We start from the raw sequence: 1,153,433 nt of genomic DNA on the forward strand, positions 1-1,153,433 counted from the left end.
TACAGCTTGAAGACTGGGATTGTGGTGACTCCAGCTTCGGTTTTCTTTTTCAAGATCACTTTGGCTGTTTGGGGTCTTTTCTGGTTCCATACAAATTTTAGGATTGTTTGTTCTAGCTCTGTGAAGAATGCTGGTGTTATTTTGATAGGTATTGCAGGAACCATGTCATTTTAGATCTGAAAGAAACCTTGAAGGTCATTCTGTCTCACTTCTCCTTTCTTCTGTAGCCTGAAGATTGAGGGGATTTGGGCAACGGGCAGAACAGTACTAGAATCCTTTTTGTTTTTGTTTTTTCCTGCCTCCCAGACCATTATTCATTTCTTCACCTGCACTGCTTCTCGGTAATTTGATATGACAGCATTAAAATTGCCAATGTATTGTACCAATGTACTGGTATACCAAATAAAAGTTTCTAACGTCTACTTTAAAAACACTACTCCATACAAAGTGACAGCAGCAGGTTTAAAACAATTTTTTTAGCCTTATGGAATTCAATCATTCTGAGGAGGAGCAAAAACTGTCTTCAATCACCACAGACAGTAAAGCTAAAATTTGAAGCAGTAAACTATTCTATTTTGGGAACAATAGATATGAAGTCAGGAAGAGTTAGGCATTCGAAGAAGGAAATTATATAGAAAAGCTAACTATTAAGTCAGCTCTCAGAAGTATTTGGATGCAAAGGAGATTAATACGGATAAAGGGAAGGTACGGGCACTTAGCCAGTAACAAATGACACGCTCATGCTGTGGAGAAAGCAAAACTTTTAGCTGAAATGGTACTTATGGGAAATAAATTCAAACCTCAGATGTTTTAGTCAGGAAGTCTCATTAGGATGCAACACAGCTTCTCATTATGGGTTATTACATAGTGTCACTAAAAAAGGAGAGACATCTGAGAAGGACAAGGCGTGATCAAATAGCCATATGAGAGATTTCAGTCGTGCTGGATCTTGTTCTATATTAATATCAGATCATTTGATGGTATTCTCTCACCAAAAATGACTTGACAGTGACAGAAACAGAGATTAAAAGTGATCTAGATTGAAATGACAGCTGTTAGGGTAAAGTTCCTTTGAGAATCTTATGTATGTTTTATTCATTGATTTATTTATTCATTCAACAAATATCTATAGAGTTCTAGGAAGACAAAAATAAATAAGGTAATTGTCTTTCTCAAGGAGGCTTCAAGAAGACGCACATGTGAATAAATCATTGTAATGTGGGGCGCTTGGTGTTTTATTTGAAGAATCGCCCAAGTGCAGCACAGGCACACAGGAGGTACTGGGAAGACCTCATAGAGAAGATACTTTTGACCCGGGTTTAAAGGAGGAAGAGTCTGTCTGGCAAGTTGCAGTAAAGGGAGGAAACAAACGGGAAACCAGGAAGCGTCCCAGAGTGAGCCAATAGCTTATGCAAAGCACTTAGCTGTGGGGGATTTAGAATCCCACGTGAGGCCCAGCACCGCTACTGTAGGGCTTCAGGTCTTAGGTGAATGACTGCACTTCCTAGGGCCTCAGTTTCCTTCTGTGAAAAAGGAGCATGGCAGCCCTCACTGCATACACTGTTTATAAGCGTGACTAAGTGCCGGCCAGCAGGGAGTGAGCACTGTTTTACCCCTAGTCACTCTCGGTTGTTCTTCTTCCGCTATGTTTGCAGAGGGAGAAACCTGGAACTGAGAGGGTGTGGAGCTTTCCCGTGCTTACACCGGTTAACAAGTGGCTGGGCTGGGATTTGAAGAGAGGCGGTTTGGCTTGAGATGGTATTGTTTAGCGCTATGCTTCACGTCTTTCCTTACATGAAATGTTGTGTGTAAAGCACTTAACACGGTGCCTGACACACCGTAGTAAGTTAATAAATTGTATCTATTTTTACTATTGTAAAATATGATGTGCCCTAGGAACAAGAGGTATTTGGTGTGAAGTATAGGGTGATGTCTAAATGGGGCTGTAACTGGAACAGGTCAGATTACTGAGGGCTGCATGCCATGCTAAGCAGTTAGGGGCTTGTCATAGGTCAAGAAGAAACAGTCGAGGTATCTTGAGCAGGAGAGGGACTTGTCTGATTCCTGGTTTAAAAAAGATCCCTGGCAGGGGGACCTGGGTGGCTCAGTCAGTTAATTGTCCAACTACGACTCAGGTCATGATCTCGCAGTTCTTAAATTCAAGCCCCATGAAGAGCCTGCTTGGGATTCTCTCTGTCTCCCTCTCTCTCTCTGTCCACTTGTGCTCATGCTCTCTCTCTCAAGAGCAATAAATAAACTTTTAAAAAAGGGATCCCTGGCAGCATGTGGAAGATGAATTGCAAATAGGCAAGATTAGAGGCATTTACTACAGCTTTGCCAAGAAATGGTGAGGCTCCAACTGAGTAAGGCACAGGGAGCGGGCAAGATGAAGAGGAGGAGACGTGTGGAAGGGATGCTATGGAGACAGAGTTGACTGGACTTAGCGACCAGCAGGGTATGAGGGCCATGAAGAGGGAAGAGTCTAGAATATCCCCTGGGTTTTGGTGTAAGTGCCACTGCCAGTTGAGGAATGGAAGCAATATAAAAGGGGTAATTTAGGGGAAAGGCGAGAGTTTGGTTTTGGCTCCTTTGAGACTGGGGCACCTGAGGAGGATTCAGGAGATGTTCCGTTGGCAGTTATGCCTCTGGGTTTGGAGCACAGAATAAGGTCTGGACTGAACCATTCATCGGACAGAATTGCTCAGTTAGAGAGAAGAGACAAAAGAGACCAAGAGGGACATGAGGAACCTTGGCATTTAAACAGCCAGCGGACAAGGAAAGCTGAGGGAGAAAAGCGATCAGAATGGGAACCAAGGCAGAACGGGGACCCAGGTGCCATGGGTGAAAAGTGTTTACACATTAGGTACATAAAGCTCCTGAAGAGGAAGATACTTCTGGCATGGGCAGCTAGGAAATAGAGAGGGACAGGACAAAATTCCATGGGCAAAATCTGTACTTGCTGGACAAGGGGGTTGAGTTTTTATTTTCCTTTCTTGACAAGTGCCCTCTTCAGTCTTTAATCTGCATTAGGGAGAGTAATTTGGTTATTAATCTTTATCTACAACACATCATTAAAAAAATTAAACTGTCTTTAGAGATAGATTTGCATGGAGTCGTTAAGAAATAATGTGGACAGGTACAACACTTAGGTTTTTAGAAGCTTACTTTATTTCCACCACGGCTTTAGAATTTTCCATTTTCTGTCCACTTCCCCTAATGATGCTTATCCTGAGGCAGAATTCGGTACACTGTCCCTAGAGTGGAGACAGATCGGGGAAGCAGACCCCAAGGAGTGAAGGGTAACTCAGCCCATGGATCTGGGTGACAGAGGGGCTGGAGCACTGAGAGAAAAGAGATCTTTGGGTGTAGGTAGCTAGGAGGCCTTTCCAAGAGGGAGCCTCTGAGGAGAGAGGTTTTGAATAGAAGCCTGGATTTGGAAGTAAAAGATATACAGGAGGCAGGTGATGGACTGCCTTTCTTCATTTAGGCCAGGTAGGCTGTAGTGCTATTTTTGTTTTTGTCTTTTTTTGTTTGTTTGTTTGTTTGTTTGTTTTTAGTTTTGAAAAAACTTTGAAGTGTATTTTGAGAAAGACAGAGAGAGTGAGCAGGGGAGGGGCAGAGAGAGAGGGGGACAGAGGATCTGAAGTGGGCTCCGTGCTGACAGCTGAGAGCCGTCGGGGCTCAAACTCACAAGCTGCGAGATCATGACCTGAGCTGAAGTCAGATGCTCAACCGACTGAGCCACTCCGCCATCCCCATTTTTAGTTTTAATTTGATGAAGGACACACTTAATTCACTTACATTTGTGCTCCATTCCATCACCAGATTGATCTATATACCAATCTGATGGTGCCCCTTCCCCACTCAAAACTACCTCTCATGCTTCAGCTCTCTGCCCCTTCCCTTCCCTCAAGGGGCTCCCTCTCATCTTTGGGTCTTTGTTCCTGTGGCCTCTCCCTAGAAAGCTCTCTCCACACTCCTCCCTGTCACCGGCCACCTCTTCGGCCTTTCCGGGTTTCTGTATAGAGGGCATCCTCTCCAGGAGGCCTTCTTCCCTTGCTCAGCCAATGCAGGTGCCCCGCTTGGCACCCTGGGATCACACTATTACTCTAAGAGCTGCACTGTATTAACAGCCCATTAGTGCATTCCTGAGGGCAGGGATAGTGCTTTATGCGAAGCTGTATCTCCAGGGTCTAACACGGGGTGGGGACCTAGTAGGTGCTAGGTAGATTCGTCAGCAGGGAAAAGAGTTCTTGGACAGAGGCATGTATTTGGGTGGGATGGACAGACAGGTGTAGGGCCAGAACCAGAGCAGTGGGTAAGATGGCCCAGGGAGTCGGAAGAGGGCTGAGTGCAGAGTCCTAGGCATCGCGGCATTTCAGGGCTTTGGGGTGTGAGGAGCCCTCAAAGGAGACCACGCAGGAGTAGTTAGTGAGCCTCGGGAAAGCTAAGGGACCCCAACGCTCGGGCGCTGAAGGAATTTAGAGGCAGAGAAGGAAGGCCGTAGTGCCAAAGTGGGTCCACTTCTTCCATCTCCCCGCAGCCCGGGAGCCTGTTGAGAGGAGGGCGAAGTTGGGGCCATCTTCATTCCCCAGAGTCCCACGTAGCTGGAGTTCTTCGAAAAGCCTTGGAGTGTGACAGTCAGGGGGAGGGTGGAGTGAGCAGGCGGTCGTTCCTTGGGACTCTTCTAGGTTCTAGTCTGGCCCCGCCGCCGGCGGACCGGGTGACCTTGGGGGAGCCCCTTTCCTCTCCCGGCCTCAGTCTCCCCGTGGGTACTCGGCGGACGTTGCGTGCCTCGGTGGGGAGCCGGGGAAGGCCGGCGGAGGCAGGCCCGGGTGGGAGCGGGACCGCCCACTGCGGCGGGCCGGGACCTCCCGGGCCCGCGGAGGCGGCGCGCGGGGCTCCTCCCCCGGGGCGGGGGTCGCGGCGCCGGCAGCTGGCGGCCCCGCAGCTGCAGCCTCAGCACCTGCCGCGGCCAGACGGCGCGGGCGCGGCCGGGCCCTGCGCCCCCCCTCCGGCTGCAGCCGCGGCGCGGGAGGCGGAGCCCGAGCCGAGCCCGAGCCGAGCCGCTGCCCGAGCCTTGCCCGCGTCCGTGCCCGCCGCCGGGCGGGGCCGCCCCTCGCCGAAAGCGTCAGCTCTTCGGGTCCGCGTCCGCGCGGGCGGCGCCTCCTCTGCAGGTAAGGGCGAGGTCCCGGCGCCGCAAAGTTTTGGGAGGGGGGGACTGACGGTCCCTACGCCCCGGGCCTGCGCCTCCGGTAGCTGCAGGCTGCCTGCCCCTCGGCTTCCTCCGCGCCGCCCTCCACCGTGCGCTCTGCTTGCACCATCGCCCCCGGCTGACCTGCGCCCGGCTCCAGTCCTCGTGTCCCATCCCGGTGGGGGGCGCGTCCGCGGGTTCGCTCAGGGCGTGCAACGGTTAAATCTGCCCCAGCATCAATGTGTTGCTTAAGTTTTTGAGACGTGCATGGGGTAGTGCAAAGAGCGGCAAACCTGGTGGCGGGAGACCTGGATTCAGGTGCGGCCACCGCTAGCGCCAACTTTCTGAGTGACCTCAGACCAGCCAGTCCTGCCCCGTTTCGACGGCCACACCTGGACCAGGAGGGGTTCGCCAGGATGATCATCTGAAGCACACTTCTGTCTTGCCGTTTTGTGAGTCAGGGGTACCCCTAAGTGTCTCAGCTCCAGGGCTCCTTGTGGGGTGGAATCCACAGAAGTCAGTCTGGGTGAGGGGGCGTCACATCGCTAGCCGGCAGAAGTTTGGGCTGAGCTTTGTGAGGGGTGTTAAGTCAGTGTCTGGGAAGAGGACGCTGCTGGAGCTTAGAGTCCGGGCCCTGGCTTTTGGTGGCCCCTCTGCCATCCACTGACTGTGTGACCTTGGGCAAGTCCCCCTAGTAGTTTTGCCACCTACAAGTGGGGAGGGAGGAATATGCACTAGATGATCCTTGCTGTCCTTCTGATGTAAACTTTGGAGAGGTGGAATCTTCCAGGTCTATTTAGGGTTAGTTTGGGTAGAGGAAATATTGGGTAGAGAGGAAACATACACCCAGCACTTGCAAATGGGAGTTTAGAAAATAAAGGGATTTGCACGGTGCTTTGGGAGTCCCGAAATAGACATGGCAAGGATTGGTGAATGCTGGCCTTCCCTCCGTCAGTGCTTTGGACCATCATAAAATATTCAACAGAATAATGATTTGTTTTCAGAGTGGCTTATAGATCAGGAAGCGTTTCTGTTTGTGAGTCGGTTATTTTTGTTAAAACCTCAAAATAGTTGTTCCAGGGGTAAAAATGCACTGTTCTAGGGGTCCTGACATAGAGGCCAGCATCTACTTGTTTCTAAAGTGATGGGTGAGATGTTTTCCAATCAAGATGATATAGAAAGTCACTCTAAATCAGGCATTCCTTGCTGGGTGTTCAACACAGGCATACTTGGAGAGGCCTACAGTTTGGCAAGTACATGTTTTCCAGGACAAGTGCATTCTGGTGCAGCCACAGCAGAACAACTGTGAGGTAGTTAACTGATGTCCTAGAGGTGAGCTTTGTTCTTTTGCCCCATCTTCTGTCCCCCTTGTGCTGCAGTTAGCATCTCCCCAGGGTGTGGGTGAAATCCATTACTACCAAAGGATTCTTGTGGAAGTGATTTTATTATTTTATTTCCTTCCTAGACTTCCCGGTTTTAAGTTTCAAGCTTTATGAAATCAGAGGACTGGTAAGAGTGTGCTTTGTGACTGGGGCAGGGAAACAGCAGAGTTGTGGTACATAGGTTTGCCTTTTCCCAGCCATGCTGTGTAGCTGAAGCTTATTTGTCCAGAGCCTTTGATCACTCAGATACATTAGAATCGCACCAGTCTTTTCCCTCTTCCTTCTTCAGTGGGTTGGCAAGCACTTTCTCACCACTCGTTCAGGAAGAAACAGGAAAATACCAGTAGGCCCTCCCCTCAAGGAGCTCAGGGTCTAGTGAGGAAGAAAGAGGAACATACCACAGGCCATTCTGGGAGTTCTTTCTTATTTTTGTTAAATGTTTACTTATTTTGAGAGAGAGAGAGCACATGCACACATAGGGGCAGAGAGGGAGAATCCCAAGCAGGATCCACACCATCAGGGTGGAGCTGGATGTGATCCCATGAACCATGAGACCAGGACCTGAGCCGGAATCAAGAGTCAGATGCTCAACCTGCTGAGCCACCCAGACGCTCCACATTTTGGGAGTTCTTACTGGGGACCTCACGAACACTGAGGAGGGGATTCTCACTGGAGACAATGAGGTAGACAGTACCACGGGAGGTGGGAGGGGGAAGAGGATTTCAACAGGTGGTGACAAGTGGAAAGGCCATTTTAGGTCAAGGAACTGGTATGAGTCAGGAGAGCCCGGGGCCCAGATGGAGGACAGCAGGTCTGGTGGAAGCAGGGAGAAGGCAGAAAACTTCAGAGGATAGTGGGAAGAGGTTCAGGAGAGTCGGAACCTGGGCTTGAATCCACACTTGTTGGGGGGATATTGGGCCTCTGAACCTCACTTTTCTCATCTGTAAAAGGGGAATAAGAGTAATTCCAATGCACAGGGTTAAATGAGATCATGTATAAAGTGCCTAACAGTGTTTGCATAAAAATAGGTATTTGATAATGGTTTCTTTTACTAAAGTGTTCACAGGCAAGCTCCATAAGTGTTGGTAGACACCACTGAAGTGTATAAATAGTGCCTTTTGTTTTAGCGTGTGTATTGACTTGGAACCTCACCATCAGACTGGAGTTCCTGTAACAATATGATTTGTATTCAGGGGACCTCCTGATTCAAGGCAGGGGCTTTTTGTTATTTGGGGGGGTGCTCAGATCAGACACCGACATCAACAGCAGACAATGCCCTATAAATACTGTTAGGTGGTGGGAGGCCACAGATAGGTTAATCAGAACATGCAATCCCTGCCTCCCACAAGCTTATCACTATGTGCTCAAGGACCTGGGGTGGGGGGGGAGGTTGACAGTCAGGCACGGTTATAAATACATCAGCATTGTCCATATATGCTGGGAACCAGGCACCGGCTCCCATCTGCCTTAGTGTGGGTTGCTAGGGGTCTGTAGGAGCCAAGGAAGGAGACTAGGACAGGCGGGTGAAGAACGACATTGCCATACTTTGTGAACCTATGTATACCACTTAGCAGCCATTATACTGCCCTTCATTTGTTCATGCAACAGTTATTTGTGGAATACCTTCTCTGTGCCAGAGAACTATTCTAGGTGCCCGAGGAATACACTGGAACAAAAGGGAAGACCCTTGTGTTCCTGGAGTTTATTTCCTAGTAGGAGACACATAATAATCAAGTAAATACATAAATAATTACAGGTTGGCTAAGGGCTGGGAAGGAAATGAACAGGGTAATGTGAGAGAAGGTGATGGGGGTGACGGAGGAAGGCCTGTCTGAGTCACTAGGAACTAAAGGAGAGAAGGAGTCAGTTGGGACTAGAGCTGAGGGGGGTGGGGGTGCCATCTGGCTCAGGACGAGGCAACCTGGCTTTGGTATGAGATTGTAGACGCCCGGCCACAACGCCTGGATTTGAATACTGGCCCCCCTGCCAACTAAATATATTCCATAGTCATGTTATTTAATCTTATGGACTTCAGTTTCTTCATCTGTAAACTGGGCATAATAATCCTACTTGAAAGAGTTGTTTGGGGATTCAATGAGTTGATATATGTAATGTACTTGAAATAGTGCCAGATATGTAGCAAACACTGGATGAAAGTTAAGAGGGTGGGGTGGCGGTGAGGGGAATGGGAAATGCAAAGCCCCAGAAGCCTGAAAAGCTTGGTGTGTTCTTGGACTAGATAGGCCATGTGCGTGGATATTACCCCCTCAGTTCTTGGGAGACTCCAGAGAGGTTGCCTTCAATACAAACTATGTATTAACAGTCCTTGGGGCACCTGGGTGGTTCGGTTGGTTGGGCACCTGACTCTTGATCTTGGCTGAGGTCATGATCTCACAGTTTGTGAGTTCGAGCCCTGCTATCAGGCTCTGTGTTGACAATGCAGAGCCTACTTGGGCTTCTCTCTCTCCCTCTCTCTAAAACTTTTAAAAAATTAAACAAAACAAAACTATGTTTTAGGAGTTCTGAAAAGAGGAATACCTAGCCACAGCACTTTCCTGCAAAACCAGGCCCAGAGTGGCAGCGTGGCCACTGCTTTGGGAACATCCTGCTGTAGAGCCACTTCTTCAGGATCTCTCTGCCTCCCTCTTTTCATCTCTCTTTCCTTTTCTTACCCTCCCTCTCCTGTCCCTTCCTCCTTTCCTCTGTGTCCCTCCTCCCTCACCTCTTCTCCCTTTCCCCCATCTCCTCTTACTGCGAGCCCTGAAGAGTAGTGCCCCTGGAGTGCTCACTGATGTGCTAAGGAGAAGCATGAGTGGTGTCGCCAAAGCCAGCCTTGCCCCCCACCGTCCCCGCTGTGAGATGCCCCCTGGCCAGTGTCCTCCCCCCCACTCCCATGCTGGAAATTGCGTAGCAGGGGCACGTAGTCACCTGTGACCTCACTCTCTCCCTTGATCCCTCTTGACTGAAATCCAGTCACTCACCAAGCCCTGTCGTTTTTACTTGCAAAATCTCTCTCAAACATGTCTCCACCTTTCTATTCTCTCTCTGAATGTTGGACTTCTGTTTTGTCTAAAGTATGGCCCAGGGACCTCCTGGGGGTCCCTCGTATACGGATAATGAAGTCCACAGTCCTCAGCCTGGCGGACACGATGGGTTGTCTCCATCCTTTTTTTTTTTTTTAAGTTTATTTATTATTTTGAGAGAAGAGAGAAATAGAGTACAAGTCGGGGAGGGTAGAGAAAGGAAGAGAGAGAGCGTCCCAAGCAGCCTCCACACTGTCAACACACAGCCCGATGAGGGGCTTGAGCTAACGAACCAGGAGATCATGTCCTGAGCCGAAGTTGGACGCTTAACTGCCTGAGCCACCCAGGCGTCCCGCCATCTTTTTTTTTTTTTTTTTTAATTCTCTAATTTCAGAGAGAGAAAGAGTGTGTGTGAATGGGGGAGAGGGACAGAGGGAGAGAGAGAAAGACAGAATCTCAAGCAGGCTCCATGGTCAGCACTGGGGGTGCCTCCCTCCTGCCCTGACATGGTGCTTGATCTCACCACCCCGGGATCGTGACCTGAGCCGAAAACAAGACTCAGCTGCTAAACCGCTAAACCATTCAACTAACCGAGCCACCCAGGTGCCCCAGGCTGTCTCCATCTATTCTCTTAGTGCCCCTCCTCCCTCACCAGGTCCTCCACACTTAATCTCACCCCCAGGTCTCCAGGCCCTTGCCTCTCCACCTGGCCCCTCCCTAGCAGGTACCTCAGCCCAGGTGGTCGTGCCCACGCCTGAGGGCCCAGCTCAGCTGTCTTCCGGATCCCCTCCTCCCAGAGCTCTTATCTGCCCCTGATCTCTCACTGCATTTAGTATCTCTCGTGGGGAAGCTGTTACCGTCAACCGTGGAGGATTTTATGTGCAGTCATTTGTGCAGGTGGCCATGGCCATGAGAAGTCCCTGAAAGGACAGGCACAATGTCCCTCTTACCTCCACTCCACAGCCCTTCTCACAGAGCTTAGCCCTTGTGCAAGCTTCATATGTGTTTGCTGTACTGGACTGACAAAAGCCTGTGATTTTCCTGAGATCTGAAATGGTTTGAGTCATGCCAGAAATGCGATGCTGATGCTCAGGGCTTGTGGTCCCCAGATGAACCCTCTTGAGGCATTCTGCTGCCTTAAAATGTGGATCCTTCATTTGATGAAGAGTTGATGTAACCTCAAACAGGAGTCTGAATTTTGAATGTAGCTTTCCAATATGGCCTATTTTTAATAAATATATGATGTAAAAAATGAACCTTCAAGCTAGATAAATTGAGCACTATTTATATTATGAAAGGATTCTCCACCATACCGAAAGATCTGGTACGGAAAGCTTTCAAATACCAAACATGCCTGTGTATTTAACACCATTCAGTATATAAAATTTTGATTTATGCATAGCTGTTGTAGCTATATTTCCACTGTAGTCTTAAGACATGCACCAAACTTAATATGCATTCACAGAAGCAGAATAATGCTGTCTTAAATTTGTTTTGGTAAGTACAGATTACATTATGCAGCTCTGCAAATATGAGGGTTTTAAAAGTAATGAACTATCTGCCTGAAGGACAATGGGAAGCCCTATTTGGTGCTTGGCCAGTCGACATGAGGGAGGTAGTCATTAATTTCACTGAAGTGACACAGTATTTTCAGGGACCCACCTGACGTTTGGAGACCCTTTTTTGCCAGTGGTTAGAAATGGTTTGGGCTTCCAGTCATTTCACAAGCTGGCTGATGAATGATGTGTGTGCTTAACACTGGTTCTTTTAGAAAAAGAGAAAAAAAAAAAACCCACTAATTACAGGCTAGAAAAGAGATGGTGGCAAATCTAAAAATATGAGTCTATTCTTTTGACCTCTCTTGAGGAATGATCTGAAAAGCTCAGCCATTTCAGTAGAAGGGTAACATGGCAAATTTTCAAAATGCTGAACGGAAAGAGCTTCAGAGGAATTCACCCGGATGCAACAGTGCTTAGTTCTCTGAGATTTTGACTTAAGAGAAGACAGATGTGCAGGCAGATGAGAAATGCCGTGCTTCCTGTTCTATGCGTATCCAGAATGTGGGGTGTAGGCTAGCACTTGTTACAACCAGTGATAACAATACCATCCCCCCCCCCATAAAAAACCTCTCCAAGGCTAAGTTTTGAACATCAACATAGGTATACTTCTGAGTTACTGCTTTGTTGTTTTCTTTGTTCCAAATGTAGAATTCGGAAGAATGCAAAAGGAAAAGCAATGATTAAAATAAACAGTCTCTGTTCTCTCTGGTTTTCCCTGGAGAAGGACATCAAGCCCAAAGTTCCCCTGGTACTGGAGCATATGCTGTTGGTTCCTGGTGAGGTTAAAGGGTGATGTCCGTATGGAGAAATATGCTCTCCCTCTTTCTTCCTTCCTGGGAGTTGGAGATATTAGCATAGAGGAGCAGGAGGAACAATTTTTTTTCTGAGCTCATTTCTGGTTAGTTGCAGTACTTAGTTTTTTGTTTGTTTGTTTGTTTGTTTGTTTGTTTTAAACAAAAGCTGTGTAAATAAGTTCCTCAGTGAGAGCACTCCCTGCCTGTATGCTGAAAATCCAGACTCATGCAAAATATTTTACAGGATACTTTAACTAATAGTCATAGACTTCAAACAGGGTTGCCAACTCCGGAGATGATCGAGTAGAGCTTTTTCTGGTGCAGGAATTCCCCTAGTGCACCCAGCCTCTCTCTGCTTGGACCTGCCAATCCTCGAGGCATTTCTATTCCATTGTCAGTTGGCTCTGATTATTAGAAAGTTCTTCATTATGCTGCACTAACTCTCCCTGCAGGCTGTGGCTGCCCCATTGGCCTTGATTCTGCCCTTTGAAGCCCCACGCAGAAATCTGTTTCTTCTTCCCCATGATGGCCATTTCTGCCATTTGGACAATCAGAGACAGGGATCAGGTCCGTGAATCTTCACTACTTCAGTTAGAATGTCCCAGTTTATCCAATCCCCTGAAAAAGACACAATTGAATTGGACACAATAGCCATGCAGGTGAGGTCTGACCAGCCCGGAGGGGAGCAAGAGCAGGGTAGCCTCACTCCAGAGTCTGTCTTTGCATTTAGCACAACCTGAGGCCCAGTTAGGTTCCTGTGGAACTGCACTCATGCTGGTGTCAGAGAGGCCTGGTGAGCTGTAGAGGAGAGTGTCTGGGACCAGTGGCTGATGCGGAGCGGCTCTGGTTGAGGCAGTGCCCTCTCTGGGACTCAGAGCCCTCGTCAGTCTGATAACGTCTACGGCACTGTATCAGTGTCCTGTGGCTGCTGTAACAAATCACTGCAACCTTGGCTTAAAACAGCAGAAATGTATTCTCTCACGGTCCTGGAACCCAGATGTCTGAAATCAAGGTGTCGACAGGGCTGTGCTCCCTTGGAAGGCTCTAAGGAAGAATTTTTTCTTTGCGTCTTCCAGCTTCTGGTGGCTGCTGGTGTTCCTTGACTTGTGGCTTCATCACTACTGGCTCTTCCTCCTGTCTGGGTTGAATCTCCCTCTGCCTCACTCTGATTAGGACACTTGTCATTGCATTTAGGGCCCACCTGGATAATCCAGGATCAGCTCCTTGCCTGAAGACCCTTCACTTAATTGCATCTGCAAAGATCCTTTTTCAAATTAAGGTAACATTTACAGATTCTTGGGATTGGGGTATGGACATATTTCTTAGGGGGGGGCACTATTCAGCCTTTGGCCTCTTACTTTCTCTCCTTATGTGACTGCTCTCGATTGTATTTGAGCCCAGCTCTCCAGGGTCCCCAGCCTCAGGTCTCCATTGGGCACATGTCATGTGACTTTCTTTCTTTAGCATCCAGGCTGCTGCTCTGAGGGGCCTGGTTCTGCAGATGTGGGTGGGTTTTTCTGGTCCTTCAGTCTTCACCAGCATGTCCTCGCTAGTCAGTGGAGTTTTTATCAATGGGAAGAAGTTGTGGCTATTAAAATATTCATTACTAGTTCTTAGGCATAGGGGAGATCCCGTAGTGAACGTGCTCTGGAGAGAGAAGGGACACAGAAAGGAAGACTTAATGTCCTTGCATTTCCCCTCTAATTCAGTCCGAGATTGGCTCATTGAACTTGAGGGAAATTATTTATATTCTCAGCGCCCAGGTACATATCTCTTTCTGAAAAGTAGGGAAGTGCTTCTTCGCAGCTTTCAGAGTGTATTGTAGTGTGATCTTTTTGCCTTTTGGGTAGCCTGTTTCAGAAGTTCCACGGCCCTTTAGGTGGAGTTTTTAGTTGCTACTCGCTGATGCGTTCTCCAAATGCAACACAAATAAAATATGCTTTTCTCCAAAGAGCGTATGCATCACTTTGTTTGCAGTTGACATGCCAGAGTGCCAAAAAGGCCTCGGGCAAGCAAGAGTGTTGGGTCTGGTGAAGCCCTGTGGTGGAGCTGAGGGGATGCAGCAGGAGGGCGGTGGCCGAGTGGGCCTAGCACTGAACCACTCCATACTCTACTCGTGACTGTCACTGCTGCTCTGGGATTACTGACTCACACCTACCCAGAGTGTCCTCTTTGCTGCTCCTCTGGGGTCAGTATGCTTTGCTAAGAAAGGTCTCTGCAGGGGGTGGGGAGGAGGGAGGAGACAGATGACTCAGACAGTCCTGCCCCACCTGCAGCTGACAGCAAGTCAGTATAGGGCGGGGTGCTGCATGTCACAGAGACCCATGGGAGCCCTGCAGAGGGCTGGCCATGCCTTGGGTGAGATCCAGGAAGGCTTCCAGGAGGGACTGGCCTAGAGCAGTAGACTGAAAGTATCCTTAGTTGTATCCCCACTGGGACCCCAGATTGCCCCCTTCCTGGTCACCTGACTAGATTTGACAGAGAAGAACCTCAGGTTTGAAAAGGATCAGAAGGATCAGCTAGTAAGATACTCCAACTGCACTGCTTGGAGCCCTAAGGGCAGGTGTAGGGGAACAGTTCAGAGAACTCTGCCTCTTATTTTGCTTGCTGGGTTTAAAGAACAGTGATTTCCCAACTTGACAAGGCTTGTTTGATGTAGCCACCTAGCAATAGCCCCATATCAGAATGCCCTGCCTTGTCTAGGAAGTCTTTTCCAGGCTGGAGGAGCACCTCCCCAGATGGTGTGACTATGGGGTATTTCCACATAACCTGCCCCACTTGACTGTGAGCTTCCCCCAGTCAGGGGCTGAGCCTGGTTCAGTCCAGAGCCCAGGAGAAGGCCTGGTCCTGGGAGGGCCAGGCTTGGCATATGGTGCTGACTGATGAAATGAAAGACGTGATTATGATGATTGCCTGCCTTGCATCTGGCTCCAGCTGCCCTCAATGCCCTTCACAGTCACCAGTGGTATCCTGGCTATGGCAAGGCCTGTGTGTTTCTGTCTTATACCTGCTTCTGCAGTGGGTCTGGCCTGTCAGCCAAGCACTAGCGATGGGTGGTGCCTGTCCTCTTCACTTTCAGGAGGCAACGAGGCTCTAGACCTAACATTCAGGCTCTGAAGGTGCTTGCTGTCTGTTATCCTGGAACATGGCCAAGGCCACCAGTAAACTTGCTCACTGGGTCTTCCTGGCTCTTCCTTGGTAACCCATAGCCTCAGGGCTAGGGTCAGAGAGGCAGTGGGGCGTGGGCAAAGTGCCTGGGCTTTTGACTCCGTCATACCTGGGTTTGCTAGCTACATGACCTGAGGCACATTATTTACTTGCTTCTTTAATGGACCATCTGCGAGTGTTAAACTTACAGAGGGCCCGAGGAAGACACAGCCCCTGTTTTCTACCTATACATGGTAAATAGTCAATAATTGTTAATTTCTTTTTTATATTATCTGAAGGGCTATCAAGGGGAATTGAGATAACTTCTAGGGTTAGAGGCTGTCTAAAACCAAACTTTGTTTCCCCCCATCCTTTCCAAATTCCATCAAGCCTTTCAGCCTCCTAATTCCTCCAGCATTGCTAACATATTTGATTTCTTCCTTTCTTTCACCTAATAATTATCATCAACTCTGTATATTTGAAGAGGTTGCTTCCCCAATCTGGGCCTCAGTTTTTTATCTGTGGACTGGGTTATTTCTAAGGTCCTTAATAGCCTTGGCACTACATTTAATTCCACAACACAGATTGAGCATCCACTCTGTGGAGGGTGAATGTTCTAGACCCCAGGGCACATAGGGATTGAGGCCACAGCCTAGTGTGGGGACAAACAAGCAGAGTGTGTGGGGAAAGCCCTGGTAGGGGATGAATCCAGAGCTAAGGTAATCAGAACCAGAACAGGGAGAGACCAGAGGAATGTATGGGCTCTGCACCCTCAGGGAAGAATTATCTAGAAATGTTTGCTGTGGGCATGAGAGCATTAATGATGGAGACAGGTTCCTCCCAAGTGGCATTAGGATTTTCGCTTTGAGTTGGAATTATCGATATGGAAAATCCCAGCAGAGATGGCATGTATTAGGGACCTTATTTCCTCTCTTCCTCCTGCTTTCCTGCTAAAAAAAAAAATCCAAATCTCCAGAATATATTGACCTTTATGTACAGAAGCTCTTGGGATACGCAGCATAGTTTAACAAGTATCAGTTGTGTGTCTAACTGAGAAATGTCTAGGAGGTAGATGCAGAATTACATGCCTAAAGAGAATTAATCTATTTTTTGTCATGATTGTGTTCAGAAACTAATTTTCAAAGACAGTTCCAATTTTCCCAGCTGTCTGGATGATAGTTAGAAGCATACAACCTGTGCACTCCCATCCCTTCTCTTGTATTTATTCTGCCCAATTTAATTTGGTTAGATTCTATAAGCGTTTATTGATTGCCTATTAAAAGTTAAGCCCAGTGTTGAGAGGCTATGGGTATGACAGACTATATCACTATCCAGAAGTTTCTTTCCTAGCTGGACAGATAAGACCCAGGAATCAGCAAACAGAGCCATCTATTCACTGGGGAATTGCTGAGTACATTGGTGTGAGTGCCAGGATTTCTGCTCCCAGCAGAGAGATCTGGAGAGAAGGATGGTGAGGTTGCTTCTCAAGGCTTTTGTAGGAGTCTGCATTGGAGATGGGCCAGAGACTGGAAGCGGAGGCAAGGTGCAAGGAAAAGAACAGGTTGGCAGGTGAATTTAGCAAGAGCCAACTTTTCATTCTCAACGCCAGCCCCTCATTCTCATGTCCTGAGAATGAAAATAACATCCAGGTGGCCAATAGACCTATGAAAAGATGCTCAATATCACTCATCATCAGGGAAACAAAAAGCAAAACTACAATGAGATGCCATCTCACACCCGTCATAATGGCTAGGATCAAAAATACGAGAAACAACAAGTGTTGGTTAGGATGTGGAGAAAAAGGAACCCTCTGGCACTGTTGGTGGGAATGCAAACTTGTGCAGCCACTGTGGGAAAACAATATGGAGGTTCCTCAAAAAATTGAAAATAGAACTATTCTATGATCCAGCAATTGCATTAGTATTTACCCCAAAAATACAAAAACACTAATTCAAAGGGATACATGCATCCCTATGTTTATAGCAGCATTATGTACAATAGGCAAATTATGAAAGCAGCCCAAATGTCCATCGATATATGAATGGATAAATATGAGGGTGTGTGTGTGTGTGTGTGTACACACACACACACACAAGGGAATATTATTTAGCCACGAAAAAAGAATGAAATCTTGCTATTTGCAACAACATGGAAAGAGCTAGAGAGTATAATGCTAAGCAAAATAAGTCAATCAGAGAAAGACAAATACAATGTAATTTCATTCACTTGTGGAATTCAAGAAACAAAACAAATGTGCAAAGGAAAAAGAAGAGAGGCAAAACAAGAAACAGACTCTTCTAGAGAGCAAACTGGTGGTTACCAGAGGAGAGTTGGATGGGGGGATGGGTTACATAGGTGACAGGGATTAAGGAGTGCACTTGTGATAGGCACTGGGTATGTATGGAAGTGTTGAACCATTATATTGTGCACCTGAAATTAATCTGTAATACTAGTATATTAACTATACTGGAGTTCAAAAAGAAAAGAATACAAATATTCCTTTCATATGTGAAGCTTCAAAATGCCTCAGGAACTTTGCTCATGCTGTTCCCTTTGCCTAGCCTGCTCTTTCCCTTCATCTACCAGGAAAACTCTGAGTTCTCTTAAGTGTACTTCTGTTCAGACCTCATTGACCCTCCCTCCCCTGGCTTCTTTTAGTATGGTTCCTGGAGCATTCCTGACCCACAATCTCTTGATGGTGATTATCAGGTGAATAAATTGATGACTGAATAACTGATTTTTGGGTTCTGTGTCTGACTTACTTGATGGAACTGTGAAATGTTTGCTGAGAAAGGAGTGGAGGGCACCAAGGTGAAGACGTGGGTGGTGGGTGCTAAGCAGGAAGACCACTGAGGTGGGGTGGGGGAAATACCCTTTGGAGAGGGAATAGAATGTTGGTTTTCTGATGAGTGGAAGCATACAGTTGAAAAAAAAAAGTCGGTGGGGGGGTGCACCTGGGTGGCTCAGTTAGTTAAGCATCTGATTTTGGCTCAGATCTCGCAGTTTGTGGGTTTGGGCCCCACATTGGGCTCTGTGCTGAGAGCTCAGAGCCTGGAGCCTCTTCAGATTCTGTGTCTCCCTCTCTTTCTGCCCCTCTCCTGCTTGTGCTCTCTCTCTCTCTCAAAAATAAACAAACATTAAAAAAAATACTCTGGGGAAAAAACACTGTAGGCATGAAGCATTTGGGGAAAAATCTGCCTCCAGAGTAATCAAAGGACTGCAAATAAGGCAACACCTCCTTTGTAAACTTACTAAGGTAGGTGTCAGTGAGCATTTAGGGGAGGTGGCTCTTCCACTGATGGAGGAGTAAGCCTGCAATAGCCCTTCTGGAGTGCAATTTGGCCAGATCTAAAGCTGTACAAACTTGTGCAGTTTTTCACACAGCAGCACCTCTCCCAGGAATTTATCCTAAGAGAATAACTAACGATGTATTATGCAAAGATGTTTATCTCAACATTGCTTGTAACACAGACATTGCTAAAATAGAGCAAATGTCCAGCAGTAGGGGGTTAGCTTTAAAAATGGCACTCCGATCAATAGGACATAGAAAATAATGCTGTACAATAATAAAGACATAGGTAAATGTTTAAGGGGTATTGTTCTAGGAAAAAAAATCAGGCTAAAACCCAGCATATACAGAACATTCACAGTTATGTTGAAAATGTGTATTTTCACACAAAGAGGCTAGAAGGGTAATTAGCAATTTGTAGACTGTAGCAGATAATTTTTGCTTTCTTCTTTCCAAGGAAGAATAATTTCAAAAACCAGGCACATGTATTACTTTTATAATGGGGGAAGGGGTGTGAGTGTTAAGAAGTCTTAAGTGTGAGTCTTAAGAAGAAGAGAGAAGTTACTGGAGAGCATTGTTTGAGCTTCAGTGCATTGAAAGCAAGATGGGCACATCGTTTATCTTGCAAATTCCAGACAGGTAGTGTTTTCATAAGGAAGAGTGGTCTTCGGTCTATTTGTATGAGTGTATTTATAGAAGTGAAAGCTTTGGGGGAAGGAAATAGATTGATTTTTTTCCCCTTGAACTTTTGAAATTATTCTTTCCACTCCATTTGTAATTGAGCCCAGGGAGCTATTCTTATATCTTCCTTTCTTGGGCACTGCATTAGACTTAAAAATGTTAACTGGCTTAGGATGTGGGTTTTTCAAAAATGATTCCCCTTGAAGTCTTCACTGGACTCTCTTGAGTGCCTAAAAATTGGGATCCCAAGGAATACCACCTTCTGAACTCTATCTTGCTCTTCTGTGTAGTCCATTTGGCCCCTGCATCCTCTGGCAACCCTCAGTAACAGGTCGGAGACCAGCCCCGCATTCTTGTGATGGGCCCCATCAGCCCCATGTAAGGGACTCGGGATAATACACCTGCATTGGGCACTGTCGGTTGGAAGGTTTATTTAGAGGCCAATCTGGCATCACCTTATCCTGTGGACGTAACATTAGTCTGCAGAAAAAGAGATCAGAGCTGGGTAGAATCTCTTTAAATATTAATAATAGTGATGTCTTTTGCCACACATCTCCAAAGAGCTCTGAGCACTTCAGACATTACCTCATCATTAATTTTCACAGTGTTCTTGGGTGAGAAGCTGATGGCAAGTCTTATGGTCTCCATTTGGGGCAGAATGTAGCAAATATTTTATAGTTAAACTAAATTGAGGAGTTGTTTTGACCAGATATTACCTGATCAAAAGAATCGAGGCAATTTTTGTGGCATATTCTTTTACAGTTGTCGTATATTTGTCATAAATGAAATTGCCTTCCTGCATTTGCTCCTTAACGGTAATGAGTGCCTACTGTGAGCAAGGCGCCGTGCTGAGCACTGTGGCCAGGAGGGAAGTTTAATCTCCTTAGTCCCACACTTAAGGCCTTTGGTGATAGGGTTTCCACCTGCCATTCCTACCCTGAGTCCTGAACCCTACTTGACATGCCCTTGGTCCCTCACACCCCTCAGCCAGGTCTTCAGGGCAGGCCAGAGTCATCTCCCTGCACTTTCTATACCCTTCTCCTCACCCCTGCAGGTGTCACTGTCCCACCCTACATAGCCTGGTCACCTGCTCCTGTATCCCCCAATGGTAGCCACAGCTGGAGCTCCCATCATCAACCACTACCAGCCCCCCTGCTGTGCCTGTACTAATCTCCACTTGTATTTATGTGATTTACGTACACTTGACGACATCTCTTGACTGGAGGATGGTCCAGTTCATCCTGTGTGTCTCTCAGTGACTTGCCCTCGTTAGATATGTAAGTACTCATCGAAGGAAGGAGTGAAACAGGCATGGTTTCAGGCCAGGGCCACCAGTTCGTGCAGAGCCCTGCGGGGTGCAGAGGGCACAGACAGAACCCGGCTCGGCCTGAGCCCTCCTGGGGCCAATCACCAAGGGCCCTTGCTGTCTACGAGCCCGTCCTCTGCACCCGCACTCACACTCCGGCCCCTCTCATGCTTGTGGTTGAAAAGCATCCTCTTACACGGTGTTCTGGGGACACACGGGAAAAGAGGGACACCTGGAGTGGCTTTCAGCAGGGGCGCTCTGCTTCTTTCTTTCTTGGCTCTGCGGTGCAAGTCCTCCCCGTCACCGGGAGGGCTTTATCTGGAGCATTCTGGACCGCTGAGCCGGCTCGAGGGCTGGGATCACCTCGTGCTCCACCTGCGGCAGGTTGTGTGAGGCCGGGTGGGTTATTTAATCTTCCTGTGGCATCATTTCCCCATCTGCTGAGGGGGGATAATGTGTTTGAGGGTGACCTACCTCCCCGGCAGGCTTAGCGACTTAATGCCGTGCAGTTCACTTTAACCCGGGTTAGCTGGGCACAAGGGGGCGGGCGAGCAGGCGCCCAGTCAGCCCCGCAGCCACAGAATGGGTGCCCCGTGAGACCTGGGGCCTCGTGTTCTCGGTCGCCCTGGGCCCAGTGGCAGGCGGGCTGCCATCGAGGGCCTGTGGGGTCTCCTCTCTCGGCTGGTTCAAGTGGCTGAGGTGGGGAGGATGAGATGGCATCTGGATGACTTCTGGGCCTGTGGTGCTGAAAGGGGAGAGGCCAGACTCCCGCGGAGGGCATGGTTGCAACTGCCCTGGAGCGGCAGGAGAGTGGGTGCCGGGCCCCGGGGGGACCCTGCGACTGGGCCCACATGGCCCGGCGATCAGCTTTCCTTGGGCTCATTGATGAGCTAGGGGAAGGTCATTTGATCCTCACATTCTTATGGCCATGATCTTGGGAAGGTGGCCTTTTCTCTTTAAAAAGAGCTGTGTGCTGGGCGGCCCAGGAGCAGTGTGCCCCTGGGATGGAGGGGAGGTGCCAACGTGGGGAAGAGGGGCTGATTTCTCTTCTTGGATGAATCCTGTCAGCTCTGCTCCACTGGTGAGTTATTCTCTCATTCTGTAACATGTCCTGCTTTCTCTAGAAGGTTTGCAGAAAGGGAGCTGTTGTTTTTTTTTAATTGTAGCATTTTTTTTAAGTTAAGTTTTTAATTCCGGTTAGTTTACAGCATTATATTAGTTTCAGGTGTCCAATATAGTGATTCAACACTTCCATACATCACCCGGTGCTCATCACCACAAGTGTACTCCTTAATCCCCATCACCTATTTAACCCATACCCCCCACCCTCTGGTAACTATCATTTTCTTCTCTATAATGTAAGAGTCTGTTTCTTGATTTCTTTTTTTCCTTTTGCTCATTTGTTTTGTTTCTGAAATTACACATACGAGTGAAATCATATGGCATGTGTCTTTCTCTGACTTATTTCACTACGTTATACTCTCTAGCTTCATCTGTATCATTGCAAATGGCAAGATTTCATTCTTTTTTATGGCTGAGTAATTTCCTAACTGTAGTATATTTGCTGTGTATTTTAAAATCTACTTCCGTGGTATATTCTTGAGCACTTATTATTTGTGAAATATAAGTGAAGTTTCTTTCAGTCTTCATAATTGCAGTTATTATGGGCTCTTCTCCAATTTAACTGTTAATTATTTCTTGTGTTTTCAGTTTTCAATTTGCAGTATCTTTAAGCATTTTATATAGAGATAGGATAATATTTAGTTTTGGAACTAAGTTGCCAACAGGTTTTTAAAATTGTGAGATCATGGGATGTAAGACCTGACCCTGGAAATTTTTCAGGTTGAGTATCTCTGTGGTTCTAATTGTACAGTGATGTCCAGAAAGAGTAGTGAGGAGTCTTTGGTTACCCAGCTAACTGGTGACACAATCAGGACTCGAACCTAGGTCTCTTAACTCCTTTCTCTGTAACTTTCTGGTCTACCCTGTAGAATTTATTTTAGGTTCTGAATTACAAGTGAGAAGGAAAAACCATGATATGATGTTGTTTCTCCGTGTGCCTTAATCTGATTAAAGATGAATTTTCTAGCCTTAAAAACACTTGTATCATATACAAGGGGCTTATCCTTGCACCTTGAACCCCTTGATTCATTTGTCCATCTACACGGAGAATCCTTAAAGCACGGTCCCTATCCGCGTATCCTGGAGCCTGTCAGAAATGCAAAATCTGAGCCCCACCCCAACCTACAGGCACAGAAACTCTGGGCGCGGGGCCCACCTGGGTTTTCACAAGCTCTGCGGTCCTCAGTAAAGTGGGAACCACTGCCCGGCAGGACTTCAATCTCCCCCTCCCTGTGTTTGACAGCCAGTAGAGGACACACTTGATGCTTCTGTGGATTTTGAGCTGTCTTCACTGAAGGAGCTTCTCTGTTGCTGCTGCCTGTTTTTGATGATAATACCCCTCCTCTACTCTGCTTCCTCCCCTCTGCACAACACACACACACACACACACATCCAGCAGAAGTGAAAGGTCAATGGATAAATAATGAGACTAAATAGGGGATTTTGATAGAAACAGGTTTGTAGACAAAATGTTCCAACCACTGGGATAGAGTTCTCACGTTTCCAGACTTGCTACCTCTCTAAGTGCAGTGATAAATTCAGTTGCTGCCAGCCATATTGTACTGTTTTCTGCCGCTTGTTACTTGATTCATTCAAAATTTTAGTATCTTCTATTTGCATGACATATGTTAAATGTGAGGGGAAAATGTATTGGGGTTTATAGTTTATCAGGAAGTAGAGAGTATGTGCAGAAATAACAATACAAGCCAGCCAGTGATAAATACATGAGAATCATCTCTAGTAAAAGGTTATGGAAGCCTGAAGATGGTGGGCAGCATGTATTAGGGAGGAGGACATCACAGAAGACTTCATGGAGGAGGTAGCATTTGAGTGAGTCTTACAAGGAGGCAGGGTTTTGACGTGGGGGGTAGAGGGGAGTAAAGAACATTCTAGGCAGAAGTGGGGAAAAGATAAAGGCATGGCAGGGACTCTCAGTGCATTTTGTTTGGGCCAGGGGTTATTTGAAGGTGATTAGAAGGAAATGAGGCTACACAAGTAGGTCAGGGCCAAAAGGAGAAAGATCTTCAAACACCCGCTAGGAGTTTGTTCTTTATCCTGAAGGCAATGGGGAGCCACTGAAGGGTTTTGAATGAGGGCAAGGCTTGAGCAGAGCCTGAAGGCAATGGGGAGCCACCGAAGGGTTTTGAATGAGGGCAAGGCTTGAGCAGAGCTGTGCTTTTAGTGAAATTAATCTGCCATCAGAGTAGGAAGCAGATTGAAGGGGAGGTGAGGAGGCTTTGTTTTTATTTTGTAACTATTTTGCAGTGGTATGTTGATACATTGACCAATCATCTTAATGTTTAATTAGGAAGGAATTGCTTTTCTTATGGTGGTCATTGGGTTTTGAAATAAGCTTCCAGGGCATAGATTATTGTCCAGGGGAACACAGTTCTAATTTTATAACGAGGAATCTGCAAGAAAATGGAAATTGCTTAACAGAAGGGCTTTATAGGAAACTTCCAGAACTCCTCCCTTCTTTGTTTTTCTTTTCTAACATTGTCTTTTAAACAAAATGGATCTGTATTCATTTTACTCAGGAATGACCTGGTAATGTCAGGTCACATAAAATCTGCATATCAAGTACCTGAAATGTGGATCTTCCATGCTGCTTTTTTCTCCTCCAAGCTGTTTTCCCTCTCAGTCACCGACTTACTTTGTAAGAACACCTGAATCTAAGTCAAGGATCTGCCTTCTTGCAGTGGTGGCTCTTGTGGGAATAGTTGTAGCAAATTGGAATGTCATGAACTTATAGATGTGCTGTGACGTCTAGTATTTGATGTATAGAGAAGACCCTGTTCCTTCTGATTCATTTCAGTAGGGCTGTCTTCCTAGGGCCTGGGCTTTGGCTAGCTAGCACCATTAGCTAGCACTATTTTAAACACTGAAGAATCATGGTGACTCAGACACCCATGGCCCTGCTCACATGGATCTTGTATTACAGCAGGAGATATCCATGAATAAATAATCAAATATAGTTTTGAGAGAGGGAAACTATGGACAGTTGGACAAGCCAGGAGAGGAATGACGTAACCCAGCAATGACAGTGGCATGTGCAAAGGCTCAGTGGCGAAAGCAAAAGGGAAGGGGGTCAGTGTCTTTGGAAGTCCCTGGGAGGCCGAGGGAGGGAGGTATAGCAGAGCAAAGAGGTTGCACAGCTGCATGGGGCCTGAACAGGGAGGGCCTCCAAGGTCTGTAAAAAGCACAAATCTGTGAAAATAGTAGCTACCATTTACAGGCACTGTTCTAAGCAGTTTACATGCATTAACTCAGTCCTAACAACAACCTTGTGAGGCAGGTACTATTACTGTCCACATTTTACCAGTGGGGAAACTGAGGCACCAAGTGATTAAGGAACCTGATAGCCACAGATCTAGTAAGTGACAGAGCAGTGATATGAGTCCAGGAGGACTGCTCCAGAGTTCACACTGCAGACCCTAACCAATTATCCTAGAAGTTGTGGGGTGACATCATAGGGTTTGATGCAGGGCAGTGACCAGGTCAGATCTGCATCTTAGAAAAATGGCCATGTGGTGTGGAAATGGATTGGCAGGAGAGAAGGCTGAATGAAGCAGGGAGAGCAGGTGCTGCGTGACCATGTAAGAGACCACATAAGAGCCTGAGCATGTGTGATGGCAGCGGAGATGGAAGAGGAAACACGGGAGATGTTTGGGGGTCACAGTAGCAGGGGCTGAGAGTGGTTGGGTTCGGAGGGAGGGTACAGAGACTCTCCAATGCCCGGGTTCCGGGCCTGGGAAGATGGGGGATGGGGGCAGTGGGGCGTTCATGGTGCTCCTGATGTCCATGCCACAGACGCCCCAAGGTGAGCTGCTTCGTGTCTGTCCCAGGAGAGCCGACAAGACCTCTGAGCCCTCTGCCAGCTGCAGACACGGAGTCCGAGGTCAGACCTTTGAGCCCTTCCAGGTGTGCAGGGGGGAGTGGGGGTGGTGGGGGGACAAGGGGCAGGGCTGCTGGTGGCCGGGGGCTCACCACCGTGCCATCCCCCTGGGAGCCCGTGCTCCATCCCTCAGAGCTTAGATTCTCTTCTCAGAGCCCGTCGCTCTGATCCTAACACAGGTGTCGTTGTGCACAGACAGAAATAATGGGGACTTGAAAAGAAATGAATTCAATTAACTCCCTAAACCCGGTATCCGGCGGATCAGACCTGTTGTTTTGAGTCTCCTGCCTGTCTGTGCCCAGCGGCCCTTTACACTTGTGCCCAGAGCGCAGAGATGGCTTTATCACCTATGGTTTACGCCTTACATTAAACCAACTGCTTTTCCTGGAATGTTCGATGGTTTCTTAGCATATTCCGAGGGTTCCAGAAAGAGGATGAGCTGTAACTTACCCATTCTCTGGGTCTGTTGTTTGTTCCCCGACCTCAGAGATGGTGCCCCACCGAGTGTCTGCGGCCTCTGCTTCTCCTCCTCTCCTCAGGCAAAGCTCCGGCCAGGGTGGTTTCTGTGTCCTTTCAGAGCGGGGTGACCCAGCCGGCCCTTCTCTGTGAGGTCAGGGACAGGAGGCAGAATGCTTCCTGAGGGCGGAATGTCTGGTTTCTGGGCCCTGCGGTTTTCAGTGACCTACGTCTGAGCCGAGGTGGCAGTCGTTGACCGTTGTCGACACCACTGCCCGCAGCTGCCATCCCCCAACAGCTGACCCGGTTCCCTGCATGTCGTGCTGTGAGCTGGGCTATTCTACAGGAGGGAGGAGAGGTTTCCGGGCACAATGCTTAACTGGGGCTTCATTAAGCCAGCCAGGAGGTCCGTCGGTTTGAACCCTCACACGGGGGCCCGACTGGCTGGCAGGAGCCGTTTCGTAGACTCTCTGGAGCATTTCAGATGTCCCTTTCCTGTGGGCCCCACACTGTGCCTTGGACTGGCCGGCAGTCATTTATCCACGCGCCTTGCCGTCTCTCTCACACTGTGTGAACTGTCCCAGGGCGGGGACCGTGTCTGATTAACCTCTGTCTCCTCTACCGCGGCCAGCACAAGGCCCAGCTGACAGAGGTGCTTGATTTGAATGAAGGGCACTGATTTGGGACCAAATCTCCTGACTTGAGACGGTTGCAGACCCTTGAAGATCCGGGGACAAGACTTGAAAAATGCAGAGACCGGGGCCAGCAGTCCATGGCCAGTGCCGAGTCTGTGGGAAGACGAGGACTTTCAGGGAAGACTCAAGACCTCTGTGGCCAGGAAAGAGCCTGACGTCCCAGGTCACTGAGGCCGGAGCCCTGTGAAGTGTGTTGTGCCCGGCTCTGGAAGCCGTTCTGTTTCTGTGCTGCAGTGGCGGTGGCCGCTGTTTTCCAGCGTGATGGATTGGGGGTCCCGCCTTCCTTCCCCAGCACAGACCATGGAGTCCAATCCAGCTGCTTCCTGTGAGCAGCTGCGGGAGTCCTTGGACTGAATTTCCCAAGCACTGCTCTTGCTGTGGGTTTTGTTGGTGGTGCCTGTGGTCTCAGACATGCCCAGAAGCTACTGAAAATTAGTTGGCGTGTTAACGACATTTGATGCATCAGTTGATAGTAAAGTAAAAACTAAGTCTCGGCTTTGAGTTTATGTTCTGCAGTTTTGTTGAATTATGTCCAGATGGTTGTCGAGATAATTTTTCTTAACAGATGAGGGCATTTGCAAAAACCAAAAGTCTATGGGGAAGAAAAGCACTTCACACTGAATGTCAGGGGGCTAAAGACCCTGGGAACTGATGGCATCTGAACTGAAAGGCCCTTAGTGGCTTCGAGGCCAGCCCTGGATCCTTCTGTAGCTGTGCAGGAGCAGGGGGTATGTATTATCATGAAAGTGCCAGTCGACAAATCTGTGGTCGCTTTCAGGGTGGATCTTTTGGCTGTTTTGTCATGGGTTGGTCACATATTGTTTTGGTAAAACATATACACATAAAATGTACCTTTTAAAAACCACTTAAAAATGCACAATTCAGTGGCATCAAGTACATTCACACTGTTGTGCAACCCTGACCACTATTTAGTTCTTGAACTTTTTCATCACCCCAAGAGGAAGCCCTATACCCATTAAGCTGAAACACTCTATTCCAATACCCTCCCTGAGTCCCTGGCAACCACTAATCTCTTTCTGTCTCCATGGACTTATCTAGATATTTCATGTAAATGGAATTGCACGTCATGTTGCCTGCTGTGTCTGGCTTCTTTCACTTAGCATAAATTTTTGAGGTTCATCGGTATTGTAATGTGTCAGTATTTCATTCTTTTTTATGACCGAATAATACTGTGTTGTATGGATATACCACAGTTTTTTTTACCCACTCATCCATTGATGAACCTTTGGGTTGTTCACATCTTTTGGTTGTTGTACATAGTGTGTCTGTGAACATCTCTGTAGAAGTTACTGTTTGAGCATCTGCTTTCAACTATTTTGTGTATATACCTAAGAGTGGAATTGCTTGTCAATGGCAACTCTATGTTTAACTTACTGAAGAGCTGCCAAACTATTCTCATTCCCCCTTTTGAACGTTTCTCCTCTCCAGGCTCCTCAGGCTGCTCTCAGGCCTCTTTGTTTCTTCTCAGTTTTCCCCATGATTCCTTTGTGTCTCCAGTCCCTGAAATGATAGTCCCATGCAGGGCTCATTCTTTCCTTCATTCTGCTCATTCTTTCCTTCCTTCTGCTCATTCTTTCCTAGTGGTGCTCAACTGTAGCTGCACATTACAATTCCAAGGGCTTTCTTAATAAACCCTGCCCAGGCCTCATCTTGGGGCAGTTAAATCGGCATCTTTGGGCAGGTGGAGCTTGGGCATTGGTGTTATTTAAAGGACCTCTGTGATTTTGATAGGCAGCTCCTTTCAGGATACTTATTTATTCTCATGGTCTCAACTTGAGGACTGTCCAATTTTTATTTTCAGCTGCAACCATCTACTAGACATATCTGTGAATGTTTCTCAATACCTCACATTCAGCATCTGCCAACCAAACCCATCTTTCCTCCCAAACCTGCCCTTTTCCCCGTGCTTCCCCCTTTGGTGAAGAGGACTACCATCTCCAAACCAGAAGCTGGAGAGTTATTTGTGCCTTTTCTCTCTCTGATATTCCAAGTTCCACTTGATTGATTCATTTATTTAATAATTCATTACCCAGTAGTTAGGAGTACGGGCAACTGGGGAGAAATGCAGTCTAGGATTTATGTTAGGAAGATATAAAAGACACAGATGAAACAGTTAAGTAACATTATAGACAAGAGAATAACTTGTGGGTCGTCCAGGTGGCTCAGTCGGTTATGCATCCAACTCTTGATTTTGGCTCAGGTCATGATCTCATGGTTTGTGAGTTCAAGCCCCACATCTGAGACTGCGGAGCCTGCTTGGGATTCTCTCTATGCCCTCTCCCCTCTCAAAATAAATAAACTTAAAAAAAAGAGAGAGGACAACCTGAAATTAACAACATCAGTGTAGCTGTTATTATTGAGGACTTTCTGTGTGCCGTGGGTTCTGGTAGTACTTCATGTATATTATCTAATATACTGGAAGGTAGGGGAAGTCAGCCCACTTCACAGATGACAGTACAGGCTCAGGGAGGCTATAGTACTTGTCCACAGATGTGTGGTTAGCACATGGTGGTAAGAGTTGCAATTGGATTCCAGGACACGTCAGGGCCTGTGCTCTTGACGTGAGAGGTCAGTGGGGAAGAGCTGTGAGCCTTGAGCCCAGCAGCATTGTCAAAGCATGCAAGAAGGAGGATCAAGATGTGACCACCAAATGAGATCACCCATGCCCATGAAGTACTTTGGAAACTGTAGACGATGGTGCAAAACCCTTGTCTCCAGCGGATGGCTTCTACCATTCTGCTCTGAATTACAAGTAGGGGTTCATATCGCTGATTCCCTTGGTGAATTGCAGACTCCATGCCAGTGAGCATCGTGCTTGCTGGTCTCCATGTCCCCCTCAGCCCTTGTACCTGGCATGATGTTGTTGATTAGTAAGCATTCCTTGAATGAATGTGTGAATGTGAGCGTGGTCTCAGAGGTAGAAAGGGAAGCAGGAGCCATGGTGATGTTTGTCCAGGTGTGTCATAGCAGGGTGCTTGACTAGAGGTTTGACTTAGAGAATTGGAGAGAAAGAGGTGAACTCTTTGGCCCTCTGGAAATAGGAGTGGGAGAGCCCATGATGGAATCTCCAAGTGAATGAACGTCAGCCTGACTCCAGACTTGCAACCCCATGCACTGGTCATCTGATTCTTTTTTTTCTCCCTGGCACTTACCCTTTATAACATTCTTTGTCAATTTCCTTTGTTATGTTTATATCATTTCTTGCCTGTGGAAAGCCTCACCTGGAGGTAAAAACTTCATGAGGGTAGTCAGTGTTGTCTATTTTGTTATTCAACTCTATCCTCCAATCCTCCCAGCCTAAGCAAACATTAATGACTGTCTCCCACTGTAGATTTGCCTATTCTTGACTTCCTGATGACCAGAATCATATAATGTGTAGTCTTTGGTGACTGGCCACTTTCACTTTAGCACAGTGTTTTCAAGATTCATCCATGCTTAACCCCATAACTTTACAGGTAGGAAATTGGGACTCAGAGAGGGAAGGGACATGACTTGGGTCATATGTCCTGCTGGTAGCAGAGCAGGAATCTGATCGCAGGGCTTCTGTGCCCCTATCCAGTGCTGTGTTCCTGTCCAAGGTGGAAACAAGGGGCTCAGAAGCCGCAACTGACTCAACAGTGACATTTGCCATCTGCCTCTGAGACTGCTTACAGGGCTCCTCTAAACATAGCTGTGATGGGGTGAGGCCTTGAAGATAGTGTTATTGTGAGTGTCTGACTTCCCACATCCTTTCCAGGGCTCACTGTCCATCTGATAAAGTAGATAACTTGTGTGACCAGTTTGCAGTCTTCTGCGTGGAGTGGCCTGGGTGTCCGTGCCCTCATATCACTAGCAAGAGGAAGGGACAGCCTGGTCCCTATTGGTGCAGGCTGTTCCTCTTGCCACTCTGCAAGCTCCCAGAGGGCCATGCAGAGGCCATCTGTATTGAGCCAGAGAAGAAGCTGTGTCCTCCCTAAGAGATGTCCAATCCTGTTCGGCACATGTGAAATCAGAGTAGCATGACAGTACCCTGACCCTGTGTTTCCCAAAGACTTGTCTTTGTGCCACATGGCACCCAGGATGGGTTTTGGTGACATGTGAGTGAACATTTTTGTTTAAGTAGTGGTGTATTTATATTAATGTATGCCATGAAAAAAGCCATATCTGGCACGATCAGACCTATGATTTAATGAATATTATCACTTAGGATGAAGCTACAGAGGGGGTACCATACCCCAGAATCCTTTTTACACAGATGGTGTATGTGGCAGGTGTGGTAATCTGGATATTTGCTGACATAGCAAGGGCCATGAGGGCAGTTTGAGGTCAACTGTCATTTGGGGACTGCTACTCTGGGGTGAGGATGACCTAGGGTACTTTCTCATGGGCCACTTCCTATGTCTCCTTTACACCTGGTGCAAGGTGAGATGGCAGAGGCCATTAGACCATTCCAAGGTCTAATTCTAGAACATTCTCATCATCCCCCAAAACACCCTTTACCCATTAGTAGTCCATTCTCCTTTTCCCTTCCCCACAGCCTCTGGCAATCACTAATAAGTTTTCTTCATGTATGGATTTACCTATTCTGGACATTTCATGTAAATGAAATCATACAATATGTGGCCTTTTGTGTCTGGCTTATTTCACTTTTCAGGGTTTTCAGGGTTCATCCATGTTGTAACATGTGTCAGTCCTTCACTCCTTCTTATGGCAGAGATAAACTTCTTATACTTCCAACTTTCGCCTCCGACAAATTTGGTGATAGAGCTGAGCTCACACTACCTCAGAAAAAGAGGTAACATTTGGTAACATTTGCATAGGACTTTATAGTTCTCAAAGAATTGTCATAAGTAATAGGATGTAAGCCTTAAACCAACCCTGGAACACAGCTGGGCAAGGATCGTTGTAACTGGTTTTACAGATGAGAAAACAAGCTGAGAGGGAAGCATTCTGTGCTAGTCCAGGGTACCACCACGGCCATTCATTGATGTGTGAGTAGGACTTTGGTGAGTGATGGGCAGGGGGTGTGGACAAAGCAGAAGAGACAGCATCTGCGGGCATCATGAGGGTGTGAGAAATTAGAGTCTGTCTGTAGCACAAGGGGTAATTCAGTTCTGCTGGAGGTTATGGTGTGAGGGAGATGAGACAGACAGGTGGGCAGGGGCCAGATCACAGAAGACTTGATGCATCCTGAGGCCAGGAGGGACGAAGGAGGCTGGAATCGTTGAGTCCAGTTCCAGAAACAAGCAAGATAATCTGATTTGGAATTCCAGTTATGTCACTTCCTTACCATGTGCCCGTGGCCAGATTAATTTCTTCATGCCTCAGTTTCCTTTCTGTAATGAAGACTGTAATAAGCATTAAATAAGATAATGCATACAAATTGCTTAGCCCAGTGCCTGGTTCAGAGCAGTTTGTATTGTTAATATAGTTAATATATTTGAAATATATTAATTATAGTTAATATATTAATTATAATTAATATATTAATATAGTTTGAAAATGAGTCATATGATTAGAATGACATGTTGTATCACTTTGGTAGCCATATAGAGGGCAGATTGATGGAGGGTAAAACTAGAAGTAGGGACTGGCCAGGAGGTTATTATAATAAGTCCCAATCCAAGAAAGGAGAGGAAGTGAGAGATTAAGACAACCAGAAGCAGGGGCACCTGGGTGGCGCAGTCAGTTAAGCATCTGTCTCTTGATTTCAGCCTAGGTTATGATCCCAGGGTCGTGGGATGGGGCCCCGCTTTGGGCTCCGCGCTGAGCATGGAGTCTGCTTAAGGTTCTCTCTTTATCCTTCTCCCTTGCTTGTGTGCTCAGTCTCAATATCTCTCTAAAAAAAAAAAAAGAAAGAAAGAAAGAAAGGAAGGAAGGAAGAAAGAAAGGAAAGATAACTGGAAGCAAAGTCAATAAAACTTGGGGACTGGATCAATGTGGGGCATGAAACAGGGTAAGTCAAGAATGATTCCCAAATTTCTGGTGTGGGCAATTAGAAAATTTTTTTTTTAATTTTTTTTCACGTTTTTTATTTATTTTTGAGACAGAGAGAGACAGAGCATGAACAGGGGAGGGGCAGAGAGAGAGGGAGACACAGAATCGGAAGCAGGCTCCAGGCTCTGAGCCATCAGCCCAGAGCCCGACGCGGGGCTCGAACTCACGGACCGCGAACTCACGGACCGCGAGATCGTGACCTGAGCTGAAGTCGGCCGCTTAACTGACTGAGCCACCCAGGCGCCCTGCAATTAGAAAATTTAATGGTAGTTTCCTCAACAAGATATTCCATTTGGAGGAGGGGATTTGAAGAGTGGAGCAAAGAAAGATGGTGAATTCTGTTTTAGGTATAACTGGCTCAACTGATTATGGGACATCTTGGTAGAGATCCTAGAGAGGCAGATGGCTCTCAGAGCAGCTCGAAACCATGGGAGTAAATGATATCGCTTATGGGGAGTGTTTAGAGCAATAAGTCTCAAACTTTACTGTATACTGGAATCACTGGGATAGGGGTTGTCTTTAAAAACTACCACTGTCTTGGGGCGCCTGGGTGGCTCAGTCACTTGAGCGTCCGACTTCAGCTCAGGTCATGATCTCACAGCTTGTGAGTTCAAGCCCCGCGTCGGGCTCTGTGCTGACAGCTCAGAGCCTGGAGCCTGTTTCAGATTCTGTGTCTTCCTCTCTCTCTGTCTGTCCCAACCCACTCGCATTCTGTCTCTCTCAAAAACAAATAAACATTAAAAAATAAAAATAAAAAAAAAACCTACCACTGTCTGGCTTGCACCCTCAAACATTTTGATTTAATTTTCTAGGGTGTGACCTGGGGTTGTTAAAAGCTCCCTGTGTGATTTTACTATGTGGTGAAGTTTGGGAACCAATGGCCAAGAAATAATAGGTATCAGTTATTTGGATGACAAGGGAGCTGAAAACACAAACCAAGGATTAGATGATGGACGGAAGAGGAGTTTGCTGAGAAGACTGAGTAGGTGTATGTATTCTGAGAGGCTGAAGGAAATGGAGCCCATGTCACAGGAGTCAAAGGAGGAAGATCGAGAAGTTTTAGCACTTTATGTAGGTTTAAGAGTAAATGCTAGTTTGGTCATTTATTTCTCTCATTATTCCAGTGGCTGGGTATTTGCCAGACATTTTGGTTTCTTATGCTTTTTAATTTTATTGCCTCAACAGTTGGCTTATATCCTTGGGCCTTTGGTATATTGGAGATTAGTTGTTGTAAGAAGGTTTATATTTTATTTATTTTTCTGTTTATTACTGTCGTGTGGAAGTGCCACCATCCCATTTTGTGTTCCATTCATCTGTCATTTATTTAACAAACATTTATTGAACTTATTAAATATTTATGTTGCGAGTTGGATGTATTAAGATGACTAAGAGAAAAAAAAACCCTGCTTTAGATTTTTTGAGAATATATCTTTTTTTTTATGTTTCAAGTTTATATTTAAATTCTAGTTAGTTAACATATAGTGTAATATTGGTTTCAGGGGTTAAATTGTTTATAACCTGGCCCAGACAAACTCACAACCTGGATTCATCTCACCTCCTAAATCATAGGCTCTTGGAAGGCACATGTGGAGTTCGTTCCTATCCAGTTTTGACTGTTCCCTGTAGGATCCCTGATCTGCTAATATCTTTTGTAGTTCTTGCACACCTTGGTGATGAAAAGCTTTTTCTCCTTTAAGGCAGCCCAGTACCATTTTGATAGCTCTGATTATGAAAAATTCTTTTCAAGATGGGCAAAATAGATAAAAGTTAAAGCTAATTCCATGGGTTCATGGAGATTCATGACACTGTTGTGTCTACTTTTGTGTATGTTTTTAAAATTTCCTTTAAAAAATAGACAAGTTCTTTACATTGAGCTGAAATCTGTCTTCTTGAACTTTGATGAATTGTTGGTTAGAGCCATTCAGAACAAGTCCAGCTTCCTTTTACACATACAGTCCATTCCAACATTTATGATTGTTCATAAATTCTCCTACATCTTCACAACTGAACAGTTTTGCTCAGGTTATTTATCTCCGGTATTTTCAAATTGAGTCCCATGTGCAATCATGCCAACTATAGGCACTGATGGTTTAAGTGCCTTTGCTGTATTTATCTGTCACTTCTCTTTCATGTTGCATTGCACTGACTAGCAACTCCAATGTTGTAATGGACGTCATAATTTTATTTTCTCTTTTAAGTGGAATGCTTCTATTTTTCTTTCTAAAATAATATTGAATTGCCTGGTTGTAAAAATCAAACAAGATTAGTTTCCAGCATCTTATGATCATTGACTTTATTATTTTTTTATGAGATAACATATATTAATAATTTTCCTTATACTGAGATGTTCTTTCTTAGGATAACCAGCTTGATTATGATATATTATCCTTATAATGTGGATTTTGCTGGAGGTAATTTTGTTTTAATTAAAAAAGCAAGCATGTTAAGAATTCTTTATCCCAAAGTAGAGAGAACAGTAAAATGAACTTTACATGCCCTTCTCCCAGCTTCAAGATTATCAACGTTTTCTGCCTATTATCGTATTTAGGAGTTTTTTGAGTATTTCATGAGTAAGATTGACCTACGTCCCTTTTTAGTGAAGCTTTGTCAGATTTTAAATTCAGGGCTATCTTTGCATTATTAGAAGAACTTGATAGACTGCTATCATTTCCTCTGTTGATGAATATTTTCTATTAATTTTGGGGAGAGTTTGAAATAATTCTTTATAAACATGAAAACACATCAAATTCTATGTAGGGTACTTTTTTCAGATTTTTTTTTTTAAATACCTTCTAAATTTCTTCTGCCGGTATAGATTTACTTGGAATTTTTATTTCATATTTTTAGTTCAGGTTCTTTGCTTTTAGGGGTGAAGATATTAAATTGTCTGTTTCCTGGAGTTGATCAGCCTTGTGGAAACCATAGAATAAATGAGCCAAATGCGCTGACCACTCTGCCAGGTACCTCCCACCACCCGTCAGAGAGAAGAAAGGGGCTGACCCTTCCCTAATGGAGGCTACGTTTCATTCATCTCTCATATACGGTCACCTGCACTGGGTGTTTTTTCAGTAAATGGGTGTTTCCTGAACTGGATTTTTAAAAAAGAATTTACTTATTTATTTTGAGAGAGACAGAGACAGCATAAGTTGGGGAGGGGCAGAGAGAGAGAGAGAGAGAGAGAGAGAGAGAGAGGATCCCAAGCAGGCTCTGTGTTACCAGTGCAGAGCCCAACGCGGGGCTCAAACTCACAAACCGTGAGATCATGACCTGAGCCGAAAACCAAGAGTTGGTTGCTTAACTGACTGAGACACCCAGGCGCCCCTGAATTGGATTTAAAAAAAAAACAGTATCTTCATCCATCCAGGAAAAACCAACATCAACCCCTTGGTCTCTTGAGTTCCCAGGGTGTTTCACTGCTGAACATCAGATTTTTATTTTCCCACGTGGGTCTTAGAGTCTTTTCCTGTTAAGACCCTATATGGAAAGCATGTCTTCCACTATGCCCAAGGAACTGGTTTAGGAAAATCCCTTGATAGATAAGAATGCACTTATATACTAAAGGTTTGATGTGGAAATCTTGGAAGGTATCATTCTGTGAGACTGACCTTGTTATCCAGGAATCTACCCCTCAGGAAAATTGAAGGACTTACCAGGAAGACTCTAGAAAGATACATTCCTAATATATCCTCCAAAGCCACCCATATTTACTTATCTAAATTCCTTGTGCATAACATGTATAGCACTGTCTAGTATTTTTTCTGTAATGTTTATCTGTCTTTGATCATTTCTCATTTTGTTATAATTTGTACCCTTGTTTTGCTGGTTTTGTCAGTCTTTGTCACTTTTTAACCCACATTAACGTTGTCTCTATTAAGTGAAATTTTATTCTAATTTTCCAGTTTATTTCTGCTTTTAGTTTAGTTTTGTTCATTCTCTCATTCAACAAACATTTGTTGAGCCTATGTGACAGATCCTGAGAGAAATAAATAGAGATAAGACATGGTCTCCATGCTCAAGTTGCTGACAGTGTAATAAGAGGAAAGAGGATATAGTGAAAGCAAAAACAAAACATGAAGCTGACAAAAGACCTTCACTAGCAGGTTAAAAAAAAAAAAATCACAGAAGGACTCCTCGGGATGTCTTTCAAGAACAGAGTTTCAAATATCACTTGTAAAGCTTCTGTATTCCTCACAGAGAAAAAGAACAAACTTGAGTCTATACCTAAATAATATGCTGCAAAACATATGAGCCTAATCCTTTCCTTTGCAAGTGATGATCTTCTTTTCCTCTTTTAAAACAGGTTTGAAAGATGCTTCTTTAATCTTTGAAGTTTAAGAACTTCATTTGCTGTGTAAGGAGCCTTCCTCAAGGCATGTTGTTTTTTGTGCTTTTGATATTTGAGACTTTTTTTCAGCTCAAGAAATTTACCTTTGACTCTTTGATTTCAATTTTGTGCATTCCTATTCTCTTTTCTCTGCCAGTCTCTATTGTGAGTTGAATATCCTCAATCTGATTCAGCGTCTGATAGCTTCACTTGAATTGCTATCCAGTTTTATTTTAAAATTTCAATTTAGTGTAAGTGATTTTGGGCTCTTCAGTTTCTCTTCTATCCTTTGCTGATTTTTGGTAATTTTCATTTCTCAATAGCTGGTACTAGTTGCTTGAAGGTCTTTACTATAACCTCTCCTATCCCTTTTGAAGGATTTATATCCTTAATTGTCCGGTGCTTTTAAGATAGCTTGTCTACCTGGTGTATTTAGTCTTCTTTTCCATTTGCAAAATATTTTGAGAGAGTTTACCTTTTCATATTACTTTGTTCCAGACAACCAGAAGTGTACTCAGTCTGGGGATTCATGCCCCTTTATAGGATTTTGTCAAATTGGTTGTGTGCCCAGAGGAGGGTGATCTAAAAGGATCCTGTCATATAAAGAACTGTGGAAGGAACTGGGGACGTTTATTCTGGGGCAGAGGAGACTTGAATATTGCAACAAAATTGCTATGTTCAAATCAGGAAAGGTTTATGTATAGAAAAAGGGGCTTATTTATGCTAGATGATGGGGAGGGTTGGGGGGGGGGTGGCCATACTGCTATTGAGGACTGAAGCTCTTGTGAAGTGGAATTCAGCTTTAAGTAAAGAAACTTTCTAGCAATAAGATGGGTCCAACAGTGAATGACAGAACAATTAGAGGCCGGATGACTTCTTGGCAGTGGGATTGCAGAAAAGATTCAAATGTTTGGAGATTATCTGGGCTCTTACTTTCTTCCATTAGCCCAGCAATCCAGAGGCTAATATTAAAACCATTAGTAGGTCATTTTCTTGACTTTAAACTCTCCTGCTTAGACCTTGCTGAATCAGGGAGCACTTTTAATGGCTTGGTTGACATTGCCATTTCTTTGGTCTTCAGAAATCCCTGGATGAAAGCATGTGCCTTATCCACAATCCAGATATATAATGCAAGTGAATTCTTATCATTATAGCCATATATGTTTATTTGAATCAATTAGCTAAATTCTATTTGGCAGCAGTTTCATAACAATTCTATAAGTAGCCATTGCAATTTGATGACCTTCAAAAGGAATAGAAAAGCTTTTGGATGTGTCCTTTTGGATATGTCTGAGATCCTGACATTTCTGCAGTCATTTGGAGACTGAAACAACAGAGAGATCAGAGATTTTTTTTTTATCTTCTAGTGCTGTGGTTTCTTTAGGATCTCCAGCTGCTCTAGGTGATTGGGTCTTTGAATTTCAAGACAGAGCATAACACATATCATCTTGCCTGGTTTCTGGATCGGTTCAGACCTCAAGGTGCATGAGTGGGAGGAGCCAGAGGTCATCTTGTCCCTGTATTCCACTGCAATGTCCCTCCTGCATCCATGCAGTTATTTCTATATGGTGGCCTTTTGGTGGTTTGTGAACTATGATCAGACAGGCCTCCTCCAAATCTTTGTCAAATAAATATTCTCTGTTTTTTTTTTTCAATGAGTCTTCACATGACTTGGTTTTAAGTCTTCTTACCATCCTAGACCTTTATAGGAAGACGCTGAAAGTGTGATGATCAGGAAAAAAGACAAATGGAGTTAATACCCATATCCTAAAGTTGTCAGCTGACTCACTCCTGTTAAGGGCCTGACTGAGGCAATTGATATTTGAAAACAATATCCTGTGGGCCTTGCTGGATGTTTATTCTTCTGTTCTTTCTGATTAGTCTCTCTGTGTGTCAGACATTGGAACCTGCATTCTTGACCCTCCATGGTAAGTCTCACAGAAATATGATGTGATTTTGTATTCTTGGGAAAGGGACATTCAACAATCCTTATTATAAAAGAGCTTTTACAACAGCAAGGAAGCAAGCATTCCAGTAGGGGAAAAAAAGGAAAAATAAGAAAGTAACAAAAAGGAAATATAAGTGGCCATAGTTATGAAAAATGTTCAGATATACTAGTAATCATATAACTTTAAATAAAAACTATTATGAGCTCTGATATGGAAAGATGTCCATGATATAGTCACTGGTTACAAAAATGCAGGCTGATTGTAGAGTGATTCTATTTTTGTGGACTATACATTTTAATATATGTAATAGAGATTGGTATAAATTTAGGGCAAAGTTGATGCAAATACCCACCAAATACTTCATATAATTTTTATATGTGATGGAATTATGTGTACATTTACTTTTTTTCTATATTTTCAAGAAATATATATTTCCACCAATTTTTAGATGCTACTTTCCATCCTATTAGGAAATATTAGAATATTCAGGGGTGCCTGGGTGGCTCTGTGGGTTAAGCGTCTGACTTTGGCTCAGGTCATAATCTCACAGTTCGTGGGTTCAAGCCCCACATCAGGCTCTGTGCTGACAGCTCAGAACCTGGAACCTGCTTTGGATTCTATATTTACCTCTCTCTCTGCCCCTCCTCCCCCCCACTCTCTCAAAAATAAATCAACATTAAAAAAACATTTTTTTTAATGGGAATATTCAGTATTCATGAAATCTATCAGGGAGTGAAAACTGGTACCTTCTTGGAAGCAATTTGACAATACACATCCAAATTCTTAAAAATGACATACGCTTAAATTCATTAATTTCACTTTGAGGAATTTATCCCAAGAAACTATCTGGGAAGTAGCCATTTACCATAAATAGGGATGTTCGTTGTAAAGCTTTTGTAATACTGAATAATTGGAAATAACACAAATGTCCAATGATAGATTTACTGAATAAATTGTGATATGGCCAGAGAAAATAACACTGTAAAGCAATTTAAAATGATGATGATCTAAATGCTTAAATATTAATATGGAATGATATTCATGAAATATTAAGTGGGAAAATTATAATATCTCATTTTAATAAAAACATAGCATGTATAAGCATAAAAAAAGAAAAATTAACAGTTGATAACTCTGGGATGTATGATTACAGGTGATTTTATTTTCATTATATTTTTCTGTGTATTTTACTATATGCATATATTCAGTTTTTAAAATTTAGCTAACATAATTAACAATAGCTAAATAGTTAAAAAAAAGAAAATAGTACTAAGGGTTTATAATAGAAAGCAACAGTCCCTGCCCCACTCTTCCTTAGCATCTAGTTACTTTTCTTAGAGGCAACCTCTTTCAACTCTTCTAGCTGTATCCTCTGCTTTTTTTTCCCTCCACGTTTCTGAGAAATATGCTTGCATTACTATTGCATAATTTATTAATTTTAGAGATTATTTAATTATTGTGGTTAATGAGGTTTTAGCTCTTATACCACTACATCAGCTCCCCTTCACCATAGCCTCCCCAAATCATATAAGCTGTTTTTGAGGAATCATTTTTCAGTGTTTACATTATTATGACAATGTAAATATTGTTCATTTCTGAGCAAAGTAATGAGCTAAAATTTGGTTACCTTAACCATACAACCTTTTGTTTTTCTTGTATTTCAGAATTTCCTGTTTTTTATTTGCTTAGTTTTCCATGTACCTATTGCTAATTTTTTTCATACTCTCCAACAGCTTCTCAGTGAATTTTTCTGAAGAAACACATAAGATAATCTATATTCATCTTTTTTCCTAAGACCTTGGTCTTCATGCACCAATCTGTAAGGTTGCTCTTTATAGGTCTCATGTATAGGCACTACCATAGTACATCCCTTCATAGTCATCCTGGATGTTCCCTTTGCCTCCTGTCTGTATTTCATCCCCAATTTCCTGGATCCCATTTCTTTATTTACTTCCTTCTTTTGCTGGAGCACATCCTCTATGCGCATCCTGAGAAAGGGTATAAGAGAGGTAAATTGTCTGAGATGTGAACGTATGAAAATGTGTCTACTATTTGATTGGTAGTTTGGCTGGGTATAGAATTCTAAATTGAAGCAATTTTTCTTCAGAAATTTGAAAACATGGCTTCAATGTCTTCAAGCTTCCATTGTTGTTAATGAGAAGTCTAATGCCATTTTTATTCTCAATTGTTTGTGTGCCATCTATCTTTTTCTCTGGAAGTTTTGAAGATATTCTCTTCTTTTCGTTTCTGAAATTTTACAGTGTTATTTCTTGATATGGGTCTCTTTTTTTCACTTATTATGCTGGGCACTTAGTAGATAATCTGGAAACTTAGGTTTTTCAGGGAAATTTTATTGAATTATTTTATAATTTTCTTATCTCCATTTCCTTTGTTCTCTCCTTCTGGATTTCCTCTTAGATAAATATAGGACTCCTGGATTGATACTATACATTTCTAAGTTTCTCTGTTTTCCCTGTCTTTGGCTTTTGGTTACTCTTTTCTATAATATTTCATTGACTTCACTGACATTCTCACCTTTTTAATTGAACTTTTAAATTCTGCCTATCTTATTTTTAATTTTCAAGTGTTCTCATTCTCTGCTCTCTTTTTCCAAGAAAATCCTCTTCGTGTTTCATGGATGTAATATTTTAAGGCTCTATGATTTTTTTCCTTCTGTTTCCTGCATTGTCTCTGTTTCTTCTGGGTTTTTCTGTTTGATATTTTTCATAATGTAGGCTTTTCTCAAATATCCATTCATGTGTAAGAAACTTTGTATGATTTGTGGGGCTCACTGAATTAACAGGTTTCAATGCATGATGATCAGGCATCAAGTTGCCAGAAGTATCATCATCTAAAGTTCTTTTCTATGGTTCTTTTCAATTCTCCAAAAAAAGGATTCTCTAGTCTCTTGCTTGGGATGTAGAGTCCTAGCTGCCAGTATTTGGGGAGCGGGGCAAAGGAAGAGGCAGAATGTCTTGTCATTCAGTAAGAAGAGTTTTAATCCTTCTATTTTTCAATCCTGCAGTCTCTATTGGGCCTGGTCTCCCTAAGTCTGGAGGCTCTCTGGCTTGATTTCTCCAGAGAATAAGCCTCTTGTCTCCAGTAAGGTGAAGAAGGAGTGCTTATCTTAGTGGGCAAAGGGAATGGGCTGGGACCTGTGAGTAAAATTGCTCCTTATAAAAATCCATTTCCATATTTCCAGCCCTATGCTTTATCCCTGCCTTCTCCCATGCCTGCTACCTCTAATTCTTGAGCCATCTTAGGAAAACTCAGCTCATTTTTCATCAGAATCCGTGAAAGCACATAGGTTTCTGTTTCCTTTTCTCTGCTCAATTACCTCTCCTCCAAACAGTTTCTATCTTCCCAACATTGTCTATATCTCTCATGTACCATCTTCTCTCTTATTCTATAGGTTTAATTGCCTTTATAGTCCTTTGCTGTAATTTATAAGAGAAGAGAAGAGATTAAAACATAGTTTCAATTCACCATATTTAACCAGAAATCTACCCTCTCTTTTATAATTTAAAAAAAGCAAGCTGCCTAGAACTAAAGACAGCATTCAGGTCTGATGTTCCTATTGTAGAATAAAACTAGACCAACATATCCCTTGATCTAAGTGGAATTTATTTTTGTTTGCAGCTGTTTGTTGTCCACTAATTTGTATTTGCCTGCCATTTAACTGAAAAGTACATATATTTCTCGCTTTCAAAGTGGTCAAGTTGGGTGTCCTGCTTACATTTTTGTGTGCCTTGCCAGTGCACTTCTGGGATAGATACTGCTGTTACTCTGTTGATTGCCGATAGATTCTTCTTGCTGACATTTTATTTATGAGATTCACTTTGGTATTCACAAGAGAGATTGTATTTTTACTTTATTTGTCCTGTTTTATCAGAATTGATGTCGATGTTATACTGACTGCTCAAAAAGATTTTTGGAGCTTTCCTTTTTTATAGTCTAGAATAGCTAAAACAGCATTTGGGGAAATTTGGGGGGAAATAAACTAAGAATGGTTAAAAGTAACATGGTATCCAGGATTGGATCCTGAAACAGAGAAGGAATATTTGTGGAAAAACTGGTGAAATCTGAATAAAGTCTAGAGTTTAGTTAATATTATTGGACCAGTGTTAATTTTGACAAAGATACAATGACTCTGTCCGATGTTAACATTAGAGGAAGCTGAGTGAAGGGTATATAGGAACTCCCTATATTACCTCTGCAACCTTTTTATATATCTAAAGATATTCCAAAATAAAAAGTTTATATTTAAAATAAAACAGTTTGTCAGGGTGAGGTACATCTTAAAGATTTGTAAGAACTCACCTTTGAATCTGTCTATGCCAGGGACTTTTTTGTAGGGGTATCTCTTTATCAACTTTATGTTCTATGGTAATTGTCTTTTTAGATTTTCTGTTTCTTACAGGGTCATATTATATCATTTATATTTTCCTTGAAAACCGTCTGTGTCATCAAGGTTTTAAAATGTATTTGTGTAGTGTTAACATAATCTCTTATAATTCATATTTATTTTCTCTCTATCCATACTTATTTCCCAATGTCATGTTTCCTTTTGTGTGGTTATTTATTGGGTTGTGAAATTAATTTGGTGAATTGAGGCCAATATTTTAAAAAGTGAAAATAACTAGGATAGAAAAATAGAAATATATATATACTGTTTCATGAAATTTTAATCTCCAGCATATGTGTGTTTTCTTGGTGACCTGACAATATCTATCAAAGAATACATATAACTCTTGACCTAGTAATTCAATATTTGGGAAATTATCCAGATACATAATTGCATACATGCAGAAATGATATATGTGCAACATAATTCATTGCAGTATCATTTATAAAATAGCAAAAGATTGGCAGTAATCCAAATGTCTGTCAAGAGAGGACTACTTTTTAAATTACGGCACATTCATACAGTATAATACTCAGGGGTTGTCAAAAAGAATGAAGAAGCATTCTATGTACTGATGTAGAAAGATACCAAGGATATATATTCTAAGGAGAAGAAAGCACAGTACAGAACAAGGTTTATGATGTACTATCCTTTGTGTTAAGAGGAGGACATATAAAATCTTTATTTGTATTTGCTCATATAGGCATAAAGAAACTCTGGAAAGAAAAAGGAGTAGAGCAGTGATTATGAATGAGTGTGGGAACTGGGTGGATGAGGGAAGGATAGAAGGGAGATTTTTCGGGGCACCTGGATGGCTCAGTTGGTTAGGCGTCCAGCTCTTGGTTTTGGCTCAGGTCATGATCTCACAGTTTGTGAGTTCAAGCCCTGCATCGGGCTCTGTGCTGATGGCACAGAGCCTGCTTGGGATTCTCTCTCTCCCTCTCTCTCTCTCTCTTTTCTCCTCCCCTATTCATGCTCACTCTCTATAATAAATCAGTAAACTTTAAAAAAAAAAAGAAAATACAAAATATTGAGCAAAAGAAGTAGCAATCAGAAGAATAGCCACAATGTGATTAGAATGCTCCCACATATGTGCAGCTCCCAGTGCAGGCAAAACTAAGCTGTGCTGTTCAGGGACGCATGCATACTTGGAGGCAGCAAGCAGTGTCATGTAGTAAGGTGTGTCTCTCACAATGGGTCACAGTCACAGTTTGAGAAACCTTATCTATTTTATTCCCTAATCCTTCTCTTTAGTTGGTTAAGATGTAAAAAGCTAATCTGTTTCCCACGACTGTGTACTCCTTAGGCAGAGGGCTGCTATAAAGTTGTCCACTCTACAGACACTGAGGACCTGTTTGTGTTAATTTCAAAGAAAAGAGAGCGCTAGTTATTTGATCAGCATGTCCTTAAATGGGCAAATACAGGAAATGTCATAGTGATTTGTCAGATGCTCTTCCAAATATTTTGGTTAGCTTCTTAAGAAAACTCTTCTTCCTTGTAGGTAAATGGAAGAGCTGGAGACCAGCTTATTGCAGACACGGAAAGCACACAGAATAGAACAAATGGTGGCAAGATGGCTACGGCGTTCCCGGGACAGCTCGGCCCGGTAAGGCTCCTGGGCCAGCAGAGATTTCTGTCTGTGAGGATCTGGCATCCCCGCGGGCGGAGCTTTCGCCAGTCTTGGCAGCACCCGGGGATCAGTCTCCAGTTTGCTTTGTTCTTACCCCATATGGTGGGGGGAAGCATAAACAGATCGCCAGTTTTGCCGGAGTGCCTTTCCGTCTGTCCCCTTCCACCTCTTCCCTTGGTGTCTCTCACCATGCGCCCACAATGTACACTCACACCAAACTCATACACACATTTACAAACACTCGCACACAAATGGACTTACACACACAAACACACTTCGTACATACTCACACTCATGTGCACATACTCTCTGGAATATACTCACCCACATACTCTTGAACAGACACTCACACATTTCTGTCTCTCTCTGTCTCACACACACCCCTTGTCTTAGTCCTCGATGCGAGGGTCAGGAGATCTGCTGTTTATACTCTTTCCCCGTCTTTGTTTCCAGCAGCTGTTCCTTCCTTGCAGTCCCTATTTCATTCTAAACAAAATAAAATGAAATCAAATACAGATCTGATTTGACTGCTACAAGAGAACTTAAAATATGTTCTGTTTCGAAGCGTTCATTTTCCATCTCAGATTTCCCATCTGGCCCTGCCACAGAGATGAAATATCATGTGTCAGGTGTTTCTGAGGCACACATTCTTCCAAAGGAACTGGAAACAGCTGTTGTGCTGCTGAGCAATAACCCTTGCTCAGAACCACACTGCCCTGTGGCCAAGGGCTCCGATCCTCACACACTGCGGTGAGATAAGGCTGGTAGAATTAGCCCCGTGTCACAGGTGAAACACCTGAGGCCCAGAGACAGACTTGTTTACGATCATCCCCACCCCGTGTTCAGAAATCTTTGATGGGTCCCTATTTCTTACAGGATATGTTTTAACATTTTTGGTTAGGCATTCAAGGCTCTCCGTGATTGACCCCTAGTACTTTACAGCTATTTGTCTTACTACTCCGTTTCATTCACATCATACTCCAGCTAAAATGAACTATTATTCATTGTTCCCCTACTATAAGCAACCCGTCTTCTCCTTTCACCCCTTAGTCCGGGGCTCCCGTGCCAGATCCCTTCCTCCCAACTTCATGCATACAGAACCCACCCACAGTTCAAGGTCTGGCTGAACCATTGGGTCTTCCATGAAATGTTCCTTAGATTTAACCACTCCCACGGGACCCCATAGTATTTGATTGGTAGCATCGGCAGGGTGCTCCTCCTGATATGTTCAACTTATTTGAGCACATCTCTTTTTTTCCTTCTGGACAGTAGGCCCTATGAGCGCAGGGAAAGTAGTGGCCTCGCCTGTTCAACCCAGCAGTGGTTGAGTTCCAAGAGAGTGATTGCAAGTGTTCAAGTAGTACTTGTGATGAATGGGGAAACTGCCAGGTACATCGCTTCCTAAAGTGAGTTCTGCAAACCCTAGTCCTATGTTATGCCGCTCCACTGAAGGTTTGGAAGTGACACAGCCCATACTCCACTCCCACCCACTTCTTGCATTTTGCACAGTGCATTTTTGCACATTAAAGGCTCTGAGATTCTTGCAGAGAAGAGACCTGTGTAACTTTAATTTGATGTTGCCTAAATATCTGACCTTTGGTACTCTCTAATATCCTGCTTTTCTCACAGAATGTAAATAAAAGGCGACACTGACCTGTGGGAAGTTTTTTTTATCCAATGTCTTTTCTGAGATACCTTTTACATATCACAAAACTTACCCACTAGAAGTATATAGCCCAGTGATTTTTAGTATACATTTAGTATATGTACAGAATTGTGCATTCTGTGGTGCAATCACCACAATCCAATTTTAGAACGTTTTTAATACCACAGGAAGAAACCTCATACCTGTGAGCAGTCACTCCCCATTTGCCCTTCCCCCAGACCCAGGCCACCACTCCTATACTTGCTGTCTCCATGGATCTGCTTATCCAGGATATGTCACATAAATGGAATTATATAATACGTGGTCTTTTGTGCCTGGCTTCTTTAACTTAGCATTATGTGGACAAGTTTCATCCATGTTATGGCATGTATCAGTATTTCATTTTTATTGCCAAGTAATATTCCAGTATGGAATATTTTCTTTGTCCATTCATCAGTTAATATACACTTGGACTGTTTCTACTTTGGGGCTAGTATGAATAATGCTGCTATGAACGTGTGTGTAAAAGTTTTAGTTTGAACATATGTTTTCATTTCTCTTGGGTATATACTTGGGAGTGGTATAGATGAGTCACGTGGTAACTTAGTATTTAACCTTTGGAGGAACTGGCAGACTGTTTCCAAAGTGGCTATACCATTTTACATTTCCACCAGCAGTGTATGAGAGTGCCAGTGTCTCCACGTCCTCGCCAACACTTGTTAATATCTTTTCCTTTTCTATTGTGGCCATCCTAGAATGGGTGAAGTGGTATCTCATTGTAGTTTAAAAACATTTTTTTTAATGTTTATTTATTTTTTATAGAGAGAGGGAGAATGTGAGCGGGGGAGGGGCAGAGAGGGAGAGGGAGACACAGAATCCGAAGCAGGCTCCAGGCTCTGAGCTGTCTACACAGAGCCTGAGATGGGGCTCGAACTCATGAACTGTGAGATCATGACCTGAGCCAAAGTCAGATGCTCAACCACCCAGGCGCCCCTGAGCAAGATTTGAAGAAACATGAAGAGCTTAATGCAACGTGGAGCCTTCTTGGTGCTGGGTTTTATCCTCAGGGCTTAAAAAGATTCCTTTCAACTTACCTTGAATCTTTTTTTTTTTTTTTTTAATGTTTATTTGTTTTTGAGGGCGAAAGAGAGCGGGAGAGGGGCAGAGACAGGGACAGAAGATCTAAAGCAGGCTCTGTGCTGACAGCGCTGACAGTGGAGAGGCGGACGCGGGGTTCAGACCCACAACCATGACATCATGACCTGAGAGGAAGTCAGACGCTTAACCAACTGAGCCACCCAGGTGCCCCTCAACTCAACTTGAATCTTAATGCTAATGAACACACACATACATCTTGTAGACACATGCACACATACACACATGCACACACAGGCACACATGTACTCACATACTTGTGTGCACGTATACACGTATCGTGACATCTTTGTGTCAGAAGCCCTTCCTGTTGGTTTTACATGTTTTCCAAATTTCCCTGTTCATTGCAACCATACAACTATTTCCTAATTATAGGGATGGCCTTACTTGGCCTTTCTCATATTCCTAGTGATGTAGAAAGACCATTCCAGACAACCAGTTTTTGGGTTTTTTTTTTTTGACAACCAGTTTTTTATAGCTTCTTGACCCTCAGCAAAAGTGGGGAGGTCTGAGAACAGGCTGGAAGGTTCCTGCACTGCATCTTCAGAGTTGTCATTATCTTCTGAATCTCCTTTTTAACGTAATAATGGAATAACTACTTCTCTCAACTGTAGGCCTTCACCCTATAGCACTATATTCCCAGTGTCTACATTGCATGGTCCCTAGAAACTGCTGTAAGTATAGTCCTATGATTACACTACACGCTACATTTCTCTCTGGTACAGACTGCTCCCTCTATTTCAGCTTTCTTTGAATACACTTTAGATTAAAAATCCACCTTATAACAGACTTTAGCTTTTAAAATCATTCAAGCTGAACACATAATGCAGTGTTTAAACATAGATTCAAAATAGTTTCTCCACATCCTGCTGGACTCAAAGGTGAATTCTTTGTTGTTACAGCATAGAAGTAAAATATATTTTCTGATGTAACAGAGAGCAGATAAAAAGCCAGAGAATATCAGAAGCATAATCTATTTCCATGTGGCATTTTTTCCTTTTCAGCATTGATCAATTCAGTATGAACTAATGACCCATAAAATGTAGAATTTGTCTACTCTAGACTACTTTCATGATAAATGTAACATGTTTTTTTTTTCCTAGTCCTACCGTAGGCCAAATCCAGCTATCTGGCAGGAATTCCATTGTGGAGCCACAGGTCTTATGCTGTTCCAGTGTAAAATCGTAGAAATGATCTCAGATTTATGGTTCGAAGCCATTACAGAGGAACCAGACATAAGTTTTTGAATTATCAGTGCTCAGTTTGATATTTATAAGATGCTTCAGAGGAGGAAATTTTGCTGCAGAGATCATTTCCTTCATCTCCCTGTCAAATATTAAACATTCTTTGTGAGATGAGGCCATGGTTTGGTCATGTTCTCAAGCAATCCCTTTCCAAACAAAAGCTGAAATGTGGCCTGTGGGGGAAAATGTCAAATCCAGACTTTGGGCCAAAGCCACTGACACTGTGCAGGGATAAGTCAACACAGTGGGGCCTTGTTTGTCTACCATTGTAGAAGAACGTACCCTTCCAAATGGAAAAATCAGATAACTGAAGACTACGTATTTGAAAAGCATAAGTTGGATTCTATTTTAACCATGTGGTAAGGTTTATTTTATCTTTTATTCTCCATATGTCAATTAGCCTTACTATATGCCTAGCATTGAGTTTCATACATGGGTCGAAAAAGACATGTTTTTTGCCACAAAAATCATAGTCTAGAGAGGACAAGAGCCTTCACGTCATTGCAAATATGTATATTTCAAAAAAAAAAAAAAGGAGTACATGTTCTGTGGGTGTGTTCAACAGAAGGAGATATTTATGCCAAAATCAGAAGATAGAGTAGGGGTTGAACTTCTTTGGTAAATTTCTGGACAGCGTATGCTCTCAGGGGTTATCGGGGGTGAGTGAGGGAGGATTCTAGGTAAAGGGAAGAACTTGTGTAAAAGCCAGTTAATTTGAAGAACTCCAAGGAGAGTAGTTTGGCTAGAACAAAAATATCAAGAGAATGAAAGTCTTGGTTGTAGACACTAGAGGGGTGGGCAGGAGCTGTATTAAACCACTTCAAGGATTTCGGATTGATCCATTCAGTCAGGGGAGACATCCGAGCAGGGTTGTATTTATAAAATCAGTCTGGGTACTGGATGGAGAGTCATTCAGGAGAGACAAAAGTGAAAAGTAGAGAGACCAGTTTGGAGACTCTTGGAGAAATCTGTCTGCAGGAGAGGTAATGGGGGCCTAAAATGGAATGCTGGTTGTGGAGTTAGAAATGGATGTCTTTTGAGATCTTTAGGTGTTGTGACCGATCAGATAATAGGAATGAGAGCAGGGTAAAGTTAAGGATGCTTCCCAGGAGTCCTCATGATACCATTTATTGAGCTCTGGGACATGGAGAAGATGAGTCCTAATTAATCATAGGGCAGAGCTGTATATCCAATTAAGCAAACAAAGGAAAATGACAAATATTGAACTCTGTTACTTACATTCAAGTGGTCTGCTGTTTATTAATGGTTATACGTACATTTTCACCTTTTGCCAGTCATTTGAGTTACTGTTTTGCATCTTGCTTTCTGTGTACAATATTTTGCTCATGTATTTACCCAATAAGTAAATTTTGCTGCAGAAAAATGATCTGCACTCAGCACTGTGAGAAATACAGAGGTGGGTAAAAAGTGGTTCCTACGTTCAATGAATTTACAGACTATTTGGGGTAATAATATAAGGAATCAGATAGCTATCAATGCAACTTGAGGTGCCATAAGAGAGGGCCAGAGTTTTGAGATGAGAGAATTTATGTCTAGAATAATCTGAGTTCTCCCTTAGGAAGGGGGTCTGAATTACAGTTTAGAGGATGCTCTGAAAGGGTATTTTCTAAGCTGTGTTTCCATGTATGTCTAAAGTTCTTAGGCTTGTGATACTTAGGCTTGTCTTGGAGTAATTCTTCACTGTGCTCAGTTTATCTATCTTCTGTTGATTTAGTTTGAGTTTTTCCACTCTTCTAAATGAAGCTGTGATAAATATTTTTGAATATTTAAGAGGCTGGGTGTTTTGAGCTCATACTCTATTCTGGGACTTTACCAGGCCTGGGGAACACAGAGATAAATACCCTTGTCTTTTAGGAACTCATAGTCTAGTACAAATAATATTTTATTTTTTGTTTGGGGTGATTACTTTGAGGAATGGCAGTCAGAATGGTAACAGAAGGTCAAAGAAAATGATCAGATTTTAAATTCATATTACAGTGTCCCTGATTACTTTCTAGAGAAATTGAATATCCAATTTATATGGTCAGCCTTAAATCCCGGGGGTTTATTATTTTTATTTACATTTGGTTCTTTCCTTGACATGTAATAGTACTCTGTAGCCCTTTTGACTGTACTTCTTTAATTAAAAATTACATTCTCTATGTTATTTACCAATTTTATTTCTTCATGTACAAGTTGTCGATGTACTTAGTTTTAGCATGTGAAGTCTGGGTATTTACTGCATGTGTTTATGCCCATTCTTCATATGTTTGTATTGCAGCCTTCCCCCACCCCCGCCCAGAATTTTATTTTTTTTTAAGCTGATTCGCCTTATTTTCAACAGCTTTATTGAGATATAATTTGTGTACTCTACAACCCACCCACTTAAAGCATACAACTCATTGGTTTTTAATACATCCACGGAAATGTACAACCGTCACCGCAATCCATTTGGGAAGATTTTTATCACCCGAAAAAGAAACTCCATACATATTAGTAGTTGCTTCCCATTTCCTTCCAGAATTCTCCTGCTTTCAGCCCTAGACAACTACTACTTTGTCTCTAAAGATTTGCCTATTCTGAATATATCATGTGAGTGGAGTCACGTGGTATGTGTTTGTTTTTGTGGCTGGCTCCTTTGACTTAGCATAATGTGTTCAAAGTACATCCATATTTCAGCATGTATTCATATTTTGTTGCTAAATAATATTGTGCTGTGGAATATTTTCTTTGTTATTTCATCAGGTGATGTACATTTGGACTGTTTCCACTTTGGGGCTATTAGGAATATTGTTGCTATGAGTATTTGTATGCGAGTTCGTACAGACATATGTTTTCATTTCTCTTGGGGCTATATGTAGGAGTGGCCTTGGTGGGTCTTATGATGTTCAATGTTTAGTCTTTTGAGGAACTTCCAGATGATATCAAGGCTCCATTTTCTCCACATCTTTGTCAACACTTGACCTGTCTTTTTGGTTATGGCCATCCTAGTGGGTATAAAAAGTGGTATCTCCTTGAGGTTTTGATTTGCATTTCCATAATGGCTAATGATGTTAAATATCTTTTCACATACTTACCCATTGTTGGTATATCTTTGGAGAATGTCCATGTAAATTGTTCATCCACTTTTCATTATTTTTCTTTTTTGTTTGCGTTTATAAGAATTCTTTATTCTAGCTGCAAGGTTCTTATCAAATATATGATTTGCAAATCTTTTCTCCCACAGTGTGGGTTTTTTCACTTTCTTAATTGGGCCCTTTGAAACACAAAAGTTTTTAATTTTGATGAAGTTCAGTTTATCTGCATATTCATTGTCCCTTATGCTTTTGGTATCCTATCCAGGTCACAAAGATTTACTCCTATATTTTCTCCTAAGAGTGACACAGTTTTAGCTCTTATATTTAGGTCTTATGATCCAGTGTGAGTCAATTTTTGTTTATATGAGGGAGAAATTACAAGCTTTTATGGCTTAAAGTTTTCCTTGTGTTTTCCTATTTTGTTATCCAATTTTTAAAATTTATTTGTGGGGCGCCTGGGTGGCTCAGTCGGTTAAGCGTCCGACTTCGGCTCAGGTCACAATCTCGCGGTCCGTGAGTTCAAGCCCCGCGTCAGGCTCTGGGCAGATGGCTCAGAGCCTGGAGCCTGTTTCCGATTCTGTGTCTCCCTCTCTCTCTGCCCCTCCCCCGTTCATGCTCTGTCTCTCTCTGTCTCAAAAATAAATAAACGTTAAAAAAATAAAATAAAAAAATAAAATTTATTTGTATTTATGTGTGACTGAGGGCCTGAATATTGCATTTGATTTAAATATAAAGACTGGCAATTCAGTTATTGGAAAATTTTAAGTATGTTTGGACTGATATGCTCTCTAAATATGAAATACACACTGGATTTCGAAGGCTTAATCTGAAAAAGAATGTAAAATATCTCATCGATTTTATTGTTGTTGGTTACATGTTGGAAGTGATAGTATTTCGGATATATTGGGTTAAACAAAAAATATGTCAAACTTCGTTTTACCTGTTTTTTTCCACCATTTCTCATGAGGCTGTTAGAAACCTTACGTTTTACATATGTGACTTGCATTATATCCCACTTGGCCAGCACTGTACTGGGAGCTATACTACAGAGCCTTTGAAGAAGGGGGCCCCGATTTGGAACCCCCTTCCCAGTTGTGTGATTTTAAGTAAAAGTCTCTCAAAGGAAGATTCAGTCTCCTTATCCATAAAATAGGGATGATAATTACACCCACCCCACAGGTTTGTTGGGAAGGTTAGGTGAGTGAGCTGTTAAAATGTTGGGTCACTCCCGGGTACTTGCTTAATAAATATTATTAATGATTATCACCATTGCTGTTACTGCTACTTGTACCATCACCAATTTATCAAGTTTTTTTTTAATTCTGGAAGAATTTTTGACTGATATATTAAATCTATATTTTTGTTTAGAACTTAATATTTTTATTTTTTGTTAAAATTTTTTTAATGTTTATTTTTGAGAGAGAGACAGAGCATGAGTGGGGGAGGGGCAGAGAGCGAGGGAGACACAGAACCCGAAGCAGGCTCCAGGCTCTGAGCTGTCAGCACAGAGCCTGCCCTACACGGAGCTCAAACCCACAAACTATGAGATCATGACCTGAGCTGAAGTCAGACACTTAACTGATAGAGCCTTACAGGAGCCCCAGTATTTTTATTTTTTAATATTTAGTCTTCCCAACCAGGAATCCAGCATAACTTTAACCCAATCCTTGTGTCTTCCTTCAATACGTCAGCTAATTAAGAATACCTAGCACCTAGGGGCACCTGGCTGGCTCAACTGGTGGAGCGTGCAACTCTTGATCTTGGGGTTGTGGGCTTGAGCCCCACGTTGGGTCATAGAAATTACTCAGAAATAAAATCTTTTTTAAAAAAAGAATACCTAACACCTAATATACATCCAGCTAATCTGTTTTAATGAGTTATTGAGTGCTTTTTGAGGCTGTGTTTTTTATCCTGCAACTCCACTCACCTTACTTTTTTAGCACCAGCAGCTCTCTTTGTTGATCATTTTGTAGGTATCATCATCTGTTTAAAAACAAGTGGTGCCTTCCATTTCCTGTGCTTATTATGCTTCTAACTGTTTTTCCTTCTCTGATAATGATCACATGCAATTTTCCCCCCGCAGCATTTAATGGGAGTAGTGTCTAGGGTATCCTTCCTGTTGCTTTTTTAAAAGCATGTAAATGTTGATTTTTGGCTCTCAGTATAGTATATTATTATTTGGAAAGGCCCTTTCATAGCTTTAAAGGTTTTTTTTTTTTTTTTTTAATCGGGAATAACTATGGGCTTTATTCACTATACATTTATTCACTATACATTTCCAGTTTTCTGTTTCTTCCCTGTCGTTAGGTCTGTCTGCTGGCACTTCTCAGTGTTACCCATGTGCTTGCCTAGAAGAAATCCCCTCTTTGCTTCTAAGCTGTGGGGGGTCAGGTCATCATCTGTTCAGACAGCCTGAATCAGCTCAAAGCTGGGGTCTGAGGAGCTCCTTGGTGAATAATGTGCATGAGGCTTTGTACTTGGGGTTGTCACATGCATTTTGGTACCCTGAAGCCATTTTGTTATATTTCCTGATCCTTGTTGAAGTTTGAGATCATTATAAATGACAGGTGATTTTCAGATAAGCGACGTCCTGTTGCATTAGACAGAGTTTCTGACAGTGTTTGGTAAATGGAGGAGAATAAATGATAGGGCTTAGCTGCAGAGCCCTGGGGGGACTGTTACTCCTCCACATTTCTGTTGTTTATTAATAATAATAAGCACCTCATCCCGTCACCATTTGACCTTCCTCAGAACGGACCACTGACTCTCAAAGGGGAAAAAATCATTTGCCTCAGACATAGGAGAAATAGCTTGTGACTTGGTTTGTGGTTTTGAGAGAGACAAAGCACAGCTTTCAACTCACCTGCTTTTAGACGTATAGAAAACATACATGTTTTTAAAGATTACTGTAGAGGGAGTCTGAAGACCAGCTGGCATTTCCTACTGGAATCCTCACAGTTTACAAATTTGAAAGGGAAGTGAAATTCATCTTAAAGCGACAAAGGAAACAAAATCACCAAAGAAACAATCCATCCATGCAGTTAGTCAGCATCAGACATCCAGACTGAACGGCTCCTCGATCTTGTTCACGGTCGCTGTTTTTCCTCTTCTGTACCTCTGCTGAAGCACTGCCTCCTTCCTGGAATGCCTGTCCATGCATCCAGGCATCCACCCACGCAGCAGCGGCCATTGAACATCTTCTGTGTGCTGGGATCTGGGTTGCGTACATAGACCCTCAGCATCTCTCAAGGTGCAGCTCCAATGCCCCCTCTTGTGGGTAGCGAATGCTTTCCTGATCCCCTCCTCCTCAAAGTTAAAACTGCTCTCCCCTTCTCTGAGTGCCCATAGCATGTCATGACTTCTCTTTTAGAGGCTGCTGCTGTTCCACTGGGTGTTTTTATCCCCTGGTGTTTGTGCCTGATCTCTGTCACGAGGAGAGTTGGGGTGTGCTCAGCTTTGCATCTTCCTCTTCCAGGATGCCTAGGGCTGTCCCAGTTTGTGACCACCACCTAGAATCCACCCCCTCTTTTTTTTTTTTTTTTTTTTTTTTAAATTGTAAAACTCTTTCTCTTCCAGGGCTAAAGTTGCTGTAGCCGATGGGCCTCCCGGGATCTCAATCCAGACCCTCACCCCTATGAAACACACAGTAAAAATAGACAAAGACGCCCTCCTCCAGGACTATGGATTCCACATTTCCGAGAGCCTACCCCTCACAGTCGTGGCTGTCACAGCAGGTAGGGGCTGACTGGGAAACAAGAAAGGAGTTTGACTTCTGGGGGTGGGGGTGGGGGTGGGGGGCGGAGAAGTAGTCCTGGATCTCGTCCCATCTCTCTGTCCTAGAATGTAATTTCGAAAATGCTACCCCAGGAAGTTAGAAAGGGCACATCTAATTCTGACCTAATTCTGTCTAGAGCCTTGTACCTTCCTTTGGTGTGGGGAGGGAGGAAGCCGCAAGTGCACTTGCTGATCTGAACCCCAGGCTCCTGCTGGCCTCAGCCAGGGTTTTGCCCACCCATGGCTCCCTGGCCAGTCTCAGGGCAGTGACAGTATTTGGATCCGCTGGCTCTTCTCTCTGAAACCCTGCATGCTCCAAGCTGGGGAGAGTTTCTGGCCAGAGAGTAATAGAAATTATTGATTTGTTTTCACCTGAGTCTTTGTAAAATATAGGCTGTATCAGGGTGAAGAAGAACAGGCTGAAAATGTCTAGTGTTTGTTTTCATACATCAGCTATGTATTGATGTGAGATCTGGGTCTAGTTAAAATCTAATTTTGGTTTACGTATACACGCACATGTGCGCGAATGCACACACACACACACACACACACACACATCACAGAGTTTTTTAGAGGTGAATGTAATAGATTCACTTGCCAGCCCTGTTGATTCAGGGGGTTTCTGCTAGTTTTTTTCCCAGGACAGTCTCCTAATATCCCTTGAAGGTGATGGGTGTTAGGTATATTATCTACATTTTGTAAATAGGGAAACAGACTCATGTGAGCCCAAAGCTGGCTGAGGGGTTTGGAGGCTCGGGGAATGAGCTGGTGCCCTGGGGACTGGATCAGCCTGCCATTCAGTTGTGCTGCTGTGACACCTGGGGTCTGGGCCCTCCTGGCATGAACACCAATTACTTCTTCTCTGTCCAACAGGAGGTTCTGCTCACGGCAAGCTTTTCCCTGGTGATCAGATCCTCCAAATGAACAACGAGCCTGCCGAAAGTCTTTCCTGTGAACGAGCAGCCGATATACTGAGGTACTAAATTGCCTCCATTATCCCCAGAGTTACACAGATGATCACAGAGCAAAGATGGGTGACAGGACAGGAATGACATAATTGATCTCCTCGTGGTTTTAATAGGGACCAGGCTCCTTTAAAGTGGCAGTAGCTGCCTCATTTTAGAATTCGGTTACACCGTGCTCCCCTTCATCTGCCTAGAGAAGTGACAGAGGGACACAGGGTGCTGTATTTATGACCCCCCTGCTATGCTAGACACTGTGCCAGCCACTGCGGGGAAGGTAGTTATGAATAACACGTGGACGCTACCCAGTAAGGATTTCTAGGGTTGCTGTGACATATGCCAAAAATCGAACCAAATTGACGCTAAACCTGTCAGTTCTTCTTTAATCCTTTTGATAAATATTCTTACATGCCCTTGGACACACAGCCTGGTTGGCATATATGTAGTCTCACTGACCTGGCAGCTGCCGCCTTCTCCCTGGTGGCGTTGTGACCTGCATCACTTCCTGCCTGGACCGTGATCTCTCTCAGAGCAGGTGCACGGTGACTGCTCAGTTGAACGAGCGAAGATAGTTAGCACCAATTGCTGACCCCGGTTTTAAGACAGAGGAACGTAAGTGACAGAAGAGGAGAGGGCTCACGGACATTTCATAGGCACCTACGGGCTTTGTCTTTCAAATTTTTCGACACTGTTTTGATGACTTTAATATAAATACTAGAAATGAGAAATAGAGTTCCATGAAAGCCAACTTGAAGATAGTTAGGTAATGCCTCTTTTGTGAGTGGGGTGGTTTTCATTTCCCAAGGAATATCATGTACAGCACACACTGAATAATAGGTAATAGTCAGAGTAAGAGTAAAAATCAGAGTAAGAGAAAATGAAAATACAGGAAGCACACAGTCTCACTGTGGAGAGACAGGCATACACAGCTTAAGATTTATAGAGAATCCATCAAAGTTGTAGAAAATAGAAGCCTTTCAACCAAGGCCAATATTGCTTCAGGATGACCAGAGAATAAATTGAGTGGGTGGGCAGCCTCAGGAAAGGATTTGATGATTTCATTCCAGAATATGACATATGGTTATGGAAATCATGAAGTGTGCTTTCCCAGTTATTGGGTGATTTTCTCAAAGATGATCAATGCCAGCAAATTAAGTTTAGATTTTCAGTGATACTAATATTTCTGCCAGGCTAGATCAGACTGTGACTAACAAGCCAAATTATTGTCAAACTAAAGTGGTAGACTGGCATTTGGGTGGTTAGGTAACATTGAACGCAGTCTGTTTACTGAGCACTTTCTCTGGGCAAAGAGCCTGGTGGGGCAAAGGGTTGCTCCCCAGACACCTGCAGGCTGGTAGTGCGGAAGTGCCTCACGCTCACCCCTGTGAGGTTGAGGGCAGACAGTGGGTCAAGAGGAGCACAGGAAAGGGGTTGTAAAAGCTACAGATTCCTCCAACTGGGGGGGAAGTGGCGGTCTGAGAAAACAGAGGAGTCCAGAAGTAATTCAGCTGTACCTTTAATGCTGGGTAGAATTTGGCCTCGAAAGGTGGATGGAGGTGGAGGTCAATCCAGGCAAAGGAGTGATAAGCAGAAACCGCTGGGTGAGGAGTGGGGGCGGGGATGCTGAACAGGTCAGTTTGCCTAAGACACCAGATGCCTAAAGGAAGCTTTTGGGAAGCAAGGCCCACATGGTGGAGGGTCTCCAACGCTGACACAGCAAGTTCAGGTGTTCCTCTTTTCCTGGAAGGGTGAGCCCTCGAAGACCTCTCAGCAGGAAGGTTACTTGAGCCATCTGTGCTCTCTGCCATACACTGCATGGGGGGATCCCAGGACTGCTTTTTTTTTTTATCTTAGTTCCCAGTGTCATTGCCACTTATAAAGGGAAAAATCCAAGCAAAACACTGGCACAACAAAACCTCTCTAATCCCTCCAAATATCTGTGAGGCCTGAATGTCCTTTTGAGAGCACTTGGACCTTGGTTCATTGTAGATTATCTCGGGAAAGGCCTGCTCTTATGGAAAATGGAAATGAGGCAATCCCCAGACACAGCTGCAGGTTGATTTTACCCATTTGAGGAAGGAACACACCAGCAGCAATTGGCCTAAATGCTCATATTGCAAGAAGTCAAATGAAATTATTTTGCAAATGGCTTCTCTATGTAGCAATGGCAAAGAAAAAGGAAAATATGGATTGATTTCCAGTTCTCTCCTCTAATACAAGATGGAAGTTAGGCCGTTGTCTGGTTGACTTTTATCATTTTTGGAATCTAAGACATAATAACAAGACAGAAATGTATAGTATCTTGATATGTGATTCGGCTCATTACACTGACCTTGTGTGCCCAAGCACCACAAACTGATTGGCTTTTATCTGATTTATGTGAAATACACATTCATTCATGCATTCAATCTTAGTGAAATGTTTAGCCTAAGTTGTTTGAAAAAACAACCTGAGTTATGTGTGTTATTGCTATGTTTTCTCTTAAAAGTTTTTTTTTTGACATAAACCTAGCTAATGGTCATACCAACTATACGAGTTCCCCATCATATAGACTAAATTAAACCTAAGTGACTTAATTAAGTGGCTGTAGATATAGACTAGATGGCAGAGGTGGAAATTTGAAGATTCCCTCAAGGTGGGAGGGGTATTCTGGGACAGCTTCAGTTCGTTTGCAGAACATTGCTTTTCTCAACGTCTTTCTCAGGGTTGCTGAGCCAAAGATGCTGAGGCAAAAGAGGCTGGTTTATAATTCTGCCAATCTTTTTGACCTTGGTGTGAGCGCGTGTACACACACACATGCACACACACATACACACACACACACACACAGCACCCAGAATGAGGAAATGTTTTATCTTTCTTTATTTTTTTTTTCAGGGAAGCTGAAGACTCTCTTTCAATCACAGTTGTTCGCTGCACATCGGTAAATCTCTTGCTACATCACGTTAGTTTTATTCTTTTCATCCCCAAGATCCCAACCCACAGTGGGATATCCTTCAGAGAATGAATAGGGAAGGCAATGGCAGAAGGGACAGTGGCCAGGCAGTGGGCAGGCAGGCACTCAACGTTGCCCGAAGACAGCCAATGCATCAGTGTTGTGGAGGAAACAGATATGGGTCCAGGTTTCCAGAACTTGTGGTCCAGCTAAGGAGACAGATCCATGATTACACAAAGTGGGATGATGATAAGTGTACCAAACGACAAGTTTCAAGATAAGTGTAGTGTGTTGCAACTTTGGGCAAGTCATTAAGTTTCAGTTGGCATTTTTGTAAAACAGTGGTGATGACAATAATTGTCTTCTTTCTCTAATGCATTGTTATGAGGACAAGTGAGGTGTTGGATATGAAAGTGTGTCATCAGCTCTGAAGCTCATCACAAGACAAGGGGTGGCATAGACAATGGACTGGGAGGAAGTGGCAATCCTAAACACCAGAGGCCAAGGAGCCCTTTATCTGTGACAGGAAAAAGTATATAATCAAGTCATAAGAGGAAGAACTACCAAGGAGGAAAAGTTGACAGAAAACTCTCATCCGGAGTGACTTCAATATATACCTCTTAGCCTTGGCCACATAAAGACAAAAAAATAAATAGGGGCATGGGGAATTTCAATAAGCATTTAATAATCTAACCTAATTGACCACATACTATGATATCAAAGAAATTCAATAAATTACCCAAATAACAAACTATATATCTCTTCCAAATATAAAAAAATAGGAATTAATAACTATCAACTTAATTAAAACTATCCAGCCATTCAGAAATATGAATGCAGTCTCCCAAGTCAAGCAGAAAAGCAAAACTATACCATTCTAGACTAGTTAGGAGAAAAAAAAATTTTTGTTTATTTATTTTTGAGAGAGAGAGAGAGAGAGAGCACGAACTGGGGGAGGGACGGAGAGAGAGAGGGAGACACAGAATCCAGTGCAGCCTCCAGGCTCCAAACTGTCAGCACAGAGCCCGACACGGGGCTCACACCCATGAACTGGGAGATCATGACCTGAGCTGAAGTTGGATGCTCAACCGTCTGAGCCACCCAGGCACCCCAGTTAGGAGAAAATTTAAAACTATAAGTCTGCTTTTAACAATTTATGTGCAGTTTAAACTATACTCGGGGTAAAATTTATGGCCTTAGGTGATTTTATGATTTAATAAGGAAATTGGTCAGTTGAAAATTCAGTGAAAGAAGTTGGAAGAAACAACTAATAAAACAAACATAAAGCAGAATAAAGAAAACAACAAAAATCTAAATGATGCTTTGGAAAACAAAAATTGTAAATTTGATAAGTAAATCCAAGAGCTAGTTTGTTAAGGAAAAAAAATAAGAAAATAGGAAAACTTTAAGGAAAAGAAATAGATGGGCCCAATGTGAAGAAAAGTAGAATATTTTGAAGAATGTAAAAAAAATTTTTTTAACATAAAAAGAGATACATACCATGTTCTTTGATGGGAAGACTATTATGAATACCTTGGTTATTCTCATATTAATGTATATTCTTTTTTATATAATAAATAGTATGTATGTATGTATTTATAAATTTCTTTCCAAGTTAGCATAGAGTGCAATAATGATTTCAGGAGTAGAATCCAGTGATTCATCCCCTATGTATAACACCTAGTGCTCATCCCAGCAAGTGTCCTCTTTTTTTTTTTAATTTTTTTTCTTTAATTTTAATTTTTTTTTTATAATTTACATCCAAATTAGCATATAGTGCAACAATGATTTCAGGAGTAGATTCCTTAATACCCCTTACCCATTTAGCTCATCCCCCCTCCCACAACTCTTCCAGTAACCCTCAGTTTGCTCTCTATATTTGTGAGTCTCTTCTGTTTTGTCCCCCTCCCTGTTTTTATATTATTTTTGTTTCCCTTCCCTTATGTTCCTCTGTTTTGTCTCTTAAAGTCCTCATATGAGTGAAGTCATATGATTTTTGTCTTTCTCTGACTAATTTCACTTAGCATAATACCCTCCAGTTCCATCCACGTAGTTGCAAATGGCAAGATTTCATTCTTTTTGGTTGCTGAGTAATACTCCATTGTATATATATACCACATCTTCTTTGCCCATTCATCCATCGATGGACATTTGGGCTCTTTCCATACTTTGGCTATTGTTGATAGTGCTGCTATAAACATGGGGGTGCATGTCCCTTCAAAACAGCACACCTGTATCCCGTGGATAAATGCCTAGTAGTGCAATTGCTGGGCCGTAGGGTAGTTCTATTTTTAGTTTTTTGAGGAAACTCCATACTGTTTTCCAGAGTGGCTGCACCAGCTTTCATTCCCATCTCATATTAATGTATATTCTTAATGTGAATTCAAACTCCCCGTGGGACTTGTACTTGGATTTTGACAGTTTATCAAAGTGAGACACATCAAGAAGATCTTTTTATAGATGCAAGAAAAGCATTTGACAAAATATAGCATCCTTTCTTGATAAAAACCCTCAAGAAAGTAGGTACAGAAGTAACATACCTGAACATTATAAAGTCATATATGAAAGGCCCACAGCTAATATTATCCTCAATGGGGAAAAACTGAGAACTTTTCCCCTAAGGCCAGGAACATGACAGGGAAGTCAACTCTCATCACTGTTCTTCAACATAGTACTGGAAGTCCTAACCTCAGCAATCAGACAACAAAAAGAAATAAAAGGCATCCATATTGGCAAAGAAGAAGTCAAACTTTCACTCTTCACAGATGACATGATACTCTACATGCAAAACCCAAAAGATTCTACCAGAAACCGCTAGAACCGATACATGAATTCAGCAAAGTTGCAGAATCGGTTGCATTTCCATACTGAAGTAGCAGAAAGAGAAATCAAGGAATCAATTCCATTTACAATTGCACTAAAAACTGTAAAATACCTAGGAATAAACCTATTCAAAGAGGTAAAATATCTATACACTGAAAACTATAGAAAGTTTATGAAATAAACTGAAGAAGACACAAAGAAAAACATTTCCATGCTCATGGATTGGAAGAACAAATATTGTTAAAATGTCGATACTACCCAAAGTAATTTACACATTCAATGCAATTCCTATCAAAATAACACCAGCATTCTTCACAGAGCTAGAACAAACAATCCCAAAATTTGTATGGAACCAGAAAAGACCCCAAATAGCCAATGCAATCTTGGAAAAGAAAACCAAAGCAGGAGGCATCACAATTCTGGACTTTAAGCTGTATTACAAAGCTGTAATCATCAAGACAGTATGGTACAGGGACAAAAACAAACACATAGATTAATGGAACAGAATAAAGAACCCAGAAATGGACTTATAAATGTATGGCACATTTTTGACAAAGCAGGAAAGAGTACCCAATGGAAAAAAAGACAATCTCTTTAACAAATGGTGCTGGGAAAACTGGACAGCAACATGCAAAAGAATGAAACTTGACCACTTTCTTACACCATACAGAAAAATAAATTCAAAATGAATGAAAGACCTAGATGTGAGATAGGAAACCATCAAAATCCTAGGGGAGAACACAGGCAGCAACCTCTTTGACCTCAGTAGTAACAATTTCTTACTAGACACGTCTCCAGAGGCAAGGGAAACAAAACCAAAAATGAACTGTTGGTATCTCATCAAGATAAAAACCTTCTGCACAACGAAGAAAACAATCAGTAAAACTAAAAGGCAACTGACAGAATGGGAAAATATATTTGCAAATGACATATCAGATAAAGAGTATCCAAAATCTATAAAGAACTTATTAAACTCAACATCCAGAAAACAATCCAGTGAAGAAATGGACAGAAGACATGAAAAGACACTTTTCCAAAGAAGACATCCAGATGGCTAACAGACACATGAAAAGATGCTCAACATCACCCATCGTCAGAGAAATACAGATCAAAACCACAACGAGATACTACCTCACACCTGTCAGAATGGTGAAAATTAACAACTCAGGAAACAATAGATGTTGGCGAGGATGCAGAGAAAGGGGAACCCTTTTGTACTGTTGGTGGGAATGTGAACTCGTGCAGCCACTCTGGAGACAGTGTGGAGGTTCCTCAAAAAGTTCAAAATAAAACTACCCTATGACCCAGCACTTGCACTACTAGCTATTTTTCCAAAGGATACAAAAATGCTGATTCGAAGGGACACATGCACCCCAGTGTTCATAGCAGCAGTATCAACAATAGCCAAATTATGGAAAGAACCCAAATATCCATTGACTAATGAATGGATAAAGAAGATGTGGTATAGGGGGCACCTGGATGACTCAGTTGGTTAAGCATCCGACTCTTGATTTCAGCTCAGGTCATGACCTCACAGTTCATGAGTTTGAGCCCTGTGTCTGGCTCCATGCTGTCAGCATGGACCCTGCTTTGGATCCTCCCTCTCCCTCTCCCTCTCTCTCTCACAAAATAAATAAATTAACTTAAGGGGCACCTGGGTGGCTCAGTTGGTTGAGCATCTGACTTTGGCTCAGGTCATGATCTTACTAGTTCATGAGTTTGAGCCTGCATCAGGCTCTGTGCTGACAGCTTGGAGCCTGTTTCAGATTCTGTGTTTCCCTCTCTCTCTGCCCCTCCCCTGCTCACACTCTGTCTGTCTCTCTCTCAAAAATGAATAAACATTAAATAAATAAATAAACTTAAAAAGATGTGTGTGTGACTGTGTGTGTGTATACACACACACACTCATACATACACACAATGGAATACCACTCAGCAATCAAAAAGAATGAAATATTTCCATTTGCAACAACATGGATAGAACTAGAGTGTATTTATGCTAAGCAAAATAAGTCCATCAGAGAAAGACAAGTATCATATGATTTCACTCATGTGGAATTTAAGATGAACATAGGGGAAGAGAAGGAAAAATAAGATAAAAACAGAGAGGGAGGCAAACCATAAAAGACTCTTAAATTACAGAGAACAAACTGAAGGCTGCTGGAGGGGAATGAGTGCGGGGGGGGGGGGGGTGAGCTAAATGAGTGATGGGTATTAAGGAGGGCACTTATTGGGATGAGCCCGGGGTGTTATATGTAAGTGATGAATCACTGGGTTCTACTCTTGAAACTAATACTACACTGTATGCTAACTAATCTGAATCTAAATAAATAAATATCTTTAAAAAAAAAGTAATGAGGATGGCCTTGATGTACCAGATTTTAAAACTAATAAAGCTAAAATAATTAAACAAGATATTGATAAAATGTTGAACATGTCAGTGTAATCCAATAGAAAGTCCTAGAATAGGTATTGATATAAGAATTTAGTATGTGGTAAATATGGCATCCCAAATCAGTGGGAGAAAAGATGATCATTCATGAAATCAAGCTAAGACGTTTCCTTAAGCATTTGAAAAAAAATAAAGTCTCATGTCACATCATTTGATGTAATAATAATTAAATATAAAAACACAGAAATGTAGACAATATGGTTGGGTGTCTATCTGGTCGTAGGTTGTGGAAAGAATTCCTAAGTATATGGGGAGTGGGAGGAAGCACAATGGAACAAGCAGCTATTTGATTATGTGAAAAAAATTAAATTTCTATGACCCCAAAACTTCACAACACAAACCAAAGAAATTGTGGTCTTTTCTCATTTTTGACAAGTATTGTCTTTTGTTTTTATTTCTTGGAAATAGAATAGGGAAAAAGCAACCTATATAGGATTAAGATGTTTGCCATAAATATGACAGACCAAGTGCTTTTGTGAACAAATAAATGGAGATTCTTCTAAGAATTTGTCTATGAAATAATGTGAAACCAATGTATTAAAAAAAGTACACTGAAAGCTAATCAGTATAAATGGTTGTACAGGTGTTAAGAGATTCTTTTTATTTAGCTGATTAGCATCTCAGTGGAGAACATCTTAAACTTAATTAGATGTTTTTTTTTTCCTGCTGTTTTCAAGAAATGAAAGCAAAAGATAACACTTGTTAAGTCAATAAGAAGGAAATAGAGGGGTGCCTGGGTGGCTCAGTCCCTTAAGCATCTGACTTTGGCTCAGGTCCTGATTTCACGTTTGTGAGTTCAAGCCCCACATTGGGCTCTATGCTGACAGCTCAGAGTGAGGAGCCTGCTTCAGATTGTGTCTCCCTCTTTCTCTGCCCCTCCTTGTCCCCCCCTTCTTGAAAATAAATAAAACGTTAAAAAATTAAAAAAGAAATAGAAGGAAATAGATTATAGTTGCATCCTCTTAAAAATTGAGTATAGGGAGAGGAAAATTAATGTGTTACAGTACCACTCCTGAGATTCCCACGAGGTTCCCAAGAAGAGGAGGATGTGAATGTTGTGCTTCACAGGTCCTGCAGGAAAAGCTGACATTGGCCCATACCCTGAGAAATGCCCTGAGTATTATCTACCCCATTCAGGCCTCTTGCCAGGAGTTATATGATCATAAGACAAATGATCATATGTGTCTTACTTCAGCAAGGATGCTCATCTTTGCCATAGCAGATTCTTAGAGTTCTCAAATGACTTGAAATTGATTAGGAATGATAAAATCCAAAGTTGGGGCATGCCTGGCTGGCTTAGTTGGTGGAACATGTGACCCTTGATCTTGGATTGTGAGTTTGAGCCCCACATTGTGTGTAGAGATTACTTAAAAAATCTTTAAAAGAATAAATAAAATTCAAAGTTGGAATATTAATTACTGCTTCTCTAAAACATAGAATTTTGGGGGAGGGGTGCCTGGGTGAGTTAGTCAGTCGACTGTCCGACTCTTGATTTTGGTTCTGGTCATGATCTTACAGTTTTTGAGTTTGAGCCCTGAGTCAGGCTCAGTCCTGATGGTATGGAGCCTGGTTGGAATTCTCTCTCTCCCTTTTTTGCGACAGAGTGTGTATCCTTTCTCAAGGCAGCTAGTTTCATGGTTGAGTGGTTCTGAATGTGAGAGAGTCCCTTCTTCCCTGTGACTGCCCCCAACTAGTGGTAGTCAGGGCACATCTACTTTGTAAGAAATAAATTGGTGAAGATTTGGAATTGTGGCCTTCTCTTATCCAGGCTAAACACTGTTCTGTCAACTCTTCATCGTAAGATGGTTCTCTGAATTCTCACTTTTCTGATAGCTTTCTGCACAGATTCCAATTTTTATGGTGGTCTTCCCAAACCATGGCACCCAGAAAGGAATACAGCTCCACCTACGGTCAACTGGTGAGAGTACCCAGAGAACAGAGAGTGTATTTCCAACATGCACCAAATACACTTGTGAAGCCCAAGATTGGGTTAAGATTTTAGTAGGCCCAGTCACACTCTTGACTTGGGTGAACCTTATGGTTGACCAAAAACTAAGGCTGGTTTTCAAATGAATAGCTTCCAAGCCCCCATCCCATGCCGTGCAATTGATTTTTTTGATCCTCAGTGCCACATTTCACATCAATTCCTGTCAAATCATGTTGTTTTGGCCCAGTGTTCTGGCACGCTGAGGTTGTACCATCCAGAAATTACAGAACTGGAATGCCGTCATCAGCTGTACTCATTCTCACTTCCTGCCAGGGATCCACCTCTTCCCATGCTTCTCTGACTTCCTCCATTACCCAGCCAGTTGATTTTCTTTTCTGATCCAGCTCTGGACTTTACTCTTGCAGGATTGCTGTCTCCAAGGTGGAACATGATAACAGTTGTCCGCCCCACCATGGATTCAAAAAGAATCTTCCCCTCCCCCCCCGACCCTCGTTTTGCCCCTGATTTCTCATTCCTTTGAATCTTAGGGTAGTGATGGTTTTACCTGTCACTTTAACCCATCACTTTACTCTGTTCCCTTCAGCTCTGGATATCAGGGCTGTCAAGCCCTTCTTGTACCCTCTTGTGTTTGTTCTTCGTGATTTTTTGGCCTCTGGCCCATAGTGGCACCTGCTCCTCAAGTTTCCCACACATCTCTTTTAGATTTCCTGTTTCTTCATCTTTCCTCCCAAATTTCTGCTGCCTGAGATCTGATGACACCTTGTAGCTCTGTTTCATTCACAGGTTTGGTAAGTACACTTTCTCTGATTTCATCCAAGGCATTGATAAACATCATTAATGGAGACTGAGCCAAAGGGAGCCTGAGTTGCTTAGTTAAAATATCAGGACAATTTTGAGAACACGTCAACTAGTTTTGAATCCTCCTAATGGCTCTGCATCTGGCCTTCTTTACAGGGGGATTATAGGAGACCTTATCAAACATTTTGCAAGAATGAAGGAATACTACTATATCCACAGGACCCTGCCTTATCAATCTGGAATCCCATCTTCAAAAGAAAAATGAACTTGGTTGGCTCTGACTTATTCTTGGTAACACCATATTGGTTACTAGTGATCAATGACTAAAAAGCTCTCTGACCACCTCTTATCTTGGATTTTGCCAAGAAATAATAACAAACTTTATCAATCTGTGTTTTCCTTAATCTTCCATGTTCATTTTCTGGGAAATTTGATAATTAACCAGCTTTAGTCTCCTAATATTTTTTCTGTTTTCTTTTTTGTGGATGTTACTAAGTCTCTCATCCCCTAGCTTCACTGGTACAGGTGTCTTGAACTCATTCAAAGAAGTCTGATAGTTTTATCACCAATTTTGGGTTGTAACTTTCTTTTTCCCCTTCTTCTGTCTCTTCTGATTGGAAAATCATTCTGCTTGAAGAAGAAAGCAAATCAAGGTTAAGTAATTTCTGGAGTTGAGGGATCACCACACAGGTTTACCTCTTCCCTGGGAACATTGCTATTTCCCCTTCTCCTTTTACTAAATTTTTTTAAAAACTATATATTTGAGATACTGAATCATAGTCATGAACCCTATTATTCCAAGGCTCTAGTTACCTATAATATCAAACTTCAGGGTCACTTCTTCACTTCATGTACTTAATGGCATTGGTCTGTTGATATCTGAGGCTATGAGCATTGTCTCCAGTAGTTTCTCTGGTTGCTGTTATCTCTCTTTTCCCTCAGCTACACAATATGTGGTCCAGAGCTCCATCTTGAAACTCGTAACACATGGAAACATTCTAGAGCCTGGCCTAAAGGACTATCCAGACCAAGGAAACACAGCATGCGAGGCTGGGAATAACACAGCAGGATTCCATCCAGGAACATCACATCCTGTTGGTCTAGGTCATACAAGTTGCTGTTCATTGTGTCACAGTTTAACCTGATACAATCTAGCCCGGGGCTTAATTACATACTCATACCAAACTGTGATGACTCTACTTCTGGGGAAAGAGGGCACCACCCAAAAGATGAGAAGAGCAAAGAGGGCCAAGGATAAATCACAAGGGTCAGAGCTTCAGGGAGCCCTGGAGGTTTTTGGACCCAACTCTAACATTGTACATAGGAAGACTAAAGACCAAAGAGGAGCGATAACTTGGCCAAAGTCACACAGAGTTATTTTGTCTTATTTTACACACAGAGAACTGGTTTTCTTCCATAATAATTTGTGTTTGAGTTAGGTCTTACAACTGTTGAGTAGCAGAACTTGAGTCTTCTTGTTCACAGGCCATTTCTTGTCTTTGTCATACACAACCATTTCACCACCATACTGAATCTTCAACTCTTCTCAGACACATACAAACATTGACTGGGTTGGGATCCATAGACTTTATGAAAAGAGTTCTTTGGTGAGATGCTGTCCTTCTCTGTGGGTTTTCATTGAGTCCTCACCAGCTGTCAGAGGTTTTGCTTTTGTTTTTAAGAAATGAGAAGACGTGTAATGACTTTTACAAAAGTCCTGTTCTAAAATGTGTCATGTTAATGTTTTGCAGGGAGTCCCCAAGTCATCCTTCCTGACTGAGGAGAAGAGAGCTCGGCTAAAGACCAACCCTGTGAAGGTGCACTTTGCTGAGGAAGTGCTTGTCAGTGGACACAGCCAGGTGCGTCACTAGTTAGGGGGTTGAAATTACTCTGCATGAAGCTGGTGAGCTACCTCCTGGCACCTACCTCCTTGAGACTCTGGAATCTTGCAGCCCAGAGAGGATACCAGGGGAGTGCAGTGGGTTTGCTAGAGGTTCTGAGCACCCTCAGTAAGATGCCTGCAGACCACGGACAGGGAGAGCCAGGGAGAGAAGCACTGGGTGTGGCTTTCTTTTGTTCTGTGACTCCATTCTCTTGCCCATGAAATGTCAACAGATTGCAAATACTAATTTCTTATTTTGAACCTTCAAACTTAGTGTTCCCTCTAAAGGTTGATATTGATAGTAGTGATGGTAGTGGTGGGGATTGATTGGCTTTCTTTTCCCCCAAGAGCCCATTATGTGTTTAACTTCTATTATGTGAATCTAAACTTTTTGGATACATAATCCTTGGTCATCACAATACCCTGCAAGGGAGGTATTTTAACACAAGAGGAAGCAGAAGCTGAGAGAGTTTAAGACAATTAACCTCTCAGATCACATAGCAAGAAGATATAAGAGCCCAGGTCTGTGTGACTTCAGTCCTTTTATTTTCCATTCTAACATACCATCTAGTCCTTTTTGATACGGAGAGATCCAGGATTAGGGGAGGACAAATTTGTAAAGGAAAAATATTGGTGGAGTTTATGTTTTTAATGTGGGCTGTTGGATAAAAGACTTATTCATAGTTTACACATTTTCTTCCCAATGGCCTGAAACTATTGCCATTCTGCATTCAGCAATCAATATTAGATTTTGAAACTTTCAAGTCAGAACTTGTCCTTTTCTGGTCTTCTCACCATAGAGATCTGCACATGGAGAGGGGTGGCCATTTTAACAAAGGGTTCCGGGTGAACTGGTTCACCTCTGCAGAACACTTATTTTCTACCTTGCCTGCTACTTAACAGACCACACCTTCATTAGACCTGAGAGTGGAAGGTGGATTTGTTCATGAAGGGGCCAGTGGGAGGCCTCATGCATTAGAAAAGGTCTGAGATCCTGTCACGCAGCCATTTTTTATCTCTGTGTGTGTGGTTTTTAAAAAAAAATTTTAATGTTTGTTTTTGAGAGAAAGAGAGACAGAGCATGAGTGGGGGAGGGGCAGAGAGAAGGAGACACAGAATCCGAAACAGGCTCCAGGCTCTGAGCTGTGGCCCCAGAGCCTGATGCGGGGCTCAAACTCATAAGCAGTGAGATCATGACCTGAACTGAAGTCAGGCACTTAACCGACTGAGCCATCCAGGCGCCCCTCTGTGTGTCCATGCTGGTAGAAATGGATTGAACCTCTCTAGCAAATTAAATTTAGATTCAGTGTGTATTTTTTAGGAGTAATACACAGTGATGAGAAGTAGAGGCTAGAACCAGTTCACAGGACAGGTAGAGAATAAAGGTTCTGTGGATGTGAACCCGATCACCTGGATCCTGTGTTAAAATGGCTCCCATTCCCTGCTTGCTGGTATTGTGAGAAGACCAGGTACAGACAGGTTTGACCCGAACTGGCTACAAAAACTGGTTCAGAATTTTGGTAAGGGTGGGAGTTTAGAGAAAGAGGGTTCTAAAAAGGTGTCTCCGGGGAGACTTGCGGGTCAGAGCACCAAGTTTCTGTATCAGCCACGTAAGGCAGAGATAGCAAAACCAGTGAGAGTTCATCACTGTGACCTACCTACTCATCCTTTCAAATGTTTAAAAGATGATAAAATTGGTTGTTAACCTTTCCTCCTGAAAGCAGGATAAGACACCAGAAAAATTTTAAATAGTCAGCTAACATTTGCAAAATGCTTAACTTTGCTAACGGTTAAGACCAGGTGTGGACAGGTTTGACAAATAAAGAAAAAAAAATGGAAGTCCTGATGCTGAGAAAGTAGCCACAGTCATGCACTAACTGGTAGCTTTGTACATTGGTTTCATCTTTTTTGTGTGGGGGAAAAAACAAAGCATAATGAATGCCATAAAAAGTGGCCAAAGATTCACATTGCTATTAATTTAGTCTATAAAATAATTCAAATTAAAATCCATGTGTTTAAAGATATCTATAGTACTGATATTTAAAATAGAAAAAAAAATTAGGGACGCCTCGGTGGCTCATTTGGTTATGTGTCTGACTTCAGCTCAGGTCATGATCTTGCAGTCCAGTCTGTGGGTTCAAGCCCCACGTCGGGCTCTGTGCTAACAGCTCAGAGCCTGGAGCCTGCTTCAGATTCTGTGTCTCCCTCTCTCTGTCTGCCCCTTCCCCTCTCATGCTCTCTCTCTCTCTCTCAAAAATGAATAAACATTAAAAAAAATTTTTTTAACAAATAAATACAATAGAAAATAGAAAAAAATTGAAAAGAATGTTAAATGTCTAGGGCCGAGGAATGGTTCAATCAATTCTGGTATTTCAAATCAATAGAAGATTTTAAGTCCATTAAAATGATAAACATTAAACCCACATTAAAAAGTGTATATGAGGGGCGCCTGGGTGGCTCAGTCGGTTGAGCGTCTGACTTCAGCTCAGGTCATGATCTCACAGTCTGTGAGTTCAAGCCCCGCATCAGGCTCTGTGCTGACAGCTCAGAGCCTGGAGCCTTGCTCAGATTCTGTATCTCCCTCTCTCTCTGCCCCTCCCTTGCTCAAAAATAAATAAAAATATTTTTTAAAAAAAAGTGTATATGAAATACGTGTTGAATAAAAAGTGAAAATAGAAACTGTGCATGTTCCGTTACTGCAGCTCTCTAAAACTGATTTACAGGTATAGATAAAAATGGAAAGAAACCTTAGAGAAAAGTAAATGGTGGTAGTTATGTGATGCTGTTATGGAGGTATTTTTTGTAAGTGCCAAATAATAAAATCTCAAGGAAGAAATTTTGCCCTTGGGAAATCCGAAGTGAAGGTCATCCTAAACACCCGAAAACAGAGAAGTGAGGTGATCACAGAGCAAGCAGTTTGAAATCCCTCCTCCCTGATTGTGACACAGCATGGGGATCTGAACTCATCTCTTTTTCCTCCATAAAAATACTGTGTCTTTTTTAAAGTTATAGAGACTGATGAGTGTGCGTCTTACCTAAAAGATACAAGTGCCCTTATATTCAGAAGATACATAATTCTCCTCTGAAGTAGACTGTCAGTTTTTTGGGATGTTTTGTTTTGTTTTGTTTTGTTTTGTTTTGTTTTGTTTTGCAAAAAGATGATAAGCTTCTCTACCCGGGTGGGCTTTATACCCAAACTCTTTGCAGAGATTATACCTGGGAGCAATTTTAGCTCAGATCTTAGGGACTCTAGAACTGCTTGCTCACTGATTCTGGAAGGACACCAACCCCAAGGGCCCTCTTTATTTACAGCTAAACACTCAGATGTCCCTTTTTTATGAGACTAGCTAGTCCTGGGGGGATTCTTGAGCCCAAAGGGATCATTCCCTTGCCTTGTCCCACTGCAGGGATTCTGGCTGGCTTGGGGTTACCAAACACAGATTATTCCTGTGCCTCCTTCCCAAAAACAACCCTCCAGGTGTGGCAGAATCCCTTGGGAGATTCTGCAAGTCCTGGGCGATGGTTGGGATGAGTGAAGGTGGGGAGCAGCCCTCTGCCCTTTGGGAATGCAGCAGGAAAATGGGGGGGGGGGCACTCTGAGGTAGTTTCCCACCCCATTCAGCCCCCCAGCTCCCCCAAGGGAAGGCTGTCTTGGAGAGTGTGCATGCTTGTCATCTGACTTATTAAGCTGTATCCCATAAGGCTAGCAACCAAAGATACTGAAGTGGCAGCTGATGGCGGTGGGGCCTTATTCAGGCTCATGCAGTGCCATCAGTGTGCTCACGGCAGGGCTCACTCCTCTCCACCCTCTCACGTCTGACACTTCTAGTGAACGAAGCGTGCCTGTCTCTGTGTGACATAGACCTGGTCCATTGGAGAAGTCTCCAAATGCCAAGAAGCAGCCCACATCCTGGTGAGGAGGCTAGGGAGGATCCTGCTCTCTGCACCAAGCAGGGCCAGGGGAGCTGAGGACTAGTCACACCCAGGGGAGAGGAAGGGCCAGTTTCAACACTACTTTTGTGTTTTCTAGGGTAATTCTCTGCTGTGTATGCCCAACGTGCTCAAGCTGTACTTGGAGAATGGACAGACCAAAGCTTTCAAGTTTGAGGCAAACACAACTGTGAAGGTATTTAGAGTAAATCTGAGTCTTTTTCCCAAGGAGAATTTGCTGGCTCCCAGGACCCCCGGGCATCTTGCCCTGAAGCTGTCTTGGTGCTCTTACAACCGTCACGGTCTGGGCACCTATAATAAGCCAAGCACCGTGTTATCTCATTAGTTGTACAACTACCCAGCAAGATGTATTTTTATCACTATCTTCCAGGGGAGGAAATCCGGGATCAGAGGGATGAACCCAAGGTCCTATTACAACTTGTAAACCTTCACCCTTAACCACTGGGCTCCCTGCCTCTTGAATGTGACCCCATTTGCTACCCAAAAGACTAGTGCAGCCAAAGACTCAAGCAGTATGTCAGAGTGGGCCCAAGAGTCTGCATATTCTGTTCTGGGGTGAAGTCAGTTCAACTTCTTTTTGACAGGCTCCTCCGTATGAGGATGGGTGGGAGGAGGTGCTCTGGCGGGGGGGGGCAGGGGAGGGGTGTACAGACTAGGTAAAGTGTGCTTTTGTCTTCCAGAAGCTTGTAGTCTAGTTGAGGGAGGTTGGACATTCAAGGAGCTCCCAGGTCCCGGGCAGGATGAAATAAGGTCTGCAAAGAGAGGGACAAGGAAGTACTCTGCTTGCAAGGGAAAGAGCACCATCTGCTCCTTCCTGTCAGAGAAGACTTTGCAAAAAAACAGCTGGACCTGAGCTAAGCTTTGAAGGGCAGTCAAGAATTCAGTAAGGGAAGGTGGGGACACGACTGTTGGCAGGGGTTGGGGGTACTAATGCACATGTACTAATGCAGAGAGCCAATAAGACAGGCATTGCCCAGGAAGTAGTAATCCATCCAACGACACTGGACCACAGGCCATTTTCTTTTAGGAGGAGTGAGAGAGGGCGCAGGCTGGCTGGGGACGGCGTTGAGTGACATTCATAGAGAGTAAGGGATGGCACAACAGTTTCTGAACAAGAGAGTAAATGGTGTTAGAGTGAGGCTCCAGTGAAGAAGCAAACAGAGGGGTTCAGGTGGGCAGCTATACATACAGTAGCCAAGACATACGCACATATACACACACTCACACACATGTACCCCCCCCCCCCACCATGCACACATATGTGCATACAGCCAGTGTTCCTCTCTGTCACCTTCCTTTGGCAATTCCTAGAGCTGCTCCAAACGCCCTATCCAATTCTTGCCTCAGCATGACTGAGGAGAAGCTGGAGAAAGCCTCTCTGCACTGGGGAAGACCAGACTCAGAGGAGGAAGAGGAGGGAGGAATGGATTTGTTAAGTGTTTACCACATGTCTGCTTTCCTGGGCACTTCCTTGTGTACTGTCTCCTTTAATGCCTCCAGTAACGTTGTAAAGTGATGAGTATTATCCCCATTTTGCACATGATAACATAGGCCCAAGAGATGCCCAAATTGTCAGGGTCAACTAGCTCATAACTGGCTTCAAACTTGGTCTATTTCTGAACCCTGCATCAGAGCTTGCCACACTACCATTCTGCACCAAAGTTTTGCAAACGAATTAGACAAGGTTTCTACTCCTGTCATCTTTGATCTAAAAGCATTGGAATGGCGGGGGGGTGGGGGTGCGCCTTGGTGGCTCAGTCGGTTTAGTGTCCGACTTTGGCTCAGGTCATGATCTCACAGTTCGTGAGTTCGAGCCCCGCATCGGGCTCTGTGCTGACAGCTTAGAGCCTGGAGCCTGCTTAGAATTCTGTGTCTCCCTCTCTCTCTGCTCCTCCCCACTCATGCTCTGTCTCTCTCTCCTTCAAAAATAAATAAAAACATTAAAAAAAAAAAAGCATTGGAATCGGGTGCCTGGGTGGCTCCCTTGGTTAAGCGTCCAACTCTTGATTTCAGCTCGGGTCATGATCTCATGGTTCATGGGATCGAACCTCGCATTGGGCTCCGTGCTGACAGCATGGAGCCTGCTCGGGATTCTCTCTCTCTTTCTTTCTCTCTCAAAATAAATAAATAAATAAACATTAGAAGAAGTGCACTGGAATGGAAGAGAATGATTTATTTAGAGTGAGCCCTGCTTTGGTGGCCAAAAAGACTTTGAGATGATTTATAATAAAAGCACACACCACAAAGGAATTAGATCCAAGATGATAGGTAGACAGAGTTGGGGAAATGAGCAAGGATTTAGCTGGTAGAATACTGGTTAATTTTACTTTCTCTGTAGTAACCAAAATTTTAAAAGCAAGTCTTTTAGTTCTTTATGACAGAGAGGCTTGAGGGAAGATACAAACAAATCCTGTGGGTCAAAAAAAAAAAAAATTTACTGTCAGTTCATGATTGACATGAACTTTTCTTCCTGGCTCCCTTACAAAGGGGAGCAAAGCTTTTACCTTAGAAAACCCACTTTCTCTAAGTCTAGAAAAATAATATATCATTCAACCCAGTGAACATTTGTGTGCCAGAAGAGCTGTCAGGGATAAAGAAACAAATTCCTCAGTGTCACACCCAAAAGGAGCCCAGAGATATGGCGTGGGGCCTGGGGGGGGGGGGCGGGGAGGAGAGGAGACCTGGGGCTAACTCAGTGTAAACCGAGGCAGGTGCAGTGTGCTCAGGGTCATGACAGTGGGACATAAAAATGGTGTGGTAGGGGCACCTGGGTGGTTCAGTCGGCTAAGCGTCTGACTTTGGCTTAGGTCATGATCTCACAGTTCGTGGGTTTGATCCCCACATCGGGCTCTGTGCTGACAGCCTAGAGCCTGGAGCTTTCTTTGAATTCTATGTCTTCCTCTCTCTCTGTTCCTCCCCCGTTCATGCTCTGTCTCTCTCTCTCTCCTTCAAAAATAAATAAAAACATTAAAAAAAAAATTTTTTTTTAAATGGTGTGGTAAGGCTGCAGGGCACAGAGACCTGCCAGCTGGAGGGCAAGGAAAAACCTCCAGGGAGGCTGACTTGGAAAGATAGACAGACTTTTGACAGGAATAGGCCATGAGCGGTGTGTGAAGACAGCATCCACGGGGAATGGGGAATGGCATCTACAAAGACCCAAAGTTGGGAGCTTTGGACAAGAGGACAGGGCTTATGAGCAGAGTGCATTGGAAGAGGCAGCAGAAGATCAAGTGGGAGACGTGGATTGGCACCCGATACTGGAGAGCTTTGAATATTAAGCTGAGGAGTTTGGATTTGGCCTAGTGGGCCATGGGGTGGGGGAGGGTATCCCTGAATATTCTTGAGCAAGAGAGCATAATCAGTACACAGCACAAGGTTTAGACAACTTCCTGTAGATCAGGGGTCAGCAAACTTTTTCTGTAAAAGGCCAAAATGTAAATATTTTAGGTTTTACAGGCTGTAGGGTCTCTGTCACAGTTCCTCAACTCTGCCATTGTAGCAAACAGACATGGCTGTGTTCCCATATAACTTTAATTACAAAACCAAGCAGGGGGCTGGATTTGACCTATGGGCTGTGATTTGCCGACCTCTGCTCTAGATGCAAAGTGGAGGTCAGATGGATAGTAAGGTGATCACTAGCATACCACTCTGCAAGGTGGAGAAATGTGTGAGCTCAAGGCACAGTAGACACTGGAGGATGGAGAGGGAGACAGAGTCAAGAGACGGCCTCTCCATCGAGGCCAGTGCAAAGCAGGCATTAGATTAATGTTGAGTTAGATGGATTATTCAGGACTTGTTCTCACTGGTGAGTTATGGAGGGTGATGGAGCAAGTAGAAAGAGGATTCAGACTAGCAGGTAGCACCTGAAGTTTTGGCACTTACTAAACCTGAGCTTTTGGCAGGACATCTCTAATGAGTCTGTGATGATTATTGATTCATTGAGTAAAGGTTTATTGAACGTTACTGAATCCCAGGCTTTGGAGATCTAGTGGAGCACAAGAGAGGCAGGGTTCATATTCTAAGGAGTTTACCATCTAGTGGGTGAAAGACAGTAAACAAGAAAGCACATATTAGCGGCTAGCAGGTACTGAACACTTGCCTTCTGCTAGGTACCATTCAGGCAAAATAAAGAATTTAACCAGGGACACACAACTGGTAGTGGTGGTATGGGTCTAGAACCCATTCACTTAACTTTATTATACTGTCTCTTACTAAAGAACATAGCTGTTATTGAAGCAAATATTAAATATTGATGAGGGAAATAAACAGGATCTTGGGACAGAGAAGGGAAGGGTCAATCATATTTAGATACAGTGACCAGAGAAGGCATCTCCAAAGAGAGGGAAACAGCTTTGTGAGGAGTGATGGGAAAAGTGTGCCAGGCAGAGGGAACAGCATGTGTGAATGCCTTGTGGTAGCAAAGACCTTGTGATAACATAGGGCCACTGTAGTGAATGAAGGAGAGGAATGTGGCATGGCAACTCTAATGGTTCAGCAGTAATTATCATTCCACCCTACCAGCCACTCTGAGACAGAGGCATCATTATCCATTTTTCAGGAAGAAACTGAGGTTCAGAAATGTTAGATTGATTTCCCAGTTGCAGAGCTGGGTAGGTGGTGGGATTCTGTCTGGTTAGCAGTTGAAAATGCAGACTCCAGCAAGAGTATGAATCCAGAGACCTTGAAGAGAGGCATGAGCCTCCAGCACATGGCTTCAGCCTTCCAAGAGACAAGAGAGGATGACTGTATGGATGTGCTGGAGCCCCGAAGAGAGGGGAGCAGTGGGTGTAGGGCCATGAGGGGTGATGAGAAGTCCCTTATGTAGCCTGGGAAGATTCAGCTGCCTGAGTTGGCAGTGGACCCAGCCAGCACAGGCTTTTTTCTCCCCAGCTGCACCGAGGGGCAGAGAAAAGGTCAAGGAGGTCCTCCCTGCTCTGTGCCTGAGCACGACGGCCAGCCTGCTCTTTGGGTGACTCTTATGTCTCTCTGTGCCTGGCAGGACATCATCCTCACTGTGAAGGAGAAGCTGTCCATCCGAAGCATGGAGTACTTTGCACTGGCCCTGGAAGAGCAGTACAACATCTCACGGCTGCACCTACTGCATGAGGAGGAACTTATCCAGCAGGTATACCTGCTCCTGGTGAGGAGAGCCGGGCTGGGCAAGCTACACAACTCAGCCAGAATCTTTGGGATAGGGCCCAGCACATCAGCACTTTCTCATGCCTTCACTCAGCCTGGGGATAACAGGGCAAAAATCAGGACTGATTTTCATATGAAGTATGTGGGGTCCCATTTTGCAGATGTGGAGATAGTGACTTAGAAAGATAAGATGACTGGGGTACCTGGGTGGCTCACTCAGTTCAGCATCTGACTCAGTTTCGGCTCCAGTCATGATCTCCTGGTTTGTGAGTTCGAGCACAGCACTGGGCTCTGCTCTGACAGTGTGGAGCCTGCTTGGGATTCTCTCTCTCTCCCTCTCTCTTGGCCCGTCCCCCATTTACTCTCTCTGTCTTTCTTGAAATGAATAAATAAACTTAAAAAAGAAGATAAGGTGACTTACTCAAGGTAATGAAACCAATAGAGCCCCATCTTTTGCTTCCAGCTCTGATGATCTTTGAAAAGTCAGAGAAGCATTTCTTACTGGGTCTAAGCCCTTTTTCTGAGACTTACCCCTAAGCTGGTCCCTGATGGATTGGCAGGGCATAGTCCGTCTGTAGCAATCAGTCTTTCAGCCTTTCAGTGATTTGTCATACCAACTTTTTAACATGTCTGTTCCATTAGCATTGAAAAAGAAAATCAAATGAAATCCCCAAGATAGTTGAAGTAGAAAAAAAAAAGTGAGGTGCATAATATAACAATGTATACTATACTATTATTTGTGGAAAATAAAATAATACACATATATAGAAACATACACATACACACACACACACACACAGTCTCTGAAGGGGCATATAGGAGACTGGAAGTAGATTTCTTTTGGAAAGGAGAACAATTTGATGGGGTCAGTGGGAAACTTTGTTCTTTTGAGCCTTTTACATTTTATACCCATGGGAAAGTCAAGAGCAAAGGTCTGCAGCTGTTTTGGGAAACACTAAAATTGAAATCTCTGAGGACTTTCATTATCTCCTTTTTTTTTTTTTAAGTTACTTTGTGGAATAGCTGTGAGAACAAAGGCAGTTAGAGGATTAACTATGTCCCTTACCCATTGCAGGTGGTAGAAAGGGAGGAGTCACATGACTACCGCTGCCTCTTCAGGGTGTGTTTTGTTCCCAAGGACCCCCTGGACCTCCTGAAAGAAGATCCTGTGGCCTTTGAATACCTCTACCTGCAGGTGACTAGATCTGCCCTTCCTAAAATAACAGTGGTTTTTCTCAAAGATGGCACATTGGGTGATTTTGAACATGAGCTTAAGGCGGTTAAGCAACTCCCTGGTAGGGATTATCTTTATCTAAAGAATAGGCTTGATTATCCTTCAGAATAGTTGCTGTTTTAGGATATTTGCTATGTATTAATGAAATTTAGGCTTAGCCCTCAATGTGGATGATACATTTTCTACTAACATTTAGAGCTACAGTTTTTTATTGCTTCGAGTGGCATTAGTGCTTCAAAGCCTTATTTAGTTTTTTAAAATGTTTATTTATTTTTGAGAGGGAAAGTGAGTGTGCATGGGGGAGAGGCAGAGAGATGGGGGAGAGAGAGCATCCTAAGCAGGCTCTGTGCTGTCAGTACAGAGCCTGACACAGGGCTTGATCCCATTAACCGTGAGATCATGACCTGAGCCGAAATCAAGAGTTGGATGCTCAACTGACTGAGCCACCCAGGCTCCCCTTCAAAGCCTTATTTTAGAAACGATGAAAAGGAGTCTTGGGAAGCTCCCATGATTTTCCCGGGCCATGCATTTGATGGCAGAGCCAAAAATTGGCTCCTTGACCCTTAGCCTGGTGTTCCCCCTACTTTGCCTGCTTGGGTGAGATGTATCATGTCATTTTTCTGCTGATGAAAAAAGAATCATTTCCAAGGTATTGCCATTGTACCAATGAGGTAACTCAAACTAGATGAGTTAACTTGCCCAAATCTTACAGAAATGATGGCAGCAAATAATACCAAAACTAGTTTATATTTGTGTAATGCTGTGTCCTTATGCCTCCTTTCATACGTTATCTAATTTAAACCTCACAGAAACAGCGTAAGGTAGACTTGACTGCATTTAGCAATGAGAAGACACCAATGTTCAGAGTCTTAGTAAGTCAACCAAGGTCACATAGCCAAGAATTGGCAGATCCGGGTCTCAGAGCCTTTCACCTGAAAGAACTAGGAACACAATCCATGTATTCTTGTTTCCCAATTCCTCTGATGTAATCTCTTCTAGAGCTGCAGTGATGTGCTCCAGGAGCGCTTTGCGGTAGAAATGAAATGTAGCTCCGCGCTCCGGCTCGCAGCCCTGCACATCCAGGAGCGGATCTACGCATGTGCCCAGCCGCAGAAGATCTCTTTGAAGTACATAGAGTGAGTGGCAGGCGACTTCTACGTGCCGTCAACAGCAGCTGGGCTGCATTTATAACTTGGCTGGCTCCTGGCCAGGATGGCCAGATTCCACAGAAAGATGATACTCACCAACCTGCCCATCTGTCTGTTGTCTTTCCATCCATTTCCCTCCCCACTGTCTCGGACCCAGCCCAGCTCCCCCAGATGTCAGAATCTGGCTGCGCACTTGGGGGCAGAAGCCAACTGCAGATAGAATGACACAGGATCCCTTTGTAGATTCCCAGTTCCTGAGAGAATGTCTTGGGATATCCGTTGACAACATCAGTGTAAAGCTCTTCTGAGGGCAGAAATGCCTTGGAAATTAATCTTGTGTGAACCAGTTGTGTGGTATTATATTCCTATTAGAGCAGTTTCAAGTCCTGGGATTCTAACACGTCCTGGTTCGTAGGCTAAGTTTTCATTTTTCTCTGGGAAGCATCACCCAGGTTTGCTAAGCCATTCACCAAATCTCAACTGTGTCCTGTCTGGGCATCAAAATCAAATGGGGAATCATAATTAAAACATAAAACAGATCCTTGACCCTATTCCTGAAATACTGGGTTAAATCTCTAGGGAATGAGACCTGAGGATCTGTATTCTTATCCAGTTTGTTGGAGAATTTTGAGGCTGTTAGGCTGGCACCATTCTGAAGCATAACCTCAAGGATTCACAGGTGCTGTGTGAGAATGTATTATACATATGTGATCAGTATTTCTGATATGTATTATAGTAAAAAAAAAAAAAAAAAAAAAGATGGAGATCTCTTCTTATTAACAGAGTATCATACCACACCAAAAGCAACAAGCTCCCAGAAAGATAAGTGGGGCTTAGTTCCTGAATGGCTGGGATTTTTGTGGAGAGAGTACATGCGTATTAAATATATATAAATATATGATATTTAATACATAAAGTTATAAATGCATTTTATGTATATTTACACACACTTATGTATACATGTAGATTCTTCTGTTGAGAAAGAGGCTCATAATTGCAGTGTTCTGGGAACACTAAGTTCCTGAATGAAGTGTAATTATGCTCTTCATTAGAGCCGGGTGCACTGTAAAAATGGTGTCTCCGATATCTCATGGCAGGAAGGACTGGGGAATAGAGAACTTTATATCTCCAACTTTACTCCGAAACATGAAAGGCAAAGACATCAAGAAAGCCATTAGCTTCCACATGAAGAGGAACCAGAATTTGCTGGAACCCCGACAGAAGGTAATGTTGTGGCCTCTGATGACACCAACCCTTCCCCTCCCCCAGCTGTCTGTTGTGAAACCTCAGGGAAAGCATTTTCAACATTGTGTGGATTTTAGGCAAGTGAATAACTCTAATTTAAGTCTTTGTTTCCTCCTATTTAAGCAACTTATTTCTGCTGCCCAGCTTCGTTTAAATTATCTACAGATCCTTGGGGAACTCAAGACGTATGGTGGAAAAATCTTTAATGCTACTCTAATGGTACGTATGACAGAAATGCAGATCTCTACTCTTAGAAGGGAATTTAGAGGTCCTCTGAAGATCAGTGTATCTTTTGGCCTAAAAGTCCTGAGGACCTGTCAGGTATTTGTTTGGGAAGTGAAATATGACACCATTGGGGAGTGTGTATCATGCTTGGTGCCAGCCCTCTGGCAGATGCTGGGGGAGGCAGAACTCAATAAACCTTGATTTCCACCCTCAAACGATGAAACAAAGTACCCAACAGACAAAAGAGGCCATGAGAAAGGCACAGGACTACTGCTGTGGAGTTTGAAGACAGAGGGTACTGCTGCTGGCTTCTGGTTGAGTATGGGAAGGAGGACGGATTAGGAAAAAGCGAGAAGGTTGGATTGACCAGATTTCAGTAAGGAGGAAAGGCATTCTGAGGGGAGGGAAATGGACGAGTTTACTCTGGCACTTTGGGTATATAAAGGCAAAGTGGAAGAATTGGAAATCATGAAAGAAATATGAAAATGTATGATTGACTGCTAGGCTATGGCCCTGATTGTTCATAAGGGAAGAACTACAGGTGGATCTGAGAAGGGAAAAGAGAAGCAAAAGAGCCCTCTCCTTTGTTACTCATTCCTCCCCCAGCTTTCTTTTTGGAGCCTGGGCCTGGTGCTCTGTGCTTTTCAGCAGTCTGTGACTGGTGGGCTGCCTCTCACAGGAACTCTCCCCCACTGCACTGTTTAGGCAGCCCCAGAACCCTCCAGCACAAAACCACACAATTTGCCAATTAGAGATTTATGTACATATATAAATGTATATGTACGTATATATACATATACATACATATACATATATATACACGTATACATACATATATACACAAATATATATATATATACATACATATATATACAAATATATATATATATATATATATGTATAAACAAAGCTCCTTTCAGTATATTTGGTGTGCTTCTCAGTCATTTACAATGATGGGTCAGATTAATCAGATTGCTGACCTAACAATGTAGGTAGAAAAAGGGAATCAATGTTTTGACAGAAAGGAAGAGTATCCGATAGGGGAGGGGAAAAATAGTTGAGTCTTTGTATGAGTAGGTGACAAAAGGTTGGAAAGGAGACTAGATCCACAGAAAGGAAGGCTTAAAGGGCCAATGGGCCCTGGGCCAATCCTATCCTCTCCCAGCTGTCAAGTTCCTGTCCCCAGTCTCCCTTTACTTGTCCTACCTAAGGTAAGAACTGGTAATGGGAGAAGCCAGCCACATTGAACTGGCTTAGGATGCTTGCTGGACACTAGGGACTCCCAGGGAACCTAACATGAGTACAACACTTGAATACAAATAATTATGGTAAGAAGTCACAGCTCAGTGCTATCAGAGCTGTGCAGAGGCTGTGGGGTGGGAACGACATGGAGGAAACGGACTACTCTGGCTTGAGGAGACAGATCAAGCAGATGTTTTCCATAGGCAGTAGGTTTTGATGGAGTCTTTTATTTATTTTTTATTTTATTTTATTTTATTTTTTGATGGATTCTTTTAAAGAGGGGTCAGGATTTCACTGGGACACAGCATGAATATTGGCACATGGGTGTGAAAGCACAGGTTGTGTTTGTGGAACAGGTAACAGCCCCATGGTCTGGCTCTCTATTGGGAAAGGTCTTGTGGGAGATATATTTATACTTAATATAGCCGTCAATGAGGCCCAGATTAGGCTATTGCCTAATTTAGTAGTCTAGGAAAGAGGTGGTGAGGGAGGACCTGAAATCAAAATCAAGGAGTTGGCCAAGAGGGATATCATGTCTTACATGTGCAATGTGTTTTCACTAGCTTGTGAATGAAAACTAATTCCTCTTCCACCCTAATGCAGTTACAGGATAGAGAATCCTACATTGCCCTGCTAGTTGGAGCCAAGTATGGGATTAGCCAAATTATCAGTAGCAAACTCAACATCATGTCCACACTGGCAGAGTTTGCAAACATCAGCCGTGTAGAGCTGACAGAAGAGTCTGAGAAAGTGAGCATGGTCAAAGTGTATCTTCAGGATGTCAAGGTAATGCATGGGGAAGAAATTTTGAATCCAACTTCTGTAATTTGGGGCTAAATCATTCTAGGGTAGTTTATGAGAGTATAGATATTAACAAAGTCTAATATCCAGCATTTGCTTAAGAGGATGAGTTGTCCATCCTGTACCATCAAAAGGAAAATAATGAACATGGTGTGTTTTCTTGGGAGGGTCCTAAGATAATTTTTGTGTGTAAACTGAGCTTGGACTATATACTTTCCTGACGGGTTCAGAAACTTAGATGGGAGCACCACACGATTTTATCTCATGTATGGGACCCAAATGGCTGCCCAAGAGTTTTGAGTGGCAGCAATTAAAATGGATAAATGATGCGGGGTACTTCCTGGGCCTCTCTGGAAGGTCCTACATTTACCCTGCCTTCCTTTGCTTTAATTCTGACGGGCTCAAGGGTGGTGCTTCATTTTTCTCATCACCCTCTTCTTCCTTCTCCATTTGCTCTCCTTTTCATTTTCCAGGTCAGGTCTTGAAGGGGCCTCACTGTATGAATGGTCAGGGTGGGGTGGGGTTGTTGGGATGGGGAGGCTGGACTAGGGGATGAAGAGGCAGGAGACCTCATAGAGATTCAATGGGAGGAACCCACTGTGTGTAAGTGAGTGTGTGTGTACATGTATGTGTGGTTGTGTGTATGTGTGCATGTATGCTTATTTCAAGTCTTGCAGGTGAGAATATGAGATACCAGGAGGCCTGCCTGTGGGCCATGGCTGGATTTACTTGGAATCTCTCACTGGCCCCACATGGCCTTGTTGTCAGTCTTCAAACTGAGGCCACTATCCCTTGGCCCTTTATCTAAGAACTCTCTTTGACTTCAAAGGTTCTGACATTGCTGCTGGAATCCAACAGTGCAAAAGACCTAGCCTGCCTGATTGCTGGGTACTACAGGCTGTTTGTTGACCCAGTTACCTCCATTTTCCTCTGGCCAGGAAAAAAACAACAGGTGCACCGGGTATCTGCTGAAGAAGGTGAGGCTTGCTCCAGTAAGGGCAGGCCCTTTTCATAGCCTTAAGGGAAGGGGATGAATTGAGTTGAACTGAGACTTCCACCCAAGTGGATGAGAGCTATTTTTCCATTTATTTAATGGTGAACAGTTGATTTTCCTAAAGTCCTAAATGGAGTTTTCTCTATGTATCTGAGAGTCCCTGAAAGCCAAGATAGGCTATTGAAGGTCTCCGATTCCCTGTAGTATTTCCTAAAATCGTCTCCAAAATCCACTGTATTTTGTCTTTATTTACTGGCAAAAAAGATGTCATTCATTTATTCAGAAAGTATAGATGACCGTTTTTTATTCCATGTGTATGTGCTCTTCTGCATTTTCTTGAATTATAATAGAAATTCTCAACCTTACATGTTTAGAAAAAGGGGATACCTGGATATAGAAGGGAGTCAAAATCATATATAAGAAATGAGGTAGTGGAGGCCAGATAAGATGATCAGTCTCCCAGGCCAGCTCCCAGTTTCTATCAGGCTTTTGCTTCAGCACTATTGATGCAGCATTTTCCCACTGGTTTGCTGATAAATGTTGAAACACTCCCACTACAGCTAATTCCAGGCTACCAATATGATGTCACTGAATGTGGAGATGGGAAGAGATACTCAGTAGCATAACATTATATAGCATTCCTCCATTTGGATCAAATAGACATAAATAATCTCAAGAGATCAGATGATAGTAAGATAAAGTAAAAAATAATTAGTGATGAGTTTTTGGTACTTGTTGTTTTGGTTTTAACACAGTTTATGAACATGGGATGATACCTTAGAGTCTAATCAGGTAGACAATGCAGAGTGGCAACAATTGTGAAGGTCTGCTGGCGGGAGGGAGTACTGCTGGGGCAGGTGCATGACACCAAGGGCAAGGTCATGATCTGTTGAAGCTCTCTATAGTGGCTGGAGCATGTGAAGCCTTCAGGGGATGACCAGGCTGTTGAGGAGGGGTTGGGGCCACACTGTGAGGGGTGACCAGGCTGAGGAGGAATTGGGGCCGCTCTGTGAGAGGCCTTAACCCGTGGGAGAGCTTAGACTCTTCCCTGTAGGCAGAGGATGCCATAGAGGGGGTTTAAGTAGAGTGTGATGTGAACAGAGAGAAGTTTTGAGAAAGATCATTCTGGAGGCTAATGGTAGAAGAGATATTGGAGGCCTGGCTCAATGCCCCCATCCTTCCAACCATGAATCCTTCCTGAGTACCAGCAGCTAGCTGGGTTTTCACCTCCCTAAAAGCTCCATAGCACCAGGGGGTCCCCAAGGCCGGGCTTCAAAATGGTGCCAGCCTACCCACCTCAGAATCCCACAAAAAGTTGCTAAGAATACAGATTCTCAGCCCCCACTCCCTAGATATTTGATTTATTATATCAGGGATAGGGCCAAGGATCTGTTTTATTTTTTAAATATGATTCCCCATCTGATTTTGATGCCCAGACAGGACAGAGCTGGGATTTGAGGAGGGGCTTAGCAAACCTAGGTGATGCTGCCTGTAGCAAAGTGAAATCCAGCCACATACCTCCGTGCTTCCATGAACACATAGCTCTCCTCAGAAGTAACAATGTCCCCATTAGGCAGTTCAGGTAGATGTGGGAAAGGAGCCCTGATGTGTGGGGAGAACATGGAATCTGGAGGCCCACAGGTCCTGTGTCAGCCAGCACAGCATGATCTGGGCAAGCCACCCTGGAGAATTGGAGGGCAGGCAGGGTAAGGGTGGGAGGACACAAGCCTCTGCTAGTCCCTGAATATAACCCCCGGTGTCCCTTGTGTTACAGGCTATGAATCCAGGGCGTGCAGCGACTCTGAGGAGTCCTCTGAAGTGGACTGCGTGCTGGAGCCTCTCTCCGACAGACACCTGCTGAAGCTGGGCCCCTGCAGACCACTCATAAAAGAGGAGCAGCCTCCTGGGGACAGCCCCACACCTGAGGTGGCCAGGAGGGGCCCGAGCACCTCCGGGGCCAGCAGCATGACAGATAGTGCTGAGTCCGAGGCATCCGACTCAGCCAACACTGAGAGCCGAGGCTGCAGGACCAGTGGCTCCAGTGAATCCATGGATGCCCTAGAAGAGGATGACTTGGACACTTGCTCCTCCAGCAGGTCTGGCTTCTTCCACTCTAGCTCGCCAGGCTTCCCAGAGAGTCTTGATTCCAACAGCCAAGAGGAGAGAAGCAGTATTGAAACCAGTGGCTTCCTCTGTCTCCTGGACTTGGCCCAGAGAGCCAACCCTCCATGCCAGAAGACTGAGTTTTCTGAGAGTCCCGCTCCTGAGACTTTCAGTTGGGGACCAGAACTGAGTGCGGTCCGGCTGGACCCCAGACTATATGAGGACAGTCGGACAGACTACTATAGCCTGTGCTCCAGTGTCTCCCTGGCCAGCCACCAGAGCGACAGCTCAGAGAGCACAGCTTCCCGGCAGGGTGGGGGCCTGGCAGCCTGGGGTCAGCAGGGCTGGATGGAGGCCCAGCCCAGCTCCACTCTGGAAGCCCTGGGCCCACACCTGCCTCTGGCCTTTGAGGATGGCAGCTCAGATGAGGAGTACTATGATGCAGCCGACAAGCTCACACCCCCAGACGCCCTCTCAGGTGAGCCCTCCCCAGCAGGTCTGCACAGACTCCAGGCGGCTTCTGAATACCCAGCAGGGGCAGGGACCAAACTTGAAGCACGCTCCTTGTCCTTGTTTGAGAAGGCCCACCCGGGCTCAGCGGACCAAATTATATGTGTCATAACTTCAAGTCAGGGGTACAGGGGAGGTTCGGGGAACTGTGGGCCAGCAGAGATGGGAGGCACCAATTCAACAATGGGAATCAGGAAAGGCTTCCCAGAAGAGGTGGCAGATGTGCTGGGCCTTGTGAGATGGACAGAATTTGTATTGAAAAGGGTTTGACAGGAGTCCTCAGCGGAGGCAAAGTGGCTGTGTCATTATTGACCCTGACTCTATATTAAATGGGGCTTTGAAGTAAGAAGAACCTGATAGGCTGCTGGTGGCCCCTTAAGGGACTCAGACGTAAGAAAAGGCCAGGGATCTGTTGGTCATGTTTCTTTCCAGTTCCACATAGAATGACTTCCTGAGTTGATGTGAGATCCTTACAGGACACACGCGTGCGCGCGCACACACACACACACACACACACACACAGTTGCACACACCATATACTGAAGGGAAAAAATTAAGAGAATAGCACGCAGACACTGATGGTGAGTCACTCACTAGGAGCTGGGGAAGCTGCAGCTCATTTATTTCTGGGTCAGCCCTTTCCTGTTGCTTCCTGCCCTCTAGTGCTTTCCCGTTGCTTGTGGGAGAAAGGCCAGCTCCTTAGCAGCCCCTGTGAGGCCCCTCCAGGTCCTCTGTGACATGGTCCCTTTCTGTCTCCTTCCTCCTGAGCCCTCTTTCTGCATACCTGCCACACAGACCTCCTTACCGTTCTTTAAAAGTGCCAAGTTCTTTCCTACCTCTGGCCTTTACACGTGCTGCTCCTTCCGCCTGAAACACTCCTCACCCTGATCTTTGGCTACAAGTGCCTACCCATCTATCAGGCCCCACGTAGAAATTCACTTCCTCTGGGAAACGTCAACCAGACTGCGCCAAGACTGGGGCAGGTCTCCCCATCCCTTTCACGTGTTTTCATAGCACCCTGGGTACTTCCTGCCTGCACTTAGCACTGCCTGTAATTGTATATTTATTCGTGTGACTTTTGTGTTGATATTTCTCTTCCTTACTAAACCAAGAACTCCTCAGAGTATAGGGACCGTGTGTTATACACTCACCCCTGGGTCCCCAGCACATAGTACCTGGCAGTTTTGCTAAATGAGTAAACAAATTCTCTACCATCTACCCTGAGTTTATTAATTGGCTGTGCCCATAAAGAAGGAGAAACTTATGAGCAGATTTGCACTGTTCTCCAAAGAACCCAGCCAACTGCCATCCATGCCCCCAGCTTTGCCCAGCTGGGCCAGCCATTGTGCAGGGTTCAAAATGGGGGCACAACAGAGACCATCAGTCAAGGCCTTCCCATATAGGAATCTAGCCAGGGAAATAAAGTCCATACTGGACATTCCCTTTTTTTCACAAGGAGCCAATAAGGGTTCTGGTCTGAGCCCTGATTCACTGTGGGAGTCTCTCCCTTTTTAGGCCTCAGAAATGCCCTTGGTGAATGGCTATAGGTGGCCTAGGGCAGCAGCTCTAAAACATGGGTGGGCATCATAATTACCCAAGGGACCTGGTTTAAATACCACAGCTTCTTAGGTTGTAGCCTCTGAGATTCTGATTAAAGAGGCCTGAAGAGCAGCCTAGAGTTGATAAGGTTTTTAATAAGATGCAGCCAGACTGGAAACTGCTGATCTGAAGATAAGAGCCCTCTGATTCTCAAGTGCTATGCTATGTACCTGATTCCTTCTGGCTTATTCCCTAGACTTCATCACAAAATGCTTCTCTGCTCAGAAGGGTCCATCCTGGGGGTGCCTGGGTGGCTCAATTGGTTGAGCGTCTGACTTTGGCTCAGGTCGATATCATGGTTCATGGGTTGAGCTCCACGTTGGGCTCGCTGCTGTCAGAGCCTGCTTCGGATCCTTGGTCCCTCTCTCTCTGCCCCTCCCCAGCTTGCACTCTCTCTCAAAAAATAAATTTTATAAACATTAAAAAATTAAAAAAAGAAAGGTCCATCCTGGTATGCACAAAACCCCCACACTTGAGACTGAGTCATGACACTTTTTGTCAAGAGAAAGCTCCCTCGGAATCCTCACACATGTAGTGACAATAACTACAGCAGTGGTAGCAGCTCCCGTCACTGAACCACTGTTAGCACAGGCCTTGTTCTGGGCGCTTGATAAGCACCGGTCCATTGAACCAGCACAGTAGGCCAGTGCTGACTGATACCACTGGTACTGACTGACTTGGGTTGACATAAGCACCAATCAAGAGTGTTAGAAGGATGTCAGATAGCTTATAGAATTTCCAGCAAAGGTGAAGAGCTGGTTTAGACACAGGTAGTAACCAGGCCTGGAGACTGGGTGACAGGATTTCTCATCATTTCTTCACTGTCAGGATACTGTAGCTGCAAAGGATGGGCTCTACTTTTATTATTATTATTTTTTAAATTAATACGCAAATTCTAGGAAATTTGTATCTGACTTTCTAGGTCATAAATCTGGCTACTTGGCTGACTGCGGGTAGGGCACCTTCATGAAGAGTTCTAGCAGACAGTAAGCATTGGGGAGATTTTGTTCCCTGAAAGGAAGTTGGGGTACTGTGACCCAAAGACAATGACATGCATCGTGGGCAATGAAGAACCAAAAAATGTCTCCCACAATTATTATCCCCATCTGTTAGATGAGCAAATTGAGGAGATCAAGCTTTAATCTGCCCAAGGTTGACCAATCCAGCCAGGATCTGAACCCAGGCAACCCTGAGTCCTGGGTCCAACCTCTATAAGTCTCTTTATTTTTCTGCTTTTCACATACTCTTCCCTTTCTTGATTCTTAGGGGCCAGAGCTGTGTCTGCTGCAGAACCCAGTGCCACAAGCTTACAGCATAAGGCTAGCACTTGCATCTGTGAGGACAGCCTGAATCCTGGGCCAGATGGAAGAGAACCAAGCAGAAGGGGAGGGGTGAAGAAGTATGCCAAGACTCTGAGAAAAAGAAGGTCTTTCCTACAGACTGACTACACTTGTCAGGTCTCCTTTCCCCTGGTGCCATCAGCCTCCCTGGAGAGTGTGGATGATGTGTGCTACTACGACAGGGAGCCCTATCTGGCCCTCGGAGCACCCTCCCCAACTGTGTCCTCTCTGCAGGACATGCAAGGTGAGCCTGGCCTCCTGGAGACCAAGGCCCTGGGGCTGCTGGGTCCCTTGAGGCAGACCAAGAGCAAAAACCCAGCCTCCCGAGTCATGGAGATGGAGCCCGAGACCATGGAAACCAAGTCAGTTATCGACTCTCGAGTGTCTTCTATTTCTGCCATTCGCCTCCGGATTGACCCCAACCATAAAGATAGCTCTGGGGTTGCCCCCCTGACTGCCACTGTTGCCAGTTCCCCAGCCAGCACCCCTCACTGTTCCAGCCCAGGCTCATCTGGCCTAGATACTGCTCAGGCAGAGACTTCCCATGCCTTGTCTCCACTTCAACACTCGGATGCCAGTGTCCCCAAAGAACTCACCCTAGAGCTTGGGGACAGCAACTCCTCCCTCTCTAGTGCTGACCCAGACCCAAATAGAGTCTGCCTGACCGTCAGCCCAGGGCCACATAAGGTCTCTCAAGCAGACACACTAGAGTTGGGAGGGGTCCAATTGGAAACAGGACTGGGATCTTTGTTTACAAATCCTATGCAAGAAACTGCCCCCAAATACACAGAGCCTTTGTTGTCTCCTCCTCTAGTCAGGCCTGGAAGTGGTGAACGTGGGATAAATTCAGGAGAGAAGATGGCTTCTTTCCCTACAGAAGAGGAACAACAAGGACAGCTATCTCTGGGACATGATGGAGAAGTTACAAACAAAAACGGCACCAATTTATTTCACGATGAATCTGGGAAAGATTCAAGTGACTCCAAGAGTGACCTGTCGAATGCTGTGCCACAGACTATTGGGGTCAATGCTCCAGCTGGTGGAATGAGAACCTCCCTCTCCTTGAAGACTCCTGTAACAGGAACTGAGCAGATCCTGCCACATTCCCCCACGGGTCCCCAAGGACAAAGCAGAGAAACCCCAGGCCAAGCCTGCCAGGCCCAAGAGCAAAAACTATTGGAAGAGCTGGATTTAGACCCCGATTTCTTGCTTGGGGACCAGACCATTCCATCAGCCTTCCCTCTGGAGGGGGTCAAGGCAGAGCCACTTAACCACATGATAGGGGAAGAGACAGCCTCTCGGGACACTCCTCAGCAGATCTGTTGTAATCCAGCTCCTTCTCTGCCAAAGCCACTACCGGGTCCCCCAAAGGAGCCCCACTTAGAAGGTTCAAACCATTGTTCACTGTCAGAAAACAAAGACAAAAGTCCTAGCGTCTGCCTTCCTGCTGAGAAGTCTTTCCTGTGCTTTGCCCCAGAAAGCCATCCTAAAGTTTCTGCCAGTCTCAGGATGGCCACATCTTTGGGGTTTGTGGGTGTGAATGAGACAATGGCCCCCAGGATTGGGATGGAGCAGTGCAGCTGCCAGTTCTCCTATGCCACGTGCTTCCGTGGCCTGCAGCCAGAAGCAGAGGAAGAAGACAGGGCCTTGGAAGCACACCCCACTGCCCCCCTCACATCGCCGCCCTCTGCAGGAAGCCGGCTGGCCCTCCCCTGGAGGCCTGCCCGGGCCCGCAGCTGCAGTGCGGAGCCCCTGTCGAGGAATAGCCACATCTGGCCAGAATACTGCTCCAGGGCCCTGAGACAGCTGAGAGCTGCCCCTGCCAGCACCCCGGAGGGCTTTAGCCAACTCACAGAGAGCTTAGTGGAATTACAAGATATTTTAGAAGCTTCCTGGGGGAATGGGAACAAACATCCCCCAGAGAAGTGCACCTGGCACTTTTCAGAAAGCCGGAGCCGCCTCTGCATGGGTTCCCAGAAGCTCCTGGCGAGCTGTCAACATGTGATCAGAATGGACCAGTCCCCCGAAGAGATGCAGGGTGCCGTGCGGGACACCTTCCAGCACCTGGTCCAGCTGGCCGGCCTGTGCTTCCAGTTCACAGACTGCAGCCGCTGTTCCACTCGGCACAGGGAAGCAGCAGGGAACCTGAGGGACGTGGTGTGTGCCTACCATCAGTTCGTAGAGGCTGCTAGGCTGACCTGTGAGAGAGGCTACCACGACCTGAGTGTGAAACTCTTGGCCCGTCAGTGCACAGCTCTCACAGCTGCTGTGTTTTGTTTGACCCAGAAGTTCCGAGCATCCACTGCCCTGTGAGCAGGCCGGTTGCCCAGGCCCCTGCCTTGCCCTGGGCACTTCCCTGAGAAGCTCCTCCATTCTTCCACCACCCCTCCAAAATGTTTACTAGAGTATTCAAATAAACTGCTGCTTAATCCTGACCTGAATCATACAGAGTGATAAGTTTGGTTCAAAAGCATTCACTCATGTTCATTCAACAAACATTTCACTGAATACCTCCTCTGGGTCAGGCCATGTGCTAGGTCCTTAGGATAGAAAGGTGAATTAGACAAATCCCTGCCCCTAGTCAGGATTCTCACAGACCCTCGGGGGGATACAGATAAGTAGCTTGCCATCAGTAAACTGTGCCCTAATAGTTTACCCTGGGGATGTTCACAGACTGTCCCAGGATGACAGGGATGAGGGAGGAAGGTGGGGATCATTGAAAAATGGTCTTGACTTCGCGTATCACACTGATTTGGCAATGTCCTTCACAAATAGGAGTGAGTACATATGATATTTGATAGATTTTACCTTCACAAGGTTTGGTTTGCGGCACCTGCACCTGCAGGCCTGGCATTGACAAGCATAGGTTGCCACTAGGTGGCAGTTAAATTCCTTAGTTGCATGGTGACCCACATCCAGGAGTGGGTGCTCTGTGCTTTATCTCAAATTGAATGCTGCACCCTTTTTCTCTGGCAAATACCTGTAAAGGCAAACATAAAGCCCTGAATTCAATTTGCCTTTTTAAGAATAATATTAGAGGGAAAGAAATATATTTAGTACCTTTCTCACTAATCCCGATTAAACCAGTTAATCCCAGTTAATCTTAGTGGGATGTTGGACAAGCTACTTCACCACTCAGTGCTTTGGTTTTCTCTTCTCTGAATGTTAATAGTTCCTGCTTTGTTGGGTAGAAATCTAATAAATAATCTAGTAAATACTCAGTAAAATTCAGTAGTAATCCCCAAACTTTATGGATGCCTCTCCTAGTGTGAAACCATTTCCTACATTTTGTTTTCAGACTCCAGGAAAACTGATCTCAAGATACCCCTGGGATGTCTTTTTCCCCCTGGCTTCTCTGTCCAGGCCAAAGCTGGCTTAAACAGTCACCTTGGGCTATTAGAGCTTGTTCAAGGGGTCCCTTTGTCCCTCTGGTACTCCTGATCAGTTGTGTGTCTGCACTGGCCTCCCAATTCCTCTCCTTCGCCCAGAACAAGGAGGGCAGAATGAGTGTGTTTATGTACCCAAACCGTTGGCAATCAGAGGAAAGCAATATTTTGGGAGACGAGAAGATATCTTTCTCACCCCTTGTTACCAATTATTTGTTAACTAACCAGTGAACCAGTACTTGTGCCAGGAAAAGATTTATTTTCTTAGAGGCCTGTTTTTTTTTCACATAATGTTTTGAATAAAATTTGAATAAGGCTCTCGAACATAGATTTGTAGTGATTTTGTGGCCATGAATAACAGGAACAATAGGACGCTGAAAAAATAAAAATTGTATAATGTTAAACAGGACTTGAACACTTTTACCAGCAGAAAGCTCTGAAGAGCTATGTAGCTTATTTACATGAACGTAATCTGTATGTTTGCAAGTTAAAGCAAGGAGCTCAGGACTTCAACTTAACCAGAGCTGGAATCCTGGCGATGTTGTTATAGGCACCACGCTGGGCCTCAGTTTCCCCAACTGACAAAAGGAAATAGTACTCGTCTCATTTAGTGAGGGCCTACAGTGTGCCAGATGCCTTACTTACATACCTCAAGTACATTTTCTTATTAATGGGGACAACACCCCAAACTAGAGATTGTTATGTAATACACATTTGGCATATTGTGAGAAATAATAGTGGAAGGCAGGAAGAAGACTGTGAAGCCTCTGGCACAGGCACTCAAATGTTTATGTCTGTCTGTCTTTGCTTCCTCTCCCCTCAACTCCATGAACTTTCTTGGCTTGCTACTGTATGGAGTTAGTATTTTGCTCTGCACTAAGTCCCAGAAGTTCCAGGAAATCCCTCACTGCTTGTTGAGAAGCTAAAATGAGGGGAGTGGGGGCTGGTCCTGTGTAGCACCTTTTTTGAGATACACCACCCCCAACATGAATAGGCAGAATGGGATGCAATGCAAGAGCCAATTGTTTAGTGACTAGGAAACTACCAGACATTTTCACTCCTTCCTTTTCCCACTCACCATAATATTGGCTGATTCGTTTCTTAGACAAACATTTGTTACAACCGTTGCAGGTGATGCCTGATGTGGGATTATGGATGTAAATAATTGGGTAAGGATCCTGTCTTCAAGAGCTCCTGGTCTAAGAGATAAGATGACATGTAGAGATAGAAACCTACAAATCTAAGGTATGGTCTGCTCAGGGTGACCAAAGAGGACAGATAAGGTGCTAGGAGAGCTCAAAAGACAGAAGTCATTTTGTGGTTGGGGACAGAATGGTGATCGTGGAAGGCTTCCTGTAGGAAGCAGCATTAATTAGAAGTAGCTACTGAGCATCAGGTCCTAGATTTAGTAGATAGGAAGGTAGGTTGGAATGTGTTAAGAAAGGAGAAAAATCACTCATTTGGTGATTCTGTCAACACATATTTAGTGTGCAGTGGCACTGGGAATTAAGTCTTCAAGATGATACATGTTCCCTCAGGAACTTATAACTAGTAGGAAAGACACAGAAGAAAATAAAAAGATTACTGACTGATAGGTCATGTAAAGAAACGAACAGTGCCAAGATAGGGATGGGATGAGCCAATCTTACCTGGGTGATCAGTAAAGGTCTCTCTAAAGAGGGAAGGTTTAAGTTGAAGCCTAAAGGATAGGAAGGAGCCAGCCATGGAAAAAGTGAGAGGAAAGGGAACAATCTGCAGAGGGCCTTGGTATATTTGAGGCATTTCAAGAAGACAGGTGTGACTGGAACACAGCAAGCCAGAGGAAGAATGACAGGATGAGTTTAGAGGGGCAGCCAGGAACCAGGCGGGGAAGGCCTTGGGAAGGTTAGACTTCACATCCAAGTACAATGGGAAGCCACTAGGGTTTGGAAAAGGGAGACACATAATCATCTGACAAACAGGTATCTGCTGTGTGGTGGGAGTAGGGGGTTGGGGGGGCGGTGGTCAGTGAGACCAGCTAAGAGGACTTTTCTGGGGGGTGGCCGTGGGCTCATTCAAAGGTGAAGAGACACAAGAGCAGTGGCAGGGAGAGAGGAAAAGTATCCAGTTGGGCTGAGGGCAAAGTGCAGGGACTGGTAGGTGTGGTGGGAGCCACTGAAGATCCTTTGAGCCTCTCTGCAAGCCCTACTGATTGGGAAGCCAGCACCAGCTTCTGAGCAGAAAAGAGATGTTAGAGCTGGGTTTTAGGGAAAAGCCCTCTGGGGGATAAAGAATGTTTACTTTTAACATTTAAATTGCTCCAGTAGCAGATAAAGGATGGACTGAAGGATTAGGGACGGGGTGGGGGTGCTGGAGGATCTATGAAAAGAAAAGGCCAGAGAGGGAAACAGTATGGGGCCAAGGAGGGATCCAACAGGGCTATGTGGTTTCTTGGGTGGGAGATAGTTCAGGCTCATACATGCTAAGGTCTCTTCCAAAGGGTGAGACCGCTGGGATAGCAGGAATAAAGGGAAGAGTAAAGAGTGACTGTTGGTTTTTATCAGGTCAAGGCTTGGGCCAGTCTCTTCAGGGTCTCTGAGCCTCGCTTTCTCCCTGTAAAGGTCTGTAAAGGGAGAAGGAGAAGGGAGAGTGGCCAGAGCCTAGACTCACTTGTTAAGGGCCCAAGCCCGAATATCTCTATTGTCTGCCTAAACAGCCAGGTGGTGGTGAGGGCAGCTGTGTGCTCAGGGAAGCCTGTGTCAGTTCGTGGGCTCTGCTGGTTGTAGGGGGTCCAAGGGAGGGCAAGACCCCCAGGTTGTGAGAAGAGGGGTGGTTCCAGCCCGGTTTCAGTCCAGTTTCCCAATGCCCAGCCCTTGAGAACCATCAACGCCTCGGGTTACCTGCCGCAGCCTGCGAAAGTGGCGAGCGGCGGGTATCGTAATCCCCGTCTCACAACCGAGGAAACAGGTTCAGGCAGGCGCAGCAGTACCTGGGCGGTACGCAGCTCCTTAGTGCCGGTGTAGGCGGAAGGCAAAGCTTCCCACAGGCTCCGGCACAACAAGCTACCAGGCTGAAAACCACAACTCCCAGAATGCCACTCGGAGGGGGGCAGGAACCGGAAGTTGGCCCGGAGGCGGGGCCTGACGTGCGCCGCCGAGACTGCGCGAGGTGAGGGATTCAGGTACGCCTGGGGCTCGTGGGGTGGACGGACGTGGGACTAAAGGGGTCTGACTTGGGGCTGCCGCCTGGTTCGTAGGTGGGACAGATGCCGGGAAGCGACCTTCGACAGTCGTGTGGCCTGGTGTCCTCCACCTTCTTGGTGCTTTTCCTTTCTGCCACCCCTCGCACTAGCAGGCTGTGGGCCAGACGGGGCCCACAGGCGGGGTACTCTCGGGCCTGGGGTCTTGGTGTTCTCGTGCTGAAGGTGCCAGAGGACTGGAGCCAGCTTCAGTGGACTAAAACTTAGAAAATGAGAGACGCAAACAGTTGTGCAGACAGAGGCTGGCCCGTCACTTAGGGCCCAGCGATATGCTTCTCAGGTGGGATTTGGGTTAGAAAAGATCTGAGGCTTCTGTCAACTCAGAGATGGGGATGGGTGGAGAATTTATTAAGTCAGTAAGCATTTATTGAGCGTCTGTTATGTCCCAAGCCCTTTTCTAGGCATATAGGATAGAGTAGTGGACGAAACAAACAGAACACCTGCTTACGTTATAGGAATGGGGAAGTTCAGACGATAAGTAAAACATGTGCCATGTTGAACAGTGATATCGGAATAAATTGAGGCAGGTAGCCATATAATTATCTAGGGGAAGAGCATTGGAGGTAGACACGACAGCAAGTGCAAAGGCTCTGAGGTGGGAATATCCTTAAGTATGTTAGCAGCAAGCAGATCAGAGAGTGCAGAGGACACTCGATGCGGGAGGTAGATCTTAATGAGCAGTATAGGCCATTGTAAGGATTTCAGTTATGTACTGTAAGTGAAATGGAGAATACTGCATAGTTCTGAGCAGAAGGGTAACATAATCATAAAGCATTTAGGCTGCTTGTGTTCTGCAAGGCTCAGTGCTGATGAGTACTGGGGGTGCACACCTGAATTCTTTATCCTCTCTTCCCTGGAAGAGCTTGTAACTTAGTGGAGAAACAGACCAACTGTCAGTCAAGGCTGAGGTAGATAATTGGAGCCCCATGGAGGCAGAATGGACATCATTCCCAAATCCTCAGCATGTAACTTTGTTAAATGATTGAGTAATTGAATAATTCCAGTACTTGGTCCTGGACCTGTAATGGAGGCTCAGAAAACATTTTGTAATGAAATGAAATGCTAAATCTGGGCATAGATAATGTCTCACACAGATTAAGAAGGTTTGTTTTTCTGTGATGCCCAATTTCATGTTTGCTTTCTGAGATTCACTAGATAGCAAGGCTCTATTCAGTATTTACTGAGCTTCCATTTTGTGCCAGGCCTTGTGCTGGCCACTGAAGATACAAAGATGAAAAAGATATGGTCCCTGCCCAATCTGCTATATTTCAGACTCTTTGGTAGTGGTTGGAATTGCCTTCATTTGATTTTCAATATTGCTGTATCCCAAGATCCTCAGGGACTATAGGAACTTGGGGAGGTCTGAGATACAAGGAGGGGACTAGGAAGAAGGGAATGGGGGTGGTAGTGGTAAAATTCAGTTCAGTTCAACAAACATTTATTCAAACACTGCTGTTTGCAAGGTTCTACATTGTGAGCTCTTACAGTATTTACGTAAATATAAGTACACAGTCCCTCCTGCAAAGGAATGCAGTTTGATGAGAGAGAAAACGTGAGCACAGACCTTCCAGTTTTCTAAACAGCAGCGGAAAGCTCAGCATCCCCTCCAGCTACTTCAACCCTAGCTCTCTTTTCTCCTTCTCAGCCAGACTTCTCCAATGAGACATCTACATTCATTGCCTCTCAGTCGTTCCCCAAAAGGGTCTGACAAAGAGGAGGAGCTCAATGGATATTTATTGACTGAACGAATGGACAAACAGATGAGAATACAAAATGCTTTGGAGTTCGGAAGAGGGAAAGCACATGGCTGTTAAACTGGCATTCATTTAACAAATTGGTGTTTTCTCACCCTAATAAAATGAGGTTGTTAGGTGTTGGACCAGTTTATCTTAAAGTTTTCATTTTTTTTTTTTTGAATGCCTAAATGCAGAAAAATGCAGATGACTCTGATGATGGGCACAACAAAACTTGCTCAGTCATCTAAAGGAACGGGTATAATGAGACTGGCTATCTTTTCTTAAAGATATTTCTAATCAACATTGCCATTCATATGTGAACAGTGCAGTGCTTCTGAAATGCTTAAGAATAACTTGGCCTTTTCCTCATTTTTCTAGAAATAATATGTACACTACTAAATTTTGTGTATGCCTTAAATTCATAGGGACACAGTCAATGGTATAAATAAATACATTAAAATTTGTACTGAGTATTAAAGAAAGGACTTCTGAGCATAAGTAAACTTTAGCCTGTGCAGGAAAATGAACACAAATTTCTAATCTGTAATTTTGAAAATCTAGAATGTAATTTACTTGGCCATATTCAGGAATATATCTGGTGGTTAAATGTTTACATGATGTGTGATGAATACCCCAAAACTGCTCAGAAGACTTGCCTTTTTAGAAAGCCTGAAAGAACAGCACTGGAAGAGATTGAATAGCCCATATTTCATGAGTAGTTGCTCCATGTCAGGCAAATGAAATAGGTCTAGTTCTTGCAACAGTCCTGGGATGTAGTATTATCCCATCTCAAAGAACCAGTGACAGAAAGTTAAGTGCTTTGGCTGTTATCCTACTACTCACAGGTAGCAAGCTGGGAAGCATGACTAAATCCTAGGACTGCTATGTTTCCAGTACAACAGCCTATTATGTCTAAATGAAACACAACTAGGGGCACCTGAGTGGCTCAGTCAGGTGTGTCCACCTTCAGCTTGGGTCATGATCTCACAGTTCGTGAGTTCGAGCCCCGCCATTGGGCTCTGCTGACAGCAGCCTGGAGCCTGCTAAGGATTCTGTGTCTCCCTCTCTCTCTGCCCCTCCCCTGCTCACATTCTGTCTGTCTCTCTCAAAAGTAAACATTTAAAAAAATTTTTCTTTAATGAAAAACAACTAAAATTTGGCCTCATTTTGAGCATTTGATGGAGTATAAGAAAACAGTATGAGCTTAACACTAGAAATGTTTGCTAGTAACAGGAGTCAGAACATTAGAGAACTAAATATAATCCTCGGACTCTACTTGTCTCTGTAGTGGGTAATATTTATATAGTTAATATAAATGCAGTTTATTGGTTTATGAATTTTAGAAACCACCAAGGGAATAGACAGAGCCCAAGAGGGTTAATTTTGATGACACATCACAATGTAGAGCCTGTCTTAAATATGTAAAATTAAAGCCTCAGCTTACCAAATTGGAACATTAAGGGTGGAAGAGAGAGAGAGGGAAAGATTAGGGTGTTTATTTTCAGAGCCTAACCTTAAGGAGTCAGAGGGTAATACATAAGATTGTTGAACAAGAAGTAGAAATTTAAAGGATATTCTTAAACATAGTAAAGATGTCTTCTGGTAATTGTCATGACAGAGGTATGGGTATTGGACTTACCTTCTGATAAAAAAGCTGTAAAACTGGACAGATTATATGAAGAAACTGTTTTCAGCATTGGACAATAAGCAGGACAAGACTGTTATCTTTGAGAGAAGTGGATTTGAGATGGACTATAGGCTTAAATGTAAAAACTAAAATTATAAAGATATTTCTAGAAAGCAACATAGAATATCTCTGTGCTTTTTGGGTAGGCAAAGATTTCTTAGAAGACACAGAAAGCATTAACTTTTATAGTTAATAAAAAAATAAAGTTAAACAGTTAAAGAAATAAAGTTAATTAAAAATTAGACTTGGTCAAAATTTAAAATTTCTGCTTAACAAAAGCCTTGTTAAGAAAATGCACGGGCAGGCCACACACTGGGAAAACCTCTTCTCAATACCCATGTCTGAAAAAAGACTTGTATCCAGAAATATGATAAACTTCAACAGTTCATTAATAAAAAGATAATTCAAAAATGAGCAGAAGACTTGATCAGAAATCTTACGAAGATATATTATGAATGGCCAATAGATTACATGAAAAAGTGCTTAATATCATTAACAATCAAAGAAATTCAAATTAAAACACAGCTAGGTTCCACTACACAAGAATGGCCAAGATTAAGAACTCTGGCAACAGCAAATGTTGGTGATGCTGCAGATCATCTGGAAATCTGATTTGTTGCTGACAGCACTGTAAAGTGGTGCGGTTGCTTTGAGAAACTGGTGGCAGTCTTTTGTGAGTTAAATAGGCAACTATCCTATGCCCCATCAACTCTACTGTTAGGTACTTAGCCAACAGATATGAAGACATATGTCCACAAAAACACTTGTGTGAGAATGTTCTTAGCAACTTTATTCATAGTAGTCCCAAATTGGAAAAATCTCAAATGTTCATCAATAGGGAAATAAATTATGGTATATTCATACAATGGAATTCTGCTCAGCAATTAAAAGGAATAAACTACTAATACATGAAGTAACATGTATGATTCTCAAACACATTGAGGGGGAAAATGTCAATGTCAGTGTTTGAATCCATTTATATGATGTTTTATAATAGGCACAGTTAATCTATGGTTATAGAAAAAAAACAATGGTTGCTTTTGTCGGGTTGTGGGAATGGGATGGAGATTGACTTGCAAAGTGCAGAAGGAAAGGAACATTCTGGAGTGATAGAAATGTTCCATATCTTGGGGCACCTGGGTGGCTCAGTCGGTTAAGCATCCAACTTTGGCTCAGGTCATGATCTTGTGACTCACAGGTTCAAGCCCCACATTGGTCTCTGTGCTGACAGCTCAGAGCCTGGAGCCTGCTTTGGATTCTCTGTCTCCCTCTCTCTCTGGCCCTTCCCCTCTCAAGCTCTGTCTCTCTCTCTCTCTCAAAAATAAATAAACATTAAAAAAAAAAGAAGAATGACTAAAAAGTTAAAAAAAAAAAAAAATGCTCCATATCTTGATGAGGGGGTAAGTAACACACCTATGCTTTTGTTAAAAACTCATTGAGCTGGTATGTTCTCTCCACACACACAATATTGAGCTGTACCCTAACCTTTGGGTTTTACTGTATGTAAAATATACCTCAAAAAAATTGAAAAGTCAGTGTAACAGAAAAATAAGAGGGGATATTATGAGTGATTTGAATTCTAGTGTTTCATAGGGAGTTGATAAAAGTTAAAGTTGATCCAAGAAGTAATGGAAAGCATATGATTTCAGGATAAGGAGTTAATTACCGGATGAATAATACCTGATTATTCTAAAAATACCTGATTAACAGGTTGGCACTAGAGGTGGAAGGGATTGGAATGAGGATCATTACTTTTCATTATAAATCTTTTTTTTTTTTTTTTACCATATGCATGGATCATATCACATACATTAGCTTTTGCAAAGATATACTTTTCCGAAGATGGTGGAAATGCACTGGACTCAGAGGTGCAGCCATAAACGATGGACATATGTGACACTTAACTGTAGACTAGAGTGGTTTTTTAATTTTTAGAGAGAGAGAGTGTGAGTGGGGGAGGGGGCACAGGGAGAAAGTGAGAATCTTAAGCAGGCTCCACACTCAGCCTGGAGCCAGACATAGGGCTCAGTCTCAACAACTGTGAGATCATGACTTGAACTGAAATCCAGGGTCAGACGCTTAACTGAGCCACCCAGGTGCGCCTAGAACATTTTTTACTTACAACCTTTGCAGGGATTTTGAACAGCAGTTTGAAATTATGGCACTTGTTTAGTGTGCCATAGCAATGGGTTCTCCATATTTTCCTACCTCAGCACTTCTGATGGATATTAAGTTTTCTCACTGGTGACTGTGGCTTTCAGCTGCAGTGATACTTAACTGAGTTGGGAGAAGGAATACATAGTTTGGAAAAACAAATTGTGATACATCACCAGCAACCTAGAATTCTTGGTTTCGGGTAACTCTTCACCATATGTTTTTTGGCTAGCTCTTACCTTCCTAGGATATTTCTAGTAGTGGACTTCACATAGAGTAGGTGTTCAATAAATGTTTGCTAAAGGAATAGTTCTAAATATAAACTGAAACATAAAGGAGGAGGTGGCTTTTGCCATTTCTGTCCCACCCTCAACTACTACATGCATTTTGAAGAACACAGTAAATGACTTGACCACCTGTGTCACTGCAGCAGTGAATCATTGGTGATTGCTAGGAGCTGTCAGGAGCTATGCTTGTCTTCTAAAAAGTGGATTTAGCCTCCTTGGTACTGAAACATTTCTGGGCTGACCCATTTCTCTGGAAGACACAGACACTTTTCTCCATTCAATAAGTCTGTGTTAATATTTCCCACATGTCTACTCCTTCAGGAACACAGTAATGCTATTTGACATTGGGATGCAGGGAAATACCTCTGTAGGTGAAATAAGGTGACGTCTCACGTAATTGTGCCTTTTTCTGACCTGGGTGAAGAGGACAGAAGACTAAGCACATGGACTGGAAATTGGAAGGGAGTGCTCGGAAAACAGACTCACGCGTGCTGCAGGAGCAAGAAGTCATCCTAGAGGACACAGGTGAAGACAGCATCTCTGAAAGCTTCCAGCTTCTACAGATTGATGTGGAATGTGAGCATCTGGAGGGAGAGACACTGCCCACAGGCAGTGCAATGTGGTGCTCAGTAAGTGCAGCGAGTTGCCTGGCCGTGGGCTTTGCGATGGTGCTATGTCCCAGAGACCCCTGTTCTGAGGGTAGGTACTAGTAACAGACTAGGAATGAGTTTGGTGTGCTCTAAAATTGGATGAGTTTCCTCCTACTGGTTTAAGGTTTCAGTTCCACTTGAGTCATAAGAAAAGTATATAAAGTGCAAGAGGAATTTGTTTTAAGTGTATTTGTTTATTTTGAGAGGGAGAGAGAGAGCACGAGACGGGGAGTGACAGAGAAGGAGAGAGAGAGAATCCCAAGCAGGCTCTGCGCTGTCAAAACAGAGCCCTATGCAGGGCTCGAACCCACAAACTGAGATCATGACCTGAGCTGAAATCAAGAGTCGGACACTTAACCGACTGAGCCAGCTGGGAAGAGGAGTTTTTGATACACCTCAGAAGGGTCAGGAAATCTAAGCTCTGCTTTAGGCCCTGTCCCTAATACGTTTACTTTGGGCATATCACTTCTCTTTTCTGGGGCTCTGCTTTCTCTTAACACAATCCAGTCTTTTTTTTTTTTTTTTTTAAGACTAATATCTTTGTTCTCTCCTAACTTTAAATCTAACTTAAAAAATAAGTAATTGTTTTGAATATTCATTTTCCTTTTTGTTGCTTACGAAATTCTCAAACAATTTTGTTTTCTTGATGACGTAAGAAAAATGTCCAAAGAAAACAGAGACACTGGGAAAAGATAGTTGCAGCAAAGAAGAGCAAAAGAAAGCAAGAAAAAGAAAGAAGAAAGGCCAATCGTGTAGAAAATTCAGGTAAAAATAAATCTGATTGCTGGTGTAGTCATTTATCTCTTTACGGACTAGTATCTGCATGTTCTTAGGAGAGTAGGAATATTGTTTTGAAGGAAAAACAAACCTCTTGGAGGTAGGACCTGTTGTTCTGTTTTTGGGGGAATCAAAGTTTCAAAGACAGCAAAGTTTAAGGCTGCCCTGAAGCACATAGTGAACATATGTGTTTATAAGCTCAGAAGTAGAAGGAATGATAACCACAGGAGCTAACATTTATTGAGTGCTATGTGCTAGGTTCATTGCTAAGAATTTTACATGGCTTACCCTGAGGGGTAGGTGCTTTTATTATCCCCATTTAGTAGGTGAAGAGACTGAGGCTCAGAAATTAAATAATGTGCCTAAGACTATCTAGTAATAAGTAAATGGACTGAACTCTGAGTTAGACTCAGCAATGTACTCCAGAGCCCACATCCCTCACCGTTCAGCTGCACCCAAATGAATAAATATCTTGTATGAGTTTCAAGTTTCTCTTTATGTACAAAAAAGATCACTTGGCTAGGGAGATTCTTTTCCAACTGAATGTATTCCTCTGTTTTCCCACTTTTACTCCTTTTTGATATTTCTACTTCAGGCACCTGCCCCCAGCACAGCAAACGTTTTCTGAGATCCTTAACCAAGGAGAGACTTTTGGAAGCCAAACACTCAGGACCAAGACTCTGTATTGATTTGAGTATGACCCACCACATGTCTAAGAAGGTAGGACATCCATTAAGCTCTGAATTCCTGCTCACATGAGGGACGTCCAGAAGGGAACAGCTTTGACAAAGAGCAGGACCACTTCCAGCCTCTGTAATTCCATAGTAAACCAGCAAAAGTGTTTAGTTTTCTACACATGGCTTCTCAGCTCAAATTGGCTGTTATAAAGAGTCAGGAAGAGAATAGATACCCTCTGGTTTAGTCTGCAAATTTTATCTGATCTTCTGTTTTGAGCCCCACCTTGTTGTCTCAGTGTTCATGGTGTCCCCGGTCTAGATGGAGCCTTTCATGTTCAGTCCTCCAGAAATGAAATCTGGCTTTCTACTGGGGAGAGGAATATTTGCCTAGTTGCATGTTGATGAGATGACCTTGTAGGAGGTCTTCCTATAACATATGTGTTTTAATCGTTTTCCATTCACCCCATTGGTAAAGGAGGGATTCCACGCTAGGGTTTTGGGGATGGCTGAAGAAAACACACTTGACATTGGACAGATAAAAATGATAGCAGATTATTAGTCACGTGTACTCAGCCCAGGGGGAGGAGGACACTGCATGCCATGCAGGACCACATGGGATTATACTTGGGGACAGAATGAACAACCAGGGGCTGTGGGAGGCAGGCTTTGTAGTGTCACGAGGGTGGGGTACTCCCTGGTTCCTGCAGGAAGATGTGATTAATTTTCTGGGAATAACTCTATGGGCTGGCAGGGAATTGAAACTCACTACTTGGGGATAAGCAGGAATTAGCCTGGTCCCTTTGACAGAAACGATTGTTTAGCTGGGGGGCCTTGTCTATGGGAGCAGAACTGGGGGAAGAGCTTGCATTTATTTGGACTTTCAGGGCCTACCTGGTTTCACCAGATGTCTAGGAAACACACAGTATTGGGCCTTAATTTTTGGCCTTACACCAAAAACCAGGTTTTTCTGTTTGCCAGCATCTCTGTCGTATATGCTGGTGTTTGCATGTTTTTCAGAGAAACTAGGAAGACTGAAGATTTGGGGTTCGTACATGGAACCTCTAAGTATAGCCCTCTGAAAAGGTCAACCAAGAATTTTCTACTGTTTATTTTAATTGAGATCAGATTAAATCAAATCCAGAGTGTTTTTTTCTCTCCTGACCCAGATCAGGCCAGATTGTGAAACTACTTTTCTTAAGGTGATGTCTCTGAATCAGGATGGAAAGTTAAAACCTCTGACCCTGTTACATCTCCTAGAGTTAGGGTAAGGTGCCAATTTTATTTGATGGAGTATAAAACATGTCTGTTTAGTAATCTAACCTTTTAAAAATAAACAGTAAATATCACATGGTAAAATTTTAGATATGAGCTAAAAGAACAATTCCATATATCATATTAGATATATAACAGCAGGTCCAGAAGGAGAGAGGGTTCAGAGTCTTTCCGTTAACTCACTATTTTTGGGCTAGTATCATTACCTTAACTTTGATCTATAAGGTGTGTGTGCCATGGAGTGTAACATGCATGCTCACATATACCCTCCGTACTCATTCTTGGAGTAAAAGGGGCCATTCTAGTTCATCAGATTTCTCAGAGTAGCATTCAGTGAACTTACTGAGTAACCATTTGTTTTGTTGTGTTTTTTTTTGTTTTGTTTTGTTTTGGTTTATGGTATGGTATGGTTTTTTTGTTTTTTTTTTGTTTGTTTATTTGTTTGTTTTTTTGAGAGGGAATGCGTGAGCCCGGGAGGGGTAGAGAGAGAGGGAGAGAGTGAGAGAGAGTGAGAGAGAGTGAGAGAGAATGAATCTGCAGGCTCCACACTGTCAGTGCAGAGCCCAGCACAGGGCTCAGACTCATGAACTGTGAGATCATGACCTGAGCCAAAATCAAGAGTTAGATGCTTAACCAACTGAGCCATCCAGGCATCCCTAACCATTTGTTGGTAGTGAATTTAGAAAGAGTGGACATGCTTCTAGTCTAAGTTGTCGTTATTTCTTTGAAGGAGTTAAGTAGACTGGCTGGACAGATCCGAAGGTTGTATGGTTCAAATAAAAAAGCTGACAGGCCATTTTGGATCTACCTCACTGGATTCACAACAGACAGTCACCTGTATGAAGAGTGTTTGAGGATGAATGATGGATTTTCTAGTTACCTGGTAAGCCTCATTTTGCATATTACTTGAAGTGTCATTTGAAAAGTAGATTGTATGATAATAGTAAATTTTTTTTAACTTTTTCGTATTTTTATATAAAAATATACTAATTGTATGTTTTCACTATTGCAATCTAAAAAACTTTAGAATCTCTCATCAGTTCTTCTATTTCTAAACTTTCATCCTTCCACTGCATTGGCAGACTAATATTACCAGGTATCTAGGACTGTATTTTGTATTCTGTGTGTTGTATGCTAGACTGTATACTCCACGAATGTTTTGGGGGAAATGCTGTGACTCCTTTCTTGTTTACAGTAGTGCGTAATTAGGGAGCATGAGTTATGGGGGAAGAGAAAATCCTTATGAGATTAATGTGGACTCAAGGTGAGTTTTAGGGAGCATTCAGTTACTTTTTATCTCTTTCCCTAGGGTCCCATGAATGCAGTGATCATAATACAGGCAACAATCCAGAACACTTCCTAAGAAGTGCCACTAAAAATGTCTTGTGTGTTTGTGTTATGTAGCTGGGACTGGGTGGTGTGGACTTTCCTAGGGAGGTTCACAGAGGAAGAGAGTATGAAACGTGCCCTGTGTGGTCCTGCAGTTAGTTGTGGTCGCTGTTACTGTCTGAGTGTCCCTCCTACAGTACAGCCAGATCCTGCTTCTCTTCTCTGTGCGGGTTTTATGATTCTTGTACGTGAGCCCCACAGACCCATTCTTAGGGTCACATGGTTCCCTTGCTTTCCCATCTTCATGCCTTTCTTAGGTGATTCTCCCCATTTTCTTTGCTACTTCCTTTTGTATGTGTCTATCTCATCTCTTTTCAGAAACCATGTTCCAGCATTCCCTTCATTAGAAGGTTGTCCCTGGTGTTGTCACTCCCTCATCTGTTGCCCTGGGGCATGCTTCCTGTACATCTGTTAGGGTGTTGTATTACTTTCTATCTTGTTTTGTAGAATGTCCTTTCTACTTCCTCTCCCCATTGAAGTACTTTGTGAGAACAGATTGTCAGACATGTGTGCCCTTGATGCACTTAGGGCCATGCCTAACAGAGAATTGATGCCTGGTAACTAGATGCTGCAGTGTGGGCTGTGTCTTAACCTAGTTCACACTACATTGGATTATTTACATTTTTCAGCTAGACATAACAGAGGAAGACTGCTTTAGTTTATTTCCTCTGGAAACCCTTGTGTACCTGACTCCTGACTCAGAACATGGTATGTACTTTCCTGCATGGATTCATGTAGCAGTTTGTTCTAAACCCTGTGTTTGATTATTCCCTGTGTCAGAATTTATTAAAGCCACCCAAGGTGTATCAAAAAAAAACAAAAGGAATGAACATTAATTGCACACCTCTTATGGGTGTATACCTCACTACACTTTGCACATGTCCTACTATGTGTGCACAGCTGCACAGATCTAGGGTCTCCAGCCTCATTGGTTGGACCTTGTGACCTACCTGGCAGTCTTTCCCAGTTTCCCTGGTCAGCTCCCCTCCTTGGCCCTTCTTGGATCAATGTTAGATATGTGTTTTTTCCAGAAAATCAACTATTTCACATACTTTTCAAATTTATTGGTATTAAGTTGATCTTAGTATTCTTTCCTAATTATTTCACATTCCTCTGTAATTTTTATTTTGTCTCCTTTATGAATTCTAATGTTGATTTGAGTCGACTGCCTTTTTTTTCTTGGTTAGATATGCCAAAGCTTTGTCTTTTGAGAAAATTAGCAAATCTATTACCTTTTTGTTTCCTACTTTATTAAATTTCTACTTTTATCATTAATAATTCTTTCCTTTTACTTTCTTTGGCTTTAGAAATTATAAAACAGATTTGATCTCAATGGCCTTCATTTTTTCATTAGCTCTTGAAGATGTTGATCTAAACAAAGTTTACATCCTTGGTGGACTTGTGGACGAAAGCATCCAGAAGGTAAACATGCATTTTAGACCTAACAGCTATATTTTGAAAAGTGGGGCTTCCTTTCAGAGGTAGCTGCCCTATCATAATCTTACCCAAAAGGCCTAAGAACTCAGAATAGGAAGAAGGAACCTCTCCTGCCTCGGTTGGCCCTCCTGCTTGTGAAATTCCCTTTCTCATCAATGTTAGTGATCCTGACCTGGCAGTCCAGTCAGGAACTGGCATGGGGAGTGTTTGGTAATTACATAAAGAGCCGTTGTTGAATTTCTTTTCTCCTCTCTTCAGTTCTGCAAGGATAACTCTGATCTTGACCAAGGAAGCATTGATTCAGCATTCTTACCACCTAATTGTTTTTTATGAGAGTGGAGTTTGTTCCTTCTTAGGCCGTCTTTTCTGCTGACATAAGTTTTATCCTATAATTTTGATGTCAGTAAGACTGCAGATTTCTTTTGTTGAGTTGGAATTTTATTGGAATAATTGGAGTTTTGAAATATGTTTCTATTATACACACATTTGTTGAGATAATTGTTATTAGTTTATATCACTAATTAACATATTGCATACGCAATAAATAATGATATAATAAGGTGTATAAAAAGAACTACAGTGAGAAATAAGTCTCCCTCCTATCCTTGTCCTACAGTGCCCCCCACCTGAGCCAACCACTATTTTCTTGTGTATACTTCTTGATATAATCTATGATCACACAAGTATTTGTGGGTATATTACATATATGTATTTTTTAATATATGTGAGTGTATTTTGGATATTTTTTCATATCTGTAGAGATATACACACATATTTAATACAGGTGATACTTTTTAAAAAATTTTCTTAATGTTTTATTTAGTTTTGACTGAGAGAGAGAGACACAGAGCATGAGCGGGGGAGGGGCAGAGAGAGAGGGAGACACAGAATCCAAAGCAGGCTCCAGGCTCTGAGCTGTCAGCACAGAGCCTGATGCGGGGCTCGAACTCACAGACCGCAACATCATGACCTGAGCCGAAGTTGGACACTCAACCGACTGAGCCACCCAGGCACCCCAATACAGGTAATACTTAACTGAATTGCATTTATTCTAAAAAAGTTAGTGTTCTGGGGTGCCTGTGTAGCTCAGCTGGTGGAATGTCTGACTCTTGGTTTTGGCTCAGGTCATAATCCCAGGGTCGTGGGATCGAGCTCCTCATTGGGCTCTGTGCTGAGTGTGGAGCCTGCTTAGGATTCTCTCTCCCTCCCTGTCTCTCCCTCTGCCACTCTCCCCCACTCTCTCTCTCAAATAAATAAAATGAAAAAAAAAAAAAGGTCAGCATTCCATGATTCATAGTGATAATCTAAAAAACAGGTGGGGGGTGGAGATAGAAGAATGCTAGAATGCTGGGTATTAGGAGCGCCTGGGTGGCTCAGTCAGTTAAACATCTGACTCTTGATCTCGGCTCAGGTCATGATCTCATGGTTTGTGAGACGCAGCCCCGCATCAGGCTCTGCACTGACAGCGCAGAGCTTGCTTGGAATGCTCTCTCCCTCTCTATGTCTGTCCCCTGCTCGCGCGTACCCTCTTTCTCTCTCAAAATAAATAAACATTAAAAAAAAAAAAAAAAAAAAGAATGCTAGCTGTTAAATGAGAAATACATAATAGAATTGAAAAATCATTATTTTGTTACTCCCAGTATAATCACTGATTGACGGAACTGATTGAACAAAAAGCGTGGGAGAACTGGCTATTCACACAGTCTCCCATGTGTTGCCCCACACATCACAAAGGCACAAATGTGCCATTACAATGAAGTGAATGAAGAGGTCACCATCTTACCAGATGTTCAAACTTAGAATCGCCAGTGTTGACACTATGTGCCTCCCAATGTGATGGAATCTCACTTGCAAAGTGTTCTTACTGAAAACTGTTTAAACTACATTTAATCATGAAGAAACAGGATGTGAGGCATTCTGCAAAACAGTTGGACCACATTTTAAAAAAAACCAGTGTAATGAAAACGGAAATAGTTAGGGGGCTGTTATAGATTAAAAGAGATTAAAGAGACATAACAGCCAAATGCAGTCTCCCACAGCAGAGTGACAGCTTTTTCTTTTGAGTCAGAAAAGTCTAGAAGGTCAGTGAGCAGGGTACGATCAGTGATGTGCAGTTTTAATACATTGTCTTCTCTTATCGCTCCAGTCGTGTTTAAACTGAAAAGTAATTGGCACAATGATTTGCCACACGTATAGAACTTTTTGGTTGTTACTGCAGAGTTTGGCTTTCACACAGAAAATATGCTGAGAACATTTCTTCAAGGGGAATTATTTTATCTTTAAGTGTTCAGAGGAGCAGAAGCTAGACTGTGAGCTCCTCCAGGGCAGCATCCAAGTGTCTTACTAACTTTGAATTCTTGTACTCCAGTTCAAAATGATTGTAAAAGAATAGACTTAAAAAAAAACCACCTAGACCATATATGCAAAGGGATCTTATTCTTCAAAGAAGTCTTTTGAGCAGCTGTACCTTTATGTTATCTGAATCGCACCACATAACACATTTTGGAAGTTCTCTCTTGGAATTGTTTTATGTGAGTCTGAGAAGCAGGTGGTCCAGTGTCAGGACAGAGGTGCTAGGTCTGCTTCATGCTGCTCCAGCTGGTCAGACCACACTGTTGGTGGCCAGTCGATCATGACACAGTGGTAAAGGACAGTGACAAGCTGCAACAAATTCAGACGAGTTTGGCCTGAATGATGAAGAGACTCAAGGGGGAGGCGACAGAACTGAGACTGCCAGAAGGATGCACAGGGCATGATCCCTGCTGTGGAGTACCTGAATGGCCATCTTGTGGAAGAGACATTTTACTTGCTTGGTATGGTCCTGGGGGGATGGGACTAGAAAAATTAGTGGAAGCCTCAGGGAAAACAGAAAATTTGGCTCCCTGTCAAGAATTTCCTATTAATCCATACTGTCAAAAGTAGAATAGGTTTCCCCAGGATGCCTGTCATAAGGATTGTCCCTTTCAGGACAGAGGCCACTTGGAAGAGAGGCCATACGGATAGACCAACATTGGATAGATGATCGGAATAGAATAATTAACTATTGAGGCCCCTTCCAATAGTTAACTATTGGAAGTAATCTATACCAGTAATCTAACCAGTAATCTAAACCTTTCTTTTTAGTCCTGAAATTGTAAGTAGGTAGATGATCTCTCCAGAGCTTCTTACGAAGTGGCAAATATAATTTAAATTTGAGTTCATGACTCAGGGACATCTTTAAAGGGATATTAGTTATTGTACTCTGACCCTAAATGGCCTCAGATTTTGGGTTTTTTTTAGTTTTTATGACTGCTTTCTGCAGTTTTCAGATCCCTTCCTTTTACTTGGGCTCAGTGCTCTCACACCTTACTGCTGTTTTGTATCTGACTTGAATCCTTTCTCCCTTTTCTCTAATTTGCTGCTGTCAAATGGCTATGGGCTGAAAACTCCAGATCCAGAATTACATCTTACCGACTGAGGGTCAGGAGTGTTCTCCTCTGGTTGATTAGATTGCTTGAACTTTTGGATGCAGATTGTGGCTGCAAATAAATATGCCTCTTTTTACTTATTTCCTTCTTGGTTGTAAATAGTAATAAATGGAAGCTAGTAGATAGATGACTCCCAAGTGAGTGAGATGTCTGCTGCACAAGCCATTTCTTACTTAGAACAGGTAAATACTCTTCATTGTCTGCAGTTCCTTCATTCTCCCTTAGGCTACTGATTTTTAATACTTACCATTTAATTATGATTACAGATGATCATAATTATACAGATGGAAATTGGAGTGGTGGTAAATGGGGTTTCTCATAATTTGCTATGCATATTACAATGAGAATATCTTTATCATTTTCACAAGAAAAAGATTTAACTGTGATTTACAGAAGGTGACATTTCAAAAAGCCCAAGAGCACTCTGTCAAGACAGCCCGCTTGCCAATCCAGGAATACATGGTCAGATGCCAGAATCGGAAAAACTATCATTCAGAGATCTTGGCCATCAATCAAGGTACTGCTTACATGGCCCACGCTTTTTTTTTTTTTTTTTTTTAAGTTTATTTATTTAATTTGAGAGAGACAGCGTGAGTAGGGGAAGGGCAGAGAGAGAGAGAGAGAGAGAGAGAGAGAGAGAATCCCAAGCAGGCTCCATGTGGTCAGCGCAGAGCCTGATGTGGGGCTCAAACCCATGAAACTGTGAGATCATGACCTGAGCCGAAACCAAGAGCTGGACGCTTAACCAACTGAGCCACCCAGGCGCCCCTCACTTGGCCCACATTTAACATGTGTTAATTCTGGTGCTGCTCCTTTGCATTATATTTACATATAAGCGGACCTCAAAGCAGTACCCCGTGACTAATGTGCTCAGATTTTATCGCATGCAGTTTGTGACAAGTATTCTAGCCTCTCAGATGCACTCGGCATTTTCTTCCTGGATCCCAACCATGTTAAAGATGGTTGAAATTGTCCACTTGGCCTAGAATGCAGTGTTCAACCCATCAGTGAACTGTGAAGTCCTATTTGTCCAGAATTCAGTCCAGGAGCATCTTGGCTGCTCCCTTCCCCCCTCAGCCATTCAGAGACCCTCCTTTGTGTTCCATTATACTGTTTTCCTCTCAGTGCTGTGGCACTGTCCATTCACAGGCTCGTATCTCTCCATGTAGGCTGAGGTCCTTGTGGCAAGAGGGTCCGTGTGTGGTGCAGAGGTTTGTTAAATGAAATATTCCAGAACACCCTTTTCCTCATCAGTCATTTACTCCTTTTTTCTCAGTGTGGTCACTATTTTCTTTTTACCTTCTAACAGTCTTTGATATCCTATCTGCATACTTTGAGACTCAAAACTGGCCTGAAGCATTGAAGAAAGGAGTTTCTTCCAGAAAAGGCTACGTTCTTCAGAACTCAGTGGAGTGATGGACAGACAGCCTAAGAAGTTGCAGGGGTGGGGAAGTTGCTGAAGGTGCCTTGACCGAAAAGCGGAGCAGAGGGTGGCGATGGCACACACTTGCCTTTACTTGACATCTTGGATCTTCACTAGAATATAAGTTACTAATAACAGGGACCACATTTTACACTCTTTTCTATCTCCGAGTGCCTGGCTCACAGGAAGAGCCCAGATATATGACTAAGTAAAAAGTTTACATAACCAGGAATTAGCCCAAAACTACATGGCTTTGGATGTATTGATTCATCTTTTAGGTACCTATTTGTGAAATACCTATTCTTTAGAGATAGCTTAAATAATTAAATAATTATTATTATATCGAGTTTAATTTTCACTCAACTGGTATCATCAAGTTGTAGCACTTTCTCCAGCCTCCTCTGTTCATGGTGATTTTCCCGAACTCAGTGATACACTCTATGTGTTTTGCAGGATCCTAACCTAGCCCTGCTTTAAGCCCCCATAGCACTTTGTTCCCACTTGTAGCTCCCACCCTGTCTGTCCTGCTCTGAGTATGGAGTGGAGGGTTTCTCTCTTCCTAAAGGTAGCCTCCTAACAGGACACTTTGTGGGAGTATCTTTGTATCTTTCTGAGCCTTGTGCAAACTAGTTTCTTCATGTATATTTATAATCAACAGGCAGAATTGAAGAGCAAAAACACAGTATTGGTAAGTCTAACTTAAAAATAACCAGAAAAGAAAAAAAGTAACCAGAAAATACATTGCCTCTGACGCAAGTATGTTGGATAACCTTTCATTACACAATCTCAGTGATCCCTTTTCTCAGGTCTTAGTTACATATAGTTGCTTCAGTTACTCTGGCCAGCTTGAGTTAGTAAACTTGAAAGCTAAGCAGTTGCAAATTCAGAGAATATATTCTGTAGCTCCAAAGAACCAAAATGTTATTTCTCTGCTCTCTCCCCTCCCTTTCATGATTTAATCCTAAAGGAGCTATCATCACTTGATAAATTCTATCAATATCTTTGTATTAAAAACAGCCCAGTCTTCAGGAAACATCTTTAGGAATATATAATGCTCCTTGGTCTTTATCACCGTATTAAATGAGTTCTATAATCTCTGTCATCCAAAAGGGACCTCCTATGGCTAGGCTTCAGGGGTGACTCTTACCATACTCTCAGGGAGGTCTCTGACCTCCGAACACTGACCTGGATCATCTGCCAGGCTTCATTTTTACCTCTAAAGGCTTTGCTTACAATAATCAAACGGCATGGAAGAATTTCCTCTCCAACGCTATCACTTCTACCATTCTTTTTTAAAGCCGAGGCAGGAAGTTTTGGACTTGGCTTCAGAGATCCTCATCTGTGTTATTTACAGAACCAACAAAAAGCTGGATATATGCAAAATATCTTAACATGAACATGAAATATTCTATAACTATCTCATTTTTAATAGCAATCATATAAGAAATACATCAAACATTGAAGTGGACAAAGTAGATTACAAAGTAGTATATAAAGTATAATCCTATAATTTCAATTTAAAGAATATTCACATACATTATGTCTATAGTGCATTTGCTTCTTTGTACTTTATTCTCATTTTCTCTGGTGAACATGTTTTACTTTTACCAGAAAATAATTGTTATTTTAATGCTTAATTCCAGTTTATTATAGAAGCTGCACTTCAGCCAAATTAAAGGAGTTAACACCAAATAAACCATAATACTTTTAGTAAACTTTATTGTAAAGAAAAAAGTACATCATTATTTTATAATGACTTTTCTCACCCACAAGAACATGGGTGGCAACTAGTAACATGTTTATAAAAATATTTTACTTAGAACTGTAATAAGACAATGTGTACATTCACATTATGTCTTCTGACGGTTTAATGGGGAGAGAGGTTCACCTGAAAAAAATTTTCCCTAGGAAACCCATAGTCTCTTGGGTCAACTGACCCATAAAAAATTACATCTAACTTTCTGCCAGTCTGGAGAAGATTTGTTTTCTTTGATCTGCTGTCATATGTTCACAAGCTTCCAAAATGTTTGCCAAAATTAAGGTCTGCTGAATGGTTTTTGCCTTAACCCATATTCTTCCATTCATTCCAAATACTATCTCCAGTGGGTAGAGTTTTCCCACTTCCTGAAGGATTTCACAGTCTGGAGCCAGCAGCCTGGTGAGGAAAAGGAAAGAAAATGAAATTTAACCAAGTGGTAGGGTGTGACCTGACTATCCTTTAGCAGAAGACTTAGTTTCTGGACAGTTCTCCGTAGTTATTCAAATCCCCACGAACATCATCCGAGAAAAAGGTACATGACATTTGCTGCCCCCTTTCATCCAAGCACACTTACCAGTACACTACAGGTCACAACAGTGGGTTATATCCTCTACAAAGAAATCAAAGTCCCTCTGTCACCAACTTTACAGAAAATACATATAAAGTTCTCCTGTATTGTCAGAGCACCTTAATTCTAGGCTTTAGAATTGTAATTTTTGTATTATCTATGGTGCTAAACGAACCAGCTTATTTTCCTGACCATGTGAACTATTTCCTGGTATTCAGTACTTGGAGAGAAATATTGACTTTCAAACCACAAGGGTGCTGCTTCTCTGTCTTGAACTTTGTCCAAATCTGCAGAATAAGTAGCAAAGAGAGGCATGTAACACTGAGCTCTGAGCTCAGTGGCTCTAAGAGTAAAGCTCTTAACAGGACATAACTTTGGGTAGGTAAAGGTCTAAAAACCTAACAGAATCTACCTCTGGGAACTATTAAATCTATCAGGACAGAATAGCAGGAATCTTATGGGAATATCTGCATAAGCTTCAAGAGTACATCAGCCTACCTGTATTTGGCCCCCATTACTAGAGAAATCTGGTGATTTTGTACAATTGTAAATTGCGTCTATATTCAAATGACAGAAGGAGGAAAGGCCAGTTTTCACATCTGATTTTCTGGGAAAGAAGCCCAAGACTTCATATCAACACGAAAACTACACCACCAGATACATCTGAATTTAGTGTATTTACATGAAGAGAGGATGGGACTAAATGCATGAGTTTACAACCGTGTTAAAATGGACACTGATTTTTAACTTTGAGGAGATTCAGACATTGTTACAAAGAATCCAATCCCCCAAATCAGTCAGCTTTCCAAGAAGGATAATTATAAAAGAAGACAGTCAAGCCAGAAGGCATTAGGACTTACTTTCTAATTAAGCCCAAAGTCACTTTAAAAAGCAGACCATCCTGTCCAATCACACCCATTCCATTGGCTCGTCCACAGCTGTCAATACAGACCATCTCTGGTTCCATATCTTTATTAGCAACCACAAATTGGCCATAGATGAGATCTCCAACCTAAAATGATAATTTAAAAAGTTCATTTCCACTCAACAAATCATTCTATAGGTGCTGCTATGGGTTCTTTCCCGTTGGCAGCAATGCCTGCCATGTATACTTCTGTGGCTAAGGGAACAACTATCTTCCAGAATACCCAGAGTCACTCGAGTTGACTCTTTAAAAAGGCAACATTACCCAAGTGTGTCCTCCCCAGAATGGGAGCTATCTCAAAGACGAGAACATTCTTTAGGGTTACGCCATCCAATATGGTAGCCATTACCCACATGTAGTTATTTAAACTTACATTTAATTAAAATTAGATCCTCAAAATTCAGTTCCTCAATTTCATTAGTCACATTTTTAAAAGTTATTTATTTTTTTGAGAGAGAATGCACGTACATGCGTGGACAAGGGGCAGAAAGAGAAAGAGAGAGAATCTTAAGCAGGCTCCATGCCCAGCATGGAGCCCATTGCAGGGCTCAATCTCGTGACCATGAGATTATGACCTGAGCCAAAATCAAGAGTCCGTACTTAACCCACCGAGCCCCTCAAGCGCCCAGCATTAGTCGCATTTCAATGCTCAACAGCCATGACATGGCCAGTGACTACCATACTAGTCACTGCAAATGTAAAACACTAGCATCATCACAGAAAGTTCTATTAGATAGCACTACTCTAGGGACTTACAGAAGATTGATGGAAGAAAACTCCAGGCATGTCAATTATTCAAAGCAACATGGAACAATGGTAATTCATTGGTATTTAAGGCAAGATTTACTTAATTTCATAGAACTGAACTTCAAAATGATGAAACTAAAGGAGTGGAGAAGAGTGAATTTGTTCTGTTACTACTATATCTACTATTTGTTGGTGACTAGCAACTAAAGAGGAACAAAACATTCTTTGCATTTCAGAAGCATTTGGTCTTGGAGGGCAGTGGGGATGTACATATAAATTACCAAGTTCATTTAAGACTGAATCCAGTAGGTGCTAGAGTAAAGTTATAAGAAAGATGATTGTAAATGAGGGATGGTTTTACAGAGATGGTGGTGTTTAGCCTGAGTCTCAAAAGATGAGCATGTGTTCCATAGGCTAAGGTAATAGAGCAATCAGAAAGAGCAATCCAGACAGAGGGAACAGCATAAGCAAAGGTACAAGGGCAGGGACTTATGAGTTCAGTAGTGCTATTTTTTTTTTATAAGGTAGATTTATTTTGAGAGCGGGAGAGAGAGCGCGAGCAGAGGAGGGGCAGAGAGAATCCCAAGCAGTCTCTGCACAGTGCGGAACCTGACATAGGGCTCAAACCCACGAACTGTAAAATCATGACCTGAGATGAAATCAACAGTAGGATGCTTGACCGACTGAGACACCCGGGCACCCCTCAGTAGTGTTATTAAATAGTTTGGAGTGGTTCAAGTATGGCTGCACAGAGGATATAATTATAGATAAGTGAAGACTTCTGGAGTATAATGCCAAGGAAATCTGTAGGCGTTAAAGAATTTATTTATTTATTTATTTATTTATTTATTTATTTATTTATTTATTTTTTTTTTTTGAGTAAGGGGAGTGTAGGAGGCTGTCAGCTCTCAAAAGCCTGGATAGAAGGGCAAAAGTGTACAGGCAGGGATGTTAATGAAAAGATCACTGAAGCACCTGGTTAGCTTGGCTGGTTAGGCACTGGGCTCTGTGCTGATGGTGCAAAGCCTGCTTGGGATTCTCTCTCCCTCTCTCTGTCTCTTCCCCACTCACACACGCACTCTCTCTCTCTCTCTCTCTCTCTCTCTCTCAATAAATATTTTTTTAAAAAAGGAGGTCACTAACCAATACTGGTCAAAAAGTAGCTAACGTCTGATCTTGCAAAATGGAAGGATACAGGAATTAATGTGCAGGAGATCAGAGATAGAATCAAACAGCATCAGTAAGATTAAGCAACTAAAGACACATGAGAGGTTAGTGAAAAGGGGCAAAGACATCACCAAATTTCTGGCTTGGGCAGACAGAGAGAGTGTGGCTATACTACCAGAAGAGCCCAAATTGAAAACCTGAGGTAACAGGATTGCTCCTCTGCCAGCTCCAAGCAGAGCTTGTGGGAAAACAGTGATGCGACTGAAGTTGTGAGATGGCAGTCCCAGGACTTAACAATCAGGGTGGATGGGTGGCTGATATGGCAATTTGCACTACTTAATCCTCCTTCCTCCTGAAGCCTATGGCCCACTTCCTTGTCCAGTGGATATAGACATAAGAAATAACAACAGAGAGGACATAGCCTTTTAACTCAGTACAAATGAAACAGCCCCCAATATAGCAAATGTAAATAAGCATGCAACTCTAGTCCCAGAGCTGGACACTGGAAAAAAACTCTTACAGCCTGAAGTGATTACACAGATGCTCAGAGATCAACCCAGAGAAGTGGGAAAGTAAGTCATGCTTAAGAGAGAATTCAGGTAGCATTCTGGATATTTGAGTGTTGATGGATATTTCGATGCTTTTTCTTATTTTTGAAAGCAAAGGTCCCCATCGTTACCTGCACATTTGGTCTGTTTCTTTTAGTTGCACCTTCAAATGCCAAGTAAGACAAAGAAGCTGGCTCACTCCCTCCAACATCAACTTTGAATATATCTCCAGATTTAGCTGTCACTATGCCAATCACATGGTCTCCTTTCACTGGGACATACTACAAAAAAACAAAAAACCAGAATGAAGTGACAGCCATAAATGGCAATCATTTCCACTTTATCTTCAGCAAGTCTTTAGTGATTACTTCACTGTTTGTCATTAGAGATATTTAGAAAATATTGTGAGATTCAAGTCTACAAATCAATACAAATCTACAACAAATTTGATCATATGTTACTTTCAGTAAAAGAAAATCAATCATAAACTCTTAGGTTTACAGTTTCAAATACTCTGTTCATTTCAGCCAGTATCCCATACATCTTGTATCCTTATCAGAAAGTCCCTAGCTTCTGCTTGCATATTAAGTCTAGTGCTACACGGGGTCCTCACAACCAAGTAAGGTTATTTCATTGGCAATTTTTCCCATATTAAAGTCCTTCCTTATTCTAAGAGAAATTTAACTCCCTGTGACATCCGCTCATTGAGCCTGGTTCCGTCCTTTGGGACGCCAAAAGATACGCCTGGTGCTCCTTTGGGATTTTGAAGGCGACGACCATGTCTTAACAGTTCTTATCCTCTTATACACCAAGATTTCCAGTCTCCCCTCTCTCCTGGCCGCCCTTCTCGAGTCACGTTCCATTTGTTCACAGTCCCTCTAAAGGAGATGTAGAGGTGGGCACAAGACTACGGTGGCTCTAGACTAGCATTAACAGAGGGATCCAGGGCCCCATCCCTGCCTCTTCCCAGAGCGGGGATATCACTTTCACGGCCGTACCACCTCTCCAGAGTCCCAACTCACCCGTTTCTGTTGCGAGTCCACCCAGTAAACGCCACCGCCGCCGCCGCCGGGCTCCTTGTAACGGAGGCGGCCGCACTTGGTGACCAGAAGGCGGTCACCACAGCGCCGCAAGCCCGGGCCGCACACTACACGCACCCGGGCGCGCACCCCCGCATTCAGGCGCAGCGGTCGCTCCCCGGTACCTCCTGGGCCTTCTGCGTCCTCCTGCTCTGGCAGCAGCAGTTCCTCACCCGGGAGCACCACCTGATCTAGCACAGTGCGAGCCGCCTGTGCCCTGCCTCCCGCAAGGGATTCGGCCGCGACAGCCACCACCCCTGCCATACCCGGAGCCACCCAAAGCAATTTCCCACTTCCGCTTCCGGCCCCGCGTCCAATCTCCAGCCGGCCCAAGGCTTTCCGTTTCCGGTAGTAGCGGTCTATTGGAGAACCTAAGTCCACGAAACCTGCGAGCTGTGGGCTGGAGGGTTCCGCCAAGGTGGCTGCGATAGTGTCTCTACCCCGCCACCTATCTTGCAGTCTTTCTATAAATCGGCACTCGAAACACGCAACTTGAGTCGATGGCACATCCTTCACTTCCGATGTTTCAGGTCGCACCGCAGGATTCAAGACGCTCCTACGTGTGGTGTGGTTTCGTAGCAACCTTGGGGACCGAGCAGAGGGGCTTGGGGAGTCAGTCCTTTCCTTCCGACTCCGCCCTCAGAAGGAAAAGTATTTTCCTTTTCCAAAAAAAACGAAAAAAACCAAAAAACCTTTTTTTAATGGTTGCTAGATATCTATTCACATCATGGAAAACAAAGAGAAGAATAAAGAGGAAATAAACAAAAGGTATTAATCTTGCTCTCATTTGTCTCCGGCTAGCTGTCAGCTAGTTCTCATTCTTTGTAGCCCAGGGTCTTAAACCTGATGGGTGAATGAATGCATGTTAACATTTTGGTGTGTATTTGTCCCCAGACTTTTTTCCCTGTAAATATACAGATGCCCATGCGCATTTCCACATAATTGAGCTACCCCTACATGGTCCGAGGAATTAGTAACTGCAATTAAATCCTTGAGGCTACATTCCATGGAGTACACTAGGTACCCAGGTGAGAAGCAGCTGAATTCCAAATCCATAGCATATCAGGACTGCTCTTACTTTTAGGCTCTTTCTTGAAATCACTGTTTCCTCTATAAACTAGCACCTCCAGTTAGCGCTTGGTCAGATTCCCCAATAAGGCTGAGAGCTCCTGGGGACTGGGAGGGATTGGCTTCCAACATGAGTTATTAGATTTGGGGGATGTTTAAGACGATCATCTCTAACATACCCTCCAAATTTGGCAAAGTGCTGACGAGCCAACTGAGTAAGAGTATTAAGAGGCCAACTGAAATGTAGCTTTTGTTTTACAGTCACATTGTTTAAAGTGTTCTTGTTCGGTTACACTGGCAGCAGGGATGGTGTAGATTGTTTTTTCTCTCCTCCCCAATCTAACCCATTTCTAGAGGCTCTGGAATCAGTGGGTATTCGATGACCAAGACCACCTGAATCGCGGCTGGCCCAAGCAAGGCCATGCCCGAAGTGGGGCCAAACCTGGCTAAGAAGGTCTTCCGAGTCCACCACCCTGTGAGGAGGCACGTGGGTACCCTCCTGGCTCATTCCTAGGTCCACAGAAGACGTAAGGCATTCTGCAGTGTGCCGTCGCCCGAAGACCGGAAGCTGGGCCGGGAGGGGCAGGCCGCAGCTCCTCCCGGGCGGGACCCTCCCGACACACCCCCAAGGGGCAGGCCCAGGGGGTGTGGCGCGCGGGAAGGACGCCGGGCTTTGAGCCGCGTGCTGCCAGGGGTGTGCTTCGCTACCTCGGCGCTCTGCCGCCTCTGGTGAGTGAGAGCGCCCGGCCGTGGCTGGCGTGGTGGGCGCGTGGTGGGCAGGGCCCCGGAGATGCTGAGGTCCTTCCGCGTGCGGGTGAGTGGGGAGTCCAGACCGCCAGCGAGTATGTGGAGCCTGGTTCCCCGCAGCGGCCAGGACTTCTGTGACGTGCAGGTCTGGCTTTGGGGTCCAGTTGGGTCGCGGGTACGAAGTTGGCGTTTCCAAATAGCGTGTGCGGTCGTTTCTGGATGTAAAAATGGCGGTGGGACTGGGGAATGCATAGGAGGCCGAGCCCATGCAGTTAACGCAGGCCTTGTCGGGTCGAGACAGGCTTAGCTCTCGGCCCCCAGGTGGGGGCTGCCTAGCAGATTGGCCCAGGCGGATTAGGCCCATTGCCTGTTGGGGGGCTGCCCACTGGGAGCCCGTGCTGTAAGGGCGGCGCCACCCTCAATTGGCTCTGGCTTCCACCACCCCACTTCTCAGGATTTTCTTCCGCAAAGTTATCAGATTGATTTTTGGAAAGGTTGGACCTGACCACATCCTTCCGGACGGTTTCCCCAAACTTCCTTTTTAAAAATCTTTGCGACTTGAGGGGCACCTGGGTGGCTCAGTCAGTTAAGCGGCCGACTTCGGTTCAGGTCATGATCTCTCGGTCTGCGAGTTCAAGCCCCGCGTCGGGCTCTGTGCTGACAACTCAGAGCCTGGAGCCTGTTTCAGATTCTGTGTCTCCCTCTCTCTGACCCTCCCCTGTTCATGCTCTGTCTCTCCCTGTCTCAAAAATAAATAAAACGTTAAAAAAAAAATTTTTTTTTTAAATCTTTGCGACTTGAGAAACTGGAAAAGTAACATGTCATGGTTGCCTTTCTTTGTTGACTGGTGAAATTGGGCGGATTTTTGTTTGTGTTTTTTCCTTTCAGTCAACAACACTAGTTGAGCATTTGCTCTGAGTCAGGAAGTGAGCCAGGGAATCAGCTGAATCATGACCCCTGCCCTGGAGGAGTTAGCTGTCTTCACATGAAAATACCAAGGGCTAAGGTGGCTGTAACAACTTGATGAGGGCGTCAGTCGCAAGGGTAGACAGGATGAAATGGTTACCTGAACGTGGGAGAAAGGTGGGAGTCAGGATAGGTGTCCCAAAGGAAGTGGTATTTGAATGAACCTTTAAGATTTTTTTAGTTTACTGGTTTCTAAAAATTACAAATGAACTACATGCTGATTTATGTACAGAAATTAAGAGCCCATGTAAGTATTGTTAGTGTCGTTATTCAAGTAAAGAATTTAGATGCTCACAATTATCACTTTAAATGAATCTCCTTGCTATGGATTTTTTTTTTTTGCTACAGATGTTTTTAATCACAAATAAGCAAATCATAAATAATCACAAATAAAAAACTAGAGAGAGTTTTGAAGAGTATACGAATAGCAGATGTAAGGAACAGCCATTATGCCTACAGTTGAGATAGCACATCTGAGGAAATCTCTCCCTGCTGTCCAGGACTGATTGAGTGAGTCCTTGCTGGAGAGAACATGGTCATGGCTCATTAAATGTAAGCAGTCACCGGGAACCTGTGGCAGTGGAACTTGCTTTGAAATCCACTCTCCAGAATTTGCTGGCACTTCTGTGGTTCCGGGGAAAGCTATTCCTGGGGAAGTGTCACCTGGAAGCCCCCGCTACAAGACTGCCTGGGAGGGCGCCAGGGAAAACTTGTGGGTGCTTCTGGCCACCAAGAGAAGAAGGAGCCGATACTAGAGAAGCTGCCCTGCTGCAGGAGTGTACCAGTAAGCAAAACCTATTCTTCCTGAAATGCTTCTGCAGGGCTTTCTGCCTACAAAGCCTGTCTTTGTGTTAGATAGGAAAGGAAAAGTGTTTTAAAGGTCCAGATCCATTTTCTCAGAGCAAGCAGTAACGGTGAGTTTAGACCATCGTGGCTGTACTTTGGTAACTGGCTCAAGGTCTCATCAAGTTGTGATATCAATAGACTTGTTGGTAACAGCAGTAGAGTCGGCCCAGGTCCACACTGATGAATTCTACCAAACATTTAAAGAATATCTATCCTTTGCCAACTCTTAAAAAAATAGAAGAGGGGGGAACATATACCAATGCATTCTATGAGGCCAGTATTACCCTGGTATCCGAACCAAAGATACTGCCGGAAAAGAAAACTACAAATGATTATTCCTTATTAAGATAGACACAAAATTCTCAACAAAATACTAGCAAACTGAATCCAGCATTCTACAAAAAGGGTTATAAACCATGACCAAATGGGATTTATCCTACAATTGTAGTCTTTTAACATCTGACATCAATTAATTTACCATACCAAAAGGCAAAAGCCACGTTATTACCTGAGTAGATTAAAAAAAAAAAAAAAGCGTTTTAAAAAGTCCAACACCCTGTCGTGATGAAGACACTCAATAAACTAGGATTGGAAAAGAACCTCCTCAACCTAATAAAGGGCATCTACGAAAACCTACAGCTAACATCGTACTTAACGGTGAAAGACTGAAAACTTTCTCCCGAAGATCAGGAATAAGACAAGGAAGTCTGCTCTCTCCACTTCTATTCAGTATTGTACTGGAGGTTCTATCCCACACAGTTCAGGAAGAAAAAGGAATAAAAGGTATCCAGACTGGAAAGGAAGAAGTAAAACTCTATTTGCCTGTGATATAATCAGGTACATAGAAAATGCTAAGGAATCCACTCAAGAAAAACTGTTAAACAAATGAGTTCAGCAGGGTTGCTAGATTCAAGAACAATATACAAAAATCAATTGCATTTCTATACATTTGGAAAACTGAAATTAAGACAATTCTATTTATAGTAGTATCAAGGAGAATAAAACATTTGGGAATAAATTTAACCCAAGAAATGCTAAGCTTAAACTCTGGAAATTATAGAACATTATTGAAAGAAATTAAATATCTTTTTTTAAAAAAGTTTATTTATTTATTTTGAGAGAGAGAGAGAGAGCATGCAATCAGGGGAGGGGCAGAGAGAGAGGGAGAGAGAGAATCCTAAGCAGGCTCCTCACTGTCAGTGCAGAGCCAGATGCGGGGCTTAGACTCATGAACTGTGATACCATGACCTGAGCCAAAAACCAAGAGTTGGTCACTTAACTGACTTAACCACCCAAGTGCCCCAAAATATCTTCTCAAAAAGTTTTTATTGGGGCGCCTGGGTGGTGCAGTTGGTTAAGCATCCAACTTTGGCTCAGATTATGATCTCACGGTTTGGGAGTTTGAGCCCTGCTTCGGGCTCCATACTCTCTCTTCCCTCTCTCTCTCTCCCTGTCTCGCTGCCCCTTGCTCCCACGTGCTCTCTATCAAAAATTATTTTTTTTTTAAAAAGTATTTATTTTGGTGGGGGGGGAGGAGGGGCAGAGAGGGAAGCCCAAGCAGGCTCCATGCAGACAGTGTGTGAAGGCTTGAACCCATGAACCATAAGATCATGACCTGAGCCAAACCAAAAGTCGGACATTTAACCAACTAAGCCATCCAGGCACCCCAGAAATTAAATATCTTAATACTTGGAGAAGTACCTCCTGTTCATTGATCAGAAGATTTAATATTGTTAAGATAATAGTACTCCCCAAATTAATACACAGATTCAAAGCAATCCTTATCAAAATCCCTACTGTCTTCATTGCAAAAATTGACAAATCAACCCTAAAATTAATATGGAAATTCAAGAGACCCTGAATAGCAAAAACAGACAAAAAACTTGAAAAAGAACAAAGTTGGGGAATTTACACTTCTGATTTTAAATCTTACTACAAGGCTTACAGTAATCAAGACAGTACTGGTATCATGACATAAATCAATGGGGAAAAAAATTCAGAACATAGAAAAACTCACATTTGTGAGCAACTGGTTTTGGATAGGGGTACGAAGACAAGCAAGGGAAAAAAATAGTTCAACAAATGGTGTTGGGACAACTGGATGTCCACATGCAAAACAATGAAGTCAACTCTTAAAAGAAAACATAGAGCTGAGTTTTTTGACCTTGGATTGCCAGTGGTTTCTTAGGACACCAACAAAAGCACAAACACCCAAAGAAAAAAAGTTGGACTTTATCAAAACTTTTGTGCTTCCAAGACAGCATTAAGAAAGTGAACAGACAACCCACTGAATGGGAGAAAATATTTGAAAATCATGTATTTGATAAGGGACATGTATCTAGAACATATAAACAACATCTACAACTCAGTAGTACACAAGTGACCCAATTTAAAAATGGACAAAGGATCCAAATTGACATTTTTTCTTTTCTTTTTTTTAATTTTTTTTTTTTTTACATTTATTCATTTTTGAGAGACAGAAACAGTGTGAGCAGGGGAGGAGCAGAGTGAGAGGGAGACACAGAATCTGAAGCAGGCTCCAGGCTCCGAGCTGTCAGCACAGAGCCCGATGCAGGGCTCAAACCCACGAACCGTGAGATCATGACCTGAGCCGAAGTCGGACGCTTTAACCGACTGAGCCACCCAGGCGCCCCCAAATTGACATTTTTTCAAAGAGAATATGCGAATGGCTAAGAAACACATGAAAAGATGCTTAAAGTAATTAGTCCAGGAAATGCAAAGTAAAACCTTAATGATATACCATTTTACCCCCCACTAGGATGGCTATAATTAAAAAGATAATAATTTAAGTGTTGGTGATGATGTGGAGAAATTGGAACCCCATGTTGCTGGTGGGAGTGTAAAATGTAAAACTTTGGAAAAGTTTGACAGTTCCTCAAAAAGTGTAACACACAGGTACCATATAACACAACAATTCCACTCCTAGGATATAACCCAAAGATTGAAAGCCTGTGTCTATACAAAAACTGCACGTAAATGTTCGTAGCAGAATTATTCAAACTAGCCAAAAAGCACAAACAATATAAATGAACATCAGCTGATAATGGGAAAACAAAATGTGGCATATAATGGGATATTATTTAATCCTGAAAGAGAACAAAAGGTATTGATAAATGCTACAATGTGGTTGAGTCTAGAGAACAGTATGCCAAGTGAAAGAAACCAGATACAAAAGGCTACAATTCTGTTTATACGAAATATCCAGAATAGATAAATCTGCAGAGACAAAAAGTTACAGGGGGCAGGGAGAAAAGAGAATGAAAGTTATTGTTTCATGAGTTCAGTGTCAGTTTGGGAAGATGAAAAACCTGGAGATGGCAGTGGCACAGCAATATCAATGTACTTAATGCCACTGAACTGTCCACCTAGAAATGGTTAAAATGGTAAAGTTTATGTTTACCACAGTAAAAGGAATATTTCCACAGAAAAAGGAGAGAGATATGTGACGCAAATGTAACAAAAAATCTAGTAATTGTTGAACCTGGATGATGGGCATATGGTTGTGATTTTTTTGTTATTTTTTTAAATGTTTATTTTTGGGGGAGAGAGAGAGAGGGAGAGAGAGGGAGGGAGGGAGGGAGGGAGAGAGAAAGAACAAGTGGGGGAGGGGCAGAGAGAAAGGGGGACAGAGGATCCAAAGTAGGCTCTGCACGGACAGCAGACCCGATGCGGGGCTTGAACTCACAAACCATGAGATCACGACCTGAGCCAGAGTTGGACACTTAACCGACTGAGCCACCTAGTGCCCCTGGTTTGTTTTATTTTTTAATTTTTTAATGTTTGTTTATTTTTGAGAGAAACAGCACGAGCAGGGAAGGGGCAGAGAGACAGACAGACAGACACAGAATCCGAAGCAGGCTCCAGGCTCCAGGCTCTAGGCTCTGAGCTGTCAGCACAGAGCCAGGCGCAGAACTTGAACCGTGAGATCATGACCTCAGCCAAAGTCGGACACTCAACCGACTAAGCCGCCCAGGCAACCCCCCCTGGTTTTTTAATTCAATTCTAGTTTGTTTGAAACTTTTCATAATTGAAAAAATAGTGTGGAGATAGGAAATCTAGATATCGTCTTGATGACTGTTCAGCATGATGGAGCAAATAATGGAAAAAGTTATTGCAAAACAAACAAAAAATAAACAGCTTTGACCATGCCTTTCACCTGCCTAAACTCCAGGGGGCATCCAAGACTGACAACTGGCCTCAGCTCACTCTGCCACCTTTATCCTGTTTCTCTCTGACTTTCATTCTTCTGAGTAATACCACATCACGTATTTATCACATACGTACCCTGATCTGTGCCATTCAAGCCATGTATGCCCTCTGCTTAAAATTCTTAATGTAGCAAACCAATCTCCCTCTCCCTTCTTAACCTTTCCTTCAAAATTGGGCTGGATTGCCCAGGGAATATTTTCTGATACTGGCTTGGAGCTGACTGCTCCTCATCTGTTTCCATAGCTCACTGTCCATAATTTATCATAGCAGGAAACATGAGACTGAAACTACCAAATTTATACACATGCACATGCCTGGAATGTAGAAACTGGTATGTCAAATGCATTGCATCAAAGTCTATGAAGGAGTTTCTCTACGAGGAAGATCTCTTAACATAAGCTTGCTAAATATTTCTCCAGCTTTATGAATATTTTATGTCACGGATCCCTGGAGGGATTACTTAACATACTTTTTCTCTAGGCTAAAAACAATATATTTGAGGAAAAACAGTAATATGAACCACCACCACCATCGCCACCACCCCCGCAAAAATTCACTTCTAACTTTCATCTAAATAATGTATAGAGAAGTGATTTATTTTGAAAGTCTACAAGACTTTAAAAAAAAAAATTATTTGACTGTAGTTGACATACAATGTTACATTAGTTTCAGGTACTGTAGCTGGTTTTCAAAAAATCTTGTAGAGATAAAAGTCTATAAGGCTTTTTGAAAAATAGCTGTGGTTGCCAGAGGCTGTGGGAGGGGGAAAGTAGGAATAACTCTTTAATGGGTACAGTTTCAGATGGAAAAGTGAAAAAAGTTCCTCTAGTTCCTATCTAGAGGCAGCCACCATCATCTGCAGTTCGTTTCTTTAGAAAAGAACTAGCCATTGTTTTGGGGGTGGAGGTGGGGAAAGCAGCCTGGCCACTGGGTTAGGGGACCAAGTGGTATACAGACTTTGAGCTGCTCCACCTCCTATCAGCCTGTTACCATACATAATGTCTGTACCTTCAAGGGCTGGGTCTCCCCAGGGTTCTGTGCAGCAAATAGACAGCAAATAGTCTCACCTGTGTTCAGAAGGCCACCTGCAGCTATTTCAGTTGGAAACTATCCTCTGCTAGTTACCACTTCTTCTGTTTTATCTTACATTTGTTGAAAACTTTTATCTGCTATTATCTATTCTTCTTGTTGTCCAGTGGGTTTATACCTTTTTAAAACCTCCTTTATGGTCTAAGTGTATGGCCAGTTCACCATTGTATGGGCCATTTGTCTCTGTATCAACAGAAGTCTGCTAGTACTGGATTTAGTGATGATTAAGCTGAGAAACTCAAAATCTGTACACCTGGGTGAGACTCTAGGGATTACTTAGTTGTCAGAGCCTTTAAACAGCTATGGAAAGGCACGGAGGTTAGCTCTTCTTCCATGCTTGTGAAACTTTCCCCAAATCTCACTCTAAAACAAAATATGGTATTTCTGCTCCCCGACCCTGCCAATTACATGCAGCATTTAAAAAACTGCTTTAATGAGGTGTAATTTACATACTGTAAATTTCACCCACTTTAAATATACAATTCAGTGATTTTTTTAGTAGGTTTATGAGTTGTGCAACCATCACGAACATCCTTTAGAACATTTTGGTCACCCTAAAAAGGTCCTTCGTGCCCACTTGCAATCAATTCACATTCTACCCCAGCCCCATGGAATCACTAATCTATATTCTGTCTCTCTAGTATGCCATTTCTGGACATTTCATATGGATGGAATCATACAATGTATAGATTTTCTGTGTCTGATTTCTTTCATTTAACATGTTTTGTGGTTCATCTGTGTTTGTAGCATATATTAGCAGTAAATCATTCCTTTTTATTTCTGAATAGTATTCTGTTGTATGGATACACCACATTTTGTTTATCCATTTACAAGTTGATGACCATTTGGGTTGTTTTCACTTTTTGGCTATTATGAATAATGCTTTTAACATTTGCATACAAGTCTTTCTGTGGATGTATGTTTTCATTTCTCTTGGATAGGGTACCTAGGAGTGGAATTGCTGGGTTGTATGATATATTTATTTATTTAAAATTTTTTAATGTTTGGGGTGCCTAGGTGGCTCAGTTAAGCGTCTGACTTCAGGTCAGGTCATGATCTCGCAGTCGGTGAGTTTGAGCCCCGCATTGGGCTCTGTGCTGACAGCTCAGAGCCTGGAGCCTGCTTCAAATTCTGTGTCTTCCTCTCTCTCTCTGCCCCTCCCCCACTCACTCTGTCTCTCAAAAATGAATGTTAAAATTTTTTTTTAAATTTTAATGTTTTATTTTCATTTTTGAGAAAGAGTGTGAGCAGGGGAGGGGCAGAGAAAGGAGACAGAGGATCCGAAGCGGCCTCTGTGTGCTGACAGCAGTAAACCCAATGCAGGGCTCGCATTAACGAACTGCTAGATCATGACCTGAGCAGAAGTCAGATGCTCAACCAACTAACTGAGCCACCCAGGTGCCTCTGATAAATTTATTTTTAACCTCTCAAGAAACTGCCAAATTTTTCTAAGTTGCCCCATTTTACATTTCCACCACTAATGTATAAAGGTTCTAGTTTCTCCACATCCTAACACTGATTATTGTCCTTTTGATTAAATTCATCTCGGTAGGTGTGAATATTATCTCACTGTGATTTTAATTTGCATTTTCCTAATGACTAATATGCTTAATAGACATTTGTAGATCTTACTTGATGAAATGTCTATTCAGATCTTTTGCCTGTATTTATTTATTTTTTGAAATGTTTATTTATTTTTGAGAGAGAGAGAGAGCATGAGCAGGGGAGAGGAGAGAGAGAGAGAGAGAGAGAGAGAGAGAGAGAGAGAGAGAAAATCTCCAGCTGTCAGCACAGAGCTGGATGCGGGGCTTGAACCCATGAACCATGAGATCATGTCCAAGAATCAGATGCTTAACCAACTGAGCCACCCAGGCACCTCTGCCCATTTTTAAATTGTGTAGCCTGTTTTATTGAGTTATAAGATACTCTTAAACATATTCTGGATATAAACCCTTTACCAGATATATGATTTACAATTTTTTTCTCACAGTCTGTGGCCTGTTTTTCATTTTTGTAACTATCTTTTGAAGCATATTTTGCATTTTGATGACATCCAGTTTACCAATTTTTTATTTTTAGATTGTGCTGTACTATGAAGACTGGTAGTGGAGCCCAGTCTCTGTATTTTAGAATAGTGAAGTGTCTGATTTTTTACGAAACAAATGTTTAAACTATAGCTCTCCAATAATAACTCATTTATCCACTCACCTAAGAATGTCAAGTACTGTGCCCATGTTCATAACTCAGATGCTTTCATAGCTGGCTTTTTAAGCTAACATTTGTAAGCTAACAGCTTGCAGACTTTTGTGTGTATTTGTTCCACAGATTAAAAAAAAATTTTAAGTGTGGCTTTTAATTTTGTTTTAAACATTTATTTATTTATTTTGAGAGAGAGAGCATGCAAGCAGGAGAGGGGCAGGTAGAGAGGAAGAGAGAATCCCAAGCAGGCTCTCTGCAGTCAGTGCAGAACCTGACATGGGGCTTGAACCCACGAACCATGAGATCCTGACCTGAGGTGAAATCAAGAGTTGGACGTTTAGTTGACAGAGCCACCCAGGCACCCCTTTTAATGTTTTATTATAGACGGCTCCAAACACATAAAAGTTGACAGACTAGTATAGTAAACTTCTATGTAGCCAAAAAACAGCCTCTGTGGCCACCAATGCTGCTACATGCACACCTGTGGGAAAAACAATTGAGTTAACATTTAATGATCAGATTTCACTTGAAATTTTCCGTTTTTAATGAGTTAATCCAGAACCCAGTATGGGTTCAAAGATTGGCAAGAATAGTATCACCTTTGGGTTCCTTTTACTTCAGTTTACTACCAAACCAGCAAATAAGCTGGCACAGTGCGCAGAGTCAGGGATACAGCTACTTTCCTACTGTCTCAGGGGTGTCTGAAGTTCAAGCGTGACTGCCAGGACTTAGTGCCCTCTATAACCGGAAGGTGGCAGAGTGGCTAAGTCTTTACTCAGCCGGCGCCCAGAGTCACACAAGCACCTCCTTGCTGTGCCAGGTACATAGTCTTATTTCTTGCTGCTTCAGTAGGCTAACAGCAGGCTTCATTTTGAACTTCCACCTTCATTTTCCTTTGATGAAGCAAATGGCATCACTAAGCCTTGTGGTAGCTGAATCTGGCTGCTTCAGTAGAGAGAGATACAGTGGTGATAACAACTTAAGGTTCAGAGATAATGTCTACAAAACTCGAATTGATAATCCTGGTGTAGTACTTTACTCAAATGGAAGTTGTTCTTTTTAATAGTATTCTGGTTATTCAGAGGTTCACAATGAAAATGTTAACAAGTGGTTAGGGGAAAAGAAGGACCAGACCTGAGATTTGTAGAGTGGCTCGGAGTTGAGGGGTTTTAAAAAAGTAATTGCCATCCTTGGCAGTGAGCTCTATACACAGAACAGCACAGCACATGGTTATGATTGTGGACTCTGGAGCTGGACTGCCTAGATTTGAATCCTGTCTCTACCACTTGCAGGCTCTGTGACTTATCTTTTCTGTGGCTGTTGTTTTCTCATCTCTAAAATGGGGATAATAACATACCAACACAACTTGAGTTTTGAGTTAATATAAAACAGCCAGCATAGTATTAGGCATGTATTATTATATAAGTGTTTGCTTTTTATATTTTATGTTTTTTTAAGCTTATATGGTAGGACCATTTCATTCCTGACTACATTGTTTCCTTTGAGTTACCGAAGGTTCCCAGATGGAAATGACACAATTGCTTTCTTGGTTGTTATTGATTCTTCTTGTCAATGCTCTGGAAAACCTATCACAAGTATGGCAACACCAAGCAGTCATGCCAGAAGGAAACAAACTGAGAGTTCATTCTGGTACTTTAAGGGAGCCCTGCAGCAAGATCCTAGGAACTTTGCCATGAACAAGTCTCAGCTGCTCTATCTGCACCTCCTCCTACCACCAACTTTCTTCCTTACCCTCTACCCTGAATTTTTTCTCTCCCTTGTAACTGCTGCTTACTCATGATTTCTCTCTCATTCCTTTGGTGTGCTCATGACCATCACGACTCCAGTGGCCTGTTTTACCTCATTACTTTTCGGCCCAAATTCTCATTGCCAACTAACTCACTTCTGATTTCCCAGTTCAGCTCCCATAGAGTATGAATCTGTGTGGACAGAGCTTTTTGGCTTGACAGCCTCATGGATCAGTGGCTAGTCTGTGGCCTGGTTGCTCAGTTACTTGCCCCATACTAGTTGGTAGGTAGGGGAAGCTGAAGTTAAAAAGCTACAAAGGTTCGACTTCGGCTCAGGTCATGATCTCGCGGTTGGTGGGTTCGAGCCCCGCGTCGGGCTCTGTGCTGACAGCTCAGAGCCTGGAGTCTGTTTCAGATTCTGTGTCTCCCTCTCTTTCTGCCCCTCCCCCGTTCATGCTCTGTCTCTCTCTGTCTCAAAAATAAATAAATGTTAAAAAAAAAATTAAAAAAAAAAAAAAAGCTACAAAGGTTGACAGCCTAGACCTTCCCCTTCAGTAGGAGGTACCGAGGTGAGGTGTCAGGTGTGAATGCCAGGTGTGTGGGCTGCCACAGTAGATAGGGCCCATCCACAGTTCCTAGAGGGTGTGAGGGGAGTTTCCAAATCTTTTCTGTGGGCCCAGCATTGAATATGTAAGCAAATGTCAATTGATAGATTCACGGTGTACCCCAATATACTTTTATAACACCCTTATTTTAAACCTGTAACATTTCACTTTTTTTAAATGTTTATTCATATTTGAGAGAGACAGTGCTTGAGTCGGGGAGGGACAGAAGGAGACAGAAGGAGAAATTGAAGCAGGCTCCAGGCTCCAAGCTGTCAGCACAGAGACCAATGTGGGGCTCGAAATCATGAGCCATGAGATCATGACCTGAGCTGAAGTTGGATGCTCAACTGACTGAGCCAACCAGATGCTCCTCATTTAATATGTAGTATATACAAAGAGCAAGGCTCTGTTTTAAGAGCTTTATATGTATTAACTCATTAAATCCTCATAACGGCTCTGTGAATTTGATATTATTATCCATTCTTTATAGATGAAGCTGAGGGTCCTGCCTCTGCTCACATATTTGCTAAGTCAGGGTTTGGATCCAGGCACTCCTGGCTTCAGACAGCCCTGCATTACACTATCTTTCATAGATAGCCTGACCACACTGAACTTTCCAGAAAAGCACCCCTCTTGGAACTTTGTGTGGTAAAAGGCACAAAGGGGTGGCCCATTCAAATTTATGTGTTTGTTTGTTTCCTACTCTTCATTTAGAATATTGTTAGTTTTTTACATTTTTTTATTTAGACTTTTTTTTTTTTTTTAACAGATAGGACTGAAAAGTGGGAAAAGCATAGACTTTGGAATCATACAATTCTGGATTTGAATGCAGGCTCAAACATCTGTCTAACCTATTGCAAATAATGTTACCTGGGCCACCATGCCCTCATATTGCCTGCCCATGTGAGACATTACTAACTGATTACAATATTGTTTCTTACTGAGCTGAGAATCCTTTTCATGATTGCTCAAGACAGGGGATTTATAGTCAGTGGGAGTTGTTCCAGGAGGTAGACCCTATTTGTAAATCTCTATTCTTTAGGCCCAGATATACAGACTAGCTATCCAAGCCATTTCTTCAGTAGTCCACCTAAACCTGTCTCTGTTTCCTTTGTGACAAATAGGTTTTGGGAAAAGTTGCCTGTGGTGATCCTGAACTTGCGCCTTTATGGGACTCAGAAGGAGGAGAAGTCCAAACCCATTAGCCGTTACCCTGTTCCTTACAAGAAGGACCTGCCTTTTGACATTATAGAGCTCATGTAGGAGGCAGAAAAGGAGGTAAGACCCTCCCTCATGCAGGGAGTCAGCCAGTACAGACTGTGTCAGCCAGAAAGGAAGCCCTGGAACAGGTTGCCCCAGTCTGCCCTAGTGTCCATTGTGGGCAAACCCTTCTTTTGGGGACCAGTTGTGTCCCAATCAGAAGGACATACTTTTTTCCTCTCAGGCTCTCATGTTCTGGGACTCTTCTTTGTCATTCAGTCCTCTGCCCAAACAAACTTCTGAGGTTTGTTTTATAATAGTTTACTTTAGCACTGTAATATGGTGTGGAGATAGAACCACTGACATCCAAGCTAGCTGCTTAAAGTGTGAGCGGTACCTTGCTTCTTCTATAATTACATGTTGAAAAATAAGAAAAATTAAGCAGAAAACTCAAAAATAATAAAAATTATCTGATTCCACCCAGGTAAGCCACTTTTAGCATTTTGATGTGTTGTTTCCCCTTATTTTCTTTGTATAAATATACATGTAACTTTTTAACATTTTAACATTCATGCATTTTTGAGAGAGACAGAGCGTGAGTGGGAAAGGGGCAGAGAGAGAGGGAGACACAGAATCCGAAGAAGGCTCCAGGCTCCAAGCCGTCAGCACAGAGCCCGACATGGGGCTCAAACTCACAAACCACGAGATCATAACCTGAGCTGAATCGGATGCTTAACTGCCTGAGCCACCCAGGTGCCCCACATGTAACTTTTTAAAATACTGAGCCACCAGACGTCCCACATGTAACTTTTAAAAATACTGAGCCACCTAGGTGCCCCGCATATAACTTTTGAAAATGAAATCGTGTTACCATGGACATTTTACAGGTCAAAACATCATTATAATTAGTGGCTGCATAATATAGCATTATATATTAGACATATTTTAATTTATTTCAGCAATCTCCCAATCTTGGACATTTAGAACTTGTAATTTATCTTTTTTTTAACATTCCCAAATTATTTTCTCAGGGTACTTTTGAAAGTTGGTACCTATGTTGCCAAATTATAAGACCCTTCTTTGAGCATAGACATTTGCTATAAGCTTTTGTTTTTCAAACTTGGTGGTAGAACTTAAAGGATTTTTTTCCAAACAAAATCTTGTATGGAAATCCATTATATAAGAAAGATAAAAACCCACCTGCTCTGCAGGGAAAGGTCTGGAGGCCTAGCTTCTCCCTTGGTACCACCTTCACCTGTCCATAACCTCTCCACTTCCCCACCTCTTCCTCAGCCCCTGCCCCTGGCTGATATATATGATTCTTTATATTATGTCTTCTAGCCCATTAATGAGTTGTTAGCATCTGTTATCAGGGTTCTTTGCCCTACAGGTAACAGAAAATCCAGTTCAGTTCATGTAACTATAAGGACAGTTCAGTGTCTCATATAACAGCAGATCCACAGACAGGGTGATTCCTGGGTTGTTTAATCCAGTGGCTAAGTGATACAGCATGATGAGGCTTTTAGCATTTTTTGGTTCTGTCTTCCTCAGTGTGATGACTCTGGGCTCACACTTGTCCCCTCCCAGTCAAAAGATACCTATAGCAGCAGCAAACATTACATCCTTGCACAACTTCTGGAAGGGGTTAGGAGGGTGCCCCCCCTTCCTCATACTCCTTTTGGAGGGAGAAGAAGGTTCCCAGCTAATTTCCCCTCATTTCTTACTGAGCAGGATGGTGTCACATGCCCATTCCTAGACCAGTCACTGAGAAGTAGAATAGAATAATCACAATTGGTTTAGACAAATCAGGATTTACCCACTAGAGTTGGGGAAGGGCTTAACCTTACCGGAAAACCATGGCAATCTGGTATCTGAACAATATGCAGGTTCCGTTGTCAAGGGAGGAGGGAAGAAATGGCTGCTGGGTAGCAGCCAATAGTTGTCTGCTGTAACATCCCATTAGGAAATATACTGAAAACCCAGTGTCAAAATTCCAAGGCTGCCTCTTTTGGTATGGCCTTGGCCAAGTCACTCAACCTCTCTGGGCCTTAGTTTCCTTATCTGTAAACTGGGAATAGTGATACCTGCCTTACCTACCTGACAGAGTTGTGGAGAAGGATGTGTGAAAGAACTTTGCAAAGTACTTTATTGATATTAAGGCTTGTTATTAATTTATTCTTATAAATGAATGAGCATCACCAGCCCCTTGTGAAAAGGTAGGAAATCAGTAAAATGTAAATTCTAAGAAGTGTCTTGGTTTAGTTATAACATTCACAGTCTAAATTTCATAAAATCACTTATCAAAAAAATCACGTATACCTTTAGAGGTAACACTGCAAGTTATAAATATCCTAAGAAGGTATGTGTGGGTTGTACTTTGACACCAAGGCTGTGGCCTTCCTGTGATTGCATCTGGCATTCAGCAGACCGTATGGTGACTACCAGTTACTGATTGCCTATTTTGCTCTTAGTTTTCACTTTATGTTTCCCTGTTTGGTTTTTTTCTTTCCTGCAGACGGGATTTTTATAGAATGTATTTAAAGTAATGTCTCACTGGCCATTGGAATTCAGAGCCTTCTTTGCTTATTACAATGCCATCTGCAACAAGGCAACAGGTAAATAGAAAAACAGTGCTAAATCATTCTTGGATGAGATCCAGATGCCTGCTTGCTAGAGTTCTTCCCATAGAGTTCCAGATCACTGTGGAGCTAGGAAGAGGTTCAGAAAGACTGTAGTTGGTTGAGATATCCTCTAGATTCTGAATCTGGGTTCTGAATGTAACTATATAATTATAGATACAGAATTGAAATAAGTTAGGTGATGACCACAGCTCATCTTTCTTACTTTGGGCTTAAATGTCCTCTGGCTCCATATAGCCCCCTGAATAAAGTTCGGGTACTTGAGCCTGGCAATCGTGGATTTCTTACTTAGGATTCAAGTTAGGTTGCTGTTATCTAGACCCAAAGATACGTTGGTTTAAACGAGGTATTTTCTCTTTCTCACCTAATAGTCCCCATGTGAGCTAAAGGCCAGTGTAGTGTTGTTTACTGTTTGGGATTGCCCCTGCCGACATGCTCATGCTGATTTACCACTGCTACCATCAGAAAGAGAAGGGGCATTTGTGGGTACACATTCCTTTCCTTTAGAGTCATGACATGAAAGTCACATCACTTCTCTTTACATCCCACTGGCTGGAACTTCATCACATCATCACACTCAGCTGCAAGGGAAGCTGTGTAGGCCATGTGCCTGTCTAAAATGAAGAGACTCTTATTGAAGAGGAGACAGTAGGTGCTGGGAGACAGTGTGTCACAATGACTCTCAGTAGCCTGACAGCAGCCTGCCTTCCCAGCCTCCTTTTCCTCAGCCCCTCTATGTTCTGTCGGAATCCAAGTGGGCTACATTTTACTCTGGAGCATTCAAATCTCATGATTTCTCCAGTCTTTACCTTTGTTCACCCTCTGCTATGCCTGTGAGATACCTTTTCTCCTGTCCATGCTTTGTGAAGCTGATCTTTCCTTCAAAGTCCATCTCATCTGCCTTTACTTACAAGAGACTCTTCCTCCTGTTCAACTCCCACAGTGTCCTTCATCTGTCCTTTTCCAATGGCATACAGAGAGCTATCTGCCTTATCTTTCCACAGCTTCTCTGTCCTAGTGGGAAGAGACAGACCCTGTGTTCACATCTGAGTTCTGCCATAGAGGTGCCATAGAGGTTGCACGTGAACTTCAACAAAGTACTTAAATGTCTCAAAGCTTTGGTTTCCTTACTAGTAAAATGGCATTAATACCTACTCTACAGTGCTGGTATGAGGGTGAAATAAGATTACATATGTACCAGAATGGTACCTGGTGCCAAAATGAATTCCCACTTTCTTTGCCTCTCCCTGTCCCCATGGAGTAGGTCCTCTGAGGTTAGGAAGTCTCTTCTTCTCCTTCTCCTTTTAAAGTGTTAGTCCAGTACCTGATGGGCCTCAGAAAATGTTTCTGGAATTTTAGTAATATATTCAACACATATTTTCTGAGTAACCTCTATATGACAGGCACTCCTCTGGGGATACGGTGGTGAGTAAGTCAGAAAAATTTCTAGACTTTCAGACATATTCTAGAGAGGAAAAAAGAATGAACAACTGCACAAAATAAAAGAACAGGTTAACTTCATAAGTGTTAAGTATTACGAAGAAAATAAAATAGGGTAGCTGGTAGCAAGAGACTGGGAATGGATGCACAAGTGAAGGGGTAGGGGAGAAGTCTGTTGCTAAAGTATGGCTGAACCTGTCTCGGTTATCCTAAGCTGCAATCCAGGGCTTCTGAACTGGTCTCTTCTCCTCTCCTCTCCCTCTGTAGGTCAGCTCAGCAGAGTTGACAAGGAATTTATCATTGTGGTGACCAGCCTGGCCAACAGGTGCCCATACATCGTGGTTGTCCACAGTGCCTGGTACAGGATCTCCTCAAAGAACCCAGTGCTCTCTGACCAGGTTGGTGCCCACCTCCCCTATGCCAGTTTCAGGGCTTCTTCATACCTAAGGAAAGGGAAAGATCCATGCCACTATATGGTGCAGGGAATGCCCCCCCGCCTCCCAGCTCTTCTCGTTGCTTGAGTTCCCTTCCAGTCCCATCACTGTGCCCATCTGCTCCTGTGTATGCATGACGTTTGGGACCAGGGGTTAGCTGTGCCCCAACTTTGTGCCAGACCTGGTCCTGGATACATGGCATACATTCTCTCAAATGCACACAGCTCCCCCTCAAAGTTGAGCCTTATTATAACCATTTTATCCTTGAGGTTCAGAGCTGTAACTTAGTATGGGGCATGCAACTAGAAGATGGCAGAGTCCATTTTCAAAGCTTGAGCTCTTTCTGCTACATGATACTGTTTGCATTTGCCAGTGTGAATTTAGTCTAGCCACTAATTATTCCTAATGGGTCCAAAACAGCTTCATACATTTTCATTTATTTCTTGCTTCTGGCCCAAGCCTACGCCTGTCTGCCTTTCATTTCTAGAACTGCCTCCATCTTCTCTTTCCCACCAAGACTGGTTGTGAAATTGGTCTCAATCCCCCAGCCAACAGCTTACTATCTCTTTCATCCAAACTCAGGACCTTTGGGTATCAGAGATCATGCTAATTCTTCCCAGAGAAATGGACCAAGGGTAAAGGCACAGCAAACATGGGTTTTTTGTAAACCAAGCTTACAAAGTCCTACTGATCCCTATAGTGAAACTCCTGATCCTCTGTGCCGGGAAACAGAAACATCTGTTCTCTGTATTTATTCTTCAGGTTGAAGGTCATCAGTCTTCCTACCCCCCAACATACCCTCCTGATCCCACCTTGCAAACTGTTCTTGAAGGGCCTTTGTTGCCATCCTCAAGATCACTTCAGGACAGGTACATCCTCTTCCCTTTGCCCTGCTGAGCGCCTCCTGCCTAGTTGCCAGACTCTTGTTCTTTCAAGATCATTCTCTAGGCATTGCTTCCCTAGTGTCCATAAAGTATGCTGTCACACCATGGTTTGCTGCATTATTCTTCTATTTTTAGGTGTTTAGTAGTTTTCAGTGTTATGCCTGAGAAAGGGCAATGATTATAAGTATAATTTTTGGAATCAAATACACTTGGAGTCAGATCCTAGTTCTGCCACTTTCCAACTGTGTGACCTTGGGGAAGTCAATTTACCTCTCTGAACTTTAGTTTCTTTGCCAATAAAATGGGACGATAATAAAAATACTACTTCCTAGGATTTTTATAAGAAGTAAGATAATATTGGGGGGCCTGGGTGAGTCAGTCAGTTAAGCATCCAACTTTGGCTCAGGTTATGATCTCACAGTTGGGCTCTGCTGACAGCTCAGAGCTTGGAGCCTGCTTTGGATTCTGTGTCTCCCTCTCTCTCTGCCCCTCCCCTGCTCACACTTTGTTTCTCTCTCAAAAATAAACATTAAAAAAGAAGAAGAAATAAGATAATATGAAGCACTGAGCACATTCTTAGCACATAGTAATTGCTAAGTGTCAGTTATTAATTTTGCAAATATTGCATCTTGTTTGGGATTAATTGGAGACAAAGGGATAATAATCTGAGCTTCACTTTACTCATATGAAAAAGTTGGGATTTGGGGTCCTTATGTACTCAGAGTCTCTGAGTCTTGGTTCTGAGATTTTTGATGCCATAGTGTTTAGAGGAGAAAGAGGAGGTGCTTGTAGTTGGAGTGAGCAAAGAAGACTTCTTGGCAGAGGTGGTGCTGAGCCAGAGTTTCAGGTCTGCATTCCACTGGACTTGATCAAGTTTAGCTGGAAAGTTTATTTTGGTCTGACTTTGTCCCTTTACTCTAACCTAGGATTTTTTTCATTTTGTTAGGCCCTTTGTTTTATTGGCTATACTGGGATGAACAGAGATTCTGCTTCTGTGTATTTTCTTGCACGTCTGTGTGAACTGGAGAAAGTCTGATCTCCCTGCTCGGGAAAAGGCAATGCTGGAGTTTGCACTTGCTATTTCCCGAGCTGATGATATAACAGATGACCATTTCAAAATGCTTGAGGTACGAGGCTTCAATTGAGAAGATGCCTGGGATATAGCTTCCATTTCAGCTTTTTTTTTGCCATGTCCAGTTGACTTGCTCATTTTGTCAGTCTTGCCCCCAACAAGTAATTCTATCTGATGGGCAGAACCAATGATGTCAAAGACATCAGGAGTGAACTTACTGCTCCAAAAGTATAACAGCCTAAACAGAAAGATCCATATTTCAGGCACATTGCATTATAACACATCCCTTAGGAAGTAATTTTTTAAAAACATCTAGTCAGTGGATAGGGAAGAAAGTAAATGAATTTGCTCCCGGCCTGCTTAATGAGATAGAGCCTAAGTGTTGGGGGTGTCCAGGGGTGTGTGATACCTGGGCGTAGAGGAAACATTTGTTAATTTCGGAAACCTTTGGAAACCTTTGCCAGTTGTTTCCTTGTGTTGTGATCTAAAAGGAACATCAGGGGAAAGAAGTTCATAGGATGCTTTAGGCATTTCTGATGAACTGGTATCTGTGATGTTGAGCAGTTGGAGTTGAAAATTTTTTAGCACTTGAAAATAGTGTCTAGACCAATAGAAATTGGTCTGTATAGACTAATTTGCAGCCATTTTCCTTGTTAACATGACATGGTTGTATTTAAAGGCTCTCAAAGGCAGTGGGTAAACAGGACAGGCACAGTTAATCTATCTTTAGTAGCTTCTCAGTTAACTTCTTTAGTACCTTCTCAGGTAACTTCCAGTAATTTTTTTTTCTACTTATGAGTTGTAAAATCATGGTCATCTCAACAGAATTGTAGTCCTTATGTAATTTATTCTTATTTTAGGTTTTAGTAAAAATTATTTGGGATAAGTGAGGACTCCCATTTTAAGAAGAAGCGTAAGAAAGAAAAGGAAAAAAGCAAACCCTGGCATTACTGAATGACTTGTTCTGTGTGTTATAGCCACCGTTGCCTTTTTTGGCTATCTTCTCAAGAATCATTCTCATTATCTAACAGAGATAACATACAAACCTACAAAATATTTTCTTCTCATTTGGCTTCTCTAGATTCTCTAAATTGTTAGTGAACATTTCTTAATCAGTTTTGGGACTATAGTGTGTTAATTCTGATTTGCCTGAACTGTGAAATCTGATTATCTTGAGGCAGCACAAAATTTCATTGCAGAACTTATATTTTTCTGTTGGAACTGTATCTTAAATACCTTGGAATATGTAACCTTTTAAAACTGTTCTATTTTACCTATTAAAAAAATTAATAATATTGGTAAATGGTCAGTGTTTTGTAGACCGTAAAATTTTAGCCATTGACCATAACTTAGGGGTCAAGCAGAGGGCCTCTGTTATTTGTTGCAGCCAAATGTTGGGGGTCATTAAGGGACATAATTTATTAATCACAAAATAGACCTTTACCTACCCCTTCTGCTCTGTGTGGGCAACATGGAGAGTATCTCCAGAGGAATGGCTGCTATGATCTCTGAACTCAAGACGCTTGCTTCTTGCCCTGTTTTCAATCACCTCATGGACAGGAGAGCCGAATAACTACTAACTTTCCTGGTTGGAGGACTTGCTGAATGTTCAGCTCTCCAAATCTCATTCCCTTATACTGGAGATCCTTCAGATCTGTCCTCACAGGATAGCTCTTCCTACAAAGATCCTCCAGGTTTATCCTCAGTCATCAAATGTGTGCTTTCTACAACACAGCTCTCAATCAAGAGTTGTCAGTACCTAGAAGAGTTGTCAGTTCTTTTATCTACCTTTCCTTGTACCTCAAGCTTTCTTTTATTGAACTCTCCTTCCCTCCTGAAGAAATACTGCAGTTCCTGTTAACTCTTTTTTACAAAGGAGTAGTATATATTGATCTTTAACAGCAATGGTGAAGGGTCTTGCATCTGTAATGCTGTCTGTGCCCTGGCACATGTAAGCAGGATTGACCACAGGTTCTGTTGCTTGTAAGGTTGATTTGATTCAGGTCTCCAGCTCCAATCAGTGACTCTTGCTGGATATACGCTCCTTCCTGAGGAGAGGAAGACATTGGTCTTGATAAACTCCTGACCTACTGGGCAGTAGCTGGGAGTTAGGCAGATATTCAGGGCACCAGTAGGCCCCCTTTTCCAGGCCCCCGTTTTCCAGGACCTGGGCTTTTAGCGCCAATAGTGAACCTGAGTACTTACTCTTGAGTCCGAGTAGGCAGTACGCCATGCAACTCAGTATGTGGGACCTGCACACAATATGGTAATTTCTTCCCCTTGTGACCTTATCATAAAGTGAGGATAACAGTACATCATCATAGTCCACCCCTTTGGCCATTTAGACCCAGTCATCCCTGGTCACGATGATTGACAACTACAGATTGACTCTGTCGCACGCGGTACCCTGATGCTAACACTGCCCCATATAGCTAGGATCCTGGGCATCCTCATTTGCGCTCAAACACAGCTAGTCGTTCCCAACCACCGTCCCTTCGGGGCTAAAACACCCGCCGTCGGCTGTGTCCCCACTTTCGCGGTCCCCAACGGATGATGGCCAGGAGCAGCACGTGTTTCCCAGCCGGCGGGGTTAGGCCGTCGCACGCCGGAAGTGGCGGTGGGATCGGTGAGGTGTCGGCCGGTGGGGCAGCGGCCCGGGAGTGGGGGGGGGTGGGCGCGTTGGTCATGTTTACCTTCGGGCCCGGTAGTCCGGGAGGGGATGGGACGGCCGGAACCGGGACTGAGGAGCCGGCATCCCATGCGGGGCAGGCAACGGCAGCGGGGCCGCTCCCTTCCCCGCCCGCGCCGCCGCAGCCCGGGGCTGACGCAGCCCCTCCCCCGTCGCCCTCCCGGAGCCCTCGCCGTCCCGGCGTCCCCTCGCTGCCCCCGGCCGCACACGCCGGGGAGCTCGAGCCTCACGCAGCTCTGGACTCCTCTGCAGCTTCCACCCAGGGAGAGCCGTCACCGCCCTCCCCGGCGCGCCGGCGACCCGGGCCCGGCTGCAGGGCGGGGGGCCGGGGCCGCCACGGCCTCGGTGCCCGGCTGTTCGGGTGGCTGAGAGAACGCAGTCTGGGCCGCGGGCTGTTCGTGGACCCGGCGCGGGACAATTTCCGCACCATGACTAATCTCTATGGTTCCATCCATCCCGCGGACTCGGTGTACCTCAGCACCCGTACCCACGGCGCGGTCTTCAACCTCGAGTACTCCCCCGACGGGTAAGCGAGGCCCCTCGGAGGGCGGGTGCCGGCCTCCGCCTGCTTCTGCCTCCCGTTTGCGGGCGCCGGGGGTTCGGGGTCACCGGCCCGCAGGCCCCTTCCCCCGGCACTTTGTGAAGTGCCCTGTGGCTGTTGGAGGTCTCCCCCCAGCCCTTGGAGGTGGGCAGGCCCAGGACTCCTGTGTGCTCCTCGGGACTCGGCGCGGTGGGGCTAGAGCCCGGCCAGAGCCCGGTTCTCTGGTACGCAGTACGTGCCTGGCAGATAACGTGTGCGGTAAAGGCTCCTTGTTTCCCTGTCATCCGGCCTTGCATTTTTCTCCTCGAAGCTTCTGACGAGGGTAGGGAGCCTGCAGGTTCCACGAACTCTGCGCCTGACTTGCCCTGAGGGGACAAGGGTACGTTCCTTGGCTCCGGGAGGATACTAAGACGACGAGGCGGCCGAGTGGTGTCTTATGATGTGGGGCATTTGTGAAGTTCCCAGGCTAGACTGGATGCTTCTGTTAAGGGTATCCAGCCTTTTTCCTGGCAGAGTAAATATTTCATGTTTGGCCTCAGTTTGCTTTGGGTTTTGGGGAATTTTCAAAATAACAGGTATTTTTAAAACTTTGGTGAGTACACAAACGAGTTCAACAAGCAACAAAGGAAAAACTTGACCCACAGTTCTACCCTGAGAGGACATAGTTAATTTAACTCTTACCCGATCAAGGCCTCTGGATTCCTAGTCATTTGCTTAGCTGCTTATTTATTCATTCTCTCATTCAGCAAATATTTGTTGAGCACTTGCTATGTTCCAGATGCAGAAGTTGCGGTGGTGAGCAAAAGCAGCTAATGGGACCACTTTTATTACGCTTGGGACATACTAGTTCAACCACATATTAATGACCATACTAAATAATTCATAATATATATTTATAAATTGGATAAAAGCCTGAGGGAACCTGTTGTATACTAGGGTGTTTGAGGTTTCTGGAAGAAATAACATTTGACCAAGAACAGAAAAATGAGTAGAAGATGAACTAGCCAAGGTAAGATGGGGGAGGGCAGAGACGCATTTCAGATAGAGGAAATGGTATGTTAAAGGACCTATGGTTGGAGGATCAGTTTGTCATGCTAGTGAAGCCGAAAGATGATAGTTTAACAAAGCAAAATCTTTTGCTAAAGAAAAACCTGAAATACGCTAACAAAGGAGAAAAGTAGCAGACTCTGAAATCTCATGGTGAGGAGGCACACCATATTCCATTTCACTGATGTGGGTGCTTCTTCCTAATTATGCTTGATGCTAGGATCTCTGGGGGTTTTTACTAACAGCAGTTGGGTGGAACCTATAGCAATGAATGTGCACCTGAATACAGGGAAGAGAGGGGAAACTATTGCTGAAGTTTATTCACGGAACTGCCTTTCCCCACTCCTCTTTCCATCCAAGCCCTATTCCTAAAGCTCCTCCTAAAATACCAAGAATCTGTTCCTCATAAACATTTGGTTCCTTTCTTCTCCATACCCCAACTTCTTTCTTCCCACCCCCCTACCTATTCTGTCAGGCTTTCAGAAATAGCTGTTTCTACTCTCTGGAAGTGGGATGTTAGGTTCAGGTGACGGGTAGAACCAATTATGAAGGAGTTCCCATTGCCAGTGCTATTAGAATGAGGAATATATTACTGATAGTTATGTTTGAATATGGACAATAGTGTCCCATACGGACATTTTTTTAAAAAGTAGTTAGGTATTCTGATACTTAAAATAATTCAGCACTGTTTAATTTGCAGTTGACATATACTCATTCTAGAAGACCTAGGCAATAAATGAGCAAAAAGAAGCTAAACAGCAGTTATAATTGCAGAGATTGAATGGCTAGCCAAGGAATTTTTTTCTTTGTATATGGTTATCTACCTATTTTAAAAGGTTTTATTTATTTGTTTAAGTAATCTCAACGTGGGGCTCAAACTCAGGACCTCGAGATCAAGAGTCACATGCTCTTCCAACTGAGCCATCCAGGTGCCCCTGTATATGTTTATTTTAATATAAACATGGAGTCATTTTGTTGCCTGCTTTTTTTCATAGTATATTGTGAATTACTTATGTCAATATATTTCTACAGCATTCTTTAAAATTTTTCATTTATTTAAATAAAACCTGTATAAATAAAATTTTTAGATTTATGTCCTCATGATAATTCCCTAGAATGAGCCAAAGGTTATGAAGATTTTGGATACCTATTATCAAATTGCCCTCTGTGAAGATTTTACTAATTCTCATTCCTGTTGCCTGAAATACTCCATTGAAAGTACCTGTCTCTGCATACTGTTGCCAACATTGCACATTGCTGTTCTTTTCTGTGTCAAGGTAATAGGTGAAAATAGTTAAGTGTTTTAATTTTTTAGTATTCTTACTATACTTACTAATATGCTCCAGATTTTCATAGGACTTAAAATAATTTTATAGAAAAATGACATCTGTGTTAAAGGAGATAATTTCTCATAACCCTCAGTTGGATGGGTTAAATCAGCTTACTAGGTACATTGCCACTGTCACTTATAAGGACTTCTTAGTACAGACAAGGAGAGGTGACACAGGAAATAAGAATTAAAATTATGAATTTAATAGAGACCAGACAAGAGAGAATTTGGCACTAAAAAAGAAATGTAAAGGATACATGGAGTAGAGGTAATTTCTAAAGAATTCCAAAAATGTTGTACAATAACACCTCCTAGGATGACATTTTGAAAAATGAAATTTGATGATGTTGATAGATAACAATATGTGTGACTGCTGTAGGGAGAATTAGTGTATTGGAAAACAGAAGTGAAGAAATTATCTAAAATGGAGACAGGAAAGATGCGGAGATTGAAAATATTAAGGAGGTTAGTGACATGTTGCATAGAGAGAAAAGGCATAGTATATATTTGGTAAGCTTCTGAAGAAAATGAGACAGATAATGGGGCAAAAAAACAACAACACCCATTTGAAGAGATAATAGCTGAGAACTTTCCGGAACTGAAGAAAGTCACCAGACCATGATTTAAGATGCCCTGCAGACCCCAAATAGGAATCCTTTCTAGACATACAGGGACTCCAGGACAACAAATGGAAAATCTTAAAAGCTAGAGAAAAAATACCTTCAAAGGATTAATTATGAGAGTGATAGTCAATTAGTCATCAATAATAGTGTAAATCAGGGGCACCTGGATAGCTCAGTCGGTTGAACATCCGACTTAGCTCAGGTCACGATCTCATGGTCCATGAGTTCGAGGCCCGCGTCGGGCTCTGCTGACAGCTGAGAGCCTGGAGCCTGTTTCAGATTCTGTGTCTCCCTCTCTCTCTGCCCCTCCCCTGTTCATGCTCTGTCTCTCTCTCTCTGTCAAAAATAAATAAACAAAAAAAAATATTTAAAATAATAGTGTAAATCAGAGGACAGTGGTGATTATTTTCAGTATGCTGGGGGAAAAAAAATTTCCAATCTAGATGTCTATACCCAATAAAGATGGGGATCTTCATTTTTGTCAAGGACAAAGATGAAGTAAATACATACACAAGCAAAGCTCAGTGAGTTTGCCACCAGACCTTCAATAATGAAGTTTGAAGTTCAAAGAGAAGAGTTTTCAACAGGAAGATCTGAGATGGTAGAAAGAATGAAGAATAAAAAAAGGAAATATGCATGTGAAACTAAATATACCTTCAATTTTGTCTTTTGGAATTAACAAAGATGGAACTAAAATTGAAAAAAAACCAGTAACAAATTAGGAAGGAATGTTCTAAATTTCTTGTTTCCTTGAGGGAGAATTTAACATCATAACTTTAGGTTTTAATGTTTGCATATTAAAATCTGCAAGTTAAACAGTAAAATACAAGAAAGAATATATTATTTCCAGACTAGTAGAGGAAAAAATATGGAATGAGAAAGAAATACTTCAAAAAAAAACAAGAAAGGGAAAAAAAAGTAGAAAAGGTATAATAAATAGAAAGCACAGGGATGCCTGTGTGGCATAGTCGGTTAAGCGTCCGACTTCGTCTCAGGTCATGATCTCACAGTCTGAGTTCGAACCCCACATTGGGCTGTGTGGGACAGCTCAGAGCCTGAAGCCTGCTTTGGATTCTGTGTCTCCTTCTCTTTCTTCTCTTCCCCCACTCATGCTCTGTCTCTCTCTCTCTCAAAAATAAATAAACGTTAAAATTTTTTTTAAAAAGAAGGGGTGCCTGGGTGGCTCAGTCGGTTAAGCATCCAACTTTGGCTCAGGTTATAATCTTGCGGTTCATGAGTTCGAGCACTGCATCGGGCTCTGTGCTGATAGCTCATAGCCTGGAGGCTGCTCTGGATTCTGTGTCTCCCTCGCTCTGCCCTTCTTCTGCTAGCACTCTCTGTCTTAAAAATAAACATTAAAAAAAGAAAGCACAAAGAATGGCTGAAAATAAATCCAAATATTACTAATTATAATAAGTATAATAGTACTTAATATGTTCAAAAGGATAGACAAAAATAAATCAAACACATTCTAAACAAAAGCTAGTGAGCTATATTAATATACAAACTATGCTTTAAGGCAAAATTACTAGAGATGGAGGTCATGCTGATAAAAGCTCAATTCACGTGGAAAATAAAACAGCTCTAAACTTGGATGAGTCTTTTAGGTTTAAAATATATGTATCAAGTTTATCATGAAGAAAGATTTTAATGTACATTATAGTATATACTTCAGCTATGCAGACACAAACATAAGATCAAAACACCACTTAAAATCTTGCTTTAAAGGGCAGTATGCCGTGTCCAGGCCTGATAATCAGTACACATTGGTTCAGCTGTACCAGTTGTAAAAATATTCATATATGTCCATAGTGGTTGAATAGTTACTGCCCCAAGCCCATTGAGTACCTTCCATGGGACCTCCTAGAATAACCCATTATATAACAACTACAGAGTTAAGAGCTGGCACAGCAAGCTACCAACAAGCATCTCACTGGAGAGCTGCAGCATCAGTTCAAAGTGCTCCTTATCCATGCCAGATACCCTTCCCCACACAAAAAAAATCCATAGGCAAATGCCCAGTGACCGTTTAGCTTCCCTTAGTGTGGGGCTGCCTGCCTTTCTCAGGCACTTTCCCAGCCATTCTCACATAGTCATTTGTGAGAACTGCAGCCTCCGGGGAGATCCAGAGATGAACAAGTCAGTCAGACAAGAGTACTAGCACTACTGCAGGCACCATCCAGACATATTAACTCTCTTGGCATAGTGTGCACTCCATGACAGAACAGAATCCACAGCAGATGAATGAGGCCTCTAGGGATGGTTTATGGATGTCATTACTCCAGGGATGCAGATCCCTAATTTTATTCCTACTGAATTTCACCATTATTTAGTGGGCTAAGTTTGCTAAAATCCACTGAATACCTGCCTACCATGGGCATCAGTAAACACTCATTTTATTAATGAAACTGACCACCAACATAAATCTCAGGAACATTTAACTGAGGAAACTGAGAAGCAGAAAGGTCATTAAACAAAGGATTTGTATCCTGGCTTATTATGCTTTTAACTGCTATATTATATTGTCATCTGGACTAAAGGATTATAATTAAACATGATATATCAACAGATTCTTTTTGTGGCTTAGTTATTAACATAATTGTATACATATTTAATACACAAAATTAACAACAAGCATAAGTGCTAAAAATTTTTAATATACTTCAGCAAAAGCTAAAAAGAGGATGTAGCCCGATAATTCTGTTGATGTTAAGTAATTTTTTTATTACTTATGAAGATTACAAGTTACTTAATGACTACCTATTTAATGTGGACATTTTTGGAGGGGCTTTATGTAATTCTTTATGCCAATTCATGGTGCAGACAACGGCATCTGGGTCAAAGAAAAGATTATGGCTAATATTTCCAAAAATTAACAAATAATGGAAATTACTAGAATAATATGACAAACAACTTAATTAGAACTATCACTTGGGAAGAGTTTTTATAATTTATAGGTTAGTTTATGTTTAAAATGTTGAAAAATTTTTATTCATGTTTATATTACTATTGAATGTTTAACATTTTTAAATATCACACTTGGCTATATGTAACAGCTGCCTCCTGCATTTTTTTTTCCCAAACACACAAGGAAAATTTATAAAATTTTCACTTACAAGGCCACATTTTAAAAGATTATCAAAGAAGTTACAGTATATCAGTACAGTGTGATCACTAGAAATCAATAACAAAAAGATAACTAGGAAAACCTCAAGTGTTTTCAAGTGAAGAAACATTTATAAGTAGCATATGGGCCAAAAAAGAAATGATAGTGGACGTTAGAAATATTTAGCACTGAATGATAAAGAAAGTACCACATCTCAAAACTTGTAAGATACAAGTAAAACAGTACTTACTAGGAAAATAATAGTCATTAATAAACTGGAAAGGAAGACAAGTAAAAATGAGCTAAGTATCTATCTCAAGAAAGAATAGTGAAATTATGTGCAAATAATAGCAAAGTAAGCAAAGAAAGGAGAAGGAAGGAAATAGAGTAACAGAGTGGAACTGGTGAACTTTTTAAAATTCAGTAGAAATACTCACCAGAGAAAATCTTATCTTTGAAAAGACAAATAAAAATGAAAAACACTCATATCGATTAAGAGAATGCCCAAGCAAACAATATTCAGAATGAAAAGGGGTGACATAACTTCAGATGCAAGAGGTAGAGATTATAGCTTTCCAGAAGAAGTAGAGTAGGTGGTTTGGCCCAACCCTTCAACAGAGAATAATTAGAAAAGCTAGAAAAAATATAAATATTTAATGTAAGATATAAAAATTTGTGTTTGAAGGAATTAGAGAAATAAGGTAATAAGTAAATTGCAGGGCCAAGATCTATGAAAGGAAGAGAAGCCAGAAATGTGAGCCCACAGCTTTAGCCAAATGAGTTAAATAAGCTCTATGGTAGAAATCAAAGGTTTAGAAAATAAAATAATGTAAATCACTACATTAACATATTGAAGGAAAAACCTAGGATAATTTCAGTAAGTGTTGGAAAACTTTTATGCAATTGAACATATATCAATGAAAAAAACAGCAAATTTGAAGTAGAAGAAAATTTCTTAATCCAATAACAAATCTATCCCCCACAAAAGAAAAACAAACAAAAAAACTCTACAGCAAACATTGTACTTAATGATGAAACAGTGAATGTATTCTTGAAGATCAGGAATGAGAGGCATGCCTGCTATAGTAACATTTCTATTTAACATTATACCGAAAGTTCTAGCCAGTGCAGCAAGGAAAAAAGTATTAAAAAAGAACAAAGCATTTGCTTGTAGATGATATGATTATTGACAAAGAAAACCTAAAGTAACCTACGGGTAAAGTATTAAAATAGCAAGATTAATGGATAAATTATTTTAAAATCAATTGCATTTCTGTACACCAACAACAAAGCAAAATTTAAAAAAGAATATTTACAAAAGTATGAAAAAAATGGTCAAGTACCCACGAATAAATCTAAGAAAAGATAGGTATGACCCATATGGAGAAAAATCTCCATGGTAAATGGAAATACACCATGTTCATGGATTGAAAGACTCCATATTATAAAGATTTCAATTCTACATAAACTTTTATATAGATTTATTATAATCTGAAAATCCATAGCTGGACTTGTGTGTGTGTGTACATAACTTGATAAGTTGATTTGAAATGTATAAGGATGTTTAAAGGCCCAAGAATTGCTAAGATACTCTTGCTAAGAAAATCTTGAATATGTGGGAAGGTGTATATGTTACTGATGGGTGATTCAATACTGAATGATACAAATTCCACTGAATTAATTTGGAAAGTCAGTGCATCCTAGTAAAAATACTAACAAGGTTTTTTAGTAGGACCTGACATGCTATATTTAAAATTCCTCAGTTGGTTAAGCGTCCTACTGTTGATTTCAGTTCAGGTCATGATCTCACATTTCATGAGCTGTCATCATGGAGCCTGCTTTTGATTCTCTCTCTGCCTCTCCTTCACTTGTGCACAGGCTGTCTTGCTCTCTCAAAATAAATAAATTTTAAAAAAAGCAATGAGGAGATCTTGCTTTACCACATAGAAAACCATTTAGAAATTGTAATAATGTGGTGGTATTGCATAGAATGGGGTGTAGAATCCAGAAACAAAACGTATATATGATAAAGATCACGTTTCAAACCAATGAGAAAAGTGTAGGCTTTGATATTGGGACAATTGATGTGCATTTTAAAAAGTTACAAATCATGCCATGTACAAAAATTATTTGTATTAAAACAAAACAATGAGTGTCAGTTTTATAGATATCTTACAGTGTTTAAGGTAAAGACTCTCCAAGAACCAGCGATTCGTTTACTTTTATGCACAAAAAGGAGTAAAGTTCATTCTGTGACTCTTCTGAATAACAACAAAAAATGGCTAGCTTTAAAATTATGGATATTAATTTGAATATTTTTACTCATGTTGATCAACCAGCACAAAAATCCTGAAGTCCAGATATTTCAAAAAAGGTTTTGCCAGGGAGCCTAGGTGGCTCAGTTGGTTAAGCATCCAACTTCCACTCAGGTCATGATCTCACGGCTTGTGGGTTCGAGCCCTGTGTCAGGCTCTGTGCTGACAGCTCAGAGCCTGGGGGCTGCTTTGGATTCTATGTCTCCCTCTCTCTCTGCCCCTCCCCTGCTTGTGCTCTGTCTGGCTCTCTCAAAATGAACAAACATTAAAATTTTTTTAAAAAGCGTTCCTACGGACACCCTTTAAAGGACAATTTCATGATTACTAAATATGGAAAAGATTCCAATGTAGATTTTTTCCCTCTCCTACTTTATCTAAAAAGTTTGTTCTAAATAGAAAGTTTTGGGGGCACCTTGGTGGCTCAGTCGGTTAAGCGTCCGACTTCGGCTCAGGTCATGATCTCGCGGTTCATGAGTTCAAGCCCCGCGTCGGGCTCTGTGCTGACAGCTCGGAGCCTGGAGCCTGTTTCGGATTCTGTCTCTCTCTCTCTGACCCTCCCCCGTTCATGCTCTGTCTCTCTGTCTCAAAAATAAATAAACGTTAAATAAATAAATAAATAAATAAATAAATAAATAAATAAATAAATTAAAAGAAAATTTTGGCTATTTAAAATTGTCTTGGGGGTACACCTGGGTGGCTCAGTCAGTTGAGTGTCTGACTCTTGATTTTGCCTCAGGTCATGATCCCAGGATTATGGGATCAGGCCCCACATCTGGCTCCATGCTGAGCATGGAGCCTGCTTGAGGTTCTGTCTCTCTTTTTGCCCCTCTCTCCTGCTCAAGCACGTGTGTTCTCTCTCTCTCAAATAAATTTTTTTTTTTTTAATTAAAATTCTGTCTTGGGGCATTCTGGTGGCTTAGTCGGTAGAACATGTGGCTCTTGATCTCAGGATTGTAAGTTCAAGCCCCATGTTGGGTGTAGAGATTACTTTAAAAAATTAAAAACATTTTTATTTTATGTATTTTCATGTTAAGTGTGTACAAATTCCATTTATTACTGGAACTATAAATTGAGACCAGGCCTGCGGTTTCAAAGACTTAAGATTTCATTTGCTAGATCTGAATCTGAAAGCAGTGCCCACAGAAAACTAAGACTTAAATAAAACACAGTTGCTTTTCAGAAATCAAAAGGCAACTTATGAAAGGTTTATAATTATATAACTTTCTAATAGGAAAGGGCTGAAACAAGAGATAATACTAAAAACTATAAAGGAAAAGATTAAGTTTGATTTTATCTAACTGGTTTGGTAGGATATATGCCAAACCTTTTTCAGTACATTTTAATAGATATTGATGAAGAAATACATAATTTTGTTATATATAATTTTTTTTCCTAAGTTGCCTCATCGATGCATGCTTTTCTGCAACCAGCTTTTCTCATTTAGAAATGTGTTTTCGAGTTCTTGCATATCCACATAAAACTTATCCCTTTCTTTTTAAATGTTGCACCATATTGCAAACTATTATGTACCGTGGCTTATAGAATCAGTCATTCCTCTTTCATGTACTTTTAGGTACTTTCAATTTCTCATTACAATGAAGCATATCTTTATGTTTCTTTGTATTTATAAATGATTATTTCTTTAGATTAAATTCCCAGAAAAAATTTCTGAGTCAAAAGTTATGCACATTTAAAAGTTTGATAGATACAAGGTTGGCCATTTAGCTCAGCTGGTTAGAGTGTGGTGCTAAAAGTTTGATAGACACAGGTACTCTCCGGACCTAAACTGTACCAGTTTATGCTTCACTATCATATTTGAGAGTACCATTTCCTACTATTGCCAACAGCAGATAATTTCAATCTTTTAAATACTTGCTACTGGGGTGTCTGGGTGGCTCAGTCAGCTAAGTGTCTGACTCTTGATTTCAGTTCAGGTCAAGACCTCACAATGATGAGATGGAGCCCCATGTCAGGTTCTGTGCTGAGCATGGAGCCTGCTTGGGATTCTCTTTCATACTCTCCCTCTCTGCCCCTCCCCCCCTCAAAAAAATTAATAAAACTTTAAAAATAAAAAATATTTGCTACTAACATGGGTAAAAAAAAGTTATTCATTATAGTTTGTATGATTATAAATAAATATCAATAATGAAAGAATGCTAGAAAACTAAAGAGAAATGTGTCATTTGCTTTCAGGTCAGTGCTGACGGTTGCTTGCGAACAGACTGAAGTTCTGCTTTTTGACCCTATATCTTCAAAGCACATAAAAACACTTTCTGAAGCTCATGAAGACTGTGTAAATAATATCAGGTCAGTATTTTAGTGAAATAGTGAAGTTTATTAATGTGACCCAAAATATTCTGTTTTGGAAGTTAATGAAAATTGGTAATGTCTTGCCCAGCAGTGCTAGATGACATGCATTTGTGAACTTTGAATTTTATCCCTTGTGAAACTTATCCCTTTAATTATAAAACTTACTATTAACCATTTTGGATAAGAATTTTTCTGAAATGCATTTTTCACTTCCATATGATTTTATCTTTTCTCTTCATATATTAGGGTCATCATTATGAACCTCAGCCATGCATTACAATAGTCCTCCAATGTCTTTGGGCTAATGATCTGTGTAGAATTATGGCAATCCCTTACTTAGCCTCTCTCACCTATCCCCTCCCCATTCCAAACTATTGAGGGGGAAAAACACATTTGCACAGAGAACTTCTTTATAAAAGCATGTTGGAAGCTCCTTAAATTCTTAATAATGTGGGAAGTAAATAACAGTTGAACAGCTTGGTGGATTAATATGCAGTCATTAAAATGATGGTCATAGGGACTACATATCAACATGGACAAATGCTTGGGACAATATAGGTAAAAATCATGATAAAAATTGTTAAAAATATGAAATGCAGAAGATAAGGAAATATTTTTCAATGCTAACATAGGATGGGTTAGAATGAATGGATAATGAGTAATTTTCTGTTTTCTAAACATTATGTAATAAGATTATATTCCCTTTATAACGATTACTGTTACTGTTCAAAAAAAAAAAACGTGGAAATTACTTCTAGTCACAGTGACTTACTGAGTTTTGATGTAACCTCTATGCTCTAAACACACTGAACAATAAATAGCACAAAAGATATAGTGAGGCTCTGAAACAACATAAACATTTTCGTGGGCCAGAAATGGAACACAGGGAAGCTGTTATAGGTCTGAAACTGCAAGCCCACTGAGTTTTCCATCTGGTATTGATGTGTGGTAGTTTTAGTTCCTGTCAAGAATCAGAAGTACCCAAGTACTTTATGTGAAGCAGGAACCAGAGCCAGAATTACTACACAAAGCCAGGCATTTGACTAGAGTGCCTGTCCCATTTGTGGAAGGCTGAATGCCTGCCCCATTTGTAAAAGGCTGAAAAAAGGAAAAAGCTATTCACTACCTGAGGCTGTGGGTTTTGGCTGATTAAGACACATCCTCCTGGCCTGACTCAGTAATGAAGTCATTACTGAGTCAGTGATTGAATGTATATGTGTGATAGCTCCAATATCATCAGGAAACTGAAGGACTTAATGTCATTATGTGGCCTAATTGTGGATTAGTGGTTCAAAAATCCAAATGGGGGCAACTACAAAAGCATTAAATAGGAGAAGAAAAAAAGTAATTAAAAACCTTTCTTAAAACCTTTCTTACTCAAAATGAGCCTATAACCAAAATGCCAAAACTCATGAAGACATACTAATATCATAAAATCAGCAACTAAAACAAGCATTTTTTTCTGGATGAAGTTAATTTTATGGAGTAGTCCAACAAAGACTTTATTTTTAAAAATAAATTATTTATTTTTTTTTGACTAGGTAATACATGCACGTGGTACAAAATTCAAAGGTACAAAAGGGTAAACAGTGAAAAGTAAGTCTATCTCCCACCTCTGTCCCCTAGCCACCCAGTTCCCCTCCCCAGAGGCAACCACTATTACCAATTTCTTGCTATCCTTTTTGAGATAGTCTATGCATGTACAAGCATACACACACACGTACATACATACACTTTTATATAAATGGTAGCGTACTACACACACTATTATATACCTTGGCTTTTCCCTTGAATAACATATTTAGAGATTATTCCATGTTAGTACCCATGGGATAATCTTATTCTTTTTAACGGCTGCATAGTATTCCATTGGTTGGGAGAAACTTTAAAGCATTTTTAGGATGCTCAAAGAAATAAGGAATACTTTCCATTTAAAGAGATGAAACGAGAATAGGTTAATCTGGAAAAAACCAACTACAACTCTTAGAAATTAAAAATGTAGTTAGTATATAAAAAACTCAAAAGAGGGGGTAAATATTATCCTTTACATCATTGATGAGAGAATTAATGGATTGGAAAATACTGAGTACTTAAAAGTCATAGAGGATTGAAAGACTCCAATGTATGTATGATAAGAATTATAGAAAAGGAACATGCAGAGATTGGTGGAGAACTAATTTTTGAAGGCACAAAGGGAGAGAATTTTTAGCATTAAAGAAGGTCCTGAATCCTTGAATCAAAAGTAAACTCTAAATGTCACATAGGTTAAATAAAGATAAATGTACATTGAAACAGGTTGTAGTAAAACCCTAGAGAGTATCAAAGATAAAGACAAAATCTTAAAAACCACCAATGTTAGAGGCCAGAATACCTACAGAGGTATATAATTCAAGGTTATAACAAAGTTTCTCAACAGCAACAGTTGATGTTAGGAGATTATGAAGTAGTATCTTAAATACTAAGGAAAAATAATGCTCCATGCCATATATCCAGGTAAACTGTCATTCCATAATGGAGAATTTAATTAGGTGAAATGATAAATGTTATTAATAGCAGGAAGATAATAATTTAGGGTTTTTTGGGGGGTGTATTTAAAACAAAGTTAAAACTAAAAGTCTAGATTTATTTTCTCCTAGTCATATTAAAAAGAAAAAAAGTGAAATTAATTTTTAATGTTTTATTTACCCCAGTAGGACTAAAACATTATCATTTCAACATGTAACTATTATAACATTTATTGAGATATTTTACTTTCATTTTTGAATGTTGAATTTTCAAAATCCGGTGTTTAACACTTAGAGCACATCCCAATTCAGACTGGCCACATATCAAGGACTCAAAAGCCACATGTGGCTAATGGCTACCAAACTGGACAGTGTAGCTTTGGATAGTAACAACAAATAGATTGTGTGTAATATGGTAAGGTTCATGTAAGGTTCAGAAAGAAGGCAGAAATATTAAGTAGCTTCAGACTCTTTCAGAACAATGTGTAATTAAATACATGCAATGAAAAAGAAACTTAAAGGTAACTAATATAGTAGACATACAGTGTATAGATTCCAAATCAGAAGTGGGGGGAAAGGGAATACTTTTCCCTTATAGGTTTTACAAACCTATACTTGATAGGTTTAGTAGAAAACAGGAAAGCTTTATAAAGTAAATAAACAAATAAAGCAAGCAAAGGGATGATAAGTAGAAAACAAGGAGTAGAAACAGTTCCAAATATATGAGTAGTTCTCAGTAAGTATAAATGGATTGATCTTCTTTATTAAAAGACACAGAGATAGCAATTTGAATAAAAACCGAAATCATCTGTATACTTTCTATAGAGATAAAAAGTTGCCCAGAAATGGGAAAACTAATATAGATTATCATTATTGGACAGATGGAAGATCAAAAGCCTAAATAAGGATAAAAATACAACAGTACATACTGATAAAAGGAAAAATCAACTCAGAGCATGTAATTAGGAACTTGTATACAATTTGAAATTTGTATATTTCAAAAAACAAAACAAAAAATCCCAAAACAAAACAGATAAGGAATTACAAGTCTATAATCATAGTGAGAGACTTTTAATACACTTCCATCCCAAACTAGTAAATCAAGTAGATAAAAATTAGGCTATAGAAGATTTTAAAATATCTTTTACAACCTTTCTACTAAAAATAGAAATGCAGAATAAGATGTATTTAAAATGTATTTTTTTAATGTATAATTGAGCTGGTAAGAAAGAAAGGAATCCTAGGGCCAAAAATGAAATAGAAGCAGGAATGCAAATAAGTAAATTGGTATTCAGCTGGCTTTTACCCTGGAGGCATTTGCCAAATGCTAGTGAGTGACCTTGATCTTCTGTTTTGATATGTATAAGGAGTTACAGTGAACAGGAGAGTTAGTTTTATGGCCAGTTCAAGATGAGGAATCTAGTGGAAAACTCTGCATAAAGCTGGGACTCCCCAGGGCTATACTTACAGCATTAAGGTGATCTAGAAATATACCACGCTGTTCATGTAGATTATGACCTTGGTAGAGGGATGTCAGAAAATCTCCTCAGTAAGTTTCTAACCACAAGTCCGCCTTCATGCATGTATGGGGCCCAAATTCACACTACTATATGGTCCAAAGCCATCTAGCCAGCAGTTTAAAATTGAATCCAAGTTGATAGTACTGCCAGGTACTTGCAAAAACAAACGCATATCTTCTCTCAGGGAGAAAACTCAGTATCATAAAGAAGTCAATTCTTTCCAAATTAGTCTATAAATTTAGTTCAGTTTTAATCAAAATACAAGCAGGGTTTTTTTTTTTTTTTTTTAAACTTAAAAATTCATATGGAACAGCAAAGTGCCAAGAATATCTGAGACAGTTTTGAAGGTTGCTAAGATGGTAGTCTTCCTGATATCAAACACAGTCTTAGGACAGGGATTAAGTGCCTAATGGAATGGAGTAGAACTTCCAGAAACAGACCCATGCATATATGGAAATTTGATATATGACAGCAGGGGCATTACAGATTAATGGCAGGGAAATGGAAAAGAGAGAACTGGTTATCTATATATATATATGTAGATTTTCATATATATATATATATATATATGAAAAAACAAAGTAAGATTAGATTTCTATCTCATACCATAGCTAAATATAACTGCCAGTTGAAGACCTAATTATGAAAGCAAACCTTTAAAGCTTTAGAAGAAATATAGAATATATTTATGTTCTAAGGATGAGAAAGGATTTTTTTTAAGATACAAAAAGCATAACTCATTAAAGGATTGCTAAGTTTGACTGCATTAAAATTTAAAACTTCATTCTAACCAAAGACAACAATGTGAGAAGATAACCTATAGGCCGGTGGGAGAACATATTTTCAATGCACATAGCCAAGAAAAGATTAGCATCCAGAATATATAAAACAATTACCCTGGAGCAAAATAGGCAGAAAATCATGTAAGAGAAGCTAAAATGAGCAGTAAATATGGAAAAAATTTTCAAGCTTCCTAGTTACAAGAATATAAATAAAAATAAGCAATGAAGAAATACTAAGTATTGGCAAAGATGTCGAGAAGTAGAAACTCTTAGGCATCATTGATGGAGTATAATTGATAAAATTATTTTGAAGAGCAATTTAGCAATATCTGGTAAAATTGAAGAGCAAAATTTTTTTTTAAGAAATTAAAGCATACGTAAACAAGGAAATGTGTAAAGAAGGTTCATTATAGCATCTTTAGTAATACGAGTTGGAAACAAATCTCCATTAAGAAGATAAGTTCTAGTATACTCATATAATGGAATACTATACATCAGTTAAAATAAATGAACTAGAAACATCAGCATCTGAGATACATCTCAGAAATTCAAGGTTGAGCCAGAAAAGCAAATTATAGAATGAGCTGTACAGTGTGATACCATTTATGTAAAGTTTGGAAATATACAAACATAAGCATATTTGTTGGTTCTCTGCTCTATCCCCAGCACCTAGAACTGTGCCTAGCACATGGTGCTAATTAAATATTTACAGAGTAAATTGAACGCAAAACAAAACTATACATTGTTTATGGATACATACTTAGGAACTCATGGTATTAAAAACTTGCATGGGGAGTGACAAATTTTGGATAGTGGTTCCCTCTGGAGAGGGAGGGAGGGGAATGGGATTGGGGAGGGATATTCAGGGTGCTTCAGTTGTGTTTGTAATGTTCAAGAAATCTGAAAGATAACAAGTTGTTAAAATTTGATAAGGCTGGGTGGTGTGTATCACAGTCTTTGTTATATTCTTCATAATTTTCTCTATGTTTTAAATATTTTACAATTTAAAATTTTCTTATCTCAAAAAGAGAAGATGTGTTGAATTGTTTGCCCCTATTCAAAATGATCTCTGGCTAATCTGCTGTTAGAATTTGTTCTTTATCAATGTCAACTCTCATTTGCTGCTATCAGTGTTTCTGCTTTAGTACTCCACACTTACAAATTTGAATTTGCTTATCTGTTGGTTAGAAAAACAGATTTTGAAGCTTTTTTAGAAGTACATATCACTTAAGAGTTTTGTGTGAGAATCTGAGGGGTCCTCTGGCATGAGCTTATGTGTATATTATTAATAATACTAACTTCCATTTTTACTGAGTGTCTACCATGTGCCAAACCTTTGTGAAGCACTTTCATACAATATTAATTCTTACATTATCCTGATGTGAAACAGATACTGTATCCATTTTAAGAGATGAAGAAATTGCAACTCAGTTAAAGAGATTTGTCCAATATCTTTAATATGTAGCAAGTGGTAGAGCTGGAATTCATGCTCAGTTCAGTTAGACCACCTCAGTACTGTTTAGAGATGTGGGCATGCATTTCCTGGTTTGGCTCTAGATAGTGATTTCGTATATACTTAGTAATGTCTTCTAGTTCATTCCTTAGTTTTTTAAGGTTTGCTTATCTTGTAAACTAAAAATATTGATAGTTGTAAAGAGTATTTTCTCTTTATTCATATTTAGGGACAGTAAGGGGGAAAGTATGTTATTTAAATTCTTAAGCCCATTATACAGATTTACTTATTCATGAGGACTCTGTGTGTCAATTTAAGAGTCCATTTAATAATTAAGGTCCCCCAGTTATGAGGTTACAAGGGCAGTTGAGGTTATCATAAGAATATTTACTTAGTGGTATGACAGTTAAAAAATTAATACCTATTTAATATTCCAGGATCTATTTTTTCCCTCCCACCGTCTTTGTTGGTCTTTTCCTGATTGGTATATTTCAAATACTATAATGTAAATGCAGTGTTCATCACTGGGAACATGAAATTTCTTATCTTGCCAAGGATGTGGAATTTCACAAAACCCTAAGACTGATATTAGAAAACTGATCAATTACATATAAAATCATTAGCAAATGAGGATCTGATAGAGGTAGACTAGTTATCAATTAAAGAAAAGGAAATCACAGAAATGATGACTTGGTAGATACTTCAGAGAATTATGTGAATATCTCATGGGACTAAGGAAAGGCCCTTGAGAAAATGGATAAAGCCATTGATTTTTATATAGAAATGATTCTCTTTTTATAGTATAAAACTCAAATATTAAGGAAGGGTATCATATTTTGCTGTCATAATTTCATTGGAAAGATTATGCAAGAAAAACCCCAAACATTTAACTTATTCTAAGAATTTACACGTAGTTAAATAAATGTAAAATAAATGTTAAACATTTTTGTGATTTTTGGTTTTTAGACAATACTTTCTTTCCTGTGTACAATGAAATGTTGGTACCTGTTTTAAGAAAATTCTATTTCAGTTGCTCTTATCCTTTACCAATTAACCTCTGATAATGAAAACCTCAGTTTATCCAAATGTCAGTTTATCCAGAACTGTTACAGTCATATGTTGGTGTCTGATGGGGACATATGGGGCAGTTTTATAATTCATAAGTTCATAGGTTTCAGTGTGTGGAGTGTGTCTCCTGCTTATTAGGGACTATGAAGTTAAAAAATATATTTATTAACTTATTAGGCTAGACAGTTTTAATTTGAGAAGTTTGAGCCAGATTTCCAAGGGTTTGTCTACTACTTTACATTCTCTGCATCTGCTTGCTTTAGGATAAGAATTATGGATACTTTAACTGGTCTCCTAATCTACATTCTTAATTTTCTGTAATTTATTCTCTTCACCAATGATTCTTCAATACCAAGATTTTTTAACAGGTAAAACTTTGAGGCAAAATGAGAAAACTAAATTCAAAGTGTTGAATTTTTCATCAAGGTAAATTTGTTCAATTCAAATTGTTAGCTTTTGTTCCAAGATAATATTCTTTTTACATCATTGGTATTAAAATATCTTTCATGCAACATTGGTAATTTTTCAATGGCCTAATTTTTCAGTGGCCTTATAAAAATTTTAAAGCTGATCCCCCACTTTATTTTTTATGAAAATACAAAAGTTTTGAAAACTTAGCCACCTCAGAGATCTTTCTGAAACTCTTCTCTAATCGTGTCATTCTCTTGCCAAAACCCTTCAGGGTGGACCACTGGGCAGTATAATCCCACTGGAGTTTTGAATCCATATGTACTTTAAGTATTTTCTGTAGACTAAATAAAATAAAATCTTTCCCCTAAATTTCTTATTTATTTTTTTAAGTTTTTATTTATTTATTTTGAGGGAGAAATAGAGTGCAAGTGGGGGAGAGGCACAGAGAGGAGGAGAGAGAGAATCTCAAAGCAGGCCCCTCACTGTTAGTGCAGAGATCGATGTGGGGCTCAAACCCATGAATTGTGAGATCATGACCCCAGCTGAAAGCAAGAGTCAGATGCTTCAACCAACTTAGCCAGCCAGGTGCCCCATTCTGTAAATTTTTTAAATGTATGAAGATGCTCTATGTTGATGATCAATTTATTTTAAAAGTTTGATTCTCCATTAGCCTTTTGTCATCGTGTATGTTTTTCAATCATATAATTCCTGTCAGGAAGTCATTAAAATATTTTTATCTTAAAAAGCCTAATCAGTGAAGATAAAACCATAGGAGAAAAATGAACTTGATTATATAATCACTAAAATTTTGATATAATAAGAAAATATATAAACCACATAGAAGGACAGATGCATATGTGGCGGGGCACCTGGCTGACTCAGTTGGTAGACTGTGCAACTCTTGATCTCAGGGTCATGTTGGGCATAGAGCCTACTTAAAAAAATAAAATAAAATGCTATAAAATTCAAAGAAGTATATGTGCAAAAAATATTCAACATACTATCTTTGAAAAACTGAGCTATATTATCGTTACTATAGAGAATTTATAACTTGGTAATAAAAATAATACAGCAATAGGAAAATCAGCAAGGAACATGAATAGCAATTCACAAGAGAAATATAATCTTCCAATTAGTATGAAAAATGTTCTACTTTACTAAAAATAAAAGTTTCAATTTAGATATTTTTTTTTCCTGGCATTTAAGAGAATTAAAATATTAGAGAAATGGATACCCCTGACTGCTGGTGGAACTACAGAGGACAGTTTGGCTGTGTGTATCAAAAAAGCCTTATATTTTTTAAAATCCTTTTTTATTTAACAATAAAACTTCTGGGAATGTACTTAGAAAAATAACTAAGGATGTGATTAATATTCAGCTGTTGGGATGTTCATCACTGAACAGATGGAAAAAACTGGAAACAATGTAAACATTCAACAGTTGCTTGTTTTAAAAAAAAATTTTTAAGGTTTATTTTTTTGAGAGAGGGAGAAAGAGCACAAGTCGGGGAGGGGCAGAGAGAGTAAGAATCAGAAGCAGGCTCCAGGCTCTGAGCTGTCAGCACAGAGCCTGATGTGGGGCTTGAACTACGAACTGCAAGATCATCACCTGAGCCAAAGTGGGACGCTTAACCGATGAGCCACCCAGATGCCCCTATTAGTTTTTAAGAAAGAAAACGGTGGGGGGAGGGGGGGCTGGTGGGTCCATCGGTTCAGCTTAGGTCATGATCTCACGGTTCATGAGATTGAGCCCCACAGTGGTCTCTGCAATAACAGTGCAGAGCCTGCTTTGGGATTCTCTCTCTCTCTGTCTCCCCCTCTGCTGCTCACCCTTTCACTCTCTCAAAATAAATAAATATTTAAAAATAAATAAAACCAAGGATGATGTATCATTTATAAAAAAATATTATGGCTCATTCATACAGTGAATCTATTCAGCCATTAAGAATGATTTTGTTGGGCTGCCTGGGTGGCTCAGTTGGTTGAGTGTCAGACTCTTGATTTCGGCTCAAGTCATGATTTCGTGGTTTGTGATTGGGCCCCATGTTGGGCTCTGTGCTGACAGCGTGGAGCCTGCTTAAAATTCTCTCTCTCCCTCTCTCTGCCCCTCCCTTGCTTGCGCTCTCTCTCTCTCTCTCTCTCTCTCAAAATACATAAACATTAAAAAAAAAAAGATTTTGTCAATCTTTAATAACATGGCAAAATAATTATGATATTAGGCTTGCAATATAAGAATTAGGCTACATATCAATAACTGTAGTTATTTTTATGGTGGATTTTTTCCATTTAAAAAGATTTCCAACAGGCATATATTTATAATATAAAAATATTGGGAATCGCTATAGAATAAATCCATGATATATTCTTTATTTATATCTACTTTGCCGCACACAACACTCTAACTGCCATTGCCTCTCAGAGTATACCATCCCTCCACATGCCTCTTTACTTTTGCTTACCCCTTTGGCCACTTAGGGAGTGTCTGCTCATGTTATTTATTTATTTATTTTATCTTTGAGAGAGAGAACATGAATGAGGGAGAGGCAGAAAGGGGGGGTGAGAATCCAGTGTGGGGCTTGATTGTAGGAACCATAAGATCTGATCTGAGCCAAAATCAAGAGTCAGCCACTTAACAGACTGAGCCACCCAGGTGCCCCTGCCTGCTCATCTTTTAGAGTTGGTTCAAATGACACTACCAGGAGGTCTTTCCTAACTACCCTTTTCTTTGCTTATTCCACACAATTATTTTGTATAATTATTTATAATTTCTTCTCCACTAGGCAGTGAACTCCTATCTCAATCACTAATAATAAATATTTGTAAGTGCTTGTTATGTACCTGGCACTTTGTGTGTTGGGTACTGCAGATCTAACAATGAACTGTGCAGACAGTTCCCCTGCCTTCAAGGAATTTATAGCCTTATGAAATTATTCCTTACACTGTAATATTAAATGTTATGATAGACTCATAGAGTACTTTGGGAGATTAGAAGATTGGTGAATCTACCCCAGGCTGGATAGTGAGATAAGTCTTCCTGGAGGAATTAGCCGAATAATAAAAAGAAAGCAAGCGTTAGCCAGGTCAAGGGGTAGGAGGAAGGTGGTTTCAAGTAGTAGACACAGTTTGTACAAAATTCTGGAATTTTAAAACCATGTTAAATTTTAGGAAGGTCATTATGATATTTGTGGTTACTGGGGTTGATTTCTGATAAAAAATAATTACGTATAATTTTATCTTGAAAGAAGCTCCAGAATTCATTTCATATTTCTGTAAGACATTAGGAAATTTTATGTAACAGCATAGCTAGAGCATCCTAATGTTGAATTAGGCAGAAATTCAAGGGTGATTGGTAGATTTGTTATTTTTTAAGTATTTGTATAAAATATATTCTAATGATTGAGAAATCAGTGTAAAATAATAAAAAGTTTGAATTATGAACTTGAAAGTGAACTCCTATCTCAATCACTAATAATAAATATTTGTAAGTGCTTGTTATGTACCTGGCACTTTGTATTTTAATTATCTACCCTGTAATCTTAACTGGTTCTAATGTTGCTAAGTATGATTATTTGGGGAATGCCTTTCTTTGAATTAATAGATTAAAAACATGGCATTTTAACAGAAATTTTTGTATGTAAATGTCTTCTAAACAGGAAGACATTACTTGTAGCAGAGTAAATATTTGTTACAATTACGAACCTTTACAGCTTAACATATCTCGCTCTGCAATCAAGTCTTTAAAATCTCTGTCTCCTGTTGTCTCTCACCATTTGTGTTTCCTTATACAGATTCTAAAGTTCTTGCTCTTTAGCACTGTTCTCCAAACACCCACCCCTATTTCCATTTCCAAATAAAAATCAATAATACAAAGCAAATGGATAAAGTTGCATTGTGGTCCTCATTAAGTCATAGTATCTTTCCTTGTGATTATATGAATTCTACTTACTGTTTATTGTATATCAGAATCACTGGGTTTATACAGTAAGTTTGTAGTCCTTTTTTGTTTGTTTTCTTGATTAGGTAATATAGAGACTGTTTCTCAAATTTTCTTTAACAAGAGATTAAATAAACCAGTTTTTCTTTTCTGCTTTGTAGATTTCTTGATAACCGGCTGTTTGCTACCTGCTCTGATGACACTACAATAGCACTGTGGGATCTGAGAAAATTGAACACCAAAGTATGCACTTTACATGGTCACACTAGCTGGGTGAAGAACATCGAATATGATACTAATACAAGACTCTTAGTAACATCAGGATTTGATGGAAATGTCATTATTTGGGACACCAACAGGTTTGTGAATGGGAGACCATGTTAGGATTGTGAACAAAAAATTTGTTTAAGATGGTAACTAAATTCAGAGATTTGTCTTAGCTTTTCTGTATCTTTAAGGAGGAAGAACCTGCCTTGGGGAAAAACAATCAAAAAATGATTCCATCTTTTGTTACTTGCACTTAGTCATATATTGCAAGTAAAAAATTTGGAGAAAATTATATGGAAAGGAGACCAAGTAGTATAGTTAATGATGAAAACTGGTTTACAAGTTGAGTTTCCTAAATTTAAGGACTTTAAGGAAAAATATTATTTTCTCTATGGAACAGAAATGTTTTTCATTCTTTGGTCCTTTGATTCTAAATCTATTTATTTTGTAACTTTTGTACTTGTTTTTCATGCATTAAAGAGTACTTTCTCATTTGGAGTGGTACCAATCCATAGGGGGATGTTTGGAAGTAAATGTATCATGTAGTTTTAGTTGTTAATATGGGAGAAGAGAGGATTTCTACTGGCGTTTAATCAGCAGGGATCTGAGTTTCTAAACATCCTGCATGGGACAGTTTACACAGTAAACTAATAATCTATAGTGTCAGTAATGCCTCTGTTGTGAAATACTTCAATGTCTCCTTATAGAGAAATTGACCATTTAAAGAGTTGAAATTTGAGAAATGATTAGAATATACCTATTGCTGGGGCATCTGGGTGGCTCATTTGGTTAAGCTCCTGACTTCGGCTTGAGTCATGATCTCACAGTTCATGAATTCAGGCCCCACATCCAGCTCTGTGCTGACAGCTCGGAGCCTGGAGCCTGCTTCTGATTCTGTGTCTCCCTCTCTTTCTGCTCCTCCCCTGCTCATGCTCTGTCTCTCTCTCTCAAAAAATAAATGTTAAAAAAATTTTTTTAAATATACCTGTTGCTAGCTGTGGTGAAATGACAATACAGTGATATACAGGACTATTTCTGAAATATTCTTTTCAGAGGTCATATGTAAAAAGACAGGGGATATATTTTTTTTAATGTTTATTTTTGAGAGAGAGCGAGCGAGAGTGCACAAGAAGGGGAGGGGCAGAGAGGGAGGGAGACACAGAATCTGAAACAGGCTCCCGGCTCTGAGCTGTCAACACAGAGCCCGACATGGGACTCCAACTCAGAAACAGCGAGGTCATGACCTAAGTTGAAGTCGGACGCATAACTGACTGAGCCACCCAGGGGCCCCAAGATGGGATATTTTTAAAGATTTGTAACTATGCATACTGTTTCAGCAAAGGATATATAGATTATCTTTGAGACACACATAACTGTTAAAATTTATTTTTTAAGTTTAGAAATAAAACTTGGATAGGAATATGAATGGTAACTTCTAAATTAGTGGACAAAAGCTATTAAAACATGATCAATCCAATAGAGGCAGAGAAGGGAGGGGAAATCATTAAAAAAATACAGGTAAATCAGGAAGCACAAAAATATGGTAGGCAGATAATCCAAATATCAGTAATCGCAATAAACATATATGGACTAAAGTAGCCATTTAAAAGACAGATGGGGTTAGATTGGATTAAAAAAGAAAACCAAACTATATGTTCTTTGTAAGGGACACACCTAAAACATACCAATGAAAAAAATCTGAAAGTAAAAGGATGGGGAAAAAATAACAGGCAAATTCAAATCAAAGAAAAAGTTACATCTCCATTGATAGCAGACAAAAGAGAGTTTAGGGCATAAAGCATAATTAGTGATAAAAAAGGTACTATATTAATTAAAAGGTTTATTTCACTGGAGTATAAAATTCTTACATGTATCTAATAAACATAGCTTCAAACCATAAAAAGCAAAAATGGACAGATTATAAAAAAAAATATTTTCCGTATCAGTGGAAAATATTAAGCCATTCTCTCATTTACTAACAGATAAAATAGGCCAAAAAGTTAAAAAGACCATAGGAGATTTTACTGTTAATAAACTTGATTTATTAGGCATATTTAGAATTCTCCCAACACATAGTGAATACATCCTCTGAAGCAAACTCAGAATATGTACAAAAGGAGAGCATGTACCGGACTACAAAGTAAGTTTCAACCAGTATCAGAGATTTGTTATCACACAAATGATTTTCCCTGACCTCAGTATAGTTTAATTAACAGAGGTAACTATAAATTCCCATATTTGGGCTTATAAACTCATTTCCTAAATAATTCATGGATTGAAGAAGAAATTATTAGTGAAATCAGTAAACTAAAAATTAGTGAACTAAGCATTTTATCAAAAAAAACTGAAGGGCACCTGGGTGGCTCAGTCGGTTGAGCCTCTGACTTCGGCTCAGGTCATGATCTCACGGTTTGTGAGTTCGAGACCCGCGTCGGGCTCTGTGCTGACAGCTCAGAGCCTGGAGCCTGCTTTGGATTCTGTGTCTCCCTCTGTCTCTGACCCTACGCCATTCATGCTCTGTCTCAAAAATAAATAAACATTAAAAAAACAACTGGGAAAAGATTAAAAAGAGTAAACCCAATTAAAGTAGATTATGGAAATGATAAAAGAAATTAAAGCCTGTGTTTTGAAAAAGCCAATTGAAATTGCAATTATCTGGTAAGATTCGTTAAGAGAAATCAGACAAAAGATAATCTTAACCATAAAAAAAGGAGACAATAAAAAGTATACAATAAGATAATAAGTTCACCTTTATGCCAGTATACTTGAAAACTTCAATGAAGTAGACAGTTTACTCAAAATCCTTAGCAAAACTGATCAAGAGAAATAGAAAACCTGAAATAGACCTATCACCTGGACTGATTATTTAACCAATATGTACTGATTTATCTGAAGTAGTTGTTAAAATATTAAACTTCTTCTGTATTAAATGATAAATAGCCACTATCCTGAATCATCCCCAGGTCAAATCCTGTCACCTTCTGGTTACCCAGGCCCTTTTGGGGACACTTCCCTCAAGATCTCTCTATGATCTAGTAGCTAAAGTCCCCCTTAAAACATCTCTCCCCCTTTGGGGTGGGGGTTGTTCAGCATCTCATTTAATTCTGAGAACAGCCTCATGAGTTAGATAACTATTACTATCCCATTTTAAAGCTAAGGAAACCACAAAGTCAGAGACGTTGGGTAACTTGCCCACATGACTGTCATTAAGACAGTAAAATATGAGCCAAGAGTCAAACCCTGGTTTACAGACTGCTGAGAGGTACCCTTTGCTGATGGGAGTTTTAGGATATTACAGTAAAGTAATTCCCAGACCCAGTTCCAACACTGCCAACCACATCAATTCTGACTGGCTAGTTTTTTGCATTGCTGGTTATTTAAATATTCTGAATATTGCCTCTGCTATAGCCATTAAAGAAATAGAAAGTATCAATTAAAATTTATCTAATAAAACAGCAGGCCTGTCAGTTTTACAGGTGACTTCTACCAGATTATATAGGAAACAGAACACTTCAATTTTATTAAGTTGTTCAAATTCCAGAAAAAGGGGGAATTCTCCTTCTTACCTCATGTATGAAGTTAGAGTGACCTTAATACCTAAACCCAACAAAGATAATATTAGAAGAAAAAAATTGAAAGGTCAGTCTGCAATGTGAATGTAGATGCAAATATTCTAAACAAAAGAAAACTGAATCCTGTAAGTTATTAATCAAAATATCATGGCCAAGTTTGGTTTATTCAAGGCATCAAAAGATATATCCAGGGCGCCTGGCTGACTTAATAGAGCATGTGACTCTTGATCTTGGGGTCATGAGTTCGAGCCCCACATTGGGTGTAGATTACTTACAATCTTAAATCTATCAATAGAAGTTATATTAAAATTCTATTAATTTATCACATTAACAGGTTAAACCAAAAGTCCATATGATTGTTTTCATCAAGGAATCAAATTCAACATTTGTTCATAATTAAAAACAAAGAGGGGACATTATTACCAGTCTTTAAAAAATAATTTTTTTTAACGTTTATTTTTGAGAGAGAGAGAATGAGAGCAAGAGTGAGCGAGCAGGGGAGGGGCAGAGAGAGAAGGAGACACAGAATCTGAAGCAGGCTCCAGGCTCTGAGCTGTCAGCACAGAGCCTAAAGTGGGGCTTGAACTCACAAGCCGTGAGACTGTGACCTAAGCCAAAGTCTGACGCTTAATCAACTGAGCCACCCAAGAGCCCCCATTATTACCAGTTTTACAGAGATTGAAAGGATTATAAAGTGATACAATGAACAACTTTATGGCAACAAATTAGACAACTTAAATACCTAGAGAGTCCCAAATTATTTAAATTCACTCAAGAACAAATAGAAAATCTATAGACCTGCAGACCTAAAGCAAGCTAAAAATTGAAGTGGTAATTTAAAAATCTTTCCACAATGGAAAGCCCAGTCCCAAAAGTCTCCACTGATGAATTTTACCAAACATTTATAGAATAAATAATACCAGTCTTTCACAAACTTGCAGAAAATAGAGGAGGAGAGAATACGTCCCAACTCATTTTATGAGGCTGGTATTATTACTCTGATACCAAACCACACAAACATCACGAGAATGATAAACTACAGACCAATATTCCTCAAAAACAAAAAGAAGAAAATAGAAAAATCCTCAACAAAATATTAGCAAATCAAACATAGTATCATGTATAAAGGATTATATGTCACAACTGAGTAGAATTTATCCCAGGAAAACAGGGTTGGTTTAATATCCAAAAATCAATTAATGTAATACATCATATTCAATGCAATCCCTATCAAGATTCCAGCTGCCTTTTTTGGACAGATTGTCAAACTGATTCTAAAATTTATATGGAAATACAAATGACCCAGAATAGCCAAAACAACCTTGAAAAGAACAAAATTGGAAGACTCTCACATTTCTCAATTTCAGAACTTACTACAAAGCCATAGTAATCAAGACAAGGTGTTTACTGGCATGGGACAGGCATATAAATGAGGAACAGAATTGAGAATCCAGAAATAAACCATTGCATTTATGATGAGCTGATTTTCAACAAAGGTATCAAGGTAATTCAGTGGTTCAGGAAAGGATAGACTTTTCAAAAAATGATGTCTGTGCAACTGGATATCCAGATGCAAAGAGATGAATTTAGACCCTTATCTTACATTAAAAAAAAGCAATTCAAAATGGATTTCAACCTGAATGTAAGAGCTACAATCATATATCTCAGAGGAGAAAACTTGGGAGCAAATCTTCTTGCAAACCAAAGTAAGAGTGATTTAACAAATTGATAAAATGGACTTCATTAAAATTAAAAACTTTTGTGTATCAAATGACACCATTAAGAAAGTGAAAAGAAAGACTATAGTATGGGAGAGAATATATATCTGATAAAGGATGTGTGCCCAGAATATATAAAAAACTCTTGTAACTTCTATGTACACAATAACCCAATTTAAAAATGGGCAAAATATCTACATAGACATTTCACCAAGGAAGATATACAGATGATTAATAAGTATGTGAAAAGATGTTCAGCATCATTAGTCGTAAGGAAAATGCAAGTCAACCAAAATGAGAAATCATTTCACGTCCTTACTAAGATGGCTTTAATTGAAGACAATAACAAGTATTGGTAAGAATGTGGAGAAACTGGATCCTCGTAGATTGCTGGTAGGGATGTAAAATGGTTCAACCACTTTATAAAGCAGTTTGGTAGTTTCTTAAAATGTTAAACATAGAGTTATCATCTGACCAGCCATTGCACTCCTAAGTATGTACCCAAGGGAAACGAACACATACCACCGCACAAAGATTTGTCCATGAATGCTTATAACAGTATTATTCATAATATCCCCCATATGGAACAAATACAAATATCTATCAACTGGTAAGTGAGTAAACAAAATGTAGTATATCTATATAGTAGAATACTATTTAGTAATGAAAAGGAACAGAGTACTGATGTGCTACATCATGCATGAACCTCAAAAAAATTATGCTAAGTAAAAAAAGCCAAACCAAAAGACAACTTATTATATCATTCTGTTACTATTAAATGTCCACAATTAGCAGATCTACAGAGACAGAAGTAGGCTAGTGGTTCCCTGCAACTTGGAGTAGGAATAGGAAGTGACTGCTAATGGCCAGGGTAGGGTTTTTAGAATGAAGAAAATGTTCTAAAATTGGATCGTTTTGATGATTGCACAACTCCACTAAAAAATCACTTAATTGTAAGCTTAAAATGAGTGAATTTTATGACATGTAAATTATATCTTAATAAAGCTGTTAACTAGAAATAGTAGGAAACTCTTCAAAAGTATACACTAAAACCTACCTGACATTTTTAAATGGTGAAACTTGTAGAGGTTTTCTCTGTAGGGGAACCTGGCTGGCTTAGTCGGTATAGCATGCAACTCTTGATCTTGGGGTCAAGAGTTCAAGCCTGACATTGAATGTAGAGCTTGCTTTAAAGAAGAACATGCCTGCTGTTAACTGCTATTGTTTACCATTGTTTTGGGGTGGTTGTAGGCAGAGTCCTACTTGGTGCAGTATAATAAATATATAAGGATTGGAAAGGAACAAATGAAAAAACAGCATTCACAGATGATATTTGTCTTATGAAGGGTTGGTAAGCTTTCTGTAAAGGATTGTGCAATAAATATTTTAGGCTTTGTGTGCTATGTGGTTTCTGAGCAGCCATAGACAATACATAAATGAATATTGCTGTGTTCCAACAAACTTTCTATACAAAAACAAGCAATAATCCAGACTTGGCCCATAGACCAGTTTTCTGACCCCTGGTCTATATAGAAAACCTTAGAAATTCTGACAAATTATCAGAATTAGTAAGAGTTAACCAACCAAGATTGCAAGACTTAAGATCAAAATGTAAAAATCAGTAGTGTTCCTAATCATTACAACAAACATTTAAAAAAAATTTTAAGCATATAGTTTTTAGTAATTAAGAAAAAAATTTTTAATGTTTGTTTATTTTTGAGAGAAAGAGTCAAGTGCTCAAGCAGGGGAGGGGCAGAGAGGGGGGGGGGAGACAGGATCCAAAGCGGGCCCTGTGCCGACAGCAGAGAGCCCAAGGGGGGCTTCAACTCAAGAACCGTGAGATCATGACCTGAGCTGAAGTCAGACACTTAACTGACTAACCCACCCAGGCGCCCTGGTAATTGAAAAACCTTTTAAAAACCAGGATGGGTCAGGTCACAGATTAGACACAACTTTAAAAAACAGATTGGAAGATAGATACTGAAAAATTATCCAGAATGCAACAGAAATGAGATAGAATACATGAAAGAGCAGTTATGAGACCAGGAGAGTCCAATGTGAATGTTTCAAACATCTATTTGGAGCCCCAAAAGAATAGAGAAAATAGGTAAGAGGCAATACTGGAATAATAACGGATAATTTCCCAGAATATATGGATATTAATCTTACAATTTAGAAGGTCAAATGAATCGCAATAAAGTAGAAATCCAAATTTAGACATATCAGAGTGAAGCTGCAGTACTCCAAAGACAAAGAGAAGGTTAGCCCAAAGGGGGAAAAATGATCCAAATAAACAATTGACTAATAGCACCTACAAATAACAACAGGGTTAGGGTTAGGAAGCTGGAATTCAGTGGAATATTATCCCCAGTAGTCAGAAAGAATTGAAGTACATGACTGAGTACATAACTGAAGTTGTGTACTCAGCTAAATCTTTAATCATAAAAGAAGAGTAGGGGTGCCTGGGTGGTTCAGTTCGGTTGAGTGTCCAGCTCTTGATTTTGGCTCAGGTCACAATCCCAGGGTTGTGGGATCAAGCCCTGTGTCAGACTCTGTACTGAGCATGGAACCTGCTTGAGATTCTCTCTCTCCCTCTGCCTGTCTCTTCCACTCCTTCCCACCCTCCAAAAAAGAGGGAAATACAGATTTTCAGAACAACATAAAGAGAGAGTTTACCTCAACAAAGTCTTACCTAAAAATATATACTTCAGGGGTTGCCTGGGTGGCTCAGTTAAGTGTCCAACTCTTGATTTCAGCTCAGGTCATGATCTCACAGTCGTGAGCTTGACTCCCACATCAGGCTCCATGCTAGGTGTGGAACCTGCTTAAGATTCTCTCTCTCCCCCTCCCCCTCCTCCTCTCCCCTTCTCTGCTCACTCACTCTCTCAGAAAAAATTAAAATTAAAAAAAATATATATATATATACACACACACACACACACACTTCAGAAAGAAAGAATAAAATGGAAAGTTGGAGATGAAAGAAGGAATGATGAGCAAAACAACCAAATTTGTTAATCGTTAATGTCTGTAAAGCTAAGTACAAATTGTAAATTCTAGTTTGACGTTCAGAATTATGACTATCAACCAAATCCTTATATTTATGATAATTCTAGGTTTTGTTGGTTTGATTTCTTCTGTAGGTGTACAGAAGATGGGTGTCCACATAAGAAATTCTTTCACACGCGTTTTCTCATGAGAATGAGATTAACACCAGATTGTTCGAAAATGTTGATCTCAACGTCCTCTGGATATCTCTTGATTTTGCATGATCTTGACTTGACCAAGTCTTTAGAAGTAGGCAGCTATCCTATTTTGAGAGCAAGAAGAACTACATCAAGTTCAGGTAAGCTTTTCTTTTTTGATCAAAGAAAGTTTTCCAAAGAATCTCACACAAAGGGATGGCATATGTTTCCATTCTGAGAATGATAGCAGGAGAAAGGGAAGAAAATTAGAAGATATTTTTTGGAAAGCCCAGTGAGAGCTTTTTTCCCAAGGAAGTATAACCTATATAAATCTCTGACATAGCATAAATTAGTGCTTCTGTATCACAAATGATCTAGGGCAAAGAACTGCTAACTCTAAAAATGCTTTCTTTTAGCTATGCTATCCAGAAATCTTTCATCAATTTCTAAATCATCACTACCTCAAAAATTAGTGGTAGCCCAAGGTAGTATCAATCTTTTTAAGTCCTTCTGGAACCCAGCAGAGCTTTTAAGATATATTCAATATATGGGGCACCTGGGTGGCTCAGTTGGGTAAGCATCTGACTTTGGCTCAGGTCATGGTTTTGTGGTTCATGGGTTCCAGCCCTGTATCAGGCTCTGTGCTGACAGCTTAGAGCCTGGAGCTTGCTTCGGATCCTGAGTCTCCTTCTCTACTTCTCCCATGCTTGCACTCTGTCTTTCTCAAAAATAAATAAACCTTAAGAAAAAGACATATTCAATATAGAACTTTAAGTCTCTATTATATCCTAGACTATAAGATGTCCATACCCAGGTAGCTGGTGCCATCCTATTTCACAGCCCCTAAATACCCTCTTGCTAAAGCCCTGTTTTTCCTGTTGCTGATTCCATTAGACTTCAGTGAAATTGGGGCTCAGAAAAACTTATGCACCATAATTCATCTACATTTTATATGATAGACATTATATTTCATCACCTTTGGGAAGAAGAGGGCTGTTCCAGGAACATAATTTTGTGTTTACCCAGACGTAAGCATTTGGAACACATAATGTTTATTTATAAATTGCTATTTAAAATTGGCTTCAGATGGTTGGACTCTTTCTCTTGTCTATATAGGGCCACTTTTGAAGACTCCTTTGGGATAATGCAGGCCTCATTATACTGCATTTGCCCAATTTACTGCTAAAAGTAGAAATTTAAGTTTTACCAACGTATTTGCAAAGCAAGGCATTTCCTAAATATGTGAGTCCTTTTACATTCAGAAATTTATTTTTAGGTTAAACATTAGTAATCAGCTTAGTGAGAAGTAGTGATTTTAGAAGGTCTAGTTGGTATTTTTTTTAATTCAAAAACCAAGAATGTTTTGTCTTCTAAGGTTAATTCTGATAATAACCTCAAAGGGAATTAGATTAAGAAGTCTTCATGAAAGTGTGGGGCCACTAGTAGAGTGTGATGAAATAGATTGCTATTTGGAGGAATACATCAAACCCAACCATCTGATGATTTTTCTACAGATTCCAGTATAGAGTTTGTATTGCATTTCAGAGATAGTATTCACATAATTTCCAGAATGATTTTCGAATTTTTTGGCATGCTTAAGAAGGATCATTTAATGTCCTCAGTAATGGACTTGGTGTTTGGATTCTATTCTAAGATTAAATAAACAGGTTGAACTCCTCCGTTCTCGTGTTTATTGAATTTTCTTGTTCTATTTTACTACAGAAATGATGGGCAACCCAAAGATGCTCCTATGTTTGTTTGGTGTGTCGTTTTTATTCCACTTAAGTCATTGGTAGAAGAGATTTTATTTTTTATTATTTTCTAATGTTTTTATTTTTGAGAGCGAGCGAGCAGGGTAGGGGCAGAGAGAGAGGGACAGAGGATCCGAAGCAGGCTCCAGGCTCCAAGCTGTCAGCACAGAACCTGATGCAGGGATCGAACTCAAGCCGTGAGATCATGACCTGAGCCAAAGTCGGACACTTAACCAACTGAGCCACCCAGGTGCCCCTGAGATTTTATTTTTTAATGTTTATTTATTTTGAGAGAGAAAGCGTGCATGAGCAGGGGAGGGTCAGAACAAGGGAGAGAATCCCAAGCAGGTTCCATGCTCGCAGTTCGTGAAATATGACCTGAGCTGAAATCAAGAGTTGGATGCTCGACTGACTTGAGCCCCCCAGCTGCCCCGGTAGAAGAGATTTTAGAAAGGGGCCAGGTCTTAGAACACTTCAAAGAGCTGCCCTTCCTACCTCAGTCTTATAGGCCAGCTGTAAGTGGGCATGTACTTGCCAGGTTTCAGATGGACTTTAACAGTATGCTTCAACTAAATGATTAAAAAGTTAAGAGACATTAAGTTTTGCTAAGTTTATTGTCAGCTTTTTGTATTTTCAAGATCTGACCACTTCAGGTTCATCTGGTCCTAGAGTTTCTGGTTCACCTTGTCATCATAGTGATTCTAATTCATCTTCTGAGAAACACATGTCACGAGCCTCACAAAGAGAAGGTAGGTTAACAGTTGGATTTTATAATCTTACAACAGATTCTACCAAGTAGCTTTCTTTAGTTTAGTTTTAATCCATACAAACAAAAGCCAATAAAGAAGAGGTTATTCTCTGTCCCTCAGTCGTTTTCAAAAGTCTAACCAGAGTCTCTAGGGTTGAGTATCTTGGGCTTAAATCTTTGTTGGAATTTGAGCTTTGGTTTTATTTACTGGACTTAGTTTGGTCTAAATTGGAGAAAAAGTAGGTAGGACATGTAGATTGCAATCAAAGTTTTTATGGTAATTAAATGAGATTATGCATGTTATGGTCCTGTATAAATATGAAGTAGTGACTTGTCAGGTGCTTGTGAAAATTGCTTGGTTCCAGCCCAGTAGGCTTTTTGCTCTGCCATTTCTTTATCTGAGCAGCACCTGATAGCCTTAGAGGGATTGTGGGATACAATCTGTCCCCACTCTGCTTTTGCCAGTTTTCTCCCACCGCTCTGGCAGAACTAGCTATATAGCCTATTCTTTCCACCCCCTATGGGAAGTGCTTTCTACTACCTATGCAGACTTCACCTGCCTCTCCATCCCAGTTCACATCTAAGCTGTTACAGCACATTTTGTTTGTCCTCCTCCTTGTGGACCGATGGCCAAATGTGAGGTGGGGGTTTTGTTTTTGTAATTTTGGGTCACCTTTTGGAGAAGAGCATGGCTTCTTTCTAGACCTTTAGGGGAGGGACTATCCATTAGACCTCTATTTTGTGTTTTCCCTGGGCAGCCTCCCCGGTAATGCTTGATAATTGCATACTTGATTATTTTGGATGACTACTTGTTTGTAGAATGGTTTGAGAGCCCTTCCTAAACCTAGAGCCTATCTACTTTTCTCCAGATATTCAAGACTGTGATGTTTAAGGTTAAAAATTCCTGTTAGAGATTTATGCCCAGATGTGAAATATTTTTCCTTTGATTTGAAACTTACTGTATCAGTTCTACCTGTTCTTCTACTGTGGCTATGGAAAACAAGCTAAGGCTCTTAATAATCATTGAGAAAAATCTTTATTGATTAAACCATCCATGAGAAAAAGAAACTTGAGAATAGTTAGCATGGTTGTTTGTTGAAGTGGTAACCCCAAAAACCAAACCACACAGCAGTTTCACGATATAAAGTTGGCAACTGGAGAAGAGACGGTGTACAGAGAGCCTAGACACAGTACAGAGAAGAAGGTGGGGCTCATACGTAAGGGTGCTCTGAATGTTGGCAATCCTGCGTCTTCGGGGCGTCAGGATATGTTAGCACCATACTTTGGCAAGACACAGTAGCTATATGGAACGGAGGCCCTCGAACTCATTTCAGGATTAGAACTTTTCTTTTTTTAAAGTGATCTCTGTACCCAGCGTGGGGCTTGAACTCAGGAGCCCGAGATCAAGAGTCAGATGGTAACCAACTGAGCCAGCCAGGCACCTCTAGAACTCTATTTTTGATGTGAAATCTGCTGTAGATTGTAGCACAAAGTGCAGACACTCTGGTGAAATTAAGGAGGTCCTTGACCAGTCTTCCCTACCCCTTCCCCACGTGGTTCCCTCCTTTGCCAGCTCTGGAGGAACCTCCAAAGAGCACAGCTCAAAAACCACTACTTACCTATTTAGATGGGTTTCTTTTCTGCATTTGTTAGATTTTCAAAATTGATTCTTGAATAGCTGTTTTTCTCTAGAATTGTTACTAAAGTTCAGTCACATGTGAAATCATTATTTGGGTATAGTTTGGTTGTAACAATGTAATTTAGAGCTTCACAGGTTTCCATCAATGCTGTAGTAATCTAAAGGGAATCTTTTAAAGAAGATTAACGCATTTGAAAAACAATTTACAAAGGGTCTGACAGAGGGAGCTCATAATCCTCGAAGCAACTCCTTCCACAGGTAGAGAAGTGTGGAAATATTTCTCTTGATATTAAATTTCTAAACTGCTTTCTTTATAATGTGTATGAAAGTGGTTCTCCACATACCTGAGGGAGAGGACAGAACTCCCTTTAGTAATGACTGACTGCACCAGTCACTTTTATTGGGCGCTGGGCAGAAGGACGTGAGGGGCCATAACAGAGTGCGGGGCATATGTATGACTACGAGGTCTCCCTGCCCCTTGTATGTGAAATATCCTTCCTCACTTCCAAAATTATAGGTCTGTCGTTTAGAGTATTGTCCTCGGGGACCGGAAGTCCTGCTCCTTGCACACATAATAGCCTTTTATTTATATTAAAGGCAGCCTTCATAGCTTCCAATTATTTCCTTCTCTGGACTAGAGAGCACTTCCTCTGAGGATGAGAATTACCTTTTACTTTTCCAGATTCCTTTCATATGACATTTCTTTTTTTTATCTCTTTTAACGTTTATTCACCTTTGAGAGAGACAGAGTGTGAGTGGGGGAAGGGCAGAGAGAGGGAGACAGAATCCGAAGCAGGCTCCAGGCTCTGAGCTGTCAGCACAGGCCCGACGCAGGGCTTGAACTCAGAAACCGTGAGATCATGGCCTGAGCCGAAGTCGGATGCTCAACCGACTGAGCCACCCAGGCGCCCCGACATAACTTTGATTCTTAAAGAGTTTTCTGAGATGTAGATTCTAATCAAAAGGACCTCTAGTCAGCTTTAAGGCCTTAGTCTTAGGTCACTGATTCCTGCTGCGGGAACTTGGATTCTTTAGTTCTACTCGTACCTTTTCCCCATACACTGAGGGGCACCATAGTTTTGTTTTGTTTTCTTTTACATGTGGTAGCACAAGGGACTGACAAAGGAATGAAGGCCGGGGCAGGGGTGGCAGCCAGAAATCAAAGCTTTGATGGGCTGCCTCAGTCCTTTGATAATACAGATCTCACATCCTAATTTTCTTATCAGGAGTTTCACCACGAAATAGTCTTGAAGTCTTAACCCCAGAAGTTCCTGGTGAGAGAGACCGTGGAAACTGCATCACATCCTTACAGCTGCACCCGAAAGGCTGGGCCACACTCCTTCGGTGCTCAAGCAACACTGATGACCAGGAGGTAGGAGCGGCAGCACGCCACCTTCCAGTGGGGCTGCCTGAGCGAACAGTCACGGCCGTGTGTGCTCATGGTGTCTTTGTACCTTGAACCCCTCACTCCTCCTCTCCAGTGTCTGTGGCAGACTGGGAAATACTTTAAAGCAGTATCAGCTCAGATTGTGCCCAGCTTCTGAATCCTTGCCCCCTTCATCTCGTCACAGATCCTCTTACATAGGAAACCTTAGGAGACTACTAAGGTAGCCAAGCTAGCTAAATATAAGGTTTTGCCAAGTCAATTGAGTATTATAATTTGCTTTTTAAAAACCAGGGGAAACTGGGAAAGGACTAAACCGATGACTAAGGGAAAAGACCTTCTAGGACCTCATGACTCTCTGGAAAGCAGGAGTCTTTTGAGGAAGTCACAACTGAATGAAAGGAGAAGAGCCTTTGAAGTGTGTAGGACGAGATGTATTTTATATTTTAGGGCTTAGGTGTCTAAACTGCGTAATTTTTTAAATATCAAGAGATTGTTGTTACTCTCACAAAAGGGAATTATTACCACAGAAGTCCCAGCAGCCTGAGGGAATAACAGGCTTTAACATGCCATATGACTTCGCTTATGACGATAAGAAGGAATGGGGCCTGCACATTTTTTAACTGGGAGAGCAGTACACTCATCTGAATGATTTCTTGCAAAGATTTTGTGAATTCGGCAGTCTTTTGAGCTTTTTACAAAAAGAAATATCTAGCATTATTTGGGGCTCTGTAACTTTGGTTTGTTTCTCTTCTCTCCCCCAGTGGACTTGTGTCTATGAATTCCAAGAAGGAGCTCCCGTGCGACCCGTCTCCCCTCGCTGTTCTCTACGACTAACTCATTACATTGAAGAAGCCAACGTAGGCAGGGGTTATATCAAAGAACTTTGCTTCAGCCCTGATGGGCGGATGATTTCTTCCCCACACGGCTACGGGATTCGCTTGTTGGGATTTGACAAACAGTGCAGTGAACTTATTGACTGTTTGCCCAAAGAAGCCAGTCCCCTGCGGGTGATCCGTTCTCTGTACTCTCATAATGATGTGGTACTGACAACAAAGTTCTCTCCAACACATTGTCAGATTGCCTCAGGGTGCCTTAGTGGACGGGTTTCTTTGTATCAGCCAAAGTTTTAGGCACAACTTACATCAAATAAGGAACTCTTCTGGTGTTTGACTTATGAATTACTTCGATTCAGGTGAAGTATTTTCTTTTTAGAAGATCTTGAAAGTTTGGGTCAAGATCCCAGTTCTTATGGGTCCATGAACACACCTGTGACCTGAGTACTTGGTCGTCCAGCATCGCAGGGTCCTCGCCAAGGTAGACTCCCTGCAGCAGCATCTTTTGCCGCATTCCTCTGCTCCTGCTCACCTGTGCCGCCTGAACTTCCGTTCTGCTTCTTTTGCATGGTAGCTCTTGTCAGGTTTCTCTTTCTTTCCTTGTTTTTTTTGGATTTTGGTGTGAGTTTCGTGGACGTCTGGCAGGAGTTTGGGCTGGGTTAGGAGAAACCCGTGGCACTAGTGTTGAATAAAACCCAGAAGTTTGATGTCAGCATACTGGTCATTGAAAAAGAAATTCCTCTTCACTGAGTATACTTTGGCCTTTTAAAGTTGCTGTTATGTTTCTCTATAATGAGCACAGATAATGGCATTATTCTCATAACTGTTAGTCTTACAACAAACTGTCTTTTAAGTTTCCTGTTAAAATTATACATATTTTTTCACCGTAGGGGAATTTTGGTGTGAAATTCTGGAAAAAATAGTTACCACCTCTCTTTGTAATTTACTTGTACGAATTTAAAAATCTCTAGCATGTGTCCTTACTTGGTACTTTGTTCCTGTCAAAAACATTTAGAAAGGAAAAGAGAAGGAATGGGCTTTGGTCATTTCTGTTACATAAAAGAGGATTCATTAGGTTAGTACACTACCTGGTCACAGAGCGATGAGAACAGTGTGGCTCAGAGTTTCTGTTTTCTCTGCCAGACAATTGGACTCACACAGGGTGACAAGTTATAGTATCGGGGTGGGGGGGATTGAGAGTAAAGAGGTTGTGTTTTACTCCTCTTTATTCCTTGAACCCGGTGGCACAAGCTCAGCCCCCTTAGCGTCGGGGAGCAGGGAGCTGCAGTCCTCTCAAGCCTTGTCCTAACTACAGTAGTCAGTAACTTGGATGTCAAAGCAAAGAGCCAACACGAAGACCTCCTGTATTTGGTTATGGAACACAGCAAGTAAAAAGCATCAAGCAGGGGACAGTCACAGGGCTGACTGCTCTGCTGAAGTAAGCAGCTTTCTTCTAGTCTCCACTTTGGGTGGTATTCTGTTTAGAAGGGATCTGCCAGAGGCCGGATCAATTGAAGCCACATGCTAGCTCTTTCCCTCTCAGATCACATTCTCTTAGGCCAGTGGTTCTCAAACATCAGGGTGCATTACAATCACTGAGGAGCTTGTGCAGAACATAGAAACCTGGCCCTTATCGTAGGAGGTTCTGATTCAGCCAGGGAGAGGACAGGAGTCTATATTTTTAACAGGCACCTCAAGTAATCTTTAGGTGGTCCCTGGGCCAGAGTTTGCAAAGCACTACCTTAAACATTAGTATTTCTGTACCTCTCAGGTGCTTGACTCCCAAAAGGTGTTTTGATTAAAATTGTAGGTAGATGAAACCAATTTTAGAGGTAGAAAATGCAGTCAGTCTCATTATTTGATCTCATTGGATGAATGAGAAAAGTTAAGTGACTTGCCTAAAGTCATCTGATAAAATCAGTGGCAGAGCCAGAACTTGAACTCAAGTCTCCTAACTCCTTGCTCAGGGCAATTTCTACTGTATTCTGCTGGCTGTTAAATCAATGATTTATGAACACTTTGTCTTTAAGTTGTATTTCTGTGACTACCCTTAAACTGGTCAATAGATTGAAAAAGGTGTGGAAGTAGATGCTGAGAATTCCAGCCGTAAGAAGGAAAGTATCTTAAATCTTATAGAAATGCCAAACCAACCCAAATACATGAATAAAACTGACATTTCTTTGTAGGACCCACCAGACAGCCATGTACACAAGTGGATGGAGCTTACATCTCACTTGGAACAATGTTGTCTCTCGGACAGATTGTAAAATTACATCATTTCACCATGGATGTTAAACTAATTGGAATTTTTTAGCCAGCAAGAAAAGTACTGCAAAGTACAATGAAAACATAGGTTTGCCATAAACTTTAAAAAAAAAAAACAAAACAAACAAAAAAAACCAAAAAAACCACACCTACATATTTAAAGGAAAATAAAGTTTTGGAGGCAAAAGCACCCAATGTTAACATTAAGAATCAGCTACTAAGTACAACTACATTAATTTTTTAAAAAGGTTCCATAAATTGCATCTCTTTTGGAGAGAGTTGCAGGTCATGGACTCACATATCACCCAGCTCTGAATTTCAGTCCAGGATTCTTCAACCATTATAGAGTTTCTGTTGTATCAAATAATGCCCACACTCTACTACCAACCCCCCCAAAATACCTTGCAAGGTAGGTGACATGATCACCAATTGACTTGGGAGGAAATGGAGGGTCAGAAAGGTTAAGTGATTTCCCTTAAGTCACAGAGCTGGCATCGGGTGGCAATGCTAGGATTCAAACCTGGGTCTGTTTTAATCCAAAGCCTGCTTACTATTCTGCCATTTTGCCCTTTTGTTTGTAAAGGATGGGCAACTAGCCTGAGCTGGCTGGTAAACTACAGAGCTGGCTTACCTTCTGCACCACGTAAGAGAACATTTGCAAGACTGGAAATTTCCATTAGAATTAATACCATAAAACGCAGCGCGTACATACATACAGTCCATTCCTAACTGGAAAACTGCAAGCACGATAAGTAGCTGTGAAGTAAAGGAAAATGTAAACAGCCAGGTATAAAAATAGAGCCACGGATGAGAACTAAAAATTAGCCAGCAAACTCAACAATCTTTGTCCTCTTTGAGGAACAGTCGTGATCAAAAAGTCATGAGGGGGATATTAATCCGGGAATTACAGGGCATCAGGAATGCTAGACTCTTGGAGGAAACTGCGGCTTACAATTTCAAGATCTCATTTCACTTCAGAGTATAAAATCCAATCTGGTGTTTTTCACTCTAAATTTAGTCATTTTTATTCATGATAATTGGTGAGTGTATTATAATTGGTAATGTGGTATAATTGTTGGTAAACATAGTATAAATTATACTTGTTTTAAAAAGCTTTCTACAGGGGCACCTGACTGGCTCAGTCGGTGGAGCATGCGACTTGTGATCTTAGGGTCATGAGTTTGAGCCCCACCTTGGTGGGGGTTGATTGCACTTAAAAAAAAAATCTTGAAAAAGTTTTCTACACAACAGTATGTTAATGGCAGTGTTGTTGAGTAAGTTTGGGAACATCAAATATTTAGTAGTTTCTTATCTTTAATTATGAAAATTAAGTGGCTAAAGCAGACGAGACCCCTATCTTTTGAAAACATGTGATCTTTTTTCACAGAAGCCCAAAGAACATGTGTATTTTCTTTTTCCTTGTTACATCCGAGATGAGGCTATACCAAAAATTTTAGGAAGACAAGCAAGGAAAAGGTTCCCCACTCCTGTGTCTAGAACCAAGATCACATTATATCATGGTTAAAGTTTTGTTTTCTAGAAAGTGCAATATAGGAAAAACACTCTGAGAACCTTTTAGAAGCCTGTTTCTGCCATTAGTCAGACTATATGGTATTGGCATCCGTAAGTATCTGTTAAAGCTTGTGTTTAGCAGGAGAAATAGTCTGATAACACTGATGACAATCATCCCCATTTAATGACCAGCAGCCATGGAGAGTTATGAAAATTCACTCAGTAATAGCCTGTGTTGGTCATAAAAGAAAGCATATACAGTATATGAATTTTTGGATAACTAATGCATATCTCTTAAGTGCCAAAATTTTAAACCTATAATTATTTTTGATGTAAGTCTTTCAAATAATGTTAGTATACCTTCCTGCCTTCTTAAACAGCATGCTCAGCATAATTCACTTTTTCATGATGAAAAGTAAAAGTTATATTCATGTGTTATTACAGACATCCAATTAGCTCTGATGTATATAAAATACTTCATAAAATGTAAAGGGCTATAAAATTATGAGTTAGTATCAATTATTATAAGGTGATTCCCTCAGCCCCGAGGTATATATAATCATTTGCCTCCGGTTGCTGGTGTTTTTTTCATTAAAAATTTTTTCTATCTGCTAAGTAGTTTGTTCTGTCTCCTACCACAGTATCCATATGCCCGCCTCTAACAGGCTCTATCTAATGTGCTGTGTTCATCTGTTATGAGCTGGGACACGAGATGACCAAGCTTGCTTGGTGTCTAAAGAGCTGCATAAGCCCTGGTTGTGCAGTCTTTGAGACAGCTCTTTTGGTTGCTTACCAGCTTTCTGACAGATTCACAATAACCTTCTGGATTACAGAAGTTCCCAGTTAAAGCCTAGCCTAGTTATTTTCTCAGTTGCCGCTAAGTAAAATACTATAAGGATGCTGCTAGATTAAGGAATAATAGATTAAGCAACGTACCAAAGTATAGCCGATTAACAACAAAGGCTCTGTATTTGCACAGGGATCCTTCGTGCTTTTAAGGAAAAAAAGAATCCGGGGTGGGGGAACAATGAAAATAAAATCCACATAGACTTGAGTATTTTTGATGCCATTAAACTTTGTCAATAACCATTAAAAATACATGTTTAGATTATCACACATTGTGATAGTTTTAGTCTCATTGCAGAGTAAGATCATACCGAAATTTGTACATCTTTAGGATGATTCCCAAGGATTTCTCCCATTCAAATAACAGAAATTATCAAAAGGAACGTTTCAAATTTACCTGTATGCTGCTTTAGTTGTAAATGAATTAATAATGGAAATATGGGATTTATCTAAGGCTCCAAGGAACACATCTCACATATGCACACCTCGTATATGTATGTGTATATGAATGTCACTATAAATGAAAATGTCACCCAGAGACAATAAAATAATTTTAAAATTTAAATCTTGTTCATAGTATTTAAAATAGAATTTTCACCTTTCCTAAGTTTCTTCCTCATTTTAATTTCATGGATTTTACATTAATGGTTGAATATTTGAATTTTCTTCCGAATTTCACTTCGTCTTTCATTTCCAAAATGTGCTGTTAACTTTAGATTCATATTTTTAGGAAAGTTGGAAATACTCCAGATAATAACCTAGACACCAGAAAGTTTCTCACTAGGCTCTGAGGTACTGTTAAGTTCTTACACTAGACTGTAAGCTCCTTGAGGGCAGGGACTGTCTTACTTTTCTTGTATCCCCAGTACCCAATACAGGATCTGACAGAGTAGTTGTTCAATAATTTAATTGTTGTATGAATCAAATGAACCTTAGCCATATGTGGCCTCAAATTCTCATGAAGCCAGAATGTGATGTGCAAATAGAGAAATCTATCGCTTATTATGATGATGAACAGACCTTATTCATCAGAGTAAAACTTTTCCTGACCCGGGGTCAGGAAAACTAAGCGTTTCTCACCGATTTGGAAAACCGTGAAACTCAAATTTTTCATTCAACAAACATTCAAATCCACACTACACGCCTTGTCCAGCACTAGGGTCTCAAGGGACAAAGATAACTAAGGTGGTGGTCTCCCACAGCTGCAGCGCTGGCTTCGTGCCATGGTGTGTAACCAGTGCAGTCCTACAGAGCCCTGCACTGAGAAAAGCCCCATGCCGGCGTCATCTTAAATGCTGCCGGAGGCATCTTAAAACTCTTTTTGAACAAGCAGCCCATTTTTGCACTGGGCTTCCAAATTCTATAGCTGGTCCAGTTTCAATACCATCATTGTGACACGGTGGGAACTATAAGATTTATAGTATCTTCTACATACTGTCTACTAAAGATACTCCCATCCACTGAAAGCTAGCCAGAAAGTGAATGATTGAGTTCAATGATTTCTAAAATCTAAAATTAAAACTACCTCCCTCCCACAAACATCTTAACAAATCTTCATTTCAGAATTAGGAAGGCTTTCTAAAAGCCTATTGGCTTTTTACCATTTCGGTTGAACTGTTTTGAGGTTTTCACTGATGACCGTAGAGTTGTGGGTGATTTTATCTACATACTTACTTACCTACATGCAATTTTAAGGTTTCAATAAACCGTTTATTAATATATGCACTGAGTGTTCTGGTGTGAGTCTACCTCATAATGTGCTTCTCCAAAATAAATGATGCTTTGAAACATGTGACACACTTTGTGTGTGGTTAACCTCAAAAAGTTGATGGCAAACTTGCATTCAGCCGTTTGAAAATTTTGTTTAAATTGCTTAGGTGTTTATTTTTAGACCAGAATCAAGCATAAGGCTGTGACGGGGCAGCGGCTTAATGATTCTTGTAGTGGGTATTCTACACTTTTTCAATCATATAACCCTTACCTGAAAAGTTAAACACACTCCAAATTTTGATTATAAGTTTATATATGTGTATACATTATACATGTGTATATTATATATAAAATATTGTACTGATCTATTATGTCCATTATAAAACATGCAAAGAGAAAAAGGGTATTTTAAAAGGATAGGACTTTTAAAAGTCAAAGTTCTACATTACCTCCTGCACTTCCTGGGATCCTCTTATGCTTCCACTGGCATATGCACTTTTCATTTTGTGCAGGCCACCATTCTAAAACACAGAATTCGCATTTTACACTGAAAACACATTTACTAGGAGCTGATTCACATTTGTTGACTAATGTGCTGGATGTTTACAAGTTTATTCAACATGAATCAAGTTTTATAGAGCCTTGTAAATTAATTCTTTATTCCATGAAAAGTGTTATCAATAAGAAGCATAGTTGATAGATTTTTTTGTTTTCATATAGATACACTTAGAACATGTTGTTTTTCCCTTGAATGACCTTTTGTTTTACCGTTTAATAGTGTGATGGGTCATTTTACCACACTATTTTAATTTACTAGAAAAATGAGTCATTTGGAACACTCATTTTAAAATAAGTCATTGAGGAGAAAAAGTGAATCCCTTTCAATTCAGATTATTTTGTGAAATTGTTTAGATAAACTGATTTGCAACTAAACACAGCATTAATTACCACTATTTCAGTGATTCCTATGACAGACATGGTTTGGGCTATTTTAAAAGTTTTTTTTTTTTTTTTTTAAGGAAACATTTGGCATGTTTTAATGTTAATGAATTAGTGATTCATATTAGTTTCCTATTACTGATGTAACAAATTACCACAAATTAACACAAATTTAAAACAACACAAATTTGGGGCACCTGAGTGGCTCATCGGTGGGTAGAGCATGGAACTCTTGATCTCCGGGTCATGAGTTAAAGCCCCACGTTGGGCATAGAGCTTACTTAAAAAATCAAATAAAACACAAATTGGCGTCCACTGATTTTTCCTCCAAAGCCCTCCCTTCTGGCAGAGGACATGAAAAGTGGTGCTATATCTCCAGCAAGCATGGAGTCACCTGCAGGGCTTGTGAAAACAGACTGCCGGGTCCACACTCAGAGTTTCTGATTTCATAGGTCTAGGGTTGGAGTCGCCATTTGCATTTCTAACCAATTCCCAGCTGATGCTGTATATCTGGACACCACAACTTGAGAACTACAAATATAGAAAATGTAGTTAGGGTTTAATTTTTCATGGATGCCAGATCTCGGGAAGCTCTATATAGATAAAGGAAGCCAATTTAAAAGAACTTTTTTAATAATATATATTTTTTAACATTTATTCATTTTTGAGAGACAGTGCGTGAGTGGGGGAGAGGCAGAGAGGGAGAGGCAGAGAGGGAGAGGCAGAATCCAAAGCAGCTACAGGCTCCCAGCTGTCAGCACAGAGCCTGACGCAGGGTTCGAACCCACAGACTGGCCAGATCATGACCGAAACTGAAGTCAGAAGCTTAACCGACTGAGCCCCCCAGCCCCCCGTGCCCACCCCCCCCTGCCTTTTTTAAAGAGAATATCGTAACTTTGGAGGCTGGTTATATATTATGAACGCCAGTTCGTCCCATCAGCTAGGCCATTCTCAGGACGCTGTCAGGTTGGCACTCCACCACCGAGAGCTTCCACTTCCCTAATTTAACACGATATTTGTTACTGGGCACTAAGTTCAATAATCGTCTTACCTTCTCAGGAACAGACTTGGTGCTGTGTGGCTTATCTTCTAACTCAAGAAGAGGAGCCCTGCCACAGGAATACGCTCTCTGGTGTGAGCTATAGATGGCTGCAACTGTTGCTAACAGTCAATCCAGAAAAGGAACAACTGAAACTCTAACCAGGGCACAGACCACTCAAAACATTTTTTTAAGCTTTTTTTTTTTGGAAATCACCTCTGTTGAAAGCCATTTTTAAAAATTTTACTTATCTTTTAATTTACACCCAAGTTAGCATATAGTGCAATAATGATTTCAGGAGATTCCAGTAATTCATCCTGTGTGTATAACACCCAGTGCTCATTCCAACAGGTGTGTAACCCTTAATGCCCCTTACCATTTAGCCCATCCCCCCACCCACAATCCTTGCAGCAATCGTTTGTTCTCTAAGAGTCTCTCATGTTTTGTCCCCCTCCTTGTTTTCATATTATTTTTGCTTCCCTTCCCTTATGTTCATCTGTTTCATATGTTAAATTCCACATATGAATGAAGTCATAGGATATTTGTCTTTCTCTAAGAAAGCCAATTACGGGTACACTAGACTGCCACACTGACATTAATTTGCAAAAAGCCCTTCACTATAATAAAGATTCATTTTGGGGTAAAATGAAGGATCCAAATTTCATTGTTAAAGGATTACTTCTTAAAAGTTAAACACATGAGGCGCCTGGGTGGCTCAGTCGGTTAAGTGTCCGACTTCGGCTCAGGCCATGATCTCTCGGTTCGTTGAGTTCGAGCCCCGTGTCGGGCTTTGTGCTGACAGCTCGGAGCCTGAAGCCTGCTTCAGATTCTGTGTCTCCCTCCCTCTCTCTCTCCCACCCTCCCTCTCACCCACGCTCTGTATCTAAGAAGAAACATTAAAAATTTTTTTAAAAAGTTAAATACAAAGTATCAGATCTGTTCTGAAAATGTTGTATTTATGTTTAAGCAGTTATTACCTCATCTTGTGTGTGTGCACACTTAATAAGTGTATGTATGGGGCGCCTGGATGGCTCAGTTGATTAGGCATCCAACTTTGGCTCAGATCATGATCTCACAGTTTGTGAGTTCAAGCCCTGCATCAGGCTCTCTGTCAGCACAGAGCCCGCTTGGATCCTCCGTCCCCTCCTCTCTCTGCCTCTCCCCTGCTTATGTGTGCGCTCTCTCTCTCTCTCTCTCTCTCTCAAAAATTAAGATTCTTAAAAAAATGAAAAAAAACATTTAAAAAAATGTGTGTAATTAAAAGGATTTCCTGGCATTTATGGAAAGTTACAGTGTATTGGCAGGTAAATCATGATCCCTCCGCTTGTCCCTTCAAGGGATGGGCAGACCGCTCACCTCTGGGGCAGTCTAAGAAAAAAGTAAGTTGATTAGCCCTGTCACAATCTGTGCACAGTGGACGAGGTGGCCACCATACTCTCTGATCAGTGGGAACTGCCACAGTTCCCCTCTAGCAAGGAGGGCTTTGCATCCTGCGGCTTTGTGCAAGTCTGAGAACACACACACTGAAACTACACAGTCCGTAAATGTGGATGGCACATTCTGTGATAAAGCCCCTAATGTGTCTCAGCATTTTGTTATGAAAATGTTCAACATACAGCAAAGCTGAATTTTACAGTGAACATGTTTACCACAATTCTATCCTTAATATTTTCCTAATTGTTCTATCGCTTGTCTAATACTCCCATCCATCAATCGATCTTAATTTTGGGGGTATTTTGAATAAATTGCAGATATCTGTACCCTAAAAATCCTCAGCAATACATGTCATTAACGTTTAGTATCTTTTTCTTTTGTTTTAAATTTTCCACATGATGAAGTGCCCAAGTATTAATGGTATATTTCTGAAGTTTAGGCAAATGTACACACCTGTGTAATCCAAACCCCTATCGAGATATAGATTACTACCGTCACCCCAGAAAGTTCCCTCATGCCCCTTCCAGTCTACTTCCCCTCCCTCCCTCCCAGATGCAACCACTGTTTTCTTTTTTCCGGCACAAATTTTTTTGCCTCTTCTAGAAATTCACATAAATGGAATCATACAATATGCATTCTTCCTTGATGATTTTAAAAGACATTCCTAAGGAATTCAAAGTGTCTCCGAAACAGGGAGAATAACAGTGATAAAGACAACATCTGGGATCAGAGGATTCATTCACTGAGTAGATGTTTATTATGAGAACCTCTAGTCCGTGGATAAAAAGATCAGAGTCCCTGCCCTCAGTGAGTTTTCACATGGTCTTGAAGGATGCATGAAGGATACAGCACAAACACCATGGAGAGAGAGCCAGGGGTGAAACAGTCATCATATGCCACAGAAGACCTAATCCAGCGTGGGAGTCAGTAAGGAATCAAGGGAGGTTTACATTTTTACTTCGGAATTGGTCTCGGGCAGCCAATGCTCTGTATTTCCCACAAGTCTAGAATCTTCTAACTCAAAATGATTGTCCTTCAAAGGGCAGCTCTCCAGTACTGAACAGATGGATGCATGGCAAATTTGCTAAACGAAATAAACAAGGGAAAAACTATAAAAGGCACAAACTGCCATTAATAAGGATTCTGTTTTTCTCTAGTTTGAGTTGACATGAACTCGAATATGTGTAGTATTGCCCTCAATCACAAAAACAACATGCTTTTCTGTTCCTGGACCACAAGTAGTAGAAGCTTTGAAGAGCTCCACACATCCAGCAAATCTCTGGTCTTGGACTTCACCCATGCTTTCTTAAGGCCTACGAAACCTAGGACACCTCCAAACTCAGGCCCTCGCCTCCTAACGTCTGTTTACCCTTTACCTCCATAGTTTATGCAGACGTTACAAATGAAAAGCACTTGGTTCCCATACATACGCACTACTCCCTACCATCTGTCCCCAAAACTCTATGGCTGTTTTTTAGTGGGGAGTGAGGAGCCCAAGAAAACCTGGAAATTTCTTGTTCAATTGTTGTAGAAGAGTAGGAAAAGTTCCAAAGCTGCTTTTAGTCCAAGGGAAAGAAGGAAGCTACACACCAGGAGCCACCTATCAACTGTAGTAGCTATGATGACCCTTGAAAGAGAAAGAAGTTCTCCCCTAGTGTCATATGAAACAAAAAGGTAGCATCTCCATGTAACTAAAGGTATTCCCCATTTTTTAGTGTGTGCTTCAGATCAGGAGCAAGTCCTCCGCCTTACATAACCACAAGGAACTGTTAATAATGACTGGTTTCCCAAAGAGTACCTGAACTGAAACTTTTTTTTTTTTAATGTTTATTTTTAAGAGACAGAGACAGATTGCGAGTGGGGGAGGGGCAGTGAGAGGGAGACACAGAATCAGAAGCAGGCTCCGGGCTCTGAGCTGTCAGCACAGACCCTGATGCGGGGCTCAAACCCAGGAACCACCAGATCATTACCTGAGCCAAAGTCGGACGCTTAACTGACTGAGCCACCTGGGTGCCCTGAAACTTTTATTTCTGTTGGCCATGAAACTATAGAAATGCTTTGTGATTTGCTCTCAATTAAAACAAGTCACTGCCTTCGTGGCACTTCAACAGCAACAAAGCAGCAAGCAGTCAACAACACTATTTTAAGGAAATAATCATTAGGCTCATCATTCAGGCTTACACGTTACAGACTGTTTGTGCCCCCCATCCTCCCAAAATTGTATGTTGAAGGCCTAACCCCCAATGTCACAGTACCTGGAGGTGGGGCTCTCAGGAGGTGACTAGGTTTAGATGAGCTCATTGAGGTTCCTTCTGCCACATGAGGACACAGTGAGAAGTCTGCACATCAAGAAGAGGCCTCTCACCGGGAACCATATCTGCCGGAACCTTGAGCTTGGACTTCCTAGTTTCGAGAACTGAAGAAAGATAAATGTTTGTTGTTTAAGCCACTTAGTCTGTGGTATTTCACTATGGCAGCCCAAGCAGTGTAAAAGTTTCGTCCTTACACAACCTCCATGACCCATCAAGGAAGGAAAGTCAGACAGGATATTCCACAATGCTAGGGCACCTGGGTAGCTCAGTCAGTTGAGCATCCGACTTCGGCTCAGGTCATGATCTCACGGTTTGTGAGTTCGAACCCCATGTTGGGCTCTGTGCTGACAGCTCAGAGCCTGGAGCCTGCTTCAGATTCTGTGTCTCCCTCTCTCTCTCTGCCCCTCTCCCACTTGGCTCTGTCTCTGTCTCAAAATTTAAAAAAAAAAAAAAAAGGCTATTCCAGAATGCCATGATCCTGAATATCCACATGTCCTTTTACTCTCTTGACTGATTCTTTACTGTTAATCAGAGCTCCACCAGGTGTCAGGCACTGGGCAGGACACTTGAAACAGGAAGCTATGGCAGAGCCCCCGCCTCATGTGGCTGCCATTCAAAAGGGGCAGGAAACATCAAATCATCACAGTCCAATTAAAACAATTAAGTGCTATGAAAAACAGGAACATGGTGGCACAAGAACAGAGAAGGGAAACCTGACTTAGTCCTGAAAGTGGGAGCCGGCTTCCCTGGGGAAGTGACGCTGGAGCAGAGATCTGAAGGCCTCAGCAGGAGTTACTGAGCCATCAGGGAAGGGTGCTGTGCTCAGGGCAGGGGAACGTGGCCTGGGCAGAGGCCGGGGAGGCTGCGAGAGCACCCAAGTTCCTGTGGAAGAAGGCGGGGACTGAGCAGGACCATGTTAGCCAGTGAAAGGGAGGTGGGGAGGGGAGGGGGCCTGGATCCGTTCATCTAAAGAATTAGTCTTAAAGCAATATGCAGAATGGATTGAAGGGACAGAATTTAGAAAAAATCTTATTTTATCTTCAGTTTCTACTTCAAAATCAGATATGCTCACTGGAAAAAATGTCCCCATTGGAAATTTCAGATGCTAAATGAAGTTGGGTGCCCACCTCTTAGAGATCCGAAGCACCCTGCCCACACCAGGTCACACAGAGAAATGCGCTCAGTAGTCTAGAATAGCACCCCAGCGGCTGGGCTGAAACGGCATCGCATCGCATGCCATGCACAACACCCCTTTTACCAGTTCGGAAGTTCAGAGTATATATAATGAATTCCAGCCCTAAACTGTAGTTTTAGAAACATTATGGCAATTGTTCCCCTTCCTAGTGGTCCTCACCAGGCAGCCGCGACTGTCCCTAGAGACGGGGAGCACCTGAAAATTTAATGTGTAAACAATGTAGCTAAAATAATTTCACAATCTCCTAACAGAATGGCGTAGCTGGGAAGTCAAACGTAGATATAAAAAACTCAAAACAGCACAAAGGTCCAGACTACTTAGTGTGGGGGTAGGTGTGACCTGAAGGCACATTATACCACAGAAATTACTGATAAGATGCATTTACTAAGCTTATACTTAGTAGGGAAAAGTGTATTTGAGAAAAACCATTTTAAAAAATATTTTGCAATTAAGCTATCTGGAAAATTAACTTATCTGGAACTCCTCTTGACCAAAGACGGATAAACGAAGGACTGTTCTACCTACAAAGTTAACAGGTGAAGGTGCTACAGTCAAAGCAGAGTGCTCAATGGTTAGCAACAGTGACAAGCCTGAACCACAGAAAAGCTGTGCCAATAACCCTAACCCAACCACAGTAGAAGACCAAATAGAATGGACTTAAAAAAAAAAAAAACAAACAACTTTATTCCAAACAGAATTACCAAAAGAAGAATGTTAACTCGAACACATTTAACAGATTTCATTTAAACTCAGTCACAAAACTCAAAATATCAAACAAAAACAGCTTTGTGTGCTTAACCACTTTTCATCATGAAACTTTAAAAAAAGGGACACGTGGAGAGTCCCCCACAATTTGGGAGTCACTTAGGCAAGCAAATATTTACTATTAAGCAAAAATGACAGTATTAAAAATGAAAAGTCCTCAAGTTTAAAGAGAATGCCTGTTCAAGTCTTTAATATGCATTTATATGCACAGGAGAAAACAGTATCTTAATTTAAAGGAAATCAAGTCTGAGGGCTCACCCTTTCTTTACATGTGATGGCCTGTCTCGCCTTCATTTTGACTGCATACCCCTCACTACACAATTTCATCTGCACTGACCTGCCATTTCCAGCAGTGTGATCGGCTGACCCGTTCCACACATCCTGTGTGCCACCCACGATTCCCTTACATGTTTGCACAGCACTAGAGCGGAGTATTACCCCTGTCATCGAGCTAGGAAAGTTCAGGTCTCCAAAGATGATTCTATATACACAATTCTGTTTTATTGCACAGTTTACAATATACAGCAGGTAATTACATAACCAACCATAAGGTAAGAAGAATATTGATTATTGAGACAAAAACATCAACTGTCTCCAACCACAAATGAAACAAAGACACACAAACCTGCCACCATATAAAGGTGGCGTTTACTCTGTGATGCAGTCCTAAGGGCTCATACCACTCCTAAGTGTGTTAAATACAGAATCCGTAACATATTCCTGGTGGCATCAGAGCTGAAGTATGGGAGGCACGACCAGAAGGGCCCTGTGCTCATAAGGCATCTGTGCCACCTATGTAACAAAAAGGCCACTTTTAAAGCTCTTCAGATAGTTATTCAATCATGTTTGCCTTTTCAAAATTATTACTAGTTCATACTGAAGATAAAAAAGCAATAGTTAGAATCTCTTATTAATAACACTTTGACTTCTTTGAAAGTTCAGACAAAGCTGTTGGCTACCACAAGCAAGTTCTGCTGAATTTTGTCAAATTTAAAAGGTCTATAGGACAACACGAAACCATCCCTGGTAATGTATTTGCAGTTTGGTCTTCAGAAGCTGTAAAAAGTGACAAAGAAATCCAAATATATTAGGAGTTAAAACCATTAAAAATATTTATTGTTTTTAAATGCCACAAGTTTGAGACTGCAGAAACCAAAGCATCCCCCTTTCAAATTCTCACTTGACTTCTATTTCACAAAAGTGCTTCAGAACTTGGTTATCCATCACCTTACTGGAGTGTATAGACAAAAGGAAGCCCATTCCCAGAGCATGGCCCCAGGCTGACTCACCTGCCACACGCTGAGCACCTACACACACTCGTCAGTGCTCCAGCACCAGTGCCTTTGTCATTCATGCCCCCAAATTCAACCCGCTTCAAAGCCAGACTCCATTCAATAAGCCAAAGATGCTACTCACGTTTATTCGGTGTCAAATCCTTGTTTTCTGAAATCCTCACATCTGCATCTTGGTTTTCAAAGTAAACTGCCATTTCCAACACAACATTTTCAAACAGGGCTGTTGTAAAGCTACTGGGCCTCATTACTGCCTGGCAAATGCTTGATAATGCTTCCCAATCCTTTAAGGTTGGAAGGATGCTTATGTGACCAGCCATATTGCATTTAGAGGTAAACATCTCTTTTGGACTATCTGCCCAGAAACTGAGTAAACTACCAGCTGAGACCCTGATTTTGTTTTGGTCAGTGTATGCACATATTCATATGCAGTTACCCAGAATGAGGAAAAACTGGTAATAAGAAACTTAACTACTCTGCCATGTCAGATGCCGGCAAGCAATCTTAACTACATATTTACAGATGGGGATTTTTAAAAGATTGATAAACCACTTTTCTAGGATGTTTCAGGTTTTATTAGTTATTCAATTGGTAAATAGGAGGCATTTTGCCTTACTGATCAGGGCAAAAGATTTTAAAATCTGATTCCTTCAACAAGCTTTTCTCTGTTATGTAGGGGATGAGTATGCTATCCAGCTATTACCAACTTCTAGCATTTAAAATTAACCTTCTAAATATCTTGATTTAATCACCTCAAATGGCTTTAATGATAAAATGGTAAAACTGGGTTCCCAAAATGTAAAAATCCTAATAGAAGTCTCCATTTCCAAGAGTAAAATAAAAAAGACAACTAACACTCTGGAGTGAAAGCTATCCTGAGGTTTTTTTTTTTTTTTTTCTCTTCTGTAACACTTAGAAACCAGGAGGGAAAAATCTAGAGTCCCATTAACAGACTTCCAAAATTCAATATTATGCAAGTATTTATCTTTTTTTTTTTTTTTTAAGGAGAGTTCAAGAGAACAGGATACTTGAATATGAGAAACTAGGACTCAAAGTGAAAATATTCCCCAAACTCCTAAAGCTCTTCACTAAGTTGGCAACAAAGAACTAAACTAACCAGAGTTTGATCCATACGCAATTCATGTGAAATTTCTTCACAGGATCAAACACCTGTGACGAAATGTAAGTCTCCCCATCTTTTGGCAATGAAATAAGTGAAATTAACATAAGGGCATTCGAAGGGTTTAAGGTCACATTCAGAACTAAACAACACTTTCCAACTCAGAAAGCAAAATGGGAGCTTTCACCTGCTGCTTGGGTCTGCCCTACTGTGCCTGAATAGTCTGGATGATGACCATCCCAACATGTACTTAGTTTCAAAACTAACACAAACGATTTATCATGAAAATCCTACACCTAATAAGCTGTTTTTCTCTTCTCTGTCCTACCACGTTATATGCTTATGTTTAACGAACACTACCCTTTGCAACTCCTAAAAGCAGAGAAGAAATGGAGTAAGAGAAGAAAGCCTGAGAATTCACAGGGCTCTAAGAGCCTTTTCTCTGGCTGGTCATGGCCACTGATGTTTCAATACAGAAGGTTTAAAGACTTTTGGAGAAAAGAACCATATCTTGGCTATTAGCTTTCCTTGTCAAAAGCCATCAGATAGATAGCTATTAACCAGGCAATTAGCCTAAAGTTCTTAGATAATGATTACAAAACAAAACCAAAAACCCCTTAAATTTTCCTATTAGAACCTTTTATTCTGAATTTGTTGGTGCTGAAGGAAAACAGCTCTGCCCCATAATTCATTGTGCCCTGAACTTACAACAACCTGTATTTGGTCAATTAGGAACAAAGCCAAACTACATTCTTCTTAGGTCTATGCAGTTAATAAATGGCACTTAACTGATGGTTTCTTTCAAATCATCTTTAACAAGAACTCGTAAGTCGCATTGATTATACCCCAAGAGATGAGGGACCGATGGTAATTCAGGTGAGCACCTCTGAAAAGATTTGTCAGCTTTCTGTCTCGTTCTAGCCAGATTTTTTGGAACACCTTGGGAGAAGACTGAAACTCTCCACCAATCTGAGACTGCATGCGAGTTTTTACAACATTAACTGGAAAAAACAAGATTCCCAACATGGCACCCAACAGACCTCCACAGATAAAATCATTGACCAAATGAGCGCTGTGGGTGGTTGCGGTAGGGAGATGCTCCTTAATGGGGCCACGAAGGCCAAAGAAAAGGACATTGCTGAATCCATTACGGAAAAGAACAGGTACCAAGCCTCGATAATATTCTCTTATTCCATGGCATCTGAGTGCCTTGAAAGCCTGGTAAGTGTTTGTAAATTTGTCATGATGCCTGTGGTCTTGAAGCAATGTCTGAACTCTTTCCAACGGAGTAAAAATTGCTTCTGTTGTCCCTGCAAGTACCGCTGCCACACTACGGGTTGCAAACTCAGGGGGACTGATGTGCTTCCGGAGAAGACAGGATAAGTCCTCATACAGACCGAACATAAGCGCCAGCGTGGTGGTCTTCTGCAACAGTGGGGGAAGGATTCCGCGGTATAAGTTTCGAAAGCCATCCCTCCTCAGCTGAAGCACTGCATCCCGGGTTTTGATTCCGTACAGCTGCTGCCGAAAGAGCACCTTCTGAATGGGAAATGTGATTGCTACATTGTTGAAAGCTGCACAGCAGCCGCACAGATAATGCTTCATTTCACCTACATTTGCAATGTGAGGTGACAGGTCTTGTTTGGAAGATGTCAGGATGGGCGGCCTCTTTTCATGAGCTTCTGAATCCACCATGTTGCTTAAGATCTTTCTTCTTCATGAAGGATATTTTTAACCTACAAATAAGAAAATGACAATAGGTAACCATTATATATAGGGCTAAACATGTGCAACTATTCCTTGACCCTTTAACTTCTGTAACACTATTACGTTTCCCTTTTAGACTGGATGAGTAGTTGGTACAGTACTTGCCGAGGGCCCCTGGAGGTCCCGGACACCCTTGCAGGGGTCCACAAGGTCTTTCCTTTTCCAGCCACTTATCTGTGGGAAGTGGGATTTTCTGCTTATACTTCAACTAGAACAACTTCTCACAAAAGACACAAAGTAGACGCAGAGATGAGACTCCACCCACCTTTTATGCCCTCTCTTTTACACAGACCTGCAATACTGTCAAACACTCTCTCCTCATTAAGTTTTTTTGGAAAACAGTTATTTTTCATGAAAACATGTTACCATATTAACGTGCAATGGGTTTACCATTGATATTTTAAAGTGAATATTTAAAAATTTTGTTTTTGTTTCTAAGACCATAAATAACTAACCCACATACATAAGCACTCACATAAATAATCCACATAAATAGGGCCCACAATAATTTTTAAGCATAAAGGGGTCCTGAGACACCAAAAAGTTTGAGAACTCCTGGACTAGTTCACATGTGCCGTAAACTACATAATGGTACATACCATTATCCTTCTGAAAAAAATTCAAAGTCCTCCATTGAGAAATAAAATATGAAATCACGCATTCATTCTGTTCACTAACACTTACTTATTGGTGTCTAATCTGAACTAAGCCCTCTACAAATTGCTAGTGATTCAAAAGCAAGGAACTCATGGGTTGCCTGGCTGGCTCAGTCAGTAGAGCATCTGACTCCTGATCTCAGGGTGGGAAGTTCAAGCCCCACAGTGGGCATGGAGCCTAACTTAAAAAAACAAACAAAACCATAACCAAACAAACAAAGCAAGGAGCTCACAATTTAACAGGAGACTGCCAAGGAAAACAAATACACCAGAGCATAAATACCTTGCTACAGATAAGGGACACTGAGCATGCACTTTGGGAGGTAGAGGCTGGAAGAACAGGGTCATGGAAGGCCTGCAGATATGTACTATACACTGCATTTTCACGTATTTAATTCTCAAAACAATTCCATCAAGTAAACATTATTTTCCAAGTTTTACCAATGAAATAACCAATATTCTTCTTTGTCCGAGGTACGGAAAGTAACTGGTGAAGCTGGCATCCTAAGTCTGATTCCAGAGTTCATGCTCCTGCTATCATACCACAGGATAGCAAGGACTTTGGGAGGCTGCCCTGGACAAAAAGTGGCTATATATGACTGCTGAAGAAGATGTGAAGCCTAAATATAAAGGCTTAGCCCACTGAGTAAAACTAAGGTAAGGCCCTCTCTCAAGAATGCAACTGCTTCCTTAAAGTGGCAAGACCACCCCAGTCATTTAAGTCTGATTTTCCCCAAAGGATCCAGATAGTTGGATCATCCAGAACAAACCCACAGCCCAGAAGTAATCTTCACTGGGGAACTAGATGGCAATTTTATGTTTTATATTAACAGGCTAAAAAAAATTTTTTTTAAATACTTTATTTTTTTAAGCGATCTCTGTACCTAACATGGGGCTGAAACTCATAACCCCAAGATCAAAAGTTGCATGTTCCACCGACTGAGTCAGCCAGGCCCCTCCACAGGCAAAATACTTTTCAATTGGTTTTAATTCCTCAACAGTATGAGACCACATTTATGAGGCTAGTCAACAAACCATTAAATAACCCAATTAAAAAATAAGCAAAGGACTTGAACCAGCGATTTCTCCAAAGGAGATATAAAAAAAGATAGAGGAGACTCCACCCATCTTTCAAGCCAGGTGTGAGAGATACCTACAAAACTGTGGAACATACTCAGATGCCAGCAGGCATATGAAAAGATGCTTGACATCTAAATCATCAGAGAAATGCAAATCAAAACCACAATGAGATCATCTCACCCATTAGGATGGCTACTCTTCAAAAAACCTCAGAAAGTAAGTGTGGGTAGAGCTGCGAACCCCTGTGCACTGCTGGTGGGAATGCAATATGCTGTAGCCACTAAACCAGTATGGCATTTCTCCAAAAAATTAAAAACAGAACATAGGAGTCAGCAGTCCCACTTCTAGGTATGTATCCCTAAGAACTGAAAGCCAGTTCCAAGAGGTATGCACATATCCACACCCACAGCAGGGCTATTCACAACAGACGAAGCAGCAGCACAATGTCCACTGATGAATGGTAAACAAGATGTGGTGCATACATACGATGGAATACTATGCGGCATTAAAAAGGAAGGAAATCTTGTCACATGCTACTACATATTAAAAAAAAAAAAAGTCAGAAAAAGACAAATATATATATTTATATAAGTGATTCCACTTATATAAAGTAGTCAAATTCAGAGAGACAAAGTAGAATGTTGGTCAGCAGGGGCTTGGGGAAGGGGGAACATGGAGTTACTACTTAATGGGTATAGATTCCGTTCTGTTAGACGATAAAGTTCTGGAGATTTGTTCTGTAACAGTATAAATATACTTAACATTATTGAACTGTACACTTAAAATTGCTTACAATAGTAAATTTCATAATGTGTTTTTTACCACACACATAAAAACACTACATGTAAGGATTTTAATGGTAAATAAATAAAAAAACAAACTGGCTAGATAAACCATCTAGGTCTTTTTTTTTTTTTTTTAAATGTTTATTCATTCTGGAGAGAAAAAGAGTGCGAGCAGGGGAGGGGCAGAGAGAGGGAGACACAGAATCCGAGGCAGGCTCCAGGCTCTGAGTTGTCAGCACAGAGCCCTGTGCGGGGCTTGAACCCATCAACTGTGAGATCATGACTTGAGCCGAAGTCAGACACCTAACCAACTGAGCCACCCAGGTGACCCTCTTTTCTATATTTTTTCAAGTTAAATTTGTGTCAATCTATTCAACTGTTTTCAAAAGATGAGATGACAATAATGAAGCTCTAATTAGAATAACAAAAAGCCAACAGTGACAGACCAATGAGACAAAGTTTCAAAGTAAGCAAATTACTATATCTCTCTGAGGATCAGTTTCCACACTTACAACTGAAGCCAATGTCATCTGCCATGCACAATCCAAGTGAAAGTCAACTAAAGAGTCTTAACCCCAATGCTGGGGACACAGTGAACAATGCACTGAGGGTCTAGTCAACAAATGTCAGCCTTCCCACTGGTTTCCTCCCTAAATTTTTAATAACAATGTTTTTTGTGTTTGTTTCATTCAGACTTCTAGGAGAACACTGTCAAGATGACTTTACTTTTGTTGGGAAGTTCTTCTTTACTGATTTTAGCATACTATGAAAATTAAATTCTTAGCATTTAAAATAAACTCTTAGCATACTATGAAAATTAAATTCAACCAACTTATGCAATTCCTTCCACGTTCAGGCACTGCCCTACGTGTCAGAGACTAGAAATAAGCAAGAACCCTGGCCTCAGGGCAGATAAGACATGCAGACAATTAGACTGCAGTGTGATGAATGCCAAGTGCAGAAATAGACACAAGGTACATAAAGGCCCCACAGAGGAAGGGGTCATCATCATTAACTAGCAGTCTGACAGGGCAGGACAGGACGTGTGGGCAAATAGGGTGAAGCACCTTCAGCCAAAGAAGGCAGCACAGGCTAAGGTGTAGGTCCTATGTCAAAGGAGCAGCAGTATCACATTCTGGAGGAATTATTCCAGTATGTTCTGCTAGAGCACCGTGTGGGTAGAAGATGGGTGGGTGGCAGTGGAAAGAGAAACAGGCTTGGACCGGTATTATCAGAGACCCTCAGGAAGATTCCAAGACCCTCTGACACTACGGAGTACGATTTTTCCCTTTCTCATGTGAAGCAAATGGAAAACAAGCTATTTTCCTTCACTAGCGTCTGTGTCCTCTTCCCACGAGATAGACTACACTAAAAAGAAAATGTAACACTGAACCTTTGGCCCAAAGTCTCTTTGTTTTGGAGTTCCAGTTGGCTTGCTCCATGCTTCTATTAGAAAAGATAAACTTGCCCTCAGCTGAGAAAAACCGTGACACCACTGCAGGCCCAAACTCTGCCATTAAGGAAGGTCCTAAAAGGGGTCAGGAAACTTTTCTTGCCACGAAATCCCCTGGTTACACTGACAGAAAATGACAGTGCCAGGGGCACAATCTTTCACTGTCCACCCACAGGGGAGCCACACCATCCCCCTCAGGCAGGGGCACTGGAAGGAGCGGAAATGCATCTGAATGCTGCTTAGCTACATGGTCTATCCGTTTCAAGGGGCAGTAAAATCTGTTCCACTGCAATGTAAATAGAGTAAGGCCTGGTTCAGAGAGAGGAATTATTTCTAATTTTGGCAAGTATGAAAACAGTTAAACTATGAAGTCACCTGTATGTTCGACAGAGAGAGGCCACATTCCTTGGAGTTGGGCTGCTTGTAGATCCAATAAAACAACAAATGAATCATTTAAATGGAAATTCACAAAAGAAACACGTATTAATTTTTAGGGAAAAAAGTACACATTAGAAATTCAACATTTAAAAAAAACTTTTTTTTTTTTTTTTTTTAAAGAGAAAATAAAGTTGTAAATAAACTAAACAGACAGACGTCTTTCTGCTCCAGGCTCGCTGCCCCGGCTCAGGGCTCTTCAGGCTTGCCTAACTCACACCAGAGCCTCTTTACTAGTCAGCCTGCCACTAGTGATACAATGCATTCTGGAATTTTCTAACAGCAGCAGAGATACCCCAGTATTTTGGATAATTGCATAGCATTCTAACAACTGGATGTATTACATATCATTTATTCTATCTCCTATTTTAGTCCCTGTTTTTTTGTTTAGGTTTGCTTTTTTTTTTTTTTTTTTAAGATTGATTCATTGGGCCGCCTTGTACACACACCTTGCTTGGGTGAACTCTCACAAGGTTGTCTGTAGGGTAAATGTTTAGAATGGGATTGCTGGCTCAAATACTACTTGATAGCTACTCCCAATTGCCCCAGAAAAATTATGATTTACACCTTAAATTACATGTATGCCAGTACCAGTTCTGATACCATTTCCAGCAGCAGGTATTAATTGTAATTTCTGCCTATCTGATGGGTAAAGAAAAACCCTTCATTTTGTCATTAAAATTTTTTTAACGTTTTATTTATTTTTGGGAGAGAGAGAGAAGAGAGCGTGTGAGGAGGGGAGGGGCAGAGAGGGAAACAGAGGATACAAAGCAGGCCCTGTGCTGACAGCCGGAAGCTTGATGCGAGGCTTGAACTCACAAACCACGAGATCGTGACCTGAGCCGAAGTGAGACGCTTAACCGACTGAGCCACCCAGGTGCCTGTCATTTAAAATTTCTGATTAAAATATAGCACTTTTTACTTTTGACCATTTGGATTTACTATAAATTTTCACGATACCCATTTTCCTGTACACAGAAAAAATTTTTCTGATTTGTAAAAATCCTTTTATATATAAAGAAGTCCATCCTAGTTAAATTTATCAAATTGCAGCAAATACTTTCTGTTTTATCTTTTTTGTGGTGCTGAAGTTCTCAATATGGATATTAAATCTATTCATCTTGGCTTCTAGGTTTTGTAATGTCCTCAGAAGGCCATCATTACTCTAAAATTATGAACAAGTAACCCACAGCTGCTCTCCTCTATAGCTTTATCATCCATCCATACTGTGATCTGTCAAACGACACAGTAAGGCCTGAGGCAGAGAAGAGATGCCTCTGGAAGTGACTGGTGAGCATAAACTAAATGCTCATAGGCATGTGCACGGTCCCTCCGCACTCGCTCTGCCCCGGGAGCGGCACAAGCACTTCTCTCGCGCCAACCTGCTCTGACCCACTATGGCGGCAGGACACGTGTCACCATCTGGTAGGGCTTCCCCATACGCTAAGAATTCTCGGCTTTCTGGCTCTCACGCTTTTCCTGGTAAACTTTTTTTTTCCATATAGATACTGAAATTTGTGTCTAGATAGTTTATCTTTTCGGTTGCTATTATGAATGTGCTGATTCCCTCCAATTAATTTTCAGACTGCTTTTTGTCTGCATACAAAAAAAGCTACCAATTTTTGTGTATTAAGGTCAGAACCGGCCAATTTACTGAATCCTCTCGCAACTTCTCAGTTTTCTGGACTGGATTTGATTCAGCTTCCACCATATAAAATACCACAAATTATTTTTATTTCTCCTCTATATGTCTTTTTTCTATCTTATTAGACTCACAAATACTTCCTGAACAAAATTATGGTAATAGTGAATGTCCTTATTATTTAATGTTTAGTTTTGAGAGACAGACTGACAGATAAAGCATGAGCAGGGGAGGGGCAGAGAGAGAGGGAGACACAGAATCTGAAGCAGGCTCCAGGCTCCAAGCTGTCAGCACAGAATCTGACATGGGGCTCACACTCGCGAACCGCAAGATCATGACCTGAGCCGAAGTTGGACACTTAACTTACTGAGCCACCCAGGCGCCCCATATATTTTTTTTAATGTTTATTTGAGGGGGAGGGAGGGAATCCCAAGCAGTTGTGCTGCCAGTGCAGAGCCCAACAAGGAGGTCTATCTCACGAACCGTGAGATCATGACCTGAACCGAAATCAAGAGTTGGATGCTAAACCAGCTGAGCTACCCAGGCACTCCTCTTTATATTTTTCTTGACATTTCTGGGAACTTTGCTAGGAATTAATGTTAAATATGACACTGGTCTTTTGGTGTGAGAGATAAGAAGTTGTCATCGGAGTATTCATAATCTAAGTCCTAGCAGTTTACAGGGAAACAGATCATCATGACACAAAAATGTTTGATTAACTGGCCCCTATAACATCTGTACCCACTCAAGTAAACTTCTCTGTCATCTCTCCCTACCCAGCTTTAGGATTGTGCTGCAAACATGGAGTGAAGCATGCCTTTCCAACACTACCACATTTCATCAAATTACATTAAAAACCCCAACATTTCATCCTGCATTCATCCTAAGAACTGTATCTTTAATTATAACTTAAGCCCCTTTACCTCACTATTTACTAGGAAATTATGTTTCCCATTAAAACTGGATTCCACTTTTCTAGTACTAATGATCAACTGGTAAGGGCTTAGAGGATTTTCAAACATGGGAAAGGAATATATTTATTCCTGTTTTACTGAAATTCAACCACCCTCAACCCTTCCCACCACCACTAAATCAGGAACTTTGGTCAAACGCTTTCAGGGAGCTACTGAGATGATCATATAAATACAAGAGACAGAGCCAGTATAACATTTAAGAGCTGCAGCTTACAGCCCGGGGTCAGATACTGCCTCTACCACATACCCACTGTGTGACCTTCAGCAAGTTCCTCAAGGTCTCTATGGCTTAATTTCCTCATTTATAAAATAGGGATGTTACCTACTTTACAGGTTGGCTCAATTAATTGTGTTACTGCATGTAAAGTATCCAGGAGAGTAGTCCAGAGCACCAGAGGTGCTCAACATGGATGAACTATTATTACTGTTCCTCTCTGATGGGTTAATGTTAGCATATTTCTTGTTAATTACTTGCCCTTGTAATATGGGAATGAATCCTCTTTGGAAATGATGAAATTTTTTTTTAATGTATCACTAGATACATTTGCTAACGTATCACTAAATGTATCACTAGATACCATTTGCTAATATTTTAAAATTTCACATCATGAGAACATACCAAGTTTTCAATTTTAGTACCTTCTTCAGGCCAAGTTCAGGCATCAATGTTCCACTGGCTTTGTAAAAAGAATCTGTCACTTTTCCTTCCTTATGCTGGTGAACAATTTAAATCTTATCAAAATTATCTGTTCCTTGAAAGTTAAAACAATTCACCTGTAACATCATCTGAGCCTGGTGTTTTGGGGGATGGTAGCTTTTTGGTAACTTTCCCAATTTCTTCCATTGTTACTGGTCTGTTAGGTTCTTTCTTCTGGAGTCATTTTGGTAACTGGATTCCCTTTAAAAAAAAAAAATCTGGTTTATTTATATAGTCTTATATAGTACTTGCTGTTTTTAAAAAACACTTCTAGTCTTGAGCAGGGCAGGCAGTTTATCAAATTTACATTCCCCCATCTCAGCAAAAAAAAAACAAGCTCTCAGATTTACCAGTTTTACTATTTTTCAGTTGTTAAATGTTTTTCCTCTTTATCTCTTTTCTCTTGTTTTATCTAGGCTTATTGTATTCTAATTTCTCAAGTTAGATGGGATTATTCACACCCAGCTACAGAATCCAAGCCTGTTTTAGCTCTGCCCGTCTCACATCCTCTATTTATGCATCCTTCTTGTGGCCTACAGTAAAGACAGGGACAGATCTCAGTATCTGGCAGTCGTCCTCCAGTCACAAAAGATTTGATGATAAATACACCCTGAAGCTGACCTTGATTAGTGGGAGAACAAAGCAGCAGCAGTTGCTGCTGCGGCAGCGGCAAAACAAGCTGAGTATATGAAGTCCATTACTAAGTTTTTTGACCATTACTAAGTTTTTTGACCACAGCAGGACAAAGGGAAGAGATGTATACAAACCTGAAATATCCAGGCTCCATGACAATCTTGCCACAGAAAGAAAAATAAAATAGCCATTGGCAGCCATCTTTCTGCTAGATCATGCTGAAATGCAGGGGGAAAGGGAAAGAAACAGAGAACTTAAAATGGGTAAAGAAATGTTTTTTAAAAGTCCCTGTTTTGTCCTGAAATTTTGGTCCGTCCTGGGGAAACAGGATCTTCCAGCACAGATATGAGAAGCCATAGCTCTGATATCTAGCTACAGCCTCCCTGCTTTGATGACTACATTGTTATGATTTGCTTTTCTGTTAAAGCATTTTTGCTAAAAGCCATACAGACTTCCTCCTTCCTCCGTAGCAGTACTTCAGTCTTTATATAGTATAGCATCATGCCATGCAGCATTTGAAGACTCAATTTTTTTTTAAGATTTTATTTTTTAAGTAATCTCTACATCCCATGTGGGGCTCGAACCCATAATTCTGAGATCAAGGGTCTCACGCTCCACTCACTGAGCCTGACTGGTGCCTCAAAGACTCAATTTTTAAAACCATTAACCTGTTGCTGACTTTATTATGCTAATTCCTGTTTCAATAGCTGTTTCCCTGAATTCAGGATACAAGTGCTTGTATAGGACAGCTTTCCATCATGCATTATTTTTGTGGGTATTTTATATGACTTGGGGAGAACTGAAAAAAGAAAACCCACAGCTTTTTAATTTGTTTAAAACACACCTTCTGCCTCATACATTTTGTGCTTTTAACCAGTTAAAGAAACCAATGGCATTTTAGTTAAAAAAGAAAAAGTCTAAAGATGGTTGAGAAGTTTGTCAGGGTACAGAGTTTGATAATTATTAATCACTTAGTCTTCTCCATCATTACTTCTTACTGTTTTAGCTGACAGATGTGAATTTAAAAATTTGTAAGTACTACACTCGCCAATCTAGGATCAACCAACATTTTAAAAACTTAGCATACAAATGCTTTGTATCTACGTAAAACTTTGCTCTTCTTCAGTCTCAGGACTAAGAATACTCAGATTAATGTATAGATTATATAATATACTGTGACAACTTATGAATGTAAAAAATTTCATTTAAATACATAACAGACTTGAAATTCTACAGTCACCACCTACAAGCTGTTTAACAATCTACTGTTCCTTGATAATACAAACCAAGTTATTTGTACACCTGACTAACCAAGTTTTGTCCATGTTCACTTTTAGTTTTGACTGGAATGATTTTTTTCTTTTTTTTAATATTTTGAGAGAGAGAGAGAGAGACAGAGAGCGCGCGCGTGTGAGTGTGCAACAGTTTGCACGGGGGAGGGGCAGAGAGAGGGAGGGAGACACAGAATCTGAAATAGGCTCTGAGCTGTCAGAACAGAGCCCACACGGGGCTCGAACCCTAAGCCCGTGAGATCATGACCTGAGCCGAAGTCAAATGCTTAACCTCCTAGGCCAGCCAGGGACCCCTGGAATGATTTACGTTCTAAATTTGCAAATTAAAGTTACTTCATCTAGTTTGTCACAGCTCTTTGTAATAACGGAGACTGTTATTAAACAAACAGTAAACTGTGGCTCACAGAAGTTAGTCGCTTACTGACCACTGTATTTAACTATTTTAAGATATTTTAAGAACATCACTCTACATTTAGAGTATCAAATTAACAGGGCTGGATATAGAAAAAGGAAGGTAATGAAACCCTCCTAGACGTCATAGATTTAAAACTTTCCCTCTAAATTTTAACTTCCTGAGACTGATGTCTTCAAAGAAACCAGACACATGGGAAAAGAAATAAAACTAAAGCTTTCCCTCTAGTTTCATCCTACACACCAGAATGGTATGAATAGGTTCCTAATTTAGCAACAGAAGGATGGGGTGCACAGTATTCTGTGAAAATGGAGTTTAGAATTTTACAATGTTTATCTATATTGCAAACATGGCTCAATTTCTTTACTAAACTAACCTCTATACTTCAATTCCTTAACATGGATAATTCTGTGCAATTTACTGCAAAACTTAACAAAATTTTATCCTATTTGCTACCTAAAACACTCAACCTATCTGATCAATAGGAAGCACAGTTAACAAGCTGACTTTCAAGCAACAAGTGTGAAACTTTTGCTGCACAACCCAACAGTGTAAAGTCTACTCACTGTAATTTACAGCCCACACGGATAAACAAGATCCAGATATGATCCCAGCACAAAGGTCTTTGTGCAAAAAGTGGGGGGAAGGCAAGTGTAATTCTCAAAGGATGTGAACTCCCACAAGTCAGCAGGTCTGAGTCAGCATTCAGAACCAGATCGGTCTGGGTGGGTTCCAGTCCTAGTTATGACAGTATCTTGCTAGAATACACATAGCAACGCCCTAATTTAAAAATCCAATTCTCTAAGCTTACTTTATCAAAGGAGAAACCAAATACCTCCGGTCAGCAGTAACAGCTTAGTGCATTTAAAGAAAAAATCATAAGCGTGACTCCAGATCCAAAGTGCCCAACCTGTGCTCTGGAACCACTAGGGGACCTGACCAGTTCTGGCACCTTTTGATTTTACTGAATCCCTTTCCAAGCAAAGGCGGAGGAGGCTCGAACCCGCAAGGTCACTACGCATATACCTTCAGGGCTTGTTTCACTGCTGACAAGAGAAACCAAGGGTGGGAATTAAGACCAGCTGTGTATAGCTGACGGGGCAAAATAAAGGTTAAGTGTAAAGGGTAAATACAGCTGAGGCACCGACATGTTCCCCCTACCTAAGCTCAGGGCTAAATAATCACTACAGAGATTCAGAATGAACATCGCCCGCCTGCCAGCTTCTCCCCACCCCCCCACCCCGAAAGCCTTGTACAATTGAGTTTCCCACAACGCAATGCAACATGGTGTCGCAGAATAAGCACTGCCTAACTGTGGCTGAATTTACCGCCCTCTGAGCGTCCATATCCCCAATCTGGCGTAAGGGGGAGGGGTGGAAATTGGGCAGGATTACCGAAGGTCCTTCCGTCTCTGACAGTCAACAGGCTCCGGAGACCCGGAATCCCAAACCCCGAGGGGCAGGGGCCCTTCCGACGTCCCAGCGCCGCCAGCGCTGCTCTCCCCGGGTGCAGCGGGCCCCTCCCCGCCCTACGGTTTGTGCGCGGCGTGAGGCACCTCCCCGGCAGGGGCGCGTCCGAAAGAACGCAGTCTCCCTCGCCGGAAAGGCTCGCTCCGGCAGCCAGATGGCACCCCCCCGCCCCGCGAAGCCCTGCGAAGTCGGAGGGCCAGCGGGAGAGCCGGGAGCCGCGTGGGCGCGGAACCGACCCTGCGCGCGCGCGGCGCCTCCTCCGGCTCCTGCGGCTTCGGGCCCCACCCGGGAGGGCGCGCGGGAGCGACTAGGCGCGCAGAGAGGGGTGGGCCCCAGGGGCTGCGCCAGAGAGCCCGCGTAGGGCGACCTCCTCAGACCGTCCTTCGTGCTTCCGCTGTTTCAACCCACAGGCCGGGGGAAGGCCCGTGCTGCCCACTCGCCGGCCTCCTGCACTCACCCATTGCAGCGGGCGTCCGGCTCCGCGCGCGGTAGCCGCCAGCCCGCAGGACGGCTAGCCGGCTAGCCACCGGCCGCGCAGGCGCAGGCCGTGACCGACCCGGCGCGCGGGGCGTGGCCTGACGCGCTCGACGCCGCCGGAGCCCGATCACGTGAGGCAGGCGCAGCCGCGCGGCCCCTCCCTAAAGCCGCGGAGAGTCAGGTGACACCGCACAAGTACTCTTGGCACCGGCAGGGCAGGTGTAGGGTCATCCACCACACCTGTCGTAAGGCACTGGGCCTCTACTAGCGAGAACACCGTTGACTTGGCGCCACTCGGTGGCCTTGCCGTGCCACGAGAAGCCAGCGCGTTCTCCCGCGTCCAGTCTGGGGGAGGGCCGGTGGGCATTGACAGTTGTGGGTGGCAAGCGCTGAAAGTGCCCCGCCTGGCTCCCCTCTGTAGCCTCGGTTAGATTTCATGACACCCTCCCAGGGGCCTTTTGTCAGCTACCGATGTCTCAGGCCACAGAGGAACACCTGTGTGTGCTTTAGGACATACAGATCACGCTTAAACTGTTCCCTCAGACAACTGCAGGTCTCGGATTCTACTGCACCTGGAGATAGGAGGCTTAAGTAGAGTAATAGCCTTGTCACTTTTGGGAGCGACCCTGGACAAGTCACTGGTTCCTAAGCGCCAAATCCCTGTCCGAAAAGTAATGCCTGCCTTGTGTGCATCTTTTGGCTCTTGTAAGAATCACTACGAATTATGACCTGACTCTGACTTGTAAACTGGAAGGCAACACAACAGGTGTGAGGGGTTGAAGGAAACGTGAAAAGTCAGCCAGGAGAGGAGAAGCACTTCTGGAGGCTGCTGAAATACGCGGGAAGGATGTGGGTTAGTCCAAGAGGCCACTTCCACTGGGTGGAAGCATCAGTCAGGGATTAGCTCTCGGTGGGTGGCTTTCCCTGCCCACTTGTCCAGAGTGCGCTTTGTAACTATCAACTCCAAAATTTTGTCTGGTCTGCTTGAGCTGGCTGTTTAACTGCTGCTTGGGATGTAGGAGACTGTGCCACCTAATTTCAGCAAACTCTTCTGAGATACCTGCTGTGTGCCATTGTTCATGCCCAAGCCCCCTGGGGGAACTTAGAATCTAATGAAGGGTGTAAAGACAAAGGACTCTGGAAATTCAGAAGCATGAGGGCCTTTTCCCCTTGAGAGAGAACGAGGGATGGCTTCAGACGGTAGGAGGTGTTTGAGCTGGGCCTGGGTTGAATGACTGGAATTTGGACTAGTGGAGAAAGTCACAGTAGCAGAAGACCGTAAAGGTCAGGTGGCAGGGTCTGATAGGCAAATCTTGACTGTCAGACACAGGCATTTGGCATCTAATTAGTGCGTGGGGTTAGATTTGGGGCTCCACGGGATGATGACAAGGCCACACACTGGTTTGAAATGATAAATCGGGCAACAGTTGGGGCAGGGCATTCAACTCAAAATTCTGTTTGCCCCGTCTTGTGTGAATTTCTGTTCAGATGTATTATTTGAAAAATAAATCAGGCAGGCATCTAGCGTTTTCAGAAGCATAAATAATTCATTTCAGGTTAGGATGGAGTTAGTCTCCTGTGGTAGAACCTAAAGAGGAGGAAAAGATTGAAATTAAATACTGTTGGGGCACACACACCAGACTCCAAAGAGAGGAAATCCCAGGCCAACAGGAACACCCATGTCTCGAACTGTGCCAGTGTGTTTCTGTCATGCTGCAGGTCACAGGGCAAGCCTCTACCCCTCCAGGTCTTAGTTCCTGGTCTGAAACCCCTAGGCCCTTGACTGGCTCTTTTGGGGCATATTAAGGTTGGAACTGAAAACCCTTTGTTTTCTCAGGAGTCATCACAAAGTTAATGTTTTGGGGGTGCCTGGGTGGCTCAGTTGATCAGGCATCCAACTTCAGCTCAGGTCATGATCTCACGGTCGGTGAGTTCGAGCCCCACGTACAGCTCTGTGCTGACAGCTCGGAGCCAGGAGCCTGCTCCAGATTCTGTGTCTCCCCCCACCCTGCCCCTCCCCGATTCATGCTCGCTTGCTCACTCTCAAAAATAAACATTAAAAAAGTAAATAAATAGAGTTAGCGTTTCATTTCTCGGTCCTCATCTACTCATTTTTTCATTCATTCTTTAGCCTCTTAAACTGTTATCCACACCTCCAGCCTCCATATCTGCTGCCAGATAATATCCTAGAAGGTATTAGAACCCACCTTCGATAATCAGGTTAAAAACCTCCAATGGTTCTCTCTTGCCTCCCCAATCCGTACAAACTTCTTAACTTGGTGTGAGGACTGTGTTCTGGCCGCTCTGCCTTACTGTCCACCTCACGCCCGATGACATTCTGTACTCCAGCCCTGTGCAGTCTCTCAGTGTCTTGCAAATCCTTGGTTCCTTAAGCTTCTTCCCCCCTTTCACCATTGATTCTTCTCCAATTAAACATGTTAACCCTTCAAGGCTCTTTGCCTCCTCAGAAGAGCCTTCTCTGACCAACCCAGGCAAAACTGATGGCTCTTGCCGTTGCTTTCCCATAGCACAAAGTTTGGGGAAGTTCCAAGCCCCTGCTGTATGTTATAATAATTCATGAGTGTGAATCACTTTCCCACTGCCAGCTCACCGGGGTAGGGCTGTCTGCCTTGTTTCTGGCCCTCCAATTCAGTGCTTGGCAAAAAGGGTGTTTGCCCAAGAGGGTCTGGGGTCTTGCGAAAAGGGACATGGGAATGTTGCTGATAGACGATTGCTTAAGCACCCTCTGACTCCCCCACCCCTGCCAAATGCTTTCTAGAAAGTTGTCTAGGGCCCTCAGTCTCCATGGGCCCTTATATCCACAAAAACAGCTTTACCCAATCTGCCAGTGGAGTCTTGGCTACTACGAGCCAAGAAAAGTCACCTGTGGTCATTCCCTAGCAAAGGGCCAGTGACCTTCCTTTCTCTTCAGCTCACATTCCCCAGGCCCCTGCAATCCTCTGCGCCTATCTCGGCCACTCCCCTTCACACCCCCCAGGCTCCAGACACATGGCCAGCCACTGCTAGTTCCCTTCCCTGAACCTGCTGTGTTCTTTTACATACCTCCAAACTGCGTACATTTTGTCCTCTGTGCTTTGAAGGCCCTGCCTGCTTCATGACAAAGCCCTGTTCACCCTGAACCACTTAGCTTACACAGAGGCTTCTTGAGGCTTTCTCTGACTATGACTTCACTGCCTGAGGCTGTGGAGTTCTCCATCTGTGCTGTTAGCCCCCGGGTGGTAGTGGTGGGAAGCCTGGGTGCCCTTGAGTTCATTCAGTCTGTCTGTCCCCACAGCTTGTCCGTGAACTCCTGGACATGCTCATTTCTCCTTCACTCATTTTCAAACCTACATCGATCTAGCAACTCACATGATCTGCATATACCATGCACATAATGGAGTCAAAGGCTTTATCCCACAAGTCTGTGAGATGGTCTATTCTATTCCATTTTTTCATTAATTTATTTTCATCCTGGTGGGGACCCACTAAGTCAGTGAGTCTCAACCTCTGATAATTCTTATGTAATTATATCAGAATTATCTCAGTAGCTTTAAAAACTAAACCAAAAAACCTGAGTGATTCTGCTTTAAAATGGCCCGTAGCGGGATCTGGACCTTAGTATGTTTGTTTGGCTTTTGGACCTTAGTATGTTTTAAAATCTCCCCAGGTGTGCTGATGTTGAGACCAGCACCAAATCCTGACTTCTCCAGTGGGGCCTAAAAGTAAGAATCACCTGAACTTGGGCCAAACAGCCTATGATCCTAGACCTGCAGCATTGGCATCATCTGGGGGTTGTTACAAATTATCCTTCCTTTTTTTTAAAAAAATTAATGTTTATTTTTTTGAGGGAGAGAGAGCATGAGCAGGGGAGGTGCAGAGAGAGAGAGACACAAAATCTGAAGCAGGCTCCAGCCTCTGAGCTGTCAGCACAGAGCTCAAAGCAGGGCTTGAACTCATGAACCATGAGATCATGACCTGAGCTGAAGTCAGATGCTTAACCCACTGAGACACCCAGGTGCCCCAGAAGTTATTCTGCCTGGCCTGCCCCAGACCTAGTAAACTAGGATCTGTATTATTGAGATCAAGTGTATGCACTTGTATGCACTTTACAGATCGAAAAGCTAGATTCTACATCCTGGAAGGTTGGTAAATAGATCCCCAGTCCCAAGTCAGACCTACTGCAAGATCAGAATCTCCAAGGGAGGGGCCAGTTGGCCTGTGTACATTTAACACAAGACCCAGGTGATTCTTCTCAGGCAATTTTGGGAAACAACAGCTCTAAATGGATATCCTGACCCATGATAGTGACCTAAAGTTTGAAACACCGGGGCTTGCAGGGCTCAAGAATGTACGAGTGAAAGAGTATGCAGCCCAGGGGGAAAACTAGGATCCAGCCCTAAGAAGAAACCATCAGTGCTTGAGACCGGCACATACCAAGTGCTAAGAGTGTCCGTAGGAGAGCAAAAATGCACTAGCTGCAATCAGGGAAAGCTACCTGGAAAAGGTGACCCACAAATCATGATTAGGATTTAAACAAGGTAGGCTCCAGAATAAGCACAGGATGGGAAGGAATGTGTAAGGAAGGAGACACTAGGTTTCTGACTCTCCCTGACCTTGCTCCTATCCCCCAACTTTGCCTTTGTCCTAAGCATACCTACAGGCAGAGCTTATGCCCCCTGGTAGCTCTCAGGGCTCAGAACGGTTGCTGACCTCTGCGTGGCATCATGGGACACCTTACTTGGTATTTAAGTGACACATACTTGTGCAATACAAACACATTTTTATCTAGCAAGGACTGAGTCAATAAAATAACATCAAACATTTGCACAATACTCTGTGGGTTTTCCAAGCAGTTACATGATAGTTATTTCTTCGGATTTTCACATAATTTTTGTGCTCAGAGAAGCCCCGTGACCTGGTTGAGTTTAGTACCTAGTGAAAGGTACGGCTGGGACCCTACCATCCACCATTTTTGAGAACAGAAGCACAGTTGAGTAGTTGGTGCTTAGCTTTTGGGAAAAAGATCTGTGGATGGTGAATGGCAGACTGGCCCTTTACCCAGGACTCTTTGATCATATGATTTCCCTGAGGAACTTGTTACAAATACAGGTTTCCAGCACCCACTCAAGACCTACTGAATCAAGATTTCCAAGAGGAAGGACTTAGGAATTGTACTTTACCAGAGACACAACTTGTTGCAAGGTCAGCATACTTGGGTTTCAATCCTAGACCCATCACTTCCTGGTTGTGTACCCAGGGCAAAGTTCTCCCCATTTCTGAACCTCACTATCCCTCTTCAAAAGGACAGTCCTGGCTGGTGCCCACCTTCTGAGTCCCTGAGAGAGGCTCCCCAGGATGGCTCATTCTCCTTCCTGGAGTGGGGTGGGGGGAAAGGAACAATGGAGTTTAGGGACTGGGTCACCCAAAGCTCGAAATGCCACCCTTTTTTCTTGCTCCTGAGAAGGGACTACATAGTTCCCTTTGTACCCTACTGACTGTGGGTCTTGACCCTCCTGTGGGGTGAGAGGTACAGAGCATGAGCTCTGGGCAGCCACCACTAAATCTAATTTCTGTGTTTCCTAATATTCCCTTCACCTTCTGATCCTGTTTCTCATCTGTACAGTGGGGATCTCATCAGGGGAAACCAGCGTGTGCACAACATGGGCACACAGAGTAAGCCCACCATCCATGGGGACTTTATAATTATTATATCATTTAACACTTATTGAGCACCTACTATGTGCCAGAGACTCTCCTAGATCCCTGCTTGTGTGGAGTCTACATTCTAGTTACAGTCTAGTGGGTGGAGACAGACAGATAATGAACATGATACACGTTTAATATTTAAACAGTAAAAACACTGCATAGATTTGATATTTGAATAACAAAGACAGGGGGTGCCTGACTGGCTCAGTTGGTAGAGAACTCTTGACCTCAGAGTCATGAGTTTGAGCCCCATGTTGGGCATGGAGCCTGCTTAATTAAAAACAAACAAATAAATAACAAAGACAATAAACAGATTTCAATATTGAAGTAAACAACAAATGTGGTAGTGGCTCAGTTGATTGAACATCCCACTCTTGATTTCCACTCAGGTCATGATCCCAGGGTCATGGAAATGAGCCCCTGCTTGGGATTCTCTCTCTCTCTCTCTCTCTCTCTCTCCCTCCCTCCCTTCCACCCCTCTCCCTCTCTCTCTCAAATTAAAAAAAAAAAAAAAAAAAAAAAAAGGTGCCTGGACAGGGGAATGGCAAGAACCACCCTGGACTTCAGTCTGAAGAGGAAAACGATCTTGAGTTCTGCCCCTTACTTCGCAGATGTGGAGCTAGGGCATTTTTACTTTGTAAAATGTACTCCGCTCTCACCTCGTAAAGGAGGCCTTCCCAGAACCCCAGACCCTCTTTCCTTTGAAATTCTGTGGCTGTAACAGCCCCTGCCTTTCCCCTGAAAACTCACCTGATCTGGCTGACATGATCTGAAGGTTGATGAAAGTAAGGCATGCTTAGGGTATTCATTTCACACTGTCATCTCTACAGTAACCCCGGGGAGGTCACTTCTCACACTATCTTCTTTTCCAAATGTTTGTTTATTTTGGACAGAAAGCGCAAGCGGGGGAGGAGCAGAGAGAGAGAGAGAGAGAGAGAGAGAATCTGAAATGGGCTCTGTGCTGACGGTGGCAGGCTCCAACTCACAAACCAAGAGCTCATGACCTGACCTGAAGTCAGACACTCGACCTACTGAGCCCCCCCAGGTGCCCCCTCATGCCATTTTACAGAAGAAGTGGAAGCTTTTTACCCATTGCCCAGGTCACACAGCCAGAGAGGATGGAATTAGGATGTGAGCCTGGGCCCCTCAATGCTTCTGTAGGGGTGACAGCTATTCTTCTTGTTGTCTGCCTCCCAAACTCCAGGAGGGCAGGACCCCTTCTCAGCCTCTCAGGGTCTCCCATCTCTGGCCCCCAGCCCAGTAAGTCACCTTCACAGGGGCAGAGGGTGAAGAGCTTGCTGGGAGTTATGTCAGGAGCCGGTAGTTAGCGTGACCAACAGTTTCAGTCTGGCTGGGATCACCCCAGTTTGGGCATCCTGGAGAGCTCCACAGTCCTGGGCAGATGGGGACCATTGGTCACCTATAAGCAGACCCCAGGCAGCCTCCTGTCCTGCCCCCCGGTGGCCCCATGCCAGAACTCAGGCTGTGTTTCATGAAAGGAAATGGCTTAGCTCATGCCTCACATTTTAGGCAAGTCTAAGTCGCTTAAAGTTCTGTAATATAACTGGAAGCGTTTAGGGACACTCCCAGACACAATAGTGGAAGATACACTTGTCTCTCTAGAAGACGAGAAGCCTTAAAGATGTACCTAGCCTCTGACCAGGAATGCCACTTCTACGAGTTTTTCCTAAGAAAAAGAAATATGGACAGTGATTTTTCTTTTGACAGTGATTTTGGAACAAAGATATTCCCAGCAGAGCTGGTTATACAAAAACATGAATGAGTTAAAATAGAATCTCATGCAGCCAAGGAAACAAAATCATATCACAGATTTAATAACATGAAGACACTATTCTTTTTTTATAAAAATTTATTAATGTTTATTTATTTTTGAGAGAGAGAGACAGAGTGCCAGTGGAGGAGGGGCAGAGAGAGAGGAAGACACAGAATCTGAAGCAGGCTCCAGGCTCCGAGCTGTCAGCACAGAGCTGGATGTGGGGCTCGAACCCACAGACCTCGCAAGATCATGACCTGAGCTGAAGTCAGATGCTTAACCGACTGAGCCACCCAGGCGCCCCATGAAGACATTATTTTAAATAGAAAATGAAGCATAAAACTATATAAACACAGCATGAACCCAATTTTATTTATGAGGCGCTTGGCTGGCTCAGTTGGAAAAGCAGGCAACTCTTGATCTCTAGGTCATGAGTTTGAGCCCTACGTTGGGTGTAGAGAATACTTAATGAATCAAAAAACCAAAAAGAAAAAAATAATACAATGTATGCAATCTAAGTTTAGATTTATACTTTGATGGATGATTAAAGAAAATGTGGTATATAAATGCAAAGGAACATTATTCAGCCATAAAAAGAAAATATATTCTGCCATTTTGACAACATGGATGAACCGTAAAGGCATTATGCTAAGTGAAATGTCAGGCAGAGAAAGACAAATACTGCATGACCTCACTTATATTTGGTAACTAAAATAAGCCAACTCCTAGAAACAGACAGGAGATGGTGGTTGCCAGGGGCTGAGGGATGAAGCCAAATGTGGAGGTGTTGGTCAAAGGGCACAAATTTCCAGCTGTAAAATGAGTAACTTCTGGGGATATAATAGTCAGCATTGTGACTATCGTTAATAATACTGTATAATATACTTGAAAATAGCTAAGAGAGTAGATCTTAAATGTTCTTATTATACACGTATGTGATATTTCTGATCACAAATGATAAAATTTGTCATTATATGAAGTGATGGGTGTGTTAACTAATCTAATTGTGGTAATCACTTCCCAATATATACATGTGTCAAATCATCACACTTTAAAATTACAGTGTTATATGTCAACTGTACATCAATAAAGCTGGAAAAGAATTATATGTATGCACAGAAAAAAACACTAAGATGACACTTCAGAATGTTCACAGTGCTTTTCTTTGCCTTTAGGGTGATTTTAATTTTCTTCTTTACATTTTCCTGACATACAAATCTAGTTCAGTGAGTAAATGTTATCGGAAAGTCAGTAATGTAAAAAAAAAAAAAAAAAAATACTGCATAAAATTGTTCTGTACTGAGCTGTTCTAACTCTGCCTGACCTTCTTTCTCAGTTGTCATGAATTAGTGGGGCTTTAGAGTGGGAGGTAGTTGAGAGAGCACTGCATTGGGAATCAGAGGAAGCCTCCTTCCCTGCTCTTGATTACTCCTGGTTCCTCTCCTTGGGATGCGCTTACTCCTTGCATATAATGCCCAGCTCAATTGTCACTTCCTCTGCTAGCCATACCTCTGCTACAACACCCATCACCCACCACTGTGCTGGTACGCTATTTATTTACATGCCTGCCTATTCCTTTTCTGGGCCTGTGTTCTCTTTCTATAACAAGCGCGGGACTTGGAGCGGTCTTACTCTCCCCCTGGTCCTGGCTGCAATGCTGAAGATAACCACATGAGGGCGCCAGAACCACACTGGTGACATCCTGCCGCCCAGTCAGACCAAGGCCCCTTCCAAAACTGTCTCCTAGTTAGAGAGGACACCAATCACTGCATGTCTGGGATGCTCCCACTCAGGAGGGAGCCAGCGATAAAGAGTTGGATTATAAACTCTGTCCAAGAAGAATCCCCTCCTCCACCCCAGTCTTCCCAGAGCTACACTGGCCAAGGTGACCCTCTGAACCGGTCCCCCTCAAGCACCTGAGGCATATTAAGATGGAATTGCTGTGTAACTTTGAGCAAGTCCCTGTCCCTCTCTGGGTCTCAGTTTCCACCCTGCACTGTTGGGTTTCTGTGCAGGGATGCCGTGGGGGCAGGCGTCTGGCCGCTCACTGCTTCCTGTCGACTATGGTTGAAGATGTTTCCTGTGCCCAGCTTCCTGCTTCAGGTCACCAGCTTGTCATGGACGCTTTTATACACTCAATGTTTGTTAAATTGAACTGAAACAGAAATGAAACCCTCCCTAGAACATAACATAGATTAGAGACGACCACCAGAGACATTTCCTCCTTGCCCTTCAGGAAATTCCTGGTTGCAGAGCACTGGCATTGCCCTTGTCCCGGTCCTGGGCGCCCGTGCACACGTGTGTGTGTGTGTGTGTGTGTGTGTGTGTGTGTGTGGTGTGGTCATGGAGTGTGCTCTGAGGGGCTTGGGATTGGGAGATGGAGGAGTGGATTTGGGGTCATTGCAGTATGGAAGGGGAGAGGAGAACCAAAGCTTGAATCCTTGGGGCTATGGGGGAGGAAGGAGCCTGCTGGGGGCAAAAGGCCAGGCTCTCGGGAGAGAGGAGGAGGAGACGCAGTGAGTTCCTCCATGGTGAGGTGGGGGTCAGGGGTCACTTCATAGCAGGCTTCCTGGAGCGCTGCAGGGGACTTAGTGCAAACTCAGGTGCTGATCTGTGTGTGAGGGTGGACTTGGGCTGCAGATCTTCCTGCACCCTTCCTACCTCAGGCCGTGCGATGACGTCATTCATGATGATAGCGTGAGGGCAAATGATAGAGACCCTGAGCCTATCCTTTAGTAATCACCCCTCCAGGAAACAGAGGGGCAGCACCTCCCCAAGTCTTCAGGGAATTGCTTTCTGGCTGGAGAAGGTGAACACCTCTCCTCTTGCCCTGCTCTGTTCTTTTGCCTCCACAGGATGAAACCCTTAGAGACCCAGCAGCCTTGCCATTTCCACCATACCACACCTGTTCCACACTCCCTGATGAACCCAGCACCTGTTACTCTGCCTGGAACACCCAGCCCTCATCCTTCAAGGCCATTTTCCTGAACACAGCAGGCAGATTCAATTCTCCCATCTGGGCCCCCTCAGCTGCTGGCCCCCTCCCCGCCCGGTCCCCCCCCACCCCCCATTACACCAAGTGTAGCTACCTGTTTGTTTCTTCCCACACTGGAAACTTCCTGAGGGCAGGGGCTGGATCTCATTCTCCTGTGTATCCAACAGGTCCGAGGACCAGGAGGCTCTCAACAAATGTCTGCTGAACAAATTAATTTGTTTTCATTTAACGAACTCATTAGGGGTCTATCTTCCTCTTAATTGGGAAGCAGGAGGTTCCTGTAACAATCCACCTTTGGGAGATGATGGCAGAACCTCAGCCTCTGTAAACAAAAGGCAATCAAACTAGATTTCACTGTTGCATTTTAAAGAAATAACACAGGTGTGCTCAATGAGGTACATTTCCACAAGACAACCGTATGTTAAAAGCTTCACATTAAATATACATTATCATACAGCTTATCACACAGAATTAGAGCTTTACAGGACACTTTGTTAGCAGTAGGCGGCTGGCATGGGCTCTTGGCGGTAACACACAGCTCTGAAGCGAGGGGAAGGATAGGCTGAGGGCTGCCGCCCGTGCCCAGGAGGCACCTGAGTGGGTCTCTGTGGGGTTCTGGAAGGTGCTCCTGCAGCTAAGGTTCTGGACTGTGCTGGCTCCCTCCGGACAACTTGGTCCATTTGGTCTTTGCTGGTAACTGATTCTGGAAGGGTGAAGAGACAGACGTGGCAGCTTGCTGGATGGCTGCCTGATCCATCCAGGATGCTTCATGGGCACCCACGGGCCAACTCCAAATGCCAGCCTGCCCCGTCTGCTGGCTTTCTGCACGCACCGTCCCTAGAGTCTGTGAGAGCGAATGGTTAAGCCTGACCGTTGTCCCTGTGAGGCCCTTGGTCAAGTGACATTAACCACCTTTGAGTGTCCTGGAGACTGGCCAGATCTTGGGGTTAAAATCTTAAAGGGCAGGGGACGACCTAGGAGGCTTAGTCGGTTAAGTGGCCAACTCTTGATTTCTGCTCAGGTCACGATCCTGCAGTTCTTGAGTTGGAGCCCCACGTTGGGCTCTGTGCTGACAGCATGGAGCCTGCTTGGTATTCTCTCTCTCCCTCTCTCTTTGCCCCTCCCCTGCTCTATCTCAAGAATAAACATTAAAAAAATTATTTTTAAAATCTTAAAAGGGGAATCTCCAGGTCCTGTGGCTGTAGTAGAAGCAGAATGCCTGCCAAGAGCTCTACTCATTGGCATGAGGTTCTTGCCAAAAGCTAGGTCAGGATCCCCTCTGCTCAATCACTAGCCACAGAGGGGCACCAGCCCTGAGCTGCTCTGCGAGGGGTTGCACAGCTCTGCTTGAATTGGCCCAGCCTTCCTGGAGACCCAGACTCTTTCAGCATTGTCCTTAGAAAGGCTGCTCCCTGAGCTTTTCTCCTGACAGGCAGGTGGGCTCTCTCTCCCCACAAAGCTTCTTTCTTTCTGTGGCCACCATCTTGTTGGGGAGGGGGGTTTGCCAAAAAGGTCCTTGACTCCTCAGTGCTCAAGGACAGAGCTGCTGAAGTGGTTGGGGCATTATGGTCAATAATGAGGCCAGCAAAGAAGGGAAAGAAAGGAAGAAAAAAAAAAAACACCACACAACAAAACAGTCCAGTGGCTCTGAGCAATGGGGCCTGTTAGTGGCTGGAGGTAGTGTTCTGAGACAAAATGCTGAGGGCAAGATATTGTGTAGCAGGGAGCTTTTTTTTTTTTCCCCCTCAAAGAAACCCAGCTCATTTTTTCCATTAATTGGCAGCAGATGAAAAAAAAAAAAAAAAGCCAAAACAAAAACCAAACCAATGCCAGTAACCTGAATGTGAGTGTTTCTGAAAGGGAAAAGCCATTTCAATTGTTAGATATCCAAGAAAACATGAATACACACCGACAGAGGAAATGGTCACAATTAGAGGAAGAAGAGGGAGAGGTTCGTAAAATTAAGGCAAAAATTCCTTTTAGCAGCTCCCATCCTGTAAGCTGGCTCCTCTGCCGGCCTCTGTCCCTAAGGGCAGCTGGGGGTTGGGCCTCCTGGGGAAACTTCAGGAAGAAGGAGGGAGGGCCCAGGAATCCCTTAAAAGAGCAAAGGCAACAGCAAAACAACCTAGTTCCTCCTCAGACAGGCACAGAGCCTTTCCTGAGGAGGAATTTGTTGTGGAAGATTGTCTACTGGGAAGGCTCACACAGCTGCTGGACGGTCCCAGCCAGCAGCCTCGGAAGTGGAAGTGCCCCGTGGGCATCTGGGCTTGCTCAGGGGGGAGAAAGCTAATGCAGTCTCACCCCACCCAGCTTGAGGGGCTGCTCCCACAGCCCCAACCTCTAAGTGGATCCTTGGGGTCCGGTCTCCTTTGGCACTTCTGTTTGGACAACTGCCAATTCCTCACTCATTTTCTCATTCACAAAAAAAAAAAAAAAAAAAAAAAAAAAAAAAGAGAGAGAGAGAAAGGGGGGTGGGGGGAATGTGAATCACTCCAGGTACTCTTTTGCCTCAAAGGACATTTGGGAAAATGCACAACAGGCAAAAGGTCAGGACAGAGTCAGGCCATGGCCTAAGTGGTAATCATGAGGCAGCTCAGGCTGTGGGATCTGCAGGTGGGAGAGGTTTTTTTTTGGGGGGGGGGGGGTTGTGGTGGCTGGGAGAATGACCCGAGGTGGACTGAGCAGAAAGACTGGTTGCTAAGGAAACAGCTTTGGCCACAAACCTGGGAAATCCACAGCAGCACCCTAAAGAGGCACAGCTTTTAGTCCTGCTCTGCCTGGTTTGACAGGCAGCAGCCGCAAGGCCTTTTTCTTTGCTGGGCCTCTGAGACCACATCTGAACAGTGAGCCTGAAGCATCTCTGAAGCCTGGGCAGTGCTGAATGTCTAGAACTGCTGGTGATGTTCGAACTCAGCCCCTTGTGCTGGGGATGACGGTCACCAAGCTTCCACTCCATTCAGACAATCTGGGCAGGCAGGAAGAAGTGTGTTTGGTGAAGGCACTGAAACTCAAACTTGGGCCGTATTTGGATCCTTGCATGTCCTTCAGCAGATGGAAGCCATTATCTGTCATGCTGCTGGGTGGGATTCTTCTATGTCTTCCACCAGCATTTAACCATAGCGTGGTGGTGGGTGAGTGGGAGGGAAAGGAGGAGGAACCAAGTAAAAGCAACCTCACAGTCTTAGGAGCCTGACCTGAAGGTGTGGTGAGCATCCCTGCTCCAGTCAAGGGCAGAGGCAAGATGGAGGTGAACCGGGGGAATGTGTGTGTTATCTGCGGGGAAGCAGTATGGATGGATGACCAAGAGAACTCCATGTCCCCCTGAGAGGTTAGGATTTGTTTTCCCTCAGGAGCAGGGTTAACAGTGAAGCCATGGATAGCCAAAGCACTGGCCATGGAGGCTGCCAGTCTGGACTCAAGAAGCCTCTTTCGCTTACAAGCTATGTGACATAGCGCAGATTACTTTCCCTCTCTGTGCCGCCCTTTCCCCACATTAAATGCCTCACAGGGTGGCGCTGACCAGATAATGGGAGAGCCCTTTGTAGACTGCTGGGTGCTCTGCACAGACTTGCCATCACTGGGCTGCTATAGGCGGAAGGGAGAGCTTGGGTGGTGGGTCAACACTTGAGGCTACCATTGCTGGAGCCTGAACGCAGGGCCTTGCTGCACGGTCCTGAGGTTGGCTCTCAGGCGGGGAAAGAAAACCCCTCTCTGCTTCCTTCCCTCCCAGGGGCCTGTCGTACCACACACGCCCAGAGACACACCTTGCTCTGGGAACGAAACCAGCAGGTAAACACTGCCCTCCTCAGAGACCCCCTGTGGTATATATACGTACATATAAAAAAAGGGATAAGAATATGTATTAAATGACTATTTTATTTACACACCCTATTCATAAATAATTGAATCCTCTTTGTGACTGCACAATGATTCCTTGAAGATCTCCTAGTGATTACACTGAGTGACTAACAGTGGATTTAGTGGGCTTACTCACATCTGTGTGTGACCATGCTCTCTCGTGTATGTGTTCACACTCACACATACACACACACCACAGGGGAAGCCAGACTCCTGGGGCTTTCTGGGCTCTCAGAGCACCCGCATTTGTCTCCCAGCACCAGCAGGGGCCCTGGTGGGAAAACCGTAGTGCCCCCCCCTCCACCCCCACAGGTGTGAATTCGTGACAGCTGGAGAACAAAGAGCTGCAACCCGGGGAGCTCCCGCCCCGCCCCTCGCCCCTCCGGAGCTGCTCTCCTTTGTTCATCTTGGAAGGCATCTCTTTGGATTTGCAAATATTTTAATTCACAGAAACTCAAGGAGGGGGCGGGGGTGGGGGCTGGGGTGGCGTGTTGGCTGTCCTTCTGTCTTTGTCCAGGCTTTCTCCAGCCCCCATAAGTGGCAACAGCATTCTAGAGACATGCAGTGGTGTGCTAGTACCATACACACGACACAAATTGGACCCCGCCTGCAACAGCGGCTGGGCTGGTGGGCGGGGGCCTCCAGCTCCTCCAAGTCTGGGCCCCGTCACAGAGCAGGGTGGGGCTTGTCCGCTCAGAGGGTCCGCACAGCCACAGGGTAGAGGAGGGACAAGTGCTCAGCCCCTTTGATGGGCAGCTTTCTGGTGGTATAGTAGTGGATGACTTCTGGGACACTGTCGAATGGGGGACTGTTCTGACCCAGAACGTACTTCTCTTTGGTTTTGGCCAGTTTCATGTGCATAAAGCCCTGGTTGCTCCTGTGAACAAAACACAGAGGTTATTATTAGGATCTGCAGTGACAAAGGCTGAAACAGCCATGCTGCTCAGGCCCAACTGAAATGCAGCTGCACCCCAGAGCTCCCCAAGCCCAGCATAGACCAGGAACCAGCAGCAAACACTGCTGGAGAGTCTTTAGGATCTTGAGAGCTTTTGAAAGGCTTCCTCAGGAAAACAAGCCCCCAGACTTGGCTCCTCTTATTGCTGACACAGACAAGTTTTTAGGCTGTGTGTGCCAGGCGAAAAGTATGATTAAGTCCCCAGTGCCCTGGCAAGTGTGCGGGGCAGGTCTCATCACCCCCAGTTTATAGGTGAGAAAACAGTATAGCAGGGATGACAGGTGAGCTGTTTTCCAAAAATTGATGCTCTCCCTTCCATACTACTTTATTGCCACTAGGAAGGGGCTGCCTGCCCTGCCAGGGACTACATTTCCCAGCCTCCCTTGCAGCCTCTGTAAACATGTTACTAATTTTAGCCAAGGGAATGTCGGGGGTATGTGTGTTCTTCCCCAGCTCTGCCCCCTTGCAGGCACTCCCTTTTCTGTGCATCTTCCCTCTGTTCAGTGAACTCTGCCTCCTCCTCCAAGGCCCAACCTGAGTGTTTCTTCTGCTGGGAAGTCTTCCAGGCTACCACAAGCAGAGCTCCTTCCTTCCTCTGACAGCACCGAGCAAACTCGTGCCTCCATCACTTGCTTCCTTGAATTGCAATTACTTCTCCATTTTCCCAACTCCCCTGAGAGCTCCACAGATCAGGGCCCGGTCCCTGGACACACCATGCATGGCATCTGCTGAAAAGGGCAGTGGGTGGGTCCCTTGGAGATCAGAGTAGAACCCTGGACCCCGTGCCCCTTGCAGCCCCGTGCCCCTACACCAGCATACACTGGCTGGGGCACAGATCTCAGATGGCAATGGCCATGCTGCTTCCACCTGGCCCTAGTACCTGGCCCTGGTCCTCCCACCTTCCACCCAGGTCTCTGGCCATATCAGATCACTCACTCCTCTGTCAATCTGCCTTTGCCCAAGCTGCCTTTTCCCTGCCCACTCAGCTCTAAGCCTGGCCTTTTATGATTTTGCTGCCAAACCTGTAGATGCTTGGTTTCCAAAGCACAGTCCAATTTATCTCACATTTGTCACTTAGTGAGAAAGCTGGCACTCTGACCTCTTGCTGCCTTCTCTAGAGTCTGTCCCTTGGCACTGATAACTTGTGACCAGCCCCAGGGGCCTTGCTTCTGGGAGACCAAGGCCCAGCCCCTGGCGAGGCTGAGCTCCAGTTCTTGTTGCTCCGACTGCTCCCACAGGGGCACTGGAGGGCTTACCACGTCTCTTCCAGTCAGGACTGGGCTCCCCGCGCTCACGGACGCCCGCTCTGTTAATGCATCAATTTGGACTCCAGCACCATTTTCAAATGGCAGAGCAAATGCTTAATGAAGTGCGGGCACTGAGCAATACATCTGCTCATAATAATGTATTTAGAGATGTCACCCTCAGCTTAAAGGAAATCGTTCGGAGAGCAATTATGTTTCTAGAGAGAATAATTCCTGTAAAGAACTAAAATTTAAATCAAGATTTTTTAAGGCTGACAATGTTCTAATTACAGAGCCTGTGGCAAGTTCTGCTCCTCAGTGAAGGGTCATTTCATTGGAGAATTGCCTCGACACATCTGAGAAGCAGGAGGCGCACTTGCTTAAGCTGTTAGAAAGGGAACGGCGTGTGCAGTAAGTGAGAAAACGTACAACCCCATTTAAGCGAAGACTAGCTACCCACCACACGGGAGAGATCACGAATCTGTGCCGGCCTGGATAGGGTGGTAACTGCTTGAATGAAGTGCTGAGATTGTGTGGCTAAGGAAACTAGGACTAGTTAAAAAGCTCTGTGCACTGAGGCCATGAGCTCAGCTCTGCCTGGACAAAGGGTTGGGGGGAGGGGCGGGGCGGAGCACCGGCTGGAGCTGCAGGTGATTGAGGGAGCAGAGGGCGTGTAGCCTCGGACAGTCATGCTCCTCTTTGTGAGTGGAGTGGGGTGATGTTTTGGGTGCCAGACCACAGATCTGCGGCTGGGGTGCAGAGCATACGATGTGGAAGACTGGATCACAGCAGCTATAGCTGTGAGCCAGGCCAGAATGCCAAAGCTGTGCTGGCAACACAGAAAGGAAATGGCAGGAGGAGATGATTTACTTTTTAAGGAGGTGAAGAGAAGTAACTCATATAGTTTAATGGGACGTTTTTATAGTGGTTGTTCTTAAAACACCCAGCAAGAGAAGTGGCAGGGATGGTGAAAACAGCTGATGGGACCAGAGGCAGAGAAGGCCCCTCTGTTCCCAGGCCACAGGTTCGGAATGGCCACCAGGTTATCAGAAACTCCACAATGATGCCTCCTCCTCAACAGACATAGGTGAGGCAGGGCAGCTGTTAGCACCTCCCTGAAGTGCCTCTGGCACATGTATTTCAGTAGACACAGGTTTGTAACTGAGCTAGGCTGTGCCGAGTGGGGCAGGCCAGTCATAAAACTCAGACCATAACAGAGGACTCAGGCCCTATGACCGCCCAGTCCAAGGCATGACCATCCCCTGGTAGAGGGATAAAGGCCCACGAGCTGGCTCCCACATCAGGAGCCCCCAGCAGGAGTGGCCCTTCCCCTTGGGCTCAAGCACTGCACCCCGTGGTTCTCTGGACCTGAGGCGGTCCTTTGGCGGTGGTGGGTTCTGTCCTTGGCACCACTGGATCTGTGGGGAGGCTAACCGGATGACCTTTGAGGGTGCTTCTGGGCCTAAGGTCCTGGATTCCATGTGTGTAAACATAAGCTCTTGCCCCCTTGTGAGGACTTCTCGCAGGAAGGGGCCTGGAGGCAGCCTCATGCCCCATTCCACTGCTGCTCACAGCCCCCAGTCTTTATTCTCACGGGGCACTGGTCATAATGGTCTTTACGGCCAATGTTTCCCAGGCACTTCCTGTGATTCAGGCTGTGTGCCAAGTCCTGAGGCTCAGTCAGGTGGCTGACCCAAGGTCACACAGCAATCAGCGGTGGTGCTGCTTCCCTCCCTGGTGTGCCTTTCCCAGGGTCCATGCTCCTGACTTAGTACCATTCAGCTCCAGGAGAGAATCCCTCAACACTCCGTATGAGGCCAGGTAAGGTGGCAGGGGAGAGACATTAGACCCTGTGCAAGGGACTCTTTGACTCTGGCCTCAGTCCCTAGGTACTTACCCTACAGGGCTGATGGTGGGCCAGAGACAGCACAGGGCTGGCATGGAAAGGTCATCTCAGGCACTGGGGATGGCTTGTCCTGACTGCTAAAGGCCCCAGCTATGGAGACCCGTCACATGAGGTTGGCAGGCCCTGAGAGGTGAGCTTGCTTTTTGAAACAATCTGTCAAACTCTGACTCACGAATAGGTCAGGTAAAACCTTGTCAACACACACCCAAGAGATGTGTAATATATCCTGATAATATATCCTGATGGGTCACAAGGTCCCCATGAATGAGATGATACTTTACAACAGCTGAAGATTTAAAAACAACTGTGAAGGGGCGCCTGGGTGGCTTGGTTGGTTAAGCATCTGACTTCGGCTCAGGTCATGATCTCACGGTTTGTGGGTTCAAGCCCCATGTCAGGCTCTGTGCTGACAGCTCAGGGCCTGGAGCCTGCTTCCGAGTCTGTGTCTCCCTCTCCCTCTGCCCCTCCCCTGCTCATGCTCTGGCTCTCCCTCTCTCTCAAAAATAAATAAACATTAAAAAAATTTTTTTAAATAAAAAATATAAAAAAAATAAAAACAACTGTGAAGGGATGGCTTTAATTACTCCCAACTCAATTCAGAAGACAACTAGCATAAGAATAGAAAAAAATTAGAATTTCTAGCAAGAAAAGAGGGTGCATCAGATAACCAGCATGCCCAGGGGTGCTGTGGATGCTCTGGACAGAGCTTCTCTTGGGGTGCCTTGGAGGACTGAGGTGGGAGAGAGCAACACCCTGGGCCAAGGCACACGGCAAGGCGGGCTTTGGCTGAAGCCAGAACGCAGAGCTCTTTGCCTCCAGGGCCAGGTGGGCCAGGTCCCCGGCCACGCCACCTCGCCATCATCACTTCTGGGAGGGCCTTGGTCCCCAGGGAGTTTGGACAGGCTGCGGCCGCCCGCGAGGCTCCTGTGTCAGGCCTGTCTCCTTTGATAGGACATCTTGCGAGAGCAAAGTCACAATTAAGGGTGTCTCCGGTGGGTGACCTGTCTAATGAGTCATGTAAGGCTGGCGGAGGCTGGGGGTGCTGGGGCTGTCACTGCGTTTAGATCCCTCATTATCATCACAAAAAGCACCTCCTCATCACCAGGATTATCAAACGTGCCTGGCGTGCCGGGCCTAATAACAGGCCCTACCTCGTCTCATAATCATGGGCTTTAATAAAACATCACTCAGCCCGCAGCTGCCGGCCCAAGCAGGGTACAAGGCCTCACCTCTCGCTTTTAGACCTAATTGCTTGATGCATATTTCATGAAGAATCCTGAGTAATAGTTATGTTAAATCGCTTCTTTTCATGATGAAATGACTTAAAAATACTTGCATATAATATTTATGCAGGAGAAGGCAAGGAAATTGCCTTTGGGGACTATTGCGTAGAACCTGGTTACAGGAATCCACACACAGCAAGGATCTCTGGTCCAGCTCTACTAAAAGGTGGTTGGGGAACTGCTCTCTCAACGGAGATGCCCCAGAACACTGTCTCTCGGCTCAAAACCATCCATGGCTCCCCATGGCCACTGCACAATGAATGCCACCTGCACTGTTCAAACCACACTGTGCACCAGGCAGGGAGCTGAGCTGTTGCTACATATTATCGCATGGAAGCCCACAGCAATGCTCCTAAGCTGGTAGATCTACCACTGTTTATGGATGGGAAACTGATGCTAGCGAGGTTGAGTGCCAAGTCCCATCGCACATGGCGGGGCTAGGATTTCACTATAGCTGTCTGATTCTGCAGCCTCATTTTCTCCTGCTCAGCCACCTAACCAGATGGATCCAGGTGTCTAGGTGGGCCTTTGAACTCTTTCTGTCCTGAGACATGGCTTCCTTGTAGCTCTGTGAGTTCCTGAGGTCAAGGATCCTGTCTGTTCAGGGGAGCCTGGGTGGCTCAGTCAGTTAAGCATCCGACTCTTGGTCTTAGCTCTGGTCATGATCTCATGGGTTCTTGAGTTCGAGCCCTGCATCAGGCTACACGATGTCAGTGTGGAGCCTGCTCAGGATTCTCTCTCTCTGTCCCTCCCCTGCTCATGCTGTCAGAATAAACTTAAAAAAAAAAAAAAAAAAAAAAGAATCCTGTCTGTTCACTGTGACGTTTCTCAGTAGGCCAAGCCTTACTTTCTCTGGGCTCTCAGCATAAGCCTGGCCCACAGCTGGGCACTTGGTCCATCTGTCCATCATCCATCCGTCCATCCAACTATCAGCTATCTGGTGAGGGTCTGCCCTGAGCCAGCAATGAGGCCCCACACAACCTCCTCTCTGGTCTATAAGCTCTCAAGGGCAGGTTGGTGGCTGTTGTACCGTCCCTTAGTGTGGCCCAGACAGGGTAGAAGCCACTTCCTCCAAGGTCAGATACAGTAGCTGCTCTGTCTGGATAGCCCTGGTCCTAGGACAGCCAGTGAGGACCAGCTGAGCAAGCTTAGTGAGGGGCAGAGTCATGAGGAGCACCCAGAGGGTCACCCCTTTAGGGGGTACAAAGTCTTGCACCTCTCAAGTCAAAAGACAAGTCTTGCCTGAGGGAGGTCACAAGGAAGAATGGGTCAAGCCCCTCTTTCCTCAGATTTCTAGAAGAAATCCTTGCTGGGGTGACTGAGGCAGCCAATGCCCCCTGCCCAGGCCTAGAGAAACGAAGCACAAATATGAGACAAGTTCCCTCTTAGAGCCATGGACTTCCTGGGCATTTGAAGTGCCCTCAGCAACTGGTTGCAGGATGATTCTCAGGGATGAAATGTCGCAGTTCCCACGTCCTCCATGAGCATGAGAATGCCAGCCAGTGCTCCCGCTCAAAGCCCAGCCCTCTGTGGCAGTAGAGATGGACACAGACGTTTGTGCTGCCCATGCGGGGGTAGGTGGGGTCCTAGGCCTGGCCCTTACCCTGATCTGTCATGACCCTGGGACCTGGCATCCCCAGGGAGCCAGCCTGGAGGGTGCCCATGGCAAGGCACCTCCTATATTCATGGCCACCTAGGTTCCCACAAAAAAGGTTGTTCCCGGCTAACTCCGCCCCGCAGTTGGCAACACTGCCCGTGCAAGCAGATGGCTCTGTGATTCAGAATGTCTGCTTTCCTCCTCCCTTCTCTTTGACCTCCAGTGAGATGGGATATTTGGCTGGGTGTGTGTGTCTACAGAGAAATTCTCCTCAACATACCTGTGAGCAATGCGTAGAAACCCCAGAAACATTCACAAGTGCCTGCAGAGAAGCATGATGTGAGAGCCCTGGGCCTGCATTGGGAAAGAAATATCCAGAACTCAAGTGCCGGGAGCCTTCAGGGACAGGTCCCTGTCAACCTGGTTGACAGCTCCCAAGGCCCTACTTGCATGCAGGCTAGCATCTGTACATGCTGTGAACTTCCCGAAAAGGGTCCAGGAGTCTGGGACACAAAGATGTACAGCAGTGATAGCTGCCACCCTTGGCCCATGACCAGACCAGCCTGTGGCTTCACAAAGATGCTGGGAGGGCTGGCATCATTATCTGCAAGATGCCCATGGCACAGGGGAGAGGACCAGGGACTGGAGGGAGCAGCAACTTGTTCTAGCTGTGTGCTGGGGTTCTCAACTGCAATGCAAGGAGCTGGAGGTACGGAGGCCCCTCTGGCTGAGATAGTCTAGGAGTCCAGGGAGCTGGGGGAAGGGGCTTAGAAGTCCACATGGCAAATACCTGCGTGCTGCCCAGGGCCTTCTGAAACAGCCTTCACAACGATAAACCAAAGACACATATGTCAAGTTATTGCGAACAAATGTCTACATGTAAATGCTGCTGAGCCAAATGACTTGATTTACAACCAAATAATTGGACTTTCAATAAACGCATCAGCAGCGATTAGCCTTCCTGAGACGCGCGGGCATTTCTCAAGCTCTAAGTTGGCGGCTCGGGGTGAGAGCCTTCAGTAAATCATGACAAAAAGCCATCTCCAGGCAGAAGGGGAGCTGGCAGAAGCCTCTCCCAGCAAACATGGAAAGGCATAGGTTTGTTTTGTGCCACACAGAGCAGCGGGTAGGTCAAAATGAATCCATTTTAGGCAATTTTCTCAGGAGAAGACTAACAAACTTTTAGACAGGAGGATTTTAATGATCAAGGCTGACAGCAGAGTAAGCCTCCCATTATTGGAGGCGTGAAAAGGGTAATGACGCTTCAGGGTAGGCTGGATAACTTTTGCAGTCCCCTTGTTTAGGATTCCCATCAGTCCTCAGGCTCTGCCAAGTGCACACGAAAACTGCAAGGGGAGGGGAGGAGGTGGGGTGGGGGTGACATGTGTAATGCTGTCAGAGCTTTGGGAAGAGGCAAGAGGGTCTAGCGTGTTTTGTTTTGTTTTCCCCTTTACTTCTAATCAGTACTCTTCTGGGAACGGGAATGAGTTTTTGTGTTTAGGACAGGTGGGGGCTGGTGGTGGTGGCCAGACTGAAGTCAGATGCCTGAGTTCAAACTCTGATCCCACCGATGATGTCATGCGCCAGGCAAGTACCTTCTCCCTGGGCCTCAGTTTCTCTCATTTGGAAAAGGTGGAGGGGGTCCCTCCAGCACTAAAGTTCTCAAGCCAATGAGGGACGTCCGAGGAGGGTAGAGGTCACCCCAGCACCAGCCAGGAGCACTAAGGCAGGGCAGGATGGCTGGCCTCAGTGCAGGAAGAAAGACAAGTAGAGCAGTGGGCACAGCAGACGCCCAGGCTTAGGGACAGCACGATGATAAGAGCAGTCCTAACACTTGTGCCAATAGATGGACAGAATGCATTCAGCTCAGAGTGGTCTCCATGTACTGGGACAAGCCTTTCCCAGCCCATACGCTCCTTGGAGCAGGGGTTCTCTGTGGGAGTGAGTTCATCCCTTCTGGGGGGTATTCAGCAGTGCCTGGGAACTCAGGTGCTGCTGGCATCTGGGTAGAAGCCAAGGGTGCTGACAAACCTACAATGCATAGGACAGCCTCCACAACAAAGAACAATCCAGTCTCAACTTCCGGTGGCACTGAGGTTAAAGCCACACACCCACATTCTCCAGTGCCCAAAAGTCTGCGTCTGTGAAATGGGAATAACAAGAGTCCACCCTCACAGTAGTTATCAGGGTAAGTGAGAACTTAGCTGTGAATGAATGCAGTGTGAACACTTGATAAAGGTCAGGTCATCCCGCTCCACATTTAAGGGCTTGACACACAAAGAGTATGCCAAACTGCTTGGCTGCAAAGGGCTCCAGGCTGTTTTCAAGGACCAACCTCCTACCCTCCTCACAAACAGCAGATGGGGGTGGGGGGCAGGCCAGACCTGAAGGAAGCTCCAGACCAGGGACCCAGCAGAGGGTGGGCAAAAGCAGCTGTGGCGGTAAGCACCAGTGGCTGAGAGGACTTGGAGGCGCACAATGGCTTTTAAAGGCACAGGGGAGCTGGAGACCTGGGATTGACCCAGGAAAGGCTGAGTCAAGGGGGGACGCGCCTGGCAAGGAAAGCAGAACCATTCTCAAAGGAACCACCACCTGTGGAACCGCCACCTGGGTCTGAGTCCTTGCCCTGCTACATTGAGCTGTGGCTTCCTCAGCCTCAGTTTCCTCATCTGTGGAATGGAGCTTTCACACACACCTCTCCCCCCCAACAGAGACTGTCTGAGGTCTGAGCTGGGCAGTGCGTGAGCAAGTCTGGCGGGTGCCGAGGTTTGGGGTTCTGACATGGCTTTGTTTCCATCTGCTCTGCAGGAGCCCACATACAAGTTGCTGCCCATCTGGTCTGTCTTGCTGGCTCCATGTGGTCTGGGCTGAGCAGTGAATGTGTCTTCCTGTCTTCCGGTCTGTCATTCATGGCCATGCTGGCAGCCTAGAAGCCATGGATGGCCAGGCAGACTCCTGGCTGTAGGACCATCTCCTCCAGCTGGGCAGCCCCCGTGGCTGGTGGTGAGGCCTAGGTTCTGGCCCTAGCTCTGCCACTGGGTGACAATGGGAAGCGTGTTTACTTCCCTGGCATCAATTTCCCCAAACATCAAGCGGTATTTCATGACCCTCTCAAAAGTACATTGTCACACACAGGGCTCCACTTGAAAACAGAATAGGAAAGATGAGGAAAGAAGTTTCTCTGCTTAAAAACTACTGGTCATACATGATTGCACTGTATTTATTAAGTAAGTACTACTGTGCATATTGCTCTGTATTCACCATTTCTTTTTTAAAAAATTAAAAAAAAATTTTTTAATGTTTATTTTTGAGAGAGAGAGACAGAGCATGAGGAGAGGAAGGGCAGATAGAGAGAGACAGAATCCGAAGCAGGCTCCAGGCTCTGAGCTGTCAGCACAGAGCCCAATGCGGGGCTTGAACTCACCAACTGTGAGATCATGACCTGAGCTGAAATTGGACGCCTGACCAACTGAGGTGCCCAGGTGTCTTAAAAAAAATTGTATTTTAATGTTTGTTTATTTTTGAGAGAGAGGCAGAGTATGAACAGGGGAGGGGCAGAGAGAGAAGGAGACACAGAATCTGAAGCAGGCTCCAGGCTCCCAGCTGTCAGCACAGAGCCCAATGCTAGGTTCGAACCCACAAACCACGAGATCATGACTTGAGCCGAAGTCAGATACTTAAACGACTGAGCCATCCAGGCGCCCCTCTTTATTATTATTTTTTTAAGTTTATTTATTTATTTTGAGAGAGACAGAAAGAGCACGAGTGGAGGAAGGGCAGAGAGAGAGGGAGAATCCCAAGCAGGCTCCAAGCAGTGTGCAGAGCCCGATGCAGGGTTCAGACCCACAAAACCGTGAGATCATGACCTGAGCCGAAACCAAGAGTCAGACACTTAACCGACTGAGCCACCCAGGCACCCATGTATTCTGAGGCAGGTAAAGTACCAAGCAGAGGCTTTTGAGACTATTTGGTTCCCTGCTTATTTTACAGATGACATTGAGACCCAGAGAGTGGTGGAGGTTTGCTCTAATTTCCCAGCGAATCAGGGGCCAGAATGCCACGCCCCCATGCTATCAGTTGTAGGGGAGTCTTGGCCACTACCAATAGTCTTTATAACGTCTTGTCAGCAGAGATGGGGTATGACAAAGTGGAGAGGGAGAGTGGGGTGGGGGTGCAGACAGGGGGGAAGCAGCAATCTCCCACACCCCGAATCTCATCCTTAAATCACAGGGCTTGCCCCCAGTATCCTCCCACCCAACTCCTGTCCTGGTGGGGGCTTCCTCTGCTAACTGAAAGAGGGAGTCCATTAGCATGGCAAGGAAGGGACTTGCTCACAAAGCACCTGATCCAGCTTACAGTTTTGCTTCAAAAAAGAAAAAAAAAAGTAAAGAGAGAAAAGAAAATGCACAGGGGTCTTTAAAGACTTCAAATTAAAACAGATCTGGGGCACCTGGGTGGCTCAGTCAGTTAAGTATCTGACTTCAACTCAGGTCACGATCTCAAGGTCCGTGAGTTCGAGCCCCACATCAGGCACTATGCCGACAGCTCAGAGGCTACAGCCTGCTTCAGATTGTGTCTCCCTCTCTCTCTGCCCCTCCCCCACTTGCACTCTCTATCAAAAATAAAATAAAAACCTAAAAAATTAAAAAAAAAAACAAAACAGATCTATCTGCTCAGTGACCTTGTATCTAACCCGAGGGTAGTTTTCTCCTCTCTGGAATTTCAAACACTGCTGACTGTAAGCCACCCAAACACCCTGGCTAAGGACCTTTGCAAATCATGTGAATGACAGTGGTTCTCAGTGGAAGAACTCCCAACAGTCCTTGGAATTTGGGCTTCAATTTCTTCATGTGTGAAATGGGAGTAGTTTTCAATGCTCCCGGAAGTCCACTGAAAGCAAGTGAAAAGATCTCTGAACTGGACATCAGGAACCTGATCCCAGCCCTGGCTCCTGCCCTCTCAGCCCTCAATTTCCCTATCAATACAACGAAGGGACAGGACTAGATGGCCCCTGAGGTCCTGCAAACCTGTAAACGTTTTTAAAAAAAAAAAATTTTTTTTTTAATGTTTATTTATTTTTGAGACAGAGACAGAGCATGAGAGAGGGAGGGGCAGAGAGAGAGGGAGACACAGAATCTGAAACAGGCTGCAGGCTCTGAGCTGTCAGCATAGAACCTGATGTGGGACTCAAACCCATGAACCACAAGATCATGACCTGAGCTGAAGTTGGATGCTCAACTGACTGAGCCACCCAGGCTCCCCAAACCTGTAAACCTTTGAAACTTGGCACACAGGAGATGCTCACATCACATGACAAGGAAGGAATGACAACTCGGCTATTAAACAAAAGGACTCAATCTGCATTACAGAAGTTCCAGCATCCCAGGGCTGGGAGAAGAGTGGATGTTTCTCAAAAATAGTTTCTTTCAATGTGCCTCAGAATGCCCACATCAGAGTCCCTCAAGACTTGTCAAACCTGGGGCTCCCTGGGCCTCTTTGGAACCAGATCTGCTTTTAAGATGCTCTCCAAGAGATTCTGATGCACATGCAGGTCTAAGCACCCCCATTCTAGTGCGGTCCCACGATGGAAATGCCTTTGCAATATTCATAATACTTGGTGTCCAGCTTTTGTTGCCTACCCCCAGCATTGGGGAGTTTACTCCCCAGCCAGGAAATCCCTTCCAAGCTCTGATGGCTCTGACCACAGGAAAGTCCATCTTGAATTTAGTGCATCTCACTGATAGTAGCCTCAGCTCAGAGCTCTGGTTCCTGCGGGTCACAGCCCATTCCTTCTGCCCTGGGAAGGCCTCTTAGATACCAGAAGACAGAAGCAGGAGCAGACCTTAGGCTGCTCTCTCTCCAGATGTCCTCACAGGGCAGAATTTCCTGTCCTTTCCCATTCTGGTCACACTTGCTGTTCACTATTCCCCTTGCATTTGGGGTCGTGCAACTGGGCATCGTCCCTAGTGGGTCTGTCCGGCTTTGCCCTCAGCCCTGCTGTCTGGAAATGACCCCACCATCAATGTGCACACCCCAAGTCCTTGCTAAACTCCTTTCTCATGTCTACTGACCTTCTGAGGCCACCTCATCCCGAGTTCCAAAGGACAGGATCTTCTTGACATGCCAGTGTCATTGGGTGCAGATAACATTCACCTCTTGACCCAAACCAAAAGGGGTACCAGGTCCAAGAACATTAAAGAGCAAAAGCCCACTGGCTTAGGCCACACTTGGAAGGTATGCAAATGCAATTTTGAAAGGTCAATCAGTCCTCAGTAATTTGGGCTCTGGAGGGTGAGTCCTCTTGTGTTGGGCATTCATTCTGGCAGCTTCTTGACAACCTCTGTCCACAGGGTGGAGAATTTCCTCAAAATTAAATCTCTGGCTCTTTGCTCCCTAATGAAATTGATTTCTGCCTTGATACACAACAAAGCTTTCATTTTATTATTTGGCTAGGATTTGACCACATTAATTATAGTTTTTTTCAGCATGGCTGCAAGTAATTGAGTTTCAAAAAGTTAACTTACTATCGGAACTGATTGCTTTTTAAAAGCACAACTCCTGCAAAAAAGTAAAACAGCCCTAGATTCTTCATAGAATACATTTTTGGTTAAGATGAGAATAACTCAAGACAGAAAAGGTATTTTTATGGCCTGAAAATATGAACTCCAAGTGGGATTATGCTAACGTTTGGAGATTGTGGATTTGAAACCTGGGCTTGCCCAGATCACTCGATCTTATACATTTGCCTCCCCAGTGGTTTTATCCTCACTTGTACAATGCCCCATATTTTTAATCATTGTTATTGGTATAATTCTACCCACCTCACAGGACACTCTGCAGAGGCCTGTTCCAATCGACGTCTCTCAGGTACCTGAGACCACAAAGAGCCCTGCTGGGCACTGTGTAAATGCATTTCTCCCTGGGAGGCTCTGTCCAGTCTGGGCGGGGTATACACTTTGAGTGTCAAGTAGAAATGATGGGCACGTGGTCTGCTCTTTGGCAAAGCAGGAGGTCAGAAGAATGAAGAGCTGGGAATGCGGAGAGCTGTCATGGCCACAGGTAAGGCCCAAGTCTTGCTGAACCCCTTTCCTTGCGGGAGAAATGGGGATGTTATGAAGAGCTGGAGAGGGCTGACTAGGACTTCAGAGTTTTTAAGGCATGTCTGTGTCCATAATATTATTGGTCACCTGGGCCAAGGGGGGAGGTTCTGTGGTAGGGACAACTGAAAAAACTAGTTGGGACTAGAGGAAGAATGGGTCCTGCAGAGACCTCTCCTCCAATCCCAAACCTAACTCTCCTTCTACCTTGCTATTCTCAATAAACTGTCATCTTCCTCAGCCCTGCTCAAATGCCAGCTCCTCCAGGAAGCCTTCACTTAACTTTCTCCCTCCCTCGCTTATTTTCTGCCATACCTCCCTATATCACAGCACTCACCTACCTGCTTGTCCCCTTGCCAGGACTACTAGCTTAGAGTCTGATATGTCTTTGTCTCCCTGCCCAGTTAGAGGCCTGGTGCACAGTAGGAACACAGCAGTGATAGCCACACTGTTGACTTGTTTGTCAGCCCTGCCTTGAAGGTCTGCTGAGAATGTGGCAGGCTGGTTCCCATGCTGGCTGGGACCATGAGCAGCATGTGGATGTTCAAAGTGAAAATAGCAAAAAAAAAAAAAAAAAAAAAAAAAAGTTCTAATTAAAGCATTTCTAATAAGCCAGCTTTGCCAAGGCAATTGTTTCTGATATTCCTCTCGGGTGAAGTAATCTTAAAAAAAAAAAAAAGGAAAAAAAAGGCATTAAAAATGGCAGAAATCACCCCTGGCTGGAAAGAAGACAGTGGTTGCTCACTAGGGGACCTGCCCAGGAAAAAGCAGGTGTGGGGTACCAAGAACCAGGAGCAGGGGCGCCTCACCCAGCAAAGTGGAAGGGTGTGCATGTGTGCGAGTGTGACACCACACATGCACACACACACTCATACGTGGCAAAACATTATTTTTATAGTTATAGCATTTGAACTGTGGGAGCAAAGATGAGAGCTATAAAATCTGACATCTGATTTTATAAATCTGCCTCAAATACCAAGAGGGTTTATGCGGAAAATGGGAGAAGAAAATATAGTGCTGTGGGGCTCAGAAGGGTAATAACATTGGGGCTCTGTCACCAACTTGCCCAGGACCTTGGGAAGGTCTTTTCCCCTTCCTGTGCCTGCTTCTCCCATCCCAAAGCCAGGGTCTTGACTGGGACGATTCAAGACCCTATTCCTGATTTTAAGGGCCTGAAGGTCTGGGGAACAGCAATCCTGCATCTTAGGGTTTTAGTGTATGAAGCTGTTTGCTTCAAGCCCTGCCAAATGCTTCTGGGGGGCTCAACATATTTCCTCTGGGGACCTTTGCGTTATTTGCCTAGCTAGAAGCAGAGGAAGACCATGATACTTTCCTGGGGCAAGCAAATAATGCCACCCGCACTAGCACAGCCTCTCAAAGTTTACAAAGGGCTTTCCTTCCTTTCACTGTGTTCCTGAGCCTCCGGGCTAAGAGGCTCAGAGACCTGACAAAGCTACCTGCTGGGTGATCCTCACACAGGTGGAAGCATTGGGAGTCAGGCCCTGGTCCTCTGCCCGAGGGCTGCATCCTTCTCCATGTTCCTGCCCCTTCCCTGATGGCAGATCCAAAGTCTGTATCTGTCACCATGACCGTCCCTGCAGCACCCATATGCCCTCCCCAAGTCCCCAACCAAGCCATTTCCAGATGGCTTTTGCAAAAATATTATTAAATAAGTCCTATTAACAAGATGTTAGAAATGTGATTGGAAATGTTTTTCTCATTTGGAGAGACCACCCAGGGCCTCCGAAGAGAAGCTGTCCCGGGGCATGAGAGGTTTCCTGGCGACGCATGGGCAGTTGGAACGCCTCCCCTGGCGGGCGTGCCACACAGGCAGATTTATGTAGGCAGATAGGAGATAATTAAAAACCAGCTGGAAATGTAATCGGGGTGGCTCAGATGCTGGAGGGGACTGGGGAGCTCTCAGGGGAGCAAAACCTAAATGCTTGGCTGGGAGGGGAGACGCAGCAGGTCGGAGAGGGAAACCCCAGCCTGTCAATGGGCACGGTTGGCCCTGCCAGGCCAGTGGGTGCTCTGGAGAATGGGTTGGCAGTGTGAGTGCAGGTGCCTGTCACCTCCGGGTTTGGGGCACCAGTGGAAAGAGGGCAGTTGAGTTAGGGAGAGTGTGTTTTCCTGAGTCTTTACAAAACTGACCATCCCAGGTCCATCTGACCATTCTAGGTCCATTCCAGCTGGTGATGCCATAGCTCACCAGTCATTCAGGAATCTGGATGAGGTCCTGGCTCCTCCACCCTTCTTGCCCTCATCAGTTCCATGTACTCCCTTTTACTCCTGCCTCCCCAGCAGCCAGCCTGCACTCCTGATCCGCCTTCCAGACACATCCACGGTTGGGCGGCTTCTGAAAACCTGTCTCACCAGCTATGGAGGCCACCACTGTCCCTTTTGAGCTGGCCTCAACCTCCCTCTCTGCCACCAGATCCCTGGATGCTCCCAGCTTCTGCTGCTTGAGAGCCGGACCCAGAGAAGAAAAGTGGACTCTATAGTTGGGTCTGTATCCTGACACTGTCACCTCAGAGCCAGAAAAATCCCAATGTTTTCAGGCTCCCACAAGCTGAGGGAAGGAGCTTTAGGGTCTCTGGCCTTCTACATGTCACCTCAGGGAAGATGCCAGGCAATGCCTGGCAAAGGGCTTGTGGCCCAGGTCCTGCTCAGAAAATCTGGCTACACTATCCAGTGGTCCTGGGGCTACGCTATCCAGACACCTGCCTGGGCCCTCCCTGGGCTTCTTGGGCCCGGCTGGAGGGGACGTGTTGGGGGTGTTTTTGCTCAGAGAGGCTCCAGAGGGAAGAAAGAGGGCACTGGGCTGCATTTAAGCCCAGCTCTTCACTCATTTGCAGGACAGAATGAGCCCCAGTTTCTGCATGTGTTAAGATAAAGGTAATCTTTCCTGCCCTTCTCCCCATACACTAACTACCAGGGCAGGAAAACCCAGTATTTGTAAGTATCAGCAACCACGCCAGGTGCCCTGTCACATACCACCTCACTATAGCCATTTCTGCAACCCAAACCAAGGCCCCACAGCTCTGAAAATGTCAACTGCAACAGGGAATCCCCCCAAATCATGGTGCCCCTCAAGAAAAGAACGGGCTTCTGACTGGTCTACAACCCCACTGCTAGACAGAGGTGGGGCCAGGATTTGAACCCGGGTCTCCTGGGTCCAAGCCAGAATCACCAAAGCACCATATATGGAATGTAGGAGAGGTGCCTGTTTTAGTGGTGAGGATAGCATCCATGGAAATGTTTTACCACTGGCAGGGCATATTTTCTCAGTAATTCTGAGTGCAGGGAAACATCTATCATTCCTCATGCTAGCTCTTGATGGCTTGTCCCTTCATCCTGTGAGGCATCTGCACATTCTAAAGTTCACTGCTATTTGGCCTCCTGTGAAGAGCGTTTGAGGAGCCTCTTTTGCCTACAGTAGCAGCTAATTGTGGCATTTCCTTTAAACCTTTTAGAAGGAGGAAGCACAGTGCACACTAATTGAGCTAAAAGTTCATTTTTCCTCCACCAGCCCTGAAAGGATGTGAAATCCTCCACATAGTGGGAACAAAGACACGGACCTGCCCCCACTCCAGCCCTGTCCCTCCTGCCCTCTGTCTCAGCCCGACTCAAATGCTGCCAGAAAACAGGGTCTGGCCGGGAAGCCAGGAGGTGGGCAAGCTTCTTGCTGTCTCTGGGCCCCAGTTTCTGCACCTGTACAGGGCATTGGGCCAGGTGATCTAAAAGATCTCCTTCTGTTCCCTAAATCCCAAGATTTCTGCTTAGCGTATTCTATGTCCCAGAGCAGCTGCTCTGGCTTGCCACAAAAATGCTTCACCATGAGAACATGAGGAAAAGCCTGTTGAGGTGCTCATCATCTTCAGCTGGGAGATCACAGAGGCTAAGTGACTTACCCAAGGTCACACAACCAGGAAGAGGGCAGCCTGGATTTGACTCCAGCTCTGTGCAATTCGAAGTCAATGCAGGGTTTTGAGTTGCATTTGAGTTGCATAAACTCTAAAATCCCACCCTAATAGAGGGGAGCAGCTGTGGGTATAGACAGAGACTTCTAAGCCAGACCCAGATAATCCACAAGGCTTTGGACCGCGCTGAGCTCTTTCCAACCACCTGCAGCTCTCCAAAGTCTATAACAAAGACTGTGAACTACCACTCATTTACTGAACGGGCACTTACTGTATGCTGGGCACATGCTAAAAACCTCACACAACGTCTCTTCATTAATAGAGCTGTAAAACCCATTTTATAGATGAGGAAACTGAGGCTCACAGATGTTAAGACCATCTTCTGCCCAAGACCACCCTGCTATTAAGAGGCAGAGCTGGGTTTAAAGGTCCATGGCTTAGCTGCACAGAGCTGCCTCCTTTGGGGGCGGAGAAGATGTTCACGATGCGATATATTGGTAACTGTGGGCTGGAAAGTAGGAAGCTTCTACTCCTGTGCTGCTCTTTCCCCAGCATGGGCAGCTCCTTACCCTGCCCACTCACAGCTGCCTCAGTCCTCCTCGGACCATATCAGAGCCCCTCCTCCTTCTAAGCCTCAAGGTCCCCAGTAGCCCCTGCTGTCACGGTCTGCCCCCCCCCCCCCTCAACTCCCTTCCGTGTGCCCTTCCTGCAGCCCTCACACCCACTTGGCAGCTCAGAGAGGCGTGGAGTCAGAGGGTCCCTCACATCAGAGACAGACAGTCCTCTGGGTGCACAATCCTGCCTTTCTTTAGGCCTTGCCCTCAGGAGCAGGGCTGGGAAAAGGGCCACTGATGAAGGAAGTCCAGGCATTCTGGGGCTGGAGGTGACACAGTGCGGAGAGCTTAACAGCAACTGGGGAGGCCCTGACCATCCTGGGGCTCACCCTCGGGAGCAGGCAGCCACCCTGAAGTATCTGGAGCCTCAAATGTTGACCAACAAGGGGTGCTTTGATGGTAGAGGGAAGTGAAGTCTGTGCTCCCTACCGAAGGCCAAAGAGTGAGCAGCCTTTCTGCACTCCCCACCCCTCCTCACCCTGCAAACCTTTATTATTTCTTGCTCCTAGCTGTCAGCAGCAACAAACGAAGATTAATCACTAGCCTGCCTGCCCAGACCCAGACATGCCTACTGTTTGAAAACTCTCTCCTTTACTATATAAATCAATGAAGGGAGAGAAGAAAGAAAAACAACTCTAACAGCAATGTGCCCCCAGCTCCCCTGGAATGCAACCCATCTGCTCCTCCTGGCCCTGCTACACCCACCACCCCACACTGGAGCCCCAGGAAGCATTTGTTGGTGAAGACTGGGCTGCCCAGCCATCAGCACAAACGTGGAGCTCCAAGCAGGAACCAGGCGGGTGTCCTTAAGCAATCAGAGCAAGAGGCATGTTCTTGATAAATTGTCCCACCTCCTCTTTGGAGAAGGAGATGGGGCTGAGTCTTCCCACCATCCTTGGAACCTAGGGGAAAGGTATTTCACCCTAACTGTGGAGCCCTTAACCTGGAAGCAAATGCATAGGGTGAACCTGCAGAGCCACGTTACTTCCTGCAACAGCTTTATAAGAGTGGCCCACGCGGTTTTCTGAGCAATGATCAGGCAAGTAAAAGTCACTTGCCTAGCATCACACAGCAAGTAAAAGATGGAGACAGGATTCAAACTCTTTGAATCTCCAAAGTCTTCAATATCTTTGACTGCAGAGCCCATGTTGTCCCTCTACATCTTGGAAAGGGCTGCCCTGGATCTCTCCTTGGGATGCCTGCCTCTTAGCCCCTTGGACTGTGCTAGCTCGAGTGGCATGTTTGTGGGTATGTGGGGGGAAAGGAGGGCTTGGGAGGACCGAGGGAGGCAGAAGCGGGGGTCCTTCCTGGACAATACTCATGGTGCATCCCGGTTCACTAATGGTTCTAGAATAAAGCTGAGGACATGACTGCACCTTGCTCAAAACCTTCAGGGATGCCCCCTACCTTAGAGAATAGAGCCCAAATTCCTCAGCTTGGCGACTAGGGCTGTACCTCTCCCCAGCTCCCACTGAAGTGTTATTTGTCATTCTGACACAAGTCTGCACTTACCTGCCTTTGCATGGGCTGCCCTCTCTGCCCTGTCTATAGGATGACCCGATCATCCTACAAATACCCTGTTCTTTGGGTGCCTTCCCTCTTTCACACTGCTGAGCACTTTCTGCCTTGAGTGGCCCTCAAGCAGTCCTGTGAGTGTATGAGTCAACAGGTGTAAATATCCTCTCTCCTCTGGCTACGAACTCCTGGAGGGCTGGAGTCCAGTACATAACTGATGCTCAGTGAGGCAGAGCTTATGGGGGCTGAGGAAGGCTCCTGAATGATCAAGACTGAGTTGCATCCTGATGCAAATAGGCCAGACCCCAGAAGTGTCTCCTGAGGTCAGAATCTGGGCCACTTTTACTAGGGTGCCGTGCAGTTTGCTTCTAGGGATTCGAAAGCTGATGATCTACTTATGTGGGTTCCTTGGGGCCATGTCCCTCACTGGGGTTGGGACTCTCACTGCCTAAAGAAAGCCAGGGCGGGGACCTTGTCAAAGGAGTAGCGATATCCTTGCGAGGCCTTGAAATGCCACTCTGCCTGCTCCCAGGGATGGGCCCAGTGCAGGCAGAGCCTGCCCAGCACATGCGGAGGGGAGCCCCGGTACTCACCCTGCCTCCCTGCCCCCACCAGCTGCAAGCCCTCCAGTCTTTGAAGTCCTATTTCCCTCATCTTGTCCAGATTCCTTTGCAAAAACTCATGAAACTGGAACTTGCAAAAAGTCATTCATAGTCCAAAGTGCCTGAAGAACCTTTTTAATGAGATTTTTCAACTTTTCATCCCTTTCCCCTACTGCTTGCCTTTCCAGACAGGAAGTTGTTAGAGTGTGGTGTTTTCTTGCCAATATCTAAAGGTTCAACCCCTTGCTTCCCTGAGGGTGGAGTGAGTGTTCTGAAAGGCCAATGTGTCTGCTAGTAGCTGAGAAGAAGCCTAAGGGCCCGCCGCCCCCAAGTCAGGTTGGAGACTGGGAAGAGGGAGAGTTCCACTGGGAGAAGGGGATAAGGGCAGTGTTCCAAAGCAGCTGGGCAAGGTCTCGGTAAAGCTGCTCCACAGGTGGGGGGTATCTGCCAGGGAGGGGATCTACCGGCAGTGAGGTGAGGAGCGCAGGCGTCATTTTGGATCACCATGAGTGCAGGGAGCATTTAGTGGGGCAGATGGGTGGCAGCTTGGGCCAGTCCCCACAGTGGAGAGCAGTCGCCGTCTCTATTGTCAGTGTGGTCAGCTGCCACCTAGGTAGCCTTGAGGTCAATCACGATTCCCCTCTGGGTCTGGGTCTCCCCACCCATGAAGGAAAGGCAGGACCAGATAGGCCTCTAAGGTCATTCCAGGTGATCTCTGACCTGGTATAAGAAGTGCTTGAGAGGGGTGGGAAGAGACTGGGCTGGGAGTCCGTGGCCTCCATTCCAGTTTTGGAAGTTCATTCAGCTGCCTTTACCCTAAAATGAAAAAGATGGTGCTCTCTGCCCTCACCACCTGGTGGGGCTGTCCTAGGGCAAAAGCTCAGGCCTTCTAAGATGTAAGGTCGTGCAGATACTCAGGGAGACAGGGTCAAGAAGTGGGGTTAAAGCATAAAGGCAGGTCCTTGAGAGTGGCCCTACACTTTAGTGGCTCCATCACTAAATATTAAGTCTCAACTCCTTTGTGAGGCAGGCACAAGGCCTGCCAACAGCTCTTCTGCATCTCTAGGGCTTTGCCTGGGCTGTCCCTGCCACCTGAGATCCTCCCAAGCTGTCCCTGCTTGGGGACCACTTACCCTCTCTTTAAGGCTCAAGTGCACCTGCAACTTCTAACCCTCCATGTCAGGGACTGCCCACTCCTGTGCCAACTCCAGGTCCCCAAGGACCTTCATGCAAACCTGGCTGTAGCAAGGCCCAGGATGGATGGGCCAGGCTGTGAGCTCCTGTGGCCTAAGCTGAGCTGTTCTCATTTCAGCTCTCTATGCTGCCCTGCCCAGTGCCTGGTACAGTGGGTTCTGGTAAATATCTGCTGAGAGAAGGATGGAAGAGGTGGAGGGCTGTCATCTGAGGCTGGATTCCCCCAAATCTTTCCTCCACCCTAGAACATCCTCACAAAGGATCCACACATAAAAACACAGCTGGAATCCCAATGTCAATTTACACCATGCTCCTGACAACACCATGCACGGGGAAGGCTGATCGTACCCTGCCCCTACCAGGCAGGCCTTGGAGATCTGAGAGACTTCACACGTCATGTGGTGGCTGGCAAAGCTGGCACTTGTCCCAAGCAGCCGTGACATTCAGTACCAGCGTCGTTCCATTTGTGGTTAAGGTGATTAATGCCAGGTATCACCCCCTGGCTGGCTCCCGAGCTGGTTATCGTGAACTAGGGCCATGCTGGAAAGCAAGCTCACCTCCCCTTAGCAGGCTGCCCTGCCCAGCCACAGGATGGCCCAGCTCGCCTCCTCAATTTTGGGCTTCTTCAAGGGAAATCTGGCCGTGTGAGACTGCTCATCTGGCCTTTGGGATCTTATGGCTCTAGACAAGCATGCAAAACTAAACTTCTAGCACCCGTGGGCAGAGACTAGTCACCCAAACTCAGGCCTGATGGCAGAGTGTTCTTATCAGGGGTTCTGCCACAGGCCGTTGGGCCCGGCTCTCAGTCTCTTCCACTTCCTCCCTGGCTTGAGAGGTGCAGGGGATCTGACCAGAGTGCTCCAAAGACAAAGGAAGGCTGAGCCCATGGACACGGGAAATCTAGGGAGTCAGAGACCCTTTGATGTCAGAGGTGTCCTTAGCAACCATCAAAGTCCCAATGTAAAGATGTGGATGCTGAGCCCCAGAAGGAAGGAATTTGCCCAAGGTCACACAGTGAGCAGTGAGTGGTAGGTCAGGACTCCTGTCCAGAACTCTGGACAATAGGTTCTCTCTGCTGCCCTTAAAAACAGCTTTCAATGAGGGGCGCCTGGGTGGCTCAGTCGGTTGAGCGTCCGACTTCGGCTCAGGTCATGATCTCACAGCTCGTGAGTTCGAGCCCCGCGTCGGGCTCTGTGCTGACAGCCCAGAGCCTGGAGCCTGCTTCTGCTTCTGTGTCTCCCTCTCTCTCTGCCCCTAACCCACTCACATTCTGTCTCTGTCTCTCTCAAAAATAAATAAAAACATTTAAAAAAAAAAAACAAAAAACAGCTTTCAATGAAACCATGAGGCCAACCTGGGAAAGCAGGGGCAGGGTGGGAATAATACAAGATAATGTTTACACTGTACTGGTTGGGTTAGAGATGTTTTCCCTCTGTACGAAGAGCATTGCCATCCCCTGTGCACAGAGAAAGCTCAAAAAAGTGACACGGCTGCCCAGGCCATAAGGCCGTGGAGTGGGGAAGCCTATCCCCTGCTTTCTCCACTGCATGCAGCCCTGCACACAGGACTATAAGCCTGTACTGTGAAAACAGAACCAACGTGCTGTCCATCCTTCTGGAGTGGTACTACTGTTTAGGGAACAGTGCACACCCAGGATGAAACGGAATTGCACACTTGGGGCTGTGATAGAAATATTCTTCTAGAGACCCATCCAGGAGGTGGATTTTAGGCCTGTTTGCATAACAGGGCACATTTCACAGGAGACTGAGAAATGGACCCTGAAGGTATTGTTGGTATGATTACTTCTGCAACTGGCTTGAGATTCCTTATATGGCTCCATGTTGGTGCCTCAACTGGACACTGCTGGGTACTGGGGAGGCTACTGTTCCCATGCAGGCAGAGCTGTGCCGGGGTGCCCATGGGGCCCGGTCCACCTAGTGCAGAGGCTCAGCCCTTGTCCAGCTCATGGAGGGTCATGGAAGGTCAGCCGGAACTGGTATGGGGTGCTCCACCCCCCCTTCCTTGCTGCACTCAATCAGTGGTTTTGGGAACAGTCTTCTAGCCAGGTCCTAGATTCCAGGAGAGAAGAGATTCACAGAGGAATGCAGATCGGCAGCGTACTGAGTGCTGCACTGAGGAAGCCCAGGGGGTGGGTGGGCTGCCTCAGTCATTGTGGAAGGACAGTGACGTGGGAATCCCATCTCTGCTGTCACCTGCCTCCTTCCCCTCTCGAAACCCAGAACAGCACAGTTCACCTTGAGGCAGGGGTGGGGGTGGGGTTGGAGACCTGGAAGAATCACTTCAGAGCACCTGGGTTGCTCAGTTACCTTGGACAGTGAGGGAGGGAGCGGGGCTGCACGCAGCAGTGGGCAGATGAGGACCCCCTGGTCCCTGTCAGCATGGCTGGTGATGTGCATCTGCTCCCCTGCCGCCCGCTCCTCAATCCATTGAGGGATCTCCGACTGTGCTCATTGCCAGTCCAGCCTCCCAGCCCTGCTGCAGTTTAGTACTGAGATCTTCTCGGTTGAGAAAACCAAACAGATCCTTTATGCCAACAGGTCTGATGGTGGACAGTGAAGTATGAAGGTGCTGTATGTCCTGAGTGCCTTCTTTGCTGTTAGAAATCCTCTCCATGTTCTCCCTGACAAGGGTCATCCAGCCCCACTTGCACACCCTCAGTGATGAGACACTCACTACCTATCGAGGCAGTTTTGGATGGATCTAATTCTTGATCAGTTCTGACTGTTAGAAAACTTTTCCTCTCACTGAGCTGGAATCTGCCTGCCCATAAGTCCCATCTGGGGACCCCTGACCACATCTGCTCCTTCTGTCCTGATAATCCTTGAGAGATTTGTGGTTCCCACCATGTGCCCACACGTCCTTTCTTCCCCAGGCAGATATCCAGTGCCTCTGCTTGCTGACCATGCTCTGCAACTTGTCATGGTCCCTCTCAGGGTAGAGCCCAGCAGACAGGGTGGGCTCAGTCCTGAGCACAGAGTGCAGGCCAATCTCTCATTCCTTGGCTGCACTGTTGCCAATGTCTACACAGCTGATAGTCACATCACAGCAGGCCCTCTCTCTGTCACAGGCTCTAAGAACGGAGAGCAGTGCAGAGAGGAAGCCAGGCAGAAGGCTTCAATGTTCCTGGGGGTCTGTGCTGGCTAAAGGGCCTGGGTTTCTTAAACCCCAATTCTGCCACTAGCTCTCTATATTTCCTTGGGAAATCCCTCCTCTCTCTAGGCCTCAGTTTTCCTATCTGTAAAATGGGGTTTAGATAATCTGTTGGGTCCCCTTTAGCAATAGCACTGAATGATGAAGCACTCAAGCAAAAAACCCTTTTCTCGTTTTGAGGCTGCCTATCTCAACAGTGATGCTTCATGGGTCAGAAAGGCCCAACATTTTACAAAGCAGCCACAGAGAACACCAGCAGGATTCTCCCTGGCTCTTCCCAGCACTCCTCACAACCTTTGTGACACACATAAAAATCAGACCCACCCAAACAGCAACCTGGAACATAGGGAAAGGGCTGTTCTCACAGCGGCAGTGCAGTGCTGTGGAGAGTCAAACAGCTGGTCTGGAGTCCTGGCTCTGCCCTTTGGGCCTTCCAAGTCCCTCTCTGAGCCTCAGTTTCCTCATCTGCAAGATGGGGACCATATGTTTCTCATCAAAGGACTCCTGTGAGGTTTGAGGGAGGGATGAGGTATACTCAGAGCTTCATTCAGTTCCTGGTTCACAGCAGATATGAAAGCTTTCCTTGGGTATTTAATATTGAATCCTAGGAAAATGCCCCTCCTCTTCTAGGGCAGAGGAAATTAAGAACTCCTCTGCCTTCCAGGAGAATAGGATCAAATTGAAAAACCAAGGCTTGAAATATCTCACACTGGCACATTTCCTGGGGAACACTGGCGGGTCTTCCTGCCACAGACACAAGGGCCAGGCAGCGCTTCACTTGAGGCTGCCGAGGAGGGCTGAGAGGGGTGAGCGAGGCTGTACTCACTTCAGGGAGAGGGAATAGTCGTGCTTGCTGGTCTGGCTGTTCCGGACAAGGTAGCTACACTCTTTGCAGAGCCGCAGAAGGTTCTCGGCATCTCCTCTGCTGATGGCTCCGTGATACCAGCTGGAGAGGAGAGAGAGGGTCAGAACCCGAAGAGGACAGGACCCTCAGAGCTGACACCCTTGCAAACTCCTCCTTGGGGAGGCTCAGCCCCGTCTGGGGGCAGCTGGCATGTCCCAGCCTCCTCGTTATAAGGCAGGTGTGTGTGTGTGTGTGTGTGTGTGTGTGTGTGTGTGTGTGCATTTAGTCATTCAGTATGGAACTGCCGAGCGTGTACCGCATGCCCGATCCTGGGGAGAGAGCAGTGAACAAGCCTGCAGCCTCCTCCCTCACAGGGCTTGCACTACAATTTGGTGCTATGCAGGAAATGAAGCAGGGTAGTGTGGTTTGGAGCGTGTGGTAGGGATTGCTATTTTAAGCAGGAGCCAGGGAAACCTTCCGGAAAGAGTGACATTTTCAATGTGGACCTGAAGGAGTTGAGGGAGGAAGCCACAAAAGAGGGTAACTGGCAAAGAGTGCTTCTGGCAGAGGGAGGGGTGGCAAAGGCCCGAGGCAGGAGTGCCCCATGTGCTTGGTAAACAGCAAGGAGGCCAGCATGGCTGCAGGGAGCCAAAGGGGAGGGGTGGGCAGTGCCACCCACGAGGCCACCAGGCAGGGCCATTCAGGGGCCGGTGTGCAATGAGAGGACCCTGGCTTTCTCCATCTGAGTGACACGGAGGCCATCAGAGGGTGCTAACAGGAGGGACGTGTGCTGACTCTCCGTGGCATCTGCGGGACAAGTGGGTGGTGCTTGTCACTCAGGACAGCAGACGGTTGGGTGGGAAAGCCACACCAGTGCTCCTGTCAAGCAAATCTGGCATCGGTCAGGCATGTGGGAAGCCCGGCATCACTGCTTCTGGACACTAGGTGGTGAGCAGCAGAATCAGAAGGTAGGGGTGTAATGGCAGACGACATGACTAAGGCCCCCCCGCTGTAGGACAAAAGACGAACAACTGATTTTCAAGATTGGGAGAGTTGAAGGTGAAATTTCAGAGGAAGAGTGAAGATCACAAGATGGGGGTAGTCAGTGGGTCTACCCAGAATGCATTTCTGCTTACATCACAGTCTCTAAGGGGCAGGGGTGGTGGGAGGGCGGCGAGTTGGGCCAGGAAGAGAACCACAGGTGCTGGATGGCCACAGAGGCACAGACCGCTCTGCCACTCGCCAGCTGGGCAGTCAGGGACAAGCGGCAGAACCTGGCTGCACTTCGGCTCTCAACTGGGTTAGGGTCACTCCATTCCCGCCTTGGGATGTGAGGATTAAATGAGATGATGCACAGAAGGGCATATGCAGAGCCTGGGGTGGGGTGAGTTTCAACAAATGGCAGCTCCCAGCATCCATAGAAAGAGACTGAACTTGCAGATGGCCATGGGTAACTCCCCCAACTATCATTATTCAGGCTGCTGCCCACCGTAGGCCACATTTCAAATTCCCAGGTGTAAGCAGGGATGCTGCTGCCTCCTGGTCCCGGCCCAGGGGTGCCCTGCAAACAGTGCCTCTGAGCATTCTGCTACAGGCATTCTGCTTAGGGAAAAGCACGGCACTGCCTTTCAGTGCACACTTTCTGCCATTTACAAAGCAGCGTTCTGAACAGTTAGCTGCAGTGGTGGTGATGACATAATTATAACCTCAAAACCCAACTGCTTCAGGAAAGCAAGGGCGGGAAGAGCAGATACAAGTGTCCCTGCCCAGTGGGCATGTGAGTCACTGACCGCCCAGGAGGTGACCACCCATAGCAGGTCAGCTCTGGGGCTGGATCTCTGCAGGGGAAGGGGCAGGGGAAGTGTAGACTGCCTTCTTTTCTAGATGTACAGAGAAATGAAGAGGAATATAGGCTCCTGTAATTAAAACACTTCCAGAGATATGAGGGCTGAAGCCACACTTTGGAAGGGATTCATGACTGTAGTTTGGGGAAACAGCCAGACAAGGATGGAATGGACTTTAGAACTAAGAGTTAACAGATTTGGCAAGGTCGTTTTCTGGGAAATTTCACCTGTGTAACATACCCCCAGTGAGCTGACAAACATGTTTTAGTAGGAAAACAAGTTCCAGCCATCTGAAGCAGAGCCATCCTCAGGGAAAGGCCTAGAAGAAGTCTCTAGGGAAGTGCCGCCCACCCTCTGCCCCTCCCTGAGCACAGGGGCTGAGCTGGTAGCAGATGGGCCTCCGGGGGCTCGGGATCTTGGTTAAAGGTAATCCCTGGTGGGTAAACAGGATGAGCTGCTGGCTCCTTCCCTGCTGCCCCAGCTACTGCACACTGAGAGAAAGGCAGGGACTCGGGTCGAGATTCAAAGGAGACCCAGGCAGTTTGGGAGAGATGGGCCAAAGGACACACTCAGGGGGCCAGGGCCAGCCACTGGCCAGCCTGTCAGCATGAGGTTGTCCACCAGGAAACAGGGTGGGCCTGGGTGGTCCCATGGGGGGCTGAGGGCCAACTGCTGGGCCCAAGCAGGCTCTGCTTGGACTGCAAACAGGATCTAGGCAGGAGGCTGTCTGGGGATGTGTTGGACTTTGTGGGGCTGGCCTGTCATGCCCGAATCCTGGGGATTAAGAAGACTCAACCACTGCCATTCAGCCTATGCATTACCCATTAGCTCATCCAATATTTACTCACCACTGACTACATCCTTGATCTCATGGGGCTGATGCAGGGAAGACAGAGAGTCAACAAATAGATTAAGGACATGATATCAGAAAGTGACAACTGCTATGTAGGAATCCTGAGTTTGTGATAGGCATTGACTGGGGCACGGGAAGGGCCTAAGTTAGAATGAACAGAATGGGGAGGCTCCCAAGGAGATGAAATCTGACCTGAGAATCTGTATCGTGAGAAGGAGCCAATCATGTAAGGAGCCAAAGAAAACATGTTCTCTGCAGAGGAACCAGCAAAGGTCCTAAAGTAGGAATGTGCTTGGGGTGTTCATAAAACAGAAAGACAGCAAGAATGGCCCTGCCCAGCACTGTGAGCATGGGGAGTGGTACAGGATGAGAGTGGAAATGGAGGCAGAGCCCAATTTCCCGAGGCCTTGTGAGCAATGGAAGAAGTCTGATTTCATCTAAGCACAGCAGAGGGCAATGAGTATTAAAAAGAGGATGATACTTGCTCTGGATGGTCTTACAAAAGACCAACCAGGTTACCCTGAAGAGGGGCCAGAGGGGCAGTAGAGTGGCAGATGAGGTAGGGGGCTTCTGCGGTGGTCCACACGGGAGGTGGCTCTGAGACAAAGAGGAACAGATGGATTCAGCCTGTTATTCTGCGTGGAGAACTAGCAGAACCTAGTAATGTATTAGATGCTAGTGTAAGGCAAAAAAAAAGGAATCCAAGAAGACTCCAGATTGGTGGCTTGAATAAGTAGGTAGATGTGATGCCATTTATGGAGGTGGGGAAGCTGGGGGAGGAGCAAGTGTCCGGAGAAGATCAGGAGCCCAGTTTTAAACATACTAAATTTGAGATAGCCCATTCATCAGCCAAGTAGAGATGCCAAGATGGCAGCTGGATGTAGGAGCTGGGAGTTCCAGGTGGTGTGTGGGATGCTGAGACTACCCAGGGAGAACACGTAGCTGGAAACCCAGCCCAAGACCATCCCGCCCTCAGGTCAAGCTGAGTGAGGTGAGGAGCCAGTTGGGGAGACAGAAGAGGTGGCCAGGGAGGCAGGAGAAAAACCAGGAGCAGAGTGTATCTTCAAAGGAGGGAGTCGTCTACTGTGCTGATTGAGAGAGAATGGGAGGTGATGGAAGGGAAAGAAACAGCACTGACAGCTCTTTGAGGACTTCATCCATTTCCTGGACAACTGTTTTTTGAGCACCTATTATGTGCCAGGCATCGTTCCAAGGCACTGAGGATGCAGTGGTGACCCAGATCAGTTCCTGCCCTCACAGAGCTTATGTTCCAACAGGGGCAGGAGCTAGAGAGGGATATTGGGTGGAAATGGTTAGGACGCAGGCTGAACAGCATCCAGCTATCTCTGGATCATGTTTTGTTTGTTAATTAAAAAGTACACAGTGATCAGAAATAAGCAAAACCTACTACCCAATCTGGGTGGCTGTGACAGACAGTTAGCAAAGACGCCCACTGGGAGTGCTCCCCCATGTGCTCGGTACAGCAGGCATGGGGGGGTCACAGAGGAGGCTGCGCACCCCCCCCCAGATGATAGCATATCTATCAGATGATAGCTGAAAAAGGGGCCCATTGCACATGATGTCATTTGGAAAACCCTGCATCTGTTCGCCAAGTGAGCATTTCCTGTGAGGGATGCACTGCCGGCTGTGCTGAGGCCAGAATCCCCCGCTGGAGATTAATATAGTACGTGACACACATGTGGGACAGTCTGATGAGGGATCGGCGAGCTGTCAGCACATCTCCTGTCCTTATGGTGCTTTCTCTGTGCCAGTCTTGTGTGAAGGGTGAGGGATAAGAGTGTGTACGAGGACAGGTGAGTGAGGGGAGAGTGAGGTCAAGGCACAGGGCTGGAGTTCCAATCCTGCCTCTGCACTGTGGGCTGTGACATCCCAAGGCTGTGCACCTCTTGGAGTCCTGATTTCCCAGCTACGTGACGGGGATGATAACCCCATTTATCGCACATTTGCTTGTTAAGAGGATGATACAGCTAAAGGTATTAGCACAAGATGCAGGACCCGATTTATCAAGTACCTGGAGAAGCTCACTTTAGTCCAGGTATATGGAATGGCGAGACACTGAAAAAGCAGTCTGGGGGCAATTCACAGACTGAGCGGCAGGCTAGGGAGATGAGACTATCCTGGAGGTGATGGGGAGCCACTGAAGGTTTCAGAGCAGAGCAGGGGCATGCACACAGTGAGAAGGGAGGTGACCACCATGGTCAAGGGGAGGGGTGACAGTGTTAGGGAAGAATAGGGAGGGAAGGCGGCAGCAGGGATGGGACTGGGTCACGAGGTGGGAAATCTCAGGGGAAAGGGGCTGAGAAAACCCAAATCTAGAGCCTTAAATCCTTGCCCAACAAATGCCAAGCAGATGTAAGGCAAAACTATCAATGTAGCTAGAAAATGAATCCAATTTATAATAATCCAAAGTAAAGGTGGTGATACAGTATGAAGAGAAAAGGTATGGGGCTAAGAATCAGGAGACATGTACCCTAATCTCATCAGCCACTGACTTGATGGTGGCTTTGATCTTCTCTCAGCCTTAGCAGTGACTGTATGAACTGCAGCTGAGGCTGTGCCTTGCTCCCTTAGAACTTACATTTGCTTTTCCAGGGGGACAGCAGGATCCACTCTTTCTCCTAAGATCCCACAAAACTCAGGGCTCCCATGCTTGATGGGCTTGAAGCCCCCTCCAGGAGCTCGAAGCTGGCGCCGCCGGTCCCGGGAAGGTGAGGGGGATGATTGCCGTTTCTCATTGCCGTTAAACTGAGCTGTGGGGGAGAAAGAAAGTGCGTGGTCACCAGAGTGTTACCCAAGAGGTTACTGGGTGGTGCACAGTGGGGTAATAGTCGACTGCTTTTACTGGGGCTTTACGATTCACAGGGGGAAGAACTCCAGGCAATGAACGAACATGGCTCAAGAGACTTAAGTTTCGGGGCGCCTGGGTGGCGCAGTCGGTTAAGCGTCCGACTTCAGCCAGGTCACGATCTCGCGGTCCGTGAGTTCGAGCCCCGCGTCAGGCTCTGGGCTGATGGCTTGGAGCCTGGAGCCTGGAGCCTGCTTCCAATTCTGTGTCTCCCTCTCTCTCTGCCCCTCCCCCGTTCATGCTCTGTCTCTCTCTGTCCCAAAAATAAATAAAAAACGTTGAAAAAAAAAAATTAAAAAAAAAAAAAAAAGAGACTTAAGTTTCCCACAACAGGTGCTGTCAGAACCAGATGGTGCATTCAAGGGGCTCCAGAGGCCACTGAGCTCAGCTTTATCCCCGAAGGACACCCCCTGCAATCTCCAGCAAGGGGGGCATGGCACTCCCATGAGGGCTCAGTTCCCTGGACAGTTCTGAGGGGGGCAGGTGTTTCCCATTTCTGCCTCCAAGTGGCTCCTCTCCTCCCATACTCCCATCCCCTGCAGGGCACACCAGCCACATCTGCTCCCTTTCTTCTGGGATAAGCCCACAGAGTTCCAATCAAGGGTCATGCTGCACCCCCCCATGTCTGCTCCTCTTCATTCAGTGCCCTCTGCATGGACGCCCCACACGCAGAGAGCCCTGTCCCACACCCTGCACCCAGGTGAGGCTGAAGCAGTTCACAGCACGGGGGCAGGCCCCGCCATATGTTTTTCCCGGCTCTGGGCCTGTGGGAGCATCGTTCACCCCCACAGACTTGGGGAGGATGTTTCTCAAGGGCAGGACCCTGGAGATATCCCACAAAGGGAAGAAAACACAGAGTTGAACCCAGAGTTGCCAGAAGCATTCCTGAAGACCAGTTAGTCCACCTTGCAAGTTATCTCTCTGGACTTTGGTTTCCTTCTCTGTAAGGGATGATAACTGTCGCTACCTCATGAGGTTGTTGCGAGGATTCAGGCAGGTGACATCACCAAGAGTTTAGCACAGTGCCTGGCATGTAGTTCTATTCAATTAACATTATAATAAATATTTACTTTTATTATTATCATGTCTGCTCAGTGTGGACACCATGCCAGGTACTTCACACAAGCTTCCAAATTGAACCGAGTTCCTCTCCCAAGACTGTCAGTGGCTAGCTGTGTGACTTGGCCAAGTTACTCAACTTCTCTGAGGCCCCATTTCCCATCACCACATTACTGTGAAGATCAGATGACAGAATAACCTCTTAAGGGCCTAGCACACAGAGTGAGACGGGCCAGGGCCTGCGGAACAAGCTCCCAAAGCCAGGTCCAGCTGCAGGCCCACGGACACACGATCTCCAAAGAGCAAGCACAGAAGTGGCGAGCCGTCAACCTCACATTCAGGAGAGGTGGTGGGAAAACCCAGCTCTGACTGTGGGGGGAGTGGAATGTGGGTGAACTTGTTCTAGGTCTCTGCCGCTGAGCAAGATCATCCATCAGGACTGCAAAGCATTTCCATCCCTCCAAAACACTCTCTGCATTAACCATGATGGGAAACAATGGGAAGGGAGATTCCTGCTAATGGAAGGCTCTAGACATGCCGGACCCACGTGTGCATGGTCACTCTCATGACTGCAGGGGGAGGCTGGCAGCCCGTCCATCAACCTGCTCCGCTCCTCAACCCTCACTCCCATGTGCCAGGCAAGGTCAGGGCTGGAGAAAGAGCAGTGAGCAAATCAGACAGAAATCCTGCCGGAGGAGTTCAGAGTCCGGGCAGGGATAGACACAGTAAGGGGGATACGTCTGAGCTACAGCATACTTACCAGCTGCTCTAACTGCCATGAAGAAAACCCAGAGGAAGGACATTCCAGGCAGAGGGAAGAGCAAGTTCAAGGGCCCAGAGGTGGGAACATGCCTCGGGCGACAGAAACAATACAGTCCAGCGGGAATGGAGGGTTGGTGGGAGGAAACCATGCTAGATCATCAGGCATTGTGTCTTGTGAAGGACTTTGGTTTTATTCTGAGAGAAAGGGAGAGTCATTCTGAGGGTCTCACCTGGCACTTTTGAACAGGACAGTTGTGCCAAAAAGGGTGGAGGACGGGGGTTTATCAGAACTCCCCGCACTTTCTGATCAATTCAGCTGTGAACCTAAAACTGCTCTTAAAATAGTTTATAATTGAAAGAGAGAGAGAGGTGCACAAGGAGAGCAGTGAGGATGCCACTGCTGGACCGGCCGACAGGGCTTGTCTGTGCATTCCCAGTGGAGTGTGCGGGAAAGAGGATCGATGGGCTACAGCCTTTTGGCCTGAGCACCGGAGGGACAGGGCTGGCATTCTCCAGGAGGTGAGGACTCAGAAAATCATAATTAAAATTCGTGAGGAAGGAGGACAGAGGCCAAACTCTAATCTAGAGACACTGACAAGCTGGGAGACCAGGACTGGAAGTGTGGGGAGGGGAGAGAGTGAGGGCTTGCTGGGGGCTCTGCCCTCCTCTCAGGCTACAGTTCTGTCCCAATCACAGGGACAGACAGCAATGACAAGGCCCTTCTAAGGTACACATCCTGGGGCTGGGTGTCTGAGAGAGCCCTCTTCCATCTGGCTGATAACCTGGGCTTTCACCATGGTAGTGAAGGGGTGAAGCCCAGAGCTGGGGCCCTGGCACATGTCACCATGGGCCCCTGCCTGGCTTCCCAGCAACCTGGCTCTCCCACCAGGGCTCCTGCTGAACACACCAGCCCTCATGGCAACTAGTCAAATGGTGTATGTTCTTGGGTGGGGGTGGGGGGGTCACCTCTTGGGAAGAGGTGAATCACCTGCCTTGCAGAGCTCTGGATGGGTGACCTTGGGCAGGGGTGAGCACCTGGTCACACAGCCCTTTTCTAAAGAGCTGGGTCTTGATCTTATGGACGGGTCAATCAGGGAATGCCATCCTCAGATTGACTCTGTTGATGGAGAGGGTATGTGGGGGGCAAACAGGGAGGCAGGGAGACCAGTTAGGGAAAGTAATGGAGGTGAATACCTCAGTGAGGGGAGGGATGTTAAGAGATGACTCCAACAGGACTTGACTACTCATGGGCTGAGCCAGCCAAGACTCTTTGTGATGCTCCACTGACAGGAGATCTGGGGCACAGAAGGAGAGGGGGGCCAGGGATCATGGACCAGTGTGCACTTTTCCACAGTCCCTCCCTCTGCTAACTTTGAGACTGTTAGGAATGGAGAGGGGGCTGCTCAGCAGACCTCTGGCCCGGGGGGCTAAGAGTGCTGAGGTGGGCAGGGAAGTGGCATGATGTGGGAAGAGGTTGGGGTGGGGGTGGGGGGGGAAGATGAGGCTCTAGGTATAGTTTTGCCACAGGCTAAAGAGGAGGAGAGACCAGAGGAACTTTAAGACATGTTCACCTCGGAACTAAAATTGGAATTTGGAGATTTCTGTCAATATAAAATCCTACCACATACCCCCTGGCACGGAAGGTGAGGACAGGCATGGAGCATGGAGCACTGATCGCAGAAGGAACCCCAGCTCTGCAGCACAGCCACTGACCTGGCTGTCTGTCTGTCCAGCCTAGTCTGCACCATGAGCACTTCAAGGCCATTCTTCTGCCTGAATGGCCACAACCCCACAACCTTCTACCAGCCTCTCCACCTAACTGACTCCACTTGCCCTTCAGGGGCCACCTCTTCCAGGAAGCCTTCCCTGACCTCACCCTCTCTCCAGACTCACCTTGCTCCTAATGGCATCCTAATGGCCAGTTTCGTGGTCTGGTGCCCCATGAGACCCTCAGGGGCAGGGGCTGTACCACATTTACCCTTGTGCCCTATGCCTCGCACATGCCTGCAACATAACCGGTGCCCAATGAATGAATGAAGAAGCTTAATGAGCTGTTGTTTCACTTTATTGGAAGAAAATATCGGTTTTCATACCAGATAAACTGGATAAAACCTAATAATATCCCAGTCAACACTGTAATTCCCCACTGAATTAATTTATACATTCGCCTGCAAGCTTAATAATATAGCTATATATTTAGAGGGAACAGGTGGTGATGAATGACAGGCTTAATTAGGCAAATCATTTCACCTAAAATAAAATACACCAACTGCAAGTACAGTGATTCAGCAGCAAAAGAAAAAAAAATGTTAAGAACAAAAGCTCCAAACACAACTGCTTTCATTCCTTCTAATTAAGTTTCTCTTTAATCTGCAATTTAAAATGGCAATTCTTTTAATTTAGTGATTTTCTGCAAAAGATAAAGACACAAACCCTCAAAAGAATATCTGCATTTAGAGAAAAAATATGCCACCCCTGTGAGTCATTAGAACGACAGAACCTAATTAATTGCACCTATAGGCAATTACAAATGGAAGTCAGAGTTGTGCAGGAGGGAGAGGAGGCTCAGGTGGGCAGGACCAGGCCCTGGGAGGCAGTGGGAGACGTGAGAGGCCTCAAATGTCCTTCCAAAAATTCCGGTCTAACAACAGGTTTCAGCCTTTAAAGACCCAGCTCAGGTGCCCCCCAGCACTGCCCTTCCAGGAGGCCTTTCCTCCATCTGCATTAGCCTCCAACTCTGGTGGTCCCCTCCTACTTGTATTACAGACTTTATACCAACTGGTCTTGTGTTTAGTCACTGCCAATAACGGAGACGGTGTCTCAGGCACCCCCATTGGCTCTGACTCTCACAATAGCCCCACCACCCTGTGTGTGATGGGTGAGGGATCGGGACTCAGAGGTGAGGAAGAACTCACCTCAAAGTGTCTCAAAGCTAAAGGGTGGGATGGGGGTAGGGAAGGCAAGGCTGGAGCCCAGGCCTCTGGGTCACCACTGCCAGCTCCCCCTCTGTCCCCTTAGGTTCTCCTTCCCTGTGGTCAGGCAGGGGCTGTGCCTCCCTCATTCAGTCTGTGGTGTGCTTCCCACCTCTAGGCCTGGGATGACCACCCTCCTACTCCATCTCTATGACATCTAGAAGCTTCCAAGACCTGGCAAAAGGCCACCCTCCACAATGCTTCCCCGGATACTGCCTGCTGGGAGCCCCTTCCTCCCCAGAAACACTTGGCACAGCTCCACGGACACCCCTCCCACTTTTCCCCAGTCAGCCTGGGTGTTCTGTGGGGACAGTGCCTGGGATTTATTTTCTTTCTCTTTTTCCTCTCCAATTTCGTTTGCTCCTAAACCTAAAGTAGTGCTTGTTATGGAGATGGTATTTAGTAAACGTTTGCTTAGATGAAATAAATGTGTTCCTTCAGGGTCTAGCTCCTTTCTTGTTTATCGTTCAGGGCTGGTCAGAGAAAACAAGTTCCAAAAAGCCAATAGGTTTCTAAAGCACAGCTCTGCTGGGCTCACGAACCCTTGCTGGTTCCCAGTACCCCTGGATGGAGGGCAAACTTTTCACTCTAGTGCTCAAGATCCTCAGTGACTTGGACTTTAGTCCAACCTTCTGGACCCACCTTTTCCTACAAAACCCCTCTGGGATCCACATCCAGCCCTTGGCTCCAGTCACAAAGAATGGCCAGTCCCCTAGGGGTGCCTGGGTGGCTCAGTCAGTTAAGTGACTGGCTCTTGGTTTTGGCTCAGGTCATGATCTCACAGTTTGTGAGATTGAGCCCCGTGTTGGGCTCTGTGCTGATAGTGCAGAGCCTGCTTGGAATTCTCTCTCTCTCTCTCTCTCTCTCTCTCTCTCTCTCTCTCTCTCTCTCTCCCTCCCTCCCTCCCTCCCTCCCTCCCTCAAAATAAATAAATAAACTTAAAAAACAAAACAAAACAAAACAAAACAAGAAAAAAACCCCAGCCATTTCCCAAATCCACCAACTACCTCTAGGCCTTTGCCTTGTCTTGCCTGCCCTCTGGAATCCTTTCTTCACTATCTCTTGGTGCACAATCCTAGCTATTCTTTAAAGTTCAGCTCCAGTGCTACCTCCTCCTAGGGGAGGTTTTGACCTAGACCCTCCAGGTAGTAATTACCTTCTCCTCTTCTGTGCCCTACATCCCCAGTCTATGCCATTGTCTAATCCCACCCCAGTCTCTAGTATAGGTAGGTGTCTTTTCAGAACCAAATGGAGATTGCGCCTCATTCATACCTCAGCCTCCTCTGAACTTCTGCACAGCCAGCATGCAGCCGACTTTAAAGAACTGCCTATGGGCTACACCAAGGCCAGGGAATGGAGGAACCATAGTGGCTCGGCATCATGGAAAGGGTGTGGACTATGGAGTTAGAAAGACCCATGTTTGATTCTTGCCTCTGCCATTACTGTGTGACTTTGGGCAAGTTTCTAGGCCTCTCTGAACATTAGCTATCGCTTCTGTAAAACAGGGTTGACAATACCTATACCATAAAGGTATATACCATATACCTATACCATATACCATATGGAGGTAGTTAGTAATAGACTCTGACCCTCCCAGTAACCTATGCAGGACAGAGTCTGTTAAGAAAAGGCAACAAGGATTAGACAACCGAAAACAAGGCCTTGCAAGGAGTTCTCAGCCCACTGAAGACGCTTTTTTAGGCCTTCTGTGGATGAAGCAGAAATGAAAACCTTGTAAATCACATGGGGCTCACAGGAGGGGCCTGCCCTATACTCTGAAAACACAAGGCCACAGGGACTAGAATGAAGGTGTCCAAAGCACCCCTTTCACACAGTCCTTGGCGCTGACGCTTCCATTCTGCCAACAGCTAGGCCTCAACTCTAGTCTAGTCTATCTGTGTGTGTGAGGGGGGAAGGGAGCGTGAGGGGAGAGGTGGAGAAGCATACAAGGGGCTGCTGCCCAGGCAGTAGTGAGCCCCCAAGATGGGGCAAGGAGGGAGACAGTGCAGTGGTCTGGGGGGCTGGGGTGGACCACATGACCCCTGGAGCCTCTGGAAACACCACAGACTTTCACGACAATGTGCAAACACTTGCAATTGACTGAAACTCTGTTCCCACGACAATGGTCTTTGCTGCTTCAACTTTCTAAACATATGTTCTAGGTTACCTCATGTGCTTCTCACGGCAAGATCAGTATTAGAATTCCCATTTTACTGATGGAGAAATCGAAGCCCAGAGAGGTGAGGCCCCCGCTTTCCTTCCAGTTCAAGAGCAGGCTTCACTCCCCGCCTCCCCCCACGCCACCTGCCCTGTGCGTGAGAGCAGCGCCTCCAGGTACTGGGAGACAACAGGCAGCTCAGCAAATGTTTGGTTTGTGTTCCAGGACTGCCGACAAGAGGCCTCTGTGTTCACCTCGGCAGACACATGCAAGCCCCAGGGCACCACGCTGCCACATCTCTTGGGCAGTGTCTGAGAACAGAGGTCTCCATTGTGAAGGGAGGCAGTGGTGACTCCCCGAGAAGCGGGGCATTGGACGGGTTTTGAAGCAGGCACCGGGATGCTGCTTGGGTTCCAGGAACGCTGTCCATGCATGTACACTCAAGTCTGGGCTGGGGAAGGAGGGCCTGGAACAAGGGGTGGGTGTGTCCTTGTCCTCTTACTCTGCACCCCCCATAGGAAACAGGCACCACTGTCTGATGCAAAGACCCCACCCCAAGGGCTGCTACTAGGCTATGGGAAATAAGACAAATCCTGATGAAAATGATGGGACGATCCAAATGCAGAGGCCTTGATGGCTGCCGAAGCAAGCCATCTTTTTTGTCATAACTCATGTTATACATGAGAATTGGAGGGCTGGAAATGAGACTGATTTGCCCCAAGTCAACAGCTAGATTTGAACTTGACTCCAACCCAAGTCTTCTCAATCCCAGAGGCCTCTAACAAGGTCAGCACAAATCCTGTCTACAGTGTAATACATTCTCAAAAACATAGTTAACAATGACAGTGATACCAAAGCCTGCATCCACCGAGCACTGACTGTGTCCTAACTCTCGGCACCAATTACCACCCATTTTAAGATGAGGAAACAGAGGCAATTTGCCCCAGGTCACTCTCTTAGCAAGTGGCAGCACGGGGCTTTAAATCCAGACCCCGTGGCTCTGGCACCTGAGTTCATATGTACTCCTAGTTCTGAGTCGGGCTCACCTGTTAGATGGAGAACACCTGCTTGTGTCTGATGCAGGTTTCCTGATGTTTATACCTACAGACACCCACAGACGCTCACTTAGAATCCTACGGCCAGGCAAAGAGACTCTCCCCCCATCCACAAGCCTCAGAGGACCTGCATGGTGGGCATCTATGGAAACAAGTCCCCCCATCCAGGAGCCCAAAAGCCCCCACCAAGCTGTTTATATGTCTCTGCTGCCATCGCTCTGGAGATGGCAGTGAGGAAAAGGAAGAGTGACAGGAGGGGACAAGCCAGGTGCATGGCTCTCAGGGGGCTGCATGCCACCCACTAGCACACCACTCTCTCCACCCTCAATGTGGTATCCGGACTCCTGGGTCAGTCCTCAGACAGCCAGGGACACACTCTTGGCTTCTTCCTAGGAATTCAGAACAGAGGTAGCAACTGCGGCAGTTAACAGCCAGGCAAAAATGCCTGTCCAGGTGCAGATCCCTCAGCCACATTTGGAGAGAAGACAGGCATATAGCATGAAAGAATGATATGAAAATAAACCATCTCTGTGTGAGCAGGCTGCACAATTACCTAGGTATTCCAGCGAGCTGAAGCAGTCATGGGGTTGGTTTTCCTGAGCCATGATTTATTCAGTAACTTAACAAATATCTGTATGTTCACTATGTGCCAGGCATGGATCTAGGTGGGGACTCTGGAGGGGTGAACAAGCCAGGCAGAGTCTCTGACCTCACAGAGCTTACAAAAATCTCTATTGACATGAAGATGTCTGCCCTGCCAAACAGAAGAGCAAAGATTCTATCAAATCTTTGTGCTTTTTGTTACACAGGAGACAAAGGCACTCGAAGGAACATTTCTATCTATCAATGTAATTAGTAGACAAACCAAAGCTATTAAACAATAGTGTTTTCCTTTTCCTTTTCTTTTCTTTCTTTCTTTCTTTCTTTCTTTCTTTCTTTCTTTCTTTCTTTCTTTCTTTTTTTTTTGGCGGGGGGGGGGGGGGGCTAGTGAATGAATTAATTCATTCATATGTCAAGTAGAAAAGCCAACTGGAAAAACCTGTCCCTCAATAAGATATTAGCCAAAGGAAGTGAGTGATCCCAGTTCTCTTCGTAGTCATTTAAACCCCCTTTTCTCTGCAGACCTGCTGTTCATACGTGTTAAACATTAATTACAACTGTTACTCATTACATTGCAAAAAGCTCCCCATACAAACAAAATTGTTAATTTCCTTGCAGGCCCAAGGTATTCTGGGAGCTGTGCAAGGGACAGGAAGCATCACAAAAGCCCCTCTGGGGCCCATGGTGAGCAGGAGGTGGCATGTGTCTCGGTGCGCCAGGTGACAGTGGCAGGTCTAAGACTCCCGGAGGAACCTTCTCCAGGGGCTGAGCCTGTTTATTCTGAGTGCATGACGATGAGTCACGGGGCTTGGTGGGAGCAGCAAGCCCAGAGGAAGTGTCTGATGCACATATTATCAGAGTTACCAGACTCAGAGCACTTGCACTTGACAGTGACAAGTCACGAGGTCAGCATGGAGTGGGTACAACTGCTCCACAGCAACCAAAGGCACATCGCACCAGCACAAGGTAAAGGGAATGTTCAGACCTGCCTTCTCCACACTTGAGATGTCAATGCAGCAGTAGAAAGAGCAAAGGTTTTGCAGTCAGACTGACCTGGGTTTATTTGCTGTTCGACTGTGGGCAAGCTGCTCATCCTCTCTGAGCTTGAGCCCTGTCACCTGTGTGAGGGAAATGAAACCACACCCACCTTGCAGGGCTTCATAAGTGGTGTTCTCTAAATGTGAATTTCCTGTCCTTCCCACATTTGTCCCTTTACCTTAATAGGTTTATTTTAAATTGGTCAATTGAGCTGGTTCAGAGATGACTCAGAATTGTGGAGGAAATAGACATATCCAGGACTTTACTTGCCCTCTCTCTGCCCTTTCAGCCTTATTTGATGAGGTTGGGCAGGTGTCAAAACTCAACAGGGTGTCTCTTGAGTGTTGGGGTGGGGTGACCAACACATCATTAGCACTTCCCCTGCAAGTGTGTATCTGGCTCTACCAGAATAAACCAATGCACCCCGTACAGGCTGTGGTAGGAGCACAGAGGTCCCAGCCCAACCTGGGATGAGGGTGGGCAAGGGACTGGAGATATCCAGGAAGGGCTTCCTGGAGGAGGTGGCATTGCTACCACTGAGCTGAGCTGTGATATCCCCTTTCTAACTCCCCCTGATCCCGGTACCTAACATGTAACATATACAGGGTACACTGTAGGTTCTCAAAGTGAAGCCCTCAGGTCAGCGGCATCAGTAATACTTGGGATGCTATTAAAAATGTAAATTCTCATGCCTCGTCCCTGAAACCTATTGCATCAGGAGCTCTGAGGAGTGTGACCCAGCAATCTATTTAATGCTTCCTCTGGGTGAGTCCCCTGCTTGCTCTGGGGCAAGCCAACCAATTCACAAGTGTGTCATGGCTAGAATGGGGAGGGGGACAGAAGGGAGAAAGGCAATGGGGACCCTCTCACACCCAGGGACCAGTGGTGCAATCTTGGGAAGGACTGAAGAATAGAAAAACCGGGTGGCTCACCATTGGAACTACTATAGGAATAGATTACGGTTTCCAATAGAAGTACTGCTTTCCACACCATCCATGTTTCTCATTGCCAGGCGTAACGAGGAATGGACTTTGTAAGTGGGGCCTCTGAGCCTTCGAAGTACCTCCCCATGGGGTACTAGTTTAACATTAAATTGAATTTTATTTAGTACAGTAGGCCTTCCTTGAACACTGACAACCATGTTCTCAAGTGAGACCCTTTAGGGCTAACAAAGTCTTTTCATCCAGATCTTTGCCCTTAATCATTACAGGGATCCAGTGTGAAAAGGGTTGTGAGCATCCCCGTTTTGTAGATGGGAAAGCTAAGACTTGGAGACTGAACAGCCTGAGGTCCCACAGCTGGTGAGTGGTGGAGCTGGCATATGAACTTGGGATTGTCTGACTCCTTCAACTGCCCCACTGACTCCATGCAAAACACTGTCCTGAGCTTTTTTTTTTTTTTTAAATTTTTTTTTAACGTTTATTTATTTTTGAGACAGAGAGAGACAGAGCATGAACAGGGGAGGGGCAGAGAGAGAGGGAGACACAGAATCTGAAACAGGCTGCAGGCTCTGAGCAGTCAGCACAGAGCCCGACGCGGGGCTCGAACTCACGGGCCGTGAGATCATGACCTGAGCCGAAGTCGGACGCTTAACCGACCAAGCCACCCAGGCACCCCTGTCCTGAGCTTTTGAGGGCAGAGAAACTCGCTGAGAAGCTAGTGGCGAAGACAGATAAATACCCAAATAACTATGTTCAGCACTGATTCATTTGTCTGTCTTCTATCTTTGCTAGGAAGCAGACCTGTTGCCAGCTGAACCCAGGGCATCGCCCAAAAAGTAGCTTCAACAGAAACGAATCTTCAGACAGTGAGTCGAAAATGAAAAAAAGAAATGACTTTGTTCCTTTAAAAGATCTCAAGGGCACCCTTCACACACTCCCTGCCACCTGGCTCTTTGACCAAGCACTCTGATCATTTGCTTCTCAGAAGCAATTACAAACCATTAAGGATATAGCTGTTAACCGTACTCATTGGATTAAAAGGAAAATATTGATCTATCTGCTGTGTATGGCCTGACTGGCTCTGCTATGAAGTCTCTGGGGGTTCTCTTCTCCTCTCCAGGCCTCAGTTTCTCCAGCTGGACAAGAAGGAGTGGGATGTCATGGTGTGGGAGCTGAGTGGTGGCAGAGCATGACTAGCCCATGGGATGGCTCTGCTTAGCCACCCCCCCCCCCCCGCCACAGGCATGAACTTCCAGAACTTGGGCTCCTGCAGAATCCTCAGCTGGAACCACTCCAGGTAGCATTGCACACCCCAGTAGAGTATCCTCCCAGATGTAGACATAGGGAGGAATCTGTACAAGGGCAACAAAAGGCAGGTGACATTTCCCATGGGCTCCAACCATATCTTATGCAGAATCTTTGACGGCAGCAGGGAGCCCAGACAGCCGCTGGGTTAGGGCTTGGGCTCTGGAATTGGACTTCACATCCCAGCTCTGTGGCTGACTAGCTATGGGCCCCTTCTCTTTGGGCCTCAGTCTTTTTTCTCAGTAAAATGAGGAAACTAATCCCCCAGAGCGTGGCTGAGAGGATTAGAGGAGATAATGCAGGCAGAAAGTGCTTCAGTAGATGCCAGCACTTTCCTGATGCCGTGTCCTTTAAGCCTCACCAGGACCCTTTGCAGCAGACACATTTCCTGGGTGAGAAAATGGGAGGCTCCTAAGACAGGTTCAATCCTCATTCTCCCAGTGGCCACTCAGAGATGTGAAGACACCTAATCCGTGCCACCCTGAGCCCATGTCTGCTTCTCTAGGTTATCCTCTCAGCTCTTCTGCCCTTCCCTGTGTGGATACTTCCGGTGCAGGCTCCATTTGTCCATGTCACAATCCCTGCCACAAGGCCCAGGGCTGGTTAGACCCTCTGTACCAATCCACGCTGCCCCAAGACAGTGTGGAATCACCCTAGGCTGCTTTTCCTGCCCCACACTGGGCAGGGAGTGCCACAGGCCATTTCTAGACCCACCTGCTACCTTGCAATTTGTTGCTGTAAAGACTCCCAAGGGGTGAGTCAAAGCAGGCTGGGAACCGAACATAGCCAGCTCTAAGGGTAGGTGTCTCTGCCATGGGGAAGGGGGCTGACAGCTTGATGGAAGCCACACCACCTCTCTGTGCACAGTGGAGCTGCAGCCTGTCTGTTTCCTGCAGTTGGCGGTGCAAGAAACCTGACCAGGCATCTGTTCTGCGGGCTGGGATCAACAAAGGCCACGCGTGTGGGAAGGAACTCCAGTGCAGGGCAGGTGGAGGTTCTGGCTGAGGCCACAGTCAGCTTCCTGGAGGAAAAGCAGGCAGTGAAGGCCCAAGGTTTTTTGGAGAGCTTGTGGTATTTCTCACTCACCTGGCCAGAGAATTCTAGGAGGGAAGACTTTCATACCCAAGAAGCTAAGACCACTTCATACCCTGCAACAGCTGTCTTCACCACAACCGGGGAGTGGTAATTGAGCCTTCCAGAGGCAGCGGCCCCCAGATTGCCAGAGTGTGGCTGAGCTGGGAAGGGCCTGACTTCCATAAAGGCTGGTCTGGAGCTGCTGGCTGGGAAGGGTTACTTCTACGGAGAATGCCAAAGAACTCTTTTGAGAGTGCCTCTTTCCATGAATGCAGTATAGGACAGCACTTTGAAAGGCAGGAAGCACTTTTGCTTCATAGATTGAATCATGGAGATAATTCGGAGCTCTTCCCTTCTCCCTGTCTCTGATCAGCATGGTGGGGTGCTGAAGGATGGACACAACCCTCAAAGTGACAGACCAACCCCCCACTGCTGGGCAAAGTCTCTATCATCATTCCTGCCTCAAATGAGCTGCTGGTTGCAAATTCCCAGTGAGGGGAAGCTCATTATACTTCCAGGTGTAAATGAGATTCTCACCACTCACTTGGACCCTAAATGCTGGTGACTCCTTCTTGGTGGGTCCAGCTCTGCCCTTTGGGGCTCCCTCACAATCCATACCCTTTGGAAATTTGAAAACACTGCCCAGATTCCCTCAGGCTAAACATGCAGAACCAGAGAACACAAACGGAGGAAAGAGATGGTAACGATTTTGCCCAGCCAACTTTATCCCATACACAGACACTTCCCAGCTCCTGTACTCCATTGTCTCAGTGAGCATCAGAGAGCTTCCTGAGAGTCTAGAGAAACCATTTCAAACGGGTGTTGTAAGGAGGACAGGGCCTGGCCAAGCACTGCCTTGCTCCCCAGTGACACCAATGACTTGCTAAAGTGTGTGCGTCCGGACATACCCATGTACGTGCGTTACTGACTCACACAGGACACTGTCCTTCAATCCTGGGCAGCCACACTTCTGGGTTTACAAATGGGACCATGGCAGCACTTGAGTTATCCACTCAAGCCACTTCAACTCATCCTCATTACCTGGAAAGTGGCCCATCCACCTCTCACTCCACCTTCACTCTGGGCTAGGATACCAGGTGCTTCTTACCTACGAACACTGCACCGACGGGCTATTCAGACATGGGGAGGCATCCGGTCACGACTAATGACGGGTGCTCACAGCATCCCTTCAGCCCGAGTGAAACGGCTTCCTTCTAGGCCCCAGAAATCAGAATGAAGCCAAAAGCTTCTTGGAAAGAGAACAGCTGGTTTATACTCTGGAGCAGGCCATGCACAGATAAGTGACTTGATGAGACACAGACAGGGACCTGATTCTGAGTCTGTCTTCTCTCAGCAGCCTAAGAAGTAGACCTATAATGACACTTGTGATAGCAACTCAGTGACATAAAGCCACGTCCAGAATGGACACCTGCGGCCCAGAAACTTAGAAGGAGACCGTTCTAGCTGAGACCTTGTGATCCTTTGTATAGAATGTACAGGAGTTCTAAAACCACCTTTGAGCAGAAGTGGGCAAGTTCTGATCTGAGAGCCTTTAGAACATTTGAGGTCCTATAGGTTAAGTGCTTTTATACTTTAATATGCATGCAAATCACCCGGGGGTCTTGTTAAAACAGATTCTGACTCCGTAGGTCTGGGGTAGGGCCCAAGACCCTGTATTTCTCACCAGCTCCTAGGGGATGCAATGCTGCTGGTCCAGGGACCATGCTGTGAGGAGCACGGTGCCAGACCAGACTAGAGCATCAAAGGTAACCCTACCCTTGAGGGACCCACAGGTGGTCAGTCTAGGAGAGTGTGAGACCCTCCACCTGTCTCAGTGCTATCTCATGCCACAGGACCTGGGTGTCTGGGAGAGCTGCCACACGAGCCCTTTGATCAAACCGGTGTTTGCAGAAAGTAAGCTCTTGGGTAGCAATGGCCCCATTCCAGCTCCCCTCACGGCCAGGAGAAGAGCACAGCCCCTTATTGGCGATGCCAGGGGACAGAGACAGTCCTTGGATTCCCTTGTGCCAAAGGAAGACAGGAGGCTGTGAAATGCATGGGAGCGACCTGACCTTCAACCTCACGACTACTCCTATGTCTGGCTCTCGGCCAGGTGCTCAAAGTCTGACAGGTGGAGACTGGTACTGACAGGGCTAACCGTACAATGAGAGAAACGTCATGCCAGGGTTGAGTGCAAGAAGCTCAACAGGCCCAGAGACACAGTAAGAAAGCCCTTGGGATGCACAGCTGTGTACCAGGAAGGGCTCACAGAGATGGCAACGTGTGAGCTGGGCCTGGAAGGAGGCACAGGATTTTTTCCATGGCAGTGAAGGGCACTTAGGCAGAAGGAATGGAATTTGCACGACGCACACTACGTCCAGGGAACTGTGAGTAGTATGTGCTTGAGCAGCTAGAACATCAATTGTTGTTCAGGGTGGGGGTAGGGCCGAGGCCTCGCTGCTGGGGACTAGAAAGGAAGTGTCCAGCTGGGTATGAAAAAGAGACATTTCAGGCAAAAATGAATCTTAAATTAAAAATTAAAACCACCCCCCCCCCTTTTGACCTTCAGTGTGGCAAGAATTAAATGAGTCATTCAATGTCCCTTTTTTCACATGCCTAAACTCTTAGATGCATAAGAAATTTTTTGCATCTGGCTTTCCACCTCTTAACATTAAACATAAGCATTTTTCCTGTGTTGTTATAAACTCTTTGTCAATATCACTTGTTAGTGGCTGTACAGTATTCCACTGAATCAATCCCTGTTTGCTAGACATTCAGGTTGTTTCCCACCTTTCATGATCATAAACAATGCCTTTTCTGAATTTTAGATCATAACCTTGGCATGGATCCAATAGGCTGGGATTAGAATCAGAGGGTGAGCACATAAACTTAAGACCTGTGACACATGTAGCAGGCAGCTTTCCAAAAGGCTGTGGGAGAGGAGTTTTAGTGCTGTGACAGATACCCAGATTCTAGAGAACCAGTCTCAGAGTGAGGCAGATGGGGGGCACCTGACATTCTCGGCCAGGGCGAGAGCCAGCTTGAGGTCAGGATGTGCCCATGCCTATGCTCTATGAATGGCTTCATGCCAAAGCTGGAACAGGAAACGTGGTGGCCCTAGGTATACCAGGCCTATCACATCCATACAAATAGACAGAAGCACTGGCTCCCTCAGGCTCAGTGGGAACCGCTTTGCAGTTGGTTTTTTTTTAGTTTATAAGAAAATTCCTTCTGAAATCTTGGCTTCAGTGAACTACCAACACAGTCAATGAAATCATCGGAGCCATCTGTGAAGACTAGGAAAGACCGGAACGGAGGGCCTGGAGGCCAGACTTAGGATTTCCCTTTGGCCTGACCTGGCCTCCCTTCTCTCTAGGACCCTCATCATCTTTGAGGGGCCCAGCCGGACCATCAAATGAAGCCCTGTGGGTTTACCTGAGCAAAAGGGACCAGTGCATGTACCCTCTTTACCAAAGGCGACTACTGAGCATGGGTCAGCAGCGCCCTCTGAGCGGGGCCACCGGCTCCTTACCTGCCAGAGCTGGGATGGTGACCCGGTTCCACTCCCATGGCTGGTCGTACTCGTCGGCGGGCCTGTCGTCGTCCTGGGGCAGCTTGCTCTCCCGTAGTCGGGGGCTGACCGTGCTCTCTGAGTCCGAGTCAACACTTTGGCCCTCAGGTTCATAAGGGGTGTCATATAACTGGATGCCTTTGTGCTGGGACCGGACACTTTCTTGCCTCTGAAATTCTGCAAGCAACAAGAAAGGAGGCAGGGATGTAATGGATGTGCGGAACTTACTTCCTCATCTGGGATCTGTCAGGTGACACCCACGGGAATTCAGTCCCAGCCAAGGAGGTGAGGACTGCACAGCAACAGGCCCGTTACTGCGCTTACCTGTTCCTCCCCACCCCTTGAACGCAGTGTCTCTGCTCTGACAGGGCAAAGTTTCCTTACAAAGATCTCAGGCTCTTGGACCTAATGACAGAACCAGAAAGCTCACTGCGGCCATCTGGTTGTGCACTGTAGTCTGTGAGGACAGGCCCAGATGTGCACATGATGTTCCAGGTGTGTTCTGATATCACAAAGAGCCCTCACCCCCTCACTTTACAGATGAGTAGAAGGCCTCCCCACTAGGACTAGTCTAACACACTAGCACATCCGAGGGACTTGAGAGCAGACATCTAGCTTCACTCCTTTATTTTTGAGAGAGAGAGAGAGAGAGAGAGAGAGAGCAGGCGAGTGTGTGCGAGTGGAGCAAAGGCAGAGAGAGAGGGAGAGGGAGAGAGAGAATCACAAGCTCTGACGTGGGGTTCGAACTCAGGGACCACAAGATCATGATCCGAGCTGAAATCAAGAGCTGGACGCTTAACTGACTGAGCCACCCAGGCGCCCCCAGCTTCACTTCTGAATAAGTGTGTGTGTGTGTGGGGGGGGGGGGGGGGGGGAGGGGCGGCTCCAAATCTTCTGGAAGGGAGGCCAAGGCCTGGCCCTCTGTGGGCTGAGGGGTGACTGCCTGTTTAGATCAGGCCCCAGACAGGGGCATCCATGTCAGCTGCTCATTTCTGAGAGGCCGGTGGTGGCTCGAAGATGGATGCTAGGATGTCAGAATCAGGTGCTTCTGAGCCAAACAGTGACACTTCACCTGCTTTGATCCTAGACCCCCCTGTGTGAAGGGCCTGCATGGGACACAGGGAAGGGAGGGTTTGCTCGAGAGGCTGTTCTCAGGAAGCCCATTGCTTCCAGAAGAGGTAGACATACGCATCTAAATCACCATAATTCTCTGTAGCAAAGGGCTCAGTGCAGGGCCTGTGAGGGGCAAGGCAGGGGGGGGAGAATGACAAGGGAAGTGAAAACAGGAGGGTCAGAGTTCCCTGCGGTCGGACCATGTTGAGGCAAGGCAGTGTGGCTGGAGAAGACCGTTCACTGCCTTTCTGTTTCATGTGGTAAAAGACACACATAACATAACTTTGCCATTTTAACCATTTTTATGGTACAGTTCAGTGGCATTAAGTACATCCACACCATTGTGCGACCATCACCGCCATCCATCTCCAGAACTTTTTCATCTTCCCAAACTGAAACTCTGTCCCAGTTAAACACGAACTCCCCACTTCCCCTTCCCTGTCCCCTGGGAGACACCACTCTCCTACCCTACATACTTCACTACAAGAGGAATCATATGGTACTTGTCCCCATCTGTGATGGGCTTATTTCAATTAGCATAATGTTTATAAGGTTCTTCCACATGGTAGTGTGTGTGTTAGAATTTCCTTTCCATTTAAGGCTGAATTGGTCTATTCACTGTCCACTTTTGCTGGAGCACTGGGTCCAAGGAGATGAGAGGGGAGAGGTAAGGCTTGATATAAAAGGGGTGAGGATCGTTGAGAGTGAGCTGTTGAAAAGGACTCTGGAGGCATTCTCCAAATTGGAGTTCCGATGGCATAAAGACACAGTAGAAACCCACGGGACTTATGTGCCTTGAAGAGCAGTGGACAAAACGCATGGTGATGTCAGCCTTTCTAAGCAAAAGCTTGTTTTTAGGCTGGGCTTCATGGTCCAGGGCCAGCTCGTGGGGATGGCAAAACTCCGTGTGCACATGCCCTGATACCACAGAAGCCAGCTGATGCCGCGCCAGTGCCGTTAGCGTTGATGTTAAATAACATTACGGTAGTATTTCCCAGACTTCATTAAGTCACACACACACCAACTGCTGTTGATTCTGTTGTTTGCGGGTACCGCCTGGGTTCTTACTTTCCGTTTTTATTTATGCTGCCTCACTTTTTAGAGTTAGTAAATTCATTACAAAAATTTTACATCACTATCCTTAAGTCATTATCCTTTACTAGAACAGTTGATACACATAAAAAGAATGAATGAGAACAAAACCAAGTAGGTAGGTACTGGCCCAAGGCTTGCTTTCTCTCTGCTGGAAAGGGACCTGAGCTGGAGAGCCGGTGGGGGTGTAGGCAGTGCGCAGAGATACTTTCTTTGGAAAACACTTTCTCTTTTTACAAGGAGAGAGGAAGAAAATGGAAAAACCTTCTTACCTTCTCAGGGCCCTGAAAATCCTGTCCTCTCTGAAAAGATGTCCTGTACTTTGGCAAAATATGGCTTTACTGGGTTCCATGAGTAAACTGGGATCGTTTATTAGTTTTAGGGATGATGTTTTTCTTTTTATGGGGGAGGAAGAGGAAAAGAGAAGAGCTATAAAAGGTAGGACTCAGGGGCACCTGGGCGGCTTAGCTGGTTAAGCATCCAACTCTTTATTTCAGCTCAGGTCATGATCTCACAGTTCATGAGCTTGAGCCCTGGGTTGGGCTCTGTGCTGACAGCATGGAGCCTGCTTGGGATTCTCTCTCTCCCATTCTCTCTGCCCCTCCCTTGCTCATGTTCTCTCTCAAAATAAATAAACTTTAAAAAAAAAAAAAAAAGAAAGAAAGGTAGGACTTGGTCACTTTAAAGTGAACATCAACTGTAAGGCACTATAGACAACTCTGAAACTCACTGAACCTACCAAACTATCTAATCTGTTCTGTGGGGTCATCATCATCACTCTCGCTGGTTCTGAGAAGTGCAGTCTAGCCTCCTGTCCTTGGAAATTTCCGAGGTCTGAGGACACTGGGGATACAGCTGATGGACACTGACCCAGGAAAACCACCTTCCTCTTCACCCTACTTTATCAGCAAGACCAGCAACCATTTAATGCACTGTACGGTTTACAAAGCACTTCGCATGAGAATCACCATTTACTCTTGGGCACCACAAAGCAATTCACAGAGGCACATTTGTGGGCTTCCAATAATCGGAAGTGCCTTTGCTCTCTCCCTGACAGAGCCTGGCTGCAAACAGATCTTCAAAGAGTGTGGGTGGGATAAATGAACGACAATCGACAGCCAGAAACCACTCCTTACCCCCAAATTCTTGTTAATTTATGGAAGTTCCTGACAGCAGTGATAAAGTATCGGGAGCAATATGCCAAATGCATGTAGTTTAGTATTACACAATATGCAGAAGAGGTAGATATTCTACATAAACACCAGCATAAAAGGAAAACATGTGCAGTGAACAGATTAGCTATTAAATCAGAGGGACTTGTGCATACACCTCTCCTACAGAATTTATTGTTCCAAAAGCATCTGCGCCTTCCTAAAGCTGGGTTACTAATGGCATGCAGTTAGGGCAGGGGATGTTATAATGGTAATCATTAAAACCAGCTTCCCCCTGTAGTACATGGTGAATTCAAATTTTCATTAAGGCTGCAACAATTGGGAACAGTTAAGTAAATTATGGCACGCTAACTGGATGGAATATTAAGCAGCCATTAAAATGATAAATCTGAAGATTATGTAGCTACATGGAAAAGCATGCATGAAATTATGCTAAGTTAAAAAGTAAAATACAAGATTGTTTATGTGTTGAGCAAACCGTATAATGTGGGCTTTCTAAACAAGTCCTGGCCACTGTGAACGATGCACCAAAGGGAATTCTAGCCCTTGCTTAGGAACTGCTGAATACTGTCATCACACACTTTGCCCACAATATCTAGACTCTGATGACAGCAATGTTGTCACTACAGATACAAATGAATAAAGGGCCGAAAACCTGATACAGGAAAGTAAAGAGCTATGGTGCATGGAGGAAGGAATTATTGCATAATTATTTTTGAAAGTTGTTTTAAATAATGAATAAGGATGCCAGTAAAGAAAAAAGGTAATTAAGACAGGAGGACATGAAAGTAAATACAGTTTTAAGCAAGATGGGCTTACAGGAGCTATGTGCATTTCGGAAGCAGCCGCCTTTTTCTGAGAAGATGCTCATTTAGAGAGCATCTTCTCTCCCAGGAAAGGCTTGCCAGGGGCTCCAGAAGTCAAGGGCCACTGCATCAGGTTAGCTCACCAGACGTCACTGTCTCCCGCCTAATGACCAGGCCCATCCTCCTTATTACCCAGACCGACCTCTGATGGTCCAGAGACTGATCTAATAGGGGACCATATGTTTTAAGTCACAAGTTATCTGGACCTCACCATCTATAGGTTCATGGAAAATGACCTTTAATATTGGTGGCAGGCTGTGATTTCATGCCTCTTAGGCAGGGAGCAGAAACATTAAATTGACAGGTGGGGATTTCTGTTAATCTCTGGAATAGAAAGGTTTTCAAGTGGAACTACATAAAGAGAAAGAGAACAAGAACAAACAAACAAATAAAACAGTACTTTCTCTGGAATTAAGAGACTTAAGACCTGGAAGGGACCCTGGGAACACTCACCAAAGGCACAGAGCCAGGAGAGGGAGGCGGGCGTGCTGCACAAGGATTGTGGCTATGGAGAAGCAAGGGTGAGGGGATTATCTTGAGTAAGGGGCCCAGGACAGAGCTTGGTGCAAACCAAGAATCTCCTGAGTGGGTCTGATGAGGGTTTAGAGTTCCCCAAGTCCATGAGCAACAAGCTACACTTTGCTCCAGGGTTCACCAGTTCTGTGCTGCTTCCCTCTCACCACCCACCCCCTCCCAGCCCCCCATCCCCACTTTTCTTTGTTTTGGCTGCCAGGAAGCTCAGGGTTAATTCTGATGCTTGACTTCAATAAGTACATTATCTTAGATATTGTATCCATTCATTTGCCCTTCCTTCAATGTGGATTTTGATTTCCATTATAATGGCCTCATTATATACATTTAAGAAAGTTATGGACAACTTCAAATATGTATTTTCAAGTTTATTTATTTATTTTGAGAGAGACTGAGGGAGCACAAACAGGGGAGCAGCAGAGAGAGAGGGAGAGACTCTCAAGCAGTCTCCATGCTGTCAGCACAGAGCCCAATGCAGGGCTCAAGCTCATGAAACTGTGAGATCATGACCTGAGCTGAAATCAAGAGTTGGACGCTCAACCAACTGAGCCACCTAGGCGTCCCCAAATCTATATTTTGAAAGCAGGTGGATACACATATAAATAAAAACACATATAAATACACATATAAATGAAAAACAAATGTGCAACATACTTTACGGTCAATATCTTTTACCAGCCAAAAGACTAGAAGAAAAGAAACCTATACTATACCTCTTTACCTTCCCTTTGGGAACAGGAAAAGGAGGTCTCTGGGAGATGGAAGGGGAGGAAATCCGTGTGCATCCCTGGAGCACCCAGCCTCCTCTGGCAGCACTGGCATCCACCACTCTGTGCACCCAGCCAGGCATCTACTGAATGCCTGGCACAAGAGCCAGATGGAGACATGATCCTGGTCTTCAAGACGCCCTGGGTGAGGGAGGGCCAGAGCCTCCAGCACAGAGATGGTTCAGGATCCTCACCAGGGAGCAGACATAATACTACAGTGCAGTTGGGGGAAACGTGGGAAAGCTTAAGGAATTTAGACATGAGGTCATTGCACAATGGTGTGGCGAGGAAAATGGACATTTGATGGAGGAAGGAGTGAAGCAAAGGCACAGGGGCTGGACGCACATAATACATGGGGAAGGTGGGCTGTCCAGAGGGCCTGGTGGGAGAGGAAGCTGGAGGCAGGCGAAAGTGGGCTCTGGATGATCTTGAATGCCACAGGATGGCACCCCCAAGAGTGTCTAAGGAGAGGTGTCTTAGAACCTCCGGGCAGGGTGGAGCTGGGCAGAGAAAGGCTGGCAAAGACGTGCAGAAGCCTAGCTGGAAATGATAGACGCTGGCCTGCAGGCCCCTCACCTCTAATTTTCCCAGCTGGGCTTGTCTGGGAATCCACACCAGATGCCAAATCACAGGGTGGCAGAGCTCAGTAGGGATGTGGCCCACAGAAGCCTCCATTCCCAGGCCAAGAAACCTCTACTCAGCCAGTGTGGACGTGCCTGGCTGTGCTGCCAGACCTCTCTCACATGGGTCAGAGGTCACCAGGACCGATGCCTGAGATGCCAGGGATGGGGGTAGACTAGACTTGGAAGCTTAGGGCTGCCTTACGAGATTGATGCACCTTCCACTGACTGGGGCTGCCCTGCACCATCCACCTGGAGGGAGGAAAAGCCGTGGGTCCAGGTGAGTGACAGGTTCAGCAGCACAGTGTGGTGGCTGCAAACACGGATTCCGCCAGACTGCTTGGGCCCAAGGCCTGGCTCCAGCGGAGGAAAAGGGCAAGTTGCCACTGTTTCTAAATCTCTGGATGGGGGATCAACAGTACATACCTTGGAAGGACGTTTAGGAGAGTTAAATGAATTCATATACCTTCCATGTTTAGAACAGTGCCAGATGCACAGAAAGTACTCTGTGGATGTTGTTGTTGTTTTGGTTGCCACTGCTGGGCTTCCTGGGAACCCCATCCTAAGACCCCCTCCTGCCCTGAGATGACCCTTCATCTCCCAGAGCCACAGAAGGTCTGCTCACGGAAATCTGACGGGCCAACTCTGCATTCGCGATGGAGGGTTTCAACACCAACCTCTAAACCTACTTTCATTTCTGGATCCCAAACTTCCAATTCTCGCTGCTGCTTTGGCAGTCTCATGCCTCCATGTGGGAGCCCTGCTCTGGATCAACTCCTGTGTGCAACGTGAAGGTCTCAGCGATCAGCAGGCTAGTCACTACATTTTACAGATCCGGGAAACTGAGAGCTGGGGATGGGGAGAAAGTAGCAGGGATGAGGCTGGAGGTCCTCTCACTCCTGGGCCGGGACTCCTCCTCCTGCCTTTCCCTGATGCTTCCTGACATCTCTTTTATCAGACTGTCTAGTTCTTAATCTTCTGGAGGCTGGGGCATCTATTTCAGTCAGGTCTGAGGTGTTAAAATCACACCCAGCACCACAGAGTGAGGAACTGCACAGGAGTGGCGGGTGGCTGTTCCTAATTAGGCATGCAGCTGAAAATCAGCCAACTTCCAGGGCACCACATCAAAGGAAAGACAGGGGACATTCATCCCCATCTGAACTGTTAAAACATTTGCTGGAAAAAGGCCCGACTCCTGACTGAGGTGCTTCAACGGACATCTGAATTCAGGTATCCCTTAGAGGTCGAGGCAGAGGCCAAGGCCGCAGGGGTCTTCTTGGGTGGACGGTGCAGGCCAGCAAGGGCGGGGCAGGGAGGTTCGGAGATAAAGCCTGGAGATAAACCCAATGCAACACAAGCATGAGGCCCCACCTCCTCCTCCTCTATCTAGTCTGGTTTCCGGAGCTGTCTAGAAGCCAGGAGACTGACTAATTGGAGTTCTCTTACCATCTTTTCCAGGCGTGCACAGAAACACCCAAGAAGCGGGTGGTGAGCTCTGCGGAAGCAGGGGGTGTGGAACAAGAACAATGGTCACGTTGGAGGGAGCAGAGAGGGCCTGTCACTGCCCGGCAGAACCTGTACCACTTGCTCTTTTGTGCTCAGCCCAAGGGCGAGGGAAAGGCCCACATCTGAGTCAGGGAGCCCAGTGTGCTCTCCCTTCCCTCCGTCATCTGCGGTGATGGGGTCTTCCCTTGAGCCCCCCTGTTCTGTGGCACCAGAGGGGAGACGAGAACGCACACCCGATGACACCAATTATGCTCTCCTCAGGATTTAAAAAGCCATGTGGGTCTCTTCACAGAGCTTTTAGGCCCTCTCTGCAATTACGGCCGAGTCCGTCAGCCCTGCCTGTCACTCTGCACTCTTCCAGGGACTGCTCTGGTGTGCTGAGGACTCTGAGAGGCTGCAGGCCAGAGTTCTGTCGCCATCCCCTGTGGAGACTCACTGAGGGGAACTTGCTGCTCCAGGATCTTGGCTGCCCTTGGACTCAGTGCAGTGCATAAACAAGTCTCCATTTAGAGCAGCAACTTTCTCAAGAGACAGCTTTCTGATTCCATGTCAACTGCAAGACCCCAATTCACAGGCAATCAAGGAGCCTGCCTGCTTTTCTTTCTCAAGCATCCACCGAGTCCTTACTGTGTGCTAAGGTGGGCCCCAGGCCAAACGCTGAGCACTCACATGGTGTTAGACAACGCTCCCACCCCCAAGAGACCTCATGGTTTAGCAGGAGAATCGGGATGCCAACATCCATAAGCACTGAGTTAATAACAGCTGCAAGTTAGTGGGCACCTGCCTATGCCAGGCACTGACCTGGGTATTGGCTGTATATCATTCCTCATCCCCATGGCACATACAGGCAAGTGCTACTGTATTTTATGGTGCAGCAACTGAGGCTCAGACAGATTCAGAGGCCTAACTGGGACTAACCCAGTTCTGACTGACCCCGAGTACCCTAAACTGGTACACACAGTGGCAGCTCAGTGGAGGCAGAAAGCAAATGCTGTCCCAGGGATTTCGAAAAACTTTGGGGAGGTGGCACTTCACAGAATCTCAAGTCTTAGTGCAAGGAGGCCCCTCCAGGGTGAGGGACCTGTCTTGTGTCACACACAGTGAATGGAGGGCCCTCGGTAGAATACGCTCAAGGAAAGGACAGACAGGTAAAGATGAGGGACACCAGGAGAAGGGCAACCCAGACAAGTCAAGCAGCAGCAAAGTCATGGACAGAGGAAAGCCTGAGGGGTTCTGAGGTAAAACCAAATACCGTGAGCCGCCTTGGGCTCGGTGCTCATGAAGAAGAGGGGACACGGAGTAGCTGGATAAGGAGACTGGAGCTGGCCCTGAAGGTTGGGAGGAGGGGTGCAGACTTGAAAGGGGAGGAAACTGGGAAAAGTGGATCAGGAGATCTGATCAGGTTTATGCTTTCACCCAAAATGCCTTTTTCAGAAGCTGACAGGAACCACCAGGGTGTGGCAATCAGCTGCTGATGATCTGAGGGTCTGACCCTCCAAACAATTAGGGCTTCACCCTTTCAAGAAGTGGACAGAAGGTGCCCAATGTTCCAGAAAGACAGACACACTCCAGCAAGCAACCCAAACGTGAGTGTTTCCATCAGGATAAGGGGCAGGGTAGCACCAGCATCCTCAAGTCAATCCTGAGAGGGGCAGGCATCCCCTGACCCCTGTGCTGCAGGGAACACCTGAAGCCTTAGCAAATAGAGGCAGATGCAAGTCCTATCTTGTGTCCTCCCTCCCAGCACTGATGGACTGTACAAAGGGCCAGTTGCCCCCCTGGTGCAATCTTCCGGTCTGCTGGGCACGGTGTGGTCCCGGCTTCCACAGAGGCCTCCGGCCACACACTAATGTGATAAAGCCACAGGGGACAGACTTTCATGACAGACCAGTCATGGTTATAGCCCTCACTGAGCAGCATCACCGGCCCATTCTCACGGAACCTCACAGAGCAAGCCTTGGAAGGGTCATGACCAAACCCAAGCCCCCTCCTCACCTGACTGATAAAAAAATCTGCAGGTCAGACAAACTGAATGGTTCAGCCATAGTCGCAAAGGCTCCACTCTTAATAATGCACTCTAAGAATGGTTGAGTGATGGGTGCACGCTGTGTGCGGGGGCTACGCTAAGTGCTCTGCATCTGGCTCCCCACTTAATTCCCACAACAGCTCTACTAGGGGTTGCTGATGGCATCACCACCTTAAATGCACTCACACAGCAAGCCAGTGATGGAGGCAGCCTGGCTCCAAAGCCCATGTTCTTAACCGTGCAGATGTCTACACTGCTTTTCCAACCCAGGTCAGTGCTCCCTGTACCACAATTGCATGAATGAGTTCAGGTCAGCAAAGGAAGCAAGGAGCAGAAGAGCAGAGTCCTGGCTCCACTGTGTCAAGTGATGCCAGTGGGTCACTGCCTCCTGGTTGCCGGTTTGCTCATTAGGAAGGGTGGCTCAGGTTATCTCAGGGTTTATCTGACTAGGACCACACATAGGTCCCCAAAGTAATCATTGTGGTCAGGCATTTTGGGAAGAAAGCATAGGGGGAGGTGTCATGAGGAAGAGAAATGCCCATTAAAGAGTTGTTCCAGTGCATTCTAATCTTTAGTGGGTTGATCAACACATGCTGCTGGTTCCGGTCTGGCTGGCCCCAAACAAGGGATTACAAACTGGCATCAGGTACAGGGTGCCAGCCTCCCAGGGCAGAGCCAGGGACTTCTTCCAGGCACCACTCTTCCCTCCAGCTCTACCTGATAGCACCCTTGCCCCATGCCAGGTTTGCAGCTAAATTGGGCAAATCTCACCCAGACCCATCTGGTGGTGATGGCAGCCCTGAAGCCAATTGTGGGGTCACTGCCTCATGCTGAGGGGTGTTGCTGGCATTGTGCCTTGTGCCTAGTGCAGCTGCTTGGCCGGAAGCAACTTGCTGAGATCTGGCAAGCTCTCTGCCCCGGCCCTCCTCAATCTGGAACTGCTTCAAAAGGGACTAATCCCCCTGGGGACTTGTACACAACCAAAGCCGCCTGGATGGTGATGATGAGGCGGCCGGCCTGGGACCAGCCTGGCCCTCCGCTCACCAGCTGTGTGACCCTGGCTGGCTGCCTGATCCATGGGAGCTAAGATTCCTCCAGGTAAGGCAGGAGGGGGTGAAGCAGAGGCTTTGGATGACTTTTTGGCTCCACAGTCTCTCAATCTGCTTCTATAAGAGTGGATGTTCACACATGCGTCCTGTTCCAGTGCTGTGGCTTCTGCATGTGAAGGAGAAGGGGACATATACAAGAGCACCCATCCTACCGGTGTGTGGGGTCCCTGACTTGGCATCCTAACTAACTTCCAACAAATTCCTCAACAATTCAACTACAATATACAATGAGAACCCTGGACCACAAGACTGGGAGTTTTGGCAGGTGTCCCTACCTGATTCAGGAGTGACCATCTGCCAAGGACCAACCCAAACTTAATACAAAGACCAACAACAGCAAGACTCCCTCCTTCCATACAGTACTTTCTGGTCATCAGAGCCCTCTGTGTTATCTGATTCTTATAATCATTGGACTGCAGACAGATCCTATAGGTGGAGCCAGCATGTAACAGGGCCCCCGTGTAACAGAGCAAATGGTAAACCCAGAATGGAAAGGTTTTTGCCAAAGTCAGAGTGAGAAATCGGCACAATTCCCACCTGACTGGTTTTTCCAACTTTACTGTCACATCTTGTATTTCTTGGCGTCACAGCACAAAAACCCAATGAAGTTGTTTTTGTTTAATTTGAAGGAAGAGTGGGGAAGGGGAAGATGTGTGGGTGGTGCTATGCACAAGAATTAGGAACCTGAAAACTGCCACTGTTCAGAATTACCTTCAAGCAGCAATTTCCCATCAGCAGCTATTACAGATAACGCCATCCGTACAACCATCTCAAGAAGTATTTGGAAAGAAACATCTGGACAATGGATGTTTTTGTGCTGGGAAACACAAGAACGGCCGCTCCTCAGGACCCTAAAAAGGTGTCCTAGAGAGACTCCATACCATGTGAAAGGTGTCATCAACGTCTAGAACACAAAAGCAAAGGCACCTCGAGATTCTCGGTGGAGACAGCCACCTCACCACTGCTGCCTCTTCCACCTGGCTCCCTCCAAGGTACGCAGGCCTGAACTGCTCCCCCAGAGCCCCAAGTCCCAGGTTTCTGTTCAGTTTGGGACACTGTGTACTGAACCCTGCCAGTGAGTGCCAGTGCATGCCAGTGGTGGTGCAACAGCTAAAGCATGAAGCCAACACCCTCACTAGAACTTCCCTTCAAGAAGCCGGGAAGGTGTCCTGACATCTCTTACCACCCCCTGCTGCCCGCCTCTTCAATGTTCGCTGTCAGCCCAGGGACCTGGGCCTCTCTACCATGCCTCTAGCCATTTGCATGCTCAGCTCCCAGGCTCGCTGCTGCTGCTGCTGCTGCTGCTGCTGCTGCTTCTTCTTCTTCTTCTTCTTCTTCTTCTTCTTCTTCTTCTTCTTCTTCTTCTTCTTTTTAATGTTTATTAATTTATTTTTGAGAGAGAGCACAAGTGGGGGGGTGGGGGGAGGAGGCAGAGAAAGGGGGAGACATAGAATCCGAAGCAGGCTCCAGGTTCTGAGCTGAGAGCAGCAAGACTCATGTGGGGCTTGAACTCACAAATTTTAAGATCATGACCTGAGCTGAAGTCGGATGCTCAACTGACTGAGCCACCCAGCTGCCCCATCACCACAGCTTCTGAGGGCCAAGTTCAACTCCAATCCATCCAGACATATCCCCTGCAATTCCTAGCACAGAACCTGGCTCTGCAGATGCTCTGTAAATACTGGTCGAAGGAACAGAAACAAAGAGCCTTTTGTGAATGCAGAAATTAGCACAGAAAAAAATATTTAAAAAAATATTTGTCTACCCGAGGAAGGGAACATTATTCACAGACTGGTGGAAGGAGCAGAACTGGAAATGGCCCTGGAATGGAGATACAATTGGTGGACCTAACAAATATTAAATATTACGGCTTCAAGTTCCACTTCTGGATATCGATCCTACAGAAATGCCCAGACCCTCGTGCAAAGAAGTATATGCACAAGGATGGTTGCTTCCGAATGTAAGAAAGAAAAACTGAAAACAAGTTACAAGTCTACAAATAGGGGAAATGATGAATACTGTGTGCCAGAGTCACAGTATAGAAGCATTCAAAAGAACGGACAACCTTGGACAAGGTCTGTGATGCAGGAGGATGTTTAGTAGGAGAGTGTTTATGTAGAAAACATGCTTGTAATATGTGGAGATGTGTAGTTCTGTAAAGCAAATGGGCAAAGGCCAAATGACTACACAACAAATTATTAACAATCCTTATCTCTGGAGAGAGATTTCACCTTTCACTTCCTCTAAGCTGCTGCATGTTGAATCTTCTTGCACAGAGCATGTATTTTTTTAATGTAATAAAACATTTTAAATTTAAAATTTTTTAAAGATTGGGGGTGCCAGGGTGGCTCAGTTGGTTGAGAGTCCAACTTTGGCTCAGGTCATGGTTTCATAGTGTGTGAGTTCAAGCCCCCCATTGGGCTTGCTGCTGTCTGCACAGAGCCCACTTAGGATCCTCTGTCCCCCTTTCTCTTTCTGCACCTCCCCTACCTGCATGTGTGCTCTCTCTCCCTCTCTTACAAAAATGAACATTAAAAAAAATAGAAAAAAACTTCAAAAAGAAGTTTCAGGGCGCCTGGGTGGCTTAGTCGATTAAGCGTCCGTCCAACTTCAGCTCAGGTCATGATCTTACAGTCCGTGAGTTCAAGCCCCACATCAGGCTCTGTGCTGACAGCTCAGAGCCTGAAGTCTGCTTAGGATTCTGTGTCTCCCTCTCTCTCTGCCCCTCCCCTGTTCGCACTCTGTGTCTCCCTCTTTCAAAAATGAGTAAATGTTTAAAAAAAAAATTTAAAAAGTTTCATGTGCAGATGTGGCACATGAAACCGTTCTCACTATTATTGTTGTCATTATTATTGGTGGTGGTGGTGATGGCACTTATTATTATTATTATTATTATTATTATTATCATCATTACTGGTGGTGGTGACTGCACTTGTTGAGGGTCTGCTTTGCACCAGGCACTGTGCCAGGAATTTTAGAACCCTGAACAGATGAGGAAACGGAGGCTGCGTCAGGATGGGGAGGGAACTAAGGCTGCTTGGGGAGCTGGGATTTGCCACACCTGCTTTCAACTGCTTTCATCAGAGCCAATGCGCTCTGTACTTATCATTCACTCACTCCCTGCTGCTTTCGGGAGGCACCAGCCGTGGAACTCCCTCATCCTTTACTTAACATTCCGGTGGAACAGGCTTTAGATCGACAGCTTCTGCTTTTGTGGCTGTTTCTAAACAATTTCCATTTCATGTCATGTTTACACACTTGAAGTTTAGGAAATAGAGTTCAGAAGAAATTCTGTCTTGATTTTTAGCTCTAAGATGTGCATGTTAATTATAATGTGACCCCCAAACACGGCCCTGGTCATCCAGGGAGTCACTCGAGTTTTAAAGACATGTGAAAGATCTGCAGTTACAGTCTGGGCACCACAAATGATGAAAGCTTTCCCAAGACACACAGCTGCGGGGGTGAGTCTGATCACTTTTGGGGGTCCATGATTTCACCACAAAGTGTCCCCACTCTCCCAGGAGCTTGAGATCTGTTCTTCTAAGTCACAAGTCAAGCTAATTCCCATCAACCAATGTTGATCAGCAAGCTGTGAACCAAAATCAACCTAAGATGGGCAATAAGCAAACAGGTGGCCCTTTGGAGAGGAGGTGTGCTCAGGGATGAGTGGGGTTTACACCTTGATGCCCAGTTATAGAAGTGGGTGCCTCCTGAAAGGTGTTTCCTTGCCGAGGGGGATCAGAGGGATTACAAGCAGTACAAAAGTTCTTATCCACAGGATTCTAGGTTCCAACATAAGAAATGTACTTTGGGAAATGGACTGAGAGCCCAGACTCTGGAAATCCCTGCGGCGAGAGGGAATGAGGAAGGAGGACCATATATGGCAACTAGTTTAACTAGTTTGTTCTTTTACTCAGTCACCCTAGTGAGCACTTGTGCCGCTGGTTGATGGGAACATGTTGATCAATCAAACCTGGTCCCTTCCCTAAAGGAGGAGCTCACAGCCTAAAACATAATCTTTTCTAGGGCTATTTACTTAAGTGTGTCATCTGCTCAAGTACTGCTAGCCTAAGAGGCTCACATTTTAGTGGTGAGGCAATAGGGAGCCATCAAAGGCTTCTGAGGACGCCAACTGGTGTTCAGGGGCCCCCCGGTCCTTAGCTTGTGCCTGAGGCTGGGCTGGTCTGGTCAGGTCCCCTGGGACCTGTTTCCTCAAGTTTTAAACTAGATTTTCACTGCTGCTTTGCCACTGCACATGGGGCAGTGTAAATGAAATAAACACAGGCAATGCGCTGTAACAACCATGAGTTGTTGCTCCATGTGGAGCACCAGAGTCCATGGGAGTATGTGCATTTATATACGTACACACATACACAGTTATATGCTCATGTGTTAGGCACTCTAGTAGCCCAATGCCTGAGCCCCTCAGACCCCTGGTCTGTCGGTTTTTCTGTGGAGGTGGGTTGGAGGTGGGTGGGGTGCATGGGTTGGAAGCATTTTTTCCTCAGGTGTGTACTTGTGCAGGGAGTCAGGAGCACCCAGGGTGAGTGACAGGTGAAGAAGCTTTCATAAAGTGACAAGCAGCAGCCCAGGTTACAAGCAGCTACTCAGGGCTTGCAGAAGACTCTCCCTCTTGCTTGTGCCTAGGACAAGATGAGGCTGAGCACCTGCCATTTGTATCCAGTTCTGTGACACAGTGAACAAGAACTGGGGGAAGGTGGGGTGGGAAAGGGAACATATTTGAGTGTGGATTAAACTGGAAGAGAAAGGAAATCACAGGAAGAAAAACGAAGCTAAAAATAAGGCAGTTCCAAATTATTGCTAGACAGAAAATATCACCCCAGCTAGGCGGGAAAACAAAGTGGGATGGAACAGAAAATATCAAGTTCCCATCTAAAAATAACCGTGAGTCCTAGTGTGGACTCACCATTGAGAAATACGGAATTTTTGATGGGAGGCTGAGATTACTGTCTCACTTATTAGGGGGAGTTGCTGCAGCGTGGAATGTAGGGTTCTCTTCCAGCTGTGGAGCTGGCGATACAGAACTGGATGAACCCCAGGAACATTCCTACCTGCCGGCTCAAAGACCTATGGGAAACTCAGCACCCAAGGGCTTGTCTGAAGCTGAGACCCAGGTTGCTGGGGGGGGTGGGTCAAAGGGCGGAACTCAGGTTGGGGGTCAGGAGCCCGGCTTGAGCTTGCTGCTAGCAGACCCCGAGCAGGCCTCTCCTTGCTGCTTCCTCATCTGCAAAGTGGCTCCAGGTTAGGTGGCCAACTGATCTTAGCTGTTCATTTATTTACTGAATCCCTTTTTTCATTTATTTCTTCATATAAAATGTATTTACATTCTATACTTCTATGTGGTTGTCATAACCCAGTAGCACCGGAGGGGAAAAAAGGTGTCTACAGGATCAGATGACTATTTTTTTTTTTTTTAAACAGGAAAGTTAGGAAAGAGAGCATTTATTATTATTATTTTATGTTTGTTTTTTATTTATTTTTGAGAGTGAGAGACAGACCACGAGCAGGCGAGGAGCAGAGAGAGAGGGAGACACAGAATCCAAAGCAGGCACTAGGTTCTGAGCTGTCAGCACAGAGCCCGACGCAGGGCTTGAATGCAAGGGTTCGACGCAGGGCTCGAACCCAAGAACTGCAAGATCATGACCTGAGCCGAAGTCGGACGCTCAACCAACTCAGCCACCCAGGCGCCCCAGATGGCTACTTCCCACCTGGGTGACCTCAGTGAGTCCTCCAACCTCTCTGGGCCTCCAGGTCCTCAACAGCCAAATGACGTCACTAGACCTCAATGAGTAACAATGAAAAGCACTGTGCACATGAATACTGTCCTCTGCCCCACCCCTTACTCCAGTAGTTTTCAGATCTTGACTACCTTGAAATAAATGCAAATGTAATGCATGTGATTAACTTCCTACCTTCCCGATAACACAGCACTTTGATCCCAAGCACCGAACACACTGGCAACTCTGTATACTGGTGTGCACATTTTGGAACTGGACTTGGGAGATTTCACTTCAAGCTCAGGCCCTGCCATTTACTGGCTCACACCCTGTGGGGAGTTACTTGCCCCAGCAGAGCCTCGGCAGCCTCTGCTGTGCGGTGGGGAGAATACTAATATCAACTCCATGGAGCTGTTATGAAATAAAACCAGACAAAGGATATAAAAAAGCCTTGTAAACCATAAAACCCTATGCAGATGTTACAGATTAGGGCGGCATACGCATACATGTGCACAGATAGATATACAACCTGATTTCGAGCTGACATCTGGTATAAATGACTCGCTGTTCAATTGGTTTATGTCCACAAGGAGATGTCTCATTTCATTTTCTTTTGTGGTATCAGTTGGGTACAGTGCCTTTCACTGATGCTGAACAAATAGAATCAACTTCTCCCTGTTCAATATTTTCGATGTTTGCCCCCAAAGCGAAGGACCCTGCAATGTGCGACAAGGTTCTGGGAAGCCACGGTCGGATTCCAGGGTTCAGAAACATCACAGTTTTTGTATGGCATCTAGCACGAACAATTCGGTAAGGCTCTGGGAAAAGGCCTGCCTTTATGTCATATGTGAACCCCCTAATAACTGGAACTGAAGCTTTCTTCCTGAGCGTTTCATTAAGTAGATCATCTGCTTGCGTTTGGCACTTTTCCACTAGCTGAGAACCTACAAAAACTGATGTGGTATGACAGCTGAGTCGGTGCTGCCAGACAGGCTTCCTCGCTCGGAAACGGGGCGGGGGCGGCAAGAGCTGGGAAGAAGGAGGAGTGGGGGGAGGGTGGCAGCTGTCACGTTACAGCCGCGCCACGCACACACACACTTCAGATTTCACTCACGTCCCCCTGACGAGGCACCAGGCACAGGCCACATGACTGGGGACTCCACACTCGTCCTCCTGGTGAGACAAAGAGGCTGTGCCTCCCCAGAGATATCCCACCCACCCATGGAATCTCTCAATTCCCCTTTAATGCAAGGTCTCCTCTGGTGTTTAAACCTGCTGGACTCTGGACCTGATGTGTCAGCCATCTGCCCCACTGCCGCCTGGGAGAAGGCTCTGCTGTGCTGAGCCTCACCACCAACTCAGCAGGGCTGGCCATTGGCTGCGGTCTGTAAAAATGCCCCCTCCAAAGGCAATGGTCACAGTGTGCTCCAAGCCTGAGGCAGGACAGGACCTCAGGGGTCCTGCTGAGGAGCCTCCTGTCACCGAAGTCCATTAAAATCTCATCCATCTCCACTTGAAAGAAGGCTCCCTCTGCCTCTCTTGCCTTCCTCAGGGACAACATCGAGTACAATTAATAGCAGGAGTAATCTTGTGGGGGACAGGGCAGGAGTAGTAGAGAGAAGAGGGGTGTTCAAAACTAGGAGGAGAACAAATGTACTAAGAAAACCCACCAGCACCTGCAGGGGCCCTAGTTATGCACCAAAAGGGAGTTGGCTAATTTCTGGTCATTCCTATCTACTCTGTGGAGAAGGTCGCTGTTGTTAGGACCCTCAATTGCACTCCCTTACATCTACCAGAAGGAAGGGCTTAAGACCAATTACTCCAAGAGCCAAATCATCATCTTAGGCAGATGTCTTTCAACATCTAATTGGCTCACATCCAACAGTTCTATATGATAGGTCAAATCATTCTGTTTCCTGGGGGTTTAATTTGCAACTAATTCTTCTTACAGGGTTCACCAGAAAGCTCCTGCTGTTTTAAATACATACCGGGGTGCTTTATGAAGATTTTTTTTTTTTTTTTTTTTTTTGTGGTGGATAACACAAAATGGCTGCTTTGAAAAGCATCCAAGCTACCATGGCTGTAGCCATTAGGTAAGTCCACAGCCAACCATGGTCTACAGATGCGCTGGAGCAGATGTTGGGTGGCCTCCCATCCATAGGCTTGGGTGAGCATCTCAATTTGCAGGAAGATCTGAAGCCCACCTCTGTCCCAGGCTCTCACCACAACCTTTGAGCCCAGCTGGGACGCCCAGGGGGAAGCCTGCTCAGGAAGCAGGAGCAGCATATTAGGACAATGGCCTTGAAGCATTGGATGCAGATCCTGGATGGAGGGTCCCTAAACCAGATCCCAAGGCCTGGGTTGTGTGCAGAATCTCTGTGCAGAATTAACGCACATGGTGTCCTGACTGCACAGACTTATTTTAAGTACTTAAATAGTTCTTAACTCCACTAACACTTAGGTGAGAGTCTAAAACCCTCATCTCTCTAACACTGGCTAACTCCCCAAACCTTGAACACTATATAGGTTCAGAATCACAAACATCAGCACGCCACTCTGTGCCGGGCCCTCGGCCAAGGTCAGAGCCTGTTCCCTACCCCCCTGACCAGCAATGACCTTTCTTTTCAGCTCCTCCTTTTGACACCAAAGGCCTTCAGGGCCAGGCTTAGATCTTACCTCCTTCAAGTAATGACCCCAGCCTCCCTGGGGAGGCGTTTTGCCCCCATTGCTGCACACTCTTGCACTGATTATTTGTCCAATTCACATGTCAATTAATCACGCAAAGCCTTAAGACATTTCTTTCAGTGCTGGCTTTAACTGCTATGTGACTCTGTTTCTTCAACTTCATATCCTGGACTAACTTTCCAACTTGACCTCGGGCCCAAACTCCTTCCAGGGACTCAGAAAGCCCTCCAGGAACTGGCCATCAAATAACCTGGCAGCTGCACATCTCCCCACATACCTTGATGCTGAAGCCACACTGGCTACTGGGTTGCTCTCTTCACTTCTGGGCATGGCACAGGCTGTCTCTCTCTCCCCTGCAAGGTCATCCCTTCCCTCCTCGCCACACAGCACCCACCTCTGAGCTTCCTCAGGACCCAGCTCATGGGGACCCATGAGACCTGCTGGTGGGTCCCCAGGACCATCATGCTGATACCCTCCTCCTGGACCGCTGGTCTTTTAAGACTTAGGTCAAGCTTCAACTCCTAGGAAGCCTTTCCTGCCTCTTCCCTTGGAATCTGTGTGATTGTGCCATCTCTGTGGAGACCTTCACCCCACGAAGCGAAGTCTAAGACACTTTAATGCCTGACCCAGTCCACGGCTACCTCCCGGGGTCTCATTTATCTTAGTGTCCTTGGTGCCTGGCACATGGGAGGCTGCAAAATGACCACCGAATGGACAAAGCTCTCCTGGAGTACCGCCATGATACCCCCAAATTGTCTATCTTTGTGGCTGCCCTGAGATGCCCAGAGGTGATGTCCAGCTCCATCCTCCTCTTGTCTAATACCTGGAGTCCTATGCCTTTCACTTCACACAGACAGATAGATGCATATCTGCTCCCTTACCCCAAGGCTGCTGGTCAATTTGTCCACAGTGGACAGAAGTTTCTCACTGGGACAAGGGCAAGAGGGAGATTGCACAACAGGGCCTTGGAGACCCTGCTGAGGAACAGAGGGCCCTGAAACAAGGGTGGAGACAAATATGAGCTATGTTTCTTCCTGGCTTATGGTACCCATTGAATACAACAAAGCAAAGGGAAACAGAAGGCAGGAAAGCTGTGTGACAGGCACTTTGCATTTTGCTGTGGTAGAGCTTCTCTCCCTTGTAAAGCAGTACCCTGCTCACCTGCATTCTTGTAAAGGGAAAGGTGATGGGGATTTACAGCATTTCTATCGCTCTAAGATCTCAGAATAATTCCAAGGCCAGTGACCAGCTTGGAGGGAGGAGGGAAGGAGGGAGGAGGGAAGGAGGGAGGAGGGAAAGAGGGAGGAGAAAAGAGGGAGGAGGGAAGAAGGGGAGGAGGGAGGAGGGAAAGAAGGAAGGAGGGCAGGAGGGAGGAGAAAAGGAGGGAGGGGGAAGGAGGGAAGGGAGGCACTAGGGACAGGGCCAGACCAGACCATTACCCTGCTGGCCTGAGCTTCCCCAACCACGAATAGCTCCATAAACTGTAAACTTCCCAGAACCACAGGCGCCCTAGAGACTCACAACATTTCCCCCCAGAACAAGACAAGCCAGCCACCTCTGCATTGCCTGTTTTTATTTTTGGGACAGAGAGAGACAGAGCATGAACGGGGGAGGGGCAGAGAGAGAGGGAGACACAGAATCGGAAACAGGCTCCAGGCTCCGAGCCATCAGCCCAGAGCCCGACGCGGGGCTCGAACTCACGGACCGCGAGATCGTGACCTGGCTGAAGTCGGACGCTTAACCGACTGCGCCACCCAGGCGCCCCAGCATTGCCTGTTTTTAAATTCAGGACACCACGTGCTCTGATAGCCACAAAATCATTCATTTTTGTGTGTGTTGGAAGTGGGGGGGTGGGGGGGGCTCATTTTTCAGGGACAAATAGGAGATCCAACAGTCCAAATGATTATTATGTTTGCAGCCATTAAATCAACTTCAAAGACAAGGCTAAGACGGATGCAGAGGAGAAGCTCATTTTCATCCCATTTCAACGAGCTCTGCCCAAGTGCCAAGCCTCGTGCTGGGCTCTGAGGAGCCGACTGAGTCACTCAGGCCTTGCCCATGCTGCTGGTGGAGACAAGAGGCTGGCCTGGGACTCAGAAGCAAGAGAAAGAATGAGAGAGAGGGAAGAGAAGTATTCAGCAAGCGGTGGGAGTGAGGAATCTGGGGAAGGCTCCTGGGAGGAGCTGACATTGAGAATTGACCCAGGGGAGCAGGAAGCCGTTGGGGGTGCTGCCTGGAACCCTGGATGCAGAGGAAGGTGAGGCTTGAGCAAGGCCTAGAAAGTCTGCACTTGGATCTGTGGGACCCACTGAAGGTCTCTGAGCAGGAAAATAATAAAGACCATGCCTGGGAAAATCATCTGGTGACAGTGAAGGGGGAGCCCCTTACTTGGTCCTTGAACCTTCCCTATCTGGCTTCCCTCTTTGAGAGCTGCCCTGTGAGGAAGAAAGACACTGCTGCACTTAATGGGGTTTCCAGAAGCTGAAGGGCTGCTCCTGTTTACTAGGATGATGCATGTACAAAATGACAGCTCTTTAAAATATATAAGAAAAAAAAATTTTTTTAAGTGGGCACAGTGAAATTATGCTCCATTTGGAAGCAGGCTTCTGTGAAAAGATCCCCTAGGGAGTCAAGCGTGACTTTAGCTCAGAAACAAGTTTCCAGGGTGCTGGGTGGAATCTGCCAATACTGTCACCTGATCAGAAAGATACCCATAGACTTAGCCAAATGCAACGGTCAGCACACGAAAGGCTTTTTGTTTGCGGGAGTTCCTGTCCCTGAGCTTAGTAGGAACTGAGGGCTCCAGATGTCTTACTGCTACTACTGACACCACTGGAATAGGTCAGCACTAAAGTCACCTCAGGATCAGGTTGGAACTCTGACTTTAAAGACGGGGATACTAAGGCCCAAGAGAGGCATAGGCAGCGCCTTACCCACACTCAAACCAGGAATCAGTGGATGAGTTGGGATGAGCTGCTGAGATGGTGAGATTCTTACCCCTAACCACACCCCACCCTGCACCCAGCCCTGCTCTATTTGGTCATTCAAAGATTTACACGGTTCTAGCTGTAAGATCGCAGTTCTGCGAAGCTAACAAGATGGTCTTGCAAAGCTGGGCCCTCACTCCCACACTCTCGGCCCATACTCACAGGGTGAGGATTTCTGCGCCTCTCTGCAGCCCCAGGTGCTCAGGATGTGTATGTGGAATGTCAAGGAGACAACAGAATGGATGTCCATGCCCTTGCAATGGAGGAAGAAAGAGAATGAGCCAAGAAGTCAGGGAGAATGATGCAGCCGGAAGAAGGGACCAGGGCTTCAAGAATTTGAGGAGACCCCAGGCTAAAGCAGGGCCTCTCAAACCATGGGACCGTCTGTTCCATAATCATGGAGCCCTGTATTAAAACGCAGGTCCCTAGACTCCACTGAGAGCCTGTAAGGGGCAGGGCCTAGGGACCTGCATTCTCAACACTGCCCACCCACTTCACCCTCACTTCCCATGTGACTATGGTACAAATGGATGTCAGGAGGCCCTGTACTCATGGGTGTTGAGGGCAGCTTGTCTTTCACCTTGGCCCAGGGTGGTGGGCAGGTGACACTCCTTAAGTCTTAAGAGAGTGGCTGTGGTGAGGAGCCTCTGGGAGAGCAGTTGGGGAGAGATGGCATAGCAGGTGTCCCACTGAGCCTCCTACACTGTGTCCCCTGCCCTGGTGGGCCTGCTTTGAAGCCCAGCAGACCAATTCTGCCCACAGCTCACAGCTAACCTGTACAGTCCACCTGGGGACTCAAGTGCCATTTGCCTTCCAAACTTTACTCACTAGACTTGGGCCCCAGAGTAAGTCGAGGGTAGGGGGAGCTTACAAAATGAACCACAAAAACTGCCCTGTGAGCATGGAAGCCTGGCTTGTGGGGGCTAAAGGGGTGTCCCTTACCCTCTCTGAGCCTTCCTATCCCCCCTACAGAACAGGGATGGCATCACAGGCCTGGTCTACCTCCCGGGGTGGGGGGGTGTGTGAAAATCAAAGGAGCACAGATTGACTCAGTGTGTCAACGTGAACACAGCATTACTATTACATAGATTTTTGTTCTCCTTGTTTTTTTTTTAAGTCTTCAGGAAAAGGCTTGTTATTTTCTTGAAGTTTTAGAGATCAAGTCAACTCAGAGGTAAACAGGCACTATTTTTTCAGCAGTAGGCAAGAAAGCATTTGCATGGCTTATTCCTGGCTCACCCAATTCTCCTGGAAAAGAAACCTGAGGTCCTCGGCAGGCAACTCTGAAATGGCCCTTTATAATTTTGAAATCTCAAGTGAGCGTGTATGTTTATGTCAGTACTTATAAAGGCAGACGGAACCACCCTTGTCAGGAGAGGAGATAATCGTCAAGCACGTTTCCCTGGCAGAGGCTCTGTCGTGTAATTAAAGATGATAATTATAGCTCTGTGTCTAGTGTCAAACCCGGGGCTCTTTCCAGACACGACTGCGGCTTTCTTGCCCTGTGTGCGAAAACACACAAGGCTCTTTGTGGATGGGAAGAGCCTGCGCAGCTCTATCCTGTTGCTGAGGGTGGCTTGTGTGGGCCTAGCTCTTTGGATGCTTTACCTGGAAGCTTGGTCCAGGAGAGTTGGGCTGGATACTCTCTGAGCTGGGTCCTCTGCAGTCCTCCCTTGCTGGGGACACAGAAGCAACAGGCAGTCCCTGACCTGAGAGCAGGACTGGCTGGCACACAGGGCTCTCTCTCCCAGTGTCCACCAAGGACTTAAGGACTTTGGCAGTTTCCCACATGTAGCCACCAAAACCTCTGTAGATAAGAGGTTCCCTTCCCTCCCATTCTGTGAGCTCTGGAGGGCAGGAGCTTCTGTGACTGTCTTTAATCTCTCGACCCCTCCCCGCAAGATCTGGCTCAGAGACTGAGGGGATACAGCAAAAGGAGCACTGGACTTGGGAGTCCTGAGACTGGAGCTCATACCTTGGGCCTGCTGCTGGGTGACCCTGTGTGGGCTGCCCTGATGTTCTGGTTTTAGTTTCTCAGCTGTCTTACAAACAAGGAGAACAGGGCTGCCTCCAGGGTTGTTCTGAGGATGAAATGAGATAATGTCTGAGAAAGCGCTCAGTAAAAGGAAAAGTAAACATTAACTGATATGACAATAACCCCACACATATAACTGATAGCCGAGGTCCTAGAAAAATTAAAGGAAAGCCAACTAATTTGACAATATTAATTAGAAATATTGAGCAGGGCACCTGTTGGGATGAGCACTGGGTGTTGTATGGAAACCAATTTGACGATAAATTTCATGTTAAAAAAAAAAAAAAAGAAATATATGCAGACCAACAGATTTCCCGAAACTAAAATGCCTCCCTTGGACTCTTAAGCCTCGGAAGGGAAAATACATCACTCCCCGCAGATGAGGCCCTGGCGGCAGAGAGATGGACCCACCAAGATGGGGCATCCACGGAGGGGAGGCGGGCGGAGGGTATGCTTCACACTTCCCCATGACTGGACAGGGGTGACAACTCCCAAGGGTGTGAGCCACTGCAAAGCCCCAGGAGTTCACAAAGGAGAGAAGACAGGTCGTTTCTAGGTAATGAACTCCCCAGAAGCAAGGGGACACTGGCTGCGGGAAGCTTTGAACAGTTACGGAACCACATGGTGGGGACCAAAGGCAGGCCTGGGCAAGGACTTGCCCTCTCCAGCCCTGCCCAGACAGCCCCCCCCCACGCCCCCATGCCTTCTGTTTCTTCAGCGATAAAACAAGGGGGCAGCCACATAGTCCTGGCTCCAAACTCCTCACTCTATGAAGGAAGATTTCCGGAGAGTGGAAAGGTTTTACCACCTGAGTGTAAGCTTTCCCAACAGCACCACACACAGCTCAGGCCAGAGTCAGCAGCACTAGCTCCGGGGACTCTAGAACATGGCATCAAGTCCTCGCGGAGGCTGTGAGGCCCGAAAGTTTGACGGAACCACAGGCAATCCCAGCTCAGCCTCAGCCCCAGAGACTCCCCACCTCTGCCAATGTTTGGGACTGAGCGTGGAGCATGGGGCTGGGGCCCAAAGGGCAGCCCAGAGCTTTTCATTAGCACCGGGAGCCTCGGGAATTTACAGCAAATCTTGGTCCACATAAAAAAATTGGTTTCAAGTCTAGGGGGTAACCAGGCTGAGTACATTAATAACAAACCTTTCCTCCTAATCTCTGGGTGTAAATTATGAAAATAATGGAAACATTGCCTAGTTTCCTTTGAGGCTCAATTCGACAAGGCTCCTTTCCATGGCAGCCTGGGTAGAGCTGGGGATGGGGCAGAGGTGGGCGAGCCAACAGCCTCATAAGCACCTGTCCCGGGTGGGAGATTTTCTCAATGATAAGGTCTCCTTGGTACAACACAGGGGCCCCCTGGGGTCCTGGTGAGGCCGGTCCAGCAGCTCTTCCTTCCAGGTCTACCTTTAGAACATGGGGCTGGGCCACACCCCTCGCTGCCTCTGTTCCTACCATCCTCGCCAGCCCAGTGTCCAGGTGAAGTTCTCTTCTGACCCACATCCCCGGACCCAAGCAGGGCAGACAATGCCCGCCCCCGCAGCTCCCAGGTACAGGCTCCTATGCCCACACCTGACTTACCTCAAAAACTGACTACCACTACACATCACATGGCCACCTTCTTCTATGAGAATGACCCTCCTAGGGGCAAGGCCCAGGTGGGATCTGCCTCCTGGCACAGCAGGGGCTCAACAGATGCTGGGCAAAGCTACCTTGACTATTTTTCAGTTCAGCTAGGTTGTAAAGTTATTGCCGCTATGGCCCCTGTCCCACTTTAGGCTTCTGCTCTTTGTTACTCAGGAGGGCAGGATCTGGCCCCCATGGAGCCAGCCCGTCTGACCCCACAGCTGCCTGTCCCTGTCTCTACCATGCTCAGACCCATGGAGTTCCCTCAGCCAAGGATCCTACCCCTACCCTACCTGACCTGGCTTTTGGAACACAGCTCCCAGGACACCAGAAATCCTCTCTTGTGACCGGAACAGTTGCTCAGGCCTCTAATCCTGCTTTCTCATCAGTGAAATGGAAACAATCCCAGCAACGGCCTTGCCTGGGCCTTGGGGAGGCTGAGGATGGGTGCTCTCGAGGCCAGGTTCATGACTGAATGCTAACCGGTCCAGTTCTGGTTGTATCTGTGGGGCCAAGAAGCAGGGCTGTGAGGGCAGAAGCATGCAGAAGGGCTTCAAGGGAAGGTTATCCAAAGCTGGCAGGCCGGGCAGGTTTTAGAAGGGAAGGGCAGAATGTGAACAAAGATACCAAGATGGAGCCAAGCAAGGAAGAAATCAACAGGAGAAACTCTCTCCCACTCCCACTATGTGCCAGGACTGTTGGCTGGAAAGGTCATGTGGGGTCAGGTCAGAGGTTGTCCCAGCTTTCGCAGGCAAGATGCTAGTCTGAAGAAAAGTGTGACAGCTGAAGACGAATAGGGATCAGACACTCGGCTGGGGTGGGGGGGGAACAAGGAGGGGAAGGTGGTGACACGGGGGCCACAGGAGGGCAACAAGGATCGCGCCGACTTGAAAGGACCCCCAATCTGGTAATGGGATGCTAGATAAGGTGGCTTCACGGAGGGCTCAGTGGTTGGGGCTCAGGGACATGTGTGTATGTGCCAGTCCCTTCATAGGGACTCAAGGCCTGGTGACAGGTGTGAGCCTACAGAGGCACAGGTGAGCCCAGGACCCAAGGGAGGAGCATGTGGACCTGCTGGCAAGGACTGAGAGGTAAGCTGGCTAGGGAGGCAATGACACCCAGTTCAAGTCCCAGATAGCCTTTAATCTTCAGGGAAGAGTTTACGATCATTTGCACAACACTCTACCAGAACCAGCAAGTTCTGACCTGGGGACATTCTTTGCTGGAAAGGTCTGGGCCAGTATCTCAAACACTGGGCGCCGACAGTCTGGGGGAAGAGTTCTAAGCCCTGTGGTCGTTACCCTCCAGGTAGCCCCCAGGCTGGCAGATGAATTACGATGTAGTGCACTGAGTGCTGTATCAGCGTGATTATGCAGAGAGTGATCGTGGTAGCTACAACAGGGAGGACCCACAATGAAGCTCAGGCCCTGGGAGATGACCTTCTCCCAGTGCATCATTTTTTAGGTTGCCAGGTATAATTACAAGCCTGTGCTCTGGAAGAGACAGAAGCGGCCTTCTCCTTATTTATGCTCATGCTGCCTGTTAGGGGAAAGGACCTGAGGCAGTGTACCACATTAAAACACCTGGACCAAGCCAGGTGAGAGAGAGCTGAAAGGCAGAAAGAGGAGGAGAGAGAGGAGGGAGAGGAGGGAGAGGAGGGGGAGGAGGGGGAGGAGGGGGAGGAGGGGGAGGAGGGGGAGGAGGGGGAGGAGGTGACGGTGGGAACTGAACCTCAGACACCTGCCAAGTTACCCCGGAGGTGGAAGGGCTGCATAAAAACCCCCCAGCAAACCTGTTGTTGCTCAGCACCCCTCCCTCATACATCCAGGCAGAGGCCCTGGAGGGAGAGGGGGGTCCAGAATGGGGCACGGTTCCAGTCAGCCTCCATGACTCAGCTTTCTGACCTGCAAAATGGAAATAATCATACTGCTCCCTCCTAGAGCCTTAGGGAGATTCCTGGCATAATCTACAAAAGGCACCCTTAAATACAGCCCTCTGTCATCCCTATAAGCTTCCAGAAAGCCAGCCTGAGCCCGAGTTAGAGGAGAGTACTAATTAATTAGTCAAATAATAGGGTGTGGGGCAAATCACTGAATCTCCTTCTTCAGACTTCTGGAGGGGCAGGAACTGTGGCCTGTGGTCTCCTTGGACAGCCCTTGCAAACCAGCTCCTCTCCCCAGGGCACTGGGAGCACTTTAGGGCCCCCCTCTGACCTGACTCCAGGACCCTCTTGAACATCTGAATGCAAAAGTGTCCACATCTGAACCCACTGACTTCTGCCCAAGAACTGTCCTTCCCCTTCTGGGGTAACTGACACTCTCATCACTCACCAGAATCCCAGCTCCTCCCTCTCTCTCATCCACTGCACCTCAATGGCTGACAGGCTCTTTCACCCCACCCCTTGGCCTAGATGACTGTTGTAGCCACACAGCCACAGAACCAGTCCCCCTGCCTCTGGCTTCTCTCGGCTCTAATCCATCCTACGCACCCAGGCAGGCATAACTTCCTGAACAACTTCCTAACACTTTCACACCTCTGCTCAGGAACAGGCAGTGCTTCCCCACAGCCTCCTAGGTCTGCCCCCTGCACAGGGTGCTGTAGGGTGGCTGAAGGATGCCAGGAGCTAGGCTGCTGATCCACACAAGTCTCCCTAGTCTATTTCTGGATGGGCATTATCAACAGTTTCTGTGCCTTCAGATCTTTTAACGTGTCTCTGGGATTCTGAAAGGCAAAGGGCAAAGGTGGGGAGGTGAGCTCCTCTATTTCCAGTTCCTGTTCCTTTATTTCTACCTTTAGGAGAATGCTGACTTCTTTCATAGCTGCCAGGAAAGAAAAGGCTTTAGGGGCTGATTTCCTGGGGGCCTGGGCCCTCACTGCCAAGTGTCCAGCAGGATACTGCAATTAGCACTGTGGGCCCTCACACCTATGAGGCTGGGTGCCACAGCACAGGATGATACTCACTGCTCTAGAAAATTCCATGGCGACCCCCAGAGTCTTGGCCTGCACCAATGTTAGGGAAAGAGAGGAATACCACTGCCAGCCACTGGGTCAAGGCTGTGCCCCTCATCCCCCAAAGACATCATGGAGACCATCCTGCCTCCTGAGGGTGGCCAGGGCCTTGGGGACAAGTCTCCACTCTGCTCTTGACTTTGAGCAAGATTCTAACTTCTAGGCCTCGATAACCTAGAGCTGCTGTGATCAGGGGAGGCGGCAGTGTCTTGGATACAGACCTTCCTGTCCCAGCACTCCCAGAAATGAGTTTATAGGAATCACAGTTCAATAACACTTTCCCCTTGATGCTGAAGTATATAAGCTTCATGAGAACAGGGACTTTGTTCTGTCCACTGCACAGCTCCCAGAACACAGTACGTGTACACAGCAGCACATAGCAGATACTCACAAACAGCCATGCAGTGACTGAATGCATCACACTTTGTTCCCTAAGGCCCCGTGACTTTAGGCAAGCAGTTCTTGGCAAAGTGGGAAAGGCTGTTTACAGCAGGTAACTGTTTACTGTTTGCTTCCTTTTCTTTCATTTATTCTCCATATAGACTTTTATTCTTACACTCAGTCATTGCATTGGTGAATATTTACTGGGCCCAGAAGAGAAATGAAGATGGGTGAGACCCAGTCCTTTCTTTCAAGGAGCTCTCAGCCCAGAGAGGGAGGCAGGGAAAAGAGGCATGACCAGACACCCCCATGCAGTCCTCCAGCATGGACACAGAACAGGTCTCTGAGACAGAGCAAGGCACAAGGGTCACCGGCCTGACTCCCACCCAAAGGCCAAACCAGCTTCTTCCCCAACTCCCCCACCCATTTAGCAGTCTGGTTACACTCAGACTTTCCAGATATGGCAATCTTCAGAGGAGGATGGGAGGTCTCTGGGATCCTGAGGGGGACCCAGCATGTCTGTGCATCAGCCCTGGGTCCCTAGAATTAATTAACATGCTCATCCATTCAACAACTATTTACTGAGCACCAGCGTTGTGCCAGGTACTGCTTTAGTCCTGAGGTTCCAGCAGGGAACAAAGTTCTCCCCTAGTTAAGCCACGTCTTAGTGGTAGACAGATTATAAACACAAGATGAAGGATAAGTGAAATATGTAGTATGCTAAATGGTAACCAGTATTAAGGAACACAATAAAACAGAGAAACAGGGTGGGAAGTGTTGAGAGTGGGTTGAAATTTAAGATAAGTGGCCAGGGAAGGCCTTACAGGAAAGGCCATTTTGAGTCAAGACCTTAAGTGTGGCCTTGCTCAATGCCACCCTTTCTATGCGGTCTATACTGGTCTTCAGGGGACAGTACTACCCCTTCCTCTGTCTCTTGCCAGTGACGTTCTTCTCTGCCTGTTTTATACAACAGATATCAATCCTTGTCAACCTCCCCCCTGTGATGGGGGGCACCAGGGACAAATGTCTGGCACACAGCAGGTGTGCTGCCAATAAATGTCAGCTTTCTGAGGCCTGTCCCGGTCCTGTTGCAACTTTCCTGAAAAGGTGGGCAAGCTTTGGGCAGGGGGGCAGGGGGGTGAGGGGATTAGGATGTCGGGGTTGGAGGGGGTGGGTAGTGCCAAAGGGATAGGTGCCAGGTGGAGTGAGAGAATAGGAAAGTGGCTGCTGGAGTGGGCCCAGTGGTCACCATGGAAACCCAGGCTACCCTGCTCTTTGCTCTCAGTCCTGCTCAGCATTCTACTCCCCCAGCTCACTGCTTCCCAGGCCTAGAGCTCCTCAGGTGAGCACCACTGGGCTGGGTGTGTGAGCCCGGCTGTTTCTCAACAACAGGAAAGCCACTGGGTGACTAATACAAAATCTATTTACACTTGATTATCTCCTTCCCATCCGGTAGGTAGGTCATTCTGGTAAATGACAGACCAGCCAGGGAACTCTGCACAGTCCATGACAAGCCAGGCAAGAGGGTGGAAGGGCAGGTTTCAAAACAAGGCCCAGGAGCCCTAGGTTAGAAGTCAGGAGACCCACTCTGCAGCCCGCTGCTGTGTGACATTGGCCAGCTCGTGCTCCTCTCTGCGCCTCAAGCAGAAAGAGGATGCTGGGTGAAAAGGACTGCTCTTCAAGGAAAGTTCTATCCTGACAGCTCCCAAGCTCAGGGAGGGCTGTGACCACCAGGGCAGGCTGAAGCCTGGAGCGGCATGGAGAGAGGGCAGCAGGGAGGGGGCGGGGTGTGAAGCACAGGGCCTGCAGGGGGCGAGGCAGGTGGGTGGGAGGGGAGTGAAAGTGAGGGGTCGTGGGGATGGTTTGGGGAGCAGAGCTGCGCAGAGCAGGTGAGGTGAGGAAGACACAATACGTGGACATTCTGGGAGCAGAGTCCACAGGAACTGCAGAGCTGGGAAGGGCCTAGACTCAGGGGCCCAGACAGAAAGGCCCTTTACTTTCTTAGCCACTGGAATAACAGGGAAGGAGAACAGCACTGCCTGGAATTAGGGGGCAGAGATGGTGTCAAACACACGAGGAAGGTGGAAATCTCAGGTGGGGTGGCCAGAAATGACCTCCTGGACACCTAGTCAAGACTCTGAGAAGCGTTTGCTGGTCTTTCAAGGTGCAGACCTGTAGCTCTCAGCTCTGTCTGTCCTGAGAGCAGAGAGTGCAGTATGCACGCTCCTGGGAGGGTGTCAGGCAAGATTTGGGCTGGTGCCACGTGGAAGTAATGGGGGTGGGGTGAAAGGACGTACAGTCCTGACCAGGATGGAGAAGCCCAGTGTGACCACAGGAGTAGGGAACCTAAGAATTTATAAAGGCCCTCATGGTGCCCAGGGAAGAAGGCAAAATCTGATTTCCCAGATGAAGGAATGAAGGCCCAGAGAGGAAAAGCAACCTGCCTCAGGTCACACAGTAGACCAGGGCAGAGCCAGACTCACATTGTCTGCCTCCTTCCTCCTGAAACATGCCACAGCCAGAACACAGACACTTGAACTTGGTACATACCATCATTCAGAAAGCGCACTGCCACTAGAAGACGCTGTACCAGAGGATGAGAAGATACAAAAGGATGTCCCTCCCCCCACCCCCTTGCCTTTAAAATTTGTGACTGGCTTGGGGTGCCTGGGTGGCTCAGTCGGTTAAGCGTCCAACTTCAGCTTGGGTCATGATCTCACAGTCCATAAGTTTGAGCCCTGTGTCGGGCTCTGTGCTGACGGCTCAGAGCCTACAGCCTGTTTCAGATTCTGTGTCTCCCTCTCTCTCTGTCCCTCCCCTGCTCATGCTCTGTCTCTCTCTGTCTCAAAAATAAATAAAAACATTTAAAAAAATTTAAAAAAAAATTGTGACTGGCTTTATCTGACGGTACCTACTAGCATATAGGAGAAAAATGGGCAGAAGGCAAGTTGTGAGCAAGGAAAACAGCCACATCTAGGCAGCGGGGTTCTGTGTGAAACGGTTTACTTTTAAATTCCTCTTATTATGCTATAAAGTTGATTTAACAATAAAAACATGCTAAAGACTTTTTAATGTGTAATTGCTTATAATAATAAAAATTATGGGAAAATGCTTTCAAGTAATGTTTATGTGATTCATCCTGCAAAATGATACTTTGAACAATTTTTTAAAGGATGTTAGGGTGGGGGGAATCAGACCTAAAAAAGGGGCCTAAGTAATGGTACAATTCCCAGTTATTTCTGTAGACCCTTTGGGAGTACAGGACAGATGTAAGTGCTTTAGCTGCAGCTAAGGGCACTACTTTTGCTGCTTATTTAACCTTTCTGAGACTCAGTAGATTTGTCTGTAAAATGGGGATGCTGGAAGTACCTCTACCTTACAGGCTCCTTGTGAGGATTAAATGAGCTAATCATGGTTATGGGGCACCTGGGTGGCTCCGTCAGTTAAGCATCCGACTTCAGCTCAGGTCATGATCTCACGGTTTGTGAGTTCGAGCCCCATATCGGGTCCTCTGCTGTCAGCACAGAGGCCACTTTGGATCCTCTGTATCCCCCTCTCTCTGCCCTCCCTGGTGCACTCCCCCCCTCTCTCTCTCAAAAATAAGTAAACATTAAAAAAATAAATAAATGAGCTAATCATGGTTAAGTCCTTGGGGAAGTGCCTGGCACACACAGAAGCCTTTCTGTAAAAGTGAATGGCCACCATCCATCCCAATCACCACCACTACCTTGGGTACCTCTGAGAACTTCTGGGCTGAAAGCCTGGGGAGAAAGGGTCCCAGTTGAGAAATATTCTGCACCTTTAGGTCAACTAGAGTTTCATGACCCAATCAGTCTTTATACTAAGCTCCTGCCCCACGTGCTTTTCCTATCATTATCCTATCAAAAGCCTCATTTCCTGCCACTCCTCCCCAGCAGAAAGATCCCACGCCTGCCTCCATGCCTTTGCTCAAGCCCTTCCCTCTGCCTGGGCTGCCAGACCCAGCTCTTATCACTACCTCCTACCACCTCTCCCCTCCCATCTCACTTGGATTGCCTAAACCGGAAGCCTTCACCCCTCCTCTGAGCTCCTGGAGATTGACCCACTCATCTCCACGCACCCACCACTGACCACCTGGGTCCATGCCTGTCTCCCTTCTTCATAGATATTCCTAAAGGCAGTGACAGTATGTGCCTAGTTTACATGGTCAAGTCTCCAACACAACAGGGCAGGGCAAGGGCTCCAGGTTCGGCTGACCAAATGCACTGCAGAGGGCCTGAGGACCACCTGCTCCACTATCCTGCTGATTTGGCCACCTACCTCCAGGTGGGCAGGGACCCCGACAGGGAATGGCCAGAGAACTCAATAGTACGTAATACCAAGTGAAGGCCCAAATAGGCCCTTTGCTCCCCAATAACAATACTCTCATACACATGTGAAGAGCATGTTCTTCCACCCGAGACTCACATCAGTGTTGTGTGCCCTATTTTACAATGAGGACACTGTGGCCATCAAGAGGCTAAGCATCTTGGCCCACCAGGCACCTGAGTCAGCCTGACTGGGAGCCCAGCGCCCTTCTCACCAAACCAGCAGGGCTCCATGTGACTGGGGCCCTCAAGCCTGGGGTTAAGACACAGGGAAGAGGGTAAGAATGGGCTATGAGGTAGGGCTTTGGACAGAGGGCTGGCCTGGGGACACCAAAGACATTGGTGCAGGAAGGAAACTGAGGCCCAGATGGCATGGAAAAGGCCAAGGCCAGAATCTGACCTTGAGAGAAGGGTCGTGTAAGATGAAAAGGGGAATTAGGGCTGTATAGTTAGCACAAGCCAGGCTGGCACTGACAAAGGAAGCTGCCAGATCCTTTCCTATTCAGAGCTGGTCTCCGGTACTCCCTTCACGGGCCTGGTCTTAGGTGTCTAATGATGATGCAATGCACAGTGAATCATGACATCTCGGAACTCACGGTTGACACAGACTTCAGGGGTGGCTTGAGCCAACCACCCATCTGTTACTTGACTATCTTTATGTCATCTCTCAATGTGGGCTGTTTTGCCTCTGCCTGGATACCTCTAGGGATGGGCAACACATTGCCTCACAGGACAGCTTCATATTTAATTGGTAAGTTCAAAAACATCTCAAAAGGATTATGACTTTTTTTGAGCCCGTTTCTCTACCTATAAAAAGGAAAGCTTGAACTGGGTCACGAGCTTCCCCACTGGGTTCCACAGAGCCCTCGGGTTTTCAGGAGCTACCTCTGAAGCTGCTTTTGGGATGAGAGAGGCAATGAGGGCAGAGAGCGAAGCCCAGGCAATTCATGGGCATTTGGGTTGTGAGGTTCTGTGGAGAGCTTCACCTCCATCTTGAACCAGAACCTAATTCCTGTGGGTGATACAAAGGGGAATCTATGGAGAGGGAAACTGAGGCAGACAGAGGGAAGAGGTGAGAGGAGCCCCTGAGGAAACAGGTGCACTTCTCCTCACCCTCTTTTGCAACCACAGCCTGTGGGGCTGGGGTGAGTTCTCTGTTCACAAAAGCACACCTCCCCAAAGCCTCCCCCATCCACCCGCTGCATGGAGTCAAGGAGGCAAGAACAAAACCCCATCAGCTAATCACAGGCTGTGTGAGTCATCCGGGGTAGGAGGGGCGTTCTGAAAATCAAGCTGCAGCACCCCAGGGCTGCACAGGCCCTGGACAAAACGTCCTACACAGTGGCTGAAATAGGGCCTCAACAGTCAGCCTCACAACTCACTATCTGGCTACTTACTTAACCTCTCTGTGCCTCAGTTTCTGCATCAGTAAAACGGGCAGCTACACTTTAAAGGGTGATGGTGAGGGGAGCCTGGATGGCTCAGTAGATTAAGCGTCCGACTTTGGCTCAGGTCATGATCTCACTGTTCGTGGGTTTAAGCCCCGTGTTGGGCTCTGAGCTGACAGCTTGGAGCCTGGAGCCTGCTTTAAATTCTGTCTTTCTGTCTGTCTCTCTCCCTCCCCAACTTGTGCATGCTTGCTCTCTCTCTCTCTCTCAAAAATAAGTAAACATTAAAGAAAGAAAGAAAGAAAGAAAGAAAGAAAGAAAGAAAGAAAGAAAGAAAGAAAAGAAAAGAAAGAAAGAAAGAAAGAAAGAAAGAAAGAAAGAAAGAAAGAAAGAAAGAGTGATGGTGAGTATCCAACAAGAATTCACATCAAATGCTGTAAACAAGTACAAGAGCCTAGCAGCTACCTCCACAAATAGGTAAAAACAGAGGCACAAAATGTGTTGCCAAAGCTCAAACAGCCAGTTTGCAAACCAAACAGCTAGAAGTATGACCAACTGCCTGCTCTAAGACTACTGCTTTGCACGGGGAAACTGAGGCCCAAGGTCATTCAGGTGGCAAGTGGCCATCTCAGATCTGCTTGATTCCACCTGGGTTCCTTCTGCAGTAGTACAGAGAGGTATGCCATCTCAGGCAGAGAGGGGATGCTCTTCCCAACAGGGTTATTCCTATCTACCAAAGACGCTTGCCCTGTTCCTAGAAGTTGCATGCACACGTAAATGTTATAGCATGCACCCCGTGATCCACTGCCCCCCTCTCCCCTGACGAGCTGCTTCCTAGAACATTTACACAGCACTGGCTCACCCCAGCCCCCTCTCCCTGCCATCAGTCAGAGCGATGACGTTACACACAAAGAATTCTGAGTCAAAGGGAGCTGCAGTAAGGTCGTTACAGCTAGAAAATGTCCTGTTTAATCACCTATTTCCTTAGAAACCGAAAATGTGGGTAAATTTGGGCATAGCCTGTAAGCTAGGAAGAGAGTGCAGAGCAGCAAACACAAGGATGACTCTTTGGAGACAGAATGCATAAGATCTTAACAGATCTCTAATTAAATCAAACCGCCCTGCCTTGGACCTAGCTGCCGTGGGTGTGTCTTATTAAAAAGCCAAAGTCCCACAGAACAGTTCTGTCCAGCTAAGCAGCTACTTGACACTGAGGTCCACGGATGCACCAAGGAGGAACCAGCTCCATTCCAAAGACAGCCGTGTCCACAATGTCTGGATTCCCAGATGTGCCCTTCTACCCCAGTCCCATGTTCTGCAGATGTAGGTCTGAGCCCCTCACTTGTACCTGTGTGACCCCAGGGAAGCGATTTGTCCTGTTTCCCTCATGTGTAAAGTGAGACACTACTTCCTTTTGCAGGGACATGGTGAGGCTTAAAAGTATATATGTCAAAGGGCCCAGTACAGAGCCTGGAGCCTGGCGGGGGTTCCAGCCTCAGATGGCTCCCACCATTTCCTTGTGTCCCGGATACCCCAGCATCAAGCACAAACATACACTTCCTCCAGGACTCCACCCCACAGACTGCCCTGCCAAGCACAGGCCACACTTGCCATTCTGCCACCAACTTACTATGTATCTTCAGGCAAGTATCTCTCCCTTTGTAGCCTCAGTTTTCCCATCTATAAAATGAGGCTGTTGGGTTCAAGTGGCCTTGAATATCCCTTGCTGCCTGACATCTGAATGTGGCAGAGGGTCCCAAAGTCATTCCTGTAACCACCACTCCTTTAACCCTGGGCTGACATGCCCCCGGTGCTCCCACAGAGCTGATAGTTCACCAAACCTGGTGGAGATGATGGCATGTAGCAGCGGGAGTGGGTATCACTACAGTCCTGAGGTGAACAAGATTCCACCAGCAGACCTGTTTCCCTAAGTCGCTGGAGGAGAGCAGGCTACCCCTCCACCAGGCGCCAGCCCCAGCTCTCTGCCTCTTGCTGCCCACAGAGGCCACTCTCCCAGGAGAGATCAGGAGAGAGCAGGAGGCCCTACAGAAGTCTGGCCTAATCACTCCCTGCCTCAGCCTTTTGCAAAGTGGCTAAGTGTTCTGGAGGCCACACTGGTGGCCAGAGAATCAGTACCCAGGAACGGGAGAGCATGAGGCAGAGTCTTAGAGGCAGGGTCTGGATTTGTACCCGTATTTTTCAGCAATTGTTGCATGCGGTCTCCTCAACCCTATGAGCTACACTCGGCATGGGCGCAGCATACACTAAGTGCTCAATGTTGCTTCCTTTCCCTTTCTTCTTCTAATTTGAGAGGAATCAAGAGAATGTACCCAAAGACATGAACACTGAGCAAACCATAAGAGGGTCACTTTAGAAAGTGGCATCTGTAACCCAAATCCCAAGACACACAGGGCACCAATTCACTAGGCCTCAAAAGTCAAAGCGGCTCCCAACCTGCTACTGGCCACCCTCCTGCACTCTAGTCTCATGTGGTACCCCTGTTCATGTTCCTGCCCGGTGTGGGGTCACAGGGGGCCAATCCATAGGACTATTCTTTTGTCTCTGGACCATCCTCCTGAGCCAGGAGGACCCACGTGTGTGGTTTCTCCCTACTGCCTGCTCATGCCAAGGGTCTGAGATGGCAGACACCTCATAACCATTCACTCCTTAAAGATGCCCTAAGCAGGGTACTGCACACACAGCCACTTTCTTCTGGGTCCCACATGACTATCTGGACAAGGTTTCGTCATCTGGGGCCAACAGGAAAACAGCCACAGTGGGGAAAGTCTCTGTATTTTCTATAAACCTGCCATGTAGACCAGAGGACTTAATGCTGCTTCCAGCTACATGCCAAAGATTTCCTGGTGTGGGGCCAGGGATAATTTTGTCCCCAACGATCGAACACCGTCCCCCCCCCCACCCCTTCTTCTACTAGGTACTGAAAGTAAGATGACCCAGCATGATTCTTTGATTGCCCTGGCTGCTAGGAAGCTCCAGGCTAAGTTTTCGATCTCAAAAGCTGTATTTTTCTTCAGCAGAAATTCCTTTTGTATTTTTTTAGTTCTTACCTTGGGTAACTGTTACTTGGTGCCCTGTACTTTTTCTGGACTTTCCGTGTGCCCTGCCAGGTTCTTCCTGATGTAGGTGAGACATGAACTGGTGAACTGTAGTGAAGATTCAACACAGCACTATCCTCCAACCCCCGTGGTGCAAGTGCAAACCTTCCCCTGCTGAGGCTGGCTGGGCACCTGCCAGGAGCGGCCCCTCTGCCTCCCTGCTGAGTCCCTGTGTCAGCAGCTCTGCTTACCTGTCATGATCCTCTGGGCCTCGTAGGGCTCCATGTAGCCAGCACTCTCTCCCTTTCCTGCTTTGTTCTTGAGATCATTCTTGGCATCGAAGGGATCAGAATAGTCATCAGCAATGGTCACCTGCAGGGAGCAAGATGGCAGGAGTGTGTGAATCCACCTCTGGCTTTCTGCTTCACTTCTGTTCACAACCAGGCTTTGCTCCAACAAACATAAATGGAGCCTGCCTCATACCAGCAAGGAGGGGGAGGTGGAGACAGGAAAGAGCTGGTGCCTGCCCTTAGGGAACTCCAATTCTCATACCCCTAACAAAGAGACCCACACTGGCAGTGCTCCTTACAAGGGAGGGGCCTCTGAGCAGGCAGCCTGGCTGTTCCGGGCACAGCCATGAGAACAGAAGGGCATCTGGGTAGGGAAGCACAAAGGCAAGGACCTGGAGGGCGTCTTTGGGGAATGCGAGTTGCTCAATTTAATGGAATGGAAATAGAGGAAAGTTGGAAATGAGATAGCAAAGCCTAGAGATGCTGACATGCTCCTGGTGCTGGCTGAGGCCTAGAAGAGCCTGCCTAGAGATAATTATGTTCAGCGTTCCATCTTCCCCCAATCTGGAACACAAGCATGCCTTGGGTAATCAGACAACAATTTGGTGAGATCAACACACTGCAAACATGACCGTGGCCCCAGGCAGACCCAAAGAAAATACAAAAGCAGCTCAGGGACCCATAGACTGCCATGGTCAGAAAGGGGCTCGGAAGCAATAAACTGGAAGACTCTTCGGTAACAGATGGGGAAACTGAGGTCCAGAGAGGGAAGGGGCTTGACTAAGACCCTCAGCCATATCCTCTGCCTCTAAGGGCTGTTCTCTCGGCCTCCTCACTTGTCAGCATTTCACAAAACAGCAAAGTTCCACCAAATACAGAGTCACCTCGGGGTAGGCAGCAGGGGCAGGGAGGGGAGTCCTAGGAGCACGTGAGAATCTGGGATGTGAACACTTTGGAGACAAAGTTCCACATTTTCCCTGGAGGAGAGTAAAAATTCTTGGGCTAAGAGTAAACATGGCAGTTTTTCCTCCCATTTCTGACTTTCTAAGCTTCATAAAGGGGCACACTTACTAGTGGGGAAACCCACTCCCTGTCACAGCACCCTAGCCCCACCGCAAAGTTGCTGTGACCTCCGTGGAGTTCTTTGCCCCTTTGGTCACATCTGGCAAAGGGCAAGTACTCAGCCTCCCAGCCAAGGCCACCCAGCTGCCTCTCTGGAGAGGGGATAGGTTAGCATTTCTCTCAACCCTTGGGGTTACATGAATTGTTATTTAAATTGTGGGTTTAATTAGAAACCACAGGAGCCTCTTCTCTCTCCCAGCTCCTGGAATGTAAAGCATTTGAGGGGCCTATAAACCCAGGGGAAGGGAAAATCCCCCTTTGTCTGCCTGGTAAATGGCAGCTTGTGGCAGCAGCCCTGGCAGAGGGAGCAAGTGACCTTCAGCTGCCAGGAATGTGATGCCCGCGGAGGGACAGCGTGCAGCAGCCCTGTCACTGGCATGCGGCCGGTGGGGGCAGGGGGGAGCTGATGGGAGGCATGGCACATAGCAGTCACTGCTCCCTGAACAAGAGCAAGCTTATCAGGGAATGACCCAGGGCGGGAGTGCCCGAAATCTGAGTATGTGTGACCCCACTGCCACTGCTCTGCCACTGCTTCATTGTGGCTGTGGGACAGGCTTAGAGTCCCAGCGGGGACACTTCCAGATGCTGACATTGTAATCGTGGCCTTTCTTGAGACTCACTGAGCTCAAATGACACCAGGCAGGGGGAAAATGGGGATGGGGGGAGCGCTGGGTCTGGCAATGTCTTTCACTTGATATTTCTACTCTACCATTTGCAGAATACATTAGGGAGAAAATTATACACGTGAACCACTGTCAAATAGAACAGCTCAGAGGCTGATCTGGTGTAGGGTTTTGTGTCTCAGAGTTCAAGCAACTAGAAGTCCAAATGGAGAAAACCATGAGCCTGATGTGGATGACATCTATTCCATACAGCCTTACCATCTCTTTTCAACATGAACATCCTCCATCTATTTCAGGAAGGGAGCAAATATTTCCCCAAGAAAACCAAATTATTTTGGGGGGATTAGCTGAGGAAGGGGAAGACAGGGGAGGGAGTGGGCTGCAGTCTCCGTAATCTGGAAATCAACATTCCAGCTCCTTTCGGAAGTGCTCTGTAATTTGCAAACAGGGAAGGCTTGCAGGATATAAACCAAATCTTTGTTCGCCCTGGGACAGGAGCTCTGGGAGGCCTTCAGTTCAGCAGACACTATCTGTATTTTCTAATTAAAACGAGATCTGAGCTCAGGTTGTCAAGGGGCCCCCAGCTGCCTGCCCTGCTTACTTCCGTTTCAATAAGAATTTACAAATCCTAAAACCAGGAAAAGCCCCTGGTCTCTGCTGACATATGGTTCCAGTTATACCTGCTGACAGTTGAAAATCCTTCCATTAGAAAAAAAAAAAGTTTAGAATTGTTAGTTTAAGAAGCAAATCGGAAGGTTCCTAAAATGTATATTTAATCAATTTGCTTTCCAACTTCAAAGTGAGGTTGGTGGAGGGGAGGGAATCTGAGGTTTGAGCAACCTGAAACTTGGCAAACACTTACTGAGCTGTCTGACCTTTTGCAAAATCATGTCCTGGTTTTTGGAGTAAAAGTTTAACCAGGTGCTGGGAGAGTTGAGCAGGCAGTTAACCAGAGTGCCCGAGCAACTTGCCACAGGCCCTGGGCCACAAGCACTGAGCAGTGTAACTGCTGTCCCAATTGCCCAGCTCGCACTGCAAGTCAGGAGGGCTGGCAGGGGGCTTGAGTGAAGGTTGCTGATTTTCTGAGTTAAAAAAAAGGGAAGCAGTTTCCCCAGATGTGGGTTTGGATTCCTACTGGGGCTGACACTGCTTTGCTTTAAAATGTCCTTGAATCTAATAGAACAATTCAACCCAAAGGGAGCCAGTCGGGACTTCTCTGCAGGTCAGGCTACCTGTGCTTGTGAGAAGTTTTCCTTGATTTCGATCTTGGATTGGTGAAGACCTGACTGGCATTGGGCATCGGACCTGGGCCTGCTCATGGTCCCACAGGCACAGAGCTTAGAGGGGGCCAGCCTACTGGTCTCACAACTCCACTATGCAGCTGAGCAGCAGCAGAAAGGTGGGCTGTTGGAGCCTGTCCAACCAGTGGGTCACAATCGCCTTCTTGGCCTCCTGGGATGGGTGCACTGGTCCATCTCCGAAAAAGGAAGAGGGTTATGGCTAAACCCTAGGCAAGGCTTTTCTTGCTTTCAAACAAAACTAGAGACCTCAGGTCAGCCCAGTGCTCCAGAGGACTTTCACAGGCTTATAAAGCAGTGGGTTCATGGGGGTCCTTGAGAGACCTGCTTTAAATTCTCATTTTGTAATAGCCCACTGCAACCCAGAGGGTTTCAGAATTCCACCATGCTTGCTGCCTTTATGAATAGGCTCTGTGAGCTCGCTGCAGACTGCAGTTGGCTCCACATCCCTCTTTTCTGGTTTGCACACACTGCTATGTGAAACTGGTCCCTCCCTTCCAGTAGTCTGAGGCCTGGGTGTTTTTATCTTGGGAATTTTGCTTTGTGATAGGAAGTAGTCTTCCTGTTCACGCCCAAAGGGAAGCACTAGAGGAAGATGGGTGTTGCCACTTGACCACACTTGGCCACATGCTTTTCTGAGACAGCCACACCTGTGGGGAGAGCCAGGTCCTCTTCCCATGCTCTCAATGGAAAGGTAAATTGGCAAAGCCTCTTTGAAGGGACAGCTATTGGCAAAGCCCATGAAAATCCAAAAATGCACATGGATTGACCCAGCAATTTCATTTCTTGATATTTATTCCCAAATGTGCACAAGAAGCCAGGTAAGGATGCTCATGGGAGCACATAATAATAAGAAACTGTAAGCGCCTGCTATACCCATCAATAGGGGAATTGCTAAATAAACCATGCTAGTTCCATGCTATGAAATATTATGCAGCAGGTTTAAAAAAAAAAAAAAGCAGTTGCTCTACATGCACTAACATAGTTCTCTACAGCATAGCTTTGAATGGAAAGAAAGCAGGTTGTAGAATGATAAAATACAACATGATACCTACTTATGAAAAATGAAACAGAAAGCTCTATTAATGTAAGGAAAAGATCTAGGGAGAAATAAACTTTTTTTAAAAAGAGATTTTATATATTTTTTAAGTAATCTCTACACCCAACATGGAGCGTGAACTCACAACCCTGAGATCAAGAGTCACATGCTCTATGGACTGAGCCAGTTGGGCATCTCTAGGGAGATATAAACTTTAAACAGATATCTCCTCTGGGGCAGCAAAGGCCTGAGATTGAGTGGTTAGAGGAAATCAAAGGAGATTTGCCTGTAATGTTAATGTATTTTTCAAATAAGGAAAACTTATTAATGTGTTACATGCAAAATTAAACTTCTTAAAAAAGCACTCTTTTCATAGGCTATTTTTGGTACAGTAGATAAACTGTTTCCCAAACTTGCCTGGAGATAGGAATGGCCTGGAATGCTTGTTAAAAAAACAGATCCCTAGCCCCAATAATCTGTATATTTAATAAGTAACCCAGGTGATTCTTACCAGGAAAGTTTGAGAAGCTTTAAGCTACAGCCAGCCCCCTTCCCCACCAATCTAAAGCTAAACCTCCAGATATTACTCTGGAATTTCACTTTCCCCAGGTATTTCTCAGCCCTGTTCATTAAACTGAAGTAAGAAGTCAATGTTAAACTCAGCTCTCTCTTGCTTTCTTCCCTGGGGATTAAGTAGAGTAAGAGATGACCCAACATGCCTTGGTCCATCTCCAGAATCTAAGACGTAGAGGTAATGGCATTCCCTGTGTAATTCTGAGGGCTGGCCCCAGATGAAGCAACACAGCCTGGGCAGGGGGGAGAGGGTTACCAGGCAAGACCTTGCCCTGCCCCGCCCCATGAGGGGAGACTGGGCCATGAGGATGTGCAAGGTTCTCTGTCCTGGAGCATAGACCCTTTTAGGCCATGTCAACATGGCTCTCAGCAAACTCTGCAGGGAGATCACACAGCCCCAGGAAAGCTGACAGGACTGTGGACAGTAGCCACTGCTGAAAAGCGTGAGGCATCCCTGCTTTAAAAAAAAAAAAAAAAAAAAAAAGGCGTGATAAGAGAGGCAGAAAAGCACCACCTTCTGGGAATGGGTGACCCACGCTGTCCCTTCTGCTCCACGGGCACCTCCTCTGAGCCATGTGGTCACTTCCACGAGCTCTGCTGCCTATGGGAACTGGTGGCATTGGGCTGCCCCAGCTCAACCACTTGTTGGACGAGGCAAGAGAATTCTCCCTCATTCTGTGCTGCTTTTCTTTCCCTGGGAAGTGAGGGGGCAGCACCCCATGAGGTCCTGGGTTCTTTCCAGGCCCATGACTTCTACCCCAGAGCAAACTGCATCTGAACACACCTGGGAATGTTCTACATGGTCCCAGTCGGACCGTTTCCTCACCAGTTTGCCATTAAAACTATACAAGTTTTCTTAACAGTTCGTGGGTCACAGACCCCTTTGGAAATGTGATAGCTGAAGATGTGGCTCCCTCCAGTTTATATATGACTGCAAAGCTGCAGGGCTCACGTCACAAAGGTCAAGAGTACTGTGTTAAGACCAAGTCCCTGTGCATTGAGCCACTTTAAAGAACAGCTAAGATGGGACATACTCTCTGTGCCTTATATAGGCAGTGGGTGCAGACTCTATCATAATTCAACACACATCATTCACCTGCTGAAAATACAGTGTGATGTGTGACTGGCCTCCCATTCATTTGGAGGTGGGGAGTGGGGGGCACAGGAAAGGACAGCATGAGTCCACTTATCTTGGCTTACAGCCACACAGCACCCAAGGCAACCTGGCTCCTTCTCTCACTGTGGAGGTCAGGAGGGATCCTTGAAGGTGACCGAACAGCATGCAGGGCATGAGGTGGCGGCAGCAGCAGCCAGAAGGCTCCCTGCCTCTGTCCCCCAGTAGGGGACTGGGCAGACTGGAGTCCTGGTCCTCCTTTGAGATCCACCATGACACAAACCCTGGCAGGCATGATGTCCCCATGATGGAGGCTCTGTTGCCATGCCAACTAAGAGATGACATTAAAGAAACTGAAATGTTGGGGTCTGGAGACAGCTTCAAATGACCAGCAGGCTGTCTAAGAAAAAGACAGTGGACAAATGTTCTGCACATACCCAGAAACTATATAGAAGCAAGCTCGGGGAGTCAGAAAGGACATCTAACGGCCATAAAGGGGCATGCTGCCTGGAAACCAGAGTTCCTACCATTTCAGTGTCCAAACAGAGGTGCCAAGGTGGGTTTCTGCTTTGGGTAGAGCTCAGCTCACCGGCTATCACCTGTCTGTGCTCTGTTTTCTTAGCACAGATTCAGCCACCCTGCAGCAGAAGTTCAGCTTCCAGAACCGCCTAGATGGGTGGCTGTTTGCAGAACCCCCACTGTGACCAAGGTAGGCGATATTTCCAAAGCTCAAAGCTGACCAGCAGCAGCTGCCTGGGGCCGTGAAAATACACAGAAAATGGCACCACAGAAAGGAAGGACATCACCAAGCAGGGACGGCCCTGCAGAGTAACTCTGGACAGCCTGCTTTATCTCTGAGTTTTATCAATTCACCTGTGGAACTGAACAAGAAGATGGCTTGGCTTCTCAGCTTCACATGAATGTTATGATGAGAAAACACAGATGATTTGGGGACGCGTCAGCAGTTTACAAAGAAAAGGCGATGGTGGCAACTTCTGGGGGCCCAGGATGGAGCTAAGTGCTGGGCAGAGTCTCTGCTCACAAGGGGTGGAGATTTAGTGAAGAAGACAAAACAGAGACCTAAGAAGAACCCATCAAGGCTCCAGTGGTGACAGAGAAAACTAGCTGCAATTAGGCATGACAATAGCTGTCAGAGTTCTCAACCACAAAAAGAAAAATGTTTGTGAACAATCCTTTTTTTCCTTTTATGCTTTGGGTAAGATGAACCTCCCACTCGGGGGCACTTGGCTAAGAAGAAGAGAACCTCGTGGGACCCCCGGGGCCACCCCACCTGTGTGCTGGGAGGCAGCAGCGTGCTCCTGGTCTCTAGACTGCGTCCAGGGCTCTGAGCGGTCCAGAGAACCAGGCTGGGACACACAGGGGGCTGCGGAGATGCCCCAAGTGGAGATGCAAGCAAGCACCCCCTTGCTCATTTCTCCCGGTCCCTGGCTTTAACCATCATAGACAACTCTCCTTACAGGTGAACCAATAAATCATTTCTGACATGGCAAGGAAATTAATCTGGGGAAGATTAATTAGCTACATTCTCGCATTCAGCGGCAACTCCTGGAAATCAGATGGAGGGGAGCACTTTTTCACACTGACCTAGGACTGGTTCCCTTTCTTTCCTCTGAGGTCTGATTCAGCCATGCAGAATTCAGAATTCTGCCCAAAGTTCTAAGCCCCTCTTTTCATGCTTGGAGGTCAAGTGCTTCCAGTGGCCGGGAGTTCATGACTTCATAATTCAGTCATGTGGGCAATCTTCCTCTGGCAGGCGCCACCCATTGCTTTGTGCAGACCTTGGGGGCTCTATTGCACATGCTTCTTTACAGACCAGCCAGTTACCTTGCCCCGCATGTCAGGAGGCCAGGGGTGTTTCAAGTGGTCTCCACTGGTCTTTCCAGTCCTGCCCCTCCCACGGCCACAGCTGCTTGCCTAGACACCTGCAGGCTCCAACTTGTTAGGAAAAACGCATTTCAAATTACAGCCTCTGTCAGCTCCTCTCAGGCCCTGCTTGCTCAGCCCCCCTCTCTCTCTCTCTCACACACAGTCACACACACACACTCCTCACCCTCCCTCAGTTTAACCCCGTAGAGAAGGCTCTGCGTCCTGGGTGGGAGGCTGCTGGAGTGGAGCCCAGCTCAGGCCTCTGTTTACTTCAGAAGCTTGCTGATAGGTCGTAGGGACTGGCTTCTCACCATCTCTCAGCAGTGGAAGGTTCTATTTTGAACTCAGAAATAGCTCAATCTTAGAATTTAATTGCCTTCAGCTAGGACCAGAGACAGAATTCACTGCATCCCTCCTGAGGACAGAAGCACACAGGGGTCTGCAGTGGCATTACATGTGAGGTCAGAGTAGAAGAGTCCTGGGAGATAATCTAAGTCCAATGGGTTTCAAATTTTTATGTGTGGAATTGTGTAAAGGAAACCTCACATGGAACCCCAATATGTACCAGTACCCAATCTGAAAACATTGAATTTACTGGGGAGCAGGAGGCCCCGAGGAGGAGGGGTGGTAAAGGTCAATACCCAAAACAGGTAACCCAACGTTTCCTAATACACAGGTCCATGTTGTTTCTGTAGTACCTATATGGCTATCTAATGTTTCTTCTAAAATCATTCCTAACATGGGGAAGCTGGCTGGCTCAGTCAGGAAGGCATACGAATCTTGATCTCAGGGTCCTGAGTTTGTGCCCCACGTTGGATGTAGAGACGACTGACTAAATAAATAAATAGATAGATAAATAAATAAATAAATAAATAAATAAAGTTTAAAGAAATCCTTCCTAACATTGTCAATTTGCACAAGAACTCTCCCCACCCCTAGGAAAAGCTTAGCGCCTCTTGCAAGGACCACCACTCTTAACATCCATCTATCATCTCCCCCTCTCCCCCCAAGACAGCTCCCTGTGGGAGGTGGGCCCCAGGCAGGAGCATCCACTGAGCCTCCCTTTGTCCTCCCCTAGGCTCTGGCTCAGCACTGCCCAGCCCTCCGACAAACCCCATCAACTTCCACCTAGCTTCCCAGACAGTCCTTTCTTGCAAGTTTCTTGCTCAAGTGGGACAAGTGCTCCTCCTGGGGTTTGGGCTCACTGCCTAGAAAATGCTCTCAGACCAGCCCTGGATCAAGAAGGGTAAGAGTGGGATTTTCTTCTTTCCTTTGCAGAACACTTAGGGTTGGAGAACATATCATCTGGAGCAGGGACGTGGGATGGCTCTCAAAGTCCTTTACTGCTCCATGCCTCAGCTGCCTTGTTTATAAGGTGACAAGAGGATACGGACTAAATGGACCAGGATTAAGTGATGGACTTAGAATGGGTCCAGCACACAGCAAGTGCTCAAGAAATGTCAGGTGTGATTATCATCATCTCAACCGTCATCTAGCCTGATGGATCCCCTCGTCTTATGGGGGAAGAAACTGAGGCCCGGAGAGGGAAAGGGGCTTATGGAGGTCACCTGGATATCCAGGAAGAGAATGCTCATTACTGGAGTGACAAAACCAAACTCCCACCAAATCATAACCACAGGAGAACCTGTTATTTGTATGTATGTATAGCCTGCCTGCTTCCAAAATGAGTTTTGGACAACTGAATTTAAGTGATCTTTCTGTGCCTGGTAGGCCCGGCCCTTCTGCTGCTTTCTTCCTGAGAAAGGATCAGGAATGCCCGTGAGGCTTTCTCACGGTAACAGAAGACTCTGTACAGTAAGAACAACTTCTCCAGTGTTCTCACAGGAAAAGTATGTAAAGCAAAACAGAGCCTAGAAGCCAAAGGCCTTCCTGAGAGCTACAGTACCTTTAAAAGCCAGGCCTCAGTGCAGGCTGTGGAGATGAGCTGCAGTGGCTGGGTGAGGCGGGGTCTCTCTAGCCCATGTGAGCTCCGTGCCCAGAACTGAGATTAAGGGGAGAAAGGGCTCAGGCCAGGTGCAGCCCAAGTGACTGGCAACCCCGGCCCTGGGATCCATACTAAATGAAGGGACACTTCTCTCTGAATGGATCCCATTAGGATGATGCATGCACATTTCTAACACAAGAGCCGCAAGGCAGGCCAGAGCATCTTAAAACACAAGCAGCACTAAACAGCTGCCCTCCCCCCAAAGTCACCACCTTTTTATTGAAGACATGCAGCATCGGCCATAATTACCACCACCAGATTTAAGGGTTCCCAATTATATTCCGCTTAATAGTGGGTGCTCAGTAATAAATGGTGATTCACTTTTTAAAATGATGCCATCAAGCCTCAATTAACTCTTTCTCACATGCAGACCTCTAGGCTAAGAAACTGCCCCTGAACCCCAAAGCACTTCTCATATGTACTCAGCACTTTCCAATGTAAATACAAGAAAGTTATTGCTGACAGAGCTTTGCGACAACAAACCTGTCTGTAACGGTGTCAAAGCCTCGTTCAATCACATTTACCCCATCCTCACAACCTGCCAGGCAATGAGCTCTGAGCTGGAATGCGGCAAGGAGCAGAGGCAGGCCTGTACCCCTGCCTCATGGAGCATCCAGTCTCCAGGGAGAGCAGCATTATTCAGTTTACCTCCCCGCGGAGGGCAGGAGATACTCAGCAGGCTTGTTTGAGGCAGACGAGTGTGGGCACGGGTGAGGCCCCTTCGTACCCTTTCCTGAATTGCAGCTATGTGGACACCTGTCTGCTTTGCCAAACCTGGGAAGCAGGTTCTGGAGCCGGTTCCCTCTTTACCACGGACAGCCCTGGCGTGCAGTAGGGCCCCTACAAGGTGTGCCAGGCGGGAGCCAGGGCAGGCAGGGATGCTGAGGGCGGTACTGGATTCAGAGGTTCGAGCTTCAGTGCTTCCTGGCTTCTCACCATCTGTAGGGCTCTGGGAGGGTGTCTACCTTTTCCGAGACTGAGTTCACCCACCTTCACTGGGAGAACATCTTCCTCCTGGAGCAGGAGGAGATTGAATCAATGGACCTACGGGTAACACAATGGCTGGCACATTGTGTCGGCAAGGTAGGAGGCACTGGAGAACATGGAAAGGATGCTGTTCTCACCTTTGAGATGCCACAGGCCACATATCTTAGTTTGGGTTCCCCCAGACACAGACCTTGAAGCCAGGACTCAGGTGAAAGCCCTTTATTTGTGACCTGAAAACTTACGAGGGATGTGGAAATGGGCCAGGGAAGGCAGCAGAAAAGCTGGCTAATCAAGCCAACTACCAAGGTGGGCAACTAGAACTTCATCCCACAGGAAAACTTGGGCGGTGGGGAGGGGGGGCAAACACCAACTAACTCCCGGAGTCACCACTGGAGGCTGCTCTTGGGTCCCTGCCCTTGGCCACTCTGGCTGGTGTTTGTGGGAAGGGTGGCTATCCGCATCCCAGCTTCTGCATGAAGCCCTGGGGCAGATATGGGTTCAAGCCCACTGAAGAAGGTCAGACCGCAGGGGTGGGAGGGACTTGGTGCGGCCTGACAGCATCAGATAGCTGCCTAGGACAGAGGAAGCCTCATGGAGAAGGAGTGAGGTGAGAGGAGAGATCCACTGGGTAAGTTCACCCAGTTGAAGCCATAGGAGGGCCAGTCAGATCGACCTGGGCTCCTATGCCACTTGACCCCTCACCTGCCTAGCTCACTGCTTTCCTCTGAGTTCCAGTTTCCTCATCTGTGAAATGGGAAGAAAGATCCCTGTCCCATCTCCCTCTGGGGATTTAGCGCAGATAATCATTTTGCAAATGCAATGGGGACTGTTACTGAATCTAGGAATCAGGCTATCCCCACAAGCCACCCTTCTCAGTACAGGTAAGCTTCCCTACATGAAGTCCCATGGGTCATTTTCTCCTGGGCCAAAGATCAAGTAGGCAGCTCCCCAAGGAAACACCTGGACAAAACCAATTTTGGGGGACCAAATGCCAGCATGGCAGCTGTTGCCCGTGAAGAGCTGTTGTCCAACGGGTGGGGCTGGTGTACCATGTGAGTACCTGGGAAGGCCACGCCAGGCAGATGGCACCACAGTGAGCCTGTGTGTGGACAGGCCACAGCTCTTTACAACTGGCTAGTGATACATCAAAGCACTACGGCGACCCCACATCTCTTACCCTGCAGCCAGGGGTGCTGGCTTCCCACCCCCTAGACAGAGAAGTAGTGGCCTCCAGTGAGATAATGGAAAAATGAATCTTCTCCTTTTCCACACATATATAGGTCAGGGCACAACCAGAAGTACAGAAGGGCAAAAACTCTGACCTGGTAATGCCCATCCTAGGATGGGGTGAGTTACCTGGGGACACCCACAATGCAGCAAGCAAAGAAGTTACGGAATCTTTATGGATTAAAAGAAAATGCTTTTTGGCATCTCAGCAAGTGACAAAAATCAGACTTCAAGAGTACTTTCAGGAGGATTCCATTTTTCTAAAGTACAACACACACACACACACACACACACACACACACACACACACACACACACAAAGATGGAGAAAGAGAAATGTGCTTATGTGCATAGAAAAAGGACTAGAAGGAAATACAGTAAAACACAGCACTTGTCACCTGCTGGTCCACAAGCCTTCTCTCTGATCAAGACCTCCAGCACCTGGGCGATGGACTAGAAGACATAGGACCACTGAGCTTTCCACGCTCAGGGAACACATTGTTCCACACCCACTCCATGGTCTCAGAGCCTCCCCTCATGGACCTGGACCCCTTGCTGTATCCTACCCAGAGATGTCTACTTTGTAAACATGTGATGATTTCAGACCACTCTGGCCTTTGCCCTGAAAATCCTCGAGTGCTGCCACCGTGCCAGAAGTTTTCAACACCAGGGCAGTCTGATTGGCTCTGTCCATCCCCACCCCACCCTTGTCTAGTCACAGCATAAAGGGGTACGAGCAAATGCTAGATGAGTCAGTGAGTTAATGAATCCAGGGAGGGTCTACTGGGCCATTTCTCTCTGCAGGGAAGCCCAATGTCCATGCCCATAAGGGCATAAGGGGCCTCTCACAGTAGGGCATTATAAACAAGCACACTTTTACTCAAGCATTTGTAAACTTCCTGGCTTGGCTGCTTACTAGCTTGCATGACGTTAGGCAAGCCATATGACTTACTTGAACTGTCTGTCCTTAGTTTCCCTCACTGATAAAGGATAAATAATACTAAGGTTTCCCTTACGAGTTCACTGTGAGAATTGTTTTCATATCTGTCAAATGCTAGCGCACCTGGGTGGCTCATTCGCTTAAGCGTCCAACTTTGGCTCATGATCTTGCGTTTCTTAAGTTTGAGCCCCATGTCGGGCTCTGTGCTGACAGCTTAGAACCTGGAGTCTGCTTCCAATTCTGTGTCTTCCTCTCTCTCTGCCCCTCCCCAGCTCTTGCTCTGTCTCTGTCTCTCAAAAATAAAAACATTAAAAAAATATTTGTCAAATGTTTAGAACCATGCACACAGCAAAGGTAAGCATCACTGAAGTATTTAGTAAATAAAATAAGTAAATATATACATACATGTCTAGCACATGCACCTGCACCTAGACATGCGTGCACATGAATGTCCACAGAAACACACATGCTCACATTTCCATGGGCTCCAGCAGAGCATGACCTTGATTTGCTTTTTCCAGACGGATTTTGAGGTCAAATATGTGTACTCTACCACAGCCAATGGGCAAAGAGAGAAGGGCTACAGTCTGCCCTAAACAATAATAACCCACTGAGTAAAGTCTAGCCAGTGTACTGACCAATAGCCATGACTGAGAACCCTGGTCATTTGTACCAATCCAGTTATCCATCAGGCTTTTCTACACCAGTATGCTGCTCCAGTCAGAGAGCACCCTGCCCCACCCAACCCTGTGACAGGTGACTCCAGACCCACTGGACCTCAGCGATGCACGACACCTCTGCCTGGAGATACGGAGCTACCAGAGCAAACAACGGTGGCCAAGAGCACACAGAGAGCCCAGATAAACTCTGCCTGTCTTGCCCCCTTCCTGTAGGTTTGTAAGAGGCCTCACCTCTATAATCCTCTTCACAGGCTTCTTTATCTGACCTCAAGCTTCTGTGCAGAGGGCTGGGGAGAGCAGAGGAGATGTCTAAGTGGGGATTTCAGGGAGTTTCAAAGGCCCAGTCCAAAGCATTCTATTTGTTGGGCTTAGTATGACAGGTTCTTATTTTTACATGGCAGTACTTCAGGAGTTTAACATACATGTGCCCAGGGCCAGCTACATAAGCCTGTGGCCTCTGCAGTCACATGGGGCTCTGTACGTGGTTTCACGCTCTGTTGCCATCTTGAAACCGTCAATAATTTTTGAGTGAGGGCCCACGTGGATTCTTATTTTTCAGTGGAATGAGCCCTACGAATTACGTTGCTCATCCTGATGGTCTTCCACATCCAGAAGTTCCCATGCGGAACTTGGGACCCAAACTCTAATCCCTTCCTCTCTCCAACTGGGTACCACTGGCTAAGTCACACTCCCTGTTGGGACCTTAGTTTCCCCATCTGTAAAATGGGAAGGAGAGAGCAAACTTCAGGGCCAGAATTCTGGATTTCACAGACCACTATAATTACCAAAAGAGGGAGGAGAAAAGACACAGGATCACAACACTAAAACCCAACTACCATATGTCCCTATTGACATTTTCTAAAGGAAAGAACAATAAACAGTAAAAAGGAAATTGACAATAAAGTACAATTCTTTAAAGAATGAATTTAACTTCATAAAAAGACTCCCTAACTTTTCACTTTTCTAATTACTTTCAGGGAAAGCACTGGACCACATGGGCATTTCAGTCCTTCCAACATTATTCTGAAAGTCAAGCCCTCCTTTAGGACACAAAGTTCTGGTGTATATCTATGGCCTAAGGGCACTGGCTTTTCCTGCTCAGTTCTCCTCCCCTCCCGCTCACTCCAACAGCATATTTGAGACCACCACTGAGGACTGGCCTCTATGAAACACCAACACGGTGCTTGACAGTAGCCTCATGTATCAGGCACAAACTGGCCCTAATTTATTGGTGCACATGGTAAAATTACCTTCCAAATGGAATGTCATAAATCACCCACTGCCGGAAACGTTCTATCCTTAAAGGGGGGCAAAGGTATCTTGAACTGAATCCCAGACTTATCAATTTCTAAAGAGCAAACTTTAATCCACTGCTGCTGTGCTAATCAAGTGATTGGGGAGGCCCGGCCCCTTGCTGATAACACACCTATCTCAAGACCTCCCCAACCCTCTACTTTCTCTCTTTACACATCTCTCTGTAGAGTCATGCTGAAGTCATGCATAACTCACAGGACTGACTCCTGGGAATGAGGGTCCTTTGGTGCCAGGACCTAAGAACCTCAGACTAGACCCTCCAAGAGCCAGAGCATTCTTAGAGCATTAGAACCAGCAAGAGGCTTACTGAGGTGATGCTGACGATGAAGTAAGTACCTCCTATGTGCCAGGCACTTGCCTATGTGCTTTTACACACAGGGTCTTATTTCTTCTTGCTAATTACACCATTTCCAAATGACAAAATCAAAGCTCAGAGAGGTTTAGTAGTTTCCCCAAGGCCATAGAGCACATAAGGTGGTGCAGGCTTCACTCCAAATCTTTGGCTCTCCTATGCCACCCACGGCCTGTTGCATGAGTTTCTAATACCCTGGATTCCTTCTCGACAGCAGGAGGAAATCTCTGAAGGGAGGTTTGAAAGGAAGAGGAGGAAGCTCTGCCAATTTGGCTCTGATGTGCCAACCTCGGGCAAGGGCCACCCCTGACACTCCCTCAGTCAGCTGGGTGCTGGGAGTCTCCCTTCCTCTTCCTCAGCCGCCCTATGACTGGAGCACACCTGCAACCTGCCTGGGCCACACCTGGGGAAGCAGCCACTTCCGCCTGCAGCCTGGAACTCTGCGTTCCGCTTCCAGCAATTTCCTCCCTCCATCCCCTACTGCCTCGTCCTTCCTGCCAGAAAGATCCCACCTCCTCCACCTCCCCACAACCACCACCAAAAATAGCACAGTATAGCACAGGAGGAATCCTTACATTAGAGGGAATGAGGCCCCGGGGCCTCCCTCCTCACGTCCCCAAACCCCAAACATGGAAGCCCCATGCAGCATAGGAGGGGAAGGAGAGCTAGAAGGTGAACGTGACCTCACCTCTTGTTTCATTAGTAAGAGTTACTACTTGGACAGTGCCCAGCATGCACTAAGTTATTGTTATTTTCAAAGAGGCCTGTAAAGTAAGCCTCATTGTTCTCCTGGTAAAGTGGGAGGGAATTTTATGGTAGAGTTGGTTCATTTTTCATCTTGTTAGGGTAAGCCCAGCTGGACTTGAAAAAAAAAAAAACAAGTGTCCACACATACTGTGAGGACCAGAGGAACTGGAGGTGTTCCATCTGTAGAAGAGGAGGCCTGGGGTCAAGGTGGCCGGCCTGAAATCCCTACGGGCCCTCGCGGCCCAGAGGTGGTGTTGGCTGTGATGGTTCCTGAGATGGGGTCTAGGAATAACTCAAAGTGGCAGTCTCCTGGGATAAAAGTGAGCACCCCATCATCTTTATGGGGGTTCCATCATGCCCATTTCTTGGGGATAACACAGGTGATGTGGGCAACCTGACTCGGAGGAGGTGTCCTTTCAACACCCTCCTCCCTCCCACAAGAAGAATGCACTTCCTGGAGACATTTAAACCAATGCCCCCGCTGACCAGCTGTTTTGAAAGGGCCAGGACTGGGCCCACCTAAGTGGTCTGGATACACTCCCTGTCTCCTCACATTAATGTCAGGCCCATCCTCTGATTTGTGGACAACAGGTCAAAACAGATGGTCCTGAGTTCCCCATCCATCCTGGACCCCATAACTGGAGTGTCATGGGCTTATGGACTGGCTTGGGCAGGCTGTACAGCTCCTACCACCTTCCCCACACCCTTGGCTGGGAGAGTTGGTGTGGTAAGTAAGGCAGGAAGGGTCCTCAAAGGCTGCCCCCAACCTTTTCCACCCAAGAAAAATTTGCTATAAAACGCCAACACCCTCCCCAGAACCGCCTCCCAGATTTAAGAAGGAGAGAGGTGGCTTGGGTTTAAAGAGAAATTGGATTCCCATTCATGAACTCCCCATACCAAAAGCACCTAACAGGTAAAACGGGTTCCGCCATTGATTAATGAGCTGGGGTAATAATGGGGCTCACGCTTCGTCATTAAAAATATTAACCTTGTTCCTGGCCCAGTGATAAACCCATAAACCCAGGGCCCACAAAGCTCTCTCATGACCACACTTACCATCTGCCAGGTGAGGGGGGTGGGTACACCCTGGGGGTAGGCCAGGAAAGGGACAGAGTCCTTTGGAAAGGCCACTGACACACCACAGAGCCAACCGCAGGTGGGCAGGAGGGAGAAATAAGGCCTTAACTTTCCACAGGTGTGCAAGAACCCAGGGGTCTTGGCTGCCTGGGACCTTTATTAAAGTGATGTTTTGCTCACATGGTCTAACGTAGCTTCCCAAAGGCAAACCTGCCCACAGGCTGTGTTGACAGTAGTGTGAGAGTATGACTTGTGCTACTGGGGAGGAAGATGGTCTTCCTCAATCTGAACAAACCGAGGGTCACCCATCACCACATGCAGCTCTGGGTCCTTCACTTCAGATCTAGAGCTGCCACTGGGAGGACAAAGAGCCTGGCTTCATGTGTCACGAGCATGGTGGACAAGACCAAGGAGCATGGGTGTTTTAGAGAATATTCAGGGATATGTGTGCACGGTGCAGGATGGGTGGTTAATCCCTAGAACAGGATGTAGGTGTGTTCTGTTGGGTTAAAGAGGACAGAATGAGGAGCAAACAGCAGAGGTTATGGAAAAGATTTCAACTCAGTTTTAGGAAGAATGTTTGATCAGACAGAGCTGATCAAAATGGAACAGGATATTTTGAGACATAGTGAGCTTCCAGCCACAGGAATCTCTAGGCAGAACCTGGGTGAGCCAGGAGAAGGACCTAGATTAAGATTCTTCGCCATTGGAAACTGTGTGTCACCTGGGATTTTCACAGTACCCCAAAGCATGAGACTGAGGGCATGCGAGACAGTGTTGAAGGCGTCGGCCCAACCTTATAAAAGTGCATCTCTCTCACTTCCACAAAAAGTCCCCAAGCATTCCAGCTCTGCAGTACCAGTTGTACTGGTTCATTTCCCCCAAAACATGTGAGGGTGGGAGGCTAGATAAGCCTGCCTTCGGAGAGGCACCGTCATTGTCTAGGTGAAGATGAGACACAGGAGGTGAGCATGAGCTCAGCATCTCTAGGTATCTCCAAGGTGGGGGGCCCTGGGCCACTCAGTGGAAGGAGGGTCTCAGCCTAAGCCAAGACAGGGCTTCTTACTCTAACCACATCACATAGGCTGGGTACTATGGGGGGGGAGGCACAGAATCATACTCACAACACTTCTGTACTGGAATTCAGCAATGCTCATGGTGGGTAAGGTACTGGGGACAGAAGAATAAATATAGCTCAGTGTCTGCCCTCAAGAAGGGGAGAGTCTAGTAAGAGAGGTCAGCAAATTTCTTCTATAAAGAGCCAAACAGTAAACAGTTTGGTTTGCAGTGTCTACGGCAACCACTCAAACTCAACTGCTACTGTAATGTAAATGCAGCCATACACACGAGGAAGAAAGAAATGGGTGTGGCTCTGTGGCAATAAAACTTTATTTACAAAAACAGGCAGCAGCTGGATTTGGCCCAAGGGCCACAGTTTGCCCACCTTTGGTCTAGTCTAATGGCTCTCAACAGGCTGGGGCTTTTCACAAACAGCAATGCCTGAACTCCACCCCAAGTTCCAATTTAAGTGGTCAGAGATAGGGGCCTGAGATTTGCATTTTCTAAAAGCTCCCCCAAGTGATTGTACCATGGAACCAAGACTGAGAATCACTGATCTCTAGCAGAAGACAGGCACTTGTAATCCAACTATTATCTCACAATAATCCACAGGATTTCACAAACCCAGCCCGGGGGAAGTGACTCGCTCAAGGTCATACAGTGAGTCAAGAGGCAAGGATTCCCAGCCCATGAGCATTCCCCTGCACCACAGCAGACACACAGATGGGCTCATACTCCCTCCCAGAGCTTGGGATGCAAGTGCCCCTTGTTCCAGGAGCATGAAGACCCGGGAAAAATACCAACCACATTCACCCAACCCACTCTAATGCATGGGACCTAACCTCTCCCTAGGCTGAACCTCAGTGACCTCATACTAACACAGGAACAGAATTCCCAAAACATCTCCCTTTCCTTTGAGAAACACCATTTTAACCAAAGTTTAAACAGTTTATCGGCATCTGGGAGGAACAAAAGAGTACTGTAAAAACTGTATTTCCTCAGTCCTAAGAAGTGCAGCCACAGGAAACTCTTTACCAATGACACCACTAAGGACCTGCCAAAACGTGCCGCCTGCCCAGAGCTCTGCCCACACAGGACTTGGGCACAAGGAACCCCCAGAACCCTGGGGAATGTTGCAAGAGCTTGGCTGAGGCTGGGCAGCCACTGGCAGTGATGATCTCAACGTCTACAGAGCAAACGCACTCAGGCAGACAGGGCAAACCCAGGCATCCCTGGCCTTGCAGGAGCTCTGCGGGTGGCCAGGGAGACTCTGAGCCCCAGACCCTCCCTCCTGTCCTTGGAGCCACGGGGACAGTCAGGGGCTCAAGACAGCAAGCATTTGGCCTAATTATTACTGTAATAATACAATAAGCAGCTACCAGGGGCTGTGTTCAGTTCTTTTAATACTCACAACAACCCTATGGAGTAGGTTCTCATATTGTCCCCGTTTTACAGATGAACAAACCGACGCACAGGTTGGCAGGGGAGTCAGTGAGTTATTCAGGATTCAAGCTCAGCTGCTCTGTCCCAGATTCAGGCTCAAAGGACTTCAAAGTGAATCTACCAATGCACAGCCTCCCTGCAGGGATGGTGAAACAGGCTCAGGGAAAGTAAGGGGCTGGGAAAAACCAGTTCTAGGTACCACCCCCTCAGAGAGCCCTCTCTCTTCACCGAGAAGGGGCCTGCCATCTCCAATGACACAGAGCAATGGGTTCACACAAGATGCTGAGGGCCTGCTCAACTGGACAGTGGGTTGGCTCTGTCCACCAGCCTGTCCAGGAGACCCCCTGTCATTCAGGAACTTCTCATCCCACCTCCAGGGTGGGGAGGGCTGTATGCTTGTTTCCAGAGTCATGCAGCTCACATACAGAGCTGCCTGCCCTCAGCTTTCCCACCATGGGTCTTTGCCCAGCCGCGCCCTCCTAGGGTACTCCCTTCTCTAATCACTGCACATTCAAGTTCCACCCAGTCTGCAAGGAACAGTGCTCGAGAACATGAGCTCTGGAGTTAGATCTGAGTTCAAATTCTGGCTGTGCCACCTTGGGAAGCTTGCTCAACCCCTCTGGGCTTCAGTGTCTTCATCTATAAAGTGAGGATAGTGACAGAGCCCGACTCAGTGCCTGGCAACGGTAGGGGCTCAGCTGTATTATCTTAGTTCTGTCTGCACCTCCACTCAGCCTCTCTGGGCCGCCCTTGGGGCAGACTCCATGCTGGGCTCCAGGACATGAAGCAGAACCAGATACTACTGGGGTCCTGCAGGAGTTCCAGGCTAGTCAGGGGGACAGACACAAGTTCACAAATAGCTGTGAGGGGCTAAGAAGTGACATTTCACATCCTGTCACACTCACAAGATTTTTTAAAAATCTGGCTCTTTTCCCACTGACTAAAGTCAGTTTCAGTAACTCCTGACAAGTTGTATAAGAGTTTTTAAAAATCAGGTCAAACCACATTTGGAAAGCTCCAAAAGGCTCCCAGAATTTTCTCCCTCCCTTACTTTGCAGTCTGGGTTTGGCTGTCCCGCTCCCACTCTCTCCCATCCTGTGCCCCCATAAGATGTGTGCCCCATTCCATGTATTCCAAGCACACCAGAGCTCAGCAGCCACAGAATAGGGTGGGTACACAGGCACCAGGCTGGAAGGGACCTCCAGACTTAAAAGCGCCACAAGGCAAGCCTTATTCTATCATAAAAGCAATGGACCCAGGAGCCCCAGTAACCAACACTCTTTCCAGGTCAGAGTGTCTCTTATTCTTCTCAACAACCCCTGAAGTCATCATGCCATGATTAGTGAGTCTTCCTAAACTGGGGCTCCAGGGCGGAGCCTACATCCATGCATATTTCTGGTACCTGTGTCTAATGCAGGGCCTGGCACACAATAAGGTGTTCAGTAAGTGAAAAAAATAAATTTTGCAGGTGAGAAAACTGGCTCAGAGAGATTAAGAAACTTGCCCAAGGTCACACAGTGAGGAGAAACAGCAGGTCAGCAGGAGAAGCTGGGTGTAGAGAGTGACAGTGGGCAGGGGCCATTGGCAGTGGTGACTGGAAGGTGAAAAGAAGAGGGGGGGGAAAGGCAGATCAAACCCCAGGGAGGTTTCATCTGACCAAGAGAGAACAAAGACAGGTGGGGAGGGGGGGAGGGGTTGGGGGTTCAGCTGGCTGGAGAAGGCCAGAGGGGGTGAGAAGATAGAAGGTTTTGAGACAGATTGGCAGCTGTGAAGAACAGGTTTCTAAACTCCTGAAGCTTATCAGGCAGGGCTGACAGGAGGGCGTGACAGCCCAGGACAATGGAACGCAGGAAAGGGTTTGCCAGTTTTCTTTCCCTGAAAAATGTAGATAATTTGTTGTTAGAATGATGAAAACCATCCTTAAGATAAAGTGTTCTGTCATATGCTGCTATTGGGCCTTTACTCCAATACTTAATCCCAAACCCAGGGACTGGCATCTTAAAAAACAAATTTCAAAACTCAATTCTGATTTGTCATTGCAACTAAATCAGGAGAAAAGTGACAAACAGACTCTTTTACCAAAAAGTGTACTTTGAATGATAATCCCAAGAGAAAGCTGAATGTAAGACTTTATTACCGTATGGGAATGACTGTCATTAGCCTGTTTGTGCTACAGCAGATTTCAAGGTTGCAAGATCCAAAGAAAGGGGGCCATGGCCTGGGGCCAAGGACTGCATCCTATTTTGTGGCAAAGGAGTGTGTGAATGAATGGATTCCATGCTTCTTGGCTCAGGCACTCTGATTTTACAACCCTCTGCCCTTCCCTACCTGCGCCCTCCCCCATCTACAGAGCAGAGGTCACAAAGCCACAAGGTCCCCTTGTAATCCTACTTCCTGTAGATGCCAGTCTGGCTTTCTGAACAACCTCTTTAATCTGACCACACAACCCGCAGTTGTCCGGAAACAACTCTGATGTAAGAAACAGTTCGGGGAAGTTCAACTACCTTGTAAGTCCAAAACACCCCTAGCCTGGGGCCTGCCATCGATTGATGGCCAGCCCTGGCAGGGGCCATGCACGGTGACATGATAGGCCGGGGAAGAGCAGGAGGAATTCTGCCAGGGGGCTCCTAACAGGAGTTTGGCAGCCTGTACCCTGCCCTCCACAAATCCCTGGGCCACAGTTTTAAGCCAGAATCGTTGGTCCGGGTTCCGGGGCCACGCTCTAGAGCTGCACCACAGAAAGCAGTGATGGTAGCAGCCTGGCTCTCGCAGCACAATTGTTCCCAGAGGGCAAGACTTGTTATTTGTCCTCAGAAATTCACAAACCTACAGTTCCTCCCCAGAGCCTCAGTTCCTTCAGAGAAATGCAAACAATGGGCAAACTCCCAGCTTCAGAGAGGCAGAGAGCCAGGAAAGGCTAGGTTGTGGTCCTGCCTAGGCCACTGGCTGGCAACCCGTCTGACCCTGGGCAAATCTCAGCAGCCTCATGGGGAAGACAGACAGTCACCTGAGGGCTGTCAGGAGGTAATGAGACCATGTGTGTGAAGCCATACGAAGGTCAAGGAGGCCATTATCACTGAAGCCGGCTGCAGAAGGGTGCCTCCTCGGACATGCATTAGCACCTATACCGTGTGAGACAGAGGAGGAGATGCAGAGAGGGGACAAGTCCACAGGTTCTGACCACTCTGCTGGAGGGGATGAGACACAATCTCCTGAAAAGCTGTCCTGGCCACTGTGCTCCACACCAGTGAGAGTGGGCAGGTGGGCAGCTCTCCCCTGGGCTCAGGTGGGAGCAACAGCGTAAGGCATCTGGAGGCAGGTGTGGAAGTGAGGGACAGAGCAGTAAAGAGACCAGGCAATAATGCTGGAGAGATTGGGTGGTGGATGCACAGCAAAGACACACAGAAACGGAGTTTGGGGTGGATTCTGAGGGCTCTGCTTTGGGGCTTTATTGGAAATGGAGAGCATGTCAATGTCTGGAAGTGGAGGGGAACCGTGTGCTCGGCAGGATGAGGGGGATGAAGTATGGGGGGTGGGGGGAGTGGAGGGGTGGGATGGAAAGTAGCCATACTGGAGAAAGGTGACCAGGTTGATCTAGAAGACACCTGTCCCATGCCTAGCTGACCTTGGGGCTGTGAGTTTGGGCCCCATGTTGGGGGTACAGATTACTTAAAAATAAAATCTTAAACAACAACAACAAAAAAGAAAGCAATCCAGTGAGTTTAGGGAAGGACGTTCTCTGGCATAGCAGAAAAAGGAGACAGGGACCACCTTGTGGGGGGCCTTGAATGCCAGGTTATAGCAACTCAACATTATTCCAGAAGGCAGTGGGAAGCCCTCAGAGATTCTGAGAAGCCAAGTAACGAGAGAAGAGTTGTGCTTTCGCTGGAGGCATGTAATGTCAGCTGTCCTCCAGGACAGGGTCGTAGGTGGGCCGGTACTGAACCCACAAAGCACAGCGGAGAAGGAGTCACGGCAGACGCCTGTGGATCACCAAAACGTAGCCAGCCGCAGTCAGCTTTCAAATACACTTTTTATGAATAGTGCTTTGGGCCTCGGTGGAAACAACCTCATTCTCTACCTATTTCCTTTCTCATTCTTCAATTTTCTCCCGAGTTTGTGAGTATGGATCCCCTGAGGAAGTCATTAACAGGAGCTGCAGTCTGTTCTAATTATAAAGCATGCTCGGAGTGCCAAGGCAGACGAGGGGACCGTGCCCATGTCTGGCCTCACAAACGCACTGGGGCATTGGGTTAAACAGGCCCATGGTGGGACCACATGGGATCAAATGCCATGTCTGTCTTGTGCTGGGGTGCTGCACGTGTTACTCAATAAACTCCTGTGCCTGGGTCTCCTCATTGGGGATAATAAAAATACCTATGACAAGGGTTGTTGCAAGAAGGAAGCAAAGAAGAGCTTAGCACAGCACCTGGCACAAAGTAGGAGCTTAGTATGTATTAGTGAAATCACCCATTATCTCCAGTTGTCATTTAACTGCAAACCTCAACTCCAAACTGTGCATATGCCCTTTAATTACTAAGGGACTGTGCTGTGTGATGACTAATGTACTGGGCTGGGAGTGGGGAGGCCCAGCCCTGCTCAAGGGGCTCCCTGATTTTGGGTGATTTCCAGCCATTCACTTCTCTACCCCAGGAGGCCCGCTCGCTCTGCCTCCTGGAGTGGCCGAGACAACACAAATGTGAGGGCCCAGGGCAAACTATCAAGTACCCATGTGAGGGGCCAGTGCTCCCCTGCCTCCGACTTCAGCTGGGAGCCTAAGAAAGGATCTGCCTCAGCGGGAGAGGCATTTCCAACTTGCCCATCTGTTGGCTTCCCTCAGAAATCACCATGACAGGCTCTTCGAAGGCCAGCCCAAGGAAACAGATGCCACAGCCAGAACAGCAGGGGCTCATGTCCAGCCTGGCCAAGCATGGGCTTTCCTAGGGTGACACACAGCCCAGTCTAGAAATCAAATTCCTCTTAATTCCCTTTATGAGCCGGGCCCTAGGTTTTCTCTGCATCCCTATGGTAATGGAGGTCCAAACAGGGGCCCCTCAGACCCATTACTAATGTCACAGAACCACATCACTCTTTGGCCAGGTCCTTGGAGCCACTCAAATGCCTCTCTCTGCGAAATCACCCAGAGTCCCACCTGTTTTCCTTATGAGTTCCAACCCCACACCTTTCCCACCAGACCCACCTGTACTTCCATGATTTGGGCCAAACTGTGCCCTCTGCCTGGAGTACTCATTCTATCTGCAGCCACTTTTCAGGGCCAGATTGAAACCTACTCCCACCTCTTCCAAGGACCCTGCCCCGATCCCCTTCCCAGAATCAATCAATCAGATTCCGTTGTAATGGTGACCATTTTGCCATGCAGTGGAAAGCCTGGTGTCTGCTGCCCTGCGCCCCAGCTTCCTTCTCCCTACCTACTCCATAATGCCCTGTTCTACATTCTCCACTGCCCAGGCCAGTGGGCTCCCCCAGTACCTGTGCAGGGAACTGAACTGCTAACTGCACCCACCCCCCCGACCCCCGTGAATGACTTAACAGTTCTACATACTTAGACTCCAGGGACTGACATCTTAACTGTGTATTTCCCAGTCTGAAAACAGTGAGCTGCATCCTCCCTGGAAAAGTGGTCTCTGAGGGCAGATGGGCAAAACCACTTAGCTGTGGGGCCAGCTGCCTTTAGGCAAGGGAAGCCCAAGGTGACCGAGCCTGGGAATGTGTAGTAAAAATGTGGTGGGGATAGAAACTGAAGGTCAATAGTACTCCCCCCTACCGTCCCCTGCCACAGGAACCATCAGCTGAGTCAGCAAGTCCTGGGGAGAGCTGGGCAGGCGCCTTTAATCCTCTCAGAACACGCTGGCAACAGGGAAGGCTCAGAGGGGCAGGCCTCGTGTCAGGGCCATGGCCCCTGTGCTGCAGCCAGCAAGCTGAGGCGGCGACCTGGAGAGGCAGGCAAGCCCTGGCTCTGCCAGGCAGCCCACTGCAACCTGCCACTGCACATAAATTATAGGGAGGAGGCCAGTGGCCAACTGGCTTCAAGGCCAGCCCTGCCTCTCTCCGGCACAAGGAAGCTTTGTGCAGCTCAACACCTCATTATCTGGCATCTCAGCCACACCGGAAAGGGCAAATAATGGGGTAAGCGTGACACATGTTATGCAGATGTCCCTCCCTACACAAACCTGTCCTTGGGTCCCCACTCCTTGTGGGCTGAAGTCTCAACTAACTCCTTAGTAGGGCATTTGTGGCCCTTCAATCTGGCCACAAATCTTTCCAGAAAAACCTCCTTCTGGTCTAATGCATGTATTCATGCAAAAAATCTTTGTTGTGGGGCGCCTGGGTGGCTCAGTTGGTTGAGTGTCTGACTTCAGCTTGGGTCATGCTCTCAAGGTTCGTGAGTTCAAGCCCCGGATCGGACTCTCTGCTATCAGCCCAGGGCCCGCTTCAGATCTTCTGTCTCCCTTACTCTCTGCCCCTCCCCTGCTTGTGTTCTCGCTCTCAAAAATAAAAAAAAATTTTTTTAAATAAATAAAATATAAAAACAAAAAAATCTTTGTTGAGCACCTACTATGTGCTGGGAATGATGCTAAAGGAGCTGAAGGATCCCTGGGTTCCATCATCCCAAAGCCTGTGCAGATCACACACAAACCCCTAGCTTAGAGCTCTGCATACAGGAGGTGTTCAATACTTGGTAGCTATTATTGCTCCCACCCACCCCTGCGGAAGGAGGAAGATGCTCTTCTCAAATGCCCACCTACCCACTCACCTATAAAGCACACTACCACACTAGAAAGGTGGGCACCAAAGCCATTCTGCCTTCTGGAGGCCTACCAGGTGCCTATCATTAGAGTGTGCTGGCTGCTCTGGAGGGCCCTGTGGTTTGGGGAGCTGCCCTATGCTGGAGTTACTGGAGATCTGGGGACCTGGGGTGTCACAGAACATTGGACCCTCAATCAACCTCTATGAGGCCGCTCATCTGATGAGCATTCCTGGGCCCACTCCAGGCTGCGTGGGGTGTTCTCACTGCTGCTGTCCTGGAGCCACAAGATGTGTGACAGCTCCTGCCAGTGGCATGGACGTGGGTACATAGAGAAAGGAAGGGTGGGAGACCGGGAAGCTTCCTGAATGCTTGACAGCTGAGCTGGACTGGGGAGGATGAAGAGGAAAAAGGTACAATACATGTAAAGATAGAGGGACATGTAGGTAAAATCCTGGCGGAAGGCAAGAGGTTTCCAGCTGGTGGGCCAGGAAACATGAAACAGTGGGAAGCCTTTCAGAGAGATAAGGGTCAGCTTGAACTTCATGCTACGAGTCTAGACATGATAGAAGCCAATGAAGAGTGTTTAAGAAATGACACATCCAGAGTCACTTTTGAAAGACAGAAGATGAAGGACCAACCACGAGAGTCAAGACTTAAGCACTACAGGACATCAGGTGTGATGTTTTTCTTCTGACAGCATTTGAAAAGGCTATAATAGTGAGCCATCTGATAATATATCGATTTCCTAAACATTTATAATGAACCAGACTATACAAAAAGAGATCCTACACAGGATCACACAGTTGTATGAAAATATGATGCATCTTTAAAGACAAACTTTTGGGGGGTGCCTGGGTGGCTCAGTCAGTTGAGCGTCTGACTTCGTCTCAGGTCATGATCTCACAGTTCGTGGATTCGAGCCCCACATCAGGTTCTGTGCTGACAGCTCAGAGCCTGCAGTCTGCTTTGGATTCTGTGTCTCCCCCACTCGACTCTGCCTATCTCTCTCTGAAAAATACCTAAACGTGAAAAAAAAATTAAAAAAAAAAAGGACAAACTTTTTGACATGAGAACATGGCCAACTTTTGTGCAACTAAGTAATGATCAAAGATCTCATGGCATGTCTAGGTCAGAGAAGGCTTGTAAGAGCAAGGCGGTGGGAGGGGACTTCCACACAATCAGGAGGTCAAAACAGGTTTGTATAAAACACAGAAGGAACAAGTGAACATAGGCTATGATTATGAAGATATGTGCCTAAGTTTTTTTTTTTAATTTTTAAAAGATTTTTTTAAAGTTTATTTATTTATTTTGAGAGAGAGAGAGAGAGAGAGAGCGCACGCACACATGAGTGGGAGAGGTGCAGAGAGAGGGGGAGAGAGAGAATCCCAAGTAGCCTCTGTGCTGTCAGCACAGAGCCCAACACGGGGCTCAATCTCACAAACTCGGGAGATCATGACCTGAGCCGAAATCAAGAGTTGGACACTTAACCAACTGAGCCACTCAGGTGCCCCTAAAGATTTTATTTTTAAGTAATCTCTATGCCCAACATGGAGCTTGAACTCACAACCCCAAGATCAAGAATCACATGCATGCTCTGCTGAAGAGCCAGCCAGGAGCCCCATGCCTAAGGTTTTGGACCAGAGGTCTGCAAAGTTTTATTTTTGTAGTCAAGTTTTATTGGAACTCAGTCCCACCTGATCATTTATCTATTGTCTCTGGCCACTTGTGCCCTGCAAGGCCAGGAATGAATAGCTGCAACAGAAACAGAAATGAGTAGTTGCCCCAAAGCCTAAAACACTTAATGGCTGGCCGTCTACAGAAAGTTCAGTGGCTCCTAAGTGACACACATGGGAACTTACCCAACCAGAACAAGTGACCACCCTGGGAGGCAACATACTTTTCCCAAAGCCCTTCTGGGCTCCCCTCTGAGTCGGGTCCCCCCAGGAAGCCACACATTTCTTTGAACATCTTGGGGTGGTAAACCTTCCATCCTCTAGATTTAATTTCTGGAAACTGCCCAAGGCTTTTCCAAACTAATTCAGGTGAAAAGGTGGGTGTTTGCGCCAAGGAATGAAACATGCGAGCTTGCCAGGGGCAGGACGCGTGCCTTAGACGCTGGATGAATTAAAACCGCAGTGAGAAATGAGGTTTCATTATAAAGTTACGCAACTTTATTCCTTGTGTCTTATTAATTGGGGACAACAGTCATCTGATGTTTGGGCCTGAGCCTGACAGTAAAAAAGCCTCAGTTGCTTGTGACTACTTCTTACAAGACCAACCACATTCCACAGGAACCTACAGGGGGGATGGCTGTCCCGGAAAGTTTTTTTTGAAAACGACAGGGCCTTGTGATAGAGAAGAACAGCTGGTTATTTTATACATGGAGACACTGTGGCCCAGAGAGGGGCTAGGACTTGTCAAAAGTCACCCAGCCATGGGCTCAGTCGGTTAAGCGTCCAACTTCAGCTCAGGTCGTGATCTCATGGTTTCTGAGTTTGAGTCTCTCATCAGGTTGTCTGCTGTCAGCACAGAGCCTGCTTTGGATCCTCGGTCCCTCACCTGCCCCTGCCTCTCCCCTGCTTGCATGCTGTCTCTCGAAAATAAATAAACATTAAAAAAAAAAAAAAAATGAGTACATGTTCTCCAGGAATGGAGTCCCTGGTATCCAATAAGATGGGAATGTCAACAAAAACAAGGAAGATAGGCCTTGGCCATGTCCCCCTGACCTAAATCTGTTTCTTTATGTGAAAAGTGGATAATATCCTCCTTATAGAGCTCCTGGGAGGATTAGTGATTTGATGTACCTAAAGCACCCAACAGAGTACAGCATACAATGGGTGTTCAATAAAAAGCAGCTTGGGACGACTGGCAGGCTCCAGTTTGTAGAACATGCGACTCTTGATCTCGGGGTTGTAAATTCGAGCCTCACGTAGGGTGTAGAGATTACTTAAAAAATAAAAAATAAAATCTTAAAAAAAAAAGCAGCTCATAATCTCAGGCATGAGAGCAAGATATTTTCTCGTTGCAATATTCTACGATTCTTACCCACAAGCACATACACACAGACACCCTTCCATACAGGAAACTCCTCAATACTGCAAGGCTTCACTGGGCACCTGTCATGTGCAAGGCCCGCTTCTGCCTGCCTCCTACAGGGAAGTTAACAGAGGGGAAAAACTGCAATCTGCCTTTGGAGCAGCAACATTCCCAGCCCAAGGGAACAGTCCCCTCTCCCAGCTAACTCCTTCAGCCGACCACAGCTGTAAACACAGCACACACAAATAGGAACAGAGAAACAGAAGCAGATGAAAAGCAGGTTGTTTGGGCTTTTAGAGGCAGCCAGGATATATTCCTTCCAAAGGGGTAAGGGAAAATCCCCATACCTTTCCAGGTCGGGAATAAAGCCAGTAAATCCCTCCACAATGGCCTTTCTCCTTTCGTGGAATAACAGCCCAATGCACCAGTGGCAGTTAAAGGAGAGAGGGTGTGCAGTTGTGGCTTCCTGTGCCTGGCAGCACAGTTCCGATAATATAGGTCCCTGCCCAGGCTCAGGCTGTGACCACGGACACAGACAGATGATGCCCCTGATGGAGCACCAAGGGCCAGAGCTGGCACCGAGCAAGCCTGGTGAGCTTATATAACAAAGGGCTTGTCACCACTTCCTGTGATCCTCATTGCCCACATTCCAACACAATGAGACACTCTCAGCCCTGGCTTTGAAGTTCAACAACTCATTCAGATGGCAGGGCTGAGAGGCAGAGAGCCTGCATTGGCTTACCTTCTCATTCTCCTCTGCACTTGAGATATCATTAGCTTGTAAAAAAAAAAAAAACAAAAAACAAACAAAAAAAAGTATCTCTGCCATTAAATAATGTTTGTTTTTAAAATCTGAAAAAATACCCAATCTTCCAGTGACAACCATTGTTCACATTTGGATCTATTTACTTACAGCTTTTTTCCTACATAGGTATGTAGGAATGGGGTAGGGGGGAGAATACAAATATTTAGCTTTTTATATCTAACCCCTTCCCCTCTTGACTATTCTGCAGTTGAGTCACTCAACTCCACTTTGGCTGGCTGTGGCCCTCTCCCCCAGCATGTGGCACATGCTAGACATTTCTCATGCTTGGGTATTTAGGGGATTTCCAGTTTTTCATTTTCCCAATTGCTGTCGGTTACTGGTAACTAAGTCACTGTGACTCTCTTCACTCTATCCTCAGGATAAATTCCTATCAGGGCACACACTAGGTCATGGAGCAGCAACTTTTCAGCTTCTCTGTCTTGTTCCCTCACTGTCTGCTGTTACTCTTTCTGACCTGGAACCAAGTGTACAACACTTCTAGGGTAACTTTAATTTATTAAGTCTTTTCACAGCAGCCTCAACGGCTGACCTCATGATAGGGATGAGCACTCTCATTTTAAAGTTGGGAAGACAGGCTCAGAGAGGTCAAGCAACTTGCCCAAAATCACAGACCCTCAATTCCGAATCCAGACTAAGCCTGAGCAGTGCTCCTTCACTGTCCTATACTGCTTCTCTCACAGGCCCCTAGGCCAGCGTTTGAACAGGTACTATGTGGCTATTCTAAAATCAATGCATGAATCTGCAACACACACGGCTTGGTACAAATCCCCAAGACATACCCTATGATTTTGGATCCACTTGTGAATGTTTGTCAATGTTTTGACCATCCAGTCATGGACCAATGCAGCAATGGGGACAATTCTCGTTTACCACTAAAGAACTAAAGAGTAGAACAGGTCATGCCCCTAATGACTATAGGAATAAACTTTATAATGATAATCTAACTCAGTAGTCTCTGATTTTTAGACTGTGAAGGCAAGATGTCCTTAGTTTTCACATTCAAACAAGCCTTTGAAATTCAAATACACAGATCTAAGTAAGCCTGGCTTCTTCCTTCAAGGGAAGCCCTGATTTCCCTTTTTGAATTTTTTAAACAAAAAGTTTGGGGGAAGATAAGAACATATAAACTTCTTGTTTTGTTTCAGTACCCTTTACAGATCTAAAGTCCCTTTCCCATCCATAACTATAAGGTGGCCATCAGAAATGTCCAAAATAAAATGACTCTGAATTGTAAGTGTAAAACTGAAATTTACTCTCAGAGTAAGGAATGTTTGAGTGCAAACAAAACCTTGAGCCATTGAACTTGACAGAATCCAATACTGTGAAGTGCTTATGAGGTTGTGGAGAAATAGGTAAAACCAGAAGAAACCATCAAGAGCAAAGGGTTACGAGATTTTCTGGGATTACCATTCCCCAAAGGATCAGACAGGTGTAAAAAGGGCATTTCTAATTTAAGAAGAGAGGAATTGAATCGTACCAAAAAAAAAAAAAAAAAAAAAAAAAAATCAAGAATGAGCCCTCACCCCTATCCATTGACTACAGCTTCTTACTTCCAAGCTGCTTAATCAGCATCCCTCTGCGAGCTGTCACATTCAGCAATTTCTGCTTCCTCTGGAGGCTTCATGTCTAATAATCTTTAAGGCCTTCTCAAAATAAAGGATAGAGATAAGTTCCTCAGCTTTTTCAAGATGAGGCCCACTTCTGTCCTAGTGTGTGGGTGATAAAGAATCAGAACAAGAGTGCAGACAAAAATCAGGATGGGGTGGGACAAGGGGAAGGAAGGCAAGACCCCAGTAGCAAGTTTGGGTTTGGTGTCTGCACTTTGACAACATTCAGGCCCAAGGCCTGTGTGTGTGTGTGTGTGTGTGTGTGTGTGTGTGTGTGTGATCTGAGCCTCAACAATGTTCTCAGCCATCCTGTGGGGGACTAGGAAGTGATGACACCAATTCCCACCATCTTGTCACTTGGCAGTCACACCACAGATGGCTTTCAGATGGATCCCGAGCCCCACAGAAGCTCAGCAAGCAGGAGTTGACTGACAGTTGAATTCCCCGAATGTGTGCCCCATGCATGCAGCAGGAGCCCCCTGAGCTGGACTGATGGCACATTATTCCTGGATATTTATTTACAAAGTATCTCTTCTGGGCTCAGAAAGAATGTTCTGCTGGCCAGAGGGGCCTCTCTGATCCAGTACTGAATGCGGAAGGAATTGGTTGGTGATCCTCAGGGGATCCTTGGATGGAGCCCAGCAAACATCTTCATCAAGGCTAATGTTTCTTCCCCTCTGGGGACCTGATGGCTCCTGAGCGCTCACTGCTTCTCAAAGAGCTTCTCCCTGCAGAGGACGTCCTCTAAAGGTCAGCATCCTGGCACTGGACAGAGCCCCAGCGTTCTCCTCTCCCTTGTGCATTCCCTTCTTCTGAAGGCTCCAGCTACACCACTCACAGCTTTACCATGACTTCCTTCTACCTTCTATGGATAGCCCCAACGTCCAACTCTGTGAGGTGCCGCCATCCGATGGCAGAGTGAGCCTCGGTCCAAGACCGGGGGACTAGCTCTGCGGCCCCCAAGAACAAACACTGCCCCCTCCCCCATCTCCACCACCTGCACAGCTTCCCTCAGGGATAGGCTGCCCGTGTGGTGGCTCTGCCCTTGCCTGCTCTGCGTTTCTGCAGCAACAACCAGCTGAGGTGCCGTTGGACTCACACAAGACCTCTGGTCCGACTCTCCCACCGGCAGGACCACACGTGGAGATGTACCTCCATTCCCAGCCCAGGCCCAGGAGGAATCCCTGGCACAAGATGTGTCTGACGGACAGAACGCGGACAAAGGCCCCGGTGGACCGGGTAACTCACAAACTCTCACACACAAGGCATCTCGGCTACTGATGAGGTGATCCAGGCAAACCTGTGCTTGACAAGTGCTCAATTTTCCTCCATTGACCGGTGTCATCACAAGCTGCCTGAGTAGTCAGTCACGGTATTTTGCAGCCTGAGGATCCAGACTGGGGTTAGGCCCTTCTCCCTCTGCCTGAGGCATCTGAGGTCTCCTAACTGGGGTCCCCACCTCTTAGCTCCGCTTAGGTCTCCCCCTTCCCACCCTCTCTAACCAGTCCTCTTAAGCGGCACACAGACTGGTTTTCCTAAAGCACAGATCTGACCTTGTTACCCCCTGGCTCTACCACTTCCCATTATAGAATAAAGAGCACACTCTGTGGTCTGGCCCTCAGGACTTCCGACACCTGGCCTCAGCTCCCATTCTGGCGTCTTTCCCCTTGCACCTTCTCACTGCCTCTCCCTCCATCACTTGAGACTGCTCACAGTGCCCCCCACCCCTGATGCCCTCCTCACACCCACCAGTGTCCAAATACCCAAATGTTCCCTTTCCAAGAAGGCCCAGTTCTGTGCCACCTCCTCCATGAAGCCTTCTGAATTCTCCTTCAGCAGCATTATCCTGAGAACACATAGAGAGTACCTGGTCCAAACCAGAAGCTTTATCAACTCTCTGGTTTGTAAATGACTTTGGCATCATGGTTTTGAGACCACCAGGTGATATAGAACTATGACCTCTGTCAATGTGCCCTATAGCTATTAGCACAGAGATTAAGGGTAGACAGAAGCTAGACTAACTGCGTGGGGCCCCCCATCTGCAGCTCTTAGTAGCTGCATCATCTATGACAAGGTACTAAAAACAAAACAAACAACAAAGCCCTGTTTGCCTCAGTTTCCCCATTTGTAAAATGGGACTTTTAATAGAATTTACCTCCTAGGGAGTGTTGTGGACTTCAGTGAATTAATCTATATAAAGAACTTGGAACAGGATGATGACCCAGGAATAGTTTTTACTTTTACTCTCCCACTGCAAGGTATCATGGATCAATACAAACTGACCATCAAAATAAGGACAGGCCTACTTTTTGAGGATGCCTTTACCAAGCTAGACAGGGCAGCTCCACTGGCTTGACTGTGACTATAGGAAGCCTAGAGTTCCAGGCTGAGGCCTAGGATAGACTGTGGCCAAAAGAATATGAAAACATTCATAAAGCTCTTCCTACATGCCAGACATTGTGCACAGCCATTTAAACAAATGATTTTATTAAAGCCTCACAATGACCTGTGTACTGCCCCTGGACCTCATCTCCAAAATGTTTCACATTAAAAAAGGGGATTCTAATAGGACCACATCAAAGACCTGCCATGAGGATCATACATGGAAAGTGTTACATAGCTGCAAGGCATGGAGTGAGCAGTCAGGAAACGCCATCTATTACTGTTAAACCCACATTAGGACAGATGCAGCATTCCAGGCCTGGAAGTTAATCACTTGTCCCAAGTTACTAAGCTTTCAAGCATCAGGGCCAGGACTTGAATCCAGACTTCTGACCCCAAAGCTGGTACTCATTTCACACCACCACGGTTGGACACCATTAGGGTTTCACAGTGTTTAAATCAATAGCTCTGGGCACCTGTGGTTCGTGGCCTTGCTGGCTACCCCCCACAAAGGACGAAGAACCAGGACAGAGAATGCCTAGCCTCCTACACAATGCCGCTCTCATCTGGGCAATTTCTGCTCTACTTCTACCTGTTTGGGACTGAGGTCCTGGGTGGCAAGATCCCACCTGCTCCCCTGGAAGCTACTCCTAACTGCTCCTCTACTCTTTGCTTTGGACCCCCCAAATCCACCTGATAATCCAACCTTGCTCCCCATTGGGTCATGCACTGGCACTGTTCACTCCTCAGCGCTAACCTCAGGCCACCCACTCAGAACCTGGTTTAGCCTGCCACTTCCTGTCCAGGAATGTCCTGGACTTGGGGTCCATCAGTGCCCTCCACACTTGTAATACTGGAAGGTACTTGCCCTTAGCAGTGCGTGTCCTGGCTGGGAACCTGGCTCTATGGGGAACTGTTACAACTTGCAGCTTCCCTCTGCCTTTGAAGATATGATCACACATCTGAGGGTCTCACACATCTGAGGGTCATCATGTAGAAGAAGTAAGGTTAGACTGGTTCTACTTGACCTCAAGGAGTCCAACTACAACAGTAGAGTCTACAGAGAGAAATAAGTCAGCCAGCAGAGCTCCTGTAACACCAAGTACTCAACAAATCTGTGCTAAGCTGGAGGGAACAGAAAAAAAAAAAAAAAAAAAAAAAAAAACAACCCAAAAAACGAAAACCTTTCAAGCCCAGCTGTGCAAAGGAGTGGGTAAGTTATGTGGCCTGGGAAGTGATGAATCCCTTCATCACTGGAGGTTTTTAGGCATGGATGCCGAAGGGTTAGACTGAGCGATCCCCAGGCTCCCCTGGAATTCTAAACTAAGGTCCAGGACTGCAGCTTTCAACCTTGGCCATGCATCAGAATATCTGGGGAGCTTCCCAAAATACTGATGCCCAGGGAGCCATGATGGTAGTTAGTGTGGGGAACTGAAAATTTTCAAAAATGCTCCCCAGGTGATTCTAATGTGTTATGAGGGCTGGTCTAGTGTTCAGTGATGCGATGTAACACACAATATAATGAACTAGGTAGATACCCTCAGCCTCTTAGGACCATAAAAATGTTCTTCAGTGTTCAAAAATCTGCATTTTTTTCTTGGTTTATTCCCGGTGAATACTCCCGGACTTAATTTGCGCCATCAACACCAATTCATTAATGTCACAAACCTCACAGCGGACACTACAAGATGGATTATCCTGACACAGCCTGAGCCAGAGAAAGAGGAACATGCAGCAGGGGTTCAGAAAGGGTCTCTTGCTGATTAAGACACAGGACACCTGGGCTAAGGAGGACAGGAAAGGTTGGGGATGAGGGGAGAACTCTGTGAAGTCGTATCACTTGAGCTGGACTTTGGTGGGTGTGAAAAACAGCCAAGTGACCAAAATACTGTAGTCTTCATATGCCACACCTTCAAGTCTTAGCCATGCCCCAAGTCTGAGCTCTTTTACCCACAGAGAGCTCCACTACTGCCTGTGCCCACCTTGGGCTCCAATGCTTCTCCTCCCCACTCAGTCATTACACCTGTCTCTCTATCCTGGCACTGAACTCTGTCTTGCATTGGAGAGAGCCCTGGGCCTTTCCAATACCCCTCCTGGGCTTTGAGGATGAGAACGGGGCTTACTCATCTCTGAATATCCACAGGGCTTAGCTTAGTGCTGGAACATGGTAGGTATCTAAAAAATGGTCGCTGCACTGATGACTGAATGTTGCATCCCTTTCTCCACAAGTCATCATATGAAAGCTGAAGCAGACACACCCAGATAAGGCCCCACAGGTAGGGCAGAACACAGAATGTGGTCACCCCAAATATATACAAACATCCAGTCCCCTGATCCTGGATGGGGATGCCGACTCCACCAGAGGTGGGTTGAGGCTTTCTTGGCTTCATCCCGCCCACAGTGTCACACCTGGCATCCAAAGACGAAGCGCTAATACCCAGTTACTTCCCTCAGGTGTCAGAAATTGAATGTGTAATAAGCACATGGGTACCTGCAGACACAAGGTGTCATTTTTATGAAGACAAGGCGAAATCATCATTATCATAATAGGCTGATAAGACCTAAACTCAGTCACGGCGAGACAGTCAAAATATTTAAGCCTAAAAAGGCACCTGAAGAAATACAGATCACAGAGCAAGAAACGAGAAGATGCCCCGACACAGACTGGTCATTCAGAAAAACAAAATTAAAACCCTACCTCATACCCTGAAATCAAACTCCAGATGGATTAAGATTTCAATGTTAAAAAAAAAATCAAACTATTAGAAGAAAATACAGATTAACATTGGAGTAAGGAAGACTTTTCTAAGCAGCATACTCCAGAAATCATGAAGACCACTGGGAGTTATTTAATAACAGAAAACGATTCGGTGTAAGCAACAGCAATCACCAAACAGAACTGAAACACAAATTATAAATCTGTAAATAAAAACTATTCCGCAACTCAAATGGCAGGTAAGGGGCTGCCATCCTTAATCCACAAAGAGCTCTTACAAATCAATAAAAAGATAAACCTAAACCCCACAGGGACATCTGGGTGGCTCAGTTGGTTAAGCGACTTACTCTTGATTTTGACTCAGGTCATGATCTCACAGTTTGTGGGTCCAAGCCCTGGGTTGGGCTCTATGCTGACACCACCAGAGCCTGCTTGGGATTCTATCTCCTTCTCTCTCTGCCCTCCCTCTCTCTCTCTCAAAAAAAAAACAAAAAACAAAACAAAACAAAACAAACCTATAAACCCTACCGTAGAAAGGACAGACAGAAGATATAAGTATACACTTTTAGAAAAGAAACATAAATGGTCAAAGCACATGGACACCAGTAACCCAAGAAATTACAAATGAAACTAAATTGGATTAGAGTAAAACAGGCGTAAATGTGTGAAATCTTTCTAGGATACAATTTGAAAGCACATATCAAAATTTTCCCCTTCTTACCCAACAATCCTCCTTCTGGGACTCAGTCCCAGGGAAACCTTCAGAGACTTAAGCTAAGAATTCTGTTACAAAGATGGTCGTTAGAGCACTGTTAAATTAGGGAAGACTATGGAAAGCCTAACTGAATATGATATAGATATTCAATTACTGTTGTTTAATGTTTAAGATAATGGAGACATCTTTCCATGTCTCTAAACAAAAAGAAAATAAATACGTACAATATTACTTAATTTTTGTGCTGGGAAAAATGTATAGATAGATGCGTTGAAAAAATGGCTAATTGAAAAATAGTGAAATGCTAATGATGATTTCTTTGAATTATAGAATTTGTTAGTTTTGCTAGTTTTGCTTATCTGCATTTTCTACACCAAACTTGTCTTAGTTTTGTTAAAAGGGGGAGAAAAAGTTCACAGATATAAACCTTGAAACATATTTAAAAATCCAAGCTTGTGGTTCTAAGGAACTGCCTCAGCACACTGCCAACTCACAACCGCCCCCACAGAGGAGCAGGTAGAGGCTGCACCATTCCACAAATGCCACGCAGGCTCCAAATCACATGCGTGGTTTTGGAATGCACCAGACGGATTATGGGGCTGTCTGGCTTTCTGGGAGTGCACATCCAAAAAAAAGTGAAGCTTCACTGTAAAGAACTTTCTAGTCACTTTCATTTTCAGAATTTAGTCATGGCCTGGAGAAAACCAGGAAAGCCCCATTCCTCCTACTTCTGTTTGCCTCCTCCCTGTGGCCCACGTACTGCTGGGCCCCATAGAAGGGGGAATTTTCCCAACAATCACAAATGCTCAGCAATGAAATGCTCTGCTCAGCAAAGCAGGCAGGCTCCAGCCCTGTCCCTGGAGACATAACCATGACACTCATCTTTGCCCTTCTGTAGTGTCCGGCTCAGGCATGCAACACAGCAAGTTGCTTCTTTTGAATTTGGAGAATTGGGGCCATTTCAGACCAGTGGCAGGTAAGGCCCTTTACACACAACTCCTGCCACCTTCCTCCATCACCGGCAGTCACACCAAGGCGAGTCCCAGGCTCTGGCCACACCTGTATGCACCCAGCAGCACTCCCCTTCTGATCTCAACCACTGTGGACAGGATGCCTTCTGTCTGAGATGTCCCATCTGCACCTTCCTCCAAACCCACCTCCCATATAGGGTGTTTTTCCCCAGCCGGGATGGACCGGAGGTCACCCGTGCCTCCTCCAGGTTCTCAGGAACCCTGGGAGGCAGAATGTGTCCTGCTTTAAGCCTCAGGACTGAGCCGCTGGGTCAAGCCCATCAAGGCTTAACTATGACTGTCCTCTGGTATCCTCCCTATTGCTCAGGCCAGAACTTCAGGGTCACCCTTGACTCTCCTGCCCCTCATACCTCACGTGGCATTCATCTGTCAGGAAATCCTGCAGCTCTACCTTATGGATGTGTCCTGAGCGCGGTGTCTTCTCCTCACCCACCACTAGCACCCCTGATCCAACATTCGCAGGTGCCCCAGCTGGCCTCCTGCTCACCCCGCTCCAGGCTGTTCCCCACTAGGCAGCCAGAGTGATCCTCTCAAAACCCAAGTCAGAGCCCATCATTCCTCTGCTCAGAACCCTCCACTCCCTGTCTCACGGTCTCATTCAGACTTAAACTGAGAGACCTTTCCAGTGCCCCCAAGGCACACCATACTCAGTCTCCCTGGCCCACTTTTCCCCACCTCCCCAGCCCACCTCTCCCACCCAGTCATGCTCATTTCCCTGAATGCCCCCCGGTCCTGCTCCTGACTTGGGCTCCTGCCCTGACTGCTCTTTCTGTGCGGAATGCCCTGCCCTTGAAACCATGGGAATCCTGCCTTCACATCCTCAGCACAGCTGAGAACTCATCTAAAACTGCACCATATCTCAAACTCTGGCCCACCCTAGCCTCTTTAACCTGCTTTACCTTTCACACTCTCCACCCAACACACTGTATTTGCTTGACTCCTCTCATGAGGGAGCAAACTCAGGGGAACACAAACTTTTTTTTTAGATTTTATTATTCATTCATTCATTCATTCATTCATTTTCCAGTAAACGCTTTGCACAATGTAGAGCTCAAACTTACAATCCTGGATCAAGAGACGTGCTCTACTGACTGAGCCAGACAGGTACCCCAGGGAGCACACATTTTTATCTGTATTGTTCACCGCTTTATCCCCAGTACCTCAATAGAACAATCCCCAGCACATAAGCAGTGGTCAACAATATCTGTTGAATGAATGAATGGGGAGAAAAGTCTTGATATAAGCTCTCATGGTCCAGCTGAGGACTGGAGGTCCAGCCTGTAAGTGAAGGCCCAGCAGTGGGCCAGTGATATCCACTTCCCCCCACCCACCTGTCAAGTTACTTCTCCCCTTGTGGACCTTGGGGAGCCCCTTTTTGACCATTACTCTTAAGTCCTGCTTGGAAAACACAGGGTGTGAGTCATTCCCCAAGGCCTTGACTAATTCTCTCTCCATCCCTTGGACCCACCTCCAAGATCCTTCCTCTACAGCATAATGGGAAATCCAGAGAGCGCTCCCCTTGGAGAAAATGGAAAGGAACTGAATGACTTAGAGGAAAATTCAATTCTTCCTGGCTCAGCAATTGAGAAAGCGAAAAACTCTCAGGAAGCTAGTGCCTCTGAAAGTGAAACATTAATAGAAATATTACTGGAAAATACCAAACAGGAAGAGAAGGAAAATTCCATTGTGGAAGCAAGGTCCTCTGTCGATGCTCCTTAATGGTCTCAGTAAAGTATTTCAGAATCAAAACATGGAAAGAACCGGAAATCAATCAGGCTGTCACCCTTCCTGTGGACTGGAGCTTTGGCCAAACCACTTCCACACCCACAGCACAAAGGGCACTGGGCTCAGAACAGAAGGTCCATAGCCTGGCCACTGACTCAAGCCAGTACCTGCTGTGAAGTACCTCCACACCTCCCCAGAGCCTCAGTTTCTCCATCTGTAAAATGGGGGTTATAGCATTTTCCTTACAGACTGACTCTACAAAGCAAATTAACTACAGGTATGCAAGTGCTCTTAAGTTATGGAATACTTACATAGATGTAGGAATCAATTGCTCCTACAAGGCTAACAGAGGGGCTTTTTATAAAGTCTAGCCACAAATAAGGCAGAGGAAATTCAGGCATGAGACTGCGCAGCCTGAGGGGGTATGGCACAGTGGCCAAAGACAAAGACTCTGGATCCAGTTTCAAATCTCATCTCTGCCACTTACTGGTGGTAGGACCTCAGACAAGTTATTTAACAGCTCTGTCCCTCAGTTTTCTCATATGTAAAATGGGAAGGACAGTAGCACCTACCTCAGAAGGTGCTTCTTCTTCTCAGAAGGTGCTACCTTCACCTCCAAGGAATCAAGGTTCTGCCCAGAATAGCCTCTGTGCCAGAATGGCTCTCAGCTCACCCATACCACTTTATTGATAAATTCCGCCACATAAATCTGTATTCTCACCTGGTTCCTGTGTCCTCACCAATAAACTCCTTATGGGTAGGCACCACATACCCCCTGGTTCATCCCTGTATCCACACAGCTCCTGACAGTGGCCTGCATATGGCAACACAGGCCAAATAGAAGTCATGAAGTCAGGATGGTAGAGACCACTGCATCCTGTCTCCATCCAGCAGGAAACCCACCACCACCGCTCAGAATGCCAACAGGTGCTGCCATCGGCCAGCCAGCATCCCAGCTCTCTGCTTCAAAGTTATACATCCCAATTTATTTTTTAGGGCCAAGCCTGACCTCCCCCTTCTCCCACAGGCCACTACCTCTTGGCTGTCTCAGCACAAGATCTAAAAGTCAGCCCAAGATAAACTGCCCAGGGGAGCGCTTGACACAGGCGAGTTGAGCTTTGCTAAATGACCAGAGGAAGCCACACCTGTTTCAAATTTGCCCTTTAACGTCTATTTTATGGGTCAGAATGTTTTGGGGGCGGGGAGAGGATGAGGTCAAGTCTTAGGGGGTTAAGTCGGGGGAAATCAATCCTGTTCCGAGATTGTCAGATTAGAGGATGGTCACCTGATCTCCTTTAAGGAAACTTAGGTTCCTTTTTGATAAGTTCAAGGTACCATTAGATTTTTGGTTATTTTTATGTATTTATTTATTCCCCCCACCCCCACCCCCAAGCAGCACATACAGCGTCACCAATCCTTGGAGGCAGGGAATGCTTGGTGTTTCTCATTTGAGAAGACATGACAGTTACAAGACACATGTTTTGTGCAGCTGTCCCTTGAGAAGCACCAACTCTGCGCACAGAATTTCTCTATAAAATAATTCAAGGGCTTCATTAACATCTCATTTATGGACCTCGGAGGCAGATGCGGGAGGGAGAGAGAAAAGCCAGCTCTGGGGTCTCTTCTGGGGACCCCCCAAAGCCCAGACTGAATGGGGTGGAAATTAGGGCAGAGGGGAGAAAGAGGAACATTAAGTGAAGGGAGGAGGAGACACACAACGCACATTTCAGTAAATATCAGAGCCCTACTATCTCCATTTAAATCACAGAAAATAGTACAACAAATTGATAAATAGCATATAAACTTGGAATTCAGATCGCACAGATGTGATCCTGATTCTGTCACTTGGTAGCTGTGTAACATTAAGCAAGTCATTAACCTTGAGGCGTCGGTTTCTTTATCTATAAAATAAGGGTAATACTACCTGTGGTAGATGGATAGTATTGAAGGCCTCGGTTAATGGACTGCCTGTATCCCTGCCCTTTGCCATGAGATTATGCAGATCCTCCTCTCTCCTCTGTTTAAAAAAAATTTTTTTTAACATTTATTTATTTTTGAGAGACAGAGAAAGACAGAGCATGAGCAGGAGAGGAGCACAGAAAGGAGACACAGAATCCAGAGCAACTACAAGCTCTGAGCTGTCAGCACAGAGCCTGACACAGGGCTCAAAACCAGGAACCATGAGATCACACCTTGAGCCCAAGTGGGACGTTTAACTGACTGAACCACCCAGGTGACCCTCCTCCTCTCTCCTTGAATCCTGGCTGGCATTGTAATTTGCTTTGGTCAACTGAATGTAGTAGAAGGAACAGTGTGCCAGTTTCCAACCTCAAGAAACCTCATGGGCTTCTGCTCTTTTAGAACCCTGCCACAATCATAGGAACAAGGCTGGCCTGCTGGAGGATGAGAGACCACATGGAACAGAGCCTGACTGTCTCAGTCAAGACCATCCTAAACCAGCTACCCCAAGCATGTAAGAAAGACCAGCAAGGATCAGTAGGGTTGCACATCCACCCCAAATGGACCACAGATGCCTACATGAGCCCAGCTGAGACCAGAAAAACTATTCAGTTGACATGTGGGCTTGTGGACAATAATAAAGGCTTATCATTTAAAGGAGGGGTTGGAAACTACAGACCATAGGTCAGCTGCCTGTTTTTGTAAACAAAATTTTATTGAAACACAGTTATGCCCTTTAATTTATATATCATCTATGGCTGCTTTCCAGCTCTAAGGGCAGAGTTGAACAGTTGTGATGGAGACACAACTGTTTTCAGGCCTAAAATTACCCACCCTCTGGCCTTTTAAGAAAAGTTTCTAACCCCTAGTTTTTAAAATCACAGAGTTTGGGGTTATATGTTATGCAGCAATAGCTAACTGATACAGTATCTAAACCTCTCCTAGTGTGATTGTGAGGATTAAATGACCAATTAAGTGGTCAGCACAAAGCCTAGAGAACAGATTTCTCTTCTGGGGACTCAATGCAGAAAAATGGGTTTGATATGCAACATCTCTCTCACACTACTTTCAAGGGACAGGACTTCAAAGAAAAGAGTATCTCAGGACACGTGGGTGGCTCAGTCGGTTAAGCGACCAACTTGGGCTCAGGTCATGATCTTGCAGGTTCTTGAGTTTGAGCCCCACGTCAGGCTCTGGGCTGACAATTCAAAGCCTGGAGCCTGCTTCAGATTCTGTGTCTCCCTCTCTCTGCACTCCCCTGCTCATGCTCAATCTCTCTCTCTCAAAAATAAAATAAAAAATAAACATTAAAAAAAATTAAAAAGAAAAGAATATCCCAAGCCAAACCACAGACACTAACTTTGGCTCTTACCTTTTGTTAACCAAAATGGAAACTGACAACTTATGTTTGACTCTGGCTTCAGTCAAGCCACACATCAATGATTTCGTGTGAAAAAGCCCCAAAAAACAAGTTGCAACTCCCCAGCAAGGCACATGAAAGACCCTCTTCCCTTTGTGGCTCTAACCCCCTCTGCAATCCCCCATAATACCTGCCCTGCTGAGCCTCTAAACCATTCTTTCCCAAGCCTTCAGACCCTGGCACAAGCTGTCCTGTCCCTTCTTCATGGACAGCCCTCCTCAGCAGTTCCTGGCCTAGGAAATTCCCACTCATTCTTCCAGAGTCAGCTCAAATATCACCTCCTCCTCCTCCTGAAAGCTCTCTTTGACTTCCCATAACTCGAGGCCCTACCAGTCCCTTGCACACACTTCTGTCTTGGCATTCCTCAGGTCTCTCTAGCTATATTTGTCTCCCAGACTAGACCTTTGCAAAGCTGGTATTCAACTGCAAACTGAGAAGCTTCCTTCTTGGAAAGCTGACCACCATTTATTCTCTGAATATCCCTTGTCTAGCAGGCCATTCAGAAACTGTTTGCTGAATCTTAAAAACAAAAAACAAACAAACAAACGGTTAGACATGATATTATTCTTTAGAAAACGTGTTATTTAACTCAACCCTGTGGATGCTGACAAAATATAAAGTGTTGGTACACATTAGCATGTATTTAAAACTTGGGAAACTGATGTCATCATGCATCTTGACTTTCTCAGTTGTGGTGGAAACATTTACTTAATTATGATAAAAGAAACAAGACTTCAGCAGAAAACATAACGGGATGAGACCTGTTTGGCTGCACAAAGGGAGATCTACCAAGTTACTGGCTTCTTTTGTCATTGTTAGTTTTTAATAAAGACAACCTGAAGGAATAATATTTCTATCTATTAAAGTTTCATTTTCTTTTCCGGGAAGCTCAGGTTCTCTCAGCCTCTTACCTGGACTATAACTGTCCCTTAACTCTGATCCCATTCTCTCCCACCCCACCCCCACCCCCCACTGTGACAGCTCAATCATAGCTCTGAGTCTGTCCCTTTCCTGGCTCACCAGTTTCAAGGACTCCCTGCGGGGGTCCAAACTCAGCTTCCCGCCTACTTGACATCATCTCCCATTCACTAAGGGAGGCCCGCTGCAAGAAAGCTTTGGTTTTCAGGAACATACTCCATGCTGAGATTCTGTATGAACAGGTACACACATATATACTCACACACATTTACATATGCAAACTTACACACACACGTATACACAGCACTGACACAGAAGTGATGCAGGATGCAGTCACCTCTTCCCCTGCACAGAAAATCCCAGTTCCATCTCTAGATCCAGCTCAAAGCTGCCTCCTAGGTAAAGACCTCAAGAAATTCCCCAAGACAAACCCAGGGGAAACAAATGATGAAGACAGTGTATGACAATCTCCTCCAGAGACTTATGCTAGAAATTACTGACAAGTCTTCTGTAGCTGTCACTCCTTCCCCTCTTCCACATGATTCTAAAAGGGAAAACACCCAAGACTGGATGCTTGGGGTGTGTGTGTGTGTGTGTGCGCGCACACACACTCTAGAACTCACTGGGAGAATAAAACGACGCCTAAGTGTGTGATACAGAAAGGCTCTGGTACAGAGGGAGGCAAGAGGTGGAACCCCTGTGGTGGGAGGTGGCACAGGAGGCACCGAAAAGGAGGATCTGTGGACCAACAGCTTCTACTTCACAACACAGTAACTCCCAACTGAAGCCTGATGTTAAAAACAAACATAGGGCCTGGCAGACAGGGTGGGGGGTGGGGAGGCATTCAACAGCCTTATGGGTTCTTGTCCTATCCCCAACAACTGATAGAAGGAAGCTGGGCCTGAGATTAAATGGAGTACCAGAAGTGGGTTTTCCTGGATCCATGTGTGAGAGGCAGAAGGAAGGCTCCGAGGTGTTCAGGGGTGATCTATAGTACGCCCGGGCTTCCAAAAGCTGTCTGGCTGAAAATAAGGCCAAAACCAGGCTGCGATCTGACTGCCTGACCAGGAATGGGTGGTGGCCCCAGATGAGGAGACAGCCCCACACAGAGGGCAGAGATGAGGGGATCTAGAGTCTCTGCATCCCAAAGCAGTTCCAATCAGAAGACCCAGGGGGAGCGTTAAGGAGAAGCCACTTTACATCAATGGTCCTCAAAAGTGTGATACCAGGATCAGCAGCAAAGATCACCTGGGAACCTGTTAGAAATGCACATTCTCAGGACCCACAGCAGGCTTGATGAATCAGTGTTTTAGAGAGCACTGCAAGTTCTGGTTTGAGAACCACTGTGTAGTGTGGCCCTCTGTGGTTGCCTCCCCTCTTCCTGGTTAAAAAGAACATCTGGTAGCTGTGATTCCTGTCTCTGGATCAGAACAATTTCTTAAAAGATCAAAGGTCTCAAAGTCACAACCTAGTAGGTGAAATGCAGCGAAGAGAGATAAAAAAAAATAATCTGCTAACCTCCCTTAGCAGCTAAATCCCTTCACTGGTCCTCACTGTGCTTAGCTTACAAGGTCCTTCCTAACCTGGGCCCTGATGCCCCTCTGGGGTCCTGCACAACTCTAACCTCTCGATACCAGCCACAAAGGCATCCCCTAAAGTGCCAAGCTCTCGGCAGCCAGCCATCGTCACCGCCCCTCCCCCACAATGGCCCTCCCTGACCACCTCCACTTCATCCCCTGCTGTAACAGCACTCCCATCACAGAACTCATCATTAGCACTGCAGCCTGGGCCATAAAATTCAAGGGGGGCTGCTCCAGCACCCAATAGAGGAGGGCACAGAAAAGACCCATAAAATAACATGATGGTGAACGAAGCCAACTCTTAAACACATTTGACATTCCAGCTATAAAACACATTATCCCTCCCTCAGTATTTGAAATAGTCTTAATTGTAATTAGGAAAAAAAATGCCTACTAAAGTTTTGAAAGCCATTAAAGAAAACTTTAGCAAGCAGCAGAACCACAAGCAGTGAGAGAGAAGGATTTGCCCGCCTGGGAGGTGGTCATGGAATAACACAGGGGACACAGAAGGTCAGCACCATTAACTGGGAATCTCTCTACCTTCACTGGTGGGGCCTTGCTCAAACCAACCATAATACCCGGGAACTTCAGAGTCTCCCAAGCCAGCACCTAGCCAAGCCTGAGCCATGCATGAGGCAGCAGAGAGCCTCTTTGGTGTTTCCCTCACAGATCAGCCGTAAGCCTTTGATCCTGGAGGCTCCCAGAGAAACCTCCCCCTCCTCCAAGGCAGCACCTGGGGGAACCACCTGGCTCCCAGCTTCTTGTAGGAAGCCCAGAGTTCATGCTTCAGAAGTGTGCCCCCTAACTGGTCCCAGAGGTAGGTGGGATCCTCCACTGACTGCCCACCCTTTAGCAGACCCAGATGAGAGGGGAGACTCTCAGGACCTGGGGCCTCATAGAGAAGCCAAGCAGAGAAATTAAAAGAGGGGGATCCCTTTAGTCCTCCTGCTTGAAAAACAAAAAGATCCCTTTCCTAGCACCAGCTGGCAGGTAGGAGCCTGTCTCCCTTCTGTCTGGACATCCAGTCCTAAAAGGAACTCAGACTCTCTATCAGTCTTCCCCAGCCCACGCCTGGGCAAAAGTTTACCTTTGGGAAAATGTGGGGGTGATGAGGAGAACAAGAGGGACGTCAGCCTGACAGACATCGCAGGGCACTGGGCCTCAGATATAATCAAAACACTGCCTTCCACCATAAGTAGGCAGAACAAGTATTATTTTATGGGGAAGGGAGGGTGTCACAGGAGTGTGAAGGAGGAGTGGGGGCCCAGTTTGGCTGTAACTGGTTTGCTTCAAAGAGAGGGATCAAAATGGCCTAATATGTGTGTGTGTGGGGGGGGTTGTCATAAACTCATCCCCTACATTCCCGGTACAGTAGGGGGTGGGGTGGGATAAGGAAGAGGTGAGGAGTGGAGGGGTGAGTCTCCTTCCAGCCGGATGGATTGACTGACCGGACCCCCTTCTGTGCACGGCGGGAGCAACTGACTGGTCGAAGTGGAGAGATCCTGCAGGCAGCACATTTCAACCGGAAAAGCACGCGTGGGGGTTCCCGGTGCAGCTCCAGTACAAAAGGCCGCTCAGATTTGGCAACCTGGCGCGAGGGGTGGGGCAGGGCAGGGCTTTTAGAGGAATTTACAGATGCACGTTTAAAGACAGCCGGTCCGGATCTGCCACCAAGAGTGCTGCGTAATATCGGGCGAGTCCCTTCCCAGCTCTGGACCTCAGTTTCCCATCCACAGAATGGGGGGACGGGGTAAAGAAGAATAAATGCTCTTCTAAATCCGTGCCAGCTCTGACTTTCAGACTTCAGTCCTCGGGAGACGGAAGGGCTGGCTGTCTTTCTCGGTCTAGGTTGGTAGGATGCTCCCGTCAGACTACTTCCGAAGGGGGCACCTGGCTGTGGGCCCAGAGAGGGGACGTTCTAGGAACAGCAGCTAAAGAGACTGTGTCAGGAGGCCGAGGATCCAGGATTAAGCGCGTGCGAGGGGGCAGAACTAGGAAGCAGCGTGGGATCCCTGACCTCAGGGTCCTAGCCCCAAGCTGATGTAGGAACCAGAGCGTTGCCTCAGTTTACCCACGCGCACCGTGTCTCAGGAACCAGGGGTGAGACCAAGGGACGCCTTACCTTGTCCTTTTTACCGGCCCCGCTCTCCTCCGCGGCCGAGGCGGCACACTTGTTGAGCAGTTTCTTGCCACCGCAGGCCGTCGGACTCCAGGTGCGGCCGCCAGAGCAGGCACCTCCCGGGAGGTCTCCGGCACCGCCCGCGGCGCTCTCCACCTTGATGAGGCGGTGCTTCGGGGAGATGTAGCGCACCTCGGCCGGGGTGGCGGGCCGCCGCTCGCTGCTGCTGCGGTAGAGGTGCGGGGAGCCGGAGGACGAAGACGAGGACGCGGCGGCGCCTGCGCCGGAGGAGGCACAGCAGCAGCCTGCGGCGCCCGACGCGGACGAGGCTGAGAAGGCGCGCTGGCCCCCGCCCGGCTCCCCGCCGCCGCCGCAGTAGTCCAGGCGGCACATGGCGCGCAGTTTGCGCAGCGAAGAGCCAGGCCCGTTGTACGGGTCCTCAAAGTCGCGCTCCTTCTGTGCGCGGTAGGCGCGGATGAGGTCGCTCGTGCTGCCGCTGTCGTCGGGCAGCGATCCCGACGAGGTCGAGAAGCAGGAGGCGGCGGCCGGACCGCAGGACGCCGAGGCGCCCGCGGGGGCTGGCGGCACGGCCTGGGGGGGCTGCGAGGGCCGCTCGCCCCGGCGCCGCTGCTCGCGGTAGTCCGGCCTCGGCGGCTGCGGGGGGCTCTTGGTCTTGCTGTTGCCCAAGCTGAAGTACTTGTTCAGCCACTTGGCCATGGCGAGAGGCCGCCTAGGGCCGCGGCGCGGGAGCCCGGTCCGCCGCCGCGGCCATTCGGAGAGCAGCGCTGCGGCCCAGGTCCCTCGGCGCCCCGGCCCCGGCGGGGGGCGTCCGGGGCGCCCGCTCCCGACGCCAAGTTCAAGTTCTCTCCGCCGCCTCCTGCCGGCGGATCCTGGCCTCCAGCAGCTGCAGCACCGCCCTCCGCCTCTGCCGCGCGCCTCCCCGGCTTCGGATCTGTCGCCCCTCACGGGCGCGTCTCATGGGATCCCGGCCCGCGGCCCCAAGGAGAGCGAAAGGCCCGGGCGCCCCCCGTCTGGTACACTCTGGCCGTGCGCTCCGCGGCGGAGCGCGCTCCTGCCCCGTCGGAACCGCAGCCTTCGCCTGGGCCGGAATCTGCGGCTGCTACGGGAACTTGTCGGCGTCCTCAGCCCCCCCCCTTCTTCCTTCCCAAGAGCGCTGGGGGCAGCCCGGCCCCCAGCCGGAGAGCAAGCAGGAGGGAGAGCGAACGAGCGACGGAGGAAGGCAGCCAGCGCCCGCCCGAGCCGTGCGCCCGTGCCCGTCCCGGCGGCGCCTGCCGCTGCTGCCGCCGCCGCCTCCCGAACCGCCGCGTGTGTGACACCCCGGCCGCCAGAGCCCGCCCCGCGCCGCGGCCCCGCCCTCCCCGGGCCTGCGCGCGCCCCGCCCCCCAGCCCGCCCCCGCAGGCTCCGCCCCGCCCACCCCCGCGAGCCTGGCCGCCAGACCGCGGGCCCAAGCCCCGCCCTCCTCGTGCCCTGGTCTTCAGCAGGCGCAACTCTCCACCTCAGCACGCGCCGCCACCCGCGGCCGCCTCGGCGCCAGCCCTGGGGTGGCGCCTGAGGGCACTGGGGTCCCGCGGCGCTGCCGGCTCCGCCTCGTTCGCGGCCCGCCGCCGCCTGCGGCGTGAGGTTGCCAGTAGGAGCCCACCGCGCTCAGAGGCCAGACTGGTGCGCATCTCCGGGTGCCCGCGCGCCGTGCACCTCAGGGACCCCCACTGTTGGAGGGGGGACACGGGGGGCTAATTATCCCCGGACATTTCTAGTGTACAGCATGATCCGCGCGAGGGAAGTGCGGCCTGGGACCCCTCGGGGACAGGGTGCCTAATCCCCTTCTTGAAGGGACAGAGACTCAGGTCAGCCTCCGCGTGCCAGATCTTCGGAGGAGTCTCTATGCTAACGAGCGTGTTAGCAGTCGGGATGACTGATGCAGCCGGGGCCCGGCACCCTTCGCGGCGCCAGGCCGAGGGGAGGCCGGACGTTGGCTTCCCTTTTCACCCCTGAGGAAGTCGGGGCTTTAACCCCGTGCACTGCCAACCCGAGGACCAAAGGAGGGCCACCCAGGTGGGCCTGGCTGCCACTTCCCGGTCTGGTGGCGCCGAAATGATGTCATCTCCACTAGTCTCTCCTTCGCAACTTAAGATCGTCCTTTGATTATTGACCAAAACTGAGGAAACTGAGGCCGAGGGAGGGGGCCCGCTTGCCCAGTGAAGTTTCTCCTGAGAGGCACCAGAGGAGCTGCCTGGAAACGAGGTAACTGCCACGAGAGCCGGTGCTCCTTTGAGTTTGACCGCCAAACCCCAGGGTATTATTAACCCTGAGGTGTGAGGACTGAGACCCCCAAGTCAGAGGAATTCCCTCAGAAGGCTGACTTATTAGGACAGTGGCCCTAATCATTAATCGTCTCCACTTGCTACCTATGTTCGAATAGATGGGCTTTGGGGGGAGTCTATTCTTTTTTCGTATCCTGTAGGAAAAGTGGGACCTGTTAGGGCAGGTGGAAGGCCAGAGGCTCTTTTGGTCAGGACACAGCCCTGGCTCCCTGGCCATGCTGGATGTGGAGGTCCCATTCACAGTCTGAGAGCTGTCGCCTCTTTGCTGCCTGAGGCCACAGTGGGGAAGTGGCAGAACCAGGACTCCAACTTGGATCTTACTCTGAAGGCTGTGCTCTGGCCACTCAGCCGCACACAGTGATGTAATGGAATTGACTGCAGATTGTCCCTTCAGGATGAAGCCATTTGCTCTTTCCCTCTTTGGTCAGACAGGACTGTCATCCTCTATGAGCCAGTTAATTTTTTTAAACCCACCATTATAACTCCCACAGCCACAAACCCCATCTACGCAGCCCCTTCTTTGCCTGAGATGTACCTACTTAACATTTCTCAGGAAATAATCTGTGTGTGCGTGTGTGTGTGTGTGTGTGTGTGTGTATGTGTGTGGGGGGGGGTGGGGAGAGAGGGAGAGAGGGAGAGAAATGTGTCTAGGGGATATTGGAAGACCCAGAAATTGACTTGGGCCAAAGTGTTTATTTCGGGTAACCCTAAACTGAAGTATCTCAAATTATCCTTTAAATCACTCCTCTGCTTTATCTGCTGTGTAAACACTTAATTATTCTGTAAGCAAGAGAGGCCCAAATAGAAAACCCAAAAGGCAAGGACATCTTCATTGTAAGCCCCTCCTTTCAACCAACCACAAATCCTCTCTGGCTCCCTCCCCTCTCATTTAAATGGTTTGTAGTCTCAGAAAAGAGGAGCGGCCAGGTCCTGGCAACAGGCCAGGCCACTCAGGACAAGAAAGTCTTCTTCAGGATCTGGAAACTTGTTGCCTGCATGTGGGTTGCACATGGAAAAATTATCTCTGCCTTTAGGTTTAGGTTTAGGAAGAAAAGTTATATTTCACAACTTATTTTTTCCATTTCACTTTCAGCGGACCATGGGGTTAGACCCACTTTTCCATGTGATGCCTCTGCTGGGGTATAATTTGCAAGCCAAAAATTATTGTAATGCTATAGTATTATGCCAAAAACTTCCAGAGCACTTGTGTATCTGCTCAACCCCAACACATTCTGTATATAATTAACCCTACTCATCAGCCCTGCGAGTTGGTGTTATTCCCAGTTTACAGATGGGGTAACTGGACGAAGGTAGTATTTACCTCAAGTAGTCAAAAACACATGGGTGTTTTCCTTTGGGAACTAGTGTAGACACAACTTAAAGGGCAGAGTCAGAAATAATCATTCTGAAAGGAAACAGAAAAGTTTCCTAAAGACTATGTTGGAGGAGTAGTATGTCAAATGGTTAAGGAGACAGGAACTCACAGGGAAAGGACTCAGGGCACTATAGGGGGTTAGAGCTAAACAGACTTTCCTTTCAGAGAAACAGCCACCCCATTTCACAGAGGGAAAACAAATGACTGAAGGGAAGAGATAGAATCCAGAGACACACCTGGGGTTTGTACCCAGTCTCCTGATATCACAAACCCAACACTATGCCCATTCTGGCATTTTTTACTCTTAGCTCTCCCCTCCCCACCACCACTCATCTCTGATTTTCTTAATGGAAGGGTTGAGTATGATCCTGTGTCTGTTTCTGCCCTGTCTCTATTTCTCACTTCAGACCAAGCTGGGGACATGGCAGCTCTTTTCATCCTTCTTTCAGTATTTGGAGGTAGCTATGTTATTGATAGAGGCCTGGAAAAAATGATGCCACCAACCCAACAGACTCATCTACTTCTTTCAGTTTGGGCCAACAAATGTTAATGTCAGTCTCCTGCTGTGAGCCAGGCCCCAGGGCAGGAGTCTGGCCTGGAAGCATAAATTTGGGAGCCAATAGTGCTCTGAGAAGACCTGAGGCAAAACCTTCAGTCCTCCTAGACACCTTCTTTCATTCCTGCTCCATCCAACCCTTCAGGAAGGAGTATTCAGAATCCTACCACTTCTCACCAACTCCACTGCTTCCACCCCAGTCCAACACTCCATCTCTTGCCTGGATCATCAGAGGCATCTGTTACCCATTTCCCTGCTTCTGTCTCAACACAGCAGCCAGTGATCCTATTAAAACTGAATCTGATTATGTCCCTCCTCTGCTCAAATCTCTCATTAAATCCCCATGTCCCTAAAAGTAAATGCCAAAATTCTTATAGTAGCCCATAAGGCCTTACATGACCTAGTCCCCTCAAATTCCTGACTTCTTTTTTGTACTGTCCTTTCTCCTGCTCCAATCAGGCTGCCTCTTCCTGGTGTTTGTTGAACATTCTCACCTTGGAACCTTCCTACTATATCTCCTCTGCCTAGAATGCTTTCTCCCAGCTGTCCCCATGGGTCATCCTTCCTTCCCTTCAGGTCTGTATTTAAACATCACACACTCAGTGAGGCCACCCCTGGGTACCATTTCTAGAATTGTTTCCCCACTCAACACTTCCTATCCTTCCCTGGTTTGTTTTTCTGAGTATCACTCAACTCTATCTCATGCACAGCATATTTTACTTATTTTTTGTTTGTCTGTTATTCCTTGTCTTGCCCCACAATGGGAAAGGGATCTTTGCTTTTGTTCACTGCATATCTCCAGTGTCTAGGACACTGCCTGACACCTAGTAGGCACATGATGAATATTTGTTCAGGTGAACAAGTAAATGTGAGTGGGCGATCACGAAGGGTAGAAAGGCAGAGAGCTAAAGCTTGACATCTCTGCCGTGGACCCGGTGCTAGTGGCTATTAACTTTGATCTGGAGGTGGGAGCATATCAGACTTTTTTTTGAAAGTTTTTGAAGCAAGTGTGTTCTGGTGTTCTGTTCCTATGCTATGTCTCTAAAGCAGAGGAAACAGAATGAGATTTATGCCTGACTTCCCAGCATCTGAAGGGGGTTCCAAGAAGGTTGTGGCATCCAGGTAGCCCCCTTCCACAAAAGTCCCAGTCATGCTGGAATGCAAGCCTGTCCTTGTGTCACTGAGCCAGCTCTATTCTCTCCACCTCGAGTACAACTAATCTTAGGAATCTCATTATGGGTCGAAAGATAATCCTCTATATCTAGATTAAAGGCTGTGTTTTGACCATTACCACACATTGAGCATTGAGCCGACAGTTTAATTGAACTGTTTATGCTGCTGCCTTGATCTCTTCCCAGAGAATTTACAACTAATTCTGAGTGTCTCTGCGAATTAAGTGGGCCTCTCCCAACATGCTTTGCCTGAAGTTTGCCTGTGCCAAATCCCACTTGTCCTTGTGTTACCCAATTATGCACTCTTGCTCACAACTGTCTCTGCTGGTACCACTTCCAGTCCACTTCCTCCCTGAGGTGGCCATTAAAGATATGGCTCTGGGAATGGCCACATCCTAGGACAGCCTCTGTGATACCTGCAGCAGCAGAAAGGGGGTGGAGGTGAGGATTGGCATGGGAGCAGAGAGAACATAAATCATACTGATTCCTTTGAAGTCACCTCCAGGCAACTGACAATGACCTCCTAACTAGAAAAGGTACAAGTGTCTTTAGCACAGTTAAGTGTGATGGAAGGAAAAGAGCTCTGGACTGAGGTCAAGACTCCTGAGTTCTTATCCTGGCTGTCTTCTGACTTCCTATGCGACCTGTGAGGCCTTGCTCTTACTATTTATAAAATAGGAGCTGGCAGATCATTGTTTCTCATTCTGTGTTATGGAAGTGTCTAAGAGTAGGGTTGCCAAATTTAGAAAAAACAAAACAATAATAGCAAAAAAAGACATCCATGCAATATTTGGGACATATTTACAGTGAAATACTATTCATTGTTTATCTGAAATTCAAATTTAACTGGGTGTCCTATATTTGTCTGTCCATGTGGGAGATAAAAAAGGCTCCCAACCCCTAGCCTAGCCTCTGCTAATGAAATGGACAAGAGCAGATGTTCTTAACCCTGGCTGAACATTATAATCACTTACACAGCTTATATAGTACCAGTGACCAGTCTGTATTCCAGACCAGTTAAGTCAGAATTTCTGGTGGTGGATTCAGGCATTGTATTTTTTTTTTTTTAATTAAAAAAACCCTTCAGTGAGTCCAATTTGCAGCCAAGTTTGAAAACCACTGGACTAGAGCAGGGGTTCTCAAAGTGAGGTCCCTGGGCCAGAGCATCAGCTTCATCTGAGAACTTGTTAGTAATACAAATATTGGCAGGGAAGGGGAGAAGAGAGAAAGAAGGAAAAAAAGAGAAGAAGGAAGAGGAAGGGAGGGAAGAAGAAAGGAAGGAAGGAAAAAATAAAAGGAAATATAAATTGTCATTCTGACTTCCAGACTTTCAGAATTAGAAGCTAGGGGTTATAGCCCAGCAAGCCTTCCAGGTAATTCTGCTGTAGCTAAAGTCTGAGAACCAGTTTTAAAGTTCCTTAGATAACAACAGTGACCTGTCTTTTGGGGCCTGATATATATGTAGGTGCTAGGAAAGCAAATTAGTTGAATTGCTTTTCAGTGATGCATCCTAATGGTCAAACATCTGGCAATTACAGCATAAATTATAGAGGTTGCAAACCCACTGGGTACAATAGCTTTTTCAGTCCCAACCATCAGTCTGATAGCAGTCTTGAAGGCTACCATTGGCACCCGAAGCTTATTGCCAATAGGACAAGGTAGTCTGGGAAGAACCAGAAATGGACTACAAGTGTCTGAGGGCATAAAGTTCTGGGTCAGGCAACCTGAAGGCCCAGCAGAAAGGGGCTGTGGAGCCCGTGGGCAAGGAAGAGTGGAAAGTGTGGCAGAAAGAAACCACAGGTGGAGGGTACATTAGGTCAGCCCAGGTCCCAAGGAGACTGGGGCAGTGAATATCAGGGGTGTCTCCAGGGCTGGTTAGGCCAAGTCACACTGCTTCTGTGAGGAACCAGCACCAGGGCAGGCCAAAGTTGATGCAGACTAGAGCAGGTGGGTAGCAGAGGTGGAGAAGGGAGGCTATCCTTGCTTTGTTTTGCTTTGTTCTGTGTTAAGAGGCAAGTGGTGTTCAAGAACAGAGCAGCATTTTTGCTGCAGTGGAGGAGGGCTTAAATGCCAGCCCACTAGCATACCAGGTTTTCTCTGGGGGTCTCACATTCAGGTTTCTTTGCTTCTGGGATGCCAGGTGCCCAGAATATGTGACTCTCTTGTCCTTGAGAGACATCTGGAGGGCAGGTAGCAGGGACTGTGCATTATTCATTTCTGTCCACCCCCAGGCTTTGCTCAGTGCCTGCCAAAAGCTAGGCCCTGAGTGACTGTGTGTGGAATCGAATCCAATAGAGATCCAACAAATCATCGTTCTTATGTATGAGTTATCACCTCAGGCCCTAATAAACCACACCACTGAGAGAGCCCAGACATTCCACATGCAAAAGGGCACTTGTCACCTTTGGAGAGTCATTGCAGACTTTCCTCCTTGCTGCCTTCCTTTCTCCCTTCCTTCCACTGAGCACCACTCCTGTGCAAAGCCAGATGTTACTGACCAGCTTTGCCATGAGGGCTTTTCGCTTTGTAGGGAACAACTGAAAAAAGAAGGCAAGAGGCAGCAAACATTGAAACCTCCATGATCACACTTACATGGGTTCTGATGTGAATTGCTTTGTGCTAGTGTGTACGACTGTAAATCTGAAGAGTTTAATCTGCTTCTCCTCATCTCCAAAGTAAACTTCGGAGTTCCTGAAAAGGTGAAATTTATTACTTCAAGCCCTACAGTTGGGAAAGTGATTTATATCCTGCACAAAAAATGTTCTTTTGATGCAGTTTCCATCCTCTCACTTTGGCTGTAACATTTAAAGACAAGTTTTTTAATGTTTTATTTATTTTTTGAGAGAAGGTGAGCGGAAAAGGGGCAGAGCGGGGGAGGAAAGAGGATCCCAAGTGGGCTGTACTCTGACAGGGTGACAGCGGCAAGCCCGCTGTGGGGCTTGAACTCAAGAACCACGAGATCATGACCTGAGCCAAAGTAGGATGCTCAACCAACTGAGCCACCCAGGTGCCCCTAAAGACAGTTTTTAAAAGTCACTTTCCATGCATAGTTTTCTCCCACTACAGTTTATGTTTTTCCTTGAATTAAAATGGTTACCATGCTGCCATCTGAGGCTTTCCTAAGTGGGATACATTGGTCTTAGCCAAAGCCAGGAAAGAGTTAAAGTTGCAAATGGCAGTCTGTCTTCTATCTCAGTTTGGGGGTGGGGTGGTGGAGACTGCCCAATTGTGTGTCCTTCTCTTTCCTTCCCTAGGGCTGAGTGCAGGATATTGAGTCTCCCAAAATAACTCAGACCCTAGGGGTAAATGCCTGCTGGGAATAGGGGATTCTCTAGATCAGAGGGAACTTTCAAGGCCAAAAGATCTGATCTGGGCTTAAAGAGAGAAGAGCTCAGCCACTTTACACCGAACAACCACTAACCAGTCCTTACCAAGTCACCGGGAAACCAGGTATCGGCTTCTTTCACCAAGCTGGCATCCAAGAGAACGATCATACTCAGATGGAGTCCCTTAAGGCCAATGGGTACGGCTTGGAGAGGCACTGACAGATGGGGGCAGAATCTCAGTGAGCCTCTAGGTCATTGGAATTTCTGGAGCTCTTGGAGTTTACAAGGTGCTGTAGAATCACTGCTTATTGCACATGTTCAGAGGAGGGAGCTGTTGGTTTTCAGCCTACCAGAGTCATGGTGAGTGAAAAGGATCCTTCTGCCCAGTCCTCAGTGCCCACTCTGATTCATTTGGTCCTAATGTTCAGAGAGTGATGAACTTGGGGGCTCTAGACTGTGGGCTCACTTCACCCCCAAGACTGGAGCAACATTTCATTCATATACTTTGGATCCGGAGCTAGCAGACCCAGAGAAAAGTATTGCTTTCTTCATGAATTTCCAGCTTTTATTTTTATAGTTCTATTCATATTTCCATTTGCTCCCATTTGTGGACATCTTTGTGGTGGATAACCTTTTTATGTTATTGTTAGGCTTTCACCATAGGAATTCACTTCTCCAATTACCACTTTTGCTATAAAGTGGCACATCCACCATGGCCATGGTGTGGGTCCAGGAGCTCAGGCTTGAGAATCACCTAGAAAACAGTCAGAATGTATACTCGCAAAACCACTGCAGAGAAGCTGACTCAGATCCTAGTGGGTGGGGCCCAGGAATTTGCATTTTTACATGAACCACAGCTGATTCTCCTCAGATGGGACAGGGACCCCACTTTGAGAAGCTCCAGCTCATCTCTGAGCTCCAATCCATGACATGAGCCAACAAGTTGTGTGTGAAGGCATTTTTGACTTTTTGTTCTTGTGGTCTGACCTTCAGAGGGTCAGCCTGCCTGCATCTCACTCAGGCAGGCAGGCAGGCTGCCTGTGGTAAGTGTCCCTGCAGGGCACCATGTAGCCTCCAGTTGTGCATTCCTATTTATCCTGAGCAAATCTCCCTCAGTGGCCAGTTAATTGGATTCTGAGAAGTGTAGATTAGGCTGAAGGAAGAGGAGAGAACAGATGTGAACACTGAGAATACAGAGAACAGTGTACTGGCCACTGTGCTCCGGGCTTCACACCAATGGTATCTGCCAACATCCTGTAGAAACACTCACGTTGGGCCTTAACACTGCCATTTTCCAGCTGAGGAGACGAGGGCTCTGAGGTCACACAGGTAGTTGTGGTAGACTCAGATATGTTCAACTTAAAGGACTTCCTCTTTTCTGGTCTTTTTCTTGGGGGTTGGAGAGGAATGGATGCATTTATAATTTTTCCCTTTTTACTTTGAAAAATTTCACACTACTGAAAAATTGCAAGAATAATACAATCAACCCCAGACTCTTTAATTGTTAGCATTTTGCCACATCTGCACTCTTATCTAATTGTGCTAATCCATTTGAGAATTTTGAAGCATTGTGTTGAATTACTCCTAAATAGTTCAGCCCATCTCCGAAGAAAAAGGGCATTCCTCCACAAAACCACAATGAAATGATCATACTTGGGAAGTTTAACATTAGTACATTGTAGAGGCTGCTTTTAGACAACAGGTTTGAGCAATGAAAACTTGATCAAGGCAAAAGGTCCCACAGCAACGCCCTGGCTGAATACAGACAGGTTCATCAGGCCACTCTCCTCAAAATATCCATAGAACCTAACTAACCAATGGGCTATTTACAACCAGGTACAGTTATCAAAAAAAGGAAAATTCTGTATGTCCCCATACTTCCTTCCTTCCCCATTTTTTTTAAAGTATGCTTTGCACCCAATGTGGGGCTTGAATTCTTGACCCTGAGTTTAAGAGTCTCATGCTCTACCAACTGAGCCAGCCAGCCACCTCTGCCCCTGCCCTGGCACTGACCCCAACCTTCCTCCAGCTTCTACCTGATTGTCACCCCACATTTTAGGGGTCTCCATCCCATTGAGAGAGACATAATATATATTACTATTTAATAACTGGTAATTACTTTACCAATTGTTTGTAAAATGTCCATTGTAGCTTTTTTTTTTTTTTTTTGATTCAGCATTCAATCTAGGATCACTCGCTGCATTTACTTGTCACATCTCCTTAGTGCCTTTTCATCTAGAATGGTATTCCAGTTTTTGTTTTTTATCTTTTGTAACCCTGACATTTTTTAAGAGACCAGGCCTGTTGTTTTACAGAATATCCCTCAATTTGGATTTGTTGGATGGTTTCCTCATGACGTATTCTTCTCAGGGCTTCATGTCAGAGGGACAAAAGATATGCCCTTTTGGTTTGTCCTCCACAGTCTCTTGCCAGGTGAGGATACAGTTAAAAAGACTAGTGGTAGGAAGAAAAGCAGCATAGGTTTGAGGAATCAAGGCAGGTTTTGAAGAGCAACAGAAGCAAGTTCAAGTCCTGGCTCTGATCTCTAGCTGATTGACCTTAGACACAACCTACCAAAATACCTTAAGTACAACTCAAAATATCCTGTTTCTTCTTCTAACACATCTCCCAGCTGCACCTTTTTCTGTGCTTCCACATTTTTTCCCATTCTAGGGCACTTCTGTCCTTATGGCCTCCTTTCTGTCACCCATGCCCCAATCTGTCCCACATGTACTACCATTAGTTGCCCTAAAATGTGTCCTTTGCTATCATATTCACCTGACTTCCTTCTTCCTCAGTACATCAAGTCTGAATGTCTGGTAGTCAACACCTTCCATTGTTGGACCTTATCCCACCCTACCTGACCTTACCTCCCCGTGTTTCCCATGGGGAAATGTGATTGCTCTTGATTTGGCTGCTAGCACATCTTTTCTCTTCCCTCATTAGAGTGATGACCCTTCCCTTCCACTGTTGGGTATATATACATGTATTGGTTAGAGTATGGTCACAAACAGGAGCTGCTGGAATTTAAAGTAGGACAGTATTGGGGCTCCTGGGTGGCTCAGTCAGTTGAGCACCTGACTTTGGCTCAGGTCATGATCTCACAGCTCATGAGTTCGAGTCCCACATCAGACTCTGTCTGTGCTGACGGCTCAGAGCCTGGAGCCTGCTTCAGATTCTGTGTCTCCCTCTCTCCCTCTCTGCCCTTCCATCTCTTACACTCTGTCTTTTGCTCTCTCTCAAAAATAAACATTAAAAAAATAAAGTAGGAAGATATTTAATAAAGGGAATTAAGTACTTACAAAATCATTGAAAAGTCTGCACAAAGGTCAAGGAAGGCCACCAGTTTTGTCACTAGCTCTCCTAGATAGGAATTGGAAGGAGCTTGGGAAACCAAGAGAGATGATCACAGCTGCCTTCAATCTTGAGGCCCAAGTTTTTCAGGAATATACTTAAAGGCCACTGCAAAATGTCATGTCTCCTTAAGCCTCAAGTTTGACGTTGCCAGAAGAACAAAAATCTGGCTTCTGCCTTATTCTGCCTTCCACATCTTGGCAAGTGTTTCTCACTCATATGTTCTACTCTAGGGTATGTAGATAGGGACTCTGGGACATGTCCTTCCCAAGCATCTAGACACCGTGGTATAGGGAAGAGCATAGAAGGAATGCTGGGTCAATAAATGTCTTTCCCTGAGACTCTGCTGATGGAGCTAGTGAGAAAAACTTTCTCTGTTTTCTGTGATTATAGCTGGAAGCATATGAAACTGCTTTCTGTGGAAGCCATCTTTCCTGTCTTTTGGAGGGAGCTCAGATGTGGCAGGAGAGAATGGGGCCCTCAAAAGATGACAGTGAAAAACAGAGCTGGAGATCAAGAAGGAGACAGAGACAGAGAGAGAGAGAGAGAGCAAGCTGATAAGATTGTGTCAGCCCTGGATTTGGTCATATGACCTTTGCCAGTACTATCCATGTCATTTTCAGTTATTGCAATCCATAAATTTCTTTTTTTGCCTAAGCTAATTTAAGTTGGATTTCTGTTATGACCAAAAGAGTCCTAATGAATAGTGGGAGGGATACATGTAAACATTACACAGAGTGTGGTATGTGCTATACAAAGAGGAGTAACAAAGTGGTATGAGCACCCAGAGACAATGTAAGAAGGGAGCTCATCTCCATTTTATCTGGGAAGTGTTATTTTAGCTGTAGCTTTTATATTAGTTGTTACTTCTCATGGCCTTTGCTTCCTTTCAGAATACTCCTCTTCCTTTTCTTCTTGTGGTATTGTGATTTATAATAAATATATATTTGGTCTGTATCCTGTTCCTAGCACAGAGTTCCCAAGACCCTTGGAATTTATTATGTGTTAACAGCATAAAAGTGAAGTGTTGTCTTTTGTTATTCATAGCAAGCCCTTTTCAACCACACCTGTTTATGTTAATGAAGTGACTTTTGGAAAGCCCCTAAAAATGGGGGCTGGTTGCCAGGGGAACCAACCTAGTGATTAGAGCCTTGAAACTGTCAGGATCCACCCTCCTTTCCAGGAAGGAGCTGAATTAATCACCAATAACCAATGATTTGATCAATCATGCCTAAGTAATGAAGCCTCGGTAAAAGCCCAAAAAGATGGAGTTCAGAGAGCTTCCAGGTTGGACAACACAGAGATGTGGGGAGAGAGGCATGAAAGCTTCTCACCCCTTCTCACATAACTTGCCCTAACCACCATCTTTTATTTAGCTGTTCCTGAGTTGTAGCCTTTTGTAATGAACCTGTGATCTAGTGAGTTAACTTTTCCTGAGTTCTGTGAGATGCTTTAGCAAATTAATCAAACCCTAGGAGGGGGTTGTGGGAACCTCCCAGTTACAACTGGCTGGTCGGAAACACAGGTAACTTGGACTTGTAATTGCAATTGGCATCCAAAGTGGGGCAGGGGTGGGCAGTCTTGTGAGATGGAACACTTAACCTATGAGATCTGACGCTATCTCCAGGTAGATAGTGTGAGAATTGAGTTAAATTGGGGGATACTCAGCTGATGTTGTACAATTGCTTGATATGTGAAAAACCCACACACCTGGTATCAGAAGTAGTGTGGTAGCATTGTGAGAGTAAAGGAAACATATAGAAATGTTTTTCTATACTCTTCTATTTTTAAGATACTTCCTGTCTTCCAAATACCAGTTCAAATCTGCTCTCTCAGGGGGCCTCCCTACCCAGTTCACCCCAATTCTAAATTCTTGAAGTTCTTGGCACAGAACAGTTGAACATAAAATTATTTTTAATTTTTGTGTGTTTTGACTTCTCTTATTAAATGTCAACTAACTCCTCAAGGCTATGGACTACATCTTACTTCCTCTCTGCATCACCCATCCCCAGGTTTATCACCATTGATGGTGCCTAGTTGATACTTGGGAGTTGGCGGATTGATAAGCTCAGTGGAGAGGCTGAAGTTGCCATGGGCAATTAACTGGAGGGGTAGGAGTGGAGGAGAGGAATGCTGTCCAGGTACTAGCCCTCCAGGAATAAGGAAGCCTTTCCAAATATGCTTGGCAAAAAGAGGTGGACATGGAGTCCCAAGCAATCCCTATCCTAGTGGCCACAGGGGGGCGGCAGAGGGTATGGCCCAGGTGTAAGGTAAGATATAGATGGCAGCTGGATGAGCCAACCAGTCAGCTAGCTGAGCCGCATTGGAAAGATCTTGGTCTAAGAAACTTCCACAGGATGAGGTGGGCCTCCTAGCAGAAAGCCTGGAAAGCAGGGTACCTGGACCAAGGTTAGGAAAGCCAAAGGATGAACAGATGGATGGTGGACATCAATAGGCATCTAAGGATGATCAGAACCCTCCAAAATCAAAGTGAGTGAACTTTAAGAGATCTAGATATTTTCTTAAGGACAAAGGGGTGCCTCAATGCCTTGGCAAAGGAAGCAGGAAGTCCAAACGTGGTATAGTGGTAAGGGCAAAGACTGGAAAGCAGGAGACTTAGAGTTTCATCTCTAAGCTTATAGGTCCTCAGCCCTCATGAATGCTTTTGCCGTATGACTTAAGCAATGACTTTCTCCTCCCTGAGCCTCAGGTGTCTGATCTTATACAAAGAGGATTGGTGTCTGCAGACTCAGAGACCAGTCCTATCTTTGCCCTGGGCCCCCATGGTGGCCAGGAATCCTTCTTGCTTGACTGGTCTCTGGGGTTATGTGAATAAAGCAGTTCAGTTGGACATAAAGACATATCTTCGTTACCCCTGTGTGTGTACACCTGCTCTCTTTAAAACTGTTGATGGGCCCTGACCCATGGAATCAGGGCTATTCAAAGACCTTTAGAGAAGTTAAGCAGTCTAACTTTTAGATGCACCACCCCATGTCACAGCACACATCAAAGTGTCCCCACATCCCATAGTAAATTCAGTTATTTGTGCTTTAAAATAATCTTGAAGGTGCTTTTATAATTTTGCTTTCAAGATTATTTTGCTAATTTAATTTCCAGTGGCTATGATTTCTTGAAATCATAGTGCATAGTTAGGAATTCCTTGAAGTGAAAGAACCCACTAATTGTTTTTAGATATAATAAGCTTTTTATGCCTACCAAATTGAGCAAGTTAGGGAGTTGACATGTATTTTGTGGACATTTAGGTTTTATTTTTTAAGTTTCTTTTGAGAGAGAGAGAGAGAGCGTGTGTGCACATGCGTGAGCATGATTGAGGGAGGGGCAGAGAGGGAGAGAGAGAGAAAATCCCAAGTAGGCTCTGTGTTGTCAGCACAGAGCCCTATGTGGGGCTCAACCTCACAAACCTGAGATCATGACCTGAGCCAAAATCAAGAGTTGACACTTAACCAACTGAGCCACCCAGGTGCCCAGACATTTAGTTAATTTTTGATTTTGGATTTTCATTTTGCATCTTGGAGTCAACAAGAATGTATGTGGTGTGCAAATATTTTTCTAGGCTCTTAAAAAGCTTGTATATCTTCAGTCCTGTGTATATGACACCTGATGAATAAAACCCCCCTACCTGAGGCAGCTGAGACAGAGTTGGGGGGGGGGGGGGATCATTTCTTTCAGTTGTTACATTTTATTTCATGTCCCCTGGTCTGGAAGCCTGAGTGAGCTGTGAGTGCATCAACAAGAAAAGGATGCCTCCTCCTACTTCCCTTTAATCTCTGAAACTTCATCGTAGCCATATCTTACAGCCAAGTCACACAGGCAGGCACGAAGGTGGCAGAATTTCCCTGCTCCAGAGGTTTTGTAAGGCTGGGTTCCTCCCAGCCCTCTCAGGCATACCACATTCAAGCTGGACACCATCCCCATTGTCAGTGTTTCCTCAGAAATCATTATCTCACAAAGGGCGATATCTCACCAGAGAATTTGTTTTCTCCTGCTGATAATTTCTCTCCATAAACATTTTTGAGACAGATGAATAGGTGTACCTTTCTGGAACAGCAGGCAGATGCTGGGGCGTGAAATGACTTTGTGAGGCATGTTTTATGGATGAGAGGAGGGGCCCGAGGGCCGCCTTTGATTTCCCCAGCCTCTGACCTGGCTGCTGATCAGGTTCCTGTTCTGCAAGTGACCATCCACTCCACTACTGCTCAACTGAAGCTTTTTTTTTTTTTTTTTTTTTTAATTTTTAACTATAGAGAGAAAGAGAGTGCAAACAGTGGGGAGGGGCAGAGGGAGAGAGAGAGAATCTCAAGCAAGGTCTGTGCTCAGCACAGAGCCCAATCATGGTCGTGATCCCACAACCATGAGATCATGACCTGAACTGAAATCAAGAGTTGGTCGCTTAATTGACTGAGCCACCCAGGTGCCCCTCACCTGAATCTTTAAAGCCCCACCTTGGGCAGAAGCTACAGAGACTATCAAAGAGTTGGCACAAAATACCACCAGTCTGTAGCACTCTGGGTCCGCTATGAAGACGTAGGCCCCCCAGGTGCATTTCACAGCCAGTACTACAGTCTTCAGATACTTTATTATGCTGGCATTTTTTTTTTTTTTAATTTCTCTCTCTCCTTCTCTCCCTTTATACAACTATGAAGGGAATGAATTCCTTTCCATCATGGTGTTAATGAATCTCAAAGGAAAAAAAAAAAAAAGAGATGGGATCTCAGAAAAATAAAGAAGATAACATAAAAACAGCAGACACAGTGACCTTCAACAAAATGAACAAATGTGGGATTTTTCCGTTCATCTCTGTCTGGGGAATGGGGAGGGTGATTGTTAATAACAAAGTGGCACCGAATGACTTGCTGACAGTTCATCAGGGTCCCTCTAAAGCCCGGAATCAACAATGCCAAATGAGTCATGAAGGTGGCAGACCGCACAGGAGTGACAGGGTGGGGGACAGGATGGTGACACAGAGCTCAGGCCCAGGGCATAGGCTCCAGAAAAGGTTTATTCCTACCTCAGGGTAGGGTTGCCAGGTTGAGCAAATAAAAACATAGGACCCCCAGTTATATTTGAATTTCAGGTAACAAATAAATTTTTAGTATATTTGGGACATGTACTAAAAATTCAGATATATTGTTTATTTGAAATTCAAATTTAACTAGGCTTCCTGTATTTTCTCTGACAGCCCTACCCCAGAGACACCAGTACTTCTCATCATTTTCTAAGTACTAAACACTTTTCTAGGTTCAAGCTCCACCAGAAAGAGATTCCCTCCAGTCCCAGCTTTTGAATCCTACACTGTCTTACAGGTCCAATTCAAATGCCACATTTTTGGAAGATTTTCCCCCTAAATCAGTTCCTCCTTCCTTTCTGTCCTCTGGCCCCATAGCATTTTATTTACGATTTTGGTTTATACTTAGTTGCTTATAAGCCTATTTCCCCCTCCAGACTGGGAGCAACTCAGAGGCATGGGCAATATATAGATTCTTTTTCCCATGGCCCACAATATAGCTTCATTTGCACCTCATGTGTAGTCCATACTCTGAATGCTGAATGAATGAGTGAATGAATGATCATGGCTAACATACATTGAGTGCTGACTGACTATATGCCAGGCATGGTTCTCAGCACTTGTCATGGATTTAATGTTTGAATAACCCTCTGAGGTAGGCACCATTTTTATGTCCATCTTAACAATGCAGAAATGGAGGCACAGAGAAGCTAAGTAAATACCCATAATCACACAGCAAATAAGGGGCAAAGCTGGGATTTGAACCCAGGCAGTATGGCTCTTCACCTCTGTAATACATTGAAACAATAGGTGAACAGAAGAATAAATGGAAGAACAAATGGAAGAATGTACAAGCAGAGACAGGAAGCAGGTATTATGATAGGAGGACACAAGAAGGGGAACCCAAGGTAGGTGTTAGAGCAGAAGCTGGAGGAGTCAGGGAGACTATTAAGAAGGCAAGCTGAGGGATGTACCTAGGCACGTCAGTGAGTTAAAAGGCAGCTCAGCAGTGGAAGAGGCTGATCTTTCCAGGTTTCTGCTTTGGAAACCAATCCTTGTAGAGGGTTTGCAAACCCTCTGCAACTCTGCAGGGGCCTCACTGTAACTCTCTTTCCAGCTTCCTGCCCCAACCTTCTTCCTCCAGGGGCAGAACCTACCTCTGCTCTCTTAAGAGACTCAGACCAGTGGGATTCTAAGGCCCATCCAGTCTTTCCCCAGAGCTCTCAGCTAAGAGTCAACGGGCTTGGTGCCAACACCCTCTTTGCTCCTGGGCTCCCGTCCCTCTGTGTCTGGTGCACTTCTGCCTGGCCCTTGCCATGGGTGTGACACGTGTGTTACACAAAGGAACCAATGTGATCCATGGGAGAGTGATTATGGACCCAAGTCGGAGCACTGCCAAGGTTATTATAGTAACATAATACTTCCTCTTCAAGTCTGTGGAAATAGCAGACAGTAGCCTACTCATACCATCAACCTAGTCTTTTCTTTTTTAATTGTGGTAGAAAACACAGAACATAAAATTTACCATCAAAATCACTTTTAAGTGTACAGTTCAATAGTGTTGAGTATATTCACATTGTTGCGAAACAGATCTCCAGAACTTTTTCATCTTGTAAAACTGGAACTCTGCGGGTACCTGGGTGGCTCAGTCGCTTAAGCCTTCAGCTTTGGCTCAGGTTATGATCTCACGATTCATGAGCTCGAGCTCCACGTTGGGCTCTGTGCTGACAGAGCCTGGAGTCAGCTTCAGATTCTGTGTCTCTCTCTCTCTCTCTGTCCCTCCCCTGCTTGCGAGCTCTCTCTCTCTCAAAACAAACAAACAAACAAACAAACAAACAAACAAACAAACAGTAAAATTGAAACTCTATGCATACTGAACAACTCCTCTTTCCTTCTGCCCTGATAGCCTAGAGACAGAGAGCTCTTCTAATTTTGTCAATGACTTTGTGACTGTGGCCAAGTTGTACAACCTCTGAATTTCCATCTGCTCACTAGGGACAAGGCCTTCTTCTCTTCTCTCCCTGCTCCACCCTGACGTTTCCTCAAGGAAAAGATAGCAAAGGAGAGCCAGGGAATGACTTGTTAGATATGCCTGCACCTCAGCAGCCCTCGCCCCGAGTGTGTTTTTTCTTCTTTTTGTTACTGAAATGAATCATGCTTAAAAAAAAATTAGAAAGCTCAGAAAAGCATTAGAAGCAAGGAAGTATGGGGGCACCTGGGTGGCTCAGTTGCTTAAGCGTTCAATTCTTGATTTCAGCTCAGGTCATGATCTCGTGAACCATGAGATCGAGCTCCACATTGGACTCTGCCCTGAAGGTGCAGCTCCACATTGGACTCTGCCCTGAAGGTGCAGCGTCTGCTTGGGATTCTTTCTCTCCCTGCCTCTCTACCCCTCCCCTGCTGTGTGTTGTTCTCTCTCTCTCTCTCTCTCTCTCTCTCTCTCTCAAATAAATATGTAAACATTTAAAAAAAAGAAAAAGAAAAAGAAGAAACAAGGATGTATTTATCCCTCATTCCATCACCCAGAGGCAACCACTGGTAACATTTTGTTCTGTTTCTTGTAGTTTTCCCCATAAGTGAGGTAGACTTTAATCTTTGAGAGTCCCTCTTTTTCTGAAGAAGAGCTATTCATTTCCACAGCAATCAGTAGCAAAGTTAACTGAGCTCTCAATTTCTTAAATATATCCTTCTTTGTGTTAGTTCACTTCTCAGATGTGTCACTTTGAGTGAAAAGCTGTTAATTACAATGGAAACGCTGCTTGGAGACGTCTTATGAAATTATGTTAATATGTATAGAGAGACAAAAAGGAAGGGGAAAGGGAGCTGATGGGCAAAACAACTGGTCTATTTAAATGGATAATTTCCTTTCCTTTCAAGTTTCCTAGTTGAGGGTCTCTTATTTATGAAAGGACTAGAAAGCTATTATTGTAGTTCCAATTTGTCAAAATCAGTAAAACTCAACTGCAAAGCAAAGTTGATAAACCAGCAAAAAGGCAAGAAAAGAATGACTTTGGTAAATGTCATGTAATTTAAAAAAAATCACTGTTATATCAGCTCAGGAAAAAAATCTAAATGATAATCTGAAGATTAAAGAAAGGTAGAGTGTGGGAGAGTCGTGAATGTAAAGGCATCCTCTCAGGAATTTCCAGCCTCAGGAAGAGAGGCCTGGGGATCTTTGGGGCTGGTTTTGTCTAAAGGAATTGGGTTTGGGGGTGGTGGAGACCCAGTTTGGTCTGCCTGACCTGGACCCCTGAGGATGGCGTGACCTGGCTTCTGTGCTGGTAGAACAATGCATGAAAGGTGTTTAGCACAGCACCTGGCACAGAGGAAGTGCTTAATAATTGTTTGGAGTAATTGCTATTATATGGGGTGGAGGAGGGAGCTGGCTCCTAGATTGTCTTGGTAGTGAGGTAGAGGTTGGGAGTCCCACTTGGAATGGAGGCAATGATGGGGAGCGGATTGGTCCCTGTATCTACTTCTAAATCCTCCCTAATCTAGGCTTCAGAACCTTGGTCGGGAAAGACACGAGCATGCATGCTTGCATGAGTACGTGCGTGTGTTTGTGTGTATGTGTGTGTGTGTGTGTGTGTTGGGCATATAGGGTGGGAAAAGCTCAGGAAGCAGGAAAAATCAACTAATATTTATTAAGCCCCTGCTATATACCAGATACCATGCTGAGCATTTAAAAAGCAAAACAAAATGAATCATGCAAGAGAGGTTAGATAACTTGACCATGTTTGTCTGACTGACCCAAAAGCCTGAGCAGGGACATCCCTTTCATTTTCTGTGGACCTGTAGAGAGATTTCCTTCATCAATTCAAGAGTTCAAGACTAACCTTGCTTCTGGTAAGGTTTCAAGAGGCAAAGTTTCCCCAATTTGAGAAAAATCAGAGACTCTCCCTTTTGGGGTGTTAAAGGGTTTTTTGCCAGTGATAGGAACCACACTATCACTGGCAGGGTGCTGTCATGGGCTTGCCAGAAACTTTCTCCAAGGCCACAATGGAAGCCGGGAGGCCTCTTGGTCCCTGCCTGGTCTGACACAAGCACTAGGTAGAAAGGAAGCAAGCTCCAACCTGCAAGCTAAGCCTGGCACACAGTGGGGCAGTGGGCAGGCTGCCATCCTTGGCACCACTGGGGCCAAATTTCTTGCAAAACGGGCTTGGGTTTCAACACGTTGAGAAAGCACAGGAGTCTGGGATCATAACTTTGCTATCAGCCCTGGGGCTGGGCCAAAGAAGACCCTAGAGAGTCTGGCAGCGCCACAACTAGAAGGGGACAGGCATGAGCACTGGGTTCCTGGGCATGTGGTCCTCCAGGGGGACTGCAGAGCACCATCTAATCTTAGGGGCCTGGGCTGGGACAGGGCATGTCACAAGTTATCCCAGGATGGAGGTGAGCTGTCTTCAGGTATCTTACATGGGAGATCTTCAAACTTAGACTGGAAAGGTTTCTAGAAGCGACCTAGTCCACAGATGATCTATTCTTGTTGAGCCTGAGTCAAGAGAAGAGATGAAACATAGCAGATACTGTTCAAGAAAGCAAGATATTTTATAGTGTATGTTAGAAAGATTTACATTCAAAATTATTGTAGTTCTTAATTTATATCCAAAATAATTATAGTTTTTAACATTTTGGCCCAGAGAAAGCTTCAGTTATCAGTACATCTTACTTAAATGGAATTACCAGGTTTTGCTGGCTAATGGTAAGAGTCACACTTAATGAATGTTTTCTGTGTTTTAGGCCCTAGTCTAAGTGCTTTACTTGTAGTAACTCCTTTGTTCCACATAACAACCTTATACAATGGTACAAATATTTTTGCTTTAAATATGGGAAAACTGAAACACAGAGGAGTATAGTAACTTATCCAAGGTCACACAGCTAATAAGGGGAAACTTAGGTTTGAACCCAGGGAGTCTGTCTGGCTTCTGAGCCTGTGCTCTTAAGCACTGTGTTCTAAGGTGTTCCAGATAATGAGAACTTACTTTCTGTGGGTGTTTTGCTAAGTGATCATTCATTCATGTAAGGTATTTGTGAGAACTGTCATGGTGAGAGTTTGGGGGACAGTCAGGACAAATTGGAAAGACTGGAAGCTCGACATCTTGACCATCCCCACTCCCCATGCAATATTACAAATGAGAAAAATTAAAGCCCAGAGAAGTCTAATGACTTCTCAAAGGTTACAGCATGAAAACCTAACTAGAGTCAGAACTTAATGTCCACACTGGGCTTTTCTCAATATATCATTCTTTGTTCTTAATGAACTCTGTCTGTATCAGGCTCTTAGAGTTCTGAATCCCCACCCCCACCCCCTTTCTCTCTGTTTCACAGCCCAAATTCTTCTCAACTACAAAGGGTTTGTGCTTTCCTCTCTGATATGCATAATCCTTGGTCCTGATTCCATAAAAAATACTCCCTGTGGGGCGCCTGGGTGGCTCAGTGGGTTAAGTATCCAACTCTTGATTTCAGCTCTGGTCACGATCTCATGGTTCCTGAGACCAAGCCCTGTGTTGTAGGGCTCTGCGCTGACCCCGCCAGAGACTGCTTGGGATGTTCTCTTTGCCCTTCCTGACTCGTGCACACACGTGCACTCTCTTTCTCCCCGCATCTCTCAAAAATAAATAAATAAACTTAAAAAAAAAAAAAACCTCCTTGAACTTTCCCATCCCTGTCTTTCCTTCTTTGCTGGGGCTGTTCATGGAGGCAGAATACAGGATTTGTTTTGCTCTTAATCAGAGCAGAGGGACTAGGAAAGGAATGTTGAGCCAGAGATCCAGACCACATGATTGGGGTGATGGCAACTGGGGTCTGGTAACAGCCAGTTGTGGGGGCCACACCCATCACCCCATCAGCTCCTTCCTCAGTCATTTAACAAATCCCCAACAATGCTGAAATGCCATTGATTTAAAAAGTGCTATATGAAGCAAACAAAGATTTAAGTGTCATGGTTGAATATTAGAAATGCTGAAAGAGCTCTGGACTAGGAATCTGGAGGCCTGGCTTCCAGGTTTGGCTCTTCCACTGACCAGCTGTGTGGCCTTAGGCAAACTGACACACCTCTCTGGGCCTCTTGTTTCTCATGTATTAAATGGATTGATCAGCTGCTTTCCTATCTTCACAGGATTTCTGTGAGGCTAAAAAAAGAGAACAAAAGTGAATGTGAATGTGCTTTGGAAATGATAATGTAGGGTAAAGACACAAGGGATTACTGTTGTTGCACTGAGCTAGATCCAAACAGACAGCAGCTCTGGTTTCCCTGCTTTGATGATACATGGTGGTGTGAATGACTTTATTCGCTTCCTTCTACCATATCAAGACACGTTCTTGGAAGGGATTTGGGTGATGGGAAAATAGATCCCAGCCTGGAGTTGCTTGCAACCCCATGTGTTAGCTCTTTGGAGCTCTGTGCCAGGAATCAGGAGCCTGGGCTCTGGAGCCCACCGTCCCACCAACAAACTGTGTGCCCTTTGTGCCTCTTGCCTCTCTGCACTGTTGCTGGCTCTGATGCTGATGCTACATCAGGAGCTTAAATGCACGGAACTGGATAAGTTCTGGAATCTGAAAAAGGAGGGAAATAGGAAATGCCTACTAAGTGCCAGGCCCATCCCATGTCATCTATTTCAGGCCATGATTGTGCCAAGCTCTGTGCCAGATACTGGAATCAGCCATAATCAAGACAGACCTGGCTTTCTGGGAATGCCAGGGTAGCAGGAAGATAAACATGAAGCAAATGCTCACACAAATAAGGAATGACAATTGTGGAAAAGGACAAGAAGGAAAAGAAGAAAGTGCTATTGGGAGGGGCCAAACCAGCCTATTATAGACTAGAAACTTGCCAGATAACAAGGAGGTGGCCAGCTAGAAGGGGACAAAACTTTCATGTAAAGGGAATAGGTCTGAAGGCCCTGAAGCTGGAAGGGGGAGGGCACAGCCCGGAGACTGAGGAAGACAGCAAGAGTGTGCAAGGAGTGGTGAGCAAGGGCTGGCTCGCTGCTGGTGCAGATGCCCAGAGGCTGACCGAGCTCTCTGTTGTAGGCCATGGTGAGAAGCAGAGGTCTTTATCCTAATCTTGGCATCTGTTTGTCTTAAATATGAACTTCATTGGCTTTGATCTTCTGAATTCAATTAGAATTTCTTACTTTATGGGTAATCTGATTGATCACATTCAGCAAATACAATAAACATTCGCTGTACCCAGCCCTAGAAAAACAGGACCGAAAAAGAGACTGTCCCTGTCCCTCTGTTCCCCATCTGGAAGACAACTGGGGAGAGGGCAGCAGGTGAGCACTTTATTAAGTAACTAAAGCAAGACAGACTGAGATGAGTCTGCAAAAGAAACTCAAGGGCCAAGGTTCAGTGACCATATCTGACAGTTACAGGAACTTGTCATGTTAATGGCCACATCTTTGAAACACTTGTCACATCCATTGGGAGTGTTTCCAGAAAAGAAGTATAATTTAAGCTGAGCCTTAGACCACGATACGACTTTTTATTTTTAATATTTTTTTCCAATTTAAAAATAATATATGCTCCTAAAAGAAAATTTCATAAATACATAAAAAGGTAAGGAAGATAATTACAGTCACACTTAATCCAGAGAAACCACTGTGGACATTTTAGTGAGTAACCTTCCCGGCTTCTTACCTAAGTTTAACAACATTGAAATCGTTGTGTAGATACAATTTGGCAGCACTCTCTTTTTTTCATTTCATATGTTAAGAGTTCTTTCCCATATCATTAAATATTCTTCAAAAGCATAATATTGAATGGCTGTTCAGTATTCTGTTCTTCAGATTTGTGTAACCACTTCACTATCATTGGTTGTCTTGGTAGTTTGCAAATTTCTTGCTACTATGAATCCTGCTAGGGTGAGCCTGTTTACCTAAAATGGCCTCTGCGTCTTCCCTGAGGGCAGATTCTGAGTATAATTTCTGGGGAAAGAGTGTGAACATTGCTGTGACTTTGGACACCTATTGACCCCTCACACTCCCGCCAGCACCAGAGCAGCTCTCCTATCTCACCATACTTTTGCCAACACGGTTTTCTTTTTTAAATCTTGGCCATTTTGATGGGGGAGAGCCATGCTCTCTTGTTGCTTGAGTCCACCTTTCTTTGATTAAGGAAGAGCCCAATTTTAACCAGCAGAGCTGGGGGCAGGGGGAGGTGGGGAAGGACACAGAGAGAACGGTTGGAGGAAAGACCTGGCATGATTCCTCCCCAGGCGGCTCTATGGAGATGTCTGGAATGTTTAAGGGGATCGCACAAAGGTTACCTCATGATATTGGTAACTCCTCCCAGCTCTCGTGGGCACTTAGAGTAGCAGTGACTCAGGATACTCCTACCCCTGGGGAGGACCTCTGAGATACAGTTCTGTATACCCCAGGATGTGCCTGGGAGGGAAGAACCCTTAGCCTCACCCACTGTGCTACTCTCCAGGACAGATCCTTCTCCATTAAATTTCCCTAATGAGAGAGGGAGTTTACTTTCAATCTCTGTGAAAAGTGAGATATGGGGAGGTAGGAATTGGAAATAATTCTTGAGAAATGCCTTCAAAAACAAGACTTTATATACTACTAGAAGGAGCATGAATTGGTTCAACCTTCTGGGAGGGCAACCGCATAATATTAAATTGTAAAGTATGAATACTCTCTCAGTATTTTAAAAACCGTATCTGAGTAAACAAACAAGAATGCAAAAATGTGTGCCTCAGGATGTATATAGAAAGAAGTATTTTTGGTATTAGTGGAAAAAATATGAAAACAATCTAAGTGGGTATCTTCTACCTGCTTGAGAAATAGAGACATTTGCGTGAGAAATTTCATGGCATTCTAGGTTGAGGAAGGGGCCGATACCAGCTAGAAAAAACTGGAGAATATCTGAGAGAATTCCCCTGACCAATACCCAGGAGGAGCTCTTCCTCCCAGTCCATGTTCGGCATCGACAGCTTGCAAGGCAAAGCACGGCTTGTGCCTAACTCGGGTGGTCCGACAATGTGGGAAGGGTACTAGGCCCACGTACTTCAATTTGTGCCACACTTATGAAAAATAAGTCATTCCTCCAGAAAGGTAAGGGCCCTGTCAGGCAGCAGTCCCTTCTGGTGGCTCTCAAGCTACTAATATTATGGCCAGTAGGACAGCAGTATTTCATCTGGGCCTGAGCCATTCCAATAGAGAATTGGAATATCCCATTATTAGATGGGTACCAAACCCCAAACCCCAACATCATCATATATCTTTCACGTGATTCAAAAAAATAGATAAAGGGGATCAAGGGTACACTTATCTTGATGAACACTGTGAGTAATGTACAGAATTGTTGAATCATTATATTGTATACCTGAAATTAACACTGTATGTTAATTATACTTCAAAGAAAAAAATCCTAATCAGGGGACCAGTCAGACTAAGTTTCTCTCTCATGAAGAAACCTATGGCAAAGAATAAAAGAAAATATTAGAAAATATTTATTTCCAAATGACAATGAGCTTTGAGAGGCTATGTCACTTATGTATTATAAAAAGCATGTAGTGAATGTCCACCCTGTGGTACAGTGAATGAGGCAGGCAAAGTTCCTGTCCTCATGGAGGAATTCTTCTAGGGTGGGTAGAAAGATCACAAACAAGGAAGCAAGGTATAAGCAGTGGGTATGGATTGAGCCGAGTGCTCTGGAGTAAGTAAACAGGCTGGGGAGACAGTGATGAGGGAGGGAAGGTCTCTAGGCCGAGGGGATTGTGAGCTGAGTCCTGATGACTGAGAAATGAGCATCCCTAGGGAAGGGTGCTCTGGGTAGAGGGCACAAGTACCAGAACAGAACAGAGGTGGCTTCAGAGCATAACAGGGAGACTGATGTAGGCTGAGGGTCATCAGGGTCTGGTTCAATGTAAGAGCAGCTGGGAATTATTGAAGTTTTGAGTCATCTGTAGGCCCAACTTGGGGCTCAAACTCATGATCTCAAGTTCAGGAGTTGCACACTCTACCAACTTAGCCAGCCAGGTGTCCCTATTGAAGAATTTTAAACAGGAGAGTAACGTATATAGTTTATGTTTTCTACTATTGTTGATTTTTTTTTCTTGTTTGTATTTCTAGTTTACAGGGTATTTTTAAAGATGGAGATATTATTGATATACCATAAAATTCACCCTTTATACAAGTCAGTGGTTTTTATTAAATTCAAAAGGTTATGAAACTATCACTGTGATCTATTTTTAGCACATCTTTATCACCCTGAAAAGAAACTCCATACCCATTTGTATCACCCCCCATTTCCCACACTCCTCAGCCCGTAGCAACCACAAATCCACTTTTTGTGCCCATGAACTTGCCTATTCTGGATATTTCATAGAAATGGAATCATATTCCATGTGGCCTTTGTGACTGGCTTCTTCCACTTAACATGTTTTCAACTTCATCCATTTGTGGCACGTATCATTTCTCTTTAAGGCCAAATAATATTCTGTTGTATGAATTTAGAACATTTTATTCATCCTTTCCTCAGCTGATAGACATTTGGTTTGTTTCCACATTTGTGGTATTATGAAGAATACTATGAGCACTCAGGTACAAGTCTTTGAATGGATATATGCTTTCGTGAATAAATGCTCCCTGAATTGCGGCAAGCCTTTGGCTAATTTTCAGAGTACAGAAAAAAATTGATTCTGACAACTTTTGCCAGTATTTTCATTGCTTGTATGGAGAGGGTTTTTGGAGATCCTTACTGTACCATTTTGCTGATGTCACTCTGGATCACTTTTGTTTTAATTAATTAACTAATTAGTTAAATGTTTATTTATTTTTGAGAGAGAGAGAACACACAAGTGGGTCAGGGGCAGAGAGAGAGGGAGACACAGAATCTAAAGCAGGCCCCAGGTTCTGAGCTGTCAGTGCAGAGCCTGATGTGGGGCTTGAACCCACAAACCATGAGATCATGAGATCATGACCTGAGCTGAAGTCTGACGGTTAACCAACTGAACCACCCAGCCACCCCGGAACACTTTATTTTAAACCCTGTATTAGTATTTGATGAACCAAAATGAATTGAATTTTACAAGTAACCCTGAGGTTTGTCTTCTAGATCACTGCTATGGTCAGCGACATCACCTGCCTTTGTTTTTTAAATTATTTGTTGAATAAAATAAAGGTCCAGCTTTGCAAGTTAGACCTTGAATCAGCCTCTGGATAGGGCTTCAGGGCTGAGAACAGCACAGTTGTATTTCTTGGAAAGATGGCAGGGTTCCCACAGAGCAAGCTGCTGAGATGAGGGATGACTTTGAGGTATTAAGAGCCCTTGGCTGGTGGGTGGTGGCCAGCTTGTGTCCCTGACTGGCTCTTCTTCCTGGTCTTGAATACCCAGGTTTATAATTTATCATGGCCAGGGTTCCCCAGCAGCCACCATGGTGCTCTGCCATGAGAAGGCCATGGAGCCGTTAGAAACACTTGCTTCCACATCATGGCTTCTGCAGAATTTTCTGTTCAGATAGATTGGAGACACTGTTGTCCAACAAGAGAGGGATGTATGAGTTGACCTCTGAGTCTGTTGCTCTTGGGAGATGAGGTATGATACCTTCTTCTGGGTTGATGAGCAGCAGGCATTACTCATGCCCGTATGGAAGGTTGAGGAGCTGAGGCCAGAGCAGGGCCAGAACCATCTCACCTCCCCTTTACCTGCCTCTGAGTTCTCAAAAGGATTTGACTGGAGCTGTTTGCATTCCAGTTTCCAACTGGTTTGTCCTATAGATGGCCCCACAGCAGTGTAGGGTTTATCCAGGTTCAATTTCAAGTCCTGTTCTTAGAGCTAAAAACCCAAGTACAGAACCCTGGCTCAACAGAGCTAAATGAGAGGAGGGCTCAGGGGATTGAATTGATGGTTATGGGTGAGAAGCATGAGGTGGCCACCTTCAGGGACTAAGAGGATCTCAGCCTGCACTAATGGTGGAGCAATGTCTAGATGGAGGGAGGTGAGTGTTCCATGCATCCTGGACCCCACTGGACACTCTTGGGGTTTTGTGTCCTGGAGTATGTCTGGGGTGGAAGGGCAGCCTGGAAACTTGGTTTGAACAAGTGAAAGATTTGGGGGCTGTTCAGCTGAAGAAGGCCAGATTCAAGGGACATGTGCCTTGTCTGAAGATCTGTACTGGGCTATCTGGAGGCAGAGAGATCAGGTCTGTGAGTCCTTCAAGGGCAGAGCTGGGCCCAGTGGGGGAAGCTATAGGGAGGTAGGCTTCAGCTCAGCATTGACAAGACCTTTATAATAGACTGAGTGTCCACATCAGCAAGCCTGAGCCCATGTCTGTAGGTAGTGATTCCCTGGTCAGTCGTAAGGGGTTAGGTAGGGAGAATTCCAAAGTGTTTTGCACAACATCCAAAATGATGTTCCTCAACAATATGTTGGCCAGGTCATCATATGTTCAAATGTACCCCTCCTTCATTCTAACTTCTGCAGGGAAAGCCCTGCCCCAATCTAGCATAAATCAGAACCCAGGCATTCTCCTAGTCTCCTCCTCTTCTCCTGTCAAGTCAATCAATCAATCAATCAATTAGTCCACCCACTGCTGCTGGCTTAATTCCAATCTTCATCATTTCTTGTCCTGGCCTTTGTTACAGCTTCATGTCTGTCCAGTGGCAATCTTAACTGACCATCCTTAAATGCAGACTGATCATGTTAGCACCTTGTTTGGAATAGTTGCCATCTCTCCATAGTCTCAGGATAAAGCATAGACACCTTAACATGATATTCAACCACCTCTTCTACCAGGTTCTCCATGTTCCAGCCACAAGTCACTGCCCCCTGGCCTTTGTTTATCTTGGTCCTTTGTTTAATGCTGTCTTTCCTGGCTTGTCTTTTTGTTTTTTGGGTTTTTTTTCTAAGTTTACAGGTTTTTAGGTTTACAGAAAAATGAATCAGAAAGTACAGAGTTCCTACATATATTCCCTCTCTCCCCTGTCTCCCCCAGTGCTTGTATCTTGTATTAGCGTGTTATGTTTGTTACAACCGATGAACCAGGGGTGCCTGGGTGGCTTAGTCGGTTAGGTGTTTGGCTCTTGATTTTGGCTCAGGTCATGATCCCTCGGTTGTGGGATTGAGTCTCACGTTGGGCTCTATGCTGAGCATGGAGCCTGCTTGAGATTCATTCTCTCTCTCTCCTTCTCTCTCCAAATAAATAAATAAAAATTAAAAAAAAAAAAACAGCAACAACTGATGGGGTGCCTGGGTGGCTCCTTTGGTTAAGCATCTGACTTTGGCTCAGGTCATGATCTCATGGTTCATGAGTTCGAGCCCTGCATCAGACTCTGTGCTGACAGCTCAGAGCCTGGAGCCTGCTTCAGATTCTGTGTCTCCCTCTCTCTCTGCCCCTCCCCCACTCACACTCTGTCTCTCTGTCTCTGTCTCTCTCTCAGAAATAACAAATGAATAAACTTTATCAAAAAACAAGTGATGAACCAATATTGATATATTATTATTAGGTGCATAGTTTACCTGAGGGTTTACTCTTTTGTGTTGTACATTCTGTGGATTTTGACAAATGCATAATGACATGTATCCACTATTAGTGTATCGTACAGAAGAATTTCAGTGCCCTAAAAAGCCTGCATTCCACCTGTTTATCCCTCCCTTTAACCCCTCACAACCACTTTTTCTGGCATTTTATGTCAAAATCTACCCATCCTTTAGGGCCTTATGTAGATGCTACCTCCTCCATGAAACTCTCACTGATTCCGGTAGTTGAAAATATTTGCTCTCTTCTCTAAATAATCAGTAGCATATATGGCACATCTATTCTGCCCTGGGTACTATGTCAATCTCCTCTTCCATACGCCAATTCGGCTGGATAGATTTTCTTTTAATTTTTTAAATGTTTATTTATTTTTGAGAGAGAGAGAGACAGAGAGCAAGTGGGGGAGGAACAGAGAGAGAGGGAGACACAGAATGTGAAAGCAGATTCTAGGCTCTGAGCTGTCAGCACAGAGCCTGATGTGGGGCTTGAACTCATGAACTGCAAGATCATGACCTGAGCCGAAGTTGGGTGGTTAGCTGACCGAGCCACCCAGGTTCCCCTCTGATAGATAGATTTTAACTCACAGATGAAAAAACAGAGGCTCATTTATCAAATGACTTGCCAAAGCCCACGCAACTGGCAAGCTTGAAGACTGAGATGTGAACCCAGCTCTGTCTGCCTCCAAACCTTCCCAGAGCCCTTTTGTTAAGTGCTTGACTTCTTTCAGTGTCTGCTTTCCCCTCTAGACTGAGAACCTGAGATAGGGACCATTTTCAATCCGTCTCTGGATCTTTAGAACCCAACACAGAACCTAAAACAGATCAGGAGTTCAAGATAAATGTGAATGGATTGAAAAATGTTTTGTTCTTTGGAATTCTAATAAGCTACTAGCTAGAACTGCTGAGGAAAAAAAGCAGGAGTTTTTGGGCTGTCTGCAGGAAAAGATATTTGCCCCATATGCTCCAGCAGACCCTCTGAGCCAGGCCTCTTGAGCAAACTTGTTAATTCCAGTGACAATGACCTGGAGTGTGTGTGCGTGTGCCTGCTAGTATGGGAAATCCTTCTCCCCCACACCTAGGACGCTCTAGAGGGAAATGGGCTCCTTTTTTATCTCAGCGTGGAGAGGGTTGGAGAGGCCCAGCCTTCCTGTTGGGCTCAGTTGGAGATGGGCCAGGCCCCAAGTGTGCTCACGTGTGCGCACTTGAACTCCAGAGCCTTCTCTTCGTTGGAGATCACACCACCAGACGCATAGTTCGCCTCTCCACTAATGCAATTTATATGTCTGAGCATGAACAGAGGATTTGTGAGGCTGGGGCTTTGGAAATTACCTTGGCAGGCTGGGGCCGATAGGTAGAGACTTGAGGTTTTAGGAGACTTTGGGGGAATTGTTTTCAAAGGCGCTGAGGCTCCTCCTGGCAGGAGGAAGAGCCATCCCTTCCCCACCATTTCCACCCCCAGCCCTTCCTAGGTTCCTATTTATTTATTTATAATAAAAAAATGTTTATTTATTTTTGAGAGAGAGAGAGTCAGAGAGAGAGCGGGGTAGGAGCAGTGAGAGAGGGAGACACAGAATCTGAAGCAGGCTCCAGGCTCTGAGCTGTCAGCACAGAGCCCAGTGTGGGGCTGGAACTCACAAATTACAAGATCATGACCTGAGCCAAAGTCAGAGGCTTAACTGATTGAGCCACCCAGGTACCCCATGGGATTCTTTTTAAAGCACAACAAATGGGATGCCTGGGTGACTCAGTTGGTTAAGCATTCGACTCTTGATTTCAGCTCAGGTCACGATCTCACAGTTTCATAAGTCTGAGCCTCACATCTGGTTCTGCGCACTGACTGCGGAGCATGCTTGGGATTCTCCTTCTCTTCCTCTCTCTCTGCCCCTCCCCCGCTTGAGCTTTCTTTGTCTCTCTCAGAATAAATAAATAAATAAAATTTTTAATTAAAAATAAAAATAAAACACAACCAATAAGACTTTGTGGTTTAACACTGAACAGGATAAGAGCTACACAAAGTGACAGAACAAAGACTCATTTAACAGATCAGCTGGGCAAGGAGGTGAGGGAGAATGGGAACAGGTCAGGCTTGGGTTCATTTCCAAAACAGGGCACTCACCAGCTGGGAGTGTTACTAGATTTTCAAATCTCAAAGTTGGCTCCTACCTGATGAGTTTGAAAGAAATAAATTCTGTCCACCAGGAGGTGGTATCTCCAGTTGAAAATAACACAGGCTTTTGTGTCGAAAAGACCTGTGTGGCCTCTCTGAGTCTCTTTCTGTCATTTGGAAATTTGGAAATAACAACAGCTACGCTGCAGGATTGTTTGAAGAACTAAATGAAAGAATGTGCAGAAAGTGCCCAGAGTATTACCTGGCACCCAGTAAGGACTCAGTGATCACGGGCTCCTTCCTAACTCCTTAGTACATGCCAGTCACTCTTTCCTGCCCCCTTGTAGGACCTCAGCCTCCACCTCTGTCTTGATGGATCCTCACTCACATCCCACTGCAACCCCCATCATCTCTCTTGACTGACTATCATGAGTTTGCAGACTTCTTCTGCTTGCGGGGACCTTACTGCCTTCCATGCCCACCTAGAAAAGGCTTTTTTGGAACCATATTGACCATGTCATTTTCCTGCTTCAAAAACCTTTTATGACTACTCTTTGCCTACAAGATCAGACCTAAACTCCTTATCACCTTCCGCCTTTCCCGTCTTACTTTCTCTCTCTCTTTTTTTAAGTTTTTATTTATTTATTTTGAGAGAGAGAGAGAGAGAAGAGCACATGCGTGGATACACGCACAAATGCGGGAGGGGCAGAGAGGGATAAAGAGAGAGAATCCCAAACAGGCTCCTCACTGTCAGTGCACAGAGCCAGAGGTGAGGCTCAAACTCACAGACCATGAGATCATGACCTGAGCTGAAGTCGGACGCTCAGCCGACCAAGCCACCCAGGCACCGCTCACTATCTTTAAGAAGGCTGGAGTATCAGATTTGATGACTACGGCTCCCAGTTTTAAGCATTTGTTGTCTATATTTCTTGTATATTATTATTGATCTTTCTCCCTCCCAAGATGAGGATGATTTTCCTAGTGAATCTTGAAAATGATGGTTTCTTGATCTAGTTTAAGAAATAATTCTCTGGAAAAACAAAATAGCAGTTTTTTTCTTTATGCCTTAAAACCACCTGAGTATTGCTACGGATTTATTCACTATTTTCCTAGGAGCCAGCTGTAGCCGTAGAATGATCAGAACATTCTATTTCTTTGTAATTTCTCTGTGCTGGGTTGCAGGCCTGGAAAATGATAGATGCCTAAAATTGATCAGGGTAATCGATGCTACGTGAAGTATTTACACATGATGGATGTATCATCTGCCAGATGTGAGTGTTGGCAATGGCTTACTTGTTTATAAAACCCCTGAGATCCCATTTGTATCAGTGACTAATGTTTGCACATGAGGCTATTTGCAGTGTTTTAGAAATGACTATTTATTCGACATGACCACCTTTCTCCTTTACTTCCCCATTTATCACAAGCCTTGCTGCTCTTCCCTACATAACAAAACCAGGGTTCTATTCAGTCTTCTCTCTCTTTGACCTCTGTGATATATGGGGGTGGTTTTGTTTTGCATTTCCAACTGGCTTCCTGTCTTGCCTCTCCCTCTAATTCAAAACTTACATGTTGCTGGTGTTTTCTCATGAGTCTTTTACTACCCATTACTGCACCTACAGTATAAACTCTAAACCCCCTCGTGTAATACTTGAATCTTCCTTAATCTGGCCTCAGCTGATCTTTCTAGCTGTACGTATTACTGAGGACCTCAGCACTGAACAGAGATACTCTTGTGACAGAAACCCAACCTAATTTTGCTTATACCCACAAAGGTATTTATTGAAAGGTCCCAGGATAGGACACATAATGAAGAAAGATCTGCCTGGACCAGCCCGGCTATGAGGATCTCAAGGACTGGAACCAGGGTCTCCAAAACCATCAGTAATTTTCATCACACCATTTCTGTTTTCCACCCATTCCTGCTTGTGTGGTGTGAGGCTTCATTCTCTCCTGCAGACAGGTTTTCCCTCCATGGCAAGGAATATGGGCACTGTTAGCTTAACTCCTTAATCGGGAAAGCATACCTCCTCCCAGCTGCACTGGGGGAGGGGCTCTGATTGACCTGGCTTGGGCCACCTGCATCCTTGGAATCTAGTGCCTGGTGAACGCTAAACGGCCCAGCTGGCATTGCTGCCCCAGCCAAGAGGGCAGGGTAGGCTCCTAGAAGAAGGGCGTAGGGGAGTACACAGAGCCATGGCTATCATCCCTGCTCCCCAGACTAGCCCCAGCGTGTGTTCCATTCAGTTAAGCGCTTACTGAGCACCAGTGCTGTGTGCCAGGCTCCTGGCCCCTCCTTCACCTGAACTGACAGTCTGGTGGAGGAAACAAATAACCAACAGATCATTACAATGCAGGGTACAGAGTGTGACAATAGAGACAGACTCAGAATGCTGTCCAAGCACAGGCAGGAGGCCTTGAACTCAACCTGCTCAGTCTAGGAGAATTCTTGGAAGAGTGACAGGACTGGGAGTCTCAGAATAGCAGGAGTGAGGGGGAGGGGGCATTGCAGGTGAACAACAGCATGAAGGTGTGAAACTGCAGGCCTGTGCCTAGAAGTAGCAGCCCAGGAAGGCTAGGGCATCGAATGTGAGGTGGAGAGGGGCAGAAAAGGCGGCCAGAGCTCAGAAGTGCCTCATTCTTTGCCTTCTCACTTGTCCCTCCCTCCTGTCTTCCACACAGTGAAATCCAACTCAGCTTCAAGACCAAACTCCAAAGCTGCCCTGTCTTTTTGAATCCCTCAGTGGCAAATCACAGCTTCCTCAGGGATTGTGCAGCGTCTTGCAGGCACTCTATGCTAGGCTTCTGTTCTACCTTGCTTTCAGTTATTTATTTACACATCTGAGGTCCCTTACTACATCAAAAGACCCTTGAATGCAGGAGCTGTGCCCTAAACGTCCTTCTCTCTCACACAGCATGGCTTAGCACAGGGCCATGTTCAGTGTTCAAAAAATAATTGTTGAATCGTGAACACTTGGGCTAATTGGACATTCTTCGCCTCTTGGGAGCAACTGGCAAAATGATATTGGTTTCATGTAAGCAGAAGGAATTTGAGAAATTATTTATCAACATTTTCTCAGCATGGCCAGTTTTTTTTTTGTTTTATTTTATTTTTTGGCAAAACAAAAAGAGCTTTGTGAATTTTACTGATTATAAAGTTGATAAATATGCATATAGAAAATGTAAATGATACATAAAAGCATAAGAATAAATTTAAAACAACACAAGACACCATCCCCAAGAGGCAACCGCTGTTACCATTTCAGGTAACAACCTTGGAGACATTTCACTATAAACCCAGCTATAATTAACATATAACTTTATCAGAAGGTAGTATTAAATGCAGCATAAGCTAGCCTTCAAAATAATAAGTCCAAAAGAATTAAACAGCTGAATAAAATCTGCTTTTTTTCTATATAATCTGAATGAATTCTGGATGTTCTCTTAAGGATTAAACAATCATTCAATATTTACTTTAGAAAGTTATATCTGCTCTCTCTTTCTCTTATTGAGATATAATTTACATACCATAAAATTTACCCTTCTAAAATACTTTTAAGGTGTACAGTTCTGTAGTTTTTAGTATATTCACAGATTGTGCAACTACCACCAATGTCTAATTCCAGGGCATTTTCATCACCTCCAAAGAAATTCCATAGCCATTAGGCAGATACTCTCCATTCTTCTTTCCCCTTCTTTTCCTCTCCTACTAATCCACTTTCTGTCTCTATGAAGTTGCCTGTTTTGGACATTTCACATACATGGAATCATATAACATGTGCCTTAAAAAAAAAAAGTTTATTCATTTTGAGATAGAGTGAGCAGGAGAAGGGCAGAGAGAGAAAGAGGGAGAGGAAGAGAATCCCAAGCAGACTCCACACTGTCAGCACAGAGCCCAACGTGGGGCTCAATCTCATGAACCATGAGATTATGACCTGAGTCGAAATCAAGAATTGGATGCTTAACCAACTGTGCCACCCAGGGACCCCTAACATGTGCCTTTTGTGTCTGTCGTCTTTTACTTATCACAATGTTTTCAAGGTTTGTCATGTTGTAGCGTATGTCAGTACTTCATTCCTTTTTATGGCTGAATAATATCACATTGTATGGATATACCACTCTATCCATTCATCAACTGATGAACATTTGGGTTGTTTTTACTTTTTAGCTATTATGAATAATGCTGCCATGAATATTCATGTAAAAGTTTTCATTTGAACATATGTCTTCCCTTCTCTTGGGTTATATACCCAGGAATAGAATATATGGGTCATATGGTAACTCTGTGCTTAACTTTTGAGGAACTGCCAAACTATTTTCCAAGGCAGCTGCACCATTTTACATTCCCACCAGCAGTTTATGAGGGTTCTACTTTCTCCACATCCTCAATAACACTTGTTACTGTCTTTTTTGTTATAGCTGTCCCAGTACATGCAAAGTAGCATTTCCCTAATGACTGAGGATCTTTTTGTTTCTCTTCATTCTTTTTCTCTCTCTCTGTTTTTTGTTTTTTGTTTTTTTGTTTTTTTTTGAGACAGAGAGAGAGCATGCATGTGTGTGCTAGCAGGGGAGGGGCAGAGAGAGAGAGAGAGAGAGAGAGAGAGAGAATCCCAAGCAGGCTCCACACTCAGCATGGAGCCCCATGTGGGTCTCAATATCACATCCATGAGATTGTGACCTGAGCTGAAATCAAGAGTTGGATGCTTAATTGACTGATCCACCTAGGCGCCCCTTTCTTCATTCTTTTAAAATTTCTGTTCCTCAGTTGGATAATCTCAGTTGACCTACCCACAAGTTTGCTGATTCTTTCTTCTGATTGCTCAGCTCTGATGTTGAACCTCTCTAGTGAATTTCCCATTTCAGTTATAGTAGTTTTCAAATCCATAATTTCTACTTGGTTCGTCTTTATAATTTCTATCTCTTTGTTGTTTTTCTCTATTTGCTGAGATATCATTCTCACACTTCGTTTTTAAAGATTTTATTTTTAAACAATCTCTACACCCACTGTGCTGCTCGAACTCACAACCCCAAGATCGAGAGTTGCATGTTGTACTGACTGAGCCAGCCAGGCACCCCTTTCATACTCCTTGTTAGTTTTTTCAACATAGTTTCCTTGAATTCTTTGAACATATTTAAGATAGCTTTTTATAGCTGATATTAAGTGCCTAGGTTTCCTTAGGTACTGTTTCTATTGATTGCTTTCTTTCCTGCGTATGATACATACTTTCTTTTTTCTTTGCATGTCTTCTATTTTGTTTCTGTTGTTTTTGAAAATTGGATATATTTAGTAATATAATATGCAGCTTGGAAATCAGAGTTTCTCCCCAACCCCAGAATTTGTTGTTGTTGTTCCATGTCAGCGCATGTTACCTGATATGCCCTCACAGGTTTGGCTGTTCTAGCCCTGCCCCACCTAAAGCTCTCATCTGCACTCTGATTCTCCCTTCTAAGTCCTCCAGGCAGCCCAGGCACTGCAAACACTGGGGTTACTGTTACCCAAGGCTTTTCCCATGTTTACTGAGATCAGCACATCTTCACCACACGAGACATTCTGGATTGACTTCAAGGCTCATCTTGACATTGGACTTGAAACTTTTTCCAACTTTGACTTCTGTGACAAAGACTCTATTCTCCGTTGGGCTCTGTCTTCTTCTCTCTGACTCCTTACTGGGCTCAGGGTTTGCCGTACTCCCTTCTCCCTCTCTCTCTTCTCTCTACTTTCAAGTGTTTATTTACTCTTACTTCTCCAACTGTAGAGAGGTCTCCTCTGTAGCTCCTTGGTGATGGAACTGGAGCACTGTAATAATCGGAGTGGGCTTCAGAGTTTGGTGGCCTGGGTTTGCCATCTGACTTATTCATTTACAAGCTGAGGAGCCTGGGGCAAATTGATTCACAACTCCATTCTTCAGTTTCTCATCTGTCCAAGAAGGATATTGATAGTGCCATTTCAAGGAGTTCTCATGAGGCTTAAATGAGATAGCACCAATGCTCTGTTCTCGTGGTAGAGTAAATGCCCAAAAATATTAGCTATTGGGGTTCCACCATCACTTTAAATCCAACCTATCCAAATCAAGCTCATAATTTCACTCCGAACAAGGCCTTTCTATATTCTGCCTTCTCCAGCCCTCCAGCCTCCTCACTTTGGGGGTCACCTCTGACCTGGTGGTGTTCACTAATGATGATAACATTCAACATGGATCCAACATCACCAGAGCTTTTTCATGCCCAGGTTCCTGTTTTCTTCCATTGTGGAGCATCCTTTGCTTGATCCTGCTAACTTTTCTTTCAAAATATCCTTTTCCCCACTTTTTCTTTTGACCCTCACTAACTCTATTCTAGCTCTGCCCTCAGTGAATTCTGAGTGCAGTAACAGCCTCTGATGTAAGAGCTGCCTGCCTACCTCACTGGAGCTAGGATTCCAGGCACCTTCCTGTGCCGTCTCTGTTCTCTTTGTTATTTTTTCTAGCAAGGTAGAGCCCCACACCAGTCAGGCAAATGTGGGAGAGGGGTAAACTGTGGGATTTGAAGGCAGAAGTTCTTGATTCTAGACTAGGCTCTGCCATGGCTTGCCAGAGAACCCAGGCAAGCCCTTTGTGTTTTTTGGACTTTGGTTTCCCCATCCATGCAGTGGGGATGAAGAATTTAATAATCTTGAAGGCCCCTGCCAGCTCTGACATATGATGATTTATCACTGTGGTTTTTTCAAATACAAGGCTCATTCATGGGGCTTCTGAAATGTTGTTGTTCTTCCTTCCCTCTCACCCTACCTTGACAGACTTGTCTTTTAAGGAAAGTTCTCCTTTTCCAGGTCCTCCGCAGACTTTATTTCGTGTCCCTGACTCACTCCACTTGGCTTTGTCCCCTGCTCTGCAACCTAGGATGTTTGTGCTGATGTACACATTTATTCTGATTATTGGCACAACTTCTACTTCTGTGTTCTTTTGATCTATTCAGAGAGACTCTGCCTTCTGTCTCTTCTGTTCCATTCCAGCCCCTACAGTGAAGACCAGTGGAATCTTTCTAAAGCACAAATCAGAGCTTGTCACTCCCCTGCTGAAAAACCTTCAGTGGCTCTCTAGATCCCCAGGTTAAAGGTTACTTCCTTAGCCTCCCATACCCTCAATCGTTGAATCTCAACTCATTTTCCCACTCAGCTGTTTCTGAAGGGATGGTGCCTCTATTCTCTTGCTTATTCTCTCTGTTTGGGATGCACTTTCCCCCCATACTTCTCTGTTCATTAAAATCCTACTCACCCACGAAGCCTCAGATCAACTGTCACCTTCTTGGGAAGCCTTTCTTGATCTCCTTATTCAAAGTAAAACCCTGTTGCTTCCAAATTCCCACAGAATGTTATTCATTCAACAGAGAAGAATCATTTTCTTTCTTCTTCATATTCTAATAAAAGCAAAGACAGTGTCTGATTTAGGTCAGATGCTTAGCACATAGGCAGCCCTCAGAAACATGTATTGAGGGGCTCAGTCAGTTAAGCATCCAACTTCAGCTGAGGTCATGATCTCATAGCTCATGGGTTTGAGCCCCACATGGGGCTCTGTGCTGACAGCTCAGAGTCTGGAGCCTGCTTCAGATTCTGTGTCTTCCTCTCTCTCTGCCCTTCCCCTGCTTGTGCGCGCGCTCTCTCTCTCTCTCTCTCTCTTAAAGATAAACATTAAAAAAACACATTTATTGAAATGGGGAATCATTTTTCTCTTGGTATCTGGCTTTAGACTCTCTCCTCTACCAGGCTACTTGAGAGATCCCTCCAATTCATATATCAGAGATCTTTCTGAAGCGTGGCTGGGTTCATCTGCTGCCAAACCCAACTACTGGCACAAGGAGCTCTGGTGGAATCCCCAGCCAATGTCCACAAAAGCAAGTGGTCAGTGATACCCACAGCTAGGATTCATACTGGTGGAACTAGGGAATCTGAGCTTCTGGATCCTTCCAAGTCTGGGTTGTCAGGGATGGAGCTGATGCTCAAGATCAATGTGTCCCAACCCCTTCATTCTACAGATACAGAAGCTGAAGCCCCAAGAGGGCCCTGAGCCCTTCCCTCTCTACCAGGCTGTGGAGTTTTATAAGAATTTTTGTAATTCTTGGATATCTTAGTTCATAAACAGGGATTTTCGTAGGGCTGGATTAATAAGACCTTGAAATTGGCATCTACCTTTTAAATCTAAGAGAAAATTCACTGATAGGATAGAGCAAAAGTGAGAAAGAGAGAGAGATGAGAAAAGATGGAGATGGAGAAAAAAAGAATTTGATAGGAACAGAGAAGGAGACAGAGGGACAGAAAAAGAGAAGCAAAATGACCAAAGTCCAATAGACAAAGCAAGAAAGAGTCAGAGAGAGATAAACAGTGTGAGAGAGACAGGAGGCAGAGGTAGAGAAAGACTACAATAACAGAGCCCTGTCTCTATACTGCCCATCTCCTTCGTCTACCCTACCCTGGGAAATACTTCAAAGGTAAGGATGGACAGCTGTTGCTCCCTTTGAGTTCGCTGGGGCTTTTAGGATGACGTGGCCCTAGAGGCCTTTGTCCCAAGACTTCTTTCTGGGAGCTGGGGCTTCAGCTTTTCAGGTGGTGCATGGGCTACAGCAGCTTTGTGTGTATGAGGAGGGATTTTGAGAAAGTGCTGAGGTTGATCTGGTAGCTTCTTCCAGGTTTTCTGTGGCTGCAGAAAAAGCTCAGGAGGGAAGGCTCATTGGGAACTCTGGCCCTGGTTTGGGGGTTTGGTCTGGCACTGCCTGGCTGGGGGGCTTGAGAAGGTTTTCACACTAGGGTTTGGATCAACTGATCCCTGAGGCCCTTCTAGCTTTGAACTTCATGACTGATGGAGCCATTGGACCTAAAGACAAAGGGTTTCATCGCTTCTTCTTGGATTCTCACCCCCAGTTGTTACTTTGGGATCATGTCTACTGTCAAGGATGTGAACTGAAAGGGATTATCCATTCAAGGAGACTAACTTCACCTATTGATTTGTCCAGCAAAGAAATCTTCTTGGAGGAAATGTTAAATCACAGACTATCAGAGCAGGAGGGACACCAGACACATTTTCTTAAGTTTCTCATTGCTCAGATGGGAAGACAGAGACCCAGAAAGTCATTATTAGAACAGGAGCTAGAGGCTAGAACTTGAATCTGCTGGCTCCTGGCAATGTCCCAGGGCATCAGACTACATGCCAAGTGGCATGAAGGGAAGTTGGGAAGACAGGACTAGGGCTTTCTGAGGTGCCTGGGTGGCTCAGTTGGTTAAGCATCCAACTTTGGCTCAGGTCATGATCTCATGGTTTGTGGGTTCGAGCCCTGTGTTGGGCTCTGTGCTGACAGCTCAGAGCCTGGAGCCTGCTTTGGATTCTGTGTCTCCCTCTCCCTCTGCCCCTTCCCCACTCACACTCTGTCTCTCAAAAATAACATTAAAAAATTATTTTAAAATGCAAAAAAAAAAAAAAAAAAAGACAGGGGTTTCTTAGCCAGTAAGAATAACTAATGCCCCAGAAACATCCCCCAAAATTGAGGTTGAGTGGTTGAGTGGTACTGCTTCTCTCTTCTTCTCCCCCACTTTGAATTAGGCTGTTATCCAGAGCTCTGTGGACAGCCCCACCTCATTGCACACTTCACCTTCATTCACCAGGAACTCAGACATTAAGCTCCTTTGTCTCAAAGCCTTGACAGACACCTGAGAATGATCTTAGAAGAGGTTGCTCCATGACTAGGCTTTAGAAGGTACAGGACAGTGGCTGAAGAAGGCAGCAGATAGGGGCAAATCAGGGAGATGAAAGGGCCGTTAACTAGATAAAGCTTAGACATATAGATCTACCTACATTACATACCACAAATCACCAGTGGTGGAGCTGATTTCCTTTCGTGAACATTCTGAGGTTGTCTTTTTCTTTATCCCTTTACTTAATCATTTATACACACACTTGTTGATTCACTCATGTAACCAACCAACCAATCATTCATGGTGCACGTGCTCAAGAGTGGTCATGTTAGTGGAGGTGGGTGGCATTGGTGGTGGTGGTGGTAGTGGTTGGGGATACTTTTGTTCATGGTGGGAGGTAATGATGAGTGCTGGTGATTATGGTAGTGTTGATGCTGTAATGGTGGTCATGGGTGGTGGTGGTGGTGATAGGTTGGAAATTTGGTGATGATGGGTGGTGGTGGTGGTAGATGGGGTTTTTGTTTTTGTTGGGTGGTATTGTTAGGCAGTGGTGATTGTGATGTTGATAGAGTAATGGTGGCGATGGTGATGGTGTAGTTGTGGTGGTGGTAGTATTGATGGTGGTGGTGATGGCAATGTTGATGGTTGTGGTGGTGATGATTGGTGGTGGTGGCTTTGTTAGTGATTGTGAGTGTAGTGATGGTGGTGGAGGTAGTGGTGATAATGTTGGTGGGTGGTGACAGTTGTATTGTTCAGAGGGGGAATGGTGTGGTGTTGATGGAGATGTTGGAGGTGGAGAGCTGGGCATTGGAGACAAGTCACCTAGTGATTGTCTGGTTGGGAAGGAGGTATGACCTGGAATCAACACTAAAACTACAGATGGGCATGCTCAGGGATGTGGAAGAAGGAAAGTAAAGAGATCTGAGGAAGAGATAGAACTTCTCCTTGGTTGGGGATTAGCAAGTCCTTTCTGGACCCTGAAGGGTAGATAGTGATAAGAAATGAAATCTACATAAAATTAATAGTTTTAGTGCTTTTATATTTGTAATAACTGCTAATTAAACAGAACCAAGAAGTATAGAAAAGTACAAAAAAGAAAAAAATTTAAAGTACACCAAATCTTACTTCCTAGACATAAACATTGGAGAGGAAGTTTATCTTTACATCAGAAATAGAGATTGGGTGGCTCAGTCGGTTAAGCATCCAACTTCGGTTCAGGTCATGCTCTCACGGTTCATGAGTTGGAGCCCCGTGATGGGCTCTGTGCTGACCCCTTGGAGCCTGGAGCCTGCTTCAAATTCTATGTCTCCTTCTCTGTTTGCCTCTCACCTGCTCACACCCTGTGTGTGTGTGTGTGTGTCTCTCTCTCAAAAAATAAACATTAAAAAAAAAAAAGAAAGAAAGAAATGGAAGTTGAGAGGATCCCAACTCAGGACATTCCCTTCCAGATGAAGGAAGCTGTGTGAGGATGGAGTGAAGGTGCCTTTAGGTTGGAGATGTTCCATCAGCAGAGATGAGGGCCCTGCCCTCCCTGGGAGGAAGGGAAGTGTCACCTGGGGCAGTGAAAACGGACACACTGCTTGCAGAGTGGGACAGGGGTGGGGTGGAGTGGGGTGGAGCAGAATGGGCTCTGCCTCTGCCTGCCCTTTGTCCTGTGACCCGCCTGGGTGAGCAGATAAGCTTTGCTGGATCTTTGTGTTCTGTGTGTCACTCCTGAGCACAGAGCGTATTGAAGCGTATCAGGCAGCCTGCTGTGGAATCTTAATGAGCAAGAGAGATCTGGAGAGGAAGATCAGGTTCCTTTTCTCTTCCCCCTCTGGTCTCACCCCTCCCCTTCTCCCAAAAACCCAACATTTCTGCCTATTTGTAGATTTATGTGAGGCAGAAGGAGCATAGTTAGCAGTGACATTGGGGGAAAAGACCTCTTTGGGTCCAACTGAAACTAAGGGTTACTTAGAATATTTCAGCAGAATTTAGGGGCCAACAATGTTTGAATGTTAAGAGTCCCTTTAAGATAATCAAGCCCAAGTGTTTTCAGTGCATCCTTCTTTGTTTACTTTTTAAGCTGGGCATCCTTTTGTCAAGCAGCATCTTCACTGAAAGCCCAATATGGACACCAACAAAAAAGAGGCTGCCCTAATTGAAGCAAAGAAAGAAGATTCTTCCAGTTGAGCCCTTGGTCAACTTACCCTTATGCCTGGGATTGAAGTTAAATGGGGATTATCATACTTGCCTTTCAGGACTGTTAGGACCAAATGTGGTGATGCATGTAAAGCTCTCAGGATTTCATAATGCTGGAGGCGCTGAGGACTTCCAACAGGCTTGGGGTTCGCTCTGGGCTCTGCTGGGGATGAGGAGAGCTGGAGATGGGGCTTGGAAGATGACCCTGGAGGGTATCCAGGCAGGCAGGTTGTCATTCTGACACTTTGTCCTGTAACCGAACTTGAGTTCACTCCTTGGTGAGTCACAGAGAGAAACTACACCACGTAGAGTTGTTGCACAAAGTAAACTTTATTTGCAGCAAATAAGGAGGTCATGGGGAATAACTTCCAAGCCTATGACCCCTGAGCAAGGGTGATTGGTTCCTTTTATTTAGGATTAGGATGAATATTTAGATATGGAAGCCTTGTCATTCTATGTAGAGGTGGGCATAAGGTCGCTCACTCACCTTAAGGAAGCATGGCTATATATACATTGTATGTTATGTAAATGAGGTTTGTGTTCCTTCTTGGGCAGAAATTTTAGTATTATAGTGAGATAAAGGTAATTGCTGGTCATTCCAGAGGTCACTCCATGGTCCATCTATGCAGGTATGAGTTGGGGGTTTAGCTCAAACTGGACTGGGTGGTCTGGGCCATCAGAGCTCTTCCTTCAGGCAGTTATTGCTTGAGGGATGGTTTCTGTTTTCATCACAGCATGTTATGCCCTTCTTTTAAGAGGAAAGAGCTTTAAGGAAAACTGTGGGACCAATGTCAATGGGTACAAGCAGGTGAGCAGCAAAGGTCAGGTCTTGGAGTTTGGCTGGTGACAATCCTAGCCAACTCCTGCCTCTGGCAGGCAGCACTCAATTCAACATACTCTTCCTCTCTACCCAAGTCCCACCACCATCCTAGGTGACCTCAGTGTCCCTGGATTTACACTCCTCCTCAGCCTGACAATCCCTTTTATTTCTTTAATTAATTTTATTTTCTTTATTTATTTTCTTTAATTAATTAATTAATTTAAGTAATCTCTATACCCATCATGGGGCTCTAACTCACAACCCTGAGATCAAGGGTCGCATGCTCTTCCGATTGAGCCAGCCAGACTCCCCTGGGATCATCTTTTATAACAGTAGGAGTGACTAGTGTTTATGGCACCTTGCTTCATGCCAGGCACTGTTCTAAGGTCTCCACACATGTTATCTCATTTTATGCTCCAACAGCCCTTCAGAGGGAACACTATTATTCTACCATTTACATTTGGGGAAACTAGCATAGAGAGGGTAGATTATTTGCCCAAGGTGAGGCAGGTCCTAATTGCAGAGCTAGGATTTGATGCAGGCACCTATGTGTCAGGACCTGCACTCACCAGTGCTTTCCTCACCCATGACATCTCAGCTGTGACATCTCACTCCCCAGCCACAGCTTCTCTCTACCCCTGCTCTTCCGTCTTACAGAGACTTCTAGGCCTTTTTTGTAACTTCCTATTTGCACTCAGTCCCTTAGACCCTCCTGTCTTTACTTCCTTATCATCCCAAATCCTTGAGCTAGTACTAACAAACTCACCAGCTCTCTGAAACCCTAGACCTGCAACCATGTCTGGTGAAAATCCAGCTTCACCTATCTGGAATGAAAAGAAAAATGGCTCTTTTGAAAGCTGGCTGCTTTGGAACCTTCTGGAAGTCTGTCAAAGTCTTCTAGAGAAAGTTGCTCCTTTGTTTAGAGAAGCTCCTTCTAGAGCCTTTAGGTGAGACACAGAGGTGGGCGGGGCTAAAGCAGAAGAGCAGGAGCGGTCAAGGGAGTTACTCCCCACATTGGTTCTAGTGAGCCTTCTGTGGTTTACTTACCATGTTGTGAAGGGTTTCCATTCCCTCCCACCCAGGAAGGGCCACAGTAGGGCGAATCATGAAGGACTTTGTTCAATATTCCCCATGGAGTATGAGAGGGAGTAGTTATACTCCTATCTTAAAATCCTCACCCACCTGTAAAATGCAATCCAGAGTCCTTAACTTGGACTTTCCTATAGCTCTTCACCCATGAGGATCACACTTCTACACACATACTAGCTTCCCAGTTCACCTCAAACACCAGGTACAGTCCGGCCTCAATACCTGCCTTTGCACCTATATTCTCCCTGCTGTAACACACACCTCTAGATCTCCAAGCAGTCTGCTCCTTCATTTCATTCAGTCTTTGGTCAAATGTCATCTCTCCAGAAGGCTTCCCCTGACCTGCCTGGCTAAAATTGCACCCTGTCACTCTCTATCTCCTCACTCTGCTTGAATTTTCTTCAAGCCCCGATCATTACCTGGTATCAAACAAAGCATAATTTACAAAGAGTCAAAAAAATCTGGCTCTCACACAAGCAAGCATCCAGTGGGACGTGTCAGTGATTTATTTAACTCATTAGTGAGGGCATCAGCAGGATGCCAAAGCTGGTTCAAAGGGGGTATGAGAACCTGATACATATAATCGATTGAAAAAGAGTGCTGGAATAAGATTGCAGAGTTAGATGCCAAATTGGTTAATGTCCCATAGCAAAATAAAACTACAGTCTTTGGGGTTATCTTTTCTTCCAGACAGAAATCATTTGCATCTCTGCTGGACAAAAATCATTTGCAGCTTATCCATCTTCTTTAAATCAACATTTCACTTCTTAGAGTCTGGACCCTAATAACAAATAGCCAAACAAAAGTTACTCTTCTAGAACAGCACTGTCCGAAAGAACTTTCTACAATGAAAGAAATGTTCTATAGCTGGGCTATCCAGGATGATACCCCTAGCCTCATGTGACTAGTCATCTCTTGTGATTGGTGTAACGGGGAAACAAAATGTTAATATTTATTTAAAGTTCAATAAATGTAATTGAAATATTACATACATATTATATTTATGTATATGTTAATATAATATGGAATGTAATATAGGCATAGAATATAAATTAAGTAATATAATATAAATATAAATTATTTGTAAACATAATTTCTTGTATTAAATATATTTTATTAATTCATATAAAGTTAATATGAATTTTAATATAAATTTTAGCAGCTACCCTTTTGGACAACAAAGCCCTAGGAAGTCAGATGATATTAGGTAGCTCATTAGAAAATGCTGTAGCTGGGGTACCTGAGTGGTTCATTTGGCTGAGCATCCACTCTTGATTTCAGCTCAGGTCATGATCTCACGGTTTGTGAGCTCGAGTCCCACATCAGGCTTTGTGCTGACAATGCAGAGCCTGCTTGGGATTCTGTCTCCCCCTCTTGCTGCCTCTTTCCTGCTTCCTCTCCAACTCTCTCTCTCTCTCTCTCAAAAAAAAAAAAAATACTGTAGTTCAGGACTTACTTTCATGTTTGGAATAATTTTCCTTAATTCTAAAGTCATATTATATGTTTACTTGTGTTGCTTGTTGTCTTTTGTCCCTACTAGAAAGGCAGCTTTGTAATGGCAGGGACTTAGTGTTGTTTTCTGCATCTCCCCAGCACTTAGAAGGGGTGCCTGGGGCATGGCAGGTGCACAATCAGTAACTGTTGAATGAATAAATAAACATAGGGAGGCTGGAGTCTTACCAAACACCAAAGCAATAAGGCTCTCCCCATGATTAATTTTGGCTGATGAACTTTAACTGGAGTGAAACCTGATATCTCATTTTAAATGGTTTTCTTAGGGCACCTGGATCACTCAGTCATTTGAGTATCCGACTCTTGATTTCGGCTCAGGTCATGATCCCAGTGTTGTGAGATCATCAGGATCTTCTGCATTGGGCATAGAGCCTGCTTAAGAGTCTCTCTCTCTTCCCCTTCACCCTTTTCTCTCTGTCCCTCCCCCGCTTGCACTTGCTGTCATAAATAAATAAATAAATAAATAAATAAATAAATAAATAAATAAATAAGTAGTTTTCTTATTCTGTAAGGTAATTCCTTGCTGTGACCCTCAGATTTTCAGTGAACATATGTGGCTCTGGTTAATGGTTCTGTGGTGGGGGCAAGGTGAAGAGTCAAGGGGGCAAGGTGGGGGCAAGGGAGAATGCTGGGCCTGGAGGATGGTGATGAAATGCTGGCAGTGAGGGAGGATTGTGCTGGGTGCAGACATGAATGGCCAGAGTAGACAGAGGACTCCCTAGAGGAATAGGACCTCAAAATACCAGGGAGGACCTCAGGCACCCCAAAGTTAAAGAAAGGTGGATCTACTTGTGCTAGTGTACTAGGGTAGACAACTTGTAGTGAAAATAGTCCTGTGATCTTGGTGGTTGAATATGGTAGGTTCCCAGGCAGGGCCCCAGCCTTAGAGGACAGGGCCTAGTGGAGGTAAAACCACTTCTTCATCTATTTATATAGAGTGAAGGTGCAATGGAGGCAACCCACAAACCATTTTCTTCTGTATTTGGTCTGCTTTGGGGCCTATGTTTCAATGTGGGGGGTGTTTACTCATAATTTACATGGGGTCTACCAGAAGCTCTGATGCGCTGGGTACAAAGAAACTATGAGACCACAAGGCCAGACTCCCCTTCCTACTGCCTCCCTGTTCCTGACCCCATGCATTCCTTTATCCTTGGGGGCCACCTGGCTGACTCTAGTTCCCAGCATCTTTCCACAGCACAGGTGCCTATTCTTTTGGCCCACAACTTCCCTGGGGCAGGGAGGTAGGTATTTCTGCCCAAAGGCCTCTGACCCCACTTTTCTAGGCCACATAAAAGATGTGGCCTGTCTCCTAAGGATGGAAATGGTGGCAGGGATGGCATTGGGAAGAGGCCAGGGTTTCATCTGTAAGGCTTCTTGGCTGCCCATGGATGGCTGAAGATTGTAAGTTGAGCAAAAAGGACTGTTTCTGTCTCTCCTCAGGCTGGTCATCGAATGCTCTCAGTAAATGAGATTATTAGGTTTTTGAGGCACACCATCCTTGGGAGGATGAGGACCCAGGGTCATTACTAGGGTAGTATCTCCCAGAAAGACAACATGTCAGTTACTAAGGATTTTCAGCAGTCACATGGTCTCACCACTCGTTGTGCAGAGGACAGACCTGGGCTTGGAGATGAAGGGACTGCCTGGGGCACAGAAAACAGTAGCAGAACTTGGCCTTGAACCCCCTTGAGCCCCTGGAACCCCCCATTCCCAAACCTCCCTTGAAAGTGCTGGTTCTTGGACTTGTTCCCGGTCCTCCTGCCCTTTTCTCTACCATCAAAAGTGCCAAGGTGAAGTGGAAGGAGGTCAGATGGTAGGATGTGAAGAGATGCCTTTTTAGGCTGCAGGGACCTGCATTTTGGGGCTGGAGCTAGACAACTTGTCCATGAGGTCCTCATCTCTGGTGTGATCTCATCCCATGTCACTCTGCGGTCTGAGCTAAGGGGCTTGGGCAGGGTGGCAGATGTTGGTCTCAGGCTGTGCCTAGGATGGGGGTCTCTGTGTGCCATTAGTCTACACACGCCTGATGTACGTACTGCACTCTTTTCTCCCATCCCTGGGGATTCTCTGTACACTCTCCCTTTCCATCTAACAGGGGGGTCCACCAACATCAGAGTTGGAAGTGTCCTTAGAAATTGCCCAACCCCCTCATTTTACAGCCTGGAGAGAGAGGCCCAGGGAAGGGAAGGAGCCTGGCAACACAGCCAGTCAGCCAGTCAGTGCAGAACTGGGACTAGAGGCTGAGGCTTCTGAAATAGCCAGGGGTTTTCCAGGGCTTCAGGTTATCTCCTGGCCATTATCTTATATTGTCTTATCTTGTCTCATCTCATTAAGAATAAGGGACTGAAGAGGCAGTCCTGAGATGGGATCTTCAAATCAACTTTAGAGAAGTTCTTGACTTGTACAGTATATCTTCTGAAATAGACCCTTCCCTATTTCCATGACCCTCTCCCAAGCCCAGGTGTGGAAACCACCCCAGGCCTGCCTCCCTCCCAGGTGCCCCTCTGCTGGTCAGGCTGCCTGTGTGGGGTCCTCAGACAAAGTCTGGGCAGGGAAGGAGTGAGTAATAGTGGGCACAGCTGAGCTGTACTCCTCTGAGCTTGTGTTCCTGGAACCAAAGAAGATGGACAGGATGGGTCCTTTGGGATTTCATGGAATTCTCTAGAAGGGAAGGTGGAGGGAGATTGGAACAAGGGCAATGGCTGAGGCCTCTTGTTGCCCCAGGTGGATGAGGGAGTATAATGGGGCCTCATCCTACAGGGAGTCTTCCAAGCTTGGATTCCTTACAGCAGAGGCAATTCTCAGATTGCATTTGGTTCATTCAATAAGAATGCTTTTGTTTGTCATAGAAACTGAACTCAAACAAGCTTAGGCAGTTAGTAATACGCCCATTGACCCCATCAAAGGAGGGACGCAGACACTAGGAGCACAGTGAGGCGAGGCTTTAATCAATGTTCTTGGAAGAGTGGATATCTGACGGACAAGCACACTTGAAGCAGTTACAGCAGACAATTTATCTCCTAGCGTGCAAGTCCCTCCCCCCTGGTTCCTCATTGGCTGAATCCAGAGGTTATAGCCTTACCTGGAAGTTGCTTATGCCCATGTAAGGCAAAAGTAGTCAGATTGGAACAAATATACATTCCCTGAGGTGATGCAGAGACTTTCAGTCCATCCTCAGTTTGTTCTTTGGCTCATGCTCATTGCAAAGCCCAAGAAAATAAGCCCTCGAAATGGAGAGGAGAAGAAGAACCAGGAAGTGAAGTGTCTAAGGGTTTGAGATGCCATTGTGTGTGTTTGTGTGTGTGTGTGGGGGGGGTGTTGTACATATTTCTAACAGGTTGTAAACCTAATGTTAGACAACACAGCTTTTATTTGGTATTTCTGAAAATGAATATCTCCCTTACTTCCCACAAGGCCAAGAGAGAAAGGAGGTTATTGGAAAGACACTGGGCCTTCCCTGTCACTGAATTGTGGAGAAGCTTTTCTCACGTTAACAAATCATGTACCTACTGACTTCAGGGACACGGGAATTTGCATGCAGCCAAGACCCTTCTCCCATCTTTCATTCTCTGCTCATCTGTGTGGCAGCCCTACTTTCTAACAGCTTCTTTCATCTTAGGGGACACATTGCTGACCACTGCCCAGTGTCCCACAGTTCAGAGCTTTGCCCCAAGAGATGGATGGTTCCCTTTTCTCCAGGTTCAGTTGGAGAAATCCCTAAAAGGATTCCACCCAACTTGAGTTGGGTCAGGTACCCACCCATAGCCCAGATTACAGGGTCAGGAACTATCTCCAGAAAACAGTGAGCCAGGGAATTTTTTAGAATGCTCATTGATGTCTCCTGCATGCCCTGTCCTGTCGGGGCTGAGCTGTGAGCAGCCTGGGACTTGGGGCAATCACGGTTGAACAGGAGAACAAAGCACAAGGCAGAAGAGTTCTAGGCCTAAAAGAGACAGATGGTGCTCTGGGATGTGACTTGTTTAATGATCAGCTAGAGAGAACAGAATGCACAAAAGCTTAGAGGGAACTGTGTGTGAACATCTAGTACATGAGGCAAGTAGCAGGTGGCAAGCCATAAGAACAAGGTTCTGGAGTCTCAGAGGGCACATTGTATCCTGGTTTTTTGTTTTGGTCACTTCATATTATATACATTTCTCATTTGCTATAATATTTATATTTGTCTTTTAAAAGTAGTTTTTAGGGGTACCTGGGTGGCTCAGTTGGTTAAGCATCAGACTTCGATTCATGTCATAATCTCGCGGTTCATGAGTTTGAGCCCCGTGTTGAGCTCTGTGCTGACAGCTCAGAGCCTGGAGCTTGCTTCAGATTCTGTGTCTCCTTCTTTCTCTGCTTCTCCCCCACTCACAATCCATCTTTCTCCGTCTCTCAAAAAATAAATTAAAAAAATTAGATTTTAAATTATAAAAGTGACACATATATATGTTAAAACAAAATGCAAACAATTCAAAAAGGAATAAAAGATGAAAAGTGAGTCTCCATTTTCCCCCAGGCTGCCTTCTTCAAGGTAACTGCTTTTTACAGTTTTCTTGGGAATTCTTCCAAAAACTTTTAATGCATATATAATTGTGTATATGCATATATTTTTAGATAGACAAGTGGGATGGTACAATGCATATTGTTCCATACCTTGCTTTTTTCACTTGATGCTGTATCGTGGAGATACTTTTTTATTAATATATAGAGATTGCTCATTCTGTTTCAAGAGTGGGATGGTGTTCTGTAGGGGAGCTGGAGTGGGGCTTGTTCAACCAGTTTCCTGTGGCATGGACTTACTACTTACTTCCAATTTATTGTCAATAGAAACAATACTTCATTGTGCCTTTTAGCACATTCATCTTTGTGCATAGGTGGAACTATTTTTGTACATTCAATTCCTAGCAGTGGAATTCTTGGAGTATATCATAGCATACACATTTAAAGAGGATACATAGTATTAAATCAAATTGTTGCAGAATATAAGAGTATATGCATTTTAAAATGTGATAAAGACAAGTTGCTCTTCAAAGAAGTCCCATAAATGTTAATATTTCAAAACTTGGATAGGACCATTTTTTGCCCATATTTTTCTGTATGCTTGGATATTTAACACACATGCACAAGAAGTGACAATGTTTATACTCCCATGAACAGTAAATAGCATGCCCCATGCCAACAGGACATTAACCCAATTTTAAATCTTTGTCAATCCGGATGGTAAAAACTGTGTATCTCTATTGCTTTAATTGCATTTATTTAATCATGAGGGTAGCTGATTTTTTTTTTTTTTTTTGGTAAATTGCTTTTTCATTTTGATTGAGTCACATTTTGTTTTAAATTTTTTTTAACGTTTATTTATTTTTGAGACAGAGAGAGACAGAGCATGAACAGGGGAGGGGCAGAGAGAGAGGGAGACACAGAATCTGAAGCAGGCTCCAGGCTCTGAGCGGTCAGCACAGAGCCCGACGCGGGGCTCGAACTCACGGACCGTGAGATCATGACCTGAGCCGAAGTCGGACGCTTAACCGACCAAGCCACCCAGGCGCCCCTGAGTCACATTTCTTTAAAGCCTACAGGATATTTCATTTTATGTATGTGCCTTAATTTACTTAACTTTATTCTTGTGGATTATTCATGCTGTTTCTAAATGACTGTGAACATCTTTGTACGTAAGGCTTTTTCTCTTCTTCTTTTAGACTTTTTTTTTTAATGTACCATTTCAGAAGATGAATTGCTAGGTCAATAGTGTGGACATTTTTATGACTCAATACATACTGTCAAATTGCTTTCTCAAATGACAGTACAATATATAGTATCCTCAATTTCATTATACTCTGATCTACACTGGGTATTGTTAATAAAAATTAATTTTTGCTAATTTTATAGGTTAAAAAAATAGGGCCTTAATTTATTTGTATTTGTTATTAGCAGTGAGGTTGAGTGTTTTAATATGTGTTTGTTAATTAACTGCATTTCTGCCTTTCTGAATTGCCTGTTCCTCTCCTCTGCTCATTTGACAGCACATTCTTATACAAAGAAAATAAGATGTGCTTTATCAGAAAAAACCCTATTTTCTAAGGCACTGGGAACATCAGGGAGGTTACTGACTGGTACCAGATTATCAAGTGAGTCTCTTACATGAGAACGTGGGGGTGGCAGTGAGAGAGTAGTGGAGATGGGAGAACTGAATGAATAGGACTCTGGGTAATGATGATTGGTGGCAGAGATGAGAGAGGTGAAAAGGAAATTGTGTCAGGATAAAAATTCATGGTAGCACAGAAGACATGCTGGGCTCAGAGTTCTCTGTCTCTGAGCTTCCAAAGGAACTCTGGGTGACCTGTGCAATCATGGCTGCATTTCAGAATTCCAACCCGGGTGTAGACACTGCTCCTTGCGGAGGCCCTCTTCCAAGGCCAGTGCTGCAGAGTAGAAAAAAGGTTGGGATGAGGGAGGATTATTTTCATTGTTATCAGTTATTGAGCACTCTCCCCCTTCTTTATCCAAATAGTCACTTAGTTTCAGCATTGTAATGAACAATTTTTATTAATCAAGTTGTTATCTAGAATTATTGTTTTAGTTAGTACTTCCTTTATTACTATTTTTCATATAGAGAGAGTTCTACTATTATATTTTATATATAGGGATGTATTTATATACATATGTATACGTGTATGGTATATACCTATACCATTTTATGACTACTTATCATATCTGTGTGTGTGTGTTTCCTCTTTTGGAAGGAATTGACTGTTGTGTTCACTTTTCTTCCTTTGGGATGTTAATTTTCATTTATTAACAAATAATCTTTATATGTTAAAGTTATAAGACTTTGTCATACATATTTTTCACAAGTATTATTTTTTTGCTTTTAAGATTTTATTTTTTAAGTAGTCTCTACAACCAATGTGGGGCTTAAGCTCACAACCCTGAGTTCAAGAGTTGCAAGATCAACTGATTGAGCCAGCCAGGTGCCCCCCCCCCCAAATATTATTTCTAATTTGTTGCTTATCTTTTCACTTTTTGTTACTGAGATGCACCAAGTGTGTTAAGTTTGATGAATTTTGACAAATGCATATTCCTGTGTGACCCACATTTCTATCAAAATATAGAATATTTCTATTACCTGATAAGGTTTTCTTGTGTCCTTAGTCAATCCTCAGCCCCCACCTGCTCTGCCACAGGCAACCACCGCTCTGATTTCTCTCATCACAGATCAGTCTTGCTTGTTCTAGCGTGTTATGCAAATGGAATTACGATCTACACACTTTTCTGTGTCTGGCTTCTTTCACTCAACCTATTGTGTTTGAGATTTAGCCATGTTGTTACTTTCGATACACTTTGTTCCTTTTTATTATCTAGTAGTATTCTTTTGTATGAATATAGCACAGTTTGTTGATTTATTCTCCTGTCCATTGAGATTGGGGTTGTATCTATCTAGTATTTAGCTATTGTGAATAATGCTCTGATGAATATTCTTGTATGAGTCTTTTTGTAGATATGTTTTTATTTTTCTTGGATAAATATCTAAGAATGGAATTGCCACATTATATAGTAAGTATATGTTTAATTATTTTAGAAACTGTCAAACAATTTTTGAAAGGGATTATATAATTTTACGTTCCCACCAGCAGTATATGAGGTTCCAGTTTCCCCATATCCTTGCCAACATGTGCTGTTGTAAATTTTACAAATGTTAGTCATTCTAGGGGCTTGCAGTGGTATATCATTATAATAATGATTTTCATTTCCTTGATGACTTAGGATATCCAACACTTTTTCATGTGTTTATTGGCTATTCATAGAATAGTATATTTGACTTAGAGACTTTAAATTTTATGTAGTCAGGGGTGCCTGGGTGGCTCAGTCGGTTAAGCATTTGACTTCAGCTCAGGTCGTGATCCCAAGGTTCATGGGTTCAAGCCCTGCATCAGGCTCTGCTCTGACAGTGTAGAGCCTGCTTGAGATTCTCTCTCTCCCGCACTCTCTCTCTCTGCCCCTTCCTCACTGATGCTTTCTCTATGTCTCAAAATAAATAAATAAAATAAATTTTATGTAGTCAAATTCATAAATTTTTTCTTTTAGGAATTTTATTGCTTTTTTATTTTTTATTTTTGAGAGAGAGAGAGAGAGCTCTTGCAGGGAAGGGCAAAGGGAGAGGGAGAGAGAAACTCTTAAGCAGACTCCACACACAGCACAAGGCTCAATCTTACAATGAGATCATGACCTGAGCCGAAATCAAGAGTCAGATGCTTAACCGACTGAGCCACCCAGGTGCCCCGAGAAATCCTTCTTAATACCAAAAGCTAGTAAATATCTTTTATTTATATTTCCTTCTACTACTTTATTGGTTGAACTCTTAAACATTATATCTTTAATCTACCCACAGTTTATTTTGTTTAAAGTTGTAAGGAAACCATTTGTCCTCATGAAATTAACCAGTTGAACTATATAGTTAATGATCACTTCTTTCTTTTTACATTTATTTGATTTACCACATTTATCTGAAACCAATCTTAAACATATTTGGATCTATTTCTATATGACTGTGTTACTATTGATTTTTCTACTGATAGTATATCATTTTGATTATTAGAGTTTTAGAGTTTATCAAGTAAGCAAGTAACCTTCATTACTTTTTATTTCTTCAAAAGTTTCTTAGCAATTCTGATTCATCTGTTTGTCTAATATAACAGTAGTAGGCTGAATAATGCCCCCCAGCCCCACCTCCCGCGAAGTCCATGTCGTAGTCCCTGGAATGTTACCTTGCCTGGCAAAACAATTTTGCAGATGTGATTAGGTGAAGGATTTTGAGATGGGCAGATTATCCTGGATTATCCAGATGGGCCCAATGTAATTACAAAGATCCCTATTAGAGGGATGCAGGAGTAACAGAGAAGATGGTGGGGGGCAGAGGTTGGTCTCATGGGGCCACAAGTCAAGGAATATAGGCAATGTCTAGAAGCTGGAAGAGGCAAAGAGCAAATTATCTCCTAGAGCTTTCAGAAGGGACAGGCCCTGTCAATACCTTGATTTTAGCTCCTTAAGACTCATCTACAGTTTCTGACCTTCTAGAACTGGAGGAGAATTCATTTGTGCTGTTTTAAGCCACTAAGTTTGTGGTAATTTGTTACAGCATCAATAGGAAACTGATATACTGACTTAAAAATTCCTTTTTAAAACTGAGTTCTAAATGTTGTCCCACTGTGTTTTTTATTGGATTGTATTAAGCAGAGCATTTAATTTGGGAAGAACTGGCATTTTTATACTATTCAGCCTTGCGATCTAGACTTTTCCAGAAAAATGCCCCCTTCACCTCTCCGACCATTTCTGCCCATTGCCTGCTTAGTTTGGGGTCTCCAGAGATAGACCTGAGGCAAGGGTTTGATTGCAAGTAGTTTATTTGGAAGGTGACCCCGGGAAACATACATAGCAGAGTGAGAAAGTGAGACAGGGAAGGGAAGGCATCAACAAGTATGCACTCCTGGGTTCCCCCAAATCTTGTTGAGGGAGCAAATGTATCACATCAGCATTGGGAATGAAGGGGCATCCGGGTGGAGAAAGGCCACCAGACCTGGTGTCATCAGCAGGCATGTCCTGTGTCTACAGCCTTCCCTCCCTGGGGCCCAATGTCCACATTCTCCCTGCCTCTTCACAGGAAGGCAATATTACAAAAGGGGACACAGCTGGCCTAACTCTGCATAGGATGTGGTGTTCAGAACAGCTTCCTAGAGGAGGTGAGCTGCCTGCCAAGTGTCTGACCATTGGGCAAGCCCCTTTGAGATCCTGAGAGGATCAAAAGTGCGGTTCTTCATGTGTCTGGAAAGTGGCTTGTTCAGTTTCATTGAGGCAACAGAATCCGCAAGCCACCTAGACTTCGTTTTGGCAGCAGAACTGACAACAAAGGCTTCTGGTAGAAAGAACTCTCCATTCAGGAGAATTTAATGTGTTCCTGGGAGGGAAGAAACATCAGTGGAGATTGAGCTAGTGCTCGAAGGAAGACGTTCCATTGGGCCCTCCCTCGTAACCATGGGGATGGAGAGCCCAAGCCTGGCAGGATCCATATCCCATAAAAACAGCGGCTAGATTGCAAGATGAAGGGCCTGCAGATACCCTCCAACACCATGTAATTTATGGGGTAATCAGAACTCCTCCTGAAGGGCTTTGAGGAAGGAGGAGCTGTGGTTCAGAGCCTCCAGGGCTTGGACGTTTAATGAGGCACTGGGAGCCCATAAAGATTTAGATCAGAATGATTTGCCCATTTAGGATGCCTAATCTATCTTAGCACCGCCCCTGAAGGATGCCGCTTCTCTGAAATGCTTGGAAGTCTGGATACAGAAATCAATGACTCTTCATTTGAGAGATACCATGTAAGGACCTGGCCAAGGAGTCCGTCTGGAGGCTGAAGAACTCTTTATCTTGAGACAGTCCCCTAACTACTGCCAAGGAACTGAAAGAAGCTAAGAATCTCAAGCTGGAAAAGCTCTCACAGAGGGAGAAGCTGAAGCCCAGAGAGGTCAAGTGACTTGTTCAAAGTCACACAGTGTACCAGGGACCACTAGCACCAATGATAAGGTCAGCTGGGAGAAAAAAAGAACCATTAAGTCTATGCAAGCATCAGAACTGGCATGATTTCTTCTTAGAAGGCAATGGGCAATTTACAGGGTGCAACAGACATGAATAGTATCTTTTGGGCTTTAAAAAAATGTTTTGTTTTGTTTTTATTCACTTTTGAGAGAGAAAGAGAGAGCAGGGGAGAAACAGAGAGAGGAGACAGAGCATCCCAAACAGGCCCCATGTTGTCAGCACAGAGCCCAACGTGGGGCTCAAACTCATGAACCATGAGATCATGACCTTCATCAAGATCAAGAGTCAGACGCTTAGTCGGCTAAGCTACCCAGGTGCCACAGTATCTTTTGGGGTTTTAAAGCTTGAATGTTAAATTGCTTTTCTAAATACATGATATGTATTACAACATTTTCAGAATCTCTAATGATTCGTTCATCAATTAAGAGGGATCCTATTAATACATGGTGACTGCCTCATGAAATGGATTAAAAATAGTATCTGTGTGCTTTTAAGCTGAGACATTTCCAGTGTCTGGAAACACAAGGGTCTGGAACAAAATGTTGAATGAATGTTTGCTGAACAAAGGATGAATGAGTCTGGCCCTATCAGAGGGACGTGTCCCTGGTCAGGGAATCTTAATTATTTTTTTTTCCTTTCAGATTTTAAGGGTAATATGTGTTTATTGTAGAAAATTTGGAAAGTACAGAAAATATGTAGAAGGAAAAAAAAAATCACCCTTTAAGTACCCCTTCAACCTCCCTAGAAATAACCATTCTTAATATCAGGATATATACTGACAAGCCCTTTTTTCCCCCCTAAATTTAAATATTTTTAAAAATTGGTGTCGGTTCTATTTAGAGGATTGTACTTGCCTGGATTCTAACTTGCCACTTAACAGACTTCAAGAGATGAATTTAGCTGCATTATATTTCATTAAAAGGCTGTGGCATAATTTATTAACCCGTTTCTAGGTCATTTCCAATTTTTCAATATTATAAATAACACAATGATAAACATCTTGGTGCATAAATCTTGGGCGACCCCTCTGACTGTGTCTGAGGTCTGTTCCCAGCAGTGGGAGCGATAGGAGAAGCCTCACCCTCCCTGCATTTCTGGCACCAGGCGCCTGGAAGCTGCAGCTCCAGCAGTGCCCAGCCCAGCCCCCCTCTTGGCTCTACGGTCTCGGCGTCCTGGAAGATGATCTAACAGGGTGGAGTAAAAAGCCCAAGTCTGTGGAAACTCACTGACTGTACTGCTGAGCTCTCTGCCTTTGGGCAAGGCCCTCTCCCTTTCTGTGCCTCAATTTCCCCTTCTGTAAAGGAAGGAGCATGAACTAGGTCACTGGATTTCAATTCTGTCTTTAAAAAAACTTTTGTTCAAAGGAAAAGTCAGTTATGTAGAACAGAAAAAGAGAGGAGTTCCCTTGGGGGTTTGAGCCCTGCCTGATTGAACTTTTTCCATCCAACAAAATTATTGATGGCCTATTATGTGTCTGGCTCTGTGCTAGGTACTGGGTATAGAGTATAAGCAGACATATTTGGCACTTCCCTACATGCAGACCCTTTGGGCCCCTTGCATGGGATACCATGGGGGACTGCTGACTGAATTGATATTGACACAATCAAGGGCCCACCTTTTTATGACACCTCTAAGTATACACTTGATAGGGTGGTCCCTGCATTAGTTGAATTGCTTTAGGCTTTGCTTCCTCCCTGCCTGATTTATCATGTTTAGTAGTTCCTGAGCCCTGAGGTAGCTCCTCAGAGCCCCAGGGCTTTCAGATTCAGTCTGAAACCTGAAGCCTCTGTCCAGTCCATTGTTTACATGCTCATGCTGCTATTACTACTACCAGTAGCTGTCATTTACTTGGTGAAGGAAGCCTGGCTGTGATTTATGGAACAAAGCTACAGGAAATGGTATTCACAAATGGACTGTGAGTCCTTCAGGCCCTACTGGTGACACCAAATGCCCTTCTGGCTTCCAGAGCTTGGTGATTGTCCAGCAGTGACTCTTGCAGCCCTTTTTGACCTAAATTTCCTTGTCAGAAAGATAAGTCATCCTACCCTCCCAGACAGGGGTTGTAAGGATGAATGGGAAGGTGTTAGTGCTACCTCTGGTACCCTGTAGGTACTCAGCAAGTAGGAGTCCCCTTCTCTTCTTCCTCTCCTCTCCTCCCCTCTCCATCCTCCTCCCCTCTCCCCTCCTGCTCTGGACAAAAGTGCCTCACAATTCCAGCCTCTCTGGGTCCACCTCAGAGATTTGAACTGCAGCTCAGAGGCTTGGGCGAGCAGTGCTTGTTGAGGCCAGCCAGCACCCAAGCAGATGGCAAGGCCTTGGGGCTTTGGAAGCAGGTGTGAAGATCAGGGATCTGATCTCTAGGCAGACCCTGGTCTAAGCTGGGTATGAGAGCAGCAATACACCAGAAGTGTGTCCACTGTCCCTGTAGGCCGAGGGGTTGGGCATGGGGAACGGGAGCATTGAATTCTTTTGTCTATTGTTCCCCAAATGTCAGCAACTGCTGGGGAAAGCTGGTATTAAGTCATGGAGAATTCTACCTTCCAAACTTGGGGAAAGGGTGGGGTGTGAAGAGAGAGAGAATGCATGGGCTCCTGTCTTGCTTCTGTTACTGACCACTGTGTGACTGTGGGCAAGCCCCTAGCCCAGTTTTGGCCTTCAGTTTCTATCTGTAAAATCAAAGTTTGGTTCAGTGCATGCTTAACAGTTGTGATCTGTGAATCCGTGCCCCCCCACCTGGCACCTGGAGATGCTTTGCTCATGTCTGAGTCCTGTGTGCTAGTGGGATGGTTTTGTGTCTGCAGCTCACCATGCCCACTGGCCCATGAAATCCTCAAGGTCAGGGACCGTGTCTGATCTATCTCATCTGCACCCTCCAGGGCCAGCCCTGGCACTGCTCAGCTGAATGAGGGAATGAAGGGCCTTCTGGGTGGGGGTTGGCTAGCCAGTGTCTCCATCTGCCTGCCTTCCTCCCCCACAACTAGCCAGGCTCCAAGTCTGGGGAGAAGGCTGGCTGTCAGGGGCACAGGCAGGTTTCCTGTGATCTCGTTATTATTTTCGCCAGTGTAATGCAGGGTTTGTCTGGATGATGTAGACAATAGTATACAGGGCTTCTGTTATCAGCTTCTGGATCTGTCTGCTTGGCCAGGCTAGGCTTCCGGAAGTCAGGGGCCTAGTTAGATTCCTCTCTGTGTTCACAGTGCCAGTGTAGGGTCTGGCACAGTGTCTGTGCCCAGTGAATGGAGAGAAGAGTCACCTCATTGCTGGGCTCCCTCCTCCCCCATTTAAACCTTCATTTGGACAGCCCCTCAGTAATGGTCACCTAGAGCCACATCTATGGGGCCAGGGTGTGCTATCCGGGGACAGAGATAAACCTGACTCAGTCCTCAACCTCAGCTTGCTCCCAGTGCAACCTGGAAGAGTCTGACAGGTCAGCCTAGAGCTAGAGTGGACAGTGTACTACAGAGGCGATGGAGGAGAAACTGGGGGGCTGTGGGAGCACAGAAGAGGGAGAGAACACCCAGGGACATGAAGCAAGCTTCTGAAACCACAGGCCCTGGAGCCACATTGTGTCATGTTCAAATCCCAGCTCTGTCCTCTATGAGCTCTGCAACCTCAAACAAGCCATTTTATCTCTTTGTGACTCAGTTCCCTGTAAAATAAGTAATGCAGGTAGGAACTTAGAACAGTGTCTGGCAGATAGTGAGGAGTCCGAAAATGTCAGCTGAAGGAAGAAAATGAACAATTTTCACGCTTTACCAGCCCCTCCAGGAGGCAGGAGAGGAACCCCCTACTCACTCTCAGGTCTTTGTGGCCCCTGGGCACCTCTTCAGAATTCCAGAGCTCTGCCACCCAGTTTGAACACTGCTGATCTAGGGGGAGACACACTCAGAGAGAGGGAGGGGCAAGAACTTATCTGAGGCCACACAGCAAGTGGAAAAGCCAGGACTGAACCCAAGAGCTCCTGCCTCCCAGCCTGAAGCATCTTTGTCCTTACCAGGCCACCTGCCTTGTAAAAGCCCCACTTCTGCATCCCTCTTGCATTGATCACTCAAAGGCCCCATGTGAAATGCTTTACAAAATTTGGCTCAAAGGGAGTGTGCAAGCCGGCTTTCACTGATCATGGCACCAATGAGAGTTGCACTGGTCTTTTTAGAATTTAAAAGGCTATTTCTTTTTAAATGAATAATTTGTTTGTTTTTTTCCCATTTAGAAATATATGCAGGGAGGTTTGAACAAATGCCTTCCTTTTCTTGTATATGTATCCAAACAAGACAGAACCTGGATTGTCCTTTTTGAAAATTACCTCATCTCCTCCACTTCCCTTCTTAAAAAGCCACTCTTCCCTTCTCTGCCAGGATCCAAGGCCTTCATGAGTGTCCCTTCACCTGACCTGTCCTCATCTCTTTCCTGCATGATAGAAACAACCTCTTCTCTGTGTCTCAGCTTATAATTTTGCTTCTTCCCATTTCTTTCTTTATAGAGCTAAGGTGTATTAAAAAAAAAAAAAATCTGCTCACTCCTTCTCCCTACTCCAGACCGTCTCTGACTTCCCAGAATTTAGGGGTAAGAGTCAAGGTCCTTAGCTTGTCATTTAAGATCTTTCAGGGGCACCTGGATGGCTCAGTCAGTAGAGCATGTGACTCTTGATCTCAGGGTTGTGAGTCTGAACCCTAAGTTGGGTATAGAGATTACTTAAAAATAAAAATCTTAAAAAAAAAAAAAAAGGTCTTTCATGATCTGACCTCAGTTTACCTATGCAGTTTCACTTCCTTCCTTCTTCCAAGGTGCAAATTATACCCTACAGAAAAATCAGGGGGAACCCAATTATTCAAGTCTCTTAGGAAAAGAAGGTCGGTGCCATTGAAGTCACAGGGTCCTGGTGGTCAGGGCTTGTATTAGTTTCCTATGGCTGCTCTAACAAATCGCCTCAAACTTAGCAGCTTAAGATAACAAATTTACTCTCTGACAGCTCTGGAGGTCAGAAATTCAAGCTGAGTCTTAGAGGGCTAAGTCACATTCTCCGGAATGGTCTGGGGGAGGCCCCAGCTCCCTGCCTCTTTTAACTTGTGGTGGCTGTGGGCATCTCTTGGCTTGCGGCTCCATCTCTGCAACCTCTTCCTCCCCAGTCACACTGCCTTCCCCTCTTCTGCATAATGTCTCCCTCTGCCTCCCTCTTATAAGGACACTTGTGATCACTTTGAGGGCCCATGCAGATAATCCAGGATAGCCTCCTCATCTCCATGCCCTTAACTTCATCATATCTGTAAAGCCCCTTTTGCCCTATCAGGTATGTCACAGGTATGTCCCAGGTATGTCACAGGTATCAGTTATGTCTCAGGTTCCAGGGCTTAGGACCTGGATATCATTGGGGCCATTCCTGAGCCAACCATAGGGCTCAAAACTAAACAAAACCCCACGATGCATTTCAACAGCTCTCCTCTTCCTGATGAGACAGACTTCTTCCTACCACCCTGAAGATCATTACTTACGCACTGCGTACAGATTTCTATCCTTTTAGTTTGCATTTAAGCAATGGGGAGATAAGACTTATTCTTTTAAAGCAGGCTAGATTGGATTTTGGCCAACACTGATTAGCTAACAGACTATATTATTGAAACATTAACTGGTATCTTGTTTTGTTGGCTCCTGTGGGCTTTCCAGAAGGAACAAAAATACTTTCTCCCCAGGCTTCACCATAGCTCCCTACCCAGGGAGGAACCTGCCTGTGTTTCTAAAGGTTTGGGTCTTTTGTTTTGTTTAATTTTTCATTAAGGAAAGTAAGCAGATTTTCCGGCATCCTCTGGCTGGTAAACTGAGGCCCACTTTAAGCGGAGATGGTTATCCTGGGTGGCCAGAGGGGAGGGCATGAGGCTTTGTGCTCTGGGGGTTGAAGAAGGGAGTGTTCAACCCCAGGTCACATTGTCTGTCCTGTTCCCCCTTCCCTGTCCTCTACTGTGGGAAGGACATTTTGCTATCATGAATAATGCTGCTAGCAACATTCTCAGGCATGTCTCCCAGTGCACAGGGTTTCTCAGACATACCTCGGAGTGGGAGTGGTGGATCACATGGTGTGTGAACAGTCAACCTTGTAAGTTAAAGCCAAATCAGTGACTGCTCCACCTGTGGTGCTTCCCTTACTCCTTGATCTTGTGGTCTCCCTCTAGCGCCCCCTATCGGCACAGGCTAAGAAGGCATCAAGTGGCCAAACAGAATTAGAGTCCCAGGTCCCGAATCACAAAGCAGAATTTAGAGGAGTAGGGTTAGAGATGAGAGGCCTATCAACTAATTTAGAAATATGTGATCACTGTGTTGACCAAATAAAAAGCAACTGGGCTAGTGTGGGCTGAAGGTCATCTGTTTATTTTTTATTTTTAAATGTTTATTCATTTTTGAGAGAGAGAGAGTGGGGGAGGGGCAGAAAGAGAGGGGGCAGAGGATCCGAAGTGGGCTCTGTGCTGACAACAGTGAGAACAATGGGGTCTTGAACTCGAGAACTGTTAGACCTTGACCTGAATCCAAGTTGGAGGCTCAACCGACTGAGCCACCCATCAACCGTTTAAAACGTCTACAGTGTAGCTTGATTTCCTACTGATCTTCCTTTGATTTGCTCTTACCATGGTGAATGGCCCAAACTAGATTATCTTCCACCTCCAAGTTTTCATTTCTCCTTTCTCTCCATCTCAATATCCCTCCTTATCTAAAAGCCCATTTCAGATTCTGCTTCCCTCGTGGTGTTTACTCTGATCTCTCAGTTGGAGGTAATAAAAATATCCTTCCCTTGGGTTCCATGGCCCCATATCTGCCCTCTGTTCGGGCAACAGTCACTGTTCACTCCACATCACAGTTGTGTTGGTCTATGATTCATCTCCTCACTCAGAATTTTTTTTAAGTTCAGGAAAAGCAACATAGCAGTACGAGAATAGAGAAAATAATTACTTCTATCCCACTGCTGGCAAACTTTTAACATGTTAATGTATTCTTTTCTACCTTTTCTGTCCACAAATTTTGAATTTGTAGTACATTTGTAATGTTGTAAATGGTTTATTTTTCAACCCTTATTGGGTCAAAAGGCCTTTTCCCCATGTTGCATCTACAGTCTTCATCGCAATTTTTAATAGTTACACACAGAAACTTAAATTAGCTGAAGCAGAAAAAGGATCTTTGTACAGAGGATATCAGGGCATCTCATAGTAGCCAAGTATAGGCATGTGGCAGGGCTTTGGGGACCCCTGGAACAGGGATGCAAATGCCATGAGATGTATCTTATGTCTGTGTAAACTTCATTCTTTCCTTCCTCCCTCAGGTGAGCAACTTCCTCTGCTTTTCCTGTCCATGTGGCAGAAAACACCCACTGACCATGCCCAAACTTGACATGTGACAATCCAGCCACCCAACAGAGACTCTTTCTCAGGAGGAAACTCCTCTTGTGTTTCTAGGGACAGGGTTCTATTCTACTAATGTGAGTCATCCTTAAATAGTCAGGTAGCTGGTGTAGAAAAGGGATCCAGAGAAGAAAATTCCACAGTGAGATTTTATATTGCTTCCAAATAACTGCTAAGGTAGTAGTCTTTATATTAGCATATAAACTTTTCCTTATTTTGAATTATTTTCTTTGGTCCAATTGTTAGAAGTGGGATGTCTGGATCATAAAGTTTATACATTTTTTTATTTGATATTATTACCAAATTGATTTCAAAGAGTTATTCAATTTTACCCTCTCACCTAATATCAGTGTATGAGAGTCATTTCATTGTACCATTGAGAGCACTGGGTATTATGACTTGAAATAGATATTTTACTATTTTAATAATCATAAAAAGATATCTCATTGTACTTTTTATTAGTATTTTTCTGGTTACTAGTAAAGCTAAGATTTTCCCATATATTTGTTTTATTAGAATTTATTCCCTTTTGTGAATTGTCTTTTCCTGGTTTTGCCAATTTATCTAGTGGAGTGCTAATTCCTGTTCAGCTATAATTGCCTTTCCCTTTTGTGTGTGCATTTCACTTTCTTTGAGTTTCTTTTGGGGCATGAATCATGGTCTAGCTTGTATTAAAGTTATTTGAGTCCACCTCTGATTTTTCTTATTATATTGTAAGCTCCAGGTGGAAGGAGCCAGGCCTGGCTACCAGCCTAGCATGGAACCTTGTCCTAATAAAGCCCTCAGTGATGGTTAATTGGATAAAATAAGCATATGGTTACAGTCTACATTATGCAGAAGTAATTGTGCAGCCCAAATAGTGCTGGGTACAGGCATCAGGGATGTGAGAAGCACAAACTTCATTCCGACTGAAGATCTGTTACATGCTAGGGTCTAGGAGCACCCCAGAACAAGCCTTCCTGAAGCAACAGGACAGTGGAGGAAAGAGAAACAAACAATGATTGCATAGCCAGTGAGAAATCCCGCTTATCCCAAAGAGTTCCAGACAGCTCTATGAACTCTAATGGGGCAGAAGCATAGATCCAAAATTATCTAGATCAGGAATTGGCATACTTTCTAGAATAGGCTAGATAATAAGTATTTTAGGCCTTGTGGGCCATATGCAGTTTGTCACAGAGCTTCCTTGCAATTTTCTATTCTTCCTGCAGCCTTTTAATAATGTAAAACCAATTCTCAGCTCACTGGCTATGCAGAAACAGCTGTGGGCCTGATTCGGTGTATAGACTGTAGTTTGTCAACCCTGGAGTCACAGAACATGTTAGCTGGAAGGACCAACTCCCTCATTATTATACAGATGGAGGAACTGAGTCCCAAAGGGCAGAGCTGTGTGTTGGATCCCCTTCCTGACACCTGTGCTGAGCTGGGCAGCTGAGGGCTTTGCCTGGACCTTGACACATGGTCCCTTCTGCCTGTGTTCTAGGATAATCTGCTGTCTTCCTCCTGCTTGTGCTACTGCTGGGTCTGAAACCAGATCACAAGGCTCCCTCTCTAAGGGGTATTTCCTGTTTCTCCTACCTTGGGAATTCTTTAAATCTATGTCCTGTTGAATAGGGATTAGTGGTGATAGAAAAGATGGAGCAGCGACATTATTAATTAATGCTTGTGCATCCCCAGGATTTTGTTGAGGGTAGAAGTGTTTTCCTTATTAGAATTGATTTTTACAGCAAAGGTGACATTCTTTATTCAACTGAGTCATGTATGGGGCAGAAAATACTAAATATAATTGCTTCTTCTCTCTCTCGAGATAACTCTCCTGACAAGTACACACTCAGCAGGACCTGAAGCTGCTTGTTCTGTCTCCAGAGGCTTCCTGTAGCTCACGGTTTCACCCAGCCTCAGAGCTGAAGGGGCTGTGGGGGTATCCCCTGTCCTCCTCTTACTGTGCAAAGGGAGGCAGGCCAGAGATTGTCCTACTGAAGCTGCCCCTGGTGACATGTTACCCCACGGCCACAGGGCTCCTTGTAGATGCCTGGGCATTCAAGGCATCCAGCCCCCACTTGATTACGCAACATCTGCTCAGCTGTGGGGACCTCTGGGTCCCCCATCTCTGCTTTTGTCAGGCTGTTTCCAGCAAGAAAAGCTCCCCCTCTAACCTTGTGTTTTTACTACTCTCTCCAGGAATGTTTTGATACTCAAGCTTGGCATGGGTAGGACTTGCAAGGAACAAGGAATGATTTGACTTGATAATCAGATAGTTATGGGGCTGAGTTTCTGGCGTTCATACTGCTTCTGCCTACGATGTGATCTTGGGTGTTCCACCTCTCTTTGGGCCTCAGTTTTCCCTTTGGTACTAAGAGAGGACTGGTCATACATGTTCCTTAGTGTGTTTTGTTTCTGGCAGCCTGAATACCTTCAGAGTGTTCCTGGGACCTGTGCTGCCCTCGTCCTGCCTGGAAGGTCCCTCTGGTCTTTTCTTCTGACTCCTCTCTGCATTTCTTCCCCATTTACGCTAAATGATCAATCAAAGCACTCTCCCCTCCAAGCCTTCATGCCTACTCTCCCTCTTTCTAAGATGCCCCTCCTCCCCACTTCATGCGGCTAAGTCTGCCACCCTTGCTTGAGTATCCACTACTCCAGAAAGTGCCCCTCCAATGAGTTCCCTCTGCTTTTCCCACGCTGGGTTGCAATGGTGGATTTGAAGAGGGACATGGTCGCCTTAGCTCTGATTCCTCTTGGTACCCCTGTACCTGTCATGGATCTGAACACCAGGCAAAGAAAATGAGCAGGACTGGCAGGAAGCAGAGCAGGCATGGGTAGAGAAGAAGACTTTTATGGAATGATGGAGCCATATTTTGTTTTCTGGAAAAAGGAGGTGCTGGGACTCTGACTGCCTCCCCTGCCTGCCCCTCTCCCTGTTCCCTTGCTTCTCTTGGTTCTGTTTCCCTGAGCTCCAGGAGGTCTACGAATGTTGAGTCATTCGAAGGGCCTTCATGAAGGAGTGGGGGCGGTGGGGTGGGGTCATATATCACAGGCTGGACAGCAGCACATCTTGCTCTGCTTAACTATGTGGCCAATGTGTCAGTGGGTACTCCTGGCCACTTGTTGCCACTATCTTGTGCCGTTCCCACCCTTGCGTTGCCAGGAAGGCCTAGCAGTAGGATCAGGGCTTGGGGAGAGGGAGGCTTCTTTTGGAGGGACATAGGGTAGAAGGGGCCCTGGCCCTAGATTCTGGTTCAAGTTCATCTCTGCCTCTGATTTGTTGGATGGTCTTGAGCAAATCCCTGTTCCTCTCTGGGCCTCAGTCTCCTGTACATTGAGGAAGTCAGAAGGGATGATCTTTAAAACACTTTTCAGCTGAAAAAGGAGGTCCTGTGACTCACATGTAGGGAGATGGGGTAGAGACAGAAACCATCCCATGGCAAAATTACAAACACTGTGGTGATTCACTCATTCTGCGGCTATTCTGGAAATGGGTTGTCACAGATAGGGGCAGAGTTCAGCATAATTCCAGCAATCTGGACAGAAGGATCTGGAGGTTGCCACATACTGGCCAGGATAGCAACACATGGCACATCACCACCCCAGGGAAATGGACCTTTGTGTGCTGCTAAGAGGGCACCGTCATTGTCACCCCAGGCCTGCATGTGTGCATGAATACATGTGAAGATGTACATGCAGGTGAGTGGGCAGGTGTGCCTGTGAATGTGTGCCTGCATGTGAATGCATGTTACTGCGTGCATGTGAGAGTGTATGGGATATGTGAATGGGTGGATGAATGAATGAGAAAGTATACACATGTGTATTGAAGACAAAGCATTTTGTTTAGCTTGACTATTTCAGGCAAACCAAGACCTTGTTTCTTTGTTTATATTCACATGCCTGTGTGCAGGCACACATAAGTGCACTAACACACACACACACACACACACACACACACACACACACACACAAGAGCTTCAAGGAGTCAGCTTTAAGAAACATTCCCTTTCTTAAACCCCTTTCCTTGGACGGTGCTTCTCAAATTTTAGTGTCCATAAGAACCATGTGGGAACCTTGCTAAAATGCAGATTCTGATTCAGCATGTCTGGGGTAGGAACCAAAGGCAACTCTGATATGAATTCAAGGGTCTGATTTGAGCCACAGATGACAGTGGGGTCATTTGATTTGGCCTTTCAGGTTTCACAGATTATCTTTGCCTTCTCCTGGAGCACTGGACTTTAGCTTCATTCAGGGATGGAGTGTCTGGACGTCATTGTACCTTTTGTAGTTCTCTGGGAAATCTCAATACATTCAAGTTCATCATGCAAATGAGAACCAGAAATAATTTACCTGAGGGAAACATGGCTCTTTTCTGTGTGCAAAATATAGTGAAAACCATATGCTTGTGGAAAAGTTGTTGAACTTGCAATTTTATTCTCTTTCTTATTAATATTCATTTCACCATTTGCCATTTATTCACTTATTTTGAAAAAGTAGAAAAGCAGTTGCAAGCACTAGGGTTGGAGAATTCTCCAACTGTCTCATTCTCTCTGATTCTAGAAACAAGTGTAACCCAAATTTCCTGGTTCTCACTCATTGCTGGTGCAAAGGAGGATATATTAACAATAATAACTTAAATTCTGCTAGGTCTTCAGCCCCCTTTCATATTCTCTCCAGGTTGTTCCTCGAGAGTGTCCCACATGTGTTCACACAATGGGATGTAAATAGAGATGGTGTATAAACCTTAAGGAAGTGACTTTGTAAGTAGGAAAAAATGCTCCTTTTCCTCACATCCTGCTTGCTGGAAAGCAGCTGTAATGGCTGGAGGCCTTGCAGCCATGTTGGGCCATAAGTTGACTGTGGGAATGGATGGTAGAGTAGTAAGATAGAGGGAACATGGGTCTGTGATTTTGTGGTATGCCATACCAGCCCAGTATTTCCTAGTGTTGGACTTCTCTAAAGTAAGAGAATAAATTTTTATCTTATTTAAATTCCTATTACTTAGGGTTTTCTTTTCCTCAAAGTGAACCCTACCTCAACCAATAGTGATGCCAGAATAGAATTGTGTCCTCCTCAGTTTTCCTGTCCAGAGCCTTGCTGTGTCTATTCTGAAGTGAGGACAATGTGCTCCTCTCTAATTCTGCTGCCACTATTTTGCTTGGGATCCACAGCAAAAGGTCTCCCGCTTTCTTTCTCCTTGTGTTTTTTTTTTTTCTCTTCTAACAATGAATTATTCCAGGGCTTCTCATACTTTAATTTATATACACATCACTGGGGAGCTTGTGAAAATGCAGAGTCTGATTCTGTAGGTCTGGCAATGGGGCTGGAGAGTCTGCATGTCTAACAGTTTTCAGTTGGTATTGTAGCGACTGGCCTAAACCGTGATTTGAGTACTAAGGTGTTGAAATGCTCAGCTGTGAGCTTCTTGTAGGCATGGACCATGTGGAAATCTCACCTGTTTCCAAAACACTTTGTACACAATAGATGCTCAGTGTATGCAGGCTGAGTGACTGAATAATAATCATTTAGTATGCAAGATGCCAAGAAGTCCTGCAGAAAGGAAACTGCTACTGTTTACTATTCATATCTCAAATTTATTTTCACTGGAACCTATTTTCAGAAATACCTATTAACATTCTGCAGAAATAGTGTTCTGAGAAACCCACTTTGGCAGCCCCTGATTTACGATGGGGTCTTCCTCAACCCTGTAACCAGAGTGAGCCAATCTCCATATGGGAGTCTCAAATCCAGGATTCTGTTTGGGTGTCTGCTTCAGCAATTAGGAGAAACTGTTTCAGCTCAGACTCCCTGTACCCCGCAGGGCCTGCAAACTCCTTGAGGGAACATATTTGAATACATTAAAATACAGGAGCGGGTGCTATTGCTAAGTTGTTCATTTCTCCTCTTCCCCTGGCAGTGCTCAACAAGCTTATGACCCCCTCAGGGCAACAGGATCCCGGCCTGTCTGTCAATTAGCATGTTCCTGTGGATTTGTTCAAATGTCTTTGTTCCTAGGCTGAGGCTTGGAGGACCTGCTAGGGAGGAAGAGGAAACGGGAGGAGTTTAAAGCTGGGGAACAGGCTGAGTTCTCCTCCAGGGACAATGTTGACTAGGTGAAGCCCTGGAGCTTTTTCCTGTAAAACGGACCCTTCTGGGCTCTGGAAGATCTGCCTTTGCCAGCTTCAAGGGAAGAGGGGGGAAGCTGGGAGTTGGGGCTTTGTCATTCCTCTGTGGAAGCATTCTCATGTCTGCTCAGGAATCCTAAGGGTGGCCTGCAGCCCCCAAATTGTTGAATTCACAGGATCAAGTCGTTGGGTCTATGTGGGCTGCATCCCTTGAGCTAGAAGGTGGACACCGAGCCCTTTGTCCTAATATGGGTCTTCACATGAACTCTGGATCAACAGGGGAAATCCTACTCAACATTGTGTTACATATGTCAGAATATACGGCCCCTATGAAATAAAGGCAGAAAGCCATAAGGAGTAGAGGGACAGACATTGTTTAAAAAGCCACAGAATGAGACTTAAAAAAAAAAAAGATTAAATGAAAAAAAGAATTAATGAGAACAGGAAACACGGTAAGAGAAACTAAAAATGTAATCACAGAATTAAAACTCACCATTAATCCCTTGGTGAGATTAAAGAATAGAATCAGTGCTGTAAAATATTAAATCAGTGCTGTAGAGGTCGAGGTCAAAACATCTCATCAAAAATTCAGGGAGAAGGGGAAATTAAAATGACAAGAGGAAAGTATGTAAGTACCAGAGAGTAAAGCAACGCTGTGCAGACACTCCTTGAGTCTGAGGGTGATACCAGATACAGCCATCGTCCAATAGATGAGAGAACACCACACAGTCTAGGGAGTGCCACTTGGAAGAGATCATTATGTGCCAGGCAAAAATCAGAACTATACCTGACACCTCACAAAAATGTTTGAAGAATTGGGAGTCTTAAAATTTTGCAAGTATGCATGCAGACTACACAGGAAATCTACAAAGGAAGAGAAATCAGACCGGCTTCAAACTCTTGTTGCCCTTGATTTCAACGGAGAATGTCTACAGAGTTTTCAGAAGAATAAAGAAAAAGATTGTGAGCCAATAACTCGATGCCCCACAAAGGTACATTTAATGTTTGAAGTCTCAAGAAAGATCCCTTCAAATATGCAAGAGTTTAAAAACATACCACCATGTACCTTTCTAAATAAGGAACTTGGAGAAGTATTCAAGATCGTCACAAGATGAAGCAAATTTAGGAACTGAGTGAGGAAGCCCTGGTACTAAAGGACAGGGGGCACGTGCCTGTTAAACGGAGAAGAATCTTAGAAGTTGTAGAACTGGTCCAAAACAATGAAAAGTTTAAAAATATTCTCAAAGAAGAGGCAAAGAGAACTCAGGAAGTACTGATCTACTCTTGACTAATAGGAAAAAATGTGAGTTAAAACATACTTTAAAAAAATGAAATATAGCTATTTGTTGAATTATAGGCAGAACACATATACTAATGTATGTAATACAAGTACATTATAATATATAATACATAGTTACATTGTATGTAACGTAATATGTATGTATATATACACAAACATATATTCTCTCTCTAGATAAGATAAAAAGCAAAGAAAACATGGTCAACACATCATACAGCAAACCCTAAAAAGAGCAAGAAAGAATTAAAATTATCTGTAGGTGATAGAATGCTAAATATATATTGTAACAATTATCGTAAATGGGTTACATTTCTTTTTTTTTTAAGTTTATTTATTTTAGAGAGAGAGTGCGAGTGTGAGCTAGGGAGGGTCAGAGAGAGAGGGAGACACAGAATCTAAAGTAGGCTCCAAGGTCTGAGCTGTCAGCACGGAGCCCAACGTGGGGCTCAGACTCACAAACTGTGAGATCATGACTGGGGCCAAAGTAGGATGCTTAACCGACTGAGCCACCCAGGTGCCCTGCAAATGGGTTACATTTCTTTAAGACAAAAATTCTTAGATTGTGTGCTGTCTACAAGAGAAACTTTCAAAACAAAGTAAAAAGGGAATGTAAAATAAGATCCAGCAATTCCATTTCTAGTTTTTACCTAAAGGAATTGAAGGCAGGGACTAACGCAGATATTTAAACACCAATGTTCATAGCTGCGTTATTCATAAGAGTCAGAAGGTGGAAAAAAATACCAGTGTCCATCAACACATGAATGAATAAACAAAATGTAGGATATACATATGATGGAATATTATTTAGTCATAAAAAGAAATGAAGTTCTAGCACATGCTACAACATGGATGAACCTTGAAGACCTTATGCTAAGTGAAAGAAGCCAGACACAAAAGAATAAATATTCTATGATTCCGCTTATATGAGGTACCTAGAATAAGCAAATTCATAGAAATACAAAGTCAATTAGAGGTTATTAGGGGCTGGAGGTAAACAGTTTCTGTTTGGGATAATTAAAACGCTTTGGAAACTGGGTGACTCAGTTGGTTAAGCGTTTGACTTCAGCTCAGGTCATCATCTCACAATTCATGGGTTCGAGCCTCACATCAGGCTCTGTGTTGACAGTTCAGAGCCTGGAGCCTGCTTCAGATTCTGTGTCTCCCTCCCTCTCTGCCCCTCTCCGACTTGTGCTCTGTCTCTCAAGAATGAATAAACGTTAAAAAAATTTTTTTTAAACATTTTGGAAATAATGGTTGCACAACCCTATGAATGTAATTAATGCCATTGAATTATATGCTTAAAAATGGTGAAAATTGGGGCACCTGGCTGGCTCAGTCGTTTAAGCACACGACTTCGGCTCAGGTCATGATCTCACAGTTCATGAGTTTGAGCCCCATGTTGGGCTCTGTGCTGACAGCTCAGACCTTGGAGCCTGCTTCAGATTCTATGTCTTCCTCTCTCTCTGCCTCTCCCCCACTCATGCTCTGTCTCTCTCTTTCTTTCAAAAATAAACATTAAAAGTTTTTTTAATGGTGAAAATGGCATATTTTACAATCAAAAAATACAAGAAAGCAAAATGGATGGGCAAGATCATATCAAGCACACACAAATATAAAGAAAGTAGGATCCCAAATACTAATTTCAGGCTAAACAGGATTCCAGGCCAAACAGGTTAAATGTGACAAAGAGGTTTAACTTTGATAAAGGGTACAGTTTCCTTGAATATATAGCTATCATAAATCTTTGTGTAATAAAAAACACAGCATCAAAATATATAAAGCAAATGTGCACACACACACACACACACACACACACACACACACACATTAGTTATTATTAACCAGGGAAAAGATAATAGGCTTTCCTAATTAAGAAACAGCTGCCTTTTCCCATCTCCCCTGTCTTTGCCCCAACCCAAGAGAGAAAACAGAATAGAAGAATGGGGTATGTGAGGAGCAAACCCTTACTACCATCCCTCCACATTTACCAAAATCAGGATATTAGCATCAGTACATTATTACCATCTAATCATCAGATCCTACTCACATTTCACAGAATGTCCCTTTTAGCAAAAAGAATCAGTTCAGCATCATGTGTTACTTTTAGTGATGAGTTTCTTGTCTTTTAGTCTCCTTCATTTTGGAACAGTTTCTTAGTCTTTCCTTGACTTTCATAACTGACATTTTTGATGATTATGGGTCAGTTATTTTGTAGAATATCTTGGGGGCCGTCTGATATTTCCTCATATTTAGATTCAGGTTATGCCTTTTAGGTAGCAATTCACAGGAACAATGCTGTGATGATCTTCTCATTGCTATCTTTCAGGTAGCTTGGTAGCTTGGGATTCTGATTTGACCCATTGTTCATGAGGTTCATGTTGATCACGTGATTAAGGTGGTGTTTGCCAAGGTTTTTCATTGTAATTTGTGATTAATAAGTATTTTGAGGGGAAATATTTTGAGAGTGTGTAAATATCTCATTCCTCATTAAACTTTCAATTTATTCATTTCTTAATTTATGTCAGACTCATGCTTTCCTGTTTTATTCAATAAGTTATAGTTTACTACTGTTTATTTTGGTGCCTAAATTGTCTCAGATTTGGTGTTCAGTAGCCCTTTTACGCTGGTTCCTGTGTCCTTTTTGACATGTCTCCATAATTCTTTGGATACTTCCTTGCTTTCTAGCATGACAACGTGTTCCAGGCTCATCTTGCACGTTCTCTTTTTAATTTTATTTTAGAGAGAGAGAGCATGAGCAGGGGAGAGGAGCAGAGAGAGAGAGAGAGAGAGAGAGAGAGAGAGAGAACCTTAAGCAGGCTCCATACTCAGCATAAAGCCCAATGCAGGGCTCAATCCTACAACCCTGGGATCAAGACCTGAGGCAAAATCAAGAGTTGGATGCTCAACCGACTGAGCCACCCAGGCGGTCCTGTGCTTTCCCTTTCTAAAACTGTAGTCAGCTATTTCTTTAAGGACTCTTATTTCTTTCAGTGGAGAATGGTATTTAGAAGCCAAGATCTGGGCATTAGGTGTCCTCATTGCTATTGGGGTATTGCTGTTCCCAGGCCCTTTCAGGAATTAGGGAATTAGCCTGGCCTCTCAACAGTAGGGTCTGCAATGGGGCTGAATGTGATAGAAATGGAAGAACATGCACTGAAGGAGCTTTTTTCTCAATCCCTTTTTACCCTATGAATGGAACAATTTAGGCAGAAACCTCCATTTGAGTCACCACTAAGGAGAAGACAAAAACCTCACCACTGGCTATTAAAAATGCCATTTGACTATTCTACTCACCTTATTTACTCATCCAGCAGTGGCTGAATATCTTGTGTTAGATAAACTCTTTTCTCTTGTAGTTGCCATTCATAGGACTAAAGGATGGCAGGCCTCCTCCCAGTGGGCATAGGGAAGTGGGGCAAAGGCAAGGGTGCTCCCATCAAGGAGCTCATGTTCCTCAGCAAGTCTCCATTCCAACCAGGAACAAAGAAAAGAAAGAAATTCCAGCTCTGAGGTTTCTGGTGCTCATTCCCATTTCAGGGAAGCTGTTGGGATCTGGGGGCCTACAGCACAACCAGGACCTGGAAGAAGCTCTGTATTGAAAATTCCAAAAGAAGCATAACTTTTCTAAGAAAGGGCCCTTTTGCTACCATAGGGATTTACCTGCAGACAATGTTATTGTTTTTTTAAAGAAACAGTCTGTCCTTTGTCTCCCTTCCTTGTCCCCAGACCAGAACAAAGTAAGTTCTTCCCAGAGAGAGGAGGACAGGAAGAGGAAGGCTGTGACCTGGGGGAGAGGTCTGTCTTCATGCCTGAGTACCCTGGTAGTTACCTCCTTCTCCCATACTTCTGAGGACCTGATACACCATTGATTCAAACTTTCCCATCTGTGCCTGCTGCATGGATCCGATGGCCGTTTTGAATTCAGACATCTCACCTAAGGAACTGCAAATAGGGACCTATTGCACCTTAATGCATTGCCTTTCTTGCATATTCTGTAGTTGGCAGTCTCTCTCTCTCTCTCTCTCTCTCTCTCTCTCTCTCTCTCCCTCCCTCCCTCCCTCCCTCCCTCCCTCCCTCTTTCTCTCAATAGGTTTATTGACATATAATCCACATATCATCCTAGTTATCCACTTAAAGTGTGTACAATCCAATGGTTTTATGTGTAACCATCACGATAGGCAATATTAGAATATTTTTATCACCTCAAAAGAAGAAACTCTGTATCCTTTAGCTATCATTCCTTTTTCCCCCATCGGTCTGTCCTCTAGCCCTAAGCTACCACTAACCTACAATTGGTGCTATAGATTTCCCTATTCTGGACTTTTATATGAATGGAATTATATAGTATGTGGTCTTTTGTGACTGGTTTCTTTCACTTAGTATAAATGTTTTCAGGGATTGTCCTTGTTGCAAGCATGTAGCAGTACTTCCTTTCTTTGTTACTTCTCTGGAGCTCGGAGAGCAGACCACATGTGGCTCCATGGAGTGGAGACCTCCAAGTTCAGGCTCGGTGAATGTTGTTGCTTTGTTTCCAGCTAGGGCATGGCTTATTCCAGAGCATTTCACTTGTTTCCTCTTTAAGTGGTGGGTGGACTAGAGACCTGTAACTTCCGGTAAATTCTTGCTGGCCTGTTGTGGATTGTCTTTGTATTATGTAGATAAGCACCTGCTCAAGGCCACAGTTACCACTTTGTTCTTGACATGGGACATCGGCTGTTTCCAGGCTTTCTGGATGCCCTTAGCCTGCTGTCATTCATGCTGCCTGTGGAGAGGATCTAAAGCCATTTGTAGTGTCTGCACATTTCTGAAGCTTTTCTGTGAGGTTCTATCTGAGTTCTACATTTTTCTTTAGCAATCTTAGGTAAGGAAATGTTCTAGACATGCTTAAACCTGCACATGTGTCCATGCTGCAACTGGAGTTTTAAACCAGTGATAGATTGGCCTGGACTCTTTAGTAACTGAAAGTGACCAGAAAGCTTTGTAGTGTGTTCCAATGTCATTATGGGGTGGGAAGGAAAAATTTAATAGAATTTATTTGAAGGTAAGCAACTGGACCAAAACATAAAACCATTTTATGTTTATACCCTGCTGACATTAGACTGTTCAGTAAACTGGTTACACACTTAAGAACGTAGAGGCAGGGCACCTGGGTGGCTCAGTTGGTTAAGCACTTGACTTTGGCTCAGGTCATGATCTCACAGGCTGTGAGTCTGAGTCCTGCATTGGGCTCTCTGCTGTCAGTGTGGAGCCTGCTTTGGATCCTTTGTCCCCCTCTCTCCCTGCCCCTCCCCCACTTGTGTTCATGTGTGTACACATTCTCTCTCTCTCTCAAAAATAAATAAACTTAAAAAAAAAAAGGGAAGAACATAGAGGCAAATTCCCACATAAAATAGTGTTCAATCCAGTAGTATATTAAAAGAGCAATACATTATGACCAAGTTGGTTTTATTTCAGGAATGTAAAAATGGCTCAGATTAGTAAATTCATTAATATAATATATCACAGCAACAGATCAAAATAAAGATTTTGGCAGGAGTTCAGGTACCCGTTCACACAAGGCATTTTTAATCCCCTAACCCAGGTGCCAAACAGAAGTCGATAGGACAAGGGCAATGTCTGTTTGGGATGGCTATTGATGCTACTTTGAGAGAATTATGCTCAAAGAAGACATTTGGTTTTGGGATGGTGACAAGTGTGCTTCACAGAACTAAGAAGCCACATTGCTTCATTCTGTAACAGCAGGGAAGTTCAGCCCTGAGGGAAAAATTTCTTGAGTGTGTCAGAGGGTACTGAAGTTCAAGGTGACAAGACTTCCGTTTAAGAAACTCTTCAGGCTCCATCTGTAATTCTCAATGGGGTCTATCAAGGTGCTGCTAACACCTGGAAAGGGAAATCGCTAAAAATTGGAGCAGCAAAAAAATGTAGTTCAATGAAAATAAGACCAGACATTCTCAGGGCATCAGGGCAAACATTGGGCTCGGCTTCTAAACATCTCAGGACCACAAGTGATTTTGCTGTTTGATTCTTCAAGATGGCTCTCAGTCATGTATTTTTTTTTTAACAGTCCTATTGAGATAGAATTTATATATAATATCACCAATTTGAAGCATACAATTTAATGGGTTTAGACAAATGTCTTCAGCTGTGCACCACCACCACCACAATCAAGATAATAGAACTTTTCCATTGCCTAGAAGTTTCCTTGTGTTTCTTTGCAGCCAGTTCCCTTTACACGCACTCTGTCATAGGCAGCTGCTGATTTGTCTTCTAGATGTGTTTACTGTGGGTCTCTGGAGCTCCCTCTGTGTGGCTCCCTCATCTTTGGCTTTCTGATACTACAGATTCTAGTTGGCTTTGCCTCCTTGAACTCTAATCTGTCCCTCAACTCAATAGGTCTGCTGCGCTCAGTGTGGGTCCTTCTCCCTGTGATGTGGCCTGACTCTAGGCAGTCAGGTAGGACAGCCATAGATCACCTCTGGTTTTTCCTGTAATCACAGTTCTGATTTTCCTGAGTTCAATATCTGTAAATGATGCTTTACTCATTTTGGTGGTTTTTAGTTGCTTAGGCTAGGAGGGCAGTTTCTGTAGCAGTTAATCCTTTTTTTGAGAGAGAAAGAAAGAGAGAGAGAGAGAGAGAGAGGTGGAGGGGCAGAGAGAGAGGGAGAGAGAGAATCGTAGGCAGGCTCCATGTTCAGCTTGGAGCCGAACTCAGGGCTTGCTCCCATGACCCTCAGATCATGACCTAAGCTGAAATCAAGAGTCAGATACTTAGCCAACTGAGCCACCCAGGAACCTCTATGGCAGTTAATCCTTATGAACAGAAATGGAAGTGTTCTCACTCATGTTTGCTATTTGCCTGATGATCTCATGTTACCTGGAGTCCCCAGAAGAAAACGCTTCAGGTACATGGAGGCTGGTGGCCACTCCCTTGAGGGAGATGTACAGTAACCCATTGCTTTCTCAAGGCATGAAGAAATATATGAACGCCTTTTAATGATAGTAATTCACTTTGAAATAATTTCAGATTCAGTGAAAAGTTACAAGACCAGTTGTACAAAGAGCTCCCATTATTGTCAACTGCCCCAGCAAAGTCTCTCTTCTGTCTCTGGTCCAGGACCAATCCAGGCCAACATGGTTCTTTAGTCTCCTTCAATCTAGAGCAGTTCCCACCCCCCCCCCAACGCCCCCCGTCTTTCCTATTCATGCAATTCTCTGACAGTTTTAGAGGGGACAGGCCTTTCATTCTGGGGTGGGTTCCTTAGTCTGGGATGGTCTGATTCTACTTGTGTCCAGATTCAGGCCCTTTGCCCTAAAGAATAACAACAATATAATAATAGCTAATGAGCATTTACATGCCAGGCACATGCTAAGCATTTTACATATTTTAACATAATTTTCAAATGCTATGCATTAGGTACCATTAATTATTCCCTTTTACAGACGAGGAAACAGTATTTGTGGTAATAGTTTTGGAGCAGGACACATTAGACCCACCCATTCAGATCCACCTTCTTGAATACTTAAAATCTTTTACAGTTACTGCAAAATATAAAAAATAAAAAATAAAAACCTGTAAAAGACATTAGCCAAAGAAGAGTTAAAGGCAGTCAACAAAAGTGGTTTGGATTTTTTTTTTTTAATTCTGTTTGTGGCAACTAATGACCCAGAGGTTCCATCTGATGCTTTAGTAGATAATGCACCTTAAAATCTGCAACCGTTTTAAATTGGGTCAAAGACACTTATTTAAAGCCACCAAAGTTGTCAAAAATACACTCCACTAAACCTCATTATTTCTACCCATCTTAGTTCAGGTCATGAAAGGAAAATGAAAAGTAATGACTAAAAATGTCAACCCAGTCAAAGCCATCTGAAAATTTGTCAGTGCAAGGCCCAACCCCAAAGAAACCTAGAATATGATCTCTGTGTATAAAGAAAAAACCTACCACAGACATTATTAAAATATGAGAACTAATGAAACAATTTTGATACTGGCCAAAAATTATGAGACTAAAATATTTTCAAATACTCCTGAGAAAGACCATAATTTTCTCATGTATTAATTATAAATTAAGCACTGTCTATCAGTCTGTTTCAATTCTTAATGAGTATTTTTATCTGAGTTCCTTTTTATTAAATCTCTCTTGGGAGAGGAATGGTGGATTTACAGATATTTTACTACGGCCCATTTATTACGGGCCATTTGCTATGGTCATAAATTTTGTGGTTGAATGATGAGTGAGGAAGGAGTGAAGCAAGAAGTGGCTGGAGCCTGAGAAACAGGGTGAGATTAAAGGTGGGCTTGCACAGAAAACAAATAGCTCTTATATTTTGATACAGCTCAGAATGAGCTCTGAAAATACCACAATAAAAGGTCCTTTGAGGGGCACCTGGGTGGCTCAGTCGGTTAAGCATCCGACCAGCTCAGGTCACGATCTCACGGTCCGTGAGTTCGAGCCCCGCGTCGGGCTCTGGGCTGATGGCTCAGAGCCTGGAGCTTGCTTCCAATTCTGTGTCTCCCTCTCTCTCTGCCCCTCCCCCGTTCATGCTCTGTCTCTCTCTGTCTCAAAAATAAAATAAAAAACGTTAAAAATTTTTTTTTTTAAAAAAAAGGTCCTTGGGGCGCCTGGGTGGCTCAGTCGGTTAAGCGTCCGACTTCAGCTCAGGTCACGATCTTGCGGTCCTTGAGTTCGAGCCCCGCGTCGGGCTCTGGGCTGATGGCTCAGAGCCTGGAGCCTGCTTCCGATTCTGTGTCTCCCTCTCTCTCTGCCCCTCCCCCGTTCATGCTCTGTCTCTGTCTCAAAAATAAATAAAAAACGTTAAAAAAAATTAAAATAAATAAAATAAAATAAAATAAAATAAAATAAAATAAAATAAAAGGTCCTTTGAATGAAAATAGCAGCACCAAAACGGACTGCTTCACCCATACACTTATCACAACATTCACTTCAGTTCACAGGATTTGTAGCACTCACAGGCATAATTCTTCCTGTGTTGGCTTCTTCTGAAGACCCTAAAAGCCATGGATTAGAATCCTGAGTTGTGAGGCCAACATGCTGAACCAAGATCCTGAGCTAGTGAGTGAACCTAGCAGTCTGCCTGGCATCCAGCTCTCACTGAGGTTGGGGGTTCTCAATTCATCACTTAGGGAATGACTCTGCCTAAGTGATTAAAACTGTTTTTATGTTTTGTTTGTTGTGGGTGTATGTGTGTGCACTCTTGGTGCAATAAATAGAGATTAACAAAACTTTAAGGAAATCTTCAAAAGACAGTTAAATAGTAGTGGTGGGAGTGAGCAGAGGAAATACTAGTGTCCTGTTGGGAATGTGATTCCAGAAGTCACAAGCCTACCTGTTTGAGTTCATTATTTTGGTGGTTCAGCAATGTTTGGGAAAGTATGGCAAAAATAGCTGATTTCCCTTTCTTCTTCCCTGAGTTTTTTCTGAGCACATGGCTGCCCAGAAGAAAGACTTTATTTCCCAGACTTCCTTGCAACTAGTTATGGCTGTGTAATAAAGTTCTTCCCAATGGGGTATAAGCAATGTGTGCAACTTGGAGGTTGTACCCTAAAAGGGAAGGGGCGTGTTCTCCCCTGCCCCTTCCACCTGGGCTAGGATATGGACATATGGTTAGGCATCTTGGGCCAGGCGTACAAGGGAGCCCCACGATGGCAGAGCAATAAGAAAGAAGACTGTGCCTCTGATAATGTGACAGCCAGAGCTGCCATACCAGCCCAGACTTTTTGTTTCTTAAGTTCATTTATTTTGAGAGAGAGAGAGAGAGAGAGAGAGAGAGAGAATGTGAGCCAGGGTGGGGGGATGGAGGTGCAGAGAGATGGAGAGACAGAATCCCAAGTAGGCGCCACACCATCAGCACAGTGCCTGATATGGGGCTTGAACTCACAAACTGTGAGATCACTACCTCATGAGATCGTGACCTGAACTGAGATCATGAGTCGGACACTTAACCAACTGAGCCACTCAGGCATCCCCAGCCTGGACTTTTATACACAAGAGAAATAAACTTTTCTTTTGTTTAAGCCATTGTTAGTCTGAACTTCTAACGCATGTATGTAGATCTATGTCTTAACTAATACTGTAGGTAAGTCAAGGATTCATTGTAACTCTTTCCATGCTCAGCTCCATCACCAGGCTGTGAGTTCCTTCTGATGATCTCTCCCTGTGTTTCCCTCCAGTTCCTCACGGTAACCCCAGCACTACCCTGGGCCCTGACACAGAATTGGTGCTTGTGAATATTTATTGTATGAGTGAATGAATGAATGAATGTGCTGTGATGTAAAGCAGCCTGTGGTGGGAGCTGTGATACATGGATCAGAAGAGCTATGGAGGGAGAGCTGCCTCCCAGTTCGGATTTATGTCTTAGGAATTTGTTGTGTTCACAGAAAACCTAAGTAACCACATAGTGATTGGTTTTCTTCATGTGGTGAAGGTCTGGGAGTAGGTGGTTTCTGAACTGGGTTTGGGGGTTCAGTGGTGTCAGACCTAAGTTTCTACCATTACTTAGCCTCTTTCTCTTGGTCACAAGATGGTAGCCAAACTCGAACTATCATATCCATGTTTCAGGGAAGCAGGAAGGTCAAAATGGTGAAAGGGAAAGCCAGCCAAGCTTGTGCCCTCCTAAAGGGCTCAGGCTGCTCCCAATAATTGCAGGGCCCCAGGACAAGCGTACAAAAGGAGACTCAGCTGCCATGTGTTTATCTATTTAAAAGCTGTAATTCAAGCCAACGTACTATTAAATAACATATATTCGTCTTCCTGCCTTGACAAATACACATTCAAAATGACAAAAATCAAGAATATATGTCAAGCTATAATTTTTATATGGCTGAAACTCAACAAATCACCAAAGACAATTGCATTTAATTATGACTGAACATATCTGGGTATAGTGCTGATGAGCTGAAAAAGTCTGAATGAATAATAAAATCAAGGTACACATAATTCATAAGTTATTATATATTTATTTCATAAAATTTATTTTTCTTTCATCTCAACAAAATTCAATAATTATATTATCAAGATTTTCACAAATTTGGATTCTATTGACAATAAAGGTCTGAAACAGAGTTTGGCAAACTGCAGACCCACTGCCTGTTCTTGTACATAAAGTTTTATTGGCACACAGCTATGCACATTCTTTTACATATTGTCCATGGCTGTTTTCATGTTAGAGCACCAGGGCTGAGTAGTTGTGACAGAAACTGAATGGCCCACAAGCCTAAAATATTTACTCTCTGTCTCTTTAAGTAAAAGTTTGCCAACACTGATCTAAGGGATTAAAACATGAAATGTAATTATAGTGAAAGTATACAGGATTTGAGCATATTTCCATCTATAAGTGTAAGTTAAAAATTAGCATAAGTTAAAGTGAACGTGAAAACCAAAGAATTAAAGCCATTTTTCATATACATTTTCTAGAAAAGTTATTTGTCTTCTAAAGAAGCCATAATTATCTAACAAATTGAAAGATAAAGTACAAATTATAACTCATGAAAAGTAACACCATTTAAATACATTTATTTTGGAAAATTTAATTAAATCTTATTAAATGTTTCTCTGAAAGTAAAACTTGGCATGCTATCATTCAACATCCACATGATTGCCAAGGCACATGCTTTATATCATGCTTTGTGCACATTCTGTCTAGACCTGCATATATGCAGATTTGAGAGTAATGTGAAGTGTTGAGGATGGCAACATGTTCTTCAGCTACCATGTACAACCGTTGTGAATGCCCTGCTAATAGTGAGTACTTCCAGGAAGGGGACTGGAGCTGGGAGAGAAGCAAGAAAATGGATGCTTGGCTCAACAGGGAAATGATATTTTGTTGTGTCAGAATCTAACATTCATTCTATGTGCTGGGAAGGAATTAACAAGGTAACTTGCTTTTTATATCACCTGAGCTCTTCTGCCATTCAGTCCTTCCTGATTCCTGATGCAAGGACTCACTCATGTTACCTCAGGCTTCCAGGCCTGTGCTCCCCTAGTCCTTACCATGACTCCGGAGGTAGGACATGCTCCTCTGCTCTAAGCAGTAAGGAAACCGGGATTCAGATGGATGAAATGGTTTGCTGGAACTCATTCAGATGTTAAGTGGGAGAGGCCCTTTATATGTTCAAGATGGGTGAGAGACGGATTTAGCAAAGAGCCAGTGTGGAGCAGGGGACAGAATTGCACTGGGTATGGGGAGACCTGTGTTTAGCCATGGCTCCATACAAACTTGTTGTAAGACTTCAGGCAAGTCACCACACCTCTCTGGGCCTCAGTTTCCACATAGTTACATGAAAGAATTGTAGGATAGTATTTTCAGTCCCCATGTTCCATAACTCCAGGCAAGTGTGTGTGTGTGTGTGTGTGTGTGTGTGTATACATATATATACATATATATATACATATATATATACATATATATATGTATATATATATGTATACATATATATGTACATATATATATACATATATATATGTACATATATATGTATACACACACACACACACACACAGTAAAACCCTGGACTGTGAGTAACTTGTTCTGTGAGTGTTCCGCAAGATGAGCAAACATTTCTAATAAATTTTAACTTGATAAACGAGCGATGTCTTGCAATACAAGTAATAGGTGACACTGAATGTCACATGATCACAACTGAGCCAATGGTTCTTGAAATTTGCTTTGATATACGAGTGCTTTGGATTACAAGCATGTTTCGGGAACAAATTATGCTGGCAAACCAGAGTTTAACCTCAGTGGTTTACTAAGACTTCAGGAACAACCAAGAAGGCAGGAGGCACCACTCTCCCCCCACCCCTTGCCCCTACTTCCTGCCTTTATGTCTACATTTTGCCTGGGGCCAAACAGGCTGGAGGGAGGCCCAACTTTGTCAGCAATGCTGAGGGGAGAAGAGAGTCAAGTAGTTAGCTAGGATGTGAAATTAGAGCATGAGAGAGTGCAGGGGAAGGGAAGACCCCTGGGGGGAAGTGTCTTCCCACTTCCAACATCCCTGAGATGCCACCTGGGATTGTTCTAGCTGTGAAATTTTGATGGCAAGGTTGGTTTTCACTGGCAGTCATATGTACCCAGGAAACAACCTGATTTCCTTCTAATACCTACTCCCAGTGGGCTGGTGGGTTCCTCACAGCAGTAGGCAGACAAAAGGCCTGAACTTAATGTCAGGAGTTCCAAATCTACCAACCTGCCTAGTCACTGCCTCTCTGGGCTGCTGGGAAAATTGAACGTCCATTGTATTTTACTCAAGTGGCAAAGAAGACTCCCAATGGCTAATGTAGCTTCCATGTACCCAGACCTGAGCCTTGTGCTTTAGTTCCTTGCTACCCCTACTGTGGTCTGTGGCCTGGTAGCCTCGGCATCCCCTGGGAGCTCATTATAAGTGTAGAGTCTGCTGATTCATGTGCACACTCAAGTGTGAGAAGTTCTACTGCAAAGCCCATAGTTCCTCCCCACAGGGCTGAAGACCCACCTAGAGTCTGACTACTTCTGGATTTCCCTCTGGCATTTGCCATTTGGAGATTTCCTGCCTAAATGGACCAAGCCTACTTCCAGAACCTGTATTGGCCTCTTCTGCAAGGCTGTTGCACCTCTGGCCAAAAGGGGTGCTCAAAGAGTGACTGTAAGAGTTGCCAAGGAGCTACTGGGGTGAAGTAGACCTTGGGCATGGGGGCTTGAAAGTCTATACTTGAGTGCACAAGACCCTCACGGTGCAGGATGGAGTCAGGGCAGGAGAGGTGGAAGGAAAGGGAGCAGGTGCTGTGGGCTACAAAACTCCCCTTTTACTTGTCCTGGGTCCTTCAGTTGTCAGAGATAGGCCTGTGTGATTTTTATGAAATAATGTTTCTAATTATAGGTTAGGTAGATATCTATGGCAGTCTATGATTCCATCCCCCCTCCTTTTTTTGTTGTTATTAAATGATCCTTTATTGAAATATTTTCCTTTGTAGATTTTTAAAAAACATCTATTTATTTATTTAGTTATTTATTATGAATGGGGGAAGGGCAGAGAGAGAGGGTGAGAGAGAATCCCAAGGAGGCTCCATGCCCAACACAGAGCCCAACACGGGGCTCGATCCCATCACCATGAGATCATGACCTGAGCCAAACCAAGAGTTTGGACACTCAACCAACTGAGCCATTCAGGCATCCTTTCTCTGTAATTTTTAACTAGTTGGGAATTCCATTGCACCACTGTTGATGTCATCATCTATGATGTCATAAGGGTGGTGGCCATCAACACTGTAGATTGGGCAGACCCAAGGATTTCCTTAATGGTTCCAGAGAGTTCTCTGGCTAAAGATAGGTGCTGCATCCGTCGGGCAATGTTGACAATCTCATCAAAAGTGATATTTCTGGAGCTCCTGGGTGGCTCAGTCAGTTAAGCATCTGACTTTTGATTTGGACTCAGGTCATGATCTCACAGTTTGGAATTAAGCCCTGTGTGGGGCTCTGTGCTGACAACGTGGTGCCTGCTTGGAGTTTTGTCTTCCTCTCTCTCTGCCCCTCCCCAACTCATGCATACACACACTCTCTCTCTCTTTCAAAATAAATAAATAAATAAATAAATAAATAAATAAATAAATAAATAAAACATTTTTTTAAAAAGTGATATTTCCACTGTTATTAATGTTTTTCTGCTTCTTTCTGTCTCCTGGCAGTTCCTTGAGGGCTTTGATAATCAGGGCAGATGCAGAAAATACCACTTCAATTGGGCCTGTCTGTTCTGAATTGTCAGTTTCACTGTACTCCTCAGACCCTTATAATCACTGGTTGCCTCGGCAGTGTCATCACCAACTGTTTTTGGAGACAGACCCAGGGGGCCAATCTTCAGGGGCAAGGCAGACATGGCACCGACTTCCCCACCAGTGCACCTTGGATACATGACTTTGATCTCCTTGGTGTTAAACTTAGGCAGAATGGTGGAGGCAACTGGTGTGAGATGAACCCAGATTTGGTATGACTGAAGACAGTTGCACCTTTGCCTCCTCCAAGCCAAAAGCCAAAAGTATGATTCCACTCTTAAGGTGGGCATAGGTAAAAGGTTTCTTAGAGGAAAGTAGAATTGGAGCTGGGCTTTGATGGATGAGTAGGAGTTCAGCAGGTAGAGACTGAGGGGGATAGGACATATGAGCAAAGATGTAGAGGAAGATAAGTATGAGGCATTTGTGGGGAAAGTTGTACTTTATGCTGGAGTATCTTCAGTGTAGTGCCAGATCATTCAGGTGAGACTTTGGTGACAGGAAGTCCTCGAAGGTAATGAGAAGGGAAGCTGCAAGTAAGAGCAGTATTTTAGGAGGAACTTCAGATGGAAGTATGGGGAGTAAGTTGGAGGAGGGGAGAATATCAGCGTGGAGACCTGTGTTTGACCTGATTTGAAGCAGAAACAGTGGAACTAGATGTAGAAGTGGATTCCAGGGATATCAGGCAGATGTCTGCCAGGACTTGGTGAGCAATTGGATGGAGGCACAGTGTGAGTGAGCAAGAGATGCCCTAAACCTTTAAGCCGCCGTGACCAAGGAAGGTGCCCTCACAAAGGTAGGAGATGTTGAGGCTGAGGTGCCCAGAATAGAGGTGGGAAGGCACCCAGGTGAGGAGCCCCAGAGTGGCCCAGTTGGGGGATAGATTTGGAAGCCATCAGCAGGTAGATGACCAAAGGAGGGATGATAACATGAAAGGAGAGAGGGTGAGGAAGACCCTGAGAGAGCAAGGGAGAAGACTGTCCTTTAGTCTGCACAGACAGGTACTCAGAAATGAGGGCCTGGGAGGTCACCAGCAAAACCTGACCTCTCTTGTATTAGGGCACTAAAGAGGCCTCTAGTGCCACAAAGACAACCCTCACCTCCCTGGGGAGGATACCAGACTGGTCACAGAGGGGCACTTATGATCTCTTGAGGGGGCTTGAGAGAGGGTGACTTGGAGGCACAGGTGCAGTTAATAGCCTCCCCCTGCCCCAGAAACCATCAGGGCTCTTTTGGCTACAAGCCACTGGAAACCCACCCAAAGTGAATGTATTGGCTCCTGTAGCTGGATATAGGGCTCAAATAATGTTATCAGGATGCGTATCTTCCCTCCTTCCCTCCTTTCTTTCTTTCTTTCTTTCTTTCTTTCCTCTCTCTCTCTCTCTCTCTCTCTCTCTCTCTCTCTCTCTCTCATTTCTTCCTCTTCAAGATTGACTCGTTTCTTTTTTTTTTTTAATTTTTTTAACGTTTATTTATTTTTGGGACAGAGAGAGACAGAACATGAATGGGGGAGGGGCAGAGAGAGAGGGAGACACAGAATCGGAAGCAGGCTCCAGGCTCTGAGCCATCAGCCCAGAGCCTGACGCGGGGCTCGAACTCACGGACTGCGAGATCGTGACCTGAGCTGAAGTCGGACGCTTAACCGACTGAGCCACCCAGGCGCCCCGAGATTGACTCGTTTTCAAACAGGCTTTGCCCTTTGGTTCTCAAGATGACTTTTTGCAATGCTTGGGCCTATAACCTCTCACAAGCAAAGCAGAAAGGGACAAGAATCTTTGCTCAGCATCCCTAGCAGAAGTTATGATGTTCATTCTAATTGGACCGCCTTAGGTTAACAGCACTCCAACCCAATCACTGTGGCCCAAGGAATGTGATGCCCATCACTGGCCAGAGGGTAGAGGTCTACCCAGACAACCTGGACTAAGAGTGGGGGCTCATGGGTTGTACCTTATGAAGAAAGAATATTGTGGAAGCAAAAATAAATGTCCACTCCATCTTCCTTTCCCAAGAGAGTTCTCCTATAAGAAAGAAAGAAGGAAAATTTCCAGCAGCATAAGCAAGTTTGCAGGGCAAAATGATAGTTTCATAGTTATTTTTTTAAATAAGGAACAGACGTGATATAATAGTTAAAATTATTTATATAAAAGGAGGCGAGAAACCACTCTGAGTGTGCAGGAAAACACCTGCATCTAGAACCACAGAACTGTATTTAGCTTTGAGCTTCCTGGTGGCAAAGCAAAAGAAACCCCAATAACTCACAGAGATCTTGTTGGCTGAGAGAAATAGATGCACTGAGCACTAATGCTGCACCCAAATAAGGGACGTTACATAACAAAATCACAGCATACCTTGTTAATTTATTTAATGTTTATTTATTTTTGAGAGAGAGCAAGCAGGGGAGGGGCAGAGAGAGAGAGGGAGACAGAGTATCCGAAGCAGGCTTTGTGCTGACAGCAGAGAGCCCAATGCAGGGCTCAAACTCACAAACCATGAGATCATGACCTGAGCTGAAGTCGGGTGTTTAAATGACTGAGCCACCCAGGCGCACCCATACCTTGTTGATTTTTATGTAAGATGCTGAATGTTCTTCTGTGGCTCCCCTTATACATTTCCTCTTGCTAAGTGGACAGCATAGCATAAGCCAAAGATCAGGGGGGTTTTACAGACCCTATACCTGCTTTCTGCTGATTTATTTAGATCCAGGAATTTAGGCTGAGAGAATCAGGTGAATGGCTGGGTCACCATCGGATTCTCCAAGCTGCTTGGACCATTGGGGGTTGCTCTCTCTCTATTGGAACATTAATGCAAAGGGAAAGGTCTCATTTGTAATTAATCAAGCAGTAGTGAGAGCAAGTACAGGGAGCTTGCATTGATTCCTAACACATCAAACAAAATGGCGCCCAGCGATCGCAGCCTTGGAGAGGATTGCCAAATTGGATTAGCAAACCAAATGTCGGTTTTAATGCCTGAGAGATGGACGAGGCACTTATTAAACAGTCCACAAGCAGGGATGTTTCGAGTACTTAATCAACCCTTCATTTCCCTCCTCCAGGGAACAGGGAAGCCTCAGTGCCACCCATGGTGAAAAATTACCAATCCCTGCAGGATCTCTCCCTGCCATTTTCACTGCAGAATGTGCATGCATTATAGCAAGAGTCCAAGGAAGACAATGTAAGGATACTCAGCCGGGGCAGTGGAAACTGCATAGGTCTGAGGGCAGGGGACCTGTCTACAATCCCTGCTTCTCCCACCTCTCACTGTGAGGCCTCAGGTCTGTCATTCCCCACTCTGGGTCTCAGTGCTCCCTTCAAGGCCTTTCCACCCTGACAAGCCTAAGTTAGCTTTTTGAGGATGCTTACAGGAGGCAGTGGGCAAAGAGGCTTGTGTAGCCAGTGCTTTCCCTGGAGGAAGGACTTGCTCTGTGGGGGAGAGAGGTGGGGTGCCATTCAATTTTCTCTTTGAGGTTTTAATGCAACCTCTGCCTTCGGGTTAGAAAGCCCCCTTCCATTCTCTCAACCTTTTTTCTCATTTTAGAGTCTTAAATTTAGAGTCAGAGAGCACCAAAGAGGCATTGGGGACCCCTCTGTTGGAGTCTTGGAGGCATCCCTCTGTATTCTCTGGTAAGATCTCTTACAGGGTGGCTTTTGAGGTGGGATTCCTCTCCCTTTCCCCTATTTCTACATCCTTGATGTATTCCACTTTTCCCCTTAAGGAGAAACAAGGGTTAAAGGGAAGGGTCCTGTGTTAGACTTTGCATCAAGTCCCGTTACTGCTAGTTACACGGTGACTTTGACCTTAGTTGGCCCAGGATCTTCCTTGTACAGTTTGTAAAACTGAGGTCCAGACATGGCAAGAGCTTTGCCAAAGATCCCAATATGAGTTTGCAGCAAAGCCAGGGCTGGTCTTCTTCAGTCACTCCTCCCCTTGGCTCACTTGCCTTAGCCCTGCCAGCCTAAGCCAGGGGTGGGGCCGCCACCAGGCCTGGTCAGCAGGGGACACATTCTGGTCTGAAGTGGTGCCCACATTCCCAGGCTGAGGCCTCAGATCCCTTTTTGGTCACGTGGATGTTCTTTTTGCGGGATTCTGTATGTACCAGGAAAGCATCCTCTGTTTCTTCCCTTCCAGGAAAGAAACTTTCCTCCCTTGTTTCCTATAATCAAAGCAAACACCCACTCCCACCCCCCAGCATCAGGAGGCATTGTGATGGGACCCACCAGTTTCCAGGTGGTTCTACTTTACTTCAAGGAGGCCTAGCAAGCCTTCCCATGCCACTCCTTATTAAATTAAAACCCAAATGCAAACATTAAACAAAGTATGATAAAATCTTTGGAAAAAACCGAACCAAACAAATCCTATAAACTTCTAGTTAAAATGTTGCTCCCGTCACTCTAATCCATCTAGTATCCATCTGTGCTGACTCTACTCCTGCTCTTATCACCACACTTCAGTAGAACGCTTCTTTCAAGCCAAAACACTGTTTTCAGGGTCCAGCATTTTACCCTTGATATTCCTGCTGACAGGGCCCTTCTCCTCACTCTCCATAGATGAGATGCCTGGCTTCTACTATCAAGCCTCTATGACTCTGCAAGAATGAGGGATAAAACAGCTGGAAACCGGAGTGAGTAGTGCCCCCCTCAGGCTACAACTGCCCCTCCTTCCCCATCAAAATATCAAAGGGAGGGATGAGTTATTGCCTCAGCAGGGTTGGGGTGGTCTTGCCCTTCCTGGTAGGAGCCGATTTCTTAACTGATTTATTTACTTCCCTGGCCCTTTCCTCATCTTTCTGATTAATAGTTTAGTTGGGGGTTCTGGGAAATTTATATCCAATTGTTACCATAGCAACCAGCTCTCTTGCACAGAATACCACAGAAAATGCATTTGGGGGTCTTCTGAAGGCGCTGGGTTTGTAAGGATCTCAGAGTATACCAGGGCACAATGGGCAAGATGATGTTCAACTAATAGGAGTAAGAATTATGAGCAAGGATATGTAATGGTCTCACCACACTGTAAATATGGAAGGACAGTTTTAGTGTCTTTCCTCTCCTTTTCTTGTCTCTCTTTCCCTGAACACATCTCCCCCTCAATGTTTTTTCCTAGGTTCCCCCAAATTAGTTCCCCACAGTACAAGGGCAAGGAGTTCTGGAGAATCTCATTTACTTTTGGCAAAAGGAAGAATTTGTAGCAGGCAGAACCATCTGAAGATGCAATTGTGGCCGCCTTGGGATGTAATGATCTCTCTATTGCTGGAGGTGTGTGAAGGGGGCCTGTCAGAGGGCCCTAGAGAGAACTGCACAAAAGATGGAGTGAGGGGTGATAGTGTGGAATCTCTGGGTCCCTCCTGGCCCTGGGATGGAGGAGTTGAACTGAACCTGCTTGTGAGCCCGTCTCACCATCCCCCAACTAAATGGAATGTCAGAGTTGGGCATTTTAGCTTCCTGGGCACCTGGGATGTCCATTGTGTCCCCATAAACTCAATACCTAGCATCTTGCCTGGCCCATGTATGAATGAATGAATTCCTTAGGGTTTTATTAAGTGCAGTGGGCACAATCTATTGTTTGTATTCTTTTATTATGATAAAAAACCTACTTTTAAAAGAAGTTTATTTATTTATTTTTGAGAAAGAGAGAGAGAGAGAAGCATGAGCAGGGGAGGGGCAGAGAGACAGGGTGAGAGAGAGAATCCCAAGCAGGCTCCATACTGTCAGTGCAGAACCTGATACAGGGCTGAATCCCACAAACTGTGAGATCATGACCTAAGCTGAAATCAAGAGTTGTATGCCTAACCAACTGAGCCACGCAGGCATCCCAAATCTACTTTTTAAAACATGGCCAAATAACAACTTGAGCTAGAAGCAGAAAAAAAAAAAAAAAAAAAAAAAGATGTTGCTTATAAAACCCGCTCCCACCTGCTGGAATCATTCCCTGAATTACAGTTGAGGCATAAAAGTGTTTGTTCTCTATAACCATGTGGAGGCCATGTGGCATAGGGAAAGCTCTCCATGGACAAGTCCCTCATTCTTCCTGTGCCTCTGTGTTATCTTCTGTGAAATGGGAGTAATGGAAGTCATCAGGAATGAACAGCTGATGGGTAGAGCTTCCTACAGTGCTATGTCCAGAAGGATTCAGAAGTTGCTTCTGGGCTAAGTTGAAGAGTGTATGGTAATAGATTAGCAATGCCTGCCCTGGGCACCAGACGGGAGGAGGGGGCTTACGTATTGTGTATTTGTCATCCTGCTCTAGGTGGTCTTGAGGGGCCCTGATGGCTCTAGATGCCAAGACTGAAGGTCACGCCAGCCATTCTAGGTCTCCTCAATCATTCCTCTTTGCTGATTTTGGCTAAGCTGTCACATGCTTGGGGCCTTTGCTGGGACAACTGGGCTGACTCATTACTTCACCCTCCAATAGCCTTGCCTGCGCTTGTCCACATGGTGGGGAAAAGGGTCCCAAGAGAGCATGTGGCAGGGTACAAGGCCTCTTGAGGCTTACGCTCAGAAGTAACATAATATCACCTTTACTAGAGTCTATTGGTCAGAATTAGTCACAGTCTCCAGAGGTGGGAAAATAGACCCCCATCTTAGGAAGAGCTGCAAAATCACATATGCAAAACAGCATAGATTCAGGAAGGGAAATAATCGGGGCCATTTTTGCAAACAATCTACCACAATTACCTTGTTTTAAACAAAAAGCAGAGCCTTGAGTTTATTACCTATGTGCCCCAGTGAGCAAGTGGGGATGAATTCTGTTCTTTTCCACTGTCTGGTTCAAGTCTATTTTTAGATGTAGTCTAATAAAATGAATTTCACACCTGGGTTACTCACCCACTAACAAACATTCTGTTCTTATCAATGCCTGGGACAAACACCTAGGCAGCCTAGATTTGTAGTTCCATTACCTCCGAGCACAATAATTGTTAATTACTTGCTTTATTTGGTTCTGTTGCGTTTGCCAATAGTCAATTACCTATGTTAGGTTTTCTTGTGATCAGTGGGGCTTATCCAATATTGCAGCTCAGTTCTGTTTTTGTCTCAGAGATGTCTTTTCCAAGAGAGTTAAAGAAAACCCTTGTTCACTAGTTTATTGAATATTAGCCTTTATCTGCTTATTTCAAAGTCTCCTTATTCACTGCTGAAAGCACCAAAGTGCTCAGGCTGAGCTCTTAGAATCGAACAAAAGACTAAAGATAAGCCCCCCTTTGCCCCATCTGGCTAAAGCCCAGCACGTGGAATAGAAGAAAGAACAAATTGTGGGGTCCTAGGGGCATTCGTTTAGTTCATGCCTGAATCTCGGAAACTGCCTTACCCCTTGAATCCACCCTCTGCATTGAGGCCAAGGGACCTAATGCAAAGATCTGATCACATTACTTGGGTTAGAGTGCATTGATGGACCCAGTTCTCCAGCCCTCTTTTTACCCATGATCTGTGTCGTATGACTTTGCAGGTGCATGCCTTTGAATCTGGACCAGGCCATGTGACTTCCCTTTACCAACAGAATGAGGTGGAAGCAACCATGTGCCATTTCCAAGCTCAGGCTTCCTGACACCTTGCATGTCTCCTTTTGTACTCCGTGCTTCTGCCATTGCCATGATCAAGACACCACCCATGTTGGCCCGGTGGTCCCAAGAGGAAGAAAAGAGACTCATGAAGAGCCAGATTGCCTCAGCAAAGGTCCACCAAAACCATCCCCCAGCTGAACTCAGATGGGTAAGTTATGAACACTATTATTTTATTTTTTATTACTTTTTAAAGATTTTATTTTTAGGGGTGCCTGGGTCGCTCAGTCAGATAAGTGTCTGCTTCAGCTCAGGTCATGATCTCATGGTTGATGAGTTCAGTCCCCATGTCAGGCTCTGTGTAGACAGCTCAGAGCCTGTAGCCTGCTTCGGATTCTGTGTGTGCGTGTGTGTTTCTCTCTCTGCGCCCCTCCCCCCAACTTGTGTGCTTGCTCTCTCTCTCTCTCAAAAATAAATAAACATTAAAAAAATAAAAAATAAAGATTTTATTTTTAGGTAATATCTACACCCAATGTGGGACTCGGACTTAATAATCAAGAGCTACTTGCTCCACTGACTGAGCCAGCCAAGCACCCCAACACTGTTGTTTTAAACCATTGAGATTTGGAGTGGTTTATTATGAGGCAAAAGCTGATTCATCATGCTTGTGTGTAATCCCAGTGCTGGTCTCCTGTGCCTTGAGGTATAACATCCAGACAAAACCTTCCAGCATCTGGGCCCAGCTACTTTTCCTGTCTTGGTGCCTCCAGATTTCCCTTTTCACTTTACACTTCGGCAATGACCCCAAATGACTTGCAGTTCCTCAAATGCATCGTCCTGGCTCACATTTCTATGCCTCTGCCCTGGTTGTGCCCTCTGCCTAGAATGCCATTCTCTTCTCCTTTGTCCAGAAAACTCCTATTCATCTGTCTAAACCCAGCTCAGGCATTGTCTCTTTCAAGAAAATTCATTGTATTCTCCTCTCCCTTGTGGTAAATCATTCTCATTTCTGTGAAAGCTCTGGATTCATGTATATAACTATTGTTACCATGTGACATGGTATTATGGTGTGCGTTCTTTTTATTTTGTTTTTTTTACCATCTTTGCTTGAGGACAAGGACAGCTTTAATTCATCAATGTATTCTTAGTGCCTGGTTCCAACAATGTTTGATGACTAAGTGGAATGTTGGGATCCTTTCTTGCTGGGGAAATTGTCCACAATGGGAAGATGGTCATTTCTTGCTCCTTTTCTTCCTCCCAAGCTCATGTAGTAGATTTGCTTACTTTGTATCCTTGCACTTACGGTCTGATTCCACTGTAGGGGACACTCAGAGCTTTGTGAAAAAATGAGTCCTGGGTCCTATGTGTGCCCCCGCTGGGCTATGAGCCCCTCCAAGGCTGAATCTGGGTTTCTTCACCTCTATGCCCCTGGGGCTGGCACCAAGCCTGTACATGAGCAGTCTCAGAAAATCCATAAAATTCAAAATATTTATATTTCTGGAACATCCATCAAGTGCCAGGCACTGTTCTAGGTGCTGCGAATAGGTGGTGACCAGATAGACATGGGTCCCTGCCCTCCCAAAGCATGCACTCCAGCTGGGGAGACAGGAAAGACAGTAAACAACTCCGTTAAGGAAAATGTCATTCTTGTTTCTTCCCACGGCTGGAGGAATTCTCTTTGCACTGGAAGTTATGTTTATGAGTGTCCAGATTAAAAATTAGCCATTTGTGAAGGGTGTTCAGGAAGGTAGGGGATCTCAAAGAGAGCAGTTAGTTGTTCTCCAGAAGAGTGAATACTGAGACACAACTAGAAGTTAGTGACAGCAGACCCTACACCTGACACCAGCCAGGGGTACACTGTGGGTAGGCAGGGGCATTTTAAATGAGCCCTATTCCCAGTAGCTCTAGGGCACATCCCAAATCGCAAGCACTGATTTGCAATTGAGCTATTTTTCAGTTGGACAACTTTATATATCGTGCTCCAGGGTGAGCAGTAACAGAAATGTATTTAATTAATGATATGGGGGAGGCCAACCAGTAAATAAATAATTACAAAATGTGACAAGCACGTTATGAAGGGACCTGAGATGAAATTGGGAGGAAGGCAGGGGCCTTGAGGCTGTTGTAAGTGCTTTGGATCTTATTGTGAGTGCATTGGAGACCAGGGGAGAGATGGGATCTGATCGGCGCTTAAAGAATATCACTTCCGCCGCCATTTTTATTTAATTGAATCAAATATTTCTGGAGAGCGTCCCAACAAACTGCCTTCTAGTTCTTGAAGCCATCAACTCCCCATGCTGAATTTCAATACCACCTCCTAGAACTTAGGGCCCTAATTTTCCAAGGAGACAAACACTCAATTTTTGGTTTAGATTTGCATGAGAAAGAGACCTTAATTACTCTGATCTCTAACACCTCTGAGGAGCTGATTTGAGCTTTTCAGATGCAAAGAGTGTTAATTGGCTAAGGGGCCCAGCTGAGCTTACCCGCCATCTCCAAGTGGGTAGGGGGTGGAGATGGGGCTGGGAGATGGGGAAGGTGTTTAGAGAGGAGGGGGCACTTCCCGTGGTCAGTTTCCTGTAGGTCTGCAGAGGGCAAGAGGAGATCAACATAGCAGTTTTGCCGACTTTACCCCTTCAAGTGTCCTCCCACGTGCCCTTCAAGATCCAGCTCATCTCCTCTTATTCTAAAGCTTCCCTCAGCCCCACTCCCATCCCAGGATCTCTAACTGCTTCCTGGAAAGTTAGTGCCTCCCTGGGATCCTGGTTTCTAATTACAGCACTTCCCACACTGCATTGGATGGTCTGTTAACTGGGCCGCCCTTCTACTTGGAGGACAAGGACCCATCTCATGCAGCTTGGCCTTCTTGCAGAGCTCAAAGTGAGCACCCAGGAAATGTGAAACAAAGGAGTAATAGAACAAGTAGTAATAATAATAATGTTAATAATATAATTACAGAAGTCATCACTTATATAGGGCTTCCTGTGATTCTATGCTGTTTGGTCTTAAAGTTAGAAAACATGTAATCCTCTTCTCCAATTCCTGCCAGAGCAGATGTCCTGTATGAATCATTACTGATAGTTATAGATTTATTTGTGGGATTATTTAATATTGACCACCATATGAGGATAAGAAATCTGTTTTAATCACTGTACTATCCACAGTGCCTAGCTCAGTGTCTGGTATATAAAGGCTTGATAAATATTTGTTGAATGAGTGAATGCTTGCATGCCTTCAGTGATGGGGAGCTCACTATCACCTGAGGAAGTCTTGCTCATTTTTAGCACCTTTTCCTGTTAGCTGTTCCTTCTGTTGATGCTACATTTGTTTCCATGGAGTGTTCATCTAGTCCTGACTACTGGTCTCTCCCAAAGACAACTTTCCCTCCTCCCCAGAGGCTGGAAGCTTATGACCTATAAATGTCTCTTCTTAACTGCCTCTATATTTTCCTGGGTACAGCACATCCAGATCCTTCCTCATAATGACCTAGCATCCAGTCACTGCCTGATCCTGGTCACCCTCTGTGGAATAGTCCAGATTGTCTAGTTCCCTCTCACAGTAAAGGCCTGCTATATATGTGAAGATGGGACTCTCGTTCCCCACGTTTTGGGAGTTACGTTTGTATTAATACAATTCTTTCAATGCACTTACCGCTACTCTAAATTAAGAGACTTGGCACATATCCAATGTGGAAGGTGGTTAGAACAAATGAAGTCTTTCCTTTTCTACAGAAACTGTTGATAGTGGGTATATGGGTGTTCACTGAAAAACATTTTGAAAAATTTGGTATGTTTGAAATGTTTCATAATAAAAATGTTGGAAAGAGGAAAAAACCCAATAGAGTAATTAAAATGGAATACTAAAAAATTTTTGTTAACTCCAAAGAAGACAAAAGAAGAAAGAGAAAAGGAAAACAGGATGAATAGAAAACAAATAACCAAATGGCCATCCTAAAGGCAGCCATATCAAGAATAATATCAAATGTAAATGAACTAAACATTTCAGTTAAAGACAGAAACTTTTGGGCTGGTTAAAACAGCAAGAGCTAATTACCTTCTGTCTACAACTGTCTATTTTCTGTAGACACTGCTGTATACAATATGCAGAAGCACTAATTATAAGAAAGCTAAAGTGGCTGGCTATATTAATATCAGATATCATACTTTAAGACAAGAAGTATTATCAGAGGCAAAGAAGTAAGCTCCATAATGAAAACTGGGTCCATTCTTCAAGAGGACAAAACAGTTATAAATGGGAATGTGTACAAAAGCAGAGTTTCAAAATACATGAAGTGAAAACTGACAGCACTAAATGAGGACATAGATAAATCTATAACCATATCTTTACTCTCTTGGTAGTTGGTAAAATTATTCTCACAAAAATAGTAAGGACATTAAAGAGCTCAACAACATTATCGTGCACTTTGACACTGCGTAACTACAGAATACTTAGGTTTTTCAAGTGCCCATGGAATGTTCACCAGGATAGACTATATGCTGGGTAGAAAGCAAAACAAATGTTAATGAAGTTTAAAAGTTGAAAACATGCAGAGTGTGTCCTTTGATGACAATTAATGATGAATATAAAGCTATAGATTTACGTTCAATGAGTCCCAAGAACAAGAAACATGAAGGAAAGGATATCAAGGCATATGGTAATGTAATTGCTCGAAAGCATTGATAAAGAGAAACTTCAAAAAGCTGCAAGAAGCAAGCACACACACACACACACACACACACACACACACTCACACACATATAGAAGAAGAAGGATGAAGATAACAGCAGATTTCTCATCAGAAACAGTGCAAGCAAGGGGCACCTGGGTGGCTCAGTTGGTTTAACGTCTGACTCTTGATTTCAGGTCACGTCATGATCTCACAGTCAGGAGATTGAGCCCTGCATCAGGCTCTGCACTGAGTGTGGAGCCTGCTTGGGATTCTCTCATTCTCTCTCTGCCCCTGCCCTGTTTGCATTTGTGCATGTGCGCGCTCGCTCTCTCTCTCTCTCTCCCAAAATAAATAAACAAAAAAAGAAAAATGCAAGCAAGAAGATTGTGAAGCCATACCTTTGATGTACTGCAAAATAAAAAAAAATCTGTCAACCTAGAATTGTATATTTAGCAAAAATATTGTTTAAGACCAAAGACAAAAGAGACTTTTTTAGATATAAAGACAGAAGGAATTCATTGTTAACACATCCATACAAAAAGAAATGCTAAAGGAAGTTGATCAGACAAAAGGAAAATGTCACCAAATGAAATTTTAATTCCACAGGAAATAATGAAAAGTATTAGAAATGGTAAATATATATACATATATTTTTAATGTTTGTTTATTTTGAGAGAGAATGCATGACCTGGGAAGAGACACAGAGAGAGGGAGAGAGAGAATCCCAAGTGGGCTCCACATACAAGATGGAGCCCAACACAGGGCTCAATAAAAATGTGTAACAACAATCACAAATGTTGATAGTGGAAAAATGGGTATGTACTATTGTAAAGTTCTTTTTTTTTTAATGTTTATTTATTTTTGAGAGAGAAAGAAAGCATGAGCAGGGTAGGGGGCAGAGAAGAAGATGAAGAATCCAAAGCAGGCTCCAGGCTCTGAGCTGGTCAGCACAGAGCCCAATGCGGGGCTCAAACTTATGAAGTGTGAGACCATGACCTGAGCTGCAGTCGAACACCTAATTGACTGAGCCACCCAGGCGCCCCATGTAATGGCACAATATCACTTGAAGGTAGACTATGATAAATTAAATATGTATTCTATAAACTCTAACTACTGAAATAACAAAACAGAGGGAAAGCAGTGATAACTAATAAATCAACAAAGGTAAGAAATAGAATCATAATCAAAAGAAGTAAGGGAGGGGTGCCTGGCTGGTTCAGTCAGTAGAGTATGCGACTCTTGATCTCAGGATCATAAGTTTGAGCCCCATGTTGGACACAGGGTTTATTTAAAATAATAATAATAATAAAGAAGCAAAGGACAAAGGAAAAGGGGAACAAAGTATAGAAAACAGGTATCTAGATGATAGATTTAAACCTAATCACATCTACAAGCACAATAAGTGTACAGAGTCTAAATGCCCAAATTACAAGGCAGAGATTGCCAGACTGCATAAAAAAGCAAGTCCCAACTATATGCTGCCTATAAAAAAAACACATTTTAAATATAAAGACACAGATAGGTTATAGTGGATGGATGGGAAGAAATATACCATTCAAACACTAGTCAAAAGGTGGAATGCTATATTAATATCAAAGTATATTTCATAGTGAAGAATATTACCAGAGGGGCACCTGGATGGCTCAGTTGGTTAGGTGTCCAACTTTGGCAGAGGTTATGATCTTGCAGTTCATGAGTTTGAGCCCTGTGTTGAGCTCTGTGCTGACAGCTCAGAGCCTGGAGCCTGCTTAGGATTCTGTCTCCATCTCTCTCTGCTCCTCCCCATCTTGTGTTCTGTCTCTGTCTCTCAAAAATAAATAAACATTAAAGAAAAGAATACCAGGGATAAAGAAGGTCATTTCATGATGTGATAAGGGGGCAGGGTTGAGTAGTCAAGATAACATAATCCTAAATGTTATGTGCCTAATAATAAAGGTTGAAAATACATGAAGCAGAAATCATAGAACTAAAAGGAGAAATAGAAAAATACACAATTATCATTAGGGACTTTAGTAACCATCTCTCAAAAAATGATAGAATAAGTAGACAGAAAACTGGTGAAAAATATAGGAGACTTGGACAATACTATCAAGCGACTTGTCCCAATTGGCATTTATTGAATACTCTTCCTAACACTGGCGAAATATGCATTCTTTTTAAATTAATGTTTATTTATTTTTGAGAGAGAGTGTGTATGTGTGTCTGTGTGTGAGCAGGGGAGGGGCAGAGAGAGAGGGAGACAGAGAATTCCAAGCAGGCTTCATGCTGTCAGCACAGAGTCCAACGTGGGGCTTGAACTCACGAACCGTGAGATCATCACCTGAGCCAAAATCAAGAGTCAGACGCCTAAGCAAAATATGCATTCTGAACAAGTGGATATGGCACATTTACCAAGATAGGTTATATTTGGGGCTACAAATGAGTCTCCAAAATTTCAAACAATTCACTTCATAGAAAGTTTTTTCTTATCTCACATTGGACTTAAATTCTGAATCAATGACAGAAAGTTCTCTGTAAAATCCTCAAATGATTGGGAACTAAATAGCACTTCTAAGGAACCCATGGATTAAAGAAAAATTGAAAAATGAAATTAGAAAATATTTAGAATAGAATGAAATGAAAATGCAACATCAGATTTTGTGGGGTGCTACTAAAGCAGTACTTATGGGGAAATTTATAGTACTAAATGGCTATATTAGAGAAAAAGAAAAGTCTCAAATCAATGACCTCAACTCTTACCTTAAGAATGTAGAAAGGGGAGAGCAAATGAAGCCCAAGTAAATTGAAGAAAGGAGATAGTAAAGATCAAGATGAAGATCAATGAAATAGAATATAGAAAACAGTAGAGATAATCAATGAAATCAAAAGCTGTTTTTTTAAAAGAAGATCAATAAGAATGATAAGACTTTAGTTAGACTGACCAGGTATAGAAAAGAGAAGACACAGTTTTTAAAAAAAATTTTTTTAATGTTTATTTGTTTTTGAGACAGAGAAAGACAGTGTGAACGGGGGAGGGTCAGAGAGAGGGAGACACAGAATCTGAAGCAGGCTCCAGGCTCCAAGCTGTCAGCACAGAGCCCAACGCGGGGCTCGAACTCATGGAGTGTGAGATCATGACCTGAGCCAAAGTCGGATGCTTAACTGACTGAGCCACCCAGGCACCTCTGAAGACACAGTTTTGATATCAGGAATAACAGAAGTAGTATCCTTATAGATTCTCCAGATAATAAGTGGATAATAAGAGAACATTATGAACAACTTTATGCCCATAAATCCAACAACTTAGATGAATTAGACAAGTCTTTTGAAGGACACGAATTACCAAATCTTACTCAAGGAGAAAGAGTTAAGCTGAATAACCTGAATAGCCCTTTATCTGTTAAATAAATTGAATTTGTAAGATATATATGTATATAATATGTAAACCTTCCCATACTGATGAATTCTACAAAACATTTAGGTAAGACATAATACCAGTTCAACACAAATTCCTCCAAAAAGTTTTAAGGAGTAGGGGACAGGGAGGGAATATTTCCTTTCATTCTAGGTCAGCATTAACTTGATACTCAAAGCAGACAAAGTCATTACAAAAAAAAGAGAACTACAGTTCAGTAAGTCTTTAAGAGAACAGATTGAGTTCAACAATGGACTACAATGATAATACATCATGACTGGTAGACTTTCTCCAGAAATGCAGGGTTGGTTTAACATTCAAAAATCAATTAATGTGATTCACCATATTAGCAAACTAAAAAAGAAACAAACATGATCATCTCAATTAAATAGAAAACATATTTGACAAAATTCAACAATCATTCCTGATAAAAACTGTCAGCAAACCAGTAATGAAAGGAAATTACTCATCCTGATTAAGGACATCTACAAAATCTTGATAGCTAGCATCATATTTAATTATGAAAGACTAAATGCTTTCCTACTAAGATCAAGAATGAGACAGAGATATCCATTCTTGCCATTTCTATTCAATACTGTACTGGAGGTCTTAGCCAGTGCAATCAGGGAAGAAGAATAAATGAGACACGCATATTGGTAAGTAAAAAGTCAAACTGTTTTTGTTCACATTCAACATGATCATCTGCATAGAGAATCTAATAGAATCTACAAAAAAGCTACCAGAATAAATAAGTTTTACCAAGTTGCAGGATACAAGATCCATTTATAAAAACTCAATATATTTCACATGCTGGCAACAAACAGAAACAGAAATTTAAAAATTACCACTTATTATAGTATCAAAAGATATAAAATACTTGGGGATAAATCTGAGCAAAGTTGTGAGAGACCAGTACCCTATAACTGTAAAGTACTGCTGAGGGAAATTAGAGAAAACCCTAAAAAAATGAAGTTGCAAGAATCAACATTGTAAGAGGTCAGTTCTGGCCAGATTGATCTGTAGGTGCAACCCAATCCCAATCAAATTCCCAATAGGGCTTTTTGGTAGAAATTGATATGTTGATTCTGATATTCATACTAAAATGTACAGAGTCTAGACAAGCCAAAACAATTTTGAAAAGGCAGAACAAAATTAAAGGACTTACACTGCCTGATTGCAAGACATAAAGTAACAAAATATAGTAATAAGAGATGTAGTAATAAAAAATGTAATATTGGCATAAAGACAAATAAACAGAATAGAGTCCAGAAATATACCCACACATATACGAACAACTGATGTTTTACAAAAGTGCAAAGGCAATGCACTGGAGAAAAGATAACTTTTTAGGAAGGGATGGAACAATAGAAATGCAAAAAAAAAAAAAAAAAAAGAAAGAAAGGAAGGAAGGAAGAAAAAAGAAAGAAAGGAAGAAGAGAAAGAAATGAAAAAGAAGAAAAAGAAAAGCCAAAAAACTGAAAGCACCAAAAACTTGGACCCATGCCTTGCACTATGTATAAAAATTAACTCAGTTGGGTCATAGACATAAATGTAAAACCTAAAACTGTAACTTTTTTACAAGGAAGCATAAGAGAAAATCTTTGTGACCTTGGATTATGCAAAGGTTTCTTAGATATGTCACCAAAAGCACAATTCACAAAAGCAAATTTGATAAATTGGACTTAATCAAGTTAAAAACTTCTCTTCAAAAGACATTATTAAGAGAACAGAAAGATAAGTAACAGACTAGGGAAAAATATTTGCAATTCATACATTTGGTAGAGGACTTGTATCCAGAATATATAGAGAACTCTCAAAATTCAACAATAGGAAAATAAAGAATCCAATTGAAAAATTGATGAGTTGAACAGATACTTCATCCAAGAAGGAATAAGAATGAAAAATATGAACATAAAAAGATGTTCATCATCATTAGTTATCAGAGGAATGCAAATTAAAAACCACAGTAAGATATACCACTAGTTGCTATTGAATATAATACCTGCTGGTTTGAATATAAAATGGTATTTTGGAAAATAATTTGGCATTTCTTTAAAAGGTGTATCATATGATCCAGCCACCCTACTCCTAGGTACTTACCCAAGACAAATGAAGGCATATGCCCATTATAAGACTGGCACACAAGTGTTCACAGCAGCATTATTTGTCCATCAACAGGTGAATAAACAAAATACTGTATATCCAGACAATGGAATACTATTCTATAATAAAAAGGAACAGATTGCTAATACAAACTACATGTCTATCTCAAAATGAATCTTAAAATAAGTGAAAGAAGCCAAACAAAAAAAGAGTATATATAGTATGATTCTATTTATAAAATTCTAGAAAACGTAAGCTGATTTATAATAGTAGCAGATCAGTGGGGATGGGGGTGGGAGGGAGAGATTACGAAGAACAGAGGAAACCTTTTGTGGGGTGATGGATACGCTCACTCTCCTGATTGTGGTGATGGTTTTGTGACTATATATATATAACCAAACCTTATAAAGTTGTATACTTTAAATATGTATAATTTATTGTATATCAATTATATTTCATAAATCTGTTTGAGTGTATTTGAGCTTTAATAAGGTACACACACACACACACACACACACACACACACACACCATTCCTGAGCCCTATCATAAATCTACTGATTCAGATTATGTAAGGAAGTCTAGGATCAGTTTTGTAATTCTTATGCACTCAGCTTGAGAGCCATGGTCCCATGGCCCCAGTGATGTTGAAATTCCTTCCTATGGCCTGTGAGACTCCTGTTCTCACTTCTCTTGAAATTCTCCTTACCCACTCCCCATTTCATCCTCTGACCTCTAGCCAGCCCAGGCCATCTGAAGGTCCCTAATGGTACATGCTCTTTTGACCCTGAGCCTTTGTAGGCATTGTGCCTTTTCCCTGGAACACCTTTGTGCTCTCCTTCAGTTGACTAAATATACTGGTTCTTCAAAACCCTGCTTAGGTGGCACCTCCTCTGGGAAGCCTTCCAGGTTCCCTGCTCTCTGAGGCTCCCCTGCATATGCTTTTGTTCCCTGGAACAAAAGCTCCCTGGACTTTGGTTTCCTGACCTGTAAAATGAAGTTAAGAATGATACCTCAGAAGAATGTTTTGAAGACTCAGTGAGATAACAAGATAATGTAGTACAGTTCTTGGTGCATATTAGAATTCAACAAATGGTGGCCACTGTTGTGGCTGTTGTTATTATTTCTCATCACTGTCTTCAGAGCCCTGTGAGCATCTGGCATACCATCTAACACACTGGTGGCTACTGTTTGATCTTCCCCTAGATTGGTTTTCCTGAGCGTGCCACAAAAATTCAGTTAGTTCAGCCACAAACAGTTGTTGAGTATCCTTTGGGTATCAGCTCCTATCCCAGGGGCTGGGGACAGAAAGATTAAGAGGAAGGGAATGGATATCAGAGATGAGAGCATCAGAGAGGTACCAGAGGGGAGTGTGAAGAGCACAGACTTCTGAGCCATCTGCTCTATCATATACAGCTGTGTGACCTTGGGCAATTTACTTAACCTCTCTGTTCCTCAGTTTCCTCAAGCTGAAAATGGGGATAATAGAATACCTATCTTAGTAGGCTGATGTATCATTTTATTTTACTTTAACAACACATACATAGTTTTGTTCAAATGAGCTGATATCTGTGAAACAGTCAAAACAAAGGACACTGACTATCCACTGGATTTGGCAATTAGCGGGCTATCAGAGATGTAGCGAGAACTGCTTTAGAGGAGGCAGATGCCAGAGTGCAGGGATAGAGGAGTGAGTGTCCAGGAAAGTTGAGAAAGGGAAGTGGAGACAGCGCCTCAGAGCTATTTGGGTGAGAACAGGGTGACTGCTCCAAGTGGAGGTGTTCAGGGGTTCTGAGAGACCTGTGTTACAGGAAGGTGCCTGTAGGGTGGGAGTGACTGCAGATAAGGGAGAGAGCCAGGAGGATCGAAGTCCAGAGGGAGGGAGAGGGATGCATGCAGGCAGGTACAGTGGGGAGTGGTCCACCAGGGAGGGAGCAGCTTCATCATCACTGCCCTCTAGGCTCTCAGTGGAGCAAGCCCTTCTTTGGGGAGAGAGGGTGATGTGTGGAAGAGGAGTGTTAGGGAGGGTGGAGAAGTGTGAAATAGCTCTTGCCAGGGAGTGGGGGGAAGCTATAAAAGACTGCAGGCTGTGCTAAAAGAGATTAGAATTTGGAAGTGTGCCAGTCTGCCGGGGTGGGGGTTGATTCACCTGTACCTGCAGCCACAGAGGTCGTGCAAGTAAGTGAAGGGTAGCATTGCTTCAGGATTGGGCTAGCTCGCCATTAGAACTAATTTGTCTCTGTTTGCCTGGGACTGTCCTGATTTTAAGGCCGAAAGTCCCATGTCCACCTATTCCCTCAGGACTGTCAGTTACCCACCCAACAGTAGTAACAACATGGGGATCCAAGGGCTATGAGAATGCTGGTTCCCATGAGCGGCGACAAGATGGGGGCAGCATGCAAAGGGCATGAGGGTGGCCTGGACACTCAGGATATGGGAGTAAAGGAGTTGAGGGGTGGGTAAGGACCTCAAGGTGTTACACACCTATCTCCCCAGTGCCTGAATAATGCATGGCCGTCTACTGAGGCACTAAATATTTCTCCGGAGCCTGAGTAACTGGACATTTACATGCCACTTTTAATTTTTGCCATAGCCATACAGCTTCTGCATTAACTTAATGTTCTTTCAAATCAGCTCCTTAATAAATATGGCTTAAAAGGAAACAGTCTCTACCCTATATGAAGAAAAACAAAGAAACCACACACACCCGCACCAGATACTGGATTTTAACTGGGTATGCTGCCTGACAAAGGAGCCGAGACTGAGGCTGCTCCTTCTTTGTTAACCTGGGAGAGGGGCCAGAGTTAGAGAGGCACTTCAAATGTGTGCCGCCAAACAGTCCTTGTGCAGCTGCTCAGGGGGATGGAGACTGGAAAGCGGACACAGCTTTCCTGTGTCACTAATTCTGTGTTCCTTTACTACCTAAAATCACTTTGCCTTCCTCATTTTGGAAATGCTGCAGTAAAGTATTAAGACTGTAGGCTCTCAGTGTTCTCAAGAGTCAATAACAGCGTGCATTTAAATACCAATATGTCATTTTTGTGGCGTTTTTCTGAGATGTCATATATAGGCTCAGGGAACCTTACAGCTGAAAAGGTCCCTGAGGACCTCTGATCTAATCCCCCATCCTTCCTGCTTCCTTCACTTTTTTTAAGTTTATTAATTTATTTTGAGAGACAGAGAGAGAGTGTGTGTGCAAGCAAGTGGGGGAGGGCCAGAGAGAGAGAGGGAGAGAGAGAGAATCCCAAGCAGGCTCTGCCCTGAGAGCCTGATGCAGGGCTTGAACTCACGAACCATGAGATCATGACCTGAGCAGAAGTCGGATGCTTAACCGACCGAGCACCCAGACACACACACAAACACACACGCACATGCACACAGGAACAAGCCCAGAGAGGGCAGGGACTTACTCCCAGCTCTACCATCACACCTAGTTGGCTGCTTTTTTCAATCCTTCCCCACTTTGCCTTCAGAGACAATTTTGCTTCTTGATTTCTGACTTCTTGTCAGCTGTGATTAATGAGGAAGGCTCCTGCATACACGATTTTCAGCTGTACCCAGTTTACGACAAACAGATTAGACCATTTAAGTCAGAATAATGCTATTTAGCAAAGCTGGATTTGGAGCTGGCAGAAATTAAGAAGATTAATTTAAAGCTAAAAAAAGAGTGACAATCATAGATCAACACCTGAAAAATCTCGCTGCCTGTACACAGCCCTAATTGAGAAGTATGTGGAAGATTCCATCCGTGAAATTCAATTATCATGCAAGCCAGAGGAAGCAGCTTCCCTGAGGAAGAAACTAGGCAGCCCAAATCAAAATGCCTCCACCTGTCTGTTTTCGTGTCAGAAGAGTGAGAAAACCTGCCTTGATGACGATGAAATATGGACAGTATGCATCAGTGTAATGAAACTTTCCAGGGGTGCCTTTCCATAATGGGATTACCTCCTGAGCGCCTCCATCAGAGGTCAGCCCAGAAAAGCCTCTGAGGCTCCATAAAGCCTTTGGATATGGAAGGCAGAAGACACTGGCACCCCATTCCTGATACCCTTCCCTCCAGCTTTGAGCAGGACTGGCTGGGGCTCAGAGACAAAAGGTGTTCTCAAGCCCCTGTACCCCTTCCATGGGTTAGGGGCTTCTTAACCCAGGCAATAAGCAGAGAAAACTCGAGACAACAACTGTAATGATTATAAATGAGCCTATGGTAATTGATCCGCCTTTTAACTGTAGGGACAGATGCAAGGGGAGGTGGGGGGCGGGGAGTGGTTGGTGGCAGATTGATCAGTACTTGCATTGTCTCTCCCATTTGGCTGAGGTTCACCCAGGAGCACACAGTAACCCCTGATCTGCAGAAGAGCTGGACGGAGTTCCTTTTTGGTAAACTGCTTTGGGTGGTTATCGTGGTAAATAAAGGCACATTCCCCACTGATGCTTAGAGGTGTGCAGTTTGCAAAGTGTGTTCACAAGCATCAAGTCAGAAAACTGGACTCAGGAAACCCTGAGATAATGTCTCCCATTACACAGATAAAGATGCTGAGGTTAAGTGATCAGCCTCATCTGTTTGAAAGATTGTTGTTGGATTCTGATTTCATGTGTTTGGCGGTACCCTGGCTAATGTAGAGGAAGGCATAGGCTTTTAAGAGCTCGTGTTCTGGTGTGCAGGACTAGACACAGGAAAGATTGTTACTGAAGGTCAAATGTGATCAGATCATCAGAGAGGGTGCTCAGGGCGAGGTCAAAGACAGAAGAGACTGCATAATGAAGAAAGCCTCCAGGGACAGGGGTCAAGTCTGTCTTCATCACTGTTGTAGCTCCAGTGCCCAGCAATATACTCTGCAAAAAGCATGTTTCAAAAATATCTGTTGAATAAATAAATGAATGATGAGATAGACCTTGAAGGATGTAAAGTGTTTTGGGAATTTGGGGGAAAGCAAGTGTGTCAGGAATATATTGACCAGGAGAATAGAACATGCAAATTGTAAGATATCAAAATTGCAGCTCTGGCTGATGTTAACAATGTGGTTTTGCTAATCTGTTAAAGTCCAACAAATCTTTGCAGCATTATCTCATGGAGGGTAACAGGTCTCTCCTTCATGCACATCTCTTTTCTCTCAAAGTCACTAGGAGCATTGCTTTGAGGACCGTATGTGCTTCTTCCAGCAACTTAGAGGTTCTGAGTTAGTTTCTCTCCCAAGAGAGACTAGTGGCCCTAGTGGCCAGTCCCAGATTGGAGCAGGACTCAGGGGAGAGGAGAAAATTCAGTGGGGAAGGTCAAGGTCTGTGTTTAACTGGAGACTCGTGTAATTTTCAGTGTGCAGTGAAAATCTATGAAGATGGCTCTTCATGCTGACTCTGCTTTGAGTCCCCAGAAACACTTTTAGGAAGGTTCCAGTCTGAAGGGAAGGTCTAGTGTCACAGCAGACTGTCTGGCTCTATGTGGGAAGAGTCCTCTCAGCCACCCTCCCTGAGCTGGAACATGACCTCACCTCCAGCTTGAACTGCAATCTTCAAATATTGATGGTCTCAGACAGTGGCCTGGGTCTGATCAGGGTCAAGGTGAAAGTCAGTAATTTCATAAAAGGGTGGAAACAGTGAAGAAAATCTACCTGTCCCTAACAGTAGAATTCTCATTTCCAACACGTGACCTAAAAATAACTGGATGTGTTAAGCCCTGGTCAGGAGGAGTTTATTGGAGAAATTGGATGGTCACATTCCAGAGCTGGCTGGTTCTTCTCCATCGTGATTCACTTCCATTCCAGTCTTTGACTTTCGCTGCGCTGCCCTGCGCCTCAGGGATTGCACTGCCTCCTTTGCCCTTGGACATCTGGTTAAGTTCAGCCCCGGGGAGGCACCACTGGAGACTGGAGGGCGGTAGGAGGGAGAGGCCAGGGTACTTCTTCCAGGCTCCCCTTCTGCTCTGGCATCGTGTTTCTGACAGGGCCTGCATCGTCCATGACCACAGTGAGCGAGGCAGCTCACGCCACAGCTTCAGCCCTCACGAAGCTCTTAGAACGTGATGTCTTCCCCTTGCCCTCTCAGGCCTGCAAGTGGAATGAGTCTCACTGTGACTAGTCTCTGGGTGCCTCGTCATCCTGCTCACATCTCTGCAAGTGGTCCCTTCATTGAGTGGGTTTGCATTTCCTGCCAAGATGCTGACAGAGAGATTTGAGGCTGGAATCAGGTTCCTGCCTTGTTCACCTCTGGACACCCCTGATCTGATTGCAAAGCCTGGCTTTAGAACCCTCAGTAAACAGGTACAGAAGTCTCATCCTCCAGGAATCCACACAGTTTGAGGGAATCCTCCCCACTCCCCCTTCTCACTCATCTCTCAGCCTGTTAAGATGGCTCTCCTCCTGGGCTTCTCTGTCACAGGGAGCCTGGGCCCCTCAGGATATGAAATGCTCACACATCCATGGTCTTGGTTGCTGGTCTGAGGATGCTGTGCCTCTGTATTTCCCCGCCAGGAGCCCAGCCCTAGAGTTTCTAGAAATGACAAGTATACTGCATGGCTCACGTGGGGGCAGGTGAAGAAAGCTATGGTCAGGGAGGAGAAAGACCTTCCCTTCCCTTCCCTTCAAACTTAGCATGTGCAACCTGTTGGGATGAGCACTGGGTGTTGTATGGAAACCAATTTGACAATAAATTTCATATTTAAAATTAAAAAAAAACATGTGCAAGTGGCACTTTTATTTTTTTTAATGTTTATTCATTTTTGAGAGAGAGAGAGAATGAATGAGTGGAGGAGGGGCAGAGAGAGAGAGAGGGAGACACAGAATCTGAAGTAGGCTCCAGGCTCTGAGCTGTCAGCACAGAGCCTGATGTGGGGCTCGAACTCACAAACTGGGAGATCATGACCTGAGCTGAAGTTGGACACTTAACTGACTGAGCCACCCAAGTGCCCCAGGCAAGGGGCCACGGGCAAGTCACTTAATCTCTGAGTCCCTGTTCCTACATCTAACACAGGAGTGATGATGGTCTCTGAGGAGTGCCTGTGGTATGGGGGGGGGAAGAGCTGGATATGGCCGCCCCTGTGCTCATCCTCTGATGCTCCCCACTCCTGAGGAGGGTGCTTGTGGAGATGGCAGGTCCCCCATCCTCACCTTTCTCTCTCTCTCCTATGAAATCACCTTCATAATACGGTATCCCAAATGCAGTCTCTTATGTTACAATAGACTTAAACCCCCAATCCCCGTCTGAGAAAAATGCAGTGCTCCCCACGATTTCTGTAACTTCCGAGGGGAGGTCTTTTCCCATGGTCACCTTTGCCTCCAAGTTCATTCTAGTTCTGAATCATCTTTTTATCTCACTAATGTTGTTTCTTTCCTAAATTAAAAAGGCATATAAATGCAGCCCATTTTACAATTTTTATGAAAACAAAACAAACCTCCCCAGATTAGAACAAAACTGAACACTTTGCCACTGCAGACTCTAGGCTTCCTCTCCTCATTCCATCCCCTCTCTCACTCCCTCCTGCCGATTGCCCTCCTAACTCCAGATTCTCTTGCTCTGCTGTGCTGAGCGCTGCAGCCTGGTCCCACCCTGCTCCCCAGTTCTGCTGCAGTACACCTGTGCCGGCCTGAATCCCTCAAGTGTGCCTGGAGATGAAAGGGCCTTTCCTCGCCCACTCCTCGCCCCTTTGAAGGCAGCCGCCCACGTCCATGTAAACAGAACTATTTTCTCTTCATGACACAGCCAGGGTGGGCGCCATAGGAAGTCCCAGAGCTCTGCCTCCAGTGTCCTATTTCTTTCCTCCGCCCATGTTCCTTCTCATGGACTCAGAGCAGAGGTGGAATGGGAGCTGCCCTCTCCAAGCCTCCAGAATTGGGTCAGAGCCCTGATGCTGTCACTTATGTGCTAGAGACCTTGGGATGTTCTAGGCCTGGAACAGGCCTGAAAGCCTGTCTTGAGTTTTTAGCACAGGTATGTTGAGGCTGAAGGTAGAATTCTGTAAAAACGTATGGTGGGGATCGTGAGGGTGGGACATTCCCCAGGGAGCCCATCCACAGACATCACACCCCACACTGACAACAGAGTGTAGCCAGGACCTTGTGGAGTCAGGCATCCTTTGAGTGGCTGACCAGGTGACCCTGGGCAGGCTGCAGCCCCAGTCTGAGCCTTGGTGTCCTCACTGTCAGGTGAAAGTGTGGGGCTGGGCAAACTAGAGCCCTGGCCCTGAGAGTTTCCAGCCCAGCACCCAGGGGCCTGGCTAGCTGGCTGGAGCCCAGAGACCCTAACACAGGAGCCTATGTGCACACGCTCTCACACAGAGCCTGCATTTTCTCCTGATCACGCTTTCTCTCACCTTGTCCTTGTGTCACTGGATAGGAGCCCATCTGTCACGCTGAGCCATCTGCTTCCTCTCCTGCCATCTCTGCTGCCCCACTCTAAGTAAATTAAAAAACAAAGAGGCAGGAAGCCGCTGACAGCCGCATTTATCCTCATTTCTGTGGCTGGCAACAGGAGCTGAAGGGTTGGCTTCGTGGGTCTGAATTAAAGATTAGTTAGTGCTGGTGAGAGGGTGAACAGTCCCATAGCTGTGGCATCCTGACACTGGACATTAGCACAGGTGGTAGTGAATGTGGGCCGGGGCTGAGGAGGAAGGGATTTGAGCCAGCATGAGCGGCAGTGGCAGCTTGGGAGTTGGGCAGAGCTGGTTTGCTGCCTTCTCTGTGTGTGACCTTGGACAAGTCATTGACCCTGTAAGCTTTGGTTTCCTCATCTGTGAAAGGATATGCATAAGCAGTGTTACTGACCTCACAGAGTGGTTGAGCGACTATGTGAGGAACATATAGACTGATAACAGATGTGCAGCAGGGGCAATGTAGACAACAGTTATTTGAGGCAGTCAGAGTAGAGAAGGAAGAAGATGGGGTGGGCAGGGAGCCCCTTGTCCAGGGAAGGCCGTCAGGAAGGAGTTTGCGACCTGGGTCTCCTCAGTGAGCCTCAGTCTCTGCATCTCTAAAATGGGACTAGAACTGTGGAAACCCTAGGGACATTGTGGAAGGAGCAGAAGGAATGGGATGAACCAGATGGCGGGTGAGCCTGGAGGTGTGTAGGTCACAAGAGCAGGAGACCCAGAAGGGAGCTGCCTCTGTGGCTTCCCTGTGGGATGGCTCCATGCTGCATTGTGTTAGTTTCCCTTGTTTTCTGTCCTCCTTGTGAGAAGATTATAATTGCCCCACCTTACTGATGTCAGATTTAGCCACATAACCTGTTTCAGCCCATGAAAGTGCAAGAAAGTGCCATGAGCCTATTCTGAACAGAGGCATTAAGAGCCAGCCCACACTTCCATGATTGCTCTTTCCCTTCTTCCAAGGGACTGAAATACAGTGTTCTCATCTAGTCTGGGTCTTGAAATGAAGATGAAGTGGAACAGAGCCAAAGCTGACCCACGGTGGATATGGGTGTGAGCCAGGAATAAGTGTTCATTTTGAGTCATTGACGTTTTAGGGCTGTTAGCAAACGCTGGCTGATTCAGGCCCCTTCGACTCCAAGCTGGTTCCCACCTGAATCTCGGAAAAGGGATGCAACTTCTCCTTCCTTCCTGGACCCCTGCAATTTCTGGGTTTTGCCAGACAAGGTGCCTTCTATGACCCTCTCTGGGCCTTAGTAATTTTGTCTGAAGAATGATTGGGTTGTGGACACATGAAAGTCAGTAAGGAGGAGGAGGGTGGGGACCATACAACCATGGCATCCTCAGCCCTAGGACCCCAGGTGGGGCACCATGAGAAGGTAGGCAGGTGTGTGGCACAGTTGTCACACCCTGTTCCCGCTGTCAGCCACATGGCTTTCCTATCTTCTTCCAGATCACACAGCCGTGACTGGGGTGGGGTGGGTGCAGGCCCGCCTCCTCCCATGCTGGGGCCACACAATTTGAGAGAGACCTCTACGACTCATTCGGAGGATTTGAACTTAGACCTCCCCACATATGAGAGTCTAAGTTGCTCCTTCCTGGCCTACCACAACAGAACTCATGATCAGGGAATGACCAGGCTCTAACTGAGTCATGGAGAAGCCCCAGGCAGGTGGGTACTTTAATTCAGCTTCAAAATGAAATCCTTGACGTTTATTTAGAGAGAGGAAGTAGCAACGGCAACCCACATCCTATTTCTATTCTCCTGCGATATTTACTTCTGGCCCCAAACATGGCTATTCTGTTCTTTTCCATTCTATTCCATTCTAAAGACCAGAGCCCTGGAGGCAGCCAGGTCTTCCTGGAGTGGCCATTTGTCTGTTGGGAAGTATCTTAGCATCTGAACATCCTTCCTACGTTGGGTCCGGACTCTCGGAGAAGCAGAAAAAGCTGGAATCTCCCTTTCTAGGCCTCCCTTGCAATAGTAGGCTGCAGTTACTCAGACCCACCTGCTCCAGTGACACAGAGAGACAGTGGGGACTCCATCTGGATGCAGCGGTACTACCCAGCCTGTAGGGGCCACAGCAGCAGTGGGGCAGGTGGTGGCACCTAGTGCCCAGTACCAGCAGTACTGCCATGTGAGTCGTTGCCCGTGGGATCTGGGGCCGGGCATGGGTTCCTTGATACTCTGCTTGTGCAGTGGCTGCGGTCCTGGCCCTGGCCCATTTTCTACTACTAGTTCTGTATCTGTCCCAGCCGTTCTGGGAGTTGCTCCCTGTGCTTTCGCTAAATTGACTTTCTGCTTATTATCAGCTAGAGCCTTTTTCTGTTGCTTCCCAGCAGGAGCCCTGAAGCTAATACCACACCCTCCCTCCTGAGAAGGCAAGTTAGCATCTTGGTCCTGGACAAAGCAGGACGTTAAGGGATGTTTTCCGGGTATGCGTGGTTCCATCTCTGAGGAGTGTTCTGGGAAATGCGTTTTGTTTTATCTCCTGGAATATTTTAGTTCTCCTTATAAATCACCACTCCAGAGAGCAGTCCTGCTGGTCTGTCCCTTAAGCTGGTTCCAAGCACAGCTGACCCCATCCTCAGGAGGAAGGCATTTCAGGGCACCGCATAGTTGTGGTCCCAGTCACAGAGAAGAACCAGCTCCAATCCGAGCATTGGAGAGGAGCGGGTATCTGTCATTTCATAGGTGTCTCTCCCAGAAGGACATCTTGAGATGTTCTTGTTGGGTACTTTTCAAAATGGTGCTGGCAAACCAACTGCCTCAGGATTGGAAGTTTGTTGAAAGTGCATGCTCCAGGGACCCACCTACTAAATCAGTGAGGTCCAAGGGGCTGCATTTTGATGCTCTGCCTGACTCCCTGGCCCCATTACACAGATGGGGAAAGAAGACCCTAGGTTGACCCTCAGGCACTTAATAGCCCCTTGGTAGCACTTCAAGTAGATGCTCTCCTTCTAGGAAAGAAAGCATGATCCAGGTTGACTGCCAACAAGGCCAACCTGATGGGGAGGGGATGTTGCTTCTGGAAAAAAACCGTGATGAGTATGGAATTTATAATCCGGCTATTTCAGCAAATATTTGCGTGCTTTGCTGAAAGGTGCACTTTCAGATCAATTCTGCACTGCGTCTTTTTCAAATTATTATTCTAAGCTTGCAAAATTGAGTTTATTACTGATGTAAAAATAATAAACTCAGGAATCATTCATTATTTTCCTCCCTCAGGAGTCAGCTGAGTTTAAAAAAAAAAAAATCAGAGAAGTCCAGGATGACCCTGGGTTTCTTGACTAAGGGACTGTGGGGATGAGATGGGAACTCAGCAGAGGGGCAGGTCTGGGAGAAGTAGGACATATTGATTTGTGGTGCATGTGGAATCATCATAGGAATATTGGTGAGCAAAGGCCAAACAGATCTGGAGCTTAGAGGAAAGGTCTAGTTTGCAAGCAAAAAATTAGAACATTTTAGCACAAATAAGGTAGTTCAGGGATAGTGTTTTCTGTGAGGAGTAACAGACCACATCAACCCCTTTGTCCTTCAGTAGAAAATGGGGGTAGGGTATGGAAGGAAGAGTGAGTGATGAGAGGGGCTGGAGCTAAACTGTTTATAAGTCTAGCACAACATTCTGTTGCTCTGTGCGATAAACATTTGTGAATTCAATTCAATTAATCTCAACTCAATTCAGTTCCATTCAACTGTCCCAGTCACTGTACTGAGCACAATTCAATTAATCAACTATTTTTTGAAGACCTACTATGTTTAGGGCCTGGGTCCCACCAGTAAACCCTCAGATGGTCCTCATCTGGAGTGGACTTCCCAGTTGTCATATTTGGCAGTGAGTCAGGGTGTGATGTTTAAGGTCAGGACTGAATTCCACAGAGAGGGGAAGACATTCCCAAGGCCATAGAGCAAGATGGTCAGAGGGGCCCAAACCACAATTCCTGACTTCCAGCAGAACAAGGGATTTCTTTGAGGCATGGTATAGTCAGGAAAAGGTGGTAGGGTATGAAAGGACAGTGTGAAAATGTGATTAGCATTTAATTTATTTTTAAAAATTTATTTATTTAGAGGGGGATAGAGGGAGTGCATGAGTTGGGGAGGAGCAGAGAGAGAGGGAGAGAGAGAGTCCTAAACAGACTCCGTGTTGTCAGCACAGAGTCTGATGTGGGGCTCAATTCCATGAACTGTGAGATCATGACCTGAGGCAAGATCAAGAGTCAGATGCTTAACCAACTGAGCCATGCAGGCGCCCCAGTATTTTATTATTTGCACAGTGTATGGACAACTAAGTTGAATCCTGTTGAAGGCAGCAGCACAGTTTCTGGGCTCACTGCAGTGATTACTGTCTCTTGAGCTGGCTAAGTGGGTGAAGAGAATCTCAGGATTTAGGGGTCATCCCACTGGATCTTGTACTATTTAAAACAGTCTTGCACATCTCCAGTGATGAGGAGTTCACTGCCATCCAAGATAGCTCTTCCCTTATTCAGACAGCTCTGATCGTTGGAAATGTGTCTGTTTATAGTGAAAGGAGATCTCTCCTGCTATGGTTCCAATCCATTGATTAGTTGTAGCTCAGTTCCTGGGTACCACAGATCATGTCTGCTCCCTTTGTTCTGTGACAGCCCCTTAGAGACTTGGAGGTGACCATGTCCCATTGAGCCTGTCTTCTCCAGGTTGAGTGCCCCCAGATCCCTCAGCCACTGGGTCCTCTCTGCATCTGTTCCTCTTACTCCTGACATACTGTGGCTGACCATTGCCCTCTCACAGAGCTGAGTGCAGCACTCCAGAAGTGTGGGCTGGACATATCCTGTGATGAATGTGTCCTTTGAATGCTTATTGCAGGACCAGGAGCTGCATGTATATCAACCTGAGACCCATGACCTTGTGACCCACTGTCCATCTACCAGTGACCCCTTGCTTCCACTTAAAGACATAGGCACCTTTTGATTCATCTGTGTACGTGAGGCTGTGGTACGATCAGTGGGGCCCAGGGCAAATGGTTTTAATCCTTTGTAAGTGAAAACCCGAGAATAAAGAAGGTGTTCTATGAATTCATAGCACTCATTAGTGACTGGGCTAGAAAATCAGCTTCATTCCCTTGCTACTCAAGATATGGTCCATGGACCTGCAGCGTCAGCATTAAGTGGGAGCTTTTGGGGATGTGCACAGTCACAGGCCCCATTCCAGACCTACTGAATCTGAAGCTGTGTTTTAAAAAGAGCTTCGGACCCATGTGTCCTTTATTTGCCTTTTATGAACCCTTACTCAAGTTGCTTGGCTCAGCCTCCAAGACCCTTGGATCATGCCGGGATGACCTTCCTAAAACTCCAATCTGGCCATGTCACTGTGCTGCTTACTCCTTTCAAAGGACCCCTGTTGCCTTCAGGACAAAGTCTAACTTCTCAGGCCTCATAATCTGGCTTGTACCAGTCTCTAGAGTCTACTGCACTACTCATAACTGAATGCCCAGTCACACCAGCTGACCCGTATTTCCCTAGAAAGGCCACACTGTTTCACACCTCCATACTTTCCTATATACAGTTTCCTCTGCCTGGAATTCCGTCCCTAGACTTCCCACCTCAGAAGCTCCTCCTCAGCCTTCATCTCAGCCTCAGTATTACTTCCTCTAGTTGCTGCCTGATTTGTGCCTGCATCAGATCTGGCCCTTCCCTCTAGTAAGCGCTTCCTATAAATACACTAGCTATTTTCACTCATCTACATGTGTCCTCCTCACCAGACTGTGGTTTTCTTGGGGCAGAGTCTGTGTCTGGTGTATCTCAGGGCCTAGCACACAGTTGGTGCTCAATAAAGGCTAAATTGCTGAGGCAGTTCACAAAAGCCACAATGTCCACAGGAGAGCCCAAGTGGAGGGGAAGGCTTATGTAGAAAGTTTATGCCTCATGGTTATTTGCCTCCCTGCTTCCCAGCACGGGGGCCTTCTCTGTCCATGAAGGTCCTCAGAGAATGAGCCCCTTATCATTCCAACACTGCTAAGTTAAAGAGCAGTCAGTGCCACCACCAAGAAATGCCATGGTCCTCAGAGAGTTTCCTGGATCTTAGGCCTATCTCAATTCGTTCTGCTTTTCTGAGCCCATTGTGGGCTGGGCTTGACTCCTGGGAAGCTGAGATGGAACAGATCTATTCTGTATCCTGGAGAGTATATGGTGTGGTCAGGAGTCAGGCCCAAATGACTTCCAAACAGTGCTCTGGAGGTTTGTGGGAGGGAGTGCCCCACTGGGTAGGATGTCACTAGGCAGGGGCAGGGCAAGGATGGCATCCAAAGCAGAGAGAACAAAAGCAAAGACATGGTATAGGGAGTGGTTATTGGCTAAAGCAGAGGCATGTGAAGTGGGAGGCTACTAAGGTAGGTTGCAGCCAGGTTACAGGAGGAGGGATCTAAAATGCTAAGAAGATAACATTGCTCACAGGCCTCCCATGTGTGGTTGTTCATGTTGTGCACTGCCCAAAGTTTTCATGTCTCAAAATATCATTTGTTTTGCAAGCAACCTCATTGTTTTGAAAATTAGAAAATATTGGGTGCCTGGGTAGCTCAGTTGGTTAAGCATCTGACTCTTTATTTTGGTTGAGGTCATGATCTCACAGTTTGTGAGATTGAGCCCTGCCCGTGTTGGTGTCTGCACCGACAACGTGGAGCCTGCTTGGAATTCTCTCTCTTCCTCTCTCTCTCTGCCTCTCCCTCTCTCCCTGTCTCTCAAAATAAATAAATGAATTTAAAAAAAAAAAAAGGGGGGGCTGCCTGGGTGGCTCAGTTGGTTGAATGTCCAAATCTTGATTTTGGCTCAGGTCAAGATCCCGGGGTTGTGGTATCAAGCCCCATGTTGGGCTCTGCACTGAGCATGGAACCTGCTTGGATTCTCTCTCCCTCTGCCCCTCTCCCTCACTTGTGCTCTCTCTCAAAATAAACAAACAAACAAACAAATTTTAAAAAGTAAGTCAATGTGGTTTTTTAAAAAAGAAAATCAGAAAATATTTTTATTGTAAATGTTTTCACTCTAAAGATGGGTAACATACACATTTATCATGACAATTTTCTGGTGGATGGAAGTAATATATATCATCAGAGTGGTACCTATTACCCTATTTCTACTTTTGAAGAAGGAATATGTTTTATAACTGAAAGACGTAGTGAAAAAGTAGACTCTAGAATGCAAGCTGAGACATACTCTCAAAAATAATTCACTTTTAAATTAATTTCCTTAGTACCAATTTAATATGATGTTTTATGCAGAATTAGTAATGTAAGTATAAGCAGGAAACAAAACCAGTATACAAAATGCTTTGAAAGCATCAAAGGAATTAAAACGTTCTCTAAAGAGAAATTAAATGCTAGTGTTTACGAATAATTATTCTTAATGCTAAACAAATTGGAAATCATTGATACTAGCTTCTCTCTCTCTCTTTTTAAGTTTTATTTATTTCTTTATTTTTGAGAGAGACAGAAAGAGTGCTTGCAAACACATGTTCTGGGGGAGGGGCAGAGACAGAGAGAATCCCAAACAGGCTTCACGCTGTCAGTGCAGAGCCCGATTTGGGGCTCAAACTGGCAAACCATGAGATTATGGCCCAAGCCAAAATCAGACACTTAACCAACTGAGCCACCCAAGCGCCCTGATGCCAGCTTCTCTTAAGAAGGAAATGTAAGACAAAAATTCAGAAGAAAAGTCATTTTACTTCTGTGACTCTGTGATTAGCCCATTTGTGACGTACATAAAATTTCAAAATCAATTTCTACTTAAAAATATTGGATACAACAATACATTTTTATAAGAAAGGTTTGTAGTGCTGAAAACTGTCCTGGTCTTTCACTCTTCTAACTGACATACATAATTTGAAGAATTGGGATGAACTTGAACAACTGTAACTATGTGAAAATTTACAACTGAAATTGACCTCTGTGCTATTGACAAGGCATTGATCTGTGAGCAAATAAAACCTTAAACTGTTTTCTAAACTCTCCTCTTGACATTTAGCAATACACTTGCCTCAATAATTTACTGGACGCCTTTCTGAATATTTCTGTAGCTCTCAGAATATATTTAACTTTGACAACATTGGTTGCCAATGGAGAACATAGCTTCTTGAAATTAAAATGTATTTAAAATTGCTTAAGATTTATAACCTGTCAAATCTAGCGATCTTTTCTAGAGAAAACAAGATATCGGAGCAAGTAAGCGTTAAAATGATCATCAACATTTTGTTTCCATGAAAGCAAGAGGCATGTCTTAGTCTAGGTTCCCCTAAAAGGTAAAGGCTGAGACAAGGGTTTTCGTGAAGGTGGTTCATTTTGGGAAACTAGCGCCAAGGAACTGGGAAAAATGCAACAGAGAGGAAAGTCAATCCATGTCCCTGTTGTGCAGCTGGCTGTGCTGTGAGCACCTGGGCTCCATCTGGCTGGGACACTGAGGAGCCATGTGGAATGCACCCTATGGGGCAGAAGAATGGAGCATTTCTCCACTGGAGCCCATCCCCCATGGCTCAGGGGTTGCTGTTCTCTGAGGAATTAACCCCCTTGTACTTCCAAGTTTGCACATTTGTCAGAATGTGCTATGGGACCACAGTAGAAAAGCCCCAGGGCAGAGAGCAGGAGATACGGGAGGCAGCTGAGGTGAGATGTTCTCAGGTTACCCTTGCGCCACAGCTGGTTGCTTTAGAAACAGCTGGAGTAAAACGGTGGCCAAGAGAATATGAGGGGGACACAAGAGGTATCCGATACAACATACAATGATTTAAAAACAAATAATTATATTCCAGTGCTAATTCTAGTTGAGTAAAAGCTCAAAATTTCTATTTTATTTCAAACATTTTATTTTGGTTTCATGAACGTATGGTACACACATCTTACTTGTACAGCTCATTTCAAGTGTTCTTTTATATTCTACAGTTGATTTATTTTATACAAAATGACTTCGTTGTAATTATTATTATTAAGAACTTTAAAACTTTATTTGGTAGGGGGAGGTTTGTTCTAATTTGTATTAAGATGCCCTGTGGACTAGCCCTTGGGCCTCGGAACAATAGTGCGGTGTGTCCTTGCAGGACAGAGTCGGGCATTGCTTTACCTAGTTGGGTGAGGCTTGGAAAAGTTGTAGCTAAACTGACTTTATGTAACCTGAATATTGTTTTCAAACCTTACCTAGGAGAATGTGCCATTTTAAAGGTCCTTACAATAAGAAGGGGACCTCTTTAGGGGCGCCTGGGTGGCTCAGTCAGTGAGGCTTCCGACTTTTCTCCGGTCACGATCTCATGGATTGGGGGTTCGAGCCCCGTGTCAGGCTCTGGACTGACAGCTCAGAGCCTGGAGCCTGCTTCGGATTCTGTGTCTCCCTTTCTCACTCTGCCCTTCCCCTGTGTGTGCTCTCCCTCTCTCTCAAAAATAAATAAATAAACATTAAAAAATTTAAAAAGCAACAATGAAGGAGACCCCTTTAGAGCAGGAAAGGCTGCATGCTTAGTTTTGGGAACAAATTCCTTCCTTCCTCCTTGACCACCTTGAAGGTGTTCCCACTAGAGAACATTTGGAATTGCATAATCTAGACTAACACCAAAGCATGGAAAAGCAGGGCTTCTCAACCTAGATATGATTGAAATTTGAGGCCAAATAATCCTTTGTTGGGGGGTGGTTAGGAGAGCTGTCCTGTGCATTGCAAAAAGTTTAGCAGCTTTACTTGCCTCTGCCCACTAAATGCCAATAGCAACTGGCTCACCCCAACCCCCACCCTATATAACGACCAAAAATGTCTCCAAACATTGCCAGATGTTCCTAGGGGGCAAAATAGCCCCCATTTGAAAGCCACTACTTTAGAGGGTGAAGGATCCATTTGCACAACTAATTACTTCTCTCCAATATTTCTTTCCATAATCTCTGCACGTTTCCAATACTTTTCTTTAAAAAAAAAAAAAAATCAGATGGTATAATACTTCCCCAGTAGGGAGGATTCAGTGAAAATCACAACTCAGGAGCCTGCGTGACAAGGCAGCCATGCCAGTGTCTGAGAGCTGGTGAGTGGAGGTCTGGGAGGGGAGTCAGGAGATTTAGTGACTGACAACTTCACCCTGAAGATGGTAAAGGGGAGGTCTGTGGTGCCCAGTGTGTCGACATCAAAGGGCAGCCATGATGTCAGCATTCGTGGGGACCCTCTGTGAAGCTACCACATCTAACTGCCACCATAGCCACTTCCATGATGTCCTGAGAAAAATGGCTTCTGCTTCACTTCTGCCTTCCAGATCTTATGTGACTTCTCCTCTGACAAACTCTAATCCTACAAACCAAATAGGGAAGGGGATTCTGGGAAATGCAGTTCTCAGCCTTATACAGGAGCAGTGGTGCCAAGATCCCAGAAGAGTCCACCCCTTTGTTAACTTGGCACTCATGCAAACCCCTTCCACGAAGACTGAATTCTGAATGAAAATAATAATAATGACACACTCTCACCTAAAATGATGCAACTCTTCTTAGTACATCTAAAAACGTGTTAACTCCCCACTCCCCCCTGCCCCCCCAAAAGAGGAAACATGACATCTCATAGGTCACTTTATCTGTCTCTGGATATTAACTCATCTGGCTGGGTCACTTTCCCTTTTTGCACCCTGTATCTTAAATACAGATATGTAGGATTAACCACTATTAATATACGTACTTCATATTAACCAGCAAAAGAATGGGAGTGGGGGGAACAGAAAAGTTAACACATGTTGAAAAAGCAAGGAACAAGAAAACAGATGGCTCTCATTTTGGCAACTGGTGGTGTGGTTGTAGCTGGAATTTTGACTTCTTTCTTCTACTACCCATTCCTTAATCTTCTTTGCTTTTAGCATGCACTTGGCTAGTTATGTTTCCCTGTCTGGTGGAATAACTCACAACTTCATTCTTGAAGAGTCTATGTCATTAGATTGTGCTGATATTTTTCATGAACTTTTACCATGGGACATGGGATCATTAGGAAACATCCGGAAAGTCTCCTGGGTCCTAGAAAGACTCCTTTTTGCCCCTTAGTCTGTTGAGGCTATTGTAACAAAATTTCAGAAACTGGGTGGGTGGCTTATAAACAACATGTACATCTCACAATTCTAAAGGCTGGGAAGTTCAAGATCACACCACCAGCAGATTGGTGTCTGGTGAGAGCTTGCTTATACATTGATAGTGGAAAAGCCCAGGGAACTCTGTGGAGTCTCTTTTATAAGGGCACTAATCCCATTCATGAGGGCTCTGCCCTTAGGACCTAATCACCTCCCAACAGTCCCATCTCCTAATACCATCACTTTGGATGATTACTTTCAACATATGAATTCAGAGAAGGGGGGGACACAAACACTTAATCTATAGCAGCCCCCACTGTATAGTAATCACTCCGGTGAGTACTGAATGGAGCACTGTGTGTCCATTGATGGAAGTAGTTTTCCCTCAGGAACAAAGACTTCTATGTCTGAGAGCCTGAAGCCACAGGGACGGAAACAAAAATGTTGCTAGTACAGCATTAGGGGTAATAGTGATATGAGCCACTTCTATTTCCTCCCTTTGATTCTTGGACCCTGGAATCCTAGCCGTGGGAGAAACAGTACCACACATTGGTTACTGAGTTAGAGAATATATCCCAATACCCCATTCTGTAGGACATTACCCCAGTCCTGCAAAGGTTTGTTATCCAGCTGGTGCCAAAAATTAGTATTCAAAAGGCCACGCCACTGTTCTGTCAGGTCCACTATTTCAGACTGATGGGAACATGGTCAGATCAGCAAATTCTGTGAGCTTGGAGAATTTCCAGGGCAGTCACCAAAGCTTTACCTTTTCTTACTCAGACCATGAATTGGGAGCTTAAAGCCTGGCCTCACCATTTTCTTTCTTTCTTTTTTCAGATTCTTTAGCACAATTAGAAGTAGTCCTTATGATCTTTACTTCCAATATGATGTTCTATTGCAGCTATTTGATGACCTTTCTTTTTACAGATACCTAACTTCAGATTACTACAAGTAATAATAATTTAACATAATTTAGATGTTTTGCCATGGACTATCATGATTCAGCAGTGGTATAATTAACATTCTTTTTAAATTTTTTTTTTTAACATTTATTTATTTTTGAGAGACAGAGAGAGGCAGAGTATGAGCAAGGGAGGGGCAGAGAGAGAGGGAGACACAGAATTCGAAGCAGGCTGCAGGCTCCGAGCTGTCAGCACAGAGCCCGTCGCGGGGCCCAAACTCACAAACCGCGAGATCATGACCTGAGCCGAAGTCGGACGCTCAACCGACTGAGCCACCCAGGTGCCCCAGTCCTTAACATTCTTAATTCTAATATTAGTGAAAGAATTTCACATTCCCATTTAAGGATATGTTCCCATGAACTACTAGTGGCTTTAGTCAGGAACACAGAGTGTTTACAAGTATTACAGGAATGAAGGGTTTAATATAGGAGTTAGGGCTTATGCATATCTGGGGGTAGCAGTGGGAGCCAGGTTCTAGAGGGAGAAGTTGAAGGGTTCAAGAAGCAGTTGCTAACCATTCCACCTGAAGCACAGGTGGTACAGGTGGTGCAGGTGGCACAGGTGGGAAAGATGAGATTGTGGGAAAGTCCGAGAAGCTGCATGCATCTGGCTAGCAAAGTGAGGCCGTGGAGTAGGAGCCCATGGGAAGATCTGCAAAGCCACTACATGTGTCCAAACTGCCTGGTGACACCATCACCATGGCTGACAGCCATGCCTTCCCAGGAACAATGGCTTCCCTTTAGCTTCTTCTTTTCAAAATTTGCATGGGTCCCACTCATCAGCAGTCTCCACTATTCTGGAACCATTCCAGAAACTGTATACTGGGAAGTATAGCTCCAGCTTGAAACAGGAGGGATAGTGCCAAGTTGACAGCAAGACAATCCAGCACAGTGTCCAAGAGTAGGCAATTGGTTACATAAATTATGGTGTAGCCATATAAAAAAATCCTATGTAGCCTGTATCACGGTTCTGCCAGAGAAATAGCACCAGTAAGAGATACACGTATTAGGAGATTAATTGCAAGGAATTGGTTTACATAACTATGGGGGCTGGTTAGGTAAGTGAAATTCATAGGGCAGCCTGTCCGGAAAGGCAGGCTAGAACTCGGGCATGTCCACAGGGAGTTTCTTCTCCAGGGAAGCTTCAACTCTGCCCTTCAGGTTTCCAATTGGCTGAATCAGGCCCACGTAGATTATCTAGGATGATCTCCCTTACAGTCAACTGATTATGGACTTTAATTGTATCTACAGAATACCTTCACGGCAATATTTAGATGGAAGTTTGCCTGAATAACTGGGGGTCATAGCCTAATCATGCTGATGCATCAAGCTGACCATCCCATGGTGTTTAAAAGAATGAAGTAGCTGGGGAGCCTGGGTGGCTCAGTTGGTTAAGTGCCTGATGTTAGATTTTGGCCCAAGTCATGATCTCACACTTCTGAGTTCAAGCCCCACATCAGGCTCCACTCTGACAGTGTGGAGCCTGCTTGGGATTCTCCCTCTCTCTCTCTCTCTCTCTAACCAAATAAACTTAAAACAAAAGAATGAAGTAGATTGATATGTATAATGTGACGATGATGCTGTAGAAGAACATTTATTGATACAGAAGAGTGTTCACAAAATATTAGGTTGAAAAGGAAGGTTTTAAAACAATATACAGAGCATTATTCTCTTTGTGTAGAAGATGTCTATTTAAGCATAGAGAAAATAGACTAAAATAGCATATGAGAATGTTCAGAGTGGTAATTACTGAGTGCAGAGAGAATGGGTGCTGAGAATATTCTCCTTTTTGCTTTGTGTATTTCCTGAATTATTTACAAATTAAATAATGGAAATTAGAGAACAGTACGCTCCTCCCAAGGTGAGGGAGGGCCTTCCTCTCTCCTCCTCATTCTCTCTGCCTTTCCTTCCCTATATACTTAGAGACACCAAAGTTATTTGCAAAATAGGAAGCTCTCAGGTCTTAGAATTAAATGCTTCCCTCTTATTCCTCTCTTTAACAAGTAGGAGGTGGATGCTGTGGGTAAGATTCAAAAGCAAGCGTTTAATTTAAAATACACAGTGGAGAGAACCTTTAATATAATATTAATTCCTCCTGCAAATTAGTGAGGTTTAATAACCATGTGAGCCATCGGGAATCCTGGTGTGACTCAAAATGACATCTGCATTAATGGTCTAATTAATAATGTATATGTTAATAAGAATCTCATTAAAACCAGAGTACAATTATCAATATACGGTGCAATTCCTTAGCATCTGTGGACCAATGTAGTGTTCCGGTGATTCCAGTTGCAATTTCCAATGATAAATGGCCTTTTAAGTCTCATTAATTGATTAAGGAGGCAGCGATTAGTGTAAAAACTCAACTCCTTTGGCAGTACAAAAACCACTGGTAAGACCATGTTGATTACAAATCAGGAAGAAGAGGGTCAGCTCAGGGCAGGCAACGGGGGGTGCAGAGTGAGTGGTAAGAGAAAGCAGACAGGTGAACCAAGCCCACTCACCCATATCCCCACTGCACCCCAGGCCTGTACATGTGACTCTGCTGTTACCAATATTTTCATAAGAATTATATCAACACTGATTCATTTTTATAGAAAAGAATATTTTTCAAGACAAGCACCATTAAAGTTCATTGATTCCTTTGGTGATTTTTCTCTTCAATATAGTTGATCTCTTCTCACTCTTACTGACATTATTTCAATCAAGGCTGTTCACCAAGACTTGTGTATCAATCAGGTTTTGTGTTTTTTTTTTAAACTTGACTCATGATAACATCTGCCATTGTGGTTTTTCTTATATTGGCCACTATTTAGACCAAGCATGAGTTTCCTGGGCCATATTTAGCAAATCAATGTCAAGAAGATTTGATTTTTCAGTCAATTTTTAGTCAATGAGAATTTCCACTATGTGGGGTTTTAGCCCTTGTCAAATGTATTTCATGCTGATTATTGTTACAAATCATCTTAGTCATACATTAGATGAATGACTGAGGGCTTATCTTTATTTTAGCTAACCAATAGGGGGGAAAACGTGAGCATGTTTGTGACCTAGAGGCAGACATTGGGGGAGAGGGGAGAAGAGAAGAAGTGGAGGAAGGAGAGTGATAGACCCAGAGAGGGAGACACAGAGAAATGGAGACAGACACCAAGAGGTTGTAGCACTTCTAGCTATTGGCTGTCTGCTTTTGACTTTTCATCGGGGTCAAAACATCTTCTCTGCTCACCTAATCCCATGGTCTCTGAGATCCTGCTCTGAGCTGGACCCTGTGCCATGGGGAGTGGAGTAATACAGGGGGTCTGCCCTCAAGGGAGCCAGGCATGGAGGCTGAGGGTGCTGGGCAATGGAGGTAGTGATCCAGGGTGAGGGAGCCCCTCAGATGTGTCTCTGTACCCCCAACACAGGGCCTGGCCACAAAACATACTCATAAACAAAGGGACCTATCCTCTTGTTAACAAGCATTTATTGAAACTTTACTACGACCCAGGCACCACGTTACAACCTGAGGGTGCAGCTGCTGAGCAAGCAGTGCAGGGGGAGAACGAGGAGAGGCTAAAAGGAAACAAGCATGTTGAACATACAAACCCAGAAAGTAGGTGGGAATTTAGTAATTAATTTTTAAGACTGAAGCCAGTGCTGCTACACTAAGGGCTTGTTTGGAAGGCAAGGAGCACCTGCCACAGGTGAGCAGAGTGCCTGGTGAGGTGATGTTTGACCCCATACTTGCAATCGTTTATTCCTTCTCAGCTCTTGGGTCTGTGTGCCTGGAGCTGTTATTCCATCCTTCCTCTTGGTTTTCTCCCCTGGAAGGCAGTGGTAGGACTCAGGAAGCTCTGGTTCTGGCCCTGCCCCTGAGTGCTTTCCTCCCACTGGCTGTGGCCCTCAGTTTCTCCATTTGTAGTTTCACTCTACCCAGTGCCCCTCCTCATGGGGTCACTAGTCCTTGCTATTGGGAAGTGCCAGCTTGACCCTGCTCAGTCTGGGGCTCTGCCCATTCATCTTTGACCCCTGTAACCTAGGACCTGCCCACTTAGGGACGGTTCCAGATAATTGAGACAGTTCCTTGGAAGAGAGCCCACTGGGACTCACAATCTCACATTCAGTGAGGGATTTCAGGTTCTCCAGCACCTGACCCAACTTCTCTTAAATTCTCCCTCCTGCATTCACCATCCTATGCCCACTTGTCCTGCTAGGATGATTTCCCCTAAGGCTGTATCAGAGTGGGGCTGAGGTCTTTCTGTTGAAGATCAAACCAGGTTCCTGGAGTCTGCAGAACTGCCTGGGCCTCTGTACTAAGGTTGACCTATTTATATCAAAGTGAGGCTCATGAGACAAAGACCTCAGTTATGAGGGACCTGCCATGTGTCAGGGTTTGTGCTGGATTTTTAAATGTCATCATTTCAGCTACCCAGAATTAGATTTATTATTCACATCTTGCTCATGAAGAAACTGAGGCTCAAGGAGTTTTGGTGGAAAGTTAAAGGTCCTGCAGGTACTATCTCAGCCCTGCTTCTCATGGCCCCAAGAAGAGTCTCAGGGTCTGCACAGTGCCTAATTTCTATTGTCCCAGATGCAATTTGAGGCTTAGAGAACTTCACCAAGAGATCACCTCCAGGGAAAGTGGGGGCAGCTGTGTTAGTGGGCTCTGGGCAATAGCTCCTGGCCTTACCCTTTCCCTGCTGGAGTCCCATCAGAGAGAGACCACCAGAAAAGTCAGTCCCTGAAACCTGCAGATTTCATTAACACTATAAATCCCCTTGACTGCCACGCAGATCTTCTTATCTGAGCTAATGCAGAAGGAAGGGCCCTAGGAAGTGATCTGGTTCTGCCCCTTACTGTTCAGAGAGGGAAAAGGCACCTACCCCACGTCACATCAGGGCAATCCTGGACCAGCCTGGCTCTGTCTCCTTTTTTCTATGACTCAAAGGTTAACAAAGGTCTGGCTCCAGAGTTATGAGGGCTTTTCTTCCTTTCTGGTCCTTCCTTTAACTTTCCCTTTAAGAGTCACTTTCCACTTTCCCCTTGATAAGAATTTCACAGCAATTCACACACCCTGAGGGATGAATGCATAGCAGATTGCTAAAGCCAGGCTGTAATTATCCATCCTTCTGCTCCAAAGGAGGAATTTACTTGCACCGGGATGAATGCTGCCTGAGCCCTCACCCATGCTAGTGTTTCTTGAGCATGTGCTCTGGCCTGTCTTTTTGGGGGCCCTGCATTGTGGGGCACAGAGAGGACTCAAACAATGCCATCCCTAGTAGTTCCCAGCACAGCAGAGGACTGGAGATGGCACCACGAGTAGCTAGGAGCAGAGGGGGTATGGCAGGTGTTGAGGTGCAGACCCTTAAAGCCCTATGTAGACTCCAGTGGCATGTGGACAATGCCCGTGGCAGGGGTGGGGCTTGGGGCAGGTGTTTTCATGTACAAAGTGGCACAAGGTGAGGTGTGGAAGTGGGAATTGAAGAGAGGGATTTGGCTGTGTAAGAAGGCAAGCCAAGGCTGGAAACACGAATTGGGTCTGACCATAAGCCCTAAGTATCTGTGACCTTGGCCTTGCCCAGAGGTTATAAACAAGCTGCCTCAGAACAGACCGAGGCCTCTGATGAGCTTGTTTGTATTTTTGTTTTGTTTTTATTTTTAATATTTCGTATATGTGACCAACTTTGTAAACCAGCAACTTTCACATGAGAAATGGGTTTCCAACTTGCTAGAAACATCCAAAGAACTGGCAACCTTAGGCCTGTCCTGCCTGGTAGTATGACTGGTGTGTATTCGGGAATGTGCATTTTCTGGGGACAGGGTCTGTGTTTCCATTGGATCTCTGAGGGGGTCCATGGTCCCTCCAAAAATTAGAGCCACAGTTGAGGAAGAATATTGAATGACATGGAAATTATAAACAAAAGAATGAGTAGGGAAAAAGGTACAAAGGAATAATTATATAAAGACCTTTTAGAAAAACATATATATTCATAGAAACCTTAGTTACTTCTGGCTAATGTGATTAAAGGTGATTAAATTTAAATGGTTAATTTTCTTTCCTTTGCTTGTCTCCATTTTTTACAAAGAAAAAAAATATATATGAAGATAATTATTTTCTGAATTTGTTTTTAAAGTAGGTCTGAGCTAGTCGATGGTGTTTAAAGACAAAGTTTCCCAGCCACATATGGGAAGAGGCATTGGCTCTCAGTCTGCTGGCCTGGCCCTTTCTGCCCTGGGTCACAACTCTCCAGCCTCATTTTCTCTTCATCTCTGTCAGGGCACTTGGGAACCTCTGTCCCCTCTGTACTTTCTGGGTGTTTGGTGGTGACATATGTCTGCCTCTTCTCCCATTTCCCTTTCCTACTAAGCTCCTACTCATCCTTCTAGGGTGAGATAATGCTAACTCCTTCACAAAGCCCTCCCACCTCTTCTTCTAAAGGGGTTGTTTATAAAGTATGTGTCTGACTCTGCCACTGGATTCTAGGCTTCTAGAGGGTAGACAGCATGGCATATTCATTTGTTGGCCTGTCCATTGAGCCCTGTGTGTATTATAGGGTCGGAAAAATGCTTGTTGGAATCAACTGACAGGAAAGGAAGAGAAAAAATGAGGGCTTTAGTCGGAAAATAAGGATTCATGTCTCTGCCCTGCCTCATAATGCCAGTGTGACCAACCGTGGACAAGTCTTAAACCCATTTGTCTACTTATCCATCTATAAAATAGGCACACAGACCTGCTCTGAAGACTAAGCAAGATGATGTGTGTGGAAGGTCTTTGGAAACTGTGAAGTACTAAATGAATGATAGTTCTGCTGTCACTCATGTCCATTCCTTTAAGGCAGTTCTTTCTAAATGTTCTGGGTGGTGTGGACTGATTCAGTTAAGGTCACATTCTGAGTCAGTGGTGGAGCTAAGACTGAAATCTAATCCTTCTGTATTTATAGGACTTTCACTGCCCTGTTACAATGTGTTGAAAGAAACTAGAAATTGCAGTCAGGAGATCATCATTGACTTCTCTGTGCAGATGTTGTGGTTCATTTGCTGCTGGGGGATAAGAGAGGCATGGTTCTCACTCTGACTGAGCTTCCCCCCCAGCCATTGCCACATTGCAGCCATCATCTTCCCTGCCCAACTTAGAAGCAGGTGTGAAATGTCCGGTTTAGCCTCTTTTTGCTCTTTTCTTTGAGTCCTAAGTAACTCTGTCAGGTCCTGAGCTGAGGGATAGAGTGAGGGGAGATCCTTTTGCCTTGTGACTATAGTGGGATGGGCAGTGAGGACTCTGTTCAGAGGTAAAGGAGAGTAAACTGGCACCAGACACACTCAGGCCTGTAAACCAGCAAACCCACAGGAGCCAAAGACAGAGAAGATGCTGGGTGGCCGGAAATGTGCCCCCAGGACTTATGCAAGCCTTGAATGCTGGACACCATCACCCCAGCCCTTGACAAGATGTAGTAAGTAAGCAGAGGAGCATAAAAGTGGTTGGCATATTTTGGGGCATAAATTCTGCACAAGGTCAGACATTGCATGCTGAGGGGATCCCTCAGTTCTGAAGCCCCAGCTTTGTAAACATGAGAGAAACTATGTGGCCTTCCTGAGTCTCCCTTTCCTTTCTCTGTGAGACAAGAGATTCCTTCATGGAACAAATACTTATTGAGCAACTACCATGTGCTGAGGAAACCTCAGTAAATAAAATACATGGGATGCCTGCCCTTAGTCAGTTCAGGTTCAAATGTGATGGCCATAATTCCTGCCCCACCTCCTCTCAGTGAGGAGACGGCAGATGGGAAAGCTTTGTAAACTGTGGGGCACCTGTGAGGGGCTGTGGTTGAGCTCTGCCTGGGCCCGTAACTCAGTTGGTCTCTAGCCATCCAGAAAACTATGTTCCTCCAGCAGTTAGATAATTGAGGATAATGTCAGGAGGGAAGAGACCTAAATTAATGAGGTTCTTCCTCATGCTTCAGTTCCCTTCTAAACTTTGAGTTGAATTAAATTGGTAAAGGCCACAAGTTTGGAGCAAGAATTAGCTATAGGTCTGTTGAGCACAATCTCCTGCTGTCACTCATTCAATATTCTGCACGTATTTGGTGGACACCTACTGGGGATACAAGGTGGATGTGGAGGGTGCCTATAGGACCATCACAGTCTAGTTGGGAATCAGACAATTATTTAGACAATTAGAATATCCCATGATGAAGGGCAGGAGGCAGTGGGGACAGTCAGGTACTGTCGGGCTCTTAACCTGGGCTTGGGAGGGGGTGGTCGGGAAGGCTCCCTATAGGAAGTAAACTCTGAGTTGAAGCTTAAACTTTGAGTAGGTGAGAGTGGAGGGTGCAGGGGGAGAGACCACCATGAGCCATGCTTGGAGGAGGACCTGGAAGTCCTGAACTGAGAAAGGAAGAGCAGGTATTGCTGCCCAAAGGAACTATTGTGCAAAGGTAAAAACATGTATGTGTATTAGACAATACAATCTCCAATGTGAATTGGAGAATGTGACCAATCTCCCATGAAATTTTTTAAATATTTATTTATTTTTGAGAGGGAGGGACAGAGAGAGAGAGAGAGATTGAGAAAGAGAGAAAGCATGAGCGGGGGAGAGGCAGAGATAGAGGGAGACACAGAATCAGAAGCAGGCTCCAGGTTCTGAGCTGTCAACACAGAACCTGATGCAGGGCTCGCTCTCATGAACTGTGAGATCATGACCTAAGCTGAAGTGGGATGCTTAACCAACTGAGCCATCCAGGCGCCCCTACCAATCTCCAATGTAATAAGCAGAGAAACTGAGGCCCGAAGAGGTCTTAAGCATTCTCAATGGTAAAATTGATGTTACGTGACCTAAATATTAACCAAGATCCTTTGAACTCTAATAATCACAAGTATTTTGGTCTCAAGAGGTTGTTCATATTCCCATTTACTTTGAGGGAATTGAAAGAACAAGTGACTGGACCAAGGCCCTATAGCTAGTTAGTGGTGGAGGCAGGATTAGAATTCATGCCCCAGATACTAAAATGCCATGTGAGTTCTACTACGTATGTTGCCTTCAACACACGTCCTAAAGACCTCTGAAGCTGTCTCCACCAGCAGCCCTCAGACTTTGCAGCCTATTAGAACCACCTGGGTCGGTTTCAAGAATCCATTGCCCATACAGAACCCAGGAGAATTATATCCAAGTCTCTGGTAGCAGGACCCACCATCAGTATTTAAAAAAAAAAAAAACCCAACTGAGCCCAGTGTTCCTATGCTGTGTCATTTGGGGATCTTGTTAAAATGCAGTTTCTAGACTGTGGACTGAACTTCAGAAAATTTTAAAGGTAATGCTACTGGTCCAGAAGGCATCCTTTAATTAGCAAGGGGTCTGTGCAGCGCTGTATACTCCTGCAGAGCCCTTTCTCTGCCACCTTTCTGTCTTATTTCTCTCTCTAAAACACACACACACACACACACACACACACACACACACACAGCTTCCTGGCCTAGGGTTTTAAATGCCCTGCTTCTGAGAAGGCTAGCTAGCAATGGCACTGTTGGGCTGTTGTTAGGACCACAGGAGCATGGCTGGGACTGGGGAGAAGTGAGCCAGGCCCTAGGGTGCATTTATTTATTTTTTTTAATTTTTAAAAAATTTTTTTTAATGTTTATTTATTTTTGAGACAGAGAGGGACAGAGCATGAATGGGGAGGGTCAGAGAAAGAGGGAGACACAGAATCCGAAACAAGCTCCAGGCTCTGAGCGGTCAGCACAGAGCCCGACGCAGGGCTCGAACTCATGGACCGCGAGATCATGACCTGAGCTGAAGTCGGCCACTCAACCGACTGAGCCACCCAGGCGCCCCCCTAGGGTGCATTTAAAGAGACTCCCTCTCAAACTGCCAATCCTGCACCTGCACGAACCTGAGAGAGAGTGTCTCTTTAAGTTTTGCTCCCTAGTCTTGCCTTGCTCCACTCTGAACCTGCCCAAGACCCTGTCTTCCTTCCCCTCCCCCATGCTGCCCTCCCCTGAGGCTTGCCATCATAGAACCTTCAAGTTGTTTACATTCTGTTCTGTTTCCTTCCAGAAGGCAGTTGCTCTCTGTCTCCTTAACACCATATTCTTAGGCTCCACTCCCCCTTCCTAAGCACAAGGCTGTTTCCTAAAACAATGGTTTTCAAAGTGTGGTCCCTAAGGAGCATCATTAGTATGTCTGGGAACTTATTCAAATGTAAATGCTCAGGCCTTACTCCAGACTTGGAGTGGGGTCTGTCAATTGCTGATTAAACAAGCCCTCCAGGTAACTGTAATGCCCCCTCAAGTGTGAGACCCACTGTGTGTGTATTGGGGGGGGGTGTCAACAGATTCTGGGACTGGCTGAGTCCTTACTCCCCATGACCGGGGCCTCTGGGCCAGTGTCCCCCTCTCCAGATAAGGAGGTCGATGAGGGAGACATTTGCAAGGCTCCTCCAGCCCTGACTCAGGATTTGGGATGTGCTTGCCAACCTTGCTCCACTCCATGATGTAGTGCCCCTGGCAAACTGCTCTCCCCGGAACAACTCCTGGGGCGAGGCTGTGCATTACAGCCTCCACTGTCTCCATGGACATCATTACCTGAAAAGTGTCCTGGCCGAGAAGGTCTGACTTGGGAAACAGAGTCTTAACAAAGAGAGGGATTCCTGTGGCTGGCAGCAAGAGAGGCGCTGTGAGCTATGGAGGAACAGCTCCACAGATGCCTGCAGCTCACCCTGCCAGGGTCAGGGCAACCGGGAAGGGGTTTGGGAAATACATGTTTATGTGGCCGCAGGCAGGGTAACTCCAGAATGCTTCACCTAGACCAGCCAGCCTCCCCTCTTCTCAAGTTTTGCATCCATAGAAGGCAAGGCTTCCAGTGATCTGAATGCATTCAGTCATTCAGCAAACAGTCCCTGGGCACCTTGCATCCTTGGACCAGCTGTGTGTGAGGGGTGGGGAGGGGAAAGGGGGAAGTACAGACAGAAGCTGGACACAGGGACACAGGCCCTGTGCCCTAGACTAAGAGGGAGACCTCATGATAGCCAATGTTTATGGAACATATGTCAGCAGGTATTGTGTTTTACCTGTGTTTACCCATGTACCTTTAATTCTCACAGTGCCTTATAGTACTAATGCTTCATTATTAACAATATAAGACCTCTCAGAATATTCATTTATAGATGAAGAAACCAAAGCACAAAGAGGTTAGGTAACTTGCCTAATATTAGGTATGGAATCAGGATGGGAACCCGGGCAGTCTGGCTCCTGAACCCAGGCTTTTAGCATCAGGCCTCACCCCCCTCCACAGGTGAGAGTTCACCATGAATTACTATGTTCAACAGCTGGACAAGCACATAAAGAGTCCCTGCCTAGGGATGTGACAGATAGATCCCCTGCTTTCAGTCTCAGTTTCCTCCTCTGTAAAGGTTAATAATTCCTAAGTAGCCACCCTCCTCCCAAAGCTAAAGGGAGGATTATAGATGATGACTGAATTTAGTACAAATTCAAGGGTGAGGGGGTGCCCCTAGGTGACAGGAAGGGCTTCTTTTCACCTGGGCTCCCCCACTCCCAGTAGCTTGCCTGCAGCTCTTTGCAGATAAGAAACCTAATGCTCAGATGTTAAGTATCTCATCCAGGGCACCAAGCTCAGGTTGTCTGGAAGAGAAAGAGCTCAGCAGAGACTCCTCTCTCTGTTTTACAATATGCTTGAAATTTCTCAATAGTAGAATAATTATAGATGCAATAAGAAATGCCTAGAGGACAGAGTCAGGACTGGAGTCTGGGTGTCCATATTTGATGTCTGCACTCTAAACTCCTATGCGATAATATGCTCAGGTGAAGGCTGACCCTCATCAAGCCGGAGAGCGCTGGTGATCTCTTGGTGATGCCTCACAGTCATCATGGGGAGACGGGGGTGTAAAGCCTGGATGGGTCAGGGGGTTGGTTCTGGGCCAGGCCCCAGGGAGTTCAGTTTTTTACCCCTGCCCCTGCTAAGCTGAGTGGGTCTGAGAAGAATGCAGTCTGGTGGCCATGGGTGGTCAGCCCTGCTGGTGGAACATTTGGGTTCATTCAGGGCCTACAGCTTAGAGACCAATGTTAGTGCTTGATTTTGGTCCTGTCGGTTTGCATGAGGAGCCTGGAGGTCCCTGGAAGAGTGATAGGGACATTTATAAGGAGGCAGGGGCTCCTGGAACAAAAGGGATAGAGACTAGCCCTTCCCCTTGAATGTTACTTACAATCACTGAAGCATACTTGGAGGGGTCCAGACCAAGGCCACATGGTAAGGATGAATGGGGAGGAGGTCTCCCAAGAGAAAATTCACCATGAAGGGAGGGTGATGACATCAGCAGGCTGGCATCTGCACTGGGACAAAGGATGGGAGGGGACACAGACCTGATCATGGTAGGGTCTGGGAATGAGCACTGCTGGGTCTTTCTTATAAATCTGACCATTAACCTACCCTATAAACTAGCAAGCCCAGTCTTAGGTATTTACCCAAGACAAATGAAAACATGACTTCAAAAAGACTTGTTTAAAAAAATTCATAGCAGCTTTATTCACAAATGGACAAAAACTAGAAATATCCCAAATATCCATCAACAGGAGAATGGACAAGCAAACGGTGGAATATCCATATCATGAATAGAATGCTACTCAGCAAAAAGAAGAAACAAACCACAATGCATAATATGGGTGGGTCTTGAAAACATCAGACTGAAAGAGACCTGCACAGCAGGACTCAATTTATATAATGTTTTAGAACAGAAAAACTATGTTCTACTGGAAAAAAATCAGTACAATGTTTTCCAGGGGGAGGTGAAGGCAGTGTAGACTGACTGGAAAAGGAAGTTTGTGGAGCAAAGTTTATCCATTATGTTAATGTTCTATATCTTGATGGTGGTTTGGATTACACAGGTGGACGAATTTGGCAAAAGTCGTTGAATAGTAGACCTCAGGTTTGTGTATTTGATTACATGAAAATTTACCTTTCAAAAAAAGTCTGTAAACAAATATGGAACTTTAGTTAATGATATACATGTTGAAACGTGTCTGGGTGAAGCATATTGCTGTCTGCACCTTATTTTGAAATACATCAAAAAATAAGATAGATAGACAGATGGATAGAGGGATAGATGCATGAGAAAGCAAAGAAGGCCAAATGTTCACTTTAGTGGGTTTATGGGTATTCATTTTATATTTTTTTTCAAGTTTCCTGTATGTTTGAAAATGTTCACAGCAGAATGTTGTGGGGGGAAATAACTGGTGCAAATTCTCTTTTTTGACTGTACCCTGACAGGCACAGTCTACTCAGGTACTATGATTTATTCAAGGATGCTTCTGTTGATTGACACTGAGATGGACATTGTTTACTGTTGCTAGCAAGGTTGCCATTATTTGGATCTCTTTGTGCATATGTGAGAGTGTTTTCTCAGACAAGCACCAAAAAGTGGCTTTGCTGGGTAAAAGGCTCTCCTACAGTTTATAGAGGGGGGCAGGGGAAACTGGGTCTGGAGAGGGAGATGGTTTATTCAGGTTCACACAGGAAGCCCACAGTGGAGCTGGATCTGGGCTCCTGCTCCCATGTTTTTGCTACAAAAGGTAGAGTCCTCTCCTTGATTCTTTGGCCTCCAGTTGATGCGCATCTCTGTCTTAAGGGGGATAGGAATAGGGGTCTGTCCTCCAAGAGTTCAGAGTTAGGTCAGTGATAGGGTTCTTAGAGGAAAGTGATCAGCAGGGGGAAGACCCACAGAGAAGGTGGCTGCTGTCACCCTCAACCTCTCCAGGGCTTCTACCCCAACTCAGAGGTGCAGCAGAAGCAGAAGAGCAGAGAGGAGGCTGCACATCTCCTAACACACACATTCTTGCCAGTAACCACCAACAGTAAGTCTTCAATAACTGGGCTCATGTAAATATATTGCCATTTTAGATAGGAAGCTATGACTCAGACCTGGAAGGGCCATCTGCTATCCAGAGGCAAGGTGCTCAGAGACTCTCCACAGACTTCTGGGGCTGCCAGGGTGGGCAGCAGTTGTAAAGGCAGCCAGGGCTAGGCAGGCTGGGGCTCCCCACCGCTCTTAGCAATGTCTTTGTAATTCTTATAATAACTGAAAAAAAAAGAGGAGCAGAGACCTGAGGCAAGGAGGCCCCCATGAGGTGGATGAGTAACCTGGGGGAGTGAGTCCTGCGGGGGTAGGGGTAGACAGGAGGAGGGCAGATCTCATGCCATGAAGGGGATCTAAGTAACAGGGAGCTATTTAGATGTGCAGAGGAAGGAAGGGAGGACAAAGTGCCCCCAGGACCCTCATCTGGACATCTGAGTGCTGTTCACCACTCAAGAACCAGTTTGGGGTGGAGAACAACAAAGGAGTCCTTTTTAGACAGTGTTAGAGGGAGTTCCTGATGACTAGGATAATTTTTTTTGATGCAGAAAAATAACAAATTTTAAAACCTAAATCTTTAATTTCAAATTTTGTTATCCTCATTGTAAATCCAAATTCCCTTAAATAGTCTTATTTATAATTTATTTGATTTGATTCCCTTAAGCTTTTTAAAGTGTGTTTAGGGGCACTTGGGTGGCTCAGTTGATTAAGCGTCTGACTTCGGCTCAGGTCATGATCTCACAGTTTGTGGGTTCAAGCCCCGCATGGGGTTCTGTTCTGATAGCTCAGAGCCTGGAGCCTGTTTCAGATTCTGTGTCTCCCTTTCTCTCTGCCCCTCCCCTGCTCACACTCTGTCTCTGTCTCAAAAGTAAATAAACATTAAAAAAAATTTAAAGTGTGTTTATAAATTTGATGCATCCTATTTTGGCTCAGAGCACTTTGTGTGCTTGATCTAACAAGCAAAACCTTTCCAAGCACCTAAATTACTCTCATGAATTTAATAAATCAAAATCATAAATATGGCAAATCTCAACTTCTCATAAACATTCAATACTGTTTACAAAACTAATCAAATTCTCTTACAACTTTTAATTTAAAATCACAAGTCTAAAATCAATTACTCAGTTACATATTACAGAGTAATCTCAGATATGCCAAATTCTCTTAAGAAATCACAAACTCTGCAAACACCAAACATGTGCAGATCATTCCTAAATTTAAATACGAAAGTATTCATACTTTTGTTTAATGGACTTCATTATTTCTGTATTTAATTTATACCTTCCAGAAGTTAAAAAGATTCCTCTTCGCAAAGGGGACTGCTTTCTCGTCCCAAGAGAATTGGAAGTCTCCTCTCCAGGAACACTTATTTCAGTTGAGCTGAGGTCTCGGGCCACTCATTCATGGCCATGCTCTGGTTATTACCTAAAAGGGAAGCCATTTCTTGTTGTCCAGAGGTTGTGGCTGTCCCTGGAGACTTAGAACCATAATCATCCTGGGTGATACCTCTCATGTACTTTTTAATGTGACACCAAAGGATTCCAAGTCCATAGTGTCCAAATTGAGTTATACTTACAACACAGCTCCCCTAGGTGCAAGTTATACCATTACCTAAATGATTTATCTGATTTGAGTCTGCAACACCCACCCTACCCCACCCCAACCCTATTGCATCTACTTGCATCCAGTGAATTACTTTGTTTAATACCTAATTGAATTCCCTATTTTTTCTCCTATTTTTCCTTTCTGACAGCGATACCATTTATATTAAAATTTAAAATAACGTCCAACTGGATCCTGTGTGACTTCATGCCTTTGCCTGACTCTATGGTTAGTAAACTAAATTAATTTTGGGAGCATTGTATTGAAGGTGGGACAAACCAATGGAGATGTAATGGTGGCAATGGAGGTTCCTTTAAGAGAACTTTTCGGGAGGGCACAGTTGGCTGTCAGTCTCCATTGCCCACCTTTGAATCCATCATGGCAATCATTCTGAGGCCACACTGCCCCAGGGCTTCTTCTAGCCACAGATCAAACACAGCTGGGATACTGGTATTGGCCCCTTTTTTCCCAATCATGCAACACCTCAAACCTTTGCTTGGGAACTCCCCATGGTGCTGGCCAAAACCATTTTAGTACTGCATTGGAGGCTGACACTTTTCCTTCCTGACAATCCTCCCTCTCTCTCCTTCCACAGATGGCAGACCTACACCATTGCCTATTCTCTACTCCATCCCCTTTTGCCCTTCTCAGGTTTCTCCTAATAATTCCCTTGCACATTGAACCCTTTATTGGTGTCTATTTCTCAGAGGACTCAAACTAACAGAGGTATGATATGAGAAAACAGGTAGTACGATGGTGGGATATGGGGGCCTGGCTCACTCACTGGCTGGCTATGTCAAGGAAGACCCATCCCAAATGGCATGTGGGACACCAATAGTCCCACATGGTGGTAACCCAACCTCTAAAGATTTCACAAGAGGTGATGTGGGGGCCTGCATAGGGATAATAAGAAACTGAGGGCAGTTATCAAACAGTTAAAGGTTAAGTGTGAGATTAGGGTGCCTGAGTGGCTTAGTCAGTTAGGCGTCCGATTTTGGCTCAGGTCATGATCTCACTGTCTGTGAGTTCGAGCCCTGCATCGGGCTCTGTGCTGACAGCTCAGAGCCTGGAGCCTACTTTGGATTCTGTGTGTGTGTGTCTCTCTCTGCCCCTGCCCCACTCACCCTCTGTCTCTCTCTCTCTCAAAAATAAATAAATATTTAAAAAGAAAAAAAAGGTTAAGTGTGAAAGCCAGAGTTCTCCTTGGTAAATTACAAAGAAATTGGTATCATTGCAATGAAAGCAGAGTCAGGACTTGCTAGAGTTGTGGAGGGCCATAGATGTTTACATGCTTAGTTAAGCTTGATCTGTTGTGCTAAAGATCCTGGCTAGGAAAACCTCGGACTTTGAAACATGGGTGGAGACTTCTGAGTGCTGTCCCTGAGAATTCTGACTGTTGACATACCTGAACTGCCAGAGCTTACAGAGGTGGCTGACTCCTCTGGTAGTAGAAGCTAGCACTTCTTCCTTTCAGGAAACCTTTCACTCTCTACCCCCGACCCCTAAAGAAACAGGAACCCTGTCCTCAGGAGCTGCCCCCTCTTCCTCAGCGGGCCACCAGGTTGATAACTGGAGTTAAATCCCAGCATAACCATGGTGAGTCCCAAGGATGAGGTGAAAAATTAGCCAGCACATTCCAGGGGAAGCCATGGGGGTAGCCCTGGGATTGGATTTTGAGCATGCTTGACAAGGAGGCTGGAACAGGAGACTGAATAAGAAGGAATTTATTGACTTGGGGGCACTTTTTCAGGACATTAACATTTCACACTCTGGCAAGGACTCCAGAGTTTGGGACAGCTCTTAAAAGCCTGGCAATAGTGATGGCCACTCTGAGCAGGGTGGACATGCCTATACCTCCCTGGGAGATAGTAGAAGAGGGATAGAAGGGGTCAGGGAGGTGGGGATGCTGGAATGGATATCTCATGTGAGACCGGAAGACCCCCTAGAGGATTGCATTCCATGGGAGGCCCTGAGGACTTGCCATTCACCAACCATGAGGTTTGTGCTGGTAAGCAGGGCCCCTGCATCCCTAGGTGGTGGCTCTCCTCTGCCAGCCAGAGCTGGCAGTACAAAAGATGGTCACAGGGCTGGGTTTGTAAACAGCCATGGGGAGCATGGGCCCTGAAGTAATAGAGGCCAGGTAGCAGCACTATTCCCCTGCAGGAGAAGGGGATCCAATATGGTAACAATTGGTCAAGTTGAAGCAGCAGCTAAGTGGGATTGACCCTCTGGAGATGTAAATAGAGCAGTGCATCTCTTATGGGCTGTATGTTTGCTCCCCAAATTCAAATGTTGAAATCTGAACTCCCAATGGGATGGTACTAGGAGGTGGGACCTTTGGGAGGTAATGAGGTTTAGATAAGGTCAAGAGGGTGAAGCCCCCATGGTGGGATCTGTATCCTCATGAGAAGAGGAAGATAGTAGAACAGACTTCCTCCCCCACCCCTGGCCCCCAACTGTGTGACCAGGGCACTCTTGACATCTACAATCGGAAGACAAATCTAAAGGGAAGACAAGGCTGAGGGTGGATGGCTGCCCCAATAAAAAGGCATTCGTATTTCTCAGTTCATAGACCTGAGCCAGTTCTCATACCTTGAACCCATTGATGGAAGAGGAGGCTAATCCTTAGGAGGAATGATCCCAAACCACCACAGCAAGTTTATAGGGTGATGAGTCCCCATTCCTCTTCCAAGGGGTCTAAGCACATTTACCGAGGTGACTGTACCCTGGGGCAGTACCGCACAGTCTCTGTCGATGTTACTTGAGTCTGTGATTGTAGTGCAAAATCAGCCATAAGCAATACGCAAACAAATAAGTGTGGCTGGGTTCCAAGAAAACTTTATGGACACTGAAAATCAAATTGTATATCATTTTCACATGCCACAAATTATTATTCTGATTTTTTTCCAAGCACTTAAAAACATAAAAACCTTGCAGCCGGTACAAAAATGAGCAGTGACCCACAGCCCATAATTTGATGACTCCTGATCTAGTGTGTTAACATTTGTCCACTTGACATCTTTAAGAGTCTCCAGCTGACTGTATCTCCCTTGGCCCATGCTGCTCAGGTCTGTTCTTCTTTGGAGACAAAAATCTTTTCTTATGTCTTCTCTCCCATGTCTTAAATTCGTTACCCCCCCCCCCCCAATCTTGTTTTTGAGCTTTCAAGAAACCTGGAACCAGTTAACTTTATAAACTCTCTACCAAAGTATGACCTAATTTTACTTTATTACATGGAGCAGCTTTGTTTCCATTCATCCATCACAACCTTTACCACCGTCCCCCACTCCCCAAAACTAAGCCCTGGGCCTTGCTTTTGATAACAAAGATCCAATAGTGTGTTTCCCCAAACAAAGCAATCATCCACTAAGGTGAATTTAGCTTTCATCTCTAAAATGCAATCATTCTGGCAAGCAGCTTTTAGAATAATATATTTAATCCCTACCACACATGGCCAACTTGAACCTCATCACAGTTCTATGTGGATGGAGAATAAGGAACTTGAGACTTTGTAAAATTGCTTAGGAACTCTAGCATCACGCTAAACACTTCAATGAATGGAAAAAAACAGAAGCATAAAACAAGTGTGACTATTATTTTTTTAAATGTTTATTTTTGAGAGAGAGAGAGTGCATGCGCATGAGAGGGGGAGGGGTAGAAAGACAGGGAGGGATAGAATCCCAAGCAGGGTCCACACTGTCAGCACAGACCCCAAAGCAGGGCTTGATCCCACAAACTGTGAGATCATGACCTGAGCCAAAATCAAGAGTCAGATGCTTAACTGACTGAGCCACCCAGGTGCCCCACAAGTGTGGCTATTACTGTCTTCACTGTCACTATCCTGTCTGTAGAAAATGAGCTGCACACTCAGTTGTCTTCAGAGGCCAGACTGGTCCTAAAAGAGACTAGGTATAAGAAAATAGGGAATGATGGGGACTGGGCCAAACTGAAACATGTACTTCCGTTTCAGCACATTCAAAGCATAAATATATCCCTACATAGTAGTATGCTTGTTAAATAAAAGCCATCCATGAGGCAGATGCACCTCTCAGGCCATCAGCTTGCAACCGATGCATCTGTGTTTATCATTTATCTAGCTCATTCATGCACAAGGCTGTGAAAAGCAACATCCTGAAAAGTGCCCCCTTACACTTCCTGAATCCAGTCCTTTCACTATAAAGACCAGCAAACTGAAGCTTGTGTCAGGGAAGGAACTTATCCAGAGCAATACAACCAAGCTATCATAGCAGGACTGGGATTCAAACTCAGTTCTTCCTAAGTCCCAACCCAGTACTCCCCCATTCCTCGCATCCATCTAAAGAAGTTTGAAACAAGAGGATGCTAAGGGTAGCAGAGTGAAGCCTGTAGCTGTTCATTCTGGCTGCATCACTTAATTAATTCACCCACCAAAAAAAGTGAGTCAGCTGGCATTATGAGTAAGCGGCTCCAGCTGCCTCCCGCCAGCCAGAACTGCCCTATATTTGAAGGTCAGACATCAGAGGCCCAGCTCTCCACGTGGAATTTAACCACTGGGGCCCACATGATTAAGGAAGGGAATGGATACTCACAGACTCTTGTTCCCAGGCGATCAGAGCCATGTAGCCATCTCCCTACCCTCCCACATAGGGCTCTGATGATTTAAATATCACAGCCACAGGAACCAGACACACTTTTCAATGTCACCCCAATTAGGGGGCTTGCAAGGTTGGATGGGCCCTTAGGGAAGCACTAGGGACGCCTGCTAGATGAGAGAATGAAAGCCCCACAGTCACAGAGACCCAGCACCCAAGTGTTCTAAGGAAAATGGGAAACTTTGGAGTCCAGCTGTGCAATGGGATCTCAAGCAAATCCCGGCCCTTGTGTTGGCTGCTGCCATTCAATGGACTTATAGGCTCCTTACTGTGCATACTGGACTGTGTTCTCATGAGAAACAAGAGCCATAATGAAGGTGAAAATATCATGTGAATAGGAAAGCAGTGAAGAATTTTGGCTCTTACTACGAAGGGCCCATAAGGTGGCAGTTGAGTGGGGAGGGTTAGTAGAAATCTTTCTTGAGGAGTAAGGTTGTGTTGCTATTATTGCCATCTAAAGGGCTCTTTTCCAGGAGAGGGGAACAGTTGTGCCTCATGGGGCCCCAGAGGTAGACTGATGAAGTTGAGTGGCAGGCAGTTTGGAGAACAACAGGAGGAAGACTTTGGTAACAGAGCTATGCAAAGACAGGAAGGACCAGCACAAAAGGCAATGGCTCCTCTGTGGCTGTGAAGGTCCAAGCTAAGGTTGGCTGAGCATTTGCTCTGAGAGCACTGAGGCATCTGATGGCAGGAGAAGCTATGCAGTGAATCACCTACGGGGTCCCTTCTAAGGCCTCATGTTCTGAATTTCAGATTTGGTCAGAAGTAGTTGGAGGTGGGGAGAGTGGGGGCAGTGAAGGAGAGGAAGTTAAACCAGGAACCAGGAGCTCTGGGTCCAGGCCAGGCTCTTCCCCAGCTTGCTGGACCCTCCCCTGCCCTCTGTCCCCCTTCTCCACTGGGCTTTGCAGCCTAAGAGGAGTGGCTTTGCTGGGCCAGGGCATCTGGGACTCCTTTCCAGTTGCAGATGCCTTTGCAGGTGGCCTGTAATGTGGAAGGCCATACTCATGACTGGGGCAGAGTTGCTTGCCCTTTCCCTCCTGGGGACCTTGGTGGTCCCTTCTTGCAATGTTGGGTTGGAGGAGCACTGTTTGGAAGCCATGGCTTGGAGACCAGGGGCCCTTCAGCTCTGGAAGTCCATGAGTTTTTAATAGGATTAGCATTGGGTTCGAGGATCAAGTGGTAAGACAGAGCCCCGTCTTCAGAGATCCTCAGTTTTATCACTTAGAGGCAGCCCTCTCACATTCCTAGCCCCATTCCTCCCCTTTGCCCATCTCCATTGCCCTGAAAACCAAAGGTGGGGGTGTGGATTTGCACAGGAAATGACTTGATTAACATCCTGGCTCTGTCAGAGATGTAGGATGAAAGGAGGATTTTAGAATCATGAAAACATGTCCGTGTCCATGGGGAAATCAGTCCATTTTGATATCCTGGGCTTGCAATTAGTCTGTGGGGAGCCAGAGCCCTGTGATTCCTGCCTTGTATTAACCATCCTGGAGCAATAGCACAGACAGCAGCCCCAACTCGGGGGTGGGGAGTGAGAGATGCAAATCAGGCTTGATAAGGCAAGCTCACTCCCTCCCAGTACAAAGCACACTTCAGTTCCCAGCTTGTAACTCCCCACTTTGCAGGTGATCTGTGGAAAAATGGAGACAATTAATCACCCCAGATCACCTGTTGGCATATATATTTTTCCCTCTGTGAGCTCCTTGAACACAGGGATGTTGTAGTCTCTGAGGTGGAGGCTGGAGGGACTCCACCCAGTGCCCCTCAGAGGCCTTTTACCGGTCTGTGCACTGCTATCCTCCCCTGCCCTCCATGTGCTTTTGCTTCCAGTGTCTACACCTGTGACTCCCCGTCAGTAGCCTGCCCCAGGCTACTGGAAACCCTTCCCAAAAGTTCAGACAGACTGAAGTGTCTGGGAATTTAGCTTTCCCTTAGCTAATGACTGGCAGTTGCCCAGCTCCTTGGTCTTGGGACAGGACAACCCAGTGGCGTGACTTACATTCCAGAGCACCCTGTAGGATCAGGTCCAAGCTCCTCTCTGTGGCATAGAAATCAGTCCCCATGCCTGAATACAGTGCTGCCGTTGACCTTTCCTATAGAAATTCTGGAGTTGCCACTATCGAGGTGCACTACCACAGATGGCTTCTGGGAAGAGGTGGTATAAAAGGGAGGCCTTGTAAGATGAGGCATGAGCAAAAGGAGTGGCATGTGCAAAGGCATGGAGGCCTCGGTGGGCGGGGTACAGCTTGTGGGCAGTGAGAAGACATAGGAAGGCAGGTGTAGAGGGATGGAAAAGGCTGAAGACTTCAGATGCCAGGGTGAAATATTTTAGATTTATATTCTAAGCCAGTTTTTTGCCCTAAATTCCTTAGCAGCCAAATCCTTTAGAAAACAGAACATCTTATTTCAATCCCTTATTATAAAACAGATAATGAGGGCACCTGGGTGGCTCAGTCGGTTAAGTGTCTGACTCTTGATTTCAGTTCATCATGATTTTATGCTCGTGAGATGGAGCCCCGAGTTCCCACGCTTGGAATTTTCTCTCTCTTCCTCTCTCTCTGCTCTTCTCCTGCTCATTCTCTCTCTTGAAATAAATAAACATTAAAAAAATCGTAATAATGGCTAAGAGTTATCAACTAGTTTATATGTGACTTACGTGGATTGATTCCCTAAGTTCTCATAACATCCCTACTCGGCAGACAGTATTTACCATACCTGGTTTACTTTGGTAGAAGGGGGCAGGTGGGCTTTGAACCAGGCATCTCTGTGCTCAAGCACTGTGCTATGTCCCACTCACCGTCTTTGTTTGCAGTGGGGTTGGAGGCTAGCACTTTGTTTGCTCAGTCTCCCCTTTCTCGGATAGTGGGCCACCAGATTCCCCCATATGACATGGCGGCTCCAGGGAGAAGGGTTTGAAACTGCTGTTCTAATCCACCCCAGAGTTTGAAAGAGGGAACTTAGTCACAGCTTAGCACTTCGTGGAAAGGGATGGATGGGAGAAGAAGGGAGAGGGTCTCACTGAGAGCAGAGAGTGTGGACCAGGTGGAGGCAGGAGGCAGAGCTGGGTCTCTTTATAGCTGGAAGTCAGGGGATCTCCCTTCTAAGCCTAGCCCTGCTGCCGACTCTGTGGTCCTGAAAGAACAAGCCTCTGCTTCTCTCTGGGGTCTGTTTCTTGATTGTACCACCACGGGGTTGGACTAAGTCAACAGTTTCCAACCATTTCAGCAGTGATAGTCAAACACATTTGTCAGTGGAAGTCCATTACATAAACTGACAAGAGTGACATTATTATAAATTTATGTTTCATTTCAAATGTATAAGCACTACTTATTATAAAGTCAGCCAATGAGAATAATAAGGCTATTTCAATAATAACCCAAATAATTTGAAATCAGGCATTATAAATAATAGTTGCAATCCAGTATCCGTATCGATATCCAATTTATTTCAGTATTTAGATTTGGTTTCACTGTATTATTAAAATCCTGTTCCACCCAGAAAAGTAGTTGCAAATGGCAACAGATTTTCAAAACACTCTACCTTCCAATCCCAGAATATTCTCCAATTAAATTGATCCAGGAACTTCAAGAGGAATAATAGGCAATTATTTTGTTTCAGGGTTGAATTATTAATAATACCTAAGCCCTGCTCTCATTCCTTAAACAGTAAGTGTTAAATTTGGAGAGAGATGATGAATAGGTTTCTTAGTTTAAATATTCATTGTTTGGTAGAAAAATACTTTTCAAATGCAGTTTGAAGGATGTTCAGGGTTGTCATTTAAGAAAATCTCATGCCTCAGTGCCCATCTCTGACAGCTCTTCACCCAAACTTTCCTGACAGTCAAATTGATTTTGTTTTGCATGTTAAATCCATGCTTTAGGATTCAGTTTTATCTGAAACACATTATCTAGAATAGTAAGCAGAGGAACCATGGGACCATACTGAGCTCATTGGAGTTAACAGATTAAACAAGAAGTGCCCAAACTGACACCAAGCAATAGTCCAGTATGATAGTATCAAGACTTCTGGCACTTTTACCCACTCCCCTGGGACTCCTCAGCCCATCTGTGGTGCCCAGAGCAGACCTCTAACTGTGTTGGACATTAATCACCTGGGAGTGGACTCACATGACAATGTGCCATGTGAACTTAGGTCCAGGCCTGAATTACCCAAGGGGTGCAGTACAGTGAGGGAGGTGAGCAACCTTCCCAAGCCATGGTGCCATCTGCTTAGAATCCACCGGAAGCCCAGGCTTACCATGGAAGCTTTATCCTGAGGGTAACAGAGAATCCCACTGTGCATGTTGGCTAGCCCCCATGGACTAAAATTTGAAAGCATGCACGGCATTTTTGTTTCAAGATTTAAAATAGTTTAAGATATATATTTAGACAGTGCTTGGTAAAGTTAGTAAAGGTCTTCTTTGGATCCTTGCAGGCATTAAAAATCCCAGTTTGGAAACCATAAGCCTTGGCAGTCTCTCAAAGGCCCTTCCTGGGCCAACATCTGAGCGCCGTCCAGCACTGTGAACACTCTGAGGCACAGGGCCTCACTAAGCACTATTTTATCCCCCCATCCCCCAACCTCCAATGTTTCCAGGAGTAGAAAACCAAGCCCTCCTGGTCCTCCCCACCCCCAGCCTGTGGGATTCCCTTCTAGGAAAGTCATTACTGCCTCTCTTGGTCGTCTGCCAGCTCTAAAGTGTCTTTTTAATTGCATCTAATTTGGCCTCATCTCATTAAATCCTTAATTTAAACCGGAGCGATCCCTCCAGCTCTGGCTGCCTAATGACAAAGGGGCCCGCACGCCCTTCCCCCCACCTCAGCTAGGCTCCCCCGGTCAGGGCTGCTCTCATTTCCAGGTGGTCTCTCTGGGAGGCTTCTGACAAGTGGCTGTCTTCCTCGCCATGCTGAGTGTGGAGCTGAGCCAAGAGGGCTTCCCAGGAGCAGTAATTACTGGTAAAGGCTCAACCCTCCACCCCACTGGTGCCCCAGCTCACAGGCCCAAAGTCACTGCAGTGACAGCATCCAATTCTAGTGGTGCAAGAATAGGAGCACAGTGAGGAGAAGACACTGAAGTTAAGCAATAATAAACCCATGATAATTACAGTAGCCAGGACATCATGCTTTAGATACATTATCTCATCAGGGAAGATGTCACTGGCTTCATGGAGCAGGTAAGGAAATTCAAGCTCAAAAATGGAAAATGAAAGCCCTCAGGGTATAAACACCACTCTGCCTGGCCTCAGTGGGTGGCCATCCTTATTTCCTCAGGTCCGACCCCATCTCTTACTGGGCTCACCTTTGATCACTCCTTTTCAGCCACTTAGCCAGCTCACTGCTCCCCAGAGCCTTTGCACTTGCTGTCCTCACTATCTGAGGTGCTCTCCCCCTGTGTATTTATCTGGCTCACTTCTTCTTTCCATCAGATGTCAATTCAAACCTCTTCTGGTCAGAGAAACTTTTCTTGACCTCCACCATCAGCCCTTCTTCATTTGCCATCTATGCCCTCACCCTGTTTTGTTTTTATTGTTATTTTTGTTTTTGTTTGTTATTGCTGGTAACACTTTTATGACTACCCCCTACTTAATCATATATTTATCTTTTAAAATGAAAGCAGAGAGGTTTTCTGTCCCCTTTACTGCTCTATGCCTACTACCTAGAACAATGTCTGGCACATGCTAGGTCTTCAGTTTGTATTTACTGCTTGACTCCCATCATGGCAATGTCTAGCCACTTCAGGAGCATATACACATTCCAGCACTTCTCAACTCCAGTGGTTACCAGGGTTGAGGTCTCCCCTCTCTCTGAATTTATTCTACCAAGGAGAGGTCAAAAGAATATTTCCCTGGGAATAAGCCCTAAGAATGCAGCCTAGGGACCCTCAGGTCAGGTTCAGTGTTGAGGCTTGCTGCATTGATGTGGACCTTGGGAAGCTGGTTGCTATAGAAACACCTATTGTTTCCTAGATTCTTGCCACAAAGTGGGCTCCAAGTCTGCTCTGAGCTCTCTGCACTGCTGGGATCTGAGATAGATGCACCAGGGCTGACTGAGAATAGATTGGTCCTCTAATTCAGTCCATTCTAGGTGAGTCCCCTCACCTGCCTGAGCCTCAGTTTCTTCATCTGTAAGATGGGGTTTATCATACACACTTCAGTGAGATGATGTATATAAAGGACTAGCACCCAGTTCAACAAATTCCAGACCCACTCCTGGTTTTATAAAACTACAGGAAAACTGGAAGCTGATTTTATAAAATTCAATATTTCCTTTGAATGTAAACCTCTCAAGGACTGTGAAGGTCTGAAATTTTCTCCTCCCTGAAAGCTAGCAAACAAGCCTGCCACAGTTACATGGAGGGTGGCAGAAGACATGAGACTCCTGGGTCAGAGACGAACGACTTTATTACCTCTTGGATAGCAACCAGCATGCATTTCTTGCTCACACCAGTTCCCTTCCTCCCCAAGTCCTACAGGGGGATCAGAGCAGCCTCAGTAATTATTACATGCATAACGGATGTGTGCCAAATCCGAGGATGCCCAAGTGTAGATAGCCCAAATATTTTACAATAGCTCATACACAAATCTATCTTCACCCCAGAGAGAGACATGACCTTTACTTACAATAAAGAGGACAGCAAATGTACCTGTCCTCTGCCCTAGAGGGAGAAATGATCTCTATTTTCCAAGACTGTTCCCTATACAAATATCCATGAAAAGAGAGATTGGAGTGAAAGCTGACAGTGTTTCTGTTTGTAAGACATGCAGAAACATGAGATCTGTGGAAAAATGTCTCCAGTAAGGCCATGTACAGAAGAGATCTATGGGAGTGGGCAGTTGTGGAGAAGAGGTGTACACCGGGTAGCAGTGGCTCTTGCATTTCTAGTTCTTTCCATGTTGTTTTGAGTGAGCCTGTATGGCATTCATTGCAGGCCTCCTCACTTCCCACCTCACCCTCCTTGGGTAAATACACCTTCTGGATTGCTAGGTGCGGTGAGAAGGAAGGAAAGCTGGGATGAGAAGCAGAGTGCTTTGGAACCAAATTGCCTGCTAAGGGGTTGGTGCATGGCAGCGGCCATCTCGGAGGAACCTGAAGAATCTGCTTGAAGGCCATTGCAGCCTGATTCATGAAAGTCCCCATTGTGATCTGCCCATCAGCACAGGGAGCAACAGGGATGATAATACCCCAGAGATAAGCAGGCCTGTCATGTGTCCCCACTCCGGTCTTACCATCTGTAGGCATGTGTTGGGGGAGGAGCACTGCCTACCTCATCCCCCTCAGAGGGAGAAGGAGCCCTGTGTACAAAGAGGAAATGACCCCAGTTCTCCACAGCTCATTCAGCAAGCATTTAATCAGCACCGACTATGTGCCCAGGCCTGAACCAGAGGCTGGGGGTAGGAATTAATTAGACCTGGTCCCTGGATTGTGGCAATCTTAGGCTGGCTGGGGAGAGAGAACATGGACATGAGCACTGCAGTGCAGGATCATGAGGGCCATAGCAGAAGTAGGTGAGGAGGAGTTGGCTCTCCCTCAGTGGGCATTTCTGAGTTTGAATCTTGAAGGATGAATGGCCAGGATGGGAGGCAGAGCACAGGAAGACACAATGGTGTAGAGGGAGGGGAGATTTGGGAAGCAGGAAACACTTGAAAACTATGCCACGCAGTTTTTCACTTTTAGCTTGCAGGTAATGAGAGGCCACTAAAGGCATGGTACATCAATTCTAGTTATTTTTCTTACTATTGAAGTAAAACATCCTACTAGAGAGCATTTTTGAGAGATCCGTTACCAAAAGAACAGAATACCAATCCCTCTTATCTCTTTCACCCAGGGAAAACTGTGACCATTTAGTGAATTTCCTTCTAGTTATTTACATACAGGCACCCAATCCCACAAGCTGGAGCCTGGTATGGCTTATCCTTTTACTATCCCTCATAACCTGTATCTTCTTTCAAACTCCTGAATCAGTATGAAAAATCATGTTGCTTCACTTTTTCTAGCTCACACTCCCAGCCTCCACCTCTTCCCTACCCCTGCCAGGATGCAGGGGACATTCGGACTCAGGCACTTAGGAAATTGAGTGATCACCTCACCCTCCCTGCAGGGAGAAGGGGATAATGGCTCCCTTCCTGGCCTGCATGTGGTCACTGCCAGCTGCCCTGTGGTCTCTGAGCCTGGGCACTGTGCAGGCAGAGTCCAGCCTCCTTGAGGGCACTCAGCCATTTCCCTCTGAGGACTGCCACCTCCTATGGCACTTCAGGAAAGTGGGTCTGGGGCTCAGCCCCTCACAACCCTGCTGGAGCATCTCCCCTCTCACAGCCAGCTCCTCTCTCCCTGCCTCCCTTGGTGAATCCCTCCAGTAGCTCAGGGTTTTGGAAAACAAAGGCCAAGTGGGAACTGATGCCTGTAAGCAGCTCCTCCAGAGTCAATGGAGAGCAAAGGCCAGATTCCTTCTTGGAACCAGGAGGGAAAAGACAGAAGAAACACAGGCAAATATCTAAATGCATTATCTTCCAGAAACATGCACATATAATTTATATATATATATATATATATATAGACACCCAGAAGCCTCTGACTCAATTCCATTGACAGTGCAGAGAGAGCTTTCTTCCTTCTTGCAGGTGGGTTAATACTCAGAAAATCTTCATCTTTCCTTGATCCTCCTGTTCTAGGGGGAGCAGAGATAGGGCTCTCCCTCCTCTACAGGCTGTTGAAGAGGCAGGTAATGAGACTCTGGGAAGCAGCCTCGCCTTCACACTTATTTCTGATAATTGGTCACCCCTTTCAAGAGCAGGTGGGTCCAGATGCAGTAACTGGCAGGGGGCAGGGCCCATCCCCCAGGGATTGGAAAGGTGTTAATTGCTCTTCCCCTTCCTCAGGTGCATCCCTACTAAGGAGGGAGCCTTAAGTAAAAGTGATGTCCAGGAGAGGCCCCAGGGATGCCAAGGGCAAAGGTTTAGTGCTCCCCAGGACACCATAAAGCGAATAAGGCTGACAGGCATTCCTGAAGAACTTGCTGAGGTCTCTAGCTGGTGAGAGGGAGAGCTGGTGAGAGGGAGAGAGAAGCCAGGGCTGTGAGACTCCATAGCTTGTGGCTTGACCACCCTGCTGTCCTGTTTCTTGCTGAGTGGATTGAAGGGAGGGATGTAGCTCAGGTGACTCTCACAGTCCTTTCCAGTTGAGGTCTACAAATCTGCCAGCCTGGGGAACTGGAGCAGGACGGGGGGCTGAGTCTCTTTCACAGTGGGCTTTCTTGCAGGAAGTGTTTGTTCAGGGCATTGTTCTCTCTTAATGATACTCCACACCCAACACATTTTATTCATTGAAAATTACCTTCAGTCCAACATTTTATCAGCCTGACCCACAGAGTAATTGGAAACAGGAGGATTTCTCTCCAACAATCAGTGCTAGAGAAAATAGATTATATACCCGTCAGAGGGTGCGGCGGCCTGGGTCTGCAGCATGTGAAAATGCCCAGGCAGTGTTCCAGCAGCAGCTGAGCGTTGGTGTTCCGTTCTTCAGGGGGAGCACCAGCCAGGTCTGGAGTGGGGCAGCGGGCCCTGCTTCAGTCACCCCGGGGCCTGCAATAGGTGGGTATACAAACATGCCTGTGTATGCGCAGCTCACAGTGGCCCGAGGCTGTGGCCATCCTGAAGGAAGGATTTAGACACAAGAGGCTTCTCTTAGTTAGGGGCTCTGGCTCTGCTCTCCACCATCACCAAAGCCAGAGTCCTGGGGTCATCTAAGCCTTCTTTCCTTCACATCCTCTTCCCAATCAGTGCCAGGTACCAGCACCCCACCTGCGGCCTCTGAGAATTCTTGTCCCCATCAATATCTTAATCATTTCAGATCTCCATAGCAGCCTTCTTGCTGGTGTTTCTGACCTCAGTTTCCCCCCTCCTATCAATACTCCCTTTCTAGCCAGAATAATCTTCATGAAATTCAAGTCTGATCTGACTGCTCCCTTGTCTAAAACCTTTCTGTGGTTCTGCATCATCAAAGCATGGCATGCAAGGCCTTCCAAATGCTGGCCTCTGCCTCTCTCTTCTGCCTCACTGCTCATTTCCAGCCACGGTTTTCTGTAAACATACTACACCATTTCCCACCTCCAAGCATTTGCTGCTATTGTTCCTATTGCCTAGAACATTCTTCCTCCTCCTCCAGAAACCCAGATCCTACTTATGTTTCAAGGACCACTTTTGATGGTACCTTTAAGCCTTCTGGGGAAGAGTGACCCCTAGTCTTCTTATTCCAGGTTTGGAACTTTTATGTCTGTGGTAGGTAGAATAAACCTGAAACCTTTGAATATATTACCTTACATGGCAAAAGGGACTTTGCAGATGTGATTAAGGATATTGAGATGGGGAGAATAGCCTCGATTATCCAGGTGGGTCCAATTAATCCATATAAGAAGGGGACAGGAGTGTGAGGTACAGAAAAGGTATGCAACAGTGGATGCAGAGGTCAAGTGATGATGGGGCTAGGAATGCAGGCAGCCTCTAGAATCTGGAAAAGGCAAATAATTGAATTTTCCCCTACAACCTCCAGAAAGGAACATAGTCCTCCTAAGACCATGATTTTAGCCCAATGAGACTGGTGTTAGACTTTTGACCTCCAGAACCGCAACATAATACATTTGTATTGCTCTAAGTCGCTAAGTTTGTGGTCATTTGTTACAGCAGCCATTGGAAATTAATACAACATCATATTGGAGGTGGTTATTCATGTGTCTGAGTCCCTGGAGACAAAGGACAAAGGCTGGGACTGGTCCTCCCCTATGTCTCTAGCTCCCAATACAAGGTCTTCCATAAAGATGATGCTTCACAAATACTGGATGAGTGAGTAAGTAAAACATTTCCTCCCCCTGGCACCAGCAGACCCACTGTGGACACCAGGCCTTTGAGACTTCTTGGGCTGAGATGAAATGGAATTGATTGCATTTCACACCCAGAAAGCATAGTTCCTTGTGTTACTAACCCTAACCTCTATCCTGCCACATCCAAAAACAATTATGTTGCCTCAAAGGCATCCTCCCTTGGCTATGAGATCACTTAGCCTTCCAGCTCTGGCTAACTTTTAGTAACTCCAATGTACATCGACAAGAAAGTTAGGCTCCAAGGTTTATGGAACATTAGGACTACAGGAACCTCTGCAATCTCACTTCCTATCATTTACAGATGGAGAGACTGAGGCTGAGAGAGGGAAGGAGCCAACGTGGTCAAACTGTGGCAGTGTAGCACCATGGGTAGAACACAGGCCAGGCCTCTTTCACCTGCCCCTCCCCAAAACCCAGATGCTAGTATCAACATCCCCATTTTACAGTGAAGAAACTGAGGCACAGAGAAGTTAAGGCACTTGTCCATGGTCAGCTAGTTAGTGGTGCTGATCTGAACAGATCATTGCTCCAGAGTCTCTCCTTTCCCCATCTCTGCACTATGCTGACAGATGGGGAAACTGAGGCCCAGATGGGTCCAGACAGTGATACTGAAGAGAAATCAGGTTATGGCTATGGTTCAAATCAGAGCCCTCCATACTAGCAAGGTGGGAAGTGCCTGGGCTAAAAGGAGGCCTTGGGTGTTTGCCTTCTTCAATTAGGCTGTTTGCTTCTCTGAGTCCAGGGGATAATTTAACTAATGGTGCTGGTTTTCTGACACTATCGATCGGTGAAGATTAAATATGTTTGTCACAGTCAAGTGAACTAATCACTTTATTGTATTTCAAATACTAATTTCATCAGATAGATGTCGGGGGGTGACCCCGGGGAGGTGCAGGGAGACGAGCACGTGTGCAGGCCCAGACGGGCAACAGTGCAATCAATGCAGCCGATCTGCCTAGAGGTATCTGGGATATCAGGCTTTCTCGATGCCTGCAGCTGTGCTGCTCAGACAAGAGGAATCTGCATTTTCCCTGGCCTCCTTCATCACTGTTCGAGGCCCTCGTGAAATTTCTCAGGAGAGGCAATTTCTCAAGCATTATTGGAAAATGGTAGATGTTTCCAAATAGCTATCCTAAATCACCCCCTAGCCACTAATCCCACAGCCACTCTGACATTGCTGGATGCAAATGCTGCCGCTCTGAGCCATTAGCCATCCCAAGAACCACGAATTCACGGCAAAACCTGAAAATGAACTAATCTGTCTTTCAGGTTTGGAAAGGCTTTGCCATTTCCATAGCTCAGCATGTTGGACAAGGAGACCCAGGGCTTATTAAATCATCCCCCTGGTCCTGGTGCAATTGAACAAACCTCCCTCCTTTTGACAGTAAGTACATACACTTGGGCAAACACACACTCACATGCATATACACGCAAACACAAGTTCATGTATGTGCATGGACATAAATACACATGGATGCAAACATTTACACATACACACCCATATAAGCACGCACACATGCCTTCATGAACATGCACATAGACACAAAATGCACACCCCACAGATGCACACTCATGCACATGCACATACACATACATGCACACACAAGATTCAGAAGTTCCCAAGGGGCAAGATGTTTTCTAAACACAGGAGACTGGCTTGTCCCCCTGCTCACAGAAGCATCTGCAATCACCTGACTGGGTGATAGTGAAGATGAGGTCAATTTCTCTGGACATAAGCCCACCACCAGATCTGTTGTCTTGCTTTGGTAGATTTAATCCCACCAAACAGAGGCCATCAGTTATAGCACTTGCAGCTAAAGTATCTGTCTTGCACACTTGGGTTTCTGAGATTCAGTCTTATGTCGATGAGACAAGGGAAGGGGCTGGTTCCCAGCTTAACTTCAGGTGCTAGTGAGTGACCCATACAATCCTTGTAAGCACTCACATAAATGGCCTCAATAAGAGCCCTTTTCAGAGGAAAACACATGCTTCTGCTTGGAAGAATCTTCCACAGCTGCTCATAGAGAATGCCAGGCTGTCTGGACTTGCTTAAGCAGAGCCCCATCACCAGAGGACAGTCCTTTTATATGGGCTGATGCTTCACATCTATACGGTTTTCAACAGCAATTCTGAAGTAGTTAGGCTTTGGAATTTACCATCCTTATTTTATAGATGCAAAAACCAAAGCCCAGAGAGGGGAAAGGGCTCACTAAATGCATACAGACAATCAGTGGCAAGTCAGAACTAGAATTTGGGTTTCCAACTCCAAGACCAGCGCTTTGTAAGTCTCTGGGCACTCTGCCCAATCTTTCATAGCCTTACAAAGCTCCACCTTTTATCACATCCTTATTCTGTGTCCAGTCTTCTACTCATTGCTAGATTTTCTGATTATAGTTATGCCCTTGAGCAGAAGCCCCATATACTAACACCTTCAAGCCTGGTATCTGCCTGTGGGGCTGGGTTGAGTATGACAAGACCTGTGTTCTTGCCAGGCAGTCTCTATTTTTAGAAGCTTATTTTTGTGACTTAGAATTTCTGAGATCTGGAACTTTCATGGGGATATTGTTCAAGCTCAGGGAGACACATCCTTCCCTAAGAATCCTACTGGGTTAAACAGGACAGAAAAAACTAGCAGCACCTCCCCAGGGAAACATTGAAAGTCAGAGCAACAACAAACAGATTTGCTGAACATTCTGAATCTTTGAGCATCATTAAAACCCAGAGAGCTGTGTACTAAGTGTGTAACCTGGTCTTCAGTTTCTTTTCATGCAATATAACTCCAGATGTTTTACCCCCTAAAAAGATGTTTTTCTACATGACGGAGTACCCAATTTGCAAAAAATATCCCAGTACCTACCCCTAGCCAGCAAAACATTGGCAGCATGCCATCCCTCCAATACATTTGTTAAAAGCCACACCTAGGAAATGTTCCACGCGTGGGTTTAGAGGCCTGATGGATTTGTAATCGGAAGACCTGAGCTCTAGCCTCTGTTCTGCCTTCAACTTGTCGAGTGAATTGCCTGGGGCCTACAGGGCACAAGGCAGAGCTGGTATTGAACACCTATCTGCATGTCCTTTGAGCAAAGAAGAATCAAATCTAACAAGATCAAGCGCATCTGAGCACAGGCTGGGAACAGGGAGAAAGCGCATGTACAGTAATCATGTCCAAAGTATCTCCTGGTCACCGTGTCAGGGAAGGAAGTATTCTCTGTCCATTGTCTTGTTGTCTGTGTGGACTCCTGGGAGCTGCAAGCCTGCGAGATGCCAACAGTCCTACAGCGAGGGTCTGTAGGACCCCTTGGGCAGATGGGCATTCTGGATGCCAGATGGAATTTTCAGGATGGAGTAATCAATGTTGTCTCTTCAGCTCTTGTCACGATGGCCACCAAGTCCCCTTCTCTGCTGTCGGCCACTGGCCCTCTCTGTCACATGTACTGTTGACCACTCATCACTTCCAACGTCTCTGACCTCCCTTGGTTCCCAAGACTCTACATGTTCCAAGTGCCTTCTCTCTCTGGCTGTTCCTTTTTTCCAGCCTCTTCCTTGAAGGTTGGTGTTCTCCGGGACCATCTTTCTTATCAGTCAATCAAGCAAGCAAGCAAGCAAGCAAGCATTTATCTATCTATTCCCTGAACTATCTCACCCACTCCCATTTAATGCACCCTTGACACTTCAGCTCCAGACTTATCCATCTACCTATTTAACTTCTCCATTTGATGCCCTGAAGGGATGAGTCCAGAAGCAGGCAGCATCTGACATTGACTCAACAGCTCCAGCATGTCAGAGCTGATGTCTCTGTGCTTCTCTTGGCCTTTCCCTCATGCTTGCATGAAGGCAGCTGTAGTGCCAGCCATCCCATCTGCATTCTAGATAGAAAGATGTGAAGAAGGGCCAAAGGGCCCCAAGAAGAGTCTTCCAATAAGCCCCACCCAACAGCTTCCACTTACATCTCCTGGACACTCCCTCTTCAGGGTGGCAGACCATCCTATCTGCATATAGTTTTAATGGACATTGTGTCATCCCCATTGTGGGAAGAAGAGGAGGAAAAGGAATAACAGGAGACCTCTCTCCTGACTGCACCAGGCTTCTCCCCACAACCCCTCATCTGTACCAGCCCCTCCAAAGGATCCCCATGCACACCCAAAATGATGTTTCTAACACGAAAGACTGGTGCCATTACCCTCACCAGCACCTTCAGCAGGGGTCTGCCCCACCCTGGATGCCCCTACAGACTCACTGGCCTGTAGGCAAAATTCTTGGCTTGGCATGTGAGATCCTGGAGAATTGGTATAATCTTCAGAAACTGAAAGTTGTTTCTCTGCTGTAGTGTTCCTGGTGGATTTCAGACAAAGATAGTACAGCCATCCTTGAGGGGGAAGGGCTGATAACAGGGGATTTAAAAAACAAACACATTAGCTCTGGCCTGCCCAGATAATGAATAGAGGAGAAGGTTATCTATCTCACTGATTTATACTGTTACGGTTCTGGTTCCTTCCTTAGACCGAAGTGGGAGCGTCTTTACATCTCCCGCCCTCTACATTTGCTGCAGCAAGGAAATCACATTTTTCATGAACCATGGGAATTACTGAACGGCAGTGGTTTTATTTGTTAAGGGTTGAACTTGGCCATTTCTTCTACCGGGGGCTGAGTCCTACTGTTATGCACAACTTCTCATCCAGAGAGACACCATGGAGAATAAATCAGGACCAGAACTCAGTGTGACAGCTGCAGTCTGGCAGGGCCCTGGGGTTTGGGGGCTAATGGGGTCTCACGGCAGGGAGGAACTGCTGCCAGCCGACTTGGGAGGAGAGGTGGGGTTTTTCATTGAAAAACGAATGAAAGAATTTTGCCACTTCATAAAACCAATGTCAGTGGGTGAACCATAGTCTGTGCAGGCTGAGAGGGCTGGCAAGGTCTTCGTGATCGGTGAGCTCCGGGTTCTTAATCTGAAGATGAAGCTAGGTTTTATGGGGGTCTATGAACCCATGAAATTGCGTGTAATTTTTTCAGGGCATATGTGCCTTCCCTGGGGTTACAATTCATAGCTTTCATCAGTTCTCAAAGGTTAAGAACTACTGGTCCGGTTCAATCCACTCATCACACAGAGGAGCATACTATGGGGTCCTTGGAAGAGAAGGGACCAGTTGAGTTCCCTTAGTAGGAAAGGGGCAGAACTGGAATTAGGAATCAAGAGACCCAGGTTCTAAACTGGCCTAGCCAGATTCTGGCTGTGTGACCTTGGGCTGGTCACCTTACCTCTCTGAGTGTTTTATTATTTTTTTTATTTTTATTTTTTTCATATAATTTATTGTCAAATTGGCTAACATACAGTGTGTAAAGTGTGCTCTTGGTTTTGAGGGTAGATTCCCACGGTTCATCGCTTACATACAACATCCAGTGCTCATCCCAACAAGTTCCCTCCTCAATGCCCATCACCCATTTTCCCCTCTCCCCCATCCCCCCATCAACCCTCAGTTTGTTCTCTGTATTTAGGAGTCTTATGCTTTGCCTCCCTCCCTCTCTGTTTGTAACTATTTTTTTCCCCTTATCTTCCCCCATGGTCTTCTGTTAAGTTTCTCAAAATCCATATGTGATTGAAAACATATGATACCTGTCTTTCTCTGACTGACTTATTTCACTCAGCATAATACCTTCCAGTTCCATCCACGTTGCTGCAAATGGCATGATTTCATTCTTTCTCTTTGCCAAGTAGTATTCCATTGTATATATAAACCACATCTTTATCCATTCATCAGTTGATGGACATTTAGGCTCTTTCCATAATTGGCGATTGTTGAAAGTGCTGCTATAAACATTGGGGTACAAGTGCCCCTATGCATCAGCACTCCTGTATCCCTTGGGTAAATTCCTAGCAGTGCTATTGCTGGGTAATAGGGTAGATCTATTTTTAATTTTTTGAGGAACCTCCATACTGTTTTCCAGAGCGGCTGCACCAGTTTGCATTCCCACCAACAGTGCAAGAGGGTTCCCGTTTCTCCACATCCTTGCCAGCCTCTGTAGTATCCTGAGTTGTTAATTTTAGCCATCTGAGTGTTTTATTATGCATACAGTTAAAGAGTTGTAGAGGGGCACCTGGATGGCTCAGTTGGTTGGGCATCTCTTGATTTCCACTCAGGTTATGATCTCACAATTCGTTAGATTGAGCCCCTCATCAGGTTCTGTGCTGACAGCATGGAGCCTGCTTGGGATTCTCTCTCTCCTTCTTTCTCTGCCACTGTCCCCTTCTCTCTCTCTCAAAACACATAAATAAACATTACAAAAATAAAGAGTTGTAGAGAGGATTAAATAAAAGAATTAATAGACTTCAACACCTACCCACAATGTTAATATGTAATTAATTGTCAATAAGTATTCTGTGAATCACTGTGTAACTTTGAAAATCATTCTTTTTAGCTTTCATCCATTCAGCGAATATTTATTATCCCTTATATACCAGGACATTGGATGAATAAATAGGCACAGTAACTGCCCTCATGGAGCTGGGAATTAAGTAGGAGATCAAGAAAACAGGCCATTGCTATTGCTATAACAATGAACTCTGACATTGTCCAAATAACTGTTGTAGTACAGTGTGGTGAATGTCCTAGCAGGGTCAACACAGAAGCTGGGTAGCATAGGGGTGGGGGTAACTAGGGGTGGGGGGAATCAGGAAAGACTTTCTGGAGGAGGTAGCAACTAAGCTGAGACGTGAGGGAGAAGAAGCAGGAGTTGGCCACACAAAGAGAGGGCTGGAACATGGTGCAGAAAACAGCCTATGCAAAGGACCAGAGACAGAGACAAAAGAAAGCTTTTTTTTTTTTTCATTTCTTTAGGGAGGTAGAAATAGATCAGACTTGCTGTTTTCAGCTGCTGCAGGCAGCCAAGAGAAGCCACGCCAAAATCAACAAGCATACCCAGCACATCTGCATCCCCTCACCTTTCATCATCTATTTATCTTTCCATCCATTTGTTTCATGTTGGCACGTTTGTACATAATCATCTTCTCCTCCCTGTTGATCCAAATGGTACAGCCTTTCTCTAGCTAACCTCAGGAACTCTTTCAGCGTCCGCTCAGTGGAAATGAGGACGCTGGATGTGTAACTGATTTACATCAGGTGGTGCTAGAATTAGAACTCAGGCAGAGAAGTCTGGTGAGCTCATGTTATCAGAGGCAGACAATCACTGTGTGGCTTGCTGGGCTGTCCTAGGCTGGCCGAGCTTCCTAGGTCGCTGTCCTGCCAGGGACAGCCTGAGTGATCACCCTGGAGATGATTAATTCCTGCCTCTCTCGGCCAGCCCTGGGTCTGCAGCCAAGTGCTGCTGTCATCTCTTTATTCTTCTGCTCCACCGTTATTGAAAATCAATAAGCCGTCTAAGCCAAATGAAGTTCAGTGACTGGGACCAAGTCCATAAATCAAATAAAAACTAAATTATATTTAAAAAGGGAAATAGGAATAAGAAGGCTGCTTTGAGGTGGAGCTGGAGTCCCTGAGCTGGAGGCAGAGAGGTGAGCAAGAAAACTGGTACTGCCTGCCTAGAGGGCATTGTATTGAGGCTGAAAGTGCCTCAGGGAGCACCCCTCCTTTCTCCAGATCAGAAGACTGAAGCCCAGGAAGGAGAATTTCCCCTCTGGTTGCATGGTGAGCGGCAGGGCCCATCGATATTCTCCCTCTACCAACTGGCATTCAAATTAATGAGAAACACAGCTGAATTGAAGTGAATTCAAGAGGAAACCAAAGAGAGAGGCTTCAAATTTTTATGTTATCAGATCTATAACTCTTTTCCTTAACAGTTTCTGCCTTTCATGTTATGCTTTAAAGTCCTAAGCAAAGATGGCTGTTTCCAGGCAAGGGAATGGTTCCAGAATACTTCCTGGAGCTCACATGGGGCTGGGCGTTCTTCATGTTCCCACCAGCCAGAGTGGATAGACATCCTTAAAACATGAGGCATTGAATAGGGTCTTCAGAAAGGTAATGATTTAACAGTGAAGCAAAATTAACCCTAGATCAGGGGGTGCTCTGTAAATCTCAAAAGGATCTAACCGATATGTGCTCCAGAACAAAATCCAATGGTATTTAAAGGAATACAACAAAATCCAGCAATCAACAATGTAAAATTTATAATGTCCAACATCCAATAAAAAATTACCAAATAGGCAAAGAAGTAGGAAAATGTGACTCATCACCAGATGAAAAACTAATCACTAGAAACAAACCGAGAAATGATAGAGAATGGTATATTTAGCAAAGAACATTAAATAGCTATCACAATCCACAAGGTTCAGAAGGTAGAGGAAAATGTGACCATGATGAGGAAAGAAATGGAAGTTTAAAAAATTTTAGACGCAAGTGGAATTTCTGGAAATGTGAAATATAGTATCTGAAATGAAAAAAACACATGTGATGGTATTAATACCAGATTGAACTTTGAAGAAGAGAAACTAAAACTTTAGCAACTATCCAAAATAAAACATATGCTTGCCATATGATCTGGCAATCCCACTCTTAGGTATTCACCCAGGAGAAATGAAAACACTCAGATGAAGACTTGACTATTCACAGCTTTGTTCATAATAATAAAGAACTGGAAACAATCCAAATGTCTATAGGTGGATGAAGGGATAAACAAAATGTGACGTATCCATACGATGGGATACTATGCAGCAATAAAAGGAATGAACTACTGATATTTTCAACAACACGGATAGCTCTCAAAAACCTTATGCTGATTGAATTTCTATGAAATTCTAGAAAAGGTAAAACTACAGGAATAGAAAACAGATCAATGTTTGACTAGGGTGAGGTATGAGGGGAAGGAATTGACTGAAAAAAGTCAAGGGAGAACATTTTGGGGTGATGGAAATGTTTTCTGTTCTAATTGTGGAGATGATCGCACAACTGCATGTGTTTGTCAAAACTTATTAAATTTTATGTGTGGGGGGAGATAGGGTGTAGTTATATAAGAGCACCATGGGGGGGGTCTTTGTGGTGATGCAACTATTCGGTATCTTGACTGTGGTGGTGGATACACCACCCTACTCATGGGATAACATTATATAGAACTAAATACACACCTACAAATGAGTACAACTAAAACGGGAGATATGAGTAAGATCAGTGGATGTTATCAATGTAAATATCTAGGTTGTGATACTGTATGCAGTGTTATCATTGGGGGGAGCTGGGTAAAGTTTACATGGGATCTCTCTGTAATGTTTGTTACAACTACATGTGAATATACAATTATCTCAATAAAAATTTCAATTAAAAACTCATACAAATAAAATTGCTAAATTTGATCATGTGTAAATTATTCCTCAGTGAAGCTGATATTTTAAAAGTTCTGTATGGTTCTCTAAAATAAAGTTACACTGGGGACCTGGGTGGCTCAGTCTGTTAAGTGTCTGACTCTTGATTTTGGCTCAGGTCATGATCTCATGGTTCATAGGACTGAGCCCCACGTTGGGCTCTGTGCTTACAGCGTGGAGCCTGCTTAAGATTCTCTCTCCCTCTCTCTCTGACCCTCTCTCCCTCACTTTCTTTCTGAAAATAAATAAATAAACATTTATAAATAAATAAAATAAAATTACATTTCTCTTTATAACCTGCTCTTTCATGAGAGCTTCAACAGCACTTTTGCTCTATTTGTATAGAAAACTATAAATTAGGAATATTTAGGAGTTCTGTATGTTTTTTCCTAACACACCACAAAAATAATTGATGATTTATTCATCGCTAAACTAATAAAGATATTGTCTTAAATAAGAGTCCTAAACTACTGCTAGGAAAATGTAAATGCCCACCTATATTTTCTTGTCATTTCATGTTTTCCATTTAGATTTAGTCTACCGATGAAATTTATTTTGGTCTCTGTTATTACAAAAAAAGTTTCTATTTTTCTAAATGGTTAGCTGGTAGTCCTCACACCACTTTAGTGTGATCCATTTTCTCCAACTCCCAACATATGTGTTTAAATGGTTACCTTTATCATATACTAAATTGTCACCTAAGATTGGCATGTTTGTACACTCTCTACTGCGTTCCATTGAGGTGAATGTATCAAATTTCTTTACCAGTGCCTCCCTGTTTTCTTTATTGTGACTTTGGAATATGTTTTAATGCCTGGTAGTAAAAGTCTCCTCATTTACTATTTCTTTTCAAAACATTCGTAACTATCCTTGCACTTTTATGAACTTCAAAATCATTTTGCCAAGTTTTCAAATGTCCTGCTGGATTTTAACTTATTAAATTAACAAATCCATTTGGGGAAAACTGATAACTTCACATTACTGAATCTTTCCACTCAGGAACATGAGATGTCCAAGGCCACCAAACTACATAACCCCACAGGGCACCATTAACATTGGAGTTGTGAATGTTCAGCCTGTGTGGCCATAGACAAAGGGCTGTAGATTTTTTTTTTTAATTTTTTTTAACGTTTATTTATTTTTGACACAGAGAGAGACAGAGCATGAACGGGGGAGGGTCAGAGAGAGGGAGACACAGAATCTGAAACAGGCTCCAGGCTCTGAGCTGTCAGCACAGAGCCCGACGCGGGGCTCGAACTCACGGACTGCGAGATCATGACCTGAGCTGAAGTTGGCCGCTTTTACCGACTGAGACACCCAGGCGCCCCAAAGGGCTGTAGATTTACCCTTCCATTTATTCAGGTTGTCTTCACATGTCTCAGTAAAGCATTGTCGTCTTTGTCACATAAATTTCTTGTTACATTAATTTCTGGGTCATTTATATTTTCGCTACTATTGTGAATAGACTTTTTATCCTCTGGGTTTTCTCCCATTTTATTGCTAATGTATTGAGTGACTGATTCTTGTTTTTTTATTTTGTAACTGATCACCTTACTGAATATTCTAGTTGATGCCTTTGGATTTTCAAGCTAGAAAATTATATCACGTGCAAATATTATCTTTGATTCTTTTTTTGTGCTATTCACACCCTTTGTTTAAGAATCACTCAGCTATTCTCTGTCAAATGAGAGTGGTAATCACAGGCATTCACGTCTTGTTCCTGCCCACAACGGGGATGTGTCTTTCACTTTGGGTGTGTTATTGGCTTTTGTTAGGAGATACTCAGTTAAGGCAATGTCTTTCTATTCCAAGTTTATTCAGAATTTGGAATTAAGGTTGGATTGTGTTTTTGTTGTTGTTGTTGTTGTTGTTTCATTTTAAGATAATCATACGATATGTCTCATTTGGCCTATTAATGTGAGGAATTATATAAATAGATTTATATCGAACCATTCTTAACTTCTTGAAATAAACCTTATTTGATAAGGTGTATTATCATTTTTTTAATGTTCATTTATTTTTGAAGGAGAGAGAGACAGAGTGTGAGCAGGGGAGGGGCAGAGAGAGAGAGAGGGAGACACAGAATCTGAAGGAGGCTCCAGGCTCTGAGCTGTCAGCACAGAGCCCAACGAGGGGCTCAAACTCACAAACCACGAGATCATGACCTGAGCCGAAGTAGGATGCCTAACCGACTGAACCACCCAGGTGCCCCATTATCATTTTAATATACTTCTGAATTTTATTTGCCATTGCCTTATTTAGGATTTTAAAAAATCTGTGGGCAAGCATGCTGTATTGTGACACTTCCATTAGGCTTGGGACTCAGGGATATGCTGGGTTTGTACAAAGGGTTGGGAAGATTTCCATATTTATCTTTGGTCTGGAACTGTTTAAATAGCATGGGAATTATTTGTTTCTCAAAGGTTTAAAGAAATTTGCTCATAAAACAGTGTGAGCTCTTGACCTTATTTGGTAATGGTTCCTTAATAATTGTGTTGTCTCTTTCCATAGTTTTTTATTTTCTTTCTTCTGTTAACTTTGTGAACTTATATTTTCTTACAAAATTATCAATTTCTCCCAGTTTTAAAGATATTTAGCATAGATAAATACATATCACACATACATAGCATAGCATAATGTCCTCTTACAACTGCAAAATCTCTAAGTATCTGGTTCTGTCACCCTTCCAAACTTTAATGCCACATTTTCTGTTTTCCCTTTTTTATCTTGATTACTTTTTCCTGAAGTATGTATAATTTACTGGACTTTTGGAAGAAACCGCTCTTGGTTTTATTAATCCCTCTATTGGGTTCTTGTTCCTGAATGTGTTCAGTTTTATTTTAATCTTTATTGCTTTCTTCTTCTTATTTTTCACATTTATTTTGCTACTTTTTTCCCCTGACTTCTTGAGTTAAATGCTTAGATGGCTAATTTTTATTGTTTCTTTTTAAAATATATAATTAAATTTTCTCTGAGGAAAACATAATTAACTGTAATTTTTAATATATATTTTCATTTTTCTTCTTTCCTTATATGGAATATACCTTATTTCTAATTTTTTTTCTATTCAAAATTTTTAATTTGAAATTATTAAATCCTTTGTGGGGTGCCTGGGTGGCTCAGTTAGTTGAATGTCAGACTCTTGATTTCGGCTCAGGTCATGATCTCATGGTCTTGGGATCGAGCCCTGCACTGGGCTCCACACTGGGCATGGAGCCTGCTTAAGATTCTCTTTCTCTCTTCTTCTCTCATAAATAAATAAATAAATAAATAAATAAATAAATAAATAGTAATAGGGACTCCCTATCAATTTGGCTGAAGCCCCCAAACCTGGGAATTAAACCCCACATTCTGAAGTGAAAAGCCAGACCATCTCTATAGGTCTTGCTAAGGAAGAATCTGGAAACTGAGTTTTACCATCTTAACCCCATATCCACCTCAAGTTTATAAAAGGGTTGACAGTGAAGAGTCTGTCAGAGAACACTTCTCTGAGAAAGTTGTTGGAGGCCTTTACCCTTCCCTCACCTGGGAGAGGCTGGGAATGCTTCCCTCTCATCTCCATATGTGTCTCGTAGAGTCTGGAAACATTGGTCTAGGAATGACTGACTACTGGAAAATTCAAAGGCCTGAGGCCAAGGCCATCCACTTGAGGGGGCAGAAAGACAGAAGACTGCATAGAGAATGAGTCACACTTCTGCCAAGGGATCAAAGATGAATACATTTTCTCATGGACCTACAGTGGGTCACACGGGGAGGCTGGACCTGGGCCATCTTGATAAGGACTTTGCCCCAGAAGTCCACTTGGAGGGTTGATGAACCCAACAAAGATAATGTGAGGGAAAGGGACCTCTAGACAGCCCAGGGATCGGGGTTGGGGTCAGTTGGAATTAGTTGGAGATCTAAGTTACCAGACAGAGACAAGTTTTATCTGTCCTGGAGATTGTAACTGCAGGGTCCCAGGTGGGGAGATTTCTGTGAAACCCACAAAAGTGCCAGGGAACACCAACACTGACCCAGCACCAGCCACATCAGATTGTGCAATTGCCCCTGACACTGGCTGCCTCCGGGACCCACCTGAAGGGGTCAGTAGCCCTGGGCCGAGAGGCTGGGGGTGGGGGAGGCTGGAGGAGGGGAAATATGACAGAGGTGCTCTGTGCCACCTCCCCTACCAGAGGTGTCCCAGCCCTGACTGGCCAGAGCAAGGAAGGGGAGAAGCTTTAACTGGAGATAGGGCACATTTTCCTTACTGAAAAAGATAAGACAGTTTTTGTGACTAAAGGTGAGGCTTTTCTTGGCTTGTTTGTTTTATCCAAGGATGACTGGAAACGTTGTGGGAACACCAGAGATTTCATCCAAGGATTGGAGAAGAAATAATCTATACAGAACCAATTTGAAGGGACAGCAGGGAGAAAGAATCAACTTCTTTTCAGAAAACAATTCCATACTCTTGAATTTGGTCTGTTCAACCAGACAGCTATGGTTTATTAGATTATGATAAGAGAAGATTGTACAATTCCAACTTTCTGGAAACCTTTGGGCTTCCTTCATGGCCTGGTATACCCCCATGTGGTAGACATTTTTCTTGGCTGCTCAGTGTCTGAACCCCCTTTCCATGTTTGGCATTGAGTGTGCTAATGCTTGCTTTCCTGACCTCCCTTGCTGCTAGGGCCTAGATTCAGCCAAGTCAACAGAGCTGCCTTGGATAGGGTCTATTGAGGTAAAGAAGGAAGAACCTGGGGCGCCTGGGTGGCTCAGTCGGTTGAGCATCCGACTTCAGCTCAGGTCACGATCTCACGGTTCGTGAGTTCGAGCCCCGCGTCAGGCTCTGGGCTGATGGCTCAGAGCCTGGAGCCTGCTTCCGATTCTGTGTCTCCCTCTCTCTCTGCCCCTCCCCCATTCATGCTCTGTCTCTCTCTGTCTCAAAAATAAATAAACATTAAAAAAATTAAAAAAAAAAAAAAGAAGGAAGAACCTTAAAAAATCTACTTCTGGCCATTGATGGTGGCCATACTGAGTTTCCAGGCTGAGTAGGGCCAGCAGCAGTGGCCAAGGCCTATTGCCAACTGCACAAATGGCACATTCGGGACTCAGTGGTGGTAGCTGTGGGGACTTCACAGGGCTGGTCTTACAGCTGAAACCCTGGCTTCTGCTTTGTCTTCCTTTTCCGTGCCTGTGTTTCAGTCCTGACTGAAATTCTTCCTGACAATGTGAGTGGGGGAGAGAGACAATCAACATGATAAATAAAGACATTACATATTACATTTGAAAGTGAGAAATGCTGTAAAGAGAAACAAGGCAGAGTAGGGGGAGTGAGGAGGTGAGGTAGGGTGGTCAGGGCCCCATTGAGAAGGTGATACTGAGCAAAGACTTGAAGGAGGTGAGATAGTGTGCCACATGGGTATCTGGGGGCCTGCAAGAGTAAAGATCCTAGGATAGGAGTACTGGAGGCTTCAAAGTACAGCAGAGGCACCCATGTGATAAGTGAGTGAGTAAGGGGGAGAAGTAGGAGGTAAGGTTAAAGAGGTAAGAGAGCCAGTTGCAGTGACCTTGTAAGTGATTATAAAGACCTTGACTTTTGCTTTGAGTGAAAAGTGACACGCATGGTGGGCTTTGAGCAAAACAGTGCCATGATCTGACTTCCGTTTTAGGAGGACCACTCAAGGAGTGTATGGCTGACAGGTTGTAGGGAGACCAGGGTAGAAGGAAGGAGGCTAAATCATAGGTTGTGGCTATGTTCCAAGCAAGAGAAGATGGCAGCTTGGACCTGGGTGGTCTCAATGAAGGTGGAGAGAAGAAATCAGATCTGGAATATTGTGGGAAGGAGAGCCAACATGATCTGTTATAAGAAGTCCAAATTGAGTCTGAGGTCTCTGGCCCAAGTCACCAGAAGATGGAGTTGCCATTTACTGAGAAAGGGAGGGTAGCACAGTCTGGGCAATGATTGGCATGTCCGTTTTGGACTTTAGAAGTTGGAGACTACTCTTAGATATCCAGGTAGAGATGCTGAGTTGGCCATTGGAAATCCAAGCTGGAGGGTCTAGGGATAAGTTTGGGTGTGGATATAAACTTGGGAGCTATTAGCAGCTAGACGGTGTTAACTCTAAATTGAGACCAAAGAGATCAACTCAGTGTGGAGAGTGAGGGAAAAAGGTCCAAGGAGTGGACCCTGGGGCATGTCAGTGGTAATAAGTCAGGGGAGATGAGTCAGAAAAGAAGACTGAGAAGCAGCCTCCAGCAGGGGAAACCTGGATGTGTGGTTTCCTAGAAGTCAGATGAAGAAAGTCTTTCCAAGAGGAAGAAACATTCAAGAGCTATTGGTAAGTCTGGAAGATGACAGAGAATTCACTATTAACCTTCGAGTTGTGAAAGTTATTGGTGAGGTCATATCCTCCCCCAGTAACTAGTACTGTCAAGCTTTTTCCCATAATCTGGTGGGTGTAAATCATATCTCACTTTGCTTTACTCTCCCTTGAGATTTACAAGGCTGTTTTCTTTGAGACTCCAGGCATGAATTAAGTAGGAAGATGGTATCCTGTAGGGTTGATGCTGAAATTGTGGCCACCCCCAAAAGCAACCCTCACTATTCTCATGTGACTATAGGTTTTTCAAGGATCGGATGATGGGGGAAGTTTGAAGGAACTTCTTGTCTGTTTTCAGTAACTCTGTGTTTCCTGAGATGAACCTGAGAAGGTTTTTTTTACTTTACTTGTCTTATCATTCATTGAGTGCCCTTTCAGATTTGGAGAATAAGTTTCTGTCTACCTTAGTCTTTGTGTGTTTGTTTTCATCATTGTATTATCAACAATATGGAGGTGGGTGGGAAAGGGAAGTACTAACCAAGTTCCATTTTAAATGGAAAATCTCACTTAGAAATATTTATTTTTATTATTTTCTTAAGTTTATTTATTTATTTTGAAAGAGAGAGAGAGCACGCATGCATGCAGTAGGGGAGGGGCAGAGAGAGGGAGAAAGAGAATCCAAGCAGGCTCCCTGCTCAGTGCAGAGCCAATGAGGGGCTTGATCCCATGACCCTGGGATCATGACCTACACTAAAATCAAGAGTCAGAAGCTCAACCGACTGTACCACCCAGGCACCCCAGAAATATTTAAATTTTTTTAAAAAGTTCAAATCACCTCTCTCCAAATTCCTTTGTGTTTCAAGTATCCACCTCATAGACCCACCCCTGCTTGCTTAACTCCTGAGAGGTTTTTGACTTTCATGAGTATGATCGTTAATTTTATGTATCAACATGACTGGGCCATGAGGTGCCCAGGTATTTGGTCAAACGTTATTCTGGGTGTTTCTGAGATGGTGTTTTTGGATGAAATTAACATTTAAATCACTATACTGGCCTTTTTCCTTCTGCCATCTTGGAGCCTGTGGAGGCCTCCTGGGAACAGGACTCTTGAAACAACAAATATGTCTGGAAGGCTGTAGTCCGAGACCATTTTTTCTGGCTATAAGCAGGGTCTCTGGAACCAGAAGGAGCACATAACTTTTCTTAAAATTGAAGGTGTTTATACTCGAGATGACACTGAACTCTGTCTAGGCAAGAGATGTGCTTATGGGTACAAAGCAAAAAACAACACAGTGACTCCTGGTGGCAGACTGAACAAAACCAGAGTAAGCTGGGAAAAAATAACTCCTGCTCATGGAAACAGTGTCATGCTTCATGCCAAATTCCAAAGCAACTTTCCTGCTAAATCCATTGGCCACAGAATCCATATGATGCTGTACTTCTCAAGGATTTAAACTTGCTGAAAAGTAAATAAATAAAGATGCAGAAAAATAAATAAATCACTGGACTGAGTAAAGCAAATTGCTCTCCCTATTGTGGTGGACCTCATCCAATCAGTTGAAGGCCTGGATAGAATAAAAAGTTGACCTTCCCCTGCGCAAGAGAGAATTCTCCTGCCATAGGGCCTTTGAACTGGAACATCAGCTCATCCTGGTTCTAGAGCAGTGAGCTGGCCTTGGAATTCAAACCGGGACATCAGCTCTGCAGATTTTAGACTTGGCAGTCTCCATCATATCCATCCTACTGGTTCTGTTTCTCTGGGGAACCCTAACTACTACAAAGAGGAGAATAGAAGAGACCCAAGACCTTGCCAATGCAGGCACTGCCAAGTGACCTAGATGCTACAGGGCTCCTTGAGGTGCCTGGCACGGGAGGAGTACCCATCTTGGCCTCTCAGGGCATCTATTTCCCTATGTCATCAATGAGGAGTTGGACTGGATGATCCGTGAGGCTCTTTGATTCTAACATTCTGGGGGCTCCGGGATGCCAAGTCACTGAGAAGTGAGGAGAACCATGCCTCACACCATTTCCCACCTACCAGATCAGCAATGGGCAGCCCCCCCCCCCAAAAAAAAAAACAGATAACAGTGGATGTTGGCAAGGATGTGGAGAAATAGGCAGGAGAAGGCTCTTTAAGCAGAGGGAAGAGCAGGAACAAAGACATAGTGGGGGAAATTACTCCTTATATTCAGGCAAGGCAAGATGGTTTGGGGTAATAGGATCACTAGGTATGTAGAGGGAGAGATCTTAATGTGTGAGCAGTACTTTGAGGTTTCTGAAGCCTTTTCACACCCTCCTCTTAACCATCCTGTGAGATCAACATTTTATGCTTATTTTACAGGAAAGGAAACTGAGGCTGAAAGGGCAGAAGCTACTTCTCTAGGGTCAGACAGCTGGAAATCAGCAGGGCTGAGATTTAAACCCAAAACCACAGAGCCTTTGAGGCCGTATGACTGAGCATATTTAGTCACCTATTTTGCATTATCCTGATGACAAATGAGTATGTAATTCATTAGACCAGCCATACAGTCATTCTGATTCTACTGTCAAAGTGGGGGGAAAACAAATCCATCATTTCTTGATGTGAGGTGTTTTTATTTTGATTCCCCCTCCTGCTCACCCCCTGCAGAGCCTGGGGAGGAGACAAAATTCGATTCTAACAGCCTGTATACATTCGTGCCCACGTCCGCCTGCATGTGCACAAGGTGAAAGAGAGATTATAACTTTATTCTCGCTTGGGGGCAACTGGTTATGTCTGGAAACATTTGAACACCCCATAAAGCTCATTTCTTTTGCAAATGAGTCCGATAACACAGAACACTTCAAAGTGAAATTCCGTTGGGCTTTCCATCTGGCTGGCCTCTGGGGGCATGCGTCGCGCGTTGCCTTTGTTAACCAGGTCCTGGGAGTTGGAATTTTATGCTGAAATACAAATAACTGTGCGGATTCAGGGAACAAAGCCAAGATATGATCTCAACTGCATTTGGAGTGCAATGCCCCATCTCCCACTAATGCTCTCCATCTTCCGCACGAGAGCAAAAAATATTTTCTAGCTGCCAGCAGCTGTGCTTTTTCATGCCCTGCACCTAGGAAGGCAGGCATAGTTGAGTCATGGCTTATCACCCTGTCTCTGATTGCCATGTGCTCGTTGATAAGACACTTGTCAGTGTGGGCCTTACTCCTCCATGCGTGTGCTTCCAGAGCCTCCCACGTGCCCCAGAACATTTCCCGGGAACATTCTGTGGAGGGGATCGCTCAACCTCTATTCCACCCTCCGACCTGGAGAGCTTGGACAGCTCAAGGCCACATTTCCTACACCTGTCATGGTGAGACTTGTGGATGTGAAGTAGGTGCCATCCTTTCGGTGCACTCATGTGAGTTTTGGAAGCCAGAGGGAGGAAGATCCATTTTGGTACCTGCTGCTTGCTGGAGACACACAGTCTCCCTGCAGCCATGTTCCATGTCTATTATTCTCCTGTTGTCTGGTCTCTAGAGCCTTTGCAGCAACAGTGGTAGTTTTAGCTTTTTTATGCAAGCAGAGCCCCACTGGTGTTCTCAGAGGCATTTATAACCCCTGGGATTCAGTTCTGTGTTGTCTTCTGTGTTGTCCTGAGGGTTCTTCCTGGAGACCAGCTTGGAGCCTATTCCTGCAGTCATGCCAATGACGGGGTAAGCACCCTGTGCTCTGGGGCAAATCCCTTCCCTTCAGGAGTGCCTGGAGTGGTCATGTCTCCTGCACTGAACCTGCTTCACATACCTGTAGCCTGGTTTTGATAGGAAACTTGGTTCCCTCCTGAATATTTCTCGAGATTTTTATGTGAGGGATGGGGAATTCACGTGTCCGTGCTTTTGCCTGCCATCTCTGGTTCCAAACTTAGATAATAGCTTTCACTTGCTCACCTCTGGTTACTTCTTCACTATGTTAGAACCATCAGGAGGGGTGTGTGTGTGTGTGTGTGTGTGTGTGTGTGTGTGGAGAGAGAGAGAGAGAGGAAGAGAGAGAGAGAGATTTCAAAATCTGTAACGTAAACTGGCAGGCTGAAGATCCAGGGATGAGTTGTGATTTGAATCTGGAGGTAGTCTGCTGGCAGAATTCCCTCTTCTCTCAGGGGAAGTCAGTTTTCTTCTTAAGATCTTCAACTGATTGGATGAGGCCCACCCTATTATGGAGGGTAATCTGTTCCACTCAAAGTCTAGTGATTTAAATGTTAGCCTCATCTACAAAATACTTCACGGCAACATGTTTGATCTAAATACTGTGGCTCACCCAAGTTGACACATAAAGTCAACCATCACACCATGTCTCCATAATTTTCCAGCACTCTTTGGACAACTCCAGTCTCCTGTACCCCATCTCTATCATTCCCCAAAGTACGACTAACATAAAAATTGAAATGCTATCACAGAACAAGAAACAACTTAAAATTACCTGCCAGATGTTACTGATGCTCAAGTTCATTGACCTTCCTTGCCACAGAGAGGCCCTTCCAAGCCATCTCTCTCCTTGACTTGTACCCACTGTCTTATTGATGAGACCCACTTCTCCCGACTTAGTCCTTCCCTCCTCTCCACACCCTCAATAAATTAGAAATTCCTATTGCTTTCTAATATAGAGAAATTTTGTTCCCTTAGTCTCAACTTTTTCATTTTGGATAATGCTCTGGGCTTTACTTTTCATAAGCCAAAAACTTAGTACCATGTCCCCTAGGCAAGAGGAATCTACTTAGTAGGACACCTAGTAACAATTTAGGAATACAAAAATGGACATAATCTCTGTAATTACCAGATTCTTTCATAATTCCACCATCTCAGGCATGCCCAAGCTCAGAATACCTATGCTTCCCTCCACTACCTACAGCCTCAAGAAGCAGAAAGCGATGTTTTAGACTGTCTCTGCTCATTTTGGCCAAAGCCAACACTGGGATTTATTCTCTTATATTTGTCCTTTTTTTTTTTTCTGTTTTCTTTCCAAAATCTCTAGAAAGTTTTTGTTCACAGTCTCTTTCTTAAAGTGTGGTTAGGAGGAAGCCAAAGCACAATATATAGTTCTGCTTTGGATCCTGCTCCAGCTGGTTATAAATATACACACCAAGTGATACCTAGCTACCTAGCACAGACTCCCTGACACACCAGGGGACTTATAAGGTATCAGCGACATGGGGGCACATGTTTGGGTCCCCTCCACCTTGTCTGGCTCATCGGGAGAGGGATCCTGTGTCAGGCTGAGCTCAGCCCAGATAATCTGGGCATCTCCATCAGGTCCTCTGTGGCTGAAGAGTAGCCCTGTGCTGGGGCTTTTGTGACCCAACAAGAAGAATGGGGTCCTTGCCTGTGCTCCTCTCTGCCTCTGGTTCATCTGTGACCTAAGTCCTTCCTGGGTCTAGCCCAGTGAGAGAGGGTGACCTCTGCTGCTGCTATTGGCCCACCCTTCCGCCTGCCCCACCCCCAGTCCTGTCTGGGGTCCAGGGCATGGATATGCACAGAGAAGTCCTCCTAAAGCCTGTCCAGAGCACACTGGGTGGGTACAAAGCATGGGCAGCATTGACCCGCCCTCTGGAGCCTTCCTGGCCTCTCTCCTCTCTCCCTCTACGTCTCTGAGCTTGGGGAGGAGGGAATGCCAGAGCTGGCTGAGTTTTCCTGCCCCAGAACTGCTCATTTCTACCTCTCTCTCCCGTCTTATCACAGCTTCTCCACCACCAAGGTCTGCCAAGAAACCTTCCTACCCACAACCACAAACCCTCGAGTCTGCTACCCTCCCTTCCCGCTCTCTTTCTTTTCCTTTCCCTCTCCTCCTACTCCACCAGCTTCCCCATGAGCACTGTTGCCCACTTTGGGCCCTGCTTTCCCTGGATGGCAGCATCCATACCATGGCTCATGCTGTCCAGAGACACAAGTCCTGGTTGCATGGGGTTTCTTTGAGCTGAAGGCTCCTAATGGGTCACAGCTGTCCTCTGTGCTTCTGCCACCCCTGCTCCTGCAGCAGAATACTGGGTGTATTCAGTGGACCCTGGGGCCTTTCAGGGGAACCTGACCCAGGACCTTGTTGCTCTCCAGGCTCCGGAACCTTGAATGCCAGAGACTGACTTCAAGATGGGGAATCCTATCCCCCGAAGCCTTCCAACACGTGCCACCTAGGCTCCCACTGCTCATTCTGGAGTCCTTTAAAGTCCTCTAACACCTCCCTGCCTCCCTCCCCCCGCCAGTGTCCTGTGAGAGCCCCTTGGTCCTACATACAGCCTGAGCTTTTTGGGGGGCTCCAGCAGCCCCCACTCTGGGCAGCCTGACCAGCAGCCTCTGCTCCACCACCCTCAGGACGGCCCCCTGGCAGGCCCCCTCTGGCTCCCATCTGCCCAAGTTTCTTCCTTCTTTGCAGGGCTGGGCAGGAGTGTGGGTGGCTCACGCCCCGGATGGGAGCGAGGGAGTAATCAGGTAGTCGAGTTGTCTGTAGGAAGCAACTCCAGGGGAGGTCCTGCGGGGCGGAGGGCCAGAGTGCCAGCAGGTGGTGCCAGCAGAGTGGCGAGCAGGCAGAGCGCTGCTCTGTGCACTCCACTCCACTCTCTGACGTCCTGCACGCACTCTCTTCTTGCATCTCAGCATTCCAGTCCTGACAGGTGTCATGGTAGTATGTTGACTTACAATTGGGGTTCAGTAGCCGACACTGCCGGTGGATGTGCGCAGTGGAGTCTGACCTTGCCCACACCTGCTGCACTTCGTGCAGTGTCCTCGACACAGGCACCCTCAAAGTAGGAAGGACCCCGCTGTTACCCCCAGCACCTCGGGGGGTTTCTCTAGGTGTCCTCCTGCTACTGACGCCACCCCCCACCCCCACCGTCTGTCTTATAGTCCACAGGGACCAACTCCTATCTGATGTCTGACTTCACTCAGCCTCTGACCATCAAAGCCATAAATGTTGAGTGCTCTCAGAGACAGAATGGATGGTAAGAAGAGGCCTGGCCTTCTGGTACTTTCTCCTTGAGAGGCAGAGTGCTGGGGTGAAAGGGCACAGGTCGAGAGTCCAGCAGACCTGGGTTTGAATCCTGGCTGCAGCACTTGGAATCGTGTGGTTACACTCTTCTGCCTGGGCCTCAGCTGCCTGATCTCAAAGTAGGTAGCCAACTCCCACATGACAGGGCAGTTTTGTGGATATAATGGGAGGGGCTTTAAGGAGGACTCCATTGTGGGGCGCCCAGGTGGCTTGGTCAGTTAAGCGTCCCACTTCGGCTCAGGTCATGATTTCAGTTTGTGAGATTGAGCCCCTCGTCTGGCTCTCTGCTGTCAGCATGGGGCCTGCTTTGGATCCTCTGTCCCCCTCTCTCTCTGTCCCTACCCCACTCATGCTCTCTTTCTCTCTCTCAAAAATAAATAAACATTAAAAAAAAAAAAAAGGAGGACTCCATTGTACATGTCCACACCCTGGACCCACAGAAGCACACAGCGCCAGATGTAATGAGACAACGCATATAGCAACTACTTGGCATGTAGTAGGCATTTCAACACTAAGTGGGAAAAGGCTGTGAGGCAGAGAGAACCACACCAGGCACCCAGGTCCCCCATGCCCAGGCCAGAGCTCATTGCTCTGCCTGGCCGTGGGTGCCTTGCCAATGTCAGCATCATTTACCAAATGGTAGACAGCAGACATCACATCAAATGTGTGCTGATCCAAGATATTCCCCACCCACCCATGGACAAGCATCTTCTTGGTCTGTTTCTTGGCCCACGGAGTCTCTTTATTCCTTAGCTCCTCCTAAATGGCCCGGATTCGAGGCCTCTGTGGTAATAGTACATTCCCTCTGCTTCCTGAGCTCTGTGCTCCTGACAGTCCTGCTCTGCCTTGAGGCTTGAAGAGGAAGCCCCAAGAGGCCACATGGTGGGGCAAGGAGAGGAGCAGGTCAGGCCAGACCCAAAGCTGCTGCTCTCACTTTGCCTCTGACCAGATGTGGGACCTGAGGCAAGTCACAGCTCATGCCTCAGTTTCCCGTCTGCCACTGGAAAGGTTATAGGTCTCAAATACCAGCCTATGGGGTATTTGGCCCCCTTGCCTCCTGGACACAAATAGAGAAAACTCACCTGGGTCCTCAGGAGTCCTGCTTATATTTACACACCAAAGTTATCAAAATATCGGTCTTGTGACAGCTCCTGTTAGCATGGCCTTTGCTTCACTGTCCTTCCATTTGTCACAGTCCCACTTAGCATGCTTGGTCCAAACTGCCTCATGAAAACCTAATTCCCAGGACAAGGAGGTGTAGTTGAGCAGAAACCCATGTGAAAAGACTGAGGTATGTGACTTGACTATGGGTGTGGGTTCAGTGAGAGTGGTGCCACTCACGACATCCTCAAAGCTTGGGTCTCTAAATCCTGGCTCCCCTGGCCATCAGTGTGGACATTTACATGCTCATGCAGAACCATTCTGCCTTTTCCAGCCATGCTACAATGTGAATTCGGGACTTCTGGCCATCTCTACCTACCTTATTAGCTCAAGAGACACTATTAAGCTATGAAATTACTTTATAATTAGAAATAACAAAGACCTATAGATGCACTGTAATGTAACCCACAAAAGGAGCCATGTGCATTTCGTGGGTCTCCAGCCTTAAAACAAACAACTCTTTCCCCGTTGCTTTGATGCAATCATTTTACTTTCCAACAGCTGCTTTGACGTATGAGGAACATTCCAGCAGGTCAAAGCTAAGCTGAATGGTTTTCAGGCACAGAGGACGAAAAGGATGCAAAATGTGGAGGGGGTGATCAGAGGTCCCCAGAAGCTGGCCATATCATCTGGCTCTGTAGTTTGGGGGACATTGTAAGACAAAGGGAGGTGTCTCCTATAAAGCCTGGGCATTGGAACTTTATCCAGCCCTGACAGGATCATTTTGCTTTTTCATAATCAGCCTGCCAGAGGCGGGTTCACAGACTGTGGGAATGGGAAATGAGCTTAGAGTCATTGGGTCCAACTTACTCATTTTAGAAACTGAGGTGCAGAGAAGAGAGAAACTTGGCTTCGAGTGTCAGTATCCAAAGGCTTCCCAACTTCAGACCAGCTTGACACCAAAGCCCTCCTAGAACATGCTCCTTGTCCTACATTTCTCTCCTTGGTAGTAACTTTGTGCTCCTCCCTAAAAGAGAAAACTTTCTCTCACACTGCCAGGTCCAGGGTCATTGAAAGACAATGCAGTGACCCTCTGCCAACAGCCAGCACCTCTCTCATTACAGCACCCAGCTCTGGCTTTTGATAAAGGAGGTAAAACCCAGGAAGGTAGCATCATTTGTCCCGACAGTGTCATGAATACGATGACCCTCATAAAGGAAACCAAAGGGCTCTTTCTGACAACTTTTTCTTTCTTCTTCCCCTCCTTCTTTGTTCTGTTTCTTTCCTTCTTTCTCTCTCATTTAAAAAAAAAAAGTTTAGGGGCGCCTGGGTGGCGCAGTCGGTTAAACGTCCGACTTCAGCCAGGTCACGATCTCGTGGTCCATGAGTTCGAGCCCCGCGTCAGGCTCTGGGCTGATGGCTCGGAGCCTGGAGCCTGTTTCCGATTCTGTGTCTCCCTCTCTCTCTGCCCCTCCCCTGTTCATGCTCTGTCTCTCTCTGTCCCAACAATTAAAAAAAAAAAAAAAAAAAAAAGTTGAAAAAAAATAAACTTAAAAAAAAAAAAAAGTTTAAAAACACATTTCAAAAATATTCATTCTTAAGAATTGCCCAAGACATCTGGACCTTTTAAAAAGTTATTACCATTTCAATAAATGGGATGTATTTAAAATATTTAAAATGAGATTCCATTTTAAGATCAGTAATTCATTAAGTCGTCTTTAAGATCATTTCTATATTATGATATTTTTAGCCAAGGTAAATTTCTAAGTTTAGTTGTAATCATTTCCATATGATTCTCCATAATTAAATACACTCGATGCTTTCGAAAGCCTTAGTAAATATCTCTGAAGATATTTGCCCCTTTTTGTTTTCTAAGTGTAGCGTATATCCAGCAAACATCTGGCAAAGACTGTGTGTACATTTATGGAGGCAAATAAAGCTTGGATGACACCTCTGAGAGGCTCACTAGCTAAAGGGGGTACAGACAGGTGAAAAAAAAAAGGAAGAACCAGGTATGGCAGGTGCTGCAAAGAGGGCACAGGGGAGCAAACAGAGGCAGGTGAATTCCTCTGGCAGGGAGCATGAGTGCAGCAGGAAGAAAGGGGCAGAGATCCACATGGAGCTTGGCCTGAATCTTGAAACAGACAGGAGTCAGGAAAGGGCAGCTTGGGCAGCAGGAGCACGATGGAAGGCCTAGTGGTGTTGAAGAATGCCGTATGTCTGGGAAACAGCATGTGGTTCCTTCACGGGACTGGAGCATGAGGCAGAGAGAGAGAGAGAGGCAGGGAAGGGGACGAGGAACGAGGAGCAAGGAAACTGAGACACTATTGTCGCACAACTGAGCCGATACTGGAGTCCAGAACTCAGACTCTCCAGCTTTTCTGCCTCTTTAAAAATCCAAAAGTCCTGATCAAGCTACATCCCACTCCCCTGTGATCTGCACCCACAGGGGTCCCCAAGGAGCAGAAAGTTAGGGCAGCAGTACTAACCCCCCCCCCCCCCCCCCAGCTCCCAGCTGGTGAGAACAGCCTTCACAGAGCCCATCTCCTCTCTGGGCTGCAGTGATCATGTCTGAATGGTGTAGGGCTGGACTAGCCTCTCTCCAAACCCTCTCAGCTCTAAGTCTCGGCTCCAGGATTCAAAAGGCAAGCAAAACAAAAACTTTATGCTCTGTGGGCTGAGCAGGTGGCCGGTTTGCCAGCCAGCTGCCCGACCTGGCATCAGTGAGTGGCTTGTCCCGCACTAGTGCTTGGCACCGGTCAGGAGGGTTTGGGAAGAGGCTCCGGCAGACTGGCATGCCTGGCCTCCCAGATGACTTCCCAGCCCGAGTCCCAGTGGGAAGCCAACAGAGGCGGGTGGCTGGGGTGGGCAGCCCAAAAGGCAGAGCAGGTGGCCCTGGCACAGCAGGTTTGGGCAAGTCATGCCTGACTGGGGACTGTCAGGCTGCTAGAGCAAAAGAGGGGAACACAGGCATGGATGTGCTCAGTGCACAAAGGGTAGTTGGGGGTCTGGGGGTGTTGGATCAGACAGGCTCTGCAGAGGCCTGGGATTGCTGCCTGCAGACTGGACACGGAGCGTCCGAGGCCTTAGCCAATCCCCAAGTCAGGTGCCGAGCCCTGTAGTGTGGAGGGGAGGCTGGCCCAGCACAAAGGAGGGGAGGGGATGGGAGACGGAAAGCTCACCCACCTGAGGACAAGGAGGGTGGTACATGGAGAAGACAAGCCCTGAATGGGAAGGGAGAGGATCAAGGGTCACACCTGCCACTGACTCCCTGAGTGACCCCTCCTCTCTGGGCCCCACTCTCCAAAGAAATGTGATGGGGTAACTGTTACCAGTTCTACCTTACCCACTGAAGTCTTATGAGAAGACAGAATCATGAGCCAGATAATGGACGTGAAAAGACTCATCCAACCCTTGGCCTCACTGAATCCAGTCCAAGGCCAAGCCACAGTCTCTGTGACAGGATTTCATGGTGGCAATACTTGGGGAGGGGTGTGTGTGGCAGTGGTAGCCTATCTCGAAGCTGCATTTGCATACCACTTATAAGGAAGCATCGTGAAAGTCTTTTAAACTGGGCAATAAAGAATACTGGATGTCCTTGTAGAAACTTCTAGATAATTCTTATCTAGTCCTTCTAGATGACCTTTTCTTTCGGTTAATCTGTTCCTGTCATTGTTTTCAAGCTGTTTTGTGACTTTATAAATTGTAGGAAATGGATAGCAATGTGGTGATTCCTGCCCATAGAAATGCAAATGAATTTTGTCCATTGAAGTTACAATGATTATTGCTCTGTGGATATTGACTACTTTTGTAGCTATTTTAACATTCCACACGTGCAATTCCGTGACTCCTACTTTGAACGGGTTGTAACAGCGTACAGAGTACCTCATGAAATACATATGAGTGAGTGAAATACAGTATTTGACACATGTTCCTTTTATATCTGTATGAGAATCATTGTATTAGTTTCCTATTGCTGTGTAACAAATTCCCACAGCTATTGGGCTCACAGTTCTGTAGGTCGGACTTCTGTACAGAGAAAGGCTAGACTCTCTGCTCTGGGTCTCCTGGAATCAAGGTATCAGACAGGCTGCATTCCTTTCTGGAGGCTCTGGGAAACGAATCACTTCCGAGCTCATTCAGGTTGGGCCAACTTCAGCTCTTTGAGGTGGTAAGACTGAGACCCCTGTTTTCTCTCTAGCTATCACCTGGGGACTGCTGTCAGCAACTGGAGACCACGTCTCTTACTGGCAATTCACAACATAGCAGTGTGCTTTCTTCCAGGCCGGCAGGAGCGTGTCTCTCTGGGTTGTTTCTCTATGACCACCCAGAGAAAATGCTCTGCTTTTAAAGAGATCTCCTGATGGAAGTCAGGACCACCCAGAATGAGCTCCCTTTTGCCACATAACATTACGTGATCACAGGAGTGATATCATATGTAAAGTTTCCACCCACACTCAAAGGGGAGGGGATTATACAAGAGTGAGGGTGACCGAGGGTCATCTTGGAATTCTGGCTGTCACAGATGATTTTACCTAACCAAAAAAATGCTTTAACACAACTTATGAAAACTGAGAGACCATCAAAGAATGGGAAGGGGCTGGTTAGAGATTATGAGGATGCCAAAACTCTCCTCTACAGACCATTGTTTGGTATTGCCACTGACCTAAGCCCTGACCCACTTTGAGGCCAGCGCGTCACTAATGTTGAATTTGGCTATCTGTCTCCCCAACCAGACCAGGAACTCCTCCAAAACCAGAACCTAGTCCTACTTAGGGCTTACCTAATCTGCTGCCCATAAAGTAAGTCCTAGTGAGTGATATGGTGTCAGAGTATAAGAGGTTTTCCTCCCTATCTTGATTCTCCCGTTTGCTGGTTTAAAAACAGAATACCCACTAACATACAAACACTTCTTGGGCCTGGGGTAGAGTACAGTGGAGAAAGGGATGCCTAGAGACTCCAGCAATGACCATAGTGTTGGTTAAATGGGAACCAGGGACTCACAAGGGCCATCAGACATGTACCCTGAGGGTCAGAAGATGGGACAGGAGTGGTTCTGATTCCCACTTGCTGGGAAGGTTCAACTTCAAGGCAGGCAGAGAACGAGACAGAATCACTGAGTGTTCCATCTGGTCTGTCTCCGTGTCCTGCACCCCATCCTCCTCTACTGGAGGAAACTTCAGAAGCCCAGAGCTCCACCAGCTCCTCCCCGCCACCCCACTCCCAGACAGCCCATTCCATCTTTGCCTCTGGGCTCTAGTGGCATACACTGTTTACTTTGCCTGTGCTTCCTCCTTCCTAACCTCCACAAAATGACTTCTTTTTGTTCTTTAACATTCAACTCAAATATCAAGTCTTCTGGGAAACCTCGAGACATCACAGCAGTGCAAAGAAAACGGGCCTGGAAATTAGTTAGAATTTTGCTTCCAAGCTGCGTGGGCTTGGGAAAATTACATAAGCTCTCTGAACCCCTGTCTCGCCTGTAAAATGACTACAATGCAATGTTTATTTTTTTTAACGTTTTATTTATTTTTGAGCAGGGAGAGACAGAGCATGAACAGGGGAGGGTCAGAGAGAGGGAGACACAGAATCCAAAACAGGCTCCAGGCTCTGAGCTGTCAGCACAGAGCCCAGTGCGGGGCTCGAACTCACGGACCGCGAGATCATGACCTGAGCCGAAGTCGGCCGCTTAACCGACTGAGCCACCCAGGCGCCCCTACAATGTAATATTTAATGATAAAGCCTATCTTGGTGACTAATCACAGAATAATAATAGAATAGCGATTATGTATCTCATGCTTGCCATGTGTGGGATGCAGCGCTAAGTGCTTGACATGCATTTTTCATTTAATCTCCCAACAACTCAGTAAAGGAAGTTCTATTTTCTTTTGCAGATAAGGAAACTGAGGTTAGAGAGGTTGAACCCTGACTCCAGAGCTCAGGCTCTTGATTATTATGCCATATTGCCTCCTAGAAGGTACTCAAGAAATTGTCATCCCCTTTCCCCTCTCTGTTCCTCACCATGTTCACACCTGGACTATCAAAATTGTTTACTACTTCCTGTGTCCTCACAGCCTTGGTATATCCAGTGCCTCTGTAATACCATGGAGGAGACAGTATTAGTTTTTTTCATATGTTTCTGTCTCCTCCAGCCCCTAGCATTGCACCTGGCATAGAGCAGGCATAGACTACCTGCTATTCAAGTGAATTAATGAATCATCTTGAGTCTTTTTAGGAAGTGACCGGGGTATAATTTATATAATAAAATGCTTATGAACCATACATAAATGAAAAAGAGAGAAGACTGCCCATTCCACTCCATTCCCCTTCCCTCATGCTATCTCAGCTGAAGCAATGGGCCCTGCAGGGACCCAGCAGCAGAGAGATAAAAACATCAAGGCCTGTTCCAGCTTCACACCAGACCCTGGAATTTAATTTAACTCGTACAGACATCAGTGTTGACACTCTCGGGGGCTCCGGGAGCAGCCTCACAGAACAGCTGGTAACAGCTGCGATGGGTTTGCCTTCACACCTCTGATTAAATCGCAAGGGAATCCCACGAAGGCAGGGCCCTGGAAACCATTTTACAGAAAGATGTTCATAGGCTCCTGGGACCTCAGCTTTGGAAAGAGCTGCCAAGATCACCCAGTGACCTCTTTGTTTTTAAAATAGCCAAACTGAGGCCAAGGGATTTCCCCAAAGTTGTATGGCTTTCCCAAGTTTTAATGAAGCAGCATTAAGAATGTAAGTCACAGCATTTTATAGCTTCAGATTTGCAGTCCTTGCACTTAAAACTCTGCCTCTTGCTCTCTTCCCTACATACCCTGGGGTTAGTGCACGCTGCCACCAGCTGGGGGTAGACACAGGGTCGTTTGCATGGTTAAAGTGGTGCATCAAGCACAAGATTTGCTTGAGATCCAGATTAGCATTTGAACTCCCCGCTTTATGATTTTTATGTTAAATTTTGGCTTTTTGTATTAAGCTGTGACTATTTTCATATTAAACTATGACTCCTATTAAATTCTGATTCTAAAAGCAGATAATTCAGTGACAAAAACAAGCTTTTAAAATGAAACATAGAACACACTTCTTGTGATCCTTTTAATAATTTTCTGTTACCAGCTGAATTTAACCCAGATCTTATTCCACATATTGATAGAAATTACACTTTCTACCTCACCGTGCATTTTGGCTTTTCCCTCAACTTCAATCTCGGAATTAAATTTTCCATGCTTGCTTATTTTATAGCACACAGAACTCTGTCAATTCAATAAAAATTTAAAATGTGTTTATTTATTGAGCATGTATCAGAGCCAAGGCTGAGGGGTGAGTGATTTCTATAGTAGGATCTACCAACATGAGTAAGAGGTAGCCTCTGCCTTCAAAGAACTCATGATTAACTAGAGAGTAAAATCATTAACAGATCATTGAAAACAAGGAGGTAAAATGAAAATAAGGCCAGAAATCGTGACAGAAAACATTTAACTACATAAATATTTAAAATTTCTGTAAGGCAACTGATACCATAAAGGAAACAAAAGTACAGATGGCAAATTGAGGAAAAACATGTTCAACATTTATTACACACTAAAGGTTAATAGTGTTAATATATAAAGAACTTTCTACAACTCAGTAAAAAAAAAAAAAAAAGAAAAACACCTGAGTAATAAATATGCAGAAGATTTGAATTAGAAAGTCTCTTGAAAAGAAATAGAAATACACAGTGCTTAAACTAACAAAGAAATATGGACTAAAACAACAAAAATATATTTTCACCTATCAGATTGGCAAAACACTTTTAAAGATGGATAATGCTTGACATTAGTGAGATGGTAGGGAAATATGTTCCCAGTTGGGAAGGGGGTAAATTGAAAGAACGTCTTAAAGGCAATTTGGCAGAATCCATCAAAGATTAAAATGTGGATATCTATTGACCCAGACATTCCATTTCTACAAATTTATTCTGCACATTTCCTCACTCAAATGCACATATACACACCCAAGGTGGTTCGCTGCATCTGCTTGTACAAGTGGCAAGTTTGAAACATTTTTATGTCCATTAGGAGATTTGTTAAGGAATTAGGACATAGTCAAATAATGCATTATTATGCACATGTTAAAAAAAAAGAAGTGATATGAGAGGTGCCTGGGGGGCTCAGTCTGTTAAGTATCCAACTCTTGATTTTGGCTCAGGTCATGACCTCATGGTTTGTGAGATCGCCCGTGTCAGGCTCTGTGCTGACAGCACAGAACCTGCTTGGGATTCTCTCTCTGCCCTTCCCCCACCTCTCTTTCTCTCAAAATAAATAAAATAAACATTAAAAATTTTTTTAAAAGATTTGAGGGGCACCTGGCTCTGCGCTGACAGCAGGAAGCCTACTTGGGATCCCCTCTCCCCCTCTCTCTCTGCTCCTCCTCCCCTGCTCATGATCTCTCTCTTTCTCTCTCTCTCAAAATAAATAAATAAATAAACAAACAAATAAATAAATAAATAAATAAATAGAATTGATATAAAAAGACATCGAAGTATATTAAATGAAAGAAGCAAGAAACTGGACTGTTAATATATTCACAATTGTGCAACAATCTAAAATATACATACACCTATAAATATATATGGATTTAAAAGATCTGACAGGATGTACATATTAGAATGACTGAGGAACTGTAATGTTGAATGACTTTTAATATCTACTTCTTTTTGTTTGGATTACTTGTTACTAGAAACAGTTAACAAAAATGGAAAGGAATATGATCTAAGTCTTCTGCTGGTTCCTGTCCTCCAAACCTTTTCCCAAATTCCACTTGTCTTGCCATGTTGATTTACCACGCAAAGGCCTGTGGACATTGGACTACGGGCCACTTGAAGACTCCTGGTTTTCTAGCTTGGGTGATGAGCTGGTTATGAAAGCCTCACAAAGATGGGGAACTAGGGGAAGAAAAGTATATTTGTGGAAGACGTGTGGGTGAGGAGTGTGGCTTTGGGCATGTTGGGTGTGAGCTGCCTGGGGACACTGATGGAAATGGTCAGCAAACAGTCAGAAATTCTGGGGAAGAGCTCTGGGAACTACTTCTTTATAGGTGATTACAGAGGTCAAACTGGATAGATGACACTGAGAAAGGATATAGAGTGAGAGAAGATGGGGACAGTTTAGAGCCACCTTGGTCATCTTTCTGTCCCTTCAATTCACCAAACTTGTCCCTACCTTAGAATTTTTATGTGATTTGAAAATTTATATGTTTCTTATCAATTGTTCCTTTTAATATTTTGTAATAACCATCTTTATCCCTAATAATACTCTTGACGCTAATGTCTATTTTATCCAAATATCTATGCCACCTTTACTTTGGTCAATATTTGCCCAGAATACATAGCATATGGCTTTTTATAAGAATTTTGATTGGGGGGCACCTGGGTAGCTCAGTCAGTTAAGCAACCGACTTTGGCTCAGGTCATGATCTCACAGTTTGAGCCCCACGTTGGGCTCGGTGCTGACAGCTCAGAGCCTGGAGCCTGCTTCCGATTCTGTGTCTCCCTCTCTCTCTGCCCCTTCCCCACTTGCACTCTGTCTCTCTTTCTCTCTCTCTCTCAAAAATAATTAAACATTAACAAAATTTTTTTAAAAGAATTTTGATCTGAGAATTTCTATTCTTTCATCAGAGACTTTGGTCTATTTACATACGTGGTTACTATCAATTTTCTTAAATTTATTTCTACCATCTTATTTAATGTTTTAGATTTACCATGATTGAATCTTCTTTTATCACATGCTTCCCCTTCAGTCTTTAAGAGATGATATATATGATTTCTTCTTTTATTGGTTGCCCTTGATTTTTTTTTTTAATTTTTTTTTAACGTTTATTTATTTTTGAGACAGAGAGAGACAGAGCATGAACGGGGGAGGGTCAGAGAGAGGGAGACACAGAATCTGAAACAGGCTCCAGGCTCTGAGCTGTCAGCACAGAGCCCAACGTGGGGCTTGAACTCACGGACCGCAAGATCATGACCTGAGCCGAAGTCAGCTGCTTAACCGACTGAGCCACCCAGGCGCCCCTGCCCTTGATTTTTTAATATGCATAGTACATGCATGTTAATCACTGTCTATCCTTCTTCCCAGACAATACAAGGACCTTAGCACACCCTGAATTTCACCATACCCCTTATGTCTTATTGTTGTACAGTATTTTACTCGCACTTTATCTTCATATCTTCCAGATTATTAGTATTTTATACATTCAGTGCACATTTAGATTTAACCCCATGTTAACTATATCTTTCCTCCACATACCTTCTTACATTCTACTTGTCCTGTCTGAGTTTGAATTTCTTCTTCCTAAAGTATATCCTAGCATAATTCTCTCAGAAAGGGTCTGTTGGTGGCAAACCTCAGTATTCATCTGAAAACGATTTTATCTCAACCAGTACTTGAGACAGTCCCATGGCCATGCCCTCTCTCCAGTCGTTCGCTCTGAGGTCTGGCCCTGAACTAAGATATATGGGCCGGGTTTCCTCAGCTCGTCCACCCTGCATACTGTGTTCCTCCCCATGTTGTGACAGAGTCATACCATCCTCATCTTTACAGAGGCCGCCCACAAAGCACTACTTGAACGGCAAGTGGTGCCACTGCTGACCAGCCATGTAGATGAACTAGGTTATCTCACTGAGCTTCAGGGTCCTCATCTTGCATATAGGGGGAAATAAAACCTGCATCTCAGAGAGACTGTGAAACCCGGGTGAGCCGACGGATGTAAAAGAAATTTGTAAACTGTGAAGAGCTGCACAGATGGGTGAGAGTGTGATTATATTACCCAGTGTCCTTCAATACGAAATCAGGCAATAAAGTCCTTCTGTGATTTAGTTCCAGGAAAAAGCTTTCCCTGTCAAAAGAGTGATCCATGTGGTACCCGCTCTCAGCAATGAAAGGAGCAGCCAGCGCTCTTTTATTGCAAATGATGGAAACCCAAATTGAAACACTTTAAGTCAAAAGGGGGATTTATTGGATCATGTAACTAGGAGGGGGCCGGGGGAGCAGCTGGCCTCTGGGATGGCTGGACCTGGGGATCCATCAGTCAGCTCACACCTCTTCCAGTCTCCTCCCCAGTCTCTCTGCATGTTGGCTTTGTCCTCTCCATCTAAACCTGCTTTCTCCACTGGGGAGAAGCGCTTCAAACCTTCAGACTCTCTTCAGCTCAGTAGCCATAGAAGAAAAAGACTCTTCCCCTTTAGCTTCAAACTAAAGGGGCAAAACTCAGACTGGTCAGCTTGACCAAAATTTTCTAGTCAGGGGAATGATATTTGACGTGTGGTAGAGTGCTTTCTCCCAATATCCATTCTCCCCTTGTGCTGGAACCTCCGTTTCTGAGCTGGGCATATTGCTGTCCAGTTAAGACATTTCCCAGTCTCCCTTGCTATTAGGTATGGCCATGTGTCCAACTTCTGATCAGTGAGATATAAGCAGAAGTGCTCTGAGGTATTTCTGGAAGTTCTTAAAAGGGAAAGGCTGTCCTTTTCTCCTCCCTTTTCTCCTTTCTATTGCCTGGAATGTGGGTGCAATGGCTAGAGCTCCAGCAGCCATTGTGCATCATGAGGAATGGAATGGAAGCTACATGTGACAGAGGAGCAAGACAGAAGGGAGCTTGGATCCCTGATGCCATGTCTCTGCCCTACCAGCCTTGAATTGCCTCCTCTCTTTGTTTTTATGTGAGAGAAAGGTGTACTTCTGTCTTGCTTAAGCCACTATTGTGGAGTCTTTATTATTTGTAACCAAATCTAATCCTAAATGACACATAACTCAGGTTGGAGGGAAAACATTAATGGACAGAAGGGGCTGGGAAGAAAATATCCCAGGGAACATGAAACAATAGTTGTTAGAGTAGCCGAGTGTCTCTCTTTTTGCCTTGGCCATTAGGAACCTCTCAACAGCTGGGGGTAGCCACACTCCATGCTCTCTTTCATCTCCTTCTGTGACATCCTCCTTTTCCGTGCCTTGGTTAATGTCAATCCTTACAAAAGTAAGAAAAGTGTAACATGAAACCCAGCTTTCCAGCAATATGCTCCATGGAACATTCATCCCCTGAGGTGCTCTGGAGGGAAAAATGAATCTCTGATCAATAAATTTGGGGAATGCTACCAACTACTTCCCTCTCAGAGATTCATAAAGCACGTTAGCGTGCTAACGCCTCTGAGAAGTCTTTCAGTTAAATAAATTGAATTAATCTTCTTGACTTCGGCTTTCCCTCCAAACTTATTTGACCACCCCCATATAGCACCTGTTAACATGCCATAAGGAAAGATGCTTTGGGAAGTGTTTGATTAGCTTAACAATGGCAAAAATAGAAGCTGTGACCTTGGAAACTGCTCAGGTGGACAGGTATCTTGGCAGCATCACTCCTATTTATACAGTCACCCACCAGCCATGAGGACTTGCTTGGTGCTGTTTGTACTTGGATCCTGATGTCCTAGCTGCGGCCAAGGTGGGACTGTGACCTCCCTCCTTCTAGACCCAATGTTCTGGTGTCTACAGAAATAATTCATTTCCTTTGTCTGCCTGTTGGATGCTCCCACAAGTTCAGACCTGCTTTCAGCACACAGACCAATGACAGGACAAGAATTAAAGCAAGAAACGTCCACGTTAGCTGGGAAAGAGATGTTCTCTGTAGTCTTGGCCAGATCGAAGCCAGAGCCCTCTGTGGGTTATAACCTCCTCCAACTGTGTGAGAAATGTGAGCCCTGCTCTTAAATCATGCCGCTGAGCAGTCTTTCCCGGCTGATGAGGAGCTGCGCATAAGCAGATTCCCATGAAGTCTGGGCTGTGTGTCCTGCACACTGTTTGGGAGGAAGGTTCTAGTTCAGTTTTTCTTGGTCTGGGAGCAGAACTCTGAATTGCTGGCTGGTGTATGCCCCACAAACTGACAGACCAGAGGCTGCCAACAAGAGGGACTGAGGACAAAGTGAGGGAAAGAAATCCCCAGGCTCGTCTGTGGGGAGAATCCCTCTCCCTTCTGTCACAAAGACAAGCAGCTTCAGGCACTTCCTGCTGTTCCTTCAAGTGGAAACTTCTCTCTCTTGCCACCCCCCCCCCCCCCAGATATCTAGATCTTTTGAGGTCCATCCCAGACACAGAACAGACAGGCCTTAAAACCAATAGACTGAACTCTGAAAGCTGCCCTTTGTTGCTCATCTGGCCTCGGGAAGTCCCTTCAACTCTCTTGAGCACAAAGAACATGGGGCATTTGGAAGATAGTGTGAATGGGAGAAATACATAGAAATGTCTCAGAAGAGCGTTGAGCACACCCTGGGCGATATAACTAAATAAATAAACAGATAATTAAGTAACTAAATTAATTAATTGATTGATTGATTTAAATGTCTCCTCTTCCTGGCTTCCAGCTTTTTCTGATTCTGCCAGAGTAAACTTTCCTACCCTGATCCTTAAATAGGACTTACAAGAAAGTGGGATTTTCCCACCCTTTCTACTTTAGGCACAAGTACTTTGGGTACCTGAAACTGAACATAAAGGGAGTCACAACAGACACTTTTAGAATCAGTCTCTCTTGGTTTGAGAAGTTACGTCTTGGAGATCTCCATGAATTATGTTTTCAAGGGAGTCTGGGTTTTTTGTTGTTGTGTTTTGTGTTTTTCCATGAATGTGTTTCTATCCCAATTCTGTGAAAGATTATTCCTGACCAAGTCGCAATTCATTCTGCCTTCGCTGTGGGGATTTTCAGAACAAAAGTGGTATTGAGTCCCAAACTGGAATGACTTCATATATTGCAGAGAGAGGGAGAGAGAGAGAGAGAGAGAGAGAGAGAGAGCAAGTGAGAGTGAGTGCCGCAGACAATGAATGGGGAGGGTTAAGAAGAGAAAGGGGCAGATTGGTTTTCAGATCCATCCTGAACCTCGCAGTTTTATTCATAGAAGTCAGAGCCACCCTTGGTGGAAAAGCAGCAGTTAATGTAACTGTAGGCTCTGTCAGAGGATTCCTTATTCTCCTGGGCAGAGCAGCAGCCTATGCTATGGGAGGGAGATCAAACCCTGTTTGTACACACGGAATTGCTTTCTCCCCCTTTCTTGGTAATAAAACCTGGAAACTGCTATGGGAGCAGGCTTCAACATTCCTGTTGCATGGGACACTGACTGCTCTCCATTCCCTGGTGTGGATGCCTCCTCCCCAGCATAGGGCAGTCATATTTCTCAAATGCAGCGGGACCAGGGGCCCTGGGATTCAACGCTTTGAGGTTTTCCTGCTGCCACAGAAAGTAAAATCTACCCCTGAGGACTGCCCCTCAGCATTGCACTGCAGAACCCTGAAGGGAGAGCCTCAGCCCACTCATCAGGAGGCCCAGGCTTAAGTGCAACCAGGTCCCTGACTCAGCCACCTCCTGGGGAAGGGAGCCCCACATCTGCTCACTCTCCAGCCCCCAATAGAGGTCAGGACATCTAGGCCCATCATGGACCCCCCAGACAGGCCCAGATACCTGGCGGTCATGTAATAGGTGAAGCACATGGGCATAGTAAAGGCTCTGAGAAGTCCTGTAATGAAGTAATAGGTTCAATTTTGTTTAACTTGGTGCTTTCCATGTTTAACCCTGCACCACTTTTCTCATGGAACACTCATTATCTCACTGAGCAGCATACCACAGAATGCTGGAAAACAATGCCATGGTGCCATTCACAGCCATGCCCTGCTTCCCTGGAGGATAGAGACAGTGTCTGATTCAGCTTTGGGTTGACAAACCTCAGCACAGGACCTAGAAGATAGTGTTTTGATAATGAATACATGAGTGAATTAATGAAATCATACCATGTTTAGTCCAGGCTGAACCTGGAAATTATAACTGTGTGCCAAACACTCTTTTCCGGGGCAATCAAGCCTGTGGCCAATGCATAGCTTGGTGAAGAACAAATCTTTTTTTTTTTTCTTTTTTTCAACATTTGCACCAGTTACATACAAACTGGCAGGCATTGAACCAGATCTGTCTAACATATGTGTTTTGTTTGGCCCAGTATATGGGTTTACTTTTTTAATGGCTTTAGGTAGGGTCTCAACTCTGCATCACAGCTTGGTTCTCCCCCTTCCTATCCCACCCAGCTTCTGCCTCATTCACATCCCCTGCTTAGCTCCTGAAGGCTTTGAGTTTTCCATCCAAGGTTTAAATCTCCCTGGGAAGTTGCTTTTCAATCTGACCGTGAACATCATGAATTTATTTTGAAATGGATTTGCCTGCATGATTTCTCATGCAGATCTTGAAACCTTAAACCATTTGTGATGAAAGATCTATACAGCCCAACGTGGGACAGGCTCTGGTACACTTGAGGCGACTCCCTGAGCTAAACTGACAATGGGGTGGAGACAATCTCATCCCTGTGCCCATCTTCCCACAGTGGTGATCCCCAAGTTTGTCACTGGGAGAGCTTGTGGAAGCCCACACTGCTGGGCTCACCTCCAGAGCTTCTGGGTCAGTAGTTTGGCCGAGGGGCCAAGAATTTGTATGTTGCGGCTGATGGCCCTGGGGCTACACTTTGAGTCCGCTGCTCTACAATTTACAAAGCTCTTTCCCAACTGTTATCTTATTAGACCCCCACAACCAACCTACCATATGAACAGGGCAGGAATCACTACTCACAGGTCTCAAATGAGGAAAGGAGGACTCAAAAAGGCTAGCCAATGACTAAGGTCACACAGCTTGACTTGAACTGGGGTCTTCCAATGCCATGTCAAGCTGCCTGTGAGGCAAGGATGTGGTTGAAAGAGGCTGTGGAACATCACTCTGCTTTGGGACAAGGCGAATGGACTGGTGAACAACATTTTAGGAGCTTACTTCATTACAGGAGAGATCTCTGCCTCTGAAGCAGGAACCGACAGCCCCCCTTGGTCCCTCTCAGCTCTCAGACTCCACACTGTGGCCCTACATGGACAAAAAGTGAGGGGGCCCAAAGAAGTCCAGCAATACCCACCCCCACTGTCAACTGGCTTTTGGTCCCTTAACAGCCGTAGGCATAACGGCAGAGGAGCAGAAATGCCCCACCCACTGGAGTCAAGACACCCTTCACTGAATTTTCTGTGTAGCAACCAAAGTGGAGTGAGAGACAGGCACAGGCTGCAGCTTCTGGGAGGCAAGACGGGGGGGTGGGGGGGGGCACAGACCATATGGAGCAAGAGTGACAGAATTTGGCAGTGTAGGCTCTGCAGATGGGCCTGCTTATGTCCACACACAATCTGAGGCCAAAGACTGAATCATCTCTCTAGCAATTTCTTGTTTCCAAACACGTCTTTTGAAGAATGTGGGGATGCTCCATGCAGATATCCACAATTCTTGCTGGGAAAGAGTATACAGATAACAGAAAAGAAAAGTTGCTTTTGTTGGGGGAAGGAAAAGGTGTAAAATGTCCACCTGAGCAAGGTGGAAGTCGCTGTATTGTGAGAAGGGATCCTGGTGGTTTGGGTAGCATTTAGGGAGTTCACAGCCAGTATTTTACATGTTTTCTTGTGTGATCCTCACAATGCTTTAACGGGGTTAGCATTGTCAGCCCCATTTTACAAGAGGGAAGACTGAGATTATAGAGGGCAAAGATTTGTCAAGGTCTCCCAGCTGGTGAGAGCAGAGTCATGAGTGAGAAAAAGCAAACTAGGGCATCTACACATCTAGGGGAACCCAAAGCCAGGATTCTGGTATCAGTCTCCTAGGTGGTCTTGTGCTCCAGCCCCTGTGTGGCCTTCCAATAAGTTACTGGGTCCCCACAAGGGCTCTCCAGGGTCAGTCTTTAAGTTGAAGTCTGGGCTGCTCTTCTTGGCATTCAAGGTGCTGTAAGGCCAGGCTCTAGCCTTGTGTCCATCCCTCCCCTACATGCCCCAGACTTGAGTGCAATCAGGCAACTCACCATTCCCTGAACACACTCAGGGCTGCCTGGCCTCCAGTGCTGGCTTTGGTGCCTTCCAGTCACAGGTCCCTGTGGCTTTCCTACTTTATCTTGACTTGTGCCCATGTCTTTTCTCTCCTCGCTGAAATGTCTGCTCTTCTAGGACTATGAATTCCCTCTCCTCAGCTCTCACCCCCTGCATCCTTTACACAAGTGCACCACCTTATAGTTCACAGAGTGCTGTCCCCCCTGCAAGGTGACAGAAGGGGCCAGCCAGGGTTTAGCCCCAGTCCAGACTGAGGCCAGAGAAGGAAAGGGACCAGCCTATGTTCTCACACCTATTTGGCAAAGCCACAGTGACAGCCCAAGCTCCCAGACTCCAGACCTAGTGCTTTTCCCATTGTGCCCCATTTTGGGGATAGTGTTTATTTGTTTGAGAATAAGCTGGCCATCGGCACAGAGGTGGTGCCCGCATGCCTCAGCGTTGCCCTTGGGGAGAAAGGAGACTGTATTAGTTTCCTATTGCTGGCATAACAAATTACTACACACTTAGTGGTTCAAACAACACAAATGTAAAATTACCACACAGTCCTGTAGGATAAAGTTGTGACACGGGTCTCACCAGGCTAAAGCAAGCTATCAGCAGGGCTATGCTCCTGTCTAGAGGCTCTAGGGCACAATCCATTCTTTGCCTTTTCCAGCTTCTAAAGGCCATCTGAGTTCCTTGGCTCATGAGTTCTTCCTGCATCTTTAACACCAGCAAAGAAGGCCAGTCAAGTTCTTCTCACATCGCATCTCTCTGACCTGTCTCCTGCCCACCCCCCTTCCATTCTTAAGGACCCTTGTGACTTCGTTGGCCCAGTTTAGTAGTCCAGAATCCTCACCATCTTTTAAGAGCAGCTGATTATCAACCTGAATTCCATCGGCAATCTTAATTCCCCTTTGCCATGTAAGCTAACATATTCATAGGCTCCAGAGATTAGGACACAGACCTCTTAGGGGGACGTTATTTTGCCTGTCACAGGGACAAAAAGAAGATTCCTGCCCCCAGAAACCATCAGCCAGTCACTTGGCAGTAGGTGTGTCAGGCCTGGACCAGATGTGCCAAGGCTTCAGCAGTCTCTGTCTTGGGACACAGTCCCACAGGACCTTGGAGAGCTCATGGATGGGGCCATGGCTTCTGATAGTTCAGCCTGACAACCCGGAGCAAGCTCCCTGCGTCAGGCTGCCCAGGAAATCCAAGGCTATTTGTTCAAAGGGATTTGGTGCTTCCTCATCTTACTCATCTCTTCATCTGCCTTCCAGACCTACTGCTCATCTAATCTCAGGACACAGCACCACCTCCAACCAAACTCCTGCCACCTACCACGCCTCACCACCCCACCACCTCATGCCCAGAGGTCTTGCCTATTTATAATGACAATTGGATCACTCAGAATAAAGTCCAAACTTCTTATCAAAGCTTCTAAGATACTATACACTTTGGCCTCAAGTTACTATCCCATTGTTCACTAAGCTCCAAGAAGACTGGTGTCCTTTCCATCACCTGAACACACTATGTGCCTTCCTGCCTCAGGGCCTTCGCACATGCTATTTCCTCCTCCTGTGACTCTCTTTTTTCACTCTTCCCTGGGTGATTCCTACTCTCCTTTAGATCTCAGCTGCTTTCAGAAAAGTCTTCTCTTTATACCTCTCACCTATCCCAATGAGGCCTCCCATATCATTGTTTCTCTCAGAAGCTAACTCTTTTCTTTAGCAACTATGTCATCATCTCTGTGATCATATAGGACAGAACATACTCAGGCTCTGACATTGCAGGAAGGTCATCCTTTGGACTAAAATCTAGATTTTAATCTAGACTCTGAAATTTTATCCTCTCTTTGCAAGGAACAGTAATGAGTCTAAACTTAGAACCTCAACTTCGGCAAGCTAATTTTTTTCATGGGCTTTGAGGTCAAGAAGACACATTTCCTGCTCCCTACTCCTCCATCAACTGGCTTCATGGTCCTGAGCAAGTAAGTCACTGTCTCTCTGGGCCAATGGCTTTGCCCAGCTGACTCTGACCCAGGAGGGTATAGAGAACCCCTTACCTGTGGGTCATGAGAAGGGCAAGGACCAGCCAGTGAGAATCCAATACCCAATAGAGATAAGAAAAGATTAACCAAGATGCATGTTGTCCCCAGGACTCCCCCCCTCCCCCGCCCTTTATCTCCCATTAGCATCCTGCATCCTTGGGACAGCAACGTCCTCCCAGCAAGTCCATTTTACAGATGAGGACACTGAGGACAGAGAGGTTAGCTGGCTTATACAAGGTCACCTGGCATGTAAGTTGAGAAGCTGAGACAAGAACATGCTCTCCCTAACCCTTCACTGAGATAATCAAATTCACAAAAATGCATTCCATGTACACAGCATTTCACAGTCTACAGACCTGTTTCCCATCTGCCATTGTCTCTGATCTCTACAACAACACATTGGCTTGAGTATCATCAACCCATTTATTCAGATAGAACATTGAGATTTAGAGTAAGGAATTGACTGGCTTAAATCAGTGGGTATATAATTTACCTACTGCTATGAATGAATTTGTCAGCTTGAAAGAGTACACAGTATTATCTCATAGTTTCTGTGGGTCAGGTATCCAGGCACAACTTAGCTGTATCTTTTGATTCATGGTCCCTCAAGAGGCTATAATCAAGATGTCATCCCAGAATCTGTGGTCTCATTTGAGGCTCAACTGGGGAAGAAGGATCTTTTTCTTTTTTAAAATTTATTTATTTATTTATTTATTTATTTATTTATTTATTTATTTATTTTTGAGAGAGAGAGAGAGAGGAGCAGAGAGAGAGGAAAAGAGAGAATCCCAAGCAAGCTCAGCACTGTTAGTACAGAGCCCAATGCGGGACTTGATCTCACAAACCATGAGATCATGACCTGAGCTGAAATCAAGAGTCGGAGGCTTAACCTACTGAGCCACCCAGGAGCCCCTAAAGTGGGGAAGAAGGATCTTCTTTCAATCTCATTTACATAGTTGTTGGCAGGCTTCAATTCTTTGTGTGCTTTTGGACGGAGGGCTTAATTTTCTCACTAGCTATGGATAGAGGACAACCTTCAGTTCTTTGTCATGAGAGCCTCTTCAATGTGGCAGCTCGCTTTACTGAAGTGTGCAAGAAGGCAATACAGTCATGGTCTTGTACCCTGATCATAGAAGTGACAACCCACACCTTTGCTGCATTCCATCCATCAGAAAAAGTCATTAGGTCACTCCAGACTCCCACCCTAGGGGAGGGAAATACACAAAAACGTGACTACTAGCAGGGGGCGAGTATAGAGGGCTGTAAGTCTGCTTACCACAGCAGGGAGCTGGGCTGCTCTGAGTTTGGCCCTTCTTCCTGGATCTGGAAGTCTACTGGCACAATGGACAGGGGTGGCACATGGAGATCTTCCCTTATCAGCGCTCTAGGGAGGTTCTCAGGGCCACACAGAGCTTGGGCCAGACTTCCCCACCCCAGAAAGAGAGCTGGCCCCATTTTAATTACATTGTTGCCCCCAGGGGAAGCCCGTGCTCTTCTCTAGATAGTTTTGCTCCCCCTTTACTGCCATTTCTGTCTCTAAATCAAAGCTGCTCTCTGTTCAAGGGCTCCCAGCCCCAGGCAAGATGAGGATTTATGAGTGGGTGATCCAAAAATGTAACATAAAGGAGTCAGGACCCAGACAGTAATGTAAACTGAGAGGTCCTGGAGAGGCAGGCGGGGGTGGCCAGGGCTCAGTGGCCTCTCAGGCCCGGCAACCATCACGGCCTCCGCCTTTATGAAACTCTTCCATCATCCTTCCCGTTGCCTACCCCACTGCCCCTTTCCACTGCCTGCACTGCAGCCTCCCACCTCCAGCCAGCACCCAGGTCCTCTGCATCCGCCTCAACATGCCTTTCCAGAATGGCTTCCACTGTCCTCCTGTCTCTGGTCTCCCACTCAAATCCTTCTGGGTTCCAGTACATGCTGGCAGACTCCTATCTCCATGTCTTTGTTCAAGCTATGTCCTCTCCTGGAATTGCCCTTTGCCCCACGCCCCTGCGATAAAGCCCCCTTAAGGACTCCTTCTCTGACCTGTCACTCTCTGTCTCTTGCTAATGGCACTGAGCACTGTAGGCCTTAGTAATGGAGTCCGTTATGTCCACACCAGCCTCCCTGCTTTGACTGAGACTTCCTTGAGGGTAGGGGCCTGGGCTGGAACCCACCATGGCCCTACCACTATCTAGCACACAGAGGTGCTCAGTCAATGTTAGAATGATGGAAAAGTCGAAGTCAGCATCAACTTTAAGTGGAGAGAAAAATAGTGTTCTCGCTCACACATTCCATGTGTGGTCTAATGGCTGGCCAGCCACCTGCTCCTTCCCTTTTCCCCAAGCCTCTGCTGGGTACTCAGGCCTGCCTGGGTACAGCACACCAGCCCTGCCTCTTGCCATATGCTCCAAGGACCTATTCTAGCTTCCACAGCTGGGAGCCCAAGGCAACAAAGTCTTGCCCAGGGCAAACACACAAAAGTGGGGCCACAGACATCCTGAGGGGCACAGACATTTGTGCTCAGAGGATGCCACCCCACCCCCTCCCATTCTTGACTCAACCTGTTGCTTCTACAAGGGAGTCAGCCCTGACTGCTTCTTCTTCCTCAGCCTTCGTTCAATCAGTCCCATGTTCCGTAAGTTCTACCTTCTGTTCAAAATGTTCATCACATGTGCACCTTTCTCTTCACCTCAACTGCCTCTGCCCTGCCCAGGCCACCAAGGAAGCTCTCCCTGCCTCCACCTCACCTATCTTTCACTCAGGTGACCAAAGCCATCATTCCTGTCAAGTTGCTCCCTTACTCAAAAAACTTCAGTGGCTCCCTATTGCCTGAGCAATAGCCCTCACCTCTCCAGCATCCAGGCACTCCACAATCTGGCTGCCCAAGGGGCTTCTCCAGCCTCATGTGCCAGCACACTCCCCCTTGAGGGCCTGCACCCCAGACCACTTCCTGTTCCCCAGTATTCCTGGTGCTTTCACAGCTCTTCTTGGAACACTCTTCCTCTTCATCTCTGCCCATCGAACCCCACTGTCCTTCCAGGACAGCTCAAAGTCTGCCTCCTCCATGAAGCCTTCCCTGACCACCTTTCAGAAGGCAGTGAACTCTCAGTCCTCTGAGCTCCCCAAAATTTAAAGGATAAAAGGCATCCTTGCCTTGCCACCCCTCACACCCAATCCTGAGCACCTTAGGGTCAAAGAAAGACCAGCCTCATATTCCCCTTTCTTCCAAACCCCTGCTGCTGCCTCCTCTGTGGAGACAAAGACAAAGGCATCCCTTGGGGGAGGGGAGCTGTCTTGAAATCTCTCAGAGGCTCCTGACAGCTCAGTCCCGGAGAAAAGCTGCCCAGAAGGCGGCACTCCCAGGGAGGGGTTCTCGCCAGAAGGCCCAGAGCTGGGCCTGAGCCAGAGAGTGTTTGCGGGAGCCCAGGGGTGTGTGGATGGGAGGGGGGGCTTGGCAGCGCAAAGGGTGGTTTACGACCTGCTCTTGTTCTAGTTCCCTGATGTCTTTGTTCAGAATCCCCAGGGTGCTTCTCTCCAGGCAAGGGGGTGGGGGTGGGGAGAGTTCAGGGTGGAAGCATGGGCCTGGGAGGAGCCAGCTTCCCTTCTTCCAGGGGAGAGAAGGGAGGAGCCTAGAAAGAGCCCTTTTGTTAAAGTGCACCGCCTGGGGCGCAGGGCAGGTTCTGATTCCTGCTCCTCCAGATCTGCCCGGTCTTTCTGTCCTGAGTCTTTGGACTTTCCCACTTGGGCTGGCTCCTTTTCTTCAAGTAGCTGGCAGGATGGTGTTTCTTTCCTCATGGAGGAGGGGAAAGAAGACGGAGGAATATGCAGCCAAATGGGGAGGAGGAGGATTCATGGAGTAGGGATCCTGGCTGTGGGCCACTAGGCACGAGGCTCCTAGGGAAGAGCTGGAACGGGATGTGGAGGTGTCCAGGATTTGTGAATAGGGCCCACGTCAGTGCCCAGATGACTCCCTTTCAGCTCCCTTTCCAGCTGAAGTTGCTCTCCTTCGAAGAGGTTCTCTGGGTCTGACCCCATCCCCCTCTTAAGAGAGGTACTTGGCTGAACTCAAGACCAGAACTTCTGGTACAGCTGTACAACTGTGTAATAGATATTGTCATCCAGGTAGTGAGAAGGTCACTTCATCCAGGTCAGAGAAGGTATGCAAGCAGAAGCTGGTGGCACTAGGCAGGCTCTAGAGGGGACTTGGGTGCCTGATATGATAATAGGGAGGGTGGAATGATTTTTTTTTTTTAACGTTTATTTTTTTTTTTTAATTTTATTTTTTTTAATATATGAAATTTACTGTCAAATTGGTTTCCATACAACACCCAGTGCTCATTCCAAAAGGTGCCCTCCTCAATACCCATCACCCACCCTGCCCTCCCTCCCACCCCCCTAACGTTTATTTTTCAGAGAGTGCACATGAGTGTGAGCTGGAGAGGGGCAGAGAGAAGGGGGTAGGGAGGATCTGAAGCAGGCTCTGAGCCGACAACACAGAGCCTGATACGGGCTCGAACTCACAAACCGCCAGATCATGACCTAAGCCAAATTCAGATGTTTGACCAACTGAGCCACCCAGGTGCCCAAAGATGGAATGATTTTTAACTTTCCTTCCTACATCCTGCTTCAAGAGACTATTCTAAAAATATCCCTAGTTAGACTGGGGCCCCTGGGTGGCTTAGTCAGTTAAGCATCCAACTTCAGCTCAGGTCATGATCTCATGGTTCGTGGGTTCAAGCCCCACGTTGGGCTCTGTGCTGACAACTCGGAGCCTGCAGCCTGCTTCAGATTCTGTGTCTCCCTCTCTCTCTCTGCCCCTCCCCCACTCGTGCTCAGGCTTGTCTCTGTGTCTCAAAAATAAATAAACATTGAAAAAGAATTGTTACATATCCCTAATTAGACCTTCTGATAAAGATAAGATATACAGGCATTAAAGAGGGCTAGACTTAACATCCATACCGTGGAATACTACTCAGCAATAAAAAAGAGTGAACTTTTTTATTGACACATTCAACAACTTGGATGCATCTCCAAGGAATTCCGCTGAGCAGAGGGGATGGGGATAGGGGAACCGATTCCAAAATACTGTATGATTCAATTTATATAATGTTATTGAAATGACAGAAGTTTAGAAGTGGAGGACAGATGAGTGGCTGCTGGTGGACACCAGGGGCTGGCACAGAGGTGGGTGTAGTTGTGAAAGAGTATATTAGTTTCCTATTGCTGCTGTAATACATTGCCCGAAATGTAGTGGCTTAAAACAACACAAGTTTATTGTCCCACAGTTCTAGAGACCAGAAGTCCAAAATCAGCCTCACTGAGCTAAAGTCATGGTGGTGACAGGGCTATTATTCCTTCTGGAGGCTTGAGAGAACACTGCATTCCTTCCCTTCCCTTAGGCTTCAGGAGGTCATGCTTTGACATGTGACCCCTCCCAAGCATCACTCCAAATTCTCATATCCATCATCATGTTTTCTGCTTCTTCCTTTGACCTTCTTGCCTGTGTCTTACAAGAACTCTTGTGATCACATTTAGGGCCCACCTGGATAATCCAAGATAATGCCCCATCTTGAGATCTTAATCATGCCTGCAAAGTCCCTTTTGCCATAGAAGGTGACATTCACAGTTTCCAGGAATTAGGTGTAGGTGTCTTTGCAGGAGAGAGGTGGTGATGACATTAGTTAGCCTACCTCAAAGGGCAACACAAGGGATCCTGGTGGTGTTGGATATGTGGACCTACGTGGGATAAAGTTGTATAGAACCTAACACATGCAAACACAATTGAGTAGAAGCATAAACTGGTGAAGTCTGAGTAAGATTGGTAGGTTGAATCAATGTCAATATTCTGGTAGTGCTAATATACTATAGTTTTCAAACAGGGTAAAGTGCACAAGAACTCCTTCTGCATTATTTCTTACAACTGCATGTGAATCTACAATTCTTTCTTTTTAAAAAAAATTTTTTTAACATTTATTTTTAAGAGACAGAGTGCGAGTGGGGGAGGGGCAGAGAGAGAGGGAGACACAGAATCTGAAGCAGGCTGCAGGATCCAAGCTGTCAGCACAGAGCCCAACATGGAGCTCGAACCCACGAACCGCGAGATCATGACCCGAGCTGAAGTTGGATGCTTAACCGACTAAGCCACACAGGCACCCCAAATACAAATTTTAGTTAACTACAAAGTGCTAGACTGAGGGTAGGGCAGAGCCAGTGTGGTTTTCTTCTCAGTGCCTCTTCCCCAGAAACTCCCAGCTCTGCCCACACAGTGGGCTCTCAGGAGTCATGTATTATGAAGTGAGCTCACCCTCTTGGCTGCATGTAACTGAGCCAGGAGTGGGCATCTGATCCACAACTGAGAAAATCACAGGCACTCCTCAGTTCTTTGGGGCAGTTTAGAACTGAGACACCAGAGAGAGTTACCCGTCGGATGGCTGGACTTGTAACATTTCAACAGTGCACTTTGGGTGTCACGTTCCACCCCATGGATGGAGGAGCAGAGGGTGAGCATTTGCAGGCTGAGAAGATCAGATCCTCTGCAGAGAAAAGCAGACAAGAGCTGAGGAAAAAGGGCAGCCTGGGTTCCTATTAGCTCTCCATTTCCTGTTTCTAGTCCCCCTGGGGCATGACCTGATTTAGCCCTTGGATTTTATGAGATTCCTGTGTCCTTGTACAGAATCTTCTCCCTCCTACCCCCTATCCTTCAGCTAGAGTATTCTTCTTATCCTTCTTATCCTTCAGCTCAGAAGATTTCTATTATTTGCAATTAGGAAGCCCTAACTATTGAAAATAGGGCGCACCAGCACGCAGCCCCATAGCCCACCTGTCCCTATTCAGGTGCTATGGGGAGATCCAGTGCAGGGAACACAAAGCATCCTTTTTATCTTGGATTTAACCCCACTCCTGCCTCTCACCCTCTCTGGGCAGCCCTTATCTGCAAGTGCAGTGAAAGAGACGGCCAGCCCCCAAAGCACTGTCACCCGCGCACACACATACCATGCACACAGCAGGCACTTGATGAACGTTCATAGGACTGGGTAGAAGCCATCCTGAGAATTGTCAGGCTTGTGGCAGAGGACAGTTTGAGGAGAGCGGGTGAGCCCAAGCACTGTCACATCTTAGAGAAAAGGAGAATGAGAAGAGCCCGAGTCAGCTCCCCCAGGCAACCAGGAAACAATTTGCAAGATGGAATTCAACAAGCAATGCCAACAAGATCATAATGACCATATTTATGGGAGAATGTGGAGGCCCAAGCGTGGGTTTTCATTATCGTGTGTACAAATGTGATCGTATCCGTGCAGCCAGCCTCCTGCTCCAGGCGGCAGCTGTTGGCTGGTGCATGGTAATTTGATGTAAATTGCCCCCAAATATGGTAATTCTTTCCTCTGCCAGGGGAGTTTGAAGTCACAAACCTGGAGATGTTGGCAGCAGATGTTTTCTTACTTCTCTTGCAGGCTGCTGGTCTTATAGAAAAGGGCAGGCAGACCCGGAGACAATGCTTACCTTCACTAGCTCTGACGTGTGTCCATGCTGTGTGACCTGGAGTGGGGCACTTTACCTCTCTGAGCCTCAGTTGCCTCACCTGTAAAAGAGGCATCATGTCTGCCAGCATCACTTTGAGGATCAGAGAAGATACATTCAGAACACCTAGTATGGTGCTTTGGTCAATATTATCTTTTTGGTCTCAAAGGTGCTGTTTGTGGGGATTGGGCAGTCAGTGCCCAGTCCCCAGCAGTGAGCTCCTCCAGGCAGAAAACAAGACTAGCGTTATTAAAATGAACGTGAACATGCTGTGGGGAAGTCTAAGGAGGACAGAGTAAGGGTTAATATCCTTACAATCTAAGCGCTCATTAGAATTTCTAAGAAAAATATCAATACCCCAATATGTAAATGAGCAAAGGGTACAAATAGACCGGTCTCTCCAGAGACAGACAAATAGCAATCAAACCCAAGGAAAAAAGGTCTTTTCCTCTCTTTTCTTCTTTAATCGGTAGTAAAAGACAAGTTAAAACAACCCCAAGATGGCTTTATTTCCATAAAATAGGAAAAATATTAAAAAGAGGATACCTGATCCAGGTGAAGTTTCTAGCAAAAGCAAAACAAAACCCCACCAGCTGCTGGGGTGGCAACCTGCACTGGCATGGATGTTTTATAAGGCAATCTAACCACATGTACCAAAAATCAAATCAAGACAAATGATCCAGGAATCTCACTAATATTTCTCCTGAGGAAATCATTCAGCAGAAGGAAAAAGCCAAATGAACAAAGATGCTGTGAAAAAATGTTAAAACAGAGAGCACACATCCATTAATGGTAGATGGTGAATCAAGCCATAAAGCTTCCACATGAAATACTCTGAAATGCCTAAAAGGGTAGTTACGTTTTGAAGAGTGAGCCTACCATGTGGAATGATGTTTATGGTATATTTTTAATTTTAAAAAAGAGAACAAAAGGCTATTTACAGTATGATTGAAACTATATGCACATGTGCCTGTGTGAAGCAGGGACTGCCTTCATGCAAAGGAGGAGCCATTGAGAGAAGTGGGGTGTTTGCACAGAGGGACACTACCCTGCTACATGAGATTTCTGAATCTCAGTCACAAAAGGTCACTCCGGATTAGCAGCAGGAGCGGCAGGGATTTCATGGATCTGAAAAGCAGGCCTGGAGTGTGAGGGGAAACTGTTTCTGGGGGCTGGTGACAGCTCAGCTCTGGGAAGACTCTTATGGTCAGAGCCTTCTAACAGTGACTTGGGCTGGCTCCTGAGGTAGTGAGCTCCCAGGGGTGGGAGGTATGTAAGCCAAGGCGGGAATAGAACCAAGTGTGGGTGGGCAGCTGGATTAGATGTCACCTAGGATGGTTAAATGATACTAATCATATGCCCACTCTTACATGCACATCTGGCTAAATATCCCCAAAACAGAAACAGGGCAAACCCATTTGTTCAAGGAACACAGGGAAGGAAACAGGGAGAGAAAGCAAGAAGAGGAGGTTGGGAGGGAAGGAGCAAGGGAGAGAAGGAAGGAAGGAAGGAAGGAAGGAAGGAAGGAAGGAAGGAAGGAAGGAAGGAAAGGGGGAAGGAGAGGCAAGGATTGCCACCTGCTAAGCAGGGATCTAATCCCTTTGTAAACACTGTCAGAAACTTGTCTTCCTAATTGAAAAGCCCTTGCGGCTGCTTAATCCAGTCCATGTTAATGAGACCAAAACACATTATAGCAGATATCGACTCCAGTCATAGCACCAAGGCTGAGGACGCCAGGGGGAATATATTGACGGAAGTGAGACTGGGGTCAATCTTGGCCTCCATGGGCGTCATCTTGCTGCTGCTTTACCCAAACCATCCCAGGGGGAGACCCGGCCATACACCAGGGGGCTGCAGGATTTTCGTGTGGGCAAGTACCACTCGGTTACCTGGATAGTTGTTTCCCTTAAATGGAAGAAAGTGGCCTTAAAAATAAAAGCCTCCATAAGCCTCCACTCACACAAGTATAGCAAAGTACACATTTGTTCATGGGACTTTTTTTTCCCCCCGTCTGTTCAAGGACTTCAAAGAAATCGTTACCAAGCCAAAGATGGGCCATTTGGGAGGCTGGGGGTGAGGCTGTGCTGAACCACTTCTTGCCTCCTGCTTGTGATGTTTAACCCCTCCTATGAAAGGTTAATGCTCTTATCTTCAGCCGTGCTCTTAGCAAAAGGTCCTCCCTCATATTTCTAATTAATGAGTGAGGCACCAAAGTGCTATGGCGGTGGACCTCGACCTTGGAGTCACATAGCCCTTGTCTGGCCTTGCCGTCCCTCACCTGGGTCTCAGGACAACTGTGCATTGCTAGCTGAGGCCTAGCTAGTTTCCCTGCTCCAAGTTCAGCCTCCCCAAGCCACACAGGCTGTCAGAATGTTCTTTCTCATTTACAGATATGATCCTGCCTTATTCCTGCTTAAAGACCTTCTGTGCTTCCCATTGCCTACTGGGTAAAGCCTCAAATCAGTCATTTTCATGCATCGTTTTTCTAGCATCAGCTCCTATCACCACACCCATAATGGTCACCACGAGAGATTTCTACCACTGTCACACACCCTCAATGTGTGGCCATTGACCTGTTCAGAGAAGGTGACACAAGCCATGGCTGGGCTCAAACCCCAGCACTGAGGTCCACATGCTTCACGTTTGGCAGAGCATCTGGTTTAAGCAGTTTGAAATAATAGAATCCTAGCTCCGTTGCAGTGCCCACCCCTTCTCTGTTTAGAAATCTTTTCCTGTAAATTATCTCATTTAACCCTTGCCAGCCTCCTGAGGTGGCTATAATGCCTGTTCTACAGGTGACGACTGTGGGAGGCTCAACTGAAGGAACTCAGAAGCTGGAGGTAAAGCTGGAACCCAGGACAGGAACCAACTTACCTGAGCATGTCTTGCCATCTGGGCCCAAGATCCCAGATATTATTTCTCCTTTCGTACAAAAGAGGAAGCTGAGGCACAGGGGATCAAGGAACTTGCCTGTATCCCAAAGCTACAGAGTGGTGGGGCTTGAGAGACCCAAATGCATCTGGCACGATGTCCAATTCTCTGTCTCCCACACCCCCACTGCCTTTCCGACGCGGCTGTAAAGAGGCAAAGTGGAAGTTACCCTCTGACCTTGACAGTCATTCATCGTGGGGTCCCGGGAACAGGGTCTTTTGGATCATTATCTGGAATGTGATGGGAAGTGGACATTTAACCAGGCAATGGCTGTCATGTGAATTGAGTGACTCAATTGTCCTTGAGAAATGAGAGTCCTCTGGGAGTGACTCCCAGCCTTTCAGTCCCATGATCTGAGGTGACTAATGGGAAATCCATGTCCAACTCTGAGCCTGGTGGCAAAGAGATGAGCCTTAAACCCTGGAGCAGCCAGCAGATTCTAGCTCTAGTGGAGTTGAGAGCTTGCCCAAAGCAGACTGGCTGCGGGGTGCTGCGGGGCAAGTTGTGTTCCACAGACCTCCTGGATATCCAAGGACAACACATCAAGAAGGCACCCTCTGTTATCTGCTTGTTCATTCATTCATTCACTCCACAAACATTCCTGGAGCAGCTACGCCACAGCAGGCAGGTGCCAGGCATTCCCACTTGGGTGAGCCATGCCCTCCCCCTCAGGGGCTTCAAGCTAGGGGGAGATAGACCAGTAAATATAAGGAGGAGGCTTTCTCTGCCAACTCCTTTACCACATGAAGGAGCTGAGACCTGGAGAGGGGGAGGCCCTCCACTGCTTTGAAAGAAGAGATTTGCACAATTTTGCATGGGAGCCAGAGACCTCACAATGGCATTTTTTTTTTTTTTCCAGGAGGCTGAAGGGGTTGAAATTTCTGTTTTCCCCAAGGCAGGCTGTAAGAGCAGTCCTTTGACAAGGTAGTAAAACATCTGTGTTTACAAGAGAGATAAGGAGGAATCTGGCAGCTGTGGGCCTCTGAGGCTGCCTTATGAAGGTGTTGCCTCAAAAGATATAGTCTGAGGTGGATGCATCCAGAGGTGGGCAACCTGAGCCTGGCCTGGAGCTATGGTGTGGGTTTCTTCCATAAGGCCTTCCATCTGGGCCAATTTGGCAGACCCTAGCACGGGACCAGGTCTGGACTTGCTGCCCACTGAGTGGTCATTTGATGGGTGGATTTCATCTCATCTCTGCCCTTGTCCATCCATCTGTCCACTCATGTAGAGATCAGAACATTTCTTAATCCTGCTGCTCCCTGTCTCCTAGATCTTATTAAGTTCATTATGCTCATGATCAAGACCCCTCACTACAGTCCCCTGTGCTGACCTCGTCTCTCCTCCCCAGACCCTCACACATTCCACACTGAACCCAGATCAAAGTTCTTGTTCCCAAACATGTGCCTTCTTTCCTCCAGGCCTTTGCCTGTGTGTCCTCTCTGGCTGGCATTCCCTTTCCCACACCTTTGCTGCCTGTCTTTGAAGATTCCTCCTCCTCCCTGCCAGAGGAATGGATGGACATCACCTCTTAGAGCATTCTCCACTTTTCTGGGTCAAGTTGAGACAGTCCTGTAGGCAGCATGTTTGAAAGTTTCTTCTGCACATCCCTGGTCAAAGTAAAATGAACCAGAGGTATTCGGGGAAAGTATCAGGCAACATGCTGTCCAGTAAGTAACTAGCAAGAATGTAGGTAGGTGTCTTGTTTTCCTGAGGCACAACAGCTACATCAAGCCTCAGACTAGGGAGAATATAGAAGTCAATACAAACAACCTCTCTCTCGTTGACGCTAAGCTCCTCTCTTCCCTAGAGGGCTTACTTGGAGTCAAATCTTAACTCCATTGTTCTGTCATTGTGTGGCCTTAGGGGGACACCCTTGCACTCTAGAAGCCTCATCTATAAAATGGGATGGATGAACCCACCCTGTTCATGGATGTGGAAGTGCTTTGTAGACTGTGAAGTTAATTAAGCCGAGTAGAAGTTCCCGGGTATCTGGTGGCATCTGAGTTCTATTCCCCTAGACAAAAATTATCACCTGAATAGGCTTCCACAGTGAGACTTCTCACCCCACTAGGCCTTACTTGTAGTCATTAGGCATAATCCTACCGAAGAGAGGGCAGTTGAACTCCTCCCTCAGCCTTGAGGTCCACAGGTCTGCTGGAGGCAGGATCTAATGCACTCAGGATACTGGGACGCCCCCCAGGTCTGTAGGCTCGAGGCAAGGCGGGGGGTGGGGGACAGGGCCTGGGGGGCATCCCTGGGGGGGACAGAAGCAAGGAAGCAAGGAAGGGAAGCTGGAGAGAGGGGCCCATTCCCAGTTCTCTGGGTAGCAATCTGACACAGTGAGATGAAGGAAGGACAGCAGCCAAGACATAGGGCATCTGGGATCTAGGCTTACTGTGTGCTTTTGGGCAAGTCCCTTCCCCTCTCTCGGCCTCAGTTTCTTCACTTGTAAAATAAGAACTAGGTGGTCTTTAGTCTCCCTCTAGTCCTAAAATTGTGAAGGTCAATAAGAAATCTCTCCTCGTTAACAATCTGCTCCTGCACAAACCTGTGATATGAAGAAGCTAAAGCATATTGTTCTATATTTGCTTGGAAATGAATTCCCCGAATCAGTCTCTTCTCCTCTAAATGCTGCTGTTGCATTTCCAGAGCTCCACATCAGAGCCATAAGTTCCAGGCATTGCTGCATTTGATGCAATTTCTCATTAGACTAGAGAACTCTCTTCTCCCAGCCCTCAGCCGAGCGGAGCCATCTACAATATGAAGTGGAAAATAAAGCAGCAGGAAGATTGCTGTGTTGTTGTGGGTGGAGGAGAGGTCAGGGGACCCCTCAACCCTGGGAGGCAGAGATGACATTGGAACACCGGGTCTTGACCACAGTTAGGTCAGAGGGAGGGACAGTCTATGTCCCATGAAACTGACCCTCCTCACCAGAGATACCATTTCCACCATTTTTAGAGGTGAGGAAAGCAAGGCTCAGAGAGGTGAGGTCACACCTTGTGCCCAAGGTCACAGCCAGTAGCCAAATCAAGCTTCAAAATGTAGTCTGTCTGGCTTTCCCCTGTGCTACAGGACCTCCCTCCTCCTGACACCGGTCTGTTTATAAGCATGTCTCTGTTAGTGGAGTGTCCCTTCAAGGACAAGAGCTGGGTGGACTCAGCTCTTATCACGGTGTTCGCAGACACAGAAAAGATGCTCGGTAAATGTTGGTGGAATTGAATTGAATGGAACTGAATTTGTACTAGAGACCACCTGACACTTGAGATTGATGGACAGGTGATCCCCTGTTAGGACTATGGCGTGTATCATCTCTGCCATGGCTCCGGGGGAGTCGGGCAGACAGACAAAGTGTTTCAGTCCCAGCAGGGGGCACAAGGTCATACTCTTAGAGGGAATTAATAATATCCAAGGAATTCCTCTGGAACAGTAGGGGGGAATAAAGATTCTTCAAAGAAGGCCTAATAGCAAATTTTCTGGATTTTCCAGCTAATTTGAAGGTATCTACTTGGAACATTTTCTTGTCAGAAAAGATTTTAAAATACATTCATTCAATGTGACATGATAATTGTGCCTGGCTGCCTGATGAATGCCTTTTATCTATTCCTGAGCTATTGTTCACTGGGATCGCACTGATGGGCTGGAACGGGCACTTTGTTAAATGCACAAATCGAGCTACTCGCAAAGGTTCTTGCCATGGGCTGCAGTGGGGTCTCAGAAAGGTAGCGTTGGGGACTTGTAATGATAAGGCGTCGGAGAAGGAAGGAACTTCAGAGATTAGGAACTTCCCTGTATACCTGGGGAGACCAGGAACTTCCCTGTACACCTGGGGAGACCAAGGCCGAGGCATAGGCCGGACCTGCCAGTGTCATACAACAGGGAGGGAGGGGGCAGAACAGGACTTGGCCCTAGGTGTCCCGGCCTAGAAGCTGAGCCTCTCTCCCCTGCCTCCAAGGCTTCTGTGGAAAAAGACACAGCAATGGACAGTGTATGTCTGTGCAAAGCCGTTCATGCCTCTGCTTGATCCTCTGCCCATTGCCCGGAGAACATTCACCTGTTTCATGCCAAGGCTTGGCGGCCAGAGCCGCCTGCATTTCTGACAGCTGACTTCTTTCAACTAAACAATGTTGTTATCGAATCAGCTATTTTTATAGGCTTTTTTCCCTTTCTCCTCCTTTTATGTTTTCCTTTATTTTAATGCCTTTGTTTTATTGAAGGCAAATTTCCAGGCCTGGCCATCTGATAATCATTTGCAAAGGCTCCATGCCTCTTTAGTACCCTTTCTGGGAAGGAAGGACTTGCTTCGACTTATTATTATTTATCTTAACATGATATTTTGGTTTATCTTGATTTGTCTACTGGAATTTCTTTGGCATTTTTAAAAACCAGTATCTGTTTTAGGATGTCTCAGTTTAAAAACTGAGTGTATTGTCTGAACTGACTTTCATTAACATTTAACGAATAAAACAGTTCCGGGGGGACTACGAAGTTGACATTTTCACTGTTTTCCTTAGAAAACACCACAACATTAATCATCCCTCAAGGGACTTAATTTTCCACAAAAGTAGGATAACAAAGCCCCAGACCAGGTGTGCACATAGGTACACATGTGTCGGTGTTGAGATGTGTGTGCATGCCTGTGTTTTTGTGCTTATGTCTGTGTATCTGAATATGTGTTTATGACACCATGTACTGTGTGTTGACTGTGCGTTGTCTCCAAGTGTATACTTGGCTACGTGGATGTCTAGGTTGATGGTGTGTGTGTGTATATCGATGAATCTGTATGAATCTGAATGTATGTGGATGTGTACGTTGTGTGTCTCTGTGTTGAATGGCCTCATGGCTCTGTTCGTGAGGGTAGATTTTCGTGCACATATGCTGGTGTGTATATACATATCTATCAGTGTGAGTGAGTGGGTGCTGTGGGTGTGATGATTTGTGGATTTGTATGTGTCCATGTGTCTGATTGTAGGCACATGTGTGGGGATGTCTTTGTCCGAGTTTCTCTACTTGAATGTTTGCAGGGAAGAACGCCCAAATTTGTGTTCAGAGCCTCCTATACACATGTACACAGTGCCCTCTGGTGGACATCAAAAGAAAGCACCCTAAGACTCCCTCAGAGAAAGCAGGATCTGGATCACCTCCAATTCCAGACTGGTCCCATGGTGACACACACAGCAAAGTTTCCAGGCTGGTCTTTGAGGGGGCGGGAGAGGTCAGGCACCCACTTAGCAGGGCACTCTGTGCAGGGTCCAGCCCACAGGCAGCAACTTCATAGTGTCGGGTGAAAGGACTCATCCTCTGGTATGGAGGCAAGGTCACTGAGCTTCTACTTGGTGGCTTCATGGGCCAGGACAGAGGCAGGCTGTGCATAATCAGATTATGGTGGGGAGAGACCTTTCTCCAAGCTTCCACATTTGCTGGGGTTCTGCATTCTCTGTTGCCCTGCCAGGCCCAATTATAAGAACATGTTCAGCAACATGCCCTTCATGTACTATGCTAAATCCCAATAGTCTGGGAAAGAGGGCCCCTTTCCCTGAGACGCTATACGAGTTTCCTCTTGCTGTTGTAACAAATTACTTCAAACTTAGTGGCTTAAAAAAACAAAAATTTATTCTTAGAGCTCAGGAAGTCAGACATCTAAATGGGAGGGCAGGACTACCTTCCTTCTGGAGGCTCTAGGGGAGAATCTGTGTCCTTGCATTTTCTAGCTTCTTGAGGCTGCCTGCATTCCTTGGCTCGCAGCCCCACGTCTCTCCAACGTCTACATCTGTTGTCACATCTCTGTCTCTCACTCTGACTTTCCTGCCTCCCTCTTTTCTGGACTCTAGTGAATACTTTGGGCCCACCCAGATATTCCAGGATAATCTTTCCATGTCAAGATCCCATCACATATGCAAGGTCCATTTGGCCATAGAAGGTAACAAACACAGGTTCTGGGTATTAGGATGTGGACATCTTTGGGGGCCCATTATTCGGCCTGCTACAGATTCCCACCCCAAAACCCTTCATCTCCCTCTACATTTCTGCACAGGTCAGGACAGGTAGGACTGGAGCGTACAGGTACCATTTGTGGAATGTTTGCCCTGTGTCTGACATTGCACTATATATGCTCTTGATGGACCATCTCATTTGATCCTTCCAACATTCCTATGAGGCAAGTGCTGTTATTGTAACTATAACTGAGGCCTAGCAAGGCTAAAACAACTTGCCCAAAGTCACACAGCTGGGAAGTGGAGACAGATTTTGTTCCCAGAATTATTCAACTTCAAAACCACATTCTTTACCATTCTAAGACATGACAAGGGTCGAAATGCCATGTTACAATTGAGACAGCTGAAATCTGGAAGCAGGGTATTTGATAATTTGACTTAAATCAATGCCTTAAGAAAAATATATAGGGGTGCCTGGGTGGCTCAGTTGGTTAAGCATCCAACTTTGGCTAAGGTCATGATCTCACAGTTCATGGGTTCAAGCCCCGCATCGGGCTCTGGGCTGACAGCTCACAGCCTGGAGCCTGCTTTGGATTCTGTCTCTCCCTCTCTCTCTGTCCCTCCCCCACTCGCGGTCTGTCTGTCTGTCTGTCTGTCTCTCAAAAATAAACAAACATTTTTAGAGACATTTTTAAAAGGAAAATATATACACATGTCCTCTTAAGGACTGCTACCATATGAACCAAGCAATCACGGGCACCAGGGCATAGAGATATTTTAACATACACATATGCCCCTGTGTACTCAAATCCCTCCTTCCATCCCAGCCTTGCAACCACTGATCTATTTCATGTCCCTGTAGTTTACCTTTTCCAGAATGTGATAAATGGAAGCATAGAGGGGCTTTTTTTTTCTTCTTCTATAAATGAGGTATTATTTCCATGGAGTAAAACGTATGCTTTTTGGCATAGAATTCCATGAGTTTTGACAAAACCCACATGGTTCTGTAACCACCACCACAATCAAGACACAGAGTTATTCTCTCACCCCCAAAATTCCCCTGTGCTGTCCTTCTGTGGTCACCCTTTCTCCCCATCCTGGCAATTAATGATCTGTTTTCTGTTCCTATAATTTTGTCTTTTCCAGAAAGTCATATAAATAGAATCCTACTGTATATGGCTTCTGAGTGCATCTTCTCTCACTAACTGTAATGCATTTGAGATTTATCCATGTTGTGTGTATCCATAGTTCATTTCTTTAATTGCCAAGCAGAATTCTATCATATGAATGTACAATAAACACAGTGTGTTTACCCATTCATCAGTTGAAAGACATTTAGGTTATTTCCCAATGTGGTGATTATGAATTATTCTTTGTATGTTCTGCTGAATTTGCTTTGATAACATTTTGTTGAAGCTGTTTGCATTTATATTCATAAGGTATCGGACTATGGTTTTTTCTTTTTCTTCTTTCTTTTTTTTTTTTTTTTTTGCAGCAGGGGAGGGGGATATCTTTTGTCTGCTTTTGGTAACAGGGAGATGTTGGCCTTATAAAATTATTGGGAAGTGTTTCCTCCTCTTCTAGTTTCTGTAAGAATTTGTGTAGAATTGGTATTCTTCCTTCCTTAAATAAGTTGGTATTTGAGTTCACCAGCGAAGCCATCTGAGTCTGGAGTTTCCTTTGTTGGAAGGTTTTCAATTATGAATTCAATTTGTTTAACAGATACAGTGCCATTCTTGTTCCCTATTTCTTCCTGAGCGAAGCTTTGGTAGTTGTGTCTTCCAAGGGATTTGTCCATTTCATTTTGAGTTATGAAATGTATTGTTATAAAGCTAGGGATAAGTCAGTGCTGAAATAACCAAACACACAAGTGAATGACTCACCTAAAAAGCCCATAGCCAACAAAGAACAGAAATTCTGGGCTAGGAAATAATCTGAAATTCATGAAGAACTTCATGCTTTTTTTAACCGAGTGAGTTTATTGAAAAGTACAATTATGTACAAAGATGCAAAGCAAAGTCTTATCAAAAAATTGGAAACCACGTAAGTGTCAAAGAAAATTAATGTGGTGTATTCACTTGATAAAATGTATATTATATATATCATTTAAACACTGTAAAAATGTTCATAGCAAAGTCTAGAAAACATCGGACCAAAATGGTAATAGTTATTTGTCAAGGTTTTGAGTCTCTGGAGTTTTTTTCCATTCTTTTTTATTTCTTCCAAATTTGCTATGTAATATTTTTTTAGGGGGACAAAAAACTTAAGGAAAAAACCTGGCATTTCCTCCCACCTCTTGCGGGGCATAACTAGAGTTCCTATCAAACACAGGACCTGACACTTAGTAACCCCTTCATAACTGCAAGGACCAATCAAGTAAAGGACCAATATCTCAGATTTGAAGGCACCTCTCTCCTGAGGCCTTGGCTGTCGCCAGCGCTGCTGCTTTGGCTGTTGCTGCCATCACTGCCATCGATCTGAGCTCACGTCCCAGCCCTGGCTGCCCCCTTGGGGTCCCACAGCACCCAAAACTGCCCCCAGGTGTATTGTGTATGCACACCCAGTGTCCAGGCTGTCTGCTGTGCACCACCCACAGTCCCCGTGGGGCCGAGCCCTGCCACCAGCATATCTCCTCTGCTCACTTCGTGCTCCACTGTCTCATCAGACTTCACTTACCAAACTCAAGTTCAAAGGTAAAGTTATTCAGCATTTCAAGATGATGAAAGCAGAAAATAAAACCTAAGAGTCCTGGGGCGCCTGGGTGGCTCAGGCGGTTGGTTGACCATCTGACTTCAGCTCAGGTCATGACATCACGATTTGTGAATTCGAGCCCCACGTTGGTTTCTGTGCTGACAGTTCAGAGCCTGGAGCCTGCTTCAGATTCTGTCTCCCTCTCTCTGTGCCCCTCCCCTGCTTATACTCTGTCTCTGTCTCTGTCTCTCAAAAATAAACATTAAAAAACACACACACACAAAAAACCAAGAGTCCTGTACAATTGTGCAGACCACCTATCTGTCAAACCAGTCTGGTAAACACATGGTGGCCTGGACAGCAGAAGCCTAGCATGGAGGGTGTCCCTGAGTAGTCGGGGTGCTGACAGGGCAGACCTGTAGTTGATATTTCTAGAATACACACACCTGAATATCCACAGCCACTCCATAACTATAGCTATGTAGTTACATAGGTTCTGGAAGGCAACAGGAAACAAAACACCATGAGAACAGAGAACATTTCTTGGTTTCTTTACAGCTACATCCCCAGAGCCTAGCCTAGTGGCTGCCACTTAATAAGTAAACAATAAATGTTTATTAAATATAGTTATAGAGATTCCTATCCTTACTCTTTCTCATTAGCTCCGTAACTCCTATACACCCTTTCAGCAACTCTTCAAAATGCCCCCTCCTCCAGGAAGTCTTCTGCAACCCTTCCAGAGTTAGTGATTCCTCCTGTGCTTTTAGTATATCTTGTGCAGCCCTCGATGTTAGCACCAAGCTGAAGCATGAGGTTATAAGGCAGCACCTTACCTAAATCCTCATAGTTTGGTTTAGTTTCCTTAGGAATTTCGTTAACTATCAAAAATCTTAACCCCATCAACCAGGACAAAACAAATTATTCTATGCCATTTTCTAAGAAGGAAACTATTTTGTCTCTTAATCATCCTTTCCTCCTTTTTTTTTTTTTTTTTTTTGCCAAATGCTTTTATTTTAGTCTTAAAATGTTTCTACTTCCTTTTTTTAAAATAAACTTTTTATTTAGGAATAAATTTAGTTCCACGGAAAAAATAAATTGTGTAAACGGTACAGAGAGTTCATAAATATCCCTCGTCTAGTTTTCCCCATTGCGAACATCTCAGGTTACCAAGGTACAAGTGTCAAAACAAGGAAATTTGGCATTGGTACAGTACTAGGAAGTAAACTCCAGACTTTATTTGGATTTCACCAGTTTTCCCATGAATGTCCTCTTTCTGCAACATGACCCAACACGGGGCACCATGTTACACTTAGCTGTCATGCCTCCTATGGTCCCCGCTGGGCTATGACAGTTCCTCTGTCTTTCTTTGTTTTTCATGAGCCTGACAGTCTCAGGAAGTTCTGGTTCAATATCCTAGATAGTGTCCTCTACTCTGGGCTTGGCTCGTGTTACTCTCATGCTTAGACTGAGGTTATAGATTTATGGAAAGGATACCACAGAGGTGAAATGTTCTTCTCGCCACGTCATACTCGGTGACACCTGACATCACTCGTGAGGTTGTCCTTCATCACTCAGTTGAGGTGCTCTCTGCCAGGTGTCTCTGCTGGAAAGTTACTATTTTTTCCTTTCCATGTTCTCTTCTTTGGAAGCAAAGCTAGGATCTAGAATCCTATTTTATGGATCCCAGAATCTATCACCGTATTATAATTGTTCTTTAAAAAAAGTTGATGAACTATGATCATTTGAAAATACATTTAACATCCAGCTTTAAAAGGAAATTTACCTGTCAGACCCAATGATCTGAGAATTACTATAAACATACTATGCTGCGTTCCTCAGCTTACAAAACAAACCCTGCTTATGAACAGAGAGAAGGAGAGTATTATGGCACTACTTAGTACTGCTTGTCATCACCACGACTCATGTCTCCAACCCTGACTGCATCTGGTTCCTCTGACAAATGACACAGTTGTTTCTGCTCTGTTCCAGATGTTGTTCTGGGGCTTGGACCCTGGCATTGCTCTGTTCCAATCCCTTTCTTCTACAGTAGGAGAAACTGAAGACCAGAGAGGGAGAGGGCTTGCCTGAAGTCACACAGTTCTTGAGTAAGAGAACCGGGGCCAGAACCTGAGTCTGTCTGGTCCCTGGTGTTCACAGTAATGCTAGTGATAATCTGGGACACTCACCCACACCCACACCCACACCCACCCACCCACACACACACACACACACACACACACCCTGCTTCCTCAAATCCCTGTTCAGCCAGGAAAGATTCTCTGCTTTTCTGCATGGTTTTCCATTCCAGTGTCAGAATCTGAGTCTCTATTGCATAATCAAGCCTGGGTCTAGCATGGAGGGCCCAGAGAAGAATGATTACATATCTGCATGTCCCTCAAGAGGCTCCTGGTAGGCAAGGCGACAGTTGACAGTTCTGACAGTTCCATTGAGGGATGATTAATACATGCCCAGGGCAGAGTAGATGTAAATAATTGTTGGATGAATGGATTAGCAGAAACACTTAAATTCACCAGCCCCTTCTACTTGGTTAAGGCCCATTACCCACCTTGATGGTAGCATATTCCGGCCCTTGAGAACACTTATGGGCCTTAACTTTACACCAACCTGTGTGCCTTGTTTGACAGCCCGTCCCCTACATGAACCTACACTCTGACGGCAAGGACCATGTCTGTCTTGCTCACAGTTGGATCCCAGTATTTAGCACAGATTGTAAGCACCTACTGGATATTTGATGAATGAATGAATGAATGAACAAGATCCCAGACACAGAGAAGCCTGGGCTGTCAGATACACACAGATGCAGCTCCGCACATTTCTCACCAGCTGCCAGGCCATCACATCAGATGCAGGTTTTCAAACAGAAGCGAGAAGCTGAATGTTTGAAGCTAAACAAAGCAATGGGCTGAGCCAACTTGCCTTGAAGGAAAGCTGTTTCCGGCTCCACCCCACCTGGCACCTGGGAGCCTGCTTCCAGGCCTGTCCTACAGCCAACCCTCAGCTTCCACCATCTGCACCCAGTCAGTGAATGTGGGACTAGGGGCTTCTGGGAGGGAGGTCACCCACCATCCTCCCATCCTTGATGGCCAGGGCAGACCTGTCTCCCTTCCCCCAGTCTACCCTGCTCAAGGCCAACACAACCAGATCCTGGGGCTACGGGCAGGAGGTTCACATTCAGCTGTGGAAAGAGAGAAAGAAGAAAGGAAATCCCGCACCAGGGCACCCTCTTGGCTCTCTGCTAGGTGCTGGTCACCTCACCTGTGCTTAACTTGCTTGTAGCTTATTCACAAGTCAGAGGCAGAGGTCATGACAGCCTTTTACAGATGTGGAAACTGAGGCTCAGAGAGGTTGCTAACTTGCCAAGGCCACAAAGCCCGCAGTGGCAGAGCTGATTCAGCCTCAGCTCTGTGATCCCAGAGCCTGAAGCCTGGCCTCAGGCTGTGGAAGTTTCCATTCTCTGTATCTTTCTCACCTACCAGAGTGGTTCCCTGTTCTTCTTCAGTCCCCCTGAAACATCACCAGGATAATTCACTCTTACTCATTTGTTTGTTTGTTTTTGTTTTTAAGGCTGATATAAGTAATAGGCATGGATATAGTTTTGGAGCTATCAGCCATTCATCCCCTGGTGTAAATTATTCCAATCCCTTTGCTTTCCTTCTGATTCTTTTTTTTTCTCAGTTTTTTTTTTTTTTAGTGTTTATTTATTTTTGAGAGAGAGAAGGGGAGAGAGACAGAGAGGGAGACACAGAGTCTGAAGCAGCCTCCAGGCTCTGAGCTGTCAGCAGAGAGCCCAACATGGGGCTCAAACTCACGAACTGTGAGATCATGACCTGAGCCGAAGTCAGAGGCCACCCAGGCACCCCATGCTTTCCTTCTGATTCTGACCTTCAGCTGAGGCTCCCTTGCATGGAGCAGGTGGAAATGTTGTTAAGGAAAGAGAGTCAGCGTCATTTCACTATAGTAAGTGTGCAGGTTGAGAAAAACAAGGTCAAGAGTAGGGAAGAGAAATTCCCAGAAGCCAGATTAGGAAAGCAGATAAAGCGAGACCCAGTTCAGGAATGGAAAAGGTGATTCCCAACACTGCAGGAAGTTTTTCTCACCAAAGTTCCCTGGTGAAGGGAAAGGGGAAGGGGAGGTTAGGGAGGAGGGAGTGGGTAGAGGGGAAGATGGAGGTTTTAAGAAAGAGAAGGTGGTTTTGAAAGGGGCCATGGGCCCTCTGGGATATAATGGTCTGTCCTGATAAAGGAGGTCCCAGCCACTTCCCACAGCCTGTGTCAGGGAAGCTCCAGTGATGAACTGTGTGCCTTGTCCCAGCCAATCTCCATTTTTGGATATTAGATCATTCTAAGTCATCTTCTCTTTGCCTTTTTTCATATTAAAACATGAGAACACAGAGATCAATGGCTGAACATTTCCAAAATAGAAAATTTAATTACTGCACACTCCTGGAAAATGGACAAAAGTGCTTCAGGTTACCTGAAAGTTTGCAAAATGCCCCATTGGAGAAACTAAAAGTTACCAGTACTGGAACAGGGACAGAACAGTCACTGTAGTTGTTATCTATTGCTGCAAAACAGATTGTCCCCAACCTTAGCACTGAGGGGCAGCTTTCTGAGGGGCAGGAATGCAAGAATGGTTTAGCTGGCTGGTTCTGGCTCCAGGTCTTTCATGGGGCTGTGAGTAAGCCATGGGCAGCTCCCTGATGACCTGCCTGGTGGGTCCACTTCCAAGTGCACTTATGGGTTGTTGGCCACCTGAAAGGAGGCCACAGTTCCTCTGAGGTGGGTGTCTCCAAACTCACATGGCAGCTTGCTTCCTCAGAGTGAGAGATCAGAAAGAAAAAGCCCAAGATGGAGGCCTCAGTCTTTCATGATCTAATCTTGGATGTAACATACCACCGTCAACTTCTATCATACACTATTGGTCACGTAGACCAGCCCTCCAAGGGCAGTGTGGGAGGAGTCTGCACAATGCAGGCAGGGTGTGAGTGCCAGAAGTCAGGGGTCCTTGGAGGCTATCTTGGATGCTAGCTTTAGCATTTTTTTTTTCTTAACCGAATTTTCACTTGGACCACACTAATATCCACCAACATGATTGCACTCCAGTTGCCTTCAGCCAGATCACCGATGGCTCCCTTGAACCTGAATAGAAGTACGAATGAGGGTATCTCCCTGTTTCCTGTTTGTAGTAAACTGAGTAACGGTTCCCAGAGAGATTTAGGTCCTAACCCCTGAAACCGATAAAGATTACCTTAGATGGAAAAGGGTCTTTGCCTGAAATTTGCCATTAATAGCCTTTATTTCTCTCCAAAATCTCAAGAGGTTTCTATAGATAAGTGTGCACTCATCTCCAGTGTCTGTTAGAGCTCATATAGTCTGTTAGTGAGAGACCAAAAATGATTCGTTCAACATAGGGCCTCTGGTCACCCCTATTATACACTCTAGAGGGCAACGTTAGCCTAACCCCTGGTCTCTAGGGATGGGGGGCAATCCACCCCTGAAGTTCTTCTGTTAGCAGAAGGGCACTTGCCAACACACCGGGCTTTTCTGAGCCTTCCTTCACAGGAGTAAACTGCTTTCCCTGAGGCAGCACCTTCATTAGGCTTAGCAAGACCCAACTCTGGAGCTTGTGTATGTTTTCTCTCAAGGTCCCAGATAATATGAGATCTTGCCACAGTTGTTTATGAGAGACTTTGATGGGCCCCCTTTCTGCCTTTTTATTGTCAGCAGGATGCTTTGTTTTTTCCTGCTTTTCAACCCACCTCTTTCCCTTATAATAGATTCTTTCCATTTCACTTAAGTAAAGCCACTAGAGTGGCTACTGTAGCAATGGGCTGATTTTTTAAAATATAATTTATTGTCAAATTGGCTTCCATACAACACCCAGTGCTCATCCCAACAAGTGCCCTCCTCAATGCCCATCACCTACTTCCCCCTTTCCCTCACCCCCCATAAACCCTCAGTTTGTTCTCTGTATTTAAGAGTCTCTTACGGTTTGCCTCCCTCCCTCTCTGTTTGTAACTTTTTTCCCCTTTCCCTCCCCATGGTCTTCTGTTAAGTTTCTCAAGATCCACATATAGTGAAAACATATGGCTTCTGTCTTTCTTTGACTGACTTATTTCACTTAGCATAATACCCTCCGGTTCCATCCATGTTGCTGCAGATGGCCAGATTTCATTCTTTCTTAAGCAATGGGCTGATTAACCATGGGGGGAGGACAGATACTAAAGTCCCACACCATGTGACTGAAAGATGGACAAGGGTCTTTGCAGGTGTGATGAAGTTAAAGATCCTAAAATGGGGAGACTTTTTGGATTATCCAGTTACACCCTAAATGCAATCACAAGGGTCCTTATTGAAGAGATGCAGATACCATGCTACTGGCTTTGGCTTTGGAGATCGAGGAAGGGGCCATGAGATAAGGAATGCAAGAAACACAGTTTCAGAAACTGAAAATGGCAAGGAAGTAGATTTTCCCTTAGAGGGAGAACAGAGGGAGTTGTGCCGGCCCTGACACACTGAAACTGACTTTGGACTTCTGACTTCCAGATCTGTAAGAGAATAAGCATGCATGAGTTCAAACCATATGTTTGTGGTCATTTGTACTGGGACAATAGCAAACAAATACACTGTGTCACGTCCATGTGGTACAATCAGGAAAATGCAGAGCAGGAAATAAACACCTCTGGTTCCAGAGCTGCAAGTGCTAGAGGTTTCGAGCTCACACATGCCTTTGTTAAGGGGAGAAGGAACTTCACACCTAAGCCCTACCTAGTTCCTTTGGGAGGGTAACAAAAGACACTGATTTCCAGCATGTTCAAGTGAGGCCTGGTGAATTAGACATGCTGGGTTGAATCCACCATTCATTAGCTGGATGACCTTGAGCAGGTTATACAACTCCAACTTCTCGGCCCTGACTACACATTAGAATCACCCAGAATGCTTCAAATCATATCCATGGCCAGGTCCCATCCCTGAAGACTCTGGTGATTCAGGTGGTCTGGGGGAGGGGGCTTGGGCATCAGTGCTTTTATTAAGCTCCCTGGTGATTCTGATGTGCAGCCAGGCTGATCAGCACGTCTCTAAATCTGTTCCTCCTCGGAGATAGAAATCAGAGTTTGGTCACCTATCTATCGCATGGGTGTGATAAAGCTTGAGCTAGGTAATCCATGTAAAGTGCTCAGCACAGAGTAAGCCCTCAAGGACTATTAATGAGTATTATACTGCAATCCAGGCAGAGAAGTCATCTTTCAGTGCCCCCTACTCTATCCACTTTTAAAATGTTCAGGGTAAATAGGAAGGTTCAGTAGATCACTAACATGGTGACATTTTCAGGTACACTTAAATCAAGCATTTAAAACTCCAGGGATACACAAGACAGGGTCTAATCAGACATCTCTCCAGCTTCATGGGATTCCTGTGCCTCTCAAAGCAGAGGGTAAGCACCCGGTTCAGTGTCACCTAGGTGAGTGTCTTGCTCCAGCATACCTTAAGGTTGCAAGAAATTACCCATTTACACATATTCAGGAAGGGAAGAGCCTGACCAACAGACCAGGATTTTTTAAATCCTTCAAGTTTTAAGACCAGCAGTTTGGTTCACTATGGACTCGAGGGCTCCCTGAAGGGGTGACCTTGAGTTTTCAAAAATAATTGTTTTTCCTCTTCTGTGCCCCTCAGTGCTCTTCAGATGGAGGCAGAAACAGTTTCCTAGCCCAAGAGAGCTTTGGAATGGAACTCAAGGCAACAAGCCCTGGGAGCTGGAATCAAGGCCACGAACAGAGGCACACCCAGGTTGGGTGGGACCTGAAGTCCATACATCTAGGGCAGGAGGGCGCTCTTAGCCACACCTTGCTGCTCTGTGAAGCAGAGAAATGGTGACACACACTAGAAGAGAATGATTAAACAAATTTGCAAACGTGGCTCGGTGAACAAACAACCCCACTCAGTACAGCCACTCCTTTGTCCCCAGCAAAAGAGATGGCTTTGGTGGAATACAATCTGAGATTCAGGCCTCATGAACTGGAAGATGATTCTGCCCCCTCATTACCCTTCCTCTTTGGTTTTCTTTTTGTTTGAAAACAAGATTGAATCTTCTCTTCTTTCCTTCTGGGTGTTGAGAGTTGGGAAGCCCTTTAAATAAACACGCCTACTAAAGGCATGGATCTGTCCACAGCAGGCAGTAATTGTACCTCCAAGGCCACCAATGTAGTGGCTTCAGGGTGTGAGGCAGAGACTTCAGGTCTATTTCACCTGCCAGGGTCTCTCTGCCTGGCCTAGGGCGAGTTGCTGTCCCTGCTCAGAATTCAGTCTCCTGTCCTGTACAATCAGGGTAACGATGCTCTTATTTCATATTCGTCTCATCACGGTGATAAACCCCTTTGGCTCAAGTCCTAAATGACAGTGCAGGACTCATTTTCAGTTGAAAAGCGTTAGTACTGCCATATAGGTGCTTGAATATGAAATGATCACCTACCAGTTTGTAAGCAGCCAATGTCTGAGCCCTCAGGTGCCCACCTGTGTCTACTCTGGCCTCCTAGCTGTTGCCCAAGGACCCCCAAAACCTTCTCGTGACTCAGCATCCAAAGGAGACATGCCTGGCCCAGCGAGGGGGACACAAGGACCAGGCATAGAAGAATTACAGCAGGCTCTATGTTCACTCGTCAGTGCGACTTTCTGGCATTCAGGGCCTTGAATAGCACGCCTAGGCTCCTCCATTGGCTCAGCACTCTTCAGTCTTGATACTGTCTCTCTGAGGAGCGTCTACCCGCCTTTACACACCAGAGTGGGGTCCAGCTTGTGGACAAACTCAGAGTGCTGGGAAGCCATTGCCCAGCGAGGGACCCCTGATCTGTCCATCCACCCTCCTTTCTAGGAGGTCATTTGGTCCAAAAGTTGGCCCTGGGAGGACAGACCTGGCCAGCTGTCCTCCAGACCCTGTGAAGGACTCTCACCAGACCAGGTGGGGGCCACACTCCCTGGTTCCTGTCCCTGAGTCACTTCATGCCCCTTCTCGTGCGCATTCCTAGACACCTCAGCCCAGAGGCAAAGCTGGGAAAGACAACTGAGCCACAGAGACCCCTAGAGCTGCCTTGGGGGTCCTGGAGGGTGGGGGTGTCCAGCAAACAGCTCCTTTTCACATGGATTGACATTGGCCTTCTGTGTGAGATTTCATTTGGGTGTGTGATCTAGCCCAGTCCCCTCACTATATGGACAACGAGGCCCAGAGAGCACACAATGAGGCAGGCAGCCTGGGATCCAGGCCTCTGGCCCCCAGCCACTAAATCTCATGTCCTCTCTCCTCTGTGATTCCATCCTGCCCATCACTGCAGACACATTATTCTGTCCTGGGGAAGGAATGTCCCATGGTCCATAGTCCTTATGAATGGATGTGCTATGGGAAACACCCTTCTTTTTCAAACCCTGGGGCAATTTCATCAACCTGCAGCTGCCACCTTAACCAGGATGCAGCCTATCTGAAAAGGTTGTTTAAAAACCACACTAGATACCAGGTGAATAATAAATAAGACTGTGACATGTGTGGGTTCTTGTTACGGATGGTAGTCCAAGCCCCTCTCCCCTCCAACCTCCATGGACTCCCTGAAGGATCTGGAGAAGTCCTTTTGCCTCTCTGGGCTTCAGTCTCCCCATCTGTGCAATGGCAACATTAGGGCAGAAGCTCTAAGAGCACCCCTTGCTCCCTGCTCTGTCCCTGATTCTGTAAAGCCAGGGGCCGGATCAGCCATCATGGGAATCCTCTCAGGTGGGGAGCTTCTCCTCCCAGATGACCCACCGAGGCAGTCATGGCAGGATCTTTGGAACCAGAGAGGGGAGGTTCAACCCAGGTCAGTCACCTCCAGTAGCTTGCCTAGTGCTTAAGAGGGCAGTATTCAGAGTCAAGCTTTGCAATTCAGGTGCACCGATTCAGGGTCCTTATCTGTCAACCGAAGCTGATAACGCTTGTCTTCACAGAGTTAGGAGGGTCTGTGGCAGAGCCTCAGTTATTCTCCAGTGTCTGTCTTCCCACAGAATCACAGAAATGGAATCTCCCCCAAATGACCACCCAATATAAAGACTACATTTCCCAGCCTACCTGGTTGTACCATGTGACTACGTTCTGGCCAATGGGACGCAAGAGGAACGGTTTGGGGTAGCTTTGGGGACCCTGCTTCAAAAGCAGCGGACACACATGATTTGCCTTTTTGTCCACATCCCTCCCTCCATCATGCCACCTGAAATATGGATGTGGAAGCTGCTATTTTGAACCACAAAGAATGCTTGCTGCTAAGGATGACCAAATGGTGAATTGGAAGGGATGTGTGTCCTTGAGGATCATTTGTCACCTCCCTGCACTACTCAACTCCAGGCTTATTTTACTTATTTAGAGAAATCAACTCCCATTTTGTGTAAGCCACTGGTATTAGAGTCTCTGTTTCTCAGAGTTAATCCTTACTCACTGCCATGGGATCTGATGAAATTGAATGGTTCTCATCTAACCAAGTCACCCTCCTGCTTTAAGGCCCTTCTGTGGCTGCTCAGGATGACATTGAAACTCCTTAGCCTGGCACTTAAGGCACTTCATGACATGTCCCCCTTACCACTCCAGCCTTGGCTCTCTCACTGTACCCCACTTTACCCATCACAGCCCAGGCGCCAGCCAGCAGAAGCTACTCATAGCTCCCCATGCCACCCAGGCACCTCTCATTTCTGGTCTTTTGCACATGCAACTCTGTTCTCCAGAAATGCCATCTCTCCCCTGGCCCTTTTCAGCTTTCAGTGTTCAGATCAGGTATTATTTCCTCCAGGAAGACTCCAAGGTCCTTCACAGGATTTATGGTGTTCCATTTCATTTCTTTTTGCTGTGTTGGCACCATGGAACTTCCTCATACTGTGTGAGAGAAACACACCAGTGTCCATGTCTGTCTGCCTCCCCAGTCTGAGGCCTCAAGACAGGGATAGTGCCTGGTTCATCTGTGCACGCCAGGGCCTCTGCAACAGGGTCATCCATAATAGGAGCTGGGTGAAGGGAGGAAAGATGGAAGGCAGATGCTTATTAGTGTGGAAATAGTCTTAGAAGCAGGAAGAACTGATGACTGGAGACAGAAGTGAAAGGCAAGGTCATCCTGAGCAGAGGCTCATCCCTGCTCCCCTGCTGTAGTCAGATATTCCTGGATCTAAGCGGCCCTCGTGCATTCATCGGCAAATCCGCACCAAGTGTCAAATGGTGGGGCAGTATCTCAGGCTTTCTCAGTCAGCACATGTGTAAAGATACACTTGGCTTCTGCCAAGACTTTGTACTTCAGTCATTGCCTCATCACTGCCCATAACCAGTAACGATAACAGAACAGGAAAGGCAACTGACAGTTGCACAAATAACGTGTGTGGGGCCAAAGTTTGTGGTCCAAGGACTCTGCTAACAATGAATGTTATTTAACAGCCTTATCGTAACTTTCTGGGGGCCTGGCCATTTCATGTATCTCATGGTTCCTCCTTCAACAACAGGGAAAACTGAGGCCAAGAGAAAGAAGTTGCTCAAGGTCACACAGAGGCTGGAGCAGAGACTGGGGCCCAAGCTCTGACACCCAGACCCATGCCCTTTGTGCCACTCATGCCCCATCCTGTGATTGCTGTCCCATAATTGTGCATTGAGATAAAGATATGGACCCACTGAGCCCAATTATGAGGGTCACAAAGGGACAGATATATTACAGAGCCTTTGAACCAAGAGAACACCTTCTGTTGACTTGGTAACATAATCTTTTGGTACTTTTTTTTACTTTTTATTATGAACCAGTTTAAGTCTACACAGAAATAGAGTATAATGACCCCCCTATGTCCACTAGCAGCTAGCTTAAGGAGTTATCAACACCTGCTGTTTGGGGTAACATAACTTGGAATTATCTCTCCCCCTAGGAGACTGGAGGAGGCACACACTACAACCAGAATCATCTTCTCAAATTGCAACTGGATCGTGTCTACTCGCCTCCTTCTTCCTCCAAACTCTAATAGAATTCTCTGCCCTAGAAATGAAGACAAAGCCAAGCTCCACTCCACCATGGACACCCTATCTCTGCACTTTATTTTAAGTTTATTTATTTATTTTGAGAGAGAGAAAGGGAGAGCAGGGGAGGGGCAGAGAAAGAGAGAGAGAGAGAGAGAGAGAGAGAGAGAGAGAGAGAGAGAGAGAGAGAGAATCCCAAGCAGGCTCCACGCTGTCAGCTCAGAGCCTGATGCAGGTCTCAAACCTATGAACCATGAGATCATGATCTGAGTTGAAATCAAGAGTCAGACACTTAACCGACTGAGCCACACAGGTGCCCCAAAGCCACTTTTATTTTGGGTTTTCTCTTACATCAGGAGTTCACAAATGTAACTTCATATTGGAATCGGTAGAGGAGCTTAAAAACAAAACAGACCAAAGCAACAATGTAAATCAGACAACCCGGTACCACACCAAGGGATTCTGACTGGGAATCAGAAGTGTTGCTCAGTGTTGCAGCCACAGGTTGAGAACCACTTGTTTAATGATACGTGTCTGAACTAGTTCTAACTGACATGGGGCTCAGCTCAGAAGTCATCTCCCGAGAAGTCCCAGGCAGGGGGATCTCAGGGCTCCCTCTTCTGCTTTCACAGAGCTAGGTGCTACTCTGCTGGAGGCAGGTGGTAGTGTATTGCATTAGTGTTGTTGGGTCAGGCTCCTCCCACTGTCCTCTGAGCTCCTCCAGGGTGGGACCACGTTAGATTTATCCACAGTGCCTGGCCCAGGGGTTAGAGTTCTTACCTGGGCCTCCAGAACCCTGTGGGGTCTGGCCCCTGCCCACACCTCCAGCCTCTTCCAGAGCTATTTACTCCTTCCCTCCTCCCGCTTGTCTTCTCCCAGTTCCTTAAGTGCACTTGACCCCTCCCATCTCAAGGCCTGTGCATAAGCCTGTCCCTTTCACCTGCCTCTTCATTTAGTCTGCCCCTGCTTGTCCTTCAGATCTCACCTTCCACCCTCTATTTGAAGCCCCGTCTTGGCACTAGCAGCATTGGTATCACCAGGCAACTTGTTAGAAATGCAAAATATAAGGCATTTATAGTTAACAGGATTAGCAAGGTCCCCAGAATACGGAGAATGCATTGATGGGTGGTTCTGACTCCAAAACATGATTGGGGTGGAGGCAGGAGAGGGTCCCTTTTTGGAACAAAGGAATGCTGGGTGAACGAAAGAAACAATGTCCCTTGCTCGTAATTATGGCATCTGCATAGTGGAAGATGTTGACCACCAGGCCTGCTCGTGCTCGGGTCAGAGGCCATGAACTCAAATGCCTACAAGGGCTATAAATGAGTGAGTCAACATATTCGTTTCCCTCACAAACCTCGTGTCTTAAAACAACAGAAACTTACTATCTTACAGTTCTGGGAGCTCAGAAGTCAGAAATGGGTGTCACTGGGCTAAAATTGAGGTGTCGGCAGAGCTGTGTTCCTTCTGGAGACACTGGGGGAAAATTGTTCCCTTGCCTTTTCCAGCTACTTGCGTTCTTTGGCTTATGGCTGCCTGACTCCTTCCTCTGCCTCTGTCATCACATCTCCTGTGGTGTTGCTGACATTCCCATACCCCACTGATAAGGACCCTTGTGATGACATTGCACCCACCCATCTCATCCAGGATAATCTCTCTCCCTCAAGACCCTTAACTGCAGGTGCCATGAGCTGCCCCGTGCTTCGCTTCCCTGTCAGTGTTATTTGTGTGCTTGTGTGAGAGCCGGGATTTAGCGCGAACTCAGGCCACGCATCTCCTGTGTGTCCTTGGGCAAGTCCCTTTCCCTTTCTGGGTCTCAGTTTGCTCAACTGTAAACTGAGGTGCAGAGGGAGGAAAAGAAGAAGTCAGGCAGGTGGAAGGGAAACAGAGTTTATGGTCAATACTCAGGGCATGTTTGGTTTGACAACATTGAGACTTCGGTCACGTTCACACAGAGTAAACTTCACTTCAGTGTAGAGATTTACTCAGGGGAAAAGGTGGGGGGGAAGGGTATATTTTGGTTTGCTTTTTTTTAAATTTTTTTAACGTTTTTGTTTATTTTTGAGACAGAGAGAGACAGAGCATGAATGGGGGAGGGTCAGAGAGAGGGAGACACAGAATCCGAAACAGGCTCCAGGCTCTGAGCTGTCAGCACAGAGCCCGACGCGGAGCTCGAACTCACGGACCGCAAGATCACGACCTGAGCCGAAGTCAGCCGCTTAACCGACTGAGCCACCCAGGCGCCCCTATTTTGGTTTGCTTTTACATGCATTTTTATTTTTAAATTTTCATTCCCTGCAACTCCCTCACTGTCTTGACCCAGTCTTCCATCTCCGGTTCAAATGAAGAGAATGGAGGCACCTGTTATGCTCGGTGCAGAATAAATGCCCAGTGCAGCTCGCATGTCCTTTTGTTTGGAATCTATCTGATCTGTTCACTGTCTCAGAGCCAGGAATCTTCTCTAGTAACTTCCTAGACATATAAGGCTCCAAAACACCAAAGGATAGAAATAGCTTCTCTTCCCCCACCAGGCCAGTGTAAACACATCCCTGAGTGACATTCCTTGCTGACAATGACCTGGCTGTGGCTTGTGTTATCTCACTATTTCTCCTTCAATCCTTTTAGTACAAACACTCACAGTGGCTCCAGGCCCAACATCCGTTATAGAGGCCTAGATCTTTTTTGCCAATTAAAAAGCTGAATCCAAAACATTCTTGAACAATAGTCAACTCTCTGCAAAAATAATTTATGCACTTTACCCTGGGCCATGACACATTTATTCTTTTCTCCAAACTGTAAATGTCAGACATTGTGGAAGGTTTTTATTTTTTAATTTTTTGGCTGCATTTACAAATAACTTGCAGCAGGACTACTTTTGTGAGTTCTGGTGAAAGCCACAGCTTATGAAATGTCAAGGGAGGGGTGAGCTGAATGGAATCTAGATACAAACAAAGCATTCACTGGATTAGTCCCTTTCTGAAAACCATCCATGGTGGAGTCATAGAATCCCCAAAGACCACTTAGATCGGTGCTTCCCAGATAGAGTTGCATATCAGGAGCATATGGAGAACTTAAAAAAAAAAATTCCTAGGTCTCAGTCAACATCTAATAATTTAGAATCTCTGAAGGTAAGATCCAGGAGATTGTGGTGTTTTGTTTTGTTTTGTTTTTGACACTTTTCAGGCAATTCTGATGCACAGCTAAGTTTGGAAGCCACTTGTCTTATTTAGTCCTTATTTGGTACTCCTCTCCACAGGATTTTGCCAAATGGTTGTCTATCCCTCCTTGTACTTCTCCAGTGATGGGGAGGGGGGTGCTCACTGGCTTTCAAAGCAGACCCTCCTATCCCTCCTTAGCCAGCACTGATTTGTGAGGAAGTACTTCCTCTGCCACCTGTAACTTCCCCTCACTGATCTGGCTTTGCCTTCTAGGACCCTGCAGATATCTGCTTATGTCCTTTGGAAATTTGGAGGGCAAAAACTTGTCCTGTGAGTTCCAAGGGGTGGATACCCCAGTTTTTTAGCTGTTCCTCACAGGACACAGACTTCAACCTGTCTCTGTGGGGCCACTTCCTATCTGCCAGCTGGCCTCTGGCCACAGCTTTCCAAACTGTCATGAAAACTGATACTCCCTTTGTTATGGACTCACTACCTCTACCAATGAGGCTGTTAACTGACCAAATAATCATTGAATCAGCCCATCATGGAGTGCCAAGCACCCAAGACGTGCTAGGTTGGCCATGTGCTGTGGGAGAGCAGAAGGGGCTTAGGCAGGGGCTCCACACTTCCGGGGAGAACCAAAGCAGGACATGAACAGAGCTGTGACAAGACACAAGATTCACTGCTTTAGTGAAGAACTACATTTTGCAGCAAGGGCTGTAAACATCCTAAGGATGACATGGTAACAGAAGATTCCATAGAGATGTAGCTTAAGAAAAAATTATATGAATCAGTCAGGGTTGAACAGGAAAATGTGAGCGCTAAATATGTGCAGAGGTAGGGATTTAATATGGAGAATCAGGTGCTGATAGAATTGTTGGAAGGCCTAGAGGGAGAAGCAGGGAGAACTAGTCCTTCAGGACAGATTCCCAGAACAAAGAAAGACATGGCTCACCAGTCTCTTTACTGTCTGAGGCCACCTCGGGTGCTATTAGGTCCAGACACACCCCTGCAGCCATGATTCAAAGAGCAGGTAGTAGGAGTCTAGAAGCCACAGCCACAGCCCCCACCCCATACCCAGGAGGAACACCAATGCAGAATCTTCACAACCTGCCTTCACAATCTCCTGCTTCCAAAGGGGCAGGAAAATAACCTCCACCTTCCACAGCTGGCAGGGGTACTGCTATTTGGAAGCAGCCAGTTCACTCCAGAACTCTAGCTGCAAACAAGGCTACAAGAGCTTGTAGCTTCCCACTCTCTCCAACCAGAAGGAAGGCACAGTGGAGGTGGAGCGACTCAGAGATGTGTGCTTAGCACGCTTTAAGACAACAACAAAATGGACACAATCTAAGTGTCCATCAGCAGTCTACCCTACCATGGAATTAGGTGCCCACTTTGGACAGGGTGATGTTGCTTTTTAATTAATGTGACATGGAAAAGGTTCATAATAAATCACTAAGTGAAAAAAAAAAAAGAAAAAGAAAAAGAAAAAAGCAGGCAGCAAAATAGAGGTCACCATAAGATTTCCTTTTTATTAAGTGGATTTTTGAAAAATACGGAGGAAAAAATATGGACAAGATAAATGGCAACTTTTGGTTGAAAGGATTGAAGTTATTTTTTTTTTCCTAGAGATCAAAACTAGAACTTCATAATGATGTAAGCTCAATACATAAGTCAAAATAATCATAAATATATATGTACCTAATATATGAAGCAGAGACTGATGGAATTAAAAGAAATAGATCCACAATCGTCACAGATTTTAACATGTTTCTCAGAAATTGATAGAAAAACTGCATTGAAGGTATTTTTAAAAATTCTTTCATCCTTTTCTGTGTTTTCCAAGCTTTTCTACGTTGTGCCTATATTCTTTTTGTCCTAGGGCAAAAAACAAACAAACAAAAAAAGATGCATTTTTAAAATGCACCCAAATAAAATCTTAAAGGTACAGGGAAGAAGAGCGGCGAAGGTGGAAGACAAGGGAGGCACAGAAGAGGTTAAGCAGAGGCTCGAGGATGAGGACCTAACTAGGTGCACCTTGCGGGAGAATATGCAAAATGTAATCGTAGTGATCACTGTGATTTGGGAAAGGCCTACCCCATTCTGGGTCTTTGTTTCCGCTTTTAAAGGAGCCTTTAGGACCGCAGTATTGAGCCGCTAAGCGACGAGGGCGTTCTTGCTTGCCGCGAGACTCGGGGGTGGGGAAGGCGGTGACTGGGTTACCCGGGAAGTGAGGAGCGCTGCCCTCCCCTATCCCCGGCCTCTCCAGCCCCGACCCGCCCCCACCTAGAGGGAGGAGCGGCCTTGGCCCCGGGCCGCAGATAGGCGCTCCCTGGGACGCAGGCGGAGCCTCGCGGCTTGGGGTAGAGGCTGAGCCGCTGCGCAGAAGGGGGACCGGCGTTGGGCTGGCGGCGGGAGGCTGGGCTAGACCTGGAAGAGCTTGAAGCTGCACCTGGACCCGGGCCTGCCGCAGGTAATTAGCGCCCTTCTCCCTCGATCCCGAGGGCAGGCTGCAGCTTCCAAGCTTGTGCCTGCACCCGGGGCACGGAGTGATTCCTGTTGGGGCCCGGAGGACTTAGATCCCAGCAAACCTTGCCCGCCTTAGCTAGAAATCATAGCTCACGCCCATCCAGCGCACTCCAGCCTAGAGCCCCTGACCGGAGCCAAGAGGCTGTGACACGCGCCCTCCTGCCCGCAGAAGGTGAAGTTGGTGCCACATGCTGGGTGATCCAGAAGGGCGGCCGGCCCTTGGCACAGTGGGCACTAATACCAGGAACTGTAAGAAATTGCCCACAGTCGGAGGAAACACAAAGCTGAGACTATGGGAATCCTGGCTGAGACTCCTACTCTTACTTGCTGTGTGCCCTTGGTGAGTCCCTTAGCCTCTCTGATCCCCAGCCGTCTTCCAGAACGGGGGTCATCATCTGCCCAGATCACCCCGGGGATTGCTGGGAGTCTCAGTGACTTACTGCTAAGAAAATGACCTGCAAACTGTAAAGTGTGCTGTGCTGTGAGCAGTGATCTTACTATATGCAAGTGGAAGCTCTAAGCACAGACCCTATTTATTTAAGCCCCTAGAGGAGGAACAGCCTTGGCTTAGCATGAAAGACTTGCCAGCCTTGGCCTATGACTATCTCTCTCACCTGGTAAGCCCCTCCACTCCCCCACCCCTGGGTTGTTACCCCTCCCCTGGGATCCCTCCCTCCTCAGACCCAGGTCTGTTGGACCCAAAGTTTCTTGTGTCTCAACACAGCACAGAGCTCTGAACAGGTTGGAACCTGAGTGTATCCCTTATAGGTCTGCTGGCTCAACCACCCTCCAAGGGAGGGCCCTGATTTATATGAAGCTGGGGGACCTGGCTGGGGCTTTGCTTTCCAGGATTCCCAGTGGCAGAGGGTGAGCCATACAGGGATGGGGAGTGGGGGTGGAGAAGGCAGGTGCAATTCCTTTTGGCTGCTGGGTGGGTCAAGACTCAAGTGAAACAGAGAAGGTGAAGGGATTGATGTCCTGGTAAAGAGTAACTGTTTCAATGAATCTGTAAGTTTTATACCCCATTTAAATTTCATTGAATAAATTTTATATACTGTCTTAATTTTATAGTTGGCTTAAAAAGTGGTTTTTTTACATTTATTTATTTATTTTGAGAAAGAGAGAGAGAGAGAGTGAGAGCAAGCAGGAAGAGGGGAGGGGCAGAGAGGGAATCCCAAGCAGGCTCAGTGCTGTCAGTGCAGAGCCCCATGAGGGGCTCGAACTCACGAACTGTGAGATCATGGCCTGAACCGAAATCAAGAGTCAATGCTTAACCGACTGAGCCACCCAAGTGCCCCTTTAGTTGTTTTAATAAAGTCTGCCCTGTTTTCAGAGTTGTAGGCAAGAATAAACAGGCCCTTCTTCCCAGCTGCTACCAGACTTGCTGCACTCCTGGGAAATTGAGACCTTTGCCCTGGGTCCGGCTGGGCCAGTGTCTGAGGCCAGCTCTGATATGCTGGGGTGGAGGCTTACCATGCTTTTTATGTGCACAGCTCTGTTCAGTGTAGCCCCGTGAGGCTTTTCACATAAGAGGAAACTGAGGCACAGAGGTAAAGTGAAGCAAGCCCCTGTTTCAGAGGTAACTCTGTCTGTCAGTCCCTTGGTTTCTACCCATTATTAGGTCAAATCATGAACAGTCTTTGTGGAAATTTTGATATATATCACTGAATAACTAGCTGTTGGGCAGCTGCTCTGTAGCAGGCATTCTTCGAGGTATCAGGGACACAGCAAAGCAGGGGAAAAAAATGTCGGCCCTCTCGGAGCTGATGTTTTATTCGGGAGAGGCAGACAATAAACATGTGAGTGTGTAAATATACTATTTGGTGTGTCAGATGGGGAGAAATAAGGCACGGGGTAGGGGACAGAGTGCTGGAGGTGAGAAAAGTTGCACTTTTGTGAATTTTACAAAGGGCAGTCAGGGGAGGCCTTGCTGAGCACGTGACATTTGACCCAAGACCCAGAAGAGGTGAGGGAGTGAGCTGGGGGAAAGATGGGACATGAAGGAGATGGGCCAGAGTTCTTTAGGGCCTTTGTACCCCTTACAATCCATGTTTTTAGAAGTGACACCCCTTTATGCTAGCATCTTGGAGCATCTTAGCTGGTGGGCCTTTGGGGGACCACTTTGTCCCCTGTCACCCGTTCACTCTGGTTCCTCCTGTCCCCCTCCAGAGTCGTGAGCATGCTGCGCTTCCTGGTGCCTGTGCCCCGACTGCTCTGCCTCTATGGCAGGACTGCCCCGTACTCTTCGGCAGCTGCCCTCCCCAGCCCCATCCTGAATCCAGACATCCGCTACAACCAGCTGTTCATCAACAATGAGTGGCAAGATGCAGCCAGCAAGAAGACCTTCCCAACAGTGAACCCCACCACAGGAGAGGTCATTGGCCACGTGGCTGAAGGGGACCGGGCTGATGTGGATCGGGCTGTGAAAGCAGCCCGTGAGGCCTTCTGCCTGGGGTCTCCGTGGCGCCGGATGGATGCTTCAGAGCGGGGCCGGCTGCTGAACCGCCTGGCTGACCTTGTGGAGCGGGATCGTGTCTACCTGGCCTCACTGGAGACCTTGGACAACGGGAAGCCTTTCCAGGAGTCTTATGTCTTGGACCTGGATGAGGTCATCAAAGTATACCGGTACTTTGCCGGCTGGGCCGACAAGTGGCACGGCAAGACCATCCCTATGGATGGCGAGCATTTCTGCTTCACCCGGCATGAGCCTGTTGGTGTCTGTGGCCAGATAATCCCATGGAACTTCCCCTTGGTCATGCAGGGCTGGAAGCTCGCCCCAGCGCTTGCCACAGGCAACACTGTGGTCATGAAGGTGGCAGAGCAGACCCCCCTTTCTGCCCTGTACTTGGCCTCCCTCATTAAAGAGGCGGGCTTTCCCCCTGGGGTGGTGAACATCATCACTGGCTATGGCCCGACGGCAGGAGCGGCCATCGCCCAGCACATGGATATTGACAAAGTTGCCTTCACTGGCTCCACTGAGGTGGGCCACCTGATCCAGAAGGCGGCTGGCGATTCCAACCTGAAGAGAGTCACCCTGGAGCTGGGCGGGAAGAGCCCCAGCATCGTGTTGGCCGACGCTGACCTGGGCCATGCTGTGGAGCAGTGCCACGAAGCCCTATTCTTCAACATGGGCCAGTGCTGCTGTGCAGGCTCCCGGACCTTCGTCGAAGAATCCATCTACGATGAGTTTCTCGAGAGAACCGTGGAGAAGGCTAAGCAGAGAAGAGTCGGGAACCCCTTTGAGCTGGACACTCAGCAGGGGCCCCAGGTGGACAAGGAGCAATTCGAACGAATCCTGAGCTATATCCGGCTTGGCCAGAAGGAGGGGGCAAAACTTCTCTGCGGTGGGGAGCGTTTGGGGGAGCGTGGTTTCTTCATCAAGCCCACGGTCTTTGGTGGTGTGCAGGATGACATGAGGATCGCCAGAGAGGAGATCTTTGGGCCTGTGCAGCCCCTGTTTAAATTCAAGAAGATGGAGGAGGTGATCGAGAGGGCCAACAATACCAGATATGGCTTGGCTGCCGCCGTGTTCACTCGGGACCTGGACAAGGCCATGTACTTCACACAGGCACTCCAGGCTGGCACAGTGTGGGTAAACACCTACAACATTGTCACCTGCCACACGCCATTTGGAGGGTTTAAGGAATCTGGCAATGGGAGGGAGCTGGGGGAGGATGGGCTAAAGGCCTACACCGAGGTGAAGACAGTTACCATCAAGATTCCTCAGAAGAACTCATAAGAATGGCCACCACAGAGACCCTCCTCCAGTCCAGGAATTCCATAATCACCTAGACCAGCGGTTGCCAAATCATTTTTTAGCCCCAGCCCCCACTGTATTTGTCCCAAATGAACTCTTTGAGGGAAGCTTACCAAATAAAGCAATTGAAATGAGAGCTGCTCTAGTTAAAGCAGGGTTGGGGACTGGGCTCAAAGTTCTACCCACCTGCCCTTTGGTCCCAGCCCCCTTGGTGGCCCTGAGTTACTTCCATGAAATCTTGGGAGTCTAGAAAATACATTGAAAACCACCTGGACAGTGGCTTTCAGTTCTTCCTTCTGATCCAAGAACTTCCCAGTGGATTAACCTGATGGCTTAGACATAGGATGGGAAGGCGTTAGGAGTTTCGAACTAGGTGGATGCCAAATCTTGGCCCCATTTTTCAGTGACTTAACCTAAAAATTAAGGATGCTTTCCCTTTTTAAATTACCAGTTATCAGGCTGTTTCGCTTGCTTACCCTACATTTTGTTACTGATTTTCCTTCATTTGAGGGAAGGAGTGGGCAAAGAATGCATTTATATAACCATTCCTTTAAAGTAAACAACCCAAGTGTCCATCAGTTAGTGAGTGAGTGGATAAGTGAAATGTTTCCATGGAATATTCCTTGCACTACTCAGCCATAAAAGGAATGAAGTACTGACACATTCTACATGGATGGACCTTGAAAACATTAGGCTGACTAGAAGAAGCCAGACATACAAGGCCACATGTTGTATGATTCCATTTATAGGAGATGTCCAGAATAGGCAAATCCAGAGACCCAAAGTACATCCGTGGTTGTCGGGTATTGGGGGAGGAGAGAAGGGGGAGTAACTGCCAGTGGGTATAGGATTTCTTTTTGGGAAGTTTTGAAGGGTTCTGAAGTTGGATAGTAGAGTTGTACAGCTTTGTGAACACACTAAAAAGTGCTGAGTTGCACAGCGATTCACATAAAAGGGTGAATTTTATGATATGTGAATTAATTTCAATTAAAAATTAAATAAAAAATACTCATAATTCCATTTGCAAATGAACTTTGGGTCAATATTCTGTTACAACTGAAAATTTTAGAGTCGTGGGGATGGAAGGGACCCAGGTGGGCATCCAGTCAACCCCCAGCCAGGTACAAAAGTCCCCTCCCCAATATTTCTAGTTGCATTTTTGTTTTCTCTTGGCTGAGTGACAAAGTGCAACTTGAAGGCCCATAGAGAAAAGCCCTGCCTCCTGCCTAGAGCAAGTTCATTTAGGTGCCCATTTCAGGGCTTCCACATTGTCACCCAGCCTCTACCCAAACACACTGCCCCTCCAGCAAAGCCCAGCATCAGGGCCATTCTGACATACTAGGGGTTTCCAGACTTTCACACCTCAGAGTTCAATGTATTTATTGTTAGTCTTCTGACCTCATTCCTCATCTGAAGGGAGAAATTCCAAGTCAGCCAGACCACGGTACAGAAACAATGCTGATCCTCTCTCTCCTCGTCTTCCATCTTTCTAGACCTCACGAGTCCCCATACTTCCCGGTCCACTCAGTCTTGGAAATGCACAGCGTTGGTTGTCATCTCTAATGTCCTGTTATCTCACCGAGGCATCGAGGTGATTTTGTCACGTGTCTTCGGGAGTGGGCCAGAAACTGCTTCCTGAGGCCCAAACAGACCCCTCTTCTTCCCTTCCTAGGGCCTACTTTCTGCACCATTTGTCTAAGGCTGGGGTGACCCTGACTGCCCTTGCAATGCACACCTTTTACCTATTTCTCGTGGAGGCCATTGGTGGGGGGAGGTGGGAGGGAGCGGGTGGCTGGGTGGGTGGGGGTCTCTAATGACTAACAAGTAGCATCCTAATGTTTTCAGCCTGGTTCCTCATTTGTTCTCTACTTGTAAACCAAGAGGGACTGTCAGAAGGTGTCCCAGTGTGGGTGGGACTGCGAAAAGACAATCTAATAGGTCTCACTTCCGATCCCTGAAATTCTGAGACTGAGGAGTCAGGTCAGATTCCTAGTCAGCCGAGCCACCAAGGCCCCTCTGTCCTCTGTCATTGCTCTGGTTGTGGGAGGTGTGAGCAGGAGCCTGACTTGGACAGCGTTAAGGGCAGGATTTCACTTGGTCCTAGATGTTGCAATTCTGGGCCACCACCCATTCAACAAATTTGCACCAAGTACCTCCTCTGTGGAGCATGATCTCTGCCAGTCGTCTTCACACGCCAGCAAAGCCTCATAATCTCGTAAAGTAGGCAGTGGGCTGACCTCTTTTTAGATGAGGAAGTGGGAACTGAGAGGTTTAGCCTGCAGCTCATTTGGACTCATTTTCTCAGGCATACACTAGGGGCCAGAAAGGGGGCCAGTGTCTAACCATACCTTGAAACCTCAAGAGCCCATAGCAATGCTGTTGAACAAGATCAAACACCCTGCTTCTCTGCTGGATCCACCAACGCTACCCTTGATCAGGTCCCGGATCCCAGATCCCAGGCCTTTTAAAGAAGTATAGTTTGGGTTGACTCTATTCTGGGTGTGAGGCTGACCTCTGGTGGTCACCTTGTTAGTTAATTTGCTTGGATCATTCATTCATTGGGGGGGAAAAAACAGGCTCAGGTGCCAGTTCTAGGCAGGTTGTGGGGAAAGAGAGTTGAATGAGGCAGTCCTGACCCTGCAGGAGCTCACAGTGTGGCAGGGAGACTATTCCCAAATGAGATGAAAGTTCTGTGGTAAGTAGAAGCACAGAGGCCATGAGGTCACGGAAAGAAAGAAAGAACATTAGGCCGACACAATATTTATAAGGCACCTATAGTAACATATATGGACTCATGGAATGCTTCTAACCACCCACAAGGTACTTATTATTAGCATTCCACTTGCTAAATAAATGTGGAGGCCCAGAGGTGTTCAGCTATTAAGTGGAGCCAGGATTCAAACTCAGGTGTCCTGACTCTACTGCACCCCACTCGGCCCAAGGGAGAGGCCCAAGGGAGGGGTAGGGGATCTGTTGGATGAAAAGGAGGTAACCAGGCAGACACAGGAAGCATGTTTCTGGGAGAAGGGCCTGGGGTTTGTGAGACATTATGGAGGGTGTGAGGAATGGTGTGTGGAAAGGACAAGCCTGGGAAGAAAGGCCTGAGAGGAGGCAGGGGCTGGATTACGAAGGGCTGTAGGCCCGACAAGGAAGTTCACATGCTGTCCAGCAGTGGGAAGCCATGAGGGCTTCCCAAGGAAAGTGATAGGATCATATTGTAGTTTCTAAAGCTGGTTATGCTTCGGTGGGAGGATGGGTTGGGGGGTCGGCCTTGAGCTGATGCCACTGCCAAAGTGATGCTGACCTGAGCCAGGTGTGAGGACGGGTGGCAGATCCTGGCAGCCCACAGGTGGGCTTCCAGGTGTGGTGACAGATTGCTGCAAAAGGAGAGTGAAGTTACGGTGACCCATTCTCCCCGCTGGGGACCAAGTGGGAGTAGTGCTAGCATTATGAAAGGGAACCTAGCTGGAGGGGCAGATTTGGGGACAAGGTGCTGAGTTCATTTGTTTGCTCGTTTATTCAACACATTGTATTCAGTGCTGACCATGTGCTAGGAACTATTATTCCAGGTGCTGGGGACACAGTAGGGAGCTAAATACCAGTCCTGGACCTTCTCCCTGATGGGGGAGGCTGACCACAAGTAAAATAAGTGAAACAGTCTGTCAGATGGATAAGAGAAAAGTCTAGCTGGGAAGGAGAATAGGGAACGTGGGTACGGTGGGGTTGGAATTATAGTTTTCAATAAGGTGCTCAGAGATGGTTTCACTGAAGAGATGACAAAGGACTACAAGAGTTATGGAAATGGCAGGTGCAAAGGCCCTGAGGCTGGATGGAGCGCATCTTGGGGGCTCAGAGAACACAAAGGCTGGAAGCAAGGAGCCAGAGTGGAGCAAGCAAAGGCTAGAGATGGAGGTAGAGAAGTAGAGGGTCTTGGGGTAAGGGCAATTAGAGCCTTGAAGGTCACTGTGCCAACTGGGGCCTTTACTCTGCATGATGAAGGAGCCATCAGAGGACCAGGGACATGATCTGACATGTTTTAAAAGGATCACGGGAGCTGCCATGTTGACAACAGATTGCTGGGAGAAGAAGGATAGCTTGATCCTGATAATGCCAACATCGGTGAGTGAAGAATGAGAATTCCATAAAGGGCACTAAGGAGAAGCAGCTGAGAACCATGAGGAAAAGACCTGAGAGGCAGGAGTCAAGAAGCCAAGGAAGGAGCGAGTTTGCAAAGGGAGGGAGCCCTCGGCAGAGTCAAGTGCTTCCAAGAGGTCAGGTAAGAGGACAGAGAAGTGTGCCCTGGCTGAAGCCTCAGGGTTCCCTCGAGACTTGGTAAGAGCAGTTTGTGCAGAAGGGTAGGGGTCGAAGCCAGACTACTGTAGATTGGGAGCACCACTTAATCCCCTCAAACCCCTGGGATCTATACATTAATCCTAGAATTGGAGGACCTTGGGAGGAAAGCAAGGAGGCACATTATGAGGGCCTTGGAGAGGCCCCGGACTCCCCACTCACTTAGGTAGAGGGGTGGACCGTCCAAGGCCATGGAGCTCCGTGGTGCCAGAGCATGGCCTGAAGTACAGATTCCTGGCCCCAGCCACATACTCTTCCCACGTGTCCCAGCCTAACCTTAGTACCACAATAAACGCCCAAGTTTGAGGGGGTCAACGCAACAACCATTTATTTCTTACTTAATCTTGGTTAAGCAATTAACCAGTGGTTAACGAGTGGTTAATGAATAACGATGGTTAATTTTTTGTAATAATCTAATGCAGGTGTCTAGTTAATTGGCACTTATCTCCCACATGGAGATTCAGAGGCACAGATTCCTTCCATCTTGTGGCTCCACTGTCAGCAATGGTTCTTAACCATTTATGTTATGTATTCTTCTGAAAAGCCAATGAAAGCTACTAGAAAAAACTGAGCCCATGCCCATCCACATAAAATTCTGAACACTTTTGGGGCGCCTGGGTGGCTCAGTCAGTTGAGCGCCTAACTTCAACTCAGGTCACAATCTCCCGATTCATGAGTTTGAGCCCCACGTCAAGCTTTGTGCTGACACGCCAAGCTTGCTTTGGATTCTCTGTCTCCCTCTCTCTCTGCCCCTCCCGTACTCATGCTCTCTCTCTCTCTCTCTCTGTCCCTCCCTCTCTCTCAAAAATAAATAAACATTAAAAAAATTGTTTTTAAACTTCTGCACACTTTCACGGGGCTCACAGACCCATGAATCCATCTACAGAATCCCTAGGGGTCCACAGACCCAAGTGAAAACCCCTGCATGGGGCCTCAGAGACCTCCGTGTCAGCTGGTAGATGGGGACAAAAGTGTGGAGAGGGTCCACCTACTTCTTTAAAGCCCTGGGCTCGGCATGGAACACATCGCTTCCATTCAGTCCACTGGCCCAAATGACCTGACCCAACCAAGGTGCTGGAGGAGGCTGGGAAATGTAGTTACAAGGACATTTTGACACTGGGCAGAGGTCCCCAGTTTTCAGCAGATAGCTCATCCCAGCTCTAACACACGTGACACCTCCATGCGGGTGTGTGTGATGTTCCTCACAGAGATATTTTTAGAGTTAACCCTCTCATGGGCCATTTGCGCCCCACCTTCCAGCTTTGCTTATGTTATTCCTTCCTCCTTTCTTTTTTCCTATCCAAACCCAGCCCATTTTTTCAGACCCCTACTGAGGGCCCATCTCCTCCAGGATGCTTTCTCTGACCATCTTAATCAGCCATCTCTGGCCCCTTTGAGCTCATAAGGCCCACCCTTCATTTAGTTTTGTTCTGTGCCAGCTCTTTTTTGTCAGCATATAATGAAATGGGTCTCACTTTTTGTCCCACTGGATGGTGTCTTCCACAAGCCCCCCCCCCAGCATGTCTGACCTGTCTCCCTGAGCCCCTGCCACCTGGCACCCAGCCCTCAGCATCCCCTCCAGAGTGGACCGAGCATGTCCACTCACTCACGCAGGCTCGGGGCAGCAGGACCGACCAGGAATTACAGGCTCTGAAAGCGGAGGAAGTGACCCAGACCTACAGACTGTGGTGCAGCTTGACCTTGCTTCTGAGTCTTCAACTCCAAAGCTAATGCCCATTCTACCTGAGGGACAACTATGGCACCTACAGCGACTCGGGGGGTGCTGTGAGTGGCAGCAGCCCCTCAGCACCGAGCAAGGTTGGTGGTCTGCAAATGTGTGTGGTGGGTGGGTTTATGAGTGGAGGGAAGAGAAGCTTCTGCACACCATCCCCACCCCCCCAATGATTTTTCCTCTTCCCTCGACAACCAGCCACTGCCCTGAGGGAGATTTAGGCATGAGGAAGACAGCCATAGTGAAAGGAGACAGATTGCTCTGCCTCCTGGCTGCCCCTGATGTACTTGCACCTGGACTCAGAGGGAGCCCTGACTGTAACGTCCACACTCCAGGAGACAAAGTCAGTCCCACCAAGCCAAGCATGGGCAATCACTGCTATCTGCTCTGTCCTGGGTGACAGGCTCCCACGTTCTGAATTCATTATTCAGCTACAGACGCCAGGCCACTTTCGCTTCCTTTAATTAATTAAAATATCATATAATAATCATTCTCTGATTTAACGTTCAGGAGGCCCTGGCAAAGGCTGGGAATGAGGAAATTCATTAGAGGGGACTGTTCACTGTCGATTGATTTGCTTGTTCTTATTAATTTTTCTTGTGTCATCCATCCTGGGGGAGTGGGGAGGGCAATGTTTTTTAAAAGACATAGGATTAATTTTTACCATAAAATCTGAAGAAAAAGTCCATTTTGACTAAAAATTGGACTTTTTTGTGTATGGTGGGAAGTGGTTAGGTTTTGGGATTGAACATTGGCTTTTGAACGGTCTCCCTTAAGCCCAGTTATAAACAGGAGACTGTGAGTCAGGCTGCCCACCACTTGGAGCATCAGGTCCAACCTCCTCCTCCCAAATGCCAGGTGGCATTTAGGGGCGTGGCCTAAGACTGCTCGGCCCACCTGCCACCACAGCTCCAGGCAACCAGTCACAGCTCACTACTCGCCTTCACAAGCCACCCTGCACTTCTGCGTCCCTGCTCCTTTCGCATGCTGTTTCCCTGGTCCAGAATCCCCCATACCCACTCCAGTCCGCAGCGTAGATGCCTCCTTTTCCGGGAAGTCTTCTCTGATCTCCCCCTGCTTTGATCACCAAGCAGACACGTTGTGCTGCCTGGCAGGAGAGCAACCTCATCTTCCCCACTGGAGTCTCGCCTGACAGCCCAGTTCCTACCCATCTTCATCCTGCCAGTGTCTGCACCCTTCTGGCCTCTGGAAAACGCCACTCCGTGTGCATGCGGGAGATGACAGAGGGCACAGCTAAGCTGAATGAATGAAATACTGGGATGCATATCCAGCAGGAGACATGAGTTCCAGGGGAGTTAGAAGGATCAGGCTGGTAGGTGATTAGGACTGGTTAAAAATTGCGCCCAAGCTGTCCAGGTGGGGCTGTGACGAGAACTCAGGTGTGAGAGGAAGGGGGATTAGGACTAAAGTAGCTGATGTGGATGAGGAAAGGACAAGATGGTCAGAGGTAGTGGAGACCTATCAGTGGGACCTGCGCCCACCCACAGCAGTGTTCCCAGGACAAACAGACCACAAAGACTGTCCTTAAAAACATTTATTTTCAGGTGCATGGGTCATGTGATATCAGCACATCTATGAAAATAGGGCAGAAAACCCAGTTCCTGGGGGCACCATGTTTCTGAACGGCAACAGCACCCTTTCTTTCAGCCCTGGGAGGGGTCTGGGGGCTCTCCTAGTGCAAAAAAGTCGTTAGGTTGGAACAATCCTCTTAATCTGCCTTTTTGGTTTTGGTGAAAATTTCAGAGAGTGCAATATTATTATTATTATTTTGCACATCATTACGATGCTAACCCAGCCCCCTGTGGTTTTGATGTTCAGCTCTGTCACCCAAGCACTCCATCTGCCCTGCTCTCTGCATCTAGACCCAGCTCTCCAACTGTTTTGGGCAAATGTAAGGTGAGTCAATGGATTTTGCTGGATGTGCTTATCAGCACATGCATGATGTTGTTCTAGTACCTTGTCCGGGGCCACAGCATCCCTACTTCTGACAGTTTCACTGTAAGTGAAGGCACTGTAAGTGCCTTACCAAGTCTTTTCCCAACTATGCAAATCACACAGAGATTCAGCCGCAGACCTTGGGTACAAAAACCCTGCAGTACGGGGAGGGGGGTAGGGGCGCTGAGTAGGGAGGGATGTGAGCAGACCCTCCATAGCCCCAACTTCCAACACACAGGCACAGCTTCCAGTTAATCAGTTTCAACTCTGATTTTATTCAAAGAAAGGGGTTCCAATGTTTTAAAGTTTGCAAACTACCCATCTAGTTTCGTTGCCTTCTTACTCAAATGAGGAAACGGAGGTCCAGAAGGTGAGGGGACTTGCTCGGAGTCAGGCAGCAAGCCAGGGATGAATCCCCAAATGGACCTCATGTTTCTGGATTTTCAGGCTCTGCTCCTGCCATGTAGTACATCAGGGTGATGCCACCCCAATATTTCAGATACGGAACGGCCAGGCTCAAAGGGAGAAAATGCAATTCCAAAAAGGATACCAGAATGTGATACCTAGGGGGGAGGGGCGTGGGAGTATGCTGTAAAAGCTGAGAGGGACCAGGAGGAGAGTCCCTGAAGCCCCTTCCTTTCCATAGCCATGAGATTATCTCGAGAAGCAGCACCATGGCATGGAAAGGGTGCCCCAAGTTCTGGTCCTTCTCCGAGGCCCTTGGACCTTGGGCAAGCGTCTCCCTCTCGGAGCCTGGTTTATTCATCTGCAAAGGGGGTTGGGACATCCGTGTTCACCCTGCCTGCCGTGCTGGAGTTGTGAAGAGGCCACAGACAGAAAAGCACTTCATGAACTTTAAGGACAAGACACAAGTGAGATCCCAATTCTGACTTAAAAAAATTTTTAATCACCCAAGGGAATCTATTTTTTCAGTCAGATAATAAATACTCGTCTCACTGAAAGAAAGAAAAGAAAAGAGGGGCACCTAGGTGGCTCAGTCGGTTGAGCTTCTGACTTCAGCTCAGGTCATGATCTCACGGTTCGTGAATTTATTCGAGCCTGGTGTCGGGCTGTGTGCTGACAGCTTTGGATTCTGTGTCTCCCCCTCTCTCTCTGCCCCTCCCCAACTTGCGCACATGCGCTTGCTCTCTCTCTCTCTCTCTCTCAAAAGTAAATAAACATTAAAAATATTTTAAAAAAAGAAAAGAAAAGAAGAAAAGGAAAGAAACAAGAAAGAAAAGAAAGAAAAGAAAGAAACTAAGCCTAATTTCTGGGTGAGGTCAAAACGTCTCTAAGTAAAATGTATTCTACTAATACTCTAATCCCACAGCTCAGAGGAAGAAGCATCTGACCCCATTTCTCCAGTTTGATGTCCAGAAGCCAGGTGTCTACTGCTTACCTGGTTAGAGGATGCTGGGCTTGTTGACAAAGGGACACCTTGGTCCCCAAGCACCCAGCCAAGGGGCTCCGGAGTCTGGTAAAGTGTCCCATCTAGAACTCCATCTCTTTAAGGTGGGAAAATGGCAGGAACAGAAGAGCTGTGGCCAGCTCCACACCCACTCTGGTATGAAGCGGTGGCAGCTGTTTTGAGCAGTTTTGAAAACGAATGCTAAGACTACACTTCCTGTATTTTTTCCACAGGGCCATCTTACTCTGGGATGGCAGGGCTCCAAGGGACCTGGGTAACAGCTAGTCCAAACAGCTAGAGACAAAGGTCCAGAATGGGGAGGGGCCTATCCAGGTCACACAGCGTGTCAGAGAGCAGGCAGAGGATGAAGGCGGGACGGGACTCTCTCCCTCCTTCTACAACACACACTAAGTCACAGAGCTTTCCTAATCAGTCACAGACAGATGAGGTAAAGACACAAGGCTGAAACAGGCCTTGTTCCAGCCCTTTAGAATTACAAATATACCACCAGGTGACCTTCCCTGGGAGGGAGTAGTTAAAAAAGAATTCTTACGGAGCAGTTCATTTCAAAAGTATAAAAAAGCCACATGCAGTCTGGTTTCCCAATGCTTGCCCTGCTAAAAACTACATCTGCATACGAATCTAGTTTGCATCTAATCTGTAAAAACATACAAAAGGGGTCATCTACAAACAGTTTCTCCAACTCTTCACGAAAAAAAAATGATCCATGACTTGACCTTTCCAACATCTTGTCATCAGGTTTCTAAGACCCTAAAAGGAAAAAGAGAAAAGGATAAGAGAAAAGAAGTCTACTCTGTCACAATCAACTATGTGGTAAATGGAAGATGGGGGAAACGATCCTTAATCTTAAATCTTCCTAGCAAGGAGTGGTGCTGGTGGAGAGCAGAGGGGCCTTGTGGGTGTCCAAGAAGTACAAGTGGGACCACTGGGTGGACATTTCAGGGAGGCAGAATGCAGCTTAATACAAGGAAGAACTTTCAAATACTGGGAAATCCAAAGAATAGATGTCTGATGGTAGTGAGCTCCACACCACTAAAGGTATGCAAACAAGAGCTGGACAGTACTGCTTGTTGTAGGGGGGGACTGAAGAACTGGGTGGTGGCATGTTCTTAAAATTCCATGGTTCTTTGTGGCTCTCTTTTGAAAACTCATCTATAATAGACTGCGTTCATAGCCTGAGTTCATTGTATTTTTTAAATACGTATATACTTAAAAATTGTGTACACATTTGAAACATGAAATATATATATATACACACACATACATATGTATATGCATGTATATGTGTACACGTGTGCAGGGAAAAAGTCCTGATACGTGATATGTATATGACAGCATAGAACAATACATATACAGAAAAACCAGAGTATCAGGAGGGCAACTTTAAGAGCCATCTCCTACCTGAATTCCTATCTGACCATTTCCTACCTTCTGTCTTCCTCCCTGTTTCCAAGAGCTCGAACTACTTCATCCACCATCCTTCATCCCCAATGCCACTTTCTCAGCAACATCTTCGTTTTTCCCCAGTTCTAAGCAGCTTCCCTCTCCTCAAACTCATGCACGCCCCTCACTTCCTTAACACTGTACCCCATTCTCGCTTAATGACGTTCTCTGTTTTGGTTTTCTGTGCATCCATACAGACCTGACATAAAGCCTTGTACACAGAAGCTACATGACAGTAGTGGCTCAATAGGAAAGACTATGGATTACAACCACAGCAAAATCCTGCATCCCGGCCCCTGGCCTCCTGTGATGGCAGCAGACGTCCCCTACCCCACTGATGCCAGGCATGGCTGCACTTCAGCAGATGTGACATCTGCCACATCTGAACAGAAGCTTTAAAAGGGACTGTGTACCTGGCTCAATCTCTCGTTCATCCCCTCTGCCACAAAGAATGGACCCAGTCCACGCTGGGGCTGCTCCTCCAGCTGGGTCCCCATATGACGTTCAGAGCAGAGCCACAGCCAACCAACCCGCAGCCACGACAAGGAATGTGAGCAAGACATAAATGTTGATGGCTGTGCACCAGCAGGCCCTGGGGCTGTTTAGCATCAAAAGCTGGCTAATTAGGGGGGTTGTTTCCTAGGGACTAAAGCAACCCCAGCTCTCACCTGGCTGACTATGAGGACAAAGCCACGGGGCCAGAGGAGATGCAGATTCTCCTGGAGACACGCTGCTAAGCACGACCTGCTGTTCTTCCCCAGGAAGAACCCGGGGACAGACAGACAGCCTCCTCTGCGGGCACGTTTTCCCACGGGTGCCGTCACAATGACAATGTCTGCTCTCTCTGTGCCCTCTCCAGGACTTGAAGGAAATACTCTGTTCCACTTCAGAAACAGAACACAAGCAACTGGTCTTTCCCACCTAGTGACACCCACAACGTTCACAGTTCCCGACTTTGCCTGCTAGGTGGGAAGCACAGAGCGGTATGGGTGTTGACCATCCTGGAGATTCTACCTGCTAGCTGTAATATGTTCCCACTGTTGGGTATTCCCCTGCTTTCCTCGATTTATGTATTTTTCTTCTTTCTTATCACACATCTTATAAGGCATCTCAATCTTTTGTGACACAGGTGTATAAATACCGAAAATGACTTAGAACATGTACATTGCTCCATCACATGCGGTCGTCTGGAGCTGGGAAGCGGGGGACTTTGTATTTACTCAGATCCATAACTGTCACCGTGCCGTGGGACTCGGCCTCCCCAACCGCATTTGCTGAATGGCACAGGTACACTCCCTCATCTTCCTTTCGCAGAGGGTTGATCTAGAAATAAAACAGGCAAGTTTATATGGTCATATATGGCACAGCAAAATCACTTCCTTATTTAGTCCCTAATGATATGTCTGAGCACTTATTCTTTTTCAAAATAAGATAGAGCACATTATTTCTCTTCTTGCCTTAGCTGCCAAGAAAGAGTTAAATTTTATACTCTGTACCCTCTCTATTGCAGCTCTCATTTTAAGGCTTCCTCTGCATTCCTGCCTTTTACTGTGAGCTTACCTGGTCCTCTTATTGAAGGTGATAAGTATACATCACAAGAAAATACTGCAAATTAAAAGAACGAAAATTTACTGACTGGGGAATGATGCACAAGTGCTCCCAATGGAGGCAGCCTTTACAAAGTAACACAAGAGAGAACATCTCCCCCTACCCTTTCTTGTGATAAAGAGGGGGATGTGCTTGATTTGAAAAAGCCATGGACCCAGCTGCATTCTGAGTCCCTGAGCTGGATGGAGAAGTCACCAAACCTTGCAGAGATGGGAGTGAAAGGAAACAGACACCCTCAGAGAGCAGCCCGTTCTCACGCCCCTGCAGAGCAGACCCACACTGGCTCTCTCCTCTCTTGCTGTCTCTGTCAATCGTGAGTCACTCGGCAGACTGGCGGGGGAGTTACGTACACCATCTCATTTTAAACTCATGCTGATGGTGAGGGAAAGGGGGAGCATTGTTATCCTGACATTACAGGAGGCTGGCAGGTAAGTCACAGACTGTTGGGTCACAGGGCCCTCCTCTTACAGTTGTGGACACTGAAGCTCAAGAGGTAGACTGACTAGCCCAACACAGACCCCCATTCCGTCACTCCCTCACTTTTTCAGACCACACTGTTCTAGCAACTTAAACTACTGCAAGTGGCCTAGAGGAGCCCTGGAGGGGTTGCCAATGTGCGGTCTTCCCTCCACTGGCCACATGGTCTTGGGCAAGTGTATTAGTTTCCTGTGGCTGCTGGAACTAATTTCCACACACTTAATGGCTTAAAACAACACAAATTTATTATATTTAGGTTTTTAAAATTTTTCATTAAAGACTTTATTTTTGGGGTGCTTGGGTGGCTCAGTCAGTTAAGTGTCTGACTCTGGCTCAGGTCTTCATCTCATGGTTCATGAGTCTGAGCCCCGTGTTGGGCTGTGCTGACAGTGCAGAGCCTGCTTGGGTTTCTCTCTCTCTCTCTCTCTCTCTCTAGACTTTATTTAAAAGATAAAGACATTAAAATTATATAAAAAAAGATTTTATTTTTAAGCAACCTCTGTGTCCAACGTGGGGCTCAAACTCACAACTCTGAGATCAAGAGTTGCACACTCTCCCGACAGAGCCAGCCAGGCGCGCCTGTATTTATTTAGTTCTTGAATGAGAAAGGGGGCTAAGAAGAAGGTATTAGCAGAGCTGCCTTCTTCCTAGGAATCCTAGGGGAAAACCCATTCTAGATAGGCTGCCTGTGTTCCTTGGCTTGTGGCTCTCTTCCTCCATCTTCAAAGTCAGCTGATTAGCTGACTTTATTCCACCTGCAACCTTAATCCCCTCATGCATATAACATACCCACGGATTCCAGGGATTAGGACATGGACATCTTTTTGGGGCCACAATTCTGACACCAGTGAAGACCACTTACGCTCTCCGGGGTTAAGCTTTCCTCACAGTTATGGTAGAGTCCAACAAGAAAGGGATAAGAACAGCTTTGAAATGTGTAATGTGCTATAGAAATATAAAGCGTGCTTTATAAGGGCCAGTGAACAATAGCCAAGTAATCCTAAACAAATGAGATACCCACCAAAATCCAGGCTGTGGCCTCGTGGTCAGAAGGCCCCCCTCGCACCTGGACAGCTATATTGACGTGGTCCCCAGGAAGGTCCTCTAGCACCTGAGTGCCCTCAGGAGACTGTGTGACCTACAGAGGACAGGAAAGCCAGGAGTGATTTAGAAAGAGCATTTCTGGCTAAGAACTGCACCACAGACATCCTTGCTTTCTACATCTTTCTACTGACTCATAGGCCAAACCCTAGCACCTCTTACTCCTATTCAAAGGTCAGTGGCTTTTTAAACCTAAATGTATGTGCAGACAGCACCCCCTGCTGGACAGCAACGATGCGGACGCCATCACTATCTCACAGAAGCAGCTCAGAATTTCATGGCCCTTCTCTGGGCTGTCCGTCGAGATAGGGGGACAAGAAATGCTGTGATCCACACCAGTCTCTCAAAAATTGATCTGCAGGAAGATATAGTTTTTGAATAAGACTTGGATAGTCTTTCTAAAACCCAGATCCAGTGAAGCAGGCTCTAACTTCATTCCAGTGGAACTAGGCTAGATAAGTAGATGAACTTCCCAACCACTAAGTGGCCAAAGAAGCAAATGGCACAAGGAAGGATGGCACTCTCCTTCTCTGGGGGCAGCTTTGGGGTGAAAGTTTTGAGGCATAAACCTGGAGGTAGAGGAGTGAACATGTAAGATATCTTTTTTATTTTTTTACTTTTTATTTTTTTTCAACGTTTTTTATTTATTTTTGGGACAGAGAAGAGACAGAGCATGAACGGGGGAGGGGCAGAGAGAGAGGGAGACACAGAATCGGAAACAGGCTCCAGGCTCCGAGCCATCAGCCCAGAGCCTGACGCGGGGCTCGAACCCACGGACTGTGAGATTGTGACCTGGCTGAAGTCGGACGCTTAACCGACTGCACCATCCAGGCGCCCCTAAGATATCTTTTTTAAATAGTAGACATACACATGAGAAACACCTCTCTTTCTCTCATTCTCTCTCTCTCTCTCTCTCTCTCACACACACACACACACACACACACACACACACAAACACACACACGAATTCTTGGACATAAGTACCTTCCTCCACGTGATGACAGGGGTGGGCACAGCCCTCACCTCACAGGACAGGTACACCTGTGCACCAGTGACGTTGTGGACACTCCGGGGTGGAATGACAACCATGGGGGCTGGAGGAAGAAGACAAGGGATCACAAGCTTTACCCTGCCAGGTTCCCAGCACCCCACCACTAGAACTCCCTACCTGCAGAGAGCCAGCTGGGATAGTCCGACGTGAGGGGGCAGCAGCAGAAGAAAGCTCTACACACATAAAGAACGCACTTGTGTTTCACTCAGACCTGGAGGCATGCCTACATGTTTCCTCATCCTTGCCTTTGTTCTATCAACAGGAAAACAGGGATCTGGGGAGGAGAGGCGACTTCCCAAATCGCCCGCCTCGTCTGTGGCAGGGCTTGGTCTCATCACACTCCCACCCAGGGCCCCTTCCAGGACTCCGGCTGCCATCTGCTTACAGCTCAACTCCGTGAGACACTGAGCGTGCGTGGGGAGGGGCTGGTGTCACCTCACCAATGCCAAGTCTTCTAACAGATGGGCTTTTCTCCTTCCACGTGGAGGGCGGTTCAAAGAACAGGCCTTGCGGAACAGCTGCACACACCGAGCTGAGACCCCCTGCGGGGCCGGTCCAGACGCTCGTTTGCATATCTCAGACTCTCAGACTCCACAGGAGGCCTCCCTGCCCCGACAGCCCCCTCCCGGTGGGCAGAGCTGCAGGCACGGAAGCCGGCACTGGGACAGAGGACGCCTGGAGAGAGGGAGCTGCCGGGATCACGGTACCCAGGCAGTGCAGCTCAAGGCTGCCAGAACACTACCGAAAGGGGAGGGAGGGTGTGGGCAGGCTGGCTGGGATAGAGACCATGCAGGCATCTGAGAAGTTCCTAGCTGACATGCCACACTGTCCTCCTCCCTGGGCCCACTGCCTCCTCTGCTCACACTGGTGCTAAAAGAATCAAGTGCAGCCACCTCGGCTCTGGCCTTCCACCCAGCCCCTCAATGGACCTGCCCACACTGCCTCCCCCACTCTGCATGGAATATAGCTCTCAACTCCTCAGGGCCTAGAAGGTATGTGTCCTAGTCCAGGACCAGGTGTCTGTACCTCTCTGACCTGCTGGAGCACAGCCTGCTGGCGTCCAGGTGCTTCCATCCCGCCTCACTTGAACTAGACGGCAGCTGGGCCCATCCCTGCATCTGGCCCTCGGTTTCTTGGGCAAGATGCAATGGGGAGGCATAGGGAGGAAAATGCTCTCCGCTTGGGTCTGCTCATCTTTAAGATGGGGATAATACCCCCTGCTCACAGGGCTGTTGAGCTCATCTTACTAGGTGATGAGTGCTAGAGTAATGGTTTAAGTTAACAGGACACGTAAGTGGAGGTCAGGAGCAGGTTTGGTAAGCAGATGACTGGATGAAGAGGCAAATGGCAAATAAAGAGCAAACACATTCATTGTCTGGCCATCAAACTGCAGGGTCTATGCTCCTAGGGCTCTGCTGAAGCATGAAGGAAAGGGCCCTCGCCTGCCTGGGTGAGGCTGCAATAAAAAGGAGAGCAAAGGAAGGAGACGGAAGGCCACAGGAAGAGCAGGGAAGTTCAGGAGTGAAAGGGCACAGAAATGAGACTGCTCTGGCCTCTCCAGACAGACTTTGTCAAGCTGGTACCAAAGAAAAAAAAAGTCTCTGGAAAGTTGTCTTAGAACCAGAGTCTCAGACCAGAGGGGCCCAACTCCCCAAGATCCTGTGCCTGATCATCTGTGGTATGCTCATCTAGCATCTACTTACATGCCTCCAGTGATAGAGAGCTCACTACCTATGGAGCCAGGCCTCTCCATCTTTGGAGGGCTCTGTTCCTAAGAAAGCTTGTTTTCACTTGGAGCTAAAACCCACCTCCCTATAACTCCCACACGTTGATGCCTCCTGGAGTCCTACAGCCCTCAGAGAGTGCCCCAATGGCCTCCAATGAATACAGACACTACCTTCTCCACCCCGGAAAGGGGAGGGAGGGTGTGGGTAGGCTGGCTGGGCTGGAGACCATGCAGGCATCTGAGAAGTTCCTAGGTGAACTGCCACACTGTCCTCCTCCCCAGGCCCAGGCTGCTTTCTTCCCTCTCAGCCTGATCAGCCCACTCCTTCAGTTGTGCCTGTATGATTGCCCCCAAGCACCACACCTCTAGCCACAACACTGAGTATAACCAAAGGCCCCCCAGTGAACCAAGGTCTTAGGCTTCTAACATTGCCCTATGCATCCCAGCCACCTGCAAACTGCTACAAAGGACACCCCCACCCCCCCACCCCCACCCCCGCCTCTCCAGCAGGGGCCCCATCTGCAATATGACAAAGAGAGTCTAATTTATCCACCCCCTCCTGCCAACACCACCTCCCCGGAGCCCAGCCGTCCTCAAATGGCTCGCTGGGGGAACAATCACAACCGCATCTTATTCCAGAGCCCTCAATGGATTCCAGAGGGACACTCAATCAACATGTTTTACTTTCATTCATGTAAAGTCATCAATTTTAAATGAGGTTTCATCAATCCCTTTCAGTCCTAAATGAATAAACTGGTAAATCACATTTCAACGTTCTCTCTCCTCGAATTTCCCTCTCCCTCTTTTGAGTAACTGCAATTAAGAAAGACTGTCTTGGAAATACTGTCTTTGCTACTGATCTTGTGGCAGAAAATACCACCTCTTTTACAAAAGAGTCCCAGCTTTCATTGATAAAGTGACATTCAAATTTTTATTTATTTTTAAATTTACATACAGCATGTTATTCCTTGCAGAGTGCAGCTCTAAGTTTTGACAAACGCCTACGGTCACATAACCACCACCATAACCAAGATATAGAAGAGTCCAGTTATCTCAAAAAATTTCCTCATGCTGCCTTTTGTCATAGTAATCTCATTTTAATATTAACATATCTGATTGTAAATTTAAAACATTTTTATCCATAATAGCTCTTTCTAATCAGCTATCGACGTCATAATAGTAACAATGGTAATAATGCCACCGTCTGACTCTGATAGCTTGCAGTGTGCTAGGCACTCTATTCTGTTTACAGAGGATTAACCCGTTTGATCTTTCCAGCAATTTCACCAGCTGTAGAGCTAGCCAGAGTTACCCAGGCTTAAATGATAGGCAAGGCTTTGAGCCCAGGGCTTGGGCTCTGAGCTCTGTCCCACACTGTCTTGCCTTCTACTTGGATGACACTTCCACATACACTACTCCTTTCATCCTTATACCTACCCTGCTAATAAGCACGTGCTTTTATCCCCACTTTACAGATCAGAAAACTAAACCTCAGAAAGATGAAGTGCCTGGAGGAGTGGAGACTCAAACTCACCTGATTTCATCAACTCCACGCTGATTTTTACTTTTTAAATTTTGTAATGTTTATTTTATTTTGGAGAGAGAAAGCATGAGTAAGGAGGGGCAGAGAGAGAGAGAGACGCAGAATCGGAAGCAGGCTAAAAGCTCTGAGTTATTGAGTTATTAGCACAGAGCCTGGTGCAGGGCTGGAACCCACAAACCATGAAATCATGACCTGAGCTGAAGTCGCATGCTTACCCGACTGAGCCACCCAGCCGCCCCACCACACTCATTTTTAAAGTGAAACATTTGTTGCCTATTTCCATTCCAGAATAAGAAAGGGTTCCTTAGGGATTGTGTTGAGGATCCTCAAGACAATCCCCAGGTTCAGTGTTTGCTGGGAGGACACACAAAACTCAGCACAGGTGTTTTTTGTTGTTGTTGTTGTTTTAATGTTTATTTATTTTTGAGAGAGAGAGAAAGTGCACGCACATGCAAGTGGAGGATGGGCAGAGACGGGACAGAGGATCCAAAGCAGGCTCCACACTGACAGGAGAGAGCCTGATGCAGGGTTCAAACCCACCAACCATGAGATCATGACCTGAGCTCAAGTAGGATGCTTAACCGACTGAGCCACCGAGGTGCCCCCAGGACCCAGCACAGTTTTATACACAGCTATGATTTATTACAGTGAAAGGAGACAAAGCAAAACAGCAAAGGGAAAAGAGGTTCACGGGGTGAAGACACAGGAAACCAGGCACAAGTTTTCAAGAACCTCTCCCAGTGGATCACACAGGACACGCTTAATCCCCCAGCAATGAATGGTGAGAACATGTGTGAAATGCCATCTCCCAGGGAGGCTCACCCCTTGCCTAGGATTTTTATTGGCGGTAGGTCACCTGGGCACCCTCTGCTTACTATGTACCAAAATTCAAGGGTCCCAGAAGGAAAGCAGGTGTGCACCATGAACCACAGTGTTGGTATAGTTTAGGCACAGTAAGCCACCCTCAGCAGTTCCAAAAATGGCAGGAACCCTCCTGAAATCCAAGTTCCCAGACACTAGCCAAGGGTCAATCTCACCAGCAGGTCTTTCTAAGGACACAGTCTCTGGGCTGCTCCGTTTACTCTCTTCTGCACGGGAATAAAACCCTCCAAACATCACCCCTGGGATTGATGTAGAGATACTATTAAATGGCTGGTACGTTCTTTACACTAGCAGGTCATTCCCAATCCTACTGTCCCCAAGGGCTCATTCGAGTGCCGTGCTGGGGTGCTCAACGTCATGACCACAGGCAGGATGAACCCAGGTTCAAATCCTGTCTCTGCTACACCCCAATGCTGTGACTTGGTCTCAGTGTCTTCTTTAAAATGGGCACAGGAGTCTGTTCCCCACCCCAACCCCTCCCCCTCAGCTATTGGGAGGAACAGTTACAAGACCCCTTGCAAACTAAAAGGCTTCCACAGAGAGACCCAAGGATTTGGCAGACTGTGCTACCCCAAGGGTAATCTCCTCGAAGTGCCTTGCCTGCTCCAAAGCCCCTACTGGCCTCTGGGGGAGCAGGCCTATGGGTGGGCTCTATCTACCTTGATCCAGAGGCCATGCCCATAGCTCTCATCCTGGCAAACCTGGAGCACAGCCTCTCACCTCACTGTTGCCAGAGTTGCCACACTCCTGGAAGAGCCAGGGCTTTCTACCTGAATTTGACAAGAGTAATGTGGATTTCAAGAGGGAGGATGGTGCCTCGTGGGTCCAGTCTGAATGTGCCAGCTTCATTTCTCTAGATCTTTCTTGCTCAATACTTGTTTCTTTCTGTCTGTGCCAGCAACAGCCCTAGAAATGCTGGGATGGCACACACAGATCCGTCCATCAGGTAACAGAATAGTCACCCACCTGTACACCCACTGGGGGTGAGCAAAATACCACCAAGGGAAACTCAAATGCCTGGGGGTCCAGGTGCCAACCAATGGAGCTTGGGCAAGTTGCTAACCATTTCCTCCTTGTCTGCAAAGACAATGACTGCTACCCCACATCCTCTGGGGTGAAGGGACAGAATGGATGTGACTGAATTATTAACCATGTGGATCCGTACAAATGAAAAGGATCGATATTATTATTATAGTGTGTGCTGATCTGTCCCCCACCTGGTCAACTAAATATGTCCTGGATGGCTAGAATGGACAATCTTCTCAAATGCCTCCCAGGTTTATTTAAAGTTAACAGTGCCAAGGAAAGAAGGAATATCAAGAGTCATCCCCCAGGACCCCATCTGCTTGTACAAAGAAGTGCACAGCCAAAGAGTTTAATCATCAACGCACTGAACAGCCCTGATAATTTATGCTAATAGTCATGTTAGGATGTGGAAGGAGAAACAGCTTAATCCGGCTCCCTGCAGCCTGTGCCTCAGACCCCCTCCCTCGGCATGAAAGGCTTTTGAGCACGAGGCCCCCCTTCTTTGTCCCTCTCACAAAGTGGCATTCGCAGCCTCTCCTGGTTACCTGGTAACACGCACCTCGCACAGACTGAGATTTCTAAGTGGACTGGAATTTCAGCTGAGGTGAATTTTCTAAGATTCAGGATCTCAAGAGCTCACTGAAGCTCAGGGGCTCGGTGCCCTGTTGGGTATTGGCACGGGGCCCTGTTCCTATCTAATTTAGCATTCAAAACATGCTATCAACCTGCTGTCTGCAGGATCCCCACCCCCTCCCAATGTTAGCAAATGGTCAGGGAGCACACATGGAACAACACAGCCTTTTAACAACAAAAACAACGCCACACCACCTTACAACAGAGAAGCGAAAACAGTAACTTCGTACAGAACAAAGCTTCATCCCTCAGTCCGGCACTCAAGGCTGGCAATGCCCCCCCTCCCAACCTCTCTGGGTCTCACCCCCTTCCCCAATTATCCCCCTGGGTACCTGTCAGCAGGTCACTGTTCACACCCATCATGGGCCCCCTACCTCCTCCTACCTGCTCTTACCTTCATGCCTAGTTCATGCTGAGCCTTCCTATCCCCTTTTCTCTGCCCAAGAATTTTCTGCCAGTCCTTCAGGGTTCCTCTCAGGTATTTTCGCTTCTATAAAGCTATCCCTGTTCCTCTCTGGAGCCATCACCCAGTGCTCAATAGAGGAACCAGCAGCAAGCCTTGGGGGGAAAACAGGACGGTGGCTCCAGACTGAGAAACCCTCAAGATTCAAGTGTAGCTGCTTTGTAGCCGCTTTCTAACCAGGTGGCCAGCAGGTTAGAGGTGCATGGCTCCGTCTGAAAAGAGCCAGGAGGGGTGCCTGGGTGGCTCGGTCTGTTGAGCGTCCAACTTTAGCTCAGGTCATGATCTCACAGTTTGTGAGTTCGAGCCCCGTGTAGAGTTCTGTGTTGACAGCTCAGAGCCTGGAACCTGCTTCCGAGTCTGTGTCTCCCTCTCTCTCTGCCCGCCCCCTCCCCCCCCGCTTAAGTAAATAAACATTAAAGAAGAAAAAAAGCCAGGAACCCCAGGCTGGAGCCCTACATCAGCTAGGAGCTAGCCAGGGAGCTCCCTTCCGTGAGCCTCAGTTTTCCTTTCTATTAAATAGGAGTGAGATCTGGCCAGGGTAGTTGTGAGAATTGAGTAAGAAGATGGAATGAAAGAACAATTTCCAACAGTAAAGAACTATTCATATGTGGGAACAGGAGGAATCTTCATTAAATGTGTTAAAGGATTGCTCTCGCTCTTAGGCTTTTGGGGGAGTTTCAGAGCATGGGAGGAAAGGTCAGAGTTTAAGCCTGTACATGGTTTCCAAATGCCCCTCAGAGTTATGTGTAAGAACACTTCCCACACTGTGCGGAACCTAATAAATATTTACGTTGGTCTCATTCAGTGAAAGTCAGGTGCTCGTTTATTGAAGGATAGGTGAGGGCCAAGGAGGGTGATTTTATTAACAGTATTGAAGGAGAACAGCTGCTGCTGTGACTCAGCCTGTTTCCCTTCCACCAGGGTCCCTAGGGGCATTGTTAAAAAGTGCCCCTGCTATGTCCTCTGAATAAAGGATGGCTTTAGGGCAGCACAGCACGAGGTGCCACCTTCACTGGCCGGGAAAGATCCCCCTGTCTACACCTTCATGCTTCACATGGACAGGGGTCACAAACACTTCAGTGTCACAAACACTTCAGGACAAAAAGAGATAGGGAACGGTGCCCAGGTCTGTGGCAAATGATACAACTGCTGGTGGGGAAGGAGAGCTAAATTCCGGGGAGGCCTGATGCCTGTCACTAATGGGATCATTAAAAGCAGCTTCTGAATTCCCTTCCTTTTGGCCCCTTGAACATCTTTACTCCTGGGGCTTGTGCCTGGGGTGGGCCTCAGAGCCCCCTAGATCAGACTGGAGGGGCTGTCACATTTACTTGTCATTTGGTAATTTTCAATGAATTAGGGGTATGGGGTTTCCATCTGCCATCTGGCCGCACTCTGGTAACCATGGCAACCACCACCTGCCTGACTTAACACTATCAACTCCTGTCCTGAAAGAGCAACTGCACAAGGTGTCGGGGTCCTGGATGCTGGTCAAGCTTTACTGGTCACTCTGGATGTGTCCCCTGACCCCCTGGGTCTCAGTCTCCTCTGCATAATAGCAGAATTGGTTTATGTGTCTTCAAGGTGGCTCTCTCTTAGGAACAGACTATCACTCCAAGGAGAAATTATCTGAGACTATCAGCACCGGTTGGATTCTGGGGACCTGGTCAGCATTTCTTGTGTCTCCTGCATGTGGAGTTACTTATCTGGAGACAAAGAGAACTGCCTGTGAATTAACTGCTAAGGAAAGCAGATTGTAAAAAGGAGGAATAGGAACTAGAAGGGAGGAGACAGGACTGTTTGATGCCACACAGCAGAAACAAAGGTTCAAAGTGGAAGGGGGCCTCAATAGTGGTTCCACAGGGCTGACTCGGCCCAGAGAGGGGTAGGTAACAGCCCAAGGTCACTCAGGGAACCAGCAGCATCACAGAAGCACCAGACAGCTCTTTCCTCCACTGGGTGCCCCAGCCAGGAACAGCTACCCGTGACTTTATTGTGCTCCAGGGCTGCCTCAGACCCCTCAAAGGGCAGCACATTGTTTTTGTTTTCCGGGACAGGAGCCCTCCTGTCTCATCCCGAACAACCCCCTGGGTCTCCTGCACTTGAGTGCATCTACCAGGAATGCTTGGGGGGAAATAATACTAGAAATTTCCCAAGGTCTGGAAAAGGTCATCCCCCACTGCCAAGGTTTCCCTGTTGGAGCTAAAGTCATCACCGCAACTTGGGCATTTAGGTCTAGACTTGGGTCTCCAGGCCCAGGCCAGAGCTCCAAGCCAGGCTCCTTGGAACATCCTGGCCACAAGCTCACTCACCTCAACTCTTCACTGCCCCCTCCAGGCAGTGTAGACAGGGGCAGTTCTCCAAAACCTAATGGGGCAGGAGGCTGCTTCACTGGGCATACCTGTACTGATGTTTTTCATTTATTTTTGTTTGGGTTTTAAAAATTACATATAGAGGTGGGCAACTTTAGATGACTTTACTGTGAAGTTAATGAACTTTAAGTTTCTAGGTACTCAGCAATGGAATAAATTTCTATTTCTTCACCCTCCGAATCAGATAAGCCTTACACCCACAAAACCCAGATCTCTCCCTGATGGCACCATCTTTTCAGAGCTTAGGTCTCCAAAGGTCTTACCTGTCCTGGGTGGGAGAGCCCTCAGGTCCTCCCAGCAGAGCCCCAACCCTGGTGTTCTGGCCCAGTGATTCCTGAGTCCCCTGTCTTCAGCTCCTCCTCATCCAGGATTTTCACTTTCTCTGCCTCTCGCTTCAAAAACCCCACCCTGGCCTGGCTCGGTGCCGGACCCAGGGGGACTTGCACCCAGTAAGACACCTCCTCCCCCAACTCCCAGGCTGGTGGAGGTAAACATGTCAGGCCTGCCCATAACAGCAGGCCTTTTTGGTACTATACCAAAAGGGGCAACAGGCTCACCAAAATTCTGACCAGCTCGGGGACTTGTATCTCCATGAGCTTGGTAAGCAAGGGTGCAGGATGTGGATTCCTGTCCCAGTCTTCTTGAGTACCTGGCCAGGTAATAAAAACTGCTTCCGAAGGGAAACCTTAGGCTGTCAATCACTGTGCTTTGAGGGATCCTTAGCCCCACACTCCTGAGGGTTGGGGGGAGGGGTCCCTCTTTCTCTTCATACCCCAGCACCGCGGGGCAAAAGCCATACTCACCAAATTCGCAGGGGCCATCGCGCGCCTTGTGCAGGTGGCCCGGGTGCGCGCGGGGCACGTACCGGGCGCGCAGGCGCAGTGCGCATACGCTGGGGTAGGAGCGGCCGTCGGAGCCGCAGACGGCGCCGCGCTGCGCGCACACGCAGACCCCGGTGCCCTCGGGCGCCACCCCCGCGGCGCGGCTGGCGCACACCAGGCCCGGGGCACAGCGCGCGCCGGCCCGCCCCCCGCAGCTCGCGCCCTCCGCGCCCAGGCAGCGCGCGCAGCAGCCGCACTCGTCGCGCGCCGCAATCGCGGGCGCGGGGCAGCGCGCGGGCGCCGGACAGTGCTCGGGCCGGCACGGACCGCACTCGGGGCGCCGGCCGCCGGCGGCGCGGAGTCCGAGGCCCGAGGCCAGCGGCGGCAGCAGCAGAAGCAGCAGCGGGAAGAGCGAGGTGGAGCGCGGCATGGTCTGCTTCGGGACGGCACTGGCGCCTCTTCTTCGCGCTGCGCTGGGCTTCGTGCGCGCCGCGCCGCCACCCGGCCCGCCCCGCGGCCGCTGATTGGCCGGGGCTCCACCGCGGGGCGCCTCAGCCGGCTGCCCGGCCTGGGACCGGAGCGGAGGGGTGGGCTCCCGGCCGCCCCAATTCCGAGCTGAAGTGATGTCCTGAGACCTACTCTCCCAGACCTGGTGGGTTCTTGGGGGAAACAGACCACTCCAGGCGGGAACTTGCCGGAGCACGCTGTGGTAGCGCCTGGATTGGATGTACGGTCTCCAGATCCAAAGCTAGCTCCAACTATCATGTCCCTTAATCCTCCTAAGAGGATCAGGCTTGTACAAACAATGGAGCATTGTTTAATTGTCCCCCCCCCCCCCCCGCATGCTACTAAAGTCACGGTATACTTCACAGTTAAAAACGACTTTGGTTGTGATGAGATATGGTCATCTATTTTGGGTTGACCTCGGACTTTCAAACTTTGCACAGCGTTTAACTGCACAAAACCTGCAGTTATTTAGCCAGTTTTCAATCCTTTTGTTACTACAAATGATGCTGTGATGAATGTCCTGGCTCACAAGCGTCAGCATATCTGTGGTTCGTGGGCAGTGCATGTTGGAAAGATATGGTAACCCAGGTTTTTGTAGTCAGATATTTATTCATGTGGTCTCTGCTTGAAGCCAGGCTCTGTGTATTCTATCCCTGGCCCAGTTCTGGCAGGGGACCCAAACAGGACACCCTAGGGAGTCCTGATTGCTGGAGTTTGATGTGTGGCCAAGTGAAGACATTGGATGGAGGGAGGGACTTGCTGACCAAGCTGTATGGATGGCTCTTCCTGCCTTTACACCTTAATCCTCATTTGCCCTGTGCAGTTTTTCCTTTTTCTGAACTCTTAGAGATGGAGGGGCCTTTTGGATTGTTGTCCATTTTCCTATAAAACTGTCTGCAAGCCCATAGCCCAGTGAACTCTGGGTCCCAGAGTGCCAACTAACACTGTGGGCAACATCTGTGGGCCCCATGAGATTATGGGAAAAAGAAGAGATGAGTTCTCCTGGCAGGGAAGGGGGTTGAGGCCCCTCTGTTGTCTGGCAGGTAGTGAGTTCCTGTGGTGTGAATTTCTACCTTCTCTGCTCACAGCTGGCACACAGGGGAGGCTAGCTCATACTGCACTTAGGGGGGATGCATGCATCCTCAGAAGCTGCTGAAGGGTGTGAATGTCCCAGTCTGAGGAGCTAAGGAGAGGAGTTAGGGTCAGCAGAGATTTCTCCATAAATGGGCCATAGACTTGAATCTCAAGTGTAACAGTCAAGCCATTCATAGAAGGCCCTCTTCCAGGCTGAGAGAAAACAAAATCCCTGCCTCCAAGCCCCTGGTGGGCCATTCCAGAGCAGAGAGAGGGGTGGGTTTTCATGCATGGGAGAGGGGGTTATAGAGGGACAGATTTCAATTTGATACTGTGTAAGAGGGAGCATAGCCAGATGTGGAGCTCTTTAAAGATGGAAATTTACATGCTGATCAGCCAAGATATGATAGAGGATTTGCCCTCCTGCTGTACATAACTATAACACCTAGAAACATTAATACAACAACTGTTTGCAGGTACTGGCCTTGAATAGGGATAGCTGGGTGGATTCAAATGAAGCAGATGAAGTTGAGAATCTTGAGCCTTTGAGTTATTCTAAGCACCCACCCCCCTTTTTTTTTTTCTGCCAGTGGAAGCAGTTTGCCAATTGTGTCTGAGAAGATTCACTTTCTCTTGGTTAAGGACCCTGTGATGAAGTTACCCAGGGCTGTTACCTTGCAAGGCATACCCTTTCTCTTCAAGGCCTACCCCACCTGGGGTGCTCGGGTGGCTCAGTTGGTTAAGCGTCGACTTTAGCTCAGGTCAGGATCTCACAGTTTGTGAGTTCTAGCCCTGCATTGGGCTCTGTGCTGACAGTGCAGAGCCTGGAACCTGCTTCTAGTTCTGTGTCTTCTCTCTCTGTCCCTTCCCCACTCATGCGCTCTCTTTCTCTCTCTCTCTCTCTCTGTCTCAAAAATAAACACTAAAAAAAAAAAAAAAAAAAAAAAAAAAAAAAAAAAGACTTACCCCACCTGCCTCTTGTGGCCACTAGACTCTCAACTGGCATCGGAGTTCCACATGCTTGAGCAGGGCAAATACAAAGTCTAATCTGAAAAGAGAGCTTTTATACCACAAAAATGTCAGGATTTAGCTAAATTACATTGCAGCAACTTGGGGAGTATGTGCAGGAATGGATTCTAAGGGTGAAAGACCAAAGAGGACAGAATATAACTCTTGATTGAGTTGATGCAGGTGTTCTGGGTTCAGTGTTTTGGTTGGTGTAGCTGGGGGTGACTGTATAGTTTACTTAGCTACTTAAATGAAACTGAGGCTTAATGATGATCTGTATTTAGTTAAGTTGAGATACCAGTACTTCCCTAGTGTGTTGTAAAGGAAGAAATAAAAAAGGCTTAGGGAAGATCTTGAAATAAATGAATTACGGACACCCCGCACAACCACCCACTACATTCCCCAAGGGGCTCCAGAAGACATCTCCCCTATGACATTGGGAAATTCATTAACAAGGGAAGTTCTGGAATCCTTGAAAAGCTCGGTGTGTGCTCTCCTCTGTTGGCATATATGATTGAGAGATGCCACCCCTGAGATGTCCCCTAGGGATGGTGGGATTACAGAGGAGCAGAAGCCAAGTGACAGCACTTAACTGCCAAAGACATAGCAGGGCGCAGCTATCATGATGGCCAGTAGGATGAGGTGACATCCTGGTTTTGACTCACAGGGATCTTTGGCAGTGTCTGGTTGTCACAGTGTCCCTAGGAAAGAAAGAGTGAACATGTTCCTAAAATGTTACTTGCTGCACACAATAGGAAAACTGGTGTCCAAAAGCTGATTTGAATCACCAGGGTGTCTTATCCAGGTTTCAGACCTAATGTAGAAGAGGTCAGGTCCCCTTGCAGAAGGATGCTATTCAAATTCTATAAATCCTCCCTAAGGCCTAACTAGAAGGATATCTGTCCATTTACTAGAGTGGCTCCCTGTAGCCCATAGTGAAAGGAAGGGGCATTGCCTCACTCAGGGCCCACATTCAAATCACAGTGAACCCCCCTGTGGTTACTTCCCAGGTCCTGCATAGAAGAGACGCATTGGCAACTGGCAGAATCTCCACATGAGTTCTGTGACACATGGAGTCAGGGCTATTATAAGAGGCAGGGCCGGGTGAAAGTCCCTTGAACTTTACCTTTTCACCTGGAGAGTTAGCAGCTGCCATCAGCTTCCTCATAAATAATTGAAGGAGGAGTCACCTTGCCACGGGGAGGATTCATTTTCTTAGAAGACAGCACAGTCTAGTCTCACTTGAGGAAAGCATTTGTCTCCTTTTAACATGCCCTTAGCTCTGCTCCTTTCAAAGTAATAGTATGTCATTATTGTGCTAAGGAGCATTTGGTCTCTTCTGGAGCCAGTGTCAATATAGAAATGCACAGTTGACCCTTGAGCAACATGGATTTGAACCGTGCAGATCCATTTGTATGCAGATTTTTTATAGTATAGTGCTGTAAATGTGTTTTCCTTGTGGTTTTCTTAATAACATTTTCTTTTCTCTAGCTTACTTTATTGTAAGAATACAGTATTCAATGACATATAATTTTATGTCAATTCATGGCATATAGAATATGTGTTAGTTGACCATGTTATTGGTAAGGTTTCTGATCAACAGTAGGCTATTAGTAGTTAAGTTTCAGGGAGTCAAACTCCCAAACTATGCAGGTTTTCAACTCTGCAGATGGTCAGTGCCCCTAACCCCTCCACGCTGTTCAAGGGTCAACTGTAGTTGTTTTTTTCTTATTCTCTTCTCAGATGTCTCCCTGTTGCAGGGGAGATGGTTCTCTGTTCATCCTGCTGCATCACATCCCTAATTTGTAGATTCACTGATTCATTTTCATTCAACAATCTCTCAGAGGGCCTGCTACTGCTTGCCAGGCCTGTGTGGGGTACCGGGGTGGGGGGCGGGGTAGATGAGTAAGCCAGGTGCTGTGTGCTCAAGAAGGTGGCCTCAGGAAGGCAGATTGGAGGCAATAAATAAACGCTAGGTCAGAAAAGTGCTTGGGGAAAAAAGTCCACCTTCTGGAAAACATGTTCCCTAAACTGATCCTTGAGGAGCCAGTAAACGTTGTCTAGAGAGAGGGAAAGCTGTGTGGCTGAAAGCATGAAGACCAGAGAGAACATGGCACAGCCAGGAATGAGGAGAAGTCTCAGCCCAGCTGCGGTGCTGTGGAGAGTGCAGAGGCCAGGAAGGTCAGTGAGGGCCAGATCACGGTCCTGGCTCAGCCAGCTGAGAAGCTTGGAAACATGGAATCCAGGCCAGTAGCTCAGGCCTGTGTGGTTGTCTGACAGACTGACACTTTAAAGGTGTGGGGTGAAAAGGGATAGGAAATACGCACTGAACAATCAGAGGATAAGTCTTTGAGGAGAGTCCTTCCTGGTTCTCTGTTCTCTTCAGCATCTTTTTCCAGAGCTTCTACCAAACGCAAGATCTGTGTTGTGGCCACCTGTGCACATTGCCACCTGGTGGACAATGCAGGGATTACAGACCTAGCAATAACATTCCTCATTCATTAGTTCCCCCTCTATACTTCCTAATAATTCAAATGAACCAACGTGCTGAGATAAAGCACTCTCGGTTAGGAGGAGAGAACAGAAATGGATACAGATAATCACTGTGTGCTCAGAGGTACGAGTCTCCCTCCCTGAAACAATGGGGTTCTTGAGGGAGATCAGGGAAGGCTTCACAGAGGTGATATCTGAGCTGGGTCAAGTAGGGAGAAAGGGTCTTTAGAGACCACCTCTGACATCCTCACTTTACAGAGGGGTGTTACTGAAGCACAGGATGGGAAGAAACTTACTCAAAGTTACAGAACCCTGCAGAACAAGAGCAGAGCTGGGGCGAGGACCCAGGTCTCTGGGTGTCCTGGCCCAGAGCTCTTTTTCCAGTACGTGGTCTGCCTTCAGTTTAAATGGGTCCCTCTCCTGGTGCTATGGAAATAGCCTTTGCAGGGTCGGTCTGCTGCTCTGGGCTGTCCCTGTGCAGCCCCAGCCCAGCACCTTGACCCAGTCTGCCTTCTTGCGCAATAATTTCATTGTCTGCATTCCATCTGTGATCAGTTGCAAAGCACCAAAACCTTCCTCAGGGAGGACACTGTTCTTGAGCCAAGATCTTGGCCAACATGGGAAGAGGGCCCAAGGTATGTCCCTAGAGCACCTATCCTCAGAGACTGGCATACTTCTTGGCACACAGGTACTTCGTAAATATTGTGACATGAATGAATGGGTGAGGGCAGGGTTGTCGGATGGTACCTGTGAGGTCAGTCCAGATATCCTGTGGACTTATCGAGAGTTGAGTCTAGTCCAGGAAGATACAGGCCAAAGTCACAAAGGTCACTGAATGCCCAGTTAAGGAGTTTGTCTTTATTCTACCAGCAGGGGGAGCCAGGCTTATTTGTGACAGAGAAGAGACAGGATCAGACTATAAATTTCATTTTATTCTTTTTCAAAGTGAGAAAAATTGTCCCTAGTCGGGGGTCATACCTGCTCCCAAAAGTCATCATTGTTACTTAGTGAAGAAATTGCACTAGATCATCTGGATATCTGGGTTCCTCTGTTTCTAAATTTAATAATTAAGCTGGCCATATGTCTTTGGAATAAATAGAGGCTGTTCTGTGATAAGCTCCCAATGCTCAGGAAATAAGCATGGCCTTTGTGAGGTGCTGCTGGATTCCTTTCTGTCATGTCACCAGAACTCTGAACCCTGCTAAATACATGGTTGCAAGATAGTAAGTCTGCCTAACCTGGGTTCTTTCCTCGCTCTCTGCCAACCGCAGCACCATTATGTAGCTCCCGGGAAGAGGTCTCTAATGGAGTGCTATAGGGCTCTATTCTGTTCAGGGTTTTTATCGATAACCTGGATGAACTCAGCAGAAGTATCAAAATGCCGTCAAACTTCAAAAGGGATAGATGTGTGTTGATGTGCATTGGATAGAAGAAGCAATATTCAGAAAGGTTGCATAAGTTAGAACGGTAGAGGGAAATCAGATGTTGAAATGTTCTACAAATAGACGTCAAGTTCTTTATTTAGATTCAACACTAAAATGAAAAAACGTGAGGGAGGGTAAGTTAAATCTATCATACAGGGTTGTGTCCAGGTTCAAAGGGGTCATGTCTGGAGCATCGTAATTCCTTAGAAACAGGTCCCTATTACTATGGATGAAATTTTGCTGAACTTGAGCATTTTAAAACAACTGTTTTAGCCTTTCTCCCACTTTAAAGTGGCTGCCTTCCCAGACTCCCCAGGGCAGTTGGTGGCAATTCAGTAATGACCCTTCCTTAATAGTGTAAAGAGAGGATTGTAGAGTTGAGGGAAACCACTATTATAATCCAAGAATTTAAAATAGTCATTTGAAGCCCAGACACTGGAGCCAGGAAGCACCTGGAAGATGGGCTCTCCCGGAAGAGATAGCATCTCCTTGTGTCTGGAAGGAGCTCACTTTGCAATTCTTTTCTCTGAACCATGTGGCATGAATGCACCAAGAACTGCTTCTTCCAGGGAAGGAGAGGGCCTTGTTTTCGAGGAAACACATTTCCAGTGTTTCTTTGTTTCTGGACATCCAATAACAGAGTTATGTTGGACCCGATCCTCATATGTCTCTGACTTTTTCATTTTCCTTTCATTTTTTTCAATTTTGAGAATAAGCATTTACAAGGCCTCCCCTGTATCCCAGATGCATTGAACCAGATCTAGTCATGGCTTTAAAGCCACTATGATCTATGAGGGGAGCTGAGACTCAGACACAGTGACCTGTGATGTGACTGTATATTCTGTGTCCCAGTCAGTACCCAGCAGAGAGTAGGTGTCCCCAGGTGGCTGAGGTTCATTGAGTGCTTAATATGTGTCACACACCCTCCTAAACGCTTTATGTGAATTAACCCATTTCAACTTCATATGACCATGCAGCATGAATACCTTATCTCAGATTAAACTGAAAATCAGAGAGGTTAACAGTAACTTGGTCAGAATTATCCAGCTAGGACACAACGGAGCTGGCCCCAAAGTTCACACTCAAAATCCCTGCAGCTGAGTGCTTCTCCATAAATATGTGTTACATAGCAAATAAAGAAGGCCTCCATATGTGCCATAAAAGAGATGTAGACCACATCAAGAAAAGGAAGATTACACCATAGTGACCAGGAGACACTTGGTGACAGATATTATGCTTGAACTAGGACTTACTGAACAAAAACGCTGGTGATAAGCAGGAGGGGGAGAAGGTGGTCCACGTAGGAGTGAAGAGATCAAACACATATGGCCTGAACTTGTCAGTTGTGGTGCCTGTTTGCTCCCTGCATGATCCTCTCCCACTCTACCATAGGTGATCAGACCAGGGGTGTTATGGACTGAATTATGTCCCCCCCTCCAATTCACATGTTGAAGCCCTAACCCCAGTATTTTAGGGTGTGTTTGAAGATTGGAACTTCTAAAGAAGTAGTTAAAATTAAAATGAGGCCATTAGGATGGGCCAAATCCAATCTGATTTGTGTCCTCCTAAGAAGAGGAGATTAAGACACCAGGAACACACAGGTACAGGGGAGAGGCCACGTGAGGACAGTGAGAAGGCAGCACTCTGCAAGCCAAACTGAGAGGCCTCAATAGAAACCAAACTTGCTGATACCTTGATCTTGGACACCTAGCTTCCAGAACTGTGAAAGAATAAATTTCTGTTGGGTAAGCCCCACTGTGTGGTGGTATTTTTTATGGCAGCCCTTAGCAAAGTAAGAAAGGGCTGTAAGACTGAACCAAAGACAGAAGAACATAGACTGGCCTGTGACCTACTTGGGGATAAAGAGAAACTGGGGCAGAGCTTTTCTGTTATCGGTTAGAACTGGGGGACCCTGCAAAGGAGGGGGGTAGTCAGCAGTGGTGAGTTGAAGCCACAAGAGGGCAGAAACCATAAAAAAGCAAATGTGCTGAACCATAAAAGAGATTGAAGCAAAAATGCCAAAAGGAAGAGAGAGAGAGAGAGAGAGAGAGAGAGACGAGAAAGACCCCTCAGCCACGGGCGTGGAGGGACCATTCCCAAGAGTGGCTTCAGTTTCTAGCTCATTCCCAGGTTGGGTCCCAAACCCCTGTGGGGGAGTATTAGGAAACCCAGCTGGCTAAAGGCAACTTGAGTGGACTCTGTTCCTTCTGAAAGATCCAGAGAAGTGTGAAAGGCTGTGTTTAGTGACAGATTGGCAGCTCACAAAAAGTGTAATGTGTGCAGGAAACTAGTGGAGATCAGTCTGGAAAAGCAGGTTGAAGCAACTCCTTGGAAGGTTTGGAATGCCAGGGGCAGGAGTGCAGGCCATGGGAGGGCGCTTGGCAAGGGTGAGGAAGGTCCTTGTCTCCTAGTGTTGATGCAGGGCCCCAGGCTCCTTCTTTATTGTGGTTGCACCATTCCGAACACCACCTCCTCCGAGCAGGCGGAAGGGAAAGGAGGAAGCCAGCCCTCCCACACAGAGGTGAAGGGATGGGTGAGAACCACTGGGAGGCAGAATGAATGGAGCGAGACCAGGGTAGGAGCCACAGAAAACTTATGGGGGATGAGAGCGTGGTGGGGCCATTACCTGGCCTAGGAGCTGATGGATGTGGTGAACTGACAGACGGGGACATCTGGGGTCTAGTTCCTGTTTGGCCTGGAAGACCATTTGGGAACAGTGTGGCCATTGAGAATCCATGGCCATTGTGGTAACTGGGAAATCTTAATTCATCCTCAGCAGCAAGAGGCATGCTCTGCCCCGATCAGGATGCAGCCACGCCTTATATTCCTGCATCTCTGTGTGTGTTATTTGGTTCTTGGTCCCGCTGACAAGTGCTTAACTCTTGCTCTGTGTCTCAAGGTCAGCCTCCCAAGACAGATGGTCTGCTGGGCAGAGTGTCCATCACAGATAATAGGTTGACATAGTTTATGACAGGCTGCTCTTGGGCCTGGCACCTGGTCTGGTGGGCAGTGCCCTGGGGCAGAGTCCTGTGGCACCAGGGCATCTGCTCATGCCCTTGGCACAGCTCTGCGGGCATGGCAGGCTTTCTGAGGCTTGGCCAATCCCGTGAGTACACTTCCCCTCTTAAGCCTTAGTTTGCTTGCCCTTCACATAAAGGACTTGGACCCCATGATGCTTACAAGCCCTCCATATTCTGTGCCACATCAGCTAGGGCAACATTTGCTATAATGAATAAGCCCACGCTTGCTGACTTATTGCAGTAGAACTTCATTTCTTGCTCACGGACCAGTGTGTGGGAGGACAGTTGGTGCAGAGGACAGATTCCTCTACATAGTGACTCAGGAACCCAGGCTCCTTCCATCCCATTTCTTTAGGGTGTTTGAGTCCAAAACCAGCAGATGGAGAAGAAGGTAGTAAAGACACACTTGCTTTGGCCCAGAAGTAACTCCTATCATCTCTGCTCACATTCCATTGGTGAGCCTTAGTCCCATGTCTGTTCCTAGATGCCGGGGCCTGGGGAGTGTGGCCCTGGCTGGACAGATGCTTCCAAGCAGCAGCCTCACTTTATGAAAAGGGAACAGGAATCCTGGTGGACAGCTAGCTGGTTCTGTTGCATGGGTGGGGTTCAGTTTTGAACTTGTCTCCAGCCTCTTCTCCCAGCAATGGGTGACCTTGTTTCCAAGGAGAATCTTGAAGCCCGTGGTCCTAGTTTCCCACTTTATTGCCTTGAGGCAGAGTCCTACTTTATTACCTGTCATAATTTTTATAGCCAGCCAAAGAGGCCTTTGCTGCTGGGCAAAGTTCTGATAGCTCAGGGGGCCCACTGCCCACACGAGGGGGCTAAAAGAGATAGCAAGTGTCCAGGAGAGAGGAAATAGGAGGGATATTCCTGCTTTGCAGGAGAAGAGGAGGAAGGGCAGAAAAATAACCAGTTATGTTCTGAAACAAGGAAGAAGGCCGCCTGCCTGTTTCCATTTCTCTGGTAAATATTTGACTGGATGTTTGCCTTTTCTCTGAGGTTTTTGGGTGCTGTGAAGAGAACTGGGCAGAACACCAGAATATCAGAAGCAGTCAATAACCACGAGGCCAGAGAAGCTCAAAGAACAATCCAGAGAAGGAGATCGCTCACTGGGACCACAGGCAGTGCTTTCCCACCAAGATGATTTCTGCAAACTCCAGGTGAGTTATCAGGTCACACGGGACACACAGGACACACAAGTCACACAGGACAACCACATGTTCATGGCAACTGTCTTCTTTGATGTCGGCGATTCATGGAAGCTGGGAGAAAGGCATAGGTTTAGTTGGTTTATAGGTTTAGTTAGGTTTATGTATGTAGGTTATATATATGTGGTTATAGTTGGTTTATAGGTTTAGTTAGGTTTATATATTTGGGAAGAAACCATGGATGGGTTCCTGGGTCAATGAACAGGTTTCTGTTTATCTTCAGTTTGGAGCCAGAGTGGAATGGGAAGAGCCCAGATATGGTGTTGAAGGACCTGAGTTGGAATCCTGGCTCTGTAGTTTCTGGGAAATCTGAAAACCTCAGTTTCCTCACCTATAAATCAAGTGTAATAACCCCAGCTTTGTGAAGATCATGTGAAAAAAGAATGTGAAAGGATTTGAGGTCTGTGAAGTCCTGTACAGATGCCAGGAATTAAGAATTCTCACACTGAAACTTGTCTCCAGCCAAACATTGAAACTTAAATATTTAATTAAAAAAAATTTTTTTAATCTTACTTAAATCTTAAAAGACCTGAAAAGACTAGCCCAAAATATGACAGAAAATAGAACTGTCACTTTCTGGTGTCGTCGTGTGTCTGGTTAGATCGTCTAGGGATGCCATGGAGGGTGAGAGACAGAAGAGGCATCATGGAAAGACAGACGGAGTCTAGACTGTCTAATGGGAGTCCCTTGGGAAAGCAGATGAGGGTTTCCCCACTGTCTGCGGGTAGAGCTTCCTTCCTATGAAACCTTTCATGAGCCAGAATGCTATCAAGCCATTACGTGGAAACATTTTTGAGCATTCCCAGACCCCAAAAATAACCTCTCTTAGGCTTTTCTGTTGCCTTTGGACACATCTTGCCAACAGGTGCACAAAAATAGATGGAGATGAAGTACCAATGCTCACAGACAGTTCAAAGCTTTGGCGGCTTGATGGAGATGCTGAGTGTGCTCCCTGGGGAAGGAGCTTGGTGGGACCCATCTCCCTACTGGGGTGCCTGCTGCTTCTATAATGGCTCGCTGCAAAACAAACGCCGAACACTATTTTTGCTTTTGGCCTTTTCTCATAAAGGGGAAAATCCTCTTTGGATTTCTTTCGGTTAGTGAAAACAAGTAGTAGTGTAGGTTGTTTATAAAAGCAAAGTGGCATAATGTAAACTTTTGAAAAGTGGGACATACCTGTACCTGGAGTCCTGGGCACAGGGAAGGAGGGACGAAGTGTGAGGGCAGTGGGTGGAGAAGGACATGGGACAGGAAATAGACCAGAGGGTGTCCTGAAGGACAGGTGGACGGAAAGGAGAGTCAGCTAGGTGCTGGGGGACACAATTAGGAAGCCTGAGGGCACTGGTCTCTTTCTCCCCTCATTCCAGCTGGGCTCCTTGGGCTGGGAGGGAAGGGCTAAGAGGGAGCAGGGGTGTGTGGCTGGATGTGGACTTCAGGAAGGTCCCTCTGGTCACGGGGTGGAGGAGGGATGAGGGGGCAGTGTAGGAGGTACGGGACATGGCAGGGATTTGACCCTGAAGTCCAGGTGAGGGTGAGGGGAGCCTAGACTGTGGTGGTGGCTTTGGGGACAGAGACATGTCTGGATTCAGCAGGGACTGGAGGGTCTACCTGACAGGGCTTGATCTGGGGGTGTGTTTGAGAGCGTGCCTCTACGTCTCTGGCTTGGCCTAATGGGTGGACAGTGGTGCCATTCCTGACATGAGGTTCCCCAAGGAGGAACAGATTGGCAGGACTGTTCAGTTGGGACATGTTAGACTGGAGTGCCACAGGACATCCCAAACGAGATGACCAGGAGGCAGGCAATTGGCTATATCGTCTGGACTCAGAATAAAAGTCTGAGCTGGACCCCGAGAATGTGGCCCACCCCATGGGGTCATTGTACCCTCTGGGCCCCGGACATTCTTTCAAAATCAGCCCCATGCCCTCCACGGCTTCCGTGCACTCCTCCCAGGACCGCCTCTTTATCATGGTCATCTCCCCGGATCCCAGGCTGGCTTGTCCGGCTCTTCTTACAGGGCAGGGCTCAGGCCTGAGCACATCGTCCAGATTTGTCTGCCAGTGAAGAGTAGGGGGTCACTGTCTTCTCTGAGGACCCCAGACACAGAACCTTTATCAATGTCTTCATGTAATTTTAATGTGTGAGTCTGTTTCCTGTTTAGAAAATATACGAAGTTTTCAAATTCCAGCTCTGCCACTTGCAAGCTGAGTGACTATGGGTATTTACTTCACCTCTCCAAAGCCTCAGTTTTCCCATTCATGAAGTGGGAATAATAGTCCTTGCTGCACAGGCTGTGAAAGGATTAAGTGAGATAATAACTATAAAACCGTAGCCCCATGCCTAGCACGGGATGAACCTTCAATAAACGGTACCTAATATTACTGTTATTTTATTAAGGGAGAAGAAATGAAAATGAACGTTGCTTTATTGGACATTTAATAGAGTAGGGAGTACAAAAAGGGGCTTTTATCTCCTCAGTCATACATTTTTTTGTGGCAACTCTCTCTGAACTTCTCAGACGTGGGTGCAACACCCCCCCATACTCACCATCTGAGGCAGGGTGCCCAGCCAGGCTGACCATTCCTAGCTTTGCAGTAAGCTCAAAATGAATGGGCGAGGTGAAAGCAGAGGAGAGGAAGCAGAGACCTGGACACAGAGGGACAAACAGGGGGTCATGGGAGAAAATGGAATAAAGACACAAAAGACCAATTAATACCTCATCTCTGATCCTCACAGCTTCACGTTAGTATCTGTGTTTGAGTCCCCCTGTGGACAAGTGACAGCCTGTTTCTGAACCTCGCTCTCTAAGGATCCAGCAAGACCTCGGGGATGAGAATGCTGTGTGGACCGTAAAGCCCCAATCTTTCCCATGGTGCCCGTAGCTTGGCACAGGGGACCATCCCATGGCTCATGCCCCAGTAGAGAGCTCTGTTCCCAACCTGGCCAAGCTGATTCTGTCTCTCTGAGACACTGGTGGACCCGGGGCACCCAGCCAGGGTGTCCAGCTTTTTTGTACAATGGCTTCTGTGTCTCTCAATAATGCTGGTGTTACCCTAGGAGAGTGCCCCCGGGCTCCCCTGTGGGCCAGGCTGCTGCTTGAAATCTACCTCTAGCTTGTGGAACAGCATCTGGGAGAAGCGGCTGCAGGGAAGGGGGATGCAGGCCTCAGTTAACAAGGCACCTTTCATACCCATTCTTTTAAAAAATTTTTCTTTAAAGTTTATTTATCTTGAGAGAGAGAGAGGGAGTGCTTGTGTGTGCACATGAGTGGGAGAGGGACAGAAAGAGATAGAGGGAGAGAAAATCCCAAGCAGGCTCTGCACTGTCAGTGAGAGCCCTTTGGCAGGGCTCGATCCTATGAACCATGAGATCATGACCTGAGCCGAAATCAAGAGTCGGACGCTTAACTGACTGAGCCACCCAGGCACCCCCATACCCATTATTTAAATAATACAGGGAGGTGATGGAATTCCACCCATTCCACAGACAAGCAACTGAGGCTTCAGAAGGACAAATGATTCACCCCAGGTTGCAAGTTCTTTGATTCCAAATCCCAGGCTCTTCCCTCCAGACAGATCTGAGGTCTCACTTGAGCATGAAAACACCCCATACATGCCCTCAAAAGGAGGTTACTGACCTAGGGCTGACCATTTCTAGTGGTACAACAAGGTCAAAATGAACGGGCACAGTCAAGGCCGAAGAGAAGGAAATGGATTTGGACACACAGAAGAGATAGCTCTGGGGAAAAAAAATGGAATAAAAACAGGATGTGTATGTATTTCTCCTGATTCCCAGAGAGCCAGAGAAAGTGACAGAGGCAAAGCATCAAGGAGTAAGAGGGAATCACACAGAAGACACATAGGACTTTCTGGAAAGGCTGTCAGAGGCAGGCCTGAAGTGGGGTTGTGGGGCTGGGAAGAAAACGAGAGATCTGTCAGCAAGGTGGCTGCCTGTGTGGGTTTTATGATAGTCATGGGCTTAATTTTATTTTATTTAAACAATTTAAAGTTTTAAAATTGGAAGTATGTATATTTATACAAAAGAAGAGGGACTAGTATATTAAACCCATGGACGTATTCCCATTGCCAAATTCCATGGCCAGCATTGTTTCAGGGGCACCCCCTCTTCCAGACAGCCCAGCATCTCATCATGGATTTCAGTTTTGAAAGGAAGTTTGCTTTCCCCCATGGAATTCTAGAAGCTGTGCACAAATGAGCCGCACACAAAGTCAACTCTTCACAAGCCCCCATGAGCCTCTCGTCTTCATCTGACAGAACCCACATGACCCTGGCCACAGGAGTGGAAAATTACATTGAAAGGTCCTAGAATGTGAGTCAGAAAGTACCTATGTGAGGGTCCACATTGCTAGGGTTCAAGTCCTGCTGGCTCCTCCACTTATTAACTGGGTAGGCTTGGATGAGCTTCCTGATCATTCAGTGCCTCAGTTTTCTTATCTGTGAAATGGGCTGATAATAGTACCTCTGTCACAGGACTGTCAGGAGGATGAAGTTAGTTAATAAATGTGTAGCCGCTAAAGCATAGCTTGGGGCACAGTGGGCCCTTGAGAAATGTTATCTGTCCCTCTACCCACTTAGGGAACGTTAGTGAGCACTTACTGGTGCCACATGCTGGGCCAGGAGCTGGGCATGCGGAGATGCATGAGAAGGGTCTCCGTCCCCAGGGAGCTCCCCATCCAGTGGGGACACAGACCCAGGAAAAGACACTTCTAAGCAGTGGCCTGGCTGCTATGACAGTGGGCTGTGTCCCAAGCAGTTCAGCCTTCTCCATTCACAAGTGGCCAGACTGAGACCCGCAGGTCCTCTGAGCCTAAGGAGCCAAGGCGCTCAGCAGCCGAGCCGGGTGGCCTGGAGGCAGTTGTTCCCGGCCAGTCCTCTTACATGAGGGTCTCAGAAGCGGGTGGGTCTGGAGGGCGGCGGGGCTATTCTGGGCAAAGGTGCTGTGCTTTGGGTCACCCTGCCAGCAGCATGGAAATGGGAGACGGGTCATGGAGTCAGGCGTGGGCAGCTGCCATGGCTACTGGTTAACCAGGTGAAGGACTTCGATTCAGCTCACTGCAGGGTCAGGGGCCAAGGGCAGCAGAGTCCCCGACATGCCTCACGGGGAGCCAGGCTGGCTGCCCGTGCCATGCACTGGATTGGGAAGGGCTGGCAGCAGACTCCAGGGACAGAGAAGCAGACAGGGTCTGGGGTCTGAGGAGGTAGAAATGGAGCCTGGGAGAGTTCCTTTTCAGCCCAACATAAGGCAAATCCCTTATCTTTGGTCAGAGCTGTGCAGAAGCGGGAAGGGGATGGAAAAGAAGATCAGTTCTCATTGAGCATGAGGCGAGCACTTGACTCTCACTGTGTCTGATCATCAGGCAGCCTGGAAAGGAGGCATTAGATCCACTTTCAGGAGGAGGAGAGTAAGGCCCAGAGAAGGCATGGCTCACCCACCATCACACGGCTGCTGGGGGGGGGGGGGGAGGGGGCTGGGCTCGCTCTCAGGTCTGCCTGGCTCCCTGTGCTTTTCCTCTAGGCCCCGTGAGATGGAAGGGTTGGAGAGGATTCCTACCCCTGGAAGTGCTGCCTGAGTGTGGGTGTGGGGCTGGGGAACGTCCTAAAAGGCATTCAAGCATCTGAAGGGGCTGGATTCCAGAGCTTCTAGGTGACCAGGTGGGTGTCTGTGATCCTGACTGAGTGGATGAATGTTCTATCTCAGGGGTGGACAGGAGGCAGCTGTGCCATACGCGTGTCCACCGCACCCAGCACTGCTGGCTTCTCAGTCTCCATCCCCTCCTCCCCCTTCCTTCCTTCCTTCCTTCCTTCCTTCCTTCCTTCCTTCCTTCCTTCCTTCCTTCTTTTCATTCATTCATTCATTCATTCGGCACCTACTTGGATTTGTTATGTATGTACCTGTCCCAAGTCAGAAGCTGGAGGTAGGGCTGGAGTGGAAGATGGTTGGAGTTTAAAGCTGAGTGAAATGCTCCTTGCTTTGGAACAGCCCAGGCTAAAAGTGAAAGCCGAGGCCTGAAGAAGGCCCCTGCAGCAAGAAGTGATGAGTGCCAGAGAGCGATGAGGCTAAGGAGTCGGGGGGGGGGGGTCCTTCCCAAAGAGGCTGGAGGGACGGACTCTGGCACCAGGGAGACGAGCCAGGGCAGGAGGCTGGTGCAACACCCCGAAGGGCAGGTGATAAGGGCTAAAGAGTTTCCAGATGACCTCACCTGCTGTTACACGTCAGAGCAAGGCCTGGTGTTTGGGAACCCCTCCGTACAAGGACAAATACTTGCAGAAGGTGCAGTGAGTCAGAGGCCTTCGGGGATGGTGCGCCCCGGCCCCGGCAATCACCTCATGGTCAGGGTTTCAAACGGCTGATGGACAACCATTAGTGGGCTGTAAAATTAATTTAACGGTTATGACCAGCACTTTACAAAATGGAATGGACCAGAACAAAATGAATAGAATTGAATCAGATTAAAAATAGTAGAGGATATGAAGGGTATTGTGTTACGAAAATTTGTTCTGCATGTTTGTGCACGGCTGTGTGTACACGCACACACATGAACTGGGTCATGGCTATAGCGTGTACTTGACTACAGCTATGACTCGTAGTCAGAAAACTTAAAAACACTGAACGGGGCCAAACTCCTCATTTTGCAGAGCATGGGAGAAGAGGGTTGGTTGGAGCACTGGCTCTGTCCTGTGTTTTTTCCTCTAAACTTACCTTTCTCCCAAAGCTTAGTTTATATTCAGACCAGTTTACAAACTTGAACAGCCTCCTTATTTTTGTCTGTGCCCAGAGCCAGGGCCACATCTGCCCAGCGGTGTGCCAGGGAATGTGTAACAACTGGCTGTCTGAGAAAAATATGTACATATATTTAATATAAATTATACTGATATAATGGATGTATCACACAACTCACAGGTAATGAAATATACAATGCTCTTTATTACAGGTTCCATAGAATCAATTAATTCTTGCAGAATGCTTTTATTGATTTTTACTGAACTCTTTTATCTACAGCCAACCTGTAGTTGATGAATGAGCATAGTTTCAACATGAATGTTATTAGATATTTTTATTTACACTAATGAGTAAGACAAATGTGAAACAATGAAGGCAAGAGTTAGGTCAAAACTTCCCTCATTCATCAATCGACAGAAACTATTTCCTAGATAGGATAAGAGTTTTTGAATTCTGGGAGAATACTTCTTCAATTTTTTTTTCCTGTTATTCACAGTGTAATAGCTACAAACATAGGTTTAAATGTAATCTGCATTATTAACATTTTCTCTGTCACTTTTTTAAAATGTTTATTTATTTTTGAGAGAGAGAGGGAGAGTGCACGCAGGGTGGGGGGCAGAGACAGAGAGGGAGAGAGAGAATCCCAAGCAAGCTCTGCACCGTCAGCGCAGAGCCTGATGCGGGGCTCAAATTCACGAACTGTGAGATCACGACCTGTGTGGAAACCAAGAGTCAGACGCTTAACCGACTGAGCCACCCAGGTGCCCCTTCTCTGTCACTTTATAGACAATCTACAAAACAATAAAGCAAGCCCTGATTTGTAGTGTCTGGCCTATTTGCATGGTGTAAATATTCCCGCTGTGGCCAGTTTCAAGGTGCCTACATGAAGTCGCTGAATATGGGTGTGGAAAGAGATAACTCAGTAGCACGCCATAACATAGTTTCCATCACACACATGCAAGAGATGTAAATAACTTCAGGAGCATAGATAATAGTATAATAATTAGAAAGTGATGGGTTTTCAAGGGATACAGGAGTACTGGTGCATAGGGGCACTTGTACCCCAATGTTTATAGCAGCACTCTCAACAATAGCCAAATTATGGAAAGAGCCTAAATGTCCATCAACTGATGAATGGATAAAGAAATTGTGGTTTATATACACAGTGGAGTACTATAGGGCAATGAGAAAGAACGAAATATGGCCCTTTGTAGCAACATGGATGGAACTGGAGAGTGTGATGCTAAGTGAAATACGCCATACAGAGAAAGACAGATACCATATGTTTTCATTCTTATGTGGATCCTGAGAAACTTAACAGAAACCCATGGAGGAGGGGAAGGAAAAAAAAAAAAAAGAGGTTAGAGTGGGAGAGAGCCAAAGCATAAGAGACTCTTAAAAATTGAGAACAAAGTGAGGGTTGATGGGGGGTGGGAGGGAGGGGAGGGTGGGTGATGGGTATTGAGGAGGGCACCTTCTGGGATGAGCAATGGGTGTTGTATGGAAACCAATTTGACAATAAATTTCATATATTGAAAAAAAAAATAAAGACATCACCAAAATAAAAAAAAAGTGATGGGTTTTGAATCTTTGCTACCTTTCTTTTTAGCATAACTTATTTAATTATAAGTTTATATAATTCAGTTTTTAACAATGCTGGTGTTTCACAATGGGCCTGCGAAATTCCTGATAAGGTGATTCAAGCCAGCCTGAGCACACTATTACATCTGCCTGGAACTCTCAGGCAGGATGGCAAGGAGGCTGTGCACCAGGGGATTGATGGGATTCCCAGAGGTGGGTCAGGGTGGCCCAGAAGCGGACAGCCCAACACACAGACTACTGCATTGCTGGAGGTGTCACAAGGATAGGCAGGCACCCACACACACATAAACACATACAACATACATGCACACACACCTCTTCCTCCTTCCCTAATCCTTCTCTGTGCTGAGCACGAAGGTCCTGCAGCTGCCTGCCCACAAGGTGCCTGAACTCACTGAGTTTCACCTGAAATAGTCCTGGGCGTCCTGACTTTTTCTGCTCACTGGCCCTCTCTGGGCTTCAGTTTCCTCAGGGAAGTTCCCTTGGAATGTTTTTTTTTTAATTTTTTTAATGTTTCTTTATTATTGAGAGACAGAGAGAGACAGAGCATGAGCAGGGGAGGGGCCGAGAGAGAGGGAGACACAGAATCTGAGGCGGGCTCCAGGCTCTGAGCTGTCAGCACAGAGCCCAATGTGGGGCTCGAACTCACGAATAGTGAGATCATGACCTGAGCTGAAGTCGGGCACTCAACTGACTGAGCCACCCAGGTGCCCCTGAATGTGTTTTTTTTTTTTTTTTTAATTTAAGTTCAAGTTAGTTAACTTATAGTGTAGTATTGGCTTCAGAAGTAGAATTTAGTGATTCAACACTTACATATAACACCCAGTGCTCATCCCAATAAGTGTCTTCCTTAATGCCCGTCACCCAGTTAGCCCATCCCCCACCCACCTCCCTCCATCAACCCTCAGTTTGTTCCCTGTATTTAAGAGTCTCTTAGGGTTTGCCTGCCTCTCAGCAGACATTCCTGAGCCTCTCCGTGCCAGGCGCTGGGCTGACCTTAGGAATCAGAGATGAGTCTGTGGGGTGTGAAACCTCTCCTGGCTTTAGTTCCTTGTTTTACAAAGGAGATAACACAACCTGCCTCACGAGATTCGTGCAAGGATTAGATAATCTAAAATGGCAGAATTTCTAGGCCATAGTGACACATATTAAAGTAACATCCATCAAAGAAAGCTGTTATCATATGTTTAACTTACTACTATGGAAGGATAATGTTGGGGCCAAAGGAAGCAAAAGGATTGTGGGGCAGAGACCCCCCCCCCCCGCCACAGGCAGGGGATCAGTAGGGGGGTGTTGGAGACAGGAGCTGGGAATTCAGACGACCCGTCATCTAGATGCACCAGCTGTATAGCACACCTCAGATTGGCCATCATAGCATGTTATTAAGTAGTTTTTTAATTAATGAAGGGCACCTGGGTGTCTCAGTTGGTTAAGCATCTGACTTTGGCTCAGGTCATAATCTCGCAGCTCGTGAGTTGGAGCCTCACGTCAGGCTCTCTGCTATCAGCGCAGACAGAGCCTGCTTCGGATTCTCTGTCTTCTTCTCTCTCTGCCCCTCCCCCACTAGCTCGTGCGCACTCTCTCTCTCTCTCTCAAAAATAAACATTTTTCAAAAAGGCATGTTTTAACTAATGAAAGATGTGTAATTTGTACCACCCCAAACCATACACGTTTTCACTTTATGCTGATTTCACACCCTTCTTTACCTCAGAATGGTGTTTTATGGCTTAGGAACTACCTTTAGTCTTTCCCTGATTACAGAGCGACCTGTTCATTCATTCAGCATGTGTTTATTGCCTCTACTTTGTGCCAGGCGCTGTTCTAAGCTCTCCAATAGACGGACACAGCTGTCAAGCCGCATATCTCTGTGTACTGCAATTCAGAAAAAATCATAAAAAGTCAGTCGAATGACCTCAAATGCCACTACCCAGAGATGACCACTCTTCACGACTTGGGATCAAGAAAGAATTTTCTTTCACTTTATGGTATATCATAAACATATTTCCAATGCATCATCCGTGGAAAGCAGATCTTCTGCGTTTGGGGGTTTTGTCTCGGGGCTGCCCTGTAGGTGTTGTCCACCCTTCAGCATTCCTGCCCCACCAGCCCTGGACCCACCAGGAAGCAGCATGAGTAGTAAACACCAGGGAAGGGGCCTCAGTGGCTTTTGAACTTGGGTTGACTGCAGTATGTTTCATATGCTCACTGCAGTGGCTGCTGGAGAGGAAGTGCAGCCCAGGGGTTCCAGACTGTGCAGCTGGGGCCCCTTAGAGGGCAGCACTGTCCACCCTCCTGGAGCTCACCTGTTCCCAGCTGCTGCCCACTCTCCACCCCTGCCAGCAGGACGCAGACCAGGCGGTGAGTCTGCACAGGCAATCACCCATCCAGAGGAGTCTGACGGACCTGTTATACCCACACAGAAATTTCCTTTCTTTAGTAAACGCATTTTTTTCCTTGATTAAATGAAGAAATCAAGTTTAGTCAGATCCCATTTTTGCTTAAAATTATGAAGGTTATAAACACGCATAGTTATGGAAGGAGAAGGGACTTTTATTTACTACTTTATACATTGGTAGACATTTTGCGTGTTTTACAATGAGCGTATATTACATTTCAAACATTATACACACACAAGAGAGAGATTGACAGAGTGAGGGATAGAGAGAGAGAAAGAGAGCAAGAATCTGGGCATTCTAGTACATATCTTTAGGCACCTCTCTGAGTATTTCCCTAGCTTATATTTTTTAGAAGTAGGATTCCTTAATGTGGAATTGCCGTATTTTGAAAGTTCTTCATGTATATGTTGCAAAATTAATCCTCAGAATGTTTATACCAGTTTATACTCTTACTACCAGGAAATGGATACTAACTTGTTTTAATCTTCAGTAATGCTAGGTAGTATTTTCAATAATTCTCAATTTAATAGATAAGACAACACTTTATCTTAATTTCTACTGTTATTACTAGTTGCAATTTTAAGAACTCATCACGCATTTGTATCTCTTCTTTGTTAGTGGCTTACTATTCTTTGGACATTTTTGTTCTTGTGGTGTTTCTCTTCTAGTCTCAATTTTATTTTTTTCTCTTCCTGTAGTTTGTTGGAGGGATTGAATTTTCTTTTTTTCATAGATACTCTTCAGTGTACGTTTTACACTGTATTTGTATTCTTCCGGCAATTCCCTGTGTACTTTTAATATACTTACCTAGAACTGCATTTTTCTTATAAAGCCCAGAAAGAGAAAACAGGTTTCTCCATCATCCTGCTAAACAGGAGAATGTGATCCTACTGTTCTCTCTGCATCCACACCTGGCCTCAGCTCGCCCCTTCCCCCATGGGATTTTACCTCCAAATTGGCATTTCACACATTTTGTTTCACAATAACTACTTACCTAGATATTTAACAAGATATTTTACTCATTTCTGTGTTGGCTGTTGCCTTTAAATCCTTCTTCTTCCTAGACTCCTCTTTCTTTCTTTCTTTTTTAAAGATTAATTAATTTATTAATTTTTTAAACTTACATCCAAGTTAGTTAGCATATGGTGCAACAATGATTTCAGGAGTAGATTCCTTAAGCCCCTTACCCATTTAGTCCATCCCCCTCTCCCACAGCCCCTCTAGCAACCCTCTGTTTGTTCTCTATATTTAAGAGTCTCTTATGTTTTGTCCCCCCCCCGTTTTTGTATTATATTTGCTTCCCTTCCCTTATGTTCATCTGTTTTGTATCTTAAATTCCTCATATGAGTGAGGTCATATGACATTTGTCTTTTTCTGACTGACTAATTTTATTTAGCATAATACCCTCCAGTTCCATCCACATAGTTGCAAACGGTAAGATTCCATTCTTTTTGATTGCTGAGTAATACCCCATTGTATATATGTACCACATCTTTTTTATTCATTCTTCTGTCGATGGACATTTGGGCTCTTTCCATAATTTGGCTATTGTTGATAGTGCTGCTATAAACATTGGGGTGCATGTGTCTCTTCAAAACAGCACACCTGTATCTCTTGGATAAATACCTCATAGTGCAATTGCTGGGTCAAAGGTAGTTCTATTTTTAGTTTTTTGAGGAACTGCCATACTGTTTTCCAGAGTGGCTGTACCAGTTTGCATTCCCACCAGCAATGCAAAAGAGATCCTCTTTCTCCACATCCTCACCAACATCTGTTGTTGCCTGAGTTGTTAGTGTTAGCCATTCTGACAGGTGTGAGGTGGTATCTCATTGTGGTTTTGATCTGTATTTCCCTGATGATGAGTGATGTTGAGCATTTTTTCATGTGTCGGTTGGCCATCTGGATGTCTTCTTTGCAAAAGTGTCTACTCATGTCTTTTGCCCATTTCTTCACTGGATTATTTTTTTTTGGGGTGTTGAGTTTGGTAAGTTCTTTATAGATTTTGGATACTAGCCATTTATCTTATATGTCATTTGCAAATATCTTCTCCCATTCTGTCAGTTGCCTTTTAGTTTTGCTGATTGTTTTCTTTGCTGTGCAGAAGCTTTTTATTTTGATGAGGTCCCAGTAGTTCATTTTGCTTTTTTTTCCCTTGCCTCCAGAGACGTGTTGAGTAAGAAGTTGCTTTGGCCGAGGTCAAAGAGGTTTTTTGCCTGCTTTCTCTTTGAGGATTTTGATGGCTTCCTGTCTTACATTGAGGTCTTTCATCCATTTTGAGTTTATTTTTGTGTATGGTGTAAGAAAGTGGTTCAGATTCATTCTTATGCATGTCGCTGTCCAGTTTTTCCAGCACCATTTGCTGAAGAGACTGTCTTTGATCCATTGGATATTCTTTCCTGCTTTGTTAAAGATTAGTTGGCCATACGTTTGTGGGTCCATTCTGGGATCTCTATTCTGTTCCATTGATCTGAGCGTCTCTTTTTGTGCCAGTACCACTGTTTTGATGATTACAGCTTTGTAATACATCTTGAAGTCTGGGATTGTGATGTCTCCAGCTTCGGTTGTAGAGTCCTCTTTCTTATTTGAGAATTTCCTCCATTGTTTTTTTCCAGGGAAGGTCTTTTGAGTCCTTGTGTGTCTAAGAATGTTAACTATGTGTAAAGATATATATTTATTTAAATGTATATTTACTTAGAATCCTGTGCTCAGGGATTTTTTTTTTTTTTTGCCTGCTATTGCTTTTTGCACCCCTCTATTTCCTCCTAGATTTATGCTTCTTTTTAAAATTTTTTTAAATTTTAATTAATTTTGAGAGAGAGAGAGAGCACAAGTGGGAGAGAGGGGCAAAGGGAGAGAGAGAGAGAGAGAGAGAGAGAGAGAGAGAGAGAGAGAGAGAATCTCAAGCAGGCTCCACACTCAATGCAGAGCCCAATACAGGGCTCAATCCCATGATATTGGAATCATGACCTGAGCCGAAATCAAGGGTCCCATCTTAACCAACTGAGCCACCCAGGCGCTCCTAGATTTATGCTTCTACAGGATTTCCTGTAGCAATGACCTCAGAGAGGTTCCATATTAACTTCATCTCCTCAGGAATAAGTTCCTCTTTCTTGAATTTTTGACTCCCTTTTGTGGTGTTATCTTTCCTCAAATGTTTGATGGCTCTTGATTGTGTGCTCATCTTTGTGACTGAGCTGGCCACTGGGGTACCCGCTTTGTGGAGGGTGGCTAGTCCTAAGGCTGCTGTCAGGGCAGTGGGATGGAGGTGGTACCGCTAGGTGGGGTGCCTCAGGGGCTGTCTGGAAGCTGAAGCTTCTGGTCCCTTGCAGGACCATCTGTGATCCAGAGCACTGCCCCCCCACCTCTGACCCATATACACTACTCTTGGGGACAACACCCATTGCCTCTGACTGGTCAGCAGGGGTGGGAAGACAGTTGGGTCTCTGTGAGACCCCAGTTCATCATTCCGTGGGCTGCTGACAACCCTGTCCTGTTACACTGTGAGTGTAGAACCTTTCGATGTGTGGCCCCACAGTTTGTGGCCTCATTGACTCACTCTTTTTCTCTTTGTTTTAGTCCCAGTTGCTCTCCATCATTCGGGGTCTTCCCATAGTTTCTGTGCCCCCAATAGATACCCTTCTTGCTTTCAAAATCTCTGTTTTCTTTCTTTTTTTTAAAAAAAAATAACATCTTGGGGCACCTGGGTGGCCCAGTCATTTGGGCTTCTGACTATCGATTTCAGCTGAGATCATGATCTCACGGTTCATGGGTTCGAGCCCCGCATCAGGCTCTGTGCTGGCAGTATGGAGCCTGCTTGGGATTCTCTCTCTCCCTCTCTCTCTGCCTCTCCCCACTCATGTGTTTTCTCTCTCTCTTTCAAAATAAATAAACTTTAAAAAATAAAAAATAACATCTTTATCATTTTGAGGGTTTCATATAGGATGGGGAGACTGATGCATGTTCTCAGTGTACCTTCCTAAAAGCAGAAGTGTGAGCTTTACAGCTTTATCACATTTCTGATGGCCTGAGTTCCTGCACCTTCTCCACCGCTTCTAGGGTCTTTCAGACTTATGGTTAGACATAACTGGGGAATACTGGGGCTTTAAAAGAACTCCGGCGTGGGGGTGTGCCCTGCTCATGGGTTCCCCAGAGGAGTGGTCTTCCCTGAGACTTCTGAGGGAAAGGCAGGAGCTGGCAGGGGAATGGGGCCTGGGAGATGGCCGACGTGCTGCAGGGGTGGGAGACAGAGTCAGCACAGGTCTGCGGGTCCCGGTGAGCAAGCACGTAGACAGGGTGTATTGGAGTCCGAGCAGCAAGAACAGAGTTTACTAGGCACTGAGTCAATGTTCTTCTCAAATTGATACTGGTTGCATAGTACATGATCATGTGATTGATCAAAGTACTTCTGAATAAAATAGAAGTCTTTTTGTTTCTGGCACCTGGGTGGCTCAGTCAGTTGAGTGTCCAACTTTGAAGCCTGCTTCGGATTCTATGTCTCCCTCTCTCTCTGCCCCTCCCCCACTTGTTGTCTCCTCTCTCTCTCTCTCTCAACAATAAATAAAAATTAAAAATAAAATAACAAATACAAAGATCAGATGATTGGGGTGCCTGGGTGAGTCAAGCATCTGACTCTTGATTTCAGCTCAGGTTGTGATCCCAGGGTTGTGAGATTGAGCCCTATGTCGGGATTCTCTCTTTCCTCTCTGTCTGGCCCTCCCCCTTCTCTCTCCACCTCTCTCTCTGTCTCTCTCTCTCTTTCAAAAAACAAGATAAGATGATCTTAGTGGTGAATAAGCTGAACCCCTGACAGTGATGCTCAGTGCTGATGGGTCAATGCCTGCAGCAGTGACTGATGATGTGAATGTGTTTTTTTGGCTGTTTTTCAGAACCAGGCAGCTAAATGGCACCTGTGTCAGCTCAGTGGACATGGAGCTCTTCCTCCATTACTCCCTCATCCCATCAGTAAGTAAAGGCAGAGGAGAGCAAGGAGCAGAGAGGAGGGGAATTGGGTCCCTCCCATACACAGACTCCCCAAAGGGCCTGAATAGGTCAGCAGAGAGACATCAATTGAATTTCTTTGACTTGCTTTCTTATATTATGCACCAAAAAACAGGCAGAGGAAGGCTTTTAACGGCTGAAGAGTCAAGGACACTGGTTTTTTAGGGATTCAAAAAAGGCTCTTCTAAGGAAGCAATAACAGCTGAGGTCTGTTGGAAGATGTAGTCAAGAGCCTTTCAAGCAGAGAGGAGAGCATGTGCAAAGGCCCTGTGGAGGAGGGGAACGGAGAGTGTGAGGAGCCGAGAGGGCTGGCGTGGCTGGAGTGGAGAGCTGAGGTAGAGTTTTCTGGGAGGTGAGTGGGCCTGGGCCAGGTGGAGCCCTTTGGGGCTCTGTGTGAAGGAGTGGTGTCTGCATTCTAAGTGCAGTGGGAAGTAACTGGAGTTTTCCAGCGTGGAGCTTATGTGATCAGTATTCTGTTTTGAAATGATCACTCTTGTTGCATTGTGGGGATCAAGGTGGAGGTGGGCCAGAGAGGAGATGGTTCAGTTTTTAGCTCATCCTGGATGGGTGGTGGTCAGCTCAAGATGTTTGGGAGTAAGACAGTAGGACTAGCTAATGCATTGGATAGAGTAGTTAGGGAGAGGAGGGGTTGAGGACAACGTGGGTTTCTAACTTGCATGGCCAGAAGGAAGACGGTGTCTGTCATTCACTAGTTAAGGAGAACCAGAAGAGATCTGGGTTTGGGGTGGATGAAGACAGGGCAGGGAGGCAAATCGTGAGTTCCATTTAAGACATACTGAATTTAAGAAGTGCCAACTCTGTAGTTAAATGAATAGTTGGGGAGCTCATGGACAAGGTCTGGGCTGAAGAGTCAAGCTGAGTCTTGTGGGCATTGGCAGCCATTGAAAGCATGGACATGGGTGAGAGGATCTGCTAATAAGAGGAGTGATCCTTGGACTGAATGATGAGGAAATCCCGACTTTAGTGGTGGAATAAAGAATAATCCAGCAGAGGAGACTGAGAGGTAATGGAGAAAACCCAGAAAAGCACTGTTGATGGAAGCCTAGGGAACAGGGTGTTTCTCAGAGGAGGAAGTGGTCAACACTGGAATGCGGCTGAGAGATCAAGCCAGATTTGGGCTTGAAGTTTCCAGTGGATTCATGGTAGTTTTCGACTTTGGCCATAGCTCTTTCCATGGATGGGAAGGAGAAGCCAGGTTAGGGGGTTGAAGAGCAATGAGAGGTGAGGAAATAGAGGCAGCAAGTGTAGACAGTTCTCAGGAAGTTTCTAGTAAAAGGAAGAGAAAAAGGGCATCAAGTGCCTGAGAATATGATTGAATTCTCAAAAAGCAAAAAGGAAAGAAGGATTCGCAGTGTGACAGTTATCTCCTTTTCACAGGTGAGGAAACTGAGGCTTGGAGAAGCTGGGTCTCTCTTCTAGTCAATATGTGAGAGAGACTAAATTTGAACCTGTTCAGGGCAACACAGAGGAAAGCTCAGTACAAAGCATTCTGGAAGCTCAAGGGCGTGTGCAGCTAGCTCCCTGACTCTGGGCTCTGAGGAGCCACAGACACTCTGAGCCCTCTGCTCACCCACACATCCTCCTTCAGGGAGGGCCCATTGACGTTCTCATCTTCTCTTCCTGTAGCTTTTCATCATTTTGGTCTTGTCCTTTCTCCAAAGACGAGAGCACCGTAAGCAGAGAGATGATACTTCTCACCTCCTGGGGAACCGCTTTGGAATCATCATGTGAGTTGAGCTAAGGCTGATCTCTACAGCTTGGGGCACCCTGTATTTTGGGCCAACACCCATTATAAGGCCAGGATAACACCCCATTACCTCCCCAGCCTTGCCTCATCTCCACCGCTCCTTCCCCTCCCTGCCTCACCCCAACCAAGCTCTGGGGGTTCAGAATTGACATCCAAGCCATTGCAGCCTCAGCACCCACGGCTGCCCAGATATGATTAAAACGTCTCAAGGAGGTTCAGCTCACTATGGAAAAGGCCTTCCCAAAGTAAGCACTATGGCTGCCTCAGGAAGCAGGAGGAAGAGAGTTCTCGGTTGGCCACAGGCAGCAGCAAACGTTCGTGCTGGCATGGCACCAGGAGGTCCCGCTGGACCAGGTGCCTTCAGGGCCGGTTTCTGGCTCTGCCATTCTGAGTCTCTGCACCCCTTCTCACATTTTTTATTAAGCTCTAATTGCTCGTATCTATGCCCCCTCACTTTCAATGATTGATGATAATCATGATCATAACGCATATAGCAGTTATCACATGGTGACTGTGACCCAGGCACTGGACCATTTGCTTTGCCTGCATTACTTGGATGAACACTCTTGCCAGCGTAGCATGCTGGAGGTTGTTATCCTCATGTAATGGATGAACAAACTCAGGCCCAGAGAGGTTGAGTGACGTGCCCAAGTCCACACAGCTAATAGGTGACAAGAGCTTTAACTGAGGTCTGGTTCCTATTTACTCTCATTTCCCCTGCACAATAGCCTAAGCAGGCTCATGTGTGTAAACCTGTTCAAGTCTCAGCCTTGGGCTCTGGAGAAGGGAGAGGAAACCACGGTGTCAGGACCAAGACTAGCGGTGACCTAGGGCTTCAGGGTGACAAATCCACCTGCAATGTCCAGGGACCGCCTGTACCAGTTCTGAGTAGCAGACTTATCCTGGATATCACCTGTTGGAGGGGTCAGCCTCTCCCAAACTGCCAGGTCTGAGCCACACTGGTTGGGACACAGAGGCAGACTCTGCCCTGGGCATTTGACTTGCAGGGCCTGGTGCAGGGCTTCTTAAGAAGTGGGAGTTCTGTATGGGTCATGTCAAACTGCTTTGAATTCAGTTGACAATGGCACCACTCGCTTGCTCCCTGGCCACCTTCCCATCAAAACCCCTGCTTTTCTGAGTAGTTCCAGCCCACCCCCCTCACTCATTAAAAACCCCTCACATGTGTGTGGCATACCACCGTTTGTCAAGCAGCCCTTCATTTGCCGCCCATGGTGTCTCTGTGACATGAGCAGAGCGGGGCTTGCCATCTGTTTAAAGATATGTAAACAGTCTCACTTATTTCTGAGGCTCTACAGGGAGGACTGATTGAATGCAGGTCACTTCAACAAAATGGGTGTCCACGAACATGCAGTGAGCACCTACTCTTTTCAAGGCTCTGTGCTAGGTCCCCACCCCTTGAAGCTGGTAGTTTCCTAGACAAGCAACAATGCAGAGGGGCATGCTAAAACACGGACATGCCCACTTAGTGCTTGGGGGACACAGCAAGGCAGGAGCTAGGTGGGCCTGCTGGCAGTGGTCAGAGTAATGGCAGGGGCGGGGACTTCCTGGAAGAGGTGCTCCTTGAGCTGAGCCTTGAAAGTGAAGATGAGCAAGACTAAGGGGGTATGAGGTGAGATCCAGATCCTGCCTCCAGATCCCTACCTCCACGTGTAGTTCCCCAGTGCCATCCTGAGTTTTCATCAAAGCCACATCAGATGGCATTTCAATGGGAAAGTATTCTCTTCTTTCCAAATGTGATTGCTTACTTTGATGTAGACAAAGTATTTTGGTCAGAAGAAGAAACAGCTATCCTGTAAAGTTTGTTTATGTAAAAGGAAAAGAAAGGATTTTTGTAAAGTTACAGAGATTTCACAGAAACTGGCAAGGCCGGCCTCATGGTAACTGGAACTTTGAGATGGGCATCTCTGGGAGACTGATTTTATTTGTGCCTCCTTGTGTCACAGGAGCCCCTCAGCACCACTTTACTATTGTCCTCTCTGCTGTCTGACTTTATAATATGACTTAGGATTTCTGCTTCCCTAAAATCTCCACTTGCCTCTAGCGCTGACTCTGATTCCAACTTGCCATGATTTTCCAGAACAGAATTTTAACAGCTGACTGGCTCATGTCCTCAGGGTGTGAAACCCTTATACGAGACCGGGCGTCTGATTGGCCCATCCAAAGTCAGGTGGTCACCCCTGGTCCAATCAGCTGTGGCCAGGAAGGGACACTTGGGTGGAACCAGCACAGCCAATGAGTCCCAGACCTTCCCAGGGATATTGGAACTCTCACAGGGGCCGGGTATGGGGCAGGCTCCCCAAGCCTGTCTAGGACATACTCCTCATTTTGATCTCTCGAGACATACTGCTTGTGTCTCTCATAAATGAAACCCATCCCATTTTTTTTGTTGTCATGGCTATTGGTGTCCTTGCTTGTGTCCCCCTCCCCACACCCTTTCCCCTAAGTCTCCTCAAGGGCAAAGATTTTTTGTCTTCCTCACCTCAGTACCCTGAATCCATGCCTACCCCTAGAATTGGCACCGAGGGCCTCAGACAATGTCAGCTGAAGTGAACAATTTGCTACCCGATAATCCCGCCTCAGGGTGGGGTTGCTATTTTGGAGGCTGTTGGTGGGAATGAGCCACTCTCTGGCCTCACAAGCTATTTCTCTTGTTCACAGACCTCTGGACTTTGTGGGCACCTTTAGTAACCGATGGTCTTATGGAATCGCCTTTGGGGCCACAGCCAATAAAGTCATGTTCTTGTTCTCAGAAGGGTACCAGCCCTTACATATCCCTCAGTGGGCACAAGGTAAGGGCTGCCTCATACCTGCTGGGAATTTTGTCATGGCAAGTCTTGCTCTCAGAGACTGCCTGGCCGGGGTTCCCTGGGATCAGGAAATAAACTTTGTGAGCAGTCAGTGTTCCCCACCTGTTACTTGCCCCAGGAAAATGCCTAGCCCACCAGGTCTCAAAGCTTATTTATGGGGCTTTCCCCCAGTGAGATTCAGAGCTCCTTTAGACTTAGAACAAAGGCTCAGAAAGTAGGTTCACCATCACCTACCCCAAAAATCTCTCCTAAGTCTTAGCCATTGCTGCCTTCTTGGTATCAACAAGCCCTAGGATTCCTCCTCGCAGAACAATGCTTACTTCTTTGTCCCTTGGCCTGAGGTCTCGTCATTCCCCATGACTCATGTTCTCCCTGAAGGATCAACTCTAATTTACAGATTCAGCCATCCTAATACAATGACTCCAAACCTCTCTGTCCAGCCCGGCTCTCTCTCAGGGCATCCAGAGCTATATGATCAAATACCTACCAATGCCTCATTAGTCTTTAGGGAAATGCAAATTAAAACTGAAATGATATACCACCACATACCTCTTTAATGTATACAATTTGATAAATTTTGACAAATGTTTATATCCATGAAATCATTACCACAATCAAGATAAGGAGCCCCTTAAGTCTCCTTGTCCCCTTTTGTAATCTCTCCTTCCCACTACCCTCACTACCCTCATCACTGATCTTTTTCCAGAATTTTATATAAATGGGATCATACAGAATGTACGTGTGTGTGTGTGTGTGTGTGTGTGTGTACGGGTATGACCTTCTTTCACACAGCGTAGTTATTTTGAGATTCATACATATTTAACGTGTGCCAGAAATTCATTCTTTTTTGCTTCTGTGTGGCACTCCACTATATGGAGAAATCAGAATTTGTGTAGCATTCATCTCTTGATGGACATTTGATTTATTTGCAGATTTTGGCTACTGCAAATAAAGCTGCTATGAACATTTGTGTACAAATCTTTGTGTGTAGCTGTGCTTCCATTTTTCCTGGGTAAGTGCCTATGAGTGGAATGGCTGGATCGTACACATCATGTAGTAGATCATACTTAAAAAAATTTTTTTTAATGTTTATTTATATTTTGAGAGAGAGACAGAGACAGACCACGAGCGGGGGAAGGGCAGAGAGAGAGGGAGACACAGAACCCAAAGCAGGCTCCAGGCTCTGAGCTGTCAGCACAGAGCCCGATGCGGGGCTCAAACTCAGAACTGTGAGATCACGACCTGAGTGGAAGTTGGACGCTTAACCGACTAAGCCACCCAGGTGCCCCCTAGATCATACTTTTTAAAGAAATTGTCAAACTGTTTTCCAAAGTAATGGTTCCATTTTAGATTACCACCATCACTTATGTGAGACTTCCCGTTTTTCTCTCTCCTTAGCAACACGTGGTCAGTCTTTTTATTTTTTACTTACATTTTTGTTGTTGTCAGTCTCTCTAACATTTTTTTAAATTTGAGTAGAGTTAACATGCAATGTTAAATTAGCTTGAGGTGTTCAAGACAGTGATTCAACATCTCTCTGTTATGCTCTGCTCACCGCAAATGTGGAGGTGTAATTTGTCACTGTACAACACTATTATAATATCACTGACTATATTCCCTATGCTGTGCCTTTTTGTTCCTATGACTTATTCATTCCCATACTGACAGCCTGGAAGTCCCTTTTACCCATTTTGTCCATCCCTCCACCCCACCCCCCTCTGGCAGCCATCAGTTTGTTCTCTGTAAATATAGGTCTGATGCTGTTTGTTGAAGAAATAATACATGTTGGTGAGGATGTAGAGAAAAAAGGACTCTCATTCACTGTTGATAGGAATGCAAACTGGTATAGCTACTGTGGAAAATGGTATAGAGGTTCCTAAAAAATTAAAAATAGAACTACCATATGACCCAGTAATCCCATTACTAGGTATTTACCCAAAGAAAATGAAAATATTGGGGCACCTGGATTGGTGAGTTGAGCATCTGACTCTTGATTTTGGCTCAGGTTGTGATCCCAGAGTTGTGATATCAAGCCCTGCCATCAGGCTCTGCACGGAGCATGGAGCCTGCTTGAGATTCTCTCTCACCCCCCTCAGAACCTCTTCCCTGCTCACACTTTCTCTCTCTAAAATAAAACAAAAAATCTAAACACTAATTTGAAAAACTGTAAGCACTCTATGTTTATTGCAATATTATTTACAGTAGCCAAAAATATAAGCAACCTAAGTGTCCATTGATAGAGGAATGGATAAAGAAGATGTTATACACACACACACACACACACACACACACACACACACAATGGAATATTACTCAGCCATAAAAAGAATGAAATCTTGCCATTTGCAACAACATGGATGGATCTAGAGGGTATTTATTCTAAGTGAAATAGGTCAGAGGAAAACAAACACCATATCATTTCACCCATATGTAGAATCTAAATACCAAATGAGTAGACAAAGTCTTTTTAATCTTAGCCATTTTAAGAGGTATGTAGTGATTTATCGTGGTTTTAATTTGCATTTTCATGACTGGTAATGCTGATCATATTTTGATGTGCTTTTTGCTATCCCTATAGCTCTTTGGTGACATGTCCAAATCACTTTCCTTATTTATAAAAATTAGGTTTTTTATTTTCTTCTGAGTTTTGATAGTTCTTTAATCTGTACACGAGTCCTTTATCGGACGTGAGAATTGCATTTGCTCCTAGTGTGTAGCTTGTTTTTTCATTCTACCAAAAATTTCTTTTGAAAAGTTGCCTTAAAATTTTGATGAAATCTAATTTATTCATTTTATTTTATGGCTCATGCTTATGGTGTCATAGAAGAAATCTTTGCCTAATACAAGATCACTTAGATTTTCTCCTATGTTTTTTCTAGAAGTTTTATAGTCTTAACGATATTTTGCTTTTAGGTCTGTAATACATTTTGAGTTAATTTTTTGCATATAGTGTGAGGTATAGATTGAAGTTTTTTTGTTTTTTTTTTTGTTTTGTTTTGTTTTTGCCTTTGGTTTTCCATTTTTTCCAGCACTGCTTATTTCAGAAACTTGTCCTTTGCCCACAAAATTGCCTTTGGACCCTTGTCAGCGTCGATTGGCTCCATAAGTACGGTCTGTTTCTGGACTCTGTTCTGGACCCTGATCTGCAGTGTGTGAGGGTTCTAATTTCTGCACATCCTCACACACTATTTTCTATTTTGAAAACAGTTATAGCCATCTTAGTACAGGTGAAGTAGTATCTAATTACTGTCTTGATTTGCATTTCCCTAAAGACTAATGCTATTGAGCATCTGGCTGGGTCAGAATATCATTTCTTGGTTCGTGGCTCTAGATTCCTCTCTTTTGTTTTCACGAAGTGATTATATAGATGTATCCTCCTAACATCCTCATACTTTCCGAGTCTGCCTCTTGCCTCTGCTTTTTGTCTGGACCCCCTGTTTCCCAGCTCCTAGTGTTCCTGTCCTTGTCATCTTGGAGTCTTCTTGTCTGCCTCCACGGGGGGCTCGATCTGGGTATTGCAGCTTTGGTCTCTTGTATCTCCTGGCAGTTTGGGGTTCTTCTGTTCTTGGGCCTTCCTCCGCTTCCTCCCACTTCAGGTGTTGATACAAATGGTCTCGAGACCTGCCTTTGTTGTAGATGCTGTCTGCAGGTGTGGGTTGTGCCATTCTAGTTGCTCTGTCTGCTTCTAGGGCAGAGGCGCTTCTGGCAGATTACAAAATGATACTGTCATGGCTTCCATCCTCACAGAAAGTATTCCTTCTATGTCGTCCTTCCCTGCCAGCCTCCCACCCCTCACGGTCACATAAATACTCACCAGCCCCAACCAGCCATTTCCCATCCTCTGAGTGAGGAACGCCCTCCCTTCCCTTCTTCTCTCCATCTTACAAACTCCTGCTTATACTTCCTGGCCTTGTTGTATGTCACCACTTCCCTTCCCCGACCCATACCCCAGGTGAAGTCAGTGGCTTCCTCTCCTTGTCCCCACAGCAGATTGAATATGCCTCTGTTAACACATCACTCACCTTCCTCCCTGTCTTCTCTACTGGACTGTAAACACCTCAGAAAGCAAGAGACTTCTTCATTCCAACTGCAGCCTTAGTGCCTGGCCCCAGACCCAGCTCAAAGCAGGCACTTTGTAAAGATCCTCTTGCATGAGTAGGTTTTCCTGGATCTTATTAGATCCTCTGAGAGCTAGTCAGTGGCAGAATGAATCTTATTACTGCCTTGTTTAGAGAGTATGTGATAGTTATAAGTTTTGTACACACACACACACACACACACACACATCACCACTCTTCATGTTGCTATGGTGGCCTTAGTCTCAGTGATGGCTGTTTGTCCACTTATGGGGCCTGTCTCTGCACATCACAGTGTGAGCTAGCCAAGGGCAGGGACCAAATCTTCTTCATCTCAATAGTTAGCCAGGGCCTGGCGTGGAACAGGTCCCGGGAAGGGTCTGTTGCAAGAATGAAAGACATTCGTCCATTCCTCTTTACCGAGCTGGGGCTTGTCCACTCACCTCCTTGGGACCTGAGACCTGTGACAGGAAGTGGGCGTAAAGCCCTGTATCTTTGTTGCAACACCCCTGAGCCTGTGAGAAGAGAGCTCACAGGATCTCTGGCCCTGTCTCCCCCAGCCTTTGTGCTTCTGATTGGAGGCATGGAAGTCGGCCTGTCTCACTTCCCCTTCTTTGCCTGCCTCTCGTCGGAGTTCCGGCTGGTCAGCTCCATCCTTGGCTTCAGCTACTCTCTGATCTGGTAAGACGGACGCTGCGTGTCTGCCCTCCTGTGACTCCTTTGCCATGGCTGCACTCTGGACAAAGGGCTGGAGGTGACCCGAGAGCTCCCCTTGGAGGGCAACTTTGCCCAGAACTGAGGCCCAGGATGGGCAGGTGGAGTGATTGGTCCCAGATCCCACAGTGGCCTCTCCCTGGGACTGCATGTAAGGCTGCAGGAGGTCAGGCATTCTTTCTGCTTCACAGGCCACTCGCGGTTAGAATATTCCAGAAGTCGGGGATGTAGAAAACTTCTTTTCTGTCAACTGTCAATGGTCCCACTGGGGAATGTAGGAGACCCATTTGGACGCTTCTTCTCTGTGCTGTCATGTCTCCCCTGGGAGCCCAGGAGAAAATCCATGTGCCTTAACTTGGCATTTGGGGCCACTGCAGTCTGGCCTCCCCTGTCTGTCCATCCCTAACAGTCTCTAGCACACACCTCCAGTCACACCAGACTCCTGCGTTCCTTCATCCACCTGCTTATTCACTCAGCAAACATGCTGTTATATCCCTGCTATGGGCCAGGGAGTACACTGGAGAACAAGATGGACTCTTGTGGGTCATGCATTCTGGCCTCTTTGTCTATATGTTGTTATTCTCCCCTGTGGGTTATCTTCCCTGACTTGGTCCATTGATAGATCCATGCTCATCCTTCATGGATCACCAACCCCACAGATGGAGAACTTCTTGACCCTCCTGTTGATTTCTGTGCTCTCAGCACTGACCCCAGATCCAGCATGGAGCCGGTCCCAGGAATCCTTGCTGACTGAGCCCTCCCACAAGCACTCTGCTTCCTAGCCCCTGTCCCCCTTACTGAGCTGGCTCTCCTGCTGCAGCACTTTGTGTGAGGCAGGGGTCCTCAGGCCCAGTGTGTGGGCCACTGGAGGGGGGCTCACCAGCACCTGACACACCATGGCTACCATTCCTAAGTTTGTAAACAGCTTGCTTTATAAAATTAAAAGAGAGGGTATCCGGGGTTAGACCTGGGGTAATACCATCTTCCGGCCTCTGACAAACCTTTGACCTGGGGGAGGAATGGGTGGTGGGAATCACTCAGCAGCTTGTGCATCTTGGGAGATGAATCAAGCTTGACTATGGCCAGGAGTGTGTGTCTCACGGGACTAAAGCCTTGAGGCTCATTCCTCAGGGCAGTGTTTCCAGACAAGGCCAGTCCCACCAGAAGGAGCGTCAACACCAGTCAGGAGACCTGAGCCTTGGTCCTGGCTCTGGGTATGACTCTGGACAAATTCCTTTCCCTCTCTGGGGTCTGATGAGGGCAGGGAGGAGGAGATCACTCAGGGTCTTTGTGCTCCGCTGTATGGATTCCAGCATTGTGTCCTATACAAGGACATGTTAAGTGTATTTGGTGCATGCACTTTGGCACAAATAGGGTGCTCAGTCTGGGTGGGGTGTACACAGAGGCCTGGCAACCAGCCCTCCCAAGGAGTAAGGAAAGAAGACGTAGCTGCAGGCTGATGGGATCTGGGCTTCTTCCCAGGGGCTGTGCTGGGAGGGACCACAGTGCTCCAAGCCTTGTTTTTGTCCTACAGGTTTGCTGTCACCATCCTTTACATCATACAGTGTCCCCATGGGCAGGTGAGTCCCTGCTGAACTATGTTTAGAGCATTCAGTCCTATCACCACGACCAGTTTGCTGCGTGATATTGGACAAGCCTCTGCCACTCTCTGGGCCTCAGCTCCTTCGTATGACCGAAAGGAGAGCTGGAGCCATTCATGATGCTTCCATTTATATAGCATCTTATGTTCATCAGGATGCTCATTCACAGACAGATGTTCTCTCAGTTGATGTTCACAGCAGCCCCTTGAGGTAGGGAACCTCTCAGCAGACCTATTCTACAGGTGAGGAAACTGAGGCCCAAGTTTATTAAGTAACTCTTAAGAAATAACAGATTTGAGAGTTGACACCAGGTCTGGTTGACTACAAAGTTCATTTCTTTTTTTTTTTTAATTTTTTTAAGTTTGTTCATTTATTTTGAGAGAGAGAGAGAGGGAGGGAGGGGCAGAGAGAGAATCCCAAGCAGGCTCCACACTGTCAGTGCAGAGTGCTATGTCAGGCTTGAACTCACGAACTGCGAGATCATGACCTGAGCCGAAATCAGGAGTCACATGTCTAGCTGACTGAGCCATGCAGGCACCCCTAATTTTCTTTAATGTTTTCTTTAATGTTTAATGAGGGGCACAGAGAGAGGGAGACACAGAATCTGAAGCAGGTTCCAGGCTGCCAGCTGTCAGCACAGAGCCCGACACGGGGCTCGAACTCACAAACCATGAGATCGTGACCTAACTGAAGTTGGACTCTTAACCAACTGAGGCACCCAGACACCCTCCAAAGCTCATTTCTTTCCACTCCTTCATGTAGCTTAAGTTTCTCTGTCTACAAAATGGAAGTCTCAGACTGGATGAACATTCCAGCTTTATCATGCATTGTCCTCAGAATTGGGGGAAACTATTTCATCCGTTTAACCTTGTACACCAGAAAAAGGAAAAAGATGAAAGACTGAGTCACACATCTATAAGGGTTACTGGGCAGGTAGGGGGAGCACCAGGAGGTCACCTGGGCCAGGAGCCTTGCCAAAACCTCTCCCAGACTTGAGTAAACTTGGAGGATTACAGGGCGTGATGGAGAGTGGGGGAGCTGGACTGGAAAATGAACTTGGGGGCTGAGACTTCTCTCTGCATCTCTGGGCTGGGATTAAGAACATTCTGGCATACTTCTACCCAAAAAGATGCCCTCCTTCACTCTGCTCACAGTGCCCAAAATTCCAGATCACAGGATTTTCTTTGGTGTCTTGGAGAGCTTCCAGTCTTCCTGGGGTTCTTTTGAACTTCAGAACATTCATGGTTAATTGAAAGAGAGGGCAGGGCCTCACTTCTGTGCTCAGAATCACTAATGTTAAGAACCGCAGTGTGCTGGGTGTTCTAGGCTCAGTCCCCCAAATTAACTACTGCATAGTTCAAGGTGCTTCAAGGTACTTTGAAGGGTGTTAGTACCTCCACAGTTCACTGGTAAGAAAGTGAGACTCAGGGGCTAACGGGACTTACCAGTTAAAAATCATGGAACTGGAACCCAGACTAAGGTAATAATAAAGATTTCACTTCATGTTCTCAAATGAAGAATGTTCATGGAAACATTAGATATAAAAATGAGATGTTGAATAGGCTAAAATGTCCTAATATTAGGAGAGACTCTAAAGTTGATTCATCTAAATAGTGTACTGTTATGCAGCATTAAAAGTGATGTTTGCGAATAATTCATAACCACATGGGAAGATGATTATGATCTAGACAGACCTATGTATTTGGTATAATATCAATTTATAACAGATAGAGATTAAGGGTAGATACAGAGGAAAGACACTGGAATATTGGCAGTGGCGATATCTGATGTTTAAGTGGTGAACATATATTGGAGAGGAAGATGAAGGGGAGATATGAGCCCCCACATCTCAGCATGTCTGTGTCCCACACCCAAACATCACAACATCAAAACCCTACTCCCCATGGGGGCAAGTACTCTGGAAACATAAAAAGCATGAAACCAACTAGTAAATTGTGAAAAATAAGTTACAATATTGTTTGTCTTAAAACAGTGAAAAAACCCACTTTTTTTTTCATTAAAATGGAACTAAAATCGTAGAAAAACTGAGCACCATTTTGAGAGACCCGTATTCTCAGGAACTTGTGTTGCTGCCAACATGATGGCAGTTATGGGACCCCCTTCCCCCCTTCTTTCCTCCCTTCTTCCCTCCCTTCCTCCCTCCCTTCCTTCCTCCCTCCCTTCTTTCCTCCCTCCCTCCCTCCCTTCCTTCCTTCCTTCCTTCCTTCCTTCCTTCCTTCCTTCCTTCCTTCCTTCTTTCCTCCCTCCCTCCCTTCCTCCCTTCCTTCCTTCCTCCCTTCTTTCCTCCCTCCCTTCCTTCCTTCCTCCCTTCTTTCCTTCCTCCCTTCCTTCCTTCCTTCCTTCCTTCTTTCCTCCCTCCCTCCCTTCCTCCCTCCCTTCCTCCATTCTTTCCTCCCTCCCTCCCTTCCTTCCTCCCTTCTTTCCTCCCTCCCTTCCTTCCTTCCTTCCTTCCTTCCTTTCTCCCTTCTCTCCTCCCTCCCTCCCTTCCTCCCTCCCTTCCTCCCTTCTTCCCTCCCTCCCTTCCTTCCTCCCTTCTTTCCTCCCTCCCTCCCTTCCTCCCTTCTTTCCTCCCTCCCTCCCTTCCTCCTTCCCTTCCTCCCTTCTTTCCTCCCTTCCTCCCTCCCTTCCTCCCTCTCTTCCTTCCTCCCTTCCTTCCTCCCTTCTTTCCTCCCTCCCTTCCTTCCTTCCTCCCTTCCTTCCTTCCTCCCTTCCTTCCTTCCTTCCTTCCTCCCTCCCTTCCTCCCTTCCTTCTTCCCTCCCTTCCTCCCTCCCTCCCTTCCTCCCTCCCTCCCTTCCTTCCTCCCTCCCTCCCTTCCTCCCTTCCTCCCTTCTTTCCTCCCTCCCTCCCTTCCTCCCTTCCTCCCTTCTTTCCTCCCTCCCTTCCTTCCTTCCTTCCTTCCTTCCTTCCTTCCTTCCTTCCTTCTTTCCTCTCTGTTTCTCCTTCTCTCCACATGTCTTTCCCTGTCTCTCATCTGCAACCCTCTGCTCTGTCTCCCCTCCTCATCCCTCTTTCTCTCCTTCTCTCTGTCGTATATATTTTCCAAAAGCATCATTTAATAACTAATCAGAAAAAGCTGTGAAAGCCCTTCTTATAAAACAAAATGGGTTGCTAGAGGGGTTGTGGGCAGGGTGATCGTCTAAATGGGTAAGGGGCATTAAGGAATCTACTCCTGAAATCATTCTTGTACCATATGCTAACTTGGATGTAAATTAAACAATAAATAAATTTTTAAAAAATGGGGGCGCTGGGATTCACACCCAGGGCTGTTGGACTCCAGGCCCACTGCTCAGGCGGGGGTGTGGGGCTGGGGGAGCAGAACATCGATCACTGACCGCCAAGCCCTGGGAAGGTGGGCTTGGTGAGAGCGGGCCCGGCAGGCAGATTCCTGTCCACAGCTTCCCGAGCAGCCTGGCCCTGCCCTGCCTAGAGCCCGGGCTCCATGCTCTGCTTCTGTTGCAGTTTTTGGGGAAGTACGAGACCGTCATGTTCTACTGGCCCTCACTGCTGTGCCTGGCCTTCCTGCTGGGCCGCTTCCTTCACATGTTTGTCAAGTCGCTGAGAGTCCACCTGGGCTGGGAGCTGCAGATGGTGAGTACTGAGTATGAGCACCATATGTGCACTGGCAGGTCTAGTCTTCACAGCAGCCGTGTGAGGCAGGCGCTATTTTTACTTCTCCCATTCTGCATGAAGAGACGTGGACCGAGAAAGGTGAGTTGTGTCGCCTGAGGTCATGTCGCCAGTCTGGAGCAGAACCAGACCTGGAGCCAGAGAGTTTGGCTGTCGAGGCTCTCTCTTAACCACTGTGCTCAATCTAAAAGAGCAGCTTTACCCAGATTCCTGCCCTCTGTGACAATAACCTGTCAAAGGGACCGAAACCCTAACAAGGATCTGTGAGCCCCAGCATACACCTCTCTGTTTTCTTACAGGAAGAAAAGCCTTTCCTGGAAGTTCACCAGGCGGAGCATGTCAAGCGGCTCCTGAGGAAGGCCCCCCTGCAGTAAGCCCCCCTGTGCTTCATTCCCCCCTCCCCGGCCCCCTCCCTTCTTCCTCCCTCCCCCCCCTCCCCAGGTATTTGTGCCAGTGTTGATGAGCCCTGACAGTGCGGGAGACCCTGAGATGACTGGATGGGCACATTAGTCAGGACTCTTGTTTGCTGATGACAGAAACTCAGCTCAAACTAGATTAAAGAGAAAAAGCAAACGTGTGGCCTTTCATAATTAAAAACTCTAGAAGTGGACGGTTCCGATGCAGACGGATCCAGTGGCTTCACTGATATCAGAACCAGGGCTGGTTTCCTCATTTTCTCTTAGCTCTGCTTTGATCTGTGTTAGCGTCATAGTTAGGTGGGCTTCCTCCCCATGGTGGCCCTCAGAATCTCTAAGCTTGTACCCTCCTGGTTTAAGATCACAGGAAAGAGAAACTTTCCTTTCTAGTAATTCAAACCAAACTACTATGAGTGGGTTTCAGGGAGTCGCATCAGACCACATGCATTCCCAGAACCAATTACTGTGGCTAGGTGATTAGAGTAAATGGATCATTAAGCCTGTCATATGTTCATCTTTGGAACTAGGAAGTTGTTCAGCCTCACTTAAGCGGTAGGACTGAGGGGAGGGAGCAGGTTCCCAGAGAAACAGTGCAGGGGCTGTTACCAATACCAGGGGACATAGCTCATGGCCAAGCAAAAGCAGTGATCAACCCTATCCCTGCCACTGCCACTGTGTACAAGGGGATAAGCCCCACAAGTGGGATGTGTCTAATCCAGGGTCATACAGTGGCAAAGCTAGTACTTTGGTTAGAAGTACGTTGAGTTACATGTAGCAGAAAATGCAAAATAACAGTGGACACACAAGAGGGAGATTTATTTCTTTCTCATATAAAAGAATTCTGGAGGCAGGTAGTTCATACTGACCCTGAATTGCCCACCACGGGAACTTACTGGTCATCTGTCTTTCTGCTCCAGCTCTTAGTAACTGTCATCAGGAAGGCTGTCCATGGTCCAAGACGGATGCTGGGGTGGGCTCCAGCTTGGATCAGCCACCATGTCTGCGTTTCAGACAGCAGGCAGGAGAAAAGAAAGAGGGCAATGGGGTCCCTCCCAGCTGTGTGAATTACACCTCAGCACCCTCCCCCAAACTGCCACATCTGGTGACATCTGATTGGCCTGTGCTTAATCTTAGTCACTCTAGCTGTAAGAGAGATCAGGAACCATAGCCCTTTAGTTTGGTGAATTGCTGTACTGAATAAAACTGAGTCTCTGTTCTTAAGAATAAGGGGAGAATGAAAACTGGAATCTACCAGGATGTTCTTTTTCTTCACTAAATTCTAAGATGAAGCAGAGGTTATTTTCAGAAGAATCGGGCATTTGTTTACCAACCACAGCCTCTCTTTTCTGTTATTTATTCATTCACAGGGAGACTAAAAAGTCCTGGTTCCAAACCAGGGTGTATGAGTGGGACCCCTGCTTTCAGTTCCCAAGCAGAATGATTGGAACCACTGTGTTGGCTTTCATATGCCTGTACCTTGTAAGTAGAGCCAAGCAAACCCTTTCCTATTTTATAAGTGGGATGGGGTTAGGGCAGGGCTTATTCTTTAAAAGCTGGGTCAAAATTGAGTCTGTAAATAAAAGAAGTACATTTTTTTGACCACCATTTTTACTCCAAGGACACTTTTACCCACATGGTGAATGACTAATAAATATAATTGAATTATTTATGGAGACTTCCGGTTGTCAGCTCCATGTAAAGAGCTTGCAAGATGCCAGTCCATCCTAACAAGTAAAAATCTGAACTGAAACTCAACAGTTCTTAGATCCATAAGAGAAGTCATGGCACAAACCATTGTCCCTGAAATTGGAGACAGGTGGATCTAAAGAATTACAATGGAATGGAGCAAATCAAATCCAGCATGTATAAAAAGAATTATACACCACAACTGAGTTGGATTTATCTCAGGTATGCAAACCTGGTACAATATTAAAAAAGCAATTAACGTAATCAGTCACATCAACAACCGAAAGAAGAAAAATCCCATGATCGTATCAAGAGATGCAGGAAAAACATTTAACAAAATTCAACACCAGTTCATGATAATTTTTTTCAGTAACCTAGGCATACAGGGGAACTTTCTCAATCTGATAAAAAATATGAACAAAAAAATCTACAGCTATCATCATACTTTATGGTGAGAAATTAGAAACTTTCCTACTAAACTCAGGAAAAAGGCAAGACTGTTTCCCCTCATCACTCAGCATTTACTTAGGAAATCCTAGCTAGGTAATAAGACAAGAAAAGCAAATAAAAGGTATACTGATAGGGAAAGAAGAAGTAAAAATGTCTTTGTTCACGGATGACATGATTGCGTATGTAGAAAATCCAAAAGAATCAGCAGAAAACTCCTGAAGGGGCATCTGGCTGGTTCAGTTGATAGCGCGTGTGACTCTTAATCTCAAAGTTTTAAGTTCGAGCCCCATGTTGGGTGCAGAGATTACTTAAAAATAAAATCTTGAAAATAACCCAACTCCTGGAACTAATAAGCAGTTATAGCAAGGTTGCAAGGTACAAGGTTAACCTACAAAAGTCAATTGCTTTTCTATGTATCAGCATTGAACAAGAGGAATTTGAAATTAAAGAAACTATCATTTACAATAGCAACCCCCCAAAAGGAATACTTAAATGTAAATCTAATAAAATATGCACAAAGATCTATATGAGGAAAACTACAAACCTGTGTTAAAAGAAATCAAAGAAGAACTAAATACGTGGAGAGATATTCCATATGTGTGGATGGAAAGATTCAGTATTGTCAAGATATCAGTACTTCCCAACTTGATCTACATATATTGGGATTGACCTATATTGGAATTCAGTGCAATCTCAATCAAAAGTAGGGGGTTATTTTGTGGATACTGACAAACTGGTTCTAGAGTTTATAGGGAGAGCAAAAGACTCATAATAGCCAACAATATATTAAAGGAAAAGAAGAAAGTTGGAGGACTGACACTACTCGATTTCAACTTACTACAAAGCTACCCTAATCATGATGGTGTGATGTTGCCAATATAGACAAGTGAATCAATGGACAGGATAGAGAGCTAAGAAATAGACCAACATAAATAGAGTCAGCTTATCTTTGACAGAGGGGTAAAGGCAATACAATGGAGCAAATATTTTCTTTTTAACAAATGGTGCTGGAACAACTGGACATCCACATGCAAAAAAAAAAATGAGTCTAGACACAGACCTTCCTAAATATTAACTTAAAATGAATCACAGACCTAAATGTCAAATGCAAAACTATGAAATTCCTAGAAAGTGAAATCAGAGAAAATTTAGATTAACTTGGGTTTGGTGATGACTTTTTATTTTTTTTAATTAAATTAGTTATTGTTATTATTTGGCATTACCAATTATTTGAGAGTGGTAGTGAATTTATGCATGAATGTATGTTTGCATGTAGGTATGTATATATATTTATTTTAATTTCAGTGTGGGCAACATAGTGTTATATTATTTCAAGTATACAGTATAGTGATGGAACAATTCTATACATTACTCAGTGCTCACCATGAAAAGTGTACTCTTAATCTCCTTCATCTGTTTCACCCATCCCTCTACCCACTTCCCCTCTGATAACCACTAGTTGGTTTTCTATAGTTCAGTGGTGAAGATTTTTTTAGATATGACACCAAAGACACGAACCATGAAGGAAAGATTGATAACCTGGACTTCATTAAAATTAAAACGTTTTAATCTGCAAAAGACTCTGTCAAGAGAGTGAAAAGACAAGCCACATACTAGGAGAAAATATTTCCAAAAGACACATCTGAAACAGACTGTTATTCAAAGTATACAAAGAACTCTTAAAATTCAACAATGAGAAAACAAATAATCCGATTTAAAAATGAACCAAAGACCTTAATAGGCATCTCACAGAGAAGACATACAAATGGCAAATAAGCAAATGAAAACATGCTCTGTAGTATATGTCATCAGGAAAATGCACATTAAAATAACGATCAAAACAACTACTGTACGTTAAAATATTAGAATGGCCAAAATTCAGAATGCTGACAATACCAAATGCCAACAAGGGTGTGAACTGGCAGGAACTCTCATTCATTGCTGGTGGGAATACAAATGGTACTCTTACCATATGATCCAGCAGTCACCCTGCTTGGTATTTACCCACATGCACTGAAAACTTATGTGCACACAAAAACGTGCGCATGGATGTTTATAGCAGCTTTATACATAATTGCCAAAATATAGAAGTGACCAAGAGCCCTTCAGTAGGTGAATGGATAAATAATCTTTAGTACATCCAGACAATGGGCTACAATTCAGCACTAAAATGAAATGAACTACCAAGCCATGAAAAGACCTGGAAGAAACTTAGATACATATTAATAAGTGAAAGATTCCTATTTGAAAAGATCACATGTTATATGATTCCAACTGTGTGACATTTTGAAAGGCGAAATTATGTAGACAATAAAAGATCAGTGGTTGCCAAGGATTGGGGAGAGGGAGGGATGAATAGGCAGAACACAGAGGATTTTAGAACAGTGAAAAGACTTTGTATGATACTATATGGTAGATACATGTCACTAGACATTTGTCCAAACCCACAGAATGTGCAACACCAAAAGCGAACCCTAACGTAAACTATGGACTTTGGGTGATCATCATGTTTTTTTGTATAGGTGCGTTATTTAAGTTTGCTTTCTCAACAAAAAATTTTTTAATGTTGCCATCATTCTGACTTTCATATTTTATTAAGCACAGAGCCAAACATTTCACGTGGTCAAAGTTATCTGAGGTAAAACGTCTGAGTCAAAAGGAGAGTCAAAATGGAGAGATAGAAGTGGAAGACCATATTGTCTTCTGGATGATACCTATATAAATTAATCCGGTGATTAAGTTAAAAAAAGTTTTTAATGTTTGTTTATTTTTGAGAGAGAGAGACAGAGCATGAACAGGGGAGGGGCAGAGAGAGAAGGAGACACAGAATCCGAAGCAGGCTCCAGGTTCTGAGCTGGGAGCACAGGGCCTGATGTGGAGCTTGAACCCACAAACCTTGAGATGATGACCTGAGCCGAAGTCAGACACTTAACTGACTGAGCCACCCAGGCGCCCCTCCTGTGATTAAGTTTTAAATGAATGTATGAGTTAGGTAATGCTGGAGTACCACATAAACCCCTAAATTTTAGTAACTTAACACTATAAATACGTTTGCCTATGTAACAATGTTGAGTAGGTGTTCAGGTTTGGGGGACAACAGTCGTCCATGTGTTATTCTGTAACTGAGATTCTTCCATCATGTGCTTCATTATCCCGAGAACCTTCACCCTCTGCATCCAGTCAACAGAAGGGGAAGGTGCATGGAGAAATGCATGTGGGAGGTTTTCAAAGTGCCCTTGTAGAATAGCACACATTCCTTCCACTCATCTTCCATGGGCAAGAACCTCGTCACATGGCCACATCCCTCAAGGGAGGCTGGGAAATGTAGTCCAGCTTTGTGCCCAAAGAAGGGGAGAATGGATTTTAACTGACAAGTGGAGTTCTCTGCAATGTGAGTAATTGACTTGGAATCATTGTGTTCCTTTAGTCTTTAGTGGTTATCTACTGTATGGCAAGCACGATGCTAAGACCTGGAAGAGAGAAGAGAGCTGATTCAGCAGAGTCTTGGCCTGGGAGAGACCCATGGTCTAAGAGAAGGGGATATGATGTGGTATGAAGTATGTGCCATGTAAAGAGAGACAAAGATAAGGTGAAAGTGATCTGAAAGTTTAGTGCATTATTCGAGATTGAGAAGCTGCCTGAAGATGGTGGCATTTGAGCTGCGCAAAGACAAACAAAATTTGGTTGATGAAGTAAAATGGCAGTAGGAACTGTAGAAGCTTTGGCATGGTGGTAGATGGTATAAAGGCATGATGACAGGATTATGGGAGTGAGAAAGTGTGGCATGTATACAGCAAACAGTACTTTCTCCAACGTGGTTACCACCAAGATGCAAGAAGAAGAGTGGGGAGAGATATGGCTGGAATTGTCCCCAAGGTCACTTCTTATTCAAAGTTAGACATTCATTTCACTTTGAGGTAATTAATGTTTGAGGAGTGACTTGAGCCGTTGTAGGACTTAGTCTTATATGCTATGGGGTGCAGAAAAGAGTTTGGGGTGGCTCCAAAGATGTCTTCAGAGAAGTCACAATCCCACTCATCTTGGTATATAGCCAGTGGTCAGAATCTATTTCATATGCATTTTGAACTTCAAAGAGTTTGACCTCAAAACCAAAGAGAGGTCCATATGTTATTTACATAGTAGGCTGGACTCAGGTGAGACTTTGAAATGTTTGCTCTTTGCACCAGTTCATTGTCATTGAGTTCTGCATGTTCATGTATGTGAGAGACGAGCTGGATGTGTTTGAAGGGGAGCTGGAGAACTACATCGCCTCCATGAACCAGACGGGGACCCTGACCCCTGTCATCCTGCAGGTGAAAGAGCTGATGAACGTCAGCAAAGGTAAAACCATCCCGCTCCCTTTGTTGGGAAAGTGTGGGAAACAGAGAAAAAGACTTACAACTGGTGGCAGGTGCACACCTGGAATAATGATCGCTGTAGTATTGCTACTACCTGCATGAGGTGACTGGTTTGGGAGGAAAAGTGGGTTACAACGGATCTATGCCTCCTTGGATGACTAGAAGGCCAGTGGGGTCAGGACCCAGGCCACTTTGTTAAAAACTCTTTGGGGCTGAGTTGAACATCCCTGAGAATTTTCTCATTTTAAATAGCCTATTTTGTTCTGGTGCCAGTGGGAACAACTAAAATCATCATATATTTTTCACTTTGGAAAAAAGAAAACAGCAAGCCTTGGCTTTTCTTTAGGATTATATGAAAAGTGTATTTATGTTGTTCAGATTTAATTTCTGCTTAGTTCAGGCTGCTATACCAAATTACTGTAGACTGGGTAGCAGAAACAACACACACTTGTTCCCCCGTTCAGAGGTCTGGGAAGTTCAAGGTGCCAGAAGATCTGGTGTCTCATGAAGGCTTGCTTCCTGATTTCCAGATGGCCGTCTCTTTGCATCCTCAGATGCTGGAGAGCAGGGAGAGGAAGCAGGCCCTCTCCTGTCTCTTATAAGGGCACTAATCCCAAAAGCCACATCTCTAAACACCATCATACTGAGGGTTAGGGCTTCAACATGTGAATCTGCCCATAGCAGCCACTTTACCTTAAAAAAGCAGCTTTCTTTGAAAACATTCTAATTCTGTGCCCATTGCCCACAGAGGGAAGAGAGTTCTTCCTTCTTGCCTGCTGAGAAAGGCCCTGGATAAGATGTCAGGTAAACTCTGTGTCATCAGACAAGTTGGGTCCTCTCTCTTGCACCTTGGTTTTCTCATCTTTAAAATGGGGCTTGGAGGGGTGCCTGGGTGGCTCAGTTGGTTGAGCGTCCAACTTCGGCTCAGCTCATGATCTCATAGTCTGTGAGTTCGAGCCCCGTGTCGGGCCCTGTGCTGACAGCTCGGATCCTGGAGCCTGCTTCAGATTCTGTGTCTCCCACGCTCTCTGCCCCTCCCCCACTTATGCTCTGCCTCTCTCACTTTCAAAAAAAATGAATAAATGTTAAAAAAAAAATTTAATGGGTCTTGGATAGGGGTGCTAAGGTTTCCAGAAGCCTTTGTGGCACTGACTTTTAGTGGCCATAAAATACAAAATGCTCCTTAAGCCATGAAATAGGTGTTGCCAATGATATGTTTACTTAAGACTCGTAAACTAGTAGAAATAGATCTAGTGTGGATTATTTGAAGAAAATTCTCTTTCATACATGTGACATGGGAAGTTACCTTTTTTTTAAAATTCAAGTTAGTTAACATACAGTCTAGTCTTTGCTTCAGCAGTAGAACCCGGTGATTCATCTCTTACATATGACACTCAATGCTCATCCCAAAAAGGACCCTTCTTAATGCCCATTACCTATTTAATCCATCCCCCCACCTACCAACTCTCCAGCAACCCTCAGTTTGTTCTATTTAAGAGTCTCTTATGGTTTGCCTTCCTCTCTGTTTTTATCTTATTTTTCCTTCCCTTCCCCTATGTTCATCTGTTGTGTTTCTTAAATACCACATATGAGTGAAATCATATCTGTTTTTCTCTGACTTATTTCGCTTAGCATAATACCCTTTAGTTCCATGCACATTGTTGCAAATGGCAAGATTTCATTCTTTTTTATTGCTGAGTAGTATTCCATTGTATGTATATGCATATGTGTGTGTGTATATATATGTATATATGTGTGTATATATGTGTGTGTGTGTATACACACATATATACATATATGTGTGTATACACACACACACACACACACATATATATATATATACACACACACACCACATCTTCTTAATCCATTCATCAGTCTATGGACACTTGGGCTCTTTCCATAATTTGGCTATTATTGGTAGTACCACTATAAACATTGGGGTGCATATGCCCCTTCAAATCTGCATTTTTGTATCCTTTGGATATATACCGAGTAGTGTAATTGCTGTGTCATAGGGTAGCTGGAAAGTTACCTTTTATGTGAACACTGGGGCAGATACTGCTTCTTCCCTATCACCACAGTTTATTGTTGCCCTTAAACATCTGTATTCACCTTTAATGTTGATTTATGCTCCGCCTTATGAGTCCCTGAGTACAGCACTCAGCAAGCATACTCTAATCTTTAACTTCAGCAATACTAATTTTAAGTCATACTTTTTTAAGTTTACATTTCCACCCCTCTTCTGGGCAAGTTTTTTTTTTTTTTTTTTTAAAGATTTTATTTTTAAGTCATCTCTACACCCAGTGGGAAGCTTGAACTCACGACCCCAAGATGAGGAGTCTCACGCTCCACTGACTGAGCCATCCAGGCACCCCTGAGCAGGTTTCTAATGCCAACTTCAGTTACTTGCTCTGGGTGAACTGTAGTAACTGTATCATCTCATTCATTCATGGTTTACCCACTCTTTCATGGATTTGCTCACATGTTTAGATACTTTGAGAATCAAAATATAAAAATCACTCTGTCTTGATTTTTTCCAGCTTTAAAACAGCTGCCCTCTGGCCAAGAGAGACTTCAAGCTGAACATGCTTCATCTTTGGGAAGATAAAGGCATTAAATTAAAGGTGTGCAGTCATGTTCTTGCTGCTGGCTGGAGGGAGTCTGCACTCACTCTGCTTGTGGCCAGACTCCTCTAATCCTTTCCTTCAAGGATCCCTGCACCCCCCAGGGGTGACACTTGGTGGTTTACCAGCTTCCTTTGTATTGCTTTAGGTTTGGGATATAGCTGTTGCCTAATCCTAGTGATTTCTGGGACGGAGGCATATTTAACACTTGAAAGGAATGAAAATCAGTTTCTTTTCCTTCTTTTTAAGAGAACTTTTTGAAGATTCAGTTAACACACCATACAATTCATCCATTTAAAATACAATTCAGGGAAATCTAGGTGACTCTGTCGGTTAAGTGTCCGACTTCAGCTCAGGTCATGGTCTCACAGTTCTCAAGTTCGAGCACTGTGTCAGGCTCTGTGCTGACAGCTCAGAGCCTGGAGCCTGCTTCAGATTCTGTGTCTCCCTCTCTCTCTGCCCCTCCTCTGCTCATGCTCTGTCTGTCTGTCTGTCTCTCTCTCTCAAAAATAAAATAAACATTAAAAAAATTTTTTTAAGGCACCTGGATGGCTCAGTCAGTTAAGCATCTGACTTTGGCTCAGGTCATGACCTTGCAGTCTGTGAATTCGGGACTCTGTGCTGACAGTTCAGGGTCTGGAGCCTGCTTCTCATTCTGTGTCTCTTCTTTCTCTGCCCCTCCCCCACTCACGCTCTGTCTCTCTTTCTCTCTCTTTCTCAAAAACAAAATAAGCATTAAAAAAACAAAAAGAAAAGAAAGTACAATTCAGTGGGTTTAGTATTTTCTCAACCATCACCATTGCACAACCATCACTACATCAAATTTAGAATATTTCCATCACCCTAAAAAGAAATCATGACCATTTGTAATCACTCCCCATTTCCCTTTAACTCTCCCAGCCCTAGATTACCACTGTTTTCTGGCTCTGTGGATTTGGCTATTCTGGACTTCTTATATAAATGGAATCATATAATGTGTGGTCTTTCTTCATTGATTTCTCTCACATAGCCAATGTTTATAAAGTTTATCTATGTCATAGCATGTGTCCCAATTTCATTATTCTTTCTTGCTGGACTTTAAAAATAATATTTAAGTTTATTTATTTATTTTGAGAAAGAGAGAGAGAGAGAGAGGAGGGCAGAGAGAGAGAGGGAAAGAGAATCCTAAGCAGGCTCTGTGCTGTCAGCCCAGAGCCTGATGTAGGGCTCTAACTCAAGAATGGCAAGATCATAACCTGAGCCGAAATCAAGAGTCGGATGCTCAACTGACTGAGCCACCTAGGTGCCCCTATTATTTATTGCTGAATTTTATTCTGTTGTATGAATATACCACATTGTGCTTATTCATTCATTAGTTGATGGAAATTTGGGTTGTTTCAACTTTCTGGCTATCATGAGTAATATTGCTATGAACATTCATCTCCAAGTTTTTCATATATTTTCATATATCTTGGGTGTGTACCTAAGAGTGGAATTCTGGGTTATATGGTAACTATGTTTAACCTATCAAGGAATTGCCAGACTGTTTTCAAAAGCAGCTGCATCACTGTGTATTCCCACCACCATCAGGGGTCCAATTCCCTCCATATCTTCACCAACGCTTGTTGGTATGTGTCTTTCTTTTTAAGTTTTTATTTATTTTGAGAGAGAGAGAGAGAGCACAAGCAGGGGCGGGACAGAGAGCAAGAGAGAGAGAGAGAGAGAGAGAGAGAGAGAGAGAGAGAATCCCAAGCAGCCTCCTCACTGTCAGCACAGAGTCCTATGCAGGGCTCAATCTCACAAACAGTGAAATCATGATCTGAGTCAAAATCAAGAGTTGGGTGCTTAACCGATTGAGCCATCCAGGCGCTAAGCTATATGTCTTTTTTATTACAGCCATCTAATAAGTCTGAAATGGCATCTTTTTGTGGTTTGGGTTTTCATTTCCCTGATAGCTGATGATATTGAGAATCCTTTCATGTATTTATTGGCCATTTGTACATCTTCTGTGAGTAATGTCCATGGAGATTTGTTGCCTACTTTTAATTTTTTTAATGTTTATTTTTGAGAGAGACAGAAACAGAGAAAGACAGAGAGAGATAAAGCATGAGCATGGGAAGGGCAGAGAGAGAGAAGGCACAGAATTGGAAGTAGGCTGCAGGCTCTGAGCTGTCAGCACAGAACCTGACGTGGGGCTCGAACTCACAAACCATGAGATCATGACCTGAGCCGAAGTTGAACACTCAGTCGACTGAGCCACCCAGGCACCCCCATTGCCTACTTTTAAATTGAATTATTTATTGATTATTGATCTGTAAGGGTTCTTTATATTATACATAAATCCCATAAGAGAGATACAATTTGAAAATATTTTTTCCCATTCTGTGAGTTGCTTTTTCACTTTCTTGATGGTGTCTTTTGAAACACAAATGTTTTTAACTTTGATGGAGTCCAACATATTCATTTTTCTTTTATCACTTTTATGTATCTAAGACAACATTACTTAACTTGAAGTCTACAAAGATTTATTCTCATATTTTCTTCTGAGACTTGTATAATTTTAGCTTTTACGTTTAAGCCTGTGATCTATTTTGAGTTAATTTTTGTCTATGCTGTGAGGTAAGATTCTAGCTTCATTGTTTTGCATGTGAGTATCAGTTGCCCCTGTGCCATTTGTTGAAAAGCATATTCTTTTCCCCCACTGAATTGCCTCTTCATCCTTCTTGAAAATGCACTGACAATGAAGGTTTACTTCTGGATTATCAGTTTATTACATTGATCTGTTTGTCTATCTGTATGGCAATACCACACTTCATTACTGTAGCTTTGTAGTGAGTTTGAAATCAAGAAGTGTGAGTCTCAAAATTTCCTTCTTCTTTTTCAAGATGGTATTGCCTATTCTGGGTCCCTTCATTTTTATACGAATTATAGGATTAGCTTATCAATTTTTGCAAAAATTTCATTGGAATTTTAACAGGGGTTGGGTTGAATCTTTAGATCAATTTAGGGAGCATTGCCATGTTACCAAAGATCCAGTACATGAAAGTGGTGTGTCTTTCCGTTAATCTAAGTCTTCTTTAATTTCTTTCAACAGTCTTTTGTAGTTTTCAGTGTATGAGTTATATACTTCTGCTAAACTTATTCTTAAGTATTTTATCCTCTGCTACTAGTGCAAATGCAGTTGTTTTCTTCATTTTCACATTGTGCATTGTTAGGGTACAGAAATACAATTGATTTTTATATATTTGTCTTGCGTCCTGAAGCCTTACGGAACTCATTTATTAATGGGCTTGAATATTTTTGGTTGTTTGTTTACTGCTTAGGATCCTTAAATATAAGAAAAAGTCACTGGTGAATAGAGATAGTTTTATTTCTTCCTTTGCAGTCTGGCTGCATTTTCTTGCTGAATTGCCTCGGCTAGACCCTCTAGTATAATGTAGATAGAATTGGCAAAAGTGGACGTTGATTTTCTTATTCCTGAACTTAGGGGGAAAGCAGTCAGTCTTTCGCTGTTAAGTATGATGTTAGCTGTGGGTTTTTTTGCAGATGCTTTTTATCAGGTTAAGGATAAAAGGGGTGTTGGATTTTTTAAAATGCTTTGATTGGACTGACTGAGAAACAGCTTGTCCAGAAGCTTTTATACCTTCAAATCATCTCTCTTTCCTGTTTCTCCATACCTTTCTCATAAGCACACAGGATCACAATGAAAGCACATTAGATACAACCAATTAAAAACTGTGAGTAATGTCCGTGCAGATTCTCCACAGGATGGATGGGATGAAAGAACATTCAAGACCTCTTGATTCCAGTTATCCTTGTACATGGTTGCTCTTTACTAGAGGTGGCCAATCGAAATCAACTATCAATGGTTTTACAAGAATGGAAGGGAACTACGATGTGTATACTCCCTAATTTTCTCTTCCCCGTACTCACTGTAGATGGAAAATATTAATACCCAAGGAGAGGCTTGTGCGGGAAGTAAAGGATATCAAGGGTGTGTGTGTCTGAAATGAACCAGAAATATAAACAAACTTTATTTACACAACCCTTTCTGTGTGAGCTTCCGCATTTTGAAAATACTGTTTCTGGTTCATCTTCTCAGGCCTCTCTTGTCTCTTTTTCTACTTCAGGAGTCTGGCTGGTGACCATCTTGCCTGCCTCCCTCACGTGTGTGAGCTATCTGTTCCACATACTGGCCTGTTACAGGTAAGAGGGCTCTGGGAGTCATTTGTGTGTCTTCAGCCAGTACTTTTCTAAAAATTCCGGAGCAGTGACAGCAGTACCCAAATTGGAACCAGGAAGGTGTACATGGTCCAGGAACAGCCTGGTAATAAAACAAAACCAAAAACGAAAACACTATTGATTTGAGCTTCTACCATAAGCTTGATATTGTGCTTAGAATCTTTTGATTTTTACTACAACCGTGAGAGGTAGTTTCAGCTCTGTTTTTACAGCTGAGAAGGCTGAGACTCAACAAAATAACTCACCCAAGCCGTTAGCAGCTGGCCATGTCCTGAGAGGTCTTGTCACTTCTGCTACACTCAGCATCCCTGTTGGGTGTCAGGCCTGTCCTGCTCTCCAGGACTAAACACACTGGGTTCCCAGCAGGTGCATCTGGCTCAAGGATACATCAAAGGAGATCGGGTCAAGGGCACTAGGTGCATCAGTCTCTAGAAGAGCAGAGCAGGAGGAGGGGATGGCCTTCAGTATGTAGTGAGCACTCCACTGCAGACAGCAGTATCTGCCATCCCTCCTCTCTGTCTCTCAGTTCCTTCTTCCCTCCACCTCAGGCTGTAACTCATATGCAGTCACAGGAGGCCCAGGGCCAACTCCTACCCCTCCAAAGCATCCTGCCTTTACCTCCTCCCCATCTGGCTGCACAAAAGGTGGGTCTCTGGCAGATCGCATCCTGGCACAAAGAGGCCCCAGCTCTCCATCACAGCCCTAGCTTGCTCCCTCTCTCTGCTTTCTTCTCCCCAGACCCCATGGGTGGGCTGGACACTGCTGCTCTCCCCTTCCCTGCCTGATGCAAGGATATGTCTGCTCCTCCCTTCACTGACCTGCGAGTGCCTAGGAGATGATTAGTGAGACATTGGACCACAGCCAGTCACAGACACCTTTTAGAGCTGGCTGCACTGACATGGTAGAGGGCCCAGGGAAGAAATGGCTTCTGTGGTGGGGAGCCTTCTCTGGTGTCCAGGCTGGCCCCTTCTTCCCACACCTGTCACAGAGGAATGATGATCCCTGCCCTGTCTGCTTTACAGGACCATGGGGCAAAGGAAATAGTGGATAAGAAAGTCCTTCAAGTGGACAACGCTAGCACTGTGCCAGTATTTTTATTTTTCTTAGAATTATTACAACCTATATACAGCCTCTTTTAAAAAATGTTATAAAAAATATTTAGTGTAAAGGAAGTCTGAAGTCATTCAGACTCAAGTTTGTTGCCCCAGAGCCAAACGTTATTCATTTTCTGTATCCCCCCAGAAATTTCCTATGCACCATGCAAATATATCTGTGTGTTTGTATTCCTGATGGCATACTCTACTCCAGTGTTGCTGAGCTGAAACATAATAAAAACCACAGATGCAATTTTGAATTTTCTAATAGACATGAGTAAAAAGTAAAAAAGGAGATGAAAATAATTTAATAACATATTTTATTTAACGCAACATAGCCCCCAACCATCATTTCATTGTGTAATAAATATAAAAACTATTAATGAGATATTTACATTCTTTATTTCATACTAATTCTTGCCAATTTAGTGATTATAATGTTGCAAAACCTCCTGGAAAATGCTGGATATAGAATGTTAGGGGAAAAGTGGGACACAGATGTAAATGGGGGTTGTGAACATAACCACTGCCAACCTAATCTTCGTGCCGAGGGCCAGGCCGGGACCAGCACATGGGGAAAGCATGCAGAGGTTTGCTGGGGGGCTGGGCTTCTCCGTTTCCTTGATGTTGCTATAAGGTGGGTCTATCATTAAAAACAGTTTTCCATTTTTACCTATTTTGAAATATTATTACATGAGTAATACATACACGTCACAGAAAAAGTAATAGAGCAAATTGAAGAAAATAAAAGCCACACAGAGACTCAACTATCACATTCAGTCACCATTGAGATTGGGAACTATATAATATTAAGATTTTTAAATCGTCAGGGAAATCATGTCAAGACCATGGTGAGGTATCACTTCACACCTGTTGGAATGGATAGTACCTAAAAGACAAGAAATGACAAGTGTTGCCGAGGATGTGGAAAAAAAGGAACTCTCGTGCACTATTGGTAGGAATGGAAGTTGGTGCAGCCACTGTGGAAAATAGTATGAAGTTCTTCAAAAAAGTAAAAATAGAACTACATATGATCTAGCAACTCCATTTCTGGGTATTTATCTGAAGAAAACAAAAACAGTATTTAGAAAAGATATTTGCACCCACGTTTATTGCAACATTATTTTCAATATTCAAGATATAGAAACAACCTAAGTGTCCTTTGATGGATGAATGGACAAAGAAGACGTATCACACACACACACACACACACACACACACACACACACACACTGGTATACTATTCAGCCAGAAAAATGAGTGCAATCTTGCCATTTGCAGCAACATGGTTGGAACTTGAAGGCATTATGCTTAGTGAAGTCAGAGAAAGACAAATACTGTATGATCTCACTTATATATGGAATCTGAAACAAAACAAAACAAAAACCCAAGCTATAGATACAAAGAACAGATTTGAGGTTTTCAGAGGTGGGGATAGGGGATGGGTGTGGGTGAAGGGAATTAAAAGGTACAAGCTTCCGGTTATAAAATAAATGTCACGGGGAGGTACTCTACAGCATGATGACTATAGTTAATGGCACCATATTGCATATTTGATAGTCGCTAAGAGTAGATCTTAAAAGTTCTAATCACAAGAAAAAAACTTGTAACTATGTGAGGTGATGGATGTTAACTAGACTCCTGTGGTGACCATTTTTCAACATGCACAAATATGGGATGATTATGTTGTACATCTGAAACTAATGGAGTGTTATATGTCAATTATATCTCAGTTTAAGATGTATTTTATTTTATTTTATTTTATTTTATTTTATTTTTTTATTTTTGTATAATTTAAGAGAGAGAGCGCACACACGCACACAAACTGGGGAGGAGCAGAGGGAGGGAAAGAATCTTGAACAGGCTCCACGTTCAGTGCAAAGCCTGACATAGGGCTCGATCCCAGAACCGTGGGATCATGACCTGAGCCAAACTCAAGAGTCGGACTCTCAACCAACTGAGCCACCCAGGTGCCCAAAACGTATTTTAAAAATATTTTTAAGGCTAGTGAGAACTGTCCCACGAGCCGCGGTCAATACAAGGAAGCTGAGCTGGCTTCTATCTCCCTCTGCAGGCTTTTCTGTTGGCATCTGTTGAGCTCTAAGTACATAAGGAGCTGTGGTTATGAGCATCACTGATTCCCCACTTTTTCTCTAGAAAGCACATGAAGAGGCTGTGGGCAGGAAATAAACACTTTCTCCCTTTGAAGTTCCATCATCCTTCCTCATCGAAGAGTGTGGTAAGTCTACAGAGGCCTGTCTCTGCTCTGAGACTAAGTGGCCAAGTCCTGCTCTCCTGCCTCTTAGGCAGGGGCAGCATCCGGGGGGAGGGACAGCCCTGCACTGGGCATCCAGAGTCCTCAATTCTAGTATACTCTTCTGCTGGGTGACCCAGGATAGTCACTATCCCCATCTGGCCCTTGGTTTCTTCATCTGTAAAACAATGACAGTCATGGCATCTGCCCTGGTATGTTGGTGGATGAACCTCAAATGAGGCAGAGATTCTGGCCCCGTATATTGGAGGTAATCAGTGTTTTCACCCCTATGAGACCCCTTTTCCTTTTTAAATCTCAGGTGGCCATTGCAAGGTACTCTGGCTGGCAAATAGCCTATATTCTGTGGGGTAAGTGTCATCATGTGACCCATTCCCTGGGCACCTATGGGGTCCTGGCTGTGGGGAGAGAGAAGAGAGGTGAGGAAGAAGGAGGTGGGGGGTAGGTATGGGTAAAGGGAATCACCTACCTTCCTTCAGGAAGGAGGGAGAATCCCACACTCACAAAGCTATCATTACTACCTGCTCGAAGCCCATGGGGCAGAAATGATACAGGTGGTGGTGACTTAGAGGAGCAAGTGACTCTCCCAGGCAGGACACAAATGCTTTCTAATGGAGTTGACATTTGAACTGCAGGGCGAGCCGCAGGTGAGCAGGAGGAAAAGGGAGGTCGTGCCAGGCAGAAGAAGCTGCATAAGCAAAAATGCCAGGACCTTTGGTGGGAGGAAGATAGAGGGGCTCTGCAGGAAGTCATGACTGGGTCGCGAAGGGCCTTGAGTGACTATGGGTTCCCTTGGTCCACAGGCTACCTCATCATCCATGTGGTACAGAGCCTGTGTGGCCTGATGATCATGTACAGCCTGGTGTTGCCTGTCGTCCACAACCAGGGCCTGGAGATGCTCCAAGGACTGGGCATCGGGACGTAAGTGCAGGGTGGGCTCTCTGTCATTGCCCAGGGCCTAGGCACTGGTGTAGCCTCGAAACTGCTGTTGGGCTCTCACCCATTCCTGGACCGACACTCTCAGCTCAGACCCAAGGATGGGCCAAAATAGCAACTCATCACAATGGGAGCCTTACAGTTCATAAGACATTTCCATTCTCACTGTTCAGTGGGGTGCTCACAGTTGTGTCTGGGGGGGACACACACATATCCATTGTATAGCTGGGAAGGTTAAAGTGCAGGGAGGTGACAAGGGAGTTCGGACACTATAGAGGGAATCTGAGTTCAGGTTTTAGATCAGCTGTGTGACCTTGGGTAAATTACTTCTCTGAGCCTCAGTTTATCCCATATGGAAGGTAAGAGTGAAGGCTGACGTAACTGATAATTCACTGTGCATCTTTTCTCTTAAGAACCCTTTAAAGGCCGGGCCTCATATTAACATCCATTTGTCAGACAAGGAAACAGAGGCACAGAAGGCTAAGCGATTTGTCCAAGGAGGGGAAGAGGCAGGGTTGGGAGCTAGCGATCTGAAGCCGAGGCCCCATTTAACTGCCACCCACACTGCTGCTCAGGCGATGCACACACAGGATGTGGCACTCTCCGGGGACCTCCCTGCTCTGAGCTCCTTGGTTCCGCACTCCCCCAAAGCTATGTGGGAGGCTGGGCAGAGCCTGCCCGTCCACTTTCAGGACCTTCATGAGCGCTTTAAAAACTTCATGCTTTTCTTTGATTCCCATGCTGTTAAACACGCATCCCAGCTGCCACTCGTGGACAAAGGGATATAATTAAATCCTGGAGTTCTAGTATGGAGCCAAACGACCTGACTGTGTGACTTTGAGAAAGTCACCTCCCCTTTGTGAGCCTCCGTTTTCTCAACGGACAGTGGGTGTGCCTCAAGCACAGAGCAGGTGCCGCAACAGTCTCGCCCTGTGTTTCAGCCTCACCATATCCATCGTCCTGGGTCTCATGACCCTGCAGGTATGGATCGCCACCAGCTTCTTCCTGCAGCCAAAGATGAGCACGGCTGACAAGCAGAAGCCCTTGGCTCTCAACAACAGGTGAGGGCAAAGAAGGAAATGGGGCTCGGGGGCCTTGGCTTCAGCAGTCTCTCCTTCCTTCCTCTTCACCCATGGCAGGTTCCTTGGGGGACAGTGCCTTCTCTGAGAGGGTGAGGGGCCGTGGCTCAGAAGTGGGCTCAGGAACCAAACCGCCTGGGTCCAAATCCTGGCTCCACCCCTTATGAACTGTGTGACCTTATGTGACCTTACTGAACACCTACGAACCTCAGTTTCCTCATTTTACAAATAATTGCACACTCCTCACAGAGGTATTCTGAGAATGAGATGTGTTAAAATATGAACTTAGAACAACAGTACCTGGCCCATGGTGATCCTTTGGAACTCATTCATTTGAAGCCATTCACTCGGGGAGGAAACAACAGGGCCACTGGAGATAAAGAGATATTCCTACATGACCTGCCTGCAGAAGCTCACGGTCCACAGGAGCCAGCAGGCACAGTCACGTGGCCCCAGTACACTCCAGACGGTGTGAAAGGCTCATAAGAGCAGCACAGGGAATGGAGAAAGAGAGACGGGGTGGTTCATTCAGCTGAAGGTGGGGAGTTTGAGCTGAGGTCAGTAGGGTGGTGGGATTCCTATGGGGAGAGCTGAGGAGAGGGCATGGCCAGCAGCCCTCACTGCACAAATGAAGGTAGGAAGCCATAAAAGGGCAAGATGTGCTGAGAGAACCATGAGAATCCAATATGGTGACCATGCAGTGGTCACCATAGGTGGTGAGGGGCAGAGAGGAGGCACAAAGTGATGATCCCAGAAAGGCCCTTCTCAGAGATGGCCCAGAAATCCAGCATGCAGAGTTTGGGCTTTATCCCATAGGCAACAGGAAACTACATGGTCAAGTGGTCACTTGAAAAGTTTCCTCTGGAGGACTTGGAACATTTCCAGCTGGGGGCAGGTCACTGTTACAACAGATAGTGGGAAAGCCACAAACTCTGCTGTAACCACAAAGCCAGCTGTAGCCACATGAGATTCCTTCCCATACAGGAAACCTCAAAACCCAAGGATCCCATGAAACATCACAGTCTCCACTTGTCCTGCACTGGGCTCAGCGCCTTCTATGTGGTGTCTGAGCCAGTCCCCACAGCAGTGCTGTGTGGTGGGGACAGTCAGCTCCCAGTTACAGCACAAGGTCACAGGGCTGGGAAATGGGAGCAGCAGGATTTGATCACAGGCATGGGGTGCTGAACCAGCCTGCTAGCCACTTCCTCATACTGAAAGGGTGCTGCCCATCTGCCTGCTTCCGTTTGCAGGAAAGCCTTCCACAACTTCAACTACTTTCTGTTCTTCTACAATGTGCTCCTGGGCCTGGGCGCCTGCCTCTCCAGGCTGCTCATCAGCTGCATCCTGGGCACGTGGCTGATTGCCCGCATCGACAGGACCATCATGCAGAATGGCTATGAGGGTGCAGACATGGGTAAGTGGCCGGTCCCTGAGGCCACGCATTGAGTCAGGTGGAGGGGACTAGTCTTGTACCTTTGTGGTGCCTGCAGGCTGGGTACCAGAGGCCTGGACTTCACACTCTTCGCCTCAGAGCTCAGCTTCTCATGGAGGCTATAAAGCTGAGTAGCAAAAAACATTCAGGGGGTTCCAGGGTGGCTCAGTTGGTTAAGCGTCCAACTCTTGATTTTGGCTCAGGTCATGATCTCATGGTTCATAAGATCGAGCCCTGCATCGGGCTCCACGCTGACAGTGCAGGGCCTGCTTGGGATTCTCTTTCTACCCCTCTCCCTAGCTTGCTCTCTCTCTCTCTCTCTCTCTCTCTCTCAAAATAAATGAATAAACTTAAAGAAAAAGAAAAACACATTCAGCCTAATGGTCAGAAGAGAATTCAGGCAAGTAAATTGCTGCATATTTGACAGACCTTCAAGATATCATGGAGAGCAGTAAGAGGTACTAGAAATTCCATCTGAACAGTCAGAATGTAAATATGAATGCACAGCTCTGAAAATTTTGAGAAAGAACACATCTCGGAATGACTGGTGTGTCATTAGTTGGAAACCTAACTTAGTTAAGAAAACGGTCTGTTCAGTTGAAATAGTCTGAAATCAAGCCATTTCTGTAGAGCGAAAGTAGCTTTTGTCTTTTTTTTTTAATTTTTTTAAATGTTTATTTATTTTTGAGACAGAGAGAGACAGAGCATGAACAGGGGACGGGCAGAGAGAGAGGGAGATACAGAATCTGAAACAGGCTCCAGGCTCTGAGTGGTCAGCACAGAGCCCGACGCGGGGCTTGAACTCACAGACTGTGAGATCATGACCTGAGCCGAAGTCAGACGCTTAACCGACCAAGCCACCCAGGCGCCCCAGCTTTTGTCTTATTTCTGACCTGTGTCCAGTCATTCACTCGTCCATTCATTGTGGGACTGACAGCCTCTCCGTATCAGCCACAGCTCTCCTTCTGCTTTGAGCTTCACATTCTCCATAACATGGTTGGATTAGAATGCTATCTTAAGAACCCTTCCTGCTCTTCCGACCTAGTTTTCTAGGTTCTCAGTGAGAACATGGGCACCATATAGGAACAAAGTGGCATTGCAGCCACATCATCAAGAGCACAAGCTCGGGCATCCTGGGACACAGGGCATACTGCATGGCCTGACTTGCCTTCTGGGTTTCAGGGTTCAGCGCCTGGATTGGCATGCTCTATGTGGATCATTATCATACCAACCCTGTGCTCGTCAGCTTTTGTAACATCCTGATCACAGGGCACAGGGAGCGGAGGCTGCAGCAGGCCATCAAATACTGGTGCCTAAATCAGTCAGCAGGTAAGGCTCTGTCTGAACCCATGCTGGGGTTGGACAATAGGGAACAAGTACCCTAAGGCTTCTCTGGGATCTCTGAGATGTTCCAGCTTCCCCTTTCTCTGTCCCCCTTCCTCCATACTCCCTGCCCTGGGAGACCTTTGACCTGAGAAAGCAGGAGGCTTAGTCTTCAGCCAGCCTGGCCATGGGACCCCTGAGGTCTGGTGTCCTTGTCCTTCTAAGTGGGCTCCTCCCTTGTTCCCAGAAATGAGCTCTAATTCCACTGTCTGAGTTCACTATTCCATTTGTTTGAGACCCCACCCATATCCCAGGGTTCAGAACAGGTGCTCTCCAAGATGGGGCTCAGTTTTGCTTACCACAAGTGCTTCTGGCCCCCAACACCTGCCTCCTCAAGGCTCTATAACCGTCTACTCCACCCCTCCACCCCTACTACTCTGCTCTGCCTTCTGCTGGGAAGCCCACCAATTAGTCATGTTTTGTGGGCACCAGTCTGGATTAAGTTCATCACTGTTCCCAACTATATCCAGCTATATCCAACATATATCCGGCTCTGGGACAAACTCATGTCCCTTCTGTCACCCTCATGTCCCCAGGGGTCCTGGTGCAGCTCCTTCTCCCACACCTCACACCTACCAGTCAGCTTCTCCAATAGCCTCTGAGAAGGACAGAGACAAGCCCTGTCCTCCAGGTCTGTGCTCTGATTCTCTCCCAGGTCCCCGAGTCTCAGCCAGGTCCAGGACGCGGTGGCTTCTGCTGCAGACCCTGGTCAACAATCCCAAACTAGTCATGCTCAGAAAATCAAGACCAGGTCATAGCTCCCGGGAGTTTACCCAGATTCTTTTGATGGGCTCAGAGAGCTGACAGTGACCTCCGACCTTGCTATAAGGCCATTCCAGGATGACTGCTCCAGAGAGGACCCAGGCTACCCAGCAGCTGTCCCCTGCATTGTGACAGGATGCACAGTCCCTGTCCACTGCATACAGCACCAGACACTCGTGGATGGCACCTGGGCTGAACCATGAAGTCTCAGCCCTAATAATTCACTCCTCTGGTAAAAAGATCAAGAACTAAAGAGAATTTCTGTTGAACAATCTTTTCTCAATGATTTCCACTATCGATGGTTAGGAGGCAGCCTTGGGGAGTTCCATATGGACAAACAGTTTGACCACAGGGCAGAACTTTGTGTCAGTGAAGAATGTGGTAAAATGGCTATCTATACCAGGAGAGTTTGACTATTGGACACAGTTGTTCTCTGGGAGACAATATGGCCTTAATCCAATAGGATCCTCATTGCTCCCCCACTTTCCAGGCCTCCTGGTGGTGGGAGAGACCCCAGCCTCTAATCTGGTAGTGTGAGCAGGCACACATTGGGCTCTTCCTGCCATGGCCACTGGGATGAGGAACAGATCAGAACTGACCTGGGTCTTGGGCACAAAGAAGATATACACATCTGACGAGGAGGGGATCCCCCAGGAAAGCTGCCTATCTGCGGAGTCAGAGATGGGGGTGTGCAGGCATTCTCCTTGGAGGACAACAGAGCAAAGGAGTGGGAGCAGGAGAGCCCCAGGCATGTTGGAGGAGGGGAGGCCTCTGGTGTTTGCAGTGCAGGGAATCAGGGGTGGGTTAGACCACCTAGGGAGGCTCAGACGCCAGGCTGGAAGACGCCAGGCCTGGACATTTCTCTGTGTGCAGAGGGCCCAGTCCTCACCCTGAGTCTTCATACCCTCGTGTAAGGTCTCTGATGGTTCAGGGCTTGTACAAAGTGACCAAAGTCATGCAGCTTGTGCAAGTGCCAGGAGGACATACCAACAGGGTGAGGGAAGTCCCCATCCACCTCATGAGTCCCAGAGCCATTGAAGTTCGGTAATCACATTAAGCATCTACTGTAAACCTGGTCCTATTGCTAGACGTGTCTGCCAGACTCATCTCTTTTAATTTAACCTTTGCGACTAGACTTTGTCACTCCACTTTCAGAAACTGAGAAAACTGTGACTGGCGTGTCGGGATCCCCACATGACCACTTCCAGCTGTGTAACACCAGCTAAACTCCTTTGCCTTTCTGTGCTGCTTTTTCCTCATGAATAAAAATGGCAATACCTGGGCACCTGGGTGGGTCAGTTGGTTGTGCGTCCAACCTGAGCGTTGGCTCAGGTCATGGTCCCAGGGTCGTGGGATGGAGCCCTGCATCAGACTCTGCACTGAGCATGGAGCCTGCTTGGGATTCTCTCTCCCTCTCCCTTTGCCCCTCTCCCCTGCTCTCTCTCTCTCTCTCAAAAAAAAAAAAAACAAAAACAAAAAACCCAATACCTGCAACACCCAAAATTATTTTGAGGATAAAATGAGTTAATACATGCAAACACTCCTAAGTTAGTGCCTGATACATCCTGAACTGAATAAATATCAGTTATTGTCATTTTCATTGTTTCACTTCGTTATGATGTGATTAATGTCTGTTCACCTCACTATGCTCTCAGCTGCATGAAGAAAGGAGCCTGTGATGGTCTCCCCTGAGGTAGTTGCCTTGCAAATTAGTGCTGATTTTCCCCAGGATCTACACTCATCGGCCCTATTTGCTTCTAGACCTACTAGTAGACTTGGCCTCAGAAGGCATCTTGGCTAGCAAGGGAGAGTGTGGGGATTGTCCCATGGCCACATATATGGACCCTACACCTGGAAAGTCAGAAGTCATCCATGACCCATCAGGTCCCCACCAGGGAGGAGTGGCCACAATGTACCTGACAGGCTGGGGCCTCTAGGGAATGTCTGTCTTTAAAAGAATTGTATAAAGAGGTACAGGAACGCTGGAAATCCTACTTTATAGGTAGCATAAATGTTGATGGAATGAGGCCCAGCTGTAGCCTTGAAAGGTGCCTCACAAATCTTGCCCCTGGACATGAAGCAAGCAGGAAGAGTGTGGAGGTCACGGACAAGGATCCCAGGAGGATTCTCATGTAGGTAAAGAGGAAACACAGAGCCCCTAGAGGGAGACGGAGGATAGAAAGTCCTGGGACCTCATCCACTGGCAAATTCTCTTTCTCTGGTCTTGTCCTTTCCACACACGTTTGATTTCTTTACATGATTCCTCTACATAGTACTGATGTACTAATTCCAGAGATGGAACTAGAAAACGACAGTTCCTAATATGTGGCCAAAAGAAACGTCAACAGGAAAAGCAGAGAATGTTTCCTCTTCTTTCAAAGCTGTAGGAAGGCAGCCACTGTCCTGGGGCAGAAAGGGGCCTGGTAAGTGTTATTTCTAGACACCCAGCTTCCGTGGTTGTAGCTAATGCGTATGGAGGTGCCTTCAACCGCTGGACTCCCAAGAGTTCTGAGGGGCTGTCTCTGCTCCTGGCCCAGGTTAGGGATACTGAAATGACATGTCCTCTGCAGAAGTGGGATTTGGGGCCTCCTTCAGTAGTGAGGGAAGGGGCCTGGCCCATCTCCCTTTTCCCCGCATACAATAAGCTGGTGACCCTGCAGGATTTCTTAGTTCATGGAGGAATGTGAAAGTCAGTATCTCATTTATATTAGCATGGGAAATGAAAGACCCAAACCTTAATTCTCAGGCTGTAAAAAAAAGAGGATTTTAAGATAATATTCAAATCCAGCCTTTACTATTTGCTACAAATAGATACACCCCTCCATAACAGGGAAATAGGCCTTGGGGAAGAACAAAGAGGGAGATGAAGCAGGGTCACCTCCTCTTATTCTGGTCCTCCGGGGAGCCCCAGAAAGGGCTCACAATGTTCTGCACCTCAGATGGGATAGCTGACCTAATGCACTCCGAGGGTCCCAGGTGTTGAGGAAGAGGTCTCACTTGAGCTGGCCTCTGGGGTGTGATCTGCTGCTGGTACTGGGCTCTGTTGGGGGCTTGGTGGCTGGCTGGAAGAGAGGGACGTCCCCCATGGTCATGGCCCACCCTCCCCACCCTGCCCTCACTGCACTGTGCTCTGGGCACTGCGCTAAATGCTTAGTCAACAGTACCCTATTTGTCCCTGCCACGCAAGTGATCAATCAGCATCACCCATTTCACAGATGAGGAAACTAAGTCTCGGAAACCTAAGGTGAGTTGTCCCAGGCACAGGGCTGGTCTATAGTGGAGCTGGAATTTCACTCCCCAAGACCACACTTAGTCTGAAGTTTGACCTTAAGCCCCCAGGATTCAGCTACTGCCAAGCCTGGGTGCTCACTCATCCTTGAGCTTATTGATGACCAGTTCTTTTTGGCCTTGAATTTTCTGCTGGCCAAATAGGACAGGAGCTCCCCCAGCAGGACAAGTTGTAGCTACAGGACAGGCTCACCCGTGAGCCTGCCAGGAGCCACGGTCAGATGTCCCTTCCAGTGCCCACCCGGCAGGTGTAGTCCAGGAGCCCCAGGCAACAGGGCCTGTGGTCAGCAAGGGAGTCACGGCCAAAGGATCTCTGGAGCCAGCCACAAGAGAGAGACCAGGGAGAGTCTGTACCTGCTCTTGCTCACTCCTGCCTGGTCTCACCTCAAACTGCCCCTCAGGCTCAAGGCTGTAATGATTTGCAGCCACAGGGAGCAGCTGCATTACTTTGCATTCCTGGAGCCAGAGGGAAGGACAGATGCAGACAGAGCCAGGGCAGGGTGGTGCTTCCTGGACAATGTGTGGTCAAGGAGAGAGGCAGGAGGCTGGTTCCCGGGTCTTTGTACACAGGGAAACCCTCCAATTCCATCCAGGTCCTATCTATCCTCTGAGATGGGCATAAGTAGCCCCTCCTCACAAAGTTGGACTTACCCCACCCACCAATTTGATGGGTCTCCCACTGGTCTGTTATCAAACTCTCCCTCCTGTGGGGGGAGGAGCTCTGATGCCCCTCCCTCCCCCCTTCCCACAGCTGCTCACCTCATTGTTTTTATGGAAGTTGATCAGATTCCTCTGAGAGGCAGACAGCCAGGAGCCATCAGAAAGAGCCCTCAATGGGATGAGCACTGGGCGTTGTATGGAAACCAATTTGACAATAAATTTAATTTAAATTTAATTTTAAAAATAAACAAAATAATAAATAATAAAGACAAATAAAAATAAATAATATAAATATAAATATAAATAAAAAAATAAATTTAATTTAAAAAAGGGGGACCCTCAAGCCCACAACTAGCCTCCCTTCCCCGCCCCATCTCACGCTGCACTACCGCCGAGGTCCTCCAGAGGGCAGGGCATGCACAGAAAACAGGCGTGGGACCTAGGCCAGGCTCTGGACTGGGAGAACGGGCGCGAGAGAGCTGAAGCTCAGGGACCCTCTAGCCCAACCCACTCTGACGACAGACAGGGAGACTAAGGCCTCAGGCAGGAAGTGACTTGGAGGAACCCTACATCTCCCTCCCCTCTGTGGGCACCTCCTGAAGGAGAGGTCCCACTCCCACGAAACCTCCCGCAGCTTTGCAGTGGGGAAGCTCTGCTGCTCCCCCAGCCTGGGTGACCGGGACAGGCAACTTCTTCGGCCTGGTCATCCCTAAGAGGAGCAGGATGCTCCAGTGCCAGAGAGGTTTGCCAGGCGCTGTGACCTCTGGACTCAGCAGGGGGCTCTCTCCTCCCAACACCCACCCACGTCCCACCCCCACCCGGATCCTGGCCTCATGGCCGTGCTGCCCCGCCCCGGGTTCTCTCACCTCCAGATAATCCTGCATGCAGTGTCAGCATCCCCAGGTCAGCGAGAAACGTGCCAAGGAAGGGGAACACACCCTGTGCCATCAGGGTGGGAGTGGGGATGAGCACTGGCTCTCAGGGTCCCCTGGAACCCTACTCGGAAAACTCCTCACCTTCAAGCTTCCACCCCAGGGTTCCTCAGTTCTCCTCCCCCCGCCCTCCAAGAACACCAGACTCCTACTAATCACCTCTCAAGGCCTGCTTTTCGCAATCACAGGGTGTGTGGTCCTGGGTCCTGGTCACTTCTAATGGAGGATTTTTGGCATTGACCACAGGAGGCAAAGCTGGAGGGGGAAGGCCCCTCCTCTGGGTGTGGAGAGCTCTGTTTGGGAGGGAAGAGCCCCCTCTCCTCTGACCTTAGAGCCCCTTCTCCACAGGCATACTTGCCTTCTGCTGCTGTCTCTTCTTGACTCTCTGGGGGATCATCTCCAGGGTGGCAAACTTGGAGATGCCTCCTGCCAGGGTCAAGGACAAGGTCAGTGAGGCCATTGTCTCCTCACCCCATTTCTTCCAAGATCCCCTAACCTCACACCCTGGACAACTGACTTAAGTCAGTGGCTACCAGTGCTACTCTGTCCTCTAGTGTGTTCTGATTCTAGAACAATCCTAGCTCCAGTACTCGCCCGATATGTGGCCTTGGGCCTGTGGCCTGGCCTCCCTGAGTCTGTTTCCTCATCTGAAGAATGTGAGAACTCCACCTACCTCACAGGGTCTCCAGAGGACTCAATATCGTGTTACTATCATCATTATTTTCCTCTCATACCTCCAACACATTCCTTTCCTCCCTTTAACCTTATCACCACCCTGTGAGGCCTGCACCACGGGATCATCACCCTCCATTTTCCAGATGAGGAGACAGAGGCCCAAAGAGGGGCAGTGATTTTCTCAGAGGCCTACAGAGAGGCAGCTGCCATTTCCAGCCAGAGGTCCTGCCCTAGAGCTGCCTTTACCCCAACTCAGCCCCACCGCTGACCAAGTCCTGTCCTCTGGGCTCTCAATGTGTGTCTAGGCCCCCAGCCCAGCCAAGCCATGGATGAAGAGGGACAGGGGTCTTGGGGACTTGGCTGAGTAGCCCCTGCCTGCTCCAGCCCACTGGAGTCTCTACCACCCAGGCTGGGCCCAAGACCAGGCCAAAGGCTTCACCTCCCCAAGGTACCCCTCAGGACATTCCTCTCCACAGCAGTGTTCTTCATCCACTCAGAAGGGGACTGCTGAGGTGCCATCTCTGACTGACAGAGTAGAGAGCAATCGGGGCACGGGGTGGTAGCACCTTGTTTCCTCTTTTTGAAGCTTCTGACTTCCATTCAGGAAGGATCCTCTAAGAATCCATTAGTTCCCCCAAACTCTTATAAGGTATTTGGGACATATGTCATGGCCAACTAGACACCCAGATGAGTCTCCTGACTGTGACTGATTAATACTGATGCCTGAGGGGCAAAGTAGGAAGTCACAGAAGGCACACATATCTCTCCCTGGCCCAGCCGTTTGCACCCAAGGCTAGGTGTCTGTTTGTCCACCTGGCCCATGGGATTCCCCTGCAGCGCCCACCCTGGTGCAGGCAGGGTGCCCTCCTCTTGGAGATGGAGTGAGTACTGGAGGAGCAGTAGGGCCCTGGCTTCCTGAGGACAGGCCAGGCTTATTTAGGGAAGAAAGAAACCCCCACTGATCCCCAACAGCCTGGAGGAAGCTAAGTGCCAGCAGGATGGACCCCATGGAAGCCAGACACCTGCTAATTCTGCCAGCTCAGCACCCCCTCGTGGAACAGCCCAGCTGCCACCACTGTATCCTATGACCAGGGCCGTCTGCCCTGCAAAGTGTTCCTCACCTGCTCATGGACCAAAGAGATCCTTCTTTCTGTTAATGTAAACAAGACTGGAATTTTTCAAAGATTTTAAGTGAGAAATAAAACCACACCCTGTCCAGTAGCCCTCCCCCCACTCACCCCTTCCTTCTTCCCAGACTTCCAGCGTCCACTCTACCTTGATAAGTAGCCTCCCTGCTCCATGAGTTGTCTTGCTACAAAGTTTTTGAAAATTTCAGGAGCTCTTCCTGAGGGGAGGAGAAGGAAAAGAAGGAAGGAAAATTTGAGGGATTGATGGGAAGGGTGTGAGCATAAATACTTTTTATTTGAGAACCCAGAAGATCAAAACTGTCTGCATGAGCATTTCCACTGGGCTCCTCTGAGCTCAAAGGGCTCCATGGGCCTGGGGAGGGGAGCCTTCATGGTGGTCACCTGGGGTCTCCATTCTCAGTTCTTCTAAGCAGCATTATTTTGACCAGTTTGGGTTCCAACTGGACATACAATTTGTTGCTACAAAGTAAGCACTCAAAAATCTCCAATTTGGCTCAACCCAATCTCTGACATTGAAGAGACCCAAAGCAGAACTGGTGGCCTAAGTTTTTAGGGAGGCTCAGAGGCCCCACCCCCAGCTCAATCCCTGTCCCTGAGGTTTGCTGCCTCCCAAAAGGTCCCAGCTGAAAGAGGGGGCAATGCCAGTCCTCTGGGAGATTCCTCACCCACCCTGCTCCTATGGAGAGAGGACTACCCACCTGGAAACTTTTCCCCACATCTTCTTCAGCGGGCAAATGGCATACAGTGAGCAGAAGCTCCTGAGGATCTGGCATTCCCACCTCCCTGCACACCATGCTCACTGGACCCACGGCTCTGCTCAGGTGAGTTCTTTGTACACCTGCCTGCCACCTCTGAGCACCGTGAGTCCTCTGGAGCCCTGTGGGTGCTCCCAGTACAGTCAGGTCGGTCCACAGGGTGTCGGACCTGGTGGGCCTGAAGAGCCTGGAGAGGCAAGAATTCCTTTTCTATTTTTCCCCTTCAGCTTTAGAATGTATTTGTCAAATTTTTCACAATTTTGTCACATTATGACTGAGCCTGAGCACATTTTCATATAGTGAAGGCTATTTATGTTTCTTTTTCTATAAACTGTGGCTTCATGTCTTTTGCCACATTTTCCACTGTGTGTCTGTTATTTCTCTTATCAATTTCTAGGAACTCTTTAGGTATTAGGGGTGTGAGCCCCTTTGTAATACGAATTGCAGATAGTTATTCCCAGTTTATCATTTCTCTCTTCTTTTGTTGGGATTTTTTTTTTTTGGTTGGTTTGGTGGTGTTTTTGGCCTGGTGTGTTTGTTTGCTTGTTTTTCTATGTATTGTTAAGATGTCGCTACTCCCCAAACTGATCTATAGATTCATACAATCACAATAAAGTATGTCAGCAGATATCTGGTGGACATTAACTACATGATTTCAAAATTTCCATAGAAATAAAAATGGCCAAGAATAGTCAAGACAATCGTAAAGAAGAACAAACTTGGAGGGCTTACGCTACCAGATGGTAAGCCTTAGGATAAAGCAACAGTAATCAGGGCAGTGAGCTATAATAGTTGCGAGGACAGACAGAAGGAGCAATAGACAGAGTCCAACTGAGACCCATACATATGAACACTTTGTATATAACAAAAGAGGCACGCAGAACAATGGGCGGAAGATAGTCTTCTCAGTAAATGGCCCAGGGTCACCGGTTACCTATATGGGAACACAATGAATCTTGATTCCTACCTTCCATCATAAACAAAATCAATTCCAGGTGGGTTTTAAATCTAAATGTGTAAGTTTATTTTTTTTTTAATTTAAATGTTTTATTTATTTTTGAGAGAGACACAGCACAAGTGGGGGAGGGGCAGGGAGCGAGGGAGACACAGAATCCAAAACAGGCTCCAGGCTCTGAGCTGTCAGCAGAGAGCCAGATGTGGGGCCCGAACTCATGAACCACAAGATCATGACCTGAGCCAAAGTCTGACGCTTAACTGACTGAGCCAACCAGGCACCGCTAAATGTGTAAGTTTAAAACAGCAACATTTGTAGTAGATAATATAGGGGAATATTTTCATGACCTTGGGCCAAGCACAGGTTTCTTAGGACATAAATTACACTAAGTATAAAGGCAAAAATTAATAAATTGGACCTTATTAATATTAAGAACTTCTCTTTGTCAAAAGAGAGTAAGAAGGCAAGAACAGAATGGGAATAAACACTTGTCATATGTTTATATGGAAAAAAGCATCAGATAAGATATGTAACTAACTCACATCAATTAATAAGAGAGACAATCCACAGAAAAAAATGGGCAAAAGATTTGACCAGATATTTCACAGAAAGATAACCGAATGGCCAAAAAGTATATAAAAGATTACACAACCTCATTACTCATCAGGAAAATGCAAATTAAAACCACAATGAAACACCACTACACATACACCAAAATGGCTACAATAAAAAATGTTAACAATGCCAATGTTTTCTTTAATGTGTATTTATTTCTGAGGGTGGGGGGGAGGGGTAGAGAAAGAGGGAGACACAGAATCCAAAGCAGGCTCCAGGCTCCGAGCTGTCAGCACAGAGCCCCATGTGGGGCTCAAACCCACGAACCATGAGAACATGACCTGAGCTGAAGTCGGACGCTTGACTGACTGAGCCCCCCAGGTAGGCTAACAACGCCAAATGTTGATGAGGACGTGAACAACTGGAACTCTCATACATTCCCATGGTGTAAATGCATACAACCACTTTCAAAAACTCTTTTGTAGTATCTGCTAAAGATGGACTTACACAAGGACGCCTGGGTGGCTCAGTTGGTTAAGTGCCTGCCTTTGGCTCAGGTCATGATCTCACAGTTCGTGGGCTCAAGCCCTGCATTGGGCTCTGCATTGGGCTGGTGCAGAACCTGCTTGGGATTCTCACTGTCTTGTCTCTCTCTGCCTCTCCCCCACTTGTGCTTTCTCTCTCTTTCTCTCTCAAAATAAATCAACTTCATAAAAAAAGATGGACTTATGCATACTCTATATGACCCCAAATTTCCACTCTTAGGTAAATACCCAGTAGAAATACCTACATATGTTCACCATGCAAAAGAATGGTCAGAGCAGCATTATTTGGTAATTTTCTAACTGGAAACAACCCAACAACTGCATCTATAATAGAAAGGATAAATAAAATGGGGCATTTTAAAATAATGGGATGCTATACAGAAATCAAAATGAACTCACAGCCACATTAAAAAATGTTTGGAACTTTACAAACATAATGAAAGAAGTCTGACATAAAGGAGTATATTCTGTATGATTCCATTTAGATAAAGTTCAAAAACAAGCAAAACTAATTCAAAGTTAAAATATGTGTTATCCTTGGGGAAAAGAGGGCAGTGACTTGGGGTAAGTACATGAGGGAGGCTCCTGGAGAGTTGGTAATGTTCTATTTCTTGGGGGTACTGGTTACCAAGTGTGTTCCCTTTGGGTAATTTATTAAGCTGTATACACTTATGATTTCCATACTCTTTGGTATGTATGCTATGCTTCAACACACAGATCCAATCAGTTTGATCCAGAATTTTTTTCCCATTTGGTAGCAAGGCCAGATGGCATAGCGTTTGGTTCAAGATTTTAGAATTACATGAACTCGATTCATATCCTGGATCTAACCCCTTCCTATCTTGGAGATCTTGGCCAAGTTACTAACTCTGAGCTTCAGTTCCTTCATGTGGAAAATAGGCTTATTATGCTACCCTGAGCATAGTTATGAGGGGATTAAATCCTCTCAATAAATATTAGCTCTTGTCGGTCCTTACTGGTCTCCGTTCTATGGACTGTGGAGAAGATAGACAATGACCAGTGGAAGAGGAAGGAAAAGGATGAGACTCTAGTCAAGAGACATTTTCTAGATGAAGACTGAGGGGGAAGATATGATGGTGAGGTGCAGAAAAAGAGTCTAAAGGCTTGGCTCCACTAAGGACTCCACTAAAGACCATTCCCTGTCTCTCACCTCCAGCCCACCTCTAACGTGAGAGGGACTAACCAGATGATCTCTAGCTGGTTATCACATTGCAGAGTTGGGAGGGCAATGCAAATGCCATCCAAAAGCCAAACACAAATTCCCATGTTTGATCCAAACTCAAACACAAAGGCCCAGACTCAGGAGCTAAGGGAGGCAAATTCTCAGTGGTAAGACCATGGGTTATTTTTATGTTCTCCATGGATTTTTTTCCTACTTTATACAATAAGTGTGTTGCTTACTGAGAACAAAACACGACACATGATACATCCATACCTACATATATGTATCCAAATATCTAGAAAAAAAAGAACCCTGATTATAGATGTGCTAGACACTAGAACCCAGAAAACATCTGGATGGGGAAAGCACTGTTTCCGGTGTATAAGGTTCAAGCCAGCATGGCATAAACAGAGGTATGAATGACTGCAAATAATTCCTGCACATTTCTTTTTCTTTTTTTTTTTTTTACCCCTTCCCTTGGTTACCTACACTTTCTCTTTTTCCAGTTAAAATTAGTCCAATCTTTTTTACAATATTTCACTTTGGTAATAAAATCCATGACCAAAGAAGGGGAATAAAAGTGTTCTCTATTCACTGTTAATTAATTTCTGAAGCTAGTCTGGATGGAATGATCACTTGTTCTAGGAAGTTGTCATAGGGAGCATTTACTAGCAATTGGAACAGAGATCCCTGCCGAGGAGAGGGATTTTTCTGGGGGAGTTGAGTACCTCACAAAACATAGGAAACCCTCAAGCCAGGTTCACTGTCAACCACAAGTATTTTCAGGTCTGGCCACATAGGACTATGGCTGGGTGTGTGGGAAAGAGACAAACTCTAGGAGTGTCAGATGAGGACATTCTAGGTATTCATGCGTTTACCCAGGGAGCATTCATTGTGTCTGAATCATGTGCAAGACACTGTGCTAAGAGCAACTGCCGCTAAGTCAAAATTAATAAGGTGTACCTGCCCTTCAGGAAACGCCTACTCTAGAGGTCCTGAACTCCTGTATTTGACTGCAATCAACATCCAGAGAGAGGAGAGGTTATAGGGGCTGAGGCAAATGAGTGGTTGGGATAATCGTTACTGATAGTGGAAGGCTGGCTGGGTCTGGGATTGCGGAAAGAGAAGGATCCCAGCAGAAGAGCAGGATGAGGAAGGGCAGGGGGGCAGGGGCATATGCAGGAGGAGTGGAGAGTTTGCTAAAGCAGGGAGAGTCAGGGTGGGAACCAGATTGGGGGGGGGGGGTGCTCTGTGGTCATCTAAGACTGAGTTGGATTTTGCAGGGGCTGCAGAGTTGATGAGGGACTTTTGAGCAGGAGAGAGGGTAGGTCAGAGCCATATTTTAGCAGGGTTATGTGGCAGTGGTGGGAGGATGAATGGAACTCAAGAGTCCTAGAAATTAATCTTTTCATTGTAATGCCATACAAGCCTGATGCCTGAATTCTGAGCCCTTCAATCTCGTAATCTGAGAAAGAGCTGGCCTTATTTAGAGAGGCTTTCTGCATCTTACAGCCAAGCACTGTGCTGCTTGCCAGCAGAGGTTGGTTTTAATCAAGTAAAGAAGACAGGGTGGATTTTCTTGACTGCCGTGGCTCGGAGTTACATCTCAGGTCTCCTACAGTTTTCAGAACATTCAGTGTACTGCTCTGGACGCTCCTGACAGCGCCGGGGCGCCCCCTTGCTGTGAGGAGAAACGGACTTGGAGGGAATACTTGCTAACAGTTTCCCCACTCCCAGTGGGGCGCTCGGGCGGCTGCGGGCCATCATCCCCTCCCTCCTCGGAAAGGAAGTGAGGGCGGGGCCAGCGGGGCTCCCGCCCCTCTGCGTTGCCTTGGAGACCGAGTGCGTCCAGCTGCAGTTGAGGCTGGACTGGCCCTGGCTAGTGGTGCCTTCTGCAGGTGGGGCGCCAGCCCCGGGCGCAGGGCCTCCCTCCATTGGCCGGGTTTAGAGGGGATGGCCGGGGACTGCACCGCGCTCCTCGGTAGGCTGGCGGGCTGGTGGCGTGAGAGGAGCCTGCTGGGTCTTCTCAGCATACATTAGGTGCCTAATTAGCACGGCCAGAGTCAGGCTGCTCCTTCCCTCCACTTCCGCCTCTCTTTGTCCACTCTTGGCGGGGAGTGGGGGAAGGAGGGAGTCAGGGATCCTTCAACTTGGGTCAGCTCCAGTTTGGGGGGTCAACGCCAGGTTGAAATCCAAGATGACACCTTGAGCACTTTTCCCAGGAGAGCTTGGGAGAGTGAAGCACAAAACAATAACGATTTATTATTCTTCCCCACCAAAGTCCTCTGGATTTGCACACTGCGTGGCTGGAAAAGCCAGCCTTCTCCGGGAGTTCGGTTCTTGCCGGAGGTTTGTCTCCTTTTTGCTTCTTTGCCACTCCTTACTTTTGCTTAAAATGAAACCCCTGAGGCTTGAGGGAGGGGGGCGGGGCTTGCTTTTTCTCAGAGCAGTGGGGTGGGTCCTGCCCCAGCCTGGTTGCCCGCGGGGGGGGGGGGGGGGGGAGGGGCGCAGGTCCTAGGCGGAGGACTTGTCCTGGAGGTTGGGGCTTCGGTTTCCAAACCTCTGACATGATTCCCAGACAATGAATTCCTAACAGGGGCGCCCCGTTCAGCCAGCGGCCAAGATGTCCTCAGTGGGGAAGGTGACCCAGGTTCCCAGCGGGAAGGTCTACCAGCAGATCTTCGAGGCTGAGGTAGGTGTGTCCCTTGTGTCCCTCTGTGCCCTCTTCCCTCTGCACCCCAAACCTCCCTCCCTCTGAAGGCTTCTTTGTCCGGGAACCCAATGAAATAAGGGCTTTGAAATTGTTTTGATTTAAAAAATAATTCTTATTGGTTCTTAAAGTGTAGGAATACAATATTAGAATGTCTGTTCTTGAAAATTAAAAAATGTACATTAAAGTTTTAGTTAAATTAAAAGTTAAATTATTCAGAAATCGCCAAAATTAACCAGTGGGTGTCTTGGGACCTTTTCCTATGCACCAAAGCGTTTCTAATTTTTCTTTTTAAAACCTGGGTTTGATTCTATAACAGTGTTTTGAAACCTGCTTCTTCCCTGTTAACGGTATTGCACAGACCTTTTGCATGTCAAGGGGCATTAATGCAACTTCAAGGTGTTTAGAGGCTGCCCAGTTGTTAATCCAGGACTTCCCATAGTGTATTAAAGTAACACTCTCTTGACAGCCAAATAGGTTGCTGGAATTGCCTTGCCTATAAAAAACTTGTCTATAAAAAACTGCACAGACAAGAACAGTATCTTAAAAGAAACACACAAACTCGAACCTTTCCTTTGATGATCTGTACTGCTTATTTAAAACGAATTTTCATTCCTACTCTGAGCCCTAAATAATGCTCTATGTAGGAGGCTTGGAAATTATAAAAGTATAAGGAGGCCAAAGAAACAAATTACTCACATGATCCTGCCGCCTGGAGGCAGCACACCATTCTTAACGTTTGGCACACTTTCTCCTGGTCATTTTTCTATGAGTTTAAAATTTTGAGATCACACTGTATAGTTTGGGTTATAATTTTTTTAAGTTGTGCTTTTAATTAAGATGTTTTATGGTATATCATATCATAAACATTTCCCTATGTCATAAATAGTCCTTTGTAAGTCTCATTCTTAATAAATGCCTAGCATTACACTGGAGGGACATAAGAAGTTTACTCGACCAGTCCCCTGCTATTGGACAGCCCCATTTTTCTAATTCCTTGTGATTATAAAAGATGCTAGGATAAGCATCTTGGTCCTCACTAAATTTCTTAAGAGATACCCTTCTAGATGGCTGAATGTCTTCTGGGGGGTACTTGCATGGAATGTACCCGAGGGTTGAAGGCCTCCCTGCAAAGTGCCTTCCTGCTGGCAAGTTCTCACGTGTCCTTCTAAGACTGCAGAGTGAGCCCTGGGTGCTGAGGAGTCTGCAGTTCCGACCCCCCACCGGATCTTTTGTGCATTCAGGTGCAGCTGGTCCGCTCTCTGGCAGCCACCAGGAAGCGCGCTGTGGAGAGTTCCATGACCCCAAAGAATGGCAGGAAGCCCTTGATGAAGAAGATGGATATTCCTGAAGGGGAGATGATGTGTCCTCGGCAGCGGAAGTGGGCTCACAGCCTACCCAATGACTGGGTCACGGAAAATCCTGTTCTCTACAGGTGGGTCCTGTGGTCCACACTGTACCTCCCCACCCGGGGGGGTGTGCCAGAGTCTTTAGAAACTCAGAAAGCCCTCACACAAGATGAGTGCCATTTAGGAATGAAGTCCCAGTATCTCCTCTGAGAGAGAGAGGTAATAACACCTACTTTGCTCCACTGTTTGCTTCTCCCTCTCTTCCTCTTCCTCCCCTCTCAGTAATTATTGATTGAGTGCCTAGGACCAGGTACTGGGTCTGGGGATCCCACTTTCCTGGAACTTGAGGCCTTGATAATAAATAAATAGGCAAGTCCCCCTAAAGGTGGGAAGGCTCTGACCCAGAGGACAGTGGTAGCACAGGGCTCAGGAAAGCCCCTGAGGAGGGGCCTCAGCGGAGACCAGAGGATGAGGGCATAGATGCATGGGGCAAGGCGCGGAGGCAGGGAGGGTTTGGTCCACTCTGGAAGGCTGAAGAAGTTAGTGGGCCTGGGGGGGAGAGGCGGTAGATGAGGCTGGGATAGGCTTGCAGACCACAGTCGGGATTTTGAACTACTGAAGTCAGCAGCTGATTTGCCTTTTTAAGGCCTTTTGGCTGTTGTGTGCAGAATGTAGGGAGTGGCAAGAAGAGACCGGGAGGCCAGGGAGGAGGCTGCTGCTGTCCCTCTAAGCCTGGTGGGGCTACAAGAGGGAGAGTAGGGTATTTCAGGTGTATTTTAGAGGCAGAACCCCTCAGACTAGGTGGTGGATTGGAGGGAGGAGAGGGCTCCCAAGAGCCCGAGGTCTGTACCACGAGTGCTTGGGTGGACAGAGCAGGCGCCATTCCTTGAGATGGGCGCATATGGTCTAGGAGCAGAGAGATCAGGAGTGAAATTTGAGATTCCTGAGTATGCCATTTCAACTCCCTGAGCTCAGACTCCTCCAGCAGGGAGAAAGGAAAGAAAAGGAAAAGGAGGGCAATATCTTCCTCACCGGGGAGCTTGGGGCACCTGGAGCTGATCTTCCCTTTGCTCTTCAAGCTCTGAGCAAGCCGCAGTCCCCTCTGGGACTTGGCAGGGGAAGTCGGTCTTTCTCTACCTGTCTTTGTTTTCTCTTTCACCTGCTTTGGGGCAGAGATGACCTGAACTTTGACTCTTCCCAGAGAAATCTCCCCTGAGGCTTCTGACCCTCAGCACCCTTAACTACCTACTGATGGGCAAACCCACTGGCCACCAAGCCCAGACTGGAGGTCGGTGTTCTCTAGCCCATGTGCCTGATGCCCAGTGTGGGGATTGAAGCACAGACATCTGGGGCCTGTTGATGCTGCCCCTGGCTGTGACTTTGGCTCCCACAAGGGTCTAAGTCCCCTCTCAGCTGACTTGCGAGTTACCTATCACTCCTAAGGGTCCCCCCTTCCCCAGAGTTTAGCCTAAGGTCACCCGTTATCCCAATAACCATATAGCATCCATCAGGAGCTCTTAGCATCCACAGGACAGCGTTTTAGGAAAGACATTTTCCATAGAGGGTGCTGGCATTGTGCTGTGCTAGCTTCCCGAGACAAAGTCAGCTCTGCCCTGGACGTAGATCTAGACAACAACTTCCTGTGGCCTGTGACAGGGAGAAAGATGTGTTTGTAACCTGCCAGGCTCTGCCACCCTCAAAATGACTGGGGTCACTAACTCAGCATTGGCGTCTCTCTGAAGTCCCTTGTTCCCTTCTTGAAAGTTCAGCCAGCCAAAGCCAGTGAACCTGTGTGTTCATTCACCCAGGGCAGGGCCTCTGGGTGAGCAGAAGAGGAGCCCAAGGTAGGGATAGATCAGCACTAGTGTAGACCCAAGTCCTCGGGTCAAGTGCCCGAGGAGCCAGAGCCATTAGCTCAGTAGTCAGAGCACCCAGGTTCCCAAAGAGCCACCTTAGTCCACGGGCACCTGATTGACAAGACTGAAAGACCCACCTCTGGAGGGTCAGTCTAGACCCTGCAGTCTTCCTTGCTGGTAGGTGTGCAGTGAGGATTGGATGAGAAATGACTAGAAAGCGCTGCACATGTGGAGGCCTGGAGGAATGGCAGGTGTCATTGAGACCTGTTGCATTTCTGTGGTGCTTGTCCTATGGACAGTGCGTTCAGAGATTTTTATTCCAAAGCTAAGGTCATTCTCACTCACCCTGGTCCTCCCTGCTGAGATAGCTTGTTCTGGGGTCTCAGCTTTCTCCTCCCACACCTAAACCCCAAAGACCATGGACCTTGGCATGACACATGTGGGTCAGGGAGTCTCAGCTGTGCTTTGTATAATCACTTCTCTAAGCGCCCTCCCCTCATCCCTGTCAAGGGGGTTATTGTGACTGCCTCATAGGATGATGAGTTGCTGAAGGAGCAAATCCTGAATACTCAGCACTGGCCTGCCTTTCCCAGGCTGATCATGCCCTACTGTTCTCAGTTTCCCCATGTGGAAATGGTTCTTGCCTACTACCCACGCTTGGTTTGCAGCCAGAACAGAAGCAGACCCTGATTTCTTGTCTAGGGACCATGGTGCCTACTGGTGGCAGATACCCAGGCAGCGTCTGTTGGGAGTCTGGCATAGCCTCTGGGCTCTCTGGAATGGGGTGGACCTTATCACCAATGTGTGAGGTCTCTCTGAAGACTCCCTTCTGTGCCAGAGCTGCCCTGGGGTAGGGGAGGGGGCTGGGAGTTATTGTTTCCTCTACTTGTGCCTCAGGGAAAAGGAAATAATCAAGAAGAAAAAAGCTGAAGAAAGTGAGAGCATCATTGAAGCCAGAGAGGTCCGGGGCCTCATGGACACCATAGGTGAGTCTCTGTTCAGCTATGAGGGCAGGGCTGGCTTTCTCCCCTTGGCTCCTCCCTTGAGCCTACTCCTCTGGACCTTCTCCTCAGTGCAGGGAGCTGGGGAGGGAGCAGGGGGCTCTGCGCAGTCAGAATTTACCGATGAAAGTCAGCTGGTAAAGGATATTCCTTGCTTTATTGCAATTTCACAAGAGCATTTCAATCTGCATTGTCTTCCTTCATACTATAGAGGAAGGTTCTTTTCCTTTACGATCAAAAAAAAAAATGATACATACTCACCATAAGTAATCTCTGCACCCAACATGGGGTTTGAACTTACAACCCTGAGATTGGGAGTCACATGTGCTATCTACCACTGAGCCAGTCAGGCTCACTGTGGAAAAGCAAAGGAAGGAGATAAACAGAAAGGAAAAACTCTCCCTTCATGATAGCACTGCTTCTCTTCCCAAGAATGTTCCCCACCATGAAATCACATGGTGTCCAGATTCAGGGGACCGCAGAGCACAAGACGGGAATGCAGACTCTAGAGCAGATGGCTCATGTCCAAACCCCTGCTCAGCCACTGCTGTGTTTTTTCTTTAACCCCCATGCCTGAGTGTCCTCACTTGTAAAATGGGGCTGAAAAAATAGAACCTGCCTCTTGGCCTCTTCAGGAGTGGTAATTGAGTTAGAACGATGCCTGGTGTATAATAAGTGCTATATAAGTGTTGGTTATTCTTCTTTGTATATGTATTTGCTTCTATTAACTTAAAAAAAAAACATAAATGGTCCCATTCTGTACCTACCATTTGGAAACTTTTTCTGGCATTTAACTGTGTATGTGAGACTTCATTCCTTATAGCACTTACAGATCACCTTTGTTTTTTCTCTTTTTCCTTAAGCCTCTGACACTGTGACCTGGTTTGGGGGTCCATCTCCTGAACCAAGGCACTTTCTGCCTTGCTGCCTTTTCCTGGGAGCCCTCCCCTTGCTTTGGAGCTCTGAGGGCAGCCTCCTCACCTCTGTTGTTCTCCCCCAGTTCCAGAGAGGATCCGCACAACCACCCTGGACAGAGACTCCAAGAGGCAGGGCTACGAGAGTGCTCTGGGGAGTTTTAAGGAGGAGATTGCTCAGATTGGGATGGTAAGACTCCTCCCTCTCTCCCCTTCTGTTCTGGGGCCATTCTCAAGGCAGGCTTGTCACTGCACCCACCCTCCCTTCCCGCCCAGCTCAGAGGCCCTGAGTGGCTCACCAGTGGTGTAGATGAAATCAGAGTAGCCAGCTTGAGTGGCTCATGATGAGTGCTCGTTATGAGCACAGCTCTCTAAGTCGGGTACCACTGTTACTCCCACTTTACAGTTTAGGCTCACAAAGTCTTGCCTGATTTGGCACATAAGGGGCCAGCTGGGAACTGGACTCCAGGGCTGATGCCAAAGCCCAGCCCATGATCTCCCTATGCAGTCCTACTAATGAGGGCCCAAAGGGCCTGGCCCTCTGGCTTCCCACCCCTCATGCTATCTGGCCTTTTGGTACCACCCTCACTTGGCTCTCTGTTCCTCTCCAGAGACATTCCATCTCTAACCACCCTGGTCCCCAGAATATTCCCTAAATGAGGCCCTTCTTTGCCCTTCTTCTCTGAGCCCTGGACTGCAGTCACCATTCTCTCCCCATGTCTTCTCTGACTTCTGTCATTCCCTTGGATTCATGCAGCTGGCTCTGTACCCAAAGCACCAAGAAGCTCCCCCAGCCAGTCATTGCTTTACTCATCTTTCCCAACTGTATATGAGCCCTACTTTTGTCCGTGACTCTGTGGCTTTGGTCATACAACATAACTGAGCCTCAATTTCCTTATCTGAAGTAAACTTGGAATCCTTTCACTGGCCACTTCTTTAATGGATGTTTGTTGAGCCCCAACCATGGGCCACGCCTGATGTCAGTACCTACTTCACAGGCTGTGGTGAGGACCAAGTGAGTCTGAGGACAAGGGCTTAGCCTAGAGCAGAGTGTCCAGCACATGGCACATGCCCAGATAAATGGTGCCTGCCCTTGTGCTCTGGCTGTGAATAGTAAATCCTAGCTCCTTAGGTCTAGGTAATGATTATTAGTTTTGAGGCAGGACCACAGCTAGCACTTTCCCACCACAGGGCAGAGAATTGGGGGAAGGGACGGGCTCCCCCTGCCCTGGTGGTGTTGAGACCACAGGCATTGCCCTACTGGCCTGTTGTAGGAAATGGAACCTCTCATCTTAGAGCCAGGAGCACTTCTTTTAAAAAAGCTGGCGGCGTCTGATGAGGAAATCGACCAACTCTTCAAAAAGGTGGAAAGTGACATCAACCTCGAAGACTACACCATCCAAGTAGGGCTTCCCTGTGGCTGGGCTTGCCCCACCGGGGTCCCACTCCTTCCCTCCCTGCCATCTGTCCTCCCGGCCTGACCCCAGCTTCTTGGTATAGACCCTGATGGAGCTGTGGGATCAGGTGGCTGAGAAGTTCCAGTTCCAGAAGCAGGGGATTAAGGAGCTGGATGAGACACTGACCTCGACCGAGTTCTCTCGGGCAGATAAAGTGAGTTGGCCTGAGAATGGGCTCTTGGTGATTTTCACCTGTGGGGTTTGTGAGGCATCGTCTCTTTGCTTGCAGGTCTCCAGGAAAAGAAAGTCATTAACAATGACACCTTGTTGTTTCTAGCTCAGAAGCGTGTTGAAGAAATATGTGGAAATCATAGAGAAAACTTCCTATCTCATGCAGCCCGACGTGTACACGCTGATAAATAAGGAAGCCATGGTGAGTGGTTTTCATGTGCAGGGGATCAACCCACAGAAGGGGCGGGACCTGAGGATGCCCCAGAACCTGGTGTCTCAGGACCGATGGGTTTCTCATGTGTCACATTTCCAACTAACTCGGGTTAGTCGCTTGGGTTCAGAACCAGAGTTTTTATTAAGTATTTTCAGTAGAAGTCTCTCTAAAGTGCATGTCCTACATCCCTGCTGTCTTAATCCCGATTACCTAACACAGCAGCACTGGTTTCATCACTGACGGTTTTACGAGCACCTACTGGGCCGTGTCTCAGCCACCATGTGCAATGCAATAGGTGCTGGATGGTGGAGCTGTCCTGGTCTCATAGTGGTTTGTGCCCTCACAGGTGACCCCAGCCTGCTCCGTTTGTTTTCCTAGTGGTGCTTGTCTGCCTTCTTGTTGGCCATCAGCGTCTAGTGCTGAACCAGGCCTGTCTCCGGTCTCTGTCCCCACTGCTTCCCTGTCCATACCCCACCCTCGCCCAGCTGCTTTCTTTGGGTGTAGAAAACAAGAAATTCAAGGTTGTTCATAATATTTCCAAAGTCAGAGTTAAGCCTGACTCCTCTGCCATGTGAAAAGACACTATGTACGGACGTTTGTGTGTGTATGTATTTTCTTCAAATATAATTAACATGCAGTGTTATATTAGTTTCAGGTGCACAGTACAGCGATTCAACAATTCTGTGCATTACTCGGTGCTCATCATGACAAGTGTACCCTTAATCCCTTTCACCTGTTTCACCCATCCCCCCACCCCCCTCCCCTCTGGCAACCATCAGTTGTCTGCAGTTAAGAGTCTGGTTTTTTGTTTGTCTCTTTTTTTTCTTTGTTTGTCTCTTAAATTCAACAGATGAGTGAAATCATACGATATTTGTCTTTCTTTGTCTGACTTATTTCACTTCGCGTTATACCCTCTAGGCCCATCCATGTTGTTGCTTCCTTTGGCAACTCAGAAGCACATTTTGCTTGCATGGGCTTCTAGGGCCTGAGCAGAAAGCCGGGTTTGCGGAGGCCTCCCGGCAATACACGGGGTGAAAGGAACCCAGCACTCAGAATCACAGATGGGCTCCTGTTCGGGTCCACATCTTGGAGTCCTGGATGAAGCACAGACAGGGAGTGAGCACAGACCTCCCTCTCCACTGCCCAGACACACAAGCTCCCAAACTAACTCCGCTCCTGCACTTGGAACTCCCTGCCCATAAAACAGGGGTAACGATACTTAAACAAGTACCTGTTGGGGGGAGGGGGTGACAAAAGAGGTCTCAGCAGTAGCCACTGTCATTTGAAAGAAACAAGAGTTCCTAACTTTTATCCATTTGATCCCTTAGGTGGGGTCAGAGCAGTATCCCGGGGATGTTTCAATGTCTGACGTCCATATGCGTATTTTACTCATTACAACAACAGGCACTTGCTACTTACTCTATGTGCATTTATCTCATTTAATTTCACAGAATCCCTGTGCTGCCAATAACATTATCTTCGCCTTATGGCTGAAGAATTGGAGGTTTAGGAAATACCTGCCAGTCCCCCTCTCCCCCCACCACCAGCTAGGAAGTAGAGCCAGCAATAAACCTCAGGTTCCAGTGAAAATTGTTACTGGAATGTCTACCCGCTGAGCTTGGCAGGTTCCCACCCTTGCTCCAGGGCGGTGCCCCGAGAGCTTTGGGGAATTCTGGAGACATTCGGCTGTTCCACTCCCTGGGGGCATGGGAGAGACTGCTCTCATTGAGGGGGGCAGGCTACTAAAAGCAGAACAGTACCACACCATGAAGAATTGTCCCCACTGCCATGCCAAGGATGCCCGGTGAGGATCACTGGGAGGACTGCAGAAGAATGTTCTAGCCCTGGTCTCATTTGGTAATTGGGTCTTCGTTCTCATCACAACCATAGGTGACTGACTGGTCCCTGATGGCATGAGCACTCTGCTTTTGGAACAAATTCATTTAAAGAAAAGGAAAGAAAACAGCTAAACACTAAGAACCCACTGGAGTACGTATCTCCAGTGAGCTAAAATCAGCTTCTTTAACAATCTGATACGGTCTTGGGGCTGGGTTGAAGGCACATGCTTAAGTCAAGGTTCATAGGTGAGTCTTCAGGAAAGACCCCTGTCACAGTCCACGGCTGTTCAGCCCCAGGCAACTTCCGTGAGTGCCCAGTGACCCCTCAGTGCCCCTCAGATGCTGCCACTGCCCTACTCAGCCCCGCTGGGCCCCAGGCCCTCTGCCGGCACCTCACCTGGCCCCTCTGCAGCCTCCCCCTGTCCATCTCCAACTGAACCTTGTTCTGACCTTGGAGAGCCCCCACCTCATGTAGAGCCTGCCCACCTGTACCACAGGTCATAAACCAGGCCCTCCTGGGCAACCGGAGGGCCATCGCCCAGCTGTTTGTCAACCTGATGGAGGCCACGCTGCAGCAGGAGCTCGAGGCCCATCACCGCTGGCAGGGCCTGGTGGACACCTGGAAGGCTCTCAAGAAGCAGGCCCTGGTGCAGAGTTTCAGGTCCGTGTCCGCCCACACTTCCCACAGCCTCCCCCCAGCCCACCTGGAAGGCCGGCCCAGCAAGCCGGTGGTCCTCACCCTCCTTTCTGTCCTCGCTCCAAAACACTCCTGTTCTTCTGGGGGTAAAAATATGTGCTCTTTTCCTTTTTAAAAGTTAAAGTAGATAAAAGTATAAAAAAGAAATTAAAAATCATTACTAATTTCTCACCACAGTGAGAAGCACAGCTGATATTTTGGTGTATTTCTTCCCAGGCTTCTTTAGACCCATACTGTATATGTCACTTTCTGTCTTATTTTCTTCATAAATGTTATCGCATAAGCATTTTCTGAATTATCACAGTACAAATTGTTTGAAAACACCCGTCTGATTATCTGCCCAATTTCCATTCGACTGTTACTCAGAACCCTGTGTTACTGGGCCAAGACAAATGGTGGTCCCTCAGGCTTTGGTCCCCATGGGAGCAGGGGTGAAGAGAGGGCTCATCTCCCTGCTTCCTCTGCCAGGTGGCACTTCTGTTAATACCGACACAAGGATCCTGCAGCTTTTGGCCAACAAACAAGGCTTTCTTTTGCTTGTCAGGTCAAGATATTTGAGGATGCCAAAGAATGTCTGTCTGTCTGTGCTGTGGGTCTGGGGATGGGAGGCCATCTGTACACCTAGATTTCCAGATGGAGAACACCAGAGTCTGACACCCCGGGTGAAAGAAAAGCGTACTGAGACCTGGCTCCACCTGTACTTTCCCTGTGACCTTGATCAAGCACTTGAACATTTCGGAGCCTTTCTCTCCTTATGCAGACAGGCGTGATGATGCTCCAGTGACAGGGTTTCAGTGATGATCAGCAAGGTGCTCTATGGAAAGTGACTGGTCTGGGTCTGGGCCTGGAAGTTACAAATGTCAGTAATCATCCACAGTGATGGCAGGAGCTGGCATTTACTGGGCAGTTCCCGTGAGTCAGGCATGGTGCTAGGGGCTTTGCTTGCAATATCTCACTGGGTCCTGCTGTGGAAGGTATTCTCATTAGCTCCGTTACAGAAGAGGAAACAGATTCAGAGGAAGGGACTGACTTGCCCAAGGTCACAGAGCTGGCAGGCCACAGTCGGGACCCACACCCGGATCTGTGCCCAGTGGTCACATGCTCTTAACTCCAGAGTCTCGCTGGTGGCCCCCTGGCTCTTCGATCCCCCCTCTCATCATTGCCCCAGAGGCCTACAATGGGGAGGGAGGGGCTGAAGTGGTGTAAGGGTGCTTAGATTGTGAATGTTCTTACCATGGGCCTCATCCCCTCTTTCCCACCCCCCCACCCTGCTCCTCCTCTCCATGGTGCCAACGTGTCTGGACACCCAGTGAGTTCATGGCCAGTGAGAGGATCCGGGCTCCTCCAGACGTGAAGAAGGAGATAGAGAGCATGCTGAAGAACCAGAAAGCCCTGCAGCAAAAGCGGCTGGAGCATCTCTGCACCATCTGGTACACTGAGAGGGGTCCCTGGGGATGGGTGCCTTTGGGGGTTCATGGGGGAGGCAGTCACAGTCCTCAGCCTTGACCCTTCTCTTGGGGCATCCTCCAGGCCTGGCCATCTCCTTGTTCTCTGGTCCTGCGCTGGCTGGCTGGGCCTTTGTTCTGGGGCATTCCAGCCCCAGTGGTGACAAAGAACATGACACATTTGCTGGGGAAAGAAGTTTAGTGTGACTGTGCCAAGAAACGTGGAAGGAGGCAATGGCAAAGGGGGTGGGGTGTTAGTGGGGGAGGAGGGGCCAGGTTAAGGGGTTGGATTTTTTTCTAAGATCTGGTGGGGAGCAGAGTGTCTCCAACAGCCCTGCGGTTTCGGGGGTGAGTTGGAGGGTCTGAGGCTGAAACCTGGAGGTCAGTGAGGAGGCTGTTGCCATCAGACAGGGAACCTGTTAGAGGCTGTGGATGTGTAGAGGCCCACTCAGTTCTGATCCTTAATAAGCTGTTTGGTGAGGGGCACAGTGAATGTTCTAGACCTTGGAAGCCCACTATGTGGGGGTCCTATAGCATCCACCCTCAGTAAAGGGATGGAGCCTGTGTGGTTCTGCAAGTGGAGACACTTCACATGCTGGGAAATGCTCCTCCTTTTCCTATGAAACTTGGGCCCTCCTACCCCTAACCCTGGTAACCCTGGGTTACCCTCTTGTCTCCCCATCACAGAACCTAAGTTCTCCTAAGTATCAGTGACAATTAGAACCTCACACAGTCTCCTCCAGGGCAGACACATTTTCGTGCAGGTGTAAAATTAACAAGGTGAATAAAAATATCAACATAAAGTAAATAGCTTTTCTTGTTTCCTGTAACTCTATACTAATTTAAATTTTTTTAAGTTTATTTGTTTATTAGAGACAGAGAGACAGAGAGGACGAGCAGGGGAGGGGCAGAGGGAGAGAGAAAGAATCCCAAGCAGGCTGAGCACCATCATTACAAAGACCGATGCAGGGCTCGAACTCACGAACCGTGAGATCATGACCTGAGCCTAAACCAAGTCGGACGCTTAACCTACTGAGCCACCAGGTGCCCCACTCTATATTTATTTCTGACTCTGAGTCCCTGAACTGGGCAAACCTCAGTTTTTCTTGGGGTCCTGTCCATGGAGGGGAACTGTGAAACCCCATCCAATGCAAGCCTGGTGATAGAGTCTGTTCCTCTATATTTGATCCACCCACATGCCTGAGGGCAACTGCTGCCCTTTCCAGACAGCTGGATGCGAGAATCTTGAGGAGGCTACCCTGAGCCCGAATGTCCTCATACCCAGGCAGTGTTTCCCTCCGGGGACCTGGGTCTTGGCAGCTGCCCCCACAGTCTTCCACCAGGAAGCAGGACCCAGGCTGCCACTGCCAGGCACCTGCCATCCTCTCTGTCCACCCCTGCCTCCAGCCCCCTTCTGTTGGGTGAGGAGAGAACCCTGGTCCTCAGCTCTCAGCTGCCAGCCCATCTCCCCCTGCAGGGCTCTCGGCCCACTCCAGCTCAGGCTTCCATCATCAGTGCTCTAGGCTCTCCCCAGAACTTAGTCTTTGAGAACAAAGTCCAGAAAGATTTCTAGGCTGCTGTCTTTTCTGCACCACCATATCTCTGACAGACTGTGAACATGGCGCTGGCTGGCTACCTGCCTGAATGGAAGGGAGAGACAGGGCCAAAGACACAGAGAAAAATGTATTCCCTGGTGCTTCTGGACACCACTGGGAAACACTATAAAATGGCAGCATCTGCAGGCAGAGCATGGAGCTGGTGTGTGACTCAACCTGACCTGAGGAAGTTGGAGGCTACTCTATGAAATCAGAGGCAAGGGTGTGCAGATACGCGACCCAGCAGCTCCTTCACAGGGAGTATAGAAAGGGGTGAAGACACGACACAATTTGTGTCTGGAGGTGTATACTACAAACACAGGCTGGAACGTACAACTTAAAGTTGCAAAGCCTTGATCATCTTTCCACACCGTTAAACACCACCCAAAATTTAGTGGCTTAAAACAACCAGAATTTCTTGTTTCTCGCTGTTCTGCGGGCTGTTTCCCACAGGGTGTTCCTCCTGGTCTGCGCTGGCTTGGCTGGGCCTGGATGGTCTAGAGTGGCCTCGCTCCTGCATCTGGAGCCTAGGCTGGGGCAGCTGAGGTTCTTTCCACTTGCTCTCTCAGTCTCCAGGAGGCTAATCCCAGCTGGGAGGCCTGGTGGTGGTGGCAGAGTCTGCCTGTAACAGGAGAGGGCAAGGCAAATACCCAAGCCTTTCCAACTCTGCCTCCACTTGTTTGCTAATGTCTCATTGGCCAAAGCAAATCACGGGGCCAAGCCCAGCCCCAGGGGTGGAGAAATAGACTGATGGGAGGAGCTAATGATATTGTCCATCTTTCAATCTGCCACACTATTTCTTTTTCTTTGAGAGAGCGAAGGCAAGCAAGCCAGAGGGGAGGGGCAGGCAGGGGGTTTTGGGGGGTAGGGCAGAGAGGAAGAGAGAGAGAATCTCAAACAGGCTCTGCACCATCAGTGCAGAGCCCCAGTGCAGGGCTAGATCTCACCCTTCCTGAGATCATGACCTGAGCAGAAATCAAGAGTTGGAAGCTTAACTGAGTGAGCCTCCCAGGTGTCCCTACCACAGTATTTTTAAAAATATATTTATTTATTCTGGGGAGAGCACAAGTGGGGGAGGGGCAGAGAGAGGGGGACAGAGGATCCCAAGCAGCCTCTGCTCTGGCAGACAGGTTAACAGCACAGAGCCTGATGTGGGGCTCAGACTCATAAACCCTGAGATCATGACCTGAGCTGAAGTTGGCCGCTCAACTGACTGAGCCACCCAGGAGCCCCCCTGCAACACTATTTTTAATGACTTCAGAAGAGAATTCACTGTACTTTACTTAGATCCCTATTGTTGGATATGAAATTTATTTATGATTTTTTTGAGTGCTTATAAACAGTACTGTTAAGCAACTCTCTTAATGCATAAAGTTTGTATGCATTTCATATCGTTATCTCGGATTCTATTCCTAGACGTAGACTTCCTTTCTTTGTCAAGTGATGTGAATTGTCTGGTTTTTTTCCCATTAGGAAAATTCAATTTGATTTTCTAAATAACAGACTTGTTGATATTAAAAAAGACCTTTTATGAGTGATATTTTTTGGCATCAGGAATCCCCAGCACATCATTTGTTTCTTCAGTATTTATATAGATACTACTCTGGGGCTACATTCCTTGAAGATGCTACCAATTCTGGTAAGTGAACATTTTACCTAAGCATGGCTTACTTGTCATATCTTCCTTCCCCAGTGACCTTCTGCCCCCCAATTACAGCAAAGCTCAGCTGACTGAATGGCATTCTTCTCTCAACTCCCTAAATAAGCACCTCGGTGAGTGAAGTTTGTGGGATTCCACTCGGGTCTCTTCAGAACTCTGTTCAAGTAGTAGCCAATCATTTCTGTGAGAGTCTATCATGAATTCAGGGGTGAGGGCAAGTCCCCCTGGAGGAAGGAGGGAATGTGGGTGGAAGAGTGAACTCTGGGAGTTCATGTAGGATCTCTGAAACCTTGCTTGGTGGAGTCCTCTTCCTCCCTCCCACAGCTTCCTGGTCACTGCACAGCTGGCAGCCACACCAGCCACACACTCTGACCCCTGAACCTTGACCCCAGCAAGGAGTCAGAGCAATGGCTCCAATGACCTCCTGTGAGGACAGCTTGGGGGTCAGATCCTAAGCATGTGAGATGCCAAACATGTGTTCTTGTAGTCAGAGAGATGTGGGTTTTACCCCCAGCTCTGTGTTGTCCCAGCTCTGTGACCCTGGGGGAGTCATGGTGTCTCTTGGCTTAAACTGCTCCTGTATAATATAGGGATCTCAAGAGGAATAATAAAGGTACCTACCTTGTGGAGTTGATATGAGAATTACAGCCTACAGTCCAGTTGTAGTTCAATGCCTGGCTTACATGGAGAGTGTTCAATAATAAATGGTAATATTTAAAAATGTTCTGTATCAAAGGCCCTCAAACTCCTAGCCATGGGTCCCTGCTTGTCTACAAATAAGTTTCACTGGAGCACAGCTGATCTCCTTTGCTTATATATTGTGTCTGGCCACTTCTGCTCTACAATAGCAGAAACAAGTAGTTGCAACACAAACGTTATGGCTGGCAAAGCCGGCAATATCTACTATCTACCTCTTTATAGAAAAAGTTTGTCAAGCCTTGATTTAGAAGATATATGATATTTCCGTCTCCTTTGGGGCTGACAGCAACTGGTAAGGTCAGTGGTGTCGTTGTCCCCCTGTGATAGAGAAGGACTCAGAGAGGTGAAGGATCCCGCCCACAGTCACACAGCTGATGAAGTGTCACACCTGCACTTGACCTGGGTACTTTGGTTAATAGTACCCACCATTGCTCCCAGGGCTCTCAGGTTTAGAATTGCAAAGGTAGGGGCGCCTGGGTGGCTCAGTCGGTTGAGCGTCCGACTTTGGCTCAGGTCATGATCTCACAGTCTGTGGGTTTGAGCCCCACATCAGGCTCTGTGCTGACAGCTCAGAGCCTGGAGCCTGCTTTGGATTCTGTGTCTCCCTTTCTCTCTGCCCCTCCCCTGCTCACGCTCTGTCTCTCTCTGTCTCAAAAATAAATAAAAACATTAAAAAAAAAAAAAAAGAATTGCAAAGATATACTTACAATGCCGAGGGTAAATGTCCCAAGACCCTAGATGATAGCAATGGCTGCCATTTATCAGGCACCTCCTACAGATGGACATGGTGCTGGGCCCTGATAACCAACAGGGTGGATCACCCCTTGGGTGTTTCCAGTCCAGAGCAGAATCAGACCACGCAGGCTGTTACAGCAGAGCAGACAGGTGACCAGCGTATTTCTGGGGTCACAGCTTGGTTAAGGGTCATATGAGATCTTGCCAAGGAAGTGATCATCCGGTCAAGAACTGCAAGGCAAGTTAGAGTCAGCCAAGCCCAGGGCTGGGGAGAGCTTTCCAGGAAGGAAGAATAGCACACATGAGAAGGCTCAGGGGCAAGACAGAGCTGGGGCTTTGGGGGAAAGGAGAACATGGCAGGTGAGGCGGGAACATGCCAAGGGGCCAGACTGTGCTGGCCACGTGACCTTGTGGGGGAGGCTGGGCTTCGTCCTGAGGGAGTGGGAACCCAGGGCAGAGTTCTGAGCTGGAGACGATGAGGTCAGAGCGGGAAGAGGTCAGCGCGGTACAGAAGTGTGGAAGCACAGATCAGGGTGAGGATGTGCCGGCCTAGGAAGCTGCCCTGGGGATGGAGGAACCAGCTTCAGAGCCTCTCCTCACAGTTCCACTGCATGTCTGCCCTCCCTGGGGTCCTAAATCTATCCCCAGCTTCCCTCTGCCCCATCCTCTTCCTCAGCCCTTGTCAAAGACCAGTCACCGCAGCATCTTTGTGCTGTCTTTCAGTTTCTAGAACTGCCAGGAACGTTAAACATCAGCTGCTTATCTTCTATACCAAGAGTTGTGCTGAGTTGATTGTAAAGTGGGAAGCAGTAGAAGCGTAGGAGAGAAAATCAATCAGTCAGCATCTGAGTGTTCTGCTAGTCCGTTCACTTAAGGAATTAACCACAGACACGATCTGTAAACTCTGATTAGTTTACACCCTTGTTTTATGATTTGGTACAGCCATCTGAAAAGGGTTTTATTAGCCTTGAAATGGAGTCAAGAATGAGGGTTAGAATGGATTCAAAGCAGATAAAGACAACTCATTTGAGGTCCTTATCTTGGGCTGTCTGGGACTTTGTAAGGAAGGAGATTCCAGCCTCTGGGCCAATGATCTCACCTCAGTTATCTTCGCTAAAGGGAGACACTGCCTCCCTTGCAAAGGGGAAACTCTAATCTCCCCTCTTCCCTCTGGAAGAGCAGCTGACATGTTTTGTTTCTGCCCATGGAGATGCCTACCACATGGGCTGCGTGATGCAGATCCGCCTGCAGTACGAGAAGACCTGGCAGGAGTGCCTGGCCCGCGTGCAGGAATGCAAGGTGGGTGCCCTTCCTGGCCCGCCCCTGCCCCTCTCCAGCCTGGATCCCCTGCTTTTCCTCCTCGCGTGCCCCAGGCCCTCAATGGCCTCTGGGCATCCCCCTTCCCGGACCCCCCACCCCCAGTTATTCCCACCCATCGCTCAAGGTATAGCCCGGCATGACCTCCTGCAGGAAGACTTCCCTGACCCCACGGATGAAGTTGTACACTCTCTGATCATGTCAGACTTCAACCTTGACCATCTATACCACTTACAGCACTTGACATTATTTATTCAGTGGAGGTCGTATGGGGGGGAGGTTATTTCCAGGGCTTCACTTTTTATAAGTAGTGCCACCACTGCTGTCACACCCAGTCCTTCGGTCCACCGCCTGCCTCTGTTACCAGGTGAGACAGTGAGTTCACTCACAAACCGCTTCGATTACAATGCCTGGTTTTCTGGGGTGCAGGGAGATGTTTTGTCGATATGCCCCCTCCCTGCATCCTGGCTCCAACAAGTTCCTGCTATTTCACCCCTCATGAGTCTGTAGAGCTTTTGTTCTGCCACCAAGACTCGGAGGTGAGCAGAATTCACAGGGGGCAGAGTGCTTTACAGTGCCGTGTGGGGCCGGTGCTGCATCCCTGTGGGCTGACACTCGCGTTGAATCCTACAAGCTCCTGCAGGGTGGGTGTCCCCGGCCCTATCTGGCGATGAGAAGACCAAGTTTGCAAAGGGCCCAAGGGCTGCCCATTTGCTCTGTGGCCTTCGGGGCAGCCACATGCCTCTCAGTCAGCTTTATCAGGGCGCCAAACCTCAGAAGTAAAGCCTGGAGGGAGAGAAGGGAGGAAAACCATTGCCCTAGGAGAACCTTCCCAGGACCATGACCCTGACAGCCTCCTCCCATCCCCCTGCTGCCTGGGACCTCCCAGGAGCCCAGTGGCCCTTAGTCCTGGGTGCTGACCCTTGTGCCCATCCTCCCTTCCTTTGTCGGGCACAGCAGGGGATAAGCTGAAGTCAGCACACACCCCAGGAGCGTATTAGACTTGACAGAGGAAGGGCACTTGGTTACTCCTATTCAGCAGCATCGGAAGTATACAACTATGGACAAGTTTTCATTTTGGGGGAGATTGGTTTATAGTAGATTCTGTGCAAAAAACAAGGCTTTATTAATATGAAGAGCCTGCTTGCCAGTTGACATAATTCAGTTTTAGGAAATAGGAGCCGGGTCTGACGTGCAGCAACACTGAGGCCTGATTATGCCTGTAGAGTCTATGGTAGGTCGGTTCTGAGTTCAGATCCCGGCCCCACCCCTTGCCAGAAGTGTGGCCTCCAGCAAGTTCCTTCACTTCTCTGAGCCTCGGTTTCCTCATCTGTGAAACGGGGCTAATTGGAACACCTTCAGGGGACTCTGTGAGACAACAGGGACAGCACACAGCACCTGGCCTCGGTGGGCGGACCATAAAGATGGACCATCTCCCCCGCTGTGAGGGTCTCCCCTGAGGGTGGGTGAGAGGCAGCCCTCGGGGAGCAGGGCCAGGCACCGAGGTCAAGCCCCCACTGGTCCTAAGCCAGGCTTGGCCTTGCTCCCCTCCAGAAGCAGCTGCTGGACTGGAAAGCCTTCACTGAGGAGGAGGCAGAGAGCCTGGTGAGCCCATACTTCTTCCAGATGGTGGGAGTGCTCCAGAGCAAGGTGGAAGAGGAGCTGGAGCTCTTGGACGTGCGTAGCTGGGGACCCGCACGGCTGGGGAGCGGGGAGGGGGCGTTACCCGGAGTGCCAGGCTGTGAGAAGACCAGGAGTCCAGGGGCCTTCACCTTTCCTGTCACTAGTGAGTCCATCCCCCTTTTCACAGCCAGCCCCTTTGGTGCTCCAGGCTCATCCTCGACACCCCAGCTGCCCTCTGACACGCGTGCTGCACAGGACTCAGGTAGCGAGTGCTCCTTGGAGCCCCTGCTGAGTCTGGGCACTGAAGGGCCAGGAGCAGTAATAAGCCCCCGCCCCCAAGAGGCTTAGAGTCTGGAGCTGGGTGAGCAAACGTTTTCTGCAAGGACCACATAGTAAATATTTCAGTTCTCTGTGAGCCAGTCAGGTCTCTGTAACAAATTCTCGCTCTGCTGCTGTCACCCAAAAGCAGCCAGGGGCCGTGCAGAAACGAATGGGTGTGGCTGTGTTTCAGTAAAGTTTTATTTATTTGTGGACATTGAAATTTGCATTTCATATAATTTTCACATTAGTAAATATCTTCTTTTGATTTTTTTTTTTTTTTTGCAGCTAAAAAAATGTAAAATCTATGCATAGCTCTCAGGGCCAAACAAAAATAGACCGAAGGCCAAATTCAGTTCACAGGCTAAGTTTGCTGACCCCTGGCCCCAATGAATGCGTAAAATACATTTATAAAATGGGGAGAGGTGAGGATTTAACAGCAAAGTGTGGTGGTTGGCTCAGATGCTGAGAGTCAAGGAACTCCGAAGAAGGAAAGATTCCCAGGCTGAGATGGGTGTGGCCCACCCAAGGGCCCAAGCTGGTGTCTAGGATGGCTTCTTCTTTCTTCTAGGTCTGAAATTTCTCCTTGTTCCCATGAGGGACTTCGGTGGGCATGGGACAGGTCTAGAGATGGGACTTCGGGGTCAGCCAAACTGAAGGCTTGGCTTTGGGCAGACCAGAAGCTGTCCCAGAGGAGGGAGGGCCGTGAGCCAATGTGGGATCCAGGAAGATGACCCTGAAGGATGGTGCCAGGCAGTGACAGCCAGCCCTTGGCAACGTGGGACCTCCACTGGCTGGTGAGGGAGCCCCATGAGAGAGGGCCTTCTCCCCACCCTGGGCCCCTTCTCTGGGTTCTGCCCCTGCAGAAATCCTTCGAGGACCTGGCCAAGCAGACAGAATGTCAGAGCTCGGATCTCCTCAACTACTTCCAAGAGGCCGTGAGGCTGTGGGAGGCACATCAGAGCACGCTGTCCGAGCAGGAGCTGGAGCTGGAGAAGAGGATGGAACAGCAGCGGCAGAAACACATCCTGGAGGAACAGGTGTGGCTCCTGGCACCCAGGGGAGCCCCTGCAGGGAATGAGGAAAGGGCCACACCCAGGTTGTCAACGCCCAGATGACTCTGTTTGGTGGCCTGTAACCTTAGCCAGCATTCGGAGGCAAAGCCAGAAAAAGAAAATGAAAAAAAAAAAAAAATCCCACCATGTATACTTCACATCGTAAATAAAAATTAACCCCAAACTTATCTTAGACTCAAATGTAAAAGCCTCAAGCTAAAAAACCTGCACAGATGGAGAAACCAAGGCTCACCTTGGTCATGGGCCTGGATGGTCATAGAAGAAATCTGTACCTGAGTCAGGTCTGGGCTAGTGATGGGTCCTTGGATCCAAATGTGTTTGTAAGAGAGTGTGCATAAGAGACAGACAGACCAGGGGTGTGGGGCATTTACTTACGGCAGTCACCCTGTGCCCCCAGGAGATGATCTGGGCCCCCACCCCACCTGCCTTCACAAGGTCTAGGGAATGGAGGGGCACACCCAGCATCTGATTTCAAATACAATTGGTGACAGGGAGAGCAAGGAGCAGGCACCATGGGAAGGTGTAGTGGGGGCCTGCCGGGGCCCGGTGGGTGTAAGGGACAGGTGGTCCCTGAGGAGTCCCATCTGAGCTGGATTTCCAGGGATGTAGACAGAGAAGAATATAGGCAGAGAGAAGAGCCTGGAATATTGAAGGTAAATGTGGTGGCACATTTGGTGCCCCTTTTTATAGGAAAAAGTCCTGCATTTGCCCTGGGGTGCCTGCATCTGCAGTGGCAGGGTCTCTGTATGCCACTCACATGCCCTCTCTGAGCTTTGGTAACTCACATCTACTTCTTCCTATTTTGGGGATGACTTCCAGGCCCAGGAAGCCCACCTTGATAAGCTCTTGGACCAACTGAGGCAGCAAAGCCTTGAGGAAACACTGAAGCTTCACCTGGAAAAGGCCAAAGATTTTCTGAAGAATATGAAACACAGGTAGGAAGGCCAGACCCCAAAAGACAGAAGGGGATGGCCTGAAATTCATAATCAAGGTCAGAGGCTACCTGCTTTCGAGTCCAGGGTGTGCTTAGCAAGCTCAAGATGAAAATGTTGCCTCTAGCTTTGGAGAATCTCCTACTGGTCCTTAGCAGGTCTGCTTTCAGCCAACACAGAAGCTTCCAGGGAGAACTTTGATCCGAAATGTTTATGGAGGGCTATTTCAAGGCCATGTGGTTTAATTTTTTTTTCAAAAATTTTTAAGGTTTATTTATTTTTGAGAGAAAGACAAAGACAGAGTGTGAGCAGGGAAGGGACAGAGAGAGAGAGAGACACAGAATACGAAGCAGGCTCCAGGCTCTGAGCTGTCAGCACAGAGCCCGATGCTAGTCTGGAATTCACAAACTGTGAGATCATGACCTGAGCCAAAGTCAGACGCTTAACCGACTGAGCCACCCAGGCACCCCAGGGCCATGTAGTTTAAAAGTCAGGGGATGGGGGACTCATCCCCTGGGATGTCAGGGGTGGCTCAGTCGGTTAAGCATCCGACTTCAACTCAGGTCACGATCTCACGGTCCGTGAGTTCGAGCCCTGTGTTGGGCTCTGTGCTGACCGCTCAGAGCCTGGAGCCTGTTTCAGATTCTGTGTCTCCCTCTCTCTCTGACCCTCCCCCGTTCATGCTCTGTCTCTCTGTCTCAAAATAAATGTTAAAAAAAATTTTTTTTAAAAGTCAGGGGATGGGCCCTCCTACTACCTTTTGAAATTTTAAAACATATGTGTTCTTTGTAAAAGAAAAAAAAAGTTAACCAATACAAACATGTAGAAAATTTCCCCTCATTTCTGCCCACATCTTTCTTTTGTGGACATGTACATTTTTTTATGTGGATATATACACATACAGAGTGTTTTAAAATAAAGTCTAGATCATCCAATGCAAATATATCTATAACTGCAGATATCTTTCTATTTTCTAATATCCATGTAGAATTCTTTAATATGGATGCTTCATAATGGTTTAACCATCTCCCAATTGATTAGCTTTTTAAGATTAGTTCCAATTTCTCAATATTAAAAACAGTTCTCTGTGAATTACCTTAAGTCTTCATGCCTTTATACATCTAATTCTGTAAGGACCATTCACAGATATGAAATTGTGCTGTCAAATGATTGCAGTACTTAGTTCTTGCCTCCCTCCCTCCCAGGTATGAGTGTTTCCACAAGACCCTGACAAAGGAAGTGATGGAGTACCCAGTGCTCACACTGAGAGAACTCAACTCCTACAGCTCCACCCTTAGCCAACATTTCTATGTTCGTGAGATCTTTGAACAGGTATGGACAGGGCTGCAAAAACCCAGCCCCTCACCAAAGAGCAAAGGGGAGAGGATATCTTCTAGCTCTGATCTGCCTTAACTTTGAACACCTTTCTTAACTCCTGCCCAGTGAGAATCTATCAGGAAATCAAGGAGGAAGAAGCTAGAGGCATTTCTAAAAGAGACCATCTCTTGCTTAGATTAAAAGAGGTTGAAGGGCTCTGAATTCAGGCATTCTCTGTCTGGATGTGTTTGTATATCTATTGCAGTCAAATACAGCAGTTACAGAGCATCCAGAGTGGGTATTTCCTGAAGGGCAGGTACACGTCACTAATTTTGATTCAGCTTCAGTTGACTTTAGCACAGTGTCTTGCACATGATTCAGACACAATGAATGCTCCCTGGGTAAATGTATGAATACCTGGAATGTCCTGGTCCAACACTCCTAGAGTTTGTCTTTTTCCCACACACCCAGCCGGAGTCTTGTATGGCCAGACCTGAAAATACTTGTGGTTAACACTGAAACTAGATGAGGCTTTCTCATATATACAGGGTCCCCAGATCCTCAGAGAATCCTTCCTCTCTGGATGGAGCTCTGTTCCACTTGTTAGTAAATGCTTCGTATGGTACCTGGGTTAAGGTGGAGCTCAAGTTATACAAGGGTGGGCTTACCATCTGCACTTTGAGATCAGTCTGGTTGCCTGGGTTAAAGTTTAGGTGCCATTAGGATCTCCGTGTCACAAGGGAGGACACTGAGTCCCGTGGGGCTTAAGGAACTTGGCCAGGGTAACTCAGCTTGAAAGGAGCTGGGATTCAAATCCAGACTGCAAACTCTACAGCCCACACTGTGTCATGTTATCGACATTATCCACAACACAGTACATTCGTGACTTCATTCAGAATTTATAGGGTTAATGAAGGGGTTCCCAGGTCATGTAAATTATGTTCATTCTGTATGTTCACATCCAGCACTGGGAGCAGCAGATTCCTTTCCGCCTGTTTGCATCTCTCAATTTATACTTTCTTGCTCTTTGCCCCAGATCACTACCAAAATGTCAGAATGAGAGTTTATTTATTAACACCTATTGTGTGATAAAAAGATTTGCTAGCCTGCTTGGGATTAAAGAAAACTGATTCCCTGGTTTGGGAATACTCTGATTATCCCAGTGAAATAAGTAATCAAGGCCTGTATCAGATGAAGGGGAGGGATGGGTCCTTTTACTTAAAAGAGATGCCCTTAGAAGTGGCGTTCTGGGAAAGGCAGTGCTGCTCACTCAGTGTCCTGTGTTTTTTCTTTGTAGACCTTGGATGGGGAAGTCATTTTCAAACTCAGGGAACCAGGTAACACTATTATAATTCAAGTCTGATCCTCTCTGACTTCACTCTGTACGTTTGTTGGCCAGCTGGCCCAATCCAGGTGACCTTGGTAACATTTTTTTCCTTGTGCTTTGGGGTTGGTCATCAACAGAAGCACAGGAAAAGCTCTTCCAGGAGAGTATGAGAAAACGGAGGAGCAAACAGAGAGCTAAAGTGGAAATGAGCAGAAGTGAGGACAGTGAAAGCGCAGGAACAAGTTCATCCAGGCTAGCGGAAGAGATGGAAGGAGAAGATCAAGACATCGAGTCTTCCTTAAATGAAGAGATGGCAGCGAGCCAGCAGGAACAATCTGCACTGAGCGACGAGATGGATGAGTCCAGTGAGGAGTCTATTCAGGGGTTAGAAGAAATGCAAGTTAAAAGAGACAGCTCCTTAAAACCATCCCAGAACCAGGAAAATGTGATGGTTCAAGAAGAGGAGACAGAGGAGGAAGAGGAGAAAAAGAAGGAGAAGGAGAAGAGGAGGAAGAAAAAGAAGAAGGAAGAGGAAGAGGAGGAGGAGGAAGAGGAGGAACATGAAGTGGAAGAAAAGCAGGAGGAGGAGGAGGAGGAGGAAAAGGAAGAACATGAGAGTTTATCTATGGATGAGGTAGGCCAACAATGGATTCATTCCTGTGTATGGAGAAAGTGTGCTAGGCTCTCTGTCCATATCCCTAGTACAAGCTGGAGTCCCCAGTGGTGCAGTCTCTGTGGGGATTTACACATGTGTGCACATCTTTTACTTCCACCAACAGGGATCCAATTCTTATCTGATAACAATGCTTTTAAAAATTTACCTTCTTCTCCTAACATCTTACCCTGCAACTTACTCTGAACTCACCCGTGAACTGTATGACTTCCCTTGTCCATTTTTGGTCATCTCTTTCCCGGCTCCTCTTTACAGTACAGACCAACCTAGTCTCTCCATTCCTCCTCTTTTCCCATTCTCTTGTTGTGTAGCACAAAAGATCCGCATCCAAGTCGGCAGATAGAGCTCTCCTTGGAGGGCAGGGAAGTGACCCTCATATTAATAAATCTTGAATGTAACTTGAATGCCATAATTGCAAAATTGAAAAAGACCCTTTTCCTATATTGCTGTGGAGAATTGGCATACTTGTTTTGCAACAGGGATCCCAGATTGAAATGCCCACAGGCATGTAATAGGAAGAGGTCTGGAGACCCAAGTGTAAAGTAGTGACAAGTGATGAGAACTATTATTGTCTTAGTCCCTTGGAGCTTCTATAACAGAATACCATAGACTGGGCAGCTTATAAACAACAAAAATTTATTTCTCACAATTCTAGAGGCTAGGAAGTCAAGATCAGGGTTCTGGCAGATTTGGTGTGCAGTGAGGGCCCACTTCCTGGTTCATAGAGAGCCAGCCATCTTCTCACTGTGTTTCTGTGGAAGGAGCAAGGGAGCATTCCAGGGTCTCTTTTATAAGGGCACTAATCCCATTCATGAGGCCTCTGCCCTCCTGACCTAATCACCTCCAAAAAGCTCACCTCCAAATACCAACACATTGGGGATATGAATTTTGGAGAGCATCCAATATTCAGTCTATGGAAACTAGGCAGTCATTACTCAGCTCCAGACAATAATGCCACGTGGGAATGGAGAGACTCAGAATTGCCAGATTTTCTGATTTTTAAGAGAAATCAGAAATCTAGACTATTTGTAGAATTTCCCATTTTGAAAGCACTATATGGGCAAAAAATAATTATAGGCGGGATTTCACCCACAGATCCATAACCCTGATATCAAGGATATAGTCTGGGTTGGATATCAAGGATATATCCTGGGTTGGGTCCCCAGGTATGTGTGATGATGTCAAGTCTAAAGTCTTGTTTTCTGCATAGGCCGAAGCCCAGGAAGAGCATCTGGGGGAGATCTCCTGTGAAGACATGGAGTCCTTCACAACCTCCAGCGGACACACTTATTTTGTCTTTCTACCCCTGGAACAAGAAGAAGAGAGTTTCAAAAGGCCCACTTCCAACCTTTCTACCATTCTCATCAATGACACTTCCAGTGCCAACCTCCTAGACCAAGTGATAATTCCATCCAGACTAGTTTTAGGAATTAAGAAGCAGTGAGTAGAAACCCTTTATTCTCATTCTCTTGTCCTGTGTTTTATTAACAAGGTGAGGTATTATAACAAAAGATTGGACTAGTTTCAGCTGGAAAAAGAAAATGTGTAGGTAACTGAAGGTAGAGATGAGAAACAAACAAACAAAAATAACAAATTTCCAGTAATTATTTGTAGTTACAGATATCTTCTGTGAGAGTGACCCCCTTCACCTGTCCAATGATGCCTTGCTGGCTTGGGCCTTGTACATAAGAAATAGTGCTTTCTCTGCAAGATATTTCTGGGATTCTAACCTGGCATATGTGTAACCTTAGGGTTTCCCTCCCTCCCTCCCTTTCTTCCTTCCTTCCTTCCTTCCTTCCTTCCTTCCTTCCTTCCTTCCTTTCTTTCTTTTTTTTTGGGGGGGTAATTATATAACTATAGATGCTAGGTATATCAGTATGGTATTTGGCTCTGATTATATGACACATTAATTGCAGACAACTAGAAAATTGAAAAAGTACAAGGAAAAATATAAAAATGACCCATAATTCTACCACTGAGAATTTACCTCCCCTAACTCCCAAGTTTCTGGGAGTGAATTTGGACCAAATGTGGAAATTTACAATTGGCTTTAGGATAGCATTTCCACTGCACTCCTGACTCTGCGATATCATCGCAGGACTTACCAGACAGAGATCACCTGATTAGTCTATCTCCTATGTGTATACATGGGCATGGAGTAGAAGGAGTTAAGTCAGGCTTTTGGAGTCTTCTCTTTCACCTCAGCATCATCTCACCTTGAAAACATCTCTTGACTTGAAACTCATCCTTTCTCCTTCCTCTGCCACAGTCCATTTTCTGTTCTCCCCTTAAAGAAGAAAAGCAAGGATCACCACCAGAGCTAATATGCATTGAGAAGACTTAATACTCTCAATAACTATGACAGGGGTACCATAATTAGCCTATTTTACAGATGAAGAAACTGAAGCTTAGTTAGTAGCTTGGATAAGATCTCTGGGATAGGAAGTGGTTAGATCTAGGATATGAATCTAGACCATGTGATTCCAGAGTTTTGAAAGAAACACTATGCCATCTGGCCTTGCTACTAACCAGAAAAAAAAAAAAATTGGATCACACTGATTGTATTTGCATGTTGAAGGATACAATACTGACAAGTATGGAAATCATGAATGTACAGCTCAATGAATTATCCAAAGGGAACACACCTGGTAACCAGTACCCCCAAGAAATAGAACATTACCAACTCTCCAGGAACCCCCTTATGTACCCATCTCAAGTCATTGCCCTCTCTTCCCCAAGGATAGCAAATATTCTAACTTATGAATTAGTTTTGCTTATTTTAGAACTTTATTTAAATGGAATCATACAGAGTGCATTCTTTTATGTCAGGATTCTTTCCTTATGTTTGTAAAATTCATATGTATTTTTTAAAATTTATTTATTTAAATTCAAGTTAGTTAAGATACAGTGTAGTATTGGTTTCAGGAGTAGAACCCAGTGAATCATTATTTATATATAACAGCCGGTGCTCATCCCAAAAAGTGTCCTCCTTAATGTCCGTCACCCATTTAGCCCACCCCCCAACCACCTCCTCTCCAGTAACCCTCAGTTTGTTCTCTGTATTTAAGAGTCTCTTATGGTTTGCCTCCCTTTCTGTTTTTAATCTTATTTTTCCTTCCCTTCCCATATGTTCATCTGTTCTGTTTCTTAAATTCCACATATGAGTGACATCATATGTAGTTTTGAATGTGGGGTTAGCTCATTTTTATTCCTGTATAGTATTCCATTATAAAAATACATAACCCATTTTATTTATCCATTCTACTACTGATGCACATTTGGCTTGTTTTTCACTGGGGAATGGAACAATGCCACTCTGAACATTCTTGTATAAGTCTTTTGGTGAACATACGGCTACATTTCTGTTAGATATATAACTGAGAGTGGAATTGTTGAGAGATAGGGTAATATGTGTGTCCCTCTTGAGGAGATACAACCAAAAGATACCACCAAAGAGTTTTCAAAAGCGATTTTGTTTTAACAGTTTACAACAGTGTGTGAGGGTTCCAGTTGCTCCACATCCTCATCGACACTTGATATTGTCAGCAGTTTTTGTTTTAGCCATTCTGGTGAATGTGTAGTAGTGTTGAACATTTGGTTGTCTTTCTTGAAATGTCTAGTCAAATCTTCTGCCCATTTTTTTTTCCTGGTGGGTTGTCAATCTTTTCTCTTATCAATTTATGTGAGAAAGTTACCTATCCTAGATATGAGGCTTTTGTTAGGTAAATACCTGGCAAATGTTTATCCCTCTCTTTGCTTGCCTTTTTTTACTCTCTTAAGGTATCTTTTGATAGAAAGAAATTCTTATTTGTAATAAGGTCCTTTTCATCAACCTTTTTCATTAGGGTTAGTGTACTTTCTTTCTTATCTAAGAAATTTTTGCTTGCCCCAAGGTCATGAAAATATCCTCCTATGGTATTTACTACAAATGTTATTGTTTTACATTTCCACATTTATATGTAAAATCCACCTGGGATTAATTTGTGAGATAGGAGTCAGATTCATTTCCTACCATATGCATAATCACTTGACCCCAGAAGACTCCCCTCTCCCCATGGCTCTGCCACACCTCCTTTCTGTTTCTCTGTGTATCTATTCTTGCATTACTGCCTCACCCTGCCTGATTACTACAGTTTTATATCAAGTCTTAATATCTGGTAGAGTATGTTCTCCAATTTTGGTCTTCTCCTCAACTATCTTTGGCTATTTGCATTTCTACATAAACTTGAGATCAGCTCACTGGTGTCTATAAGAAGATGTCTGCTGAGATTTTTATTGTTATTGCATTGAATCTATAGATAAATCTGGGGACAACCAACACCTTAACAACACATAGCCTTCTTAACAATACATAAATTTTGAAAAGGAAAAAGTGATAAATTGGGGAAAGTATTTGCAACTCACATTGCAGTCAAATGACCTCACGTTCCTAATATATAAGGAGCTCCCATATAAAGAGATTGAAAAGAAAAAGAGCATCTTCACAACAGAGAAATGGGCAAAATATATTAATGCATAGTATGCAGAAAAAGGAATTATATAGTCTTAAACATATGACAATATGCCCAGTTTTGGTCATAACATGACAAAATTGTCAAATTCAAAAGTTCGGCAATACACTGCAAGGCGGCGGAGAAATAGGAACAGACTGCCTTGCCAGGAAAGCAGTCAAGCCATATCTTCAAGAACCACATATGTATTTTAGCCTTTGAGTCAACAATTCCAGTTCAGGGAATTTATCCTACAGGAATGCTTCTACGCTTGACTTATATACAAGGTTATTCACTGCAGCCTTTTTTGAAGAACAAATGGTTGGAAACCATAAAGTGTCTGCCAGAAGGGGATCTGGTTAAATGAATGATGGTCCATCCAGACAAAAGAATATCATGTAGTTAGGAAATAAAATAAGAAGTGAAAGAGGGAAATGCTTTATATAACAATATGGAAGCTCTCTCTGTGGCCACTGCTACTGGCTGACCCTCACTGGTTTCTCCCTCAGACTTCGAGCTGGTTTTTTTGAGCACCTAGAGAAGTGGTTTGACCAACGTGTCCTCAAAACCCAGGTCACTGTGGCCACCAAGATTGATGAGCTGGACTCAGAACTAGAGCTGCATCTGCACCTACACAAGCCAAGAGCTGAGTACATTGAAAAGGACATCCACAATGTCAGAGCAGGTACAGACCCATCCTGGGAAAGGCCACCCTGCCCCAGACAGCTGGTGTCTGTGCCACCACAGTTCTGCGTTCATTAGGTGCCCCTGTGTGAGGGTTCCATCTCCAAGGCTGGCAGAGAAGGTACCCACATTTGAGATTTTTAAAAAATTTTCTTTTAAAAACAGGACTTTTAGATGCTAAAATGAAGAGTATTGTCATGCTTTAGCAGTGTGAATCTCAGATCTGCTCACACACCTGTCAGATATATACCTGCATAGCAGATGCTTCCTGTAGCTCAGGAATCAGAGCTATCAGGCTCAACCTCTCTAGCTATGTGACTCTGAACAGGTTACCTGACCTCTCTGATCCCTCCCTTGCTTGCAGAAGGGGATATTGTTGGTGGTAATCAACTCTCCCTGGAATGGTACAGTGAGGAATCTTGAGCAAGTGGTAGGCATTAATTTTAGCTTATAGTTTATAACTTAAAAAGAGGTGCCATTTCTCTCTTAGGCAGAGGTCCCCATTAGGGGGTGGCATACTTTTAGTTGGATCCTCAATGACCCTGTTTGGTTTTCACTTATGTCACAATTCAAGCTTCTTCATAGACCCTTCCAGCTCCCAGAGAGACCACACATGGTCCGACCCAAACTCTTCCTGCCTGGAGCAGTGACAAACTCTTCCTGCCTGGCCTGGAGTCCCAATGCTTGTGGCCTTGGGAGACCTGCTTGGCTTTGGAACCTCATTGTCTTCATTTAGAAAATATGTGCATTAAAACTAAATATAAATTGAGATGCTCTATTTCTTGCTCTTCCCTGGCTCCCTGACCCAATGTGTGATTGGGAGATCAAGGTCAGAGAAACAATGCCCCAGAGTCACTGCACTCATTCTTGGCATGGCTGGGAGGACAGAATTTTCACCACTGTGGGTAGTAGGGAGGTAGGGTGGACTGACCTGGGGCTATCTGTCAGTTTTAAAGGCCTATGATGGAGCCTTTGAAGCCAAATCTTGGTTCTGTTTACTCCACCGTAGAAGTCTGTTGGAATTCAAGCTCCTGGAAAGAGTAGTCACTGATTTAAAGCAATAAACTCTGACTGCCCAGTGTTGTGCTGGTTGTTTTCTCCAGAGCCTCTCACCACAATCCCTGCCCTTCCCAACATGTCCACCCATCCCACCTGTTCCCAGGTGTCTCCACCAGCAGAGACCTCCCTTCACACAGCCTGGACAGCCTCTTCTCTAGTTAGACACCCAGGGGCAGTGTCAGATTGGCCTCTCTGAGATCTGCACCCATTCCCAAGCTAACCCCTGGCACGGACAGCTGTCACTGTCTGGGAGGGGAATGTCCTGAGGTGACTTGGGATCCCAGAGGGCCTCAGCTCTCCTTCATTCTTTTCCAGCTGAGCTCTTGCTTCATCAAGAGCAGCTGGACAGCCACTGTGCTGGGGTGATCGAGATGCTGAGGAAGGAGAGGCTGATGTTCTACCGGTTCCAAGAAGAGCAAAACATAAAGAGCAAAAACTTCCGCCGCAAGATTTACGACATGGAGCATATCTTCTTGAATGCCACAAAGAGCCAGAGGTATGGCCCTGGGAGTCTCCACTCTGGCCCCATAGCCCTAGAATCTCAGCCAGGTGGCTGCTTTCAAAGGAGTGGTTCCTCCCTGGTGGATAAAAGAGTCCATTTGCCAGGCCCCACAGCAACCTTCTCTTTTCAGCTCTTCAGCTCTCCTCTTCACACAAGTGAGTCTAACTGTATGAACTGTCTGTCCGGGGGCAGGGGGCTGGGGGCTGGGTGAGCAGCTAGGGAGAAAAGGGCACACATGTTCAGGATGCAGGGATGCTACTAACCTGCCCTGAAACGTCTGTGCTGGGAGAGACCACTTCCATCAAGGGAAATCGGGACGAACTTCCTGCAGGAGGCCTCCTGGTCTGAGATGGAGGAAGGTGAAGAGGAGACAGAATTTTTCCCTTCAGCAAGGAGCACTGGCCCAGCTCGAGGTGGGGATATGCTCACGGCAGAGCAAAGGGCTCCAAGGAAGCCATTCAGGGATTTTAGATGGAGGCCCTTGCGTGCTTAGGGAGACCTCAGGTAACAGGTGAGGAGCCCTCACAGGTGTCTGGACAGCGGTCAGATACACAAGAGATCGCTGGTTAGGGTGGACTTAAAGGTGAAGAGGGAACTTGCAGGGTGTTCCCTCAGGAGAACACCAGGCGCAGGAGTGAGAGAGAAAGTTTGTGCTGCAGGGAGGAGCCAGATCAGTTGGACCTAGGAATTCCTTTAGTAATTTGATGGCAAGGGCCAGAGAGGAGAGGGATGTCCTCTGACCCAGCACACTGAGAGCTCCGCACTGTGCCCTGCACACACTGGCATTCTGAGCTTCCTTCAAAGCCTCTTTTTCTACCCAGAAGAACATGGCAGTGGTTCTGGTAGCCCCACAGATGGGCACCGCAGTGGAGCTCAAGCAGTGCCCCCAGGCTGCCCTGCCATGCCCACGTCATCATCCTGCCCTCCTGTGTCTCCCAGGCTGGTTACTCTCAGCAGCACACTCCACCAGGAGCTGCTCAGCTACATCGACGTCGTGCAGGTGTCCCTGCGCAGCTTCCGCCAGTACTTGGAGGAGAACCTGGGCAAGCTTCACTACGCCAACATCGAGTTCATCAAGCACTGCAGGTGGGAGCCAGCGTCGGGGCCTCTGTGGACACTGAGCTTTCTCTGTCGAGAAGTGGTCTTGTTTCCCCTCCATTTTTTATTGTGACAAAATATATAGGACATACAACTGTCCATTTTAACCATTTTCAGGTGTACAGTTCAGTGGCATTAAGTACAATCACATTGTTGTGCAACCATCACCACGATCCATCTCCAAAATTTTTCGTCTTTATACACTGAAACTCTGAACGCATTAAACACTAACTCCTATTCTCCTCCCCCTGGCCCCCAACAGCCACAATTCCATTTTCTGTCTCCATGAATTTCACTTCTCTACGTACCTCGTATAAGTGAAATCACACAATATTTTTCCTTTTGTGTGTCTGGCCTATTTCAGTTAACATAGTGTCTTCAACACTCACCCATGTGACGTGTCAGAATTTCATTCCTTCCGAATACTGTTCCATTTTGTGTACATACCACATATTGTTTCTCTGTTCATCCCTTGAAGGACTTTTGGGTTATTTCACTGCTTCTATCTTTGAACGACCTGCATTCATTTTTCTATGATCTTAAACTTTTAATCTAAAGCCTTGTCGACCACAGGATTTGGAATGGGTGGGAAGTTTCATGTCTGATCAGTGGCTTTTCTTTCTCCCAAACTATTTTCAGATTGTTTTCTGATGGAGGCAACTTTTCTGCTGAAGAAATTGACTCACTGTGTCATCGACTGGAGAAGGAAGCTTCTCGAATAGAGTTTGTTGAAAGTTTAATCATGATCAACATGGAGAAGATGGAGAATGAATACCTGGACCAGGTTGGGGAGCCCTGCCCCTGACCTCCAGCCAGGCATCCGGGGCACCCTTGTACTTTGCCTGATGAGCCCTGCCAAGCCCCCTTTCCAAAAAATTGAGCCTGTCCCCCTCTGCTTCCAAAGTTCATACGTTCCAAGTAAACCTCCCTCCTTTACTTTTTTTAAAAAAAGGATCCGTTTCTAATTTTGTTTTAATGTTTATTTATTTTTGAGAGAGACAGAGACAGAGTGTGAGTGGGGGAGGGGCAGAGAGCGAGGGAGACACAGAGTCCAAAGCAGGCTCCAGGCTCTGAGCTGCCAGCACAGACGCAGGCTCGAACTCACAAACTGTGAGATCATGACCTGAGCCGAAGTTTGATGCTTAACTGACTGAGCCACCCAGGCGGCCCCCTCCTTTACTTTTTATATTTCTCTACAGGCCAATGATGTCATCAATAAGTTTGAAAGCAAATTTCATAACCTGTCTGTGGACCTTATTTTCATAGAGAAAATCCAGCGGTTGCTGACAAATCTACAAGTGAACATCAAGAGCGAGGTAGGACAGATTCACTTTTTACCTGGTAGATGTTTATCTCTCTCTCTCTCACACACACACACACACACACACACACACACACACACACCTGCATGCCAGGCACTGTCCCAAGTGCTGGGGATACCACTGTGGGCTCTCCCCCATGAAACTTAAATTCCAGCCAGGAAGACAGAGATTAAATCACAGTAGCCTCTAGGATTCATTGAGTTATTACGCACCATGCATCCTGATAACTGACTTATTTTGATTAGCAATGTTAGTCCTCACAAGAACTGTAGGAGGCAAGTACTGTTTTATTCCTACTTTAGAGATAAAGAAACTGAGGCCGAGAATAATTAAGTGACTTAAATAAGAACACAGAGCTCTTAAATGGTGGAGCCAAAATGTGAACCTAGCTCAGGGGCGCCTGGGTGGCTCAGTTGGTTAAGCATCTGACTTTGGCCCAGGTCATGATCTTGGGGTTTGTGGGTTCAAGCCCCATGTGAGGCTCTGTGCTCAGAGCCTGGAGCCCATTTCAGATTCTGTGTCTCCCTCTCTCTCTGACCCTCCCCTGCTTGTGCTCTGTGTCTCTCCCTCTCAAAAATAAACATTAAAAAAATTGTTTTTAAATTTCAAAATGTGAACCCAGGTCAATGATCTCAAATAAACAACCTAACTGTAAACCTCAAGGAACTAGGAAAAAAAAAACAAAGTTAGCAGAATGAAGGAAATAACAAAGATCAGATCAGAAATCAATGGAATAGAGACCAGAAAAACTATAGAAAGGATCAATGAAGCTAGAGCTGGTTTTTCAAAGATAAACAAAATGGACAAACCTTTAGCCAGACTAAGAAAAAAAAGAGATAAGACTCAAATAAAGTCAGAAATGAAAGACATTGCAACTAATACCACAGAAATACCAGAATCATGAGACTATTACCAATTATATATGCCAACACATTAGATAACCTGGAAGAAATGGATAAGTTTGTAGAAATATATCTACCAAGATTGAATCATGAACAAATAGGAAATCTGAATAGACCAATTGGTCAATTACTTTTTCTGTGTCTATTGTACTGATCAAATGATTTTTATTTTTTATTCTATTAATGTGGTGTCACATTGATTGATTTGCATTTGTAGAACCATCCTCCTTGCATCGCAGAGGTAAATGCCACTTGATCGTGGTATACAATGCTTTTAATGTGCTGTTGAATTTCATGTGCTAATATTTTGTTGAGGATTTTTACATCTATATTCATAAGGGATATTGGTCTGTAGTTTCCTTGTAGTGTTCTTTTTTTTTTTTTTTTTTAAGAGAGAGAGAGCCAGGAAGACAGAGAGGGCGCAAGTGAGCAATGGAGAGGGAGAGAGAGAGAGAAATTCCCTGGAGGGGCAGAGAGAGGGGGGAGGGGAAGGGAGAGAAAGAGAGAAACAGAGAGAGGGAGGGTGGGAGAGAGAAACAGGGCTCACCCAAAAATGGAACTCGTGTTCACCCAAAGCTGGGCTTATGCTCACTGGAAGTAGGGCTTGTGCTACCTGAAGCAGGGCACGAGCTCACCCCATGTGGGGCTTGAGCTCATGAGCTATGAGATCATGATCTGAGCCCGAGTCAGATGCTTAACCAACTGAGCCACCCAGGCACCCTCTTTGTAGTATTCTTACCTGACTTTGGCGGCAGGGTAGTGATGGCTTTGTAATATGAGTTTGGGAACATTCCCTCCTATTCTATTTTTTGGAAGAGCTTGAGAAGAATTGGTGTGAAGTTTTCTTTAAATGTTTGGTAGAATTCACCCATGAAACCATTAGGTCCTGAGCTTTTCTTTGTCAGGAGGGTTTTGATTACTAATCCAATCTCCTATTATTTTGCAATATATACACATGTCAAATTATACAAATTATACCTTTATAATAAGGTATACGTTGTATACCTTAAACTTACATAATGTTACATGTCAATTATATCTCAATAAAGCCAGGAAAGACTTTGAATTATTTTTAGGCTTTTTTCTATGCATATAAAGATTTTATATATACATTATATTATATAATATATAAAAGATATACACACACATATACATACACACACACAAAATCCAGCCTCTTTCTATTTTATACAATTTTGTAAGCTATATAATCTTTAAAGATTATTTCAAACACTATTGTTCTGGCTTCCCTCTCCTGAATGTGTTGCCATTTTTACTTAGCCAATCCTTTTTGGAGAAATAGTTGTTGGATTTCACTTATTATCCCAGTGATATGATAAAAACCCTTGCGCAGGGAACTCTGATTATGTCTGTAAGGTATCTCCCAGAGCTAGAATTACTGGGGTAGAGCATGAATGTTTTAAGGCTTCACATGTTTCCAGGTGGCTTTTACAGACAACTCATCACCAGCTGGTCATGAGTGTGTTCTTCCTCATACCCTCAACCACTACTGTGGGTTGTCGATTTTATTTTTAAACCTTATCTGTTTGACAGTAAAAAAACAAAACAAAAACTTAAAAAAAATTTTTTTTAATGTTTATTTAATTTTGAGAGAGACAGAGACAAAATGCCAGTGGGTTGGGGCAGAGAGAGAGGGAGGCACAGAATCTGAAGCAGGCTCCAGGCTCTGAGCTGTCAGCACAGAGCCTGACGCGGGGCTCAAACTCACAAGCTGTGAGATCATGACCTGAGCTGAATTCGGACGCTTAACCGACTGAGCCACCCAGGCACCCCTAAAACAAAAACTTTTACATTTGCATTGATCTAGTTTCTGATAACATTGTGCATCTCCCCCCACCAATTTCGTTTTTCCAATATTTAATTCATCTCTTAGATAATGTTTTGCTGAATATGTTGCTGATCAAAACAAGTATTCTAGAACAGGAACCCTCTTGCACTGTTGTTGGGAATGCAAACTGGTGCAGCTGCTCTGGAAAACAGTGTGGAGGTTCCTCAAAAAATTAAAAATAGATCTACCCTATGACCTAGCAATAGCACTGCTAGGAATTTACCCAAGGGATACAGGAGTGCTGATGCCTAGGGGCACTTGTACCCCAATGTTTATAGAAGCACTTCCTACAATAGCCAAATTATGGAAAGAGCCTAAATGTCCATCAACTGATGAACGGATAAAGAAATTGTGATTTATATACACAATGGAATACTACGTGGCAATGAGAATGAAATACGGCCTTTTGTAGCAACGTGGATGGAACTGGAGAGTGTGATGCTAAGTGAAATAAACCATACAAAGAAAGATACCATATGTTTTCACTCTTATGTGGATCCTGAGAAACTTAACAGAAGACCATGGGGTAGGGGAAGAAAAAAAAAAAAAGAGGTTAGAGAGGGAGGGAGCCAAAACATAAGAGACTCTTAAAAACTGAGAACAAACTGAGAGTTGATGGGGGGTGGGAGGGAGGGGAAGGTGGGTGATGGGTATTGAGGAGAGCACCTGGGGGATGAGCACTGGGTGTTGTATGGAAACCAATTTGACAATAAATTTCATATTTAAAAAATAATAAATAAAAAAATAAGTATTCTAGAAACAAACCTTGGAAGTTCTGGTTTTTCTAGGTTGCAAAATCCAATCTGCAAACAGATGGATTGAATTCGTCTCTGGAACAGCTTCAAAGGAAAATAGAAATGTGTCGAAACTCAAAGGGAGATAAAAAAGTAAGTATTCAGTATTTGCTAAGCTATGAATAGTAAAGATGCCATTATACAAGAATCAAACTGAAAGTAAATTTACATCTGTCATCAAGATTTCTCCAGCTCCAGAGGGGCCTCTGAGCCTTCCTACTTAACCCCTGTTGGACCCATTGGAATTAAGGAAGAGAAGAGAAAACAGCCACCTTCTCTCGCCCCCAGCCCCTCCCTGGCAAGCATGTAGAGTCCAGTGAACGTGGGGCTTCAGTCTGACCTCACTCCCCTGCTGATGTCACCAGGCTTCCCTCCCTGTATTTGGAACTCAGCCCTAGAGGAAAAACAGAAGCAGGCAGGACTCTGCCTTCTGAACAACCACTTTTTGTTTGATTTTTCATTTGCTCATTTTGATCATTGCACATGAACTGGTTGCTACTGTTTTCTACGGTTACTACTGGTTAAAATGTCCAAATTAGAGCAGTGTGGATCAGCACATCAGGTCTCTGGATGTTTACGTTGTTTACATGCTTGTTTTTCTGCCACCAGCACACATCTCTGTCCCCTGTTCCACATCTGTCCCGGCCTCCCCAGGCAATCTTTTCCCAACAGCTCGACCAGGCACTCGAGAACCAGATGTCTCAGCTGGAGGTTTCTTGAATGGGATGTTCCTTCCTCACCAAGCTTTGTCTTTTCTCTTCCGTTTCAGTGACTGAGTTGAGGTTTCATGTTTGTTAGCACTGAGAGGACATTTAGTCTCTATGCTTTTTCTTGCATAGTAACACATGCTTCTTGAGAAAAGTTCAAACATCCACAAAGCACTAAGTGAATACACATCCCTCATATTATTCTCATTTTTTTGCAGAGCCCCTGTGACCTCTGTGTTTTCATGCAGTTATTTCTGCATGACCCCTGGGGAACAGGGGGAAACCAGCTTAATCTGCCATGACTTCTTTATCAGTCCCTTTAGGGACAGCTCTGCCTCTCCAGAGCAGAAACATTTGCTCTCCTGCATTTCCTCACCTCTCCAACCCCCTCACTGCCCTCTTCTTGTGGTGTCAGAGTGTTGGACAGGGGAAGGTTTTCACAGCCTTCTGGCCAGGTCAGGGGAACTTGAACTTGGGTGGGCAGGCAATCCTGTGTTGATGGAGGAGACTGGTTGGACACTTCTGCAAAACAGTGATCAGGAGATGGGAAACGATGCATCAGTTGCATGGTGAAGGCAGTGGGGACCATGGACAGGTGTGGCCAGGGTCACATGCTCAGTGCCACATACATGGAGGGGCTTCAGGTTGCTGTGTGCAGAAAGGCAGGGAGGGAGGGAGGGAGGAGTGAGGCAGCGTGTCATAACTGAAGCACAGAGAATTGTGGCCTGGACAAGGTACCACCAGGGACACCTTCCAATTCCAGAGTTGAGTAGCGGGGGAATGGTTAGGACTCAGAATGCACTAGAAATGAAGGAAGCAGAAGAGGCCAAGGCACCTCCTGGCCTGGGTCATGTACATAGGTCAGTGAACAATGCAGGGGACCAAGTGTGAGGACTGACAAGTGATGTGTGGGTACACGTAAAGGTGAACGTCCTTACACGTTCTTTCCTGCACACCTGGGGGCAGGGTGTGTGGGGTTGCTGCTTGAGGGGGTGTGTATCTGACCTTGTTGTGGAAATGGTTAGATCACTTTCCAGAAAGGCTGTGGTCATTTCACTCACACACAACGTGGCCATTTGGGGCCAAACATTTCCTTCTAAGAGCGTCAAAGCTAGAAGAGATTCCAAGGAACATTCTGTGTCCCACCACACAGATGGGGAGACCAAGTTGAGCTAACTCAAATCATTTGCCCAGAATGAACCCATAAAACCAGGACTAGAACTCCTGATGCCCCGTCAGTGAAGGATTTGCTGCCCCACTGCAGTTGCCCGAGAGAGCCAGCCAGCACCGCCCACTCTCCTAGGGCCCTCCCTGCAAGTGAGGGGCCTCCATCGAATCAAGAGGCCTGTGGTTCAGATGGAGGCAAGCGGCCCTCCTGCAGCTTGCTTCCTACAGCTCTCTTCTCCTAGGTGGTGGCCACGGATGACCTCCTTGGCTTGGTCCGGACTTGGAAAGAAAAACTGGGCCAGAGGATTCAGTACCTGAATTGCAGGCTGGACATCGTATACACGACTCAAGTCGTCTTTACTGTAAGGAACAGACAGTAGACAAAGGGAATGGGAAGTGGGGAAGGGTGGGTGAGCTGTCACGGCTGGGCTCTCAGGAGACCTGCAGAGCTCAGTAGAGCCTAAGGGAAGAGACGGCTCCCAGGGTCCTGCTGAACACCAGGCCTACCAGGTTGCCTTGAAAAGACCATAGGCTGTGCAGTCAGATCTGGGATTCAAATCCCAAATAGTCCACTTCCCTGCCATCTTAGGAGATTCCTCACCTCCTGGCACCATCTTCTCACCTTCACCAAGACCTACCAGCTGCCAGCTCTCAGGCTACCCTAGCCTTTCAGCCTTTTCCTTCCCACCCACGCGCATAAACAACCACTGGCTTCTCCCCACCCTACCTCCACCAACCTCTTCCTGCCCACATGGCTGCCCTTTTCCTCTCACGTTCCCTCATGATCCAACTACAGCCAGACATAATGTTGGAGAAGGTCAGTCTGACTGTGCCACTGTCCTGATCACTCAGGGTGAAATCCACATCCTTCAACTGAGCCTTCACAGCAGCCTCTTTGGTCTGCCCTCCATGGTCTCTTCATTTCTCACCCCCACTCCCACCCAAAAGACATCACTTCCCACTGGGCCTTCTCTCACAGACCACAGTGATGTCTCCATTTTTAGGGGCTGTCTCTCCAGACTGTGTACCCCAAGAGGTCAGAGCTTCTGTCACCCCCACCCTGCACTCAGCCCCTCACATCAGGTTTTGAACACCAGAGACACTCAACCAACTTCCAGGAGTGTGTGACATAGAACAATATGGGAATAAGTGGACATCCCTCAAGTTCTGCTCTCACTGCCATGTTTTGAACCAGTCCTTCCTTCTATGGGGAGGCGCTTCCCACCATGCCACCAATACTAACCCTCCATCATACCACCAGCATCATACCACCTGCGCCCTTCAAGAAAGAACTCAGGAGTCCAGCTAGGGTCCTTCCCTCTTATAGTCCACTGCTGAGACAAGACTCAAATAAAATAGGGAATAGCCTAACTAAGCCCTCATTGCGGGCCACTACTCCTACCCTTTCTCTAAGGTCCGACTTGTAGGGAGTGTTGGCCACTCGCTTGTCCACACATTCATTCATTCATTCACCCATTTTAAGAACACTGCCTGGACACATCTATGGGCTGGCCTTGTAAATCCACGACCCTCAGCCTCATGGAAGACTTTGGAACTTTTCCTTCATAGCATTGGTCACAATTTTGACTAGACATTTATTTGTAGAAGTGCATGTTAAATGTTTGTCTCTCTGACTAGACTGTAAGCCCTATAAAAACAAAGATCACATGTTACCTCTCCACCCTGTGTCCCAGGACCCAGCCAGAGCCTTGCAGAAAGCAGGTACTTGGGAAATATTTTTGAAAGCCACATGCACGTATAAATGAATGAATGAATGACTCTCTAAAGGAGATATGACCATTACCATTTTTTAGAAGGAAAATACAGACTCAGAGAATCAGGCAGCTAGCCTCCCGCTGCAGCCCCTGGGCAAGGTGGTATTGGAACATGAACCCAGCTGCCTTCACCCCTAGCATGTAGACTGGGCCCACACACTCAGGCTCTTCTCTTGGGCCTGCAGGATGACATCATGATCGATATGGAGGTGGAGAGTGACATCCTGGTGTCTTCAGAAGTCCTTGAAGAGGAAGCCAAGGTAGACTTGGTCACCCCTGAGTCCTTTGCCCAGCCGAGCCGCATGGGGAAGTCCATGATTGAAGACCCGGCTGTGGAAGTGGTCAAGAAGATCCTGCAGTGAGTGGCCATGGGGTGTACATGGCCTCAGTTTCCTCTTCTAAAATGGGCCTCATAATAGGACACATTCACATGGTATTATGTGCTAACTGGGATGGTACCCAATGCCTGCCCTGAGCTGTCCTCATGGTCACTGGGGAAAAGCTCATATCCTTTCCTTTGGTTTCAGACTTCCCAACTCAAAATGCTCAACCCAGCAGTGCGACAAAGATCGGTTCCCGACAGGTAGAGACAAACAGGCCTGTGGGTCTTGGGGCACTGGCGGTGGGAAAGCCAGTGTTGCCACCTGGTCCATCCTCACCTTGGGTCCTCTGTTCTTGTCCTGGGTGCTCATCACCCAAAGGCTTGAAGCGACACCGGAACCGGGGAGAACATGTCGTGAGAAAGGCCCTGACCAGTGCCAGTGCCACTTCAACAACGAGGTAGGTCTGCTGGGCTGCTGAGGATCTCCCCTTCCCAGATGCCTTCCCTGTCCCCCTAGACATAGGCCAGAGACCACCCTGTCCATTTATCAGACTGTCCTCGGAAAGTACCACCTGTACTCACAGCTCTGAGACCCCAACGGACCCAGTGAGAAGTTGGCTCTGAAGCTGGTGTTAGTCAGCTCTGTGCTCATTCCTGCTGAGTGATGTAGCTCACACAGCCTCCCACCTTGAGAGCCCATCTGGGCATTCAGTGGTTTTCCATGGTCACAACTGGTAGATCCCAGCCCTCCTCCCATACCCATTCTTCCCAGTCAAAAAGAGGGACATTGGAGATGGCTTTCTCTCCAGGAGAAATCCTGGGCCTCTGCATCTTGGCCAGGCACTGTGCCCATTATGCCCCTGTAGGGGTCATTAGACTCATTACTCAGTGAATGTGGGCCCACAGTGACACTGATTCAACAGAAGGCAAGTAACAGAGCCAGTGGCTGAACTGACTTTTGGGTCCTCTGTGAGCCCTCATTTATATGGTTTGATTCCTGGTTTTGAGGAAGTAGCGGTGAGGCAATTCCTGCTTTGCATACCTCCAAAAGGTCCATAAACATGAATGCCATCTGCAACGTGGAAATAAACCTAAGACAAACCAAATGAGAAAAGCAAAGGCTATTTATTCGGAGCTTGGTACAGCAAGGGAGTCAGCCATCATTACTTATGTTTTAGCAGAGACTCAAAGGCAGACAAGAGTGAAAAACTGTATAGTGGAGAAAAGGAAGGCTTTAAATGTGCCTTTATTGGAGGCTGTTGATGTGGGGAAGCTGGAGGCAGGCCAACTAGCAGCAGGGCATTCTATGTGATTATTTAGGGCTGTGTACTTGACTTTCCCTGATTGGTTCTAAGTTGGAAGCAGGGACAAAATTCAGGGAAGCTGTCAGTTAGTAATCAAGTCCCGGCCATTTGGAGATGATTGTTACAGGAGTTATTGTTTGGCATTCTGGATTGCCACTAGAGATGACAATATGGCTTCCTCCAGATCTGACTTCTATCAGGCTGGCTTCCCGAGTTGTTTATTATAGACAAGGAATTGGTTTCCTGGGCACGTTGCTGCAGGTTCTGGGTCAGAGTTCTGTATTTTTGTACAGTCCAGCTATTGCCCATCTGTATATTCAGTCTCTCAGTGGTTGCAAAATGAAGTCCATGTTGCTGGGGCTGTCTGATGTTGCATGGGACATGCTTACACTAAAAATTATTCGCTTCTTATATGGAATTCAAGTTTAACTGGGCACATTGTATTTTTGTTTGAAAAGCACCTCAACCTGTTTTTCTTTGGGTCCTCCCCACAGGAAAGCAAGGATATGAATTTCTGGCCCCTTGCCCCTTCCCAGGGGCCTTGGGTCAGTTTTAGCAATAAGGACTTGACCCCCACGATAAGCATCTCCAAAGCTTTGAGGAGTAGGGAAGTATCTTGAAGGATTCAGGCCCAGACATGGGGGTCACGGTGTCCCACAGGCAGACGCAGGGCCTCCAGCAAGTTAGGTGGGTCTCCCACAGACCTGCCTGTCTACCCCAGCCTCCAGAACACTGATCCACCTTTGTCCCACAGCATCACACGGTACTCCAAGCCCAACCGAATGGACAGAAAGTACCAGGTGCTTGGGGAGAAGCCACCGCCGCCAGCTGAGTAAGTGGCACCTTTTCCTTTAAGTCCATTTTAACTTGTTGTCTCTGTGAAGGGGGTGGCTAAATCTGACACAGCTGAGGGGAAAATAAGAAGTGGGGGTGCAGAGCAGAAGAGATTTGCAAAGGGAAAGATGAGGGTCAAGGTCAGTTGGTCTCATCCCATTTCACCTAAATTTGTTGAGATACATTTTCACCAAAATTTCACATTTTCTAAGTTAAGCTTTTTGGGGTAGTGGGAAGCACACCTCTTTCAAGTCTGGGATTTGTTTGTGGGTTTTTTTCTTCAATTTTTTAATGCCTCACCTCCCTCATTCCTCTTTCCCTTTATTTTAATTTCATTTATTAAAACAAACTCTGTTCCACTTAATGGCTGCATTTCAAGCAAATAAGCAACTTCAGAAAATTGAAAGCAATCAAAGAGACTCAGAGATACCCTCTCCCCCTTAATCAGGGAACTCACCATCAGTCTTTTTGCCCCACTGGTCTTATCTCTGGGGTTTGTAAAGTTTGCAAAGAAGGGTGGTTTTCAGGGCACCTGGGTGGCTTAGTTGGTTAAGTGTCTGACTTTGACTCAGGTCATGATCTCATGGCTCGTGGGTTCAAGCCCCATGTCAAGTTTTGAACTGACAGCGGAGAGCCTGCTTCGGATCCTCTGTCTCCCTCTCTCTCTGTCATTCTCCCAGCTCTCTCTCTAAGAAATAAATAAACATTACAAAATAAAGAAAAGAAGAGTGACTTCAGGACCTAGAAGTTGGGTCCAAGTCAGCAGCTAGATGCTCCCTTGCCCCATTCACAAAAAGGCATTCCTCGTCATCAAAATCTTGACTCTCAACTTTTTATAGTTCTGTCATTTTATCACATGTGTATATTCTGTAACTATCACCACAATCAAGAAACAGAACTGTTCCATCACCACCAACTGTATGTCACTCCTGTCACCCCTTTAGAGCCGTACCCATGCCCTCTCCCTCTCCATTCCTAACCCTGAGCAACCACTGATCATTTTCCATCCCTATTATTTTGTCATTTCAAGAAGGTCATATAAACAGTCTCATACAGTGTATGACATTTGCAGAGTGGCTCTTTGTACTCAATATGTTGCCCTTGAGATCCACCTAAGTGGTCACATGTATCAGTAGTTCATCCCTTTGTATTGCTAAATAGTTAGCCACAGTATAGATGCACCACAGTATTTTAGTGGTGAAAAAAAAGATCACAGGCTAAACAGAAAAAAAAAAATCAAGCACTTATGAAATCTCTGAAAGGGAGAGACTTTCCTAGCATAACACAGTGGTGAATTGCTCAGAAAATGGAATCAGACTGATGATGTTTTTACCCCCACCTTGGGACTCTGGCTAAGTGACTTCTCCCCAAGCCTTCACCTTCCCTGTGCATGTGGGTAGAAGAGAGTCCTCTTCTTGGAATTGTGAAGACAAGCCAGCAGGTCGTCTACAGGCCGCCCTTGAGTAATGCAGGATCATCACTCCAAGAAGCACTAGATGAAATCACAAGGAAAAAGATGGAAAATTTTGGCAAATAAATTTTTAAACTCCTTTGAGATAAAATGCAATTAAAAGTTAGATAACAACCAGTCAAGACACAATAGTGGTAAATAAAGACAACAAAGGAAAAATTGGCTCCTCTCCCCATCCCCTTCCCCCAGAAAATTGCTAAAGAAATTTCCAGCACACAATAGGGTAAGGGAAGAATTGGAAGAGACCACACGCGAGGAAGAAATAAAATTAGGAACAAACATGTGGACAAAACACTAATTCTCACTAGAATGCAAACAAATGAAAAGGGAACAAATCCATTCCATATTTTGCCCAACATTAACCAATATGTAAATAGATTTTAGAGGAAGTTCCCAGTTTATCAAGGGAGGGTGCAGATGGTCCCTCCCAGGCACTGCCAGTGGGAGGTGTTAAGGAAAAAATTATTCTGATACTTGTTAAAACAGTAAGGAATACTTTATGTGGGACCATTGCAATAGGTGCCAAGACTGTTGCAACAGGGAAGAGGGATGGGGCTCAACTCAGAATACAATAAGGACAAGAGAAGATTTATAGCCAAAATGCAGAGCGAGGAGGTCAGTAGATTGAAAATTCAACAGTAGTGGATTCTTGCCTACTTAGCAGGATTCTTGCTGCAGGAAGGCCATGGCTATTAGAAATCAGAGGTGCTCAGATATTGGGTGGGGGTGGGTGGGTAGTATCTGAACTGACTTAACAGTATTTTTAATTATTTAATTATTTATTTTTTAAAATCTTTATTTATTTATTTTGAGAGAGAGAGAGATTGAGAATCTCAGGCAGGCTCCATGCTGTCAGTGCACAGCCCAACATGGGGCTCGATCTCATGAACAGTGAGATCATGACCTGAGCCGAAATCAATAGTCCAATGTTTAACCAACTGAGCCACCCAGGTGCCCCTGACTTAGTAGTATTCTTACTAACATAGGACATTGCAAGCCAAAGGCGGTGTCCAAGGATGAGGCCTAGTCAAATAGTAGACAAGGGAAATAAAAGCAGAAATTAACTATTGGGACATCATCAAGATAAAGAGCTTCTGGGGGCACCTGGGTGTCTCAGTTGGTTAACCTACCGACTTTGGCTCAGGTCATGATCTCATGGTTCATGAGTTCGAGCTCCGTGTCGGGTTCTGTGCTGACTGCTCAGAGCCCGGAGCCTGCTTCAGATTCTGTGTCTCCCTCTCTCTCTGCCCCTCCCCTGCTCACACTCTGTCTATCTCTCATTCTCAAAAGTAAACATTAAAAAATAAGATAAAAAGCTTCTGCACAGCGAAAGAAACAATCAACAAAACTAAATGGCAACCGACAGAATAGGAGAAGATTTTTGCAAATGACATATCAGATAAAGGGTTAGTATCAAAAATCTATAAAGAACTTATCAAACTCAACACCCAATAAAACAAATAATCCAGTGAAGAAAAGGGCAGAAGACATGAATAGACACCTCCAAAGAAGACATCCAGATGGCTAACAGTCACATGAAAAGATGTTCAACATCACTCATCATTGGAGAAATACAAATCAAAATCACAATGAGATACCACCTCACACCTGTCAGAATGGCTAAAATTAACAACTCATGAAACAACACATACTGGAAGGGGTGCAGAGAAAGGGGAACTCTTTTACACTGTTGGTGGGAATGCAAACTGGTGCAGCTACTCTGGAGAACAGTATGGAGGTTCCTCCAAAAAAAAAAACAAAAAAAAAAAAACCAGAAGTATCTTACCAGCAATTGCACTGTTAGGTATTTATCCAAAGGATACAAAACGCTGATTTTGGGGTGTGCGTGGGTGGCTCAGTTGGTTGGGCATCTGTCTCTTGATCTTGGCTCAGGTCATGATCTCATGGTTTGTGAGTTTGAGCCCTGCGTCAGGCTCTACACTGACAGCCTGCTTGGAACTCTCTGTCATCTCCACCCCTACCCCACTTGTGCTCTCTCTCTCTCAAAATAAATAAACTTTACAAAATGCTGATTTCAAGGGGCACATGCGCCCTAATATTTATAGCAGCACTATCAACAGTAACCAGATTATGGAAGAAGCCCAAATGTGCATCGACTGATGAATGCATAAAGAGGTGGTACACACACACACACACACACACACACACACACACACCACAGGAATATTACTCGGCAATCAAAAAGAATGAAAATTTGCCATTTGCAATGACCTGGATGGAACTAGAATGTATTATGTTAAGCGAAATAAGTCAGTCAAAATACATGATTTCACTTATATGTGGAATTTAAAAAACAGATGGACATAGGGGAAGGGAAGGAAAAATAAGATAAAAACAGGGAAGCAAACCATAAGAGACTCTTCAATACAGATGGTAGGGGATGGGCTAAATGGGGGATGGGCATTAAGGAGGGCACTTGGGGTGAGCACTGGGTGTTACATGTAAGTGATGAATCACTGGGTTCTACTCCTGAAACCAATACTACACTGTATGTTAACTAACTTGAATTTAAATAAATAAATTTTAAAAAAAGAAAGATTTAAAAAAATCAGAAAACCTAACAGTCCAAAAATAGAGGATTGCAAACCATGGTGCTTACATACTAGATGGTGTTACACAGCCATTTAAAAAGATATCTTAATGTGTGGGGGAACACTTAACAAGTGAACAGAATGTAAAATACACATGAACCTAATTCCAAACTGACTTTAAAAGCAGCCAGAAGGAAATACAATAAAATGTTGGCATTCATTTTCTCCTTTGCTTTTCAGTATATTTCTAATTTTCTTTAGTTATGATGAGTGAATTTTAAAATGAAACAGTGAGTGGCCTATATACATATGTTTTAGAAATTGGCTGCATCACTTAACAAAAATTGTGAAAAATTAAGTGTCCTACATCTTAAGTTTCTAAGTTAAATTAAGTTCTAATACATCTATCCCTTCCCTTATTTCACTTTTACTATTGAGATAATTGACTTAACTGGCCAGGAATATCCACTGGTATTGTGCAACTTTGTTTAATAAAGCCCCAGTGTGTGCAGAGTCAGCCTAAATGGCAAAGGTACCGGAAGGCGGATGTTTGGTCCTACAGGAAGTCCTGCTTATTTGATTAATATTTATAAGAAATTGTTCTTTCTTCTTTCAACCAATACTGAGGTACAAATAAGTTCAGACCCTGTAGCGGGACTGGGGGTCCCATGGTGAGCAAAACAGACACATGCGGTCTGTCTAGATGGACTTTACCATCTTCTAGAAGAGAAGCCGGTCACAAAAATCAATCCCAAATCCCTCTGTGGGGAGTGTTGTAGGGCTGAGGACCACTCTGAGAGCATTGGACCAGGATGGTCAGGAATTGCCACCAGGTTAGGATCTGAGGAAGAGCAGGAGAAAATGTGACCAAGAAGAAAGTTAACCATGTTCTCTGGGGAGGAATCAGTGTGTGCAAAGGTCCCAGGGCAGGAGCAAGTAGCTACAATGAGTGATGAGGCCAAAAGAGAATAGACTCTTGGAAGGGGCCAAACCCAGCTTATCACATACAAGAGCCATTAAACTAGACAAATAGAAATATTAGGTGAGAACACACCTGGGAATCACATGAACTGTCCAATCCTGGCTGGGCTGCTGAGCACTCAGAATGTTCTGTCCATTTGGTTTTGTCCACACCATTTGGTGTGATTTGACAAGACCCCTCAGGGATCTGTCTTTTGTGTCTTTCAGGGATTTTAAAGGGATCATCCTGACCCTCCTCTGGGAGAGCAATGAGCATCTGCTGAATGTTGTGGAGGTGAGGGCTGCTGCCCAGAGGCCTCTGCGTGCCCCTGGACTGGCTGCTGGCCATATGTCCTCAGCCACCTCTGCCTCTTAGATTTTGCTGATAATGGCTTTGTGGGTGAAATTGAGAGAAAGGGACCCACAACCACAGCTACCTAGCTTCTGTCACCTCATGTGATGTTTTCTTCATCCTAAAAATTAAACCTCATTCATTCATTTATCCATTTACTGAGCCACCAAACATTTCTCGGACATTAACTACATGTCAGATACTGGGTGGGCTAAGAGGAACAAGCCCAGTCTCTGTCCCTGGGAGGCCAGCACCCCGCGTAGGGCAACAGACATGGCGGCACCACAGGGAGATGGATGGGGCTGCTGGAGCTACCGAGTGCACAGTTCCAGCACACCCTACACAGGGGTGTCTGTGTGCGTTCCTGTCGGCCTCCCACTATGCTGCAAATCCTTCAGAATAGGGTCTGTGAGTCATCCATATTTGTGGCCTTTGGCCTAGTACCTAGTTTGGCACTTCATAGAACGCTCTCAACCTGGTCATTGGAATGAGATTCCATCTGGGTCTTGAAGGACAAAAAAAGAGTTTTGCCATTCAGTCACTTATGCCTTGAGTACTGGGATATTGGCAGTGGTAAAAAGGGCAGTTGGGTAGGAAGAGTGACATCAGGAGAATGGGCTAGGAGGTGTGGAGAGTGGGGTGGAGGATGCAGGAGCATGGGCCAGAGCCCCATGGTGAGCATCCTTGCCCAGACAGCATCGACCTCTTTTGCAGGAGTTTTACCGCAAAGAGAAGCACTCAGTCACCAGGCCTGACTGCATGTACGAAAACTTTGACCAGTGTGCAGAGAATATCTGCAAGAGGATCCTGGAATACCATGTCCAGACAGACGAGTACCATAACTCCTGCCTCATAGGTGGGTCTGGGCGGCAGGCGGGCAGGCAGGTCGAGGGTGTGGCACATGCCACCAATTGAGCAGAGCCTGGGCCTCACAGCCTGGAGGGTGCCCTCCTGACCCGGAGGTCACTGAGGGAGGCACAGGAGCCTCCCTGTGAAAAGCTGCCATCTTGGAATTAGGTAAAAACATTGATCAGATTTAACTGGGAGGTACAACAACGCTGAAAAAAAATCACTTTTCTTGAGAAATCTGGTGATTTGTATCACTAAAAATGTTTTGTTCATTGCACAGGTAATTTTGACAGCTTTATTGAGATAGTCACATACCACACAATTTGCCCGTGTAAAATCTCCAATTCAGTGGATTTTAGTATATTCTCAGAGTTGGGCAACGATCACTACTTCCCTGTCCCTCCATCACTGCCCCAGCCCTAAGCAGCCACTCAACTACTTTCTGCCTCTGTAGATTTCCTATTCTGAGCTTGCATATGCACGGAATCACTGTATGCTCCTTTGTGACTGGTTTCTTTCATTCTGCATAACATTTTCAAGGTTCATCCGTGTTGTAGCATGTGTCAGTATTTCATTCCTTTTCATGACTCACTCTTATTCCATTGTGTGCATATGCCACGTTTTGTTTACCCTGCATCAGTAGACATTTGTCTGTTTTCACCTTTGGCTACTGTGAATACTGCTGTTATAAACATTCACATACACGTTTTGTGTGGACATACGTTTTCCTTTCTCTTGGATGTATAGCTAGGAGTGGAATTGCTGGGTCATGTGGTAACTCTGTTACCACAAATTTGAACGTTTGAAGAAAACTTTCCACGGGTATTTGTTAAGTATCAACTGTATGCCTGGCCCATGCTGGGCTCTGATGACCCCGATAGACACAGCCTCCTGGAGAATAGGGACGTGAAAACAGGCAGGTAGAATACATCTTGCCATTTACATTTATTGTAATGACATTAAAGGGGCTGTGAAAACACGCCCAGCGCCCACCTTTGCCCATTTCTCCACGTTCCTCTGCATCTTTGTCCGTAGCCACGTGTGTTTTATGCGGTTGTAAGTCGTAATTATGCCTGCTGTGTTGGGTAGAAGGGGGAGATGATTGGAGGAGAGCTAGACCTAGTTTCAAGGCCCAGCACTGCCTTCTCTCTGCCTTATGACCTTGACCAAGTCACCTCACCTCTGTGAGCCTCAGTTTCCTTGTCTGTAAACTGGAGATAAAGACAACACTCACTGTGCAAGTGTTTTGAGGATTAAGCCCACTACACACACTTGCCATATACAGAGGAAATAACCAGTGCTGGCTCTCACTACTGTGGCTATAGAATGACTGGCATTGAAACTACTGGAGCATTTTGTTTCTCTAGCTCAGAATGTCCCCATGTGAAGTCTGGGATCCTATCCTATGTGACCTTCCTCAAAAGAAAGGTTCTGTGGTCAAACGTATGGGTTTAGGAAATGCCGAAGATTATGTCCCTCTCTGGAAGAGTCACAGTTCCCATTAAATGGAGACTTCCATTTCCTGAAATTTGGGAGTCCAGTATCCTGACCACCTTTCCCACTGAAAACATTTACAAGTATTGGATATACCATTTTTGGGATGAGTTCTTTTAATTGATGAGCTACCCATAAAGTAAGAAATACACAAGGGTCCCACATTGGGTGAAAATAGGAACTCCAAGAAAGAAATTGAACAGTAACACATTGCCGTAAGGATATTGCTGACTCCCAGGTGAGCTTGAGCCTTTGTTTTCATGGCCTCCAGGGCTTTGGGAGCAGAAGACAAAGCCCCAGACCACCCATGGTGCAAAGTCTGGAAGGACACAAGCCACAGAAAACTGGGACCACCCCCTCAGGGCTCTAACTGCAAAGTGGGGTGAATGAGACAGAAACCAAGTCCCCCTCCCCTGTCCTTCAGCACCACCAGCAGCAGCAACTAGAAGGAAACTGTCTTATTAAAAAACCTTGGTACTGGGTAAAGCAGAAGGGAAACTCTAATAAGAATCTGTAGCTATAAAATGGCCTTGGTGCCTGAAGTTAACTTTGTTTTTGTAGATCATCCAAAAGACCTCCAACCAACAATTTAGCTTAAAATGGTCTTGAATTAGTGGTGCCCAGATGCTTATCTGGTAGACACCATAAATCCTTTCTAGAAAAGAAACCCACCTTCAATTCATGCCTCTAAGGATTCTCACACGTCAAATTCCCAGAATAAGAGCTCACAGTAAACAAACAAACAACACACACACACATACACACACACACAGGGAAAAGGCCCCTAAAGCATGAGGCAGCAGAATGAGATCAGTAAAGACTTCAGATACTGAACCTATTAGACACAGAATATAAAATAATGTATTTATTACAGTTAAATTAAAAAGGATACTGGAAACATGAGGAAGGAGTGAGAGACTATGAAAATGACCAAATAGAAAGGAAAGAGAACCACATAGAACTTCTATATTGGAAAAATAAATAGTTGAAATTTTGAAATTGTGAATGGCTTCTACTATCAGAGAAAATTTCCAAAACACAATGCAGAGAAACAAAGAGATGATAGTCTGGGAGAGGTAAAGGGATATGGATGAGAAAGTAGGTGTAACGTAGAGCTACTTAGGGGTCCCCAGGGACAGAAGGGGACCAGGGTTGAGGCAATCTTTGAGGAGATAATGGATAAAACAGACTCCTCAAGGCTCCATGCACTTTTCATAAGCTGGGAAGTCCTGTAGAGTATTGAAGAGAAGTCCTTTGAATTTGCTTAATCCAGTATTTTCTGTACTGCTCTGACCACAGGATCCCTCCTAATGAGATAGATATGACCACATTGTAGACCAAGTCCTTCTCTTTGGGAAATTGCTTTGGGGCTTTGTGGGAGAGATCACTTCAGCAGCTTGGCTCTGCTCTGTTCCCTCGCCTGGTCCCCCACCTCCCAACTCCTGTAGAATTACGGGCCCAGATGAGGAGATTTGAGGAGCTGCTGCCCCAGGTCTGCTGGCTGGTGATGGAGAACTTCAAAGAACACCACTGGAAAAGATTCTGTGCATCTGCCAAAGAGATCCGGGGACAGTTCTGGGATTATCAGGAGAAGCTGGAGATAAGGAAGGTGGGAGCCCCAGGACTAGTCCTCCTTCTCTGGGACCAAGGGCCCCTGGGAGCTCAGAAATGGGGGCAAGGCATAGGCAGAACTGGCCAGGCTGGCATCGTTGCATGGGGACTAAGGGACACAGGGCATTGGAGAAATGCCTTCTTCTTCATAGAAGGTGTTCAATAAACTCCTTTTTTGGATTTAATGAGTGGGTCTGCTGATTCTGTGGGAGTGTGGTCATTGACATGAGCAGCAAAGGTCTACCTGGTTCTTGGAGCAGAGACATGGATGCCATTGATTTTATTGGACTTAAGGCTCTGGTTATAATGGGGCTGTTGCTCAGCTCTCCCACTCCCCAGCCCTCAGAGTCAGCTCCAGTCATGCCCCCATCTTGCCATCTCTGCCTTCCTCTGTCCATCCATGGCCTTTCCCACACCCGGGTCAGAGCACACAAGTCTGACTATAGCCATTTAGCAGAGGGCATGGGCCCGTGACATTCTGGCCCTGACCTAGAGACCAGGTCAAAATCCCCACTGATTTCTGGATTGTTTGATTAAAGGATGAAAATGCCCAGAAGCTCCATCAAAATCTCGGACATCCCGCACATAGCCAAGAAATGGAGTCTCTGTGTCAAGTGGAAGAGAAAAGGCAGAATGATTTAGACACTGTGATTATGGCAACCAGGGAGAAGCTTGAGGTCAGTGGTGCCATTGGTTGCTGGGCCTGGGTGCTGAGGGCTGTACTGCCCCCAGAGAGTCTCCCCCAAATGACAGTCCAGCAACAGCACTGAGCATGGCCCCTAGATGGTACCCTGGCCAAAGGGGGCATGAAAGCCAGCAGGTTTCATAGAGCTGGATGGTCATTACTGGCTGGCTTAACTTGCATCTTTTGATTTCTAAATGAATTAATTACAAAATTACTAATGAGAACTTTTTTCAAGACCCTCATCTATGTATTTTGTGTTTAGTGAATAACCTCTGGGTGTTCCTTGGCCACCTCTTTTTTTAAAATGTTTATTTATTTTTGAGAGAGAGAGAGAGAGAGAGAGAGAGAAAGCAAGTGGGGGAGGGGCAGAGAAGGAGGGAGACACAGAATCCGAAGCAGGCTCTAGCCTCTGTGCTGTGAGCCCAGAGCCCGATGCGGGGCTTGAACTCACAAACTGTGAGATCACGACCAGAGCCGAAGTCAAATGTTTAACTGAGCCACGCAGGCGCCCAGCTTGACCAGTTCTAAACCATTTCCTATCTTGGAGCCCAGTCAGCTCTTGGGAGAGGCCTCTTGGCTGAGGACCAGATGCCACTTAACTCGGACATAGTTGACTCATGGCTTTGGTCTCGTCTCACCTGCCAGCTTCCCAAGTCCTCCCTCAGCTGGCCTTGGGGGCAGACCCCTCTCCCTGCAGCAGCAGACTCCCCATGTTCCCTGCAGGAATTCACCAGGAAGTACGGCCGGTTTTTCATAGCCAGCCTGGCCACCTTCACCGAGAAGTTCCTGCTGCAGTTGGATGAAGTGGTCACCATCGACGATGTCCGGGTTGCAAGTAAGTGGTGCCGTGGACCTTGTGCCTGAGCCCCAGGGGTGGGGGTGAGGTGGAGGCAGACGGGCCCAGGGCATCTGCTTTTCCCCAGCTCACTGGAATGAAACCAGATTCTCTACCAAGAGGACTGATGGTTTTTGGTTTTCGTTAACAGTAAGGTGTTGTTGTTTTTTTAATTAAAAAAGTAAATCCCAAATGGGTCAAAAATTATATGTAAAAAAATAACCCTAATAGTAAATATTTTCATAATCTTGGAGTAGGGACAGCTTCCCTAAGTAGGAGATGAGAGCCAGAAGCTGTGAAGGCGATGGCTGGCACTCCTCCATGGCCAAAATAAAAACGAAGAAAAATGTCAAAAACTTGAAAGAAAAACCACAACTGGACAAATGTTCCTAACAGGCTATAGGCCAGAAAAAGACCTAACCTCCCCCATGGTAGAGGTTACATTTCTAAAAAGAGGCAAAGGACAAACACATGCAATACAAAAGAGAAGCAGTTCATATGTCCAGTGAGTGTAAAAGATGCTTGACCTCACTGAGGATGAATAATGAGAATGTAAACACTATTAAGATATCACTTTTCACCAACAGCCTGGCAAGGTTTGCAAATTGAGTGACACCCAGCCCTGGTGAGAATGTCAGAAAGCCCAGGTACCACAGAGGCCCCTGGAGAGGTGTACATCAATATCCCTGTCTTGGAGAGCCCTCTGTCAGCACCTGTCGAAATTCAGACGGTGTATACCTTTCACCCGGCAGTTCTAACACTAGGAATATATCTGACAGAAATACACAATTTTTCCAAAGATATCTTTCCAAGCATATTCATCACAGCACCATTTGATGTTGCAAAGAACTGGAAGCAACACTAACATCCACGTGTAGGTGATTGGATCAGTAAATTATGGTCCCGATGTACAAGTGCATACTGGGCAGCCATTAAAGGGGATCAGCGTGTCTACGCGTGCCAGTGTGCAGAGTCAGGAAGGAATACTGTTATGGGAAAAAGCAAGTTCACAATTAGTACTTATCTATGGTACCATTTTTTTAAAAAAGTGCGTATGTGATATAAACATATATTCACATATATGTATGTGAATCTGTGTGAGGGACAGACACAGAATGAGAAAGACAGAGTCTGAGGGACAGGTCCCACACTGTTGACAATGATCACCTCTGGTGGGTGGAATGGTGACAGACTCCTAAATTTTTTTCTTTTCCCCCGTTAGGTGATGTTTAAACTTTTTCTAACGTGTGTTTTGCTTTTATAACTATATAAAGACTAATATTTTTTTATTTTGTTTATTTTTGAAAGAGAAAGAGAGACAGAGACAGAGCATGAGCAGGGGAGGGGTCAGAGAAGGAGAGCGACACAGAATCTGAAGCAGGCTGAGACTCTGAGCTGTCAGCACAGAGCCCGATACCAGACTCGAACTTTTGTTTTTTGGTTTTTTTTAACGTTTATTTATTTTTTTGAGACAGAGAGAAACAGAGCATGAACAGGGGAGGGTCAGAGAGAGGGAGACACAGAATCTGAAACAGGTTCCAGGCTCTGAGCGGTCAGCACAGAGCCCGACGCGGGGCTTGAACTCACAGACCACGAGACCATGACCTTAACTGACTGAGCCACCCAGGCGCCCCCAGACTCGAACTTTTGAACTGCGAGATCATGACCTGAGCTAAGTCTGACGCTTAACCGATTGAGCCTTCCAGGCACCCCAAGGTTTAAATCATATAGTAAATGTTATCCATTTACTTACCTACTGAGTAATTAAAATAGATTACTTTTATTTTTAAGAGCTTTTGGGATCCCTGGATGGCTCAGCTGATTGAGTGTCTGACTCTCGATTTTGGCTCAGGTCGTAATCTCATGGTTTGATCAATCAAGTCCCATATCAGGCTCCATTCTGAGCATGGAGCCAGCTTAACTGTCTCTCCCTTTCCCTCTACCCCTCCCCGACTTGCTCACACGTGCACTCTCAAAAGTTTTTATTACAAAGACAATACATTGTTATGGTAAAAATTAAAAACTCAGGGTGCCTAGGTGGCTCAGTTGGTTAAGCGTCTGACTTTGGCTCAAGTCATGGTCTCACAATTCGTGGGTTCAAGCCCTGCATCACGCTTTGTGCTGGCAGCTCTGAGCCTGGAGACTGCTTCGGATTCTGTGTCTCCCTCTCTCTCGGCCCCTCCCTTGCTTGATCACTCTCTCTCTCTCTTAAAATAAATAAAAACATTAAAAAATTATTTTTAATTAAAAACTCAATCTTAATTACAAAGAAAGGGAAGAACACAGTCCTTCTACTCAGAACTAAGTGCCCTTAATGTTTGCTGTCCCATCTTTCCAGTCCTTTCCTTTTGGGCACAGACCTGAGTGTGTGTGTGTGTGTGTGTGTGTGTGTGTGTGTGTGTGTGTGTGTTACAGGGTGTGTGCTCTTCCATGTCCTAATTCGCCCTCGGGTGGACATTGGCCAAGCCAGTCAATCATCTTCTTGAGCATTTTCACTTGCTGTGCATTGTACTTTATTCATTAGTCCCCTGCTGTTGAACGTGGGGCCATTTCCAATTTTTCACTCCTATAATTGTGCTGAAGGGAACATCTTCATCCTTATATCTCTATTCCAGGGCAATAGGTTCCTGGAAGTGGACTTTTTGGGTCACAATGTATATGCATTTTGAGGTAGTGGTCATTTTCCCATATTGGAAGTCTCTGTGTCCAGTGCAGGCCCTGTTTGGGAAAGCAGGGCCTGCAGAGGCACTAGAGATGAGGCCTGAAGGAGGCTGGGCAGAGCAGGCAGCAGGGAATCCACTCTTGGTAACTTGGAAGGAACCGTGGAGCTGGAAGAGCCCCGTACCAGCCCCAGCGAGGCCTCTCCTGCTGTAACTCCGGCTTCTGGGCCAAGCAGCCTGGCCCTGCCCTCCCTGGCAGATCGGGGCAGCTCCTGCCTGCTGGCTGTCACTCGGCTGCTGCAGCCCCGTCAGGAAGGCACTTGAAAGGACAGGTCAGTGAGCCAGAGGGACAACATTGAATGTGTTTGCCCCAGGGATAGTTCAGAACCCATTTGAGCTGGTATAAGCCAAAGAGGGGTCTATAAAGCTTATTTGGAGGCTTGTGGAAGCTGTGTGAAGGTCAGAGCGTCGGGCTCTGGGCTTTGGAGCTGGGAAGACCGCCTAAATCACACCTCCCATCACCAGCCCCCCCACCCCCACTGGGCCTTCAGATCTGGTGCTTTCAGCTTCTCTGTGGGACTGGGCTCTGCCTCCCACTGGACACTCCAAGTCGGGAGGAAGGGAGCAAGCCCTCATCCCTCTAAACGTAGGGTCGGGGGAAATCCCCTTGATCTCAGCCCGTGTGTGAAGCTATGGTCATAACCTGTCTTTTGCCTGCCAGGGATGGAGCCTACCAAACAGAAAACATCAATCCTCATACGGAGGAAACTCGCTAGGCTTTCCCTGAAGGAAGAAAGTGAGAAGCCCCTGATTGAGCGGGGGAGCAGGTAAGAGCCAAGAGCATTGAAGAATACCACCAATGGCTGAGTTTGCTGGAGCACGAGGCAGCGGCATAGTCAGGGGCAACTGGAAGCCTTGGAAAGGCATTATGTTCTAAGCCTCAGTTTCCTTGCCTGTGAAATGGGCATGGAAGCCCACCTTCTGTGGTATTACAAAGAGAAAGTTTCATGAGATTGTACTTAGAGTGCCCCTGGCACACAGTTAAGAGCTCAGCAGCTATTAGTTCCTTTGATAAGGACCCACAAAGGGGCCCCCAAAGAAAGGGAGGCCCATCCCAGTATGGGGCACATTCTTGAGTCACTGGTCGCACTGTGGAGCGCTGAATGTGTGATAAGAGCTGTCAAAGTCCTTGTTCTCTGTGCCCCAAGAATGTGACTCTGGAAGAGGAAGTAAGGCGGGGATTTGCCCAACACAGTGGGAAAAATGGGCCAGGAATCGGTGACTGCCACCTGGCTGGCCCACTGCTGAGGAAACTGAGGCCTGCAAAAGGGAGACAACTAGAAGTGCAGCATTCCTCTCTCCTGTGCAGAAGCCAAGACCGGCTACACACACGGATTCAGTGTGAAAGTAGGAAAAAGAACTTGAAGAAACTTAATGTTAAATGCTCAGTAAGGTTTTTCTTTTAAGGAAGACATTCACAACATGATCTTTTAAAAAATAAAAAAAGGCAAAGATATGCCAAACGTTTCCACCGGGATTGGAGGGTGCGCTATGAAGGATGATGACAAGCATGTCAGACTTTTACATGCATGTTTATTTGTAGGAAGTGGCCAGGAATCAAACCCACTGACGTCACCATCCAAAACAAGATTCTCCTCCGGAAAACATCATCCATCATCACCACCAAAACGACCCTGGGCCACCTGGCGGCCGTGGAAGCCCGAGATGCCGTCTACCTGGTGAGTCGAGAGACAGGGTGCAGATGGGCATGTCCTAGGGAGCACAGGGCAGCTCAGTTTGGCTGCCTTGGGAAGAAGGGAGCTTCCCATCCCAAGGTGCCCTCATGTTTGGCCCATGGGGAAGGTGACCCATGCCAGGGGGCCCCAGAGCACAGTGTCAACACTCAAGACAGTTAATGTTCGCAGACCCATGTTCGTGGGTCATGTCCAATCCCAGTGATAGTGTGGGTCTGATGGCATGAGCCCCAGTGCCAGGGGGAGCCCAGCTGAGGGACACCACCCAGACTGAGGGGTGAAGGAAGACCTCTGGAAGAACAGTTGAGTCAGAGTGAGGGGACAGAGTAGTAAGAGGCACAGAGGCCATGGGAGCAGTGGGAGGCAGTGGGTAGAGCAGCTGGCAGTTACTGAGCACCTGCCACGCTTCTCTCAACATGAGGCATCTCACTGACTCCTCATAATGGCCCCATGAGGAAAAGAATTGTCCACCTAGTACTGATGAGGACATTGAAGCTTAAAGAAATGTGTCCCCCTCGTGCTGCTATGAAGTAACAAAGGCAGGATTTGAGCCCAGTGCCTATTAGTCACCCCTGGGGCCTGTCTAAAGAGGAGGCTGCACCCAGATGCTGCCTGTGGCAGTGTTGGTCCTGGTGCCGAGAGAGAAATCTTGTCCTGCCCAGGGTACAAGATAGGCTGACCCCACTGGGGGAGAGCCCACGCCCTTCCCTGGCCACTATGCCAAGCTTGGGCAGAGGGGACACCTCTGTCGAGTTCAGTAAGGGTTCAAGGTGTGGAGGGATCAGCCTTACATGGAAACCAAGTCCCCTGAGCTCCAAGGAAGCCACAGTGCGGGATGGCAGTTAGGAATGGTGCAGAGTCCAGAATCAGGGGGATGGGTCCTTGTCCCTGCTCAGCCTCTTTCTAGTTGGGTGACCCCAGGCAAGATTCTGAGCCTCAGTTTCCCCATCTATAAAACGACTGGACCTGCCGAATGGGTTGCTGGACAGATTACATGAGAAGTGATCTGTGGAACCCTTGTCAGTGTCTGGAGTAGGTTAAAAACCACCCGCCAGTGGGGTATTGCATTCCTGTAGGTCCCAGAGTCCAAAAGTCCCTCCTCATCTGGCCTCCTCCTGCTGGTTTGCTCCCAGAAATATTTAGCATTATTTGAAGAGGAGTTGAAGAAGATCCAGGACGACAACACATTGCAGGTGAAGGAGGCTCAGCGCTGGAAGGACAGCTGGAAGCGCTCCGTGGATACCATCCAGGGCCTATACTTGTGACACCCTCAACCCACCCCACATAAAGGTTCATTTTTTATGGACTCCTTCTCTATCCATCTGTCCGTCCATCCATCCATCCATCCATCCATCCATCCGTTCATCCATCCCTGCTCTATACGCAGCACTGTAGCTTCATCAGTGACCAGGACATGGTGTGGTCCCTGCCCACGTGGATGGGTAAGGAGGACAGAGGTGAAAGGGGTTCCATGTGGTTATCAGGGTTGGTGGGTCACAGGAGTGGGCCACTTAAAATAGAGACCAGTAATTCAGAGGACATAATTCCAATAGGCATGCTTGGCACTTCATCTTGGAAAATGAAATAATAAAACTATCTGGGCATTGGGTATATTTACATTTAACAAAGTGTAAGATAATTGCAACCATGCAACCCACAAAGAATTCATCCAGTCTTGATTGGGTATCTGCCTGGCAACTTGCCTGACCAAATTATAGTATTTTGAGGAAAATCTTCCAGGACTCCTTAATTTTCCTAGGGGCCCCTTAAATCTTGTGAGACTCAGATCCTTCCCTCTGGAAGCCTCCATCTTGCATCTTCCTTGTTGATTTTCTCTTCCTTGATTAAATGGCCTAACCATGCCACATCTCATTTGTTAATAGCTTTTCGTGGCACTTGGATGGACTGCTTATATTCCTTCCTTGATTTCATCAACTCCTGTTCCTTTTACCTGGTTTGCATTTTGACTTTGCATCAGTTTGGATTTTCCTATGCTTTACCTGTTTTAATGACTTGATGAGGTAGGCTTTTGCTCCCATTTACAGATGTGGAAACCCAAGTTCAGAAGGTCAAGACAACCTTCTCAAAGGTATACAGCCAGTATAGCGCCTCAGCGTACTTTTTGGTTCCCCAAAAGTGGACAAAGACTTGGGGGCAAGCCATTGTTTTGGAGATGATCCCAAGAAGCATGAATGAGGTCATGGGGAAGGGGAGCCTGGAAGAAGCCTTGGCCTTGCTCCAGACCCCTTCTAACCCTCCTCCACACACACCAGACACATCTGTCCTCCTCACCTGTCCCCCACCCTGCATTGCCTGTCCCCTGGCCTGTCACTGACCTACCTCCTGACCTGTTTTCCTGTAGCCACTGTCCACACTAGGGACTGTGGGCTCATTGTAGTTCCAGGTGCTCACAGAGGTGGACTGCAAGACCCCAGTCCTTCTCTCAAAGCTACCCTTGGAACCTTAGGGACTTCCCTATCGAGCAGGTAGTTAGGGAAATGGATGCCACTGCCCCAAGATAGAGCTGCCTCCAACCTCTTTCCATTCTCCCTCTTGTAAGTTCTCCCATGTCTGCTCTTTCTTGACCATGCCTCCATGTTTCCCACCCAAGAAGTTAGTGTGAGTGAATGTGCCTGAGCACACGTGAGGATGTGGAGAGGAAAATGACCTCCACAATGGAGAGGAGGTGGGCAGGGGCCCCCTGGGATCCTAGAGTTTCTCATCACCAAGTAAACTCTTTCAGGATGTGTTGAGCCCTGGCCTACAAGGCCAAAGCCCTTCCTTATCCTCCGGACTCTGCCCACCTCCTGGGCCCCAGACTGGTCCTTGACTCACTCTTGGCCTCAGTTTCCCAATTGTGCAACAAAAGCCTGATACAGAACCACATAAGTGGATGCTCAGTGAGGTCCAGCTCCATCGAAACAGGTTGGGGTGTTGAGATGGAGTGATATGGGTACAGAAAGGAACACAGTGTATGGTAGCCAGGCTTTGTGTCCATGGCCAGGCACACACAAGGGGTCCTGGGGAAGACCCAAGAAGAGTGCATACACGAGCCTGCAAGTTGACGTGTACGCGTGTACATTGTACTAGTAGCTCCACACATGAGGTGGGTCTCCTTCAGCCAGCTCTGTGCACCCCACAGCTGCCGAGGCCTGGGTCATATGTTCACCACTGGACCCAGCAAGGGCTGTCAGTCTCACTTAGCCACTAGGATGAAGGGTGGGGAAGGGGCAGTTCCCTAAAGAAACACTAATGTCCTGTTCCCAACAGAAGAGGGCATGAATGTCAGCCAGGCAGAAACACCAAGTCTCAGAATCATGCAAGCTGCCTGCATACCTGTCTCTGCCACTATGCACAAAGGGCTGTGTCCCAGAGAAAGGGCCTATCTTGTACAAGGTCACATAGTGATTCAATGGCAAAGCTCCTACATTTGCCTATGTATAGTAGAAAATCCAGTAGAAAAATAATGTGGCACAAACAAAGAGATTTCTATCTCTTTCACATAAAAGAGCTCTTTTTTCTGTTGTGGGACAACTCCAGTGACCCCCACCCCAGGCAACTGGACGATAGCACTGACTTATTTGTGACTTACTGACAATAACCAGAGAAAATCACTTATGTTCCAGGAGAGGGGCTGTCCTCTTAACCTGCCCTTTTCTGTATTCACAAAACTTTCCTACAACCCCTATGGGGGAGGACATTTGCTAATAAAACAAACCAAAGACAAAAGCAAATCCCCCAAACCCAAAAAAACTCTAGAGGCAGGCCGTCCTTATTGACTGCTCATCATGGAAGACCACGGGTCATCTGTCCTTCCCCCGCATCTTAGCATGTGGTTTCTATCATCAAGGCTGCCCATGGTCCAGGTCTACACTTGAGACTGCAGGCAGGAGAAAAGAAGGAGGGAAAAGAGACCCTCCCAGCTGTATCTGTCCCATCTGACCAGCCTCCCCAAAGTCCCCCATCATACTCTGTTCACATGTCATTGACCTAAACTTCGGTCACTCTTAGCTGTCAGAGAGGTTAAGAACTTTAGTCTTTTCATTTGTTGAATTGCTTCCCAAATCAAAACTGGTTTTTAAGCAAAGTGGGAATGAAAATGTGGAAACTACCAGTGCTCTTTCCTACACAGAACTTCAAGATGAAGAGGAGAGGGGGTTATTTCCAGGTGCGTGGGGCATCCACAGCCTCTCTTTCCTTGGTGTTCACTCATTCACAGAGAGAACAAAAAGTCTGTTCTAAACCAGTGTGTGAGTGGGATTGTGTTGATTTTTATCTGCTTGTCCCTTATAAGAAGACCTCAGAAAACCCTCTTCTATTTCATAAATGGGGTGGAGAGAGGTGGGGTTGTGAAGTCTTGTAGGCAAGCAACATGTTCCTAAAAAGCTGAGTCAAAATCATATGTCTGTAAATCAAAGAATTGAATCTGTTGACCCCACCATGTTTGACCCTCATGGTGAATACTAGGAAAAATAATACGCACAAAATAAAACTAATAGTAGTTAAAACTTCTCGTGGCAAAGTTTATCATGGACTAAAGATTAATGGAAGAAAAAATACATTTGGAAAACATTTTGATATGCATAATTTTAATTATTATTAAAAATAATAATCCCTAGGGATGACTGGGTGGCTCAGTCAGTTAAGCGTCTGACTTTGGCTCAGTTCATGATCTCAAGGTTCCTGTGTTTGAGCCCCACGTAGAGCTCCGTGCTGACAGTGTGGAACCTGGAGCCTGCTTTGGATTTTGTGTTTTCCTCTTTCTCTGCCCCTCCCCTGCTCACACTCTGTCTCTCTGTCTCTCTCTCTCAAAAATAAATAAACATTAAAAATTTTTTTAAAAATAATAATCCCTAAAATTTACAATAGCAGAATCTATAATCAGTAAATTATGATATGAACCCCAAATCAACTTACATAAAAAGTAATTGATCCTGACATAAATAATTGCAATGAATTAATAATAAAAGTAGATAAACTACAGTTGACTTTCTGTGCTATGTATATTTCTCAAATATTATCTCATTTAAACTTTTTAATACTTAGCAGACTTCATATTTTAGAGCAGTTTTAGGTTTATAGAAAAGCTGAGCAAGGAACACCAATTTCCCATATATCCCATCCCCTGCCCCCACAGTTTACTCTATTTGTAACATCGTATAATAGTGTGATTCATTTGTTAAAATTTACGGACCAACTAAAGTCCATAGTTTACATTAGGTTTCAGTCTTTGTGTTACATGGTTTATGAATTTTGACAGATGCTTTAGTGCCATGTGTCCACCATTATAGTATCATGCAGAACAGTTGTACAACCAACCCTCAGGCCCCATGTTCCACCCATTCTTTCCTCTCTTCCTCTCCCAATCACTGACAACTATTGATCTTTTTACCCTGTCTATAGTTTTGCCCTTTCCAGAATGTCAAATGGTTGGAATCATACAGTATGTAGCCTTTCAGACTGGCTTCTTTCATTTAGCAATATGTATTTAAAGTTCCTCCATGTACCCTATGACCCAGCAATAGCACTGCTAGGAATTTACCCAAGGGATACAGGAGTACTGATGCATAGGGGCACTTGTACCCCAATGTTTATAGCAGCACTCTCAACAATAGCCAAATTGTGGAAAGAGCCTAAATGTCCATCAGCTGATGAATGGATAAAGAAATTGTGGTTTATATACACAATGGAGTACTACAGGGCAATGAGAAAGAACGAAATATGGCCCTTTGTAGCAACGTGGATGGAACTGGAGAGTGTGATGCTAAGTGAAATAAGCCATACAGAGAAAGACAGATACCATATGTTTTCACTCTTATGTGGATCCTGAGAAACTTAACAGAAACTCATGGGGGAGGGGAAGGAAAAAAAAAAAGAGGTTAGAGTGGGAGAGAGCCAAAGCATAAGAGACTCTTAAAAACTGAGAACAAACTGAGGGTTGATGGGGGGTGGGAGGAAGGGGAGGGTGGGTGATGGGTATTGAGGAGGGCACCTTTTGGGATGAGCACTGGGTGTTGTATGGAAACCAATTTGACAATAAATTTCATATATTGAAAAAAAAATAAAAAAAAATAATAAAGTTCCTCCATGTCTTTTTGTGGCTGGATAGCTCATTTCTTTATATTGATGAATCATACCCATCATCTGGATGTACCATAGCTTGTTTATCCATTCACCTATTAAAGAACCTCTTGGTTGCTTCCAGTTTGGGGTTATTATTCACAATTGCTGTTAAATATTTGTGTGCTGGTTTTTGTGTAGACATGTTTCCAACACTTGTTCGGTAAATACCTAGGAGCACGATTGCTGGATCATATGGTAGGACTATGTTTAGCTTTTTAAGAAACTGACAAATTGTCTTGCAAAGTGGTTGTACTATTTTGCATTCCAACCAGGAATGTTGTTCAACACTATTGTCAGCATTTGACATGATCAGGACTTTTTTTTTTTTTTTTAATTTTCTTTTTTTTTTTTTAATGTTTATTTTTTGAGAGAAAGAGAGGAAGCATGAGCGGGGGTGGGGCAGAGAGAGACACACAGAATTGGAAGCAGGCTCCAGACTGAGCTGTCAGCACAGAGCCTGATGTGGGGCTCATGCCCACTAACCATGAGATCATGACCTGAGCCAACGTCAGACACTTAACCAACTGAGCCACCCAGGTGCCCCCAGGGATTTTTTGCATTCAGCCTTTCTAATAGGTGTTTGGTGGTATCTCATTGTGGCTTTAATTTACAGTTTCCTAATGACATATGATATTGAACATCTTCTCATATGTTTATTACCATCTTCTTGTCTTCTTTGATGACGTATTTGTTCAGATCTGTTGCCCCTTTTTTTTATTGCCCATTTTTAAAATGGTTTGTTTGAGATACTTTTTCTGGAGGTAGTGAGTTTATTTTGTTTTTGAAATTTTATTTGTTGAGATATTGTTGAGTGTTAGGATTCTTTGTGTATTTTGGGCATGCTTATTTGCCATCTTCATATTTTCTTTGCTGAGGTGTCTGTTCAGATCTTTTGTCCATTTTTAAATTCAGTAATTAATTTTTAAGTTTATTTGTTTATTTTTGAGAGAGAGAGCACAAGCAGAGAAGGGGCAGAGAGAGAGGGAGACACAGAATCAGAAGCAGGCTCCAGGCTTCAAGCTGTCAGCACAGAGCCCAACATAGGGCTCGAATTCACAAAGTATGAGATTGTGACCTGAGCTGAAGTCGGATGCTTAACTGACAGAGCCACCCAGGCATCCCTCAATAATTAATTTTTGTTTTCTTCCTGTTGAGTTTGAAAAGTTCTTTGTGTATTTCTGGTATTAGTCCTTTATCATATAATATGTTTTGCAAATACTTTCTCCCAGTCTGTGGCTTATCTTCTCATTCTCTCAACAATGTCTTTTGCAGAGTAGAAGCTTTTAATTTCAATGTTCAGCTTATCAATTTTTTCTTTCATGGATCAATCCTTTGGTGTTTTATCTAAAAAGTTACTGACAGGGGTACCTGGATGGCTCAGTCAGTTAAGCATCTGACTCTTGATTTCAGCTCAGGTCATGATCTCATGGTTTGTGGGATTGCGCCCCACATTGGGCTCCACACTGAGCATGGAGTCTGCTTAAGATTCTCTACCCCCCTCTCTCTGTCCCTCCGCCACTTATGTGCATATGTGCAAATGTGCTTTCTCTCTCTCTCTGTGTCTCTCTCTCTCTCAAAAATAAGTAAAAGCTTAAAAAAAATAAAATAAAGTTACTGATAAACTCAAGTTCACCTAGATTTTCTCCTGTGTTATCTTCTAGGAGTTTTATAGTTTTACATTCTACATCACAACATTTTTGGTTAATTTTTGTGAAAGTTCTGTATCAAGGTTAAATTTTTTTTTTTTTTTTGCATGTGGATGTCCAGTTGTTTCAAAACCATTGGTTGAAAAGTCTATTGTTTCTCCATTGAATTACCTTTGATCCTTTGTTAAAGACCAGTTGACTATATTTTTGTGGGTATATTTCTGGGTTCTTTATTCTGTTCCATTGATCTATTTTCATCCATAACACACTATATCAATTATTGTAGCTTTATTTATAAAAAGTCTTGAAGTCTGATAATGCCAGTCCTCCAATTTTTTCTTCTCTTTCAATACTGTGTTAGTTATTCTGTTTTGTTTTGTTTTTTTTTAACTTTTCCATATAAACTGTAGAATCAGTTTGCCAATGTCCATAAAATGACATGCTGGGATTTTGATTGGGATCACACTGTATCTATAGATCAAGTTGGGAAGAACTGACATCTTGACAATATTGGGTCTTCCTATCCATGAACATAGAATATCTCTCCACTTAATGGTTTTTTGGTTCCTTTTGCAAGAGTTGTAGTTTTCCTCATAAAGACCTTATATATAACTGTTAGCATGGCACTGCTTTGTTATAAAGTAGTCATCAGAAGATGCAAAATGTGGCTGTATTTATTTAAAATAATCATCTAAATGAAAATGTAAATATTTTACATTCTTATTGAGAACCTCAGACCTTTAAGAATAAGTCCAAGAACACCGGTTTACACAACATTGACCTAGATTTCCATTTCACTTCTATCTTGTTAGCACCACAGCCCTAAACAGGTTGCTGGTGATGTTGTAAACATTGCACACAAGTTATAAAATCAGCTTTCCAGCAATAGGGTTTATGCAACATGTCATAACACCCACCCACAAATCTTGTAGTTTCAAATAGAGGCCACTTGATCTTCCCAGACACATTACAAGATCAGGATTGAGACTTGGAATCACCCAGAGCAATGCTTTTTTCAACTTTAGCAGTATAGGCTCCAAAACACCCAAGGAAAGATTCTGACAAGTTACCAATTCTGCTATTTAGAACAACTGGCCATTATCTGAGTTACAAATACCTTCTAAATGGGTCTTGTTTATTTGCAAAGAAATAGCCAGCTGGAAATTAGAACTTTTTTTCTGAGTGCCACTTTCAAAAAATTCAATTAATTAAAGCTTGCTTAGAGGAGGTAAGTGTGGCAATTGACCAAGAGAAGATTTTAAGAAGGTTGTGACAGCATTCTCCAAATATCAAACAACCCCCGCTTTAGGGAAGTTTCCATTCTTTCTCTTTAGCCAACAGGTAACACTAAAGTTCACAGGTAGACACTCTAGAGAGAGAGTTTTTAGATCAAAATGGCATTTGGACATTCATAGCTGCCTTCCCAATAAGGGCAGGGCTCATACACAAGGGGAAGTTCCCCACTGATCAGAGGTGGTCCGTGCAGAGGAACAATATTTTGCAAATAGTCTGTAAGGGCTGTCTGTCTGGCCTGTTGTTGTCAGCAAGCATCTGGAGAAGTATCAGGTCACACTCCTCCAGCCTGTTCTCCACCTTACCACCCAGGGTCCACCAGGCTTGGAGGTGAACACAGTGCCTTCCCAGGATGGAAAGGGTGTAGAGAAGAAAATTGGAAGAATTGACTGGAAACATTTGGAGACGTGAAAAGAAAAATTCCATGGATATAGAATGGCAAAGTAAAGATCAAGTCTCTTTCTGAACAATTGTCAGCCAGTAAATTGGTACCTGGATTTGGTGCAAGCCATTTGTTAACCTCTATTATGCAGGTCTATGGCTTGCCTTAGAGATTTTCATGGGGGGGGGGATGTTTACTTTGTCTTTATACTTTCTATGCATTTCCCAGCGCTAGAACACTGCAGTCGTTCTGATTAGGGACCACATATATATATCATATATATATTCATATATGATATATACACAACCACATATATATATCATATATATATTCAGATATGATATATATACATATCAACCTTCAAATCCATTTTTTTGGAACATGTACTGCACGAAGAGAGGGAAATGCTGTGTTAGTGCTTGCAGACTGTGTTACTTTCATATTAAGAACCACTTATCTGGAGGAAATCTCCTCTGGTGGCTTGCTCTGGCCAATACCTTGTTAGCTCCTTTCTTAGGCAACAGCTAGCCTCCAGGTACTATAATTTTTTTTCTTTTTTTTAATGTTTATTTATTTTTGAGAGACAGAGTGTGTGAGCAGGGGAGGGGCAGAGAGAGAGGGAGACACAGAATCGGAAGCAGGATCCAGGCTCTGAGCTGTCAACACAGAGCCCAACGCAGGACTCGAACTCATGAACCGCGAGATCATGACCTGAGCTGAAATCGGACACCCAACAGACTGAACCACCCAGGTGCCCCAAGGTGCTATAATTTTCTAATTGCAAATATAAAACACCCTGTTTGAAGGAAGTTGCTACTGAGAGCAGGGGCTCCAGTTTTAAATGGAAAAGGCTAAGTGCAAGAGGATGAAGAGAGAATTGGAAAGAAGACCATCTCTTCTACTTATGGGCTAAGTGAACTCCAGGAAGAACTCTCAAAACAGTGTTTAATCTCCTCAGCATGTTGTAAGTGCTAGGGAAAATCAGGTAATTTGGGAGTGGGGTGATGCAGAATTCTAATAAAGACATGCATTCATCCCTGTCTGTTGGAGTAAACAAGAATGTCTTGTTCAGCTTCTCTTTGGGTAAGAATGGCTGTTGGGGGATTTCTAGAAGCAGCACTCAACCCCTATCTGACCTAGCACCCTCTTTTTTCTTTTAGGTTTATTTATTTGTTTTGAGAGAGACAGAGAGAGCACAAGCGGGGCAGGGGCAGAGAGAGAGGGAGAGAGGGAGACTCCCAAGCAGGCTCCATGCTTTCAGCACAGAGCCCAATGTGGGGCTCAAACTCATGAAACCATGAGATCATGACCTGAGCCAAAATCAAGAGTTTGATGCTTAACTGACTGAGCCACCCAGGTGCCCCCAGCACCCTCTTTTATAATGAATATTTTATAGCCCCTCCCTTTACTTTCCTGAACTGAAATTCACAGATCAAATAACTTGGAAAACGTGTTATATATAAAACTACGAAAAAGTTATTTGTGTTTATACATCAGAGGCTTTTCAGCTACATGAATGACTGGCAAGACAGTCACATGTTGGTTGGGACAAAGGGAACTCCTTGGATATCGGGGAGCTGTTCTGCTGGCAGCAGGACAAAAAGCAACCAGCCAAGCCCACTAAATCTGAGGAGGTGCCCCCCATCACTGTGAAAACCTAAATTAACCTCACAAATGTCCAACGTGCCCTGGGGGGGGGGGGGAATGATGTTGCTCTCATGGAGACCCACTAAAGAATGGGAATTGTCCAAAAAGCCTCTAGTGAAGTCTCTTTTGCTACTTACTGGGTTAATTTTGCCACTTAAAGGGAATCTAACAAAAGATTTTGGTTTATTCAAGGTCAAACAACTAAGTGGCAATGATCCTCCCAGAGTATTACACTTTGAATCTGAACACACATTTTTAAAAAAGATATTATTTTTCTATGTAATCTCTACCCCCAATATGGGGCTCAAACTCATGACACTAAGATCAAGAGTCACATGCTCTAACAACTATACCAGTCAGGGGGCTCTGAAACCACATTTTCTTGAATACTGTCTGCATTTTTGATTTCAGGATCAGCTAAGCTATACTAAGCCGTAGACTTACGTGGTTCCTTCTCTTTGCCTCCTTCCTTCCTCACCCCTAGCATCTACTGCAGTATAATTTTTGTACCAGTCTGTTTATTGATTGTTACAGAATCAGTAATGCTATAGTTGCTTGCCTTGCTTAAAGTATTAGTTACCCCACCTCCATGCCCTACCCCACATCTGGGTCCTTAACCTGCTGCCAAGTTAATATCTGCATCCTGGGAGTTGTCCTTCTCTCTGGGCCTTGCCCAGGGCTGGGCTGTGCAAATGAGCCACAGCTCTAGAGGGGCAGAGGCCATCTCTTAGAGAGCCAAGACCCTCCCCCGTTGGTCCTATGACCTTGCTCTACACAATGTGGCTTTAAGCTTTCGTTATCCCCTGTTTTCCAGTGTTCAGTGGCTGGGTGGCCTCTACAGCTTTAGGGATCAGTCCCTTCTGGGGATTAACCCCTTTCAGCTGACTCACCTTGGAGGCCTTTGTGGGCAGATTAGGGAGTTTTGCTTGATCAGCACATCCTCAGCTTTACCAGGGCCTGGATTTCAGCAGCGCCCCAGCAATCTCTCCCTTCAGTGTTTTGTTTTGTTTTGTTTTGTTTCTCCTTACTCAGTTAAAACAAACGCAATTGTCTAGAAATTCCTCTGCATTTGTTGGTGAGGCAATAGCTGACAGGAGAGGGTGTGATCATGATGTTAACGATTAAAAGTAGATTTGTCCAAAGATTCCATTTGTTATGCATCTATTTTTCCTGGCCTTATGTAAGCAAAAAGGTGAGGTGAAGCTGGACTTAGTCCACGTATGTAACTTTGAACGTGTTGTTCAGCTTTAAGAAGGACTTAGAATTATCATTGCTAAAATTATTTGCAATTAAATAACTCAGAGGAAAAAAGATGAATACAATATAAGTCTTTTCAAGTTGTTCACAAGGAAGATGAGACCTGGGACCATCTCCTACATCCTCCCCTACTGTAAACATTTTTGAGGGACAGACAAGGTGCTACAGGAGCTCCACTAAGGGAGCAGGTCACTTTTGGGTGGGGCTTCAAGGAAGATTTCCCAGGAGAGGAATTAATGAAGACCCCAAATAATGCCACAGCCAAGTCCCTGCAGCTCATCTGGTGGTAGGCAAAGAGATAGAAATGAGAGTTTGGGATTGGGTTTCCTCATAGGAGACAATCTAGAGAAGAGGCAGATGAGGTCAGATGGGAAGTGAAATGGGGACAACTGGGGTGTCTAAAATTGCCACTCCAAAGTTTGAAGAGTGGAAGAACTGCCCACCACAGCAGAAACGTCAGAGAGACCCTGTGAGGGAGGGTTGGGAGTATCTCTTTCTTAGACCGCATTGCAAATGCCAGAAACCCCATCAGGTGAGATAAAAACAAAATGAGCTACAGGCGTGCTCTTGGAATGTGGTTGCTGTCTCCCCTTCTTCCTAAGTGGTGCTTGCTGGACTGAGAGAAGGGAAGGAGGGAAAGACAGAGATGCACCTCAACCAGTGGCTTTGGTCTTGTCTGCCTTGTACGGGTGTTTTGGTGTTTGTGTCCAGTGTGGCTCTCTCCAAACAGGCTCCCCAGGTGTAGACAAAAATGCATGAAGGGCTTTAGGTGGACATTTCGCACTGGACATATTCCCACCTTTCTCAGCCCAGGATAAGGTGGCAATAAAGCCATCTTCCTTTCTTATGCCTGGGCCTTGATTAGCACTCCTTTCCCATGACAACCTCTCGGAAGTATTTGGATGGGCACAGATTACTTGCCAGGCTGTTGCCCACTGGCCAGCTGGTCTTGGTCCCCCTACTATCTGTCTTGCCTACACTCAAAAGCCATCCGAGCAGATCACAACCTCTCAACAGCCCTTGAGGATGGGAAGTGTTCCTGCCTCTCCTGAAAGAGAGACACAGATGCTCCTGGCCCTGACTCCAGTCATCCAAAGATGAGCTTGGGCTTTTGCTGAGAGAGAATACCTTCCACCTCAGTCTTGTTCATTCTGAAAACTCCGTTCTTTGGCCTCAGAATATATGCCCTCATCTAAGGCAGTTTTTAATACAGGTTCCTAGTGGGACTTAAGGTGCCCCCAAAATCTTCTCTGACATCATATGCCAAATTTCGTATCCATGTGTTACTCTCCCATATTCTGACCTCCTATCCCACAAGAGGCAAGAGCCATTGTGTCAGAAGAATAACCAGTTTTTGTCATCCTTTGATATCATCTCCGATTTCCCTGAAATGCAATTATATATCTAGGGCATGGGAGTTAATTCTTGAATTCCCTGGGTTTGGGGCCATTTCCAAAGAAAGTTAACAAACTTCCTAACCTGTCCTTGCTATGTCAGCTTTCCATGGACTTCTGAGAACCTCCTGGTATGTCTTAGCCAAAAATCTACCTGCAGAATGGACACTTTACCCAAGAACATATATGAAGGGCCAGTGAACACATGAAAATATGCTCAATATCATTAGTCATGGGGAAATGCAAATTAAAAAACCTCAATGTGATATCTGTATACATCTGCTAAAATGACTAAACTTAAAATGACTGACAATTGCAAGGACTGGAGAAGATTTAGAGCAACTGGACCTGTCATACACTGCTGGCAGGTGGGAGGAGGGAGAACAAAATGATGCAGCCATTTTAGAAAACAATTTGATAGTGTCTTATAGTCATACACATATTCTGCAACCAACAACTCTACTCCTAAGTCTTTATGCAAGACAACTATATGACCACACAAAGACCTGTATGTGATTGTTTACAGCTGTTTTATTCACAATAGCCCCAAACTGGAAATAACACAAACATGTATCAAATGTGAATAAACAAATTGTGACATATCCATACCGGTGATGGTATCTACTCTGCAATAAAAGGAAACAGACTACTGATAGATGTGGCAACGTGGGTGACTCTCAAAAGCATTCTGCTAAGTGAAGGAAGGCAGTCACAAAGACTCCATACTGTATGATTCCATTTATATGACATTCTAGAGAAGGCAAAGCTCTAGTAACAGAAAATAGATCAATGCCTGCCAAGGGCTGGTGGTAGGGGGAAGAAATTAACTCTAAAGAGGCACAGGGGAAATTTCTGAAATGATGAATTAGTTCTAGATCTTGATTGTGGTGGTGGACACACGATTGAATACATTTGTCAAAATTTACCAAACCATACATTTAAAATATGTATTATTATTATTATACGTAAACTATTCATCAAAAATCTGATTTAAAATTTTTTTTAATGTTTATTTTTTAGACAGAGAAAGAGAGAGACAGAGACAGAGCATGAATGGGGGAAGGGCAGAGAGAGAGGGAGACACAGAATCTGAAGCAGGCTCCAGGCTCTGAGCTGTCAGCACAGAGCCTGACAGGGGGCTGGAATCCATGAACCGTGAGATCATGACCTGAGCCTAAGTCAGATGCTTAACCGACTGAGCCACCCAGGTGCCCCCCAAAATCAGTTTTTTTAAAAAAAACTAGCTGCAGAACGTCATTTGTCTTTCTATACAGTACAGTCCATAGAATCCCTTTGAAAGGATGAAGAATCTCAGACTTGAGGTCAACATACATTGCTTTTATGATTTACTTTGCATGTTGGACTCTGGAGTTTTTCCTAATTTTCTTCTCCAGTGGCACTCTTTCCACTGGGAGCTGCTTTTTACATCTTTCCTATCATAAATGTGGAGTCAGAAGATGTCATGAGCACTGCAGAGTCCAAACTGGGTCTGGCTATATTTTAGGTCTATTAAACCCACTGCAGTGTTTGGAGCAGATTGCAAGGGAGAGAGATCCTAAATAGACTGAAATACAGTAGCAGGGATGAAGAGAAGTGCCGGGGAGAGACATTTGGGCAGATTTAGTTAGGGACTAGATGTGGGAGTATAAAAGAGAACAGCATTCAAAGGAGATTTTGAACGGTTCCCCATTGCCTTTGGGGAAAAGCCCAAACTTCTGTGCATGGGCAATAGGGCCTTCTGTGATCTACTTTCAGCCAACCTTTTCATTGCTTGCTATCTCTTTTCACTGAATCAAAAGACCCTCAAGGGTGCTTGCCTGGCTGGTTCAGTTGGTAGAGCACGTGACTCTTGATCTCAGGGTCATAAGTTTGAGCTCCATGCTGGATGTGCAGTTTATTAAATAAGTAAGGAAATAAATAAATAAGAAATAATTTTTAAAATGCTCCTCAAGCATAGGCTTGTGCCTTAGCAGAGTAGGCATTCCATGAAAGTTTGTTATGTAACAGCAGGTGTTCAATATGTACTAATTGATTGTCCATTCAACTACCAGTGGGTATTGTTTTTTTTCTATTTTTGGCTATTGTAAACAAGGCTGCTATGAATATTCTTGTCTAGGTCTTTGTGTAGACATATGCTCTCATTTCTCTTGGGCAAACTTTGGGTAAATGGAATTGCTGGGTCATATGGTAGGTTTAGTACCCCCATACAATGGGATACTACTCAGCAATAAAAAGATACGAACTACTGTTACACAAAACAACATGGATGAATCTCAACGTGTTTACATTGAGTGAAAAAAAATGGACCTTCCTCCTGACCCCTACCAAAAAAGACAGCACATACTGTATGATTCCATTTATATAAAACTCTAGAAAAAGCAAACTAATCCATAGTGACAGAGAGCAGATCAGCAGTTGAAGGGGCAAGGGACAGAGAGGCACAAGAGATGAGGATTATAAAAGTGACCCAGGGAAAACTTTTTGGAGGTGATGGTGTGCTGTTATGTTTATGGCAGTGATGGTTTCACAGCTGTATACATATGTGAAAACATCAAATTGTACATTCTAAATGTGCCGTTTACAGTATGCCTCAATAGAGCTGTAAAAATATATACTCCTCGAAAAAACAGCAGACCTCAGTGAATGCTTATAGAATAAGTGCAGAGAAGTGTTCAATGTTGGTTTAAGGAATACAAACCGACACGCCCAATATATGTTGGTAGAATTAATGTGCACAAGAAATAAGTGAATGAATATTAGATGTTCAATAATTTTATAATGAATGAAGGAATGAATTCGACAAATATTTATTTAACCCTTATGTGCCAGGCACAATCCTAGGCTCCAGGAATAGGTTAGGGAGCATGACAAAGATTCCTGTGCTCACAGAGCTTAATTCGAGGACATGATAAGTAAAATACATACAGTGCGCTCAAGAGAGAGAAAGCTGAGAAGTGAGAAACTCCGGGAAGCAGATTGACATTTTTTTAAAGTAGCACCTTCTTCGAAAAGGTGACGCTTCGGAAAAACCTAAAGGAAATGAGCGGACCAGGTGGACGTCTGGGAGGGTTAAAAGTAACTGTTCCTGTTAACCAAAAGAATGAGCAAGAGTTGACTGAAACGTCTGACTTGGGCGTGAAGCAAGCATACAAGAGCGTGTTAACTGCTGGTGAGGTCCTGCTGGGTGTGAAGTGCCGGGTCCCGGCCGGGCCAGGCCGCGGGTACTTGCGTTGTCCACGGGGAGGCGCGCCTGAACCTTCCCCGCAGTCTTCTTCCGCCGTCGGCCCGTGCGTGGGCACGCGCAGAAACCGCTAGGCGGCATCGGTTTCCCTCCCCACGCGCGGACGCCGGCGTGGGCCGACGCGGCCGGAGAGCCCGCGCGTGCGCAGAGCCGAGGCCGGGCTGCCTTCGGGGCGGGGCGGAGCGGGGCGGGGCAGAGCGGGGCGGGGCGGGGCGGGGGCTTGAGGTGAATCCCGAGCCGTGGCTGCGGCTCTGGCCGTGCGGGGAAACCGAAAGTGGGCGGCGGCCGCGGCTGTGGGCCTGGCGGAGACGGCGGCGGGAGCTGGGCCCAGAGGCGCGGGGACGGGCCGTGGGCCCCCGGGACGAGGTGAGCGCAGGGTTTGCCGCTGCGGGCGCGACAGGTGCCGGGCGGCGTCAGACGGGGTTTCGGGCGGGCGCGGCGCACCTGGGTCACTGGAGGGACAGTGGCCCGGACGGGACTGGAACGGGCCCGGGGCCTCTTCCAGGCAGCCGCAGGAGATGCCCCGCAGGGGGGGCGGGGAGTCGGAGTTCCAGAGCGTTGTTTTAAATCTCTGATCGGACCCCTCCCCCGGCCGCTTGGTGACGGGCTGGGCGTCCGCCCGGGAGCCTGACAGACCCTCCTGCCGCCGGGCAAGTCAGTGCAGCGGGGGAAATGCAGCAGTAGGGGTGTGGACGAAGGGCGGGAGACGCTGACCAGGAAGTGGTTCCACTGCCGCCCCTCCGGAGCAGGGCATATCAGAGCCGCCGGCTGTTTGAGCTCGGTATGTTACACGGTGAGCGTTAAGCCCCTCAAAGGCACGGGCCTCTCTCTACAGACCAGCCCCTGCAGGCCGCTCAGGTAATGCAGGACGCGCATACTATACATTGCTCTCAGACCGGGAGCCCCGGGGCCGGCACACAGCTCTAAGCTAAAAGGAAACACGAATCCTGCAGGGTCAGGTGCTCAGCCTCAAGTTAACGGGAGGGGGATTGGGGCCCGCACAACTTTTCTGCTCCGTTCCGTTTGCGGGGTGTAATGCATTTCCAGTTACAACTGAAGCGTACCAGTCCCACATAGTTTCAAAGAGCAAGAAAGGCGTATGCCTATATTAGAAAAAAGTCCTGGCCCCAAAGGATTCTGATGACCGCCTTACAAAACAAAACAAACTACTGATCTAGGTCACCGCCCCGCCCCGCTACGTCCCATGGTGCGGTGGGAAAATTGCAGAACAAGTGTTCTGTCTAGTGGTATAAAACAACTTAGAGACAAGAGTGAAACTTAGACCCGAATTTCTAACTCATCCTGGGCTGCCTTGATGTGTAGGCGTTGCATACTGCAAACTGTGGGCTTTGCAGACCTGGGTTGGAAATCTGGGCTTCTCCTCTTACTAATTGTGGATGGTGAATAAACTACTTTCTTTGAGCCTGGTTTTCTGTATTATCAAATGGAAATGTTTAACTTACTCCACAAAGCTTTTGTGAGGTAACTACTGTAAATCCTTTGATTTATTATAATGGTCGAGACACGTTAGTTCTTTTCCTTACACCAAAGTTCCTATATTTTACCTAACTGGATTTCAGTTTCTTGGAGGCATCTTTAAATTCTCTGTATAATATTCATGGGCACTTGGTGGGGATTTTTGCATTTCCACTTAGTTGACATTTCGGAGCATCAGTTACAGGCAAAGCACTGTGCTCTGTGCAGGGAATTGCTCCTGGGGCCAGCTGGATTAGAATTCACATCTCCTGTGCCTCGGCCCAGGGCCCTTTGGTGGCACACAGATTTCCTCTTTGCTAGTTAAGCACAGTGAGACGGTGAGGCAGCAGTTGGCAGTGCCTTCAGATTTCAGTCCCTGTAGATTGGAGATGGAACATAATCCCTGCTAATGCCCTTTTAAGTGTATTGGTTGAACACGGCTGAATGAACTACTGTGTTTTGTACCAAGACATTTAAACTCCTTGAAGGACTTCTCTTTAAATTCTCTGTGCAATAGAATCTTGTTGGAGACTTGGTATGAATGTAAAGGAAAATACTTTATAATCCAACTCTTAAGTGCCTATTCTGTGTTTGATCAAGCGCTCTTTTCAAGAACTGAGATTTGACAGAGTGCTTTGCATCTGGGCATTTTCAGGATCAGCGGATGAATACAGGAAGGACAGAAATTCCTTGGTACTTGAGTGAAATCTAATTTCATATTTATGTGAATTGCTTTTTCTTTGTGCAAAACTTTTTTCTCTGCCCTCTACTCCCATATTTGTGCTTTTGAAAGCTTCATTCTTTTTATTATTTCTTCAGTGGGCCAAATGTGTGTGTGTGTTTTTACATTTTTTCTTAAACCAAAAGTAATTTAGCTGAGATGTGTATACATGCCAATGAGAGCTTCTGGTCGGCATGAAATACCTAGTGACTTGCAAACATACTCAATATTTTAGCTGTGCAGCTGTGTCAGGAGGAAGCAAACCTGTGATTTCCTTTAGATCTTTGGATCTCATCTCAGAACTTGAAAGTTGAGAATCACTTTTGGGATGAGCACTGGGTGTTGTATGGAAACCAATTTGACAGTAAATTTCATATATTAAAAAAAAAAAAAAAAAAAAAAAGAAAGAAAGTTGAGAATCACAGATCTTGTCCATCTTCCTTATCACCCATCCATGTGAAAAAAAGAGACCTGAAGTGACTCACTCAAAGGATCATAGCTAATTAGTAGCAGACTGGGCTTAAGACCCCAAATCCTAACTAGGTCACTTTATTATCTCCAGAGTTTTTTTCACTAATATGTAGATTTATGGAAGGCCCTTACTTATTATTCATAATATGTAGTTAGTAATGCATGTACACTTTAGAGCTTGAAATAATAATAATAATAATAATAATAATAATAATAATAGTAATAGTAAAAACCCTGTTCCCTAAAGATACCCTGTGGGGTAGATCACCACCTGAAGGCATTAATTACTATCTTTCCTTTTGAAAGAGTTGGTAAAGGAGTAACTAATTCAGGTGGTAACAAGTAGACTATACTGTAATTGGAAAGAAAAGAGAACATGTTAACATGTTGCAAGATGAGAAATCATCTGGGAAGGGTCTTAGACCAAAACCTTCCCTCTCTTAGCCTCAATTTATTATAAGATGAGGGGTTTGGGATAAACTAGATGATGTCTAAAATTTTTTCAGCACGGACGTTCTGAACTTTTAGGCCTTGGCATGTTAAAATAGTGTCTTCAAGGGGCACCTGGGTGGTTGAGTCGGTTGAGCATCTGACTCTTGATTTCGGCTCAGGTCATGATCTCACGGTTCATAACATTGAGCCCTGCGTTGGACTCTGCACTGACAGCATGGAGCCTGCTTGGGATTCTCCCTTTCTGTCTGTCACTCTCTCTCTCTCTCAAAAACAAACAAATGAACTTTTTTTTTTTTTAATATTGTCTTAAAGTAAAAGGACAGCCAGTTACCAGAAGTATATGCCCTGAGGAGATACTAAAAATTGAGTGGCTGCCCAAGAAGGTAAGAGAGATTACTTGGTGATTTCAGTTTACCCTAATAATTCTTCAGATATATTTTGGGGTTTAGTGCCACTTTGCAGCTCAAATTTATGACATGAAAAATGCATTGAGGAAGATGAGCCAAACAGTACAGTTGAAAATAGTTAAGAAAAGAGAAACTTAAAGATGAGAAAGCACAGGTGAGAGCCAGAGCAGCTGGGCTAAAGGTCTTTGGGTGTAGGGAGTGAGGAAAGTCAGGCAATGGGAAAGCGATAACATGCAAATGATTGAGTCACAGAGGGTTGGTGGTAAAGGCTGTATCTAGAGGACACAGAAGCCACCTTCTTCTGAGTAAGACTTTCTCAGGATGATTACCAGGTGTATTAAAGAGAAAAGCTGTGAGTTTCCAAAATACAGTTTTGAGTGTGAGAATTATTTCAGGCTATTTCAATTACGTAAATCTCTCTCTTTTTTTCTTTTTAAAGGAAGATAATTTTTTTTAAACGTTTATTTATTTTGAGAGAGAGCGAGAGAGATTAGGTGAGAGGCAGAGAGAGGGAGAATCCCAAGCAGGCTCCATGCTGTCAGCACAGAGCCCTATGTGGGGCTCAATCCCATAAACTGAGAGATCATGACCAGGTGCCTCTAAATATCTCTTTGTTAAGGTTGGTCATTACTTTCCCCTATTCCTTGCCCCATTTCTTATACATTGTTAACACTTTGGGATACTGTGATTTATTGTGTAAGGAAAAGAAAAAGGACAGAATGAAAGGATAAAATGAGATGTCAATCGCCACCACTGAATATTTGCAGCAGTGAGAGATGCTTTCAGATTTGGGTGCACACCCTTAAATCAGAACGTGGCAGATCCCTGTTTCATGCCAGATGATCAGTTAAGGGCTGATCACGAAGTCAGTATTCCATAAGTCCAATTTACTTTCAGAAGCCAACTCTACATTTGGAGTAGCTGTCTAAAAGGAAGCCCTAGTTGTGGGAACCAGAAGCCCTGGGTTCTTGTTGTGGTTCTGGCCATAAAGGTATATGAAACCTGGAATAATTACCCTGGGCCTCAGTTTCCTCATTTTTAAACGGAAGGGTTTAGAGGAGATGGTCTGAAGGTGCTCACCAGCATTCCATGCTTCTCTCGGCTCCCCACTGTGAAGTCGGACCTCCATCCTATGCTGCTTTCCTAAGCCAGGCGGGATGTGGGGACATTGTGGGATTGTAGTCTAGCAGGGAATCTCTGCTCTGTGAGCCTTTGCCAAAGTAGTAAGTAACTTTTTGCCTACTAGTTAAGTGAGGAATCTTGGAGGAGATCCAGTGGCTTTCTTTGCAAGCTTTCCAGTTCATAAGTATGTTAATGAGGCAAATAAGAAAATCTTTGGAAAATTCCGATGTTTCAAATTTAATGTGGTTCTAAAAATTTCTCCAATATGCCAATGCTCATTTTACTTTTGGCCATTTAATGCATATATTCATAGGTAGTCTTCCATCCGCACCATGCTTCCAGGAAATGCAGGTAACTTTTGAATGCCAAGTACCATGGTAAGTACAGGTGACCACTTTTGATGCTTGTCATTTGGAAGAGAAGCGAGGAAAGTGCAATTTGTTGTGACACATTGTGGCCATTTTCTTTAAAAAAAAAATTTTTTTTAATGTTTATTTTTGAGACAGAGAGAGACAGAGCATGAGTGGGGGAGGGGCAGAGAGAGAGAGGGAGACACAGAATCCGAAGCAGGCTCCAGGCTCTCAGCTCTCAGCACAGAGCCTGACACAGGGCTCGGGCCCACAAACCGCGAGATCATGGCCTGAGCCAAAGTTGGACGCTTAACCAACTGAGCCACCCAGACACCCCACATTGTGGCCATTTTCTTCCCCCTGAGGTCTTTGCTAGCTGATCTTGGTCAGTTTTTGAAATTAAACATACTCTGATTAAATAATTCCCCAGACATAACTCCACTTTACTCTGGTGTTTATGATTCTTATTCAGCTCAAGCAGACCCTGTATTGTCTAAGGAAACCCTTAAGAATTTTAACTTGAGAAGCTGTGGTCTAAAACAGAGATAACCAACCTTATTTCTCCCAACCTAGCCTAACTTAGTCACCAGGGCTTGCATAACATTCTCAAAATAAAAGTAATTTGAGTTTTTTTAAACTAGAAATTATATTTCTCACAACGCTTTCAGAGAGTAGAAATAAAAGGGGAAAGAGAGTTGGAAGATCAAAATGGCAGCTTTAAAAATTTAGGGAGCCACTTTAGGAAACTTGCAAACTTAATCTTTTGGGGGGAGGATACCTAAAAAATCCTGTCATTGAGGCACAGTTGAAATTCCCATCAACTTCCTTTTGTGCTTCTAATGGATGACATCAAAGATAATAAACTTAATTTTTATAGAGGAAAGTATTCTTGTGTGCTTTTTACAAAAAATTCTTAAGTGTAATTTGCCATCTATAGAAAATCTTGAAAAATTCCATGATAATCATGGAATTAAATTTTAGAGCATTTTAGGGGCACCTGGGTGGTTCAGTCAGTTAAGCATCCAATTCTCGCTTTCAGCTCAGGTCGTGATCTCATGGTTTTGTGAGTTCGAGGTCCACACTGGGCTTGTGCTGGCAGCATGGAGCCTGCTTGGAATCCTCTGTCTCTCTCTCTGCCTCTCCCCCACTCACACGGTCTTGCTAAGGCAATACAGATTAGAAAATAATGATTTCTTTAAAGATTTTTTTAGAGAGAGCATGCAAGCAGGGGAGAGGGGAAGAGGGAGAGACAAAGACTCTCAAGGAGGCTCCACGCTCAGCCTGGAGCCGGACAGGGGGCTCATCTCTGGGCTCCATCCCATGACCTTGGGATCATGACCTGAGCCAAAATCAGGAGTCAGAAGCTCAAGTGTCTGAGCCACCCAGGCATCCCTTTAAAGCTTTAGTTGTAACTTTCTTTTTGTTCATTGCCTAAAGTAGCATTGCTAATGTAGGAGTTGCAAATCCAACTGGAAGAAATTGACAAGCATGAGAATATGACCTACATCTGAACAAGATGAATAGTCACATTTTCCCTCCCAGGCTTTACTGTGCTTAAATGCCTCTCACCAGCTTTGAGATGTTCAGTCTCAGCCCAGGGACTACTTCTCCCTCAAAAAAGTTTTTTTTTTGCAAATAGAGAATCATAGTGTTCCATGAAAATAGCATATGTAAAGGAAAAAAAAGGCGGGGTGGGGAGTGGAAGGGCAGGATAAAGATACTTAATTTGGATTGCAGCCATGTGGTCAAGCCTTGCTTCCCAGTCCTGCCAAGTATAAGGTCTTTTTTTTTTTTTTTTTTTTTTTTAATGTTTTAAAAAACTTTGTGGAACTTTGCCTACTAGTAGTTAGGCTTCTACCATTGGCTGATAAAGCATGTAACTACTAAGTGCTGCTGTGAATTCAGTATCGATTTGTGTTTGTGAATCCCAACAGTATACGCACACTGTTTGGGAAACAGGAATACACGTAAGCATGAGACACTTGCCAGTATTCAAGCAGTGCCTCCTGCTCATAGGGATGTGTGGACTTCTTACCATAACACTGTGTCCCTGACCTGGGCTTGCTCACTGAGAGTGCTGGCTCAGAGTGGAAAGGCCCCGGGGTAATCTACCTGATGGTTCTCAACCACAGCCTGGTGATGCAGTTGGCTCTCTCAGCCAGTTCATAACAATCATGAAAATTTGCAAGTCATTTTTTAATAAAGTAAATTAAAGATGAGTCCTTTAATAGCCTCACATGCATTATGCTATATTTTAGTAAGTAGGAGAGAAAAGGAGTATTAGGTGGATGGAGCACGTGGCATTTGTTCACTCAGTATTTATTGAGTTCTTGTGGGCGAGGCACTAGAGATTCAGTAGTGAACAAAACCTTACACATCCTGGCTTTCATGGAGTTTATAGTCATGCTGGGGAAGCAGGTGGTAAGATTAAAGAATCTTGGGTGGTGATAAGTGCTAAGGAGTGAAATACAGTAGGGAAGGGGTGTAGGGAATATTGGGCAGCTGGCATAACAGTTCTGATTTGGACTAGGGTGTCCAGGGAAGACCTTGCTGAGAAGGTGACCTTTGAGCAAATACCTGAAGGAGCTGAGGCAGTGAGCTGTGTAGCCCCCTGGGACAGGACTTCCCAGACAGAGGGAATGGCAAGTGCCAAAGTCCTGATGTGAGGCTGTCCCAGGCATGTTTGAGGGACAGCAAGGAGGACAGGCTGGGTGGAGTGGAGGGAGTGAAACATAAGCGAAGGAGGAACTGAGGTCAGAGAAGCGGGGTGAGTGCAGACTGTATAGGGCCCTGGTGGTCCCTATGTGAAGAATCGATTCTAGGAGGTTAAGTGGAAGCAGAGACCAGCTAGGAGGCAATTGCCCCAATCCAGGCAAGAGATGTTGTTGGTATGGGCTAAGGAGGGTCACCATGGAGTTGGTGAGGAGTGGGGGAATTATGGATGTCAGCCTGTGTGACACCATGTGGTGATGGTGATAAGAGTTGAGAGCCACTAATACTGAACTCTTTTGTTTTACAGCTAAGGAGACGGGGGCCTGGGAGAAAGGATTTGTCCCAGGAAAATAAACGATTTCTGTGTGGTGATAGTGAACGTGGAGACGCCAGCAAGGGGAGGCATGGGCACAGCCTTCCACAATCCCTTGCCTCTCCCCACAAATCAAATCAAAATCAGTATATCAACTACTAATTATCAGCGCCCCCAAACTGTTAATGTCTGGGAGGTCTTTTCAGGCAGCTCTTTCAGAGTAGATCTTAGGAAGGTAGAGGGGACATCTGAGGGGAAGTAGTCTGAAGTGGTTCTCCCAAGGGTGGAAGGAGTAGAAGGCTTTCATATAGGGCAGCCTGTAGAACCAGTCTCTGATTAGCTTCTAAGATGGGATTAGACTTGGCCTTTCAAACCATCCTATTGGGCTTCTCTTATGTTTCAGTCATAGGATGTCCATTAGTGAGTAGAATGTCAGAAATTTTTTTACCCCATAAATTAGTGTGATTGCTGCTCACTCCCTAATGTAGCTGGGGAAAAGTAGACCACACTGGGGAGGTAGTAATGGAATAGATGCTCTTTCCAGGAAGAAGGGAAAGGAGGAGGCAGTAGAAACTCCTCAAGGTGAAGGGCAAGTCCTTCCTACTGAAACCCTGGGCAGGGGAATTTATAGTGGTTCTGACTGGGGAGGAGCCTGGTGTACTAAACAGTCTAGTCTAAGCCGATCCAGGTACACTGCTAACACCCAAGCAGGTGTGTTCCTACTTGTGTGCCGGCCACCTGGCATTTTATCTACACATTATATGTGTATAATTCATCGTCAAGGCCCGCCTGGAAATGCTGGTATACATAGATGCAAAGTCTAGCTTTACTCAGAAGAGCTCTAAATGAAGAGGTGGGAGGGACAGAGTTTTGAAGGAAAGAAGGTGGGCAAGGTGGAGGTAAAAATGTTGGGGAGGCTTGGCTCTGAGACATGAGTAGGTGATCCTTCAGGTTTTCCTCTTGCAAATGAAAACTTGGCCAGTTGGTTTTTCCGACATGAGGAAATAACCGTGTAGTTAAAGTTCATTGATCTTTGTTGAGTCAGGAACCATTACAAATCAAAGTATTTCTCTTGTAATCAGGAGTTTACTATTTAAGAGCCTGAATTCATACTTTAGATTCAACTTCTGGCAGCCTTGAGATAGAGGTCCCAAAGCCATCCTCTCTTACCTGCTCCCCAGCATACTCAAAGTGTGTTTGGACATCAGGGGCGATGGAGGTGCTCAGACCCTATAGCTGTCTTATTTTGCTGCTTACTCTTTAGAGTGCCTGTCTGTCTCACTGACTTAGAATCTGTAGCATCCCTGTGAGTGGCTTCCATATATGTTACAGTATCTTGGTTATTTCCCCTAGGCTTTGGTTTTCTCATCTACAGGATGAGATTACTTTCTTCCCAGAATTAGTATGTATATTAAATTTTTAGAAAATCCAAATCTCAGAATTTGTATAAGAGAAAAAAAATATGTATGTCTACCCAAAGACTTCTGTTGAAAGCAGCCTTATTTATATCCCCAAACTGGAAGCAACCCAAGTGTCTGTCGGCATTTGAATGGATAAATGGATTGTGGCACATCCGCCACAGTGAAATTAGTACTTATCATAGCATAAGTAGTATTTGCTGAGAAATGGGGTAACACGGGTGAAGCCCAAGAATACGAGGCAAAAGTGATCTATAGTGACAGAAAGCAGATCAGTGGTTGCCAGGAGACAGGACAGTGTGTATGAGAGGGTGAGAGTTGACTGCAAAGTGGCACAACTTGAAAGAGCTTTTTTTTTCTCAGAATTATTGAGATATACTTTACATGTAGTAACTGTCACCCTTTTTTGTTTACAGTACTCTAAATTTTGACTAATATAGTTTGTCAATCAAGACATAGAATATTCCCATCACCCCAAAATTGCCTTGTGCCCTCTTATAGTCAATCCCCTTCCTATACTCCCAGTCCTTGGCAACCACTGATTTAATTTCTGTGCCTATAGTTTTGCCTTTTCCAGAATGTTACATAAATAGAATCATACAGTATATAGCCTTTTGTGTCTGGCTTCTTCCACTTGGCATGATGGAAAGAGTCATCCATACAGTTTTAGGTATCAATAGTTTGTTCCTTTTCATTGCTGAGTACTACTTCACTGCATGAATGTGCCACATTGTTTATCCATTCACCTGTTGATAGACATTTGGATTGTTTCCAATTTGGAGGTACTTATGAATAAAGCTACCATAAACATTTAAAGTACAGGTTTTTGTGTGGACATAGTCATGATTTCTCTTGGGTAATTACCTATGTGTAAGTTTTTTGGGTTGAATATTAAGCGTATGCTTTTGACCTCGTAAGAAACTGCCAAGGTGTTTTTCAAAGTACTGTTTTGCAAGGCCACCAGGCATGTATGAGAATTCCAGTTGCTCTGTATTCTCATTAGCACTTCATATTAGTGGTTTTTTAAAAATTTAAGCTATTCTTACAGATGTGTCGTGATGCCTCATTGTGGATTTAATTTTGCATTTCCCTGATGAATAATGCCATTGAGCATATTTTCATGTGTTTTTCGGCCATCTACATCTCTACTTTAGTATGTATTCAAATCTTTTGCACATTTTTAATCGGGCTCTTTGTTTTCTTATTTTTTTTAAGTTAGTCATTTATTAATGACTAAATGAGATAATCCTAATGAGACTTTCAATGTCTTTGTCTCGTTTTGATGTCAGCATAGTGCTGGCCTCGAAAAATAGATTTAGAAGTATTCCCTTCCCTATGTTTTTTGGAAGAGTTTGTGTAGAAGTGTTATTATTTTTTCTTAAAGTTTTTGGTAGAATTGGCAATAACGCCATATGGGTTTGAGTTTTCCTTGTGTGAAGGTTTTTGACTACAATAATCCTAATGAGAGAGAGAGAGAGAGAGAGAGAGAGAGAGAACACGCGCGCACGCATGTGCATAAGTGGCAGAGGAGCAGAGGGAGAGAGAGAATCCCAAGCAGGCCCCATGCTCAGTGCTGAGCCCAGTGTGGGGCTCGAGCCCATGGCCAGGAGATCACAACATAAGCTCATATTAAGAGTCAGATGTTTAGGGGCGCCTGGGTGGCTCAGTCGGTTAAGTGGCCGACTTCGGCTCAGGTCATGATCTCACGGTCCGTGAGTTCAAGCCCTGTGTCAGGCTCTGTGCTGACAGCTCGGAGCCTGGAGCCCGTTTCAGATTCTGTGTCTCCCTCTCTCTGACCCTCCCCCGTTCATGCTCTGTCTCTCTCTGTCTCAAAAATAAATAAACGTTAAAAAAAATTTTTAACGTCAGATGTTTAACTGACTATGTCACCCAGGTGCCCCTCTTTGTTTTCTTATTGAGTTTTGAGTGTTGCTTATATATACTGGTTATCAGCCCTTTACCAGCTGTGTTGTGAAAATATCTTCTTTCAGTCTGTGGCTTGTCTTTTCATTTTCTCAACAGCCTTTAAAGGAGAAGAAATTTAAAATTTTGATGAGATCCAATCTGTCAGTTTTTTCTGCTGTGGTTCTAAAAAATCTTTGCCCAACTCATGGTCACAAAGATTTACTCCTTTGTTTTTTTCTAGACATTTTACAGTATTAGCTTTTTCAAGTAGGACCTAAATGATCTGTTTTGAGTTAATTTTTGAATATGGTATGAGGTTCATGTTTTGCATATGGATGAGTGGTGGTCCAGCACTATTTGTTGAACTTTGTTCATTGAATTCTTTTGTTAACTTTGTCGAAAATCAGTTGACTATGTGTGTGTGGGTCTTTTTCCGGATTATGTTTTGTGTTCTTTTAATGTGACTGCTTTTTTGACAATACCCACATTACTTTGATTAATATACTTTTATAGTCTTAAAATCAGTGTTTTTGCACTGGCTAGGATCTCCAGTGTGATAAATGAATAGGGATGAAGAGAGTGAACATTCTTGCCCTGTTCCAATCTTAAGGAGAAAGCATTCATTTTTTCCATTACATATGATGTTAGCTGTGGGTTTTGCACAGATATTCTTTATCAGGTTAAGGAGGTCTCCTTCTATTCTTATTTTCTGAGAGTTTTTATCATAAATGATTTTGAACTTTGTCAAATGTCTTTTCTTTACCTATTGATACCATGGGGATTTTCTCCTGTAGTCTCTTGATTGTAGTCCATTACATTGGTTGATCTTTGAATGTTGAATCAGTCTTGCATTCCTAGAGTAAACTATCGTTGATCATGGTGTGTTATCCTTCTTACATATTGTTGGATTTGATTTGTTAATATTTTGCTGGAAATTTTTGCATTTATGCTAATGAGGGATATTGGTCTGTGCTTTTCTTGTAATGTCTTTGTCTCGTTTTGATGTCAGCATAGTGCTGGCCTTGAAAAATAGATTTAGAAGTATTCCCTTCCTATGTTTTTTGGAAGAGTTTGTGTAGAAGTGTTATTATTTTTTCTTAAAGTTTTTGGTAGAATTGGCAATAACGCCATATGGGTTTGAGTTTTCCTTGTGTGAAGGTTTTTAACTACAAATTCAACTTCTCTAGTAGATACAAAGATATTAAGGTTATCTGTTTTTTCTTGAGTGAGCTTTGGAATTTGTGCCTTTCAGTGAATTTACTCCATTTCTTCCAATTGACCAAATTTATTGGCATAAATTCATAATATTCTCCTTTTAATATCTATAGGATCTATATTGATGGCCCCTTCTTTAATCCCATTATTAATAATTCCTGTGTTCTCTTTTTTTTTTTCCTTGATTAATCTACCTGGAAGTTTGTCAATTTTATTGATGTTTTCAAAACACTAGTTTTGGTTTCATGATTTTTTTCTTTACCTTTTCTATTCCATTACTAATCTTTCATCATTTCAATATTGATTTTGGTCTCATTTTTTATTCCTTCCTTTCTTCTACTTTTGGTATAATGTGCTCTCTTTTCTCAAGGTAGTAGGTTAGATCACTGAATTGGGACCTTTCTTCTTTTCCAACATAAGCATATAATGCTGCAAATTTCCCTCTAGATATTGTTTTAACTGCACCCAGTAAACTTTTGTACAATGTATTTTCATTTATTTAAAAATATTTTCTGATGTTTTTGTTCTGAAGGAGGCTTCCTTTCTGACCTTTGTTTTAGAGGTATGTCATTAAATTTGCAAATACATGGGGATTGTCCACGTATCTTTCTGTTACTGATGCCTAATTTAATTTTTTCTAGTCACAGGATACTCTTTGTATAATTTCAATTATTCTAATATTCTAAATTGGTCAAGGATTGTATTAAGTCCAAGAATATATTCTGTTTTGGTGAATGTCCCACGTGCTCTTGAAAAGAATGTATATTCCACTACTGTTGGGGTAGAATATTTTATGGATATCACTTAGGTCAGTGTGGTTGATATTGTTATTAACCTCTTCTATATCCTTACTGATTTTTTTTTGCTTACTGGTTCTACCAATTAGTGAGAAAGGAGTTTTGAATTTTCCAAATAATCATGAATATATTTATTCTTTCAGCTCTATTGGTTTCTGCTTCATGTGTTTTGAAGCACTGATATTTGGTGCAGTCACATTTAGGATTGTTATATCTCCCCGATGAATTAACTCCTTAATTATGTAATATCCCTCTTAATCCCAGGTGATATTCCTTGTTCTAGTATTAATTAATCATGTATTTGGATGTCATATCTTTTTCTTTTTACTTTGAATCTATGTGTTTGTATTTAAAATAAATTTCTTGTACATAGTATATAGGTAAGTCTTTTATATCCACTCTACTGATCCTAAATTTTTATTGAGATATTTTCATCATTTACATTTAATGTAATTATTGCTGTGGTTGACTTTAAATCTACCATTTTGCTAGATGTTATCTCTTTTCTGTCCCCCCCCCACCCTTTTTTTGCCCAATTTTTTTTTACTCCTAATTGCTTTTTTTTTTTTAATTCCAGTGTAGTTAACATGCAGTGTTAGTTTCAGTTGTACATCTAATTGCTTTTTGATTGAATTTTTTATCCTGTTTTATATTTACTAATGGATTATTAATTATATCTCTTTAAAGCATTTGTGGTGGTTGCCATAAGGTTTATGATACATGTCTTTATCACATTCCCCTTTCAAATAATGATATACTACACATTGTGTATATATACATAGTATTAATTCAATCTTGGTGCTGGTGGTGACAGTTCTAAAAGAGTTGATGTTTAATGGAGGGAAGTACAAAATGAGTACTTAGGATATTTGCCATTTAACCTCACTGTCATTTGAGTATCATATTTATTATTAAGAGCACTCACAAATGAGCTGATATCTTCCCTCCTTTTTAAAATGGACAGATGAGGAAATTGCTAGAGTTGTATGCTATGCCTCCTTTTTTTTTTTAATTTATCTATTTATTTTGAGAGAGAGAGAGAGAGAGAGAGAGAGAGCGAGTGAGCATATGCACAGGGGAGGGGCAGAGAAAGAGGGAGAAAGAGAGTCCCAAGCAGGCTCCTCACTGTCAGCACAGAGACCAATGTGGGGCTCGATCCGACAGACCATGAGATCGTGACCTGAGCCATAATCAAGAGTCAGACACTTAACTGACTGAGCCACCCAGGTGCCCTTCTCCTTTTTGTTTTCTAAACCAGAGAAAGAATGAGGCTGTCTAGAATTCTGTGCTGTCCAATTTAGTGTCCACTAGCCACATTTAATTCCAATTAAGTTTAAAATTCAGGTCCTCAGTCATGCTGGCCACATTTCAAGTGCTCAGTCACCACGTGTATTGAACAGTGCAGGTGTAAAACATTTCCATCAGCACAAAATTCTGTTGGATAGCACTGTTGAAGGAGGAATTAACTAGTTGTCCATGGCTTACCTTTCTAAGTCTGCTTTTCCTGGTTTCTTGAATGCCATTCTCTGAATGTATCACCATTCTATTTACTATCAGTCCAGAGAAAATATGAGTGGTTAATCCTTAAAAAGGCCAATTACTGACTATTGAAGATCCTTAGCCAGGGCCCCCACAGGTTTCCAAGGTACCAAAATTCATTTTTCTCTCACTTGACTGCTGGGTATGACGCTTTTGAATATGCTATTCTTCTCGGTTCTTCCCTCTTTTTGTTTATATGACACCAGTTCTGCCTTTTCTACTTCTATCTCTGGTTACTCTTTCATAGGTTCTTCTTTGTCTTGCCTATCCCTTAATGACAGCCTTCCACAGAGGTCCATCCTTAACTTTATTTTTGACTCCCTGGGCACCAAATACCATATATATGCTAAAGGTCAACAAATCCCCAGTTCAGACCTCTAACCTGAGTTCCTCATGAATATATCTGTGTGGCTGCCCTGTATGCATCCCAGCCTCCATATGTCCCAGATGAATTCACTCTTTTCTTCTCTTGCAAACTTGCCTCTACCCCATCTCAATGTGGGTCATTACTGTCTGCTCTGTTTCTGAGCCAGAAACTTGGAAACTCCCTCATAATCCAAACCAGTTAATCAATTTCTGTTGATTCTACCTCCTAATTACTTCTCAAATTGATTTTTTGTTTATTCCCAACTTCCTGTTTTTAAGTCCTCCATATTTTCAAGTGTTCTTACAAACTCATTAGTCTTTCTCCTTCCCATTTGTCTTCTCCACTACTGAATAGTTATCTTTCTAAAATGCAAAGCTGATCACTTTATTCCCCTATTTAAAATTCTTACTAAGGCCCCACATTATGTTTGGCAAAAATGCACACATGTAAACATAATATAGGGGTCTCTTCTGAGTCTGCCTCTTCCCACCTCTTCCCACCTCTTTTATCCTCGTCTTTCAGTCCTCAACTTACAATCTTAGAGTCTTCATTCAATCATGTCCAGCTACTTAACTGCCTGGAACTCTTCAGAATCAACCATCTATTTCCCTCTGACCTCTGTGCCCCTTGAACTTTCTATTCCCTTTACTTGAGGCTGATACCTCTCGCCATCCTCACCCCACCACACACCCTTTTCCTCCTTGCCTGGCTGATTCCTTCCTGTCCTTCAGGATTCCATTCAGACCTCCCCTCTGGGAATGTTTCCCTGATATCTTCCCTCCCCAGATTAGTCTTTGTGCATCTTGGACTTGCCCTGTGTTCTCATAGTATTCTGTGCTTTTCTCCACCATAGTAATCTCCCTATATTGTAACAGCATTGAAAGTATTCAGTAACAATTGATGGGATAACCTAACAACTTCGAATGAGTTCATAGACTAATAAATCATATTATAGAAACCTTCTATTGTGTTCTTACAGGTGAAGATGCTGGAAGCAGATCTGGTTTCAAAAATGCTACGAGCTGTTCTGCAGTCTCATAAGAACGGAATAGTATTACCCCGCCTCCAAGGAGAGTACAGATCCTTGACTGGAGACTGGATTCCCTTTAAGCAGTTAGGTTACCCAACATTAGAAGCCTATCTGAGAAGTGTGCCAGCAGTTGTGAGGATAGAGACTAGTAGATCTGGAGAGGTAAGAAGGTAATTGTGCATGTCAAGAGTCAAACCAATTCTTTTTTTTTTTTTTCTAATGTTTATTTTTGAGACAGAGACAGACCATGAGTGGGGGTGGGGCAGAGGGAAAGGGAGACATAGAATCCGAAGTAGGCTCCAGGTTCTGAGCTGTCAGCACAGCACAGAGCCCGACGTGGGGCTCGAACTCGTCAACTGCGAGATCAAAGTAGGACGCTCAACCGACTGAGCCACTCAGGCGCCCCAAGAGTCAGACCAATTCTTAATTGCCTGCCTGGCACTTCTAATCTCCTAACTAGGACAGAAGTCAAAGTGAAAAGTACTAGCTAAGTGGTTTGAGATTGTTAGTGATAGAAAGCATCCAAGACACAGCCTAAATTCTGATGTCTTTTGTTTTATCCCTCAGATTCTTTTTGATGTAAAACTTAGACTCTAGTCACTATAGATGAAAAAATTTAAAGTTTACCCAGTCATTAGCATTCAAGCAAAATAAGTGTACTGGAGACCTAAATGCCAGGTGTCAGCACCCATGCATTATACACCTGCTACAACTGTTTTTGCTCAGGTCACTAATGACCTCCTGATTATCAGAGCTAATAGATACTCTTAAATTCTCATTGTTTGACCTCATTCCTATTTGTTCCTACTATCTGGACCCTAGTTGAGTCTCTAGTGGATCATTCAGCACTTTGATTTTTTAAAAATATTTTTTAAGTTTATTATCTATTTATTTATTATGAGAGAGAGAGTATGAGCAGGGGAGGGGAAGAGAAAGAGGGAGAGAGGGAATCCCAAGCAGACTCCACACTGTCAGTGCAGAGCCTGATGTGGGGCTCGAACTCATGAACTGTGAGAGCATGACCTGAGCTGATATCAAGAATCAGATGCTTAACTGACTGAGCCACTGAGCGCCCCAACACTTTGATTATTACAGGGCCTTCCCTACCATTCTCCTTGTCCTCCTTAATCCCTTCTTTCTCTAGGCTGTTCTACCCTTCACACCAATATGATAAGACTATTTAAATCTTTTAGTTTCTCTGGAAGAATTTTTTATATAGAGCCTGGCAATTTGGTGGTAGCAATGAAATGTTTTATTGCACATACCCTGTGACCCAGCACTTTCACCCCCTGGTATCTCCCCAATATATAGTATAAAAGATATGGACAAACCATTGTCCAAAAGACAAAAAGCACCCACCTTACCAAACAGCATATTCTTCTGGGTTCATTTCTACATAGGTAAATAGATATAACAGATCTGGGGTATTTCTTACCCAAACTTGTAATAGTTGTTCTGTTTGGGGGCATGGGGAAGGCAGTGGGTGGAGGAGGGAAAAGGGGAGCAGGATCAGGAGAGTGATCAAAGGGAAGGTTCACCTGTGTGTAATAATTTTTATAAGGATCATGTCTAAATTAATTAAATACTATATTAATAATAAAACTTGCTTCAATATCCCTGATTCTTCTAGACAGATTTAAGCCCCCCTTTCTGTCTACTTGACACTTTGTAATACATCCAATATAGCATTTAACATAATGCTTTCTATTTAGTCTCTTTGTGTCTCTCTTTTTCTTCGTAAGTTTCTTGAGGATGGATGATTGTTTTTTAACTCCAGATAGTTCTTAATAAATACGTGTTTTACTATATGAATGATCAAATGTCTCATGAATTAATAATGCCTCATATGGTTACTGTGCTGTAATTTACTCAACCCTGTTCTCCTATTATGGACATTTTGACTGTTTCCAGGTTTTGAAAATTAAAATAACCCCTCTTGCACATATTTGGGTATGTAAAGTTTTTTTTCAGTTATATTCTTGTAATATATTTTCAGGAATAGAAATACCGGGCCAAAGAATAGGAGTATGTCTTGGCTTTTGTAAAGCCTCATTGCTTTCCTGTTCTTGATTTCTACTTAGAACCAGAGCCTTTAACACTAGAGGTGGCTTTAGAGAGAGACCATCTAGTCCCGGTATTCTACACACTGGAAAAAAATCTCCCATATATCACACCAATTTTTTAAAAGATGAAAAGCTGAGCTGCTGTGTTTTAAGCAGGTGCTGCAGGGTCCAGGGCCTCTGCTTGCCCTGCCTTGCCCTCACTGCACTGCCACTGTGAGGCTCCAGAGTTACCTTCATGGAATCTGGTGGCACCAATGAACAGTTTGAAAACCCTAGATCTAAGCCCACTCCTGTTTTATAGCTGAGAGAGTGTACTACAATGTGGGAGCTAAGCTGCTTTGTTCCAAGTCATCCAGCTAATCTGTTTCAGTGGCAAGATTAGGATTGGGTTGTCTTTGAGAGGTAAGAAAAATAGCGATTATGAGTACCTACTTTGGATTCAGAGAGATAACCTAGCTGTGTCACTCGGGAAGGTTGCTTAACTTCCCTGAGCCTCTGTTCTCCCATGTATAAAATCGAAATAAAATATATCTCACAGATTATATGAGATAATATGTGCAGATCACAGGTTTCTTTTGGTTCATTGGTTAATCCCATAGTACCTAGCACATTATAGATGTTTAGTGAATGCTTGTTTAAGGAATAAATGAAATTTTCAATTTGAGGAGAGATCATTCAATGTGCTAGACTATTCTTGATGTCTCTTATAGAATGTAATTTTGCTCTAACAGTATCAAAAAGAGAGAGGGATGTGAATATTTGTATACAGCTTGAGTTGGAACATGTAAACTCACTAAGATCCACTTTTAAAAATCAGCCTCTAGGCAGCAGTGAATCTGAGAAATGTTTCTCCTCTCACCTTGCCTCTCATGAATAGATTACCTGCTATGCCATGGCCTGCACAGAAACTGCAAGAATTGCTCAGCTTGTGGCTCGTCAGAGGAGTTCTAAAAGGAAAACTGGGCGGCAAGTTAATTGTCAGATGAGAGTGAAGAAAACTATGCCATTTTTTCTAGAAGGTAAGGTCTTTTCACATGCTAAAATTTTTAAACCTATCTATGAATACATTGTCATATGGAATTATGGAAATATTGCTTGTATTCATGATAAACACCTATATTTGTTAGCATTCATATGTCAAGAGGGAAATCTTAAAGCTAGTACTGTATTTCCATTTAAAATTAAGTGAAGATGATGAGCATGACTCACTAAGTTATTACACAATGTGAGATAATTCAGTTTTAATTAAGCTTATTATGGCAAAGTGTTGTTTTATTCTTTTAGGTTTTTGAGGGGGGGGAAGCCTCATCCAGAATGTTGGATGAACCAAGAACCTATGATTTAATGTCTTATTTAGCAAGTCATGTCTTTTATATCAAGATCCTCTATTTTTGGAAAAACATGAATTGTACACAAAGGTGTTATAGGCAACTTAGCCAGTGTTTACTGAACAATTATCTCAGAGAGCTTTTAATCAGTTCTAAAACTAAATTCTCAAGATATAGTTCAATGATAATATGAAGGAGTAGACCCCCAAATGCCACCATGAGCATTTTAGACAAGGGAACAGTCATGGGAGAATGGCCATTTAGGGCTTCATGGCAAAGGGGGATTGAACCCAGATCTTGAATGAGGGGAAGAATTTCAATTGATGGAGAAGAAATGGGAGGCCTGAGATATGGCTGAGTGTGCTACGTTTGTAGCAACATGGGGTGGCTGCCACTGAAGTGTTGGTTGGTGAGTAGAGAGGGAAGGTAACTGGCTAATTTAGCAGATGAAGCCACGTTTTGAAGAAATCTCATCTGCTGAATACCAATGTCTACTTCCCCTACTGACAAACCCTATAGTGGCAACTTCCTCGTGTTCTTACAAACTATTCTGAGAATAGAGACTCCCAGAAAACATCTGGACGGGGGAGTGGCATAGTGACATGAAGCTTTTGGGAAGCTAATTGATTCCATTATGTATGCCTAACTTCACAGGAAAACCAAAAGCAACCCTCAGACAACCAGGATTTTCTTCAGATTTTTCTATCAGCAAAAAACCTAATCCAACACTGCTAAGAGACAGAGGAAACTCTCTTGGAGTTAAGTCTGATGCTGAAACGCCGCCTTACACGTTACACACAACTGCTGGAAGTGAAGTATTCAAAGACGTTCCAGTGCAGAGACATGTGACCATGTCTACCAGCAACAGGTATTTGGGCTTTGTCTGGCTAAAAGGAGAAGTTTGGTGAATCTATGATAATAAATGTTAAAAGCGTTCCGGAAAAGAAGGAAATACTTTCTGTTTTACCTAATGTAAGTTCACATGTAGCAGAGAAATGCATCATTACTAGTAAATCCACTCTTCCTGGCTACCTGAATGTCATTGTCTGAGTATCTTCATTTTATATTTTCTCTGCATTGTTGGTAATCTCTCCTTGTAAAATTCATTTTGAAAGCTCTCACAGGAAAAGAAAAGGCTCTTGAAGGCTATTCTAAGATGCTATTTCAGGATAACTTACAACTTTTTCTGAAAACCTTTCTTATAATTAGTTTTATAACTTCTAAGTAACATTCTTGATTTGCACATTCCACTGTGCTCCAATAATCATATCTATAATTATATAGATTATATATTATATTATATTATATTATATTATATTATATTATATTATATTATATTATATTATATATATTATACATATATATACATGTATACATATATACATACATATATATATATATTATACATATATTATATTATATGATTATATCTATAATCACACATCCATGCATCAGCATATCCGACTGGCAATATTAACACAACCTTCAAGTTCTAGTTTGAGTGCTGCCATTTATTAGCCAGGTGAACAAGTGAAATGATTTCGTCTTTTAGGGCTGTGGTTTGTTGTTGTGGTTTGTTGAATGAAAATGTTAAACTAGGTGACCTCAAAGTTCCTTTTCGGCTTTAAATCTTATACTTTTTGTAAGGTAATTCAGGTCAGCAAACTATGACCCGCGGGCTAAATCTGGCCCATTGCCTGTTTTGTGTAAATAAAGTTTTATTGAAACAAAGCCACATCCCTTTGTTTATATCATTGTCTGTGACTTCCTTTGCGCAACTGCAGTTAAGTAGTTGTGCGGAGACATTATGGCCTGCCAAACCTAAAAGATACACTAGTGGACACTTTTACAGGAAACATTTACCAACTCCTGATCTAGATGAATGAGTATCCCATTCTTTCGTTCTTTTTGTGCCTTTATAAAACAAATTTTGTTGTATTATTTTTTTTAAGTTTATTTATTTTGAGAGAGAGAGAGAGAGAGAGAAAACATGAGCAGGGGAAGGGGTGGGGGTGGGGGTAGAGAGAATCCCAAGCAGGCTCTGCACTGTCAGCACAGAACCCGACGTGGGGCTTGGATTCACAAAACCGTGAGATCATGACCTGAGCCGAAATCAAAAGTCAGACACTTAACTGACTGAGCCAACCAGGCGCCCCATGTTATATCCCTTTAAATCGGTGTTCAAATATTCCATTTTGTGTAAAAGCTACACCTCCCCCACCCCAGCACTCCCCCGACTATACTAGAATATTTAGGAGTATTTTTTTTAACTTAAAATTTTTTATAATGGTATATATTTAGTGCTATTTATGGTTAGTTGTTATAATTTTGATAAGGTCTAGAAAATACATAGTTAGAACTTGGATCTTGACCCAAAGCACTAGTTAGGGCCAGCATGTGACTGAGGTACCACTGTGTCCTCTGCTTCCATGCCTCCATTTCAAGTTCCCATTTTGAATTGAATCTATAAAATGACAACAAAACCAAGACATACTGGATTGTGGGCCCAGGAGAACATTCTCTACCCCATGGTCTGGTGTCTCCTACCCATCTCTTACTGGCAATGGGCAACCCAGGTAAGTGCCTTCCATTCCTCCAGGTAGGACCAGCAGTGATTGAGAGGGGGCTGTGCAAGCACCAAGATGCCCAAAGAGCAGGCCCAAGATCGTGCTTTCTGACCTACAGCCTAGTGTGTTCTCACCCTCTTTCACCTGGCAGCATTAGGTCCAGGGGAGTGCATTCTGTTCCTGTGGGCAGCACCTGATCAAGAAGGAGCCCCAACAGCAACAAGTAAATTTAAGTTAGCCCATAAGGGCTCTGAAAAATCAGTTATCATTGGAACTACAGCTACAAATGTGGGCCAGGAGCTGTGTGCTAAACCTAAGCAGGTGATTGCCTGCTAAAATAGGACTTTTAAATTGGATTAATAGTTTCCTAACGTATGTCCAAATGTCCAGGATACAATAAAAAGTCACTTGTTATGCTAAGAACCAGGATAATGACAACTTGAATGAGAAAAGACAGTTGACAAATGCCAAGAGCAAGATCAGTCAGATGTTGGAATTATCTGGCAAGAATTTTACAGCAGTTCTCCTAAAATGCTTCAATGAGCAAATGAAAAGAATTTGGGGGGCAAAATGGAAAAAAAATAAAATTCACCAAAGAGAATGAAATGGAAACTGTAGTATTAAAAAAATGGAACACCAAACTAAAAAACTCACTGGGTAAGCTCAACAACAGAATGAATATGACAGAGGGAAGAATCCATGAACTCAAAGATAGAGCAATAGAAATTACACAATCTGACCAACAGAGTAAATAGACTTCCTTCAAAAACAAAACAAACAAAAGAACACCTACCAAAGCCTGAGGGGCCTTTGGAAATAAAACACCTAGCAGAGCCTTAGGAATCTGTGGGGGGAAATAAGAAAAGATCTAACGTTTGTATTAGCAGTGTCTTGGGAGAAGAGAAAGAGTGGGGCTGAAAGAGTATTTGAACACAAAATGGCTGAAAACTTCTCAAATTTGGCTAAGAATATAAACCTACAGATTCAAGAGTTCAGAGAATCCTAAAAAAGATAGATCCAAGAAACCCACATGAAGACACATCATACTAAACTTCCGAAAACTAAAGACAAAAAATCTTAAAAACAGCAGGAAATGACACATCACTTATAGGGGATTACCAGTTTTAATGACAGTGGATTTCTCATCTATGACCATGGAGGAACCCTGAAGGAAGGAAACAGCACATTTTTCTTGTACTGAAAGAAAAAACTGTCAGCCATAAATTCTATATCCAGGAAAAATATACAACAGGAATGAAAGGGAAATAAAGACATTCTCAGATGAAAGAAAACTAAGAGAATTTGTCACTAGTTGACCTACTCTTAAAGAGTGGCTAAAGGAAGTTCTCTCAATAGAAAATAAATAATATAAGATGGGCTTGGAATTTCAGAAAGGAAAGAGCAGAACTGGTAAAAACAGGTGTAAATGTAAGATTATCCTTCTTATGAGTTTCTTAAATCATACTAGGTTGAAACAAAAATTATAACACTATCTGATAAGTGCTCAACATATATAGAGAAAGAACTTAATTAAATTTGCAAAACTGGGGGGAGGAGAGGAGACCTAAAAGGAAGTAAGGTTTGTACACTTAAAGTAGTAAAACGTTGATACCAATGGAATGTGATGTTGTATATATATATATTGGAATGCTTAAACCAACTAGTAGGAAAGCTATACAAAGTGATATACAGAGTGATCAAACAGGGGAGGGGCAGAGAGAGAGGGAGACACAGAATCTGAAGCAGGTTCCAGGCTCTGAGCTGTAAGCACAGAGCCTGATGCAGAGCTTGAACCCACGAACTGTGAGATTATGACCTGAGCCAAAGTCAGACGCTTAACCAACTGAGCCACCCAGGCGCCCCTATACCACTTTTTCTTTAACTATTCCTCAGTTGATGGACATTTGGGCTCTTTCCATAGTTTGGCTATTGTTGATAATGCTGCTGTAAACATCAGGGTGCATGTACCACTTCGAATCTGTATTTTTGTATCCTTTGGATAAATACCTAGTAGTGAGATTGCGGGTTTTAGGGTAGTTCTATTTTTAACTTTTTGAGGAACCTCCATACTATTTTCCAGAGTAACTGTGCCAGTTTGCATTCCCACTAACAGCATTCTCATCGACATCTGTTGTTTCCTGTGTTGTTAATTTTCGTCATTCTGATGGGTATGAGACAGTATCTCATTGTGATTTTGATGTGCATTTCCCTGATGATGAGTGATGTTGAGCATCACTCCATCACATCCAATTCTTAACTGGATTATTTGGTTTTTGGGGTGTTGGGTTTGACTAATTACTTTCAATGTAAGTTTAATTACTTTAAATGTAAAAATGCATGAAAAGATGTTCAACTTCATTAGCCATCATGGGAACGCATATTAAAACGCATATTAAAATGAGATATCATCATGACACACCTATCAGAATGACTAAAATAAAAAATAGTGATAATACTGAATGCTGGCAAGGATGCAGAGAAACTGGATCAATCGTACATTGCTGTTGAAAATGTAAAATTAATAGCTACTCTAGAAAACAGTTTGGGAAAGTTCATTAAAAAACAAAAGCAACTAAACATGCAGCTATCACATGACCCAGCAGTTGCACTCCTGGGCATTTATCCCAGAGAAATGAAAACTTATATTCATATAAAAACCTGTACACAAATGTTCATAGAAACTTTATTCATAATAGTCCCAAACTGAAAACAACCCCAGTGTCCTTTAGTAGGTGAATGGTTCAACAGACTGTAGTACATTCAGACCACAGAATACTTAGCAATAAAAAGGAACAAACTATTAATAACACAGCAACTTTGGTGGATTTCAAGGGAATTCTGCTCTGTGAAAGAAGCCAGTATCAAAAATGTTACATGCTGTGTGATTCTATTTATATAACATTCTTGAAATGACAAAATTGTAGAGATGGAGAACAGATAAGTGTTTGCCAAATGTTAGGGTTTTAGGAAGTCAGAAGGGTGTGGCTATAAAGGTATAGCAAGAAGGGGCCTTGTGATGGGACAGTTGTGATTATAATGATTATAGTCTGATGATTATAACCAATAAGTTATTGATTACAGTGGTGGTTACAAGGATCTATATATGTGGTAAAATTTCACAGAACCACATGCACACAGACACACACACATGCACATGCGCATACATGTAAAACTGGTGAAGTTTGATTAAGTTCTGGATTATACCAATGTCAGTTGCCTGGTTTTGCCGATGTACTATGCAAAGATGTTACCATTGGGGGAAACTGGGTGAAGGGTGCATGTGACCTCTATGTATATTTTTTGCAACTCCCCATGAACTTAAAAGTATTTCAGAATACAGTTGACCCTGAACACCATCAACATGGAGTTAGGTGTGCTAACCCCACACACAGTCAGAAATACACATACAACTTTTGAGCCCCCCCCCCCCCCCCCAGTTTGGCTGCTAATAGCCTACTGTTGACCAAAAGCTTTACTGATAATATAATCAGTAGGTTAACACATATTTTGTGTATTATATGTATTATGCATTGTATTTTTACAATAAAATGAGCAAAAAAAATATTTTTAAGGAAATCATAAGAGAAAATACATTTACAGTACTGTACTGTGTTTGTCAAAAAAATATGCATCTGGTGGACCTGTGTAGTTCAAACTCATGTTGTTTAAGAATCAAGTGTAGGGACACCTGGGTGGCTCAGTTGGTTAAGCATCCAGCTCTTGGTTTTGGCTCAGGTCATGATCTCACGGTTCATGAATTTGAGTCCCGCATCGGGCTCTGCGTTGGCAGTGTGTAGCTTGCTTGGGATTCCCTCTCTGTCCCTCTCTTTCTGCCCCTCCCCTGCTCGCTCTCTCTGTCTCTCAAAAATAAATAAATAAAAACTTTAAAAAATGTTTAAAAGGTGTAAAAAGTTAAAAAAGGGATAGCAAAAGCCTTATTTATATGGTTTTAGTTTTGAGAATTAATATATCCTTTTATCTTTTGCCTTTCACTGTAAAAATTTCAAATTTCATATGGTAGAATATCTTGTACAATAATTTCTAAAACTATACACCTAGCTGTCTTCAGCTGTCTTGCTTTACATAGGTTATGTTACAGACTACTTTAACTATAAACTGTTAAAGATGTCATAAAACATCTTAATCAAACCTTTTTTTTAAGAGCATAATACAAATTGAAAGAATCCTTTTAAGAGGAATATAAATACCACCTGGTGGCAGCTATTATGTGCATCCCTTTTAATTATAAAATCAAAAAAATTACTCTTACCAAAAATAGAACAAGAGCAAAAGCTGTTTTATCTACTTATAAAATACATGAGCAGTAATAGTAAGTAGTAAAAACTATTATTAACTTAACATTTGGAGGGTCACCAAGTCTTTTGGGAAGCTGATAAAAGGTATAAATGATTTTCCCAGAAAAATATATGTGTACACATATACATACATCTTTGTATATTCAAGAGATTCATGGACCTCAGAAGCCCCTTCTCAGGATCTTTGGTTAAGAATTCATGCCTGCCAGTTAACAAACTGAACGGGTTCTAGAAAAATAGCATAGCTGATATTTTCTGATATTGTAGGCATCAATCTAAGTTTATCATGTGTCCAGTAAAATACAAAGAGGGGTCAGGAGTAAGGATATATGATTGATTTGTGATTTCTCTGGTTTATATGAGGGAAGGAAATGTGTATATCTAAAATAATATAATATATAACCATGGTATTTTTATTAAAGTGATAAGATTACTAAATGAGGTATTTAATATATTTATCCATAAAACACAGATAAATATGGTACTGAAGTTCAAGATTCCCATTAGGCCTAGAAAGAGAGAAGAAATTACTGTGTGTATATTGTAATGAGTAAGATCATGGACTTTGGATAGGAACAAATGGCTGTTTGGCACTAACCAACAGGCACTATGATTGAAAAGGCATCTTTCAAGTATTAAGCTAAATAAATGTGAATTTGTTGTTGGTTTCTGCTTCTTTGCATATGTTTAAAACTGTTGTATGTTTAGTATGTGCTAAATATTTGTAGGAAGTATTTTCTAAAATACATTTATTGCTTGGCTCTGATTGTAAAAATACTATGTGTATGGCATAGAAAATTTGCAAAGTGTAAAGAAGTAAAAGGAATTTTTAAAATTGCCTCTAATCCGGAGCACCTGGGTGGCTCAGTTGGTTAAGCATTGGACTCTTGATCTCGGTTCGGGTCATGATCTCACAGTTTGTGGGATTGAGCTTGGAATTCTCTCTCTCCCTCTCTCTGTGCCCCTCCCTTGCTCATGTTCTCTCTCTCTCTCAAAATAAATAAATAAACTTAAAAAAATTGCCTCTAATCCAAACATAAATGTAAACATTTAAAAGCTGTGGATATATAAAACGTTTAAACATAAATGTAAACATTTAAAAGTTGTGGATATATAAATTTTTAAAAATACAAATGGGCTCTTGCTATATCTTACTATTTTATAACCTGTTTTAAAAAGTAATATATTGGGGTACCTGGGTGGCTCCGTCGGTTAAGCGTCCGACTTTGTCTCAGGTCATGTTCTCACAGTCTGTGAGTTCGAGCCCGCATCGGGCTCTGTGCTGACAGCTCGGAGCCTAGAGCCTGCTTCTGATTCTGTGTCTCCCTCTGTCCCTCCCCGACTCACACTCTCTCTCCCTCTCTCAAAAATAAATAAACATTAAAAAAAATTTTTTTTTTAAGTAATAATATATTGTTAACCCACATGATTAAGTATATTAGTACACTATCATTTTTAATGTCAGGGAGATCCATTGTCCAGCCTCCTATTGCTGAATATAAATTATTTCCACTATTGTAAGCAATTCTACAATGAAACATATTTGTAGAACAGTCCTTGCATATATTCACGACTAGTTCCTTACAATAAATTGGTAGGAAAAGGGTAAGAGGGTATACATTCTAAAGCTATTACTAATTTGTGCTCTACACAGATTATACCAATTATATTCTAGAAGCATATGGAAGTGATTATTTACTTGTACCCCTGCCAGTACTGGGCACCACTTTTTCAGTTGATGCCAAAAGGTGAAAAAATAAACCTATATTTTAATTTCTATTTCTTTGACTTTCATTCTTAAGGGGGTTATAATTTTGTCATATGTTTACTTGACCATTTATAGATCTTTTATGAATTATGTGTCTTTGCCCTTTGTACAAACTTTCTGTTGGTTTTTTCTTTTTTCTTTCTCATTTGTAAAAATAATTTATAAATTAAGGATGTTGACCCTTTGTAATATGTTGGCAATATTTCCTCAGTTTATTTAATTTTTGTATTTCCACTATACAAAAACTTTAAAATTTTATATTTTTTTATCTAACTAAATCTACCAATCTGTTCCTTTGTGGCTTCTGTCTTTAGGTATTATGCTTAGAAAATCATTTTTACCCCAATACTATATAATAGGTCTTCTGTTTTCTTTTAGAATTTTTATGGTTTCATTAAATCTTTAATCCAGAATTTATGTGGTTGTGTATCATGAGAGTTAGCAGTCTTGTTAGCCAGATGTCCTGATACCAGTTATTACATGATTTTTTTCTTTCCATGCTGGTTTAAAATGCTGTCTTTACCAATTGTAAATTGTTATAAATATATGACTTGGTTTCTGGCCTTTTCATTTGGAATCATTAATTACCTGTCTAATTCTTTTGCTGTGCCAAACTATTCAGATTATTATAACTTTATAAGGTGTTAATAACCTTTACTCTCTACTTCCTCCTCTTTCTACTGCTGATTTGGTTTCTTGCTTCTAACATGTGCTTTTATTACACTTATTGCCACTATCATAGCACTTAGTAGGTTTTGTTCTTATAGATTTTGTCAGTGCATTATTACCTATTTTTGTGTAAGAGGTTATACAAATCTAGCAGCTCACAACACCTAATTATTATTTCCTAATTCCTGTGGGTCATGTATCTGGTACTGCTTAGCTAGGTCCTCTGCTTCAGTCTCTTATGAGGCTGCTGTGGGTGTTGGCCATGGATGGGGTGAACTGAGCAAGAATCTGCCTCTGGGCTGACACACATGCTTGTTGGCCAAATCACTTTCATTTTTTTCCTCAGCGCTTGACTTCCTGGCTGTTGGCCAAAGACCACCTTCAATTTCTTACCACACAGGCCTTCCCAATATGGCCATTGGCTTCATCAAAGCCAGCAAGGGAGAGATTATGCTGGGGGGGGAGGGGAGGGGAGATTTGTAATCTCATCATTTGTAATCCCCTCAACCTTGAAATATTCTGTTGGTTAGAAGCAAGTTACTCCAGGGAATGAGGTTATATAAGGCTGTGGCTTGGCCACCAGGAGGCAAGAATGACTGGGGGCCATGTCACAGCAGCTTACTACAGTCGGTTTTCTCAACTGTATGTATAGTCCATGAGATAGGGGTGTGTTTCTCTTATTTAATTGTATACAATTCCTGTCTGCCCATGCCCAGCTCATAGTAGGTCCTGAAATAAGTGTTTGTAGGGTAAGAATGTGTCTCTAATAAATGGCATATGTTTAGATTTGATAGGGTGGTTTTTGGACCAGTCTAAGTATTTGTCTTTTAAAATACTTAATAATTTGTCTTTTAAAATACAAAATAATAAAATTTTTATACTTACTTTTATAAGACTGGTTGGACCACTTTCATCTTATTATGTTTGTTTTTCACGTGTCCCTGCAGTTTCCCTTGAAATCTTTCTTTTGCTATGTCAACTGTTTTCTGTCCCATCCATCAGACCTACCTATGCCTGAGCCATATCAGTCCCTGCCATAGTCTCTCTGTGCTCCCTCTTTGCTCATAAGCCTCTGCCTGCTAATAGAGCCCTCACAGCTGACTCCAAGCAGAGGAGGGTTCCAGTTTACAACTTTAGGGCTCTGGTGCAAGGGAAAAGAGGGCTGTCTCCCTGCCAGTTCTCTAAAAATAGAAGTTGGATATGTTTTTGGCATCTTCCATTATTACCTAGATGCATTAATATGTAAACATGATGTTCTTATAGTTGCATAGCATCATATATTAAATAAGTTGTATTGGTAGCCTACCATTTAATAATTTCTTGTAGAATTAAAGTATTATGAGGAGATGTTTTTTATTCCAAACAATTCATCTAATTTTTAGAGTATTCCATACTATCTAAAAGTTGGAAAATATGTATATTGTGTCATTGTCACCTGTTCTAGTCCCATACCCACTGCTGGGCAAGGTGTACTCATAGGTTAATTCAATCATCCTATTCATTCCTACAACATTCACTGCCCTTTGCAAGTATCAAGCACTGCCCTAGGCTCTGGGAACAGGTTATTAAGACACTTGGAGCCTAGTGAGGGAGACTGACATGAACATATATGAGTGTGTGTGTGTCTGTCTGTCTGGTTTCATTGTCCTCATATTTGGAAAAATCTTCCTATGTATATCCAATATAATTCATATAAAAATTATTTTGGTGAGTGTATGAAGTGTGGGGAGACAATGCTTTTTCTTTTCTAACTTGCTACTTGAGCAGTCCCTCTGTGGTTTGGAATGCCACCTTTCTCACGTGCTAAGATACAGCGTCAATTGAGTGTTTCTAAGCTCTGTATCATTTTACTTATCTGTTTAAATATTATAAATGTTGTAACTTTATAACTCACTTCAGTATCTGGTGGTATAAGTCCTTCATTTTTTGCTTGTATTCCAAAATATTCTTTATGATCAACTACTTATTCTTTGCATGGTTTTATTTATTTTGTATTGCTGGTCCCTTAAAGGTGATTAATTGGAAATCTAACTTCCATGTTCTCTTAAAGTCCTAGTTTAAATTTAGCTTTTAACACATTTTCTCTAATATGAAACATGAAAGTTGATACCAGTATCATTTCATTTTTGCTCATTTTGAAATATTCTAATGAATTCTTTTGCTATTCAGTGCCACAGAAACTTTAAATGAAAAGCACAATGCTTAAAACCTGGCATAGACTTTGATGTTTGATTTTTAACTTACTTTTTTTTTTAACACCTTAGGTTTAGCCCAAAGGCGTCCCTCCCACCACCTTTTCAGATGCATCTCTCAAGAACCTGTGCTAAGGAAATAAATGGTATGTTTTCTAAACATTATCTTCATGGAACATTTCGGCTTCTAGAGCCTTAGAACCCCAAGAAAAATATCTGGTGGTGGCTGTGCGCATTTGCTCTCACCCTATCCTATTTATTATCTTTCTTCCCCTCTTTCCTCATTTCTTTAAATTATGAATTGAAGTGATCTAAAGAGAAAATAGCACCTCCAGGGATATCATTATTCTGACATAAGGCCTTCCGCATATTAGACGAGTTCTGTTTCGCTCCATGTGTCACCGAGAGATACTTATGTGCCTTGTCACCCTCTTACTCTTCAGAGGATAAGATTTAAAGCACATAAATATGAGGTTTCAACTCAGAAAATAGTTTCAGATACTCCACCATTTTTAAAAGCTGGGACCCTAAACTATACACAGTGACCACTAAGCATCTTAGTATGATACAAATGATTCCTTGGGTTAGAAGATCCAAAAGAGCTGTTAAGAAAACAGTAAGAAACGTAATAAAGTCAAAGAATCTGAAGATTACAATTGCACACACTTGTTGAGGTGCCTGGGTGACTCAGTCAGTTGAACATCTGACTTGGGCTCAGGTCATGATCTCATGGTTTGGTTCGTGGGTTCAAGCCCTGCATCGGGCTCACTGCTGTCAGTGCAGAGCCCGTTTCAGATCCTCTGTCTCCCTCTCTCTTACTGCCCCTCCTCCATTCACGCTCTATCAAAAATGAAAAAAAAAATAAAACATTAAAAAAAGTAAAATGCACACACTCGGCATCTGGTCTCCTCCAACCAAAGTATAAATTCCCTGCTCATAGATGCATCTGAGGGAACAGTGTTTCAGGATCAGTATTTACATTGCATGAAATTTAAGTGTGATTTTAAATGATCTGTCTCAAGTGTGATTCTGACTGAGTCAAGATCATTTTTTCCATATGAACACATCTCCAGTATTTCTTATGGAAATTACTTGAATCATATGATTTTTGTTTCTGTCAATAACTTTTACACATGTATTTTCTTTTTTTAAATTTCTTTTAATGTTTTATTTATTTTTGAGACAGGGAGAGACAGAGCATGAACAGGGGAGGGTCAGAGAGAGGGAGACACAGAATCTGAAACAGGCTCTAGGCTCTGAGCTGTCAGCACAGAGCCCGACGCAGGGCTCGAACTCACAGACCGAGAGATCATGACCTGAGCCGAAGTCGGCCGCTTAACCTGAGCCACCCAGGTGCCCCTACACATGTATTTTCTGAAACATGGCTACTCCCTTAGAGGTTGTAAATCCTTTTAAATTAGAGTAAGCTTTTTTTCTGCAGAACGCTGAGGACTTGTTTCAGGAGGATTGCAGTTCACGGGACAGCTGATATGTACATGCTTACACACAGCCTCTCCTACCTGTTATAAAACAGACTCCTTCGTTGATTTAACAGAAACCACACAAGCTTAGGGGACTCCCAGTGACCCCACAAAACAGATGCATTTGCAGACTCCAACTGTGCATTAGTTACTGACACTGTCTCTTTAAGGGGGGTCTGACCAGTTCTCAGAAGCTCATCTTTTCCTTATTCCTGATCCTTTTATATCGTTATTTGGGAAGAACCTAAATAAATTAGTGATGTCCTTATATGGACATTGTGTGCCCTTTTGTTTGCCGAGCCAAACTCAGTCTAGTGCCCTGTGCTGGGTGAGAGCAGAGTTAGCATCCAGCCCTCAAGGAGCTGCTCACCCTTTGGCTTCCTGGCATCCTCAGAGGCTAGAGGCCCCAGACCAGTCTGTGTATCTCTCTACCTGCCAGTTTAAAATAGAACTTCTGTGTATTGCTAAATTGTTTTTCTCATTAATAAAGCAGAAAAACATATTTTAAAAATTTTCAAAACACATTTTCAAAATTTTCTATAAAATGTTCTTTGATCTTACTATTAAAGCACTATCCTAATGCTTTGTGGAATACAGGTTTAAATAAAGCATTGCATATAAACCAGTATTGTCTAAAGTTTAACCTTTCTTAGTTGCAGTTAGAGAATGATTGGTTAAATACTAAATTTTATTATTCTCTATGAAACAAGATCATCCTGATGTTTAAATTAGGAAGCACCCTTGTCAGTGTCCTTCTTGGCCTTATCCTGTCCACTTCTAAGTCCCTTGACCCCCATAAGCCTGAAGTGTAACAAAGCCTAATAACACAGATACTAGGTAATGGGGATAATCTAAAATGTTAAGCCTTTTGGTTAATTCTATCATTTTTTTAATTTAAAGATAATTTAAATCAGACTGTTGAAAAACCAAATGTCACGCCTCCTGCCTCTTACACTTATAAAATGGATGAGGTTCAAAACCGCATAAAGGAAATACTAAACAAGCATAACAATGGCATTTGGATATCTAAGCTTCCACATTTTTACAAAGAGTTATATAAAGAAGAACTTAATCAAGGAATTTTACAACAATTTGAACACTGGCCTCATATTTGCACGGTACGTTTCTCCTTACTCCTCCCTTCTGATGCCTGCTCCCTGCCCTTCTTTCAGATTTTGAGTTATTAATCACATCACCTTTTATACAGGGAGCATGACGCACTTGACATAATATTGCTTCATTAATATTTATCTCTAAGATTAACATATATTGGTTCTTACTTACGGAGATAGGTCAAGGTCGAGGACTGTGTGTGTTGTGATGGCTGTTTTTACATATTTTGTTTTAAATTATTTTTAAGTGCATTTTATATGTGGTAATATGTATACCATTTTGTATCAAACTGTTACCAATGGATACTGATAACTTTGCCATTTTAATAACTTGAACTTACTGGTAATAAAACTGCATTTGCTTCAAAATTTTACATGCTGGTTCCTGAGCATTTTTTAGAGACATTCAGCTGAACTGATTTTAGTTATTTTGACTACTTATTTATACAGTATCTTATTTTAATTTAAAAATGAACGTAGGGTTATGATTTAAAATTTTTGCAAAATTCTTTGGAGGAAAAAATTGACAAGTTAACTGACATCAATTTCTATACCTGTTTCTACTTGAGTATCTGTTATAATACAATGATGGATCAGAATAGTTTATTAGAAATCTTAGTTCAGCCAGCGATAGAGACAACTAAATTCCTAAACCAAAGTAACTAACTTTCAGGTTTCTTAATGTTTTCATTTACATAGAATGTATTCAATCATGTAACTATTCTAAATGGTAGCATTAGCCGCTACTTGGTGCTTCTGGAATTAAATATACATACAATTTTGTTTTATAGAAGGCTTTCATTTATTTAATTGAATATGTATTTTGGCCCCTGACCTTGTTGGGTAATGCACAGGCCACTCTGTTGTTCTAAGCCCCTGGCCTGAAGACATGTATTTTTGTAACCACTTTTTCCTCCGGGTCACTGACATGCATTCGAGTTCCAGTAACTTTCCAGGCAAAAGTCATTCATTCATGCATCCAACCTATTTATTCATACACGATTTACTGTGCACCTGCTGGTACCAGTCACTGACTTAGATGCTAAGAACACCTTAGAGGCGTGTCACGTGTCAGAATATTCAGTAGGAAGTGGGAAAACAAGAAGAAATAGCAAACTCTGGCAATAGGCTGTTTTCTTCCTTACGAAGTCAAGAATGTTTACAGACTGTAAGAATGTTACCCTGGTTTATGTGGAATGTAGGGTTTATCCTTATAATGGGAATTCCTATTAGTTGCTGTTCAGTTCATTCCATTTTTACTCCTTTCTAAGGAGAGTTTTCTCACTGGTTGCAGGTTCAGCAGCATTGATGTGCCCACTCAGATTTCCCTCATCTTGAGGGCATTTTTGATATTTCACCGCGCTACTCAGTTTAGAGGTTCAGGGCATGGAGACCCTTCTCAGGGGTGGATAGGGTTCTTTTATTTTTTAAATCCATAGACAGGCATGAACTTATAGCACATCTCAGTGAACTTAGAGCCTTTTTTTTGTCAGGATACACCTATAACTCACTATAAAGCTTTGATTTAAAAAAAAAAAAGTTGTCTTTGGAGTAAAGTTTTAAAAATTAACTCCACAGAATCTTCTTAATGTATTATTGTTTCTGGTTACTTTATTTTATACTCCATGATAATTACTTTTGTTTGTGTAGCTTAATTTATAGCTTTTGGGGGAAATCTTCATCTGTGTTATCTACGTGTCTGCAAAGCCCCAAAATCTCTCTTGCTAGGATTATAGGTGAGAGAGTATCTCTTTGATGTTAAAACCTTACTTAAAATGAAGGGTTTCCTACTAAATTTCAGGAGCTGAAACAACTGACTTTTTTATTTTTTCGTTGCTCAAATTCATCTTTCTTGCGTGATTATTTTCTGTTCAGGAGGTAAGGGTAGAACCCGAAGCAGAAATAGGATATACCTTCCTTATCTATATGCTGTGTCTCTCAACTTTGAGTAGGACTTCTTAGGTGCAATCACTATAAATTATTAGGGATGAAAATTGCTTAGTGTAAAAGCATTACATCTAAGATACCAAAAACTGCCAGTCTTATTGATGTCTATTAATATTTTTCAAAACTCTTTTTATAACATCTAAATATTCTTTAATAGCCTACTGGTAAACAGTTTTAAACAGTTACACCATGGTTATTTATAGACCGTTTTAAATAGTTATACTACCATGCTTGTTTTTCTTTTCTTCTGACTTCTTGCTTTCCACTTTGGTGAAAAGCAGAAACACTGAGAGCATGACCAGAGCTGATACTATTACAGGCAAGGACAGACATCCTCAAATGCAGCACAGAAAAGTTAGGGTAAGGAAGATTCGATCTTGTATTCGGTATGTATCTCTCTATATGGCTTATCATGTAACCGAAGAAGAAACCCAAGTGCAGTGTATTTCCATATTGTTTTTTAAAGGACTTTCTCAGGGCACCTGGGTGGCTCAGTCGGTTAAGTGTCTGACTTCGGCTCAGGTCATGATCTTGCAGTTTGTAAGTTCGAGCCCCACTTCAGGCTCTGTGCTGACAGTTCAAAGCCTGGATTCTGCTTCAGATTCTGTGTCTCCCTCTCTCTCTGCCCCTCCCCCCACTCGTGCTCTGTCTCTCTCCATCTCTCAAAAATAAATAAACATTAAAAAAGCTTTAAAAAAAGGACTTTCTCCCCCCGATCATATAAAACATTCTATATAAAAAATTAAAAATAAAGCTATGAGGGGCACTTGGGTGGCTCAGTCGGTTAAGCATCTGACTTCGACTCAGGTCATGATCTCATGGTTCATGGGTTCAAGCCCTCTCAGCACAGAGCCTGCTTCAGATCATCTGTCTCCTTCTCTCTCTGTCCCTCCCTCAGTTGCACGCATATGCTCTCTCTCTCTCATAAATAAACATTTATACAAAAAGTAAAACTATGAAAGTAAAATCACCCATTTATACATATGTACAGTGGATACCATATATACTTGCAAGACTCAGGGGTAACCACTTGCAGGTATTTCCATTTGAATATCAGAATGGGCAACATGAGCTTCTGGGGCCAAATAGCAGCTCTGAAATTTTACTTTCATGGAGGTTTTGATCAGCTGTATGCAGTATTCCATTTCGCAGGGATGTTGGATTACATTTTGATGCAGGCAGAAGGATGCTTTGACTCTTTTGTTCTTCATCTTGGGAATCATTCCAACAACAAAGTGTGGATTGAGTTTTGAAAGCTAAAGAGAATATAAAGTCATACTCACCATGATGAACCAGTTGCATAGTGTTCTAGGCAACTTGTGAGGGAAATGGAAACTGCAGGAGCTGTCCTGGAAAGGCAAAGAGCCCAAGATGGCAGGCCTTAGACCAAGGGTACTGGAGTCCAAGCATTTCCATTCAGTCCTTGGAGGAGGACAACACCTCTTGGGTGTTGTTGGTCTTATTAATAATGTTCTTCTTAACTGCTGTGTTTGGCTAGTATTTATGAAATGCTGCTGTGAACCAGACACTGACCTGGGTGTTGGAATAATAGTAAACAAGACAAACATGATCCTTGCCCTTATGGAACTTCCTGTCTAACAGAGAAAATAAACATGGAACAAATAATGATAAACCTGTGATTGTATTGAAGGAGAAGGGCAGGGTGCTGAGGAAATGTGTAAACAGGAGGGCCCAACTTAGCATGATGAGTCAAGAACTTCCCAGAGGAGGTGGCTGCTACACTAAAACCTGACAGGTGAACTGAAGTAAGTTAGGCAAAGGAAGCAGCTCATACCGAAGCCCTGAGATGGAGAGAAAAACAGGGCTTTTTCAACTGAAAGAAAGTAAGGAGAGAGTGGCTCAAGAAGAAACTCAAGAGGCAAGCAGAGGCTAGGTCACCTTGTGAAAGAGTCATCATTTGGTGGGAACTTAGCGATTCCCCCCACCATGAGGTCACACAGGATCCAGAGCCTCAGCAGACTTGGATTTCTGGTAAAATTCCAGATCTTATAACAATGACTGTTGAGCCTCAGAGATTTTGTCAACATTCTCTACTTTCTGCAGTATGGGTAGAGAGAGAAACCTCTCCATTCCCACATGAGCCAGAACATCTGTCTGTATTTAATGTCTTACCTAAAGCTGCAGAGAGAGCTGGGGGGCTCATTCTTTGAGCCAGACAGGACCACAGGCACTCAGCTGAGAATTTGTACCCCGCCTCAGTGACCTAGAGGATGAGCATTGGGCAACACTCTGAGTTGTCCTGGAGGCACAGCGGCCTTTGTTACAAATGTGGCATTTCGTGAATGAGAGCATGACATCCTAGAACATGAAATGTGAGTGATTAAAAAAAATGCCCAATTGTACTAATTATTCATGCTTTGATAAAAAGTTTTTACTGTTAATCTGCATTTTTGTTAAATGTCATCTTCATACCCACTGGAAAGCACTACGCTTCAAGTTGTTTAGTACTGTAATACCTCAGACTTTAAAAAATGCGTCACGGTGGTGACGGCTGTCTCTCCACTTACAAAGATACGTTTTTATAGTTTTGGATGTTCAGGAATGTTTCTGTGGTAATTAATTACATAAGATAGTAAAGCACCTGTCAGCCCATGCAAAGTGAACTGCCCTTTTTTTAAAGCCTGGATATTTCTGGGCTAAGAATGAACAACTTGCATTTCTAAGGAAGTGCGTGTAAATCGAACAGCAGTGATGCATGCTCAGACTTAATGGTATCGATACAATCTATATAGCAATGCCAGCGAAAGCCACAGTGAGAAGGTAAACTGAGGCCTTGAAAGTATAGCCATAATATCTCATTGGAATCCAATTTCTTTTCTCACTTTTCACCAGTAAAAAAATATGTAGTGAACACACTGGAACAGTTTTTAAATTTAATTTCAGTGAGCATCTGAATAGGAGAAAGAATAGCTCTGTGGCAAAATCAGAACAGAGACATTGGTGTGTATGATGTTGCTGTGCTGGACTTGAATAGAGCAACTGCCCATCGGACCCTAGAGTATGATAGAAGGAGTGTGGGCTGGGGCACCTGGGTGGCTCAGTCCATTAAGCATCTGACACTTGGTTTTGGCTTGGGTCACGATCTCAGAGTTTGTGAGATCAAGTCCCACTTTGGGCTCTGCACTGACAGCATAGAGCCTGCGTGGGAATCTCTCTCTCTCTCCCTCTCTCTCCCCCTTCATCACTCTCTCTCTCTCTCAAAATAAATAAACATTAAAAAAAAGTTTGGGCTTTGGAATTCCATGTTTGCCTTGCCATTTCTTGGCTGCATTACTTTCAGCACACAAATCATCCTCTCAGGTCCCGACTCTTCTCTAAAATGTGACTGTTTCATAGCACCTGTGTGGCTCAGTTGGATGTCTGACTTTGGCTCAGGTCATGACTTCATGGTTCATGGGTTTAAGCCCCACGTCTGCTCTGTGTTGACAGCTCAGAGCCCAGAGCCTGCTTTGGACTCTGTGTCTCCCTCTCTCTCTGCCCCTCCCCCACTCACGCCCTGTTTCTGAAAAATGAATAAACCTTAAAAAAATTTAAAAAAAAATAAAGTGTGACTATTTGTACCCATCGCATAGGGTTGTTGGAGTAAAGTGAGAGAAACTATAAAAAGCAGCTGCCACTATGATATCAGACACATAGCAGGTATTTAGGAAAAGGCTGTTTTTGTTTTGTTTTGTTTTAGAGAGAGAGAGAGAGAGAGAGAGAGAGAAGGAAGACCGGCAGGGAAAGAGGGAGAGAGAGAATCTTAAGCAGGCTCCATGCTCAGCACGGAGTCTAATGCGGGACTCCATCCCACTACCCTGGGATCATGACCTAAGCTAAAATCAAGAGTCAGATGCTCAAACAACTGAGCCACCCAGGGGATTCAAGGCTATTATTTTTTGAGGGGCAGCCCAGCTTAAACTAAAGCAGGTTATATATAACCCACTGGTAAACCAGAGACATGCCCAGCAAGCTCTACAAAGGAACTTATCTCAGTGAAGATAGAGGAAAAATTAAAGAAGGAAGAACAAAAGTTTAAATTGAGAGAAGATAAAGAGCAATAGATGACTGAAGTGAAAGGGATCGAAACTCCGAGATGAGGTGAGTTTCTGTTATCTTGGGGGCACAACCTCCACCCCCAAAGGTAATGAGAACATACCTAGAATACCTACTTAGCCTAGAAGGCACAGTGAAAGCCGCCACTGCCGGCCAAGATCATCCCAAAAAGCTGTGCACACATTTAGCCAGGAGAAGATGCCCTTGTCTTCCTGAGAGAAACTGAGCAAGAGCCTGACCTTGAGCCATGCTGAATGAAAAAGACTTGAAGTCTATTCTAATATAGTTGCAATCAGCATCAGTTAGAAGTCTGTAGTAGGAAAAGGAGTGAGAGGTGAGAGAGAGTATGAGCCTTGAAATGTATACAGTGTGTAAAACTACTCATCCAAGGTGGTGGAAAGAGTTTAGTTTCTCTGAGAAGATGGTTTGTAAACAGTCAGGGGTTACCCTCTACAAGAAACTTTTTACTTTTACCTTTGATTAAATATCTGTGGAATATTCTATAAACACTTGTACTTTCTTGAACAGAAGCAGCTAAAAACTTGTAACTGTTTCTGAATATCTCGGGTTTGGCATCACTAGCATCGGTAAAGCACTACAGAGAGGGTGGCAGATGTAGGTGGTGTGGAACCTTGAGATGTGGGGGTTAGCTCATCTCTGTACTTCTCTGTGTGTAATTTATGCCCCACCCACTGCCCTTACAGGCTTCACCTCCCAACCTAGGTTGTCTTCATTGTGGCCCAGTGATGCCATTGGGGACCATTTTCTCATCTCTTTCTTGTTGTCTGACTTTTCCAGTACTTCTCAGCTTTAGCAAAAAAAAGACTGAGCTCTTAAGGAGGTCATTAACCACTCAGTCTTTCTTTCTGTGAACTGGCTATTCATAGGGTACTAGCTTCTTGGTCAGTAACTCTTCAATGTTTTCACTGTTGCAAGGTACTCAGGGGTCTTTATTCACTGCTGAAGTTGAGTTTTTAAACTGGTTTCTTTTTGAAGTTCAAAACCTTGCCAATGCTTGGAGAACTGGGAATCAGATCTCCAGGTAAATATGATTTTATTGTACTGGTGGAAATACAACTGTGGCTGGATAAGGCCTATACAACTGTTTTGGAAAACTTTTATTTAATTGGACAATACCAGTTCTGTCATAGAATCATAAAGAAAATTCTAATTCTATGAAACACAGTAAGGTTACCTCAGCAGTTTATGCTGTTTAGTTAGCAGATGAGACTTCCATAGACTCGAAGGATTTTGGCTTCAGGAATTTAAGTTTACAGCACAGGTAAAATCAGACAGGAAGAAGTAAAGACCTCTTAGAATTAAGAAGAAGAAGGTTTCTAGACTCATAGGGTAAAGACTTTTATGTGTGTGAACAAATGGGGCTCCTGAAGAAATTGATGTTTGAAAGTCTTGGGCCTTACCTATACCAAACCTACTATGTCTGTCCTCAATTTACAAAATCCCAGAGGTGTGTGAGAGAAGTATCTCACTGCAATTCCAAATGAGGCAGAAATCAAACTAAATATAATGAACTTGTGGGGATAAAGTCTAAGGCATATCAGGTACCAGAATCTTCTGATGAGTACCAAAGGAGATGGCTTGAACTCTGTGGTGTAGGGAGTTAATCTTTTATGTTACCTACCTGTCTTTCCTGTGGGGTCTGGAGGTGCAGTGGGGGTGAGTAAAGATATGAAGTTCTAGGTCATGCCACCTCCCAGTCATTGAAATGGTAGCTTTTTAAGTGGATATCCAAAGTCCCCTCCCCCCCACCAAAAAATGTAGAGCCACAAAACAAAACATGGAGGAAAAGAGTAGGATTATGATCTTGAATCTTCTTCTACAGAAGGCTTATGACTCCCTCCTCAGATACGTATCTGGATCAGGTAAACTAAAGGTGTAGAGCACCCTTGTAAGAGATAACTGAAATGATGAGCTGCTGATATATCAAACTAAGAATATAATAAAACCCATATTTCAAGTAGCTGTTGACTTACCTTGGTCATTTGTGAAGGCTAAAGAAAGCTTTCTACTTGGGGGCTGTGACAGGAGATCACACGTCAGTCTGGTCAGATGCACCAGAGCACAGTGAATAATGGATACCACACTGTAACCCACGTTATAGCAATTCCTTGTCTTTGGGGAGATTGCCATCAGTTTGGGATACAGTAGTAGGTATCTTTCCTAAGCCTAGTTACCAGAAAATTAAAGAGAGACAAAGACACATTTTGTGGAGGATAGGTAGCAATCACTGTAGAATGCCTGGGAAAAGCAAATTTTCATTCATATGAAAATTTTAAAACAAAGTTGAAGTTGAAAAAAATTACATAGAAGTTCAAAAATTACATCTGTGAGAGTTAGGTTTTTAACTTGAAATGACATCAATTTCATGATTTTTCCCTTTGAATTCAGTAACCCTTCAGCCAGTCTCCAAAGATTGCTTGGAAAGCATGTGGACCAGACATATTATCCATATCACCAAGCTTATCCATGAATATTTGCCTAATGTATTGAAGGACATCTCATTCAGCGTTGGTTAGTGTCAGGTTCAGTTCCGGAAATCAGGCCTATGTTTAATCTTAGTAAAGGCTGAATTGAATTTAAAGAGGCCAAATTACTGGAGAACAAAGTAGAGTTTAGGCTCATAACCAATCCTCTTGAGATTGAGGAAGAAGCACATTGGAAAATGCCTACAATTCAAGGAACTAGTCATTTGGAGATAGGGGGTGGTTATCTTCTTTAAACAATAACAGTAAGATGAAACTGCTTAGGAAAGAAATCTGTCTTCTAGTTCAGGTAGTTATTTGGCTGTTGTTAGAAATTTGGATAAACTTAGGCTTGTTGGTTAAAAATCTACTTTATAGGCTGACTGGAGAAGCTTGACTTAAATGTTGTAGACACAGCCCTGGAAGCTTACTAATTCCAGATGATCTTTTAGCATTATTATGATACAAAGGTCAGAAAAGAAAGGGGATTTTGTGCCCCTTAAGTGGCTATAATGTTCATAAACTTTTGTTAAGGTAGTAATTCCTGGTGAGAAGAACTCAGTGTGCTGGCCATGTTCAGAGATCATGTCTAGAGATTTGATAAAGGGCATTGTTAGGTAATTGGTCCTGATCACATCTAAAGCACAGGTGGGAATGGAAGCTTCGGGACTGGAAGTGGAGGAGGCTGTTTTGTTTTGTTTTGTTTAAGGTTTATTTATTTATTTTGAGAGACAGAGGGAGAGGGGCAGAAAGAGAGGGAGAGAGAGAGAGAATCCCAAGCAGGCTCTGCACTGTCAGCATGGAGGCTGATTATGGACTCGAGCTCAGGAACCGTGAGATCATGACCTGAGTCAAAATCGGATGCTCAACCAACTGAGCCACCCTGACACCCCTAGGGGACTGTTGAACAAACACTGAAGTATCTCATGTTCCAGTTCACTCACTGGAAAGAAAAGGGTCATAAAGCTGAAGAACCCTTCCTATCCTCTCTTGAGTTAGAAGAAACCATGTGGACAGTTGGGGCATGGGGCTTGTGAGAGTTATTATAGATAAATAAGATATTCCACTGAAATTAGTTTCTACCATCCACCTTGGAGAAGGTATTGCAAAAAGTTGAAAAGAGGTCTGTAGGCAAAGAACGAAGATGGGCCCCGAAGCCTCAGCTGGCTTTCGATATGGAGGACTGTCATGTCTAAATCTAAGATTACATTAATTGGGATTCTATATGACAAGTGGATAATTCACATAGAACTCTATTTTATATCTCCATTTGCTCCAAAAGTATCTTTCTCAAACCCTTCTCTGGATACTGTATTCTTGTATCTTATTAAGTGTCTTAAAGCACGGTGAGGATTGCCATTTTAAGATTTCAGATTTACAAACATGAATCTCAGGGCACCTGGGTGGCTCAGTTGGTTGAGTGCTGACTTTAAATTTTTTTTTTAACATTTATTTATTTTTGAGACAGAGGGAGACAGAGCATGAGCGGGGGAGGGTCAGAGAGAGAAGGAGACGCAGAATCCGAAACAGACTCCAGGCTCTGAGCGGTCAGCACAGAGCCCGACGCGGGGCTCGAACACACGGACCGTGAGATCATCACCTGAGCCGAAGTCAGACGCTTAACCAACTGAGCCACCCAGGCACCCCGTTGAGTGCTGACTTTAGCTCAGGTCATGATCTCACAGTTCATGGATTCGAGCCCCACATTGGGCTCTGTGCTGACAACTCAGAGCCTGGAGCCTGCTTTGGATTCTGTGTCTCCTTCTCTCTCTGACCCTCCCCCGCTCATGCTGTTTCTCTCTGTCTCTCAAAAATAAATAAACGTTCCCAAAAAATTTTTTTAACTAAATAAAAAAATTAAAAAAATAAAAACATGAATCTCAAGACCATTGAGAGCAAAATGAGAAATGGTCCAAATATTTATATCCCTAAGTCTTAAAATTAGGGACATAAATTGTAACTGTCCTATAATGCACCAACCAGAGTGTCAAAAGGTGTCAGCAGCAGGAGTCCACCAACGATGATAGGGAATGCCAGCAGGTGCTAAATGCAGACTAAGTTGCCTCTGCTTTTATTGATGCTTGGGGTTTTGGGCATGGACTTTCCCCCCCAGTCCTCAAAACTTCAACACACATTGGCAGAAGAATATGAGGAGGAAAACCTAATGTTTTATACTTGTGCTAATATTCATCCTTCTCATGTATCACCTAGAATATATAGTCAGGACTAAAAGGTATCTATCTTAATATTCAATTGACTACACCTCTCGACTTTTTAATGCTCTTCTTGGGTAACAACACAATACCTTCTTTGTGTGTACATATTTATGTTCTTCCTAAGCATTATGTAGAAAATGAGTTAGAGAGGTCAATGTTCTTTACTAACAAGCTACTCAGTGTACTTTAATATTCTATTCTTCTTGGGAGAGGGAGGACTTCTTATAAGCTTGTATTATTACCTTAGTGGTCTGGAATGTTTTTCCAAGGACTCAAATTGCAGCTAAGGAATAACTGAATAGGATCTGACAAAATAGGAACATCTTAGAGGGCTGTCAATGCTAACTTCAGTCTAATCAAAGGTTGAGAAACCTTTTTTTATAAAGGGCGAGGTAGTAATATTTTAGGTTTTGTGGGCCAACAGCTGTGTCATTGTTACCCATAGTCTGGCACAACCACTCAACTCTGCTACTGAACTGCAGAAGCAGGCCTCCACGATGCATAAGCAAATGGGCATGGCTGTGTTCCAATAAAACCTTATGTACACTGAATTTCATCTAATTTTCACATCACAAAATAATTCTTTTGATTTTTTTCAACCATTTAAAAATACACAAATCATATTAGCTCATAGGCAAGGCAAAAACAGGTGGTAAGATCAGCTTGTACCCTGGTCTAGTAATAGAAAGGCTTACAACTTGGAAAAAGTGGCACCATGCATCAGTTTCTCTTCTCTTTCTTCTCTTATACAAAGAGATGCCATCGAGCCATAACTCTCAGAAATGTTACACAGATAAAATTAGAGATTGGATGATGTACAAATGCCAGGCATTTTTATCTCTTGTTCTTTGGAGGGGCAACTTTTAGCTAACTTTCTACTTTAGTGGTTGTAAAAACTGTACCTTGTCTCTGGAGAGTCTTTTTCTAAATAACGTAAAGCTAAGGGTTTTCTCAGGATACTACAAGAAGAAGAAAAAAGCTAGCTCTTTAGGTTTGTCTAAAGATGTCCTAACTTTCTTCCCAGTGGTTTATTCCTGACAGTTCTGATACCTTTTCATGGCTTCATCCCACCTTGTATCTAGTCAGTTTGTAAGCTGTTGCTTTGGATTTGACAGAACTAAATGAGATACCTGGCTTATGGGGCAGAAACTCTCATGATTTCATAGGGTTGTTGGAGGCCAGATGCCTCATAAGGGAAATTCGTGCTATTTTATTTCCCTGTTTATTTCTAAAACGTGGCTCATGATGTCATTTGTGGATGAAGGCAAGGGATTAAGTCTTAGTGGTTGAGGAGAGTAAAATGTACACTTTTGTTTCTCTCGATTAACTTGAAAACAGTGTCATTCTCATTTAAAATGCATTGATGTGTTTTCAGGTTGTTTACAGCCATTGAAATATCTGTCATTTGCTTTATTTAAAAATTTCAGGTGGAAAAACCTTGCAGTGGTGGTCAAGATTTACTTCTTTATCCAGCTAAGAGAAAGCAGCTTTTGAGAAGTGAACTGGATGGTGAAAAAGTGCCTCCATCCCCACTACCTGCTCCAAAACAAATACCACCATTAAAAGGGTGTCCAGCAGTTATGCCAGGAGACTTTAAAGAGAAAGTCGCGGAGCTTCTGGTGAAATATTCAAGTGGTCTTTGGGCCAGCGCACTCCCCAAAGCATTTGAGGACATGTACAAAATGAAATTCCCTGAGGATGCCTTAAAAAATCTTGCCTTGCTTTCTGATGTATGCACCATAGACTACATTTCTGGAAATCCCCAGAAGGCCATTCTCTATGCTAAACTTCCATTGCCCACTGACAAAATCCCAAAGGATGCAGGGCAATCACATGGCGATTATGATATCAAGTCTATGGTCGAACAAGAATATTTGCAGATAGAAGAAAACATTGCCAAAAGTGCTGATACCTTTGTGGAGAATACAACAGTTCCTCCGTTAATCATTCCGACTGAGGCATCCCCATCTGTATTGGTGGTTGAACTGAGCAACACAAATGAAGTGGTTATCAGGCGAGTTTTATTTTCTAATTCTTTAGGATACTGCTGTACTGTTGTCACTTGGCTATTCTTCCCGTGGATGCTGGAAGTTGAGGAAGAATAGTATATTTTTAGTTCTGTAGAGTTATAATGAAGTATAACCGTAATTCTTGTTTTTACATCTTGTACATTTCTCTCAACTGCCAGAACTGTGTTTGTATCTTTTAGGAGATTAATTCTCATTTCTTCTACATTAATGGTTATATATGTACATTCGTCTCTCCCAGTAGACAGTGAGCATGTTGAAATCAAAGCACTTTAAAAAATTAATCTCTGCATATATTCTGAATATTTGGTAGATTTGTTAAATGTGCAACTGTTCTCAGAAAAGATAACAGTATTAAAATTGGAATGATAATATGGTCTGAATGCAAGAAGAATCTATGTCAAAAGCATAATGATAACTGTGTATATCAAAAGCAATGAGTGTCTAATCCATAGAATAAGTAAGTCACCCACTAGGTAGGTAATACTATTTAATCTGGGACTGTGTAGCATTTTACACAAGTCAAAATAGCCAAGCACTGCCTACCTAGTACAATACATAAGATTAGCCCTTGGAGCCAAAGGTACTCTCTGGTTACTTGGTCCTTTTGATATCATCGTTGCCTGGGCAGAAGAACCATTGCCAAAGTGGCTGATGATAGCTGGAATTACAAAAGATGGTTCAGCCCCAGGCACCTGACATGGACTTTTGGAGAAAATATAGAATACACAGAAGATATTAAAAGACTATAATTTGTAGTTTCTAACTTGGGATAAAGAATGGAACCAGTGTAGCTGGATCTCTGGAGGCACCAGCCTAGAGTATGGCTGTGGACAGAAAAGGAAAAGGCTGAATCAGAGCAGTGTCCAGTCTTCTTCAACCAAAATGTTGAAATGTGGGCTGTTACTCCTCCAGAGAATCTTAGGTAAAAGTCTGACTGGATAATGAAGTGGAATCAAGTGTCTTGGTATGCTCAAACTAGATTGTACAGAACCTTTAGAGAGGTCTTATTCTGTACAGAGGTAGTAAATGAATAAAGCTTTTATTCTAAGATGCTGTATTGCCTGAAGATGTAAATGGATTGTTGAGGGTTGGGGATTCCACTGTGGTTCACTAATAAATTGAAGTAAAGGAAGGATGTTGAGGAGCACGTTGCTAACTCCTACCGTTTAGAAGAAGTCTAAGTCTGCCTCCCTGGCAGGATCCTTTGGTGTCTGTTACTATTAGCTGTCGGATCTGTTGTCAGAGACCAAGCACCCAGCACTGGGCTCGACATCGACAGATCATATGATTTCTGATGTTCTAACCAAGGGTTGGCAGGAATCTGGATCAGGTCCAGGACTTCAGTAGAAGGGTTCTAATCTATGTCAGGATGATTAGGTCCAGGTCTTCAGATTGTTTAGATCCCCTTTTCCAATATAAATTTGAATCCTGGAGTTAGCATTCTACCTGTTCAGCACAGTTGCTGGCAGCCAGCAAGCATGATGGGTAATGTGTGCTGTTAGATCGACCCAAGGTCATTGGCATCCCCCACCCACCAACCCAGAGACTCAGTAGATTCCAACCAGGCTGAGCCCTATTCTATATTCATGTCTTCACCCAGGTAGACAGTAGGCTCTGGAAACTAGGCCTGTGACTCATGAAGGGTCTGAGGAGGGGTTGTGGCACAGACCTCATACCAAGTGTGGGAATGCCTTGTCTTCAGTGTCAAAATTAACTTTGTGAAACTGTACTTACGGAATACCTGAATTAGCCTACATATCATTCTTTGCCCACTTGTTCAGGTAATTGGGAGACAGTGCAGGACTTCATTCTTCCCACTACCCACCATCACACCAACCATAATATCACCTCCACCCAAGCCAAGTAGCCATTCTTCTCTGCCAGTTGTCATTGAGAGTGGATTTCATGCTGCTTCTCTCCACCTTCCTCCTCCCTAGCGGGTGCCTGTGCTGAGCACACAACCAAGTCACAGGCTGCTGCCCAGGCCTCCGGGCCGGTTAGGCTCCCAGGGCCGTGGCAGCACTAAAAGGAGGACCTGTGTGGGGCGCCTGGGTGGCTCAGTCGGTTGAGCATCCGACTTCAGCTCAGGTCACGATCTCGCACTCCGTGAGTTCGAGCCCCGCGTCGGGCTCTGGGCTGATGGCTCAGAGCCTGGAGCCTGCTTCCGATTCTGTGTCTCCCTCTCTCTCTGCCCCTTCCCCATTCATGCTCTGTCTCTCTCTGTCTCAAAAATAAAAAATAAAAAAAAAAACGTTAAAAGGAGGACCTGTGAGACTCCAGGTCTGGGAAATGGGCACTCGGCAGAGCTACAGACCTCCTGGGGGACATCAGAGCTGAGAGGCAGCTGCACCCCAGGCAGCACCTTACCATTTGTAAAGCTCAGTAAACTTAACCAGCAGAGTGTGACAAAGCTTCTTCAGCTGTTTCTGGAGTAAATAAGATGCATGCAATATTTGGTTTTAAAATAGCCATTGCTCAAAAGAGGCATTCTTTTCATTTTGTGTAGGACCTTTTAAAGCTTTTTTAACTCTAGTAACAAATAGATTGAATAGGGTGTCTTCTGTCCTGCCAATAGTTACCAAGAATGCATGAAAACATTTTCAAAGGAGTAGTCTCTTAAAGCTGTATAGGAGCACTTGGGCCCTGGGTAAAAGCGGAACAGTGCAAAGGGCAATGTGCTTGTTGGCATACCCCCCATCTCCCTAGTCAGTGATTCTGGTGCCGTTACGGCATAGCTTCCAGCTAAAAAGCTTCATCCTGTTATTGAGACAGCCCCTGTTATAGGAGCTGAACTTGATTTGCTGGGTTTCACATCCTAGAACGAGACCTTTGATGGAATTGTCCCTAAGTACTAAAAGGCAAGAACACAAGAGCTTATTTGTGGCACAAAGGGAAATAGTGTATTGTTTTGTTTTGTTTTGTTTTGTTTCTTTTTTTTTCAAATTTTTTTTTTAACGTTTATTTATTTTTGAGACAGAGAGAGACAGAGCATGAACGGGGGAGGGTCAGAGAGAGAGGGAGACACAGAATCTGAAACAGGCTCCAGGCTCTGAGCAGTCAGCACAGAGCCCTACGCGGGGCTCAAACTCACGGACCGCGAGATCATGACCTGAGCTGAAGTCGGAGGCTTAACCCACTGAGCCACCCAAGCGCCCCTGTTTTGTTTTGTTTCAATATATGAAATTTATTGTCAAATTGGTTTCCATACAACACCCAGCGCTCATCCCAAAAGGTGCCCTCCTCAATACCCATCACCCACCCTCCCCTCCCTCCCACCCCCCATCAACCCTCAGTTTGTTCTCAGTTTTTAAGAGTCTCTTATGCTTTGGCTCTCTCCCACTCTAACCTCTTTTTTTTTTTTTTCCTTCCCCTCCTCCATGGGTTTCTGTTAAGTTTCTCAGGATCCACGTAAGAGTGAAAACATATGGTATCTGTCTTTCTCTGTATGGCTTATTTCACTTAGCATCACACTCTCCAGTTCCATCCACGTTGCTACAAAGGGCCATATTTCGTTCTTTCTCATTGCCATGTAGTACTCCATTGTGTATATAAACCACAATTTCTTTATCCATTCATCAGTTGATGGACATTTAGGCTCTTTCTGGAAATAGTGTGTTTTAATAATCAACTGGGACGAGGTGACTGCAGTTTTAACAGCAGAAAATTGTAGAAGGAGATAGGCCATATCCTGAAAAAGCCTTCTCAGAAAGCATACAATTTAAGAGAGATTTAGCTAGAAGATATCATCTCTTTAAGGGTATCAGAGCTCAATGTTTTGTTGTAATTTGTTTAAACTTGTCCAGTAAGCTGGGGAGATGGGTTGTCACATGGTTGTGTTTAGTGCATTTAAGGCTTTGTTTTTCTCTCTTAAAATTTCGTTGGTTTTCAGGGCTTGAGTCTTGTTCAAACCCAGCCTTAAGGCAAAACCACCAACTGGATTCTCTTCTCAGTAATCCACAAAGATTTCCAGCAGCCTTAGTAAAAAAATCTTAAATAGACTCTTGCTAATCTGGCCTGCACTGGTGTCTCCATTTTCTACCATATTTTCCTCTCTTCCCTTCCCTTGAATCTTTTCTTAGCCTCACCCTCACCGAAGTTTCCCTGACTGCTTACTGTTACATCCTCCAGCTGTCTGGATTGTTGTCAAGCATTTGATTTGGTGTGTTCGGCCCTGGTGTTGTTTTACATGAGCCCCATAATATTATACTTTCCTTTATCAAGACAGAAATGTTTACTAAATACGTGTTCTCCTACCCATTGACATAATCCATGTCTGAGACTGGAAAGATGGCAGTAGAAAAAAAATGAGAGTGTCATTAGTGAATTCCTAGTGAATTCCTGTCATTTTCCTCCTTCTGGGTTGCTTCATTTGTGGTCTCTTCCTTTAACTAATTCAGGTATGTGGGCAAAGACTATTCTGCTGCTCAGGAATTAATGGAAGATGAGATGAAGGAGTATTACAGTAAGAACCCCAAGATCACACCAGTCCAGACTGTGCATGTTGGGCAGTTACTGGCTGTAAATGCTGAGGAGGATGCTTGGTTACGGGCACAGATCATCTCGATGGATGAAAACAAAATAAAGGCAAGCACTGTTTACTTTGTCATAGCTTTATGAAGAGGCACACATTATTTTTCAAACGTAGGTGTTCCTTCTAATATTGTGTCCTTCCTAACTCCATTTAGTTTTTTCCAGAAGTTGACAAGATAATATCTGTAAAAGATTATCCCTATCAGCTTTTAAGTCCGTGGTAGTCATATGATCTCAGAGTTTGAGTTTAAAAAAAAAAAGAAAAAAAAAGTCTTCTCCATGGCAGTATTCATAACCCGTGATATAATCAGGAAAGGGTCTTTATTTCCATTCTCAGGAGAGACATAATAATTACTGATCAAAGCTCTGTGGGATTCCTATCAAGATCAGCACTTTGGAGTAAGGGAAGCAATACAGACTAGAGGACGTGACATCCCCCCTCTCCCCTCTTATGCAGCCAGCCGAGGACCCCAAACAGGACTCAGGTTGTGCCCCGAGAGCTGTCTGAGTGTTGCACTCTCCGTCCTCTCGGAGAAGTCAGAGGACTCTTTGGCCTGTCTCTTGCATCAGCAGGCTCTAAGACTTCCAGACTTGGCCATGTTCTTGGCTGTCAACCTCTGCCCCATGGCCTCTTCTTTCCTTCAGTGCAGAGACGGAGAATGAGAACTCTCTTACTCTCAAGGCATGGTTTTGTCTGGGTTTTGCAAGCAGGGAAATATACTTCTATTTCTGCAGCCTCTGTTCCATAATTTGAAACCTATTTAATTATGGTGTTGTCAGTCCCTGGCAAATAACCTTTGTGTGTCACTGAGTGCAGATACTGCTCACTGAACCTGGGCTTAGGTCCATCAGATACTCTGCCCTGAAACCCCTGGCCCCAGGCACAGGGTCAGGAGGGTCAGAAAGGGTACTTGCTCTTTCTTACCCAGATGGTTCAATACAAGAGGCCCTGGCCCTCTATGGAAGCAAGCTCACCCTAACCACTGAGCCACCCTTAGCCACTCACAGAGAAATTTAGGAAATTCTTTAACTAAATCTACAAAGATACAGTTTTTAAGCAATTTGGCCTGACTATAAAAATCTGAAAATTGGAATGGTTTGGCAGTTCCTTAGAAAGTTATTACACTTACCATCTGACCCCTAAGTCTTTACACAAGAGAAGTGAAAATATAGGTCCACCAAAAGGCTTGGACACAAGTTTGGAGCAGCTTTATTATTACTAGTCCCAAATGGGAAACAACCCAAATGCTTACCAATAGGTAAATGTATAAGCAGATTGTAGTATATTCATAGAATGGAATGCTAGTCAACAACAACAAAAAAGGCATGAACTACTGAAAAGAGTCACATGTTTAAAACTCATGAACTGTAAGAGCAGTCAGATACAAAAGAGCTATCCTGTCTGATTCCAGATAAGTGATGGCTAAGAACAGCTAAAAATTCATCTATAGTGATAGAAATCAGATCAATGGTTGCCTGTGACAGGAGGTGGAGGGGGCTTAATTGGAAGGGGGTAAGGGGGAATTTTTGAAGTGGTGGATGTGGTCTGTATCTTGATTATCGTGGTCATTGTATGGATATATACATTTATCACAGCTCATCAAGCTGTATACTTTAAATGGGCATTTTTCATTCAATGTAAATTATATGTGGATAAAGTTTGGGGGAAAAAAATCTGGAACACGTTAAGGACCAAGCAGAGAACTGGGCCAGTGGGAAGCACAGTGTGATTAGCGGCTTGGGTCTTAGTCCTGCCTCTGCCTGGGAATAGTCATGTGCCCCTGGTCAAGTCCCTCCATCCCCTTATCTGTATCTCAGATGCCCTTCCCTGCATAAAAACACTCTGATCTTGTGACGCGTCTTCAACTGGAACCTCCTCTGGGAAAGAAAACCTTTCACACAATCTTAAGATTGGCTAAAGAAGAAGTAAAAACCAAAAGGGCAGTGTCGTGAAAGCCAGAAGAAGAAAGTATCCCATCGGGGAGAGATCACCAGCTGTGGCATCAGATTGCTAAGAGCCGTGGCTGGTGTTGGGGGTGAAGGGGGCATCTCAGTATGTTATACGGTCTCATAAGCTCTTAGACTGCAGTCCATGGAACAATTCTGTTCTGAGCTTGTTCCCCTCAACCCCGTGAAGCAGACAGACATGCAGTTCTCCTTTTCTCTGGAGAAACCCCTGCTACTTAGCAAGTCTGTTTCTCTTGAGCTGTGCTGTGCCTGGAAACGAATACAATTCCCTCCTTGCTTTCCACTTGTCAATCTTTGGTGAGTGTGGGAAACAGGAGTATGAAGTCATGCCCTGAAGTGGGTGCTGGATTGGGCCCAACCCAGATCGGCATCCCAAGGATGTCTGATTATCACTCAGGTGGCGCGGTGAGATCTACGGCCACTTGATGGTGCCAGAGAACCAGGAACTGACTGGGGCTCCGCTCCAGGCCTGGGCTGCTTGTGCTGATCCCAAGGCACTAGGGAGAGAAACTCCACTCAGCAGCGCAGGGCAGAGTACGGTGTGAGTCAGCTCACAACCCACGAGCAAGTGTTTTGTACACCGCTGCTGCCATACAAATGCACAGTGTTTGATTCAGAAAGAAAGAAAGGAAAGAGAACAAGCTCCAAATGTTACGGAAATCCTTTGAAGATTTTGGAGCAGTTATTCTTTAGTCTTTTGATGCTAGGAATACAGACTGAATTTCCCTGGAATGATGATTATGTCCTACTGATATTATGTCCTATTGGTAGACCGTGTTCTCTGCATTCTAGGTCTGGGAAGAGCAGAGTCCAAGTTGTAGGTAGTGATAGCTATTAAAGGAAACAAGTGTTGCCTGACTCCTGAGGCTTATGGGAAAGAAGAACAGGTGCTGCTTTGGGACTGGAGTAAAGGGCCCGGACGCCTAAATGGCTGCGCCACAGATCTCGGCCTACAGGAGCCCTGAATCAAGATAGGGACTCTGGGAGATGATTATCTCCATCATGACATACAGGCCCCACAGACCCACTTATCAGGTGGTCTGGAAAGGTATTTGCAGTCTCTGCATCTCTTCTTTTTTTCATTTGATTCCCTGCTGGGGAGAATTTCTGTTTTGTCTGTTTAGTACCAGAATCTAGGTACTAAGAAGCTGGCCTTTGGGCTTAATTTTTCTACAGAAAGTGAAAGCACCTGGCTCTCTGCTACATGGTATTTCTTAGTGGTGCCTTCGCTCTGGTTTTTGTTTTGTTTGAATAGCTGTCATCTGTTTTAATTAGAGAAGCATACTAGGTTTTTAATGCTTTCCCTCAGATTATTAGTTATCGTTCTATAGTTATCATTCTAAACCACAGCTCATTATTTCTAGTTTTATTTTATGGTTTTAAATTTTTAAAATGCTTTTATTTTTGAGAGAGAGAGAGAGAGAGAGAGAGAGAGCGAGCACTCACATGAGTTGGGAAGGGGCAGATATAGAGGGAGACACAGAATCCGAAGCAGGCTCTAGGCTCCAAGCTGTCAGCACAGAGCCTGACATGGGGCTCGAACCCACAAACACTGAGATCATGACCTGAGGTCGGACACTTAACTGACTGAGCCACCCAGGCACTCCTAGATTTTATTTTTCCAAAAAAAAAAAAAAAAAAAGCTTTTTTTAAATACATTTCTTTCCAATAGAAGATGTTATTAATATTCCAGAGATAACATCCAAGCTCTCAGTGATCTGTGCTAATGGTGAGGAAGAGTCGTGCAGGTTTCTGCAAACACAGAGCTCTGTCCAGCAGATTTGGGGCCTTTTGTTGAGCTGGCCAAAGGCCTAACCCAGCTTTGCCCCACTGGGAAGTACCTATTTTTACAGTGTAGAATTCCCTGTTATCTAGCCATAATGCCATTGTTGTCATCGACAGAAAGCATCTGGATCTCTCAAAGCACATAGCTGGGAGTAAGTAGTCACAAGTGCTATTTTGGGGATTTCAAATCTGATGAATACTCCTCTGTAGGTGACACCCTCTCTAGAAACCAATCCTGCTCCCTAAGGATGTGCATCATTAGTGGAAGTACGGAAATCAAGACAGGAAGGGGCAGGGGCAGTCAGGGCTGTGGATCTGGACAGTTGTGCTGCTGAGGAGCTGGCAGCTACAAGGCATCTGACTGAGTTCAGTCTTACCTCGTTCTTCCTGTTGGCGAAGAGGAGTGAGGCCTGGAGTCTGGGGCCCTGGCTTCCCTGGTCCCAGCCCTAGCCTTTCCTTTCTGGACTAAGTCAGGGGCACCACCCCTGCCATTTTCCAGGAAGTCTAGAGCCACTGAACATGTTTTTAGGGAATAAATGGAACCAATCAAATGTGTCGGATGTTTTTTAAGAAGTGAGGATGAAGAATTTTATTTGAGCCTAAATGATGTTTTTCTTATCATTAGGTATGCTATGTTGACTATGGTTTTAGTGAAAATATTGAAAAGAGCAAAGCATACAAATTGAACCCAAAGTTCTGTTCACTCTCATTCCAAGCTACAAAGTGTAAGCTAGCAGGTAAGAGGAACTTTTTTAAAGCTCTCTCCATTTTGATACATTATTACCATTGTACCTTTGGGCAGTTAAATCCCAAAATGACCTAAGTATCTCAAGGTCTTATAATGAGTTATTTCTTGAAAGGTATAAATAAATTCATGTTTAATGTCTTTACAAGATGTGACCATTATCAATATGTTAAAATGTTTTTATTATACTTTATTATGCGAATGTCTATTGGCCATCTTAAAGGTTTTGTTGTTGTTGTTCAAACTGCCCTAGCAATGCCAGCCAGACGCCCTGTATCATGGGATTTTGATCAGTTTGAATCCTGTTGTTTGACCTGTTGGGAGGTGACTCTCCGCTTCTTCCCCACTGAGGTGGCCTCTGGCTACTGCTTGTTACCACCTAATGCACCTTCATGCACCCAAGCCCAAGTTCATCCTTCTCTGGCACAGTCCACATACCATTGTTCTTTTCTTTCCTCCTCTTGTGTGTGAGAGGGATGCTGTAGGAGTAACCTACAAGCATGGAGGACATAGTGGCCGTGTTAATATGAGGAAAGACACAGGAGTGTGTAAGCATCATGCCAGGAGAGCCTGAGCTAAATTCAGAAAGTGATCACAATTCTTCAATGAAAATTAGCCCTGTGAGAAATACCTCCTTCTCAGCCAGAAAGGGTTTTTATGCCAGTGGGGCTGGGTATGGCTCTGTCTGTGAGGTAAATCCCAAGTAGTTTTAGAAGCCTCTTACAACCCTGTGGGAGTTAGTTTTGAAAAGAACGTATCAGGAGCATAGGACAAGATTCAGGATGCTGAGATGAGAGATTTGGTGAAAGCTGTGACGTTATGTGTCCGGAAGAGAGAACAAGAAGAGAGAGGTAGCTCACAGGGACTCTGAACTCGTGCTTATGAATTTCAAGGGGAAAATACAGAAATGGACCTCATGACACCATTGGGGAAATGATGAGCTAGTTTTAATTAGTTTAAAAGAATAACTTAGAGTTGTCATGTATATGTTACATAGAATTACAATTTTCAAAGAATTTAAAGAGTTAAGTAGACCACAGTGAAATTCACCTGATACCTATATTATGTTAAATACAATTTAATCTTTCTTTGATAAATCACAACGTTCTTTGGTATACTCAGAACCATCACGGTGTACTTAAGAAGAAATAAAGAAAGAAAATAATTGTATAAATTTCCAATAAATGCATGTTCATTTTATATGAAACAATTGTATATTCAATTAGAAAATTTTAAAGGTCAAGGGTAAATTTTTAGGAAAAACATTACAAATACATAACTGGCAGATATGACTGACTGATAGCTTCTTGTGTGTATTAGTCTTTTTGTTTTAAATATGTGTTGGTATATAAAGTGAAGTCCGTTTCTGCTAAGGTAGAAATTCTGATAGACCATCAACTTTTCTTTTTGTTGTAAGATTGCCTGCCTTTGTGTAATCATTCAAAAAGGTATTCTCACTACAATATATATATTTTAAAACCTAAGAATGGGTAATGTGAACAAGACTGTAAAACAAAGCTTCCCTAGAAAATTTATAAGGATTTGGTAGTAGATTCACTGTTACAGTAAGCAGCCCAAACAGTCCCATGCAGTCTATTTATCTTAAAATGATTCTGCTAATTAAGTAGAAATTAAAATAGTCAATATTTTTCAGGGTTGGAGGTTTTAAGTGATGATCCTGATTTAGTGAAGGTGGTTGAATCTTTAACTTGTGGAAAGATCTTTGCTGTGGAAATACTTGACAAAGCAGATATTCCGCTTGTTGTTCTGTACGACACCTCGGGAGAAGATGACGTCAATATTAATGCCACCTGCTTAAAGGCCATCTGCGACAAGTCTCTAGAGGTTCACCTTCAGGTAGCACTGTGACCACTCTAGTTGTCTGTCACACACACTGTAGGGAAGAAAGGTAGCGGAAAAGAATGGTATAAATTGTAGGCTAACAACTGATAGGGACAGGTTGCCTGTGTGTCAAGGGAGAAAAGGAGGGGGAGGGGGGTCACTGGAAGAGGGGAAAAGAAGGCCAAAACATAAATAGGAATTATTAGGAATTGGGTTTTTGTTTTATTTCCCAGTTTCTAGAGTAAAATTGTATTTTATAAGAAATTATTTTGCAAAGATAATAGAAGCGGATAATACAAAAGAACAGAAAGTTAGATAAGTAAAGATGTTTATTAAATTGTTAGCTTTTACAGTTTTAAAAGGTAAAAAACATAAATTTTCCACAAAGAAGGAAATCTTTAAATAAATTATAGAACAGCTACTCTAAAGAATAAGATGAGATGTTAAAAATGGTCATTTTATTTTTTTATTATATATTTATTTTTAAAAATATATATTTTTTATATTTATTTTTATTTTATTTATGTTTATTATTAAATATATATATTTAAGTATTTGTAAATATTATTATATATATAATATATAATATATTATATATATATAATTTATTGTCAAGTTAGCTAACATATAGTGTATATATACAGTGTGCTCTTGGTTTTGGGAGTAGATTTCCGTGATTCATCGCTTACATACAACACCCAGTACTCACCCCAACGAGTGCCCCCTCAATGCCCATCACCCATTTTATTTTATTTATTTATTTATTTATTTTAACTTTATCCATTTTTGAGAGACAGAGCGTGAGTCGGGGAGGGGCAAAGAGAGAGGGAGACACAGAATCCAAAGCAGGCTCCAGGCTCTGAACTGTCAGCACAGAGTCCCATGAGGGGCTTGAACCCATGAACTGTGAGATCATGACCTGAGCCGAAGTCGAACGATTAACTGACTGAGCCACCCAGGCACCCCTGCCCATCACCCATTTTAAATGGTTTCCCATGGCAACATTGGGAAAACATTTGTTTAATAAGTAGAACAACAGTGAATTCTCTTTATATTATGATTTGACTAAAAGTTGGCCAAAATTAAGCCTTTGCTATGATTATAATTTTTAAAAATTACTAACATTCATGCAGCCGATAAACACAGGTAGGAAAGTAGGCTGATAATGGGACTGATTTTGTGAGAGTTTTTTATTTTCATTTATGTTAATGTTGCAAAAAGTATTTTTTATGTAATAATTATTTTTCTAAATTAATAGGTAGAAAATAAACCAAAATGAAAGACACTTAGCCTTTCAGGCAATGAAATGTGGTAATTAATGTTTGCAAAATGTGTACTTTGTCCCTGAAACAATGATATCAGATATTCCTTTTGGAAAGAGAGGTCTCCAAATGAGGTTTTCACATTTAAGTTTCAAATTTCATTCTATCATCCTATCTATTCTCCTGCTTGCTTAAAAGATGTTAAAATGCAAAGACTTTTAATGCGATTATTTAGGTAGATACCCCTAAAGTAGGTAAGAGCTGTGCTCTAGTCTCAAGCTTCCTTGGTGTGTCCTTTGTTCCAGATTGATGCTATGTACACAAATGTCAGAGTGACTAATATTTGCTCTGATGGCACACTCTACTGCCAGGTGCCTTGTAAAGGTCTGAACAAGCTCAACGACCTTCTGCATAAGATAGAGGACTACTTCCATTGTAAGGTACGGCAGAGTGACATCCACCTCGAAAATTCTCAGTTCCAAACAAGAATGGTCACCAAATGGTATAAGTGTAGTTTTTGAACAATTTGAGGTAGAAGCTGTAGAATGGTAGGTAAGAGTCTTGGACTGCAGAACTTAAAAAACAAAAAACTACTGGTTTCTGCATTACAAAATGAGGATAATAACAGTGTATATATCCATAGGATTGTTGTGAGGAGTAGCGGCCAAACTGCTTAGCACAGCGCCTGGCACAGAGTAAGGGCCCAGCGACTGGCAGGTTTGTTATTTACAAGGCACAGTTGATGATGCTACGGTGCGGCCGCTGTGACTTTGTGTGCTAGAGCCAGCTGACTCCCCTGCCTCGGGCAAAGACAAAACCATGGAATCTAGGAGGAGAAGAAAACTTCTAAAGTATCACTCCCCAAGCTCTTTATGGTCCATGAGAACCTAATGCCTTGGTAAATGTGGTTCTGTGTTTAAATTTATTAATAAGCTCCTTACCCTTTGATTCTAGTATTATTTTCTAAACCAGGATCTGAGGAGGTTTTGTTTTAAAGTTCTAAGGTGATGTTCTTACCTCTCTTAGGGCGTTACAATTGTAATCCAGAATATGCTTGGTTTTGAGTGATTAAATCCTAATGCCATGTGGGTCCTGACCCTCTTGCCCTTAGAAGTGAACCCTTCCCTCCAACCTCCCAAGCACACCAAAGTGCCTCGTGGCTTCATTTGCAACATTGTAGTTTTGCTGTTTGGGTATTCGTTTGCCTTACACAGTGTAGGCTTCTTGAGGGCAGAGACAGAGCCTTGGCAGGTACTGGTAAGGACCTAATTCATTTAGGTACTACAGTATCTAATCAAGTATCCTACATAGAATAGGTATTCTAAAATATTTGTGCTGAATCGGGTTAGACTTGTATTCAGACTACAGCCTAGAACTGAGGCATCAGATCTGTAGCTTTGTCTCTTTCTGTATTACAGATGTCTTAGCTGTATCTCAGGGTCATTGCTTAAATTTGGTTTGCTAATCTATCTTGGAGAAATCTAAGACATCTAGAGAAGCTGACTCCAGTGACTCATTTGCATGCATGTGCTTATTATTCATGGTGGTGAAAAGTCCTCTCGATCGTCCCCAGTGCGCTGGTAACCCAAATGGAGACACTGCCTTTGGGGAGAGTACAAACATTCACCCTGAATGGAGGAGACCGTGACAGGTCCTCAGCTTCAAGCTACAGCAAAGGGGAGGATGAAGAGGCCTATGGTCGTGATTTATTGCCATTTCACTGGCACTGACACCCATATTTGTGTTGATAACATTTGTTTTGGAAGTAAAAATCTCGTCTTTGAATCTAAATGTTAAAAGTTGGCAGGAAGAGGCCTTCTGGACAGCTAGCCCAACCTCACTTTCATCCAGGCTCTTCTCCTCCTTTTTGGCAGATTCATCCTCCCTCTTCATGTTTAACTGATGGCACTCGTGCCTGGATGCATCATACTGACCTGCACACTTATGTTTGTAGACATTTTAACAGGTCTGATTTATGGGCCATGTGTGAGGAGGGAGAGTAGAAGATGCCATCAGTAATGTCTGAGAAATAAGGTAGAAATCCCATCACCCTCGTACACGCACTACAGCAGACTCCTCATGGGAAGCCTGGCGAAGTACGGGTGCCCCAGTGAGCCTGAGCCACAGTGATGTTTTTCTGGTGGTGTAGCAATACGCTCCTTGCTAAGAGTAATAAAAGTGTCACGCATTTCTGTTTTGTAGCACATGACCTCCGAGTACTTCGTTTCATTACCCTTCTGTGGGAAAGTCTGCCTCTTCCACTGCAAAGGAAAATGGTTACGAGTAGAGGTAAAAATCAGTCACTTCTTTTTTAAAGCTTCTTGTGAAATATTTCAGATATACAAACAAGTTTTTTAAAAAATGGAAGAAGTACCCACATATTCATCACCACGGGAGAAATAAAACATGACCAACATGGTTGAGGCTCTATGCCTGCCTCCATTTCTTCTACTCCCACTCTGGAGGAGGGGAACTGCCCACTGAGTGTACTGTTTCTAATTCCTATGCCTTTTTATACTTTCACTGTATTTGCATTTATACGTACGAGCTTTTGCTATCTATATATTTTAATATAGAGGTAGTGGGAATACAGAAATGAAAATGTATATAGAATATTTATAGTAAAACTTAATAAAATCTAACACACAAATGCTTTAAAATATATGTAAATGGTAAAATGTATTGATGCTTCTGAAATATGTTTTTTTATTCATTCTGCGGGAGATTCATCCATGTTGATGTGTGCAGCTCTCTCGTTCATTTGTTTTCACTGCTGTTTGATTTAACGGTGTACGAATGTGCCAACATTATCACTCCAGCACCCTGATCGTCGGTATTTAGATTTTTTCTAATTTTTTGTTATAAATGGAACCTCCTTTTATGAACCTTCCTGTGCACATCTCCCAGGGTACGTAGGAAGGAATGGAGTTTCTGGATAGAGAGAATGCCTGTCTTCAGTTTCACTGGATATTGCTTCATTGTTCTCTAGAGTCACCATTCTGCTGAGGGTGTAGCCCTTTGAGAGTTCTGACTTCTTGGCAGGGGTTTGGGGGGATGTCTCAGATCTTCCTTCCTGCCGAGGACAGCTTTGGCTTCAGTGTTTACATGCTCCTCTAATTCCAGTCTCTAATAATTATCTTATTTTCTTGCAAGCACAGTTACAAATTTGAAAAGAGGTTTGTTATATTTTATCATATATTTTCATATGTTTTTCAAAGGTGGGTTTTGGATTTTCATTGTTGCTGTTTCTTTCCTTCTTTCTTTCTTTCTTCTATTTTTGATATCTAGTTTTCCCAATTGCTAAAGTGTCAAACTTGGGTTTGATTGTTTTTTCCTTTTTTGTCTTTGTTTCAGAGGTTCTTAATCTAGATGCAAGAACCTCTACTTTAAGCAGTGAGGCGGGGGTTATGTGACTAAGAGTTGTATGTTTAGTTATAAACTTCAAAAACATAACTCATTCAAAAGAACATGGCATTTGAATTTTAAAGTTCTGTGCTGTTTATTGGACACCTGGGTGGCTCAGCTGGTTAAGCTTCAGACTTCAGCTCAGGTCATGATCTCACGGTTTGTGGGTTCGAGCCCTGCGTTGGGCTGTGTGCTGACAGCTCAGAGCCTGGAGCCTGCTTCAGATTCTGTGTCTCCCTCTCTGCCTGTCCCTCCCCCACTCACGTTTTGTCTATCTTTCTCTCAAAAATAATATAGATAAACATTTAAAAAAATTTTAGGAGCACCTGGGTGGCTCAGTCGGTTGAGTGTCCGACTTCAGCTCAGGTCATGATCTCACAGTTTGTGGGCTCGAGCCCCACATCGGGCTCTGTGCTGACAGATCAGAGCCTGGAGCCTGCTTCAGATTCTGTGTCTCCCTCTCTCTCTGCTCCTCCCCTGCTCACACGCTGTCTCTCTCTCAAAAATAAATAAAGATTTTTAAAAATTAAAAATTGTAAAGTTCTGTGCTGTTTAGTGTATTATGTATAAATGCACACATATCTGAAATAATTTCAGACTTTTAGAAAGTTGTAAAAATAGTCCCAAGAGTTCCCATATGCCTTTTACCCACTGCCTCCAGTTGTTAACGTCTTGGCATAGCCATTATCAGAACCAGCAAATCAACACTCATACAATATTATTAACTAATCTGCAGACTCTGTTGACATCCCAGATTGTCCTGCAAATATCTTCTTTCTGGTCCAGGATCCCGAGTTGTAATTAATTGTCATGCCTTCTTAGTTTCCTCCAATCTGGCAATTGCTCTGGCTTTCTTTGTTATTCACCTTTTGAATAGTAGCAGCATTTTGCAGACTATGTCACTGCTTGAGTTTCTTCATGTGTAGAATCAGGTTATGCGTTTTTGGCAAAATACCTTTTCATCATATGCTCAAATACTTGAGATAAATGTCTAGTATTATTTTTGTTTTACTATCAAACTGTGAGTTGTCTGCTTTGGAGGTAGCAAAAGTATTCATTCTCTTAGTGATACATAGAAAGTTAAGGAAGAAAGAATGATTAATGAGAAGCAGATCCTGTGTTTAAATGATGTGTTTGTTCCTGACATTGTAACTTGTCTAAGCTTAATTTAGTCCCTATACCTTCTGAACTTAATCCATACATCCAGCCAACTCTACTCAGTGGTCATCACTCTTCCTGTTTCCTTCAAACACATCCCAAGTGGTCTGCCTTCGCTTTCTATGGCACCTTCCAGCCAGTTCTCAGCCACGGCTGTTTGCTGCCTGTATTCCCAACAGAGCACCAGGACCTCAGCTGCACAATCCAGCTAGAGTCTTCCAGGTCTTATGTTACCAGGCCTCTTGGCTGCATCTAACAGTGTCGAAACCTGAAGTACCCCTCTCGCTGTAGAGAGGCTACCATGGTATCAAATCCTCCTAATTTTCCTCATGAGGTTCTAATGATTGCTTCTCCTGTTTTTTACCCCAACCTCCCCCACCCACCACACTCCACAGTGTCACTGTCAGTGCCCCCCAAGTCCTGTCCCAGCTCACTGTTCTTCTAGGCCTCTGCATCCTTCTAGGCAATGCCGTCTCATCGATTCAGTGACCAACTCTGTCCTCATGACTCCCCAGTTTGTTTTCCAGCCCTCGATGAGCTTCAGATTTATGCAAAAGCCAGCCTAATTGTCCATCTCGCATAGTCCTCAAACTTTGCATGTCTGAAACCAAAATTATCTTTTCGCATCCTTATCTTCCTCCTATATCTGTATTTTGGTGGTATCTCTCTTCATGCAGCCACTGAGGCTGCTTCTTAAGAGTTATCTTGGATTCCTGAATCTTCCTCAGCCCCGGTGACATTTTGCATCTTTGTCATTTCTTGCCTAGATCACTGCAATACTATGGTTCCTCTGTCTTTACTCTTGTCTTCCTCCAGTCAAGCTCCATGCCACTAGAGTGAGTGACCCAAAATGTAAATAATAGCAAGCAATAATACTTCCAATGTTTAATGAGGCTTACTATTTCCCAGACACAGAATGTTTTTTTTTTATTTTTTAAGTTTATTTATTTTGAGAGAGAGAGAGAGGGAGAGAGAGGGAAAGTACACGCATGAGCATGGGGAGGGGCAGAGAAAGAGGAGAGAGAGAGAGAGTTCTAGGCAGGCTTTGTGTGCTGTCAGCACAGACCCCAATGTGATGTGGGGCTTGATCCCTTGAATGGTGAGAACATGACCCGAGCCAAAATCAAGAGTCAGACGTTTAACCAACTGAGCCACCCAGGTGTCCTAAAATGTTTTTTGTTTTTTTTTTTTATAAACATGACTGATCTGACTTAATCTTCACAAAACCCTATGATCCCATTCTTATTGATGAGGAAAGTCATTCAGCTAGAAAGTGAGAGGTGAGATTAAAACCAAATCTGTCTGATTTCAAAGCCCTCACCCAGTCTTACCACCAAAAATACATGGCCTCTTACAAAGCCAACCATCTCATTCTTCTCCTCAAGACTTGACATTGGCTTCTTCTCATCTGCAGGGTAAATCCGGTTCTTTAAGACATAATGTCTGGCTCTCCAAGACCTTACCTTGCCTTTACCTTTCTCTCAGCATCATCTCCTGCCTTGCCCTGCCTCTCTCTTTACATCCCAGCATAACCAAAATGCTTGTAGCTTCCACACATAAGAAATATAAATGTCTTGCCCATCCTTTTCCCCCTCTGTTTGAAATGTTTGGATTAGCCCCTAACTAGACTCCTACCAACCTGGTTTATTCCCATTCATCATGTAAGGCCCAGCTGAAATTGTGACATTTGTGAAATTTTAATTTATGAAAAAGGAAATACAAATGCCCAGTAAGTATGATTATTTCTTAAAAGAGCAAAAATTTATACAATTTAAATTGTAAAGCCAAAGGGGTTATTAGATAAGTCATAACGTATCTGCATGATACAATTATGTAATATTAAAATGTTATAGAAGACTAATGACATGAAATATTTTTGAGACACTTAGTGAAAAGTAGCCAATTAGGAAATAGTATATACAAATAATGTTCTAGTTTTTGTAAATCTAATTCTTTATAAATGTATGGATTAAAGACTACAAGGATAATTACAATTGATTATAGATTATAAGTGATTTTTATATCATTCTTTGAAGTATCTAAATTTTCTATGATAAAGGCATTTTACTAGCATAAGAAGAAAAAAGTACATTTTAAAGGAAAGTATCAATTTTAGGTATTCCCTCCTCCTGAAAGCTTGCCCTAACATCTGCTTCCTGGCTGGGTCAGGTACCCATTCTCTATGTTCTCATAGTACCTCATGCATAACTCTATTATTGCCCTACTACCTTATATCCTAATTATTTATTTGTGTCATCATCTCTTGTGAGACTAGGAGCTCTTTGAGATGGGGGGTATATGTCTCTACCCAGTTATGCCTGGCCATAATAAGCATTCAGTATATACCAACCATGCCAACATATTTTGAATAAAATACATTTTAGGATATTGTTGTAATACTGTTTGTGTCTATCATAATCTTAAGAGATTAAAGAATTATGCTATTATATTAATAAAGCATTTACTGGGGCCACAGAAAAAGGCTTTACTTTTGGTATATCTGACTTCCATGCCAAGAGAAGTTCAGTTCTTAACAGTCACCATACTGAAAGCACCGCCCTTCACAAGGTGGCAGTGAGAGCAGTTGTAGGCACGAAGTCCCTGCCCAGATAACCATCGTGACGGGGCTATCTTTGGCTAAGGTTAACTATATTCAGTGACAGCAGATATCACAATGGCTTATTAAGGGAACTTACGGCATTTAAAGGTGCACCCAGAATCTTAATATTGTGATGTTGCCATTTGATCACAGGTAATTATTACTTTGACCCTGTATGTAATTTTCCCATTTTTGAATTATTAATTTGGCTTATTTTACCTTTCTGACTTTTTGAGTTTCAATGTTTTAGTTAGGACAAATGATAAAAATTATCATTGGGCTTTCTGACAAAACTATAAAATGCCACAATAGGTTATGATTTAAAAAGACATAGTATTTACCTACTACAAGAAATTTTCTGTGTCTGAATTCTTTGTATTCTTTATTTCTTCATTGCTGAGATACAATGGGTTTTTTCCCTCACATTTTAATATTTTGGAGAACAGACGGCATCTTTAATCAACAGTATATAATGATGTTTCAAATTGTTTTATAAATCAGTAGTGTCCTAGAGTTGAAAGCATAGTAAACATTACCTATTTGATTTTATTGATTATTATTAGTTTGGTGATTACTATTGATTAAATGATTTAACAACTAGATGTTGACATCAGTTCTGCTCTAAAAGAGTACCTATTGTAAATAGGTACATTTTTAAGAAAACTTCATTAACACTGATAGTCTTTGTTGATTTTCATATGCATTTTAGAGTTATACAAAATATAATCGCACAGAAGTGTTTTGGCCTTTTGAATGTGCTAATAAATTAGCCAACACTTGTCTCATTGCAGATCACAAACGTTCATAGCAGTCGAGCTCTTGATGTTCAATTCCTGGATTCTGGTACTGTGACATCCGTAAAAGTGTCCGAACTCAGGGAAATTCCCCCTCGGTTTCTACAAGAAATAATTGTGATACCACCTCAGGTACTATATGTTACAAGCCTGAGAGATTTTCTGGAAGAGATTTGGATGTATTTATAATCATGTTGTGAGATGCCCTCTCAGTTTTGATCTTGATAATGAGCAAAAGAAGTCCAAGTTTGTAACACAATTGGAAATGGTCCAAATGTGGTTGTTCACTGTTTTTCACAACTTTGTGACTTGATGCACGTAAGTCTCTCTGATTCCATTTCACTGTCTGTACAATGAGGTCACAACACTGGCCCATCTTGCAGAGGTATCGTAGGATAAGTATGTGAACTGCTTGGTATAAGCCCTGCTCAAATAGGAGTAAAGACAATAGAGGCGATATAAATAGAGCCAGTTAACATAGCGCACGCTCCAGCTCCAGAGCTCCGATTGTCATTGTTAGCTATTGCTGTTGCTTGCTTTCTATCTTGGCAACGTGTCCGACTTACAGGAAAATAACATTGACATTATTTATAAGTACCTATTTTAAGATGGTGTGTTTGCTTTTCCATCATGTTTTCTTTCCAGGCTATAAAGTGCTGCTTAGCAGATCTTCCACAGTCTATTGGCATGTGGACACCAGATGCTGTGCTTTGGTTAAGAGATTCTGTTTTGAATTGCTCGGACTGTAGCATTAAGGTTAGTTATCTTGATACATTTGGAAAGGGAGCTGTCAGCCAGAAGGGCTCATTTGTTTTTTTGTGAAAGGATTTTGTCTTACCATAAATTGATGCTTTCATATGTGACACATTTTGGTAGTTAAGAGGTTGGTTACATGTATGATAAGATATTTCATGGTTTGATTTTTATTTAAGAATTTATCCTGTATCTCCAGTATTATTTTTAAGGCCTTTATATAATTTTTCCAGTATTAATAAGGTAGCAGAGATAGTTCTCTGCTCCTATTTTGCTCCATGATAAGGAATTAAATTCCCAACAGAGGGACCATATATCTCTTGATAAATGTTTGTAAAGGTCATTCAAATAAGTCTTCTGTTTCTTTTTTTTTCAAAAGTGTAATAGCTTACAAGCAAATAATTTGATCATAATCTTGTTTTCTGCCTGTTAAAAGTTTAAACTGTTTTATTTCACTAGCTCCTATTTTTTTGTACTTTTGCATCTTTGTATCAAAAACATTATTTTTATTTCCAAGTATAAAAACGTAAGATATTTTTGTTTTAACTAATGAACAATGCTATTTTCTATAAGAATTAAACAGTGAAATGTCCTTGAGAAATATCTTCATGAAAATCTCCAAATTATTCTGGTTCACAGGGATTTTCCTATGTTTATACAATTACACACTTAATTACCATTTTATATTCTTCAACTGCCGTATGATAAATGAATATTGTTTTATCAACTATGTTTTAAGCTCTTAAAGCCAGAGTATTGGGTACTCAATAAAAATATTTTTTAATGGTTGATCTTTGAAATGGTACTTCTGTATCATAAATAGCAAAATAAATTAGCAGTCATTCATTCATTAGCACTTTGAAATGTTAATTAATTTAAATAGATCCATCTTGCTAGGAAAAATATTTTTAAGCAAATTACTGTAGATGGATTGCCTTGTCTCCCTGTCTGAGACCTCTGTTCCTGCCTTTCTTTTGGAGCCCTTTATGATAAGAGATCAGTGTGGCTGGAAGTGTCTCATTTTTGTCCTTCCCAGGGTAAACCAGAGGAGCTGGTAAGAATTACCAGGCAGCCAGTCCTTTGGGACACACAGCTGTCCAGTCCCAGGTGTCAGTGTGTGGCATTCCCATATAACACTCATCCCTCTGGCAGAAAGAGGTAGAAAGGTAGCCAAAGGTCTCCTGGACAGAAGGGGCAAAGCTGTGGTTTTGACCTGTTCAGTGGAGCTTTTTTCCTTTTTCTCCCCAGGTTCCTCCCATGTAACTGGGGAAGGGGTAAAGGGTGAGGGTAGATACTATGACCAAACAAGGCATTTAGGCCAAGATCCCCAAGGGTATGGTGAATTGTCAAAGATTTCTCCTTCACTTCCCAGTGTGTGGGTGCACCAGCATAGGTAGAATGCATATGGAACACTTTTGCCATTTTTGTGATTATTTTTTATTGTTGAAGCTGGGAGATGAGCCCTTGAGGGTGCATCATACTGTTCCTTTTACTTTGAGTGTTCTTAAATGTCATCAATAAAAAGAGCTTTTACCAATGGTATGCGGACTCCATCTCAGTGATAATGACCTCTAGTGAGTTTTAAGTTATCCTCGGTTTTTAGAGGTTAATAAAGTTTTCGTTTCCATAAGCCAGCTGCTGGCGTCTTGGACTTAAGAGCCTATTCACTGCTGTGGCTGTGATAGATCATTTATCTTACCTTCAATAAAATGAATTTTAGCAAGTTGGGTTCCTTGTAAAATACTGTGTTTTAATATTTAAGGTTAATATTATGGTGAACTGGGATTCCTTGAAATGCCTTGTGTGTTTTCCACAGGTTACAAAAGTGGACGAAACCAGAGGGATCTCACACATTTATTTATTCACCCCTAAGAACTTCCCTGATCCTCACCACAGTATTAATCGCCAGATTACAAATGCAGACTTGTGGAAGCATCAGAAGGATGTGTTTTTGAGTGCCATATCCAGTGGAGCTAGCTCTCCCCACAGCAAAGGCGGTGGCACCCCCATTCCAGGCACCGCTGGAGAGAATCTGAGAAAGAGCCTGACAGACGTCATCAAGAAGTCTGTGGTGGACCACACCGGCTCTTTCTCCACAGAGGAACTCCCCCCTCCCGTCCACTTGTCGAAGCCGGGGGAGCACATGGATGTGTACGTGCCTGTGGCCTGTCACCCGGGCTACTTCGTCATCCAGCCATGGCAAGAGATACATAAGCTGGAAGTTCTGATGGAGGAGATGATTCTTTATTACAGTGTGTCTGAGGAGCGCCACGTAGCCGTGGAAAAAGACCAAGTGTATGCTGCCAAAGTGGAAAACAAGTAGGTCCTTGGACAGAGCGTGTGGTCCGACTACGAAAAATGTGTGGAGTGATACCAAGAGTCCTTAATCTCTGCAGGGGGACTTTGAACTGCACTTAGGGAAATTTTGAATGTGAAGCGAGACTAATGAATTGTGCAGTCTTTTAATATTTGACATGATGTCATTTATCTAAATATCTAGTCACCATATATTAAATTTCTGTTAAATATCTAAAACGAAGGTTTAAATGTTTTTGTTTTTCTATTAGACAAAACGTTGTTGTTTCTTTAGGAAATAATGGCTTTTTGGTTGAATAACTTAAATTTTATTTATTTATTTATTTATTTATTTATTTTTAATTTTTTTTAACGTTTATTTTTGAGACAGAGAGAGACAGAGCATGAATGGGGGAGGGACAGAGAGAGAGGGGGACACAGAATCGGAAGCAGGCTCCAGGCTCTGAGCCATCAGCCTAGAGCCTGACACGGGGCTCGAACTCACGGACCGCGAGATCGTGACCTGAGCTGAAGTCGGATGCTCAACCGACTGAGCCACCCAGGCGCCCCAACTTTTCAATTTTAAAAACAAATACTTATTGTAGAAGATTTAGAAAAATACAAAAATATATAAGAAAATCCTCCAACCGGACAGAACCCTTGTTAAACCATGTATTTCTTCTCATTCGTTTCTACATATACTCATACAGTTGGTGTAGTATTATTATTAAATACAATTCCACACCTACTTTTTTCACCTCACATAATCCTGTGAACATTTTTCCATGTGATAAAACTTCTTCATAAACATTTTTAAGGCTGAATAATAGTCCATTATATAGAGAAATCATAATTTACTTATCATTCTCTCTTGTTATGTAGTTTTTTCTCCCAGATTTTTCACTATTCTAGATAATATCGAACATAAATCTCTGTTCACATCTCTGATTATTTCTGAGATAGATTCCCAGAAGAAAAATTACTTGTTTAAGGATTAGAAGGTTCTTGAGGTAGGTTGTCACTTGCTCCTGGAGAGCCGTGCCACCTTCTTTATGGTGCAGCAATGCACGGTGCACTTCTCCAGCCGGGACTCACTGGTGCAGCACTTTGGTCTGTTTTTTCACATTTCCCATTTGGATCACATCCTCCTTCAAGCCCTCCAATATGTTCTGGTTCCAACCCAGTGAATCTCAAGTACTCCACCCTACACAGTACAAGGTCACAAAAGCCCTGGAAAAAGGAACAACTTAGCCCCGTCCCGTCTCCTTTGCCAGCTTTCTTAGGGGAACTGACCAAGCTTATTTGATGATGACAAACACAAAGAACTGTTCTCCCACAACAACAACAACAACAACACACACACACACACACACACACACACACACACACCCCAGAACTCAGTTTAAAAGGTCAAACTGCTTATTTTATTATTTTTTTAATAAAATGCTTTGGTTCGTTCTCAAGATATCAAGCATAGACATTTGTGAAAACTTTATTATTCCCGTAAGAGAAAAAAAACAATTTTTAATTCATAAGAGTGAAAAGTATCATAGCTCTCATTTTAAAAAGGATTCAGCTTGTATGTCACAAGCTTTTCACCTTCAAAAAACCATTTTTACTATGTCATGTTATTTACAACTGTAAGCATGCATGGGTTTAATTCCACACAGGAACATCATTTGCCTACATGAGAACTCTTCACAGAATAATTTAATCACAGTTAAAACAAAACCAGTGTTAACTATTAATCTGTGGGGCATATTGATGGTGATTAACTGTGGGGAGATCCTACTTGAGGGCAAGAGTTTTGTGGGGCAGGAGAACCCAAACCGGAGACCTTCAGTGTGGTGTTTCAGACTCGGCCCTCCCCCAACATGGGTCCAACAGTCCTGCTCTGGGGCTGGGACTTTCACCAGCTAATTTTTTTCTAGATAATCAAGTATATCTCATATATATAAGAACAGATTGTCCAATATTTTCTTAAACTTCATGAACTGAATCAGTGTAGAGTGTTTAGAGTTTCTATCTTGCCTGTATCACAGGACTATTTACTAAAAACCCTGGTCCCAACTCTGGTGAATTAAGACTTAGGAATTTTCAGATACACTGTTGATTGCAGCCATTTCCAAATCCACGTGGGCTAAGAATAACCTGGAAACTTACTAAAAATGCAGATTCTCCTTCCTCACCCCAGACATCCTGAATCAGAGTCTCTGGGAGTGGAACTTCAGAATCTGTGTTTTTCACAAACTCTCCAGATGATTCACAAGCAGCCCTGCACTGAAATCGGTTAACTGGTCCAAACAGAAACCTTTAGTTAAGCTATTAGTGTTGAAAATTAAAAGCTACCGAAGGGCATGACATGTGACATGTAAGTCTTCTGGTAGCTCTTCCCTCGCTGCTCTGTACCTTGTATTTATACACTAAAACCATCAGCATTTATACACAGACCACCAGCATTTGCCCTGTACAATTTAAAGACAGTGCTATAGGTGGAAACCAAATGATTTTTATCTCCTTTTGCACCTACACAGATTTAACAACCTGCACCAAACTGGCATTTCCACATATGAAAATTTCTCTGACATGCTTATATTTACACAGCTTATCTTCATTTTAATAATTATCATAATTATTATATAATAACGATGGCGGCTACCATTTGCCAAGCACCTATTGTGTGCCAAGTAATGTACTAGGCACTTTATATATATTATTTCTGCAAGTGAGTTAAAATTAAATACTACACATGAGATAATTGAGGCTCAGAGAGGTTTAATAGGAGCCCAAGGTGACATAGCTGGAACATGTCCTGGGGGTGGGGTGGGGGGATGCCAGCCTAAGTCTGTTGGTTCCCAAAACTCACATTCTTACTGTGATATCTTTTTGCGCCTCCCTGTTGTGACTCATGGATTATCGCTTGCTGCACTTTGGGCTTGTTTCTGCCTTCAGAAACAGGTTTCTGGAGTTTCCTCCCCAAACCCCCAATCACTAGTGTCCAAAGTTGGCCTCTTCATAGCTTCCTTACTATAGTTTACCCCATAGCAGCGGTGTGGGTTTCCTGTACCCATTCTCCACCGGTGTGCTGGAGAATCCATCCAGCCTAGCCAGCTCCCAGCCCAGCAGTGTATTGCAGTGAAAGGCCTGCTGTTGCACTGGGCTTGCGGCTTATAGCTAATAAATCTGTTTCAGAGGATGGCTGAGTCCACCATCCATGGCAGAGCCTGACTCATACCTTGCAGGGGCAGAGGCGCTCTCCATAGACACTTACCTTTTAGATGTTACAAACAACTTCCTTTCCTTAGTGTGATGATACTCTTCAATCACATAGTTAACACTAAAGAACTTTTTTTTTTAAAGTTTATTTACTCATTTATTTAGAGAGAGAGAATCCAAAGCAAGCTCTGTGCTGTCAGCTCAGAGCCAGAGCCCAACTTAGGGCTGGATCCCATGAACCCGTGAGATCATGACCTGAATTGAAATCAAGAGTTGGACACTTAACTGACTGAGCCACCCAGGCACCCGAAGACTGTAGGACTTTAATATGGTCCTTCACATCTTAACTTTGAAGTCTAAGCTTTTCTAATTGTAATGATGATGAATGTAGGCCCAGAGGAGAAAAGTATATTCATGTGAATTTCTGACTGGCACCTTGAACTCCAGATCGGAAACCATGTTCTTCTTCCCCCCTACTCTCCTATCTTTTCCAGGCTCTTTATTCTAGGCAGTGGGTTGGACTTTGTGTTTTGTTTTATTTTGTTTTTTTAATGTCCTCACTCGGCATAGGTAAAATTGCCACCTTTGCATTCAAAATGTTTTGTAATCTCTTCCCACACTCTCTTCCCCATCTGGTTTTCTTTTCCATTCCTTCACACATTCTGCCTTCTAGCTCTACTGTGGTGTTTGCTCTGCTCCCAGCTGTCATGCCCTGTAGAATCTTCTGTGCTTTTTCTTCTCATGCATGTCTTCAGCCTGGCCTGGTTCCAGTTACTCCCTCTTTCCATCTTCTACATACATACCCTGTCCCAGACATGACCTTCGTCTCCCTGTCAGAGTGGAGGGATCTCCTTGCCTTGTCCTGATCAGCCTCCATCTGTTTGATTCTGCTTAGTGGTGGTTGCTAGTTTATGTGTCGGTCTCCTGTAGCAGCTCCATGAGGCCTGTGTATGGGTGTTGAGCGAAGAAATACCACCAAGTAAGCTGGTGGCAAAGCAGAGAATAGTAACCTTTGGCGTAAGAAGAAGCAATCTCTTTAAAACCTCAATGACAGTACAGTTTTATATTTTGATAAACATCTTTCGCATTAATTTTTTAATCATAAATTGTTACCCTTAAAGCATATGTCAACTTTGTGTGTTTTTTTTCTTCCTTTTTAATCCAATGCACATCTAGGTGGCACAGGGTGCTTTTAAAAGGAATCCTGACCAATGGATTGGTGTCTGTGTATGAGCTGGACTACGGCAAGCACGAGCTAGTCAACATAAGAAAAGTACAGCCGTTAGTGGACATGTTCAGAAAGCTGCCATTCCAAGCAGTCACAGCTCAACTTGCAGGTAATTTCTGTGGAACTTGAACTCAAGTCACAACATGGTTTATATTGTCCTTTTGTCATGGGCACTTAGGGAGTACAGAGTCACTGGCCTATTAAGTTAACTTTTTTTTTTTCCAAACAACTTCCTGACCATAATAGAAATAATTTGTAATGATCTGTCACAGCCATGCCTTTCCACTATATCTGCTGTTTCTATTTTTCTGTATTTCTCTCTGTCTGTGGTCTCACATATGAGTATATTTCTAAAGCTGTAGTCAGGAAAGGTATGGTCTTGCATGCTGCTTTCTTCATTTTTAGCATTTTTTTTCCTAATTACTTTTTGAGTGTTTGTTTGATGGTCTTCATAATGATTTTTTTTAATGTTTATTTATTTTTGAGAGAGAGGGACAGAGCATGAGTGGGGGAGAGGCAGGAAGAGAGGGAGACACAGAATCCAAAGCAGGCTCCAGGCTCTGAGCTGTCAGCATAGAGTCCAATGCAGGGCTCAGACTCACGAACCTCAAGACCATGACCTGAACCAAAGTTGGATGTTCAACCAACTGAGCTATCCAGGCACCCCTGTAATGATTTTTAATAGCTGCAAAAGATTTGATTTAATCATTATTTCCCTTTTGTTAAGCATTTAGGTTATTTATACTTTTATTGTAGTATTAGGAAAAAACCTGCAGCTGTGTATACTAGCCAAAACAAACAAAAACAATGAAACAACATAAACGACCAATAGGAGGAGCACATTGCTCAGCTAATATTTGACAACTTATTGTATATATTATAATACAAATGCATAATGGGTTTCCACAATTATAAAACATCCTAGGTCATAGAATATGACCATTTTTATGGCCAGGTGAGTTTCCAGTTGCATTGTAATTAACAGCATGCAAGTATGTGATTTTACTACATTCATACACCCTATTGACTATTATTATTAAAATCTGAGGATGTAAATTAGCAGGTATACAGGGACACTTCTTTAAAATACTGTCCAGTTAGAGTTTTGTGACAGCAGTGCAAATGCTGGTGGCTCCTCTGTGCATCCCCCCAGTACGTAGCATACGTACTGAAGCGAAGCTTTGCGCAAAGGTCCAGCAGCATTAGCAGAGGGCGTGGGGGCGAAAAAGGCTGGGGGATGCAGACCTCCAGCCATCTAGGACTGTCTGTGTCCTGCTCTGCTGGGATATGGGGGGTCGTGACCACATGGTGCCACCCATTCAGCACAGTAGCAGAAGTGATCTCAGAAACGAAAGGAAGTGTGTATATATATTTTTCTTTTAATTTTTGACCAGCTTTTGTTGGAGATATCTATATCTATATATACCGTTATTTTGAAGTATTTTTCAGTTTCTTTCTTTGTGTCTCCTGCTAGATTTCACAGGAAACTCCCATGATAGTTAGATATGAACCAAAAACAGCATTTTGCAGACGAGCATGTCTACCACTGATCTGCTTTGAACTCAGACCTCTAAATAGTTTCTTCAGATTTAATGATTGCATTTTTTTTTAATTTTCACTTTTGGATGTTCAGATCTTGCTAACATGCTTGCTAACATAAGCATGACAGTCAAACTGTCCAGAGAGGGAGTCTCTGTGAAGAACAAGTGCATGGCACCATCATCCCCATCGCCAGCACCTTGGCTGGCAGTCACTGGGGCTTACTATGGGCAAAGGTCTCCACCAGCCACTCCATTTCACTGACTTCTCCCACACACTAGGAGGGTTAGGTACTGTTAACTATCGCTGTTAAAGGTCGGGAAACAGCAGGTTGGGGACTACTCTAGGCTTCTCTTGTTCTCAGAGAACTTTGCCCACCTCACTATATGGACAGCAGGTCTGTTAAATGATGTGTGAAACTCCCAGATCTCCATCACTATGGGGCACTGTGTATAGTTTCTCGAATCTAGTATATGTGCACTTAATTCATGTTAGTTTACTAGTATTTTCTGAAAAACACATACTCTCTCAATTTCATTTTAAAACCTAATTTCGAATTCTCTAACTTGAGCCCTCAAAAGTCATAGGGACTTTAGGAATACATGGGATTTACAATTCATCTGGTCCAACCAGTTTATTTTCTGATAGACTGAGACCTGAGAGACCAGTTGATTTGCCCAAATCCCATACCACTTGACAGAGGAAGAGCTGGGAATGGTAATTAGGTCTCTAGACTTTCAATCCAGTGCTTTTGCCATGGTATTATATATAATTTTTAAAAATCAGTATATCAGTAAGTATATTAATTCTCTTTCTCCTTCTCCTCATCCTTCACTACATCTGGTTCATCAGGGGAAAAAATCTGTAAATAAGAGATGTATCACTGATATCATTGATATTTTATTTTATTTGAGTGCAGTTGACACACAATGTTACAGATACTGTTGAAATTTTAGTCCCCTCGGGTATCCCCATTATCCATTTAAATCTGCCTATACTTTATATAGGGAAATGGGCAGTAGTTATTATAACTTCACTTTTTTTTAGATTAAAAAAAATTTATTTAAGTAACGTCTACACCTCAAGGGGGGCTCAAACTCATGACCCTGAAGTCACACACTCTTCTGACTAAGCCAGCCAGGTGCCCCTATAACTTCATTTTATAACACAGCAGTAAATCTCCATGAAACTTGTGTCTGTAGGTGAAGGTTTACAGAAATAACCCCATTCACAATAGGAGAACTATGATAAGCTGGACTGTTTTAAGATTGGTGGGTAACTCTTTGGTTTGTTTTTTTAATTAGGCAAGTCTAACCTGGTACGTTTCAGCTACTTTGGAACTAACCGTTTTCCATTATTATGGATCAAAGAAAGGTGCATCCGACACTCACTGATCCTTGTACTCCTTGTCTTTCTCGTAGGGGTCAAGTGCAACCAGTGGTCTGAGGAGGCTTCGATGGTATTTCGAAATCATGTGGAGAAGAAACCTCTGGTGGCACTGGTTCAGACAGTTATAGAAAACGCCAACCCTTGGGACCGGAAAGTAGTGGTCTATTTAGTGGACACATCATTGCCAGACACAGATATCTGGATTCATGATTTTATGTCAGAGTATCTGGTAGAGCTTTCAAAAGTTAATTAATCACTGCTTCTGAGACCTTGACAACTAATTCAGATTTTTTTTAGCAATAACAAAATGTAGTAGGCTTAAAAAAAAGAAATCTTATCTCTGCTACAGGGCTCTGACTGCTGTGGGGATTGAAAAGAATATGCTTCTGTTTGATGAAAGATATTTAACAAGTTTTGTTTTAACAGAGTTGACTTTTCAAAGAAAATTGCACTTGAATTATTACTATAATATTAGAATAAAATGTTTATCAATATAAAAACTGACTACCTTATAATTTCTAGGCTTTATGATCGTAAGATGAAGGATTTCCCTTTCTATTCATGTATTCTTTATGGTGCTGGGTTCCTTTATAGTTAGATTGTGAGAATTTATGACTTAACCCTGGAGCAGTGGTCTATCCCAAAGCCAATTGTGTGAGGATGATCTTGAGTCTTTAGCACATTAGCATTGCTAGTGGTGCTGTAGAGAAGCAACCCAGATGAACCTCAAAGCGTATTCCTCACCCCAAGTCTTGAGTGGCATATCACTACCCAGAGTGTCTACACCTTCCACAGTCTCCCTACCCAGCCTCATTGTCCATGGCTCCTCAACCAGCCACACTGCACCTGTCTGGCTCCCTGTACACCCAGGACTATTGATATTCTTCAGCAAGCCTTGCTCCCCTCCTAACCATGCTTATTCTGTTCCCTGAGCCTGCCCATCCTTCACCCCCCACTATTTTTGTTTGCCAGTATCCTCCGTGACATCCCGGGCTGACCATGAAGCCTTCCCTGGTACCCCTCCTACCCTGTTGCATTTGGAGTACGCCTCTCTTTGTATCAAGACCTCACTGAGCTTTGTAGACACTTTTTGACACTAGATTGTCTCCCCAGCTAGATTGTGAGCTCCCTGAAGGAGGAAGGGGTCTTACTCATCTCTTTGATGACATACTGGTAAATGTTTGACAATTGGTTCTGATGGGTGTGGGCCGGGAATGAGCCTTGATTCACAGTATCTGATGATTCCCGTGTTGTAAATACTTCCACCGTTGTTGAGTTCCAGCTAACAATGTGACATCACTGAATGTGGAGCTGGGAAAAGACATCCCAGCAGCTCCTGTGAGCCCGTACAATGGACTTCAGAACATACCACTGTCTGAGTACTCCACAACAGACAGAATGATCTCTTGAACACATCAGGCACCCATTATGTCCTTGCTAATTGATGGGCAGGACGGCTTGACAGAGGGATAGGTGGAGGCCTTATCAGTGGTCCAAAGATGATGGGGGAAGGCCCTGGACTAAGAGAGGAGCAGTGAGAATCAAGAAAAAAATTAAAGGCCTTTTGAAGTTTTTAACTAGAATTATTAGAACTGACATTTTAGATCCAAAAGACAGGAAAAAGAAAGTGTCAAAAAGTGAAGCCAAGTCTTAAGGTCTGAGAGGCTAGGATGATGACCCTTATTCCATTTGGGAAACTGAAATTTTTTGTTTTAAACATACTGAGTTTAGAGGCCACTGGGTGACTCAGTCGGTTGAGCGCCCAACTTCAGTTCAGGTCATGGTCTCGCGGTTCGTGAGTTCGATCCCCGCATCAGGCTCTGTGCTGACAGCTCAGAGCCTGGAGCCTGCTTCAGATCCTGTGTCTCCTTCTCTCTGCCCCTCCCCTGCTCATGCTCCGTGTGTCTCTCTCCCTCTCTCTCTGTCTCTCTCAAAAATAAATAATAAACATTAAAAAAAAATTAAACATACTGAGTTAAGGGACTAGATCACTGTGTGAGGATATGCATAACCTATTAGAAATGTGGAGTCTTCACAGGGGAGAAGGCCAGGCTGGAGATAAACATTCTTAAACTCATTTGCTTATTTTTATTTGAGAAAATATAGGAAAAGTGAGAGCAGAAAGAAGGTAAAGACCAGATATTTGAAGTTTTTCATGTAAAACATGTTGAAATTATCTTTCTAGCTTTTTAAAATTCATATTTAATAAAAAAGTGATTCAAAATTGAGGAATGCTTACACCACTGATTTAAACATTTATGATAAAATCAGAATATCCTGACACAAACATTTAAGTGAAACAAAGTAGTATGAATGTATTTTATAATGGTTTCTTTTACCAACAAAAACAACAAAAATCCTCAAATTGCCTACAGATTAAGAAGAGGTGGGTTCTGTTTCAATGACGTTAGAAAGGCTTCCATCATTTTTTAAAATAGAGCAATTGTGTTGTTGATGTAAGTGAAAAATTAATCTGGTGCTAGGGCAATTTGACAAACAATGAAGCTTGGCCCCTGCCTCATACCATATTCAAAGTCAATTCCAGGTGGATTCAAAGCCTAAACGTGAGAGCCTAATGAGGGAAGATAACACAGGAAAGTACCCTGATAATCCAGGAGTAGGAAAGATGTCCTAAACAGGACAAAGTGCTAACAATAAAGGCAAATATTGATATACTAGACTATGTTAAAATGAAGAACACCGGTTTGTCAAAAGGCATTATTATGATGGTGTAAAGGCAAAGCACACAACGGAGGAATATTTGTATTTGGAATATATTCAATAAACAGAAGACTATCCAGAAACAAAATGGCAATAAATTTGAACATTTTACAAAGAGGAAATCCAACTGGCCAATCAACATGAAAAGGCCCTCGACCCATGGAAATCAAATTTCAGTGAGATCCTAATACTCCTACCAAAACTGGGAAAATGTTTCAACTTTTGTTAATTTCAATTATTGAAGATGTTTGCACTTGTGCTGGAGGATGCCAGTAAAGAATGTTCACAGCAGCACTATTGGCAATAGCTAAAACCTAGAGACAGATGTCCATTAATAGTAAAATGGATTAAAAAAAAAAAACTGTGCTGTATTCATGCAATGGAAACCTCTAAGGTAATAAAAGTAAACAAACTACAGCCACATGAAACCACGCAGGTTAATCTCACAGGGTGGAATTGAGCAAATGAAGACAAAGTGTGGAGGAAAGCAGGCAAGGAAGTGATTACCCTAAGAGTAATCTTAAACTTCCTTAAGCGATCATTTTAGGAGGAAGCTGGAACCCAGGACCCAGAGGGTTGGCTTCTGGGCTGCTGCTGGCAATGTTGTTTCTTGCAACAAGTGTTCAATGTGATAATTTTTGAACCTGCACACTTAGGATGTATGTACTTTTCTTAAATGTTTGATTCCGCAACAAAAGGGTTTAAAATAAAAATAATCTGAAATATTAAATCATTGCTTCATTTAAAAATGCACGGCACATATTCCTTGAAAAGAGCATTCTCTTACAGCTGTGAGAGTTTTGTAATGTAGAAATATATTTTCATGGAAAACGAGATTCACAAAAACAAAAACGAATGTTTCTCATTAGTAATCTATACACCAGGAGTAAAAAGAGTTATATTAGGGTCTACCCCACCAGAAACTTTCCCATAACAATTGCACACGGTACCTTCTGTCCACACAAATTCTTTTTTATGAACCATTTTAAAAATTAAAACAAAGTTTCTATTTGGGTTTAAGTGGTTTGTTCTGAAAAACGTACTAGCCTTTTAAGAAAGTGGGACTTTTTTTTTTTTTTTTTTTTTGTATTTTAAATCGGTATTTTGGACACTCCATTCCAAGTACAGAGAGAATGCATTCGACTCTTTTAGAACTATTTGTTCACAAAATGATCGTTATTAAAGCTGTGGCTCCTGCCAGACCTGGCTGGGCTGCCGGTGAGATGGGACAGGTGGTTGCTGTAGTCAAAAGAGGTAAAGGTGCAACAGCTGGCTGGCAGGCTTTGCTCCATCCAAAGACCTGCCGGTTCTTACATCTCAGACGCCACAGGAATGAAAATCCACCCACTTATTTCCAGATAACTGCACTGCTGCTTAAACTCCTTATGGTACAGCTGGGGAAATAGAGACTCAGACTCACGATTATCCACAACCCCCTGTCCAACGAAGGATCCCAGCTTCCCGGCGGCCCGGCCCCTTTGCCCCGCGCTGCCCCCAGCGGGCGTCGCTCCCTGGCCGGGGACGGCGCGCGGAAGCCCGGCGCCCCCGAGCGGAGGGAGAGGGCGGCGGGCGGGGCGGGGCGCGGTGACAGCGCTGAGCCGGGCCCGCCCCTGACTCCCACCCCCGGAGCCCACAGCGCCCGCCCGCCCGCGGCCGCCCGGGAGCTCGTCCAGCCCCGCGCTCCGCTCGCCCGCCCGCCGTCCGCCGCCCGCGCCCGTCCGCCTGCCGCCTGCGCTCGCCCCGTCGTCGCCCGCGCCCGCGCCCGCCCCGGCGGCTCCACAGCCCGGTAAGCCCCCCACCCGGCCCGGGGTACCCCTTGCGCCCGCGGGGCTCCCTGCCCCCGCGCCGGGGCCCCAGCCATATCTGGGCAAAATATTCAGCTGTCGCCGCCGCCGCCAAGAGGGACTGAGCGTGGCTCCCTCTATAAATAGCCGCCGCCTCGGGTTGCCTCCGGGGCTGGGGAGCCGGGGGTCTCGGGGTCCGGAGCTCCGCGCTCACGTCCGCGCCGCTAGGCTCCCCCGGCCCCAGCCAGAGCGCCCTCCCCTCAGGCCCTCGGCGCCGTGTCTGTAAACGACAGAAGGACCCTTGCGCGCTCGCAGAGAGGCGCGGGGGCCGGGGTCCTGAAGGAGCGGCCGCCCCCGCCACCCACCAGCCGCTCGACTCCCGCGCGGCGGGGCTCTGCGCCCGCGGATACTCTGCTGGGGACAGGTGCCCGCCTGAGCCCGGCACCGAGGCGTGGCCCTCCTCCGGCCGCCGAAAGTTTGGGGGTGGGAGTGGGACGTATGTGGTTGGTGGACGGGGAACCGGGGTTCGGGCTGCGCCTGTTTGAGGCAGGAAAAGTTTCCCAAACAGCGCGAGAGGACGCGGTTTAAAGCACCATGATACATACACGCATTTCGGGCCAAGGTAGAGCGGGCAAGCTCCTGGAGGCAGAAGCCCCCTCGCTGTCGCCAAGTCACACGGTGGCCTTGGCGAGCCCCTGCCCTTCCCTGGGCCTCAGTTTCCCCATTTGTAGGGGCGGGGTTTGGTTCGGGAGATGAAGCTAGGAGTCTTGGCGGTGAGAGCAGCAGGGCGCGCTCTTGACCGCAGGCGCTCCCCCACACCTGTTCATCGGCTCCGGCCTGGGACGCTGGGGCCAGAGCCTTGCACATCCGGAGGCATTGTGGAAAGAAACCGGACACTGTGGCAGTCCCTCTGACTCAGGCCTATACTGGGACCTATTAGGGTCCTTGGAATAGCCTGGGCCCTATACCTCCAGGAAGAGCGTCCCACGGTACTTATGGGCACCTCTGCTGGGGAGCAGCCATCACCCTCGCAAAGCATCACGTGACTCAAACAGCTTTAGACCCAAAGAACTGGGCAGGACCAGAGGCTCCAGCCAGCTGCTCCCTGGTCTCAGTTTCCCCACCTATACAGTGCCTATGAGACGAACTTGGAACCATGCCAAGCATCACACCCTCCCAGACCCCCAGGAGCTTCCTGATATACCTTAGGGACCCCGCCCTTGGTCTCCGCCTTAACCCTCTCAGACTCTTAGAGATGACTTAGCCCAAGCTTTTCTCTATCCAGATCACAGAACCAGACCCTAACTCAGGTTCTGGGCCCTCAGAGGAAGCATCCCCCAAATCTTTATCTTTCTCCCTGTGATGGCATTTATTTTAACAAGGGCCACAGAACCCCCTGCTCAAGGTCACATGCTGCTGGATACACCAGGAGGCCTGCAGTCTCCACTAACCTTTCTCCTCTCTTTCCTGCCCCTTCTTGCTGCTCAGGCCGGTCTTGGGGATCTCTGAGCACCCCGCCAATTCCCCCCTGTTCTTTGATCTACTGCTGTCCAGGACTTTCCCTTGCTCAGATGATAGTGCCCTCATTCTGAAATTTCATTTTTATTTCTACTTTCTATGATATATTTTCTCTAAACTCACCTCAGAGCCTCACTGATAAAGAAGTAAGGGGAAATGAAGACAAATAGAGTCTCATCAACCTGAGCCATAAAACAAGCAGAGTGAAAGTGAGCAATGTTGTTGTTTGGTGTATTTACTCCCTTTAATGAGCCAAACTTGCAAACACATTTTCGACCGTCTTGGCCCCTGAGTTGCTCCCAGCCTAAGTGGAGAGGCAGTGTCCTCTAAAAATAGCCTCCACCCCACCTTATCAGAGCCTCACACCTTCTCCCTCATCCAGGGCACAGCTGCCTCCTGCTCCTGCCGCTCAGCAAAAATGCAAAAATGGGGAGTAGGTGGTGTCAGCTCTGAGTAACAGGAGGTGGACTGACCTGGAGGTTAGGACCCCTGGCTCCAACCCCAGCTCTGCGACCCATTTAGAGTGACCTTGGGCTATGAGCGGGTGGGCGAGATGGTCCCCAGTAGACCTGGAGTCAAGAGACCTCAGAGGTTCCCTTGGAAGCCTTGCTAGCATGAGAAAAGTGGAGTGCCCGGGATGAAACTCAGGAGAACCCACCCCATGAAGAGGAGGGAAGGTGCAGGAGAAAGTGGTTTCCCAGGAGAGATGTCAGTTGCTGCAGAGAGACAGAGGGGGCTGGGGACTGGGAAGGGGCTACCAGGATTGGCAGGTGGTCCCAGGTGACTTTGGCCAGGGCATTGCAGACAGTTCAAAAATGGGAATCTGCCACTGCTTTACTGGGGCCAGTGACCCAGCCTGTCTGTCTGAGCCTCAGTTTCCTCCTCTGCCCAATGGGGATGATAATAGCACCTATTTCATATGGGTTGCTGTGGGGATTAAGTGGAGAGGATGCTGGGAAAGACCTCACCAGTGCTTGGTACCTGCAATGATATTTCTAGGTTAGTAAGTGGAAGAGGCAGAGGCTAATGGGAGCTCAAAACGTGGGGACCGGGCCTGCCATTCCTGAGAACTTGGCTGAGAAAGGAGGGGAGAGGGAAGGTAGTGGGAGCTGGAGACAGGCATGGGCAGCAGGCGGGTGCTTCTGGAATGAGGTTGGTAAGAAGAGGTGGAGAAGGACCCAAAAGAAGGGAAGAGGGTGAAAAGAGAATCTGAGGGGTGTGCTTATGGGAGGACCAGGTCCTGCCTTAATCACCTGCTGAGTGTCAAGGGCTCTAGAATCGCATTCCTCTAGAATCAGGCTGAGCAAAGAAGTGAAGTTAATAAAATGAAGCCAGTCCTGGCTCAGACCCCTGTGTCCCCTTGGCAGACTTCATCTGCGAAGGAGGGTGTTGATGGGCCACGAAGGGTAGTTTGACTCTGCCCAGGAGCCTTGTGACCTTGGCTTGCTTATTTCTGAAATGACATCATCTATCGATGACTCCTGCTGAGTCCAGGAGTCATAATGGCCTTTTCCAGTCAATGTTTTGATTTTTTAGTCTTACTAATAGACCAGCCAGACTGCCAACATTTCTAAAGAGGCCAGTTCACTTTTTACATAAAGCCAGAACACCAAATAGATCAATTATTTGGCTACTCAGAGCCATTATCAGTTTAAAGCCACAGTCCTGTTTCTGTGGGGAAACATGAATCAGAGAGCATAATTCTGGGGCCATTTCCTCTCTCTTGTTTTGTTTTATAAAATCCTCCTTTGGTTAGTTGTGGAAGGACCAGACTCTTTGCTCTTAATGATAGCGAGAGAATGAGCTCATCGGAGTCAACCTAGGACACGTCTGGGAGGTTTTCTTCAATGTTAGGAGGTGCTGCGTCCTTGCCTGATCTGAAAAACTAAACAAACTCAAGCATTTCTTCTGTGTCTCTTTTCTTGCATCCTTTTGTTTTTCTCTCAGAGGAAAACTGATCTGTGAAAGGCTGAAGTTACCGTGCGTGGGGTGGAAAAGGGGTGAGGCCAGCCCAGCCCATGCACCCATGTGTTCCCATCTCAAGCCATCTTCTCAGGGTCCCCAGCCTGAGCCACCACTCACCCTGGGGCTTCTAGGGCAGTGACTCCAGGGCCATTCCTGGAGGTGATTCTGGTGGGTGATGAGTTGCAGCGACAGGGGTGTTCGCCTTCCATGCCCCCGGAATTGAGGGAAGCAGCAAATGCCTCTTGGCATCACTCAGCCTCCTTAATGAACTCATATTTTCCCATCCCTTAAATGGCGGTGCCACTCTCAACCCTACTCTCTTTCCACCCCGCACCCTCCTATAATCCCATTTATTCCCATGGTCCAGCTACCCCCTACAGACTCACAATTCCCACATTCATGTGTCACGCTGGGACTGCTCTCCTCAGTTCCAGGCATCTGTCACTCCTGCCAATCGGACAAAGCCAATAGGGCGTCCCAAAGGCACGTCACACCCAACAGGCCTGATGCGGGCTCATCACCCTGTCCTCCTCCGGTGTCCCCAATCTTGGTTAACAGTAACACCATCCACCCAGACACCGAGCCAGAGATCTCCTTTCTCTTTACCACCCCATTTGTTTTGTCAAGTCCTGTCAATCCTGTCTTCCTAAATATTCCTTCCATTCATTTCTGTCTCCATGAATGGGGTTAACAAGTACTCCAATCATGACCCCAATCGAGTATTTGCCATCTCTCCCCTGAGCTATTGTCAGAGCCTTGTAAAAGCCTTTCCACATCAAGCCTTTTCTTCTATACTGCTGTTAGTAGATCTTTAGGAAATGTAGCTCTGACTGTGTTATCCCTCTCCCTTCAGGGACTCCTCATTTCCTACCAGATTCCTTAGCAATGAACCCAGGACCATCAAAGGTCTAGCCCCAAGCTACTTCTCCAAAACCATCTCTTGGCACTCTTGCAAATTCTCCTTACCTTCTGGTCATGGTGCAAGCATCGTGCCTTCATGACTGCCTGTCTTTGGCCCTGCTGTTCATTCTGCCTGGAACGCTGTTCTCTCCCTTCCTAAGTTGGCAAACTTGTAATCATCCTTTAAAGCAAAGCTCTTCATTGCCTTATCTGTGTTCCCTCAGCCCCTAAATGGACCTCAGAGCACCAGCCGTAGTGTGTCCTAAATGTAATCACCTGCTCACATTCTCATCTCTGACTGGACTGACAGCTTCTTGAAGATGGTTTATGGCTCCTTTGTTTCTCCTTTACCAGTGTTCCAGAGCTCAGAGCTCAGAACTTGGCATAGTGTAGGTATTTCGTGTGATGACAAATGACTGACCATTGAATGGATGAATGAGGAAACAGGTATGCCAATGAAAGCCCAGTGATGGCCATGACAATCACAAACCATCAACCAGCACCTACAACATGTTTTGCCACAGAACCATCAGCTCCGTGGCGGCAGAAACCACACCTGTTCTGCTCCCCCTCTCACTCCGCAGCCCCTGTCAGCCCCATCGCAATAAATAGAATGAATCCATGATCTTGTTTGAAACTCAGGAATCTTGTAAGGGAGGAAGGGCAGGTATTATTAACCCCCTTTTGTTGATAGGACAGTGAACCCAAATAGCAATTGTTCCAGGTCATCCGATTGGGGTGCGTATTCCAGAAAAACCCAAGTGCTTTCCAGGGTTTGGGAAGCTTGAGAAGTGCAAGTCCTTGCACTCTATCCTAAGGCCTCTCTAGCATTTGAATCATTTGGGATCTTATTAAAATGCAGACTCTGGCTCAGTAGGCCTGGGAGGGGTTCTGAGATACGGAATTTCTTATTAGCTCCTTGTTTCTAATAAGCTCTAATCATTTTATTAAGCAATAGGCTTAATTCCTAATAAGCTCTAATGAACACCTAATAGTGTGAAGCTTGTCCTGTACACACAGACCACCACACTTTGAGCACCAAGGTGAGGGCTAGTTACCTTGGCCATTTCATTAAGGCATTGTTTTTATTAAGATCTACAAATGAATTCATTTAGGCCCTGACTCAAAATACAGGGCTCTTTCTGGGTTTTTGTTTTTGTTTGTTTTTTAATGGAGCCCGCAGAGGACACACAGATGGAGCCTGATGGGACAGTTGGTAGGGGCACAGGACATGGTGGAGCACGTGGTGGGAGGGGGGAACAGGACAGGCAGGTGGCAGGGACTCTGGTGCTGGGGCATGTGGCCGCAGTGTTGCTGGTGAGATAGGCCCCCAGCCTTGGCCTGCTGCTGGAAGGGTCAGGCTGAGCAGCGGTGGGTTATTTCCATCTTCTGCTACCTTCCCTCCTTCTCCTTTGCATTCTAGAGAAATTTAGGCCCAGGCAGGGCTTTTGAGTCCCTACTGTCCAGCTCTCGGCCAGCCTGGAACCTCTTCTCAGACTCCTGTGTCGTCTTGCCTTTTCAGGGTGCACTGCTTACAGGTGTGGTATCTGTGAGCACAGGGTGAGTGCTCCAGGTGCTGCAATGTGGACCCAGATGCCGCCCTGAAAACCACTCAGAAGAAGGGTGCCTGGGTGGCTCAGTTGGTTAAGTGTCCAACTTTGGTGCAGGTCATGATGTCTCAGTTTGTGAGTTTGAGCCCCAAGTCAGGCTCTGTGCTGAGAGCTCAGAGCCTGGAGCCTGCTTCGGATTCTGTGTCTCCCTCTCTCTCTGCCCCTCCCTCATTCGCACTCTGTCTCTCTTTCTCAAAAATAAATAAACATTAAAAAATTAAAAAAAAAAACTACTCAGAAGATAAGGGTGAGGGGAGCCCTGAAGAGGGACTCCTTCCTTGCAAACCCAGGAAGATTTAAAAAGTCAGATTGGATGACAACATCGTATGCATTTGTTTATGGTTTTCTACTGCATTCCATTTACACCATTAAAAGGGTTGAGATGGCTTAAAATAAACCTGCACAGGCAACATAACTGGTAAGAACAGAAGTTTTAAAAAGACAGGGCAGGCTTGAAAATCAGGATCGTGAAACGCTGAGAATCTGATGGGACCCGAGGGCCTTGTTCCAGCAGAAAGAATGCACTCTGCCCTGTAGTTTGCCTGTCACCTCAGCGAGCCACTGGGTTCCCTTGAAGGCCACTTGGAAGCCCAGGTTAAGAATGCCCAACACAGAATAAGGAGAGGAAATTCAGCCAGCATCTTGGCTGAGATGGCAACTGTTTTGAACACCCAAGTCAGCTCTGGGATGAATCACGACAGCCAAGGGGGAAGGGAGACGAGATGAACTGGGGGACGGTTGGTGTCTAATGAAAAGAACGCCAGCCTTTCAGGAGAGAGAATGGGGTCTTCTGAGAGTGTATGTCTTCTGAGAGTGTATGTCACATTGGAATACTCAGTGGAAGGCAGTTTAGCATAGTGCTTATGAACATGGAGTCTGGGGGCACCTGGGTAGCTGAGTCTGTTAAGCATCCAACTCTTGATTTCAGCTCAGGTCATGACCTCACAGTTCATGAGTTCAAGCTCCGCATCAGGCTCTGTGTTGACAATGCAGAGCCTGCTTAGGATGCTTTCCCTTCCTCTCTCTGCCTCTCTCTCTCTCTGTTTCTCAAAGTAAATACATAAACTTAAAAAAAAAAAACCACATAGACTCTGGAGACCACCTCCCTAGGTTCAAATCAAAGTTCTGCCTGTTACTGGCTATGTAAATTCAGGTAATTTTAAATGCTCTGTACCTCAGTTTTTCTTTTTGTAAAGGGAGTTGTTGTGGGGACTAAATTAGTTATTATATGTGAACATTTAAGACAGTACCTGGGATATTGTTGGCATTACACAAGTGTGAGCTATTATGGGAAAGCAGCATGGAGTAGTGATGATGAATATAGTCCAATTGAATCTTGTCTGGACTCAAATCCGGGCTCTACTACTTACTAGCTCTGTGTCCTTGGCCACTGTATTAAGTTACATAGTGTCCCCCCAAAATCACATCCACCTGGAACCTCAGAATGTGACCTTATATGGAAATAGGGTCCTTGCAGATGTATTTAGTTAAGATGAGGCCTTACTGGGTTAGGGTGGGCGCTAAATCCAATGACTGGTGTCTTCATAAGATGAGGAGTGGACATACACAGGGAAGGAGGGTCTGTGACGGCAGAGTCAGTGATGTAGGTACATGCCTAGGAATGCCAAGGGATATTGGCATCACCAGAAGCTAGGAGAGAGGCATGGGACAACAGATTCTCCTTCCAAGCCTCCAAAAGGAACCAGCCCTGCTGACACTTGATTCCCAATTTTTGACATCCTGAGTTGCAACAGAGTAAATTTATGCTGTTTTAAGCCATCCAGTTTGTGGTCATTTGTATGGCAGCCCTGGGAAATTAATACAGCCAGATTACTGCAGTTTCGTTTCTTCATCTGTAAAACGGGGATTAAAAAGTATCTGCTTCACAGTTATTAAGATTGCACGACATGATCTATATAAAGAGCTTATCACCACGCCCGTTATGCAGTATGTACAGAATAACACTTGCTATTATAAGGTACAGTGACGTAGAGGGCAGTAATAGCCCCGAGGGTGGGTTAACAGCATTCCACTGTTTGTCTGCATTAGAACTTGTGTAGCCGAAGCCCCATGGATGAACTTTCATGTGGTTCCCAGTGTTTTGCTAATACAGATAATAATCAGATGGTTTGTACATGTATCTTTGTACAATTCAGGGAGTCAACGAGTGGGATGAGTTCCTAGAAGTGGACTTGCTGAGTCAAAGGGCGTGTGCAGTTGGGTAGATAGGGCTTAACTTGCCTTGAAGGAGGGTAAACCAATGTGTGCTTCTGTTGTATGTGACAGTGCCCGTCTCCCCCACGTCTTGTGAACACTGGGAATTCTCAGGCCTTTGCATCATTGTCGGTGTGATAGATGAGAACTGATGGCTCGCTTCTCAATTTACCTTTACATGATTATGAGTGAGCTTTTTAGCCATTCGTATTTTTATGTGAATTGCCTGTTCCTTTCCTCATTCTACATTTTCACTGGACTGGTTTTGTGTTTGTTTCTGGTTTGGTTTAGTGTTTTGGTAAGACTCTGCTAAATAAATTATCCCTTTGTTCAATGTGCAGCAAATAATTCCCCCATTTGCCTTTTGGCGTTGTTGATGCTAATTTTCATATTGGTTTTTCAGTAAATACAAAGACGAGCTTCATAAGCTTACGTTAACACCTGCTGTAAGGCAAGGTGACAAGCTGTGTTTGTAAAATGGAGAATGAGGAGAGGAGTGAAGTCCACAGGCTTCTAATTTTTATTCTACCAGTGCTTTTGCTTTGTCAAAGCCAGTAATAATGCTAGGCATTCACTCATTTACTTAACAGACCTGCCATCAGCACCTGAGAGGTGCAGGCTTCCTGTTGGACGGTGGGGGAGAGAGAGGCTTGCCCTCAAGTAGCTTCCAGTCTTGGGGGCAGAGGGTGCAGTAAGACGATGTTCCCGATGGCCTCTCCCATTTGTATGAAGGTATTTGTCTTGCCTGACCCTTTCCAACCGGGAGAAAGATGACCTGGAAGAGGCTGGGCCCGGTGAGAACTCACGGTGGCTCAAACCAGGGGCATTGCAGCGAGGTGGGGAGAAGGAGCCACCGAGCGGACTATGACATGGTCTGCAGGCCGACTATGGTCGGGAGATGGTGTCAGAGCCCTTTCCTGGAACACTGTTGCTTACAGTGATTTGTGCGGTGACTCAGATACTGATGACCTCAAGAGACGCAAAATGAAATACACCCTGGTGCATGCACACACATGCACGTGGCCTTTCTAATTCAAACCATTGGCCAATTTTGACTCACATGTAGACCTTTGAAGCCCACTGTGTCCTGGGACGGGGCTCGTAGCAACTGCAGAAAGAGGCAAAGTCAAACACTGTGTTTAGTTTCCCTGCTTTTTCAGCAGGTGCTTTCCTGTATGACTAAGAGGATGAGATCAGCTGGGGAAAATAAAAGCAAACGGGCCAAAAAAACAAGTCTTTTAAAGATAGCTGGTCTCTGAGTCCCCATCCTCCCCACCCAATGGCCCCGAGCATCTTTCATAATAGAATCAAGCCTTAAATCTCATCTTTCAACTCCCCCAACCACCACCATCAATCGGGATCTCAGCCGTCTCTGGAAGGTCTCATCTGGGACTGTGTCATCCCTGCTCACGTGCCTGTTGTAACCCTCCCCACCAGCTCCAGAATCAGCCCAGAGTATCTTTGTGCATTTTTTTACTGTTAGAAAGTTCCTTACGCAGACTGTAAATCCATGTCCTGGTCATCTCGGTAATCTATGTTTTCTGCATGCTGGGGACCCACAGACCACATCTGTTGCTCCTTCCCTGTCAGTGCCCTGCAGGTTTGAAGAGTATGACCATGTCTTCCAGGGTCCTTCAACTGTTCTTCACATGGTCCCCCTGCTCCCCTTCTCTGGACTTAGTGCCACTCGTGAGAGAAGGTCCAGTTCACAAAAGAGGTCACTCACATGGCCAATAAACGCATGAAATGTACTCAGCATCATTAGCGATCAGGGAAGTGCACAATGAGGTACGACTACCACCCACCACCGTGGCTAAAATGAAAAGTACTGACCATAGCAAGAGATGACAAGTTTGCAGAGCAACTGGAACTCTCATACATCACTTGTGGAAATGTAAAATTGTGCAATCGCTTTGGGAGAAACTGTTTGACAATGTCTACTGAAACTAAATGTACTCTTACTCCGTGAGCTGGCAATTCTACTCCAGGGATGTACCCAAGAGAAATAAGAGATTGTTTCTACCGAAGACATGTGTAGCCCTATTTATAGTTACCAAATACTAGAAATAATTTAAATGTTCATTAGCAGTAGAGTAGATAAATAAATTATATAGTTTATTTAATGGAATACTATCTCCATCAGTGAAAAAGAATGAACTGCTGCTAAAACACAACACAGATGAATCTCACAGATGAAATGTTGAGTGAAAGAAGCCAGACACTGGCGCCCGGGGTGGCTCAGTCGGTTAAGTGTCAGGCTCTTGGTTTCGGCTCAGGTCTTGATCTCACGGTTTGTGAGATCGAGCCCTGCATTGGGCTCTGTGCTGACAGTGTGGAGCCTGCTAGGGATTCTCTCTGTCCCTCTCTCTCTGCCCCTCCCCTGCTCTCTGTCTCTCAAAAAATAAATAGACCAAAAAAAAAAAAAAAAAAGGAAGAAGAAGAAGACAGACACAAGAACAGACTCACTGTGTGTTTTCATTTACATGATGTTCAAAAGCAGTTAAAGCTAATCTGTGGTTGTAAAAGTCACAGTAGTAGTTACCTTTGAGGGAGATGGATGGGAGGAAGTATAAGAGCATTCTCGTGTGCTGGAAATGTCCTGTGTCTTCATCTGAGTGGCGTTTACACAGGTGTAGACATGGAAAATTCAGGGAGCTATACTCTCAAGACTTGTACACTTGACTGTATATAAAACCAATGCCTTAAGAAAAAAAGAAAAAAGTACCCCCCCCCAAGTGAAAGAGTGGGGGCCCAGAGCTGAGTTCCCACAGGAGGCCAAGCAAAACCACCATTGCCTTGCTTTGGTCACTGTCCTTTGATTAATTCAACTGAGATCCCACCATGATTTGGGAGGCCCCACACTGTTGACTTACCCTGGGTCAACAGTCATTTGAGAACCACTAAGTCTTTTTCGTGGCTGCTCAGCTATGTCCACCGACCTAGTGCTTATGGGGTTGGCTTGCTGGGCCCCAGGCATTGTGGGACTGGGAAGAGGGGAAGGAAACCAGGAATCTGAACTGCATCATCCTTTATCTCATTTCCTCTGTATAGCACCCCTTGTGAGGTGAATGTTGTGCCTTCACTATAAAAACAAATCCGTGAATCTCAGAGCAAGGCAGGGGTTTTAGTCTGCATGACCCGTAGTCCAAGCTTTGCCTTTCACCAGACTGACCAGAGAGGAGGCCTCATCTGTAAAGCGGGGCTCATGGCCTAGCTTGTAGCCCCTGGTGGTGGAGGAAGAGACCATGTGTGTGACACCACCCCAGGAATTTCTGTGTGACTGTTATCATCCCAACTTAATGATAATTTTCTTGAGGGCCAGGAAATAACAATTTCTGTCTGTGCCACAAAGGGGCACCATGTCCTGCCCATACTAGGTTCTCAGTAAATAAGTGAATTGGGTTGTAGAAACTCAGCTCCAGAGAGGTATAGCAGCTTGCCCAAGGTCACACTGCAAGTCCTCAACCAATAGGACTTGTAACCAGATCCCCTGACTCCCATCCAGATGCTCCTTCTGCCATTGTACAGTGGCCCCAGCTTCCTGTGGACCTCAGGGACTGGAGATTCTCATGGGTTGGAAGCTACTAAGGAGGAAGGAAAGGCCCGGCCCAGGGAAGACAAGGCCGAGTCTGGCCCTGGGGCCTTCAGGGTATGTGTCCTGGGAAGTGGGCTGGGAACAGGTTGTAGGCTATGCAGTTACTCTCTTGAAATTCTTAAATTTATCTTTGGATTTGGATTTTTACGTGAAGTCCCATGGCCAACAGAGCATACACCAGGGCTTGGAGCCTTGGCCCCAACAAGGTCCCACCTCCTGCTGCCTCTCTGCTTCCTGAGGACAGGTTCTTAGACTCCAGCTGCCTCACCTCCTGGTGCTCCCAGATCCCGCCAGTCTCCCCCTACTCCCCCTGCCCAGCTACCACTGGGGATCTCTAGTGCCTTCAGCTGGCAATTCTGCAGGACAAGGCTCTTGTCCACCCCGGGTCCAGGCACCTAGTGTCCTAACACAGAGGTCGGATGCCCTCAGATAGCCCATTTCTGTGTGTTGGGGCAGTGGCCCAACTGTGGGAAAGGGAGATGCCTGGCTCAACTGTCTGGCCCCTCATCAGGGCAGGGTGTGTGTGTTCTGCTTCAGGCAGGGGAGGGAATTGGCAGCTAGCGGACTTGGTGTGCCCGCTTTTTGTGTCACAGCACACGGGCACCTGTGTGATCAAGACATTAAATAATAAGTAAGAAAACACTATGACAGATCAAAAGCGAAGCTATGAGAAAAAAGCAAAGCTTTGTATCTTGGTACCTTTAATGACACTTTTTCCCTGATTTTGAACAGAGGACCCTATAGTCTTATTTTACACCAGACCCAGACCCAGCAAATTCGGGAGCCAGTCCTGCCTGGGAGGATCTCGAGGCAGGGCAGGGTGAGGGGTTAAGCGTCATGCAGGCGCTCCCTGGGGAAGCAAGATGGCAGGGGATGTGGGCCTCAGGCTGCTCTCTGACTGGATCTCATCACAGGTGACAGCATGCCCCAAAGCACTCACTTCTTGCCCTGCAGGGGACACAGAACTGCAGGCATGAAGTGGCTGAGGTTTTATGAGCTGCAAATGTCTCTGCATATTGCGTGGTTATTGGCGTGATTATTGCATCCCATTCTACGACCCTCTTTTAAACCTAACCATTGAAGAAATTAAACCCCCCACAGCTTCCATTACCTGCTGGTTGACCCCACCACACCCTACCTGGCAGTCCCCACCCCGCACTGATTGAGGGTTGGTTGGCTTTCTCCCCTTGTGGGTCACTGGCCTGGGATGGAATTCGCTTGTCCCCAGGCCTGTATCCCTGACTGACCTGCACTGATGGCACCCTCACCCTGAGCTAGGTCACAGCTGCATGCTGAGATGCAGAGCTGGTCAGAGGGTGCTCCCCCTTCCTCCCCCCACCCCCCCACCCCTGTCCCAGCCAGCAGGGGGCGGGGGGGGGAGTTGAGGGGTGTGGGAGCACAGAGTTCCCCACTAGGCAGGGCAGCACTGCTTCCTCAATGCAGGGAGAGGCCAGCTACTCTAGTAATGAGGGGGGGATGCTTTGCTCTCTGGAGAGGCTGTGCCTCCAGGACTTAGCAGGGCTTCCAAGAGCGTAGGGGCTGGGAGAGGCTACTCAAGGCTGAGAGGACATCCCGGAGGCCTGAAATGTCAGGGGTGCCTGGGGTGAGTGGTCTGGCAGAGCCAGAAAGGGAAGGCCTGGGCTGGATCAAAAGCGGAGGAGGCCCACAGGCCACCAGCTCTCCCATGGCCTCGAACTCCAGGCCAGAGTTTGCTATCTGTCATAATGGGGGCTACTGAAGGTGGCTTTCAGCTAGGGAGCAGCATCACATCTGCTTTTCATAAAGATCATTTAGAGGCTGAGTTGGGTGTGGACAGGAAAGTAGGGGAACTGAGGCAGGGAGACAGGCTTGGGGGGCCGTGGTGATAGCATAGATTTTAAAAAGGCAAGCCCCATAGGAAGGGAGAGAGGGGACAGACAGGATGTGAGAGAGGTAGGCTTCTAGTCACAAAGGACAACTAGAGTATGACTCCAATTGGGTGAAGTACCTAGTCACATTCCTCAGGACAGAAATAGGGTGGCGGCTGCCAGGGCCTGGGGTGGACCAGAGGGCAGAATGAGGAGTTTGTGCTTAATGGGGACAGTTTCGGTTTGGGAAGATGCGCGTGTTCTGGAGCTGGACGGTGGTGATGGTGCACAGTGTGGCTGTGCTTAACTGTTTACTTAAAATAGGTTAAAATGGTAACCTATTTACGGTTAACACGTTTTAGGTTATGTGCATTTTATCACAATTTCAAAAAAAAATGTAATGTGTAAAAAATAAGAGAGGAAAAGGGAGAGGCCGGCAGGCATGGGGACTTCCCAGAGTGAGGGGAGTAGGAAGGGAGTGTGCAGGCTGGCCCCCTGCTGACAGGCTGCACAGGTGCAGGTGCGGTCCCCCAGGGGAGAAGAAGGTGGTGGTGGTGAGGCAGGGGGACTCCAGAAGTGCCTGGCAGGAGCCTGGGCTGCAGAGACTGGCTGAGAGTCATCAGCTTATCGCTGGTAACCAACCCCACACAGGAGAAGATGAGAAGCCCCAGGGGAAGCGTGAGACGTGAGAAGAAGGCAGAACCCCTGGGATGGGTGGGCTAAGGAGAAAGCCTCATCAGGGAGACTGAGAAGCAGGGGCGGAAAGGAAGGAGGGAAACTGAGAGTAGAGTCTGAGCTCTTGCTCTTGTGGAACTACAAGAAGAAGGGTTCATTCAAGACGCCTGAGTGCAGTGAGGGGAGTGTGTGGGAGAGAGAGTGGTCCTCCAAAGGATTGTGGGAGGATCGGGGTGGGGGGGGGGTCTCATGAGAATCCAGCGACAGCAATCCAGGCCTGAGGGAGCCGGGCACTTTCAGGGACATGGCGTTCTCCACCTCTCTCTCATTCCTGTGAATTCACCCTCCTCTGAGGACTCTTACTCCCCCAAATGTCTCTTCCCTCACGGCCTCAGCTTCCATGTGCTCATGGTGGTGTCCTCTCCTCACCCGCAGCTTCCCCTGCCACCTGCCTCACTTTCTCCTTATGTCCCAGTTGAGTGCTGTTGTGGCTTGGATTGTATCCTCCCAAAACTCACACCTGTGAATAGGACATTATTTGGAAATAGGGTCTTTGCTGATGATCAAGTTGACATAAGGACATGAGGGCAGGTCCGAATCCAATATGATTGGTGTTCTTATATCAAGGGAACATGTGGACACAGACATGTACAGAACAGGGAGACCATCCTCAAGGCTAGGAATGCCTGAGGCTCCCAGAGCTAGGGGAGAGACATGGAATGGATACTCCCACAGAGCCTTCAGAAGGAGCCATCTCTGCCAACACCTAGATTTTGAATTTTTAGCCTTCAGAACAGGGAGATAAACATTTCTGTTATTTAAGCCAGTCAGTTTGTGGTACTTTGTTAAGACAATCCCAGGAATTAATACAAATGGCAGGAAATAAAAGCTCATTCACCCAACTCATCATCTTCTTTTTTGTTCCAACCCACCTCATGGGTCATTGACTAGCCAATCAGTTTGTTGCCCTTGAGACAGGCACCCACTTTGTCCAATCAGCTGCGGGGAGGTGTCACATGATATAAAGCATGGCTGCCCTCATGTAGCAGAGTGCCTCATGAAGGAGAGCAGTGGAATCAGCTCTCTCAAGAGGAACAGGGGACCTCTCAGGTGCTTGTGTCCCTGAGGCCAAGGGGAGAGAGAGGTGCAGGCTTCAGTGATGAGGGATAGTGGCTTAAAATCTCTTTGATCAAAGTGTCTTCCAAAAGAGAAGGACATGAAAAGATGGGGTGTGAAGACTCAACTTTGTAAATCACCCTTTCTTCACCTATCATGGAGATGTTCACTGTGGCTGGAACAAGAAGACGGTATAACTGGAAAATATTCCTCTGAACTTGAGGCCCCGCCCTCCTGACCTCAGGGAAGTGCAGTCCATAAATCAAGATCCTGCTCCAGCGCCTCTTTCCAGAGTTTTCCCACGGGGACGGATGCTGGAAAAGCCATTAGCAGAAGTGACTGGACCCACTTCCCATGAAAGATTTAAAAGTGCATTTGGTACTCCAGGAACTTCCCCGCCTCAGAGCTTTCATTTCTGACGCTTCCTGATGGATGGCCTCAGCCCTTGACCCACTATTTTTCTACTATCCAACCTGCTTAGTTGTATTTCCTGGCACAGCCTGTAAAGTCTATTTTTTTCATGTGGAGCAGTGGTTTAAGGCTTCTGCCGTTGAGAAGCAGGGTGGCCAGATGTGCTGCCAGAGTAATATATACACTAGATTTGGAAGAATTAAGTTTTTCAATGTGTTTTAAGTTTGAGCTGCCCTTTTATTTTTCTCACTGACTCTTACTGAAGATTCAATTTATAAAGCAGGTAACAGAGGTGCTTCAGGTGGGCCATTCTGGGGGCTTCATCACCCCCCTTCCTGCCGGCCCCTCCCCTCTTGGGTTCCGAATCCTCTGAGACCTGGTCCCATCTTTCCGTTTTAAAGATGGGAAAACAAAGGATCCAAGAAGAGAAGGGACTTGCCCAAAGGCCCAAGGGCACTAGACCCAAACCCAGATGGGCTCATTCTCTACTAGCACACTTACCGGGCACAGGGCTAGGCAATCGGGACATTAAGACAAATAAGACATATGTCATTATCTTAGGGGAGTTACAGTCTGATGACAGTGCATGGGGGAGCAGGAGGGGGATGGGAAGGTGACCCCGGCAGGAGCGGCAGGGACAGCAGCAGCCTCATAATAATGACTAGTATGCTGAGCCTGCATTGACCACACAGCAGTCCCAGACTTTGCACCTTCTCTGCTTGTGTCCGCTTAATCCTCACACCCTGTGGAGTGAACGAGTACGGTTACCCTCTCACTGTACAGAGTGATGGTCAACTTTTTATTTTAGTAGCTGAATCCTTTCTTTAAGGGAAGTCTGATATGGAGCCCCAAATAAATCAGGCAAAACCAGGGTGAGCCCCCTCACTTAGCCTTTCCTACTTAACCCCCAGCAGGGGCCCTGGAGAGGCCTGAGCTCTCCCTGAACACAGTTTAAAGACCGCCCATCTGATCCAATGTTTGGATGTCTCCAAGAGGGATAGGTTACCAGCAGAATTTCCCAGTCTGCAGTCCGCTTATGCTCATTTTGCAGATGAGCAAACAGAGACCCAGAGGAAGGGAGGAAGGAACTCAGCAAGGGTCACCTGGGGAGTTAGCGCCACAACTAGGACTGCAACCAGAGTCTTATGAATCTCAGCCCTTTGTCCATCAGTAATATCTCTTTTATTAGGAAATGGAGGCCTTTTATTAACAGCTAGAAATACCATCTCTTCCAGCCGTATTTTAAAGCGGAGCTTACAGTGGGCTCTGTGAACGTGGTTTTCCCCTCCCTCTTACCCTGCCCTTCCCCACCTCCAGCTCCCCACATCACTGACATTAGGAGGAGAATCTTGCTTTGGAGAAGCCATTTCTGGGAGCCAAGTGGGTGAGTGTGGCTTGAAGCTGACAGCTTCATAGTTTACCTTAGGAGTCCTCTGTTCCTCTCAGCTTATTTCATGTAATGCCTCATCACCCCGTAATATTCACAGGACACTTGACATTAGAAAGGGCCTTTAAGTCCTCTGAAAAAGGATGTTGAATTCAACAGCACCTTGGAGTGTGCAAGTGGAACATTAACTTCCCTTCCCTGTGTGCACTAAGAGGGAGGCTCCTTCAGGAAAGTTAATGATTGCACCCCGCAGGGTGGCATCTCTGGAGGTGGCCTGCCACCCAACCCGTCCCTCTTCAGCGGGCCCCATGGTCGCCACCTACTTCTCTCTTCTTGCTCCTTCATGGCTCCTTTTCCTACTCTCCCTTGTCCTGACTCATCCCTTCTCCAGGCTCCGTCCATGACTTTTTTCTAAGGATTATAGTGCATATCATCTAGGAAATGGGTCAGCTGGCAAACTGGGAAGCTCCCAGGGTCCCAAACTTGTCCCAGCTCATCCTGTCCCCAAGTCCCTTCTTGTGTGAGTCTGAGTGGCCCAGAGGTGAGGCTAGGGCTGTTACCCAAACTTTGTTTCATGGGATCCCAATCCCAGGAGCAGTTCCTCAGACACATGGTTTCATGGTCAAAGACCAGGAAAATTCTGCTTATTACCTGTTTCTCCTGGAGACACCCAATGTGTGGAAGCATACCAAAATTTCTGAGAAATCCTGTGGTCTCAAATCCTGTGGAACTTTGTATGACACAAAATCTGTTTGAGAGCCAAAAAAAACGTGTTTTGCAGCTAGTTCAAAGGTGTCTCTGTGAGTTAGTTCTGGAAGCCTCTGAACCCTTCACTAGGGTCCCTTTCAGCCATAGATCCTCTCCTGGCTCCACTCAAGAAAAGCCAAATTAGGTTATTCTCTGAGAACATTCACGAAGGTTTTTTTTTTTTCCATCTATACCAGAGCATTGTCAGCTGCTTGTGCTTTCTTTGGAAGTAAATAGAAATGAATCAAGGGGGACCCATTTATGGTCTGAACATTGCATTGGGGTCTGGGCAAAGGAAGACATCAGGCTAATCCAATCCATTCTTAGAGGAAAGGATGGCATTGGGATTTTCTGTATTTGGAAATCAAGTCCTTTCTTATCAGGCCAGCTGTCATATTTCTCCTACAAATATGCTCACATGTGTACAAACTTACATTAATAACACATATCTCTCCTTTCTGAAATGGAGGCTTTATCTGTCAGCTTAGCGAACTTTGATTTTCATTTAAGTACACGAATTGTTCTTAGTTAACAACTATTCCAGCTTTTGATTGGTTCATTGGTTGTCTTTTCCTGGCTTTCATTTCTCTCTACCCTGGAAAATCCCATCAGTCATTTCATGGATGAGCCATGCTGTGTGTGCGTGTGTGTGCGTGCGTGTGTGTGCGTGCGTGCGTGTGTGTGTGTGTGTGTGTGTGTGTTTGCGTAGGGGTCTAAAAACAAAAATTGCTGTGACAAAGGAGATACTGGTTGTATTTGTTTGCTGGGGCTACTGTAACAAAATCCCACAAACTGAGTGGCCTAAACAACACAAATTTGTTGTCTCAAATTTCTGGAGGCTAAAAATCCAAGATCCAGGTGTCAGCATGGTTGGTTCCTTCCAAAGCTGTGAGGGTCCATTGCAGACCTCTCCCTCCTCTTCTGGTGGTTCTCTGGCAGCCTTTGGCGTTCCTTGGTTCATTGGAAGCATCACCCTGATCTCTATCTTCACTCTCACATGGTGTTCTTCCTGCGTGTGTGTCCATCCAAATTTCCACTTTTCATGAGGACACCAGTCATGATGCATCGGGAGCTCACGCTTCTCTAGTATAACTTAACTAATTATATCTGCAAGGACTCTATTTCCAAGTCACATCACATTCTTCCTTGCAGTGTGGTGCTGGCGTATGGACGTACTGGGGGCTAGAACTTCAACATATGAACTGGGGAGCACACGATTCAACCCATAACACCAATCCTGGACACAGTAGTATATTCCATTCTGCAGAGTCTAAGGAAGCCCCGAGCTCCTGCCTCACTTTTTAGCCCATCAGCTTCAGAAAAGAGGGTTAACAGCTCAGCTTATGTAGGACAGGTAAGAACAGGCTTGAACATAGAGATGCTAGCACCTTCTGCAGCAAGCTGACATTTTCCAAGAGGAGAAGAGCCTAGGGTCTCCTTAGGGCTGTAGGGTCTCCTTAGGGCTGTCTGATGGGGTAAATAAAGGCAGGTAGAACTGGAATCAGGTTCATTTCAATAAAACAAAACAAAACATTCTGTTGTTTGTGTGGCCCTGACTTGGGCCTTGGGGAGAGGGGGGGATGCAGCAAACTGAGACCCTGCCCCTGGGGAAGCCACGGAAGATGGATGTGAGCTGAGTGGAGAGGTACAGACCCAGCGCTAGGGCCATGATGAGCTTTGCTCAGTGAGGGGACACTGAGGCTTCACAGAGGAGGTGATATGGGAGCTAGGCTTGTCCTGTTATCAGTTTTAGCCAAGAGGGAGGACAGAGGGCTTGAGGCATATCAGGATACAAATGGTGGTTCTGGCACTTCCTGGTAGTGTGATTTGTGCGAGTCACTCAACCTCTCTGAGCTGTATATCCTCATCTGTAAAATGGGGAGAACAGCAGATATCTACCTCAGAGGTTAAATTAGAAAATTCTTGGGGCACCTGGGTGGCTCAGTTGGTTGAGCCTCCGACTCCTGATTTCAGCTCAGATCATGATCTCAGGGTCTGGGGATCGAGCCCCATGTCAGGCTCAATGCTTCAGATTCTCTCTCTCTCCCCTCCTCTCTCCACCTCTCTCTCCCCTCCACTGCCCTTCTCCCCCACTCGCTCTGTCTCTAAAATAAAAAATTTTTTAAAAGAAAAAAAAATCCTTGCAAAGTGCTTAATGTAGGGCTTGGATATGGCAGTAAAAGTTAACTGTTATTGCTGGCTGCTTTTTGTGAGGATCAATTGAGATGTTACAGGTGAAGGACCCACATGCAGCAGGTGTTGAGTTGATACCCCTTCCCTTACACAATCAGCTTTGGCAGAGCTTCCAGAATTCATGTTTTCCATCAGGGCGTGAGGTGAAGGGTGGAGGGTTGTACAGAAAGTATTTGAACTGCTTGAAGAAGAGTTGAGTTTTCAGGCACTCATAAGCCATTTCCAATCACCTATTTATTCGGAATTAATGGCTGGGCCAATGCAACCAGTTACAATATATTCATTCACATGCCATCAGGGTTTTTACCTTGCACAGTTTTATTGGAGAATTAATCCAACTTAGTGCAGCATTCCACTCTACTAGTTATCATCCTGATGATTCATAGAACATGCCCAGCCACCGTATAAATGACAAGCATTGATTTGGTCTGTGAGAGAAAATCCAAGAATGATCTTCCTAAGATTTTTCTCTTTCTGGCAGGTCATAGATCCCAGAAACTCAGAAGACAAGCACACATTCTCTTACAATGTCATACAGAAGAGAACTAGAGAAATACCGTGACCTGGATGAAGATGAAATCCTCAGAGCCCTAACAGAGGAAGAACTCAGGACCCTGGAAAATGAGCTGGATGAGCTGGACCCTGATGTGAGTAGGCACTAAAGGGGACAGTCATCACAGGTACAGGGGCAGCAAACTTTACCACCTGGTGGGGAGGGACAGGTGCAGACTTCTTATAGCTACCACTTCCTGTTTCCTTTGATGACAATGACACTGGAATAACACTGCCCTTGCAGGTGTGTGTGTGTGTGTGTGTGTGTGTGTGTGTGTGTGTGTGTGTTGCTTAGGGTTTTCTAGAACGACAGCATCAATAGGATGTATATTCATATAGGAAGAGATTTATTATGAGGAATCGGCTCACACAATTACAGAGGCTGACAAGTCCCAAGATCTGCAGGCACCAAGCTGGAAGTCCAGGAGGGCTGGCAATGTGGTTCCAGCCTGGGTCCAAAGGCCTGGAGAACCAGCAGAGCTGATGATATAGTTTCAGTCTGAAGGCCGGCAGGCTCAAGACCCATCAGGAAGAGCCCACGTTTGAGTTTGAGTCTGCAGGCAGGAGAAAAATCAATTACCCAGCTCGACACAGGAAATTCCCTCCTGTTCTTGGGAGGGTCAGGGGTTTTTTTGTTCCATTTAGAACTTCAACTGATTGGATGGGGCCCACCCAAATTAGGGAAGGCAATCTGTTTTACACAAGTTTACTAATTCAAATGTTACTGTCATATAGAAACATCCTTACATGCATACCCAGGAAAATGTTTAACCAAATATGTGGGCACCCCGTTGCCCTGTCAAGTTGACACGTAAAATTAACTATCACAGTCTACTCTTTGCAACTCCATACACCTCTCCTTAAATAGTACTTCTCTCCTTATAAAGATAGTAACAAGGTCATAATTCTGCCTAACATGATACAACTAATTATTCCATGTACAACCTCCTAGAAGAGGAGCTAAAGTCTTTGAGTGATTCCATCCTTGACATCCCAAAAGTTAAGTACTATGGTATAAAAATAACAATACTTAAAATACGACAGTATAAAATCAATACCTCTTATGTTACACTGTAAGAGAATAAGAGAGGGAAAAAAACCAAAGGTATTTGCTTAACACATGCACGTTCAAAGCAAAATAAGGAGGAAACACTCGTGACAATTTTAGTTCTTGTTTCTCTAACTGGTCACATGGTTGTAGCTGGTATTTATAACTACCTTCTTCCACTCCCCCTTCTGTATTCCCTCTGCCTTTAGCAAGCACCTAGTTGGGCATGATTCTCTGCCTGGTTGGATGACTCAAACCTTCATTCCTGAAGGGTCTGGACCGTTAGCGGCCTTGCTTGGATTGGGTTGTTGTAGTTTTCCATTGACTTCAATCACAGGACGTGGTAACAGTAAGAAGGCCCTAAGTAATCTCTGTATTGCAGGCAAACGCTTCCTTACCTCCGCTGTGGAGCAGTAGTCCAGTTCCCCCCTGCTAATCAACATCAGTCACCCCAGCCAGTACAGAAACTCCTTCTCCACTTATTGATTCAGTGGCATGAGGAGCCCAGAGTGGCCGGGGGGCAGACTTAACTTCCAGTCCAACAGCGTCATTGTTGTGTCTCCTGGTGGAAGCATTCCTCCCTTTGGAACTAAGGCCTCTAGGCCAGAAGAGCACAGGGTCACAGGAACAGGAAGAAAAAATTTTGCCAGTGGGTCACCAGCGGTAATAGTAAGGGGTGCCACTGCCATTTCTACCCTTGATTCCTGGACCTGTGAATCCTGGCTAGGGGAGAAACAGCACCATATAATTGGACGCTGTTTCAGACCAGATACAATCTTCTGGAGAACCTTGCCCCAGCTCTACAAGGTACTGCTACCTGGATGGCCCTGTAATGAAGTCTGCAAAAGCCAATTCCACCATTCTATCCAGCTGGTTGTGTTAGGGTAGTAGGAAACGTGTCATGGAATGAGTTAACAGAGAAATCAAGTATTAGAAGAGCCCCTTTCACTTGTGGAATATGTTTTTATCATTGCATTTCATGCTTGGCACATTTAAGGAGTGTGTTTAATGCTCAGAATTTGCCTCTGCAGTCAGGATGACAGCAGCAAGCGGCAGGAGGCTCCCTGATCAAGCTTGTGGTTTGGCCAGCCACCTCGAAGCCACGAGCAGGGCAGAGAAAGGGATTCCCAGGTGGCCTACTAGACAGGGGCCTTCGTCCTCTATTTACACCCAAGTACCCAGGTCAATGCTCAGCCCAGAGAAAGTAGATGATGAATAGTATTGAATTAACTGAATTTTCCATTTCATATATTTATATATATTTTTAACTAAAAATTTCAGGGGTGCCTGGGTGGCTCAGTCGGTTAAACCTCTGACTCTTGGTCTCAGCTCACATCATGATCTCATGGTTTGTGAGATTGAGCCCCACATCGGACTCTGTACTGACAGCCCAGACTCTGCTTGGGATTCTCTCTCCCTCTCTCTGTGCCTGTCCCTTGCTTGTGTTCTCTCTCTCTCTCTCTCTCTCTCTCTCTCTCTCTCTCAGTAAATAAACATCAAGAAAAAATGGAACATTTCAGTGCTTGCTTCAGCAGCACATATATATACTAACACTGGAATAACCCAGAGAAGATTAGCGTGGCCCCTGAGTAAGGATGACACACACATTTGTAAAACATTCTGTATTAAAAAAAAAAAATAGTGGAATGTTTCACACCTTTTTTTTTTAAACCTGTCATTGTCCAACTGTGGTTTAACAGTGATCCATAAAGAAAAGAACACTACTATACCATTTCACTAGCCCTCAAGTAATCACAGCTAGTGTAGGGTGAGTGTAGGTTAGCAGGAGAAACACAAGAGGTTAGATGTCACAGTTCCAGCCCTGGCCCTGGCTCTTTCTCTCCGTGTGACCTTGGGCTAGTTGCTGTCCTTCCCTAGGCCTCAGTGTCCCCCAGCCATGAAATGATGGAGTTGGTTGTTCCCTTCAGGGCTAAGCTGCCCTGAGCTTATAACCTCGTCTTATCTCCAGATTCAATTAAATGTCATATTTCTAGAAAACCCAGATTCCTACTCTGGGGTCCCTGGGTCCCAGGCCCCATAGAATGACAGAGCTCTCTTGCTATTCATGACTTCCCCTTGTGCAGCCACGGACGGTTCCTCTGATGAGACTGCTCTAGAGGACTGGGAGGAAGTGTTGGTGCGAGAGGCTTAGGTCTCCTCTTCCCTCCCCTGCACCCCCGCTCCCCAGAAGCCTGGGCTTTGGGAGAAACGAGTGCTCTAGGCAAGGAATAAGCAAGCTTCCAGCTCTATTGCTGTGAGATTATTCTGTTGTAATTTGATCCAAGACCACTGTCACATAGGATTATATGAATGAACAGCTTTAAAAAGTGAGAACAAAAGGAGGGTGTAGCTACTTTCGTCAACTCAGTAAACATGGCTTAGTTACCTGTCAGGTGCCAGGCCCTGTGCTGGCCACCACCACGGGAGCCTGGCAGGGACTCTGCCCTTCAGTGCTCAGCCCACTCAGGCTGGGAGTGCAGGCATGATACACATGTCCTAAATGGACCCAGACAGGGAGCTCAGGGAAAGGACTGGTTCTTACTGGCGGAAGGCTCCACAGAGCAGATGATTGATGCATTGGGCCCTGGGGTTTTTCTGAGTCAAGAATAAGAACAAAGAACTTTAGGCCAATTGGAAGCCATGAGCAAAGTCTCGTATGCAGAAGGTAATTGGGGATGGTAACTAGAATCTCAGTGCAGTTTGTGTAGGGGGTTAGATGAACTTGGAAGGAGGTTTAGGCTGGATAATGGTGGAGGGAGGGGGATTGCAGGGCCAGCCAAAGAGTTTAGACTTTTCTCCGTAGGCCTGAGGAATCTTTGAGGGGCAGTGACTTGGTGAGCTTGCTGGTTCCAGGAGCTCTGAGAACCAATGACCAGAGCAGGTGCCAGTGAGATGGGGGAAAGGTGGAAGGCCCAGCAGGTGGTGGGAGAGTTCCTTTCTGAAGATAAGGAAGGGCTCTGCCTTTCTCTGCAACTTCCCACCGTGTTGTAGAATGTTTCTGTTCCTGGGGCAGAGAAGTGCAGGCTCCCAGAGGCCCTGCAAGGCCTGCTGCCTCCGGCCTTCTCTGGCTGTTGGAGTTGCTCTGAGCCCCCGGGTGGAGATGGGGTTAGATGAGGCTGTGTCTGCAAGTCAGGTAGGTGATGCCAAGGGTCAGAGCCAAACATCAGACCCGAGCAGGGGAGGGGGTGGGTAGAAAAGCCCTTTCAGAACTGGGGGCGTGGCCCCTAAGGTCTGCTTGAGCCCCAGCTGGGAGCTCTGTTTCATCTCTAACCTGGCAAAGAGTTCTGCCAGTCACCCCACCCAAATTCAAAGTCTTTGGCCTCAGCGGCAAATTCCCAGAGCCCCTGTGCTTCTCACACAGCCAGCTTCCCCCAGCCCTCCGCCCAGAAGATCAACAAGAAGGTAGGTGCCCCTTGGAAGGATGGAGAGCCCGGGACCCAGAAAGCTAACTTACCTAGGTCATGGGACCAGGGCGTGGAGACTCAGATTCCAGGCAGGCTTCAGGTGCTCACACAATTTCCACTCTGGCAGGAGGAAAGTAAATGCGCATTTGGATTTGGAGGAGGGTTGAGCAATCAGAGACCTGTGATTCTCATACCATTGTGGTTTCAAAATGGACATTTTCAAAGACCCCTTTCTCTCTAAGTTCAAGGACAAGGAAAGAGAAGTCAGAAAGAGGATAGGAGGTAACAGAGGCCAGTGGGTTTTTTTTGTCCCAGCCACACAATTGGCCCCTTCATGGAGATGTCTCTGTTACCTGATTTGCAAGTCAGTGTGTGACTTTTGAAGAGATCTAGGGGGCCTCCCTACTTTCTGAGAGTGCAAACATTCCAGCTCGGTTTCACCCACCCTTGGCCCGAGTTCTGAGGTCAGCATGGGGAGAGGCTAAAGGTATGCAGACCAGGAGAGGCCTCGGAGCCAGGCACCTGGGAGGGGCACAGGGACCAGGAGAGTCCATGTCCCCAGCTTTCAGAGCAGGAGCTGACCGAGAGAGGGGAAGGAGGTTGCTCTAGGTCACATGTCCAACAGAACCAGACCAGGCCCCGGGTCCACTGCCCTGTCTGTTGCACGCTCTATGGCTTGCGTTTTCATTTCTGTTTAACACATGCTTGTCTGGCAATTTCTGTGCACAGGCAACATTCTGGGCACTTTGAAAATATTAATTCATCCAACCATCATCATAATCCTGTGATGCAGGCATTTTCCAGATGAGAAAACTGAGAGGTGAAGTAAATCGCCTAAGGTCCCACATCTAGGCAGTGGATGAGCCATGACGTGGTTCTGAGAGCCCCTGTGAAGCTTCATGGGTGTCTCAGGAAGATAGTTTGAGCCACAGATGTGCTCTGGTTTTGTAACTGGGGAGACTGCTGTATGGCAGACCATCCTCCTTTCTTCCTGGATGCAACCTGCAGTGCGGTCCAGGTTCAGTCCTGGCTCTGCTCCCAACTTAGGTAGGCGCTTTCCCTCTCCAGGGCTCAGTTTCCCTATCTGTGAAAGGGATGCAGTCAGCCTAGGTGCCTTCAGACATCCCTTCCGGCTCTAACCAGCTATGATTTTATGAGCTATTGCTGGCAATCTTGTTACCTGAATTCAGCTGACGCTTCAGAGGGTTAGGTTTTCAGTGATGCAATTGTTAAGCCCCGGTGTCACGTGACAGGGTAGAGTACTCGGAGTTGGAAGGCAGCTTTGTTTGCAGCAGAGGGTTCCAAGCTTGTGCGCATGAAAAAAAGAAGAAAAAAAAAAAGTCCCTGAAACTTTCTATCTCTCACTCTGCGGCCTGGAAAAACTCGAGCTTATCATGAGATTGCTGCACTCGGACTCCCGCGGGAGAGGAATGCTCCTTGTGCTAAAAGTATCCACTGTTGACTGATTCCCCAAGAAGATCTGCCCTTTCTCTCTCTCTCTGGAGTTAAGTGGATGCTGCTCTGAGGCCAAGCCAACTCCTTGGTTCAGATCACCTTTGCACCAGGCAGTGGGGAAAATGGGCAACACACAGAAACATTCAAGAATGACAGGTCACGCTGTGACTTGTGCCAGGACCAGTGTGCAAGCTCTTATGGGATCAATAGATGGCTAACATCTCCTGGTTGTGCCATGGGCAGAGCTTTGCATAGCTGATCTCCTTCATTCCTCTGAGAGGATCCGTCATGGGCATCATTTTAAAGATGGGGAAACTGAGGCCCAGGGAGATGAAATAATCTGCCCAGGATACAACACAGATAGTGCTGGGATTCCAGCCCACAGTCCTGAGCCATTAGCCTGTGCTGTTAACCACAGCCTCCTAGGAGCACATGTGGGATGGGGCCGCCCAGGGGGTACAGGGGGGAGTTACCAGCAGGTTGTTTTTTCCAATACGATTTCCTTTGAAGTTGTGTTAGTTTCTCCATCAATACTAATCTTTAAAAAAAGAAAGAAAATTACCATCAAGGTAAAGAGTTTATTTGTAAATATTTTTTGATAATGAAGCTTTGGGGAAAAGGAAGACTTTTTCTTAAGTGTCTCAGTAAAGGGATTAAAATATTAGCAAGAGGGAAGTTGGTAGAGCTAATCCCAACCTTATAAAGAAATCGAGTTCTATGAGTTGGTTTTGAAGTCAGCCATCGGGACTCCATGGCACGTTATAGCCACAGAAACAACAGTGGAAAACTACAGTCCCCCTGCAGGGCCCGAAATAATAATAGTAATGATAATGGTAATAATAGCTATTTTCTCCGTTGAGGCGAGATCTTCTTTACATGCCAGGAACTGTGCTAAGTGTTTTATGGGCATCATCTCATAAAATTGCTACAAGGATCCTGTGAGATTGGTCCTTCAAGGTTGGGGTTGAAACCATCCTACATGGGGCGCCTCAGTTAAACGGCCGACTTCGGCTCAGGTCATGATCTCGCGGTCCGTGAGTTCAAGCCCCGCGTCGGGCTCTGTGCAGCTCAGAGCCTGGAGCCTGCTTTAGATTCTGTGTCTCCCTCTCTCTCTGCTCCTCCCCCGTTCATGCTCTGTCTCTCTCTGTCTCAAAAAATAAATAAACGTTAAAAAAAAAATTAAAAAAAAAAAAAAAGAAACCATCCTACGAAGAGAAATAGATGCCCAGAATCACACAACTGGTAGGCTACAGGCCAAGTTCAGGCAGACCTCTTTCTCTTAGTCCACAATATGCATCAAGAGCTCTGAGAACAAGGGGCCATGAACTGCAGGAAGAAATGATGAAAGAGAAAACTTCGAACTGCGGAATCTCAGAGCTGGAAGGACCCTTAGAAACCCTCTAACCCTCCCTCCCCCGCCCCTTGCATAAAGGTACATGATGCAGGGAAAGAAACCCACATTTATGGCGTCCCTCCCGGACACATGTCATTCATTCACTTGGTGCTTTATGCATTTCATTGACTCCTCATACCAACCCTATGAGGTAAGTGGTAATATTGACATTTTAATGATGAAAAAACAACAACGAAACCCCCTGAAGCCCAAAGAGGACAAAGGTCTTATTCAAGGTCACACAGCAAGTCAGCCACAGACCTAGGATGAGAACTTGGGACTTCCTGTCACATCACTCTACTTCCCATCAGACTCCACAAAATCATAAAATCCTCCCTACTCATGCCCCAAATGGCACCCAGTAAGCCAGAGGACACTCTTGGCCATGCAGGAAGCAGCCAAGTTTGGTCCACAGGGCTATGGTTCTCCCTTGTAACACAAACCAGCAGAATTGCAAGCCCAGGACAGAAGTAAACAGTTGAAATGGAAAGAAATAAATCTCTGCTCTAAAAATAGGCACACATCCTTAGAAACACTGCCGGCCATGCACAGAACCAAGGATGGGCCTGGCAGGGGGAGGGTGAGTGAGGCCAGGTGTCAGTGTGTCCCCACCCTAAGCTCTGTCTTCTGGCCCCATGACTAGCTCCCCACACCCCTCTCTAGCCTCTGTGAAGAGCCCTCCTCTCTCCTTGGTCCCTCTTCTCCTGCTTCTTTGCTAGGAGACCTGGTGGTCCTGAAGCCCTTCACTCCTCAGTTCAAAACCCTCCCATTTCTCCCAACCTCCCCTGCCCTCCCACCAAGCCCCCAGCACTGCACCTGCCCCACACTGAGGGCACTGAGCAGTTTTCTTTTGGCATTTTTAATGGGAAACATTCAAAACCCATAGGAAGGTACAGACAATACCTATGCTCCCATCATCTGCATTTAACAAAAGTAAAAATTTTACCTTATTTTATTCAGATCACCCTTAAAAAGAAAAAAATCACAGTAGATAAAGTTTAAACCCTGCCTTCTAGTCTCTTCCCCATTTCTCCCACTCTGTGAACACTGTCTGCTTGAGAGGCAGCAAACCAAGCACCCACAACATCAGATAGGTAATATACATGAAGGGAGGGAGATACACCAATTTCTTGAGGCACATGGTTCATCTTTACCTTTTTCATCCTGGTTCATCTTTTACTTTTCCACTCTTATTTTTAATGTTTATTTATTTTTGAGAGAGAAAGAGCAAGCAGGCTAGGGGCAGAGAGAGAGAGAGAGAGAGAGAGAGAGAGAGAGAGAGAATCCCAAGCCGGCTCTGTGCTATCAGCACAGAACCCAATGTGGGACTCAATTTCAAGAGCTGCACGACCATGATCTAAGCCGAAATCAAGAGTCGCACACTTAACTGACTGAGCCACCTAGGCGCCCCCACTTTTCCACTCTTGAAAGAGATGTGGACAGAAGAAAGTTTTCACTTGCCACTTAACCTTCCAGGAAGGTAAGTAACAGCACAGTCAGTGATGAATGGTAACTGATTCTTGACCTGTGTCAGTGACAGTAGGGGGTAGTGGGGACAGAAGCAAACAGGACATTTTGTGTTTGACTAAAGGGCACTTGCCATTCAGCTCCATCAGTTGTTGCCAATGTGGAAGGGAAAGCCCAATATGGCCAGATCATTTAATTTTTCAAGAAATGGTGGAAATCTGAATTTTTACGTGCAAGTTCCCTCAAGTGCAAGTTAAAATGTTGATACCACATTTAAATGCACAGACCAAACCAGCCCAAGTTTTGGCATTTGTTTGGACTATAGGCTTCCTAGTTTGCAACTCAGGCTCTGTTCATATGACAGGCTTTTGTTTCTGTTTATACACACACACACACACACACACACACACACACACGTACGTACAAATATATATAAATATGGTTAGATATATGAAAAGCACCTAACCCAGTACCTGGCACATAGTACCTGCTTGACAAATGTTTGTCAAAACTGAATATATGATTTGCCCACTAGAATCTAGGTTTCCTAAATTTGAAGCCACATTGTACCACCAGATGTAGGGCAGCCAGGTACAGATGTGTAAGTTGTGCATTGCAGGAGACGTTGTTCACATAAACCAGAAAGCAGATAATGTCCTTGGAGTTGTGCAGTGCACAACTTGCACAATCAAATGCAGATATCCTGAGTGTCCCCATAATGCAGTACCTGTTCGGTTGAATGGAAATGAACAATTATGCCCTATGATGATAGAACTCCCTGGCAATAAGCTCTATCTGTATGGAGTTCACACCTTTATTCTGCAGTATGACGCTAATAGGGCTTTTGAACTTCATTTTAGAGAAGGAGGATCCAAAGCCAGAGAGCACCAGCACACTTCTTGTGGCCTCACAGCCCTGGGATGAGAATCTAGGTTGTCAGGTAGGATGCAGTTTGGCTACGAGTATAAGAGACTCAAAATAACACTGCTTGAGCAGTGGTTTATTCACCCCTCAAGTACAAGTCCAGAAGTGGGCAGTTTAGGGCTGGTATGGAACTCAGCTCCCCAAACTTCCCAGCGTCCCAGATTCCATCCAGCTCGTCTCTGGCCATCCCTGGGGTGTAGTCTTCATCCTCACAGTCCGGGGTGGCAGCCGTGATAGCTGCACACAAGGCATCGGAATAGAGGGAAGGGGGAGAAAAAGGAAAGGAGAAAAGCCATTATGTAAGTGCCTTTTAAGGAAGGTTACTGGAAATCACTGTTAGACCCTTCTCATGGACCAGGGCTGAGTTCTGTGGATCAACCTACCTGCAAGGGGGCCTGGGAAAAGTAGTCTTTAATCCGAGTGGCTTTCTGCTCAGCTCTAAGAGTAGAGTGCTTTTATTACCAAAGAAGGGGAGACATGATATTGGGTACTGTTTGGAGTCTGTCACTGTGAGTTTGCCAGTTTGATGGCCTAATGTCCTGCTCTGCCTAAGGCTCTGAGGCAGAGTGAGAAAAGTTGGCAGGAAATTGGGGCGCCTGGGTGGCTCAGTCGGTTGAGCATCCGACTTCAGCTCAGGTCATGATCTCGCAGCTTGTGAGTTTGAGCCCCGCGTCGGGCTCTGTGTGACAGCTCAGAGCCTGGAGCCTGTTTCAGATTCTGTGTCTCCCTCTCTCTCTGTCCCAACCCACTCACATTCTGTCTCTGTCTCTCTCAAAAATAAATAAACATTAAAAAAAAAAGTTGGCAGGAAATTAACCAAATCCAGGCCCTTAAAGAAAACATCACAAAAAGGGCAGTTTGGCATTTCCCAAAATCCCCGTCAGTGGGTGAACCCCATCCTGGACACCCCCACCCTGGCACCTCTCATGTATCCCCCTACCCCCAACCCTGCTTGGGGCAGCAGGTGTGATGTTGACCCGAAGGGTGTATGGGCGATACCATCGTTCCCGAGCTGGAGCAGAGTGTTGTATGACTCTGGACTATTCAGAGTACATTTTCTTAGCGCACAGTGCTTGGTGTTGGGGATGCAGAGAAGACAAATATACATCGCAGCTGGCCCCTGAGGGGCACTCTGTCTCCCCAGGGAGAGATCCAGCATAGATGTGCTCCAAGACAGAATACGATGAGCATTGCGTAAGCACTGGCAGGAAGCCTAGGAGAGTTTGGGCAGAGAATTACCGGATCGATGTGGGGAGCACTGCAAAGGCCGAGCAGGGTGCCCGAGGGAAGGGCTTTAAAAGACAAATTCAGGGGCGTAGGTGGAGGGGAATGCCAGGCAGAGGGCACAGCCCGAGCACAGGCATGGTGATGTGAGAGCAGGGCGCGGCCGTGGAATGTGGAGCAGCCCAGAGAGGCTGGAACAGGGAACACTTGAGGACAGGAGTGTGTTGGGGTCAAATCATGAGAAGTTCTCTGTACCTGGCTGATGAATTTGTTGGTGATTCTGGAGGTTAGTGGAGACACTGAGCAGTTGTGAGAGTACTGAGGAATGACACAGACGTTGATGTTGGGGGGGTCTGGCTGGCTGGCGGGAGGGGAAAGGAGAGGGAGAGGCGTGAGGCAGGGAAGCCAGCCAGGAGGCAGCTCTGATGGTCCCACTTGGAGGCATGACAGTTGATGGGGGATGGTCTGCACAGGATGCAGACACTTCAGAATGCTGCAGCTTCAGACTCACCCAGACTCCTTCCCCTAGCAGGCCACGCCCCCTCGTCCCGCCACACCCTCGTCTGTAATGTGCTTTCTGTCCCCTGTAAGACCCTCTCCTCTGTCCTCCTCACCTGCCTTTTTCCTGCCTGGTCCACTGGGACTCACTGAGCTCAGGAACCAACTCCTCCAAGAAGCTGAGTACAATTGCTCACATATGGACATGTGTCTCCCCTCTAGCTGTGAGCCCCGGTGGAGCAGAATCACGCATTCATTGTCTCAGGATGCCCAGGGCCCAGCACAGCAGGGAACGTGGAAGATTTTTCTTGAATGTGAGGCAGAAAAGGAGGATCAGAACATGGGGGAAGGGAAGGTTTGGCCCACCTTGTGCCATGAACACCAGAGCGAGATAAATGTGCTGTTAGGACCAATAAGCCCCACCACAAATGGACTTGGCCACAAACGTGCCTTTGAATGTCAGCACTAATGCCCTAAAAAGTTAACCGGGGGAAGTAGCAACTATTGGGTTTCACCGGTCCCATAGCAAGGTCAAGGCAGCGGAGCCAAAGGCCTGGATCTTTCTGGAGAGCAAGAGAAGGGGGGAAGATGCCCAGAGTGTGTTGGGGTGGGAATATGTTCGAAGAGGAGGGGGCACTTAAAGGTTTGGACCCTGCTTGTCCCCTCTGTGCCTGGGATATGAGTGTTGTGGCACCCTTCTACACTCTCAGGTTAAGTCCTCCTCCCCGCCCCCCCACCAGACAGGAGAGCTCTGTTGAAGCCCCACTGAATGATTTCTAGTGGGATCTAGAAGTCACTGGTCAGGAATGCAGAGGCAGAGTGCTCTATATCATCCAGGCCCTGAGGAGCTAGAGGGCCTCATTTTATACAAGGGGAAACATACCTGGGAGATAACTGGAAAATAAAAGTCCTCAAGTCCAGTTAAAAAGATATTCTGTGGCCAGATACCTTGTAATTGGGTGACTGGCCTATAAAATGTTGGTCTTGCAGATGTGGTGGAAGGGGAGGGAGGGGGGCCATCTAGGACAGGGTTAGGTCATTTAAAATGGGGTGGAGGAGAGAAGTCAGTAGGCATTTTGCAAAGTTCAGCCTCCCGGGTTTCACTCTTCCCCCAGGACTATAACTCCATGCTTCTGGGCCTCAGTTTCTCCATCTGCAAAACGAGACTAGTTTGATAAGGAGGTGAGCTCTGGCTTTCTAACACTTGGAGAGGAAAACTGGTTCTCATATGGCACCACATCTGGTTTCCGGGATCTGTTCCTAGAGGAAGGCTGTCAGGTGGGATGGAACATTTTCTGTGGCTTGGAAGTCAAGAGTCTTAGGCTGTCAGTCCAGCATATGACCTCAAGCTAGGCCCTTCCCCTCCCTGACCCTCAGCCGGCTGCTCCCAGTATGCAGTAGAGATTGTACCACATGACCTGTCCTCTTCTGAGGAGTCGTGTTGTGGTTCAATCACAGAACAGGAATCATCCAGGTCTCCTGGAGCTGGAGTTAAAGGTGGGGGCACCTTTAACATTCCCTTGTCTTTAGATACAAGCTGATTTATTTAAGAAAAGTGATAAAACTGCTTGTTTTTTTGTTGCCATGAAGAATCAGATTAGGGGACAATTTATGTATGATAGTCACCAGTCTGGAAATAGTCATACTGATTCTTGGGTATGCTAATACAGTGTCATCCGTATATGAACTCAGGCTTCCTGGCTTTTTCTGTGCCTCAGTGTCCTCAGTGGAAATGAAAGAATTGGCCCAGAGTCTCTCTTAGAGCTTTGCAGCACTGAGCTGCCAGAAATCCACGATCCTTTCAATACATTGTGTGTGTGTGTGTGTGTGTGTGTGTGTGTGTGTGTGTGTGTGTGTGGTGTGTGTGTTGTGTGCCTGTGTTGCCTACACGTTGTACATGTGTGCACATCTCAACAAGCCCACAGTGGTCCTGGCTGGAATGGCTTCTGACATAGCTCTAACTATCTATAGCAATGATAATTGTGCAGATATTTGATATGTGGCCTTATGGGCACCTGTTGGCAGGGTGTTAGAGCTCCTAACAGCACATTTAAGGATACAGCAAAGTTTCCATTGTCCTGTGGACAACTGGACCCCAGAGTGTGGGTGTGAAAGTTAAATTAAGATGTTAACCTGTCAAGCTGCACATCCGAGTTTTAATTTTACAACATTTAGAAGGAAGTCACCATTTAAAAACCCAAGAGTAGGGAAACACCGAAAGAGATTGCCTAATTTTTTTCCCTTGTGATTTTTCCAAAAACATATTAAACTTTTCATGTGTTTTTAAAAAATTTTAAACCACTAAATTTAAAACTCACATACACACACACACACACACACACACACACACACACACACACACTTCTTTCTTCCTCTAGCCCAAAGCCTGACATGGGCAAGACACTCAGGTAAATATTTATCAAATAAATGAATGAATATCTTGACCTTCTCTACACTGAATTCTAGTCTGATGGGAACCTTAGGTCAGACATGGCAAAATGCAGTAGCCCACGGACTTGGTCTGGACTGCAGATGTGTTTTATTTGACCTGAACATTGTTTTTAAAATATTTGGATTTTGTGCCAATATTTAAAAACCAAGAGCTTCCACATAAAGATGAGCAGATATAATGGTGTCACCCATATTCTTACATGGCAATAATTCTCTGGAGTTGAGTAGTGTAGAGGCACTGTAGTGTGCCACAGACCCCATCACCCTACAAGCAACTACCAGATGTAATTTTAGCCTAAGATCAGAGAGCCGCCCTCCTCATAGGAGTACATTTCCAACTGTAAGGACATGAAGACATGATTTGAGTCCTACCTAACAAGGTTGTCTCCCAAAGAAAATCTCATCCCTAACCAACCTGTCTTTGGAGTGGAGATACATGTGTGGTGTGTGCATGTAAATACCTATTCCCCTAATTCAGAATTAATTGATCACTGCCCTGGAGAAGCCACACTGATGCTTCCCTTTGAAGTTACTACAAAGAAGGACCTTCCCAGCAGATTAACCCTGTACACACTTTAAGGTGAGGAGAACGAGACAAATTCTTTCAAAGTTAGAGGTTCCAGTTACCGCGGGCAGTGTGGAAGTATACAACCTTAACAGGCAATGTGGAGGCGAGTGATAGACGTTCTCTGCTATTCAGTGAAATAGACCTCCTTTTAGGATCTTGATTAACTTGAAAACCAAAGCAATGCAGAGTTTTCCATACATGCAGGAGTTGAGACTTTCCTCTCAATTCACCTCCCCCATCTACCTGCCCCCTCCCCAGTTGCTCCAAACTAGATATCTCTTTGCGGGGTCCTGTCCCTGCCTGTTAGCAACCTGGATACATAATACCCACAGATATTTATTGAATGAACAAGCAGTACAAGAATGAAAGATACATCTCTACATATACCTGTTCACAAAATAACTCTCCTAGTCAGAGCCACCAAGAAAATGGTTGTAGTATTTACCTTCCCTGTTGGATAGCTTGGGTCTGAGACTCAGTTTTAGGTTTTAAGAGTCCTGAGACATCCAAGGCAGTATTTTCTTACCCATTTAACTTCTCAATGACTAATTTACCTGGTGAGGCTTATCACATCATCAAACAGGACTCCATTTTAAATTTTGCCAGCTCCAGCCTGGCCAGTCTCAGCATCACTGCTGACCACTGGCACACGAAGAGCCTTCTGCCCTTGGTGGTCCCTGACCATTTAGTTAGCTACTGCATTAGCCACTTTTCTAATTTTTCCCTAGATAACGTATGCCATTTATAAATAACAGCTTTATTTGAGATATAATTCACATGCTATAAAATTCTCCCATTTGAAATGTACAAATCGGTATTTTTAGTGTATTCACAGAGTTATACAAACATCAGCACAATCAATTTTAGAACAATTTCATCACCTAACAAACCCATGCCCATTAGCTCTCACTCCCTATTTATTTCTCTCCAGCCTCCCCAGCTTGAGGCAACCACTAATCTACTTCCTGTGTCTATAGATTTGACTATTCTGGACACTTCATATAAATGGATTCAGGTACTGTGGTTCATTGTGACTGGCTTCTTCCACTTAGCATCATGTTTTCAAGGTTTCGTCTATGTGGTGGCATATGTCAGTACTACTTTTTGTTTTGTTTTGTTTTGTTTTATCACCAAATAGTATTGTCGTGTGGATGTACTGCATTCTGCTTATCTATTCATCACTTGATGGACATTTGAGTTGTTTCAACTTCTTGGCTATTCTGAATAATATATGAAGTTCATTTATAAGTTTTTGTATGGACATCTGCTTTCATTTCTCTTGGGTATTTACCTAGAGTGGGATTGTTGCACTATATGATAACTATGTGTAAGCTTTTGAGAAACTGCCAGACTGTTTTCCAAAGTGGCCACACCATTTTGCATTCCCACTAGCAGTGCATGAGGGTGTCACTCTCACCACATCCTCACCAACACTTGTGATTATCTGTCTTTTATTTTATTTTTTTAACATTTATTATCAAGAGACAGAGAGAGAGCATGAATAGGGGAGGGGCAGAGAGGGGGAGACACAGAATCCGAAGCAGGCTCCAGGCTCTGACCTGTCAGCACAGAGGCTGACGTGGGACTCAAACTCGTGAACCGCGAGATCATGACCTGAGCCAAAGTCAGAAACTTAGCTTAACCAACTGAGCCACCCAGGTGCCCCTGTCTTTTTTATTATAATCATTCTGGTGGGTCTGAAGTAGTGTCTCGTTCTGGGCTTCATTTGCATTTCCCTGATGGCTAATAGGGTTGAGCATCTTTTTTATGTGTATTGGCCATTTTTGTGTCTCTCTTAGAGAAATGTCTATTCATATCATTTGCCCATTTTAAAATTGGTTTATTTGTCTTATATTTTGAGTTGTAAGAGATCTTTACGTATTCTGGATACTAGACCCTCATCAGATAGATGACTTGTAAAACTTTTCTCCCAGTGGGTTGTCTTTTCATATCCTTGATAGTCTCCTTTGAAACATGAACATTTTTTATTTTGATGAAGCCAATTTATCGACTTTTTTCTTTTGTTGTTTATTGTTTTAGTAACATATCCAAGAAACCATTGCCTAATCCAGAGTCACAGAGATTTATGCCTGTTTTCTTCTAAAAAATTTATGGTCTTAGCTCTTACGTTTAGATCTTTGATCCATTTGGACTTAAGTTTAGTATATCATGTGAGGTCACATGCCAATTTTTGAAAACAAGTTAAAATGAGAAATAACCAGGAGTTTTAAAATATGCAACTATGTTTGGTTTTTTGTTTTTTTTTTCCATTTAGCTTTATTTTTTTTTAATATGAAATTTATTGTCAAATTGGTTTCCATACAATACCCAGCTCTCATCCCAACAGGTGTCCTCCTCAATGCCCATCACACACTTTCCCCTCCCTCCTACCCCCTATCAACCCTCAGTTTATTCTCAGTTTTTAAGAGTCTCTCATGGTTTGCCTCCTTCCCTCTCTTTTTTTTTTCCTCTTCCCCTCCCCCATGGTCTTCTGTTAAGTTTCTCAGGATCCACATAAGAGTGAAAACATATGGTATCTGTCTTTCTCTGTATGACTTATTTCACTTGTGTTTGGTTTTAATTGAATACCATGTTATGTTTTATTAAATGTACCATTTAATGGGGGGGGGGAACTTTAACTCCTAAAGAGGATGATATTCTCAATATTTACTTTTAAAATCCAGTAAGCTAAGAATTGTGAGAAAAGGCCTTTGATGTTTTTGTTTCTTTTATTTTATTTTATTTATTTTATTTTGAGAGAGAGAGAGAGAGAGAGAGTGTGTGTGTGTGTGTGTGTGTATACATACATGCACAAGCAGGGTAGGGGCAGAGAGAGAGGAAGAGAGAGAATCCCAGGCAGGCTCCATGCTGTCAGCACAGAGCCCAATAAGAGGCTCTATCTCATGAACAGTGAGATCATGTCCTAAGCTGAAATCAAGAGTTGGATGCTTAACCAACTGAACCACCCTGTCACCCCTGATGTTTTTATTTCTTAAAAAACCAACTGCTTTCAGTAAAGATGTAAATAAATGAAGCCATACTTTAACATGCTATATAAGTAGTATTTTTAAAGGACGTTGAAAACACCTTTATTTCCCTATTGCAATGATATGGGCTTCAGTTTAACAGTGGTTCTCAGGGCACCTGCGTGGCTCAGTCGGTTAAGTGTCCAACTCTTATTTCAGCTCAGGTCATGGTCTCACAGTTGGTGGGATTGAGCCCCACATCGGGCTCTGTGCTAACAGTGTGGAGCCTGCTTGGAATTCTCTCTCTCGCTCTTTCTCTGTCCCTCCTCGGCTTGTGCTCTCTTTCTTTCCCTCAAAAATAAATAAATAAACTTTAAAAAAAAAAAAAGGAAAACAGTGGTTCTCAATTAGGGGTGATTTTGCTACCCAGGGGACATCTGGCAATGTTTGGAGATATTTGTGGCTGTCACATCGTGGAAGTGAGGTGCTACTGGCATCCATGAGGTAGAGGACACAGATGCTGGTGAACAGTTGGCAGTGCATAGGACAGCTCCCACGACAAGGAATCACCCAGCCCAAAATGTGAATTACGCCAAGGTTAAGAGACCCTACTTTAAGTAAGTCAGTGGCCTCTATCAGATATATTCCAAAATGATGTGAGTTGGCAAACTCTTTCCCCCTCAGTTACAGCCTAGTGGGTTTCTCCTAGCACTGAGCCCTTAGGGGACAGCATGTGCCCCAGCACCTTACTGCCGTCAAAACCCTTTACAGTGACAGAAATCTATCAGGTCATCTTGGTTGGGGATCATTGGGAAAACACTTGCTTTCAGTGCTTACTTCATTTTATATTTGTACATCTTCATTTTCTGAATTTTGAGGTATGTTTGGATAATACATCTCCATTTCAATATACGTATTTGGGTAACCAGTCTCCTGGGAAAATGTATTTCACCTGATTATAAGTAGTACTTTGGGAGTGCTTGGCAGTGAGCTAAGCACTCCTCATGCATTATCTCATTTAACTTCCTCAACAGTTCCAAGAGAGCAGCTCTCATTACTCACATCTTACAGCCCTAGAAATGGAGGCCCGGTGAGATCAGGTGACCTGCCCAGGACTAAAGAACAGGAGCCAGCACTGCCTCAGGCCTGGGCGTAAGCCTGATGGGGGTCACCTGTGAGGTACAGGCACGTCACAGAGACTTTGTCTTGCTCACCGTGGATAATCACAGATGGAGGTTTGCAGGACAGTTGGGCTGTTCTCTCTCTCACTTGAGTCGCCATGAGTGGCCCAACGCGGGGGAGAGGGAGTGGACACACAGCTCACCAAGGATGTGTCCTCAGAAGCCTGCCTCCCCTGTGGGCCTCATCCGTCCCACGTGTCATGGTGGACAGTACCTGAGGACTACCGCTTGAGGGAGACTGGGGTGTCCGTGGCATCTCTTGTGTTCCTGATGTTCACCCCCAAATCAGTCACGGCTTGATTTCCTACCTACTGGCCATCCTCTCATCACATGCTCCGACTCCCAGATGTTGTTGCTGACTCACAGCCCGAGTCCATTTGCAGCCAGTGTCTGACTGGAGCACGCTGTCAACAGTGGGAAAACATCTTGTGAAAAACCACACTGCAGTTAAGCGGCAGTATTGCCCTCCCAAGCTTTAGCTCTCGGTGTGCCAGGCACACAGCCGTCTTCGTAAACCTGGTATCATCCCCTCTCAGAGGGGGGCTTGCAAAAGGATCTGGCGTGGCTGAAGCTATGCATTTTGATGGTACAGAGATTGGAGGTGGGATGGCTCTCCAGATTAGCCAGTGTGGGGGTGCGGCAAGAAGTGAGGTGAGGCTCCCCTCACCTCTGCCTTGCAAGTATCCTCCACCACGTTCCCAAATGAAAGGGGGTAGGGAGAGAGCAATGATTTGGAAATGAAGACTGCCCTCCTCCCCCCGTATCTAGAGAAGGGCCCTGGTTTTTGTTCTAAATCTGCCCCTGAAACTCCTTGGGCAAATCTTTCCTTGCTCCGGGCCTCAGTTTCCCCTTGAAGGGAAGGTGTGTGCCCTCGACAACCTCTAAGCATCCTTGCAACCCTGAACTTCTTTGAATCTCCAAGGTCCTGGGGGCTGAGGTGAGCGAAGCCTGTGTGACTCAAATCTACCCTAATTCTAGCCCACACCTAGAAGCCTAACCATGTTTGAAGAAGGAACACGTTGATTGGTTGATGCTATCTTTCCTGAGAGACCCATCTCCAAGGGCGACATTCAAAATATTTAACAGAGAGGCAGGAACACAGCCTGTCAGGAGGGTGGAAAGCAGCCGGGGAGGGCCGTCCAGGGATACAGCCCCAAAGCACGCCTCACCCACCCCTGCTGAGCCTTCCCCCCCCCCACCCCCTGCTGCTTGGTTATTGAGCCTGTCGCTTCTCACCTCATACTGCATCCAGGGCCCTAACTCAAGCCCCTCGGGCTTCTTTCCCCAGCCACTGTATACACAATAGCTGGAACGATCCTCCTGCATCCAAATGCCAACTTAATCAGACTCAGACTCACAGATGCTCTTGGAGAGCCCCTCTCTGCTCAGCCCCATGTCGGCTGCCTCCTCACCCCCTTGCCTTTGGAAACATTGCAGGTTTAGAGACTCTGGACCATTAAGAGACCTGAGTCCCAGCCTAGCTATGCCCCTCGTCTGCAGGGTGACCTTGAGCAAGTCCCTGCCCCTCCTGGGTGTCAGATTCCTCACGTGTAAATGAGCGACCTGGATCGATTTGCTGGGCTCTAAGATCCCACTGTTCAATGACGAATTTTGGGAGAAATGCAAGTCTTCAGCAGCTGACCACTCTCTTTCTCTTTCGTTCTCTCTCTCTGTGTATGTCCCCCGGCCCCACAACCTCCACTGTAGAATGCACTGCTGCCCGCAGGCCTGAGGCAGAAGGATCAGACCACCAAGGCGCCCACGGGCCCCTTTAAAAGGGAGGAGCTCTTGGATCACTTGGAAAAGCAAGCAAAGGAGTTTAAAGACCGAGAAGATCTGGTCCCCTACACAGGGGAAAAGCGAGGTACTGAATAATGTTGTTCTTATGAATATATCACTCCCCATGCATCATTGAGTGCCAATTACGTGCCAGGCCCTCTGCTGAGCCACATGTGACTGGGCCTTCTTGCCCACATGCCTGCCTGGACCAAATTCACAAAACCAACACCAAAAGCAGCAATGCATGGTGTGGATGTAGTGAAGTTTTGGGTAAACTGAGGAAAGAGTGATCTCTACCAGCCCAGCAAAGCTTTCCCCTAAACCCCCTTTAATCAGGGTGTCTGATCATTTCTCATACAAACCTAGGCACCTTTGAAAATGAAAGAGGAAACTATTAATCATGATATCCGGGCATAAGGCCTACACAAGGCTCGTCCTATGCAAATTGGGAATGAGATAACCTAGCTGTACCCTAACTATCCGTGCTCTTTCTGCTGTGTTCCTTTCTCTGGCACCTGCATCCCCTCCTTTATCTGTCCCTTTAAGACTCTCTGCCCCGTCCTAAGGCAAGTCATTTAGAAGACTGGGGAACAGAGAGGCACTCCCTGACTGTCCAACCCTTTTAGGACTTCCCTTTGCTCTCCAAACCATTCTGCTGTCCTCATATTGTGTCTGCCCTCGCTTGCCCCACTGCTGCCCCACAGGCCTCCTTCTATTCCTCATGCATTCCAAGATCTTTTCCACCTCAGGACCTTTGCATGTACTCCTTTTGCCTGGACCGCTGCTCCTGCTGTCTGGCTCCATGCTGTCTTCATAGCTGGCTCTTCCTCCCTTATAAGAGGCTTAATGCTTAGAAATAGCCCGGAGCTACATGTAGTCTGGTTGCAATTCTGACACTACCACTTACTAGCTGTGTGAGCTTGAGTACATTTTTGAATCTGCCATGCCTCCGTTTCCTCCTCTGTGAAATGGGAATGCAGAAAATAGTATTACCAAGCTGACAAAGTTGTTATGAGTTAAGATATATATAAAGCACTTAGCACCTGGCCCATAGCAAATGCTGTGTAAGTACCAGCTATTATTACCCTTTTGGTCTCAACTATACTGTCTCCTCTTTCAGGGAAGCCTTTCCTGTCCGTCCTGTTTAGGACATGTAGTCCCTTCAGCTCCTCCCTTGGTTACTCTCGATCTCAGGAGCCTGTGGGTGTGTCCTTCATAGCAATTTCCATTTTATAATTTTCCCTTCATGTGTCACTTGTCTCTCCCACTGGCTATAAGCCCCATGAGGGCAGGCACTCAGGCTCAGACTGGTTTTGCTCACCCAGTACCCCCAGCACCCAGGACAGGGCCTGGTATCCAGTAGGGCTCAGCAGAGAGTTGCTGAATGAATGAGTTAAAATCAAATAAATTACAATGAATCTTGTGGGCTACTTCCTTTGAATATAAGCCGCACAAGTATGAGGGCCGCATCTGTTTTGTTCATCATTACGTCTACACCTAATAAACGCTAGCATGTGGTAGGCACCTAATAAGCATCTGTTGAATAAAAGCATTAATTCTAATTAATTAATTGTGTAATGGTTCATTTTCAGTCTCTTCCATTCCCCCTACCCCCAAGGTTGTAAACATGATGAGCCAAGGGTCCACGTCTGTGGCTTTTATCTCTGTATCCCTGTTGTGTGATAAATAATCAAATGAAAAAGCCAACAGAAGTAGCATCATGGGGAGGACTTTGGCATCACAAACGTGGACTTGGAGCTCGGTCCAGATTTTATGGAAAACTTGGAAGGTCAGGGAAGCCCAAGGGGCATCTGGATTACGGACGTGGAGAGGATTGTGTGGTCTGAGGCACCCTGGAGGGGTGGCAGAGGAAGGAGGTCTTGACCCTAAGGGCCAAGTATACCCCCCTGAGAGTGAGGGCATGAGAGGTTTTTAAGCAAGGTGCTTGTGCTGTGAGGAGTAATTTCTGTGCAGCAAATAAAGATAATAGAATATCAGGATTTGCGGGGGACTTAAAACTCCCATTTTCCCACCTGTACATTTGAAAAATGGAGAACCTGGGCACCTGGGTGGCTCAGTCAGTTAAGCGTCTGACTCTTGATTTCAGCTCAGGTCATGATCTCATGGTTCATGAGTTCGGTCCCCATGTGGGGCTCCACAGAGCGCAGAGCCTGCTTGGGCTTCTCCCTCTCCCCCTCGGTCTCTGCCCCTCCCTTACTTGTTCTCACATGCATGCATTCTCTCTCTTTCTCCCTCTCTCTTTATCTCAACAAATAAATAAATAAACTTAAAAAGAAAGGAAACTGAGGCTGTGAGAGTCTGCAGCACAGCTGGGTGGACTGCTGGTGAGTCATTGTCCCCGTGCCCACCTCCCTCTGAGGGAAGGAGCTGGAGATTGGAGGTGGGGGTGGAGGGTGGGAAAGGGAATCTGGGCAAACCAATCCTGCTGCCCCTCCATGGAATGCTGGAATGGTATGGAGCCAGGAACAGCTCTCCAGACTCCCAGAGCCTGATTGCCTTCAGGAAAAAGTACACTGGCCCAAGGAAGGTACCTAGAATCTATTCTATTTCCATAGAATGACATGCCTAAGAGATTTATCATCATCACCACCACAACCAGCATCATCATCATAAAGTATTTACATGATGATTGTTGGAGTCTTTGTAGGCTGAGTAAGTACAGGTCTCAGTAGAGAGTGTGGGGAAGGAGACTTTCTGGCTGTAACAGGAAGACTTAGGGCCATGGTGTCCAGCCCTCACTGAGCATTTATTTACCCAACGCCGGTCCTAAAACCAGTCAAGGTTGAGGGGAAACAGCACTCCAGTCTCCACAAGACCCAACAGAATGTGGTAGGAGCCATAAAACGGTGCAAAGTCCTGAGGAACCTGGACTCTCATTCACTCTTACTCAAGTGGTGAGGATCAGAATAGAGCTTCATACACGATATCTTTAATGCAGAATTATATTGAGTTGTCCGTGCAGAATTAGATTTGACTGCTGAGGAAAAAAGTAAAATAAAATGAGACAGACTTAGATAAAAGTTTTTCTTTCGCTTAGCTGCAGGGTTAGGCATTCTGGGCTAGCAAGGCATCTTCCCTGGCATTAGCAATCAAGACCCTTTTACAGTTTTTCATTCTGCCTTCCCTGCAATATGTCCTTGTGCTCATGGTCCATCTGGCTGCTGAAGTTCCAGTCATCACATCTGCATTCCAACTAGTAAGATGAAGGAAGGGAAGAAGTCCAAGTCCCTCTTGTGTCTTAGAGCCACTGCCCTTTATGGAGGCACCTGCTGCCAGGGTGTGAGAAACCACAGGTCTTACACATTTATTGGATGACCATCCTACTCATTCCATCTGTCATTTTTACAGTAGATTTTCTTTTTAACCATTTTGTTTTCTTTGCATATTTTTCCCTTTTCCAGATCCACCTCTGGTGGAGGTTATGATGCATTTCCCCCCCAGATGACCTTGTTATATGTTCTGCTCAAATATGTAATTGATTTTTGCTATAAACAATTTAAACAATAAAGTAACTCAAAGTGATTCTCTCTACTGAGCGAATAGGCACTGATCCCATTTTAGTAAATATTCTTCTGGACTTTTCTCTCTGTCCTTCCCACCTCTCCCCACTGCTACCATTACAACCCTGGTCCAAGTCCCCATCATCTCTGGTCCTGACTATTGCAGGAGCCTCCTCACCAGCCCCTGGCTCCCATTCTTGCTTGTCCCCCTACTGGAGACTCTCAATCAATAGCCAAACTGAGCAGGGTTTTTTTAAAAATTGAGGTAAAATTCACATAACATAAAATTAAGCATTGTATATATTTTTAAGTTTGTTTGTTTGTTTGTTTATTTATTTATTTATTTATTTTGAGAGAGTGAGAGAGAGAACGAACAAGCAGGGGAGGGGTAGAGAGAGAAAAGAGAAAAAATCCCAAGCAGGTTCTGTGTTGACACAGGCTTGATCCCATCAACCACGAGATCATGACCTGAGCTGGAATCAAGAGTCAGATCATGACCTGAACTGACCGAGTTACCCAGGTGCCCCCAAAATTAACCTTTTTTTAAAAAAGCTGTTGAGGTTTTATTTCAAGTTTATTTATTTATTTGGAGACACAGAGAGAGTAGGGGAGGGGGGGGGGAGAGAGAGAGAGAGAGAGAGAGAGAGAGAGAGAGAGAGAGAGAGAGAGAGAGAGAGAGAGAGAATATATCCCACTGTCAGTGCAAAGCCCAACATGGGGCTCGAATCCACGAACTGTGAAAGCATGACCTGAGCCGAAGTCAGATGCTTAACCAGTTGAGCCACTCAGGCGCCCCCCACTAAATCAACCATTTTAAAGTGAACAATTCAGTGGCATTTATTACACCCACAATGCTGTGCAACCATCCCTATGTAGACCCAACACATTTTCACCACTCCGAAATAAAACCCTGTGCCCAATAAGCAGTTACTCCCCATTCTCTGCTCCCCCCAGCCCCTGGCAACCACCTGTCTATTTCTATGGATTTACCTATCCTGGATACTTCCTATGAATCAAATCATATTAATATGTGATTTTGTGTGTCTGGCTTCTTTCACACAGCATATTGTTTTTGAGACTCACTCATTCCCTTTTCTGACCGAATAATATTACACAGTTTGTTTATCCATTCATCCACCGATGAACATTTTGGTTGTTTCCACTTTGGGGCTGTTGTGATTAGTGTTACTATGAACATTCCTGTACAGAAAATTGTTTGAGTACCTGTTTTCAGTTCTTTTGGGTTGATGTCTAGGAGTGGATTCCTGGATCACATGGTAATTCTGTGTTTGCACCGTTTTACATGGCCACCAGCAACATACAGATCCTTGCCAACACTTGTCATTTTCCATTTTGGTTTTTGATTCTGGTTTTATTGTAGCCGTTCTTATGGGTGTGAAGTGGTATCTCATCGTTACTTGATCTGCATTTCCCTAAGGACCATTTATGTTAAGTATCTTTACAGGTACTTTTTGGCCATATGCACGTCCTCTTTGTAGAAATGTCTTTAAGTCCTCTGGGTTAAATTGGGTTGTTTTTGGTGTTAATTGTAAATTTTTTAAATATCTTCTAGATACTAGACACTATCAAATATAGGATTTTTTTCACTTCCCTGATAATGTCCTTTGATGGACAAAAGTGGTAAATTTGGATCAAGTCCAGTTGATCTATTTTTTTCTATTGTTGTCACATCTAAGAATATGTTACCAAGGTCTAAGGTCATGAGGATTTATGCCTATGTTTTCCTCTAAGAGTTTTATAGTTTTAAGTATTATGTTTGAGTCATTGATCCATTTTCAGTTCATTTTTGTGTATGGTGTGAGATAGGGGTACAGCTTCATCCTTTGCATGCTGATGTCCGGCCCCATCACCACTTCTGGAAGAAACTGCTCTTTCCCCCATTGAACGGGCTTGTCATCTGTGTCAGAAGTCAATTTGCCATGGGTATATGGGTTCATTTTTGGACTCTCAATCCTATCCCATTGTTTGCATGTCTATCCTTGTCAGTGCCACATGGTTTAAATTCGTAGTAAGTTTTGAGATAAGAGAGTCTGAGCCCTCCAGCTGTGTTTCCTTCAAGATTGTTTTGTATGTTTGGGACCTTTTGTGATTCCATATGAATTTGAGGATTGGCTTTTCTGTTTTTGTAAAAATAAAAAAAGGCCTTTGGAATTTTGATAAGGATTTCATTGAATCTGGAGATTGCTTTGGGCAATATTGCCATCTTAATATTGTCTCCCAATCCACGAACTCGGGATATTTTTCTATTTATTTAGGTTTTCTTTCCTTTCTTTCAGCAATGTTTTCTGGCATTCCATGCACAAATCCTTTAGATCCTTGGTCAAATTTATTTCTAAGCATTTTATTCATCTGGATGCTATTGTAGGTGAAATTGTTTTGCTAAATGCCCTTTCAGATTGCTCATCACCGCTGAGCAGAAACACCGCTCATTTGTGTGCATTGATCTTGTACCCTGTTAGGTAGCCCTAACAGTGTTTATTAGTCCTCAACAGTGTTTTGTTTAATCTTTAGGGTTTTCTACATATTAGATCATGTCATCTACAAACAGAGAGAACGTTACTTCTTCCTTTCCAGTCTGGATGCCATGTTTTTTCTTGTCCATTTGCTCTGACTAGAACCTTCAGTGCAATGTTGAACAGCAGTAAAGGCAGGCACCCTTGTCTTGCAACTGATTTTCAGGGCTCCTTTCCTCCCTCTGTCAGGTCTAGCTCCTAGGCCATCATCTCAGTGAGGCCTGACCACCTACCCAAAAGAGCAGCGTCCTCCTCACCTGCACCCCAGCCTGGAGTTGCCTAGTCTTTTACTCTGCTTTATTTTCTTCCACAATGCCTAATACCGTGTGATATCTTTGCATGTTTATTTCTCACCTGTCTCCTTTCACTAAATTATAAATTGTTCAGTGCTGCCCCGCCCCTGACCCCTAGAAAGGTTCCTGGCACTCAGGAAGCATCCAATAAATATCTAGTGCATGCATGAATGAATGGATGGATGAATAGATAAACGCAATTTTCATACATGGAATTAAATTGCTCATGCTCTGTCACAGACTTGCTGTTTCACACATTATGTCTTAGGCATATCCTTCTTAGTGAGTGAACATCTCCACCATCCTTTATACTAACTGCAAGAACTCCATCATATGGACGCCCCAGCTTTCTTCAGCAATCCCTGGTAGTGGTCAGTAAAGTGACACACATCCTGGTGTGTGCCTTTTTGCTTCCTCGTCCAGTCATGCATCTGACACCTTAAAAAATATAATGTCGCATGAGGCAAGGATACCTTTTTGCTCCCTATTCTTTTAATAATCTGCATGCATTTTGTTTAGATATGCTTCTAAATTGTTCTCACATCAGACCCCTTGGGTAGGATACCCTAGACCCTGACAGTCTATAAAAGTTTTCTTTTGTATCTCTTTCCGACTTACAGGTTGTTTTCCCTAATGACCAATGTTTTCAATAGCAAGCAGTCTGGTCTGACCAAGTTTTAAAGTTATTCATTTCAAATGTGAGAGGTGCTCTGGTTGGAGATCTTTGATTCCTGTTCTCTGGGGAAGTTTGGCACTGGGTTCCCAAAGGGGAAACCTCAAGCGAGTCTCAGCACAGAGGGGTCCACAGGGTTGTGGGACAGTCCACCCGGCACCATCACCAGAGGATGCCCCAGCGCAGCCGCACACCCTGTAACGGACACCCGTGTGTTTGCAGGAAAGGTCTGGGTCCCCAAGCAGAAGCCAATGGATCCTGTGCTGGAAAGTGTGACGCTGGAGCCAGAACTGGAGGAAGCGTTGGCAAATGCCTCAGATGCAGAACTCTGTGACATTGCAGGTAACAGCCTTTCTGGAACCTTCCCCATGTCTTCTAGAAGGGTTTGACCTGCATCTGCAGAGAGCCTTGGACAGTTTATTTCACATGAACACACTCTCTGTTTCTAAAAAGGACTAGAGGAGACCACAAGTATTAAGACAGGAACCCATTATCAAAACCAAAATGAGGAAAATAGAAATAAAACCACCCAAACCCATCACTCCGCAGATCCATGAGAACCCATCCCAGAGAGATATGGAAGCATCCCAGGGAAAGCCAGCATAGGCCTTCCTCCTAATTTACCAGCCCCTGCATCAAATCCTGCCCAACCCCCACCTCCTCCCCCCCCCCCAGGAAGAGAAAACAGAGGGGGACAGACAGAGGGTGCAGACCTCTCAAGTTTGGGAGGCTCACAAAGGCCTGGAGCAAACTCATTTAACTTTACAACTTTGCATGGCTCAGAGAACCAGACTTTGGGAAGCCCGCCCCCGCATCACATATTTGTACAGCACCGTCCATCTCCACGTGTGTTTCCATATGATCTTCACAAACAACCCCTAAAGCTCCAGAAGGTGATTTGATATTCAGAGCCCTTCACCACGCTTGTCTCCTTATTACAGTCTAGTCCCTGCTCTGTGTGCCCTGAGTCCCAGCCCCACAGGGGATCGGGCTCGGCAAACACCCTGCGGGCCCACCGCAGTTGTGCTCCCTGGCCTGGGGGGTAACAGGGGAGACTTGGGAGCTGCTAACTGCCTCCCAGATAATGACAGGAGGGTAGATGGGGTGAGAAGAGACTCGAGGCAAGTGGAAATGGGAAAGAAAGATGGAGAGTCAACTGTGACAATCTGGCTGTGACAGTGAGGTTGGGGGAGGAGTCAAGGAAGGTTCCAGATTTCTGGCTTCAGGGACTAAAGTGGATGCTGGTGCCATTAATAAAGGTGGGTGTATTAGTCTGCTCGGGCTGCGATGCAAAATACCACAGGTTGGGTGGCTTAAACAACAATTTATTTTCTCACAGTTCTGAAGGTTAGCAGTCCAAGGTGTTGGCAGATTTGGTTTCTCCTGAGCCCTCTCACCTTGGCTTGCAGGTGACCCCAGCTCATACTATGCTCTATTTGGGACCTTTGGAGTTTGAGGTCACCTAGGTGGGGACAGGTAGACTTGAAAGCCTTCCGTAATGCCATAATGCCACGTAGGAGGTCCTAATGCCACAAGGAGGTCCTGTTGCAATCTTTGTGGTGTCATTAGCATGCGGATGTGGACCTCATTAGCATTGCCCAGCTCCAGGCAGAAAGCATGACTGAGTGGGGGCCTGGGGCTCTGGAGGCAAGTAGCCCTGGCTACCTTAGAAGCCTTTGACAGATGCGTGGAAATGGGGCAAAGCTAGTCACAATGGGGGTTGGCGAGAACTAGGGAGACAGAATGAGGGTTCGGGCTGGCTGGGAGACCCAGAGCTGTGTGAGGCCAGAGGTCAAGTGAGGCCGCAGTGCTAGGGGACTCGGCAGGCTGCAGCTGTCTTCTGCCTCCTCACACCCTCCGGCTCCTCGTGGGTGTTGTGCGTGAGTCCTGGTGGCATTTGTGCTGGGGAACAGCAAGGGCGTGCCTCTCATCTGTAGCGGAACCATGAGGGGATGGGCAGTGAGAAGTCTCTGTATGCATGAGGGGTGACCCCGGTGGGTCTGGTGGCCAAAGCCAGGTTGCAGTGACCCAAGGAATGAATGATGGGGAGAGTCAACGTGTAGATTCTGAGTCCAAACAACCATTTCCTCAGGAGGCAGAACATTGAGGAAAGGACACAGGACAGTGGCTTGAAGGGCGTCAGGGCTGAGAGAGAAAGTACGCAATCGAGTACTGAGGCAGTGAGTATTTCACCCAGATGGAAACGGAACACTTGGGGAACTTAACTGGTTTGCTTTCCAGTTCAAGATTTGTTTTGTCAAAAGCCCCCAAAATCAGATTCGATTCCTCATTATGCTCATCTATTTCCAAGTTTTTCCATCTATTCCATCTATTTCCCCGATCGGGGGTCCCCCTGACTTCCAGTTAACCTGTGCAGCAGGGAGGTCCGGCATCTCCCCCACTGACTCACCCTGGAGCTGTTTTTATCCCAGTCTTTCCCCTCCGATCACCCTCCGTGATGTCACTGGCCTCATTAGGCAGCTCAGAGGGATTATCAAATGACTCCGCTGTCAGAACCGCCAGTTCCTGTGCCAAAATAGAACTGCAATATTGCTCTAAGTTTCTGTGTTGATTTCTTGAAACGATTTCTCTTTTATTTTTGTTGGCGTGGCTAATTATTATTATCTGCTCATGATACCATACCCTTCCGTTGTCCGGAGAGGAGATGGGGAGCTGTAAGTCAACACCAGTGTCAACTGGCTAACCTTGGGCGCCTGTCCCTGTACATCAGCCCTATGAAAGGCGGCAGTGTCTCTGGGGAAGGAAGGACTGAATATTTGTTGACCCCCCCACCCCATCCCTATACCCCAGGTGCTGTGGGGATTGCGTCTAATACCTCGCTGCGTTTATTGACCACAACAATCCTAAGAAGTAAGTTTTACTGTTGTCCCTGTTTGGTGGATGGAGAAAGGAGACACAGTGACATGAAATGCCTTGCCCGTGGGGCTTGAAATCAGGCAGCTTCATCCTGTTAGCAGCACCATCCAGCGCGACCTGGATGAAACCCTCCTCTGTAGGGGAGGTGGACACAGAGGAGGGGCAAGAGGGGCTACACGGCCAAGTCCCATGAAGCCGGCTTGTGGGGGCGGGCACATTAGAAAAGCCTCTATATGACACTTGAAGGCATGGACCCCTCAGGGTCAATGGGGCTGAGGGAAGTATTGGGAGAAGCCAGATGAAAGCAGGGGTTTAGGCAGAGAGGTGGTGGTGTTCAGAGGACAGGGGATATAAGAGGGAGGCTCCAGGTAGGTCCAAGGGCTAAGGTGGAGCCGGGAGCTGTGTCTGTGGTACTGCTGTTTCAAGTGCTGGATCAGAGGCCAAGAAATCAAGATGTCCAGAGGACAACAGGCATTCAGGCCTGAGGCACCAGAAAGCTGAGGGGCTTCGGGAAGACCGCTTTGCCAGGGGTCTAGTCAAAAACGCCACGGAAGGTGGAGGCAGGACCTTGTTGAGTGTCCAGTGCGGCAAACCCACTTTGGACTGATGCTGGGGGTTCAGCTCCTTTCTCAAAGATGGGGTTGCTGGAGCCATGGGTGCAGATGACTCAGCAGAGAAAGACAAGTAAGGAGATGAGGGCATGGGGTCTGCGGGGCATCTCTAGTCTTGGAGATTCCACCCCCAGGCAGAGCTTTCCATTAACTTAGTTTCTACTCACTCATTCACATACCCAGCAGTCATTTATCCAGGGTTTTCCCACGGTGTGCCAGGCCCTGGACGAACCCTGGTGAGAAGCGTAAGCAAACAGCTGGTTCTTGCCCTCGCGGAGCTGATGTTAAACAAATACTTAGGCCCCAAAGAAGTGACAGGTGAGAGTGAGTGTCGTACAGAAAAAGGACAGAGTGCAAGGAGGCGGCTTGGTTAGGTGGTGGGGGCCAGGGGAGAGGAGGGGAGAGGCTGAAGCAGAGCCAGGAGCAGGGAGAGCAGGGGTGAACTAGGGGCAGTGGGGGAGATGTGTCCCAGGCTGGGACACAGCAGGAGAGAGAGAAGCTACCACCTCTCTGAGCTGGGGAAGCAGCAGGCCCGTCTGAACGGCTTGCCTGGTGCACATGCAGCAGGCTGGATGTTCGGCAGCGTCTGGATGATGTCACAGGACACCCAGCACACGTGCCACACTGACCCAGGTGTGGCGCGAGTAAGGCAGAGCCTGTGAGCTCGCACGTGTCCGTTTGTTTTCTTGCCTGTGAACCATTCATGCATTCGTTCATTCACACACTGAGTCGACGTGCATGATCAAGCTGCCGTTTGCTAGGATGAATCAGAAAGAGGCTCTGCCCTTGGGGGACCCAGGATGTGATGAGCACAGACCAGAAACATAAATTTCAACAAGAGAGGTGTTACCACAGGGTGCTGAGCAGCTGACAGTGCTAAGTTCTTGGCGTGTGGCGTTGGGTTGTAGCTCAGAGGCCACTGGGAGTCAGCTGCAAGCACTTGGCATTATCAGTGCCTCCCCTCCCCAGTGAGGGATGTGATCCTGGCTCACCTTTAGGGATCCTTCAGGTGGGGCAGGACCCAAAAAGGAATTGGGGTAAGAGACCCACCCTTCAGAAGGGCCAGTCCCAAGCCACCCCCCCTCCACGGGCAGTTGGCACCCCCAGCTCAGAGATAGTCTTCGCAGGCCCCCCGCCCCCCCCACCCCCCTCCACCCCGCCTTCTGGGGTACTCTCATGTCCTTAGGCACCAGGTTTCCTCACATTCTGTGAGGGTCAGGGTGTGGCTTATCCAGGAGCAGTTTAACCACACCCAAGTCCTGGGCCAGGCTTCTTCCATCTGTTTCTAAGATGCAGGAAAACACCTTCCTGCTGTCAGCCCAGAGCCAGACAAGCGGTTGGCAGCTGGAGAGGCCCAGGATGTGTGCTGCGATCTCTCTCATCCTAAATGGAATTACAACTGAGTGAGCCCTGCCAAGGCAGAAGAGGAAAGAGAACTCGATGTTCTTTTTCAGAGTTCAAAAATAGTCCTTTTTGAGTTTTGAGGAAGATCTGGTCTTTTAAAAAAAAAAAAAAAATCAAGTTCCCCAGTGCTAAATTCAGCCTTGCCAATATCTACAAAGAATGAAGCAGCAGGCAATGTTGGTGTGCTATTTTCCTCCATCATTCACTTCTTGTGACATGAGTGTGCAAAATCAAGCAGGGGGATAATCACCATTTGGTACCTAGGGCAGGCCGAAGGGATCAGAGCCACCAAGCCTTCTGCTCAGCAATGGAGATTTTGCTTCACCCCTCCCTGCTCCTTCCTCTGTCCCTCCCCCATCCCTTCCTCCCTCCCTCCCTCCCTCCTTCTTTCCTCCCTCCCTTCTTCCTTCCTTCCTTCCCTCCTTCCCTTCCTTCCTTCTTGGAAACCTAATTTCCTCTGAACTGCAAAATGGTTTTATTTCTTCTGAGGACTGCTATTGACATATATATCACCTCCTAGAATACATGTTATCTGTCCTTAGAATTCTGACATGGAGGGGAAATTTTAGAACTTTGGAACTGCTGATGACCTAGTTGGTGGAGGAGTGGGTGGGACTACTCAGTCAGAAGCCGGGAGGGTCCTTACCAAATAGGCTTTGACAAACTGTTTCCCTCTTGAGCCTGCTGGAAAAGCGTGGGGCCACCCACCCTGGGTGCTTGCTGTAAAAATCAAACAGGATAGAAAGATGAGATGTTGTGTGGCTGTTAAGTCCTATGTGAAGGTAAGAGATTAGCATTCAAACATAGTCCCCTTTACAGGTGAGAAAACTGAGGCCCAAAAAGTAGAAGTGTCCTGGACAAGATTACCCAGCAAATGAGTGCCAAAGGCCCAGCCTGGAGCGCGGGTCTCTTGCCTCTGTCCCCTGGCACTTCCTTGTAACCTTCCTGCCCCCTTTCTGGACCATTACAGGAAGCTGGCATGGAGTGCAAAGTTCATTTTCCGTTTCCCACCACTCTATACCTCTCAGCAAGACCAGCCAGCCATGTGAGGTTACATCTGTCCTGTGATTCTTAGCAAACTTTCCAAACTGTTTTCCCAAACCGGGGTCCCAGCAGCAGCCCAGAACCATCATGAGCTTCCCCCACATCCCATGGGAGTTGGAAAAGCAGCTCCAGAAGGTGGCTTCAGGTGATCCGACCCCCTGCTGCTGACTCAGGCCTTGGCCCCCACTGCCCTCGTAGAAGCAGCCTAAATTAAAGCCCAGAAAGCTCTAAAAAATGCAGATGCCTCTCTTCCTACTCGTTCTCCTCAGTGACGAGCAGGAGAATCTAATTTTAGCAGAGAAGACTCTTAGAATGTGAGAAACAGAAGGGCTTTGAGATCCTCTCATCCTGTGGTTCTCAGCCCCCACTGAGCATCAAATTATGCAAGGAGATTAAAAATATATCTACAGAGATTCAGATCAGCTGGTCCAGGAGGAGCACCAATATTGTCTTGAAGCTCCCAGGCGATTTGTAAGTGCAGCCAGGATAGAGAACCAGTGGTCCTACCTCACCCCTCATTGTACAGAGGAGGCTGAAGCCCAGAGAGGGCTTGGGACCTTGCCCAAAGTCACACAGAATCAGGGGCATAGTCAGGACCGGAACTTGGGTCTCCTGACCCTTCACCAAGGGCTCTCATGCTGTCTCTCTCACTAGAAAGAAGGTATGTCTAATGAAGTAGCTGGGGGAATTAAAAAAAAAAAAAAAACATCAAATATTTATCAAATACTGTATTCTGGAGGAGCAGAAGGGAGATAATATTCTTCCCTGACTTCTAGAAACCCAAAGTCCAGTAGAGGAAGCGTGCACACACCCGGCTATCTCTAAAGCTGTGTAGACTACACTGTGATAAGGACACTGGGTGCTGCGGGAGAACTAGAGAGGGCAAGCGAGGAATCCAGGAAGCCTTCCTGAGGGAAGAAGCGTTATTCCAAGTCTTAAAGGAGGAGAAGGTAGAGTTGTGAGGTCAAATACAGGATGCTCTGCTGGATTTGAATTTCAGATACACAATGAAATCAGTTTTAAATAGAAGTAGATTCCAAATACTGAATGGGACATACTTGTACTAAAATATTATTTATTGCTTATCTGAAATTCCAATTCAACTGGGTGTCCTGTATTTTTATTTGCTAAATCTAGCAACTCTACTGGGGACATTTCAGCTGCGCACATGGCACATGGAGAGAGAATTGCCAGTAGAGGGGACGGCATTGGCAGAAGCAGGAGAATCTTCTGAGCTGTGACCATTTGTGTCACCAAAGCAGAAAGAGTGTGGGCGAGGGACAAGGCCATTGAAGTTGCCAGCCCAGGGAGAGCCAGTGAAGCCAGGCTCTGGTGTCACAGGCCACCATCCTCCCACCCGGTGGCTGCAAAGCCTCATGGTCCCCGTGTCCTTCCCTCCCTCTGTAGTCCATCCTCCACACACAGCCAGAGTAACACTCCAGAACCCGAGTCGGGCTGTCTCAGTGCCTGCCAAGACCTCCCCCCAAGTGGCTTCCAGGCCACACCTAGGGAAAGACCTCCAAACTCCTTACCTCACCCTAGAAGATGCCACAGGATCCGACCTTTGCCTGTTTGAATTAAATCTCCTCCATAGGGTTGTTGTGAGGATTCAGGGGGATGGTTTCAGGCAGTTTTCAAGCTTGGGCTGCCCACTGAAACCACCTAGGGAGCCTTGAAAAAGGCAGATGCCTGGCCTCACCCCTAGGGACTGTGGTTTAATTGGTCTGGGGTAAGCCGGGGCATCAGGAGTTTCCAAAGATTCCCCAGTGATTCCAATGTGCAACGAAAGTGAGAGTCACTGGGGTACGATGTATTCTCTGACCCAGAGCAAGTGCTTAATGAGTGGGGGTGTGCTGCGGTTCAACACGTGTCCGACTCAGCTATGTCCATCTTCTGCTTCCCCTTCCCTCCCTAGCCTTCCAGTCCGTGAGCTTGAGGGCTTTCCCACCATCCCCTCTGCCTGCCCAGAATGTTCTGCCTCCCTTCTCTTAACTTGGCCAACACTACACATCCCTCCTATTCCAAATCCCTCTGCTCTTTTCTCCCCAGAACACCCTGAACTTTTCCTTTACAACACGTATAGTCTGTGCTTATGTTTTCAATCGTGTGGGTACCTGCCCAGCATCTCTCTCCCCTGACAGACTCTGTGTTCCCTGCTGTGTCCCCCCGCCCCACTCTTCCCCCATCTCCCCCACTCCCCTACTCCCTCTACCACCACCCCACCCACAGCTGGCCCGGGAAGCAGCTACTTGATAAATGTTGAACAAACAAATGGATGAAAGCCCGACTGAGCACAGGAGTGATGTTTTCAGATCTGCATTTCCAGAAAGATCTTTCTGGCTGCTCTGTGCTGAATGCTGGTGGGGGGAGGGTAGGAAGAGACTGGGGCCAGGACAGCAGTGATTACACAGTTGTGATAATACAGCCACAAAATGGTGGGGCCTCAATCAGAAGAGAGGTGATGGAGTGAGAGGTGGGACAGATGAGAGACAGTTCTTAAGAGGGAAGGGACTGGGGGGGGGGGGGAGGGCGTGCCATGTCACTGAGGTTCTACCCTGAGGGGACAGGCGGGATGACAAGATGGAAGGTGATCCAAAGGAAGGGTCTGCTTCTGGGAAAGATGAGTTCTGTCTCGGCCAAGTTGGACTGGCTGTGCCAGTGGGCCATGAGGGGACACCGAGGAACCCGAGGCCTGGGTTAGAGGAGTCTCAGCTGAGTGTAGAGATGTGAGAGTCACGTAAACAGAGATGAGAACAAAAATCCAATAAAACGTAAAGTCATGCGCGTGTTCCTTGCCACTTCCGTGAGCACATCTTGCTGGGGTGTGGAGTGTCTGTGCTCAGGAGGCCCTTCTGTCCGAGAGAGGCGAGTCACGGGCCTCCCCCTGTCCCTGCAGCCATCCTGGGCATGCACACGCTCATGAGCAACCAGCAGTACTACCAGGCCCTCGGCAGCAGCTCCATCGTGAACAAGGAGGGACTCAACAGTGAGTACACGGCCCTGACCGCCGGCTTTGGCACCCCTGCCCTGCTCCCAGCGAGGACACCTTGGACACGAGGGTGCCCCCATGCTTCTTGCTTCCGCGGCCCCCTCCTGCTCTCTGGCTCATTGCAGAAGTTTTAAGTTTTGATGTAAGCCCAGTCTGTCCACCTTTTCCCTTGCTGGGATTTATGTCTCGTTTATGTAGGACTCCTCCATCCCAGTATTATAAAAAACATCCTCCTGTATTTTCTCCTGGGAGTTTTAGAGGTTTGCTTCTCGTTTTCAACTTCTTACGCCCCCTGCGCTTCGTGTACGTGTGTGGCGTGAAGATGCGCTCAAACTGTCACTTTTTAACGGCTGTCCGGCTGTACCCACACTGTTCTTTGCCAAGTTCATCCCTTCATCACCAGCTTGGGACTCCGTCATGATGGTGAATGTCTACATACCCACACCAGTCTGTCTCCGGGTGCCTCTTTTGTCCCCTGAGTCCCCTTGGCCTTTCCTGTGCCAATATTGCATTGTCTTACTTGCCCCACTGCACCGTTCCAAGCTGGCATTTGGGCTCCCAAAACAAATGAGGGTGTCAAGAGAATAACGACCCTCCCTCTGGAAAGCTCACGTATTTCTTTCACACTCAGGCTTCGTTCTATCCTCACAAGAGCCCACTGAGGTAGTGACTGTCCACACTCACGGTGGAGGACACGGAGGCTCTGAGGATTTGAGTAATTCACCCAGTTCTTGCAGGATGGCAGAGGCAGAGCCCAAGTAGGGCCAAGACCAACCGGCCCCTGCATGGCTTCTCCCCAGTGCACCGCCCCTCCTGGCAGCCCCTGGGAATGCACAGCCTTCTCTTGTCTCTGAACTTGGCCGCTGCTTCCTTCTGAAGTGCCCTAGTGTGGACGGAAAGGGTCCCCGTGCTTCTGTGAGCCACCTGTCTCTTGTGTCCGTCACTCTAGGTGTGATCAAACCTACACAATACAAGCCTGTGCCCGATGAAGAGCCAAATTCAACAGATGTAGAGGAGACTCTGGAGCGGATAAAGAACAACGACCCCAAGCTTGAGGAGGTCAACCTCAACAACATCCGGGTAGAGTCCTTTTTATTTCACTTCTCCTGGGGTGGGTGGGAGGAGCTATGTCTGTGTCACTGCAATGCATGTGGCCCGTGCTTGGCTGTGTGAGGACAACAGGGTCCTGTTTGGGTTCTGGGTGCTTCTGGATCAAGAAAAGGACAAAACCCTTAAAAGGCCCGGGCAGTGTAAACAAACGCGTCATATAGTCCTGGTTTCTTCTGAGGACCGACATCAGGCCCAGGTGTTCACCACGGGTCAACACAGCTTCGATTCTGGAAACCTGCCATGTTATACAAAACACTGAGAGCTTCTCCGAGCTAAAATATTAATTCAGACACATCCGACTGCAGGGGATCTCAAGGCTGGAAAAGGCCCGTGCCCAGCAGGCTCGTGGGGTAACACAGCCCTGGGAGGGGCCTACCCCTGAACCGTCACTGCTATATCGTACACACAGTCAGCCTCATTCTGTAGCCCAGGCAGGGAGATGTCGGCCCATATGTGTGCGATGTTTCCTGTGTGACCACCAAGGGCAGAGGAGGGTCAGATGGACAAGCACTCCTATCCTGGACAGGCTGCAGGAGGCATTTCAGAAGCAGGCCCAGCTGCCTGCCCACCTGCTCAGCCCGGGGGCCAGCGGAATTAGTTCTGGGACGGTGTGGGGTAAGGCAAAGAGTGGGCCCCCCCACTCCCCGGCTCCTCTTTCCTTTCTTCTCCACTTTCTTTTAAGTGGCTGCCAGCTCCAAAGGCACAATCTGATTGGAAACCTGCACCCACAGTGTTCTCCTCCACCTGGCCTCCCTAGGCTCTGCTCCCACAGGGAGCTAACGTGACACTCTGAAACGAGAGATCCGTGAAAGCACAGCCAGGTTTTCTCTCCGGGGCCGCCATTGTCTGCCATGTGCCCAGTGGGAGACACTGGTACAATTCAGAACCGTATACCCTGGCAGGGAACACTGGCTTGGAGCAGTGTAGTGGCCGTGGCTCTGTGCCTTCACCCTGGCGGCTCAGGCTCGTCCCTCCCCACCCTCATTTTCCCCTCTGCATGTGAGAAAGTTGGACTAGCTGAGTGGTTTTCCCCTGAGGAGATTAAAAAATATGTACCAACTCCCACCCCCACTGAGATTCTGATCTTATTGGTCTGCTTCAGACCCAAGCAACAGCATCTTATTAAAGTTCCTTGGGAGCCTCTGGTGTGCGTTAGGACTGAGACCCTCCGGGACAGATGTCTCTTACAGATCATCTAGGGCAATGCCCAACCCCCGCCACCACCCCGCCACCTTTGTTTTCCAGAAACAGGCCCAGAGTGGGGAAGAGACTTCCCTCAGAGTCACAGAGTGAGTCAGAAACATTGCCAGTCACCCTGACAGAGGCTGAGGCCCTGTCCACTCCCACACCCTAGACCTGAACTCTTGGCACAACGCTCCTCTGCATCCTCTGCCTTGATTTTCCCTTCTCTGGTCTCTGCCTGCACAGATGGTTGTGAAAACTTCAGGGAGGATTTTCTCAATCTGTTGACCAGAAAGTTCTCCCCAGATCTCAACCATTTGGGGCAAAGCCAGAACCCTTTGGCCATTCAGCTGTTTGGTCAGAGACTTGCTAACAATCAGGCTGCATGTGTGAGAGGGTTACTGCCCCATCTGTCTGCCCGACCTGACCCCGGTGGGGGCTGCTCGTTACTGTCTGCCTTTCTCTCTGCAGAATATCCCTATACCCACTCTCAAGGCTTATGCAGAAGCCCTGAAAGAGAACTCCTATGTGAAGAAGTTCAGCATTGTGGGAACACGGAGCAATGACCCTGTGGCGTATGTATGTACCTTTCTGTCCTGCTGCATTGAGAGTGGGTGGGCCACAGAAACAGAAGGTTGATGCTTGTGGCCTCAGGGCTGGCCCAACCCCACTGAGGAAGGACCCAGCGTAGTGTGAGGAAAGGCACTGGGCTAAGAGACAGGAGAGGATGTGGACACAACGGCCGTTAACCCGACAACATCTGTACATCATCCTAGTTGATATCTACAACCACCCCTGATCCCCGGGGTGCAGGTGTCCCCACTGTGCAGATGAAGAACCTGCGGTGCAGGGAGTCCAGGCATTTTGCTTTGTCCAAAGTTAGCAGCAAGTGAGAGGTGGAGCTGAGATTTAAATGCCAGTAATGTTGACTCTACAGCAGGTCTGTCTCCACTCAGCACATCACATTTGGACAGGGGCCTGCCCTTCTCTGGGCTTCAGTTTCTCTATATCTAAAATCATTTTAAATGTTTATTCATTTTTGAGGGAGAGAGAGAGACAGAGTGCGAGTGGGGACGGGCAGAGAGAGGGAGACACCGAATCCGAAGCAGGCTTCAGGCTCCCAGCTGTCAGCACAGAGCCTGACGCGGGGCTCGAACCCACGAACCGCGAGATCATGACCTGAGCCGAAGTCAGACGCTCAACCTTCTGAACCACCCAGGCACCCCCCAAATCATTTTCTTAATCTGTGGGTCCTGATGATCAATTCTATTTGTTTTTTACCTAATGATCAAATTAAGTTGTTCTTATTATAAAGTAGCCATCGATTCCTTTTTGTTTAAATATTCAAACCTATTTATTGAGAGTCTGTCTGTGTCCAGCACTGAATTAGGTTCTGAAAATACAACTGTGACTGAGACAGTCATATTCCCACTTCCATGAACATAATGGTCCATTTGGTCATGCAGACAATGAAAGGATGACAGGGCAGTGTGATTATTACAACACTCATAGCAGGTTAAAAGTGCAAGAATTAGCTTACCGGGGGTGGTAATTAATCATTTAGTAGCAATCAGTTTGTTAATATCCACAAAATAACTTGTGAGAATTTTGATTAAGGTTGCATTGAATTTGTAGATCAAGTGAGAAAAAACTGATTTCTTGACAATATTGAGCCTTCTTATTCATGAACATGGAATATCTATTTATTTAGTTCTTTGACTTCATACATCAGAGTTTCATAGTTTTCCTCATATAGATCTCCTACATATTTTGTTAGCTTTATACCTAAGTGTTTCACTTTTGAGGGTACTAATATCAATGGAATTGTGTTTTTAATTTCCTATTCCACTTGTTCCCTCCTGGAATATAGGAAAGTGGTTGATTTTTGAATAGCAACCTTGCATACTGCAGCCTTGCTGTAATCACTTATTAGTTCCAGGAGGGGTATTTTGTCAGTTCTTTCGGATTTTCTACATAGACAATCATATCTGTTGAAACAAAGACAATTTTATTTCTTTCTTCCCAATATATATACATTTATTTCCTTTTCCTGCCTTACTACATTAGCTAAAATGTCTATTCTGATTTAGGAGTGGTGAGAGGGTTCATCCTTGCCTTGTACCTAATCTTAGTAATAACATTACCAGTTTCTCACCATTAAGCATGATATTAACTGTAGATTTTGTATAGATATTTTTTACCAAGTTGAGGAAGTTCCTATCTATTTCTAATTTACTTAGAATTTTTATTATGAATGGGTACTGGGTTTTGTCAAATGCTTTATCTGCATCTGTTGGTATGACCATGTGATTTTTCTTTATTAGCTGGTTGATGTGATGAGCTACATTAATTGATTTTCAAATGTTGAACCAGCCTGTTGCATACCTGAGACAAATCCCACTTGCCATGGTGTATAATCTTTTTATACATTGTTGGATTCAATTTGCTATATTTTTGAGGATTTTTACATTTATGTTCATGAAAGATATCGTTTTCTTGTACCGTCTTTGTCTGGGTTTGGTATTAGGATAATGTTGGCCCCAGAGTATGAGTTAGAAGTATTCCCTCCGCTTCCGTTCTCTGAAAGAGATTGTGGAAAATTGGTATCATTTCTTCCTTAAATTCACTAATGAACCCATGTGGGCCTGGTGCTTTCTGTTTTGGAAGGTTACTTATTCATTATTGATTCTATTTCTTTAATAGGTAATGGCCTATTCAAATTGTCTATTTCTTCTTATGTGAGCTTTGGCAAATTGTTTCTTTCAGGGAATTGGTCCATTTTATCCAGGTTATCAAATTTGTGAACATAAGAGGTGTTCATAGTATCCCTTTATTATCCTTTCAATTTCCACGAGATCTGTAGGAATGGGCCTCTTTGATTTCTGATATTAGTAATTTGTGTTCTTTCTCTCTCTCTCTCTCTTTTTTTCTTAGGCTGGCTCGAGGTTTATCAGTTTAATTGATCTTTTTTCAGAATTAGCATTTTACTTCATTGATTTTTCTCTATTAATTTTCTGTTTTCAGTATCATTGATTTCTGCTCTAATTCTTACTTATTTTTTTCTGCTTACTTAGTATTTAATTTGCCCTTCTTTTTTTAAATTTTCTAAAATGGAAATTTAGATTATTGAATTTAGATTTTTTTAACATGCGCATGCTTTCACTACATTCCACAAATTTTGATAAGTTATGTTTTCACTTTAATTTAGCTCAAAAACTTTTTAGTGTTTCTTAAATTTTGCCCCATGTGTTATTTAAAAATGTGTTGTTTAATTGCCACGTATTTGGGGACTTTCAAAGTTACCTTTCTGCTGCTGATTTCTAGTTCAATTCCCTTGAGCTCTGAGAGTAGACATTGTATGATTTCTGTTCCTTTAAATTTGTTAAGGTATGTTTCATGGCCCAGAATGTGTCTGTCTTGGTGAATGTTCCATGCAAACTTGAGAAGAAAGTGCATTCTGCTCTTGTGGGATGAAGTAGTCTATAGATGTCACTTCTATCCAGTCGATTGATGGTGTTGTTGAGTTCGATTATGCCCTGACTGATTTTTGGCCTTCTCGATCTTTCCATTTCTGACAGAAGGCTATTGAAATCTCCAACTCTACCAGCGATTCATCTGTTTTCTCCTTGCAGTTCTATCAGCTTTTGCCTCCTGTAGCTTGACACTCTGTTGTTAGCACATATACAGTAAGGATTGTTATGTCTTCTTGGAGAATTGACCCCTTTATCGTTCTGTAATGCCCTTCTTTAACCCTAATAACTTTCCTTGCTTTGAAGTCTATTTAGTAGCAATCAATTATTTTTTTAAATCAATTAATTTTTAATTGAAATATAATTAATGTTATAATCGTTTCAGGTGTTTGATATAATGATTAAACAATTCTGTACATTTCTCAGTGCTCATTAAGATAAGTGTACTCTTGGGGTGCCTGGTGGCTCAGTCAGTTAAACCTCCAAATCTTGATTTTGGCTCAGGTCATGATCTCACAGTTTGTGAGATCAAGTCCCACAGCCGGCTCTGCACTGACAGCACAGAGCCTGCTTGGGATTCTCTCTCTCCCTCTCTCTCTCTCAAAATAAATAAACAAACTTTAAAAAGAAAAAAAGAAGGGATAAGTGTACTCTTAATTCTTCATCTATTTCACGCATCTCTCCCACCCACCTCCTCTCTGGAGGTTCTCTATATTTAAGAGTCTATTTTTTTGTTTGTCTCTTTTTTTCTTCGTTTCTTAAATTCCACACATGAGTGAAAAGCTCTGTAAGTGCCCCCACTCCCTGCCCCAGCTCTTTTCCCTGCACCTTCATTCCTCTGCCATGATACAGAAGAGTTGACACCTGGCATGACAGGGCCTCCAGGACCTACTTAGCCACTCGCATGTCCACTTGGACTGGCCTGGTACACTTGCCTACCGGTTGTTAAATATTTTGATTATTAGGCCTGGACAGGCCTTTTCTGGAGAGTGGGAGGGATGCTGTGGAGAGAACACAGCCTGAGACCCTCTCCTTGGGAGGGTCCAACCTCCTCGGGGTCATAAGGAAAGCTGACAGGCCATCCGGGAGGCACATGGAAGCGGGGGGAGGAGGGAAGGACAATATGAACAAGGAAGGCTTTCTGGGAGCTGAGCTTGTATAGGGTTTCAGCAAGCATGGATGGTGGGAAGGGCATTCCTGGCTCAGAGAGTCATTTCAGACAACCGGGGCCCACTGGTCATACACCCTGGGCTATCAGCTGCTGGTGTCTCCTTTCCTCCATGACACATCGTTTCCACCAACTGCTAATTACCTCATTTCCTTCAGAGGCTCTGATTGTCATCTACACCCTCTGGCTGAATTCCTCTGAAACGTGCTGGGGGCCACCTGAGCTCCTCCCCTCCCATTTGCTCTGGTCACTTGCCCAGTGGGGTGGTTTCCCAGGCTTCCTTCTCTGCTCTCTGCTGCTCAGATGAAGAGGACAATGACTCCATGGAATCCCAACAGGGAAATATAAGCAACAAGTAGAGGGTATATAGGGAGGTTGGGACTCCACCAGTCAGTCGCTCAGTGAACAATGACTAAGAAGCTACTGTGTGCTGAGAATGTGGGCACCATGGGATAAATAAAGTACATTTTCATCCCCCCAAGAGTATATAGTCTAATGGCAGCTTGGACAGGCTAAGACAAGCGACTTTCTCAGGGCCACCCACTTAGCCCTTTGGGAAGCAGGATTCGAATTCAGGTCTCTCTGACTCCAAAGCCCACACTCTTTCCATGACACCATGTGGCTTTCATTGTCAAAATGCTTTCTTCTTTATGGTCTATGAATAGGAAACTTTTGTCTTCCTACCTGAAAATATTTGCTGAATGGTCATATAAATATGTGCACAGGACAAAGATGGGAAGGAAATATAACAGAATTGTAAACAGTGGTTATTCCTGAATGAGACTATCTGTACTTTTCATCCTTATTGTAAAATATCACACGTACATGGAAAAGTGCACAGAACTTCAACAAGCAGTTTAATGAATCATGGCAGGCATGTGACCCCTCTGTGAGTCAAGAACTAAAAACAACTCTGAACAGAAGAATACAAGTTTCATGAGGGAGGTTATGAGTAAATGCTACAAAGTTCAAGAGCGCAGGCCACAGCTAACTGCGGCCATCAGTATAAAGGCTCCTGGAGAAAGAGGAATTGAGAATGGCCTTGAAGGACGGGCAGGGTTTGGACGAGTGAAGCAGAAAGGAAGGGGCATCCCAGGTGGCAAAAGCAAATCGTGGGAGAGCACTAGGCATGCATGGGGAGCTGAGGGAAGCCCCTCTGTAAGGGATCAGTGAGCCTTGAAGCCGAGCAAGGGAGAAGAATCAGGTAATAGAGGCTGGATGTAGGTAATAGAGTGTGGAATTCTCCAGTTAGGGTTCGGGAGCCATGGTGCATTGGAGGGGAGGAGGGCCACAGAGTTGTACTTCGTGAAGGAGGCTGTACAGATCATCTTGCCTGGTCGCTGGCTCGAACAGCATGAGTGTGCAAGGAACTCTCGCTCCCAGCAAGGACCTCTCAGTATTTTAGGTTCTATCCAAGAGGGGCTCCAGCCTTGCTCGGGGTGACTCACAGGTACCCTCGCTTTTCTTCTGCGCTTCAAGGCCCTTGCTGAGATGCTCAAGGTGAACAAGGTGTTGAAGACGCTGAACGTGGAATCCAACTTCATTTCCGGAGCCGGGATCCTGCGCCTGGTGGAAGCTCTCCCATACAACACTTCTCTAGTGGAACTGAAAATCGATAACCAGGTAAGACAGACAAGCGTCTCTTTGTGTCCTTCACTACAGGATGCTTACAGTTCCTCACTTGCTGGATGGTAGATGCTGCTGGACAGAGCAGATCCAGAGCCCAGCATTACGGCACCTCAAAGGTCATGGTCCACACCCTCCACCGTGCTCATCTTCCTTCTTCATCATGCCCATCAAGTGCTCTGTTGGCTTCTACTTGTATACCCCCTAGTTATGGGAGCTCACTCCTTCCCAACATCACCCCTTCAGCTCTTGGTGAGAATATCCCACCTCATATCCAATAGAAATCAGCTTCCTATAAGTCCTGTATATTGCACTTAATTCTGTTCTCTGCTGCACATGGGACACATCTGGGGCACAGATCTGATAAACCATTGGCGTCTTCCTCATCAGGCTAAATATCCCTATTTTCTTCAAACACCCCCCTGCCCCACTCAATGGGCTCTTGAGTCTCCCTACCACTGAGTTTATTCTCTGGGCAAACACTAATTTGACTTTATCCTTATAGGGTTACCATTTCTCTGAAACTTCTGTGGGTCAGTCATTTATTATCTGGCAATCCTTTCAATTCTGACTTTCTAAGATGATGCCAATTACAATATCTTGTATATTGCATGTGTTGAGGGTCAGTTGTGGGCTGGGCTCTGTGCGGTGCCTCTAACGCACATCATCTCTGACCTTCCCAACAACCCTGAAGGATGTGGGTGTTGCCTGACTCAGCCTGCAGAAGAGAAGCAGCTCAGACAGGCTAAGACAAGCGACTTTCTCAGTACCACCCACTTAGCCCTTTGGGAAGCAGGATTCGAATTCAGGTCTCTCTGACTCCAAAGCCCACACTCTTTCCATGACACCATGTGGCTTTCATTGTTGAAATGCTTTCTTCTTTGTGGTCTATGAATAGGGAAATTTTGTCTTCCTACCTGAAAATGTTTGCTGAATGGTCGTATAAATACGTGCACAGGACAAAGATGGGAAGGAAATAGAATTGTAAACAGCGGTTATTCCTGAATGAGACTATCTGTGCTTTTCATCCTTGTAGTGAAATATCACACACACGTGGTAAAGCGCACAGAACTTCAATGTGCAGCTTAATGAATCATGGCAGGCATGTGACCACTCTGTGAGTCAAGAACTAAAGCGTTACGAGGTTCCAGAAGGCCTTGACGGCCCTTCCCAACCATAACCCCTTGATTCACCTTTGCTCACTACTTACTTGTGCACCTCCATGTCTTTGCTGTCGTCGTCTCTCCTTCTGGAACATCCTCCCTTGCCCCTACCCCTTCTCTGCCTGGAGAATCCCTCCTCTTCCTTCTGGATGCGGTGGAAGCCTCTCTTCCCAGTGGTGTTCTAGAGCCAGCATGCCAGAGCTGGTTGTAGGCTTCTGTCCTCAATTCCACTTCAGTGACTGCACGCTGGTACCCTGAAGTCACCTCTGGTAGAAGCATTTATACTATGGAAATTGGCAAACACCACAAATCCAACTTTTTTTTTTTTTGAGAGCCTGCATATCACTACTTTCTCCCATTAGCCTGCCATAGGGCCTCTAACACCCCCCTGCCCCATTCAATGGGCTCTTGAGTCTCCCTACCACTGAGTTTATTCTCTGGGCAAACACTAATTTGACTTTATCCTTATAGGGTTACCATTTCTCTGAAATGAGAGTTAGGTGTCCCCTCCCTGAGAGTTAGGTGTCCTCAGAGAGAGTTAGGTGTCCCCTCCCTGTGTTCTCCCAGCACCTCGGCTTCCCATGAGCTTCCCAGAAGCTGGTGCTGTATCTGAGCCATCTCTTTATTCCAGTACCCAGCTCAGAACTTGGCCCCTCGGTGACACTTGGTAAGCAGGCCTGCCCTGGGTGGTTGTGTATGTTGTTCACTGCACAGGGGGCAGGGGGGAAGTATCTAACCTATACCCTGCTCTCGAAGCCTTGGTATGGGACTTGTTCGCCCAGAGAAGGCCCTTTTTTAAAATTCCTATAAAGAAGCCACACAAGCCTTCGGCAGCCCTGTCATGTGAATTTGCTGCATCGGACTCCTGCATCTCTCGCGTGCCAGGGGCCTGCTGCTGCGTCGCCCGTTCCCAGCCCCTCCCCACTCCCACTCTTCCTGCCATTGCTGATCCTGCTTTATTGCAGGCAGGAGGGGCAGATCAACTGGAACGAAGGCATGCAGCAGGCTTAGCAGCAGCCCTGGGCCAAGGCTTGGGATTGGCTGCTCATGTGACTCCAGGCCTGGCTGGGCAGGGAGTCAGGGTCTACCCAGTGTCAGCTGAAACCTGACTCCTAGGGCAGAATGTTGGCCAAAAGTGACCCAGAGCACTGGCCTCAGGTCATTGTGCTGACAGCTGACAGAGAGTGAGCTGCCTACCTTCCCTCTCACTGTTGTCCACCGCTGCTGAGCACAGAGACAGAGCCAGGACTATCACCCTCCCCTTCCCTGAACACTCCGGGGTGAGAACATTCACTTCCCTGAGCCTCAGTTTCCTCACATGTAAAATGGGGATAATAAGAATCTCTACTTCTAAGGAGATGGCAGATATCATCTATGAAGTTGTTGACTTTCATAATTACTCTGAAGGTGACCTAGAGAATTCACACACAATTCTAAGAGTTGATTTACTGAGTAGGTACCATGCATCCATTATCTCATTTAATGCTCCCAAAGACTTTTTGTGAGGGGGTATTATGACCCACCCCTGTCTTGTAGGTGAGGAAACGAAAGGCCCAGGCAGGTTCTGTAACCTGCCCACGGCACACGGGAAGTGACAGAGGCAAGATTAAGCCCAGGTTGATGTGACTCCACAGTCCGAGAAGTGTGCCTCCCTGGGCCCTCGACTCCTCCTTGGTTTGTGTGGGCCTTACTTGGCTTTCCTCAGCAGTCCCTTTCCCTTGGTGTGAGGCTAGAGCGCTGGTCACCACCTCCCCCCGCCAGCGTGGGAGCCTCTTTTCTGGTTCATCTCAGCGTTTGATGACTGCTGGCTGAACCCCAGGGCTGCACCGTGGGCTCTGTGTGTGAACGAGGCTCCGGCTGTGCCCTCCGGTGAGTCCACGCTGGACAGGAAGGCAGACAAGTACAGAAATGATCATCAAACTGGGTGCTTCAGCCAGCCACAGACGGCAGGCCTTTGGGGAAGCAGTCTCAGTCAGGAGCGGGCATCACGGAGGGCTTGCCAGGGGAGATGGAGTTTGAGACAAACTCATAGGGGGGTAGCATCTCAGAGTGTGAGGCAGAGGCCGTGACATCTCAGGTGCAGTGAACCTCATGAACAAAAAGAACGAGAGGGAAAAAGCCGTGGAGCCCATCCAAACAAGACTAATGGTGCCCCTGGAGGAAGCCAGAAATGGAGCTGGACATCCAAAGGGCTCTAACTGGGGAGGTTGAGTGAAAGTGGGCTGTGGGCTGTGATCTGCACCAGTCCGTGCCATGTTCCAGGAAGATGGTTCCTACCTGGGTAGGAGAGAATTGAGGGCAGGCATCAGCACCTGGGAGACCGGGGGGGGGGGGGGGGGGGGCAGGGGTGCTATGACTGCCCAGATGAGGGGAGTCCGTAGGGTGGTCTTCCCACAGGCCTGCAGTCTAGGGAAGGCCACCCGTGCCTCTCACAGTGCAACTCTCCATGGTGTCCCAGCTCTGGGCCCTGAGGCATGTGCCAAAGAGGAGGTGATGAGTGGCATTTGATTTATTCCTCATTCTTGGTTAGTCACCACGGTCCTCAGAGGCCACAGCTTTCCCTTCAGTTCTTGTGCCTGTAACCTGTGTTAGTGAGCCTCTGTCCTCCTTCTTCCTTATACGGCCAAAGAAAGGAGAAAGGGACTTGTGGAGTTCTACCCTGATGACAAGAGCCTTGCTGGCTGGCTCAGGACCCAAATCTGGGAACTGGGATCCTGGGGCTGTTTGTTTACCTAGCCATCTCTCTTTATCTCCGAGCAATGTTGTGCTGCCATCTGAAGTGGCCCTGAGCCGGCAGTGAGGGTGGGAGGGGGCAGAGAGGTCCTGACCCAGAGATGAGGGCATTGAGGAAACATCTAGCCCAGCCCTCCTTTTGCAGGTGGGGAAATTGAGGATCAAAGAAGGGATGGGACGTGCTGAGGTCACGGATCAAGTTAGTGTCAGACCTGGGCCAGAACTGAGGTATCCCACCTTCCAGATGGGCTGCATTTACGGGTGGACGGGAGAGACCCTCAGCCCCCAGGAGCAGGGGCCACATATGGGGTGCCTGCCAGCCGTCTCCATCCCAAGTTGGCCAAATCCAAATGGTGATTCTCTGTCCCTCTTGTTTTGCCCTCCTTACTCCCATCAAAGCCGCCCCCAGTAGGCCCTTCCCTAGGACCCCAGGGCACAGGGTTCTCCCTGCCCCTCAGAACAGACAAGGTCTCCCCTTGAAACATGACCCTTCACCAAATAAAGGTATGTGCAATGTCTGGGGGTATTGGCTGGATTTCTCACATTTCATTCCAATATTTGACAGTGAGGATATGCTTCATATTTTGAAATGAGGCTAAAGGAATAGATTGCATTTTCTTGTTTACCCAGATTGGATTAGCTTCCTAGCGCAAATAAATTTAGAAAAGAAAACAAGGGGCACCTGGGTGGCTCAGTCGGTTAAGTGTCATGCTCAGGTCATGGTCTCACTGTTCACGAGTTCGAGCCCTGCGTCGGGCCCTGTGCTGACAGCTCGGAGCCTGGAGCCTGCTTCAGATTCTGTGTTTCTGTCTCTCTGTGTCCCTCCCCTGCTCATGCTCTGTCTCTCTCTCAAAAATAAATTAAAAAAAAAAAAGGAAAGGAAGGAAGGAAGGAAGAAAGAAAACAAAAGCCACACTGGACTAAGATCCTGAAGGTTTTCACATATGGTGACACCCCCTTTAGATTACACACTCATGGCAGCTGGCTAAATTTTTCTTTTAAATGAGGATGAATAGGGGGCGCCTGGGTGGCTCAGTCGGTTAAGCGCCAGACTTTGGCTCAGGTCATGGTCTCACGGTCTGTGGGTTCGAGCCCCACGTCGGGCTCTGTGCTGACAGCTCAGGGCCTGGAGCCTGTTTCGGATTCTGTGTCTCCCTCTCTCTCTTGCCCCTTCCCTGCTTGTGCTCTATCTCTCTCTCTCTCTCTCAAAAAATAAATACACATTAAAATTTAAAAAAAAAATAAATGAGGATAGGATGAATATGACTTTTGTCTGCAAAAAAAAAAAAAGGAAAACACACTCTTGAAACCACGTGAGCAAGACCTCTTGACCAGTCATGTTCTCTCTTTTGTTCCTTATACATTCAGCTTCTAGGCAGCAGCTCCTGGCTTGTGCACGATTTTTGTGTCTGTGTGTACTAAAGTAATTCAGCCTGGAAATACCCAGCCTCTGTGGGAGAACAGGCATGTGTCACCATCACTTCCTCGAAATGCCAATTATGGCCTTTTACTGACCTTGCTCCTCAGGGAGAAATGAGATAGAGTCAGTGGAAATGAGGGAAAAACAATATGATGTTGAAAAAATCACTTTCCTACGCAGATCAGCATGAGTCAGAATAAAGATTTGTGACCATAACCATATTGCACCATGTCCAGCCCCCAGTGGAGGCTACACTCTGTTCTGAAAAGCCAAGAGCTTTCCAGACAGGAGACAGACTGACCCAGGGGTTATCTGTCTTCAAGTCTCTGACACTTGAAGTCAAACAAGGATCAAATCCAAGCTAAGCCTCAGCTCTGTCACATTCTTGCTGTGTAATGGTGAGGAGGAGTCACTTAATGTACCAATGCCTCAGTTTCCTCACCTCTAAAATGGACCTGGAATATGTCTTCTCTCAATAAAGGAGAGGTGATATTTCTATTGTTAATTAGATCAGTTGGTGGTGGAAGAGTAGGCTGGGGGGCATTGACCTCTGAGAGATTCTAGCTGTATCCTGTGCAGGACACAACTTTTTACAAAAATTTTGTTGATTTTTGAGAGAGAGAGAGAGAGAGAGAGTGAGAGAGAGAGCGAGCATAAGCAGGGGAGGGGCAGAGAAAGAGGGAGACACAGAAGAGAGGGAAACACAAAATCCGAAGCAGGCTCCAGGCTTATGAGCTGTCAGCACAGAGCCTGATGCGGGGCTCAAACCCACAAACCGTGAGATCATGACCTGAGCTGAAGTCAGACGCTTAACCGACTGAGCCACCCAGGTGCTCCTGCAGGAAACAACTTTTTATCTCCTTCCTCTCCTCCCTTATTTTCTTTTCTACTTATGTTTACTTTTTATGAAAGTGTAACTTACATATAGTAACAAATATACCCTAAGTGGACAGCTCAATGGATATATATTTATATTTATATTTATATTTATATTTATATTTATATTTATATTTATATTTATATTTATATTTATATTTATATATGGATTTATATATCTGTATAATTGTTATATTATTATATAATAATATATTGTATAATACACAGACCTGGGTAATCAGCACCAAGATCAAGGCACAGAACATTTCCAGCACCTCATATGCTCCTCCCTCAATTAATACTTTCCAAATGCAATCATGTCATGATTTCTATCACCATAGATAAGTTTTACCTGCTCTTAAATGTCACGTAAATGGAATCCCATGTATGTGCTGTTTTGTGTCTGGCTTTTATTGCTCAGCATTGCCTGTGAGTGTATCAGTTATCTATAGCTGTGTAACAGATTACCCTTCAAAACTTAGCAGCTTAAAATAACAATGAACATGTATGAGCTCACAGTTTCTGAGAGCCAGGAATCCAGGAGCAGTTTGGTCGCATGGTTCTAGCCCAAGATCTCTGACAAGATTGCAGTAGAGTGCAGTCTGAAGGCCTGACCAGGGCTGGAGAAATTGCTTCCAAGATGGCTTCCTCCATGGCTGTTGGCAGGATTAGTTCCTTGCCTTGTAGACCTCTTCACCAGGCTTGAGTGTCTGCTTGAGTGTCCTCACTAGATGGCAGCCAACTTCTCCCAGAGCGAACGATCCAACGCGGAGAAAGAAGAAAGCCACAAATGCCTTTTATGAGCCAACCTTGGAAGTTACACAGTCACTTCTGCCATGGTCTATCTGTGAGAAGTGAGTTACTAAGCACAACCACCCTCAAGGGGTGGGGAATTAGGCTCCACCTTTGGAAGGGAGGAGGATCAAAGAATTGGCAGATATACTTTAAAATCACCAAAGTGAGAATCCGCTGGGCTCTTTTCCTTTGCTGCAGTTTGGCCAGAAAGACCTGTCTAACCAGCAGAGGTACCCAGGGATGGAGCAGGGTGCCTCACAGGTGATGTGCTCCCATCCCCAGGAGCGTGTAAGGAGAACCGAACTTGGCAGCTGCGATTTTGAAGGAATTTTAATATCAGCTGGCATTTGTGACTCAACTCGGACTAGATAATTCCCAGGGCTCCTTTCTATTGTTTTCTCAAGTATTCCCAGTTGCCCACATCTTCTGTATCACAAAGAAAAGGCCATGATTGGCCCCATCAGATGTACAGAGTGAGCTTCTTGATGCCCGTGGTGCCTCTGGCCACAATGGGGGTCTCAGAGCCAGCCACTCTAGGCCACAGCTGAATTCCACCTCAGGCATTGGTTGGTGGTTCTTAAGCCAGCGAATCTGGTCATCTTCTCATCAGACTGATAATACTCAGCCACAGGAAAGGTGTGAGGAAACGGGAGCCGTTGTCACTGCCGAAGGGCCCGTCAGCATTTGTACCCTCTTGGCAGAGCAGTCACAGTTTTAACCCCAAATACGCCTGTCTTTGAACCCAGACATTAGCCATGCCACAGCCCCACGTCCAGCCAAAAGACTGGCTCCCGCCCCTGCAAAGCCACTGCCGCCTGGCGTGTAACGAGGAAAACGGAAGCGAACTAAATATCCAGCTGTATCCGGGCATCCCCTGAAGCCGTTCAAAGGGATGAAGAAGCTCTGAATGTACTGACTTGGAAATATCTCCAGAAAATGTTACATGAAGAACGCACGTTGCAGAACAATGCAGATGATACGACCCCATTTAAGAAAAACATTTAAAACTCCATGTACTTTTATTATATACTTCATAGACACAATCCAAGGCAACACACCCCATTGGCCATGGTGCTCACTCTGTAGAAAGGGGGTAGGATTCGGATAAGGGAGGTGAGGGAAACTCTCTGACTTTATTCAATCTGTCTTAGTATCATCTGAATGTTTAATAATGAGATTATATTTATTCCCAAGTGATTGGTTTAATTCTTAAGCACATCTGAAGGTGGGGCTGGCAAGAGTTCTTCCCCACCCTTATCTCCCTGGCTGTGCTGCCAGAGTCTGCTGTGGCCAGTCCTGGCATGACCTGCCCTTGGGTTCTGCTGTCCAGGGGCTCCTAACTGCCCCTCACCCACTGTCCAGGTGGCCTAATTTTTTAATGCCCTCCAAGCAAGCCATTCATGGATGCACAGAATGCAGGTCCCAGGGGCCTTAAAGGTCACAGAACCTAGGCCTTCCCCACTCCTAATGACGTCTAGGAGACTCTCCCAAGGCACCACCCTGCCCTCTGTCCATACACCTCCAGGGACGGGCAGTCTATGGCCTTACCAGACAGTTCCTTCCATGTGCAGACACTGTTACTGGTTAGATCACAATCCCTCACTCTGAGCCAAACCCCATCTGCCTGTAGGCCCCGTTATCAGCCCTACACCCAAGTGAGGTGGGAACCAGCAAACTCTGGAGTGAAACTCCTGTGTTCAAATCCAGGTTCTGTAACCAACTGGCTCTGTGATTTGGGGGAAATTTATTAATACTCTGTTCTTCATGTACCTCACCTACAGGATGAAATTAATCGTACATGCTCCATAGATGTATGGGGAGGAGAAAATGAGTTAGCTTATCAAAAGTGCTTATGGCATTGCCTGACACACAACGATCACTCAGTAACAAATACTTGAAAAATAAGTAAGAGATCAGAGTTTTAGTCCTGGCAGTGTCCCCATGGGCTCTTCTCTCATCTGAAATGATTGAGGCCTTCTAGTCTCAGAGTCGCTGAAGAGGGACAGCCTGAGATAAAGCAAGTGTGACGCTTCTTAAGATGTGTGCACATTTTCTATTTTACTCTTTAATGTAAAAATAATAGTTTTGGTCAAAGATTGACACTCTGGGAAGGCTGGCCATGATTATCTAGTAGAATCCTGTATTTTCTTGAATATACCCAGAAACCTCTGCATGTATCCCAGGGATATTGGACCCTAGTTTGAGAATGTGGGCCTAGAGGATCCTCTGAAGTCCTTCCAGTGTCAGGTCAAGGTCAAGCCCTGGCTCTGGCATTAAACAGAGGGAGCACAGTCCAGCTCCCATGAACACATGGGTTCAGTTGACTCATCTCTAAGACAGAAGGGCCAGTCCCTGCCTGCCCTGCCTCCCCAGTGGTTAGGGAGGTTGAAAGGGGGCAGTTTGCACTGGGTGCTTGGTGCTTTGGACCGAGTGGCATGGAGTGTCAGCTCTGCGGAAGCAGCCCTTGAAGATGCTGGAAGCCCCTCCACTCAGGGGAGATCAGTGCTTCCTGAGACCAGCCCATCCTAAGTCCTAATAGAGCTTTCCCGGAAAGTGACCTCGAGGAGAGGCCAGGCTTCCTGCTAAGTGGGGTGGGCGGAGGACCTTCCAGTTCCTTCTCGGGCCCTTATATGGTCCCTGTACTACCGGCCAGGCCAAGCGGACCAGAGCCCAGAGCTGTGCTGAGTCCTCTGAGGACAGGCCTGAGCTCTTCTCAGCCCTTTCAGGAGCCGTGACAGATGGGTGATGGAACTTCGCCAGTGTCACTCTACCTGCCCAGCTTTGCGTTGCCGGCCCCGAGTGAACTCAGACAGGCTCTCGTGAAGTCAGAGTACCTGGGAGGAGTCCTCCAGCAAGAGTCTCAACTGTGGTACATGCTTGTCCCTTTGGATGGTGGGCTAATGTGTCCTCTCAACCCTCCTGTGTTGTTGTGCATCAACCGTGTTCCTGTTTCCTCCATTCAGTTCAATTCCTTGACCTTGACCTGGAGATGCTGGGTATTATGTGCTATCCAAGGCTCACAGTCTAGGGGAGCACCATTGAAAAGAATCTTCTGTGATGATGGAAATGTTCTGTATCTGCACTGACCTAATTGTCAGTGCAACTAAGGAACTGAATTTTAAATTTTATTTAATTATTCAGATTTCAAAATTCGATCAAAAAATAGAAGATCTGAATAGACATTTTTCCAGAGAAAACATACAGATGGCCAACAGGTACATGAAAAGATGCTCGACACCACTGATCATCAGGGAAATGCAAATCAAAACCACAATAAGCTATCACCTCACACCTGTTAGAATACCTAAAATAAAAAGGACAAGAAATAACAAGTGTTGGTAAGGATATGGAGAAAAGGAAACCCTTGTGCTCTACTGGTGGGAATGTGACTCAGTGCAGCCACTGTGGAAAACAGTATGGAGGTTCCTCAAAATGTTAATTAAACCAATCTATCTGCCATAAGATCCAGCAATCCCACTCCTGGGTGTTTATCTGAATAAAACAGAAACACTAATTCAGAAAGATATATGCACCCTCGTGTCCACTGCAGCATTATTTACAGTAGCCAAGATATGGAAACAACTTAAGTGCCCACCAGCGGGTGAATGGAAGATGTGGTGTATATATATGCAATGGAATATTACTCGGCCCTAAAAAAGAAGGAAATCTTGCCATGTGCAAGGCATGGATGAAGCTTGAGGGCATCATGCTGAGTGAAGTAAGTCAGACTGAGAAGGACAGATACCTAGGATCTCACTTATATGTGGAATCTAAGCAAAAACAAAACCAGAAGACAACCAAGGTCATAGATACAGAGAACAAATTGGTGTTGCCAGAGGTGAGGGGTGAGATGGGGGGTGAGATGGGTGAAGGGGGCCTCATTGTCCCGGCTAGGACCCCCAGGACAGTATTAGTGAAAGTGAACATTCTTGTCTTGTTCCTGCCCTGAGGGGGAAGGTCTTTAAACCTTGATGTAATGTTTAGTTTGCTCTCCATGTCTTTTCGGATCTCTTTAAGATTATGTTTATTTTGAGGGGTGCTTGGGTGGTTCAGTCGGTTAAGCATCTGACTCTTGATGTTGACTCAGGTCATGATGTGACCTCAGTCAGATCGTGGGATCGAGCTCTACACTGACAGTGCAGAGCCTGCTTGGGATTTGCTCTTTCCGCCCCTCCCCCACTTGGACACGAGCTTGCTTGGGCGCGCTCTCTCTCTCTCTCTCTCTCTCTCTCTCTCTCCCCACCCCCTCTCTTTCTCTCAGAAATAAATAAAAACTTTTTAAAAGATTGTGTTTATTTTGAATGTTTTTTAATGTTTATTTTTGAGACACAGAGAGAGTGTGCACGAGCAGGGAAGGCTCAGAGAGAGAGGGACACAGAGACTTTGAAGCAGGCTCCTCACTGTCAGTGCAAGGGCTCGAACCCACAAATTGTGAGATCGTGACCTGAGCTGAAGTCAGATGCTCAACGGACTGAGCCATTCAGGTGCCCCAAGATTATGTTTATTTTGTATGTGTTATTATACATAGTAACAGAAAACTCAAACAATAAGATACAAAGAAGAAAATAAAATCTCTCCCAAATCCCACCACCACCAGCACACTGGCTGGCTCTTTCTAGGCATATATATGTGTATGGAAAATCCATGTAACTTTACTTAAATATGACCTGTTTTGCAACTGGGCTTTTTTCTCCATATTGTTTCATGGTCATCTTCCCAGGCCTGTGACCAAAGATTTGCATTATCATCTGATATCTGTCATGTTCTCTTGTAAAACTCAATTACCATTTGATATTATTGGAACAACTCTCCATGAATGTCTAAGTTGCTTCCCTTTTCCCCCACTATTATAAGCAAGACTGAACATCCTCATTATATCCTTCTCAAGATTGTATATTGTAAGGTTTTTCCTTTTCATTTGTTTTCTTTCAATCTTTGTCACTAGAGATCTTGGGGTAGGGAACTAACATGATCAGAAGGAGGCTTCAGAAAAATGAACTCTGGGCATTCCCAACTTACTGTGGGACCTTAGGCAAATCCTTTCCCCTCTCTGGGTCTCTCCATTTCCTTCATTTGGAAATTGAAAGGATTCGTCTAAGTAACTGGTTACCAAACCTGGCTGTATATTGACATCACCTGGGAGTTTTAAAAGCCACAGACACCTGAGTCTCATTCCTGGAGAGTTGGATTTAATTAATATGGGGTATAGCCAGGGCAGTGGAATTTTTAATCTCCTTGAGACTCGTTGAAGATCCTTCCTGCTCGAGTTTTGTAGAAAGGATGCTGTGGGGCAACGAAAAGATCTGTTCTTGGCATCCAGCAGGCCTGGGTTTGAATCCCAGCTCATTCGCTCCTGGTGTGTGACCCTTCACCTTCTCCAAACTTCCAATTCCCCGTTCTTGGGGGTGGAGTCGGGGAGTGGTTAAAATCCCCGCCCACCACGCAGGGTTTCTGCTAGTAGAAAAGATTCCTGCACAAAAGGGATGAGTAGTGACTCCTGTTCTTTTCTTGACCAAAGAGCCAACCTCTGGGCAACAAAGTGGAAATGGAGATAGTAAACATGTTGGAAAAAAACGCAACGCTTCTCAAATTCGGCTACCACTTTACCCAGCAGGGGCCCCGGCTGCGGGCGTCCAACGCAATGATGAACAACAACGACCTTGGTGAGTGGAAATGCGCTACCCAAAAACCTGCCCGTGGCTTTCCCACCTGTCCTGGAGGTTGTGGGGGTGGTGTGCGGATATGGCAGGGAATGTTCCACTGATACCTTCTCCAAGGGAGCCCTCTTCTTGAGCCTCACCACCTTGGTTACATTTCCTAGTTTTCTGTATTGGCGCCCGGCCTGCTGCCTCCCCTAGACTGTGGGTGCTTCATCTGCACTGAGCACTCCTCCCCTCCCCGGGGGGCTCAGCACAGCGCAGGGCTGGAGCCCGAGCGCACCCTGGGCGCCTTGTTTGGCTGAGTGAGAGGACATGTGGCGGGCCACAGGCTCACCGTGAGTCTTTTCCTCTTTGAATACCCTCCTCTGAGCTCAGAGTCCTCTCAGGACCATCGGGTCTGGCTCTAGTCCCTGCCCCCAAAGCCACCAACTAGCACCACTACCCAAACCCCATGCCTGGGAAACCTCATAGCACTTTAAGGTAAAAGTTGAAAATGTAAGTTAAACAGGTTACATTCATTTCTTCTCAGTTAAAGGCATAGTTATTATTTTTTTTCCAAAAAGGAAACAAAAGAAAATGTCACATTTTTATGAGCATCTGCCCAATAGGTATACAAGTCAGTTAATGAAAAGTGAGATCAGTCATTGACTGACTTACAGGCGTCTGTTGTTCTCAACCTCTGTGCATAGTTATTTATGATGGGTATTCCTGCTGGATGCTAAAAGGACTTGATACTGTGTCCAAAATGGACTATGTCTGCTAAGGCTGTAGGAAAATAAGAAGGAAAAACAGCAAGAAAAGGAGGAGGCCTAATATGTTAACATAATTGATCATTACATTTAGCTGTGAGTTTTCTAGAACCAAGGGAAGAAGACAAACCAAGTTACATTATTCTTATTACCAAAGAGAAGGAAGTGTAACAAGTTCAGAAAGAAAGAAAAAGGATGAGAGCTTCTTTCTGGGATTGGATTATGAAATAACTATATGTTCTAAAGGAAAAGGTCTTCGGTGAGTTTTTGATCAGATTCAAGCCTGTTCTACACATGGGGGTTTTGGTTTTTGCTTCGAGCACTCAGCAAAATGCAAATAGCCTAATACTAAAGCACATCTCAAATCTGAGGCTAGGTTAACACCCAGAAAAATAGAGGGGGGTGTGTAGGTGTGTGTGCACAGACCCGATGCACAGAGAACCACGTACACTTTAGATTGAGTTACTCAATTCAACAAACGTTGGTCAAAGTCCTGTAGGGCGCTGGGTGTTGAAGTTACAGGTTCCTACTCTAGAGGGACATGTTCCCTGCCATCCTTCTGACCACATCGTTCTTATGCCTCAGTTGATAGAGCGCTACCACAGTACCTATAAGAAGTTATTCATTCATTGCTCGCCACATAGATGCCACTTTTTTCTAGAGCTGCGGGTCTAGAAAAGTCCATACAACAAAGAGACAAAAATGCACCTAGTATCCTGGTTTATCTGAAGTGCCCTTATTTAAAATAAACACAAACAAATAATTATCAGTCATTATTGTATAACAGAGGTGATAGCTACCCTGAACTGTTGAGGAAGGCCAGCAATCTAGATGCTTGTGGCCAGCTGTGATCTGGCTTCAAAACCAGCACTAAAGGCCTTGAGTTCTGTTCCAACATGCCGTAGCCTGACATTTTCCCCTCCCAGTTTAGATTAAGCTGCTTTTGTGCCCAGGGCTGCCTATCCCAGGGCTAACCCAGCTTTTGTCTTCTAGTGGCAAAATGGTCTGGAGGCCTTTTCTAGGGACGGAAGTTCCAGATGACTGGAGGTCAGGGGTGCTGTGGTGGGGGAGGGGCACCAGGATCAGCTGTGGGTTGGATAACCTGGCCCTTGGGGACACGCCCAGTCCTGAGAGTCTGTGACTCCAAATCCCAGGCCTGACTCCTATCTCCAGCAGCTTCTGAGGTTCTGGCCAGACCCTAGGGTGCTGGAGCTGGAAGGCCTTCACCCCCCAGTTCCCTTACAGGAAAACAGAAGCCTGGGAGGGACTGTCCTTCTAGGCAGTGGCTCAGCCAAATCACACCAGAGATTACAGCAGGCACTTTTTGAGCAACTTTTGTGTCCCAGGACTGTGCCAGGGGACATAAAGGGAGCAGAAAGGCTAGTTCCTTGACTCCAGAGCCTTTAAAACAACCTTATGGGAGAGAAAAGACTCAAGGGAGTGCCTAAAAATTCAAGAATGCCTACACCCTGTACCCAGACAACGTGAGGAAGTGACTTGTGAAGACAGAGTCCAGTTAAGCAAAACATCCCCATTGGAAGTGGGCCTTTAGCCAGCCTTGCAAGGAAGTGCTAGATGGTGGGGGAGGTCAGGAGGCATTCTTGGTGGGGGGACCTAGTATTTTAGATAGGAGAGACAAAGATCCAAAAGGTTTGGAGGGACTGTTAGAGGGAGTTAGACCTAGAAGGAAAAGCAGGAACTCACAGAGAAGGGAAGGAAGGGCATTCCAAGCAGAAGGAACAGAATGGGCAGAGGTAGGACCAGGAGTTTGGTGATGAAAGCCGGTGGGAAGTGAGACTGTGGCAGTTTCCTGGACAGGACTGACAGGTGATAAAAATAATGGGCCTCCCGGTCACCCCAAGGAACTGTGCAGCTCTTCCTTCGGGGTTTCCCGCCAAAGGAATTAGAGCAGAGTCATTTAAGTGATTACATGCAACATCGAGTGTTGTTTGGTGAAGTAGTATTTCTAGCTTTGAAGGCCAGTTTGTGCCCATCTGCTAATTTTTATAACAGAAACGCATCTGCTTCTGATAGCATACCAGTCTCCTCCTGCAAAAGAGAAGTCCTTTCTTTGCAGCATGTTCTCATCCCGCTGTCAGTGCGCCGATGAAGCAAGCTTCCATGCTTTCCAGCTGAATGTTTCTTTATCCCCGAGAGCCTCCTGCAGGCCCTGCCCAGCCACTGTGGTGGTCAGCAGCGTTTACTGTCAAGGAGAGCGGACCGGGCCCAGCCTCTCCAGTTTTCTGACTCAAGCCTGCCTCTGCTGGCTCCTGGCCCCCTACTTGGTAGTCTCCAGTGGGTTTTGCCTGCCTGTAGGGTGGGTGGGCTCTTCCTTGGGGGATATTGATCCCCGAGGCCAGAGGTCAGCCAGTGCCTCTGCAGCTTTCCGGGACCCATTCTGACTGGCGTGTCTTGGGTCCTTCCCGTCCTGTGCACCGAGCTGCTAACAGAGTGTCCTGTGGAGAGAGAGTAGGGCACCAGGCCTACGGCGGTGTCAGGGAGGAGCCGCGGATCCCCATCTATGTTTTCCCACAGCGATACCTCAGATGACTCCTCCCTCTACACTATTTATAGCTCAGAGGCTAAGCATGGCTCTCAGGTCCTGTAAATCTGCCCCCGAAGCTCTCTCCACTTAATGAAATCTGAATTGCCAACTCCAAGTGAAGACCGCTGTACGTGTGGAGGTGGGGAGGGGAGGAGGATTAACATGTTTAAAGGCAGCAAACACTCCTTCATGGGAAAGTCTCTCTTCTGTATTCTCAAGGAAGACTTTCCTAACAAGTACCCCAGATCAATTCCATCATCTTCCCCCAAAACCATCTCAGGAAAAGGTGTTAACTTCCCTCACAGCCATTCAAGCCAGAAATCTGGGCCTCTCCCTGTATGCTGCCCCCTCCCCAGCCGGTCAGTCACCTCCTGGCCACCTCCCTTGCCTGCCTCATGTCAAGCCCTCAGCGCATTCGCCTCACATCCTGCGACTTCTGTGGGCTCTCCAGCTTCTCTAGGGCGAGGATCTCTCACGGGGTGCCCATCCCAAGGTTTGTTCTGTCGCTCTGCTTAGTACACTTGCTGGGCTCCCACTGCTGTCAGGAGAGTCCTGGGCACGGCCCACATGACCCTTAACGATCATAGCTGATGCTTACACAGCGCTTCCTGTGTGCCAGGCACTGCTGTGAACACTTCCTATCTTATACATGTGAGGCTCCCAACAACCAGGTGAGTTAGATCCTACTATCATCCCCAGTCTACAGTGAGGCAAGAGATAAGAATACCTGCAGTCATTGGATGCAAGAAGGGTTTGGGCTGCAGCCTGATCTCGGAGCCTGTGCCCCCCACCTCCCCTCTTGGTGAGAGGCCCTGCTGGACTTCTCTCTCAACACCCCTGACAGGCCATCCTCTTGCTCTGTATTAGCACCAACCAGGCCAGGTAGCTTGAGTGTGCCTCCCAGTGACCCAGGCCAAAGTATCCCTGTAGAGGGCCATTCCTCCTAACCTTTCCCTTCCCACAGTCTATCCTTTTACCCTTCAAGGTTCAGTGGACCCGTTCCCTGCCATCCTTCTGACCCCACCATTCATTCTGCCTCATAGTTGATAGAGAGCTACCTGAGTACTTGTAATATTTCATCAAACTTACTGTTGGTATAGCTTGGTGCCCTGTTAAGCTAGATCTTTATTTCTGATCCTTGTGCTTGGCATATAATAGCACCCAGTACATGCTATTGAATATATAAATGAATCTAAAATTCTTCTCAAAGACATGATGGAGATGTTCAAGTTTGGCAGGAAGTGGTGCAAGGAGTTCGAGCAGCAGATAGAGGCTGGCCCAGAAGACTTGAGATTCCTTCTGGCTTGGACAGTAAATGAGTCTGGCAGTTGCAATGATACGGGTTTTGCTTTAATGGAAGTAAAAAGCAGACTGAATTGAGGGAAGATACGGGGAGACTTGGCTCCTACTTCCAGTTCCGTCACATACTCACCGTGACTTGGGCCAAGTTACTTCCCTCTCTTGGCCTCAATTTCCTTCATCCTCAAAATGGAGAAAAATAATACTTGAGTAAGTGGCCGCTTTGCCCTTCTCCCCATCCAGTCCTTGTAAGAGTGAGTGCCAGCTAGGGAAACTGCACAGACCCAGCCCAGGGTACACGGCGAGGGCACGTGGGGGAAAAAGAAATCTGGGATCCCTATCTGTACCCCGAGCCATGGGCTGGAGACTCAAGTTCCTGTCCTGATTCTGCCACTCGCTCTTAGGGACCCTGAGACCTTTTCTTCTTCTCCAGGGAAAAGGAGCTCATGTCCTGGTGAGGATCAGATGTGTAAAATCTATGTAGACAGACCCAGGTTGTACTGAGGGAGGTGCTGGACTGAGCCTCCAGATGAGCCACACACCTTGTTTCTGTCTGGTACCAGCTTTATTACTTCGAGCAAGAAACATAGCCTTTCTGCCATACTTTCCTTATCTGTAAGTGGGAACGGTAACAACGCCCACATTCCAGAATTGGTGGTGGAGCTCCAGCGAGGTACTGAGTGTTAGCATGCTTGCTAACGTGATACTTAAAAGTCTAGTTCATGTAAACCCTCTGGTCACTTTGGACTAAATGTTTCCACTCTTTGGGTTTTGTTCCCTGACATTTCCAAGCTGTCAGACATTCTGGTAGTCTCTAGGACCTGAGCCGGATGCAGTGTCTTCTCTGTGGGAGACTGCCCACCGACATCCATTCATTACTCTTCTCACAGGGGTGGAGGGGTGGGTAGGAGGAGCTCAGGCACAGGGTGAACTCCAGGCCCTGGACTGGGTGACCTGTGTGCCCCTGCTCCCAGCCACAACCTGAGTAACCATGCCTTCCTGGGCGGCTCTGCTTTATATGCTCCGTGTCCCGCACAAGCTGATTCGGTTCTTGTTGCAGCTCGTATGCGTCGATCTGGTGGCCGCAGGTCTACCGGCTCAGCTCGGGAACTGGAAGACATCTAAGTATAGACAGCCTTTTTTCCTCTTCTGCAATAGCTACCTGTCTCTGCCACACCAGCAGCCCCCTTGACTGCCACCCACCAGTTCTACAGACCTCTTTGACCTTTCTCTTGTGGCTGATCTAGCTTGCTGCTGCTTGATGTTCATCTGCCTACACTGTAATTCATTTCAAAACACTCCCCCTTGTTACAACAAAGGGCCTCCTTCCCCCTCCCCAGTCATCCTATAAGTTATGACTGGAGCCTGCAACCTCCCGGCTAGTGCTTTCCTCTTTATGGCATTTGACTACTTTGTATGTGAACAGTATTTGAGCTTCAATTGTCTTGCTCCTGGGAAAATGTCAAGGTTAACACTGAGGGGACACAGACGCTGCAAGGTAATCTTCAGGGTGGAAACTTTTTTACAAGGCAGGAGGCAGGCCAGGAGCTCTGATTAAGAGCTGTGGGAATTGATTCCAGCAGGTTAAGACCCTACTCTCATTAAGATCAACTGAACTTTAGCTCTTATCTGAGCTGGAGGAAAGGGCTTCAACTGCAGGGCCTCTTGTGTACAAAGCAAAAACCGTGGCGGTGGAGAAAGTGGGTTTTATGCCTGTGTGGTCAGCGGCTTAGAAGTAATTTATGAATGAGTCAGCGCTAACACAGACCCTCATCGGTGAACGCTGACCAGTGGGAGAGCCCTTACACAACTCACACGTAACTGTCCTTTAGAAAGACTTCACACTTTGCTAACCAAAAAGTTAGCAAGAAGCTTCACAGGGCTTTCTCAGAGCCACAGAAATGGTTCCCGACGCACACAGTCAACTGGCTTATATCTCCTCTCCATTCCTTTCCAGTGAGGAAGAGGAGGCTCGCAGACTTGACTGGGCCCATCATCCCCAAGGTCCGAAGTGGTGTCTAATGTGTGAAGGGGACGACCATGCCTTTGAACTACACACGTTCTACTGATAATCTGTGCTCTGCAGTGGAAACCAGAAGGCAAAGTGCCGGCACAAAACCCTTTCGTGGTTCAGTTCTTTATGCACTAAGGTTTTTAGGTTAACTAGTGGTTGTAGTTGAAAATTTTATAAACTATGGTTAATGTGAAGTTTTCCTTTAGTCACAGAAGTTCAGTCTGGTTATTATTTAAAAACTAAGAAGACCCCAAACCAACAGATCTTACTGAAGACGTTCTAGCATGGGACTTAAGCCTGGGAGCCCAATTTCAGGGGCCTCACTGCGTGGTGTTTCAGGTGTGTTTAGAATGTGTAACGCACAAACAGCACGCTCTTCCGCATGGCTGAAAAGCATTATAAAATACTTTATTATGAATTTGATCTTAGGCATTTAGTGAACAGATCATCGTTATTAATCCTCCTTTAAATTTTAAGAACCTCAAGATTAAAGTTGCCCAACTGATCAGTGGGTCAGGAAGCACAATGTTGCCCCCCATGAAAGAGCGATTGAAGGCCACAGAGCTCTGCCATGATTCAAAGAACGTGAGGTTCCTTTTGCTGGATATGAGGAAATGATTGAAAAGCCAGTGAAATTGCAAGTTGCAAAAGCCATCCTTTCTTCACCAATCCCAGGCAGCAAACATTTCCCTGAGTGTTCTTTAGGAACATCTGGGATTTATTTCCCATTTAATATTGGAATCAGAAATAATGTTTTCCTTACTCAGTGTCAACCTCAACGATGTGAAAACCTATGGCCAAATACTTGAAAACACCTTTCTGTATTGCACAGTGGGCCAATGGCTTCTGGGAGGTAAAACAATAGGGAAATTTCTAGTCCATTACGGCCATAGTTAAAGACTTCAACCATGTGTCACATCACCACTGATCTCGTCTGTCAATTAAGCCTCTGAAGGCCAATGGTGAAGAAAATCCAGATATTAAAGAATTAGGAAACCCTGGCCAAACCATCCCAAGACGATTATTCTGTAAATGTAATATTGGTGTTTCTGCCAGATCCCTTTTTCACATCATGTGCATCTCTTGGGACCCAGCAAAAAGGTTAAGCCACAATGCCCTTGTGCCTTTTAATATACCACAGTGCCAGTTAAACTAGCATTTCTGTTGCTCGGGAGTTATTTTCATGAGTGATTCAGCAAATCTTATGACAAAGGACAGCCCAAATAGCTGACGAGCACAGACTAAGCTGCAGAGCACCGAGCGGAGGCTATTGACGAAAAAGGCAAAGTCTTGCACACTGAACTGTGATGATGTGGACGGTACAGGGTAACCAGAGGTGGAGCCAGGGCCTCACCGCTAAGGGAGAGTGTCTACTGAGGCTGCAGGTGGGCCCAGGAGTGGCACCATGCTGCAGGGATGGCCCTTCCCACTAGGCTTCTCCTTGAAACACAACTGCAGCTATATTCTGCGTCACTGGAAACTGCGATATAAGATTAAATCTGTTGGTCTATGGACGGTTGCGTATGTATTTCTTGCGACTAGGGTGACAGGGACACATGCCTGACACGTTGGCCAGAAGGCTGGGAAACTACCATGGCAACGCAGAATGACCTCCCTCAAAATGTGTCTTCTGTCCCAAGGTGTTCATCTAAAAACTGCCCAAATGTCAGCGTCCTCGAGCTAATTTGAATCTTCCAAAAAGAATACTTAAAGCTAAGCGTGTGGGTATTGGGGGAAGCAGAGACTATATTAGGGGGGAGCACTCTCACAAAAACCAAATCAGTAAAAAAATGAAGGTGGGCCACATCTTTAAGACCATCTGCTCCATCAGATGAGCTATTAGTTTAGACTAGGGAATGGCAATTTTTTTTCTATAAAGGGCCAGATGGCAAATATTGTCAGTCTTGCACACCACAAGGTCTCTGTTGTAACTTAATTCTGCCATAGATCATGTGTAAATGAATGGGTGTGGCTATTGCAATAAAACTTTATTTACAAAAAAGCAGGAAGCAAGTCAAATGCCATAGTCTGCAGATCCTGACTTAGCCTCTCAGGCTGCCAGAGAGCCGATGAGGTCAGAGGTGGTGGATGGTAGGTGGCCTGCTTCCAAGGAGTCCACCTCCAGGGCTACAGCTTTCACGCTTCTGCCACCAGGGTGGACAAGTCTGCTGACAAGCCCAATGACTACTACCAGCCTGCTGCATGGCACAGAGAGGGCATGACCTGGTCACCAGGCTCAAGGCTCTCTCCCCCAGCAGCTTTGGGATCCCACAACAGCTCTTTTTTCTGTGCTCTGGCATCTTCTTTTTTTTTTTTTTTTTTTTTAAATATGTATTTATTTTTGAGAGACAGAGCATGAGCTGGGGAGGGGCAGAGAGAGGGAGACACAGAATCCAAAGTAGGCTCCAGGCTCTGAGCTGTCAGCACAGAGCCCAACACGGCTCAAACCCAAAAACTGCAAGATCATGGCCTAAGCCGAAGTCGGACGCTCAACTGAGCCACCCAGGCGCCCCTCTGTCATCTTCTGAGTCAAATGTTTCAGGTAAGTGGGCAGAACCCAACTCCCTCTTTCCTCCCCACACTGAGGTTTAGGTGGCCAACATGGTACCCAGTTTATGATGCTGGCGTTCCCTGTTTCTCTGTTGCCGCAGCTTTGATGTTCTCCAGTGTATGGTCACTGTGAACCCAGCTCTGTGAAGGCCTAGGGAAATGCTGATGGTGCCACTTGCGTAAGCACGGCCCATCCTCACCAGCGCCAGGCCTTGGCTCTGAGCTGGTGGGGAGTCAGTCACACCTGCTGTGGCAGCTCACTGGGTATGCGTGGCCGTCGGGCTGTACACTCACATTCCTCTTTAAAGCTGCTCTGGGTGGGACTTGAAGCCAGCCTGCTCCCTTTGTCCTGACACGTGACACAACAGGCTGTGAATCCTTGTCGTTGGCAAGCGGGGCAGGTCAAGATGAGCTGGCGGCACTGGGGAGTCGAGCAGAGTTTATATTGGTCCCATGGGGCTCCACAATATGAACATTCTGGGGAAGAGAGAAAAGCCCTAGTTATAAACACACACATATACACGTGTATACACGTAGACAGGCGCTTCTCCAATTCCTAAATATAACTCTTAGCACATCAGCTAATATATCCTGTTGGGCCTGGGAAGGTTTTAGAAGTTTCCCGTCTTCTACCAAAAAATGCTTCTTCACCCCCACTTTTTTTTGGGGGGGGGGAAGGGGTAGGTTCACCTGGGAATTGTCTTCCTGATTCCAACATTCGGTGACTCACTTTCTTCTTTTTCCCACTTAGAAAACAGGTAATATTGTTTCTCTCTTTATTCCAAAGCTGGCCAACTACCCCTTGGTTCAATGGTCTTTTTCCCTTTTTAGGTCATTCCCTTTATGGTGGGAAACAACACACATGAGTACAGATGATCCCACATCTATATTCAGCTTCTTCCCACCTCTTTATCCACGGCCCTGCTTCCCAGGCCTGAGGTTCTGCTGCTGTTGCCAGTGGACACCTGACCACCTGATTCCTAAAACCCCCATTATCTATTTTCTCAGCCTGTTTTTCCCTGCTGACTTCCTGTTACCATGAACAACATCACCATTCTTCAAGTGTCCTTAACTAGTTTATCTAAGCCACCTTCGGGCCTTCTCTCTTGCCTTCACACTCACATGCAAGTACCCATCATATCCTGCCAACGTTTCCTCAGTAACATTCCTCAAATCCACTATTTCTACTTACTTATAATTTATACTCCATCTAGCTCCAAAACAGATCTCAAGTAGCTTTCAATAAGACACACAAATATAAAAGACTGTTAAAATTAATAAAAAGATCAAGAAGAAAGGGGAGAGGACAACCACACTCAAATCTTATTCATTATCTGAGTGGTAATTCAGTCCCCGATCACAGGAGTTCTAGCAAATTACGACAGTCACTAGGGTTGTCTGCCCATGACCTTTCCGGTTCAAGATAATGGCATCCGGGGGCACCAGCCATTTTTCTTAAGGATTATTTCCATCCTCCTTTTACTGACTGTCCTCATTGGGTACCACACATCGGTGAGGACTCAAAACTACAGTCAAACCACAGGCTTCCTGAGCTCATACCTTCCTGTGGCCACCCCTGCCTTGGCTGTGGGTTCAGCTCCTACCTCGGAATGCCCCACCCACCACTCAAAAGTACCTCACCTACCACATGTGTCTATAGACCATCTAAAATGGAGGTTCTTTAAATAAAATACATAGTATTACAAGGAAACGAATTATATAGAAATATAAAATACCAAAACATCTTCAAAAATCTGTATAGTAAGATATTAACACATGAAATAAGACAGTGGGGGCCTAATACTTCCATTTTGAGACAATGACGAACATAAATGCTATTTGGGGATGTCTGCAGCCACTATAATATATGAAAATACTGTGGTTGCTGTTGATGACAGAGTCACTGGTGTATCTAATATTACTGATTTGTTGCTTACATTACAGTCAAGGAAAGTGCTACGTGTAGTGTGGGGTTGCAAAAATAAAGATATAATTATTTTCCCATCCAAATTCACAGAACCCCTGAATTTTATATCTCATCTCCTGGTGAAGACCCTTGATTCAGCCTATTTAGTTCAACCTCCAGCATGCAGGCAAAGCAAGTGGCACCACCCCTAATGTAAAGGACTTGCCTAACCAGTAAACAGGAAGTCAAGATGGCAGTACAGGCCTCCTGATTCCTGGTCCAGGGTTCTGTCTGCTCCACTACTGCATCTCCAACTCTAATGGGAAATGGTCATACTACATTACTTCTCCGTATTTTCTTCTTCACGTAACCAGTACTGGCCTGCCTTCCAGAATGCTTCATACAGAGTATGCCTGACCATCAATTTAGGTTCCAGCCTGTGCCAACCTACCTGACACTATATCACTGTTGTAGGATAAGGCATAACGCTCATCAAAAACAAACAACTTCCCTTTGTAGAAACCATCAGGAAACTCCTCCAGGTACTTGTGGATGCCACCCTTGAGCTGGAACACTTCCTTGCATACTCCCTATGTGAGGAAAAACAAGAAGAAATTTGAGGAGACAGAGACGAGTAAGAAGCTCCACAGGAGACTGGCAGGTGATGACAGCAGTCAGGGCCTTCCACTAGATCCTGGGAAGCCCGGCTATTTTTGCTGTCCCCTAAATATAGAAGGACACCTGTCGGGACATGTAATGTGAATTTGCTCTTCTCAGGATCAAGCATAAGGATTAGGAAAAGGGAGATGTTCACTGATCTTTCCCTTTTGTACCTGATGAGTGTCTAAGACTGTTAAGTGCTTTCCACATCTTGAGATTTAAGAACTTCAGATCTTGTACTTACAAACTCTATTCTGGAACCATACAAGGGAAAAATAAATCCCTGGCTGGCTGAGGGTGACAGAGGGAATGAAGGTGGGGAGTGGAAGGCTCACTACATGCTGTTGGTAGAACCTTCTTCATCTCCACACCTGCAGTGACTCCAAGGGTGTTAACTCACCTTGGCTTTGAGGTAGGCTGAACCCCGCTCACAACGGATACCCCCAGTGCAATACATCAGCACCTTCTTCTCTCTGAAAAGTTCTAGATTTTTGTCAATGTAGCTAGGGAAGTAACTGAATTTCCTGATGTCTGGGGCTAAACAGCCCTGGAATCGCCCCTACAACATAGGAGAAGCAGAAGGAAAATTATCAGAAAAACATACCTGGTAAGAACAAAGGTTCTTTCTGTGTCAGCCCCACTCAGAGCCCCCCTTTGGAAGGCACCACTTACTAGCTACTGTTTCTCACCTACACTCTGACCTTTCAACTTCAAGATCTGGAACTCAGAAATAAGCCTGGTGGGCTATTGGTCACCTTACCAGAGTCCTCAGAAAACTGGAAAGGCTGCCCAAAGCAAACTATAGGATCCTTGACCTATATCAAGGGGAGGCACATGGGAGCCAAAAAGTACATTATGTGCCAAGATGTCTTTTAATTCCTACTTTCTTAGACTTTCTCACCAGATCCTGAGTTCAAAGGCTAGGGTTTTCTCTGAAGCTGCTAGCAGTCAGGGGAGATCTATGTGACTTGGGCACAGGCAGGCATAAACAGCAGCACCTTGGGAAACATGCCATGATGTGGGTAGGGGAAGGCCTACCATTTCACTGAACTCAATTCTGGTTCTACTTACTATTTTGCTTTCATAGAAGTTTCTGCAGTCCAGGAGGATAGTATCACTTTGTTCTTCATTTGTCTGAGACAAAAACTTTTCTACTTCTTTATGAAATTCACCTGGAGATAAATGGACTCCTAAAACCAAACCAAGAATCTACTTAAAACAAGACAAAAACAAAACTCAAAACCCAACACAATTGGCCCACCCTGATAACTCACATGTTATTCCGTTTCCTTCCACCCAAACCTTTATTCATCATTGCAATTATATCTCAAAATAACACTACTTGATGACCATAGTGAAATAGTTTAGTAACTCCAGATATCCTCCTTTTCCTTCCTCCAAAGATAAGTGGTATGGAGACCTGGAGGTTTAGAAATGATTAGTCAAAGAATTTTCCATTCTCTTGGTCTAACCCAGTGATAAAAGCCAGACAGTGGGGATCTAAATTGCTAAGTGGGTTTGCTGGTCCATTATACGGCCAATGTTCTATTTTCACTGTATGTGGAGGAGCCTGGGCATGTATGTGCTTGACTATAGGCTTCTGACTGTAACAAAGGTGAGCCCAAGTTCAAGGCTAAGAATCTTGACAGGCAGCTACGAGTATACATTTGTGGAATAAAGTGGGCTATTCTTCAAAAATACAAAAGGGTAAGAAGAATGTGTGTAAGTCTGTGTGCATGAGGAAAAGAGAGGGTGGGAAGGGCTGACAGCAGCAGTGACACATAAGAAAGCAGGGCAGGAGACAGAAAAGGAGGGAAGAGCTAAAGCATGCAGGAGAGAAAGGAGATGAAGAAAATAAGTAAAATCCAAGGAGACTAAAAAGAGAGAACCTCGGTCTGGTGGGGCCCTCTGCCTTCTTGACTCTCCAGAACAGAAATATTCCTGTATCTTAGGGGGTCCAGACATCCCCTGATTGTGAGGACTTTGGGGGAATTTGGCAGCACGGACTAACCACACCTTACAGACAGGGACTCTGGGGATGGCAGTCACCACACCTGGTGGATCCTGATGGCACCAAGGGAGCCTCAGTCTATTTAAGGGTGAACCCCAACAACCACCCGAAACTGCTAAGTACTCAGGTGGGGCTAGAGGCCCCCAGGCATGGCCAAGGAATCTGGATTCCTACCTGCCGAACCTAAGGCTATGAGAATGTAATGAAGCCAGAATTGATTTTTTATTATCAAGTGATTACAGGTCACCAAAACGGGGGTGAAAGGGAGCTTCACAACTGTGATGAGAAGCACGGAAATCTGCTACGACTTCTACGACTTCGACTTCCTCCCTGCTGCTGCTCTACTGGCCGTGCGAAGGCCTGACTGGCCAGGGACTCCGATGGACATGTTTAAAAGAGATGCCTTCAAACAGCATGGCCCAAATGAAAGCACAGCACTGCCTGGAGCCGGAGCCCACTCTCCCCTAACCTCCCAACAACGTCCTGTAGCACCAAGAAAGAGCTCCTTACTCATCCCACTAAGGTAGGGACATGGTGCACACATGGCCCTTTTGGGCCCTTCTCTCTTCATGCATGAGTCTCTTTCCCTCATGCTGTATCCTACTCCTATTTCCCTCTGACTTAACCCTTAGCATTCTTTTAAATACCTCCATATTAGAAAGCGAATGCAGACAACCAGACCTTTGTGCTTCCTGATGAAACAGGACAATGCTACCTATCAGGCAGTCTTGGGGGAAAAAAAGGAAAGAAAGAAAAAAGGAAATCAAATCTGAATCTGACCAAGTCTCTAGATCTGAGGCATGTAACAGAGGCATGTGGCTAGATCCCCACTAGCCACATGGGGATATCGGGGCTTTGAAAGGTAGCCTGAGATGTGCTATAATAAGAGTGACATAGATCTAGGATTTCAAGTACTTAGTAAGCAAAAAAAGGTAAAAGATCTATCTCATTAGTAATTTTTTACATTCATTACACATTGAAGTGTTTTGGCTACACTGCATTAAAGCCTATTTATTAAAATGAATTTCACTTGTTTCCTTTTACTTTTAAAATGTGGTGACTAAAAAAAACACCATAAAATTACCTATGTGCTTCACATTAGTTCTATTAGACAGCACTGTTCTATCAATCTATAGGAAAATAGAGGACAGAGGAGATACAGTCAGCTTTAGCCAGATGGTGGGAAACTACAGACAAAATGACCCGGTTCCTTCAAAAAAACAAACTGCATGGGGAAAAAAAACAAAGATGGAGGCAAATGTGCAAGCTAAAAGAGACTTAAAGGGACATAGGGATCCACCACAATGAGTGGACCTTACTTGAATCTTAACAGAAACGAACTTGAAAAATTATGCGATCACCACAGGTACAATTTCTTCAAATACACCAACATGCAATTCTGGAAAACAGCAAGCCCCTTTTCTTTGCTGGTCTAGCCAATTTTAAGAACTAGCCAGATATTTGATAATATTAAGGAATTACTATAAAAAAGGTTTTATTTAGATGTAATAATGGTTTTACAGTTATTTATTTAAAAAAATTTTTATCTTTTAGAGGTCTCTACTGAAATATTTATAAATGAAATGACATTGGGATTCCCTTCAAAATAATCCAGGATGGGGCAAGGGGGCAGGGTATAGAAGAAAGGTGGCAATGAGTCAGTAATTGCTGAAGCTGTATGACAGGTACGTGGGAGTTCACTATACTATTTTCTCTACTTTTTTTAATGTTCGATCATTTTCATAGTAAAAAGCAAAACAAAAACAAAAACCCACCAAATAAATGTCTTTCAACCATCTATGGTAACAATAGGGAGGAAGGGGAAGAGAACATTCTAGAGCACCTGCAAACCAACTGCTTTGGATTTGAAAGCCACTTGCTTCCTGAAGCAGAAAGCCTGTTATTCAGTTGATGAACTATTTACAAATAATAATTACACTCTTCCCAGATTGCTATCTTTGGAAAGAAAAAATAAGTTCTTGCCAAACCGTCATCAAGAAGAATAAGACGGGGCATTCTAATGGCTGAGTCTTCAATTACCATAGTACCAAAGAGAAGACCAATTTAAGCACTGGATGACCCACACGCTAGCTACACTACAGCTGTTTGTTTTTTTTTTTTTTTAAGCATAATTAATATACAGTGTCATATTAGCTTCAGGTGTACAATATAGTGATTCAACAATTCGATACATTTCTCAGTGCTCATCAAGATAAGTGTACTCTTAATCCCCTTTATCTATTTCATCCATCTCCTGCCCACCTTCCCTCTGGCAAGTACCAATTTGCTATCTAAGACTCTGTTTTTTGTCTCTTTTTTCTTCGTTTTGTTTCTTACATTCCATACCCCCAAAGCCATTTTAAAGAGTGGATTGCTGATCAGAGTGTCTAATTTCCACATGTGTTTCTATATTAAGTTTTGTCCCTGTGAAGAAGAACAAAATTTTTCTTCTAAAAGCAAGCATACCAGGCTTCTTGTAGGAGATCTTATTGGGACTGATCCCCATGGGCACAATTTCTTCAAATACACCAACACGCAATTCTGGAAAACAGCAAGCCCCTCCTTTGCTGGTCTAGCCAATAAGAAACAAAACAGAATACAGTCTTACTCTCCCATCTCCAGATATAAGCCAAGTGCCAAATACAAGAATTATATCTGTTTTGTAATAATAGCTGAAGTCTTAAGAAACTTCAAAGTAAGAATTAATGTTTTAATGGGAAGGGAGTTTAGGGCCTAAAATGTTTCAGATAATTCACCTCTAATAAATATTTATTGCATACCTTCCATGAACTGAAATGTTAAATTGCAAAGGTGTTTCTATGGCTATAAGCATTTAACTATAAAACCAAAATAATTTCAGCATGTAAGATTACATCCTAGCTTTTGCTCTGGAGGAGCGACACCTCTCTCCTACCATCACCAGCACTAACACTAGTAAGGTAGTCCCCACCACCTTTATCACCTACTGTGACAAAGCATAAGGTCACTCAAAGGAGCTCAGGTTGCTCAAACAAAGGAGCTCAGCCATGAGAGCAACAGCTTTGTCCCCCATGTGGTATGAAGTACTGATCTTGTAATTCCAGGTTGACTAAAAAGTAGTGATGCCCTGAAACAGCCAGGTGGTCCCTCAAGCGAGCAAACACATCTAAGTTTTAGAGTTAGACTGTGCAAACTGTAATGTCCTTATTTGATAAGAAAGGAGATTAAGGGCATTCACTTGCCCCAGATCACATGGCGACTACACAAAGAAGTGGAATGAGCATGCTCCTTTGACTGCACTGCCTCGCAACCTAATGGGGAAAAAGGCTGCTTACTTCTCCACACTGATCTCCGCTTCAGAGCCTAGAGAGGGAAGAGGCACTGAGGCAGAAGCAAATGGCTCAAAATCCATTTTATTTTCAATTTCTCTTACCTTAAAATCATCCTTACACATATAATCCTTAAACAATGGGCAGGAAAGCATGGCTTCCACATAGAGTCTGGTGGCCAGTTTGCTTCCACCAACTGTCCCATTGATTCCTTCTGTAGCAATTCGAACCTGGGACACAAGACGGTGAGAGAAAGGGAATGCAGCCTGTTCTTAGCTTAGTTTAAATCTTCCCGGGGCAGAATAGGCTTGTGTGTGTCAGTGAGTTTAAGGGGAAAAGCAGAGACACAACAAGTGTTACCACACAAAGATACTTGTAGTTTTCTAAAATGGCACTGCCCACAGTTTAGATGAGGTACTCAATAGATGTGCGCTGAAGAAGAGAATGCAATGAGTGAAACTTCTGGAAAGCCCCATTTGCTACAAAGCTCCAGTTGTCCAATGCCCAAAGAAATAAATTTTGAGCTTAACCTAAATCCAGGTCAGAAGATCTGAGATCAAGACTCATCTTTGCCACTTACTTGCTTTGTGGCCCTGAGAAAATTAACTTACTTCTCTGGACCTCAATTTCTTCATCTTCATAAAAAGGAGGTAAGAGAGAAGCAACAATGGAAGAGAACTGCTGAGGAGATATTTCCCAAGTCCAAAAACACAGAGCACGGCTGAGAGCTAGGAGGCCATGTGAGTACACCCCTGCACACCGCTGCAAACCCACCCACTGGAACACAAGGTCCACAAGGGGTGCGTGTCTGTTTTGTCCACTGCTGCATCGCCGGTGCTTAGAACAGTGCCTGCCAAGTAGGTACTCAATTCACATTTGTTGAACAAATGGATGTGTATCCGTATCTGAAGCTTTTTGGCTTCTCAAACACTGTATTCTCTTTAAAATGCTTCGCTGGTTAGGGGACATTCGAACCTGGATTCAGGCCCCTGCCTTAAGAGGCAATGCTCTGCGGATGCTGCCAAGTTAATTGTCTTGGAACTACAGAACCCTTCGGATGAGTTTAAGGATGCATCATCTTTAGAAGGAGCTGAGCTCTCTGGAGAAAAGCGCTAGAGAGAACGTAGACCACTCTAGTATCATGGTACTCTACGGAGAGAGAGGTCATTTAATTCGAGGTCCTAGACTGTTACTACCATTTAGAGAACAATGATACCTACCAATGCATGAGAATTTGAAAAATTTACAAGGCTGCCCTTTTTCAGGCCCCAGAGGAAATACTGTCACCTCCCTCGATCCAGTTCTTTAGGGCATGTATATAAATGGGATTCATTTCATAAGCCAATGCCAACTCACTAGTAGTGGCTAGCCAGAGTTCCATGATGAGCATTCTGGATCCTTGACAAAGAGAATTACAATCCGCTAAAACCTGCTCTGGGCATGGGAGAGGAAAGCAGAAAGAATATGCCATCTCTGCTGTATAGACCACTATCCCCACAATCAACTTATACTTTTTCAAGGGTCTACATAGAAAATAGAGCTGAACCAGTGGAAGTGTCACAAAATTTACTCTAAAACTATTTCTGACCATGGCAGATAAAGTACATACTTCTACGTAACTGTCTTTAGGGTAGACTAGTAGATTCTTTCCTATGTTCTTTTAATCTCAAAACCCAAATAAAAGACAAGGACACCTAATCCCTGTAAAGCTGGGGCAGAGCAATCTGTTGAGCAATCCAAACTCATGCACTAGACTTTCAATCCCTAAGGCTCCAGAAAAACCTGTGAAGTAGCTCCTTGGTGAGGAAAGCCTTATATCTCAGGAATGGAGAGCAACAGTATTTATTGGGCACCTACTATGATATAGGAGCTTTATAAGCCTGAAAGGTACATACCATAATCCCCATCTGACAGAAAAGGAGACAGCGGCTCAGAGAAATCAAGTAACTTGCCCAAAGACACAGAGTCAGCAGGTGGTAGATTTGAGATTCAAACCAGATATTCCAAATCATGTAATTTTTCCCTTCCAAAGCCTCCATTGTGTCCCTTCAAATTTCTTGAGGCAGTAAGGAGTTTATAGCAATAGGAATCAGAAGCTTCTTTCTCGAATTTTCAACTTGTCTTCTTTCCCTACCTAAATGGTAATACTCTACCAAATCTCCCAAAAGCAGAAAAATACCTCAGTAAACTGGGCACGTATCATTGAAGCCTAAAGATTTTAGACTCAGAGCCAGGCAGGTGCTGCCACCTTGTGGATAGGGACCCTCACTGCTAGTTCACTTCAGGCTGGGCCAAGAGTAAAAATCTGCCCCCCAAACAAGGAAAGAGATTGACTTCATATTTTGTACATTCAGGTTCACTGTGAGAACATCCATCTTCCAAGGTGTTCTCAAACAGAGGTGATAATAAATGTATTCATTCCACAAATATTTACTAAAGATTTTACTACACGCCAGGAACTGTGCTAGGAATTAGGGATCTAGCAGTTAAAAAAGAGTTCTTGCCCTCTTTGAGTTTACAGACTAAGGGCAATCACAGATATTAAGATAAAAATTACAAACTGACAAATGCTATGAAAAATAACTACAAGATTCTATGTGAGGGTGTACTGGGAAAAATGAATTTAGATTGAAGGTCGAGAAAAGTCTCTTTGAGGAACTATCATTGAAACTGAGAACTGAAGATTGAGTAAAAATTTTGCAAGAGAAACTGGGTGTGGGAGAGTCCCTTGAAGACAGTTTGCCTGGAAAAAGGCCCAAAGACGCAAAAAACCTTTGTGGGCTCCAGAAAAACCTGAAAGACCATGTCACTGGAGTATAAGGAGTGAAGAATGACATCAGATAGGCAGAAAAGTTAGGAAGGGGCTAAATCATGCAGGAACCTAAGGGTATATCAAGGATTTGGGTTTTACTCGAAAAGCACTAGACGGCCACTGAGAGATTTTGAGGAGAGCACAGCTGTGTTTTATTTACTTTTTAAGACGATGCAGGCTGCAGTGTGGAGAATGGATTAAATGGCAGGCAAGGACAGAAGAACAAGAGTAGATTAAAGGCTACCTCGGGGTGCTTGGGTGGCTCAGCCGGTTAAGGGTCAGACTCTTGATTTAGGCTCAGGTCATAATCTCATGGTTTGTGAGATGAAGCCCCAAGGCGGGCTCTGTGTTGACAATGCAGAGCCTGCTTGAGATTCTCTCTCTCCCTGTCTCTCTGCCCCCCCCCTTGCTGATGCTTTCTTTCTCTTTCTCTCTCTCCCCGCACCCCCCCCCCGCTCAAAATAAATTAAATAAACATTTTTTTAAAAATTAAAATTAAAAAAAGCTCCTGAAATGGATAAGAGAGGGTGGGGCATGGTCTAAGGTGGTCGAAGGGAGGACAGAAATGAATGGACACAAGGGATATTTTAGAGGTAGAAATGGCAGGATGTGACAATGAACTGAATGAGGTAAAGGAAGCTTTTGGCACCATCTGTTAGAAAACATCAGTGTGGAAAATATCAATGATCAAACAACTGCCTGGGGACTTAAAACATGTGTGGGAAAGATTAGGCTTACGATTGTACAATGTCATAACCTGAGGGGATCTCAGAGGGAATTTTAGTTCCTTTTGAGTTTTAAAAACACATTATCTGTTGGGGAACCTGGGTGGCTCAGTCAGTTGAGCCTCTGACTCAGCTCAGGTCATGACCTCACGATTCGTGAGTTCAAGCCCCACATTGGGCTCATTCCTGTTGGCATAGAGCCTGCTTCAGATCTTCTGTCCCCCTCTCTCTCTGCTCCTTCCCTGCTTGCACTTTCCCTCTCAAAAATAAATACATCTTCAAAAAATATGTAAAATAATATATTATCTGTCTGTCTCTAGTTTTATCTATATATGTGTGTATGTGTATGCACGTATATGTATATGCATATATAAGTCTACGGCTATATATGTGTGTATACATGTAATCATAAAGAACGTTTCAGAAAATAACAAAAACCATCCACAATCTTATCACGCAGACATAATCATGATTAACATCTGGGTATCTATTACCTTCCATCTTTATATACAAACACTTGTGGTTCTATTACAAACATATATTCATTTCTTTATTCAACGCTCCCCAAATATTTACTGTAATGCTATGCACCAAGCCCTGTTCTAGCACTAAGAATACATCAATTAAGACAAAGTTCCTATTCTCATGAAGCTTTTATTAGGGAGACAGATTGTAACAAATTAAACAAGGCTTATACTTTCAGACATAACAAATTCTTTGAAATTCTCTGAGCAGAAGGTGACAGAAAGTGACAAGGTTTAGAGAGAGGACTACTTTGGATCAGAGTTCTGAGGAGGTTAAGATGTGTGCAGAGATCTGCAGTGGGGAATGAGCCAAGTGACGATCTATCAGGAAAGCATCCTAGAGGGAAGGGAGCAGCAAATGTCAATACCACAAAATGGTAAAAGACCCTGGCATGTTCTAGAAAAATCAAGAAGCAACTTGGAATCATACCTATATGTATAGTTCTATGAAATTTTTTTCCAGCTAACATATCAAGAACATTTCCTAATGCCAGGGGTCAGCAAATTGTATCTGCTTCTGCATACGGTTTTATCGGAACACAGCCATTTCACATCTTGTACCTATTGTTTAAGGTTGTTTTCATGTTACAGTAGCACGCTTGAGTAGGTGTTGTTTGTTCATTGGTTTGTTTGTTTAGAAAACACATATAGACTTAAAGATCAACAAATTCAATTTTAGGCACTTCTTGAGCACAGACTATAGGAATTTTCTGGCAAGGAATGGCCTATCTAGCAGGAAAGATCATAAAGATTTAAACTTTAGTTCTTAAACAATATACAATGGCTAGACAACTGAAAAGAAATATTGCATAATTAATCCAACTGTATCCTGTTATAATTTCGTCACAATTCCACACACAGTTTTAGGGTTTAATAGAAGCAAGAGTGAGTAGGTTTTGGGCAAAGCCTAAAATACTTACTATTTTGCTTTGTAAGGAAAAGTCTGCTGATTCTTAGTCTATACCATTAAACAGTCATAAAATGCCATGTTAATAACTGTTTAGCGGTCTACTTAAAAGCCTAGCAGGATTTCGCAGAACCTAACAGGGAATCCTTTTTGTCGTGAGCATAACCTCTGTAGTGCAAACTGGAGACAAGAAGAGTCCCGTGAAGGGTGCGGTGTTACCTTGCCTGTGAGGCGCAGGTGCTGGCACAGAGCCGTCTGCCAGGCACAGACCCAGGGGGGATCCCCCAGGTCACAGTAGCAGTAATAAAGTAGAACTTCTCCTTCATCACTGCCCTGGCCCCTAGAAGAAGAAAACCACAGGGAGAAGATTTGAGTCACTGGCATAAGGCAGCCACAATTCACAAAGTAGACCCAGGCAGTATCAGAGGGCAGGCCGCGATGGACCAACTTGTGCCGAACTTTCTCCTACTGTTGTTGGCCTGAGAGAAGCAGCAACTCCGGTCAGTATTTGCTCTGAAGAAAACGTTATCTGCACCCAACTTACTTTACAAAAAGTAAGTTTACTTTGATTTCCTCATTTAGTCATCATACTCATGAGACAGGAATCAATAACCCATTTTACAGAAATGTCTGGCTTATCCTCTAAGACAGGGTCATATCTGTTTTTGAATCTCTCATCGTACAAAAAGGTTTCACTTCCATTTTTTCATGTAATCTTCTTAACCATGAGAAGGACTATTATTATCCCCACTTTACAGGTGAGTAAACCAAGGCCGATTCCTTCCAGGTGAGAAAGTGACAGAGTGACAGTCAAGACTTGAACAGTCTTCTGACACTAGAATCCATACTCTTTCTACTGCATTGTGCTGTCTCCTACTAACTAGGCATGGGAGCTGGGTGGGTCTCCTATCATCTCTGAGACTGATTTCCTCATCTCTAAAACTGGAGAAGTGAAATAAACTGCATTTCCCAAAGTGTGCTCTGAAGCTGTTCTATGAAATCCCATTTTGGAGAAACCTTGCAGACAACATCTCTCTGAGAATCTCAGGAAAGCCCCTTACCTACTGAAGGCTCTGAAAGGTCCTGCAATAAAAAACATTTTAACCTAGTGCTTCCCAAACCTATCTGTCTTTAGCACCTCTTTTCAACACCTGTTATCATCCTTCAGAGCTGGTGTTGCATAGAACAGATTCCAGAGAATGCTATGGTAGATGACAATTGAGGTCCCATCCAGCTCTGGAATCTGACACCCTCATCAATACCCTCATCATACTGCAGGGCCTACTCTCTTCTGAAACCTTGTCTATTTTAGAGCCTGTTTTCCTTCCTCTAAACTACTGTAACAAATTATCTGCACCACATAATTTAACTGATAGTTAAGTAGCCTGTCTCATATCCTCTGCTAAATGTTTCATGTATCCTTTTTTTTTTGTTTCTCCCCCTAGAGAGCAAATTCCTTGAGGCACAGGGCCATACAGAAGCAAAGAGGCCATATTTGTATGCTTGTATGCCACTTTATAGTTCAGCTATTACCATCATTTTGTATAATTCATATAGCAACACTGTGAGGTAAACAGGGCAGGCACCGATATTACTATTTTAGAGGTGACGACATACAAAGAATTTTAGTGACTAGCTCAACTCTGAGCCCAAGTTCAATTCTCTTTCTCCTTTTCTTGATAAACAAGAGGTATTTGGCACTGAATAGTAATGACAAAAGTATATTAAATTTGGACATTTTCTATTCACCAAATAGTTCAGGAATTGCTTAAAATCAGAAATTTGTCCTCCGGAATTCTGTAATATAATTTTGTGAGTTTTGCAAAGGTAGGATCTAAACTTCTAATCCTGTGCCCCAGTTCTAAAAGTTAACATTCTTTCTGGGGCGCGCCTGGGGAGCTCAGTTGGTTGAGCATCTGACTTCGGTTCAGGTCATGATCTCACAGTCTGTGAGTTCAAGCCCCGTGTCGGGCTCTGTGCTAACAGCTCAAACCTGGAGCCTGCTTCGCATTCTGTGTCTCCCTCTCTCTCTGCCCCACCCCACTCGCACTCTGCCTCTTTCTCTCTCTCAAAAATAAATAAACATTAAAAAAAAATTTTTTTTTAAGTTAACATCCTTTCTAAAACACGATCAACTGAGAAAACCATATTTGGTAACAAAATATGCTTTGTAAGCTCTGATACTCAAGGTAGAGGAATCATTAACATTTCTGAGCCTTCCAACTTATCTCTGAAAATACTAACACAATTTTCTGTTCATCACCTCTCCTCAGAAAAGGTAAGATATATCCTTTCATGAAACCTAGTGAACGCTGCCAGCTACATGGGTATATATCACTGCTCCCATAATACAGAGTATGTGGCTATCAGCCTGGCTTAGACCCATAGAGAAATCCTGTGCCTTAAGGATCTTGCCATTTTAGTAGATAGGCAGTGGTATCTCATTGTGGCTGGAAAAACTGGTAAAATTAAACCAAAAGTACAGAATGGAATTCTTACCTTATCAGCTCATCAGGGCTAAAGCAGCTTACATCAGGGAGCCAAGCGGACACTTCCCTGTTACAGGTCAAGTACCCTTTTAGAGGGTTCCTATCATCTGCAGGCTTAAGGCTCTTTGAGGTGTTCAGTGTCACAGCTAGCTGCTTTAACACGGAAGCAGTCTGGCGGCAGATCTCATCAGCATGTTGTGTTGCCACATGTCTATGGATGCCGATCCGGTCTTTGAACAGCTGTTGACAGCATTTCCACCATTTTTCTTTACATTCAAAAGGATGTGCAGGAACTTCTTTGGTTTTGACAAAAAGGGCAAATGCCTGCAATTACATTGCAAATATTCCACGATTAACCTTAGGTGTAAGGCTGGCAGAAGTCTCAGTGAATCCCTGACGTCATCCGTCCACATGGGTTTCTAGGTGTATGTCCCAGGTTTTTTTAGAAGAACTTCTTAAGAGAGTTAGTTTTACTTTAAATTTATGTCTCTATCTAAAATTTGCTAGGGACTGTTCTTAAAGGAAGAACCTGAATTTCAGATGAATATTAGTACAACATTACAAACAACATTATCAGTCATATCTAAAAAGAAAACGGTCAAGGCAATTATGGAATGTATTTACTATAGAATATCGAGCAGGTAGTTTTAAGTTATATGAGAAAATATTTATGATATAATGTTAAGTGAAAAACAATGGAAAAAATTTGCTTATACAATGTAACCTCAACATTTAAAAATTACACTGAAAAAGATTGGAAAGAAATGTTCCAAAATGTTTTGATTTTTTGGAAAATAATTTTGTTGTTTTTATAAAAAATTATTTATATTTATTAAGACTATTAAACAGAAAGCTATGGGTATGCCATAATTCTCTTAACCAATTCCTAACTAATGGACATTTGTTTCCAAACTTTGCAATTAGGGCAAGTGGGTGATGCAAATAAGCAATGCTGAGTAAGCATTCCATGCATACATTTTTACACCTCTTTAAACATCTAATTTAAATAAATATCTAAAATAAAACAGAGCCCGACACAAGGCTCAAATCCATGGACAGTGAGATCATGACCTGAGCCGAAGTTGGATGCTTAACCGACTAAGCCACCCAGGCACCCCACGTATTTACATCTATTGCCTATTTTTCTACTGTGGCATGGATTTTCTGTTTTGTAAGCAGTTTTAGTGACCTTTTATTGATCATAGTTATCACAAATCTGTTTCCTAGCTTGTCATTTGTTCTTTAGTTCTGTGGTATTTTTGATGTACAAATAGAGGCTAAATGGGATCTATGATTATCAGCCTCTCAACAACTGTTCCCTCCTAGTCTAATGGGAAGGGAGATACTTACGTGTGTGTGTGTGTGTGTGTGTGTGTGTGTGCAATGCATTTGGAGACTACTGTAAAGCATCCAAAAACAAGCACTCTGAACATCGATAACAGACACAAAGCGCCACTGTGGGGCCATCCTCTAGCTGTACACAACTGTATCTGGACTGTCTCAGACCAAAGTACCAGGAAGGGTAGCCTGAAATTACACCGCAGGGCATTTTTAGCCTCTTTTGCAGTGAATCCTTCCAGATAGGCAAACAAAAAAAACAAAAACAAAAGAGATAGCACGTATGTCAACATATGTGCTTCTTTGTATTAAACTTTGATTTTCAAATCCTATCTGGTCTTTTAAGGCCTTGTGAACAAGGCATTGAGGACCCATCTGCAGTTAGAGCCCCTGTGGGATCTGTTCAAGAGGGAGAGTCAGGCCAGAGCCAGGATGGCAGCTCAGAGGTGGGTGAAGCCTACAGGAAGGCAGGCCCTGGAAGGCCCAGCTTGGCAGGGTGGGTATACTGATTCCATACAGAAGAATATGCAACTAAGGAAATACATTGGGACTAATCAGAGCCAAGTTTCTCACCAAACCTCCTCAAATAGGGAAGTTATAAATATGGGAAAGGGAAAGTTGAGAAAAACTCTTGTGATGCTTGAATGAAAGTGAAGTGCTGGTATGAGTTCATGGTGTAATATTGGGATGGCAGTAAATATAGAAGTATAGGTATGGTACATGTAGACATTTATGCATTCATCTGCATATTTTCCTAGCTTCACACACCAGAGGTCCTGGGAGAAGTAACATTTAGTAGCAATGAGTTTGCTGAGCCTCCAGGTTGTGATTTTTCATTAGAAGCAACCAGAGCTCCTTGAAGAAATGTCTGGTTCCAGGAATGGGGCAGGGAAAATACAAGATGAGTCTGGAACATCTTGTTGAGTCAGAAAGTAAAGAAATACTCAAAGAATGATGGGAGCAAGTCAAAAGGACATAGATACTAGCTTAAAAGGGCCCCCAGCCAAATCTGAGATGATCTGAGCATCGCAATAAATCATGACACAGTGGACTATCACCCAACAAATAAAATGTAAACCTAAAGTCCACATGGATACAAACAAATTGGGAGAAAAGAAGGCTCTTCCTTACAGCAAAATGCCAAGTAGTAAATCTAGAAGGAATGAAGCAATTAGAAAATCACCCTTTAGCACCCATCACAGTAACAATTGATTAAGCAAAGAAACACCAATGAATCTAAAATTAGTAGATGACAGTTGGATAAGGAATAGGATAGGTACACAGTCTCAAAGTATTCCCCCTCCCCCCTCAAATACTGACTTCTTAAAAGGGAAAAAAGAATAATTTTATAACAGAGAAATCTGACAGTCACTCCCTTAATCAAGTAACCAAAGTCAACACCACCAGTAATGGGACAAATTGCCATTGTGAACCACCTGATAGACTGTCACCAGATAAACACAGCATTTCTTGTGGGATGGTTTTGTTAATAAAAGCACTAACCTGAATCTAATCATAAGGAAACATGAGTGAAGATCAAATAAAGAGATATTCTACAAAATAACTCATGTAATCTTTAAAAATGTCATGGTCACGATTTCAGGGGAAAAATGAGAAAGTGTTCCAGAATGAAGAATATATAAGATGTGACAGCTCAATGCAACACCCTGGAATGGATCTATAAAGCCATTTGGGACAACTGATGAAACATGAATGGAGCTTGTGTGCAAAGGGGATATGAGGGTCCTCTGTACAATTCTTTCCTCTAAGTCTGAAATTTTTGTAAGATAATATTTGAAAAAACCTTTCTGTACCCTTTGGGTTTCATTTTCAAGGACATCCGTGTGAGATGAGAACAGAGGGGTGACGGATGAGAAGTTATAAGTAGGGACATCTATCCTTCATTGACATGAAGCCAACGAAAGCTAACTGTGGAAGGAAGAAGGACAGCAGACTGGAGGTAAGAAAACTAAGTCTCAGTTGCATGTCCTCTGGTCGTTTTCCTTCCTCTGACCTTCAGCAGGAGGTTTGAGTCAACGATCTCTGAAAAAAGGATAAATGGCATAGAAGAGCAGCATATCAATATCACCTCCCATTATAATCCAATCCCAACGGTCCTTAGTAAGCTTGCAACCATCCTGGGCTGTTGTGTCCCTTCTCCTAACCAAAAGAACTCAGCCAGCTAGATCAGATCAGGAGTCTTAGATAGCAGCTGCCATCTGCCTGTCTGTTCTCCGTATGACAAGGTCTCCTGGGATCCTGGGATCCTTCCCCTAACTCTAGGTGGAAAAAGGAATTCAGCCCATCTTTCTAGAATCTGCCCTCAAGTACTCAACCATAAGTGTTCCACAACCACACCTTACCTATGATTCTTCTTCTCCTGGCACTAACTTAAGATCACTAATTAATGACCCTAACTATACCTTGCCTTGAGCATGGCAGCAGCCTTGTGTCTCACTAGCCCTCTGTTCCCTGGAGGACAGCCTTGATGAGCTACTAATAGATGCATCTGAACTAACTATACATATGTGATCCTGAAGCATACACGGCAATGCGGCAGTCTTACCTTTTTCTTGGCAAATGAGTATTTCTTTTTCGTACTGACATCCAACTCGGCTTTAAGACTGCTACTGGGATTGATAAGCCTTGTGTCTTTTAAATCTAAGTCTGAAAATCTTAAAACACAGGCCTCCAGGTCCTTTCCTTGGTCGGGTGAAGTAAAAGAAGGCATCTGGTTTGGTTGCAGTAGTGGGGCAGATTCCTTTCAGTTAACTATCTCCTAGGAAGCAAGGGAAAAATGACAATTTCGGTCGTTGGTTACTACTTGAAGTAAACTTGAAGCTACTCAATCAATCAGGCAAATGAGCATGGGCCCAGCAACCCAAGCCATCCATCCATTCACTCACTTATTCAATAAATATTTATTTAGCACCTACTCTATGCCAGGCACTGTTCTAGACAATAGGAATAGAGCAGTGAAAGAAATGGAAAAAGTCTCTGCTTTCTTGGAGTTTACATTCCAGTAGGGAGAGACAGAAAGTAAACAAACGATTAAATTTAAAAAGTCAGATAGGAGGGGCCTCTAGGTGGCTCAGTCAGTTAAGCATCTGACTCTTGATTCTGGCTCAAGTCATGATCTCAGGGTTATGAGATGGAGCCTCACGTCCGGCTCTGTGCTGAGCATGGAGCCTGAGAGTCTCTCTCTCTCCCTCTTCTTCTGCCTCTCCCCACTACCCCCCTTAAAAAAACAGATAGGAAAACGGTCACGAAAACAAAAACCAGGGTAAGGAGTTAGGAGTGATGGAGGGGCTCTTTAAAACAAAGACTAGGTAAAGTCTTTCTGAGGCAGTAGCATTTGAGCAGAAACCTAAATTAGGGGGCAAGCCCCGCAAACATTTAAGGTACATTATACCCGAAAAGCACCAGCTACAACCAAAATCAACCAAACTGTGTACTAGACTTCAATTCCAAACATTTTGTCCTTTTATATCCTTTAATTTTAGAGCTGTCCAAATTCCATTCCTTAGAAGAAATAACAACCAAGAAAGCCCCATTTTAATAAACAGAAGAAATATAAAATATAAAAATCACTCCTGTGGCCAAATCTTGTCAAAATGGACATACTACCAACTACCAGTCAAGCCACCATAATTTCTTCCTTTCTTTTTAAATTTTTTTAAAGTTTACTTTTTGAGAGAGAGAGAGAGAGAGCACAAGCAGTGAGGGAGACACAGAATCTGAAGCAGGCTCCAGGCTCTGAGCTGTCAGCATAGAGCCCCACACAGGGCTTGAACTCACGAACTGTGAGATCATGACTTGAGCTGAAGTCCAACGCTTAATCTACTGAGCCACCCAGGCGCCCCAAGCCACCGTGATTTCTTGACCGAATAATTGCAGTAGCTTAACTGCCCACCTCCCCAGTAAGGTAACTAAACAGCAGTCCAAAGGCTTCTCAACATACTCTAATAAAGTCCAAAATCCATCCAAAGCCCCTCTCACCGCCTCTCATCTCATCTACTACAATCCCTTTGATCACTCCTCTGATTGCACTATGTTTGTTCATTACGAAATGGATCCCCAGCACCAAGAAAACAAGGGTTTTCCTTTGTTCACCTCTGCATCATTGGCATGTAGAACACTGCCTGGCATATAGGAGATGCTAAATGTCAACAAACACAATTTATTTGTTGAACGAAATAAAACAGTGATTGGGTAGCCAGGGAAGGCTTCACTCAAGACTTGACGTTTGAGCTAAGACATAAATCACAAGGATCATCCATGCAGATTTAGGAGCAGAGTCTTCAGGCAAAGGAAGTAGTATAAATTCCTAAAGTGGAAACAAGCTTACCTTATTAGAGAAACAGGAAGAAAGAATGGATGGAGTATAGTGATGAGAGAGCACAACCCTTTGGGTCAGAGTATAGAGTTTGCAATGCAAAGTAACTGGAGAATTGTAAACAAAGGAGTAACGTGGACTGATTCAGGATTTGTCTTCAAAGTAGAGGTGGCAAGGTTTACAGATAGATTGTTATGCAGGAAATGAAGGAAAAGAAGGACCCAAGAATGACTCTTACCTACATTTTTGAATTAAGTAGATGGATGGTGCCATTCACTGAAATGGTTAAGACTGACAGAGGAATAGGTTAGGACAGAAGAGTCAAACAAGGCAATCAGATGAGTAGGTGCGGTGCTCATCGGAGACGTCAGGGCAGGGGACGCTCACATACACGTATATGGGTACCCAATAACCAATGAAAAAATTACTAGAGCAATCACCCGTTCCTTCCTAAACAACCACCGAGAAGGGCGAGGGGTAAAATGACCGCCCGAGGGTAACCCGGCGGCCGTAGGTTCCGGCTCTGGCGGGTCTTCCAGTCCCACGGACCGCAAGCGCGGCGCCGCCCCCCGCCCCCAGCCCGGCCCCACCCCGCGCGCCGGGCCTGGGAGATCGCTCCGCCCAGCTTTCCCCGACGAGGCAAAGGCCCGGAAGTGGGGGTAAAAAGAGCACTCACCCGCCAGTCCTGGTTCTTTCTTACATCTTTCTTCATCGAATCTGCTCCGCCTAGGAATCGTCACTGAGCACCGTCCCAAGAACCTCCACCAGCCCCCTCCTGGAGTTTACGAAGGAAGGCACACTGGAGACCTGCCCTCGCCCCGGAAGTCTTCGAGGCTGTTAGCGAAAGGGCCGCCGGGAAGACTCTGCGAGGCCCCAGGGAGGGTCTGAAGTTAAGGCGGGGATTCCAGGGTGTTTTGTGGACCGGCCGCCGCTAGGCTTGGCTTGCGGCCGGCGGCCTCAGTCTGGCTAAAGAGGCGGTGCTTTCCGCGTGGCCCCGGAAGGACTTAAAGCGAAAGGCGGGAGAAGGAAGCCGCCGAGAGGCGGAGGAAGCCCGAGGGGGCGGTTGCGTGTAGACCGGACGCCCTCGGCCTAGTGAGCTCCCAGACACCGGCTCTCTCGCACCTGAGCCCGTCAGGCCCACTCCGCACCTCTCCTGCCTGCGCTTCCGGGACCCGTCTCGAGCGAGTGCGCCTGCGCGCCGGACACTGCGCGCGCCTCCTTGCTGTCCTCGCACCGGCCGGCGGTCGGACAGTTCCTGCCGCTCTTCCCTCCCGGCTTCTCGGTTAGGCAGCGCTCCGGCGTGCGGCATGTCCCGGCGGCGGCACAGCGACGAGAACGACGGTGAGTGCCATCGGCCCTGCCGCCGAGGCCGCGCCCAGGCGGGAGCCGAGGTCCCGGGGGCTCGAGGGAAGGGATGGGAAGCCCTCCCCCACCCCACCCCGGGAGCGTTCGGGGAGCCACGGAGTGAAGGAGGGTGGCACACCGGGAGTGTGGCCAGGCGACTTCTGGAAAGCCCTCGCTTCCCCCCACCCCAAATCCTTTAGTCGTCGGCCTGGTGGATCTCTCTAGTCTCTAAGGACTCTTCAGGATTTGGTCCTTAGAACCGTCCAGTAGGGAAGTATACCTGGGTCTGTGCGGCCGTCTCTTACGCACAGTGACAGGGACCACTAGTCTCAGTGGCTCGTTTTGACCCTCAAACTGCACCTGTAAAGGGCCCTCAGAAGGGAAAGAACAAAGCGGTGAGTGGAAGATCTGACGAATTGCAGTCTGAGCTCTGCTGTACCGGTCGTGCGTTGGTCTGCCTTCTTTCAAACTGCAGGAAAAGAAATCTGTGTCTTATCCATACTCACGAGGTCACTAATAAACAGATGCACGTTGTTACATTAGATTTTGAACTGACTGCAAGCGCAGCGCATTTCCCTCGTGAAAGAGGAGTACTGGAAAACACACTGGAGAGCTCTTAGAGGTGTAGATCAGGGGTTCTCTATTCCATTTGGATCGTTGCGCTCCTAGGGATCATGATATTGCCACCATAAAAACCAAGGATAATTTTGCTAGTTAAAAACAGGAAAAAGGTGCTTACCTTACAGAAATCAGCGGAGAACACACACCCACCAGGAAAGAAACTAAGTAATTCTATTATATTACAGTGTAGCGCTATTTAAAAAGTGTGTGGTGTATTGGTTAAGAGGCCAAATCAGAGGATTTAAGTTCAAAGCTAGACCCTATCATTACTTCATGATCTTGCCCAGGTTTTATCGCTTCTGTAAACCTTAGTCTGTAATATAGAAGTATATTACATACCTCTTCTCAGTTTGTGAGGGTTAAATGAAGTAATACATGTGACATATCTCATGATGATATTTACTTATTTATCATCGGTTAATGCTTAAGAGGTGATAACCTTTCGCAGGTGTCAACGATGTAAGAAAAAATATGGAAGAAAATTTTTTAATTAATTTTTTTCACTAACATTTTCCTCACCTTGAATCTTGGGACTTTTAGGAATATGAGCAGAATCACATGTGTTTAGTTTCATTTGAAAAAAAGTTTTTTAATGTGGTTTTTTTTTTTTGAAAGAGAGAGACAGAGCACGAGCGGGGGAGGGGCAGAGAGAGAATGAGACACAGAATCAGAAGCAGGCTCCAGGCTCCGAGCCAACAGTACAGAGCCTGACTTGGGGCTCAAACTCAGGAGCCTTGAGATCATGACCTGAGCGAAGTCAGACGATTATTTGAGCCATCCAGACGCGCCTCATGTTTTGAGTTTTAACAACGAAACATCAGATTTCTGCTAGAGAATAGCTTGAGAGGATATTCTAATCCGGCCTTATCTGACACCTAAGGGTCCAGAGCTTTAGTATAATAAACACGGAGACACAGCCTGCAGTGGCTTGACGCCAGTGAAAGCAAGTCCGGGGCTGTCATCAGGACACAGGTATTACTCCGCTGCGTGCCTAGATTTTTTTGTCGTTGTTTAATACATGAGGCTTATTGCATAACATACATACTGGGCACAGAAAATACAGCTTCCCTATGCTTGGAATTCGATTAATCAAAAACTAATGCTTGAAATGATCGCTTGGGATTCAGGGAACTTTCAAGTCTTTTAAAGTTATTCCCTCTTTCTTTGCTTCTCTCATACTTTCTTTTCTCCACTCTTCTCGCTTCTAGGGCACCTTAAAGGGAGAGAAAATGTTTCCAGAGGGCAACCTGGAGAATTGAATGTGAATATGTACAAAAACAACTTTTGCTTTTGTTATTGTGATGGTAGCAAACTTTTCTTGGGAGTTAGTTTCTTTTAATACCAGATGGCCAGTAAATCATGGTCCGTTCGGGTCTTGAAGCAGGAACCTTGGAATAAATAATAGAAAGAAGTAACATGAGTTAATTAAACTTTATTCTGGTGAATAATTTAGTAGTAGGGGCAGTTCATAGTTCCTCTTGGATACTATACCGAATCTGAAACTTTTATGAATTGCCACAACTTGGGTAATGATCAACTAGGGTTTACCCTAAACAGTGATCTGAATTTTTTAGTTAAGCTTCTACTGATTTTTTTAAAGATCTGAAATAGTAGATGCCTAAATGTTTGAGACTATTTTAAAATAGGCTGAATTATAATAGTCCTGATTAAGTAGATATATCAGCATTTCTGGATTGTTGTCAGCTCTTATCAGTCACTGGCTGCCATGACTTTCCATGTGCTTGACGAGATACGATCGTTTATTCAACAAAAATTACCAGTGCCAAGCACTGTCCTAACTACTGGCATGCAGTAGTGGACAACATGAAGATGAAGCCTCATTTTCCAGACAGAACACAGTCAAATAAAATAGAATGTGTCAAATGGTGTGAAGTGCTACAGAGAAAAGTAAAAGCAGGAAAAGGGGGTAGAGACTATTGTTGAGGTAGAGTTGCTGTTTATGTAGGTTGATCAGGTAAGGCCTCACTGAGAATGGCATCTGATCTGAAGACTTGCAGGAAGTAAGGGAGCAAACCAGATGGCTGTATGGGGAACCATGAGTGCAGAGGACTTAAGGCTGGACCATTCCTGTCATGTTCACAGAAAGCAAGGAGGCCAGTGGTGCTGGAGCAGAGTTGGAGGAGTGAGGAGGGGCTGAGGGGGAGTTGTAGGAGCTAAGATAAGAGGTAGCAGAGGATCAGCTCATAAAGGGCAGTTTTAAAATTGTATCTCTTTGTTGAGGCTGGAGTGTCCAGGATCCAGGGAAACAAGTTAGGAGACTATACCAGTGAAGTTCAGCTGGAGTTCAGTTTATAAAGAAGGAAAGGGAAGTCCTAAATGGGAAATTAGTGTGTGTGGATACTGGTCCACTGCTAAATCTAACTCATTTCTTAGAATCTCCAAGAATGTCTCTGGAGCTTTGCAGTTATTACAGGATATGCATACAATAGCTGTTGAGTACATTGTTTATTTTGTTATTCTAAGAAAGTATTTATATTATCCATAATCTTTGCCAAAAACCCATAATAACTCCCTTTTCAGCCACTTAGAATTAGGTCCTTGTCTTTTAGACCGTGACTGCTTTTTTAACTTCACTACAGAAAAAAAATATAATTAAAAGTGAAGGGATTTGTTACTCCAAGGAAGAGTGTAGTTTGTATACAGGCTGGTGATCACCTCTGCTTTAAAGCTGCAAGATCAAGGTACTCTACTTTTTTCCCTTTTACCTTGTTGGTTTTGCTACTTTACTTTCTCTTTTACAGGTAGGTCTTTGTTTTCCTGCTTGTGTTTTTCATAGTAAGTAAAGATACAAGATGTAGTACAGTGTATCCTTATAAAGTTAGGATCACCTTACAGGGAAAAAAATTACCGGTGTATGAAGATCCTGTCAGATGGGTTTTGTTTTTTTTTAATTTTATTTTTTTTTAATGTGTGTTTATTTTTTCTGAAGGAGAGAGACAGAGCGTGAGCCTGGGAGGGGCAGAGAGAAAGGGAGATGCAGAATCTGAAATGGGCTGTAGGCTCTGAGCTGTCAGCACAGAGCCCAATGCAGGGCTCAAACTCAGGATCCCTGAGATCATAACCTGAGCTGAAGTCGGATGCTTTACTGACTGAGCCACCACCCAGGCGCCCCTCAAATGGGTTTTAATAAAGATCTGCGTCTTTCTTCTATACTAGCCAAGACTGTCAGAGTGAAGTGGCAATATGTAACTTGAATCTATATTGTAAAACTTCTACATAGTTACACTTAATATAAACTCTATTCTTGCTTTGGGAGCTACCATGGATATGTTTTCTTGGGGGTATATGAGAACATTGAGTTAATTCCTCAAATTTTATCCTTAATGAGGGTGCTTTATTCTGTGTACCCAGGTTATCCTCTGAGTTCAATATCCTGGTACTGTCCATGAGTTCAGATGTGTCTATAGTTTTACCACCCCCCACCTTCATATCCTCACATATCTCAGGTGAGAGTGGGGCATATCTTCTTAATATGTTCTGCCTCTTCCCATTCTCTAAACAAAACTTGTCCTTTGATACAGTCAAAATGGGAAGAGAGAAAATAGGAGTTGCAGTTCAGGGAGGACTATGTACTTGTATTTTCTAGTTTGTCTTCAGAAATCCTGCCTTCTCTCCCTACAGCATTATTTTCTCCTTTTCTACATTACCAGAGGGTCTGGGAATGTTGCTTTAAAGACGGGGGTATGATTCCAAATTAATTTGGGAACGAGCTAGCTGGATAGTTAATTTAGGGAGGATGTGGAAGGTGGGATGTGAGATAAAGGGTTGGCAGAGTAGATGGGCTAGAAGGAAGCGAACGGTAGTTAAAAGTTTTAAAAAACAATCATAAAAACCAAAAAAACTGCTCTTATTTGGCTAGTTTTTTAGCATCTGCATTTTCCCAACCTTACCAGAAATCTGGTTCTGAAGAACGGCCATTAGTATATTCTGCTTTCTAGAACAGAGTTGCTCAACATCAGCACTATTGACGTTTCAGGCTGGATTATTCTTTGTTGTTGGGAGTTGTCCTGTGCAATGTAATATGTTTAGCAGAATCCCTGGCTTCTACCCACTGGATGCCAGTAGCACTCCCCCAGTTGTGACAACTAAAAATGTCTCCAGAGATTTCCACGTGGCCCCTAGCGGGGACAAAATCTCACCCAATTAAGAACCACTGCTCTAGAAAAAGGCTATTTTAGCATCCTGGCTGACAGCTTACATAAACATTGCATTGAAAATGCAGTTTTTTCAGTGAATAAATCCTGGAAACAGAAGACCTTTTTGTGAAAGTTGGTGGTGGAAGCTTTATAGATCCTATGCATACTTGAGAATCGAGGTCACTGATTCCACTGTATCACACATGTCCACTTTACATGAGCAGATATCTCTGGATATCTCAGCTGTCACATTGCATGCGTGTTACTTTTTTTTTATGGCATTATCCTCTCAAAACTATGTTCATTTGTTATTTAAGCCAGATCATAATGATAACTAAGAAGTCGGGGGGTCAAAGCACATAGTGCTTTACCCTGTGGCCTTTTATAATATTTCCATCAGGTCCTATCTGGATAGTAATAGATTGGTTTTGTGCACCTTGAGTTCAGGTGGCGCCTGAAGATCATTTCAGTCATTGGAGAGACTTTTAACACCAAGCTTAGAGTAGTCAGGTACTGTGTTTTATGACAATCGCTGTATATTTCAAGCCAGATGTTACAATGGCAAGTAAGTGATTATGAGTTCTGTAAAAATGGCTCAGTTTTGGCTCTACAAGTCTGGAGAAGATTGAAGTTATATTTAATTACTCCTGGTAACCCTATATCCAGATTTCCATTATTAATGCAGATCCCCAGCACTGTTACAGACCATTGCTTCCTTGTCCACATGCTGCCCTGATAATCTAATTGGTGGAAGTCAAAATTGAATTACGTTGGGAGACTGGCCAACGTTGTGTTTACCAACAACAACATGTTCTGTATTTAACACTATTCACTTCAAACTTTTAAGCCGTAGATTATTCCACAAAAGGATACAAGGTATGCGTATTAAGGTTTTAAGCAAAATGGTAAGAGATGTTTAACAGTAACAGTCTGAAAAATAATCCAATGCCTAAGATTGATTTGTAGTTTGTTCAGCCTGAATTCTTCAGCAACCAAAAGGACACCTAGATGATTGGTAACGATTTCAATGTGGTAGATCTTTTTTTTTTTTTTTTAAAGATTCCGTGAATGATAACCAGTTTTTGAACATAATAGAACAGTAGTTAAAAGTAGGAAATCATAAAACATATACTTTCCCCCACCAGTTATTCGATACAGTGCTCAGGACTTTTCTTTGAGTATGTGTCTGCTGATTGTAATTCCCATTATTTGGGACTATACCCTAATGCTACATGTTCTACAGAACCAAAGCTATTATTAATTACAGAGTTGAAAGCTCAAACACTTGTAAAACTAGTGAGGAATCCTAATGTCTTATGCTCCCTTTCCTATGTTTTGACATTTTCCTTTTTTAACCTGGTTTTCATTATTAGAATAATGAGTACTACTGGCACTAAGAGGCTTTAGGACCAAGCAACTGAAAATCAGTGAACAGTTCAGTTTAAAGAATGGGAGTAGCAGTACCTGAGTGGTCTAGAGAGTATTCTAACTACTGGTGGTTAGGATGTTGTAGGCACTGCTCCTGCCTATCACAGAAGTGCACAGGGCTGCTGCATTGCACAGCTCCATGGGGCACTGTTCACACAAAAGTGAACATAACTAATGCCTCTTGCAGTTATTATAGTGTCCCTGGGTATGGAGGTCTTTGGTGGTTCTAGCCCAGTCTGAAAAGTGGTGGGTCAGTTAAGATCTTGTCCTGTGTGTAAAAAGTAGGGTTTCTGGCAGGGGAGAGATTAGAGCGTTAAAAAAGTTAAATTAAATTTGTGATACCGGACTCATCACGTCATGTTAATTTTTTTACATTGTTGAAACAGGGGGACAGCCTCACAAAAGGAGAAAGACCTCTGATGCAAATGAAACTGAAGATCATTTGGAATCTTTAATATGCAAAGTAGGAGAAAAGGTATGTGCAACATAGGCACAGACTGTGAGGGGCTTATGGTTGTAGTTGACTTTGTTCGACTGATTTCTGCAGCTGAAACTTGGTGATCTTAGTTTTAGGCAATCTATATCCCAAAGTAAATATATTAAAACCCTTGGGGTACAGATAATTGATAGTTCAATGTAATTTTCATAGAATATGAATCTTGGAAGAGACCTTAAGGAAAAATCCTTTCAATTTATAAATGAAGAACCAAACAAGTCCTGGTTACTTGAGGTAATTTGCTGAGAGGCATATGTTAAGTGAATCAGTTACAGAGATAAAAGAGAACCGATAATGTCCTCACATTTCTAATTCTGCTACCTTAGACTGCTTGCTTTTAAATTTTCATTCATTCTCTTTTTATGGATTTCTAAGAACAGTAACTACCCCAATTGATTTATAGTAAACCTGTCATAGTGCCTTTTACAGATAAGACTTTAACTTTTATTATGATCACTCAGAAAATTTTAACTAATTGCCGAGTATTTAACAGATATTTAATATGCTGTCCTCTACAGAGTGCCTGCTCTCTGGAGAGCAACCTAGAAGGCTTGGCAGGTGTTTTAGAAGCTGATCTTCCTAACTACAAGAGCAAGATCTTAAGGCTTCTTTGTACAGTGTATGTATGCAAAAGATTTGTGAGTCCAGGTGATAATGTATTATCTACTCTTAAATGCTTTGGGAGTGTTCAGAAGATGTGTTTATATTCCATGTATTTCATTAGCTTTCCTTCTAATGGGAAACTTATACAAATGGAATGACCTTTGGTGAACCTTAGCGATAAAAAGGACAAAATTGAGCATTTTCCTTAACATTTTGTTTCTTGGAACCTTATTATCATTTGAGTTGACTGTTTTCACATTCAGAGATTTTCTTTTAAGCATGTACACTTAAATATATACAACATATAGAGTTTGATTTATATATTAAAGTGGTAGTACTAAACAAATTTGGGAACTGGTCACTTGAGTGATAGTCCTTTTCAGAAGACTGGAGAAGTTTTGAAGCTATTAATGGACATACTCTTTCTTCGACTTAGGTTTGCTAGAACAAATATTATTTAATCTGTGAGTAAATTAAAATGGGAAAAGTGTTATATAGAATCATGAAACAGTCTCTCCCAGTGATGGAATTAATCCTTACTCTCTCATCTCTCAGATGGACCTTGATCACTATGAATTATATGCTCTGCAAAGAAGTAGTTATGACTTTTGGATAAAAGGGGTCTTTGTACTGTACATGAAGTTATAAATCATGAGGTATTTTAAAATTTCACATATGAAGGTGACTTGTAAGTTACTATTTCAAATATTCTAATTAAATAATGCTACAGCTCATTTTTGAAATTTAAAAATGTACACGCAAATCAAAGTTACCAGTGGATTTCATTTTAACCTCACAAAGTACAAATAATTTCGGTTATAGTTTTTAAAAGAAATCCAGTTTATATTCAGGAAGACCTGTCCTTAGACTAAGAAATGACTAAGACAAATTAAAATGCCTTCTGTTTTGGAAGCATTTTTTAGAATGGAGTAGATTTATGTTTAAACTGTGATGGAAACCATGGTTTTGGGGGTGGCGAGGAAGGTTACTATCAGTGTAAGTGTTTTTTGTTTTTTGTTTTTTGTTTTTTTTTTAATCTAAATTGTCCCTTACACTCTGCTAGGCGCGTTGGGAAAACACAAACTGTGTGTGAGAATTTGATCATGAGCTCCTTCCTGTTTGCTTTTCTTTTTTGAGATAATTTTAAAGGCTACCTAAATTAGGAAGCAACATTTGCTTTCTCCAAACGTTTTTTACTGTAATCCTCTTCCTTGCTTTTCAAATAACTGTAATGAAAATTAGCACACTTGGAGTAAGCAATCTGGGTTGTAAAGAAATTTTACTGTGTCCAAGTACCATGTTGACATTCAGCAGTTTAACTGACAGGAACATAGCTGAAAGTGGTGTTAGTTCTGAATATTTTCTAAGCAACTAGAATAGTGTTTCTGGAAGTAGAATTTTGGTCCTGTGACATTTGGTTAGCTAAGTTTAGAAATAGTGAGTGTTTCATCTCCCCCTTAATGATTCTGCGTTAAAGAAACTTGCTTCACCCAGCATTCACCAGATGTTTTACCATGGAAACATTTTCTGTAGGATTGCTTTTAGAGTCCACTAAATACATTGGAAGATAAACTGGTCTAGCATTAGTTACATTTATATTAGTTTGTTAAGTTTATAATTAAAATGTTTTACTTTCTTACATCTTGGATTAACAAACCAGAGTTGAAATGAAAAATTGCAGGCATCATGTCTGCAACTCCTCTCAATATTTATGCCTTTTCTGAAGTAGTTTTAAAAACACAGCTCAAAGTTAATAAAATGATAAAAAATTTGCATAATGTGGAATTGAGCACCGTAACATAATGCTGTCGTTTTGGGGTTTTCTTGTTGTACTGGGTTCTCAAATCAGTGCACGTCTGTTACCTGAGAAGCTGACAATTTATACAACATTAGTTGGACTGCTGAATGCCAGGAATTACAACTTCGGTGGAGAGTTTGTAGAAGCTATGATTCGTCAACTTAAAGAATCATTGAAAGCAAACAATTACAATGAAGCTGTATATCTGGTAAGTTACTTTTTTAGTATATTACGACTTAGTGTTGGGATGGAGGGAGGAGGTGAGCTACAAGCAAGGAATTTATCCTTTCTCCTGAAATACAGTTCCTGCTCACCACAGTAGCTGCTCTTGTGAAACCATTCTCACTAAAGGTACCATAGAGCTCGTTACCAAGTCGGGTGACTTCTTTTCACTCTGAATCCTGGTTGACATTCCTGTAAGCTCGTGCTGCTTTACGCTCCTTTCTTGTCTGGGTTTCTGCACCACCTCCTGCCGCCACCTACTGTCTATACCTCTGTCTCCTTCTACTGGGTCATCTTCCTTTATGCTTTACATTTTGTGTTTCTCGGGATTCTGTCCTCATTTCACTTTTTTTTTTTTTTTTTTTTAACGTTTATTTATTTTTGAGACAGAGACAGAGTATGAACAGGGGAGGGTCAGAGAGAGAGGGAGACACAGAATCTGAAACAGGCTCCAGGCTCTGAGCTGTCAGCACAGAGCCCGATGCGGGGCTCGAACTCACGGACCGTAAGATCATGACCTGAGCCGAAGTTGGATGCTTAACCAACTGAGCCACCCAGGCACCCCTTCACTTTTCTTTAAACACACCTCTTGAAGCATTCTCATTCTCTTTTATAGCTTTGTAAACCATGTTTATTTTGGTGACACCACCCTCTTCCTGACAAGTTGGTGATCTGTATGTCCTGCTTCAGCCTTTCTTTTGAGCTCTGGCTTCATGTTCCAAATGCTACCTGGATAGCCCTGAGGTATCTTGCCTGGAAGTGCCTAAATTAATGCATCATTCTGTCTTCAGCCCACGCACAGTGTCTGCTGTCTACTGCATAATGCATCTAGGGATGAGCATTAATCTTGGTCTTCCCTTTGCCCCCTCATCCTGTAAGCAGCCCCCAAGTCCCATCATTTCTGCCTCCTAAATTTTTGTCTCATCTGTCCCTTTTCCTTTATCTGTAGGGCATCTGGCATAGTTCACGCCTTCCTTCTCATACCATTTTTTTTTCTTTTTTTTTTTTTTAAGTCAGCTCTATGCCCAGTGCAGGGCTTGAGCTCATGATTCTAAGATCCAAAGTCTCATGCCTTACCAACTGAGCCAGCCAGGCACCCTCTTCCTCTTCATGTCTTAAAACAGCCTCTTAACTGATCGTTTTGAAGTTAGATTCTCTACCTTTTTCACTGTATCTTCAGGGTCACCAGAGTGGTCTTTCTGTAACTCTCCCTGCTTATGCTGGTTATGGATTACAAACCTCAGTTCCTTCCCATTCTCCACAGTGGAAGGTCTTAAACACCTGTGCACAATATGGTTCATTGGGTTAGGAAAAGTAAATATTTATCTTAAATGGAAATGGAATTAATAAGCTTTAATAATATGTAATACATAGATTGACAGTGGGCCAGTATATATTATATATGTCATGTGTAATATTTATATTACATATAGTTATGTTGGGAGCATGTGATCAAGTTCTTTAACTGAGTGTACACTACCAAAAAAGGTAGACACCAATCAGGCTGTGAGATTAAGTCCAGACTCCATAGCCTGACCTTTTCTGGTTGCCCCGATCTGTTTCTCTATCCTTGCCTCCCATACACCCTCCAGCTATATCGCAATTACTTGCAGATCACTGAATACATCTTTTTGAATCCTTCTGCCTAGAATACTCTTGTTGCTCTCCACTTGAGGTATACTTCAATCATCCATTACGGCCAAGCCTAAATGTTACCCCTTCTATGATGCTTTCCCCTCCCCACCCCCCATCACTGTTCCTAGAGCACTTTTTATTTACCTTTTAGTATAGGAGTTATGCCTTCGGATTGACATTATGCTCGTCCCACTAGACTGTGAGCTCCCACACGACAGGGACTTTAAGAGCGCTTAGCAGTGGCACACAAAGGACACCCAACAAATATCTGTTTAGAAATTTTCATTTCTATAGTCCAGTGAAAATTTTTTCACAGAGAACAGAAAAGATTATAAGTTGAGGTAGCGATATTACAGTCTAGGTTCTTAGTGTAGCATGGAGTGGAAACCTATAAATGCACATTCCTGTCCATAATGTTTTTGCCACAAAAGCAGCCATAGACCTCATATATGAGAGTCCTGTGTTCCATTCAAGTTTATTTGTGGACACTGAAATTTAATTTCATAGAAGTTGCATGAATCATAAAATATTCTTTTAGATTTTTTTTCAAGCATTTAAATAATGAAAAACTATTCTTAGTTCCAGGCTGTGCACACGAAAAAAGGACAGCAGGCTATATTTGACCTTGAGGTTTAGCTTTTCAGACATGTGGTTTCAATCATCACAAGATTGCTTATTTTGTGATTATATTACATTTAGATTTAATAGAAATTGTTTTCCCTAACAGGTCCGTTTTTTATCTGATCTTGTGAATTGTCACGTCATTGCTGCCCCATCCATGGTTGCTATGTTTGAAAATTTTGTAAGTGTAACTCAGGAAGAAGATGTACCTCAGGTAAGAAAACCTGAATCTTGTCTGTATAGTACTAGGAATTTTTTACTGGTAACCCTTTAGTAATAAAAACTAAAAGATACCGGTAGGTTATCACACATTCTTAATATCTAGAAGTTAAGTCAACTGCCATAGTGATTGGTTCTCATGACATCTGTATGTTAATTTAAATGACTGTGTCTAATAAAACTAACACAGAAATGCTCTGATTGAGCCAGGTGTCTTACCTAAGCCCTATTAAATAGCCTCTATAGGATTTCATTCAAAATGAGTACAATAAGAATGAATATTAACCAGCACATATTTTAAGTTTGCCTTTTTAAAAATTCTTCAGGTGCGGCGGGATTGGTATGTGTATGCATTTCTGTCCTCTTTGCCCTGGGTTGGAAAGGAGTTGTATGAAAAGAAAGACGCAGAGATGGACCGCATCTTTGCCAACACTGAAAGCTATCTTAAGTAAGAGCACCTTTTATAGTTCTTACTGATGTGATGTGTTATATTTTATCTGTTAGTAATAACCATGTCAGTTCCATTTCTCAAAAGATAACCTGTAGAGTTCCCTATGGCTTTCTCTAAGTAATCTCATTCCCTTACTGTTGTAATTTACTGAGACCTCAGAATAAACAAATACGTTTGCTTACTTTGCTGGTGCAAGGGGTTTGGTAACATAGCTCCTTTTAAGCTGCTTTTGTGTATGTTGGCAAAGGCATAAAATATCTTAACATTAGTGGTTCTCAAAACTTAGTGTGCGTTAGAATCACCCATGATACTTAAATGTGCTCCAACCTAACGTTCAGACCTGCTGAATCACAAGATCTGAGAGGTTTATTAGCACATACAATGTATTTATTTCATGTAAGTTAATCCTATACCAAATCCTTAAAACAGTGGCTCTTAACTTTCACCCAGCCCACATTTCTTGAGAAATAGGATACATTTCAGTTAAAGTCTCATTCTTGGGCCCCTGGGTGGTTCAGTCAGTTAGGCATCCAACTCACAGTTCATGAGTTCAAGCCCTTCATTGGGCTGCACTCTGACAGCATGGAGCCAACTTGGGATTCATTCTCTTTCTCTCTCCCCCTCTCCGCCCCCCCCTTGCCCCTCCCCTTGCCCCTCCCCTACTCCCTCTCTCAAACTTAAAAAAAAAAAAAAGGCCTCATATCCTCCTATTACCCACATCTTCCAAGTGGATGTAAAAACTTTGTCTTATTAGGTATAATACTAACAATAGGCGTTGTTCATAAATTTAGGCTTAATTACCCAGCAGTGTGATAACGGTTTTGTGTCCCCTTAAGTTTTTTCAGAGTAATTTTGGCTTTTGGCTTTTGGTTTTTGGTTTTTTAATTTTTTGTCACATTCATTTACTTTTGAGAGAGAGGAAGAGACGTGAGCAGGAGTGGGGCAGAGAGAGGGAGACACAATCCGAAGCAAGCTCCGGGCTCTGAGCTGTCAGCACAGAGTGTGACATGGTTCTCGAACTCACCATGAGGTCATGACCTGAGCCGAGCCGGACACCCAACCGACTGAGCTACCCAGGCGCCCCAGAATAATTTTAAGTTTCATTTTCTATCTATTAATAGGTAATTGACAGTTACAAAAAAACTAAAATAAACGTAAAGATAAAAATATGCTTTGTCGTTATATTAACCTACTTTTTTTTTAATTTATTTATTTATTTATTTATTTTTTTTTTTTTTTTTTCTGAGAAAGAGAGCATGAGCAGGGGAGGGACAGAGAGAGAGGGAGACACAGAATCAGAAGCAGGCTCCAGGCTCTGACCTGTCAGCACAGAGCCCGATGCGGGGCTCGAACTCACAAACTGTGAGATCATGACCTGAGCCGAAGTTGGTCACTCAACCGACTGAGCCACCCAGGCACCCCTATATTAACCTACTTTTAAGTGATAAATTTTTTAAATGTTTTTATATTTTTGAAAGTTGTAGTGGCTTTCTTTTTAATGTAGATGTTTGCTGGGACACTTGGCTGGCTCAGTCAGTAGAGCCTGCAACTCTTGATCTTGAGGTTGTAAGTTCAAGCCCCACATTGGGTATAGAGATTACTTTTCAAAACAATAAAATTTTTAAAATAAATAAATAAAATATAGGTGTTTGCAAAAGAATAAAAATGAAAGAATATGAATATCCTAGCGTTTGAGTGCATGTCCTTCCCCTTTTTTATACAAATAGTAGTCCAGTCTACACACACTGTTTTCAACTTGCTTTTTTTTTATTCCACCTAATATAACTTGGATTTGTTGCATAAAAGTGTATAGCTCTATGTCCTTTTTAACAGCTGTATAATATTCCACTCTTTTAATGTACCATAAGTTTTTTGGTCCCTTATTGGTAGACATTTAGGTTATTTCCAGTCTTTTGCTATTATAAATGTTTCAGTGAATATCCTTATATATGTCTGTGTGTACATGTACGAATATATTTGTGGGAGGGGGTGAATTCTTAGAACTGGCTTTGCTGGGTTACAGTGCCTTAACAATTTTAATTTTGGTAGATTTAGTCAAATTGCCTCCCAAAGAGATTATACTCTTTTGTATCTCCTCTAAAAAGATTGTATCAGTTAGTCCCTCTGCCAGCAAGGTCTGAAAGTTCAATCTGCCCACATTTTGACAATTTAATTACATTATCAGAATTTTTCATATCTGCTAATCTGATAGGTAAAAGTGTTATTTTACTGCTTTAATTTGCATTTTATTAATTACAAAACAGGTGAAATCTTTTCGTGTTGCTAAAAACCTAAGTGTACATTTTTCATTTTTGTCTTTAGAAGACGCCAGAAGACTCATGTGCCCATGTTACAAGTATGGACTGCTGAGAAACCGCATCCGCAAGAAGAGGTAAATTGATTTGCGCTCTCTCATGACGCAAGCACGGTCAGCTCTGGAGTGACATATTCCGGATCATTCCACTTACATACCTTAGCTACTTTTCCACACTTCCTATCCAGGTCCAGCTCCTCATAGCCCTGGGCATATAGTGGATTTTTAAAAAGTGTTAGAATATAATCGAAGCATTTCCTCTTCTGTGGGATTCCAGATATCATAGAGTTGAGATCTTTTTTATTTAAATGATGTTTTTATTGAAAGTGTAAGTGGTAACAACCTCAGGTAGGTAGGCTTTATAAAGTAATTAAAGACAAAAAGCACTGTTCTTTGTACTATATTTAACTGCAAGCTAGCTTACTTTTGTATCCTGTATTTTAGAAGGTACTGACTTTTGGTTTATTCTAGTCAAAATGTTTTTTCCTATGACCTCCAAATATATATATTAATTATTAAAAATTAATCTGTCTTTAGTATTTAGATTGCCTGTGGGCCCAGATTCAGAAATTGAAAAAGGATCGTTGGCAGGAGCGGCACATCCTAAGACCTTATCTTGCCTTTGACAGCATCCTGTGTGAAGCCCTGCAGCACAACCTGCCTCCTTTCACACCACCGCCTCACACGGAAGATTCGGTGTACCCGATGCCAAGGGTCATCTTCAGAATGTTTGATTACACGGATGACCCCGAGGTGCGTTACCACCTGAGAGTTCCTGTCAAAGGGCCCGTGTTGCATTGTACTTGTGGTTTAATCCTGTTTGAATCATGCCTGTGATACATGTTAATCTCAAGTGGTTCGTTATCTGAGAGGACCAACAGGAGTGAAGTTAATGGCTTAACTTAGTGAATGGTTTCTCTGCGTGTGCAAGCACTTCTCCTTAGCACGTGTAAATAGTGTGAGAGTGCAGTGCGCATGTGAGTGTGGGTTCACCCGCCAGACTCGTTTGAGTTTTAGTCCTGTTGTAGTCAGATCCCAGCTGTGTGGTCGTGGGTGAGTCAGTTTCCTCTCTTAGTTTCCTAATGGAATAATAATGGTATGCTCTAATAAAGTTTTAATGAGGAGTAAATTACTAACAAGTAAAATGCATAGGACAGATTGTGACACATGAGTGCTCAGTAATATTAGCTATTATTCTTAATAAGGCTGTTTTTCAAGAAAAATCCCCAGTTTTTGAGATTATCCATCTCACTCTAACCCTCACAGCTTGTCTTACTATTCATATTATGTAATTGTTTTTTCAAAAACATTATAAAATATTTTTAATTTGAAAACCCTAAAGTTTAGTATAAGCTGACTATAGTTTTTACATATACATATTCTTTATTATGAAGTCAAATTAGCAGCCATTACACTTTAACAGTTAAGAAATGTATAATTTTGATATGGACCTTTGGTATCAAAATTTACATTTTAACTATCCTTTATTTTATATATTTGGGTGACTGCTTTAATAGCTAAACAGCAAGCACGGTGATCACTGGGTTGGTTTTGGCTAAAGTACCATACCGTTGCTTAGTACATTCTAGTTAACAGAGAGCAGGATTTGTCAGCCTTGGCACAATTGACATTTGGGACTGGAGAATTTTTTCTGGTGCGGGGCTGTCCTGTGATCTGGAGGATGATTAGCAGCACCCCTGACCTCCACCAGCAGCATCTAGAGGGCAAATGTCAGGTGTGACAACCACAACAATCTCCAGAGATTGCCAGGTGACCCCTGAAGGCAAAATTGCCCCCATTTGAGAGCCACAGGCATAAAAACCAGTATTACCACCTGAGGTCAAACTTCAGCTTTCTTTCTCCTGTCCTCTCTTTTCTGTCTGATAAATTGCTTCTGACCAGTGAAAATTTAGTATACGTGTAATCTATCTCCGAGTAGAAAATCGTCAGATAATCAGTTTCATATACAAAATTATCAGCTTGCTACCCACTTTGGTATATTTCATATATAGCGAAATGCTTTTAGTCAACATTATGTGATTGAAATCTAATTTACCTTTAAGATGGCTGGAATGTTTGTGATTAGGCATTTGTTCATGCAAGGAGAACTACAACAGGACCTCAAAATTTGTTTTTCTTTTTTCCTTTTTTTGTTTTTGTAATTTTTGTTTAAGAGAGAGTGTGTGTGCCAGTGGGGGCAGAGGGGCAGTGGGGGAGAGAGAGAGAGAGGGGGGGGAGAGAGAGAGAGAGAGAGAGGGAGAGGGAGAGAGGGAGGGAGGAGAGAAGAGAGAATCTTCAGCAGCCTCCATGCTCAGTGGGGATGGAGCCTGATGCAGGGCTCAATCCCATGACCCTGGGATCATGACCTGAGCCAAAATCAAGAGTCAAGAGCTCAACTGACTGAGCCACCCAGGTGCCCCAAAATTTGTTTTTTTTTAATTGATTGTGCCTCTGTATTTATACTTAATTTATAAGTACACTTCCTTAACGTTTATACTTAATTGGTATTGCCTCCCTTATATGCCCATTTTCCTTTGCCAGAAGAGCATATACCTATAAAATATTTTTTCCCCTCAAGATGAGGATTTTGTTTTGTCCTGGCCTTTGAAAAAAAATGTTTATTTTAAAAAATTAAAAATTAATAGAGATTAAAGTAAAGGTCATTAAGAGTCCACAATAGTAAATAGTAAGTAAATAAATTCTTTGAACCTGTTTGCTATGCATATACTTTAAACAAATATCATGCAGGTAGTTTTCTAACCATTTTTTTGAACAATGTAGTATGTTTGTTTTTCTATGCATGTATACCTTTTATGTCTATACAGTTTGAAATAGAATATTTCCTCTCCATATTTATTATGGAAGTTAATCCACTCATGGTTTAAAAAGTCAAACTATAGAGGCACCTGGGTGGCTCAGTTGGTTAAGGGTCTGACTTCAGTTTGGGTCATGGGTTCAAGCCGCACATCGGGCTCTGTGCTGACAGTTCTGAGCCTGGAGCCTGCTTTGGATTCTGTGTCTCCCTCTCTCTCTGCCCCTCTCCCACTTCTCTCTCTCTCTCTCTCTCTCTCTCTCAAAAATAAACATTGAAACATTTTTTTAAAAAGTCAAACTGTATGGAGCTAATAATACAGATTCTTTGGCTTGAGATGGGTGATGGTAGCCTGGTGTCGGGTGCTAGAAGAAACGCTGCAGCTGACACTCATGGTCTTGTAGTGAACATGACAGTGAGATTTGCTGAAATAGTTTTCACACTTCTGAACTTTTAAAATCCTCAGCACCCAGTATAGTGTGTGGAACATAATAACCTCTGGAATATTTGTTGGATAAATGAAAGTAAGTATCTTTTTCTAGCTTGCAGTATATATACATTTGCTTTTCTTCTCAGGGTCCTGTAATGCCAGGGAGCCATTCAGTTGAAAGATTTGTAATAGAAGAGAATCTTCACTGCATCATTAAGTCCCACTGGAAGGAAAGGAAGACTTGGTAAGATTGTTTTCATGGTAACTTTTAGAGTGGAGAAAAAGTAGCAAGTTTGATTTGGTAAGAGCAAAATGTATATAAAGAGTGTAAGAAAATCTTCCTCTTTCTGATGCTCTGTCCTTTTAAAAAATAAAACCAATCTCTGAGAAGACTTCTTTGCTTTCTCAAGGCCCTTCACACTCAAATAGTCGTTGTCCAGATGCTTTAAGGTTCTATAGTGCTTTATAGTGATGTGCACATGATGTTGGCTTTTTTGTGTGGGTGTTTGCCAAAGGCTATGGACAAATTAACATGAATGACCAACTGGTTTTGGTGTGAATGTCATGGGAATAAATGAATATTAATAGTTTTCTAGCACTTAGATATCAGGCTTTGGAAGTTTTGTTTTAGTATTTCCTTAAGCCTTGGAAAGTTTTGGTTTAGATTGTAAGATGGAAAGAAGATAGTGTTTTGGGAGCGATCTGCTCAGAAATTTTGTAGTAGATCCTAATATGATTTCTTAGTATTATTGGTTATACTTCTTTTTTCTTTGAAGGAGTTAAACAATTTGTGCTATATTTAAGTGAAGTACCTGAAATCTGGAGCATTTCAGAAAAGATTTCTTTCCCTTGTATCGGAACACTGCTTTTGCAACTGCTTATTTGATTTTTTATGTATCTTTGTGTACTTACTAAACTTCAGTTACATTGTTTATAGTGCTGCACAGCTGGTGAGCTATCCAGGGAAGAACAAGATCCCCTTGAACTACCACATAGTTGAGGTATGCATTCCACGTGGAGCATGTGTCTAAGTTTCTGAATCTTTCTGCTGATTTTAGAGTGTAATTGAGTCTTGGCTTTTTTTTTTTTCTTGCAACTTATCAGACCCTGAAAATTAACACAGGAGTGAGGAAAATGCTTTTGGTTTTGGTGTTCTGTTAGCCATGTTAGTAAAGAGAAAAGAGGAGGTTGAGACCAGTAGCCAAATGGAATTTTGAGTTGCCCATAAATTATTTATATAGTATGTCTTTATTCATGGATAGTTATCATAGATAATGTTGTTACCTCCAGTCCTGTCAGTACATTGTCCGCTTACCAGATGTATAATTGGCTTGAATAATTTAAAATATTGTATTACTTTACGCAGATGACCTATCCTTAACTGATGTCTATCTGGCCTCTTATTACTAGCAGACCTCTAACAAGTATATTATTTTGTGTATTCCTAGAAAACAAAAGAGCCAATTGTTTTTGGAAGTAGGAAGAATAAATAATGCTTTTGACCCCATATTAAGTCATACAGAAGGGCGATAGTAGTAAAGTTGAACACCTCGTAGAGACTCATGTTCTGAAAAAGAGTGTTTTCACTTGACACATGAGTCAGACTGTCCGTTGCATTATTCCTTTATGTAAAATACTCATGTGATGTATTATTTAAGATACACTTTTTATTCATACTGTACTTATGTGCTTTCTTGAAAATACTGCATCTGTCCTATCTTTATAAAACTTGAGAGTATGTTTAGGCTATGAACTTGACTCGTTGATGTGTCAATTGAAATGCAAAACATAAATAAGTTAGGCTATGAACTTGACTCATTGACCTGTCAGTTGAAATTTCAAATCTGAAAAATGTGTGAAAAATAATCAGAATGAAGTATAGAAGTATGGGAGATGGGGGTGAGAAGAAAGAGCACAGACCAGGCTGTAGAATTCTAGGTAGGTGGTCCACAAATTATACAGGGAGGGCAGAAACAAGTTTCTGAGCAACAGTCATGGCAGAGAAATCTTGGGCTACCAGAGAGATTTCTGGGCACCGATTTTATTTTATTTTATCTTATTTTATTCATTTTAATGTTTATTTTTGAGAGAGAAACAGTGTGAGTGGGGGAGGGGCAGAGAGAGAGGGAGACACAGAATCTGAAGCAGGCTCCAGGCTCCGAGCTGTCAGCACAGAGCCCGACGCAGGGCTCGAACTTAAAAACTGCAAGATCATGACCTGAGCCGAAGTCAGACGCTTAACCAGCTGAGCCACCCAGGCACCCCTGAGCACCAATTTTACAAGGTAGCAGCCTGGAATGACTTGACTGTCTTCTGTTCCTATCCTCAGAGTCTAATAAGGGTTTTTACTACTTACAAGAATGAGACCCTGGTGGATCTGTGAGTGCTGCACAAATCAACTCCAATACTTCCAGAGTTGGAGTTAATTGCATGGATATTCTTATTTAATTGAGATACAATTTTTATTACAGTATTCAATTACAGTTCTTCATGTTTTAAAGAACATTATTTTAAATATTAAAAAGTAATTCTTCTTTCATTAGAAAGGCCATGGAGTTAGAGTTTACATTTAGAATGTTGAGGTCTTTCTGATAGAAGTGCGTAGATACCTGTGGAATTCAGTTCTGACTCATGATTCTTTTATAGGTGATCTTTGCAGAGCTGTTTCAGCTCCCGGCACCCCCTCACATTGATGTGATGTATACCACACTGCTCATCGAGCTGTGCAAGCTTCAGCCTGGTTCGCTACCCCAAGTTGTATCCTTTCTGTGGTTTGTAAACTTACTCTCTTTGGCCTGGCTTTAAAAGATTATTAAATATTTCTTACTGTGGGTTTAAATCACTTCATGAAAAATTTGGCATTTCTTCAAAAATTAAGCATACATGTATCACTCAATCCAGCCATTCCACTCTTAGGTATTTACCGAAGGGAAATGGAAGCACGTTTCTCTACAAAGACTTGGGCGTTAATATTCATTGAAACTTTATTTGCAATAACCTAAAATGAGACAATTCAAATATCAGCACATGAATGTATATACAAATATGTCATATCTATACAATGGAATACAACTCAGTAATAAAAAGGAACAAATTTTTGGTGCAGGCAACAATTTGAATAAATTAGAAAATATTTATGCTGAATAAGAGATACCAAACAAAAATTTATACTATATGATTCCATTTACACAAAATTACTAGAAAAGTAATCCAGTGATAGCTGACCCATATTTGCTTGCAACATGGGGGAAGAGGGGAAGAAGAGGCTATAGGGGAGTGTGGGGAAATTTTGGAGGTGATGTCAATATTCTCTGTCTTTATTTCCTGGGTGTATATAGGTCAGATTTATTGTACGTCATTGATAACTCTAGAGCAGTTTTTAAAAAATCAATTACATTAAAAAGATACTCAATATTATCAGTCATTATACAGACTTCTAAGAAATGTTATTTTTTTATCACAACTTATTTTGAAGGAGGATGAGGAATAGTTTTCCTTATCCTCGAATTCCCAGCTTGCACAGGCTACTGAAATGTTATACATGCGTTTGGACACGATGAATACTACGTGTGTAGACAGGTATAGTAATTGCCTTAGTTCTATACTGATTGTTAGCAGCTCTGCTCCCTGTACTTTATACAAGAATTTGATCAGCAAAACATTTGCCTTCTTAAGAGTTTCTAAGTTGATTTTTCTTTCTCGCCTCCTCAAGATAATCCTTTGTATAATAATAAAACTCATAGTTGTAACATTACATTTTCTAGTCCAACTTTCAATATGAAATAATGACCATGCTGAGGTTTTCTTTAATTTCATTCATTGTTCATTTGTTTGGTGCTTTGGTATAGCTCTACTTTTTCTTCTGTAACTGGGTATGTAACTTTTAAAATTGGCTTTATGCTAACTAATTCCTATGCAGGAGCAGAATCTAATACAGTGTATCATGTATCAATATATGTTATATATGTATTTTTGTTAATACTGTCTGCTTTTAAAATAATTAGCTTCTAGATAACTACAGCTTGAAGACTCAGTTTATACAAAAGATCATATTGGATTTTTAGAGGTGTGGTAATTACGTGCCCACTGTCTCCTTTTTGGAGAGGCTTGTGTGCTACCTTTATCAGCTGGTACTCTTTCTTACCTCTTTTGGTCCCCCAAATGAGATGGGGACAGGTACTGAACGTTTCTCCAATTTCCACAATCTTTCTTTTTTATTTTTCTTTTTCAAAGGAGTGATTTTTTTAAAATACTTTTTGAGAGCGCAAGTGAGCAAGGGGCAGAGAGAGAGGGAGAGAGAGTGTGGAGCCCAAAGCAGGGCTTGAGCTCACCTGATGCAGGGCTCAGACTCAAGGACCATGTGATCATGACCTGAGCTGAAGTCAAATGCTTAACCAGCTGTGCCATCCAAGAGCCCCTCCATGATCTCTCATGTCATTGTTCAGATTCCATTTCTGAAAGTTATTAGTAAGGACTATTCTGTGTCAGACCTATTATCTTGAGTAATTTCAGTGATTGAAGTTACAGATTTCATCTGTAATTTCATGGATTACAGATCCATGAAGGACATGCTTTAAGAAAGTGTCTTCTGATTTTTCTCCCAGTCTAATAAAGCTAGGAATTGTGTTTTGTCATTTATTCAGCAAATATATGTTGAGCACTTAACAAATTTCACAGCATTATACTAAAGTGATTTCTGTTTGGTTAGATCACTTGTATTTTTAGGGGGAAAGAGATGGTATATTTTGTGGTGAAAAGGGCATAGTGTGGTGATGAGAGACTATACTTTGGCTCTGCCATTTATAAAATGTTTTATCTGCAATTCCTTTGATCTTTTTTGGGGGGGGTGCTCTGTTTCATTGTTAATGAAATGGGGAAGATAATGCATTACTTGAGAGAACTCAGCCGTGTGTGTGTGTACACAAAACAGGCATTCAGATTGTATCTGTTACTAAAAAAGGATAGTACTTTTAGAAAGACTGAGATACGGGACTTATTTTTTGGAGAAGACGAATGGTAGGATTTACAGAGAAAAAGTTAGTGGCAGGAGAATTTACAGCTTTGGTTGAGTATGTGCTTCTAACTCGATAAAACAGGGTTTTAGTCTGAATCATTACATAAGTTTCTGTTACAGATTGCAACCATTCATCCTTTCTGTCTCCCCACTGCTGCCCACTCCTCTCTATAGGTTTATTAATTGGTTTTCCCATCATCTGAGTAACTTCCAGTTCCGTTGGAGCTGGGAAGATTGGTAAGTGGTGGCATGTTTTATCTTTCCTTTCTCTGCAGTCTTCCATAATAAAACTTAGTATCTAAAGCTGTAACACAAAAGCAGTCTTCTTCAAAGTCTGAAATATCTAGTTCATTTTTGGTATTTACATATATATAAATAACTTATGTACAAGGAAACTTGTAGCTAAGTACACATTAGGTATAAGTGCAGATTATGTGTAAGAAGTTATAAAACTAGCTTTTTTCTCTTTAGGTCAGATTGTCTTACTCAAGATCCTGAAAGTCCCAAACCAAAGTTTGTAAGAGAAGTTCTAGAAAAATGTATGAGGTAAGTTCTTTGTGTTTTCTGCTTAGCTTAGTTCTCCTAAGTTCTTTGGGGGTTTTTTCTCTTCTGTGCATGTGTGATGTATGTCCAGAATATCATTTTTTAAATCCAAGTACTTCCTCTCTTCCCTTTCAGTTTTAATCAAGATTTAGGCTAAAAAAATTTAAGGAGACTTGTCATCTGGATTCCACGTGAATTAGGCCAATAAATCTTTTGTTTTTTGTTTTTTTTGTCAAATGTACTTTGAAATAATTTCACATTTCAGGAAAGTTGCCAAAATAGTGCAAAGAACTCTGTACCCTAGACTCCCTGGTTGTTAACACTTTACCACATTTGTTCTAATGTTCACTTCCTTTTCCCTGCTGTATACACCCACCCACTACACTGGACTCTCTGAAAACAAGCGGCAGATGTGATGTCGCATCGTTCTTTAACAGTCCGTTGTATCTTCCCCCGAAACAAAGATGCGCTCCCAGGTGGCCGGCACACAACCCTCCAAGTCAGGAAGCTGGCTCTAGTGCAGGAATCTGACATCCAGCCCCAAGACGCTGCTGAGATTTTGCCAGCCATCCTGATATGTCTGTTCTCTTTCTGGTCCACAGTCCTATCCAGGACCACACAGGTAGCGTTTAGTTGTCATTCTCTTCACATTCTCCCCTTGACCAGTTGTTCGTTCTTGTTTTCCATGCCCTTGTCAGTTGTAAAGAAGTTAGGCCTTTCTTTCTTGAGTTCCCTGCCCTGTCCCCCCCCCCCCCCCCCCCGCCTCCTGTGTCTCCTGCCCACACTCAGGACCTGTGCTGTCGGTGCTTTTCGTCACGCGTCCCATCAGGAGGCACATGAATCTCTCCGCTGACATGTTAACCTTGATCACCTGGTCATGTCAGTGTCTCCCAGGCTTCTCCACCTGAAATTCACCGTTTTTCTCTTTGTAACTAATTAATAATCTGTGGGTGATAATCTGAGATTATACTCATATCCTCTTCTTCATCAAACCTCTCCTGACAACTGTTACTTTTGTCCGCCACCACTATGATTGCCCAGTAATGATTCTTTTTCCAGGTTTTTGCCCACATTTGTTAGTTGGCATTCTCCTGTAAGAAAGAGCTTGTCCTTTTTTGCCCATTTATTTATTCCTGTGTTTATATATTAGTAGAGACTAATAGATTTCTATTTCATTCAGTGAGTTCCAGTCTATTACTGTCATTATTTTGATGCCCAAATTGTCCCTGATTTGTTTATTGGGGGAGCCCCTTGTGGCCCCGGTGTCCTTTTTTTTCCTCTCATAATATCTCCCTCCATTCATTAAGCATTTCCTTATTTTTTTCATAAGATGTTCCAAGCTCATGTGTTTCCTTGCCCCTCCCCTGGAATCATCTATTTATTCACAGAGCCCAAGTTTTTAATAATGGAGTATGGTATTTAGGAACCAAGATTTGGACTCTTGATGTGCTAGTTACTGTTGGGATGTCATTGATTCTGGATGGACAAAGGTAGTACATGCATTTATGCGCACACACATACATACATACCTTTTTATATCCACTTAGGTGTATCTCTCCAATTCCAACTCAGCTCTTCACTTTTCTCTAGCCTTCCCTTTTGCCAGGATTTTTTTTTCAAGTGTATTTATTTTAGGGAGAGTGGGAGTGGGGCAGAGAGAGAGAATCCCAAGCACGGTCTGCCCTGTCAGCACCGAGCCTGTTGTGGGGCTCTAATCCATGAACCGTGAGATCATGACCTGAGCCGAAATCAAGAGTCAGTCACTTAACCGACTGAGCCACACAGGCGCCCCTGCCATGATTCTAAACACCCTTTCAGGCAATAGGAAACTTGGCTCCCATTAGCCTTGATATATATTTATTTGCTACAGTGTAACCACTCTCCTCATCATGGAGACTAGGTCCTCTGCCCCACTTTACCCCAGTACCACTCCATATCCTTGGCCACCAGGCTTGTGGACCCACTGGCCCACCCCTCATTGCAAACCAGTAAATTTTGAAGAAAACCGGAGGTTTGTTATGCTGTCGTGACAAAAGCTTTAAGGACTTGTTTTCCCCTTTGGCTTCTTGGTTGTAAGCTGAGTCCAGGGTGTTGGAGATGGGACTTTCCTGGTAAGTTGGATGTTACCATAAATAATGGAACTAACGAACAGCATTTTCTGAGGCTCTCATTTGCATTGTAGGTTGTCTTACCACCAGCGTATATTAGATATTGTTCCTCCTACCTTCTCAGCTCTGTGCCCTGCAAACCCAACCTGCATTTACAAGTATGGAGATGAAAGTAGCAGTAAGTAATAAAGTAAATCCCGTTGTCTTTGAAAAGTACTAATGCCAGTATTTCTGAAATCCATTATTTAAGGTGGAGAAAGTAAACTTTTTCTTTTCTTGGGTTTTTTTTTTTTTTTTTTGTCTGTTTGAAAGGTGATCTACAGTAGTCAGTATTTTGTTTGCCCTGTCATCCTTTGGAAGATTCATGACCTACTTAGTTATTACTTGTGAACTTTTTTCTTAATATTGCTTATAATGTTATATCCATGACCTTATTTTAAATATGCTGCTAAGTACAGCAAGTTGAATTTAAAGCCCAAACTTAATAAATGTCCTGGCGGTGGAGATTATTTGACTTGGTTGTCCTGTGGTACCAGTTCAGGTGTGGGAACATAGGTGCACACGGGATACATTCCGACCAGCAAGAGGCCTGTAGAAGGAAATTCTTAAATACGGTTTTCTTACTTTTTGGTCACCTCGTGTCTGAGATTATGCTATGAATCAGAGGGCCTAGAATTTGCTGTGCTGTGTTGTGCTTAACACGTAACAAAGGTAAGGCGTCGTACCTTGGTGGTCCCTGCAGAGAGTTAGGTGTGTAGTTGCTCCACGGGAGTCTTTCCAGACGGCGCTGCACGCGGCTCCTCCACGCACCTGCCACCTCACGTTGGGAAGCAGTTCTTTGCGTCTTGGAACTCCCTCCCCTCCCTCGCCTTCTGTGCGTGCCCTGGTTCTCCACTACACCTCACGCTACACCTGTTTTCCTTGAAGTAAACTCCGTTGGTCCCAATGCTAAGTACATTTCCTACGTTATTATGTCCCTTTGTCCTCGAGACATCTCTGAGAATCAAGTGTGTTTAGTAGACCAGTTTTACGGCGAGGAAATCTCTTCAGAGAGGTGAGGCCAGAGTGAGGTCGCATCCGAGGGGCAGAGCCCAGACTCACATCCAGGCTTACCGAGCAGCCTTGCTCTTACCACTGTGCTTCCCTGAAAGAGCGAAGTGTGAGGCGGTGTGGCACTCCTCTGGGTGCTGAGTTTTGAGCTCTGCCTCAGTCTGGCTCAGAGAAGCAGAAGGCACAGTCTTTGATCTCAAGAGCTCAGACTTTTGTTGAATATGGACTTTGCTTTTTTCCTATAGAAACAACTGAACCTAACAGTTAAGGCGCTCCTAACAGTTGTTCCTGCTTTTTTATCTGTCACTTCTCAGATGGACCCCTGCTCCAACCAGGCCACTTCTTTTTTATCTTTCCTGTGCTCATGGTTTTTGGTTTTGCCTTTTTATCTGGAAAGCCCTTTCTGTCTTTAATTCCTATACTCTCCCTAGGGTCCGGCAAGGCTCCTCTCCTATAAATACTGCCCTTTAGCAAGCCAGTTTTGTGTTGCTCTGGCTACTTCCTGTGTGACTATCTTGGTTCCCATGCTACAATGTAGACCCTTCAGTGACACGAGATTCTTTTTTTTTTTTTTTTTTTTTGTCTCCCACTTTTAGGGAAAAGCAAACAGCACCTGTGACCTGTTGTGATTGACTTCATTCATTCCAAGTGCTTAGTAACTCGTTACTATGTCAGGATTGTCTTTTGATTTATTACCTCTTTGTCCACCTTACGTTAAAAGATTTCCAGTTGCTGTAGTGATGCCATACAGTATATATTAGCGCAAATAAGGACTCGACAGATAATAACCAACAGTAAACACATAGAGTCACAACATATGAGCATCTGGCTTCTGTAGACTCAAGTGTATGGCCTCAGCAGAAGAGAAAAGCAAAAAAAAACCTATCACAAGTTGGCAACCTTCACCTGTTCAAACACAAACTTAGTCGTTACTGTCTCAGAGAAAATGAGGAGGAAGGGACGTTGACCAAAATGAAATAAATACATTGAATCTCTGCTTTTCAGCTTACAAAAGCCTAGGGATTTGAGGACAAAAGACAGTTATGTAAATTTCTCAGCTATTTATTTATAAGAACAGTCTTAAAACTTGATCCTACCCTTTTCCCCATTCTGTGCTTAGATTCTCTTCCTGGACATTCAGTTGCCCTCTGTTTAGCTGTTGCCTTTAAAAGTAAAGCAACCAATGATGAAATCTTCAGCATTCTGAAAGATGTACCAAATCCTAACCAGGATGATGATGACGGTAAGGGACCACTTCTTCAATGGAACTATCTATAGGCCAGGTTAAAGCATAAATATAAAGCATTACTGGCAGTTTGAGTTTCTCCTAAGTCTCAACGGATGCTTCTAAGCAGTAGCCTGTTCAGTGTGTCAGTTCAGTGTGCCGGCAACTTTCTTCCTTCTATAAAAGAGATCCTCATCTGCCTGTGACATAGCTTACATTCAGTATAAAAACTAACCACAAAGTTAAATATGCTGTTATCATTCATTTTTAAACATTCCCTGTTTTAACTTTAGAGAGGTTCCTGAGTGGAAGATTTGGTGAATTGTAATTGGATTTTTCACCTATTTAAGCTATTGTAATAATGATGTGTAACACCCACTGAGTATGTACTAACTTCAACCAAAACCCCTAGGGTTTTTTCTGAGCAACAGTGGGAAAATAGGCAAGTAATTTATAAGTTCACCTGAATCAGTAAATGAACAAGGTAAAAAAAAAGATGAGAGGGACTTAGAACATATTAAAAGATATCTGAAACATACGGTAACTGAAACAATGTGATATTGGCACCAAAAGAGACAAATCAGGAAAACATGAAAAGTCTACTGGGACAGACAACTGGGTAACGTTTTGGAGGAAAATTTGTTAGATCTGTACATAAGGATATGTGCATAGTAATCAAAATAAAAACATGAATGGTCCTTGGGTTATTTATTACTAGGATTTTGTTTGGATTTTTCTGAGAAATTTGTATTATGATAGAAATTGTGTTTAGATAGCATATGTCAAAATGATGGTCCTAAATTTAGACGCTGTCAGATATCTTAAGACTTAGACTTACTAATTAAGGGTTTGCTGAATCTTTTTATTAATATGTTATCTTGCCAGCACACAGAGCGATATGAACAAGGAAGTCCACGTGTTATGTGTAAAAGAAATGGATCATATAGAAGAATTAGGGAAATAATCCCCAGAAAGTAAGAATTAAGATCATGCTTAGTTTTATATTTTGAGTATTTAAAATCAGTAGTGGTCTTTTATTGTCTATTTGTCCTCAGAGACATGACACGAATGTCTGGCTTAATGTTTGGATGTGACTATGCCGCCCATTTAGCATTCCAGGTGAGGGAACAAAGAATTGCTATGCTCAGCATTTTTCTAGCTGTCTTACTGTGGAATATTTTTCAGATGAAGGATTCAGCTTTAACCCACTGAAAATAGAGGTCTTTGTACAGACTCTGCTACACTTGGCAGCCAAATCATTCAGCCACTCCTTCAGTGCTCTTGCAAAGTAAGTGCAACAAGAAGACACGCTCTGTTTTAAGGGTTTGGAACTTCGGTGAATACCAGGGGTATAGAAATGTGTAGCTAAAGTTGTTGGACATGAAGATCTTAATAGCATTGGCATATAATTTAATAGAGCTCTGATTTGTAGTGGCTACAACCCTATTTGGCTCCTGTCAGTCTAGGTGTACATTTTTTCATATGGCCCCTCGGAGAACCTAGTGAAAAACCTGGGCCCATAGGACAGTCATATATACAGTCAAGAAGCTCCCACCGTATCTAAGCATCTTCCTAAAGGAAGGGAAGTAGAAATGAGGGCCGACTACATTTTGGGGAGCCACCCAAAGGTTAGCATCCAAAGACAGAGCTTTCTAATTCATCAGACAATCCAAAAGAAGTAAGAGCATATGTAGATCCTCCTCCAGCAGAGCAAACTGGGCTCCTCTCCCCACCTTGGCTTCCAAGTATCTATGATTTGCAGGACCCCCACAGGAAGTGCAGTCAGGGTACTTCACCTGTTTGTGGAGACCATTCCTTAGCCCTCACCTATTCTTAGATGCCCCGAAAATTGTAGTCCTCAGCTGACAGTGAATGGCATATTTGTAAATCTCTCAAGGTTGTGTGACAAATTTCATACAAACCACGAATTCCTAATCATACCTTTTGTATCCTTAATGATTAACATTGGGTTGTTTTGCATTTATGTGTTGCACTGTAAATTCAGTAACATTGAAAGGCTTTGAAAAACTTAAAATGCTTAATGAGTAAGTTTATCTGTGGTATTTTTTCCCCACCACGAAAAGGTTTCATGAAGTCTTCAAAACCCTAGCTGAGAGTGATGAAGGAAAGCTACATGTCCTACGAGTTATGTTTGAGGTCTGGAGGAACCATCCACAGGTAAAAACTATTTAATCAGACAAAGTTTTAAGTGTTGCCACTCAGTTTGTCTTTTTGCTCAATCTTTATTGGTGTTCTAGTTTTCTTACAGTAAGTACCAGAGCCAAACAGAGTGCAGAATGAATCTTAATTAAGACCTCCTGATGGTCAAATGGATCAGTTCCACAACCACTGAAAATGAATTTCACAGACCTCCTATTTTACTTTTGTAGCAGCGGGATTGTTGTGGCTTACATACAAGTGTGATTTACCCTGATGATTCTTTTCTCATTGTAGATGATTGCTGTGCTAGTAGATAAGATGATCCGTACACAAATTGTTGACTGTGCCGCAGTGGCAAATTGGATCTTCTCTTCAGAACTCTCTCGAGACTTTACTAGGTAAATGTGGATTATTTTATACAGTTTGTATTCTGTAAGAATCAGTTTATATTCAGTCTCATACATGAGCTCCAAGTTCTGATTGAAACATTGTTAATATACTGATGCTACCAGATTAGATAGAACTGGGACATGGCAGAGATTCCTGGACAATGTAAATCCACACAGCCAGGCAGTTTGCAGTGTCTCTGAAGGACGCTGATAAAGGATACAGACTATCGGGAGAGAAGATCAGGCCATGTGCCAGGATCTGAGCCGGACGGTGGGATGTGGGGAAGAGTTCCAGCTCAGCTGGGGACCTGGAACGCACACCAGCAACTAGAAGAAACCAGTCACAGTAGATGAAGCACATGGCAGTGAGGGGTTGAGGAGAGTCTGGTGGGCACCTGAGTGCCTGTGGGAAAGGGCGGTATCTCACTTCAGTCAGAAAAAAACCTAGATTTAATCCACAAGATTTATTCTAGACCCATTTCCTATACAGGAAAGAGACTTCTCATTAAGTTTTGTTCTTACTCGTGAAGTTGAGTCCACAGGCTTCCTAACTGATCAGGAATAGCAGGAGTTGACACAACAGGAAACAAAGGAATCTTACAAGGATCTAAAAATCCATCACAGCACTTACCCTGTTCATCGTATCTGTTATTGCAGAGGACACAGGTCTAAAATGAACTGAATCCGTAGAGTGGAAGGGTATGATCTAAAGTTACCATATCAGCCAGACTGGCACTCGCAAATTAAGGCAAGAGACATCCTCAGATCTGTAAACTCTTCAGAAAATTGACCACCCAAATATTTGTTAACCATTATCCTGAGCGATTTACACTGCAACTCATTTAATCCTCAACCCCCACTACGGAGGGGGTTACGTTATCATTCTTAAGTACAAAATAGGAAAATGTTGCAGAGTGCTTAAGTATCTTGTCCACAGTCACTCAGCTAAGTGCAGAGTCAGAATTCAGACACAGGCATTCTTGAACCGATAAAGGGCTCAAAAGCACCCTCTGTTCTTGGACTCCAAGCTCAAGTATTTGTAACTCTGCAAAGCCTTCCGGACCACCCCTTCCAGAGTTGAAGTACTTTGCTCTTGTATCTTGTCTGCTAACATAAGACTTTGGAGTTTTATGAATCAGCTGTTTTATTATCTTCCACTGAAACTGTCATCATCCAAGGCAAGATTTATAGAGGCTATATCTTGGCATTAGGAAGAACTAATTTATAGACAGATGTAGTTAAGAAGCTACTTCAAAAAATAAACCTTTTATGCAATAAACATTTCAAAGCGCTTACAAGGTGATCCTAGTTGAGTAATTTACTGAGAAAGTAGCTGACCTATATTTATTTCATTCTTAAAAAGGCCCAGCAGTTGATAGCTAGTATGAACTAGTAAGTTTCTTAAATATTCCAAAGAATTGGCCGAATGTCTGCTAGTTAAGTAGTATAAGGCATGTGAAATGAGCCTTAGATTGGGCTTCTGTTTTGAGAAAATTCCAGTACCTGATGTTTAAATTTAGAAGAGAGAAAATAGATTTTTGTTCCTAATGTATACATTTTTTCCTGGTGTGCCATTTCATTTCAGTGTATGTACACATACCTTCTAGCGAGTCTAGTAGAGGATGGAAATAAAAGTGATAGGACCCACTACTGCCTCAGGAAGCTCACCTGAGTCTAATGGGTAGAGACAGGTGTTTGCACAATTTATAATACAAAAAAATTGGGGTACCTGTGTGTCTTAGCTGGTTGAGCGTCCGACTCCTGATGTTGGTTCAGGTTGTGATCTCATGGTTGTGAGATTGAGCCCTGTGTCAGGCTCTGCCAGGCTGTGAGCTGGGCATGGAGCCTGCTTGGGATTCTCCCTCTCTCCCCTTCCCCCACTCACAGGCTCACTCAATCTCTTAAAAAAAAAAAAGTATGTGTTACTGGAGAAATAGGACTAATTCTGCCTAAAGAGTGGAATCACCTTCAAAATGAGTAGGTTATAAAAGCTGAGAGGTCTTTCTAGAAGCATGCTTTAACATACAGTAACCAAACTCTGTTACTTTTAAGATTGTTTGTTTGGGAAATCTTGCACTCCACAATTCGTAAGATGAACAAACATGTTCTGAAAATCCAGAAAGAGCTGGAAGAAGCAAAAGAAAAACTCGCAAGGCAACACAAACGGGTAAGTCTTATGTCAATTCATAGTGGTCCAAGAAAGTATACCAGAATCTCTTGAAAATCTTCAGTTCATTACCTTGATGGGAACTTATTTTTTCTGAGGCCAAATTATGCAGAACTTATGTGGAAGTGGAGGGAGAGGCAGGATCTGGGGGAGGTGTTGCTCTCCGCTCTTCTCCTGTTGGTGATCCTGGAAGGAAGCACAAACCTTGCTTTTCTGTAGTTAGCCATCTAGATCTGCTTCATGATTGCCCTTCCCGAAAGGAAGGCAGAGAAGGAAAGAGGGCGCTTGTGTTTCCCTAAGACTTTCTGGTGCAAGAGGGGAGAGGGAGAAGCCGGTCTGTGTCTCACTTCCCCAGTCCTGTGGGGAGGGATGGGGCATTCCTTCCCAGGTTCACAGGATACTTCTCATATTAATAAGTGGCTGCATTCCATGATTTTGCATAGTAGTACTAGTATTCTTTGTGACCGTATTCTCCAGTGTTGTTGTGTATTTACCAGAGTGGGTGGAAATAAATTTAATGACATCTATGAACCTGTAGCAGGTTCAAATGCTAGTCTCCATGTAGATCTGCATATATATGTGTCTGTTTGGTATATATACTCACAAACTTAAAATACTGCAAGGTAAATGGTGTCATCCCCATTTCATACATGTCTAAATTGAGGCTCAGAGAACTTAACTTGTTCAAGGTGACATGGTTAGTAAGTGACAGAGCCTGTCAAACTCCAAGGACTTTCCCTTATGCCATACTGATCCCTAGATGTGTGGTGTCCAATAAAGTAACTGCTAGCCACATGTAACTGTTAATTAAAACTAAATACATTTAAAATTCAGTTCTTTAGTCACACCAGCGCCATTTCAAGTGCTCAGTGTGGCTAGTGGCTACTGTGATGGGCAGCAGAGATTTAACATCTCCCTCATCATAGAAAGGTCTACCAGGCAATAAACAGTACTCTAGAACCTAGCCTTAGTGTGGTATTAGGAGAAAACTAACTTGTGCCCAGTTGCCTAGAACATAAGGCAGACCCCTTAATAGATGCTGTTACAGAGAAAAGCAGTCTATAAAAACGGGGTTCTGGTAATTTCGCTTTAAGGGTGGAAGAGGCTGTCATAGATGAGGCCTTACCGACAGGGGGGTATCTAGAAGGAAATGGGCTTTCTAGATCTGGTGATGCCTACCTTCTTGCTAAAAGGACCACGAGGACATTGGTGTGTAATATACCTGGAGTCACTTTCTGGCTTAACCACTTCCTAGCTACATGACACTGGGAAAGTCGTCTAACCACGAAGTTGGGGTGGGGGGGGGCGGTGCAGAGGGACACCTCAGTGAATGCTCGATTCTGGCTGAGCTGGGAGGGAGTTGTTAAAGCTTAACAGAGGTATGTTGAGCCCATCATTGCCAGCAGAATCTTGAACAGTCTGCTTTGAATTATTACATGTAGTCAGAGCTGTTTTTGAATTATTGCCAGGGTGAGCAGGTTCTTGAGCTGCGTGCAGGCCTGCCCAGCTTTTCTGTAGGGCTGTTAGAGGAAAGCTGCCTCTCCCTTGTCACTGCTGAAGTGTCATAGAGCCTTGTATTAGTGACTGGAAAGTACTGTCGGGTCTTTCCCTGGTCATCTACTTTGCTACTTAAATGAGCAGTAGCAGAGTTCTAAGAATATATTATCTATCCTCATTATTTGCAGGTTCTATTTTTGCAAGCTCACTTAAGATTTATTTGTAAGCTCAAAGTCAATACTCCTGATGCTTTCCCATCATTTAGACATAGGCAGAGCATATGCATAGGCAGAAAAATTTGAGTTGCCCAGTGGGCTTGTTCCCTGATAAAGTCAAACAAGGCAATACTCTGCCTTCTTGTTTCATTTCTTATACTGTAAAAAAGCATCCTTTTCGTAATGTTATTTACTGCCACGTTTGGGCTTTTGTTGGTAACTTTTACGGTTTAAAGTGGCCCTAAAGCATAAGGCTGAAATGCTGTCTAGTGTTCCTAAGTGCAAGAAGGCTGTGACATGTCTGACGGTAAAAACACATAAGTCAGTTGAGCTTCTTTTGGGCATGAACGACCATGCTCTTGGCCGTGAATTCAGTGTTCATAAATCAACAATATCGTAATCCAGATAAAGGAACAGGAAATTCACCAGTATGTACGTGAGGCTGCTCCATCAAGGACCGAAGTAACCTCTGTAAGTGCTGTGGAAAAGCAGCTCAATTTGTGGATTCATAAGACAAGGATAGATTTAAAAAACGTAGTAGACAGCATTCTTGCGGGGCTGAAAGCCAAAGAAATTTAGTCATGTTACTCAGGGTCAAGAAGACGTTAAATCTTTCTCAGGCAGTGTTTGAATATAAAGAACTACTGTATATAATTATTTGTAAAACACATATATTAAATAAGCTATCTTTAGACAGAAACACACATAAGGTTACATGTTGATCAGTTGACAAAAATAAACCAAAGACTCCCTAAGAACCTAACCCTGTATTTCCCTGAGCAGTGGTTCAGTACTAATTCAGGATTCACAACAAATGTATCCACATAACTATGGTAAATAACAAGAATCTACTGTACATTTTCCATGGAGCTCAAAGCTGTTTTCTTTTTGAATGGAGGAAAAATGTAACCAACACTTCCTCCCTGAATGGTCTGTCTTGTAAAAGGTATAACTCACTTCTGCTTTATAGCAAATACTCTTACTGCTGTTATCAAGACAGGTGCCACCAAGTTTCCCTGGCCTAGGTAAGTGCCCACAGGACTTTTGGGTGTATGCATGTGCATCTGGGTGGTGGAGTACTTTCATTAGAGAATACAAGTCTTCAAGTGGCACTGGACCAGACACAGTAACATCCTTTCTCTTACTTAATGGGATCTAACATACTAGAATTCTAAGAGGCATTTTCGTTTTGTTCCTGTGCATCCTGTAGCGAAGTGACGATGACGACAGAAGCAGTGACAGGAAAGATGGGGCTCTAGAGGAGCAAATAGAAAGACTGCAGGAAAAAGTGGAATCTGCTCAGAGTGAACAGAAGAATCTCTTCCTCGTTATATTTCAGGTATCTTGGCTTGGGACACTGATAGGTAAAAATGCAGTATTATTTTTTAGGTTTGAAAAATGTTATCTTTAATCATAGTACACGTTTATTTATAAAAATTTAAATCACAAAAATTTGCAAAGGAAATAACCATGTGTACCTCCACAGTCTGTTTCGTTTACAGCATTCTTACATGACCATTGCTCCAGGCTTTAAAAACATTTTTTGAGGATCCTTTTGTGGAGTACCTCACTCCTATTTATTCCCAGTTGTTCATCATTTAGATTATTTTCCTTCCTGATGAACATTATTTATGTCCTTAGAAATGGGTGTGGAGAAAAGTTACTAGCATAAATAATCTAGATTTAAAAGTGTTCACATACTGAAAAAAGGATATACTAACATTATCACTTATCTGCCTATTTCTAGAATTTATTGACTTAACAAAAGTTAGCAATACCACAAAAACCGAGTGGAACAAGCAATGCCTTTTGAGGTCTTTTGGTCAAAAATGTGATTGTTTGAGGTATAAGAATTCTCCCTCTAACACTGCTTTAACTTTATACCCCCTCTCCAGCGTTTTATCATGATCTTGACCGAGCACTTAGTACGATGTGAAACCGATGGGACCAGCGTATTAACACCATGGTATAAGAACTGTATAGAGAGGCTCCAGCAGATCTTCTTACAGGTTTGTGGGAAACCCTGATTAGATAACGAACGTCACTATTCTCAGCCACAAGGGCTTTCCATGTTAAAAAATGGTCAGATTTGTTGGGAAGTTTCGTAATAGTCTGTAAGACCCTTTTAATGTCTGTTTGCTCCTGTTGCTCATCAGAATATTCAGAGTGAAATTGGTTCTATATGCAGTTCAGACTCCTAACTGCCATTCTTTAGTCCGGTAGGGATCTCCGTGTATGTAAGTCAGACAGGCACACATAGAAGAGATTATTTCATGACACTTTCTTCCCACATAGCCTCAAGCCACTGATTTTCAGTGAGACAGATGAGCTATTTAAGACCTATACTGAGGTTTGGGTTTATTTTGTGGAATAGTTAAAAAAAATTAACAGGTCATTGGCTAATTCTCTATTCTTTTACAATCTTAAATGTTCTAACCAATAAGAGCAAAAAAACTTTTATTGCAAAATATTTGTTTCAGCAATCTTCATTCTAATCCTCCTTCCTGGGTTGTTAATCTTGCCGGGTCAGTCCCTGTCTGGGCTCCCTTTACAAAGTCCTGTCTTTGGTCCTAATTAGGAGAGACCCAGCTGAACCTAGTCTGTAGCACCAGGCACTCTTGCCAAGCCTTGAAGCATGAATTACATTTACGTAAAAGACTCAGTTCTCGCCAGTTTCTAAGTTATCAAACATCCCTTTTTCTCCATTTCCCTCTACATGTTCTTAATGTTGGGGCTTTTCAGGAGCCCATTCTTCCTATCAAGCATAACCACTTTTTTCCCCAAACCCTTCCCATCATTCCACAACGTGGGCAGGCTGCTGAGGGAAACGTCCTGCGAGATTGCTTATGCAGTCTTTCTCCTGATCTAAACACCCCCTTTTTTACGTCCACAGCATCACCAAATAATCCAGCAGTACATGGTGACCCTGGAGAACCTGCTCTTCACCGCTGAATTAGACCCTCATATCCTGGCTGTGTTCCAGCAGTTCTGTGCCCTACAGGCCTAAGGGTCGTTTTACTCCCCTGTCAAGATTTTTTTTTTAATATCTCAAAATAATTTGTCTTATTTTTGATGGTTTGAATGCTTGCTTTCTTGTAGCACCCTTTCACTTACTAAAGGGGGGGGGGGGGAGGAGGACAGTGAAGAATACAGAATTGATTACCTTTAATTGGCCCTACAAGGCAAATACTCCCTACTGACAATGTGACGATGACCATAGGATGTATTATATCTGTGACAGATACAACTGTTCTGGTATTTTTTTCTCCTTAAGGCACAAAAGATAAGCGATTTGAGGTATGTGAACACTAGAGGTCCAGCTTACAAAGTAGTATATAGAACTGGTGGGTTTACTATCAAGTAGCATAGCTTTTCACAGCTCATGGATAACCTAACATGGCTGAAATAAAACTAAAAATGTTTTTTAAACTTTGGTATTTCATGATTTATCATCTCAATCTACTTTAAGATTGGTGATTTCCTCATTCACAATTCTTCCCTCATTCACAATTCTCTCTTCAGATCTTAGTGTTTTAAAATGTTACACATATTAAGTGTTATTTATTTAGCACTACCCAAATCTGTTTGAATATAAGTCACCTGAGAGTCTTTAAAGTTATTTTCTAAATTAAACCACAGGGGGGCGGGGGACACAGCCGTAGTTCTTAAGGCTCCCCAGGTGATCCCGGGTGATTGCCAGTGTGTGGACAAGTTTGGGAACCATTACCTTAGAGCTGTCCGGTCATTTCCTCTGTTCTCTGAGACAGATTTGTCCAAGGTCCAATTATGAAGTACATGCTAAAGTGGAAATAGAAGTAGCTAGTTTGGATTGGCTAAAACTGTACTGTAGGTATGGACTTTGTTTCTATAGAATTTAAGTCCAAGGAGTTACTAATTCTTGAGCCAGTTTCTTACATGGTATTAAAGCTTAACTAAGATAATAAATGAGTACACATGTAAAATATGCAAAATAGGGACTTATCTGACATTGCAAATTTCTAGCATTTTAATAAGCCTTCATTAAACCTGAGGAAAAATTTATCAACAACCCCACAACTGATAAGTAGTATTTCTCTGTTTGTACAACATAGGTATCTTTCACTTATTTATGTCATAAATTTATGCTGTATTAGTATTTTTCATATTGTTACGTGGTCTCTTTGGAGTATCCTTCATTTGGTGACTACAGAATATAGTCAAGAGATGGGAACTCCTAGGATTTTTAAATAACCATACCATGTAAAACAAGAATTGTTCCCAGAATTAAGGGTGCATGGCAGGTTACTACCAAAAGGAGTCTAAAACCCAGGCTCTCGGCTAAATATTCTTTGGGTTATACTGTTCCTCTTTCCCACAAACAGTATTCAGTTAGACATGGCTCTTGTCCTCAAGAAGCCAAAAGGATGACCCTTTAAGGCTTTGGGAACTTTGACCCTAAACTGACTTATAAATCTTTCACAATGTATTGCAGAGTTTGACTAATTATACTTGCTTGATCCGAATTCTAGAGGAATTTCTTGGATCCTCTCTTCATGTCAAGAATGCACTGATGTGACCCCGCTCACAGTCTGGCAGCTAAGTTTAGGGAAAACTGCAGACTGAATTTCAAAGATATAAGAAACCAGACAAATTGGGAACTATATACTATATATATATTAATGTGCTCATTAACAAGTGGCTGTTAGATGCCACGTGCTACAGATCTGCCATATGTAATCCTCAAACAGTCCTGAGAGGATCATGCCCATCCGACAGATAGAAACAGGCCCACAGAGTAACTTACTCAAGGCCCACAGCTAAAAAATGGAATTGGAACCTAGGTCCATGTGGCTCAAGGGCTCTATATCTCCCATGCAGTAATGCTGTTGTCAGCTGCCTGGATCCCTCAGTACTCTTGTCCTCAAGCTGGAAGCTTTCTCATGGTCCCAGGAAGGTCCTGCTGCCCACTGTCCAGTTTTTACTGAATGAATAATTGGCACATTTAAAAAAAAAAAAAAACTTTAATACATTAAACTTTTTAGTATTTATATAAAACATTTCTATATTGGATACTTGTATAGAGAACAATTAATAATTACAGTCTTAAGCCTATTTGGGTTGGACTTGTTCAGACTTGCCTTTCTTCAAGTATAATCTGCAAGATCTGATCTAGAAAGGAAAATGAAAACATATGACCATCCTATTTCTCTGATTGTAGCAACAGGACTAAAAAAGCCAGGTCAAAGAACAATTTGAAAACATGCGGTTTATCTTAACCTGAATATTTTTGTAAGAAACAAGCACAAACCCTGTAATCAGGCACATTTGGATCAAATCCTCTTATTAGTATAACTACCTTGTAAGCCTTTTGATAAGACAGAGGCAGAACTAAATGGGTAAACTTGATCCATATGTCTGGGGTGATGGTGGGTTGTAGGTGATCACTTCCTTTAGAAGTGCTAATTAAACAGAGAAGTTCTCTTCCATCCCAGGATTATAGGAGAATACCCGTAAGCCACTTGGCATCATCCCTGCCCGGCCCATGGTAAATGCTCAGTAAAATGTTAGCAAGTTATGATAAACTTACTAACAGTACCTTCTTTGATCAGTAAAACAATATGGCTGTTTTTCCATTTGAATCTGGATTTGAAAAGGGCTACCTAGACATGGACGTTAAGGCCTATGGTGGTAAACCCCAAGGATACAGGAAACATGATCAGACTCCCACAACTCACTTCCTGCTGGGAATCAGGGCTTATCCAACAACAGCTCCCCAGTTCCCTTATGCGGAGACAGGGTCTAGAAGACCTGGCCAGCCTTGGGTTCAGGATCTACCACCGTCCGTTATTTCTGGGAGAAGGATCCTGTTCAGCCAGCTTCTGCTGTTATTAAAAGCTCTTCCTCCTGTTCCAATATAGGGTTTGGCTTGGTTTCTTATTTCTCAATTTTGGCTTTAACCTAACTTCTGAACCTACTCCGCCCCTTGGCTCCCATCCCTGTTGTAGAAAAAAGCAATCCCAGACCCAGTATTTTGCCTACAACCAGACCTGCTGGACCCTTACTGAAACTTGCTTTTAAGCCACAACATACAAATTTCTTCCTGAAGCATGATTTATAGGAGTGTCCCGTTCATCTGTGGCAACGTTACACTTTACGAGTCACATTTTCTCATAGGTCAGCTCGTGGCCACACATGGTACAAGTCTTCCGGTACGTATCCTCCTCTAGGCTTTCTTCTGGTCCATACTCATGCTGATGAGCAACTGTTTCCCTTTTCCACACGCTGCTTCTCACCGCTCGCCGTAATTCTAAGAAAATAAAAGCCAGTTTTTCAATGATGCTGTTCAGCTGAATCCCCAAATCCACCAGGGGTGTATGTATAAACCAAATAACGGTTTACATTACTTTTATAACAAAATTGATTCTAGAACCATGGCAAGCTTGGCCTGTGAAATTACTCCTCACTGTTGGGAGCCATGTGAAGTGGTTGATAGAGAAATGGGGTAAATGGGTTAGAGGGACAGCAAAACACAAAACTTCAGAAGATGAATAGAAACAAGATCATAAAAGAATGGGGTTTATTCAAGCAGCTAAGGAAAATGATGCCACAGCAGGTAAGGGGTGTCAGCTGGGACGACTCAGGACAAGGAGAACTTCAAAGTTCCATATGTTAGGAGCTACTTCTGTAAGAGGCAGGTCAAGTTATGTCTGATAACTAGAAAGCCAAGAACTCTGTTGCTATGCTGGTGTCTCATCTCAGAAAAACTACTTTTGCACCTGACCTGAAGGTCATTCAGTTCTTTATCCTATAAAATGAGAGCAATATTTTAGAAGAGGGACTGCCAATTATTGCATTCTTGTATTACCTAAATGTAAGAATCAGAGACCATTAAGAGCTGGGAAGAACCATAGTTTTTATTTTATTTCACTTTATTTTTTTGCAGGTAGGGAAAGAGAACAAAGATAGCATATGAATCCAAGTCCTTTATTCCAGTGTTTAGAACGTTTCCCACTGCATCGTGTGAAAACATCATTTAAAAAAAACTGCTGGATGCTTTGAAAGCAACTAAGCCAAATTACATTTTAAAAGTTCACACTGCATTACCTGAAGACACCAAATGCTTACTATTAACTGAAAATTAAGCTAGTAACTTCTCAGTTTCCAAATTAATGAATAATAAGCAACACGGTTTACATTATTCTGTTCTGACCAGTGATCCATCAAGCCCAGCACTGTTGTTGACAGGGGCACTACCTAAGAAAGAGTAGGTTACACAATCTCAACCATAAAAAATCACTGGACACCAAGTAATCACACATTTTCTTTAATCCCTTTCAGATTTATGATAAGCAGTATCTAAATACTTGCATCTTTGTAATTTGCCCTTCACTGCGTCAGAAGGATAAGCAAACATAGGACTATATTATCAGGCACTGTTCTAAGCACTGAATCTATAAACACAGTGAATCCTCACAACCCTCTGAGATAAGTAAACTATCATCCCAGTTTCAACAGCTGAGAAAACTGAGGCCCAAAGAAGTTACATATGTTGTGCCTAAGGCCAAACCACTAGTCAATGGCAAAGGTGTCTTTGTGTTATTAACCACTAAAGCTGTGCTGCCTTTCACACCTCCAGTATGAGAAGCACTTTATCTCACACCATTATTGTCAAGCTTCCGTGTATACACCTCTAGACACTTTCCAAACTATGGGGAAAATTGTGTTCATCCAAACAATCTTTCTTCCTATATTCTCTCTCTCTGAAGAATGCAAATTTTTCTAGATGTATCTGGAATGCCCTATCCTTTTATTATTTTACCTTAGGATATTTTCTAAATACAAAGTGAAATCATGTGCTGACTAGCACAGATGCTCCTGGCTTCAGATAATGACAGGAAGAGGTCTCCTGTTTGAATTCTAATAACTACTTTTCAACTTTGTTCTGATAAAAGGTATCCTACCTAGCCACTTTTCCTCTACTACTCCACTGAGAAAACACACTCTAAATCTGACCCAGTCTCAGTCACTACTACTAAGCTAACCTCTACCTGCTTTGAGCATTACATGAACTCCAGAAGATAAATAAGAAAAATATTTGCTTAATGCTAAAAGAATACTTACAACAAAATCTAGTTTACTGACCATAATTGGTCATAACTGAACACAGGTTTTTACTGACTTTACGGCTTTTTCTTCCCATCCTTCAGCTAGTCGATCAAGAACAATGACAAGAAACGAAGGTAAATCTTTAGTATTTACTAGACATTCCTGGAAAAATGGACTAGAAAATAAGTACTAAAATACTGATACGTTTATCATTTTTTTGCCTTCTTTCACTTCCTGAACAACCATTCAGTGAAGCAAGGCAGGCAGGCATCTGTGGTAGGGCAGAGGGAGCCCAAGAAAGGGAAGGAGGATCTCCCTACAGTGGAGGCAGCACACAAACGGGTGTCGGTCAGATAACCACATTAAGGATAATGGGAATCAGGTTCTCACTGTCAGAGAAGGGAGTTACAAAGAAGAAAACTAGAATGAACCCTAGCATTCTGGATTAGAACTGGCTATAGCAGTGTGAACTCAGTGTGTTAATTTATAATATATATGGGCAGACATAAAAATATATTCACGTGTTTTGTGCTAGAAAGAAACCTTCAACAAATGATTAGACATGGCAAAAGGACACAGGAGCTAGCTTGAAGAGACTCCTACTGGCCCAAACCTGAGACAAATAAGGACAGGAATTCATGAATCCATATAATAATAAATGGCAGAAGGGATGCTGTGGAATGTGGACTTCTGACTGGTTAACTGTGAAGAGAGCAGTGAAATTAGAAAATTTTTGCAAAGAGTATACTGAAGACTGCTTCAGGCAAGAACCATCCATGAATGGCTGCTAAATCTCCAAGGAGGTATTAAGGAGAAGAAGGGGATCTGTTTGCTCTTAACTTTTTTTTTTTTTTTTTTTTTTTTTTTTGCTTATCAAGGGCAGATGGACATCTGTCCCTAGATGTGCTGCTACCTATGTACTATCTCCAGCCTGAAACGCATAACCTGAATCTAACCATCGGGAAACATCAGAAAAGCCCCAAATGAAAAACATTTCTAAAAAGGCAAGGTGGGGAAGGGAACAGACTTCTTCAAAAATGTCTGAGAGGCTGTGGAAATATTCCATAATAAAGAAATTTAGAAAGACTTGGTACCTCAAGTCAATGCCTGATTCTAGACTGGATCCTCTACTATAATGAAAAACTACACAGGACATTACTGGGTAAACAAACAAAGCTAGAATATGGATGACAGATTAGATCAAAATATCACTACAGTACTTTGGTTTTGTAAGAGAACACTGCTATTTTTAGGAAACACATGCTGCAGTACTAGGGTAAAGGGTAAAGATATACAACCCACTCTTAAATGGTTCCAAAAAGAGTGTGTGTTGTGTGCAGAGTACAAATGGCACATTAACAATAGATCTGTTAATGTTTGTTTATTTTTGAGAGAGACAAAAGTGTGAACAGGGGAGGGGCAGAGAGAGAGGGAGACACAGAATCTGAAGCAGGCTCCAGGCTCTGAGTTGTCAACACAGAGCTCGATGCAGGGCTCGAACTCATGAACCGTGAGATCATGACCTGAGCTAAAGTCAGACGCTTAATCGACTGAGCCACCCAGGCGCCCCAACAATATTATCAATCTGGGTAAAGGATACGTGGGTGTCCTTAACTATACTTATCTTTGCAATTTTATGGAAGTCTGAACTCCATTCCAAAATGAAACTTAAAAAGTCAGGAGCTAGCTGGAAGAGGCCAAATTTGAGACCATTTGAGCTTCAAAATGCATCAGTTATGGACTGTAACACTGATTTGAAAGTAAGAATCCATGAAGCCAACTGATACTAAAAAAGGTCTTCTTCCCAAAGGAAGCCAAATAAGAATTACAGAAAGAATAACAGAAAATCACCATTTATATCCACCCTAGTAACAACAAACGCAGGCAAGAATCATCCCCGTTGTACCAAAACCTGAGTGAGACTTAAGGAATGGGGTGTTCCCGCAGTATGGGAGAGTCCAACCCAAAGATTTCCTACGAATTACAAAGGGGAAGGGTACCTTGACAGTGGGGAAATCTAGCAGATGCCACCTTAACCGCGCAATCAAACGGAGTATCACTCTCTTAGAGAACTGGTCTAGCGTGTCTTCCGGATGTGACACACTCGGACACATCACCTAGGAAGCATTCCTTCCTAATTATTCCTAATAAATCTAAATAGAAGGACATTCTGCAAAACAGGTGGCGGACTCTTTAAAAATGTCAATGTCATGAAAGATAAAACAGGTGAGGACCTAAAAGAGTACACACAGGCATCACCCTTGACCGGCCCCCTTTGTTCCAACAACTAAAACACTGTGAAAGACATTAGAACAACTGGGGAAAGATTACATACTAGACAATAGCATTTTATGAATATTAAACTTACTGTGACACCGTTTTCAGTTACATAGAACGTCACTGTTTACAGGAGATGACATGCTGAAATATTAAAAACCACAATGTCTGCAAGAAAACTCTTAAATGGTTCAGCAGTGTGTGTATGTGTGTGTAAACCTATGTGGCAAAATGTCAACATCTGGTGAAATTAAAATGTTTTTAATTAAAGATTAATAAGTTTATGTTACTTCATTTAAGCAACTTAAAACTTTGGAAAGCAGAGGTCACCACCTACTGCTGAGTGAGAAGAGGGAGGCAGAAAGGTCAGAGCCTCCAAGAGTGGGAAAGATTCACTAGCCCTGGGGAGATCTAAGGAAACCTTGCGGGTGGGGAGGAGGAAATGTGCCACACAGCCCAGAAAGCCCAGCTGAGCTGCAGAACAACACAGCGGGTTTCCGTGTTGCAACCTCCTAGTCCCACCGGCCTAGAAGCTCACAGCACAGAAAGCTATGGGCTACCTCTCTTGGACATTTACAAGTGTCTTGCTATGGATATCTTCAGAGACTGCTTATACTTTTTACCCAAAGAAGTTTTCCCTTAAATCCTTGTTTCATTGAAAAATTTAGTTTATACCACTCTAAAACTAATTTTATTTGGCTTAATATCTTAATTTTGTACAAGAGGCAGCATGTATTCGAAGAGGCCCAATGCTGCTTTTGAGGTAAACGCACAACAGAACTAGCTGAAGGAGACCAAAGTTTCTGAACACTTGATGGGACGGCAGGAAGTTCTGACACAGAACTTCTGACACAGGGTGCTCCTTGTTAACTACAGGGAAAAAAATCGCAAGGAAATGTCAAAATAACATGAAGCTTTGATCTGATCTTGTCCTCCATAAACTGAAGCAGAGTAACACGGAGTTGTGTCCTTCAAACTGCTGACAAGTCTGAAAATGGTCATACATATAACCACAGGTCCGGGATGTAAAATCTCCATTCACTTAGAAAGAGCCCCCAAATGGGCTTTTCTTACCCACCTCTTTTGGGGGGAAAGTGCATAGTAACAAACCATGAAGAATCACTTTCCATTTTTTAGAAGGCCAACCTCTGCCAGTACTAGGTAAGAGAAAACTTAAGGCTTTTCTTTAAAGCTACACTCCTCTCCACTTTATTTGTGGAGAGGCATGCAAGCCCAAAACGTTCCGTGTATCTGCACCAACTGAAAGTTCTCATCTGATAGCAAAGCCAGCACGCAGGGCATTTTCTGAAATCCAGTTAAACTGAGCAGCGGTGACGCCATCATTTCTACTTATGCCTTCTTGGACTGGAGAGATCTATAACAATGTGAATTTGCTGACAATTCTTGTCTCTCACTTTGTCTGTATTTGTAAATACTTTATGCTATTTATACTTAAATTTCTTCTGTAGTAAGATCAATTCTTTCTCAAACTGCTAAAGTAGATCATATTCTAAAAGCAGGTAAATGTAATCTCTTACCTTTACATTAAGTAAGCTTTGTGTCAGCTTCTTTGTGGATCAAAACCAGAAGACCAAGAGGAACCAGGTTCCAATTTCTTTTCAACTAAAAGACTTTTAGACTTGCTTTTATTCCTCTCTGTTCTGAGCAAACTGCATGGTAAGGTCCTTGTTTCTAATCTCTACAGTGTCTACTCCACTCTCAGCCCTTTGTGGCCTAGTCAGGAGGACTGGAACATATTCACCAACCTCTAAAGTAAACCAACAAGAAGAAGCCATAATTAAAGAGGGTATCACGCTGACCTCTGCACATTAAACACCAGAAGACATGGAGTAATGCTTATATAGTTGAGAGAGAACTCAGGTTTTCAAATGCAAAGGAAACAGAAAAACATTCTAAGATTTATAGGGACTTGGAAACTCTACCACTTCTGTAACCACTCAGAAAAAATTTCCTCAAAAAGGCATGCTTCATCCAGACAGGAAATGAACTGAATTAAAGAAACCAGTCTTAAGAGGTCCAAGAAAAAATTCAGGGAAAATTCGAACTCTTCAAGGAAGAGGAAAATCCAGTTTTATCTGGTGATTAATGGCAGCAATTTGATACAGTGAGAGAAACAGCCAATTATATTTAATACCTATGAAAATTGTATAAATCTCAAAAGAACTGTTCTATTCAAACTAATAGTTGATCTACAGGATTATCTTAATTTTTATAGCAAAAAGCATAAAACAGATGCCATCATCTTTTATTGTTGGTCAAATTAGAGAAATTTAGCCACCTTTAGAAGACATCTTGACCAAACTACAGAAATAGTATCTCAATAAAAACTACAGATAGCCCTCCTTTTTAAAGTATTTGATCACTCTGCAGGTCTAAGTTTCTAACTCCTTTATCCATATATTACTCTCTGTACCAAAACACCACCAGGAAAGTTGCTTAAAGAGGCAGTAGAGAAGGAAGAGTTGAGGTGACTGATTCAGGGTAGCTGTAGTAAAAACCCCAGGCTGATGTGTAACTAGTCTGTAACTCTGCCGTCCTCTTTCAAACCCAGTAAGAAGCCCTCTGTTACTGTACCCTTCAGGGCTCTCCTTGACGCAGGAAGAAGGAAGGGCTAGAGTAAAGCGTGAGGTAGAGCATAACCTAATAAAAGATGAAAAGGACCAAATTTAAAAGTCTTTCCAAAGCCTCTCAGTTGATTCTTGCAGGTATTTTCAATGGCTTGGTACAGCAGTGGCTAATTTGGGGAAGATTCTTCAATGAAATGCTTTTATATGGCACAGTTTGCAACAGGAAACTTCTAACAAAGTCATAAAAGTGTGCTTACCCTCTGATTCAGGAGCTGGTATTTTAAGTAACTATATATAAAAATATAAATAGGGATGTTAAGAGGTTGTTTTAATTAGCGTCATAAAATTCCATTTTTATAAGAAATAATTTTAAAGCGTCTATGCATTGAAAAGAACTAAAAAACCAGACATTAAAACATCACTACTGATGGTCTCTGGGAATTAGAATACAAGTTCTTTGCAGTTTCCTAACTTCTCTGCACTGCACATGAATTAATCTTATGATGAAAAGAGAGGAAAACATATCCTCATGAAGAAACAAGGCAGGCTTATATTCAAAAATTTTTTGTTCTTTTTTAAGACATCTGAACTATCTTCCAAAACCTCTTCTAAATCCTAAATACATACAAAAGTATTTATTATGGCTAAGACCCTCATTTTAAATGGATCAATTCAGTATATGCAGAGCCCTGTAAATACATAGGATACGTGCTATCTATATGTACCTGACACCACACTGGGACTCGACAATTACTGCATAAGGAACATTTATGCCTACTGTGTAAGACTCTTTCTAGGGATTCTGCGATACAGCAAACAATGCTCCTAGTGCTCCAGGAGCACCCTGTGCTCACCACTATCACAGTACTTATCATGCTCCCATATGATATTAAGTTTACTGGCCTTTCTCTTCTGACCAACTCTGACTCCAGCATTTATGTCAGCACAGTACCTGGAACATAGTTGACACTAATTACTGGATGCACTGATGGACAGATGGATACGACAGACTTACACACATATGCGTAACTGGATGGATGGACAAACAAATACGGAGATAGATGGACAAAGGAATGGATAGACAGATGTCTGGACAGAGGAATGAATGTACCAATGCAGACTTTCAGTTAGGAAAGCCTGGTTCCAGTCCCACCTCGCTAATAATGATCTAGTTAACAAGTCACTCTACCTTTCTAGGTCTTTTACTCACATATAAACAAAAAAGGATTAGACCCACTGACGCGAGAAGGCTCTTTCTAGCTACTAAATTAGATGACTAACACCGAGGCAGAATTTTTTCATTTTAAGCAATTAGAGAAGTTTGCTGGTGGATATCCTTGATGTTTATAACCCTGTTAGTCATATTTAATTAAGACTGAACTGATACCATATCCTTGACCAGGGAGATATCCCTGATCCTCCCACTATTCCTACATAAAAACATAATTCACTTTAAGAGGAGGACTTACATGCTTTTTAGAACTGCAGTACTGTGAGGTTTGCACCGAGAGCCTCAAACACCTACTGGGGGCAAACTTTAAGTCTTTTTCTCTTTAATCTATGAAAAAACATACCAATCTACTGGTGACAGATCTTTAAACAAGAAGAACTTAGCTAAAGTCTTTTTGCAAGTCAGTAAAACACGGTCCTTCCTGAGATAAATGTAGCCACTTACCTTTTACTTTCTTATCAAACTTTTTCTGTCTCATTTTTTCTCGGTTTTCTTGTCGAATTTCCTTTGCTTCTTCTAATGCTTCCTGACTGCCCCAAACTTCAAGAGACCGCTTCACAATCTACAACACAGAACCCATATTTAAATAAGCTGTCATTCAGAGTTGTTAAGTATTATAAAGTTTTAATGATTAAATCCGTGAGCACCAAAACATGATCTCACTCAAAGGCAATTTTGTAAGTATTTGAAATTTTTTTAAGAGATTAAATAGTGCTTAGACGGGTGCCTGAGTGGCTCAGTCGGTTAAGTGTCCCATTCTTGATTTCAGCTTAGGTCATGATGTCACTGTTCATGACATTGAGCCCCATGTTGGGCTCTGCACTGACAGTGTGGAGCCTATTTGGGATTCTCTCTCCCTCTCTCTCTGCCCCTCCCCTCCTCGAGTGCACTCTCTCAAAATAAATAAACTTTAAAAAAATAGCACTTAGACTGCTGGTGGGAATGCAAACTGGTGCAGTCACCCTGGAAAACAGTATGGAGGTTCCTCAAAAAATTAAAAATAGAACTACCCTACAACCCAGCAATTGTACTACTAGGTATTTACCCAAGGGATATAGGTATGATGTGTCAAAGGGGCACATGCACCCCAATGTTTATAGCAGCACTATCAATAATAGCTAAAGTAGGGAAAGAGCCCAAATATCTATCGATGGATGAATGGATAAAGAAGATGTGGTATATATATATATATATATATATATATACACACACACACACACACACACACACACACACACACACACACAAATGGAGTATTACTCGGCAATCAAAAAGAATGAAATCTTGCCATTTGCAACTACGTGGATGGAACTGGAGGGTATTATGCTAAGCGAAATTAGTCAATCAGAGAAAGACAAATATTATATGACTTCATTCATATGAGGACTTTAAGAGACAAAACAGATGAACATAAGGGAAAAGAAGCAAAAATAATATAAAAACAGGGAGGGAGACAAAACATAAGAGACTCTTAAATATAGAGAACATACAGAAGGTTGTTGGAGGGATTGTGGGAGGGGGGATGGGCTAAATGGGTAAGGGTCATTAAGGAATCTACTCCTGCAATCATTGTTGCACCATATGCTAACTTGGATGTAAATTAAAAAATAAATAATTTTTTAAAAATTAGTGCTTAGAAACTCAATAATACTTCTATTTAAGCCTATAAAACCCTCAATAAATGTATGCTTAATTAGACTATAAATAGAAAAGCTGTCCTCTGACTATAATTATTTCTCGGATACATTGTTTTCACATAAATTCACAGAAGTACAAGTAGTTGGTGCATCTGATAAGTTTTGTCACAATCACCAAAAAACTTAGCCACAGCCATCTCAATGAGGTCACCTCCAAAAACCCTCCTACCACAGAGAACCCATAACTACTCCTTTCCTCCTCTTCAGTTCATTACAGTTTCCATCCACTTGACTAATTTCTGATCTTTAGAGTATCATCTTCTTTTTAAACTTTGGCACCTGAATGACCTAAAAGCCTTTATTCTTGTTTAAAAACTTTGCATTATAATATCTTTACTCTTTATAATATTTATTTACATTTAGGAGACTCACATACATACTAAGAATTATGCTTAGGCTCTCTCTCACAATAATGTTAAGGGGACCAAAATATCAATCAAGGTAGCCAAGCTCAAATTTCCTCTTAACATAATAAAGGGACATACTGGCATTTCCTAAATTCTAAAACATCACATTTTCCACAATTTAATACCCCTGAAGATGCTGCAGCAGCAATCTGCTTTCTGGTACTTTAACAACTGAGTCAAAAGGCAATTCAGAAGAACTGGACTCTGAATGCAAAGAAGTTTAGGAATATCTTATCCGTACTTGCATTCTCCTATTTATGTATGCACAAGCATGACGTATAGCAAAAAAATAAAATAAAATAAACTATACTAAGTCTGATGGCACTATTTCAGTAAGTGTAAAATAAAAGCCTCAAGTAATGAGAAAGCATTGGGTTGGCATTTTTTAATTGTTAATGGTACATAAAATAATAGTGAATCTTCTAATCAACAGTGTCTTAGGTTTAATAAAATTCAATAAATGGTTGGTTTTACTATATATATATATACAGTATATATACATATATATATACTGTATATATATGTATATATATATATATTTTAATCTTTAAGTAGGCTCCACACCAACATGAAGCAACTCACGCCCTGAGATCAAGAGTTGCATGTACTACTGACTGAGTCAGCCAGGCACCCCTACAATGCAGCTTCTTAATTTTATTTGGAGATACTAGGATTTTCTAGTATTTTCCAATCAAACTGCTCTAAAGCAATGCCTCCCAGTATTTTTTTATATACTGGCACAAAAATATAACCTTTGTACCATTATGGGATGGATACAGGAGGCTGCTAGTGACTCCTTATGGGTGTGGGTAACTATCTCTGCACACCTATACCACCATCACCACCACATGAGGAATTGAGAAGATCCACTGTGAGACACAGTAGAGTTACTTGGACACATGACAGGGATCCAGATGATTATTTCCAAGTGGAGTTAGATCTTAGGCATTTGTGAAATTCCTGAAACTTTTTAAGAATTTCATTGGAGGGTGGGTGGGTAGGGAAATGGAACCTAACCCTTAACTCCCAAGTTTTTTAGTTCCCTAATTGCACTAGTAACATTACTCCATAGTAATATATTTGCCCAAAGTACCACTCCAAAAAGTAAAACGTTATTAAATGTCATCACATATGACCGCAACTTGTAAGAAAAACAACAAAAGGAAAAGGATCTTTTTAACTGTAAGCAAAAACTAAACTAATTATCACTAGTTTATTGTTAAAACTTCACCTGATCGAGGGTTTAACATGAGTATAACTTATCAGAGACCTGCAATTTTAAGTAGAGTTTCATATCACCCCATTGTGAATGATGAGGATTCTTCTTCACAATGAATTTAAGAGCTGGTTCTCTTTTTTCTAAATCACAGTCTTTCAGAAGGTATTCTTGTTTGGCTTCTGTTTTAGTTATGAGCTTGTGTTTATCATCAGCATCTCTGAAAACAAATGAAGTCCAGTACTAAGTTAGCTATTTTAAATAAACTAAGTTTTCAAATAGTCCAACAACCTAGGGGCATGCGTGCCTAAACATAAAAGTTTTTCCTTGGACTCTCACAGTCAAGTTAGCAGCGTAAAAATTCTAACAGAAAAATACTTATTTGGAAAAGCTAGATTATATTAGCCAAAGATCCAGGTCATTTAACACTCTAAGAATTTCTTTTCTACTTAAAGTCCCTCTTTTCCACAATGGATTTGAAATCTCTTAATATGAGTACAGTAAATATAAAGGAGAAATAAGACCCAATGAGTGAGAAAATATAAATCAAAGCACAAAGTCAGGATGAGTGAGCCAAAAGGAATATAAACATGCAAGGTCCAACTGTCCCAACACAGTTCAGTTTCCAGTTGGCTTTGAGCTTTTTCAAAGCCAAGGTAAAAACGGAGACATAGTCAATTACATAGTTCTTCTCATTTATTTTTTCTCCACATACATGCCAGATACATGGAAGGTACTAGGTACAGGTACTAGGAATACAGCAAAGAAGAAAACAAAGCCTTGTTTTCATGAAGCTCCCATTCTGGTTAGCAAACATCATGACAGATAACAGTGCTATAAAGGAACATAAAGCATGGCAAGGGAAAAGAAATTTTCTAGTAGACTGGGTAATCAAAGAAGGCCACTGATGAGAGGGCATTTGAAGAGGGCCCTTAAAAAGTCAGAGAACATCAAGGGGTGCCTGGGTGGCTCAGTTAAAGTGTCCGACTTCGGCTCAGGTCATAATCTCATGGCTCCTGAGTTCAAGCCCCGTGTCGGGCTCTGTGCTGACAGCTCAAAGCTTGGAGCCTGCTTCAGATTCTGTGTGTGTGTCTCTCTCCCAAAAAATAAATAAACATTAAAAAAAATAAAAAGAGAACATCCTATTTGAAGAGCTGGAGAAAGAACATCCTAACCAGAGAGAACAGAAGCTCTAGGGCAGGAATGTGCTTTGCAATGAGCCGGTGTGACCAGAAGGCTTAAAGGGAGGGACGAAGGTGAGGAACGATGGGAGATCAAGTTAAAGACAGGCAGGGGCCCTGTAAGCAGCGGTGAGACCATTCTATTCCAGATGGATTAAGAACCGTTGACAAGTTCGAACTAAAACATCTACATAGAAGAGGCCAATGGTGCAAAGTGGGGGACACAGGCCAGTTAGAAGACCACCAGTGCGGTGCTCCAGGCAAGGGCTGATGGTGGCCTCAGCTGAGGTAGAAGTGGGTGAGGGGGTAAGGGGATAAACTGAGTGAGGATATGGAATGAACAACAGAGGCAAATGGATTTGGAATAAACACTGGATAAGCAGAGATACAGTAAATAAAACTGGCCTTCACTGAAATGAGGTATAGATCAGGTAGGGGAGACTCAACATTAGAAATAACTTTATGAAAGCTAAATAATTTGGAAGTTTAAGCTAAAGGAGGTGACAGGTAAACAACACTGTACTAAAATTAAAATCTTCAAAAATTTTGAAAGGAAACAGAATGGAAGGCTGTGTTCCTAATTACTTTGAAGTTTAAAAATATCTTTTTTCCAGACTACTTTCCACAACTTTCTTTAAAGTGATACATCAATTTCTCATGGAAATAAGATTACACGTGGTAATTTTGGTCCCAAAAGCTATCCGTACCTTTTTTTTTTTTTAATATTTTTTTTAATGTTTATTTATTTTTGAGACAGAGAGAGGCAGAGCATGAACAGGGGAGGGTCAGAGAGAGAGGGAGACACAGAATCGGAAGCAGGCTCCAGGCTCTGGGCCATCATCAGCCCAGAGCCCGACGCGGGGCTTGAACTCACGGACCGTGAGATCGTGACCTGAGCTGAAGTCGGACGCTTAACCAACTGAGCCACCCAGGCACCCTGGAAAGCTATCCGTACTTTAAAGAGTGACAATACTGTGGACCTTAACCACTGTGTGTCAATGGGAAGAGACTTTATATTGTTTGTAATTCCAACGTTTTTGGAATGTTGGAATTTGTAATTCCAAACATTTCCAGTCACAGATCCAATCACAAGACCAGAAACATCTCTATCTTCTCAGGATTCTATCTTCTCAAGATCCTACACAGCAACAAGTCAATGGGGATGTCTCCCGATGGCTGCAGCAGGGACTCAGAAAGGGCAAGTCCTCCAGGCAGGTGAGCAAAAGGTCTAGGGCAGCAGGTCCAAGAAGTGGGACCAGGGAACAGATAAGAGGGCTAAGTAAGACTCCAAGGTAGGGTCTTAAGGCATGAAAGACACCAACACAGGATGTGGCCGGGGTAAACAGCAAGGACAAAACCATGTGGAATGAGAAGGATTATCCTGGGGTGACAGAAGAAGAGGACAGCAGCTAGGAAAAGAAGAAAAAGGATGACAGAAGAATGTGAGTTTTCCTCATCTCTTCTCCCCCTGCCCATTCAGGAGAGTAAAGCGTGCATGGAAGGGGGTGCTCTGAGAGTGCCAGGGGAATGGCTGGAGACGCTTCACTCCCTTCCTCTCACTGAAGGCCCCAGTCCTCTGACCAGTATGTCTACACACACTGGAGTAAGCACAGGGGACCCTTAGCAGCTGGGGGAAGAGAGAGGTTAGGAACCTGCTACTGACAGATGGTAAAGACCCACCAGGCCCACAGAAAGGAGAGGACATATCTATGGCTGAATCAGGGCCATCCTTCCTGTTTATGCGACACATCGTACCTTTCACAAGCACAGGCTTCCGTATTTCTTTAGCAATATGGAAGTCACAAAAATTTTAGGAAACACCCAAAACAAAAATCATAATTACTAAGAAAATATTAAATCCAAATGGCTCTAATTATTGATTTGCCCTAAAGCTGCATGCAAACATTAAATTTTAGCAACTGAGAACACTGTCTGAAGTAAGTACCTGCAGTTGTCACAAGTTGCCAAATCAAAGTGGTTCATAAGGTAAGAATCCATAAATTCTTTACCACATTCTTCACATATCGCATAATCAAATTCCATAACAGGTCCTAAAGAAAGGAAGGTTAATTCTTTAAGTGTCCTTTTTTATAACAGAACAATAGATTTTCCCCTATCTTAAATTTATCAGTATGTACTTTATAACTGATGCAAATACATTTACCTAAAAGACAAAACATGATTAGGTAATCTTATACTTACCTTAAAATTTTAAGGAAAAAACTATCAATTCATCAAGTATTTTTGAACACAAAACCTATGTGTGAGGTACTTGTATTAGTTTCATATTGCTGCTTGTAACAAATTACCACAAATTTACTGACTGAAACAACACAAGTTTATGATGTTACAGATCTGAAGTTTGTGGGTCTGACACAGGTCTCAGTGGGCTAAAGCCAAGGTGTATGCAGGGCTGCATTCCTTTCCGGAAGTTTTAGGGGACAATCTATTACCTGCCATTTCCAGCTTCTAGAAGCTGCCTGCCTTCCTTGACCCATGACTTCCTTCCTCCATCTTCAAAGCTGGAAGTAGCAGTTTCTCCCACCACTCTGGCTTCTTCCATAATCACATCTCCCTGTGACTCTCTCCTGTCTTTTACTTTTAAGTATCTCTGTGAATATACCGGGCCCACCTGGATAATAGAGAATAATCTCCCACATCTCAAGGACTTTAACCTTAATAACATCTGCAAATTCCTTTTTGATGCAGAAGGTTATATATCATGGGTTCCAGGGTGATTAGACGGTGGACATCTGTGGGGACCATATCTGGCCTACCACCATACTTCTGAGAGAAAGGTTAGTCCCAGAGTCGAAGGGAGGGGAGGGAGCTGCTTAGACAGGAAGATGGGCACTAACACATAACATGGGGAAAGCAGCAAAGAGCAAGTTAACACTAGAAGAGACAACACAGGATTCACTTCCAAATGGGAAACTTTTTCTCTCCCTCCATTCCACCTGGCCCCCAACACCACCATGAACAGGGCAAATACATTGATCTCAATCACAAGACTGTAAACTTGAGGGTAAAGATTATATTTGGCTATCCACCCTCAATTCCCAGCACAGAAACTACACTAGGTAAAGCTCAGTTTTTTTAAGGACTTCAAACACCTAGCTAGGGATCTTTATCCTATACAATTGGTTCTCTTCAGGATGACTGCTACTGCCAAGCCCCAGCTCTAAGAACCGCCACAACTCCCAATAGGAAGAGTTATCATTTGTTGTCATTTGTTCACAATTTGTTCAATATATTCCTACCACTGCCTTCCCTTACCTACTCCCAACACCACAAGGTCAGTTAATATTCTACCATCCCTCAATTCCACTAATCTCCAAACTCCAACAAAAATATCACTCTTCCTTGTAAAACATTAGAGGGACATAGCTATAGACAAAAGGAAAAGCTAAAATATAGTCAAAATGATATCTTCAAAAAACTGATTACAGAATGTGTTAAGAATGGAGATAAACTGCAGTCAGAAATACCAATTAGGAGGCTACTGCATAGCATTACTAATCAAAAGCCATAAAAGGTGCAGATATTTTCCTAATTTTAAAAACTCTTTATAATGAAAAGTTTTAAATTACATAATGATTTTTCAATTCCATCAATCCCTTTAAATCTGCCATGTGGAAACTGGCAGTCAACTGTATGCAAGATCCTTCCCTCCTGGCCATTCATTTATTCATGTATTTATTATTGACATAGACTCATGGATTCCTGTATTTTCCAATGGTATCGAATTTATTAGTGTCCTTAATTACTTTGGTGCTCAATTTATCTCAGATGTGGCCAGCAGGAGCCCCTTCAAGCTGGCTCTTATGTCCCTGTAACATACCTCTATTACTTTTTGAATACTTATATATTACTGGCATTACAAAATGCCCCAAACTCACCTGGTAGCCATCCTGCCCCAACCCTAGAATCAGCTATTTCTCTGAAGGGCCCTGGTTCCTTTTAGTGGGGGAACAGTAACAGAATCTAAGATCTGGACACCAGGTATGCTCATTGCTACTGGGCTATCTTCACTGCAAGGCCCTTTCTGTGGACAGAGCTAACACATGCATATGTGTGTATACACCCACCCCCCGCCCAACACACACATATCTTTTTGAGGTATAAGTGCTATATTGTATGAGTTTCACATGTCCAACATGATTCAATATTTATAAATATATTGTGAAATTATCACAGTAAGTCTAGTTAACATCTGTTGCTATAGTTACAAAAAATTTTACGAGAACTTTTAAGATCTAGTCTCCTAGCAACTTTTAAATGTGCAGTACAGTGCTATTAACTAGTTGCCATGCTGTACATTACATCTTCATGACTTATTCTGTAACTAAAAGTCTGTACCTTTAGATCCTCTTCACCCTCCACTTTCCCCTATCATCTTCTTGGTTATTCTGACGAACCTCTGTTCTAGATTATAAAAGCATTTGACAGGCTTTGCTTTATAGGCAAATGACTCAGATAATTTTGATTTTTTCAGCTATGCTGAAGGTCTTTAAAATTAACAAAGAAAACGTGATAGAAAATATTAATCATTCTCCCTGTTTTCTTCTACCCACACAGGTCAGCCACATCAAGTTGTGCCAGCCCCCTTGTGCAAAGGCATCTGGCCAAGGGGGGCAAACAGGGGCCAAAATGCAGCCCATGACCACTTTTTAAGCCATGAACCTTGGCCCAAACTAAGCCCAGAGAATGAGGGCCTTTTCTAATTGGCCTCCCAAAGGAGACACTATTGAAGGAAGTAATGGAGAAGACATGATGGCCAACTGACCCATGAGCCAGACCTGGGCAATTAGAGACTCCTCACTCCCTACCCTGTTCTTGGAATGCACATTCTGCCCATCAATCCCACAGTGGGAGCTGTTCCAAGGACAAAGCCTTGGGAGAGTAAGTGTCATTGAGGCCACCTGACCTGAATATGTGACTGAACCCAGTTAAGGCCTCTATATAAACTGTTAAGATTTGGCAGGTGGGTGCAGAGATCTGCTTGTCTTGCAGCCACCCAAGACAAGCCTTATAAGTTCCCTTGCTAATTAATTAACACTGCCACTTACCAATCTGGAGTGGTCTCTTTCTTTGGTCTCTCTTGCCGTCTGTGCACCAGACCAGTTTGCAAACCAACACACACTTTCCCTAACTTCCACGATTCCTTACCAAAGTTCTTATTACAAGCAGCAGCATACCAAGCAATGCCACATGCATACCTTAGTTAAGCAGGAAGGCACTACAATAGGTTATCAATAAATATTTGTTGTGTGATCTGTTAAATAAAAGCATAGGCTTTACAGCCCACAGTTGATTCCAAAATCTACAGAAAAAAGTTACAATGAGTCTTCATATCCATAAAAGCATAGAGACTTTCAAGATCTTTCATTCAATGCCTTCCCTCCTCATACAGGGCTTTTCTAAAACATCCTGGTCAGGTGGTCTTTTAATCTCTGAACCCCTCCAACGCTTTGCTATTTAGAGGCAGCAATTTACATAGTTAGAAAGTTTTTCCATTTCACAGAGTCACCATAAGGCTCACATGCTCTGTGCCAACATTCTGTAAGTGCAAAGTGCTAAGTATATATAAGGCACTCCTTCATTATACTCTCTCACCATACTGTAATCGTCACCCACTGTTCCAAGTTCTGCCCTCCAAAGCAAATCACAGTGTGAACTCTCTTCCACAACAGGGCACTTCTTGCATTTGCAGGCAGTTAGAAGTGTTCCTCAGTTAAACCTAACCAGTTTGACAACTGTTCCTCACGTGTCAATTTGAAGACTTCTGTTTTGACCCCCCCGTTTTGGACACTATACATGTGTCAACATCACATCCCTCTTAAATATGGCACCCAAACTGAACAAATATTTTAATCCTTCAAGTCTCAGCTTCTGAAACGAGTTTAGGCACACATAGAATAGGACAAGACTATTACCCATCTTGGTGAATACATAACATTTCTGTTGCCACAGCTAAAACTAGAATGCATTTTTTTTAAGTCTATTTATTTATTTTGGTAGAGAGAAAGAGAGAACCAGTGGGGGAGGGGCAGAGAGAGGGAGATGGAGGATCCAAAGCAGGTTCTGCCCTGACAGCAGAGAGCCTGATGCAAGGCTCAAACTCACGAATCATAAAATCATGACCTGAGCCAAAGTTGGACACTTAACCAACTGAGCCACCCAGGTGCCCCTAGAATGGGTTTTTTAAGCCTCACCAAGATAAATATATACAGATACATATCCCATTTTTTTCCCTTCAAACAAACAAAAGAAATAACGTCCTAAATTGTATCTCTTGGGTTCTAGCCCCTTATTTCAGCCTATCTAGGTAACTGAGTATTCGACCAGTGAATATATTGGCTATCCTGGCCTATCATAAAACAAACCTAAGTATACAAACCCCAAGTGAAATTAACCATTGCTAAATCTGTTTAATTTTTAATCTACCAGCAAAACTGCCAAACTTTGTCACTCTTATAAAGCTAACCTGCTCACTGATTATAAGAAGGTATTATTTAACATCAGTTTGCAAAGAATTATGCATGTAACTCAAAATGACCAATCTAGATACCAACTTTCTGGAAATACACTTTACCTGGTTGATGGACAACTTTTCCAATTGTACACTGTTCCTCTTCTTCCTCTTCTAGAATGAAGCCTCCTCCTGTGTCGGTGATCTTTGGGGCTGCTTTTACATTAGCCACGCCTATAAAAAGTAAGTAAAGTGGTCAATGATTTAACTAGGTAAGCCCTTAAGTTCCCTTGTGCATAAACAGGAACTTTCTTTAAATTTAATAGATATCAAACAAGACAAGGATGTCCACTATTAACACTTCTACTCAACGTTATACTGAAGGGCCCAGCTAGCAGAAGATGATAAGAAAATAAAACAGGCATAAAGGTTGGAAAGGAGTAAAACAGTCTGTATATTCTACATACATAATCACATCATCTGTGGATAAAGACTGATCTATGACATATGCCATGAAAAAGACGGAGAAGAACTTGCTTAGAATGTGGTGCTAAAGGTCTGGGGAAACAGCAAGGTGGGGCAGCGGAGAAACTGGGCTTTGTCTTGGCATGACTGAGCACTTGCTCAAGTGATGGTCCTGACTACTCCAGCTGGAGTAGTCTTTTTCATGGCCTATGTCACAGCTCAGTCGGAAAATGAAAATTGTACGGCACACTGAAATAAAAGTACTGCAAAGATAAAAAATCTCAGCACCAAACCTAACTCTTGAAGCACAACAGGTTGTATACCACGTTACAGCACAGTTCAGTTCTTGGGTCAGTGCCTGGGAAACCTTACAGAATATTCATTCTACCTTGCTTTCCATGACCAAAAGTTTTATGCCAGCTTGTTGTTCTATTACACACCCGGGTTCCACAGCCATTTAGTACAGATCTACAAACCTTTACAAAATCACAAATATTAACGCAAATGAACAACTTTTTGTCCCGACTCCAGAACGTCTCAAGTTGAGAAACTAATAAAAAAAAAAGTACTAGAAAACAGAAAGGATGAGACCAGAACCATTAAAAGTGGCTGGAATTTACAGATTCAGGGTCAGTATAAATATAAAGACATGCTGCCAGCCCCAGACTCTTGGCGTTCTTCCTTACTTCTGGCTGGTGAAAAGGGCTCTACATGTGCTCAACTACTCATACAGTATGGGACGTGGCTTTAGGAACATGTGTATTTCGTGTTACAGAAGTGGTCCTAAAGAAGTGCATGTCGACCAAACTATATTTTCAATCCCTAGGGAAGATTATTACTTGGCTCCAGTGGAAAATTACACCACAGCAATGTACATACATAGATGACAGACATGCAGTTAAGGGCTGCCCTAAGAAAGGGGGTAAGATAACATTTAGACATAATAACAGCCTTTCTTCTTAAAATTGAGAGATGGCTGCATAGAAGAGGCAGTCGGTGGCAAGGAAAGGCCCTGAACCCGGTATCATATAACCTCAATTCTAGTCCCGATTAACCTGTTGGACTTGATCCTATGAACCCCAGCAGATCCCTTTCCTTTCCTGGTCCTCAGTTACCACCTCAGTAAAATACCAGTACCAAACCCTGCCCTAATTATTTTCCAAGTTAACAGAATCAAATTAGCTAACTTGAAAGGTGTGAAGCACAACAAGCGCTACTCTTGAGAGCCCCACGAAGGCAGGAGCTCACCACCTCTCTTTGGTGCCCCAGCACGTAGCAAGCACTGTGCCGGGTCCAGAATATGCACTCAATCGCCCTTTGTTGAGTTGATGAATTCGGGAACGGTGCAGAATTATTCCTGCAATGGGTTACAAGTCTAAAAGCTTTATACGAGGACTACCGCTAGGACTGCTGGAGGCACAGCAGGAAGAGAGCAGAAAGGGAAAGCTGAGGCGCCCACCGACACTGGCTGGTACCCCCCGACGGCGAGAGCGGCCGCATCCCCAAGCTAAAGACGGCAGCTGGGCCGCCCAGGTGCAGTGAGGAAAGCCCGGGGTCCAGCGCGGACCCGCCGGCGGTCTCGCACAGCCCGCTTTGACACGGCCCGCCGAGCGGACTCCCGGGACTGCAGGAGGACAGGAGCACAGACAAGGGGGCAGCCGACGCCACGCCCAGGACTTGGTACCCGGTCCGCCAGAGGGAAGGGGCAGCGCCGCCAGGGCCCAAACCTCCGGTAGCCGCAGCCGCCGTCGCCGGGTAGGGCCGGGCCGCCAGCCGGGCCTGGCGCAGCATCAGCGCCCGCTGCCGCTTCCGCTCTATGCTCGCCCGCACCGATGCAGGGAGCTCCGCCGGCTGTTCTGAAGCCGCCGGCTCCGGCGAAGGTCCCCCAACCGCCGCCATCTCCACGCTCCCCAAAGGGCAGAGAATCTAGCCCCGCGCAAGCGCATCAGCGCGCCGAAGCCTGCCCACCGCCCCGCCGCGACGCCCGCACCGCCTCGGCGTTGACTTCACCACACAACCTCCGAGAGCGCCTGCGCACTTTGAGGAGGAGGGGACGAAAGGCAGGGGCGGTGGGCGGGGTCTGCGCCTGCGCCTGCGCTAGGGAAACCGCTTGCTGGTCACCTGGGAGGACTCAGGCCGAGGTCAATTTTCAGTACCCGGTAGTCTTTTTTTTTTTTTTTTTTTTTAATTTTTTTTATTTTAACTTGTTTTATTTTTTATTTTTTTAAATTTACATCCAAATTAGTTAACATATAGTGCAACAATGATTTCAGGAGTAGATTCCTTACTGCCCCTTACCCATTTAGCCCATCCCCCCTTCCACAACCCTTCCTGTAACCCTCAGTTTGTTCTCCATATTTGTGAGTCTCTTCTGTTTTGTCCCCCTCCCTGTTTTTATATTATTTTTGTTCCCTTCCCTTATGTTCATCTGGTTTGTCTCTTAAAGTCCTCATATGAGTGAAGTCATACGATTTTTGTCTTTCTCTGACTAATTTCACTTAGCATAATACCCTCCAGTTCCATCCACATAGTTGCAAATGGCAAGATTTCATTCTTTTTGATTGTCGAGTAATACTCCATTGTATAGATATACCACATCTTCTTTATCCATTCATCCATCGATGGACATTTGGGCTCTTTCCATACTTTGGCTATTGTTGATAGTGCTGCTATAAACATGGGGGTGCATGTGTCCCTTCGAAACAGCACACCTGTATCCCTTGGATAAATGCCTAGTAGTACAATTGCTGGGTGTAGGGTAGTTCTATTTTTAGTTTTTTGAGGAACCGCCATACTGTTCTCCAGAATGGCTGCACCAGCTTGCATTCCCATCAGTACCCGGTCATCTTTAAAATAATAGTTTCGCTTGGTGGTTCTGAATAGGGGCTTTGGAGTCAAATCTAGGGTTAAGTTCTAGCTCTGACATTTACCACTGTGTGACCTTGGTGAACAAGTTATTTAACCTCAGTTCAGTTTCTTCAGTAGTTAAACGAGGATAATTATGGAACACTCGCTGGGTTGTTGGAAAGATTAGATGTAAGGATTTTCGGCACAATGCCTGGCATATGGAAAGCTTCCCAAAATAAGGGCAGCTAGTAGTAATAGTAGTGCCAGTCAAGAAAGACCAATAGATGATTCATCTGACTGTACTTTGAAAGCATGGCCTAGGGGACAGAGTCTTAGATTTGATATGAGAAACCCCTGGGTTCAAACTCTCACCTGCTGTTTGACGTCAGGCAAATGCAGCACCCGGTACCAAAGCTGGTATGCATAAACTTGGCTATCTTTTCCATGGAATATTACTTCAGTGAGGGTGAGGTTCCACCAGTTAAACAATGGGTTTGGATTTGGCCCAAATCCTGACTTTCCAAAAGTGAGTGGTTAATGGAGCATTTTGCAAGAAACATTGCATGCATCTCCAAAAATGTATGCTTTTTTATTACAAATGAAATTTAATTGAAACCAGAAAACATTATGTTCTAATTACTGCATATACCATTTAGGACTAGTTTTCAGAACAACCTGGCATACTGAGGTTTCACACTAGAATTCAATGGTTAAAATTCAATAGTTAAAATTTGAGCAGCACAACCTAGTGGTTCTAATCTATTGAACATATATATATTCAATATATATTTTCTAATCTATTGAACATATATATATTCAATATAGATATTTATTGAATACACACACATCACACACACACACACACACACACACACACACATATAAGCTGGAGAACATGATAAAAACCAGATAAATGCTCAGATCTTCTGGTTGAACTGGAGATCAACACCTCAAGGAATCCCTGTTCCCTTTCCCCTCAGATCCCTTTCTCTCCCTATACATTGACCTTGTCCAGGTGACAAAATCTTAAATTCCATATAACATCAAAAGCATAAACAACAACAAAAAAATTAGATAAATTGGCCTTCATCAAAATGTAAAACTTTTGTACATCAAAGAACACCATCAAGAAAATGAAAAGATAACTCACAGAACAGTAGAAAATATTTGCAAACCATATATCTGAAAAGGTCTAGTATCCAGAATATATAAATAACTTTTATAACTCTATAACAAAAAGGCAAAGAACCCAGTTTTTAAATAAGCAAAGGACTTAAAGAGACATTTTCCTAAAGACAATATACAAATGGCCAACAAGCACATGAAAAGATACTCATCACTAATCATTAGGGAAATGCAAATCAAAAGCACAGTGAGGGGCGCCTGAGTGGCTAAGTTAAGCGTCTGACTTCAGCTCAGGTCATGATCTCACGGTTCCTGGGTTCGAGCCCCTCATCGGGCTCAGTGCTGACAGCTCAGAGCCTGCAGCCTGCTTCAGATTCTGTCTCCCTCGCTCTCTGCCTCTCTCTCTCTCTCCCTCTCTCTCTCTTTCTCAAAAATAAAACATTAAAAAAAAAGAGCACAATGAGATACCACTTCACCACCTCTGGGATGACTAGAATTAAGAAAAAAGACAGAAAGTAACAAGTATTGACAAGAATGTGGAGAAATTGGAGCACTTATACATTATTGGTGGGAATGTAAAATGCTGTTATGGAGAATAGATTGACTAGTCAAAAAGTTAAACATAGAATTACCATATGAGGGGCTCCTGGGTGGCTCAGTCAGTTAAACATCCAAGCTCTTGATTTCAGCTCAGGTCATGATCTCATAGTTCATGAGATCGAGCCCCGTGTTGGGTTCTGCGCTGACAGCAGGGAGCCTACTTGGGATTTTCTCTTTCCTTCTCTCTCTGCCCCCTCCTTCACTTGTGTTCATGTTCTCTCTCTCAAAATAAATAAACTTAAAAAAAATTTTTTTAAGAATTACCATATGAGTCAGCAATTCCACTTATCCTGCTTTATGTAATGTTCTCCAGCTTAACCATATATATAATCGATTAGAACCACTAGCTTGTGCTGCTCAAATTTTAAACACTGAATACTAGTGTGAAACCTCCGTGTGCCAGATTGTTCTAACAAAACTCTATACCCCAGCAATTCCATGTGCCCAAAAGAATTGAAACACGGGTGTTCAAACAAAAACTTGCACCTAGTGTTCGTAGCAGGACTATTCAGAGTAATCAAAAGGTTAAACGTACTCAAATATCCACCAAATGATGAAAGCATAAACAAAATGTGATGTGCCAATACAAAGGAATATTATTCAGCCAGGGAAGAGAGTAGTGATACATGCTACAACATGGATGTACCTTGAAAACATTATGCATTCCTTTTATATGAAACATTCAGAATGAGCAAACTCATAGTGACAGAAAGCAGATTAGTGGCTGCCAGGGGCTGAGCGGAGAGGGGACAGGAGAGTGACGGCTTAATAAGTATGAGGTTTCCTTTTGGGAGAATGAAATGTTCCAGGAACTAGCTAGTGGTGACAGTTGCACAATGTTGTGAATGTACTCCATGTTACTAATGGACTGGAGGGTCAAGTCCCCTCTTAAAGGGGGCAGCTACGACTCCAGCTCCTGCGGGTAGTTGCCAAGACAGAATTTGGGCCCACAGTTGCCAGATTGTCCAATGCTTCAGGGAAAATAACTGCTTCTCAAATTTTTATGTACATATAAGTCACTTGGTGATCTTGTTAAGATGCAGATTCTGATTCAGTAGGTCTACGTGGGACCTGAGAATGTGTAGGGGCTGTAGCTCCACAAACCACACTTTGAAGAGTGGTTCCAGCTCAGAAGTCCTCAAATCTGGGTGCACACTGGAAGCACCTGGGGAGTTTAATTAACAGTGATGCTTAGGCTCCACCCCCAGAAATTCTGACGTCATGGGTCAGGGCCCTATAACTCTAATAGGTGGCAAACTTCGAATGCCAACACCCTAGATGACCCTCTGGACTTTACACAGCTCCAAGAGCCTCTCGGGCTAGGCAGTATTTCTGGAGAACAAGGTAACTGTTCTCTCCCAAGGTAACCTTTTGAGAATAACTAGCCCCTAAAACCTCCTCCCCAACAAAGCATTCCAAACTTGAAGGATGTGGACCATAGTTCAGATGCTGTACGGGTATTTTGTAACTCTTGACAACCTATTGGATTTCCTTTTACCAGCAACTCCCTCTTCTTTGGCGTCCTGACCTTTGTTAGCAAGTTTCATGTAATTGGGTCTGAATTGTTAGCTGATGCCTCAACCAGGCTAAAATGAGACTCCTCCTTTAGAGAAAGAAAGAGTGCGTGCCCCGATCTGTATATCACACACGGTCACAGGGGCTGTAGGGCTTGCCCAGAGCACAGCAGCATGAGTCATCTTGGTGGGGAGCACAAAAGGGAAACAGGTAAGTAGAATAGACCAGTGGATGTGTTCTTGCCTCTTCCCACACACAGTCTCTGGAAAAACGTGTGAGTACATCTATCTTCCTGCTTTGTACCTCTCTTCTCCCAGACCAACCGTGATCCTGGCTGAAAGAGGGGTAATTAACAAAGCACAGAAAGAATTGAAAGCCCTAACCAGAGCCTGAAAGAGAGCAGACAGGCAAGAACAGAAGCCAGGAAGGGGAATAAGAAACTTGGCAGTGTTTCCTGACAGGGCCTCCTCTCTAAGAGCATTACTGGAGTTATTCATGCCTGAGATGACAGGATGTGAACGTATTTGTCTTTATTATCGAGTAAATAGTACATGTGTGTGACTTTCTTTTTCATTTTTCCCCTGATTCCCCGGGGCTTCACCCCTTAACGTGGTCACTTTCAACATCGTTGGCATAAGTTCGCTATAGAAGAACATCTGTGGCAAAGGAGCACGCCAAGGCGGGGAACTGTCTGGGACCAGGATGCAGCAACACAAATTAGCCCCATCCTGTTGGCTTAAGCTGTATTGATTCAGTCTCCCAGTACATGCAGTCTCTTTTGGTTAAGATTGACCCTCCTGCTGGAGAAACTTCGATTTCAACTTACTTCAACCAAAAGATAAAGGGATTGAGGCAAAACCATCATACTGGAACCTAGGTCAATAATATGTGTGTGCAAAGAGATTTAGAAAACATCTTAGAGACTCACAAGAATTTTCTTTCCAGAAGCAGTAAGGAATGGTAAGGTCCAAGGGGATTCAGCTTAGTACAGGGCCTAGGAAAAATGACTATCGGCACCGGAAGCCCGAATCTTTTGTTAATCACAGACCAGCAAAGGACAGATCTTCTCTACTCTCCATTCCCTGAATTGCTTCTTACTTTTTACTGCCTCTTGCAGGAAGCCTGCCCTGACTTCCACCCCTGGCTGTCTATGAACCTTCTATGTACTGGCTGGTGTTGTAACACTTACTTGCCACATGAGAGGTGATTCCTACCTCCCATCCTTACTAGATTATCAGGTCCTGGAGAGCTGGGACTGTCTGATTCATCCCAGTACATCCAGGGCCTACCACGGTGTCGAGCACAGAGCAGATGCTCAGTACCTATTTGTGGAATTAATAAACAGAATGAATAATGTTAAATAAGCCTAGTTGGATGTCTCACCAGCACTGAAACTCAAGGTGCAAAGCTGAACCCTACAACCACCTCAGCTCTGCTGAGTTGGGCTCCTCAAAACAGCCCAAACCATTGTTGTCCGGCTTTGGCCATTATTTATTGCAACAACAATAATAACAATAGTAAATACTTGTACGTTGTTTACTGTATAGTAGGTGTTTCCTTAAGCATTTTAAACTTATCAGTTCCCTAATTTTCATAACTACTCAATGAGTATATTCACTAATGTCAGTCTATAGATAAGACAACTAAGGCACAGAGGTGTTAAGTAACTTGTTCAAGGTTCATAAGCTAATAAGTAACAGAGCTAGGTTCAACTAGGCACAGACCAGCCCTGGCATAATATTTTCCACCACTCAAGTGTAAGTCTCTAGATTAGAACAAGTCTTCCTCTTACCTCCTCCACTCGTATTTGCTCTGCCTGAGTTAGTACAGAGCTGAAACCAGGTCCTTGTGATACCCTATGTGGCTAACCAAGTGGCTTGAAACAGACAGGACTGTCTCTACCTGAGGCTTGGTCCTGTCTTGTGTAGGGCCAGAGGAGGATGAATGTGGTCCAGAGTTCATCTATTATGTGGATGAACTCCAATCCACATAATGGGGTTATAGGCTTGCGGTTTCCTATTTTCTTATTACCCTCCCCCCCCCACACACACACACAATTGGGGTTTTCCTTTCAATTACCTTTATAACAAGCGTGGTTGCAGCTTCAAACCACAAACCACTTATTGGCAAAGGCTTCTTCTAATACCTATGGTTCTGTTAAACAGATGAACTATTTATCACCACTTGTTTTCACGGTTTTTATAATGTTTGGAAATGAGCTATTCTCTGGCCCCCATCCCTGCTCTGGTCCCACTGCTACTAGCCCAGTTTATTTCCTATCATCTTGTACCTTAACAGCACCCAACTAGTCTCCCAACCTCTTGGCTGACTCCTTCTGATCCATCCCCCACTTGGCCTTACAGTTTCACCCCCCTAAAGTACAGCTTTGACCATACCACTCCTCTGCTCAACAACCATTTGTGCCTAGTTGAGCCTAGCTCTGCCCCTGATTAGCTTATGACCTTGAACAAGTTCCTTGACATCTCTGTGCCTCAGTTGTCTCGCCTATAAACTGAGATTAGTGAATGTACTCATTGAATAGTTTGATTTTTTATGAAATCAAGATCTGTTTTTGGGAGAACGAATCTATGAGTCAAATATAAAATCAAGTGTGGTAAGTGTGAACCTGCCCATTTCAGTTCAAACATTCTGTCAGGATGCTTGAGGAGGCAATCTCCTTCTGCTATGTGGGAGGTGGCATCAGATGACCTCCAGGACCTTGTTCAACCTTCAATGTCTGTGATTTTCAGTCTAGGTAGATGTCTCTTAAGAAGCATTCATGAAAAACAATCTGAAGGTCTTGGTGTCCCCCAAACTCTGTGTGAGCCAACACACAACATGACTGATAAAAAGAGATAATGTGAACGGAAGTGACAAGAACAAAAGCAGAGCATGTGAATTAAGGGAGATGTCTCTCCTCCTCTTTTCAGCTGCTTAGAGCACATCTGGAGCTTGTGTCCACTTCTGGACAACACCCACAGAATCAGTGAGCCATCATGTGGCCAGGATGGGGAGGACTAGGAAACCCTGTCATAGGAAGAAAGTGCTGGAAGGGGACCATTTGCAAAAATTCGTGATCAAGGCGCCACATCACAGGGCCTCCCTGGGCAGAGGGCATAGATGTGGTCTGCTGGGCCTTTAAGCTCTCACTTAACTGGCAAGTCGCAGTGGCCTCGCTGGGCAGGATTTCTTCTTACCTCAGACCACCAAACTCAGGACTACCTTCACGGCCTGCTCCAGTGGCCCTGCATCCCTCAGACGCTCAACACAGAAGTGGCAACAGGGTGAGAGTCTGACCCAAGTCAGACTTCAGGGACAAGATGTTACCAAAGACTCTATAGTGTAACAAATTCAAGCTGTTGTGGGGTCCAAGCTGGTAATGGAAACAAATAAAGCAAGTTGAGCACTTGTCTTTTATTTTAGTTTTTAATTATTTATCTATTTAGTTTTTAAGTAATCTCTGCACCCAACATGGGGCTCAAACTCACAACCCTGAGATCCAGAGTTGCACTCTCTACCTACTGAGCCAGTGAGGCACTCCAGGCACTTGCCTTTTAAATGTATAAAAATTTCCTCACGTCCACATATAAATATACTGTGCCCAACTTTTCCTGAAACAAATGGCTTGGTCTCTTATTTTTCCTTTTTCGGTGAGAAGCCGATAAGAAAAATATGTTTGTTTTTGTTTTTACGATAAGAAGAACAACCACACACATGCAATGAGAAATGGCATCACGGGTCATCCTCGTTGCTGGGGTGACCGTGGGGAGCTAAGGGGACAGCCGACAGGACTGCAGCAGGTCCAGTGAGACCAAGCCTTCCACTTTGTTAAAAAGGCATTAAGAATCTGGGGGGGGGGGTTATGTGAAATCTTCCAATTTCTTTTTTTGTTTTGTTTATTTTTGAGAGAGAGAGAGAGCAGCAGAAGGGCAGAGAGAGAAGGAGACAGAGAATCTCAAGCGGGCTCTGTACTGAGAACACAGAGCCTGATGCGGGGCTTGAACTTATGAACCATGAGATCATGACCTGAGCCAAGTCAGATGCTTAACCAACTGGGCCACCCAGGCGCCCCCAAATCCTCCAACTTCTAAATGCTGATGCCAATGTTCAGAAAACATCACACGAACTTAAAATCCCTCCACAACATGTCTCCTGTGGTCTTCCTAACTCTGCCTGTATCCCTGGGATTGGCACTCACACTCATGAAAGCAGCCATCTTTCCCTGTGAACTGCTCTGACTGCTAGCAATGAACACTTCAAATTCAACAGAAATCAATCTTTTTATAGTACAACGGCCCAACCACTCCTGCCCTCCATGGCCTCTAGGCCTCTGGTCCCTAGGCCACTCCATTCATTCATCCATTCGTGCATTTGTGCATTCACTCATTTACACACACACACACACACACACACACACACACACACACCATGGACTCAGCTGCACACCATCTGCTGAATCCAGTGGATCATGGTATGAGTTCCCCATGAGTGGAAAATGTATTTTATTTCAGAGTCCTTTGGAGTCTCCTTCCCACATGGGGCCTGCGTAGGAACATTTCAGCCTCCCTCTTCCTCTCCTGGATGAAGGCTGCCTGAGGGAAGAAGCTTCCTCCTGGACCTTGTGTGCAGTATTCCTTCTAGGCAGCAACCTGGGCACTGGCAAGCAGGTGCATGGCGTTTACTGGATCTGTGGCCCTGGGAAAGTCACTGATGTCCCAGCCTGGGCCTCCCCATGTGTTAAACAGGGGTGTTAACCCCCACTTCATGGCATATTTTCAGGTATTTATAAATCATTTCTTAAAAGAAAAGTGCTACACAGTCAGGATGGTGATGGGTGGTATTGACATGGAGTGGAAGGAAGTTGGAGTTCCACAGCGCTGGGTTTGAATCTAGGCTCAGCTACTTTGGGCAGCTTATTTCATCTCCATGAGCCTCCGTTTCCTCATCTATTAAACAGGGATAAAACTGCCTACTCTACAGTCCTGTTCTTTAGATTGTAAATTAGAAGTAATGTTGCATGTTTAAGGCGCCTGGATAGCGGTAGCTACTGTTGCTGCTACTGATAACCACTAGGGGGCACCAAACTACTCCATAGCCGAAACCGGCCTGGTGTCCGGGCCACAAGCGCAGGAAACCCTTCGTACAAAGGCTGCGGGGGACCTACAAGTATGTAGATTTGTGCACATGTTCTCCTCTTTTATTGGAAAATTAGAACCTGCATTTTACACTGAACTATTTGGGGTATAACAAAAGCAGCTTAGAGTCGGGGGAAGAGCACCCCACAGAGGAAACCTCTAGGGACTCGTTTACTTGTCCTTGCCCTGCTCCTTGTGCTGTGCGACCTGTGTGTGGACCCCCTTCTGAAGCGGGAGAAGGTCGGACCAGGTGATCTCTAAGGGCCTTTCTAGCTGTCTATGACCAAGATTCTGAGGCACATACATTTCGTGAAACAGCAGGTGGGAGGGGGGGGGTCGGGATGGTGGGGAATGGACCAAACGACCCCTGGATGCCCTCGCGGGGGCTGGGATTTGATGATTTACACACAGTCAAGGGAAGCCACGCAGAGCTAATCCTGGCCTTACAAAGGAGTGCGGTTAGAGCTGTCGGGTGGTGGCGATGTTTTTCTGCGGGCGCACACCGTGCTTATCTTTTGTGCAGGCTGATGCCGAAGCCAGGGAGACCACCCAGCCTGACAAAGAAAGGAATTCTTGTCTGCAGTTGATAGCCCTCAGGTTGACGGCTTTCCATTTGCCCCGGAGGCTGTCACTCGCAGAACAATGGCAAGGAGCTGGGTGGCTCTCACCTGAGACTGGCTTCGCCAGGGGGAAGGGGTGCGGAACAGGACTGGTGGGGGTGGGGGGGGGTGGGGGGGCTGTTGTCTCTCTTCCCAGGATATGTAGGCTCTCAGATCACTCTGGACTGCAGCAGACATGCTTGGAGAGGCTCTGGAGGGCTGCTTTCCCCGTGTAGGGTGTCTCTACAGATAAGAAAGTAGCAAGCCCTGAAGATGTTACTCTTTGTTAAAAAAAAATTGTAACGAAGTACTGATACATACAAAACATAAATCAATCCCAAACGCATTGTGTGGAGTGAAAGAAGCCAGACATGAGAGCATCTACAGTATAATCCCATTTCTAGGAACTTCTAGAGCAGACAAAACGATCTATGTGATAGAAATCAGATCAAGGCTACTTCCTTGGGAGAGGTAAAGGCTGACTACAAAGAAACATGAAGGGCCTTTCGAAGGGTGGAAACCGTTCTAGTCTTAAGTGGTCAAAGACATGGGTGCACATGCCTTTGGAAAATGCACTGAACTGTACACTTAAAATCAGTGCACTGTACTATACAAAAAGGATACCTGAATAACACTGATTAAAACTGAATTGCAAGAGGGGCGCCTGGGTGGCTCAGTCGGTTAAGCGTCCAACTTTGGCTCAGGTCATTATCTCGTGGTCTGTGAGTTTGAGCCCCGCATCAGGCTCTGTGCTGACAGCTCGGAGCCTGGAGCCTGTTTCGGATTCTGGGTCTCCCTCTCTCTCCGCCCCTAACCCACTCTTGCTCTCTGGCGCGCGCTCTCTCTCTCTCTCTCTCCCCTTCACAAATAAAAACATTTTAAAAATTAAAAAAAAAACTGAATTGCAAGAAATTGCTATGACTTTTCCCATTCTCAAAAGAAATACATGTTCACACTAGAAGACTGAGAAAATACAGATAATTTTTTTTTAAAAGAAAGAAAAGTCATCCATAATCCCATTACCCAGAGGTAAACATGGTTATCAACTTGACATTGATAGTACAGATGGTACTTTATTTCCTCAGAAATGAGATGATAGTTTGTAATCTGCTTGCTGCATTGAATTGACAATACAGGCACATAGTTAAAAACTTTTGTACCAAAAGGTACAAAAGAACATAAAGTAAAAAATAAATCTCTCTCCCAGTCTCCCTCTCCAGAAGCAATTACTCCCATCACATACTTGTATATTCTCCTAAAGATGTTATATACTTACAAACACCTATGTGTGATGATACTTAAGAAAGACAGTAGCATACTATATACCCAGTTTGCACCTATATTAAACTGTATTTTAAATATGATAATATGAATATCTTCCCATGTCATTCAATTTTTTCTGCCATTTTGAAGCAGACATTTGATTCAAGTATAACAAAAACCAGAAATATGCAAAAAGTATAAATGGAAAGCCTAAAGTGTTTTCACAAATGGGGTCTACTTTTACATGCAGTACCAATATAAAATAACAGATCATTACCAGCACCCCCCAAAATCTTTTGGACCCTTTCCTAGGTACCTCAAAAGAAACCACTCTCCTGCCTTCTAATGCCTAATGAGTTTTGCCTGGTTTTTGAACTTTATACGATAGAATTACATGATATTTCTTCTTGTGTCTATATTCTTTCACTCAACAGTACAGAGAGGAGATTCATTCATGTTGTTACATATAGCAACAGTTCATTCACACTGTCACATGTCATTCCTTTGTACAAATGTATCACAATTTATTTATCCATTCTATTGTTGATAGACACATGGCTTGTTTCCAGGTTTTGCCTATTATAGCTGCTATAAATTCTTTAGATGTCTTTTGGTGAACATCTGTATATATTTCTGTTGCATATAAGCTTAGACGCGCAAATGTTAGGTCATGGGGTATGCAAATGTTCAGCATTAGTAGAAAATGCCAAATGGTCTCCAAAATGGCTCTCCCAATTTACACTCTTGCCTTGCAGTGTATGAGAGTTTCAGTTGCTCTACATCCTAACCTACAACACCAATTATAATGGCTACATAGCATTTCACCATATGGATGTGCCATGCTTCATTTTACCGGTTTCCTGTAATTCAGGGATTCTTAACCCTTTTTGTGCCATACACACACTGGTTCTCTGCTAAACTTGAGGACCTCTTCTCAGAACCTGGCGTAGTAAAATATGTGCGTCCTTGTTAACACTCTACCTGATGACCTCTAGCAGCAGGCCTCATAATCACGGGAACCTCAAAATTTCAAAATAAGCATAAACATAAAAACATTTATTGACTTTTGGTGCTGCTTAGCCTATGAAATGGATATCTTGGCCTTTGCCAATTTTTAAAGGTTGGTTTTTTTGTTTTGTTTTGGGTTTTTTTTGTTTTGTTTTGTTTTTTGTTTTTTTGTTTTTTTTTTTGGTAAGTAATCTCTCCACCCAACATGGGGCTGGGCTCGAACTCACAACCCTGAGATCAAGAGTCACAGGCTCTACCAACTGAGCCAGCCAGGCACCCCAGCCTTTGCCAATTTTTAAAATGGCTTATTTATTTTCAAATTTTTATGTAAGAACTTGGGTATTACAGATATGAACCACCTAGTGAAATATTACAATTTTTTTTGTCATTAGCTTTACCATTTTATGTTTTTATAATAGCTGTTTATATATTTTAAGTAATCGCTTTAATGAAAAAATAATTCAGATGCCATAAAATTCACCCTTTTACAGTAAACAATTTAATGGTTTTTAGTCCATTCACAGTTAAGAAACCATCACCATCATCTAATTTCAGAAGATTTTCAGCACCCAGAAAGAAACCTTGAACCCATTGGTAGTCATTGTCCCGGAAGCATCCCGCCAGACCCTGTACCTCCTGGTACCTCTAATCCATTCCCCTTTCTATTCTGGATAGAACAAAAGGAGTTACCTATTCTGGACATTTCATATAAATACGTGAACATACACAAACTACACATACAATACGTGATCCTTTGTGACTGGCTTCTTTCACTTGGCATGTTTTCAGAATTAATCTCTGCTGTAGCATGTGTCAAAACTTCATTGCTTTTTATGGATGAATAATATTCCATTGAATGCATACACCAGATTTTGTTTATGCATTTATCACTTGATACACATTTGGGTTGTTTCTACTTTGGGGCTATTATGAATAATGCTGCTATGAACATTCAGATACGAGTTTTTGTGTAGATGTATATTTTCATTTCTCTCAGGTATATACCTAGCAGTGGTAACTATGATATTTTTGAGGAACTGCCAGACTGTTTTCCAAAGTGACTGCATTTATTTATTTATTTACTTACTTAATTATTTACTTATTTATTTAGCACAAACAGGGGAGGAGCAGAGAGAAAGCATGAATAGGAGAGGGGCAGAGAGAGAATGAGAGAGAGAGATAGAGAATCCCAAGTGCACTGCCAGCCCAGAGCCTGACACAGGGCTCAAACTCATGAACCCTGAGATCGTGACCTGAGCTGAAACCAAGAGTCGGATGCTTAACTGACTGAGCCACCCAGGTGCCCTTAAAGTGGCTGCATATTTTTAAAATCCCACCAGCAATGTATAAGGCGTTTATGGTTTTCTTCTTCTTTTTTTAATGTCTATTTTTGATAGAGAGTACAAATGGAGGAGGGGCAGAGAGAGGGGGACAGAAGATCCGAAGCGGGCTCTCTGCTGACAGCAGCAAGTGCCATGCGGGGCTCGAACTCACGAACCAAACCCGCAAGAATCATGCCCTGAGCTGAAGTCAGACACTCAACTAACTGAGCCACCCAGGAGCCCCTGTTTAAGCTGAAGTCAGACACTCAACTAACTGAGCCACCCAGGAGCCCCTGTTTATGGTTTTCTAATGCATAAAATTTTTAAATTATCCATAGCAAAATAAAGCAATGGTTTTCTTTATGGTCTGTCTCTGAGTCATTCTTAGAAAGGCTTTCACCACTTCCAGATTATAGAAATAGTCTATATAAGATATGTCTATTTTTTCTTTTAGTATTTGTTTGTTTGTTTGTAATTAAAAAAATAAACAACACTGGGGTCTACATTATGCAGTCCCAGGTCTTCCTACCCTTTCTGCCTCTTTGGTAGACTTTTTAACCCCTCTGCCTTATAATTAATGGCAAATTTTCCCAGATCCTGGCTTCACTTGTCAGTTTTCAGAGGTGTGCTGAATTGTTACTGGAATCTTTTGTTTCTTCAGAAGTTTTTATGGTTGTTTCAGATACTTCTAGCTTTTTTTTTTTTTTTTACATATTATTTTTAAAGAAAGTTGCTCATTTGAATGCATTATTTCTCAGTGGTGTAAACGTTTTATCAGAATGGGAATAAAGAGGCTGTGGATGGTGTTCTCGACACACTTTACCTCATGGGTCTTGTCTTGTCCCACTTCTGTTGTCTAAATTTAGAGTGCATGGAAGCCCTGTATTTGGTGAGCAGACAGACTGACCAGGTAAGTGGGAACGGGGCTGGGGGAGGTTGGGAGGAGCCTAGGCGTCTTTGGGGAGCATTCATTGGGTTTTCCAGCCTTTCCCATTTTTCTCATTCTCCCCACCACCTCAGAAACAGAAAGTGGACTGTTTCCATTCATAATGGTATAACCACGCCTCACATTTTCAACTTCTCATAGCACTTTTATTCAGTTTTATCCTTACCGCAATCTTGGAAGGTTAGACAGGACCCAGGGCTCCTTGGCTCCATTTGACAAACGAAGAAACAGAGCCTCCAAGAGGGTAAATGCGGAAACCATAAGACTAGGACAAGGTAGAGCTGCATCGTAACCATCCAGAACTCTTGACTCCAAGCTTCAAAAACCCCTGTTCAGCAAGGAAAGAGGGTCAAAGGTCTGGGGTGTGTACACATACAGCCCTCAAAAGGAATGCAGAGTTTTGTGGTTTGGGTTTTTCTTCCCCTTTCTAAGCTCGTTTTGCATGCCAGCCAAGGGTGTGCGGCTGTGTGTCGGGGGTGGAAGGGGGAGAGTTGCAGAGTCGCACGTCATTCCTAAGCCACTTTATAAAGAAGGTCAAAGCACAGAACCTGGGATGAAGCTCACAAGTCCCTTCTGGTCTTGTGCCGTCTCATCAGAGCCCAGCTTCCGCAAGGGAATGACTCCCAACGAGATTCTACCTGCCTGTGGGAACTAGGTTCAGTGCCTCGCGCCATGGCTCCTTGGGTGTTTATTGTGATCTGCGCGTGTGCTTCAGGTTCATAAAACACCCCTCTTGTGGCAATAGAGATAGACACACTGCTTCCTGGGCTCAAGATTAACTGAGAAAGATAAAGTCCTTGCATCCTATGACATGGCACCTCCCAGTGTGAAGTGTCCTTTGTGAGGGATTAAAAAAAAAAAGTTCTGGTCAAATGCCTTGAGCAAATGGCACTTACTGCACACTGCTCTTGGAGAGTCACAGTGAAAATCAGTATAATTAAGGCTCCAAGAAGTGGTGCAAGGATGAGGCCTGTTGGACACATTAACCTACGGTATGTGCAGCATCTCTAGCCCCTGGACCCTTTACTCGGGTAACATCCAAGACCTCTTGTGATCAGCAGTTCCACGCAGCTTAACTTTGCATAGTGTTGCTACAGAACATACATTTCTATTACATGCATGTGCTAGTAACAATTGCGATATTTTAAAACATTGATGCATCTACCACTAATTCCAATTGACAACTGTGAAGGAGGCTGACAATGTTCTGGAGCCTATATAAATGCAGGTTAAATTCTACTACAACAAAGTAAAAAAAAAAAAAAGAGGTTGTTGTAAAAACAAAACAAAATAAAACAAAAAAAAGAGGCTGCCCAAATTCTTTCACTTTTGTGCTGTGCTCTTAAATGTATCTAACATTCCTTGTTATTGAGTGTACTACTTTCAAAAATTGAATAGTTTTTGGTCACACAGTCATTTATATTGTGTAAGAAATTTATTGCAATATATTTTCATCTATATTTGCACTTACTGATGGACTCAGACTTAGTATCTCTATTAGTATTCATAAACATCCTACTTTAAAATTCTTCAGTATTACACTCGACCGTCATTAATTTTTTTTAAGTTTATTTATTTTGAGAGAGAGAGAATGCATGAGCAGGGGAAAAGCAGAGAGAATGAAGTGGAACAGAGAATCCCACGCAGGCTCTATGCTGTCAGAGCAGAGCCCAATGCAGGGCCTGATCTCATGACCACGAGATCATGACCTGTGCCGATATCAAGAGTCAGACCCTCAACTGACTGAGCCACCCAGGTGCCCCCATCATTAATTTTTACTGAGGTTATGTATGTCATTTTCATGAAAATATAAAAATGAACTTTCCTTCTGGGGCACTAAAATATTTCTGAATAGAATATTTTTTTATAATAAGAGTAACTGATGAACACTTTTAAGTTTTTAAGAAAATATACAAATGCTGACAAAAGTCCATTGTCTATTCTCTCAGATACAACCACTACTAACATTTTCATCAAGTCTTTTCTTCTATGCATATATAATTTTTACATCATGGAGATCCCACTCTGTTGTCTCTTTATTAATTTAACATTATAGCAAGATATTAGCATTTGTGTGTCTTTTGCTTTTATTTTTATTGTTATTATTTTAAGTTTATTTATTTATTTTGAGAGAGAGGGTGTGAGCAGGGGAGGGGCAGAAAGAGAGAGGGGGAGAGAGAGAAACCCAAGCAGGCTCCACACCGTCAGCACAAAGCCCAAGTGGGGCTCTACCTCACAAACCATGAGATCATGACCTGAGCATAAACCAAGAGTAGGATGCTTAACCGACTAGCCACCCAGGTGCCCCCCCCTTTTTTATCTTATAGAGGGAAAACACGAGAGCGGGGGAGAGGGGCAGAAGGAGAGAGAGGGAGAATCTTAAGCAGGCTCCACACTCATCACAACTGTGAGATCGTGACCTGAACCAAAATCAAGAGTTGGACACTCAACCGACGAGGCCACCCAGGCATTGTTTTCTTTTTAATACTCAATGAATGTATAAACAAAGGGAACAATTTAAGATAAGACTCTCTGCCTTCTAAGAGATGTTGGTGGTTTAAATTATTTGGGACCCAGAAGAGTAATTAAGTAGTCCACACAGAATGCAGAGAAATGGAGGGCTGTCTTAGATGATGACCCTGGGTGCAGTGATGTAGCATCTTGGCCCCTGCAGTGTCCCCTCTCCATAGTTAAGTCCACTTGGGTCCCCCTGCAAGCTCCTCCCACTCGAGGTGCTAAGACCATGCCTTCCCTAGGTCAGAGGTAAGTCAAAGGGCCAAGGTCAAGGAGGGACTGGTGAGTTCTCCCTTTATGTAACAGAAAATTGAGATCAATGGCCTTCCTTCAAGCATCAAGTTTTGCTTTTCCTTTTCTCCCAACGTGGTGATAAAATGAACAATTGCACATTGCCTTATAGTCTGAATTTATGGTAAAATACATAATCTAAGGTAGTTGAGACTTGGAGGCCTAAGTGATTTGGCCAGGCTCCCCTTTGGCTGCTAAGTGATAGTTCCAGAACCCCATCTCTCTGGTGTCCAAATCTTTGGACCTCTGCCTTTCTGTGCAGGCCGACACCCCTGCTTCCAAGCAGGCATAAAACCCCCTGTAAAATGTGAGACAAAAGTACAGCTGTCCTTAGCTGTGTGGAATTAGAAGATAATTCAATCCGACAGAATTAATGGGCTTATTGCAAAATCCTCCTAATTCCTCAGTCAAGTCATCTGAGCCTGGGTTCTGGGTCCTCCATTGCTGGGTTTTTATCTGACAGACGCTGACAGACGCTGACAATGTACAGATGCTGTACATTGAGAATAAAAAAGCGCGCAGGGCCGGGAGGTGGCTTTGGCTTTCATAATGGCCACAGGTGTTCCGGTCCGCCTTTCTGCTTCCCCCTTGTTACACTGCCAGACGACAAAGACAGATGATGAACACTGGTTTACCTGCTGAGCTTTCACACAACTAGGAGGATTTGCTGCGAGGAGCAGCTTTCGTTGGCCTCCTGTGTTTTTCCCGGGAAAAGTTGGGCTCTCAAAAACAGCTCCGGAACTTTGAATCTGGAGGGCAGTTCAGGCTTCACTCAGAATAAGGGAAGGTTAGAAAGAAAACAGAATGAAGTTAAAAGAGCATTCTAAGCAGGCCATGTGTGAGACTAGGGTTGAAATGTGCTGGTGATGCCAGAGAATAGTGAGCAAGGAACGAAGCTGTCCACATTTGTTTCTTTTAAACAGGTAAACTTCACCACGAAAGGCATGCCACTTGACATCATTACAAGAAATATACTTTCGCAAGCCAGAGGCTATTAGGGCCCCAAAGGGAGCCTTTCAATCTTTTATTCTAATTGCTCAAGTTTTCTTGAAAAACCAGGCTGAAGACATGTGACTAGGTCTCAGTTTCCTTGTCCATAAACCAAAGGGTTTGAACACACAACCACCGAGGGGGCTTCTTGTACAGTTTCTGTTGTTTTTTACGCTTTTCCTATGGCAGGTTCCCAGTTCCGACAGCGCCTAAGGTGCACATTTCCTGCCTGCAAGGAGCCACCGTTCATCATGGGCGATGAGGCCAGTGGAGAATCTTGCAATACAAACAAAGGCAAGCCCGGTACATCTATGGTGCAAGAGATGCGGTGGGCAGAGGGAGTCATAGGAGCAGAGGTCCTGCCCAGATGAAGACAATGCCATTGTGGAGGAGAGGCATTTGAGTAGGCCTTGAAGGATGAGGGAACACGAGGAGAAAAGGAATTCTAGGCAGGGGAGGAGCATGAGAGGAGGCAAGAGAGCTGGAAAAAGCAAGGTGAGTCCATAGTATCCTGAGATACAAATGCCCGGACATAGGGCCTGACCAGGCCTTGAACACCAGGGCAAGGGGTGTGTAGTTTATTTGGTGGGTACTGGGGAGCTATTGAGGGCCTAAAGGAAGAGATGTAATGTCATTAGAACTGTGCTTTATTATTTTTTTAATTTTAAAGTTTATTTATTTTGAGAGAGAGAGCAAAAGGGGGAGGGGCAGAGAAAGAGTGAGAGAGAGAGAGAGAGAGAGAGAGAGAGAGAGAGAGAGAACCCCCAAGGAGGCTCCATGCTGTCAGTGCAGAGCCTAAGTTGGAGCTCAAACTCACAAACCGCAAGATCATGACCTGAACCAAAACCAAAAGTCAGATGCTTAACTGACCGAGCCACTCAGGCACCCCTAGAATTGTACTTTAGGAACATTAATCTGGCAAAATGGGCTTATTGGTTTTCCTAAAGGTCTCCCCAGGTGACAAATGGAGGAGCTGAGATTAGAGCCCACCCAGGCTGGCTTCCAAGCTTGTGCACACAACTCTCCAAGAAGGCCACAGAAACACTCTGGATGAGCTTCAGATCTACAACTGCCATGTTCTGACATCAGTATCCTACCCAGAGGGACACAATGGGAGGCATCTGATGGGAAGGGGTGGAGATTCACTTGCTAATTCCTAGCTGGAATGGGGTGAATAGTGGTCCCCAAAAGGCATGTCCACATCCCAATCCCTGCTACCTGTGAATCGTACCTTATATAGCAAAAGACCGAATACGACTTTACGTGGCACAAGATTGAATAAGTTAAGGATCTCAAGAAAAGGAACTTATCCTGGGTCACTGGGAAGCCCTACATGCAATCACGCATAACCTTAGAAGACAGACATACAGAGAAGAGAAAGAAGCAATGTGACCACAGGGATTGGAGTGATGTCCCACAAGTAAAGGAGTGCCCGAAGCCACCAGAAGCTGGAAGAGGCAAGGGATAGATTCTCCCCAAGAGCCTTGGATAGGAGTGTGGCCCTGAAACACCTTGATTTCAGACTTCAGACCTCTAGAACTGTTAAGGAAATAAATTTCTATTGTTTTAAGCCCGGGGCTGTGGTCGTTTGTTACAGCAGTCACAGGAAACCAATATACTAGATAACCTTTTGTTAAATTTGAATTCATTTTGAATTGATAATACATGCATATGTTTCAAAATTTTTTAAGGGTAAAGGATTTATAGTGAAAAGGAATTCTCCCTCCTTTGCATGCCCACAAGCCACTAGTTTTCCTCCACAGAGGCATCCACTATAATTGGCTTTAAATAACCATTGAATCTCGTGTGTGTGTGTGTGTGTGTGTGTGTGTACGACTACAGAATTTTGCAATTATCACCAAATAATTTGGAAGGTAGTGTGTGGTCATGAGGTTACAAAAAACAGACCTTATTCTTACAGACAGACAGATGTGGTTCAAATTCTTTTCCAGTTCCGACATATCTGTGGAGACTGTCTGGGCAAGTGCCCCAGCCTCAGAAGGCCTTGGTTTTCTCCTCCATAAAATGGGGATGATGACATTTCCCACCTCTGTAACTGCTGTGAGGATTCAATGGGATGACAAGGGTAAAGCTCCCAGCAGAGACCGGTGTGAGGCTGCCTAGGGAGTCCCCGTCTTGTGAACTCCTGTCACTGCTGCTCACATGGCCTGTTGGGGGGTGCTTCTCAGCTCAGCCTTTCTCCACTTGGAATCAGCCGGCGTGTCCTTTGCTGACATGCTTAAGAGAGATGGCTGCATTCTTGTCATTCTGGGGTTATTTCTGACTGTCTCCCGTGGTATCTTCTTTCAGTGTTGAAGGAAAACCAAGGTTACAAAACATCAATAAGCCAATTTTTTAAACGCCTAAAGAGAAAGTAGTGAGCATTAAGGGGAAGCATATGTGCCTGGGCTACAAAGACAGGATTCTGGGCCTTTGCCCATACTGTTCCCTTACCTGCAATGCCCTTTGTCCCAAGACAAAAATTCCAAGGCAACTATGCACCTACCTATGTAGGGTCATCAAGGTAACAGAAAGGAGTTAGGGAATTCAGAGCCACTTGTCTACACTGCAACTTTGGCCAGGACCTTCCATTTGGTGAGCCTTAGTTTTTTCTATCTGTAAAATGGGGATAATGCTCTTTTTCATACCTTTCTCAGAGTTGTGATGTGGGTTCTAAGAGAGGAATCAGGTACCAACTTGGACATTACCTATTCCATTCCTAGTTTTACAGATGAGAAAATTGAGACCCACAAAAGGCAAGTCACTTACCCAGGATTACCCAACAAATCAGTAGCTGAGTTGGGCCTGGAACTTGGTCTTTAGGAGAGACCCCTTTTCTCTTGAGCAGGCTGAGGAGACATACCATAATATAAACCATAATATACTATGTAAGTGTCATTTGAGGCCACTTGTCTTAACGATGCCTAGTCCTCAGTCTACCTGTTTCTTTTTCTAAAGTTCTGCCCCAAAAGGATGCAAGTTGCAGTCCTCTGCTTTTTGGCCTTTGAAGAAAGGGTATGGGGTATTTGAATTACCCCTGCAAACGTGGGCCTCTGGTCCTAATCCCCTCCTGACCACTGGCTTGTGACAGCAGTGATTTCACCCACCCCTCTGTGCCCTTTGATGAGGAATGCAGAGAACGAGCCTCATGCATAAGGCCACTTGACCTTCTGCAGGGTGACATGGCAATGGGGACAAGCCATGGGGAGGCTTTTAGTGACAAATGATTCTTACCTGGATTGGGTAAACATTCCCTAAGCCCACACGTAACTCTCAAATATTTGCCTCCCTGACGTGGACTTCATTCTCTCCAAATTGTATGGGACTAGAAAACAGCCTAGGAGGCTTCTAATAAATGTTTGCCCTGACACAAGACGAGGTGTCTTCTTTCTTTTTACCTACCATTAAAGACAAAACAACAGGGCGACATGTCTGACATGGTGAGGGGGGAAGAGTGGCATCTGAATGAGCAGGAATGGCAGAAAGGAGAACCGGCCGCCTCTCTCTACAACAGCCGCACACACCCAGCACTCTGGCCTCGCCTTCCCTTTTCTCCTACCTGAAGACAGGGAAGCAAATCAAACAAGTACACAGCAGAGCTGAAAGGAATCAATCAGCTTTCACTTAGAACAGATCAGAGGGTCTAATGATGACTCCAGAGAGGCCTCCTGGGAACCACACACTCACCTTTACCAGCGTGGTTTCTGTTCTCATATGTCCTCGTATTGCTAATTAGCAGCCTGTCATTTCACCTTGAAGAGCTCTTTTCAGAATGACAATTCTGATTCAAGCCAAGCTTTACCACGATGCCTGCAAAATGATCTTCCAACCCTCAAACTCCTTTCGCATTGACTGGTTGGCATTTTACTGTAAGCAACAGCCCTTTCCTCTCCCCTAGGTATTCATCCATTTATTACCAATGTATTCATTATCAGTAGAGATTTATAGATTCTTATTTCTAGTGGTTTATTTTCTCAATTATTTTCTTAATTATCTTGATGCTCGAATTATCCCAGATTCAGCTGATGGGAGCCTCTTCAAGCTGATTCCCATGCCTCTTTGACATGCCCACATCATTTTTATTGAGCACTGCCTGACTTTCCAGCACAACAGGATGTACCAAGCTCATCTTGTAAAAGAAAAACATGGGTCGGGGCACCTGGGTGGCTCAGTCCACTAAGCGTCTGACTTGGGTTCAGGTCATGATCTCACAGTTCGTGAGTTCGAGCCCCGTGTGTGGCTCTCGGCTGACAGCTCTGAGCCTGAAGCCTAATTCAGATTCTGTGTCTCCCTCTCTCTCTGCCCTTTCCCCGCTCATGCGCTCTCTCTCTCTCTCTCTCTCTCTCTCTCAAAAGTAAATAAACATTAAAAAACAATTTTTTTTAAAAAAGCATAGGGATTAGAAAAAAGAGAGAAAGTGGTACTTTACAGATTAATAAAGATGATTGTGCACTGGCAACTACGGGTGTTTACTCAGAATAATTATCCTCAGTGTTTAACCCACAGAGAAATAACTAGGCACAGAAAAAAAGAAAGGACTAGAAGAAAATGCTAGAAAACTAGAAGAAACTCTGTGAAGATTATGAGAATTGTTTTCACATTGCTCTTCTTTTTCTGTATATCACACATTTTATGTGATGAGAATGTTTTATTTTTATAATGAAAAAATCACATAAAAGGATATTTCTTTCTAAGAATAATGGAGTGGGCCAGCTCTGAGAACATTCTAAAAGGATAAATTCAGATGTTAACAAATAGTAATGGAAACACGCAGAAAGCACTTCATCGTCGTCATACTGTCAAAACAAACTCTGTGCCTCAGTAGGAAACCAAGTCTTAGAAAACGCAGCTTCCTAAAACTTGGTTCTGCCACGTGCACCTGGGTAACTTTAGGCAAATCACTTTGTCAATCTGAGCCTCTATTTCCTTATCTGAAAACGGAGATCATCAAGCTCTTCCCATATCAGCCGTGTAACAAGACTCTAACAAAACCACATATATGAAAATTCCTTTAAAACACTACAAAGGTGGTTTTCTTCAAGAGCTTTTTTTTTTTTTAATGTTTATTTATTTTTGAGACAGAGTGTAAGCTGGAAAAGGGGCAAGAGTGTGAGCTGGGGGAGGCACCGAGAGACAGGGAGACACAGAATCCGAAGCAGGCTCCAGGCTCCGAGCTGTCAGCACAGAGCCCAATACGGGGCTCGAACTCACCAGCTGTGAGATCATGACCTGAGCTGAAGTCACATGCTTAACCAGCTGAGCCACCCAGGCACCCCCAAGAGAGCTTTTAAAAAATGTTTGCTTAGTGCTTTACTGAAAGCTTAAATGTTTACCAGTTTCCTTTTAAATGGGTGTCTGAGAAGGAGCCTCTGGAAGCCCGCCTGGGTCTATCTTACAGCCGAGGCAGCAACATCTCCATGGCTGCATCTTCAATCAGGTTCCCCAGAAGCGACCTGGGGAGGAGGATTTGTGTGCAAGGGATTTATTAGAGAGTGTTCCTAGTGAAACAGGTAAGGAAGTGGAGAAGTAGGATCAGAAAGGAAAGGAGGCCCAGCAAGGTACCTTATCGCACAAGTCACACCGAGGATAACTTTGGCTCACCCCACAAATGAACTCCAGTGAAAGTTGTACCCCCAGAGGTGTCCTGGTCAGGGGCAAGGGAGCTGGAGCTTTTATGCCTTTGTACCCATCAGTCGCCAAAAAAGGGGATGGGAGTGGACAATCTCCCAGGCGTTTCCAGCTTTTCTGTGTGCAGGCAAAGCAGATTCCAGCAGTCTGCCCCTCTGACAAAGAAATGCAAATATGGCCAAGGTGGCCTCCAAAATGGTAAGGGGATCCGAGTGCGTATAGGTAGAGCACAGACAATATCAACCCCAAAGTGTCCATCAGCGCTGGACACTCAAAATAAAGGAAATAAAGTGAGAACCAGTGTTGCACATAGGACAGTCTTTGGGAGGTACCAGTTAGATACATGAAGACTGGGCCCAGAGAGGTCGAGTGGCTTGCCCTGAGTCACACAGACGGCAGCCAAAATTCCAGCCCTGGTCCGCCTGGGTGAAGTCCATGTGGTCTGCCAAAGCCTGTGCACCCTCTTCTTTCCGTGTTGCTCACTACACTGGGTCTTTTCTATGGAGGCCCACCCAGAGGAAATCTTTCATGTGTCACAGAATTTTATAGACCGCACCCCCGCCCCTGCCTTTAGAACGCTCAGACCCCTGTGAGTGTCCTCAGGATGGCCATTAGTGGCCCATTCCCCATAGTCACCCCTCTCTTCTTGAATTTTTCCAATACAAGGCACCAGGATGGTTGAACCATGACCTTATGAACCCCAAAGAGAGACGCCTATGTTTCAGATACAGGGTGGCCTGTCTCCTGGCTACAAAGACAGTATTAGTGACTCGGGAAGAGTCAGTTAGATAAACAGGTACCATCCCAAACAAAAGATCTTGTGAGCTCACTCGTTTGTTTCTCCTTTATTGTACTTAAAGGCAATTACCCCACATCCTGCATTCTGAACATGAGCGAACATGTGAAGGAGCCAGACACACAGGAGCTCAAGTCACGCAGACCTCGCATCTAGCTAGGAAGCAATGGTCCAGAGCCCCAGTTCCGTGGCCAGCCCTGCCACACACTGGCTGAGAGATATTGGGTAAGATGTATAATCTTGTCAGATCTGAGCATCCTTGTTCATAAAGTGGTAAAGCCATACCTAGTCCATAATGGTACTGTGAGGATCCACAATATATCTAAGGGCTTCATAAAGTGTCAAGCTTAATGCACACATAAAGGTATCTTACCCACATTTGTTCTAACAGCTTGATTTTTATAAAACCCAATGCAGTCACTCCTCTTTCTCAGTATCATTGATCCAGCATCCTCGGACACCCAGACACCATCCAAGCATTAGAACAGAAAGTCGTAAGGCCTCCGGCTGGAGGTACCAGATGACATGAACCCACGCGTCTTCCTCACAATAAAGCAACCAGGCTCTAACACCCAGCATATTTTCTTCCAAGCAGTTCTAACCAGCTTTGTTATTGTGTCTGGTTTCTCAGAGTAGAAGCAAACAAAGACTCAAGAAGTTGGCCCACTGACCCTAGCGAAAAAGCAGTATTTAACAGCCAGACAGGAGAAATGTCCAGAAGAGTATAAATGACAGCTGTATTCATTCAAAATCATAGTCTGGGGTCAAAAGCCTACACATTCCAGAAGGCCCTGGTGTTGGTAATGACTCAAGACACTAAGAATCAAGTTGCACTGTGATCTGTGCTCTCTATTTAATAGTGCAGAGACAGCTAGTAGAAAAGTTGACAGAAAAAAGTGTACAATAGCACTAGGCATTAAAACATAAGCACATTAAACAATAATAAAAATCTACGGTGTTGAAATCAGCATGTTATTTTCTGAAATGAAAAACACTCACTGGTGATGGTAAGGTAAAACTGGTTCCAGAAAACCAAAAACTATATAAATATCTCAAAATCAAGCAAAGAGAAAGTGAATTTTAATAAAATAAAAATACATTTGGCGTCCACCAAAAGTAGAAAATTGGAAAACTATACAGGAATATGGAAAATCGCTTATGATGTTAATGAGAAACCACAAGATGCTAAATTGCATGTACAGACTACATACAACTGCCCCAAACCATATTTCTCTAAGAAAAAGGGACTGCAAGGAATATCACTGTGTTTTAATTCTTTCCATCCCCCTCCTTCCTTAGCACTTTATAGGCAGGGAAACTGAGGCCAACTGGCTGCTTCTGTTGTTGAGAACCTGTACCTACAGTTTCCACGTGGGGAAGTACCTGAAAGGGCACAATTTGGAGAAGCTGGTGACCATGCACTGGGAGGGTCATGTCACAGAAGATATCTGGGGCTGGGGGTGGGGAGGGCTGGTTCAGCAAGTGGCTTTGGCACGTGTTCACTGAGCAAGGAAGCCTGTTCAGTGACAGGCCCTAAGGAACGGAGGCAGGGCAGATCTGGTGTCTGCCCTTACAGAGCACATGAGCGGGAAAGGTGTCTTCTCCCTGAAGTGGACAGGGAAGGCATCAAAGAGGAAGTCTGTAAACTTGTAAGTTATTTTACTTTATCTTACTATTATCTATGGCTTTGAGGCTGTTTATACCTACTGTGCCTGTGCAATGGGAACCTACCTAACCATGCACATCCCTTCCCAACTCCATGTTCAGTGGCACCAGCTTGAACCCAGGTAGCTCTGGGAGCATCTGCATCCCGGAGAGGGGCAAATGCTACAGATCAGAACTTGGCTTAATGTTTCATTGATGGGCTAGAGCTTACACCCTGGACTTTTTTTTTTTTTTTAACGTTTGTTTATTTTTGAGACAGAGAGAGACAGAGCATGAACGGGGGAGGGTCAGAGAGAGAGGGAGACACAGAATCTGAAACAGGCTCCAGGCTCTGAGCAGTCAGCACAGAGCCCGACGCGGGGCTCGAACTCACGGACCGCGAGATCGTGACCTGAGCCGAAGTCGGCTGCTCAACCGACTGAGCCACCCAGGCGCCCCCACCCTGGACTTTTAAAAAGGGATGGAGAAAATGTGAATAATTCAGAGTAAATTTAAAAGCCTACCATGCTTATAGTTTTCTTTTTTATGTTATGAATAGCATCAAAATATGAGGAAATTCTTCCAGTATTTGAGTGAAAATGACTGCTTAGCAAACAAGTTCTCTTTGTCACTGATGAATGAGTGAAGCTCCACTGTATGTCTTCATTATTTCATTTTGTCTTACTCACAGTGTAAATGAAAATACCAGCCAACCTTCATGAAAGAACTTCACTCCATAACACGAGTGACTTCTCGGCTGTGTCCTGAAGTAACCAAGCATTTGTTCATAGTTGGGTTTTGCAATGCTATTGTTGGCGACAGAATTAGAAAAACTGACAGTGGATTTTACAAGGAATAGCAGCACTGCAGCTAAGGTATATGGAATTTACAACAGACTACAGCATATTATTTTTAAGTCATATGCTACATATTCTTTACATCAGGAAAAGGTATAGTAAACATATACAGATATATATGGATGCATCCTTTCTAAGGAGAGCTTTTGTTAAACATTTACTAACACACCACAGGTAAGGACTCAGGCAGGAAGAGACAGGCAGGAATAGGTGAAGAAGGGATTGCAAATAGGTTCTATAGCAGAGCGACACTGTAGGGGGCGAGGTGGGTGCTATCTCCCAGGGATCAGCATCCTCCCTACCCTGGATTCCTCTGGTCCTGGTCCCTGATCAAACAGCTTTCTGGAAGAAAATGGAGGCCCTGGGTGGGGTGGCTTCCGACCTCCCATTGAGTGAGCCTGCCTGGAGGTTGTGCTGAGCCCAACCATCCCATAAAGAAATACCTTAGGGCCACCGGAGAGAGAGGACCCTGGACATTCAAAGCATCTCAGAGGTGAGAAGAGAAAAAGACAGATTATCTCCTCACACAGTGCCAACCCACTTGAGATCAAAGAAGAGACAAGTTCAAGAAGGGGAACTTGGGCAGGGGTGGGAGATCCGGGCAGGCTATTTCCAGGGGGCCCTGCACACCCAATCCTGGACCAGCATTTCTGCCCTTCAGGGGCACACTGCAGTGCCTGACTGCGTTGTTTTTCTACCTGATTCTGCTATCTTTGAATCCAAGTGAGACAGGAAAGTCCAAGCAGCTGTCTGCCCTTCGCCGTGCATTCCTGTACCTACTTTACTTTTACCATGGCTTCCACACTACCTAACTTCTTTTAAAGTAGGTTTCACACCCAATGTGGAGCCCAATGTGGAACTTGAATTCACGGCCCTGAGATCAAGACCTGAGCTGAGATCAAGAGTCTGATGTGGGGCGCCTGGGTGGCTCAGTTGATTAAGCGTCCGACTTCAGCTCAGGTCATGATCTCACGGTTTGTGAGTTCAAGTCCTGTATCAGGCTCTCTGCTGTCAGCACAGAGCCTGCTTCAGATCCTCTGTCCCCCTCTCTCTGCCCCTCCCCCTCTCACAGCCAGTACCCCTCTCTCTGCCACTCCCTCTCTCTCTCTGCCCCTCCCGAGCTCGGTCTCTCTCAAAATAAATAAGCTTTAAAAAAAAAAGTCAGATGTTTTACTGACTGAGCCACCCAGACACCCCCGTTCTATACAGTTTTACATCTGTGTCTGTAGTCAGATTTCTCCTGCAACTCCTACCCTTAGATGTGTTCTTGATAGTGTTTGTATCTTATTATTTCCCTTAATTATTCCTAAGGTTAGTTTATATCATCAGTTTTTCAAAGAACTGGCTTTCTGTTTTGTTGATCATCTGTACTGGGTTTTGTTTGATGTGGTTGTTTCTATTCCAATCATTTCTAATTTCAACCTCATTAACTTCATCCTTCTATTCCCTCTGGGTTTATTTTATTCTTACTCTAGCCTCTTGAATTGAAAGTTTACTGATCCCAGTGCTTATTTTTAAAATTTTCTCTTTTAAGAGCGAATATAGCTAAAGCTATAAATTTCCCTCCAAGCACCGCTTTGGCGACATCTAAGAGAGCTGATATTTACAAGTGTGCTTTTGTTTCCAGATGTATGGATTTACGAGATGGAGCTATCTTTCAATAACTGAATTCTAACTGCTTTGCATTCTGGCCAGTGGATATGGTTTGTGTGGCAGCAACATTTTGTAGTTCACTGAGATTTCCACTACTTACTATCTTTTTCTTAACATTTAAAAAAATTGAAGTATGATATATACTCAGGAAAGTGCATACAGATTATGTGTATAGCTTAATGAATTTTTACAAATATATATATGCCTATGACTCTGCCTGTGGATCAACATATAGAACATTACGAGACCACAGGAGACTTCTTCTTGCCCTCTCCCCATCAACACCCCTCAGAGGTATCATCATGATTCATTTTTCCATTCATACTTTTTTTTAATTATTATAAATGAAATCATGCAATAAGTATTCTTCTGTGTCTAGCTTCCTTCTCTCTACATTATGTCTGTATGATTCATTCATGTTTTTCAGTGTAGCAATGGTTTATTTCATTTCCACTGAAACATAGCTGTCCATTGTTCAAATACATTGCAATTTATTTATCCATTCTACTGTTGCAAGACACTTCGGTTGTTAGCAATGTATAGCTATGCTGCTCTGAACATTCTCATAAATATCTTTTAATATAGACATGCATTTTTAATAGGTATATATATGAAAGTACTAATTAACTTTCTTTTCTTTTTTTTCTTTTTCTTTTTCTTTTTTTTTTTTTTTAGAGAGAGAGAGAGGATGCAAGTGAGAGAGGGGCAGAGAGAGAGAGAGAGGGAGAGAGAGGGAGAGAGAAGCGAGGTTCACCGGGGCTCATGTTTTTACTCGAAGTGGGGCTCATGCTCACCCGATACGGGGCTTGAGCTCACTTGATGTGGGGCTCGAACTCACCAACCATGAGATCATGACCTGAGCCAAAGTCAGATACTTAACAACTGAGTCACCCAGGCGCCCAGTACTAATTAACTTTCAACTTTGGGATTCTGAGTGTATTTTTCCTATATCATTTTAAATATTATTTGGATCAAGGCAGGATATAAAAATATCTTATTATGTGTGACTATGTCAAATGAATCAGGAGCTATAACTCACAGTAGTATTGCCCCCATATTAGATTTGCTGGCCCCTACTGTTCAAACTTAGAAGAATCCTAGAACCCAGATCTCTCAGGCAGTGGCTCCTAAACTTTGGTCTCAGAATCATCAGGAGTGTTTGTTAAAAATCCCCAATCCTGTCTCTGCCTCAAACCTTGGTTTCTCCAGGAATAGGACCCAGGAGTCTGCATGTTAGCAAGTATCCCCAGGTGATTCTACTGCTCATCGAGGTGTCAAACCTTCCTGGATTCCATGTTTTCACGACTGTGGATTGGTGAGGTGAATTATCACCATCCCAGGCAGCCTGAGTCCCTCCCTGTCCCCTACTGAGAACCCCAGTTATAACTGGGTTCTCTCCCAGCCCACTTCCTCCTTGTCTTCACTCCTAAAAGCCCAAATAAAGAATGTGGATGGTTTATCAGAATTGTCAATAAGTTTAAGTGGATCTGGCCCTGTTCCTCACTGCACCCATGGGAAAACTGAGGTCAAGGAGATGAAGGAAAGTCCACAGGGACAGAGGGTCCTATCCTCCCTGTGTCTACAATAAGGAAATCCCTTAGCTGTGAGTTTCCTGAGAGTATCAGTGTTCCGGAAGAGGCCTGTGTTATCAGAGTGAGCGTGGCCTTTAAAATCAGACAGACCTGAGGTCAAATCCTAACTCCTCTCTTTGAAGCAAATGAATGGAGGTTTTTGAACCTCAGGTCCCAATCTTGAAAATGGGTTTAGAGCTGATGTTAGGATGAGAGCTAACAAATATATGAAGTGTTTCACACATGGTATGTGCGGAATGAATGGATGTAATTACTATGAAGAGAATCTCAGTCACCCAGGAAGTGCTGCCACTTAGTCTGGAATAGCCCACGGGCTCGGTGGCAGAAGCAGTGGAAGGAAGGAACGCTCACCCTCCCAATGCCTTACCTACTGTCTTTAGGTTCTTCCTTCCTCTTGCAGCTGCATGACTGGACTCACCTGGGAGCCCCTCCAGAGGACACACATTTCCTGAGCAGTAACAGAAGGCTGGGTCCTGAGGAGCACTGGGATTTCAGCTCCTGCCTCCAGCAGTAGCCAACCTGACAGATAGGCAGGCGTGTGAACGGAGAGCTGTGGTACAGAGGGCAAAGTGAGCATCAAGGTGAGGAAGTAGAGTTGGGGTGGGCCCCAGGTGCCGACGCAGGCATGGGCAGGGAAAACACACCAGATGAATGGAAGCCTAGCTGCTAACAGATGGGCAAGTGGCGGGTCAAGAACTTGGGCAAACACTCCCAGTGGCCCTGAGACCTGGCTCCCCTGCCTTTCTACCTATTTTGGCATTTATTGTTTGGGGAAAGCTGGATTGATAGAGTGTCACTAAAGAGCCCAGCAGATACGTAAGCGCTTGGTATGAACTTGTAGGCATAAAGCAAACCAAAGATGTTAAGCAAACTGAGATTCATAATGTCTTTTGTTTGACTCTCTGAGCTAAGATTTCACCCCAAAAAAAGGCATCCCTCCAGCAGAGTACATGTGAAGTTGTGTTAATAAGTAGTATTTACAAAGTATTTTGGTCTCAAATCACACTTACATGGATGTTTAGACACAAGAGCAAGAACTCACCTCAGACAGCACTTTGCTCTTTTCATGGCCAAGCCTTGCACTTGGCATGTGGGTCCCAGGAGTCAAGAGGCCTGTGTTCTAGCCAATCTATGCCTGACTTGCTCTGTGATCTGGGCAATTCCCTCTCCCTCTCTGGGCCTTAGTATCTCTGTCTATGAATTAACAATTGGGCTAATTGCCTCCCAGGGCACCTTCAGACCTAGAGTTCTCAGATCCCAACATCTTTTTCTGGATACTTGTAACAGCTCTGGGAGGTAGACAACATCATGCCCATTTTATAGATGGAAAGCCAAAACTTAGAGGAGGAAAGGGTCAGAAGTCACCAAAGAGGCAAAGGCTTAGCCAGACCAGAACCCAGAGCCCCACACCTTTCCTGAGCATACCTCCCAGAAAGCCATGTGTGTCCACATCTGCATGTACATGCATGCATGTGTATCAGGGCACATGTCTTGCCCTGCAGTTGTTCTTGGATGCTGCATGTGCAGACTCGTTGGTGGGGCCGGGCCTGTTCCAAGCAGTTCCACCCTGTGGGAGGCAGGAGAAGAGGAGAAGGGGGGTAGGAGGGAGGGAGCTACACCTACATTTTTGTGCTGCCCTCTGATTTCAGCTGCTGCAATGCCGGCTCCTGGCTGCTGTGTACTTAGCTAAGTCTGAGTGACTCCATACACAGGCAGTGGGCTGGAACACTCCCCTCCAAGCACTGAAACTGACAAGCTCCTCTCACAGCTGGGATCCAGGCTTGCAGGAGCATTCATGGCCCTTTTGCACCTGCACACTGAAACTTTCACACACAAGTGTGTGTGTGTGTGTGTGTGTGTGTGTGTGTGCGCGCGCGCGCGCACAACCACGCAAGCTCATGCACACACTTAGCAAGTGTTTCCCCCCTCTGGCCCCAGGTTCCTCATCAGTAAAATGGGAGACAACGCTCGTTGCCTCACCAGAGGATCTTGAGTTCAGAGACACAGAAGTTGGTTGCGCAAACTGTAAAGAACTGGGAGGACCCTGCTGAGATAATGCTCATCCAATCTGCCCACACAAATGGCAAAGTACAGGGATTTTTTCCTTTTTTAAAAAATAATAAGGGGCACTTGGGTGGCTCAGTCAGTTAAGTATCCAACTCTTGATTTCGGCTCAGGTCATGATCTTGAGGTTCGTGGGATCGAGCCCCATCATGGAGCTTGCTTGGGATTCTCTCTCTCCCTCTCTCCCTCTGCCTCTCTCTGGCAATAAATAAATAAACTTTTTAAAAAAATAATAAAATAAGCCATATGGGCTACCTTTAAATGAGATTAGATAAGTTTACTTTAGTTTTAATACAAAATTGGTGATTTCAACCTCAGAATCATGCTGTCTGGCGTGCCCTGTCTTCCTCCCCACCAAATCGGGAATGATTCAATGGCAGAAAATACCCTGGTTGATGATTCAAAAGAAAGATGATAATGATTTTGGACTTCTAGCCTCCAGAACTCTGCAATAATACATTTGTTGTTTTAAGAAAAGAAATATAAATAAAAAGAAAGATGATATAAACGAATGGACCCTGGAACCAGACTGCCTGGGCCCAAATCCCAGTTCTGCCACTTGCTGGTGTGTCATGTTTCCTTGGAAGTGTGATTTCATTGCTTTGTGCCTCAGGCTCCCCATCTGCCAGGTGAGGTGACTATACTGTAGGATCTACTTCACTGGGGTGATTATGAGTGCACATACGAAACTGCTCAATAAGAGGGGTTGCATTATTTTTTTCTTAGAAGCAGAGTAGGTGGTGATGATCATGTCCAAGGTTGCTCAGTGATTCACTGCCACTGCTAAGCCAGCCCTGAGTTCACCTGTGCCCCCTCTAGTCTACACTGGCTTTGGGGGACCTCTCAGTCGTTGGAGGGTAAGGCAGCTACTCTAGCCCAAGTCCCTGCCCACAGCCTTGTCTACAGCTCCCATGGGAGGTTCTAATGAGGGAAACTCAAGCTCTTTCTGGGTAAAAGCAGAAAGGTAAGGCTCTCTCTACCACTCTCTACCAGTGTTAGTTCCAACATCACTGTCATCTGGGACTGGATACGGGGGTTTGGTGGCAGAGGGCTTGAAACCCTGAGGGCTATAAGGATCCAGAAATCTATCAGAAAAGGAATAAATTAAACAAAGAATTGGGCTCCAAATTCTGCTCTGCCTGACAAGCTGGGTGACCTAGGTAAATTATTTCACCTCTCTGAGCCTTTGGAGGTAACAATATTGGTTGCAGTTCTTAAGGCTAGGATTTGATAAGATCAGAAATGGCTCACATTCCAAAGGATGTCAGTAAAGGATTTGCTCAGTTCAGTGAAGGTATGAGAAGAGGTCAAAGCGGAGACTGACTCTAACCTGCTAAGCTGCTAAGAGCCATCATAAGCCCTCATTATTCAAAAACTACTATGGCAGTAATTTTATTTGCAATGCAAATGCAGCCCAAGAAACCAAGACACAAAAGGTCAAGTTAAGTAATAAAAGCTGTGTCTGTCCTGAAGGCAGCCACTCAGAGGATGGGAACTAGAGGGGCTTCAGGATACACACTGGGCAGGAGCACTCTGGCCAAAGAGGTAAGCATGTGGTTTTCGATGTTAGCCAGAACTGGGTTTGAATCCCTGCTTGGTCACTTGTTGATAGCTGAGGGGCCTTAGGTAAATCAACCCTCTGCCTCACAGCTTCCTCATCCGTAAAATGGGTGCAATAATTGTGGCCCATGTGGCTGTGTGCAGGATCATGTAAGGTGATACAGTGAAAAGCTCCTGGCACACAGTAAGCTCTATACATGGAAGGTATTGTTCTCATCTAGGATTCTCTGGTTTTGGGGTGTTAGAAATAAAACTCAGGTAAAGAAGTTGTATTTCTTAATAAAAAAAGCTTAAGAAGTCATTTTATTGTTTTCAGTAACCAAGAAGGGAAAGGATGGGGCTGGCCTTAGGGTGGTCTGGGACCAGGAACTCAAACACCAAAACACTCTTCTCAGCTTTTCATCTCTAACTGTTGGTTTAATTCCTTCCTTCCGCAGGCTTCTCTATGATGAGGACATGGTTTCAACAGCTCTAAGTTCACTTCTCCATCACCCATCAGAAGAGGATTCTTTCTCATGGGCAAAAAAAGTAGAAGGAGAAGGAGGAGGAGAAGAAGGAGGAGGAGAAGAAGGAGCAGGAGAAGAAGGAGCAGGAGAAGAAGGAGAAGGAGAAGGAGAAGGAGAAGGAGAAGGAGAAGGAGAAGGAGAAGGAGAAGGAGAAGGAGGAGAAGCATCCCGAGAAAGGACTTGGGTCACGTGGTCACCCTTGGACCAATCACAGCAGCCAGGAGGATGGTGTCCTCTGATTGGCTCAGCCTGGGTCAGGTGCCTTGGGCGCTAGGGATGTGTTCCCAGAAGTAAGAAAGGAGAGGGATGCTGTGCAGTTTTCTCCTCAGAGAGTCCTGCGTGTGGGTGGAGTAGGGGGAACAGTTCTCTGTGCTAGGTGCTGCGGATGGCAGGAAGCCACTGCTTACAAGTGCTACATCCTCAATGTGCCTTTGGTGCCAGGTTTATCCTAAAACGTTGTCTTTGTAGAAACAGCTCCACTTAATACAGCTTAATGCTGCCCAAATCCACCATCTTCAGACGCTGTTTGCAGAGCTTACGGCAGCGCTCGCAGCAGGCAAAGCCCAGGCACAGTGACAGTCTCATTGGAGATCGTGGATCTTTCCCTGCTCCTGCCTACTGTCTCCAGATTCAGCTGGGGCCTGGTCCCCCTGTATGCCTCTTGGATGCCAGGACGCAGATCTCAAGGAGATTGGGGGATGCTGTATGTAAAGCAAAAAATGCCAGTGCTGGAAGGGACCTCAGGAACCACCTGGCCCATTTCATAGCTGGGGAGACTGAAGCCAAGAGAGAGCAAGAAACCTGCTTACCCAAGGACACAGAGCTCCTTGGGGAATGGTGTCTTCTTCAAGAAGCACCCTCAACCTGTGGGTACGGTAGGTCCTCAATAAATATTAAGTGAATGAATGAATGAACTGACATTTTAATCCGGACCTCTTGTTTCCGAAGGCCCATATAACTCTGCTCCCTCTTGAACCTAAAAATCTTAATTTCTAGATCTAAAGTCCTTGTCCATTCTAAGGGGGATGGGTCCATGGCCAGGATGAGCGGGAGAGCTAGCTATATAGGTGCTGGGAGGACCAAAATGCTGACAATCCTAGCTGAAGTGAATGACAATTGGTATGTGGTATTGGGGCAGGCAGGTGGGGAGGACAGACTGGAGAGGGAGGAGTGTATACTCATCTTTTTATAATTTGGGATTTGATTTTGTGTGTGATAGACACAGCAGGGATCCCATTCTATCTGTTGGATGAGAAAACTGAAGCCCCAAGAGGTCAAATGACTTACTCAACCTTCCTCCCCATTTCCACCCCAGCCCCCAGCAGTTTGCAGTGGAGCTCAGACCCCTCCTCAGGGGTAGGTGATTTAGCTTCTGGCTCACAACCCTCTGTGGCAGATACTTGGAGCCTCATCCACATGCCCTCAGCACCTGCCACTCTGCCTGGGAGCTCTCCCTGTTGGTCATTCCCGGAACAGGCCAGACATGCTGGGAATTCACAGCCCCCTCCCTGGAGCAATCCTTAATCAGTGGCTGATGCCCTGACACCCAAGTTGGGGATACATACTCCACTTGTCTCACCCCCCAGCTGGCTTAACACCAAGGCTGAACATACGTACCACACTGGTTCCCCAGCATGATCAAGACCCAGTTGCCCAACAGGGGTCACTTGCATGATAACATGCCATTCACTGTGTCCTCTCCTGCCTCGCTTTATTTCCATGCTCCCTGGCAGCATTTCCTGGGATGCTCTCCCAAATAAACTACTTGCACTTGAATCTTTGTCTTAGAGTCTGCTCGTAGCTTAACCCAAACTAAGACAACCACCTTCTTTTAAAAAGAGAGTGGACCTGTTGACTAAATAGTGACAAATGCAGCCTATAAAAAACAAATCCAAGTCAGGCCTAGAATGCCACAATGCCTTCTTACTACCTGCCTGCCCCTTTCCTGCCACTCACCCTCACCAGTCCTACAAGTTTCTCCACCACCCACTAAAGAGGTCATTGCCTATGAGGGTGTCACAGGTCATGCTACTGAGAACCAGCACCATGCAAAGCTGACTCCATCCCTGAGCCCTGGGTGATAGTTTCCCATGGCTCTGAAAAGATGCCAGCAGTGAAGCGGCACCTGCTCTGCCTCCTCAGGCAGGTACTGGAATGTCCCTGTGCCACCTATGAGCCCAGCCTCATGTCACCCCATTTCTGGACCCTGTAGGATGATCTGTGCCTTGGTCTGAGGAACAGAATCATGGAGTCATGGAATACTGAGCAGGAGAGACCCACAGGGACTGAGTGCCTTGTCTCACACTCCCATTGTAAAGGGGAGGAGATGAGGCCTGGGGAGATAAGATCATGTCCAAAGTCACACCGTGTGTTGGGAATAGGGGTCTTGCCCAGGGTCACACAATGCATCAGGATTAGAATGGGGCAAAAACCGAGGCTTTTTTCTTTTGTTTCTAGTTTGATGTTTTTGGCTTTTTATAAAAAATTATGAAAAGAGGAGAGGGGAACATGGAGAAGACCAAGAACATGGGATTTAAGGCGAGGCAGACCTTGACTTGAAACCCAATTTTGCTGACTGTTGACTGAATGACTTTAAACAACTTGCTCAGTACCCTGTGCCTCAGTTTCCATGATTGTATAGTTGAGGTTCTATTAGTCATCCAACAGGGCTGTCAGAGATAACTGAGGCAGAAGGCCCCTGTTAGTAAGAGATACTCAATAAACACTGGTTGACTGTGAATCTAAAAAGAGATGCTGTCTATCTTTAGGCGCCTGTGTGGGATAAACTCCAGGGAGGTTGAACAGAAATGTCCTCACCATCTCTGGAATCACTTCTGGAGAGTTCACACCAGAGTCTAGTGCAGAATTTTCAGATTGTATGCTTCAGAGTGTGAGAAAAGATGCCATGTAAACAAGTAAGTTTGGAAAGAGTTCTAAGTTTATGTACTGCAAGACTTTTCATGGCCTTTGCTTCTTAATGTGCTTTGTGCATATATAGCATTTCCTGGTGTATCTCACCATGCAATTAATTTGTCAGGAGCCCTAAATGTCCCCCAGCAGTTGGGGCTGCTCCAGGCAACAGTTCGGGAAACAGTTGCTGGACTACTAGAAAGGCCACCTGACTGAAATGAGGAGCCTTTGGTTCTCATTTTATGTCTACCACTTGTTGTATGACCTTAGACACATCCCTGACCCATATGGGCCTGGTTTCCCCATCTGTAAAATGAGAGGCAGGCAATGGAATTCCTAAGGGTGCTTCCAGTTCTGATGTGCTGGTATCTCAAAGCTCCTCTCCTCCACCATTAGTTCCCCATTTTTAACCCTAGCAGACCCAATTCTGGCCAAAGACAGTGCTGGGAGAAGGCCAGAGGGTCCCCAGAGGGGACTCCAAGCAGGGTCATTGCTGGCCCTGATGTCTTGCCCCAGAAACATAGGCGGAACTGGTCGGAGCAGGGCCCTGCTAGCCTCCAGCCTGGAGACATGAGAGCTGCTCTCCACCCCTCCCTCCTCTTCTGCCCCCCTGCTGGGACAGTCAGCCGCTGGGGGATTAAGAGCAGGCACAGCGCCCATTCAAGCCATTCAGCAAGACAGGAAGCCAAGCGCGCTCCTGCCCGCCCCGCCTGTGCTGGGCAGGTCTGCAGGATTATGCACATTGTGTTGCGGACTTGCACAAAGGGAGCCCAGCCCACGGGGAAAGGCTGTGTCCAGGCGGGAATCCACCACCTGGTAGCTAGGGCAGGCTGCTGGGCTGCAGAGCTAGTCTGACCATCTGCTAAGCCAGAGGCTGCACCCTCACAGGTGCCTGGTGTTGCCCTTTACCTGCACAGTGGGTGGCCTGGGGCTCCCAGGGGCATGATGGGTGCAATCCCTCACAGCGTCTCCCAAGACAAGGTCCCCGCATCCGCACACAGTTTTAGCCTGAGTTCAGGAGTCTTTTCTCAGGACAATGCAGACATCGGCACAAAAGGCAGGTAGGTTGCAGGCGGCAGGCAGGTGAGGACAAGTTCATCTCCCTGAGCCAGAGGCTCCTGAAGGCCTCTAAGGAACTGGCATGTTCATTTTCTCTACCTCTTTACAGCCACCATCTAATCCTTAACCTGGACAAGCTGTACTTGGCTTTGAAGGCGACTCAAAGACACAGATGTTCTCATCAGTTCCCAAGGGCCGAGGCCAGATCTGACTGGACAGCCCGGCTCTGCCGCAGGTCAGCAGGTCAGTCCCACCTGGCCACTTGAAGAGATGGGCATTCACTACCTGGGATCCTATGGAAAAGATATGTGCTCCAGGTGGTGCAGAGTGCCCTGAACTTCATTCATTCCTAAATTCAGCCATATCTGTGTACACCTGTACCATTACTGACGATGTTTTTCTTTTTATCAACTGACTTTTTAAATTGAAACGACTTCCTTGGCCCTTTGCTAAGCAATGATATCTGTGAAATCGTGGGTCTTACGTGCTAGTAGTTCCTATCACAATAAAAATAATCCCCCAATCATAGAGAAAATGGCTTGGCCCTAGACTACCTACAGTCAGCTTTGGGCATCATCAGTGGTAAGTGAAGTGGAAAGAATGGGTTGGGAGACCGTCATCAAGCCTCCTTCAGCTCTTTGGAACTGGGCTTATATGATACCAAGAATCCTCAATGCCACTCATTCCAAAACTCTCCACAGCCACCTAAGCCAGACCCTCAACAGTCATCGCAGACCCCCCCTCCTTCCTCATTCCTCTGGTGCAGGTGTTAGGTAGTCCTGCCTCCTGAACACCTTGCCCATCTGCCCCGTCCTTTCTCATCCATCCCGGTGGCCACTGCCTTGGTTCAGGCTTTCACCCACTCTCCCCAAATCCCTGCGGGAGCTGCTGGCTGGTCTGCCTGTTGCCTCCTAACCACCTCCAACCCACTCTCCACCCTGCAACCTGTGCCTTCTTTTCACCATGCATGTCAAAAGCGCCTGGAACACAGTAAACACTCCATTAATAATAGCTATAAATAGTTTTAAGGATGCAAATCTAGTTATGCCTCTTTACTGCTTAAAAGCTTTCCATGGTTTTCCTATAGACCTCAGGACACCAGAAATCCCTTAACCGGGTATAGAAGGCTCTTTCTGATCTAGCCCCTTCCTACTCTTTAGCTGTATCCTTCATCATTTCCAAACTCTATCCCTGTGCTCCAGTGAGACCAAAGTATGAGGCGTCTACATGTGCCATACTGTTTCATGCCTCTGTGCCTTCGCTGATTCTGCCTCTCCTTCCAGGGATGTCCCCCTCCCAGACCACCACTTCTTCTTCAGCCGGATCTTAGTAAATGGCATCATCCTCTCTGTATCTGTCAGGTTGTTCTGCGTAACACACCACCCCAAAACACAGTAGCTTAAAACAAAACAAAAAACCACTGATCATTTCTCACAGGTCTGTAGCTTGGGTAGATGGTTCTTCTGGGCTGGGCTGGCCTCCCTCACGTGTGGGGCCTCAGCTGGGATGTGTGGGACAGCTGGGATGGCTAGACTCTCTCTTGACATGATCTTATCCTCCAGGAGGCTAGCTTGGACTTGTTTACATGGTGGACTCAGGTTTCCAGCAGTAAGAGAGAGGGCAAGCCCCATTGTGCAAGTGCTCCTGAAATCTCTGCCTGCATCACATTTGCAAAGGTCCACTGGCCAAAGCAAGTCATATGACAAAGCCTGACTTTGACAGTAGACAAAGAAGGCAACACCCAGATGGATACAGAAAGCAAGGGGCTGGGATCTTGAAGACAGAACAGAAGACACAGACTTCTCTAGGAATAAATTAACAAAGGTCTGCACTTGTCATGAACTTTGAGTAGTGTCCTAAGACACGCCTAAAGATGTTCTTAAAACATCGATAAATGCCCTGAGACAAGAAGTATCACCCTCCTGCAAGTGGCAGAGGAGTCCAGAGGCAGATGTGTGGACGTGTGACAAGACAGGCCCAGAACAGACCTGAATGGGGGCCCTTCCTTAGTTGGGTCATTCTTGATCTTTGGAGATTGGGACACACTGTCAAATACTAGGGTTTCTAGAGGCATGCCTGAAGGGATTATACCGTACTCCCAGGTTTTCAGGATTTACTTGCTTGCCCCTCAACGTGGTGACACCATGTAAGGGAACTGATGGCTGCTCAGGCTGTATTGCCTTACGTACCCACAAAGCAGAGCTCCTGTGTGTAATCCTATGTCAGGATGACCCCTTGCTACTTGTGCTTATTTCTCACTCACAGTGAGTTGTACCCCAGCTACCCTCCATCCCAGAATCCCTCCAGCTCAGTTTTCCAACCACATCAGGACTCATGATAGCTGAAAGTGAGTTTACATTTTTGCAGTACTCCAGTATACCCTGGCTAGAGACTGCTGCTTTAGTCACATAGCTAAGCCAGTGGGGCCCTCCAACAAGAAGCTGGATGTCTGGCACAGCCCATCAGTTTATAGTGCATTGTATATATACTTAGATATAAATATGTTAAAAATATATGTGATTCTTATTTAATAATAGGCTTCATTCTTTTTTTAGTGGTCCCATTTATCTTAATTTTTTAACTGAGCTTCTGTGAATATAGTCTACTAGTAATGCCCTATATCTTGATCTTGGTATATACATATCTATCCCTTTGTGTCTGACTTCTTTTGTTCAGCATGTCTTTGAGGTTCATTCGTGTGGCTGCATATATCAGTAGTTTGTTCTTTTTTATTGCTGAGAAGTATTCTAGTCTGTGAGTATATTACAATTTGTTTTTGGACACTGAGCCATTTCTAGATTAGGGATATTACAGACAATGCTGCTATGAATATATACTCTTGTACTTTTCTTCTGGTGGACTACATTTGTCTGAGGTATATACCCAGGAGTGGGATGGCTGAATCATAGGATAGGTGTCTATTTAGCTGCAGTGTGTCATTTTAAAGAGCTTTTCCTTCATCAAGTCCCGCCAGGCACTGTTATATGGATTGGATTCTGCCTGAATGTCAGCCTATATTCTAGTGCTCCAGAGGGGCCCAACCAGAGCAGCAGCCCCCTTTACAGAATACTGTCTTAATAAAGAGTTTTTCTACCTCGTCTATGTTATACAGTACATTGGCACTGTCTCACACTTTATGCAAACACCGTTTTACATTTCACCAGACCAAATGCTCTTGAGGGCAGGTATTTCATCATCCCTGTAATCCCCCTTGCTTGGCAGGCAATAGATAATGTTTAAAAATAAATAATAATTATTAGTTATCTGTTGTTGTGTGAGAAATGATGTTCAGGCTTGGTGGCTAACATTGGTTAGCGCCCAGCTTCTGTGGGTCTGAGATCTAAGAGCAGCTTAGCCAGGTGGTCTGGCTCAGAGTCTGTCATGAGATTGCAATCAAGGTATTGGCCAGAGCTTCAGGCCTCTGAAGGCTTGACTGGGGCTGGAGGATCCTCTTCCTAATTTACTCACTGCTAGTTGTTGGCTAGAGACCTGCAACCCCAAAGCGAGTGATTAGAGAGAGAGCAAGTAGCAAGCTGTAGCATCTTTTATGACCTGGTCCTTGAAGTCACACATGGTCACTTCTGCTTTACTGTATTCATTAGAAATGAGGCACTACATCCAGTCAGTGCCCAAGAGGAGGAGAACTAAGCTCCACTCACTGAAGGGAGGAATATTAAAGAATTTGTAGACATATCCTAAAACCACCATCTCTAATAATAGCTAACATTTATTGAGTGCTTACTATGTGCCAGGTGCTACACTATGTATTTTTTCACAGAGTGTTTTGTTTAATTCTTATTATAACACCACAAGGGAGATATTATTTCCAATTTTTCAGGCAAGAAACTCAGGAGCTGAGACATTAAGGAATTTTCCCAATGTCCCACTGTAAATGACTGAGCTAGGATAGGAGCCCAGGGGTCAGACTCTCAGAGATTTTGCTCCCGACCACTAAATAACACCATGAACAAGAGATCATGGATAATTCTATGCATTTAGGTTTCTCAGATGGAGTGGTGGGCTGAATGGCAGACCCAAAGATATGTCCATGTCCTAATTTCTGGAACCTGTGAACATTACCTTATTTGACAAAAGATGTGATTAGGATCCTCAGAGGAGGTGCTTAACCTGGATTATCCATGTAAGCCTTACATGCGGTCACATGCACCCTCATGAAAGAGAGCCAGAGGGAGTTTTACACAGACAGAGCAGGAGAAAACGGAGAGGAAAAGGTGATGTGACGACAAAGTCAGAGATTGGAGTGATGCAGCCACAAGCCAAGGAATGCTGGCAGCAACCAGAAATTGGAAGAGTCCAGGCACACATCCTGTCCTATGCGTCCAGAGGAACTGCAGCCAAGCAGACACCTTGATTTGGGGTTTCTGGCCTCCAGAACTATTTATAAGGGAATAAACTGCTATAGTTTTAAGCCACCAAGTTGGTGGTTCTTTGTGACAGCAGCCAGAGGAAACTAATACAGATATAAAGTGTGTCCTATCTCCCTGTTTAGTGTTGCTCTTGATGGCTGAATGGAGTGTTTCAGGTTTGTTAGCATGGTTCTTGTCTTTGGATCAGCTTGGCATCTACTCACCCTGAAAGCAGTAGAAAAAATAAAGTCAGGTTAAAAGGAGAGAAAGAACATTGTATAAGAACCACCTATATTATTATTGAACTTAAGTTGTACTCTGAGCTTCCTGGTAGCTGAAGCTAAAAGAGAATCAAGATGGATTATATAATTTTCATTTTCTGATAAAAAGGAACCACATCTGTTCTTCAAGAAACAAACATCTTTCCCTCATATTTTATTCTAAGAACAAGTGAGCAAGTGTTTCTTCACACACTGAACAAATCAAGAGATAAAAAAATATCGAGTGACTTTGAGAAGATTGAGGGACTGTCCTCATGTGGAAGTTCTTATGTAATCCCTGCATAAGAACTTAGCCTGACAGAGAAACAAAGTTCAACATCACACAGCCTAGCGCCCAGGAATGACAGCTATATGGATGCAGGGTTCCAAAGTTCACAAAGTGCTTTTACAGCCATTATCCTACATGTGCTCCAACAGCTCCTGAAAGCCAGGCACGGCAGTGTAATCCGCATTTCACAGATATAGACACCAAGGCCAAGAGAGTGAAGAGATTAGATTGCCCCCAGCTGATGAGAGAAAGGGCTAGGTTTCAATGAGGCTGCAAGAGCTGGTTTCCAGGTTCTGCTCAGTCCAGATGCCTCCTATTGCTCTACAAGGATTTCATACCCATCTGTCTTAACTCTCCAAGCACACTGAGCCTTTGTGGGAAGGGTCTTACTCACACTTCTTGGGAAGCCCCCAGTACCTATCCAGGGTAGTTGGCAAAAATCCACACCTCACCCCCATACCATGCCTGGTCCTTTAGATCAGGTCCCAAGCCCACTGAGAAGAGTCTCTTAAAGGAGTGGAGTTGGAGAGAGGGCTAATTGTGGGGCTCAGACCAAGCATGAGAGAGATCTAGGAGTGAGGGTGATGCCAGCCCAGCGGGGGTGTGGCCAGGGTGCTGTCCGCCCTGCAGTGCTGACCAGCAGCAGATTTCTGGGGAAAATGGGACCCCCGGGGGAGACAGGTTTGGTCTTCCCATCTCCCATCCTTCATGACCAGAGGCTGATGGTGTTGGAGTCATTTCATCACCTGAAGGACCAGAAGGAGAAGAAAAGGGACTGGCCACTTCTGCTCCCTTCCCTCACTTTCTCCCCATTCCATACCTTCTGGTGCCTGTCTCCCCATTCATCCTCTTCTTTTGTTCCATTCTCATCTCCTTGACACTCCTCTGGAGTCACTTTCTTTCCACTCTCCTCTATGCCTGTCTGCTGTTTCTTCTGTCCTTCCTCTTTCCTCTTCACTCACCAGCTGTGCAACTCTTACAAGTTTTTTATTGCTGAGTGAAAGCCCTGACCTCATAGGGTGGTTGCAAAGCTCTGTGGCCAGTATAGAAAAAATGCCCAATCCAAGTGCATTACCCTCACCCATTTATTTCCCTTTCTCCCAGGGTGGGTGGAGATACCACATTAGCTCCCTTTGCCTCCCACAACAGAGCCCAGCATGCTGACTGCTCAGCAACCACTGGAGAAAGCCTTGGGGCATGATCATCCTCCTCCACCTGAGGGGACAGACCCTGGTCCAGAGAGCCTGGCTGCATACAGCTAAGGGGAGACAGATGACAGATAATGTTTGATGAAGATCTATAAAGAGGAAGGGAAAGGAATCATGGATTTACCACACACCCATTGTGTGCTAGGCATGGGGGTAAGCATTTTATGTGCATTATCACATGTGGTCTTTGTGAGAACCCTATGGAAGCAGGTACTATTATTAGCATACTTGTTAACAGATGAGTAGAGAGATTCAGAGAGGTGAAGTGACTGTCCCTGGGCCACACAGCTGTTAAGTGAAGATAACCTGTTAACTTGTTAACAGATGAGTAAAGAGATTCAGAGAGGTGAAGTGACTGTCCCACAGCTTTTAACTGAAGGGTCACTGTGGTTGACTTTTAACTGTGGGTCACACAGCTTTTAACTGAAGATAGGTCATTCTGACTCTAAATGCCATGATCTTTAACTTTTTTTCTCTGGGAAAATATAAATATAGAAAAGTAGACAGAATAGCATAATGAACCCCCATGCATCTATCACCTAGCTTTAGCAATCAACCCTTGGCCAATCTTGTTTCACCCCTATCCCCACCCACATCACCCTTTCCTTATTTTGAGGCATATTTCAGATATTAAATAGCTTTATCTATAAATATGTCAGTAATTGTCTTTAAGAGATAAAGTTAATTTTAAAAACATAGCCAAAATACCCTTACAATGCCATAAAATGTTGCAATAACTTAAAAGATTATCCAATAATAAGGCAGCCTTCACATTTCCATTCATTGTCCTGCTTCTCTGCTCTCCCCTTCTGCCTCTTTTAATAACGATAATGATACCTCTTCCATTGCAAAGCCCTTCTACACACATTATCCTATTTAATGTTCATATCAGCCTTTGGAGGACTTTCCTCCCTCTTCATTCAAAGAGGTGAATGGACTTGCCCACAGTCACACAGTAGGATAGGGCCAGAGCTTGACCTGTGTCGCTCAGCCCTTGCTTCTCTCTACCCCACAGCCCCCAACATGGGAGATTTCAACTGTCATGCTTAGAGGCTCAGGGGGGGCCTGTGGAGTAGACTGAGAGACACGCCCCCCAACGGCAGCAGGCTGGACAAAATGTGTTCCCAGCTGGGGAGGGACAGCCAAGTTCCTTTCTCTGGGTAACAACAGGACTAATTCCATGGCTCAGGCTTTTTTGCATGCAATAGCTCCCCAAAGCCCAGGCAGTGGCTAAGGCTTACCACTTAGCCTCCTGAGCGGCATGCCTTAAGCCCCCTGCACTATGGGAGATTGGATGCTGAAGCCCAAAGGGCAGGCACAATAGCCAGATCACTCAGCCAACCTTACCCTAATTCTACTTTTTGCCTAAGTGCAGGTGGAGGGCAAAGGTCTCTCTGTTTTTCTCCTGGGAACCTCCTTGCCTAGCCAGCCCTGCACATGCAAAGAATGCCAAGGATTCCATTCTAAATCCCCTGGCTTTCATGGCTAATTCTCCCATTAGACTTCAGGCTACAGAGCAAACCCCTGGCCTGGCATTCAAGGCCCTCACTCTGCCCAACACCACTGATGTAACCTATCAGAGATCCAGGGGACCATGGTACAATTTCAAGGGGGACACACAAAGCTTTATGTTAGCTAATTCCCCAAATTCTCCAGTTAGAGCTTTGCTTCTTTAGCTTTAGACTATGTTCTTTGTTTAAATGCAAGCATTGTTCCTGCCAGCAGTGTGCCATAAGTCTCTTTCCATAGCTCAAATTTAATGTCCTAGTAATAACACTTGCTGTTTGCTTCCCCATATAGACCATGGCATTTCATTTCTCCACACCTTTGCTCATACTGCTTCCTCTACCTGGAACCTTACTGCTTCTTTCTTCATCCACTAACTACCAACGGTGCCTGAACTCAGCTGAGGCATCACCCCCTCTGGGAACCTTCCTGAATGCCTCCCTCCTCTTCTGGCCTTCCCACCCCCTACATTGGATGAAGGGCCCTTTCATGGGTTTAACTTGACTATACCACCTATCTCTCTGTATCCTAGCCAGCGCATTGTGAGCCCCTCAAGAGCAGAGACCAATGTTGTTCATCTTGGTCTTCTCCGAGGCCTAAACACAGAGCCTAGCACATAGTAGGATCTCAATGTAAGGTGCTTGTTGAAATACATTATGTCACTGAACCCTCACCACAGCTCTGTGAGCTAGGCTGCTCAGGAATGGTGATTCCTCCCATTTCACAGAAGTGGAGGTTGAGACTTGGGAGAGGCAAGGTGCAGTGTCCTGGGAACCCAGTGCTGAGAGGGGGCCACCACTCCTACCTCTGTCTCCTGCCTCCCAGTCCAGCTGCTCAGGCTGCTGCCTTCCCAGACATGGCCTGAATGCCCAGGACAGAGGAGGTGAGACCACACAGAGCAGGAGGCAGTGCCTCTGGGCACTGTGGAGTAAGCACCTGTGCCCAAACGCCTCCAGCACAACCCCATCACCACAGGGCAAAGCCTCAATTTTCATCCTGGCCTCAGGGCCTCCCACGACCTTCCCCAAGCCCACCTCTCCAGCTTCATCCTTTACAGTTACCTCTCAGATGCCCCTGCTGCCACCACATCCGCCTACTCACCCTTCTTTGGGCTCATCTGAAGTTTCAGGACCCTATGCTCAGTGCCCAAACTCTGTCCTCATCATGTCCTGAGACCCTGTGATCAGCACAACTGGATGAAGAGGTGGGGCAGATGTTCACAGGAGTCTTCCAATGTCAGGGTGACAAGGCAGCCTAGTGCTCAACACAAACAAAGCAACCAGCATTTCCCACACAGGGCTCATGGAATACCAGCATCCTTAAGAAACGCTTCTAACTACTTCTCCACAAAAGAGCCACATGGACAATATAATAGTGACTTTCCATGTGTTGAGTGCTTATATTTCAGGCACAGTGCAGAGCATTTTACATGCAATGCTGCATTTCATCCCTACAATAATGAATGCTAACAGGCAGGCTCCAGCTTTTCTCTGAACTACAAATGAAAAACCCAGTCAGAGAGGCTAGTGAATTTCCCCATGGCCACACAGCTAGAAAGTAGCAGAACCAGGATTCAAACCCTAGCTGGTGCTGTCAGCCACTTTGTGAACCTACCTTTGTCTGTCTACTATTCTGGCCCTTGAGGAAATACAAGGTGTAATTCACATGTTACACATCCTGAGGATTTTTATTTAAAGTAAATATTTGAGGCTGGCACACCCCCCTTCTCATCTTCACCTTTTGTTTTACTGAATCCTAGTCACATCTCACAGAATGTAATGTTTCCCTGAATAGTTTGTGAATGCTGCGCTAGAAAATATCACCTGGTACTGTCCTAACAACCTGAGAGCTTGGGCTGGAGCTGTTGAAGAAACCCTGGAGACCTCTGAGCAGAGCCTCTATACTGTACACATGGGGTTCTGAGCGTCAGACGATGGCAAGTGCTCTTTGCACAGCAAGTGAGGAGAGGGAGCAGGTTTCTGACTCCCTCCTTAGGGCCAAGAAAGGTCTTGACTCAAGGCTGGCTGGTGGGGCTGGCAGTGTGGAAACCTCTCAGCAAGTGGAATTCACACACCATCCTGTAGAGGCCGCACAGGCTTCAAAAGATGGAAAATGCTGGAAGCAGCACCATATTACTGAAAAAAATGCCCCTAAGATCCGAGGACCACAAAGCAAGATGGTTCCAGAGATCATATCAAATTTAACACCTCCAATACAAAGGCACAAAGGCCCAGAGAGGGAACTGGACTTGTCCAAGGCCACACAGCAAGTTCAAAGCACAGCTGGAAATAGAATTGAAGTCTCCTGCCTCCTGCTCCAAGACTCTGTCTGGCCTTTCCTGCAACTGCTGTTACATGCATCTGTCTCCTCAGCCTGCCCACAGGCCCCTCAAGAGCAAAGACAGTGTCCAATTCACGCCTGATTTCCTGCCAACTGACATTTAGGGCTAAAGAAATATTGACTAAGAGAACAAATAAATAAAACAGTTTATTTTTATCAAAAATTTATTTCTCAGCTTGATCATCTACAAGACTGAGATTAACTTTTGGCTGCTTCTGAAAATGACTGTATCCTCAAAGGATAAACATTTGCTAGCAAAGAATAATAGCAACACTTGTGCGTAACATATGTGTGTACACACACACACACCCCAAACACTGCTCTAAGCATTTTACCTATATTAACTTATTTAAATCTCAGTGAACATAAAAGGTAAGTGTCATTATTCTCACCTCCATTTTGTAGATGAGAAAAAAAGTGTCACAAAGAGGCTAGGTAACTTGTGCAGTCACACAGCTAATAAATAATAGAATCAGGATTTGAACCCAGGTAACACCAAAAGCTACATTCTTAACCACTATATTGCACTACCTCTCAAAGGTGCTGTCTTTGCCAAACATGTCCTATGTGCCAGGCACCATGTTAAAGAATCATTTACATTACCTGTAATGCTCATAGCAAAACTCTGAGAAAAATAAGGTATTTCATGTTACAGTTGGAAAAATAGAGGCCCAGAGATATAAAAAGATTTAGTTGTCTAAAGCCACATAGCTAAGAAGTAACAGACTTGGGAACTGAAGCCATCAATTCTAGTGATATGCGTGTTGTCATCTTCCATGGTTTATGACTACACTGTCATAAGTAATTCAGTCAAAACTTAAGTAAAAGCCAATACACTGTGTCATCTTCCATAATAGCATGTGAAATATTTTCCTTTCAACATAGACATATCTTCCTTCTTTTGACTGGTTTTGTTTCAAAGTTTAGTCATTCATTAATTCATTTGTTCATGCAAATACTTATTGGAACATACACACACACACACCAGCACCTGCGATGAAGGATATGACAATAAACACGACACTGTCCCTACTAACCCTACCTTCATAAAGCCTACATTCCAGTAAGACAAATCATCATAGAACAATTCATTTCACAATTAGTTAGCCACTTATAATGGTAGTAAATCCTACAAAGAAGAGGTAGAGAGAGCTATACTATGATTAACTTGCTCAGAGTAGAAAGTTCTGGTTAATCTGCTGAATGTTTTGAAAGCTATCATTAAAATTAAATTCCATAGCTCCATATGGCAATTATAAAAAAAAAGAACAGGCAGATATAAGTTCTTGTTTTTCTGAGGGAAACAAAAAGGAATCATTGATCAACACACATTCCTGGAAAACAAGTGAAGATAAGAGATATTCAAGGAGAATGTTTTCTGAGTGGCTACTATGTGATGGGACTCTCAGAGGTGGGGGGGATTCCCACCAATGCCCTTAAGGAGGAGTTATTACCCCAATTTAAAGAGGAAGAACCAAAGATACAGAGAAGTTAGCCAATGTTTTGAAGATCAATCACACAGTTACCAAGTAGAACCAGGATTCAAGCCCAGATTAATGTGACAGCAACACTCAGAATCTTTCCCTGAACTAAACTGTACTTTTTTTTTTTTTTTTATCTTAAAAGCCGATAAGCTAAGAGTTGAAACTCTGGACTCTGACATCATAGGTATGCAAAGTCTTCTTGCGAATACCATCTCTCCTCCATGGGGCCCTGGAGAAGAAACACTGCATTTTCTGGGAACCATGAGGATCAAAATGAGAAGATCCCGCATGATGCAAACCACACTTGTGGGGGGGACTGTTAATTACTGGAATGATTGCATTCCTTTCCCCTGAGATACAGGCTTCTTGAACAAAAAGCTTTAATATTTTGGTTATGCAAATGGAGAAAGCATTCTCCATCTCTCAAATAAGATGCCTGAGTGGGGTCTCTTCTCAGCCTTTTTACAACTTAAGCATTTTCCTTCTCTAAGGCAATTCCACCTCTTGGTGTGGCCAAAACCTTGCCCAAAGTTTCTGGCCCCAATTTGAGAAGCAAAACTATTTCCTACTAATCCAGGTTTCTCATAATTTGAAAGGGACAATGGAGCTTCACTTTTTGTTTGAAGGAAAAAAGGGCTCATCCTCCGGCCTGGGGACAATCTTCATCTGATGGCCCACATGGGCCTGACTCCACAAATGTCATTTCCCATCAACGACAAACACTTCAGAGCATTTCCCAACACCGAGGATGAATCCAACTCTGGAATAGGTAAGTGTAGACTGTGCCTTGACCAACATGACTTCCTGGAAGCCTGCTGCTCCCGCCAGCCCCAGCTGACTGCGCCACGGGGGTCTGGGAACCTGAGTGTCCAGTGAGCTGCTGCTCCTGAAGAGACATTCTGCCTTCTTGAGAGTGAACAGGAAAGAGGGCACCTGGACAGGCGTGTACGAACAGCCCTCCTTCCTAAGGAGCTTGCCTTTCAGGTTTCCTAAGAGTTGATGTACCTGTGGATTCTATAATGAGAAGGGATTTGTTTGTTGAAGGATCTTTTCAGCTTTATTGCTTAACTCAAAGGTGAGAAGGGGGTGGAGGCAAGATGAGAATTACTCTCCTTTGCTTTCCTTTGCCTTCCCAAATAGTCCAAATTTAAGCTTTGTCTGCAGCTGCCCTGAAATAGCAGCCAAGACAGTTTTATGGATAGAGAGCCAGAAGCTCTAGTCCTGGGTTGGCCCCCTAACCCATGTGACCAGGGGCAAACCCTTCCCTTCCTGTGGGCTAGAGTTCCCATGTGTTCAATGAGAAGGTGGGTACTATTACCTGTGTCTCAGTTCCCTCATCTGTACAATGGGCATTGCACCAAACAACTGACTTCACCTTCCTGGTTGTTAGAAGGATCAACTTGCAATAATATCAAGTAAACTGGATCTGAGCACTGAAGGCTTAATTTTGACAGTGTGTATGTTAGAACTATACAGCAGGGGCAAGTTCTCATTGGCTTTGAAATTTCCTTGGTGGTGACTATCAACTTCCTTGTGCAACAAATATAATTTATTTTGTTTTATAACTTTTTTATTTTGGGAAACTTTTCAATTTACAGAAAAGTTGCAAAAGATAAAACAGAGAGGGGCGCCTGGGTGGCTCAGTCGGTTAAGCATCCGACTTCGGCTCAGGTCATGATCTCGCGGTCTGTGAGTTCGAGCCCCGTGTCAGGCTCTGTGCTGACAGCTCAGAGCCTGGAGCCTATTTCCGATTCTGTGTCTCCCTCTCTCTCTGACCCTCCCCTGTTCATGTTCTGTCTCTCTCTGTCTCAAAAATAAATAAACGTTAAAAAAAAAAAGAATGAAAAAAGATAAAAGAGAGTTCCCATTTATCTTTTGTCCAACTTCCCCTGATACTAACATCTTACATAGCCACTGTACAATTACCAAAACTAAGAAATTAACAGTGGCACAAAACTCTTAACTAAACTACAGACTTCATTGAGATTTCACAAATTTTTCTACTTATGTCCTTTTTTTTTAGTTCCAAAATCCAATGCAGGGTCACACATTACATTTGGTCACCATGGCTTCTTACTCACCTCCAGTTTCTCAGTCTTTCCTTTATTTATTTTTTCATTATCTTGACATTTTTGGAGAGCACTGCTCAGCTATTTTGTACAATATCCTCAACATGGGTTTGTCTGATGTTTTCTCCTTACATGACAGAGCTAATGCATTTTTCGGAAGAATGTCACACAGACAAAGGTCCCTCCTCATTGCATCAGGTCAGTCTGCTCAGAGAAGATAGTGACTGACTTCAGCCTACACTTCACTTGAAGTTCAAGTGGTGAGGAACTAAACTCCACCTCCTGAGGAAGGAATATCAAAGAGTTTGTGGACATATGCAAAAACTACCACATTTGGGGAGAGGCCCCTTCATGCTATAAAAATATCCTGTTTCTCCTTAGGGCTTCACCTTCCAATTTTATCATAATCAGTGGATCTTGCGATTATTACTGTGGTATTCTCATGGTGTTTTTCTATTTCCCTCATTCCTTCAATATTTATTATTTGGAATTCTTCTGTAAGGAATATTTGGCTCTTCTTCCTTATTTATTAATATCAGTATGGACTCATGGATATTTTTGTGGTTGTTCTTGAAGTTATAATCCAATATTACATGTATTTACTTTAGCCACTGGAAGATCTTTTGGGTAGACTCATGTCCTTTTGACATGTGCCATCTTACTACTTCCTTAGTTTCTAGCACTACTTTAGCCTTTAGGACCATCTTGTATTTTCCTTACCTAGTCCTGTAACTGGCAGTTTCACCAGGGGAACCTGGCTCATTTTGTTGAAGAATGGCATCTAGGAACCAAGGTCTGGAGTCCGAATGTGCTCATGGCTACTGGGGTGTCACTGCTTCGAGGCCCCCTCAGCAGACTGAGCAAGGAAATATAGATATATGATAACCCCTGTGTACACACATATCTATATTTGCTCCTGTATCTATCTTGTATATATATTTAAATTAGGGCACCTGGGTGCCAAGTTGGTTAAGTGTCCAACTCTTAACTTTGGTTCAGGTCATGATCTTACGTTTCATGAGACTGAGTTCCGCATAGGGCTCCACGCTGTCAGTGTGGGATTCTCTCTCCTCCTCTCTCTTTATTCCCCTCCCCTGCTTGTGTGCTCTCTCTCTCTCAAAACAAATAAATAAACTTAAAAAAATAATAAAACGGACATGAATTCATACTGATACCTCCAACTCTAATCTATTCCCACAGGGCTCAATCTAGTCTTCCCCATGCTCATGTGTGACTTCTTTCTCTGAGGTGAGAAACCTGGCTCCCATTATGTATGATTTATTAATTTGTTACACCTTCATTAATTTGTGCCACCATTGGTTGTGTCAATGTCAGGCACTCACTTAACCTCTCTTTCATCTCAATTTACTCATCTATAAAACCAGAATAATAACCTCTGTCCTACCTGCTTTGTAGCCCTGATAAGAAAAGAATTAAAGGAGACAGAGTATATAAGGGGCTGAAAAATGGCCTAGCGCTCAACTGTCTGATGTTATCATAACATCATGGTCCCTGAGCTGCAGATGGCAGCTGTTGTCTTCTGAGTCTTGTCCTGCTCTAAGGCACATACAAGGGTCACAAGTGTCCACTCTTTTCCGCATCCAATTCAGTGAGTCTGATCCAGGCCAAGCTGGGAGGGAGCCTAGTCTCCAGTTAAACAAACATGGACACTAAGAGCATCTGGGCTCCTGGAGGCTCTCACGACCTGCTGGGGCATTTCAGCCCAGCTAGTCTGGCCAGAGCCAAAGCTCCACACTGGCCTTTGCCCTCAGCTCTCTCTTCTTCCACAAGAAGCAGACCTCTGGTGGGGGGATGGGGCTCTCCCTTCGTTGGGAAGATCCCCAGCAGCCTGAGATGGTAGGCCTTGCTCTTGCTTTGTTTGTAGATGGGCAGGGCCCATTCCTTTCTCTGGTCTTCAGTTTTCCTACCTGTAAAATGAGCATGTTGGATTAGGTCAGAAGTCACAAACTGATAGCTAGATGCAGCAGACATGTGTTGTATTTGGTCCATGGGGCACTTTCAGTATTTTTTTTTTAATTAATAGCCCTTACTTTGAAAAAAATGTTTATTGGGGCGCCTGGGTGGCGCAGTTGGTTAAGCGTCCAACTCTTGATCTTGGATCAGGTCATGACCCACAGTCCATGGGTTCAAGCCCCACATCAGGCGCTGTGCTGATGGTGTGAAGCCTGCTTGGGATTCTGTCTTTCCTTCTCTCTGCCCCTCCTCTGCTTGTACTCATTCTCTCTCTCAAAATAAATAAATAAATAAATAAATAAATAAATAAATAAATAAACAAACAAACAAACAAACAAACTTAATAAAAACATTTTTTAATAACTTAATTAAAAAATTTTTAAATACTTATTTTGAGAGAGAGAGGGGGAGGGGCAGCGAGAGAGAGAGAGAGAGAGAGAGAGAGAGAGAGAATCCCAAGCAGGCTCCACATTGTCAGCACAGAACCTGATGTAGGGCTCGAACTCACAAACTGTGGGATCATGACCTGAGCTGAAATCAAGAGTCAGACACTTAACTGACTGTGCCACCCAGGCGTCCCAATGGCCCTTATTTTTAAAGCAGTTTTAGGGGCACCTGGGTGGCTGAGTCGGTTAAGCATTCAACTTTGGCTTAGGTCATGATCTCATGGTTCATGAGTTTGAACCCCACATGGGGCTTTCGGTTGTCAGGGCAGAGCCTGCTTCAGATCCTCTGTCCCCCCCCCCCCTCCAAAAAATAAATAAACATTTAAAAAATAAATAAAGCAGTTTTAGATTTACAGAAAATTTAGTGGGAAGCAGAGTTCCCATGTGCCTCCTCTCCCTACCTCCAGTTTAACAGTTTCTTCTATTATTAACATCTTGCATATTAATATGGTACATTTGTTGCAACTGATGGACCAACATATTACATTATTGTGAATTTAAGCCCATTGAACCTACATTAGGGTTCAATCTTTGTGTTGTACAGTTCTATGGGTTGTGACAGATGTATAATGTCATGTATTCACCATTACAGCCACATAGGAATAGTTTTACTGCCCTCAGAGTTCCCTGTATTTCATCTGTTTGTACTCTCCCATTCCCCCAAGCCCCTGGCAACCACTGATCTTTTCATCGTCTATAAAGTTTTGTCTTTTCTATCATACCCTATGTTTGGAATCATACAATATGTAGCATTTTCAGACTTGCTTCTTTCACTCAGTGATATGCACTAAAGGGTCCCCCATGTCTTTTCATGGCATGCTAGTGCGTATCTTTTTACTGTTGAGTAATATTCCACTGCAAGGATGTACCACCGTTTCCTTACACATTTACTACAATGAATTTAAGCTAGAATAATTTGCCAATAGTTAAGAATGAAAGGCATCATATTGATGTCCATATTTTCAGCTTCTCTTAAAAACAAAGCTTTGGGGGGTGCCTGCGTGTCTCAGTTGAGCATCTGACTCTTGAATTTAGCTCAGGTCATGATCCCAGGGTTGTGGGACTGAGCCCTGCACCAGGCTCCACAATGAGTGTGGAGCCAGCTTGGGATTCTTGCTCTCCCTCTGCCCCTTTGCCCCTCTCCCACGCTTGTGCGCTCTCTCTCTCTCTCTCTCTCTCTCTCTCTCTCTCGCTCTCTCTCTCTCTCTCTCTCTAAAAAAGAGAAGCTTTGGTAATGCTGGGTCTATCTTCGCAGATGGCAACAAGTAGCTGGAGTTGAACAGTAGCAGTCCTCTTTGGATGGGCCATGGTGACCCGCTCACTACAATCCCCTCCTGTCCTCCTTATGTGACCCACCAGGTCCTGTTAAGCATTTAGACCAAGTTTTGCATCTTATTAGCAGAATGACTTCAGGCAAATGTGCTGTTTTCCATTTGCACCACTCCTATACCTCAATCTTGTCTCAGCCCTTTTCTGTCCTGCTCTGTGTTCTGAGACACTGACTCTGCAGACAGCATTCCCCAGGCTCCCTTGCTGGCTGGCTCCCAGGTGGGTTTGGCTGCATGAGGCATTGGCATGAGCTCAGAGAGTGAGAGGAGAGAGCAACCACTCTATACTCCCATTGTGCTCCTCTTTTGGGCAGCTACTGTGGGGCAGTAGCTGCAGCTCTTCAAGACTATGGCTCCTGCTGGGCAACCCTCCCCCACAGTCCCAACCTTCTCTGGGCACTGGGCACTGCCCTCTCTGGGGCCCTCTCTGGGCAACCCTCTCTTTGTCCCTTGCCACTGTGGCTAGCCTCTGGGTTTCCCAACCTCTCGTTTATCCCCTTAACCGTGTTACTCTTTCATTGAATTCTCTCTATTTGAAGCATCCTACCTGATTCTGTTTCTTGTTGAGATGGATACACGTTGCTTATTTTCTCTGTGCCTCGGCTTCCTCACCTGAACATGGAAATCATGTTAATGCCCACTTCATAGGGATGATGCAACAATTAAATGAGAAAATGTACATGTGATGCCCAGCACACTGCCTGACATGTATAAGTGCTCAATGAATTCTCATTAGTATTGTTATCATCTGGATTTATGACCCTAGGGCTACATAATCTGAATAGGCCCTTACAGCATGGATAGTATGTGAATGGGGGATTCATAACATAACACAAAACATAAATCTGCTAATAAATTGCCAGAGACTATTTTACTCTTTTGAGCCCTAAGTTGAGTGGAAGCGTGGACAGTATAAGTTGTAATTATCTCTTGCAAGGTGCTGTGCCCTTCATAGAGAACTCTGATACCCAACCTTGCCTCACGTGATGGCAGCCACATGGAACTCTCATCCTGCGTATAGATAACAGCTAACATTTATGGAGCCCTTTTCTATACCTATTTCTATACCTATTTTCTATTTCTATATAATCCAAGTCTTTATATGTGAAATTACCCAATCACTGCACACCAGTGCCTCTACAGATGAGACAAGACAAAGTGACTTGTCCAAGGTCACAGAGTAACTTGTCAAACTGGGACTGAATTCACGTCTCCTGCACTACACACCCTACCCCTTCGTGGACAAGGACTCCGCCACCACACTGACCAGCATTTTCCTTACCACAAGAATCTTCTCACTTCTAAACTGAAGCTTCATTCAGTGTTACAAATCCCTCAATCACGTTAGCAAGGATCATGAGAAATGTAAAGTGATGTTACTAAGGGTGGGGTCAAAAAGCCTACCCTCGACCTCCCCTTTTCCTTGCCAGGCTCCAGCAAACAGCTCCTGCACCTTTACTTTCTGATGCTGACCAGGCTCACGGAGCCTGCACCCAGGCTGACCTCTGATGTGTGTCCTTGCGGAACAGGAAAGACCCAGTCAGGTTGAGGAGCCCAGTGAGGAGGAGGCAAAAAGTGAGGCTCATACAAAAAAATCAAATCCTTCTGTTCAGATGTCAGCACAACAAATACTTATGCAATAAAGGAAAGCAGGGATGAAAAAGTCAATCAACCCACTGGAGCAACAGAACTGGGTAATCTGCAGGGTCTGGACCCACAACCTGCTTCCCACCACTTCAGGCTCCTCCCCTGTGGACTGTGCTACTGCCCACCTGCCTTCTGGAAGTCATCTTGAAGACTGAAGGACATCACACATACATAGTACCCAGCCCCCAGTGGGCCCTCAGTGAGGGCTGACTTTGCCCCTCTGCCTTGTTTCACATCGTCCCCACATGTTCCCTGACTTTTCTCCACTCTCTAGAAACTTGTTCTGGGTGATTATAGCAATGATATCTATGGATTATTATATTTGGGATTTTTAGAAAGCAAAAGCCTTTCTAAATCCTTTCCAAGTTCTAAATCCTTGGAAATATATATCTGTGTGTCCCAGCATTCAATGCATTGCTAACGTGGTAGGTGCTTAAGGAAAATTAGTTGATTTAACTATTTTAAGTGTAGATACTTAAAGATGGGATCACTGTCAACTCCCTCATACTCTTAGTAGGCACTTTGACATTTATGACATCTCCAGAGCCCCCAGCCACCTAGGAGGTGGGCTGGAAAGTATACATTTATCCCTATTTTATGGATGGGAAAACTAAGTCTCTGTGAGGTTAGGCAACCTGTCAAAGGTCACAGAAGTCTCCTGATTCAAAATTCAGTGGTCTTTATATGCTCATGGGCTGTCTGCTCATCTGTGGTTGGGAAGGAAGGGGTATCTTTGAGCTTGCCTCCCAGTGATGCATGTCTCAACCACAGAAGCTAAGTTCCAGTGAGGTGAAGCACTTTACCCAGGATGCACCACAGTAGGAACCAAGTTGAGACAAATCAGGTTCTCCAATTCTTTCCTTTGGGTTCTTCTCATTTTTCTATGTGCCTTAGATCCAAATGGAAATAGACATAAGGCAGGGAGTACTAAGGGATAACAAAATGAGACAAATACTTTAGGTCCTCAGACTCCTGGTAAATCAAATTCCCCCAGAGAGCGACCAAGACAAGAGTCTCCAGACCCAGGGTTCTACCTTCCCAAAGGACCCAAAGCTGAGATGTCTCCCTGGAGGCTGACCTACCTGCCTGAGAGCTCAGAGATGGCATCCAAGTCCCAGGGCCCCTCAGTGAAGCCAAGCATGGGGACTCCAGGGCAACTGGCTGCACACAACACCCTCTCTAGCACTGCTCCTGACCTAGATGTCACGGGTGAGTGGATACCCAAGTAGGTACTGAGAAAGAGAGGTGGGCCAGGGCTCCAGAGGACACTTGACTTGTCTCTCAGTGGAGCCAGGGACATGCTCCAGTGATGCCCATGGCTACTTCCTCTGAGGGCACACTGCCTCTCTGGAGCCTACCTTTGGGAGCCCTACCAGTGGGAGGTAGTCCAGGGGTCCTGCCCTGACCTGAGCAGCCAGAGGGAGCTGGGTGAGCAGAGAGTCATGGAAAAAGTGTATACTTACTCAACAGTCGCCAACTACCTGCTGTCAGACTGCACTGTGAACTAGGGATTCCATGGTAAATTGGGCACAATGTTCACCCTTGACAATCTGTAAGATTTGTATCCAAGTAACCAAAATACAAAGCAGAGACTGGTAGGGCCCTAGAAGAAAGGCCTGAGTCATGCTGCCTGGCCTGATCTTAGCCCAGTCCTGTGATGCTGGGTGACCCTGAGCAAGTGGCTTAACCTCTCCAATCTCAGTGTCCTTCATCCACAAGCTACTCTAAAAATGAAAAAAGAGGGGTGCCTGGTGGCTCAGTCAGTTAAGTGTCTGATTAATGATTTTGGTTCAGGTCATGATCTCATGGTTCGTGAGTTTGAGCCCCACATCAGGCTCTGTGCTGACAGTGTGGGGCCTGCTTGGGATTCTGTCTCTCCCTCTCTCTCTCTCCACCCCCCCCCCCCCATGTGTGTTCTCTCTCTCTTTCTCTATCTCAAAATAAATAAATAAGCCTTAAAAAATTTTTTTTAAATATGGTTTTTGGTACAATTGTAAATGGGATACATTCCTTGATTTCTCTTTCTGTTGCTTCATTATTGGTGTATAGAAGTAGAAATGATTTCTGTGCATTGATTTTATATCCTGTGACTTTGCTGAATTCATGGATCAGTTCTAGCAATTTTTTGGTGGAATCTTTTGGGTTTTCCATATAAAGTATCATGTCTGTGAAGAGTAAAAGTTTGATGTCCTCCTTGCTGATTTGGATGCCTTTTATTTTTGTGTTGTCTGATTGTTGAGGCTAGGACTTCCAATACCATGTTGAATAACAGTGGCAAGAGGGACTTCCCTGCCGTGTTCCTGACCTTAGGGGGAAAGCTCTCAGTTTTTCCCCATTGAGGATGATATTATCAGTGGGTCTTTCATATATGGCTTTTATGATCTTGAGGTATGATCCTTCTATTCTTACTTTCTTGAGGGTTTTTATCAAGAAAGGATGCTGTATTGTGTCAAATGCTTTCTCTGCATCTATTGAAAGGCTCATGTGGTTCTTGTCCTTTTTTTTTTATTGATGTGATGTATTACATTGATTGTTTTGTGTATATTGAACCAGCCCTGCATCCCAGGTATAAATCCCACTTGGTCGTGGCGAACAATTCTTTTAATGTATTCTTGGATCCAGTTGGCTAGTATCTTGAGGATTTTTGCATCCATGTTCTTCAGGGAAATTGGTCTGTAGTTCTCCTTTTTAGTTGGGTCTTTGTCTGGTTTTAGAATCCAGGTAATCCTGGCTTCATAGAACTAACTTGGAAGTTTTCCTTCCATTCCTATATTTTAGAACAGCTTCAAAAGAATAGGTGTTAACTCTTCTTTAAATGTTTGGTAGAATTCCCCTGGAAAAGCCATCCAGCCCTGGACTCATTTTTTGGGAGATTTTTGATTATTAATTCAATTTCTTTACTGGTTATGGGTCTGTTGAAATTTTCTATTTCTTCTTGTTTCAGTTGTGGTAGTTTATATGTTTCTAGGAATGTGTTCATTTCTTCCAGATTGCCCAGTAAAATACCTAGGAATAAACCTAACCAAAGAGGTGAAAAATCTATACACTGACAACTATAGAAAGCTTATGAAAGAAACTGAAGACAAAAAAATGGAAAAATACTCCATGCTCATGGATTGGAAGAACAAATATTGTTAAAATGTCAATACTACCCAAAGCAATCTACATATTCAATGCTAACCCTATCAAAATAACACCAGCATTCTTCACAGAGCTAAAACAAACAATCCTAAAATTTGTATGGGACCAGAAAAGACCCCGAATAGCCAAAGCAATCCTGAAAAAGAAAACCAAAGCTGGAGGCATCACAATCCTTGACTTCAAGATGTATTACAAAGCTGTAATAATCAAGACAGTATGGTACTGGCACAAAAACAGACACCTATACCAATGGAACAGAATAGCCATCCCAGAAATGGGCCCACAAACGTATGGCCAACTAATGTTTGACAAAGCAGGAAAGAATATACAACGAAATAATGACAGTCTCTTTAGCACTGGGATGAGTACTGGGTGTTATACATAGGGGATAAATCACTGGAATCTACTCCTGAAATCATTACTGCACTATATGCTAACTAACTTGGATGCAAATTTAAAAATTAATTAATTTATTTATTTATTTATTTAAAAAATAAAATAATAATGGGGCACCTGGGTGGCTCAGTTGGTTAAGTGTCCGACTTTGGCTCGGGTCATGATCTCGCAGTTTGAGTTTGAGCCCTGCATCAGGCTCTGTGCTGACAGCTTGGAGCCTGGAGCCTGCTTTGGATTCTGTGTCTCCCTCTCTCTCTTCCCCTCCCCCCACTCACACTTTGTCTCTCCCTCTCTCTCAAAAATAAACATAAGAAAATTTTTTAATATAAAAAAATAATAAAGTAATAAAATAATTAAAATGTGCCTACCAAGTTTCAGAAAATATGACTATATCCATGGAAGAAATGTTACAAATATGTGTTTTCTTAAACACATAAATAAAATATTTTTAAAAAACAACTTGTAATCTAGGCATAATGTCTATTTGAATATAAGAAATAAACTCCTGGGGCGCCTGGGTGGCTCAGTCGGTTAAGGGGCCGACTTCGGCTCGGGTCATGATCTCACGGTCTGTGAGTTCGAGCCCCGCGTCGGGCTCTGTGCTGACAGCTCGGAGCCTGGAGCCTGTTTCAGATTCTGTGTCTCCCTCTCTCTGACCCTCCCCCGTTCATGCTCTGTCTCTCTCTGTCTCAAAAATAAATAAACGTTAAAAAAATTTAAAAAAAAAAAAAAAAGAAATAAACTCGTAAATATATTTTTTAAATTTTTTAAAGAAAAATAAAAATGAAAAAAGACAGTTGGCCTGGAAGATCTTTCCAGATAAGCTGAACAGGGAGAGATGTTATGAGTGTTTCAATTTCATCACTAATGTAGATCCCATGTAGTCAGCACCAAGTACCAAGTATCTGCTCAGCATCACATGTAATTACTCCAACAACTGTGGTGCTCCTGTATTATCTATATTTTAGAGAGAAGAATAGAGGCTCAGAGAGGGGTAGTGACTTACCCATAGTCACACAGATTTCAAGTGACAGAGCTGGGATTGGGACCCATGTTATTTGGGTCCAAGCCTATGTTCTTTCTGGACTGCCTCCTTCTTCCTCTTCAGTCTTTCATTCAGCAGTGATTTATGGAACCCTTTCTATGTGCCATGCTCCAAAGGTACAGAGGGGAGCAAAACAGACCTGGAGACTTCCCTCACAGCCTCACAGTCTAGTGGGGAGCAAAGCAATGAAGAATAATTACAAGCATAACAACTGTCGCCAAAGGGGAGGTCAAAGCCCCATGGAGTGTGAAGCTTGTCCGGGAATCAAGCAAGGCCTTCCAGAGAAAGTAACCTTTGAGATAAAATCTGAAGGCTGACTGAGAGTTGGCCAGACAAGGAATCAGAGGGAGGGGACAGCATGAAATCTGGGGCTACTGGTGAACAAGAAACAGAACAGAATGTACTGTTTAAAGAACAGATAGATTCTGGGAGCGAGGCTGGAGGAGAAAGCAGTACAGGGGTAGGGTGAGGATGCAGGCAGGAGCCTTGTAACACATGCCAAGGAGCTTGGACCTGACCCTGAGGGCGCTTGAGAGTTGAATTCATAGGCCCTCATACCCCCTATTTTATGCCTTGTGGCTTCCTCATCTGCCCTCTGACTGGCTGACTCAGCAGCTGAGGAGTGGGGTCAGAGGCCAGCAGAGCTGTGAATGTAGAGACAAGCTGAGGTCAGTGCAGAGCTGCAGAAAGGACAGAGAGAGGCTGGGCCAGGGCAGCACCAGGGACAGCTCTCAGGTGGCTCTTGGACTGTGGCAGAGCTCATTCACTCTCCCATTCATTCATTCATTCATTCAACAAATATTTGTTGAGTGCCCTACTATGAGGGCACTGTTCTGGGTACTGGAGGATACAGCAGAAAACTAAACAGACAAAATCCCCTGTCCTCTTTGAGATCACTTTCTTTCTAGTAGAGGTAAAAAACCTGACAAATAAGACAGTTGTTAGAAGGTGATCTGTGTATGGAAAGAACAAAGCAAGGAAGAGGATCAGAGGTACAAGCAAGAAGGGGAATGGTTATAACTTTAAATAGGATGATCAGAGAAGGCTTTACCACAGAAGTGACATCTGGGCAAATACTGAAGGAGGGGAAGGAAGAGTCACGAGCATCCACAGAGAAGAATATTTCAGGCAGAAGTAATAACAAGTGCAAAGTCCCTGGGGCAGGAGAATGTCAAGCATGTTGGAGGCTCTGTGAGGAGGCTGGGGGTGGGCAAGTAGGGGTGAATGATTTCAGGAAGATGGCAGGGAGGGAGTCAGGGCAGAAAGGGCCATTATAAGGACTTGGCTTTTACTCTGGGTGAGTGACGAGCCACTACGGAATTCTGGGCACAGAAGTGATGTTATTTTTTTAAGTCTGTTTTCATTTATTTTTTTAATATAATTTATTATCAAGTTAGCTAACATACAGAGTATACAGTGTGCTCTTGGTTTCGGGAGGAGATTCCCATGATTCATTACTTACATACAACACCCAGTGCTCATCCCAAGAAGTGCCCTCAGAAGCGACATTATTTGACTTATATTTCACAGGATACTGCTGACTGCTGGGTGGATATGAGATTTCAGGAGTGAGAAGGGAAGCAGAGAGAACTGTTAGGAGGCTAGTACTACATCAGATAATATTGGAGTAGAAAAGCTGTGTTCAGTATAGAAAAGGTTAACAATACCAGCAAAGGAACAACGAAGGCTGTCACTAGGGCCAAGGTGAGGCCAGAATAAAGAGGAACAGAGAGAGTCCCACCTGTGGTTCCCAGATGAGAGGCTCAGCTCCTATCGGAGTCTGGGAAACTGGGAAACCCAAAAGGGAGGCAGGCATAGAGGAGTCCATACCCTTAGGGGGATACCCTCATTCCATCCTGCCTTCCAAAGTCTGCTTTCTCTAAGCCCTTCTTCTTCCCTGGCTTCTGTTACATGCATCTCTTGCAACGAGTCTCACTTCCTCCAACCTATCCTCCATGCTGCCCCCAGAGTGTTCTTCTAAAAGGCATCCTGGACACTGCTATTACACTGTACAAATACCTTCAGTGGCTCCCTTTGTCCAGGGTAAAGTCACACCTCAAATCCCCCTATGATCTGGCACTACCCTAACTCCTAGCCTCATTTCTTACCATTTTCCATCACACATCCAATATTCCAGCCATATTTAACTCACTGCCTTTTCCCAAACAGGCCTCAAGCTTCCTTTGCCTTTGCTTACAACGCTTATATCTCTATCATGGAGGGCTCCAGGAAGCGTTCCCAAGCTGGATGAGATCATTCCCTCCTAAGAATTTACACAGCCTATGGGCCAGGCCACTCATTTCTACCAAAATCCCAGAGAAAGGCAGTGGTGAAGGAAAGCTGAGTCAATCTACAGCCAGCATTCAAGAGCAGGATGGCCAGTGTGTGAGCCCTATGGCTTCCACACAGAAAAGAGCAGGGCCAAGTATCCCAATATACTCTGAGGCATATTTGGCCATGATGCTTCAAGGCAGATATGGAAGGAGCCCGTACATATTATGAACCAAGAATGCCCTTGAACAAACCACTCTCCCAGCAAGGCAGAGAGAGAAGCCCCTGTCAGTAAGCACCTACTGTGTGCCAGGCACTTCACCTACATTGTGTCTGGTCCTCTCAGCAACATTGTGAGGTAGGAGTTATTATCTCCACTTTTCAGACAATGATAATAAAGTTCAGGGAGATAATGCTACTTGTCTGAGGTCAGATGTTTAATGGTGGTGAAGTTGAGATTTGAACATAGGTCTCTCTGACGACTTCATCAGAGCTTTGTGGGACAGGTGGCATTTGCCCTGGGCTTTAAAAGCTAGGTAGACTTTGGACATGTAAAGGGAAGACAGAAATGATGAAGGAAACAAGGGTATTTCAGGTGAAGAGAATAGAATGGGAAAGGGGATATTTGGGTCTCTGGATTTAAAAAGAGAGACAACTTTGCTGTTTTCAAAAAAACAGAGTATGTGCTGGAGAGTAGCCGGAGCTAAGTCTGAGAAGGACAGTTAGGACCAATTCATGAAAGATCTCTAAATGTCAGGCTAAGGCAGGGGGATCAAGGAGAAGTCCCTTCCCCTTGCATCCAGAAAGCTTCTAAGATGGTGGCCTCGGTGAAGAGGGTTAGAGTAGAACCTAACAATACACACACAAAAATGGCTTCTTGTATCATATCTAACCAAGCAACTTTAGCAGTCTTTTGGGAGAAAAAATAAATAAGTAACACCTGCAAGGCTTTGCTTGATAGTGTCTACAAGGGAGTTTTGGAAACAGACAGGCTGGTGGATCAAAATGTAATGCTCACCACTTAAATAGCTTTATTCTTCAACAGCTACACTAAGTCCCTAAGCCTCCCAGAACAAGGGAGGAGGTAACAGTCATCATTGCTCCTTGTAGAGGACAAACACTCCACTCTTCAGGCACCTGGGGCCCCAGCTCAGACTCTGAGGGGAATAGGGGACCCTATCCCCAGGGGGTGGCTCTGAAAGGACTCAAGGGAGCAGGGTGCTGCTGGGTGGGGAGGTGTGTCTTCTTAGATCTTGGGCCCACCCTCAAGTCCACCCTAATCCTGATACTGGGGTCTGAAAGGGAAATATTTAGAGACCTACTGGAGACTGGGGAATGGAATTTAAAGGGTCTCAATTGCCCACCACTCTCAGCTCCTTGTTGGCCTGCCAATTGCTTTGCGCTGGTCATATGCCATATGATACAGCTACAAAAGCAGGGCTCCACCATGTGGGAACTGTTTGAAAAGGTCACCCTCCTATCCCCAGCCCATCCTAAACACCCCACAATTCATCTACAAGGTTCTATATGCCTACCAGCCTTTTCTGAAGGCCAGAGAGAACAGGGGAATTGCAGTCATGAAACTGGACTCCAAATAGAACTCTTCTAAGAGTCCAAAACAAAAAACCCCTGCACAGGGGGTCTCCTCATGTTTCTTGTTTTCAAGACCATTTCCCTTTCCCTTCTCTGAGACAGGAACGCCTCTGTCAGTCCTTCACCAGAGGAGCCTCCACTCTTCCAGTCAGGAAAAGCTCAACCCCTATCATAGGGATGGGACTAACTCAAAGTCAAGGTGATCAATAGCACATAGTAACTCTCCATCAGTATCTCTCTCAAAGTCAATATGGGGGGCAAGCGGGGAGGCGGGGGGGCTTGGGCACTCAAAAGGACAATACTCATCAATGTGTCTCCTTCAGTATGAGATAAGCCTACTCCTTCTTCCCATAGTTTTCCAAACTGTAATGTTTGGAAACACACGAGTGCATTCATGCACATGCATGCGCGCGCACACACACACACGCAATTCCAAAGCTAAACAATAAGTCTCAAAGCCAATACAGACTCTAGACTACTAGAAGAGAAACATTTCCTAAATCCACAAAATCTGCACAGACTCCTCTGCCCATGTGAAGATCCATCTTATATTATTATGCAAACAGTAACACATCCCCTTTTTTGCTCAGGCCAGTTGGTATTGAGTTTCTATCACTTGAAAGGACAAGAGTCCTGACCAACACACCTCATCACTCTACCGGTTAAGAAGATTTCAGCTGCAAATAACAGAAATGTATTCTCTCACAAAACACAAAAGTCTAGAGGTGGGATGCCCTCTAGGGTGGGTTGACTCAGGGGTTTAATGATATCTTCAAGGTTCTTTCAAGCTCCCCACTGCCTAGAAAGGAAATGACCACAGTGGTTTCAGATATCACATTCATATGAAATATCCACATGACATAAACCTGAGGAAGTAGAGGCTTTTACTCCAGCTTTTAATACATCTCTTTCTCAGGGATAAGGCAAGGAAACTTTCCCCTAAAGTCTCGAGCAGGTATCTTCCGTGTTCCATCGGCCAACTTGGATCTCATGCCTTTACTCAACCAATAGATTAGGAGTGAAACAATGGCAAGCAAAATGGAATTTCCCTTAGACCAATCACGCTAATTTCTGAAGCTGGGTGTGGGTCAGAGTGCCCCAGAGACAGATGCCTGTGGTTGTGTGTGTAGGAGAGGTGAGAGGGTGCTGAACAGGCAGCCTACCATGTGCGTTACACTACATCTTATGGCTATTATGGCCAAAGCTTTCTTTAAACTTGGGCCATACCAAATCCTTAAGCAGGGTATCTTCTCCCAGTAGTCTCTGCAAGAGGGTGGTGGTCAGTAAAGACATGTACACACCTTGTCTAGAACCAACTTTTAGGCAATTCTTTCAGTCACTGTCTGCTCTTCTAGTCACTCTGAGGAAGGCTCTCCCAGCTGATGTGGGGGTTGGACTGGAGTGAAGTGGGGCTGGAGGCAGGACTACCAATCAGGAAGTTAGTAAGGCTGTCAGCCCAGGATCTGTGAAATGAGGAGACAGCCCAGCCCAGTAATGCTGAAGCCTGAGTCATGAGCACGTTTTGGAGGGAAGGCTGAGGATAAGACGGTATGCTCACAGAAGGAGGACTCTCAGGGATCAACCAAAGGAGGACATAAGGGCTCTGAGCCCTTCCATGAAGGTAAGGCAGGGAGACAAGACTCCATGAGTAAGAGGCAAAGGGAGAAGACCCCCACAGCCATCTCCTTTTCTTGTCCTGAATGGTGCCTGGCATGCTGGAAAGCCAGGTCCTTTGTCAGGCCTGCCCCTGGTGGCCTCTCCCCATCAGTTCAGTGGGCATTCCTTGGGTGACTAGAACAGGGAACCTGAGATTTGATTCCTGCCACTGGTCCTCCTGCATTCTTGGATTAACCTTCACTCTCCAAACACTCTGTGCTCTTTCTTGCCCTCAAGTCTTTGCCTATGCTGCTCCCTCACCAGAAAGGCTTTTTCCTGCCTAGAATGCCCCACTTCATCACATGCAGCCTCTGGAGCCCCAGCTGAGCGAGTGGTGACTCCTTCCTTTTATTCCCAGACAGCTGTAGAGCTGTATGCCTCACCTTGGGTTGTAATTCCTATCCAAATAACAATCTACCCATCTCCCAGAGCTGTGAGCACTCCAAGGGCAGGGACCATGTCTTGTCCATCTTGGTGAGCTCTGCAGTGCCCAGCCACTGTGGGGCCACAGCACCTGCTTAGGAAGCAAGGGTAGAGATGGTGGACAGGAGGGAGGCTCCTGTTGCTTTGTCTAGAACTAAGCCGTCCAATATGGTAGCCTTAGCCACATGTGGCTATCTAAATATAAAAATTTTTAATTTAGTTCCTTAGTTATACCAGTTGCTTTTCAAGGGTTCAATAGCCACTTGCAGATAGTGGCTACTGATTAGAGAGTGCAAAAATATAGGACATTTCCATCATTGCATAAAATTCTAGTGCACAGTGCTGTTTTAGAGACTCATTATTGCTGCAGCTCTAAGAAGGGCAAACTGTCTACTACAAATTCCTTTCTTTTCCAGTCAGGCACCCAACACAAAGCCAGATACATCCTCCTTCCTCCTCTCTCCTTCCTCTCCACCTCCCTCCCTATCCCCCCTCCCCCCCCCCCCAACACACACACACAGGGTCAGAAGAATACTTCTCAGTGCCTTCAGAGTTCACAAAGCATTTTTATGGTCTGTGTCTCTGACCCTTCACTAAATCCAGGGAGGTAAACAGGATAGAGATTATAATTCTCATTTTATAGGTGAGGGAACCAAAGCTCAGAGAGGGAAACGCTCTTGCCCAAGGTCACCCAGCCAGCAAATGTTGGAGCCTAGATGGGACCTCAGGTTAGAGTCCCTTCTTTTTCTCCAATGCCCTGTCACCTCTCACTGAGGGGCCACCTAATCCAACCATCCAACCTATCTAATGCACTAATTCCTTCAACAACATTTCTGTCAAGTGTTTATCCAGCTTCTGCTTCAGTGCTCCCTATAATTCAAACCTCACTGCCTTTCCCTGAAGCAGCACAATCCACCTGTAGACAGCCCTGCCAGAAAACTCTTGCTGATTCTGAGCCAGAATCAACCTTCTTGTAACTTCCCTGTCCTGAGACCTTAGAAATCATGGGATACAGCCATTCAAATGCTCTCTGCAACACCAGCACCAGTTAGCTCTCAGCCTCTGCTCTTATACCTCCAGTTTGGGGGTACTCAGCACCACTCAAGGAAGCCCTTTCCTTCTTCAGGCATTTAAACACCAGCCTCTCTCCAGCAGCCCCCCCACCCCTGGCTTGCCCTCAGGGGCCTCCACAGTCTATACCTGCTCTCTCTACCCCAGGGCACACCTTAGGGACAATGACCCATTCTCCTTAGTGTGCTTTTGTCCTGGCTGCAGCTTCAACAGGTCATCAGAGACAGGATCCTCTATCCTCCTCCGTCCCCCCTTTTGCATTAACATATAAGCCCCCTTATTCCATAGACCCCTCCCACAAGAGGCCAAGGTCATGTCAATAATAATAACTACTGATTATGTGTTCACCATAATCGCCAGGCATTTTGATAAATGCTCTGCTTACACTTTACCTTCAAAACCCTGCAGGGCAATCATTATTATTATTCCCATCTCACAGATGAACAGACTGCTTATATACATGCCTGTCTCCCTAGGTGAGAGGACAACTGCAAGAATCAGGAAGATGGGTGTGACCAGGGACAATTCAGGTTTGAGCCTGGGTCAGTCCCAGGCCCCAGGGAGGGCGAAGGAGTTCAGAGGAATATAGAATCTGGTAATGTGCACAGGCCTGAGGGGCAAAAGGCATGGGTTTAGATCACAGTCACTTACCTGCTGTGTGACCTTAAGCAAGTCACTTTGTCTCTTTGAACCTCCATTTCTTCATGTGTAAAATGGAGCTTCCAACCCCAGGGGGTTGCAATGAAGAAACAGTGAATGCTTAGCACTGCGCATGGCCCTTCATGAGTTCTCAGCAATGGGAGCTAATACCAATATTATCATCAATATTATTACAGAGAGGCCTTATGCAGTGCTGAGGCAGGTATATTTGATAGTCTTGCCTTCCCACGCTGAACCTGGTCAGACCCAGTAGCTTCTGGCACCCCCTCATGGCTCCCAGCAAGTGTCTGACTTCTGAGATGAGCCTTGTTATTTTTTTAATTAAGTAAGCTCTATGCCCAAGGAGGGGCTTGAACTCAGGACCTCAAGACCAAGAGTCACATGCACGACCGACTGAGCTCGCCAGCTCCCACCTCATAGATCAATTTAGATGTGCTAATGGAGATGGGGGGGAGGGCAAAAAGGGGCACAGACTGCTACTGTGGTGAGCCAGGCATTACCCATCCTTCTTTACAGAAAAGGAAGAGGGAAATGGGCAGGAATTAAAGGGTGGGGGTAAATGAGAGACGGCAAGGAAAGAGAAGAAACTAAAAATTAGGTCATCTCACTTCTAAAGCAAACATGGCTTTGGGCAAGTCCATTTCTTCTCTGAGTCTCCACCAGCAACTCTATCAAATGGGGTAATAATACCTCCTTTGCTGGCTTGGGGTGCTGTACATGGGAGCCCCCAGCCAGGGTTAGCCCACAGGGACACTCAGTGAGTTATCTACTCCTGAAGAATGGCTGGCAGCCGTGCTGTTGAGTCTTGGCCATCATGGCAGTCAATAAAAACAACATAATAACATAATACCTACTGTTTCCTGAATGCCTGCTCTGGGCTAATCCTCACAGCAACCTTTGAGGGAGGTGTCATCACCCACATTTGCAGAGGAAGAAACCGATAGTTCAGCACTGAACAAGGGTGACATACCCAGGATCACTTAGTAAGCCAAGATGCCAGGACTGGCACCCAGGTCTGGCTGAAGCCAAATTTTGTTCCCTGACACCAAGCTGTGGAGCCCCTGTGAACCAAGCCCAAGTGTGGGAGCCTCTGAATGCATCTTCCATTCCAGCCCAGGGCCCACTGCCACAGACAAGACCACTATGTGTGGTGGAGGAGCATGAGACAGAGTTCTGGTCCCCTCTCTGCTGCAAAACGAACGCATGGTCCTAGACTACTCCTTCTCTTCCTTGGCCTCAGTTTCTCCATCTATACGGTAGGGTGCTAAAAGTTAGGAGTCTCAGGGTTTTCCAACTACTGCCTGGGATCGTGCAGACAATAGGTAGAACTCAGAAGAGGAAAAGTGTTCTAGATGGGAACAGTGCACTGTGTTCCTCCACCCCTTAATAACCACCAATTTGTTAATCCCCGTAGCAGCAGGGTGAGTTATTGGGTACTATCATTATCCCCAATTTACAAGCAGGAGGTTGAATGAGAGAGGGACTGGCCCCAGGCTCAGGGCAGGGATGGGATCAGTGAAAGCCTGGAAAATGCTACAAATTGCTTCAGAATTGGGGGAGGGAACAGTAGGGGGACAAGGCAGGCCTCAGGTGGTAGGGGAGGGGGGAAATGACACAGGAATGTATTTCTGATCCTCGAGGAGCTGAAGTCCCTTCAGGCCATCTGAGCCAGCTCTCTGCATGCACAGATGGGCAGGTGGGGGCCCAGAGAGGGGCAGAGACTGGCCCAAGTTCACACAGCCAGAATAGCAGACTTGGAACACACAATGCCATGGGTTCTCATCTGAGGCTGTTCTGATGGGAGCTGGGGGCCGGGAGGGGGGTGCAGAAGGAGATGGCTCCTAAGAGCTGGGCTCCCTCTGTGGCCCTCCCTGAATTCCTAGAGAAAGCAGCCAGCAGTAAGCCCCTGGGGATTATGTGTGTACTAATGGCCTGTGACAAAGGCAGCAGGATAAGCTCTCTGCTCTGCAGACTAAACAAGGTGCAAGAAGCCAAGTCAAACAAAAGCCGAGGTTTTGTGTTGGCCTGGCTGGTGGGCTAGAAACAACTCAGCCTCTTGGGAGGCCAGGCCTACGCCACCACCCAGAATCTCCTCTGGTGGCCTTTCTCCCCTTTGCCACTGAGGGTCGGAAAGGAATATGTCTGTAACACATGACCATCCCTGTTTGTAGCACAGAATGTACTTTCACCCAAGATAAAGAAACATCAGAGAGGGAATGGAAGATACATGTTCCGAGATGCACAGCAAGTCAGGCAGGCAGCTGGGACCTAAGGCCTCCTGCTCCACCTTAGCCTCCCAGATTCTTCCATAAATTAGTGTTGAGTGACATATGAACACTGAAACAGAGGGAAATGCAATACTCCAATTTCTATCCAAAGTATTGTCCTACGTGACTTCTCACCGGAATCCGTGGGCACAAGCCCAGGTTCAAGTCCTGCTCCTGCCCCTTTCTAGCCCCATGGCTTTGGCAAATTACTTCACCACTCTGAGCCTTGAAGACAGGAGAATAATAGTGCCCACCTCAGAGAGTTGTTGGGTGATTAAATGAGTAATGGATGCAGAACATCTGCTCCATGGCTGGCACACAGTGGGCACCCGACTACTGTTATTGCTGTTAGTAACTCTGGCACCAATCTGCTAGATGGCCCAGGGCAAGGCCCTCCACCTCCCAAGCCTCTCATTCTGCTTATTAATTAATTTATTTTGAGAGAGAGGAGAGAGAACAGGAGAGAGAGAGAGAGAGAGAGAGAGAAAGAGAGAGAGAGAGAGAGAGAGAGAATCTCAAGCAGGTTCCACGCTGTCAGTGCAGAACTTGATGTGGGGCTCGAACTCACAAAGTATGAGATCATGACCTGAGCTGAAACCAAAGGTCAGACGTTTAACCAACTGAGCCACCCAGGCACCCAACCAAAGCTTGTCATTCTTCTCTCTCTCAACTGGCATGCCGCAAAGATTTCTTCTAACTCCAAGGCTCTGTGGTCTCTAACACCAGCTTTTCCCAACCCACATGAATCTATGGACTCCAGAGTCAGGGAAGTGGGCTGGGAGCCTCCGTCACTTCCCTATTTCCCTTTCTAGGCCAGGCTGCCTGTCCCGGCCCTGAGCTCCACACACCCACTCCTGGGTGTTCTAGGTGTGAGTCCCCACAGCAGACAGTCTGTCCATTCCCAGAGTGGCTGCTGAGTCACTCCTGGTGCTGCTCTGAAGGTTTGTGTATAATTGCAAATTAGGAGACCTTAAGCCTTGAAGAGCTGGGAGACTGGGGCTGAAGAAGAGGGTCAGGAGTATTTGGGGACTGCACAGGGGGCATCACATCCCTCTTCCCTGGCAGTACAGCCCTAAAGGGTAGAAAGACAAATCTTCCCTGCCTTGTTTCTGGTAAAAACTGGAGACACAGGCATCCTCCCAACCTCCGGGGAGGGGGTGGGGGAGGACTTATGAGCCAGTCTCAAGCAACCCTCTCAGCCATGTGTCAAAGGGGGCCCTCCCCACAGTCCTAACTGTGCAGGGACTATTCTGGTTGTTTCTGAAAGCAGCTTCCTTTCTACATTGTAGAGCTCATTTCTGCAAAATGAGAGTGATTTGACTTTAGGCCTGGGGCCATTTCTCATCCTTCCCTTTTGGTTTCCAACAGGAGCAAGAAGAGATCTGCCTCACGGGGATTAAGGCAATACTGTTCTCTACCAGCTAGGGAGGTGGCAGCAGGACGTGTGAGGAGATTACATACCTGCCCCTGCTTACCTGTCTGTGTGTCAAGTTTAAGCCCCTGGAGGGTTTGTGTAACACTGTTTAGGAATCTTGAAAAATAGAGACCCTATTTGTGGGATTATAGGGTGTGGAGACGTTCTCAACTTTCACACTGAGGCTTCGGACGGCTGCCAGCCCCACTCAGTCCTGCCAGTTGCTGAGTCCTGCTTTGCACAGAAATGACTTCTTCCAGCGTATTAAAAATGAGTCACATCCCGGGAGTCACATCCCATGCCTCTTATCTTTAGATTAAGCACATTCTGCCACTGACCAGTTTGGACTCAATGTTTCCAGACACAGGGAAGATGAGGGACTGTAGAGGCTCTGCTCTTCTGGGTGCTTGCTGTGTAACCTTAGGCAGGTCATTTCCCCTCTCTGGGCTTCCATTTATTAATCTGTTACCAAAACATAACAACCTATCACCACAGCTATTGTTCAGGAAGAGGTGAAGGTGCTTTCTGAAATGTATACATACTGTGGCACAAATTCAAGGGCTTATCACTGTCAAATCTTATGAATTATTTGACTCTTTAAACTGTATATATGTATAACCTTGATAAAAATAAAAACTTTTTAAAAATGATGTGTTGGGTGCCTGGGTGGCTCAGTTGGTTAAGCGCCTGACTTCGATTCAGGTCATGATCTCATAGTTCGTGAGTTCGAGCCCCGGGCTCTGTACTGATGGCTCAGAGCCTGGAGCCTGCTTTGGATTCTGTGTCTCCCTCTCTCTCTGCCCCTCCCCAGTTCAGGCTCTGTCTCTCTCCCTCTCAAAAATAAATAAACATTTTAAAAACTGATGTGTTGACAAGTGTTTTACAGTTTAGTTAAAACATTTGAGAATAATCAGAGAAAAGTAACTAGAAAACTAATCAAAGCAATTAACTCCAGGAAAAACAAAAAATACAAGAAGAAAAACACAGTATTTTACTTGACTTAGCACTAAACAGTATTACGTAGTCATACTAACAAAAACACTGAATGCTGACTGAACCAAACATTGTGGTAGTACAGTGAGAGGATGGAGGGAGGGAAAATTGGGAGAGGTTAGTTAAGAGGGCTAAATCCTCTTCAATAAAACTAAGGAATCAATAAGGTAATGTCTAAGGTTTATAAATAAAGAAATAACAGTATAAGCATATCAATTAGAAATTCAGATATAACTAGCAGAACACCTAAAGGAGTGAAAATCAGTTGTCTGGAGGGAACAGCCCCAGGGAATGGGAAAGGAAGAGGAAGACAGTTATTTTTCATTATAAATAAGACTTTTAGTATTACTTGACTCTTCAAGTTATATGCATATATTCTTGGATCAAAATGAAAATTAACTGAAAAAATAAAACCAGAAGCAAATGACAGCTACAAGGAGGCTCATTTAGGTTCCAGATAAAAAAGGACTTTCTAATATCTAGATCTATCCAAAAGTGGAATTAGTTTCCCCTGCAGATAGTGAGTTCCCTGTCATCAAAAGTATTAAGCAGAAAGCATATGTCCATCTGCCAGAAATAAGGTAAAGGGTTCCAGCTTTGGTTGGGAAGTTTGACTAAATAAGCTTAGGGATCCCTTTCAACTCTAAGATCCTTTCCAATTCTATGCATCTGTGGAAGTAGAGATGTTTTTGTCATTTATCTCCTAAGTAATTCAGGTATGTATGTATTTAATAAGCATTTTCTTAGTGCCTATTTTGTTTCTGGTGCTGCACCAGGTCTTGGGTTTGGGATAGAGGTGCCAAGATAAATATGACACACGGTCTGCCTACAAGAATCTTTGAAGGTCAGTTCTGGAAAGTTCCTCAGTGTTTGTCTGATCCAAACCCTCATTATACAGAGAAGGAAACTGAGGCCCAGAGAGAGGCAGACACATGCACAATGTCACACAGCATTAGTGGTAAAGCTCACATCTAGACCTCTTGATTCCTGGGCTAGTCCCCTTTTCCTCACAATGCCTCCTCTGAAGAGCAATACCTTAAAAACGGTTCTAACAAAAATGAAGCTATTCGTCATGGTATTTCACTGATCTTACACAGACATCATTGTGCAATGAATCTTGTTTTAACTGTAACAAGGTTTGGCTTCCTGGTTATCTCCTTCAGAAGGGTATGTGGTGAGGTTTCTGGAGACACCCAAAGTTCACTGAACCCAAACCTCCAAGTCATTAACCAGAAAGGTCTGAAACAACAGAAATAAAACTGGCATTGCTTTGTCTCACCATCTCATGAGATGCGTGAGAATTCGTAAGTAAAGAGTTACCGCCTGTGTCATGGGTAAAATCCAAAATCATTTTGTGGAGTTTGTTATGATTCCAACAGCTATGAGAGCCAACAACTGCATGTTCCAACATCTTTGTAGTATCACTTCCTGGATCCTTTCTGCTTGATTTGGTAGCCCTGTCTTTGCCACCTTGAATAAAGTCCCACGTCTCACTGAATTTGTTTTCCCTATCTAGTTTGTTTGTTTGTTTGTTTGTTTGTTTAAGTAAGACTAGACCAGTGGTTCTCAGCCAGGGGCAATTTTGTTCCATCCCCCAGGGGACACCTGGCAATGTCTGGATACATTTTTGGTTGTTACAGTTGGGGTGAGGTGCTACTGGCATCTAGTGGGGTAAAAGGCCAGGGCTGCTACTAAACATCTTACAGTACACAGAGCAGCCCCTCCCAACACAGAGTGATCTGTTCCAAAATGTCAATACTACTGCTGTTAGGAAATCCTGGGCTAGATTCTTTGGCTGAAAGGAACAGGAACTCAAGCCCAACTTGTTTAAGCAAAAGAAGAAAAAAAAAATCAGTATGGTTATTGTTAAGATATTATCATTGGTGTTTGATGGATGGACACACCTTGGCAACTAGAATAAGTAATTCAACTCCCATCTGGACTGCCTCTGTTTTCTCTCTGTTTTCCTTCTGTTCTCATTCTTTCCATGTGACACAGGATTAGCCACCCAGCTCTAAGTTCATATCTTCACAGCTTCACATCTAGAGAGAAAAAGGTCCTTTTCTTTCCACAAATTCCAGGGAAGGATTCTGATTGGTAAAGTTTGGGTCATATGCTCATCCCTTGAACCAATGACTAACGCCAGAAAAAGTGAAGCATATAAAATGATTGGCCTAGTACATGCCTACCCCTATAGCCAGAGAGATGAAGTCAGTTTCCTGAACTTGAAAAAGGGGTTCTAGATAGACAAAAACAGTAGCCACTACACCATGGAATAATAAAGAGGGTGAGGGACTAAGAGTCAAATATCTTAATGCCATTCTTGACTCTCCCTCTGATTTACTGTGTTTTCTTGACAAGTCCCTTTCCCTCTCTGGGCCCCAGTTTCTCACCTATACAATGAAAAGATGGACCAGAAGTCAAAGGGATCCCCCATCTCTAACATCCGATAACTTTTTGTTAGTTGTTAAGTATTATTCATCACCCCAACAAGGATGACATTTGAAAATACTTGCTAAACCCACCAAGTTCGCTGGTTCCAGGATAGAACATAGTCTAGAAATATCTAAAAATTTTCAAGTTATTTTAGTTATCTAATCTTTCCCAACTTTTTAATGATAATGAAAAAAGTATCAAGTAAAATGCTTTAGCATCTATTCATATTTTCAAAATGGTCCAATGCCCTTCTCAATTCTTACATAATATGCAACCCTTATGGGGAAATTTTACAGACCCACAAAAACCACTTATACATTGCTTTTTATTTAAAAAAAATTATTTCTGGGGTGCCTGGGTAGCTCAGTCGGTTGAGTGATTGACTTTAGCTCAGGTCATGATCTCACGGTTTGTGAGTTCGAGTCCCGTGTCGGGCTCTGTGCTGACTGCTCAGAGCCTGTAGCCTGCTTCAGATTCTGTGTCTCCCTCTCTCTCTGCCCCTCCCCCACTCGTGCTCTGTCTCTGTCTCTGAAATAAATAAACATAAAAAATAAAAAAAAAATGAGGGGCGCCTGGGTGGCTCAGTCGGTTGAGCAACCGACTTCGGCTCAGGTCATGATCTCACGGTTTGTGAGTTCAAGCCCTGCGTCCGGCTCTGTGCTGACAGCTCAGAGCCTGGAGCCTGCTTCCAATTCTGTGTCTCCCTCTCTCTCTCTGCCCCTCCCCCACTCATGCTCTGTCTCTGTCTCAGAAATAAACATTAAAAAAAAATAAAATAAAATTTAAAAAAAATTTAAAAAATTGTGATTTGTGATTTTTTTTATTTAAAAAATTATTTATGAATTATTTGTTCATAATCACATATGAACAAAATCTGCTCTTAACTTGGTATAAAATTTTTATGGGGTGCCTAGGTGGCTCAATTGGTTGAGTGGCCAGCTCTTGGTTTTGACTTAGGTCATGATCTCATGGTTCATGGGTTTGAGCTCCATGTCAGGCTCCACACTGACAGTGTGGAGTGCTTAGGATTCTCTCTCTCTCCCTCTCTCTCTCTGCCCCTTTCCTGCTTGCACTCACATGAGTGCACTCTCTCTGTGTCAAAATAAATAAAATTTAAACAGTCTTTAAAATATTTGGGGGCGCCTGGGTGGCTCAGTTGGTTAAGTGTCCGACTCTTGGTCTTAGCTCAGGTCATGATCATGTGGTACGTGAGTTCAAGTCCTGCATCAGTCTCTGTGCTGACAGTGCGGAGCCTGCTTGGGAGTCTCCCTCTCTCTCTCTCTCTTTCTCTCTTTCCCTCTCTCTCTGCTCCTGCCCACTCATGCTCTCTCTCTTTCTCAAAAAATAAATAAAAATTTTTTATGTTAAGCCTTACTATGAAATGTATATAATAAAAAAAATAGATAATGTTGGGAAATTTCCCCAACAATATGGAAAATAAGGCAAAGATTTCTTTATCAACAACTGCTCATTCATTCAAGAGATATTCCCTGAGTGTCTGCTATGTGTCAGACACTATTCACTGACTGCTCCTGGGTAACTTACATCCTAGTGGATGTAGCTACATTCTAGTGATTGAATTCGGATTTCTTGAACTCTAGACCATCATCAAGATGAAGTCCATATCTCTCGGCCCCGTAGCCTCTCCAGCTCCAAGAGAACTCACATTCACACTCTTCACCTTGCCAAACAGAACTCCCAGCTCCTTCACACCTGTTACTGGAAACCCTCTTGCACTCTCCACATTTGTATTGCTTCCTCTGCAAAACCCCCTCGATGGTTCTCTTCCTACCACACAGATTTTGTCCTGCCCTCCTCTCTGCCCTTAGAACTTCATACACATGTCTACCACATAGAACATCTCACTTTATATCAGAATTATTTGTTAGGGTCACATTGGACTATGGCTTTCTCTAGGGAAAAGAAAGGTTCTTGTTTACCTGAGGATTTTCAGAGCTTGACAATCACCACACATCACATGCATGCACACCCACATGCCTCTGACTTGCTCTTCCTCCTCTACTCCTCTCACTCCTCTTCTCCCATCCTTCCAGTTGCTCAGGCAGAAACCTGGGCTTCATCCTCAGTGAATCCCTCACCCTTGCCTCCCACATCCAACAAAGGCTTGTCATGTCTACCTCCACACATACCCTCACTTCTGGATCAATTACTTCCCTTGGACGAAATCAATCCTGCCCCATCCCTCATAGCATAGGTAGCTCATTAATCTTGACTTCCTCTAACAAGCCTACCTTAATTCCTGCCCCCCAACCCCAGGCTGGGCTGAGTGTCTGCTCTCTGAGTAGTTTAGGTCTCCTGTGCTTCCTAGTTTATATGGTGATTGTTCTCTCCTATTAGACAAGCTCCAGGAGGACAGGTTCTTATTTATAACTGCATCCCCATCTCCTAGCCTATTGCCTGAGATGTGATGAGTCACCACTAATGACTTTTTAAATAAATGTGGAACAAATTTGTTTGGAGTCAGAAAGCCTGAATGCTACTCAGATCTGCCATAGTCAACTAGCTGGGTCACTGTGCACTTACCTTCTCTGAGCCTCAATGTTCTCATCTGTTAAAAGGTCATAATAATTCCTCCAGTTTACCACCAGGATGAATATAAAACTCAAATGAGATAATAAATGTGAAAGCTACTTATAACCTCTAAGTTGTCTTACACACATAAGGGGTTATTTCCAAACGTTTTGGTTTTTTGTTTTGTTTGTGTGGTGTTTTCTCTGTTATTTCAGATATAACTAGGTACTCCTCCTGTTTATGAATTTCCTGTAGGTGCAGAATCCAAGAAGGAAAATATTGCTGCTGCTTATCTCTGAGATTTAGAACTTAAATGTTTTGATCTTTTTAATGGTTAGAAGAACAGCTTTAATACAAATTGTACTGGAGCCATTGCTTTGAATGACCTAAGTTTCACCTAAGCAACCAGTACCAAACTGATACAAATTCAACAAACTAACCTTTTATAATACTGGTTTAAGAGGGAAGAACTGACAACTTAGGACAGAGTAAACAGGGAAAAAAGAAATTCAAAGCAACCTTAAGTTCGGTTTTACACCTATTAAATTAGAAAACAACATTTTAAAATGGTAACTCTCAACGCTGTTGAGGTTACAGAAAAGCCAATATACACATACAGTGCTATTTGCATATGAATTGTTTGCTTCTTTGGAAAGCAAACTGATAAAATACACCAAGAGCCAAAACATAATACTACTCTTGGAAATCTATCTTAAGGGAAGAATTTAACACAAAAGGCTCTGTGCACAAAAACATAGTATTACTCATAAATAATAAGAAAGTGCAAACATTTAAAAGAGTGGAGAAGTGGTTTGGTAAAGCATGTTGCACCCACTGGATGAAATATTTTATAGCCATTAAAAGCAATCGTTTTGGATGCATGGGCATGGCATCCTAGTCCTGCCCATGAAACCCCTGTGAGTACTGTTGGATGGCTTCTCATATCAGGAGAAGGCCAAGCTTTTAGATACTTGCTCAAGTCTTCATGTAAGTCAAAGCCAAGTTCTCCAAGATGTTTCCAGTGAAGGTGTTCAGCTTAAGCCAAAGCCCCCAAGATACCAAGTGGCAGTGGGCTGGCAGGAGGTGGCAACGGGCACTCCAACATTACAGGAGTTTGGTAACTTACTGTGTACTCTGATCACAGTGGGGCTGTCCACATTCTGCTGGCCCTGAAGGAGACTGTGGACACATGCAGGAAGGCTGTGCTCCTGCAGCCAGCTTGCAGCCAAAATTAAAAAGATGGCCAGACCTCCTCCCCACCCCCGGAAAGAGAGAGACAAGTGTATTCAAAGAGCCTAGGGGAGCCTTTGATTCTGCGCTCCATGCAACTGTAAGAGGGTCCCAATAAACTGTACCTCTCAGTATTCATGTACTTAGGTAGCACCCTCTCCTTGAATCCAGACTGGTCCTGGGACTCATTTGCAACTATAGAATATGGCAGAAATGATGATGCATGCCTTCTGCAGCTACATCAGAAAAAGCTTTCCAGCTTCCACCTGGGTCTTTGGGAACACTCTCTGAGAATCCTGGAACCCTGTGACTGCCATCCTGGAAAAGCCACATATAGGCACTCTGGTTGACACTCACAGAAAAGCTCAGCCTTCAAGCTGTTCCCTCTAAGCATCACACATATTAGCAAAGCTGTCTCGGATCCTCCCAACCAGCCCATCCACAACCTGATTACCCCCAAGTGACCTCAGTCAGTGCCACATGGAGCACAAAAATGAAACAGAAAAAAAAGAAAAAAAGAATTGATCAGCTAATCTTAGCCCAAATTCCTGAAAAAATCATGGGACAGAATAAAATGGTTGTTATTTTAAGCCACTAAGTTTGGGAGTAGTTAATATGCGGCAGTATAAAACCAGCACATAAGCTTTGGAGGATGCTTGAGAAAAAACTCATAATTCCAGAAACATAATTCCAGGTAGATGATGGTAAAGCATCAAGCATTTATCCTGCCTTTCCTTTATGAACTGTACTTCAGAGGAACCAAAGAGTTGATGAGATTGACTTCTTCCTCATAGAAGAAATGCAGCTAATAAATGTGAGTGAATACCAGAATTAGAATCTTATTATTATATTAAAATAAACAGAATGTTTGACATTCCTGATGAAATAATAGCATGAGGCACTGATCATCAATGACTGCTCAAATCATTAGGCAAACAGCAAGTGGGGAACGCTATAATGAACATATCAGGCTGAAAACGCTTCAACCCACTAATTGATATCTTCTTAATAAACCACAACAAGAGAAAACGAGCCATTATGGGTCTCCTGGTATGAGGCAACAAGAAGTACACAGCACCAACTCTGAAACTTCCTTGCCCCCAAATCAAACCCAAGCCTGACAGCACTTCTGGATTTCATTCCATGGACCAGAGGAACATGTTAAATGATCTCCAGGGGGTATAATCAGCAAAATACAAAACATGGTAAATTCTACAAGCCAAACAACCAAGCTTCTTCAAAATATAACTTTTTTGTTGAGGAAGAAGGGGAATGAATCTGCTGATTAAAAGACACTTAGAAGATATATCCACTAAATTCAATGTGTAGACTATCTCCAGATACAGATATATATATTCGAACATGTATATATTTGGAACATTGTATATTTGATGATATTAAGAAATCATTTTTAGGGGAGCCTGAGTGGTTCAGTCAGTTAAGCGTCCGACTTCAGCTCAGGTCATGATCTCACGGTTTGTGGGTTAGAGTCCCGCATCGGGCTCTGTGCTAACAGCTCAGAGCCTAGAGCCTACTTTGGATTCTGTGTCTCCCTGTCTCTGCCTCTCACCCACTTGTACTCTGTCTCTCTTTGTCTCTCAAAAATGAATAAATGTAATAAAAAAAATTTTTTTTAAAGAAATCATTTTTATTTTTTAGGTGTGATAGGATTTTGTAGATAATTTTTTATAGCATCTTTATCTTTAGAGATAAAAGATACATGTATCCCAGATGCTTCTGGGATTTCCTTTAAAATAATCCAGTGGTAAGGGGATAGGAGTGGATTTTGTATAAATGAAGCAAGACCAGCCATATATGTAGATATTATTAAAGCTAGGAGGTGGGGATGTGGAGGTTTAACACACTAATTATCAAAAAAAAAAAACACCACACACTAATTATCCCCACTTTTTGTATAAAATTTAAATTTGCATTTAAAAAAACTTAAAAAAAATAGCTTTAGCCAAAACAATGGAGGGAGGTATTTCCAGTGATGCATCACTGAGTGATCTGAGTGCAAGAGAGACAGTCTTTACCTCTTCCCCTCTCGCCAAATCCCCCTGCACTTATAGGACTAGAGACCTAAAGAGGAGTCTGAAGTCACATTTTAAGGGTGCATAATGGAGGGGAGTTTGGAGAGGGAACAAAATTATTAAGGAGGATTATACTGTCACCACTTGACACAATGGGGATTGCTGCTTTTAACTGCTTTAAACAAGTCTTACTTCATACCAGAGCTTCTACTCAAGAAGGCGTCGCCATGGGAAGTGGATCCTGCTCAGGAGATCAAATCTTTCTTCCTGGCTGGGTCTTTGAGTACATGCTCCTTCCCTACACGGCAAGAGAATGAAGGTGGTTTTTAGAATGCACTTGAAATTCTTTTTTCCTCTTCATGGTGTCCTTGCAGCCAGGTGTCTTGGAAGGCCCAGGAATGAAGGAGCCTCTGGATAAAGCGGCTGTCCTGAGAGGCTGGGGACCTGGTCAAGTTTTCTGCCTTTCCGTGTATCTCTATTTCCTCCAGGTGCAGTGAGAAGCAATATAGCACAGGGTCAGCCAGGGGGCTCTGGACACAGCTGTTTCCACAAGTCATCAGCTGGGCAACCTTTCACCTCCTGCACCCCTAAAAACAAGATGCGTCACCAGCAGCTCTATTGGAGTTGTCTACAAAACTACACCCAGAGCTCTCACTCTTGCTGTATCTGCTCAAACTGCTACCATATGATCCAGAAATATGGTCTCAGTATGTGCCATCAGTTTACGTCAGTAGTCAAAGGAGACAGGCTTCATCAGATCAGACTAAGTGATCATCCTTGAGTGGATTATAATCCACAAGACAACTACCAGATGAAGGAAATAATGCTATCTCTTTATTCATATATTTTTAATCTTAAAAAAAAAGAAGTAGAGATGGTAACTTCCAGCTCACATATCTTTTAGCTAATGTCTGTAAAGTGCTCAGCATGGATTCTAGAGCTGAGACAGCTTTCAAAAAAATGGTTATTACTATAGTTTATTTCTCCATAAAATGTAGATTGGTCTAACAATTGTTAAGTGTCCTCCTTCTCCTTATTCTAATGTTGGAGGAATCATTCATTTATACAATAGTATTTCTCTCCAAGCCCTACACCAGGTGCTGGTGCTGAGGTGGAGACAAACTTGGCATGGGAGCTGGGGGCTAAACTAAGCATATAAGGTAAAAACTCAGCATACTCAAAATTACTCTTAAATTTCCTTCACCATCAGCTGACTTCCCAATAATTTGCTCAAAGGTGCTGAAAGAGGTGCTATTGGGGGGAGTTACAAGGTCTGGGCCATGGAGTGATGGTGGCTGAGGGATCTTTCGGGATGTGGCATCTTGTCTCCTTTTAGGACCTGGAAGGTTAAGAGCCTTACACTCTCCTCCATTCATAGAAAAGCTGTGTCCCCTCCTTTGCCTTTGAGTCTTCAACCCCAGTGTTGACGAGAAAATGGAGAGCAACTTCAATGGTCACCTTTCATCAAGTTGAAGGTCGCCACGAGATGGTCATTTCCCAGTGATCAGGAGCATGCTGCTTCAGTAGGCTCCTCACGCTTCCCTGTGGCAGGTAGGCCCCCACAACCTGTTCTCATCATCCTATACAAATGCAATGAGTACCTTCCATGAGCAAGATGTTGTGCTGAGCACTGACAAGAAAGGAATAACCCAAAGGTGGCTTCCCAACCAGGACTGTATAGACACAGACCCTAGACATGCTGACAAGGTCACAAGAAGGAACAGAGATGGGCTATAGGGAACTGGGAGACAGGAAGAGTCCCCAACCTTCCTGGGAGGTGACCCTGGACTTGACTCTTGAAGGACAGGAGAGATATGAGATGGAAAGCACTGGCAAAAGGCTACCATGGAATAAGGAGACAACATGAGGTCAAGTCTGGAGACAGGAAAGATGGACTATGTCCAAGTAACAACAGGTGGATCATATGGTTGATTGAAGGGGGAGAACAACAGGGCCAGGTGGCAAAAGGCCATAAGATCAGGCCTAGAAGACTGGACTTCATTGTGTAGGCAGCATACAGTCAAAGGTCTGGGGCTCGCCTTGAAAAGAGGACCACAGCTGGGTGTGAAGCTCTCCTCCCCAGACCTGCCCACACCCTCATGGGATGTTGTACAGCCCCAAGGTCAATCCTTTCCATAACTTCAACAGAACTGTGGTGTCAAGAGAGACAACCTTTTAGGTTTTTGACACAATTGCCCTTCACTTGTAGAGAAACATATCAAGATGGAGTGAGGGTGGTGAAGGTGATGTGAATGGCTCCCAGCAAAGTAGCAGACGAAATACCCCAGAAGCTCCCTGCAACAAAACACCCAGAAATGCTGAGTAATATTTGTTTTAGTCATTTTAAATATATAGGAAATGTTGCAGGAAAGTAACGGCATTTCCAAGATCAAAACAAAGGGAGAGCTGAAACCCAGAAAAGATAGAGAGTTGCAGCAGTCTTACAGAGGAGCTGTCAAGGTAATAAGGGAACCCGGAGCTTCCCTTCCAAGTAGGAGATAAGCTTATTAAGGATTGTGCTAGAAGGCTCCCTGGGAGTCCCTGACTGCTCTCTGCTTACAGTGCTTGGAAAAGCCAGGACTATTTTGTCTAGGGAGACAACTGGTGTGGTGGAGAGAGCCCCTGACCTGGCCTCTAACCTCCCACATCACTCCTTCCCTTCTCCAAGCCTCAATTTTATTTTTTTACAACTGACCTCCACAACTGACCTCACAGAGTTGCTGGGAAAATGTATTCATACTCATTCAACAAATCCATACTGACCATGGAGTGTGACAAGTGCTCGGATATGGAGTTGAACACAATAAAATCCCTGCCTTCAAGGGATTCATGTTCTAGTGAGTGAAAAGAGAAAACAGAGAACAATATGGGAAAGAGATAATAAAGATACGCACTAGGTGGAGATGAGGGAACTCTCCCCAGCCTTGGCCAACAGGCTTTGGGAGGTAGTGTCTGTGCTGAGTCACGAAGGATGGGTAGGAGTTGCTCACAAGAAGGTGGGGAGGGGATTCCAGGTATGAGCAGAGCCCAGAGTCTGGAGCAGTGTGGCATGTATAGGGAACTACATAATGGCGCAGTGCTACTGGGTGATAAAATGCAGCTGGAGTATGGTGGGAGAAAAAGGCCAGCAGAGATGCAGCTCACATGGCTGGAAGATGAGGCCTTGCACATGCACCACTGAAAGTTATATGAATTTCAGAAAAACGCCTTCCTCCTTGCAATAATTTACAATCCTCTTCCCACAATCATAACACCTATGGCTGACATCAGAGTAAGTCAGGCTACCCCTTTGAGTTTTCCTGGGTTCCCCAGAAAGCAGAGCATGATTCAGGGGGCTTATGAGCTACTCTTTTATTAGGGAGTAGCAGTGAGGGATAAGGGGAGTGAAGCAGAAAGGAGAAGGCCAATACAAGGATGCATTATGGAGATGGCCGCTGCTAAAGGAGCCTCATTTTCCAGCTCATGGAAATGCCCCCAGGCCATCTGCGTCTCAGGTAGAGTGACCAATTGTCCTGGCTTTCATAGGACTGAATTGCCTAGGATTTCCCAGGACATGAGACTTACAGTGCTAAAACCAGGAAAGTCCCAGGCAAATCAGAATTAGTTTGTCTACCCTGGTCACAGGACTGTTTTGGGGGAAGAAGGGGAAGAATAGATCCACCAGCTCCCTTTCCCAGTGGTTGAAGTTTCCCCCACGGATGCTAATTTCCCCCATATTTCTGGGTTGTGCATCAATGGGCATCATATGGGTTCTACAGCAGAGTCACCAGGGAAGTCCCAGGATGGAGGAGAAAGTTATGCAACATGGGCCTACATAAGGCACTATCAGGGTGAGCCCACAGGAAGCTGGCATCCACACAAAAGTGGTAACTAGCAGCAGCTTAAATAAGAGATGGTCAGGCTGAAAAGATCTAAAGTAGTGCATCCTTCAGCCCTAATTTAAAGACATTAGTCCAGGCAATCTTATACCCTCACTTTGTGAGCTCTTATGGGTGTGCAACAATTAGCTCAGGGTCTTGGTACCCTCTCCATGCGCATCATGAATACAGCAGATAAATACTCTTAAATTATAAAAGTCCTAGGGGTGCTTGACTAGCTCAGTTGGAAGAGTAGGTAACTCTTGATCTCGGGGTTGTGAGCTCGAGCCCCATGTGGAGTGGAGTGATTACTTAAATAAATCTTTTAAAAAATTATAAAACTCCAAAATATCTACTAGGGAATAAAAAGAAAGGCACTCCGAGATTGTAAGGGATTATAGGTCATTAGTAGGTGGACGTCTTTTTTTTAACATTTATTATGTTTTTTTACTAATTTTTTTTAACATTTATTTATTTTTGAGAGACAGAGAGAGACAGAGCATGAACAGAGGAGGGGCAGAGGGAGAGGAGACACAGAAACTGAAGTAGGCTCCAGGCTCTGAGCTGTCAGCACAGAGCCTGATGTGGGGCTCAAACCCACAAATCGTGAGATTATGACCTGAGCTGAAGTCAGACGCTTAACCGACTGAGCCACCCAGGCTCCCCTAATGTTTATTTATTTTTGAGAGAAAGAGAATGCAAGCTGGGGAGGACAGAGAGAGAGGGAGACAGAGAATCTGAAGCATGCTCCATACTGTCAACACAAAGCCCAACTCAGGGCTCGAACCCACAAACCATGAGATCACGACCTGAGCCAAAGTCAGACACTCAACCGACTGAGCCACCCAGGGGCCCCTAGGTGGACATCTTTAATAGACAAGCAAACACAAGATGACAGAAAGATACAATCGGGTCTAATCCAGAAAGCAATGGGAATGGAATATTAACAAGAGTTGCTCTGAATCCAGATCCCTCACCTCTTAATCATGGAGTTCAGAACTGCTCTCCTAATTCAACTTGAAGCCACTGGATGTCCTTGTCATGGTACCCCCATGCTGCCTCAGCACATAAGCAAATACACTAAAACCACAGGAGTGGATGAGACAGCCCAAAGAATGGTCTACAGAATGACAAGGGATGTAAAACAAGGATGGATCCTGAAGAACATTAATATTTTAAAAAATTTTTTTAATGTGTATTTATTTTTGAGAGAGAGAGAGCGAGCCAGGCAGGGGCACAGAGAGAGGAAGACACAGAATCCAAAGCAAGTTTCAGGCTCTGAGCTGTCAGCACAGAGCCTGATGTGGGGCTCAAACTCACAGACCATGAGATCACGACCTGAGCTGAAGTCAGACACTGAATGAGCCACCTAGATGGCCCAAGAACATTAATATTTTTTAAAAGGTCAGGAGAGAAGGAGCTCACAAAGGAGATAAGTAAGAGTAGAATCAGGAAAATTCAGTGTTGCATGTAGTACCAAAGGAAAGGCTCCTCAGCTGTAAAATGCAGGGGGAAAAAAAAGTTAAGTCAGATAAGGATTTAAACACTTCCAATAGGTTTGGCTATTAGAGGTTCCTGGTGTCCTTAGGGAAACCTAGGTGGGGGCAGGAGGCAGAGTATGGTGAGCTCTGGAGTGAACAGGCAGTAAAGAAGTAGGAATGGTGAGTACTAACTATTCTTTAAAGAAATTTGGATAAGATTAGTAAACCAGTTGAAAGGCAAGAAGAAGATAATTGTTAGAACAAGATCCTAGAGAAAGCTGGAGGGGATGAATGAGGTCCAGAGTATAGGGGGACAGATTGGCCTTGAAGAGAATGAGGGACATTCTGAGAATGAGATAAAGGGGGTGATGTTGGATTGGAGGATAAGAAAGTGGGAAGACAGGGAAGGTCGCACTTGATGGTCTCAATTGCTCCATGAAATATGACATACAGAGAGGGGTATGGGAAACTATGGGGTGTGAATAGTTGTTCAGAGAAATGGAAGGATGAATAAAAGGATTGCTAAGTGGCACTAAGAGCCTGGCTGAGACTGAAGACCCTGAACACGTTGCTGTATGGTAGTGATTTGTTCATTCATTCATTTGTTAATCCACCCATTTTGGATCACATCAATGATTGCTGGTTCTGACTGGAAACATTAATCAGTGAGTTAGTTTTGGTCATATAGATAGACACAGGTCAGAGTTTCATAAAGATCAGAGCTCCAAGTCGTCATCATGACTCCATCACAGCCACACCTACCAAGTGATCTCATCCTTCACCACAGCTTCCGCTACCAGGTGGATGCTGAAGACCTCCAAATCTCTAACCCCAGTCCAAATCTTCCCCTGGGATTTAAGACCAGCATATACCCAACAGACACCTCAGTCTCAACATAACCAAATCCATACTCACCAACTTCATCCCTGAATCTGCTCCAGCAGGGGAGTGGACCTCCTTGGACTGCCTATGTACACAAGGGTATCAGGTTTCCTTTTCAATATCTAATTCCTTGCCTGGTTCTAAAATTGCCACCTCCAAAGGCTTCCCCTTCAGATCAGGATTCATGACATTCAAGGGCTACACATGGCTCTACTCACTTGAAATCCCAAAAGAAATGTTTAAATATCTCTTCTAGATTCCCCCAACAGACTGCATACCCACACCATGACTCACTATAAGCCACTACAATTAACCAACACCACCCAGCATTGAAGGTTTCCTCCTGCCATAGCCCAAGCACCAGCTCAGGGGTTCTGCCAAAGAATTAATGTCACCACTTAAGATCACGGAAAAGAAAAAATAGATCTAAATTCATACCATCACCTTACCTTGGCCAACTGTGTCCAACCTCTCAAAGCCAAGTGAGGACATAACTCTACTGTAAAGCGGTTTAGACCACAGCCCCGTTGAAATAACAAATGGACTTCTTCCTCTCTGTAAAGGATTATGGCACCTTGACCAGGCTCATCAGGAAAAAGCATGTTGATTGATTGATCACATCTGCCACAAGGGCAGGCATAAGGTAGGGAGGTAACACCAGTATGGGAGAGCTTCACATGTAAAAAGGCTTCATTAGACTACAAACCTCCACTAGACCTTAATTAAAGACTTGAAAGTCTTACTACTGGTTATGGGGCACACAATTGTTTTATGTTAGCATGTTTATTCACTCATTCTTTTGTTCATTTAGATTTATTGAATGTTTACTATGTACCAGATACTGGCCTGGGCACTAGGAACACAGCTGTAAATAAGACAAACAAGATCCCTGCTCTTATAGGGCTTTCATCCCAGCAGGCCTAACAAATAAGAAAATGGTAGGTAGAGATAAGTGCTGCACAGATAATGAAACAAGATGATGTGATTCAGATTATCAGAATGACTCCTTTCGATGGACTGTATCAGGGAAAGCCGTGAAATATGATCTGGAGACAGTTCCAGGCAGAGGGAACACCTAGTGCAAAAACCTTAAGGCAGGAAATAATTTATGTGTTCAAGGGAAGGAAAAAAAGGCCAGCATACTGATGAGGAAGACACTGGTTCAAAAAGACACTGGAGAGATAAATACAGGCTAGATCACACAGAGCTTTGTAGGCCAGGATAAAGAGTTTAGACCCTATTCTTGGTGATTTGAAAACCCATTTAAGGGCTCTCAGCAGAAGAGTTGGCATGATCTGATTTATACTTTTAAATAACCACTCTGGCTGCTGAGTGGAAAATACAGAGTAGGGGAACAGGAGAGAGACAGGGAGACCAGTTAAGAGACCACTACAATAATGCATTAAAGTTAATGTTGGCTTGAACAAAGACAGAAATAGTGATGATTAAGAAAAGTTTCAAATTCTTGATTAGTTCTAGAGAGACATTCAATAGGACTTGGTTATAAGGGGTGAGAAAGATCAATAAATCAAAGATATATCCAAGGTTTTAGGCCTGATAACCTATGTGAATGGGTATTATTTATTGGAATAGGGAGGGTGGAAGGAAGAACAGGTTTAAAGGTGGGAAGAACCAAAAGTTTGATTTGGAACAAGTTAAATCGAAGATATTTATCAGACATCCAAGTGAAGGTACTCAATATATTTTTGGATATTTATGAGTCAAGGTCTAAGATACAGGCAGAGCTAGAGATAAGAGTGTTGGAGGGCTCTGTTGCATAGAGTGTACCCAAAGCTTTGGACCAGAGAAGATCACTAGCAGAAGAGGATGCAGAGAAGGAGATCTACAGTCAAGACTTGGAGCACTCCGACATTTGGAAGGCAAGCAGCAATAAGGCTGCCAGCGCAAAGGGGTAGCCAAAAGCATGTGATACTCTAGAAGCCAAGTGAAGAAAGTAATTCAAGAAGGGAGTATCAAATACTGCAGAAAGATCACGTAAGAACAGAAAAGTGACCATTGGAGGTCAGATGACCTCATCAGAGTCCCAGTGGACCAGGCGGGGGAGGGGTGGGGAGGAAGAGAACCCCAATCGCAGAGGGCCAACCAGAGAACAGGAGGTGAGGAAGTAGAAACAGGTGACAAATGCATGGAAAGGGCTGCCATGAAAGGCAGCAGAGAAATAAGACATCAGCTGCAGGAAGACACTGTAAGCAGTGATAATGGAATAAGTATACATTTTGTTAGAAAAGATCTGGGTGAGAGGCGCCTGCGTGGCTCAGTCAGTTAAGCATCCAACTCTTGGTTTTGGTTCAGGTCATAATCTCACGGTTTGTGAGTTTGAGCCCTCCATCAGGCTTCACAATGACAGTGCCTGCTTGGGACTCTCTTTCTCCTTCTCTCTCTGTCCCTTCCCCATTCACTCTCTCTCTCTCAAAATACATAAATAACTTTTAAAAAATATATATATATACATATATATATACACATATATATATGTATATATATATATGTATATATATGTTATGTGTGTGTGTGTATGTGTGTGTGTATATATATATATGTATATATATATATATATACATATATATATATACATATATATATATACGTGTATATATACATATATATATGTATATATATACATATATATATATATATGTATATATATAAGATCTGGGTGGACAGAAAACAACCAGGGATGCAGCAGAGATGGGAGAATTGAAAAAAGAGGTCAGAGGATTAAGCTCACAAGTAGATCTTTTATTTTTAATGTTTATTTATTTTCGAAAGAGCATAGGTGGGGGAGGGGCAGAGAGAGAGAGACAGAGGATCCAAAGTAGGCTCTGCACTGACAGCAGTGAGCCTGATGTGGTGCCCAAACTCAGGAACCACGAGATCATGACCTGAATGAAGTTGGACGCTTAGCCGACTGAACCACCCAGGTGCCCTGAAAAGTGTATCTTTTGATAAAAACAGGGACACTTCATACATAGCAATATGTAATCAGGCAGGAAATAGGGAAACAAATTTGGATGAATTGGGAGGTATGGTGGGAAGATAAGGGTGTTCCTATCTAACTGTTACATTTATCAGTGATCTGGAAGGTAAGGTCATCAGATGAGGGGGAGGGGCATGGAATGGACAGCCCCTCCTGAGAGGCCCTCCTAATGAGTGGGGAAGAAAGGAGGTAAGGATGTAAAATAATTGTGTTGGGGAGTGGGAAGTAAACACCCAGAGAAGGGTGGGAGGATTGCTGAACAGGACTGAGTGCTTACTTGAGATCTGTGGCCAGGAGTTTAAAGTGAGACCAACAGGTCTGGGTATGTGTTTTCTCCTATGGTGTCTATTTGCTTGAGTTCAGGTATGTAGTAAGCAGACATGCAGGCTTACTGAGAGCAAATATGAAGGAAGAAGAGAAAAAAAAAGGAATTAAGAGTACCTGAAGAGGGCAGTTATGATGATGAACCACAAAAATAAGCTGGCTAAGAGAAGAAGTGAGAACATGAGGGAAATGACAGAGTGAAAAAGTGGGAGGGCCAATGTTTTGGAAGTCTTGATGAAGTGGAAATATTACCCCCAGGAAGCTGAAATCAGAATAAGTGGGGGTCAGAGAGTAGGACGCCTAGATTTTTGGTGATGATATGGTCATGGATATGACAAAGGACTGGGTGGCTGGGGTGGGGGTGGGGGTGGGGGGTTCAGATCAAAGGAGGAGATCACAAAGGAGATGAAATAAAGACATGGGGCTGACAGGTCAGCATGTTGGATAGCTCATCCACATGGATGCTGAAGTCACCAGGAATGATGTCAGGAAAAAGAATAAACAGGAAGACAGTATGTGATTGCTAAAGATACTAATGAACGAGGGTAAACAGTGCATTAAGGTGTACTTCAGAGGAATGGAGTTTTGAAGGAAGAGGAGGAAGAAACAGATTCGGAATTGACAACAGAAAGCAAGGAGGCCCTACCTAGCTCACCCCACCTGCCCACCTATCCCACCTGTCCCACCTTCAGGCCCTCATGTACCCAATGTTTAAGAGGAGAGACTCCTCCACCTGAAAGGGTTGTGGAAGAAACGGTGTCACAAGCAGACATCCAGCTTTCACTTAGAGAAGAGGTTGAGGATATTGGGGAGAGTGTTGTTGACAGCCATGAGTTCACAAACCCACAGAGGAAGAGTCTGGGAGTGTCAGAAGAGGTGGGAAATGAAGTCAGATTAGAGTAGCACGGAGATTAAGGTCCCACTGACTTGCAGAGCTCGGGTTTCTGGAGATGACTAAAGCAAACAGAAGTGTGAAGAATCTGAGGATTTCCTAGAGAAAGATGGCCTTGAGACAGAAGGCTCATGGCTGGTGGACAACAATTCTCTTCTGTGCTGGTGAGTGGGGCAGAAATCACAGAGTGAGCCCCTTAAGGGATTGTTCTCCTAGGTGGCCAGCCCTGGAGTTCACTGTGAAGGCTTCTGAGGAGGGGATATATCTGACACTGGATCCTTAGAACCATTTTTCTCTCTGGTGACACAGTGTTATGGCAATCTGGAGTACAAGGCACACAGAACCCGCTGCTCTGCTCCTGGGTGGTGCAGTGGTGTGGGGGCAGCCTCCCAAATCACTCCCCATTAGTGTCATTCATGTAAACACCATGGTGGTTTCTCAGTTGGAGTCTGCAGATCCATCTTCAAGTTTTCAGGAAGAATTTTAATTTTTCTATATTAATAATAATCTTAAAAAAAATAAAATCATACCCTGTATCATCTAGAGGTAGGATTGCCAGAGAAAACACAGGACTCACAGTTAAATTTGAATTTCAGATAAACAACAAATACTTTTTTAGTATAATTACAGTCCAGATATTGCATAGGACATACTTAAATACTAAAAAATTATACTTTACCCCTAATTATTGCCACATGACGTCAGTGTCTGTATTAATCAGGGTTCTCCAGAGATGCACAGGATGAGTTAGCAAGGTGGTGACCCAGGAAAGCCAATGGTGTAGTTCCAGTCCAAGTCCAAAGGCCTGAGAACCAGGAGATTTGATGGTATAGTTCTGGTCTGAAGGCTGACAGGTTTGGGATTAAAAAAAAAAAAAAAAAAAAAAAAAAAAAAAAAAAAAAAAGCCAATGTCCCAGTTCAAAAGCAATCAGGTAAGAATTCTCTCTTACTCAGGAAAGTGCTGGCCTTTTTAGTCTTTGCAAGCCTTCAACTGATTGGATGAGGCCCATCCACATTAAGAGAGGAAAATCTGCTTTATTCAATCTAATGATTTAATGTTTACTTATTTATTTTTGAGAGAGAAAAAATGCACATGTGTGCGAGCAGGGGAGGGGTGGAGAGAGAGGGAGACAGAGAATCCGAAATAGTATTTAGTCTAAAGATCTATATTTTAATCTTATACCAAAACACCCTCATAAAAACATCAAAATAATATTTGACCAAATATCATTTTGGCCTAACCAAAATGACACATAAAATTAACCATCACATTGCCCATGTTTGTATTTTTATGATGGAATAGGGACAAACCAATAGTGCTTTTATTATAACAGTTAATGAGAAAAGAGAGACAGACCTAATCTTAAGGTGTTAATTAAAGATGAAACAATACCACAGGCCTGTAAGAAGCAAGCTTTCAGAAGTTTGAATGGAAAAAGACTGTGGGAGAACTGAGTCATCCCATGCACACAGTAGTAAAGACATGACAAATTCAAAAGAATCTTCCTCTTAACAGGTCAGCCTCATAGTAATGTTGCAAATAGCCTGCGAGTGTCAGCAAGAAAAGAAATCCATCACACTGAATGCATTAGTTTGGATTTTGATGGGTTTGTAGCATTGTATTTACTTTGTAAATTTGTTTTGATTTTACTATATATAAGAGGGTTATATCTACTTTTATATATGTATATATATATATTTAAATTACATTAAATTAAAATACATTTAAGTCAATACTAGGGGAGTCTATAATATTTTTGTCCTTTTAAATGGGTCCATTAGATGATTACCCTTCGTTTGAGAAACACATATATAATGTAAAAGATTTTTGGCCCTTTTTGAGGAGATTTGTATTTTGGAGCATTTCATTTGTAGACTTCATTGAACTAGATGCTATTAAAGCTTTTTTAAAATAACAAATTGAAAAAAAAAAAGTGTATACTATGGGCTATGTTGCTTGGAAAGTGTTGCCCATCATATTTTCTCTCAGAGATACACAAAGCATTTTAGCAAATAAAAGGCTCTGAGAAATGACAGAAAAGGATGTCAAATGTTGTTTCAGTCAGTGTTTCCCAAGCTTATGTGAGCAAAGAATATCTCCACTGCAGCAACTATCAATATTCTGAGGAATAGCTGTCTTTGAAAGATCAGTTTGAAAAACACTCATCCATAACTCTATCCAAAATGGGGATACTCTATTCGACATGTTTGTGCCGAGGACCCCTCTAGCAGTCTAGTGAGGCCTATGGGCATCTTAGAAGAATGTACTGAAATGCATAAAATAAAACATAAAGGATTACAAAGGAAGCCAATTATACTGAAATACGGCTTTCAAAATAATTTTTTTTAAATGGGAGTACCTAAAAGAGAGAGGGAGGAGGGAACAGAAAAAATATTAAAGGAATAATGGCTGAAATATCTATATGAAATATCTAAAATAGGGAAATCTATAGAGACCACGAGTAGACAAAGGGGACACACTGGAAGACAGCAGGAAAAAGAGGAGGGTTTCCCTTTGGGATAATGAAATGTTCTAAAATTGATTTTGGTGATGGATGTCCATCATCCATATATATAATTATGTACACTTAATTGTACAGTTTACATGGGGTAATTATATGGTATGTAAATTATATCTCAATAAATGTTTTTAAAATTATGATCAAAAATTTTCCAATTATGTTGAAAACTATAAATGCACACAGATCCAAGAAGCCCAATAAATCCCAAACAGAAGAAATATAAAAACTACACCAAAGCACATTGTATTCAAATTGCTCAAAACAAACGATAAAGAAAAAAATCTTGAAAGCAGTCTGAGACACATTATGCACAGTGGGAAAAAGAGATGACAAAGGATTTATTGTTAAATGCAGTGAAAGGTAGAAGACAGTAGAGCAAAGTCTTTCATACACAAAAGAAGAAAAACTGTCAACCTAGAATTCTACACATAGTGAAATTATCTTTTAAAAACAAAGGCAACACAATGAGATTCCACCTCAACCCATTAGGACGGCTACTATCCAAACAATGGAAAACAATTATGTGTTGACAAGGATCTGGAGAAACTGAAACCCTCCTGCCTTGCTGGTGGGAATATAAAATGATGCAGCCACTGTGGAAAACAGTTTGGTGGTCCCTCAAAAAAATTAAACATAAAGTCACCAATATGATCCAGTAACTCCACTCGTAGGTATATATCCAATATAACTGAAGGTAGGTGTTCAAACAACAATCTGTACAAGATATATATAGTCAAAAATGATGTATACTGTACACTTAAAAATTTGGTTAAGAAGGTAGATCTCATGTTCTTACAATATATATATTTTAAATATACACAAAAGGGGCGCCTGGGTGGCTCAGTCGGTTGAACATCCGACTTCAGCTCAGGTCATGATCTCGCAGTTGATGAGTTCCAGCCCTGCATCAGGCTCTGTGCTGACAGCTCAGAGCCTGGAGCCTGCTTCTGATTCTGTGTCTCCCTCTTTCTCTGCCCCTCCCCCACTCATGCTCTGTCTCTCTCTGTCTCAAAAATAAAGCTAAACATTAAAATACACACACACACACACACACACACACACACACACACACACACACACACACACACAAATGCTCATAGTAGCACTATTCACAATCCCCAAAAAGGCAAAAACAAAAACAAATGTCCACCATCTGATGAATGGATAAACTGGTATATCTATACAATGGAATATTATTTGGACACAAAAAGGAATGAAGTAGTGACACATGCTACAACATGATGAACTCCAAAAACATACTAAGTAAAAGAAACCAGTCATAAAGAGCTACATGTTGTATGATTCCATTTATTCCATATTCCATTACGAAATACCCAGAATAGCCAAATCTATAGAGACAGAATGCACATTAGTGACTGCCAGAGGCTGGGGAAGGGGAGAATGGGGAGTGTCTTCTTAAAGAGTATGGGGCTTCCCTGCTTCTGACACTGTGTCTCCCTCTCTCTCTCTGCCCCTCCCTTGCTCACACTCTATCATTCTCTCCCTCTCTCTCTCTCTCTCTCTCTCTCTCTCTCTCAAAAATAAATAAACATTAAAAAAAATTTTTAACGAGTATGGGCTTCCTTTTGGATTACAAAAATATCCTGCAACTACAGTGGTAATGATTCACAATACTGTGAATGTACTAAATGCCACTGAATTGCACACTTTAAAATAGTTAAATGGTAAATGTTATGCTTGTGTATTTTATCGCAATTTTTAAAACCACAATGACATACACTACACACTTATTAAAATGATTAAAATTTAAAAAACTAAAGGACTAGTCATACTAATTATCAGCAAAGATATGGAAGAAATAGAAGCCTCCACCGTAGATTACTGGTGGGAATGTATGTTACTATCACTTTGGAAAACAGTTTGGTGGTTTCTTAAAAAGTCCCACATATACCAACTACTACATGATTCAGCCATTCATTTACCAGGTGTCCCAAGAAAATGAACACACATGTCCACACACAGACTCATGCACAAATGTTTATAGCAATTTTACTGTAATAGCCAAAAACTATTGGAAACAACCACAGTCCATCAACAGAGGAATGGATAAATCATGGTATATCCATACAACAGAATACTACTCAGCAATAAAAAAAAGTAAGTTATTGGCAAATGCAACAACCTGGGAGAATCTCAAAAGAATTGAATGATGAGAAGCCAGGCAGAAATGAGTATATGCTGTATGATTCCATTTATATAAAATTTTAGGAAATTCAAATAAGCTATTACGACAAAAGCAGGTCAGTGGTTTCCTGGTGATCAGGTGATAAGGTGGGGTTGGTGGTAAGCAACAGGGAAAGGAGTTTCAAAAAGACACAAGGAAAGTTTTGTGGGTAAAGTATATATTCACCATCATAACTGTAGACATTTTTTCACAGGTATATACACATGCCAAAACTTATCAAATCACACACTTTAAATATGTGGAATTTATTGCATTTCAATTATATCTCACTGAAACTCCTAACAACATTTTAAAAGTATATGTGATAATATAGGTTTAGGGAAGAAAATATAAATCAAGCTTATATTTTCTACTAGATTATGCAATTTTAATGTTTTTGCTTTAAAATATTTAAATCTTGTTCCAAAAGATGAAAGTAATGTTTAAAACATTTACTAGGCACTGCACTCAGTGTATTATACTGATTGCTCTAATGATAAATGTATTGGTCAGAACAAGCTAGATTAAGCCACAGTAACAAACAGCTAAATCTGAGTGGCTTAATACCAACAGGGGTTATTTCTTACTCACTCTACACATCCATAATAGTTGATAGGAGGTTACATTCATGGTAATCTCTCTGAGACCCAGGCCAAAAAGCTCCAACATTCTGAAATGTGGCCTCCATGCAGCTGGCGACGAATGGACTAAACGGTCAAGTCCAGCCCACAGGGTACAGCTTTATTTCAAGGGGCCAGGGGAGTGAATGCCTCCATGTGCCCAGAAGTAGAGGAGAAAATGGATGTTGGTAAACATTAATAATGTACCACAATTTCCCATGGCACTAAAAATTATTTCCACACCAAGATATGACAAAAGAATTGAAACAATGTACTCCGTGAGCCAGAGATTTTACCCAGAAAAGGTGGGAGAACTGCCAATTCCATCCACACTCACATCTCCTATACTCTCTTTTACACCTAACAGAGAGCCAAAATTCAGGGTAACCCAGGGGCATCTAAGTGGCAACTCAATTTGACTTTTAAAAGTCTCCCAACTGCCTAGAAATCACCTCTTTTACACTTGCTATGCATGCCATCAAATACCTACTCACTCATTCAGTAGCTGTCCCCTATGCCCAGATGTTGAAGAAAGCCATGGGGGGCGGGGGTCTGCACTCAAGAGGTCTAAACAAGGTGCTATGGGAACAGGAGTTTTTCCTAAAGAGGTCTTAAACTTTAACCTAACCACTTTTTTTCTACTTTTGTGATATACATCTGGGTCCCACCTTGCCAACTCTACAGCTTACCAGCTCCATGGCCATAGGCAAATCCCTTCACCTTTCTGAGGCTCAGTTTCCTCACCTGTAAAACGGGAATAATAAGGCTTACCTCCCAAGATTGTGGTGAGAACAAGAATGAGATCATGTCTATGGAAATGCTTTGTAAACTGTAAAGTTTTGTGTCAGTCCAAGTTATCACCACCATCACCATCATCATGGCTGTCTTGCACTGTCTAGAAGGGGAGCCCCAGGGTTGAGGAAGGCCCAGAGGAGAGAGGGGCTCCCAGCCTGACCCTAGACTCCACTGGAGGCAGGGCCTCTCTCTAATTAACTCGTCCTGGCAAAAGTTCCTTGCTGGACATGTTTGCCTACCGGGGAAGAGCCAGGTGAAGCTTCCAGGGGCCGCCCACTGGCCCTGACACACGGGGGAGGAAGGATGACTCACCAGCCCTGTAACAGCCTCGCTGACAGGTCTCTTGGCCCAACCCCTGGCACAGACGGTAGAGGGCTGGCAAGGGTGCAGCAGGGCCATCAGGTTTTCAAGAAGTGGGAGAACCAGAGGAAGATGAAAAGAGGGAGGGGAAGAAAAAGGAGAGATAAAGGAAAAGGCACAAAAAGGCAAAAGGAAGAAATGAAGAAAAGGAAAGCAGAACGTGGTTACCAGGGGCTGGGGGGAGGAGGAAATAAGGAGTTGTTATTCGATGGATATTTTGCAAGGTGAAAAAAAAAGTTCTGGAGATAGTTGCAAAACAGTGTGAATGTGCTTAACATCACCATACACTTAAGATGGTAAATTTTATATTGTTTTTACCATAATTAAAAACAGACCGTAGAAAATTATTTTTTTAAGTGAAGAAATGATAAGGGGGAGGAAGGAGGGAGACGGGGGAGGAGCGAGGAAGCGATGGAGGAAGGGAGAGAAGGATGTAGAGAGGGAGGCAAGAGGGAAAAGGAAGGAAGAAGGATAGAGAGGTGAAGGAAGAAAGGAGGGAGGGATGAAAGGGAACGCCTCACAGTGGACTAGCTAGCAGCACACCCCGCCGGCTTTCCTCCAGTCAGCCCTGGGCGCAGAGGAGGGGGGCTCGGGCGCCGGGCTGAGCGTGACGTCATCGCGCCGCGCCGCCTCCCGCGTCCCGGCGTTGTGCAACCGCGTGGCGTGGTACCTAACCCCACCGGCGGGTCCCGCTCTCCTTGGGTGGCTGCGAGTCCCTTGGCCTTTGGCTTTCTGCCCGGCCAGCCCCGGTGGCGGCAGGAAGGCGATAATTGCCCAAAGACGCAGCACTTATCTGGCCCGGTTGTGCAAGGCGCGCAGGAGGGAGGGCCCCGGGCAGCGGCTCTCACGCCTCAGCGGCTAGGCATGCGCGCGGGGGCGACGAGCGAACGGTGGTCTCGGAGCGGTTGTGGGGCGGGGCCCTCCAGGATTTCCCGCTGGAGCGGCCGCCTCCCTACTCGGGGAAGAAAGGCGAGCGTGATCGCATGCTCGTCGTTGGAGAAGGGGAGGACCTGGGTTCCGAACCTGGCCCTGCACCTGCCAAGAGGCATGAAGTCGGACAAGTCACTTGCTTCTGGGCCCCAGGCTCCTCTGTGCACTAGAAGTAAAATTACTACCTCTCCTGGTGGTTGTGAGGATTAGAAATAATGCAAGTGAGGCCTAGAGCAGTGCCAGCACACATTAGGCACACACTGAATGGTGGCCATTAATTATTTCTCCTGTCACCCACTCCAGGAGCTCACGCTAAAATTCTACGTGCTAGGCTCTCCCTCCTGGCCCACAGCCTGCCAATCAAGACCTGGGTTCAAATTTTATCTGTCACTGACTTGCTGGACCTTAGGAAATTTGTCTTCCCTCTCTGGTCTTCATTTTCCTCTTCCAAAATTGTATGATGAAGGTTCCCACCCCAGTAATCTGTTGGGAGGTTTAAATGAGGTAATCTTTGAGAAAATGTGAGGCACAGATCTGTATCAGATTCTGCCAACCGTTGTCTTTGAAAAATTCCTTTCCCTTGGTTTCCATGACAACAGGCACTCAAGGTTTTCTTCCTACCTCTGGCTATTTCTTCCTAGTGTCTCTGTCCTCCCTTACACACCCCTTACAAGTTGATGTGCCTTGAGGTTCTGTCTTAGACATTCCTTGGTGAGGGGTGACTTCACTGCATCTTCCCCAAGACTTCAGGTCCCAGCAGCCACTTCAGCCCAGATCTCTCTTCTAGAGATTCACATGTTTACAGGAACCGTTTAGCATGTTCCAAAACTGAACATAATCATCTTCCTATCACAAAGCCATAGGGCAATGTCTAGGTTCTCTGTCTTCCCCTGGGTCAAAAAAGAACCTGAGAGCCGTCTTTAAGGCTTCTCTTTCTCCCATCCTCGTCCTATCCAATCACTAAGTCCTATCCTTTTACCGCTCTAATGTCCCTTTAGCCTGTCTTTACCACTCCTGCTGTCATTATCTCAGTCTTGGCCACTGCCATATTGCTCACCTGGGAGACTGCAACAGCCTCCTAACTTGTCACTCTGTCTACATTCTTGTCCCCTCCAATGTACTCTACACTGAAGACACAGTAACCATCCTAAAATACAAATCTTCCATCACTCTGCATCGGTTTTTTTCCTTAGTTCTCCCATTAGTTTCCTGTTACTTGCCTGCCTTCCAAACTCTAACCAGATGAAATTTATTTCTGTCCTGAGAGTGCTATGACTTTGGGCCTTCTCACATGCTGTCTCTCTTTGTTTGGCTCACTCCTGTTTATCCTACAGATCTCCACCTAGCTGCTTCCTTTGCATAGCTTTCCATGATCTTCCCAAACCTTGACTAACATAGACAACCCTCCTATTTTCTCTTAAAGTAGTAATATATAAACTTGTATCGTTTTATACAAACTTTCTAGAAAGCAAAAAGAAATGTGTATTAAAATCTTTTAATATGTTCAAATCTGTCAACCCAGCAATTCCTCTTCTGAGAAACTTAAGAAAGCCTGAAACATGTACACAAATATTTAAGGACACTGACATTCATCAGAGTGAAAAATAGAAATAACCAAAAGGTCCAACAAGGGATTGGTTAAATATCACACCCATACAATGGAATACTTTGAAGCCATTAAAGATGTAGAGTATGTAACATATGGAAAATTGCTTACAGTATAATGTTAGCTGGGGAAAGCAGGTTCAAAATGCTAGGTATATACTTCAGGGATCTAATTTTTTCATTTAAATCCACATAGAAAAACGCATCTGGAAGAATGCATGCCAAAATAGTAAGAGTGATCATCTCTAGGTGATGGGATTATGAGAGATTTTAATTTTGTTCATTTTGCTTATCTATGTTTTCTCCCATAATCCTTTATTTGCTAATTATATGATTTTTGAAAAAATAAAATGTCTGTTGACTGATTGGGTATTCTTGTCCAGAGGCCTGAGCCGACCTGGCTGGGATAGATAGGCCTCTCAGAGCTCTTTGCCAGCTTGAGAAGGGAGGGGCCTAAACACCAGAACAAAATGCTTCTCACTTGTGCCTGATTCAAATCCATAGCAATGCCAGCAGGAAGGAAAAACTGTTGCTCTTTTGATAGAGATGGATACTAGAAGAATTTTCACTCATTGAAGAATTTGGCTCAGGAATTTCCAGGCTGGTAGTATTCAGAGAGACCTTGGAGATTTTCAAATTCTGCACCCTCATCTTGGAAGTGGGGGACCAGAAACCCAAAGATGTCGGTGACTTGCCAACCCTACCAGATCGCACAGGAAGGTAATGGCAGAGCCAGAATTTGAACATATTTCCTCACTCCCTTGTTCCTCTTCATTCTACTATAAGTTCCCACCCCCCATCCCCAGCAACTGATGCCAAGACTATTCCCCCCCTCCACACACACAGAAGCAAGCTGCTAGATTTCCATCCAAACTCCATACATCCAGAAAACAAACCACCCTTGGATTCATTTAACTTTTTACCATGGGGCTCTCTTACACTAATCCTTGAGAAATCGACCCACCTAAATGGTCTACCAAGTTCTGTTCTCAAGAATATCCAACTCAGTAACAATTACATTCCAAACTCCACTGTTTTCTATATGCCTGTATGCCAAGCACATTTCCATAAGATATTCCGTTTTATTTTTATATTTTTATTTTATTCTCCCAGTAGCTCTACAATGCAGGTATAACTGTCCTATTGCCCTATGAGGAAAGTGAGACTCAAGAAGGTTAAATAACTTTGTCAGGGTCATATCCATAAGCGCCACAGCTGGGATTCAAATTCCCACTCACAGTAGACCCTGCCTGTACCAGTGTTTCCCTGGTCCACACTGCCATCCCAGAGCAGATGTCCTTTCTATAATCTGCTGAGAGGCATTTTTGAGACTGACAGGATATCAGAGCTAAAGAGACCTTGGAGATCCTCATTTCACATTTCCACATTTTATTTCATTCTTCGAGCAAACCATGTTGCACAGAGTAGTTTATACCATGAACTATGGGTACAGGACCTGAACTTAAACCCTGGCCCTGCCACTCACTAATTGTGTGACTTTGGGCAAGTTACTTAACCTCTCTGTACCTCAGATTCCTCATCTGCAGAGTGTGGGTAATAATACTATTTAATTCACAGAATTGTTACAATGCTTAAATTAGTTACAATGTGAAAGTACACAAAACAGTGCTTGGCACATGGTAAGCTCTCCATAAACAGCTTTTGCCCTCATCATTACTATACTGTTATTACTACTTCTAAGAGCTTATGATGTACCAGGTGTTAAGATAGTGAGGGTAGGAGCACCTGAGTGGCTCAGTCGGTTAAGTGTCTGACTTCAGCTCAGGTCACGATCTCACGGTTCGTGAGTTTGAGCCCAACGTTGGGCTCTGTGCTGACAGCTCAGATCTTGGAGCCTGCTTTGGAGTCTGTGTCTCCCTCTTTCACTGCTCCTCCCCACCTGCGCTCTGTGCCTCTCTCTCTCTCTCTTAAAAATAAATAAACATTAAAACATCTTTTAAAAAGATAGTGAAGGGGAAAACGAAGATAACATAGACACTGTCGTCTCCTCAGGAAACTCATAGTATAGAAGGAGAATGCAGAAACCACATATAATTATATTTTAACAATGTGACAAATGCAATAACAGATTTGTGTGGACACTCCAGGAGTGGTGTGACTTGTCCAAGGCAGCAGCAAAGTTAGGACTTGAGCCAGGGTGTCCTGAGCCTCCTTCCATCACACTTCATTGATTGGGAATTTGCACATAGCACATAACAGGTAAGACCCAAAACCTTTCCACAAAGCATCAAAAGGAGACTCCTAAGGCCATGGCTGCCTCAGCTGAAGATGTTACTAATGTATAGATAAAGGCAATAAACATTTACTGAATGAGTCAATGAGTCAAAGGCATTGGTGAGAAGACGGCCAACATTTCCCTCGCTCTCACCTCCTCAATGTACAGGCATGAGGCAGTGGCACAGGATGAAGCAGCAGTGAGCCCTGGGGGACAGCTGGTTACCACCACTTTCTCCTCAAAAAGATGGTATATTGGGACACCACCATTCACTGGCTCCTCCTTCACCATAGCTGTTTCTGATGCCCTCAAGGGAAATGTTCAGCTCATTCAATTCAACCACTTCCACAATTATATCATTTATATGTGTCTGACTCTGCAGAGAAAAAGGTGAATCAGCTTCAATCCCTGCCCTCAGGGAGCTTGAATTCCAAAAGAAGAAATAAACCATGACAAATTGCTATCTTGCAACGTAGAAAGTGCTTGGGGGGCACTTGCAACGTAGAAAGTGCTTGGGCACCCCAAGAAAGGGATGGACTAAAGACAACCAGAATCCAGGTAATAAGAGCTCACGTGGATAGGGTGGTAGGTTGAATAATGGCCCCCAAAGAGGTCCACATGCTGATCCCTGGGACCTGTGAATATTATTTTATGTGTCAAAGGGTCTTTGCAGGTGTGATGAAATTAAGTAACTTGAGATGGGGATATTATCCTGGATTATCTGGGTGGGCCCTAAATGTAATCACAAGTATCCTTGTAAAAGAGAGGCAGAGGGAGACTTGACTACAGAGAAGTGAGAATGAAAGCAAGAGACTAGAATGATTCCAGGAAAGCAAGAAAAGGAAATGGATTCTCCCTAGAGCCCTCCTGAAGGAAACAGCCCTGCCTACACCTTGAAATTAGTCCAGTGAAACTATTTCCCCCTTCTGGCCTCTGGAACTTAAGACAATGTTGTTTTAAGCCACCAAGTCTATGGTGATTTGTTTGGGCAACCATAGGAAACTAATATGGATAGATTGCTGCCTAGATGTTAAGCATTCTAACTGGGTTTTGCACATGAACTCTAGAGTCCCATTGCCTGGGTTCAAGTCCTGGCTTGTGTAGCTTTGGTCAACTTACCTTCTGGGCTTCAGTTCTTTATTTATAGATGAGAAATAATATTTAGTACCCCTCCCAGAGGAATGGTATAAGGAATAATGTGTAGGAGATATTACTAATGCTCACTATTATTTGATTCTTTCCTTCCATAAGAGTCTGAACTTTCTGTCCCTTGCAGAAAGGTGGCACCAGTTCTGGCAAATGAAATGTATGCAATGAAAAGCCTCTGTGGGACCTGGGCCATCTGACCACTAATTCACATGTTCCCATGGGCAAGTCACAAGTTCTCTCAGCCTCAGTGACATCACAAACCTCTCTAGTGCCCCTTCCAATCTCACTCTCTAAGACTCTGGGCATCATGTGTCAAAATGGACAGTAAATAAGAGAAAAGAGATGAGATTTAAAAGGGATCATGGGAACAGTATGAAACCCGTGGGGTATGTGTGACATGGATTTCCCAGAGTATATGTGCAAGCCACCCAGAAAGGCACTGGGATGATCCATCTATATGTTGCCTACAGGAGACTCACTTTAGACATAAAGATACATGCAGACTGAAAGAGAAGGGATGGTAAAACATTTACCATACAAATGGAAGCAAAAAGGAAGCTGGGGTAACAAGAGACAAAGATAGATACTACATCATGATGAAGGGAACAGTCCAACAAAAGGATGTAATAATTATAAATATGTATGCACCCAACATCAGAGCACCTAAATACGTAAAGCAACTACTAACAGACAAAAAGGAAGATTGACCATAATACAATAATAGTAGGGGACTTTAACATCCCACTTATATCCATGGACAGATCATCCAGACAGAACATCAACAAGGAAACAGTGGCGTTGAATGACACACTGGACCAGATGGACATAACAGATATATTAAGAACATTACATCAAAAAACAGCAGAATATACATTCTTTTCAAGTGCACATGGAGCATTCTCCAGAATAGACCACATATTAGGCCACAAGACAAGCCTCAACAAATTTAAAAAGATCGAAGTCATACCACGCATCTTTTTCTGACCACAATGGTATGAAACTACAAGTCTGGTAAGAAACAATCTGGAAGGAACATAATTACATGGAGGCTAAATAACATGCTACTAAACAATGAATGGGTCAACCAAGAAATCAAAGAGGAATTTTTTTTAAAAGACACTGGGATGAACTTAGTTATTATAATAGCTAATTAATTAATTATGGCAAATGATACTGGGTTTCCATCTGAAGTTTCTTTTTAGAATAAATTTATGTTTAAAAAAAAGTAAGTTGATTTAAATAGAAAATATTGATTAAACAATCTCACAGGTGGTTTGTGGATGTGGCAAAAATTGTAAAGAAGGAATCAAAAGACTAAAATCTGGGCAACTTCCCTGGAACAGTGAAAAGAAAATGGCTTTTGAATCATATGGACCAGGGGTAGAATCCAGTTCCTCCACATGCTGGTAGTTGCCTCAATCAAATTACTCAAGTTTCAGAGATAGTTTCCTTATTGTTTTTAAAGGGGGATCATTATCCCTTCTTTATAGGGATTGGGTCGGTGTGAGTATTATGACTTACTTTCACCATTGCTGACCTTGTATTTTTCCTTCTTATTGTTACTTGTGGGTCTTGACCCAATTTGTAAATTGGGTGCTGATCCAAACCACATTCCCAGAAGGGCTGGCTAGGCTCTAGGGAGATAGGGCCCAGCAGGGCCTGCTTCCTGCCCTCCAGGAGCTCCTAGCTTAGTGGGGCAACTGACCTAGACTCGAAGATCCACAGTCCACAACCAAAGTGCTGTAGGGAGACAGACAGATACAGTGGCATGCAGGTATTAAGACGGCTCAAGGAGAGTCATGGTGCCAGAGATGAGTCTCAAGTCATGTGTAAGATTTTAACAGGCAGATGTGGGAAGGGAACGTATGCTAGCTTACCTCACCTCTCTGAGCCTCAGTTTCCTCTTTTGTAAAATACAAATAATACCACCTACCTTTTGCCATTTTACTGTGAGGATTAAGTAGGATAAAACATGGGAAGCACCTACCACAGTGCCAGGTTCATATGAGGCACTGGGTAATGGAGGCAATTACTTTACTATTATTATGTTGGATAATAAAAGCCCCAGTGGGTGGCCCCCTTCCATAATGGAATTATCTCCTCCTTCCCTATGACTCACCTCCAGGGGCTGGCCCAGCAGAGGGGATGTCCCAGGCTCCTGGGCAGGTTGGAACTATCAAGTTCCTTAGAGTAAGGCCTTTATTTCACAAGAGATCAATGTTCATGGCTTCTTGTCCAATGGCCCCCATTTTGCAAACAGATGCCAGGTCCCCAAGAGAAGGAACATTTTCCCCCCAGTGCCAGAGCTGGGCCTTATGTCCAGATTTCTACCATCTAAGAAGAAAAAGACCATGCCTCTGAGTCAAACCCAGGTCCTCAAGAGCCTGCTATGCAGAAGCCCAGAGAGAATTGCTGAGAAGAAGCAGGAATGTGGGGTCCTGGAGATCTGGGTTCAAATCCACTCAGTTGTTGTCTGAACCAGGATCATACCCCTTTCCCCCTCTAGGCCTCAGTGTTCTAAGAAGACTGGGTTAGTGGGCTTATATTCCCACCCATGGCTGACTAGCAAAACACATACCAATTAGAGCAGACATTGGCAGGGCCCTGTAGTCCCCTCCTAGGCTAGGCATGAACACTTTGCTTGTTGGGGAAGTATAAAACATGTAGCGTGTGCAGTATGTTTCTCAAAGTGAAAATGGGTCAACTTCACATCTCCCTCCCCTTCTCCTTACCTCCCCTCAAGTGCCTAGCCCTGTGCCTGATATATGCTGGCTCCAACTCAAGATCAAATGTGTGTCCTGCAAGTCTCTCTTCCTGAAGAAGGTCCACATTCCCAAAGAAGAGGCAAGGACTCCATGATTGTTTTTAAAAGCCGTATTGAAGTATAATTTATATACCATAAAATTCACCTATTTTAAGTGTATAGTTCAATGATTTATAAAAAAAATTTACAGAGCTGTTCCTTCATCACCATAGTCCAGTTCTGGAACATTTCCATCATCCCACTAGGACCCCTCACACCCATCACTTCCCATTCCTGTCCAGCCCCAGGCAATTACTAATCTGCCTTCCCTTTCCATAAATGTGCTTTTTCTGGACATTTCCTATAAATGAAATCATATAATATGCGGTGTTTTGTGTCTGGCTTCTTTCATTTAGCATAATTTTGGGGAGGTTCATCCCTGTTGTAGCATGTGTCAATACTTTATTCCTCACCTTAGTCATTTCATATGCCTGGCACCCTACTCGTGCCTGGCACATTGTAGGTGCTCAGTAAGAGGCTGAGGAATTTCACATGAAGACCAGAGACCCTTCCAAAATGAGGGCAGCTACCAGCCAAAGAAATTCCAGTCAGCCTCAAAGGTGCTGTGGATGATGTGCTGATCCCCATGCCCACTGCCAATAATGGGAATATAGCAATTTGTTTTTAAACCCGTAATTGTACACCAGATGAATTGTCATGCCCTCAACTACAGAGGTGTGCTGCAGCATCCCATCCACTTATTTTGAATTTGCCCTTATTCCCCCCTTACCTTGGCTCTGGAGGCCATGGTGACTCATTGCTCTGCAATTAACTCTTCTTCTTCAACCCTGAATTGCCTGAACTAGTTGGAGAAGAATGACACTCCAAATCCAACCTGTCTCCAACTATTACTGTAGAACTGACAATGTCTCCTTTCAAGTCTGTGAATTTTTGCTTCATGATTTTGGGACTCTATTTTCAGGTGTGTATATGTCTATAATTGCTATATAATTTAATACCCTTTGATAGGTTGAATTTATCAAGATACACTGTCCTTCTCTGTCTCTTGTAATCTTTTTCACTTAAAATCTACTTGTTTCCAAAAGCACAAGCGACAAAAACGAAAATAAACAAGTAGAACTACATTAAACTACTAAGTTTCTGCACAGCAAACAGTCGACAAATTGAAAAAGCAACATACAGAATGGGAGAAAATATTTGCAAACCAATTATCTTATAAGAGTTACTATCTAAAATATATAAGGAACTCTTACAACTCAACAGAAAAAAAAAAAAAGCTGATTTTTTTAAATGGCCGAATTACCTGAATAGACATTTTTCCAAAGAAGATCTATAAATGGCCAACAGGCATATGAAAAAATGCTCAACATCACTAATCATCAGGGAAATGCAAATCAAAACCACAATGAGATATCACCTCAAACGTGTTAGGATGGCCATTATCAAAAAGTCAAAAGATAACAAGTGTTGGTAAGGCTATAGAGAAAAGGGAACACTTGTGAACTGTTGGTGGGAACGTAAACTGGTACAGCCATTATGAAAAACAGTATGGTTGTTCCCTCAAAAAATTAAGAACAGAACAACCATATGATCCAGGAATTTCACTTCAGGGTATGTATCCAAACAAAATAAAATCACTATCTTGAAGAGATATCTGCAATCTCCTGTTCATTGAAGCATTATTCACAATAGCCAGGATATGGAAACAACCTAGATGTCCACTGACAGATGAATGGATAAAGAAAATGTGGCATATAAACACAATGGAATATTACTCAACCTTAAAAAAAAAAAAAAAAGGAAATCCTGCCATTTGCAACAACATAGATAAATCTAAAGGGCACTATGCTAAGTAAAATAATCCAGACACTGAAAGACAATATCACATTATTTCACTTATATGTGGAATCCAAAAAACAAACGAAACAAAAGTAGAACTTAGGGTAATAGAGACTAGAAAGGTGGTTACCAGAGGCTAGGGAGTGGAAGGAAAGGAGAGATATTGATCAAAGGGTACACACTTTCAGCTACAAGATAAGATAAAAAGTTCTGTAGACCTAATGTACAGCATGGTGACTATAGTTAATAATAACACATTATATATCATACCTGAAATTTGTAAGAGAATAAATCCCAAGTATTCTGTCTCTCTCCCTCTCTCTTTCTCTCTCTCTCTCTCTCTCTCTCTCTCTCTCACACACACACACACAAAGGGTAATTAATTAATTAATTAATTTGCAGTATAAACATCACATTGTATGACTTAAAATATACAACTTTGTCAAAATTTTTTAAAAATTTAATTTTTTTTGTCTGATAATAATACACCCACCCCAGTTGTCTTTTGTTTACTATTTGTATACAATATCTCGGTTAATGTTTCAGGTACCTGCTTCTACAGGACAACTCCTAAACCTGTTGTACCCAAAATGCTGCTCTAGGTTTCCCTGAATCTTGATTTTGTGACCATTCAGAAGTTTTCTATTTCTCTTTCTTATGAATCCTTACAATAATCCATTAGCAAAGCAATCACCGAAACTCATTTCTTACCACTTGAAGTGGTTACATTAACAGAGCCTGGGAACGAAGGTAAAAACAACAACAAAAAAAATCTGTAAGATAGGAGTGGACTCCATTCCATAAAGACATACATGGTGCATCTAAGATGCTGTAAAGGACCCTCAATTCAATTATTTATTCATTCCTTCACTTTACAGCCCCTAGGGACCCATTATATGCCAAGTCCTAAGCTGCACATAGCATTGAGTCATTAATAGTCCCTGCTGTCTAAGATTCAGAGGATGAGGCAGACAAGCAGGGCCATTTAGACATTCATAGGCTATACCTCCGTCTCCTCATCTCTGATTTGGGGATAATAACACACCATGGGGTTGCCATAAGGGTTAAATTAATTAAAACTCTGTAAAACACTTAGAATAGTGAATAATACATGAAAGCACTTAATAAATGTCACCTATCATCAATCATCATCATCATCACCATCAGCCTTAATCACTCTTTTCTTTGGGAGCTACATCTCCCTAGTTAAAATTGAATTTTTACTATAAAAACTGATTTTAATGTAAGCATTTCTACTGCAAAGTAGGACATTTTGGTAATTTTTCTTTAGAACTTATGATTCTTTTCAGATATGCTCTTTTTATATTTGAGGTCCCATATATCTTTGGAAAGCCCTCGGAAAATTCAAAAGACCATACCCCTGAACTCCAGGGGATAAAGTGGCCCTGCCCACAATGACCATGTAGGGCTGCACAGGCTGTTTTAACTGCACAACTCTGAGGGAAATCGATTTCCTAGACTATGGAACGACTGCCCCCGACCCTGATCCCCAGAGATGTGTACGGCAGCAGCCCTGGTCCTGGTGAGGAAATCAAGGATTGCCACACAATTGGGAGAAAAGAGAAGGCTTTATGGAGAGATGACATCTGAGCCAAGTCTGGAAGAGTAGGAAGATTTCAGTGCACAAGATGCTGTGAAAAGGGTATTCCAAGCAGAAGAAACAGTAAGAGCAAAGGCAAGTGGTACATCTGGGGAAGAGTGAGTCATTCTGTTTGGTCAAAGTAAAGAATGGCGTGGGCTGAAGAAGGAAATGATTTTGGAGAGAGATGAAGGATCCAGATCAAGGAGGATTTGAATACTAGGCTTACAGTTGAAACTGTTATGTAGGCAATGAGAAGTCATTGCAGGTTCTGGGAAAGGAAGAGTCATAATCAGGGCTGCTGTGCCTTAAGAAAGGCCCTCCTTCAGCTGTGTGGGAGGGGGCTGGAGCGGTCAGAGACTAGAAGCAGGAGACCAGTAAGAAGATGGTTACAGTGGTCTGGTGACTGGTGGGAGGGATGGAGAAGAGGGCCAGGATTAGAATGATGTTGGGAAGGTAGTAAACACTGCACATGTAAGATGGCCGCCAGGGCAAGTATAATGGACCTAACTCAAACCCCCAACCCATGTGGCTCCTCTCTCTAAGGCCAGGTCAGGTCCACAGGCTGCACTTTCTTACCAGAACTTTTGATGGCCAGGACTGATTGATCAATTTGCAGAGGTGTTTCAGGACAACAGCTAGCAATCTTGGCTTCATGGGATCAAACCCGTGATGTCATGTTGGCACCCCAGCTTGCTGGCTGGAGATTAGGAGCCAAGATCCAGAGCTAACACTTTCTCATGGGTGGAGGCAAAAGTTGGGAAAATATGGGACAAAGATTCTGGGGCCATGGGCACTGAGGACATATATATGACACCATTTTGTATTCCACATCTCTTAGACCACTTCTGGAGTCCTGTGTCTTTGTCTAGCCCCATACTCAGAGAGGGACTGAAAGATTGGAGTGTATTGCCTCACACCTATGAGGATGGCTACAATATGGTTATAATCAAAAAACCACATAATATCAGAGCACCTGGGTGGCTCAGTCAGTTAAACATCTGACTTTGGCTCAGGTCATGATCTCATAGCTTGTGAGTTCAAGCCCCGTGTTGGGCTCTGTGCTGACAGCTCAGAGTCTAGAGCCTGCTTCTGATTCTGTGTCTCCCTCTCTCTCTGCCCCTCCCCAATTTGTGCTCTGTCTCTCTCAAAAATAAATAAACATTTAAAAAAATGTTTTTTAGAAAGACACATAATATCAAGTATCAATTTCCTGTGGCCGCTATAACAAAAGACTACAAACTGAATGAGCTAAAACAACAGAATTTTATTATCTCACAGTTCGGGAAGCTAGAAGTCCCAAACTAAGGTTTAGTAGCATCACCTTCCCTCCAGAGGCTTTAGGGGAATCTGAATCCATCCCATGTCTCTTTTGGTGGCTGTCAGCATTCTTTGGCTTGTGGCTGCTCACTGCAATCTTCGCTCCATCTCCACATGGACTCCTCCTCTTTGTGTCTCTCCTCCATGTGTTTTTTAAAAGGACATGCATCGTTGGATTTAGGGCCCTCCTGGATAATCCAGGATGATGTCATCATGAGATCCTTACTTACATCTGCAGACGCTTTTTCCAAATAAGGGCACATTCACAGGTTCCAAGGATTAAGAGATTAAGACATGGACATATCTTTGGAGTTGGGGAGGCCTTTCAAACCACTATACACTGTATCACAGTTGGAAAGAATGTAGACAAATTGGAACCCTTATTCACTGCTGGTGGGAATATACAATGGGGCAGCCACCTTGGCAAACAGTCAGGCATTTTCTCAAATGGTAACATGGTTACCACATGATCTAGCTATTCCACTCCTAGGTATATAACCAAGAGAAATGCAGACATACGTACACACAGAAGCTTATACATGGATGTTCATGGCAGCATTATTCGTATTGGCCAAAAAGTGGAAACAACCCAAATGCCCATCAACTGATGAATGGGTCAAAAAAATGTGGTACTTTACACACACAATAGGATGTCATTCAGCAATAAAAGGAATGAAACACTGACTCATGTTACAACATAAATAAACCTTGGACACATTACATTATGCTAAGTGAAAGCAGCCATTCACAAAAGGTCACTTATTGTATGATTCCATTTATGATGAAATATCCAAGATAGGCAACTCTATGAGACAGAAGTAGATTAATGGTTGTCTAAGGAGAAGGCAAGAGTGGGGGGTGGGGGGGGGCAGGATTCTGACACATGTTACAACATGGATGAACCTTGAGGATATTATGTTAAGAGAAATAAGCCGGTCACAAAAAGACAAATACCATATGATTCCACTTATATGGGATACCTTAAGAAGTCAAATTCTTAGGAACAAAAAATATAATGGTATTTGCTAGGGGCTGGGAGGAGGGAGAAATGATGAGCTATTATTTAGCGGATCCGGAGTTTCAGTGTTACAAGATAAAAGAGCTCTGGAGACGGATTGCACAACAATGTGAGTATACTTAATACTACTGAACTGTAGGCTTACAAATGGTTACAGTGCGGGGCGCCTGGCTGACTCACTTGGTAGACTATGTAACTCTTGATCTCGGGGTTGTATGAGCCCCACAATGGGTGTAGAGATTTTTTAAATGGTTCCAATGATAAATAAGATCCAATGTGATGTGTTTTTATTTTTTACCAATATGAATTAATTTTTTAAAAATGTATTTCTGGCTCCCAGGGAGTGCTGCAGTCATTTACTGCCCAGTTTTGTCATGGTTTGGTGAGTGAAAGTGACACAGAAATCAGCAAACATTCATCTTTAGATGTTTTTAGGTTCCTTGGAAGCAAAATGTACTTCTAAAGAAATTCCTCCTCCAGGACCTGAACTCAGAACAATTGCAACTAGCATGAAACAACATGTCATTATTTCTTGCATTCCCCCTCCCAGAGGGCTCCTCCTCCTGTCTGTAAATTCCCCCAAGACTCCAACTCTCTCATCCTTCAGAGTGTAGGCCAAAGCCCTGCCTCAGAAACCTTCCTCTACTCCCCAGTGGGCAGCTGACACAAGTTCTCCTGCTTCTGAGAATAGCTGTCAACCTCTCTGTGGCCCCCCCACCTAGGCTTAGAGTCCTGGTTTCACACCCCCAACAGAGTGTGAGCTCTTGAGGGCAGGATGCAGCCCCATAGTCGAGGTGCTTAGCATGTTGGATGCAGGTCTGAATGGATGAGTGGAACTTTCATGGAGCTTCCAGGTTCACAAATAACTTCTTCCTCACTAATCACTCCCTTTCACCTCAGCCATTTGCAATCTATTCTTCTCTAGCACTGGGTACTCTCTGCCTCACATAATGGACATGTATGTCCAAGGCTTCTGTTGACTACAGACCGTGATATCCCTGAAGGAAGGCAGCCAGTCTCAGCCATCTTTGTAGCCAGAGTATTTATTGTAGAGCAAGACAAAAGGGCCCACAGTGACCACTGAGCTGAATGCAAGCATGCTCATTAACCGACCCACCTCAAAATAACCATAGGCCCTAACTGACCAGTTTCAACCAGGCACAGTTCCTAAGATTACAGAAAAAGGGAAAATCCCATACGTCCACACAACTCCCTCACCCTGCCCTATAACTGTGTCTCATCGCAGACAGTCTCTCCTCTGCTGTCCTGCCCACTGCTCCCTTGCAGTGTATTCAGCAAACTTCTATCTCCCCTGTTCTGTCTTGGGTGAATTCCTTCACTGCCCACACCACCGGGCCCCACCCAATTAGGACGCCCTACATTTGGTGGCCCCCCATCTGATCGGAGCACCCCGCATTTATCACAGATTTTACACAGAGTTGAGATATAAAAATTTGTTGGATTCGATTTGTTTTGCTAGTAAAAAATACTTTAAGTTGCAAAATATTAATCACAGCATTATTTATACTAGAGAAAACCCAGAAATAACCTAAATATCTAACAGTTAGGAAATGACTTCATTTTAGTGAAGCTTGAGGAAACATTCAGTAGCCATTCAAAACAATAAATATGAACAATGTGTAACAAGATAGAAAATTCTTCTGAAATGAGAAGAGAAAAGTAGGTCATGGCAAGGTATACACTCTGACTACAGATATAATTATCAACATGCATTGAATGCTAAGCACATTATAAACATTATCCCACCTAATTATTTGAACTCTCTGAGTTGGGTGTTATAATACCCCACTTTTATAGATAAAAAAATGGAGGTTTGTAGAGGGTAAGTACCATGCTCAAGGTCTCACGGTTGTTAAGACATACAAGCATGACTCAAACCCAGGCGGTCTATGCCAACCCCAAAGTCCAAGCTCTTAACCGCTTTGTTATACCACCTTCCAGTAAAATCAACTCTATAAGCATAGTAGTATTCTTGCCGATATGAAAGCTGCAAGTTCAGGCAATAGGTCATGGGTATAATATTAATAACATTATGCTTATCCAACATTATTTGAATAGTAATTTTAAAATATTTTTAAGGATAAGGAATGGGATGCAAATGAAGAATTCCCTAAGTGCAGTAAAGGGAAGGAAAAATTCTTCCCTACCCTCAAGGTCTTCCAGCTGGACTAGGAATTAAATTTATATGAGACAGATTAACAAAAGAAAAGAAACAAAATTTTACTGCGTGCAAGCGTGGAAGCTCAATAATGAAATTGAAACACAAAGAAATGTCTAAAACCAGTGGTTTTTATACTTTTTAGATGAAGAGAAGAATTGACAGGACAAAGAAAACTTAACTTTGGGAGTTTCAATTAGTAAGGAATTCTAAACAGAACTTGGGCTGTGGTAAGTAAATTAGTAAAAAGTAACAAGGGTTGTTTATACAGCCTTCTGGGCTCCAAATTTCCCATCTCCAGTGACTAGGATGTCTCTTTACCTCCTGGTATATGGAGCGTTCCTTTCCCCAGGGGAGATTTATTTTCTGCTTTCAAGGGGAAAGAGAAGGGTCTGAGTGTCCTTCTTGCATAGAGTCTCTTAAGTAACTTTTTTATTTAAAATAACCAAAGTGGGGGTGCCTGGGTGTCTCGGTTGGTTAAGCATCTGACTTCAGCTCAGGTCATGATCTCACGGTTCCTGAGTTTGAGCCCCACATCAGACTCTCTGCTATCGGCACAGAATCTGCTTCAGATCTTCTGTCTTCCTCTCTCTCTGCCCCCCCCCCACTTGCACCCTCTCTCTCTCAAATAAATAAAAACATTTAATAAAATAAAATAAAATAAAATAAAATAAAATAAAATAAAATAAAATAATAACCAATGTGCCAAAGTGGCCCATCTTGGGGCAGCCTGCCCTTGGGCCCTACAGCAGCAAGGTGGAACTGTATCTGGAGACAGGGTATGCAGCTTAAAAAGCATCGCTGAGATTGACAGGGAAGCTCCCTTACTGGTTAGGGAGGCATGATTTGTTTAGTTCAGTGAGGCCAATGCAGGACACCCAAAGCTCAAGAAATGCTTGGTGAATGAATGAATGAGTGAATGAATGAATGAATGAATGACTCTGAATGCTGCTCAGGAGGCTGATGCTACTAACTGTTGGGAGAAGTGATGGGCTGGTTTTGGGGAAAGAGTGCATGAGTCCCAGGAGCGTGCATGTGTTTCTGTAATGTGTGTGTGTGCATGTGTGTCCGCATGTGTGCACACACACGCTCACACTCATGTGTGTAGATGGGACTTGAAAGGCAATAGGAAGCAACAAGAACCTTTGATAGGCTGGTGAGGGATGCATGAAGGGAAAGGGCTAAAGAAAGGTTAGCGAAGAAGGGCTGGTCAAGGACTTCTCCCTCACTGAAGTCATCTAAGCAGCTTGGGCTTGGTCATTCCCTCAGCTCTGACCTCTCTCAGCTACCGTGGTGTAGGTACAGTTTCCCAGTAGTCGGTGGAGAATCCAGCCATCCACCCTTGGCTGCTGTTCTCCAACCCCTCCCAGGATCCACCTTATTGCCATCCACTCCAACCTCAGTGCTCTGTCTTCACTCCCTTTGCCTGAAAGGTTTGGGCTTCCTGTAGACAAATCATGTCTGCTAGCTGCTTTACCTCCATTGTCTCATTAAATGTCCCCAGCAACCCTACAGGTAGGTCCCATGATTATCCCCTGAGGCATAGTAATAAATATATGTATTTGGTCTTCATCTCAGGTTTCTGACACAGAGCTCCTAAAACCTTTGAAATTTCCTGAGCAAAAGGAGTGATAGGAGTTTCTATCATTATTCATAATAAGCTCCTTTCAACCTTACCTGAGTGTATGCTAATGAGGTCACTCCTGTGGGCTCCAAATAGCTGGAGGGCAGGATTGGTCACAGAAAGACCAAGGCATGATTAGGGAGATGAAGCTTTCAGCCCTACCTTTCACCTCTGCCCTGGGAGGGGCGTGGCAGGAAGTCAGGCTGGAGATTGAGTTCAAGCACCAATAGCCAATGATTTAATCAATTATATGTCATGAAACCTCCATTTAAAAAAACCCAAAAACCTGAGAAATGGTTCAGAGAACTTCTGAGTTGGCAAATAGATCCAAGTGCTGGGAAGGTGCACTCCACATCCATGGAGACAGAAGTCTCTCTACTCCGGACTCTTGGATCTCACCCTATGTACCTCCTCATCTGGCTGTTGACTTATATCCTTTATAATAAACTGTAGTAGTAAGTATAGCATTCTCTGGAATGAGAGAGCTGTTCTAGCTAATTGTTGAACCTGGGAATCCCTGACTTTGTAGCCAAGTCTGGCAGAAGTATAGGTAACCCGAGGACCCAATGCTTGGAATGGCATCTGAAGTGAGGGCAGTACTATGGGACTGTGTCCTTAACCTGTGGAGTCTGACGCCAGCTCTGAGTAGTCAGTGTCAGAACTGAATGAATTAGGGCACCTGAGTGGCTCAGTCAGTTAAGCACCGGACTCTTGGTTTCGGCTCAGGTCATGATCTTCTAGTTTGTGAGCTGTAGCCCCATGTCAGACTCTGCACTTGTGGAGCCTGCTTGGGATTTTCTTTCTCCCTCTCTCTCTCTCTCTGCCCCTCCCCTGCTCGTACTCCCTCTCTCTCTCAAAATAAATTTTAAAAAATTAAAAAAAATAGAGTTGAATGAATCATAGTTGGTGTCAGAAAGTTGGAGAAGTGGTGTTGGAAAAGAAAGCATACATCTCTGGTGTCAAGGGAGGAAAAAAGCCCTATTCCCATTTTGCAGATGCGGACTCTGAGACTTGGAGAGGGGATGTAAGTCATCCACAGTCACATCCCTGGCAAGGGCCAAATGAGGGGCCTGCGGGACTGAGTTGAAGTCCTCAATTTGCCCTTAACTCCCTCAATTTCTATACATGTAAGGTGGGATTAGGGACCTGTGCTCTCTTCCCTCATTGAGTAGCTTCAAGGAGCCATTGAGATGACTGATATGGAGCCTCTCTGTAAATTGGGGAGACAAGAACTGCAGCACCAAAGGATACGATTTAAATCCCCCCAGGTGGCTGTGTATGAGTGAACCTCTCTGGACCTGTTTCCTTACCTGCAAAATGAGGGAGATACCACTGACCAGTGAGGATTTTATTAGATATCAGATGTCAGGCACTCAGTACACTCCCTGACATAGGAGGTTCGAGTACCTTTTAACAATAGCTGGACATTAAATCCAGAAGCTCACTAACCATAGCAATTTTTTTTTTTTTAACCAAAAGACAGGAAGACAGAGAGTCAAAACCAGATTGATATCAGGGAATGTGATTTACATGGAAATATGAGAATTCTGAATAAACAAAACTGGCCAAGCCAGGTGTGAAAAATAAGACCCTGAGGCTCTGGTATTTTTAGAAGCCATTTTGCCTGTCATTTTTGTGTCATTTCCCTAGCTCTCTGTGAGGATGGGCTTAGAATAATTTGACTGCTGAGGGCTCCACGCCCTGCGTTTTTTATTTTAAAAATAAAAAATAAAAAAAAATAATTTGACTGCTGATCTTCAAACAAATCCTCATTCAAGGCAATCAGGAAATGTCTTCCATTCATTTTCATTCATTCATTCATTCATTCATCTGTCCATTTAGCAGACATTTACTCAGCACCGCTTTGGGCTGAGCACTGCTTTGAGTTCTTGTGTAAGTGCTGTCAGTGCTGGTGATATACTGGCCACCCAGACCCACTCCTGGCATCAAGGCGCTTCTAATCTAGTCCAGAGAACAGATGAATCAATCACCAGTTACGGGAAGGGGGCAGTTTTCCTGAAGAGGTGCCTCATGAGGAGTCACCCAGTGAAAGCTGGGTGGTGGGGGAGGATTGGTTAGGACCAGGTAAGAGAGGAGCCAGAGAGATATATGAGGAAAAGCGCAAGTAAGGAGGAGTAGTGGAGGAGGAGCCCAGAGACATGGGAAGAGCCCTGATCTTGAAGGAAGGTGCTGGAACTTTGTAGCAGATTAAATATCTGCTTGAGCTAGAAATGGTGGGATGAAGTGGGGAGATTCATCATGGCCACTCACAAGGGTTTTGTTTTGTTTTAAGTCCCACCATCTTAAAGGGACTAGATTCGAAACCCAACTCTGCATTAACCTCTTGTTTGATGTTGGCAAATCACTGCCTCTCGCTAAGCCTCATTTTCATCATCTTTAACGGAGGCTAAGAGAGGACAGGAGATGAATCCAAAATGATGAACCCTGAACCCTGAGTCTGGGCTCAACATGCTTTCCATCAAACAGATCTGTTCCTATCTGATTCTGGGAAAAACAGTACTTATCAAATTGAGGATCATTGGAAGGACCTTGGATAAATTGCATAAATAAAATAGTATGAGCATGAGGAGAGCTGTGGCTAAGGTCAGTGTCTATGACAGGATGGTATGGTGTGAGTCTAATGGTTTAAAAAGGCAAAATAAGGGGGCACTTGGGTGACTCAGTTGGTTAAGCATCTGACTTCAGCTTAGGTCATGATCTCACAATTATGGGTTTGAGCCCTGCATCGGGCTCTGTGCCGGCAGCCTGGAGCCTGGAGCCTGCTTTGGATTCTGTGTCTCCCTCTCTC

General features: G+C 44.7%; 15 protein-coding genes, 2 long non-coding RNA genes, 1 other non-coding gene and 1 pseudogene across 56 annotated transcripts; 10 read left to right on the forward strand and 9 right to left on the reverse strand.

Moving 5' to 3' along the window:
- The first annotated feature begins 5,118 nt into the window (after positions 1-5,118).
- Positions 5,119-93,509, forward strand: FRMPD1 (FERM and PDZ domain containing 1). Of its 2 annotated transcripts, XM_042965255.1 has the most exons (17): positions 5,119-5,177; positions 44,720-44,824; positions 55,546-55,703; positions 56,617-56,719; positions 59,583-59,628; positions 67,818-67,952; positions 69,413-69,520; positions 73,574-73,669; positions 78,494-78,619; positions 79,709-79,828; positions 80,867-81,003; positions 82,113-82,239; positions 82,384-82,479; positions 84,331-84,513; positions 85,358-85,505; positions 87,297-88,103; positions 91,001-93,509. In XM_042965255.1, the coding sequence occupies exons 2-17, from the start codon at positions 44,724-44,726 to the stop codon at positions 93,385-93,387; spliced, it is 4,878 nt and encodes a 1,625-aa protein (XP_042821189.1). In that variant the 5' UTR covers positions 5,119-5,177; positions 44,720-44,723; the 3' UTR covers positions 93,388-93,509. The 2 variants fall into 2 exon arrangements, with proteins under 2 accessions (XP_042821189.1, XP_042821190.1); XM_042965256.1 differs by lacking the exon at positions 67,818-67,952.
- A 3,925-nt stretch (positions 93,510-97,434) lies between these two features.
- Positions 97,435-115,182, forward strand: TRMT10B (tRNA methyltransferase 10B). 6 transcript variants are annotated; one of them, XM_042965261.1, is made up of 9 exons: positions 97,435-97,607; positions 103,987-104,191; positions 104,869-104,977; positions 105,585-105,709; positions 107,669-107,821; positions 108,957-109,035; positions 109,682-109,749; positions 113,625-113,748; positions 114,541-115,182. In XM_042965261.1, exons 1-9 carry the CDS (start codon positions 97,531-97,533, stop codon positions 114,645-114,647), a joined length of 1,047 nt encoding a protein of 348 aa, XP_042821195.1. In that variant the 5' UTR covers positions 97,435-97,530; the 3' UTR covers positions 114,648-115,182. The 6 variants fall into 6 exon arrangements, with proteins under 6 accessions (XP_042821195.1, XP_042821198.1, XP_042821197.1 ...); XM_015540726.1 differs by having other exon boundaries at positions 97,570-97,620; XM_042965264.1 differs by lacking the exon at positions 113,625-113,748.
- Positions 115,183-116,356: 1,174 nt separating this feature from the next.
- Positions 116,357-122,909, reverse strand: EXOSC3 (exosome component 3). Its single transcript, XM_007089311.3, has 4 exons — positions 121,391-122,909; positions 120,500-120,649; positions 117,842-117,993; positions 116,357-116,809 (listed from the first exon to the last, which is right to left on the reverse strand). Exons 1-4 carry the CDS (start codon positions 121,709-121,711, stop codon positions 116,608-116,610), a joined length of 825 nt encoding a protein of 274 aa, XP_007089373.1. The 5' UTR covers positions 121,712-122,909; the 3' UTR covers positions 116,357-116,607.
- A 255-nt stretch (positions 122,910-123,164) lies between these two features.
- Positions 123,165-187,556, forward strand: DCAF10 (DDB1 and CUL4 associated factor 10). 4 transcript variants are annotated; one of them, XM_042965259.1, is made up of 11 exons: positions 123,165-123,244; positions 136,070-136,223; positions 138,661-138,760; positions 140,492-140,622; positions 141,421-141,527; positions 156,459-156,572; positions 168,408-168,605; positions 176,947-177,149; positions 179,378-179,488; positions 182,353-182,498; positions 183,275-187,556. In XM_042965259.1, exons 3-11 carry the CDS (start codon positions 138,691-138,693, stop codon positions 183,641-183,643), a joined length of 1,449 nt encoding a protein of 482 aa, XP_042821193.1. In that variant the 5' UTR covers positions 123,165-123,244; positions 136,070-136,223; positions 138,661-138,690; the 3' UTR covers positions 183,644-187,556. The 4 variants fall into 4 exon arrangements, with proteins under 4 accessions (XP_042821193.1, XP_042821194.1, XP_042821192.1 ...); XM_042965260.1 differs by lacking the exon at positions 123,165-123,244 and adding an exon at positions 123,290-123,329; XM_042965257.1 differs by lacking the exons at positions 123,165-123,244; positions 136,070-136,223; positions 138,661-138,760; positions 140,492-140,622; positions 141,421-141,527 and adding an exon at positions 145,171-145,829.
- On the reverse strand, positions 144,477-145,396 carry LOC122233282. The gene is made up of 2 exons (XR_006210830.1): positions 145,308-145,396; positions 144,477-144,662 (listed from the first exon to the last, which is right to left on the reverse strand). It is a non-coding gene; the product is annotated as an uncharacterized LOC122233282 (long non-coding RNA).
- Positions 187,557-197,842: 10,286 nt separating the features above from the next.
- On the reverse strand, positions 197,843-213,631 carry SLC25A51 (solute carrier family 25 member 51). 5 transcript variants are annotated; one of them, XM_042964249.1, is made up of 5 exons: positions 213,528-213,631; positions 210,032-210,115; positions 209,342-209,465; positions 205,892-205,933; positions 197,843-201,511 (listed from the first exon to the last, which is right to left on the reverse strand). In XM_042964249.1, the coding sequence occupies exon 5, from the start codon at positions 201,468-201,470 to the stop codon at positions 200,577-200,579; it is 894 nt and encodes a 297-aa protein (XP_042820183.1). In that variant the 5' UTR covers positions 201,471-201,511; positions 205,892-205,933; positions 209,342-209,465; positions 210,032-210,115; positions 213,528-213,631; the 3' UTR covers positions 197,843-200,576. The 5 variants fall into 5 exon arrangements, with proteins under 5 accessions (XP_042820183.1, XP_042820185.1, XP_042820182.1 ...); XM_042964251.1 differs by having other exon boundaries at positions 205,892-205,936; XM_042964248.1 differs by lacking the exon at positions 205,892-205,933.
- A 14,269-nt stretch (positions 213,632-227,900) lies between these two features.
- Positions 227,901-363,868, reverse strand: SHB (SH2 domain containing adaptor protein B). 2 transcript variants are annotated; one of them, XM_042963968.1, is made up of 7 exons: positions 362,561-363,528; positions 314,229-314,349; positions 275,882-276,097; positions 259,119-259,290; positions 253,805-253,924; positions 241,687-241,954; positions 228,684-228,757 (listed from the first exon to the last, which is right to left on the reverse strand). In XM_042963968.1, the coding sequence occupies exons 1-6, from the start codon at positions 363,272-363,274 to the stop codon at positions 241,729-241,731; spliced, it is 1,569 nt and encodes a 522-aa protein (XP_042819902.1). In that variant the 5' UTR covers positions 363,275-363,528; the 3' UTR covers positions 228,684-228,757; positions 241,687-241,728. The 2 variants fall into 2 exon arrangements, with proteins under 2 accessions (XP_007089395.2, XP_042819902.1); XM_007089333.2 differs by lacking the exon at positions 241,687-241,954 and having other exon boundaries at positions 227,901-228,757; positions 362,561-363,868.
- A 642-nt stretch (positions 363,869-364,510) lies between these two features.
- On the forward strand, positions 364,511-603,766 carry ALDH1B1 (aldehyde dehydrogenase 1 family member B1). Of its 3 annotated transcripts, XM_042964604.1 has the most exons (3): positions 364,511-364,820; positions 458,134-458,396; positions 601,203-603,766. In XM_042964604.1, the coding sequence occupies exon 3, from the start codon at positions 601,213-601,215 to the stop codon at positions 602,770-602,772; it is 1,560 nt and encodes a 519-aa protein (XP_042820538.1). In that variant the 5' UTR covers positions 364,511-364,820; positions 458,134-458,396; positions 601,203-601,212; the 3' UTR covers positions 602,773-603,766. The 3 variants fall into 3 exon arrangements, with proteins under 3 accessions (XP_042820538.1, XP_007089362.2, XP_042820539.1); XM_007089300.3 differs by lacking the exons at positions 364,511-364,820; positions 458,134-458,396 and adding an exon at positions 598,879-598,977; XM_042964605.1 differs by lacking the exons at positions 364,511-364,820; positions 458,134-458,396 and adding an exon at positions 599,151-599,373.
- Positions 450,121-450,938, reverse strand: LOC107180278 (annotated as a pseudogene).
- Positions 603,767-612,029: 8,263 nt separating the features above from the next.
- Positions 612,030-627,830, reverse strand: IGFBPL1 (insulin like growth factor binding protein like 1). The gene is made up of 5 exons (XM_007089332.3): positions 627,383-627,830; positions 617,871-617,980; positions 616,807-616,923; positions 614,865-615,023; positions 612,030-613,007 (listed from the first exon to the last, which is right to left on the reverse strand). The coding sequence occupies exons 1-4, from the start codon at positions 627,828-627,830 to the stop codon at positions 614,874-614,876; spliced, it is 825 nt and encodes a 274-aa protein (XP_007089394.2). The 3' UTR covers positions 612,030-613,007; positions 614,865-614,873.
- Positions 627,831-627,987: 157 nt separating this feature from the next.
- On the forward strand, positions 627,988-692,503 carry LOC102966284 (stimulated by retinoic acid gene 6 protein-like). 2 transcript variants are annotated; one of them, XM_042965008.1, is made up of 20 exons: positions 627,988-628,052; positions 637,926-638,086; positions 643,668-643,804; positions 653,758-653,833; positions 655,517-655,617; positions 658,317-658,447; positions 663,102-663,222; positions 664,790-664,835; positions 668,338-668,466; positions 668,805-668,875; positions 670,289-670,400; positions 675,245-675,398; positions 682,152-682,227; positions 685,515-685,596; positions 685,931-685,979; positions 686,433-686,550; positions 687,507-687,626; positions 688,895-689,058; positions 690,259-690,405; positions 691,115-692,503. In XM_042965008.1, the coding sequence occupies exons 4-20, from the start codon at positions 653,798-653,800 to the stop codon at positions 691,261-691,263; spliced, it is 1,806 nt and encodes a 601-aa protein (XP_042820942.1). In that variant the 5' UTR covers positions 627,988-628,052; positions 637,926-638,086; positions 643,668-643,804; positions 653,758-653,797; the 3' UTR covers positions 691,264-692,503. The 2 variants fall into 2 exon arrangements, with proteins under 2 accessions (XP_042820942.1, XP_015396226.2); XM_015540740.2 differs by lacking the exon at positions 643,668-643,804.
- Positions 692,504-703,831: 11,328 nt separating this feature from the next.
- CCDC180 (coiled-coil domain containing 180) lies at positions 703,832-764,179 on the forward strand. The gene is made up of 39 exons (XM_042964736.1): positions 703,832-703,898; positions 704,199-704,266; positions 704,514-704,609; positions 705,872-706,062; positions 708,730-708,818; positions 709,834-709,937; positions 711,022-711,150; positions 711,248-711,358; positions 711,482-711,577; positions 713,925-714,088; positions 715,435-715,554; positions 718,858-718,937; positions 721,469-721,557; positions 723,130-723,252; positions 724,383-724,556; positions 725,412-725,527; positions 726,730-726,856; positions 728,139-728,178; positions 728,306-728,802; positions 730,052-730,281; positions 733,841-734,016; positions 735,390-735,570; positions 736,516-736,662; positions 737,314-737,458; positions 737,874-737,990; positions 741,536-741,634; positions 743,658-743,777; positions 745,376-745,548; positions 745,718-745,773; positions 745,892-745,970; positions 747,571-747,648; positions 752,862-752,928; positions 753,700-753,841; positions 756,777-756,937; positions 757,479-757,616; positions 758,348-758,459; positions 761,841-761,946; positions 762,723-762,858; positions 764,007-764,179. The coding sequence occupies exons 1-39, from the start codon at positions 703,871-703,873 to the stop codon at positions 764,136-764,138; spliced, it is 5,037 nt and encodes a 1,678-aa protein (XP_042820670.1). The 5' UTR covers positions 703,832-703,870; the 3' UTR covers positions 764,139-764,179.
- A 15,890-nt stretch (positions 764,180-780,069) lies between these two features.
- TDRD7 (tudor domain containing 7) lies at positions 780,070-857,373 on the forward strand. Of its 3 annotated transcripts, XM_042963650.1 has the most exons (18): positions 780,070-780,222; positions 783,290-783,360; positions 796,102-796,314; positions 799,093-799,234; positions 800,198-800,411; positions 811,128-811,201; positions 813,437-813,654; positions 825,778-826,364; positions 830,778-830,964; positions 835,289-835,400; positions 837,063-837,265; positions 838,818-838,952; positions 840,715-840,801; positions 846,466-846,600; positions 847,114-847,224; positions 849,038-849,540; positions 853,909-854,069; positions 856,921-857,373. In XM_042963650.1, the coding sequence occupies exons 3-18, from the start codon at positions 796,108-796,110 to the stop codon at positions 857,139-857,141; spliced, it is 3,297 nt and encodes a 1,098-aa protein (XP_042819584.1). In that variant the 5' UTR covers positions 780,070-780,222; positions 783,290-783,360; positions 796,102-796,107; the 3' UTR covers positions 857,142-857,373. The 3 variants fall into 3 exon arrangements, with proteins under 3 accessions (XP_042819584.1, XP_042819582.1, XP_042819583.1); XM_042963648.1 differs by lacking the exon at positions 783,290-783,360; XM_042963649.1 differs by lacking the exons at positions 780,070-780,222; positions 783,290-783,360 and adding an exon at positions 780,441-780,637.
- On the reverse strand, positions 816,558-817,781 carry LOC122232981. Its single transcript, XR_006210369.1, has 2 exons — positions 817,495-817,781; positions 816,558-816,851 (listed from the first exon to the last, which is right to left on the reverse strand). It is a non-coding gene; the product is annotated as an uncharacterized LOC122232981 (long non-coding RNA).
- Positions 857,374-861,322: 3,949 nt separating the features above from the next.
- On the forward strand, positions 861,323-947,714 carry TMOD1 (tropomodulin 1). Of its 4 annotated transcripts, XM_007089298.2 has the most exons (10): positions 880,559-880,732; positions 882,053-882,218; positions 902,410-902,566; positions 909,725-909,844; positions 918,335-918,424; positions 919,377-919,507; positions 921,191-921,298; positions 926,837-926,980; positions 939,489-939,633; positions 946,181-947,714. In XM_007089298.2, the coding sequence occupies exons 2-10, from the start codon at positions 882,099-882,101 to the stop codon at positions 946,243-946,245; spliced, it is 1,080 nt and encodes a 359-aa protein (XP_007089360.1). In that variant the 5' UTR covers positions 880,559-880,732; positions 882,053-882,098; the 3' UTR covers positions 946,246-947,714. The 4 variants fall into 4 exon arrangements, with proteins under 4 accessions (XP_042819864.1, XP_042819863.1, XP_007089360.1 ...); XM_042963930.1 differs by lacking the exons at positions 880,559-880,732; positions 939,489-939,633; positions 946,181-947,714 and adding exons at positions 861,323-861,395; positions 931,025-931,514; XM_042963929.1 differs by lacking the exons at positions 939,489-939,633; positions 946,181-947,714 and adding an exon at positions 931,025-931,514 and having other exon boundaries at positions 880,552-880,732.
- On the forward strand, positions 884,691-884,801 carry LOC122233311. Its single transcript, XR_006210871.1, has one exon. It is a non-coding gene; the product is annotated as a U6 spliceosomal RNA (small nuclear RNA).
- A 969-nt stretch (positions 947,715-948,683) lies between the features above and the next one.
- TSTD2 (thiosulfate sulfurtransferase like domain containing 2) lies at positions 948,684-970,563 on the reverse strand. 4 transcript variants are annotated; one of them, XM_007089294.3, is made up of 10 exons: positions 970,480-970,563; positions 968,034-968,246; positions 964,140-964,453; positions 961,860-961,980; positions 956,777-956,902; positions 955,831-955,936; positions 952,425-952,543; positions 951,754-951,912; positions 951,145-951,283; positions 948,684-949,264 (listed from the first exon to the last, which is right to left on the reverse strand). In XM_007089294.3, exons 2-10 carry the CDS (start codon positions 968,196-968,198, stop codon positions 949,026-949,028), a joined length of 1,488 nt encoding a protein of 495 aa, XP_007089356.1. In that variant the 5' UTR covers positions 968,199-968,246; positions 970,480-970,563; the 3' UTR covers positions 948,684-949,025. The 4 variants fall into 4 exon arrangements, with proteins under 4 accessions (XP_007089356.1, XP_007089358.1, XP_007089357.1 ...); XM_007089296.3 differs by lacking the exon at positions 970,480-970,563 and adding an exon at positions 970,046-970,343; XM_007089295.3 differs by lacking the exon at positions 970,480-970,563 and adding an exon at positions 970,042-970,343.
- Positions 970,564-970,864: 301 nt separating this feature from the next.
- NCBP1 (nuclear cap binding protein subunit 1) lies at positions 970,865-1,008,751 on the forward strand. Of its 2 annotated transcripts, XM_007089293.2 has the most exons (23): positions 970,865-971,144; positions 977,740-977,828; positions 978,368-978,468; positions 980,302-980,458; positions 982,835-982,942; positions 983,274-983,395; positions 985,721-985,790; positions 986,250-986,465; positions 989,101-989,198; positions 989,892-989,955; positions 991,601-991,711; positions 992,469-992,533; positions 994,143-994,205; positions 994,440-994,514; positions 996,694-996,797; positions 998,790-998,912; positions 1,000,080-1,000,182; positions 1,000,979-1,001,072; positions 1,001,349-1,001,452; positions 1,003,496-1,003,610; positions 1,006,533-1,006,661; positions 1,007,218-1,007,331; positions 1,008,216-1,008,751. In XM_007089293.2, exons 1-23 carry the CDS (start codon positions 971,111-971,113, stop codon positions 1,008,327-1,008,329), a joined length of 2,373 nt encoding a protein of 790 aa, XP_007089355.1. In that variant the 5' UTR covers positions 970,865-971,110; the 3' UTR covers positions 1,008,330-1,008,751. The 2 variants fall into 2 exon arrangements, with proteins under 2 accessions (XP_007089355.1, XP_042820876.1); XM_042964942.1 differs by lacking the exons at positions 970,865-971,144; positions 977,740-977,828; positions 978,368-978,468; positions 980,302-980,458 and having other exon boundaries at positions 982,850-982,942; positions 986,342-986,465.
- Positions 1,008,700-1,033,062, reverse strand: XPA (XPA, DNA damage recognition and repair factor). 13 transcript variants are annotated; one of them, XR_006210723.1, is made up of 8 exons: positions 1,032,669-1,033,045; positions 1,030,600-1,030,710; positions 1,025,950-1,026,055; positions 1,022,878-1,023,043; positions 1,019,948-1,020,065; positions 1,011,037-1,011,608; positions 1,010,401-1,010,470; positions 1,008,700-1,010,282 (listed from the first exon to the last, which is right to left on the reverse strand). XR_006210723.1 is itself a non-coding variant. In XM_042964944.1 (6 exons), exons 1-6 carry the CDS (start codon positions 1,032,838-1,032,840, stop codon positions 1,011,460-1,011,462), a joined length of 822 nt encoding a protein of 273 aa, XP_042820878.1. In that variant the 5' UTR covers positions 1,032,841-1,033,045; the 3' UTR covers positions 1,010,331-1,011,459. The 13 variants fall into 13 exon arrangements, 2 of the variants coding, with proteins under 2 accessions (XP_042820878.1, XP_042820879.1); XR_006210727.1 differs by lacking the exons at positions 1,008,700-1,010,282; positions 1,010,401-1,010,470 and adding exons at positions 1,015,776-1,015,828; positions 1,017,223-1,017,452 and having other exon boundaries at positions 1,011,520-1,011,608; positions 1,032,669-1,033,062; XR_006210725.1 differs by lacking the exon at positions 1,010,401-1,010,470 and having other exon boundaries at positions 1,011,392-1,011,608; positions 1,032,669-1,033,046.
- Positions 1,033,063-1,153,433: the final 120,371 nt, after the last annotated feature.

This window comes from Panthera tigris, chromosome D4 (genome assembly GCF_018350195.1).
Source record: "Panthera tigris isolate Pti1 chromosome D4, P.tigris_Pti1_mat1.1, whole genome shotgun sequence".
NCBI classification, from domain to species: domain Eukaryota; kingdom Metazoa; phylum Chordata; class Mammalia; order Carnivora; family Felidae; genus Panthera; species Panthera tigris.

Coding starts and splice junctions, on each gene's coding strand:
- FRMPD1 (XM_042965255.1), top strand. CDS start 44,724: ATGGAAGAGCTGGAGACCAGCTTATTGCAGACACGGAAAGCACACAGA. Junction 69,521..73,573: donor TTGTCAGTGGACACAGCCAG/GTGCGTCACTAG, acceptor TGTGTTTTCTAG/GGTAATTCTCTGCTGTGTAT. Junction 84,514..85,357: donor TGTATCTTCAGGATGTCAAG/GTAATGCATGGG, acceptor TTGACTTCAAAG/GTTCTGACATTGCTGCTGGA.
- TRMT10B (XM_042965261.1), top strand. CDS start 97,531: ATGCCACTCGGAGGGGGGCAGGAACCGGAAGTTGGCCCGGAGGCGGGG. Junction 109,036..109,681: donor GACTCCTGACTCAGAACATG/GTATGTACTTTC, acceptor TTTTTTCATTAG/CTCTTGAAGATGTTGATCTA. Junction 113,749..114,540: donor GATCTTGGCCATCAATCAAG/GTACTGCTTACA, acceptor ACCTTCTAACAG/TCTTTGATATCCTATCTGCA.
- EXOSC3 (XM_007089311.3), bottom strand. CDS start 121,711: ATGGCAGGGGTGGTGGCTGTCGCGGCCGAATCCCTTGCGGGAGGCAGG. Junction 117,994..120,499: donor GAAACAGACCAAATGTGCAG/GTAACGATGGGG, acceptor TTATCATTTTAG/GTTGGAGATCTCATCTATGG. Junction 116,810..117,841: donor ACTTTGGGCTTAATTAGAAA/GTAAGTCCTAAT, acceptor TTTCCTCACCAG/GCTGCTGGCTCCAGACTGTG.
- DCAF10 (XM_042965258.1), top strand. CDS start 145,165: ATGATGGCCAGGAGCAGCACGTGTTTCCCAGCCGGCGGGGTTAGGCCG. Junction 156,573..168,407: donor GACTGTGTAAATAATATCAG/GTCAGTATTTTA, acceptor TCTGCTTTGTAG/ATTTCTTGATAACCGGCTGT. Junction 168,606..176,946: donor ATTATTTGGGACACCAACAG/GTTTGTGAATGG, acceptor TTTCTTCTGTAG/GTGTACAGAAGATGGGTGTC.
- SLC25A51 (XM_042964248.1), bottom strand. CDS start 201,470: ATGGTGGATTCAGAAGCTCATGAAAAGAGGCCGCCCATCCTGACATCT.
- SHB (XM_042963968.1), bottom strand. CDS start 363,274: ATGGCCAAGTGGCTGAACAAGTACTTCAGCTTGGGCAACAGCAAGACC. Junction 314,350..362,560: donor GGGCCGGTAAAAAGGACAAG/GTAAGGCGTCCC, acceptor TGCTCCCTGCAG/GTGACCATTGCTGATGACTA. Junction 253,925..259,118: donor GTCCCCCTGGAAAAGCAAAT/GTAAGTTCTAAG, acceptor TCTCCTCTCCAG/CTGGTATCACGGAGCCATCA.
- ALDH1B1 (XM_042964604.1), top strand. CDS start 601,213: ATGCTGCGCTTCCTGGTGCCTGTGCCCCGACTGCTCTGCCTCTATGGC.
- IGFBPL1 (XM_007089332.3), bottom strand. CDS start 627,830: ATGCCGCGCTCCACCTCGCTCTTCCCGCTGCTGCTTCTGCTGCTGCCG. Junction 617,981..627,382: donor CGATGGCCCCTGCGAATTTG/GTGAGTATGGCT, acceptor TTCTTCCTCCAG/CCCCCATGGTTGTCATTCCA. Junction 616,924..617,870: donor CTGTCATCACGTGGAGGAAG/GTACTTATGTCC, acceptor TGTCCTCTGTAG/GTCACACAGTCTCCTGAGGG.
- LOC102966284 (XM_015540740.2), top strand. CDS start 638,067: ATGATTTCTGCAAACTCCAG. Junction 668,467..668,804: donor TGGGCTGGGAGCTGCAGATG/GTGAGTACTGAG, acceptor GTTTTCTTACAG/GAAGAAAAGCCTTTCCTGGA. Junction 670,401..675,244: donor CTTTCATATGCCTGTACCTT/GTAAGTAGAGCC, acceptor TCTTTGCACCAG/TTCATTGTCATTGAGTTCTG.
- CCDC180 (XM_042964736.1), top strand. CDS start 703,871: ATGGCCGGGGACTGCACCGCGCTCCTCG. Junction 724,557..725,411: donor AACACATCCTGGAGGAACAG/GTGTGGCTCCTG, acceptor GATGACTTCCAG/GCCCAGGAAGCCCACCTTGA. Junction 747,649..752,861: donor AAGCCACCGCCGCCAGCTGA/GTAAGTGGCACC, acceptor TGTGTCTTTCAG/GGATTTTAAAGGGATCATCC.
- TDRD7 (XM_042963650.1), top strand. CDS start 796,108: ATGCTGGAAGCAGATCTGGTTTCAAAAATGCTACGAGCTGTTCTGCAG. Junction 837,266..838,817: donor CTCTAGAGGTTCACCTTCAG/GTAGCACTGTGA, acceptor CCTTTGTTCCAG/ATTGATGCTATGTACACAAA. Junction 846,601..847,113: donor TAATTGTGATACCACCTCAG/GTACTATATGTT, acceptor TTTTCTTTCCAG/GCTATAAAGTGCTGCTTAGC.
- TMOD1 (XM_042963930.1), top strand. CDS start 882,099: ATGTCATACAGAAGAGAACTAGAGAAATACCGTGACCTGGATGAAGAT. Junction 902,567..909,724: donor CTACACAGGGGAAAAGCGAG/GTACTGAATAAT, acceptor GTGTGTTTGCAG/GAAAGGTCTGGGTCCCCAAG. Junction 909,845..918,334: donor AGAACTCTGTGACATTGCAG/GTAACAGCCTTT, acceptor CTGTCCCTGCAG/CCATCCTGGGCATGCACACG.
- TSTD2 (XM_007089294.3), bottom strand. CDS start 968,198: ATGCCTTCTTTTACTTCACCCGACCAAGGAAAGGACCTGGAGGCCTGT. Junction 964,454..968,033: donor ACTCATTTGCCAAGAAAAAG/GTAAGACTGCCG, acceptor ATGTAATTGCAG/GCATTTGCCCTTTTTGTCAA. Junction 951,284..951,753: donor CAGCCTACCTCAAAGCCAAG/GTGAGTTAACAC, acceptor TTCCTCACATAG/GGAGTATGCAAGGAAGTGTT.
- NCBP1 (XM_007089293.2), top strand. CDS start 971,111: ATGTCCCGGCGGCGGCACAGCGACGAGAACGACG. Junction 982,943..983,273: donor AGGAAGAAGATGTACCTCAG/GTAAGAAAACCT, acceptor AAAATTCTTCAG/GTGCGGCGGGATTGGTATGT. Junction 996,798..998,789: donor GTATGGAGATGAAAGTAGCA/GTAAGTAATAAA, acceptor TTCTGTGCTTAG/ATTCTCTTCCTGGACATTCA.
- XPA (XM_042964944.1), bottom strand. CDS start 1,032,840: ATGGCGGCGGTTGGGGGACCTTCGCCGGAGCCGGCGGCTTCAGAACAG. Junction 1,020,066..1,022,877: donor AACTCTACTTAAAATTGCAG/GTCTCTGATAAG, acceptor TCTGTGTTGTAG/ATTGTGAAGCGGTCTCTTGA. Junction 1,011,609..1,019,947: donor GTTTGATAAGAAAGTAAAAG/GTAAGTGGCTAC, acceptor TTATTTTCTTAG/AATTACGGCGAGCGGTGAGA.